We start from the raw sequence: 1,053,752 nt of genomic DNA on the forward strand, positions 1-1,053,752 counted from the left end.
AATAAGTTCTGCATACTGAGATTCCTTGTTATGAACTCATAACATCTGTAGTTGATTCATACCTATCTGGGCAACATCGTATGAATTCCCCATGTGATCAAAATTCCTAGTTATTTATGTCATGTAACATTTTGCACTTTTACATTAAAGTATGCCTATATAAAAACTGAAAACATGGTCATTCTCTCCATGTATATGGATATGGTTTTGTTACCCCGGGGTAATGCCGCCAAATGTGCTCATGAGTAATGTCAAAAAATCATATGTAGAGCACAAATGAATATAAAATGCTCTGTGTATTATCTTAACAATTAATTATCCTAATGAGTTGGTTGTACCTTCTGTATTTTTAAACATATCGTTTACCATAACCCTATGGAAAGCTGTAGTTCAAGAGTTCATGCCCGTTCCAAGTAAAGAAAAGTAAAAGACTTCCATAGACGCTAATAATTTTATATTTTTGAAGAAATTTCAACGGTTCGATTTCCCCTAGAAGGAAACGTAATGATTAGCATGTGGGACATTACCGAAAGCTCCCACCGAATTCAGGTTTATAATAAAACCAGTTACACTGAAAAATTAATATATCTTTCATTGCTAGTAATTACACATTATTGTGACAGTTCTGTGGATGAGTATCACGTCTTGAAATGGATTATTTCGTGAATATGTTGCAAATTGGACAAAATGGAACACTACGATAAATTAAAGGTTGCGTACAGGCACCTGAAGAAAAAGCAGTTTCTTGACAAACGTAATTATAATATTTTGACAAAATAAAGTACTGTTATAAATTAAAGCCATAATAAAAAGCGTATTTTTTTAATTTGTGCGTTTTAATTAAATGTAAAGATTCATGCAGGAAGTTCAAATAGTAGTTCTGAAGTCTTATTGGTATTTCACAACACCGGGACCACATGCACTGGAGACAGACGTCCACACGGCGTTAAAACCCAGACTACAAGTATCAACAGAAAGTTAAAATGTTTATAGTGTAGATGTGGGGAAATAACTGTATGACACGTCCTTGACAATTTGCATGCGTACATTTAAATGTCTGTAACATCTGTGTATCACGACTTTGGGAGTTATTGACTTTAATTATCTGTGAATTAACAGCTGTTATAATCTGTTTGTGAATCATGGGATATCTATGATGTCATTGTCGTAGTCCTGTGTTGCATTGCAGATATCGGAACTAATACTTCGAAAGTGCTTATGCTGTTGTGTTGATATAAATTGATTTTGTTATGAAATTTTGTGTGGCTAGTGAATAAATATGGTGAAACACGTTAACAGTGACCATCCAAGTGTAGTTCATCCACCACGCTACTTACATGAACTGCCCCAGGAAGACGAGGAAAGACTAGAAAATCTATTTAAGTCTCTAGATGTGGATGGAAACGGAAAAATAGATATACATGACCTTTCAGTAGCCCTTAGAGAATTCGGAGTCAATCAGTCGTATGCCAAGGTATGATGTAGTTGTGTCGTTTTCTTTCATGCCATGTTGCCATCAGTTCTTTTACATCTCGTTCAATAAAGGATTGTCATGTTTAAACGCAAAATATCCGAGAGGTATTTCGGTTTATGCTGTTGCTTACCAGAGTCCTGTTTTATTTATGTCAGATATTTAAGAAATGTGTCGCATGGCTAAAATAATTTTTTCTAAGATCAGAATGGTAACAAGGTCACCTCCTCGTCTCTGAAAATGGACAATGTTGATATGAATTTGGAAACATTTAGGAAAGTTATCCTGTTTTACCACTTCCTGTCTCACTTGTTTCTTGTCCAAACCCTATATCCCTGCCCTCTTGCTGTATCAAAATATCCGCAAAGACAACATAAAATTGTATTGTAATTATACATAATTAATCTAAAAATATTGCCTAACCCAAGTGTTCACAAGTCATAAAGTTATGCACTAAAATACAGCTGACCAAGAAACCAAAGTGAATACACATTTTCACATATCACATAATTTTGCACAGAATAAAAGTAAAATAAAATACTTGTAACCTAATAATTATAATGCAGCCAAAATATTCATCTCATGCACAAGTCATAGGCTTCCAGAAGAAAGTCACTTTTTTAGAGTTTAAGAGCCCAGTGATAACTGTATATACCACCTGCTTTAATAGTCAATAGTTCTGCACTTTGCTCACAGAACGTATTTGTCAGTTTTGTTTGATTATCAGAGTAAACAGTCATTATTTCCTTAGACAGGTTTGTCAACTGGTGTTTGTAATGGATATATGCATTACATCTTTTATGTTGCGTGGACTGAATTTTCAAGCAAACTTTAGATGAGCTTTAGTTTCAGAGGATGAAATTGTTAAATGTTTTATTCAGAATTAAATCCCTGTCCAATGGAATAATTCCAAACTTTGAATCATTCAAAAATCATTTTAAAAAAGTGCACCTGAATCTGACTTCAGAGGCTTTCAATCGCCCTGATGACGGAGGCAGTAAGTGCTTATTAGATGTGATGGTAATCCCTAAAGAGAAGACTGTATCGGACAGCAGGATTTCCAGATGACAGAATATTTACTTGATTGTGTTGGATAAGGCAAAAACTTTCCTTGGTGTAGGTAATGTGATGTGTGTGGTCTGTAGTGTTTGTGTATTTCTAAACATCATGCTTTCTCCATTAAGTGTCCACATTGTAACTCTCTTACAGTGCATTGTTTTGTTGATGTTAGTATATAAGTTATACTCCTTGTAAAACACTTCACACTTTTAAGCAGTTTATACATTTTTAAACCTTTTTTGTTTTTCTTTATTTTGAAAGTAGAATAAATTATGTTACTTTTCTGTTTCAGTTTATCATAGTTTATTTGTAGTAAATTTTATTGCAACTTTTGAGTTGAGTAGAGGTATTACCTTTGTGTAGGTCATTAGTCCTTTGCAGCCGAATGTCAGACAGGAGTCAACACGGCAACGGCGTGATATCACTGGACAACAAAAGGTTATTAGAACTTTTCTCTATTCCCATTTTTGTTATTGGAATAAGGCAGTTATTGTAATCAAAATGGGAAAATCAAACATGAACTTATTACATATACACATACACATGTATGTACATATGTCATTACTATTACATTCCATGGATCCATAGGTTAGTCGGATGACAGTAGGATATGGAATAAGTTGTAATAATACAATATGTATTTTCAAGTACAGTTCACTTCCTATTATACATAGTAGATAAGTTACAGTATTTTCTCGATGTTAGGACGTTTATTTTTCTCATGTTTTAGTATTTTTTTTTTGGGGGGGGGGGAAATTCAGCAAACACAGTAATTAAATGAAGGTCCCATAACTGCCTTCAACTGAAAAGTGACTTAAAACTTGTATTGATAATTCAGTCAAGGATATGTCACCTAGTTCCAAACGTTTTCTCCACTGAGTAAGTTCTGTTCGTCATTTCTACACTCTGTCTGTTACTATGGTTAGCATAGGTGATGGTATCATGATTGGATTTTGAGGTTATGGGGAAATTGTAGATTATATTTAATTGGAAATAAATACATGTACATTTTTACTTAAAACTATACCAAAAAGTTCCCCCCTTTAATTCTGCCTATAATGATTAGTGTTAAACAGTGTATGGTGTTTGAAATATTGTTTTTATTTCATTGGTGGTGCCAGAAAAAAAGTTTGGGAACCACTGATCTTGCTCATTGTTATAAATGGTATTGTCGTCATGCTTTGAAGTCTGTTGTCTTCCTGATGCTTCAGTCTCAACTTCTCCAATCCAGGGCAATTTCTTTTGTTTTTCCATATGTTCTGGCCTGTCATCACCATTTTCTGTATGAACCGTCTCCATTCTCATGTCTTAAGCCTGAAGATGTAGTCAGTATGTTCCTTTGAAATTTAAGCCAAACTTTCCATTACTACGTGGTATCAGACCCCCCCCCCCCCCAAAAAAAAAATGTAAGTTATGTTTCTCCATGAGAACATTAAATCCTGCTTTAATGAGATGTATTGAATATATTGTAACAAAAGCACAGTAATGTTGTTTGCCTAACAGGTTGAGAATTGTTGATCTTTTTCAAGTGTGTGGTGATTTCTATCTTTGCACTTTTTATAGTATTCAGAATTTATAGTCGATTTAAAAATATTTGCCCCATTTAAGTTATGGATGTATTGGTGTAACAGGGAAATCAGTGATCAAACATGGATGGAACATAAAAGAAATTTAGTGAAAAGTAAGTTTATTGAGAGCTTGCATTAAAATCGATCTTTGTGCCTCATATAAGTCAGATGTTCATATCTGAATAAAGTAACTGTTTTTTTATCAAGATTTTATGCAGAGTTGTATCTCTAAGGAATATTTCTTATCACTCCTTTTATGGTTAATGTATGATGGCTGATGTTAAAAGTCCACTTGGCTAGTCTCTTAATATATATTTCATTGTAGTGTTTCCAACGCATCACATAAATGAGGCTACAAAATTATATTTATGTGTATATTTTTTGTACAACCTTATGTATGTGTAGACTTGAAAATTTTCTTTTCAGAAATTTCTTGAACACTCTGATCAAAATAAAAGTGGAGATATTAGTATAGGAGAATTCATTCACTATGTGAAGGAGCATGAAAAGAATCTGCGGTTACAGTTTTCTCACTTGGATAAAAATAAGGATGGTAAGTAAAATGCAATAGTGTAAGTCTTACTTCCACCAGTTTGACATACGACGGACAATATTCCCTTCATAGTTTAAGACAGTTGCATGAATTTGTTTGATTGGCCGAGTGATGGAGAAAGTGGACTATCCTGCATTGTACACTTAATGTGATACCATAATTAGGCTTCTTATATTTGTAACTACGAGGCGCGTCCACAAAGTAAGTTTCCCACTCGTCCCACAGCTAGCAAACCTTATATTGCGCGAAGCGACTGTGCGTATGTGATAGAGCAATGACGTAGCATGGCGCATGCACTAACGGCACTTCCCGCGTTCTCACAGTAGCATCGTTGCAGCTGTTGAAGATGGAGGTTCTTATTCCAGCTCCCGCCGACTGTGAAGTGCGGTCAGTGATAACGCTAGGCCGCACACGGCTCGACGGACAGCAAGTCTCCTGCAGGAGTTCAGCTGGGAGGTGTTTAATCATTCACCCTACAGCCCGGACCTCGCTCCCAGTGATTTCCATCTCTTCCTACACCTCAAGAAATTCCTGTCCGGTCAGCGTCAGCGTTTTGAGAATGACAGAGAGGCGGAGATGGTTGTCACACAGTGGTTCCAATCCCAGGCGGCAGACTTCTACGACACAGGTATTCAAAAGTTGGTCCCACGGTATGACAAATGTCTCAATTCCGGTGGCGAATATGTTGAAAAATAGCTGGACACTTGCTGTATCTGTTGCAATAAATATTTCCATGAAATTGTGTTTTGTTTCTGTAAACGGCCCCAGGGAAACTTACTTTGTGGACGAGCCTCGTAATAATGAAGTAGGAAGAACAAAGACTTAAACCCATTCAAGTAACTAACTTGTATTTTTAATGGAATTTAAAACTGCAGTTTTTCTTTGTATATCGTGTTTTATGCTATGGATGTTTAAATGTTAATAAGATATTTTATTATTTTTATCTCATGTTTTTGCACCATTATATTACATTATGTAATATAACTCTTTTGTTATCTTACCAATTTTGTAACAATTTTATCTCACAAGTTTACCTGTCATCAATCTGTGTAAAATGTATTTTGAAATTACTAATGGACTTCTGAATTATCATCAATACCACTATTATCTAGCATTCAGAGAGGTAGGCCACTGTTTGACCAAATAATTAACTGTTTTAATTTCTTTATTTCAGTAGTTCTAATAATTACTTTTCGAAAGGCTAGACGGTTCCCTTGCTCATAACGATGTAGGAAATGTAAGATTCCACAAGTTTGTTGTTTTGATTGTATATATAAGACTAAATTAAATGTTATTGAAAGTAAGAAGTTTGTACTAGAGAAAGGAAAAATGTAAATATAATAAAATATTCCCATTGGGGTGGGTTGGTTCTCATTGTGACAGGGGAGATGCAAAGGGAGCTGTTGTGTGTTCCTTTTTCTCATTTAACCTTTTACGTTTTTGTGTCTGTACCATTCTGTTTCCACCTCTTTTGTCTTTCTCACTGCCCCCTTCTTCATGTTATGATTTGGATTATCTTGATATATATATATATATATGTCTTACTTTTAAGACCAATTAGCTTTATTGCACTCTTGTCTCACTATCCGGGATCTTTCCTGTCTGTGATATTGTCCCATAGTTTTGGTGTGACTTTCTATGGAGAAGTCACAAATGAACATTGAGCAGACTCTTCTCACTACCTTTATATGTAAATCTAGGTACAAAGCCCAGACCATAATCATGTACGCCCACATCGAACCACAGTAGGAACCCAGACGGCGCAATTATTCATTGGTCACATACCATTTTCTGGCTGTGTGACTCTGATGTGTTCCTGCTGGCAGTGATGTAATCAACCACATGATCCTTGAAGCGGTGTAGGCCCATCTTCTTCTGCATGGTATATAGCAGGGAACCTTGGGTGGTTATTCCCGTGGCAGGGGCATGAAGTCGTACCTTGCTAATGGTGAAGGACTTGCTGTTAGGTTTCTGATTATCAGTGAGCAGTCAATGAGTAATTCCTTTTACATATTTCACGGGATATTGTAGCTGAGATCTATGCACCAGCGTTATAATGGCATAAAGATTTTGCTCGTTATACACGTGAAGCTCTTGACTACCGTGATCGCTTTAACCATAAAATGTTGCTCATAAAACACATCATTTCCGACCATCTCGTCTGTGTTTGCTTGCAGTAGCTGAGATCGCATTATAACTGTGCTCGTCATAAATGCTATGCTTACTTTCACTGTTTCTGTTTTGACTTCTTGTGGTCCTGATGTTTGGGAACCAAAGTAATGTACCGCTGGTCTGTGTCCTTTGCAGGATTGAATTCCATCACTGTTAGTCAAAGGAAAACTTAGAATTTTGATTTGCAGTACTGGGAAGGGAGATCATACCTTACAACTTGCTTCTCCCTTGATATTAAACGTAACAGCCAACACTTTGGCCAGTTAAACTTCACTCTTGTTACTTCTTTCTAATGGAAGGGTAAGGAAGAAATTTGTCAGATGCATCTCCTTTGAGTTTCTTGTCTCCCACCTGTTCTGTGGCACAGTTATTTTTGAGCTTGAATTTTCAAAACAGTAAAGACATGCACAAACTTAACATAATTAATCTAAAGAATACTGGATGCTACAACATTTCTTGGTGCCCTTGTGACCATGCATCTGGGTTTTGTGGAGCCCCGATCTAGAGATACTTTTTTTATATACAGAATGATTTTAATTTGTTGTGATTGAGAGTAATTTGGTGACTAATTTATTATGTACGTGTATTTAAATTGTCATTGCCATTAAAGGACACACATTTATTTCTCTTTGCATTTGTATGCAGGTGAAATTGTTATGACCATACATTTTTAAAACTGAAGTGAAATTTGTTGGATAACTTTCAGTAACTCTTTAAAAAATTTGTGGATGATGGCAAACGCACAAGTTGTATTAATGAGGATTTTTTAAAAATAAAATGCTTGTAAAATTTTGTTATCAGCACCTGTTCATTAGGAAATCATCTCAGATACTGGATTTAATGAAAGAAAATTTTGATACTGAAAGCATGAATAATATCACATGATTATGTTTTGTTGTGGTTGTGATAAATTATGTTTTTTTTTCTCATGTTTTAGGTATGATTGATGTTGAAGAACTGATTAAAGCATTTAAAGACCTTGGTGTGGAAGTAGATAAAAATGAAGCTATGAAACTACTTCAGAGGTAATCTTGTTCTGTTTGGATACTTTCCATTCTTTGCCGAGTATGTTTGCAGTTGGTATGGCTTAAAGTCTACATTTCTTATAACTTATACCTGTCTTTGTTAAAATCATCTCCTTTGTTCTAGTTTTGTATTTATTTTTATTGTAACCTTTTCCATTTTATTTTAACCATTTGATTCACTTGAGTCTGTTTCTTGGCTGACAGTTTGAGGCTGAGTTGACATTCATCTGATGAGGATGAATAGAAATGAAATACCAATCCAGATGTGTGAGTTTTAGGTGAGCTGTTGCATGTCAAACTGGGATTCATAGTTGCCACTAATACATCATGCATCCTTTCTGTAAAGTTTATTAATATGAACACGCATGGGAGTGTAGCAATATTTTAAATTACGGAGGTTATATTTATGTAACAAAATAAGGGTAGTAGTGTATTAAAAATGTATTGATGTATTAATATTCTGTCTTATTTGTAAAATATGCCGTTTTTACGACGAGAAATAAAAGTGTGTGTGATGTTGTAGCAAATTAATCGCAGCTAAATTAGCTGAAATAATTGCCGTGAAATACAAAACCATAATAAATCCCTTAACATTGCAGGAACTATGCTGCCTTGCTCATCTGTCAGAGATGTGATGTGTTGGCATGATTCTAAGCTTGAAGCTTTCTGAAAATTTATTTGGAATGCCCACGTATCATAAAACATTTTGAAATTAACTTATAACATTTGTTTCCCTCAAATACTTAATTGCATATGGTAAGGCATACAGGAAGTATGAAGTAATATGTAGACAGTGTTGTGATCCATTTCTGACGCTACTTCCACGTAGTATGGATTCTAACGCCAATACATTTTCCAGATTTAACCTCAGAGTTTTTCTTCATTGCCACATTTGTGATTGTTAACATACAACAAATAGTTCATGCGTAACCCCCAAGAATGTGTGTGTGATGTACAAAATTTCCCATGACAGCATTTTTTTGTTTTGTGAGTTTCATTTTGTGTGGGCGGTGTTATTTTATATATTACAATGTTGCCTTAACAAAAGTAGAGTAATTTTCGAAGGTATATTTTTACACAGAGCTGCACAGTAGCTCAGATGCTTGCTTTTCACCTCGTAGACCTAGGTACAATTCCAGGTGACTTAAATTGGATTGGCACTGGAACAGGTTTAATCTGAATTTTTTTTTTATTTTGATGTTTCGTTAAGTAATTTAAGTATTAAAATATATTAAAATTTTTTGCCGTCAATCACAAATATAATAATGTTAAAAGATTACACGTGTAAGTTCCTATTGTAATCGAGTACTCGATGGGGAACGTTAAATGATGTTTTAATCTTTTAACATTATTATATTTGTGATTGACGGCAAAATTTTTTAATATATTTTAATACTTATGAATCACAATATGACGTATTTACAATATCTTAAGTAATTTAAATAATTGTTTCTTAAAGAAGGATGGTGTTGAGGTTTGAAGTTGTCACAGTGGCAAGCATGAAGATGTCCATTGTGATGTGCTGGGTGGCATGTAGATATTGTCTGATGATTCTGAGGAGCTTACTGCCTCCGTCATCGGGACAAATCAGCATTTTGAATCTGTGCACATAACATTGAAGTAGCTGTCCGATATGGATTTACTATGTGGGATTGAATGTTCCCATGGTGATGATGGAGGCAGTAAGCTATTCTGAAGTGTCAGTCAGTATCCAACAGTACATGGTGCAAGATCTCAGAAGACAGCCGTCTTCAAGGACATGTTTATTTGCCAGTGCTCTTAACTGTGCTTCCTAATGAGAGGCTCAGTAAAACCTGGAGGGATTGGAACTGAAAGGGATTCAGCTTCTTGTCTGTGGTGGATTTTTTTTTTCATTGGACAAAAATACGAAAATAAATACCCAAAGGAAAAACACAGGAACTGTCGATGCTTTTAGGAATACAAAATGAATTTTTTGAATTCAAGATGGGTTGCTTTACGAGATATAGCCCAATTGTAAGATATGCTTGGATCATCGTACAGTTGCTCGGGCAGTTGAAAGATGCACAATTAATTTACAGTAGTTTTTTCTCAGCTGGGGAATTGTTGAAGTGAAGAAACACTGACGTAGCATCTCAAACCAAAATCATAGCTGGACTTTTTATAACTTACGAGGAGTTCAAAGGACAATCATAGATTTCTGGTCGTGAAGAACAGAATTGCCCAAAAGCAATTACGAAATTAAGAAAGGAAGATCTGCACAATTCTCAAATATTTTATTTCTTGTAGTAAATTTACAAAATTAAATATTTATATTGCAGTTTATAACTTCTGAAATTACTGTTTATAGTTATAGAAAATTTATTTTGTAGAAGACAGGTTACAGTTCAGAATTTCTCAGTCTTGTAATTCTGAAAAAAAAAAAGTGTGTAATGGAATATTATACTTTTCTTTTAGAATGGATCAAGATGGAAGTTTGGCCATTAGCTTTGATGAGTGGCGTGACTTTCTTCTTTATGCACCTAGCACCGACATCATTGAAATAATCAAATATTGGAGACATTCAACGGTAAGTGATTGTATTCACTGTTTTTATTGTTGTACAGAAACATCATTGCCACATCTATAATAATTAACACATCAGTGTGCGTTATGTACACATATCATCTGTAAAGAGAGTGGGATGTATTGTTCAAACAGTGTTAGTTCTGGTAACTTTGTGTCCTTCAGGAAAATAACACAACTTCAGTTACTCTGTGTTGAAATCAAATTTACACCGGGTATTGGTTGGGAAGCCTGAAGGGAAGAGATCGCTGGGGAGACCTAGACATAGATGGAAGGATAATATCAAGCAGGATCTGGGAGATAATGCGCCGTAGCTGCGCTGTCTGAGGCATCTTGCTTCGGACCGGCGATATGGAATGCGCGCTGGTTCGAGTCTCGGGGGAGAAGAAATTTTCTCATGAGCTTTCGACCGGTGCCAACCCAGCATCGTGAGGAAATTGGGGAGCTACAATGAGTAGCGTAATCTGGTCAGGAAAGCTAGCAACGGCTGGGGGTTCGTCGTGCTGACCACACGTCACCCTATATCTGGTTGGATGATCGTTCACCTCTGCTTAGGCATGTGAACGTGAGACCAGCATCCAGCTAGTCGGCTTTGGCTCTCTGGAGCTGTTAAGCCACGGATTTATTTTTTATCTGGGAGATAGTTGGCCCAGGATAGAGATCGGTGGGGGGTTTTGGTTAATTCGGAGATGAACCTTCGGTTTCCCTAAGCCAGCTAGTTACTTAGATGGTTTCTATTTATTTTTGACAGTACAGTATTCTGGCCAACAGTGCGAGTGCCTGCAAATGGAATATTGCTGTAACTTGGTAATTAGTGATTTAATTATTTAACTTTAGAGTTAAATACTGTTCTGACTTATGTGTGACTGATTTACAGAAAAATAACTGTGCCACTTGGTGGTGATGTCTCTTACGCAGGTCGATGTGCAAGATGTTTTCGTTGAAAGAAATGGGAAGATGGTTGTGACCTACCATAGAAATCAACAAAGCTCATATGGGACTAGGCTAAATGATGATAAATGACAAGAGTTCTTGGCAGAACTTGTAAAGCCTACGTTTCCTGTTGCATATATATATTGTTTGTTTGTTATATGTTGGTAATAAACTGTAGTTCATTTTCTGGGCTCATGCACAGTCATAGAACTGAAAATTTATTATTTCTTATAAATATTTTACTTATTCTTGGGTTTTTAATGATACTTGCAATTGCTATGATGCCAAGTTGGTTATTACATCGTTGTTTTTTTTCCGAATGATACTGAATGAACAGTTTCTTAACTCTCACCGACAAAGGACGATCGTCGCGCGCCAAATTTCTATCAGGTATGCAGTGCAATGGATAATCTGCCAATATTTTTATGCTCTCCTCCTTGCGATGGGCGTTAGTGCTAGAACCTCTATTGTGTGTTACATTTAGCGATCGTGGCGGAAGTCTCGTCAAGAACGCCGTGAAGGCCTGTGTGTTTCTCACAAGGAACTTTCTATTGCCCATTTCTCCTGTCCCCACACACCGAAATGAGTAAAGCTCCTTGAACACGATTCTTCGCAGTCACATGTTAGAACAGGAGCGTTGCACTGCTGACGAAGCTGCCAGTCCGTGAAGGAATTTCAAACTAACAAAACAGCGAACTAAAGGTGGAGTCCTGCGCAAGCGCATGACATCGTCCCTTGCTAGGTTACACCATTCCTGTGTACGGAACGCATAGTTGGAAATTGTATGAACAGTCTTTCAACTATAACGGGGGTGTGCGTATTCTAACGAGAATTTTGACGCCGTGGAAGGCCTTGACTTTTTCAAAGGACTGTTGCTACTGGTACTTGTCCTTGGTGAAAATGATTTTGCTTGGTTGGCTCTCTTGGATTTGAGAGCTGCCATCTTTCCGACCTGGCTGACTTGTAAACTGAGTGTCAAGGTTCGCGCCGAGATATTCTGCTGTTTGGGCTCTGAGGGAAATTCCAATGTAGGATTTGAGGTTTTCACGGCGGTGAGTCTGAAGATTAATGTCTTGAGGGTTGTTGCGCCGTGTAGTCTGGTCAAAAGAAACATCATGTGGAATGTATGGACAGGAATAAAGGAACGCGAATTCTTTTTAAATGTGCGCAGGTGATCCGTCGTGCAATGGTTTCAAATATCACGAGCAGGTGGCGGGGAAATTTTTTTTCTGTAGTTTCGTTTTTTTGGGCGTGGTAAAATTCTTTATGTTGTGATACCCATTGTGAATGCGTTCGAAGTTAAAACCTTGTTCAAGAGGGGTATGTTAAAGCAGGTTCTTTGTAGCCGTCTCTCGTTTTACCTGTTACAGGGCAGCGACAACTTGAAGGTTGTTCGTTCGTTCCGTAGCTGCGTTAGTATCTGGCATGTGTTTAACCCTAGACGAGATTTTTCTCGAGTGTTTCACGAACCTTTCCCTCTCGGTAAACGAAGGCGGTGTTCGTTTTCTATAATTCGGCTCGTCGTTGCTTGTGGAATCTTAAAGGTTTGCCAGTTTGCATCCGCGAACTTCATTACTGTGCTCATTCATGTTTAAGATGATTTGTTTACATATGTAACGACCTTTAAATGGGCTGATTTATATAATAGGGTGACGGAAAGGGCATGACAAATACTTATCAGTTAGCAAACATTTGAACTAAGCAAGAACAGTGTTGCTCTACTGGTATTTTCTGGTTTGAAATGGTATTACATTAGTACACAGCAAGTGTACAGAGACAACGACAAATTTTCACATCGTCGCAATGTCTATAATTGTTCATCTATCTACTATAACAATTTCTGATTCCCCGTCGTCGCCAAACAATTACGTCATCGAACAATGTTACGTGATTTGTTTACTCGGCATTGTTGTGATACCAACACAACAATGCTGAATAAACAAATGACGCTTCACAACGATCAACTACCATGACAGTCGCATTCTTGAAAATGAAGATTTGACTGACAGTTGACCTCCGAACAGCGACGTAAAGAACTAAAACATCAGAACTATTTAAGAAATGAAGAAAAGTGAAAGAAGACGTTATCAACTATTTGAAGTACAAACACCAACAAGGTAAACTGATACTAATAATACTACTCATTCGATATATTACGATTACGAAAACTGACGTCTCTCTATTTAAATTATATTTAGGCATTAAATACAATGAAAGGAAGGGGGTTAAGACACTTGAGTAAGACACTAAACTAACCCCCTCCCCAAGTGTTTTAACCTCCCATTCGGGGGGGGGGGTGTTAGTTTAGTTTCTTACACAATATTTTAAAACGCAACCAACACCCCCTTCGGGAAACATTTCGAAGCTCGGGCTGTCTTCAAATGCAAGCTCGTTAAAAATTACGTGGACATGGATCCTTTGGTCGAGGACTTTGAAAGAGAGAGGCATTCAGTTTGATGATTTTGTTAACATTCCTTGTGGTATCAAACGGGGTTACTTTATTTTGTTATGTACTGTCTGGCGTTATCAGGCATCACGATGAATTCCGAGACAACGGTAACGCGCTGTATCAACAAAGCGTAGGTACTTTTGCATCTCGAAGTTATTCCAGATAACAATCGCGGGAAGTAAGCCAAAATCGCCTCTCTCACCATGAAGATGTGTTGAAAAGTGGAGGTAAATCTTAACACAGATTTAGCAACACAGAAGACAGCCATTTTGATATTCTCCACCACGAGAATCTGAAATCGTAGTTTTACCTGGGCACTGTATGGAGGTGACTGGGTTACCTTCAGGCTCCTACCGCTTTACCTGCTGGGTATATGTATTTTAAAACACGCTGTGTTGTTATTTCAAAATTCAGAATAAATTCAATATTGAATTGGTAAGGCGTGTAGAAAGTTAATTTCCGGTAGATCGGTCTGATCTCTGCGAATATTCTTTCAACGTTTTCCGATTTTGTCGTAGCCTTGAAACGTAATTTCGTGACGTGGACTGCAATTTTAGTTTCGATTAATCGACAGAAAAGTGATTGAAGGTCCAAAGATGGGTTGGCGAGTGTAGAATAAATACAAAGTCATATTCGTTTGAGAACCTCGAATAGATTTCAAGCCTGCCTGTCTGATGATGGTAGGTCGCTGTTGGTGAATCCATGCAAATTGTTTAGGACTGTAATTAACCAAGTCATCGTAATAATATGGATACATTGTGTTTTCTTTAAGGTAAAAACTGAACTGAGATGAGCTTCGTTCTTCAAAGGATTCATGACGTCAATAAGGTGAATACATCGTGGCGGGGTTTGAAATTGGTAGAGCTTTTTTTTGAAGAACGTTTAGTTTAAAACTTGGTCACGTATCCCTGATGAACACTTAGAAGGATGCGTACTAATTGCATTACCAGAAACTAAACCAGGTATTGAAGAGTTGTTTTTAACATCAGTGGCTCTGCAGGTCGTATGACTTTCGGGCCTGCTAGTTGATAAGAAACGGTTACTACGAACCAGAGTCTGATGCTGAGATACTCTGACGTAATATATTCGTCGCCAAATTACGTAACAAGGTTCTTGTTGTCTGGGTATGAATGAAGTCACCAGGAGCTGTCAATTGGCTCGTTCACAGCTTTCCTGGTTGAAGTGACGACATTACAGATTTTTATTAGGTGTGAAGAACAAACCTCAGTTTAACTTGTCAGGGTTATAAAACGTCACATTTGCCAAGATCTCGCGTGCTTTTGATGTTTGTCAAGATAAGTTTTGAGATGTGTTTGGTGAATATTGCCGAGTAGTGTTTGCGTAAATGAGAACGCCATTTAACATAATTCTGTGGTGGAAAGCACGAGGATGGTTTGTGAAAAAAATACAGTTTTGCAGGGAACTTTTAAAATATCGACGTTTTCCGGCTATGAAATTAAACTTTTCTTTGATAATATTACGCGTTTGGTTGGACACGCCATATTTTGTTTGAAAGAAACAGCTGATAGTGCTTATATATCTGTATTGGTTTAAAACATTGCCATTTTAATTTCGTATTCTAATATACGATTATAGAATTCAGTGACAATTGAGATAATTGGATCAGCCTGTATAATCAAGGTGCCTGATAATGGAGGCAGCACCCCAGAAGCTTTAGTAAATTCCGGCCATATTACACTTAGCAGCATCCCACAGGACGGCCAACTAATTATGTTTTTATAGTTATTTCCACACCAAGGCCCCATAGAGTGTATAACGTGGACATTTTTCCAGAAGATAACGTTTGGTTTAAGGTTTTGCCCCAGATGTTGTCTGGAGGAACTGAGGAAATCCACGAAAACCTCAGCATAACCGGTCTTCATGGTTGACCGTTTGTTAAACAGCTTTCATAAACCTGAAGGCCTCCAAGGTTCCACTACATTTTCAGACCAACTAAAACGAAAATGGCTTGTGGGTTATTGCGTCGTGTAGTCTGGTTGAATTTTTTACCGATGTTTCCAAGTTCCTAGCTGCCTCCATCATCAGGGCGAAGATTAAGCCGCGAGTGTCGTGATTACCACCTTCCTACCTACCTGTCCACCTGGCGACCCTCCGCGGCGTGATGTTGAAATTTCGACTTAATTACATTGTACGTAATATGATTACTTATCACAGTATTAGTGTCTCAGACGTCATTTGCTTTGTTCTGTTATACTAATTTGATTAATATAAGTGTTTTTTGGATTACTTTCAGTATAAAACTAATTTCCCTTGGAGCGGATACGTGGCATAATAACGGATTTAAGAAGCTGTTGTTTCGTGTCGAGAAATTCTTCATGCTTACCTTTTATATTCCTTGGTAACAGATTAGGCATTGAAATTATAACGACGTTTTCCTTAGTTGAGGCGAAAAACTTGTACATAAAAGCGTTGTGGGTTTTAAATGTTTTTCGCTGCAACTTCTGTTCGAAACATTTTTCGCTACGATAATAATTTAACGTACGCATGTTGGTGTACGTGTAAAGTGTTCTTTAGCGTTGTTGACAAGTTTCAGTAAAACTTTTTCGTATTAGGTTAGGTACGTACAAGGACGGATTAGCTGTGCGAATTTTTACAATTTCGTTTAACCATCTAGAGATTTGCGATGTTAGAAATTTTATAAATTCAGCCGGTCCGACCCAGCCCGAGCCCGAGCCCGAGGAATATCTGCAAATTTGTTAAATACATCTACCCTAAGCAAGTCAGACTTCTCGCTGTTTCAGTCCGAATAAAGCCCCGTCTATTTACAATCTGCCCTGACGTATTATTAACACGTTTTGCTTTTAGAACATGAATGCCACTAATTCTTGAATGAATTATTTAACGACGCCCAAAGAACTTCTGATATTATTTTGAAATTTTAGAAACGGTACACGGCCACGAGAATAACTTGAGCTCAATCGGGAAAAAAATGGCCCGAGATCTACAACAGGACATCGAAAACAGTAAATTCAACGTTTGATAGTAGGTGGTGGTGGACGGTCCACTATTGCGATATATAGGTTCAATGCGGTAGACCTGATATGGCGTTCTGGTTGGTAATAATGTGGATGCCTGCTTGCGCAAGCGCATGAGAGTGTCGATCTGTGGTGGGGAGTGACAAGGGTCTGCTGAGCAGACATGTTTCAGTGGCAGTCTCATGTAGTAGGTGCGTGCTGCAGGCGTTATGAAGCTAATCGGTGTAGTGGTTTATACAGTGGCTCGTGGTATTGCGACCGTAGCTGTGCACTGTACTTTCTATTCCTTTCGGTAACGAAAGCTGATTATTTAGTGAAATTAATTACACAGTGAGAAATGCATTTAGATGAAAGTGCATCGACCACTGCTTGCGGCTGTGAATTTTGTCGAAACTTGGGTCATTTGGTGCAACAGTTAGTAGGAAAGGTAAGAATCGTTATGTTTGTAGAAGCATTGCTGTGTGAAGAAGCTGTTATCTCCCATTATTGTTTCACCAGATATGTGGGCACTGACTTATTATCATCCTTCGTCCCTTTCGTGTGTGAACGATGTGATGAGGTTCCCACTGTTTTGAAGACGTCGATTTTGATCTGGGTAGAGGCGATACAATTCGTCGAAATGTTAGTGCACTTGTGGTCAAACAACTTAGGGTGTTGGTGACGTCACAGGTATAGGAAATTGATGGCGTTTGTATTAGTCATTGAAAACGCGTTTGACAATGGACTCGATTGCTCACCTTGGACTCTTTTTCATAACCGATATCTCAGGTGAATGTTTTCAGCATGATTTGGCAAAGACTACAGTCACGAGACGCCCGTAACGGTCGCTCGCATACCACCTGTTGCAGTAGACTAAATAAAGGACGCGCGAGAAGTGGTTGCAGCTAAATGCGCGCGATATGTAATCCGAGAGAGAGGAGTTCAGTAGTGGTGGTGGCAGCACAGCCTTAAGCGACCCCTACACGGTTAATATTATTGTGCAATATTCAGTTTTGTACAATAATATTGATCGTCTATGTTACGAATTGAAAGGTTCTGCAATATATTGTGTCAATCAAAAATGGTTTGATATTTATAAGACTTGAGGTTCTCACAGCGGTGAGTATGAAGATATCCGTCTTCTGGGTTGTTGCGCTGTGTAGTCTGGTCGATGTTAACCAACGTTTCAGAGGTCATACTGCCTCCGTCATCGCCCTGATGACGGAGGCAGTATGACCTCTGAAACGTTGGTTAACATCGACCAGACTACACAGCGCAACAACCCAGAAGACGGATATCTTCGGTTTGATATTTATTGAACAATGTGGAAAAGGTTGTATCATCTGTAGGCAGTGTTGCGCAATATCGTTCAGTTCTGTCCCAGACGTAGTGGCGTGAACATCGGTGCACTTGTGAATTTTAGATCTTCAAATTATTCCCTGTTGCAAGGTAACGTAGTGTAATAGATAAACGCTGACTTGAAGAGATAGCATCTCGCATGGTAGTATTTTTTTTTTCTGAATTCGAGAGGTAATCATTCTTAGCAGTTCATCAAAAGATTCACCATCTAGACGCAGAAAGTTCTGAAAGTCGCCGGGTTCACTCACTCTTAGGTCATTTAATAAGTTCTCATGAGTGTACTCATCTCTTTTTTTTTGAACCATTCCTTCATTCATCTTCGCTTTCTCCTTCGTCAAACACACAGCCACAGCGATGGCCACACACGCAGCTTCTGTCACTTAACATGTTGACTGCACAACAATCAAATGTACACTGAAAATCATCAGCTAAAATATTGGACAATAATAATGTACGGTCTGGAGCACCTCGCAATATTATTGTGCAATAATATTGATCGTCTAGGGGCCGCTTAACATGCCCATATCTTACCAAAAGGGTGTCAGTCGAGAACTTCTGAAATCTGGGTTTGTTTATTTTTATCAACTGAAACAGTTCTACTTTTCGTTGAATCTTCCGGGCAGCGTATCCCACGGGTTTATTATTTATTTATTTGGTGTTCTGTCTGACGACAGGTCCATATGAACAGGATCCTTCCATCCTTTTCTCGGACTGGGACCTGTTCATATACGTTCTTGGCAGATGATCCAGAAGTGGTTTGCCATTGCCTTCTTCTGTGTGTGAATGGAGTAATTGTTGAGATGCCACGGAGGAAAACTCCGTGTTGCCTAGACCACGGCCTTGCCCAACACAAGTTATAAATTCGGGCACCGCCGGGAATCGAACCCGAGACCCCAGGATTACAAGGCCAGCGTTCTAACCGCTAGACCACCGTGGCGGTTATCCCACGGGTATCCAACCAAATCTTAATTGTCTTGTACAACAACCGAGCTAGGAGGGAGATTAGGTATAAACTTCTGCTCAAGCCATCTGGTGTAAAGAAAATAAAATATTAAGAAATGAGACAATAATACGTAAATACGCTACAAAATTGGAACACGGTCGAACTGATTTGTTTTTATAAATAAGAGAATGGTAAAACTTAGAATAATTTATACTCTTTGTGTGTTGCATTTCAAATTGTAATGATAATGATAATGATAATGAGACGTTGCACTTTGGACATGGGAGCTTTGACTCCCGCAGTACATTCATCTGCCCACTCGTGTGGTGTCCACGTATATTATGGGCCTGCCTTCCCGACGGTGCTTGCTTATTGCTCTGAGGTAGGTCATTCTCATGGCGTTCTACAATTATTTGCCTATTGTCTCTAGTTTTCTTCCATCTAAAAGAAACGTTTACGGTAAAATTATTCAGAAATTTGTAAATAAAAACAAAAGATATGTAGATTTGTTTGGAGAAATGTGTTTTTTAAATACCTGAACCCCAGCTTCTTCAAAATTATTCTCAAAGATTTTTTGCCTTCCTTGAAATTTGTGTTTTCACGAATAAAAGCAAGTAGAGTATGCAAAGCAGGCCGCTAGTTTTGTGTCACGTGAAAATTATGACTTCCTCATCGAATACATCTACGATGGTGACTTTTTTTTTGGACGTTATTTCCCCGGTGTTGAAAATTAAGCTGACGTGCCTTCATCAACTTCCTTTCCATCTTTGGTAATTCTTGTAAGTGTTCGCTTGGAAATGCCAGTGGCAACCATCACCCTCTAGCCAACACTTTTTAAAGGGATTTGTATGCCGTCCCCTGCCTCTTCTGACATAAATGCCCACGCGTTATAAATTATCTCGCGTCCTTGACAGAATAACTCTGGAATCACCTATCTTAAGCCTTGTATCGACTGCGCGCGGCTGCCTCGCGCACCTGTTCGTGCGCGGCAAACTCGTTCGTTCGCTCATTGTGCTCGTGGTTACCAGCATCGAGCGCGGCAGCCGTGTTCGGCTGTGATCGACGCTGTTCGTCAGTTCTCGCAAGATCACCATGAATACAGCACAGTGGAATCCCTTTGCCGCGGGACAAAGAACCGCTCAGATTTGGCTCGACGCGAGCCAAGTTCGAGCGCGGCATTGTTCGTTCTGCTACGCGTGGCAACATGGTATCGACTTTGCGAGGCAAAGCAACGAACATTGCCTCGCGAGGCAGCCGCGCGCAGTCGATACAAGGCTTTAGACGTTGTCATGTTATTCAGTTAGAGGTTGCAATACAAACAAATGGATAATTAAATAAAATATATGTTCCTAAGAACGTTGAAACTTTTAGTTATACCGACAGTGAACATCAAAACACCGAGTAGGGCAATGTTTTTAGTTGCCACGAGTTCTCGTGCCAGCTCTTGATTCCTTTCCAGTAGCGGTAGATGGCAATTGTGGTGTAATGTTTTAAATGACTCGTTGACAGCGGGGACCGCCAAAGTTGCTGCGCGGGGAAGTTCAATCCCTTGCCGCAGCTCTTGAAGCGTTGCTGGCTTTGTACTGCACACCGCGTCCTTCGTGTAACCCCCACAAGAAGAATTCGGGTGAGGTTAAATCCGGCGATCTGTGTCGGTCGGGAAAAGTGTTGTCAGGATAGGTCGTGACATCACCATGTCAATGTGGGGGGGGGGGGCTGATTTTGTTGGTACCACGTGCCCTTATCTCCATACAGGATGTTGGGATAACGCGCTTATGATTCAGTATTTCGTGTGTCACTTCCCTCAGTTAAATAATTCTCATTTTTCACCATCTGAGCTCCTGATAGAATTAAAGATACTTTGGAGTGTTAGTTCTTCCCCCTAAACACAGGTGTCAGACATGAGTCTTTGGATTGATTCACAAACGTAGGGAACTTGAGCTCAAATTGAAAACCTTTGATTTTCGAAAGTACGTTTAATTCAAGTTAATTTCTTAATTTAGCTAACTGCAGAGAAATCTGTGTAGTCATTTTCACAACAGGCGTTTCGGTTTGAAGCAGTTGAAGGCTGTGCAAATTATTTCATTTGGCCTCTGACGTTTTAGGTCACACTTGAACGCAATTTCGCGACCAGTAAACAGGCAACATGGCGGACAACGACGTGGCGTTCAAATAGACTGGTGGATGCAGGGCCGTTAAAACTGTTTATATAACATGGATAGAGTTGTATAACAGGAATAAATGCGTACAGTTTGTCAATTTGGAGTTTATATCAGATCTCCATGTAAGTCATTCTCAGGAACGCGAATACCGAGTAAATAGTGAAGTCACGGACATGGACAGCACTTATATATCCTTTTGTGTGACAGTATTTATTCTTCTTCTTCTTCTTCTTCAAGGAAACGTATTCTAAGATGACAGGGCAAATCAACCTTTTAGCATAAATTATCATTAATATGCAAGTTATACAACTCCCAGTGGATGTTCTTTGAAAATATATATTCTAAGAAGTATCGTTTGTTTGTTGAACACCTCGTTTATTATTTATTCAGCCGAGTATCTACTAGCGGTGTCTGCGGGATATTTAATTTACAGATGGAAGTTCTGTGGCGAGCTCTTAATGTTGTGTAAGGTTAACAGCACAGATATGCGGCCGCAGTTGTCATTTGTTTAATAACACGTCATTTCTAATGTTATTGTTGCCTTGTCTCCAAATTCCTGGAAAGAGAATTTCAGATGCGCACGTAATATGTGGCCAAAGCGGGTTCGAACCATCGCGGAATTTCGTTTCACGAATTATTGATTCGTAGTAGCTGGAAATTAGAGCGAGAACTGCGACACGGAAGTATCAATTAGAGGTTGGGGGGGGGGGTGTCTACTTGAAGTGCAAAGGACGTGGCAGCTCTGATTTTCCACTCACAGTTAGCATTGCACCAGCGGAACAGTGACGGTCTGATCTGGGTGCTGTGTGTCCTGGTTGGTTACTTGTGTCTATTTATACGTGTCATTCCTTGATTCATGTCCCAGTGCTCTGTCTAGACTGCGATAAAATGGACACCTGACCATTGTTTTGCCTCCAGAAGCTCTGTGTTTTCGATATGAACAGTCGTGTAGGTACAAGAACTGTGGAATTGATTACTCGGGATTATCACGTCCAGGTAACTTGTAGGATGATTTACGCTGAGGTCACGCCTGGCTACGCTATGCTATGCTACAATGAACACTGTTTTGTATAGATACGTGTTTCTATCCCAAAAAACGTCGTCTCCGTGACAAATATAAGGTTACTTTCACGATGCATGAATTTGACAAGGCTGTCACTGCTGTATTGCAACACTGTTCCACGACTCTCTGCCATATGCGCATGTCTCGTAGCTGTACGTTGGTCAGAAGTGCAATTGTCGAAGTAGTCTGTTGCTTTCCCTCTGTCCCCGTACCTCGTTTGGCTGGCGATCAACGTCTGTTGTAATGGTCAACGAAGCTCGAAAGCGTCTCTCAAGTATACCTGGTCCTCTCAGCTGAAAGAATAATGTGTTCTGTGGTACAATCGCTTCTTTTCAGAACGTTAAATCAGAAGCGTTTTCTTACTAATTTCGTGGAACAGTCGTGTACTTGATAAGATAATAGTTGTCCAGCTGGACAAACATTTGCATGTTTTTTTTTTTACGAAACCATATTACTACCGTGTTTATAGGACCCCGCCACTGTCCCCCTGTCCTGAGCCAGATTAATCCATCTCACGCCCTCACATCCTGTTTTAATAATATTACCCTCACAACAAAGCTTACTGAGAAATTAAATTCCACATGTTTTATTGGTAATTGCAGCCCTCAGTGATGTATGTTGCCTTGCGAGGTCTTGCCGAAGTACAGTCAACGAAGATGGCTGTCTTCTGAGTTTCAGCGCCGTGTAGTCTGATGATGGAGGCAGCTAGGACCTCTGAAACGTTGACAAACGTTTACGAGACCACACGGCGCTATAACCCAAAATACGACCATCATGTCGGTATATCTTTGATGTTCTGATCCCGAAAAGAGGTGTTACTGTGAAATCATGTGTCAGAGGTTTTTATTATTGAAGTGTCAAAGACTTTTGTTTTGTGTACCCGAGATAGCGTTTCGTGGATACACGAAGTGTTCGCGCGTTGCATGCGCACGTACAAGGCTGAGCATAGCAGTGCAGGCAGTCTGGGTCCGTTGCGCGTGCGCACACCACGACCAAAGCTCGCTTCTTTTCAAATCACACCAACTGTAACAACTGAAAAGTTTGTCGGGTGCAAATGATTATGAGAGGGATATCTAGTTGAAATATCGCATCAGTCACACATTCTTCCTTTAGCTCTAATGTTGGTAATTTTATCAGTGGTGGATATGTCGAAAGTACGGCCAGATGGAGACGCTTCCAAGATGGTGGTGACTGGTCCCATTGTCATTGCGGAATTACTTACGTATTATTCGTGTGGAGTATAAACGAAATACAGCGCGTTAATTGATAACCGGGACGGAGTTGTGACTGCCTAGCCTTACAAGGATTTCCTAATACATGTTAAGTGACGCTACATAAAAATAGTAAAATCAGCTTACCGATGTTTTTTTAGTTCTGCCGGGAGTCGGAAATTGGGAGTGGCGCTCCTGTCAGTGAATAAGTAATATCGATAACTTGACAAAGAATCTAAAAAAACTCGAGGTTTTCTGTAGTGAGATAAAAGAGTGCGGATTGTCACGAGCTTGGAAAAACGTGTATTAATTGTTAACACATGTTCGTTTGTAACACTTTTTTTGAGTTGTTACTTTGCCCTGTTGATCACCTACAAAGTTTAATTGTTCTTAATCACCGGTGATAATGTTCATGTGTGAATCACGTGATTGTAAACACTTGAAGTAACAAGAGATACGTAAGGTATATAACAGTATTAAAATGGGTCTTGGGCATGTAATTGTGGGGAGAGGGGAAGTGGCTGAAGCGGGTTGAGGCGCCCACGGTGGTCTTTTGCGTTGTTAGGCCGTGTTGACAGTGTTCAGAAAGATCACAAGATCATACCGCCTTCGTCTTCAGCCCTGAAGATGGAGGCTTGGGTGGAATAGTACATCTGGAATGTTGGTGCCCAGCTACTAGTCCTCATGACGTCACGTCGTCCTCTTCTCACACGGATTGAAGCGCCTCAGAATGGGACGGCAGTGAAATCGTCGAAGCCAAGGTTTAAAATATTTCATCACTACCCAGGAAAGCGTCAGGAAATGAAAGTAGATTTCATGTTGTGCGTGAGATTTCCACACATAAAACAAGTTCTGTTTATGTGAGTGCTCGAAATACAGCTGTGGCTATCAGCAAGTGTTCAGCTTAATGGAAACATTCAAATCACGACAGAAATTGAATTTCGTATTGAAAGATTCGTTATGGAAAAGCAGTAATTGTGTAGCGCTTTAATAAATTGCCGTGGCATTTTAATAAACTGCTCATTTATGGCCTTAGGTCCGCGAATTGATCAAGGGCGAATATAGCCACAGGCCTAGACAATTTTGAAATCCATGTTGTAGGCCTCGGCTTTTTCGGGAAAAAATATTCAAAAGTTAAAGTAACTATACATTGCATTGGAAAACGCTTTTTATGAACGTTTTCCAAATTCGTTTGCAGTTATGGGTGTAGATGGTTTGAGATTTCTTAACATGTCAATTATCATTGTAACATTTAAGGTGCCGAAGATACTGACTTGTTTTCAATAATGCCTTAGTTAAAAGGCATTCTCATCATTTTAGTCTGCACCAGCCAGAAATAGGTTTGTATTTCCAGATTTTTGGCTTTAAATGTGCACAAATGTAGCCTCCTTATAACGGCATCATGGCAACGTTTAATAATAATATTGGATGTTAGGTAGAAAGCCTTTATTTTGTCCTGCCAAATAGATGCCGACGAAATAGTCATCCACTGCCTTGATTACGTCACTTCCTGTACATCTCCAAGAAAGCAGTAGACAGAACATAACCTCTACCTTGATGTGTTTTCCTCGAAACAATGCGACAAATACAAAAGTAGCTGAGCGAATCTTACGTCATCAGTTGATACGTCTGTTTGAAGAGCGAAGACTAGTCGGCAGTTGTTTCCTGATGCCTTCTGGCATTGATTCAATGCTTGGCATTACTGTATTATTGGTAGGGTTGCCAGCTTTTACCTAAGCCAAATCCGGGCATTTTTTTCTCTTCCCCCCCCCCCCCAAGTTTTTGTGTAACGCATTTTAAATGTTCTGTAGCTTTCCTGGCTTATAGAAGCCATCTTCACCCGGACTCGAACGTAGGACTGATTTTCGAGGCTTTAATCTTTGTATCTGTACTATCTTCGTGGAAACAAAGAAGTTTGATCTTTGCGCAATTCTTCTATCAAAGTTTCCGACCTCTGGACCTTCCTCCCAGACACTGAAACTCTTTACAGTTTTATGGAGTTTTTACGTCTAACCTTACTGTTTGTAGTCTCCTCCTGTTGCCAAGGATGCCAAGTTTGATCCAAATTAATATATTCTTCCTCACGCCATAAGCGAACATACAATTATATGCGCATGCGCGATATATGAAACACCTTGCATGCGCGATATTTAGATATTGCTGGAAGTGTTATTATCATGATTTATTACAAACTTGGCAGGAGATATGTGCTTTGCAGCTGTTTGAATCAAGCCTAATTTAATTTGTCATATGAATTAATTCTTTAGATGCTTTTTATATAGTACCTGGACATCGGAGAAGACTTGAATGTACCAGATGATTTTACACCGTCGGAGATTGCGTCTGGTCAGTGGTGGAGACATCTTCTTGCTGGAGGTATTGCTGGAGCTGTTTCTAGGACGTGCACTGCCCCACTGGATAGATTAAAAGTGTACCTACAGGTACGTATTTAATATTTAGTACCACATATATCGGGCTTAAGGTCCCGCGCGGTCTGAGGCATCATGCTTCGGACTGGTGATACGGAATGCGCGCTGGTTTGAGTCTCGGGGGAAACAAATTTCTGATGAGATTTTCAACCGGTGCCAACCCAGCATCGTGAGGAAATTGTGGAGCTTCTCGACTTAATCACCCTGACAATATTGATGGAGGGGTACAGATTTTTAAGCTCATCATTATGCAGTTTTCTCCACTCCCCATCGTCTTCCCTCTTAGGCCCAAATATCCTCCTCAACACCCGATTCTCAAACACCTGCAATCTGTGTTCCTCCCTCTGAGTGAGAGACCATGTATCGCACCCATACAAAACAACAGGCAAGATTTTTGTTTTGTGTACTTTAATTTTCAGGTTCTTAGAAATCAGACGGGAAGACAAAATATTTTGGACTGAGAAGTAGCAAGCATTTCCGGAATTTAATCTCCTCCTAACTTCCTCATGAGTGTCATTTTTATTTGTTATTATTGTTCCCAAATATTTGAACTTTGTGACACTTTCAAAGGACTTATTAGCCACCCTAAGATAATTTTGCCCGCCTGTCTTCTGATGACGAGATACTAACATGTACTTAGTTTTTTCTGAATTTACTTCTAGCCCCACCTGTCTACTAGCCTCTAGTAAAACTTCTGCGTTCCTCTTTATTGTATTCATATCGTCCCCCAATAAATTAACATCATCAGCAAATGCCAATAGCTGATGTGTCCCATTCAATTGCAAACCCTCCTGCCTATCTTGGACTTTCCTGATAGCATATTCTAGCGCAAAAAAACAGTTCATTATATTTTTAAAAAGCACCGAGCAAAGCAGGTATAGAAACTAACAAAGAAAGAGTGACTTCGTTGGTGTGTGTCAGTATTATTTGTCCAAAATACATTTTAAATATCATGTATTTTAATCTGCATAAATATACACAATATCAGGAATTCCAAAATTAGATAAATGTCAGTTTCGCCTGTAGCACGAGTACTGAAGCTGTTCCCTGAAACCCGTGTTGTTGCCTGCTGTATGAGAGTACTTTTGTTGCTGTATTTTAAAATTATGAAAACTTCCACAGATAACATTTAAGGGAAGGATATAATTGTTTATTAGTGGTCATTGAAATTCAGTAAACAGAATTACTTTATTTTCAGGTGCATGGAACAAAGCAGCTTGGAGTGAAGGACTGCTTAAAACACATGCTACAGGAAGGTGGTATTTGGAGTCTGTGGAGAGGAAATGGAATAAATGTCATGAAAATTGCTCCAGAATCTGCTATAAAGTTCATGGCTTATGAGCAGGCTAAGAAGATAATCAGAGGAAATAATACAAGGGAAGTGACGATCTATGAACGTTTTGTAGCTGGATCTCTTGCCGGTGGGATAAGCCAGACTATAATTTATCCTCTTGAGGTTTGTAACATTTATGGAGTTAAATTATTGCTACAATAAGAATCATTCCAGAAATTAATTTTTTTCTGCAAGTGAATCTTTAAAATGGGCTATGATAGCTTTTATCCAACCGACTGATGTAATTACGTCCTTTAAAATTACTCCAGTCGGCAGCAATCATCAGAAAACTAGGAGTAACCCAATGGACATTCAAAACAATCATTTACTTTGCTTGCTTTGTGACGGTTTTTATGAACAGTTTCAGATTTGAAGATTTGGTGTTGTACATGGTATTTATAATACGGTGGAACCTCTTTTAACCGACCTATGGGGGGGGGGGGGCATAGGTCGGATAAGCCGATAAGTCAGATGAGCTAGGGGAAGGGGAACATGGTCATAGATATGAAAAAATAACCAGAAGACAAAGATGATTTTCCTCAGCAGATGTGGACGTTTCGCACGCACAAACCGACGGCAAAAGAGTCACTCGTGAGCGCTGTTCGAGGAAGTCTCTGTTTAAATAGTGAATTTATCAGTCATTCTGAGTCGCTGTCCACGTGAAGTGGAGGTTCTGGTGTGATTCTGCTGACGTCAGTTGATGTGCTTGCTATGTTGTCTTGGACAAGGAGTAGAGGTTCAAGTTCTACGGGTACCAGCAGGTTTGAAGAAGTTATGTATTTTCAGCTGGATTGTTTCTCGTCTTTGTCTAAGTATAACCAATTCTCTAAATGTCCTGAAGTGTTCATAATAATCAGCAAAACCTGGGTCTGAGGTCAGATCAATGAGCTGTATTATACCATCAACATATTCCCTCACAGCTGATAATTTTTCAGGTTTTTTCTTTTCTTGTTAATCATCAGCTTCGGTAGCAGAAACAATCTCAGCTCGGCGTCTCCACGCGGACTGAAAACACTCGGCGTGACAGTGGCTCGTACCACGTGGGTCTCGCTTTACCGACTCTCGCCGGTAGAAACCGATCGCAACAGATCTGGTTGAGATTCGGTCGGTTAATGCGGAAGTTGGATAAATGAGGGTTGTTTAACAGAGGTTTTATTGTAGTTTTATATGTTAGTTGACTTTTATATTTTAATAACGCTTGCTTGGAAATAAGTATAATTACTTAGGAAAAGTAATAGAGAGGACTGTGTAGGATTTGAGGTTTTCACAGCGGTGAGTCTGAAGATTGCTGTCTTCTGGGTTATATAGTAATTTCATCTTTGAAATGTCGTGTATGTTCAGGAGACTTTTTTGCTTTTGAATTATATTTTTAATTTTCATGTTGGTATAACGTTAGGAACCTGTAGTACCATTTAAATCAATAAGCAGTTTCCATGAGTAACAGTGGATTAATCAGCTTCATTTCAGGGTTCCCGTCGGTGCATATACTGAGCTATTGCAGTCAGGGAACTCATTCCCATTGCCACTTACCTTACAGCCATTCACTCACTGAGCAATCATAAACACAGGCAGTGGATCTTGCTTGTTTATTATTGCCGTATTTACACAACAGATGTCTTCGCATCTTACATGTAGTTCACTGCTTCACTGTGACATGCCCATCTGAAGATCTTCCTTCATTCACTTAACCTGCAGCTACTTTGTTGCTTGGTGTTTATTACAGTTCTTCGAATTAAACATTAAATATTAAAACTACATGTTACTGTTAAAATTTTGTGTAGGATATTTTATGGTTGAAACAATTACATAATGTACGCAACGTAGTGGTGAAGACCTGAAGATGGGCAAAAAGCCCAAATCATGTCACAGTGAATTACATGTAGATGTAGATGTAGATGTAGATGTGAAGATCAGTGTTGTGTAAAGATGACAGTAATAAACATACAAGTTTTAGTCAACAATCTGATACTCCAGTATAACCGTACACTCAGTAGATGCTGATATTTTACATAAATTGATTTTTATTTTGTTACATCCTGTCCATTCCTTTATTTTTCAGGTCATGAAGACAAGGTTAGCGCTGCGAAAAACTGGTGAATTTAATAGTATTGTTGATGCTGCTAAGAAAATGTACAGAAAAGGGGGTTGGCAGACGTTTTATCGTGGTTATGTCCCCAACCTCTTGGGCATCATTCCGTATGCTGGAATAGATCTCGCTGTTTATGAGGTAAGCTTTCGTAGCTGTGTCTAACATTGAAAGATTGAATTATATTCTAGATGCAGTGGCGCAATGCAATATCAGTGAGAACAGAAAAATGCTCATCCTTGTGTCGCCTCTTCCACAAATTGATAACGGTGATGATTTGCAAGACACTAAAATATCGCTACTATTCCGTTGTTTGTAGTCAAGTTATTGGTGTTACATCAAAGAGCAAGACAAATTATGTAGATAGAAAGAAAATGACAGTTGGTCTCTGTGCCCCATCGGAGAACATCATGAGACTTCCCTCATTGGTTAAAATTTAGAAGGGAAAAAGAACCAGGTGTACAAAACCTGTGTGGATGAACTACATTACCACTTACGTGAATGCAAGGGCGTTCTCCTAGGCTGGAGAGGTACGGATGGTGGGTTATTGATATGTCTATGGATCACCCGCCATAAACTGCTTAATAAGCAAGAATTTAAATTCACGCACTGCAATGAGTTGTAGAACAAAATTGACAGTTAATCGTAATTGCTCATTTCTACAAAGGTGCTTAACAGAAGCCCTCGTGTTACGTATTTTCTAGTTGACAGTGTCTGTTATTAAGTCCTACCGAAAGTAAAACGATGATGATAACAATATAATGTACACAGTTGCATTAATAAAAATTTTCGGGCACAAGTAGGATTCAGTCCTGTGACCATCTGCACGTTGCCTAACTCACTAAACTTTGAGTTAAATAGCATTTTGTAGTTGGATTATAAACTTACGTTACTGGAATATAACATCAGCTGGCTGCAGGAGGGGAATGCATTCCTTGAACCATGGTAACCTCCTACTGTACCAGATGGTGTCATGTCGTAGTCTGAAGACTAGTTGACGTAGGATTTATGATGTCTCCTTCAGACTCCTTGTTTATTTCTTTTGCTTACAAGGGGAGAGACGAGCAAGTATGTACAAAGTTCATGGTAGTTTAGTTGTACTTGAAGTACTGAAATTGCAAAAGAACTGACCCGCTCGTGAAATGTTATAGAGAGATACAATGAAGGTTTCATTTAACGCTGTTCTCATGATGATGTGGTCCTTGAGCATAACTTTGGGCTTCTAGGTTGTAAATACTTGATTTCTGAATATAACAACATTTTTATTTGTGAAATAAATTAAACTCAGTGATACTGATTCTGCTCCATCATTTTCTGCTTCTGCTTTCTCCTTCTTCTTCTTCTTCTTCTTCTATGGCTCTCCGGTCCGTATTCGGTCCTATCCTCTGCTGCCTTCTTCCAATTTCTAATCCTCAGGAGCAGTGTGGCATCCGTTTGAACTGCATCCTCCCATCTGTTCCTGGGTCTTCCAAATGGTCTTCTTCCTCCAACATTCTGCTTTCTCCTAGGATTCTTTATTTGTTTCTTTGTTATCCTTCATTCCTGTTCTTGAAGTTGGCATAATTTTGTGAATAAAATGTAGTTTATGCTGTTCCATGTTTATGTAACAAAGGAAAAAATGTTTGTTTGTTGTCTAGACTACCAAGAATTCGTATTTGAGACAGCACAGTGGTGAACCTCCAAGTGTCCTGTTGCTGCTAGCTTGTGGAACAGCATCAAGTACTTGTGGCCAAGTCTGCAGCTATCCATTGGCTCTCGTAAGAACAAGACTACAAGCCCAAGGTACTTGCAGATTTAGTAAAATTCTGGTACAGTATTTGTATTGATTTATATTTGGTGCGTAAATGAAATACGTGCGTTGTTTGTTAAGAAATACTGTTGTAGAAGTCTTGATTTTGTTTAATGTTGTAGAATTTCATGTTACATATATGCAGATTAGAAATATAGGATGACAGGTTCATAGAATTGTACTTCACTCTCACATAATGATCTTATCCATAAAGCAGATCAATCTTATGTTAGTGAAATAGAAAATAAAATCTAATTCAAATTAGTGTGGACAGTCGCATCATTTTTGTCAGTAGATACAGGGAGATAAAGAAAGACTTTTGTTTTATCAGTGTGCGTACTGAGAAATGAAACAGTATAGAAGTACTAATGGTATAGGCTCAAATAACTATACACCTAAAGAAAACCATGGAAGTCTTTTCAGTTATAATTTGCATACTACTTCTTCTTCTATGGCTCTCCGGTCCGTATTCGGTCCACGGCCTCCTCAATTCTCCTCTTCCATTCGGTCCTCTGTTAGGTCCGTCTGTCCGAGGCTCTGATCGAGGTTTCGAAACATCTTCCTTTTTACGGCGCAAGGTTGTTAGCCTTGCGACCAACCCACAACCTGGAGGACCAGGGTACCTGTCTTAGTCTGACCTAAAATATTACAGCTTCCTCTTGTATTTTGCAGTAGTCACAAGCGTCGGACAACCCCAGGAAATGTGTAGTATGATGGGAACCATACGAAACATCATTCAAAGGGACGGTCCATTGGGCCTATATCGAGGAATCACCCCAAATTTTCTAAAGGTGGCGCCTGCTGTCAGTATCAGCTATGTGGTTTACGAAAGATGCCGTCAGACTTTGGGTGTGAATATGACATGATGGTGGGGTCCCTCTAGTAGAGGTTTGCCTCCAAACACGGCCAGCTGCCCAGCGGGACAGAGGTGTGTCTTTTGTGCCGCTTGCTATTTATTCAACATAAAGAAGAAAGATGAGTGGAACTTGGGACTGTTACACATAAAATTCAATAAGAAACATAATATATTCCATTACACAATGTTACTAACTTTATGGACTTACGTGATTTTTCTCGAGGAGCATGAAAGTGTTAGGAAGAGCTGTATTTTTACATTTCTTGGTTTAAGATTATTGTTAACTCTTTTCAGGATGGACTAGAATTCAGTACATCTGTAATGCTACATAGTGCTTGATATGCTTGTTACATTGAATATTGCTGCAGAAGTTGTGCTTTTCTCTTTCTGTAATGCATGTTTACTTAATGTCTTCATTTGCTTTTGTAACAGCCTTCAGTGTAATGGATGACACAGATTTATTATGTTAGTAAAATTTAAATTGAAAACCTTCCGTTACAAATCCTAGTAAATAATCATAATGAAAATAATGAAGAAACAGCAGTTAGAACCTGCTGTCACCTACCTATGGAGAGAAGCTCTATTCAACAAAGTTTGCAAGCTGTACTGTATTGTAATTTTCGAAAGGCGGCGTTAAAAGCTGTTAACGAGATAAATGTTTACCAATAGAAAACTATTGTGTAAGATGATAATGTTTATGTAATCAATCACTGAATTCTTTTTTTAAAAAAACTACAGTGAGTATTTACAATAAATAACCTTGCAGTATTGTAATGGAAATGCCATTTCTACAATAAACAATACTTTCCAAGGAGGTGGTGATGTGAAATAAATGTGAACAAAAATAATACGAAAATTGTGATTTTTTTATTTGATGTGTCTCCCTCCCCCCTTCCATTTTCAAATTATTCACACCATCCTTACAGTGATCAGTCATCTTTTACATCAGTTCCTTGCATCCTTGGTTTATGTTGTATAAGACACTGGACCATCCAATACTGTGTATGTTAAGTAATATTAAACATTCTAAAGTAATTAATCTGGAATTTGCCATGAAATGTGTGAATTTCATGTAGTTTGTCACCATATTTTTCATTGCGTTATACAGAAATATTCTATTCTTTTCCTTATATGGAGGATTATCTTACTTTTGCAATTCAAATTTCTCTCCAAATGCTTGACAAATATGTATGGTCAGTTTGATATAAAAACATTTACAGTGTTGGAAGATCCTGTATGTTCAAATGTCAGACCTGAAGATGACTTTTGTTTTTGTTTTGGGTAAGGTCCGAATTTCATAAATTGTGTTTTGGTTGTGACATTCCCAGAATGTGTAACAGCTATATTTTTTATGAACTGATGGTTGTCACATTTTAAGTATTCTTGCTCAAATAGGTGTTGTGCGTTGGTGTTTCTGCTCTTCAAAACTGGTTATAACTCCCCTTTGGAATGCTCTCGAGGATGGTCTTGTGTCCCAGAATGTCAGCAATGTCTGAAAACCTGTGGCCCTTCAAAGTGGTCTTCAGTTTTGGTCATATACTTTCAGACTCAGAAAACGGCGAGTTTTTCTGCAATGCCAGGGTTTAAAAATTTTGTTGTACCAGACTACACGGCGCAACAACCCAGAAGACAGCAATCTTCGATGTGTGGTAGTTTTTGGGGATGGATACGAAATAATTGTGTAGCGTAGGATTTGCTGCAGTTAACCATTTTATTGACTGAGTAGTGTTAGCATCACTTCGCTGACATCCGTTTCTTCCTACGGGACAGATGGCAGCACAGTAGACATAACCTCGTACTTTCCGAGCACAACATCGAATATGTTGTAATTCGTGGAGGTGACGAGTTGTGACTTGTTATGAGTTGTGAGGGTGCTGTAGGTAGTAAATGTCATTCGAGGAATATTAACTGGACGATTAAATTGTAGAAATAATAACGAGAATTATTCGTAGAATGTCGACAAATAGAGTAGTAACTGTTGTGCAGGATGAGGATAACGTAATTGCAGAAGTTTGTAACTTGATCCAAAGTATATCTAAGAAAGCAATCGAAAGAGATGATGTATTCAAAATTGGACTATCAGGTTATTACCGTCTTATATAGAATTCATTAAATAATTTGGATTGCATATGAGTAGTAAGATACCGTTTTAAGTAATAATTATAACATATATCCTGTTCTTAGGTGGATCACTCACAAAGTTTTTATCCATTGGATTACCGAAAATTGATACCGATTGGTCAAAATGGAGATTGTTCTTTTGTGATGAAAGAGTTGTTCCGTTAGAGAGTGCAGATTCAACGTACGGAATCTACAAGAATGCGTTACTAGGAGTTTTACCATTAACTGAACACCAGTTTGTGAAGATTGATCCCCATTTACCAGGTAGGACAGTACACTTAAATTGGCATTTCTCTCATATTACGATATTTTGTACAATTTTGCTTGTTATTTATATGAAGTATGAGTGTGAAACGTTGTCTCTCAGACTCAAGGTGATGAGAACAGCATGCTTAAGTGAATAATATATGTATATTGACCATGAAGTGACAGGAGGGTGAGGAGCTCCATAATCATTATCCTAACAAATTATGAGTTGTTAGAATGATGAAATCAATGAGGATCAGATGGTAGGGAATTTAACATGCTTGAATGAGATGAGAAATGTGTACAGGATTATAGTTCGAAAGCCTGGAGGGAAGAGACTAGGAATAGATGAATGGATCTTAGAGAATTAGTGATGGATGATATGGATTGAAGTCTTCTAGCCTAAGATAGGGGCTGGTGGTAGACTCTTGTTTACATGGTAACAAATCTGGTTTCATTAAAGGCAGGGAATTTATTGACTATTTGTACATACTGTTTGTATCTCTGGAAGGACTGTAATTCATTTAGTTGGTTGGTTACTGTGTCGTTGATGTCTTAATTTTGCATTCATACTGTATAAAAGATCTAGTGTTATGTTAGTTATTAAATTATGTTTCCACTCTCATGTTGATTTTTTGTATTCTAAGGCACTGGGAACATTAGGGCTTATTTGTTATAATTTATCTGCTTTTGATAGTCTTGTTGTTTTATGTAATTCCTTAATTAGGCCAAAGCTAGATCAAGCTTCTGTCACATGGAATAATCCTACAATGACTGACTCCAGTAAAATAGAAAATATAAAAAAAACAAATTCACCGTTTTGTGATACAATTTTTTTTAGTTTGAAATTTTACACAATCATGATTTAATGTTAAGTTTTTAAATTTTAGAACACTTCATTCCAGATGATGACGTCTTGATGGTTTATATTTTACTAATGTTTTCAAGAATAATATCATTTGTCATTCTGTCCTGGACAGTTTTGGTAGTATTTGTATGCCTACAAGGAAATTGGGAGAACTTTCTCCTTTCTGCATGAGCAGTGCATTAAGGCAGGCCTGCAGATATATGTGCTGTTGCTACAGTTAACATGTGCAAGTTTTTGGCAAAAACATTGTCCCATTTGAGGACACGTACTCAATATGAGATAGTTTTGATCAGTTATATGTATTTAGTTTAATTTTGTTTTTGCTTGTTTTTTTTTATTATTTTCTGTTCTTTATATTTGTCTTTTTGTGCTGACCCTGCGATTGGCTCTTGCAGGTGTTGAGTTAGACTGTTAAAATAAATAATTGAATTATCAGTATTACTTAAGCACATTTTTATTACCTTCAAGTTATAAAACCGTCACTCAATAAAATTATTGATAATGACTTTGCTGCATCTGGTGGTATTTTCAAAATATAAAGGAAAGTTAATATGTTCTAATTACTTCTGTAAAAATTACATTTACCTGCAATGGGGTTGATGTTTTTCCTGAAAAATATAATATTAATTTATTGCTGATATGTTAGGCATCAAATATTTAACAAAACTTAATAAGTGTAACACATTCCTGTACTCATTAAGATATTTTTACTCTGCTCTACATTAAAAATTTATGAATGTAATTTATGCCACTAGAGTTTAAGCACAAGGTGGATAAGACAAAAGAAACTAGAATATTGAATATTTTATCTATACTATAAATACTGTAAATCTTAAATAGGATGGGAGAATGTGAATTGATTTTGGATTATGAATGGGGCCAGTGGATGACTCTTGTGAGCACAGTAGTATTCTTGACCAGCTTGGTGACTATTTACAAGAATGGCTCTGCTCCACGAAGTTAGTTAAAGCTCTGGATTTCAGTCTTGGTGAAGCGTAACACTTGTTTTAATCTTGGTGAAGTGTTACACTAACTTAATTTGAGTCTGAACCAGAAGCATAAGAAAGTCTATTGTAATATTTCAGCTTTTGTTACAGTACTCTGAATGGAAAAGTCAGTGTAGTTTGCACAACTTGTGATTATGTTTAAATTTGGATTTCACTGTTTAAAATATGACCATGGCTTACAAACTGTCCTATTCATGAACTTGCTACTATTTCAGTAACCCTCTTGCATCCCATTACCTAAGAATGTAATGGTAACTGTCATTCTGTACGATAAAGCAAATACAAACAATGAATGTTTTAAGGAGGTTGGAAGTTCCAGTTTGTATTATTTTTATACTAATGCTGCAGTTGCTAACACTGTATTCTTAACACAGCTGAAGAAGCAGCCAAAGATTACATTCAGAAAATGGCTGTTCACTTTCCACCTGATTCACTTCCACGGTTTCATCTTTTACTGCTGGGAATGGGTCCAGATGGACACACATGTTCCCTCTTCCCAGGACATCGTGTTTGTGAAGAGACGTCTGTGTGGGTTGCACCCATTACTAATGCCCCTAAACCACCACCGTCAAGAATCACATTCACCTTTCCAGTGGTTAACAATGCAGAAAACTGTGTGTTTGCTGTTACTGGAGCAACAAAAGCTGAAATAGTCAAGGTATTACATTTTATTCAAATCTGAAAGACCTTTTTAATGAGTTTGCTTCTTGGTTGTATATGTTGACATCCCCTGACATACTATTAATACTAACAAATCTGATTTGTGACCACAGTGAAGGGTTCGCAGAGTCCTCTTGTTGGCTGTTTTCTTGTAGTATTATGCTTTTGGTCATGTACTGTGCCATTTGTCTTTTGAACTAGGACACAAGGGATTATAATAGAGTTGGTTATATTAATGTTAATTAAGATAACAAGATAGGTTGATCATAGAAAAGACTGAAAGATGACATATTCAATTGTGAAGAGTCCTCCAGTTTTCAATAAACATAGTCAAACACATACAGAACAGCAACTTTTTAATGTCTCCAGTTATGCACCTGGAGAATTTGTCTGTTGTGTTTAATGTTTAAACTTAATAACCTAGCAGCCTTAGCTCAGTCAGTATAGTGACTGGCTATGGACTGGACGACCAGGGTTCGATCCCCGATGGGGGCAGAGGATTTTTCCTCTAGACTCTGCGTCCAGACCGGCTCTGGGGCCCACCCAGCCTCCTATCAAATGGGTACTGGGGTCCTTTCCCTGGGGTAAAGTGCAGCCAGGGCATAATGCTGACCACTCACCCTCATCTGGTGCTGAGGTCAAGAATGAGTAGGAGCTATACTGCCTCTCCTCCCAAGCGCCTACATGGCGCATAGTGGGACAGCTTTACTTTACTTACCTAGCAGTAACCCTCCTTGAATGTGTAATATGTAATACTTTTTAATTTTTGTAGCAGTATATGCATGCGCCTTGCTCTGCATTTAAACATGCTCATAATCACTCTGAATGTTTGTCAGGATCACCCACCGAGGAATCAGTTGTTTGTTTTCGTGAATGTTTCTCAGACATGATTTATGTAATCTCTCATACAGTATATGCCATATGATTTTGTGTCAGAATTTGGAAATTAAATGAGTTTCTGTAAGATCTGTGTTCTTGTTTGTCCGTGGGATGAAAGAAACATCAACTCATTATCCACGGAACTCGCCAACCATGTGCCACATGATGAAAGCTTACCGCATGGCTTTATGACATGCAACATGGCTTAGGTGTATGACTTAGATTTAAAACTCATTACACCTCAACCAAAGAAAGCAAGACAGGTGCTTGAAAATTTGAAGATTATGATGTTCTCCTCCCTTCCCCTAGTCATTGAAGATACTGTGTTCTGTTTGAGTTTATTCTATGAGATCAAATGATGAATTAAGGTTTGTGTGGCTGTTCTGAAACTTGTAGACGCAGTTCAAAAAAAGAGCAGCCTTAAATATGGGAGTTATATTTGAAGTCATTCTCTATTCAGCAGTATTTTCTGTATAAGAATTTTTTGAAGCACAACCTCTGTATGCTTCCCTGTGCATGGTATGTACCAGATTTGGCACATAGCAACACTTTCTAATTCCTGAACTTAAATGTACCTGTAAAGGAGATATATAATATTCCAGGAAGTGCTGAACAACATTCAGAAAAGACAGTGGGACTTGAAAGATGGTTACTGAGGGTGATCGAACAAGTGGTGGGACTGTTGAACACAATGTGTTTTACCACGAGACTGCCATAAGATTTAAATAAAGTTGATAACATGAGGATGTAGCTGTCAGATCTTTTAACTTCACAGAAATGACTGAAATGGCTGTAACATATAAAATTTGGTTTAATTTTGTTACTCTATGTGCAAATGTTCTGTAATATCTGCAGAACAAAATATTTGAATGTGATTTAAATTTCCTTTGTAGTCGAGCTGGTGTGGGAGCTCATGAAGCACTCAGAACAGTGGTCAGTATCCCATCTAGCACATAACACCTAAAGCATGAAATAAATTTCATCCACTCTTACTTGTTGTAAAGGCTGCAATGAAAATCTCATGAACACATGAATTGTTTCCCCCCCCCCCCCCAAAAAAAAAAAAAAAAAATTATTGCAAAGTAGTTTGCACATTTCTGAGATGTTTGTGAATAATTTGCATTTCCTTTAATTTTTCATGTCTTCACAGTCAAAATGTCTGTCACTGACATCACTCTTCATCCTTTAATCATAATCATCATCATCTTTCACTAACGCATCATGTCCATATATCTTCCTTTCACAAGCACATGCACGCAGACACACCAGGACTTGCCTGACACATGGATGTTTGTCACATGGTGAACTAGCACCATTTATGTAGACAGTGGCACAGCCCCTGCTGTTTTACATATTCTGGTGGATTGTCCGTGATTTGATGATGATCATCTCACATATCATTTTCGCATTGTGTGATATACTGCGGCAGTTCTTCTGGCCATCCAGGTCTGTTTCATTGAGGGTATTTTGTATCATCGTAATGATCTAATCACCCACGCATCTTCTACCAGGGGACAGATATCCTTGGTCTAGCTTCACTGGCCTTTTTACAATCTGTATCACTGAATATTGTAGTCGAGTGGTGAGCACTCTGTTTCGTATTGGGGATGTCCTGGGTGTAAATCTCAGCCCAGAGACCAGCTATCCTGACTGATTTTTTCGTGATTTTCCTCTGTACCTCCAGGAAAATGCTGGCTTAGGACCTTAAATTATGCCATTGGTTCTTCTGTCCACAGCCTTTCCAATTCAGTATTCACTATTATCCTGTCATTTGATGCTGTATGGCCTGAACTACTGAAAAATGTCATTAAATAAATAAATATTATAAACATTTTTAAGTTTTGTCCCCCATGACACTTCTTGCCCCCTTCTGCAGCATGGAATTTAATTTTTTGTGTGTAAAATCCTTGTTTATTAATTTTTATTTTAGCCTTGGTGTCACTGTAAGGTTGTCTCTACAGCCTGCCTTACGTTGATTGTATTTCTTACAATTCTTGTGAGTCAGCAGGGTAGGGTGTTCGGATGGTCATTTGATAGATAACATTGTCCTGATGTCTGTAAGAATAGAAGTTTTGTGGTCAACTTAAGAGAACCATGAAAGTATATTAACACTATTTCTTTTACTGAATTCATTTGTATGAAAGTATGAGTGAGCAAACTGTCGTTTGTTTTATTGCATTGTTTTCATTCTCTGAATGATGATAATATTTTAATGTGAATCTGTGAGGATAGTGTTTGTCATGGAATGTGAATTAATTTAAAGATGTCCAAGATTAGTTTAGTAAAATCATGTAATCAGCTAGATAACCCAAATGAATGTTTGATATGTTTTTATTACTGTGTTAATATATAGGATATCAGCTGATTGGATTCAGTCAATTACAGACTCTCTCCAGATATTCTCTAAGGAATATGGATGTACTTATGAATTGTTCCATAGTAGCAGCATTGCTTCCTAAATATGCCTGAGTTAAGTCACCTTTTGTTGGGACAAATCTTGTAAACTATGTACTTGTGTTTAAATAATTTTATTCTGAGTTGTATTCATATTTTAAAGTAAGAAAATACTTTCCAGTCATTCTTTGAAAAACCAGCATGCCCAGTGAACTGTAAGTTTTAAGATTGTGATGAAATTTGGCATACATATTGGTCCCATTGCCAGCCATTTTGTCAACTGGTGAGGTTTACAGTACTGTACTATGTAAAACCTGAAAATATGTAGAACTTTTATACAAAATTAATTACAGCTTCCAAAGTTCTTGTGGTCCCAGAATTATTTTTGCAAACTTTGAGAGGGTTGTGTGTGTCTTACACTTCTGATAAGTTTCCGACAAACCCCAGATGCTTCTTTTCTGCAATTAATTTTCAAGGTATATAATATGTGACCACTTAAAACTACGTAACCTTACAAGTTTTGAGGTATATTCGTATCTGGCTAGAAAGAATATCTTTTAAGGTTCACAACGAGCTCTAGAATGTTTCCCTAAGTGCATTATCAAAGGAGTTATTTAAGAAAAACCCTCACTTACATATATTTTCTACCCCATTTGGAGTGATTTTTAACACTGTATTTCAAAAATCACATTACAGAAATAAAAAAGGTGTTTGGCTATGAGGCTATTATGCATGCCAAATTTCATCACAATCTGAGATGGTGCAGTGTAGGTGTTAATGTATGCCAGATCAGTGAAATTGTGCCCAAGTGCTCTAATCTGAAACTTTGCCATTTAGACCTATTATACATTACCGAAACTACTGAATCGAAACATGCTGGATCAAATCATTTGTACAATCTGTGTAACTCAGTTGCCCCTTTGGTACAACTACAACACCACTACTAATATTTAAAATTGCTTGAATTTAGATGATCTTGTGAATACTGTAATGTAACAAATTTCCAACCAGCAGTTGCAATAAGTTAGCTGAAAATATTGACTCCAGTTGCATTATTAAAATCTATAATCATTCACCATTTGTAAGAGGTTTGTGAAGTTACAGTGATATAAGTAAAAAATTATGTAGTACTTACAAGTTAGTTGCAGAAAGTATTGATTGACAGGGCTGAAAGCTATAGTTGCCAGAGGCTACTGGAAGATTTCATCTGACAGCAAATTTTCAAACCAGCTTTCAGAAACTGGCTTTTGAGATGGAGATGTAGATTCATTAAATGAGGATTACCTGGTATCTGAATCCTTTCATTTTGCATCATCAGACTAACCCAACATTCCAGATTTGAGTGCTGTAAACCCTTGATAATGTTATGATTTTCTTTATGCCCAAAATATTTGTCTGCCTAGCAGATTTTAAACAGCTTTCTGAGCCTTATTGATTGATACATATCAAAGAAAATTATGGGATAGTTGGAAGAAAGCAGTTTTGTTAAGAGAAGTTTAATCTTCATTTCAGCGCGTACTGAAAGATAACGAGCCACTGCCAGCTGGGAGAGTGAAGCCAACGGATGGAACGCTTCATTGGCTGCTGGATTCAGAAGCTGGCGTACATGTAAAGGATGTGCAATAACTACAGTCACAACATATTTTGGGATACTTATAAGACATGCATTTAAGATTTCTAAGGAATGATCTCTTTTCAATAATGATTACTGTTTTGTGAATATCACTAAAGTTTGAAGAGTGTCATTTAGAAATCTTGATGTTGGTATTGGTCTGGGGAAGAAACCTTTTTAGAATTGGGAATAATATATGCAGCCTAATTTTGTTTGGTAAATGTTAATGTAGGGCATGACAGTGGTTGTATTATTATATCGAGTCTAAACAAATCAGAACACAGAATCAGTTTTTATCTTTTTAACAGCATCTTGATACATTGTATAGGGCCCACTGAACTAGTTCTACTTCACATTCAGTATTGTAATTGCTACAATTTCAGCATGTGTACGAAACAGATGTATTCTCAAAGTATGAATCCTAAGCATCTGCCGATGTCAGAGGTGGTCTGATCCAAGTTTTCTGCAGTAGACTATTCTGCATGAACTGAATGATTTTGAACTGGTTTTTGTTTGATAGAAATATATGTCAATTACGTACTGTCTTGAATACTGCATCTGCAATGCAGTCATTTATACAGGCATTCTGGGAACTTTTTTTATTATATATATATATATATATATATTTATCGGGCACTTTGCAGAACATGGTCTCAAGTAGGATTTTACAAGTTTACATGCTATATGCATATTTTCCCCTGAATTATTATTTTTTATGCCTTTGTTATGTTGATAATCCATATGTTTTGTATATTTGAACTTGGTATTCCGTCTTGTTATAAAATTAGGGCAGTGAGCGATCGTAGCACACCTATGGTTACAAGCTTCTTGTAGGAAGAGGGCTCTAAATATGTTGTATTAGAATTACGAAGTGTTCAAGCTTTATTCAACAGACAATACCAATGCAAAAACATCGATTTTAATGTTTTTGTGTATGCATAGTCATTTTATGGTTCTGTTTTGGGGACAAATGTTCCCACTTCCATATCTTGAGAACACTGCAAGGATTGGTGCAGAAGTGTAGTACTTAAAAAAATGAGTATATTGTGACATAGGGACACTATGACAAATCAGTTTACAGAGTCTACACATACAGGCAACTCCCCAAATACAGTTTCTGTCTCTTCACTTGACACACACACACACACACACTGTCCGTCAAGACAATCTGGTCCCCGAACTTGATGCTTTTCACACACACACACAGCCCTCGGCCCGTAGCACCCCCACTGGACACACGCTGGCTCCTCAGCTGCCACGGTCCACGAACCCGGTGCTCCTCACATGGCAGCCGATCCTCTTCTCGCTCAGCGCCACACCAGACCACTCGATGCCTCTGCACTCTCTTCATACAATTTGTACTCTTCCACTAGAGACCCCACACAAGACTCTCACCAGACTCTTCTTCACTTGCCATCCAATATCAACTCGCCACTAACTATCCACACTCCACTCTCACAACTCACGGGAAGGCGACCTTTTATATTCGCTGGCCCAGCTGTGGAAGGTTCCAGGCAAGGATATCTGGAATTTTCGCTTTCTCGAAGGCTGTGAGGGGATTACGGTGTCTGGAACAGTCCGCGGCGGCCACTCCTACAGTCCGCATCCGCTAGCCGGGGAGGGGAGTTAGGCGGCCCCTCCCCTCCAGCGTGAGCCTTCGGCTCTTACAGTGCCACATCACAATATTTACACACACACCATATTCCTTGTCATTGAAAGTGCTTTATTTACTAAGTTATTAGTGAATAAATTATAGTGCAATAGCAATACATTTGTCAGTGTAATGCTTGTTGATACAGTTGCTATGATATTATACCACTCATATTTCTCGTGGACGTAAAATATTTTACATTGATGTGACTGTGATATCTTTCTTATTATGTGCATGATAAAAACCTTCTGTCTGTTCCAGTGAACCGTAAATTTAAGTCTGTTCATATGAAGCGGAAGTAGTTTAATGTTAAGAAATTAGTATATACATTCCGTTAGAAGGAAGTATTGTTACATGAATAGAATTTCCACAAAGATTTGGATCTCCCACTGAAATACCAAATATGTTAGAATATAATTAACTACATTATCAGCTTCAGTGCAGTGAGGATGAAACATGTCAGTAGGATTGACAATTATGTTCAGTATTGACCTCCATATTTGAAGCATTATGTAGTTAAAACCAAAGAATTGTGGTCTCTGTGCTAAGCTAAATTTGAACATACATAGCATATGGCAGTAATTTGCTTGATTATAAGGCACACTAAATATTTGTAACATTCTATACAATAAGCAGTTTGTACAAATAAATTATTGTATCATCACTACAATTTGTAATTAGTAATAATTTAATGTGATTCTGCATATGGGCAAATGCGTAGTTACATTTTAAGATAAATGGCTAGCAGTATGATACCTACTATATTTGCATTATCTACCAGCAGATTTTATTCACATTTATTATTTATTTTGACATACATTTTAACTCCACTGGATCATTATCAGTGTCTCAATTAGCAGTGCTATGTCAAAACAAATTGTAAATGCGAATAAATTTGTAAGTAGATAGTGAGTAAAATAATTGTGAGCTACATGGTATAAGAGAATGTAACGAACCATGGTACTTGTACCCAAAACAATATAAAGGAATTACAAGTAGGATTTTAGGTTCTCGTGGTGGTGTTAAGACGTCTGTATTTTGGGTTGTAGTGCCACCATGTAGACTGGCAGTTTTTAGAGGTATTTGCCGCCTACATCATTATCACCCTGATGATGGAGCAGCTAGTACCTCTGAAACATCAGTAAACTTCTACCAGACTACAACTCATGACAGCCATAGTCAAGGGAATTACAGTTTGTGAAACACATTTTCTTTAGCGTGCTTACTACAAGAGTTATTTTGTGTCAAGAACACATTTGAGTTATGTGAACATACTAGACTGATAGAGTCAGAAGGTACACAACAGGATACATGGTTGTAATGAACAACTATTTTATTTTTAAAGCATAATTAAAATCTTCACCCAGAGATGAATACTATAGTGTTTTTTTGATGAATAATATTCGCAGTGCTAGACTAATCTGTCAAGAATATGGGAATCTTTATTTGAAAACATCTGAAGAACGTCATTCTACAGTCCTCTGTCCACAACAGATTACAGATTATACATTGAAATCCGTACATAAATTCTATATAACACAGCTTCTTTCTATAAACAAAAGCATTGTTCTCTACAAGACACATTCCATTAATATAGGCGAGAGTACATATGAAAGAATCTAAGGCAAACAACTTTAGTTTGTTAGAGTTACGCAATATAGCGGTGTTAATTTTGGTACTTTTGTAACATCAAATACCAAGTTATAACACAGGTGTTCATTACAGATTAGCCAACTGAAAATTCATGAAGTGCAGCATATCTCCCTGTAATGTAGTGATACAATTGTCTCTCAATATCTGCTAGGAGGCCAGAAGCTCCAATGCGAAATAGGTCAGGATACATCCAAGCTGTTCCAAGTTCTTCCTTCATCAGGATTAGCCAGTTAATAGCATCTTTTGATGTACGAATACCACCAGCTGGTTTGAAGCCAACCTAAAGTAAATAGAACTTTACATTATCTCAGAGCCTGAAGATGTCTGTCTTCTGGGTTGTTGCGCTGTGTAGTCTTGTAGAAGTTTACAGACGTTTCAGAGGTCATACTGCCTCCGTCATCAGAGTATGAAGATTTCCGTCTTCTGGGTTGTTGCGCTGTGTAGTCTGGTCGATGTTAACCAACGTTTCAGAGGTCATACTGCCTCCGTCATCGCCCTGATGACGGAGGCAGTATGACCTCTGAAACGTTGGTTAACATCGACCAGACTACACAGCGCAACAACCCAGAAGACGGAAATCTTCATACTCACCGCTGTGAGAACCTCAAGTCTTACATCTCAGAGCCTCTTGCATCAAATTCAGACGAATTAGAAATCATTCTGGAAACAACAGCCTGAACAGAAGTAAAGTACAAACACACAAATATAAACTACCCGGTGACCCAACTGCTACAGAAATAATATTAGGCCTCACAACAACCAACCTTGCCATGCCACAGTGGCACACAAATCGAGTACTGTTAACAGTCCCTTGCGGAGAATTGGAATAACCATATGGTCATAAGTTGCGATCAGATAGCTGGTCTATAAGGCACGATAAAAGGTTCATTATGAGTGAAAAAGAGAAGATATTTATAATTATGAACGTACGTGTGAAGTGCTAATGAATGAGCAAGTGAGTCATTGCCAGAAGCAGGGGGAGAGGAATTCAACAATGTCGTGGTTGTGTTGGTGGTGGTGATCACGACCAAGACTAATTCCCTGCCCTTGATTACCAAGACGACGAATACGGACACTACCATGACCACGGGCACCGCCATGAACACTGCCACAACAGCAGTCATCGCCTCCGACACAACAAACATCCCTCCACAAAACTAAAAACATTTGAGAATTTTCAACTTCAAAAATTCTTTAAAATGTTTTTGGTTTTGTGCGATTTTTAGACAATTTCCAGCATTTTTTGTTTTTTCGAAAAATTTGAATTTTTTTCAAAATTCTCCCCATCCGAACATCACCAGACTACGTCCCGGCTTGTCCCTTTCCTGCCAGATCCACACTCTGCCACAGACGGACTGCAAGCCTTGGTCTCTGCATCACGCGCTCTTTGCCAGACGCACTGTCACCCGGTTTCTGCCGGTCTAGGTCTTTGCAGAGACGTCGTGTCAGAGATAGGGTCATACACAGACCGCATCATGCACAGAACGAGTCCGTCAGAGACGGGCTGTTTCAGAGACCGTGTCCGACAGACACTGGTTCAGACAGGTATCGCGTGTGGAGAATTTTGAAAGAAAATTTCAAAATTTTCAAAAAATCAAGAAATGTTGGAAATTGTCCAAAAAGTGCACAAACCTAAAAAATTGAGAATTATCAACTTCAAATGTTCTTTAGAAAACTTCAAATTTCTTTGGTTTTGTCCGCTTTTTACACAATTTCCAGTATTTTTTGATTTTTAGAAAATTTTGAACTTCTATTCAAAACTCTCCCCAAGAGATGAATGCCATCCTCGATGAATGCTTCACCCTGTCTCTGCCGGACTCGGCCTCTAACTCACCCGGTTGCTGGCTGCCTCGGTGTCTGCACAACCGGCCTCTGCAGGACTCGCTGTGTGAACGACCGTTTCTCTGCCCGTCTCTTGTCTATGCCTTACGTGTTGTCCGTCCCACTTGTGCTTGTCGGAGACCGTGTGAGGCACAGACCGCGTTCGTCAGAGACCCGGTACATCAGCAACAGTCCGGCAGAGACGGGTTCCGCAAGTCTTCAGGTGGGAAGAATTATGAAAAAAAATGAAAATTTTCGAAAAATCAAAAAATGATGGAAATTGTCTGAAATGCGCACAAAACCAAATTTTTTTGAATAATTTGCAAAAAAATTTCTTCAGTGGAATTTTTCAAATTTTTTTGTTTTGTGCGCGTTTTGGGAAATTTCCAGCATTTTTTGATTTTTCGAAAATTTTCATTTTGTTTTTCAAAATTCTTCCCACCTGATGCCTTGCACAACCCGTCTCTGCCAGACTGTTAATGATGTACCGGGCCTCTGACGAACGCGGTCTGTGCCTCACACGGTCTCCGACAAGCACAGGTGCGACGGACAACACGTAAGGCAGAGAGAGAGACGGGCAGAGAAACGGTCGTTCACACAGCGAGTCCTGCAGGGGCCGGTTGTGCAGACACCGAGGCAGCCAGCAACCAGGTGAGTTAGAGGCCGAGTCCGGCAGAGACAGGGTGAGGCATTCACCGAGGCTGGCATGCATCTCTTGAGGAGAGTTTTGAAAAAAGTTAAAGTTTTTCGAAAAATCAAAAAACGCTGGAAATTGTCTGAAAGGCGCACAAAACTAAATTTTTTTGAAAAATTTGAAAAAAATTGGAAGTGGAATTTTTCAAAAATTTCTTGTTTTGTGCGCGTTTTGGACAATTTCCAGCATTTTTTGATTTTTCGAAATTTTTCAAAATTCTCCCTACGTGATGCCTTGCAGAACCGGTGTCTGTCGGACTGTTACTGAAGAACTGTGTCTCTCACGAACGGGGTCTTGCCTCACACGCTCCTCTACGTGCCGTCTCTGAAGAGCCCAGGTGCTGCAGACAACACGTAAGGCGGAGACCGAGACGGACAGAGACACTTTTGTTTACACACCGAGTCATGCAGAGGCGTGTTGCTGCAGACATCGAGGCAGACAACAACCAGGTGAGATAGAGGCCGAGTCCATCAGACACAGGATGAGGCATTCAAAGAGGCTGGCATGCATCGCTTGAGGAGATTTTTGAAAAAAGTTCAAAATTTTCAAAAAATCAAAATATGCTCGAAATTGTCTGAAAAGCGCACAAAACCATTTTTTTTTGAAAATTTTGAAAAAAAAATTAAAGGTGGAATTTTTCAAAAAATTATTGTTTTGTGCGCGTTTTGGACAATTTCCAGCATTTTTTGATTTTTCGAAAATTTTCAAATTTTTCAAAATTCTCCCTACGCGATGCCTTGCAGAACCGGTCTCTGTCTGACTGTTACTGAAGAAGTGTGTTTCTCACGAACGGGGTCTTGCCTCACACGCTCCTCTACGTGCCGTCTCTCAAGAGCCCAGGTGCTGCAGACAACACGTAAGGCGGAGACCGAGACGGACAGAGACACTTTTGTTTACACACCGAGTCATGCAGAGGCGTGTTGCTGCAGACATCGAGGCAGACAACAACCAGGTGAGATAGAGGCCGAGTCCATCAGACACAGGATGAGGCATTCAAAGAGGCTGGCATGCATCGCTTGAGGAGATTTTTGAAAAAAGTTTAAAATTTTCAAAAAATCAAAATATGCTGGAAATTGTCTGAAAAGCGCACAAAACCAATTTTTTTTGAAAATTTTGAAAAAAAAATTGAAGGTGGAATTTTTGAAAAATTTATTGTTTTGTGCGCGTTTTGGACAATTTCCAGCATTTTTTGATTTTTCGAAAATTTTCAAATTTTTCAAAATTCTCCCTACGCGATGCCTTGCAGAACCGGTCTCTGTCTGACTGTTACTTAAGAACTGTCTCTCACGAACGGGGTCTTGCCTCACGCTCCTCGACCTGCCGTCTCTGAAGAGCCCAGGTTGTCCAGACAACAAGTAAGGCGGAGACCGAAACGGACAGGGACACTTGTTTTCATACCGAGTCATGCAGAGGCGTGTTGCTGCAGACACCGAGGGAGACAGCAACCGGGTGAGGTAAAGGCCGAGTCCGGCAGACACAGGATGAGGCATTCAAAGAGGCTGGCATGCATCGCTTGAGGAGAGTTTTGAAAAAAGTTCAAAAAATCAAAATATGCTGGAAATTGTCTGAAAAGCGCACAGAACCGGTCTCTGTCTGACTGTTACTGAAGAAGTGTGTTTCTCACGAACGGGGTCTTGCCTCACACGCTCCTCTACGTGCCGTCTCTGAAGAGCCCAGGTGCTGCAGACAACACGTAAGGCGGAGACCGAGACGGACAGAGACACTTTTGTTTACACACCGAGTCATGCAGAGGCGTGTTGCTGCAGACATCGAGGCAGACAACAACCAGGTGAGATAGAGGCAGAGTTCATCAGACAGGATGAGGCATTCAAAGAGGCTGGCATGCATCGCTTGAGGAGATTTTTGAAAAAAGATCAAAATTTCGAAAAAATAAAAATATGCTGGAAATTGTCTGAAAAGCGCACAAAACCAATTTTTTTTGAAAATTTTGAAAAAAAATTGAAGGTGGAATTTTTGAAAAATTTATTGTTTTGTGCGCGTTTTGGACAATTTCCAGCATTTTTTGATTTTTCGAAAATTTTCAAATTTTTCAAAATTCTCCCTACGCGATGCCTTGCAGAACTGGTATCTGTCTGACTGTTACTTAAGAACTGTCTCTCACGAACGGGGTCTTGCCTCACACGCTCCTCTACGTGCCGTCTCTGAAGAGCCCAGGTGCTGCAGACAAAACGTAAGGCATAGACAAGAGACGGGCAGAGAAACGGTCGTTCACACAGCGAGTCCTGCAGAGGCCGGTTATGCAGACACCGAGGCAGCCAGCAACCAGGTGAGTTAGAGGCCGAGTCCGGCAGAGACAGGGTGAGGCATTCACCGAGGCTGGCATGCATCTATTGAGGAGAGTTTTGAAAAATGTTCAAGTTTTTCGAAAAATCAAAAAACGCTGGAAATTGTCTGAAAAGTGCACAAAACCAATTTTTTTTAAAAAATTTGAAAAAAATTGAAGGTGGAATTTTTCAAAAATTTATTGTTTTGTGCGCGTTTTGGACAATTTCCAGCATTTTTTGATTTTTCGAAAATTTTCAAATTTTTCAAAATTCTCACTACGCGATGCCTTGCAGAACCGGTCTCTGTCTGACTGTTACTTAAGAACTGTCTCTCACGAACGGGGTCTTGCCTCACACGCTCCTCGACCTGCCGCCTCTGAAGAGCCCAGGTTGTCCAGACAACAAGTAAGGCGGAGACCGAGACGGACAGGGACACTTTTGTTTTCATACCGAGTCATGCAGAGGCTTGTTGCTGCAGACACCGAGGGAGACAGCAACCGGGTGAGGTAAAGGCCGAGTCCGGCAGACACAGGATGAGGCATTCAAAGAGGCTGGCATGCATCGCTTGAGGAGAGTTTTGAAAAAAGTTCGAAATTTTCAAAAAATCAAAATATGCTGGAAATTGTCTGAAAAGCGCACAAAACCAATTTTTTTTGAAAATTTTGAAAAAAAATTGAAGGTGGAATTTTTGAAAAATTTCTTGTTTTGTGCGCGTTTTGGACAATTTCCAGCATTTTTTGATTTTTCGAAAATTTTCAAATTTTTCAAAATTCTCCCTACGCGATGCCTTGCAGAACCGGTCTCTGTCTGACTGTTACTGAAGAAGTGTGTTTCTCACGAACGGGGTCTTGCCTCACACGCTCCTCTACGTGCCGTCTCTGAAGAGCCCAGGTGCTGCAGACAACACGTAAGGCGAAGACCGAGACGGACAGAGACTTTTGTTTACACACCGAGTCATGCAGTGGCGTGTTGCTGCAGACATCGAGGCAGACAACAACCGGGTGAGATAGAGGCCGAGTCCATCAGACACAGGATGAGGCATTCAAAGAGGCTGGCATGCATCGCTTGAGGAGAGTTTTGAAAAAAGTTTAAAATTTCGAAAAATCAAAAAACGCTGGAAATTGTCTGAAAGGCGCACAAAACTAAAATTTTTTGAAAATTTGAAAAAAATTTGAATGTGGAATTTTTCAAAAATTTATTGTTTTGTGCGCGTTTTGGACAATTTCCAGCATTTTTTGATTTTTCGAAAATTTTCAAAATTCTCCCTACGTGATGCCTTGCAGAACCGGTCTCTGTCGGAATGTTACTGAAGAAGTGTGTCTCACGAACGGGGTCTTGCCTCTCACGCTCCTCAACGTGCCGTCTCTGAAGAGCCCAGGTGCTGCAGACAATACGTAAGGCGGAGACCGAGACGGACAGAGACACTTTTGTTTACACACCGAGTCATGCAGAGGCGTGTTGCTGCAGACATCGAGGCAGACAACAACCAGGTGAGATAGAGGCAGAGTCCATCAGACAGGATGAGGCATTCAAAGAGGCTGGCATGCATCGCTTGAGGAGATTTTTGAAAAAAAGATCAAAATTTTCAAAAAATAAAAATATGCTGGAAATTGTCTGAAAAGCGCACAAAACCAATTTTTTTTGAAAATTTTGAAAAAAAATTAAAGGTGGAATTTTTGAAAAATTTATTGTTTTGTGCGCGTTTTGGACAATTTCCAGCATTTTTTGATTTTTCGAAAATTTTCAAATTTTTCAAAATTCTCCCTACGCGATGCCTTGCAGAACTGGTATCTGTCTGACTGTTACTTAAGAACTGTCTCTCACGAACGGGGTCTTGCCTCACACGCTCCTCTACGTGCCGTCTCTGAAGAGCCCAGGTGCTGCAGACAAAACGTAAGGCATAGACAAGAGACGGGCAGAGAAACGGTCGTTCACACAGCGAGTCCTGCAGAGGCCGGTTATGCAGACACCGAGGCAGCCAGCAACCAGGTGAGTTAGAGGCCGAGTCCGGCAGAGACAGGGTGAGGCATTCACCGAGGCTGGCATGCATCTATTGAGGAGAGTTTTGAAAAATGTTCAAGTTTTTCGAAAAATCAAAAAACGCTGGAAATTGTCTGAAAAGCGCACAAAACCAATTTTTTTTTAAAAATTTTGAAAAAAAAATTGAAGGTGGAATTTTTCAAAAATTTATTGTTTTGTGCGCGTTTTCGACAATTTCCAGCATTTTTTGATTTTTCGAAAATTTTCAAATTTTTCAAAATTCTCACTACGCGATGCCTTGCAGAACCGGTCTCTGTCTGACTGTTACTTAAGAACTGTCTCTCACGAACGGGGTCTTGCCTCACACGCTCCTCGACCTGCCGCCTCTGAAGAGCCCAGGTTGTCCGGACAACAAGAAAGGCGGAGACCGAGACGGACAGGGACACTTTTGTTTTCATACCGAGTCATGCAGAGGCTTGTTGCTGCAGACACCGAGGGAGACAGCAACCGGGTGAGGTAAAGGCCGAGTCCGGCAGACACAGGATGAGGCATTCAAAGAGGCTGGCATGCATCGCTTGAGGAGAGTTTTGAAAAAAGTTCAAAATTTTCAAAAAATCAAAATATGCTGGAAATTGTCTGAAAAGCGCACAAAACCAATTTTTTTTGAAAATTTTGAAAAAAAATTGAAGGTGGAATTTTTGAAAAATTTATTGTTTTGTGCGCGTTTTGGACAATTTCCAGCATTTTTTGATTTTTCGAAAATTTTCAAATTTCTCCCTACGTGATGCCTTGCAGAACCGGTCTCTGTCTGACTGTTACTTAAGAACTGTCTCTCACGAACGGGGTCTTGCCTCACACGCTCCTCTACGTGCCGTCTCTGAAGAGCCCAGGTGCTGCAGACAAAACGTAAGGCATAGACAAGAGACGGGCAGAGAAACGGTCGTTCACACAGCGAGTCCTGCAGAGGCCGGTTATGCAGACACCGAGGCAGCCAGCAACCAGGTGAGTTAGAGGCCGAGTCCGGCAGAGACAGGGTGAGGCATTCACCGTGGCTGGCATGCATCTATTGAGGAGAGTTTTGAAAAAAGTTCAAGTTTTTCGAAAAATCAAAAAAGCTGGAAATTGTCTGAAAAGCGCACAAAACCAATTTTTTTTAAAAAAATTGAAAAAAAATTGAAGGTGGAATTTTTGAAAAAATTATTGTTTTCTGCGCGTTTTGGACAATTTCCAGCATTTTTTGATTTTTCGAAAATTTTCAAATTTTTCAAAATTCTCACTACGCGATGCCTTGCAGAACCGGCCTCTGTCTGACTGTTACTTAAGAACTGTCTCTCACGAACAGGGTCTTGCCTCACACGCTCCTCTACGTGCCGTCTCTGAAGAGCCCAGGTGCTGCAGACAAAACGTAAGGCATAGACAAGAGACGGGCAGAGAAACGGTCGTTCACACAGCGAGTCCTGCAGAGGCCGGTTATGCAGACACCGAGGCAGCCAGCAACCAGGTGAGTTAGAGGCCGAGTCCGGCAGAGACAGGGTGAGGCATTCACCGTGGCTGGCATGCATCTATTGAGGAGAGTTTTGAAAAAAGTTCAAGTTTTTCGAAAAATCAAAAAACGCTGGAAATTGTCTGAAAAGCGCACAAAACCAATTTTTTTTAAAAATTTTGAAAAAAAAATTGAAGGTGGAATTTTTCAAAAATTTATTGTTTTGTGCGCGTTTTGGACAATTTCCAGCATTTTTTTATTTTTCGAAAATTGTCAAAATTCTCACTACGCGATGCCTTGCAGAACCGGTCTCTGTCTGACTGTTACTTAAGAACTGTCTCTCACGAACGGGGTCTTGCCTCACACGCTCCTCGACCTGCCGCCTCTGAAGAGCCCAGGTTGTCCAGACAACAAGTAAGGCGGAGACCGAGACGGACAGGGACACTTTTGTTTTCATACCGAGTCATGCAGAGGCTTGTTGCTGCAGACACCGAGGGAGACAGCAACCGGGTGAGGTAAAGGCCGAGTCCGGCAGACACAGGATGAGGCATTCAAAGAGGCTGGCATGCATCGCTTGAGGAGAGTTTTGAAAAAAGTTCAAAATTTTCAAAAAATCAAAATATGCTGGAAATTGTCTGAAAAGCGCACAAAACCAATTTTTTTTGAAAATTTTGAAAAAAAATTGAAGGTGGAATTTTTGAAAAATTTATTGTTTTGTGCGCGTTTTGGACAATTTCCAGCATTTTTTGATTTTTCGAAAATTTTCAAATTTCTCCCTACGTGATGCCTTGCAGAACCGGTCTCTGTCTGACTGTTACTTAAGAACTGTCTCTCACGAACGGGGTCTTGCCTCACACGCTCCTCTACGTGCCGTCTCTGAAGAGCCCAGGTGCTGCAGACAAAACGTAAGGCATAGACAAGAGACGGGCAGAGAAACGGTCGTTCACACAGCGAGTCCTGCAGAGGCCGGTTATGCAGACACCGAGGCAGCCAGCAACCAGGTGAGTTAGAGGCCGAGTCCGGCAGAGACAGGGTGAGGCATTCACCGTGGCTGGCATGCATCTATTGAGGAGAGTTTTGAAAAAAGTTCAAGTTTTTCGAAAAATCAAAAAAGCTGGAAATTGTCTGAAAAGCGCACAAAACCAATTTTTTTTAAAAAAATTGAAAAAAAATTGAAGGTGGAATTTTTGAAAAAATTATTGTTTTCTGCGCGTTTTGGACAATTTCCAGCATTTTTTGATTTTTCGAAAATTTTCAAATTTTTCAAAATTCTCACTACGCGATGCCTTGCAGAACCGGCCTCTGTCTGACTGTTACTTAAGAACTGTCTCTCACGAACAGGGTCTTGCCTCACACGCTCCTCTACGTGCCGTCTCTGAAGAGCCCAGGTGCTGCAGACAAAACGTAAGGCATAGACAAGAGACGGGCAGAGAAACGGTCGTTCACACAGCGAGTCCTGCAGAGGCCGGTTATGCAGACACCGAGGCAGCCAGCAACCAGGTGAGTTAGAGGCCGAGTCCGGCAGAGACAGGGTGAGGCATTCACCGTGGCTGGCATGCATCTATTGAGGAGAGTTTTGAAAAAAGTTCAAGTTTTTCGAAAAATCAAAAAACGCTGGAAATTGTCTGAAAAGCGCACAAAACCAATTTTTTTTAAAAATTTTGAAAAAAAAATTGAAGGTGGAATTTTTCAAAAATTTATTGTTTTGTGCGCGTTTTGGACAATTTCCAGCATTTTTTTATTTTTCGAAAATTGTCAAAATTCTCACTACGCGATGCCTTGCAGAACCGGTCTCTGTCTGACTGTTACTTAAGAACTGTCTCTCACGAACGGGGTCTTGCCTCACACGCTCCTCGACCTGCCGCCTCTGAAGAGCCCAGGTTGTCCAGACAACAAGTAAGGCGGAGACCGAGACGGACAGGGACACTTTTGTTTTCATACCGAGTCATGCAGAGGCTTGTTGCTGCAGACACCGAGGGAGACAGCAACCGGGTGAGGTAAAGGCCGAGTCCGGCAGACACAGGATGAGGCATTCAAAGAGGCTGGCATGCATCGCTTGAGGAGAGTTTTGAAAAATGTTCGAAATTTTCAAAAAATCAAAATATGCTGGAAATTGTCTGAAAAGCGCACAAAACCAATTTTTTTTTAAAATTTTGAAAAAATTGAAGGTGGAATTTTTCAAAAATTTATTGTTTTGTGCGCGTTTTGGACAATTTCCAGCATTTTTCGATTTTTCGAAAATTTTCAAATTTTTCAAAATTCTCCCTACGCGATGCCTTGCAGAACCGGTCTCTGTCTGACTGTTACTGAAGAAGTGTGTTTCTCACGAACGGGGTCTTGCCTCACACGCTCCTCTACGTGCCGTCTCTCAAGAGCCCAGGTGCTGCAGACAACACGTAAGGCGGAGACCGAGACGGACAGAGACACTTTTGTTTACACACCGAGTCATGCAGAGGCGTGTTCCTGCAGACATCGAGGCAGACAACAACCAGGTGAGATAGAGGCCGAGTCCATCAGACACAGGATGAGGCATTCAAAGAGGCTGGCATGCATCGCTTGAGGAGAGTTTTGCAAAAAGTTCAAGTTTTTCGAAAAATCAAAAAACGCTGGAAATTGTCTGAAAAGCGCACAAAACCATTTTTTTTTAAAAATTTTGAAAAAAAATTGAAGGTGGAATTTTTCAAAAATTTATTGTTTTGTGCGCGTTTTGGACAATTTCCAGCATTTTTTGATTTTTCGAAAATTTTCAAATTTTTCAAAATTCTCCCTACGCGATGCCTTGCAGAACCGGTCTCTGTCTGACTGTTACTTAAGAACTGTCTCTCACGAACGGGGTCTTGCCTCACACGCTCCTCGACCTGCCGCCTCTGAAGAGCCCAGGTTGTCCAGACAACAAGTAAGGCGGAGACCGAGACGGACAGGGACACTTTTGATTTCATACCGAGTCATGCAGAGGCTTGTTGCTGCAGACACCGAGGGAGACAGCAACCGGGTGAGGTAAAGGCCGAGTCCGGCAGACACAGGCTGAGGCATTCAAAGAGGCTGGCATGCATCGCTTGAGGAGAGTTTTGAAAAAAGTTCAAAATTTTCAAAAAATCAAAATATGCTGGAAATTGTCTGAAAAGCGCACAAAACCAATTTTTTTTGAAAATTTTGAAAAAAAAAATTGAAGGTGGAATTTTTGAAAAATTTCTTGTTTTGTGCGCGTTTTGGACAATTTCCAGCATTTTTTGATTTTTCGAAAATTTTCAAATTTTTCAAAATTCTCCCTACGCGATACCTTGCAGAACCGGTCTCTGTCTGACTGTTACTTAAGAACTGTCTCTCACGAACGGGGTCTTGCCTCACACGCTCCTCGACCTGCCGTCTCTGAAGAGCCCAGGTTGTCCAGACAACAAGTAAGGCGGAGACCGAAACGGACAGGGACACTTGTTTTCATACCGAGTCATGCAGAGGCGTGTTGCTGCAGACACCGAGGGAGACAGCAACCGGGTGAGGTAAAGGCCGAGTCCGGCAGACACAGGATGAGGCATTCAAAGAGGCTGGCATGCATCGCTTGAGGAGAGTTTTGAAAAAAGTTTAAAATTTTCAAAAAAAATCAAAATATGCTGGAAATTGTCTGAAAAGCGCACAAAACCAATTTTTTTTGAAAATTTTGAAAAAAATTTGAAAGTGGAATTTTTCAAAAATTTATTGTTTTGTGCGCGTTTTGGACAATTTCCAGCATTTTTTGATTTTTCGAAAATTTTCAAATTTTTCAAATTTCTCCCTATGTGATGCCTTGCAGAACCGGTCTCTGTCGGACTGTTACTGAAGAAGTGTGTCTCTCACGAACGGGGTCTTGCCTCACACGCTCCTCGACGTGCCGTCTCTGAAGAGCCCAGGTGCTGCAGACAACAGGTAAGGTGGACACCGAGACGGACAGAGACACTTTTGTTTACACACCGAGTCATGCAGAAGTCTGTTGCTGCAGACACCGAGGCAGACAACCGGGTGAGATAGAGGCCGAGTCCGGCAGACACAGGATGAGGCATTCAAAGAGGCTGGCATGCATCGCTTGAGGAGAGTTTTGAAAAGAGTTCAAAATTTTCAAAAAACGCTGGAAATTGTCTGAAAAGCGCACAAAACCAATTTTTTTTGAAAATTTTCAATAAAATTTGAAAGTGGAATTTTTCAAAAATTTATTGTTTTGTGCGCGTTTTGGACAATTTCCAGCATTTTTTGATTTTTCGAAAATTTTCAAATTTTTCAAAATTCTCCCTACGTGATGCCTTGCAGAACCGGTCTCTGTCGGACTGTTACTGAAGAAGTGTGTCTCTCACGAACGGGGTCTTGCCTCACACGCTCCTCGACGTGCCGTCTCTGAAGAGCCCAGATGCTCCAGACAACAGGTAAGGCGGACACCGAGACACTTTTGTTTACACACCGAGTCTTGCAGGGGTCTGTTGCTGCAGACACCGAGGCAGACAACCGGGTGAGATAGAGGCCGAATCCGACAGACACAGGATGAGGCATTCAAAGAGGCTGGCATGCATCGCTTGAGGAGAGTTTTGAAAAAAGTTCAAAATTTTCAAAAAATCAAAAAACGCTGGAAATTGTCTGAAAAGCGCACAAAACCAATTTTTTTAAAATTTTGAAAAAAATTTGAAAGTGGAATTTTTCAAAAATTTATTGTTTTGTGCGCGTTTTGGACAATTTCCAGCATTTTTTGATTTTTCGAAAATTTTCAAATTTTTCAAAATTCTCCCTACGTGATGCCTTGCAGAACCGGTCTCTGTCGGACTGTTACTGAAGAAGTGTGTCTCTCACGAACGGGGTCTTGCCTCACACGCTCCTCGACGTGCCGTCTCTGAAGCGCCCAGGTGCTGCAGACAACAGGTAAGGCGGACACCGAGACGGACAGAGACTCTTTTGTTTACACACCGAGGCTTGCAGAGGTCTGTTGCTGCAGACACCGAGGCAGACAACCGGGTGAGATAGAGGCCGAGTCCGGCAGACACAGGATGAGGCATTCAAAGAGGATGGCATGCATCGCTTGAGGAGAGTTTTGAAAAAAGTTCAAAATTTTCAAAAAATCAAAAAACGCTGGAAATTGTCTGAAAAGCGCAAAAAACCAATTTTTTTTGAAAATTTTTAAAAAAATTTGAAAGTGGAATTTTTCAAAAATTTATTGTTTTGTGCGCGTTTTGGACAATTTCCAGCATTTTTTGATTTTTCGAAAATTTTCAAATTTTTCAAAATTCTCCCAACGTGATGCCTTGCAGAACCGGTCTCTGTCGGACTGTTACTGAAGAAGTGTGTCTCTCACGAACGGGGTCTTGCCTCACACGCTCCTCGACGTGCCGTCTCTGAAGAGCCCAGATGCTCCAGACAACAGGTAAGGCGGACACCGAGACACTTTTGTTTACACACCGAGTCATGCAGGGGTCTGTTGCTGCAGACACCGAGGCAGACAACCGGGTGAGATAGAGGCCGAATCCGGCAGACACAGGATGAGGCATTCAAAGAGGCTGGCATGCATCGCTTGAGGAGTTTTGAAAAAAGTTCAAAATTTTCAAAAAATCAAAAAACGCTGGAAATTGTCTGAAAAGCGCACAAAACCAATTTTTATTGAAAATTTTGAAAAAAATTTGAAAGTGGAATTTTTCAAAAATTTATTGTTTTGTGCACGTTTTGGACAATTTCCAGCATTTTTTGATTTTTCGAAAATTTTCAAATTTTTCAAAATTCTCCCTACGTGATGCCTTGCAGAACCGGTCTCTGTCGGACTGTTACTGAAGAAGTGTGTCTCACACGCTCCTCGACGTGCCGTCTCTGAAGAGCCCAGGTGCTGCAGACAACAGGTAAGGTGGACACTGAGACGGACAGAGACACTTTTGTTTACACACCGAGTCATGCAGAGGTCTGTTGCTGCAGACACCGAGGCAGACAACCGGGTGAGATCGAGGCCGAGTCCGGCAGACAAAGGATGAGGCATTCAAAGAGGCTGGCATGCATCACTTGAGGAGAGTTTTGAAAAAAGTTCAAAATTTTGAAAAAATCAAAAAACGCTGGAAATTGTCTGAAAAGCGCACAAAACCAATTTTTTTTGAAAATTCTGAAAAAAATTTGAAAGTGGAATTTTTCAAAAATTTATTGTTTTGTGCGCGTTTTGGACAATTTCCAGCATTTTTTGATTTTTCGAAAATTTTCAAATTTTTCAAAATTCTCCCTACGTGATGCCTTGCAGAACCGGTCTCTGTCGGACTGTTACTGAAGAAGTGTGTCTCTCACGAACGCGGTCTTGCCTCACACGCTCCTCGACGTGCCGTCTCTGAAGAGCCCAGGTGCTGCAGACAACAGGTAAGGTGGACACCGAGACGGACAGAGACACTTTTGCTTACACACCGAGTCATGCAGAGGTCTGTTGCTGCAGACACCGAGGCAGGAAACGGGTGAGATAGAGGCCGAATCCGGCAGACACAGGATGAGGCATTCAAAGAGGCTGGCATGCATCGCTTGAGGAGAGTTTTGAAAAAAGTTCAAAATTTTCAAAAAATCAAAAAACGCTGGAAATTGTCTGAAAAGCGCACAAAACCAATTTTTTTAAAATTTTGAAAAAAATTTGAAAGTGGAATTTTTCAAAAATTTATTGTTTTGTGCGCGTTTTGGACAATTTCCAGCATTTTTTGATTTTTCGAAAATTTTCAAATTTTTCAAAATTCTCCCTACGTGATGTCTTGCAGAACCGGTCACTGTCGGACTGTTACTGAAGAAGTGTGTCTCTCACGAACGGGGTCTTGCCTCACACGCTCCTCGACGTGCCGTCTCTGAAGCGCCCAGGTGCTGCAGACAACAGGTAAGGCGGACACCGAGACGGACAGAGACTCTTTTGTTTACACACCGAGGCTTGCAGAGGTCTGTTGCTGCAGACACCGAGGCAGACAACCGGGTGAGATAGAGGCCGAGTCCGGCAGACACAGGATGAGGCATTCAAAGAGGCTGGCATGCATCGCTTGAGGAGAGTTTTGAAAAAAGTTCAAAATTTTCAAAAAATCAAAAAACGCTGGAAATTGTCTGAAAAGCGCAAAAAACCAATTTTTTTTTAAAATTTTGAAAAAAATTTGAAAGTGGAATTTTTCAAAAATTTATTGTTTTGTGCACGTTTTGGACAATTTCCAGCATTTTTTGATTTTTCGAAAATTTTCAAATTTTTCAAAATTCTCCCTACGTGATGCCTTGCAGAACCGGTCTCTGTCGGACTGTTACTGAAGAAGTGTGTCTCTCACGAACGGGGTCTTGCCTCACACGCTCCTCGACGTGCCGTCTCTGAAGAGCCCAGGTGCTGCAGACAACAGGTAAGGTGGACACTGAGACGGACAGAGACACTTTTGTTTACACACCGAGTCATGCAGAGGTCTGTTGCTGCAGACACCGAGGCAGACAACCGGGTGAGATCGAGGCCGAGTCCGGCAGACAAAGGATGAGGCATTCAAAGAGGCTGGCATGCATCACTTGAGGAGAGTTTTGAAAAAAGTTCAAAATTTTGAAAAAATCAAAAAACGCTGGAAATTGTCTGAAAAGCGCACAAAACCAATTTTTTTTGAAAATTCTGAAAAAAATTTGAAAGTGGAATTTTTCAAAAATTTATTGTTTTGTGCGCGTTTTGGACAATTTCCAGCATTTTTTGATTTTTCGAAAATTTTCAAATTTTTCAAAATTCTCCCTACGTGATGCCTTGCAGAACCGGTCTCTGTCGGACTGTTACTGAAGAAGTGTGTCTCTCACGAACGCGGTCTTGCCTCACACGCTCCTCGACGTGCCGTCTCTGAAGAGCCCAGGTGCTGCAGACAACAGGTAAGGTGGACACCGAGACGGACAGAGACACTTTTGCTTACACACCGAGTCATGCAGAGGTCTGTTGCTGCAGACACCGAGGCAGGAAACGGGTGAGATAGAGGCCGAATCCGGCAGACACAGGATGAGGCATTCAAAGAGGCTGGCATGCATCGCTTGAGGAGAGTTTTGAAAAAAGTTCAAAATTTTCAAAAAATCAAAAAACGCTGGAAATTGTCTGAAAAGCGCACAAAACCAATTTTTTTTAAAATTTTGAAAAAAATTTGAAAGTGGAATTTTTCAAAAATTTATTGTTTTGTGCGCGTTTTGGACAATTTCCAGCATTTTTTGATTTTTCGAAAATTTTCAAATTTTTCAAAATTCTCCCTACGTGATGTCTTGCAGAACCGGTCTCTGTCGGACTGTTACTGAAGAAGTGTGTCTCTCACGAACGGGGTCTTGCATCACACGCTCCTCGACGTGCCGTCTCTGAAGCGCCCAGGTGCTGCAGACAACAGGTAAGGCGGACACCGAGACGGACAGAGACTCTTTTGTTTACACACCGAGGCTTGCAGAGGTCTGTTGCTGCAGACACCGAGGCAGACAACCGGGTGAGATAGAGGCCGAGTCCGGCAGACACAGGATGAGGCATTCAAAGAGGCTGGCATGCATCGCTTGAGGAGAGTTTTGAAAAAAGTTCAAAATTTTCAAAAAATCAAAAAACGCTGGAAATTGTCTGAAAAGCGCAAAAAACCAATTTTTTTTTAAAATTTTGAAAAAAATTTGAAAGTGGAATTTTTCAAAAATTTATTGTTTTGTGCGCGTTTTGGACAATTTCCAGCATTTTTTGATTTTTCGAAAATTTTCAAATTTTTCAAAATTCTCCCAACGTGATGCCTTGCAGAACCGGTCTCTGTCGGACTGTTACTGAAGAAGTGTGTCTCTCACGAACGGGGTCTTGCCTCACACGCTCCTCGACGTGCCGTCTCTGAAGAGCCCAGATGCTCCAGACAACAGGTAAGGCGGACACCGAGACACTTTTGTTTACACACCGAGTCATGCAGGGGTCTGTTGCTGCAGACACCGAGGCAGACAACCGGGTGAGATAGAGGCCGAATCCGGCAGACACAGGATGAGGCATTCAAAGAGGCTGGCATGCATCGCTTGAGGAGTTTTGAAAAAAGTTCAAAATTTTCAAAAAATGAAAAAACGCTGGAAATTGTCTGAAAAGCGCACAAAACCAATTTTTATTGAAAATTTTGAAAAAAATTTGAAAGTGGAATTTTTCAAAAATTTATTGTTTTGTGCGCGTTTTGGACAATTTCCAGCATTTTTTGATTTTTCGAAAATTTTCAAATTTTTCAAAATTCTCCCTACGTGATGCCTTGCAGAACCGGTCTCTGTCGGACTGTTACTGAAGAAGTGTGTCTCTCACGAACGGGGTCTTGCCTCACACGCTCCTCGACGTGCCGTCTCTGAAGAGCCCAGATGCTCCAGACAACAGGTAAGGCGGACACCGAGACACTTTTGTTTACACACCGAGTCATGCAGGGGTCTGTTGCTGCAGACACCGAGGCAGACAACCGGGTGAGATAGAGGCCGAATCCGGCAGACACAGGATGAGGCATTCAAAGAGGCTGGCATGCATCGCTTGAGGAGAGTTTTGAAAAAAGTTCAAAATTTTCAAAAAATCAAAAAACGCTGGAAATTGTCTGAAAAGCGCACAAAACCAATTTTGTTTGAAAATTTTGAAAAAAAATTTGAAAGTGGAATTTTTCAAAAATTTATTGTTTTGTGTGCGTTTTGGAAAATTTCCAGCATTTTTTGATTTTTCGAAAATTTTCAAATTTTTCAAAATTCTCCCTACGTGATGCCTTGCAGAACCGGTCTCTGTCGGACTGTTACTGAAGAAGTGTGTCTCTCACGAACGGGGTCTTGCCTCACACGCTCCTCGACGTGCCGTCTCTGAAGCGCCCAGGTGCTGCAGACAACAGGTAAGGCGGACACCGAGACGGACAGAGACTCTTTTGTTTACACACCGAGGCTTGCAGAGGTCTGTTGCTGCAGACACCGAGGCAGACAACCGGGTGAGATAGAGGCCGAGTCCGGCAGACACAGGATGAGGCATTCAAAGAGGATGGCATGCATCGCTTGAGGAGAGTTTTGAAAAAAGTTCAAAATTTTCAAAAAATCAAAAAACGCTGGAAATTGTCTGAAAAGCGCAAAAAACCAATTTTTTTTGAAAATTTTTAAAAAAATTTGAAAGTGGAATTTTTCAAAAATTTATTGTTTTGTGCGCGTTTTGGACAATTTCCAGCATTTTTTGATTTTTCGAAAATTTTCAAATTTTTCAAAATTCTCCCAACGTGATGCCTTGCAGAACCGGTCTCTGTCGGACTGTTACTGAAGAAGTGTGTCTCTCACGAACGGGGTCTTGCCTCACACGCTCCTCGACGTGCCGTCTCTGAAGAGCCCAGATGCTCCAGACAACAGGTAAGGCGGACACCGAGACACTTTTGTTTACACACCGAGTCATGCAGGGGTCTGTTCCTGCAGACACCGAGGCAGACAACCGGGTGAGATAGAGGCCGAATCCGGCAGATACAGAATGAGGCATTCAAAGAGGCTGGCATGCATCGCCTGAGGAGTTTTGAAAAAAGTTCAAAATTTTCAAAAAATCAAAAAACGCTGGAAATTGTCTGAAAAGCGCACAAAACCAATTTTTATTGAAAATTTTGAAAAAAATTTGAAAGTGGAATTTTTCAAAAATTTATTGTTTTGTGCACGTTTTGGACAATTTCCAGCATTTTTTGATTTTTCGAAAATTTTCAAATTTTTCAAAATTCTCCCTACGTGATGCCTTGCAGAACCGGTCTCTGTCGGACTGTTACTGAAGAAGTGTGTCTCTCACGAACGGGGTCTTGCCTCACACGCTCCTCGACGTGCCGTCTCTGAAGAGCCCAGGTGCTGCAGACAACAGGTAAGGTGGACACTGAGACGGACAGAGACACTTTTGTTTACACACCGAGTCATGCAGAGGTCTGTTGCTGCAGACACCGAGGCAGACAACCGGGTGAGATCGAGGCCGAGTCCGGCAGACAAAGGATGAGGCATTCAAAGAGGCTGGCATGCATCACTTGAGGAGAGTTTTGAAAAAAGTTCAAAATTTTGAAAAAATCAAAAAACGCTGGAAATTGTCTGAAAAGCGCACAAAACCAATTTTTTTTGAAAATTTTGAAAAAAATTTGAAAGTGGAATTTTTCAAAAATTTATTGTTTTGTGCGCGTTTTGGACAATTTCCAGCATTTTTTGATTTTTCGAAAATTTTCAAATTTTTCAAAATTCTCCCTACGTGATGCCTTGCAGAACCGGTCTCTGTCGGACTGTTACTGAAGAAGTGTGTCTCTCACGAACGCGGTCTTGCCTCACACGCTCCTCGACGTGCCGTCTCTGAAGCGCCCAGGTGCTGCAGACAACAGGTAAGGCGGACACCGAGACGGACAGAGACTCTTTTGTTTACACACCGAGGCTTGCAAAGGTCTGTTGCTGCAGACACCGAGGCAGACAACCGGGTGAGATAGAGGCCGAGTCCGGCAGACACAGGATGAGGCATTCAAAGAGGCTGGCATGCATCGCTTGAGGAGAGTTTTGAAAAAAGTTCAAAATTTTCAAAAAATCAAAAAACGCTGGAAATTGTCTGAAAAGCGCAAAAAACCATTTTTTTTTGAAAATTTTTAAAAAAATTTGAAAGTGGAATTTTTCAAAAATTTATTGTTTTGTGCGCGTTTTGGACAATTTCCAGCATTTTTTGATTTTTCGAAAATTTTCAAATTTTTCAAAATTCTCCCAACGTGATGCCTTGCAGAACCGGTCTCTGTCGGACTGTTACTGAAGAAGTGTGTCTCTAACGAACGGGGTCTTGCCTCACACGCTCCTCGACGTGCCGTCTCTGAAGAGCCCAGATGCTCCAGACAACAGGTAAGGCGGACACCGAGACACTTTTGTTTACACACCGAGTCATGCAGGGGTCTGTTGCTGCAGACACCGAGGCAGACAACCGGGTGAGATAGAGGCCGAATCCGGCAGACACAGGATGAGGCATTCAAAGAGGCTGGCATGCATCGCTTGAGGAGTTTTGAAAAAAGTTCAAAATTTTCAAAAAATCAAAAAACGCTGGAAATTGTCTGAAAAGCGCACAAAACCAATTTTTATTGAAAATTTTGAAAAAAATTTGAAAGTGGAATTTTTCAAAAATTTATTGTTTTGTGCACGTTTTGGACAATTTCCAGCATTTTTTGATTTTTCGAAAATTTTCAAATTTTTCAAAATTCTCCCTACGTGATGCCTTGCAGAACCGGTCTCTGTCGGACTGTTACTGAAGAAGTGTGTCTCTCACGAACGGGGTCTTGCCTCACACGCTCCTCGACGTGCCGTCTCTGAAGAGCCCAGGTGCTGCAGACAACAGGTAAGGTGGACACTGAGACGGACAGAGACACTTTTGTTTACACACCGAGTCATGCAGAGGTCTGTTGCTGCAGACACCGAGGCAGACAACCGGGTGAGATCGAGGCCGAGTCCGGCAGACAAAGGATGAGGCATTCAAAGAGGCTGGCATGCATCACTTGAGGAGAGTTTTGAAAAAAGTTCAAAATTTTGAAAAAATCAAAAAACGCTGGAAATTGTCTGAAAAGCGCACAAAACCAATTTTTTTTGAAAATTCTGAAAAAAATTTGAAAGTGGAATTTTTCAAAAATTTATTGTTTTGTGCGCGTTTTGGACAATTTCCAGCATTTTTTGATTTTTCGAAAATTTTCAAATTTTTCAAAATTCTCCCTACGTGATGCCTTGCAGAACCGGTCTCTGTCGGACTGTTACTGAAGAAGTGTGTCTCTCACGAACGCGGTCTTGCCTCACACGCTCCTCGACGTGCCGTCTCTGAAGAGCCCAGGTGCTGCAGACAACAGGTAAGGTGGACACCGAGACGGACAGAGACACTTTTGCTTACACACCGAGTCATGCAGAGGTCTGTTGCTGCAGACACCGAGGCAGGAAACGGGTGAGATAGAGGCCGAATCCGGCAGACACAGGATGAGGCATTCAAAGAGGCTGGCATGCATCGCTTGAGGAGAGTTTTGAAAAAAGTTCAAAATTTTCAAAAAATCAAAAAACGCTGGAAATTGTCTGAAAAGCGCACAAAACCAATTTTTTTTTAAATTTTGAAAAAAATTTGAAAGTGGAATTTTTCAAAAATTTATTGTTTTGTGCGCGTTTTGGACAATTTCCAGCATTTTTTGATTTTTCGAAAATTTTCAAATTTTTCAAAATTCTCCCTACGTGATGTCTTGCAGAACCGGTCTCTGTCGGACTGTTACTGAAGAAGTGTGTCTCTCACGAACGGGGTCTTGCCTCACACGCTCCTCGACGTGCCGTCTCTGAAGCGCCCAGGTGCTGCAGACAACAGGTAAGGCGGACACCGAGACGGACAGAGACTCTTTTGTTTACACACCGAGGCTTGCAGAGGTCTGTTGCTGCAGACACCGAGGCAGACAACCGGGTGAGATAGAGGCCGAGTCCGGCAGACACAGGATGAGGCATTCAAAGAGGCTGGCATGCATCGCTTGAGGAGAGTTTTGAAAAAAGTTCAAAATTTTCAAAAAATCAAAAAACGCTGGAAATTGTCTGAAAAGCGCAAAAAACCAATTTTTTTTTAAAATTTTGAAAAAATTTGAAAGTGGAATTTTTCAAAAATTTATTGTTTTGTGCACGTTTTGGACAATTTCCAGCATTTTTTGATTTTTCGAAAATTTTCAAATTTTTCAAAATTCTCCCTACGTGATGCCTTGCAGAACCGGTCTCTGTCGGACTGTTACTGAAGAAGTGTGTCTCTCACGAACGGGGTCTTGCCTCACACGCTCCTCGACGTGCCGTCTCTGAAGAGCCCAGGTGCTGCAGACAACAGGTAAGGTGGACACTGAGACGGACAGAGACACTTTTGTTTACACACCGAGTCATGCAGAGGTCTGTTGCTGCAGACACCGAGGCAGACAACCGGGTGAGATCGAGGCCGAGTCCGGCAGACAAAGGATGAGGCATTCAAAGAGGCTGGCATGCATCACTTGAGGAGAGTTTTGAAAAAAGTTCAAAATTTTGAAAAAATCAAAAAACGCTGGAAATTGTCTGAAAAGCGCACAAAACCAATTTTTTTTGAAAATTCTGAAAAAAATTTGAAAGTGGAATTTTTCAAAAATTTATTGTTTTGTGCGCGTTTTGGACAATTTCCAGCATTTTTTGATTTTTCGAAAATTTTCAAATTTTTCAAAATTCTCCCTACGTGATGCCTTGCAGAACCGGTCTCTGTCGGACTGTTACTGAAGAAGTGTGTCTCTCACGAACGCGGTCTTGCCTCACACGCTCCTCGACGTGCCGTCTCTGAAGAGCCCAGGTGCTGCAGACAACAGGTAAGGTGGACACCGAGACGGACAGAGACACTTTTGCTTACACACCGAGTCATGCAGAGGTCTGTTGCTGCAGACACCGAGGCAGGAAACGGGTGAGATAGAGGCCGAATCCGGCAGACACAGGATGAGGCATTCAAAGAGGCTGGCATGCATCGCTTGAGGAGAGTTTTGAAAAAAGTTCAAAATTTTCAAAAAATCAAAAAACGCTGGAAATTGTCTGAAAAGCGCACAAAACCAATTTTTTTTAAAATTTTGAAAAAAATTTGAAAGTGGAATTTTTCAAAAATTTATTGTTTTGTGCGCGTTTTGGACAATTTCCAGCATTTTTTGATTTTTCGAAAATTTTCAAATTTTTCAAAATTCTCCCTACGTGATGTCTTGCAGAACCGGTCTCTGTCGGACTGTTACTGAAGAAGTGTGTCTCTCACGAACGGGGTCTTGCCTCACACGCTCCTCGACGTGCCGTCTCTGAAGCGCCCAGGTGCTGCAGACAACAGGTAAGGCGGACACCGAGACGGACAGAGACTCTTTTGTTTACACACCGAGGCTTGCAGAGGTCTGTTGCTGCAGACACCGAGGCAGACAACCGGGTGAGATAGAGGCCGAGTCCGGCAGACACAGGATGAGGCATTCAAAGAGGCTGGCATGCATCGCTTGAGGAGAGTTTTGAAAAAAGTTCAAAATTTTCAAAAAATCAAAAAACGCTGGAAATTGTCTGAAAAGCGCAAAAAACCAATTTTTTTTTAAAATTTTGAAAAAAATTTGAAAGTGGAATTTTTCAAAAATTTATTGTTTTGTGCGCGTTTTGGACAATTTCCAGCATTTTTTGATTTTTCGAAAATTTTCAAATTTTTCAAAATTCTCCCAACGTGATGCCTTGCAGAACCGGTCTCTGTCGGACTGTTACTGAAGAAGTGTGTCTCTCACGAACGGGGTCTTGCCTCACACGCTCCTCGACGTGCCGTCTCTGAAGAGCCCATATGCTCCAGACAACAGGTAAGGCGGACACCGAGACACTTTTGTTTACACACCGAGTCATGCAGGGGTCTGTTGCTGCAGACACCGAGGCAGACAACCGGGTGAGATAGAGGCCGAATCCGGCAGACACAGGATGAGGCATTCAAAGAGGCTGGCATGCATCGCTTGAGGAGTTTTGAAAAAAGTTCAAAATTTTCAAAAAATCAAAAAACGCTGGAAATTGTCTGAAAAGCGCACAAAGCCAATTTTTATTGAAAATTTTGAAAAAAATTTGAAAGTGGAATTTTTCAAAAATTTATTGTTTTGTGCGCGTTTTGGACAATTTCCAGCATTTTTTGATTTTTCGAAAATTTTCAAATTTTTCAAAATTCTCCCTACGTGATGCCTTGCAGAACCGGTCTCTGTCGGACTGTTACTGAAGAAGTGTGTCTCTCACGAACGGGGTCTTGCCTCACACGCTCCTCGACGTGCCGTCTCTGAAGAGCCCAGATGCTCCAGACAACAGGTAAGGCGGACACCGAGACACTTTTGTTTACACACCGAGTCATGCAGGGGTCTGTTGCTGCAGACACCGAGGCAGACAACCGGGTGAGATAGAGGCCGAATCCGGCAGACACAGGATGAGGCATTCAAAGAGGCTGGCATGCATCGCTTGAGGAGAGTTTTGAAAAAAGTTCAAAATTTTCAAAAAATCAAAAAACGCTGGAAATTGTCTGAAAAGCGCACAAAACCAATTTTGTTTGAAAATTTTGAAAAAAAATTTGAAAGTGGAATTTTTCAAAAATTTATTGTTTTGTGTGCGTTTTGGAAAATTTCCAGCATTTTTTGATTTTTCGAAAATTTTCAAATTTTTCAAAATTCTCCCTACGTGATGCCTTGCAGAACCGGTCTCTGTCGGACTGTTACTGAAGAAGTGTGTCTCTCACGAACGGGGTCTTGCCTCACACGCTCCTCGACGTGCCGTCTCTGAAGCGCCCAGGTGCTGCAGACAACAGGTAAGGCGGACACCGAGACGGACAGAGACTCTTTTGTTTACACACCGAGGCTTGCAGAGGTCTGTTGCTGCAGACACCGAGGCAGACAACCGGGTGAGATAGAGGCCGAGTCCGACAGACACAGGATGAGGCATTCAAAGAGGATGGCATGCATCGCTTGAGGAGAGTTTTGAAAAAAGTTCAAAATTTTCAAAAAATCAAAAAACGCTGGAAATTGTCTGAAAAGCGCAAAAAACCAATTTTTTTTGAAAATTTTTAAAAAAATTTGAAAGTGGAATTTTTCAAAAATTTATTGTTTTGTGCGCGTTTTGGACAATTTCCAGCATTTTTTGATTTTTCGAAAATTTTCAAATTTTTCAAAATTCTCCCAACGTGATGCCTTGCAGAACCGGTCTCTGTCGGACTGTTACTGAAGAAGTGTGTCTCTCACGAACGGGGTCTTGCCTCACACGCTCCTCGACGTGCCGTCTCTGAAGAGCCCAGATGCTCCAGACAACAGGTAAGGCGGACACCGAGACACTTTTGTTTACACACCGAGTCATGCAGGGGTCTGTTGCTGCAGACACCGAGGCAGACAACCGGGTGAGATAGAGGCCGAATCCGGCAGACACAGGATGAGGCATTCAAAGAGGCTGGCATGCATCGCTTGAGGAGTTTTGAAAAAAGTTCAAAATTTTCAAAAAATCAAAAAACGCTGGAAATTGTCTGAAAAGCGCACAAAACCAATTTTTATTGAAAATTTTGAAAAAAATTTGAAAGTGGAATTTTTCAAAAATTTATTGTTTTGTGCACGTTTTGGACAATTTCCAGCATTTTTTGATTTTTCGAAAATTTTCAAATTTTTCAAAATTCTCCCTACGTGATGCCTTGCAGAACCGGTCTCTGTCGGACTGTTACTGAAGAAGTGTGTCTCTCACGAACGGGGTCTTGCCTCACACGCTCCTCGACGTGCCGTCTCTGAAGAGCCCAGGTGCTGCAGACAACAGGTAAGGTGGACACTGAGACGGACAGAGACACTTTTGTTTACACACCGAGTCATGCAGAGGTCTGTTGCTGCAGACACCGAGGCAGACAACCGGGTGAGATCGAGGCCGAGTCCGGCAGACAAAGGATGAGGCATTCAAAGAGGCTGGCATGCATCACTTGAGGAGAGTTTTGAAAAAAGTTCAAAATTTTGAAAAAATCAAAAAACGCTGGAAATTGTCTGAAAAGCGCACAAAACCAATTTTTTTTGAAAATTCTGAAAAAAATTTGAAAGTGGAATTTTTCAAAAATTTATTGTTTTGTGCGCGTTTTGGACAATTTCCAGCATTTTTTGATTTTTCGAAAATTTTCAAATTTTTCAAAATTCTCCCTACGTGATGCCTTGCAGAACCGGTCTCTGTCGGACTGTTACTGAAGAAGTGTGTCTCTCACGAACGCGGTCTTGCCTCACACGCTCCTCGACGTGCCGTCTCTGAAGAGCCCAGGTGCTGCAGACAACAGGTAAGGTGGACACCGAGACGGACAGAGACACTTTTGCTTACACACCGAGTCATGCAGAGGTCTGTTGCTGCAGACACCGAGGCAGGAAACGGGTGAGATAGAGGCCGAATCCGGCAGACACAGGATGAGGCATTCAAAGAGGCTGGCATGCATCGCTTGAGGAGAGTTTTGAAAAAAGTTCAAAATTTTCAAAAAATCAAAAAACGCTGGAAATTGTCTGAAAAGCGCACAAAACCAATTTTTTTTAAAATTTTGAAAAAAATTTGAAAGTGGAATTTTTCAAAAATTTATTGTTTTGTGCGCGTTTTGGACAATTTCCAGCATTTTTTGATTTTTCGAAAATTTTCAAATTTTTCAAAATTCTCCCTACGTGATGTCTTGCAGAACCGGTCTCTGTCGGACTGTTACTGAAGAAGTGTGTCTCTCACGAACGGGGTCTTGCCTCACACGCTCCTCGACGTGCCGTCTCTGAAGCGCCCAGGTGCTGCAGACAACAGGTAAGGCGGACACCGAGACGGACAGAGACTCTTTTGTTTACACACCGAGGCTTGCAGAGGTCTGTTGCTGCAGACACCGAGGCAGACAACCGGGTGAGATAGAGGCCGAGTCCGGCAGACACAGGATGAGGCATTCAAAGAGGCTGGCATGCATCGCTTGAGGAGAGTTTTGAAAAAAGTTCAAAATTTTCAAAAAATCAAAAAACGCTGGAAATTGTCTGAAAAGCGCAAAAAACCAATTTTTTTTGAAAATTTTGAAAAAAATTTGAAAGTGGAATTTTTCAAAAATTTATTGTTTTGTGCGCGTTTTGGACAATTTCCAGCATTTTTTGATTTTTCGAAAATTTTCAAATTTTTCAAAATTCTCCCAACGTGATGCCTTGCAGAACCGGTCTCTGTCGGACTGTTACTGAAGAAGTGTGTCTCTCACGAACGGGGTCTTGCCTCACACGCTCCTCGACGTGCCGTCTCTGAAGAGCCCAGATGCTCCAGACAACAGGTAAGGCGGACACCGAGACACTTTTGTTTACACACCGAGTCATGCAGGGGTCTGTTGCTGCAGACACCGAGGCAGACAACCGGGTGAGATAGAGGCCGAATCCGGCAGACACAGGATGAGGCATTCAAAGAGGCTGGCATGCATCGCTTGAGGAGTTTTGAAAAAAGTTCAAAATTTTCAAAAAATCAAAAAACGCTGGAAATTGTCTGAAAAGCGCACAAAACCAATTTTTATTGAAAATTTTGAAAAAAATTTGAAAGTGGAATTTTTCAAAAATTTATTGTTTTGTGCGCGTTTTGGACAATTTCCAGCATTTTTTGATTTTTCGAAAATTTTCAAATTTTTCAAAATTCTCCCTACGTGATGCCTTGCAGAACCGGTCTCTGTCGGACTGTTACTGAAGAAGTGTGTCTCTCACGAACGGGGTCTTGCCTCACACGCTCCTCGACGTGCCGTCTCTGAAGAGCCCAGATGCTCCAGACAACAGGTAAGGCGGACACCGAGACACTTTTGTTTACACACCGAGTCATGCAGGGGTCTGTTGCTGCAGACACCGAGGCAGACAACCGGGTGAGATAGAGGCCGAATCCGGCAGACACAGGATGAGGCATTCAAAGAGGCTGGCATGCATCGCTTGAGGAGAGTTTTGAAAAAAGTTCAAAATTTTCAAAAAATCAAAAAACGCTGGAAATTGTCTGAAAAGCGCACAAAACCAATTTTGTTTGAAAATTTTAAAAAAAAATTTGAAAGTGGAATTTTTCAAAAATTTATTGTTTTGTGTGCGTTTTGGAAAATTTCCAGCATTTTTTGATTTTTCGAAAATTTTCAAATTTTTCAAAATTCTCCCTACGTGATGCCTTGCAGAGCCGGTCTCTGTCGGACTGTTACTGAAGAAGTGTGTCTCTCACGAACGGGGTCTTGCCTCACACGCTCCTCGACGTGCCGTCTCTGAAGAGCCCAGGTGCTGCAGACAACAGGTAAGGTGGACACCGAGACGGACAGAGACACTTTTGCTTACACACCGAGTCATGCAGTGGTCTGTTGCTGCAAACACCGAGGCAGACAACCGGGTGAGATAGAGGCCGAGTCCGGCAGACACAGGATGAGGCATTCAAAGAGGCTGGCATGCATCGCTTGAGGAGAGTTTTGAAAAAAGTTCAAAATTTTCAAAAAATCAAAAAACGATGGAAATTGTCTGAAAAGCGCACAAAACCAATTTTTTTTGAAAATTTTGAAAAAAATTTGAAAGTGGAATTTTTCAAAAATTCATTGTTTTGTGTGCGTTTTGGACAATTTCCAGCATTTTTTGATTTTTCGAAAATTTTCAAATTTTTCAAAATTCTCCCTACGTGATGCCTTGCAGAACCGGTCTCTGTCGGACTGTTACTGAAGAAGTGTCTCTCACGAACGGGGTCTTGCCTCACACGCTCCTCGACGTGCTGTCTCTGAAGAGCCCAGGTGCTGCAGACAACAGGTAAGGTGGACACCGAGACGGACAGAGACACTTTTGCTTACACACCGAGTCATGCAGAGGTCTGTTGCTGCAGACACCGAGGCAGACAACCGGGTGAGATAGAGGCCGAGTCCGGCAGACACAGGATGAGGCATTCAAAGAGGCTGGCATGCATCGCTTGAGGAGAGTTTTGAAAAAAGTTCAAAATTTTCAAAAAATCAAAAAACGCTGGAAATTGTCTGAAAAGCGCACAAAACCAATTTTTTTTGAAAATTTTGAAAAAAATTTGAAAGTGGAATTTTTCAAAAATTTATTGTTTTGTGCGCGTTTTGGACAATTTCCAGCATTTTTTGATTTTTCGAAAATTTTCAAATTTTTCAAATTTCTCCCTATGTGATGCCTTGCAGAACCGGTCTCTGTCGGACTGTTACTGAAGAAGTGTGTCTCTCACGAACGGGGTCTTGCCTCACACGCTCCTCGACGTGCCGTCTCTGAAGAGCCCAGGTGCTGCAGACAACAGGTAAGGTGGACACCGAGACGGACAGAGACACTTGTTTACACACCGAGTCATGCAGAAGTCTGTTGCTGCAGACACCGAGGCAGACAACCGGGTGAGATAGAGGCCGAGTCCGGCAGACACAGGATGAGGCATTCAAAGAGGCTGGCATGCATCGCTTGAGGAGAGTTTTGAAAAGAGTTCAAAATTTTCAAAAAATCAAAAAACGCTGGAAATTGTCTGAAAAGCGCACAAAACCAATTTTTTTTGAAAATTTTCAAAGAAATTTGAAAGTGGAATTTTTCAAAAATTTATTGTTTTGTGCGCGTTTTGGACAATTTCCAGGATTTTTTGATTTTTTGAAAATTTTCAAATTTTTCAAAATTCTCCCTACGTGATGCCTTGCAGAACCGGTCTCTGTCGGACTGTTACTGAAGAAGTGTGTCTCTCACGAACGGGGTCTTGCCTCACACGCTCCTCGACGTGCCGTCTCTGAAGAGCCCAGGTGCTGCAGACAACAGGTAAGGTGGACACCGAGACGGACAGAGACACTTTTGCTTACACACCGAGTCATGCAGAGGTCTGTTGCTGCAGACACCGAGGCAGGAAACGGGTGAGATAGAGGCCGAATCCGGCAGACACAGGATGAGGCATTCAAAGAGGCTGGCATGCATCGCTTGAGGAGTTTTGAAAAAAGTTCAAAATTTTCAAAAAATCAAAAAACGCTGGAAATTGTCTGAAAAGCGCACAAAACCAATTTTTATTGAAAATTTTGAAAAAAATTTGAAAGTGGAATTTTTCAAAAATTTATTGTTTTGTGCGCGTTTTGGACAATTTCCAGCATTTTTTGATTTTTCGAAAATTTTCAAATTTTTCAAATTTCTCCCTATGTGATGCCTTGCAGAACCGGTCTCTGTCGGACTGTTACTGAAGAAGTGTGTCTCTCACGAACGGGGTCTTGCCTCACACGCTCCTCGACGTGCCGTCTCTGAAGAGCCCAGGTGCTGCAGACAACAGGTAAGGTGGACACCGAGACGGACAGAGACACTTGTTTACACACCGAGTCATGCAGAAGTCTGTTGCTGCAGACACCGAGGCAGACAACCGGGTGAGATAGAGGCCGAGTCCGGCAGACACAGGATGAGGCATTCAAAGAGGCTGGCATGCATCGCTTGAGGAGAGTTTTGAAAAGAGTTCAAAATTTTCAAAAAATCAAAAAACGCTGGAAATTGTCTGAAAAGCGCACAAAACCAATTTTTTTTGAAAATTTTCAAAGAAATTTGAAAGTGGAATTTTTCAAAAATTTATTGTTTTGTGCGCGTTTTGGACAATTTCCAGGATTTTTTGATTTTTTGAAAATTTTCAAATTTTTCAAAATTCTCCCTACGTGATGCCTTGCAGAACCGGTCTCTGTCGGACTGTTACTGAAGAAGTGTGTCTCTCACGAACGGGGTCTTGCCTCACACGCTCCTCGACGTGCCGTCTCTGAAGAGCCCAGGTGCTGCAGACAACAGGTAAGGTGGACACCGAGACGGACAGAGACACTTTTGCTTACACACCGAGTCATGCAGAGGTCTGTTGCTGCAGACACCGAGGCAGGAAACGGGTGAGATAGAGGCCGAATCCGGCAGACACAGGATGAGGCATTCAAAGAGGCTGGCATGCATCGCTTGAGGAGAGTTTTGAAAAAAGTTCAAAATTTTCAAAAAATCAAAAAACGCTGGAAATTGTCTGAAAAGCGCACAAAACCAATTTTATTTAAAATTTTGAAAAAAATTTGAAAGTGGAATTTTTCAAAAATTTATTGTTTTGTGCGCGTTTTGGACAATTTCCAGCATTTTTTGATTTTTCGAAAATTTTCAAATTTTTCAAAATTCTCCCTACGTGATGCCTTGCAGAACCGGTCTCTGTCGGACTGTTACTGAAGAAGTGTGTCTCTCACGAACGGGGTCTTGCCTCACACGCTCCTCGACGTGCCGTCTCTGAAGCGCCCAGGTGCTGCAGACAACAGGTAAGGCGGACACCGAGACGGACAGAGACTCTTTTGTTTACACACCGAGGCTTGCAGAGGTCTGTTGCTGCAGACACCGAGGCAGACAACCGGGTGAGATAGAGGCCGAGTCCGGCAGACACAGGATGAGGCATTCAAAGAGGATGGCATGCATCGCTTGAGGAGAGTTTTGAAAAAAGTTCAAAATTTTCAAAAAATCAAAAAACGCTGGAAATTGTCTGAAAAGCGCAAAAAACCAATTTTTTTTGAAAATTTTGAAAAAAATTTGAAAGTGGAATTTTTCAAAAATTTATTGTTTTGTGCGCGTTTTGGACAATTTCCAGCATTTTTTGATTTTTCGAAAATTTTCAAATTTTTCAAAATTCTCCCAACGTGATGCCTTGCAGAACCGGTCTCTGTCGGACTGTTACTGAAGAAGTGTGTCTCTCACGAACGGGGTCTTGCCTCATATGCTCCTCGACGTGCCGTCTCTGAAGAGCCCAGATGCTCCAGACAACAGGTAAGGCGGACACCGAGACACTTTTGTTTACACACCGAGTCATGCAGGGGTCTTTTGCTGCAGACACCGAGGCAGACAACCGGGTGAGATAGAGGCCGAATCCGGCAGACACAGGATGAGGCATTCAAAGAGGCTGGCATGCATCGCTTGAGGAGTTTTGAAAAAAGTTCAAAATTTTCAAAAAATCAAAAAACGCTGGAAATTGTCTGAAAAGCGCACAAAACCAATTTTTATTGAAAATTTTGAAAAAAATTTGAAAGTGGAATTTTTCAAAAATTTATTGTTTTGTGCACGTTTTGGACAATTTCCAGCATTTTTTGATTTTTCGAAAATTTTCAAATTTTTCAAAATTCTCCCTACGTGATGCCTTGCAGAACCGGTCTCTGTCGGACTGTTACTGAAGAAGTGTGTCTCTCACGAACGGGGTCTTGCCTCACACGCTCCTCGACGTGCCGTCTCTGAAGAGCCCAGGTGCTGCAGACAACAGGTAAGGTGGACACCGAGACGGACAGAGACACTTTTGTTTACACACCGAGTCATGCAGAGGTCTGTTGCTGCAGACACCGAGGCAGACAACCGGGTGAGATAGAGGCCGAGTCCGGCAGACACAGGATGAGGCTGGCATGCATCGCTTGAGGAGAGTTTTGAAAAAAGTTCAAAATTTTCAAAAAATCAAAAAACGATGGAAATTGTCTGAAAAGCGCACAAAACCAATTTTCTTTGAAAATTTTGAAAAGAATTTGAAAGTGGAATTTTTCAAAAATTTATTGTTTTGTGCGCGTTTTGGACAATTTCCAGCTTTTTTGATTTTTCGAAAATTTTCAAATTTTTCAAAATTCTCCCTACGTGATGCCTTGCAGAACCGGTCTCTGTCGGACTGTTACTGAAGAAGTGTGTCTCTCACGAACGGGGACTTGCCTCACACGCTCCTCGACGTGCCGTCTCTGAAGAGCCCAGGTGCTGCAGACAACAGGTAAGGTGGACACTGAAACGGACAGAGACACTTTTGTTTACACACCGAGTCATGCAGAGGTCTGTTGCTGCAGACACCGAGGCAGACAACCGGGTGAGATCGAGGCCGAGTCCGGCAGACAAAGGATGAGGCATTCAAAGAGGCTGGCATGCATCACTTGAGGAGAGTTTTGAAAAAAGTTCAAAATTTTGAAAAAATCAAAAAACGCTGGAAATTGTCTGAAAAGCGCACAAAACCAATTTTTTTTGAAAATTTTGAAAAAAATTTGAAAGTGGAATTTTTCAAAAAATTATTGTTTTGTGCGCGTTTTGGACAATTTCCAGCATTTTTTGATTTTTCGAAAATTTTCAAATTTTTCAAAATTCTCCCTACGTGATGCCTTGCAGAACCGGTCTCTGTCGGACTGTTACTGAAGAAGTGTGTCTCTCACGAACGCGGTCTTGCCTCACACGCTCCTCGACGTGCCGTCTCTGAAGAGCCCAGGTGCTGCAGACAACAGGTAAGGTGGACACCGAGACGGACAGAGACACTTTTGCTTACACACCGAGTCATGCAGAGGTCTGTTGCTGCAGACACCGAGGCAGGAAACGGGTGAGATAGAGGCCGAATCCGGCAGACACAGGATGAGGCATTCAAAGAGGCTGGCATGCATCGCTTGAGGAGAGTTTTGAAAAAAGTTCAAAATTTTCAAAAAATCAAAAAACGCTGGAAATTGTCTGAAAAGCGCACAAAACCAATTTTTTTTAAAATTTTGAAAAAAATTTGAAAGTGGAATTTTTCAAAAATTTATTGTTTTGTGCGCGTTTTGGACAATTTCCAGCATTTTTTGATTTTTCGAAAATTTTCAAATTTTTCAAAATTCTCCCTACGTGATGTCTTGCAGAACCGGTCTCTGTCGGACTGTTACTGAAGAAGTGTGTCTCTCACGAACGGGGTCTTGCCTCACACGCTCCTCGACGTGCCGTCTCTGAAGCGCCCAGGTGCTGCAGACAACAGGTAAGGCGGACACCGAGACGGACAGAGACTCTTTTGTTTACACACCGAGGCTTGCAGAGGTCTGTTGCTGCAGACACCGAGGCAGACAACCGGGTGAGATAGAGGCCGAGTCCGGCAGACACAGGATGAGGCATTCAAAGAGGCTGGCATGCATCGCTTGAGGAGAGTTTTGAAAAAAGTTCAAAATTTTCAAAAAATCAAAAAACGCTGGAAATTGTCTGAAAAGCGCAAAAAACCAATTTTTTTTGAAAATTTTGAAAAAAATTTGAAAGTGGAATTTTTCAAAAATTTATTGTTTTGTGCGCGTTTTGGACAATTTCCAGCATTTTTTGATTTTTCGAAAATTTTCAAATTTTTCAAAATTCTCCCAACGTGATGCCTTGCAGAACCGGTCTCTGTCGGACTGTTACTGAAGAAGTGTGTCTCTCACGAACGGGGTCTTGCCTCACACGCTCCTCGACGTGCCGTCTCTGAAGAGCCCAGATGCTCCAGACAACAGGTAAGGCGGACACCGAGACACTTTTGTTTACACACCGAGTCATGCAGGGGTCTGTTGCTGCAGACACCGAGGCAGACAACCGGGTGAGATAGAGGCCGAATCCGGCAGACACAGGATGAGGCATTCAAAGAGGCTGGCATGCATCGCTTGAGGAGTTTTGAAAAAAGTTCAAAATTTTCAAAAAATCAAAAAACGCTGGAAATTGTCTGAAAAGCGCACAAAACCAATTTTTATTGAAAATTTTGAAAAAAATTTGAAAGTGTAATTTTTCCAAAATTTATTGTTTTGTGCGCGTTTTGGACAATTTCCAGCATTTTTTGATTTTTCGAAAATTTTCAAATTTTTCAAAATTCTCCCTACGTGATGCCTTGCAGAACCGGTCTCTGTCGGACTGTTACTGAAGAAGTGTGTCTCTCACGAACGGGGTCTTGCCTCACACGCTCCTCGACGTGCCGTCTCTGAAGAGCCCAGATGCTCCAGACAACAGGTAAGGCGGACACCGAGACACTTTTGTTTACACACCGAGTCATGCAGGGGTCTGTTGCTGCAGACACCGAGGCAGACAACCGGGTGAGATAGAGGCCGAATCCGGCAGACACAGGATGAGGCATTCAAAGAGGCTGGCATGCATCGCTTGAGGAGAGTTTTGAAAAAAGTTCAAAATTTTCAAAAAATCAAAAAACGCTGGAAATTGTCTGAAAAGCGCACAAAACCAATTTTGTTTGAAAATTTTTCAAAAATTTGAAAGTGGAATTTTTCAAAAATTTATTGTTTTGTGTGCGTTTTGGACAATTTCCAGCATTTTTTGATTTTTCGAAAATTTTCAAATTTTTCAAAATTCTCCCTACGTGATGCCTTGCAGAACCGGTCTCTGTCGGACTGTTACTGAAGAAGTGTGTCTCTCACGAACGGGGTCTTGCCTCACACGCTCCTCGACGTGCCGTCTCTGAAGAGCCCAGGTGCTGCAGACAACAGGTAAGGTGGACACCGAGACGGACAGAGACACTTTTGCTTACACACCGAGTCATGCAGTGGTCTGTTGCTGCAGACACGGAGGCAGACAACCGGGTGAGATAGAGGCCGAGTCCGGCAGACACAGGATGAGGCATTCAAAGAGGCTGGCATGCATCGCTTGAGGAGAGTTTTGAAAAAAGTTCAAAATTTTCAAAAAATCAAAAAACGATGGAAATTGTCTGAAAAGCGCACAAAAGCAATTTTTTTTGAAAATTTTGAAAAAAATTTGAAAGTGGAATTTTTCAAAAATTTATTGTTTTGTGTGCGTTTTGGACAATTTCCAGCATTTTTTGATTTTTCGAAAATTTTCAAATTTTTCAAAATTCTCCCTACGTGATGCCTTGCAGAACCGGTCTCTGTCGGACTGTTACTGAAGAAGTGTGTCTCTCACGAACGGGGTCTTGCCTCACACGCTCCTCGACGTGCCGTCTCTGAAGAGACCAGGTGCTACAGACAACAGGTAAGGCGGACACCGAGACACTTTTGTTTACACACCGAGTCATGCAGAGGTCTGTTTCTGCAGACACCGAGGCAGACAACCGGGTGAGATAGAGGACGAATCCGGCAGACACAGGATGAGGCATTCAAAGAGGCTGGCATGCATCGCTTGAGGAGTTTTGAAAAAAGTTCAAAATTTTCAAAAAATCAAAAAACGCTGGAAATTGTCTGAAAAGCGCACAAAACCATTTTTTTTTTAAAATTTTGAAAAAAATTTGAAAGTGGAATTTTTCAAAAATTTATTGTTTTGTGCGCGTTTTGGACAATTTCCAGCATTTTTTGATTTTTCGAAAATTTTCAAATTTTTCAAAATTCTCCCTACGTGATGCCTTGCAGAACCGGTCTCTGTCGGACTGTTACTGAAGAAGTGTGTCTCTCACGAACGGGGTCTTGCCTCACACGCTCCTCGACGTGTCGTCTCTGAAGCGCCCAGGTGCTGCAGACAACAGGTAAGGCGGACACCGAGACGGACAAAGACTCTTTTGTTTACACACCGAGGCATGCAGAGGTCTGTTGCTGCAGACACCGAGGCAGACAACCGGGTGAGATAGAGGCCGAGTCCGGCAGACACAGGATGAGGCATTCAAAGAGGCTGGCATGCATCGCTTGAGGAGAGTTTTGAAAAAAGTTCAAAATTTTCAAAAAATCAAAAAACGCTGGAAATTGTCTGAAAAGCGCACAAAACCAATTTTTTTTGAAAATTTTGAAAAGAATTTGAAAGTGGAATTTTTCAAAAATTTATTGTTTTGTGCGCGTTTTGGACAATTTCCAGCATTTTTTGATTTTTCGAAAATTTTCAAATTTTTCAAAATTCTCCCTACGTGATGCCTTGCAGAACCGGTCTGTGTCGGACTGTTACTGAAGAAGTGTGTCTCTCACGAACGGGGTCTTGCCTCACACGCTCCTCGACGTGCCGTCTCTGAAGAGCCCAGATGCTCCAGACAACAGGTAAGGCGGACACCGAGACACTTTCGTTTACACACCGAGTCATGCAGGGGTCTGTTGCTGCAGACACCGAGGCAGACAACCGGGTGAGATAGAGGCCGAATCCGGCAGACACAGGATGAGGCATTCAAAGAGGCTGGCATGCATCGCTTGAGGAGTTTTGAAAAAAGTTCAAAATTTTCAAAAAATCAAAAAACGCTGGAAATTGTCTGAAAAGCGCACAAAACCAATTTTTATTGAAAATTTTGAAAAAAATTTGAAAGTGGAATTTTTCAAAAATTTATTGTTTTGTGCGCGTTTTGGACAATTTCCAGCATTTTTTGATTTTTCGAAAATTTTCAAATTTTTCAAAATTCTCCCTACGTGATGCCTTGCAGAACCGGTCTCTGTCGGACTGTTACTGAAGAAGTGTGTCTCTCACGAACGGGGTCTTGCCTCACACGCTCCTCGACGTGCCGTCTCTGAAGAGCCCAGATGCTCCAGACAACAGGTAAGGCGGACACCGAGACACTTTTGTTTACACACCGAGTCATGCAGGGGTCTGTTGCTGCAGACACCGAGGCAGACAACCGGGTGAGATAGAGGCCGAATCCGGCAGACACAGGATGAGGCATTCAAAGAGGCTGGCATGCATCGCTTGAGGAGAGTTTTGAAAAAAGTTCAAAATTTTCAAAAAATCAAAAAACGCTGGAAATTGTCTGAAAAGCGCACAAAACCAATTTTGTTTGAAAATTTTTCAAAAATTTGAAAGTGGAATTTTTCAAAAATTTATTGTTTTGTGTGCGTTTTGGACAATTTCCAGCATTTTTTTATTTTTCGAAAATTTTCAAATTTTTCAAAATTCTCCCTACGTGATGCCTTGCAGAACCGGTCTCTGTCGGACTGTTACTGAAGAAGTGTGTCTCTCACGAACGGGGTCTTGCCTCACACGCTCCTCGACGTGCCGTCTCTGAAGAGCCCAGGTGCTGCAGACAACAGGTAAGGTGGACACCGAGACGGACAGAGACACTTTTGCTTACACACCGAGTCATGCAGTGGTCTGTTGCTGCAGACACCGAGGCAGACAACCGGGTGAGATAGAGGCCGAGTCCGGCAGACACAGGATGAGGCATTCAAAGAGGCTGGCATGCATCGCTTGAGGAGAGTTTTGAAAAAAGTTCAAAATTTTCAAAAAATCAAAAAACGATGGAAATTGTCTGAAAAGCGCACAAAACCAATTTTTTTTGAAAATTTTGAAAAAAATTTGAAAGTGGAATTTTTCAAAAATTTATTGTTTTGTGTGCGTTTTGGACAATTTCCAGCATTTTTTGATTTTTCGAAAATTTTCAAATTTTTCAAAATTCTCCCTACGTGATGCCTTGCAGAACCGGTCTCTGTCGGACTGTTACTGAAGAAGTGTGTCTCTCACGAACGGGGTCTTGCCTCACACGCTCCTCGACGTGCCGTCTCTGAAGAGCCCAGGTGCTGCAGACAACAGGTAAGGTGGACACCGAGACGGACAGAGACACTTTTGCTTACACACCGAGTCATGCAGTGGTCTGTTGCTGCAGACACGGAGGCAGACAACCGGGTGAGATAGAGGCCGAGTCCGGCAGACACAGGATGAGGCATTCAAAGAGGCTGGCATGCATCGCTTGAGGAGAGTTTTGAAAAAAGTTCAAAATTTTCAAAAAATCAAAAAACGATGGAAATTGTCTGAAAAGCGCACAAAAGCAATTTTTTTTGAAAATTTTGAAAAAAATTTGAAAGTGGAATTTTTCAAAAATTTATTGTTTTGTGTGCGTTTTGGACAATTTCCAGCATTTTTTGATTTTTCGAAAATTTTCAAATTTTTCAAAATTCTCCCTACGTGATGCCTTGCAGAACCGGTCTCTGTCGGACTGTTACTGAAGAAGTGTGTCTCTCACGAACGGGGTCTTGCCTCACACGCTCCTCGACGTGCCGTCTCTGAAGAGACCAGGTGCTACAGACAACAGGTAAGGCGGACACCGAGACACTTTTGTTTACACACCGAGTCATGCAGAGGTCTGTTTCTGCAGACACCGAGACAGACAACCGGGTGAGATAGAGGACGAATCCGGCAGACACAGGATGAGGCATTCAAAGAGGCTGGCATGCATCGCTTGAGGAGTTTTGAAAAAAGTTCAAAATTTTCAAAAAATCAAAAAACGCTGGAAATTGTCTGAAAAGCGCACAAAACCATTTTTTTTTAAAATTTTGAAAAAAATTTGAAAGTGGAATTTTTCAAAAATTTATTGTTTTGTGCGCGTTTTGGACAATTTCCAGCATTTTTTGATTTTTCAAAAATTTTCAAATTTTTCAAAATTCTCCCTACGTGATGCCTTGCAGAACCGGTCTCTGTCGGACTGTTACTGAAGAAGTGTGTCTCTCACGAACGGGGTCTTGCCTCACACGCTCCTCGACGTGTCGTCTCTGAAGCGCCCAGGTGCTGCAGACAACAGGTAAGGCGGACACCGAGACGGACAAAGACTCTTTTGTTTACACACCGAGGCATGCAGAGGTCTGTTGCTGCAGACACCGAGGCAGACAACCGGGTGAGATAGAGGCCGAGTCCGGCAGACACAGGATGAGGCATTCAAAGAGGCTGGCATGCATCGCTTGAGGAGAGTTTTGAAAAAAGTTCAAAATTTTCAAAAAATCAAAAAACGCTGGAAATTGTCTGAAAAGCGCACAAAACCAATTTTTTTTGAAAATTTTGAAAAGAATTTGAAAGTGGAATTTTTCAAAAATTTATTGTTTTGTGCGCGTTTTGGACAATTTCCAGCATTTTTTGATTTTTCGAAAATTTTCAAATTTTTCAAAATTCTCCCTACGTGATGCCTTGCAGAACCGGTCTGTGTCGGACTGTTACTGAAGAAGTGTGTCTCTCACGAACGGGGTCTTGCCTCACACGCTCCTCGACGTGCCGTCTCTGAAGAGCCCAGATGCTCCAGACAACAGGTAAGGCGGACACCGAGACACTTTCGTTTACACACCGAGTCATGCAGGGGTCTGTTGCTGCAGACACCGAGGCAGACAACCGGGTGAGATAGAGGCCGAATCCGGCAGACACAGGATGAGGCATTCAAAGAGGCTGGCATGCATCGCTTGAGGAGAGTTTTGAAAAAAGTTCAAAATTTTCAAAAAATCAAAAAACGCTGGAAATTGTCTGAAAAGCGCACAAAACCAAATTTTTGGAAAATTTTGAAAAAAATTTGAAAGTGGAATTTTTCAAAAATTTATTGTTTTGTGCGCGTTTTCGACAATTTCCAGCATTTTTTGATTTTTCGAAAATTTTCAAATTTTTCAAAATTCTCCCTACGTGATGCCTTGCAGAACCGGTCTCTGTCGGACTGTTACTGAAGAAGTGTGTCTCTCACGAACGGGGTCTTGCCTCACACGCTCCTCGACGTGCCGTCTCTGAAGCGCCCAGGTGCTGCAGACAACAGGTAAGGCGGACACCGAGACGGACAGAGACTCTTTTGTTTACACACCGAGGCATGCAGAGGTCTGTTGCTGCAGACACCGAGGCAGACAACCAGGTGAGATAGAGGCCGAGTCCGGCAGACACAGGATGAGGCATTCAAAGAGGCTGGCATGCATCGCTTGAGGAGAGTTTTGAAAAAAGTTCAAAATTTTCAAAAAATCAAAAAACGCTGGAAATTGTCTGAAAAGCGCACAAAACCAATTTTTTTTGAAAATTTTGAAAAAAATTTGAAAGTGGAATTTTTCAAAAATTTATTGTTTTGTGCGCGTTTTGGACAATTTCCAGCATTTTTTGATTTTTCGAAAATTTTCAAATTTTTCAAAATTCTCCCTACGTGATGCCTTGCAGAACCGGTCTGTGTCGGACTGTTACTGAAGAAGTGTGTCTCTCACGAACGGGGTCTTGCCTCACACGCTCCTCGACGTGCCGTCTCTGAAGAGCCCAGGTGCTCCAGACAACAGGTAAGGCGGACACCGAGACACTTTTGTTTACACACCGAGTCATGCAGGGGTCTGTTGTTGCAGACACCGAGGCAGACAACCGGGTGAGATAGAGGCCGAGTCTGGCAGACACAGGATGAGGCATTCAAAGAGGCTGGCATGCATCGCTTGAGGAGAGTTTTGAAAAAAGTTCAAAATTTTCAAAAAATCAAAAAACGCTGGAAATTGTCTGAAAAGCGCACAAAACCAAATTTTTTGAAAATTTTGAAAAAAATTTGAAAGTGGAATTTTTCAAAAATTCATTGTTTTGTGCGCGTTTTGGACAATTTCCAGCATTTCTTGATTTTTCGAAAATTTTCAAATTTTTCAAAATTCTCCCTACGTGATGCCTTGCAGAACCGGTCTCTGTCGGACTGTTACTGAAGAAGTGTGTCTCTCACGAACGGGGTCTTGCCTCACACGCTCCTCGACGTGCCGTCTCTGAAGCGCCCAGGTGCTGCAGACAACAGGTAAGGCGGACACCGAGACGGACAGAGACTCTTTTGTTTACACACCGAGGCATGCAGAGGTCTGTTGCTGCAGACACCGAGGCAGACAACCAGGTGAGATAGAGGCCGAGTCCGGCAGACACAGGATGAGGCATTCAAAGAGGCTGGCATGCATCGCTTGAGGAGAGTTTTGAAAAAAGTTCAAAATTTTCAAAAAATCAAAAAACGCTGGAAATTGTCTGAAAAGCGCACAAAACCAATTTTTTTTGAAAATTTTGAAAAAAATTTGAAAGTGGAATTTTTCAAAAATTTATTGTTTTGTGCGCGTTTTGGACAATTTCCAGCATTTTTTGATTTTTCGAAAATTTTCAAATTTTTCAAAATTCTCTCTACGTGATGCCTTGCAGAACCGGTCTGTGTCGGACTGTTACTGAAGAAGTGTGTCTCTCACGAACGGGGTCTTGCCTCACACGCTCCTCGACGTGCCGTCTCTGAAGAGCCCAGGTGCTCCAGACAACAGGTAAGGCGGACACCGAGACACTTTTGTTTACACACCGAGTCATGCAGGGGTCTGTTGTTGCAGACACCGAGGCAGACAACCGGGTGAGATAGAGGCCGAGTCCGGCAGACACAGGATGAGGCATTCAAAGAGGCTGGCATGCATCGCTTGAGGAGAGTTTTGAAAAAAGTTCAAAATTTTCAAAAAATCAAAAAACGCTGGAAATTGTCTGAAAAGCGCACAAAACCAAATTTTTTGAAAATTTTGAAAAAAATTTGAAAGTGGAATTTTTCAAAAATTTATTGTTTTGTGCGCGTTTTGGACAATTTCCAGCATTTCTTGATTTTTCGAAAATTTTCAAATTTTTCAAAATTCTCCCTACGTGATGCCTTGCAGAACCGGTCTCTGTCGGACTGTTACTGAAGAAGTGTGTCTCTCACGAACGGGGTCTTGCCTCACACGCTCCTCGACGTGCCGTCTCTGAAGAGCCCAGATGCTCCAGACAACAGGTAAGGCGGACACCGAGACACTTTTGTTTACACACCGAGTCATGCAGGGGTCTGTTGCTGCAGACACCGAGGCAGACAACCGGGTGAGATAGAGGCCGAATCCGGCAGACACAGGATGAGGCATTCAAAGAGGCTGGCATGCATCGCTTGAGGAGAGTTTTGAAAAAAGTTCAAAATTTTCAAAAAATCAAAAAACGCTGGAAATTGTCTGAAAAGCGCACAAAACCAATTTTTTGAAAATTTTGAAAAAAATTTGAAAGTGGAATTTTTCAAAAATTTATTGTTTTGTGCGCGTTTTGGACAATTTCCAGCATTTTTTGATTTTTCGAAAATTTTCAAATTTTTCAAAATTCTCCCTACGTGATGCCTTGCAGAACCGGTCTCTGTCGGACTGTTACTGAAGAAGTGTGTCTCTCACGAACGGGGTCTTGCCTCACACGCTCCTCGACGTGCCGTCTCTGAAGCGCCCAGGTGCTGCAGACAACAGGTAAGGCGGACACCGAGACGGACAAAGACTCTTTTGTTTACACACCGAGGCATGCAGAGGCTGTTGCTGCAGACACCGAGGCAGACAACCGGGTGAGATAGAGGCCGAGTCCGGCAGACACAGGATGAGGCATTCAAAGAGGCTGGCATGCATCGCTTGAGGAGAGTTTTGAAAAAAGTTCAAAATTTTCAAAAAATCAAAAAACGCTGGAAATTGTCTGAAAAGCGCACAAAACCAATTTTTTTTGAAAATTTTGAAAAGAATTTGAAAGTGGAATTTTTCAAAAATTTATTGTTTTGTGCGCGTTTTGGACAATTTCCAGCATTTTTTGATTTTTCGAAAATTTTCAAATTTTTCAAAATTCTCCCTACGTGATGCCTTGCAGAACCGGTCTGTGTCGGACTGTTACTGAAGAAGTGTGTCTCTCACGAACGGGGTCTTGCCTCACACGCTCCTCGACGTGCCGTCTCTGAAGAGCCCAGATGCTCCAGACAACAGGTAAGGCGGACACCGAGACACTTTCGTTTACACACCGAGTCATGCAGGGGTCTGTTGCTGCAGACACCGAGGCAGACAACCGGGTGAGATAGAGGCCGAATCCGGCAGACACAGGATGAGGCATTCAAAGAGGCTGGCATGCATCGCTTGAGGAGTTTTGAAAAAAGTTCAAAATTTTCAAAAAATCAAAAAACGCTGGAAATTGTCTGAAAAGCGCACAAAACCAAATTTTTTGAAAATTTTGAAAAAAATTTGAAAGTTTAATTTTTCAAAAATTTATTGTTTTGTGCGCGTTTTCGACAATTTCCAGCATTTTTTGATTTTTCGAAAATTTTCAAATTTTTCAAAATTCTCCCTACGTGATGCCTTGCAGAACCGGTCTCTGTCGGACTGTTACTGAAGAAGTGTGTCTCTCACGAACGGGGTCTTGCCTCACACGCTCCTCGACGTGCCGTCTCTGAAGCGCCCAGGTGCTGCAGACAACAGGTAAGGCGGACACCGAGACGGACAGAGACTCTTTTGTTTACACAACGAGGCATGCAGAGGTCTGTTGCTGCAGACACCGAGGCAGACAACCAGGTGAGATAGAGGCCGAGTCCGGCAGACACAGGATGAGGCATTCAAAGAGGCTGGCATGCATCGCTTGAGGAGAGTTTTGAAAAAAGTTCAAAATTTTCAAAAAATCAAAAAACGCTGGAAATTGTCTGAAAAGCGCACAAAACCAATTTTTTTTGAAAATTTTGAAAAAAATTTGAAAGTGGAATTTTTCAAAAATTTATTGTTTTGTGCGCGTTTTGGACAATTTCCAGCATTTTTTGATTTTTCGAAAATTTTCAAATTTTTCAAAATTCTCCCTACGTGATGCCTTGCAGAACCGGTCTGTGTCGGACTGTTACTGAAGAAGTGTGTCTCTCACGAACGGGGTCTTGCCTCACACGCTCCTCGACGTGCCGTCTCTGAAGAGCCCAGGTGCTCCAGACAACAGGTAAGGCGGACACCGAGACACTTTTGTTTACACACCGAGTCATGCAGGGGTCTGTTGTTGCAGACACCGAGGCAGACAACCGGGTGAGATAGAGGCCGAGTCCGGCAGACACAGGATGAGGCATTCAAAGAGGCTGGCATGCATCGCTTGAGGAGAGTTTTGAAAAAAGTTCAAAATTTTCAAAAAATCAAAAAACGCTGGAAATTGTCTGAAAAGCGCACAAAACCAAATTTTTTGAAAATTTTGAAAAAAATTTGAAAGTGGAATTTTTCAAAAATTTATTGTTTTGTGCGCGTTTTGGACAATTTCCAGCATTTCTTGATTTTTCGAAAATTTTCAAATTTTTCAAAATTCTCCCTACGTGATGCCTTGCAGAACCGGTCTCTGTCGGACTGTTACTGAAGAAGTGTGTCTCTCACGAACGGGGTCTTGCCTCACACGCTCCTCGACGTGCCGTCTCTGAAGAGCCCAGATGCTCCAGACAACAGGTAAGGCGGACACCGAGACACTTTTGTTTACACACCGAGTCATGCAGGGGTCTGTTGCTGCAGACACCGAGGCAGACAACCGGGTGAGATAGAGGCCGAATCAGGCAGACACAGGATGAGGCATTCAAAGAGGCTGGCATGCATCGCTTGAGGAGAGTTTTGAAAAAAGTTCAAAATTTTCAAAAAATCAAAAAACGCTGGAAATTGTCTGAAAAGCGCACAAAACCAATTTTTTGAAAATTTTGAAAAAAATTTGAAAGTGGAATTTTTCAAAAATTTATTGTTTTGTGCGCGTTTTGGACAATTTCCAGCATTTTTTGATTTTTCGAAAATTTTCAAATTTTTCAAAATTCTCCCTACGTGATGCCTTGCAGAACCGGTCTCTGTCGGACTGTTACTGAAGAAGTGTGTCTCTCACGAACGGGGTCTTGCCTCACACGCTCCTCGACGTGCCGTCTCTGAAGCGCCCAGGTGCTGCAGACAACAGGTAAGGCGGACACCGAGACGGACAGAGACTCTTTTGTTTACACACCGAGGTCTGTTGCTGCAGACACCGAGGCAGACAACCGGGTGAGATAGAGGCCGAGTCCGGCAGACACAGGATGAGGCATTCAAAGAGGCTGGCATGCATCGCTTGAGGAGAGTTTTGAAAAAAGTTCAAAATTTTCAAAAAATCAAAAAACGCTGGAAATTGTCTGAAAAGCGCACAAAACCAATTTTTTTTGAAAATTTTCAAAGAAATTTGAAAGTGGAATTTTTCAAAAAATTATTGTTTTGTGCGCGTTTTGGACAATTTCCAGCATTTTTTGATTTTTTGAAAATTTTCAAATTTTTCAAAATTCTCCCTACGTGATGCCTTGCAGAACCGGTCTCTGTCGGACTGTTACTGAAGAAGTGTCTCTCACGAACGGGGTCTTGCCTCACACGCTCCTCGACGTGCCGTCTCTGAAGAGCCCAGGTGCTACAGACAACAGGTAAGGCGGACACCGAGACACTTTTGTTTACACACCGAGTCATGCAGGGGTCTGTTGCTGCAGACACCGAGGCAGACAACCGGGTGAGATAGAGGCCGAGTCCGGCAGACACAGGATGAGGCATTCAAAGAGGATGGTATGCATCGCTTGAGGAGAGTTTTGAAAAAAGTTCAAAATTTTCAAAAAATCAAAAAACGCTGGAAATTGTCTGAAAAGCGCACAAAACCAAATTTTTGGAAAATTTTGAAAAAAATTTGAAAGTGCAATTTTTCAAAAAATTATTGTTTTGTGCGCGTTTTGGACAATTTCCAGCATTTTTTGATTTTTCGAAAACTTTCAAATTTTTCAAAATTCACCCTACGTGATGCCTTGCAGAACCGGTCTCTGTCGGACTGTTACTGAAGTGTCTCTCACGAACGGGGTCCTGCCTCACACGCTCCTCGACGTGCCGTCTCTGAAGAGCCCAGGTGCTACAGACAACAGGTAAGGCGGACACCGAGACACTTTTGTTTACACACCGAGTCATGCAGAGGTCTGTTGCTGCAGACACCGAGGCAGACAACCGGGTGAGATAGAGGCCGAGTCCGGCAGACACAGGATGAGGCATTCAAAGAGGCTGGCATGCATCGCTTGAGGAGAGTTTTGAAAAAAAGTTCAAAATTTTCAAAAATCAAAAAATGCTGGAAATTGTCTGAAAAGCGCATAAAACCAAAATAATTTGAAAATTTTGAAAAAATTTGAAGGTGGAATTTTTCAAAAATTTATTGTTTTGTGCGCGTTTTGGACAATTTCCAGCATTTTTTGATTTTTCGAAAATTTTCAAAATTCTCCCTACGTGATGCCGTGCAGAACCGGTCTCTGTCGGACTGTTACTGAAGAACTGTGTCTCTCACGAACGGGGTCTTGCATCACACGCTCCTCTACGTGCCGTCTCTGAAGAGCCCAGGTGCTCCAGACAAGACGTAAGGCGGACACCGAGACGGACAGAGACACTTTAATTTACACACCGAGTCCTGCAATGGTGTTGCTGGACGTAGGAAGTTGACTGATAAAGAACAGATGGCCACTGAGCAGCGACGTAAAGAACTAAAACATCAGAACTATTCAACAAAAAACAGACTAGAAAAAAAGAAGACTTGCAAGGGTGGGTTTGGACGCAGAAAGTTGACTAACCAAGAACTGTTGGCCTCTGATCAGCGACGTAAAGAAGTAAAATATCAGATTACAGGAAGCGCTCCGAAAGGATTAGCCATCGTTGTCGTCAAAAAATGACGTCATCAACAATATCACCTTATATTTGTTTATACACGGGGGTTAGTTTAGCGTCTTACTCAAGATTTAAAACGCAACCAACCCCCTTCGGTGTTTTGGTCAAGTGTTTAAACCCCCCATTCGGGGGTTTAGTTTAGTTTCTTACTCAGGGGTTAAAACACTTGAATGAGACACTAAACTAACTCCCCTTCGGGACTAACCAAGGTTGGTTGCGTTTTAAAATATTGACCAACCCTCCCCCCCCCGAGGCGCTCCGAAAGGAGCGTTCTGCTCTAGTTTAAAAAAATTCTTGAGTGGAATTTTTCAAATTTTTTTTTGTTTTGTGCGCGTTTTGGGCAATTTCCAGCATTTTTTGATTTTTCAAAAATTTTCAATTCCTTTCAAAATTTTCCCCACTGATGCCTTGCAGAACCCGTCTCTGCCAGACTGTTAATGATGTACCGGGTCTCTGACGAACGCGGTCTGTGCCTCACACGGTCTCCGACAAGCACAGGTGCGACGGACAACACGTAAGGCATAGACAAGAGACGGGCAGAGAAACGGTCGTTCACACAGCGAGTCCTGCAGAGGCCGGTTGTGCAGACACCGAGGCAGCCAGCAACCAGGTGAGTTAGAGGCCGAGTCCGGCAGAGACAGGGTGAGGCATTCACCGAGGCTGGCATGCATCGCTTGAGGAGAGTTTTGAAAAAAAAAATGAAAGTTTTCGAAAAATCAAAAATTGCTGGAAACTGTCTGAAATGCGTACAAAACCAAAGAAAATTGAAAAAATTTCTTGAGTGACCGGGACAGGTTAAGTCAAGGATCCGGTAAAGATCAGGTTCGTCAGAGACAGCTGCCGACAGCGAGCGTGGCCGGAAGAAATCGGGTCTGGCAATGAGCCGGTGAAAAAAAAGCACAAAACTAAAAAATGATTTTTTTCGTTTAAGACATTATGACATTTACGACTTTTTCCAAATTTTGAAAAATTTTCTAATGTTGATAGTCGGCCCACTAGACATCCTGACAGGCAGAGACCGGTAATGACCGGGCCAGTCAATGACCCGGTATAAATTTTGGGAAAAAAATCAAATTTTTAAAATATATGGAAAAATAAAAAAAATTAAATTGTTCAAAAATCATATAAAACCAATTTCTTTTTCAAAAATTTCGGAAAGTTTTCGTTTAATGGTTTTATGACATTTAGGACTTTTTCTAAATTTTTGAAAAATTTTCGGATTTTGATAGTCACCAGACATCCTGACAGGCAGAGACTGGGTCCAACAGAGGCAGGGGCTGGGAAAGAACAGGTCTGGCTGAGAAAGTCCAGCAGAGACCGGGGCCGAGAGAGTACAAGTACAGCAGAGACCGGGCCAGGACCCGGTCTGGCAGAGACCAGGGCAGGCAAAGACCGGGTCCGGCAATGACTCGGTGCGAATTTTGAAAAAAAATTCTCAAAATTTTTTTAAAAAATTTGGTCTGACAGACACTGGTTCCAGTAGACATTTTGTTCAAAATTTTGAAATATTCAGATGATGGACGCAGGGAAGGACCTCTGAAACATCTTTCAACAGCTTTCTACCATACTACATGGCGCAGTAACCCAGAAGACAGCCATCTTCAGACTCACCTCCGTGAAAACCTCAATTCCTACAAAATGCTTTGCAGCAACATGCTGTAATCCATTCATCCATGGATGTTAATTCAATGAGAATGTACGTTCCACCTCATCACCCCTGCCATGCTTACAAACATTACCAATACATTTACCACAAATCATATGCTGCTATAAAGTTCTACAAAACTATGGCCATGGTAACAAATACAGCAACTGCCCTCTACTGTACTGCCATCACTATTACATCCTGACAAGCGACAGCACCTCTGCATATGCACAAGAGTTGGGTTCTCATACATGAAAGAGAGTTGCTTGTGCCTTTTGTTTGACAAAAGTGCAATGAATGTGCCTATAGTGAAGTACAGTGCGACAATGTTCATACAAAGTTCTGTCAGAATGCAATGAATCAGCAAGACGATGTCATGGCACGTGCAGTAGATTTCCCATGACAACTTGATTTCAGAGGAAACTAATTCCTCCACCTCTCGCAGTCTCCAGATTTCACATCTCAAAATGGCAAACATTTCCAGAACCTATGGTAAAATATTACGCGTGCTGCACAGCACATAACACGATACTATTCGAAGTATTTGAGAAACTTGTGCCTTCACTACGACATCTCTCATGTTCAGCAAGAGTCATCTGATGTCATTTCAGATTTTATATACGAGTCAAGGACACTGTGAAGACAGTTATCCTTCACTAACCATGTTTTTCAGGTTTAATTTTCTACCAGATTTTGCCACCTACAGTATTTAATTTTATGTATGTTCTTAGTCTGCGCATTCACAGAAAAGTCTGGTGGCTTCCGCCAGTTTCCAATTGCCTAGATTACCACAATGGTACACGATGCGTCTTTTAAATAAACCCACGATATGGAAGGCTTTCAGATCTACTTGGTCTCTGATGAATATTGAACGTGTTGTTACACCTGTAACTGTGAACTTCCAACAAGGCTTTGGTTTCGATAATTGTATTCTTTTTTCGGACCGCAACTCCCCACCCCTGTTCATGAAGGATTACTGTTTTCACAGTTGTTACATATTTTGTTCTATACTATAAGGGACAATACTGCATAACTTAAAATGATAAAATTTACCTTGTATCCAACGCGCTGGTAATAATTACGAATTGCTCGGCACATAACCACCCCCACTGGTAACGTGGCGTTCACTGCTTCTTTTCCTAGACAGTTTTAAGGAAAATTTAAGAACATTTTATCCACGAAAATTGATAACAATCATATCTTTATCATAATAACAAACAATCAATCAATCACACATTTTTGGCACTGGTTCTAGAATGCTTACAGTATTAACCCTTTCCATGCAAAGTTTTATTCACCAGTTATTCTAATGCACATTTCCAAGGTAACTCTCTTTGTTGGGATGATAAAAGTAAACAATCTTGTAAGATTTGAGGTTTTCACAGCGGTGAGTATGAAGATGACGGAGGCAGTATGACCTCTGAAACGCTGGTTAACATTGACCAGACTACACAGCGCAACAACCCAGAAGACAGAAATCTTCATACTCTGATGACGGAGGCAGTATGACCTCTGAAACGTTGGTTAACATTGACCAGACTACACAGCGCAACCACCCAGAAGACAGAAATCTTCATACTCTGATGACGGAGGCAGTATGACCTCTGAAACGTTGGTTAACATTGACCACACTACACAGCGCAACAACCCAGAAGACAGAAATCTTCATAAATAATCTTGACTTGTCAATGGAAAGGTAGGACAAGTATGAACTACTATGATAACCTGTTTACAGCACAGAAAAAATTAAGTAAATTTAAAATTGCTTAGTAAACTGCTCATGTGAGAATAAACAACTACAATGAATTCAAAATACTCTGTTAAAATTACTGAAAGATCAGAGAACAATTTTAAAACATTTATACTATCGCTAACTACGGGTTACGTAGAATCAACTCAGTTATTTCTCAGATCTTATAAGTGGGATCAAACTGTCCGCTCTGTTAAAAAATACAATTGTCATGACGGGCAGTTCTCACTGCAAATGTTGTTACATCATTGTATTTGTTATAAGTATGAGAGTAACAGCAACAGCAGCTTCTAACACATTTATCACGTTACACATACATAATCTGGTATAATGCCGAAAGGATGAATGCAAATAACTTAAATGTCTTAGGTGTGCAAGTCATTTGTAAATCAGGTGAGATGTTATATAGGTGACCCCAGCATCATGTGTTGCTGCAAACAAAACAGTTTCAGGCATCACAGACAGCTGACAAGATGTAGTCATGCAGTTTGGGGAAAAGTGCTACCAATCATTCACCATGAAATGCTGTGTGTTAACGTAACTTTCAACCTCAGAATTTATTGGAATTACATAGACATCTGACCTGGTACTCTGAATGCTGGGAGTCTGTATGGAATAGGTGTTTGGGATATGGACGTAACAAAATAGTCTGTATACTAATAAAGAAGAAAACATGCCATACTACGATGACATGAACTTGCATATCTGACTTTCTAATCAACACAAATCCCCTGTGCTACCTACTCATCTATCAGCAAATACGTATGCCTTCATTTTGCCACAGAATATCTTCCATGTCTCAGGAGTTATTGATTCAGGTTTTTCTTCTTATGAGGCACACATATTGGTGTCTATGTTTAAAAAATATCTGGCATACATAATTTTAATTAATACAAGGCATAGAAGAGCCACTTATGGACAGAAACAAGAAAACTATGACTGGTTCGAATCATGACATAACATCAATCGCTGGACTGACATCATAAATATTCCTCTGACAGCATTTCTGAAGAAAGCAGCTCCATGAACAGCAACAGGGCATATATGAAGACTGACTGGTGTTGGAAACACGTAAACGACAGTGCAAATAACTGAAGAGGTAATCTTATTAATATAATTTCTGACTTGTGAAGAAAGTGTCTACTTATAGACTACAATAACTTATAAATCGTGATAATAAGGTAGTCCCAGATTGAAATCTGAAGCATTACTATAGGATACTAAATGGTGCATGAAATATATTTTTTGTAGGAAAATTAAAAGGCAAATGTCAAGTTCGTTCACCTTCACAATTTCCCCCACAGTAATTAACCTCAGACACATAACATTGGAAAAGGCATATGATCAGGTTCCTAATGCACTTTGATTTATCTCTTTACGCCTAGCAGGGGAAAATTTGCCCAAAATCCCTTTCTGAAAATTTTGAGACACTTGTATTTCAAAAGTATTTGACTTACGGAAGCCCAAAACTGATATGGATACTTGCATCTATCTGGGATACAAAGAAACAAGACAGGATACAATTAAGATGGATTCCATGGGAAAAATCCTAAACTGGATTACGTTTGGGTCCAATGGTGAGATTGTGTAATAATACTAATAAACATTACTGACTGCAAAGGGAAGACATAGTATCAGGGAATTATTTTTATACACACCACATTTTAACATTGTTTAAATAAATTTGCGAAAACTGAACATACCTGTAGAAGTCTTAATGAAATCTGAACCAGCCATCATTGCCACAAGTGAAGCCTTGTACACATTTGTCAATGAACCCAATTCACCAACAGCTAGAATGGTCTTCATATGAGTTTTGGGGCCACATGCTTCTTTCATTTGTTGTATCTCTTGATAGAGTAACTCCCACTGATGAGTTACAACCAAACTGCGATCTATTACTACGTCAATCTCAGTAGCGCCACTTGTAACAGCCATGCGTATTTCTTCTAAACGTGTTTTCAGCATGTACTGGCCACTAGGGAAACCTGTTGCAACTGGACAAAGAGTTACAAACAAATAAATTAACAACTATGTGCTACTTAATGTTACGCTGGCACTTTTGTAGTTTATCCCATGACCATTATGAATGGGAAAGTTCCCCACAGGTGCAGAGAGCAGTAAATCAACCATTCTTAGCCCACAGTCATTAATTTGATATAGTTTAAGCTGATTATGACAGCAGCCATGGCTGTATACACTTTTATTTCACACATGAGAACACTGCACTGATCTGTGTACGAACAAAATGTACAGCAATCAAAAACATGGGGCCAGAGTATTATTAACTGAACCCAATACCATCTACAGAAAATACAAGGAGGCTGCACACATGGCACTACTCGCCAATCCTATCAGGCAGCCTAGTTTGGATTTATCTCCTATTTGGATACCTGTCATCTCTCAAGAAATCCAAGGTGGGCATCGAGTTTCAAGTTAATATTCATGTGTATTTATTCCACCTTTTGTGAGTTTTTGTCTTTTGTTTATGAATTTTGTTTTCTACATACTATTCTTTTACGTCCCACGGATGGATGGTGTGGTTATGCCTTTTTATTCTGGGACTTTCACTTTTTTAATTTGTCCGGAGATAGGGATTAGCTCTATCTAGTGGGCCCAACTGAGTAGGAACCTGAAGACGGAGATAGAGTCCCATCTCCGAAACGTCGTTTTACGTTTTATATTTACTAGACGATGGATAATATCCAAGTAAATTTTTATTCAATCAAAAACAGCTAATAAACAACCTACTTATTTACATCTTCAGTAGCAATGAAGGGTTTAACAATACAACGAGGGCTAGTGGGGATCATTACCACCATCCCCAAGGTAAAAAGATGTCACTGAATATGAAATCCTGCTACTTGCCTCTTTCTAACTACGGGGGGATGGTTGTTAGCTTTCTGTTGTCTACTCAAAATGCCATAAATAAATATAATAAATGACACTGGTGATAGTGAGCATTCCTGTCTTAACCCAATGTTTGAATTTAGTTCTTCGAGTACCAAATTACTTTCGAATTTTACGGTTATCTTAACATTTCTATAGATTCCTTTGACATCCTTAATGAATTTTGCTGATCCCCTTCTCTTACCCAGTTTCAACCATACAGCCTCCCTCGCCACTGTATCAAAACCTTTTGCAATTTAAAAACACTAAATATAATCGACCTCTCTTCTGCAATACTTATAGTCTGTAATATAAACCGTCCCTCTTCCTTTTCTAAATCCCATCTGGCATTCTGATATGACACCCCTCTTCTCGGTCTAATCATTCAATCTCCTTGCCAGTATTTCTGTATACACCTTTGATGACAATGAAAGCAACAAAACTCTCCTAGAATCAGAAGGGTCCGCTTGTCCATTTTCATCTCATATAATTATATAAAAATAGTCTTCCAACCTGGTGGAAAATCTCCTATTTCATGTTATTAATTAATTTTAATAATATTTTGCTCACATTTCCTTTCCTACAAAATTCCTTCCAAAACTCCATAGGGTAGCTGTCTACCTCTACTGCTTTACATCTTTTGCTTTCTTTAAGTATCTGTGAGTTTCTTCTAACTCTGCATCCCTATCTAACAACTCCTCCCATCTTCTTTCATTAATCCCCACCCTCACCCTAATGCCTAGCAGTCCCTTCAAACATTCCCTTGCCCTTATTTGATATACTTCCTCCCTCGGCTTCCTTTCTTGGGTTATCATACTTATTCAACTCCACAATTGTTGCGTACCCTTCCTCTTGAGCAATCTTTTAACAATGTTTGCATTCCTGTCTTGCCACAAGCACATCTTCAATTCAAATTCATAGCAGCCATAATCAGTAATGTCCAACATTTCTTGTATTGGAATACAGATTCTGTAATACTCTTAAAATCTAAAAGAACGCCTGTTAATGACAATCTGTTCAAAGAGTGGGGCAGTGCTATTGGAAGGAACTGTCAAACACACATGCAAATACCTGATGCAACAGGAATCTTGTCAGCCATACCCATCTTCTTAAGACAACTCACAGCATCCGCTACGCGGGATGGGTACAGACACACTGCAGCAGTGGTAATTCTGTTATCATCTTCTTCAAACCCAAGGGCTAATAGAACATCAGATGACAATGGATGCGCTGCCTACATACAAAAAAGTCTTATTAAAAATCTTTGATAATTATCTTTTCTTCTGTTCTTGATTAAATCAATAAAATGATGACCTAATACTTAGGACAGTCCTCTGAATCCGACGGAATGAGGTAACCAGTAGCATGTACACACTCTAGCAATTCAGTGGATCACAGGTCTTCATCGTGGCCACTATTCTAACCCAGTACACAATCTGACGTACTGAACATAAGTAATTCTCATAACTTTGAGCACAACTATAACTTGGATGAACAAATACAATTTTATGGCATGTTGCAGACATAATTAAATATGTGTATTGTACTCAGTCTACACACAACAATCTGTAAATAAATAACTTTTCACTATGCATGTTAATTATTTCCGGTGTAGCTCAGTCAGTATAGTGACTGACTAAGGACTGGGCGACGGGGGTTCGATCCCCGACGGGGGCAGAGGATTTTTCCTCTAGCCTCTGCGTCCAGACCGGCTCTGTGGCCCACCCAGCCGGGGCGTGACGCTGACCACTCACCCCCTTCTAGTGCTGAGGTCAAGAAAGAGTAGGAGCTATACCTCTACTCCCCCCAAGTGCCTACATGGCGTATAGTGGGACAGCTTTACTTTTTTTTATGTTAATTATTTCATGTCAAGCAGGAGACATGAAATAAATAACACACACTAATGAAGTTATTTATTTACCAACTGCCATGTATAGACTGCCCCACTTAATGGTACCTGCTCCTTGTCGTGGTGGTGGGGCTTGAGTACCTCAGTGACCCCAAGAGCTATGCTGGCGGTAGCATAGCTACTGGTAGGGCCTCCCTAGCCAGATTGGTCGAGGGGGAGAGGTCGGACTAAGACAGGTACCCTGGTCCTCCAGGTTGGGGGTTGGTCACAAGGTTAACAACCTTGCACCGTAAAAAGGAAGATGTTTCAAAACCTCAATCAAAGCCTCGGACAGACGGACGTAACAGAGGACCGAATGGAAGAGGAGAATTGAGTAGGCCATGGACCGAATACGGACCGGAGAGCCATAGAAGAAGAAGATGTATAGACTGAGTACAACGGTCATTCAACAAATTTTTTGATTGGGGTCTTCATCACACCCACCCATACCCATAAAAGTGTTACACTTTGACAAGACTGATTTTCAATAAATTTAATACTGTTAGCACTTATAAATGTGAACTGACTGTACAAAAATTCTGGTCATCACATTAAATAAAGGTCTTCAAATATTTTTTATTACATATACATAAGACTGAAAACATTTCATTAAAAAAATATTCTATAATTTCATATAACTCTCCAATGTTGAGAAAATATATCCAAATGTGAATAACAAATCATTGTAATGGAATATGGATAAGGTGCATTTTACCAATTTATTTTATTACTGTGACGTGTGGGCAACTGATCTTTTATTTTAGAACAACATTAATATGGGAACCAGCTAAATGTCTGCAAGTTCCCACTTTTAAGGGTTCTTTGTAGGATGCAAAAAATAAACACATGTCTGTCTGTCTGTCCACATTATTCAACTTGAGAACCACTGGCCATATTTGGATGAAATATGGTTTGGATATTATGCCATTGGAGACTATCCTAAAATAATACTTTACTATTTTCTACAATCAGTAATACCAACTTGATATGGGGTGACACTAGCACCATAGTTATGTATGGTCAAAGATATTTGGAAAATACAAAACTGTGGTATAATTCATATACTATAAAATACCAACATGGTGACTGCGTGAAAAAAAGACTTCACCAGGATTCAATCCTATGACCCTGTATGTATGCTACCATATAGCTAAAGTGCCTTATAAGACTGATTTACGGTGCTTACAGAAGACATGAAGGTCATGTGATTTGTATAGTTCAAAACTAAAGTTGTCAAGGCTAGATAATTGGTGTAATGTTTTATTAATATTTCAGCATTTGCTAACAACATGTGTGTATATTCACTATACACACTGAAAAAACTGAGGGTCATGACAACTGTTAACCAGAGGTAGGAGGCAGTGGTTTTACAGCAAGTAATGCAAAAAATAAGGCTCATAATCTCTTAAGAGTGTTGCCATGGACATGTTTATAATAATTTAAGTATAACACAAACTAATAACATAAACATTATTCCACGAGGTCCAAAATTCCTTAACTGTTACCATAGCAACAATTGCAATAATCCACAGAGTCAAATATTCTCCCATTAATACAATAATATATCAAACAATTCTCAGCAGACAACCTGAAGCTACTGAAAATGCTGATGATTAAACAAATGTGATTGTTACCTTTGCACAAAGGCGTGCAACGTTACTTGCTGTATCATCACCACCAAGTGTCGTAAGATCAATGCAAGTTATTGCACGCAAGAGCCAAGCTGCTTGCCACTCTCTTTTGACAGAGCGGCGTGACTGCAACACATCTGCCCGCAGCCTGATGGCAGGCACATTCACATGAATACTGTTTAACCATCCCAGATCTGAAAAAATATTATAACATCTTGATGAATTCACAATCCCAAAATCGACATGGCTGAAGACTGTACCTGCCCTGCAGTGTAACCACTGTAATCAGCAAGTATGAAAGCACCCAGGTTTTAAAATAATATTTGCATTATTTATAAATCGTAAAAATCTACTGTATCAAAAAATAATTAGTAACAAATAATATGTTTTTTGTGCACACATCCCAGTTTCAGTAACCATTGAATGTCACCGTTTAATTTATTCAGTTAAAATACTGGCTGTCCCTTTGAATTTCTACATATAACAAAGTTAAACATGAAGTTTTCATTCACAGATGTAGAAACTCGTCAATTTTCATTGGCCTTCAGAAAATCTCGTGTGTCTCTTTAGTGGTGCAACAAATGTCACAATAATACTCCATCTCTTGCATATTCTGTATGATGGATTCATAAGCAGCAGTTACATGGCAGCGGAGGTCAGCCCCATCTCTTACCTACAATTAGTACGCAACTTTATGAACCCCCTAGAAAAAAAAAACAAGAGAGGGGTTAAATCTGGTGGCATAGGAATCTCCATTCTCTATCCATTTATCCAGAAACTGCTCATTCTGGAAGTTGTTCACAACATCCACACAATGGGGTTCCATCTCGCTAGAAGAAGTATCATTGTAGTTTCTAAGGCACTGTATAATTTTCCATGACCAGGCATGTTCTTGTTACTGTAGCATCCACAAAGATGAATGGCCCATTCAAGGAATTCAAAGTCAGGACACATCACACATTTATTATGGGACTGTCAGGTTCATGTCTCCTAACAATGTGTGAATTTTCACTTCCCAAAATTTGACTACTGTGTCTGCTCCAAATTCATGAATCAATATGCCTCACCAGCATCCTTGCGGCAGTCCCCAGAAGCAGCAGGCTAAGCCTGGTTGACTAAAGGCAGTGGTTCTCTAAGGTAAACTGTGAGCCACTATGCTGAGTTCTGTAGGATAATGAAGAAGCAGTTTTTTCTGACTGGTGATCCTGGGATACCAAGCAACCTCCCATTATATCTAGCCTTGTTCCTGCATGAGGTGACAGCAGTTCCCTAGCTACTTGTGTTGCACCCACAGGGATGTTGTGCAACTGTCGGAAGACTCCCATCAACCATCTGGCTCCGCTGGAGTCGAATCCTGCGGCCTCTTTACAGAGGGCCTTGGATCTTCTAGAGTGCACTGGCAGGCAAAGCCGCTGGGTCATTCGTTTTTGTGGAAAAGCAACCAAAATCTCTTAGGGACTCTGGTGTGGGGTCCATTGAGGGTAAGACTGAGAGAGGCCTGCTGATGAGAATGAGTAACTTGACTACCAAGAAGAAATGAATATGCATGTAGAAGAAGCAGGCCAGGAAGAGGAAACTGAGAGCTCAGCTGGGATAGGATTAACTAGGATCAGCAGTGGAGGCTCTACTGCCCCTGTCAGTAAATCACAGAGGGCACCCGGAGGTGTCCCCTCCCCTGCAGCAGGCCAGGAGAATTTTAGAGATTTATGGTCTGTCTCTGGCCATGGATCCACCAGCTATACTCAGGCAGTGGGGAACACACTGAAGACATCCTTATATCATGGTCAACTGGAGACAGGCATCAGTGTGGACATGCCGAGAAAATTCCATGGATTTCCAGGTCACTTTGGCACTGCAGAGGAAACTAAGATAGATGGAGGCTAAAGGAAGGTATGAAAGGATAATCAGGCATTCAAAATGAGTGCTGGAGGATCCCCTCTCACGGTGTCAATGACATGAGTGCAGGGGACATCCTACAAAATCCTCACTAAAGTTCACAGGTCATATCTGGGTCTCTTTTGCTTCCTTCTGGGAAACAATCCTCAGGAGAAGAGGCATTAAAGCTGATGTTGGAAATGAATTTTCCTGGCTCTGATGATTTAAATGAGGGAGACGTTCAGACGTCCTTGCCTGGTCTCATGATTTGAGAGACCTGGGACTGTGCATTGGTCAGATGGATAGTGTCTTATGACGAAATCAGGTGAGCAATTTCCAACCTTTGCCTACATGCCCAAAAGGGAGGATGCACTCCCATCAACATGCATATCAAACTGGCATGTATGTGGAGACATCTCTCCAGTGTTGTTTATAAGATTGACAGGACACTTGAGGGCTTATCACTCTGGGAGATTTTCTGGATATCAAGGGTGCACTTAACACCACCATCATGTTCATGTGCAAGGCACCTGAAGAGTATGTCGTAGAGTCAGGTATGATAAGATGGATCCAATTTGTTCTTGGAAGCTCATAAATTATGAAGTCCAAAATTGGCTGCAGGTTGATGGTGCATGTTGACTAGAGGTGTCTGCAGGATGGGCTTTCATCCCCACTACTTCAGATTATGGCGGTGGATGGGCTCCTTGCATGTCTCAGTAGAAGTTTGTATACACAGGGTTACACTTGATTTGGCCTTATTGATAACTAGGGAATTCCCAAGCACTGTCTCAAAGCTCATGTAAGGGGCTCTAAATAAAGAACAAAGTTGGTACAGAACTGATGAGCTACCAGTCAATCCTGATGAGATGGAACTTGTGCTCTTCACCTAGAGTAAAATGTAGACAGGTTCACTGAACCTGTCTAACACCCCACTGGGTCGGTAAAGTTAACAGATGAAGGTATGTAAATTTGTTGCCACTCTGGGACACAAATATGCATACCTGCATCTATCAATAAGAAAACATCTTAATACTGTGTTGTGCTTGCTACCTCCTAGACATGGAAGAATACAAAAGCATATTCTCAAATAGTAAAATCATGAACACATTAAAAGCACATATTTGAAGCATCTACTCAGAAGATGTCGGCAGAAAGTTTAAGTAAAACATATATATTTATAGTATTTAAAATATGTTTGTAATAATATGTTTTATATGGCCAGTATTTTCATATTCGTATCTATAACTCAGCGAATGTGAATAACTCACAATTATTTTAACTCTACTTCAGAACAAGTAATGTATCCATGAGGGACTGAAGATGATCCTGAGTGAACATGTAGCCAAAAATTTAACTCTACATTGTAACTAATCTTTGTTACTACACATATAACATAATAGGATGCAAAAAAATGGATAGTTATAAACCTATTCATTTTATCAATAATATACATTTATTTACCATTCGTACAACTCTCAACAAGTTTGAATAATAGTTTCAAAGTACTTTAATTCTGTGACTTCAGTTCGCACTACAGATCAATGTAAAACAATTTAAGTAGTTGCAGACGTATGTCTGCCATAATTTAGAAATGAAATAAAATACTTTTATTCCCACCTAATTCGCAACCTGGGTTCCTGTCACTCATGATGAATGGTTAATAAAAATCACCCGACACCAAATGTTACAACGTAACTTCACAGTCCCTCTACACACACTCTATCTTCCCTCATACAAAACATTGTAAGCTGATAACGGCAAAGCGGGATTCACGACTGCAAATCCTGCCGTAACGTAAGAATCTAACGCAACAGTAGATTTCGTGGTTTAGATGTAAATGAGACATCGCTCATTCTGGCGAACGTCAACAACGAAAACGTCAGTGCAATCTCTGTGATGTTACAATGCGGCAGAATTGGCAGGTGTGAACCAGATTTTACAGACAGATCAGTAGAACGTCTGCTTTTGACGTCACGCTGCCATCTATCTCCAGCATACTACAAAACTGTTTTGCGGTCGCGTCCACGGTCGGCCCGATGCAAGGAACATATGATACAAATACGTCAGGTCCAGCTAGAAAAGTCCGCTGTGAAAGAGCATTGATTTGAAATAGGACACGAGATATGGTCCCTGAAATGTAGGCGAGTTTTAAACATTTCACATGGTTGAGAAACCAAAAGAATTTTATTAGCTGCTAATACAACTTACACAATCTCCCTGCCATTCATAACAAAGAAACGAGTAATTTTATAATCCTAGTCCCTTGTACTTTTGTGAAACTTACTTTAATTTATTTTAAGGTAGAAATATTATGTTTAATGATAAGCTGCAAACTCTCAACCCAACTGCCTTTGCACTTATATCCATCAGGAAATAGTTTCTCGTCAGTTCCTTTGAAGTACATTTAGATAGGATAGAAGTGTATTACAGACAGGAAAGCTTTGTGTACATTAAGACATGAGGAGAGCTTAAGTTGAAAGAAGTTTGAATTAAAAATAAATTTTGATCACAGATACTTGCATTCAATCCAAAGTTTTGAACAATTTAAACACATTTTCCAATAATTTAAATGATATATCACTGAAAATTTTACAGATGTTATTAACACATTTCCCAGTTTCACACAAGCACAGACAATGCCTTGCACAGTAACCACTGTAAATGTGACTGTCTGAAAGACATATTAGAACAACTCTAAATTTCAGCAGAATAGCACATAACCTTCCACCAAAAGTCTCTCATCAGTTTGTCATCATCTATTCACCAAAGAAGTTTAATAGTAAGAGTAGCATACTATCCATGTATGCAACATAATCTCTGCTGGTTTTTGATATGGAAAGTCCATCATTCCCTCTTTTTTAATCTTATATGTTTTCCATTAAATTACATTGATTATTACAATTTCATAAATGTAATAATAATTTTCTTTGTATTTTGAAAGCCATTTTTCAGTGTCTATTCAACACATAAACATTAAGAATAGTTTATGCACACAGAAACTACAAAAATTCGTATTTTTGGGAACACAAGTGAGATTAAACTATCAGAAATATTTGAATAATTTAGTTGTATGACTGGTAATACAGCTGAGGCCTGGTAATACTGTGGCCCGTCAGACAAATCCACGCTGTGTATGTGGTTCAGTTGCTGTTCATTTGTGCCAAGTGAACATGGCATTGTGATAGTTGCTCCACTACATGTTTGCACCAAGAACAAGCAGCATACTGAGGCATTATTTTGTGAACTGAAGGAGTGAAAGGGGTAGAAATCCACCATTCTCCATATTTTGTTCATTTGTGAATGTAGATGGGTGTGTGCATCAACAACACTGGCTCAGTCACTTTAAAACATTTTGACATGTACACTTTGTTATGGCAAACATACCGAGCACCAATCATTGAAATATTTCTGCCCCTTTCACTCCTTCAGACCATAAAATATGCAGTATAGCACATCGTTCATCCTTGATGTAACTGTCTAGTGGAGCAGCCATCTTTACACCAGACTCACTCAGCACAAATGGAATGCAACTGAACAGGCCACAGCATGCCACTGTCTGACCTTGAGTCACTATCCTCCACTTTACACTTCCTTCAACACTCTTCGGTCCAACAGTGAATCGACACTATCAGAAACCGAATGTTCTGAATGGTAACTGAAAAAAAGTTCTCAAGAACAGGGTTCCACTGTGTTCCTGACCCACACAAATTATATACCTGAACGAAAGAAACAATGGAAAAGTTCTAACATAATAAAAAAATGAGTGTTCTATTAATGTTACAAGAAAAGTGCACCTTGTAGTCAGAGTACCTAAAAAAATTGAAATTATCAAAAAATGTGCAAATAAAACCATAAGAGGGCTGAAAACCCACATGATAAACCATTATACGCATTTGTTCATGTATAATATTCATATAGTTGCATCTGATGTTATGTTCTCTAACATTCCACATAAATGCCATGACATCACCCACCATGTTACCTGTTACCGACCGCATAAGTGTTAAAATTAGAACTAAAATAATACAAATAAAGAGACAATACATATTTTTCAACCCATTTAAACCAAAATTACATAAATATAAAGTGTGTAAATGAAGAAATGACTGCACAGAATGCAGAAGTCCTAGGTACATTGAAATAATATTTTCTTATTAAAATATGTACTTACCACACTGAAGGAATTACATGCAGAGACAAATGAAGACTAAAGGCTATCTTGATTCTAATTATGACAAAAGAAACAGAATTTTTATTTTTTTTATCCAGATTTTCTAAAAATAAAACTTTCATGATTAAGCATGTATTCATTTCTGATAACTTTTAAACTAATTGGTTAATTATCATGAATCCCCAGTGTCTTCATGTCACCCTCTAACACTGTACATTCAAAAATTAAACACTTCAACAACAACCACCTTCAAGGCCTTTTCTGAAACCTTAACAAGCACCAATCTATAATGACCCTGACATTATGTAGAAAGATACATCATGGGTAAAGAAAAGTGTGATATTATTAAATGGGAATCACTTCAGGATGGCATGTGAAGTTCAATATTAGGTTTCAATATACAATTCTTCCATGTATAACATCTAGTCATGTCTCCAAGAAGCTGATTATTTTTATGTATTAATTTTATTTACAACACAAGTATCACTATACAACATAAGCCACAGCAGCTACAAGAACTTCTAATTAACACCAATAACTTATATACTTATATATATATGTAAAACATTTACAGCATTGCCACTGTTGCCCTAATAAAAACAAATACTGTTCATTTCCTACTGTTTTAGTCCTAAATTACCTATGCCTTTCCCATTGTTCCCAGTATTCACAAGTTTGCATTTCTGAGAGTCGTGACATAGTTCGATCAAAAGCAAAGATTTCTTCATCTCCAGTAAAAATACTAGCAGAAGCATTTTCCTGTAACATAAATTATCAGTCAGTCAACTACCCAATAAATTTAAATCAGCGGTTCTCAATCTGTTGCCCATACAGATTGCTGTAATACTGTATCACTGTCCCCCTCAACGGGATGTCCATAGCTTAACTACGTGCTCTTGAAATCATTTTGAGTCGAAAAGTTCAAATAAACATGGGTCTGATCTGCAAAAGTTTGTCAAGAAAATGAGAATGAGCATTTTATTATATTTGTAACTTTTACATATTTCAATTTAATTTTACGTTACAGTGCTATTATCATTAAGTTTAGACTACAATCTAAATTGCATTTCCAATTACTCACATTATTTACATGACTCGAAATGGTCACCCTGATTGTCAACGCACAGTTGAGCCCTTTGTGTAATTGAAGTAACAGCTCTCTTCATAGTCAAGATCATTTTTGATATTAGCACCGGAGTCCATTATTCGTTTCAGCAGCTCAGCCCTACCGTTTGACTTGATGGAATAAATCAAGTATTTCATGTGACCTCATAGAAAGTAGTCTAAAGGCGAAAGATCTGGTGATCTCGCTGGCCAAACAACTGGACCACCTCAGCCAATTCAACGGTCTGGAAAATGTAGATTCAAAATGCAGTCGCCTGCCTATCAAAATGATGAGCTGCACCATCTTGCTGCAGCCACATCTCTTGCCTAGTTAGCAGAGGAACATCTTCCAACATCAATGGCAACTCTTCCTGCAAGCAGCGCTGAAATGTCAAGCAGTCTTCGAGTACTGACTGCCCTGTGTCTTGCCATGTGCGCAGCTTAGTGAACTAATTTCTGAAACACAGCCAATGCATAGGGAGTGCGGACCAGATCGGACCCACGTTTATTTGAACTTTTCAACTCCAAATGATCCCAAGAGCATGTAGTTATGCTATGGACACCATGTTGTGGGACATTCTGTATATGTAATCTAAGCACAAGGGCAAACAACAACAACAACAATAATAAAAGACTCTGTAATGAAAAGTTTTCAGCCCCTGCACTAAATATTAAATTTGTGAATAACTTTTGATGCTCTCTTACAAACAGCATGAAATAGGCAGGGTGGATGAACAAAGACATCCAATATAACATTTTATCAAAATCAGTCAAGCAGTTCTTGAGTTACGACATGACACCATTAAAATCCCTTTTATCACCTCAAAACTGTAAGACCTGTAAAAAAATATTGCTGGGCATAATGTGTATTTAATTTTTCTCTACAATTTGTATTGAAAACATTTTACACTACAATAATTGTTTACTGAGTTACATTCACAAAAATCCCTGTAGAATATCCATTGGTGTTGTTTAATTTTAAGAAGAAATGGAATATATGAACGACCTTTAGTAGAACTCTCCAATATAGAATTTTATAAAATTCTGTTCAGTGGTTCCCAAACTGTTACACGCAGAATACGGGCGTACACGGCTGACATTGCAAATGTGCACAACAATCCAAAACACTCGTTTTAGTGTGAACATTTTCTGTATGAAAAAACAGAAATGTACTTTTAAAAATCAACAGGAAATGTGCATACAATGAATGTCACATCACAAGGAACAGAACATCATACTTTGTGCTAAATAACTATCCAACTATTCACAAGCAGAATCTGAGAAAATGACACAGAGCAGCTGGCCCAGGTATCACATTGAGACCAGTTATCACCCCATGATTTTCATCTAGGGAGCTATTTCATGAGGAAAAGTAAACACACTCTGGTGGACTGCAACTGACTCACTTCTGTCCAAACACAAGCCTCTCTATAACTGAAAGAGATACTTAAAAGTGAAACACTGGCATATGACACTTTGAATTTACATTCACAATATACTTACAGAGCCATGCTGAATGTTCAGATCATCCATGAGCTTACGATGGTCATCCGAGAAATCCTCTTGCTGCCCAGTCAAGAAAAGCTGTCTGTTTGGAACAGCAGATGATATCACAACTCTCACCTGAAACAAGACTTTGACCATGCAGTCTTCAGTTAACAAGCACAGTACTGAAAGTGATTACCACTGAAATACTGCATTTTAAGGTTATGAAGGACTAAAGACTGTAGGCTTCAAAACCACTCTTACTACCAGGCAAATATTTTTCTTACAGGTCAATTTAAAATGCAGTAAACCACCGATTATTCACGTGCAGATTATCTGGAATGTGGATTATCCATGCATGACCGCATGCACTTCTCAGGAACAATCTAATCAATAAAAAAATGTACATCAGATTTGATTTTAACTTGGACTGTCAGGAATCTTTATAGGTTAGGTAGTATGAAAACAGTACTAAGAGAATATCAAGACATAAGTTACATATATTGGGAGTCAAATGGGACAACGATGGCACTGAACCAACACATAATTATATATTCTTCCATGGAAATAAATTTATGTCAATACTCAGGAAAAGGCTTCTCTGTACACAAGGAAACAATACCAGCATTTAAGAGGGTAGAGTTTGTTAGCAAGAGGCTGCCATGTTTAATATTAAGAGACAGTTGTTGTGACAATGTCCTTCATGGGCATGCATCATCTGATAAACAGAGTAACATAAAGGACAGCATTTACGAGAAGTAGCAGACTGCCCAGTGTTTTACTTTGGAGAAAATAAAAAAATCCATGTTGTTCAAAAGCTTCTCATAGGCTGGCCTGACCATTCAATATATAGTTTAATATCATATAAAAATAGAATGTCACTAAACCCACCATCTTCACCAAGACTAGGATCCAGGACAGTTTTTGGGTTTGTGATCTTCGTTCCTGTAATATCCTTACCAAAACAAATAATTATGTTCTTTGATTATTCTTTTATCATGATCAGTTTCTGAGCTACAGAAACCATCTTCATGACACAAACTCAGAATAGTTTTTGGAGGTTGTGGCCTTTGTTTATGTAATCTCTGCTTCAAAACAAACAACTTTGGTTTTGGCATCATTCTTTGTTACCCACCTACAGAAACCATTCACCACTGATAACAGAACCCAGGTGTTTTTCAGGATTATGACGTCTAGTTCTGTAATCTTCTCTTTGAAATAAACAACTCTGGCCTAGGTGCCATTTTTCTATCATGCTTAGTTTCTAAGTTAGATGAACCAACCTCACCAAGGCTCAAACTAAGGACACATTTTCCAAAGTTTGAACCTTTCTTTCTTCTCTTCCTGGTCTCAAGGAATTAGCAAGTCAAGTTTGGTGCAAACTGGTGCATCTGTTCTCAAAATTAATCTTACACAAACAAATTTGGAGGGTATGGATTGAATTAATCTGGCTCAGGACAGGAACCAATGGTAGGTTCCTGTAAACATAGTTGTAAAACGAAGCACTGCTTACGGTCTAATGGGAAACATTTTATTCTGATGCAATCAGGAAACCAATGGACTACTGGACAAAATGCAATGAAATGCAGGGTTGATTATTTACAAAATATTTAACAACAATGTCAGTAGCTGAGACTATCAACATCAACAATGCAAAGTAAGACACATCTACTTGAAGATTATATCATTCAAACTTATAATAAAACAGATTTTAAGTTGATGAAAGATTCTCGGGTTACAAGCCGCGTCAGGTGGCTGAATGGTGGATAAACCATATCTTCTGCCAACGTTTCGAGAATCCCATAACCAACTCACCTTGTTATCATACAGTGTATCTATAAGAGTGATGAAGCGCCGAGCTTGCGATTTTATCTGCAGACTCATTTGTGGCACATCTCGAATAAGAATCGTATGGAAAGCATGAGATAACTGAATGTAGTCACTCGCTCCATGAGGCTGTAAAATAGAGTATTTTTCATTTATCATTAAACCAATACACAAGTTGACTTCATTTTCATTTTGTATTAATACTGACAATTAACATGTTGAACAAAGAACTTGAATTTGTTGGTACTGTCTCAATAACACTTAATGATCAATGGATGTCTTTTTCACAAGTGCAATGAATGAGTGCTCATTGTCAAACAATACTTGGCATATCGTTCTTTCTTATCTTACCAGAAAGAGTTTAGGGGTATGTGTTTTTTCCAAACTCTACTTTGCCAAAAAATTTGACATTATTTTGTCTTCTGAACCATTTCCATGAAAAGAAACTCTTTACCAGGTTGTATCAAACGTGAAGAAAAGAATGAATTCATGCATCGCTGAAAGCAGTTCCATTTCCAACACTTAATATAATATTGTTTATTTTTCTGATTTCAATGTAATTTACTTTTGACAAACAAGAACATGATTCGGGAATGGGTTGCGTGACTTTTCAATCACTCTGTGCAAAATCAGGAAGTGACCTGGCAACGTCACTAAATATATCTCCACCTCTCTTGGCATAACCATGGTATGTTAACCACTTTATAACAGAGTACTATGCTATCATCTATAAGAATTTCTATGGTGTAATTTAATGGGTACACATTTTGCACATCACTCTGTATATTTCCACATATGTTACCTTAGAATCTGTTTTACAGATAGGTTCAACATTGCAGTCACTGATAAAGTTAAATGTAATTGTTACTTCATGGCTCGAACTGCATTACTCACCAACAAACACTACAAGGTTTACCTGATATGAATCCATAAGACAGGAAATGACAGTTGCATTAAACTTTATCAGTGAATGCACTGTATAATAATTTGAATTATGTACTTATGTTAATGAAACTCCACTGACAGTCTGAAGGTAAAGTAGTTCTGTTAAACAAATGTGATTATATTGCTCTTTTACAACGTAACTCACCCGATCACACAACTCAGAGAAAGTACTGTCTAGAACTTGACCACACGTCTTTTTAAAGGAAACATCACGTCCCTTTATACTGATTGTCCGAGGCCGGATTATGTCATTCTCAAAAGAACATAAGTACTTAAAGACTTTATCCATCTCTTGGTCAGCATCGTCACACTCTCCCTTCCTGCAACATCAAGGAATATATATTTAGAAGATTTCCGTCTTCTGGGTTGTTGCGCTGTGTAGTCTGGTCGATGTTAACCAACGTTTCAGAGGTCATACTGCCTCCGTCATCAGGGCGATGACCTCTGAAACGTTGGTTAACATCGACCAGACTACACAGCGCAACAACCCAGAAGACAGAAATCTTCATACTCTGATGACGGAGGCAGTATGACCTCTGAAACGTTGGCTAACATCGACCAGACTACACAGCGCAACAACCCAGAAGACAGAAATCTTCGTACTCTGATGACGGAGGCAGTATGACCTCTGAAACGTTGGTAAACATCTACTAGACTACACAGCGCAACAACCCAGAAGACGGAAATCTTCATACTCACCGCTGTGAGAACCTCAAGTCTTACACAATATATATTTAGTGTACCTTACTTGCAATACGTTTCAGACTTGGAATATGGAACTTGAACCAAAGTGAACTACAGTTTGACTGGTAACATAAGCGAATTAAGTAAAGTGGACTTGAATAAAAACCAATTCTTCCGTTAGAAGAACACAGTTGAATTAAACCAATTACATATTAAAAAGGCAAAACAAATTTTAAAAGAAATTAATCAAATCATATCTCTGTTACAACTTAGAAACAATTCTCATTGACAACTATATTTAATTTTCCACTATTGATAAACATATATACATTCAAAAACTGAGATGTATTTTGTAAATTGGGAATAAGCGAGCTGTAACTTTCTGGTGATAATGAGAATAATATTAATACAGGGATGTTTAAAATGTTCATTCCAAATTAAATTGTGTTCACAGTCACTAATTCCATTTACGTTGTGTCTAAAGCTAATATAAGTAGGGAAAGACAGGCAGATACTACAAGCGCCACATTTCTCAGTTAAAACTTTCTCCATGCTTAATTAATAGTTAGACAGTTCAGTATCATCTGGAGGGTGGAGGCAGGTATGGAGCAGGAAGGGAAAAACAGCTCCTGTTCAGGATACTAAAATACTATTTTCATCCCTCCAATAATGATTAATGTAAAAATACAATTCCATTCTGTGAGGAAAAATTGTATGAAGATAAACTGTCCTCCAAACATGTAAACATAACAGCACCATGATCAAACATCACAGTCAACTAGTTTGTAGCCCACTTCATATTAGGGAGGTCTCAGGTTCAAATCTTGGCCTACAGACTGACTATCCTCACTGAGGTTTTTCATGGCTTCCTCATTTCCAGGCAAATGCTGGGATAGTACCTAAAATTAGGCCACAATCCCTTCCTTCCGCATCTTTTCCAATTCATTATTCACATCGCCCTCTCACTCGACACTATGTAATATACGCTACTGAGAAACCATCGTTAAATGAACTATAAATAAATACATAAATAACAGCACCATACTGGGTACTCTTCATATACAATTCTTGAATGCAGGTACGTTACTACAAGACAAACTACCCAAATATATTACTTAATTTTCAATAAAAAAACTTACACAAAGTATTTTCTATCATTACCAGGATCAGATCTTAGTCTGTAATCAATCCCAGAATCAAGACATTCCACTTCACAGTGTTCTTTGAGCACGTGAATAAATGGAACAAAATTTGAGCGCTGAAGTCCATTTTTGTACAGATCATCTGGAGCCCTATTACTTGTTACCACCACAACAACTCCATTGCGAAACAGTTCCGTAAATAAACGCTTCAGTATCATAGCATCCCCTACATCAGTGACCTAGAAAAGGAATCAGATGTTATAAAACATATCACAGTCACAATCAGTAACTAATTCAATAATTCAATATCCTTGTTAACCCTGTAGGCAACTGCACAGCAATGAGACAATTTGTATACACACAGTGATACTGGATATGTCATATATACAGCAAAGTACATTAAAGAAACTTAATCCTTAATACACGAATGTAACATCTGAAATTAAAAATACACTACAACTAAGAAGTGATTGCATGTATACAGTTTATGTGAAATACAAATACATTTGGCAGTGAAGTAAAAATAAAATACCAATTAGTTGTCACTATGATCATACAGCACAATATTGGAGTACAAAAAACAAAACAGGAGACCTGGAACTCCTATAAGGAGATAACTGGACTAGTAAGGACGCTAGTTAGGATGAATGTATCAGCTGAGTGGCTAGATTTGAATAGGATGACTCACATGCTGAAATAAGTGAAGTCATTCATATATTCCTCAACAAAGTAATACTGGGGATACAGGGAACGACCCGTTCTTCAAGTGCCTGAGCACTGCGGGTCCCAACATTTCGTTAGCTTGATCTATAGACATTCGGTAGGACTCCTTGGACGAGGGATCGGCCCTTCGAAAGGCCTCTACCTGTACACAGGACAGCTCAACACAGAATAACATTCATGGCTTGAGTGGGATTCGAACCCACGGTCCCAGCGACCAAGCGGCACAAGGCCCATGCCTCAGACCGTGCCTTTTAGGAAGAGGTTATTTAGCCTCTTTCTGAATAGCTGATCATGTCTTATTTGTTTTATGTAAGCAAGAAGTTTATTATATAATTCACAACCTCCAACGACTGGCCAACTGCTGTAGAGTCAAGATTGAGTGATAGGTGACATTCTAATCTATTTCTTGTTAAGTGGTAATGAACCTGTCCATTTGTAACAACCGCAACCTTATGTTTTGCACAATTACTTCCAGTTTGTGTAGTGAATTATGGTTAGAAAATATAGCCAAATAAACCTTTCATGACAGGAGTCTGCCCTTGAACATTTTTTACATCTCTGATCACAGATAGCAATATCATATGGAAGAGAGCAATAACATAATCCATAGTAGGCAGCATGAAGAACATCCATTTTTGTAATGTCAGACAGTCTCTTAATTACAAACAGATTACTGCTAATCTAATTACAAATTCTGTGTAAGTGTTTCTCCCAACTTAGAGTTGTTTGCTTCATTGTATTACTCTACTCTTGTCGTCACTGGTAACTTTTCCCAGTTCTCCCAAACTTCTCCCCATGTTCAGAATTTAAGTATCATTAGCATATATGACTGCTCTGACACAATTTAGTTTTGAAAAATCATTAACATACATGATGAGAAGGAGTATAGAACCCTGGGGAACACAAAATTTGGCAGGCAAGCTGTTTGAGCAATAAAGTTTCATAATTTTAACTCTCTCTATGTCAACATCTGAACAATAATTTGTAATTTGTCTTACAACTGATTCACTAACTAGTCAATTTATTTTTTAAAGATTAAAAATCTATTCTAAAATAATTTGAAACTTTTCATCTTAGAACAAATCTGGGTACAAATGTGTGAAAACACCAAATTCATGTCTTCTTTCACTTAAGGAATGAAGCCAACAAAAACATCTATTCTTTGCCAATGTCGCCATATGGCTGTTGCAACTGAATACACACGCACGCCGGCAGAAATCTTACAGATCTGATAGGACACAAAACCTGCTGTTGTTTGACAGCTATTATGGGGCCTGCACTGTCATGCAGCAGCAAATTTTTTGATGCTAATTTGTATTTGCACCTTTGCTGAATGTTCTGAAAAAGATGTGTGAGAGTGATGTCCTGTCTTCCATGATATTCTTGGAGACAAACTGCATTAGTGCCTATGTGCAACATCCAACACTGCCCATAATAACTGCCTTCCATGGTGTGTCCACTGATGTTTACAACTGAACTCAGAAATTAATTTGCTGTGGGATACTGCTGATAGTGTCGCCAAAATTTCCAAAAAATTACTGAATTACCTTTGTAAATGGAGAAGAAACTCCTTCTATTCTACAAACAGCTAACAGATGAATAATGCTGACATGCATTCTTATAGCAAGGCTCCATTACTGTTTATGAAGCAAGGAAATCATTAGCCACTTAGACAGAAGTGTTTTCAGACAGCCCACTTGCTCCCCTGACCTCGACCTATGTGCCTTTGATGTAAGGCAAACCCTGAAGTAGAACATTTACAAATGTAACCCTCATATAAAGAACTGAAAGAAAATTTCAAATTTTCTCTATTTCTCAAGAGCTTCATCACATGAATGTAAACTTTTTACATAGACATCTGGAACGAAGAACCACACTTTCAGTACCCATCACCATCAGTGTTAAGTTTTATTTGTAATTAAAATTAAATTATTTGGTTATTCCGTCAAATCACAATGTATTTAAAATAAGATAATTAAAATAATTAAAATATCATTCTGTGTTCCATATCGAATAATCGATTTACAATTGGAACAGTTACAACATGTTTCGGTTTTATTAAACCATCATCAGGTGTAAAATTATATTAAATTTAAAACTCAATTACAATTTATTACAATTTTTCGTAGTGTAGTTTTTTGGAGGTCGTGTCCAGATATTTTCATATAATGGATCAACTTTATTGTTTGAAGTGATGCTTTTGATGTTTACATCGGTCAGAGATGAAATAGTAGACAACACAGTTGTGTCTGGAGGTGATCCAGAAGTATTACCGTATCCGATCAAGGTTTATTACTGAATGTGTTGTTTACTATTTCATCTCTGACCGATGTAAACATCAAAAGCATCACTTCAAACAATAAAGTTGATCCATTATATGAAAATATCTGGACACGACCTCCAAAAAACTACACTACGAAAAATTGTAAAAAATTGTAATTGAGTTTTAAATTTAATATAATTTTATACCTGATGATGGTTTAATAAAACCGAAACATGTTGTAACTGTTCCAATTGTAAATCGATTATTCGATATGGAACACAGAATAATATTTTAATTATTTTAATTATCTTATTTTAAATACATTGTGATTTGACGGAATAACCAAATAATTTAATTTTAATTTAATAAATCACAATATGACGCAACTACACTATTTTATTTGTAATGTTTTTTTAGGCTGTGTTCCGCTACTTGACAGAATATGATAGGAGCAGCATCTAGCTCTTCCACCTCAGAGGTCCAACAATCTACAGCTGCACTCATAGAAAACTCAGCGCAGCCTGACATACGTTGAAAACTGATTATGCCACGTTTTAAATGCCAACAAAATTTCCCAAGTCACTCATCACTACAACATCTAAGCTACACTGTATGGCACACAGCCTGATTGTAAATGTGCCCATAGACGGACTCTATTACTCACCTGGAATTCATCAAAACAAATTAGCCATGAGTTATTACTGATTGATCTTGCAACAGGGGGAATGGGGTCGAAAGGCTGTGGTTTTGTGCTCTTATAGTCCCTCACAACAGTCTTCTTTACCTCATGAATCCGGGAATGAACATCTAGCATGAATGAATGAAAGTGAACACGTTGTTTTCCTTCAACCTTTAACAGAGAAGGCAAACTGTTTACTACAAGAGATATACCTGACTGTTTTTCTTATAATTTGCCTTAAACTCTTAAGAAAAAATATAAAAAGTGCATGCAACTAAAACAACATACTTGTAGCTAACTAACCAATGCTCAAAGTGGTCCAAACACCTTTACGATATCAGTTAACAGCTCCAGAACAGGGAAAAAATCCTTTTCATGTAACTTAGAACCAGATCGGTTAAAAGCCAATACCACTGAAACATGAAATAGAATCAAACCAATCTGACCCTGCAAACACTAATTAATATAATAATAAAAATAATAATCATCATAAAAAGTTGGGAATGATTAGACTCTACTTCAAAATGCGGATTCCAGATGTCCAAAATTTCATGCTGTTCCTTATGTATTTGTAATAAATTTAATTACAATGTTAGTAGCCCAAACTATTTACTGTCAAATTAAAGGATGACTAATAAATAATGCTTTGGAAAAGATATGGACAAAGTGGACATGGCATAATTTAAGGTAATGTCTTGGCATTTGCCTGGAGGAATTGAGGGAAATCACAAATATCCTCAGCCAGGATAGCCAATCTGCTAGCTGAACCCATGACCTCCCCAAACAGAAAACAGGGGTGCCAACTACTCAGCCCTGACATTTGGTAAGCTGCTTTTAGAAGGGAAAAAAAATCTTGCAAGGTTGGTAGATGTGTCTCCTGCTAATAACTGCTGAACCAAATGTGTAATTTAATAAATGTCAGTGGAAAAGTCAAGACACTGCAGTTACTCCTGAGTCACACTTTTCTGATCCATACATTCAAATTTATACACATGAATGCAGTGTGAATGTTTATAGTCAGGGGAACACTAACATAATTTAGTTCTGGTACTTGAAATTCTGTATGTTGACAAACTTCATGTTATAGTATATGCAGGACTACATCATAAATACAAATATAAATAAATCCTTAAAAATATGGCGAAATTTGTAACAACAGAAACAAAATTTGCATTCATGAAGAAATTATAAGCAGTTAAAATTTTGAATTCAGCAAGAAGTCAAGAACAGATTAACTGCTTGCAACCAGAACCAATTCTCTTTTAGCATGATATTTAGATAGATTAGATATTAAAAGTAATCTTATTTTACTTGTTTTGAGAAATGGTCCTGAGAATATAAGAACAAAAGAGGGAGGAAGTGACATGAGACTAGACAAAAATTATACAATAAGGACCTCCAAAACTTGTACTCTTCACCAATTATTCAAACGTAACAAATCAATCAGAATGATATGGGAAAGATGTAAGATGCATGGGTCAACTAAGAAGTGCATACAAAGTTCTGGTATGGAAACCTAATTGGAAGAGATCACTTGGATGACTTGTCAAACTATGTAGTTCTTACGGTAATCAAACCAAGAATGATTAAATGAACAGGGAATGTACCATGCATGAAAGTTAAGAAATGTACCGTATTCAAAAGTTTTGGTGAAAAAACTTGAAGGAAACACTTTGGAGGGGACCAGGATTGGAGGGGGTTGCAGTATCTAGTACGATCCTTGCTAGCGCACTGGTCTCCCTCTAGCTCGAACCACCGGCGGAGGAGGAGATGGGAGAGTGTTTCCTGAGATTCAGAGGTAGCTACTTCTTTGTTGAATTGTATTTTGCTGAATTTTATGTACTGGTGGAATGGATGGCTTCACCAAGAGTGAGTAGCTACCCTATCTCTCGGGGGAAGCTACCGAGGCAAAGTGAGCTTTATTTTTTATTGTTGGATTATATGGTGAGGTTTGACGCAATGGCTTGTTGGTTAAAGTTATAAGTGTACATTTATTTTCTACTGTGTTGGTAAGATATAAATTTGTGTTCAGGGTCCATAAGGGGGTGATTGCCAAAAGAAGCAATGATAAACAGACCTAGAACCTCCCCTGTTGGATTGTTTTCTGAAAAGGCACTTCAGTTGAAGTCTATTCAAATAAACCAAGAAGCAGAGTTTGAGGATGTGAACTAGATTCATCTGTTACCAAAAATCCTGACATACAACATAATAAGAAGACAACATGGGCTACTAGGCAACATAAAATGTCTTCGCTTGGTGATAAAACACAATGGTTACAATGACTACGATGAAATTATGAGATTAATTAATAATAAATACCTTTAAGTTAATGATGGATGACCTCATGTTCACTGCACATTGTTTTTGCTTCACAAGTGTGCATGAGAGAGAGAGAGAGAGTAGTTCCTATTACAAAATATGGCAACATAAGACAATGAGGATGGCTGTCTTCTGGGTTGTAAAACAGTGAGTTCATTCAGAGGGTTGGGCTATTCTTTAAGACAGCAGTGACCAGCAGCCAACAGTAAGATATAAGAAGATGGAGTAGCAGATACTGAGGCTCAGTAGCAATTGAACTGATAGCTACGCAGCTAAAACAGTGCTACAACAAATTTTTATTGCCACAATATTGTTATAGATCAGTCTACTATGTGCAATTAAATATATTTTCTACAAAATGTCAGAGGGAGGCAGTGCCTATTCATTTTTATTTTCCATGTAAAATATAATAATTTTTACTACACACAAAACATGACTCTCTTAAAAAATTCCTGAAGGATTATTTGTGTCTGTTTTTGTGTGTTCATTAATACTGCACAATTGTAACCTTTATTTCATTGTGTTTTAAGAGTATGAAAGTAAAAGCTCTTTTGCATATTAGAACTGGAATTCCACATTATAAACAAATGACAAAATCACTTATAAAGGAGATGCAAATTAAGTTTTAACAAATGTCAAGAATTTGCCTTCAAACATCTGGAATCCCTATTTGAATTAACTGCAACCAAATAAAAAAAGCACACACACAGAACTCAAATAAGAATTACACCTCCAAACTGATAAATAATACTGTTTATCAATGACATATTCTGGGCATGCTACAAGAAAACTACCAGTGTAACGTAAGAATTTAAAAACTGCAAGAAAACCACAATTATTGAGAAAATACATAAATATGTCCAATTTTCTTGAATTTTAATCTTACCATCCCATGCAGCTTTCAAGACACCCAGAATATATCACTGCTGATTACAGCTAAACTAAAACAATGTACCTCACAACAACCGTAGAACAAATCCATGAGCATTGTTTTACCACCACCAACAGCACCATAGATATAGAGTCCCTTTGGGGCTTTGGATGCCTTTTTAAAGAATCTACTAAACAATCCATGCACAGATGGTTTATATCCTTGGATGTTCTCATAAAGTCGCTGCAAACTGTCCGTGACTCTGTGTTGACAATCATCATGCATTAATTCCCCATTATCAATCTTTTCTTGATGTACTGCTGAAGGTCCCGAAGTTTGCGTAGGCGATTTCTGAGAACCTTGATCTGATGTGACCTTTAAAACATATTGGTGAACATTGCAGCTAACTCGCAAACAATACGATGCTGATTTACAAGTTAGCAGAAAGATTTTGTTGAAATGCTGTTTATTTCCATTACATAAATGTAAAATTGCACCAGCTGGAATTGCCATTATTGTACACAATGCTGCAATTCTTGACACCTAAAATTAGCAATAAACACGAATTAAAATTTCTAAACGTTTCTTTTTAATTTACGTACTAATGTATCAATTTTGTGTCTTGGAATTAAATATTCTACGATTTTACCTGATTTTTTAAGTACTAATGCGTGATCCCATGCTTTTCGTCCGTTTTCCGATGTTACATCACTGTCGTCGGTGTAGGCACGAACATAGCAGAAACAGGCATTAATCTATGCGCAGGACGACAAATTCATACTATTTCGCAACTTGGTATTCATTTTTCAGCAGCTGAGTGTCCTACATTTACACGCGGTACATTTAAATGTGTGAGAATTCGGGTTCTCACATCGGCGGCGAGTATAAAGATGTCTGTCATGGGTTGTTGCGCCGTGTAGTCTGGTAGACGTTCACTCACATTTCAAGGGTGCTGGCTATCTCCATCATCAGGGCGATGACGGAGACATCGGGAAACTTTTACCACACCACACCGTCAAATAACTGTGCCTTTTTATTGATAAGACTTTTGAGACTTGATGGAACACCTAAAAATGTTGATGTCAGAACAGTATTCTCTTCTTTGAAAACATGAAAAATTGGCAACTGTTCCTATTGTATTATCATTGTGTGCAGCTGAATTTATCTGAAAATGTTCTTGGTTATATATTTGCATCAAAGTTCATCAATGAAAATATGTATTCAAGCGGAAGAGGCAAATCTCCGATTTCTCATGTGGACTTCGACGTCAATTTCTAGGTTCAGCACCAGTTATAATTTTAACAGTTTCTTTTTTTAAAGTAAATAGAATTTTGCTGTTAGATGAATCACCCCCAAAATTAATCCACATTTCATTAGAGTGAAACCAACACAAAATAAATTGATTTGAGAGTATCAGTATTGCTGATATCATACATCAATCTAATCACATAACATCCTGTACTTATTATCTCAGTCTCTGATTCTGAGGAATTGAGGTGCACAATATTTGACATCTGATGCGTTGATTCTCTTTCTACGTTTGTTGGGGTCCATTTCAAGGGACGACAGGTGTGAAGAAGCCATAATGATTGGTTCCCCTTCTGCAATTTTCAGAGTCAGCCCGCCATCATGAGACTCGAAAGGGGAAGACACCTAGGTTCTCTGGCCTGTACTAACCTTGATTTCAGAAACCACATCAAAGACATTAAAATTTATACATCACAACTCTCCACTCTACACTCACAGGCTTTAGCAGTTTTGTCATTGATTATGTCACGTTTCCTTTCAGTGGTAAGCCATCGGCACCACACTACCCTTCCTTAGTAAAACAGACCCACATGCACTAGATTAATTGGAGTCTATGAAATTATACATAAACTGAGGTTGGGTTTCTGATACCTGGATCCTGTGACTGGAAGCAGTGAGAAGGGTGCATTTAACCTTCACTTCTGAGTTATCCATACAGACACACATGTTGAAGTTCGCACCAAATCTGGGACAGTATCATGAAGATACGACAATCGCAGCCGGTGATACAGGAGTTTTTAAACCTGTGGGGACTTAACTCTACATACTGAGGATAAGACCGCCACGGTGGTCTAGCGGTTAGAACACTGGCCTTGTAATCCTGGGGTCTCGGGTTCGATTCCCGGCGGTGCCCGAATTTATAACTTGTGTTGGGCAAGGCCGTGGTCTAGGCAACACGGAGTTTTCCTCCGTGGCATCCAAACAATTACTCCATTCACACACAGAAGAAGGCAATGGCAAACCACTTCTGGATCATCTGCCAAGAACGTATATGAACAGGTCCCAGTCCGAGAAAAGGATGGAAGGATCCTGTTCGTATGGACCTGTCGTCAGACAGAACACTAAATAATAATAATAACTGAGAATAAACATACAAGCAGCTGAGCTCAGACGTGGCAGGTACGGTAGGTGTTCAGTATGCCAAGGGGTCACTTAGACAAGAAGGAAGAGATGATTACAGAATTGCAATAGATGAAACTTGAAAGTGGGAAAAAAACAAGGTGATGTGAAGAAAAAATTGACAGTCCCTTTTGCATCCCACCATCAGGAGGATGTAAACCATCCTATCTCAAGGGCAGCCACATGAAATAATGTGCATGCAAAAACAATGTTTCATCTTTCTTTGTCCCACTGTGCTCAAAATCCGCATGAACTAGATCACTGTTTCTCAGACTTTCTGATAATGTGGATCCTCTCCCCTCTCAAACTTTCTGATATTGTGCAACCCCCGGCTAAAATTAATACACTTCAATTAAATACTTACTGAAACACAGACAGTCATATTTTTTACTCCAATGTGGAAGTAAGAGATGTGATGAAGAAAGATTGAAACTTACAGCAATACAGCATCATAAAATAAAAGAGTAAGATTTACTCTACTCGTGGAAACCTTAAGCACAACTTGCAGGACCCCAGCTGGTAAAAACACTAAACCACATCAAAGTGAGTGAAGAGGAACATATACTGTGTTCCATAAACATTATCTGGTGTCTCGTTCTCTCTTTAGCAGTTGTCATTAAATGTGAAACTGAACACAAAAATCTGGTAGGAGAACTATGTCATTACTTGAGCAAGTGGGAAGGGGGGGCCTACAGTACATTTCAGAAACATTATCGACTGACAAATAGTAAATAATAGCAGAAATTGACACACTCTTTCATTTCTGCGGTTTGTCACCTGCAGATACTGCATAACCACTCCACTGGAAAGTGCATTTTCTCGAGACCAGCAGGCAATGCATGATAGCACAAACAGTGTGATTGGTTGACAAAAAATCACTAAAACAAATATCATTTGAATATAAAAAAATATGACTTACTTGAGGATAAACTAATTCAGAACCTTTGGTATTGCTTTCAATGCAATGTTACTTTTCTGTATTTCATTTATGTGCAGCATATATATGCACACTACTGATTCTATTTGCATAAATATAGTACTACACGTGATGTTTATCTTCTTAAAATGAGAGAAATCAATGAACATTCTTTATAATAATTATTTTTTTTACCATAAAAATTGTATAAATATAAAACAACATTAAATGTGACAATACATTCACCAGTAGAAGAATCATCACTGGTCAATCTTTCCCTGAACACAATACAAATATGAGAAAACATTAAAAAACAAATCATTTGCTATGACTGACAAACATTTAAACACAAAATCTTACCGTTCAAGAAATTTCTGTCTAAAACATTACATTTGTATTCAGTGAAACTTTAATACAAATAGCATTCCAAAAAGTGTACTGACTGGAAACTCTTCTTCTTCTTCTTAAGTCCACTGCAACTTCATCATGACTGCAGTTTAAACTACTTACCTCTTTTTAGGTCTTCCTGTACCACTGAATTCCTCTGATATAAATTTATGCCTAAAGTTTCAAACTTCTTAACATAAGTAACAAAAATATCTTATGATTCACGATAATTAGCAATTACACATTATCTGAAAATGATTCATTGGAGAATGCAATGCAGACAATTATTTGTATAAAAAGTTAACAAATTTCAGTCACAATAATAGTTTATCTTAAATATGGCAATGTTATTACACTTTCTAGTCATACATGTGGGAATAGTATTCCTGATACACTTGTATATAAGCTTCTTTTTCTGCAGGTGTCATTTGCGCAATCAAAGTGTCACTCACTTCTGTAACAGGTACACTCCTGCCCCCAACTGACACTACCGGAATAAGGCCATCATCATCATCGTCAGAGTCAATAATCTCAATCTCAGCTGAAACATAAAGTACGAAAAAATAAACAATGAATCAATATGTAATACACTGGAACATGAAAATTAATGCCAGTTTCCCTCGTGTACAATTCATTTACAATACGAAGTCTTATAATCTATCTCTTTACCTAGTGTAGTTAAGGATCTAGTGAAGGATGGAGATAGGGGACAGTGAAGTGCATATATGACTCTGGATGAAAAACTTCATAGAAAAAGTCCAATACGGAGACTGAAAAATAGGCATCACTGAATCAATCCATGAGGACATGAAATTTCTAAGGGTGGGCCAACAGTTGATTATTGTGTGGGAAACTTCTACAGCAGAATATTCGATTCATACATATATTTATTCTTCAAGTCTATACACAAACTATATTAATATTGATGTTAAAAATTAAAATTGATATAAATATTTCGCGCTATTCATCGTTTCCTTGATGTTACAATTTGCGCTATATATTACAACATGTTTCGATGTCTCAGCATCATCTTCAGGTTTTATTTTTAAAACTATTCTATATTCTTTAATGCACGCTTTTCAGTATTTGTAGATTGTAGGTTGTAGTTGTGGATGTTCCTTTTTTCTTCTGATTCTTTTGCATATTATGTGGCGTATTATGTTATTTGTTCATTATTTCAGGAGTTTGATGTGTCGTGTGTCCTCGGCTGGTCAGGTCTGATCAGGTGAATGTCAGTTCATATAGAATTGTTTTAAAAATAAAACCTGAAGATGATGCTGAGACATCGAAACATGTTGTAATATATAGCGCAAATTGTAACATCGAGGAAACGATGAATAGCGCGAAATATTTATATCAATTTTAATTTTTAACATCAATATTAATATAGTTTGTGTATAGACTTGAAGAATAAATATATGTATGAATTGAAAACACAAACATGACGCATCTAAACTATAAAGAATATTCGAGTGTTCAAGTAAAACCCTGTACCAGACAAATAAATGTCCCTGTTTAGAAGGGTTATAAATAATTCGTGTACATAGGTAATTCTCTCTCTTAAAGGGCAAAAACTGGGAAGAAACCATAATTTTTGGAAGGCATAAACTGAGCAGTGATCATTGGGAATATACAGAATTATATGGATTTTCACATTAGCAGATTGGCAAAGCCTGTTTGTACATTATCTTTATCTGTTTATGTTCAAATTTTTAAGTCCTGTCTGATGCCTAATAATTGTGGCAGGACTTAAAAAAATTCACGTTACTGTATGATTCTGAGGGCACAATTGAAATATATGCCTAGATAGTGTAATTAAATAACTACAAGGATCAGAGTCCTTCTAGAGAAGCTAACAGTACACTAAGCTAGTCAAGAAATTGCTGCCTTTCATAAATCCTGAAGGTTCATTACCATGTTCACAGGAACCCACCACTGGTCCTTGTCCTGAACCAGACGAATCAAATCCACACCATTTTCCTAAGAAACATTTTAATATTATCCTCCCATCTATGCATATGTATTCCATGTGGTTTCTTAACTACTGGCCTCACAACCAAATCGACTTACCCATCTGTGTTACATGCCCCACCGATTTAATTCTCAATGATTATATCCATCAAATAACTGGTGAAAATTACAAATTACGGAGCTCCTCAGTCTGCATTCTTCCCAAAACCTTAACGCTCATGTGAAACAACAGGTAAAATGAGTTTTATACAAAATTAACACATTTTTGGATCTCAGAACATAATTTTTTATCTCCTGCTTGGATCAATTATGCTGGAATGAACAGTATATCTTTTCACTCTTTCGATAACAACCTCAACCTCAAATCAGCTAGGCTTGGGTACAAATAGATCAGCTGTATGTATTTCAGTCTGCCAAATATCATTAATCCTATGTACAATCAATAGCTAACAAAAGTAATTCTTTCACCTATTCAAAATACTGTGAGATGTGGTAATTTGCAAGCAGATCACCATTCATCTTTTATCAAGTGAATCATAAGTTGGTACCTCTTCTCAAATTCACGTATGCCTCTTCCCATTTCCAAGTTTATTAACTTGGTCTTTTAGTTATTCTCTTTTTTAGTCGTGAAAGTTCTACTACACTACAGTTCTTGATACAAGAAGTATTAACATGTTATTGCCAAAAATCAAAAGTTTATCCCAAAATTGACCCATTCCTTCCCTATTAATTTAAATGTCATTGTGCATATATTCTAATCAAATATTCACTTTTGGAGCATCACACACCTTTCTTCTATAACAGAGGTACATAGGATTCTGAGAGTCCCATATTTTATCACTACAATAATTTTCACTCTGATTACCTGGACAGTGGTTTCATCTGAAAAAATAATAAAATTCAAGAAATTAATACTAACCATTAATTTTTCAATTAAAAAGTGCACATTCCTTTAATTTAGGCTGGTCAGCTAGTTTTAATAACATACTTTAGCTAAACTTTACATGTATGAAGTCTCAATCACTAATGCAAAACATTTTAAATGGCAAATTTTGGTATTTCAAACTGTAAACAAATTTGTCTGGACCACGACTGTTAGACATGATCAACAACTATTTCTCATAAATGAAGTCTACCTCTTGGCTTCCCTTCAAAACAATGACTGTCTCTTTTTGAACTGATGACTAACTAACTAGATGGCTTACCGAACCCGAAGGTTCATCACCGAATCAACCGGACCCTGTCCTGGGCCAAGAAAATCCAGTCGCCTTCAACTCCTATCTCCCATAGATCTTGCCTGACATTATCCTCCCATCTACATTTAGGTCTCCCCAGCGGTCTCTTCCCCTCAGGCTTCCCAACCAATACCCGGTGCACACCTCTTGTCCCATCCATGCACGCTACATGCCCCACCCATCTCATTCTTCTCGACTTAATCAGCCTGACAATATTGGGGGAGGAGTACAGATTTTTAAGCTCATCATTATGCAGTTTTCTCCATGCCCCATCGTCTTCTCTCCTAGGCCCAAATATCCTCCTCAAACACCTGCAATCTATATTCCTCCCTTAGAGTGAGAGACCATGTTTCGCACCCATACAGAACAGGCAAAATTATTGTTTGAACTGATGACACCAATGGTATGTTTCTTTGTAACTAGAATTTGTACAAATTCATGACAAAACTGTGGTTCAGCGTACAATGACATGTAATGAGTCTCTTCTTGAACACTCATCAGTGTATTAAGACAAAAGAGAACCAAACCATATTATTTCAGATGCTACTACATCACCAGCACTACCTGTGACACAACAAAATGAAAGGAAAACAAATATGAAGTTCTTTTAAATTTAGGAGAATAATCACCTTTGTAAGGTTTCATTTAATGAAATGTAGGAATTATTTATCATTGACCTGATATAAAATTCAACAGACTGATCTGAACATCTTACTTGTGCACGTATACTAGTAAATATTTCAGATTTTCTAACCCTTTCAGACCCTCTGTTAGAGTTGGTCTGATATTTTCAGATATCGCATAAGAATCCAATGTCAGACAAACACAGTACAATTAACAATTAAATTGGCATAAAATCAACTGGTCCTCTTTGTCTGACAGTATGGAAGACCTATGTGTAAATGAGAGGATAATATTAAAATAAATCTTACGAAAATAGGGATTGAGTGTATGGATTACATTCATCTGACTTTGAATAATGACTGGTGACAGGCTCCTGTGAGAATGGTAATACACATTTGGGTTCCATAAAAGGGAATTTCTTGACTAGCTGAGCATACTATAAACTTCTCATTAACTCTATTGCATGGAGTTAGTTTTGAAATCCTTCTGTTCATCAAAATCTTCATAAATTCATGGCTCCTAATAACAATAGAAATGTCAGTGATAGATCATTCAGTCGGTCCTCAAAAGGAGTAATGGAGATAAGAGATACTTTTAAAGAATGCTTTAACATACTTGCTAAAGCTACACCACTATAGAATCAATACTCGCACTGAATGTTGCCTTTAGAATCCTGTGTCGGAAGATTTACATACATAAAATATATGACTGACATTGATGCCAAGGTACTGCATTTTGAAACAGAATGTACAACAATGACTGATGACATTTCATGTATTATTATTAGATTATTATTATTATTATTTAGTGTTCTGTCTGACGACAGGTCCATATGAACAGGATCCTTCCATCCTTTTCTCGGACTGGGACCTGTTCATATACGTTCTTGGCAGATGATCCAGAAGTGGTTTGCCATTGCCTTCTTCTGTGTGTGAATGGAGTAATTGTTGGGATGCCACGGAGGAAAACTCCGTGTTGCCTAGACCACGGCCTTGCCCAACACAAGTTATAAATTTGGGCACCGCCGGGAATCGAACCCGAGACCCCAGGATTACAAGGCCAGCGTTCTAACCGCTAGACCACCTCATCTTATTATTATTTAGTGTTCTGTCTGACGACAGGTCCATATGAACAGGATCCTTCCATCCTTTTCTCGGACTGGGACCTGTTCATATACGTTCTTGGCAGATGATCCAGAAGTGGTTTGCCATTGCCTTCTTCTGTGTGTGAATGGAGTAATTGTTGGGATGCCACGGAGGAAGACTCTGTGTTGCCTAGACCACGGCCTTGCCCAACACAAGTTATAAATTCGGGCACCGCAGGGAATCGAACCCGAGACCCCAGGATTACAAGGCCAGTGTTCTAACCGCTAGACCACCGTGGCTATTTCTGAATAATTTATTTATTTATTTTATTTAGTGTTCTGTCTGACGACAGGTCCATATGAACAGGATCCTTCCATCCTTTTCTCAGACTGGGACCTGTCAGTTTGATGGCCCTGTTGTGATACCTTTTGTTTTGTTGGTCCTAAAGAGGCATCATACATCTAACAAGATCAATAACATACATTCTGTCCACTGCGATAAGGATTGTACTAATCAGAACACTTGAATCATGTGCTGTTTGCAGGAAGTATGTGGCCAGACTGTCAGCTAAAAACAAATCTATTTTGCTAGGCCAGACAGACAGGAATTGGATCAATTCCAACTCATCAACTACGGCAAAGGAAAAAAGCAGCTGATTTTACTTCCTTCTCCGGAGTATACCCAGACAATGTTGGTTTGCTATGTTGTCAATCCTGTCTTGTATATAGCCGCAGCCTAACGCACATTATTTTAATGTAGCGACATTTCGAAGAAATTTCTATAATAGCATATGTGTTACTCATGTTACCTGAAGCCCACATTAAAGTGGGTTTAAAAAATATATGGGTGGAGCACATGAAAGGTGAACGCTGACTGTGATCATTAAGATAGTTAAACAATTCACCAGGTTCTGAAGCATCCAACTCCTTCTTATCCTCATCTCCACTTGAATCACTAGCACTATCTGCCTTTCCAGGCATAACAGCCTTCACTGCAGCAGCTGCTGAACCAACTGCACTGCCACCTCTCTTCTCATGAGCCAGTAACACGGACATTATGTCTTCCTGGCTCTTTGCGCCGGAGCTAACCTTATCATTGCTGGCTGTTTCTAAGCCAGTCACTAAATCAGCCATTGATGTGGCATTCTGAAATAAAACAAATTACAAAATGTAAACATAAGATAATTCTGATATATCAACTCTGCTGTTGTATACATATTTTCAATTTGTGAAGGATAACATTGGATCTTCTCTTATAAATAACATAAAGTAGGTGAAGTAGACGGTAGCATAGCTACTGGTAGGGCCTCCCTAGCCAGATTGGTCGAGGGGGAGAGGTCAGACTAAGACAGGTACCCTGGTCCTCGAGGTTGGGGGTTGGTCGCAACGCTAACAACCTTGCACCGTAAAAAGGAAGATGTTTCAAAACCTCAATCAAAGCCTCGGACAGACGGACCTGACAGAGGACCGAATGGAATTGGAGAATTGAGGAGGCCATGGACCGAATACGGACCGGAGAGCCATAGAAGAAGAAGGTGAAGTGGACAAGCTAGAACCTCCAATACAAAATATTATCAAAATAAGTTCAGTGTTTCTCCAAGTTAAGATACAGCATAAAATCACTTGTATTTAATTACCTTAAAAATTGTAAGACTTACAGAAAAAGCATATGGGGGCATAAAATATCTTTACTTTTTCTCTATAACTCACACCAAAATTTAAATATCTAACAAAGCGTTTCCATATTGTTATGATGATATTGAGGAGAAAGATAGAATATGTGAAATACATTCACTTACAATGAGAATAACTATAATAAATGTGACATACAAACATGATACATGTTTTAAAGATCTAACATAAAGTGCAAGGAGGTTCTCAGAATTTAATGTTGCAAAACACAGTCAAGTTATGTCTTACCTAGATTTTGCCTATGTAATGGTGATCAAACATATCTGCATGCTTACCATGACACTATCTTGGTTGATAATTGTACTTTCTGTCATCCAAATTGGACGTTCCTTCCTGACAGCTGTCTGATCCTGAATACCCTCATCACCACCAATCATAACATCTACGCGTGCTTCCTCAACTGCAAAACCTTGTGCTCTGGTAGCTTCACCTGACCAATGATCACCCGGTGGTCGTAATCCAGCTGCTGGTTTCTTGTTGTCCAAGCTGAAATCATGAAACAATCTTTCATCATCATATCATTTTATTCTGTAATGGGCGTAAACTTTTCCATAACATTCATAAAAATAAAAAGTATCTTGAAAATATCAACTCCAGATAATGATGGAAATCAGGCTGCTACTAAAATTGATACTGTTACAAAATCTTACAAGTGTACAGATAAAGCAATTATGCCATATTAAATTCTTAATTAACAGCATAAAGAAAGTTAAAAAGTAAAGTAAAGTTTGTCCCACTATACGCCATGTAGGCGTTTGGGGTGAGTGGAGGTATAGCTCCTCTCTTCCTTGACCCCAGCACTAGATGGGGGTGAGTGGTCAGCATCACGCCCCGGCCGGCTTTACCCCCGGGAAAGGACCCCGGTACCCATTGTAGAGGAGGCTGGGTGGGCCCCAGAGCCGGTCTGGACGCAGAGGCTAGAGGAAAAACCCTCTGCCCCCGTCGGGGATCGAACCCCGGTCGTCCAGCCCGTAGCTAGTCACTATACTGACTGAGCTATCCCGGCTCATATAAAGAAAGTTAACACATATTTATCTTTATACACTAAAAGCCAAGATGGACTATAAGATGTGTTTTTACAGTTTTCTAACACACTACAAAATTAAAGATCATATCACAAACCCTCTTATTGTGCTGATGTCAACAGGCTCTGGTTCAAGAATTTCTGGTGCCAGTTTGATGCCTTCAACTTCCCTGAGCAATATATACAATGGTTCAAGCTGTTCATTAAATTTGGCTAGCAAAAGTCTAGAGTCCTTCTTAGGTAAAGCTGACTGGTCCTCTTCTACAACTTCTCGACAGAATGTGCAATGGAACTCTTGTGTTGCAATGTCAAATAACTGATCAGCCTATAAAAGTTAGATTAAAGTAACTAATTCAATCTTAAGATAGCTGGGTTGTAGTGCTGTGTAGTCTGGCAGAAATTTACCAACATTTCAGAGACCCTTGCTGCCTCCATCATCAGGGTTATGATTTTCCTTGTTCATGGAGGCAGCAAGGGTCTCTGAAACATTGGTAATCTTCTACCAGACTACACAGTGCTACAATGCAGAAGACAGCTATATTCAGACTCACAGCTGTTAAAACCTCAAATCCAACGTAAATTCCATCTTCCTCTTACTGTCATAGGAACAGAACACAGGTGATTATAAAATAACAGTTACATTATAAACACATCTAATCTTCATATAAGAACAAAGACAAAGCAGAAATAAATTTAAAAGTATCACCTCAAGATCTGTAAATGTTTTGCAGCACGATGGACACTTGAAACTGGCCCTGCTGGTTGCATCACGTTCTTCAGTCTCCATTCTCTTTCTCATGAGATCTAACTTGTACTTGACAACATTTACAAATGTCTGAAAAATGCAATGTAGTAACAAAATTACAAACTAAAATTTGAGGTATGATAACAAATTTCATAAAAAATGCATGAGCAGTTTTTTTTACTCCATTTGAGTCTATTATGTTTTCCTACCTTGTAATTAATGAAATAATAATTCACTTTTTGAGCTTTACCATCTAAGCCAGTTTCCATTTTAAGCCGTACTTGTATGAATTTGTCATTGCGTAAAGTTGATATGCGAGCTCTTAACATTTTTCGTTCAAATTTCAGAAGTTCACATATGTCATCCTCTTTCATACCTGAAAGATAAGAAAAGTAAAAAGCAGCATAAATGTGAAAGTCATCTTTTTACAGTTAAGCTTCCAGTACAGAACACATAACAGTGTGCCTGAGTATAACAGGTTAGGAATGGGAAGGAAAAAAGCATATGGTGTGATGCTACTCCAGGCTTTATGGGCTTGAGTAAAGCATAATAAACCTGTCAAAACCAGTGATTTAAGAGATGCAATACAAGCCTTGGCCACTTCTATGGGCTGCACCCGTGGAATATTTATGATTATTTAGTCCCTGGGGCTCTACCACCCAGGTCCTTACTCAGGATGCTTGCTTCACTGGACCACAGTGCTGCACAACAATAGCCTTTTGGAATATCAGTGTACTCCAAACACTACACTTCTCCAATCTTGATTTTATAAGAACTATGATTTGTATCTATATTGTCAGCAAATGGATAACATCAGCACAAGGAGAGGAAAATCATTATTAATAACTGCATACTCTACACACATTTTATTGACAGTCAGTAGAATGCCTGCTCATGCAACCTTAACTCAGTTGGACAGACTGAGTGGTATCTAGAAAAGCAACTCTCATGCCAACCTGTTCATAGAGTACACGTTCCTACCCTACAAATCCAAGAAATTCTCAATTCACCATTACTAACTTTGTCATCATAGCTTTTTACTTTTTTAAAAAAAGGGTTGCAATGTAAAAACAATCAACATGCAAGGTAGTTTTGGGGGAAGGGGATTAATATTTCGAGTTACTTCCTAACGCTTGAGTAAAATATTCTAGTAAAACTGATACTCCGCAGGTGTACTCACATGGATTTCGAACCAGCATATCAACAATCAACGCATCTTCAATAGTATAAAATCCTCGAACAACGAGACGAGCAAGCTGCTTGAGACTACTTGGAACCTCTGTGACAAGTTTTTCCTCGCCCATCCTTGGATTTAACTCATCAAGGCGAAGCACAATCGAGCAAATTAGAAACTAAAAACCTTCTGCAAAAAAAACTGCGTTCAAACAATAATTCACAAACGCTTCATGTTTCAAACTAACCTAACCTAAAAGTTAAGTATGATTTAAACTACAATTAAATATACCTTACGTACCATTAATAACAAATATATATTTATATATTTTGAAGGTAACTATATATGACGTTTCAGTTCTAGTGTAAGGCATCACATTAAGCCGCTTTATACGAAGTTAGGGTCTTCTTTCTGATAGTAACAACCACAAACCACACCAACCATATTTACATACCAACAAATTTCTCCCAGTGCGATGATTGGCATGTTGGTGTTATATAAGTTCGTTGGTAACCGTGCTCACCAGACAATACTAATGGACGTATTCTGTGATCATGGCGTAGAAACATAAATGATAAAATGTGCACGTTTCAGATTCCTTTGCTTATTTTACTCACAGTTTCTGTTCACAATTTGCAACTTAGTATATGGTTTCGATCACAGAGGCTGTATGGAGTTCTGAAGTTTAAGTATATTGTATGAAATGACATGTTCTACATCCTTTGGTTTAGTCCTAAGAAATCTGTGGATTGTAAATCAGTTCTACTCTGCTCTATCACATAGTCTACAGGAGAAGTTTGTATGTGTAAAAGAAGGGACCTTGTCTTGCTGCTACCAGTACTATTCGCCATGTAGGCGCTTGAAGGGAGAGAAGGTATAGCTGCTATTCATACATAACCTCGGCACTAGATAAGGGTGAATGGTCAGTGTCACGCCCCGGCCGCGCTATACTCCTGAGAAACGACCACGGTACCCACAAAGTAAGTTTCCCACTCGTCCCACAGCGAAGCGACTGTGCGTACGTGATAGAGCAATGACGTAGCATGGCGCATGCACTAACGGTACTTCCCGCGTTCTCACAGTTGCATCGTTGCAGCTGTTCAAGATGGAGGTTCTTATTCCAGCTCCCGCCGACTGTGAAGTGCGGTCAGTGATAAAGTTTTTGAATGCACAGAGCATAGCGCCGATCGAAATTCATCGTCAGCTGTGCCGGGTCTATGGGCCTAACGTCATGAGCAAGCAGATGGTGCGTCGCTGGTGCAGACAATTTTCAGCAGGTCGACAAAGTGTGCATGATGAGTAGCGCAGTGGGAGGCCATCCATCATTACAGACGACCTTGTGGAGCTTGTGCGGGAACGCATTATGGATAATCGTCCCTTCACAATTACGGAACTCAGCAGTCATTTCCCGCTCCTTGTTGCACGAAATTGTAACGGAGCACCTGTTGTTCAGGAAATTGTGCGCCAGGTGGCTGCCGAAGCAACTGACACCAGAACACACATTACCCCAGAAACCAAGCAGCAGTCAATGCATTGGCGTCACAGTGGATCTCCCTGTAAGACGAAATTCAAGCAGACGTCGGCGCGGAAAGTGATGTGCACGGTGTTCCTGATCAGAGGTGAGACGGTGAATGCTGAGCGTTACTGCGAAACACTGCAGAAATTGCGACGGGCCATTCAGAACAAGCGGCGCGGGATGCTTAGTGCCGGTATTGTCTTCCTGCACGATAACGCTAGGCCGCACACGGCTCGACGGACAGCAAGTTTCCTGCAGGAGTTCAGCTGGGAGGTGTTTAATCATTCACCCTACAACCCGGACCTCGCTCCCAGTGATTTCCATCTTTTCCTACACCTCAAGAAATTCCTGTCCGGTCAGCGTCAGCGTTTTGAGAATGACAGAGAGGCGGAGATGGTTGTCACACAGCGGTTCCAATCCCAGGCGGCAGACTTCTACGACACAGGTATTCAAAAGTTGGTCCCACGGTATGACAAATGTCTCAATTCCGGTGGCGAATATGTTGAAAAATAGCTGGACACTTGCTGTATCTGTTGCAATAAATATTTCCATGAAATTGTGTTTTGTTTCTGTAAACGGCCCCAGGGAAACTTACTTTGTGGACGAGCCTCGTATGAGAGGCTAGGTGGATCCTAGAGCTGGTCTGGACGCAGAGACTAGAGAAAAATCCTTTGCCCCCCACTGGGGAACGAACCCCGGTCATCCACGCTATGGTCAGTCATTATACTGACTGATCTACCCCAACTAACAGGTAAAGTTGTAAAGAACTGGATTTTTCTGGTTCAGGATAGGAGTCAGAGGTGGGTTCTTCTGAACATGGTAATGAAACTTTGTTTCATAAAGCCTTGGCATTACTTGGCCAGCCGAGCGAATATGAGCCTCTCAAGAATTAATCTCCTGCAAAGAATAACTTGAGGTGACTATCTGCAAGAATTCACCGGTTATCGAACAAAATTTGAAGCTGATATTTGCTATGTTATGACTGAAGAATTAATTACTTATCTTGAATTGCACTCTTTTACAGTTTATGTTAAATCATTCGAGGTTTAAGTGAACGAAACTTCATTTCGCATTGGCGTAGTACACCGTGTTTAAATGAATTGATTTTGTTACTTGAAACTTGTGCAGTCCATCAGTTACACCTTTGCTTTCGCCTATTGTAATGGCTTAGTGAACAGCTGTTATAATCAGTTATAATTTGCAAAAAGGATAGGCATTCAGATTAGCTAACCTAACGGCTTTTACAATGTGTAGGTCTAGGAAGGCGAAGTTTTACTCAGTAGGAACCACCATTGACGACCATTTTACTGCGACAGAATGATAGTCGAGCTGTTGTCCATGTCTTACTGGTAGGCATTTTACAGTCGAGTAATCTGGAGCTTTTACGGCGACTAAGTGTAATAAACTCTTCTCAGGCTTCCAGCTGTGTCAGTTTGATAATAGATGAAAAAACCAGCGTTTTGAAAACCATCTTCGTCCTCGTCCTTAGGTCACCGAAGTCTACATCTTTCAACCATCTGACACGGCTGGTAGCTGAAGAAGAATTTATTATAAATCTTATAGCCATCGGTAGCATCGCTGATTCCTGAACGGCATGGGAACGTGGCCGATGACAGCGTATAGCCTAATACTAGAGATCGATTCTTGGTTTGTGCAGTTCTGACATTGTAGGTTCATCTGATGTATTCATATCTATGACCCAACAACTAATTCCCTCTAAACCACAATATAATTATATTAGTTATAGTCTGGTTAATGATACAAGATGACAAAAACTCTCTCAGCTCAGGTTGGTACTCCATGTAGTGAAGATAAATTAATCAGGTCTTCATTAATTTACTTGAAATAATTCAAATAAGTTTTTGACCGAATTTCAAATAAACAAAAACTTGAATCATACCACAGAAAATCATAATTGAAACAGCTACTGTAGTGAAGAAATACACAATACTAAATAAATTTGCAGAACGATCATATGAAACATTTTCATTTTTTATGAATATTTCATAGTATGCACAGAATACTTAACTTCGTGCCATTTCAGTTATTACACTGATTTATATTTCTATCCAAATATTTTCTTTTCAAAGCAATTACTTACCACAGAGTCTTTAAAGTAAAGTCTTTATTTTCTCACACTGAAAATGTTTACTGTTTACAGGGTTGTTACATAAATTATATGAGAAGAGCTGACAAATACATGCTAACAGGTCTGAATTCCCAGAAGCAATGCAGAAGTGACAGTGGTAGTGTGGGGACACCTTTGGCTATACACAATGAAAGTATTAACCAATAAAATCACTTCTTAGAACAAGACGCAAATTTTCAACACTAAGTTATTCACCATCATCAAGTGCACTACAGACCAGATTGGATCTTGGTTTCAGCATTTTTTTTGTGGTTTCCTAACTGTTTTTTTTACAGGGATAGGTTGTCAGCCTGTTGCCCAACCCCCAACTTGGAGGACCAGTCCCCTGAATTTTTATTCCCCTGTGCCAGGTGGTCTGGCTATACCCCCAGACACTGAGTAGCTTGGGTGCCATGGTAATACAAAACACCTGTCTTCTTGGACACTTCTTATTTGATACTTCTCTCCATAGCAAAACTAAAAGGAATTGTGCATTACCCCAAAGTAGTTTGTTTTTGCTGTTGTTTCCCTGTCAAATTTTGTGTGGTTATAATGGTAACCTTGATCTTTTGGAAAGTTTGGAAATATAGAAATCAATATCACTTCTTGAAGAATTCCGTCTTCTGGGTTGTTGCGCTGTGTAGTCTGGTAGATGTTTACCAACGTTTTAGAGGTCATACTGCCTCCGTCATCAGGGCGATGATTCAACAACCCAGAAGACAGAAATCTTCATACTCTGATGACGGAGGCAGTATGACCTCTGAAACGTTGGTAAACATCGACCAGACTACACAGCGCAACAACCCAGAAGACAGAAATCTTCATACTCTGATGACGGAGGCAGTATGACCTCTGAAACGTTGGTAAGCATCTACCAGACTACACAGCGCAACAACCCAGAAGACAGAAATCTTCATACTCTGATGACGGAGGCAGTATGACCTCTGAAACGTTGGTAAACATCTATCAGACTACACAGCGCAACAACCCAGCACTGCACATACAAAATTTGTCAAGGAACTGATCATGAATAGATATGTTATACGGAATCTTACACTTTATTAAATAAGCAAGGTATTAAAAAATGTTACAGATAAAAGCATAATAATTAAAGTGATTGCATCGTGGTAAGAAGGATTAAGTGACAGTATGATAAATAAAACTGTATAATGAGGAATTCCATAATGTGCACTCTTCACCAAATATTATTAGGACAATCAAATCAAGGACGATGAGATGGTGGGGCATGTGGAGCAAGAGGAAATGAACACTGCTGCTGGCTTGCCTTGATGAAAGAGTCAACAGAAACTCTGATGAGAATCAGAAAACCAGTGTGGTTTTCCGGTTGTGGCTAAAACCTTCTATCCATGGGTGTGGATCAGAGGCCTCCATTACAAACTATGCATCTTAAACTTCATGTCTTACCTAGTGAAAACCATATCCTCGTACTCTGACTGCCAAAAGTTCCAAACGTCCTTCCAATCAGGCAAATTCACTTGTAGTGGAATGCGGGCTGGAGTAGAAAAAGGGGGACTTGTCTCGCCTTTGCTGTTCGGTATAAATCACCATGCTTATTGCTACCATTGACTAAAAGTAGTTTGGCGCATAATTTAAACTGACACACTCAGATCAGTATATTTTGCCTATTTTCACTGTGTAATAAAGCATAGGATAATTTTGGGGGGTAATTAATCAAACAGCAAAAAGATACTCACTTTACAAAAGAAAATTATTAGATTATTGGCTGGTGTAAAACCTAGAAATTCATGTAGAATTCTATTTAAGAGATTAGAGATCTTAGCTTTTCCTTGTGAATACATATTCTCATTAATGAACTTTATTGTAAATAACTAAGAACTTTTTCAAACTTACTCTGCTGTACACCGTGTCAACACAAAGAATAAAAATCAGCTTCATAGACCAGTTGCCAACCTCTCATGTTTTCAGAAGAGTGCTTATTATGCAGGGATCAAAATTTTCAACAGTCTACCATCAAGTCTCACAAATCTTTTGAGCAATTTAATGTAGCATTAAAAAAGATGCTTAATTACACACTCCTTTTACTCTGCTGATGAATTTCTATTGTTCAGAAATAAGTGATAATTTATCTTCTGTATGTAATGGGTAGATTTATTCATAACTTATCATTACTTTAGGTGATCCCTTTGTTTGTATTATGTGAAATTTATATAATAGTATGAATTGTACTTTATAATATGTTATAAGATGGTAAAGTTGCGTCATATTGTGATATAATAAGTATATATTAAATCTTGTCCGTCTAATCACAATAAATTCTTATTAAAACATCTGAAAAAGAACATCGTTTGATATCTGGGGAGGAAAAAATCTAATAAAAATGCACGCTAGCATAATGTATGAAAATTGTATTTGAATTATTTATCGTTTTGAAGCTTTATATAATTATATACACCTGAGGATGGTTCTTTTAGGAACTGAAACATGTCGTGAAACATGAAAAATGATGGTCTAATGTAAATCGAATATTTCGATAAAGAACATCATTTAATATTTTAAATGTTAATTATTGTAATATTTTAATATTTAATAAGAATTTATTGTGATTAGACGGACAAGATTTAATATATATTTATAATTATGTATTTTATTGTTATTATTATTATGACTTTTTCCACACCCATGGAATGTAATAAAGATGTATGTATGTAAAAGGAGTACAGCTCCTGAAATTATGAACACCAACTGGGGGTAATCCTTCCAAATGGAGGCTAGCCAACCAATCGCTTCAACCTCTTTCTTCCCACTGTAATGAGGGTTGGGGTTATCCACCTTCCACCAACCTCATGCACAAAAATAACTTTATCATATTTATACATAATTATTCCTATTTCTTAACTATATACAAATGGCAGATAATAACTTGCACACAGATTGTGTAATTATTTTAATGATCGCTTAAATCACAAATATGGATCCATACTTCTATGCCAAAAGTGCATTTAGTGTTTTAATTTGACATTTCAGTATATTCATGAAATACCTTCAGATGGCTGTAAGCCAAAACAAGTTGTAGTTGATCATATGAAAGTCTGAAAAATACTAACAAAACTGGATTCATTAAATCCTGTATGAACATTAATATAACCTAAAACTTTATATTCCAGTGAAGTAAGAGAACCAACTGAATGGATTAGATGTCTTTTTGAGATGGTAATAATACACTCAGCAAAGAAGAATGGCATAAATCACAAAAAAGTACAAGATTGAAAACTGTGCAGAAAAAAATAATTTTTTATACAGAAATATAGATGAGAGGAAAAAATTGAAATGAATATTATGGAAGGACATTAAAACTGATTTAGGACATGATCTAATGGCTGGATTTTGTCAAATTCCTTGGTGATGATCATAGAACTTTACATTGGATTCCATAGCAAGGAACGTGCACTTGCTATGTAAGATTTGGAATCTCACATTGGTGTAGATGTCAGTGTAATTCTTCTGAATCATAATGATGTGTGGACTCACAGGTGGATACCAACATTTTGGAGAAACACGCTGTCTCTCTCTTCAGGGCTGAAAGGGGGGGGGGGTAATAGGAAGTGGACAGTTTAAATATGATCAGAAGAAGGGCTAGGCTGGAGGAGAAATTAGCAAATAAGAATCGAGGAATGAGGAGGAGACGGCCGGGGCTAACAACGAGCCTTCATGCAGAGAAAATGAGAGGGGCTGGATCAGAAGAGAGAGAGTGAAAAATATCGGCCATTTCTGGGGCCAACCAGATGATAGACTCTAGGTGAAATTCTGAACTAGGCCAGGGGATGAGCTTAGAGTTCAAGAAGGGATTTCAAGAACCCAAACCCAGGCTAGGCAGGAAATTGAATGAGAGAAAAGGGTAGTCAGGGGAGTGAAGGACAGTCAGCAGACAGTGAATGGGTGGATCAGGTATGTAGAAGGGCGGGTGAAATGGACAATACAATGAAGAGAAAGAAGAGGGTGGCCATTAATAAGTGTTGGGAAACAACAGTGAACAGCAAAACTTGAAAAGGGCAGAGTTTTAGAGTAAGCCTCAGGGGGACAACTAACAAGGAAGGTCCTTACAAGGACCAAGAGCTGAGTAGGGATGTTGTGTCTTGTTCTTGTTGTCCTTGGCGAGAGACCGTGTACATTTCTTCATGTTATGAATGAGAGGTCTCTGTGACTTGTTGCAGCTTGATCTCTGTAGCTTCCATGAAGTTTTGTTTTGGTTGTTTTAGTCAGGAAAGTGATATAAATTGAGTTTAATTCCAGCAGCATGAATAGGAAATATGGTTTCTCCCTGAAAATGTCATGGAACATAAGTGGGCTCTCACCAAAAAATGGTGGGCACATCCCTACTCTTCTTGTGGTCCTTGTGAGGACAATCCATGACAGTTGTCGCCCTGAAGCTTACTATAAAAATTTGCCCTTTCTAGAACTTGCAGCCCACTTTTGTTCTCCCATTCTTATCGCCAACAAGCCCCTTTTTTACTCTTCTTTTTATCACCTGGTCTACATACCTTTTTGTATTCCAGATATACCCGTTCACTGTCTGATGACTGTCCTTCATTCTCCTGACTACCCTTTACTCATATTCATGGTCTTGCCTAGCCTGGCTTTGGGTTCTTGAAGTCCCTTTTTTAACTCTACCGTGGCCCCAAATTTTCTCTCTGTCTGTCTTTCCCAACCCAGTGCCTCACTTTGTTCTTTTCATGAAAACTTTGTATTGACCCAGACATCATCTCCTCATTTCTCAATTTTTGTTGGCCAATTTCCCCACTAGCCTAGTCCTATTTGTTTTTACTTTATATGTTTAAACTATCCACTTCCCATGCCTCCAATGTCAGTCCTGAGCATGGAGACATTGTGTTTCCCTAAAATGTTGGTACATACCCACAAGTCCACATGGTGTCACAACCTAGAAGGACGACACTGACATACGCTTTCCATACGTTTATTGTACATTTGGTTTGGTTTTCTGCTCGTGTATACAGATGAATTGTAGGGTAGCTTATTAAAATTAGCGTCTATCGTCACATTCAACCACACAAAAAGCAACTAGTGGACTGTATTTGCTATATTTTATATTCACTTTACTGCATGTGATGTACATGTGTTCCAAGTGCACATTCACACCTTTCAGAGTACTGTTTGCCATCTAACTTGAGAGTGTGTACAAAACAGATAAAGGTAATTAAATACACCTGCATAAGGTTGAAAAATAATGACTATTCCAAGAACAAGTTTGAAAATATGTAATGTTTGGAGTACGTTAAGATTCCAAAGATGTTTTTACACTACATCACCAGCAATGACACCAGCAGGGCAATCAGTGGAATAACAAATGTGACAATGATGTCAAAGGCAACTTTTACAACAAATGATGGAAGACCCAACAGACAGAAACATGGATAGGCCCGTAAGGCATTATTCACTTACACTAAAGTACGAAGAACACCTAATAATGACAAAGGGCAATGAACACAATAAAACATGAATGCTTATATTTTCTTAGCCATAAATTCAGTACAGTGTAAAATTGAAATGGAGTAGAGGTTGACAAATGAACTTTATAAACAAAAGTGAGGAAACCAATAGCAACAGCATGAATTATGATGAAGTTCATTTAAGAAAACTTTTTTATCAGCATTTGTTTAACTGAACAGTTCATGTTTATTTGCAAGAGTGGTCATTATATTCCAAATGTTAAATTGTGTATCATTTATCTTGTGACAATGATATGTCTGATATGATCAGCTATTCTGATTGCTATATCATCAGTGAGATTGTCACAGAGTTAAGGAAACTGGAATCAGTTTACTGAAGACAATAAACTATGAGTTACAAACAAAACAAATCTCACTTTGATTATTTTTTGAAATTGAAGGTGATATATGAAGTGTTACATTTTCAGCTCTCTGCTTCATATAAAGGTACAGATTAGCAACCTAGCATGTCTCAGTGCTAATTACAGGGTTGAATCTGGAAGTAAGAACTCATGTTGTTTGTTATAATGAAGCATTTACTAAAACAGCTATACAATTCACCAAATTATGGTTTGGTGAAGTTTTGTGAGAATTCAGCTGGTACTTCAATGTCAGAGCAAGAAGATATCTTTATTAATGACAATAAACGGGTTATTTTCTATAGATTTTAATTTTACATTGCTGCAATTTTGAAAAAGCAAAATAACACTCCTTTCTAAAACTTTTTTTTTACAATTTTCCCTGCTTGGCACATATTCAGAACAGTATCTTACAAATCAAAATAATCATTCATACATACGTAGGTGGTTAATATAAACACAGTTTTTTTATTTTTTATGTTTTAAGAAAGAAAGCATTTAAAATATTCATTCATAAATACTTGATAGTTACAAAGCATATACAGTAACTGAAACACATTGAAGTTTATCTGACAACTTTTAATTATCAGCATACACTATGAATATATGCACCAATTGCTTAAAAAAGCTTTTACTGACTAGATATTACACTCAGTGAATTCTTCATGGTAGAAATAACGTGAATTGTTACATCTATATGAATTTTCACTCCTTGTTTCAGGTAATCAATAAGAAATAACAATTAGCAATATGTGGACAAAATAGCAACTTGAGACAGTCATAAATAAGTCAACGAGAAAGGACACCAGTTATGAATCTAACCTACTGTGAATAAAACAAAATAATTTTATTTCCATTATGAACACATTGGTTTGAAGAAATAATAGACAGAGACATTTTCACAATAATACAGCACATTTAAAATTAATCTATGGCACATTACCTTCAGTGTTTGTATACAGTTATGAAACAGTCATACCATGCATTTAATTGTATAATATGCAGTGTTTCCTTTAGTATTCAGACTCACCCAGAACTTGATTCATTAAGCGTTTGAAACTTCCACTTTGGTGAATATATTCGTCAGAATTACCAATTGAATTTATCTGAAAGCAAGAAGTTAGAGATGACAGTTATAATTTTAAGCAGTGTAGTTGCATTAATAACGAAGAGTTAACATAATATACTAGTCATGGTTATGCGCAGGGAAATTGTAAATGACGGGGAGTTGGACATTTCATTCTTGTATTGTATTTACCTGCAGTTCATTTAATGATGCTGTCAACGAGTCATATAACATAGCATTGAATGCAGGACCATTAAGGAAAGGACATGGAAAGAAGTGGTCATTGTCTAATTTAAGAACCCATCCTGACATTTGCATGGTGTGACTGAGGAGAAACGTAAACATCAGAAATGTAGGTATCTGGACTTGAATCTGGAACCTCTTGAACAAGAAGCAGGAGCGATAACCACTCAACCACACTGTTAGGTCTTTTATCTTCTGAATGAAAACCACTACTGCATATTTGAATCATTTTCTCCTTCCCTATGTTCCCCTCAGTTTAAAAAACTCCACAGTTATTTCTGACAAATTATATGTTCTATGTCATATCCTGGAACAGAATGTTCTATTATTTCTAGAAGTACCTACAAATATCTATTAACAACCTTTAATTATACTTTTCTCAAATACTGAAGTTTGCATTTCTTTACATTTGGTAATTACCAGGCATAACAACGTGCGAGCCTGTTTAAAAGATCAATTCCAAAATCACTTTCATGAAACAGTCCTCATTGTTTTGTCTGTCTCATTTCTGAAATGATCAAAGTTTTCATTTTATTATGCATATTCTGCAGTACACAATTCCACGAAAATTGAATAGTAGAGAAAGCAAAGGTTCCAGTCATATTAATGGGAGATGTCAGCACCAGACATTTAATTCTCACTGCCAAATTCTCCATGTGGCAAACTAGATAATAATTCTGTTGTATGTCATCAGTACAAAGTGGTTCAGTGAGATTTCAGGTTATCACAGTAGTGAGTATAAAGATGACTATCTTCTTAATGACGTAATCTGGCAGAGGTTTACTGATGTTCCAGAGGTGCTTGCTACCTTATCACTCTGATGATGGAAGCAGCAAGCACCTCTGAAACTTTTGTAAACATCTACCAGATTACAATATGCTTTGAATAATTAATGCTTAAGCACAGGGTATTTAACATTATTAAGTAAACATTTCCTAAATCTACTACCAGTGACCACATCATAATGTCACTCCATAACCAAGTTTCACTCAGATAATATTAATTATTACAAGATTCCACTGTGAAAAAGAAGTGTGGTACCATTTTATATCACCCACGTGTCTAAGATCCTTCCTTTCTATAATATCCATTTTGAATATTTTTAAATTATAAATTTTTCCTCTGTGTAAAATATACAAAGTCAAGTTTCTGCCTGCAAATGGAGGATTTTGAAGACCTATATGTTTACACTAAGAGTAAATACTAGTTTTTGTTTACTTATTGTACAAGATGTACATAAATGTGTCATTTGATGAAAGAAGTTGCTTGAGCACTAGAGAATCACTGAAATGAAAGGCTACTTACTGTTCAGTGAATTTTAGGACATATTTGTCGAAATCAAGTCTCATATGTGAATTATAAAAAGTCAGAACATCTAGAAATATGTAAAAGTATGTTTGCGTACATAGACAATATCTCTTGAACTGCATTGGGTAAACATATATACTGAAAAATCTTGAACTTTGGGGTACTGGTGGTTTTACTAGAACCACAACTAGATACTTTTGTATGCATGGAAATGTTGCAAGACCGTAATCACCTTAAATGAAAAGCTTAAAAATTATAAGAACTGAGAAAGTAAAATAAAAACTGTGTAAGAATCATCAATATAAATACTTACAGTATAAGTGGTTCCACCTGCAGCTTTCTGAAATGAAAAAGAATTTAATTTAATTATAAATTATTGTGACAAGAACTTCAATCTTAATCATATAATATGTATATGGTGGATATTTGAGTTCTTCCCTAGTTCTATAAAAGTTTTTACAATAAGAGGTATTTTCAATTATGAGATGAATGATTACCTTCCACTGGTTTTGATATAATTTGGGATCTTTTAAAATTACAACATCTAGAAAATCAGTAAGTGTGTGTGAACTATCTGGTTTGTAGGTTATCCTTACACATCTTTCTCTTTTCATAAACACAGCCTCGTGAGAATCATGCTTTTGACATCTTTTCACTTCTGCTTAGGGTGATGGAGCAGGGTGGTTTTAGGAAGATTAACAATACATTTTCCTGGTGTTTTACTCGGTATTGGTGGTGTGGTAGGAAGATTTGTTCAGGTCATGGTGGTGGACAAAATGGAAGCTACAGGTGTGCTTGGTCTTTTTCAAACATTAGTGACTTACAGTCAATTCCCTTAAGTGTACTGTGTGTCTGTTAGGTGACAGTGATTGCTCACACTGATTGATCATAAGTAAGACGGCTGAAAATTGCAAGAAAATTATACTGACAGTAATTCAAAAGCCGGAGTTACTTGAAGAATGTGAGAACAGAGAATCAATTAGCCAAAGCTTGTGGTAGGGATTAAGCGATTGCAATTACAGTTTCCCCAGGTACTCAGTTGGGTGCGTCTTGTTAGGGCCTTTCAGAAAGTCCTGATTGCACTGATAGAACCAGAACCAACCTAAATGAGGCCATCTTAATATCTGTTGGCTACAGCCATGCAAAGCCAAAGACCTCTAATTTATGCCCAGCCAATGCTGGGCACTGATAGGATAACCTCTTCCCTGGATTCAGCTCATGTAGACTTGCCCCAGACATGCCAGCCATCCTGGACCTGTCCATATATTGGACTAACACTTTAGAATGAAGGGTTATAAACCAGGTCGATAACCAGTGTTTGTGTGACAGGTTATCCACTTCAAAAGGCATCCCAAAAGTAATCATTTTATGTTATATTCTGCCTTCATTAGTTGGGCAAGGATCTGGGAATGAACTACATCCAAATTCATATCAGATCAGAGACTTATACCTCTGAGCTGAGGCCGTAGAATCAGCCTGTGCCATGGCAAGATGAGTTCTTGGCCACCTCATAACTGCCACATACATAAGCTTAAGCCTTACTACACCTGTATAAAGCCAATGTACCTCTTCTGGTTTAAGACTCCAGATCTGTTAAAGGCCTGACAACATAACCAAAAGTAAGAGGGGCTTTACTGATCCTTTGTTTCACATACTCCCTCCATGTAAGTGTAACATCTAGAATAACCCCCAGATATTATATAGACAATTTAGTGTAGGAGGTTTTACAAATCCATCAACTTTTTCCTCTTGGTGAAGGCACATTTTCTGTCTTATCAGGACTGACAGAAGACTCCTCATCCCTGCACAGTGTACAATGTTTAAAGAAATTTACATGAGGTCTAAAACAGTGCTTGGGAATTTCCCAGTTATGAACAAGGCCAAGTTATCAGCATAGCCTTGTGTGTGCAGACTCTTGTTTATTGAACCAGAATCCCATCCACCACCAGGTTTCATAGTAGTGGGCAGAGGATCTCACCCTTCAGACACCCTGACCAACATACACCCTCAATGTGCAGCCTATTTTGGCCATCACACTATACCAGCTTTCAAGCATGGTCCAGTTCTCTCTTACCACAATTCACTCCAACCCATTCCCTTATGCTGCCTTGCACTAGACTCAAAGAGATGGTGTTGTCAAATGCGTCCTTGAAGTCCAAAAATTTCCCAGAATAATAGGCCCATAAGACTGTGGAGAACCATCTCTATGGATCTCCAAGTGTTTATGCATGTTGTTCATGGTACTGCAGCGTATATTCTAACAAGGATCAACTCTAATATATCAGTTCACGACACTCTTAAGTGTTTGTAACAGAAAGGAGGTTATACTAATAAGACAAAAGGATTTCACTTGATAATAACTCATATGCCCTGGCTTAGTTATAACACCAAATCTGACTGCCCTTCAGGATAATCGAACATATCCAAGAGCAATGCAAGCTCGAAGTGCTTCACCACTACATCACTGATTGCCTCTTGTAAGAGAAGTGGGAAAATTTCATCCTCCCCCAGTGACTTCAGCACTGAAATTTAAAACTGCCAACTTTATGTTGCTGGAGGACATTACCTATCCAGCAAATGTTCAAAATCTAGTCCCTTGAATTGGGAGACCAGACAAGTCAGATCTTAATCCAGTCCTCCCTGACTTAATGTTGACTACTTGAATGTTATGTTTCAATATGTTTAAAATATTTCTTGTGTTTATGTTAAGTACATCATAAAGAAAATATGTCAGGACTTTTCTGATGAATTCATGTAACTTTACTGAGATTGAGCAGAGCAATATCAGTTAAATTGAAACTTTGTGAACTAAAAAGAACTAAAATCTCTATGAATACCTAATCAGTTATAATATGTAAATAGAATGTGATGAAATGTAAACATAATTCAACTAACAGAAGCAAAGCATTTAAATATGGATGTTATATTAATATAAAGTTCCCAGTCTTCATTGTGATTCTTTTGCTGGTACATTCTCCAAATTCTTGGACATGCAGAAACGAGTTTCATAATCTCAGCTGCTATTGTTCTTTCCACATTCTGATTGAATTTTGACCAGCAATGAAATTTTTTCTGTACATACAACAGTCTTCAATGTAGTAGGCAAAATGTGATAGAACTATTCTTCAGTTCACTCCCTGCTTTAATCTAGCTTGCATTTTAATAGGTTTAATAATGTAATTTAATAAAATTATACTATGTAAGATTTGGCAGACTAGATGGCACTACAATCCAGAAGACAACCATCTTTGGACTCACTGCCATGAAAATCTGAAATCCTACTTAATTTAATAAGATTTATAGGAGTTCATATTAATTAAGCAAGAAAAGGAGGTGACTTTTCTGAGTCTCTAGCCTTTTCCTTCCCTTTCTTGCAATAATTCAGATTTATGAGAGATATTTTAATATGTTTTAGAACAAGTGTCACAAAATAAAAGATTTACCTGGAGATTTGTTATCACAGACACATGGAAATACCTGATTTATATAACCTAATGTCTCTTGGTTTGTTTAGTCACCGAGCTGATAGTTTGAAAGAAATTACAATAGGCAAACAATTTAATACTAAAATATGTTGTCATTTAATAAATAAATTGTAAATGTCAGTTGTATATTAAGTAAAATATTTTTGTTACTTACATGGTGGTATGGTTGAGGGCCAGGTGCTCTCTAAAGGAAATAAAAATTCACATATGAAAATGTATTAATGGCTTGGGTCATGCTATTTGTAACAATAAAAACTGCACCTTCAGCCTTAAAAAAAGTTCTTGAAGTCAAATAAAATGGACAAAATAAATTTATGGAGCATGATTATAGTTATGTTTTAAAGCTCTTCTAAAACAAGGTGATCTTTGTCTCTTTTCAATATTGATCTGGTGCATGCTGAATGCCATAAACAATGGATGTCCTGCTCATTTTACAAGTGACATAACCCAGTTTCTGGACTCTCACTACATAACTCAATGGATAGAATTAAATGAACTTGTTTTGTGGCCTCCACCATTGTCTGATTTTACATCTGCCAACGTCTACCTGTGAGGTTATCTGAAGGGCAGAATTTACTCAAAAAAAGTGAGTCAACATACAGCATTGGCATTTGATTCAAGTGGCTGTGACAACAATATGACATGTCTGAATTTTTTTAACATAACAGAATTATTGATATTACAGGGCTCAGTTATACATTCAAACCAACAGAGAGCATTTTCAGCAACTTTGGTAAACATTAAATGCTCATATGTTGAAACCGGTTATGTAAATGTGCTGCTAAAATATGCTATATTTATCTGTTGATTTCTTAATGTTTTTTTTTTTTTTAATTTTGGCTAACAATGTGTTTGTGACCATACATTTATAGGAACTTTTTAGCTTCATTTTATGGATTTATGACTACTAAATTTATTTAATGTTATTAAGAACCACTCTGTGCATACAGAGTGTCCTATGAAACATCTAAATAACAGGAGGTTATTTGTTGGCATATTTTGAGTAGAAAAATTAAAAACAACATTAGTCAATATCTCAACCATTATGTTACTATCTGATGAATTTATTATCATAATCTTTCTATCCTTAGGTCCCACCATTCTTTCAGAGCATTCCTATACTTATCTTTAAATTAATAGTCACTACTTTTCACAGTTCTGAATCAACAATAAGCTGCTTCCAATTAAATACTAAAATTTACAACATTAACCATTTGTAGCTGCTAGTTTGCCGCCTCCAGCAGAGTATCCCCACCAGTGCTGAGAAATTGGACTTATCCATGTCATGTGTACACATCGACCACTTTAGGAAGCACAGATTATACCAACTACCCATCGTAGATAGTTTGTATTCGATCATTAAGGAATGAATGCCTTGTTCATGAAGTGCCTGTGTTATAAATGATGATTAAAACACAAACAACAATAAGCTGCTTCCAATTAAATACTAAAATTTACAACATTAACCATTTGTAGCTGCTAGTTTGCCGCCTCCAGCAGAGTATCCCCACCAGTGCTGAGAAATTGGACTTATCCATGTCATGTGTACACATCGACCACTTTAGGAAGCACAGATTATACCAACTACCCATCGTAGATAGTTTGTATTCGATCATTAAGGAATGAATGCCTTGTTCATGAAGTGCCTGTGTTATAAATGATGATTAAAACACAATTCACAAATTAAAAGTATGCACAAATCTATGCATTCTGTGATGAGAATGCACGGCCAACACTTATGGAATATATACACTTGTTTCCCAACTGTTGTCACCCAATCAGAGCTGTACTGAGTTGCGTACATCAGCATTTGTGAGACGTGATCATTCACCACAAATACTAAGGAGACTGACAAACAAAAATGCATTTATGAGCAGAAAGAGATACTGCAAATGGTCCAATGCAGTCTGAGAGCAAATGTGCGCCTGAATCATCTGTAAAATGCACATATCTCAAATGCAAATGTGACAAACTTTATATAAAAGAGATTTGTGAACTTACCACTGCCATGTGCAAGCTCTCAAATGTGAGGGAGTATTATGTAATTATGAATGCATATAGAAAAAAATACATGTTATTTTAAAACAAGCTCATTTGTGCATAACTGATGCAGGAGGTAATTTCAAAAAGCAAGCCACTTAAGTATGTAACTTATAACACAGTGCACATTAAATATGAGTAAAATAATTCTTTAAGTGTTCTCTCTTTCTGATTCAACAATTTCACTCAAAATAAGCCCATGGCCTAAATTTTTACACATGAAAACTGCATATCTCTTAAGTCTATATAAACTTTTGGATGATCAATAACTAGACATAATTTGTATTTAATTTAAAATATTGTCTACATTATAAGTATTTTACAGCAACTGGCAAGTTATGCATTTGGTGAGTGAGTGTCAGTAAGGGGAAAGGGCCTGCAGTAATCAGCCTTTGATGCCAACTCAAAATGATGGCATGCATGGCCTGGTACATTCAGACAAGGAATTATTTACCTTATCTGAAATAGCATGTAGTGAAGTCCAAGCTTGCAGACAGATGCCAACTGCTGTAGTTTAATAAATTATATTTTCATTATATTATTAATTGCTTCGTTCATTACTTAACAGTGTTTTGTCAGTGCAATTTGAGTTCTTCATGGCAGTGATCTTCTGAGTTGTGACACTTGCCACCTTCATCTTCTATCCTGAATAATGGAGGCAGCAAGTTCCTCCAAACCACTGACTACATATCATCACAACCCACAACATTATCAACTAAAAATGTTGTGTGATTTTCAAATATTTACTTAAAGTAAGTATATAAAATTTTCATTCGAGAAGGGAATGCAAACTATGCCGTGGTAATTTTTTTATAAATAATAAAATGCTATGGCATTTGGGACTCATCCATTCAGTGTAGTGAATTTATAACATCAAAATGAGCTTATCCGTGCTCCATTATCTGTAAATGTAGTGAATTATGTTAGTTTGAAAAGTTATCTAATTTGTATCACACTTGTAGTTATAACGAGTGAATTTATACATTACCTTGAGTTGTGCACTTGGTGAAAACACTCTGGTTTGAGCTGGAACTGTCACCTCTTGGACTGTGTCACCTAGCTCTGCTTCCTGAAGTGCTTTGAAGGTCTCTGATTTGGCTGGGTCATAGCTAAGTGTCTTCCTCAAGCTGTGTGTTATTTTTTTGTGAAATTAGTAGTTAATATAAGTTTGGGTGATGTCAAGATATAGGAAACAGCAAATAAGAAATTATTAATGAAAAATCAATTTTGTTATAAGTTTCAGTCAGTATTCATTTAAGTTTAAAGGAAAAGTAAGTCGTGTCACAATCATTATTTGTTAGTTAGTCATTACAATTTTGATTTATTATGATAATTTTGAATTATATAGTTAGTTGTTACAAAATATTAACAAATTGAGAACGATCAAGTCAATTTGAAACAAGATACAAATTTAAAATTCATTTATGTCGTGAATAAAATAGTTAGGGAACCACAGTTTGTGATAGTGACGTCAATAGTAATCAATATTGGCGGGAATGCGGAGATTGTCCATGTTGTCCGTGTTGTTGTTGTATTTGTATTTTTTGTTTTAGGAAAGAAAGATCAATGAAAATACTACCATTAGAAATGCAGAAACTGTTCTGTTTGACATAAAGTCTATTGTATATGTACTAAATTGTTAATCAAAAATTTAATATCTCATATAAAATATCCACAACAGAATTTAATTACTCTGTCAATTTAAATCCTTAAACACAATAAATATAATAATATATGTTTCATTTATTTAACATGTGCATACCTACCAATATATACAAAAGAACAGAGTCCAATCAATTTCTTTAAACTTTAAACACAGTAAGTATAATAATATAATATTGCTCCACTTCACACATTCTTTTTGTTTGGGTTCAAATTAAGAAGGAATTGTATTTATTTAAAAGTGATATTTAGAATTCCTTGTAAATTTGGAGGGATAATATGTTCCACAATTCAGTCTTAAACGTATTTTGTTTTTAATCAGCATTCTCAAAGATATGACAGTTGAATTATCATCTATTAAGCTCAGAGCTCCTCAGTCTGTCTGACATTCTTTTTTGTTTCATAAAGTGGAAATAAACAGCAGGCTAATTTATTGAGTATAAAAACTACTTATATGTTAAGCAACGCTCTGATCATGAATAACTTCAGAACGTTAAGCTTGTAAGTACTAGACATACTGTGGAAATAAATATAGTACTTAATGTGATAATGTGCAACATTTACATACATATTTTAGTACATATAAGTATAGATGTTATACAATAATTGAAATAATTTTGATAAAGAAACTTTTGATGGACTTCATACTTTCTTATAAAAATACTGATGAAAATTTTGAAGACTTAATAGACATTGAAATTTAATTTTGTAAAGAAGTGTTTCTTAGAGTGTATTGTTTTTTTAATACCAATTTCACCTTCTACTGTGCATTCTCTTCCATGAATGAGACCTTGATGATCGAGTTATGGTGCTAAAAGAATGAGTATCTTAAGTCAGATAACTTGTGTTCTGGTGGTATTCTTCATGATTGAATCTGATGTGCAGGAAATTTATATACCATAATTTAGGCTAAGACAGCTTTAAATGTTTTTAATTTGATTTTAAATTGTTATTCTGACAGTAGTAAATAACATACTCAAATATGTCAACTTTAAACCCATTAATTGATCAACCATTTTTTGCAAGACTAATAGCAAAGAAATTGTTGAACTCTGCAATAAATAGAATACTGATTAATAATATATTCACATTCCCTCTAAATATGTAAATCAACATCTGACATTTAAAGCGTATTATTAAGTGTTAAGCAATTAATTTTCCATATATACAGCGCCATTTTCTATTTTACAGTTGTTAATTATACCAACTTATCTGTCTGAATTTCAGTAGACCATGCAGTCAAATATGCATAGAGCAATCTGTAAGTTTTATATTTACTATTTTGCAAATGTTAATTCAATCACTGTGCCATGTAGTAAATCGTGCATAAAAATAAATTAGTTCTTATGACTTCAAACACAGAATTTAGAACCTTATGCTAAAGAATGTAAGCTACCTTACAAGTATTTTTATAAACAAAGCATCAGCACCTGATATGGTAAAAATTTTAAATGCAATAATTTGATATTTGCATATCAGTGAAAGAACCATGCAGTTTTTTGTCATGCATAATTCGTGTTGCAGTTCAGTCTTTTTAATTGTATGAAGCAAAATGTTTCAATCACAAAATGAAACATATCATAAAAGGAAGTTACTTTGTTAATTGGACCATCTCTTGAAAATGAATGTTCGTTTGAAAACCTCGATGAAATGTAAAACTGATATATGTAATTTGAAAGTTAAGGCATGACATAGTACATTATAGTATGCATTGAACCATAAACTATGCTGTATAATGTTATCTAATAGGAACCGAAAATACATATGACTTAATGCTTATATGAAAATCATATTTATGCAGCACAACTCATGTTTTGTTACATGCTATATAGTAATATATATATATACATATATATATCAGTTATGCCTGCTTGTATTTGTTCCATGTTAAAATATATATTTTACTTATATCAACTGAAGGAGATTCCAAATTCAAAAGTAAAGCATGGAATGTCAATTATGGCTGTTAAATTAATGTCCGTGTGTCCATGTAAATAATAAATTTTCACATAGTAATCAAGATTTCTGTACATAATTCACTTAAATGTGAAAGTTTCTATACCAATTTTCATTGTTGGTTCAGACTAAATACACATGGGATTTTAGCAGAATTTCTGCCAACCAAAAGAGTGTTTGTCGTTACTGTCTAAAAGCAACCTCCTTTTATAATAGTAAATTTAGAAATAATGTTACACTGGACCATTACTGTAGTGTACTTTGCAACACTGAGCTTATGTAAGAAGGCAGTGAGCAGAAAGAAGTCGCTACATTCTGTAATTTGTTCCAGTTTTTTTACTTGCCTCACTTTGCTTTGATTTCGTGGATTCAGCGTTGAAGTTCCTACTCTTGCATTGTTCCTAGGATTTTGCAAACCAAAATTGGATGGATTAAAAATACTCAAATTAAAGGTAATCTTTTTTTAAAGAACAATTATTACCTAACTGAAATTAATGGAGGGCCAAATACACATTTCAGAATCCCTTACTGGACAAGGAATTTTCCATTACAATAATTCACATAATATTCTTTTTGTAAACTTACGGTGTAATTCCTGTTTGTGACTGAATTGTCTCAGTAATGTTGTGATCAGAATATAATCCAATTGGTGAATTGAACTGTTTATGCACCACCTGAAATGAAATTATTTTAAATCATTACAAAACACTTATCTGAAGTTTAACAAGAACATTCTTGTGCATTCAACACGAACCATTAACATGAATATTTATTCATGTATCATACTTAAGGAAATAACACTTCAGTCCCAAAATTTCTTGTAATATTAAACTCTCTGAAGATACAAGCATTCTTTGCAGGAATAAAAATAAAGGAGAAAGTTCTATTTAGAGGAATAGGAGTAATATAGTGAAATTCAAACAAATTTTACATGCTCATGCACTCACCCATATAAACAAGTGAAATATGTGTGAATTTTCTGTTATGACTGTTAGGAATGTCAACTGTAATTCAAAAATTTGTGTCTCATTCCTCCATATGTAATTTATGAAAATGCAATAAAAAACCATTGAAAAACTAAAGTATTATACCACCAAATACCACTGGCCTGTAAAATGTACTTATAAAGGAGTACTGAAAGAAGCCAATGCCTTATATGAAATAACAAGAGCACTGGATATCACAAAAACAATTACAGGTACTGTAAGTGAATAATGGGGGGGGGGGGGAAATTAAGAAAATTAAGGAAACATAAGTCTCTGTCCTGACTTGGAACAGTTTACTATAGCTGAGTTAGTCTTCAAATTGTAGCATGAAGACAGAATTAGAAAGTAATCCGCAGTAGGTTTGTAATTACACTATTGCTTCATAGTGTCTGTGCAGCGCTTACTTATCAGGTAGGTACTGACAGTGAAATTATCTGGCAGGCACAATGTTGTTCAATTGAAAGAGAAGGAGGTGTGAATAAAGAAACAGTGTCTATTCCAGAAAAAAGCATATCTTGAGTGGACTCAGTTGCTTCGAAGAACAAGAGGACATTCTATTTTCCAACAAAGTGATGTTATATGACTTAAGAACCAACATAAGAAAGAAAATAAATAATAAACATTGTGTAGTATGTTTCTCAAACCGGAACTAGCTGCATATGCTTATCTAGCAGTAGGTACGCTAGCAAAATTAAAACAATTATTTATCTTGTGCTTGGACATATTTTTATCTCTCCAGTAAATCCAAATTCAATGGAATGTTAAGGTGAGATAGATTATTTTAGGCTAATTTAGTTTATTTTAATTTGGTTGGTATTGCGTCTGACGTTGATGCATATAATAAGAATGAATATTACATAAAATCTATGACAAGATTGAAAAAAGATGTCGTCATGACAAAACCGATGAACACTGCCAGTGTTTTGAAGTGTCATTCCTATATAAATTTCTGTGTCACTAGATTCTAAACAACATACTAAATCAAAAGTACTAACAAGAGCTGTCTAAAAATTTTGGGCTAAGAACTGGTGCTGGTGAGCAAATGGCTATGGTCTTGTGGAATATGGATGGCATCCTGATGGTAGACTGGCTTCACCTGTTTGACAGGATGAAGGATTCCTTGACAACACTTTCAAAGCAGTGTGTGTAAGTCGCACACTATCCCAAAAGACTGTTTACTGCAGCGATCAGAAAGTTATCCAAAAGATGACATTGGTGCATTGACATCAGAAATATATGGAAAATGCTGAAGTGCTGTCACCATCTGTTAGCCTATATTTCAGACAAGAATGGACCATTTCTGAATGGCACATTACGAAAGATTTACTTGAAGTTGAGACTTGTTAATGCTGTATAAGTTACGCTAAACCAAGATGTATCTGACAGATTTTGCAGAATACCGGTGTAGATCAGGAAGTGGGTACCTTGAGGACTAGCTTTAAAAGTTGTGAAAATTATCTTGGCTTTGGTCACAGTTATGATTTGGTTGACAATTTGCACTGTAAACAGTTTGACAAGAATGTGATTTTCCCTTGCATTATGAAGTCTTACAGTGTGAAATATGTTATAAGATTTAATATTATCATTATACTAATCAGTGCATAAGTCTTCAGAAAAAATAAAAATTGCTCTGCAGATTAGTCACTCCAATTAAGAAAGGTAAATTAAGGAATTACATCAACAGAACATAGTTCCAAGTATACAGATTTAATGAAAATATTTGTCAGAACAATTATCATAAAGTGAAGCTGTCATCAATGTATTTAGAATTGAAGAAAAGAGAAAGGTTTGTGTTTTTGAAGATAGTGTTTTATAACTTCTATATTTATAATAAAAATGTACTATAAAGTAACAAACTTTATTTAAAAATTAACATAGGTCTTTTGTAATCAAATCCAATGTAAACCAAAAGGGAAAAGCTACAATTTTACTGATCCCTTTGCTTGCAAGATTTAAAGACTACAATCTTCAAAAATAAAATTATAAGATCAGTTTATACCATATGATAAAACTTAACAGGTATCTGCAATTTTTTACTTATTTAACTTATAAAATTTACAGAATATGGCTCTACAAGAATTTACCAGTAAAACATGGAAAGAAGAGTCTGTGGATGTTTAACGTCATTCAGCATTCTGTCATGCAGTTCAGCATGGTTTACTCATTAAGCCTTGTCATTTCTTGTTTTCTGCTTTCACACTCTTGACAACTGTCATAAGTCTATCGTTCAGTGGATAGCTTTTCACCTTCAGGCACAGAAACATACACCAAAATTTCACCAATGCAAACCACACATTGCTTCTTCCATTAACAAACCTGTTTCCCAGCCATTGCGTCTTCACCTGCAACTCTCTGAAGTACAGTGTCTGCAACCTGCAGAACATGGTAACAATCCCCGCAATAGTTTCAAGACGTAACACACTAAATATCCTAATTGTTTCTGTAGGTCAGTCTTCTCTTTACTTTGGATTCTGATCTTATTAGTTAGGATGCTGCATCATCTTGCAGGTGGTTGTCAATGTTACCATCCTCAGGATAGAAGTATCCTGAAGATGGAGGCAGTATATTTCTCTGAAATGTTGATAATCTACAAGACTGCACAGCCTCATCACTGAAGATGAGGGTAATATCATCTCATAATCTGTGGCTCTACACCCAGTGTGGGTCTTGGCTGCCTCTTTTTGGAGGTTATGTAATCCATTTAGACATTTGGTAGGACTCTTCGGACAAGTGATCAGCCCGTAGCAAGGCCTCTGCCTGTACACAGGATAGCGCGACACAGAAAGACGCGGACAAACATCCATGCCTTGAGTGGGATTCGAACCCACGGTCCCAGTGTCCGAGCGGCACGAGGCCCACGCCTCAGACCACACAACCACTGTGACCGGCGATGAGGGCAATAGGGCCCTCTGAAATGTTGGTAAACACAATCTAAATTTTCACCACTGTGAAAACCCCAGAATATCCTTTACTTCATTCACATCTCTTTTTTAAGTAAAGAATACTAATTCTAAATTTTGGAATGTTGTGTAATGCAGAGTTCATTCCTAAATTTCACAGCCTTTAGAATAACTGCAATCAGTGTGCTGTTAATAATATAAGTATAGATGTACCTATTTTACCCGAGTTGGCTGACATATATACAAGTTATTCCATAAAATGTCCGCCAAACACTCAGTAGTTATTTATTAGCTTATTTTGAATGAAGAATATTTTTGTTGTAGTGGAACGAGACTATGTCTATGAAACTGGGCCACTAATGGGGCCATTATCAATCCCCCAGATGATTCATAACCATTATGTAGTTATTGATTTCTGGTAAACATGAGGTGCAATCTTACTGACGACTAACTAATTGGGCCATTCATTCTTCAGTGACATTTAACAGAAGACTACTATTCGCAGTTCCTTCAGGACAACTACCACTTCATTTACAAGATATTCCTCTCCAGGTCAGATTCACCGTGTGGCCACATGAAGTTCATGTTCAGACGTGACCAAATCCTGTGGTTGAAACTCATGGATTCTGGATATCAAATTATAGATGTCAGGTCTTTAAAACAGCATTTAAAGGACTAACTACACCCAGCATCACAAAATTGCAAACTTCAAAATTACGGCAAAATAATGCAATTTTGCAACACGTGACATAATTATTTTGTTGAACGTCTCACTTTAACCTGCTTTAAGAGTTTCAGTTGTAGCAACATCAAATAAATATTTTGATAACTGCATTCTTAATTTATTTCCTAATACAACAGTACCTTTATAATTAATTTGCCATAGCATTTTATTACTTTAAGAAATTATTTAATGGAAATTACCTTATTTATTTCTAAATCCAGTTTAAACTATTTGATTAAATGAATTAATTTCCTTGATGCCACTGATGATGACCTCTTGAGGTTGAAACGCGTATGGCACTAGTGTCTTTTTATAGTGTTAATAGTTGTTTGTTTACTTATTTTATATTCAGTTCAGTAATGTTACTAAGCATATGCCTGCAGTAGGCACTTCATGGTCTTGTGCATCTTGTAGCATCAGGAATGAACCAATAAGAAGAAAATTAGCTTCTATTTGCAACATGTCACTACATAAAAATTATGTAGAACATTTCCATTCAAAACAGTATTTTATGTTTTTCACTGTCTGATTTGTACTATGATTTCTGTAATTTTTTTCAATTTGTGAACTGACAAGTGTTTCATGACAAAATTTACAATTTTTCTTGTATTTCTTCACAAAAATTTGTATAAACAATGAAGTTTCAAGGTATTATTAACTGAAGCTTGAAATATACTGACCTGGTCGATTTGTTGGACATGAAGCACTTTTGTCTATAGTAGCTTGGTACGAGTATATGCCCCACCCATCACACCCTCCTTGATTTTATCACCATAACAATATTTCTCGAGGAACACAAATTATGAAGCTTCTTATTATGTAATTTTCTCCACCCACCTGTTACTCACTCTTGAAATGTCATTTCATAAAATGTCAATATGTATAAATAAAACTTACCTTTTGTTTCATAAGCACTTCAGCTGTTGTGTCATGATGAGATGGAGGTGCTCTGAACATTGGATTCGGATGATGACGTAAATATGAGGATGTGAGCGTAGCGTCCTTTTTAACTTTAGCCCCTGGCAGGACGAGGGGTGTCGTGCGATAAGGCTGAAACAGACGATAAACTTAATTGAATGTAATGTTGTTCATGGTCCTAAGCTGATTGAGAATTTTAATGAAAAACAACAGCGAAAAATAAAAAAAATCTAAAATTAACTATGGATTGAATTAACATGTTAAAATTATACGAACACTGGCAATACTTAGCTTAAGCAGTTACATGTCTATATTAGATTTATCACGAAAATAGGTTTCTTCACATGGATTATGTAAATTAAAATCTGTGCAAACATTAATTTTACCAGAACCTTCTGGATTTACTAAGAACTATTAACTGCCCACATATCTTATAGGCCCTTTAAAGCCCAGTGGTAAATACATATACCACCTCATATAAAAATCAGTAACTTTTCATCTTGACAGCAAATTAGATAGTAAAACATTGGATGACATCCATGTAAAATTTATATTTGTAATTAAATTTGATAACAATAAGTAAATAAAGAACTGTAACTAGGCAAATGAAGTTTTATATAGGAAAAGCAGTAGATCATAAACATGCAAGAATGCTATATGAAAGCTTTCTTTATGTTGAAAATTATAAACATGGCAATAGTATGAAATTGTGAGGTTAGAACAGACACATCTCAAGAAATGGTAGAATATAATAAATTAAATTATGCACAAAAAGTAGTTCTTAAGGCTACACTTATTGACTTATAATGTCATCTATCTGCCAGTAGTTAATTACATTTATCTGAGTGTATTGACACCAAGGCTTGTCATTTTTGTCTATTGACTGAAATGAGACAGTTGAAACAGACAAAGGAGAGTGCATGGTCATCACCTAATGAACCTCAATACCTATTTTTTCGTGAGGTTTTCAGTGATTTAAGGGAGAAATGTTTTTCACACCTGTGATTTTATCAAAATTTGGTTCTGCAACAGGCATTTTTATACCGGCATCAACAGGAATAAAAGACTACTCTGTATAAAGAAGTTCTGCTTTGCATTTTAATCATAACAGTACTATATTTTAATGTTTTTATGTAAATCACCCTTGTTAAAAGACATGATAATTCTTATTTAAACCTATTCTTCTCTCTTAATTGATTTTAATAATTGATTTTATAAATTATGCTGTGTAATTTGATAGAAGTTTACCGACGTTTCAGAGGTACTTGCTGCCTCCATCATCACGAGCATTATTATCGCTACAAGTCATGACAGCCATCTTCATACTCAGCGCAGTGAGAACCACAAATCCCGAATTGTTAACATAAGTCAGTGTTCAGCAACCAGTGTGTAGCGACACGGGGTGCCTCGAAGTTGCAGACTGGTGGCTAAGCTAAAAAGCGTTGTGAGGTTATGTGTGCATCAAGAGTACGCAAGGCCTAATGGATATTTTGTTAATGCTAACCTAACCTAACTTTCAAGCGACCCACATTCTTGCATTAATTTGCTTTACTCTTCAAGTCAAAACGCAGCTAAGTAACTTATTTGTTTTACAGTAATTATATAATAATGTTTATACCCAAATCTCCAAAACTGATTTCCTCAGTTAAGTCCACGCAGTATTTCAGTTGTTCATGGTTTATGTACTATTTAAAACGCGTAATTGTTATTAACATTACCAGTTATATGTCTATCGTGTGGTTAGGAATTAAGACTAATTATAAAACTAATTAACCAAATTCCATTTAAACCCACGCCAGGAAATTTGGACATTATAAATTATGGCATGTGAATCCTAAGGATGTTAACAAGACAGGATGAGAAAGTGTTTACGGTTATAATAGGGACCCACGGCGGAATATTGTAAACACTGTAATGAAACTATGGGTTCCATAAACAGCGGGGAATTTCTTGATTACCTGAGTCTGCTAAAGGGAATTAGTTAATATCATTCATGTAAATATGTGACTTGCCTTCAAATATTACGTGTTTAAATTCTTAGCAATTTTGTATAATTTAATTTTTTTATAAACATCCATTTAATGGTTAAAACCTTACTCTCTAAAAATCAGAAATTAAAAATAAGAAGACTGTAACACTTATCTATGTGAATAGTAAACGTGTTCCTCCAGCTTAAAATTATTTTTTCTTTACAGAACAGTAGCGTGTGTGACTTAGAGGTTATAACTTATAGGCCTATATTCTGCCACTTAGTAGAGGACTGAAATGTGTTAGTATCTCATAAATGACAATCACAATATAGACAAAATCATCCGAAAATGAACCAATGGTATTTTAAGGTAAATAACACAGCCTGACATTGGTTTGCTAATTTAAGAAATACAGAAACTGGAAAGTGTAATTTATTTAACAATGACGCAGATATGTGAAAAAAATCCACGTAAGTCTGTATATTACTCCAGAGAGATCTCGGGATATGGATATCTCCTGAAAAACTGCAAGGCTCAATGTCTAAAAAGTTATTCTCGAAGTTCAAATACTGATGATGACAATGACGAGTGTTGGATGTAATTTTATCCTGATTATGCTTTGCTTAAATCGCCAATAATTCTATGGATCTGTAAACATTCTAATTCAAAATTTCTGGCTTAAAACAAAGATAAACGTTTCACATTTCTAAAGAAATAAAAACAATTTCTTGATCGTAATTTACATGATACCTTCTTGAATATATTATTCTAATGACACATCTGTTTCTCGAGTTCAATTTCGATTCAACTCTAACACTGGGTCGATCGACTTTCGATATTTATACCTCGTGAAAAAGCACCACTTTCTGGCAACACTGAGCAATGTTGGCTAGGCAGTGAAAAGGTGTTTTCCGCTCGGCTAAGTGTGGGTCGCTGGACTCTCTGAATTATAGCCTACTTTCCTATATCAAGAGAAGAAAATAGGCTTGTGAACCAAATTACAGATTTCACCAAACTTTGAATTTCGTTACGATCAAAGAACATTCCAAATTCGTACTTTTTAATTTTCTACAGTCAGTAATATCAGAATGGCGGTTATGCGATCATGTGAGTTGGAAACATCACGAAATGATAATAGACCACCGAAGAATATACAATTGTTGTCGGGGCACTGTTTTGTAGGACGTGAGAGGACAACATGGCGGGGATATGAAGTTTGTCTTTAATTTCAGTCTGACAGCGACGACTGATAAGTTACTGGATCTAGGAATAATATATCTATAAATTATGTAACTGTTTATAAATCGTTGTTCATAAGTCAACGATTAAAACATGGCGAAGGTACGAAACTTTTATATAATATCCCACAACTTTCACGGACACCTGTGTTTAATTAAGAAGTCATTCTCAAATAATACTGCTGCTACTACTACTACTAATAATAATAATTCGAAAGACGCTTATGAAAATATATAGTCATCTCACAATAAAACTATACAGGTTGATTCTAAAAGGACTTTACAACTTTGAAAGTGTCTAGAAATTAAATCAGAAAGCTTACAGAATCGGTTGAGGTGTCATTTTGTAGCAAAACAAATCACACATTAAAAAAAATGTATTTCAGAAGTAGCTGCTGCACTGTATACCTCAAGGGCAAGGTTTTCCTCAGGTACATAGAAGTAAATACCCTGTAAAATGGTGAACAGATGTAATAATAATAATAATCCTTAAAAAGTGCACAAAACGACGTGAGAAGGATTCGGTCACGTGCACAAATCCAGCTTGATAGCAAAAGAGCGGAATTATAATCTCCTTGAGAAATGTAAATGTGAATCACCTTCAGGTGACACTTAAAACAGAAAGACTCATCACAAACCTAATTAAAGCGGTGAAGGGAAAGTACTGGACAACTCATGGAATTCAATTATATTTTGGTGTATTTGAAAACAGAACTTCGGAATTTTAAAAGGAGACATTAAGCACACAAGCCCTCGAAGGATGCTCAGATATGCAACACGTGGGTTTTCAATACGAGAAATATCGAATACTTGAACTCAGCACAGATGAAGTTTTTCACAAAGCTGCTGTGACTCACAAAATCAAATCTCGAAGGGAGTACAGATATAAACGAAGGAATGCATCTTTAAAATACAGCAGAAGGAAACCAAAAAAGAGACGTAGATGTCCACTGACGTTTCAGAGGTCATACTGCCTCCGTCATCAGAGTATGAAGATTTCTGTCTTCTGGGTTGTTGCGCTGTGTAGTCTGGTAGATGTTTACAAACGTTTCAGAGGTCATACTGCCTCCATCATCAGAGTATGAAGATTTCTGTCTTCTGGGTTTTTGCGCTGTGTAGTCTGGTGGATGTTAACCAACGTTTCAGAGGTCATACTGCCTCCGTCATCAGAGTATGAAGATTTCTGTCTTCTGGGTTGTTGCGTTGTGTAGTCTGGTCGATGTTAACCAACGTTTCAGAGGTCATACTGCCTCCATCATCAGAGTATGAAGATTTCTGTCTTCTGGGTTGTTGCGCTGTGTAGTCTGGTCGATGCTTACCAACGTTTCAGAGGTCATACTGCCTCCGTCATCAGAGTATGAAGGTTTCTGTCTTCTGGGTTGTTGCGCTGTGTAGTCTGGTCGATGTTAACCAACGTTTCAGAGGTCATACTGCCTCCATCATCAGAGTATGAAGATTTCTGTCTTCTGGGTTGTTGCGCTGTGTAGTCTGGTCGATGTTTACCAACGTTTCAGAGGTCATACTGCCTCCGTCATCAGAGTATGAAGATTTCTGTCTTCTGGGTTGTTGCGCTGTGTAGTCTGGTCGATGCTTACCAACGTTTCAGAGGTCATACTGCCTCCGTCATCAGAGTATGAAGATTTCTGTCTTCTGGGTTGTTGCGCTGTGTAGTCTGGTCGATGTTTACCAACGTTTCAGAGGTCATACTGCCTCCGTCATCAGAGTATGAAGATTTCTGTCTTCTGGGTTATTGCGCTGTGTAGTCTGGTCGATGTTAACCAACGTTTCAGAGGTCATACTGCCTCCGTCATCAGAGTATGAAGATTTCTATCTTCTGGGTTGTTGCGCCGTGTAGTCTGGTCGATGTTTACCAACGTTTCAGAGGTCATACTGCCTCCGTCATCAGAGTATGAAGATTTCTGTCTTCTGGGTTATTGCGCTGTGTAGTCTGGTCGATGTTAACCAACGTTTCAGAGGTCATACTGCCTCCGTCATCAGAGTATGAAGATTTCTGTCTTCTGGGTTGTTGCGCCGTGTAGTCTGGTCGATGTTTACCAACGTTTCAGAGGTCATACTGCCTCCGTCATCAGAGTATGAAGATTTCTGTCTTCTGGGTTGTTGCGCCGTGTAGTCTGGTCGATGTTTACCAACGTTTCAGAGGTCATACTGCCTCCGTCATCAGAGTATGAAGATTTCTGTCTTCTGGGTTATTGCCCTGTGTAGTCTGGTCGATGTTAACCAACGTTTCAGAGGTCATACTGCCTCCGTCATCAGAGTATGAAGATTTCTATCTTCTGGGTTGTTGCGCCGTGTAGTCTGGTCGATGTTTACCAACGTTTCAGAGGTCATACTGCCTCCGTCATCAGAGTATGAAGATTTCTGTCTTCTGGGTTATTGCGCTGTGTAGTCTGGTCGATGTTAACCAACGTTTCAGAGGTCATACTGCCTCCGTCATCAGAGTATGAAGATTTCTGTCTTCTGGGTTGTTGCGCCGTGTAGTCTGGTCGATGTTTACCAACGTTTCAGAGGTCATACTGCCTCCGTCATCAGAGTATGAAGATTTCTGTCTTCTGGGTTGTTGCGCCGTGTAGTCTGGTCGATGTTTACCAACGTTTCAGAGGTCATACTGCCTCCGTCATCAGAGTATGAAGATTTCTGTCTTCTGGGTTATTGCCCTGTGTAGTCTGGTCGATGTTAACCAACGTTTCAGAGGTCATACTGCCTCCGTCATCAGAGTATGAAGATTTCTGTCTTCTGGGTTGTTGCGCCGTGTAGTCTGGTCGATGCTTACCAACGTTTCAGAGGTCATACTGCCTCCGTCATCAGAGTATGAAGATTTCTGTCTTCTGGGTTGTTGCGCTGTGTAGTCTGGTCGATGTTTACCAACGTTTCAGAGGTCATACTGCCTCCGTCATCAGAGTATGAAGATTTCTGTCTTCTGGGTTATTGCGCTGTGTAGTCTGGTCGATGTTAACCAACGTTTCAGAGGTCATACTGCCTCCGTCATCAGAGTATGAAGATTTCTATCTTCTGGGTTGTTGCGCTGTGTAGTCTGGTCGATGTTTACCAACGTTTCAGAGGTCATACTGCCTCCGTCATCAGAGTATGAAGATTTCTATCTTCTGGGTTGTTGCGCCGTGTAGTCTGGTCGATGTTTACCAACGTTTCAGAGGTCATACTGCCTCCGTCATCAGAGTATGAAGATTTCTGTCTTCTGGGTTATTGCGCTGTGTAGTCTGGTCGATGTTAACCAACGTTTCAGAGGTCATACTGCCTCCGTCATCAGAGTATGAAGATTTCTGTCTTCTGGGTTGTTGCGCCGTGTAGTCTGGTCGATGTTTACCAACGTTTCAGAGGTCATACTGCCTCCGTCATCAGAGTATGAAGATTTCTGTCTTCTGGGTTGTTGCGCCGTGTAGTCTGGTCGATGTTTACCAACGTTTCAGAGGTCATACTGCCTCCGTCATCAGAGTATGAAGATTTCTGTCTTCTGGGTTATTGCGCTGTGTAGTCTGGTCGATGTTAACCAACGTTTCAGAGGTCATACTGCCTCCGTCATCAGAGTATGAAGATTTCTGTCTTCTGGGTTGTTGCGCTGTGTAGTCTGGTCGATGCTTACCAACGTTTCAGAGGTCATACTGCCTCCGTCATCAGAGTATGAAGATTTCTATCTTCTGGGTTGTTGCGCCGTGTAGTCTGGTCGATGTTTACCAACGTTTCAGAGGTCATACTGCCTCCGTCATCAGAGTATGAAGATTTCTGTCTTCTGGGTTATTGCGCTGTGTAGTCTGGTCGATGTTAACCAACGTTTCAGAGGTCATACTGCCTCCGTCATCAGAGTATGAAGATTTCTGTCTTCTGGGTTATTGCGCTGTGTAGTCTGGTCGATGTTAACCAACGTTTCAGAGGTCATACTGCCTCCGTCATCAGAGTATGAAGATTTCTATCTTCTGGGTTGTTGCGCCGTGTAGTCTGGTCGATGTTTACCAACGTTTCAGAGGTCATACTGCCTCCGTCATCAGAGTATGAAGATTTCTGTCTTCTGGGTTATTGCGCTGTGTAGTCTGGTCGATGTTAACCAACGTTTCAGAGGTCATACTGCCTCCGTCATCAGAGTATGAAGATTTCTGTCTTCTGGGTTGTTGCGCCGTGTAGTCTGGTCGATGTTTACCAACGTTTCAGAGGTCATACTGCCTCCGTCATCAGAGTATGAAGATTTCTGTCTTCTGGGTTGTTGCGCCGTGTAGTCTGGTCGATGTTTACCAACGTTTCAGAGGTCATACTGCCTCCGTCATCAGAGTATGAAGATTTCTGTCTTCTGGGTTATTGCCCTGTGTAGTCTGGTCGATGTTAACCAACGTTTCAGAGGTCATACTGCCTCCGTCATCAGAGTATGAAGATTTCTATCTTCTGGGTTGTTGCGCCGTGTAGTCTGGTCGATGTTTACCAACGTTTCAGAGGTCATACTGCCTCCGTCATCAGAGTATGAAGATTTCTGTCTTCTGGGTTATTGCGCTGTGTAGTCTGGTCGATGTTAACCAACGTTTCAGAGGTCATACTGCCTCCGTCATCAGAGTATGAAGATTTCTGTCTTCTGGGTTGTTGCGCCGTGTAGTCTGGTCGATGTTTACCAACGTTTCAGAGGTCATACTGCCTCCGTCATCAGAGTATGAAGATTTCTGTCTTCTGGGTTGTTGCGCCGTGTAGTCTGGTCGATGTTTACCAACGTTTCAGAGGTCATACTGCCTCCGTCATCAGAGTATGAAGATTTCTGTCTTCTGGGTTATTGCCCTGTGTAGTCTGGTCGATGTTAACCAACGTTTCAGAGGTCATACTGCCTCCGTCATCAGAGTATGAAGATTTCTGTCTTCTGGGTTGTTGCGCCGTGTAGTCTGGTCGATGCTTACCAACGTTTCAGAGGTCATACTGCCTCCGTCATCAGAGTATGAAGATTTCTGTCTTCTGGGTTGTTGCGCTGTGTAGTCTGGTCGATGTTTACCAACGTTTCAGAGGTCATACTGCCTCCGTCATCAGAGTATGAAGATTTCTGTCTTCTGGGTTATTGCGCTGTGTAGTCTGGTCGATGTTAACCAACGTTTCAGAGGTCATACTGCCTCCGTCATCAGAGTATGAAGATTTCTATCTTCTGGGTTGTTGCGCTGTGTAGTCTGGTCGATGTTTACCAACGTTTCAGAGGTCATACTGCCTCCGTCATCAGAGTATGAAGATTTCTATCTTCTGGGTTGTTGCGCCGTGTAGTCTGGTCGATGTTTACCAACGTTTCAGAGGTCATACTGCCTCCGTCATCAGAGTATGAAGATTTCTGTCTTCTGGGTTATTGCGCTGTGTAGTCTGGTCGATGTTAACCAACGTTTCAGAGGTCATACTGCCTCCGTCATCAGAGTATGAAGATTTCTGTCTTCTGGGTTGTTGCGCCGTGTAGTCTGGTCGATGTTTACCAACGTTTCAGAGGTCATACTGCCTCCGTCATCAGAGTATGAAGATTTCTGTCTTCTGGGTTGTTGCGCCGTGTAGTCTGGTCGATGTTTACCAACGTTTCAGAGGTCATACTGCCTCCGTCATCAGAGTATGAAGATTTCTGTCTTCTGGGTTATTGCGCTGTGTAGTCTGGTCGATGTTAACCAACGTTTCAGAGGTCATACTGCCTCCGTCATCAGAGTATGAAGATTTCTGTCTTCTGGGTTGTTGCGCTGTGTAGTCTGGTCGATGCTTACCAACGTTTCAGAGGTCATACTGCCTCCGTCATCAGAGTATGAAGATTTCTATCTTCTGGGTTGTTGCGCCGTGTAGTCTGGTCGATGTTTACCAACGTTTCAGAGGTCATACTGCCTCCGTCATCAGAGTATGAAGATTTCTGTCTTCTGGGTTATTGCGCTGTGTAGTCTGGTCGATGTTAACCAACGTTTCAGAGGTCATACTGCCTCCGTCATCAGAGTATGAAGATTTCTGTCTTCTGGGTTATTGCGCTGTGTAGTCTGGTCGATGTTAACCAACGTTTCAGAGGTCATACTGCCTCCGTCATCAGAGTATGAAGATTTCTATCTTCTGGGTTGTTGCGCCGTGTAGTCTGGTCGATGTTTACCAACGTTTCAGAGGTCATACTGCCTCCGTCATCAGGGCGATGAATAACAACCCAGAAAACAACAATCTTTATGTTTTAAATTTTGTTTAGAGGCCCCGGTAATCAATCCCGTCTGGGTTCTCAGGATTGAATCTATAGCCAATGAAAATCATTTTACTGTAAACCCACTGGCAAAATAAGTAGAGGTCCTTCGAGAAAGAAGTGATGCAGAGACCAATTGTGACGGAAGAGATTCTACAAGCCAAAAAGTAACTAGTTCGTCAAGGCAAGGGAGCAGGTTATTGCGATATTTTAAGATTAGCCATTGCCATACACGTGGGTAGATTAAAGTTCTACTTCACAGCTTGTATTTAGGCAGTAACTTACACTTTATGTACGGAAGAATTAACCAATGACAAACAAACAATTCAATCTGCATTTGCATTTAACTGTGATTGTTTTAATCTTTTCAGAAGTGTGCAAAGTATATTTAAAGATTTAAAAAAAAATCATGATGTGTCTGATTATTCTGTTTGACTTAATTTGTAGTTTAATTGTTTTTGTTTTAAACCCCAGCGTTTCGGATGTTGATTCTGCTTCCGTCTTCAGTTGACAGGATGAAAGCCTGCTCTGTCGAGCTCCGTAGTCGAACTAATGACAATCTTGGCCCTACGTGGTCACACGTAAAGATGGAAATAAATCTAAATCAAATTGGGCAAATTAAAACACAGACAAACATAATGATTACACACACTGAGTCACACTATCGAGAGATTCTCCAAACTGTCAAAAAGTCCACCCCCAATAGTTAAATGACACTTTGCTTGTTCCGGTCAGAAATCAACGAGACCTGTGGGCGTCGAAATGTTAAAGAAATGTAAAATGTTCCAACACACATGAACTGCATATGATAACAGCAAACCACTCCCTCGAGTTCGTCATGCTAGGTAAAATGTAACCACATCCTTAAAATCAGTTGTCGAAACTTGGACGACGCCTATGGTTCAAATAATCAACTACAGCGTACTTTACGTTTCAATATAGGTTCAAATATTTGCAACATTGCCAGTTTGTAACATACGTAAACTTTGATAATTTAGCACACCACTTCCGAAATTCAATATGATTCTTTATTTTGGCGTGCTGATTCAACAGCCAATTACAAAGTCAGCACGAGAATATAAATATAGTACAGAAAACAATAAAAATATAACAACAAAAATAAATTAAATACATATAATTACCTAAGCACCTTCTAGTATCAAGGTGACTTCATAAGAAATGTTTTTTCCACATACCCAAACCTATTTTCCTATGATCCATTTTAATATCATACACCCATCTATGCCTAGTTCTTCTCAGTGCTCTCTTCCCGTCAGGATTTTCAACCAGAATGTTTCCCACATTTCTCATTTTACCTACGCACGCTACAGGTCCTGCCCAACCTATCCTCCTTGATTTGCCTATTAAGTGATATTTATTTATTTATTTATTATTATTTAGTGTTCTGTCTGACGACAGGTCCATATAAACAGGATCCTTTCATCCTTTACTCGGACTGGGACCTGTTCATATAAGTTCTTGGCAGATGATCCAGAAGTGGTTTGCCATTGCCTTCTTCTGTGTGTGAATGGAGTAATTGTTGGGATGCCACGGAGGAAAACTCCGTGTTGCCTAGACCACGGCCTTGCCCAACACAAGTTATAAATTCGGGCACCGCCGGGAATCGAACCCGAGACCCCAGGATTACAAGGCCAACCAGCGGTCTAACCGCTAGACCACCGTGGCGATATTAAGTGTTAAAGAGCATAAATTATAAAATCTAAATATTCTTCTAAGTATCCTGTTCTCTACATCTGCGTTCTTGTCTTAAATTAGGAGTCCTGGGTTCGTGATATATATGTTCCTGTGTGATAAGACGAGTTATAAATAAAATTTGTCGCAAGGGTTCTAGTTTTAAACGCAAGCGATGTTGGTTCAAGTATGACGTCATAAGTAGTTCAATTTTTGTGTTCTAATCTGTAACACTCTCCTCTCCACACCGTGGACTGCATCGTGTTTAAACTGCCTTCAGAAGGCGAGAGTTTATATTTAAATTCAACATGCCTATTATCTTCCCTTGAAAATGTCTTGCAACACGCGTGGGCGTTGTATATCGTGAGAATGCATTCCACCTGTGCTTCATTTCTGTCATGTAAACATACAAACCTGACCTTTGTGTTACATCTTTCACAAAAGACTCGGAAACATACGTCATTCAAAATGCATACTGCCATAATCTTTGCCCCCTGTAGCCGAGAAAAATAGCATTTGTCTTCATAAGTATACCTTCCATATAATCGTACGTAACAGTTAAATGTGGATTTAAAATTCTGAAGTTACGGGGTGCGATCGGAAAGTTTAAAGACTGCGTGTATAAAAACCCATACACTTATCTCAGGTATTAAATTCATCCATCACCCTCGAAGTAGTTCCCCTGGGAGTGAACACAACGATCCCAGCGCCGCTGCCAAGCCTGGAAGCATCCCTGGAAATCTTTCTTTGTCAGCCTGTCAAGCACCATCTGCGATTCTGCCTGAATCTCTTCTATCGTCTCAAATCTCCTTCCCTTAGCTGAATTTTCATCTTTGGGAAGAGGAAGAAGTCACACGGAGCTTAGAAAGGAAGTTGGGGTCGGTTCTTGCAAGATCTTTGAGCTCCTGACAAACGAGAAGTCAAGTCGATTCTGCTTCTGGTCCTCAGACAGGATGCGTCGCATGTGGAGTTCTTCCTTTAGAATCAGCTGACAGGTCCCATAGCCTATCCCAACAATGTCGCACAAGTCGTTGATGGTACGATGTCGATCTTCGTGAATGGCCTGCCGAATCTTCGTAACATTTTCGGGCGTTGTGCTCGAAGATGGTCGTCCAGAACGCTCGTCATCATCGACAGAGGTTCGGCCATTTTTAAAACGTGAATGCCACACAAACGTTTGTGCACGACCCATTGCGGACTCCCCAAATGCTTGCTTTAGCATTTCATAGGTTTCCGTAGCCGTTTTGACGAGTCTTTGGCAAAATTTGATGCACACGCCATTCCGAAATCGCAGGAGGGTCGGTGTAATGCACTACCAAAACGCCCGTAACTAAGAAACAAATGCTAATTCGATGATGCCGGCTGGCACACTGATTCACTATGAATGTAGGCTGCACCCCCTAGCGGCAGAAGCTCGTACTACATCCGGTTCACCCTCTATTGACACAGTCTTGAAACTTTCCAATCGCACCTCGTATGAAAAGTAAAGCGTAGATTTGAAATGATTTGTCACAAATCTTATCACACATAGAGATAAACCCTAGTGGAAGGGAAGTTCATGGATTATTTGAAAAAAACCTTTCAAACTTAAATTTGTTAAAGCCAGCAGTGCATGCTGTCATAAACGTTAGGTCGTGCGAAGATGTGTTATATTTTTAAAATGTCCCCTCCCCCAATAATCGAACCAAAATACTAATTTATTTTAAAAACAACGGTGATTATTATGATGATTATGATAATAATAATAAAACTGCTGTTTTTAAAATAAAAATCCCAATAACTTTTTATTTGTAAGACTTGAGGTTCTCACAGCGGTGAATATGAAGATTTCTGTCTTCTGGGTTATTGCGCTGTGTAGTCTGGTCGATGTTAACCAACGTTTCAGAGGTCATACTGCCTCCGTCATCAGGGCGATGAATATTACTTTATATTTACTTTTTATTTTATCTGATATCAAATAACTATTTGACAGCAAGAATATTTCAATTTTATGAATCACTTAACACAGGGATTTTGATTATCCTAGTTTCATTATCGATTAGTGTTAAGATTTCGATACATTAAACAAAATGGCCTACATCTGGAATGTTACGAAAGAGTGCAACGCGTACCTCTGCTTAAAATGGGACGGACCACGAGGCTGGGATGACGCGCCTTGCATATACAACGTAGAATATATTTTTAGTGGAACATTAAAGATTTCTGAAGGCACCATACATAACCACATGCTAGTGACTTCATCGTCTGTACTTCATGGTTATGTAGTTCGGTCTGAAAGCAGAAACATGACTAACTGAAGGAAGGGACGTTAATGTTCACGCATTTAAAGGGAAACAATTTCATTCAAACAGAGCAACTTGTTCTACATTTTATTTAGTGTTCTGTGTGACGACAGGTCCATATGAACAGGATCCTTCCATCCTTTTCTCGGACTGGGACCTGTTCATATACGTTCTTGGCAGATGATCCAGAAGTGGTTTGCCATTGCCTTCTTCTGTGTGTGAATGGAGTAATTGTTGGGATGCCACTGAGAAACCGGGGAAGCCCCCGAAGGAAAACTCCGGGTTCGATTCCCGGCGGTGCCCGAATTTATAACTTGTGTTGTTCAAGGCCGTGGTCTAGGCAACACGGAGTTTTCCTCCGGGAGCTTCTTCCCCGGTTTCTCCGTGTCATCCCAACAATTACTCCATTCACACACAGAAGAAGGCAATGGCAAACCACTTCTGGATCATCTGCCAAGAACGTATATGAACAGGTCCCAGTCCGAGAAAAGGATGGAAGGATCCTCTTCATATGGACCTGTCGTCAGACAGAACACTAAATAATAATAAGATGAGGTGGTCTAGCGGTTAGAACGCTGGCCTTGTAATCCTGGGGTCTTGGGTTCGATTCCCGGCGGTGCCCGAATTTATAACTTGTGTTGGGCAAGGCCGTGGTCTAGGCAACACGGAGTTTTCCTCCGGGGGCTTCCCCGGTTTCTCCGTGGCATCCCAACAATTACTCCATTCACACACAGAAGAAGGCAATGGCAAACCACTTCTGGATCATCTGCCAAGAACGTATATGAACAGGTCCCAGTCCGAGAAAAGGATGGAAGGATCCTGTTCATATGGACCTGTCGTCAGACAGAACACTAAATAAATAAATAACAGGCGTACAGGGGGCTGTGGCCCTCAGCGACGAGAACGGGGGGTATAGCGTACCACAACCACAAACTGCCCTGGTCTCTGCGTTCTCTAACTGGCCTAAATTCCGACGTTTCAGCGAAGTTATGATGATGGCAAGGTAAATTTGTCTCTGGACCTTAACGAAGCGGTATGTTCCGAAGACGTATGGGGCACTACAAGCCTCGGAAACTGAGCTATCAGCTTCACGCCCCGGCCACACTTACTCTTGGAAAATCTTTGTAGCTGTCATTATTTATTATTTTGAATTGCATTCAGTAACCATAACGATGCGTTCTGATTTTAAATTCGAGTACAATTTTGACTTAATGTAGACGAACGGCACTGGAAATAAATTTGAAACAGGTGCTAATTACATAACACAAATATCAATGTACGGTAATTCAGTGATCGTGTTAGAAGATGGCAATTTGCATTTCGTCACCGAAGCTTTGAGTGACGCTGTTCCGACATAAGTATGTCACGTGAAGGGTGTAGGGAATATGGAGTTGGAGGCGGGCCCCTCGGCCCGCGACAGTGCCCCGAGTCACAGGGGGCCCGTCTTCCGTCTTCGGACTGGCAGCTGTTCGTTGTCCTCCCTTGGACAGGCCCTGCGCTGTAGTTGGGGGCAACTCACGCGTTCAAGCTAAGCATTTCTTGAGATTGCTGGTCGATTCTGTTAGCGGAATTTTGGCGGCCTGTATTCTATTTATAATTCCCCGGCGTTCTGTTGGTAGAAGCTTTGAGTTTTGTACACACGCGCGTTTGTCGTCATGTCCCATATAAGACGCTCTCAGCGAACCCACCGGTTTTATATTACACACTAATTTTTTATATCAACGTAAAGGGATGATCGCTTGACGTACATCGGGGATGAAAGGCGCCTTATATTTACGTTTTTATGAATAGGATAAGGGTGTTAAAGCCACATCTGTAGGTTTCTGTGTATTTCAGCAGCTCAAACGGTCGAAACAGTTTTTTAAACAGAGTGTAGTTCACTGGATTTTCTCTTGAGTCCAGCAGAAATTCAAAATTCTTAATAGGCATTCTTTACAGCTATCCCTCGCCAACCTCGCTTCCATATTTGCGTAAATTTTTCCCAACAGCGATATTTTGTGTCAGGGAACACATTGGTGGATACCACACCAAGACATCCATAGCTGACGGGAAAAATATCTGCATTTTTAATAGCATCCGGAATCAGATTTATAGCCTCTAAATATTGCCACTGAAGTCAATCAATTTGCTATACTCTTTATAATATAATTTTGAACATGAATATGGCTGTCGGTTTGGTTATTTTTCAGTGTAGTCGAGTTGAAGTTTATCGACTTTTCAAAGGTCGTTGTTGTCTCCATCATGAGAACGATAATGCAGACAGCAATCACGTCTGAAACGTCCGTAAACTTCTATCAGACTATACGGAGAAATAATCCAGAAGACAGTCATCTTTATACTCATCGCAATGAGAACCTGACATCAAACTTAGACTTTTAAGAGTGACAACAGCGCCCTCTGTTCTCAGAAACCTCCGATTTCCCACAATGCCTTGGTCTCGCCAACAAAAGTTTCTTTTTCAGGAGCATAATTCTCGCGTTTGACGAGATTTCGATCTATCGAGTCCTTCAGTTGAGTAGCTTACATTTTTATTTTTTATTTAGTGTTCTGTCTGAGGACAGGTCCATATGAACAGGATCCTTCCATCCTTTTCTCGGACTGGGACCTGTTCATATACGTTCTTGGCAGATGATCCAGAAGTGGTTTGCCATTGCCTTCTTCTGTGTGTGAATGGAGTAATTGTTGGGATGCCACGGAGGAAAACTCCGTGTTGCCTAGACCACGGCCTTGCCCAACACAAGTTATAAATTCGGGCACCGCCGGGAATCGAACCCGAGACCCCAGGATTACAAGGCCAGCGTTCTAACCGTTAGACCACCGTGGCGGGTAGCTTACATGTCAACCAAAATTATGAAAATTTGGCTTCAGTGAACATGTGTCAATACATGTCTCGGTCTGGTTTGATTGCCACTCACCAACCAACCGCGTCTGGGGACTTTTCGATAGGGTAAAATTTTTGCGGTAGCTGAAATAGATCTATCCAGCTCGTTCAGTAAGTGAGTACAAAATATATTTCGTATCCAACAGTAATAATATTACTATGGCACTTAGCCATGAAAACTTCAATGGACGAAATACCAACCTACACAGCGTAAAATACTCAGCTCAGACAAATTAATTACTGGATATGTTGGGGGGCTGGGGGGGGGGGGGGTTGTTGACAGTGAAAATTATTTTCTGTGCTTGAATGTGGTCAAAGTTTCGTTCCAAGACTGTAGGCCGAATTATCTGTCATTCAATAACAGAAAAATAGCAAGGAGCATTGCAAATTCGCTAAGAAGGCAAGAAAATTCCTTTTTGATATTTTTTTTATTTTATATTCATAGTAAAGCAGTGAAGTGTAAGTTTATTCGGATTATAAAATCAGAGCCATGTTACTCTTTATGACGAAACATCGTTTAGAATTGAGCAGTTAATAGTCTCGGACTGCTATTTACAACAACGAATATGTACATCGTCTGAAACGAGGCTAAATATTATAATTTTATTTAAATATATTTAATATGATTAATAAATTTCTGCAATTCTCGAGAAATAAATAAACATGATTTTGATAGGGTGGGGGCTGAAGACGGGAAAATAATTGCACGGGTCGCAGGTTAAAACTTTAAATTATCTGTAATAATTTCCACTTGACAGAGAGATAAATCCTGTAAACAAGCAAACTAATTATTCTGTCTCCTATCCAATCGTTCATATTTCTCGAATGATAAGCTACCAGACCGTAATACAATTTACGAATTACAAGAACAGAATTTGATCTCAGACAGAGAAGTTAGCCAAGAAATGTTGCAATGAGAATTCTATGTAGAATTTTCTGCAAGAAGCAGACATGGCACATGCATTCTACTCTACTTGCTCTGTTTTTCAGGCAAACGCCATGACGGTATCTAAAATTAGGTCAGTATGGCTTCCTTCTCATATCTCCAGTTTCACAATCCATAGTAGCTCCAAAATACATATTTACACGTAACGTAGGTAAAAAAATATTACGCAACAATATTAGACAGTCCATTGATAAGACAATTGGATCAGTGATATCATCATAAAGATATTTTCAAAAATGCCTATAAAGTAGTCAATTATTTGAAAAGTTTCAGGTAATTAGGAAATATTTGTTCAAATGTTTCAAAACATATTATTCATAAAACACAAATAGTAGTGATTTCAGCAAACATAAATATAAGTCTTTTACCGTTTGGCAATGTTCATACACAGCAAGATTTTACTTTGTTTCGCATTTTATAAAAAAAAAGTTATAAAATAAAGCATGAGACACTACAAATACCATCCAAATAAGTCACACATTTTTCCACAAGACAATTATTTTATAATATATGATGTTAGAATACTAATAATAATTTACAGAAGATTCCCATTGGTTATGATACTACTATCAATAGAATAACAACCAATCACTAAGCAGTTCTTTACACAGATTTCAAATTTTTATCAGCGTTTTCAGTATTACACACATTCTACAGGATCATTTCACTCTGACGCAGAGAAAATTCTTTCAAACCGTCGACGACAAACACGTTACAGCCACCTTAATCATTCTTTGCTGTGTTGTATCAGACTGAAACTCGTTATTTTCTAGCTCGATTAAAAACAATACTACGCGTGTGTAACGGTAGAATCCCGCTGCTACACATCAGTGTTCTTCTAACACTTTCATGTGTGTCAATTGTTTTCAATTAATTTTCTGAATGCTGATAATGTACCTTCGTGAGATTTTATGTAACACTAAAATCCTTCAATATTAAGTAAGACTTGAGGTTCTCGCCCTGATGACGGAGGCAGTATGACCTCTGAAACGTTGGTTAACATCGACCAGACTACATAGCGCAACAACCCAGAAGACAGAAATCTTCATACTCTGATGACGGAGGCAGTATGACCTCTGAAACGTTGGTTAACATCTACCAGACTACACAGCGCAACAACCCAGAACACAGAAATCTTCATACTCTGATGACGGAGGCAGTATGACCTCTGAAACGTTGGTTAACATCTACCAGACTACACAGCTCAACAACCCAGAAGACAGAAATCTTCATACTCTGATGACGGAGGCAGTATGACCTCTGAAACGTTGGTTAACATCTACCAGACTACACAGCTCAACAACCCAGAAGACAGAAATCTTCATACTCTGATGACGGAGGCAGTATGACCTCTGAAACGTTGGTTAACATCTACCAGACTACACAGCGCAACAACCCAGAAGACAGAAATCTTCACCCTTCAATATTAAATTGGTCAGTTTATGAAACGACTATTTAGCAGAACCCTAATGTACTAGAAGTGTCTTTAGGACACTGATAGAAAAAAAACAGCTGTTAATATAAATCTAGGAGTTAGTATAAGCCTTTCTGATGTCACATTTTCCTTGCAACAGAATGCAGCTGATATATATTTAAATTTAGAAAATTCTCCTCACCCATAAGACGGCGGACTCGTCCTGATAGTAAGCTCTAGCAGCCATTGCCATCCTCCGTGCACCACAACCAACACTGAACTGCAGTAGCTCACACAGATATTACGTAAGAGGCTCCCGCCTTGCCAATCCATTTTCCCGTTCCCACATATTGCCAATGGCCATCTAAACCAGAGCTTCCAGAACTCTGTTAAAAGTTCTTCTCTGTTATCTGTTTGTTCATGTTTTTTTACTGATGATAACACTGAAGGTAAACTTGTCTTTTTAGGTCTACCTACCCGATAACTACGAACACGGAGGAACACTGAAAATTCAAATAAAAATTACAAAAAATATATATATATTATATTAAGGCGAATTTCGATCTACTATAAAAATTTCTGATTAGTCGTTGTCGTCAACCAATTTGTCGTCAAAAAATGACGTCATCAACAATGTCAAATATAAACTAACTCGGCATTGTTGTGGAACACAACAATGCCGAGTTTAGTGTCTTACTTAAGATTTTAAAACAAGTGTTTTAACCCTCCATTAGGGGGGTTTAGTTTAGTTTCTTACACAAGATTTTAAAACGCAACCCCCCCCCCGAAGGGAGTGAAAGTGGAACCACGGTTCCGGAGAATTAGACGTAAATACGTCTATACGGAAAGGAAGTTTATATATTGGCTTTATTCTAAATATTTTCTTTATACATGCTTTACAATTGAGATAAGTTTGATTAAGACATTGATTATTTAACTTGAATTAGTTACTTTTAAGATTAATCTGTGGTAGATGAATGTAATGTAAGGTAAGGTAATGTTTTATAGGTAACAACAATGCCGAGTAAACAGATGACGTTTCCTAAGTAACATAACAATGAAGTTACACTTTTTCGTAACACATTTTTGCCGAATAACACTGACCCTAAAATATAGACGTATTTACGTCAAAACATATACTGAATGTGTTGTTAGGCGTGAGGGGAAACGGTAATGAAGCCCAACACATTCACCCCTTATAAATTAAATCTGAGTTTGTAACCGCAAATTTGTCCATCCCCTATAACATTATATAATTGTACACCTTACGTTCAAATTAATTTAAATTGGTTCCTCAGTGAGATCATTAATCACACTTTATCAAAGTTTTGGCATCCTCATAAGACATCCAGTTAAGTCTTTGGTTCAAAGTCGCTACTACCAAAGATCATTCATCTTGAAATTCTCACAACTAATTTTCCTAAGCCACGTCATGATGCCACGCCCCCGTCTCCTTCTCTGTCTTCAAAATAGTCGGTCATCGGCTACTATTGGGTGCCACATGGGTCAACTGTACTTATAATCTCTATCTTCACGATATTAATTAGTCTGTTGGCCTCAGACAATCTGTAGTAGATCTAATTGTACAAGAACTGTGGTTAATTAAACAAATTACGAATGAGATGATAATGTTGCGTCATATTGTGTTAAATATATACTTGCTCAATTTTATCAGTCTAATCACAATAAAATATTATTATTAAATATTAAAATATTATTACAATTAACATTTAAATATTTAAATGTTAATTGTAATAATATTTTAATATTTAATAATAATATTTTATTGTGATTAGACTGATAAAATTGAGCAAATTACGAATGAAAAAACATATTAAACCAAGGATAGTATTTAAGGATGATGGTTGAATTTCGTTAAATATTTCTACAATTTGGCTCCAATACCATTAACTGCAGAGTTTACTGATGTTAACTGATGTACGGACCTCAGTCGAGGAGCTGATAATCTGTTCACAGAGCCGTGTTAACTGTCAGATTAACTTTAATCATGCATCAGTTTTCTCTGCAATTCTTTGTTTATTTTTTATATTATTTTATATAGTGTTCTGTCTGACGACAGGTCCATATGAACAGGATCCTTCCATCCTTTTCTCGGACTGGGACCTGTTCATATACGTTCTTGGCAGATGATCCAGAAGTGGTTTGCCATTCCCTTCTTCTGTGTGTGAATGGAGTAATTGTTGGGATGCCACGGAGGAAAACTCCGTGTTGCCTAGACCACGGCCTTGCCCAACACAAGTTATAAATTCGGGCACCGCCGGGAATCGAACCCGAGACCCCAGGATTACAAGGCCAGCGTTCTAACCGCTAGACCGCCGTGGTGGTGTTCAACGACACGTATTAACTCTTACATTTTAATAACATAACACTGTTGATTGATTTTCAGGTTAAAGTTTGTAAGTTAATATCTAATTAATGATCTAAAAACGGAGTTACATGATTTCATGTTCGTCTTCTGTAATGTCGATCCTAGGAGACAGCGAACACAACAGTTGTCCGTCCTAACTCCTGGTTCAAGAAATCGTCTGCTAGGATTCGATCTTTCTGATTGGGTACTGTATAAATGGACAGAGTCCCAAAGCTTTTGTAACTGATTTCGTAATTGGTTCAGTTTCGTAGATGAGATTATAACAGTACCTGATAAACCCCGAAAAACATTTTGCGTTTACCATAAAATTGATGGGCGTTTTCAACATTAAGCTTCCCGTCCATGACAAATTGTCTTCATTCGCAGTCAGATAGACAATTCGTAGTAGCGGGTTCGAATCCCGATCAAGGCGAGTTAAATGTCTGAGTTTCGATGTGATTTATCGTGTCGTGTAGATACAGTTCTTGCGATTAGCTGATCCCCCCTACAAGGACGCCTGAAAGAAGTATAAAGAGTAATAATATCATGATTAATTACGAATCTGAGCCTAATATCTGAAAACCGAAGAAGACACAGGAACAGCCTTCATTGGCGTCATCTTACTTTGGTTCTCATTGACTTCAATCGATTTTCCCGTCAAAAACATTCTCTTTAATTAGCAAATAACTTCGAATGACGATTTGCATCAAACGTTTACTATCTTTTGGTGTTGTTTGCCTTCTGACATACAGAAAACATTTCCCACTAAAAATAACATAGAAATATTTGAGTGAACTGTTGCATAAATAATTAATTTATATTAATTATCTGATCGAATTTCAAGAAAATCTGCCTAGCAATTCTCAAGTTTCTGCATACGGACGGACGGACAGACATTGCCAAGGAAATGAGAGAAACTTTGCAGAATTTATTCGCAAATGCACATAACACGATCAAATCAATTTTGAACGATCTTCATGTAATTACTAGGCAATGATTCAGAGATCAGTTTAGTATCATTCGGTTTTAATTTTATTCTTTAATGATCCTTGTCCAGACTGTAATTATTTATGTCATCAATGACTCGTATTCACGTAGAATTTATAACATTCTACAAAACAATCATCTGCTGAATGAGTAAGAATGAAAACATGGCGAAATTCAAGCTATGTTTTGTCCCAAACTACGTATAGAATATTTATACCAGTGAAAATTTTCGTAAATAATAAGTTTTAATTTTCGCCCATCAAATAATCGTACCGAATACTCAATAGATTGATCGAGTGTAACCGGCAGAACAGGATATATAATAAATTGAATAAAAAGTTAGTAATTTAAACCTAAACATTTTCTATTATACATGAAAGCACTGACATAAAGTATTCAGCTCAAATTCTTCCCAGAAGAATTTGGTAAATGCCTCCTTCTTACAATGAAATATAAACTGTAAGTGGCCTATCGATTCTTACATATCAGTATAATAACACAATTCAGAAGGTCCAAATCTTGATTCTGAGATTATCGTATTTTTCTCAGTCTCTCCAGGAATATGTCGGGATAAAGTAGGCCATGTCCGCTTGCTTGTACATCCTTTAGAATTAATTATTCAGTAATCATCCTATTATTCAACGCTGTACAGTCTGAGCCACTGAAAACCTTCATTAAGTAAACTATTACAGATAATATTGATGTAATCTAAAAATATTGGCCACGGTGGTCTAGCGGTTAGAACGCTGGCTTTGTAATCCTGGGGTCTAGGGTTCGATTCCCGGCGGTGCCCGAATTTATAACTTGTGTTGGGCAAGGCCGTGGTCTAGGCAACACGGAGTTTTCCTCCGTGGCATCCCAACAATTACTCCATTCACACACAGAAGAAGGCAATGGCAAACCACTTCTGGATCATCTGCCAAGAACGTATATGAACAGGTCCCAGTCCGAGAAGAGAAAAGGATGGAAGGATCCTGTTCATATGGACCTGTCGTCAGACAGAACACTAAATAAATGGTCATTTCAAGGGTTAATATAGCATCGTAATTGGCCATAAAATCACAAATGGGTGTCGTGCATCGGTGGTGATTGGATGACCCGAAATGTTTATGCATTAAAACATTAACCTCTGAGATAATGCGAATTGTTTATCTTTACAGTGATAATATAAAAAGCCTGTTTAAATTCAGAGAGATACTCAAAGTTATTGCGTCAAATTTAAGCTCCGAAAGAATCAATTTAGAATAGCTCTTGCCTTGCCCTGTCCTTGTGTAATGTCGCACCTTTATTTTTGGCAGGTGTTGGTAAATGCTTATTTCTCTTGGCCAACCAAAAACTGCGTCATTTACGCTTCCTTATTGCTACACATCATACTTTTGAATTTAGAACGTATTGTCGTGTGTCATGTTACTCAAATCGAAAGTGCTACAAGTCTTGACGTCAGCGAATATATAGCAGGCAGTGGAAACATGAGTGTTTGATGACAGTGAAATGTTATATCAAATATGCAAGTATTTACAAGGATCTTCTTAGAATAACTTAATATTTTAATATTGAAACTTTACTAAAATCGAACTTTGTTTCATATTGGCCAATAATTTCAGATCGCTTAAATTTATTACTTAAAAATGCAATGAAATACTGACTTAACAGATAATTATTGCAGATAAAATTTTAGAACAAAATGAAACATATATATTTATTTATTTACCGTAAGCTCATTTAAAAAATACATTTTAAAAACTTAAAATGGGATATCATAACACTGAGATCCTCAATATTTTATGGTTTCATGAAGCATTTTGTTTATATAAGTTTCTTCTCACTTCACTCTATGCAGAAGAATAAGCCTTTTAAAAAGCTAATAGTCGCTCAGCTGCTCAAAAAATTTCCCGCCTTTATCGAACCAGAAGTTTATATAAGATTAATCTTAGTATTATTCTCCTATCTGCCATTAGATGTCTTAAGTGAGCTCATTCTCTCAGACATTCTCCTTTATATGATGGTGCTAATTCTATTAGATGAAGTTTACATATAATAAAGTTCTTCGTTATGTAATTCTCTCCATACTTGTTTCATTTATAGATTGTATTATTACCTAAGCACCTCGTTTTAAGACATCCTTACTAGAATTGCTTACAAATACGAACATTAGCCTACACGCCTTACAACATTCACGCAGAACTCAGAATAACTTTCTGAGCTATATAACAAATTCTGAGTCAACAGGTTAGCTCAAATAATCCGATTTCAAGCCTCTAATAGTTCATGATTTCTCTGGTTTCATGAATTCTTTTCAGTCAACACACATAAAAATGCATTACAAGAAAAACAAAAATGAATCTAAATTCGCAGTCGAGCTCTTGGAGACCGTCTGTCCTGATTAAGGATTTCCTCAGTCCCTCCAGAGATAATACTTTAAATAAAAAAAAACATACATGAATGTATCGAAAACTCTGTCTTCAGAGATGAAATCTATGTTTCTTACGCTCTGGTGTCGAGTTTAATGTGATAAGAGAACATCGGACTTCGTATTTAACTACCACATTGCAAATGTGCGCCGTGGAACAGGGACCTGATCGTAAAATGGGCTCTTAAATGATTCTGTTCATCAGAAGTGTCACGTACCACCCAACTTCCTCAACACGCGAAATGGACCATTCTTTCTTGGCGTGGTGTTAACTTGTTTGCAATACTTCCCGTGATTGGCTAGTGGCCAGAATTCGAGATATTTCGGGGTACTCCACGAAACATCATACACCCACCCACCCACACGGTCTAATTGGAAATCTGCCCGTTCTTTTCGGACAGGCACATCGCAACAAATTTGCAGTCCCTGAGCCTCCTTAGAACTAAAAACCGACAGTTCCATTTTACATATTTTAAATTATGTAACCTTAAAAACGTCAACTGTTAGCTATGCTTGTCTTGCGTAAACATTTCCTTGTTTGTTTTTCGCAAGCTGCCAAGTTTAGTTTAAAAATTTCACGCACTTAAGTTTCTTGTACGTGTAGGCTGATACCTCAGCGTCATCTGTTAGGTCTGAAACGTAACACACAGCTATATATATACACGTGTGTGTTTTTTCTCTGCGGAGTAGACGGTACAAGGAACAGATTAACGATTTGATTTGACCTTCTGAATAATTCCGGGTGTTTACATTACAATATTTCCGCTGTTACCTATTACGGAGTCTCAGAGTTCGATGCCATCTAAGTCTTCGTATTGTCCAGTTCCCGCCAGTCCATGGTTTTTATTGCCAACATTACTACAGTAACAGAACTGCCAGATGGGAGAGGGAGAAACTAGTGCAACAGTTTGTGACACTGCGTTTATAATAGTTAGTCCGTTGCACCTGACTGATTTTAATGAGTTAATTACCCTGCAACCATAATAACATTTTTCTTCTGATAGTAATTCCACGACCGCCACGGTGGTCTAGCGGTTAGAACGCTGGCCTTGTAATCCTGGGGTCTCGGGTTCGATTCCCGGCGGTACCCGAATTTATAACTTGTGTTGGGCAAGGCCGTGGTCTAGGCAACACGGAGTTTTCCTCCGTGGCATCCCAACAATTACTCCATTCACACACAGAAGAAGGCAATGGCAAACCACTTCTGGATCATCTGCCAAGAACGTATATGAACAGGTCCCAGTCCGAGAAGAGAAAAGGATGAAAGGATCCTGTTCATATGGACCTGTCGTCACACAGAACACTAAATAATAATAATAAGATGAGGTGGTCTAGCGGTTAGAACGCTGGCCTTGTAATCCTGGGGGTCTCGGGTTCGATTCCCGGCGGTGCCCGAATTTATAACTTGTATTGGGCAAGGCCGTGGTCTAGGCAACACGGAGTTTTCCTCCGTGGCATCCCAACAATTACTCCATTCACACACAGAAGAAGGCAATGGCAAACCACTTCTGGATCTTTGTGTAGAGGAGGATACACCTTAATAAACAACTTTATATTGCAGCTTTGTCTAATAATCCGAAAGTCAAAGGTTTCGATTCCCAAGGTCAGAATCTGGCAGTTACAAATTTCATTTCATCCTATCTCATGCCAATTTGAACCAATTTTCTGTTTCAATGACACCAAATTATCAGTTCTGCATAGACTTCGGTAGATGATACAATTTTAACTTTATAAAAAAAAACAGCTCTAAATACGTGAGATGCTAAATAGTTATTTTACGACATTATATCAACTCCATACTTCATACTAAGGAAGCGAGGAATACTATGCTTGGTGAATGATTGAATATATATTCAAGATAATCGACGTTCGACCTAGGATCGAATATCGTGCGTCGACCAACAGAGAACAATATGACGTGATGATCAACCCATACCGAATACACATGCGGGCCTAGACATTCTGATGCATTCTAACTGTTCCCAGCAACTTTCACGAAGATCTTAACGCATTTTTCACAAAAAATAGAGATCTTTGTAATCGAAATTCAATCAATTCCCGCTGTTAATATCAATAAAACATGAACATAAATTTTAAACTTTTATTTTGGTCTTAATATTCCCCTGTTTCAATGTCTTTTATGACAAATTGATTGTTTAGATCAGTGGTAATCAACCTAGGGTACGCGTACCCCCGGGGGTACGCGAAGACATCTTAAGGGGTACGTGAAATTTAAAAAAATATTATTTTATGATAAGCACTGAATAATCAGGGCCAGATTTAATACATTATTTTGGATGTAATTTATTTAATTTATTTTAGATGTAGATTATATATTATATATAATTTTAATTATACACCAACAACTTTGGGGGTACAAAGTTGAAGAGAAATTATATTTGGGGGTACGCGAACAAAAAAAGGTTGAATACCACTGGTTTAGAGAACGGCGTAGTTTCAAGTAGAACAAGGACAGTCTAACCCAGAAACTCTGCAACCCAAAATACACATATATCGAAGGAGTTGCATACGCGATACGGAGTTCAATGCACTCGCTGTTTTGGGATGAAGCCAGTATCCCTTTATACACTTTTAAATATACTTTTTCTGCTTAATGAAAACCCATCAACATTTCATCGCTTACAAATTACATTCTATATGAGGTACGAAATTTTGGGAGAATTCCAAGATGTCGCTAGCATGTGGCTTTAGTGTTCTAATGAGGACACACCCTCGGAAGGGTCTGGTCAGAAAGCGTTATAATAAAATATGCTATAAAATTACATTTTTAAACAAGCAGAAATCTCTAGGTGACCGATCGGTGATGTATTTAACCTGGGGTACGCGAAGACATCTTCGGGGGCACGTAAAATTTAAAAATATATATATATTATTTTATGATAAACACTGAATAATCAGTAATGTAATTTATTTAATTTATTTTAGATGTAGATTATATACTATGTATAACCTGAATTATACACCAACAACTTTGGGGGTACAAAGTTGAAGAGAAATTATATCTGGGGGTACGCGAAGACATCTTAGGGGGTACGTGAAATTTAAAAAATATATATATATATTATTTTATGATAAACACTGAATAATCAGTAATGTAATTTATTTAATTTATTTTAGATGTAGATTATATATTATGTATAACTTGAATTATACACCAACAACTTTGGGGGTACAAAGTTGAAGAGAAATTATATCTGGGAGGGTTTTATTTTACCCCCGGGGGTACGCGAAGACATCTTAGGGGGCACGTGAAATTTAAAAAATATATATATTATTTTGTGATAAACACTGAATAATCAGTAATGTAATTTATTTAATTTATTTTAGATGTAGATTATATACTATTTATAACTTGAATTATATATCAACAACTTTGGGGGTACAAAGTTGAAGAGAAATTATATCTGGGGGGGGGGGTTATTTTACCCCCGGGGGTACGCGAAGACATCTTAGGGGGTACGTGAAATTTAAAAAAAATATATATTATTTTATGATAAATACTGAATAATCAGTAATGTAATTTATTTAATTTATTTTAGATGTAGATTATATACTATGTATAATTTGAATTATACACCAACAATTTTGGGGGTACAAAGTTGAAGAGAAATTATATCTGGGGATACGCGAACAAAAAAGGTTGAATACCACAGGAGCTTTTTATAATAAACTAGGTATTCACACGTTATAGTTATAAAAAGACAATATCTTATCTTTTGTAATTATAATTCACAAAACACGCACTGGTTCATCTTCGGTAGTAAAATTATTTCCTGGTGTGCTGTCATGTGCCTTTGACAAATTATAGCGTGTTGCTAGTAAGAAAAATTGTTGCGAATCGCTGGTATAGATCAGGAGTTTTCAATCCTCGGTTTGGAGATTAATTTTATGAACTTAGCAACACATAAAGCCACCAGTCAGGCCATGACCGTCGAATTCTCGTATCCACCGATAGATGGCAGCGGCATTCACATATTCTAACTGAAGGACTGCATGACAGATGGCAGTGAGGTAGTTACCCTATGGTTTATGGTGCGGCCAACAGTAAATGTCAAATTCTTGTTAATGTTATGCCGTGACTAAATGTTCCATTTGCTAAGGTTTCTTTCAACGGCTGCATGCTATTTTAAATTTGAACTGTTTGGCAAGCAATGGACAAATTAATGAAAAGTGGTAGTTTAAGAACAAGAAAACGAAAACCAGAGAATTCCCTTAAAAGAAAATACTACAGCGAATATTTACAAAATTGAAGTGCGCAATTTGTGGTTATGGTTCAAATGTGTCCACTCATTCTCGAGTTGAATCATTCAGATAGAAAAATAAACGAACATACAGACAGATATGGCTCGACCTGAATGCTCTCATTTTGTGTACATCAGGCAAATAAAACAAAAATATACTTCAATCAAATTTTAAAATTCTAATAGTTGCTTTTTGGTTTAATGTTACTAATAACGTGAGAACCGTTGCAGAAGACGCAAATATAAATTAATTATTTTCGATTTTGAAATAAGAATTCAGCGAATAGTATTGGAAACGGTCGTTTAAACTGCTTTGTATTGTGTAATTAATTAAATAATTAATTTGTGTTTTCTAAATTAAATATAAATATGTTAATTAAACCAACAGCTAGATAAATTGAGCTAATTAATTATTTTGGGGGTCAATGACTCCGGAACTCTTGACGCAATCATTTCATCCCTCGACCCAGATTACAGCCCCATAAATTAAAATATGAAACTGAAATTAGTATTCATTTTAAAAGAGTTTTGTCAGTCACAAAGATTTAGGAAATTGTAAAAAAAAATCGTTTAACGCCTTATATTCGTATCGACCGCCACGGTGGTCTAGCGGTTAGAACGCTGGCCTTGTAATCCTGGGGTCTCGGGTTCGATTCCCGGCGGTGCCCGAATTTATAACTTGTGTTGGGCAAGGCCGTGGTCTAGGCAACACGGAGTTTTCCTCCGTGGCATCCCAACAATTACTCCATTCACACACAGAAGAAGGCAATGGCAAACCACTTCTGGATCATCTGCCAAGAACGTATATGAACAGGTCCCAGTCCAAGAAAAGGATGGAAGGATCCTGTTCATATGGACCTGTCGTCAGACAGAACACTAAATAATAATAAGATGAGGTGGTCTAGCGGTTAGAACGCTGGCCTTGTAATCCTGGGGTCTCGGGTTCGATTCCCGGCGGTGCCCGAATTTATAACTTGTGTTGGGCAAGGCCGTGGTCTAGGCAACACGGAGTTTTCCTCCGTGACATCCCAACAATTACTCCATTCACACACAGAAGAAGGCAATGGCAAACCACTTCTGGATCATCTGCCAAGAACGTATATGAACAGGTCCCAGTCCGAGAAAAGGATGGAAGGATCCTGTTCATATGGACCTGTCGTCAGACAGAATACTAAATAAAATATAAATATTCGTATCGACTTTACTTCAAGTCCAGAGAAACGTTGGTCCAGAGGCGAAGTCCTGTCTCAAACAACCACAACATTTAAAACGCTGAAGATTCTTGAGCGAAACTCACAAGTGACATTTGGACACATTCTGCCCGTCATTGCTGTCCCCCGGTGTCCATTGAATTGGATGTTCAGAATTACTGTTGTCTTTGAGGCAAAGAAACAAATCCTCAACACCACGTTCAGTTATCCACTGGCACTCCGACATGGAATACAACCGCGTCCCATTCACAGCATTCTGCTCTCTAAACATTGTCGGACTGAAGAGGTTCGCTCAAGCCACAATCATGATGTTTTCCAGAGAAATGCTCGCTTCCTATCTCATCCGATACAACGTCAATGCTGACGAAAGTTTACCTAAATCTTCAGTTGATACAGGGTCGTTAAACAACAACCAGCATAATCCTTTAATATCCTATTATTCACTAACGAGGTTAAGGCCTAGATGACAGGAGTTGGATTCCCGGTAGAGTTACTTCTGAAGACTTGAATCCTTCTGCACAAATATTAGTTCTCGATTTGCCCGTTTAACTACTTCAAGGGTTTTGAAATTTAAAACATGGATGAATCAGGAATACTTTTGCTACGCGAACCGGATCGGACAATGTCTGACTCACCTGGAGTCACCTGCCCCATTGTGACTCACTGCGACCTCCTACTTCAGCAGTCACGCAGACGATTTTGAAAGACAACTTCCATGTGTTCAAAGTTAACAGAAACTCCTGCTCGATCTATGGGTCGGACTCCACGAGCAGTCTGGTCTTCGACGCGGACGACTCTGCAACTAGCCCGCCTTATTGAAACAGTCAACAGGAAGTTTGACGAAAGGTTTACCTGGATGTGGCTAAAGCCTTCTACATCTCGAGTGTCAGGATTAATGAACGTGCTTAAATGTTAACTTACCTTTTATTTACTGACTAAATAATTTTTACTCGTGATCGAGTGAATAATACTCAGAAGATTAATTTGTGAGCTACAGCGGATAATCACGTAAGAGTTCAGAGAAACTTGAAACACCGATTATCAATAAACGAGGACATGGCGTACTTGTCTTCATCCCTTAAGCAGACCTGCATTGCCACTCCTTTTTGGAAATGCCACGTGCATAACCACGTGACTGAGCTTGTAATTGTAAAATGATGCTGGTTCCATATCTCTCATTTTGAAATGCATATTTTGGATCATGTTAATTGCAAGTATCCAAACATCTGGATCGACCTAGCAACGCAGATATTCTGTTCTGGCGATCTTTGGAAGCTCGTGAAGGAGCAACGAATTTTTTACGCCGAAGACATTAGAAATAACCAATGGTTCGATAAGAATATAACCACTTCAGTAACAAAAGTTCAACGAAGTCGTGGGCGTCTTATCGATTCTCCAAACAATAGCCCACTCACACCCATTATCCTAAAAACACAAATACAATCTCACTTCATATCATTCTGATTCTAATTTTCATTCTAATTTGTCTCAAAGTTACAGTACTTTCGATACAAAACACAAGATCGTGTACAGAAATTTAAAAAACCCGGAGGATCTAGACATTTACGTGCATCAGACTTTGTCCTTAGTTTATATAACTAAATATCACGTAGTAAAATAATCCTTAATATGAAATTTTTGTCTACGATTACGTGTGTCGTATCATACTGGAAATTAGCACGGACTCAAGATCGAAGAGCCATCTTGTCCGCGGAAGGTTTCCTTCAGATTCATTCGATATACGAGGTGCGATCGGAAAGTTTCAAGACTGTGTCAATAGCGGGCCTTTAGGGGGTGCGGCCTACATTCATAGTGAATCAGTGTGCCAGCCGGCATCATCGAATTAGCATTTGTTTCTTAGTTACGGGCGTTTTGGTAGTGCATTACACCGACCCTCCTGCGATTTCGGAATGGCGTGTGCATCAAATTTTGCCAAAGACTCGCCAAAACGGCTACGGAAACCTATGAAATGCTAAAGCAAGCATTTGGGGAGTCCGCAATGGGTCGTGCACAAACTTTTGTGTGGCATTCACGTTTTAAAAATGGCCGAACCTCTGTCGATGATGACGAGCGTTCTGGACGACCATCTTCGAGCACAACGCCCGAAAATGTTACGAAGATTCGGCAGGCCATTCACGAAGATCGACATCGTACCATCAACGACTTGTGCGACATTGTTGGGATAGGCTGTGGGACCTGTCAGCTGATTCTAAAGGAAGAACTCCACATGCGACGCATCATGACAACGCGCCAGCGCACACCGCCCTCAAAGTTCGGCAGTTTTTGGCCTCAAACACCATGGCCGTCATCCCGCACCCTCCTTATTCGCCGTGTGACTTCTTCCTCTTCCAAAAGATGAAAATTCAGCTAAAGGGAAGGAGATTTGAGACGATAGAAGAGATTCAGGCAGAATCGCAGATGGTGCTTGACAGGCTGACAAAGAAAGATTTCCAGGGATGCTTCCAGGCTTGGCAGCGGCGCTGGGATCGTTGTGTTCACTCCCAGGGGAACTACTTCGAGGGTGATGGATGAATTTAATACCTGAGATAAGTGTACGGGTTTTTATACGCGCAGTCTCGAAACTTTCTGATCGCACCTCGTACAAATCTTACAGCGCCAAGTGCATAATTTAAAATTATTGAATGACGATGTCGTAAAATACGTCGAAATGTACAAGAAGAAGTTATTCAGTCAAGTGAAATCAAAAAAGTAACAGCAGACTTGTGAACTGCGTGATGTCACATCGCCTTTCAGGGCATCTGTCCCAAGGTGGCGGCTGGCATGTTATTTTGAAACGCACGTTACATAAGCTATCTTGTTGTTGTTGTTGTTGTTTACGTAGGATGTCACGCAATAAGAGAGTCGCTTTCTTCTTTGGCAGATTTAAAAGCTTCACGACTAGACAGAGGACACCAGCGGAGTAGCTAATGCACTGAATGAAAATTTGCCAAAGATTGAAGTATTTGGGAAATAAAGTAACAAATAAGAATTACATTTATGGTTACATTAACGGCAGATTAAATTCGGAAAATACTTTACTAACATTCAATTAAGAGTCTTTTATACAGGGGATGAAACTTTCTCTCTCATCCTAAACAGAAATCATCGACGGAATTTGTTTGAGAATGGAATAGACGAAGAATATTCCATAATGGGGATCTTCATAATTTGTATTCTACATCTGATATCAGACTATTAGAATGGTAGGACGGAAGGGGAGAATATATACGCAGGAATTAATTTAATAATTTTTCGTATTTTATTTACGTAATTACTCGATACAGTGTGACCTCGTTATACGCTCTATAAAGAAGAGAATTTCGTAACTGGCTTCGAATTATTATGATTATCATTATTATTAACTAAATTTAAGCACCAAGGAAACAGATAGCCAAGTCATATGCCCTGAAATCCTTCGTAAATTAGTGAATTTGATTGAATTATTCCCTACGGTGGGAATTGTAACACCCGGTATAATGTTTCACACTCTGGTTCACTGGTATTTGCTTGAATTAACTGGCTTCTAGCACAGTCTGAACAGAGGAGCCGAGATTAGAAAGTAAGTAGGTGACGTACCTCTGATACGATCTGCTGTTACTAATAAACCTCTTCTAAATGACTCTGGTTTGAAACTTGTAAGCTCATGAGTTGCAGACGCCTACCGCATTTGACGGTGCATCGGGTGTTACGAAAACATTTGAGTCTGTATGTTAGTTGCCAAGTGATGCAAGAAATTGTGCCAGACGATATCGTAACTCGTAAGGAATTTGCAGTGACCATGTTTGAGAAATTTGATGAAGACAACGGATTCCTGATGAAAGTCGTGTTCTCTGACGAGGTTACATTCCACGTCTCAGGGAACGTAAACAAATAGAACTTAAGCATCTGGAGATCAGAACACGCTCGTACTATAATAGAGCACGTTAGAGAGTCTTAGAATTACAGGATATCACACCTGTAATTTTTCCTTAGGAGATACGTAAAAGACTGCGTATTGAACTCCGGTGGATGGTATCAACCATTTGAAGGACTAAACTGTAGCTAATTTTACAGTAGTTGACGTTGATATGCTGTAACGTGCATGGATGGGGCTTGAATATAGTTTGGACATTGTACGTGTGACAAATAGTGTTCATATTGAAAGCGTGTAGTGTTCAGAACAAACTTTAAAGAGTCTCTCTCGCAGATGACTCTCAAAAAGTGTGTCTATGTCTTTTCACAAAGATTATAATCACGACTAAAGTTATAAAGTTGATTTATACACACCCTGTATTATTTCGTAAACACAGCGCAGATTTAAGGGCTCCTACAGTAATCTTCGAAGACGTGGTGTGTTATAAATTTATATGTTTGCACGTTTCTGAACTCTTATAACGGTTTAAAAATATTTTTCTATTAGAAGTGTGATTTACAAAAAAATTTATGATTTGAGATTTTCAGGGCGGTGAGTATGAAGATGGCTCTCCAAGACAGCCGTCCAAGAACTGATATTTTCGCGCCAGTGTAGATCTACACGTCTCCTTCATATGTCAATTAATGATAATGAAATAATTTATTTTTACCTGATTTGTGATAGAGCTGAGTTCCTCTTCGTGTTCGTCAAATGCGCTGGTTTCAACAGGACGGAACTGAACGTGAGGCTTTGCATTCTGCTGGAAACTGAACTCCTGAGAAGAAGGCAGAGGCGGTGGGAAGACAATCGGGGACGGTGCCCTGTTCAGCGACTTCGACCCTGGAATCGGAGACCCCAGGGTTGGCGCTGGCGAGTTCACGAATGGCTTGGGGGAGTCGGCGGTGTAAAAAGATGCAGAATTAAAAGGAGTAGGGACTCCTCCTGCCACCGGTGGTTTGACAGGCGTCGCAGCTACTGGTCGGATACCTGCAGCGTTTGATTCTCTGGAATAACGAATGCAGACACTCACATCGGATTTCTTTTTAAAAAAATTTCACATACTTTTAACACGTGTCACTTACAAACACGTGTACTCATATAACTAATTGTTTATTGAGTTACAATCGCATTCCGGTAACCGGATATCCTGTCTATGATCTATTTTCGTGATTTTTCTCAAGCCACCTAAGAAACGCGTATTATATAGGCACAGTATATAATTGTATGTAACCTCAGCGGTTGATATGACGCAGTAAAATAATCGAAGAATTTAATTAACAGTAGCCTGGGGTCCCGGGTTCAATTCCCGGTGGTGCTCAAATTTATAACTTGTGTTGGGCAAGGCCGTGGTCTAGGCAACACGGAGTTTTCCTCCGTGGCATCCCAACAATTACTCCATTCACACACAGAAGAAGGCAATGGCAAACCACTTCTGGATCATCTGCCAAGAACGTATATGAAAAGGTCCCAGTCCGAGAAGAGGATGGAAGGATCCTGTTCATATGGACCTGTCGTCAGACACAACACTAAATAAATAAAATAGCCGAGTATTATTTGTCTCTGAACTAGAATGGCGATACGCATTGTAAGTTCCACTAACCCCGAGACAAACACTTCATTTTTACCTGGATAGGAGGAACAATACAATTACAATTAAGCGAGATAAGCAGCCAGAATTCTTAGAGTAGATTAGGAAATCTAAGTTAACCTTTAAGATTATAGAAAGTGGACTGATCTAATAGCATTTGGAATCGGTCGGCTTAACTGATTTTATTATATAATGAATTAATTTTAGATTTAAAATTGTTCATATTTGAACAATAAAAGCAGTATCTTAGACGAGTTGAATCAAATAATTCTTTTGATCTTAGGGTTGGTGGTGACTATATTATATAGTACAGTAAACACCACAAATATTAGCACAGAAAATATCCCTCTCTCCTATCAGATGTCGATATCATAACCTCATTATAAAACTGTTTATCCATTACTAATGGTTAGCAACGGCTCGTGGTAATTGTTTACTAACGGAACCATATATACTCTCGTATCTGTGGTAACATTTTGAAGATATTTAGACCTATTTCAGGGAATTACCAAGAAGATAGAGGCAGCAAGGTCCTCTGGAACGTTGGTAAAATTCGTATTCAACACCGCCAAAACTTCAAATCCTACAAATTGTAGGTCCGTTGTTCATATCGACAATAGAGATTTGAAACGTTGTTTAAAAACACATTGGTTGATGAACTGGGATACTAGGCTAACGTAGCGTTAATGAAATACCGGAAATTCATAACAGCCAACACTGAAACACAGAAAATCTCCTCTTCGGCGCTGATAATATTAAAAATGAACTGAGATTCTTACATTTAAAACCATGAAGTCACTGTTCAAAGTTTTTTACCTGCGGTTTGTTTAATGACGTTGTCAGTAGGTAATCATATAAAGCGTCATTTTCTAGAGATTCAGAGCCGGGTTTGGCAGCCATACAAGTGATTAATCTGAGTTATTTGGAGACGCTTTGCCAACTGAATGTGTGCATAGAATAGAAATGAAAGAATAAGATAAGTTTTCAGCAACCAAAATTAATTTTCACAAATGAAATGTTTTGTTTCTTAATTATACAAACGCCGTTTTAAAATTTCAAACAAAAATTCTTCTTGCCCTGGATAATTACGAACACCAAATGGCTAAGGTTCTACGACGTAGAACATCGAATTCTGGCTTGTAAATCTGAAAGGAGATTGCTCTAGGTGGCAACTGAGATGCTCTGTTCTTACTTACCTCTCTATAACGAGGGAAATCGTGTTGCCCGCATTTCTGAACAGATTCTGAGCATCCTCGTGTCTCAAGTCCCGGCTGTCATAATCAACGATCTTCTTGATAATGTCGCCACGACGCAGTTCAGCGCCCGCGGGCGTCCCATCTTGTGCCTGTCGGGAGAAACACAGCAATAGACAAACGTGTCTCAAATCTGTCTGACGCAGACAGCAGAACACTGGTGATTGTGGTGGAAAAATTAGGCGTAAAACAGGCTTTCAGGAAAAACAAATGCGTTGCTGGTGATAACAAAAGCTTTGTCATGTGCCTGAATTCCACTGGAACAGATTTCAGTGCTGTTGAAACCAAATTTTAAGTACATGCGTACTTTGAACGACGTGCATTAACTGAACGCATTTGGAGGAGATCCTGAGTCCATCCGGACAAAGTATTTTCATTAGAGACCTAATTATCAAAATTAAAAATTAACACGTGTTTCGTCAATTGGAATGAATTTACTTTCAAACAGCACAGAAGGAGGTTGATATATATATATATATATATATATATATATATATATATATATGTCCAAGCGGGATTCGAAATCAGACCGCTTGGCCACTGCAATCGGAACAAAGAACATGTTCAGTAGACCCTAAATGTTTTCAAATTCCTATTTTTACAAACTTTAATTCCGGAACCGAAATTGCTAGACTAAAACGTGAGATTCAGTGGTTATTGGACGACGCTGCATGAGCCTGATATACAAAAGCACAATGGTATTAAATATAAGAAGAAACTTTCACATCTGTGTGCAAGTAAGTTTTACTAAATCAGCCCAAATCCTCGACAAATTAAAAACAAATTTCATCGCCTGAAAATGTGAAAAAAACTCGAATTTTTTTACTGTACATAAGAATGCAAGTCTTTTCGTTGTCAACTTATTAAAAACTAAGTTGGGAACTTACATAATGATATTTAACTATGGAAACAGGGAAGATTTTGAAAGACGTACATTTTTAATTTTTTTAATATAAATTTATAATAATTACAAAAATATTTTTATCAATTATTTCATTGAAATAAAGTTTAATTTACAACAGCTAATTTAAAGTACATACATTGAAATAATACAAGCAAAGGTGATCTGGAAGTTAATTAGTACTTACGTCCAATGAAATTACGAACTGACGAAGTATTTTATTACAAATAAACTAAAAAATTAACAATTAAGACCAGGTACGAGTTTCTCGTTTTCTTTACCCGTTGTACACTCTGTGAAAAAATGTGTTAAACATTTCAAAGCTCGAAATTCGAGGTGATGAAAACGAACAGCTGACGTCGTAAATGCGTAGTCTATTTGTCCTGTGTGGCTTTCCTCTGCCTTCTATTAATTACAGTTTTACGTCAGACGTGTATTAAGCAAAAAAGAGAGAATTGTCTAACTAGTAGAAAAGAAATGGAGAAATGCTCACTGTTTTGTCTATGAAGGAGGAGAATACATCATAAAGTTCTTAATAGACTCGTAAACTCTTTTGAAAATGACGCGAAGAATTTAATAAAATAGTTTCATTAACTCAATAATGAATATCCAAATTTAATAAGTTACCACCGCATTGTTCAAAAAATTCTTCTGTGTTGTAAACTACATTAAAATGACAGCTATGATGTGTGTGATTTTATCCGGAAGAAATTCTGTCGTCACCACTGACAACTCAAAACGTTTCTGAAAGAAATAAGTACTCATTTGGATGACAGCAGAGATTTTGGTAATTTCTTGTATAAACTGAGAATTGAATTTGAAAGAAAATTTCCTAATGTATAAAGTGAAGATTTCGCGGCGACAGTTGTTACTCAGCAGCCTTGAGGATGAGAGCAGAGATTGTTCTCGAAACGCTGACAGAAGATAGGGTTTATTCACCGTTCAGCCACCTGACGCAGATTGTAACCCGAGAATATTTCATCAAGATATCCTAACATTCAACATCACCCACATCAGCTGGCCAATTTTTCTCGGAAACGAATGGCAAATGAGCGCTGAAGTAGAAGTTAGGTTAGGTTAGGTTAGGTTGGGTTAGGTTAGGTTAGGTTAGGTTAGGTTAGGTTAAGTTAGGTTAGGTTATGTTAGGTTAAGTTAGGTTAGGTTAGGTTAAGTTAGGTTAGGTTAGGTTAGGTTAGGTTAGGTTTGTTTAGGTTAGGTTATGTTAGGTTAGGTTAGGTTAAGTTAGGTTAGGTTAGGTTAGGTTAGGTTAGTTTAGGTTAGGTTAGGTTAGATTAGGTTATGTTAGGTTAGGTTAGGTTAGGCGGAAACAAATATTCAAATGAGAAAGGATTAATTGCAATTCAGTATAACTTCTTCTTTAAAGAAGATTTTAGCCAAGTTTCGTCGGACCTTCATCGTGAGCAGTTGTGGAAAAAATCTGAAAGTGAAAATAAAATCCCTCGTCTGAAGGAACGAGTTGTACAACTGAACACTACAATAGGATAAACATAAATTTCTGAGCCTGCCATTTGTAAAATAAAATTTATAAAGAATAGACGCAGGTTTCGAGTTACAGGCAAACACTTAAAGGATTTAATGAGAACCATTTTAACTAACATATCTCCGAACTCCAGCCTTAAGACACAGAGTAAGAGATGCCACTTTTCCTATTGAAACCCTGATATAAGTGTGAGAGATTTTTTCGTGAAGTCAAGTGATTCTTTCACTCATTTGTCTCTGAGTTTTGCTAGATAAATACTTCAAATATATTTATAAAATTTACTTCGGACCTGTGACGTTCAAGCCTAGTAATTTTCTCAATTTGACCGAGACAAAAATTAATTATCGACCCTGCCCAAGATCTTAGCAGTTATTACGTCATATTTGTTTAAAACAATTTTAATCTTGTATAATTCAGGTTATTTACATTTAAAACGGACATTAATTTAACGTAGTATAAGTTACATAATATTTGTACCTGAATGTAACATAATTAGAATTAGAGATGTAAGTTGAGACAAACACCTAAAAGAATATTAACTTCTTTAGATCTTATTTAATAAATAATACGTTTAAAATTCCAAAAGATATGATATGATATCTTTGGTGTCTCCAGCCAGAGAAAGGCCTCGCGTAAGAATTTCACTGGGACCCAACAAATCTGCAAGAAAGTTTCGTTTTGTCATAGAATGACTTACAGTCTGAGTTGAGGTTGTTAAAATTGGACAAAAGAAACTTCAGACTCAACACTTTACACTAAGCACACCACGAGAACGCATTATGGGCTGGACCGTTCGTCTGTCTGTCCTAATGATCCAACTCGACAACTGGGCTGATTGTGATGAAATATGGACGAAGGTTACGCCAATAAGGACTATCTCAAAATCGTGTTTTTAAATATTCTACGACGGTTAACAAAATAGCGAATGATGAAATTTTTGAGGTGCTTCATTCTGGCATTCAAAGTCGGTATAATCGAAGTTCGAGTTTGTTTATTAGTTTAAAATGGCTATCATTATTACACAGGTAGCTACTTTTAACATTATACAATTGTTCCTATGGGTTGGAGGGGGGAGGTTTGAAAGAGATAAACAAAACATTTTGGATTATACGTGTTTTTTCTATCGTTCGTTTGTCTTCTTTCCTTCATGAGTCCAGATAATCGGCAGTTTAATGTATCTGTGACAATTTTCTTTTCGTGAAAATTTGCAGACACCATTGTAACCTGTCACCACATCGCAAGGAACAATTTTTTTTGTCAGCCCAAACTCAGGCGGGAGCTACTACGATCCTACCATCAAGTCGTGGTGGTCCATAGCTCATAACTCACTGTCCAACGCGTGTTAAATAAATCCAAAGACCTTTTAAATAAGACGAATGTTCGATATGAGGTTTTTTTTTTACAATTTCCGATGGTACGATTTACGGGTGTATCAGCATTTGCTTGTTTACATGTTGTAAATATTATAATTACATCTGTTATCAGAAGAATGAGCTAGTAACATGGTCCACAGAGTAACTGTTGCTAGTAGCACGTTTAATATTCTCGTGTCTCTCCCAGTGAAAATGACTGTTAGAATAATCAATTCCGTGTGTATGATTCATTTAGGAAGATTTTTTTAAAAATTAATACTCACATCTAAAATAACGAAGGATTCTTTCAAAAATTACAGCGAATTTTGTTACAAATCGGCGCTTACGATGCAAAATTTTGTGTTTATTTCCAACTTTTGATAAATCTGCCATCTTCCGAGGTCACATCTTACGTAATATCATCGTGACAGACGTTTGAGGCAACCTATATGAATTATTCTACTAGCAAAACAATGTCTTGCACTTTTGATGGAGGGACTGACGAAAATCACGAAATGGTGTATCAAATTTCTTGGCCGAATCAGCAGAGTTATAAATATCGTATAAAACTGCCTACTTACCCTGATTATGACGATGGAAGAGCCCACATCAACGCCTCCCACGATTCTTACGCCCCAGGGTGTGTTGCGGGAGGATCGGCGTAGGGTTACACCAAAAACGTGGGGTTTTCCACCCCCGCCCACAGCGCTCATCTCAATTTTGTCTCACGAATTCTTGTTACAAATCACGCTAACACATGCAGAAAGGGGAAAGTGTAAGCCTCTGCACATTCACTACGATATTATCAGAGTAATTTTAATATATGTTATCGCATTCCGCTGTACGCAATATTTCTATAAATTTTTTCAGTCTATAACCACGTACACGAGAGGACATCAGAGAACTGCGCTCCGTGTTTAACAAGCGGGAATATATAGTTTTATAAATATATTACTGCAAAGAAATTGTACTTGAACCTTGACATTTAAAGCAGGAAAAAGTACGCACGCTTCAAACTAAGTCACTGCTCTGTGTACGCCCTGTTTCGCTGCTTTTGTTTTAGAAATTCTGTCATCTTCAGGTGACTCTTTGATGTCGTTGAATTTTCCAGCATCTGACACGGAAGTTTGCGGGTAAAAACTTAAACAACATTATGCCACATGTTTCAACTAATATTACGTTTTAAAGTAATCAGTTTAGGCTATTTGTTTCAATATAATAGCTGTAATTGCAAATAAAGGCACATTTCACCGGCTGTTGTAAAAAATGTTCCTCCATAATAATTAATTACAGGCCTACCAATTATACTCGAGTCCAGTTTTTATTATAACGTTTGGTATCTACTGATTTTCATTTACGTTGTCTCATAACTCATTCTATATTAATTTGTTTTAATTAAATGTAAACGCAATAGGAACGTAGAATCAAAACAATTATTCAGAAATACTGACAACGCCAGTGATAACATTAAGCATGAACATTGTTTTATTAATATTATGAAATTATTGATCTTGAAAATAAAAAATAAGTTTTAAACCTTTGCTACTCTAGCCTAATTTAATTTATTTATATAAAATCTGGCAGTCTAGATCACGTGTATTAAAAAGTAGTTCAATATTTAATGTTCATACCGAAGTTATTTATGAATCTAAAAATTTAACACTCGTTAACTTTATTATTCGCAACACATAACTGCGGTTAAATCTTAACGCGGTTTCGAAAACATATTTTATAGTATTCTGTTACATGACGTAACGAAAATGTAATAACATTCTGATACGAGGTCACAGTCCGATCTATTATATGTTAAAGTAAACAATAATTTATATAGAAATGATTTAAATAAATTCGTAAATGAAGAAAGTAATACTCCATTCTTCAATAAATAAACTGGAAATAATAATTATTACAAGTTATAGGAATTACTTATGCATATAGTAAAGTTTCTTTGCTTAGTTTATTTTACGATATTAATAGATAAAGTTGAAAATTCCTTGCTTCTTTATGTGTCAATGATATTTCGAGATTTACACAATACGTGATTCAGTTGTAACGAAAACAATTTTCTAGAAACTTCATCGCTATTTCAGATGCTCAGATTTTATTCAGATTTTGCCTCGGGGCGTAAACGTGGAATTCGTAAAGCCAGCAGCCACGTCTACCAACCGGAAAATACAACGCACCTCTTGTAATACACAAATCTGTTATATCCATCTGAAGGTTTCCACATCAACACTCAGATCCATAACAATCACAAAGCTCCATTGACAGACAAGTATAAAACGTAAACTATCCCGATTGATAATACATACAGTGAATGATAATATTCTGGTAAGAATATTATAACGTAGAGGCTTACAAATGCTTAAATTTGGCAACCTTTTCCCCCTTCAGGTTGTCATCACATGCAGTAACTGAATCACACCAATTTGTAAATGTACACGTCTGATCACCATGGTAACTCAACTATATACTGCAGTCTTCTACTACTAGCCTAGTCCCAAAAAGATTTTCCTGTTGGTTTTGTTGCTTTGCAGTGATTACGTGTAGTCCATAAGGGCTTGGGCTTTAAAGCTACGCGAGATGTTTCTACGGCCGAGCGGCTAAATATAACCTCATTTTGCTGCCGGTCGCGAAGCTCTGATGAAAGTTTCTGACTGGGCAGTAACTTTACGTGGCCAATGCCAATGGCAGTTCTAACAGACAGCAAGCAGGAAGCCTGGAAACCAACTATGTGCTGTGAGCAACGTAAACCTAGATTTTCATTTCTTTTACGCGGTCTAGGTCAGTTTCTAAAATTCTTACGTGATTGTAAACATTTAAGAAGGGGAAACCAAGGTCAGAAACGTTTCAACAGCCGTGTTACACGTCCCGTGGGTATGGCTGCTATGCCGATCGTATTTTGTTTTTGTCTCAGACCGTGACGAACGTTGTTGTTCGATGTTTTTATTTTGGTATGCACTTTCATTGATTAACGTTGTACTAACCTGTGATAATATGAGATGTATTCATCTCTACTTGAAACTTCTATAAAAGTACAATCTGACAACAGTGTTTGAGCTTTGTAATATCCTCATCTCTTGAAGCAAAATATTAATTTTTACTCACTGTAAGGTTAATTTGCTGTAACTGTCTGGGCTTGAAATATCAACAATTACATTTTTAACCCAACTCCCTTCAACTGATTTTATGTGTTAAAGCAGAAACGTATTTTCACAGCTGAATGTTCCACGGAATTTTCTGTATAGACCGTGGAAAGGAATGGCATGGCAATGTATCGGACTTGATTATAATGCTTACCGTTTCATTTATACTGCCACATTGTAGCGGACGGCAGCTAACACTCGGATTCCCATTAACATAACATAGGGAATATTTGACGTCATCGTGGGCGTAATGCGAGGATGACGGAGAAACAAGAACGCTGTATAGGAGTTTGATTACGCGTGTATAATTCCACGTCTGTCTTGTAGCGACTATTTCCTTTCCTTCTCGCTCAGCAGCGCCATTTACTTCTTCGTCGTGTTTCGCTTGTTTCACACGCCGTCTGTCTGTCTCGTCTTTCAACCGGCAGGTCGTGCTGCCATCGATCAGCGGTCTTGCAAACTATGTTCTCTCGACAACGTGTGAACGGATTTTCATGAAACTTATTACGGTGCTCGCTGTTTTCATGTGCAGTGAATGCAAACAATAGGACTTGCAAATTAATATTTAAAACCATAACAATGCATATATTTTTCGGATATCTTTCAGTTTTAACCAACGCGTTCCATAGCCACGAGGTGCTACATAGTTTCGTCAATATTTTTATCTTGGATTTTTCCAACATTTCATCTGCATATTGTTTAACGTTCTCTGCTAGATTTATAATAATCGTGGCTATGTATTTATAGAATAAAAGGTATAATGCGTGTCTGAAAATACATTACATATTATTTTAGCGGAAATAATATATTTTACAGAAAATTTTTGCACGTGGTGTACAATATTTCTTGGTTTTTTTTACAGTTTAACATAGATTTGTCTCATGAACGAATATGTTAAATGTTGGTTTTATTTCGTCAATATCTAAAAACGCATTACGTTAAATAACCCACAACGTGTTTGGACTTCTTTGTCTGAAATTTCTAGATCATTTGTCAGATGGATATTAAATGTTTGATTAGCGACATAACCACGTTTCCCAACTCCTGTCGGTTTGAAATGTAATCTTCTGACTTATGACAGTGTTCCACAGACAGTTTACCCTAAATATGGAGGTAACAGGTTCCTCCGAAACGTTAGTAACCACCTACAACACTGTGATGCGTCATAACCTAGAAGACGACGATCCAAATTCTCACCGCCTTGTAACCATAGATATAATTTCCGTTTTTGTGAATAAACCAGTTCGATGATCGCGGAAAATCTTAGCCGGTGTGAAGAATAAGAAGAACGTTTCGTGTTGTTTTCAAGGTCGCGTGAAAGCTGCCGGTGCTTGCCTTAACAATAGCTGAGACGCTCGACAGAGCCTGGCGCGCGATGACCGCGGCTAAATTTGGCTACATCAGTCACCGGAAACTACGACTGTCCTCATTGGTCGAAGAATTACAACCTGTGTTTTGATTGGCCAATATTTTATTGTGCGCCGATTTTATGTGTCACACACAAACAAACGCCTTCTCTGATGCGTTCCAGATCCCGTCGCTGCCTTGTTAGAATTTGTAACAAATACGACTGGAAGGTAAATCATTTTTCACGGCGTTGCATCAGTTGCAGAGGCTATTTAACAACGAATAAGACGTGAAGATGAACGTAAAGATGTCTTTGCCTTGTCATTGATTGTTCTACTGGGTTACAACGCCTTGTGGATCTGTAGATAGTTTCGGAGATACAAACTGTCTGCATCTATTCGAACACGGAGACAGTACGTTCTTCCTATAAAGACACAGCGTTACAGCCCAGAAGACGAACATCGAAAGAAACTTTAAACGCGTTGTCTTGGGTTGTCTTATAGAATGTTCATCTCCTTCTCGTTTAGATATAAATGGAAAACGTTCTTTTATCTAAATGAATCTCCCTGTTTGTTAATTTCTATGGATATTCCACTGATCCTTACACCGAAATCTGCTTATACTTTTGTAAGCTTGCCTCATCTGTTCAAAAACATCGGAGAATAATTACAATTTTATTGTAACGTGCTGACCAAGCCTTTTGTATAAGAGAAATGTGATATCAGTTCACTGTATAATCAGCTTTTAACTGCAACGAAGGCACAACCATAAGTTTTACAAATCATAGTAACAGAAATTAAAAGGTTTTCTGCTAAAATAACCTAATTTAATGACATGGCCACACTTAACATCAAACGAAACCCTTTCAAAAATTATTACAGAATTAGTAAAAGGACGGTGTATTTCTTTCTGAAATTTAGTAACCGGCAAGAATCTTAATGATTGACCTTGAGACAATTCAATTGTCGATCAGGCCTCTACTATCTAAGCTAAAAATATCACGCCTTTTTCTCTGAAACCAGCATAAGATTATTTCGCATTAATTTTAATTCATACCAACGTCTCCAAATGAAAAACACACGCGGCTGGTACCTGATGGTCCAATTTGTTTGACCCCAAAATTTGGAAAGAGTAATACAATCCCCCCGTATCACCTACAGTCTACAGATCAGGAGAAAATCCCTGCTAGGAATTCGATATACGCGCATGCGCGACATTTCGCGGTGAGTGACGACCGATCCTAAAAACATTCGTTCCACAACCACTGAACGAACAACAGACGACAGGCTTTCATGTGTTTTAATGGGTACAGCTTTAAGATTACCTCACAGCGGCACAGCGATTTAATCTAGAATATTATCGCAACACCCGCAGAACACATTAAAAGTGCGCTCACTACACGCTAATTTTAACTGCTTGATGTTTTCAGTCTGTGTAGTAGCGTAAAACTCTGACGTGTCACACTCCCCACCAATAGCAGCCCTCTAGTCCACCAGGCAGTAAACATTCCCCCCCGCACCGACCAGAAACTTCCCCCAGCAGGGATTTTCTCGTGGTCGGTGGACAGTACCAACCCACCGGTGCCCGTTGCATGACAAGCTTTCTGATTGATGTTGGTACCAACCCATGTTTAATGAGCGGGAACCATGGGTTCAGAATCTATATAGCCCTCTTGCACACCCACTGGGAATACAGCGTCATCGAAAACTCATTCATTTAATTCACGAATTAGAACTTTTCTCCGATCAAACATTTCCACAAAATGATTTTGTCAGCAGTTGTTTGCTGTAGATCCGTTGAAAACAGGAAAATAATCTGAAATTAAGTCATGATGCTGAATGACCTCGACAAGGAACATGAGCTTTCTTGCCAAATAAAATAAATTTATGGGTTAGTTACATAATGTTAACGACACGATGTACAGAGATAAAAGTGACAAGATATTTTCTGTACAATAGTGTTATACGAGGTGCGATCGGAAAGTTTTAAGACTGTGTCAATAGAGGGCGAACCGGATGTAGTACGAGCTTCTGCCGCTAGGGGGTGCGGCCTACATTCATAGTGAATCAGTGTGCCAGCCGGCATCATCGAATTACCATTTGTTTCTTAGTTACGGGCGTTTTGGTAGTGCATTACACCGACCGTCCTGCGATTTCGGAATGGCGTGTGCATCAAATTTTGCCAAAGACTCGCCAAAACGGCTACGGAAACCTATGAAATGCTGAAGCAAGCATTTGGGGAGTCCGCAATGGGTCGTGCACAAACTTTTGTGTGGCATTCACGTTTTAAAAATGGCCGAACCTCTGTCGATGATGACGAGCGTTCTGGACGACCATCTCCGAGCACAACGCCCGAAAATGTTACGAAGATCGACGTCGTACCATCAACGACTTGTGCGACATTGTTGGGATAGGCTATGGGACCTGTCAGCTGATTCTAAAGGAAGAACTCCACATGCGACGCCAAGGCTCCTGTCTGAGGACCAGAAGCAGAATCGACTTCTCGTTTGTCAGGAGCTCAAAGATCTTGCAAGAACCGACCCCAACTTCCTTTCTAAGCTCCGTGTGACTTCTTCCTCTTCCCAAAGATGAAAATTCAGCTAAAGGGAAGGAGATTTGAGACGATAGAAGAGATTCAGGCAGAATCGCAGATGGTGCTTGACAGGCTGACAAAGAAAGATTTCCAGGGATGCTTCCAGGCTTGGCAGCGGCGCTGGTATCGTTGTGTTCACTCCCAGGGGAACTACTTCGAGGGTGATGGATGAACTTAATACCTGAGATAAGTGTACGGGTTTTTATACGCGCAGTCTTGAAACTTTCCGATCGCACCTAGTACATCTGGAACTAAATACTTCAGTCGATTGTCTTCTGTGTTGTCAGATCGCTAGTGTTAATCGTTCTTCCTATTTTGAAGTTTCAGACAATAAACTGTCAGAAATGCGGAGATAATGGACGAGTAGTTACTGAAGGCAAAGTAAGTTTGCTTAACACTTTGACCCGAAACGTCCTTAACGATTATTGGCAAGCAACCCAACTGCGAAAATGACTTTCAATAGCTTCTAATGTTAAGCACAGCAGCCAGTTCAAGATGTCAAGAATAACAGTGTAGCCCCACTTTAAACCCGAAATAACTTACTCGTGTATTGATGTAAGAGGCAGTTTTGGTTCCTCTACGACAGAAGTTGTTTTCAATAACGTCATATATTATGAGGGACATTTTTGTTTCTCCTGTTAAGCTACTTTTGGCCATAAATTTACTGTAATTTTAATATTTAATATTATTTTCAAATGTAATATTACATTTGGTGGTGGTGATTGGAAGCCACGAACTGTCATTGTAGATAAATATCAAAGTAGACTCAAAAACACATTCTGCCAAACATTTATCACACGCCACATTTTCTAAAACAAGGTCATAGTAAACAAGGAAAGGATTAATTGAATAAAAATTTCCTTTGATATTATCCATCGTCTAGTAAATATAAAACGTAAAACGACGTTTCGGAGATGGGACTCTATCTCAGAAACGTCGTTTTACGTTTTATATTTACTAGACGGTGGATAATATCCAAGAAAATTTTTATTCAATTGACTCAAGAAGTTTTAGATTTGATAAGGAAAGGATTATTTTACCACGTGATTTATACTTCCGTGGATTATTTTTTATTACGTACTGAAATAAAACGCTGAGTTAAATCAAAGTTTGTGGACATTTTGTAACGAATGTATGAGGCAGAATTAAAACTTTTTTTTTCCAATAAATAACGAAACTCATTACGTTTTAGGCGTACGATCTATAAATCAATACGTAACTCAGATATAATATAATTAAAATATTTTATCATAGCTGAGTAAGAAACAGGCAGGACCAGATAAAATTAATTACATCTTAACAAATTTATTATGGCGCCGATAATCACACGGATACTTAAGATTGAAGATTACTCTGATAAAATATTAATATCGTCCACAGTTGGCCTATGGTATCGGTAATCCTGACTGAAGATACTCGTAATTCGCGTTGCGCCCGCTAGGATAATGTCAAGACAGCGTCTCAACCATATTGAGGACATATTGCGTGCAGATATTTGGCCTACAGAATCTCTGCTCATCTCAGTTAGAAGTTATGTCCCCGTGATGTGGTAATGATTGATAACGTAACACGTACCCTATCGAAATGCCTCTATTTTTAAGCTGACGTTGCTATGGGACCGTCCCCTCTCCCCTCCACTAACTGCACTAGTCACTACAGCCTATAACTTATTTACTTACGTAATATCGTTCGTCGGGGTCTGGTTTATTCTCGGGGATTCTCCAGAACGATGGTCTCTGCATTCTTTATGAAACTTGATAATATTTACTTTTACTCTCGAAAATCTAACTGTGCAGAATCTTCGGATGTGATCTTGAGCTTGATTCAGTGGAGTAGTTAAGTCGTCAAATGAAATTCTCGAAGTCGCCGGTGGATAGATGAAGGAGCGGGGAGAAGGGAAGGGAGACAGTTTTCTGGGGGTCATACTATGTTTAGCATGGCTACGGACGGACAATACAATCGATTCTTCGTGTATTTTTTTTTCCCCAACACAAATAGATGGGAATTTTTAAAGAAGATACATTTTTAAAACCATGTATTGATGAATTTCGGATAATGTAACCTACCATGGACGATAGTTGACCTTTGCACTGTCTCAAATTTGTTTCAAACAGTAATGCTTTTACAAAGAAGTTATTTGTTCATTTATAGAAGATTCCCGATTGTCTGGGAAATATATTTTGCCGGAATAAATTTAACCCCGGATAATCCGCAAAAATTAAAGAATAACACACAAATGTAACAAATAAGCAAGATTATTTACAGACATACACAAATTAAATTTATAAAGTTTTACTAATAACATTAATTATTTTACACAACTGAGAAATTACTGTAACAATGTTAATAAAGGAAAATATACCGGATTCCAGCAGATAGTAACAACGTCCTATTGCCATAGACTTCATATTTTAGCAACAACTGATTTATGTTAATACGTTGAATATGTTTTAAACGTTCTAACTTTTACAACAGGTTTCCTAAATTAATTATCACCTTACGTTAAAACCAAACAGACCCTGGTTAATCCGGAAACTACCATATATAAAACTTAGGTTAGGTTAAGTTAGGTTAGGTACGGTGGAGATAAGGATTTCTCTTTATAGCGAAAAGTTTCTCCCAGCAGGGCGCTTTGGAAAATAAAATTGCTCAGTATTGACTTGAAAAACAAGTAAGTCTAATGTAGTATTGGAAGACAAAACATGTACTCAATTTACTTCAAATAAGGAACAGAGTAACAGAAGTATCTGTACGTATAACTTACATTTCAGTTGACATGATGTAAACATGAAGTACGAAATGGCCACACGTGACAAAATGCCATCATGAGACTTCTATACAAGACCATGCAGGGAAGATCCCGGCAAGGACAATACTCGATGCAAATTGAACAAGTTTCTTCGAAGTCAACTGTGATAGTGCAGCTGTAATGTTGGTAGTATCTAACTATGTTGAAACCATCTGTGGTATTTACATTCATCACTCTCCTCGTGGAAACTTGATTTTCAAGTTAATTGCCCTCGTCATGGTGTGGGAAGCTCTGTCTCCCTCTGTGGCTGCTAAGGAGCCAATTTTCCACTCTCTATATAATATATGACGGACTGGATTCATCTGGCTGAGAATAGGGACCAGTGGCGGGCTCTTGTGAATACGACCATTTTTGTAAGTGTCATTTTTCGATCACAATAACAGTAGAGTCTTGTCTGTTGTTTTGGTGTCAAATCTATTGCAATTCCCTAGGCAAAATGGGTAACTATTCACTTTGCACCGATTATTCGAAGCATCCATTTTGAAGTTGAACTAACGTGTTCATGTGTGTTGTGATTTAAAGAGAATCATGCAGATTTTCAGGGATAAACATCTTGAACATTGATGTTTGTATTTATCCAAATTTCTTGTACAACAATATCGACACTCATGAACTGATACAGTAGCTCACATCAATAATTTTCTAAATCTGCCATTAGGTGGCACCACTAGTCAAGCAGCCTTTTATGTTACTGTCCTGTTAACTCATTCTGCCATGCCATTTTGTTTTGGGCTATAGGACACTATTGCTTATTGTTTGATCGTATTTCTGTGAGTAGCTTGAACTCCATAAATTTAGTATTAACTTCACCCTTTGATTTCTACAAGTAACCACAGGTCTTCCTGCTAGAGGCATCTGTCAGTTAGAAAATATTGTGCTCTGCCACGTGATGTGTTCAACACCGCGTCATATACAGCTGTGTGCATAAGTTCTAGCACTTCTGATACACACTTTGCTTCAGTTTTCTCAAAATATTTTCTGCTTTGTTTCCCTTGGACACATGGCTCATAATTTCTACTTGTTCATGCCCATTACCATGCCTCAGAAAATTCGTATCCTTTTCATTCAGATGTCCTAACCTATAATGCCAGAGGTAACAGAATGGCATTCTGACTGCAGTACAGTCTTCCTCAAGCCCTCCATCTGGAGCCCGGTCCAGCCACCAGCCCTTGTTGCAGGGGCCTCCACTTTTCTTAATTCTGCAGCCACTCTGACATTAAATTTGGCAAGCAACATTTTAAGATTATAATCATTCCCTTTTCTGCCATCTTACTGACAAGAGATTAGTGAAAGTTACAGAACCAACACAGCACACTGGACAGTCTAAACACCATTTCCATTAGTATGAATTGTCACATCATCGCTCCTTACACGACCCAGTTTTTCACCATTTAATGACGTAATTTCTTTATGTACGTCCAACTTACTTAAGTTCTGCATCCAGTCATGTAAACTGTGGCACTTTACGGTATGGTATGATGGCAGAAGATTTTATGAAACTTGAATATGATTTTGCACAGAAAGCAGCAGGAGATTAATGGTTTATGGGATTCATTAGGAGACATTCAGATATAACTCCATGTTCAGAGGATTCCAGTTCAGTTTCTAGGGCTAGAAGATTCAGTTGTCGACAAATGATTTGTTTATGCATTTTCCTGTAGGAACTAAAAGTCTTTACAAAATGGTTGACACTAGTGTACAAACTTCAACAAAAAGCCTCCCAAAATTCTTTCAACTACAGGAAAGAAACAAGTGGAAATAACAGCAATTTGCTGCTGCTATGCAACTCGCTTACTGACCATTTCTAATCTCCCACAAACACAGAGAAATGGCTTCTTGATTGAGCTCCAATAGGACACCTGGTGTCTTGTGCAATGGATGGATCAACAGAGAAATGTTTTGTCAGTGGCTGGAGTTCTTTACTGAAAAAATTCATGACCATGTATATTTTGAATCGTTCTCTTTAGCTTTAAAGAAGTTCAATGTAAAAATGTATAGTCTTTGGATGTCTTAATAACTATTTAAGTTTTAATTGCTGAGATTTTAAAATGTGCAATCAAAACTGAAAAACAAGAAATCAGACATACCAAAACTAAACATTCTCCATCAATATTTCCTGGTATGTTCCTATGAGAACTTTTTAATAACAAAAATGCCAGCCTGCAAGATACACAACTGAAATAAAAATCTGCACAAAGAGACTGATAACAATCTCAGTTACATTACAATACCCCAAAATAACCACTTTCTACAAACAAAAAGAATATTTCTATTTAATCTATAATACAGTTTTAATTAATCTGCAAGAAATGATTTTCCGAAGTCATGAACCCTTTACATGTACTTAACACGATACTTCACTCAGAAAAACTTCTCCATTCTGAAAACATCTGATGTTTAGTAACGCAACACGTACACTCGGCCCGTCGAGACATCGCTCCACACAGTTGGCTGGGTGTGTATCATGCCACCCTTGGAGAGGGGACTGAGGGATGAGAGACATTTAGAATGTGGAGTCAGTCACAGCATAAATTATTTCTGTCAGTTGAGTGACAGGGTTTTTGGTGGCAGAACTAGCAAGTAGAGAACTGCGTACTAAATAGCTGTGAAGACGATGGTAGACGAGTGAAAATTGAAAGTATTTGGACTTTAACATAATTGAAAATGAGGAAAATTATTACAACTGCAGTTTGTAGACCAACAGAAAATTAATTAAAGAAGAATGATTAATTGTACTAATTCATATAATAAATTCAATTTCAACAAGACTGCATGTTTAACTACTGATTATGTTGCAGTAATGTTAGCGAAAATATACTTCATTCGCTACCTGTCATGAGGTATCTTGAACGATTTTGCTACGTTATCACATAAACAAAGCTCAGCATGAAAATGGTTAATGTGCATGGATTATATATTGATTATGTGTTCATCAGCATGTATTAAACTGAAAAAGAATACATACTCTGTGGGCGGGCGGGAAAAAATTCACGCATGCAGGTCCCCTACACCCCTCCACCGGAGGACACCTCCCGTGCTTCATTTGTTTCTGTGGGAAAAATTAAGGTCCGATACATTTTGAACAGACCTCGTACAATACTCTTGGAATTATTATAGTTCCATTTCTTTTTTATAAAATGACATTAACTTTGGAATTAAATTACAGCTGTGTGTAAGCAGTCCTTATTATATGTCCTTTCCTACCTTCTGGTAATATCAGACAAAACGCTGTTGTATGTGAGGATCACTGCCACCACTTACTGTTAACAAAAAAATTTTGATGTAAATTTACATCACACAATGAAAAGGTCTGACATCTTATGTGTTTTCCAATACATGAATACAAATTACATTCATCACCCCACACTTAAACACAGTATATTATATCAGTAATCACTACAGCAAATTCTTTAGTAAAGCTTAATTCCATGTGATGATTTTATTACAAGATTTTAGAAACATAAAACTCACATTTAAAAACCTATGAAACAAGTCTATGGAATTTAATGTGATACATACAATTATTTGTATTCACTGGAACACCAACTTAAATTCTTGAACTCTCAATCATTTCCTTGTATAGAAACTTAGTTTAGGTATCTCTTCATTCTGTGACGTCGTTCAAGGCGACACAATCAGTGCTGCTTTCGTACTGCATGGATAGCGTAGTTGATACTGGTATCTGATGACCAATGCCATTCATTTGACAGAAAATTATACCGCATCCCATGGATGAGTTTTGTGGTACATCCATCTAAAATTACGTAACATTATAGAAGGGCTCTTTTTAATCAATACCTATGAATAACAGACTGCAGTAATTACAGATAACAGATAATGCTGATAACAGCCGCTATGTAAACTGAATAATATTTTCCCTTCAGTATACTCACATTTCTCAAGTAAAGCTTGTACTTCAAGTGGCGTAATACATTTATTCAAATCATGAGTCCCTTGCGGCACCACTTTCAGAACATATTCCGCCAAGAAAATACCAATTGCCCACATTAAAATTGTTCTGTTCAGAGTTGTGATGAAGATGGATCCACCAGGCTGAAATATAACAAGACACGGTAACATGCATCTAGAAAAAAATAATACACAATTCTTGTCCTTTGGTTTCCATAGCTAGAATTTAATTTACAAATTCAGCTTCTGAAGATTAACTGCATCAAGTGTCGAAGGTGTTACGATATTTCAAAAAGCGCTGCAATTGTCATCTTCAGGGTAAATATCTGTGGATAAGAAAGGGAAACCCCATTCCAACAATTCTTAAACATCAACTATGAACATTTTGGAATCTCCATAAAATAACTAACAGAAAAGAGACCTGAAGAAAAAATAATTCTCTGCCTACGTGTGCAATGTATTTCAAGCAGTATTTATCGCCCTGATGACGGAGGCAGTATGACCTCTGAAACAGTGGTTAACATCGACCAGACTACACAGCGCAACAACCCAGAAGACAAGAAATCTTCATACTCTGATGACGGAGGCAGTATGACCTCTGAAACGTTGGTAAACATCGACCAGACTACACAGCGCAACAACCCAGGAGACAGAAATCTTCAAACTCTGATGACGGAGGCAGTATGACCTCTGAAACGTTGGTTAACATCGACCAGACTACACAGCGCAACAACCCAGAAAACAGAAATCTTCATCGCCCTGATGACGGAGGCAGTATGACCTCTGAAACGTTGGTTAACATCGACCAGACTACACAGCGCAACAACCCAGAAGACGGAAATCTTCATCGCCCTGATGACGGAGGCAGTATGACCTCTGAAACGTTGGTTAACATCGACCAGACTACACAGCGCAACAACCCAGAAGACAGAAATCTTCATACTCTGATGATGGAGGCAGTATGACCTCTGAAACGATGGTAAACATCGACCAGACTACACAGCGCAACAACCCAGAAGACAGAAATCTTCATACTCTGACGACGGAGGCAGTATGACCTCTGAAACGATGGTAAACATCTACCATACTACACAGCGCAACAACTCAGAAAACAGAAATCTTCAGTCTTCTTAAATTCCCAGTTATGCAATGTCACGTTGAGACAAATGTGAAACTGTTCAACTGACTTGACTTTTGTTTGCTACAGCTACCACTTAGTTGATGTTTAAGCTTTTTATCAAAATTACCCATGTCCTGGTAATAAATTAATATTAACCTTTTATTTCACTAAGTGTTATAAAATTACTTAAATTAGCTGCTGTTGATGGGTCGCTATTAACATTCCTGAGTTCAATAACAATTTTGCCTGTAGATATGAAAGTCCGTGCTTAATTCCAAGTATACATTCCTTCCTTAATTTTGGCATGTTACATTTTTTATTACTCTATGCAAGACATCACACAACATTATATAAACAACTGAAAATTATTCCATATGTTAACTGTCCTTTGTTAACGACACTACTAGTTCTGAATACTTCACATTATTTAGTTATTTCCCTTTAATTGTACATGTCTACAATTCACTTCTTTTGGTGAACTATTCCATTTCACTCATCGATTAATACTGAAAACGACCAATAACAATAACGCACACGGTATACCTTACCTTCAATGTTGATATGCATGCATCCAAAAACAAATCTTTGTGAATGACATGTTCCAATACTTCTGTTGCCACAACTGCATCATAACAATCTTTGTGTTCCTTTGCATGTTCCTCTATCGTTCTGCACGTGTAAATAATGGAGTTTGATATATTAGGATCTTGACACACATGTGAAGATGCTGTATCAATCATATTTTGACTTGCATCAATTCCAGTTACGTTAGCACCAATTCTTGCGAGTGGCTGCAAAATTTATTTGATATGAATAAACGAATAATTATACAGCACAGTAACCACTGAAAACAGTTTCAAAAACTTAATGGAACAGATAACTTCTTGAAAACGTAACAGTCACTCAGCTAGTCATGAAACTGCCCAAACTGAAAGTTCATTCACCTTTTTAATTTTAAAGACCAAAATAAATGTTGGTGCTATCTGAATGAGTACACACTCGGGATAAAATGACTCGAAAAAAATTGAAAGGATCCATATAATCATACATTATAAAATATTTGGGGTCCGCAGTGGCTGCGCGGTCTGAGGCGTGGGCCTTGCGCCGCTCGGTCTAACATTTTGTAAGATCTAATTCTCAGTTAACTTGCCACAAAGAGTTCATACGAGGCGCGTCCTCAAAGTAAGTTTCCCTGGGGCCGTTTACAGAAACAAAACACAATTTCATGGAAATATTTATTGCAACAGATACAGCAAGTGTCCAGCTATTTTTCAACATATTCGCCACCGGAATTGAGACATTTGTCATACCGTGGGACCAACTTTTGAATACCTGTGTCGTAGAAGTCTGCCGCCTGGGATTGGAACCGCTGTGTGACAACCATCTCCGCCTCTCTGTCATTCTCAAAACGCTGACGCTGACCGGACAGGAATTTCTTGAGGTGTAGGAAAAGATGGAAATCACTGGGAGCGAGGTCCGGGCTGTAGGGTGGATGATTAAACACCTCCCAGCTGAACTCCTGCAGGAGACTCGCTGTCCGTCGAGCCGTGTGCGGCCTAGCGTTATCACTGACCGCACTTCACAGTCGGCGGGAGCTGGAATAAGAACCTCCATCTTCAACAGCTGCAACGATGCTACTGTGAGAACGCGGGAAGTACTGTTAGTGCATGCGCCATGCTACGTCATTGCTCTATCACGTACGCACAGTCGCTTCGCGCAATATAAGGTTTGCTAGCTGTGGGACGAGTGGAAAACTTACTTTGAGGACGCGCCTCGTACATCCATTTCCTGACTCTTCTGAGCCAAACAGATTAACAATATTTCATCAGGTGAACCTTTTCCATGACACAGGACAAATAACTGATGACAACTGTCCTGTGACTGGATTATAAGTACAAATTCTGGGACCCTTAAAAAAAAGGTTTAGGAACCTGAGATTTGCGTAACACATACTTCAGTCAGTATACCTCCACCACATCCAACCTCCAAAATCTTCATTCCATGCAGAGGCTGAGGACTTTGCCATTTTGCTAAATTAATCTGGCCTACATTAAGAAGGCCGTCACGTACAAATGGTATCCTGCAGGAAACAAGAAACTTACTGTGTAATTTTTATTAATTAAATTTTATATCTAGAAAATATATGAAGATAGACAATAAATTCTGGGATATATTTTACTGTACATCAAAGAATACACAACAGCGACAATAAAGCACAGATACTGATAACTATTTCTGACTTCATCATATCAGTAGAAAGTTGCTGCTTTGTAAGGTGAGTAAAACACTGTTTTACGTGCATCTGCTGACAGTGGTAACCAAATTATGAAATGGCTGACATTACAGGAGATCTGCCTGAATGTTCCACACCATCATTACTGCACAATTAATGACAAGATTTGTAATGACAAACAGTCAATCAAGTACTTTATTTGAATGTTCTAAAACATCTAAAAGGAAGAGTTAAACAGAAATAGTCCAAAAAATTGGAAGTGGGTTTGTGAATGTTGCATCATAACATAAAGGAATTTCAGATCATTCACAGAACCACTGCCCCATACATTTCATGGCACAGTGTTTAAGCTCAGGGAAAAGATTCCTGTCTTCTGGGTTGTTGCGCTGAGTAGTCTGGTCGATGTTTACCAACGTTTCAGAGGTCATACTGCCTCCGTCATCAGAGTATGAAGGTTTCTGTCTTCTGGGTTGTTGCGCTGTGTAGTCTGGTCGATGTTAACCAACGTTTCAGAGGTCATACTGCCTCCGTCGTCAGAGTATGAAGATTTCTGTCTTCTGGGTTGTTGCGCTGTGTAGTCTGGTCGATGTTTACCAACGTTTCAGAGGTCATACTGCCTCCGTCGTCAGAGTATGAAGATTTCTGTCTTCTGGGTTGTTGCGCTGTGTAGTCTGGTCGATGTTAACCAACGTTTCAGAGGTCATACTGCCTCCGTCATCAGAGTATGAAGATTTCTGTCTTCTGGGTTGTTGCGCTGTGTAGTCTGGTCGATGTTTACCAACGTTTCAGAGGTCATACTGCCTCCGTCATCAGAGTATGAAGATTTCTGTCTTCTGGGTTGTTGCGCTGTGTAGTCTGGTAGATGTTTACCAACGTTTCAGAGGTCATACTGCCTCCGTCATCAGAGTATGAAGATTTCTGTCTTCTGGGTTGTTGCGCTGTGTAGTCTGGTAGATGTTTACCAACGTTTCAGAGGTCATACTGCCTCCGTCATCAGAGTATGAAGATTTCTGTCTTCTGGGTTGTTGCGCTGTGTAGTCTGGTAGATGTTAACCAACGCTTCAGAGGTCATACTGCCTCCGTCATCAGAGTATGAAAATTTCTGTCTTCTGGGTTGTTGCGCTGTGTAGTCTGGTAGATGTTTACCAACGTTTCAGAAGTCATACTGCCTCCGTCATCAGAGTATGAAGATTTCTGTCTTCTAAGTTGTTGCGCTGTGTAGTCTGGTAGATGTTTACCAACGTTTCAGAGGTCATACTGCCTCCGTCATCAGAGTATGAAGATTTCTGTCTTCTGGGTTGTTGCGCTGTGTAGTCTGGTAGATGTTTACCAACGTTTCAGAGGTCATACTGCCTCCGTCATCAGAGTATGAAGATTTCTGTCTTCTGGGTTGTTGCGCTGAGTAGTCTGGTAGATGTTTACCAACGTTTCAGAGGTCATACTGCCTCCGTCATCAGAGTATGAAGATTTCTGTCTTCTGGGTTGTTGCGCTGTGTAGTCTGGTAGATGTTTACCAACGTTTCAGAGGTCATACTGCCTCCGTCATCAGAGTATGAAGATTTCTGTCTTCTGGGTTGTTGCGCTGAGTAGTCTGGTAGATGTTTACCAACGTTTCAGAGGTCATACTGCCTCCGTCATCAGAGTATGAAGATTTCTGTCTTCTGGGTTGTTGCGCTGAGTAGTCTGGTAGATGTTTACCAACGTTTCAGAGGTCATACTGCCTTCGTCATCAGAGTATGAAGATTTCTGTCTTCTGGGTTGTTGCGCTGTGTAGTCTGGTAGATGTTTACCAACGTTTCAGAGGTCATACTGCCTCCGTCATCAGAGTATGAAGATTTCTGTCTTCTGGGTTGTTGCGCTGTGTAGTCTGGTCGATGTTAACCAACGTTTCAGAGGTCATACTGCCTCCGTCGTCAGAGTATGAAGATTTCTGTCTTCTGGGTTGTTGCGCTGAGTAGTCTGGTAGATGTTTACCAACGTTTCAGAGGTCATACTGCCTCCGTCATCAGAGTATAAAGATTTCTGTCTTCTGGGTTGTTGCGCTGTGTAGTCTGGTAGATGTTTACCAATGTTTCAGAGGTCATACTGCCTCCGTCATCAGGGCGATGAAGATTTCTGTCTTCTGGATTTAAATGCCAGAACGTCCCGAGACGTCGACCCAATGCGAAGAGTTAAACCACCTGACATGGCTGGTAGCCCAAGAAGAATTCATTATACATAGTCGCTGTAAAAGCTTCAGATCTTACAGAAAAGCGATTGTCATTCCTGCTTCGGATTCAGGACACCCAGATTTCAATCCTTAGCACAGAGACCGGTTTTTGATTTCTGAAATTTTTTCAGTCCTTCGAGGTAAATAGTAGGCAAGTTTCTTAAATGAAGTCATAACTGCTACTTACCACAGCTATTCATATTCATTATCCATACATAATTCTATTATTTCATTTTACACAATCAAAGCAACAGAGTGTCATTAAATAAACAAATAATGAATTGAAAAATAAATAAATACACTGTAAAACAATGTCACCTCAGCTTATTTAATGCATGAAGACCCCTCGTAACTCCTCTGTCATCCCACCACTTGCTGGCCATCTCACTGTGGTGCTTAATGTCAGCTTCGTCAACAGTTGACTGCTCAAGTTGAGGCCATTCCTGTTTAACGCTTGTGGTTGATCTGACAAAGAAAAAAAACTTTTCATGAGCTCAGAAATTCTGTGCTGGTATGCAACCATCACATCCTTAAGAAGCTAACAGTACACTCAGTTGATCAAGAATTTCCCCACACTTTATAGAACCTGAAGGATCATTGCCATGTTCACAACAGCCCACCATCAGCCCCTATCCTGTACCAGGTAAATCCTATACATACCCTCAAACCCAACTACCCCAAGATACATATTGTCCTCCCACACATGCCTAGATCTTCCAAGTGGTCTCTTCCCTTTGGGATATCCCATTCTCCCATGTGTGCCACATGTCCCACCTCTCATTCTCCTACATTCGATCACCCCAATAACTGATAATCGGTTCAAAATACGGGGCTCTCATTATGCACTTTCTCTCACTTCATCCTCAAGTCCCTCTTATGATCTTCAGTGCAACAACTCAGAAGACAACCATCATCATATTTCCTGCCATGAGAACTTGAAATCTCGCTTTACGTATCATATTTACACTATAAATTATTACCATTCTTATTTCAAGGAAATTTTCCACGTACTTGAACCTGCTTAGGCACGGACAAAGGCCAACTTGCAGCATTCTGGAAAGGGCATGAGAGTCCATTCTTGGATTATCTGCAAAACATTTAGTTTTATTTTACAACTATGTCATCACAAAATGAAACCATAAAAAGATGAGAAATAAGAAACATTCCGAAGATTTCTGTCTTCTGGGTTGTTGCGCTGTGTAGTCTGGTCGATGTTTACCAACGTTTCAGAGGTCATACTGCCTCCGTCATCAGGGCGATGAATATGCCAATGGGGTGTGTGGGGCTAGGTTTATAGGAGCCGGATTGCGCCCTGATGACGGAGGCAGTATGACCTCTAAAACGTTGGTAAACATCAACCAGACTACACAGCGCAACAACCCAGAAGACAGATATCTTCATACTCTGATGACGGAGGCAGTATGACCTCTGAAACGTTGGTTAACATCGACCAGACTACACAGCGCAACAACCCAGAAGACAGATATCTTCATACTCTGATGACGGAGGCAGTATGACCACTGAAACGTTGGTTAACATCTACCAGACTACACAGCGCAACAACCCAGAAGACAGAAATCTTCATACTCTGATGACGGAGGCAGTATGACCTCTGAAACGTTGGTTAACATCGACCAGACTACACAGCGCAACAACCCAGAAGACGGATATCTTCATACTCTGATTACGGAGGCAGTATGACCTCTGAAACGTTGGTTAACATCGACCAGACTACACAGCGCAACAACCCAGAAGACGGATATCTTCATACTCTGATGACGGAGGCAGTATGACCTCTGAAACGTTGGTAAACATCTACCAGACTACACAGCGCAACAACCCAGAAGACAGATATCTTCATACTCATCGCTGTGAGAACCTCAAATCTTACAAGAAACATTCCCTTTGCATCTTATCTTAACAATGACAAACCAGGAATTTGGCTTAACATGTACGCAGTCATGGGCACAGCTGCAACCCCCCCCCCCCCAACAAAATATACCTTCTCTTTATTCAATACATGCACATAACTAAAATTATTAAACAAGACAATTACAGGCAGGAAATGGTGTGATATTTACAGACAAACGTTTACAGCATACATAACACCTGGGACTAATCAACTTGGCAAACAAGATCAATAATTGAGGTTCCTGTACACATATTACCTTCCTAAACTTCCTATAGGCCATCATTAGGGTAATCCAATTTGTTCTTTAAACTTTATTGTCTGTGTGCCACAAGTTATACATGTTTCACCCAAACACAACAGTCAATAGACAAGTGGGCATGGGATAAGAAAATGTTCTGAAATACAAATTTACTTAGTTGGAGAAAAAGCATACAGAATCATGTAAATTTATTTCAAAAGTGCAAAAAGTATTGCAAATCATAAGTGCAGAACAATGGCAAAATACAGAATGTACCAAACAGATGTAGACACAGTCAAGAATCTGTTGTTCCTGCTGTTCGTCAGCTGCAAGGGGTCCATGTGGTATCAAAAAGATGAGGCACCCCCACATTAACATGATGTAAGAGCCTATCTTGACAACATTCTTTTGACTGACGGACAGGATGCAGAGGATCTGTTAAGTCTCCTTTATGATCACCAGATTTAAACCCACTTGACTTTTTCTGTGGGGTTACTTGAAGAGCATGGTGCACAGCACAAAGCCAGCAACACTTCAAGAATTCCAGCAAGAAATTGAATGGACAGCCATCCCAGCAGCAACTTTGGTGGTCGTTGTCAACTGTGCTGCAAAGCCAACGGTGGTCATAACTGAATGCGTGTATACATCTTTTTGGAGCACCTTGAATAATTGTAATATATTGATAGGTCATGAGAGTCGCCCTCGGTGGACTAGTGGTTAGTATGCTCGCCACTGACCCAAAGTTCACGGATTCTAACCCGGCCGATGTCGGTGGATTTTTAAGGGTGATAAAAATCTGTATCACAACTTCCTTTAGAGGGGAAGTAAAGCCAGCGGTCCCATGTCGTAGATTTACAGCATGTAAAAGAACCTTACGAGCATGAACTAGATGTTTCGTAAGCTAAATACAGCGGCCATTTCTCACCCAAGTCTCTCCTGATTCTCTACTAGATGGGTCTATCAGACAAAATCCGGATTGAATAAAAATTATGCAGAGGCAGTGGGCTGGTCACTCACTACTCATAAAAGCATGCTTCAAAGACAAAGAAACCTTCCACACGGGAGGAGGCCAAGGCTCAGCTCGGGCTGTTGCGCCATAGTCGAAGGTCATGAGGAGACTCAACAAAACAAATAAGAATAAGGGAGATCCTGTAATAACAGAAAGGAATATTAAGGAAAAATAAAGAAAATTAAAAATGACATATCAGCAGACCTGGAAGAAATTTCAGTAGAATTAAAAGTGGTGACTCAAAATTCTTGGACCTATTTAAATTCCTCTGTAACAAATGGTAAATTAGTAACATGGAAAATTACATGGATAACCTCCATATACATGTAAGGCAACAAAAATGTGATAGTTACAGAGGAAGATCTGTAAACCATATCACAGGTCCATAATACAATAAATGCTGAATTCAATATTGTGAAATAAAAAAAAATATAAAATATAAATGAAGTACTGATTAAAGATATTTTAAGTTTTGTCTGTTTGACACCAGGTTCTTGTGGTCCACAGGTTTTCTACATCCATTTGCTCTAACATTGTGGGATAACAGATGAAAGGTTACCAAAAACAATCATGAACTGCATACCTATGAAGGGTATATACGACATCTGAAAGTTAAACAATGGCCAGATAGGAATCAGTGGCACCTAAACACCAGAAAATAGCATCAGTCATTGACATTTTTTAAATAATTTTGCATGCAGTGCACTTTCTGCTGCAATGGTCTGTGAAGGACAATGTCACCATTAGACTACCTTACAAAGCTGTGTCATAGCTCAGGCAGTGGGTTGTCGGCCTCTTACTGCTACGGCCTTGTGTAACCAACTTAGGATTTGCAGTAGACAAAGTGGTAATGAGACAGATTCTTTTCCATCAAAAATTCCACAATTACTCCATACTTATTCATGGATAACCTGTGGTCCGGACAATGCTCATTTGGCACCAGAATTTCCACAGACACAATCTCCCCTGAGGAACAATACCAATTACCGCACACTAGTTGTTGGCAATTGTGCTACTTGTCCTGGTGAAAAAGGTATGATGCCCAATAGCTCCACAACAGTTCACCCACAGCCATTTAACTTATGCTAATTTCAGTTACACCTACAAGACATTTCACCTATATTTTATGAAGAATATTACATTTTACTAAGATATCCACAATATAAGTATAAAACAACAGATCCGCCTTTCATGCATCAAATTCTAACCTCAGTAAATATCAAAAAGGAGTTCACTATACTGGAATTACGCTATTCAATAATCCACCCACCCCTTCCATAAAAAGGTTTAATCGAACTTTCAGTCATCACTAAAAGAGTAAATTCTCAGCTACAAAAATACATATAAGCAATAGTGATCATGCTTCTTGGTGTAATTATTTTTGCTGATACTTCAGTTAACTGTAAATCAATCTTAACCATGAAATTATGCGTGTTGGAAACGAGTATTGTATTTGTGCTATGACATGTTCTACATACTTGGTTTAGGTCTATGAAGGATCTATAAAATGTAAATAAACTATCTATTTTACTACACTTCACGCAGGTACTAGTTTTCACCGTCTCCTATGGAAAAATTCGAACCTACTTTGGCGACTTGCTTGTAGTGCAAGTTGGTACTGCATGGGTACGATACTAAATCTGAAACAGAATAACCAACATAACATTATGAAAACCTGAAACCCCAACTAAAACCATTTCCCTTTTTCACTGGCGTACCACTAATTATAATTTAACACATAAAATGTACCACTAACCAGATGCATTCAGGGAAAACTTGTGAATGTTAATAGCTGTAATTGATAATAGCATCTCAAATAGTCAATTACATATATTTTGATCCACTTTTAACTTCTGTATTTACTTCTGATGGATTCAATGCTCGAATCATTACGTATGAAAATACGATTATGGATAAAAACATTACTATCTGTTTTTTCGCCATAAATATTCTTGTTCATTAACTGTGTAAATTTTGGGATTTCGTTAACAATTTCTACACATATAGGCACCATTCAAGAAATATGCACTGACATGTGAGCATAATTACGTGAATTTCATTAACTTACAAGTGGCATGACGTCCATACAAAATGTCAGTAATTTCCGACCAACCATTCTATGTTCGTGAAATTCGTGCGCAGGACGCCATTTGTTGTTGACTTAGCATACCTCGTGTCGGTTTATTTATTTTTTTTGGTTATGTTAGATTAGTGGGGTATTTGCGCAGCTGTTGTTTACTGGTGTCATGTAACTTTTTCAGGTGAGGGCACCCTGTGATCGTTATTATCGACTGCGGATATTAAAGAATAATGTTGTCTTCGCGTCACATGCAATTCTATTTGTTGCAAGCGCAAGAATTTTCCACTGGTTACCTGCTGACGTCATAAGTGAACCCAACAATGTAACCATTATGTAAATAATTAATGTTTTGATAATGCAAACAATTTTATACCATGGTTCCCAAGGGTTTTTTTAAATGATGGGATTAAATTATTTCACTGTTGAACTACAGCTGCTGACAGATTGATTGCCCATCCTGAGATAATTCATTAGTGAATGGAACAGTGGAATGATATTGACAAGGCAATACCAAAAGACTCAGACAAAAGTTTGCCCTAATGCTACTTTGTCCACCAGAAATCCCATATAGACTACCCTGGGTGTGAGTGTGGGCTTCTACAGTGAGAAGCCAGTGACTAACCACCCTATTTGGCAGGTGTTTCTGATATTCATAATAAGTCTGTTAAAATTACCTGAAACAGGGACTTTGAAACCAATTGCTTTCTTTCATTCCAATCTAGGTTATTATCAAACTACAAAGAAATGTTGGGTATTGCATGTGATGGACATTGTTGCTTGGAATATAGGGCAACCAGAAAAGTATGTTGTAAACAATAAAAACACATTTTCATTTCCATATTAAAAATTGAGGTGAACATAAAAGAGTGATGAAAGCCTTACTTTCATTCTCTTCAGTAGGTCTGTAGTTGAACTTTTAACACTCTGCCATTTCTTACACAGGGGTCATTCCACCTCAAGTGAACAAATGATGGACAAATCAATTGCACTTAATATCACCAAGTTATGAAAAAAGTGTAATCCCTTCAGAATTAGCATGTGTATTTCAGAGTGTACTGTGAATTAGAATTGAAGGTACACTTACTTCTTGATAACAGTGTTTTACATAGAAAGAGCTGCTATGTAAATTTTCCTCAGGTTTGGAATATCAAAACTCTGAAACTGTTTGTTGTATTCACATGTCATTACCCTCAAATGGAGTACTTGTAAGCCAAATTTGCCTTATTGCTCTTAGGAGCCAATTTGAGGTCAAATCTCACCACAAAATTTCATGATTTTTGTAAGCTAGACAAAAATTGGGATTTATAATGTCACATATCTCAGAACTGTTAACAGATGCATGTATGAAAATCTATACACTTTATCATCTAAAGGTGGACTCTGAGGCATCTCAATACTGAAGTTGTAGCTTCTGGTGGTCCTCAGATAACAGAGGTGCAATTAGACACAAATTTATTATATTGCAAGAAATGCCCATTTTCATACCATTTACTCAGGTCTGACAGCTCACACATACTTGTCACTTATACTAAAGATGTAATGATTTACGTTAAATAATATATTCAGAGCTGCATTTCTACTGTACTCTGAAATAACATTATCTGTAATCATAACATGTAAGTGCATCAGCATCATTTTGCAGGATGCCAGAAAAATCCTGATCCATGTATGAATTCACAACAAAATAAAGCTCAAAATTAAAGCAAATGGAACTAACTAACTAACTAACTAGATGGCTTACCGAACCCGAAGGTTCATCACCGAATTAACCAAAGCCCTCCACCGGACCCTGTCCTGGGCCAACAAAATCCAGTTTCCTTCAACTCCTATCTCCCATAGATCCCGCCTGAGATTATCCTCCCATCTACGTCTAGGTCTCCCCAGCGGTCTCTTCCCTTCAGGTTTCCAGCAAATGGAACTTTGTACGATAATAGATTGTGGCCCTGGACGTCCATCAAAGACAACAGCAACAATTTTTCCAGATGAAAAGTAATGTTGCCAGGGCACACGAAGTCCTAGCCCACTTATCAACCACATCTGTCATCCTGCCAAGCATTATTTGGTTTCATCCCACGCTTCCCAACAATGGACTGAAGTCTTCAGACATCTGTATGTGCCACAGATCAATAACAACAGAGTAGCAGACATGTCGTCTTTGAAACCGAGTACAAAAGCAGAAATAGTTAGTGCTGTGTAGCCTCAAAGAAGCCTACATCAAATTCAAAGAAACTTACCCAGATATTGCAAGCTTTCAAAGTTTTCTAAAGCCATCTGAAAGGGGAATATTCTAGCTGGTGTCATGGTACACATACGTGTACAATTCATCAGAACATAAAACTTATGATGCAGGTAATAGAAAGGTATGCATGAGTGGAGGAAGTGATAAGTACACGTGTGTGTAACGCTAAGAATGAGAATTATATGTATAGTGCATGTATTTCATATCCTGGTACAGAAAAAAACTAGAAGTATCACTTACAACGAACTGGATGATACAGCAATAAAGTACAGGCTGTGGGTAACGACAGAGCAACTCTCATGACTAACGGAGCAGTCTGATGAACTCATTGAAAATTTTGTGTCGAAGACACCTGAACCAATTCGTCATTGTATGCCAAACTACAGGTCACGTATTTGAAATGCATGCTTTTGTTAAATGTAGTTTCTTGAATGCCTGGAATAATTCTCTGCAAGAAGACAATCTAATTTTTGTTAGATAGTTGGCATAACTATGAGCTGGGATAGCTCAGTCAGTATAGTGACTAGCTACGGGCTGGACGACCGGGGTTCGATCCCAGACGGGGGCAGAGGATTTTTCCTCTAGCCTCTGCGTCCAGACCGGCTCTGGGGCCCACCCAGCCTCCTCTACAATGGGTACCGGGGTCCTTTCCCGGGGGTAAAGCCGGCCGAGGTCAAGGAAGAGAGGAGCTATACCTCCACTCACCCCAAGCGCCTTTACGGCACGTAGCGGGACAAACTTTACTTTACTTTAGCTGGCATAACTCTTCTTCCCAGAAATCAGGGAATAACAAATTATCGAACCTGCTCCCCTCCCACACACAGAATAAAATTTTATTATTTGTGCTTGTGACTATCATGACAATGAACAAGTCTCTGTTACCAAAATTATTTATCCTAAATAGTGTAACATTTCTCCTCAGCTTTTTATAATATTTACAGGATATGAATCTGTGTATCAGGATGTGTGAAAGATATTTGCTGTCCTAAAGCTTGATGATCACTAATGAGAAGTGGTTCCATATGTTCCAATGATTCCAGTGAATCTAGAGAATCTAAGAAGATTTCCATCTTCTCCAGTAAATTTGTTGCTACTCCAGCAAATTCTTCCCACATTTGATAATGCCCGGATGCAGCCAGTGCCTCATTTACTTCTGTACCTTCTACAACTCCAAACAAACGCTCCTCATCTGTAACACAACATGAATATGGTAAATCTTTACAGAGTTCCTGACCTTGACAGATCACATGTAATTCGTGTCCCTGGACTGAGTAATAATATCAGGGCTCCCAACTATCATGTCTGTAATTCTTTACGATCTGTGTGTCTGTACCACCAATGAAGATCATGGCTGTATTGATGTCTATCAAGAGAGTATTGAAAATACTTCCTACTCGTAACTTTTAATGGGAACATACTGTAAAAATTAGCACTGACAGGATCTGCCCCATTGATAAACCAGAGGAAAAAAATACTTACCAAGGCCTCCAAAGAGATTGACAAAATATTCTGTGTTGTAATATATGCACTGCAGTAATGTGTAGTCTGGTAGAAGTTTACCAACATTTCAGAGGTCCTTGCTGCCTCCATCATCAGGATTTGTCACCCTGATGATGGAAGTGACGACGACCTCTGAAACATTTATAAACTGCTGTGGGAACCTGAGATTCTGCTTGTAACATCAGTATCTGGAAAAGTAGGCCTGTTATTTGGTGGTGATGATTCTGAGGAAATCTTGGCGATTAACCTTACCTAAAAAGTCCACCAATATTGCCAGCAAGTGGTTTGTTTCATCGATTCCCAAAGCCGCATGAAGATTTGTCGATTCAGTACAATAGTTCCAAAGTGTCTGACATATCAGTGTGGCCAGCTGCCAGTCTCCTTCACCAAATTTATTTAATACACTAGTCAGCCTGGAAATTAAATATAACATTTCACAGAAAACAGATTTTTCAGTGCATATTTCCAACTGCTTTATACAATATTAATGTCTTCATTTTTTTTTAAATATTATCCCATTAACTTCAGTGCAATACTGAAGCAGTCAACATGTAAGAGAACACTGCAGTCTCTTCTTTTTCTCAAAATGAACTTATATGAAAACTGATTTGGTACGCATTCTGCGTTAGGTTAAAACACTGATAAATGATCAAACCACAGGCAGATACAAACAGAGGTGTAGTTCAGAATTTTCATTCAAATTATTCACTTACCCTTATAATAATCATTAATGTTTTCAACTTAACAACAAATTGTTAAAATCATGCTGTGCTGCGTATTTCTCAATCACAAAAAATACAAATACCTTAAATTTAAAACAATTCAACTGAATCAAAGTACCAGATGATAAACTATATTCATATCATGGGAGGGATCAAAATATTTGTAACTTAATCCTTGAATGTTGTGGGAGATTTAAATATTATGCACTCCTGTAGATCGAGAATATTAAAGCTTGAAAATACAATATTTCACTTGTTACAATAAATCTGAAAAAGAATTGTTAAGAAAACTATACAAAATCAGAATACTGGAAGCAAACTGTTTTAGAATTAAATCTGGCACAGTAAAGTTACAAGAGTTAGCATCTGTATGCCTAAACTCTTTCTGGCAATTTAAGTAAGAACTGGAAGTGTTTGACGATAAACGATCATTGCACTTGTGAAAAAGACTTCCTTTCACTTTGACTGTTGAAAAACTGGCATGAGCATGTTACAACATGATGTGGCCCTTGTATAGTTACAGTGATATTGTATGTATATTAATACAATCAAATTGAATTGAATTGCAACCAACAACAAATATTTTAATATTGGTTGTGTGACTTTTGGATCACTCTGTATATTCCCAGGTATACCACATTTATACGACTGAAATTCTCAATTATAACATGCATCTTTTATCTTTATAAAATTTTTTGAGGTGTTTGTATTTGGACAGATATGGTATTGTAAAGTTTATTTCCTGATTACATATTTTCTTCATTAGTAGGATCATATTGAACCCTCTGCATTAATATGTCAGCACCATAAAGCAAGGTACGCTGATCCTACACAACTAAGGGTCCGGTAGTAGTATTAGGCATTAAACTTAGTGTGTGTAAAGGTTTCTCAATATTTTAGGTACCTAAGATCTGCAATAAACCCCAACTCTAAGTCATACTTATTCATAATTAAGCAGTTCATGCATCATGTTCAGTCGCATGTTTTGGGTTTTATCATTTTCTGCATAAATAAGAAACAATCACACAACTTTTCATGGACTTATGTTCAAGAAGAGATTCAGAAACCCTGAAGAGAGAAACACTGTGAAATATGTAAGATTTGAGGTTTTCACAGCGGCGAGTATGAAGATTTCTGTCTTCTGGGTTGTTGCGCCGTGTAGTCTGGTCGATGTTAACCAACGTTTCAGAGGTCATAGTGCCTCCGTCATCAGAGTATGAAGATTTCTGTCTTCTGGGTTGTTGCGCTGTGTAGTCTGGTCGATGTCAACCAACGTTTCAGAGGTCATACTGCCTCCGTCATCGCCCTGGTGACGTAGGCAGTATGACCTCTGAAACGTTGGTTAACATCGACCAGACTACACAGCGCAATAACCCAGAAGATGGAAATCTTCACCGTGAAATATGTTATCAGAAACAGCACATCATGAACAGAAACATTTTCTTTCACACTTATACAATGGACATTTTCAGCACAAAGGCGAATTATATTGCGCATGTGAAATTATTCTGGATGATAATTTTTTTTCATTTAAATAAAACTAAAATTTCCATCACATACCTTTCTATGCCATGGCCTTCTTTCAGAGCAATTCGTTTATCCCAATCTGCCATCATGTTTACAAGAATTCCTATAGTTGTACAAAGGAGTTCCTGGTCATCCCAGTTCAAGAACTTTAGTAACTGATTCCATGCACCACTCTCAAGAAGAAAGTCTCGAGTGTCTTTGGATCTAGTCAAGTTTCCAAACACCCTCGTTGCTTCCACCAGACAGTCCTTGTTGTCTGTGTTTAGCAGGGAAGACAGAGCTGAAAAATTCAGTTCTGTTCTTAGCTTTCATTCATGGGATCATTAGGCCAACAAAAAACTCAATAATCAAATGTAATCTGGACATTCACTTTTCATCTACTGAAGTGGCAGTTAATTTTCTACTAATGAAGAGAAATGGGGGGACTGACAATAATACAAGCAGATGGACAGAGTTAAATATAGTTTTCTCACACAGGATGGAACCGACTAGTTCTCCATGCAATTCAATGTAAATAAAACTAATTTATTGTTCCACTCAGTGGATGCAATAAACAAAAATTTAAGCAGCACACATAGAAAGTTAATATTATGAAAAATCAACAATTCTGTCTCATTTGGTACCTCACATAAAAAGTAAAAATGTAGTATTTGTGTCAGTGAACATTATGGCTTACTCTACTATGAAGGCCAAAACAGCTGATTAATTATTCATAGTTTATGTAATGTTTCTTAACTGCATCGGTTGTACAGTATTAAATTATAAGCCTTTTAATAAAATGATCATGTATCGTGAATAAGTAACACTTTGAAATTAAGAAGTGTGGACTATTTTAAAGTATTTAAATATTAGTTATATTTATTTAGTTTTTCAGTTGTCAACCAGGCCACATATTATGAGGAATTTTATTTAATGCTGAAATTTTCTGCTGAAGTACACAAAAGTGTTCTCATGCTCCGTGCACGTATTTTAACAAAGTAATTGTTGATTCTGGCTAAATCACTACTTTTGAGGACAGATTCACCAGTTCATCTCTGATGAGAGGATTTTATTTTGAGTGATCATCCTAGTCCAAGAACTTTAGTAATTGACTCTCAAGAAGGAAATCAGTAAAAGAAATTGCATAGTGATATTGTGGCTTGAAGCACAGAATAATCACAACAGCATCCCCCAAAATGAGGCTTCAGCATAGACAGAAGTGAAAAAAACATCTTTATGTGTGCAGGGAGACCATTTTAAGTTTAAATTGGAGTTACAAGAAACTTGAAGAACATAAAGTGTTTAGCATTCCCATTTTAAAAAGTAACATGTTCTGTTAGCTGCCCAGATACAGACTAATTTCCAAAACTACACAGTTCAATCTTGGACAAGAAGTACAATTTCCTTTCACAACAAATAATAAAGAATTAGTGATTAGTGGCTGGACAAATGTAATAAGACAGCAGAAACAAAAAAATTCCACTCTTCCGACTTCCGTTAATGGAATCACCACTCAGAAGTTCATACATTTTTCTGCTCCACAATGTGGAAGGATTTTTATATGTTCTTAAGTCACAGCCTTTACATCTAGTGTTTCTAACTACCTAAAATGAACATTAGTATCAACTGGTAGTAGTTAAAATGCTTTAATCAAATAATAAACATGGAAAAAAGGTGTTTTCTCCATTAAACCACGTGACACCGCTGGTAGCCCAAGAAGAATTCATTATACTTAGTCGTCGTAAAAGTTTCAGATCATACAAGTAAACTTCACTTTTCTTAAATAAGGTGTAATATACCTTGTGCAATCTCTAGCTGCCGTTCCCCAAATGCTCCATCATTACTCGCTGGGTAATAAGAAAGGTTATTGAGTGTACTGAGAATACTGTGCACTAACTCTTCACTTTCAATCACTGATTTGCGGCGCAACACAGTTAGAAGGATATCTAAAAACTGTCTTCCATCCTTAAAAAAATATAAAATTAACAATTATTAAATGTTTAAAAAAAGTTTGTAGTTTAGCAGTTTGTTTCTTGCACTCATTAATAACTATGTAATGAAACCTCCATGTTGCTGTGTCTGAAAGACCAAAATGTAAGGACATTTTTACAAGGACTGCAATTCTTATAATGTATTTTGAGCTGTACTGTACTTGCAATTAGGATTTTGCCTTTGTGTAAGAAACTATTTATAGAATCATCCTCAATACGGATATTTTATAAATATATGATCTGAAAAATGATAAACAGACAAAAACTACCGACAGCGTATGTGATAATATCGATCGTCTAAACAAAAGTGTGAAAAGCAATACTTCGTCTGGATTACTGGAAAAAAAACATATTTCCTCCAAAATAGAACAGAACAAGTAATGCCCCAGTTTTTAATTTCCCTAGACAATTAAGACCATTCATAAATAAAATTAATGGATGAACCCATTAAAATTATATATCAGGTCTTCTTAGTATGGCTTCCAGTCCAATCCACAACAGAGTTAAATCATGAGACACGAGAGAATTGTTTTTCTTACCCTGTTATCATCTCCTGTATTACCAATACTGATATGATTGGTGTTCATTTCCCTTTGATGTCCATTACAGCTGTAGAATACAGTAGGTGAACATGCCAGGCTGCTGCCTACCTCCGGATTAATGCACATATTAGCGAGAATACGAATCAGCTGGAAATAAAGAATAGTCGCATTCCTGCACAAACTGGATTGAAGTAAGAAAATATTATACAGAAAAGAGTTTGATGTACGTTAACGACTGACTCATTGACTGAGTGTACGTCAGGCATGTCTATCGAGGGCAGTTAAAAAAAGGGGTGATCGTTTCAGAAGCTATCACAAGTCACAACCGTCTACTTTTGATAATTACTTATAATTATGTTCCGCCATTGTTTCTGATGTTGATTCCGTATTACGCCCACGTATTTTGTTTTGTCTACATTTACTTCTAGGCATATTTTCTTGCTAGCCTGTAGGAGAGTTCCTACATTTCTGGTTATGGTACCCACACCATCCCCCAACAAATTGACATCGTCAGCATAAGCAATTACCTGGTGCAGACCACTGAATTCAAACCCTTCCTGATGACACGTTCTAGAGCAAAATTAAAAAGCATTGGAGATAAATGCCATTGTGCATTGGGAAGGGATCTGACAGAAGGTTACCTATACAAACTCTACTAGATACACCGTTCCATACACATCTTAATTAACCTAATACGAGGTGCGATCGGAAATTTTCCAGACTGCGTCTATAAAAACCCGTACACTTATCTCAGGTATTAAATTCATCCATCACCCTCGAAGTAGTTCCCCTGGGAGTGAACACAACGATCCCAGCGCCGCTGCCAAGCCTGGAAGCATCCCTGGAAATCTTTCTTTGTCAGCCTGTCAAGCACCATCTGCGATTCTGCCTGAATCTCTTCTATCGTCTCAAATCTCCTTCCCTTTAGCTGAATTTTCATCTTTGGGAAGAGGAAGAAGTCACACGGAGCTTAGAAAGGAAGTTGGGGTCGGTTCTTGCAAGATCTTTGAGCTCCTGACAAACGAGAAGTCAAGTCGATTCTGCTTCTGGTCCTCAGAGAGGATGCGTCGCATGTGGAGTTCTTCCTTTAGAATCAGCTGACAGGTCTCATAGCCTATCCCAACAATGTCGCACAAGTCGTTGATGGTACGACGTCGATCTTCGTGAATCGCCTGCCGAATCTTCGTAACATTTTCGGGCGTTGTGCTCGAAGATGGTCGTCCAGAACGCTCGTCATCATCGACAGAGGTTCGGCCATTTTTAAAACATGAATGCCACACAAAAGTTTGTGCACGACCCATTGCGGACTCCCCAAATGCTTGCTTTAGCATTTCATAGGTTTCCGTAGCCGTTTTGGCGAGTCTTTGGCAAAATTTGATTTGTTCATGAAAATCCGCCATTCCGAAATCGCAGGAGGGTCGGTGTAATGCACTACCAAAACGCCCATAACTAAGAAACAAATGCTAATTCGATGATGCCGGCTGGCACACTGATTCACTATGAATGTAGGCCGCACCCCCTAGTGGCAGAAGCTCGTAGTACATCCGGTTCTCCCTCTATCGACACAGTCTTGAAACTTTCCGATCACACCTCGTAAGTTTCTTTGGTATTCAAAACTCAATTAAAATGCCATACAGTACCTCTCTCTTCTAAATGAGTCATATGCCTTCTGAAAGTTCACAAATAGTTGGTGTACTGACCCATTATACTCCCACATATTTGTCTATGCAAAAGATCTGATAAATAGTTGCCTATTATAGCAGAACCCACATTCATCGTCATTGATAGTCTCATTCATAAATGTTGTTAACCATACCAGAAGAATATTGAATAAAATTATGTATGACGGTGACAAAAGAGAGATAGCTCGGAAGTTACCGCACTCAATTTTGTCACCTCTTTCATAGATAGAGGAAACAATTGATTCTTTCCACTGTTATGGTAGAACTTTCTGGTTCCAAATTGAGACTATAAGTTTGTGTATCTCTGAGTGCAGTGTCCTACCACCTGCATGGATTATTTCTGCTAGAATTGAGTCAATACCTCGAGCTTTATAACGTTTTAATTTCCCAGTGGCAATTTCAACTTCATTGAGGGTCGGTTCTGAGATGAAAGGCTCTGCTTTATGTACTTCAGGCTCTTTAAATTTATCTGCTATGTGAATATGTAGTAACTTACTAAAGTAATCTTTCCATCTGTCTACTACGCCGTGCGAGTCTGCGAGCAGATCCCCATTCTCGTCGTTGATCAAATGTGTCCTAGGTTTGTACCCCCTCTTAAATTTACTTATGCCTCTATACAACTCTAATGTTTTTGTTTTTGCTGTTAGTTTCCAGCTCCCCTATCTGATCTTTTAGATACTCCCTCTTCTTATTCCTCAAAAGTTCTGCTGGTTTTATGCTTTCTACAAGCATACACAAATGTTAGTTTCATTTAATTTAAATATGAAACAGCAGTACAGAAGCAGCCATTTTACATGCAACTGAAACTTGATATTTATTAAAATGGGAAATATTGGGCTGCACATAATTTAGCAGTTGAGTTGGGCCACATAAAACATCAGAGGGCAACATGCATCCCATAAGCCATAGGTTTTAACTGCCTGCTGTATAAAGCAGTCCAATAGCATGATGCTAAAAGACACCTTTATTTCAAGATTTTCATTATGCCTTCCTACCATGAGTTATTTATAGTAATTCTTGTAAGCCTTCAAGAATTCAATTTTTTAATTCTGAATGGTTAGGCCCTTCAAAACCTGGGTGTTGCTAATTAAGAATCTGTACCTTTATTATAACATCTTCAACAGATCCATTTGACCCTGCATCAGAGTTAAATTCACTGTGATGATTTGTGGATCCCAACATTTTATGGTCTTTATCCATATAAATGGCCAGTAAGTTCAGCATAGAAGCAACTGCACCATCTTCATTGAAGAACTGCAACAAGAATAATCATGCATGGAACAAACAACAGTGGAAGAAACAAAACATGTCTAATATTTAAAATTATAATTTTTACAGACCAATGTACACAAGCATGTGTGATAAGAAATATAGGGGAAGGTGGGCTAAAATGAAATAGAAAATATATTGAATAAAAATTTTCTTGGATATTATCCATCGATGGATATTATCCAAGAAATCTTTTATTCAATTGACTCTTCACCATCGTCAAGAAGTTTTAGATTTGAGAAAATATATTTTTCATTACAATCTTGTGTGTAAAAGAATACAACGAACTTTCTAAATACTGGCAGACTGAACAGACATTTTTATTTTAAAAAAAAAATTGAATAATTCAGATGAAGAGAATTTCCAGATCTCAAAATTATAAATAAAAAAATAAGTGGTATTTGTTTCACTTTACCTGAGGAACAGAGCAAAATGAAACAATGGTTTGGTACTGGTGAAAAACATCAAAGATGGATAACAATACAGGCCAGACGATGCACATGAAGGCAGTCATAAAACTTAGTGACCCCAAATCAAATAACAAAATGTTATAATACTTATGACTGAGGACGAAACATAGCTCTTCAGTGGTGAAATAATTTTGATTCACTGTGACAAAAGTGTTCCCTTCATTGAGGCCTGCTGCAAAACAGGAAAACCTATGTTGAAGTATTGCATTTGAAACTCCGTTGTACTCTCCATGAAAAAATACATTGCTTGCACAACAGAACATGGCTCTTCAGTCACAATAATGCCAACTTCCACACTTCTCAGATTATAGCAAGGAATGGTGCTGAAATGTTACTCCATGCTCTGGTTCCCTGATCTGATCTGATGCAAGTTCAATTTCTTTTTCTCAAGAGTCACAATTTTCCCTTACAAGACAATCACGCTGTAAAAATGACAGCACTTAAGAAGTGCATTAAGTGTAAGGTCCCAAGAGGCATTCAGCTGTGTGAAGGACTGGAAGAAATGTGATTCCAAGGAGAGTATTCCGAGGGGAAAAAAGTGCCATTGCGCAGCGGCAATGAAGAAAACGGGGACAGCTGGTACAATGTGAGCCATGCCTCATGGCTCGAAGTGGCTTATCTCCCCTCTCTAAGTTCTTTGGAGTCGGCGGCTTCGAGACCCTGATCAGACAGCAGGGCAGTAAAAACAGTCTGTGTGTGTCCGCCGGAGAGAGAACGACTCGAGGAAAAAGGCGGAAGGCAAGTCAGGGTGTGTGGGGGTTGAGTTGGGCATCTGGAGTCGCATACCCAGCCGGAGTTTGAGCCCTGAAATGTGTCTTGGTTCTGTTTATCTTATATTTAAATATTTTTCAAAAAAATAATTTACTTTGATTATTCGAAGCAGTTTCATTTGGTTTTCTTTTGACTTTTCACCGCTTTAGCCTCCCCAAGCCGTACCACCTCCCGGCCTGGGAAGATCGTGGCCTCAGTAAAATAATCTGGCAATCCCCTTCTTGGGGGGGTTCAAATGTTGAATTAAATTAACACCCTCTTATCTCCTCTTGAACATAAATTCAAACTTAAAGATATAATAAAGTATCACAGATACATTCTTACCTTAGTTCTAGCAACATCGCTACTAGCCATTAAGTTTCCAAGGACGTAACCCAATCGCACTATAATGTCTTGTCGACCAGGATATTTTTGTAACAACTGGACAAATACCTTGAAACTGTTTTTATAATCAACTATTGACATGCAGCAGTCATCATGTGTTGAGATTATACTGCAGAAGAAATAAACCAGACATTAAAAATATCACGTTATCCTAATCATAAAGTTAATTTTAATTCAACATCAAAATATTTCTTAAATCACGAGGAGTAAATCTGCATAACAACTTATAATGAGAGGAAAATTACTTGATGGAATATCCACCTATGAATCTTACACTGAAATATTTGTCTATGATGTGGATTTCTGTCATAGAATAGACAATTTTTGTTTCCTCTTCATTTCTCCACAAGCCAATTTTTTATTTCATTATTTAAAATTCTCAGCATCATGAAAGTAAAATTTTTCTTGGATATTATCCATCGTCTAGTAAATATAAAACGTAAAACGAGATAGGGATTAGCTCTATCTAGTGGGCCCAACTGAGTAGGAACCTGAAGACGGAGATGGAGTCCCATCTCCGAAACGTCGTTTTACGTTTTATATTTACTAGACGATGGATAATATCCAAGAAAAATTTTATTCAATTGACTCTTCACCATCGTCACGAAGTTTTAGATTTGATATATCATGAAAGTAACAATATACCCATTTCATTATTATTCCCAAATTTTAGGTAATTGAGCATGTTTAAGCACATTGAGTGAAATGTAATCCAGCAAAATGATTAGCTCATTTTAGTATTTGTGGGCTCTCAATTCAATTATGTATTCAAAGTGCCTGGTATTGACATTCCACTGCCAAGCAGCACAAAGTTCTTTCACACATCATATAAAAATGCTAAGCATTAAAGTCAATGTACAGTGAAGTGTTATGACAATAAATTTCAGTGATCTTCATAAATGTGTCCATCAGAACAATACAAACCATCTATTAAAACTGGAAAAGTCAATGGTGGACGTCCTGTCACATTTTCAAGTGTTCTATTTATGTGCTCTTTTCAGTAATCACAATTAAATAACACTAAACTTTTAAAGATCTGGCATTTTTCTCAAACATAAATCTACAACTTGTTACATATAACTACAAAATCTGTCACAGCATGTAGAGGCCTTGAATGAACATTGCAATGAGCAAATGAACTTGGTCTGGAATCACAAAAGAAAGATGAAGTCTTAAACCTGGTTCTGCATTGAGTTTGTTCCTGTGCCTGGTTTTCAAATTTGCACAAGACAAAATGTATGTATTTGAAATGCTAACAACACTGTAGTGGCCTTTCCTGCTAGCAGAGGTTACTAAAAAGTTGAGAACCTAAAACTTCTTGACGATGGTGAAGAGTCAATTGAATAATTTTTTTTTTGGATATTATCCATCGTCTAGTAAATATAAAACGTAAAACGACGTTTCGGAGATGGGACTCTATCTCCGTCTTCAGGTTCCTACACAGTTGGGTCCACTAGATAGAGCTAATCCCTATCTCCGGACAAAATAAAAAAGTGAAAGTCCCGGAATAAAAAGACATCACCACACCATCCATCCGTGGGACGTAAAAGAATAGACGTAGAAATGAAAATTCATTGAACACGATAAAGCCGTCGTTTTACGTTTTATATTTACTAGACGATGGATAATATCCAAACAAAATTTTATTCAAAAAGTTGAGAGTTTATTTATTTAAGTGGGGTGCCTCATTTCCAAATGGTGGCAAAGTAGAGAAGGTTTGAGACTGTTGTTTGCTAGTACATCACCACAAGTAATACAAAATGGTTTTGTAAATTCTTGTTCACTACAGCATGTAAAGAGTAGCACCTATATCATGAAAACAGCAAACAACATACTTCATATTGCTAACGGAAACTGTACACCATTGAGAAAGACTGAATACTAAAATACCTGAGTGTTCTTGAAATGTTACTGATCACATCAAGGTCAGAAGAGAAAAAATCCATGGCTTTACACAACTCATTGACAGCACCAGTTGATACAAACTTGGGAAACATTTCCTCTTCTCCTGCAACATTTCGTAAGGCTCCAGTGAGTTGGAACAAGGCGTGGCTAGTTTGTTCAGGAATATGAGAGCCTTCAGCACGCTGCAACAACAACAAAAAATAATGTATCAACCACTGATGTTATCCAGCACCGAAGGAAAGACGTGAGGATAATTATGAAGGGTAAACGAGGTAGCACGTGTTGTCCTAATGTTTAATACAGGAATATTTTAGATAAACTCAACACAGGAACTTTGCAGATACAAATCATTTAGTAAAGGAGGCAATAACTTTGTAATATTATATTTAGACTTTTCTGAATTTTGTGTGATATGATAAAATGAGAGCATATTGGACTACGGGGTCCGCAGTGGTCTGAGGCGTGGGCCTTGTGCCGCTTGGTCGCTGGGACCGTGGGTTCGAATCCCACTCAAGCCATGGATGTCTGTCCGCGTTTTTCTGTGTTGTGCTGTCCTGCGTACAGGTAGAGGCCTTGCGACGGGCCGATCCCTCGTCCAAGGAGTCCTACCAAAATGTCTATAGATCAAGTCAACGAAAAGTTGGGACCCGCAGTGCTCAGGCACTTGAAGAACGGGTCGTTCCCAGTATCCCAGTATTGGACTACAGTAACAGCAATTACTGAAGCCAGTTCTGAAAATAATATAGTTAATTTCAAGAGAGGCTTAAGGCAGAAAGGTAAACCACGAACTGTGAATATGGTCGTGTTAATACCATGACTTTAACTATACTTAAAATCCTAATGCATAAAATATGTGATGTCACAACTTACCGCAGCATTAACTATCTTCATATGAAGAACCATTAACTCCAATATTCCAAGTTTGAGAACTTTAGCAAGTATAACAGTGTTCATTGTAAGGAACTTGAGAGCACCATACCCATATACACAAGATTCTGCATCTTCCAGAGGACTTGCTAAGCCAAGTACTTCCATAAAAAGTTCTGGGAACAGTTAAAATACAGATCAGCATCAGAAGCACTGTAATAGTGGCTGAGTAAAAAGTTATAATAATAAATAGAGGACAGCGTTGTTGGTTTCGATTACTATAGGTGAATTAAAGTATAATGCATCTTGTATAAACATTCCTCAGCTATCATTCTACATAATTCGACAGACGCATATATCTGGTAAATTTATAATGTGTAATGAGCCTTACTGTTTCATATGACTGCAAATGGTCCATACAGTATTATAGTGCAACTGATTTTATACTCCCCATCCTCAAATACACAAAGAGAGGATTCATGTTTATCATCGTCTATCAATCGGCCATGAAAATCAGCATGGACTCTACCACAAGCTCTGTTGTAATACATCTGTGTTATACAAAACCTAGTTTTACATTTAATAATTTTCTTTGTTTCTATTTAAATGGGCACAGACCTCAAAGAAAATTATCAAATAATAACACGGATGATATTTGTCTGCAACGATTATTTTGTCTGATATTTTATATTTATATTTCAGAGCACTACATTAGTTTCTAATTGTGTACGGCCTGTGGGCCAGATGGAGCCCAAGACACCTCTTCGTGTGGCCTCTTTGATGAATCAGTAAATTACTTATAACTAAAGCCACTCCTGCGGTAGATGAATTAGAGGAAAATGCCCTACGCCCCACAGTTTGCTACAAATATACATATATTTTAAAACCAATTCTCTGTTGAAGTCAGTGATGATCCAGAAAAACTGCAACTTGAATTGACTGAACTGATTTGACACTTGGCACAGTGAAAACTGGCCCTCAGAAGGAAAGTGAGTTCATTGCTGTGTGTGGTCCATAAAAAACAAAGAAATACGGACAAAATTTAAATGTTCACAATGTAATGTGGTGTTATGCTCCCTGCTTCAGGGTGTACCATACAAGACTGCAGTTTTGAAGACTGTCTGGTATACTCTGGAGAAGTAGGAACAGAAAATATAAATAAATACTGTAACTATACAATTAACTTACTGATAAGGGGTGTAGATTTTATGAAAGGGATGAAAATATAAGCTTTAGTTTTCCATTTACAGAAAGACACTGCAGTATAGAAGTTTGTTTTATTTTGATTGGTTTATAGATCCTGTCTGATGTGATATATTGAATTAGATATGTTATACCATAATCAATGGTAATTTTCTTGATAAACTAAGTGACTATTAGCTTCTAAAGAAAAAAACTGTTCCTGCAGTTAGTGATGCTATATTTTATTATTTAGTGTTCTGTCTGACGACAGGTCCATATGAACAGGATCCTTCCATCCTTTTCTCGGACTGGGACCTGTTCATATACGTTCTTGGCAGATGATCCAGAAGTGGTTTGCCATTGCCTTCTTCTGTGTGTGAATGGAGTAATTGTTGGGATGCCACGGAGGAAAACTCCGTGTTGCCTAGACCACGGCCTTGCCCAACACAAGTTATAAATTCGGGCACCGCCGGGAATCGAACCCGAGACCCCAGGATTACAAGGCCAGCGTTCTAACCGCTAGACCACCTCATCTTATTATTTATTTAGTGTTCTGTCTGACGACAGGTCCATATGAACAGGATCCTTCCATCCTTTTCTCGGACTGGGACCTGTTCATATACGTTCTTGGCAGATGATCCAGAAGTGGTTTGCCATTGCCTTCTTCTGTGTGTGAATGGAGTAATTGTTGGGATGCCACGGAGGAAAACTCCGTGTTGCCTAGACCACGGCCTTGCCCAACACAAGTTATAAATTCGGGCACCGCCGGGAATCGAACCCGAGACCCCAGGATTACAAGGCCAGCGTTCTAACCGCTAGACCACCTCATCTTATTATTTATTTAGTGTTCTGTCTGACGACAGGTCCATATGAACAGGATCCTTCCATCCTTTTCTCGGACTGGGACCTGTTCATATACGTTCTTGGCAGATGATCCAGAAGTGGTTTGCCATTGCCGTCTTCTGTGTGTAAATGGAGTAATTGTTGGGATGCCACGGGGAAACCAGAGAAGCCCCCGGAGGAAAACTCCGTGTTGCCTAGACCACGGCCTTGCCCAACACAAGTTATAAATTCGAGCACCGCCGGGAATCGAACCCGAGACCCCAGGATTACAAGACCAGCGTTCTAACCGCTAGACCACCGTGGCGGTTTAGTGATGCTATACCAACCATAAATGTTATATAGTATCATGAAGGCTGTCTTCTGGGTTGTAGCATTATGTAGTCTCATAGAAGTCTTGATGATGATGATGGAGGTAGCAAGGACCTCTGAAACAATGGTGCAGTGCAATCCAGTGGAGAGCCACATTCATACTCGTAGCTATGAGTACCTTAAAATCCAACTTGTATATTATTTTTAATATTGGTGTTGGCAAAGGAATGATGGAATGAACAACAGGAAAGATTGGAGTGTCCTGGGAAACCTCACCTGAATGTAGGTTTGTTTACAATGTACCTTATACGATTCAGTATCATTATTTGGTACATACCAAGAATGTTGTCCTCCAGGAACAGTTTGTCATTCTTGTCACTTCTAGAAACTTTGAACACCAACTTGCAAACACCCGACAGGTTTTTGCCATTAACTCGAAACTGTAACAACCATAATGTTTTAACTTGTTTTTCTGCGAGTGTCTGCACAAATGCTCTTTCCACTCCCACATAGTTTATTAGCAGTTACTTGACAAATTTTGTCCTTCTAACATATATCTACTGCAAACAATAAATTACTTACAGCAAGGATGATCCGGGCAATCTGGAGTAGTAACATATCATTTGACGATTCAAGAAATTTATACAGTGTTTTCAATACTTGTGCTCTGAGTTTTGTATTTCTAAATTTTTTTCCAATTTCTCCTTCGGTCTCTAGAGCAGAATATAGTTTCAGCATTAACGATACAACCTCTTCTATATTTTCCTCTGGAACACGAAAGAAAAAGAAACAAGATTGGAATGGTGTACTCTTTGGATTACAGTAAAATTACAAAGGTGCCACACACTCTTAGATGTTATCTCTTTAAAAGCATATAATAATTAGTAGTTAGATAAAGAGTAACCTTCCATTTGCTGTCAAAATTGTTTTCATGTACCCACATATTTATTATCTGAATTCATATAAATGATGGGGTACATTTACAGACAAATACACAAGCACCCATGGAAATTCAATCATTAATTTAACGCTCAACAAAACAAAACAGGCAATGCAAGTGTGAGGAAGCTCTCAGGAAGGCAAAGTCTCTGGACAAAACAAGCACAGAGGGCTTGTCCACGGTGGGAAAAGACCAGGGTGGTATAGCTCTGTTCAAGGCAAACCATTTTAAATCAGGCTCAGGGAATATGCTCCAGGGTTTTCCCTAGGGGTGCAGACCCCATAGGTGGCCTAGTTCTTTGGTTGATCAAGCCTCCAGAGGTCAGTCCTGGAGGTTGTCTAACCATGATGGCACACTCCCAGGTGTTGTCTAAGCTCAACGAGAGAGAAGCTATTCACTTACAAAGCTTGGTCAACTAAAACACTTGAGAGGAAGCCTGAGGGTTGAAGCCTCCAGAGAAGCAAGTTCAGGGTGTTTTTCCCTAGGGATAAATTCCAGGCAAAGGCCTGTGTGATAAGCCCAACTTAGAGCAAAACTGAGTGGGATAGCCATGGTGCGTCCTCAGGGGGTGCAGGACCCACTGGTACCCAAGCTCCTGGGGGGACGTTCTGGTGGTGCCAAGCCCATCGTGGTATAAGCAGTAATAGTGATAGCCTAGGGGTGTCCAAACCCAGTAAGGGCAAAGCTATGGGTTTTCAAAGCCTGGGGAGATTTTTACACGGGAGAGGAAGCCTGCAGACATAGGGGCTATGGACCGGATAGCAAGAAGTCCACGGCTCTGTGGCCATGGTGGAAGTGGGATGGCGACCCCAATCTGGAGGAGCTGTGCATTATATACACTATAAACAGATTATAAATAATCTCACCTTTTCCTGCAAGACTGTTCAGTGCAGTTAAGATAGACTGAATAAAGTTGTTTTTCTCCTCACTGACAGTAACCACAGATTTCTCTCTAATATCAATGCATTTATCAGCAGTTTCATTCACTTCTTTTGCCTGATAAAATGACTGCCTTTCCTTCATTTCTGTTGTTGAGTCCGCAGTGGAAAAGTTGTCTTTGGATGATGGGTTTTGTGCAATTGTCTCATCAAAGAATTTTGGTTCTGTCCCATTTTTCACACTGATTTCATTTTTACTTACAGATAACCTGTTATCACCTACAACAGGATTTCCTGTTGCTGATCTTTGTATAGTAATTATACTATTTTTAGAAACTTGTTTTGAATATTTTTTTGCACTATTGGTAATGGTACATTCCTTTGCATTCAAATTGACAGATTTGTCTTTCTGGCCTTGAAAATTATTTTCAGATTTATTAGAGAATTTTGCATTATTATTTGAAGTTTTAGTTTTTAATTCTGGGCCAAATACATTTTCTTCTAACTGTTGATCTTGTGAAGAAAGTTCTTTGTCTGCAGTAGACTCATTTTTCTTGCTTTTATCTGGTGGATATGAGTTTCTATTTTTGGACGTTGGCTCTTTGACAGTGCCAAGTGTGTTTTCTTCACATGTGGCTAAATTAGCATCTAGCTGAAGTGTCTTAGTCTTAAATGAATTCTTGTGTGTGGATTCTAAGCAAATCTCTTTTTTGTCTCTTACACTATGTGAAGAATCTTTCTGGAAAATCTCCTCCTGCATTTTTTGCTTAACTTCCAATAATTCATTATTTATAATATTTCTGCCTTTAGGATTTTTCATTACAACTTTTACAGAATTCACTCCGTTATTGGCTATTTCTTCATTTGTTTTGCTCTGCACCACTATTACTGACTCTGCTGCATCTTTCTTTGTCCCAGAATTATTTTCTGTAATGGAGGATGATTGTTCTTGTAACATCTTTCGTTCTGAAGCAGACTGCAATTTTTTCTTAACTGTGCATTTATCCAGCTCAGTTGTGCGCTGCATAGGACAACTGTATGCTTTGCGAGCAGGAGGAGCCTCTTTTATGCTACTTGAATTAATTCCAGAATCCTGAGATTCATTGTCATCAACTTCTATTTCTTCAGGAACTGAAATAAAATATAAATAAATCATTGTCACTAATGATTTCAACAAGTTTATTTTTACTAAGACATTTAAAATGTTAAAATAAGCATCATAAAGTTATTAAAAGTTTGTTTTTACATACAAAAGAAAGTATGATATAACTCTGAGAAATGAGCTGGTATAGCTCAGTCAGTATAGTGACTAGCTACAGGCTGGATGACCAGGGTTCAATCCCCGACAGGGGCAGATGATTCTTCCTCTAGTTCCTGCATCCAGACTGGCTCTGGGGCCCACCCAGTCTCCTGTGCAATGGGTACCGTGATCCTTTCCCGGGGTTAAAGCGTGGCCAGGAAGCGATGCTAACCACTCACCCCCATCTAGTGCCGAGGTAAAGAATGAGTGGGCGCTATACCTCCACTTCCCCCAAGCGCCTACATGGTGTATAGTGGGACAACTTTACTTCTTTTATTTATATTTGTGGAATGCTTGTTTACATATTTTATTTAATTTTTCACTAGATATTGTGTATGAGTTACAAAACTGAAGTGGTAAAATGTGTATCCAGTTAGTAACTTACGATTGTCTAGTGAAGCTGTCGCTCGAAACTGATGTCTCTGACTCAGCGATGGTTTACCTCCTCCATCAATAGATGGCAGACGAAATCTTTTTGCAGCACTGGTTATCTGACCAGAAGTTAGAAATAATGGGATTTCAAGGGGCTGGGCTGAAAGAACTCTGCTTCTAGAGCCTTCTGAAGTTGTGGCATTGAGCAATGTTTTCCAGTCTCTAAGATCTAACAAGCTGCTGCTGGTGCTGAGAGATGCAGATGGCGTAGCAGGGATTGGATTTAAGCGTCTAATGTGAGGTGTTGTGCTCAATGAACTGCCAAGATCAGCATCTTGAAACTGCAAATAACCCAGGCTGTAACGAGAGAGTTAAGCAAATTTAAAATATATGATCTGATCCATTCAACTACCTGATATGGCTGATAGCCTAAGAAGAATTCATTATATAAGGTTTAAAATGAGTAAGATTTAAACCAAAGCCTGATTCACAGTGAGGAACAAATATGATACTTTCATTTCTAAAGTAATGTTTCTCAAAATAGCACATGAAAACCCCTGAATGTCCCTTCTCAAGGGTCATCAGAAATTCATAAACAAAGATAAGAAGCTTAACTGTATCTAAATTTCCATATTCTGTCATTGAAGCAAAATCGTAGCTAGTTATTTTAACTCGTGAAATGCCAGTCAGACAGCATGTGTGTTCCGAGCGATATGTGGGGGGGAAAAACATAATAACATGTAAAAAGCACAAATACAATAGCAAACCAACCAACTCCTTGGTACTACATAACTCGAAGGTTCATTACCATCACCACAAAGTGCCATCATGAATTAGTATGATCCCATTTGCAGTATCACAACCTACTTTCTTCATCTGCATACAATAAGCAGGTTGCCATAGCGGTACTGCTCTAGATGTGTATTTATGAGGTATATGATTTGAAGTAAAAGCAAGGATAGCCATGGCCAAGGCAGCTTTCGTCAAGAAGAGGATACTTCTCACTAGCAAGTTGGGCTTGGAGATGATGAAGAAACTAGTGAAGTGTTACGTATGGAGCAGAGACTTGGACACTCAGGAAGAAGGAACAGAAATACCTGGAGAGTTTCGAAATGTGGTGTTGGAGAAGAATAGAGAAGATCAGGTGGACGGATCGAGTGACCAACGAAGAAGTATTGAGGAGAGTCAACGAGCAAAGAAACATTCTGCAGGCGATTACACGAAGGAAAGCTAACTGGCTGGGACATATTATGAGAAGGAATGGATTAATGAGTGATATTATCGAAGGCCAGGTTGAAGGAAAGCGAGGACTGGGAAGAAGACTGATACAGCTAACCGACGACCTTAAACAAGGAAAGAAGATGACGTTCCAGGAATTAAAGTGAGAAGCTGAGAATAGGGACAACTGGAGAGCTCTGTTTGGGCAGAGCAATGGACCTGTCGTAAGACAGAACACTGAATAATAATAATATAATGATTTGAATCTTATCCAAGTTACCAGCTATAGTGACTGTAGATCCTACAATTTTTCTAAGACAATGCCTTGAAACAGATCATAACCACTTTTTGCTCCTTCACAATTTTTTATCTTAAAAGATGTTATGCATATATCCTCGGCAATTAGGAAGACATTATTAGAAAACCAAAAAATTTATCAAATTCTTTTTCAAGATAATATAATGGAAAATAACATAATCTGTGAAGCAATTTATTATTGTACCTATTTTATTTATTATTTATTTAGTGTTCTGTCTGACGACAGGTCCATATGAACAGGATCCTTCCATCCTTTTCTCGGACTGGGACCTGTTCATATACGTTCTTGGCAGATGATCCAGAAGTGGTTTGCCATTGCCTTCTTCTGTGTGTGAATGGAGTAATTGTTGGGATGCCACGGAGGAAAACTCCGTGTTGCCTAGATCACGGCCTTGCCCAACACAAGTTATAAATTCGGGCACCGCCGGGAATCGAACCCGAGACCCCAGGATTACAAGGCCAGCGTTCTAACCGCTAGACCACCTCATCTTATTATTATTTAGTGTTCTGTCTGACGACAGGTCCATATGAACAGGATCCTTCCATCCTTTTCTCGGACTGGGACCTGTTCATATACGTTCTTGGCAGATGATCCAGAAGTGGTTTGCCATTGCCTTCTTCTGTGTGTGAATGGAGTAATTGTTGGGATGCCACGGAGGAAAACTCCGTGTTGCCTAGACCACGGCCTTGCCCAACACAAGTTATAAATTCGGGCGCCGCCGGGAATCGAACCCGAGACCCCAGGATTACAAGGCCAGCGTTCTATCCGCTAGACCACCGTGGCTGTTGTACCTATTTATAGGAAGGGAAATCAAACTGGTTGTAATAATTATTAAGGAATATCTCTTTTATTGATTACATACAAAAGTTTACCCAAGATTTTTCTGTTAAGGTTAACTTCATATGCAGATAAATATTGGGTATCATTAGTGTGGATTTTGATGTAAGTGATCAAATACTGTTCAGATATTCAGAATTCATGAGACAACAGGAGAAAAAAATGGAAGTACACTTTTACTGTACACCAGCTACTTATTGACTTCAAGAAGGCCTAGAATTCAGTCATGAGGCAAATATTATACAACATTATCGCGGTTAGAACACTGGCCTATTAATCCTGGGGGTCTCGGGTTCGATTCCCGGCGGTGCCCGAATTTATAACTTGTGTTGGGCAAGGCCGTGGTCTAGGCAACACGGAGTTTTCCTCCGTGGCATCCCAACAATTACTCCATTCACACACAGAAGAAGGCAATGGCAAACCACTTCTGGATCATCTGCCAAGAACATATATGAACAGGTCCCAGTCCGAGAAAAGGATGCAAGGATCCTGTTCATATGGACCTGTCGTCAGACAGAACACTAAATAATAATAAGATGAGGTGGTCTAGCGGTTAGAACGCTGGCCTTGTAATCCTGGGGTCTCGGGTTCGATTCCCGGCGGTGCCCGAATTTATAACTTGTGTTGGGCAAGGCCGTGGTCTAGGCAACACGGAGTTTTCCTCCGTGGCATCCCAACAATTACTCCATTCACACACAGAAGAAGGCAATGGCAAACCACTTCTGGATCATCTGCCAAGAACGTATATGAACAGGTCCCAGTCCGAGAAAAGGATGGAAGGATCCTGTTCATATGGACCTGTCGTCAGACAGAACACTAAATAATAATAATAATCATTGAATCAGGTGTATAATTTAAACCAAGTATGCTAATAAAAATGTGTTTACAATAAACTTGTAAAGTCTGTGTAGATAAACATATGGATGACACATTTCCTAACTCATTGCTTAGCGTTTCATGTGCTTTTTCTGCAGATGGCACAACTGGGCTTGGACATTTGTCTACCTCAATGAATTCCCTTTCTATCTACAACCCGAACTTCCACTCCAAGGTATAGGTCACAAACAAATGTTTCCTGAATTGAAAGTGGGTTATTTCACTTCATACAGCTTCTGTATTATAAAGTAAATTAAGACAACTAAATAAAAGTTCTTTGTTCACTTGTGACTTGACCGTCACCATGCTACGTTGATAGTCTGCAGTGAATTTCCATGCCACAGACACCTTCAGCCCACACTCCATATTTCTCTTCTTTGGTGCATCGAGTAGCGGAACAGCTGCGATAATGACGATGGAAACGGCATAAAACACCTGAATTATGACGGTCAAATACATGACTATAACAACAGAGATTCTGTGCTTGCGTTTGCAAGCACATTCAGCAGTAGGACCAACTGCGAATTGCAAACATTTTTATACTCACCTTCACACTCTGTGTTCCTTTTACACTGTCGGAGTAGCGGTATTTCCGTCTTGCAATGTGTTAACATACAATATACAATTTGCGCACAAATTCTGACTGCCTTCAAACTGGTTTTCTTCCAAATTATGTTTTGATAATTAAACTACTAAATATCATCCATATTTAGTTTTACTCAATGTAACTGGAAATGAAAAAATTTCTAACCTTACACACGCCAGAAGACGAGTACCTCAGGCGTATAAATCCCTTAAAAAAAGTATAACAGAATATCTAATAAATTATCTCTAACCTGAATGAGCTTGGTGGTCTACAACTTGATTTCTGAGCTGTTCCAAACAGTGTCCTCTGTCTTTCTCTTGGAGTGAATGGTCTCTTGGTTTTAACAGGTCTTATAGAAGCAGCCATTCTTGTGTTTTCAATTCTAATTCCTTCCTTATCGTGTATTATGGACGCTCGGGCCTCACTGATAATCTCGGCACTGGTTTTCTTTACAAATGGTGGCGGAGCATAGAATGGAACTGTGAGTTTGTTAGTACCTGATGCTGTACTTGTGCGATGGGTCGTCTCCATTTCAAAATGAATTAAGCATTCATTAAAATGAGGAACTATCCGGAAGCTGAAAATTAAATATATTACTGCACCTAATTCTGCTATTACTAAAAGAAAATTTCCAATGCTCGGGACCAGTTTCTTGTCAGATTTCAAGTCTGAACACCAGTACAATATTTTTTTTTAGATATGAACTTATTAAGAAGCACAAACTTATTTTACTTATAGAAATAGTACATTAGTCCCAAAATGCATATAATAAACTCTGCACTATATGTTCTTTTAGTAACTGATACCAACTGAAAATGCTAGTTACTTTTCGACACCAAGATATTAAAAATGAATATTGCTTATCTTCTGTTGAATTAACTTACCTCATTTACATTTTGCTTTCATAAAAATATTTCTTTCTAGGAAGGAATATGTCTCTGACCTCAGCTACAAATCACTATCCATCCATTACCGAAGTTTGATATTAATCACGAATTTTAAATACACAGAGACACAATTTATTTTCAATCACTGCCTGCCATAAAGTAGCTGTTCCTTCACATTCTTCAAATAAACAATCAGTTTTATACCACGAAATTACTTGTATACCCTTTAGGAATACAAATTACCTTTGTAATATAATTACACGTACACAGATTTCATTAACTGGTATTCCTCGTCATAAGTTTTAAAAGACTGGTTGCACATTATTTGTCTAGAACAAAATTTCTATTATGTACTATTTGTTCAGTGGTATTTCAATACACCGCACTTAAAAACAACTGTTACCAAATTGTTACACCATTTCCAAAAAATACATACTCTACCATTTGCTGTAGCAGACACGCAATAAGAAATGTGAAGCGGACACTGTTTTACATTATTTGGCATGCAGTCTGTCCCCATAATATTGATTTCTCTACCCCCACACCACCTCTTCTAAGCACACAATTGGCATACAGGTACATAACCTTCAGGAAAAATCAATAAACCAGGCAGGTACATAGAACAGGATAAATAATAAAACACCTTGACTCAGCAAGGGACCTGATAAAATCAAATATGGTTTAGGTGCAGTATGACTAAGGTTGCTGTCAGTTTAACCTTCATAAGTCTTTGTATTCTTCTTATTACACTGCAATGTAGGATAAGTTTTCTGAATAATTTTTACCAACTTCAAATTATTGAACTGAGAACTTCTCATAAAGGTTTTCTGCATGTTTATTTTCAATATGTCACTGTTAAAGGAAGCAACAATAACATTCATAACCTCAATTTTAACTGTGACCATTAATAGTAATGAAATAAAAACATGAATATATGTTTATCATTTGCTACGAGCTTTGTGAAAATACTAAAAATGATACACTTTGACACTTTATAGAATGAAAATTCTATTGAATATTTATATTTTACAACCAAATGTTTGGGGATACTGTTCTGACTTCTGAAAGAAAAGTAGGCATATATACAAATCTGTGAGTGATTGAAAAATTCTCACTTTAGTATGATTACATCTGAAAAACCCTTTATGCAAACGCCAAGCACACTAACCCATGGCCAAATTGACCTTTAGTATTTGATTATAAACTTGCATTGCCTAAAAACAAAATTTGTAGAACAGGAAGTATGTGCAATAGGAAAGTAGGCTGTATTAATTCTGTCTTGAAAATCCTGTATTCAAGATTTACCAAAAAACTGAGAAGCAAAAATGAATGTGAATAATGACATTATATACATAACATCATGAAATGCATACAAAATGGAAAGATGTATAAAAAGCTCAGTTTTGTTTCTTGTGTGGGGTTGAAGGTCACCCTCTACATTCCTGACCTACTTTAATCTTCATGGCAATGCAATGAATTTTCCCCCAATTTGTGTATTGCATGACATACTCTACAAGTCATGACATTGGAGGGCGGTGGAAATTTGAGGGCAGAGTAGGATTTTTTTTGCATAAAAAATAACATAAATAAATTAATGCCTACGAAATACACATACGCACACACAAACTGCCAGTCAGTAATGCGCTCAAGCAGAAGCATGACACAAAACGTAGTTGTGGTTCATTTGTATAACGTAAAGTTTTTGAAGCAGAACACACAGCATGGAATTAAGCTATTAGTGATCTTTCCGTTTATCATCATACAGAATGTCCCTCAACGGGATGTCCATAGCTTAACTACGTGCTCTTGGGATCATTTTGAGTCGAAAAGTTCAAATAAACATGGGTCAGATCTGCAAAGGTTTGGCATTTTATTGCATTTGTTACTTTCACATTATTTCCATTTAATTTTAGGTTACGTCGTCGTTATTATTGTTAAGTTTAGACTACACTCTGAATTCGGTTTTTAATTACTAACGTTATTTACGTGACTCGAAATGACCATCCTGTTTGTTGATGCACAGTTGAGCCCCTCGTGTAATTGAAGTAACAGCTCTCTTCACAGTCATGATAATTTTTTGTTCTACCACCGGAATCCATTTTTCGACTCAGCAGCTCGGCCCTACTGTTTGACTTGATAGCATGAACTAGGATTTTTCATGTGACCACAGAGAAAGTAGTTCAAAGGCTAAAGATCTGGTGTTCTCGCTGGCCAAGCAATGGACCACCTCGGTCAATCCAACGGTCTGGAAACTGTTGATTTAGGAATGCAGTCACCCGCCTACCGAAATGAGGGTGTGTGTTATCTTGCTTAGTGAACTAATTTCTCAAACACAGCCATTGCATAGGGAGTGCGGAGCAGATTGGACCCACGTTTATTTGAACTTTTCGACGCAAAATTATCCAAAGAGCACGTAGTTAAGCTATGGATGCTCTGTTGACGGACATACTGTATGTGACGTCACACGTACTGGAATAGGAAAACTGAACACCATGTAACATAAGAACCATGATAATTTTTTCCATTAAAATAATCAGATATATCCCGTTAATTTGGCCCGCACTAAAGTACACTGAGTAATATTAGTACTTTTCCTGCAAGGAATAGAAACATTCTCAATAAACAATATTATTTGTGTCATATGAGGTGGTTAATAAATCAAGTTCAAATATTTGGGAATAACAAATCAAAATTATATTCGTGAGGAAGTTAGGCGGAGTCTAAATTCAGGAAATGCTTGTTACTTCTCAGTTCAAAATATTTTGTATTGCCATCTGATGTCTAAGAACCTGAAAATTAAAGTATACAAAACAATAATTTTGCCTGTTGTTTTGTATGGGTGCGAAACATGGTCTCTCACTCTGAGGGAGGAACACAGATTGCAGGTGTTTGAGAATCGGGTGTTGAGGAGGATATTTGGGCCTAAGACAGAAGACGATGGGGCATGGAGAAAAATGCATAATGATGAGCTTAGAAATCTGTACTCCTCCCCCAATATTGTCAGGGTGATTAAGTCGAGAAGAATGAGATTGGCGGGGCATGTAGCATGCATGGATGGGGCAAGGTGTGCACCGGGTATTGGTTGGAAAGCCTGAGGGGAAGAGACCACTGGGAAGACCTAGACGTAGATGATAGGATAATATCAGGTGGGATCTATAGGAGATAGGAGTTGAAGGAAACTGGATTTTGTTGGCCCAGGACAGGGTCCGGTGGAGGGCTTTGGTTAATTCGGTGATGAACCTTCGGGCTCGGTAAGCCATCTAGTTAGTGAAAAACTGACAGTGGAACCACGGTTCCGGAGAATCTGACGTAAATACGTCTCTGTATTTAAATTATATTTACGTCTCTGTAATGTAATGTAATGTTATCTTCAATGTCATCCATCTTGTTACGAAAGCGGATTGTTAACGGCAATAATGTAACACAACAATGCCGAGTAAACAGATGACGTGTCCTGGGTAACATAACAATGCACGCAAGCTGACCATTGTTATCGGTCCATAGTTTGCGTGTACAACAATGTAATAAGAAGTAATGGAATTTCTAAACCACACCTGCAACAATATTGACTGAGCATGCCGTAAGGCTCATTGCTTATATGTTTTGCATGCAGTATAATAGACTGAATAAACCGTATTGCATTCCATTTCTTTACTAATTGTTATGTCATAGTTTCCTTTGGCATTGTCGCATTAGTTTATATTGGCGTCAACAATCCGTTATTGTGGAAAGAACTGAGCTGTGAGTCGGTTGTAGACGAGATACTTTTGTGCTTTTAAAAGTCTTTCACAATAACCAAAGTACTTAACTTCTGTGAATTGCTAAGAAATTCGTGACTAATTCACTCTATCCATTTTATTTTCCCGGTGGACATCGAGGTCTCTTCGTCTTGACGAAAGAGTGACGTAAGTGCATCCTATTTATTATTATTATTAATGCTTATAACATTTACAGATTTTCATTTACATTTGTGAACTCTTGGAAGAGAATTAGGCTTGTCTTCTTTCTAACACAAATTCAATTTTTTTTGACGTAAATACGTCTACACTGAAGGGTCATTCGGCAAAAAGGTGAAAGGAAAATGTGTAAGATGGTTTCCTAGGAAATATCAACAATTAGTTAATATTGACCGACAACAATGGTCAGTTTGCGTTCATTGTTATGTTACCTAGGAAACGTCATCTGTTTACTCTGCATTGTTGTGTTACATTATTGCCGTCAACAATCCGCTTTCGTCATTGTGGAAAGAGCTTTGCTGTTAATCGGTTGTAGAAGTGCGTCGTAGAGTAGATAATTTTACAATATCACAGGTACTTATCTTATATAAGAATTATTATTACATTACATTACAGAGACGTATTTACGTCAGATTCTCTGGAACCGTGGTTCCACTGTAATTTTTAATAATTCCCCCCTCCAGCACGATTCCGCTGCACTCACGGCGACACGTCACACTACTTGAAATTCAAATTCCTTTAATTACAGTACAGGGTTTTGTAGCTTCAAAACGTTTCCGTTATATTACTTTAAAACTAACATTTTCAATACGTCCTTAGTGAAATTGGTTGCCTGTTCACAAGCAAGAGACGTGCGAGCTAGGAGGTCACCCCATCAATCACGTACTGTAATCTCAATCTATGTTACAGGACAGTTCATGAATGAACACAGAATTCGACACTGAGTAAGATAAGTGCATGCAGACATCTCTTCCTGTGATGACGTACCCATAATTGACATTCAGAAAGACTTACTCTCAGAGAATAATAGCCACATGTTGGGACAAGCAGAGAGATGTGTCCCTGATCGTACTGAAGATCTAAGGCAATGCCATACGTAAGCGATAACAAGCGAGCTGCTTATGACATAAGGGAATCGCTTGTTGTGTCCTGCGTGAGAGAAGCACACGGCCTTCCTCCGCACGCACCTTCCCTGTACTGCACGGTCAGAGCTTCCTTGCGCATGCGCCTTACTGACCAGCGCAGCGACCTGCGCGGAAACATCAGAACACCGACGTCTGTAGTCTCAGCAGTGCACGGGAGATGTCGTCTAGGTCGTGTCGGGTGTGGTGAATGCCCTGGTGGAGTGGGCTGAAGACAATTCCAACCTCCGAGCGCGTGAATCACACCCGGAATGAGTCAGATGGGATCTCCAGTGCACTTGTGGGAAAACACCTGAGCTTTTCTGGTGATTGTCAGAAAAGGATAGCTAAATATTAAAATTATAAAAGTGGTTTATTACTATCCGTTTAAATATTTTTTTTAAAAAAAACTAGAGCAACGCGTTCCTTTCGGAGTTCTTGTCGTACTTTCTCGATAATTTCGTGTCTTTCGTCTATCGGTTTCTGTTGATATTTAATATTTCGTTTTTCTACGTGTGTTGTTAATATGATCTCGTTTATCAATGTAAGTCCAACTCCACCCTTGCCAATCTTTGATGTATGGTTCGATAAAGACGTATTGTTCTTTGAAAATGCTAAGAGTAATAACGAAAGGGGATTGTTGACGGTAATATACCAAGACAACAATACAGAGTAAACAAATGACGTAACATTTTTTTATTCTATGATTTTTTCAAATATTAAAAATGTGACACTTGTCGATAAATTTTTTAGATTTCGTAATGTAATTATCGTCGAAGATAAGCCATTGATCGTTATAACGTCGCCATGCTTCAAAATGTCCGTCGTTTCCAGTACCGTTAATGTCTACAAATTCGACCGCACTTTGCAATTTCCAATATTTTCCATACATTAATTGGTTGTTATGTCTAATTCTCATTATTTCAAATGTACGTACTCCATTTAGAGTCAATCTATTTATTTCCAAAAATCATGTACTTCTGACAGTCACCAACAACAATTTTGTTCGTTCCACATACGTAGTTTTGTTGACATTCTGTACACGTTCCGTACAGACCTGTTTGTGTTTGATAGTTCAATAACTCTCTGAAATTTGTCGCGTTCGTTTGTGGTATGTTCATTGCCAATATTTTTGGTTTGTATAACTTTCTTCACGTTGATGACTATTTCTACGTGTTTTTGTATTCACCGTCTGATAGTCAAACATGTTTTGCATATCAATTGGTAATTCCTCGAATATGTTGTAGATCGTTTCGGACACACTTTGAAAACCTCTTCTCAAATGTTCTTTAAGTTTTTGTCGTATTGAAATGACATTATGTAAGTTTTGAGGATGACTGTATCCGTTTGCAATCTCGGAGATCAATTGTGCACCATTGTTGTCGCCGTCGTATTCATTTAATATCATTTCTTTTAGACTTTCGACGAACGTAGTAGCTGAATGCAACATGTTTAGTGAGGAAATCAAAAATCAGTCTGATCCATTGATTTTCTCCAGTTTCAAATGTTCGATAGTTGGTACAATTTCACGTGTAATCGTCGTTTCATTCTGCTTCACTCTCCGTGTAGGTTGTTCATTCTCTTCATGAGTTTTTGTTCGTTTTCCCCCCTTCAACTTTTACGCGTTTAACAAGATGACCAACTGTTTCACTTTTAATTTCGTCAAGATTCATTTCAAGTTTTCGCTTTCGTTCTTTTCGTGTAATGTCGTCTGTTCTCTTGTCTGTGTAATGGGTAAATCTATTTGTAGCTTATCATTTCTTTAGGTGAATACTTTGTTTTGTATTATGTGACATTTATATAATAGTATGAATTGTACTTTATAATATTGTGATGTGGGTTGGCAATTGCTACCTTGATTGTCAACCCTGATTTATTCACGTCACAGTTACAGTTGCCCTCAACGCGCGCGCAGGGAACAGACTCTCGAAGTGTGTTGTTGTGGCAGAGAGTTGACTGTATGTGCAGACCTGTAACTGATTTAATTTGACGTGAATAAATCAGGGTTGACAATCAAGGTAGCAATTGCCAACCCACGTCACAATATTATAAAGTACAAATCATACTATTATATAAATATCACATAATACAAAACAAAGTATTCACCTAAAGAAATGATAAGCTACAAATAGATTTACCCATTACACAGACAAGAGAACAGAAGACATTACGAAAAGAACGAAAGCGAAAACTTGAAATGAATCTTGACGAATTTAAAAGTGAAACAGTTGGTCATCTTGTTAAACGCGTAAAAGTTGAAGGGAGAAAAACGAACAAAAAGTCATGAAGAGAATGAACAAACTACACGGAGAGTGAAGCAGAATGAAACGACGATTACACGTGAAATTGTACCAACTGTCGAACATTTGAAACTCGAGAATGCCAATGGATCAGACTGCTTTTTGATTTCCTCACTAAACATGTTGCATTCAGCTACTACGTTCGTCGAAAGTCTAAAAGAAATGATATTAAATGAATACGACGGCGACAACAATGGTGCACAATTGATCTCCGAGATTGCAAACGGATACAGTCATCCTCAAAACTTACATAATGTCATTTCAATACGACAAAAACTTAAAGAACATTTGAGAAGAGGTTTTCAAAGCGTGTCCGAAACGATCTACAACATTTTCGAGGAATTACCAATTGAAATGCAAAACATGTTTGACTATCAGACGGTGAATACAAAAACACGTAGAAATAGTCATCAACGTCAAGGAAGTTATACGAACCAAAAACATTGGCAATGAACATACCACAAACGAACGCGACAAATTTCAGAGACTTATTGAACTATCGGGGTGCAAGGCTTAGTGATGCGTCTCAAACAGCCTCTCCTAGGCAAATGTCAACCTCACCTTCTCGTGGTGCACCCTGTTACCACCGACGAGGCTCTGACGACCGAACATTGGCGGGATAACCAAAGCACGAGCGGGAAATGGCATTTCCCAATCGTATTCCATCTTAGGAAGAGCAGGTGCCCCTGCTTAGGGGTGGCAACCCCACCAGGGCACTCGGCGCATGTGGGCTAAGAACCCGCTTGTTTGCTTAAAGAAATCAAGACAAGAAGTAGCTGGAAGATTTCTAGCCTGAAGGCCATACCGGATTTTGTGGAATGTGAGGACGATCTATCAGACGGGCAAACTGGCACAAAGATGTAAGCTTGACATCTTCTGATTAAGCGAGGTCCGCTGGAATGAGTTCGAGGGAGCAAGAACGCAATCCCTGCTCTTCTCTGGACAACCAAACGATGTTAAAATTATAAAACACTGGGTTATTACTATATGAGCTATACTTTGTAAAATTTTACATAAAACATTTTCTGCTATTAGCAAATCTTTAAAAAGATTAAATAATGTATGTTCTCAAATAAAATAAAATACTTGTTAAAATTTACGTATTTTTCTTTGATTTTTGAACATTATTCATAGACTTCAGTACCCAGAAAGGTTAGCTGTTATGTGTTTTTAACATCTAGTTTTCAATTCATTGTCGCAGTCCCATTGTCCGTTCGTACGTTGTTACAAACTGTTTGCTGGCGTTACCTAGTAAACACCTATGACAGAATGGGACGAGAGGTGTGCACCGGGTATTGGTTGGGAAGCCTGAGGGGAAGAGACCGCTGGGGAGACCTAGACGTAGATGGGAGGATAATCTCAGGCGGGATCTATGGGAGATAGGAGTTGAAGGAGACTGGATTTTGTTGGTCCAGGACAGGGTCCGGTGGAGGGCTTTGGTTAATTCGGTGATGAACCTTCGGGTTCCGTAAGCCATCTAGTTGGTTGGGTCCACTATTTGGGAAGCCTGAGGGGAAGAGACCTCTGGAGAGACCTAGACGTAGATGGGAGGATAATCTCAGGCGGGACCTATGGGAGATAGGAGTTGAAGGAGACTGGATTTTGTTGGCCCAGGACAGGGTCAGGTGTAGGGCTTTGGTTAATTCGGTGATGAACCTTCGGGTTCAATAAGCCATCTGGTTGGTTTGTTATTATATGAGGTTTTTGTGCTGAAGCTGGAGATTTCATAATCCTCCGAAATTAATTGTTAACCTCTCCCTTGCAACAACGTACTTGGAAAGGCATCACATTTTAAAACTGAATTTTTTTCCTTATTAAATAAAGTCAAGGCACTTTGACACCATTTGTAAGGTCGGCTGTAAACGCTCTTGTATTCCGGCGTGAAAACAGAGTTTCAGCCACTTTAAGACAAAAGATCGACCCTCCATGCTGGTAGCCCAAGAGGCGTCCTTTATCAGCAGGGTCCGGAGTACGTACTTGCCGCTTGCGGGCACCAACAAATCATCATTTCTGATCTGTCTGAACCATGTGACCTTGAAGCGTCGTACTTCCCATTTATTCCACTTTCTCATGCATTTGACTACACTAGAGTTACATCCTTTGTTCTTATAGACAATGACAGTAAGCAATGTTACGTCGAATGTGGAAAAAATATAAGTTTTGCAGGAACCCGTTAAAAGATAGTGGCTAAGGTGAAAAACCATCAGATAGCGAGCAGAAATTCTGAGCGATGCAGAAGAGGAGTTGCTATTGAAATGACCACAATTGCGGTGACCGAAATGCAAAAATTTATAATCCACGTCAGAAATTTCTTGCCGACAGGCCACTTAAATATCGCTACAACGTTAGCATAGGGGACGTTCAAATACTGGCTTAAAGCGTTGATAACAATTATCAGCGGCTGATGATTGTAACGGATCACATCGTACATGTATATTCTGCGGCAAACGTATTATTAATATGGTTTACGGATGCAGAGTACCGCAACGTGACCTAATACACGTAACAAAAACAATATTTTATAGCAACCATTTATTCTAAGATTTTCTTAAACACAGTAATTTAACAGACCAGATAAATGATTCACTTACGCAATTTAAACTGTACACTGTGATAAGAAATATTTTCTGGCACAGGACATTAAAAGAACTTTCCAGAAATGTTATAAATGGTTTTGGAGAATCCGTCATACCGTCGTAAAAATCCGCAGACCAGGAAATGAATACTTAAATATGGCGACACGCCCAGACCGATACTAATTCTCCGTAGGTAACGAGACTTCGGGCCAGATACTTTATCGACGATCAGCAAATAATGCAAAATAATTATAGCAACATATAATTTACACATTATGATTACGTAATACCGTATTTATCCGAAATACAAGATGCAATTATTTTGTTTTTAGTTTTCAAATAATAAACCAAGATATGTGATGTTATAGGACTCAAGTGCTTTGTGTGGGAATAAACTGCATCATTTATATTGGCGTCGTGTAGAAATTCAGTTGGAGTAAGATTAGAATTATGCCAAAATAAAATTTCTCCGCCGTCGACTTGCACAAGTTTCTTACAATAAATGATTTCTTTGCAAGACAGGAAAAATCATAAAACTGTTACTATATTTTGGGATACCGATAATTATGAGACAACTTCAGCTGACGGAGACAGCGGCAGTGAAGCACGCCGCTTACCGCAAGTACAGTCTATTAAAGTTTCGCGCAAATGTAGTTTCATCAGCCGTCATACATGTTAATATGATTTATCAGTTTTGATCTTCAGTACATTTTCATTCGAGTAATAATACTTCTTATGTCTTATTTGAGGGCGTGCGGTATTTCGATATGCACGTAACTTGTTCGGTTCCTTTTAAGGCAACTCTAAACAAAAATTGCTTCTGAACAGGGGTCCAGGAATACTAAGGATTTTAATTAATTCCATTAATAATATGGAAGGGAAGATTGAACGAAAGATCAATATCCAGTTTTAAAATATAAACCTTTAAAAAAATTTCTATGTTATCTGTAAACAGAAGCATTACGGACAACGGCGAAAATAACTTATGTACAGGCAAAGTCGTTAGGAAAGAAAATTATATTGTAGACTAGCTTGAGCAGTAATATTTCTCACTTACGGAAACATAAATGAAATATTAAATATTCCAATACTGAATATACATATATATCAGAAAAATCATTAGAATAAGACAGAGTATGTATTAAAAACTTAAACTGAATAAATATTCAAATCAGTGTCTTGTTTTACTTATCCATATTTGTAATTAACTCAAACCACTGTCGTAACGCATCACTCAGAACGGTCGGAAGAGCGTTAATATCCCGGAGGATCAGATAGAATGGGAATGGAAAATTATCGAGATAGGATGAAAAGCCCACGCACTTGCTCCCGCTAAATATCGGTTGCTGAATATCCAGAACGGAATCCTGAAACACAAACACTTTAAGTTAGTGGTATTAACGAACTTAGATAACTTTCTCAACTAAGATTTCAAACTGAAAGACCGTAGCGCAGTGGTCCCCAACGCGGCGCCCGCCAAGGCTTTTTCTTTGGGTGCCCGCGTTGATACGGAAAGAGGTTATACTGAATAATGAAGGCCGTTCAACCACGAACATTACAAAATCAAAGCACTGATCTCGACTTACTGACGCCCATCTTGACGATTGCGAGCAGCAACATCATCCTACACTCCCAAATTTGAAAAACTGGCCGATGAAATGCAGTGCCAAACATCACACTAACTTCCCACTCGAGTAATAATAATTGTACTTATAAAACTACGTATTTTTGATTGCGTGGTTTCTCGTAACATTAAACGTCACGTTGTTTTGCGTATTATTTGGTGTCCATATCTTATTTGTCCAGAGAAAAGAAAATTTGGCTTCGTTAATTGGTTGGTGCCCGCCACGATCTCATAGACTCTCGAATGTGCCCGTAGGCACAAAAAGGTTGGGGACCACTGCTGTAGCGTGTCAACTTCAGTAAAAAATAAAGTAAATTTTAATACACTTTTCAAAGTAACAAGCAGCCAGTTCTCTTGATTTTACATATAAAAATATTAATACATATAAATTAAGTCAGTGTTATGAAATTTTAGACAAAGGAATTTACGTGTGGCTGCCGATTCCTACACGGTCTAAATAAGAAAAGTCTGTCTTACAAAAAACCTTCCATAAATTTTTAAAGGCGTACTCTAAACTTCAGCTTAACTTAGATTTTACTAGAATGTATAAAATTCAGAATTTTTTTTACCCTAAATGGTTCAAATACATAACACACAAATGCATCTCCTGACGTCTAACTAAACATATGACGCATCTCAACTGCGTCCACTGGATAAACCTAATCTCACTCCGTGGACCAGTGTTATCCAATGAGGCCAAGTGAGTACGTCGCTAAAGTTCAACCTGATGATGGAAGCAGAACTAGCTTCCTAAACATGTTTTATCTACTAACAGATTACGGTAAGGCACATTTATGTTACGCCAAATATAAATAGATTTGAAAATGTTAATAACCAACCACCTTCAACAATCCAAAGACCACAACCCAAATTTTTCACGGCTGTGGAAACCTGAAATCTGAACGTTTGGTTGGATTATTCACATTACGTAAATCAGATAAGTGATTCGTTTAACTTTTGAGAAAGATCAACGTAACATGTCACCATTCATATTTAGATAATTTTCAGAGAAGAAAACACTACTTTCAGGGCACATTTTAATTTTAATACCATACATCTGTTAGCGGCATCTGGAATCTCTATAAGAAGAACCGCTACAAGCAACATTTATCGGCGCCATTACCTTGCTTTCAGGGTTGTCCACAATGACAAAGACCATGAAGATGCCATTCTGCTTGGCCCTCCGGACTGCCTGCTTCACCCTGTCGGGCCCCTCGCTCACGACACGACCATCTGATACAATTACCAATAACTGAGCTCGCTCATTATTGCTCGATGATCGGCGATGGCTCGCTGTAAGCATTGTTGTTACAAAGTCTACAAGCTGTCCCACGCGGGTGTTGTTCTGATCAAACGAGAATTGTTGTAGCAATCTGAAAGGCATAATCTAAGTTGTAACTTATCTGTCAGAAATGTGAAAATATCTGACACTCATTTACGATTACAAATATACAACAGAAAAAAGACTACTGATACACAAAAAGTAAAAGTAAAGTTTGTCCCGCTATACGCCATGTAGGCGTTTGGGGTGAGCGGAGGTATAGCTCCTCTCTTCCTTGACCTCGGCACTAGATGGGGGTGAGTGGTCAGCATCACGCCCCGGCCGGCTTTACCCCCGGGAAAGGACCCCGGTACCCACCGTAGAGGAGGCTGGGTGGGCCCCAGAGCCGGTCTGGACGCAGAGGTCAGAAGAAAAATCCTTTGCCCCGGATTATAATCAAACCCCAGTCATTCAATCGAGACGCTACCCTAGCTCACAGTTACCACACGGACATCACACATGATTGTGTTGATTTCTGATCTTTAGTATTCGTTTCATTACAATAATATTTTTAAACACTATAATAATTTAGGCGGGAAAGTTATTTGGGGGAGTGTGGTACGAGGCAAAATGTTGTTAATGGGTGTAAATTTTTCGGAATATGATTTTGATTAAGAAGTAAGATTACCTGCACTTTTTTTAACTCACCTTGCACCATTTCTCTCTGTGAAAGGATGTCCCAGCTGATGCAACACTTTGGGCATCTCTCCAAAACTTATCACCGCTAATTCTCCAGCCTCTAATAAAGTCAATGCTCGACTTACAAGAGACAATGACTCAAATGCCAGCTAGTACAGAATAAAATAAGAATGATGTGGCATATTAGTACGAAAGCTGCAGCAAAAGATCCACTTAATAAATAAAATCTGAAGATTTGTGATGGTATATCATTACAACGACAAACTACCTGGATATTATCCACTGGCCTAATTTTAATTAAATTCCAGTCTCCAAAATGTAAACTTTTTAAAAAAAAATTGGAATAATAGATAATGTCCAAAAAGTGTGTCATTATTAACTGGCGTGCCTTTTATTTTCTTCTGTGTGTCAGTTATTAAATAACATATAAAAAAAACACAAATTTGCATACAGATCAAGGACAACAAGATTTAAATAACTCAAAATTTCATGTTTATATCTTTAATACTCTTATATATAAGCACACTGAAATGTTAAGCTAAGCATTTCTTAAAAAAGAGATTCCAAGAGTGGTTCAGCTATGAAAAATATAAGTCAAAGGGTTAAATTACCATGGAACATACTAAAGTTCATTCCTAAGAATCCAAATTTAAGTTACTGTGAAGATTTCTGTCTTCTGGGTTATTGCGCTGTGTAGTCTGGTCGATGTTAACCAACGTTTCAGAGGTCATACTGCCTCCGTCGCCCTGATGACGGAGGCAGTATGACCTCTGAAACGTTGGTTAACATCGACCAGACTACACAGCGCAATAACCCAGAAGACAGAAATCTTCATATTCACCGCTGTGAGAACCTCAAGTCTTACTTAAGTTACTGTATTGAAATGATATCAAGTATCAACATTGAAGCTTGGTTTATTTTTTATTTGTAGTGTTCTGTCTGACGACAGGTCCATATGAACAGGATCCTTCCATCCTTTTCTCGGACTGGGACCTGTTCATATACGTTCTTGGCAGATGATCCAGAAGTGGTTTGCCATTGCCTTCTTCTGTGTGTGAATGGAGTAATTGTTGGGATGCCACGGAGGAAAACTCCGTGTTGCCTAGACCACGGCCTTGCCCAACACAAGTTATAAATTCGGGCACCGCCGGGAATCGAACCCGAGACCCCAGGATTACAAGGCCAGCGTTCTAACCGCTAGACCACCTCATCTTATTATTATTTAGTGTTCTGTCTGACGACAGGTCCATATGAACAGGATCCTTCCATCCTTTTCGCGGACTGGGACCTGTTCATATACGTTCTTGGCAGATGATCCAGAAGTGGTTTGCCATTGCCTTCTTCTGTGTGTGAATGGAGTAATTGTTGGGATGCCACGGAGGAAAACTCCGTGTTGCCTAGACCACGGCCTTGCCCAACACAAGTTATAAATCTGAGCACCACCAGGAATTGAACCCAGGATTACAAGGCTAGTGTTCTGACCGCTAGAACACTGTGGCAGCTTGAAGCTTGGTAGAACATAATAATGATAAGTAAGGAAAAAATTAATATTTCAAATAGCAAAAATCAATGCAAGAAACTGACAGATTACAAATTATCGGCGCTAAATATCACTATTATGTGATATACTGTATTCGTCTATTACCTGTTTTGAACGATTGTCTGCCATACTGGAAGAATCATCAATGGCCAACACGATCTGATATTCCCGTTTAGATGGCTTTGTTCTTCTCAGCCAAATCTTATCTTTTCGAAATTGACTTGCTATGTATGGAATTACCTGGAATAAGGTAAAATATTAAGTTATAATTTCATGGATTTAAGTTATTTACCCATTTGGTAAAACAAAGATATGTCTCAATACAATAAATAAAGCTTTACCATATTTATCCAAACATAACCTGCATTTAATTTATTATCCACATTAAGCATCTTATAGAAGGGGCATGGGAGGGATTTTGGGTTTAGTATGACACGCTGTGCTCAAAACTTCTGTCTCCATTGTAAGCACAGTACGAGGAAAACGCTTATGTATGAAAGAAATGAGCATCGCTGCGCAGAATATTTCTCGACTGACGAGTACCTGCTTTGCCACGTTGCATAACCAAGTCATAACGAGCCAAGACAAAATCAATATGAAACAGCAAAGATGCCAAGTTACCAGATTCAGCAGCAGACTTCTGAACAAAATTGTGCCAGCACGTCAGTAACCGAGCAAAGCTAAAAGCTTGACAATCAAAACTTGGATTTTCTCACAGCAGGAAGTAAGGAATGACAGTGAATTGTCAACTGTTGTCAGACGACGTGAGACAAGTTCTTGCTAAATGTAACGTTCTCGGCCACACTGTTCATTCATCTGATAGAGACTTTCCCAGGCCAAAATTCTTCTTGGAAAATATTCCCATGCTCTTAACTAGCAGACCACCTATTAAAAGCAACTCACAGTAGCAGGTATTCAGTGATTTATATAGATTATTTCTCCGAGTTTAACTGTTGCTATAGGGTAAGTGCAATTTGTTGGAAATTTTCCTGGTAATTTTTTACAAGTATGTGCCACTGTACCCTACCACATATGAGCCAGGATAGCTCAGTCAGTATAGTGACTAGCTATGGGCTGGACGACTGGGGTTCGATCCCCGATGGGGGCAGAGGATTTTTCCTCTAGCCTCTGCGTCCAGACCGGCTCTGGGGCCCACCCAGCCTCCTCTACAATGGGTACCGGGGTCCTTTCCCGGGGCGTGATGTTGACCACTCACTCCCATCTAATGCTGAGGTCAAGGAAGAGAGGAGCTATACCTCCACTCACTCCAAGCGCCTACATGGCTCATAGTGGGACAGCTTTACTTTACCCTACCACAGTTATAAACTTCTTCCTACTTGTGCTCACCGACATGATGGGTTATGGCTGGGTTCAATGAACTCTGTTCATCGCTGTTATTGGAATTTGAACCTGTGCTCTTTATCTGATCACCTGTTATGACCACGAACTGATAATTTAAGAGAAGTAGAACAAACAGAGAATCACACCACAGCCAGAAATTCTGATGTTAAGTGAAAGTTGCATCCAAGTCTGGAGAAAGTACACGAGTCTTTTCTAACAAAGTAGCAGTCACTGGAGAGATTTCTGTGGGTAAAAGTGAAATTTCCAGAGGCAGAAGAAATGTTTTCTTAATATTTAAATAAGAGGAAGCAGTTTGGTTCTGTAGTGTCGAATGATATGCGACAGTAAAGCACAGCAGAATAACAAGGAAAAAATAAAATTTGGAAATTTGAATTGTTTCAATGCAAGCCAATGTTAAATGCAGATTTTTTTTTAAATGAAACAGTTTCCGTGTAATACGGCAAAGATTTATTGCAAAGGCTTCCTGTTTATGAAGAAAAACTGTCAGAATTTCAAAGTATCAGCACCATACTCTGCAACTTCGAAGCTGATAAGATCAATTACCATGGCAATGATAGAAGCAGTGAAATATACACTTAAATGTGTGTACGAAGTCACATCTTTTATTAATTTTTCATGTAACTGTAGTTTTATTAGTCATGTTCTGGAACAGAACTAGGCACATATCAACTATAATAATTTTATCTTAAAAATACTGTAAAAACTGGGGTATATGACTTATTCACAAAGTGCATGGTATTCGGATGAATACAGAAAAAATTCTTCTAAGTTACCTTCCTCATGTTGATTCTACGTCCTGTACGATAATCTCCACGAAGACGAGAGGCCTGGGTAGGTTCTAACACGAGCCTTAGTTGTTCGCTCAGGTCTCGAGCCAATCCTGAAGTTACAGCACTGAACAACTCCCACGCTTTCTCTGCTTCTTCATTCGGTGGAGGCTAAAATGAAAATGTTTTTAGCAAAAATTCTTCCATAGACTGATAAAAAATGTAATGTGCAATAATACACATATCTACTTAAAAATACTTCTAATTAAAGGGCATTTACAAATTTTTGTGTAAAGCTGACCAGCCCGAACTATTCTAACCTGCACAGAAATTGGCACGTGGCAGGATCACCCAAATATGGAGGAGTATTGGTGATGAGCTCAAAGATTAACAGTGATAAGAATGCCCACACAGACACACACATCCATGCTGTGGGCACAATTTGAAATTTGCAAAAAACAGCGTTAACAACAATTCCTCCGACCCCAACCAAAGATAATATTCAAGTATCATGATAACACAATACTTAAACAACTGAAATGCCATTAATAAAACTAATTTAATATTCCTGGTATATAATAATTTTATCAGTGAATCATCCTTCTTGATTAGCCACGGTGGTCTAGCGGTTAGAACGTTGGCCTTGTAATCCTGGGGTCTCGGGTTCGATTCCCGGCGGTGCCCGAATTTATAACTTGTGTTGGGCAAGGCCGTGGTCTAGGCAACACGGAGTTTTCCTCCGTGACATCCCAACAATTACTCCATTCACACACAGAAGAAGGCAATGGCAAACCACTTCTGGATCATCTGCCAAGAACGTATATGAACAGGTCCCAGTCCGAGAAAAGGATGGAAGGATCCTGTTCATATGGACCTGTCGCCAGTCGGAACACTAAATAATAATATAATAAATACATCCTTCTTACTAACCTGACTCCAAGTTGCTATCTGGCTTTCCAATTGAGACCTCAAAGTGTTGTAATCTTCTGGAGACATTAATTCATACTGAGAGGTATCAGCTGTAATATCACCAAACATGGTATGGAATGTAGTCTCACTGCCTCTTGCGGCACCAAGCGTTTCCACTTTGTCACCTTCAACCTCCACACTCATTTCTACGTCTCCACCGTCATCAACTTTCGCCCCAGACTTTTTCTCATCTTTACTTTCACTGTGCTTCTTATCACCTGGAATTTTCTCTGAACTCTTTGTAGGGATTTCCTCTTCATCTGAAACTAAGTCTTCTTGAAAGTCCATATTGTCATCTTCTTTAGCGTCTTCTCCATCTTCATCCTCCAAATTTGGAATTGATTGCTTCTCTGCTTGTTCCTATTAATGAAAAGTGGATAACTGCAATCAGTATTTACATCTGTGACATTTGTGGATATAGGTTATTAGAGCGTGTGTGGGCACGCTTTTGTGAGTGTAGAAGGTTATTCGGTGCTAATGTATCAACTGCAGAGGTGTAATGTAATCAAATGGTATTAATCATCAAGAATACGATCTCTGGCTAAGGTAAGCGCTGAATTAAAAATTCTTTATATGCAACCTGTATTTAAAGAAATATTTAAAACAATTTTTATTTACTGTGTCATTACTGACCTTAATCTTCAGGTGGAACACAGTTGCATTTTTTTTATGAATTAATGTTTCAGTAATCAGTGTTTAAATCACTTTCAAAGTAGACTTATTAACATGCAGGACTGATCTTACTTCCGGCGGTCCCACGTCGTAGATTTACAGCATGTAAAAGAACCTTACGAGCATGATACGAGATGTTTCATAAGCAAAATTCAGTGGCCATTTCTTACCCGAGTCTCCTGATTAACTGCTAGATGGCTCTGGCAGTCAAAATCAGGATTGCGTAGAAATTGTGCAGAGGCAGTGGGCTTGTCACTCACTACTCGAATGCATCTTACCAGACTAATAATGACAAGTTGCCTTGAGCAACTGTCTCGGAATGGGCCAATAGGCCCAGTCCCTGTAGTAGATGATGACGATGATAAGTTACTCAGCACAAGCATGGGCATGACTGTGACCTACTTTAAGGTAAAAGTTTCATATTTGTCCTAATGGTACAAAGGAAAGTGTGACCATATTGACCGTCACAAAATTACTTTTACTTGACTACAGTTTCTCCTGCAGAAGTAACAAACTTTCTTGCAGAAACATTCCATTTCATATACAGTTGTAAGATTTGTGGTTTTCACAGCGGAGAGTATGAAGATTTCTGTCTTCTGGGTCGTTGCGCTGTGTAGTCTGGTCGAGGTCATACTGCCTCTGTCATCAGGGCGATGACGGAGGCAGTATGACCTCTGAAACGTTGGTAAACATCGACCAGACTACACAGCGCAACAACCCAGAAGACAGAAATCTTCATACTCTGATGACGGAGGCAGTATGACCTCTGAAACGTTGGTTAACATCGACCAGACTACACGGTGCAACAACCCAGAAGACAGAAATCTTGAGACACTGATGATGGAGGTAGTATGACCTCTGAAACATTGGTAAACATCGACCAGACTACACAGCGCAACAACCCAGAAGACAGAAATCTTCATACTCTGATGACGGAGGCAGTATGACCTCTGAAACGTTGGTAAACATAGACCAGACTACACAGCGCAACAACCCAGAAGACAGAAATCTTCATAAACAGTTACTCACCTTGGTTGCAGCATCCAAAACCTCAGCATCAAATGTTTTTTTGGCTTCTTTGATATGCTGGTACATGTCAGCAGTCTCTCCTTGCTCAGCGTTTTCCTCCTTACATTTATCCCCATCTTGATCTTCTCTATCATCTTCCTCTTCAATGTTTATTGTTCTAAGTTTCTTCTTAACAGGCTCGGTAACCTCAGCTGTAAACATTTATTTTGAGATCTTAGGGAGGTAGGCTGTGACGATGGTACATGGATCGAGTTGGCTCAGGATCGTGGCCAATGATGGGCTTTTGTGTCGTTGGCGTTGAACCTGCAGGTTCTGCTACCAGTGAGTTAGTTAGTTAGTTACTTTTAGTTATGGCACATTTGATATTATTATAATTTTATGTTAGGAACATATACTCAAGTTATCTTACTTTGTGAAAGTTATATTAGGCTATAATTTTTATTCTATTTTCTTCTGTGATTTTCAATTTAAAAGAATTTGTCGATTTACACAAGAATGCCTTGGCAATCTTCCCGTAAAAGCCAGTTCATTCTTCCGAGTGGCAATTTGTTCTGCCCAAATCAAATTTCCGTACGTGAAGCACATTTGGGCATTTTACGAAGGATGTTAGAAAAAAAGTGTATGAGGTATTTGAATAAACACAGTAATTCAGTAGGTTTCCCTTTGCTTCTACACACTTACAAGAAAATTATGAGATGAATAAAGAGGTCATGCATAGGTTGCAAGGCGCAGGTACCGAATTAAACTCACCCAGGCTTCTGTTATCGTCACTTTCTCGTAAACGCTGTCTTCTCTTCACGTTCTCATCCTTTTGGCTGTTACCAGTCTGAACATTATCCTTGGGTGTTGCCATATCTCCATAGTGTCCTGTATCTGTCTTCTCAGACTGTGCTTGCCCTACGCCTTGCTTTTCGTCGTTTTCTTCTGCGTTATCATCTTCAGGATGTTGTTGGCCCATCTCACTTTTATCTTTCTTTATATCAGAGACAACCTGCATAATGCAATTTACATGTTAACTTACTTAAGAATCAATTAAAAATTGTAAGCATTCATAAATATCTTATGCCAAATTATTCTTCCAGTTTTGTTTGTTTGTTATGGACAAATATTACCATGAAGAGCATTAAAGTCAACATTTCTTACACCTTTCATGTAACACTGGTGTTATACAGAAATTCTGATATGTCTGACAGTCTTTAATTATAATAATACATCATATTTTATAATATATGGCCAAAAAATAAAAATTATCGCTGTTTTGACATCTTATTTTGGAATAGATACAGTGACCTCATATTATTTCATACAACTTGGAAAGCTTGTTAAGATCACTGTGAGGTCTAAGGGACTTTACTGACCTGATCTTTTGATCCACACATCCAGTCCATTTCTGCTGCAGCTTCCGCAGGAATATCAGCTGGGTGGTCCTCAGATGATTTTGCTGTTTCTTCTTCAACTTCTTTCTCGGGTTCAATTTTCGGCTCATCCCCTGCCTTTTCTTCATCCTTACTGCCTCCCCCTTCAATCTCATCTTGCTCTGGTTCTTTTTCTCTGCTTTCTTCCATTTCTTCATTGATAGTATTTATCTGCTCACTTTCTTCAGATAACTCTTTTTCTTCATTTTCTTGTTCCTCCGATTCCTTTTGTTCTGAAATAGTAGAACAGCAGAAGTAATCAATAAAACATTTTTCTTTCTACACATTATTTCCATATTATTTCTCTGAAGGGGAGCGTTCAGAAATAATATTGACAAAATGTACAATGTGCCATACCACAAGCAAGCACAATTCATATGCATTTCAATATATGCTGGGCATCGGTTCAGGAACAACACATTACATGACGACAGGTCCATATAAACAGGATCCTTCCATCCTTTTCTCGGACTGGGACCTGTTCATATACGTTCTTGGCAGATGATCCAGAAGTGGTTTGCCATTGCCTTCTTCTGTGTGTGAATGGAGTAATTGTTGGGATGCCACGGAGGAAAACTCCGTGTTGCCTAGACCACGGCCTTGCCCAACACAAGTTATAAATTCGGGCACCGCCGGGAATCGAACCCGAGACCCCAGGACTACAAGGCCAGCGTTCTAACCGCTAGACCACCGTGGCTCCTAAAGTTATAGTACATAGTATTTATTCAGTCTGGATTAAAATTATATTGGATGCGATACTTAGCAAGAATCACAATACAAATATGCATCCACACAGACATGTAGAGTGGCAGAAGGAGACAGTATTAATAAAAGACACCTAAAATAAACAATCACACTTTTTTTTTACTAATAGGTCATCACTGGTGAGAGAATTCCACACATCAATGACAATAACATCACACAGAAAAGTTATTCTGTGTTACTGCCGCAAGTGGCACTCACCTTTCATTTTGTCAATATCAAAGGGATTTTCCTCTTCTCCGTCCTCATTTCCTCCTTCCTTCTTTTCATCATCATCATCAAGCTGTAGATCTTCAGGAAGGTCGAGTGGTTCAGGTTCAGGCAGTGGCTCATGCTTGCCTATTGTACGTAATAACTCATATCAACCGTGGCAAAAGACACACTCGGTAAGATTTTCCATGAACCTAGGTTTTCAGATATTTCTACAAGAAAACTTTTCATTCCTCATTGCAAAATATTCTTCAGTACACGTGTGTAAAGTCACCGTTGTATCAAAATACTGACACTACTGTAAACGCTTCTGATTTTCAAACAGATAAGGCAGGATAAGACAGCTCATGTTGCGTTGTGTTGGCACGACAGACAACCTTGTGACATGTAACTCTAATTTACCTTTCTTTAAAGTCTAAAGCTGGATGTAAAGTAATTTGCTTTCTTAAATTCAAAAATATATCTTGAATAGCTCTGTACGAAGATAATGTGTATTGGATTTCAAGTGAAAGGGTTAAATTTGAATGTTTGATAAATATGGAATCTGTGTTCCCCATCGCACATGAAGAATTATCAGATTCGAATACTGGAGTTACTCTATCAGATCAAAGTTAAGAATCCATGAGTAAATTTAAGTTCTCTCTCCCAACCATTAAAGTGTGAAGTATAATAAATAACACGCTACTCGTATTTTCTTAATTATTATGGTCTTTGATAGAAATGTTAAATAAAAATTATCATTTTGTATCTTATATGCGTCTTGTTTGTGTTTGATTAAATATATTTATTTTGTGCAGTCTATACACAAACGTTTGAAGTTTATTGGTGTTGTAAAAATTATATAATATTAAAACATTTTGTTGTGTAAAATATTATATTAGCGCTCTTAATCGTAAATACGATTTTACATTATATTTTTTAGCGCTTTTATTAAAACGACATGTTTCGACGGGTAATACCGTCGTCTTCAGGTTTTTATCAATTTAAAATATTTTAAAAACTATTAGATATTTGATGCAATATATTATAATGATCCGTAGTTCTGTTTGTAGCTTTCCATTTTCATGGTAAGTTGCTTATTGTAGTCAGACGTTATATTTATCAAGAGATGTTGTGTAGAGTAACGTGCGTCTGACGTTTGTCAAACGTTTGTGTATAGACTGTACAAAATAAATATATTTAAAAATTATCATGTTGAAATTCCTAAAACAAGTTAACATTTTTATCGGATGCCTACATCCAGTTTACATGCTACAGCAGAGTCCTAATAATCCAACCTAAATGAGACCGAAGAACGGTCGGATAACTGTAAATGCTGAATAATACACAAGACTAACAGAAAAAAGTATAAATATCAACTGAATTTATAACATCATTAAATTATGAAGAAAACACAATATGGCATCAAATTAAAAATACTTCACAAACAAAAGTTGTAATTAACGTAATATAAATTTGTAAATGACAGTTCATTTTTGAAGAAATTAGTAGCATGTATTTGCTTCTGAGCCTCCTTCCTTTTCTTTATAGGAAGGTCACGCCAGCACCTGAACAGCAGAATGTCTGTAGCAACTAAGCAAATAAAATGTAAAATGTGCATGGTCTGGGAGTGTGATTCATTCCAAAATATGCTGACCGAAATGGAAGGTCGAATAATTGGCACCCTACCGTATTTGAATGGTGGAAGTCCATTATAATGAGAATTCATAAAGTAAAGTAAAGTAAAGTTTGTCCCACTATACGCCATGTAGGCGTTTGGGGTGAGTGGAGGTATAGCTCCTCTCTTCCTTGACCCCGGCACTAGATGGGGGTGAGTGGTCGGCATCACGCCCCGGCCGGTTTTACCCCTGGGAAAGGACCCCGGTACCCATTGTAGAGGAGGCTGGGTGGGCCCCAGAGCCGGTCTGGACGCAGAGGCTAGAGGAAAAATCCTCTGCCCCCATCGGGGATCGAACCCCGGTCGTCCAGCCCGTAGCTAGTCACCATACTGACTGAGCTATCCCGGCTCATCATGAGAATTCATAACAGCATGAAAAGTTTACGGTACAAAAAGTATTAATTTTTGTCAGTTTAGAACCTGGGAGTAAACAGATTTCTCAAAAAAATCAAACAGTGAATATATTATCTCATTGTAACCATTAAAAGTGTGGGATTTATAAGGGAATTAAGAGATATTTTGTGATATTTAAAATATGTCTGAATCACATGGTCAGATTTTAACTTGACACACAGAAGAAGAAAAGAATCATGCAAGTTTAATGATAGTAAATATTCACTCTGAACACAATAGTGAGAATCAATTTCTGTATGTTCACAAGCATTGAACAAAATCATGGTGCTATGTAGTCTTGTGCTCAGCTGTATTTAGAATGAACTGGAGAATTTCCAGTGCTGACTGGTACACCATCTGGAAACCTTGAGACAAAAAGCAGCTACACGCTTTGCAAAATACCTCATTTCATGACTAAATATCCACATATTAGGAGAAGCTACTAATATTCTAATGAGAAAAAAACTCTGAATAAAAACTGTCAAATGATCCTTCCAAGGAACATGAAAGTCTGGCTCATTTACACTGTCATATGACAGAGTAGTGGGGAAAGCACATGTATGTGATATGACCACATTCACTGCACAATAAATTAAGGTTTCGGTCATTTATGAATAAATTCATGATTCTCAGAAGCCCTCCCAGGCATGGAAATTGGCCTGCTGGCTGGCTATCCTGAGACGACCCTTCCACTTATGGTTCGATGGATGCAAAATATTTTATCTTTTACCAAGTCCGTGCTGAGATTAAATTTCTGGCTCGACCTCAGGGATTCTGGACATTTTACTAAAAGATTCCAGGTCTTGAAAACAGCCCCTTTTAGTGCTTATATACCAATTCATATTTTGTATAACTAACTAACTAACTAACTCCCTGGTAGCAGAACCTGCAGGTTCGACACCAACAACACCAAAGACTGCATAAGTATCTTATAAAAGAACTGACCATGATATGGATCTATCTGATCATCATTTTCATCTGGATCATCCATTTCATTGATTTCTTTCCTCTTTAATTCCTGTTTCCCACTTTCCTCTCCATCACTCTCCTCTCCAGGTTTATTATTTTCATCATTTGCTCCAAGTTCTCGATCTCCAATTTTTTCTCCGGTTCCCCTTTCGGCTTCATTATTTTCTTCTACCTCATCCTCGGAATCACTGCCCCAAATCTATAAATAAAACAAAACAGTGCATGGTATATATTTCACACATAGAAAGAAAGCATTTGAGGTTAATTACTCAATGCTGTCAATATCAACAATATTCTGGCGAGGGGGAAGATACTGGCATGACATAAGAACAAACATAAACTTTGTGACATGACTGGCTGCATTTCCAATACGAGCACATACTTGGGAAGACACGCAAAATGTAGCGCAGATGATGAAGACAGTGACAAGGCTCATAAGGAGAATGGAAGGGGTAAACCATAAACTTTGCACGGAGAATTTTCCTCCTCTCTGGATTGAAATGACGACCTACACACAAGAGCTATCACCTATCGTGGAACTGTCAGACAGAATCATAAAGAAACGTCATGGAAAAATAAGGTGACATACATGCTAGGGTAAAAAATGTCTTGACAGAAATATTTTCAAATAGTAAGAGAGACGTGAGCATAACGACAAATGTGTGGATGGTACTACTTTTTGTGGATTACACTAATATTATTATTTCCCATCCAGAAATTTACTACTTCCAAATTTACATGAACAATGTCTTTGCTAGCTTGAAAAAATGGATTAAAGCCAATAAACTGACATTAAGTAAGACTTGAGGTTCTCACAGCGATTCATTGCCCTGATGACGGAGGCAGTATGACCTCTGAAACGTTGGTTAACATCGACCAGACTACACAGCGCAACAACCCAGAAGACAGAAATCTTCATACTCTGATGATGGAGGCAGTATGACCTCTGAAACGTTGGTTAACATCGACCAGACTACACAGCGCAATAACCCAGAAGACAGAAATCTTCATACTCTGATGACGGAGGCAGTATGACCTCTGAAACGTTGGTTAACATCGACCAGACTACACAGCGCAACAACCCAGAAGACAGAAATCTTCATACTCTGATGATGGAGGCAGTATGACCTCTGAAACGTTGGTTAACATCGACCAGACTACACAGCGCAATAACCCAGAAGACAGAAATCTTCATACTCTGATGACGGAGGCAGTATGACCTCTGAAACGTTGGTTAACATCGACCAGACTACACAGCGCAATAACCCAGAAGACGGATATCTTCAACTGACATTAAATTTTGACAAAACAAATTTCATACTCATCTTCATACTCACCGCTGTGAGAACCTCAAGTCTTACAAATTTCATGAAAACTTAAATACCCTGTTCCAGGGTCATAAAGGTTATGAACCATTATGACAAATGACAAACAAGAATCTTATTAGTATATTCTAATGATCCATGCATGACAATGATATATCTAAAGATATGTTTAATGATAAACAGATATCTCAATATTCATAACTTTATTAAGCGTAATGGAATCTGCGATTAATATTTTATTTAAGTTCAAATCATTAAATTATAGCACTTATTTTTTCAGATAAAACCTTTGTTATCAAAAACTACCAATATTCAACACCATAAAATATTACCAAAGAAAAACCTACAAAAACAGAATGAAATAAAAAAAGTTGGCATTATTTACAACCTTGCCCAGAAACTGATACCTGCTGATCCAATCTGTCTGCTCCAGCATCTGTTTCTCCCATTTCCTTATCTGGTTCCTCTTCATTATCTTTATCAGAGTCAGACTCATCCTCTTCGTCTGCTTTCTTTTCCAAATCTTGCACCTTACCATCAAAGTCTTGTGACATTTCAATTCCATTTTCTTCCTCCTATATCATAACGAAAGAATTTTTGTTGCAATGTACGGTAAACACATTTTACACTCTTGTTGAAAGCATTTTTATTTAGAAACGGATATCTAAATCACACTGACATATAATTTAATCTTACAAAGTGAACTACATGCCACTAATGTAATCAAGAAGAGGCTTAAAAATTAAATTCCAAATTAGTATAATTTTAAGAATTTTCAGACTACGTCATGACCCCGGAGAATGAAGTACACAGCAACATCAAACAAAATAATTGCTAAAAGCAAAATGTGACTACATATTATTGTTTTTATTATGGTCATAAAACAGAGTGACTTCACAACTATGGCTGGACTAGGAGCCTTGCCCCCTGGTCACTTCACTTGCCAAGGGGTTTTCTACCTCTCCCTCCACACTTCTTCCCCTCATTTGAGGAATTCTGGGATAAAAAAAATTAGTGAAATGAACAGCAGTTAAACATATTTCACCATTCTTCAGCTTTGCAAATGCACCACTTCAAATTACAGCCACTAATAAAAGACGTTTCATAGGATACATCGTCTTCAGCACATCCTCAATTTATCTCCATCAATGAGTAGTTTTCCATTATTCTATCAAAGTTTCTTTCATATTAGCTACAAGTTGAGAAATCCACATGTTTCAATGAAGTTTTATTGGCTTTTGGTGTGCCATAATTCTAAAAAAGCCTCATGATTTTGTTCTTTGTACCACTGCCAATAATTGCAATGTATTTTTTATTTATCTACTTTTTTATAATTAACACTTAACACAATCCTACATATAGTATAATTACATTATTATTATTATATTGGCAGTGCCGCAAACTGGCAGAATGATGTACTTCTACTACTACTACAATTGCAGGCAGTCACCAAACGCTTAGTGTCCAATATAAACAATTTTACTCCCACAACATGCTGCCTGTATTAGACAAAAGTGTTTGTGTGATGGTTAAAACAAATAACTTCACATACACAATATTAGGATGCAGCAGTGTAAATTTCTTCATCTGACTTCATGAAGACCTCCTTCAATTTAGAACATTTTGATTAGTATATCCTATATCCCGGCGGTGCCCGAATTTATAACTTGTGTTGGGCAAGGCCGTGGTCTAGGCAACACGGAGTTTTCCTCCGTGGCATCCCAACAATTACTCCATTCACACACAGAAGAAGGCAATGGCAAACCACTTCTGGATCATCTGCCAAGAACGTATATGAACAGGTCCCAGTCCGAGAAAAGGATGGAAGGATCCTGTTCATATGGACCTGTCCTCAGACAGAACACTAAATAAATAAAATAAATAAATATCCTTTGTAATTAACCCTTATTGTCCACGAAGTCCAGCTTACACATAATTGAGTTCGATGTACGTCACACCACCACTGCCAAACTGTTAACTCGAGAGCTAAAGTCTGGCTAGCAGCTTTAGAGTGTGGGTATTTGTAACACTGACTCCTGCACAATAAAGGTTAATGGCAGGATTCAATATCTTTAAACATGCCTTGCAGTCCTTATCATCTTCTTCTTTTTCTTCTCCTTTTGGTCTGGCATCTTCCAATTGCTCTTCACTGTCTATTTGTTCAGAGATATCCTTTTCCCCTACTCCTTCTCCCAGTCCCAATCCACCAGCAGGATTGTCCTTCTGAGATCCTTCTTCATTTGCGGCAAGTTCAGAAGGAATACAAAATCCCTAAAAGATTAATTTTAACATCCATATTAATATTGGTGAGATAACGAAACTGAAGTCTATATGAAGTCTGGAGATAACAAGCGACACTGTCACATCTCAAGGCATTTACCTTTTGTACTAGCTCAAGGAAGATGGCCAGTAGTACCGAGAGCAGTTTGCAGCAAACTCGATACGAAGCCACCTGCTGCGTCACAAAGAACTGGTAGAAGAGCACTAGCTGGTCCAGGCACGGCAGACAGAGCAGGAGCAACCTTGTAAGTAAATTTCAGGACTATGAAACCAAGTGCAACTGATGACATGTGATCACCAACAGTTCCAGGGGGCTACAATATAAATTTGGATCCGAGAGCTGAATAAAATAACTACATAATCTTTATATAGAAATTCGAAATGTTATTTTGATGAAAAATCTCAATGTTCATAGAAACTGAAGATTCAGTACTGTGTTCACAAGAGCCCACCACTGGTCTGTATTACTTAACGCAATGTAACAAATACAGAGCTGGATATCTTGCACTATTTCACTGGCTGTCTTTATAATGACGAATCCTGGTTCAATGAGCAGTGTTCAGTTGCCATATGTGAAGAAATATTAATTTATTTTTAAAGAATGAGACGGAGGGCATTTATCATTCTGTGTAACTTAAACATGTGATAGCAAAAACAAAAGGGTAAGAACCACTGGCGTAAGCAGTAACTTTATGTGGGTACCACTGATTTAATATAAGAAATTTTTAATAATGTAATTTCTCAATAAACAAATGTGCACAGATACACAAAAATAAAACTCAGAAGAAATGCAGCACTTGTACAAGCTTAAAGAAGAGATAATACGAGGTGCGATCGGAAAGTTTCAAGACTGTGTCAATAGCGGGCGAACCGGATGTAGTACGAGCTTCTGTCTTTAGGGGGTGCGGCCTACATTCATAGTGAATCAGTGTGCCAGCCGGCATCATCGAATTAGCATTTGTCTCTTAGTTACGGGCGTTTTGGTAGTGCATTACACCGACCCTCCTGCGATTTCGGAATGGCGTGTGCATCAAATTTTGCCAAAGACTCGCCAAAACGGCTACGGAAACCTATGAAATGCTAAAGCAAGCATTTGTGGAGTCCGCAATGGGACTTTTGTGTGGCATTCACGTTTTAAAAATGGCCGAACCTCTGTCGATGATGACGAGCGTTCTGGACGACCATCTTCGAGCACAACGCCCGAAAATGTTACGAAGATTCGGCAGGCCATTCACGAAGATCGACGTCGTACCATCAACGACTTGTGCGACATTGTTGGGATAGGCTATGGGACCTGTCAGCTGATTCTAAAGGAAGAACTCCACATGCGACGCATCCTGTTTGAGGACCAGAAGCAGAATCGACTTCTCGTTTGTCAGGAGCTCAAAGATCTTGCAAGAACCGACCCCAACTTCCTTTCTAAGCTCCATGTGACTTCTTCCTCTTCCCAAAGATGAAAATTCAGCTAAAGGGAAGGAGATTTGAGACGATAGAAGAGATTCAGGCAGAATCGCAGTTGGTGCTTGACAGGCTGACAAAGAAAGATTTCCAGGGATGCTTCCAGGCTTGGCAGCGGCGCTGGGATCGTTGTGTTCACTCCCAGGGGAACTACTTCGAGGGTGATGGATGAATTTAATACCTGAGATAATTGTACGGGATTTTATAGGCGCAGTCTGGAAACTTTCCGATCTCACCTCGTAAGAGCTGTTCATGTCCATAATTTCCTTTCTAAAACATTGAAATAATATTATGGGTGGGGTGGGGGGGGGGGGAAATCAGAAGTCTACCTTCGATTGTGTAAATGAAGTACACATTTTGAACAAAGCCAAGGGAAATTTAAACTGTATTTGAATTATGCCCATTCTCCGTCAAATATCTATACATCCAGCATGAGTGAGGGACAAACAAACCTGAACAATTCACAACAGTTTCTGTCAGCTTGAGTTATGAAAGGAAGAGTATGGACAGACATTAATTTCTGTGGAAAGACATGAATAATTACAACCTGAAATTATCCGACCTTTTAGCTAAAAGTGGGACAAGTGACAGGAGTTTTGAGTAAGAGGAAAGATACTCACTCAGGCAATCGTTCTAGGTCCTTTAATCGTGATTCGTCAAAGAGTTAATTAGGCAAAAAAACTGCATTTCAGATTACTGACTTAATTGTTCTTATAATCTACTGGTTTTATTTGTCTTGAAACGTATGCACCAGAAATCAAAACTTCCTTCCATAACTAATTTAATTCCTTCACAAGGCGTAAGCACAAACGTTAAAATTCCAACATGTTCTGTTTCTGACTTTTGAACACCATAAGAAAGAAATTTCCTACACAGACCATGTCCTATCAGATGAGATATAGGACCATAAAGGATCAAGACTTCATTGATACTTCACAAATCCAAAAGGGTTCTGTGGTTAAATTAGTTAGCTAAGCAATGAATTTAATAATACTAACCTTTTGCAGATATTTCCTTCTTGGATACTTCCTGAATCCATAATTCTTATGAGTCTCTGCAATAATCCATTTAACTCTTCATTTATTTGGGTCATGCGAAGCGTGGACAGAGTAGTGGATAAAGATTCAACTACTTTCAGATGTCCGTCTCGGATTTCACTTCCTTCTTCCTTAGTATTCTCCGCAGCCATACTTTGTCTTGCATCATTTTCCATGTCTTCATCTGGTTCATCACTTTTCTTACTAAGTTTCTTATAAACTTCCTGTATTATCACCAGAACAGTTTTCAGAAACCTTTCTGTATCTTCTCTGAAGTCCTTGACTATAGTTTCCTGCTTAGCATTCCTTGGACTAGTACAACTTATTAATTCAGATGTCGTGGAAATCTCGTATTCAGACGCAGAACCATTTTCCTTCACACACGTCAAGAATTTTTGTGCTTCATCGAGCATATATTGTTGCAACCAAATCAAGCTGTCTATCATCGGATTCAGGTGTCTCTTCGGCGGACCCTCTTCAGTTACACGAGGCTCAGTTTCCTGCCTTTCCTTGCACTCCTGGGGCTTACTGGGTAGTTCAAACACAGACTTCAACACATCCATATCTTTTACAAATTCCTCAACTTGTTTATAGCCACTCACCAATGCTTCATACTGCGCACATGATATTAACATACGCGATGGTGTAGAGCTAGCGTCTCCAACTTTCGTGTCATACAGAGACGCTGGAATGGTTTCTGATTTTTCAATTGTATATTTGAGCTTTGATGCCGAAGTCACCAAGGATTTAACTTTCTCGACTGCCATATTCCAAGTGAGATCGCCCTTTGTAGCTTTCACAATTGGCGGAAATTCCAAATCTCCGATAAATTCCAGGATCGGAATTTCCACACTAGAATTCATATTTTGCTCTTCACCAGAAGGACAACAATAAAGAAATATACGGAATTGCTCTAAGCAAATTACGCACGTCACCAGCAAATCCTTCAGTCTTACCTGTAACAATAAACAACATATTAATAAGAATAACCATTGGGGGGGGGGGGGGGGAGAAGTTACATCACAAACAGGGGCAGAAAATTCATGTTAGCTGTGTTAACCTAGCAAATACTTTCATGGTTCAATGGTATTCCATACGCTGAAACACAGAGAACCAATCAGATAAAATGCGTCTTTAGCAGCTTCAGCCAGTGAGTTGTTGTGTTTGCTTAACGTGAGTCTGTGCATTTAGAAAAGACATGCTACAGTAGGGGGCTGTGGGGTGAATGAGTTGTGTGATCTTTCGAGCAAAGACGTTAGCCAAACTTTGAATGCCAACGTGTTAACAAGGTGGAATGTCTACACCTAATATTTCTTCCCGGAAGTCAGAAGAACGTCCACTGCCGTAGTGCAAAACCACAGATGAAATGGAGAAAAACAATCAACTGGGACACCTTGCAATATCAGTATTTTGGAAACACTAACGCTTCTTCTTCAAACACATTAGGAAGCCAATATGCAATACTAGTTTGCTACCTTACACAGAAACAGTCTTATTTAAACAGTTACTGAAACAAAGCTCGGCTTGCATTGAAAACCTCGATTACAATTCCTTTTGCACTTTGTAGTGCCAGCTGATGTATTTCACTTGCCACTGCATACCTAACTACTGCCTGTCATTTTAATTTACAGAAAGCTTTCCTTCTACCTCTAGAAATTTGTTTTTTCGAAGATGGCTGCCTTTTGGGTTCTAGTGTCTTACAGTCTGGTAGAAGTTTACTAACATACATGTATAGCAATGGGGTGAACTGCACTGTGCAGAATGTTTTTTGACCTGAGTGTACATAAGATATTGTAAATGCGTCATATTGTGATTATATATTATTAAAATATTTATTAAAAACTTTTGCCGTCAATCACAAATATAATATTGTTAAAAGATTAAAACATCATTTAACGTTCCTATCGAGTACTCGATTACATTGGAACTTACACGACTAGTTTCGGCTATAATTTAGCCATCAATGGGTGTTATGTAGTTTAAACTTATTACATGAAATTACTGATTGTTATTGTTTTTATGATTTATATTCTTCATTTTTCTGATGATGTTCTGGTCCTTTGTATTTTTCTTCGTTGGTTGTATTATCGCAGGTCACTATTAGGTTTTTATTTCTTATTTGTAGTGACTTCAATATTTTGTGTATGACCAAGAAGTAATATCGTATTCGTATGTAAGAGAACGGAGATGTACAGGACTGAATTGGATCGTGGCTGGTTACTGAGTGTACATGTTTTATCACCCCTCTGCATAAACCATACCATAATAAACCAAGTAAAAATTAATTCTGTGCAGAGTTAAATACTTTTTACAATAATTATGGTAGACATTCACAGCACTAAAAACATGTTGCAAAATGGAGAATGCTGTATTTAGCAGGGACCGACAACACTTGACAATATACCCCCACTCGTTACAGCTGCAAGAAAGGGGAACATTTTGAAAGTCAAGCTTTTTATACCACCTAATGGCTGATACAGCTAACATGAATGATGCTGACAAGTCATCTGTGTCTTGTGTATTCAAATATAGCACTCTGTGCTACCAAAACAAAGTCTCTGTGATGAACATCCATTTTAATGCAAAAATTTTAAAAGAAAAGTTGCATATGGTATTTTATACATACAGTAATTACAGTAGGGCCCCGCTTTTCGGCGCTCAACAGCTGAGTCAGAGAAGTGCGTCCGGCGCCATTTTCTCGTCGCTGATTCAGTCTGTTTACAGCTTTTGTGCGCTCCGCGTCTCTCTGTATTTCTGGCAATTTTTCAGTTATTACAAACTGTATATTTATATAATATTTTTGTGTTACTACAGTGTAATTACAATGGCGTCTAAGGGTAGTAGCGATAAAAAGAGGAGTCGTAAGCCTCTTACTTTAAATGCCAAGTTAGAGATGATTAAACTTCGTGAACAAGGCATGTCTATGTCTTCCGAACCATCACCAAAACGAATAAGATTCGCTGAAGAGTCAGATGATGAAGATGCGCCATCTCCTTCATCCTTCCTACTATAAGCATATCAATTTTCAAATTTATATTCACCAATCGCTATAAGCTGAGGACAATGTGTGTACTACTGATATTCATTTAACTTTCATATCATTTTCTTAGGCCTAGCGCTATTGTGCACTTACTATATGATAGTGTAACATCTTATTAGGCTTTGATATGCATTTGCAAGTGAAATAAGGCAAAGATCCGCTTTTCGGCGATTTTCGCTTTACGGCGGGGGTCTGGTCCCTAACCCGCCGTATAAGCAGTGCCCTACTGTACAGTGTTCCAATTGACATGAAGAAATTCCCAGCAGGTCTAAAAAAAATGAAGTATATTTTGTGAATCTGAATCCTTACCAACCAACTCTGCAGTTGGGATTGTCTGAGGAACATTACAGACGTCTCCTCCATGGCTGCTAATTGAGCACTCTGAGAACGTAGTGAGCATAACAACTGACTGCTCTCCGAGAGTAAGAGCTTTTGCTCACGAGATAATACCTGAAAAAGTTAACGTGTATTATGAAATGCAAATCTTCCAATTACATAAAATATAATAATTTTACTCAATTATAATTAACTAAAATGAAAATTAAAGTTAAGATACATGTGACAGCTGGTCTGACCCACTTATCACTTTAACGTTCTTAGCAGTATTGAAGCAAGAAGTCTTGAAACAATAAACACAGATCCTTCCTAAGCTACATACTTGTATACATCATAAACAATAAAAACAATTAAATCACTAATTCAGATCTGTGCTTTATTTTTGTTTGTAACTTTCATCAGTATGAAACATGGCTTTGGCATATCAGTCTTGAAGAAGATGATATTTTGTATGAATTATATGAAGATACTGGTTTCACTACTGAAACAAATACGGGCGAGAATGAAGCGATCAATGTGATGATAAATACAGCGATGTACAGATAAAATAGCCAAGCAACAACCCTTACCTCAGAAGGGTGAGAATGAACGTAAGTGCTGAAAATCCTGAGAGAGTTTAAAGTGGTGATTACAATAATCGATTATCTCATCAAAATATTTTCTGAACAGTCCAAGACATAACCTAAAAAACTGAAATGGCCTTAACATTAATTCTAATCAGAGAAAAAGAAGTATTGTGAAACTCTGTGTAAAGTTCATGCTACAAACAATAAGGACAGCAAAACAAGATATACTATTAGACCCTTTACAAGCAGTACTGGTCTAAGGAGCATCACATATAACTTCAAAACATAAGTAAGAATGTATTTAAAGGCAGAACATTTAAATACTTGTAAAACATCAGAGAACAGTTTAATTAAATGGATATGCCAGTCAGCAATATGTTAAAATATTCACAGAAAGTAAACACAGCCTGTAACACGAGTCATGCAGATAAAATAAAATGCTAAAGTTTAAGACATACAGAAATACAAATTTTTTCAATATACTTTCAATCATGCTTGTATTTCACTTCAAATTTCGAGCAGCAATTGTCAAAGTAAGTAATAAGAAATCTATCACCACAAGAACTGAATGAACTTGCATGTGTATTAATGTTAATAAATCACAAGCAGAAATATTTTCCAACTATGTCATCATGATATTAAATATGGGACTTACCAAAGTTCAAGGCCTGAGGCACAACTTAGTTTAATCTTAAATTTAAAGAAGCTTCAAGCCAAAAAAATGAAAAAATTATGCGCAAGAAACAAAATCATTAAAAAACAATGAAACTCACAGTGTAAAAAAAGTCACTTTAACCCTCATTCTATGGGTATGGGGAATTCAGCTGTACATTACAAGACATAATATTATTTACCATGAGATGTATGGCAAATCCTCTGCATCTCTCAATATCAGAAGGTCCCAAATCCTTGGCTGGATTCTGAAGAGAGGTATTCAGCAATGCTAATCTTGCTATGGACCGTATAAAGTAAGTTTCACTTCCATCCCAAAGTGATAACAGCAGACCATCAATGCGCCTAAAAAGAAGCGAAATTATAAAAGTGGCAGTTTGTGCATCACATTTTATCTGTCACAAGTAGTAGCCAGAATATTACCAGAATGTGATAAAAACTAAAGAGTAATTTAAACCATTAAATCCCTTGTGCTAGAGCGTCTTGAAGAAAGTTTGGATTAATACCTTCTTTAGAATTTTATGTAAAAATATTAGATATGAATACACAAAACCACAAGTTTTCCTGAACCATCTTGAAGAAATTGAGTACTCGTATGTTTTGGCTGTGAAGAGATCTTAAAACAAACTCACAAATTATTGTAAATACTATATTGTAAAATAATGCAGTAAGTTCTGGTGTAAAAATTTGTATTTATTTGTAAAATTATATGGTAATAAGATGTCAATATCGTGACTAGGCTATGGAATGGATGACACGGGAGCGCATGATTTTACCTCTTGCCACTAGTCCACACTTGCTCTCAGGTTCACTCAACCTTCTGTCAAATGGGCACTTGTGGTTCTGTCTTGTGGCATAAAGCCACCACAGTGTGAAGCTAACCACTCACCTCCATCTAAATGTCTGTGTTAAGAATGCATGGAACTATACCTTCACTCCCCATATGGGAACATATGCACGACACTGTAACTGGGTTAACTTACTTTGACTTTATGATAACTACAATAGACTCCAAATTATCCATGTGGTTCACAGATTATTCATGCATGACTTATTTTTTCACATGGACACAGACACATATAGACCAGGTTTTGACATATTTCTGCACCATGCTGCCCCATTCAGGGGATTTAGTTTTGGGAGGGTCTACAGAAGATATTTTATTTTATTTTATTTAGTGTTCTGTCTGACGACAGGTCCATATGAACAGGATCCTTCCATCCTTTTCTCGGACTGGGACCTGTTCATATACGTTCTTGGCAGATGATCCAGAAGTGGTTTGCGATTGCCTTCTTCTGTGTGAATGCCACGGAGAAACCGGGGAAGCCCCCGGAGGAAAACTCCGTGTTGCCTAGACCACGGCCTTGCCCAACACAAGTTATAAATTCGGCCACCGCCGGGAATCGAACCCGAGACCCCAGGATTACAAGGCCAGCGTTCTAACCGCTAGACCACCTCATCTTATTATTATTTAGTGTTCTGTCTGACGACAGGTCCATATGAACAGGATCCTTCCATCCTTTTCTCGGACTGGGACCTGTTCATATACGTTCTTGGCAGATGATCCAGAAGTGGTTTGCCATTGCCTTCTTCTGTGTGTGAATGGAGTAATTGTTGGGATGCCACGGAGGAAAACTCCGTGTTGCCTAGACCACGGCCTTGCCCAACACAAGTTATAAATTCGGGCACCGCCGGGAATCAAACCCGAGACCCCAGGATTACAAGGCCAGCGTTCTAACCGCTAGACCACCGTGGTCTCTACAGAAGATATGGTCAAACAATACCTTTTATTTTAGTACTTTACAGTCAGTATCAGTGGTGGGGTGGGAAGGTTTGTTCCACTGTTCATGGTGGTGAAGACACGAGATACTACAGGTGCACTTAGCCTTCTTCATATATTAGTAGCGTCTTACAGCCAATTCCAGTACATTTTATTGTACATCAGTTTGGTAAAAATTATAGTTAACACTAGTAAATTCTAAGTAAGATGGCTAAAAATCACATACTGACAGTAAAAAGAAGCTTGAGGTAACTGAAAAATTTAAGAACAGAGGATCAATGACTGAATTAGCTAATGATTATGGGGTAGGGATTGAGTGATTATGTTGACAAAACTAAGCTACTTTGCTGACCTTATCAGAACTCTTGCTGATGAAAATAACAACCTAATCACATGTAATACCAACAGATAATACCAACCTAATAGGATTTTGGAAAGAAAATTATCATGTTGGGTGTTATGTATGGCATATCTTAGGCATGGTCTTTGTATATTCAGTAACACTGGTTCAATCATGGAGGAAATTTCTTCCAGATCTAGATGATCTGCAAAGGCTTCCTGATGGATAAATCGGCAAGACCAAAATTCTTGACATGGCGTGAGCTATCAGAACTTTTGAACATATGAAGACACACTGAAGAATGGCTACAGAGGGATATGTGTAAAGTTGGCATCCAGAATATCAGACAGACATTGCCAACGCTGCCAAAAAACAAATGCAAAGAGGATGAGAAAGAAATTCATACTGTGACAATGAGGAGCCCGAACGATTCACAAACACAAGTGACCATTTCAAACTATTTCTTAAAACAAATGACAGTTGCATAAAAAATGTACAGTAATTTGTGAACTTCTGTTAAATCACCAAACAAATATTTTGGATTATCCATGTGTCTTCTACCCATCATTAGCCTGGACAGTTGGGAGTTTACTGTATTCCAACTACTTTATAATAAATGAAAATAAACTTATATAAAGCTGATAAGCACCTTGTTCAGAAATTATGACAATACAATAATTTGGAACGACTTTATAATTAGGTGAGATTTCAGGTTCTTACAGCAACAGGGATGAAGATGGCCATCTTCTGGAATGCAACTGCAAAGCTGCCTGATATCAATGAACTATACATACAACTTGTCAGCTGAATTCTATTTTTGTAAATAGTGACACTTCATATGAAGGCACGAAATAATAAGTTTTATACCCTTTTATGCATACAGGATATGAAAGTGTGTTTCACATACAAATTATAGACTTATAGACACATCCTTCATGTGATGTTTTTATCATTTTGTAGGATGACCCATTATGTATTCAGATTTTTAGTAATTTAACATAAATTTCTATTCAAATCAAATTAAGAGTAACCATATCCATTTCAACAGACTATACATACTTGTTTCTGAGGTGATGAAATGATGCTCGAAGGTCTATTGGTGGCAGAGTAAACTCATATGTACCAACTTCACCTGTATTCCAATACATAAGGCCAGTCCTGTAGGACAGTCCCATTTGCTGGAGAGTCCGGAATAAATCGGCAAGCGCTTTTCGCTTCTGTTGTAGGAAGTTCTTAGCTTGAGATTTCTGCTTAGATTTGGGCAAGTCATCTGATATTTCTAAGTTCTTCAAGTGACTGGATGTTTCAATAACTTCTGTAATCAGTCCTTCCACTGTCTGAACAGATTTAGCATATGGAGTGCTCAAAATTATTTCTCTGCAAAGTTTACGAGCTTTCATAAATAGTGATCCAGATCGACTCAGAAGCGGACCCTCCATATTATCATCCCATTTCACCGTTAATTTCTGAAAACAAAATTATTAAGAACTTCCATACATAAGATAATATGACACAAAACAATGACATGGACTATAAGACAAATAAGGTGAAAGTAGTTAAGAAGGGCCATCACATAGTCAATATATGAAATTTAAGATTCTTACTGCAGTAAAGCTGCAGAGCATTATCTTCTCAGTTGAGAAGCCACACAGTTTTGTGGGTGGTTACCAGTATTTTGGTGATATTTTCCTCTGAAATGAAGATATCCGTCTTCTGGGTTGTTGCGCTGTGTAGTCTGGTCGATGTTTACCAACGTTTCAGAGGTCATATTGCCTACGTCATCAGAGTATGAAGATTTCTGTCTTCTGGGTTGTTGCGCTGTGCAGTCTGGTCGATGTTAACCAACGTTTTAGAGGTCATACTGCCTCCGTCATCAGAGTATGAAGATTTCTGTCTTCTGGGTTGTTGCGCTGTGTAGTCTGGTAGATGTTTACCAACGTGTCAAAGGTCATACTGCCTCCGTCATCAGGGCGATGAAGGTTTCTGTCTTCTGGGTTGTTGCGCTGTGTAGTCTGGTCGATGTTAACCAACGTTTCAGAGGTCATACTGCCTCCGTCATCAGAGTATGAAGATTTCTGTCTTCTGGGTTGTTGTGCTGTGTAGTCTGGTCGATGTTAACCAACGTTTCAGAGGTCATACTGCCTCCGTCATCAGAGTATGAAGATTTCTGTCTTCTGGGTTGTTGCGCTGTGTAGTCTGGTCGATGTTAACCAACGTTTCAGAGGTCATATTGCCTCCGTCATCAGGGCGATGAATATGCCAATAGGGTGTGAGGTTCTAGGTTTATAGGCTGGAAAGTGAAAGGTGTAGCCTGCCCCGAGCCAATGGGAGTGGACCAATGGTAGCACGTGGGCGAGAGTGGGAGAGGGAGAGAAAGTAGAGAGAGAAAGGTGAGTTGGTTGTATGGATCAGGGCCCTGAAAAGGGCCATGTTAGTGGTCTGGTTGGTTCTGGCGGCGCACTCTTGCTAGCTCTCGGAGTCCTCGAAGTGTGTGAATAAGAGGCTTCCAGGACCGGCTCAGGTGAAGTCCATCTTCCCTGTTAAAGTTATCGGGATGTAGTTCGATCTCGATGGCTTCCCTGATTATCCGATCCATGTAGCCGGTTTTTGAGGAGAGGATAGAAGTGTCCTCGAGCTGTATATGGTGTTCCATGTTGAAGCGGTGTTCAGCAACTGCAGATTTCTCGGGCTGCCCGAGCCGGATGTGGCGTTCGTGCTCCTTGATCCTGGCCTCAACGGAACGGCCTGTCTGGCCGATGTAGACTTTACCGCACTCGCAGGGAACGCTGTATATGCCAGGCGTCTTCAGTCCTAGGTCATCCTTGGTTAACATCGACCAGACTACACAGCGCAACAACCCAGAAGACGGATATCTTCATACTCACCGCTGTGAGAACCTCAAGTCTTACAAGTTCCTGTGAAATGTCTGTAACCTCCATAAGTTTTTGGGTATCACAACCAAGAAGTCCACAATCAACATCAACACAGTAGTCTTCACTGAATTAAAAACCTGACCCACTACAGGTCATATCCTTAGACTCCATTTCTTTTAGATTCACTTTAGTACTGATCTTGCAACTTGTTATGGTTTCCTTATTTCCACTTTCAACGGCGTGTCCCTTTACAACCATACTTTAATTGATCTAATAATGCCAACAGTAACATGCGAATAACATAACTCTTAGTTAAATAATTCTTTCCATTGTCTTCAAATAAATCAACTGCCGCTCTTGCACGGAACTCTGCTTGCAGTATGATGATGATTTCGTTGAGATGAAATATGATAAATATGACACAATAGGGGCCTCACACACACTGCAGGCAATTCATTCTACGATATACAATGTTTCAGTATTTGAGAGGCTATCAGATGGGGAGGATATATTGGTTTAATAGCTGCTGAGAAGAACACTGAATAAAACTAAGAATACCAAAAAAGATGTACTGGTTGCATCCAAATATAATATAAAAACATGAAAGTGGCAGTTTTATTGCAGCTACAAAACTAAACTGGATCACAGAAATATTTAAATAATTTCACAAGATGACAAACTGTTAAAAGATTTTGCTCGAGGAGAAATAAATAAACAAAATACTAACTAGACAAAAATGTTGAGCAAGGTAAGGTGAATTAACTAAATTTTTACAGGGTACCATTTTGAATACTCTTTCCTTCATAAAATCAAACACACAAAAATACTTGATATCTGATAAACATCTGATAAAAATGTACGCTAAAATAATATATAGAAATTGTATTCAAGTTATTATTGATTTGAATCTTTATATAATTATATACACCTGAAGATAGTTCTTTTAGGAACTGAAACATGTCGTGAAAAATGATGGTCTAATGTAAATCGAATATTTCGATAAAGAACATCATTTAATATTTTAAATGTTAATTATTGTAATATTTTAATATTTAATAAGAATTTATTGTGATTAGACGGACAAGATTTAAATAATATATATGTAGAGTAAGTTGATTTACTTGTCTTAAATCAAGTCCAATAATTTAAATGCTTGTTTTCAATACTGATTACATATGGACCAGAGGTTTTTTTTAGAATAAACTGGCTGCTCTCTGAACCTTGTGTCTGTGGTAAGATGACAATAAATTTTGTAATTCTCTGAAAACGCTGCAATTTGAGATTGAGTTTCATAAACAAGGAAGAATGGAGGGTTCCTTCACACAAATAACAATAAGTTTTAAAATTTAAATCTTGAATTTCTTTCCATTTGACTATAAAAATGTATATTGTAGTGTTTTATTTACAATAAATCCTGCATTATTATTATTATTATTATAAAACTGGTAATAACAGAGGTCTTACCACAAGTTATTTTATATGTTGGTAACAAGATGCCATAACAACAGACTTTAATAAAATTAATACATCAAACTTTACCTTAAGTCTTTTGTCTGATATGAAATGCAGAGGTTCAAACAAGCTTTGGTAAGTCCTTGGTTGATGGCGCTGTGGTCGATCCCATATTCCTAAGTTCACATCTCCTGTTTCAGATGTTGGATTTTTTAAGGACTCTATTACTGGTTGATTCAGGATTTCCTACAACAAAAACAGATAAATTTTGCGAAATGAAAGCCATTTTGCAGCAAGCTACAGGTCAAAGTTCTCGCAGCTTCACCAAACCATAACAACATAAAATTCTTCAAACATTTAAATTATTATTTGTTGGCTATAGGTATCAAATGAACACTGTAATAATTTTTAATCAGAAGGTACAGCACATGCACTGCAGAAACAAAAACCAATTCCTCAGCAGGTTCAACAAACAGGCCAATTACACGTTTGCCTTAGTCTCGACATTCACGTGCCTTCTTATAATTTTATTGTGAAGCTTCTGTCGACATAACCCGATATCAGCTTTTCTGACCTAGGTTGTCCAGTGATTGAGATTAGCTCATTCTAACAGGCCCCACAGAGTAGGTGCCCGCCCCTTCATCGCACACAAAGACGAGAACAGATCCAGCCCTCGAAATGTTGTGTAATTTTATAACATCAGCCAGCGGACAAGGTCTAAAAATCCAAATTGTGTTACACCATCTTCAAAACCCTTCAGAACAGGCAATTTCCTTCTTATCCATTTTTATATTTCTTTCCTCTGCTAGGTATCAATCTTCCAAATTGTCCCTTTCAAAGGGTATTTACATAACTAAATGTGCCCAAATGTTTATAAAGTATGGGAGGTACGATCCCAAACAAACAAAAAAGAGAGAGAGAGGGAAATCAAATACACAAACTGAAAAAAGTCTTTCTTAGTTTTAATTTCAGTTCACTTGTATGAGACCTACGTCTATATCTTGGCCGTGATAAAGTTATGTAGAAAAATTAAGAATTTTAAGAAAACAAATAAACAACTTAAAAGGCAGGCATAAACATTTTAATTTTATAATTTAGGCAACACGGAGGTTAAATCCGGGGGCTTCCCCGGTTTCTACGTGGCATCCCAACAATTACTCCATTCACACACAGAAGAAGGCAATGGCAAACCACTTCTGGATCATCTGCCAAGAACGTATATGATCAGGTCCCAGTCCGAGAAAAGGATGGAAGGATCCTGTTCATATGGACCTGTCGTCAGACAGAACACTAAATAAATAAATAAAAAAAATTAATGTAAATAATTATATCAAGATAATCTATTTTTGACCTATATTGACCATGCACCAAAGCTTACATCTGGCAGTAGCATACCCCAGTTTCAAAAGTCTGGCAAGCAGCTCTGTAATATGGCAGTACAATTTGGATTAATAACATCCTGAGACACAGGATGGTGGTGATAAGTATGACCTTATACGTACCCTAAACTCTTTGATGTGTTTGTGAAGTGTCTTGTGAACTTTCTTTATGGCTTCCTTAACGGCCCAGTGACTGATGTCATCCCAACGAAAAATCTTGACACAATCTTTCAATTTCTTTTCAATAGGAGACCTCAAATCTCTAATTAATGCTGCAACAGCCGCAGAGAACTGATAGTAGTAGTGGTACACATTCCACAGAATGTTCATCACCTTATCTACAAACAAACAACATTTAAAAGTATGACATATATTTATATCAGAACAGAAATTTTATTGCCTCTGTTAATGAATAATACTTTTCAAATATTATACGAACTGGACCAAAATAATCTTTCGCTAGCTTTCATGTTATAATTCAATTTTTTTTCAGTTAAACTGGTGAAAGCTATGATAAAAGTGCAAAAAAGTCAATGAGCTTCATATTACTTATATAAACTTAACTTCTTTACAGTATGCAACATAACTAACTCCATGGGGCACAGTCCTTCTTAGTAAGCTAATAGCATGTTCACCCAATTAAGAAAATTTCCATCTTTTATACAACCTGAATGGTCATTACTGTGTTCACAACCTGCCATCAGTCTCTATCCTTAGTTATATAAATTTAATCCACACCCTCAAACTCTTATCCCCTCATAACCATTTTAATATTATCCTTCCATCAATGCCTAGGTATTCAGACTGGACTCTTCCATTTAGGCTTCCCAATCACAGTTGCATGAATTTCTCATCTCCCCCACGCAACAAATGAAAGCTCAATTTTATACAATTAGGTCTTTACTTATGTCAGGTGGCTCGGAAAGTGCAGCGACTAGGGTACAGGCTGGATGACTGAGGTTCCATTTCCAGCAGCGATAAGAGATTTTTCTTTTAGGTACCACAGAAAGAAAATTGTTTAAAATTTATGTTCAAGCATTTTAGTGGTGATGATAGTGACAACAGCAGAGAGTATATAAACTGGATTGCAAATTAATCCAGCATTTTTTTTTGTGAATAAGAAGATTAACAGAGAAGAGTTAATGAATAAATCATACATTGAAATGATATTCCTATGTTTAAATAACACCCACCATATACGAGGTGCGATCGGAAAGTTTCAAGATTGCGCGTATAAAAACCCGTACACTTATCTCAGGTATTAAATTCATCCATCACCCTCGAAGTAGTTCCCCTGGGAGTGAACACAACGATCCCAGCGCCGCTGCCAAGCCTGGAAGCATCCCTGGAAATCTTTCTTTGTCAGCCTGTCAAGCACCATCTGCGATTCTGCCTGAATCTCTTCTATCGTCTCAAATCTAATTCCCTTTAGCTGAAATTTCATCTTTGGGAAGAGGAAGAAGTCACACGGCGAATAAGGAGGGTGCGGGATGACGGCCATGGTGCTTGAGGCCAAAAACTGCCGAACTTTGAGGGCGGTGTGCGCTGGCGCGTTGTCATGATGCGTCGCATGTGGAGTTCTTCCTTTAGAATCAGCTGACAGGTCCCATAGCCTATCCCAACAATGTCGCACAAGTCGTTGATGGTACGACGTCGATCTTCGTAACATTTTCGGGCGTTGTGCTCGAAGATGGTCGTCCAGAACGCTCGTCATCATTGACAGAGGTTCGGCCATTTTTAAAACGTGAATGCCACACAAAAGTTTGTGCACGACCCATTGCGGACTCCCCAAATGCTTGCTTTAGCATTTCATAGGTTTCCGTAGCCGTTTTGGCGAGTCTTTGGCAAGAGATTCAGGCAGAATCGCAGATGGTGCTTGACAGGCTGACAAAGAAAGATTTCCAGGGATGCTTCCAGCCTTGGCAGCGGCGCTGGGATCGTTGTGTTCACTCCCAGGGGAACTACTTCGAGGGTGATGGATGAATTTAATACCTGAGATAAGTGTACGGGTTTTTATACGCGCAGTCTGGAAACCTTCCGATGGCACCTCGTATTGCTTACTGATGTGGATCGCACTTATATGGGGGTTACTTCAAAAGTCATGGCAACTAATTTTTTTGGGGCAAACACGTTATATTGAAGAAAGTTCAAAATATACATATGAAAGGGCACGATATACTCCTCCGATTAGCGTAGTCGATCAGGCAGGCGTGAATGGGTGTACGTATAGTAGGCAAGAAAAAAGGCACATTACGGAATGATCGCGTTTTTTCTTTCTTTAATCCTCGAAAAATTCAATTGTGATCAAACAATTCAAAAATTCAACGTGAGTTAAATCAGAATTCTTACAATAAGACTGTTACTGATGTAATACATAAAAATAAACCATGCTCACCTCTGCAAACTGTTTGTTGCATATGAACAACATGGCAGTGAAAAGTGAACAAAATGTTCAGTCTGGCTTCATACTCCCCAAGGGTTGACTGTTCCATAAACTTTTGAAAAGTTTTTATCAACTCTTCTGATGATGAATCTGCGGGAGCTTCTGTTCCATTTTCTCTTGTGAATGATTCCACCAGGGAATAAATGTAGAACCACCATTTTGACGCAGCTGCTTCTATTCTGAAAAAAGGGGCAAACACGTGATGGTCTTTGGGAACCCTGCCCATGAACAATGTGCTATCACAATACATTGCACAGTACATGTGTGATGTCAGGGATATTTCTACGCAGTAGTGAGTACAAATTATATGACTTGTACTGCTGCTTCATTCACCAACCACTGCTGAGATGTTCAATCGAGTTCTGTGTGCTTTTCTTTGTTACTGTTCGGTACCAATAAATTTCCAGACTTTCAAAAATACTGCAACACATTATGGCACATGTCACAATCAGTAGATAAGAACCATAATGATAATAACAACCTGTTTTCATAATGAAGATTGCTGTCTTCTGGGTGGTTGCGCCGTGTATTCTGGTAGATGTCCACCAACGTTTCAGAGGTCCTTGCTGCCTCTACCAGACTGCACGGAGCAACAACCCAGAAGACAGCAATCTTCAAACTCACTGCTGTCAAAACATCAAATCGTACACGTTTTCATGTTTCTAAGCTCATTCAAGGGTAACACTCTGAGGTCACATACGAGGTGCGATCGGAAAGTTTCAAGACTGTGTCAATAGAGGGAGAACCGGATGTAGTACGATCTTCTGCCGCTAGGGGGTGCGGCCTACATTCATAGTGAATCAGTGTGCCAGCCGGCATCATCGAATTAGCATTTGTTTCTTAATTACGGGCGTTTTGGTAGTGCATTACACCGACCCTCCTGCGATTTCGGAATGGCGGATTTTCATGAACAAATCAAATTTTGCCAAAGACTTGCCAAAACGGCTACGGAAACCTATGAAATGCTAAAGCAAGCATTTGGGGAGTCCGCAATGGGTCGTGCACAAACTTTTGTGTGGCATTCACGTTTTAAAAATGGCCGAACCTCTGTCGATGATGACGAGCGTTCTGGACGACCATCTTCGAGCACATCGCCCAAAAATGTTACGAAGATCGACGTCGTACAATCAACGACTTGTGCGACATTGTTGGGATAGGCTATGGGACCTGTCAGCTGATTCTAAAGGAAGAACTCCACATGCCACGCATCATGACAACGCGCCAGCGCACACCGCCCTCAGAGTTCGGCAGTTTTTGGCCTCAAACACCATGGCCGTCATCCCGCACCCTCCTTATTCGCCGGATTTAGCTCCGTGTGACTTCTTCCTCTTCCCAAAGATGAAAATTCAGCTAAAGGGAAGGAGATTTGAGACGATAGAAGAGATTCAGGCAGAATCGCAGATGGTGCTTGACAGGCTGACAAAGAAAGATTTCCAGGCTTGGCAGCGGCGCTGGGATCGTTGTGTTCACTCCCAGGGGAACTACTTCGAGGGTGATGGATGAATTTAATACCTGAGATAAGTGTACGGGTTTTTATAGGCGTAGTCTAGAAACTTTCCGATCGCACCTCGTATATTACTTCTTGCTGACTTAATCTAAGGTACAGTGCAGCATATATATTCTCAGAAACACAATCTAATACTACAGGAAGATATATAGTCTTTATCAAACTGAAAAATTCAATCAAAAGTAAATTAAAAATCAAGACTAGATACAAGAATGGGATATAATGTTCATAGCTGATTTTGAAGCCATCAGTAGTGTTCTGTACATGATATATATAAAATAAGACAACTTTATATAATATAATGTATATATACTAATTCACTTCCAAATATATTACGTGTTGATAAATTCACCAAGTCTTTTATAATTTTATTAAAATATGTAACATAATACCACTTTACTAAACAGTTCCCATGGACCACTAAATTTATGACAAAGCACACAGTTTTTGCTCACCTGCTTGCAGCATTGTCAAGATAATCCTTCCAACACTGCAATTCAAGTTTCCGCCAGCTGCCAATTTGATCTGTTACAGACTTCCAGTGGGCCGCTAAGCTAACACCACTATAAGCGTTCTCTTCCCATTCATGCATTTTATCCAATAGGATCTCAAAACCAGTCAGAAAACGTGAAACTGGACTGGTTAATGGAAAGTTCAGAATCCTGTCTATAATGACCAACATCTGTATGGAAATAAAATAAAAATACATTAAATCACACACTCTTTGTTAAACTGTCATATTTGATTTTCAATTCCAGTTGTGTGCATCTGTGTTAAGAGTGTATTCCCAGAAAAATACTGATTCATTCTCAGCGATATAATTAAAGTAAAATTTTGGATACCGTACATCTGAAACTAATTTACTGCTGGACAACATCCCGAGGTGCAAGTCATTTGCTTACAGATCAATTCACTGTTTACATAAAAAGCAATCATTTAGTCATCTATATAAGTAAATATATTAACATAAACTTCACAATTTATTGAATGTAGCAAGTTAACCTTTAAAAACCCAGCACGTCTTTTAAGACACAGCACACGCCACACATGGGTTTGTGGTCATCGTACAGAGTTCTAATCCGTGAAAACAATGTCAGTATACTCTATCTAGGATGACAGTACAACCTTCACAAATGTTCTTGTCAAAAGGACCTATTTCCTTTCTTTTATAAATATTTTTACGTAACCCTCGTTAACAACTTTCACCAAAGTTGCTTAATTCAGTACCCTACAATTAGAAATTTGTTGCTGTGCATATGTGGAAACCATCTCTAAGGTCCGAGAGTTAAATGTAAGTACAATTACAATTACATAGTTAATGTTTATCAGATGAATCACACCTCAACTGATTTATGCAGAACTTTTACAATGATTTTAGGAGTAACGAACAGCTTGAGGCAGTACAGGAAAGGGCAACATTTCGTGCATTAGTCATCTAATTCAGCTACTTAAAACTGCTGTTCCTCAAACCACTACACTACATATGCACATTCAGCCTCAAAGTTATTATCATCTTGCAATTATATTTATGTTATGTCTTAATGATGCTAACCTGTTTCAAAGTCGGATGATCTGACCACTCTGCTAAAAGTTCTTTAACTCTTTTTGTTAAAGTTATCAGCACTGGAAAGCACTGTTTCACTTCCTTCACAAAGCCATCTCTATAGAAGTCAAACACCTTAATTTTAGGAGCTGCGGCAAGGAACTTCTTCTGACGTGATGGACTACCGCTCACAGACAAGTCACCAACATCAGAGAACTTCGTCCGTCCTTTGTCAATGTAGGTGAGCGCGACAGATGTGAGTAGTGATAAGCTGGGATACAGACTAGTGTCCAAAGAGCTATCAAGACCTCCTGACAGCTTCTCTAGGAGCAAACTAAACAGTTGATACCTAAAAATAAACACAAATATTTCTGTGTTACTTATTTGTCAGGGTGTCCTGATGATTTAGGCAGCAAGGATCTCTGAAACGTTGGTAAACATCGACCAGACTACACGGCGCAACAACCCAGAATACAGAAATCTTCATACTCTGATGACGGAGGCAGTATGATCTCTGAAACGTTGGTTAACATCGACCAGACTACACGACGCAACAACCCAGAAGACAGAAATCTTCATACTCTGATGACGGAGGCAGTATGACCTCTGAAACGTTGGTTAACATCGACCAGACTACACAGCGCAACAACCCAGAAGACAGAAATCTTCATACTCTGATGACGGAGGCAGTATGATCTCTGAAACGTTGGTTAACATCGACCAGACTACACAGCGCAACAACCCAGAAGACAGAAATCTTCATACTCTGATGACGGAGGCAGTATGACCTCTGAAACGTTGGTAAACATCTACCAGACTACACAGCGCAACAACCCAGATGACAGAAATCTTCATACTCATCGCCCTGATGATGGAGGCAGTATGACCTCCGAAACGTTGGTAAACATCTACCAGTCTACACGGCGCAACAACCCAGAATACAGCAATCTTCTAAGTATGTACACTTCCATCCAGGGAGCCTGGTGTATCATATTTTAAATACAAAAAAGTACTTGTTTGATACAACTTACTACTAGTGCAGTGAAAAGTTACATTCAATAAGAAAACAAAAGAGTGTTATTATGAAATATATTTTCACAAGATTTAAGTTAGTTTCATTATCTTTCAGTTGCTCAAAATGGATTTGGTTTCTTAATGGAAAGACCAAAAAAAAAATTGATATAAATATATAAACCAGTTATAATTTCCATAATAACACTTTTGTGTGCTCAACCACAGTCCAGTTTTCTGAATCATAACCGAAGGTGCAGTGCTGTTAAATACCTCTGCAGTAATGGTGCGATGAAATCCGGTCTGAGATGGGAGTACTTGTTGAGGGCAAGAGTAGGTGACAACCATGCGCAACTCGTATAAGACTGCATTACATGAGAGTGTATCTGGCAGATGCAGACCACATCTTCTGCAGTCACCCCATCAACTAGAGACACATTCTGGTCTTTCTTTGCAACTGGGATTTGGTCTAAGGTTGCCTGTTGCTGTAGATCACCAAAGTCAATGGTACTAGATGACGGGAAGATCTCCTCTAACTCCAGAGCATCTTGGTCTTCATCGCTTAGTGTCTTGCATCTGTGACATATACAAAAATACATATATCTTAAAAAGTTCCCACAGAATATGAAAACCAAATATGATAAAGTATATAGTTTTGATGCGTCATGTTTGTGTTTAATATTCACATATATATTTATTATTCAAGTCATACACACAAACTTTTAAATTATTGATGTTAAAATTTAAAATTGATATTCTGCGCCATTCATTGTAACATCAAAATAACGATGAATGGTGCAGAATATCAATTTTAAATTTTAAATTTTAACATCAATAATTTAAAAGTTTGTGTATATGACTTGAATAATAAATATATATAAGATAAAGTAATTTATATTGCCACAAAGGTTCACCATGAGGTACGCTAGTTACGTCACCAAGGTCTGTACACGCATCTCATTGAACTGCATTCTCAAAACAGAAGGATTCAGAAGTTTATCTGCAATTCCTTCTACGTGACATAGCCTGTGCATGGCATGCTGGCAGTTGATTGTCGAAAGGGCTAGAAGAGTAAGGTGCGTGGCCAAAAGTGAAGAAACATTATTCAGCCTTCAAGGACAGAATGATTCATATCAGTGTCGAAATTACACAGGAAACTAAATGAGCAAGATTTGTGATTCATAACTATAAAAAACTGCAACCAAGAACATAATTATTTGTGATCAATATGAGGTCCTTATGTAAGGAAAGTGAGTTAATTGCTGATTAATTATATATTTATTATCTCAGTCTATACACAAACGTATTTAAAATGTTGTTGTTAAAATTTATATAACACTATAACATCTGTAGTATAAAATATTACAATAAGTTATATTATTTTATATCTTAATTGCGTCATGTTTGTGTTTTATTGATACAATAATTTATTTTCCGTCTATACACAAACTTAAAATAATGTTGTTTAAAATTACTTAAAATTATAACATTTCTCAGTAGATACTGTATCTTGTTACATTTTGTATTGACAATACAAAATGTAACAAGATACAGTATCTACTGAGAAATGTTATAATTTTAAGTAATTTTAAACAACATTATTTTAAGTTTGTGTATAGACGGAAAATAAATTATTGTATCAAGTTATATTATGTTATATTATGGTATTATGGCTATAATTGAAAACAACATAAATGAACTGAAAAACAACACTAGTGCCATCAGGTCTGGCCAGAAAAAATTAGAGATATGGAAGACCAGAGGTTGGCAACCTGCAGTCCTCACATGATCTGGGAATTAGTCAATGTGACAAGGGCACAGATTTTCATCTACTAAGAAGAACAATGATATAAGTAGCATTATCTAAGCATAAAGGGGGAAAAAAATTATTGAGACACAAATTGTGTAGACGTAGACATGTGATGTTAAAATCATGTTATTGCACAAAGGTACACGGTTTCGTGGCTCGAACTATGTGAGATTCAACAAAACAATATAAAAATTACTGTACTATTAACAACTGATGTTTTATAAAATTAACAATATAAAGAATTCTTCTCGGGCTACCAGCCATGTCAGGTGGTTTAATGGAGAAAACACCAACATTTCCAGGAAGAAAATTGTTCTTGAAACCATTTTTTTTCAACTTTTGAGATACATTGTTTTAAAATTGCAACAATGTGATTTAAATTTAAAATATAAAAGAAAAAAATACGCAAGTATGTTTTTGCAAACATTTTTAACTAACATGTTGAATAACATTTTTAACCTTCCTTCATGAAGTCAAGAATGTTGATTCTGTTAATAAATTAGTTTAGAGGCTTACTGTGAAATTATTATCACTCAGTTATATGGAACTACAGGTACAGGTCATGCCAACAAAGTGACACCTGTGTAGCAAGCCGAGGGAGGGGGGCCCACCCCCCAAGTAAGGAGAAGTCTGTGAACAATTATGTAATGGACCTTTAGATCAGTTACACGATAACCTTCATTATGCCTGTCAACATCTGAAGGTGGTCAGTGAGAGGATGAAGGAACCTGTGACCATTCAGCTTATTCTGTGGGAATCCAGAAAGGAGACTTTGGTTATACCACCAAATAAAATCAAGAAGAAACTCTCCTAAGCTCCAGCCATCCTGGGAAGGTTCACTCTAAGGTAAAGATGACAGTGGTACATTTGACAGACTAGTACAATACGAGGTGCGATCGGAACGTTTCCAGACTGTGTCAATAGAGGGCGAACCGGATGTAGTACGAGCTTCTGCCGCTAGGGGGTGCGGCCTACATCAGTGTGCCAGCCGGCATCATCGAATTAGCATTTGTTTCTTAGTTACGGGCGTTTTGGTAGTGCATTACACCGACCCTCCTGCGATTTCGGAATGGCGGATTTTCATGAACAAATCAAATTTTGCCAAAGACTTGCCAGAACGGCTACGGAAACCTATGAAATGCTAAAGCAAGCATTTGGGGAGTCCGCAATGGGTCGTGCACAAACTTTTGTGTGGCATTCACGTTTTAAAAATGGCCGAACCTCTGTCGATGATGACGAGCGTTCTGGACGACCATCTTCGAGCACAACGCCCGAAAATGTTACGAAGATCGACGTCGTACCATCAACGACTTGTGCGACATTGTTGGGATAGGCTATGGGACCTGTCAGCTGATTCTAAAGGAAGAACTCCACATGCCACGCATCATGACAACGCGCCAGCGCACACCGCCCTCAAAGTTCGGAAGTTTTTGGCCTCAAACACCATGGCCGTCGTCCCGCACCCTCCTTATTCGCCGTGTGACTTCTTCCTCTTCCCAAAGATGAAAATTCAGCTAAAGGGAAGGAGATTTGAGATGATAGAAGAGATTCAGGCAGAATCGCAGATGGTGCTTGACAGGCTGACAAAGAAAGATTTCCAGGGATGCTTCCAGGCTTGGCAGCGGCGCTGGGATCGTTGTGTTCACTCCCAGGGGAACTACTTCGAGGGTGATGGATGAATTTAATACCTGAGATAAGTGTACGGGTTTTTTTTATTTTTTTTAATAGGCGCAGTCTTGAAACTTTCTGATCGCACCTCGTATCTATGGGCTCCTCAGTACAAGCAGCCTTAAGGAGTGAGCAGTGTTACCAAGGTTCACTATCAAGGCTGCTAGTACACTAACTGTGTCCGTGCATGCATAATGCAAGTTACTTCCTACTGTTTTTCAAAGCTGTGAATTGTGGCTCCTGGCTTGCATATGCATCTTGCCATGGTTTATATTCCTTCTGGAATCCTCTAAAATGTCATTCTCAAAATGGAAGGATAAAGACTTTTCTCTGTGCAATATGGCATGTGGGTAGTCAGCTGAGTTCAGTTATTAGTTGCCTATTGACAGAGCTGGTCTGTGGCAGTGACGGGGATTGAACAGTGGCAGTACGTGACCAAGAGTCAAGAAACAGTGATCAGATTTCAAGGAGAGAATGATTAGTGTGGAAACTAGTGACCAAGGATTAAATGAGCTAGATTTGTGATTCATATCTGTGAAGAGGGGTCCGCAGTGGCCGCGGGGGTCTGAGGCGTGGGCCTTGTGCCGCTTGGTCGCTGGGACCGTGGGTTCGAATCCCACTCAAGCCATGGATCTTTGTCTGCGTTTTTCTGTGTCGTGCTGTCCTGTGTACAGGAAGAGGCCTTGCGAAGGGACAATCCCTCGTCAAAGGAGTCCTACCGAATGTCTATAGATCAAGCCAACGAAAAAAGTTGGGACCCGCAGTGCTCAGGCACTTGAAGAACGGGTCGTTCCCAGTATCTGTGAAGAACTGCAAGCAAGATAATAATTTGTAATCACTGTGAGATTAACAATTAAAAATTATGTTCCAGTAATCTGCGAATCATGTACCATATGAACAAAATTAAGAAACATTAGTGTTCATTCCCATTTGTTGCTGATTAGCAAGTAAGTCTAGTCCCCAAATATCTGCATCTCTGACTTACTTTGTAACATAAAAGCTCTCATCTTCTTTCTGCTTTTGTTTTCTGGCATCCTCTTGTTGTCTCCAAACTGCTACCATTTGACTCAGAAGCTGTGTCATTTTCATCCAAATTTCATATTTTAGTTCACCTCTGATCATTACAAGATTCTTCAGTTCTTCAAGACTTGATTTATATAACCTATAAATACAAGAGACAGAACACTGTACACACAACATTTATGAACCCCTGATGGATCACTGCATAATGGCGACTAATCCACTAAGAGTTCATTACAAACTGACACCAATATAAAGATATATCTCAGGCTGAAGGAGGAGTTAACCTGAGTGACAGTTCATTGCGTTTAATTTCCAATTCATTTGATCTGAGAGTATTTAGTGATGTTTCATCTCCTGTGTAAAAGGACGATCAATAGGGAAACCACTAGGTGACTTCTACATATGAGACAGCAATGACAACCATTACAAAAGTTTCAAAATTTATCCACCACATGGAAATTCTAGAAAACAGTCCTGAATTTTCTGAACAGGATAAACAATAACAGATATCATAGTGCAATTCTTCTTGAGCAGTTAAAAGCCATTCAGTTAGTCAGGGAATTTCCCTACTTTCATGACACCCAGAAGTATATTACTATGTTAACAACAGCCTATCAATTATTTATTTTAATCCGTCTTATCACAATATTTAAAATTTCTTATAATTAAGATAATAAAATATCATTGATGTTCCATATCGATTGATCGATTTACATTTTGGAACATCCTTTACACAACATGTTTCAGTTTTATAAAACCATCATCAGGTGTAAAAGATTTACGAACTTAAAACTCAAATATGATTCCATTTTGGTGATGTTTCATGCCATTTGTTTTTCAGTTTTGGGCGAGGTGTTGTCTTTTCTTAAATTTTATCAGATGTACATATCGGTCCTAGATGTAGGAGTGATTGTTCCGATATGTCCAGAAGTACGACTGTCCTGTCACTAAGCCCTATTATAAGCCAATTAATTCAGTTTTGAAAATCATACATTATCACTGGCCATCTCATCCTTTTTGATATGATCACCACAATAATGTCTCTTCTCAGCCACATTCTCAAAAGATTTACGAACAATATATGTATTACAAATGTATCCCGCATTCTTGTGATGAGTAACGAACATTTACTTAGTTTATACTGCATTCACTTCTAGATAAACCTCCTTACTAGAAATTAACAAGAATTTATGATTTTTCTTCATGGAATATCATTTTCACCTGAGCAAATTACCATTACCAGCACAGGAAAACTGGGGTAATCCATTCTACCAGAATCCTTTGTTATTTCTACAGACCTTCCTTATGGCGTACTTTTAAGCTTTTTTTTTTTTTAGTGTTCTGTCTGACGACAGGTCCATATGAACAGGATCCTTCCATCCTTTTCTCGGACTGGGACCTGTTCATATACGTTCTTGGCAGATGATCCAGAAGTGGTTTGCCATTGCCTTCTTCTGTGTGTGAATGGAGTAATTGTTGGGATTCCACGGAGGAAAACTCCGTGTTGCCTAGACCACGGCCTTGCCCAACACAAGTTATAAATTCGGGCACCGCCGGGAATCGAACCCGGGACCCCAGGATTACAAGGCCAGCGTTCTAACCGCTAGACCACCGTGGCAGTATTTAAGCACTACTGAAAAGCAATGACAAAAACACAACAACAAAGATAACAATAAGCAGCCAACATAATGCAAAATGTCTAACACGAAAGAAACGTCGTTCTGATCTAGACAAATTCTTCCAAGGGGAAGGAACAGAATTGCACTGTTGTTGCATCCCAAACTTGAGTTTCCTGAATGCATACCACCAAAAACAAAGTGTTTTTATAATGTCCCTTCGCAAATACATAAATATATTTTAACTTTTAATTATAAGTAATCTGTACCTGCAAGAAAGAAAGGAGTAGAAGTTTATTATCTCATGTATTTCATAATGAGTAAAATTACTACTGGAAAGTACAGTAAAACCCCTCTAGTTGGACACCTCTATATCCTGGACACCCCTCTATATTGGACACTTTTAATTGGAACTGGCAGATATCCTATAATTTTACATGTCCACAATACCCTATATCTTGGACACCCCTTTATCCTGGAACTTGGTCACCCCTTTTGTTGTAAGTTGGACAGGTGCATGCATGCACTTGGCTTTAATGGTTTTATGGGAACCGTTTACAGTTGGTATTTTGTTATATTAAATTTCTGACTGATGAATGCCTTCTACCTGAGGATTAGCTTATGGTTGAAGGTGTGAGACATTGAGCACATCATTGGAATGCAGTGAAAGTGTATAGTTATTTCTTTGTTAAACCCTTCACTGGACTACAGTAGGTATTGCTGGTACAATTTTAACTTTGTCAGTACAGTACAACCCCACTATAACGCGGGGGACGGGTAAACCCGTGTTATAGAGAAATCGCGTTATTACGGGAGTGCATCAGAAAAATCGGTACAAGTACTGGACGTACTGTACGGTACGTACAGTATTGATAGACTATCGCCATTTAAGAGTATACATACTTATTTAACTATGTTACGATTGATTTTTACGGAAAAAGTAATAAATAATTAATTTGCTGCACTATGGGGGACATGAGGTACCCGTGTTAAATCTGGAATCGCGGTATAGCGAACCGCGTTATAGAGGGGTTGTACTGTACTGTGCTTGCAACTGAGTTAAACAGTGTTAACAGAAATTACAGTTGTTATGTAAGTAAACAGATTACATTGTCGGCAAACGTAAAGTATTGGCGCCCTTCCCTTTCAGCTTATCCATGCAAGTTTAATTTACTGAAAACAAAATTTGTAAAAATTTAATTTACCCTTCTGATTTTTCTTATCAATAATTTCCTTTTTGTGAAGGGCTTCATAATACTCAACAATTACCACATTGTCATTACACCACAATTTGAAAGGATGATTTTCCCCTTTCCCTCTATCCTGGACACCTCTGTAAGTTGGACACATTATCGTGGAACCGCAAGTGTCCAAGTTAGAGAGGTTTTACTGTATACAAAAAAGGTTGAAGAGATGACAGAATTTCAAAATTAAAATTTCTTGAAAATGCAAACAAGCAAACATACCAATTCACATTATTTCCAGAACAGATGGTAACCGAATACTTACTGGTAAGTTTCCTTCCTGAATTTCTCTACTTCCGTCTCATCAGCCAAAACTTTCTTCAGCACAGAAACTGTGATGTCTGACGTGCAAGTATCCACGAGGGACAGAAAAGAGGCTTGGCCTTCTCCCAGAGAGGGAAAGCGAATAAGATCACGCAATAACTTGTTCAAATCGAGCTGTTCACTTCTGACATATCCTAGTGACATTTTGGTCAGGATTACCTTCTTCTGAAGTATAGTAGCTAACTGGTGCAGTCCATAGCAGAGCTGGTAGAAACACAAACACTCAGTTATGCAAGTGCATTACAATTTAAGAGCAGTACAGCATCACTGCAACTGAACGATACAGTTGTTGAAATAAGATAAAAGACTGAAAATACATTAAATATATTAAACAGTGGCAAAAGTCTGGATTTAAACATTGACGAATAAATGTTGTATCAATATTTAATTTTTACGACTATAAGCATTTGTTTTGGAGAGTTAAATTCTTTATGTCTCTGTAAATATACCTCTCCTCCATGTTTGCCAAAATAAAGCCACTCCTAGGATATGAGACTATTATGAAGAGGAACTTGAAATAAAATACACTACTGCAATGTACGAGGTGCGATCGGAAAGTTTCTAGACTGCGCCTATAAAAACCCGTACACTTATCTCAGGTATTAAATTTATCCATCACCCTCGAAGTAGTTCCCCCGGGAGTGAACACAACGATCCCAGCGCCGCTGCCAAGCCTGGAAGCATCCCTGGAAATCTTTCTTTGTCAGCCTGTCAAGCACCATCTGCGATTCTGCCTGAATCTCTTCTATCGTCTCAAATCTCCTTCCCTTTAGCTGAATTTTCATCTTTGGGAAGAGGAAGAAGTCACACGGAGCTTAGAAAGGAAGTTGGGGTCGGTTCTTGCAAGATCTTTGAGCTCCTGATAAACGAGAAGTCCATTCTGCTTCTGGTCCTCAGACAGGATGCGTCGCATGTGGAGTTCTTCCTTTAGAATCAGCTGACAGGTCCCATAGCCTATCCCAACAATGTCGCACAAGTCGTTGATGGTACGACGTCGATCTTCGTAACATTTTCGGGCGTTGTGCTCGAAGATGGTCGTCCAGAACGCTCGTCATCATCGACAGAGGTTCGGCCATTTTTAAAACGTGAATGCCACACAAAAGTTTGTGCACGACCCATTGCGGACTCCCCAAATGCTTGCTTTAGCATTTCATAGGTTTCCGTAGCCGTTTTGGCGAGTCTTTGGCAAAATTTGATGCACACGCCATTCCGAAATCGCAGGAGGGTCGGTGTAATGCACTACCAAAACGCCCGTAACTAAGAAACAAATGCTAATTCGATGATGCCGGCTGGCACACTGATTCACTATGAATGTAGGCCGCACCCCCTAAAGGCAGAAGCTCGTACTACATCCGGTTCGCCCTCTATTGACACAGTCTTGAAACTTTCCGATCGCACCTCGTATTTTGCCAAGTTTGAGACAGACAAGACATTTTGGAAAGCACCAAAATCCATCCAAGTTCTACAAATTAAAATCTTGTCACAATAACTGACAGTTCCCAATGCTGAAGGATAAATTAGACAGGACTGTTAACACATTAAGTGATGAGTACTTACAGACTTCATGACAGAATCAAGTTCTTTTCAAAAGCAAGGTCCAGAATGAATGGCCAGCACTTTTTTTTTTATTTGGAAGCCAAATTAAACAAGTTTAAAACCCAATGTTCAAAAATAAAAGTTGTCAGTGGAACCACGGTTCCGGAGAATTTGACGTAAATACGTCTATACGGAAAGGAAGTTTATATATTGGCTTTATTCTAAATATTTCCTTTATACATGCTTTACAATTGGGTAAAGTTTGATTAAGACTTTGCTTATTTAACTTGAATTAGTTACGCTTAAGATGGGTCTGTGGTAGTTGAATGTAATGTAATGTTTCCTAGGTAACAACAATGCCGAGTAAACTGATGACGTTTCGTAGGTAACAACAATTCCGAGTAAACAGATGACGTTCCCTAGGTAACCATTGTTACACTTTTTCGTTACACTTTTTTGCCGAATGACCCTTCCTTATAGACGTATTTACGTCAAAACAGTTTACCTCAATTTTTCAAAGGCAAGCGTCTTATCAGATCAGCTGAGGAAGGTAGTACTGATATTAAACCTTTGAATTGGAAGCTCAACTAAATATTATACAGAAATTCAGTCCCTACTGCAATGAAAACATAATGCATCTCCATTACAAACATTAACCGGTTAGTTATATTTAAGGAAACAACTGCTGTTTATTGAGAATCATAAAAAAAAAAACTGCACGCAGAAATCAGAGTAACTGAATGTTAAAGTGCAACTGGAAAGTCAAAGGGGGTTAACTTGGTACTAGCAAGAAGAAGAAATGATTTTCTATCCTGAAAGACATTAAAATCAAGTCACAGTAGAAATAAAAAGCTATGGCCATTATCCTACTGCACAAGCACTCAGCTAGTTACGGCACACCGCAAAAAAATTAAGCTTACCTGGGTGGCTGCAGAAAGTATTGGTATTACCAAGTCAGGATACCAGCTACAGAAGATACTGTTCATTTTATCACAAAATTGCAACTGTGATTCTTGCCAAATCTGCTCCTCTCTCAAGATCTCTTCTGCTCGGTTGATGACAACCATTTTTTCTTTATCACTGAATGATTTTGTGTCTAATTTCTGAATTTCATTAACAATACGCTTGTGGAAACTCAGAACTACCTCACCAGAAGCCAAACTTCTTGAATAATGAAGTGTTTCCTGTAATGTAAAGCATTCTCATTTTAAAACCTATGCTAATATTGTGTAAGATTTGAGGTTTTCACAGCGGTGAGTATGAAGATTTCTCTCTTCTGGGTTGTTGCGCTGCGTAGTCTGGTCAATGTTAACCAACGTTTCAGAGGTCATACTGCCTCCATGACCTCTGAAACGGTAAACACTGACCAGATTACACAGCGCAACAACCCAGAAGACAGAAATCTTCATACTCTGATGACGGAGGCAGTATGACCTCTGAAACGTTGGTAAACATCGACCAGACTACACAGCGCAACAACCCAGAAGACAGAAATCTTCATACTCTGATGATGGAGGCAGTATGACCTCTGAAACGTTGATAAACATCTACCAGACTACACGGCGCAACAACTCAGAAGACAGAAATCTTCATACTCTGATGACGGAGGCAGTATGACCTCTGAAACGTTGGTTAACATTGACCAGACTACGCAGCGCAACAACCCAGAAGAGAGAAATCTTTATGCTAATATTCATCAAGTAAAATGTAAGTGAGAAGCAGCTCAAGAAATATTGCACACACACAAAACTCTGAAAAATAAAACATTTAATACCACTACAACTTATAATACGAGAGAACAGGATTTAATTTCCACAGGTTTTTAATTCAATTCTTACCTTAGCCAGAGAATCAAAGAGTGGGGGATCAGGTCTTGCAGCTACACATTTCTTGAGTTCATTCTGCCTGACAATCAAGTGCTTCAACCTCTCTCTGAGCAGTACAATATGAGGATGGATATTACATTCGTCGAACTTGTCGAGACTTGAGCTACAAACACGTGACTGTAACTCTTGGGCATACAGCATCTTTTCAGTTTCCTCCAGCTACAAAAATGCAAAAGTTGCAGTATAAAACAAACAAATGAACAATGCCTTTCTAGGGTTTTCTAGGGTTTTTACCTATGGACATCTTAGAAGATCACAGTTAAAGCAATGCTAATTTTAAAGGAGATAGATACCAGCCTATGTAATAATACTTACATCTTCTGAAACATAATGTAGCTTCAGTTTCTTCTTTGCTATTGGATCCATTAATCCCAGCTTTAGATATAACGTAACCTGCAAAAATCCTAAGAGGGTCCAAGCTTCCGCTGTTGACACCAAAATCTGTAAGTCACCGACATCTTTAGAGCTCATTTCTGCTTCAGGATTTGTCACAGTCCTTATACTGTCCCTGAGTCTTGTAACTGTTTCGGTCAACTGTATCAGTGTACCCGAAAACTGCTTAATTTCATTTATATTTTCTTCGCTTCTGGAAACAGTCTGCTGCCTTCTATCGTGTTTATTATAGTCCTTGAGAGTCTGCACTATTCCTTCTACATAGGCAAAACAGTTTTGGTCTGGCACTTCAGCTGCATTGTTTCCCAGTGCCAAGGAAAGTGTGTGCAGAAATCTTTTGAAAAATGATTCAACACTGAAAGCATCATTTAACCTGAAAAAAAAAACCAACCAAAAATCATAGTCGTTTTTATAAGCCAAGGATTCACAGAATGACAGCTCGTTCATTCTAATCTACATGAACACCACTTCCTTCTCCTTATATATATTTTTACAAACAACAACAATTCTCAAGGGGAGGATCCGCCAACCTGGAGCAGAATGTTATAAAAAGGTACATATTAAAAAGTTTCTCGGGAAAGAAAGTATGACGACACAAAATTCATTACACTAGCTCAAGATTCCCCACTTAATGGTACCTGGACCTTGTCGTGGTGGTGGGGCTTGAGTACCTCAGTGACCCCAAGAGCTACTGGTAGGGCCTCCCTAGCCAGATTGGTCGAGGGGGAGAGGTCAGACTAAGACAGGTACCCTGGTCCTCCAAGTTGGGGGTTGGTCGCAAGGCTAACAACCTCGCACCGTAAAAAGGAAGATGTTTCGAAACCTCGATCAAAGCCTCGGACAGACGGACCTAACAGAGGACCGAATGGAAGAGGAGAATTGAGGAGGCCATGGACCGAATACGAACCGCAGAGCCATAGAAAAGAAGATGAAGTCCAATCAGTAATACTAAGGAAGAATAAGAAGGGAAGTTTTAGGAATTGAAATGAAATCAGAATTATCTGCTGGCAGAACAAGAGGAAAGATGCAAGAGTGAGAGTAACATTGCGTAAGGACGACCAACAGAAGAGGAAATGATGATGATTTATTTTATCTATTTATTTTAAATAAATAAAATCAATCCCCATAACAAATCTTTCACATGAGTAATCCACACTGGTGGATCTACACATATGTGGTGAAGTAACGATGGAATATCTATGCATTTATATGAACTTTTAGTCTCGAACAACTTCATTTAATCAGAAACAAAAAGTTAGCTACTGACAAATTACTCAAATGATCCTATAAATGCAACACAGGCTTACTTGTAGTTCAGTTCTGGTGACGACAGAGTTCTCATGTTTCTCCACAGTATTTCCTTCAATATGCTGAGCTGCAATGTGCAAGTTTTGTGCGAGCCCAAGGTAGCATTGGTATTGCAGCTTTGGTAGCTGGGCAGAATAAATGATGTCACAATGTGTGTCATAAGTGGGCTGTGCAGAGGAAAGGAGTCCTAAACAGAGAAACCAATACCATATTCTTAAAACACGCGTACCTAATTTCTCTTCACTTCTCAAACATATCTTAAACAGATGCAAGAACTTCAACGCAACTGTACCAATACTGAAATACGAAACTCTTTAGAGTTTCCAGAATCAAACTTACCTTTCTGGTGTCCTCGGCTCCAATACACTCCATTCTTACTTCATTCTCACCGTTCTCAACACTAGAAGATTTCGGTTTCCAAGACAGCCAGTCTTTCACTTGTCTTACAGCTGGAGACAGCCTTGTATGTTGTAATATCACCATCATTAGCTTTGGAACGAGATTCTTAAATCCATCTGAAGTGCAATCCATCAGAACCTTATTTGATTCTGACAGAAATTTAATCATTGATGCCATTATAGGTGGAATAGTTGGCAATGAAAGCATAATGGAGCTCAAATTTTTAGCAATGTCTTCAGATGAAATGCAAGGTAGGGTTGATGCATTGTATTCGTCGGAAGTTCCAATCTGCTGCCGCGTAGTTGTGCTGTTTGTTAACGCCCTTTTCAGAGCACCGCTGAGAATAACGCACATCAATTCTTGTACAGGCCACAATTGCACTTCTGAGTTACCGTTTAGACAGTCTTCATCCTCGCTGATGGAGTCCAGAGGACACTGGATGAGACCAGATGCCTGGCACGACTTCTCCACCTCCGTAATGACACAAATCACTAAAAGGTGAACACAAAGTTCAGGAATAGATGAATGACGAAACCAAGTTAAAACAAATAATAATTCTGACTGTATGACATCAGTGTCAAATTAGATACACTTGTATAATTGTTTCCAAATGCATGACATCAATGAAAATGGTATAATAACATAATAAATCAGGCACATAAAATCTGCAGGACGAACTACTTAATAAGTAAACTGTCCAGTGGTTCTAGAATTGCATCAATTGGACAGACACGACCAGACCATAATGTGTCCTCGCTACGCACTTCGAGCAACAAACACATAATAATGGTACTGTACATAAATAAAGCATCAATAATTAGATGTACGTGAGAGACAGAAATGCACAGCACACTGCCACTGAATATACCTTGGTCAATGTTGTCTCCATGAACCAACTGTTGATACGCACGGACAATGTCAAGGCGAGCCTTCATACCAATCTGTGTCCGAAGGAAGGAGATGAGAGCTGCAGACTTCGCACGGTGAACGTAGTTAGTATTCGGCCACACACATAGCAGATCTGACAATCTGAAAATTTGTAGAGGAAAACATTTGCAAATATTATTGGAAGGGTAACTGCCTGTGTCCAAAATCCTGGAGTTCACTCTTTTATAGGCGGAACAAAGTGAAAACTAATGTCAAGATAAATTCTGTGAATGACTAACAGCAATGTGATGGTCTAAAGGCTCTGAGTATTTTACCACTAACCACGTTCCTTCCAAGTTCATCTGTAGCATCAATTTTAGAAAATCGATAACTGCGGTGGCTCGCAGCGCAAGCACCACTGACTTGATTATGAAACAAATATTTCCTTTTTGTGAAAACGATGGAGGAAGATAGGTCCTTATGATGAACATAACATTTCCTGAACCTTCGTCAAATCCAAAAATAATTTTATCTCCATTTATCTGTATTTTTCAGAGACCATAAGTAGTTTGAATGATAGGACACTGACCCTTTAATGACATCATTTTAAATCTATGTCACAGTCTGGAATTTAAGAGCTCGGTGCATTTAAATTACTACTTGCTAGCAAAGAAGTACAGAGCAATATTAAATGCATTATATAATAAAAACCACATTATTACAGAAACATTCATGTATCTATATAAGACTTGACTTTGCATTCCAATTCAACAATATGGTATAATTTCACACATTTATACAATTTATTATGCAAAATAAGGGGAAAGGAATCGCTGGTTTAGTGCAGAAATTACGCTGAATCACAATGTTCTCAGTAATCTCATGGGTCTCGTTCCTATAATTTTAATTCTAATACCCTTCTTTGTACCTTTGTCCTATCTATATGTATAAATGTCCAAATCACTGTAGTTTTTTTATTCAAATTGTATTAACAAATCTAGGACTCAGAATTCTTCACCAAAGATTCCATAGCTAATTCCGTTCATTCTTGCCGTTCCCTCAATAATATTAAAATATCTCTGGGTACTTGTTCCACATATGGGGTAAGAAATAAGTATAAGTAAAGTTTGAAGGTTGTGATATTGGACTTTTCGACCGAGATTTAAGGCAGGGTGCGCGCAATCTCCTCACTGACTGCCTAGTGAGAACAGTGGCGACAATTCCAGTTACAATTCAAGTGGCAGATATAACAAATGTTCCCCATGCTCTGGCCTGTGGTGCCACGACTGGACAAACACTGATATTTCTCAAAATTCTGATTTATTGGAAGGAAATCTGTAGTTCCAAATGATACCAAAAGTAAAGAAGTTATTACAGGTATGATGTTTGGTGATGAACTATTTGCAATACAACGCAACGAAACAAACCAATATTACCTACAGCCATCACCAAAACATAAAATGAGAACAAAAATTCTGAAAGACACTTGACATCACACCAAATTACATGTATATTCACAGTACAAAATTTTAGGCACATAAAGGGAGTTGTTTTCAAGATGCCACACATTGCAATGGTTATGAATGAATTTGTGAAATTACTCTGCAAGTTTCACGTAAAAATGTACATCTTAGGCTACGCTCACACAGTACGGTATTTTTACCGTATCGGCAATTTCATCGAAACGGTGCAAACTTTTACTAGTGTTCACACATTTCGGTTTTGTTACCGTATTACGACGCACTCGCTCCCGGGCCAGCTCCCAAGATGGACTTTAATACGTTTCTCCTTATGTACTGGTATCGTCGTCGTCATAGTATCGATAGGAGAGATTGGTTACACCCTTTTGTGAGAGATATGCCTCGTTGGGGATCCTATCACACACTGATGTGCCAACTGAGGACAGATGAATTGAAATTTTTCAATTATTTCCGAATGTCGATGTCTACTTTTGATTACCTGTTAAGATGAGTGGAAGGTCATTTGACAAAACAAAACACAACTATGACAACAAGCATTAGTCCTGAAGAAAAATTAGCCATATGCCATATAAAAGTGCGCTGTACCGACTGGTCGGCAGCCTCGGGATGCTTTCCTCTACGGTAGGAAAACCGCATTGTCTGAACGCACTCCATTACAATACATGCGCTACTGGCGACCGATTCGCTTTTTTTACCGCATCGCCTCTTTCGGTTTCCAGTGACAAAACCGAATGTCATCAGCGACCGATTTGGTGCTTTTACCGTACACGGTCGACAGCCGTTTCATGTGAACATTCACATATAACGTGCATTGCCACTGTGGTGTGCGGTAAAATAACCGATTCGATAAAACGGCCGATTCGGTGTAGTGTGAACGGGCTCTTAGGGTTGTCATTCCACATAGTACGTAAGAAGTAAACTTCTACCAGACTACATGTTGATTTGTACTTGACACTGTGAAAATCTCATATTCTATTAGTAACATACAAACCATTTAAAGTTACAGAATATATATTCACATCACCAAAACCATTGACAAAAACATTTTAACAATCACCTTTGTATTTGCTCCCATAGTTCAACTTGCTGATTGCTGGCATGAGGTACAGGCTGACACATGTCTTGCTTCACCTTCTTCCCAACTTGCAGTAAAACTGATGATGACACTTCCAAGCTGCTATCAATCACCTTCAAAGTGCTCTCCAACTGACTCACCAGCCTACTATTCTTTCTGCACGAAGTCAGTAGAAAAAGATATATTTACGCAAACAGTATCGTGAGGACTTCACGGACAGCGGGAATAAAACAACAGAAATCAATAACACAAAAACTACACTTCTGAATGACAGAATAGCAATACAAAAAAATGGAGTGATAAAATTATCTGTCATGACACCTCACAAAATGAACACTCATTAAAAACGTAGCAACTTCACACTCTTTATGCCAGCACCCACAAAAATAAATACATAAAGTCATTTAATTTATTACTGTAATCAACCTACTCTACCAGAAATAAATGAAAACAATCAGAGGGGCCAACACAAGAAAAATAAAGTGTTACCGTTTCCTGCATAAATTTACATGATATAATACTGTATTTCATATCTTAGGCATGGTAAGAATAAAATAACTGCTCTAACTTTCCCTGGCCTTTATGGGAAGATAGACTATATCAGCGGTCCCCAACCTTTTTGTGCCTACGGGCACATTTGAGAGTTTATGAGATCGTGGCGGGCACCAACCAATTAACGAAGCCAAATTTTCTTTTCTCTGGACAAATAAGATATCGACACCAAATAATACGCAAAACAACGCGACGTTTAATGATACGAGAAACCATGCAATCAAAAATACGTACTTTCATAAGTACAATTATTATTACTCAAGTGGGAAGTTGGTGTGATGTTTGGCGCTGCATTTCATCGGCCAGTTTTTCAAATCTGGGAGTGTAGGATGATGTTGCTGCTCGCAAACAATCGTCAAGATGGGCGTCAGTAAGTCGAGACCTGCGCTTTGATTTTGTAATGTTCATGGTTGAACGACCTTCATTATTCAGTATAACCTCTTTCCGTATCAATGCGGGCACCCAAGAAAAGCCTTGGCGGGCGCCATGGCGCCTGTGGGCACCACATTGGGGACCACTGGACTATATGAACACGCACTCTAGTTAAGATCGTAACTTGAGCGTGTACACAGTAATCAGGTGTGTGTGTTTCTGCAACACTTCTTAAATAAAGGGGATTACACGAATTAGAAATGTAGACATAGTATAGCAGTTCTAGCACATTCACTTTTCTTTTCTCTAGATTTTAAATTAATGACAACAAAGTTTTGTTTAATTATCTACACAACTGTAAGTCTTATGGAAAAAAAATGTACTGAACATAAAATGTATGAATTATTTTTTACATAAACTACTGTTCAAAACACTTGTTACACCACAGATTCATTCACAAAAAAGCATTCATGTGTATATATAAGAGTCCATTACTGTTGACTCCGGTCATGAAAACTAGCAATGGCCGGAGGTTCGTCGTGCTGACCACACGTCATCCTCTATCTGGTCGGATGATCGTTCACCTCTGCTTAGGCGTGCGAACGTGAGGCCAGCAGTCAAGTTAGTCGACTTAGGCTCTCACAGGGCTGTTACGCCACGGATTATTATTATTTATCACTGTTGACCAGTTTTTCTTCAAAACAGGAATATGTCAACAAATTTTGGCAAACCTTCCCTACATCAAAGTCAACTACAATCCATTCAATCATTCTCAAATTGTTAAACGTGGAGAGACATGACAAAGCCAACGGGGATGCATTTTGCAAACGCTTTGCTGTGAACATGCCAAAAACTGACTAAGATCGTATACAAATTAACATAAAGAAATGTATTGATGACGATCAAAGTTCTGGTGGCACAAATGTGTTTGTTACACTATAACAATCAGACGCATCAATGAAATTTAGGTAATTCACTAAGTTACGTACTACTTACAGTGCTTCATCAGATTCCATAAGAAGCTGCAGTTTTGGTACTGTCCACTTCAACAGCCAGTTGTAGTGAACACTTAACGTAGACACCGCTTCTTCTATTAACTGCCCTGTTCTTCTTCTTCCTTTCTTCTTCTCACTACTGACAAGTTGTAAATGTCCAATCTCAAAGAATCTGAATCTCCACCCCAGTGCTTCGTACAAGCCGCTGAACTGGTCTAAATCAAGCGATGTCTTCACGGATTTCAACGCGGCCTCAAGGCAAACATCAAACTGATGTATAAGCGGTACAAATTTGGTAACAACACAATGGCTTGTGATGTTGTCTGTGAGGGTGCCTGGGAAACGAATCAGTTTCAAAATACATAGGTCATCTACGGCAGGAAGAATTAATTACACAACAACACAATAATAAAACATCTCTGCAACTCTGCGTCAAAATTTATGGAATTCCCAGGTTTAAAATTCTTTAATCCAGTCTAACATAACAACCAACCCCCAAAAATGCAGAACTTAAAAAGTAATGTATTTCTCTAAACTACTCTTGTTTGGTTTATACAGATAAATTTGTGAAGCATGCTGTAACACCCTAAGATGACATTTTGAACGATCAAGCGATAATATTTCACTCAAAGAAAATGCCAGTTCTTACACTGTCTTTCCTACAAACAGCTAAATTATGAAGATTTCTGTCTTCTGGGTTGTTGCGCTGTGTAGTCTTGTAGATGTTTACCAACGTTTCAGAGGTCATACTGCCTCCGTCATCAGGGCGATGACGGAGGCAGTATGACCTGTGAAACGTTGGTTAACATCGACCAGACTACACAGCGCAACAACCCAGAAGACGGATATCTTCATACTCTGACGACGGAGGCAGTATGACCTCTGAAACGTTGGTTAACATCGAGCAGACTACACAGCGCAACAACCCAGAAGACAGAAATCTTCATACTCTGATGACGGAGGCAGTATGACCTCTGAATCGCTGCTAAACATCGACCAGACTACACAGCGCTACAACCCAGAAGACAGAAATCTTCATACTCACCGCTGCAAAAACCTCGAATCTCACATAGATAAGCTACGAATTACAAGTTGACTTAATTAGGAGAAGGCTTGACTAAGTGAGATAGCTAACATACCTTGCATCAAAGCTGTTGAATATTCCATCACCGTCAGAGACTTCCGTTTGCCGGAATGCATTTCCTCAGTCATTCTCTCTGTCTGTATTTTCTTTGCCATGAAACGAAGTAGCAGCGCCAGCTTATTCGCAGTTCTGCACGCAAAACATCTGGGATCGCAAAACGCCGCTATGTTTGGAAGCCAGCGAATATCCCACGGTAAATCATTCATGCAGCAGACACATTTCACGAGATTTTCATGAAGAGACAGAGGCGAAGAAATTGCCTGGCAAAGGGTTATTTTCAATATTTCAGACATCTTTTGATATTTCTCCAAAATAATGCGTACACTCGTATCTTGACACTTCCTCTTGCATTTAGCAATAAACTCCGCAAGCCATTCGTGTCGAAGTTCGATATCATTTTGAGCTGCTGTTTGATAGAACATCAGCAGAAAACTTGGAATGACATCAGTTACCGCTTTAGTTCCAATGATACTTTCATTATGAACATCCAACAGTCGGTTTAGAGTTTCGGTGTTTGGAAACGGTTTCACGTCTCCTGTTTTCATAAGTTCTTCAGAACGTCCTGATTTCGAGAAAACCGCTGCTTCCAATGATACTTTCAGTAATGAAACTTGTTGTTTCATGACAGTAAATGATGCATTTTCTTTTATCTTAGGCGTCGTCAATGTAAAAACATCCATTGCAAATTTATCCTCCGAGGAGTCTCTATGTGTCTTTTGTGTTTGGGAGCTATTTTCCAGTATCTCTGTCAAGAGTTGGTACAACTTTTGTTTAAAGTCTGGAAAGCCCGCTGATCCCGAGGAACTTCTTACGCGCGATTTTACGTAGACATCACAGCAGCTGGAGAGAAAAGCCTCGTACTGACCCTGGCCTAGGGATATTTGCTGTGATATCAGGAGAGCTGCGTGCAAGAGCCGAGGTAAACTGGGTTCACCCAAACCTGAGAAAACGCAGATCAAAGTATAAGAATTAAATTAATTACCATTTTACATGCATGAAACACAGCATCTTATAACTTAATGGCTAAGATTTATCATTTATGTTTCTGCGTACAGTATCAACCCATGTTCAGGCACGTTTCTTCTTAACAATTCGCTAATTTAAAAATGTCTTCCTTTACCTTGTTCCATATTCATCGCGTGATGCACCGATAACAGCATATCCTGTCTGGTTTCGGACTTCAAGCCAAAATGATAAAGAAGGGACCTCATATCCAAACAGTTGTAATCTTCTTCCTGAGGGCTCAGGAGGCAGATCTCAATTCCACGATTTCTCATGGCCCTGTAAGGAACAAAGTATTTTTGTCAGACGCAATGCTCGTGCATCGTCCATAATTACTCTTCCACCAGGATCATTCGTTTGTACTACAGACTGATATAAAAGATGAAGGAATGGTGTTGACGATGTCATCGTGAGATGTAAGAATGACAGCACCGACATACAAGCCGACGACACGTGTCATAGTTTCTTCCGCGTAACACCCGAATATGCCGACCACGAAAGACCAGAGACAACAGCATACCAAGATATGCATTTAGCCTCAGGTATGGCGAGTGCACTGTTAGAATGTTATCTGTGATTAAAAAACAAATAGCACAGGAAATTATATACAATTTCGGTCAACGAACAGGAAAAAATCTGTCAGTCTCAGCTGGGAATCTATTTTCTAGTTCAAAACAACTAAATACTAAAACTAGTGGGTGGCACGTGTTTCTTTTTGCCTACACGAATTAGAAAACTTTTAAGTAAATCCACAAGCAAGAACAGGGACACAATCGATCACTGGAAAGGTGGTTATATGAGGGGCAGTCGAAAAGTCCCCGGAATTGTGGTATAGCACTGTAATGGTAGGACATATGGCAACGCTCACCTAATCACCTTCAAAGTAGGACCCTTGCGCACACACACACTTGCTCCATCGATCCTGCCATTATTGGAAGCACCGGCGGAAGACTTCGTTTGGAATCTTCCGGAGTTCGGCCGTCGCATTTGATTTGATGTCCTCCATGGTTGCGAAACGCGCCCCCTTGAGGCCCATTTTCAGAGTAGGGAACAGCCAGAAGTCACTCGGAGCAAGATCTGGAGAGTCTGGTGGTTGGGTGATGACGGCAATGCTTTTCTCGGCGAGGAATTGCTGCACAACCAGCGATGTGTCGAATGCGACGGCCGAACTCCGGAAGATTCCAAACGAAGCCTTCCGCCGGTGCTTCCAACGATAGCAGGATCGATGGAGCAAGTGTGTATGCGCAAGGGTCCAACTTTGAAGGTGATTAGGTGAGCGTTGCCATATGTCCTACCATTACAGTGCTATACCACAATTCCGGGAAATCTTTGACTGCCCCTCGTATATGCGTAACACATTGTCGTCCAAGACAAGGCATAAGTCCAGCACACCCAAACAGACATCATAGTTAAAAAACATACGCAAGTCAAGAAACAGAACACAATTTTCAAATATTTTAATGAATTATCACAATGGAGGATGCTAAAGTAGGATCCTCTCAGTTTAGGCAGCCGACTACAGATGAATTTCAATGAACACTTGGTGAATATGATGAAATAATAATCAGAAATGACTTTAAGTGTTACCTTGATATTTCTCCATTGTGGGGATCCATGGTCAGGAATAGTCGAAAGCCTGGGTGGGGGCAGATGGTGACAACCTCGCCGTTGGGGCCAACGCCTCTTTCTCCGATTGTAAGAGATCCGCCAGGTTCCAGAAGGGCATTAAGGCGATCCAACACAGCAGATGAACATAAGTTAACATTATCCACCAACAACCAGGAGCCATCTTGCAGACACTGGCATCAGAAAGGTAAATAAATGTCACAGAAGAATAATTCATAGAATAGTGTTAATGGCCAGGGATAGATGGCATGACACTGCATTCAAAGCAAATGTCTTTGAGTCAAATCATCTATCTTACTCCATGGAGCAGAGGAGCCAATAATTTCTCAGCCAGTCCTGTATTTCATGGAATCCAAAAGTCCATTACCATTTTTAAAAGAACCTGATATTGGACCCTGTCCTCAGTAACACACACACAGTCCATGTGCTCACACAACAAACGCTGGTAACCCAACTGCTATTACTGCAAAATTAATCTGTAAGATCTATTTTAAAGGCACATCCCATTTATGTTTGTTTCCCAAGTATGTAGTCCCTTCTCTTCAAGTTTTAAGACTAAAATTTTGCTGGAAAAACCCAATCATTCAAGTCCCTAACCTCAAAATCTTTGAACTGATAAATAATGAAGATTCTCAGTACAGAATTTTCTTCTGGTCCTTGTTACTTTCTCTCTTTTAGCTTCAAACTTTCACGTCAGTACCCTGTTTCCAAATAACCTCAAACCCAGGTTTTTCCCAGTTCCATATCCATACAAAGCAACACTTTAAAGTATAATTTTTTATATTTTAATCTTAAAGCAAATAAGAATATCAAAGTTTCTGAAACAAATATTAGCGTGCATTTAACATATTTAATGTAATCTTTATTTCTTCAATTTCTTCATGTATGTAATTTTGATTTATTATTGTCAGTATTCAACTGTCAGAAAAAAATATTACAGTAATTGAAATTCAGACATTCAAGTACACGTACAATACTGCTACCAGAAAATCTTCAGCACTTTTATAAAATTACCTTTAACCCCCCCCCCCCCCCCCAAAGATAGAGAACAATAAAATATTGAGGTTAAAACAAACTTCATTTCCAAGACGTACCTTAACCAGAACACTGTCGATCCATTCAAACTTGCCACCTGTGTTCAGGCCTCCTTCCTTTGCTACATTCTGAGCTAATTTGTTCAGTTTGCATTCCAGATTCCTCAGTTCAGCCTCAAACATCTGTCTGTCAGACTCGCAAGACTCACCATCAGTCAACAAATCAGTCACTATTTCTTGCAGAACATTCAATCGACGTGTGAATAATTCAGTCTCAGTATTAAATATTCCGTGCTGTACATCTTGACCTGTGGGCATAGTAATAATATTTCATTCTACGTCATAATTATTCTCGTCCAGCTCTGGTTACATTTCTTTCTTTTATCAGTTCGACACGAGCAAATCCAAAACCAAAATAAACATCTCACGTACGCCTCCACATTTCTTGCTAAAACATACAGAGAGCGCATAATTCTTGTCCTTCCGTTTCCGTGGCGGGAATTGGCTTCCGGGATAGGCCACACCGAATGTTGTAGGTTTTCCAACGTTTCAGTAAAGAGTGCAGTTGCCATCTTCAGGGTGAATGCGTACTGGGGAATTCTTACATACAGCAGCCGACAGTGGGTGACTGAAATGTGCCTGCTCTATACGTACACGGCTTCCTAAATCCCCCAGCACACGTTCGCCATGAAGACGGGAACTGCATTGTTCTCCAAAACAGTTTAAAACCTACAATATTTGATGCAATTCATACCCAAAAAAATGAAATTACACACAGTAAGTATTGACCTTTAAAGTGCCAATGAGTGGGTATACTGCTGTTGTTACCACTGGTGTAAAAACGAGTCCATAATTGCAAACCATAATAGTGGCAACAGTGTTTCCACATGGATCAGAAAATCTCACGTTATGCTGGGATTATAATTTGGCAGAGGAATAAAAATACTGTAAAGTCTCTTAATTACAACATGGAATTCCATTACGACCAACACGCATGGTTCTGTTGAGTAGTTGAACCATAACCCCACTTCTCCATGTCATATTTACTTGGTGTATTTGTCAGTATTATCATTTTCTGATAGTGTAGTAACAGGATTTGTGATTGTACTATTAAAGGTGAATAAATATCCACCTACTTCTTGGCACCTTCTCACTTAACTTTGGGAAAAGTTTGAAATACATGTGGAATGAAGAGTAGAAGACAACTGAAGAGAGAGAAGCGTGTTTTGTTTACACCCTGCTTGGTGTTACGTCATGAGGTGCCTAGTTTATTCTTACGCGACCAAATGTAGCATCGTTGTCAAGTTTCTTGTTCAAACACAGTCCAGTTACTTGCCTCAGGGAGAAGAAGAAGAAGAAAGATAGAAAAGAAAGAAAAGAAAATGAAAAACACCACACTAAATTTGACGTCAATATAAACGACTCCTACATCGATGAGGAATCCCATATTGTCTATCCTTTAGTGAAATTTTAAAGGTTTCTGGTTCAACGTATAGGACCCAGATGTTTCGTGTTTAAAACAATTTCTTTCAATTGGAATTTGGATCAATAAGTACCACAATACTTGTCTTTCCTATCAACATACAAAGCAGGTGTCTACGAAAATTAGTTTAAACAACCGCCACAAGGGGGTGGGCGATGTTCACAGTTCAAAAACCACTGTCATAACGTGTTTCACGAGCACAGCACACAGCTGCAACGGTAGTTGCTTCAATGTGCATGCATGGCTCTCTCATGAAGCGAGCGTGTCCGAAATAAAGCATCTTTGAAGCACCCGGTATACCATAACACACACAACATAACACGTGGCACGCGTCTTCTGGAATAAATTGAAATATTAACGGCAGGCTGAGCTGAACTCGATACATACAAGTTGAAGCAATACCGTTGGGAAAGTGTTTTCGCGCATACAAACTTACTTCAGTATTTTACAAGACAGTTCGGGAGGGAGGGAGGGGGGCGGGGGCGGAAATGCTAGAGACCGACCACAAGCTGAAATATTTAGTTCGCAACAGATCGCCTGTTACAGCAGCACAGAATTCGTTGGCTGCCTCATGCATACTTTAGCAGCACCAGCATCGCTTACAAAAAGTCTTAACAAAGGAAGTTGCTACAGGAGAAGGAGGTAATCCGGGAACAGGAGCATCTGGAAAGACGATGGGAGGAGAGGACCTAGATATGCGAGGAGGTTAATTAAAAGAGAGAACAGTGCGAGAAAGAGAAATTGCGGTTATAAAATTAGAAAAGGGCGAAAGCTACATCTGTAAACGCTGAAACCATAAAAGTTAAAAGTGTAAGAAATACAGATAATAAATTGATTTCTGAATAAGTAAGAATATTATTGGCCAGAAACTGTTCTCTTATTCACTTCCCTTCGACCTAACTACTCATCAACCGACTGTTCACGAAGTACTCATATAAAATGCGGACAACAACATCGCATGCAGTAAAACCCCAGAACCGGATGGAAGAACCAGGCTGAACTACTCGATATTCACCTAGAAAGGCTGAGTAAAAACGCGAAAGTCCTGAGTGAGACACCCTCATATAATTTATGTCGCAACGTTACTTAAAATCAAAGAAACATGTCAAAGTCGACACTCACAAGGAACACAGACATTACCGTGATCAGCGAGTTGTCTGAAATTCTCCCACTGTCGCAGGAGACCACGTGACCTCGCTGTGACGCCACGGTGGCGGGGACTCCCCGAAGAAGAGTCGATAGTCGTCACCAGCTGACACCTCACTGCAACCAATAGGAGGCGTTCGATGCGTGTGGCAATCTCATCCAAATGGCGACTGTAGTCAGCCTGAAAAAAAAAACACAAAGACCTGCTGAAAAATTCACACGTCACAAGGAAAAAAAAAATGACGAGCTGAATTCACGAGTTGCTACGATTTTCCCATGGGGATACCTGCGCCACAGTTGAAGAACGTCACGGTTACGTGAACAAGCAAGTCGTGCTTGACAGTATGCATCACTTCGTATTATTGTCTGCGCACGCGCGTCACTAATCTCACCTTACCAAACACAACCTTACACAACAACTACCCATTAGCCACTGATAACTGCGCACTACCGACTGCGCATGTAATATGGCGCATGGCCGTATGCATGTAGTATAATGAAGCAGCGTCATACAGCTGCCCTCTTTGGAGAATTTCTAGAACAAGTTCAACAAACGAATCACGATATTCTCAATGTGACGTACCGGCTCGGAACTTTCAAGTCGTGCACCGATTGTATTTTCCTTCAGTAACAAAGAATTTAATCATGGACACGTAGAACTATGAGCGCTTTCCCACATTAGTAGTTGATAAAGGTGATCGTACACAAACATCGTTAACTACTAAATTTGAGGAAAATGAATAGTTATTAGGTCGCCTTCCGTCTGGTTTCATAAAAATTTTAAAACAGAAGCTGTAGGGCTTAATAAAGAAACGTCTTCAACGGTAAAAAGGTGTGATGGGACCGTTACAGAGTCGTAACCTCGCCTGAAATTACACAGTTCCTACATTAATACGACGTAAAACACTTTATTACTGAGTCCCGCAGGTACTGTAATTGTAATGACAAACACAGACTGGCGTCGATAAGATCACATACGGAAGCCCGAGGCGTCATGTCGGAACTTATTAGCATAAATACTCATTTAAATTATGCATTTGCATAATATTAAAAAACAAAGTTTCAAAATTTCTGTGTGGAACTCAAACCAACAGAAAATGGAAACGGATACTGAAATATGAAAATTTCGATATTCGAAAAAGAACGTGTTCCTGATGTTTTTCTGTAAAGAACAAGCAATCCAGTTACTATTTGTTAACAATTAGAAACACTTCTGTTTCGTAAAGTATAGCAGAAACTTAAACAAAACAAGAATCAGCACGCTTGCCCTTGAAAGGGATTTTTTCAAGAGGCGACATCTTTAATCCGAAGCCCAGAATTCCTAAGCTCGGCACGGACTCGAACACGACTTTCTGACAAAGCAACTCTTTTGTTAATCGATCTTATATCGACTTCATCATGGGTCCCGTTAGTTATCTGAGATTAGTACAGTTGATTTATGTAAAGGAGACTTTTATAAATGTTTAATGAAGTAACTCGATGACAGACAACACCACCGAAAAAGAAGGTGTAGACGGAAGGGTGTAACAAGGATCTTTTAAGAAAGAGGCTATTATTTATTTTAATCCGTCTGATCACAATATTTAAAATTTCTTATAATTAAGATAATAAAATATCACTGATGTTCCATATCGATTGATCGATTTAAATTTGACCCACACCTATTCGAAGACACTAGTACTTGTGGACATATCGGGACACTCACTCCTACATCTTTGGCCGATATGTACATCTAATAACATTTAAGAAAAACAACACCTTCGCCCAAATATGGAAAAACAAACGTAATGAAACATCACCAAAAAACTACAGAAATCATAATTGAGTTTTAAGTTCTTAGATATATTTTACACCTGATGATGGTTTTATAAAAACCGAAACATGTTGTGTAAATGTTCCGAAATGTAAATCGATCAATCGATATGGAACATGAATGATATTTTATTATCTTAATTATAAGAAATTTTAAATATTGTGATCAGACGGATTAAAATAAATAATTGTTATAATATTCACAATATCACGCAATTACACTATCTTATGAAAGAGGCTAAGTTAATAAAAACGATTCGACAGCGTTTAATAGAGGGCTTTAGAAAAATCGGGTTATATAATAGAGTATTAGTGTAGCGAACATTTGAGAACGGAATTATTCTCAACGACTAACCAATCTTTACACAGGCATTCGTCAAAATCGGTTCTCGCGTTAGAAAACTGTTCGGAGGGGCCCACAGACAGACAGACAGGATTAACGACGCGAACGTTTGGCAGGGATCATTATTTGAAGAACGCGTTCTACTGTCAGTCAAACTGAATTACAGTCTGTGGGTCGAAAATTAAACAGAGACGAATGTACCTGTTTGTTCGGATGGCGGATCAACAGAACCTATTTATTTAGTTCTAATGCCACGTTCTCTGACATGTCTGTTCCGCGTAACAGCAGCACACAGAGGTTTTCTGTGAGCAAACACATTTAAGAAATAGAAATGACGTTCAAGTAACGGATCAGTCATGTTCTGCCAATGGGGGAGGGGAAAGGTTACGTCTTTAATGGAAACAAACCCTGTGACTATAAGAAATAAGTAATGGACAAAAATTAGCGCGTTTAATATGTCAAATGTCCCATAAAATACCATAAGTAAAGGCCCAGTATAAACTAAGCGCGTTTCAGTAAAACTACTCGAATATTATTAACATTTACGAGGTGCGATCGGAAAGTTTCAAGACTGCGCGTATAAAAACCCGTACACTTATCTCAGGTATTAAATTCATCCATCACCCTCGAAGTAGTTCCCCTGGGAGTGAACACAACGATACCAGCGCCGCTGCCAAGCCTGGAAGCATCCCTGGAAATCTTTCTTTGTCAGCCTGTCAAGCACCATCTGCGATTCTGCCTGAATCTCTTCTATCGTCTCAAATCTCCTTCCCTTTAGCTGAATTTTCATCTTTGGGAAGAGGAAGAAGTCACACGGAGCTAAATCCGGCGAAGATGGTCGTCCAGAACGTTCGTCATCATCGACAGAGGTTCGGCCATTTTTAAAACGTGAATGCCACACAAAAGTTTGTGCACGACCCATTGCGGACTCCCCAAATGCTTGCTTTAGCATTTCATAGATTTCCGTAGCCGTTTTGGCGAGTCTTTGGCAAAATTTGATGCACAAGCCATTCCCGAAATCGCAGGAGGGTCGGTGTAATGCACTACCAAAACGCCCGTAACTAAGAAACAAATGCTAATTCGATGATGCCGGCTGGCACACTGATTCACTATGAATGTAGGCCGCACCCCCTAGCGGCAGAAGCTCGTACTACATCCGGTTCGCCCTCTATTGACACAGTCTTGAAACTTTCCGATCGCACCTCGTACATACGAGCGTAGAAAATGCGTAAAGGAGACAAACACTTTGTTAAATATTATTTACAATTAAACCGAACAGTGGTCGATCGGTGTAAGGCCTCGCCATAATCACACACCAAGCGAGGATGCGTGTCGGTGTGTCCGCGTCTTTGTGGGTTGTCAGTGGGGGCCTTAAAAAGGGCTTAACCCCCGCCCAAGGAACCACAAGCAAATGTCGATAAAGGCTTGAAAATCTGACATAAAAATTCGCTGTAGTGTAGTTCTGAGAGAATACTTATAAAACATGAATGATTAATTGAAAAGCCTATCTGCTTGTATGGAGGGTCTAAGGAACACAGGGAAACTCCACCATAATATCCAGTCAGTGCCGACATTCGAACACGAAGGAGGAACGCTGGCCAATTACTGAGGGGATTTACAACGCCGCCAGGAGGAAAGATTGAGTTCCGACCATCAAGATTAATATTTTCTGGAACCACTGACGAAAATCATACTGGTGTTTCTCAGTGAGTACTTCCCGAGTGCAACGACGTTAACAAGTCAGAAAGTCTTAATTTTAAGTTCTTTAAAATTCCTACCGCTTCCAAAATCATCTTCCAAACACGCCGATGACATTTCTCCTCCGGCCACCTTCCGAGCGCTTACACGCCTAAAGCGAGAACACGCGCGTCTAATTATGCTACATACCGGGTGAACACACGGAGTCTAAGCTATCACAGGCAATTTTGATTAGTGCTACTGAAACTCGCTAAAGCAAGTTCAAATTTAATCCACATCTAAAGTGACAAATACAAATTAGTTATTTGGTATTACCATTCATTACGGCATAGCGGAACGTGTGAAATGTCAGCGTAATAAATAAATTATAAACTAATACAGTGAAGGGCTCTGACGAATAGATTATGTAGTATCTCACAGAAACCACGTAATAAAGGTTTATGGCCACTTCAGGAGGTCAGGCAGTCTTCCGACTGCGCAAAATACTTCAAAGAACAGAAAACGTTCTTTTATCATTTTGCAGTTATATTAAGGAGATCATACTGCAACCAGCTTATTTATTTGGGAAAATATTTGGAGTCCTGCCTGTGTCTTTCAGCAAGGAGACTGCCACTAGAAACAAAAATGTCATAACTGAAGGTAAGATACAACTGCATGCTAAAAATTTTTAAATCACGACATACGCAACTGTTTTTGCACATAAAATTGAAGTTCAGAACCGTTACCACAAAATCCCACCAAAGAGTTCAATCCCCAGCTATAGTTAACATCACCACAATTTTCTCAGGCTCGTCTTAATAATTCAAAAAACATTACAGAAGATGGCTACTCAGGATCGCAGCTCAAACGTTACGTATTTGCGATATATGTTTATTTATTGCAGACACAAATATACTGCCACATGGCTAATCTCACTGCAGATACATTACACAGATTCAAAAATCACTAGTCTGTATTTATAAAATAGTATAATTGCGTCATATTGTGAATCAAATATTAAATTAATTATTCGGTTTTTGTCCGTCTAATCACAATTATATTTAAAATTTAAAATTTACAAATAAGATAATTAAGATTTACATTTGGAACATTTTTAAAAATGTTCCAAATGTAAATCGATTATTCGTTGTGGAACATAAAATGATAATTTAATTATCTTATTTGTAAATTTTAAATTTTAAACATTTTAAAAATTTATAGTTTAAATGCGTCATGTTTGTGTTTTAAAATTCAAATATATAATATAATTCAAGTCTAAACACAAACTTTAAATTGTTGATGTTAAAATTTAAAATTAATATTGATATTTTGCGCTATTCATCGTTATTACGATGTTACAGTATTGCGCTTTATACTACTACATGTTTCAATGCATAGCATCATCTTCAGGTTTTTTTATCTTTAAAACTACTCTATATTTTTAATGCAAGTTTTTCATTTATTATATTTGTTTTGTAGATTATTATAGTAGGTGTTTCATTGATCTTATTATTTGCATCTTATGTTTTGTTTTTCATTATTCTGTGAAATAATTAATTAACATATGAGTTATTTATTTATATGTAAATGTTCCAAATGTAAATCGATTATTCGTTGTGGAACATAAAATGATAATTTAATTATCTTATTTGTAAATTTTAAATATAATTGTGATTAGACGGACAAAACCGAATAATTAATTTAATAGTCTGTATTTAGTTTAATTTACAAATCACCGAAACAGCTTCAAATAAAAGTTATTTAGACATTAACGTGGTACATATTTACGTTACGTAAAACACTTTTTTTGTACAAAGCGCCATTTTTTTAGTAAACAATTAGAAGTTCGATCTGATCTTCATCTAACGGTAAGATCAAATCCGATTTCGACCAAAAGTAAATTACTCGACGCATACAGAACGAGGCTGGATATCCCGATATCAGAGTGTGAAGACATTTTCAAATCCTTAACGCTAACTTCTGCTTACGATGACACAAATAATAATAATAATAAAAAAGATTTTTAGTGTACCAAAAGATGTTTATAGATGTCAGCTCTAACAACTCGGTTCTTACTTGTACAGGTCCTTTCAAGTGTTCCAAGTTCGGCGTAGGATTGGCCTGCGGCCACCTGGCCTTTCTCCTATGGACAACTTACACGACACTCGTAGACCCTAATGCCAATCCATGGAACCTCTTGGACTCACTGCTAGCCGGCATCTTTGTCATCAGGGCAACAGTGACACAAAGCCGTAGTGTAATCTGCCTGAATCAACTGTACACAGCGTCATCACGTTTTCAATTCTCATCGTTGGCATTCTTCTGTTTCGCGGTTTGTCAGTCGTTTGTTTTAACATTTACCGGTATCAAGTCCTTCCGCTCGTGCCTCGAAAATGTATTCCTCCTTCTCATTCAGTTCTCTGTAGAAAGCATAATCGGAGCCATGGAACGCGCTTTCGAGCTTCAATTTCACAGCATCAACGAAGAACTCGAAACAATAGCATCTCAGAAAACACAATTAAAATCCGGAAACTTTAGAGGAATCAGAAACCAGGAAGAATCTAAGTTACAGCGAGCAAATTCTGGACACATTTTACGAAAACTATGCTCTAAGTTGATTCGCATGTTTCAGAATGCTTTTCGCCGTCAAGGATTCAACAGACGCAAAGTTACATTTCGTAAAACCCCCAGAAAATTATTGAACAGTGACAGAGCCTTCAGACCTCTACCTTGGGTGGTCCAGGCTTCAAGAATTACGCAGCATCCACAAACGAAGTACGAAAGAAATATTTTCGCACGTTTCGAAATCCCCGGTAAGAACATACTAGGTCACAGCTACACCTGTGACCTCTTGGAAGAGATACGACTCGCTCACGGACACCTGTCAGACATTGCCCACCGTGTCAATTGTCACCATGGGCCAGAGGTTCTAATGACCACGACTGTGAACTTCTGTAAGGTCGTGCTAATTCTCTCCGATTTTGTCTGGGAAATAATTCTCCAGGGCTCTGCAACAGCGTCGCTAATTACTTCTACGACCATCAGCTTCATGCTGCAACTATCAAGAATTCTATATATTTGCTACAGGGGTGAGAAAGTTTGTTGCGAGGTGCGTACTGGCCGCATGCCAAAAATATATCTTATCAAAACAACATAAGACATCCTCACGACGTCTTTACTCGTTTTCTGTTATCAACAACATACTAACAATCTGAGCAGTATACAGTTATATCACAGATGAGAAATAATTGATACTTTAAAATATATTTTAATTTGTGACAAGCTCCCAATAGCAATTCCTTGCCCCCCCCAAAAAAAAACCATCCAAAATTTCATACAGCACGCGTTCTGTGACGCTTAGTATTCACGGTACACGTCACCGTCAAATGATCAAACCATGGGCGCATCGTAGTTAAAACACGTCTTCGAAGTGGCCTCCGAACACGCCTTAATAATTTGGCGTCGACCGTTATCACAGCTGCTTGAAGTCTCGCCACGAGATCTTCGATACTCCCCGGAGGGACTGTGTAGACGTGCTCCTTCAGGTGTCCCCCACAGTAGAAAATACAGCGGAATTATTCCGGCGATCGAAGCGGACATCTTCCCCACAGCGCACTCTAGCTCCGTCGTGCATAAACCACAACGTCTGCCCCACAGCTAGAGACATCTTCAAGCAGCCCCGGTACTTCTTCATTGAGTAGCGTCCGTACAGTCCGTGGGCGACCTGCATTAACATGTGTCTCACGGAGACGCTGCTCCAGTCGTCAAAACACATCAGTGTCGCGTACTCCAGTGCAGAAGTACCAGCTCGACCATTACAGGAGCCGAGGGTTAAGAGTAAGTCTCAGTATTCATCGTGTGTGTACTCCATGATCATTCGGTCACAACTGATCCCTACTTTGCACTGTGTGACGTAAGCACACGCAACACGCTCTATGTATCGTGCTGAGAAGTGTGTTATCCCATTTGACGGTGACATGTATGTGGAAAACTTGGCGTCTCAGGGCATTTTCGGGTTTTCATTTTAACAAGGGATCACACTACGGACAGCTTGTAAGCGAATTTCGTTTGATCCTGTATTTATATTTCACACGTTACATCTGCTGCACTGTCACGTGTCACTAAAACATTAAAATATGATATCACATTTTTTGCAAAACGCTCATTTAACTGTAGATACAATAGAAGTGAAATATTAACCACAGAGCACGGAAAGTCCACGTAATTACAAGTGAAACGTTGTTTTACAGACCGACAGAACCAAAGATCTTCTTCTGAAGCTCTCAGACTCTACACTGGAGCCAAACATCAAACAAGAGGTAAAGATGCCTTGACCTAACGGTAATCTATGTGGATTATTTTTATTTATATGGTTTTTAAAATGTTTTGTTGATATAAAACTCTACTTCCAAAACAAGATCCAAAATACGAGGGAGGTTTTCTGGTAATGCGTCCCTTTCATCCCGACCCGGCTCGGCGTCTAGGTCATTCGTTTCCGTGTTCCCTCCCCTAGAAGTCGATTCATCTCTGATTCTGATAGGCAAACCGGATCATTTCAGTTAAAACCCGGAAACACCCGTACAAATCTTTACACCATTTCAGGCCGCATAGTCCTTTTAGAAGGTGACGTCGTTGATAAGATTCGCGATCACCATTACGACTGGCAAACATTTCAACTACGATGTTAATTTTTCCTTCTACAAACAATTATCCGTCTTTAGGACCAGGTCGCAACGTCCTCTTCCAGCAGCGAGACGGTGAACCAAACAGAGAACAACCGATGAAGACTATGAACCATTAAAGCAACTCAGCTCTCTCTTTCAGGTATCGATATTTATAAAGCAACTGCACGCTAAGAAGATTCAGTTCTCAGCTTGCGGATTCTTCTGTTGGAATAAGGGTCTCATTCTTCCGGTAAGCGAACTACAACTGCCCTTCACACGTTCACTCTCATACCTCGGTCTTCCAGTTGCCAATTTTAAGACAGTTTACTTTTAAAGTTTTATATACAGGGTGAACATGCCACGGTGGTCTAGCGGTTAGAACACTGGCCTTGTAATCCTGGGGTCTCGGGTTTGATTCCCGGCGGTATCCGAATTTATAACTTGTGTTGGGCAAGGCCGTGGTCTAGGCAACACGGAGTTTTCCTCCGTGGCATCCCAACAATTACTCCATTCACACACAGAAGAAGGCAATGGCAAACCACTTCTGGATCATCTGCCAAGAACGTATATGAACAGGTCCCAGTCCGAGAAAAGGATGGAAGGATCCTGTTCATATGGACCTGTCGCCAGACAGAACACTACAAATAAAATAATAAAATACAGGATACCAAGAAGAGATATAAGTCAACCCCACCACATTTACTGAATCTAAGTACCATAACAATACCAAGACGTGAAATCGAAAACAACTCATTACTTTAGTATTAACCATTCGCGACTTATCTCTAATCGAAATGTGCGGTAGAATTGTTATATCTACTGCTTCGTATTCGGGAGGTTTAGCGTTCAAATCTCGGCTCTGAAACGAGCATATCAGTTCCTAAGAAGGTACCTTAAGATAAGCGACGAACGCTTCCTCCAAAATGATTCTCTGTCCTTCAATTATCCTGTAATTCGATACTATAATATAATTTAAGCAAATTAAAACTTCGTTAACGAAACAAGAAAAAGTGAATTACTAAATTTTTACTGATTCCAGTATATTTTACAAAACTGTTCTCTGGTTCAAAAATACTTACGAGGCAACCGTCCCCCCCTTTTCTACTTCCTAATTGCGTGCAATCAATAACACGAACATGGCGGCGAGGCAAACTTCCGGGGTTTGTGAGACACTAATAACATTCATACTAAGGCCGTGGAAGATCTGATGAGGCGTTCTTTTTAAAATGTAATCCAACATGACGGCAACGCGAAATTTGTGCACTGATTTCTGCATAATGCCAGCATCTAATGACTCACTGCAGCCAGAAATTTTAGATATCATAAACGATCCCACAAATTCTGTGCGACCGACATCTTGAATAGGCAAATTTATCAAAATAGGAGCCCGAATTTACTCACGCAAGTTGAACACAAGCTTAATTTTTTAACTTACATTTCCTTTTGTTCCCGCTATACAGGCCGAAACGTCTACTTAAAGTGTCCCAAAGTCCCAGAATTTATATTTACAGATTATCGCATAAATTTCGGTATGTCTTCGTGGTATATTCATATCCACACCGAAAACGTCAATGCCGTCGGCATAATGACCGCGAATCGGCCTCCTAATATCTGACTTACGCCCGTTGATCGCAGATCTTCCCGAATCTCTGAATCTTATCGATAAGAAATGAAGGGGTATTCATTCTTGTAGCATCCACTCTTTATGACAAAGCCTATAATTAAGTCATTTGGCGATGATACAGTATAAATATATATTTACGATGCATCATTTGGGAAAAACGGGGTAGTTTATAGACGAATTATTATTTATTTCGTGTTCTGTCTGACGACAGGTCCATATGAACAGGATCCTTCCATCCTTTTCTCGGACTGGGACCTGTTCATATACGTTCTTGGCATATGATCCAGAACTGGTTTGCCATTGCCTTCTTCTGTGTGTGAATGGAGTAATTGTTGGGATGCCACGGAGGAAAACTCCGTGTTGCCTAGACCACGGCCTTGCCCAACACAAGTTATAAATTCGGGCACCGCCGGGAATCGAACCCGAGACCCCAGGATTACAAGGCCAGCGTATACCCGATGTAAAAGTTTTTTGGCCATGATCGTAATTAATCTTCGAAATCGATTACCTTCTCAGGGTTGTCTAACCAAGATGAACCTCTTTTTTGTATTTACTAGGGTGGGACAGGCTGATTTGGGATGGAAATGCGGGTAAGCATAAAATTCCATGACAGGATGACGATAAAAACAATGGTGTTTGAAACAGATAGAAGAGGGTACAGAAAGTGCCCGAAGAAATTCATTTGAGTTGACAAAAAACAGGGCATTAACGGGACAAAATTTCGAAAAATTGTAAATTCGTATCGGAATAGTGTGGGGGAAAACGATTGTATGTAGGTATGACACAGAATTGCGTAATATAACACGAGTTGTGCGTGAAGGTGTTCGTTTGAGATCAAAGGTCACCATGATGTCTATAAAAATAAAAGTTTAGTGACCAGACTTACGAAAGTATAATCTTATATTTTCTCGTGTACCATAGAATAAACAAGGCCTGCAACCATATTCTATCCAAACAGGTCTGTAATTAGAGGTTCAGTGCTCAAAATCTCCTCTGGGATAGCAACGACGTTATTCTCGAAACGTCTCACTCAAACCTTGACATTTCACTGAGCCTCGTCTTGACTTAAAAGCTATTCACATTTTTAGTAACAAAATACTTATTCTATGAGCCTGTTTATGTCGAATACTTTTATTTTGCAGATGGTCGGAGCTGTAACGACGTACTCAGCGATGCTTATTCAATTTCAATCAACTGGATTCTCATTCAAATAAGGAAATGAGTTAGAAACAAGGAACATCCCGGTTCGTATTCCAATGAGATTCACCGCGACAGACAGCGAATCTAATTTAAGATTCCTACTTAACTAGCAAGAATTTCGCAGACATTATAAGCACTCCGGTCTCTCTGATGTCAAGTCCTGACAAAAATGTCGAATTTCTTATAATATTCTGACCGTTACTAAAATATGGCGAAATATGACCGACAATTTACTTGAAGACCCAAATAATATTACGTCTCTAAAACATGTAAAAATCAAAACACAGGGACATTTAAGGTTTTACTTTGTTTCGTCAAAATTCTAGTTACCAATAACTGACTTTGAGACATCGTAAAATTCGACTACAGACGTCATAAGCGTATCTTCACACGGATGGAACTGATAACGTGAATATACGAGGTGCGATCGGAAAGTTTAAAGACTGCGCCTATATATATATATATATATATATATATATATATATATAAAAACCCGTACACTTATCTCAGGTATTAAATTCATCCATCACCCTCGAAGTAGTTCCCCTGGGAGTGAACACAACGATCCCAGCGCCGCTGCCAAGCCTGGAAGCATCCCTGGAAATCTTTCTTTGTCAGCCTGTCAAGCACCATCTGCGATTCTGTCTGAATCTCTTCTATCGTCTCAAATCTCCTTCCCTTTAGCTGAATTTTCATCTTTGGGAAGAGGAAGAAGTCACACGGAGCTTAGAAAGGAAGTTGGGGTCGGTTCTTGCAAGATCTTTGAGCTCCTGACAAACGAGAAGTCAAGTCGATTCTGCTTCTGGTCCTCAGAGAGGATGCGTCGCATGTGGAGTTCTTCCTTTATAATCAGCTGACAGGTCCCATAGCCTATCCCAACAATGTCGCACAAGTCGTTGATGGTACGACGTCGATCTTCGTAACATTTTCGGGCGTTGTGCTCGAAGATGGTCGTCCAGAACGCTCGTCATCATCGACAGAGGTTCGGCCATTTTTAAAACGTGAATGCCACACAAAAGTTTGCGCACGACCCATTGCGGACTCCCCAAATGCTTGCTTTAGCATTTCATAGGTTTCCGTAGCCGTTTTGGCGAGTCTTTGGCAAGAGATTCAGGCAGAATCGCAGATGGTGCTTGACAGGCTGACAAAGAAAGATTTCCAGGGATGCTTCCAGGCTTGGCAGCGGCTCTGGGATCGTTGTGTTCACTCCCAGGGGAACTACTTCGAGGGTGATGGATGAATTTAATACCTGAGATAAGTGTACGGGTTTTTATACGCGCAGTCTGGAAACCTTCCGATCGCACCTCGTAATTCCAAACTTCTTCGGAAGGATTTGAAGAAAAATCAGTTTTAGGTATGTTCCAGGCAAAACCACGACATTTGCCTCGGAGACAATAAAATCCGAGGACTGCAATTGGCACGTCGTGACATTCAATCGGGAAGGAGAGCGAAAGAAAACATGCGACTTCGGACCTACTTCAAGTGCCAGAGCACACGTGATGTTTCGCCAACAGCGAAAGGCTAAGTATTAGTTTAATTACCGGAACTTTTTCAACTGGTATTGTTACAAACAGCAGAAAAACAAAGGAATATAATCACAAGGTGAATCGACAAGGATCCAGAATGAGACAGATTTGGTGAATCTGAGGTCACTCTATGACAGCGTTCGTTTGGGAAAACCTCGAACCGTGCAGACCTAAGACCAGGAAACAAACGCGAAGCGCACTGCGAGATACAACTCGGAAGATGGCAGCACCTTCACTCGACCACATTCTGAGAAATACCGTACTGAGACAAGAACCAAGGTCAAAATGACAATCAGAACTTAATCGTAACTTTTAACACTTGAATGATGCGTGTATAAGAATCTTTGCTGGCACTAATTCACGTGTTGAGTGTTAATGTATACGAGGTGCGATCGGAAAGTTTCCAGACTGTGTCAATAGAGGGCGAACCGGATGTAGTACGAGCTTCTGCCGCTAGGGGGTGCGGCCTACATTCATAGTGAATCAGTGTGCCAGCCGGCATCATCGAATTACCATTTGTTTCTTAGTTACGGGCGTTTTGGTAGTGCATTACACCGACCGTCCTGCGATTTCGGAATGGCGTGTGCATCAAATTTTGCCAAAGACTCGCCAAAACGGCTACGGAAACCTATGAAATGCTAAAGCAAGCATTTGGGGAGTCCGCAATGGGTCGTGCACAAACTTTTGTGTGGCATTCACGTTTTAAAAATGGCCGAACCTCTGTCGATGATGACGAACGTTTACAACTTACGATTATAAAATCTAATGCGACTGAAATGTTTATCAATTCCACGCCGAAACTGCAATAAAACTGACTAGCGGTTTAAGTACGAAGTCCAGAACGAGTATTGTGCATCACAAACGCAGAAATTAGAGCGCCGAATTATAAATCTGACAAGAGAATAACAGCGAAATGGTACTACAGAAAGCGACACTGGCGCAATCTGTGATACTAACACGGCGTTAAAAATAATATCGATAATAATCGAAAGTAATATCTACGACCTATCGACAGCAAAGTTTAATTGTGAAATTAATTTTGTAATACGCCTGGTATATCGTCTCAGTAAATAATACAAACAGAACAAATGAAATGAGGACGATTCTACGTACAAGCATTGGAAGAATCATCTCCATCCGTCCGAACACGAGACACCGATACGTTCGAGAGGTGAAGACATCTCAACCCACTGTAGCAGAAAAGCTGACATTTCTATTTGTTGACTGAGCCATGATGATATTTTGCCACTCCGTGTATGCATATTTTTTTACAGTTGGATTCCAAAATGCAGTGAAGCAAACATTTGACACTCGCATAGCGGAAGTTTCTAAACTTTGTATTACAACACCCACGTGAGACCTGAATCTACGAGGAAGAGTGCTTACTATACCAAAGATGAGAGGAGATACGAGGTGCGATCGGAAAGTTTCCAGACTGCGCGTATAAAAACCCGTACATTTATCTCAGGTATTAAATTCATCCATCATCCTCGAAGTAGTTCCCCTGGGAGTGAACACAACGATCCCAGCGCCGCTGCCAAGCCTGGAAGCATCCCTGGAAATCTTTCTTTGTCAGCCTGTCAAGCACCATACCTGAGATAAGTGTACGGGTTTTTATACGCGTAGTCTGGAAACTTTCCGATCGCACCTCGTAATATCACCGACTGTTTCACACTGATTTTTACATACAGAATAAAAAACTGAAACCAAATTGTTTCCACCATTCACAACAGGTCTAACAAAATCGAGTGCAGATAATTTTTTATTTCCAAAAATACATATTGTACTGACAACTTTTGCTTAAAACTATGTATGTGTGCGATAAATGCGTTTCAAATACTTTTATTTTACAATAATAAATGCTTCTAGAGAAGCTCATAATCGCTCCCTGGCTTTAACGTAACTCGAAGGTTTATTACCATGGTAATAATAGTCCTCTACGGGTCCATATTCCGAGACACGTTAATCCACTCTATATTGTCTCATCGTAATTTTTTGAGATACATTTTAATATTATCCTCACATCTACGCCTCTTAATTAAGTTTAGGATTTAATTCACAGAGAGATCCCTGAGATCACAGTAACTAAAATCCGGGTTAATTAAAAGGCGGGGAACATTTCTTGTCATTAATTTTGAACAAGGCCGCAGATCCATGGTGTTTCAACGATAATCGCTCTTCCAACAGACACAGATCTTAATAAATGACGATCGCTTTGACACTGCTCCCTGCTGTGAGGCGAGGCGCCTCAGAAAAACAGAGGAAATATAAATTAGAAGCTGGGAAGGGCGAAGATGCAAGATAACAAATGTGACAGTTCAGCCCCAGACGGACAACAGAAATGCCACTGAAAATGATATTAAGTACACGATAAGACTTTGTTAAACAGCCGCTCCGTATAAATAACGTAGAAGTAACGCACTTAGCAGGGAAAGATTCTTAAATACATTCACAGTACGTAAACACATACGAGGTGCGATCGGAAAGTTTCTAGACTGCGCCTATAAAAACCCGTACACTTATCTCAGGTATTAAATTCATCCATCACCCTCGAAGTAGTTCCCCTGAGAGTGAACACAACGATCCCAGCGCCGCTGCCAAGCCTGGAAGCATCCCTGGAAATCTTTCTTTGTCAGCCTGTCAAGCACCATCTGCGATTCTGCCTGAATCTCTTCTATCGTCTCAAATCTCCTTCCCTTTAGCTGAATTTTCATCTTTGGGAAGAGGAAGAAGTCACACGGAGCTTAGAAAGGAAGTTGGGGTCGGTTCTTGCAAGATCTTTGAGCTCCTGACAAACGAGAAGTCGATTCTGCTTCTGGTCCTCAGAGAGGATGCGTCGCACGTGGAGTTCTTCGGTCAAGTTCACACGGTGACGTCACAATCCAGAACGCCAATATCGTTTTCACAGCCACAAGACCCACAGGTCACACCCCTCGAGACGCTTTCAGTTTGCTATCGTCCCCTTGAAGCAAAGTCTACCAGCCATAAAATGGTGGTGCTGTACGTAAACATACAAATTCACCACTAAAATTACTTAGACGCCAACTGTGAACGTCGTGTTTCCACCTCGTCGGAATGCAAAAACCTCAGCGACGCCCGGCAACTGAATTAGAAAATAAATTAATTCACACTGAAAACAGAAGAGGGGTTCCAGCAAACCTTTCGACGGCAGAAATCGATCTAGCCACAGCCCGTGCGACGATCCTACGAAGTATTCGAGCCGGGATGATCCGTAGACCCGGCCGCGACCTTGAATCTTAAAAGACGCAATTAACGCAGGAGAGACGTAGTCTCATTATGCACGGGGGGGGGGGGACATGATTACCGTACTATTAGCTACTGCATTTATAACTTATTAAAAGACGATGTTTCAGTAACTCAGACTATTTAGCGTCGAATGAAGAAGTCATAGCTTATTTTAACGTACTATCACGGTGATTACCGGGAGGGACTGAGGAAAAACAAGGAAACCCCCAGGCAGGATAACCGAGATTTGAACCCAGGACCACCAGACTACGAAGGAAAGCTAACTACTAGACAACGCCATTCGGTTTACAGAAGTGTAATTGGTGTACGGAATGGATTGTCCGCTTACAGGAATAACATTCAGAGGTTTAAGGGCTGGGAAAAATTATGAAATGTCATTTGGGATAAATTGTTTCTACGGGCCAACAACTTGTAAGCCTGGGGTCGCGGGTTCAATTCCCGGTGGTGCTCAAATTTATAACTTGTGTTGGGCAAGGCCGTGGTCTAGGCATCACGGAGTTTTCCTCCGTGGCATCCCAACAATTACTCCATTCACACACAGAAGAAGGCAATGGCAAACCACTTCTGGATCATCTGCCAAGAACGTATATGAACAGGTCCCAGTCCGAGAAAAGGATGGAAAGATTCTGTTCATATGGACCTGTCGTCAGACAGAACACTAAATAAAAATAAGATGAGGTGGTCCAGCGGTTAGAACGCTGGCCTTGTAAGCCTGGGGTCCCGGGCTCAATTCCCGGTGGTGCTCAAATTTATAACTTGTGTTGGGCAAAGCCGTGGTCTAGGCATCACGGAGTTTTCCTCCGGGGGCTTCCCCGGTTTCTCCGTGGCATCCCAACAATTACTCCACTCACACACAGAAGAAGGCAATGGCAAACCACTTCTGGATCATCTGCCAAGAACGTATATGAACAGGTCCCAGTCCGAGAAAAGGATGGAAGCATCCTGTTCATATGGACCTGTCGTCAGACAGAACACTACAAATAAAAAATAATAATAAAAACAGCAGCGCGCGGCACCTTTGTGTCAGAAGGGAAAACTGCAGTAAATCCAAAAAAACATAATCTACTGCGTTCCTCACAAGTTTACATCGATGGAAACAAACCTGCTTTAATAAAGGACATTTGTGTCAGCGAACTGACTTCGATTCGAGACCTCGAACAGCTACTCCAGAAATTCGACGAATTTTATGGAACACTGATGTTCATAACCGTGTTCACAACAGCTACTCGCTTGGTCGTTTAAGTCTTCTACAAGTCACTTGTCTGCCACGAAGGATCGCACGTGGCGGTTTCATGAACTAATGGCGTCTTGCCACATGACGTAAACAGATAGGTTTTGTATTTGAATAATGTCGATATGAACAACTGATACAATATTACGTTGTAGAAATTATTCAATACCGAAAAACATTCAACATAATTATATATCACTTACCCTCTCTGCAACAAAAACTATCTTTGTGAATTTAAAAATTATGAAAAACTAAAACTTCGTAAATTCCAAGAGATGTTTGAGATGGTTTTTAAACAGAAAGAATATGTATCGAATAAGCATGATCGAATTCGTGTAATGAAAATAAAGTCAACATACGTTGTCTCAGAATGGTTTCTGTTAGTGAAACATTTTCATAATTTTCCCCTGCGACAATCCTTAATACACAAAAGGACAATCCTACAGAGTTCAAGGCCGAATGCAGTAGAATATTTGAGAAATTTAAATGGATCCAAAGGAATAAAACTGATATTACGAGGTGCGATCGAAAGGTTTCTAGATTGCGCCTATAAAAACCCGTACACTTATCTCAGGTATTAAATTCATCCATCACCCTCGAAGTAGTTCCCCTGGGAGTGAACACAACGATCCCAGCGCTGCTGCCAAGCCTGGAAGCATCCCTGGAAATCTTTCTTTGTCAGCCTGTCAAGCACCATCTGCGATTCTGCCTGAATCTCTTCTATCGTCTCAAATCTCCTTCCCTTTAGCTGAATTTTCATCTTTGGGAAGAGGAAGAAGTCACACGGAGCTTAGAAAGGAAGTTGGGGTCGGTTCTTGCAAGATCTTTCAGCTCCTGACAAACGAGAAGTCGATGTCGATTCTGCTTCTGGTCCTCAGACAGGATGCGTCGCATGTGGAGTTCTTCCTTTAGAATCAGCTGACAGATCCCATAGCCTATCCCAACAATGTCGCACAAGTCGTTGATGGTACGACGTCGATCTTCGTGACATTTTCGGGCGTTGTGCTCGAAGATGGTCGTCCAGAACGCTCGTCATCATCGACAGAGGTTCGGCCATTTTTAAAACGTGAATGCCACACAAAAGTTTGCGGACTCCCCAAATGCTTGCTTTAGCATTTCATAGGTTTCCGTAGCCATTTTGGCAAGTCTTTGGCAAAATTTGATGCACACGCCATTCCGAAATCGCAGGAGGGTCGGTGTAATGCACTACCAAAACGCCCGTAACTAAGAAACAAATGCTAATTCGATGATGCCGGCTGGCACACTGATTCACTATGAATGTAGGCCGCACCCCCTAGCGGCAGAAGCTCGTACTACATCCGGTTCGCCCTCTATTGACACAGTCTTGAAACTTTCCGATCGCACCTCGTAAATGGAAATCCATCCTGAGTAGCGTCTATTTTAATTTTAAAGTAATACAAGTCTAGAATTAGAAAAACAGAATTCGTACCGTCAGATCAAGAACGTGTCTCTAGTAACGCGAAGTGGTCTGAGATCAATTTGCCAATCCGTGGTGCAATATTTATCGACAGAAGGAATGCCCCCCGATAAAATGGTTAAAGCCACTGATACTTCAGGCAATTCCTCGTAAATCGTTTCTAACTGAATTTCCTCCCACACTCTTCGAATCCCGGTGAGATTTCCCGTTAAATCGAATTTCTGATCTGCAAAATTCAGTTTTACTTCCTTCTTGCAAAATTCCCTTCCTTACACTTTCCTCGATCTCTTAACGTCCGGTAAGATAACAATCTGTTTTGGAAGAAAGCCAGGACTCATTGTTTACCACTCGCAACGTGAGCCGGTCGATTGAAACTTATCGACTCCGCTCTGGTTCTTCAGAAGGCAGTGAGTGGGACTTGCTGGCCAAAATATTTTCAATTTTATTTCATAATTCGTATTTACGTTGTTATCGATATCTAAGAGGGATAACGCGTTCGACGGCGATGATAATCGCCATGTCTATAATGGCATTCGTTTTAAAACTATTTGAATTCGTTTGTATTTGCTTCCTTTGTTCACATTTAAGAACGCGATGTCTGTTTTGGTTTTACTGCAAAGCCTGTTTTTAAACAATTCAACCGCTAGCCAATATCTTCAAAAGTAGCATTGGCCTTACTGCTTCTATGCTCTGTCACGTAACTCTGATTTTGTGTTTATTCTTGAAATGTGTGGGGCCAATTCTGCAGAAGCCTATTAAGATAAATAATGTATTTTCAACTCCTAGTTCTCGCGTCTCAAGCAGTTCACAGTTGATACCTATCAACTTGCTTATGTAATTTTTATTATTATTTAGTGTTCTGTCTGACGACAGGTCCATATGAACAGGATCCTTCCATCCTTTTCTCGGACTGGGACCTGTTCATATACGTTCTTGGCAGATGATCCAGAAGTGGTTTGCCATTCCCTTCTTCTGTGTGTGAATGGAGTAATTGTTGGGATGCCACGGAGGAAAACTCCGTGTTGCCTAGACCACGGCCTTGCCCAACACAAGTTATAAATTCGGGCACCGCCGGGAATCGAACCCGGGACCCCAGGATTACAAGGCCAGCGTTCTAACCGCTAGACCACCTCATCTTATTATTATTTAGTGTTCTGTCTGACGACAGGTCCATATGAACAGGATCCTTCCATCCTTTTCTCTTCTCGGACTGGGACCTGTTCATAAATAGTCAAAGAAACAGAAAGCACTGATCGGCATAGGAAACACCAATAACAATGAACGGAGCTGCGTGCTTCAAAATTGATGACGGAAAAAACACGCGAATTATGAAAGGCAAAATTCAACCGAGTCACATTCTAAAGGTAGTTCAATTTGTCTGCAGTGACTGGGAAAACCTAGGAGAAATCTGAAACTTGATCCGAAAAAAAAAAATCTAACCCGTTCCGTTGTGTCGCGGGCGAATGGTTGGTAACCCTACTTCATATTCTGGAGATCCTTGCTTCAAATCTCGGCCTCTCCAAGAAAATTCAGTGGCCACGACATTTTCCTTCCAAGTCCTTTCCAACCAATTGTTCACTAATCAACCCATCATCTGACATCAAACAGTCTCAGATACCGACATCGTCGTTAAATAAGCCATGACAAGCGAGGAGTTCGCGAGAGTTGCCCTGTTAACGGATCCAACAGCATCGTGTCTGATAACTGAAGCCTGAAGCGCATTCTGTCAAATTATCGTACACCGTTAAGCGGATCTGACTACTACAGGAAAACCCTCGAGGTTGAGTAAAATCCTTCTTGAGAATCTCGTAGTTGCTTTACAGGTCAGATTCCCCAACGTTAATGGAACAAGCCACAAGACACTTTACCGTGCTCACAAATGCCATTAATTATCCCCTAACCTGAACAACATGAAACCAGTGTCAACGAACGTCATCCCGGCCTGTTTCTTTAAGAAACAGCTTCAAATTTTCATACAATCCATGCACAGGCTTCACAGCTGACCACTTACAGCTTTTCCAACCACAATTCTGTATATCTCATCCTTCTAGATTTTTATAATCCTAATTAATATCTCAAAAAGACTACTAAGAAGTATGAAGTTCTCATATGAAACTTTCTCCAGCGTCCTCTCTTTGGTCAACATATTCCCTTCAGCACAAGTTTCTCATTCGCCATAAATTTTTGATTTTCCGTTTATGTAAGAGACCAAATTTCACACAAATACAAAACAAGAGATAAAATTATCTTTCAGATAGCAAACGGGAGAGTCTTCTGGGCTGCAGCGTCGTGAAGTCTAGTAGAATTTGACCAAAGTTTCAGAGGTCCTAGCCGCCTCCATCGTACTGATGATGGAGGCAGCATGACCTCTGAAACGTCGGTGGACTTCTACCAGACTACACGGCGCAAAAACCCAGAAGACAGCCATATTAAATTCTCTTATATTTTCATCACAATTGAATAATCAGTTTAACAGTTCAATTACCTTCGATCACTCATTTCCAAAGTACCAAACGCTTATCCAATTGACAGCTCTCCGTGGCTGTCAACGATACACGAGAAATGAAAATTTCAGACCGGAACTGCTAATATTTTGACAGCGAATTGTAAATAAATTATATTTCTTTAAAGAACGATATTAAAATGTCAGAAGTGTGGGGTAGGAAGACACGACTCTACTGGATTAAAAGGTGCTCCAGTAGAAAATTATTTCAGTAATATCAAACTGACGTGACAACCCACAACCGCGAAATCACGTTAAATTAAATCTGAGCAACAAATATTCTAAGATATTAACAAAAATTGTCAGTGGAACCACGGTTCCGGAGAATTTGACATAAATACGTCTATACGGAAAGGAAGTTTATATATTGGCTTTATTCTAAATATTTCCTTTATACATGCTTTACAATTGAGTAAAGTTTGATTAAGACATTGCTTATTCAACTTGAATTAGTTACGCTTAAGATGGGTCTGTGGTAGCTGAATGTAATGCAACGTTTCCTAGGTAACAACAATTCCGAGTAAACAGATGACGTTTCTGGGTAACAACAATGCCGAGTAATGTAATGTAACGTTTCCTAGGTAACAACAATGCCGAGTAATGTAATGTAACGTTTCCTAGGTAACAACAATGCCGAGTAATGTAATGTAACGTTTCCTAGGTAACAACAATGCCGAGTAATGTAATGTAATGTTTCCTAGGTAACAACAATGCCGAGTAATGTAATGTAATGTTTCCTAGGTAACAACAATGCCGAGTAATGTAATGTAATGTTTCCTAGGTAACAACAATGCCGAGTAATGTAATGTAATGTTTCCTAAATAACAACAATGCCGAGTAATGTAATGTAATGTTTCCTAGGTAACAACAATGCCGAGTAAACAGATGACGTTTCCTTGGTAACATAACAACGAAGTTACACTTTTTCGTAACACATTTTTGCCGAATGACACTGACCATAAAATATAGACGTATTTACGTCAAAAAATAACAACGCACTTCTAGACCCTGTTTAATCGAAAATGAAACAGACATTTTCTCTTCCGTCACGGCTTGAGTCTGCGTTATGCTATGGATGCAAATGTTTCTTACGAGTGGTCTGTTATCAAACGACAAAACTCTAGCATTTGCAATCTATGTGACAGGATTTCATCTTGGGAAGACAGACGAGCCAAGGACCTGTTTGCAGTTGTATGATATGTGAGATCAATATCAAGGCGACACGGCAGAATGACAACAGGGAACGTTCAATGTGACGGGTAGAATCTTCTTTAGAACTAAAAGTCACTTGAGGGGTCAAATTCCCTGTCCTTTATTAAACCCGACTGTTCATTACCGTGTTCACAAGAGCCCACCACTGACCCCTAACCAGAGTCAAACGAATTTAATAATAATTTACAAAAACCTCCTTCCACGTATGCCTAATTTTTACGTTCTATTTACAGTTTTGTGTAAAACATTTGATGAATTCTCTCCCACGAGCAATATTTGCCCTCTCCTACAACTTGGTAAACAGTACAAATTAAGAATTTCTTTATTTTGTTATTTCCACCAGCATCCTGTCTCTCCTCTCCTCCCTCTTAGGCCAAAACCTCCTCACGTCCTTTCAAAAACACAACAAGAAATTTTTTTAAGTAAAACCTCTCTAAGTTGGACACTTGTGGTTCCACGAAAATGTGTCCAACTTAAGGAGGTGTCCAAGATAGAGGGAAAGAGAAATATCAGATTGTGGTCTAATGACAATATAGTCTATTTACTTACATACACGAACTGCTGTAGGCTTACTTAAATTAAGAATTAATGACAAAAGTATTAATAATAATCTTTTGAAGCCCACTCCCATGCATTGCACATTACACCCCAGCCTCAATAACATTTTCTAAAGTTAATTCCATTAATTTTCGCTTCCCCATCGCAAAAACAAAAATTCCATTTCTGTTAACACAGTCTGAACTCAAATGCAAGCACTGTCTGTGTCTTCTGCGATACTGTAGTCCAGTTAAGGGTTCAGCAAAAGAATAGTTAAACACTTGCAATGCATTCCAATGATGGCTTCAATGTCCATAAGATAATCCTCCAGAGAGGAGGCATTCATCAGTCAGAAATTCAAAATAACAAAATATGTAACTGAAAAACTTTCCCTGAAAAGCATCGAAGTTAAGTGCATGAACCTGTCCAACTTACAACAAAAGGGGTGTTCCAAGTTCCATGATAAAGGGGTGTCCAAGATATAGGGTATTGTGGACATGTAAAATTATAGGATATTCACCGGTTCCAATTAAAAGTGTCCAATATAAAGGGGTGTCCAGGATATAGGGGTGTCCAACTAGAGGGGTTTTACTGTATATTTGGACAGAGGACAAAGGACCCATTACAGGAATCTCCGCTAAAAGACTACTTATAGTTAATTCTGTCATGGTTTACCTCAGTCTCTCCCGCAAATGGTGGTCCAACATGTGAACTCGCTTCTGCAACTTCTAACTTGACTATGCATGTCAACAAAACGTCGTTTAACAAGCTATTTCACATTGAAAGCATCAAAGAAAAGAATACGTTTGCTGTGGTAGAACCCACATGACGAAACGTCACCTTCAGCTGATTTCGTGGTTGCTGACGGTGAGGTGACAACGAGCGAGAGGAATTCGACAAAAACCGTGAATCTGACAGCAGAGTCGAGGAACAGGATCGAATCAACCCCCGACTAGAAGAACTTAACGCGTTCGCTGAGCAAATAACCAGCTTCTACCGTGCCGGAGAGAGGCGAAGTTTATCCAGTGGCATCTGATGTCAAAAACAAACTCAGAGCTCGTCTCTACCGTATTTTCTCATTCTTCTTACCTTAATTAAAGAGTTCGCTTCCCAAATCATTATGTGCCACATTTCAAATTCTAAATAAACTGATCAATGTTCATAAAACACGGTATTAAATGTACGCCTTTGCAGGTCACGAGAACTTCGCACGTGTTAATTTTCCAAAATCGATAACAACACACACGCCATCTCACGAGACGCTAGTGACACTAGCGATTCGTGAACGAAAAATAAACAATTTTTTTTTGGAACAACAACAAAATGGCGTTCGTAAGAAATATTCTTTTGACTTCCAGTTTTAAATCAATAACCAATGGACCACAGCAGACAGGATTATCAAATAACGATATATACTAAACATTTCGATAAACTGTATAGTATGGAATGTTCTTTCAAAAAATGTGAGGTAAACAGGAATGTTCTAAAGTAAAAATATAAGCAAATTTGGAAAGTTATTCCGTGCCGAAATACACAAAGTATTCTCTCTCATCCGTTCTTTGAATACCGAGCGATGTATCAAAAAGCCCAACCCAACTTTTATAACCGAAAGTAAAGAAACTTAGCCTAACCCAACTTAACACAATCTAAACCAAACTGTCTTAACCCGATAATCTAAATTCACTTAACCCAACCGAACCTTATTTAACCCACGCCAACATGACCTAATATGGCCCCCAGAAAACCTTGCCTAAAATAACCTACCACACTCTCGGTCATTCATAATTTTCAAACTTTAAATTTTTGATGATTTCAAAATCTGCCAAACTGTCAGAATTTCCACATCTTCTAAATCTTCAAAATTTGTAAACACCCGAAATTTTAAAATTGTCAATTCTCTTCTAGAAATTTCGAAGTCGAAATTGTTTTTGAAAATTCAAAATCCCAGTATTCCAATTGTTATTGGTTCTTTGATTTTGTACCGAGTTTAGCAGGTTTGGATAAGTTAAGTCAGGTCAGGTGATGCAAGGACACGTTAAGCTGGATTAGTTTAGGTTTCTTTACTGTCGGTTAAAAACTGAATTTGAATTCTGAATGTTCAAAACTTCGAATGCCGAAACTGATAATTGTTTATTTCTAAATTTCGGGGGGGGGGGGGGGAAATATAATTTTTAAAACTGCGGGTGTTTCAAATTTCAAAAACTGTTAAATTTAGGAAATAATGAATTTATTTCTTGCAAACTGTGAATTTTAAGAAATTTTTTTAAGTTTTAAAAATGTCGAGAACACGAAAATTTGAAAATTACCGAGTCTAAGAATATCTTTAGGAAAGGTTAGATTCGTCTAGGTTAAGTCAGGTTAACAAGTTAGTTTAGTTAGGTTACAATGTTTTTAGTTTAATGTCAATGGTTAGGTTATCACAAACGTTTAAATTCTTATTTATTATTTTCTTTTAATTTAGAATATGGTAACTGCGAATTAGTAATTTTTGGATTCTGAAATTTTGAAAAATTTTGAGAATTTTAAAGTTCTTCTTCCTTTCCTAGATTTGGGTACTGATTTCCCCGTTCCGAAGCAGACATTGATCTATTGATCTTTCCACCTCTTTTTAGCTTTTCCAAGGGTTCCTATTCCATAGCAGCTTTAAAGGGGGACATTCCTGGGGCATTATTTAGAGATGTTCTTTCCATTTTCGTCTGTAATTTTTTTATTTCTACACTTACACTTTCTACTTTCACTTGGTGCCGAATATGCTCTCTCGTTGTTGCACCAACTAATGGTCGTAGGAATATCATTTCTGCAACTTCTGTTCATCTTTAATCTGCTTTGCCTAACACCCAGCATCCACTTCCATAAAGTAGAGCAGATTTACTAACTATATTCTGGAATCTCTGTAAGATATCTCTCCTCATTTGCCTTCCAAAATTTATCATTATTATTACATTCATTGTATTATAATTTGTCTACAAGATCTCCATTTCGTCTTCTTTACTATCTGCTATCAAATATCTTATATATTTAAATGTTTTAACTTGTTCAGTGATTTCATTATTTTCAATAATTTTCAATCTCACGTATTTTCACCTTGGAGAGCCACAGCCTTTGTCTTGTTGGTCGATATCTTCATGTTATATAATTCCGCCAAGTCTATTAAAATCTTGGAGGACTTCTGTAAGTCGTCCTCTGTGTCTGATATCAAAATGTGATCATCGGTGTACAGTAGGGTTCACATATTTTTATTTTTATTTATAACTTCCTTTTGGTTTCATTTGTTCCCACAAAATTGAAGGGATAATCCACAACCTAGTCTCAGACCAAGGTTTGTTCTAATTTTATCAGCTACTGTTTCGCCGAATTTAACTGCAACATAAGTCCCTTTATATGAGTCTTGTATGACATTTATTAAATCTCTATCCACACGTATTGCTAAAATTTTAAAGTTCTGTTTACAAATTTATAAACTTGTAAGTTTCGTAATTTTTAAAATTCTTTAGAACCTTAAGGAAGGCGAGTTGTAGAAAAAATTGTAAAGTGGATGAATATGAAAATTGTGAAAAATTCCTAGCCATATAACATTGCTACTAGTATATAGGAATAAGCCTAGTAGTTAGTTAAGTAATGCCATATCATTTGGAAAAAGACACACAAAGATCGAGGAAGTGTGGTTACGTTAGATGCGTTCGTCCACTCCACTGCCCCCAGCTCCGATCGATCAATCACTGTCGTTAAAAGAGTTCAGTCACATGATCGAAGTCTGTGAGGTAATCTTCGCTCGTTCGCAGATCTTCTAATCTACAGTACAGTCACTGCAACTTGACTTAACAAAACATAAAACGTAAGATTTGAGGTTTTCACAGCGGCGGGTTGTTGCTCTGTGTAGTCTGGTAGATGTTTACCGACGTTTCAGAGGTCATACTGCCTCCGTCATCAGAGTATGAAGATTTCTGTCTTCTGGGTTGTTGCGCTGTGTAGTCTGGTCGATGTTTACTAACGTTTCGGAGGTCATACTGCCTCCGTCGTCAGAGTATGAAGATTTCTGTCTTCCGGGTTGTTGCGCTGTGTAGTCTGGTCGATGTTAACCAACGTTTCAGAGGTCATACTGCCTCCGTCATCAGAGTATGAAGATTTCTGTCTTCTGGGTTGTTGCGCTGTGTAGTCTGGTCGATGTTTACTAACGTTTCGGAGGTCATACTGCCTCCGTCGTCAGAGTATGAAGATTTCTGTCTTCCGGGTTGTTGCGCTGTGTAGTCTGGTCGATGTTAACCAACGTTTCAGAGGTCATACTGCCTCCGTCATCAGAGTATGAAGATTTCTGTCTTCTGGGTTGTTGCGCTGTGTAGTCTGGTAGATGTTTACCAACGTTTCAAAGGTCATACTGCCTCCGTCATCAGAGTATGAAGATTTCTGTCTTCTGGGTTGTTGCGCTGTGTAGTCTGGTAGATGTTTACCGACGTTTCAGAGGTCATACTGCCTCCGTCATCAGAGTATGAAGATTTCTGTCTTCTGGGTTGTTGCGCTGTGTAGTCTGGTCGATGTTTACTAACGTTTCGGAGGTCATACTGCCTCCGTCGTCAGAGTATGAAGATTTCTGTCTTCCGGGTTGTTGCGCTGTGTAGTCTGGTCGATGTTAACCAACGTTTCAGAGGTCATACTGCCTCCGTCATCAGAGTATGAAGATTTCTGTCTTCTGGGTTGTTGCGCTGTGTAGTCTGGTAGATGTTTACCAACGTTTCAAAGGTCATACTGCCTCCGTCATCAGAGTATGAAGATTTCTGTCTTCTGGGTTGTTGCGCTGTGTAGTCTGGTAGATGTTAACCAACGTTTCAGAGGTCATACTGCCTCCATCATCAGAGTATGAAGATTTCTGTCTTCTGGGTTGTTGCGCTGTGTAGTCTGGTCGATGTTAACCAACGTTTCAGAGGTCATACTGCCTCCGTCGTCAGAGTATGAAGATTTCTGTCTTCTGGGTTGTTGCGCTGTGTAGTCTGGTAGATGTTTACCAACGTTTCAGAGGTCATACTGCCTCCGTCGTCAGAGTATGAAGATTTCTGTCTTCTGGGTTGTTGCGCTGTGTAGTCTGGTAGATGTTAACCAACGTTTCAGAGGTCATACTGCCTCCATCATCAGAGTATGAAGATTTCTGTCTTCTGGGTTGTTGCGCTGTGTAGTCTGGTCGATGTTTACCAACGTTTCAGAGGTCATACTGCCTCCGTCATCAGAGTATGAAGATTTCTGTCTTCTGGGTTGTTGCGCTGTGTAGTCTGGTCGATGTTAACCAACGTTTCAGAGGTCATACTGCCTCCGTCGTCAGAGTATGAAGATTTCTGTCTTCTGGGTTGTTGCGCTGTGTAGTCTGGTAGATGTTTACCAACGTTTCAGAGGTCATACTGCCTCCGTCATCAGAGTATGAAGATTTCTGTCTTCTGGGTTGTTGCGCTGTGTAGTCTGGTCGATGTTAACCAACGTTTCAGAGGTCATACTGCCTCCGTCGTCAGAGTATGAAGATTTCTGTCTTCTGGGTTGTTGCGCTGTGTAGTCTGGTAGATGTTAACCAACGTTTCAGAGGTCATACTGCCTCCATCATCAGAGTATGAAGATTTCTGTCTTCTGGGTTGTTGCGCTGTGTAGTCTGGTCGATGTTTACCAACGTTTCAGAGGTCATACTGCCTCCATCATCAAAGTATGAAGATTTCTGTCTTCTGGGTTGTTGCGCTGTGTAGTCTGGTCGATGTTAACCAACGTTTCAGAGGTCATACTGCCTCCGTCGTCAGAGTATGAAGATTTCTGTCTTCTGGGTTGTTGCGCTGTGTAGTCTGGTAGATGTTTACCAACGTTTCAGAGGTCATACTGCCTCCGTCATCAGAGTATGAAGATTTCTGTCTTCTGGGTTGTTGCGCTGTGTAGTCTGGTCGATGTTAACCAACGTTTCAGAGGTCATACTGCCTCCGTCATCAGAGTATGAAGATTTCTGTCTTCTGGGTTGTTGCGCTGTGTAGTCTGGTCGATGTTTACCAACGTTTCAGAGGTCATACTGCCTCCGTCGTCAGAGTATGAAGATTTCTGTCTTCTGGGTTGTTGTGCTGTGTAGTCTGGTCGATGTTAACCAACGTTTCAGAGGTCATACTGCCTCCGTCATCAGAGTATGAAGATTTCTGTCTTCTGGGTTGTTGCGCTGTGTAGTCTGGTCGATGTTTACCAACGTTTCAGAGGTCATACTGCCTCCGTCGTCAGAGTATGAAGATTTCTGTCTTCTGGGTTGTTGCGCTGTGTAGTCTGGTCGATGTTTACCAACGTTTCAGAGGTCATACTGCCTCCGTCATGAGATCGATTCATTTCTGTCTTCTGAACCCATAAGACAGAAATGTACGAAACATAAAACACTGATGTTTGTCAGTCTGTCAGCTAAAGGGGCTTGTCCTACCTCAGCCACTGAACAGCGGGCCTACGTCAGATATAAAACTGATCTAAGGGGCTCTAAAAGATGAGGCCTGTCACTAGACAGGACGTAGAATAAAATGTAACTTGTATATATAGATATAAAACGCAAGAATAAAAAGAAAACTAAGAAGAAAGACTTCGGCTGGTTGCAGTATCGACAGACACAGAGTGCTCTGTTAACATCTACCCTCACAGACACAAATAAAACATTCAACAGAAAACAGCAGAAACGACGATGGATTCCAACTTTGGATCCCATTGGTGGTGGAACGCGTAAGCCTGAATCCGGTGGCCACTGAGGTCTTCTGCGGATGAGTTTACCTGCACGGTTAATAAAATAAAATTAACACAAATCTGATCTTGTACACCGCAAATTTCGTAGAAAGCTCCTTGTACAGTAACTAAACGAGTTTTGGAAACTTTTCCTGCGTAAGATAAACACGACTTGTTGCAAAGCGAACACGCATACAGCGACATGTCTTAGGCATTCGGCCTTGCCTTTAGGCTGTCTAAACATCAAAGGCCGAAGATTTCACACAACTCTCGGTCCTTGCTCCACGGCGCCTCGAAACTTTGCACCGAACTCACTCGTCTGTGAGCATATCAACGAGGTCTCCAGTCTTAAAAACTTCTCCTTCATGCAATCTTCATTAAGGATGGGGGAAGCCTTCTCTCCTGAAGTCTCTTTACCTGATCGCCGATACAAGACTTTCCGGCAACATTTCAAAATAACGATGAAATATTGGCCCCATTTACGATTGTAATTTTAATCATAAACAGCGAAACTGTTAACACTTGAAATTACAACCCCATGGGCCTACATCAAAGATCGAAGAAACTACGAGTTAGAGCTACCAAAATGACGAAGATAAAAATACCATCTCAAATACCATCCTACAAAGGTCACGATGACGAGGAATATGTACTCAATTTCCTTTCTCTTATTTCCTAGTGATGTCAAAATTCTTAAATGTGTATCGTGTACTTTTCATGAAACATTATTTACATTCGTCTTTCTATTAACTCAGAGTGGTACTGATATGTTTCTATTGATTTCTAATTACTAAGAGCACGCTTGAATAATGATACAATATAATTCGCCACATCTTCCCACAACCTTCCCTAATTTATGCTGTCATCCTAGCAAGGAATGAGGGCGTAGGCTGTAATTACAACGACCCGTAAGAAATAGACAGTCCACGAGAAACATGTAACGTGTCTTGTGGTGATCACATGTTGATTATAAATGCAAGGCACATTAAACCCTCTTCTTCATAGCTGTATCAGCTGTTATCACATCCGGCGTAGTTAGAAGTTTCCCGGTTCGAATCTTACTCACGGTAAAATATACCAAGTTTCAAACTCTCTCGGATTTCCTCAGTATCTCCACACGGCAGAATGCGAATAACTTCAAACTGAAGATTTCTGTCTTCTGGGTTGTTACGCCGTATGTATGTAGTCTGGTAGACGTCCACCGTCTCAGAGGTCATGCTGCCTACCAATTCATTATTCACTATCATCCTCTCATCGACGCTAAATAGTCGAGACACTGCAAATGAAACATTGACGAGAGGAGCGTCCAGTCACAGAAACACTCGCTGTTTGCACACTGCAAGGCGACAGACAGACCGTCAAATGAATTTTACGACTCGAAGAGGTACAATTTGGCTGCACGCGACAGAGACAAGCGACCGAGGCAGGCGACAGAGTTACGAGACCGAAACTGGTCGCTTCCTGTCTGCTCTCTGTACAATCGTATGAAGTACAATTACGATCGCGAGACAGAGACAAAGCACAGGAGACCGCTCTCGGACCAGTAGTGTCTCGCGACGGGCTCAGGCAGCACGTGTGTTGTTGAGTAAAATAATGACAGAAATTAACTTTACTGGTGACCAAGATGAGCAATTGGTAGAATTAGTAGCAGAAAACCGACCACTGACCACCGACAGAAAGATCCTTCTTCACGTCTGGTTTTGAATATTGAACTCATAGGTTTTCTTTGTTTCTTTCGCAACAAATAACACAGCAACACATCATCTTCTTCGATTAACCTTTTTAGAAGCATTTGTGTACTCATTTTTCACGGAATATGTGCACGTACGTCTCAACAAAACAAAGAAAACAAACACTTTGCCGCATGTCTCGGTCGTCACCTCAAAAGTGTGTGGCGACAAGCTGCGATGTGTCCGTCTTCCGTCTCTGTCGCCTGCCTCGGTCGCTTGTCTCTGTTCGCGTGCAGCCAAATTGTACCTTAAACGTCGTTAAATAAGACGCCGAGGCTCCAACACCGCGTACAGGCAGGAGGCATTCATCTCGTGACTTCGAGGCGATCGAACAATTACATGATCGGTAGTTGTACCTCGAAGTGCACTTCTACACAGAGTTTTCAAAAGTAGTAAGCATCTTCGAAAATTTTCATATTCTTCCAAGGTATAAACACTGAAGATGGTAGAATCGATTAGTTTCTGGTGGTAAGTCTGGAATCACACAGGCCGTATCGCTCTTTAGTATGAAAACAGCTCGCTTCTTGATGTCTATTTATGCCATCTTATATTGTACACCAGAGATAAATTTCTAGAGAGAGAGCCGCATTTCACCGCGGACCTCAGTTCTGTTCAGCACTGAATATCATCTACTGGTTGTGCCAAGTACGCTAATAGACTCGGCAGATTTTAGCGACCAATCACTCACCACACTCTCAATAAATAAAAAGCAAATGTCATCGGAAATTTCCAATCAGCGTCCACATTTTTTGCGAACTACAAATCAAGGGTATAAGAACTGTCATTTTCTTACGAAGACTCAAAGTTGCAACAAAATCTACTGAACTGAAATCATTTTATACGCCGTGAAGATTTTGTCCACTTTCTATGTTACATAATAACCAGATCGATACAAAAGGATAAGTTCGAACATAAATTTATCAACATGCATTACATATTCCTTTGGAAATAGCTACATAAATGTCCTGGTGTTCGAAATACAAATGAAAGTGACAGTACAGGCCGATACGAGGTGCGATCGGAAAGTTTCAAGACTGTGTCAATAGAGGGCGAACCGGATGTAGTACGAGCTTCTGCCGCTAGGGGATGCGGCCTACATTCATAGTGAATCAGTGTGCCAGCCGGCATCATCGAATTAGCATTTGTTTCTTAGTTACGGGCGTTTTGGTAGTGCATTACACCGACCCTCCTGCGATTTCGGAATGGCGTGTGCATCAAATTTTGCCAAAGACTCGCCAAAACGGCTACGGAAACCTATGAAATGCATTGGGGAGTCCGCAATGGGTCGTGCACAAACTTTTGTGTGGCATTCACGTTTTAAAAATGGCCGAACCTCTGTCGATGATGACGAGCGTTCTGGACGACCATCTTCGAGCACAACGCCCGAAAATGTTACGAAGATTCGGCAGGCCATTCACGAAGATCGACGTCGTACCATCAACGACTTGTGCGACATTGTTGGGATAGGCTATGGGACCTGTCAGCTGATTCTAAAGGAAGAACTCCACATGCGACGCATCATGACAACGCGCCAGCGCACACCGCCCTCAAACTTCGGCAGTTTTTGGCCTCAAACACCATGGCCGTCATCCCGCACCCTCCTTATTCGCCGTGTGACTTCTTCCTCTTCCCAAAGATGAAAATTCAGCTAAAGGGAAGGAGATTTGAGACGATAGAAGAGATTCAGGCAGAATCGCAGATGGTGCTTGACAGGCTGACAAAGAAAGATTTCCAGGGATGCTTCCAGGCTTGGCAGCGGCGCTGGGATCGTTGTGTTCACTCCCAGGGGAACTACTTCGAGGGTGATGGATGAATTTAATACCTGAGATAAGTGTACGGGTTTTTATAGGCGCAGTCTTGAAACTTTCCGATCGCACCTCGTACATAAGTTTACGAGCATCATCAAATCGAAACCTGCAATAAAAACGAACCAGTCTCCATTTCTCCGTCTGTAAACTTCGCAACAGCGAAGGAATGGCTCAAATGCTCACAATGTTTGACAAATGCGAACAATAAGGCGAAGTACAAAATTTGAAAAGTATCGATGGAGGAGTTGTATTACTTGAAACCTATTGTTTTTAAAAAGATATACATTTTTGATCTCGTCACATGCAGTAGCGACCTGGGAGTGTCTGAGTACTGCCTCAGATCACTACAACTAGTTGGCAACGAGCAGTGAGAGAGGTTAAACAGAGTCGGCTAGAAACGGTAGCAGTCTATTAGGGAACTGTCCTTATCAATCTATGTCCCGAGAGAAAGTTATTCTTAATGAACGAAATAAAAATTCTCGGGAGAAAGTTTAAAGCAACATCTCCTAAACTGCTGTGAATTTAAATGATTCATCCATAATCTACACTTACATCAGAACACGAAACCTGGGTTCCACGTTACGCCGAATCGGTAATTCAGACTGTGAATACTCTTAACGAATATCTACTCGCAAGACATATTTACAAACCTAACTACAATTAAGTTTATCGCTCCTAAGTGCACTTCATAATGAAATAGAATTTGGAGATACGTTCCCTTGAATAAATGTTACTTTACAAAACATTTCACACGATTATTCAAGAGTTGCCTGAAGAATCATGATGGCTGTCAGAGTCGCTCTTCGTCACTTTATAATTACATTTTGTAGAGAAGCTGACGACGAAACTCAAGCCAATTACGTTAGAAAGAGTTATATGGTGTGAGAACAATTCCAGTCACTGAAGAGTCTTCAAGGATCCCACATTCACCGACACTTCGTCATTCAAAGAACTGCAACTTCCAGTCCTTCAAATGAAAGCCTTATACAACAAAGTACTTAAAAGAATGACCCGGAAAATATGGGTTCGAGGCTCGACAGTCACAATTACACCGCCCTTTTCGGTTTGATCAGCATTTTTCCTTTGCTGCAGAATGTGTCAGACGTCTAGATGAGTGGTATTCAACCTTTTTTGTTCGCGTACCCCCAGATATAATTTCTCTTCAACTTTGTACCCCTCAAAGTTGTTGGTGTATAATTCAAGTTATACGTAGTATATAATCTACATCTAAAATTCATTAAATAAATTACATTACTGATTATTCAGTGTTTATCATAAAACATTTTTTTTAAATTTCACGTACCCCCTAAGATGTCTTCGCGTACCCCCAGATATAATTTCTCTTCAACTTTGTACCCCCAAAGTTGTTGGTGCATAATTCAAGTTATACATAGTATATAATCTACATCTAAAATAAATTAAATAAATTACATTACTGATTATTCAGTCTTTATCATAAAATAATATATTTTTTTTTAAATTTCACGTACCCCCTAAGATGTCTTCGCGTACCCCCGGGGGTAAAATAACCCCCCCCCCCCCGATATAATTTCTCTTCAACTTTGTACCCCCAAAGTTGTTGGTGTATAATTCAAGTTATACATAGTATATAATCTACATCTAAAATAAATTAAATAAATTACATTACTGATTATTCAGTCTTTATCATAAAATAATATATATTTTTTTTAAATTTCACGTACCCCCTAAGATGTCTTCGCGTACCCCCGGGGGTAAAATAAAACCCCCCCAGATATAATTTCTCTTCAACTTTGTACCCCTCAAAGTTGTTGGTGTATAATTCAAGTTATACATAGTATATAATCTACATCTAAAATAAATTAAATAAATTACATTACTGATTATTCAGTCTTTATCATAAAATAATATATATTTTTTTTAAATTTCACGTACCCCCTAAGATGTCTTCGCGTACCCCCGGGGGTAAAATAAAACCCCCCCAGATATAATTTCTCTTCAACTTTGTACCCCCAAAGTTGTTGGTGTATAATTCAAGTTATACATAGTATATAATCTACATCTAAAATAAATTAAATAAATTACATTACTGATTATTCAGTCTTTATCATAAAATAATATATATTTTTTTTAAATTTCACGTACCCCCTAAGATGTCTTCGCGTACCCCCGGGGGTAAAATAAAACCCCCCCAGATATAATTTCTCTTCAACTTTGTACCCCCAAAGTTGTTGGTGTATAATTCAAGTTATACATAGTATATAATCTACATTTAAAATAAATTAAATAAATTACATTACTGATTATTCAGTGTTTATCATAAAATAATATTTTTTTTTAAATTTCACGTACCCCCAAGATGTCTTCGCGTACCCCCGGGGGTACGCGTATCCCAGGTTGAATACAATTCGTCTAGAAGATGATGCATCGTGGGAAATGTAAAACGAATGGGGCACGCGGTCCCATTAGTTGCCCACCAATCCACTGACCGCGAAATACAGCCCTTAATCAGGAAATACGTCAATGCTCGCTTTGTTCCCGTTAAGGCGTCGAACAAATGAACGAACTCTGACCAAAAATTACAAATAAATAAAACCATTTCAAAGAACAGATCCAGAAATGTTTACGTGATAAAACATGAAGACTAAACTTGTCTAGAAATCAATTTTCCAACTAAGCCTTGTCTTTTCCATAAACACTTAACACACTACAACAAAGTTCAGACTTCATTTGTAGTGAGATTCTCAGGAAGACGAAGATGTCAGGGTTATTTTCTGGGCTGCAACGTCGTGTAATCCTATCGCCAGACACTGACGTTTCGGGAAAATAAAAAAAAGTCTGTATATGCATTGTATTGTGACTGTCAGTAAATTAGAGAGAAGACACATGTTACATATTACATAGTCTTATGTATTCACAAAAATATATTATTAGAGTGACATTTTTCGAATCTATCGGTTCGTGCTCAGTCCTTGGATACATTTATATAATATGAGGCTATATTTTAAAATTTAAACTGTTACATGCAACAAATATTTTAATTTTGTATAAAATTCAGACTTGTATTTAAAACATACTTATTGGAGATACAAAACTTTAGTATATTCAAAAATGCTATTTAACACTGCAATACCACTATAGAGAAATTTCAATATTGTCTATGGAACACAAGTCCAATGTCAATTGTAAAATGCGTTGTAATTATCACCTTATATGCAAACTTCACATTCACAGACCACTGATGTCATATTCGGCACCTGGATATTCCGTATCACACCACTGCGTGCCCAAAATAGAGAAATATTTCATATACGACATCCATCCTCTATAGATTTACATGGAAATTACTTTTCATCGCTGTGAGAATTTAACCAAATACGCGAATGTGTTTAAATTTCAGTAAAACTAACAAATTTCCAATTTAAAAATAATATTAAAATATATTAAAATTGTCCGTCAATCACAATAAAGTAATATAAGATAATTAGATGGTTAAAATATTATCTTTTGTTCCGCATCGAGTACTCGATTTACATATGGAACATTCTCGACATGTTTCGGCTTTCATAGAGCCGTCATCAGGTGTATGTTATAAACTCTTAATTCAATTACTAATTTTTAATTTTCGTATCATTTCTTCAATTTTTCACATTGTATCAACATTTGTTGTTGTGTTATATAACATTGATGCAATCGTATTGTCGGAGTGATGTTAATGCTGCGTATATTGGTCAGAGAAGTAATATCGAAGTTGTAAGAGGAGAGATCAGAAGTACATTGTATCGGAGCGAGGTTTGGTTATTGAAGAAATGATACGAAAATTAAAAATTAGTAATTGTATTAAGAGTTTATAACATACACCTGATGACGGCTCTATGAAAGCCGAAACATGTCGAGAATGTTCCATATGTAAATCGAGTACTCGATGCGGAACAAAAGATAATATTTTAACCATCTAATTACCTTATATTACTTTATTGTGATTGGCGGACAATTTTAATATATTTTAATACTATTTTTAAATAATATTTTAACCATCTAATTATCTTATATTACTTTATTGTGATTGACGGACAATTTTAATATGTTTTAATACTATTTTTAAATAATATTTTAACCATCTAATTATCTTATATTATTTTATTGTGATTGACGGACAATTTTAATATATTTTAATACTATTTTTAAATAATATTTTAACCATCTAATTACCTTATATTACTTTATTGTGATTGGCGGACAATTTTAATATATTTTAATACTATTTTTAAATAATATTTTAACCATCTAATTACCTTATATTACTTTATTGTGATTGACGGACAATTTTAATATATTTTAATACTATTTTTAAATAATATTTTAACCATCTAATTACCTTATATTACTTTATTGTGTTTGGCGGACAATTTTAATATATTTTAATACTATTTTTAAATAATATTTTAACCATCTAATTATCTTATATTACTTTATTGTGATTGACGGACAATTTTAATATATTTTAATACTATTTTTAAATAATATTTTAACCATCTAATTATCTTATATTACTTTATTGTGATTGACGGACAATTTTAATATATTTTAATACTATTTTTAAATAAAATCACAATATGACGCACCTACAATATCTTATAAATGTCCAATTGTCCAATTAACTGGTTCTCGAGTTCTTATATAGGAACAGACAAGCAGACATCAGCATACGTTTACAACGTTTTGTATCTAATAAGCGAAAATGATTTACGTCTTCCAAAACAACGTAAGGACATCATTAGGGCAAATGGACTGAGTCCAATACTCGGGACAGACATAACACGACCTCTCCATGATGAATGGGGCAGTGTACGAACTTTTCCTTGAGACGCCAAATGATAGATTAACAAGTAGATCACTCACTCACATGCCTGACAGACGCCGTGAGTGGTCCTTTGAGGGCGATCCTCATGGTCGCCGGACACATTAAACCGCCCCGACATGAAATGACTTCTACATCGATCAACACTCCACGCTCCGGGAACGTTGGGACACACGTGGGACGATCCCCAGTCCGAAGCGACAAATCTCATTCGCAATGCTACTCTACCATAAGTTTCGAACACTCTTAAACCCGACGTGAAAGAAGTTTCACATTTAAGGACTCTCTCATTTCGTGGCAGTCAGAAAAAACTGTCCAAGATGCGGGCTAGGATGGCGGAAAAAGTAATTACTGGAAAGCTGCCCTCGAAACTTTGCTGTATATTTTGTCAGAATTTCAAGTCGTAGAATTCACATAAGACAACATGCGTTTGGCATGCAAAGTTATGCAAATCCAAACCAACGGACCGAAAAGTTTGGCTAAGCGGGCATCAAATCTCGGCCGCGCTCTTGGCACATTTTACATCCAGGGAATTTGTATCGGTCTCCCAGGCGAATACAGGGAAAATTAATTTAAAATAGGCCACGTCGATTCCCCCGTCCTATCAAATTCACCGAAAGTAATCGTCCCTTAATATCATTCGACGCCCTGTGTATCCCGTACTTAAAACAGTGTCATTAAATAACCTACGATAAGTTCAAACCAACATCTCGTCCTGTAATTGTCTCAACCAGCTCTACTTGCATAAAGGACGACAGTGGCGAAGAAATTAGATCCTAGGTCTTTCGTCCACTTATCCTAGACCAGTGGTATTCAACCTTTTTTGTTCGCGTACCCCCAGATATAATTTCTCTTCGACTTTGTACCCCCAACGTTGTTGGTGTATAATTCAAGTTATACATAGTATATAATTTACATCTAAAATAAATTAAATAAATTACATTACTGATTATTCAGTGTTTATCATAAAATAATATTTTTTTAAAATTTCACGTACCCCCTAAGATGTCTTCGCGTACCCCAGGTTAAATACATCACCGATCGGTCACCTAGAGATTTCTGCTTGTTTAAAAATGTAATTTTATAGCATATTTTATTATAACGCTTTCTGACCAGACCCTTCTGAGGGTGTGTCCTCATTAGAACACTAAAGCCATATGCTAGCGACATCTTGGAATTCTCCCAAAATTTTGTACCTCATATAGAATGTAATTTGTAAGCGATGAAATGTTGATGGGTTTTCATTAAGAAGAAAAAGTATATTTAAAAGTGTATAAAGGAACACTGGCTTCATCCCAAAACAGCGAGTGCATTGAACTCCGTATCGCGTATGCAACTCCTTCGATATATGTGTATTTTGGGTTGCAGGGTTTCTGGGTTAGACTGTCCTTGTTCTACTTGAAACTACGCCGTTCTCTAAACCAGTGGTATTCAACCTTTTTTTGTTCGCGTACCCGCAGATATAATTTCTCTTCAACTTTCTACCCCCAAAGTTGTTGGTGTATAATCAAAGTTATACATAGTATATAATCTACATCTAAAATAAATTAAATAAATTACATTACGGATTATTCAGTGTTTATCATAAAATAATATATATTTTTTAAATTTCACGGACCCCCTAAGATGTCTTCGCGTACCCCCAGATATAATTTCTCTTCAACTTTGTACCCGCAAAGTTGTTGGTGTATAATCAAAGTTATACATAGTATATAATCTACATCTAAAATAAATTAAATAAATTACATTACTGATTATTCAGTGATTATCATAAAATAATATATATTTTTTTAAATTTCACGTACCCCCTAAGATGTCTTTGCGTACCCCCGGGGGTAAAATAAAACCCCCCCAGATATAATTTCTTTTCAACTTTGTACCCCCAAAGTTGTTGGTGTATAATTCAAGTTATACGTAGTATATAATCTACATCTAAAATAAATTAAATAAATTACATTACTAATTATTCAGTGATTATCATAAAATAATATATATTTTTTTAAAATTTCACATACCTCTAAGATGTCTTCGAGTACCCCCGGGGGTACGCGTACCCCAGGTTGAATACCACTGATCTAGACCAGTGGTATTCAACATTTTTTGTTCCCGTACCCCCAGATATAATTTCTCTTCAACTTTGTACCCCCAAAGTTGTTGGTGTATAATTCAAGTTATAAATAGTATATAATCTACATCTAAAATAAATTAAATAAATTACATTACTGATTATTCAGTGTTTATCATAAAATAATATATATTTTTTTAAAAATTTCACGTACCCCCTAAGATGTCTTCGCGTACCCCCAGATATAATTTCTCTTCAACTTTGTACCCCCAAAGTTGTTGGTGTATAATTCAAGTTATACATAGTATATAATCTACATCTAAAATAAATTAAATAAATTACATTACTGATTATTCAGTGTTTATCATAAAATAATATTTTTTTTAAATTTCACGTACCCCCTAAGATGTCTTCGCGTACCCCCGGGGGTAATCGTACCCCAGGTTGAATACAACTGCCCTAGAGTGTTTACAGTTAAATACATTTTTAAACTTTCCTTTGGATGTGGTCAGGCCACGGTTACAGGGTACCAGGACACCACATACCCTTCAGTACACGCTAAGTCGGACTGCGACGGGCATATTGATCTGTGGGCCTACACAACTAAAGCCGCCCTCAAAATATTACTGTCATCTGCGGAAGGATGAAACTTTAAGCGTTGCTAATAATCGAAAATTACGGACGTACAGACGCGAAATTGTATTCTCCCCTACTTCAGCGAAAGCTCGCGTTACCAATTACTGCTATCAGGCGCATCTACAAATCGGGAAAGTTATTTCATTTCAACCTTGTAACGTTTTAAACGTATACAACACGATTTCCAGTAACTTCTACGTTGAAATTCTGATAAGTTAATTTAAATTATTCATCTTCACAGCACCAGACAACGTACCGCATAATAACCACCGATAATGTAAATGTGACTGAGGTACACGCCAGATAAAACAAGGGACATTAATTCCCCAAATAAGACTAAGGCTACAAAGCTCAAAGCATCTCGCGAACATTTCAGGGTGTCAAACATTGCCGCAACAACCCAACAGAAAAAAAAACCCACTGAAACATTTCGTAAAACATTCAGAACAGATGACAAGCGCAGTGTTACTTTCCACATGAAATCTCAAAACTCTTGTAAGTACGAGGTGCGATCGGAAAGTTTCCAGACTGTGTCAATAGAGGGCGAACCGGATGTAGTACGAGCTTCTGCCGCTAGGGGGTGCGGCCTACATTCATAGTGAATCAGTGTGCCAGCCGGCATCATCGAATTAGCATTTGTTTCTTAGTTACGGGCGTTTTGGTAGTGCATTACACTGACCCTCCTGCGATTTCGGAATGGCGTGTGCATCAAATTTTGCCAAAGACTCGCCAAAACGGCTACGGAAACCTATGAAATGCTAAAGCAAGCATTTGGGGAGTCCGCAATGGGTCGTGCACAAACTTTTGTGTGGCATTCACGTTTTAAAAACGGCCGAACCTCTGTCGATGATGACGAGCGTTCTGGACGACCATCTTCGAGCACAACGCCCGAAAATGTTACGAAGATCGACGTCGTACCATCAACGACTTGTGCGACATTGTTGCGATAGGCTATGGGACCTGTCAGCTGATTCTAAAGGAAGAACTCCACATGCGACGCATCCTGTCTGAGGACCAGAAGCAGAATCGACTTCTCGTTTGTCAGGAGCTCAAAGATCTTGCAAGAACCGACCCCAACTTCCTTTCTAAGCTCCGTGTGACTTCTTCCTCTTCCCAAAGATGAAAATTCAGCTAAAGGGAAGGATATTTGAGACGATAGAAGAGATTCAGGCAGAATCGCAGATGGTGCTTGACAGGCTGACAAAAAAGATTTCCAGGGATGCTTCCAGGCTTGGCAGCGGCGCTGGGAACGTTGTGTTCACTCCCAGGGGAACTACTTCGAGGGTGATGGATGAATTTAATACCTGAGATAAGTGTACGGGTTTTTATAGGCGCAGTCTAGAAACTTTCCGATCGCACCTCGTATCCAGCATCTTACGTGGCAGACTGCCATGACAAACATTGAACCAAGACACACAGAAAAGTACAAAACACCATCTTTATCAATTGTGGTAACCAACCAACGCCACACTGAACCATCACGAAATGAACCACATGACTAAAAGTGGTCTAACCAATTCCCAAACCCAATCACCAGACAATAATCAATTCAACGGTGCAATAATTGCTGTAATTGTATTCCACAATTACCACCTACGTCATCAATTTCCTTATCGTCGTGCCTCAGAACAGCACCAGATGTAGCTGTTACACAAAACGCTATTTTCGTTGCAAAATCCACGTTTTTCCACTGATCTTTTCAGGCAAATACAAACCGTGAGAGAAGGTAAAAACGTGTACAGAACTGAAACCGAGGTAACAGAACACAATTCAGAAATAGACCTCATTCACTTGAAACTGCAAACCTTCACTCGGTCAGGATTCAGCAGAATAATTCAGTTTTCTGAGGTCCATGACAGGAATTTTGCAAGCCTCGTTCCCTAAGACAACCACAACAATATTAAGACACGTCTCATTCGCTGTCCTGACTTACGAACTAAAAACCAGCAGTCAAAGCGTCTATATCGCATTAGAGACTTGACAGTTGATAGGGTCCTAACAAAAAAAATCATTTTAGGAAGTAGCAGTTGTAATGACAACGCTGACTAAACTACCGAAACGTCGTAAACATCAAGTTTACCTCAAAATACAGGTATGACTCGGTTTACGCCGATTCAATTTACGCCACATTCAATTTTGTGCCTCTCATCATCAATTTTCAATTCGTAAATTTCATAAAACAGAACATTTTTCAAGTATTTTGTGTTGATTACTGAAAATCTTGGGACGAACCTAGTGTATTTACATATGTTCTCATTATATTTTAGCTTCAATTTACGCCGGAAATCTCGGGAACCTAACCCCGGCGTAAACCGAGTCTTACCTACACTGGCCCACAAAAACTGGATAACGTTGAGGTTAGGTTGTCAGAGGAGCAGACTAGTTCAAATTTCGGCACTTTCAAAGGAGTCCCTAGTCCAAATAACCTCAAGGTTTTACATGCCCGAACAATTTTTAAGATCGAGCCTGTTTGCAGTTCATTTAGAACGAGCAAACACGAAAGCAAAATGCAGACAGAAATACGTGGGAATAAATATTTACAGTTCTGGAAAACAGAAGCATGTTTTAAGCAAAGGAACATTTCGACATCTTACGGCGCTAGTCGGAACTACGACTAAGGACTTAACAAATATAGATAGGCCTATAATTACTGACTGATATTCGTCAGTAATTGATATTGTGTTGGGCAAGGCCGTGGTCTAGGCAACACGGAGTTTTCCTCCGTGGCATCCCAACAATTACTCCATTCACACACAGAAGAAGGCATTGGCAAACCACTTCTGGATCATCTGCCAAGAACGTATATGAACAGGTCCCAGTCCGAGAAAAGGATGGAAGGATCCTGTTCATATGGACCTGTCGTCAGACAGAACACTAAATAAATAAATGATGGCCACGGTGGTATAGCGGTTAGAACGCTGGCCTTGTAATCCTGGGGGTCTCGGGTTCGATTCCCGTCGGTGCCCGAATTTATAACTTGTGTTGGGCAAGGCCGTGGTCTAGGCAACACGGAGTTTTCCTCCGTGGCATCCCAACAATTACTCCATTCACACACAGAAGAAGGCAATGGCAAACCACTTCTGGATCATCTGCCAAGAACGTATATGAACAGGTCCCAGTCCGAGAAAAGGATGGAAGGATCCTGTTCATATGGACCTGTCCTCAGACAGAACACTAAATAATAATAATAATTCGTGTAATACTGTAGGTCAGAAGAGCTTAACGGGGTGACAGTCCTTCGGATTACAATAAAAAAATTAAATTGTTCTACGTTGACGATAAATGTCCAACGCACATGCCAGAAGTGTCATTTAGTACAAAACAGTTCCGAACCCTAGAATGTTCAATGCCAACACAGAGTGCTTCGTATAATTTGCTATTTATAGTTCAGGGCGCCTTCTAAGTTCGTCCTGTCATAATAATTTACGTTCATCTGTGCCTCAAGAAGCAGGCGAACTGCCCGCTTGGGCACAATACAGGCCTGCATCCTGCAAACGAAAATAATGGAAAGGCTAGGACAGGGGTGGGCAACAGCGAACTGCATAGCACGGAGCAAGGACCAGAGAAACTTGTCACAGATTACGCAGAAAATATGGGAAAGAGGTGACTTCACCATACGCATTCCTTAACCTAATTCTATACAAACAAATGTAGTTGATACAGCGACACAAATCTACGAAATAACCAGCCTTGTCACAAGATGGACGTATGGAGAATCCAAAGTGAACGTTTCATTGCGTCTGACGTTCTTAATTAATTATCAGAATAAAAATCTATTATTTCCTTAAACAGCGTTAACCAGTTGATCTTCGTAATGGTGAGGCGTTGTGTTTTCTTCGCGGTACGGACTGAATTCATAAATAATATTCAGACGATCTTCGGCTTCAAAGGGTTAATGACACGTGCGGATGATTACCATGGGTAGAACGAGGAATAGGACCCACACGCATGCGCAGATTGTCTGTCTCGCCTGTCGACTCGGCGCCGATCAAAACAAAAGCCGTGTTCTGTTGTACTGCGCAGAATCCGCCATACCACGCATGTAGGGCAACTTCACGCTAACCCCCGTCTGCCTTGCACTCCGAGCGAGTCTCATATTATTTTCCTTCTCACTCCTATCCGCAAAACAAATGCCAGGGCGCTCAGCGACTCAAGAAACCGCCAGTCTTTTACCGACCCAGGACGCTGATTAGCGAGTTCGCATTTCCCTGTCCTAAGTACAAGAATCCAATCCATATTTTTCTATTATTCATTTCAATATTCTGCCATTTACGGTCTCGGCCTTTGACTGGTATCTTCCACTCAGGCTTTCCAAATAAAATGTCCGCATTTCCCATCCCTAAAATTCCACCTCGACGATTTTATCACGGAATTACATCTGCTGAAACGTTCCTAAAAATCATGAAGATCTTCGTTATGAAACTCCCTCTACCTAAAATTATTCGTTGTCAGGACTTTTTCCATCGTCTGTTCTTTAAAATCACGACGTTTCGGAGGCTGGTTCTGTCTCCGTCTTCAGGTGAGAGGTACCTACTCTGTTGGGTCCCTTAGATCAGTGGTATTCAACCTGGGGTACGCGTACCCCCAGGGGTACGAGAAGACATTTTAGAGTGTACGTAAAATTTAAAAAAAGGGTATTATTTTATGATAAACACTGAATAATCAGTAATGTAATTTATTTAATTTATTTTAGATGTAGATTATATACTATATAACTTGAATTATTCGCCAACAACTTTGGGGGTACAAAGTTGAAGAGAAATTATATCTGGGGGGGGGGGGTTATTTTACCCCCGGGGGTACGTGAAATTTTAAAAAAAAATTATTTTATGATAAACACTGAATAATCAGTAATGTAATTTATTTAATTTATTTTAGATGTAGATTATATACTATATATAACTTGAATTATTCGCCAACAACTTTGGGGGTACAAAGTTGAAGAGAAATTATATCTGGGGGGGGGGTTTATTTTACCCCCGGGGGTACGTGAAATTTTAAAAAAAAATTATTTGATGATAACACTGATTAATCAGTAATGTAATTTATTTAATTTATTTTAGATGTAGATTATATATTATGTATAACTTGAATTATATACCAACAACTTTGGGGGTACAAAGTTGAAGAGAAATTATATCTGGGTGGGTTTTATTTTACCCCCGGGGGTACGCGAAGACATCTTAGGGGGTACGTGAAATTTAAAAAAATATATATATATTATTTTATGATAAACACTGAATAATCAGTAATGTAATTTATTTAATTTATTTTAGATGTAGATTATATACTATATATAACTTGAATTATTCGCCAACAACTTTGGGGGTACAAAGTTGAAGAGAAATTATATCTGGGGGGGGGTTTATTTTACCCCCGGGGGTACGTGAAATTTTAAAAAAAAATTATTTTATGATAACACTGATTAATCAGTAATGTAATTTATTTAATTTATTTTAGATGTAGATTATATATTATGTATAACTTGAATTATTCGCCAACAACTTTGGGGGTACAAAGTTGAAGAGAAATTATATCTGGGGGGGGGGTTTATTTTACCCCCGGGGGTACGTGAAATTTTAAAAAAAAATTATTTTATGATAAACACTGAATAATCAGTAATGTAATTTATTTAATTTATTTTAGATGTAGATTATATACTATGTATAATTTGAATTATACACCAACAACTTTGGTGGTACAAGTTGAAGAGAAATTATATCTGGGGGGGGTTTTATTTTACCCCCGGGGGTACGTGAAATTTTAAAAAAAAATTATTTTATGATAAACACTGAATAATCAGTAATGTAATTTATTTAATTTATTTTAGATGTAGATTATATACTATATATAACTTGAATTATTCGCCAACAACTTTGGGGGTACAAAGTTGAAGAGAAATTATATCTGGGGGGGGGGTTTATTTTACCCCCGGGGGTACGTGAAATTTTAAAAAAAAATTATTTTATGATAACACTGATTAATCAGTAATGTAATTTATTTAATTTATTTTAGATGTAGATTATATATTATGTATAACTTGAATTATTCGCCAACAACTTTGGGGGTACAAAGTTGAAGAGAAATTATATCTGGGGGGGGGGTTTATTTTACCCCCGGGGGTACGTGAAATTTTAAAAAAAAAATTATTTTATGATAAACACTGAATAATCAGTAATGTAATTTATTTAATTTATTTTAGATGTAGATTATATACTATGTATAATTTGAATTATACACCAACAACTTTGGTGGTACAAGTTGAAGAGAAATTATATCTGGGGGGGGTTTTTATTTTACCCCCGGGGGTACGTGAAATTTTAAAAAAAAAATTATTTTATGATAAACACTGAATAATCAGTAATGTAATTTATTTAATTTATTTTAGATGTAGATTATATACTATGTATAACTTGAATTATTCGCCAACAACTTTGGGGGTACAAAGTTGAAGAGAAATTATATCTGGGGGGGTTTTTATTTTACCCCCGGGGGTACGTGAAATTTTAAAAAAAAATTATTTTATGATAAACACTGAATAATCAGTAATGTAATTTATTTAATTTATTTTAGATGTAGATTATATACTATGTATAATTTGAATTATACACCAACAACTTTGGTGGTACAAGTTGAAGAGAAATTATATCTGGGGGGGGGGTTTATTTTACCCCCGGGGGTACGTGAAATTTTAAAAAAAAATTATTTTATGATAAACACTGAATAATCAGTAATGTAATTTATTTAATTTATTTTAGATGTAGATTATATACTATGTATAACTTGAATTATTCGCCAACAACTTTGGGGGTACAAAGTTGAAGAGAAATTATATCTGGGGGGGGGGGTTTATTTTACCCCCGGGGGTACGTGAAATTTTAAAAAAAAATTATTTTATGATAAACACTGAATAATCAGTAATGTAATTTATTTAATTTATTTTAGATGTAGATTATATACTATGTATAACTTGAATTATTCGCCAACAACTTTGGGGGTACAAAGTTGAAGAGAAATTATATCTGGGGGGGGGGTTATTTTACCCCCGGGGGTACGTGAAATTTTAAAAAAAAATATTTTATGATAAACACTGAATAATCAGTAATGTAATTTATTTAATTTATTTTAGATGTAGATTATATACTATGTATAACTTGAATTATTCGCCAACAACTTTGGGGGTACAAAGTTGAAGAGAAATTATATCTGGGGGGGGGGTTTATTTTACCCCCGGGGGTACGTGAAATTTTAAAAAAAAATTATTTTATGATAAACACTGAATAATCAGTAATGTAATTTATTTAATTTATTTTAGATGTAGATTATATACTATGTATAACTTGAATTATTCGCCAACAACTTTGGGGGTACAAAGTTGAAGAGAAATTATATCTGGGGGGGGGTTATTTTACCCCCGGGGGTACGTGAAATTTTAAAAAAAAATATTTTATGATAAACACTGAATAATCAGTAATGTAATTTATTTAATTTATTTTAGATGTAGATTATATACTATGTATAACTTGAATTATTCGCCAACAACTTTGGGGGTACAAAGTTGAAGAGAAATTATATCTGGGGGGGGGTTTTATTTTACCCCCGGGGGTACGTGAAATTTTAAAAAAAAATTATTTTATGATAAACACTGAATAATCAGTAATGTAATTTATTTAATTTATTTTAGATGTAGATTATATACTATGTATAACTTGAATTATTCGCCAACAACTTTGGGGGTACAAAGTTGAAGAGAAATTATATCTGGGGGGCACGCGAACAAAAAAGGTTAAATACCACTGCCTTAGATAGACCTAGTTTCTGTCACTGGACAAAATAAATCCAATATAAACCCAACTGAGTAGGTACCTCTCACCTGAAGACGGAGACAGAACCAGCCTTCGAAACGTCATGAATTTAAAGAACAGACGATGGGAAAAGTCCTGACAACGAATAATTTTAAGTGTAAACTACCGTCGTCAAAACCTTTTAGAATTTAAACTCCCTCTAGTATCTCGATACTTCACCGCTCTCGGGTCCAAGTATTCTCCTCAACACCCTGTTCTCAAAAATCTTCCATTAACGTGAGAAACCAAGAGTTCCAACACAACATTACTTCTAGACGGACATCCTCCACTCTTCATATCTGACCGATTATAAAAAACCACTACAAACATTTCACCCACGCAAGATCACGCTATACGCGATATACATTTACGAAACAACATTGAATGTGATAACAAAGTACAATTGATCTAGAAGAGGATAACTTTCCGATATTTAATGGACATCTGACGAAGGATTGCATTTAGAATATTACATTTGAATTTATATCGATTATACACCTGAAGATGGTTCATTGAAAACCGAAACATGTCGTGAAAAAGATGATGCTCTAATTGTAAATCGAACATTTCGATAAAAAGAGCATCATTTTAATATATTTTAATATATTTTAAATATTTTAAATATGAAATGTTAATTATAGTAATAATATTTTAATATTTAAATATTAAATGTCAAATGTAGTAATAATATTTTAATATTTAATAAAATATTTTATTGTGATTAGACGGTTAAAATTAAACAATTATAATCATCACAATATGACGCAACATTATCATCTCGTGAGAAACCAAGTTTCACACCCATATGGGACAACGAAAAGAATTATACATTTACAGGCAACATACGGGAAGACAAAGGTTATGCATGGCTGTCAACAGAAACGCTGTAACACTTTTCGCCATGTAGGCGCTTGGGGGGAGAGGTGGTATAGCTCCTACTCATTCATGACCTCGGGAAAAGGACCCCGTACCCTTTGGATAGGATGCTGGGTGGGCCCCAGAACCGGTCTGGTCGCAGTGGCTAGAAGAAAAATCCTCTGGCCCCCCCGTCGGGGATCGAACCCCAGTCGTCCAGTCCGTAGCCAGTTACGTCAGCATTCTCGTCATAATCTGTATTGAGTGTCGTCGACAAAGATCCATCAGCTACCACATCTTGTGGCAGACAGCCTGACCTTGAACGTCCTTAGCGTGGTAATGGAGTTCTGGAACGTCTCATTACAAAAGTTTAGCGGTCCATGTCAAGCAGGGACGGAGTTGGAATAAAACCTGTGTTATTTCATGAAGCATATTCCCCCCCCCCCCCCAAAGATCTTGAAAGTTTTAAATTGCACGAACTCCTGAAACAGTGTTATGAAAGTTTCCACACGCTCACTTCTAATTGGTTGTTGCACGCGAACAAAATTTCATTAAAATCAGAGCACGCGAAGATTCTGAGCAGATTTGATTCGATATGGACAAGTTAATCCCATACAAGAAAGGCTTATGATAAAATGGACTGGACTACAAAGAGTTCAGAACGTCTCTCAGAAGTGACAATCCTTCGGATAATATTTCAAAAAAGCAATTAACAAATAATGAAAGAGATCCAACGAAAAGGGAATCACTAACTTATGTACTGTCTTGTTTGTTTTATTCTTTAATGTTCCGTGAAACAAACAAACAAACGAGAACATACCGCGTACAGACTCTAGGCTCCGCCCTCCATTTGCTGATTCTAAAAAAATCGCATATCTGAACCCCCAATCGATGTCAAGACTCAAATCGATACTAATGAAAAATATCCACGACCAAGATGCATGTCGGATGCTCCCTGACAGCGACACGGTTTCCTAGATCTTCACATCCACGTACAGCATTCTCTTAAGCGGCTGAACAATTATCATTACTTGCAACGAGAGTACTTCTCAGAATAAATCCCTCGGAACACAACTTTTTCGTCTTCAAATACGAAATCTCTTACAGTTCGAGAATGTAATTAGAGTTACATTTCAATTAGGTTTATTCAAAGAATAAGACATCCAAAGCAACCAAATCACTAACAACCCGACCAAACCACGAGTTCATCACTATCCAATTTTCACCCATCGTCCTCTTATCTGAACCCTACGAGATCCAAAAATTCTCCTAACCTCTCCTATTTCCACATTCTCAACGTGTATTCTTCCGTTAACGTGAGAAATCCAGACAAAACAACAGACAATATTATATTTTTATGTTTAAATCTTAGTTTTTGAAAAAAACATACTGAAGATTGTACCAAGCACTCCTCGAATTTATCCCAATCCTAATTTAATATCGATCTGGTACAGTCGTTCTCAAATATTTGAACTTCCGTCATGTTTGTTCACAGAACTTCCTAAGGAGGGGGGGGGGGGGGGTTCTCTGACCGTGACAGTCCAATCTTAAAATTCAAAACGTCACACAATTATAAAAACTTCTGGTAAAACTTACATTTTCCTTAACAAACTCCATTTAATACAGTGAGAATAGTAAAACGTGTTCACAAAGGGATTAAACCATTCTGGATCCAACCACCAGACTTCCTTTCATTCAACCAAAGTTCTCTTCGCACTGAACATATTTCGTGACGTGAGTCTCTCCCACGAACTGTCTGAACACGTCAAGACCTTCAACAAGACAACAGAATCCGTTTGCGTATATACATCCCGTTTATGAGGTTATGTTCTCAAATCCCTGCCAAACGTTCCGTAAGCAGAAATGGTTTAACACAGACAACGCTTATAGCAAGACTAAAATTATAAGCGTCTAGGTTAATTGGCTGATAAATAATGATCCAGAAGTTACGCAAATCATTCTTAACACATGATCAATTTGTTAAAAAATAAATTACAGTGAAATCAAGGAAACAGAAACGTGGATATGTCCAGAGTGTGGCAAATTTTGACGGAAATCGTCCAAACTACCATCGAAGGTCGTATTTCAGTTTCTCACGGTGGCAGGTGTGAAGTTGGTTGTTTGGTCTACACCTCTATGTCAGCCTTGAAGGTTGACAAAGTACGAATCCACGTGGCATCGTAACCCAGGAGCATAACGTCATCTTTACCACAGCCGAAATCTCAAATCTAACTACTGGAATAACGATTCCGGGCGTAAACTTACACGAGAAAAATTCCAGCACTTAAACTTCATCGTACACAGTGTACCACTAATAAAAAACGAATAACTACAATTTTTTTTCACATAAAAAAACCGAGTCCCCAGGCAAAAATATGTCTACTCAAAGAGAGCATAATTATTTCAATAACACGTGTCACTGCTATATACAAAGCACGAACTCGTTTCTATTCGTGTTTCTGCAGCTCTGTAATACGTAATCTTTTTTTTAGAAGCTTCTCTCAATGTGTACGTGTACATAAGAGCATCCCAACACACACACGTGCACGAAACTAACCTTGGCCTTGTTGGAATTCTAAGAAAATAGCACCGCAGGGACAATGTATCATCCCTTGACATGACAAAAGCAAGACAGCAATAAAACCACATTATAAAGAAAGCACAGACAGCCGTGCTAGCAATACATAATGGCCGGTAGACCAGAAACCTAACAATTATAAACGTATATTCACTTTTACAAGACTTATCCCACTGTTGCTTCAAACGGAGTGCCTGACATCGATACGGCCATAATATCGATTGTCTCGTCGCTCAACGAGCATTTGTCAGACTTTCTTAAGCAGTCGGAGTATTCTTGTCTTACTCGGGCATTTCCTTGGTAGAACACGCATTGATAAATGCTTCAAAACCAGAAGCAAATGATTTCGCTGCGAGGCAACGTTCGTCAATGCCGCCAACGTAACATGTTCGCACCTGCGCAAACTTTGTGCGCAATGAACACTGTGTTACATAACCTATATTTTTCTACATACAATTATACTTGAAATTTGTAATTGTGGCGTTTTAAGGTAAGAACCACGTTTCTTATCGCTTCAGATGAATTTTGATCTTTAAAAAGCCAACAAATCAAAACAGAAATCAAGTTTACAATATCCAGCTACATTCACCTGGCTCAGTACAATGCAACTGGCTAAGGTAAGAGTTTAATTATAATACGAATTTAATTTTCATCTTCATGTTTTAAAGATTTTACAAGGAGTCATACCTACAGTCCATATAAAACAGGAAAAAATGCCATGATAGCAAAGCCCAATATTGTATTTTAAGATGGTAAAGTTGCGTCATATTGTGATATAATAAGTATATATTAAATCTTGTCCGTCTAATCACAATAAATTCTTATTAAATATTAAAATATTACAATAATTAACATTTTAAAATATTTAAAATATTAAATGATGTTCTTTATCGAAATATTCGATTTACATTAGACCATCATTTTTCATGTTTCAAAAATTATCTTCAATATATATTACTTTGTTTTCTATTTTACTAATATTCATTTAACCTTTATGTTATTTACATTACAGACTGATACAAAAACAACAAAACGTTCAGCCACACTAAAGTCACATTGAGCATGATGTATATATACAGAACGACATCGAGTGTGTTATTAAAAATGGAATAAAAATCTGAAAAAGAACATCGTTTGATATCTGGTACAAATCTGATAAAAATGCACGCTAGCATAATGTATGAAAATTGTATTTGAATTATTTATCGTTTTGAAGCTTTATATAATTATATACACCTGAGGATGGTTCTTTTAGGAACTGAAACATGCCGTGAAACATGAAAAATGATGGTCTAATGTAAATCGAATATTTCGATAAAGAACATCATTTAATATTTTAAATATTTTAAAATGTTAATTATTGTAATATTTTAATATTTAATAAGAATTATTGTGATTAGACGGACAAGATTTAATATATATTGTATTTTAAGTTTAATTCTTGCCGTGATTATAAAATGAAAGACACGTCGCTTAGCAACGCTCACTGGCAAATTGCACTTCTAACAAGACACAAACGCTGCCCGTCTGCTTGGTCCACATAATATCTCGTGATTAACAACAGACAGACGGACAGATTGTCACTTCAGGCGCGTGTGGACACTAACGTGACGTCATAATCAGTGTGGCAAGAGATCCAAGTAATTTAGGGTCACGAATCGATATATTATGGCCTACAGAGATCGCTAACCCTCGATTAATGCTGGTAATGAGTGAACAGAACATTCCGAGCAGTAACCGGGTCTTGAACCCCAGCCAGTTCGGTAGACCTTGCAGAAACCAAAACGGAAAATTGTACATGAGGGCCATATCAGGGGCCAAAGAGTCTACAGCAACCACCAAAGAGTAGACCTTCACAGTCCTGATTCATGACACGAATAAACTCGGCTACACCGGTTATTAATTATTCCAGAACTCCTCGAGGCAAAGGAAGGAGATCACTTCCCGGTTAACAGTGGCTGCTCCGAAGTGCACGTCAGGGGCGTGACAGGTTGAAATACGACGGGGACGGAGTTCGGTTTTCCGGAGTAGCTCCAGGCAGACGATGGAAATTCGCGTACCCGGAGGAAGACCGCGATATTCATCATATAATCTATGCTTTTCTTGCCTCGTATGAGTGAGAAACGCGGTCTCTTATTCTAAGGAAAGAGCAAAGATTGAGCGAAAGTCTGCACCGGAGTGTTAATTTGCGAAAATAAATAAAAAATTATTACTAATCGTCGTTGTGTACAGACGGTCGACAATAATATACACAAATTGACCATTTTGATATATGAATGCTGAAGAGAATATCTGGACCGAAGAGAGGTAAAGTGATTGAAAACTAGATAAAACTGCATGAGGAGGTCCATCGCTTGTAATCGTCCTTAACATTATTCGGGCGATCAAATCAAGGAGGACAAGATGGACTGGGCATGCAGAGAAATGTTGCGTGAAATGCCTGGACCGTTTGGAAGACGTGGGCGAACATGGGAAGATTAAAATTAAAACTGATTTTAGAAAACTCGAATAAAGGAGCGTGGACTTGATTAGGATGGATACATATGGCGGGCTCTTACGAGCAGGCTAATGAATCTTCAGACTATATTATTAACGACCTTACGAGAAACTATTTATTCATCTCTCATCGTGGCCTCTCTTCCACGGATTTATACGACATGGACAAAAATAACGGTGGTCTAGCGGTTAGAACGCTGGCCTTGTAATCCTGGAGGTCTCGGGTTCGATTCCCGGCGGTGCCCGAATTTATAACTTGTGTTGGGCAAGGCCGTGGTCTAGGCAACACGGAGTTTTCCTCCGTGGCATCCCAACAATTACTCCATTCACACACAGAAGAAGGCAATGGCAAACCACTTCTGGATCATCTGCCAAGAACGTATATGAACAGGTCCCAGTCCGAGAAAAGGATGGAAGGATCCTGTTCATATGGACCTGTCGTCAGACAGAACACTAAATAAATATAAATAAATACGGTAGAATGTGTAAATACGATCGATAACTCTAAACAAAATTTCAGAAGTTTTAATTTAAGTAAATATCGTTATCAGCAAATTACGTCCGTAGCTCTTGTCTTATCCCTAATTATAAGACTGTGTTTCTCATGATATTACAGCAGACTGGGATCTACTCTAATTACCTCCTTAATGTCTGACACTTCACAAAAAAGCCGACAAAGTTTTCTTGGTAATTAGGTATTACGTCAGTCTAATACAGGTAAAAATCGCCTTCCTCTTCCTTTCCTTTCCTTCCCTCCTTTATTCCTTGACATTAAGCACTGGAACAGACCAGTGTTGGGAGTGTCTCCTGCTTCTGACAAAGGGGCACAAAATATCTTGTAGAAAAACGCGGCTCCAGATATAAGACACGGGGTACGGAAGAACCTAGAAACATGAGACTCCGAAAAATTAAATCGTAACCAGACGAAATTAGAAACTTTAAGCTCAAATAATTTAATTACGAGAGGGGACAATGTGTTTGGCATAATGTAAGCTACTACACCAGTACCGTCTCATCTCATCTCATCTCATCTCTACAACCCAGTGTGGGTCTTGGCCGCCTTTTTCTGAAGGTTACTTAATCTATTTTGACATTCGGTCGGACTCCTTGGACGAGTGATCAGCCCGTATCAAGGCCTCTACCTGTACACAGTACAGCACAACACAGAAAGCCGCGGACAAACATATATTGCCTTGAGTGGGATTCGAACCCACGGTCCCAGTGTCCCAAGTCTCAGAGCGCGCGGTCGCTGTGACAGGCCACAAGTACGAGTGTAATTTCAAACTGCGTTCTTTGTCAGCTTCACGTATATTTTAATGTCAGTAACGATTAAAGGCAGGATTTAGATTTCGTTAAATTACGAAATAAAACACATGACATCCACATCCGAGTGTAAAACTGTATCTGAATTTCTTTTTTGTCCCAGAATGTTAGATAAAGTCGACTTAATTAAAGGATCGCACACTCCACAAATTCCGGTCTACTTGTTTTCTAATACGAGATGTTGAAATAAAAAAACCTGCCCGTGGAAGGCGGACAGGAAAAGTTTAATTGAAATGGAAAACAGAAGATAGGCAAGATCTCATTTACACTCCTTAAATATTGGGAGATTTCAAAAACGTATACACACAGGCCTCACTCGAAAGCCGACCCGTGGGGGCAAACTCTCAAGAAACAAATGCACATAGAGAAATCCAAAATATGTCAAAAATCAAGGATGATCTCGAATGAGTGGACAAGGCGAAAAACATGGGTGGACCGGGCACATTATGAGAAGAAAACGCGAGAAATGGACCACGAATAACATCACGTGACGACATTATCTGGCCCACTTCCAAAACACGCTGCGTCGAAAATCCAGCAGTCCATATAGATCGTATGAAACACGCTAACACACACAAAAACCATAAAATTCCTAAATTAAAGCAAAGCGAGGAGAGACGATGCACAATTCAAAAAATCCTAGATTTCAGAATAAGCGACAGATCACGGAATCACAGATAATAATATATTCTACACCTTGAAGATGGCAGTCTTTTGGGTTATTGCGCCTTGTAGTCTGGTAGTAGAAGACTAATCAAAAACCTGTACATGCAGCAAAAAGTCAAAGTGAGACTGGACTCAGGAGACACCAACAGCGTTGAGATTGGTAGAGGTGTAAGACAGGGATGCTGCTTATCACCAATTCTTTTTAACCTGTACGGGGAATGGCTTGCCAAGGAAGCTCTGGAGGGAACAGGAGACTTCAAAATTGGAGGAAGAGTGATAAAGACTGTAAAGTATGCAGACGACTTAGTAGTATTGGCGAAGGAAGAGGAGGAATTACAGAACATGATGGACAAGTTAGTGGAAACAGGTAGAGAGTATGGAAGGAAATCAACAGATGGAGAATGTGGAGCACTTCAAGTACTTGGGAAGCATAGTCACGACGGACGCCCTATGCACCAAGGAAGTAAAAGCAAGGATAGCCATGGCCAAGGCAGCTTTCGTCAAGAAGAGGATACTTCTCACTAGCAAGTTGGGCTTGGAGATGAATAAGAAACTAGTGAAGTGTTACGTATGGAGCAGAGACTTGGACACTCAGGAAGAAGGAACAGAAATACCTGGAGAGTTTCGAAATGTGGTGTTGGAGAAGAATAGAGAAGATCAGGTGGACGGATCGAGTGACCAACGAAGAAGTATTGAGGAGAGTCAACGAGCAAAGAAGCATTCTGCAGGCGATTACACGAAGGAAAGCCAACTGGCTGGGACATATTATGAGAAGGAATGGATTAATGAGTGATATCATCGAAGGCCAGGTTGAAGGAAAGAGAGGACTGGGAAGAAGATTGACACAGCTAACCGACGACCTTAAACAAGGAAAGAAGATGACGTTCCAGGAATTAAAGCGAGAAGCCGAGAATAGGGACAACTGGAGAGCTCTTTTTGGGCAGAGCAATGGACCTGTCGTAAGACAGAACACTTAATAATAATAATAGTCTGGTAGAAGTTTACCGATCCTTGCTCAGGGCGATGGTCACCAGAAGGCAGCCATCTTCATTACCGCCAAGATAAACGCGCGGGATAAGAACAACGCGAATAAAAGTGAAAACCCAGTCACTTTTCCCCCAACAGCTGTGAAATTCGTTTGATACAGCGTGTACCTTCTCCTTCCCTGTCCACAGAGACAGCGCTAATTTCTCCCACCTCCGTCATCTCTCCTTGCGTCATCGAAAAATACTTCTAAAATTCTCGCTATTCCTGTCCATTAAACATTCACCTGCATTTTCTTAATGCACTTCTGTTGTTTCAATTTAAAAGTCCCCACGTTTCTTCTCTACTTTCAATTAAACTTCATTTACAAATGCTTCTCTTTCCTTGTAACTTAACTTTACTCCGGTATATTTCCTGTTTTAAACAACCGTTTCGCTTACACGTACAGCAAACAGGTGTTTCTCCGTGTCCGGTGTGTTAACTTGTAAGCGACTTCCTCATTAGCAGCATTAGGGTCTATTTATATAGGAACGTAAAGACAACGGCACGAGCACGACACGAGCCCTTGCCGATTTTTCAGAAAATATTATTCAACGTTTTTCAATGGAACTGTTCAGGAAAAATATCGTTGGAGACGTAAGTTGGGCGAGACTCGTTCGTGGAACGGACGAGCTCCGGGTCATTGAAAAACGTTGAATAATATTTTCTCAAAAATCGGCAAGGGCTCGTGTCGTGCTCGTGTCGTTACCTTTACGCTCCTATATAAATAGACCCTTATTAGGAACTTCAGACCGTCACGGAAAATGAGTGCCGACTAAAAAAGAATCATATTCACGAAGTTACATAGAATCATATGATTTTTTGGTTTAAAATCTCCAAAATTCATTAAGTGATGCAGTTAATATGAATTGATTTTCTATAAATGTAAGAAACACACGTGTTAAAATAAGCTGTCGTAAACATAACCAGCATTTTAAATTATTCATATACAGGGTGTTTATAAGCTGTGTTTTGCAGATGACAGGCAGATTCAAGACAACATGAGTCAAAAGGGTCCACGGACATAGATCTGGAAATGTTTCTGTAAAGTCAGAGAGGACAGACGTTCAAGAGCACATTATGTTACAAGGCGGTTTCAGTCAGCATGAGGCATGACCCCGAAACTGTCAATGATCTATGGATCTTACAAGCAAAACTTGTGGTCCCTGGTTCTTGGCAATTAGTCCGTTGATATTTGCCTCAACCGATGGAGAGAATGTTCCGATGCGAACACGACAAAACGGTATTGCACGACGGTACACAAAAACAGCGCAGAGTGTATTTCTGTGTTAATCATATGTGAAATATGATTCCGCCATATTGTACCGGAGAAAATGTCATCGTAAATTTTCGTGGATCAAAGTTCCAAGCAGAAACGTTGTGAAGAAGAGATATACATCCCTGTAGTTGGTTCACTGCCATCTAAAGGCCAAGCAAGAGTTCAATGTCGTTGCAAATAAAAATAACATAATTCCCATCCTGTGAAAATCACTTTTCGGACAAACTTCACAGCCTGCACGCAATTCGGCATATCATCGTGTCACCCAACGCAAAGTACCGTCTTTGGTGACAAAACTCAGTTTTCATGATATTTCGAGAGAGAAAACTTCACGACGTGCTTGTCACATAGAGTGATTCTTCACTCCCCCTCCTTGACGTAACACAACTTTCGAGTTGAAAAAGTGAACTTACGCCTGTACGGCGACCAACGTCAGCCACGACACGTGCAGCAGCAAGAATCTCGCTGCAGCAATTTGAAATTCGTGATTCGTACACAGAAAGCAAACTTGCAAGTCCGAAATAAGGGACGCAAACAAAAAGTTCTTTGTATGATTTGAGGTTTTCACATGTAAGTCTGAAGATTTCTGTCTTCTGGGTTGTTGCGCTGTGTAGTCTGGTCGATGTTAACCAACGTTTCAGAGGTCATACTGCCTCCGTCATCAGAGTATGAAGATTTCTGTCTTCTGGGTTGTTGCGCTGTGTAGTCTGGTCGATGTTAACCAACGTTTCAGAGGTCATACTGCCTCCGTCATCAGAGTATGAAGATTTCTGTCTTCTGGGTTGTTGCGCTGTGTAGTCTGGTCGATGTTAACCAACGTTTCAGAGGTCATACTGCCTCCGTCGTCAGAGTATGAAGATTTCTGTCTTCTGGGTTGTTGCGCTGTGTAGTCTGGTCGATGTTAACCAACGTTTCAGAGGTCATACTGCCTCCGTCATCAGAGTATGAAGATTTCTGTCTTCTGGGTTGTTGCGCTGTGTAGTCTGGTCGATGTTAACCAACGTTTCAGAGGTCATACTGCCTCCGTCGTCAGAGTATGAAGATTTCTGTCTTCTGGGTTGTTGCGCTGTGTAGTCTGGTCGATGTTAACCAACGTTTCAGAGGTCATACTGCCTCCGTCATCAGAGTATGAAGATTTCTGTCTTCTGGGTTGTTGCGCTGTGTAGTCTGGTCGATGTTTACCAACGTTTCAGAGGTCATACTGCCTCCGTCATCAGAGTATGAAGATTTCTGTCTTCTGGGTTGTTGCGCTGTGTAGTCTGGTCGATGTTTACCAACGTTTCAGAGGTCATACTGCCTCCGTCATCAGAGTATGAAGATTTCTGTCTTCTGGGTTGTTGCGCTGTGTAGTCTGGTCGATGTTTACCAACGTTTCAGAGGTCATACTGCCTCCGTCATCAGAGTATGAAGATTTCTGTCTTCTGGGTTGTTGCGCTGTGTAGTCTGGTCGATGTTTACCAACGTTTCAGAGGTCATACTGCCTCCGTCATAAGAGTATGAAGATTTCTGTCTTCTGGGTTGTTGCGCTGTGTAGTCTGGTCGATGTTTACCAACGTTTCAGAGGTCATACTGCCTCCGTCATCAGAGTATGAAGATTTCTGTCTTCTGGGTTGTTACGCTGTGTAGTCTGGTCGATGTTTCCCAACGTTTCAGAGGTCATACTGCCTCCGTCATCAGAGTATGAAGATTTCTGTCTTCTGGGTTGTTGCGCTGTGTAGTCTGGTCGATGTTAACCAACGTTTCAGAGGTCATACTGCCTCCGTCATCAGAGTATGAAGATTTCTGTCTTCTGGGTTGTTGCGCTGTGTAGTCTGGTCGATGTTTACCAACGTTTCAGAGGTCATACTGCCTCCGTCATCAGAGTATGAAGATTTCTGTCTTCTGGGTTGTTGCGCTGTGTAGTCTGGTCGATGTTAACCAACGTTTCAGAGGTCATACTGCCTCCGTCATCAGAGTATGAAGATTTCTGTCTTCTGGGTTGTTGCGCTGTGTAGTCTGGTCGATGTTTACCAACGTTTCAGAGGTCATACTGCCTCCGTCATCAGAGTATGAAGATTTCTGTCTTCTGGGTTGTTGCGCTGTGTAGTCTGGTCGATGTTTACCAACGTTTCAGAGGTCATACTGCCTCCGTCATCAGAGTATGAAGATTTCTGTCTTCTGGGTTGTTACGCTGTGTAGTCTGGTCGATGTTTCCCAACGTTTCAGAGGTCATACTGCCTCCGTCATCAGAGTATGAAGATTTCTGTCTTCTGGGTTGTTGCGCTGTGCAGTCTGGTCGATGTTTACCAACGTTTCAGAGGTCATACTGCCTCCGTCATCAGAGTATGAAGATTTCTGTCTTCTGGGTTGTTGCGCTGTGTAGTCTGGTCGATGTTTACCAACGTTTCAGAGGTCATACTGCCTCCGTCATCAGAGTATGAAGATTTCTGTCTTCTGGGTTGTTGCGCTGTGTAGTCTGGTCGATGTTTACCAACGTTTCAGAGGTCATACTGCCTCCGTCATCAGAGTATGAAGGTTTCTGTCTTCTGGGTTGTTGCGCTGTGTAGTCTGGTCGATGTTAACCAACGTTTCAGAGGTCATACTGCCTCCGTCATCAGAGTATGAAGATTTCTGTCTTCTGGGTTGTTGCGCTGTGTAGTCTGGTCGATGTTAACCAACGTTTCAGAGGTCATACTGCCTCCGTCATCAGAGTATGAAGATTTCTGTCTTCTGGGTTGTTGCGCTGTGTAGTCTGGTCGATGTTAACCAACGTTTCAGAGGTCATACTGCCTCCGTCATCAGAGTATGAAGATTTCTGTCTTCTGGGTTGTTGCGCTGTGTAGTCTGGTCGATGTTAACCAACGTTTCAGAGGTCATACTGCCTCCGTCGTCAGAGTATGAAGATTTCTGTCTTCTGGGTTGTTGCGCTGTGTAGTCTGGTCGATGTTAACCAACGTTTCAGAGGTCATACTGCCTCCGTCATCAGAGTATGAAGATTTCTGTCTTCTGGGTTGTTGCGCTGTGTAGTCTGGTCGATGTTTACCAACGTTTCAGAGGTCATACTGCCTCCGTCATCAGAGTATGAAGATTTCTGTCTTCTGGGTTGTTGCGCTGTGTAGTCTGGTCGATGTTTACCAACGTTTCAGAGGTCATACTGCCTCCGTCATCAGAGTATGAAGATTTCTGTCTTCTGGGTTGTTACGCTGTGTAGTCTGGTCGATGTTTACCAACGTTTCAGAGGTCATACTGCCTCCGTCATCAGAGTATGAAGATTTCTGTCTTCTGGGTTGTTGCGCTGTGTAGTCTGGTCGATGTTTACCAACGTTTCAGAGGTCATACTGCCTCCGTCATCAGAGTATGAAGATTTCTGTCTTCTGGGTTGTTACGCTGTGTAGTCTGGTCGATGTTTACCAACGTTTCAGAGGTCATACTGCCTCCGTCATCAGAGTATGAAGATTTCTGTCTTCTGGGTTGTTACGCTGTGTAGTCTGGTCGATGTTTACCAACGTTTCAGAGGTCATACTGCCTCCGTCATCAGAGTATGAAGATTTCTGTCTTCTGGGTTGTTACGCTGTGTAGTCTGGTCGATGTTTACCAACGTTTCAGAGGTCATACTGCCTCCGTCATCAGAGTATGAAGATTTCTGTCTTCTGGGTTGTTACGCTGTGTAGTCTGGTCGATGTTTACCAACGTTTCAGAGGTCATACTGCCTCCGTCATCAGAGTATGAAGATTTCTGTCTTCTGGGTTGTTACGCTGTGTAGTCTGGTCGATGTTTACCAACGTTTCAGAGGTCATACTGCCTCCGTCATCAGAGTATGAAGATTTCTGTCTTCTGGGTTGTTGCGCTGTGTAGTCTGGTCGATGTTTACCAACGTTTCAGAGGTCATACTGCCTCCGTCATCAGAGTATGAAGATTTCTGTCTTCTGGGTTGTTACGCTGTGTAGTCTGGTCGATGTTTACCAACGTTTCAGAGGTCATACTGCCTCCGTCATCAGAGTATGAAGATTTCTGTCTTCTGGGTTGTTGCGCTGTGTAGTCTGGTCGATGTTTACCAACGTTTCAGAGGTCATACTGCCTCCGTCATCAGAGTATGAAGATTTCTGTCTTCTGGGATTCGCCCTGATGACAGAGGCAGTATGACCTCTGAAACGTTGGTTAACATCGACCAGACTACACAGCGCAACAACCCAGAAGACAGAACTCTCCAAAAAGTTCTTTTCTTAACTAACACTAGTCGATCTTTTGTTGTCGGTCAACCAAGTATGCAATCGATCGATAATTATCGATCGACGTAATTACATCGTTCACAGCACCACGACCATGACCTAAATCTCTTCCTGCCCGGTAACCACAGTTCCCGATAACTTCCTGCAGTTCAGTTCCAGATTTTTTCCCCGCATTTCCTACAATTTGAAGATTACAGCACAAAAACCCTTCCTGTCATGACGTACAGCATTCTGGCTACGGAGTATCTGCAATAAAGCAAGACACACAGCAGACTGAACAGGCAACCTGGTGTGGGACAGACGACAAGAGGAAGGGAGATCCTGAATACGTGTTCCCTCATACACCAATAAACCACACAGAAAACTTCATCTCGAAAATTTCCCCTCAGTTTTGCATACACAGCAGACACGACTGTTAGATTAGACAATGTCTACTGAGTGAAGTGCACATATATATAAAATACAGGCTTGAAAGCCACGGTGGTCTAGCGGTTAGAACGCTGGCCTTGTAATCCTGGGGTCTAGGATTCGATTCCCGGCGGTGCCCGAATTTATAACTTGTGTTGGGCAAGGCCGTGGTCTAGGCAACACGGAGTTTTCCTCCGTGGCATCCCAACAATTACTCCATTCACACACAGAAGAAGGCAATGGCAAACCACTTCTGGATCATCTGCCAAGAACGTATATGAACAGGTCCCAGTCCGAGAGAAGGATGGAAGGATCCTGTTCATATGGACCTGTCGTCAGACAGAACACTAAAAAAAATACAGGCCTATACGACGTTTCGGTAATAGCACTGGCCCTGTCGTTAAGCGATTGGTTGCCATAGCCACTTTCCGCTGTTTTCTATTTTCCATGATAACTTAATTTCGGAGTCAATCTTCAGAAAAGAATACAAGCTCCCTGACTCAGGAACTTCGACGTTTCGGGAAGGGAGTAAGTGGAAGGTATATTTACGCAACCGAACACTGGCAATGCAATTTCGCTCCGTCGTGTTCAGGCGGAGAAAGATTAAGGCCAGCTCATACCCACAACACATAACCTACTCAAGGCATAGTAAAATTCTGCACGCAGTGATATGAACGTATTACAGTAGAGTCCGGATTATCCAAACTTCGGTTATCCGATAATCAGTTTTATCCGAGTGTAGTGAGTCATAGTAAAGGTCTCAGTTCTATTGAGACCACATAAATGACTAACAAATCAGCACGTAGAAATTGTTACCATTACTTATCGATGTCTAATTAAAAAATATAATAAAACGATCACCAAACAACATTTGCCTATTTCATAATTGTCCATACTGCGTTTTATTAGTTTGAAATGTGAAAGAGTAAATATTACAATCGCAAAATATAATAATGTACATTATGCAAATTAAATTTGGGGGGGGGTCATTTGCATCTAGCGTATTTTGTCTAGCCTACAACGTTCATAAAACCTACAGCAAGTCTAATGCGGCTCTAGATTCCGTTCAATGCCCGTTTTAACACCACGAGAACACCAGAGTTTCGCACATCCTGTCCCCATTAATTATTAACAAGCCAGGAAATCGCACTCCGTACCGGAATATACATAAATTCCTTACGAGTCCTTCGATTCCCACATTTTGAAACATCATAACAGCCGTCCCAACGCCGTACATCTTACAATCCAGTACTCAGTGCCTCAGTTACCCCACAGTAAGAAAATTGCCTAACAACGTCTCGTGTCACGTAACCATAGTAACCACTGCAAAGAAACACATTTCAAACATGGCCACCAGAACGAAACACCTCACGGATTTCCTCATCCGTCATTTTATCACCACAGCTCGAATAAATTCAAAAGTACGACTCTGAAGCCGTGCAGAATGGCACGAACTCCACGCCAAATTTAATCAAAATCCGTCCATCGGTTCTCGAGTTGAATCGACTAGACAGACGGACAGACACGATTACACGTAACGAGTTGTCGCTACGCACGTCATGCAAAGAACGCACGATAACGAAATATTTAAATTTAAACAGCTTTGAACTACAGAATCTTTCGGAAAGGCTGTTATACCCAGGATGATTTCAAAACAGACGTACGCGATGACCAATTAAAAATTAACTACCCTTTCGCGTATTTTATACAAACTATCTCCATGGCATCTCTCTGCATTACGTTAATTACAATTATTATGACAGTTATTTGTTGACCGAAGGCACCACCACGTCGGACTAGGTTCCACGACAAAACGAGGGTTAATGAATAGGCGTGGTTCGCCTTCATATTCGCCGATAGACGAGTGGGTGGTTTAGCAGACGAGCGTCCATACGAAGTCAAATATTTGTTTCCTTCTCAGTGTGCATGCCATAAAAAAATTGTGCAGTTATATTTTATTCGGCTATAAATTCCAAACACCCCGTGCGAACTCACACCATGAGCAAATGAAAATCGAATGTAATATTCGAAAGAGAATGAGAATAGTGTGTAAAACACACGTAGTTCAGTAAAATTTGTTTACAATCAAAAAGCAATACCCAGTATTATCACACACGTTTTAACTACGAGGTGCGATCTGAAAGTTTCAAGACTGCGCGTATAAAAACCCGTACACTTATCTCAGGTATTAAATTCATCCATCACCCTCGAAGTAGTTCCCCTGGGAGTGAACACGATCCCAGCGCCGCTGCCAAGCCTGGAAGCATCCCTGGAAATCTTTCTTTGTCAGCCTGTCAAGCACCATCTGCGATTCTGCCTGAATCTCTTCTACCGTCTCAAATCTCCTTCCCTTTAGCTGAATTTTCATCTTTGGGAAGAGGAAGAAGTCACACGGCGAATAAGGAGGGTGCGGGATGACGGCCATGGTGTTTGAGGCCAAAAACTGCCGAACTTTGAGGGCGGTGTGCGCTGGCACGTTGTCATGATGCGTCGCATGTGGAGTTCTTCCTTTAGAATCAGCTGACAGGTCCCATAGCCTATCCCAACAATGTCGCACAAGTCGTTGATGGTACGACGTCGATCTTCGTGAATGGCCTGCCGAATCTTCGTAACATTTTCGGGCGTTGTGCTCGAAGATGGTCGTCCAGAACGATCGTCATCATCGACAGAGGTTCGGCCATTTTTAAAACATGAATGCCACACAAACGTTTGTGCACGACCCATTGCGGACTCCCCAAATGCTTGCTTTAGCATTTCATAGGTTTCCGTAGCCGTTTTGGCGAGTCTTTGGCAAGAGATTCAGGCAGAATCGCAGATGGTGCTTGACAGGCTGACAAAGAAAGATTTCCAGGGATGCTTCCAGGCTTGGCAGCGGCCCTGGGATCGTTGTGTTCACTCCCAGGGGAACTACTTCGAGGGTGATGGATGAATTTAATACCTGAGATAAGTGTACGGGTTTTTATACGCGCAGTCTTGAAACTTTCCGATCGCACCTCGTATCAAACCGCACAAATGAACACACACGGCGGTCGACAAATAATGAAACCTGTAAGTATCTCTCCGTAGTCTGTACCTGTCTGTAGGTGCAAAGGCCTGGACCTCAGCCTTACAGACCGAGAGCCAGGCCTGCACCGGTTCTTTGCCCAGTTCGGGTCTAGTTCAAATTAATAATAATCAAACGTAAAATAGAACATTTCGGGCTTTATATGGACATTCATTTTTCTCAAAAATAAAGTTACTCTGGGCACATCTTCTGGTCGGGACAACGTAGGGCTCCCGGAAACAAATCCCACCGACTTAATTTTCTCAACGATTTTCGCAGTTGCTACCTACAATAAATGGTTCTATATAAAACCTTATTAACTAGGTATCCCGATATATTTGCAGTTCCTCAAACGCCCAAAAACTTCAGTGTCGCTAAATACTTTTTTCAAGAATTACTTGTATATATGTATTAAAATAAAACTGTATTTAAGTACGACAGTCGGGGAAGATTGTAAATAGACCGAGTTTCATTCGGGCTGCAATAGTAGAAAGTTGGGTTGAGATGGAGTACGGGAACCCATTCGAAGTCAAACTTTGGGCTCGCTCCAAATGGTCCTAGTGCCCGGACGGATGAAATTCTATAATTTCGGCCCGTGCAGATGTCTATCGGCGTGAAAACTAAAACTCGGCCATCATTTCCTCAGAGAAGTGTAGATTCATGTCAGAATATGACAACCGCACTGCTCTCAGCAAGTTCTTGGCGGTATATTTCATGTTCATCGGTAAGTACGGCCTTCGCCACAGTGTGCCATGGTCTGAGACGAGCTTTTTTAATCTCGAGAGGCTTAAACTCCCGTGCACAGGAGAAAGGACTGCTTTGAGATTCGGACACAGACAAACTCAGCATCCGGAACTGAACTAAATACCCCAGTCACTTCCAACTTGTCTAGCATTTCGCTATTTTTGTGGGTAGGCCTTTCCATGGACACTGGAGCACCAGCAGTCCACCTGCACCTAATTCGTCTTTTTCAACAAAAGATAAACCTAGTTCGGAAACATACGAGGTGCGATCGGAAAGTTTCAAGACTGTGTCAATAGAGGGCGAACAGGATGTAGTACGAGCTTCTGCCGCTAGGGGGTGCGGCCTACATTCATAGTGAATCAGTGTGCCAGCCGGCATCATCGAATTAGCATTTGTTTCTTAGTTACGGGCGTTTTGGTAGTGCATTACACCGACCCTCCTGCGATTTCGGAATGGCGTGTGCATCAAATTTTGCCAAAGACTCCGCAAACCGGCTACGGAAACCTATGAAATGCTAAAGCAAGCATTTGGGGAGTCCGCAATGGGTAGTGCACAAACTTTTGTGTGGCATTCACGTTTTAAAAATGGCCGAACCTCTGTCGATGATGACGAGCGTTCTGGACGACCATCTTCGAGCACAACGCCCGAAAATGTTATGAAGATTCGGCAGGCCATTCATGAAGATCGACGTCGTACCATCAACGACTTGTGCGACATTGTTGGGATAGGCTATGGGACCTGTCAGCTGATTCTAAAGGAAAAACTCCACATGCGACGCATCCTGTCTCAGGACCAGAAGCAGAATCGACTTCTCGTTTGTCAGGAGCTCAAAGATCTTGCAAGAACCGACCCCAACTTCCTTTCTAAGCTCCGTGTGACTTCTTCCTCTTCCCAAAGATGAAAATTCAGCTAAAGGGAAGGAGATTTGAGACGATAGAAGAGATTCAGGCAGAATCGCAGATGGTGCTTGTCAGGCTGAAAAAGAAAGATTTCCAGGGATGCTTCCAGGCTTGGCAGCGGCGCTGGGATCGTTGTGTTCACTCCCAGGGGAACTACTTCGAGGGTGATGGATGAATTTAATACCTGAGATAAGTGTACGGGTTTTTTTTATAGGCGCAGTCTGGAAACTTTCCGATCGCACCTCGTATCTATCGCAGTGAGTTAGTGATAAAAATGAATTGATCGAGGTACATATGGCAGTTATACTGCAAAATGCATGCCGATGATAGTAAGCGATGTTCAAACAAACACACCACCCGCCATGCTGAGGGGTATAACTAATCGCCACACTTTCAAACGTAAGCAAACAAGATCACGCCGTGTGATCTTCCAGTACAAGAAATCCTCAACACAAACACAAACCCACTCACGTCAATCTCAAACATGTCAGAAATAACACGCAAAACCCAGAATTAACTTAATAACGACGTAGCTTCGTGGCCAGGTTAGGTTCGATCTCTAACTGGGTCCTCGCCGAGACAAACGAGATCTGTGATTGAAGTTCCAGGTTTTTGAACGTCTTATTAAAGATCCCGGGTCTTGGAAACAACCCTTTCTACCTAGGGCCAACACACTAATTCAGTAAAAAGTTCCTTGGATATTTTCCATCGTCTAGTAAAATAACAAAATAGAAAACGACGTTTCGGAGATAGAGCCCTATCTCCGAAACGTCGTTTTCTATTTTATTTAGAAGATGGAAAATATCCAAGGAACTTTTTATTCAAATAAATCACCATCGTCACGAACTTTTAGATTTGACACTAATTCAGATCTAGTGGGCATACCTGGCATACTTTAAGGAACAAAAACACGTGTACCTTGCAAATAAACTGTTTTATAAAGACGTGAACACGGAAAGTCCGAAATCAGAATGACAATAAATATATATAAAAAAACATTAAAAAATTAAAAATTTCCCATCGTACTTTTAGCATCGGCAATGTCGCACTAGAAATACACGGATAAGAATACTGGTGACTGAACTTCGATCGTTAACAAAAGTTACTGACCTGTGCTGATACACAGAGGAAAATAATCACAATCTCATTCTAGTAACACACTCCATTTCCAGTTAAACTTGGTATGAGTTCAAAAAGAAAAATTTTAAACATATAATTCAATAACAAACAACTGTACAATGTATAAATTTCTATTTGTATAAATACAGCATGTGCACTGAACCACATATTCCGCCGCCATGAATCGAACGCGAGATGAACTTCCGAATCGACGCTACCAGTCTGCCAGAACACAAGAGTTCCTCTACCAGGGAACGTGGATGGATGTACAAGCGAAGCACAGCCTCCTGGGGCCTAGCTCGAAATGTTGGTGTCTGCTCGATATATACACACACCGCATGAAACAAATAGAAGGAAATTACTAAAAACTGGAATCACGACGCCATCTGCATGTTTACATTACTTCCGGTTTCGGACTTCCGCCATGTTGTTTCACGTTCTACGGGAAACAATTATCGGTACAAAGCCGAACATCTTTTGAAGATGTATTAGTGTATACCACTCCATGACCCTGTCCTACTCTAATCTAGTCTCACTCCTACCAAACAAGTTCGTGTGGGCCGCCATGTTCGTACCTGGATACTGGGATACCCGTTCTTCAAGTGCCTGAGGGTCCTAACTTTTCGTTGGCTCGATCTATAGACATTTTGGTAGGACTCCTTGGATGAGGGATCGGCCCATCGCAAGGCCTCTACCTGTACACAGGACAAACATCCATGGCTTGAGTGGGATTCGAACCCACGGTCCCAGCGGCACAAGGCCCACGCCTCAGACCGCCTGTACGAATTTAAAAAGTACGAGGTTGGAGACACATCGAATTCCATAACGTCCATACTAAATCCCACCATTTTCTGTTGCAACAGAATACAGAAAAACCAATATTATTGAACAAAAAAATATGATATCAAATCTAAAACTTCTTGACGAAGGTGAAGAGTCAATTGAATAAAAATTTACTTGGATATTATCCATCGTCTAGTAAATATAAAACGTAAAAAACGACGTTTCGGAGATAGGGATTAGCTCTATCTAGTGGGCCCAAATGTGTAGGAACCTGAAGACGGAGATAGAGTCCCATCTCCGAAACGTCGTTTTACGTTTTATATTTACTAGACGATGGATAATATCCAAGTAAATTTTTATTCAATTAAAAAATATGATGATTTCATTAAGCCTACGACCCTTTCAAAATATCAATAGTGCAGCTACGTCTTTTAAAAAAATGTATTCGTTCTTCAACACGGCTTTATTCAAATTTCAAAAAGGAAAATATCACGTTTAGATTTGCTCATGCACTGGAATAGTGAGCAAATATCTCAATCGGCTTAATGACTTAAAATACTCCTGTTCCACACGAGAACAATTATTCCAACGATAATTCTTGGGAGCAACTTAAGAAAACGCCTCAAAATTCTCCTAAACCATCTTAACCTACTGAAATAAACATTAACTTGACTACAACTGTACTATAAATTGATCCTCACAAAGTCTTGAGACAGAAATAAATAGAGAGATTAAAGGAACTTAACTCGGACGCTGTCGGAGTGCGAAACAGCGAAGCTGATGTTTTCAACAGATCCTAAAATGTATTCATAATCTGCTCACGTTCTCGTGGGCCATCACGTGGACGCTTTCCGTATTAGAAATTTAAACACTGGAATGGAACACGCCGTGGTTAAACATACGTACGTCACCTGCTCCAACATCGTCAGAACAGATACCGATGCAAAGCCAACGTCTTAGTACAGCGGCCATGAATATGAACAAACAATAAATGTACAACAAAAACGGAAGTTTAAAAGAGCTGCAAAACAGAGCAGAGATAAATCCGACTCCCTATAACGAATTCTTCTCGAGCTACCAGCCGTGTCAGACGCTTTACCCCGGGAAAGGACCCCGGTACCCATTGGAAAAGGAGGCTGGGTGGGCCCCAGAGCCGGTCTGGACGCAGAGGCTAGAGGAAAAATCCTCTGTCCCCGTCGGGGACGTCTTCAGGGTGCTGAAGATAATAAATCCTGTAAGATTTGAAGTTTTCACAGCGGAGAGTATGAATATTTCCGTCTTCTGGGTTGTTAACCGACGTTTCAGAGGTCATACTGCCTCCGTCGTCAGAGTATGAAGATTTCTGTCTTCTGGGTTGTTGCGCTGTGTAGTCTGGTCGATGTTTATCAACGTTTCAGAGGTCATACTGCCTCCGTCATCAGAGTATGAAGATTTCTGTCTTCTGGGTTGTTGCGCTGTGTAGTCTGGTCGATGTTTACCAACGTTTCAGAGGTCATACTGCCTCCGTCATCAGAGTATGAAGATTTCTGTCTTCTGGGTTGTTGCGCTGTGTAGTCTGGTCGATGTTAACCAACGTTTCAGAGGTCATACTGCCTCCGTCATCAGAGTATGAAGATTTCTGTCTTCTGGGTTGTTGCGCCGTGTAGTCTGGTCGATGTTAACCAACGTTTCAGAGGTCATACTGCCTCCGTCATCAGGGCATCACCTGCGCTTAGCCAAACGGAAGTCCTGACATCGGTCTATCTCGTTTATGTACTCTTTAACACTTGGGAGACAAGGGAACACATTCGTGTTTTTTGTGTCGCAGTTCTGCAAACATCTCTGAAACGTCGGCAGTCTACGGATCAACAATCCAAACGCAATCATCTTCATGTGGAAAGCGAGATCAACATCAAGAACTGGTCTTACATTGAAGCCAATAAAACTCTTTTAGTACGAACACACCGAAGGCTGCAAAGTTCCACATAAGCCAAAATACACATCACTGATTTTGCGTGCTTGTTAATTTATTACTCCGTACGTACCTCAGCAAAGGGAACATGATTATGAAGGGGGAGACAACCTAAGACCACCGACGTACGACGCCATGATTAAATTACTTTATTAGGATTCATGAACTGCACATCATACGTGGGACACGACGGAACTAATCAGTTCCAACTACAGGCCTTTAATGAATGGTACACGTTACAGGGTACAGGAAGGAACTGACAGTTCTCCCTCGTATTCTAAACTGACATGGTTTTCAGGCACTCCAGCGTCATATTCGGTTCTATTAGACTGTTTGAATGGGGCGATACTCTGTTTCTGTTGACCTTGGCCGCTAATGCACCCACTTCAATCCCCTTGATGATACATGAGTGAATATGGAACAATGGTGGAATGATAGGAGAACAGATGAACCCAGAGCAAAACCCGTGTCTCTCTCACGTCGTCCACCACAAAACCTGCATGGTCTGACCTGGAATCGAACCCTGACCTTCGCGGTGATAAGCCGGCGAGGTACGAGGTGCGATCAGAAAGTTTCAAGACTGTGTCAATAGAGGGTGAACCGGATGTAGTACGAGCTTCTGACTTTAGGGGGTGCGGCCTACATTCATAGTGAATCAGTGTGCCAGCCGGCATCATCGAATTAGCATTTTTTTCTTAGTTACGAGCGTTTTGGTAGTGCATTACACCGACCCTCCTGCGATTTCGGAATGGCGTGTGCATCAAATTTTGCCAAAGACTCGCCAAAACGGCTACGGAAACCTATGAAATGCTAAAGCAAGCATTTGGGGAGTCCGCAATGGGTCGTGCACAAACTTTTGTGTGGCATTCACGTTTTAAAATGGCCGAACCTCTGTCGATGATGACGAGCGTTCTGGACGACCATCTTCGAGCACAACGCCCGAAAATGTTACGAAGATCGACGTCGTACCATCAACGACTTGTGCGACATTGTTGGGATAGGCTATGGGACCTGTCAGCTGATTCTAAAGGAAGAACTCCACATGCGACGCATCCTGTCTGAGGACCAGAAGCAGAATCGACTTCTCGTTTGTCAGGAGCTCAAAGATCTTGCAAGAACCGACCCCAACTTCCTTTCTAAGCTCCGTGTGACTTCTTCCTCTTCCCAAAGATGAAAATTCAGCTAAAGGGAAGGAGATTTGAGACGATAGAAGAGATTCAGGCAGAATCGCAGATGGTGCTTGACAGGCTGACAAAGAAAGATTTCCAGGGATGCTTCCAGGCTTGGCAGCGGCGCTAGGATCGTTGTGTTCACTCCCAGGGGAACTACTTCGAGGGTGATGGATGAATTTAATACCTGAGATAAGTGTACGGGTTTTTATAGGCGCAGTCTTGAAACTTTCTGATCGCACCTCGTATATGTCACGGCCTTCAACGCCATACAAAGGTAAGTAATCTCCACGTAACAAATTCTTTCTTCTGAAAGTGAATTTCGCTAAACTATTAAAGAAATTCCTCACGACGGTTTGACACAAATTTAAAATTTTAAGTAGCGAGCTGTACGTCCAGAGACAATTATTTATACAAGTTTTTAAAAACACGGTTGGGTAAATACTTAGTTTTAAACTTAGATCCCTTCTTATTCGCTGGAATTTGACGGACAACGCACCAGTTAAGCATATCCAGCGTCCGTAGGCACATTGCACGGCCGTGCGTCAAACTACCTACGCATATTAATGGCGTACGTTGTTAGTACTGAAATGTTTCACGCAAACCGAGAATGAAAAGTGTCCCGAAATGGCCACGCAGTTACAATCCCAATCTGACTGCACAACTTTGCCATCTAGGCCTGAGACCCGTCAGATGTACGTACGTTGAAGCCCGGTTAGTGTAAACACAATTATCGATACAGCAGAGCTAGATAGTTTGTACTGTGCAGTGGAGGTTCATTACCATGTTTACAAGGGTCGGGAGACGGTACAGTGAAAAAATGTTCTAATATCGAAAATGTGAAAAACTCAAATCATACAGTACCGAAGTAATGTGAAACAGCACAGTATTCTGAATTGTAAATGTCAGAACGCATTAGGAGCTAAAACTATTATATTTCTATCATCACCATCATTCAAATGACATCGTTCAGACCCCACTGACTTTCCCGGTTCAAAATGATAAAAAAAAATTGATAGAGGAAATGGATTTTTGGAGACGAAAAGAATATCACGTTCAATCAAAGTGGTTCACACATTTTCATCTTAGACTATCAAAAAACACGATGCATGGTACAGTCAAGTCCAATGGATGGCTCAACCAAACATTGAAGTGGATGAATTGAGATTTTCACGGCGGTGAGTCTGAAGATGGAGGCAGCAAGGACCTCTGAAACGTCGGTAAACTTCTACCAGCAGAGAGACATGAAGATGATAGAAGAATACAAGGAATCGCTACGACAGTAACACAAAACGTAAGCACAGAAAGATTTTGCTTAATAAGTCTATTTCATTAGCAAAAACGCTGTTAGTAATATAAATAGAACGCGTCTCACCTCACAGACCGAAAACCCGACTTACAACAGCGGCTTCTGAACTGATCACGTGGTTACCCGAAACGGAATGTTCCTGCCAGGCCGCCGATGCTAACTAACTAGATGGCTTAGCAAACCAGAAGGTTCATCACCGAATTAACCAAAGCCCTCCACCGGACCCTGTCCTGGGCCAACAAAATCCAGTCTCCTTCAACTCATATCTCCCATAGATCCCGCCTGAGATTATCCTCCCATCTACGTCTAGGTCTCCCCAGCAGGCTCTTCCCCTCAGGCTTCCCAAATAGTGGACCCAACCAACCAGATGGCTTACGGAACCCGAAGGTTCATCACCGAATTAACCAAAGCCCTCCACCGGACCCTGTCCTGGGCCAACAAAATCCAGTCTCCTTCAACTCATATCTCCCATAGATCCCGCCTGAGATTATCCTCCCATCTACGTCTAGGTCTCCCCAGCAGGCTCTTCCCCTCAGGCTTCCCAAATAGTGGACCCAACCAACCAGATGGCTTACGGAACCCGAAGGTTCATCACCGAATTAACCAAAGCCCTCCACCGGACCCTGTCCTGGGCCAACAAAATCCAGTCTCCTTCAACTCCTATCTCCCATAGATCCCGCCTGAGATTATCTTCCCATCTACATCTAGGTCTCTCCAGAGGTCTCTTCCCCTCAGGCTTCCCAAATAGTGGACCCAACCAACCAGATGGCTTACCGAACCCGAAGGTTCATCACCGAATTAACCAAAGCCCTCCACAGGACCCTGTCCTGGGCCAACAAAATCCAGTCTCCTTCAACTCCTATCTCCCATAGATCCCGCCTGAGATTATCCTCCCATCTACGTCTAGGTCTCCCCAGCAGGCTCTTCCCCTCAGGCTTCCCAAATAGTGGACCCAACCAACCAGATGGCTTACGGAACCCGAAGGTTCATCACCGAATTAACCAAAGCCCTCCACCGGACCCTGTCCTGGGCCAACAAAATCCAGTCTCCTTCAACTCCTATCTCCCATAGATCCCGCCTGAGATTATCCTCCCATCTACGTCTAGGTCTCCCCAGGGGTCTCTTCCCCTCAGGCTTCTCGACCAACACCTGGGGCACACCTCTTGTCCCATCCATGCGTGCTACATGCCCAGCCACCGATGCTATGTTTAATTAATTCAATTATAAGCTGCTTTCCAACCGGCAGAGCACTGATGTAGGCCTACCGTGATATGAAAATGCAATTTAATGTCATTTATATTAAAATGAGCAATTTATTACTGTTATTCCAGCTTATAATTTGACAGCTTCAAGATGACGCGAAACCTCGAAAGCGTGTACAACACCGATTTTTTTTAAAAAATAAAGAGTTGTGAATATGGTAATAACATTAATGTTCAACCGAGTGACAGTGCTCCATGACTAAACTTAAACGATTAGTTGTGCAAGGATTTAAATTATTCTGAATGCGTTTCATACAAGAAGAGAATCTGTATTATATCGATAACAACACTTCGATGTCAATGCATTCCAAGAGGGCATACGTATAAAATAAAACAAACATCATTCGATACAGCAGCCCTTAATAAAGCTAATTCGCTAGTAGAATTTATCAAAGTTCACTTATTACCAGCAATTCGTATTGTGGAATTCAGGAAAATTATAAAAATATAACATCCGGTTCCCTCTACTTCACCCACAATACTTGTCCAACTGTAAAAAAACACATCTGAGTACTTACGAACGTCTTGCTGGATCTACGACCAAGTGTAGCCTGTCCTTACCTGAAACAAAGAGATTATAAACTCATGTACGTTCTACGTGCTGCATGTTGACAGTACCAAATGTCATTCATAAAAGGAACAACTTTTTCATAGGTTATGGATCTGAACACGTTAATCACCGTATGAAATAAACTTTATTTATAAATTATTTAGTGTTCTGTCTGACGACAGGTCCATATGAACAGGATCCTTCCATCCTTTTCTCGGACTGGGACCTGTTCATATACGTTCTTGGCAGATGATCCAGAAGTGGTTTGCCATTGCCTTCTTCTGTGTGTGAATGGAGTAATTGTTGGGATGCCACGGAGGAAAACTCCGTGTTGCCTAGACCACGGCCTTGCCCAACACAAGTTATAAATTCGGGCACCGCCGGGAATCGAACCCGAGACCCCAGGATTACAAGGCCAGCGTTCTAACCGCTAGACCACCTCATCTTATTATTATTTAGTGTTCTGTCTGACGACAGGTCCATATGAACAGGATCCTTCCATCCTTTTCTCGGACTGGGACCAGTTCATATACGTTCTTGGCAGATGATCCAGAAGTGGTTTGCCATTGCCTTCTTCTGTGTGTGAATGGAGAAACCGGGGAAGCCCCCGGAGGAAAACTCCGTGTTGCCTATCGAAGATTAAAAGGCAAAGTTGGCAATGTCTTGAAGATTTTGAAGCTGGTTCGGCTGGTCGGATCGCAGAGGAAACCATCTCAAGAAACACAAAGATATCAAAAACTTTCTCTTTACGAACAAAGATGCACGGTTCCTAAAATAAAAAAAGACTACGCAATTTGACATTTCACGGTAAAGCAGGTATGAACCTTATTCGAAGAGTGGAATGTGCAATCGAACTATATCGATCCTTGGGAGGAACTCGTCGCCATCCGGACAAGGCGTACACCGCCAGAACAAAAAAGCTTACACAGAGAAGTTACAGAACTTGTCACTACCTTCCTTACCACAAAAGCACAAAGGAAATGCAACTCCACAGAGCAGAGTCCTTTTTGAGAAGCTGAGACCTAGTAGCAAATCGCCCGTCTGTTACGGAATCAGTCAGACAACCTCACTGGTTCTTACGGTGAGTATCTGGTACCTCCCCATCTCCCAAGCTGGAGAACCACCCTGTGTCGGCTGTCGCGACTACCCGTCGTATCTTGATGCCGTCAACTCCACCCGCAATGCATGGAACTTAATTAAGATTCCACGCGACCATATAGTGACGTCACACGTCCTCCTCGTAATATAATTCAGTTTTGTGGAATGTTACTGGAATGACCAAAACGGACTCCTCGACGCGCAACCTGTTGGAGGGCGGTCCTGCAGAGTAAGTTGACGGCGTCTGAGAAGGGCCTCTGCGATAACTCCTCACATTCCACCGGCTTTGAATTACCTGATGATGGACCTTCCGAATCAAATGCTAGATCCTTTTCACGAGGAGTTCAAGAAATAAGGAATACCAACATACTAATTGTAGACAAGCAAATAGCTGGTGAATTTTGGTGATTTTATCGACTCATTCTCTCCAAAATTTTAAAAAATAAAATTTTTGCTATACGGTTCTGCCAACCTCCATACGGAAAACGATGGCTGGAGTGTCCGTCGTGAAAGGGAATTTATCTTTTACCCCCACAAAGTTGGCAACACTCCGACATGAACTTTGCTGTCACATGCCAATACCTAAACAGAAAGTTAAAAGTCCATACAGCCCGGAGTATTATTTTAAAAATTTGCAAATAATTCGCGGTGTTTTCCAGCCGATATGATTTACAAATATGGGGAAAAACGTAATTTTCATCTTCGCAAACATTAATATCCGTTCAAATTCAACGACAATTCTAAATACACGTTCTTATATGACGCGACGTAAAGAAATCTTCGCTTCACTGAATTGAAAACCATAATAACGCGGGAAAATTGCAATATTTTTCGAAGCAGATAAGCCAATAATTTTCACAGGCGTGTTCCTCCGACGAGATTGTTTTCCCCGATGATGTCTCTCCAAGACAAATACCTTTTGTTTTGCTATTTTTTTTAAAAAAAATACGCCCCGTGGTTCAAGTCAATTGGTCACTCCTACGCTTAATTTCCAAATACACAAAAATACATTACTTTTCATGGATAATTTACCCAAGAGGAACATTTGTATGCGACTCGCCGTTGTACAAAATTCTGTGCATAATTCTCGAATATGAGAAAGGTCGATAATTTTCCCAGGGCTGTCTCTCCGAGAAACACATTCTTTGTCTCCACGTCTTTTTCTAAGACGCGTCTTTTGGGATCAACGAGGTAGGGCGGACCGGTTGACTAAATGCTGGCAATTACAGAAGCCTACAATAAAAAGAGTTTGATGACGAAGTGAAGAGATAAGCGGAGCATGTAGCATGTACAGAGGAGATGTGACGCATACAAAGTGTTGATCAAAAGACCTTACGGGAAGAGACCACTGCAAAGATTATACCTAGATGAAAGATAATATTAAAATGGATGTTATACAAATCGAGTGGAACAATGCGTTCATGGAAAGGTGAACACGTTGATGAAATTTCTGGTTCCATAAGTAGACTTCTCGACTGAACGGAGTACACGAAGACTAAACTTATTACAGATCAGAGAGCGACTTGTGATGCTATGGCAAGGGCGTAGCCCGGGGACTACATGTGTACTCCGTACTCTTTATAGATAAAAAGCTTCTAGAATGTTCTAAAGTTTTTACGAAGGTGTCTCTGGCACTTGCCTCATTCTCGGACTCTGGATCATATTTTATTAATTATTTCGAAAGAGTACATTTATGGAGCGACAGTGTCACAGTGTCTCCGTTTTCTTAAAAACAACTTAATTATCAAAAGGTAATAACATCGGTGAAAGTCCGAGTTACAAAACTGGGCAAGTGTGTTCATATACAAACAAAGATTCTTACATTAAAGTACCAGAGCTAAAATTAATTACAATGTGTAACTAATTTTCATATTACATGACTTAACATGTAAGACTTGAGGTTCTCACAGCGATGAGTATGAAGATATCTGTCTTCTGGGTTGTTGCGCCGTGTAGTCTGGTCGATGTTTACCAACGTTTCAGAGGTCATACTGCCTCCGTCATCAGAGTATGAAGATTTCTGTCTTCTGGGTTGTTGCGTTGTGTAGTCTGGTCGATGTTAACCAACGTTTCAGAGGTCATACTGCCTCCGTCATCAGAGTATGAAGATTTCTGTCTTCTGGGTTGTTGCGTTGTGTAGTCTGGTCGATGTTAACCAACGTTTCAGAGGTCATACTGCCTCCGTCATCAGAGTATGAAGATTTCTGTCTTCTGGGTTGTTGCGATGTTAACATCGACCAGACTACACGGCGCAACAACCCAGAAGACAGAAATCTTCATACTCTGATGACGGAGACAGTATGACCTCTGAAACGTTGGTTAACATCAACCAGACTACACAGCGCAACAACCCAGAAATCTTCATACTCACAGCCCTGATGACGGAGGCAGTATGACCTCTGAAACGTTGGTTAACATCGACCAGACTACACAGCGCAACAACCCAGAAGACAGAAATCTTCATACTCTGATGACGGAGGCAGTATGACCTCTGAAACGTTAGTTAACATCTACCAGACTACACAGCGCAACAACCCAGAAGACAGAAATCTTCATACTCACAGCCCTGATGACGGAGGCAGTATGACCTCTGAAACGTTGGTTAACATCGACCAGACTACACAGCGCAACAACCCAGAAGACAGAAATCTTCATACTCTGATGACGGAGGCAGTATGACCTCTGAAACGTTGGTTAACATCTACCAGACTACACAGCGCAACAACCCAGAAGACAGAAATCTTCATACTCACAGCCCTGATGACGGAGGCAGTATGACCTCTGAAACGTTGGTTAACATCGACCAGACTACACAGCGCAACAACCCAGAAGACAGAAATCTTCATACTCTGATGACGGAGGCAGTATGACCTCTGAAACGTTGGTAAACATCTACCAGACTACACGGCGCAACAATCCAGAAGACAGAAATCTTCATACTCTGATGATGGAGGCAGTATAACCTCTGAAACGTTGGTAAACATCGACCAGACTACACAGCACAACAACCCAGAAGACAGAAATCTTCATACTCTGATGACGGAGGCAGTATGACCTCTGAAACGTTGGTAAACATCGACCAGACTACACAGCGCAACAACCCAGAAGACAGAAATCTTCATACTCTGATGACGGAGGCAGTATGACCTCTGAAACGTTGGTAAACATCTACCAGACTACACGGCGCAACAACCCAGAAGACAGAAATCTTCATACTCTGATGATGGAGGCAGTATGACCTCTGAAACGTTGGTAAACATCTACCAGACTACACGGCGCAACAACCCAGAAGACAGAAATCTTCATACTCACAGCCCTGATGACGGAGGCAGTATGACCTCTGAAACGTTGGTTAACATCGACCAGACTACCCAGCGCAACAACCCAGAAGACAGAAATCTTCATACTCTGATGACGGAGGCAGTATGACCTCTGAAACGTTGGTAAACATCTACCAGACTACACGGCGCAACAACCCAGAAGACAGAAATCTTCATACTCTGATGACGGAGGCAGTATGAACTCTGAAACGTTGGTTAACATCGACCAGACTACACAGCGCAACAACCCAGAAGACAGAAATCTTCATACTCTGATGACGGAGGCAGTATGACCTCTGAAACGTTGGTAAACATCTACCAGACTACACAGCGCAACAACCCAGAAGACAGAAATCTTCATACTCTGATGACGGAGGCAGTATGACCTCTGAAACGTTGATTAACATCTACCAGACTACACAGCGCAACAACCCAGAAGACAGAAATCTTCATACTCTGATGACGGAGGCAGTATGACCTCTGAAACGTTGGTTAACATCGACCAGACTACACAGCGCAACAACCCAGAAGACGGAAATCTACATGACTTAACGTTCATAATCAACAATAACAATATGTAACTAGCAACTAATAACAATATCATATTACCTTATACTCATATACAACAATATCACGCACTGTAATTAGTCTTATATCGCCACGGTGGTCTCGGGTTCGATTCCCGGCGGTGCCCGAATCAACACAAGTTATAATTAGTTGGACCTGTCGTCAGACAGAACACTAAATAAATAAATAAATTAGTCTGTGGATACGGCGCTCAAGATAAAAAAATCCGTGTCTGGCCGTAGTGCAGTCACGCAACGCGTCGAGAGACAAGCTGAATCCCTGATTGGTTCGGGAAGTGTTCAAGACGCCCGTCAGTACTGACTGAGCTATGGTTTCCTCCGTGGCACCCAACAAAACCGGACTCATTTCTAATCAACCTGTATTTCTAATTCGACAAAGTGACGCGTCGGGAAACAAGCAAGAGACGCCAACTACAAGGTTCATAACGAGATTATAATATAATTCCTACGATGAATTGGAAATGATTGCGTCTGCTCTTCGAGAACTCGACTTGAAGACGAACACCACGTCAGTCGGTGTGCCAGCACAACGACCAATGAATACTGTATTACAGGCTGATCGGCAGGGATGTGGAAGGACAGCACTTCGAAGCCGGAGACAGAAGCTCAGAATTACACTGAGTTGAAGGTAAATAAATGCACGAATACAAAAACACGAAAAGTCTTTATGAAACACGCTAAACACGTGACCTACATACGTAGAGTTTTTGTTTCCTTTAATCCGCATGACGGACATCCCGCGGGAGATGTCCTGACGAAATAACCACTGTTCCGACGGAAATGGGTTTTGTTCCTGTCCGACGAAGTTACTCTCTTGTTTGTTTGTTCGTCCGATTTAAGTACAGCAGGATACGCAAATTGTGTGCGCTGGGATATAGCGGCATTCATCCGCAATGAAATGGAATCTCAAAAAACACGACCGGCTCACAAAGTTACAGGACAAAGCATCCGGCACAGCCTTCTTAACATTTTCCCCCTTCATCAGTGGTTGTCAATCCGCGACGAGCCGATGTATTTTGTGGTACGAGCGTCAATGTTCTTTTAATGCGATTAACTAACTAACTAGATGGCTTAGCGAACTCGAAGGTCCATCACCGAACTAACCAAAGCCCTCCACCGGACCCTGTCCTGGGCCAACAAAATCCAGTCTCCTTCGACTCCTATCTCCCATAGATCCCGCCTGAGATTATCCTCCCATCTACGTCTAGGTCTCCCCAGAGGTCTCTTCCCCTCAGGCTTCCCAAATAGTGGACCCAACCAACCAGATGGCTTACTGAACCCGAAGGTTCATCACCGAATTAACCAAAGCCCTCCACCGGACCCTGTCCTGGGCCAACAAAATCCAGTCTCCTTCGACTCCTATCTCCCATAGATCCCGCCTGAGATTATCCTCCCATCTACGTCTAGGTCTCCCCAGCGGTCTCTTCCCCTCAGGCTTCCCAAATAGTGGACCCAACCAACCAGATGGCTTACTGAACCCGAAGGTTCATCACCGAATTAACCAAAGCCCTCAACCGGACCCTGTCCTGGGCCAACCAAATCCAGTCTCCTTCAACTCCTATCTCCCATAGATCCCGCCTGAGATTATCCTCCCATCTACGTCTAGGTCTTCCCAGTGGTCTCTTCCCCTCAGGCTTCCCAACCAATACCCGGTACACACCTCTTGTCCCATCCATGCGCGCTACATGCCCCGGCCATCTCATTCTTCTCAACTTAATCACCCTGACAATATTAGGGAAGGAGTAGAGATTTTTAAGCTCATTATGCAGTTTTCTCCACGCCCCATCGTCTTCTCTCCTAGGCCCAAATATCCTCCTCAAACACCTGCAATCTGTGTTCCTCCCTCTGAGTTAGAGACCATGTTTCGCACCCATACAAAACAACAGGCAAGATTATTGTTTTGTATACTTTAATTTTCAGGTTCTTAGAAATCAGACGGGAAGACAAAATATTTTGAAAAGAGAAGTAGCAAGCATTTCCAGAATTTAGTCTCCTCCTAACTTCCTCACGAGTATAATTTTGATTTGTTATTGTTGTTCCCAAATATTTGAACTTTGTAACCCTTTCAAAGGACTTATTAGCCACCCTAAGATAATTTTGCCCGCCTGTCTGCTGACGACGAGATACTAACACATACTTAGTTTTTTCTGAATTTATTTCTAGCCCCACCTGTCTACCAGCCTCTAGTAAAACTTCTGCAATCCTCTTTATTGTATTTATATCGTCCCCCAATAAATTAACATCATCAGCAAATGCCAATAGCTGATGTGTCCCATTCAATTGCCTATCTTGGACCTTCCTGATGGCGTATTCTAGCGAAACTTTTACTGCGACACTCTGTATAAAGAAAAGACATCATCTACTGCCTTAGAACTCGTTCTGCCAAGTCCAGAGCTCCTGCCAGTTCTTGTAGCTGCGAGCAATTGTTCGTCTTAATGAAGAACATCAAATCAAGAGCTCAGGTTACTCACCAACTTGGACGCACGCAAATCACAACAACAGAAATGAAACGCGATACTAAACAGACTCCTCGATCTGCAGAAGTTTCAAATATCTCGCTAACCAGTGACTTTCTTAGAGAAAATCACAGGGCACTGCGCGAACCTGACTAGACTAAGCATTGTACGAATAATTAAGCGACATTTTAAAAGAATGTCATGACAATTCAATGAACTGTGACCCGAATGAGCAGATATGAAAGGATAAATGTGGTCCCAGGACTGACAAATCTTGAGAGACATCTGCCGCCAAAAAATTGAAGTAAACGACACTTGTATTCAAAGTACATTTAAGAGTATTCCAGATGTACAGACTAAGCGACGCTGGACTCCTCACGTTATTTAACGACGCTCTTAGCAAAGTGGCCAAATGAGATGTGGCGACGATCCTGAACAGGCAGAATGTAAGCCACAAAGCAGTGGTATTCAACCTTTTTTGTTCGCGTACCCCCAGATATAATTTCTCTTCAACTTTGTACCTCCAAAGTTGTTGGTGTATAATTCAAGTTATACGTAGTATATAATCTACATCTAAAATAAATTAAATAAATTACATTACTGATTATTCAGTGTTTATCATAAAATAATATTTATTTTTTTAAATTTCACGTACCCCCTAAGATGTCTTCGCGTACCCCCAGATATAATTTCTCTTCAACTTTGTACCCCCAAAGTCGTTGGTGTATAATTCAAGTTATACATAGTATATAATCTACATCTGAAATAAATTAAATAAATTACATTACTGATTATTCAGTTTTTATCATAAAATAATATATTTTTTTAAATTTCACGTACCCCCTAAGATGTCTTCGCGTACCCCCAGATTGAATACCACTGCCATAATGGATAGATCTCCATGAAACGTTCTTTGTGATCGTGGATATGTATGCACCATTATATGAATATTAAAGCTTATATTTCAACTTTTAATCGTGTACGTCTGTAGTATGAATAAATTGAGTCTGAATTTTCCGTGTTTTAATTAACATACATACAGCAGACTCTTCAGGCAGGACAAAGCTGAAAACGGGGAAGCCCCATTTCGTATGCGGGTCGAATCGCCCTCGAACAGAGCACGGATGGTAGAAGGCGAATTTTAATGAAGGAATTTCGGCGCAGATCTGTGGTCGATTCGTAGCCAAGGTTTTCTATTGGACAGGCACAAAGTGACGACACTACGCTCAGGAACAAGATGTCAACTGGACAAGGTACAACTATCAGTCCTTCATCTTCAATAGGCAGTTGAAACCCATTATTTATTATTTCACTTCATAATTTATCATAATCTCTACATAGCCTTCGCAACAAAACCGTAGAAATGTGAAAATATAAAAAAGCACATGTTCTCAAAACAACAGTTTAACGCAGCGATTCTGTAATCGAAGTAACACAAAACCTAGGACCCCTCAAATTCAGGTTCCGCAGGTCCACACAGACTCAGCGCATCGTGTGTTCGCATCTCTCTGAGTGGAGTTAGAGGCTTCGCGAAAGATCTGCCCCCGTCCAGGAAAGTGTTAAAATGCCTAAAAAAAATTTATAATTTTGGAATAAATATGTGTCTCAACAGAGACTGGACATAATCAGTGACAGCTAAATCGATATTTTAAGTAACTGGTGAAGATGAAATGCAGTATAAACGACTTCTAATCACGATGGCCTTGTAATCCTGGGGTCTCGGGTTCTATTTATAACTTGTGTTGGGCAAGGCCGTGGTCTAGGCAACACGGAGTTTTCCTCCGTGGCATCCCAACAATTAGTCCAATCACACACAGAAGAAGGCAATGGCAAACCACTTCTGGATCATCTGCCAAGAACGTATATGAACAGGTCGCAGTCCGAGAAAAGGATGGAAGGATCGTGTTCATATGGACCTGTCGTCAGACAGAACACTAAATAAATATAATCCTGATAAGAGCTGATCAACTTGTGAACGCATTTCACTGCAGATGATTATGAAAACTAAAGTTTGTTGCATCGTAATTTTCTTTAAGGCGTGTGATATTTGTCCTAGAGAGCTCCTTTAAAGAAATGTAGAGCTCATTATTAGGACAACCTTACACTCGCCGTGGTCATGTCGGCTTTGCTGGTTCGACTTGAAGTCTCAGCCCGGAGACCGAGTGTCTCCGGATGACTGACGTTCTGCAGGCCACACTTGCTTCTTTCTAGATATTTTACGACCAGTCATTCACTAATCATCCTGCCGTTCAGAAACTGGAGCTCTGTTAAATAATTCGTGGATAAATCGCCGTCTTTTGCGACATCAGCAAACCTTTTATAGTGTCGTATTTGCAGTCGCCTCTCGCCTCACCGGGCAATCGCGCGCTCTTTCTGATGGCGTAAAAGTTTAACTTCTGCGATCAACGAAGCTTTACAAGAGCAGCCTTGTCACGTGATTGGAAGCCCGTTGTTCTGACAAGTGCATTCCGGTGGACCACTTCCCATATTGAAGTTGTAGACCAAACAGCCGAGTAATCCCTGTGTTGTAATTAATTGTGTTCGTTTTTGAACCTTGTCTCGTGTCTCCATCATCTGTTTTGCATGTGACGCTGCTCGTCAGGAAACCAATTACGTGCTCCGTCGGTTGTCCTGATTTCATTACCGGCAATTTCTGTAGTAATCAAATGTAACCGTTTGTACGTTGAAAATTTGACCTGGCAGCTGAAAGGTGTTCGGACTGTGACCCGTAACCTGTTTGATATTTATTTTTGACATAATCATACCACGGGTGTAACTACTTAAAAGAAATAATGTATTTTCAATTGCAAACGCATTCTTTAGAAAATCGTGAACTTGAGACACGTGGAGGCGCGTACGTCTGACCCTCTCTCCCCCCCCCCCTCTCTCTCACCTGTCTGGCGACAGGTCCATATGAACAGGATCCTTCCATCCTTTTCTCGGACTGGGACCTGTTCATATACGTTCTTGGCAGATGATCCAGAAGTGGTTTGCCATTGCCTTCTTCTGTGTGTGAATGGAGTAATTGTCGGGATGCCACGGAGGAAAACTCCGTGTTGCCTAGACCACGGCCTTGCCCAACACAAGTTATAAATTCGGGCACCGCCGGGAATCGAACCCGATACCCCAGGATTACAAGGCCAGCGTTCTAACCGCTAGACCACATCATCTTATTATTATTTAGTGTTCTGTCTGACGACAGGTCCATATGAACAGGATCCTTCCATCCTTTTCTCGGACTGGGACGTGTTCATATACGTTCTTGGCAGATGATCCAGAAATGGTTTGCCATCGCCTTCTTCTGTGTGTGAATGGTGTAATTGAAACCGGGGAAGCCCCCCGAGGAAAACTCCGTGTTGCCTAGACCACGGCCTTGCCCAACACAAGTTATAAATCCGGGCACCGCCGGGAATCGAACCCGAGACCCCAGGATTACAAGGCCAGCGTTCTAACCGCTAGACGACCTCATCTTATTATTTATTTAGTGTTCTGTCTGACGACAGGTCCATATGAACAGGATCCTTCCATCCTTTTCTCGGACTGGGACCTGTTCATATACGTTCTTGGCAGATGATCCAGAAGTGGTTTGCCATTGCCTTCTTCTGTGTGTGAATGGAGTAATTGTCGGGATGCCACGGAGAAACCGGGGAAGCCCCCGGAGGAAAACTCCGTGTTGCCTAGACCACGGTCTTGCCCAACACAAGTTATAAATTCGGGCACCGCCGGGAATCGAACCCGAGACCCCCCAGGATTACAAGGCCAGCGTTCTAACCTCTAGACCACAATACAAATCACGCGTTCTTGACGTTTCCTTTAAATAATGAAAATGATTTATCACCAGGCCCAAAACGCTTTAGTTCTGTGACAATGCGTGGAATCTAACCGCGGTCAAGTAATTTTTGTTCTTTCGCGCATCCGCCATGTTGTTATACTACATTGTAGGCCTACGTAGAAATATTACACCAGACGGACTTGGGACAGGCCTGTATCTCCGCATTTCATTCGCATCGTGCAAATAACGGGCAACAATGGAACGAGAAAACAACAACAAGCGACAATGAGCAGTGTTTTTGCACATTGTCGGTTCAGTCGAGTTGTTTGTTGGTTGCTATTGTTACTCTGTTTACTGACAGCTTTCAAGCGGTTGTGTGATTCTTGACATTTTAGTGTCTCTACGATGAGCAACGACGGAGGAGACGGTGAATCTTCATGGGATCAACGCGAAGAATTTCCTACAGAAAACAGAGAACATGAAACGAGAAGCCGATGGTGGGAACAAAGTCGGCTTAAAGATTTCTGTGAGGATTTGATTGTGTTCTTGTGTGTTGCTGGTGGTGTCGCAGGTGTTATTGTGGGTGTGTGTGTCGGTTTAGTTTGGTTCGCAAGTTCGTACCCGTTTACGTTTTGGCTGTGTGTTTTCTTTTGTATGTTGGCCTTCGTGAGTCAATCTGGTTATACTAGATTCGATTTCACAGACTGAACCGACTTTTTAAAGACTCGATAGAATGACCACGAAACGGAGTTTACGCACGACTAATGCAAAAGAAGATGTTACAGATTTTACCACACAGCACAATTTCTCAGGACAACAGACCAGGGCTGCCAATTGATGGTAAGTCACAAATCCCCAACTCGACAAATGACAGTGAATGTCTGTTCCTACGAAACTTCGTAACAATATTTTGATGATTGATTAAGCAGGAATTTTATCATCTCGTCGCGTCTCAAGACCCTATTTTTTTTTAAAAAAAACTGCATCCAATCCACACGTTACTTATCCAAGATCCATTTATATATTATTCTCCCATCTACGTGGACTCTAACCTTCAGATTTTTGTACTGAAACTTTGTGTAAGTTATTTGTCATCTGAAAAAGCATGCTACACGTTCTGTCGATCTCATTTTAATTAATTTTATCTCCGTAACAATATTTTGTGACGAGCGAAATTTAGGAACTCCCGTTTCTTGTAGCTGGATTTCTAATTGTCCAGTTTTATTCACTTTTGACGTAAATACGTCTATATTGAATGGTCATTCGGCAAATAAGTGTAACGAAAACGTGTAACAAAAATGTGTAAGATTCGTATCAACAAATCGACAACAATGGTTAGCTTTGCGTGCATTGTTATGTAACCTAGGAAACGTCATTGTTTATTCGACATTGTTGTGTTACATTACTGCCGTCAACAATCCGCTTTCGTAACAAGATGGATGACATTGAAGATAACATTACATTACATTACAGAGACGTAAATATAATTTAAATACAGAGACGTATTTACGTCAAATTCTCCGAAACCGTGGTTCCATTGTCAATTTTGACGTAAATACGTCTATAAGGAAGGGTCATTCGGCAAAAAGTGTAACAAGTGTTCCTAGGGAACGTCGTGTTTACTCGGCATTGTTGGTACCTAGGAAACATTACATTACTCAGCATTGTTGTTACCTAGGAAACATTACATTACATTACTCGGCATTGTTGTTACCTAGGAAACGTTACATTACTCGGCATTGTTGTTACCTAGAAACGTCATCTGTTTACTCGGAATTGTTGTTACCTATGAAACATTACATTCAGCTACCACAGACCCATCTTAAGCGTAACTAATTCAAGTTAAATAAGCAATGTCTTAATCAAACTTTACTCAATTGTAAAGCATGTATAAAGGAAATATTTAGAATAAAGCCAATATATAAACTTCCTTTCCGTATAGACGTATTTACGTCAAATGCTCCGGAACCGTGGATCCACTGTCAATTTTTCTAATATGTTCGTTATCCTCTCTTGTATTCGTTATTAAGTTTCCAGGTGACGTTCTTCGCTTACCTGTTCAGGACAACGCGGACTTACAAATAATTACGTATTTATGAAATCTATTCAATGCTATAAGGTGGGCGTGACACTGGAGCAAATCAGTGCAATGACCAGACACAAAACTTGTCGTTGTCTAATCCTACTGCATCTGGTATGCGAACTAAGGAATAGAATCAAAATATATTTAATTTTCCCCGAACACATTTCGTTTGTGGTACATTTAATGTGTTAAATTAGAATTAGTTGTACGCCAGAGAGAGAGAGGGTGAGTCAATATCGTGTCATACAGCCGTCAGTTGATAATTTCAAAGATTACGAAGTGAAAGATATTTTATCGTGTCTGGTTCACTGGTGTTACCACTTGAAAAACTTCAAGCTTCAAATCATAACTATTTTTTAATCTAACTATTCTGAGTATTGCAAAGTCTTTGATATACTTAACTTATATGTTGTTTAATGGTTTTTCAGGGAATATAAATATACGGTGAATGTTTAATGACGTTAGTCGATGTCATAAGGGTGGTGAGAAAGAATGCTGTTGACTAAGGCAGAAAAGTCGCGGATCGCATTGGAAGAGAGAAATTCCACAATTGGAGGAGTTTCACTTGAATACCGAATGAAGTGGGAACCTCTGCCGACAAACATTCGATCGAAAGGATTCCGCTGACGAAGAACTTTGTAGCTCCCGGAGAAGAAGTAATTGAAGACAATGTCCATCTCGTAAAAACAAAAGTAAATCTGTCCCACAATACGCCAAATAGGCGCTTGGGGTGAGAGGAGGGTATAGCTCCTCTCTTCCTTGACCTCGGCACTAGATGGGGGTGAGTGGTCAGCATCACGCCCCGGCCGGCTTTACCCCCGGGAAAGGACCCCCCGGTATCCATTGTAGAGGAGGCTGGGTGGGCCCCAGAGCTGGTCTGGACGCAGAGGCTAGAGGGAAAAAAATCTTCGACCCCTGTCGGGGATCGAACCCCGGTCGTCCAGTCCCTGTACTGGTTCATAATATCCATTAATGATAAACAGACATTCTCTTCTCAGAGACAATGTACATTAACAAATTTTAGGTTAAATTATAATTGTAATTCCGAAGAAAATTAACACACTCGAATGGTCAGTTAATTCAATTCCATAAATCCCTTCAGCATTACCGATTTCGTTCAGTGACCGTTCTCTTTAATTTATTGTCCGATTATCCATATTTTATTTTTATTTATATCTTTGACTTACATTTCAGGCTCCACTCACTTCAGGAGTCATAAATTTCAGGTTCTCAAGGCGAGGATTATGGAGGTAACTCTCTCCTGTGTCCTTGTTCCATATAGTCTGCTAGATGTCTGTCGACGTTTCAGTGGTCCCGTCTGTCTTCCGAAAAATGGACGATGACAGATCGGTTCAATGCGGAGAGGAGTGGAGAGCTTTTTAATTCATAATTTATAAAGGCGAAACACCACTTACAAATTTGGCTGTAAGTGGTCTAACGTTCCAAATTAGATAAAATTGATCATAGGATATATTTTGTTATTATTTCGTTAACTCTGATTTATTTTAATTTCTCTTCAAAATTGTGCCGGCGTGGCTCAGTCGGTACAGTGACTCGCTACGGGCTGGACGACCGGGGTTCAGCCCTCCGACGGGGACAGAGGTTTCTTCTCTCTGCGTCCAGACCTCATCTGTGACCCACCCAGCGTCCTGTCCAAAGGGTACCTGGGGTACTTTCTCGGGGGTAAAGCCGGCCGGGGCCTGACGCTAACCATTCACCCCCTCCTAGTGCCGAGGTCAAGAATGAGTATGAGATGTACCTCTTCCCTTCCCCAAAGCGCCTACAAGGGGTATTACCGGGATGGACACTTCAAATTCATGGCACTTAACCAAGTGTTTAAGAGACATAGATGTGCGAGGACCTTCAGTGCCTCGAAGTCTTTGAATTAGCCAATTAGAGTCAAGAGCTGTATGTAACTGACTACATCACTGGTTTGAACTAGTTAGCGCTACGATCCACAGTCAACAGCCTTGAAAATGAGGACAGAGATGGTGCCCGAAACGTCGGCGATAGCCCTAAGAAGACTTTATATTCAACTTCTTGATACTGGAGTCAGGCAAAAAAACCTGTCTAGTGTTTATCCGTGTATTTGCAGTGTAATTAAGTAAATGAACATTCTGAACATAATCTATTATTAAATAAATAGGGGCATCCTATAATTCCGATAATTTTTACAAAAAAAAAATGTTCAGCCAAAGCCTCTGTATCATTAAATAACACAAATTAAACTATAATATTTACAATAATACAACTGTGTGTTTTTTTTATTCCACGCAAGAATTCCACGAGAACGTCGTTTATGGCATGGAATATCAGCTCTCAGTCTCATTTGATGTACAATAATTATTAATATAAATCAGAAGATTTTAAGATTTGAGGTTTTCACAGCGGTGAGTATGAAGATTTCTGTATTCACAGCGCAACAACTCAGAAGACAGAAATCTTCAGAAGATTTTAAGTTAAAATAACCTAAAAACCTTCAAACCTATTTTATTTAGTGTTCTGTCTGACGACAGGTCCATATGAACAGGATCCTTCCATCCTTTTCTCGGACTGGGACCTGTTCATATACGTTCTTGGCAGATGATCCAGAAGTGGTTTGCCATTGCCTTCTTCTGTGTGTGAATGGAGTAATTGTTGGGATGCCACGGAGGAAAACTCCGTGTTGCCTAGACCACGGCCTTGCCCAACACAAGTTATAAATTCGGGCACCGCCGGGAATCGAACCCGAGACCCCAGGATTACAAGGCCAGCGTTCTAACCGCTAGACCACCGTGGCGGTACAACTATTTACTAACATTAATTTAGGTAGCATAACTATCTTAAAATACAAGGAATGCTTTAAAACTATGAACGCCGGTTCAAGAGGCTCCAATGCCAAAGTTTACACCCCTGCCTAATTGTTTCTAATTTTTACCATTCTTCTAAACCCGCGAATTCTGTGTATAAAACAGTTTAACCGCACGTAATAATGACAAATTCATCTAGACTTCCAACTGCAGTAAACGAACTTTTATAGAAGATATTTCAAATACGTTCAGACAGCTGATCTCGGTAATGGCGGCCTCATAAGAGGAAAAACGACTCATAAACCCTATTTTCATTCCATTTATTTGTCTATCCAACACTTACGATGTATGTCAGTAATCAAACATCCTGAGCATGCGTACAAAGGAGGAATCTAAACGAACATCATGACACATCAACTACAAATGCTATTTTCAATACATTTCCAATTGCTCTTTGAACGAGTTACAAGCGGAAATTCTAAAAAAAAAAAAACCAGTTCAACAACACAAATGCTTACAATTTAAAACAGCATTAAAACGTATGCCAACATCAAGAATCTTCACTGGGATACCGGGAATGACCCGTTCTTCAAGTTCCTGAACACTGAGGGGTCCCAACTTTTCGTTGGCTCGATCTATAGACATTCGGTAGGACTCCTTGGATGAGGGATCGGCCCGTCGCAAGGCCTCTACCTGTACACAGGACAGCACAACACAGAAAAACATCCATGGCTTGAGTGGGATTCGAACCCACGGTCCCAGCGACCAAGCGGCCACTGCAGACCCCCTACGTTTACAGAGCAGAAAAAGAACTATTTTTCCTCCGTATTCCTCACGTCCTTCAATTTTCCATTTGTTTCTCAATTCCATGAAGTCCATATCATGGAAGGAAATGATTCAAACAAAATTACATGACACCGATGCACTGCGATTTATAACACAACGCGTAATATGAGTATTTTTCGCATTAAAGTCGACAATTCCTGAAATAAGTTCTAAACCCTTCGGAAGAATTGTCTCTGGGACGGAGACAAGTACGAGGCTCGTCCTTAAAGTAAGTTTCCCTGGGGCCGTTTACAGAAACAAAACACAATTTCACGGAAATATTTATTGCAACAGATACAGCAAGTGTCCAGCTATTTTTCAACATATTCGCCACCGGAATTGAGACATTTGTCATACCGTGGGACCAACTTTTGAATACCTGTGTCGTAGAAGTCTGCCGCCTGGGATTGGAACCACTATGTGACAACCATCTCCGCCTCTCTGTCATTCTCAAAACGCTGACGCTGACCGGACAGGAATGTCTTGAGGTGTAGGAAAAGATGGAAATCACTGGGAGCGAGGTCCGGGCTGTAGGGTGGATGATTAAACACCTCCCAGCCGAACTCCTGCAGGAGACTTGCTGTCCGTCGAGCCGTGTGCGGCCTAGCGTTATCACTGACCGCACTTCACAGTCGGCGGGAGCTGGAATAAGAACCTCCATCTTCAACAGCTGCAACGATGCTACTGTGAGAACGCGGGAACTGCCGTTAGTGCATGCGCCATGCTACGTCATTGCTCTATCACGTACGCACAGTCGCTTCGCGCAATATAAGGTTTGCTAGCTGCGGGACGAGTGGGAAACTTACTTTGTGGACACGCCTCGTAAATCGACGAGACCGTTCATGACAAGAGCTTTGAATTAAAGCTTTCAACACAGATCCGCAAAACACCGAAGCCACGTAACAAATTGCGCCCAACTAACGATGTTATTAATACAATCGATCTGTAAATAAACGCGTAACTTCGTCCCACAAAACACTTTCATGTTTCATTCTCATACAAATTTTTAAGACGCATTTTGCTGTTCAACAGTACTTTCCACTCAGATCAAAACCTATCAATTACAAATGTAACAATTTCGCTAAATAAAACAATTAAATATATGAACACCTTTTCAGACAAAATTCAATTCCATCATACGTAATCCACGTATGAGCTTGTATTTAAAGGCACACCCACGAATTGCAAATGCAATGTAGATTTTCGGACAAACCACGTATTTTTCCTTTCACATGCATCGCCATATTTATGTTTCGCATAGGAGATCGTGGATTGGACACACAAGACAGCTCCAAGCAGGAGACGCAGATGACACACTAGCAGTATGAGACTCGAGTCGCCGAAGACATACAGACTTCCCTTAAAAACAGTTCATTTCAAACAAGTTTTAACAACAGCGTCCTATCCTAGAGACGGCACGCGAACACACGCATCTCGAATCTCATCTCACAAATTCCCATCCCATTACAAATTTAAAATCCCAAGGTTCGTGGAACTTCAATTCTTAACCCGCATATTGGAAAACTAAGTGAGATGGATTTCTTTAAAGAGTTCCATCCCTTCCACGCCATTCTCAGGAGAGGGGGCGAGGAGTAGAGTGGGGATGGGGGAGAGACCAGCACATCCCGGGGATGCTGTTGCCGCTGGACCAGTTCTCGAACGAACCCGCGTGCGGTAGGACGACAGAGCTCGGCACTCGGTACACGTCTTGGTGCAAAATGTACGAGTCAGTCACGAAGCCAGGCCAGTGAGTCGACAAGAAATGCAACCCCACGTAATAAACTTCGCCTTTACTGTGACCAACGCGACACTTAGAACGTAGTACATATTTCAAGTTTTCAGTCGAAGTTAAACGAATGGGGACTCCCGTGGTTAAGAAATGGCAAATGAAGTGTTGAAAACGTGTAAAATCGACAGGAGACAGTATGAAACGTCTGTAACCGTCACGGAATGCCTGGAATCGACAGCAAATCACGGGATCTAGATTTTAAAAACGTACACAATAAAAGTTCTTACTTTTTAATCTCCTAAAGCAATATACATTATTCAGATTAAAATTTGTGAAAATAGTGTAAAGTTCAGAGGAATTAGTATCAAGTGGTGATGGTTATTCACAGAAATTAACCAATCAAGGCGAAATATGACAGACGAGTCCGTTAGGTCACTCTTACTGCATTATCGAAAGAAATTGGAGCATGTGACGTCAGACTGGAATCAACGTATTATCACCTCCACGAAGATCTCCAGATTCAAGTTCTAACTGAATCAGCAAGGTGGCCACAGGTGAGTAAATGATACTCTGGTAGTGTAAACAAAGGTTCGGGATCTGAAGTCAGCCCTTGAATTGAAGGGTCCAGTGCATAAGACAGGTGCTTCCACCATAAGGACCTTCTCGAACACAACGAGAACATGTTAAAAGAATTCAAATAACACAACTCCGCGTGGATCCATTTTCACAGTAAAGATTCCAGCACTGGAACCTTCGATTACAGCTGTGTTGACTTTCAAAGACGGTGAAAGGATATGATTCTGGGTTTTTGCGCTGTGTAGTACGGTATCGCCCTGATGACGGAGGCAGTATGGCCTCCGAAACGTTGGTTAACATCTACAAGAATACACGGCGCAACAACCCAGAAGACAGAAATCTTCATACTCTGATGACGGAGACAGTATGACCTCCGAAACGTTGCTGGACATCTACCTTACTACACGGCGCAACAACCCAGAAGACAGAAATCTTCATACTCTGATGACGGAGGCAGTATGACCTCTGAAACGTTGGTAAACATCGACCAGACTACACAGCGCAACAACTCAGAAGACAGAAATCTTCATACTCTGATGACCGAGGCAGTATGACCTCTGAAACGTTGGTAAACATCGACCAGACTACACAGCGCAAGAACCCAGAAGACAGAAATCTTCATACTCTGATGACCGAGGCAGTATGACCTATGAACTACACAGCGCAACAACCCAGAAGACAGAATCTTCATACTCACAGCTATGAAAACCTCAAATCATACGGGGCATAGATTCTTTACGTTGATAAAAAAGGTTGAAAGTTTCGCAGTGGCATTTCAGAATTTCACGAATACGCGGTAAAGGACGATGCAGACCTGCACCGGAAGTATTTGATATGTTTACTGAATAAAATATTAATTCTCCGAGTTCCCGTATTTTTGAAGGGGAAGCCACAGACACGGTGATTAAAGAACTAGCGTTACCTAAATCGACACTGAAAGTCGAGGCGTATAATACGAACCAGAGCATCAGAAAACTTCCGTCTGACGTGAATAAACAATTCAAATCAATGTAATACTGACCTTTTGTAAATACTATCGCAGAAGGCGCATTGCCTGTCTTAAACAGAGAGCAAAGTCCAGATGTAGGACACGGGATTTTACTTTCTCAGTCGGTGAGCCAATGATAAAATTATGTCAGTGCAGACTTGTTTTTACTCATAGAACCCTAAGCCAAATATTTATATTGTGATATTTATTTATCCTCTAAACGTACGTGATTTTTGGGGCATAATTAAGGGCAATTAAAAGTAATATTTACAATTCCGTTATTGCCTTTGTACGTGTGCTTATAAAAGCGAATAATTCTGGTCACTGCAACTCGCGATGTCCTTAATGAATTCAAGATTTTCAGTAATCGACGTACACAAGTTTATCGATTAAACATCGATACTTCGCTCCATGGTTCGTAAGACAAAAGTTTTGGGTCACGAATTAATTTGCGGCTGACAGTACCTAAAATAAACAAGACGATGATGATAATAAATGCATGACTGTACTGATTATTTACAAGCTAATAGTCGCTCATCTAGTCACGAATGTATCGTAGGATAATTACAAGTCCGAGGTTCCGCGTTCATTTTGTAACATGGCACATTTTGAGGGCAACGGGAGATGCCCGACTGCTTATTGTCGACGAAAACACTCCCAACAAACATCTCCATTCATCACAACACCTTTTCAATCCACGTACATTCATTTTTCAAAACTGAAATCCGATGTTTTGTTCACTTTCACTCCTGGGCCACGTCACGATGAAAGGCACGAACTAATTAATATGTTCAGTCGCACAGAGTGTTTTGATCACAGTTATAAAATGCCAGAAAAATTATATTCACGTACAGGTATACCTGTCAGGTATGCCTCAACGTGTAGATGATAAAACCGAAGAGTAACTGTAACCTCAGATTTACAGCCTAATTCTACCGCCACATACGACATCAAAACAAAAAAAGTTTAATTCTACAGAACTTTATAATAAAAAACATCGAGCATAAATTTAATTTTAAGAGTGAGGTTATGCTACAAGCATAGTATGATAGTATTTACCGACGTTTCAGATATGCTTGCTGCCACCATCAACAGAGCGTCCTGACGATGGCAGCAACAAGCAACTCTAAAACGTCGGTAAATCTCTATGACAAAACACGGAACAACAACCCAAAGACAGTCCCTACTTCCTTATTCACGCGAGAACCTAACATATCGCAACCATAAGACCGACTCATCGGGGATTTTAGAAACAAGGACACTTAAAACAGGAATTCGTGTCGAACTCGTACAAAATTAAATGAAAAAGACAAGGGTAATCAAATTTAATATGTTATACTAATGTTGAGCATATAGCGAGCATTTGAAAAGTAAAAAATTGTGCTCATATCTCAAAATCATTTTGGCTGTTATGACATGAGAGACCCACAAAATTATTAACTTGTAACAAAAACGTCCTCATATCAGAAAATAATAAAATAAATGAAATTCTATGCCTCGCTGATTTAAAAATGAAGAGATTTGTGTTCACAATTCAGCAGGCCAACCTAAATCGGTGTTCCTGAGAAAATGTATCTTCTTTATATAAGCAGATTCAGCTAGAACCACGATTTTAAAAAAGTGGCAAGACACTTGCTTGCCAAAGAAAGCTGGAACAAAAACGTGTTCCATTAAATCATCATTTAACAATGTAAGCAGAACTGCAGACGAAACAGAGTATCAGTACATTAAATAGTAAGGAGGTATTCTAAACCTCTTTAAAAGAACTGAGAGAAGACACCGACATTTTAGCTCAGGATATCGGGCGTCACGATAGAGATTCGAACCGAGTGCCTCCCGAATATAGGCCAGCCTGCTGTTCAGCTATAAGTGCAGAATGCCGAGTAAATTACGGGACTCAAACCAAAAAACTACACTCGCGCATGCGTCTCAAGTGAACTGATCTGCTCACCTGTTAAGTGATGTCGCTACGTAATTGAGCTGTCGTCTGCCCGCAGCCACTAGCTCGACACAACCCTCCAACTCCACATCACGAACTGGGCTACTCGTTCCAGTGAACTTCCTCAAATGCATGCCTTTTCCTACCGACAGTGGCGTTAGTGTAGTTCAAATATGGCACCTTTCGTGTGGGAAATGCGATAGTTACGTGTCGTCATCATTTCTAAACCGTTTATAATTTCGCACAGTTTCATATAGACCTTTGTGTAGACACCACGTGAGGACTTGCACACGCATATAAACAATGTATGAGTCCATGCACATATTACCACAAGCGGTTCAAAATGGCCGCCTCCGTTGCACACGACAGACATGACGTATTAACAAATAACACATCTTGATAGCAACAAACGAATTAAAGTAACAATTGAGCCCGGATTATTGTCACAGCTCTTAAATGTAACTCACACGTAAACTGCTTCTCGTCTTGAAGTGCTTAGGCACGATCATAAACCGGTTTGGCTACACCAAGACATTATTAAATGCGTCTTGTGGAAGTAATATAAGTAGGATAAAATCATGAGCGAAATAATATCCAAACTGAAAGGCATATCACATGATTAACACACTTTGAACACAGAACGTTCAACAATCAATTAACTGTCAATTAAACAGAAAATGCCGCTATGAGGTAATCTTAAAGCTGAACCCATTAGAACACATAAAAGCCTGTCGTCTGTTGTTCGTTCAGTGGTTGTGGAACGAATGCTTGTAGGATCGGTCGTCACTCACAGCGAAATCTCGCGCATGCGCGTATATCGAATTCCTAGCAGGGATATTCTCCTGGTCTGTAGACTGTACTTCGCACCTAACATTCGCAACGCAGTAACTCGAACACAAAGCATTCAGGTAAAATAAAAAGCTGTTACTCGAATTGAAATAGACGTGCGTGTTGGTTGCTCGAGATACACGTTCATTAGTTCATTAGTTTCCTCCTCGCCCGTTATCACACTGCAGGCGCTGCAGGGGGGAAAACAAACGAAATTTAAGGTGAAATCCACGTCCTCCAATTAAAACATGGTGTGCTATCCGGCTCGCCTGATCATACTTGAAGGTTGAGGGTTCGACGGAAACTTAAAACACATCCACAACTAATCTTAAAGGCGAAGTTTAAAGTTAAGGCAAAGAAACGTATGACAGATTGTAGACTAAGGACAGTTTTAAAATATGTACAAAAAGATACACAGTAGAATGTTCGGGAAAAGAAACAGGGAATCATTCCACACTGCGAATTTTATATATGAATAAACATATATCATATATTCTCTGAACATGGCTGCACAGAATACAGATGTAACCTTATTGAATATTGACCTTATAAAAGGAGACAGTGCGTTATTAAGGCATGGAGAACGAACCTGACATTTACATAAACACAATTGTTAAGTTGCTATTGCGAGATTTGTTTCGCGTGTTCCGAACTATTCAGACGCTCTCCACAGGCCACAACGCCGTGTCGTCCAGAAAACGCGTTGCTGGCTGCAGAGTTCAGTGTTTGGAAGGCGACAATCATCCAACAAGTGGGATAACGTGAAAGTTACGTTCCAAACGCATCACCACGTGACGTAAGAGCGCCAGACATCAGGACGCAACTACCCGGAGCCCCCGATCGAACAGAGTTCGTGTTGAGAGAGAGCGGGTAATTAAAACATCAGGGCAGATATGAAATGCTTTATTTAGAAAACGCAAATCAGACCCGAGGCGTTTGATACTGCACTGTGGAATAATCAGTCGATGTGAGGGGAATAATCCTGAACGTTACATCCGCTTTATAAGTTATTTCTCGATTTACTTAGTCGATCCTTTTCTATCGCTTGGTGTAGAGGTAAGTTATCTCTCGCCGACTATAATTTAGAGAATAAACTGGTTTTTCAGCTTAAAGTTCGCGTCCAGATTCTTTTATGAAGTTTGTATAACTAAGAAAAATTAAAAACACGACTTGTAAAGACTTTTCCTGAAACTTGCGTTAAAGAATTATACCTTTTTGCCGTGGAACCAACCGCCACGGTGGTCTAGCGGTTAGAACGCTGGCCTTGTAATCCTGGGGTCTCGGGTTCGATTCCCGGCGGTGCCCGAATTTATAACTTGTGTTGGGCAAGGCCGTGGTCTAGGTAACACGGAGTTTACCTCCGGGGGCTTCCCCGGTTTCTCCGTGGCATCCCAACAATTACTCCATTCACACACAGAAGAAGGCAATGGCAAACCAGTTCTGGACCATCTGCCAAGAACGTATATGAACAGGTCCCAGTCCGAGAAAAGGATGGAAGGATCCTGTTCATATGGACCTGTCGTCAGACAGAACACTAAATAATAATAATAATAACCGTGGAACCATCGAAATATTTTTCGGGACAATCACTGCGTGTTTGGGATCAAGGAAGTTCCAGGAAGGGGTCCGCCATTCCTGGCTGTTAGAGGGGAGATGGACGCGGACGGACGTGTGTACCGGGCAACCTCCCCGTGAACCAAGGATCGTATTATGACTTCCTTTCTCCTTGCACTGTCAAAATAGTGCGCGGACCTAGTTACTTGACATTGGCCAGGAAAGCGCTGGCGAGAGATGGATCGAATTCCCTTGCATCCTACACTGAGTGCCCCTGCTGAAGCCAGGGCGTGGAAGTTCGTGGCTCAACAGAGATAAGTTTACTTCTCTGACATTCATTCTATCAGACCAAAGAGAACAGTAGTTCAGCTCAAGAATACACGAGGTTGTAATTTCTTGAAAATTTGACAATTTGACGTCTCTCGTAATGATTTAATTTCGAAACCTTTAAAGTACAGAACACTTTATTCCAGACGACACCTCGACATTTGATTCCTAATCTGTTTTCAAAGGCAACATAAATTACCATTCCACCTTGGGCAATGTTGGTCCTCGTGTGCCTACAAGATAAGTAAGAGAAATTTTCAGTTTCAGCGTTGGCAGTACACAAATAGACAGTCCTACGGCCAGGCGAGCCAATGCTGCAGATATATATGCAGATTGTTTGTCACATTTAACAAAAACAATGCCTCCTCTGAGAACAATTTCCCTGTTCCAGGAAACATTTAAATTTATTACAGCCCGTGTACTTCGTTTCCTTTAGCATTCACGTGTTTCTGTTTAATGTACGCATTTATTAGTGTTTGCTTGTGATAAGGCATTTGTGGTTGACAAACACTAACAAAGAAACGACTCAAATACTTTCCCTCGACAAGAGCGAATCGACATTTTTAGTCGATATTCTAAACGAATTCGGCGTGCAAGTCATACAGACGACTTTCAAATTAAACAGAACACACACTAGCAGTCCGAGGCATCCAGTATTTTTATGTCTTATAAGGTAAGAATATACTGAAAATCTGCTCATGAATTACAGCGATGACCTTAGGGTCGAATCCTACCAGAGTCAGAATTGAAATTTTGTGTGCAATTCTAAACTACTCTGTGCGAAATGTTATACTCATTCGTTATTCGCCACTTCACCGAAACGACATCAGAAGTTGATAGCGCCCGCAAATCCTAATTGCTTGCCACAAGCTACGAAATGCATTTTACTGAATGTTAAAGCAAACAGGACATATAAGGTACCACTGTGGTTCAAAGAGTTTGGCCACCATGTTAGTCTGATTTTAAATGATTTCAGAGTCCAAGTAACATATCCATCACGAAACCTCGAAATTGCCAGAAATTTATTAAAACCGATTAAGTTGACTCTTATTGGAGGAAGACTCAGAGACAACCGACTCTATGCCCACGTGACAGCAAACACGGAAACCTATCGCTACAGGCCTGCAAAGCCAGCCGAAACGAATGTGCCCCCGACTTGTTTCGTGATACCACCCGCAATGAGCAGTGTGCGGAAATACCGCACGGGCCAGGTTAACTCAACGCTTATCGCTACTTAGCCCACAACTAAGAACTAACAAACAAACTAGATGGATTAGCGAAACCGAAGGTTCATCACCGAATTAACCAAAGCCCTCCACCGGACCCTGTCCTGGGCCAACAAAATCCAGTCTCCTTCAACTCCTATCTCCCATAGATCCCGCCTGACATTAACCTCCCATCTACGTCTAGGTCTCCCCAGAGGTCTCTTCCCCTCAGGCTTCACAAATAGTGGACCCAACCAACTAGATGGCTTACCGAACCCGAAGGTTCATCACCGAATTAACCAAAGCCCTCCACCGGACCCTATCCTGTGCCAACAAAATCCAGTCTCCTTCAACTCCTATCTCCCATAGATCCCGCCTGACATTACCCTCCCATCTACGTCTAGGTCTCCCCAGAGGTCTCGTCCCATCAGGCTTCCCAAATAGTGAACCCAACCAACCAGATGGCTTATGAAACTCGAAGGTTCATCACCGAATTAACCAAAGCCCTCCACCGGACCCTGTCCTGGGCGAACAAAATCCAGTCTCCTTCAACTCCTATCTCCCATAGATCCCGCCTGAGATTATCCTCCGATCTACGTCTAGGTCTCCCCAGGGGTCTCTTCCCTTCAGGCTTCCCAGATAGTGGACCCAACCAACCAGATGGCTTACAGAACCCGAAGGTTCGTCACCGAATTAACCAAAGCCCTCAACCGGACCCTGTCCTGGGCCAACAAAATCCAGTCTCCTTCAACTCCTATCTCCCATAGATCCCGCCTGAGATTATCCTCCCATCTACGTCTAGGTCTCCCCAGCGGTCTCTTCCCCTCAGGCTTCCACACCTCTTGTCCCGTCCATGCGCGTTACATGCCCAGCCCATCTCATTCTTCACCCTCACAATACTGGGGGAGGAATACAGATGTTTAAGCTCGTCATTGTGCAGTTTTCTCCACGCCCCATCATCTTCCCTCTTAGGCCCAAATATCCTCCTCAACACCCGATTCTCAAACACCTGCAATCTGTGTTCCTCCCTCTGAGTGAGAGACCATGTATCGCACCCATACAAAACAACAGGCAAGATTATTGTTTTGTATACTTTAGTTTTCAGGTTCTTAGAAATCAGACGGGAAGACAAAATATTTTGGACTGAGAAGTAGCAAGCATTTCCGGAATTTAGTCTCCTCCTAACTTCGCTCACAACTAAGCCCCGTTCTAATCCGACTCTATCGGAAACAGTTTTTAAGAAGCCCAGGGCCCCTCAGCTGGTTAAGAAATTCCCCGCCTTTTACAGAACAGGACGGCTTATCACTGGTATTACAAGAGCCGGCCGCTGGTATACATCCTCCCTGAGGCACAGAGTGCGGGCCCACATTCAATTACATTTAACCTCCGGACAAAATCTAAAGGCCTGATGAGCGGTATCTTCTATGCAGGCGAGATTTCATGTTCTTGCTGACTACCATCTGGGACGCTACGCCGTGTAGTCAGATCAATTTCTATCAGACTGCATCGCCCAATATCCCAGAAGACAGTCAACTCAATCTTCTCTTCAACTTGATAAAAATTTGTATGTTCTTGTCATCTGTCTCATGCGTGCTATATGTCCCGCCCAAAGCACCACCAATTTCATACCTCTAACAGTACGGGCTACTGTGACCCACTCCAAGACGCAATTTTCTTCATCCGACGAAAATTTACCGACTTATTAAATCCATGTGTTAATTTCTCGTGTCAAAATGGTATTTAAAAACGCGTCCTTACCTTAAAATGTAAAAGTACAAATTAGCAAATAAAATGAAAAAGGCATATATGTTGGGAATGAAAATTCGTCAGATTTCTCTTTTAAATGAACAGAAGCATCCAATATCCCGTCAAAAATCTCCAGCCCATAAAATTCACATATTTTGTAGGCCGTAAAGTGTATCGGCTTCATATACGGAATTCTGCTGAGACATTCCTCCGAAAGGAGCTTAACATACGATGATTTCAGTGCGCAGAATTAGGGAATACACATCGAGGTACGTTCAGCGTCCATTCGGAGAATAATCGCTTTTAATATAAGTTGAGTGCAGGTTTCAGATGACCACTTCACCGTCCAAGTTACTACAGAGACCATTTGTGGAGCTCACTACAAATTAACGTTGTTATTTTTATTTTATTTGTAGTGTTCTGTCTGACGACAGGTCCATATGAACAGGATCCTTCCATCCTTTTCTCGGACTGGGACCTGTTCATATACGTTCTTGGCAGATGATCCAGAAGTGGTTTGCCATTTTCTTCTTCTGTGTGTGAATGGAGTAATTGTTGGGATGCCACGGAGGAAAACTCCGTGTTGCCTAGACCACGGCCTTGCCCAACACAAGTTATAAATTCGGGCACCGCCGGGAATCGAACCCGAGACCCCAGGATTACAAGGCCAGCGTTTTAACCGCTAGACCACCTCATCTTATTATTATTTAGTGTTCTGTCTGACGACAGGTCCATATGAACAGGATCCTTCCATCCTTTTCTCTTCTCGGACTGGGACCTGTTCATATACGTTCTTGGCAGATGATCCAGAAGTGGTTTGCCATTGCCTTCTTCTGTGTGAATGGAGTAATTGTTGGGATGTCACGGAGAAACCGGGGAAGCCCCCGGAGGAAAACGCCGTGTTGCCTAGACCACGGCCTTGCCCAACACAAGTTATAAATTCGTCATTACATGTTGCAGAATGTTCGATCTGTGTCTATACACACGATAAATTGCATTTTTGGGTAAACAGCTGTTCGGTTCATGTTTTCACCAGAGAGTAACAAAACTGGAAACGAGAACTGTTCATTCTGAAATTATCAGTGATACAATTAATATCGCTGCAAAGACTGCTTTTCGTGATTAGTGTACCGAAAAATTACGTTTCTAAACACGAGAGTTCACAACTTAAATCAAGCAAATATAACAAAATAAAAACTGGAAATAAAAGTTTAGAAACAGGTTAGTCGAAAAGTATAACGACGGATAAAATTTATTATCGGGGGGATCACGACAACAGGAACCTTGCACGAACACCAATACGTGTTGCTACATGCCGAAGTGAATGGGTGTGGATTACGCAGGTTACGTTCGTTACCACAATTGTGAGATTTTTCTTTCTTAAGGTCAGATTTCAAATTACCTATAAACGTCTTAATAAACGCCAACGAGAGGCTGGAATCGACGTGTTTCGAATTCTTAGCGTTTGTTCCCAGTTTCAAGGGGACTCATCGACCTGGACCTAAGCTTTGGAATATATGTTAATTAATTAATTTATTTATTTACAAACTAGGCACATTAAACACCTAAAATATTGAATGAAGACTTAAGAATTACACTGGACGCCACTTTGCTGACAGATAAAACACTAGTAAGTGTTTTTAACATTTCTGACGACAGTCTGAACAGATAACGGGACCTTTAAAACAGACGACTAAGCCAACCACCAGACTTGAAATTGAAACGATTTCAACTGCCGAATTAACATTAAATATACAATTTAATTAGAGGGCCCCAATAGCCTGACTCCCGAAACGTCGTTTATATTAACAGACTGTCTCGAAAAACGGACAATGTTCAATAAGCATAACATTAAATGATTATTGCCACAGTCTCGTTATTAAATTAAAGAAATTTGTAACTATATACATAGCCACGCTGGCCTTGTAATCCTGGGGTCTCGGGTTCGATTCCCGGCGGTGCCCGAATTTATAACTTGTGTTGGGCAAGGCCGTGGTCTAGGCATCCCAACAATTATTCCATTCACACACAGAAGAAGGCAATGGCAAACCACTTCTGGATCATCTGCCAAGAACGCATATGAACAGGTCCCAGTCCGAGAAAAGGATGGAAGGATCCTGTTCATATGGACCTGTCGTCAGACAGAACACTAAATAATAATAAGATGAGGTCGTCTAGCGGTTAGAACGCTGGCCTTGTAATCCTGGGGTCTCGGGTTCGATTCCCGTCGGTGCCCGAATTTATAACTTGTGTTGGGCAAGGCCGTGGTCTAGGCAACACGGAGTTTTCCTCCGTGGCATCCCAACAATTACTCCATTCACACACAGAAGAAGGCAATGGCAAACCACTTCTGGATCATCTGCCAAGAACGTATATGAACAGGTCCCAGTCCGAGAAAAGGATGGAAGGATCCTGTTCATATGGACCTGTCGTCAGACAGAACACTAAATAATATAATAATATATATATATATATATATATATATATATATATAGTGACTAAATAAGCAGGATTCGACTGGCAAAACGAATGGAAGAAGATTGAATACTAGGGTAGACATGCACCATAAATAACGAGTAGAGAGGCCAACGATCTAAACCAGGGACAAATGTGTCAATTCCTTTCCACCCCTGCTCTACGAAACAATTCCTTCTTCCCCTGAAAAGCATGCAACCCTTCCTCTCGTCTGTTGGCCGCTGCTTGATTGCAAGAATTGTTCTAAACGGAAGACGTTCAGCATACGAAACAAAGCTGTTCACTGAGTGGAATATAGAAAGAACACGGTTGTAACAGAAAGCATAATAATTTGCAAGGCGTAATGAAACAATGGCAACTCAGCTTACCTTAGTCTATCGAATAATGACGCAGAGCTCTGACCCAACCAGAAACTTTAGACTCATTTTTCCTACCGTACTTCGGAATGTCGTGTATATTTTTATTTTGATGTGGACTGGGGCCTTCTGGTTTGATGTCGCCAGGTAACCTTGTACGTAAAGACGACGAGTTCCTCAACAAAATCGGTATCCACTTATACAAATTCATGAAGTCGCATCCCAGGCCTTCAGCACCGTTAAAACCTTAAATATTATGTTCAGGCACGGCTTGAATACTATAATTTCAAAACACCAGCGCAAATATCTGATGTCAGCAAGAATAATTTTGGCAGGCATGGAATTACCAACTTCAACGGGAGGTATATTTATCCTCACACGATCTATACAGGTTTCCGAGCTGCATTATACTGCAAAGAACAAAAGAACAGAACAAAAAAACCTTGAACAAATGGTTACCAATCAGCGGAAGGCTCTTCACCACTTCAAATACATTTTCCCTTCCTTTTCAATTGTTATTAAACTCACAGATGCAATTTCTAAAATTGCATGCAGAAGCAGGAGATTCAACATGGAAGTTTAGATTCTGTGCCTAGAATTGTCCTCCTCACTCCATACAGAATACAGCTCTACTTTTATTAACTAGATGGCTTACGGAACCTGAAGGTTCATCACCGAATTAACCAAAGCCCTCCACCGGACCCTGTCCTGGGCCAACAAAATCCAGTCTCCTTCAACTCCTACCTCCCATAGATCCCGCCTGAGATTATCCTCCCATCTACGTCTAGGTCTCCCCAGAGGTCTCTTCCCCTCAGGCTTCCCAAATAGTGGACCCAACCAACCAGATGGCTTACCGAACCAGAAGATTCATCACCGAACTAACCAAAGCCCTCCACCGGACCCTATCCTGGGCCAACAAAATTCAGTCTCCTTCAACTCCTACCTCCCATAGATCCCGCCTGAGATTATCCTCCCATCTACGTCTAGGTCTCTCCAGAGGTCTCTTCCCCTCAGGCTTCCCAAATAGTGGACCCAACCAACCAGATGGCTTACCGAACCCGAAGGTTCATCACCGAATTAACCAAAGCCCTCCACCGGACCCTGTCCTGGGGCCAACAAAATCCAGTCTCCTTCAACTCTTATCTCCCATAGATCCCGCCTGAGATTATCCTCCCATCTACGTCTAGGTCTCCCCAGAGGTCTCTTCCCCTCAGGCTTCCCAACCAATACCCGGTGCACACATCTTGTCCCATTCATGCATGCTACATGCCCCGCCAATCTCATTCTTCTTGACTTAATCACCCTGACAATATTAGGAGGGAGTACAGATTTTTAAGTTCATCATTAAGCAGTTTTCTCCATGCCCCATCGTCTTCTCTCCTAGGCCCAAATATCCTCCTCAACACCCGATTCCCAAACACCTGCAATCTGTGTTGCTCTGATTTACTTTAACAAAAAAAGAATTTTATTGAAATTAACGACACGGTATGTTTATACAGTAAACAGCCATGGTTCGTTCCCTGTCAACGCCGATGGAAACGTCTCTCTTTAAGCCGTGTCCAGAATGCGTGAGCCCGGACAATCAAGGCTACAAGCGCTGGAACTTTTCCAGTATTTTGCGAACCGCGTAACATCCTAATCGCCTGCACTATGATTGGATTCGCTGGTTTAAATCCAATAATCCTCGAGGACCGTGGATTCCAGTCCTTCGTTTCTATCTCATTAAAATTCACACGGCTACTACGCAGGCTTAATGTTGTGAGCTAGGTATTAAACACGTCGACACGTGTATGTGAGCCCATTAGCCGCATATCTCAAGGGAATTTCGAATGTCCACTGCTAGTGGCCTACATGTTACGGGGTTAATGCCAAACGTTGTAAAGGAAGCCGCTAAAGTAATACAACGTCTTTGTTTAGGACGAAGTGCGTGGACGTACGAGACCTTTGATCTCCTGCTAACAGTGCCCGACTGAAACTCTCGAAGGAGAAAGTTAGAACTAAATACGGTCTGCACATCAAACATGAGGCACGTGACACGGTGGACAACCCACCAAATCCCTGTAAGATCAAGTCTTAGTGTCCCCATGTAAAGTAAGCGTACAAATCTATCGCAATGCAGTCTCAAGAGATACAGTCCGCGGATGTGGCATCGTTGCTGAATGACTTCGAAATATCAAACAGCCGTTAAGTACAGAATCTCGTTGCTACTCCCCGAATAAGCAGAGACCACTTCAAAGACCCAGAGGTCGGCGATGTTGAGTGAACACGATAATGCACCTAAATCAACCTTAGGCTCCTACTTTGCTAATGATCTTTGTCCATTTCGAAGGAACCTAACTGAAAACGACTCCTCACATTCAAATTCCAAATCTCGTGTCCACTTCTCCCTGCTTAGATCCTTCCAGGCAATCCATCCTAATCCGAGTCCCAGTGTTAGCATTTTGTAACACGCCGACTGTTAACGGTGCACAGCTGTTGACCTCTTCCTGGCCTTCAACTTACAGCACCACCCCTTGTCGGCTTCCCGCATCTGCCTATCCTCCGTATCTAGAGGTCATCTTCTGCACCCGCAACGCGTGAACGCGTAATGACAGGGACCTATTTAATATCGGTCGTCTTCCGGGGCGTATGTACGAGGTGCGATCGGAAAGTTTCCAGACTGCGCCTATAAAACCCGTACACTTATCTCAGGTATTAAATTCATCCATCACCCTCGAAGTAGTTCCCCTGGGAGTGAACACAACGATCCCAGCGCCGCTGCCAAGCCTGGAAGCATCCCTGGAAATCTTTCTTTGTCAGCCTGTCAAGCACCATCTGCGATTCTGCCTGAATCTCTTCTATCGTCTCAAATCTCCTTCCCTTTAGCTGAATTTTCATCTTTGGGAAGAGGAAGAAGTCACACGGAGCTTAGAAAGGAAGTTGGGGTCGGTTCTTGCAAGATCTTTGAGCTCCTGACAAACGAGAAGTCGATTCTGCTTCTGGTCCTCAGACAGGAGCCTTGGCGTCGCATGTGGAGTTCTTCCTTTAGAATCAGCTGACAGGTCCCATAGCCTATCCCAACAATGTCGCACAAGTCGTTGATGGTACGACGTCGATCTTCGTAACATTTTCGGGCGTTGTGCTCGAAGATGGTCGTCCAGAACGCTCGTCATCATCGACAGAGATTCGGCCATTTTTGAAACGTGAATGCCATACAAAAGTTTGTGCACGACCCATTGCGGACTCCCCAAATGCTTGCTTTAGCATTTCATAGGTTTCCGTAGCCGTTCTGGCGAGTCTTTGGCAAAATTTGATGCACACGCCATTCCGAAATCGCAGGAGGGTCGGTGTAATGCACTACCAAAACGCCCGTAACTAAGAAACAAATGCTAATTCGATGATTCCGGCTGGCACACTGATTTACTATGAATGTAGGCCGCACCCCCTAGCGGCAGAAGCTCGTACTACATCCGGTTCGCCCTCTATTGACACAGTCCTGAAACTTTCCGATCGCACCTCGTATGCCCACCACACGTGTGTCGCAAATCTAAAACAATCCAAATACTCTATGTCGGGAGAATTTCACGTTAAAACCGGCGCGGAATTTCAAAAACCAATTTCACGGTTCAGTTACTCAGAGAGACAATTCCTCGCCCCCCACAATCACGGACCCCCTCTAGCGCGTTATTACAATCACTGCACAAGAAACAAATGACGACAATAACGTATCCCAAAACAGTGTAAATATTTCCACCAACAACAAAATTAATTACAACTACTGGTAAGAACTGTACAATAATTCAACTGAATACATTCATTCTAGAGTAGACAGTGGTTATACGACAGCCAGACTGTCCTAATCCATAAGCTACAATAGTGTTATAGTAACTGTTACAATGGGGTGAATATTCCTTCTCTAATGGGCCCATTGTCCACCCCCGTCGTCAATGGATATGGTGGAGTGATGGGGGAAACCAGCCACTTTGCTCACCAGAAATCCTACTGCATTGACCTTTGCGCGAACCAAGTCCTAACTGCGTGTCTCACACATGGCACTGTCTAATGTGCTGTCAGAATCGTGTTCCTTGAAACAACGGACGTTCATCAGAGCCCTCACTCACATCATCCTTTGGATAACCGAAGAGCCGCTAGTCGAGGATACTGAAGACGCAGAGGGGAACCTCGAATCGTCCGACCTTCTGATATCACTACGAAATTCAAGACTACCAACCCAGAAGACAACCATCTTCATACTCACCGGCGCGAAAAGGTAAACTCATATAAAATTGAAGATATCCGTCTTCTGGGTTGTTGCGCTGTGTAGTCTGGTCGATGTTTACCAACGTTTCAGAGGTCATACTGCCTCCGTCATCAGGGCGATGAGTATGAAGATTTCTGTCTTCTGGGTTGTTGCGCTGTGTAGTCTGGTAGATGTTTACCAACGTTTCAGAGGTCATACTGCCTCCGTCATCAGAGTATGAAGATATCCGTCTTCTGGGTTGTTGCGCTGTGTAGTCTGGTCGATGTTTACCAACGTTTCAGAGGTCATACTGCCTCCGTCATCAGAGTATGAATGTTTCTGTCTTCTGGGTTGATGTGCTGTGTAGTCTGGTCGATGATAACCAACGTTTCAGAGGTCATACTGCCTCCGTCATCAGAGTATGAAGATTTCTGTCTTCTGGGTTGTTGCGCTGTGTAGTCTGGTCGATGTTAACCAACGTTTCAGAGGTCATACTGCCTCCGTCATCAGGGCGAGGACGGAGGCAGTATGACCTCTGAAACGTTGGTTAACATCGACCAGACTACACAGCGCAATAACCCAGAAGACGGATATCTTCATACTCACCGCTGTGAAAACCTCAAGTCTTACATCATATAAAATTGTTTGTTTTGTGAATTTACCCACAAACATTTATCTACTTCAATGCGGGAGAACGTTTTAATCGTGTTGACGTCTTCCCTGGGGTTTCAGATTCAAGTCGATGACACGTCCTTTCATAACCACCAAAAAAATATGAGGTCCGAATTACCAGTCTTCATTAGCAGACCCGAGAGAGTAATTAATTTACTTTCACATACATGAACAAGTGAACATCTTTTCTTAAATATTCTATCCGTTTCAAGACGGCATCTCTACCAAAACATCGCCGCCCAGTGTGGAAAAGCACTTAAAAGTTATTGAACTGTCTCTTAAGTGAGCGACAGATCGTACAAAGCCGACTCGGGTAATTAACTCTCAATGAAGATATGATTGATGCGAGATGCAATGACACAACCATGAATCTCAGGACTGTACGCTGTTCGACGCCTTCAACAGCGAAGTGATGCTGGTAATTCGTGTCACAACCACAACCACAGGCCGAGAGGGGGGTCACTCCCGCTTCCTATTCGGGAGGTCTCGAGTTCAAATCTCGGTCTTGAGATCAGCTGTCCTTACAAGTTTTCATTTTCTGGATTTCCTCGGTCCCTCCAGGCAAATTCCGGGACAGTACCTTAAACCTGAGCACGCCAGCTTACTTACACACAATTCCCAATTCAGCTTCGGCTGCTTACACATGGACCACTCGGTGGTGCGACCGTCTGATGGAACAGCGGGGTAGATCACCGTGTTAACGGGAGGCAAGACGCCGATCTGACTGCGCGGAGGTGGATTTTGACTGACCGGTAACCGAACTACTCCGACTGCTAGAATTTAGACTGAACTACCGTGCTCCGCGTTGGACAGTGGCTCACACAACTACCAGGACCGCCTCTGATATGCAACAGATACGCTACGTTTCATCTCCTGACTCCATTAGCATACTCACAAAAGCGATTATTGACAGGAGGTGATTATATAAACGTTTAATTGCATAACTGTAACACTTCATTACAGCTATCGGTTATCTATGTACGAACAATACACACTGTAAAATTGAGATCACACGTAAAAATATAATTCGGTTTTCCATGTCAAAACAATAACAAGGCATAAATTATTTGTTACCGATAAACGCATAAATTATCAAATAAATAAGTCGTCATTTTACAGTGCCTTCAGCAAGCGGTGAACGTTTTTCGAATCCCGAGCTCTCATCAAAATATCGGCGTTTACCTGACAGCAGATGCCTCAAGTTATATTGATTTCACATTCAGGTTCTCCTTTGTGAAATTAAATGCATCTTAAGACTCATCATGCCAAAAATTTTCAACATCTTTTACGGAACACAAAGAAGCAATGTCGTGTTCGTAAGAGCCCTCATGAAACATCTGATTAAAATTCACATACACTCTCATATATAACATTCTTTTTTTAAAGTCATGAAAATATGTTCGCTATTTTATCGAACTGTTACACTCATACAGACAGACAGACCAACTTGATGCTTCAAAATCTTGAACTTTATTCTTTCCTTTTCTACGTGTTACTCGAATAAGAATTTCTAATTCCGAAAGCTTCTGTAGTTTTTATTTTCACTATGAGGTTTTTTATTTAAGGGTTAGTTCTTTCTGGTTTCTCGACACCTGCGATATTTTCTGAAACTCCATCTACTGCGGTATTCTGTCAACCAACTGCCAACTCAACTCAAATCACAGACGACGTACATTTTCTAAGCGAGGGCGCGAGGAGGAACCTCAGTGGACGACTACAAATGTCATAAACTTCAACAAGATGAGCAGTCGACAGAATTAAGGGAGCTGGATTACCGTAGCAAATAACATCAATTTGTTTCAGGGAAGATTTCACTACATAAACCAGACAAGAACGCAAAACACTTTCACATTACACCACAGACAGATGGTCACTGTACTCATGTTGATCACATTATCATGTCCTACTGTATTTACGTCTCTCCCGCACATGCTACATGTCGAGCCCATCTTTTTTAGTTCAACACCTACGAGTAAAAACTCGAAAAAAAAAATTCGATGAAGAGTACAGATGTCGAAGACGTGATGTGCCAACGTTGCTGTAGCACACGGAGAAATGCACTTAAACCACGGAGAAATGCACTTAAACCACGGAGAAATGCACTTAAACCACGGAGAAATGCACTTAAACCACGGAAAATTGTACCTCGTTTTCATTTCGGAATAAGAAACATCTGTCGTCTCTGACCCCACCCACTGATTAAAACTGTAATAAAACGTCAAACCACGTCTCGATTATGCGGACTTGAGCAGTACAAATGAGCGTTACGAAAAACACCGATAAACAACATAGGTCCAACTTTAAGCTTGGGATCAGTCTCTCTGAAAGCTTCCTCAATGCAGTAGTAACACGAGTTCAAAGACATTCGTTCCAAATTGCAACAGATCTTAATTACTCGTAAGTCAATGTTACACAGACGAAAGGGAATAATGTTGAGACGGCAGGTCCCTGACTGCTGTCAGAAGATAAACTCAAAATATGTACAGTATATCCTACTTTTTTCGTAAATACACCCTAAAATACTTTGTACCTTTCTTATATAAGCATAACAGAATAGTTACTGCTTACAAATATCTTGGAAGAGAAACTGATTTATGCGAGACAATTTGATCAGAGAGCAGATGGGATTGTAATTTTAAACCGGAGCATAACGAAATTTGTTGGGGGGGGGGGATGTAGAGTTGAACCACCCGGCTCAGAATATGGACCTTTCACGAGACTTACAGACTCACAATGAGGGAAATGAAAAATAAAACAGTGGAAACAAAGACGCAGTCGGGAGTCGACACGCGATATTTTGGCCAGAAAGTCACAACAGGGTGCACTGTCACACTGCAGAACCGGAATCGAATCCCAAGAGCCCTTTCTATTGAATCAGATAGCGTTCTACTGTACGAGGTGCGATCGGAAGGTTTCAAGACTGCGCGTATAAAAACCCGTACACTTATCTCAGGTATTAAATTCATCCATCACCCTCGAAGTAGTTCCCCTGGGAGTGAACACAACGATCCCAGCGCCGCTGCCAAGCCTGGAAGCATCCCTGGAAATCTTTCTTTGTCAGCCTGTCAAGCACCATCTGCGATTCTGCCTGAATCTCTTGCCAAAGACTCGCCAAAACGGCTACGGAAACCTATGAAATGCTAAAGCAAGCATTTGGGGAGTCCGCAATGGGTCGTGCACAAACTTTTGTGTGGCATTCACGTTTTAAAAATGGCCGAACCTCTTTCGATGATGACGAGCGTTCTGGACGACCATCTTCGAGGGCAACGCCCGAAAATGTTACGAAGATCGACGTCGTACCATCAACGACTTGTGCGACATTGTTGGGATAGGCTATGGGACCTGTCAGCTGATTCTAAAGGAAGAACTCCACATGCGACGCATCCTGTCTGAGGACCAGAAGCAGAATCGACTTCTCGTTTGTCAGGAGCTCAAAGATCTTGCAAGAACCGACCCCTACTTCCTTTCTAAGCTCCGTGTGACTTCTTCCTCTTCCCAAAGATGAAAATTCAGCTAAAGGGAAGGAGATTTGAGACGATAGAAGAGATTCAGGCAGAATCGCAGATGGTGCTTGACAGGCTGACAAAGAAAGATTTCCAGGGATGCTTCCAGGCTTGGCAGCGGCGCTGGGATCGTTGTGTTCACTCCCAGGGGAACTACTTTGAGGGTGATGGATGAATTTAATACCTGAGATAAGTGTACGGGTTTTTATAGACGCAGTCTGGAAACTTTCCGATCGCACCTCGTACCTTCGTTACTTCTTACGAGAAAACAGCACAGGACAAGAATCAAGCAAGTCCCCGCGCCCTTGGGCGAAGTTTTATCGACGTCTGTAAGAAAACTGTTTGGACCTAAGGACTCCATGCGGTCTCGTGTAATACAACTTTCATAAGCGCCACAAACCAACTCTCCCCAGGAGCACAGAAAAAGTCGACTATTTCTTTCAAGACACGTCAATATCGAACAGACGTGACCTTAACAAACTTCAGTCACTTCCAAATGCACAGCATTCTAAAAACGCTGAAAAAAGATAGGAGAAAAGAACCCACTTTATATTTTATACATCAGCTGTTTCATAAAGATTCCATGCGCAGAATTTATGTCGCAATGCAATTTAAACCTAACCGAATCGCTTCTTCAGGGCACAATTTATGCAACCTCTCCAACGTCATCTGCGCCTAGGCACTCATCAAGACTTGATACTGTCAATAAATAGACAAACAGAGGAAACTTATCGAAAATTACACTTGTGTTATTCGTACTGGCAAGATCTGAAAAGAAGAATTATACCAGATCCAAAAAACTTAATACTCTAACAGAAAATAATCGATGTATGTCCCTAAACATGCGCACAGGTTCATAAGCCCACTTCCTAAGTGCACGTAAATATGAAAATTCAGCTAAAGGGAAGGAGATTTGAGACGATAGAAGAGATTCAGGCAGAATCGCAGATGGTGCTTGACAGGCTGACAAAGAAAGATTTCCAGGGATGCTTCCAGGCTTGGCAGCGGCGCTGGGATCGTTGTGTTCACTCCCAGGGGAACTACTTCGAGGGTGATTGATGAATTTAATACCTGAGATAAGTGTACGGGTTTTTATAGGCGCAGTCTTGAAACTTTCCGATCGCATCTCGTACTAACAAAAAAATAACGATTCAAACGTAAGGCGACAATGTATGAGCCTTCTTTGATAAATACAGAACTATTTGGTGAATTTTCTTGGCATATAATGTTTCGCTATTCAGCGTTCCAGACAATAACGACTTCAGTTGTGTTTCCCGGGAGTGTCTTCTGGCTCATCGGACTTGCCAGATGAACAAATTGTGGAAGTTCCTCCTTACAATTTGTCGTCCTATGCGAGGTAAACAATGCTCACGATAGCCAGACGGGATTTACGCCTAAGAGTGTTAAATATAATACAACTTGCAATTCTGACACTACACCTGACGTTAAACATCCGGTAGTAACACTTTTCTAAACATTGTCGATTAACCAACTAACTTTTCAGAAAAATATATTAGTTTCGGCGACATACTATTGGATTCGAGTATCCATCACCGAGCTCACAACAGTCCGCCAAGATACCTATCCCAATCCAATACAAATTCCACACGATTCATTTTAATATTATCCTCCCATCTTCGCCCAGGTTCTTTGAGTGACCTCTTCCCTTCAGGCTTTCGATCAAAACTCTGTAAGCATTTCTCACGGCTCCAAGCCATTTCCCTGTTATCACCCGAGATTCAATAATGTTCACAATAATGTTGAAGAGTTAGAATTTCATTATTCAATTTTCATCGCCGTGAAAACTTGAAATTTCGCTCAATCCACGGCGTAGGAAATTCTTTGAAAAGCCGACTGTATACTCGGTTTGCCAAACAATAGCCAAATTTCTTTATGGAACCCCAAGGTTCATCACCGTGGTCACAAAATCCAGCCACCGGACTCTGTCCTGAGCTAGCTGCATCCTTGAAATGTCAAATGATTCTATTTTTCCCATTTGACGACACTTTTCCAAAAATCAATAACTCCTCCAGACTCCCACGTGCCTACACTGTGATACCAGCAAGTGGCTCTGGAGGAGAATTATATAAAATGTAGGGAATATGAGCCCTATTTGATAATATCAAGACTCTAATGAAGTTTCACATTTCCCTTTGATGTCTCAGTACAAAATGACCTCCATACGCTATTTTTTTACTCAATTCTAACTACAAAGGCCGGGTTTATGCAATTTTAACTTATTATGACATGGCTTAAGCACAGCTGATGAAGATGCACGAAGAAAATAGTTAATTCATCAAATTTCATCCCAGTGACTGTGATATTAACGTCCGTATTAATGAAGAAATACATCGACGACTTTTATTTCCGTCTTGCCTTAAAATATAAACGTTATAATTAAAACTTATAACATAAGCAATTAATTCAAATCTCGGCCCGGAGACCGGCTATCATGACTGTGGACGTTCGTGGTTTTCGTCAGTCTCTCTATCCAAATTCCGGGATAGCATCTCAAATTACGTCACGACCGCTTCCTTCCACATCCTTTCCAATTCATTATTCACATCATCCTCTCATTCGACGCTACACAGTCCAAGCTACTGGAAAAACGTCGTTAAATAAACTATAAATAAATATATATAGCAACATCTTAAAACTCGGTATACAACTGAGAGTTTGTATGTCCCTTAAAATTCGAGAAGTAAAAAAGGAGAACAGAGCGAGTAGAATTCCAGACGATGGGTCAGATTCCAATTAAAAAATTTAAGCAGCAGACGGTTACGGAAACAGACGCTTTAATGACGTCTCTTAAGTCCGGTGTCAAATAAAACTATGATTTATAAAGACGTGCAAGCTGACGCGATATACTCTTAAGCACAAATGCAGACCTCGCCCACATGCACACAGTAAAATCAGGAAACCCTCAGCTACGGAAGGAGACATTTCGAAAATGTAGCAGCCACGACGTCGTTCTCAACGACGCCGTCCGTCGCTGCACGATTCTTCCGTTATCCTACGGCTGTTGCATGTACGAAGCCAGAAGACGCCACATCGCATGGCGACGTGTGAAATGATGACATTTCAATTCTGTACGTCTGAAATACAGCCACGCTGGGGTCTCGGGTTCGATTCCCGGCGGTGCCAGAATTTATAACTTGTGTTGGGCAAGGCCGTGGTCTAGGCAACACGGAGTTTTACTCCGTGGCATCCCAACAATTACTCCACTCACACACAGAAGAAGGCAATGGCAAACCACTTCTGGATCATCTGCCAAGAACGTATATGAACAGGTCCCAGTCCGAGAAAAGGATGGAAGGATCCTGTTCATATGGACCTGTCGTCAGACAGAACACTAAATAATAATAAGATGAGGTGGTCTAGCGGTTAGAACGCTGGCCTTATAATCCTGGGGGTCTCGGGTTCGATTCCCGGCGGTGCCCGAATTTATAACTTGTGTTGCGCAAGGCCGTGGTCTAGGCAACACGGAGTTTTACTCCGTGGCATCCCAACAATTACTCCATTCACACACAGAAGAAGGCAATGGCAAACCACTTCTGGATCATCTGCCAAGAACGTATATGAACAGGTCCCAGTCCGAGAAAAGGATGGAAGGATCCTGTTCATATGGACCTGTCGTCAGACAGAACACTAAATAAATAAATAAATAAAAAAGTTCCAGGAGAAAATCCATAAATCCAGCGATCCATCGTGGATGCTGGGGAAGGTTACACTTTTATGTTTAGGTATGTTACGTTACGCTGGACGAGTGACAGAATTGTGTCTACAATATGTTTCTTGCCGCCCCTGGAAATCTGTCTCCTCTTCAGACGTGTTGCAACCCGGTCCAGCCGGCCACGGACGAAGTTCTCCGTGGTAAGTGTGGTCGTACTTTCTTTTCGTCGAGTTAGACGCAGTCTCTTTGTGGCTTAGTGAACGTAGGTGATTGCCAACATCTGGCCCTTTGGTGTCATGTAATCCATGCAACGCGTAATACTCAGTAGTCCTCGATCATGAGCTGTCATTGCTTGGTAATCGGTGAGCGGGATTCCAACCCACGATTTCAAGGCTCGAGCAGTCGAAAGCCACGCTTCAGACCACGTGGTTACATTGATCGGAATACGTGAGTGACGAATAACGATAAATTTTAAAACCGTAGCAGAAATGTCCCCTGTCGAAGCTATTTATTGCTATGAAATGAGTGTTAATTGAATTTGGGAAGACAGGTTATAAGTCAGTAATTGTATGATGGTTACGATAACAGTAACATTATTAATGAGGGCAAGAAATAACACATCGATAGCAGGTCTCTCGTCACAAAGATTGGACGCTCGCCGTCATGGCGCGTGAAGCGACACTTGGCGAGGTCTTGGTTTCACATGTGCCGTGTATGTTTGTTGGAACGCAGATTAAATAAGGACAAGCTTCTTCCGGGAGAAGTTGGTTGTCTGTGCTGGGAATACAAGACCACGCGAGACGGAGGTTTCAAGAGTGGTTGAGCATGGTCTGCTTACTGTGGGGCATTTCAGAATTAGTTAGTTAGTTTGTTTGTTTGATTTTTAGCCTCCCTGTCTGACGACAGGTCCATATGAACAGGATCCTTCCATCCTTTTCTCGGACTGGGACCTGTTCATATACGTTCTTGGCAGATGATCCAGAAGTGGTTTGCCATTGCCTTCTTCTGTGTGTGAATGGAGTAATTGTTGGGATGCCACGGAGGAAAACTCCATGTTGCCTAGACCACGGCCTTGCCCAACACAAGTTATAAATTCGGGCACCGCCGGGAATCGAACCCGAGACCCCAGGATTACAAGGCCAGCGTTCTAACCGCTAGACCACCTCATCTTATTATTATTTAGTGTTCTGTCTGACGACAGGTCCATATGAACAGGATCCTTTTCTCGGACTGGGACCTGTTCATATACGTTCTTGGCATATGATCCAGAAGTGGTTTGCCATTGCCTTCTTCTGTGTGTGAATGGAATAATTGTTGGGATGCCACGGAGGAAAACTCCGTGTTGCCTAGACCACGGCTTTGCCCAACACAAGTTATAAATTCGAACCCGAGACCCCCCAGGATTACAAGGCCAGCGTTCTAACCGCTAGACCACCGCGGTGGAACTATATTACGAAATTCTTATAATTTCTATACCCGACCGACTGCCTTACTGGGCATCGCAATTGCTGAGAGCGATCATCTCTACTGCAATTGTTCAGGGAGTATTCCGTCTATACCACATCTCTTTGATGTAGTTTCAATGAGTCTGCTGTGTTTTCTGTAATTGTGTCACAAATACCGACAACGTGCCTGAAGCCATTGACGATTCACCCTTTGAGAATGGTTAGCGTCCTCTCTTTGAACCAGCTATGTCTCTGTGCGCTGATTCCCCCACGAACATCTACAATGTATGCATTCTCTGTTTCTCGTTACGCGTTACATGGTATTCGTAGCCTTGCCATCCTGACATCGGCACAATATCAGGGCGATCAGTGTCGGCATTCAAAATGCACGCAAATTTTTGTAAAATGTGAATTTTTATATATGGTATTTTTGCAACTGCGCGAAATATCCTCTGAAATCCTAAACTGCATTACGCCAAAGGCAAGATATTTGACCGCGTGTTCATTACGATAACCGTTCACATAAAACATTTACTCGATACTATACGTTTAATTTTTACTCAAACAGACAACAAACTACAAAAACAACAACAACAAAACATTCACCCACACAAAATCATATTAAGCACGACGTACATACAGACCAAATTCGAATACGATATTAAAAAATACAATAAAATCTAGCAGAAAACATCATTTGAAATCTAATAAACATCTGACTAAAAGTTGTATTTAAGAAATTATATTTAAGTTTATATAATTTTATACACCTGAAGATGGTTCTTTTAGAACTGAAACATGTCGTGTAAAAAAGTGATGATCTAATGTAAATCGAACATTTCGATAGAGAACATCATTTAATATATTTTAAATATTTAAATGTTAATCATAGTAATATTTTAATATTTAATAGGAATTTTATTGTGATTAGACTGACAAGATTTAAACAAATAAACTAACAGAAGCATAAATGATGACGTAAAAACAGACATTTTACCAAACCGTAATTCGTCACATTCAATGACAATAAAATACTGAGTGAAATGGCTCTGCAATACTGCTTAGATCAGTGGTATTCAACCTGGGGTAATCGTACCCCCGGGGGTATGTGAAATTTTTTTTAAAAAAATAATTATTTTATAATAAACACTGAATAATCAGTAATGTAATTTATTTAATTTATTTTAGATGTAGATTATATACTATGTATAACTTGAATTATACGCCAACAACTTTGGGGGTTCAGAGTTGAAGAGAAATTATATCTGGGGGTGCGCGAAGACATCTTAGGGGGTACGTGAAATTTAAAAAAAAAAATTATTTTATAATAAACACTGAATAATCAGTAATGTAATTTATTTAATTTATTTTAGATGTAGATTATATACTACGTATAACTTGAATTATACACCAACTTTGGGGGTACAAAGTTTAAGAGAAATTATATCTGGGGGTACGCGAACAAAAAAGGTTGAATACCACTGGTATAAACGACTTAAATTGTTTCTTCTTATCCTAAAAATTGGAATGTTCTTCAACGGTCACGTCTGTGTTCGCTTTCGCGAAGATCACTTTACTCGGTCCAAAAACCCAAATACTTTCACTTCTACACCTAAACACTTCGCGATCAAGGTGAGCTGGGAGCATAACGATAAAGCCCCACGCACACAGTACACCCTCTTGTAACGCGGATTCGATTATACGCGTACAAATAAATACGAGCATTTATCTGTCAGACGACGAAAACTGAATTGTACGCGGTTTCCAAATACGCTGTAATCGCATACGAGAAATACACAGCGCTGTTTAGCTTTTGCGTGTGGATTTGAAAACCAACTTGGCACACGCAGTTTAGGCATTCATTCATTAAAACTGCAAACTTGCGATTTCTATCTACAACCTCAGGGTCTCCTACGCCTTTGTCGAGTTGCCTTATCGCGTTCAATTAAGCCGTGATCGCTTCCTGCATTACGTAACTTTTTCAACTCGAAATTTCATTAAATAACAAGACATCAAACAAATAAACGAGAAAACATTTTGGTAAATAAACAAAGATTCCGACTGCGATATTCTGGGTGTGTCTTGTAAGCGATTACAATACTTCATAGGACCGTACTACCTCCACCTTCAGGGTTACATAAAACGCCTCAGAAGACTACAAACGACAGGCTGACAAAGAAAGATTTCCAGGGATGCTTCCAGGCTTGGCAGCGGCGCTGGGAACGTTGTGTTCACTCCCAGGGGAACTACGTCGAGGGTGATGGATGAATTTAATACCTGAGATAAGTGTACGGGTTTTTTTATACGCGCAGTCTTGAAACTTTCCGATCGCACCTCGTAGATGGCGTTATTATGACTTCACCGGTCGCTTATTCGTTTATTAATTTAAGACACCTCGGTCGCCACAAGACACTGAAAAACAGATGTCATCTCAGCACCGCTACGATCCCTAAAACTATTGGGCTTCGCCCCAACAGCGTCCACCAGACCGATAAGAATGGCGGTTCTCTCTGCATTGGGATTTCATTACTTTTAAAAAAATTACCACTAATTTCTATCCACTTTACCTTCTACACATTTTAATTAAGACATTATTACTTCTTTAAAAGTTAAAAGCGTAACATTCTGTACGACGATTCTAAGTTTTAGAATTTACACAAAATTGTATGTTACTATACCAGCTTAATAAGGATTTAAGTGAGATGATAATGTTGCGTCATATTGTGATGAATTATAATTGTTTAATTTTAACCGTCTAATCACAATAAAATATTTTATTAAATATTAAAATATTATTACTACAATTAACATTTAATATTTAAAATATTTAAAATATATTAAAATGATGCTCTTTCTATCGAAATGTTCGATTTACAATTAGAGCATCATCTTAATATTTTAATATTTAATAAAATATTTTATTGTGATTAGACGGTTAAAATTAAACAAGGATTTAAGTCTTTAACCTGAAGATGACCGAATAAATCAAAAACGTACTGTTTTGATCATATTACCAATACATGAGCAATTGTGTCAACACTCGATTCTCGAATCAGAGAATGTCACGTGGGGTACTAGGTGCACATGCACTGCACAGAACACGCTTTTACCTTAATCCTTTAAAGTCCAGTGGAATGTTCAAGGGGAAGGCTAGGAGCGAGTCTCGGACTGAACGCCCAAACAAAAGAAATGCGCTGACCGTGCCACCACAGGTACACAGAGTAGGCCCGTCCGCCAGCCAAAAACTACTGCGCAGACTATAACATGTAGCATACGAATGAACACACAGTCTGCATTCCGTCCAAAGTGTAGACTAGGTATATATTCGGGTTTCGTACGATCCCAGAATAAGCAGGGACTGTTTCCTTAAACAGCATTTATTATATTATCTTTATAATAGAAACACTTAGTGTCTTGCGACAGTACTTTGGCGAAACTAATGCTTTAAAGGTTAGAAGCAAGCATGGTGACCATACGAGAATACTGTAAGGCAGGGGTTACCAACATTTAAGGAACTGGGGCCACATATACCTTCCCCTACCTACCTTTTTACTCGCGGCTTAAGAAGGCTGTCGGTTGCTCAGATTATGCAGTTTTAGTCGTATTTTCCCCCATTTAATTACCTAATATTTCTTTCCACCTGTCAAAAGGTGACTCTTTGCAAAGTTTTATTAATTAAACAAGTTTTGGATGGCAAAGAGTTCAGCTATGCCTTGACGGGTGACTTCAATATTCCTAGATGCCGCAGGGAGCACGGATTCTCTGGTAGCAATTGAAATTACGTTCAAAACAAAAAGGATTTGCTATATATCCTTCCAATTGTGCACTTGGACTTAGTGGTATAAGGCTAAGTTCGGTACAAAACCTTGGTGACACAGCTATTAAAAACTATGACCCGTATCATGACACCTAATCACACAAGCCAGCCTTAGTCTCTGACGTGTTATTACCAACTGGCAGGCCATTACAGAATCAAGGCCGTCCTGGACTGCTAGGAATTCGATATACGCGCATGCGCAAGATTTCGCTGTGAGTGACGACCGATCCTAAAAGCATTCGTTCCACAACCACTGAACGAACAACAGACGACAGGCTTTCATGTGTTCTGATGGGTACAGCTTTAAGATTACCTCACAGCGGCACAGCGATTTAATCTAGAATATTATCGCAACACCCGCAGAACACATTAAAAGTGCGCTCACTACACGCTACTCTTAACTGCTTGATGTTTTCAGTCTGTGTAGTAGCGTAAAACTCTGACGTATCACACTTCCCACCAATAGCAGCCCTCTAATCCACCAGGCAGTAAACATTCCCCCCGCGCCGACCAGAAACGACTTCCCCCAGCAGGGCTTTTCCCCTGGTCAGTGGACAGTAGTCTAGTAGAAATGTCACTGGCATAAAAATGAACATATTTAAGCAGTTTTTTGAATGTCTAGGGTTCTATCTCTGAAATACGGATCTACTGTACTGAGTATTACTTATTATTTTCATAAGCTGTCAAGTCTTACTAACCACTGCACTCGGTTCGTGAAGTCGTTCGCCTTGATTGGCTCAACGCTAGGTCCACTGCCACGTGCAAGCTGACTGACGGGTCCAACCACACCCGTCACCACCACGAACTCATGCAATTAGGTCGCTTTAGGCTCGGCAACTCAGTTCGCCAGGCTTCTTTAAAGTACAGGTGCCCTCACCGCGATCCTCATGAATTGAAACGCAAGTATGTAGCATCATCCTGAACCTACATTCATAATAGATAATGAACAAGTCTGGTATTTTATAATTGCCTAGACGAGATGGTATGTAAAAAAAACACTGGGCCATGTCCCATTATCACTGATAAAGAGAAGTTCGTCTTCATTAACAGACACATGAAAGGAGGCGTAGTTAAATTTCGTCTTTAATTTGGTTTCTGTTAATGACGTCAACTGTAGTTGTTTTTTCAGAGAATTTTAGACATCACGTGTTGTCACAACAGGATTGAAAATTTTACTCAATATACAAACATTATCCTGATCAATAAAATCTTCTTGGGCAATCAGACGCGTAGTAAACCGACGTTTCGGGAACAAACTCTGTCCCCATCTTCAAGGTTCCGAGGATCCAGTCACATCAGACTGCGATGAATCGCCCTGATGACGGAGGCAGTATGACCTCTGAAACGTTGGTTAACATCTACCAGACTACACAGCGCAACAACCCAGAAGACAGAAATCTTTACACGTCCAAATACACTACCCCCAAAAAAATTTGCGTTATATGAAAATGGCATCCTTCTATAACTGGGATATTCTCTGCTTACACGGCCTTTGTAAGTCATGTTTTATCGGTGCAAATATGTGCTAATACGGATCGTACTGATACCTATTCGATTATCAATTGTTTGTTCATTTAATTTTAGAATTATTTGAGCGAAACCGAATGACGACTGGTTTCACGTACACTAGTTGATGGCTTTGCTGAATAGCGGAGAGCTCAGAGGACAGGAAAATGTTCCCTGTTTCCGTGAACATATCATACCAGGTATATTATTATTCGTTCCTTACACCTAAAATAACAGAGTTCATAATGGAGATGCAGTTTGCCAACGCTATCATAAACTGACGCAAAATTATTCATAAACAGTGCTACTGTGTCCAACATCGTATTAAGTTCTGGTTATTTTTGAAGTGTAAAAATGATTTTACGCACAGATGAACAGCGTATTTTTCTACGCGAATCTCTGTGAAATGAATTTCCGCTAGAATGTGTCGGGGGATATTTCGTCGTAAAGTTCCCGGGATCAAAGTTCCGACCTTTGGTCTGGCCGTGTCTCTATTCATTCCTACCTCCCCGATTGGAGGCTGACGCCGACGGTTCGGGAAGGAGTGGTCTTTACAAAATGGTTACCACGAGCCCAAAACTTTTATAGTAACGTAAGGCATCCTACTTAGCCGGACGTCGAGGTAAAGTGGGTATTATTATAACACTGGGTCCTTAATTTCTGTCGTCAAAGGTAATCAATCACGTTCTCTGTTCTCTGGCGAGAGCAAAATGTTAATAAAACACGCTCTGTGTCACTCACAACAACAACAAGACACACGATATATGATCCTCACTCCTCAACCCGGCCGTGACGAATGGAATGCGCTTTCAAGCCGATCCTATGGATTGTCACGTACAACAATCATCCGACGGGGGGCGGTATTTTAATTAGTGGGCGAGTCTGAATAGGACGCCACCAAATCAAAATGCCTTTATTAGCGACTGCATATTATGTTTTCGAACGCGTGGGGGGACTTTCCAGAGTTTATTTATTATTTTTTATTTAGTGTTCTGTCTGAGGAGAGGTCCATATGAACAGGATCCTTCCATCCTCTTCTCGGACTGGGACCTTTTCATATACGTTCTTGGCAGATGATCCAGAAGTGGTTTGCCATTACCTTCTTCTGTGTGTGAATGGAGTAATTGTTGGGATGCCACGGAGGAAAACTCCGTGTTGCCTAGACCACGGCCTTGCCCAACACAAGTTATAAATTCGGGCACCGCCGGGAATCGAACCCGAGACCCCAGGATTACAAGGCCAGCGTTCTAACCGCTAGACCACCTCATCTTATTATTATTTAGTGTTCTGTCTGACGACAGGTCCATATGAACAGGATCCTTCCATCCTCTTCTCGGACTGGGACCTTTTCATATACGTTCTTGGCAGATGATCCAGAAGTGGTTTGCCACTGCCTTCTTCTGTGTGTGAATGGAGTAATTGTTGGGATGCCACGGAGGAAAACTCCGTGTTGCCTAGACCACGGCCTTGCCCAACACAAGTTATAAATTCGGGCACCGCCGGGAATTGAACCCGAGACCCCAGGATTACAAGCCCAGCGTTCTAACCGCTAGACCAACGTGGCATGTTTTCCAGAGTACTAAAGAGTAAATTACTTTAAACTGGACAAGAGTTCATTCCCGAAGCCTGGTCATCGTTTCCCGTCGTAGGTATCGATATAAAAAGAGGATGACGTCACTGTAGTTAATGTTCAGGGGACAGATGTCGCCTCTGTTAGACTTTCACTGAGACAATAAAATGAAATCGCGAATGAAATTCGAGTTATATTAGACGATTCGAAAAGAAACCAATAAGATTCGAGGAGTCATTGTTCATCTATCATCCTATCCCTTGACGTTTATAATCCTATAAAAAATAAGGCGACGTAACAAGGATTAATAAATACGACCAATAAAGCTGAGGGTTTATTTAGTATTCTTAACGTTCCGCTCCATAAAGTTAGTCTTTCTGTTGCTATCAAATAACGACGTTCGTCCCGATATAAACCAGAGCTAGTTTAGACAAAACATCGAAATTTAGAGCTTTTCGACATGAACGAATATGCAACACAGAACGCCCAAAGAAATCATAAAAATATCTTTATATATAACTCCTTAAATGTGACGACGCAAAATATTTTCCCGACCAGATGCTTCGTTCAACTGTTTGAGTCCTTGTCAAAGCTTAGTACCACTTTCCGGCACGAACGTCGCTACTATAGTCTGCGCAGTAGTTTTTGGCCGGTGGAAAAGTTAGCGGAGCTGGCGGACGAGCCTAGTCTGTGTACCTGAGGTGGCACGGTCAGCGTATTTCTTTTGTTTGGGCGTTCAGTCACACAAGCTCCTCAGTGCAGTCAGCATTATACTATCGCACAAGTGACTCGCATTTGTTGCCTACAGCAGAGGCGCTGGAGATTCTAATTTCGAGCGAGAATGTCCTCCCAGAAACCACGAAAAAAAAACGTCCAGGCACAAAAACTTGCAACGTGAAAGCTTGAGGCAAGTTCGTCTTTTTAAGTGCGTCGTGAAATCTCCGCCGGGGATATCTGGCGCAACAGGAAAACAGTACACGGTAAAAGGTTTAACTAACTACAACGCGTCTAACATTCTAGCGAACTTAAAAATCTGTAAAATTTATTCATCCTACAATAATTCGACTACAAGAAAGTGGAAACTTGGTACTTCTTAAGACCTTTGCAGAAACATTGCAATAATAATCAAGCCCCGTACCTGAAGGGATGTAAGCGTACACCTGACGTCATAATTACAGCAATTTGTAATCTCATTGTATTTGTCCGTGTCAGACGCTTGTTAAACACAGCAGAACACAGGCCTAATGGAAACAACAACATAACGGAGACCCACGACTCTTCTAACTCCGAAATCAAAACAGAGATGGCAGCAGCAATGTTGAGGTTAGTTGCCCGTAATCCATCGCAGACTAGTCGACAATGCAAGGGGACTGGAGTTGATGCAAGTTCCAATCTAGATATCTATTTGCTGTATTATAGTCCTCAGTCTGAGCAGGCTACAAGCCGACGGACAGACAAAGCGGAAATGCACGCCTCATTCGTGTTCAGTCATGTGATACACATCTAATTACGAGCTTCATGTTAGTCGAAGTCTCGGTCGAAGGTCTCAGAGCCAGTCTACTGGCGGCAAATCGGTGAACAGGCGCTAGATTTAGCGAGTTATTCTGTCATATCTAACGAACGAAAGCCGGAAACGAGTTAATAAAACACGAAAGAGAAGCTATTTATATCGTGTTTGAAGCGAGACGGGCAACCAACGCAGACAGTGAAATCGATTCTGTTACTAATTCACGGCTATCTCGTGTTGAGTACATCCGTTACCACTGTCAGGACTATACAGAAACGTTACGTGTCCCTCTCAATCATCACGACTGACACGCGGGCATGATCACGAAAGGCGTGACGGAACGAATGTTAAAAAAAGTCGGAGAAAATGTATCAGAATCCCACACATCTGACTGTACAGTCTGCGGAATCAACTAGTGCGCTGTGTTACTGCTCTAGAAACGAATGAAACTTGGAACATAACTGTGTCGTAAACAGCAAACGGACACCATTTCCGAGAGATTAATTAAGTTTTAAGTTCGTGAAGTAATTTATTTCGCGATCGTAACAGATTTCAGTAAAATAGCGGTTAGAACGCTGGCCTTGTAATCCTGGGGGTCTCGGGTTCGATTCCCGGCGGTGCCCGAATTTATAACTTGTGTTGGACAAGGCCGTGGTCTAGGCAACACGGAGTTTTCCTCCGTGGCATCCCAACAATTACTCCATTCACACACAGAAGAAGGCAAGGGCAAACCACTTCTGGATCATCTGCCAAGAACGTATATGAACAGGTCCCAGTCCGAGAAAAGGATGGAAGGATCCTGTTCATATGGACCTGTCCTCAGACAGAACACTAAATAATAAATAATAATTTTGCCAGCTCAGCAGTTTCTCAACTTAAAATTGGCGACAATAATTTTTCACCGGTCACGCTTTATACAGGGTGAACAAAAAGTTACGCAATCCACTCGTGACACGTGTTCTGTTTGTAATAAAAAAAACCCTCTAAAATCAGAAAATAAAAACCGATTTTATATTAAGTGTCGGAAATTTCCACCGAGTTCTATATCATCACTTAACACCAAAGGTCGATCGAAAAGGTTTCTGTCCTGCGAAACGGAATCGATTCACCAAACGATTTGTTTGGCACAGGAGAATCGGGAAATGTATCCCTAAACCCATTCCAGGAACTTAAGCAAGAACGAGATGCCAGGCAATGTTCGACAATGAACACTCGCTGCACTTGTGAAAAAGACATCCTCGCACTTCGAATGTTGGAAGACAACTGACGGACAGGCGCGAGCAGGTTACATCACGTGACCTGCGTGGACTCCTGTACAGTCACGGCGATATTATCTGACGATAATCCAAGTGAACTGTACTGAATATCTGCTATCAACAAACATTTTAATACGAGTTGTGAGGTTTTCGATCATTCTGTATAAAATAAAAATAATGAGTAGAACCGAGTAGTTCAGAAAATATTTTTCAGAAAAACAACTTTAAATACAGTCTGCATAAAATCCATATTTCAGACTCCGCGTCTGCCTTGACGTGTTGCGAAGCATTTAAGAGAGGTAGACAGAGAAATTGCGCGTTATCTTCTAAATAAATAAATAAATCCGTATTTCAATGTTTATTTTCGACAAGAACACTGTTAAAATGACACTGACCGAACGATGCTTGAAATATCTTGACAACGAATGTATTTTCCACACATAAATATGTAGCAGTTTATGTAACGAACTTGTCAGTAGCTCCAAACGTCAAATAATTCTATTAATAAATAATAAATTAGAATAGATTCGGAAGGAAGTGGTCGTGGTCTAATGTAACGACCTGTACAGGAACTTGGCTAGACGTAGACCATAAAGGTCCACTGTGGTCCACCAAAGGATCTTTAAAAATGATTAACAAACTCTGCCCCACTCTGGATATCCGAGAAACAAATAAAAGTACACAGTCTGATAATTGATAACACATAATGGAAAACTGCTGCCACACCTAAATGAATGTCCTATACTATGGATGGACTAATCCCGGCTTCCTATCGAACTTTAAAACATTCATCTGCTGTTTGCATATTTACAGCTAATACACGGCGACTGCAATACGTCTATTTTCTGGGCCCCCCCCCCCCCCCCGCCCTAGGGCGATATCGATGACGCAATTTTACTTGTCAACGTCGGTAAGCATGACACTCTATTAGGGTATATTCCAGTTCATCTGATGGCTTCTGTTTTGATGAAACCCCGAAATATAACAGCATCGTGTTTTATCTGCCCTGACGAAAAACCTCGAGATTCGAACGGGGCAACCACAGAATAGACTACAAGTCAGACATATTGGCATTTCAGTCAATGTTCTCGGTCGTACACTTCCAGATTCCAGCGTTAACATGTTAAGGTCCTACACTTAGGCCTGGTAGATTGTCATCATATGCATACTTATTTTAATCGTAGACTGGTTTAGTTTAAAGGCTCTACGGTGTTAGTATACAAAATGGCAAGGCACTTACCACTGAAACAGTCGAGAAGAAACACGTCAAAGTATGTAACTCACCTAAAAAGAAAAAAAACAAAGATGTCACAAACGTTACGTCACAACAAAAAAATGCTTTAAAATATAGAATTTCCATTTTAAATCATTAAAGTACAAGAGTTCACTGTCATATGTTTATATGTAAAAATAATTTATTTTACTAAACCAAAACTGCTAGAGATCACATAATATCTTGGTCATATTTAAATGTACTCGATATATTTTTCCTTTCCAACATCACCTTCAAACAGGAAACAAAAATTCTGTTATTATGACCACCGGAAAACGCATTAGTGTGCAAGACGTGGTTGGAACAATTATCTGCTTGAGCTGATTAGTTGAATTAATTCCAGCCTTTAATTCCGAAGTAAGGTCGCGTCTCACCGACCGATCCTCAAATGTTTCATCAGCGAAGGCTTTCAAATAAGAGATTTAAAAGATATTAACGCTGGCCTTGTAATCCTGGGGGTCTCGGGTTCGATTCCCGGCGGTGCCCGAATTTATAACTTGTGTTGGGCAAGGCCGTGGTCTAGGCAACACGGAGTTTTCCTCCGTGGCATCCCAACAATTACTCCATTCACACACAGAAGAAGGCAATGGCAAACCACTTCTGGATCATCTGCCAAGAACGTATATGAACAGGTCCCAGTCCGAGAAAAGGATGGAAGGATCCTGTTCATATGGACCAGTCGTCAGACAGAACACTAAATAAATATAAAACATTACTTTACATTACATTCATCTACCACAGACCCATCTTAAGCGTAACTAATTCAAGTTAAATAAGCAATGTCTTAATCAAACTTTACGCAATTGTAAACCATGTATAAAGGAAATATTTAGAATAAAGCCAATATATAAACTTCCTTTCCGTATAGACGTATTTACGTCAAATTCTCCGGAACCGTGGTTCCACTATAACTTTTTGTTTATTTAATAACGCTATTCCACCTAAAAAGCCTACTCAGCGCCTAAGGGGGCACGAATGTTGATACGAAGTTCCATGGGTCCCTTCAAGGCAGTATTATGCCATATGTGACATGTGACAGGACGTGTCAATGCAAATATCCGATGTCACAGCTGAAATCAGAAAAGGAGGCCTTCCGATTACGAACATCCATTTGTTACATAAGAAAGGAGAAGACGTGTCTGTCCAAGACGAAAGCTTCGATCTTCTTCGTGTGTTCAGACCATCGCCAAATGTCGCTTTGTTTCTCTTTGGGATAAAATCACATTTCACAGTAGGTTTATGGAAAATTTCGTGTCAGAAAAGTCACGATATGTAGGCTCTGAAACCATGGAATTTGCCCTAGAAAAGGCCCTTGTTCTAACTTTCTGAGTTTGTAATTTCTTATACGTTAAAGAGATCACTTGAAGATATATCGTGGGTTCTGTAGCCTCGTCCCAGATGGCAGGGCATGTGGGTGGAGAGATGCTGACAGGGGGACTCCGAGAAGAGCCTCTCCCAGGGTCATTTCGTCCACCACAAATCCCACGTGGATTACCCGGGCGTGAGCCCGTGCCTTCGAGGCGAGTACCTGGCTTCTGACCTTCTTGGCTATGAAATTGTTTCATTTCCATTCAATCGTCTGAAACCTCTGTGATATCTTGGCTTTGAAGGCGTCTCAGTGGCAGATTCGCAGAGAGCGACACGAAAAAGTTTATAATACGAGGTGCGATCGGAAAGTTACCAGACTGCCCGTATAAAAACCCGTACACTTATCTCAGGTATTAAATTCATCCATCACCCTCGAAGTAGTTCCCCTGGGAGTGAACACAACGATCCCAGCGCCGCTGCCAAGCCTGGAAGCATCCCTGGAAATCTTTCTTTGTCAGCCTGTCAAGCACCATCTGCGATTCTGCCTGAATCTCTTCTATCGTCTCAAATCTCCTTCCCTTTAGCTGAATTTTCATCTTTGGGAAGAGGAAGAAGTCACACGGAGCTTAGAAAGGAAGTTGGGGTCGGTTATTGCAAGATCTTTGAGCTCCTGACAAACGAGAAGTCGATTCTGCTTCTGGTCCTCAGACAGGATGCGTCGCATGTGGAGTTCTTCCTTTAGAATCAGCTGACAGGTCCCATAGCCTATCCCAACAATGTCGCACAAGTCGTTGATGGTACGACGTCGATCTTCGTGAATGGCCTGCCGAATCTTCGTAACATTTTCGGGCGTTGTGCTCGAAGATGGTCGTCCAGAACGCTCGTCATCATCGACAGAGGCTCGGCCATTTTTAAAACGTGAATGCCACACAAAAGTTTGTGCACGACCCATTGCGGACTCCCCAAATGCTTGCTTTAGCATTTCATAGGTTTCCGTAGCCGTTTTGGCGAGTCTTTGGCAAAATTTGATGCACACGCCATTCCGAAATCGCAGGAGGGTCGGTGTAATGCACTACCAAAACGCCCGTAACTAAGAAACAAATGCTAATTCGATGATGGCGGCTGGCACACTGATTCACTATGAATGTAGGCCGCACCCCCTAGCGGCAGAAGCTCGTACTACATCCGGTTCGCCCTCTACTGACACAGTCTTGAAACTTTCCGATCGCACCTCGTAGTTTAGCCAGCGAGTCTGAGCTTGCCTTAGTTGGATGAAAGTAAGCAATCAGAAGAGTGTGATGGACTTCAGTTACTCACTTAAACCTGTTTCAAAATCAGGATATGTAATTTTGTTCAATCGATTTGACTTTCTTCGGCAGAGTCCATTATTTGGTAGAGCTGTCGTAGTCACTTTGAAAAGGTCGCTAAGACGCTTCAGTGTATTAATAAGATTGGGGTCACTTACATCAAACAGCGTGTGACTGCTCTTAACAATCGGAGAACGTTACTAATTATTCTGCATTTACGCAACAGAACTGCGAGCTCAGAACTTATATTTCGGAATTTATGTCGTAATATAATTCTCAAACATCAGTCACGTAACATAAACGAGACGTCATCTGTTGTGTTTTTTCCCACACTCCAGTGTGAAAACTGAAATAAAGTTTTGTTTGGACTGTACCAGATATCGAGTGTCTTTTTTTTAAAAAAAATGTATTATCGACGATATATTCTGCTTCCTGATACAATTGCGATATTTCTTTGCCTGACAGAAACAGAATTCTTTGGAAACAAATAGTTCTGTCCTTTGAAGTGTTCTAAGAGTAAGTAGCGAGTATTTTCTTAAAATATTTGTTACTCCTGGTTGTCGATAATTAATAAAAACTGGGTCAAATTGAAGAAAAAAAAAGAATACGTCATATAATATCGTTATCAAAAATAAAAAAAAGACAAAGTGAATTCTTCAGGAGACGTGGACAGATAAAGAACTTTTGTGTTTCTACTGTAGGGGAAAATAGAAAAACTTTATTCGACCCTTAGTGACAGTACTGTTACGTTGGCAGGATATAATAAAGCAAGGCATTGCTAGTCGAAACACAAAAACAAATACAAGAATTTTGTCGATTTTCTGCTAAGAGAACATTGACACCCACACGACTACTGGACTTTCAAGGCGACTGAAAACCTAACGCTCCAGAGAACTCCGGACTCTTAAGCACGGGCCATGCTATTTTGCGATGCATTGGTTTCCAACTTAATAAAGCCATAGCACAGGCCGCTAACTCTATTCAAACTCTGATCGATTCTCGCGTTAATCGAATCCAGCCTTCTATGACAGCATTCAGCTGGAAACATAAAAGAGAGTAATATCAATCACATCCAATATTGGACCGAGATTCATCTCAGACGAGATCTGCCCCCCCCCCACCAAAAAAAAGTCTAACTGACCATCGAATCGTACGCTGCTAAAAATGCTATATTAACAAGCGCTTATGAATGTCTTAACATGTGGCATATTTCAAGAACTTCCGCGGAGGAACTACTTTCGAGTTTGTCACGTATGGTTCGTCTCGAATAACTTATATTATGAGCTTTATTTAAAGCTAATCTTCTGGACGTTTCTTTAAGAGACACTATCTAGAGAGGATTGACATGGCATACGACCAGCAGAGTTTAACAAATCGCATTTAGAAACGCAAGATTTAGCAGGAAACCACCGTCACTAATTTCACCACTGCGATATGTACTCGTGTATATCGGTCTATGTCTTCACCCGAAGCAATGCGTAAACAACAGATGTCACTAACTCCCAGTCGTCTACTTCCCACGCGGAATAGCATTTGTGTCTTTTAAAACAAGTTCCCACAGAAGTTTCTTCTCGAAAATAAGCTCTGAAATGCATTACATGTTAAAAGAATCTCACGCGATTCATGTAAAATACGTCAAGCTAAGTTTAGTTCAAAATATCTCCACGAACACCAACGCTCAGAAGCGGTGACATAACCTAAAATCAAATGGCGTTTGGAAAGAACCATAAAGTGCAAATTCAGGTTCCCTTAATTAACACGTCCGAAATCGAAACATGACGAAAAGAACGGCACAAATTATTTATGTAACGTGTGGACTCGATGCTCCAACAACAGCGATGCCATACATAAAGAACGTAGTTATTTATGTTACGAAATAAAACACAAATCCAGGTTATGAATAACCTCAAAGCGACCTGGAACAGAAGCGCACGCTTCAAGGTCAAATTAATTCACGAACAGCGACGCAAACCTGCCTTTACACTTTAATTTATATTTTGATAACTGTGCTCTCAATTTATTTATTAATCTAACAGTACCTTTATAATAAATCTGTCATGACACTTTATCGTTTTTAATAAATAAAAAAACCTTTCCCTGTATTTCGAATTATTCTTGGATAAAAATATATCCTGATACGTTCTATGCGTCCGACGACCAATATTTTAGCTATAAAATGTATCGAAAGGTTTAAAATTTATACTTTCGAAAATTGTTTGAAAAAAAAAAGTTTATTTGTCGTTGTATGGTGACTTGGAACATTCCACATAACACAACTTAATAGTTCTTTTCGTACCATCTGAGCTACTAAAAGCTTCAATTTATATTAATAAAACTTTCAGGTTCCGAAGACACGTACTTTGAAAGCACGTGCACACTGAAAATTCCTCATATTCTGACTTCTAATATCAGATTTCCCCTCTCTTCCGACCTTCACTTATGTTGGAACAGCTGTTTATCTAAACACAGTAATTTATCCCAAGCAACAACATGTTGTAAACGTGTTAAAAGCGAATTTAAAATTCACAGCACTAGTATGGCTACTTATTTTAGAGTGGAGACAGCTCAGAGCTCGCAGCGTAGCGAAGCTTTCATCGCTGTGCTGTTCACAGAGCCCCTGGTGGTAAGAGGTGAAGTTATTCAATGGCAACGTCTCGACTCGCTCGCCACGATAAAGCAGCGCGGACCGAGAGGTTTAGGGAACATCGCAGTGCCTCCCTCTACGTAGGTATAAACTGCAAGCCCCCCCCCCCCCCCCCCAGCTCTATAATTTACGAATATAAATCACACAGTGAAACCATTTCATTTTAATTCGGGATATATACACTCCCAATCCACTACGACAGTCTCTAAAAATAATGTCTGACGTATGAATTTAAAAAATATGTGTCCATATCGAACAATAAACGAAGTCTTTCCACCAACATCCGTGCATGAACGACTCTAGCCACATGTACACACGATGGCTATCATATACAACGAAACAAATGGGACAAGTCTTCTATTTCCGAAGCAGAATGTACACACTCCCTGCCAATCGGAAGCAACCAATACGAAAATGTTATAAACGTCTGTATTATTCATATGGGAATCACATCAAATGACGTATTATTTAAATTAATACTGTGGTTCTCACAAGGTAATTATACAGTGTGTTCTAAAAAGATGGATAAACACTTTCAATGAATTAAATACAGATACTTAATAAACTAATCCAATAGATACGTAAGCACTGGCATATAGAAAGTCAACGAATCTAGTGTGGTATTCAAAATGGTCAACGTTAGCTTCGTGGCACAGCTGAATCTAGTATGTATTGGATTATTATGACGTACGAAACAAGGGATGGGACCTTCGATAACCCCATCACAAAAGCCACAAAGATCAGAAAATCTAAAAACAAGAGTGAAAAGTACAATCCGTCCAGGAACAAAAGAGTTTCGACATTCGTTCTCAGTTAATTTCTGTTTCAAAATGTGGCCAGCCCTCGGAAACAGACTTGTAGAAAACTTCAAAAGTTGTAAATCGAACCTCAACTTTATAAAAACCTCCCCTATATTAATCTAACCTAACCCAAACTAATTTAACACAACCTAACCTAACCTTCAGCTAACATAACAGAACATAACCAAACTTATCCCAACCTAACCTAACTGAATCAAACCTAATACAGTCGAATCCAATACCTCAAATATAAGGAAGGTATTAAACTATTCTAATCAAACCTAACCCACACTAACCTTACTAACCTTAGCTGACTCAATATAACGTCGCTACCTAACCTAACATGACATGACCATCGCTGGCGGTGGCCTGCGTCCTAGAGTCGCCTCCGCCAATATGAACAATGTTAACCATAGCAAGAAGGTGTTAACAATGCCAAACATGTAACTATGGTAACCATGTCGAAGGCCAAAGTAACCATGGTGACCCATACACAGTTTTATGGTCCTCTTGCAAGTGCCGTTAGTGTAGATTCAACTTCATAAGTTTCCTCGCCCGCCATTTCATTATCAACAGTTTATTTATTTATTTAGTGTTCTGTCTGACGACAGGTCCATATGAACAGGATCCTTCCATCCTTTTCTCGGACTGGGACCTGTTCATATACGTTCTTGGCAGATGATCCAGAAGTGGTTTGCCATTGCCTTCTTCTGTGTGTGAATGGGATGCCACGGAGGAAAACTCCGTGTTGCCTAGACCACGGCCTTGTCCAACACAAGTTATAAATTCGGGCACCGCCGGGAATCGAACCCGAGACCCCAGGATTACAAGGCCAGCGTTCTAACCGCTAGACCACAGTATGAAATTGAAAATTACGACTTCAGGGTAGCCCTCGATGGTACAACCTGCGTACCAAATTTCCAGTGGCCCTCGAAGCATGCTGAGACGGACGGACAGCGCCATGTGTGTCCATTTCACCGCCGCAGATTTTATAAAAGAAATGGCACACGTCTGAACCTGACAGTGTATTTTCCTCTTGTACAGCTGTCAGATACACGTCGACAGCCGCCGGAACCTTTAAACTTCTCGTCTTTCCCAGGTTTCGAAACTTGTGAAAGGCCAATTATTCCGGCCGGAAAGTCTTCAGCGATTGTGTATACTTGCTGACATATAATGAAGAAAGTTAGTAGGCCAGATCCCATATTCTAAATTAATTGTCTTCAAAACTTCAGCTTCAGTCATTCAGATAACCATGCGTTTATAACCTTCACACCCAGGGTCACGGAAGTGTGAAATCACAAACAACACGTAATTATGGTCTCGGGGATGAATGGTAGTACATAACAGATTCCACACACGGATTATTTATGGGGAATCTTGAGATGGCCACGGTGGTCTAGCGCTTAGAACGCTGGCCTTGTAATCCTGGGGTCTCGGGTTCGATTCCCGGCGGTGCCAGAATTTATAACTTGTGTTGGGCAAGGCCGTGGTCTAGGCAACACGGAGTTTTCCTCCGTGGCATCCCAACAATTACTCCATTCACACACAGAAGAAGGCAATGGCAAACCACACTGGGGGTACGCGAACAAAAAAGGTTGAATACCTCAGCCATAGCAGACGGAGAATTTTTGACTGTCGACTTTTCCGAAAGGTCCGTGCTCGTTGAACTTACTGTGTTCAGGGCAAGATTACTAAAGAGCAATCACTTCCTTCATCGAATCTGAACATGGAGTAATTTTATCACACGTGCGAATCCTAGCAAAGAAACAAAAACTGCCCACGCATCTCTGTACCTGAACCAGAGCCATCTTTAGACGACACACAGACTGGACACAAGTAACTTTTTGTTCCAATCCAAGAGAAAAATTCGAAAGACTATTCTGTTACTGGAGGTTTTGGTCGGATGAATACTGTATGCATGTATCACGTAACATAAAAACGACACATCTAAATTGTCCGTTAAGTCTATTACAGCATTAAATTGGATTTGCCACCACCGAAGAATAATACAGTTACGTGGCAACACGACACTCCTGTTTAGTGACAGTGAGGATATTTGAAATCGATGACGGAAAACTGCACGACAGACGGACGAACACATCACTAAAATGAACTCGGACAGAGCACCAAGTAGAGACAATACTGATATATTAACAACTTATAATGACGTAAGGAAGTATTTCAATCTATAAATCGTACGACAAATAAATAGAATCTGTTCAAAAGGTGGATATTTAGGCCTAAGAGGGTTGAAATCTGTAAATAACGCCTGTACATGCCTAGTTCTGCGCTGAGTTCCATAGTTTTGCTAGCGGCAAGTCGAGAGTTGAGCTACAAAGGCGGAGGACACTTCCTATATAGACAGAAGTTCGTCGCTTTTCTGAAAACAATTTCTGTCCGAAAATTTTTCCAACGACACGAAATACGCACTAATATTCAAAATATATAAAACATATCTCGATGATCGTTTGTTTATAATTCGAGTGTCCATTCTGCTGCAGATTTATCGATATTATTGGATGTTACAGGAATATAATACGCATTTCAGAGTCACTTCGAACCACTGTCATCGTGAACGGCACACACGAACGAGGATCATGAACTGGGGATGGGACGAATGCCAAGGCATTGTGTTTGGATGTTAAATACTCGCAAAATAAGAAGGAAGTGTCATGATGTTTTGATTCTTCAATCGAGCAGACACGTTTTATTCACGTAAAATCTTATATAAAGAAAAACATTCGAAACATTGTGCTACCTTACAATAAGTGTGATTGGATTCTACGTTTGTGTCTCTCAAGAGACAATAAAAGTATACTTCTCCAAGAACAGTCATCTATCAGTTTCCCAAGACAAGACATTTCGCTTCCTTTGTGAAAAAACCGCTCCAACCATCGGATTCCCCGTATATTCCCTGGGGGTCGGAAACCCCTGCTCGCGGACAACCCCTCACCATCATCAGAATTCCCCTAAATCCTTTTCACACATATCATAAATACTAAAAGTTGTAACGTACGAGTGCCAGGCACGTCACTGGGTCTGACTACAATAAACAAACAGCGATTCGTGTGTGAAAATTGTTTAATACTGTTATTTGGTAACTGACAGACACGTGGAAATGATTTTAGAAAGAAAGATAATACGCAAGGGAACACTTTTGACTAGAAACTGGCTTACTGCTAACGAAATTGAAATAATCCTCTGCGATAACAAAAACAGAAAAAGATAACCGCGTAAATTTTGATGTAAATGGTAAAACACAATCACCAACTTTCCTTGAAATTGGAAATCCGGATCAGAATTAATTATAAAAATAAATATTGTACAGTTGGAGGCAGCGCCAATGGAGATAGTTTTTAAACCTGTGGGCTTCAGAAATGCAGTGTTAGACTAACACAGAGCTCAGCTTAATCTAATACCACACAATTGAACACAAATTTACTTGGATATTACCCATCGTCTAGTAAATATAAAACGTAAAACGACGTTTCGGAGAAGGGACTCTATCCGGAGATAGGGATTAGCTCTATCTAGTGGGCCCAACTGAGTAGGAACCTGAAGACGGAGATAGAGCCCCATCTCCGAAACGTCATTTTACGTTTTTTTACGTTTTATTACTAGACGATGGATAATATCCAAGTAAATTTTTATTAAATTGACTCTTCACCATCGTCAAGAAGTTTTAGATTTGATAATACCACACAATTTACAATCTAAGGTAAAGGCGATGGCGTTGTAAAAATTCTAAACTAAGCTGGGAGAAAGCCCTTGGCTCCGTACGTGGACCTAACGAAAAAAAATGGTGGGTGGGAGTAACACAAGGGTAATGAAGAAACTCCCAGCTACTGGAACAACTTCACTTCAGGTCATCCGAAACAAACCAAAAACCTCCAACACTAGGTTTAGAAACTTAAACCACTACAAGATAAAAGTTTACCGAAATCGTATAAAACATTCAGAGCACCGAGAAACCACAAAAGCTGCTTGTTATCAGTCAGTTATCAGCAAAGTAGCGTTTAAATAATGGAGGGTCTTTCGAAAAATCATCCTCAACACTGTACCAACAAGTAACACTTACGGTAAAGAGACAAACGCCCCCTGTAATGAAGACGCAAGATTCATGAGGCCCCGGGTGGCTTTTAACACACAAATAAACCCACGATTTCGAAAAATTCGTTGAATTTAATGACCAGCTAAGCGACTATTAGCATCTCAATTACTCCCTCTGGCTCGTAACTAAAACTGTGCAAAGTATTTCTTTATCTTAGCTAAGTCAGATATGAGATTCTGCTTGCGGCGAGGCTGGGTTGTAGATCGGCACTAGTTTTTTTTTTTTTAAGTGTTCTGTCTGACGACAGGTCCATATGAACAGGATCCTTCCATCCTTTTCTCGGACTGGGACCTGTTCATATACGTTCTTGGCAGATGATCCAGAAGTGGTTTGCCATTGCCTTCTTCTGTGTGTGAATGGAGTAATTGTTGGGATGCCACGGAGGAAAACTCCGTGTTGCCTAGACCACGGCATTGCCCAACACAAGTTATAAATTCGGGCACCGCCGGGAATCGAACCCGAGACCCCAGGATTACAAGGCCAGCGTTCTAACCGCTAGACCACCTCATCTTATTATTATTTAGTGTTCTGTCTGCCGACAGGTCCATATGAACAGGATCCTTCCATCCTTTTCTCGGACTGGGACCTGTTCATATACGTTCTTGGCAGATGATCCAGAAGTGGTTTGCCATTGCCTTCTTCTGTGTGTGAATGGAGTAATTGTTGGGATGCCACGGAGGAAAACTCCGTGTTGCCTAGACCACGGCATTGCCCAACACAAGTTATAAATTCGGGCACCGCCGGGAATCGAACCCGAGACCCCAGGATTACAAGGCCAGCGTTCTAACCGCTAGACCACCTCATCTTATTATTATTTAGTGTTCTGTCTGCCGACAGGTCCATATGAACAGGATCCTTCCATCCTTTTCTCGGACTGGGACCTGTTCATATACGTTCTTGGCAGATGATCCACAAGTGGTTTGCCATTGCCTTCTTCTGTGTGTGGTGAATGGAGTAATTGTTGGAATGCCACGGAGGAAAACTCCGTGTTGCCTAGACCACGGCCTTACCCAACACAAATTATAAATTCGGGCACCGCCGGGAAACGAACCCGAGACCCCAGGATTACAAGGCCAGCGTTCTAACCGCTAGACCACCGTTTTTCTATTGCTATTTCTGAATAATTTATTTATTTATTTTATTTGTAGTGTTCTGTGTTCCTGTATTACACAATCGAGATACGTAATTGTTCTACGGAGGCCTACTGAAGGAAACATTCAGAGAAAAAAAACGTCCCAACAGAAAACCGACTTGGATTCGAAATGCAATTTTGAACCCATCACATACGATCTCCGTTCCACTTTATACTGTGGAGTGGAGTCATTTAGTTCGACTCGTTATTCATGTCTGTGTTTACGTTTCAGCATTTCATCATTGATAATACGAGCAGCAATGAGCAATATGTACGCTCTAGTTGGGAGGTCTGGGGTGAGGTATCACCGATTAATTACTGCGCCGTTTGTATTTCAGTCTTCCAATCTTGCTCTATGTCCGTGTGTCGATACCCGGACGTACAGGTGAAGCGAATTCAAGCTGATGATGCTAGATGTCTGCTTTCTGGTAGAATTTTACGGACGTTTCAGAGATGCTTATTGTCTTCATCTTCATGACGACGATGGATTCAGGAAGCATCTCTGAAACGTCGGTGTACTAGTGCTGATAGCCGCGGTTAGAACGCTGGCCTTGTAATCCTGGGGTCTCGGGTTCGATTCCCGGCGGTGCCCGAATTTATAACTTGTGTTGGGCAAGGCCGTGGTCTAGGCAACACGGAGTTTTCCTCCGTGGCATCCCAACAATTACTCCATTCACCACACACAGAAGAAGGCAATGGTAAACCACTTCTGGATCATCTGCCAAGAACGTATATGAACAGGTCCCAGTCCGAGAAAAGGATGGAAGGATCCTGTTCATATGGACCTGTCGTCAGACAGAACACTAAATAATAATAAGATGAGGTGGTCTAGCGGTTAGAACGCTGGCCTTGTAATCCTGGGGGGTCTCGGGTTCGATTACCGGCGGTGCCCGAATTTATAACTTGTGTTGGGCAAGGCCGTGGTCTAGGCAACACGCAATTATCGTGTGTATACACACAGAAGGCCACGGTGGTCTAGCGGTCAGAACGCTGGCCTTGTAATCCTGGGGTCTCGGATTCGATTCCCGGTGGTGCCCGGATTTATAACTTGTGTTGGGCAAGGCCGTGGTCTAGGCAACACGGAGTTTTCCTCCGTGGCATCCCAACAATTACTCCATTCACACACAGAAGAAGGCAATGGCAAACCACTTCTGGATCATCTGCCAAGAACGTATATGAACAGGTCCCAGTCCGAGAAAAGGATGGAAGGACCCTGTTCATATGGACCTGTCGTCAGACAGAACACTAAATAAAATAAAATAATTTCTGTTTATCAGGGACGTTCAGTGCTGAAATGGTTGGCGTCTCCTCAGCTGCGATGGGCAACGTCTTCATCGTAATTTGCTGCTCTTGGATTGGTCCTGCACGTAAGTTCCCAGTTCATGTAACCTCTTAAGTGATGGTTCTATATTCTTTTGATTTGCTATGATTAACTAATTTTAGTACGAGGCCCACACCTCCGATAACCTTCGTCTCTTACTCTTTTGGTTTTAATATCTAATCGTTCACCGATGTTAACACCATACCAATGTACCGTTCATTTTCACGTACACGCAATTCCGCCATTTTAAAATGTTCAAATATGTACATTTCAAATTCCTTCCACGCCTTTACGACTAGTAATCATAAACACGTAACAATTCAGTTACATTACTGTGTGCATTCTCATATCGACAGAAGCACATATCGTATTAAACATATTACTATCAGCTCAACGTTTCGGAGAAACACGTTGCCTCCATCTTCAGGACTGAATATAGAAAGCAACGTTTCTTCAAAATCTTGGTCTCTACCTAAGAATGCACGTGACGTGGTCATTCTCACCGCAGACAGAACCTCAAACCTCCCACATCAGCTCAGTTATAACGAAGGTGATCTGTCTCTGACTTCCTTGGGTAATCTCTGTAATGTACCATCGGACCATTTGAGAGACTTTCGGCTTCTCGACAAGGACTCTGTCCGTCTAATCACAATTTAAAATTTAAAATTGAGATAGTTAAAATACCATGTGATGCTCCTTATCGAAACATTCGATTTACATTTGGAACATCACTTTCTCACTACATGTTTCGGTTCTTAGATGAACCATCTTCAGGTGTGTAAAAATTACAATTATATAAACTTAAAACTTAATCATAATTTCTTATATGCAACTTTTTTGTAGTTGTTGTGTTCAAATAAACTTTTAGGTTGGTGAATGTTTCTTGTTGATGTTTTTTATATCAGTCTGAGATGAGAGGTGTAGATGAGTTCCGACTGTCTGGAAGTACTATCGTATTTGAGAAAGTGATGTTCCAAATGTAAATCGAATGTTTCGATAAGGAGCATCACATGGTATTTTAAATATCTTAATTTTAAATTTTAAATTGATTAATTAATTAAATATATATTTTCACAATATGACGCAACTCTATCATCTTATGATTAAATCTAATTAAAAACACAAAGTAAACAGATTATTCTGATCACATAATAAAAAAAATCATTAAATTAAACATAAAAAGTGCGAATAACATCAGTAAACTGAATGCAGATATTCTTTGAATACTGTAATAATACTATGGACAAGACAAGATTATCCAGTCATAATTACGATATTTAAAAATAATCACACTGGATGCACTCAATACATTGACAGTCACGTGGTGTGTACGCACCTCAGTACTTTGCCGGAAGTTGCTGGCTTCCGTCTCTCAAGCACGACCAACCTGGAGGGCTTCCGCCCGCCCCATCATACAGAGCTTAAAAATGAAAACCGAGCAAAAGCTCTCCTAAGAGTCATCTGTTGTACACTCTGTCCAACAAAAATCATGCTCCTACAATCCAAGGTTCGAAAACGGAAGTGATTCAACCGCTCATGTGTCGTTATAATTCCAGTCAACCGCAATTTCCTTGTGTTTTTATCCGCGTGTATCTTCTCACCACATTCCATAAAATGCAATTATTTATTCACGATATCTATTACGCAAAGACACCTAAATGTGTACCTGCCGTGAAGACTTCTTCTGAAATCACTGGCGAAGTTCGTGTAAGTTCTGTTAATAAAATCTTCTCGGACAATCAGCCGCGTCAACTGGTTCCCGAAACGTCGGTTTACTACGGTAACCAGTCTGTTTGCCCGAGAAGATTTCATTGATTTTACTAGCCGTGAAAGTCTCAAATCTTATATCTCAGCACTGCTGTGTGTGCGTACGAGGTGCGATCAGAAAGTTTCAAGACTGCGCCTATAAAAACCCGTACACTTATCTCAGGTATTAAATTCATCCATCACCCTCGAAGTAGTTCCCCTGGGAGTGAACACAACGATCCCAGCGCCGCTGCCAAGCCTGGAAGCATCCCTGGAAATCTTTCTTTGTCAGCCTGTCAACCACCATCTGCGATTCTGCCTGAATCTCTTCTATCGTCTCAAATCTCCTTCCCTTTAGCTGAATTTTCATCTTTGGGAAGAGGAAGAAGTCACACGGAGCTTAGAAAGGAAGTTGGGGTCGGTTCTTGCAAGATCTTTCAGCTCCTGACAAACGAGAAGTCAAGTCGATTCTGCTTCTGTTCCTCAGACAGGATGCGTCGCATGTGGAGTTCTTCCTTTAGAATCAGCTGACAGGTCCCATAGCCTATCCCAACAATGTCGCACAAGTCGTTGATGGTACGACGTCCATCTTCGTGAATGGCCTGCCGAATCTTCGTAACATTTTCGGGCGTTGTGCTCGAAGATGGTCGTCCAGAACGCTCGTCATCATCGACAGAGGTTCGGCCATTTTTAAAACGTGAATGCCACACAAAAGTTTGTGCACGACCCATTGCGGACTCCCCAAATGCTTGCTTTAGCATTTCATAGGTTTCCGTAGCCATTTTGGCGAGTCTTTGGCAAGAGATTCAGGCAGAATCGCAGATGGTGCTTGACAGGCTGACAAAGAAAGATTTCCAGGGATGCTTCCAGGCTTGGCAGCGGCGCTGGGATCGTTGTGTTCACTCCCAGGGGAACTACTTCGAGGGTGATGGATGAATTTAATACCTGAGATAAGTGTACGGGTTTTTATACGCGCAGTCTTGAAACTTTCCGATCGCACCTCGTATGATAAGGAGACGCGTGTTTTAATTGAGACAGGAGCTGTATCTGCAAAAGAATGACTTTCATGCAGGGTCGGCGGTCGCCATGATCGGGGCTAATCTTCGCTACGGCAGCATCTCGACGGCGAACGCAACGAACGGTGGTCGGGTGTTCCAGTGTCACCCTGGAGGAACGATGGAAGCCACCGTCATTTTCAGCCTCGGAGCGCTCGGAATGGCGGCGAACATCGCACTCATGGGACTCATTCTCACCAAGAGGCAACTGAGAAGGTAAAAGAATGAATTTCCTGAGAGCTGAGGCTGTCTCGGATACCAGAAAGCGTCGAACCGCGATTACTGATCTCGATGTCGATGGTACGGAGATTTCTGAGATCCAAACGTTGCCATTGGCTAATTTAACGCACTGTTAGGAGAGCCCAAGGAAAAACACGAAAATGTTCAAGTCAGGCTACCCGGTGTCAGGGCTACACAAATATGACGCAGGTCTACCAACAAACCAACGGCGATGTTCGGTTTCGGTAAGCGATTCTGGGTCACATCAATGACAGTTCCTTCTTCACTACTTATCTGATAACCACGTTCGGTACCCACACTTTCAGCTATTACTGACACCAGTGACGAATAAAGAACGCGTTCATATATTCGGAAAAATTCAATTCAATTCATTTATTACGTGCTTGTCGTCGTACGGACACGGAGAAAGATGAATTTCAAAAGCCGTACGAAACAAATATTATTCGTGGCTTCGCCCTCGTGCCTCCTACCCCATCATTAAACCCCGAGCACTAGGGCCCAAAGTTTTCTACATACACTGCCCTCAAGACAGGCCACAAGGCTACCGAGTTCGCCATTGCAGAAACGAAATGTTTGGCCTATCGGACCACAGCCTTAGGTACAAACTCGCCTCGGAATACCTAAATTAACGGACTAGCGTATAATTCTATGGTTATTTAACAACGCTTTCAATCCCCACGCTTATACAGCGTCAGCAAGAAGAATTAGTGAAAGATAAATTGAAGAACGTGGAAGGGGTCGTGGCCTATTTTTATACGATTGCCCAGCACATGGAAGGGCTCAGTAATAGGGGTAGCTGGTCTTCAGGACGAACGGACATCTCAAATACGAAGCCGGAGTACTAACCACTCGACATCAATGTTCATTGTCGTCATATCAACAAACATGCACCTCTGAATAACGTAATTAATTCTTTTTTTTTTATTTGTAGTGTTCTGTCTGACGACAGGTCCATATGAACAGGATCCTTCCATCCTTTTCTCGGACTAGGACCTGTTCATATACGTTCTTGGCAGATGATCCAGAAGTGGTTTGCCATTGCCGTCTTCTGTGTGTGAATGGAGTAATTGTTGGGATGCCACGGAGGAAAACTCCGTGTTGCCTAGACCACGGCCTTGCCCAACACAAGTTATAAATTCGGGCACCGCCGGGAATCGAACCCGAGACCTCAGGATCACAAGGCCAGCGTTCTAACAGCTAGACCACCTCATCTTATTATTATTTAGTGTTCTGTCTGACGACAGGTCCATATGAACAGGATCCTTCCATCCTTTTCTCGGACTGGGACCTGTTCATATACGTTCTTGGCAGATGATCCAGAAGTGGTTTGCCATTGCCTTCTTCTGTGTGTGAATGGAGTAATTGTTGGGATGCCACGGAGGAAAACTCCGTGTTGCCTAGACCACGGCCTTGCCCAACACAAGTTATAAATTCGGGCACCGCCGGGAATCGAACCCGAGACCTCAGGATCACAAGGCCAGCGTTCTAACAGCTAGACCACCTCATCTTATTATTATTTAGTGTTCTGTCTGACGACAGGTCCATATGAACAGGATCCTTCCATCCTTTTCTCGGACTGGGACCTGTTCATATACGTTCTTGGCAGATGATCCAGAAGTGGTTTGCCATTGCCTTCTTCTGTGTGTGAATGGAGTAATTGTTGGGATGCCACGGAGAAACCGGGGAAGCCCCCGGAGGAAAACTCCGTGATGCCTAGACCACGGCCTTGCCCAACACAAGTTATAAATTTGAGCACCACCGGGAATTGAACCCGGGACCCCAGGCTTACAAGGCTAGTGTTCTGACCGCTAGACCACCGTAGCGAACCAATTAATTCTATAAAACAAAAAATGCGTCAAATCACGGCTCGTCGACGCGTCCCACAATTCCACGCACTGACGCCGCACCGATTAAAACGTTTTCCTCCGAGCTGGCGTCTTTTGTGTGATGGGAAATTTCCGACGGAGGGTCAGCAAACAGACATCCGAGTCGCAACGCCCCCGGGGGTCATCATACTGTTCGATCCTTTTGTGTACAGTTACAGAACTGCAAATACGTAACCTGTAGAATATAACTGCGATTATTCATACCCAAATAGCCTCAGTGCGCATTTACAAACAGCGCAGTCAGAAATTATTCAACGTATTTAATTAAAATTCGCTACCTGAAAAAGGTTTTCGAATAAAACCCTACGTATATTGTAAAGAATTGTCGGCAGCTTGGTTGGATGGTTCGTGATTATTTGCTCGAAAATGATTTCGGGCCTCGTGGGATAATAATGTTTATGAATGTGCATGTTCTTATTACCGTTGCCATGGCGATGTTGAGAAGGGATTTTGGGCCTCGCTAATACACATTTTCCTGTTCTTGACGAGATTAAACCAGTTATATATACCCAAATATTCAATTGTAATGATTTCTACGAACAGTTTCTGAGGGAGTTGAACTTTAGCGTCATGGTATGCGAGATTTATCGAAACCGACGCGAAACAAAGTTAAAATCAGTTAGATTTAAAGGTATAACTTAGCTCAGTCAGTATAGTGACTAGCTACGGGATGGACGACCGGGGTTCGATCCCCGACAGGATTTTTCCTCTAGCCTCTGCGTCCAGACCAGCTCTGGGGCCCACCCAGCCTCCTGTCCAATGGGTACAGGGGTCCTTTCTCGGGGGTAAAGCCGGCCGGGGCGTGATGCTGACCACTCACCCCAAGCGCCTACATACTTTAATTTACTTTCATTGCAATGAGTAGGAAGATGGCTGTCTTTTCAGCGACCGCCCTAATGGCTGATGGAGAAAGGCCCACTGAAAGCTGATAGTTAACTACATGGCGAAACAACCCAGAAGACAACCATTATCAAAAAGAATCTCGTCTCCAGATTTTATTTTGGACTTTTCAAATCCAAACAACGAAATATGCAGACGGTCACACACGCGTTAAAAAATATCAAAGGTCGTACCGACTGATGTCCGCGTTGAATTAGACAATCAAAATGATTTTAAAATCTGCCCTAACGTCACGGTCGAGCGATTGCCTACGCCAGTGTTCTAGATCAGTGGTATTCAACCTGGGGTACGCGTACCCCCGGGGGGACGCGAAGACATCTTAGGGGGTACGTGATATTTAAAAAAAATATGCATATTATTTTATGATAAACACTGAATAACCAGTAATGTAATTTATTTAATTTATTTTAGATGTAGATTATATACTATGTATAACTTGAATTATACACCAACAACTTTGGGGGTACAAAGTTGAAGAGAAATTATATCTGGGGGTACGCGAACAAAAAATGGTTGAATACCACTGCTCTAGATGACTGAACTGCCAAGGGTCATGGGTCGACCCGACTTACCGGGAGGAGAGTTTGAATCTTCTGCCTGAGTAAGTGGTCGCAAGACAAACTCGCTGCATAACCAAATTAAATGGCTTTGGGTTATTGTCAAAACAGCTGGATGGAATGCCTTTCTGCGCTCGGACGTTGGACGACAAAGGTATGGTACATCCACGTGACTTACATTGTCCACACTATGACATGTCAGCTCTTCAAACAGCGTTAAAAGCGACTCCTCTGAATGAGTAAAGATCCCGCTGACAGAAACAACGCTCAGAGCACATTTGTGTTGCAATGTTGGAAACAATGATTCCATAAAGCACTACAGGCAATATTGTTATCCCAAGTTACATATCGGCTTAACGTTTCAAGTTACTCCTAACACGATAAATATAATATATACTCTGGGGGCTCCGTCCACATGTACACGTAAGCCTATCATGAAGGCAGTCTGTAGCGTAGTCCATTAACCAAGAGCCCTTCTGGTAAACTTTACGGTCGCTGAATTATTCAGAGCCCCAAAGGTTCATTGCCGTGTTTACAACAGTCAGATAAACGCAGTCCACATCCTTTAGTAATATTTATTTAAGACTACAACTTATGGCGCGTCATTCAGCAAATTTCTTCAGCCTGTGTTAAGGAAATCGGATAGGAGGGCGTGGATATGGACTGCATTCATACAGCTAAGATCTGTGGCTTTTGCAGGGTTCTTATGAACATTGCAATGAACAATCTGGCTCCTTAAAAGTGGACAACATCTCGACTAGATGAGAAACTACTCGCTACGGTGGTCTAGCGGTCAGAACACTAGCCTTGTAAGCCTGGGGTCCCGGGTTCAATTCCCGGTGGTGCTCAAATATATAACTTGTGTTGGGCAAGGCCGTGGTCTAGGCAACACGGAGTTTTCCTCCGTGGCATCGCAACAATTACTCCATTCACACACAGAAGAAGGCAATGGCAAACCACTTCTGGATCATCTGCCAAGAACGTATATGAACAGGTCCCAGTCCGAGAAAAGGATGGAAGGATCCTGTTCATATGGACCTGTCGTCAGACAGAACACTAAATAATAATAAGATGAGGTGGTCTAGCGGTTAGAACGCTGGCCTTGTAATCCTGGGGTCTCGGGTTCGATTCCCGGCGGTGCCCGAATTTATAACTTGTGTTGGGCAAGGCCGTGGTCTAGGCAACACGGAGTTTTCCTCCGTGGCATCCCAACAATTACTCCATTCACACACAGAAGAAGGCAATGGCAAACCACTTCTGATCATCTCTGCCAAGAATGTATATATGTATGAGCAGGTCCCTGACAACCTGAAGAGGTTGGAAGGATCCTGTTCATATGGACCTGTCGTCAGACAGAACACTACAAATAAAATCTCTGGAATGGTTGTACTCCATGGGGTCAGATGTGGGGTGTGAGGATGGTGAATACATTCAACTATTAGTGTGAAAAAAATAGTGACCCATACAAGTCACTCATGAACACCACGAAAAGGCCGACGTAGACTACAAACAGGTAGGCTTCAACACGTGTGGTGCAGAACTACGGTTCTACATGAGCGAAATGTAGGTTAAAACTCTCCTAATTCTTTCATGCAGAATTGCTTATCTGCATTTAAAACCTCGTAGCATAAAAAACAGCCAATTGCCATGTACACTCAGTGCAATAAGAATAAAGCGCTTTAAAAGTTCCAAATACCAAACCGGAAGTGATGTAACCGGATACCTGACTCGTTATATCAGCTATTTTAGCAAAATGCGCCAATATATCGGCCTCGTCCGAATAAGAACGCGAATTGATGTAAAATTTTCCTCCTGGGCGTGTAGATAGGATCATTAGCAACGTCAGGGTAAACAATACAATTTACACAACTGGATGTCTGCATGCCGCGGTAACCTAACGCCAAGACCAGACGACAGTTCAAATCCGCACGTATCTTATCCCCCCCCTCCCCACATGCATACTTTGCAAAGGACCTCATTCGTCTCGGGATGGACTTAAGTTACAAGACGAACATGTAAGATGACAAGAGACAACTTCGAACAAATCGACATCGTTAATTTCGTCGTTGGCTTCAGAGACCCGGAGATACGAGGTGCGATCGGATAGTTTAAAGACTGTGTCAATAGAGGGCGAACCGGATGTAGTACGAGCTTCTGCCGCTAAGGGGTGCGGCCTACATGCATAGTGAATCAGTGTGCCAGCCGGCATCATCGAATTAGCATTTGTTTCTTAGTTACGGGCGTTTTGGTAGTGCATTACACCGACCCTCCTGCGATTTCGGAATGGCGTGTGCATCAAATTTTGCCAAAGACTCGCCAAAACGGCTACGGAAACCTATGAAATGCTAAAGCAAGCATTTGGGGAGTCCGCAAACTTTTGTGTGGCATTCACGTTTTAAAAATGGCCGAACCTCTGTCGATGATGACGAGCGTTCTGGACGACCATCTTCGAGCACAACGCCCGAAAATGTTACGAAGATCGACGTCGTACCATCAACGACTTGTGTGACATTGTTGGGATAGGCTATGGGACCTGTCAGCTGATTCTAAAGGAAGAACTCCACATGCGACGCATCATGACAACGCGCCAGCGCACACCGCCCTCAAAGTTCGGCAGTTTTTGGCCTCAAACACCATGGCCGTCATCCCGCAACCTCCTTAGCTCCGTGTGACTTCTTCCTCTTCCCAAAGATGAAAATTCAGCTAAAGGGAAGGAGATTTGAGACGATAGAAGAGATTCAGGCAGAATCGCAGATGGTGCTTGACAGGCTGACAAAGAAAGATTTCCAGGGATGCTTCCAGGCTTGGCAGCGGCGCTGGGATCGTTGTGTTCACTCCCAGGGGAACTACTTCGAGGGTGATGGATGAATTTAATACCTGAGATAAGTGTACGGGTTTTTTTTATAGGCGCAGTCTTGAAACTTTCCGATCGCACCTCGTATCCATACGGTAACCAAGGTAACCATGTAACAAAGGTAGATTACGTTGGTTTTGGGTTAAGGTGGGTTGCATTACTTTAGTTACTTTGGGAAACGTTTTAAAAAAAATTGGGAGGAGTTGGATGTATTTAAAATCAAAACTCTGCAAAGAACGAGTGTGGAAATTTTGTGTATTCCGGTACGGATTACATTTTTCAGCACTTGTTATGTCTTGTGACCTTAGTAGGTCCAGGCCTACAGATTGGCCGATTCCACGGGGGGGGGGAAAGTCTAAACGGAATCACGAATTCACACAATTGTGAACTCGAACAGGCTACACGGATTAATCTGGTAAAATCTGAGTAAGAACCCTGTTGATCTGCTATCTAATCATCTGCCCACATAAAATATTTAATGACCGCATCTTCTATTTTAATTACACAGCGTGACGCAACATTGTGCATCGGGCAAACAGAAGACTTCAGCGGGACAGGGGCTGAGACCCCCTGACCCGCTCAGATACATTATTACAGATAAAATTAGCTCATTCAACCTCGCAGTGCGTCTACCGAACGCCGACGCCTTGTAACAAACGGGACGCTCCGAACCAACATTCTCTCTGCTCGTTTTCGACGTCTCGAGGGTCACGAGATCAGACCCCCAGCTCAGTTACAATCTACATAAATGCCTGGTCACTGGGTACAGCAAAGACCACACAATGCATCATAATCCCAATTTTTGGAGCGCAAAACATTTTGTAATCCGCACAAATTGGCTTTCGACTGTTCTGTTTCGCGGAACAACAAAATCAATTTCGTTCCGGCGAAATGAGTACGCATTAGTGAATAAGTTGTGTGTTGAATTGTTAAAATCGCACAGTGACGTACTGAATTTGGATACGGGCTTACGATGCTTTGAAAAACAGAACTGCTCTGTGCTCGCTAAATATCTTTGGCACGATGAGAAACAGATTGGAGAGATAAAACCTGCAGCTTTTATTGGTGAGTGTTTTCCTTTCTAAGAGACCATTATTACACAGCTTCAGCGTTATTACAACACATAAGTTCAGCGTAGTTTCACTCTTCAAAATAAAGGCCTACTCCAGAGCGATATTTTCATTTATTTTAGTGTTCTGTCTGACGACAGGTCCATATGAACAGGATCCTTCCATCCTTTTCTCGGACTGGGACCTGTTCATATACGTTCTTGGCAGATAATCCAGAAGTGGTTTGCCATTGCCTTCTTCTGTGTGTGAATGGAGTAATTGTTGGGATGCCACGGAGGAAAACTCCGTGTTGCCTAGACCACGGCCTTGCCCAACACAAGTTATAAATTCGGGCACCGCCGGGAATCGAACCCGAGACCCCAGGATTACAAGGCCAGCGTTCTAACCGCTAGACCACCGTGGCTCCTTCCAGAGCGTTACAAGAGTATAAAAGCGACAATCGAGTGAGAATTATTCTTTATACAGCTTTGAAATCGGCCACAATCGAATATCGCCGCTTTCCTGTTCAGATATAAGATAAGAAGTGATATAGGCGTACATAAAGCAAACTTCAAAGTTTAAAATGCTGGTTAAAAACATAATTCGTCAAGCACAGCTAATTAACACTAAAATATCGTCACAATATCCGTTGAAACGAACGGAGATTCATAACGTGCATGTTTTCCTGCAATGAACCGTGTAGTAACACGGGCTAGCTGAGAGGTCAAAACTCATCACTAGCCTCCACCTGTTGCAAACCCTAAGTTGCATTGCAGCCAGAGGGGGTGACTGAACTCAACCACTTCTACCACAGGTTGCAAATGTCTTCACTCCCTGCTCTAATTCCCCCGGAAGTGGCGACGGGTAGCGTTAGCTGCTACAACCCTGCTCGTAGCAGTAGCTAGGGAAAGAATTAGAATATTTTATTCAACCTAACCTCCGTATCTGTATCCGAGATGGAATGACGTTTTGTCTGGTTCGATCGCCCCTAACCTAGGACCAGGAGCCACGGTGATCTAGCGGTTAGAACGCTGGTCTTGTAATCCTGGGGTCTCGGGTTCGATTCCCGGCGGTGCCCGAATTTATAACTTGTGTTGGGCAAGGCCGTGGTCTAGGCAACACGGAGTTTTCCTCCGTGGCATCGCAACAATTACTCCATTCACACACAGAAGAAGGCAATGGCAAACCACTTCTGGATCATCTGCCAAGAACGTATATGAACAGGTCCCAGTCCGAGAAAAGGATGGAAGGATCCTGTTCATATGGACCTGTCGTCAGACAGAACACTATAAAAAACTTGAATAAATACTTGAGGTACACTCACAGTATTCGTGGGAGACACTTCAAGAATAACGACAAATCAAATGTAGTCTACTTGCATCAAATGAAATGGCATGACAATATTTTCTCCATTGAAGATAATAAAAGCAAGGCAGTGAAATATTTTATGTAAGAACGAGACACAATAAGAAATTAATATCACCCAATCAAAAACAAATCTTAATGGAAATAACCAAACCTTACAGACACTCCTATTTACGTAAATTACCTCTGTTCTTAAAATTTTTAAAAAGCAAATTCCACTCGAAATCTAACTTTGACACACAACAATTCTGAAGACATCCAATATTTCGTAGCTAATTAATAACCGTTTTAATTTACATTAACACCGTACTTAATAAAAGTAATACAAAATACAAAATGGTTCTTAACGAAAATACTGACAGCAGAACCTCCAGATAATTCAATGTAATCTAATATAACCACGGAGAAAATTCCCTGATCAGTGAATGTCCTGGTACCGTATCATTGGCCCATAATATTATATGACTAAGCGTTTTCGGTAATGCACGTGGTTCCATTCCTTGTTAGTAACAACGTTCTCCTTTCAGATGGTCACAAGGGCTGTTGTTCCACCAAGCTCTGGTGGACTGTGCGCGGGCCGCCATATTAATACCACTGGGAATTAGCATCTTCAGGTGCCAGCCCGTCAACAAGTGTTCTCTGGTAGAGACGGCATTTCTACTTCTGGTAACCGTGTCGACAGTCAACATGCTCACTACAGTGCTCAACGACTCGCCAGTGTTCCCCCAGGGCGACGAGGACGAGGCAGACCTCACGGCCCCTCTCCTGATGGACTCTCCGCAGTGCGTCTTATTCGGAACTTTTATGATATGGTTCGCGAGTATCACAATCAACCTCGGGCCTACATTCTTAAGCGGGGCGCTAGCAGCTAACTCAGAGACCGGGCATAATGCCCCGAGCTGCCCACTGGTACATGGACCTTTCAGGCACTACGTGCTTAACGTTCTGTGGATAGTAATCAACGCTATCTGTGTTGTGTTAACACTGTTTCATTTACACAAGTTGCATAGAGATCTGACCAAAGCGAACGTCGAAGCTGTGCGGGTTGCAGAACTCGTGACGACGCTGGTCAGCGTCACTTCTGGTTCTTCAGCGCTACGCCATGGAAACGAAGCTACGGAGCGGGTAAGCGAACATAAAAGATTCCAAATAGTCGGGTTTATCGTCACTGCATAACAAGTGGTACTTCGTCGGGGCTCGGGGCGGTCGAAAGTCAAACACACGACAAAGGGTCGGGCTGGGGGCACGTGTTAACACTGCTCTAAAAATATCCAGTGCCTACGGACAGTACAGAACCCTGCTTCAATAACATACGAGGTGCGATCGGAAAGTTTCAAGACTGCGCCTATAGAAACCCGTACACATATCTCAGGTATTAAATTCATACATCACCCTCGAAGTAGTTCCCCTGGGAGTGAACACAACGATCCCAGCGCCGCTGCCAAGCCTGGAAGCATCCCTGCAAATCTTTCTTTGTCAGCCTGTCAAGCACCATCTGCGATTCTGTCTGAATCTCTTCTATCGTCTCAAATCTCCTTCCCTTTAGCTGAATTTTCATCTTTGGGAAGAGGAAGAAGTCACACGGAGCTTAGAAAGGAAGTTGGGGTCGGTTCTTGCAAGATCTTTGAGCTCCTGACAAACGAGAAGTCAAGTCGATTCTGCTTCTGGTCCTCAGACAGGATGCGTCGCATGTGGAGTTCTTCCTTTAGAATCAGCTGACAGGTCCCATAGCCTATCCCAACAATGTCGCACAAGTCGTTGATGGTACGACGTCGATCTTCGTAACATTTTCGGACGTTGTGCTCGAAGATGGTCGTCCAGAACGCTCGTCATCATCGACAGAGGTTCGGCCATTTTTAAAACGTGAATGCCACACAAAAGTTTGTGCACGACCCATTGCGGACTCCCCAAATGCTTGCTTTAGCATTTCATAGGTTTCGGTAGCCGTTCTGGCGAGTCTTTGGCAAAATTTGATTTGTTCATGAAAATCCGCCATTCCGAAATCGCAGGAGGGTCGGTGTAATGCACTAACAAAACGCCCGTAACTAAGAAACAAATACTAATTCGATGATGCCGGCTGGCACACTGATTCACTATGAATGTAGGCCGCACCCCCTAGCGGCAGAAGCTCCTACTACATCCGGTTCGCCCTCTATTGACACAGTCTGTAAACTTTCCGATCGCACCTCGTACATGATTTTATGTAGGATTTCACTGTATGTCCGTCTGTCCCAGAATCCAGTCAGGCAGACAATGGAGTTTGGGGTTTAATAATCTATTTTATTAGTGGTTTATTAAACGATGCTGCCATTATCTAAGATTAAAGATAGTCGAATGACAGGCTGATTGATGAATAATGAATTTGAAGAAAAAAAACACGACAGAAAACGTCTGTGGCCTAATTTACGATCCTACAGCGGCGTCTGTCTGAAAAACAGATAAAAACAGGAAATCATCAGTCCGGATAGCCGGTCCCCGGGACACGAAGTCGAATTGCGTAACAGTTTATTTCTGCGGTGGTAAGTACTCGAGTGCTGTAATCTTTGATCACAGATCTTCTTCTACACACTGATAATTTCCTTATGTCGTGGTTTCGAAATCGAAAACGTACCATCAATTTATCTATCGCGTTGTACTGCAAAGAAACTCTCATCGCTTTGTTACTATCATCGTCATCATGAAATTGCCCAACACTGCTTCAAAGTGCAAATATGTAGGAACGGTATTAACAAACAGAAATAAACAATTCTAAAAATGCGAGTTGTAAATACGTTCAAATAATTTTTATCAATAAGATTATTACACGAAACACTGAAAGTCAGGGCCTCGTTTCTATACAGACACTGAGAGGGACTTCGGGGATTTATCTAGGGGAAATGCCGGCTTCATAATTTGTGCTCCTAAGTAAATACAAGTCGGGTGAGAGAAATGAATAAACAGGAACAGGTGGGAAACTCAAAAGGAAGAAACAGTTCAGAAGACAGTATAATATTAAAATGTATGTTAAAGAAATTCTGTACTCCTCCCCCAATATTGTCAGGGTGATTAAGTCGAGAAGAATGAGATTGGCGGGGCATGTAGCGCGCATGGATGGGACAAGAGGTGTGGAAGCCTGAGGGGAAGAGACCGCTGGGGAGACCTAGACGTAGATGGGAGGATAATCTCGGGCGGGATCTATGGGAGATAGGAGTTGAAGGAGACTGGATTTTGTTGGCCCAGGACAGGGTCCGGTGGAGGGCTTTGGTTAATTCGGTGATGAACCTTCGGGTTCCGTAAGCCATCTGGTTGGTTGGGTCCACTATTTGGGAAGCCTGAGGGGAAGAGACCGCTTGGGAGACCTAGACGTAGATGGTAGGATAATCTCAGGCGGGATCTATGGGAGATAGGAGTTGAAGGAGACTGGATTTTGTTGGCCCAGGACAGGGTCCGGTGGAGGGCTTTGGTTAATTCGGTGATGAACCTTCGGGTTCCGTGAGTCATTTGGTTGGTTGGGTCCACTATTTGGGAAGCCTGAGGGGAAGAGACCGCTAGGGAGACCTAGATGTAGATGGGAGGATAATCTCATGCGGGATCTATGGGAGATAGGAGTTGAAGGAGACTGGATTTTGTTGGCCCAGGACAGGGTCCGGTGGAGGGCTTTGGTTAATTCGGTGATGAACCTTCGGGTTCCGTGAGTCATTTGGTTGGTTGGGTCCACTATTTGGGAAGCCTGAGGGGAAGAGACCGCTAGGGAGACCTAGATGTAGATGGGAGGATAATCTCAGGCGGGATCTATGGGAGATAGGAGTCGAAGGAGACTGAATTTTGTTGGCCCAGGAGGGCTTTCGTTGATTCGGTGATGAACCTTCGGGTTCAACTGTTTTAAGGAGCAGCCATGGACGTTCTCCGCAGGCAGAAACACACTATCAAACCCCGCAAATGGAGGCTTCTCATGGGGTAGACAGTAATAAAATGGACCACTAGCGAATAAAATTAAAAGGTTTCCTTCTCATATTAGTACAACACGCCTCGAAACGTCTTTAGTAGCCACTGAGACTCGAAACGAGAAACTTCTTGCCACAGAATGGTCGTTACCGAACGAACTCTACTGTAAGTTAAAATCCTAAGACTCCAACGGTTCCTGTGTTCGAATACAGTTCAAAAAAAATGGCTACAGGTATGTTAATGATTTACACACTGCTTATTACACCGAGTAAACGCAGAATTGCGTCCAACGTGTTATGCAGTATAATCGTTACACACTCTTACATGAAAACTGCATTCTTTATTTCATAATTACAGTGGGTGTTAGAACTGGTGTCCTTCTTGGGTTAGACACGCCAATGAACGCCGTTCTTCTATTTTTCATCCTACGCCATGGAAGAGACGTTAACAGGCTGTGCGGGACGGCATAACACGACAAATCCAGGGCACTTAACGGTTTCAAAGAACTGTGGAGTGCGGGTGTAGACCAGATTCATTTAGCTCTCGACTGGGACCTCCGGGTTCGATAAAATATTACAAATTTCTGCAGTACCTCAGCGACTACATATTTCATTAAATTCTGACGAGATAAGTCAATTAAAAGATCGATACTCAGGAAATCAGCTATTAAAGCAATACGATAATACTTTATTTATATTTTATTTAGTGTTCTGTCTGAGGACAGGTCCATATGAACAGGATCCTTCCATCCTTTTCTCGGACTGGGACCTGTTCATATACGTTCTTGGCAGATGATCCAGAAGTGGTTTGCCATTGCCTTCTTCTGTGTGTGAATGGAGTAATTGTTGGGATGCCACGGAGTAAAACTCCGTGTTGCCTAGACCACGGCCTTGCCCAACACAAGTTATAAATTCGGGCACCGCCGGGAATCGAACTCGAGACCCCAGGATTACAAGGCCAGCGTTCTAACCGCTAGACCACCTCATCTTATTATTATTTAGTGTTCTGTCTGACGACAGGTCCATATGAACAGGATCCTTCCATCCTTTTCTCGGACTGGGACCTGTTCATATACGTTCTTGGCAGATGATCCAGAAGTGGTTTGCCATTGCCTTCTTCTGTGTGTGAATGGAGTAATTGTTGGGATGCCACGGAGGAAAACTCCGTGTTGCCTAGACCACGGCCTTGCCCAACACAAGTTATAAATTCGGGCACCGCCGGGAATCGAACCCGAGACCCCAGGATTACAAGGCCAGAGTTCTAACCGCTAGACCACCGTGGCTCTATAAAATAATGCAATGCAGCACATTCATATTACAACACGCAGGTACCTGAATCTTCAAGCAAATATTCCTCCCGGCTTCTAAGCATTCCTCAGAAGCGTCAGGACAATAATAAATGTCTATTTTCTGTACAGCCTCGTGAGAACTGTGGAAGCGGGGCAATTGGCGAGCAACGACGCATGCGCAACTACTTGCGTCGAATGGAACGAGAAGGAGTTGAGAGAGTGAAAATGTTCCTGGTCATTACCACCGCCTACATTCTTTTCTGGGGTCCGCTCTTCTTTGTCACACTCGTCCATCATCCTGCCCTAGGAAACCAACTTGGTTACGAGGTATTTGACACCGTCTTTGCATTTAACAAAACTGAGAGGTCTAATTCCTAAAACAACACAGCAATAAGGAAAAGTAAAGCTGTCACGCTGTACGCCATGTTAGGTGCTTGGGAGGGGAGGAGACGTAGCTCCTACTAATTCTTAACCTCGGCGCTAGATGAGGTGAGTGGTCAGCGTCACGACCTGGACGCAGAGGCTAGAGGAAAAAAATCCTCTGTCCCTCTCGAGGATCGAACCCCGGGTCGTCCAGTCACTGAGTTACGCCGAATTAACGAAAAAACAATAAAATGCAGTATATAGTAGCAAGTCATCGCTGTGATTTGTAAGAATGATTTAACACCGAACGTCTCAGGCCAGTATAACTCTCCTGCTTTGTATACGGTAGGTCCTGGGTTCAAATCTAGGCCCCTAGACGTGCCACTCGAATGTTTTGAGAGTTTTCTCACTCTCCCAATGCAAATTCTGATGTTGTAACTTAAATTAAGCCACGAATTATTATTTTATATCGTTTTTAAATCAATACTCGTTAAATTATACTAACATTTGATGCAATATAGTTGTTAAATAAAGAATAAATAAATAAATATAGTGGTTTATCAGCCATAGATACAGAATAACATAATCTTTAAATATCTGTAATAATTATAATGTAACTGGAGTTACAATGTTTAACGAAAATAAACCGGCCTGCTTTCCTGGCGAGATGACAACGCCACCTTGGATCTGAATTAAATTTTGTAAGCCTACCGATTCCGAAAAGTAACATAAAACTCCTCGTTCCAATTTTAATTTCCAAGTTGTTGCATATTTAAGTTTTGAACTTTCCTTATATTTTTCCCTAAAATGCGTATAACGCGGGACCTAATTGAGGTAAAAACCTTATTCTTGCACCAAGTTAAAGATTTTTAAGTGGGTCTATACTCTGATATGCTGTTCATAATATTTTATAGCATACTGCCATTTTGGTCGTGACCTTTGACCTTACTTACTGGTAAACGCACAGCCATATTTAATTAATTTTCCCCGAATTTTTATGATTTTTGAGTACGCTTTGCATGAATGGGTTGATGAGCTACGTATTTTCTTTACAACTAAGGGTTACACACGTTGAAAGTCACTTTTAATTAACTGCATACGTAATATAACATTATTAAGAAAGGCAACACAAATATCCCAGTGTCGTTCACGTATTCTTGAGTTTCTGATGACTGTTCTTTTTTTCAAGTAAGCAGGCTTATTCATTACGACATTAAAATTAATTTTTCATTTATGTAAGAACACCCGATAAAGAGGTTAAGTCACGAACAATACAAATTAACAGTCACATATGTTAGTTTCAAAGACTTAAAGAGAATCACCTGAAGATGACTAATTAAAGTCGAAACATGTAGTGGTTTCTTAATAAACACTGAAACGAAAATCAATAATTCATATGTAGATGGCCTGTTAACCTAACGTCCAACACACAACAGGCATTACTGGCATTCACACATAAGAACCCACATATTTTCATAATTTTCATGTCCCAAGATGATATTTTCCAGAGAAGCATTGAAACCATTACGAATTGCTATGGGAAACAAAAATTGAATGACGCACAAAGGTCAGAGTTAAAATGTTGATATGTACCAAAACATTGTGAGTAGCTTACGAAATAGATTCCCCCACTTGCGAACATGAAATTGGTAAATGAATGAGTCCTGTAACTCGATTAAGAATTGACGTATCAGAGATTTAGTGAACGAGAAGATGAAATTTTATGGAAAATTTCAAAACGCTGTATCACGGAAATTAATTGACACAGAGAAAATAAAAATGTAATTTTCGTCAATTCGTTTAACACAAGCACGAAAATTTGCCACAAAAGTTTGTTGATTTAACACGGAGTGATCACATTATAAGTACCTTCGCAGACGGGAGTTCAGTTTTCTAGTAAACATTTCCCTGTTTTCCAGATAACTCTTCACGTGGCGTACCTACACGCATTTGTCAACCCTACACTCTTCATCGTGCTTCACCGCGGTCTGCGACAAGCCGCTCTGGACCTATGCTGCAGCTGCTGTGCCTCGTGGAACACGTGGTTCCTCAACATTACTTCCAGCAGCATCACCGATGACCCCACATTGCTACCACCACCACCACCCCAACCTCCGACGACGGCATTTGGACACATTTCGTTGTTAGATCCACCATTACCTCCTGCTAACAATATACCTCAACTGGTAAATCGCACGTATATGTGAGTAGCATGTCGGTAAGCCCCTCGCACGTGCATTATGCATGCATGCAGTCTGTGGCCGTTCGTCGTCATACCAGAGAACGTAATTCCTAATAAATTCCAGTTCTGACAACCTGACTCGCGCGACGTCTTCCAGTTGGCAACGATACTGAGCTGACGTACGTCTGTTCAGAACATCAGAACTTTATTTATTTATTTAGTGTTCTGTCTGACGACAGGTCCATATGAACAGGATCCTTCCATCCTTTTCTCGGACTGGGACCTGTTCATATACGTTCTTGGCAGATGATCCAGAAGTGGTTTGCCATTCCCTTCTTCTGTGTGTGAATGGAGTAATTGTTGGGATGCCACGGAGGAAAACTCCGTGTTGCCTAGACCACGGCCTTGCCCAACACAAGTTATAAATTCTGGCACCGCCGGGAATCGAACCCGAGACCCCAGGATTACAAGGCCAGCGTTCTAACCGCTAGACCGCCTCATCTTATTATTACTTAGTGTTCTGTCTGACGACAGGTCCATATGAACAGGATCCTTCCATCCTTTTCTCGGACTGGGACCTGTTCATATACGTTCTTGGCAGATGATCCAGAAGTGGTTTGCCATTGCCTTCTTCTGTGTGTGAATGGAGTAATTGTTGGGATGCCACGGAGGAAAACTCGGTGTTGCCTAGACCACGGCCTTGCCCAACACAAGTTGTAAATTCGGGCACCGCCGGGAATCGAACCCGAGACCCCAGGATTACAAGGCCAGCGTTCTAACCGCTAGACCACCTCATCTTATTATTATTTAGTGTTCTGTCTGACGACAGGTCCATATATTATGAACAGGATCCTTCCATCCTTTTCTCGGACTGGGACCTGTTCATATACGTTCTTGGCAGATGATCCAGAAGTGGTTTGCCATTGCCTTCTTCTGTGTGTGTGAATGGAGTAATTGTTGGGATGCCACGGAGGAAAACTCCGTGTTGCCTAGACCACGGCCTTGCCCAACACAAGTTATAAATTCGAACCCGAGACCCCAGGATTACAAGGCCAGCGTTCTAACCGCTAGACCACCTTGGCTGAAATAATAGTAGTAGGAGTCAGTTTATTTTGTGGTTGAGGTGTTGTATTGTCGCTATGTTCTGTCTGCCCTTTTTTATCCTACGAACGTGGAGCGAAAACAAATTTACAGTCCTCTTTCCTTCGTTCATCGATCGAAATTCCACAGGGAACGTCCGTTCAACTTCAAGCTATGACGATAAGAAAATATATGGATTGTCGTCTTTTCTGTCGTGACTTAAGTGTGCCGTTGAACGCTACAGCAACGCTCCGGAAAGACGTATATTCTGAAGACGGAAGCGATGTATTTCTCCGAAACGTCGCTAACTATTACAATACTGTGTAAGATTTGAGGTTTTCACAGCGGTGAGTATGAATATTTCTGTCTTCTGGGTTATTGCACTTTGTAGTCGATTCATCGCCCTGATGACGGAGGCAGTATGACCTCTGAAACGTTGGTAAACATCGACCAGACTACACAGCGCAACAACCCAGAAGACAGAAATCTTCATACTCTGACGACGGAGGCAGTATGACCTCTGAAACGTTGGTAAACATCTACCAGACTACACAGCGCAACAACCCAGAAGACAGAAATCTTCATACTCTGATGACGGAGGCAGTATGACCTCTGAAACGTTGGTAAACATCGACCAGACTACACAGCGCAACAACCCAGAAGACAGAAATCTTCATACTCTGATGACGGAGGCAGTATGACCTCTGAAACGTTGGTTAACATCGACCAGACTACACAGCGCAACAACCCGGAAGACAGAAATCTTCATACTCTGATGACGGAGGCAGTATGACCTTTGAAACGTTGGTTAACATCGACCAGACTACACAGCGCAACAACCCGGAAGACAGAAATCTTCATACTCTGATGACGGAGGCAGTATGACCTCTGAAACGTTGGTTAACATCGACCAGACTACACAGCGCAACAACCCGGAAGACAGAAATCTTCATACTCTGATGACGGAGGCAGTATGACCTCTGAAACGTTGGTTAACATCTACCAGACTACACAGCGCAACAACCCAGAAGACAGAAATCTTCATACTCTGATGACGGAGGCAGTATGACCTCTGAAACGTTGGTAAACATCTACCAGACTACACAGCGCAACAACCCAGAAGACAGAAATCTTCATACTCTGATGACGGAGGCAGTATGACCTCTGAAACGTTGGTTAACATCGACCAGACTACACAGCGCAACAACCCGGAAGACAGAAATCTTCATACTCTGATGACGGAGGCAGTATGACCTCTGAAACGTTGGTTAACATCGACCAGACTGCACAGCGCAACAACCCAGAAGACAGAAATCTTCATACTCTGATGATGGAGGCAGTATGACCTCTGAAACGTTGGTAAACATCGACCAGACTACACAGCGCAACAACCCAGAAGACAGAAATCTTCATACTCACCGCTGTGAAAACCTCAAATCTACGAAGTGATTTATCTAGAATACAATTTAAGGCGCGGATCCGTGGAACGTACCAAACATTACTTGCTTTAAGACAGAACAAGCAGACAGCACTCCACAGCAAATGCATGTATATTAATATTTATGATGAATTCTGCTTGAGATAAAAAATGTGTTCGCTTACGAAATACTTAAACATCGGGACGTCCGTGTAAAATTAAATATAAGCCCACCCCGACAAATAGCGAATTTAACGTACGTTAAAGGTTCTGCATGAGTTTAAAGGAACCAACGGAAAACGTTTGGTTAAATTACTTTTAAATTTGGTCTTCCCGACTGTCGTATGAGACACGCAGTTGCTGATTAATCACATCAGCACATACAAATTCTAGTGTATTTTGTATGAAATGCTTCTCACGTTGGTACCTCTGGATACATTTTTGAATGTTCTTTGTTATTTTACCGCTGAATTGACTGTTTGCGGAACTGACTTTTAAAAAATGTTTTATTTCTTCGACTGCGATAAAAATTGTAAAATATAAAGAGACATTTTTATTTAAATATAGATTTATATGCCTATTTACATACGTATATCAATCTAAACACGAGACAAATATCTCATATACTTTAACATGCGATACGATGCAAAGCAAACCTAACCTAAATACGTAAGTCTGTGAAGTCAGAGACAGTGATCGCGGTGGGAGAAATCTGTTGCCATACGCAAGGCGAGATAACTGAACCGTGCATGCCATGATGACCAACTGTCTATGAGTAATGCCTTAGGAAACGTTTACCGAGTTACATTAAGACTCAGTTACGCAACACTGTTTATGATCTCGTTTAAAATCATCGTTAAAATCGATCAATCTACATGAAAACTGTAAAATTGTCGTATATTAAAATTGAATAAATCGTGATATCTGTTCTCGAGCTGATTTATGAGTGAAGTGGACATAATGTTTGCACGAACGCGTCCAACTTAGTCCCGCCACGGTGGACAACATCGGCAATACAGGTGTAAACCGACGTTTCAGAGGTATACGTCTCCATACTTTGGTTATAAGACAAACTGAACACAAAGCCTTCGCTATGAACATGATGTAGGCTAATTCCTAACACATATTATAACTGTGATAGGCACAAAAATGCGTGTAATCTGGATGCTGACCGACGTTTCAGAAAATCTTACTGTCGCCGTTGTCAGGGTCGCGAGTGGGAATATTGGGATAGATATAGGACCAAAGATGAAAATCTTACGAATATAAAATATTAATAAATAAAGGTTGGAAAATTGAAGGAAAACAAAATAAGTAAACGCGAAAGGAAGTTTACAAATAATACAACTCGTCATTTGTCGGCCTCCAGGTCTATAAAACCTTCAGTCATCTACGTTGTTCACTTGTTAATGTGAAACCATGTTTCACACCCATTCAAAACAACGAAGAAAATTATTTAATATTTGCGTTTTTAGAGAGCACACGAGAATACTGAAGTTCTGAACCGGAAGATTTCGCGAATTTAATACGACATTCATCAATGTAACTTCCACGTCCGTGTCGCACCCAAATACAAATATCCACAGGCCTACCACAGTCTAACAGAGCGCATTCATCAGTTACCAGCGCAGCAATGAATCACTACTTAAGACATCATCATATGGGAAGTTCATGATCTTCAGTGCGTAACACATGTCTATAGGTTAACAGACGTGGAGTTTGGAGTATCAGACTTACGAGGTGCGATCGGAAAGTTTCCAGACTGTGTCAATAGAGGACGAACCGGATGTAGTACGAGCATCTGCCGCTAGGGGGTGCGGCCTACATTCATAGTGAATCAGTGAGCCAGCCGGCATCATCGAATTAGCATTTGTTTCTTAGTTACGGGCGTTTTGGTAGTGCATTACACCGACCCTCCTGCGATTTCGGAATGGCGTGTGCATCAAATTTTGCCAAAGACTCGCCAAAACGGCTACGGAAACCTATGAAATGCTAAAGCAAGCATTTGGGGAGTCCGCAATGGGTCGTGCACAAACTTTTGTGTGGCATTCACGTTTTAAAAATGGCCGAACCTCTGTCGATGATGACGAGCGTTCTGGACGACCATCTTCGAGCACAACGCCCGAAAATGTTACGAAGATCGACGTCGTACCATCAACGACTTGTGCGACATTGTTGGGATAGGCTGTGGGACCTGTCAGCTGATTCTAAAGGAAGAACTCCACATGCGACGCATCCTGTCTGAGGACCAGAAGCAGAATCGACTTGACTTCTCGTTTGTCAGGAGCTCAAAGATCTTGCAAGAACCGACCCCAACTTCCTTTCTAAGCTCCGTGTGACTTCTTCCTCTTCCCAAAAATAAAAATTCAGCTAAAGGGAAGGAGATTTGAGACGATAGAAGAGATTCAGGCAGAATCGCAGATGGTGCTTGACAGGCTGACAAAGAAAGATTTCCAGGGATGCTTCCAGGCTTGGCAGCGGCGCTGGGATCGTTGCGTTCACTCCCAGGGGAACTACTTCGAGGGTGATGGATGAATTTAATACCTAAGATAAGTGTACGGGTTTTTATATATATATATATATATATATATATATATATATATAGGCGCAGTCTTGAAACTTTCCGATCGCACCTCATATAACATTTTTACGTGCCATAGTTCAGGGCCTAGACTCTGGCTTCTGAACGCGACCCAGATATGATCCCAGGTGACTTCAAGTGAGATTATTGATGGATGAGTTCGTAATGGAAGAGTTCCTCGGTGGTATTTCTCTGCTCATTGTCATTCCGTCATTGCCCCATGTTCATCTAATACCACACCATGAGACGCCAGATAGGCGTAACCAAGCAACACAGCGGACTTCAACTCTAACCCGTCGCAATAAGGATCTTTTAGTACGTGTAGGGTGCACGCTCCAGAAGAGATTGTGGAAAATGCTCACTCAGACGACGGGGAATAAATCTTTTCGTATCCAGATACATTACATCTTTCCTTTCCTATATCTTCTTTAAAAGTACTTCAAAATGATGTGCAATGGTTGCAGAACTTGTAAAACAGTAGCCTACAAAAATGATTTAGGCGAACTAAGTCAACTTATTTCGTTTACCTGTAATGACTGAGGCATGCTTATTCCAGCAATGCGACTACGCTGTCCGTCCGAATGGTTACGCATCACAGCGTCGAAAAGCCCGGAGTTTATTTATCCCGACACGACTATCAACAAACAGCACGGTCAATACATCTCCTGGATATTCATGTCACAAAGGTATACGTTAAACAAAAGCTGGTCACTTTCGCAGTGAAATGCAGCAGAACGGAACGTAGCAACCTTCATGTCAAAGGTCATGGCGGTGATATTTCAGAAATAATAGTAAAGATTTCTGATGGCAGTTTGTGAGACAAACTTAGGTGACCCGATAAAAATATAAACGAATGCCGGCCATTAAAACTTGCGTATTACCCGTTTAAGAGATCGCGAATGTAGAGAAAAGACCATTTGGAGACTCAATCCCAATAGACCTCAAATTAAAAATGGTGCTGCGGTGTATATTGGATTTTATTGGCTAAGAGTAGACTCTAATTGCGGGATCTCGTGAAGGCAGTAATGAAATTTAGGGTACCAAACCCATAGGAAATTTTCTGACAATGTGAAAGACAAATGAACTTCTCAGCAACGTCTCTGCACAGTGAATGAAAGCTTCCAAGGTTCAGCAAATATATGAGAAATAAAATGACACAACTACATTTTTTTCCCGCAAAAGTTCAAGTAGATACAACACGTATACGCGGGGTATACGTAAAGCTCATTAACTTTACATCTCGAAAGATCTCGATTCGTGAGAAAATAAGATACCCACTGGGCAGGAGAACGGTTGAGACACAGCGCAGTTAAGATAATGGCGAAAAACCAAAAAAATTTCAGGAGCTACATTAGCACGAGAAATATAACCAAAAGGAATTTTAACGAATCTTTCACTGTTAAACAAACGCGCCCACAGTTTAGGCAAAAAGCAAGTTACATTGCTGATGTTGATACCCAGAGTATGATCACACAGAGACCGCCACATAGTAGTGATAAACCACGACCCTACAGGTCTTTACAAAATCAGTAATGTACGAGGTGCGATCGGAAAGTTTCTAGACTGCGCCTATAAAAACCCGTACACTTATCTCAGGTATTAAATTCATCCATCACCCTCGAAGTAGTTCCCCTGGGAGTGAACACAACGATCCCAGCGCCGCTGCCAAGCCTGGAAGCATCCCTGGAAATCTTTCTTTGTCAGCCTGTCAAGCACCATCTGCGATTCTGCCTGAATCTCTTCTATCGTCTCAATTCTCCTTCCCTTTAGCTGAATTTTCATCTTTGGGAAGAGGAAGAAGTCACACGGAGCTTAGAAAGGAAGTTGGGGTCGGTTCTTGCAAGATCATTGAGCTCCTCACAAACGAGAAGTCGATTCTGCTTCTGGTCCTCAGACAGGATGCGTCGCATGTGGAGTTCTTCCTTTAGAATCAGCTGACAGGTCCCATAGCCTATCCCAACAATGTCGCACAAGTCGTTGATGGTACGACGTCGATCTTCGTGAATGGCCTGCCGAATCTTCGTAACATTTTCGGGCGTTGTGCTCGAAGATGGTCGTCCAGAACGCTCGTCATCATCGACAGAGGTTCGGCCATTTTTAAAACGTGAATGCCACACAAAAGTTTGTGCACGACCCTTTGCGGACTCCCCAAATGCTTGCTTTAGCATTTCATAGGTTTCCGTAGCCGTTTTGGCGTGTCTTTGGCAAGAGATTCAGGCAGAATCGCAGATGGTGCTTGACAGGCTGACAAAGAAAGATTTCCAGGGATGCTTCCAGGCTTGGCAGCGGCGCTGGGATCGTTGTGTTCACTCCCAGGGGAACTACTTCGAGGGTGATGGATGAATTTAATACCTGAGATAAGTGTACGGGTTTTTATACGCGCAGTCTTGAAACTTTCCGATCGCACCTAGTAAGTGTTCATCTCAAATCGCACTGAAACTCTCAGGCACCAGATACCCCGCGTTTCCGATCAAGAGAAGTCAGCACAGTCTGCATCCTTGCGATCCGCTGTTACACGTTCAAATAAATCCCTCCTAACACTGGTTAGCAGAAGGGAATCCAGAAAAAGCTTAAAACGTAATGAGGGCTGTGGGAATCCAACCACGTGTTGAGGCAGGAACTATGATGGAAAACACGGTAACAAATGAAACGAGCGGCCCGTTATAATAAATCTTTCTAACAAAACGTGTTTTAGGAATGAAATGTATACGAGAGGATGAGAAAATACACGAATTAAAGGTGCCGGAACATTACTCAATCATTAAAAAGATCCGTGTTTGGGAAGTCGGGAGTTCTGTTTCCTTGTAATCGCATCGTAACGTCCACGACCTCCACAAACACAGCGACGAGGGCATTACATCAACAGCAGAATTTCAAAACGAACTGTAGAGTCACAGCCTCGTACGCAAAAGGTCTCGGATTCTATCACCCGCACAACAGTAGCCACAAATGTCGAAATAGAAATAAATAATATAGGATTTGAGGCTTTCTCGGGCAATCAGCCGCGTTAACTGGTTACCGTAGTAAACCGACGTTTCGGGAACCAACTCTGTCCCCATCATCAGGGTTCTGATGTGATTAGATACCTCGTAAGTCGCCTTAACTGGTTACCGTAGTAAACCGACGTTTCGGGAACCAACTCTGTCCCCATCATCAGGGTTATGATGTGATTAGATACCTCGTAAGTCGCCTTAACTGGTTACCGTAGTAAACCGACGTTTCGGGAACCAACTCTGTCCCCATCATCAGGGTTCTGATGTGACTAGATATCTCGTAAGTCGCCTTAACTGGTTACCGTAGTAAACCGACGTTTCGGGAACCAACTCTGTCCCCATCATCAGGGTTCTGATGAGATTAGATATCTCGTTAAGTCGCCTTAACTGGTTACCGTAGTAAAACCAGTTAACGCGGCTGATTGACCGAGAAGATTTTATTGAGAAATAAATAAATCTGTCAGTTGAGAAACAATGATAAAAAAGATATCAGAACCAACATCGCAAATAAAACGTTCCTCAAGCTGGTTACTGTTGTGTTTGAAAAAAAACCCTTCACATGATATTATGAAACTGTTCGACCTCGTGCAATCCTTTTGGAGCTGAAATACCGCAGATTAATAATTCTAATATCAACCACTAACAACAGCCCTTCAGCTATCGCCATAAAATCACGAAGTTATCACCCTGGTTTCAATTCTGAATAAAAGAATCCTGTAGGACGCATATATATATAAATAAATAAATATATTCCTTAGACGCACTAATGACCCGCACTTAACTTCGCAGATTAGAGATTAGGGCTGATCCCTGAATGCTGTAAAACTCACACGGAACAATAACGCCATGTTTTCGTCAGCTAAGCGTGCTTCCGGAAATGAACGCGGACGTCAACTCTGGAGAATTAAAAGCTGTCGAGACTGGAGTTACACAAATGGAGACAACATTCGGGGCAAAAATTAATTACGGATCAATGCAGTGTAAGAAATTAAACCGCCGTCCTTGTCTGTAGATTTATATCTCATAACTCTGCGAGAAAGTCCACATAGATAAATATCAGGGACTACCAATCCGGTGAAACTAGAGAAGAAAATTTCTTTGGTTTATTATAAGAAATATTCCTGCATTCGCAAAGGCACAAAAGACTACGTAGGCCAGTTTCCACTGATGAACTGACAGCCAAGCATCAGAATTTCAGTCAATACCAGCATCACAAAGGAGCTCAGCTTTAAGATGCGTGTCACGTGTGTCGCAAATTGTGTTGAGCCCAAGGAAAGACGTTCGGACATTTCGTGAAAACTTGGAGTTCAACAATACGTCGTCAAACGCTGAAGTTACGTTCACGAAAGCCACAGAACCAAGGCTTTTTTTTGGGAATCTGGGGCGTAGGGCAACTGTCCCTGCTGCAGACAATCGCCTGGTCCTCCACTAAACGCAAAACAAGGATTGGAAACGTGCATTCTTTGAAGGACACGAAACTTCCAGACGTGTTCCTTGCAACAGAGGACTCCCAGTACAATCCTGGCGCCGAAAAATGTCTCTCTCTTTTTCTTTTCCGTGTAAAATGAGTGAACATGCGTATAAGACCACATACCGCGGATGAAAAAACCGCATATAAGAGGTGCGATCGGAAAGTTTCAAGACTGTGTCAATAGCGGGCGAACCGGGTGTAGTACGAGCTTCTGCCGCTAGGGGGTGCGGCCTACATTCATAGTGAATCAGTGAGCCAGCCGGCATCATCGAATTAGCATTTGTTTCTTAGTTACGGGCGTTTTGGTAGTGCATTACACCGACCCTCCTGCGATTTCGGAATGGCGTGTGCATCAAATTTTGCCAAAGACTCGCCAAAACGGCTACGGAAACCTATGAAATGCTAAAGCAAGCATTTGGGGAGTCCGCAAACTTTTGTGTGGCATTCACGTTTTAAAAATGGCCGAACCTCTGTCGATGATGACGAGCGTTCTGGACGACCATCTTCGAGCACAACGCCCGAAAATGTTACGAAGATCGACGTCGTACCATCAACGACTTGTGCGACATTGTTGGGATAGGCTATGGGACCTGTCAGCTGATTCTAAAGGAAAAACTCCACATGCGACACATCCTGTCTGAGGACCAGAAGCAGAATCGACTTGACTTCTCGTTTGTCAGGAGCTCAAAGATCTTCCAAGAACCGACCCCAACTTCCTTTCTAAGCTCCGTGTGACTTCTTCCTCTTCCCAAAGATGAAAATTCAGCCAAAGGGAAGGAGATTTGAGACGATAGAAGAGATTCAGGCAGAATCGCAGATGGTGCTTGACAGGCTGACAAAGAAAGATTTCCAGGGATGCTTCCAGGTTTGGCAGCGGCGCTGGGATCGTTGTGTTCACTCCCAGGGGAACTACTTCGAGGGTGATGGATGAATTTAATACCTGAGATAAGTGTACGGGTTTTTATAGGCGCAGTCTAGAAACTTTCCGATCGCACCTCGTAAATGAAAATCCGCGGATACTTGAATTCCGCGGTTGCTGAAGCATTACCGTAACTTAAAAAAATATTTCTACATGTACTTATTCCAATTCCAAGTACTTCTAACGCAGCCTCTGTATCTCCTATGTCTTAGGGAAACGAGAATTTGATCCATCGCAATGACCTATGGGGTCCGTCCATCAACAGCCACCAGCAGATTCAAATTCTCGACGAAGACGACGACGAAATGACGACAATGTGTCCAGTGCTGCCACTCAACGGTGGTGAGAGTGTAAGGCAGTACTCGTCCAATACTTGCAGTGAACTGGGTTCGCCTCCCGGCTCACAACAAGGCACGAGTAGCAGCGAGTGAAACATCACACAGGGGATCCTGCCAAAGATCCTGGATTGCACGCACTCGCCTTCGCTATAGGCATCACACAACACGCACGCCAATAACATGGAAACGATAAGAAATAAGATTCTTTTGGCTATTCCTGCTCTTAGAACATCCATCTTAAAAGAAATATCCACTTTCAAGATTAAGCAAATAGACCTACATGTAATCGTTTAAAGCTTATTTACGAAAAAGTGAAACCTAAATTGCAGACAGACGTAAAATGATGTACATTGACGCTGGAACAAAATATCAAATTCACATCCTGAAAAAACACAATCCGTTCAGAGAACCTGAAGTTTCTTTCATTTGCCAGTGAACCCAATTTCGTAAAACCATTTCATAGCGAGAGGTCAGTAAACGTCAATTACTCCAAGTTGTACGTACGCCTACGTGAAATAGTTAAGATTATTCGCTCAAATAAACATTCTTCGCCGCCATAATTAATCACTAATGAGTCAGACAGAGATCTGTGGACAGTCAGCTGTAGAAACCATCAGTGGAGTAAATCTGCGTTAACTAAACACCCTCCCTACCACAAAATGACATTACGAAATAACGCCAAATGATTAACAGACGCACAGGGCAAATTACAATTTACAAATTTTCCTCTCTAAAGATCGGAAGATATAAAGACCTCGCACGTTCCTTTCAAATGAATTTCTAACATATTTATTCAATTACATTTCATTTTCTTAATTACCATCAATGTACCGGTAACATCCCGCAGAATCGATACACGGGAGACAATGAGATCCACGTCACTAAATCCAGCCATTAAATAGCACCAACATTTAACTACGAATCAATTATATGGACCAAAATGTGAGGGTGTCAGAATAAACGGGAAAGAGACTGATAAACTAATCCGAGACGACTACGATAATTACCCTCCTCTTAACACTTCGATGTTTATATCAGGAGCGTAACACTAAACCACGGAGGTGTCGAGGATCAGCAGCGCAAACTCAAGACATACACAAGAGGTTGCCCGTTCAAAGTGACAGAAATTCCCTGAATTGTCACGTCAACATGCTGGCCTACAGATGAAGTCCTATAAAACTGTATTGCATGTGCTCTCTCTACAATCAAGTGCACGGATTATTCCATGACGCAAAAGTAAATTTCACGCACTCGTAATTGCGACGAACAAATTCGCAGGCCTATAAGAACGTAGAACGTAGTGAAGACTGCCCACATACGAGGTGCGATCGGAAAGTTTCCAGACTGCGCGTATAAAAACCCGTACACTTATCTCAGGTATTAAATTCATCCATCACCCTCGAAGTAGTTCCCCTGGGAGTGAACACAACGATCCCAGCGCCGCTGCCAAGCCTGGAAACATCCCTGGAAATCTTTCTTTGTCAGCCTGTCAAGCACCATCTGCGATTCTGTCTGAATCTCTTCTATCGTCTCAAATCTCCTTCCCTTTAGCTGAATTTTCATCTTTGGGAAGAGGGAGAAGTCACACGGAGCTTAGAAAGGAAGCTGGGGTCGGTTCTTGAAAGATCTTTGAGCTCCTGACAAACGAGAAGTCGATTCTGCTTCTGGTCCTCAGACAGGATGCGTCGCATGTGGAGTTCTTCCTTTAGAATCAGCTGACAGGTCCCATAACCTATCCCAACAATGTCGCACAAGTCGTTGATGGTACGACGTCGATCTTCGTAACATTTTCGGGCGTTGTGCTCGAAGATGGTCGTCCAGAACGCTCGTCATCATCGACAGAGGTTCGGCCATTTTTAAAACGTGAATGCCACACAAAAGTTTGTGCACGACCCATTGCGGACTCCCCAAATGCTTGCTTTAGCATGTCATAGGTTTCCGTAGCCGTTTTGGCGAGTCTTTGGCAAGAGATTCAGGCAGAATCGCAGATGGTGCTTGACAGGCTGACAAAGAAAGATTTCCAGGGATGCTTCCAGGCTTGGCAGCGGCGCTGTGATCGTTGTGTTCACTCCCAGGGGAACTACTTCGAGGGTGATGGATGAATTTAATACCTGATATAAGTGTACGGGTTTTTATACGCACAGTCTTGAAACTTTCCGTTCGCACCTCGTACATCAAAGTAAAGAGTAAAGCTGTCTCTCTACGCGTCATGTAGGCGCTTGGGGGGAAAGACTAATTCCCAACTCAGTGTACTAATACCGGTATGTAAGTTTCTTCGAGATGTTTCTCACACAGCACAAATATCGTTAAATCACTTAGTAAAAGAAAACCAGTTTCAGGGCACCCACCTAAACTTTTCAATTCAAAACGGTGTTATCCAGTGAACATTATGCCTCAGCAAAAGATCTTCACACCAAGACAACTGAAGGCGAGGTAACTCTATATATAATCATTTGTTTCTTCGTATTTCTCGTCATTTTGTACAAATTTGATTCTTGAGATGGTAAAGTTGTGCCATATTGTGATATAATAAATATATATTAAATCTTGTCCGTCTAATCACAATAAATTCTTATTAAATATTAAAATATTATAATAATTAACATTTAAAATATTTAAAATATTATAATAATTAACATTTAAAATATTTAAAATATTAAATGATGTTCTTTATCGAAATATTCGAATATTTCGATAAAGAACATCATTTAATATTTTAAATGTTAATTATTATATTTTAAATATTTTAAATGTTAATTATTATAATATTTTAATATTTAATAAGAATTTATTGTGATTAGACGGACAAGATTTAATATAAATTTGATTCTGTTTACTACAGTCGCCCTTTTCCAAAGCCGCTTCGCAAGTGTCAGTATCCTCTATGCTGTGTAAAATAATAGTAGTAATGTTGAAAACTCTTGTAATAAGCAAATGTATCAGAAAATACCGAATTCAAACGAAAGGATTTGTACGAAGAAAATCTTTTGCCAAACAACTGAAACATGGAGATGCTTCATTGATAATTAACTAATATTTTAATATTTTCCGTCAAATCACAATTTTAATAAGATAATAAAATATAAAATATTTAAAATATCATTTCACCTTCCGCATCGAATGATCTCAAACGTTCCAATTTGTAAATCGATCATTCGATGCGGAACGTGAAATGATATTTTAAATATTTTATATTTTATTATCTTATTAAAATTGTGATTTGACGGAAAATATTAAGATATTAACCTAATTCACAATATGACGCAAATATACTACCTTATGATAATTAACTGCCAAATGCATTACTGTAATTTGACGTTTTAACTATAAAATTATTCTGTGGGCTTAAATGTATGCGTACGTTAAGAAACTATCATTTTTAAACGAAATCACTACTGTTGCATCTCCAGTATTATGAATGATAATTAAAAATCAAATTAATTGTTTTACGAAAATATTACTGAAACCTGGCATTCTGTTTCAATCGTACTGATAAGGCAATTATTCACATCTGCACACATTATTAATCATGGTGTATATCACTTAAAATATTCTACAAAGCTCACATTCGAATGATATGTAACTTGCCAATAGCCTGTATTTAGTTAAGAAATCAAACAAATACGTAGTCACAGAACGAGGCCATTCATTAGCTATTCATTGGTGTGAATTGTCCCCAAACCCCGTTCCGGGGCTGACGGGAAGGGGCTCAGACCCCTGAAGATTTTAACGGCGGTGTGTCCAAAGACGGTCGTCTTAATATATTTTTATATTTATAAATATCAAAGTTAACCATAAGAGAAGTTAACGACAGAGAAAAATTGTCAGCGGAACTACGGTTCCGGAGAATTTGACGTAAATACGTCTATACGGAAAGGAAGTTTATATATTGGCTTTATTCTAAATATTTCCTTTATACATGCTTTACAATTGAGTAAAGTTTGATTAAGACTTTGCTTATTTAACTTGAATTAGTTACGCTTAAGATGGGTCTGTGGTAGATGAATGTAATATAAAGTAATGTAATGTAATGTTTTATAGGTAACAACAATGCCGAGTAAACAGATGAGGTTTCCTAAGTAACATAACAATGAAGTTACACGTTTTCGTAACACTTTTTCGTAACACTTTTTCGTAACACTATTTCGTAACAATTTTTCGTAACACATTTTTGCCGAATGACATTGACCCTAAAATATAGACGTATTTACGTCAAAAATCCACATTACACTGGCCAAATGAAATGTTTTTGAGGACTAAAATGTTTATATTCGGAAAATAACCTTATATAAAATAACTAAATCGAAACTGGATACACGCTAATGGTACAATATTTATCTCCTTACGTCACAACTAATTTGATGTTTTTTTTCGAAAGAGCACTGACTGTACCAGCTACTAGTATATCATATCGTTAATTGTATTGAAGTGTTGTTGTTCACAAATGTATTGATGTCCTGTGAATTTCAGTTCTATTTCTGAATCTGTGTCAACGAACTGTCTTCACCATTTAAAGTTTCCAGAACGAAATGTTCTTTTTCTAGAGTAATCAACTTTCTGTCAGGTTCTGATGCTTTACATTGCATCAATTGTCATGTATTCGGGTAAATTAAGTGTATTCAATAGTATTACTAAAGTATTTGCTATTATCCTCCCTTTAAAAAATGTGTAACGTGCTCGAATAAACCTAACTACAAACGTCTTCTGAGGTAGGAGTGAGCTACGTTGCTAGGATTCGTCAGTGTCTGAACTTTTAGATGCTGAAAACTGCCGGGATTTTCCTCGTTTCAAAGACCTTTATTTTTTTTTTGTAGTGTTCTGTCTGACGACAGGTCCATATGAACGGGATCCTTCCATCCTTTTCTCGGACTGGGACCTGTTCATATACGTTCTTGGCAGATGATCCAGAAGTGGTTTGCCATTGCCTTCTTCTGTGTGTGAATGGAGTAATTGTTGGGATGCCACGGAGGAAAACTCCGTGTTGCCTAGACCACGGCCTTGCCCAACACAAGTTATAAATTCGGGCACCGCCGGGAATCGAACCCGAGACCCCAGGATTACAAGGCCAGCGTTCTAACCGCTAGACCACCTTGGCACTTCAAAGACCTACAGGCCTAAAATAGCAAACTCAGCTGTAAAATTCTCGGTACACGACTTTAATAACGTGGAACTTACGTCTAGACTTTGGTTGACTGGAGGCGTGTTCTGTCATTATAAAATGTGAAGTCAATACAATCCGTTCTATTACGTTACATAGACATCAAGGCCCTTTGTTTCAAATTCTTCAACATGACATACGCCCTTCCCAATGTCCTAATGAGGAATCCGTTGCCCCGACAACACTAAATGTACTACGCCTGTGGCGTATACAACCCGTCACGAACATAGAATTTATTTTACGAATCCACAAAGTTAAAATAATAGTATCCAAGGTTCGCCAATGGACTTGAGAGAGTTTTTATTACAGACAGAACTGTAACATTTGGTGCACGTTACACATTTTACAAGAATTTTCCGAGTAAAGAAAAGTGTTCTTATATTTCACGTTCCTCAAAAGCAAAAAATAACACGTGCATATATTTTTGACCGTACTTATAGCAAATAAATATCCCATAAACGTTTCTACTTCCATTAATACTAAAATGGCGGTCAATTACGAAATGCGTTTTTACCAGCAAATAAAATAAAAAATAAAAAAACATACAAGTCAATAATGCCACTGTGATAACATAAAAAGTTGACGCTTGCCTATCGTGAGTTACTCTTTCTTGAAGTGCTGAAGTTATCTTCTCAATAGTTCCACTTAAGCTCACCAAATCACAAATTTACCGTGTACATTTCCTCATTAAAGTGGCTTCTGCATTACATAAAAGCCAGTTTGATGGTCTTACGAGACGGACCTCGGGGTAAACGTTCAAATTACATAATACGTAATCATGGTTCCTTTGTAACTGCTGTTAAAACTATTTCAGATTACTCTATGGGCCATTAGTCTTAACTTACCTGTGTTTGTAGCGGCTCTAACTACTAACAGCAACGTATCCCCGCTGAGATGACAGGCAACCAAAACAAATTCCCCTCTCCTCCCACTCCTTACGATACACGCGGTGTTACTACCTTTCCTGCAAACATTTACTGCTATCATACTGGTGCTGTCTCTATTACCGAAATGTATACCTCCTACACTGTACAAATATACAAACGGTTGTTCTAAACAATCACGAACGAACATACTTTTACTTAAAAGTCAACAAACACCAAACGAATGAGTGTTTTCCTCACGCGCAGTTCTCGAAGTAGCTAGTCACCGCGCTGTTCAAATTAATACGCATCCTCCCCAAGATGTTTGTACACAAAGAACTTTAGTAGCATCCACGACAGTAAACATTAACACTGTTTACGTAATAAATGCGATAAATATGACATTCTTCATCATTATGACTGCAAATAATAATATAACTAATGAATTATTTAAAAAACGAGAATAATAAAATAACGAGGGACGAGGTCTGTTAACAGTAACAGCGCCTCGTGTCTTATATGGGGAAGGAATTTCAGGTAGAAAGAAGGTACGAAAGAGACAGTGGAAAGTAAGAAAGTGGGAGAGAAATGACGATAGGATTGGGAAGGAGTGAGGAAGGAAGGAACGGGTCAGTGCACAATGAACATATTGTCCGTCTCGTGGACGATTAGGGTTAGGATTAATGATAATGACGTGAGGATACGCGTTGAAAACCACATCGCAGTGGAAAGACTAAATCTCAAGCAATCATCTCTCTTCGCAGTAAGCTCGTAATAAAATATATTCATTTCCGGTGCTTGCTTCTTCCGGGGAAACCTTGCAGATACAAAATGAGTGAAGTGACAGTCAAAACTCTGACGCAAGACAGTAACTCACGAGAAAAGCACAGTTTGGTCCCAGTTACTGTACATTTATACTAAGAAGTATTATATCATTCTATTGGCCTCTGCTTATAATGTGCTCAAATTACTCATTAAATACGATAATCTATTATCAGCCATCACGTACGTAGAAATAATACCGCTATAAAAATCACAAAAACTTTAACTGTGTTTCCAAATTCATTTCCCAAACTCCTGTGTTAAATCGTACTCACATAAACAGCACTAGTATTGAATCGATTTCCAATTATACCTTAAAGCCAAAAAGCCAATTTCTACTAACTATCGTACTAACAAATCGCCCCAGAAACTTTCCATATACACGTTAAGCAAAACAGAGGATAATCAACTCTCCGGTCATTTATATGACTACCAGGGAAATTACGTCCTTGAAGGCAGGAGAACAGACTAAACGTTTCAAGAGGACAGCTGTTTTCTGGGTTGCAGTGCCGTGTAGTCTGATAGAGGTTTCGGAGGTCCTTGCTGCCTCCATCATCAGGGCGATCGCGCGACAACCCAGAAGACAGCCATCTTTAAACTCACCTCCACGAGAACCTTAGATCTCGCACAAATCACGTCCGAATTTTGAAGAGTCAGATAATATTACGTCTTAGTCGTTATGCCAACCGCGCAAAAACAGAATTCCCCGATTGTTCCCACTTCCCCCTAACAACTCCGGGTTGTTGAGAAAACTCAAAATAAAAATACTTCCATCACAGAGAAAATTCATGCTCAAAAACTAACTCCATAATTCCGTTCCATATTCCTGAACACACCCAACGTGACATCTCAAAAAAAAAAAAACTAAAAAAACCAGTGCCTAAAATTAAAACATGCAACCCAGAATTGTATTTTAAAAATTATAAACAATGAATCATTTCTGAAAAAAAAGAATAATATGTTTATACAGACTAGCGTCTGAAAAGGTTTATAATCCAATATGTAAATACAAAACATTTTATTACGTTTAAAGTGTATAAATAACCACACAATAAAATTAATTTTAAAATTGCTGCATTAAATACATGTGATTCAATCCCAACGAAGACTAGTCTTTTGAATCCTACGCAACACCTTCCTTATCCCTACGCCAACGCGTCGAAGGAGGTCCCCCAGGGACTGAACGCAGTTCCAGGAAAGAAGAGGATTTCGAGGTAAGACTCGACGGGACCGGCCGGAGAGCTCATCAACTCATCTTGAATTTCGGAACAGTTCCACGAAGCTGACGCCTTGTCAATGGGTGCAGTTCCTATTATTATGCGTTATTTGCACGAACAGCGTGGGGAGAACGCTCTTAAGCTTAAGCGGGAAAACACTGAAGACGTCAATAAAGGAAAGCACTCGGAAAGTAAGCGTAAAGAACATGTTACCAAATCTATTTTTTAAAAAAAAAATAACAAGGGTTCTGACAAAGTATGGAACTAATTAAGAAGCTCACAACGGGTTCTTGCAATGAAAATGCTGTGAAAGCTTCGTACGAAGTGTCCATGCTCATAGATGAACCTGGAAAACCTCATACAGACACTAAAGAACTTATATTACCCGCTGCAATAGCCGTGGTTACTGCAGTGGTCGGAGAAAAGGCAGAGAGAATTTCGAGGCATTGTCTGACGACACATAAACAAGCGAATTGGCAACATTTCAGACAACGTAAAAAAACAATTGACTGAACGAATTTGTAGTACGAATTATAGCCTACAGGTGGATGGGAGTACGGACTTCGCAAGCAAATCTCATTTACTGTGTTACGTTAGATAGTAGTTTGAAGGAAATATTATTGAAGATTTATTGTTCTGCCGCTCTTTGATACACTGCTGAAGATGTGTACAGCAATTTGAATGAATTTATGACGTCAAGTGGATGGAATTCAGTGGTCCAAGTGCGTAGGAATCATCACAGATGGCACGCGTGCCATATCTGGGAGAATAACTACACTCATTACACTCATTACATGGCATCATTGTTGCATTCGTCGAGAAACCCTGGCCACTAAAAATATGCCAGAAGAACTGAAAATATCTTGAATGAATCAGTCAGTTTAGATTGGGTTAGGTTAGGTTTGTTTCCGCGACGAGCTACCTTATAACGTGATGCACGTATATAATAAATATGATCGTACTGTACTACAAAATACCGAAAAAGTCGTGGCAATCATTCGAAGGACTCGGTATCCACTCATCCGTGCAGTTTGGTAAAGATTGATTCTGAATACAGACGACTTACAGACATGTTTCCCCTTTCTTGGCCAGCCCTATGAGACACGGCTCAGTACGCTGAACTGGTATTGACTGGACACACACTACGCCCGTGTCAAAGATAAAGAATGTCTCACTCTATCGAGAACGAGTCCCAGCCTTCCACAACATAACAAGTTACTTTATCGACTGAGCTATACCTGCTTATATTATTCGGCCTATTATAATACTAGAAACGCTTACGTCACCGCTGTTCGGGAACCAATCATTAAACACTTGTCGACGTTAGTCTGTAACGCCATCTGGACTTGCGGGCACCAACCTCAATCTTATCGGCGTCACAATCGAGAATCACTTCAAGCACCTAACCTAACTAAAAGCGAGCTTGTTTTCAGAACTCTTTCGAAATAAGTAACACCAATACTTTGAGCCAATACTAAGCTGAAAATTAAATGAGAGGGGAAAGTACTGGTGTTCAAAATTGTTGATTATCTATATTCACCATATGAGGTAACGTATCTGGTGTCTAGTCGGGAGGTTCAAGGATTAATAGTTTTTCTCGGTTCATCGAAAAATGCGGACTTCTTCGAAACACAGCAGGGGGAAAAAACCTGTAGTTCTGCTAGGATTAGGCCATTTTTCGTTTATGCCTGCTATGACCACTCAGTGTTTCCATGCATCAACTAAGAATTCTAGGAGCACAAACAAGAGCTTGTCTCCTGACACCATGAAGACAGGGAACTAGTTCTATCCCAGCAGAAAGGTAACATAACTCTTAGTACTGTGGCACAGCGTGATAAAAATTTAACTCGCCTATTTTCCTGTATTACAAAGAACAAACAAAAAAGTGAATCAAAATGGAAAAAATATATGAACTATGCTTTCAGGCTAATCATTTCAAAACTTTGGTGTAGAGGAACGCAGATTCATTCCTAAACAGTATACATTTTATCTGAAAATTCTAGGTTCAAAAAAGCAACGAAAGCGTTAAATTGATTTTACGATTCTGTGCACTTCAAAGCATATAAATGTCGATTTCATCTGGCTGTGAGGCTGCATGACAAAAACTGAAATTCCTGCAACCTAAACATAAAATAATATAACTGCCCTGTTCTTCTCCCCCAATTTCTTTTACACATCTGATTTCGAGCAATAACAATATAATATAACGCCTACGCGATTTTTGGCCTGGAAGCAAAAACTGGGCCCACATTTTAAGTCACAAATATAGGCTAGACCTAAAGACAAAGGAAATACCATAAACATACAGGAACTCTAATACACTGTGTAAGAAACATATATATACATGCATCAATATTCATGCTCATGCTTATGAAATTAACATTTACAAATAATCTACAGGGTGATTCAAAAGCCTCCATACATAAGGAAAATGGTCACTTTTTTAACAAACTGTCACTTTATTCACAAAACATGCTCTACATGGTTGCCATTCCTTTGAAAACACATACGGATGCGTCTCTCCCATTCATGGTGAACTCACGTTAACACATCTGGTGTTATGCGCGTGATTGGATTTCGAATGCGTTCCTTTAGGTGAGTCATGTTTCGTATCTTTTCCTGGTGCACCATGGCCTTCAAGTGCCCCTAAAAGTAAAAATTGAGTGGTCTGAGGTCTGAGGACTCGGAGGCCACTCCACGGGACCGCGGCGACCAATCCAGGAACCCGGAAACTGCTGATCCAACCGTTATTCCCTATGTATGAAACTTTTGAATCACCCTGTATTTTCACACATACAGCTGAAGAAGAAGTAATCCTTACCTGTTCAAAACCTCCCAAGATTTCAGTGGTGTCCATTGCAGAGTTGATGGACAACACTCGGAGTTCCTGCCCTAGCAGCTGAGAAAGCAGGTGTACCACACTTGTTTTGCCACTTCCAGCTGGACCAACCTACCAGAAAATATTTTTTTCTCAATAAAGGAAAACATAAAAAAAAATCATCATGGTATACATGTAACTACGAGTTCACTAATGCACCTACAATTTGAACAAAGTACTAACTATTTTTCAAAAATTGGTCAGTACCTACTAGACTACACGGTGCAACCTTCCAGACGACAGAAATCTTCAAAGAAAACTGATATTCTCATTTCCCTAGATTTTCTGTCAGTCTTAACTTTCAATGCAATGGTTAAAAAAATTGTTTTCAAACATAATTATACGAATTTTCACTGTATCAGCAGCAGTAACAAAGAAAACATACCAGTATTGCCAACCAGTTCATGTCGACACATCTCGTAAGTGATCGCAGCACAGGAAATTGTCTTCTTAGTAGCATTAAACTATCCTGGTGAGCTGAAATCTGACTGAAGTCATTCATGGGCCGTACAGCGCTCTTTTGTGGATTGCTTTCACCGATTCTTTCCACAGCTCCGGCTCTCTGCGATATCACTCCATTACGTGACATGAAAATATCATCGATAAAAAAAGTACTGTGGGTCATATGAATCCGAGGAAAATCGCAAAATATTGGATAGTATGAGCCAATTTCTTGAATATAGATTTCTTTAACCTGCAATGAAAGACATAATAATATTAAAGCTACCAAAGAACAAGATTTGTAACTGTACAAAATAATACGCTATTATAAATCCTAGTTGCTAGTAAAGTAAAGCTGTCCCGCTACACGCCATGTAGGTCGTTTGGGGGAAGCGGAGGTATAGCTCCTACTCTTTCTTGACCTCGGCACTAGATGGGGGGTGAGTGGTCAGCATCACGCCCCGGCCGTGCTTTACCCCCGGGAAAGGATCCCGGTACCCATTGGGCAGGAGGCTGTGTGGGCCTAAGAACCGGTCTGGACGCAGAGGCTCGAGGAAAAATCCTCTGCCCCTGTCGGGGATCGAACCCCGATCGCGCTGGTTGCTAGTACTTCTCATATTAGTCGTGGATGGATTATCCACTTCGCAAGGTACCTCGGTGGAAAACAAGGAGAGAGTTTGGCACTTTACTGTCCTTTGGAGACAGAAATCGAGTGAAACCGGCTCTTCGGGCTTTCTTACAGACATGCACTGAATTGTAATCTGTGAGGACCAAGATTTTTCCTTGCTAGAAGAAATGTCTTATCAGAGTAATGTGTACTGGGGGTTATATTTTATGTGCAGCAGAAATGAGTTACATCCAAACATTCTTTACTTCCTCTCCTATTTGAATGTTTTAGTTCTTATAGAATGTGTAAAACAAGGATATTTGTTAAACTACGTTTTACAAGATCATCAAAAAGTATTGTGAAAGGCAGATAAAATGGAAACAAACAGACTTCTGGCAAGTAAAGTTAAATAATAAGCGACCGAGTGCAAATACTGGATTTGTGTACATTACAAATGAAAGACTTTCGATCATTAACTGTTCTTCGGACCGGTGACACGGAATGCACGCCGGTTCGAGTCTCGGGGAAAGAAATTTTCTCACGAGATTTTCGACCGGTATGTGGGACCGGTGCCACCCCATCATCGTGAGGAAATTGGAGAGCTACAATGGGTAGCGTAATCCGGTCATGAAAACTAGCAATGGCTGGGGGTTCGTCGTGCTGACCACACGTCATCCTCTATCTGGTTGGATGATCGTTCACCTCTACTTAGGCATGTGAACGTGAGGCCAGCGGCCAGCTAGTCGGCTTTGGCTCTCATAGGGCTGTTATGCCACGGATGATTTATTTTAATTCAAGCTCATTCAATGGCTAACACTTGGGGGGGAATGATTTTACACAATATTTAAAATACAGTAAACACTGTGTTTACCTTCTCCTTGTCTTCTCTTGTCCTCATTCTGTCCATATAAATCAGGTCAATAAATTTTCCTGGATGAAGTACAGCATTCCTTTTTGACAATGAACATTTTCTGGAGTCAGCAATTATTGCTTCGCACCACCGACACAAGTCCCGAAGATTCAGCTCCCATGGCGCGCCCCTCTGTCCCCATAACCTCAGCTCACCCGTTTCTCTAACCAATCGGGAATTGAATCTTATCATGCGGGATATCAGATTATGTGGCAGATCAGGAAACAGAAATCGGATAATGAACTCCAAGTCAGCTTCTGTTAATGAGTCAATGTAAACCTATAAAAAGAAAAATTAAAAAACAAGTAATATTTGTGTTTTTACCTTCACTTAAGTAACATCAACAAAGCCTCGCTTGTAACATGAGAGAGTGTCTATACGCCTCTGTCTGCTACGTGCGGATATCGGATTTCATGCACCAAAAACTGACGAAATATGCGTGCATCTATGACCTAAAAATTACGTAAATATGTTCTGTACAAATATTTTTTGCAGCTTGTCTTCATTATAATAAACACTATATGTAATTTTATATTTTAAACGTACTTGCTTTTTAAGTTCTTAATCTTTTATAAGATATTGTAGATGCGTCATATTGTGATTTATATAGTATTAAAAATATATTAAAATTAGCCGTCAATCACAATATAATACTATTAAAAGATTAAAATATCATTTTACGTTCCCTATCGAGTACTCGATTCACATGTCGTGTATGTTCCACATGTGAATCGAGTACTCGATAGGGAACGTAAAATTATATTTTAATCTTTTAATAATATTATATTGTGATTGACGGCTAATTCTAATATATTTTTAATTCTTAATCTTTACACCATTTCGGTTGAGACATGCTGTGCATACTTCACAGTCACATCAAGAAGGATTTAGTAACAAAGCTCATGTTTTACTAATACACTTTCATGCTGGATATTTCAAGTTTGACAGAACACTACCAGACTACACGGCGCAACAACCCATAAGACAGCCATCTTCAGACTCACCTCCGTGAAAACCTCAAATCCTACAACACTACCGCTAATAATTATATAATGCCATCTAATAATCTGTACTGTACTAGGCATGAACATACCTGAGTGAACCTATTCAGGAAGGACTGTGGGAGACCTCTTCTGGCCCCACCTTGTCTCTGAGGATTCTGCGCACCAAACAAACGCGTGCTGTCACTTTGAATGTGAAACGTCTTTCCGAGTTCAGGAATAAAAACTTCACCTCTGTGATCCAGGCACGCATTCAAACCCTCCAGCACTGACTGAGATGCAAGATTGAGCTGTAACAGGAAATTCAGTTCAATGAAAAGTAGTCCCAATAGTTTATGGTTTAAGCTTCGGTTACTGACAAAAAATTTCCAATATCATGGAAATGGTAACAAAAGTAGAATATTTATATAACAATGTTGTCAGTAGCTCTGGCCACTGCCAGTTTAACCAGGGAATCACATAACATCCTTTCCTAATGTTACCTCATATATCAGTATGTAAATCAAATCAATTCATCCGAAGGCAAACATTTACCTCATCCAATAATATCCAGTGACCAGCTTTGAGTGCCTGTAGGAAAGGTCCATCACGCCAAGCAAACTGACCACCGCCACCTCCTTCCACTGGTAAGTCAGCTCCAAATAAATCGGACACATCCTAACAAAAAAAGAAATATATCAGTTGTTCAAAGGTCTAAGATTCATTTTAATTACTTTATACAGGATGACGTAATTGGATTGGGCATAATATGTAGCGCCTTAAATTATTCATGTTTGAAACTGTAGTTCTTAATTGCACTCACAGGCATATACCACCTTGATGATGTTCTTCGTTGTCTGTTTTAAAATTCAAATAATGCGCGGCTGTGCGGTTGCTTTCTTAGATGCAACAAACCTTGTCCTGAGGGTCACTACTTTAAAAATAAAGCAACATTTGATGAACTCACTGTTGCTGACAAACTGACTTTGCGTCTGACACAGTTTACATGATCTCAACAGTCACGCCATCCTGCGACTAGCCTGTAATCTTGCAAATACGTTTCAGTATTTAGCACAAGAAGAGAACACCGTGTCTGGCATGTGAACGACTACGAACAATGCGGAATGCATAGTTACAGCAACTGCGATTTGTATACCTGTGCTTATATGCAGTACAATGCAAATTTTCTAAAGCAGAATGGGGAAAAAAACCAGGACAAAACTATGAAACGGCAGGTGAGGAAGTCTCCAAACTGGGACTGTCCCAGTCAAACAAAGACATACGGTACCCCTATAAAAACATGGACCGTACCGCAGACACACCACCACAGATTCAGAGGTCTGCGATATGACCATTAAACAGATACTGCAGGCAGATATATTGAAGGTTCAGAACACTTGTACAGGTGAAAATGGTCACTGACAAAGCCATCCTTCAATAAGAAAGGCAAATGTTGTTTCTTCTTCATTTATAAATCCCGCATGACATACACAGCCATAAAGAAATAAGTCCTGGGTGTTTATACGAGGCGCGTCCCAAAAGTAAGTTTCCCTGGGGCCGTTTACAGAAACAAAACACAATTTCATGGAAATATTTATTGCAACAGATACAGCAAGTGTCCAGCTATTTTTCAACATATTCGCCACCGGAATTGAGACATTGGTCATACCGTGGGACCAACTTTTGAATACCTGTGTCGTAGAAGTCTGCCGCCTGGGATTGGAACCACTGTGTGACAACCATCTCCGCCTCTCTGTCATTCTCAAAACGCTGACGCTGACCGGACAGGAATTTCTTGAGGTGTAGGAAAAGATGGAAATCACTGGGAGCGAGGTCCGGGCTGTAGGGTGGATGATTAAACACCTCCCAGCTGAACTCCTGCAGGAGACTTGCTGTCCGTCGAGCCGTGTGCGGCCTAGCGTTATCGTGCAGGAAGACAATACCGGCACTAAGCATCCCGCGCCGCTTGTTCTGAATGGCCCGTCGCTGAAAATTGTCTGCACCAGCGACGCACCATCTGCTTGCTCATAACGTTAGGCCCATAGACCCGGCACAGCTGACGATGAATTTTGATCGGCACTATGCTCTGTGCATTCAAAAACTTTATCACTGACCGCACTTCACAGTCGGCGGGAGCTGGAATAAGAACCTCCATCTTCAACAGCTGCAATGATGCTACTGTGAGAACGCGGGAAGTGCCGTTAGTGCATGCGCCATGCTACGTCATTGCTCTATCACGTACGCACAGTCGCTTCGCTCAATATAAGGTTTGCTAGCTGTGGGACGAGTGGGAAACTTACTTTTGGGACGCGCCTCGTATTACTACTCCTTCTTATAAAATACATGTAACACTTACAGTTTGGTCAGATACATTTATTCTGGTCAGATGGAATCCCGCAGCCTTTGCCAACGCTGCAACGAGGCTTGTTTTCCCAACTCCAGGGCTTCCCTCCAACAGAATCGGTTTGTTTAACTGGAGTCCTCTCAATACACGAGATGCATTCAGACCAGTTGTTGGTGCCATGAATGTAAAGTCATCAGGAACAACAGGAAGAGATCCTAATTGAAATAAAAGGAATACGTTTCACTTCCAGCCACACTGACTTTGTATTAATTAAAATAATGTAACTTACGTTCAAATAAATACCTCTCTTTATGTAGAAAGGATGGATACCAAAAAGAGTATCAGTGATCACAACATTGCCAAGTAAAGCTGTTTCATCAACGCTCAGTTCCACCTGCTCCATGAGATACTTCAACGCTGCTTTATGCAGAGCCTTTAGATTTGTAGTACTGAAAAAAAAAATTCATAAAATGATCTAATTTTGGATTCTATGTAAATTACAATGAAAAATGCTCACTTCTTCCACAAGCATAATAACTTTAAAGTAGCATTGCAGATTTAATGACAAAAATGTTTTATTTTAAGGTAATTATTTCTTCATTGGAACCTTAACCAGGGATTTTTTATGGAACACATGACCTGGCAAAATATGAGAGAGAAGAACATATTTGCTGTCCTTCAAACATTGTTTGATGACGTAAGATTTGAGGTTTTCACAGCGGAGAGTATGAAGATTTCTGTCTTCTGGGTTGTTGCTCTGTGTAGTCTGGTAGATGTTTACCAACGTTTCAGAGGTCATACTGCCTCCGTCATCAGAGTATGAAGATTTCTGTCTTCTGGGTTGTTGCTCTGTGTAGTCTGGTAGATGTTTACCAACGTTTCAGAGGTCATACTGCCTCCGTCATCAGGGACGGAGGCAGTATGACCTCTGAAACGTTGGTTAACATCGACCAGACTACACAGCGCAATAACCCAGAAGACAGAAATCTTCAGTCTGGTAGATGTTTACCAACGTTTCAGAGGTCATACTGCCTCCGTCATCAGAGTATGAAGATTTCTGTCTTCTGGGTTGATGCGCTGTGTAGTCTGGTAGATGTTAACCAACGTTTCAGAGGTCATACTGCCTCCGTCATCAGAGTATGAAGATTTCTGTCTTCTGGGTTGATGCGCTGTGTAGTCTGGTAGATGTTTACCAACGTTTCAGAGGTCATACTGCCTCCGTCATCAGAGTATGAAGATTTCTGTCTTCTGGGTTGTTGCTCTGTGTAGTCTGGTAGATGTTTACCAACGTTTCAGAGGTCATACTGCCTCCGTCATCAGAGTATGAAGATTTCTGTCTTCTGGGTTGTTGCTCTGTGTAGTCTGGTAGATGTTTACCAACGTTTCAGAGGTCATACTGCCTCCGTCATCAGGGACGGAGGCAGTATGACCTCTGAAACGTTGGTTAACATCGACCAGACTACACAGCGCAATAACCCAGAAGACAGAAATCTTCAGTCTGGTAGATGTTTACCAACGTTTCAGAGGTCATACTGCCTCCGTCATCAGAGTATGAAGATTTCTGTCTTCTGGGTTGATGCGCTGTGTAGTCTGGTAGATGTTAACCAACGTTTCAGAGGTCATACTGCCTCCGTCATCAGAGTATGAAGATTTCTGTCTTCTGGGTTGATGCGCTGTGTAGTCTGGTAGATGTAAGACTTGAGGTTCTCACAGCGGTGAATATGAAGATTTCTGTCTTCTGGGTTATTGCGCTGTGTAGTCTGGTCGATGTTAACCAACGTTTCAGAGGTCATACTGCCTCCGTCATCAGGGACGGAGGCAGTATGACCTCTGAAACGTTGGTTAACATCGACCAGACTACACAGCGCAATAACCCAGAAGACAGAAATCTTCAGTCTGGTAGATGTTTACCAACGTTTCAGAGGTCATACTGCCTCCGTCATCAGAGTATGAAGATTTCTGTCTTCTGGGTTGATGCGCTGTGTAGTCTGGTAGATGTTAACCAACGTTTCAGAGGTCATACTGCCTCCGTCATCGCCCTGATGATGGAGGCAGTATGAATTCTGAAACGTTGGTAAACATCGACCAGACTACACAACGCAACAACCCAGAAGACAGAAATCTTCATCCTTTAATGACCTCTTACCACACAACATTTCAGGATCCAATATTAAGTGGCACTAGCTGCCACATTCAGGTAGGGAACTGTGTAAGTGTAACGGGCAGCCTCTGAGGTTAAAATGTTCCTATGAAGTTGCATAAAAATAGACTAATTGGTTCAGAAGTTTCTAGGAAGAAACAGACACAATGGTATGAAGAGATCCACATGCCCGTCTTCCATTATAAAATAAGCAAAGTGGGCTAAACAGAAATATGGTGATTCAGTGCAAAAATTTGCATCTCATGCTACCGAACAATTTACACCACTTGATCTCTGTGAAGATTACACAATAACAAAACTCTGTAAAATATATATTTATCTGGATCTCATACGCAAATAAGAAAATTATAACAAAGAATTATCATGAGGGTACTGGGGTCCTTTCCCACGGTTAAAGCGTGGTCGAGGCGTGATGCTGACCACTCACCCCTACCTAGTACTGAGGTTAATACCTCCCCTCCTCCCAGTGCCTACACGACAAAAAGTGGGACAACTTTTTACATGTAAACATATAATAAGAAAAGAAGAATGTCAGAGAATTTCAACATGGCTCTTGACAAAGTAACAGAGTGTATAACATACATACCTATCAACGCTTGTTATTCCTGAACCAAAGCTGTCAAGAAATGTGAGACATGCTCCATGGATGTAGGCTGTGGCTAAGTCCAATTTCCTAGTACCATCAATTTCATTCGTACCATTTTGATCTTGTGTACACACATTAATGAAATTCACCCATGACAAAATATCCCGAACACTTACAGTGAACCTGTGAATAAAAGATCACATTCTAGTGTATGGTCCTGAAATTCATATTCTTATTCTTACATACTCGGACACTGCATGTTCTATCAATATAACAAAATTCAAAATGTGAATGTTCTTCCACGTACTTGAGGATTGACGTGTCTCACGTAATTGAGGAAGCTTGATATCATGACACCTCTAAAATAATTTTGAGGTTTTAATGTGTGAAGTCGGACTGTAAATTTAAATTTCCTTACAGCTATTACACAAACCGCTTAACCATTGAAAATGGTAAATCAAGTTCTAAAAATGGTTTATTTTAACAACGTTCTACATACATACGGAAATTTATCAATGATCATTCAGAACATGTTTCACTCCGTAAGTATATATAGACTGAATCTTATAAATTAATTTACGATGCTCAAAAATAATTTCTATGAATGAATTTTTAATTCAGATTTCACCTAAATACCTACTTATTTCTAACCTACTGAACACGAGAGTTGAGTAAGTCCCTGTAATGCATGCAGTCTGGGAAGTCACATCACTACTTGCAGGCTGAAAAATGATGTGGTTGTTCCGATTTTATGTGAAATCAAATTATAACACATGAAATTATAAAATAATCAGTAATAACAAAACAAATAAATGAATAACAATATTACAGACAGCGGAGCAGAGACGAACATTCTCCACTCGGGAATAGGGGAGTTGCACTTGTGCACAAAATCTCCTGACTACCAGGCCACGTGCATTGCAAGTATTTACATACATCTTGCATTATTATTATTATTTAGTGTTCTGTCTGACGACAGGTCCATATGAACAGGATCCTTCCATCCTTTTCTCTTCTCGGACTGGGACCTGTTCATATACGTTCTTGGCAGATGATCCAGAAGTGGTTTGCCATTGCCTTCTTCTGTGTGTGAATGGAGTAATTGTTGGGATGCCATGGAGGAAAACTCCGTGTTGCCTAGACCACGGCCTTGCCCAACACAAGTTATAAATTCGGACACCGCCGGGAATCGAACCCGAGACTCCCAGGATTACAAGGCCAGCGTTCTAACCGCTAGACCACCGTGGCTATACATCTTGCATACGGTACTTAATTTTGTCAACTCCAATTGGACAGCTGCCTGTTCTTCGACTCCACCAGTCAGCATCATCATATCAAAACTTATCACCTACTGCCCTCCCTATATAAAGCTTCCAAAAATTCATACCCATTACACATTCACCCTCAATAGCGACTGCAATGTCTGCCAAAACACTGGGTAATTTTCAACATATGACAAGGCTTATCCCTAAAAATTGAAGTTCAGCTGCAAAAACCTACGGACTAAAATGAGCAACGTCACAACACATCACACTGGAGACACTCGAGATGTTAAACCGCACTCGGTAAATAAGTAGTAATGAATAACACAATAAAGCGTGTTACCTTTTGCCTATGTCTGTACTGGTGAACCACTCTATGAAATCTAGAAGGCAGCTGCCAACACCAGAACTACCATCCTCTTGATTTCCCAGTAACAACCCAGGACTGAGATTGTGTTCCACAACTGCTAGAAGGTCATTTCTATCTGTACAGCTTTCACACCAGATCTCGGTAAATCTATTACGAAGTGCTGGTGAAAGCTGAAAACGAAACAATGTTTTAACCTTTACGGTACTCAATTTAAGTAGCCAATGTACTCCTTCCTGGAGAGATTTAATCTGGGTCATTTAACAATTATTTATTTTAATCTGTCTTATCACAATATTTAAAATTTCTTATAATTAAGATAATAAAATATCATTGATTCATATCAAATATCATTGAACAACTTTCACTTAATATATATAGCCACACACGATACACACAGCTTAGTTGCAGTCTACCGTTCCGTAATATCGGACACGCACATCACACACAACCCGGTATGTTATAATACTTTAAATATTTTGTGATTACTTTTCTTTTGCTTGTATTACGATATATTGCGTAATAATTCTTTAAAATTATTCCATTTCCTATGTCATTATCCAGAATCACGATATGAAAATTAAAATTGATTTTGCAGATTTAAGGCATCTAGACGCAGCCTCCAAATTTAATGGAAGAAGCCTGAAGGTTAAACAAATAAAATCTAATGGGTAGAACAAATCAGTATACGCAGGGCAGCAAGTGCAACAGATTTTAAATTTTAATTGATAGACCTGACGATGATGGGATGAACATCGAAACATGTCGTCATTTTAAAATGTAACAATATCAAATGAAGAAATGTTATAATTTTATGTGATTTTAACAATCTATAAGCTTGTGTAAAGACGGTGAATAAAATTATTATATTGAAGAACACAAGCATGACGCAATTAAGATATAAAAAGATATATAAAAAAAAAAAGATATAAAATATCATTGATGTTCCATATCGATTGATCGACTTACATTGACCCACACCTATTCAAAGACACTAGTACTTCTGGACATATCGGAACAATCACTCCTACATCTTTGGCCGATATGTACATCTAATAAAAATTTAAGAAAAACAACACCTTCGCCCAAAAATGGAAAAACGTAATGAAACATCACCAAAAAACTACAGAAATCATAATTGAGTTTTAAGTTCTTAGATATACTTTACACCTGATGATGGTTTTATAAAAACCGAAACATGTTGTGTAAATGTTCCGAAATGTAAATCGATCAATCGATATGGAACATGAATGATATTTTATTATCTTAATTATAAGAAATTTTAAATATTGTGATAAGACGGATTAAAATAAATAACTGTTATAATATTCACAATATGACTCAATTACAATATCTTCTGGGTCATTTAAATAAAGATGTATCCTTATTTATAAACTTTGCATGACAAAAATCGTGGTAATGCTGTCTTGTGTAATTAGTATTTTTTTTTTGTAATACTGTAGTAAACTGGAAATACCTGTCACAATTATGTATTTATATATTTTATTAGAAATAAGTATTGTATTTGTGGTATGATATGTTGTACATCTTTGGCTTACGCCTATGAAGGGTCTATGAAATATAAGTAAATTCTATTCGAAACTAGTTCACTCTGTACATCAAATACTACAAGGATCCGGCCTATTGACCCATTCCCAGACAGTTGCTCAAGGCAACTTGCCCTTATTAGTCTTGTATAGTGCATTTGAGTACAATTTCTAATCAACACTAATTTGTCTGCTAGAGCCAACTAGTAGAAAATCAGGAGAGACATGAGTGACAAACATGGCTGCAGAATTTTTCCAATAATCATCTCTTTTCGTGTTACGACATGGGACCAACGGCGTCCAGTGGCGAGCACGCTAACCACTAGACCATCAAGGGCAATACTGTGTAAATTCATTCCCTTTTAATGTCAAATTCCTGTAATTGGCTTGTGTATGTCACAACATTTTTCTGTGTTTACATCAAATATTTGTTGTAAAAGTTCAATTTATGGGACTAAAACATCAATAAACATTAATTTTATATTCTTCTTCTTATCTGATTGTATTATTTTTTGTTTTGACGTCATACACTCTTGCAGACAATTACCGGCATTTCAGAGAATGTGCCATCTTACCCTGAAGATGGTGACATTATATTCCTCTGAAACAATGGTAATTACCTACGTGACCCTGTGGCATCACAATCCAGAAAACCATAAGTGACATCTTCAGCATCATCAGAATTCTTGATCTCGTTAGTGTACTCCTACAATTATTTATTCTATATCCTGTGTGATGTATTCATTTACAATTTATTTTCAAGCCAGTGAAATGAACAATTACAGTATTAAGAATACATACCTCTTTCTTTCCATAATCTCCTCCTGGGTTCATTGTGCCGATGAAATGAAAATTTGGATTTGCAGTCACAATAAAGGATTGATCGGTTCCTCCGCTTCCTTTCTCAGCCAGAAGCAATTTACGTTCAGGTTCTGAAAATAAAACCTGTTTATACCAAAACTGACTGGACTAAACTTCACTTCCCTTCAATAATCACATACACCAACTACAAAATTTATTCAAACACCATGCGATTCAAACAAAATGTGCACATCCATGACAGCCACGAGATGCACGTCTGCTGACATGGTAGTAAGATGACAACTCAACCTGAGAAAGAATTTTATGAACTCAAGCTCCAGAAAATCCATGACGATTGTTCAATTCGCTTTCTGAAGGAAGTTCGATAAAAATCAACGATTGAAATCAATGTGTTTTTGGTTTACATTTCATAAAAACAAATCTTTAACAAAAGATACACTTTTTTAAGATCTATTAGCACACAGCTTCAGGATCTACAAGAAACTGCACTAGTAAGTTCCCATCTCAGAAGTTAAAAAGGCCATGTTGTTTTTATTATTGATAGTAGGAAATCAGAAAGAACAGAGGTGGTGTGGTCTCTGGTAGAACAATATTCATGAAAATTCACCAACATGAAGATAGCTGTTTTCTGGGTTGTAGCATCATGTAGTGTGACAGCCCACTCTGAGTTCGATTCTCGAGCAGGCAGACCGGAGATGGACTTAGACTGGACTTTTGGCGATTACTCCAGTTTATGTGCAAGGAAAAGGGCCTAAGTTAGTTTTGTTTCGGTAGCGCCTTCCTTAATCGGAATTTATAATCAAATTGTATTGAATTTTCCCGAGTTGACGGTTAGTATCGCTAGTTCGGGCCACATCTTGGGAGACTTGTTTGTTCCACCGGGCGACTGCCTGGCGCCAGCTACGTGACTGTATGAATGGGTGATTTTATGATCGGTGGCTCGACTTGGTGGGATGAGTAAGCTCTTCCAGATGTGTTTTAGCCATTAGAAGACTTAGGATAAATCACGTCACTAACCACCAATGGGTTTAAAATAAGCTATCGGCGGCAAATTTGTAAGGTTACGGTGATGAACCACTCAGCCAATGAGAACACTCTCTTGAGATTCAAAAGTCTTGGGGGAGTCTTGCTGAACGCGGTGTGCGTCCAGCAAGGGGCTTCCAAAAACTCACTTACGCTTTAGTCTCGGCGGCGAGTAGTCCTGCACTCGGCGAGGAAAAGTACGAAATTAATAAACGTGCCTGATGAAAGTGAACGAATACACAAATTATAACTGAACGACATCCCCTCTTATTCCACTGCCTCGCAAGTTGATCCTGAAACCCCTCTTCACCAACCCGTATATTCCTTGAAGGCAAGAGTCCATGCCCTGAGCTACCAAACGAAACCCAACACAAAACCCCTTGTAACCAGCCGGGCGTCCTGATGGAGAGTTTGGAGTGAAAGGACGGTTACAGTAGTACGGTAGAAGTTTACCAGCATTTCAGAGGTCCTTGCTGCCTCCCTTAACACGGGCGATGCTATTCGCCCTGATAATGGAGGCAACCAGACTACAAGATGCTACGAACCAGAAGACAGCAATCTTCGTACTTGCCGCCGTGACTAGCTCAAATCCCACATTCATCAAGTTATTCAAATGTTATCACAGTAATATGGTAACATACAAATCCACAAACAATTATACATACCAAGAAGAGAATTCAGTCTTTCCAGTACACTGTCATCTGCAAGTGAAATTTCATCTGCAAGAAATAGATCACCTTTCTGCATTGCTTCAATTAAAGGACCATCAATCCATTCAAATAATTTTGTACATTCCACGTTCTGAAAAGAAAACAAAGTAAGTATTCCCAATATACAGTGACCAAAAGTTCAAGCCAAATATTTTAGAGGTCATTTTCTCGACTAACGGTACAATGAAAATGTCCTATGACTAAAGCCGACAAGTGCTTCTGGTCCAAATAAAATGTTTCTGAATCTCAGAACTGTCATAATTTCAGTGACAGCGGACAAATCTTGAATTGCAGTGCCACAGACATGGAAAGTATGTTCCTGGTATAACAGAGAGGTACTTTTTTTACAACACTCCCCACATACATTGTCTTTCTCTCATGATTAGTCTCCTTAAATAGATTAATACTTTGCTAATTTTTTAATATGAGGAGAAATAGTTCACTATATTAGTATGTTTCAGGGACCATCTCTGTCTCCATCATCAGGGTTCTGAACCCCGATAACCCTGATGATGGGGATCGAACACGAGCCACCTGCTTGAAAAATAAAAAAATTACCTCTACACAACACAAATATATTTTCCATATCCCTAGCAATGAAAGTCTAGATTCACGTGCTGTCACTAAAAGTTCAACATTGCCACATTTCTCAGAAACAGAAGTGCAAATGGCATTTCATAACAAGACCCTTCTGTCTTGTAATATTTAGTAATTTAAAAAAAAAAACTCTAAAATCTTTGGCATGAGTTTCCAAACAAACCATATATAACAAATTACTTATGTAATAATTACAAGGTTCAGTATTACAAGAAAAAATCTGAAGCACTATTTTTTATTCAGTAAGAATCTATTTCGTCCCGCGCCGTAGCCGCGCGGTCTGAGGCATCATGCTTCGGACCGGCGATATGGAATACCAGCTGGTTCGAATCTCGGGGGAGAAGAAATTTTCTCATGAGCTTTCGACCGGTGTATGGGACCGGTGTCAACCCAGCATCGTGAGGAAATTGGGGAGCTGCAATGAGTAGCGTAATCCGGTCAGGAAAGCTAGCAATGGCTGGGGGTTCGTCGTGCTGACCACACGTCACCCCATGTCTGGTTGGATGATCGTTCACCTCGGCTTAGGCATGTGAACGTGAGACCAGCAGTCAAGCTAGTCGGCTTTGGCTCTCTGGAGCTGTTACGCCACGAATTTAATTTAATTTAAAGAATCTATTTCATAAAATTCAGAATAACTTCCTAAAAAATGAGCTAAATAATAGAGGTAGATATTATTAAAAGTGAATTATCATAGATACAATAGTATGAACAGATTTAAAACTTCACAAATCCCTTCTTTTTTAATGCCCACAAACACAGCCAAAATAAAACCATATGAAATGATACAAAATCCTGCTGGATCACCACACAGTACACTTACACTGCTATGGTCTCTAACTGGACGAAGTCCTCCGAGGAAATCCGAGCTCTCGGTATGCATATGACAATTGACAGTATATAGGGACTGTTGATAGATGGATGCCAACATCTGGCACACTGTTGTCTTACCACAACCTGTCTCGCCAACGAGGAGCACTGGTTCTTTGAACTGGCAAGCTTTGCCTAAAATAAAACATGATAACACGTTTGAACGCCTTAAACAACTCTGGGTGAAACAATGACTTTATAAAAGCAAAATGTCATCATCAACTGATGAGTTCAAGTAGCCATCTGTGCCATGTCCATTCTACTCCTATTTCTATTAAAACATTTCCGTGCAGAGCGTATGCACTGCCATGAGGATGGAGACAGTAAGTTCCTATGAAATGACAGTCAATATCTACATAGTGATACATCCCAGAAGACAGACATGATCTAGAAAAGAAAATTAATGATTGTTACACCATAATGATAAGATATTGTAAGTGCGTCATATTGTGATTTATTAAATATTAAAAATATATTAAAATTGGCCGTCAATCACAATATAAGATAATTAAAAGATTAAAATATCATTTTACGTTCCTTATCGAGTACTCGATTTACATGTGGAACATTTACGACATGTTTCGGCTATATATAGCCGTCATCAGGTGTTATATTATAAACTTTTTAACTGAATTACTGATTTTTACTGATATTTAATGATTTTTAGTTTTCATTTTTCTTATCATGTTCTCGTCCTTCATATTGTACATGATAAGAAAAATGAAAACTAAAAATCATTAAATATCAGTAAAAATCAGTAATTCAGTTAAAAAGTTTATAAAATAACACCTGATGACGGCTATATATAGCCGAAACATGTCGTAAATGTTCCACATGTAAATCGAGTACTCGATAAGGAACGTAAAATGATATTTTAATCTTTTAATTATCTTATATTGTGATTGACGGCCAATTTTAATATATTTTTAATACCATAATGATAGTTGATTGTGTTACCAACATGTATACTCTGTACAGTGGCATTAATATAACTTACCAACCAGAACAACCAGGCGTCTCATGTTGTATGTCCACACAATATGTTTAAAACCGGGAACTGTACTTTTCAGAACCTTCTCCAAGATGGGACGAGTCACTGAAGAAGTCTCTGAGCTCACTGGAAATAATAAAAATCAGTGATCATGAACTATCTGTTCGGTGCATGCCTATAATGACGGAGATTTGAAAGAATTAAAGATTACCGTCTTCTGGGTTGTTGCACTGTGAAGTCTGGTCGATGTTAACCAACGCGATGATCGCCCTGATAACGGAGGCAGTATGACCTCTGAAACGTTGGTTAACATCGACCAGACTACACAGCGCAACAACCCAGAAGACGGAAATCTTCATACTCACCGCTGCGAAAACCTCAAGTCTTACATTTGAAAGAATTCATTGGTATTAATTAAATACAGGTGACAGCTGTCTTTAAAAATCTGTTTCTTCCCTCGGTGTACTCAGTGTCCTGCTCAATCAATGCCAATAAATATTTTATAATATATATGTTTTGCTAAAGACTCTGTAATACAAATGTCAGACTCGTGATACTAATAATTAAATTTGACTCTCAACAAACACTCTTGTTACCTGGATTTTCATATACCCATGTTTTATTTCAGAATCATGAAGAGCATCAAATGTCTTATCGACAGCCATGAAAGAAGCTTCCATGCATGCGCAGTGAGTCACATACAGTAACATTTGTAAATTATCTAAGTATGTTAGCAAAATAAAGTAAGCATTTGTAGACGGTTTTCCGAACTGGAAACGCATATCAAGATTATTAAGTGAACATGAAACTTGTTCCTGATGGCAACAATTATTGAAACAAGCGGTTGCAAGTGTGAACTGTTAAATATAGTGTTTTAAGGTTTTAACACAAATATTTTAATAAATTAATAGTTTTATTGTCTCATCTCCAGGTTTTGTTTGTATCAATTTCTGTTGTAATAATTTTCACAATTTATGTATACATATCTAAAAAATCAACACGTGACGTGAGATAAACAAGACCATCACTGCGTTTTGAAATCCATGATAATTCCTCCTTTGCCCTTCTCAGGAAGGCCAAAATAAGACAAAATCCGTACACAAGATTAAATACTACCTTAACAATCAGAATTTATTAAGGACTCACAAGTGAACAGTTTCTGGGGATCAACAGTTCTATTAATATGTTTCTTGATGACTTCTTGAATAACACGACATTCTTCCTGCTTCCGTACTCGACCTGCCAGTACCAAGTAACCTTCATCTGCAATATGTTGATCCCAGTCATAATAAGTTCCTTCCTTTTCACCAGCCAGCCGGTATCTCTCTCCCCATCGAAACAGATCACGAAGCGTTATGAAACCCTGTTTACCAGCAAACGCTGCACTACCTCTGCGACGCAACTGTTAAATACAGAAGTTACAATCACATTAACCACAAAAAAAATATGGTACACAGTACGGTAAACCCTCATTCAACACAAAGGACATATTCCTTAAAAACAGTGTGTTCAGTAAATCTGCAATGCATAAAATTAATATTGTATGCAATTAAGTGAGAGAGAGAAATATGGTTGTGAAAAGTCAAAGTAAATAAACAAAAAAAATCATATATTATATTATATTTATTTATGAACTGTGTAATACAAACTTTGGAAATTAAACATTAAAGTAAAATATTGGGATCGACCCGTTCTTCAAGTGCCTGAGCACTGTGGGTCCCAACTTTTCGTTGGCTCGATCTATAGACATTCGGTAGGACTCCTTGGACGAGGGATCGGCCGGTCCCAAGGCCTCTACCTTAACACAGGACAGCACAACACAGAAAAACGCGGACAAACATCCATGGCTTGAGTGGGATTCGAACCCACGGTCTCAGTGACCAAGCGGCACAAGGCCCACGCCCCAGACCGCGCGGCCACTGTGGACCCCTTAAAGTAAAATATCAATGCAAATTTAGACTATAAAATAATATATCAACTAAATATTATACCAACTGCTGCTTTTTAACCAGCAGTTTTATTTATCGCATGCTACTACAGTGAGTTTGCCAGACCACGTATAATTTAACTTCTTGCATTCGGCAAATAATGATTCATATTATTTATACGCATACAATCAAATCTGCATTTTACAAACCTGAGGGTTTAATGTAAACCAGTAACTATATAAACTGATAATACACATACCCACAGTTAAGCTATATAACTCTGTACTGAATTGGAAGAGATTTTCGCACAATACAAAAAACAGTAACTCCTATACCAAAAACCATAACCCAATGGCATGTGCACATGGTAAACTTTCAGAATAAAATCTCAACATGTGTTTCAGTCTACAAATTATCAGAGTACATAATATACACATCCTGTTTTGCTTGGGAAACTTATCCAAATTACTTAAAAATTCTACGGATCGATCAATTTTACAAAATGTCTGGCGGAATTATTGTTATCCAACTCACCTGTAAATCTGTCATAACACAAACCATTTTCTTACAATAAGAAAGAGGCATGTCACATCTCTTATGAAGAATAATCTCCAGCTCATTTGCAGGGATTTCATCAAAGTGCAACTCCACAAACCGATTACGAAATGCACGAGACAACATCTGGAAATGATACAATCCATTACAGAGATCGTGAAAAGTCAGATTCTTCTCACCACAGACAGTTGCGTAGCTGTATTCCCACATTTGAATATATGACAGAAAAGCAAGATGACAATTTGATAATTCTTCATACAGAAATCAAGTTTCGCATACCTTCCTACCGCCATAGAGCCCTGGTGGATTTTGGGTGGCAAAGAGCATGAAATGTGGGTGAGCCTTGACAGTTTCCTGTGTTTCAGCTATAAACAGTTCTCTATTGTCATCAAGAACTCTGTTTAGCGCTTCCAGCACATCAGTTGGAGCCAAGTTCAACTCATCCAAAATAATCCAATGACCCCTTCGCATTGCCTCAACTAATACACCTGTAATTACAACTATGTATCAACTTCCAATACTAAGGTGACAAACAAAGAGGAAATAATGGGAAGCTAAAGACATAGGCAGTTCTAAAACATACTTCCTACATTTTATAATTCCAGTTATACAGCGTGTTTCAAAAGTAGCTTTACAACTTGAGGGCGAGATATTGGTGAACTGATAGGAGAGACATATAATTTCAGAACATAGAAATGTAGTCAAACACTTCAAATTTTATGTCCATTGGATTTTTATGGTTCAATGTGACTTCCATTTGTTATGCGGCAGACGTCCCATCTGTAGTCAACATCTTGCCACACGCGGTATAGCATCTCCGGTGTCACTTCAGCAACTGCGGCGGTAATTCGAGTTCGGAGTTCGGCCACATTTGCAGGTGAGGGTGGCACGTACACTCGATCTTTAACAAATCCCCACAAGAAGAAATCTAAAGGTGTTAGATCCGGGGAACAAGGTGGACGTGCTATTGGTGCGACCCGACCAATCCACCGACCTGGGAAACGGTTGTTGAGGTACTCGCGCACTTCTCCGAGTTAATGAGGGGGTGGACCGTCTTGCTGGAAGTGAATGCGTCCTTCCTGGTCATCTTCGTCAAGTTGAGGAATGAGGAACTGTTGGAGCACGTCCAGATACACAATGCCGGTAATGGTCTCCATGAAAAAGAAGGGGCTGGGAGAGCTCGCGGTGGCGGTTTTCGGTACTACAGTTTAAGTGCATGAAACTTGATGTGTTTGGCTAAATTTGTGCATTTAAAAATATTGCGCACGTCCTTTAAATAAATTTATATTCTCCTGCGAAGTTGTAAAGCTACTTTTGAAACAAGGTGTATGTAGGAACCAGGAAAATAAAAAACTGAAGTATGTGAGTGATTAGGGCATGGTTGCAAATACACAAACTTTCTTCATAACCGTTTATAAATAAAAACAGTCAAGACCATTACTACTTCACTAACAGTAAAGTAAGAAGTAATATATGGAAATCATTACACACGTGAATACAAAAAGGGTAGAAAATATGAATTAAACATTGAAGCCAATTTTCTTCAGTTGATGAAAGATTACTTCACTGTTTAAACTGAACGAACACTAAAAATTGGAAATTTCTAAATTAACAAAGTTTTTAATCCAACACTAGTAATTACTAAATATTTTTCGCAGAAACTTACCTTCTCTGAACACAAGATGGCCCTGTTCATCAGCAGAATACAATCCAATATACTCCTGAAGGTCAGTGTGCTCATGATTATTAATTCTAACACAGTGATTTCCTGAAGCTTTGGCAAGATATGTAATGAGACTTGTTTTACCCACAGATGTCTCCCCTTGTAAAAGCACAGGATGATGGCCAATGGATACAATTCGAACCAAGTCACAAAGATTGCGTCTAACAGATGGTGTCAGTATGTACTGCAAATGAAAAGAAACATACTTATTATGCTAGAAAAAGGGCTTACTACAAATTATACCTGACAAAAGAATTTCTTACTAAGTGGAAACGTAGCACAACTCAAAATTTCTTCTCCAGTTGAAGAACAGCAATGCATGGAGTTCCCCCAGTGATAAATTTTAGGGCCCCTATTTTTCGTAACTTACATGAAAACCTTCCTTAAACAATAAGAACCTGATCAGAACCCATAACATTTGCTGACACAAGTGTCATAATTTCTAACAAAAATTTTGATGATTTCTGTACATCGGAAAATTCATCTCTTGATATGAGTAAATGGGGTCCGCCGTGGCCGCGCGGTCTGAGGCGTATGCCTTGTGCCGCTTGGTCGCTGGGACCGTGGGTTCAAATTCCACTCAAGCCACGGATGTTTGTCCGCGTTTACTTTCACTCTTTTCACATACATATTTGACCAAAATCACAAAATTAGCTTAACCTTTGCATCAACGTTCGGTTCCAGGTTTCCTTGTGGTACCCAGTAGCCTTCGAAGCATACGTACTGATGTGCATCTGTAGAGCAAGGGGGTGGTATTGGCTGCTTCAATATACTCCTCACATCTGTCGATCCTACGACAGCTCTAGAAATGCAAAACATTTATGTATACATAAAATAAAAATATAATTACAAACCTAAATCAGTAATGTAATTATATGAGAAAATCAGGCATATCTGAACCACAGATGAAAGCTGTACTTACTTTGCTACCATCTGTACAACCACAGGATGTGAAGAGTAATCAAGCTGCGTAAGGAAACTGAGACACAGAGCTTCGTACAGGGAACGTGGAACAGAACCACACTTGTTATGGGCAGCCACACTGAGCGCTCGGCACAAAGTACGCAAACTGAAACGAGACATACCAATTCTAACATAGGACAAAACACGTAAGAGAAACTATTCAGTGAAAAATACAGATTACGAACTGAAAAATGTTTAAGAGGAAATACAAAATTATAAAAACAGGTGTCCGGTCTAGATTCTAACTTTAACTCTTTAACGCTTCTGTTCTTAGAATTCTTTGTCAGTGCACTTTGTTATTTACCGGAGTCAGCGTCTATCTGTGAATGGAAAGGATCCACAGATGAAAAATGGCCTAATCCATGCAGATTTATATGAAAATATCAGAAAATCACCTATTCAATAGGCTTGACACATATCCCTTATCCAACACAATTCGTAAAGTTGTCTAAATAGGGACAACTGACAGTTCAAAAAAAAGTTTCCATCAGTTCACTGGTGACAAACCTGGCAAATGAGATTGGGGCACCCCATATAAACAGGAGCTCTACTTCATACAGAATTTTCATGTATTCCTACATTTTTCAAACAATGACAGTGCTGTTGACATAAAAGTCTCATACTACGACAGACTACGGACTTTGACATCATGCGATGCCAAAACAGAACACATGTGAAATGTGACTGAAAATGCTGGACGTTTACATCATTTCCATTGTACCATTGGTAGGCCAGCTGTCATAGAGCAAAAAATTACTTGAGATAAATTTCAGTAATCATTAGCTAATTCATTCCTGTAGAGCGAATGGGTCTCTAATAAGATAAAGGTTAAAATGACATTGAAAAATACAATGAAAATAAGCATTACATACCTGTAGTGTGGCTTATGTCCAGTGCCATCTGTCAACCTCTCAGTTGCTTCCTTTCTTACACTCAGATAAAACTTAACAAGATTCCCAAGCTTCTCGACAGGTAGAGACAAATGCCGCAGGTAAGTTCCAACCAGCAATGTTAAATCAGACTTCTCGGTCAGCTCATCCACGAAGAATTCCGTGAACCTAATTGGCACGGAAATACATTATCTTAATACTGTACTACACGTCACATTGCCCAACTTCTTTGCATAATTTGTTTAGATTAAAACAAGCGTGGGATATTTCTGTGACTTCCTCCTTGTAATATGAAAGTGGTCGTGTAGAAATAAACAAATTTCAGCGATAATGTTATTTTAAAATATTTACTTACTTTTCTAATAACAGAACTGAGCTGTGTAATTATTATATTTACTTGTGTAAATCTACAGTGCACAAGAATACCAATAACTAACCCATGCGCTACATGGCAGTGCCCGCATATTCGTAAACCATCTTCGATCTGCGTATTTCCACATCACTAGAGGCGGCAATTTTTCACACAGTACAACAATACAGCAATGATTAACATTTTACGCTGCAGAGATGGTACAAGTACAGAGAATTTCTTGACAAGACTGCCTAATCTGAGATAGGTAAGAGAGTTTATTGACACATTTTCAGATCAAGTTCTAACTGCACTCTAATACATAAAAACCAGTCGCATTACTTACTTTTCCAGTTGTCTATTTTATAATCGTATCACCTATACTTATATCTACAAAGTCTTTACATGCCATAACTTTTAAATTTATCATAAGTATATAAGTAGAAATCAAATATACCTGTTTCTCAAACCAGCTGGTAAATCTTTCTTGCCAACATCAGTTGCAGGATTCATGCAAGCAAACAGACGGAAGTCTCGATGCCTTTTAATTGGTTCCTGATCTCCCCTCTCCAACAAGTAAAGAGAACCAGCCGAGCCATCTAACAATCCCGACAAACATTCCAATGTCTCGGCAGAAGCCAAGTTTATTTCATCCAGTAAAACCCAGTAACCTGTGGACAAAGAACAAGTTAAATATGTTTGCCAAATTTGCATACATCCGCCAAACTAACATTTCCATTTCACATATAGAACCCTGATTTTTAGTTAGTTAGTGGGCTAGCTTGAAATTAATCCTAGTTTCTCATTTCTGATTTTGTTATTGTGGTATTACAGCTTTAGTCATCAAGTTCTGTACACTCCAGTGACAGATGTAAAATTCTCTAACCAAGCAACCATAAAAACTAATTAATATAAAAAAAAATCATAATTCATCGCCCTGATGACGGAGGCAGTATGACCTCTGAAACGTTGGTGGACATCGACCAGACTATACGGCGCAACAACCCAGAAGACAGAAATTATCATACTCTGATGACGGAGGCAGTATGACCTCTGAAACGTTGGTTAACATCGACCAGACTACACAGCGCAACAACCCAGAAGACGAAAATCTTCATACTCTGATGACGGAGGCAGTATGACCTCTGAAACGTTGGTTAACATCGACCAGACTACACGGCGCAACAACCCAGAAGACAGAAATCTTCATACTCTGATGACGGAGGCAGTATGACCTCTGAAACGTTGGTAAACATCGACCAGACTACACAGCGCAACAACCCAGAAGACAGAAATCTTCATACTCTGATGACGAAGGCAGTATGACCTCTGAAACGTTGGTTAACATCGACCAGACTACACGGCGCAACAACCCAGAAGAAAGAAATCTTCATACTCTGATGACAGAGGCAGTATGACCTCTGAAACGTTGGTAAACATCTACCAGATTACACGGCGCAACAACCCAGAAGACAGAAATCTTCATACTCTGATGACGGAGGCAGTATGACCTCTGAAACGTTGGTAAACATCTACCAGATTACATGGCGCAACAACCCAGAAGACGGAAATCTTCATACTCTGATGACGGAGGCAGTATGACCTCTGAAACGTTGGTAAACATCTACCAGATTACATGGCGCAACAACCCAGAAGACAGAAATCTTCATACTCACCGCTGTGAGAACCTCAAGTCTTACAAATCATAAGTTTGTAGCAACGAACTGTCTGTGTTTCTGACAAAGAATATTTCTTACCTTCTCTCAAAGCCTTCACAAGGCTCCCCTCAATAAACGAAAATGCTAAAGCACTCTGTGTTTTCAGCTGGGTCTCCAATTTGAGCAACTTTAGACCAAACTGTTGCCATGCCAGTCTTCTCTCAGCATCTCCCTTTTGTTTGGAAGAGTCTTCAGCAACCAAGCGCTTCATAGCTGCACTGTGACTGTGCTTCATCAGTTTCAGGAGAGTAGACCACTGACGTAAGCCGAAACACATCTGCAGGGATCGTTGATTCAGTTTCAAAACGTCAATATAACATAACATTTGCAACAACATAATAAACCAAAATATTTACAGTATAAAATCATCAAACTTAATGGAAAACACTAATTTTTTTTTTCATTCTTTCCTTGAACCTAATAAAGTGGTGTTTCACGATTTACAAATCATTTTCACATATCCCATCCACTGTTTCATGTACAATCCTTCACCAATTCTCCTTGCTTCAGCTTTCCACTAACTTTCAGATTAATCACAACTTCAGTTTCTGTGCTCTTTCTCCACATTACAAGGCTCTTTTTTTTTGTTGAGGAACATACTGCTTCCATCTTAACCCCTGCTTAAGAAGGAGGCAGTACGATCCTCCAAGTGTTGGCATCTGTCAATACGATGTTTCTGCCCAGAAGACAAACATCGACAACAAATTAAAAATAACACAAAAACTTACTGCAATATTCAAATATATATTTATTATTCAAGTCTATACACAAACTTTTACTATAAAGCGCAATATTGTAACATCGAGATAACGATGAATTGCGCAGAATATTAATATTAATTTTAAATTTTAACATCAACAAATTTAAAAGTTTGTGTATAGACTTGAATAATAAATATATATTTAAATTTTAAACACAAACGTGACGCATCTAAACTATAAACTTACTGCAATATGTTCAAGGAATTTAACATTCTTCTGCACTGAGAAGTAGCTCCGAAACAATGCCTCAAATTCTTCACGAACTGGATAAACAACGTACTTCAGATCAATTGGCTTATAACTGAAAATAAGATCATCATTAGTTATTTACTAAGAGAGATAAAGGATTCTATATATCCTTTCCTTCTGACAGCGTCAGTAGGCCTTTGCTCTGGTAATCACATGTAATCTACCTCACAAAATTATTTCAACATTTAAAACATTTGTATCCAGTGGGCCGGCCGCAGTGGCCACGCGGTCAGAGGCGTGGACCTCGTGCGCCTGGCCACTGGGACCGTGGGTTCGAGTCTCACTCAAGGCATGGACGTTTGTCCGCGTCTTTCTGTGTTTGTATAGGTAGAGGTCTTGTGTCGGGCTGAACACTCTTCCAAGGAGTCCTACCATTGTCCAAATAAGATCAATTGAATAAATAAAAAACCTCGACACCTACGGGTAAGAGAAGACTTGAGAAAGAAAGTATCCAGTGGTTAATTTAATGCTGAAATACATATGTTCTACTTCACTTAACTTCTACATCTCTCCTTTTCAAAAAGGAATTTGTATTTCAAAAATATAACACGTCTTCTTATGCCTTACTTGAATCTTTAAGATTCTTAATGTAAAATTACTAATCAGTATTGAAACTAGTGCTCCTTGTATAGGGTACAGTCTTATAAGTAAGAACACACGAAGCAGAACAGGGCAGTTTCATGTCTACACCAAACAGTGAGGCCAAGACGGTTAGTACTCCTGCTTCATACGTGGAAGGACTTCCGTTCAAACCTAGCCCAGAGACTAGTTATCCTGACTAAGGTATTCTGTAGCTTTCCTTGGTCCCCCATGTTAAATGCTCACATTAGTATCTTAAATTAAGTCATACCCACTTCCTTTCGTATTCTTTCTAATATGAGATTCACTAATCATCGCATCATTTGCGGCAATATAATCTGAGATGCTGGTGACATAATTAAATAAAACAAATAAATAAATTCTCATTACAGTAATATTTAAATTCTTAAAATTGATATGAGTATACAAAGAAAATGTTTACTGCCAGTTCTTTTATTTTTAAGACTGCCCAGCGTGTATACAGATTAACTGAGGTAGAAAAAAGTTGCTGGATAATTGAAGTAGACACACAAATAAAAAAAAAACATAACAAAGCCAAAGTTCTGATGAATTATAATGCAATTTTTGAGTACCCTTCAAACAAAATAAAAAAGTAAGTTCTCTTAATATCATTACATACATTAGTACTGTATTTACTGTTTTCTTCTGTGTTAACATCACATATGCACATTGAAGAATGCTGTTATTTATTTAGTGTTCTGTCTGGCGACAGGTCCATATGAACAGGATCCTTCCATCCTTTTCTCGGACTGGGACCTGTTCATATACGTTCTTGGCAGATGATCCAGAAGTGGTTTGCCATTGCCTTCTTCTGTGTGTGAATGGAGTAATTGTTGGGATGCCACGGAGGAAAACTCCGTGTTGCCTAGACCACGGCCTTGCCCAACACAAGTTATAAATTCGGGCACCTCCGGGAATCGAACCCGGGACCCCAGGCTTACAAGGCTAGTGTTCTGACCGCTAGACCACCGTGGTGTGCTGTTATTACCTGTTAATTTTTGTTCACTCCAGAGGAAAAGTCTACAGGGATCATACATTTAAAACTCTGAAGAAGAATAACCAATCATTTCAAGTTTTAAATTCATCAATGCAGTATAACCTTTTGAACCCCCCACCCCAAGAAAAAACATCTACAAATAAACTCTGATTTTAAATTCTTTCCCACATTCACAAATCATTTAGTCTAAGATAAGAAACTGATGGGATCATACCCGCCCAAGAGATCAGCACTATCACTCTGCTGATTCATGTTGATCACAATGAGATGATGACCTGTCTTCTCCGCCAGGTATTGAACTGCCGATGTTTTACCGGTGCCCGTCTCTCCAACAAGCAATACAGGCTCCATCCACGCTACACAACACGCCACTCGCTCAAGCAAGCACGCAGCTGGACGGGTGAAGCAGAAACTTGATCCACCTGCAGCACTGAAACGCAGGAATATGTTGTTATTCAAACAATGTTAAATTTGAAAATTTCAGAGCTCATTAGTGACATAAAAGAAATACTATAAGAACAAAGTTCTTAAACACGGCTGTCTTCTGAGTTGTTGCACCGTGTAATTGGTGATTACAAGACTGTGGAATCCCAATCTGAGAAAAGCATGGACCTTGTTAGGCAAAAAGTTCTGGACTGAATAACAAATATAAAAAGAAAGGACACATAACATTCATTTCTAATTAAAATGAATTGCCTGATCCTGTGAACATTAAACACGCTCAACAAACGTCTTTGTTTAAAGGTGGCGACTGACTTGTAACATTTACTCGTAATGTAACATTCGCGGCGAGCATGTTACATTACACCACAACTGATGAGGCGCATCGAATGCTCGTTTTGAACGCTCGGCTCGACTGTGCTCCATTCATTTCATTCAATATGTCGGACGTGGAGGTTGTGTTATCTTTGTTTCATTTAATACGCTACTGTTATCTAAAGAACTCGTGAATGCTCGTTACGACGCCGCTCGACTGACTGACTGACTTGTAATGTAACACTCAAAGGGATTCGCGAAAAAACCGACAACACGATGGAGCGCCCGCGAGCGTGAGCGGCTCGCATCGAGCGGCTCCGTTCGCTGTCTTCACTTGTGTAATGTTCGATTTGTAACACGTTACATTACAGGCAAATGTTACAAATCAGTCGCCACCTTAAGAATCATTCAGCATGAGCCAATAAACGTAATAGTGCTCCTAACAAAGAACAGGGACCTTGAAACAAAAAAGTTAGAGGGGCACAAAAATAAGGAACAAGTCCTAAACAATTTGCACTGCTTTCTTATAACAATAAAATTGGTATCAGAGACTGAGCGTTCTTTTCTGCCTCCAAGAAGATCAAACTGCAATATTTCTTAGACCATTATGCCGGACTGTAAAGTGAAAATCTAAAACTGAGTACATTCAAATTAAGAAGGGCTCCTCACTTAGAAATATTTTAATGTTAACAAATTCTTTCACAATTTAAAATTAACTGGAAGTTTTAATTTCTTTCATATTATTTTAGAAGAAAACAACAGCAACAGAAATGCTTGCTGTTGACGTCAACTTACCTTTCTAACACTGTCACAGCATTCGTATGTCGGGGCAATGAAACCCTTCCTGCCGTGAAGCGCAATGGAGTTATCATTACAGTTGGTTTATAACTGTTGCAGAAATAATCTGCTTTGGTCTTTACTATACCAAGACACGCTCCAATAGATTCAGCTAACTTCAATCTTTTATCTGCAAAATTAAAAACAATTTCAAAAATAAACTGTTTAGAAGTTCTTTACAAACAACTTCTACAGTTTCAACTAAAATCAATAAACTCTTTCTATGCAGTCTTTGTGTTCATTACATACGCAAACATGTATTTTGAATTATTCTTCAATGCACAGGTAAAAATATATTATTATATTTATTTAGTGTTCTGTCTGACGACAGGTCCATGTGAACAGGATCCTTCCATCCTTTTCTCGGACTGGGACCTGTTCATATACGTTCTTGGCAGATGATCCAGAAGTGGTTTGCCATTGCCTTCTTCTGTGTGTGAATGGAGTAATTGTTGGGATGCCACGGAGAAACCGGTATGGGTACATCTATTCATTCTTAACATTCTAGTGTTTGTTTGGAGCTCACAGCTTAAAATTTGTAGTAAATACAATAACTGATTTCTTGATCTTGACACCAACTGATCTGCATCTGCCCTATCTCTTCCTTTAATAAAACAGTCTGCATTTAAAAGGTTAATCTTCAACATACCTGGATTTATGACACTACAACAGAAGATATCTATAGCATCTTGGAAGACTTTGAGAGCCGACTCCTGAGATGATACATCAAAACCTTCAACTGATCTTGTGCACCATTTTATCAAATCCCTAATAAATAAATAAAAGAATTAATTCATTTTACACATTATATGTGCATGTAATAATCAATGTCTTCCGTCCCATCACTGAACACAACTTTGCATTGATTCATTGTCACTGATACCTTGTCGATGTTAATCGTCGGCCAACTCCAGGAGTCCTAACATCTGGGATACTTCCCTCACAGCTTTCTTTATCATGTTCAGATTCGAGCTGTAGAGTTGAACTGTGATTCCCAACTGAGAACAAGAGGAAAACTTGCACAATGCGACCTGCGATTGTCTTCAGCAGGGGAAACTGAAATAAAAGAAAAAAAGAACTGATTGTGATATTCTGGATTACGATGTCATGCAGTATTGGATGCGGCAACTACCTAAAAGACTACAGTCCACATTTTCACCACTATCAAACCCTCAAATTCTGTGAAAAATATAATTCAATGGTGGCTCAAATTTTAACTTAAAAGACAACATAAAATCCTCTTCTTAATTCCAGCTTATAAATTTTGCCCATTTTTTATCCAGATTTTGTTTCAGTATTCATATTACTGAGAAATGTCATGATTATATTTACAGTCAACTGAGCTACAGAAATAGCAGGAAAGTAACTTTATTTATACAAAGAAAACAATAAAATTATATTGACGCATCATATTGTAAAAATAATTAATATATTATTAACTGTAGTAATTGTTTGATAAAAATTCTCTACTGTTCCAAACAATATCGGATCATTCCACAACCTACGAGAGCCTGACAAAAAGAACACAAATATAGAAACACTAGCTGTGACATCACCAGGAAGACAATAGTCCCAGTTTGACAGCTGACCTTGACAACATGCACAAAGATATTGGTGGTGGAATCACACGCCAATGTTAAAGTGTTATGACAATAATGTTGGATACAACCATACAAAGACATTAGATACGAGGTGCGATCAGAAAGTTTCAAGACTGCGCCTATAAAAACCCGTACACTTATCTCAGGTATTAAATTCATCCATCACCCTCGAAGTAGTTCCCCTGGGAGTGAACACAACGATCCCAGCGCCGCTGCCAAGCCTGGAAGCATCCCTGGAAATCTTTCTTTGTCAGCCTGTCAAGCACCATCTGCGATTCTGCCTGAATCTCTTCTATCGTCTCAAATCTCCTTCCCTTTAGCTGAATTTTCATCTTTGGGAAGAGGAAGAAGTCACACGGAGCTAAATCTGGCGAATAAGGAGGGTGCGGGATGATGGCCATGGTGTTTGTGGCCAAAAACTGCCAAACTTTGAGGGCTGTGTGCGCTGGCGCGTTGTCATGATGCGTCGCATGTGGAGTTCTTCCTTTAGAATCAGTTGACAGGTCCCATAGCCTATCCCAACAATGTCGCAACAAGTCGTTGATGGTACGACGTCGATCTTCGTGAATGGCGTTGTGCTCGAAGATGGTCGTCCAGAACGCTCGTCATCATCGACAGAGGTTCGGCCATTTTTAAAACGTGAATGCCACACAAAAGTTTGTGCGCGACCCATTGCGGACTCCCCAAATGCTTGCTTTAGCATTTCATATGTTTCCGTAGCCGTTTTGGCGAGTCTCTGGCAAAATTTGATGCACACGCCATTCCGAAATCGCAGGAGGGTCGGTGTAATGCACTACCAAAACGCCCGTAACTAAGAAACAAATGCTAATTCGATGATGCCGGCTGGCACACTGATTCACTATGAATGTAGGCCGCACCCCCTAGCGGCAGAAGCTCGTCCTACTTCCGGTTCGCCCTCTATTGACACAGTCTGGAAACCTTCTGATCGCACCTCGTATAACAGTGGGAACACTTTTCATTAATAAATGTCCATAGGTTTTCGTGGCTGGAGTTGAATGCGTAACTTCAGCTTTTGGGTATAAGTCACGTCAAATTTTTGGTGTTGACTAACATTTCAGGAAACACTGCAGTTGTTATTTGAAACACAGCTGTTACCCAAAAGCTGAAGTTATACAAATGTCCAGGGCCATTTATCTTCAGAGAGTTGTTTAAAATTAGCTCTTCGTTTATGTGAGTTTTCCAGGAATGTACAACACTGCACTGTGCAGCAAAAGTGGTCTGTTTCTCTCGACAAAAAAGATTAAATAACATATTTCACTGTGATGCAACATGAGCAGTAACAGATTACTCACCATAGTTTCCACAATCTCGATGAGTTCCTGTCTTGATAGTGGTTCAATATTAATCTGTACCCAGTGTTTCTCAAGGAAAGCAGCGGAAACAAAATGTTGAATGTGGAAACCACTCAAATTTGGCAACAACCTACAAAGAATAAAACTGTTTACTCATATTCCATGCATATAGACACATGGGTGTCCAATCGGTAAGAAAGGGATTTTACGATGCTGCATCTTAATGACCAATAAAGACAATTATTTATTATATTATTTATTATTTATTTAGTGTTCTGTCTGACGACAGGTCCATATGAACAGGATCCTTCCATCCTTTTCTCTTCTCGGACTGGGACCTGTTCATATACGTTCTTGGCAGATGATCCAGAAGTGGTTTGCCATTGCCTTCTTCTGTGTGTGAATAGAGTAATTGTTGGGATGATACGGAGGAAAACTCCGTGTTGCCTAGACCACGGCCTTGCCCAACACAAGTTATAAATTCGGGCACCGCCAGGAATCGAACCCGAGACCCCAGGATTACAAGGCCAGCGTTCTAACCGCTAGACCACCGTGGCGGTAATAAAGACAATAATCAACATTAAATTAATAAATTATACATAATGCAAAGAGTTCATGATAGCAAAGTGGTATCATGTTCTTCTGCGTCCAGCACTGCTCGTTTGACACACATGGTAGGCGTCCTCAGTAGGATGGAGATTCTGCAAGTGCAAGTACAGTGTGGCTTGATGTCACCTGATTTTAACGCCCCTTGAATTCCGCCTTTTCAGTCGTATCAAAAATGTAATCTATGGATCGCTGGAGATGTTACTGCTGTCACACCATACATGTTGAGCCACATGACATGAAATCAAGTAAAGGCTGGATATATGCTGTGTCACTATGGGAACCCACGTAGAAATTTAGTAGCGACATCTCTTTGAGATAATGTGTAAGATTTGAAGTTTTCACAGTGACTGAATGCGCTGATGATGGAGGCAGAGACAATCCCCAGTATGTTAGATTACAACGCTATTCTCACATGAATGACTGAGAAGACTTTGGTATCTTTCAAACAAACTTAATTTGTGTTTAATGCTGTTAATCTCTCACAAATTAATAAGTTGTAGCATCATAAAATCATGGAGTCACTGACTGGAGAGCTAGGATAGTAAATTTTCCATTGGCAAATAACAATAACAACAACAGTTGTGGCGGTGAAAATATTGCTTTTTTTTTCAACTACATGAAGAACAGTATCACACTGTTTACATTATCTTTGGACCATGGGAAGTATGCATAATGCAAGAGAACTACATTGAGGTTTTACATGTTCCTTTGAACATTAGTTTCAAATTTAAGAATCTGTCTGAATCTCACCTTCCATAGTAGTGTGTCAACTTTAAATGTCCCACAAGCAGTTACCAAAGCAAAATTTCTATGTTTTTGCAACTCCTTCAGTTAAAATGGTCATATTTAAATAATTTATAAACAAATTAATATGCAACAAATAGCATTATGAAGATTTAAAAGCATAAGATATTTGTACACAGCTATGTTTTATTCTGTTTAAAATTTTAAAAGGAATATAAGTTATTATAATTACTAAAAAAACTTGCTAAATATGAAGGTATGCCGTGCACCTCAGCCTTGCACATGTCAAACTGGTAATGCAGTCTCATGCAACGCTGTACAATTTAGGACAACTTTGGTTTAGAGTTAATTCATCATTTAGACTACGGCTTCACAACGCTATTGCAATGGAATCCATCTCAACTAACACACTTTCTGAAATTTTAGTTTTTTTTAAATTCATAGCTCGCAAATGTGATTAGGTACTTCTCTACTACAGGCATAATCAGTAAGAAAATAGTACAGGATTAAGCATGACATGCGACAACTGACTTCTCTGTTTACCGTTTCGTAACGAAGAGTTGAAAGCCTGGAGCAACTTTCACACAGTCTTTGTAGCCAGGCACAGACAGTGTTCCAGTCTCCACAAGCGAAGCCAAAACAGTCGCAACATCGGCAGCAGCTGAGTCTACGTCCTCTAGAAGGATCCAACATCCAGCAATCACAGCCTATGGGTAGAATGCATTATAAAACTACCAATTATAACTATGTCACTATCTGCTGAAAAGTCCTTTTGCACTTTCTAAAGTAGGCTTACACCGAATACAAAACATCATTTGCACACCCACGTCACTACACGCAGCTCATCGTGTAGTAGTCACTGTGCCCTAAGTGCCTAAGTGTAGACATGAAGTGCACAGTAAGTTCAGAGTTGTGACTGAACAGTCACGGAAGACACACGATGGATTCCGTGTCATGCTCCTAACCGTGGGTGCCTGTGATAGCCAAGCTCAAATTAAATCATGGAAATACGCTCAACAATTTACTGAACATCATCAACCAGTCACTACATGATTAGAGCAGTGTCTTCAGCAGACAGGAAATATTAAACCTCCTGCAAGTCGCAATGCATATCATCCATGCATGTCAACCGCTGAAAATACCGTAACTACTACAGTGGAACAAGAACCTTGGAGCAGATCAATAAGTATTCATCGCCCTGATAACGGAGGTAGCAAGGACCTCTGAAATGGTGGTAAACTTCTACTAGACTATATGGTATTACAACTTTGTACTCACCGCCATGAACACCTAAAATCCTGAGTCAATTGAATAAAAATTTTCTTGGATATTATCCATCGTCTAGTAAATATAAAACGTAAAACGACGTTTCGGAGATGGGACTCTATCTCCGTCTTCAGGTTCCTACACAGTTGGGCCCACTAGATAGAGCTAATCCCTATCTCCGGTTTTACGTTTTATATTTACTAGACGATGGATAATATCCAAGAAAATTTTTATTCAATTGACTCTTCACCATCGTCAAGAAGTTTTAGATCTGATATATCTAAAATCCTACATATTTTAAGGTTACCTTTAATACCACTTTAGGGTGTGATATCTTGTATAGTTATTCACTTCCGCACAAACATTTTGCTTTTCTAAACTTCACATCAAACATTTATACACATGAGGCAACGACAATATTACAGAGGAACAGGTCATTCTTTCACAAAATAATATCCCTTGTAAACACATAAATCAATACATCAGAGCTTCCTCCATCATCTATGAAAATTTGACTGAATTTATGATATCTCTAGGAAATATAAGCAACTATATGTCACTTGTTCAATTTTATCAGTCTAATCACAATAAAATATTATTATTAAATATTAAAATTATTACAATTATTACAATTAACATTTAAATATTTAAAATATATTAAAATGTATTAAAATGATGCTCTTTATCGACATGTTCGATTTTAATACATTTTAATATATTTTAAATATTTAAATGTTAATTGTAATAATTTCAATATTTTAATATTTAATAATAATATTTTATTGTGATTAGACTGATAAAATTGAACAAGTATATATTCAACACAATATGATGCAACATTATCATCTCAACTATATAAACATATTTGACACTGACAGCAAAAGATAACAAAAACATTGTTCAACGTGCTTGGCAGTAAACATGTTAACATGGAACACTTTTTCGATGAACACTTGCAATTACAAGATAATATTTTTACAGCACGTAACCACATGAATTTGGCGCTGGGATAATTTGCAGATTTTGTTGTACGGGTCAATGAATTAATTAAAAAAAACAATCGTGCCCTTCCTCACCTGTGTTAGAACACCTGGCTGCCACACAAATTCACCAGGAACATCGGTACATCGATAAGATCCCAGTAACATCTTGCTGTCAGTTTGGTCACCCAACTGAACTTTCAAGTAATAAGGTGCAGTGTTACGACCTAAATGGAAAGGAGTTATATTACACCTGTGACGACGATAGTAACACAACTCAGAATTGACAGCACTGTACATAATTTTCCAGCCAGGTACCTGTTAACAATGCTAAATGTTCTACCAAAGATGTCTTCCCTGAACCCACAGGTCCTTGAAGACATATTGCTCTACCAGACGCCACAGCCAAAGCCAAACTCTTCAGATTTCCAAGTGTCGAGTTAACAGGAACGAGGCAGCCTCTTTTGTCCTGCAAAATAAATTTGCATACTTCCTATAATAATACACATTTCTGGAATATCCATAAGAATGATAAATCATATAACATAACAACATCGTAACAAGGAACAGAGCAGTACGTGCTGATGGGTGTATCTTGTAAAGAGAAGAAACAGAAAGCTTCATACAACTTTCAGGAACCATGGAAGGACAAGACAAAGTTACCTACAGATAGAAATCAGGACTTAAGGAAAAATCACAATCTGAGATTTGAGGCTCTCACGGTGGAGAAACCGGTGGCTGTGGTCTTCTGGCGCCATGTAGTCATTTATTACCAACATTTCAGGAATGTAATGCCACATTTTCAGGCAGCGTTTCTCAATTCAGACACCGAAGAAAATGTCCTGCAGGAGGACTAAAGCCGAAGTTATTGTAACAGGAGTTTTGGCTCCTGCCTCTGCTGATGATTCTTTAGGAAGTCTACTTACTGTCCACAGATCACAAGAAAATCCCTGGTGTGGTGCGGGGGGAATGTTTACTGCCTGGTGGACTAGAGGGCTCCTATTGGTGGGAAGTGTGATACGTCAGAGTTTAAGGCTACTACACACAGACTGAAAACATCAAGCAGTTAAGAGTAGCGTGTAGTGAGCGCACTTTTAATGTGTTCTGCGGGTGTTGCGATAATATTCTAGATTAAATCGCTGTGCCGCTGTGAGGTAATCTTAAAGCTGTACCCATTAGAACACATGAAAGCCTGTCGTCTGTTGTTCGTTCGGTGGTTGTGGAACGAATGCTTTTAGGATGGGTCGTCACTCACCGCAAAATCTTGCGCATGCGCGTATAACGAATTTCTAGCAGGGATTTTCTCCTGGTCTGCGGACTGTACACACATGATAGAAACAGAGGAGGAACTAAGACCCTACTTTTCAACAGCAAGAGATGCATCCAGCCTTAGTAGTTCCAGTATGTTCCCAGTGACAATAAAATTCTGGATACAACAAAATCATACGCAAAATCGATAGCTCGATTTTATTGTGATTTTCAAGAATCTGCTGCGGCCAAGCAAATCAACTAATAAGCACTGGTGTTGTGTCTCTGAAGTCCAATTAAAATTTTATAGAAAGACACTACTACAGCAACTCAATTAATAGTATTCTCAAGCTTAAACTGGACCAGTGTGTGTACATGTGTATGCGTGCGTGTCTGTGAATTTGAAGTTTTGTCACTTCGTTAGCAAGTAAAACAGTATCAGTTAAGACAGCATTAGAAATAATCCGAATGGTGCTGTGTTATGGATTATTGCAGAATTGCACATACAATTTAGACAGAAACTGATACAGCACCTGAAGATGACCATTCAGGTCAAAATGCATTGTGAATTCTTGTACTTTATTTTTAATCATATTTATGATATATTCAAAACATACCCAAACCAGCACAACACACAAAACTATTCTTTTTCATTATGATCATGTCATTTATATCTGACTTCTTTAACTACCAATAAAAAATATGATTACTTTATTTCAGAGTAAAATTACATCTTTATATAAAAATATTACACTGTTAACACATACCTGACTTTCAGGATTGAACACAGGCAACTGAATCCCCGAAACAGACACAATTACTTTTGAAACGCGACAGACATTTTCATTTGAAGATGACTTCCTTTTCCAAGCATCTTCTTTTACGCTATCGTAGTTTGGCTGAGAACTGTCAAATCTGATTGTACAAGCTCTAACAGCTTTAGGAGACAAATGTGCAGCCATAAAAGCTTGTCTTTGTGTATCTGTCATACCAGTAACATCAGCAATACATTGGCAAGCCAGCCTGAAACACCAAATATCAAACCAAGTGATTCCACAATTATACTGCTCAAATTTCTTCAACAAGGTTTACAACACAGAATACATTTAAATTACAAAGAGCTGGCAGTGAGGGATCAGAGAAGCAGTTGTGGTTTCATCCGGCTCAGGATAGGGACCAGCGGCGGCCTCTTGTGAACATGGTAATGAATCTTCAGGTTCCATAAAATGTTGGTAATTTCTTGAGCGGCTGAGTGACTTGGCTTCTCAGGAAGGACTCAACTCTAAAGGGGGCTTCACACGGAGTCGTGGACCTGGCGAGAACACGACAAAGAGGACCGGGCGAGAACACGACCAAGAGGACCGGAAGTCGTGCTCACTACCGAGTGGGAACTAGTCGTCGTTGCACAGTTGGTAGTATACGACCTTGAAGACAGCGGTCGTAACCACTCCGGCATGTTGGAGTGATCACGACCAAGTCATTCGTGTGCCATTTTGAAGCACCGTGACTCTGAAGGCGAGAAGAAACATTTGCAAAGTCAGGTGGGAACTGGAGACGGGCGTTATTAAGCAGGTCGTGTGACTCACTCAAATAGAGTAGTGTTCTCGCCTGGTCCTCGACTCCGTGTGAACCCCCCTTAAGGAGTGGGTGAGCAAGCAAGTAAGTATGTAAGCAAACACACTGAATAATGGTTACTGATACAATTTCAAATTCTACTTGTGCTTGACGTTAGAGAAACTTACCAGCATATAAAGTCATCTTTGTGTCCCACATACATCTTAATAAAATCAGACCAGTTCCAACATTGTCTAAAATAGTCACTTGAAACATGAAGAAAGCTATAACAGGACTGAACAATCTCCAAATCTGTCACAATAATGGCATCTGATGTCTTCTTTGATGAAAACTTCCTTTTCTTTGACAAACTTGTGGCTGCAGAATAAACTTTCATATCGTGGAACGGAGATGGGTTGTTTTCGAAATACTTCAAGGAAAACCTACAGAAAGGAATAATGGCTTACTAAAGTTTTCATCAATCAAACAAGAATAATACATATCATTAATACTTGAACCAAGAGATATACGATCGAATATTTCTGTCTTCTGGGTTGTTGCGCTGTGTAGTCCGGTCAATGTTAACCAAAGTTTCAGAGGTCATACTGCCTCCGTCATCAGGGCGATGAATATGGAATATGTAATAATCATTGAACACCATCATGTACGTAAATATTTTAAGCTGTAGTATATAAAATCGTGCAAATTTATTCACACTCCACCAACATGTGTTATCTTAGATGGAATCAGGAAAAAAATATGATAAAAATAAAACTGTAAAAATGCTTAGAAATTAAATTCTCAATCACGAAATTCTTCATTCTACACAAATAAAATACATGCATCAAAAATAAGGCAGCCTCTGTTACAGATGGTCCAGATTAGTGAGGTCTTATTGTTAAGAGATTAATGTGTGAGATTCAACTTGAAACTGAAACTAACATTTCAGTGCGATAGCACTTAATATCCTCAAAAGTTCACAAATGCCAACTTTCTCTCTGATCTCCTTTCCTTTACAGCAACAGTATAATTTCTTGTCTTGTGTTATTTAACACTTTGAGCCTGACAGTTATGCCAATACTATGTCTCATTTAGCCAAGATGCAGAGACTGTACTAGCAGAATCTTAAAAAATTATTTGAATAAAAATTTCCTTGGATATTATCCATCGTCTAGTAAAATATAAAATATAAAACGTAAAACGACGTTTCGGAGATGGGACTCTATCTCCGTCTTCAGGTTCCTACACAGTTGGGCCCACTAGATGGAGCTGATCCCTATCTCCGGAGATATTCAAATGACTCTTCACCATCGTCAAGAAGTTTTAGATTTGATATACTTAAAAAATCACCTTAGTTTTAAATGTAAAATCAACATGAACTCTGCAGTGTTCGACAAATCAATACCTCTAGTACTAGACCTCCTTTGATGTTCTAAGTCTCACCTAAAGTGGATAGACATAAAACAGGAGTCAACAAATGAGACCGAATGTTGTCAACTGCTCATTTCAAAGCAGACCTGTGATGTGGTAGAAAAATCTGTTCCATTTTCTGGACTCCTCATTGGCAAATTCCCACATTCTACACTGCAAAACATCCAATGAAAAGCTAAGATCTTTAGAATAGCATGGAATAAGGGCTGATGCATAACGTGGGAAGAAAAACTGCAGAAAAGTCTCCAGCAAGTGCTGCAGGCAGAATCCATTTTGTTTGCAGAATCCTTGCAACAGAATCCATTTTTATGATTGCTATCTTTTGGGATGTTATACAATGCAGTCTGGAAGTTACTGACCAAGGCAAAGAGATCAGGAGACTCATCACCCTGATGATAGATGTAGTAAGCTCCTCTGAAATGCCAGTCAATGTCTTATTTATTATTTTTATTTATTTAGTGTTCTGTCTGACGACAGGTCCATATGAACAGGATCCTTCCATCCTTTTCTCGGACTGGGACCTGTTCATATACGTTCTTGGCAGATGATCCAGAAGTGGTTTGCCATTGCCTTCTTCTGTGTGTGAATGGAGAAACCGGGGAAGCCCCCGGAGGAAAACTCCGTGTTGCCTAGACCACGGCCTTGCCCAGCACAAGTTATAAATTCGGGCACCGCCGGCAATCGAACCCGAGACCCCAGGATTACAAGGCCAGCGTTCTAACCGCTAGACCACCGTGGCAGGTAGTCAATGTCTACCAACATATAAAGTGATATATCCCATATGACAGCTCTTTTCGTAATCATAGCCATGAGAACCTCACATTATTTAATTTCCCAGTCACATTCAGAGGAAGTTTAAACAAAGAAATATAATTACCACTGTCTTTCACATAAAATCTCATCTAACATAAACAGAAGTCACAAAATATTTTGTGCAGCCCTTTACCTGATGGCATCTGGATGAAAACTGACCAATTTTCCCAAAGCAACACACATCTGTTTGTGAAGATGACTTTGATCTTCGGATGTTAACGTGCTGTTCCTTCTCCTGTCTTCTCCAAGTAGAAGGAGTTCCAACACAAGATGTGGAAGAAATCGTGCAACAGCCAGAGTACAATCTGGTGTAAGAAGACTCTCAGACAAGGCAGTCATTACTGCCTCCATATCAGATTCTGCAAATCTCTGAAAGTGAAACCACATTCTGTAATCCTACATCTACTTCAAGAAACATTTGCTTTTCAAGTACAAAATACTGCATGGACCCAATCATGATAAAATCCATATTGATTTTGGCCACACGGTGATTCTTCCTGTCAGATTTAGCTTAGTTTGATCTATAGTCATGTTGTTAAGTTAGTTCCCATAATTTATAAGATATTGTAGATGCGTCATATTGTGATTTATATAGTATTAAAAATATATTAAAATTAGCCGTCAATCACAATATAATTAAAAGATTAAAATATCATTTTACGTTCCCTATCGAGTACTCGATTTACATGTGGAACATACACAACATGTTTCGGCTATATATAGCCATCATCTGGTGTTATGTATATAAACTTTTCACTGAATTACTGATTTTACTGATTTTTAATGATTTTTCTTATGATGTTCTAACCTGTGATACTACAATGAATGAAGAAACAATATAAAGGACAAGAACATCATAAGAAAAATCATTAAAAATCAGTAAAATCAGTAATTCAGTGAAAAGTTTATATACATAACACCAGATGATGGCTATATATAGCCGAAACATGTTGTGTATGTTCCACATGTAAATCGAGTACTCGATAGGGAACGTAAAATGATATTTTAATCTTTTAATTATATTGTGATTGACGGCTAATTTTAATATATTTTTAATCCCATAATTTAGCTTAATAAGATCCACATCATATTCTGTACCATTACCCAACTGTTCTTACAATTTAGCAATGAACTGTAATTAAGAAATTCAACATGTCAATGAAATAATGACCAGATGATGCAGTCTCTTTTGGAATAAATGAATAAACTCCTCTACTACAGCAGACTGCAAGCACTGGCTTTTGTTTCATTTCCATATGGCTATGTCACATAAATATTATGTACTAGAACTGTGAGGAAAAATTTCACATGGGCCATTCTCAGGTTGCAGATGGAGGATATAGCATCTAGATATGGAAGGTAGCTGAAAACAGAATAAATAAGTAGCTGTGAACAGCCAGCAATTAGTGGTCTTCAAACTTGCAGGTTTTGGCTGGGAGCCTAATAAACTCTCATCAAATTAATCATGCTACAAAATATTAGTGAATCATACTAGAACAGTTTCTTTAGCATCACGTTATAAATGGAAAAGGATATAAGACTTTAAACTTGAAATGTTACGCGTCTCCATCTGGCAGATTCCTTGAAATTGGTAGCAAAGAATTTAAGTATAAATAAGATGTAGCAGGAATAAAGAAGACCAAAGGAATAGAACCAGGAAAAGAAAATTATAATAGTCACTTGGGGACAAGTTTCAATACACATCAGAGTATAATATCAGCAATTAAGAAGGCAGATTGTTACTGAAAGGGTGTTCCTCAGAAAGTCTGTTAAAGTGGTTGAATCATTATATTAATATTACGTTAAACAGTGTCCTTGTCTGAGATTATACAAAATGTTTGGAAGTTGGCTCTACTTCCATCTTCAGGTGACTAGTTATAATTACACAGATTTTATTTTAATTTCCTATATTTAGGATTAGTGGACCAAACCTGACCTAGACATTACCATACAAGGTCCCGGTTTTGAACCCAACCTTTGGAATTATTAGTAAAATAATAAATACTTTTAAAAATCCATCAGTATAATCATAAACTTGAATACAGGACTAAAACAAACTCCTGAAACTGAGAGCACATAATTCCTCCCCATATAGAACGTAACGTTTCGCCTCCTGCTTTGATCAGTACCCGGGAATTTATTCAGTTCTCACAGCAGAAAACTTGCGTCCTTTAAATATGTATCAAGTTACTTTGATATGTAAAGTATACTTAAAACATGGATGTAATTGCTGTAACGATCTGGTAAAAAGTATTCTATTCGTGTTACACGATTTACAGCCTTGACTTTGAAAGGATCTATAAAATATAAATAAATTCTGCTGTCTTCTGCTGCACTCAAACACCAGCTACTAGTATGCAACTACAATATTCAACAAGCTTTTCTAACCTTAAGAGACAAGTATTTCCCAAATTTTGTGCGGAATACATCATTATGACCGCACAGCTCTCGCAGACAATCCATAAATGTAGATTCCAACGTAGTATCCATGCTTCACTCTATTATTATATCACGCTTCGACAAAATGAGCACAAACTAAAAGAATACAATTTCAAACAAAAACCGCTAGAACCATGCTACAACCATGTTTATGGTTGCATCCATGACGTACGAAACCTTCCTGAGCAACACGTGCTAGACCCGGTGCTCACCATGTACATGATTATGAAACACTGTAACCTCGACGCCATTCATTGGAAACATATGTGCTGCCATCTATCATTGTCATTGCTATAATAACACGACCGGCAGTGTGTTTGCAATTTGTGATACGTGTAATATTACCTACTGCTACGTTAGTTTCAGCCAATAATTCAATAAAGTCCTTAAATCTTGCATACCGTGTAGTGTATTTGAATATAATTGGAATATAAATTGTGCATACAAACAACAGACGGCACAACCACGGTTCACCGTAGACCAGCAACGGCCATCAGACCAGTGGACCAACAGCTACAATACACCAACTCCCGTGCAACAAACAGCCAGTGAAGTGTTACAAAATATGGTTTTGTAAAGAACTTACCCTTATGCTCTGCTAAACCCATGATTTTTTTTTGTTTATATTATATGAATTAACTTGTTTTTGTGCCACTGTTGATGACCTCTTGAGGTCGAAACGCGTTTGACATTAGTTTCCTACATAGTGTAAAAAGTTGTTTGTATGCACATTTTATGATCAATAAAGTACGCCCATTTCTTTCGCTTGGTATGAGATCGTTCGTGTCTTATAATAGACCTGTGACGTCAGAATCATGAGCTTTAGTTGAGGAGCACGCGCTCAGGTAGCTGTAGAATGCTAGTCACATCCAATCAGGCCTTCCTATAATGTACATGTTAGAATACACATTGCACAACATGATCAGTAGAGTATTAAGGGAGAGTGTTGTACCTTGGAACAAATTTTTGTTGTTACTTTTTTTCTTTGGGTTTGGAGAGCTCTATTATTTTCCTTATGTGTTGTTATTATGGATTATTTTGTATTAAACAGTGGTATATTCTATCTCTTTTTAACTTTCTGCATATTATATATGTCTAGGTTAACGTAATGAGCACCATTGGGAAGCCTCGCATATTTTGTATTACAGCCAGTGTTAATTAAACACATACACAAGTATTATGAAATGCAAACATCCTTGAAAAAGAAAAACATTACAAATGCATATACATTGTTTCATTCTAGAATGTTTCTACCATTAAAATCATTGGCCAACAACAACTTGTACTTAGTTTCAAAACACATTACAGATGACAGGCGGATACAGTACACTTCATACTGCCATCTAGTAAAGAAATACGTAACCCTTTACAGATAAACTACTCTAACCTAATTCCTTCATTACGTTTTCATCAATATCCATTTTCTTTATATTTAAAAATAATTATATCCTTTATGTTTAACACAAAATTTAATTTTATAACAAAAGACAGTGTTTAAAGACGGTCTGGTATTTGTTTACTCTATTAAATTCCTCATTGTTAGAACATCGGGTTTTTATTCCGTTGTCGCAGTCCCATTGCCTATTCGAACATTGTTACGCATTGTTGAAGCTTGTTTACTAGTGAAACCAAGGAAACGTCTAAGATAGAAACACTTGAGCTCAAACACAGCTGAAGTGAGGACGTCTGAGCGATACACGAATAACTCACTGGAAATATAAATCTTCAGGAGGTAAGTGAAGACTTAAATTTTATTTATGGAGTATATATAGGTAAGTAACTGATAACAGACAATCTTGAATAATATAATATAATACAATTTAATATTAATTTTAATTTTTTCACAAAGTCTACGTTTGATTTTCCAAACCCTGTCAGCCATATTTCTGACTAAAATTATGTTTTGAGTCATTCATCTGCAAAATTATGATTGCATCCAACTTCGCAGCTAAATATATGATGCATATATTAAGTGTAGAGAATTATTCTGTCGTTATGAGCCATACAATCACTTGTTTTAATCTTTCAGATGGAAAATAACTTCGCACTTAGTGCTAATACCTACGAAATCGTCCACACCTACGATGTAACTGATTCAATCCAACTGCTGTTTACGATTTTCTTTATCTGTTGGTTGTTAAGAAATTTATTTCGAAAAACGTAAGTACACTTGTATATTGCTTCAAACATTTATGATGGTAAATAGACGTTTTGAATTCCGAAAATATTTTGCTAAGAGACGAAAAAAATTACGATTCTTTATATTTCACGATATGAAAACGTCTAAATTTAAAGAGTTATAAAATTCTATACGTAAAATGAGGACCGCCTTTAGGGGATTAAAATAATGGCCAGGTTGCGTATCTATAATCTGGATTGAGCACGCAACTCCGAAACGTCGGTCCACCTCTTAAGACTATACGACTGAATGTCAAATACAGCTGAAAAATATCCCATCTAAATTCGTCTATATGAAATTAATCTTAAACTTAAATGAAATTGACTGTAATTTCAATATTAGATTTTTGTATTTTGAAAACATTTCGGGTAATTACTTTAAAACTATCAGTTTCAATGCGTCCGTAGTGAAACTGGCTGAGAGATCCCGCCATCACACGCGTACAATAATCTCCTTTATCTCTGTGACCTCCTCTGTGTTACAGGATTACCCGTAATACACGAGTGGATCCCAGATATATCTACACAGATATCAGCCACAATTTCATCATGATAGTAGTTCATGAACAGTGTCCACACGACCATCAGCGCCACACCACGCATCAGTAGAAACAAATATAATCCACGCAGAAGAAACCTAGAGAGTTCTCTCTCGGACTCCGAGAAGCCGCCCTGGCCTACAACCTTGAGGTCCATTTTCAGCCGGTGGACGACCGAAATTAACCAGTCCCTCGGAGGTCCTTCAGGCCATCAAGCGACTCAAGGTTGGTAAGGCTCCGGGCCCCAACGGTATACCTCAATGACATAACCTCAACGTCCCGCCACGTCGAGTTACCGCAGTACGCGGATGACACGGCTCTAGTAGCCCAACGCTTCTCGTCAGTTATCTGGAGGCCTACATCTGTAGACTGGACCTCTGGCTCAGGGCCTGGAGGAGTGTTATCAACGTCTCGAAGAGCACCGCGGTTCTCTTAGTTTAGACTAGAAGACGCATCCAACAGCCCAGAGCAGTGCAGCCGATCCATGATGGATTACGCATGCCCGATCTGGAGGTCAGCTGCCAGGTCCGGAAGCTACAAGTGTTTCAATCCAAGTGTCTTCGCTTTGCGACTAACGCGCCTTGGTACGTTAGTAACAGGAGGATTTGGAGATCCCGCTCTTTGCCGATCACGTCAGAGCACTGATTGAGAGAATTGACTCGAGGTTAGCTGGTGTGGGGAACCCCTTAGTCCGGCAACTAGGTAGGCACTCGTGCCGAACGAGGGCTGTCAGAGGTCACCCAAGGCCAGCCGAGACTGCCTAGGCAGGGACGGAGTCCTGCGCATGCGCAGGACTCCGTCCTTAGTTTGCGTTTTGGTTGGTTGGTTGACCGAGAGAGTAACTGCCATCTGTTGAGACAAGCAGCAACAATAATGTATGTTTTAATAAAATAAAATACTTGTTAAATTTCCGTATTTTTCTTTCATTTTTGCACATTATTCATAGACTTCAGTACCCAGAAATGTTAGCTGTTATGTGTTTTTAAAATCTAGTTTTCAATTCATTGTCGCAGTCCCATTGTCCGTTCGTACGTTGTTACAAACTGTTTGCTGGCGTTACCAAGTAAACGCCTACGATAGAAGCAGTTGAGATGAACAGAGCTCGAGAGGATGACTGAACGAAAACTACCAAAACACACGTAGCAACGTTTCTTGAACTCTCTGCATATTATATATGTCTTGGTTAACGTAATGAACACCATTGGGAAGCCTCGCATATTTTGTATTACAGCCAGTGTTAATTAAACTCATACACGAGTATTATGAAATGCATACGTCCTTGGTTTTATTCTAAATATTTCCTTTATACATGCTTTACAATTGAGATAATTTTGAATAAGACTTTGCTTATTCAATTTGAATTAGTTACGCTTAAAATGGGTCTGTGGTAGATGAACGTAAGGTAATGTAATGTAAAGTAATGTAATGAAATGTAATGTTTTATAGGTAACAATGCCAAGTAAACAGAAGACGTTTCCTAGATAACCATTGTTTATTTGTTGATAAACAGATAAACACATTTTCATGGCGCTTTTTTGCGAAATGACCCTTCCGTATAGACGTATTTACGTCAAAAAGATTACAAATGCTAATCCATTGTTTCATTCCGTCATGTTTCTACAATTAAAATCAATGGCCAACAACAACTTGCACTTAGTTTCAAAATCAGTTACAGATGTCAGGGTGACACATCACGCTACTTACTGCCATCTAGTGAAAGAAGTTGAAAGTTGAACCACGGTTCCGGAGAATTAGACGTAAATACGTCTATACGGAAAGGAAGTTTATATATTGGCTTTATTCTAAATATTTCCTTTATACATGCTTTACAATTGAGTAAAGTTTGATTAAGACTTTGCTTATTTAACTTGAATTAGTTACGCTTAAGATCGGTCTGTGGTAGCTGAATGTAATGTAATGTAACGTTTCCTAGGTAACAACAATGCCGAGTAAACACGACATTTCCTAAGTAATCAGGTTACACTTTTTCGTTCCCCTTTTTTTGAAGAATGACCCTTCCTTATAGACGTATTTACGTAAAAATAAGTAACCCTTTACAGATAAACTACTCTAACGTAATCCATTTTCTTTATATTTAAAAATAATTATATCCTTTATGTTTAACACAAAATTTAATTTTATAGCAAAAGACAGTGTTTAAAGACGGTCTGGTATTTGTTTACTCTATTAAATTCCTCATTGTTAGAACATCGGGTTTTTATTCCGTTGTCGCAGTCCCATTGCCTATTCGAACATTGTTACGCATTGTTGAAGCTTGTTTACTAGTGAAACCAAGGAAACGTCTAAGATAGAAACACTTGAGCTCAAACACAGCTGAAGTGAGGACTTCTGAGCGATACACGAATAACTCACTGCAAATATAATCTTCAGGAGGTAAGTGGAGACTTAAATTTTATTTATGGAGTATATATAGGTAAGTAACTGATAACAGACAATCTTGAATAATATAATATAATACAATTTAATATTAATTTTTAATTTTTTCACAAAGTCTACGTTTGATTTTCCAAACCCTGTCAGCCATATTTCTGACTAAAATTGTGTTTTGAGTCATTCATCTGCAAAATTATGATTGCATCCAACTTCGCAGCTGAAGATATGATGCATATATTAAGTGTAGAGAATTATTCTGTCGTTACGAGCCATACAATCACTTGTTTTAATCTTTCAGATGGAAATATACTTCTCATTACAAGTAAATATCTTCGACGTCGTACTGCTGTTTACAATTATGATACTGCCAAGAATAATTTTCTATATCGGACGGTTGTTAGGAAATTCGTACCGAAAAAAGTAAGTACAATTGCATATTACTTCAAATATTTATGATGGTAAGTAGACGTTTTTGAATTCCGAAAATATTTTGCTAAGACACGGAAAGAAATTACGATTTTTTATATTTTACGATGAGAAAAATTCTAAATTTAAAGTGGTAATATTCTCCTTTATCTCTGTGATCTCACTCTGTGTTACAGGACTACTCGTGAATCATCGCAGAGTTCCACAAATTCCAGCATCACCGACAATATCATCCCTGATAGTACAGCACGAATACTTCCTAGTCCAGCTCAAGAATAAATTCCGAGGTCACATCATTCATCAGATAGATAAAATCCGCGCGGAAGAAACTGAGAGAGTTACTGCCATATGTTGGGACACAGAAAGATGGGTCCCTTATCGTACTCAAGATCTGTCTACGGGGGACCCATCGGCAGCTCGGAGAGTCTAAGGAAGGCCTACGTGGCCGCTGAAATTCTTCATCCTGTCTTGTCTTCGGCTGCACGTGGACGTCGTGTGATCGAGTAAAGTCCACTCCTCGTCAGAACACCGACGTCTGTAGTCTCAGCAGTGAACGGGAGATCTCATCTAGGTCGTATCGGGTGTGGTTAATGCCTTGGTGTAGTTGGCTGAAGACAATTCCAACCTCCGAGCGCATGAATCACACCCGGAATGAGTTAGATGAGATCTCCGATGCACTTGTGGGAAAACACCTGAGCTTTTCTGGTGATTGTCGACAGAGGTCTTGACCCCTCTTTATCGCGTAACGTTCGAAAATATGTCACGCGATGTGGCCTACGATAATTTCCGACGTTAGCAGAAAGCTCTACACCCGGCTACCCTGTCATTATCTGGGGGTGGATTAACAGGGGGTTGTCTGGTTTAGACGAAAATTATAAATTTATTTAGAAAATCTGATGTAAAAGACAATGTTTAACGAAAAAGGAATAATACAATAATGACATTGTATAAACCATTAAATCACTTGTAGCTAAATCTTAAAAATAGTAAACACTGGGTTATTACTATCCGTTTGAATATTTTTTTAAAAAAAAAATGATATATACTTTGTAAAATTTTACATAAAATCTTTTCTGTCCTTAGTAAATCTTTAAAAGATTAAATAATGTATGTTCTTAAATAAAATAAAATAAAATACTTGTTAAATATCCGTATTTTTATTTCATTTTTGCAAATTATTTATAGATTTAAGTATCCAGATTTTTAAGCTGTAGTTAATATATGTTTTTAATGTTTTCTGTTTCCACATTTTTTAACATCTATTTTCCAATTCAGTGTCGCAGTCCCTCCCTCAACTTCTTCGTCCATAGTTACGCACTGTTACAAACTGTTTGCAGGCGTTACCTAGTAATCTGTATTAGTATAATAAAACTCAAGAAAAAGACTTTTATAATTTTCTAGACTTTTTCTTACGTAAGAGCTTATTCTAAGATACAAGAACATGTCACCTTTTTAAATGGTGATTATAATATTTAGGTTACATTCATTTTACTTACACAGTACTAAAAATAATAATGTTTACTAGACCATAATTGAATTTTCTCTTTCCCCAGAATTTGAGTTCGACAAAAAAACATTTAGTAGAAAGTTAAAAGTTTTTCTCCAGGTTTGAGAAATCAAAACTCAAATATACCCTTTCAACATTTGAACACAAGAAAGCATCTATAAGAAATGTGAATGAGAACGGGATTTAGAGAGTAATGGATATAAAAATATGCCAGTGTTTCACGGTACAACACTCGCCTTACTTTTTTTCATATGGAATGTTATTTTTCGAATGCTGTTTAAAGTATTGGTTCCTGTCCACAGAGTGACAGCAACCAACATAACACGTCCTTATACAACACGACTACACAACCTGTTTTACTCTGTTATGTTTTGTTTGGTTCAAGTTCATTTTTACAGCCTACAGTGTTAACCTGTATGAAGAAAAAGTCTCTAATATCTTAAAATATGTCCTATTAATAGCCTGCATTTGGTAACATCAATTTTGTGAGCAAATATTCAGCTTATTGAAAAATTTCGAGTCAAGATTTACGATGTGTCTTATTGATGAACAATCAAATGGAATCCTGAGGAAACTCTAGGTCTGGAAAAGGTTGAGAACCCTGATATACAGCATTCTGCGGACCTGCTGTGTTAGATGTCCGTGGCTTTTAAGTTGCAATATTAATATGTGGTGTCACGCGTGTTTGTCAGGGAAAACCACCGCAGGCCACGTTAAACCACCAGTCACATACCAGGAAGGCTTGGTTAAAGAGTGTCCCATTTGGGCACAACATAGGCTCTCCATGACCATCATCAGAACACACAAAGAACACCTGAAAGCATAAACAATAATATTACCAGTTCACGTAGACTACAGTGAAATATAGAAAATTCACATGAAATTTATCGGACACTTTCAGGGATATAAATGGTCAGAATTCTCTTTATCATGATTTTTGTTGCTAGGAAACATTCCCACTGCAAAGATATAAATAAAATAAGGGAAATAATTGATCTTAAGTTTGCGAGTGAATATAGTACGAGGTGCGATCGGAAAGTTTCAAGACTGCGCGTATAAAAACCCGTACACTTATCTCAGGTATTAAATTCATCCATCACCCTCGAAGTAGTTCCCCTGGGAGTGAATACAACGATCCCAGCGCCGCTGCCAAGCCTGGAAGCATCCCTGGAAATCTTTCTTTGTCAGCCTGTCAAGCACCATCTGCGATTCTGCCTGAATCTCTTCTATCGTCTCAAATCTCCTTCCCTTTAGCTGAATTTTCATCTTTGGGAAGAGGAAGAAGTCACACGGAGCTTAGAAAGGAAGTTGGGGTCGGTTCTTGGAAGATCTTTGAGCTCCTGACAAACGAGAAGTCGATTCTGCTTCTGGTCCTCAGACAGGATGCGTCGCATGTGGAGTTCTTCCTTTAGAATCAGCTGACAGGTCCCATAGCCTATCCCAACAATGTCGCACAAGTCGTTGATGGTACGACGTCGATCTTCGTAACATTTTCGGGCGTTGTGCTCGAAGATGGTCGTCCAGAACGCTCGTCATCATCGGCAGAGGTTCGGCCATTTTTAAAACGTGAATGCCACACAAAAGTTTGTGCACGACCCATTGCGGACTCCCCAATGCATTTCATAGGTTTCCGTAGCCGTTTTGGCGAGTCTTTGGCAAAATTTGATGCACACGCCATTCCGAAATCGCAGGAGGGTCGGTGTAATGCACTACCAAAACGCCCGTAACTAAGAGACAAATGCTAATTCGATGATGCCGGCTGGCACACTGATTCACTATGAATGTAGGCCGCACCCCCTAGCGGCAGAAGCTCGTACTACATCCGGTTCGCCGTCTATTGACACAGTCTGGAAACTTTCCGATCGCACCTCGTGTGAAGTTTGGAGAAAGCCTGAATTAAAATGTTAATTACGAAAAATAATAAATATGTAAATACGGTTTTATGGATAAGCTCAATAACTGGGATAACACAAAATAAAAATAAGAACAGAAGACAAGTAAGAAATTTACTTTTAATTTAAATTAAATTATTATTAATGCAATATTTATTTGAGAAATAAACATACACTATGAAAAGACTGCAACTTACTTGACACCGTGTACTGACGTCTGCAAAGTATCCACCACGACCTTTGGCGCAAGCAAAATTTGTCTTTGGCGGCCAATTGTAGATAGGATAATCCTTACCAGGTTCACCTGGGATAGAACCAGTTTCCTCTGAAAGAATGTACAATTTCAATGTAATTATACTGAGTGTTTAGTAACGAGAGTCGAACTGGTAGTACAGCTGAATTTCCCTAATTCCATTATGCAGTGTCTTCATATGAATGCTGACTAAGCTGATAAATACGAGTAAGTTCTTCATTAAAACAGGACCCCGAGGATTACAAGAACCAATAATTAAAATTAATCCCAAGAAAGTTGAATCAGATCCATTATATCCGACCCCACTTTCTAGTATCCATACACACATCACGAATAAGATTTTCAATCTCTCTGCTGAATGGAACTTCCCTTCAACAAGCCATCGTAAGGGATTATTACGTAGAATTTGGGTGACACTGAGAAGGCTTCAATAATCAAATTTAAATATCTGATCAATTTTTCAGTTACTTCAGCAGCAACACACACATTACTTCCTTATATATTCTTCTTCTTTTTCCGGTTTAACATTGTACATTTTCCGGTACCCTTTACAGGTCACCAACCTTTTCGTTGGCTTTGATCTGTTAAGACATTCGGTAGGACTCCTTGGATGAGGGATCGGCTCATCGTAAGGCCTCTACCTGTACACAGGACAACAGAACACAGAAAAACATTCCATGGCTTGAGTGGGATTCGAACCGACGGTCCCAGTGACCACGCGGCCGCTGTGACGGCGGAATGGTTTATTTACTTTATTTAGTGTTCTGTCTGACGACAGGTCCATATGAACAGGATCATTCCATCCTTTCCTCGGACTGGGACCTGTTCATATACGTTCTTGGCAGATGATCCAGAAGTGGTTTGCCATTGCCTTCTTCTGTGTGTGAATGGGATGCCACGGAGAAACCGGGGAAGCCCCCGGAGGAAAACTCCGTGTTGCCAAGACCACGGCCTTGCCCAACACAAGTTATAAATTCGGGCACCGCCGGAAATCGAACCCGAGACCCCCCAGGATTACAAGGCCAGCGTTCTAACCGCTAGACCACCGTGGCTATGGCGGAATGGTACTATAAGAGAAAGTTTCCCTGGCGTATAACCAAGCAATCAGCATCATTTTCCTCTTATAGAGGAAGTGTGAAATTAGGCCTCATGACAAACATATTACGTATTTCATAACAAGGAACGATGTCACTGAAGGTTTTCTGTGTCTTTATACGAAGTTATAACACAAATTCTCTTCCCATTACGACAGATTTTTATGACTTCCTGCAATTAAAATTTCATATACACGTACGTAGACCTAAATAGTCCTTGTTCATAAGAATTAACGAGGACCTCAGCACCGAGAACTATACGTTTTCAAAACAACAATAAATATGAACAATAACAGGAAAATTGTTAGTTATTAGGCTCTTCAAAGCGACGTAACACTAAAAATAAATTATAAAGACGCAACCAGATCTTTCTGATACGCAGTGCTAGGACGTCGGACGACCGCCATATTTCTTTAGTGAACTCTGTTCCAGATTACACATCAAATCATGTAAATGTTCAGGAGTACAATATGACAAATTATTTGTATTAATATTCGGTCACTCAAAACTTCCACATTAAACACTGGTTTTCATCAGTCTACGACGAACTGACAAGAATAATTAAAATGTAGATGTCTTCTGAGATGTTGCGTCCTGATGATGGAGGCGGCAAGTACCTCTGAAAAGTCGGCAAATTTCTATATCTTTGTGTTCTTTCCAAACTTTGACAACAACTGTTATGGGTTTATAAACACGCATGAAAATAAAATGTCGCGAAAACATCGGTTAATAAACACCACATTAACTGAATGGGGGTTTTTTTTGGTCAAGAATTTAGAGTGACTCCTCAAAGTCCCTTATGTATTCGTAATAAATTCTGAACTAGTTCACCCCCGAGTTCAAAGAAACTCTAAGAAAGTGGAATCCTTTGCTCGTCAACCGACGTCCTTTCTACGTAAGACAAAAATAAATTTCACTTAAATTCTACTTAAGACAAAAGAATACAAAAAAAATTAAATCTGTCCCACTACACGCCATGTAGACGCTTGGGAGGGGAGACGAGGATAGCTCCTATTCATTCTTAACCTCGGCACTAGATGGGATGAGTGGTCAGCGTCACGCCCCGGCTGGCTTTACCCCCGGGAAAGGACCCCGGTACCCACTGGATAAGAGACTGGGTGGGCCCCAGAGCCGGCCTGGAGGAAAAGTCACCTGTGCCTGCCGGGGATCGAACCCCGGTCGTCCTGTCCGTAGTCAGCCACTATATTGACTGAGCTATCCCGGCTCCCAAGGGCAATATGTCCTAATTAAAATATAAATCAGGCACAGAACATCTCTCTACTGTGTGTACTCACTAGTAGTTTCCAGAATCCTGAACGGCTTCCTGGCCAATTGTCTTCTCTTATAATAAGCTGTTTCAGCAACTGTCAGCTGTACCTCGTTGTACTTATCCTCCTGATGTATGTGATTGTTTATTGGTGGTTGAACAGATTTTCGTCTTAAGTTCTTCCGGTCGCCAGCCTTGGTGGACAGATTGTAATCCTTGTCTCCCCCAGAATCATTCTGCTCAGTTTTCAATGTTAATGACGGATAATCGTTCTTGGTAGTTCTGGCGACTGGATCGGCAGACTGTCGATGGCTTGATCCACTGTTAGACTCTCGTTTAACATCGCCAGAACCACTCAACGTTTCATTTTGATAACTGTTATAGGTAGAATTATATCTCACGAACATTTTTTCGTGAGACAATGTCAGTAATGGAGGAACAATGTCAGTAGACAGAGGAGAATTGTCAGCAGACTGTCGGGAATTGTCAACTGAATGAAAAGATCGATGCGAGACCGTTGTAAGTCCTGAAGAGCCCTCAAGATGGGATCGGTTCTTTGCTGACCGGAAGGAAGCTTGTGGTAAACTGCGACTCGTATACTGTCGAGGTACAGCGAAGTGGGCAAGATAAATTTCATTGAACTCAGTGGTTTGTGAGGTATCAGATGAAGGGGTGGTGACATCAGCACGTGGGCGAGATACAGCCTTGTATATTCGAGGTATATCGATATGGACATGCGATATATCGGTATCCGTATTAATGTCGTAAGACCCCCGAGACGTATCTACAGATATAAGAGAAATGTCCTTATTGTTTGGACTGATTTTACTGTAAACTCGAAGAGGAAAGGCGAAAGGTTCAGTGGACGGAACGGATAAAACAGGACGAGTGAGATTGTAAGTCGATGGCTGATTTCTTACGGGTAAAGAACTTATATTTTGTGGTTCGAGATCAGACGCCTCTGTAAAAGTTAGAGTATTCTGGGTGAGACTGGAATTTCTGAAGGTAGAGGCTGGGGGTGGTAAAATATCTCTCGAAGGAGTCATTAATATTTCATGGTATTTAGAATTGTTAAACTCAGGTGTTGAAGGTCTCGACAAGTCTGAGTTTCTCTGACCAAATTTGCGGACGATTAATATCGGCTCAGAAGTTTCAACCCTTTGATGGTAAAGTCGCTCTCCCCGATTCAAATTCTCCTTCCTTCGAAGTTGTTCTTTCTGCCGGCGTTCAAGTCCAACCTCTGGGTCGCTTGGAACAACTTCTATTTCCGAATCGTTATTAAATTTTCTTTGGTTCAGTGGCTGCTTGTGAAGACTGTTTGTGTTTTGTTCGTAGTTCTGAACTTCATCGTTTTCTTCAAACGTCTGCTGTGGTACCAATATTTTCCTTCGCTCTTCCTGTAACTCCAAAGCAGAAGAATCTTTAGACAATGATGGCCTTGTGTTGTATGCTGGAAGGACGTATAATTTTTGCATGAAGTCCATGAAGGAGTTCGTATTCATTTTGTCATCCTGTTCAACAACCATGTTCAAAACAGGAACCTCTTCTTTTGAATCTGACTGTGATAATATATGCATTTGTACAAATTTCGATTTTGGAAGTACGTGGTTGGAAGATTCCAAGCTTTCCTTTCCTAATCGTTCCCTCTCTTCCTGTCTGAGGTACCGAATGAAGCTCTCAGGATCACGTATGGCCACACCGAAAGATCGAATTGAATCAGAAAAATTTTCATTTGGTCGACTCCTTAGGTCGTTGTTGTTCTCGACTGGGTACATGATCCACACGCGCTCTATATGAGGGCGTCTGTACTTCCGTCTAAGACGTCTCCTAGCGTCTACTTCAGACAGTGCAGCCTCATTTTCTACAGCTGCTGATAAAGTCGCCCAAAGCCACCCTGGAATGAGAATAATTTACTTCATCAGTTTCCAGGTTCTTAATTGAGTTTACTAAGTACTCAAAATTGAGTGTAAATCAGGAGCGAGGTAAAACTTTCTACAAATTTCGGACATCTTTACGTTAACAGCGATTGTCAATCAAAAACAAAATCGGAACTGATCTTTTAAATTATGTTAAACTGTGATTATATTCATTATATTGACGTAAGGTAGATAGTATTGTTAATATCCGTCTGTCTCTGACCCCCCTCTAATAATATCTCAACCAATTTATAAATCTTCATGAAACTTGGTTTACACATCTTGTCATGAGATGATAAAGTTGCGTCATATTGTGATAAATTTAATATTTGTTTAAATCTTGTCAGTCTAATCACAATAAAATTCCTATTAAATATTAAAATATTACCATAATTAACATTTAAATATTTAAAATATATTAAAATGATGTTCTCTATCGAAATGTTCTAATGTAAATCGAACATTTCGATAGAGAACATCATTTTAATATATTTTAAATATTTAAATGTTAATTATAGTAATATTTTAATATTTAATAGGAATTTTATTGTGATTAGACTGACAAGATTTAAACAAATATACATCTTGTCATTTAAATTTCACGAGCTACCACCGTCATATTTCCTTGCGGGTAATATAACTTCTGGAAATGTCCGAGACTCTTAATGGAACCGTAATATTACGCGCCCCGTCATCTACACGGACCAAGTAACACAAGAGGTCACGCCTGGGGTGATGGTAAGAATGCAGATCTGCTTGCGTTCGTTTGCATAGGACAACGAGTCATCATCGTTTATGCTGGCAGTGAAAACTGCTTTAATACAAATGCCTTCTTTATATTTAAATACTGAACATCTAGAGATTATCGTCACTAAATTAATCTTGATAACTTTGAAAGATGCTCAACACTAGATTTTTCTTAAACTTCCGTCAAATTCGGGGCAACGCTGTACTTTGAAAGTGACATTTTCGTCTTCTATTCTTCAAGGCCATTCACAAGTATCAAAATTCAAAGGCATTTTAAATATCTTGAGGAATTACTAATGTAATCTAACCTTGTAATTATCTGCGTTGTTTCTTATAAAACCAGGATACCTAAAACTCAGGACCCAGTCTCCAAGCAATTCATCGAAGCGTCCAGATTCCCCCAGCCGTCACCCTGAGTCTCAAAAGAATCGAAACCCACAATTTATTCGTAGCAAAAATTGAACTAACCCAAAATCAAGCTTCGACCCCAAGGACCTCAGGCCACCAGATCGTAGAGAGGGTATCAGGATTAAATGTTCAAATGTGTGAAACGATTGAGACAAAGTTGGAATTACTACGTCGATTTCACTAATGAAGTTGAAATCAACTGAGCACTTCCTGTCTGGGGCGGCGAAATGAAAGTTACTTTCAATTCTTTTATTGAAATCAATTATCTTTGCTAAATCACAGGTAATATGAGTCGTACGTAAGCCATAACATTTGAACTTGTGTCCGTGTATTCAAATACCGGAGAATTAATAATAATGCCAGCTGATCGACTATCTTGTTCGTAATCTAGCAGAAGTCCAGGTGGTACCCCGGGTTACTTACATGATAATGTGAGAACGATAACAGGTTTCATGTCTGCACTGTAGGAGATCACACTTGCAACTGTGAATCCTCCTTAGGAACTCCTTCTGCTTAATAGATTATCTGCCATCATCCGCACCAACCAAAGTGAAAACTGGGTTAAGGACTTCCTACTGTAATGTTGGGTCTGACTTGAGAATTCTCATTCTGTTGGAACGGAGCGTTTGCGTCTTACCAAATCTGTGCGTCAATATAAGACAGTCATCGATCAGAAAAAATTAAGGAATATTCACAAAGTCTTTGTACAATGAGCAGTAATATCAGGGAATAAGACATCCAGCTGTTAATACGTAGAAACAATTACTAATAAAAGAATACGTGCATGTACCATGGAATCTGAGCTGCTTTCACACTGAATTTACAAGGTCTTATTGCGTTCACGGAAGGACTGTGGCAATCTTACGAATAAGTTCCTAATATTTCCCACTCATCTATCCACAGACAAAAATAAATAAAAAAAAATTTACAATGAAGTTTATTCACAGAGAAATTTCACGAATCAAACAATAAATTCAAAGTAGTCACAAAGATAAATATAAAATCATTTCTTAAATACGTTACTTTATTCTACTCCGAAGATCAAATTGTATTTCTTTTAAAATGGAAGGAGTACAGAAAAACACTTTTAAATCTACAAAATCTTTGTGCACAGTTTAATATTAAGATATGGTAAATTTTATCAAAAGTAAAGATTGAAATTAAAATATCAAATTCCTTGCAAAATAATTCAATTTATTTTTAGTAAAACATTGTATTTCATAACAAATGTAGTGTATTATTTGCGAAACTTAGTTGTTAGATCATCCGTGTATCCTCTATGGTAGTGGTATTCAACCTGGGGTATACGTACCCCCGGTAGTAAGCGAAGATATCTTAGGGGGTATGTGAAATTTAAAAAAAAATGTTTTTTGATAAACACTGAATAATCAGTAATGTAATTTATTTTAGGTGTAGATTAAATACTATTTATAATTTGAATTATACACCAAAACTTTTGGGGTACAAAGTTGAAGAGAAATTATATCTGGGGGTACGCGAAGACATCTTAGGGGGTACGTGAAATTTAAAAAAAATATTATTTTATGATAAACACTGAATAATCAGTAATGTAATTTATTTAATTTATTTTAGATGTCAATTATATACTATGTATAACTTGAATTACACACCAACAACTTTGGGGGTACAAAGTTGAAGAGAAATTATATCTGGGGGTACGCGAACAAAAAAGGTTAAATACCACTGCTCTATGGCATCTGGCGAGAGAAGTACAATGTGTTTGAATTTCCCACTGGCGTATGAATGCGGGAAGTACATTGAAAATAGAATATAGTAACTTAATGATGACGTAATGATTACGTCAATAAATAACACTAAGCCTTCGAGGAGCTTGCAGCCACCACCGTGAAGTAAGCAGAAACTGATTTGAAAACATTTTTTTTGTGATCTGTCCTTTATTTCAAACTGTTAACATGCATCACTTGGATCCGAAAAAAAAATTATTTATTTTAATTATGAAGCACTGAATATTTTTTTGCGTGTCTAAAATATTGAATTTTTAAGGAAGGACTATCATAAACCAGATTTGTGTTGTTTTGTTACTTATGTCTCTTTTAGTAATGTTTAAACACCTTAAACTTTGTAAGGGACAAGTTAAAATTCATTAAGTGAAGCAGAAGGAAATTTTAGGTGAGAAATTGTCAGGCTGTCAGGTCCCTGTAGCAGTGAATATCAATTCGTACACAATGCCCCTGTACTCTTGCGTCTATAACAGCTGTTGCTGTCAGATCGTTTTTACAGTGGTTTCACTTCCATTGCGTGTAGATGGCAGCACATATGCCGTTGAAAATCATGTTCGTTGTCAAATTGATAATATTCCTCTTATGGATTAGGTTATTCTCCTGTTCCGGCCTCTAATTTCTACTTGGAGGCGTATCGGTAAGGAAAGAGTTAAATCTTGCCGCGTTACAAGCCCTGAGCAGAGTTGCGTTACCAACAATAATTGCCAATAATATTTTACAATTCTTAATGTTGGTTACCCTTGTGATGGTTTTCTCTGGTGTCTATTGTCTGCAGTTTCGGTGAGAGTCTTGTGTAGAATTCTATAATCTTTGGAAACTTCGAAAACCCGAAGTAGGAATAATATATCACGTATTTGAAAATTTCGTTTTATATATTATGTCGCAGGAACATGTCATGGATGTAACATTCAAAATCTTATGCAGGACACAAGAAGACTGAGAAGCAGAACAAGGATTTGTGATGAAAGAAGCAATGGGCATTGAATCTGTTACTACCTGGATCGCTGTTAAAAGATGCGATCAGTTGGGTAAGCTTTAAGAAAAACAGAATTAAGATAAGAGCGTAGTATTTGAGGTTTTCACAGCGGTGAGTCTGAAGATTGCTGTCTTCTGGGTTATTGCGCCGTGTAGTCTTGTAGATTTGGAAATCTTGTCACGTACTTTGTAGTTTTATATTAATCCATGGAACGTTTGTCTTTCAGTTTGTGCAGTGGTATAATAAAACGACATTCATTTCGTTCTGAAGTAGACGAATTTTGTCGTACAATGCAGTTTATTGATTTCTGCAATGTGTCAAGAACTTGTATAACAAATTTGGTTTCTGCGTAGCACATCTTAAGGAAAAGTTGTGAAATTTCTTAGGTAAAGATGCATTTTGTGGCTGCTTACATTGAGTACCACATAATGTGTATCACTGTCCTAGACAACACACTTCAGTTCAACAGTATTCTGTTTTCTGTCAGCCAATTTTTTTCATTCTTGTAATGTAAATGACAAGTTAGAAAGTTTAGATACATTAGAGTAGTTACAGATGGGTTCAGGTGTACTAATTGTAAATGAAGCCCAAATACAGAAATTGTAAGTGGTCACCATATTGTAAAGTTATCCTCTCATATGTAGGACCATTTCCATTTAAGATATGACTATACATTATACTTCAGTGTATTGTCAGTTAAAGACATTGGAACTAATGATAGTCTGAAAATGCAAATCTTAGGTGTTCCTCCAAGAACACTTGAATCCTGATGAGGAATTTAAGCTGTGTAGCTTTTCTCAACTTTAAATATTAGCAGTGGATAAATGGTGATTTGACTTCTGCCAGTCTTCCATCATCTACCCCACTTTACCCACTGGTGTTTAAAATATGGTTTTGTAAAGTTACTGTGTGACAATGACAAAACATCCTTCGTGCTCTTCTGAAGAACTTCTAATTGCAATATAGACATGAACGGTGGGCAGGCAGTGCAAAAGCTTTTGGTTGGGAGGGGAAGGCATGTACATACCTCATCCTTTTGAAATATACTTGACTCATGTAAGACCATTATGACAGCATAGCATATTAACTACTGACAAAAGTTGGACTCAAAAGTTAAAGCAAGAAATATGCATTCTCATTAGTATATAATTTTTAATCAACGTGTGCAAGTGGACGTATCATATCTCTGAACCATTTTAATAAAACTTGGTGTGAACAGTGTGTAATTCAAGGCACCTTTGTGCATCTTATTTCATCAGTATCAGCAGGCAGATGTGAAAATCTGTGAGGTGGATGTGACATTAATGCCACTTTTATGCTTTAGAAATTTTGTATGGTGATATTTACATCTTTGAAAAAGATACCACTTAAGGTAATAAACCATGTAATATTTTGTTTGCATGTATAATCATATAAATTCTTACAAATATATAGTACTTTTCTAATAAGTTTAAGATTATGAAATGGCATTTGTGCAAAACTTTGAGGTTATATGAAACAGATTTTATAGTGTAGTAATGATGTAAAGAAGTTCATAAGTGAAATGTAAGATTTTTTCCTTGAAGTTTCTGATTATATAGGCATATGTTTTCAGAGAAATAATTTGAGTCAAGCTTACCATGTACCTGATGTGTCAACCACCATACATACAAGTTCATAAATATTTAATTTCTTTCTGCATGAGATCATCAGTGGCCCTATATTTGGTTAGCTTTTACATAATAAAATATACAGTCATAAAATTATGAAATTCCACAACTGTATCAGATTAAACATTAAAATATTGACTACATGTTTTTGAGTACATGCATTTATTGTTATTTTACTTACTGCTGAGTTGGTAGTGCCTTTTCTGCATTATCGTACAGTGGATCAGTGTCTGAATATTCTGTGTAACACAACTGTTAGTTGTCGATGCTGTGGTGGTCCCTTTCTTGTGTCACTTGTAATTGCTGAACTTGTTTGTAATGCTATTGTTATAGAAAACTACAAGATATGAAAGGTATTAAGATTATCTGTACTGAAGTAAACATTTATTTGAATATTGGTAAACAGGTTATGATAAAGGTAGAAAGTTGTTAAAATGGAAATCAAAGATGATGTGAAGGAGGGACTTGAATTTTCAGATTGTGGCTCACATGATGTATCACAGTCACCACCTCTGCCTATAGAACTGCAGAATGATTCCACCTTTGCCGATATCAAATGTCATGTTCGAGCACGGCTTGGACTTCCAGAGGATAGAGAAGTCGTCATGAAACTGCGGGGAAATGATGGAACATTACTGCCACTGTCATACCTGCTTACTGGCAGTTCAGAAACAGAGTAAGCTCAAATTATTTTATTTGTAGTGTTCTGTCTGACGACAGGTCCATATGAACAGGATCCTTCCATCCTTTTCTCGGACTGGGACCTGTTCATATATGTTCTTGGCAGATGATCCAGAAGTGGTTTGCCATTGTCTTCTTCTGTGTGTGAATGGAGTAATTGTTGGGATGCCACGGAGGAAAACTCCGTGTTGTCTAGACCACGGCCTTGCCCAGCACAAGTTATAAATTCGGGCACCGCCGGGAATCGAACCCGAGACCCCAGGATTACAAGGCCAGCGTTCTAACCGCTAGACCACCTCATCTTATTATTATTTAATGTTCTGTCTGACGACAGGTCCATATGAACATGATCCTTCCATCCTTTTCTCGGACTGGGACCTGTTCATATACGTTCTTGGCAGATGATCCAGAAGTGGTTTGCCATTGCCTTCTTCTGTGTGTGTGTGAGTGGAGTAATTGTTGGGATACCACGGAGAAACCGGGGAAGCCCCCGGAGGAAAACTCCGTGTTGCCTAGACCACGGCCTTGCCCAACACAAGTTATAAATTTGAACACCACCGGGAATCGAACCCGAGACCCCAGGATTACAAGGCCAGCGTTCTGACCGCTAGACCACCGTGGCTCAAATATAACTGTTTTCTTTGTGCATTCTGTGTGACAAAAATCATGTGCTTGAAATTTTCGGTCCCAAATCAGAAGTGACGTAAGCGTACGGCTGGTGTCATAATTGCAGTCATTTGTAATCTCGTGTTTGTGGCTTTTCTCTGCCTTCCATTAATTGCATTTATTTATACCAGATGTCTATTAAGCAAAGACACCAACGTGTCTGCCTAATTTGGAGAAACACGTGCTGCTGTCCAAATACGTTAAGATTGAGGTACACAAAATTATAATTTTGTGTGTGTGTGTGTGTGTGAAACTTCATCTCTGACACTAAGGGAGGAGCCTATACTGTGGGTGTGCTCAGATGTGGTTTTACAGAAAAATATTCTTTTCTCTACACTGCAAACATCACGTACTTTTCTTATGGGAGACGTCTGTGCCGAAATTCGTTAGATATGTTACTAATGTGGGAACAGTAGGTGGAATGTGACATGCATCGTGGGAAACTTTTAAAAGAAGATTTGTGACAATGTATTGTAGGAATTTGACCACGAATAATTGAAATAGCAAATAACAAGTTCACAAATATGGAGGGATGACTGTTAGTGTTGTATTGTATATTATCAAAATACCAATTTTGAGTAAATCCTTGTTTTATTTTTCAGGCCATTCATATTAGATATTACAAGGATTCACCAAAACAGTAAGGATATTTAATTTTAGTAATTGGCAGTAATGTTATTTTATGTCCTATTATTGTGTTATTTCTCTGCTTTGTGTTGCTCACATTGATTTCCATGTGCACATTGTGTGTGTGAGCCTCTCTTTCTCTCTCACATCAAATGAGCATCGAAGTAGGAGTGTGCGCACTGACAGAAATTTAATTATGAATGACACAGTATTAGATGTGATTTATAGCCGACTTTGTGGACGGCTTGAAATATCGGTTTTGATCTCGGGCTTGCGTTTAATGAGCAGTGACACACTTTTATCTCTTAAATTATAAGAATGCATTTTATATTTGATATGCATTTTGTTACAAAAGCATTATTCTTCTTCTATGGCTCTCCGGTCCGTATTCGGTCCACGGCCTCCTCAATTATCCGCTTCCATTTGGTCCTCTGTTAGGTCCGTTTGTCCGAGGCTTTGATCGAGGTTTCGAAACATCTTCCTTTTTACGGTGCAAGGTTGTTAGCCTTGCGACCAACCCCCAACCTGGAGGACCAGGGTACCTGTCTTAGTCTGACCTCTCCCCCTCGACCAATCTGGCTAGGGAGGCCTTACCAGTAGCTCTTGGGGTCACTGAGGTACTCAAGCCCCACCACCACGACAAGGTGCAGGTACCATTAAGTGGGGTTATGAAAGCATGCTTGTGTATAGTAGCTTCTGGAAACTTAGAGTACAGGATTCACTATGATTATCACAATTCCATAATATCAGCTCTTTGAGCAAGTGTTATTGGTGGTGGGTCAGTTGCTAGAAAGGTGAAAAACGTTTTAACTATATAACATGGTAAAGGTATAGTTTAATGTACTATTTACGTAAGATGCATGAAAGGAAACATAATTGGTAGGTCATGTGCTGTCTATTTAACTGCATGTTTATTTACAAACAGTGAAATAAGGTTTTGGGCATCACCACTATACGTAAATCCAAATTTCATATAATTGTTCTGATATTTTCTCTTCTGGATCTGTCACTTCTCAATACCATCTTGTATCTGATCATTTGACCTTCGTTTTGAACATTTCGGACCTGACAAAAACTTTAGCTGATGTTAACAGTTCATTATCTCTTCTTTTTTAAATCATTGCCCATCTTAGCCAGTCAGCCATTATTATGCAAGGGACAGGCTAACCTTAAGTTTCCAGATAGTCAAAATTAAATAAACGCTGTACACTTAGAATAAAAGCAAGCAATATATTTTTCCCTTCCGAAATGAACTGTTTACCACTGAAGATATACGTAGGGCAGTCGAAAAGTTCCCGGAATTGTGGTATAGCACTGTGATGGTAGGACATATGGCAACGCTCACCTAATCACCTTCAAAGTAGGACCCTTGCGCACACACACTTGCTCCATCGATCCTGCTATCGTTGGAAGCACCGGCGGAAGGCTTCGTTTGGAATCTTCGGGAGTTCGGCCGTCGCATTCGACACATCGCTGGTTGTGCAGCAATTCCTCGCCGAGGAAAGCATTGCCGTCATCACCCAACCACCAGACTCTCCGGATCTCGCTCCGAGTGACTTCTGGCTGTTCCCTACTCTGAAAATGGGCCTCAAGGGGACGCGTTTCGCAACCATGGAGGACATCAAATCAAATGTGACGGCCGAACTCCGGAAGATTCCAAACGAAGTCTTCCGCCGGTGCTTCCAACAATGGCAAGGGTCGATGGAGCAAGTGTGTATGCGCAAGGGTCCAACTTTGAAGGTGATTAGGTAAGCGTTGCCATATGTCCTACCATTACAGAGCTATACCACAATTCCGGGATCTTTTCGACTGCCCCTCGTATTCTTCATTATTAGAAGAATCTTCTCTGTGCACAGGACAAAGATTACATTTCCATTAATTGTTAAAGAATTTTTTGTGGCATTTCAATGTCATATCCACCCGATACTGTCTTTTCTTTACAGCACCTGCCTCTTTGCGAACGGCCTTCTCTCCGTCTTATATTGAAACAGTTCGGAGTAAATTGAATTGCCTGGAAAAAAGGGTAAGAATATATGGAAATAAGATGTGTAATATGAGGAAATCTGTTGGTCAGTGACTACATAGCCCTTACTGGTACTGTGAGTGTGTAGGCGATTACATTTGATATCTTTGAACACGGAGAGATTTACGTGTTTTAAATCGCCTGTGCCAGAGTACATGTACCACCTGACTTCCATGCAGACATGCAAGATTTTTTAATCTACATTTCCTAGGTCTATGGATGGGGTAAGCCGCTCTAATTTTGCGGCCTTGTTCAATAGGCCTCATACCAGTGGGCTTTTCCTCTGGAGATTTATTACCTTTTTGATGCTGAAACATCTCTGAATTATATTTAATAATGCATTTCCCTCACCACAAATAAAACATGTTTCAAATTAGAAAGATCAGTTGATTGATACTGTTAAGGAAATAGGTGCTGAGTAAGATTTGAATTTGTCATAGTGGCGAGTGTGTTTGTCTTCTGAATTGGTGCGCCGTGTACTCTGGTAGAAGTTTACCGACATTTCACAGGTTTTTGCTGCCTCCATCATCAGGATGATAAGTAAACCAATGTGCGAGGAATTGTTTTGAGGTATGGGAACCAATCAGACAAGGCAGAACCTTGGCTGGACCAGTGGTCAGAGGGAGGAAGACTCCCCCCCCCCCCCCTTCTGGCCAGGGTGTGTTCTGCCCTTCTCCCATTGGCTCCGTTGCCCAATCCTCACTCTATTTCCCACTGGTCTGGCCGGCGTTCTACCTTGTGTCATTCCTATGTCTTAAACCAATTCCTCGTATGCAGCGTACTCATTACCTTGATGTTTGAGCCTGCAATCACCTGTAAAACATCTGTAAACGTGTAACAGATTTACACTGCACAGCAACCCAATTAACAGAGAATCAGTTATTTGATTTAAAAAGTAGCACTGAATATTCTGTAGATTTTACTGGCAATTATCTTAGTATCAGCGTTGACCGTGTGACATGTCACAGTCTCCGTTGCTTATGTTTCTGTGTTTTTCAGGTGGAACGGGTTGAATCTTTGGTCCCAGAATTACAGTCTCGCCATCAGGCTAATGTAGAACATGTTTTGCACCAGTTGAGCTCTAAAGTTAACTTCCTTTCCAAGCGTCTTGATGAATTGGTTCCCTCGGAATGGAAGGGGCAGCTGCAGTGAACATATGTCAACGAGTTCCGAGTTGTAAAATCATGGTTTTACGAGGAACACGATGAGAGAGACAAACAGATTTGATTGTACTTGTGTGTTATTTTAAATGAACTGAATCATTACATACATGTATGGGTCACTCTGTGTCGAAGTGTTAAAGACGTCATGAGCTTTTATTCTTTATGCATGTCCAGTTTAAGAGACCATGTTAATTATTCATTTAACAGCGTTAGATATGTACCAGCTCTGTGTTTATTCTTATGCTCTATCTTGACCGTACCTTCCATATTTTTTCTTAACAGGTTATAGGTTCACATGGCAGCGAGTATGACGACGGCTGACGTCTTGGTTGTTACAGCACGTAGTCTAGTAGAAGATAACCAGTATTTGAGAGGTGCTTGCTGCCTGTATCATCATCACTGTGATGATGGAGACAGTGATCCACTCTCCCCTTTTCAACAACAGTTGAAAGGGGGAGGAGGTGTTCAGTTCTTTATGTCATTGGCTCACTTGGCCTGTGCCCCTGAAAAGCGTGTACTCAAAACACAGCAAAGTACAATAAAAAACAAAATAATTTCGTTTCTTCAAACAAATTATAATACATTCACGTTACATGGGGTCATTGACACACTATTACAAACAAAGAAACAAAACGTATAAGAACAAAACAAAAAGCCCCACGACTCGGCTCGCTCTCGGCAACACTCCAATTCGTCTCCGCCTCGAGGGACCAAGAATAACCCAAAAACACGGTGGTTGCCCCATCCACCAACACAACAAAATCAATACCTATCTGGACAGGCAACTACAATACAAACCAAGGTCGCCACGAAGGGGGTTACCAGCCGGAGAGATGTTGCCGACCGGATCCGTAGCCACAGCCTGAGTGAGCGTCCGTGTGCTGGCGAGAAGAGGTCTCCCCAAATCAGCCCCCTCTCCTAAACCGGACTAACCTCCCCACACGCATGCACAACCCCTTTGGATGTTTCGCCGTCTCAACATCAGAGCCGAATGTAGTCGGCTCAACAGCACCTCTGAATCGTCGGTGAACTTGTACCAGACTACGTGCTGTAACAACCAAGACGACAGCCGTCGTCATATGAATAATTTGGCTTTTGTGTGGTTTCTTGCATATATGAACATGTCGTACAATTATGTTTTTGGCATTTTGTCTGTGCAGTTGTGAACAGCGCCGAGATCGGTACATTATTTAGTCATAATGTCTCGAGGAGCATGTTTATGTCTCGTCTTTTGGTTTTAGATCATAGATCCTAATCAGGAAATCCAGTGATATGAAAAAAATAACAAATTTATTAGTAAGTTGTGAGATTTGAGGTTTTCGCAGTGGTGAGTATGAAGATTTCTGTCTTCGGGGTCGTTGCGATGTGTAGTCTGGTCCATTCACAATTTTAAATTTTTCTACTTTACAAAATTTTCAAAACTTAAACATTTGAAAATGTTTGAACATTACTGAGTAAGAACTTTTAACCACTAACAGTTTTAAAACTTTAATTGTTTGGACATTTACACCAAAAAAAATCGAAACTACAAATCAGTGAACTATGGAAACTTAAATTTTAAATATTTAATTTACAATTTTAATTCCTGTTCAATTGAAGATACGGGAAGTGCGAAATGCGTTAGTACTTTGTTAAATTATCGTCTGTGCGATCATAATACGGGCAACTCTCGGTTTACGAAAATTCGCTATAAGGAACGTCACAATTTATTCAAAATTTCTTAAAGTCGCCAATAGATGGCGTTCATTATCAAACGAAATGCCAAACGTATAGTCAACATAATTATAAGATTGAAATAAATAAACTTTTAAAAGATTTATTTATTACAATAATCAGTAAATTATTATATGATAATTATACTGAACTGTTCTTTGGTTAATAAAACTAATCTAACCAGTAAACAGGGTGGTTTACGTTCCACGCCTCCTAGAATGTTTTCTCGTGGGAAAGAAATCTGTGATTCACCCCACTATAATACAATAGGATCATCACTTGCTTTGCCAAGGTTGTTTTAGACGGTCAAGTGTAGTTCTGCGTTTGGTTACTTAAAAATAGATTTTTAAAAATTTAAGTGATTATGGGTTCAAAGCGAAATAGTATTGATGGTGCTTATAGTGGTAACAATGAAAGACGCAGTGTAAGTTTAGAAACTAAGTCAGACATCATGAAAAGGACAGAAAGATGTCAGAAGCAGGTGGACATGGCTCGTCATTATGGTGTGAGCCGATCGAGTGTTGTAAATGCTCAGGAATGCAAGTTACACATAACGAACAACGTCTTGGAACGGAACTCGTTCGTAAACCGAGTTTTGTTAGTGACGGGCAGTTATGTTACGTTTGAATAGTTCAGTATGGGTGAGACTAGTTTGCTTAGAATACGCCATTTGTCATCAGTTCAGGACATAATGGTGTGCAGTATGGTAAGTAATTTTTTTTATTCATTTACTGATATTAGGTTAAGTGTAATGTTTGAATTTTAATTAGGAATACAAATTAATTTTATATGTTTTAAATGTTAAGGTAATATATGTGAACTTTGAAATTATGAGTTTTCTCGAATTTTGAAAATGTGGAGATTTCGAAAAAAAATTTAGGTTTGATGAAGGTTATATTTGAAAATTAGGAATTTTGGGCCAAATATTCTGAAACTTTGAGAATTTTTAAAATCTTTGTGTCATTAGAATAACTGAAAGATTGAAAATTGTTAATTGTGGAAATTAGATATCTCTAATTTTGAGGAGTTTGAATTTGTGAACAAATTCAATTTTTTTTTTTTTTTACAAATTTCGAAGATTTGGATATTTGAGGAGTTTTAATCCAGATGAAATTTCACTTTATATTAGCATTAAAATTCTCAGAATATTTTGCCTTTAGAGTTTGAATTTCGGGCAATTTTGAAAAGTTTATATTTTTGAGGTATCTTTTAACTCAGGTTAGTTGTATCAGGTGAGGTTACATGAGTTTAGGAAATGTTGGGTTAAGTTATGTTTTGTCAGATGGTGATGAGTTATGTTTCGAATTAGTTGTCAGAATAGGACAGGTTATCTTTTAATTTTATTTTAACTTGGGTTACGTTAATTTAGGTGTGGCTGGATTCGGGTGCTATTTAAGTTTGCTTTACAATTGCTGGGTTAAATGTTGAAATTTTAAGATAAAAAAATCGAAAGAAATTTTAATTTGTTAAAAAGTTATAAGTGGTTTAAAATGTGTGAAATATATATTTCGCTCGTCAGCGGTGATGTTCTACATTGCTACAAAACCACAAAATTCTGTTGTGTATTTTTCACTATGAACACCGAAATTTATTTTTTGTTCTTAAATTTATATTTAATTGGAAAAAGTGTACTGTTTTACCGATAGTTCATCGAAGTGTGAGAGTTTGCCCAATAGATGGCAGCAAAGTGTCGATTTGCACTGACGTACTGGATTATTATATATAACATCCGACAGATGGCTGTCGTAACGGTAATTACGTTTGACCTTGCCAACCATGAACTTGACCTTATTGGGAACGGATTGTTGTGTGTTAAAAAGAAGATATATTTTTACCTGTAGAAGTCTGAAAGTGTGGTCGATTCAGACCAGACTGAGCTTCTGTTACAAGATGAATTCATAACAGATTTTTTTAAAACGTATCATGAACTAATAATTAGGGTGTAAATCAGTGGGTAGATAGAATTCCGGAAGTCAGACGACTAATGTAACCAGATAGAATCCTTCTTGAGACACTGGCAGCCATTTTGTTGGTCAAACGCTGTTGGAGTGAAAGCGTCCGGAGCTGACATGAAATTAGATAAAGGTGAAACTGGTAAATGCTTTTTTAATTGAATTTACATGCTTCCATACTTGTTTGTTGCCATGGCAGTACACAATCTTAGATAATGGCCTTAACGGTGTCTCTGATGTATTACCCTGAGGAGTAATTAAGGTCAAAGGGCATTGCCTTATCAAGCATGGTTTCCATCTACTACAGGAAGTAGCTAGCTAAAGTAAAGTTAAGGTTCAGCCAGAGAGTAGTTAATTTAAGTCTACGTGTATGATAATTTTAGTATGAAAGAATTTAATTGGATTTATTAATGTCAGATGTCAAATTACCCTGACTCATGCCTTTGTATTTTGATTTACGAGGTGCGATCGGAAAGTTTAAAGACTGTGTCAATAGAGGGCGAACCGGATGTAGTACGAGCTTCTGCCGCTAGGGGGTGCGGCCTACATTCATAGTGAATCAGTGTGCCAGCCGGCATCATCGAATTAGCATTTGTTTCTTAGTTACGGGCGTTTTGGTAGTGCATTACACCGACCCTCCTGCGATTTCGGAATGGCGGATTTTCATGAACAAATCAAATTTTGCCAAAGACTCGCCAGAACGGCTACGGAAACCTATGAAATGCTAAAGCAAGCATTTGGGGAGTCCGCAATGGGTCGTGCACAAACTTTTGTGTGGCATTCACGTTTTAAAAATGGCCGAACCTCTGTCGATGATGACGAGCGTTCTGGACGACCATCTTCGAGCACAACGTCCGAAAATGTTACGAAGATCGACGTCGTACCATCAACGACTTGTGCGACATTGTTGGGATAGGCTATGGGACCTGTCAGCTGATTCTAAAGGAAGAACTCCACATGCGACGCCAAGGCTCCTGTCTGAGGACCAGAAGCAGAATCGACTTGACTTCTCGTTTGTCAGGAGCTCAAAGATCTTGCAAGAACCGACCCCAACTTCCTTTCTAAGCTCCGTGTGACTTCTTCCTCTTCCCAAAGATGAAAATTCAGCTAAAGGGAAGGAGATTTGAGACGATAGAAGAGATTCAGGCAGAATCGCAGATGGTGCTTGACAGGCTGACAAAGAAAGATTTCCAGGGATGCTTCCAGGCTTGGCAGCGGCGCTGGGATCGTTGTGTTCACTCCCAGGGGAACTACTTCGAGGGTGATGGATGAATTTAATACCTGAGATAAGTGTACGGGTTTTTATACGCGCAGTCTTGAAACTTTCCGATCGCACCTCGTATAACTCGTGGGATTTAGACTTTAACTTGTTTTTAATCAGACTTTGTTAAGTCTGACCACGTATGTGAGGCAAGATACGGAGAGGAAAGTGGTATTGATGGGCTTTGAGGGAAGTGATTAAGAAAAGTCATAAAATGTTCCAATAGTAAGCGTTTTTGATCCAGGTGCTGTCTGTTACTCAGAAGAAAGGCCCTGACCTTGGCAATGTTCAATGATGTGGGGGAAACCTTATAAGAATTATAATTTGCGTGAAATTTTCGACATTTACCGCCATCGGATTTCCGCGTCGGTCCTCACTATCATTGTAAAAGCTTTCCCCCCCGTCCCAGAGAGCTTTTAACGGAAAGCGTCCAATCACAGAGTTCTCCCTTCGGAGCAGTTGAAATATGCACTTGTTCCGAATGCCATGCTTGCGACATTTATGAACGCAGATAATGACGTTGTATATTTGTTTAATATACTTCTACACTATTTAAACCTAGCCCATATTATCACAACCCATTTATGTAAGATAAGCTTTGATATTATCCTCGCAGATACGCATAGGTTTTTCAAGTATTTTCTTTTATACAGGTTTTTTAATTGAAACTTTATATTTTCCACCTCCCCTATGCGTTATAAATGTTCAGCCGGTTTAATTCTCCTTGCTCATCAAAATAATCCTTGGTAAAGAGTGCAAATTATGAACCTGCTCGTTTCACAGATTTATCCTGGATTCAAGTAGTGTCATCAGCACGCTTAGTCTATAAAGATAACTTGTCTTCTGGGATGTTTCGTGTGTAATCTGGTAGAAGTTTACTGGCAATTTAAATGCGTTTACAACCTTCATCATCAGGCTGGTTATCTCTATGATGAAAGCAGTAAGCACTCCTAAACGTCGGTAAACTTCTATCAGATTACATGACGTAACATTCTAGATCAGTGGTATTCAACGTTTTTTGTTCGCGTACCCCCAGATATAATTTCTCTTCAACTTTGTACCCCCCAAAGTTTATGGTGTATAATTCAAGTTATACATAGTATATAATCAATATCTAAAATAAATTAAATAAATTACATTACTGATTATTCAGTGTTTATCTTAAAATAATATATATATATATTTTTTAAATTTCACGTACCCCCTAAGATGTCTTCGCGTACCCCCAGATATAATTTCTCTTCAACTTTGTACCCCCAAAGTTGTTGGTGTATCATTGAAGTTATAAATAGTATTTAATCTACATTTAAAATAAATTAAATAAATTACATTACTGATTATTCAGTGTTTATCATAAAATAATATATATTTTTTTTAAATTTCACGTACCCCCTAAGATGTCTTCGCGTACCCCCGGGGGTACGCGTACCCCAGGTTGAATACCACTGTTCTAGAGAACGGGTCATATTTTTACTTGCCGGCATGTAAATGTTAAATCTCATTCATAGTCTAAGTTCTTCTCACAATGCTAGACCATGTTTTACACCCATGTAAAACGAGATGAAACATATTTTAGTATCTTTTAATCTTCTGGTTTTAAGACGTAAGAAGTGATTACAAAATATTTTGAACTGAACAGCTGTGTTATTTCAGAGCATTTAAAAATTTCCACATTTTGCAATTGTCTGTCATCTACGTGAACGTTATATTTAGAACGTTTCAAATAAGGTCGAAGGTTGTGTATTAAATTCGGCCATTGAATATGTAATAGGTAAATGTAATTAATATTAACGTATATTATCATTTGCCTGCAAAGGAGTTTAAAAGAGTCTTACGTATAGAGAATCCTGCCTCGCGTTCAGTGCAGAATATTAAGTAACGTAATCAATGCAAATTGCAAACGGCGTGTGGAAAGAAGCTTTAATGCAGTTGCGAGCCGTGACATTTACCCGTCAGCTGATGAAGTTTTATCCGCAGAGCGGAAGGAGGTAACCAAGACGAAATCACGTTGATTACATGTCCGGTGGACAAATTGTCTCCTCAGGCACACGGGATATGATCGTCGTCTCTGAGGCCTGATTAGGTACTAAGTTAGGGCTGGTGTTCATCGAAGATAAATTATTTGGTTTGGGTGTCAGGCAAGAATATTTTGACTTAAGATAAAATAAGTAAGAAATAAATTACATACTGAGATACATCTCAATTTATACTCCGGTTAGAACGCTGGCCTTGTAATCCTGGGGTCTCGGGTTCGATTCCCGGCGGTGCCCGAATTTATAACTTGTGTTGGGCAAGGCCGTGGTCTAGGCAACACGGAGTTTTCCTCCGTGGCATCCCAACAATTACTCCATTCACACACAGAAGAAGGCAATGGCAAACCACTTCTGGATCATCTGCCAAGAACGTATATGAACAGGTCGCAGTCCGAGAAAAGGATGGAAGGATCCTGTTCATATGGACCTGTCGTCAGACAGAACACTTAATAAATAATAGGTTAGGTTAGGTTAGAACGCTGGCATGGTAATCTTGGGGTCTCGGGTTCGATTCCCGGCGGTGCCCGAATTTATAACTTGTGTTGGGCAAGGCCGTGGTCTAGGCAACACGGAGTTTTCCTCCGTGGCATCCCAACAATTACTCCATTCACACACAGAAGAAGGCAATGGCAAACCACTTCTGGATCATCTGCCAAGAACGTATATGAACAGGTCCCAGTCCGAGAAAAGGATGGAAGGATCCTGTTCATATGGACCTGTCGCCAGACAGAACACTAAATAATAATAACTGACCAAATATTGGCAGATGAGATAGGTGGGGAATATAGCATGCACGAGAGAGATAAGAAATGAATACAAAGTTTTAGTCGGAAAACCTGAAGGCAACTGATAAAAGAAACGAGATATATGCGTAGGTGTGACTATAATTAATGTAGTGCATCGTAAAGGAATGAAATGTTATAATGAGAATGGATTAAGCTGACTCAAGATATGGCCCAGTGGTAGAAATTGGTTCCATAACAAGTGACAATTTCTTGATTAGCTGGGAGATCGTTAGGTTTTCAAGAATCTGTTCCGTGAAACTGTTATAAATTACTCTAATTTCCTTTAGCAATTGAAAAGGGGTGGAATGTTGAAGAAGACTTCGTTTTAGTAAAAAAAAAAAACGTGATAATTAGTGTGTTAATTTGAGGAGAAGCTGTGAACTGCAATCACCCTTGTTCAAAGGAAGCTTCGCAAATAACCACTAGGGAGGAGAAATTTAGTTGTTACGAGGGAAATTTTATCTGAAGATTACCGTAGGGTACATCAATATCCATTACGCTGTACAGTACAGCATAAGATTATGCGTTGAAATGAGTCATTCTAAGTACCTACAGGACGCAAAGGTTAAATTCCTGTTTCTCAGAAGTCATGTACACCGTTGCAGTGTAGAAGTAAGCTGTGATTGGTCAATAAAGTGAGCTGTTGCGAATTGAACATTGTTTGATTAACAAATATGGATGTCTTCTAGGACGTAACGCTGTGTAGTCTGGTAGATGTTTACCAATGTTTCAGAGGTCATACTGCCTCCGTCATCAGAGTATGAAGATTTCTGTCTTCTGGGTTGTTGCGCTGTGTAGTCTGGTCGATGTTTACCAACGTTTCAGAGGTCATACTGCCTCCGTCATCAGAGTATGAAGATTTCTGTCTTCTGGGTTGTTGCGCTGTGTAGTCTGGTCGATGTTAACCAACGTTTCAGAGGTCATACTGCCTCCGTCATCAGAGTATGAAGATTTCTGTCTTCTGGGTTGTTGCGCTGTGTAGTCTGGTCGATGTTTACCAATGTTTCAGAGGTCATACTGCCTCCGTCATCAGAGTATGAAGATTTCTGTCTTCTGGGTTGTTGCGCTGTGTAGTCTGGTCGATGTTTACCAACGTTTCAGAGGTCATACTGCCTCCGTCATCAGAGTATGAAGATTTCTGTCTTCTGGGTTGTTGCGCTGTGTAGTCTGGTCGATGTTAACCAACGTTTCAGAGGTCATACTGCCTCCGTCATCAGAGTATGAAGATTTCTGTCTTCTGGGTTGTTGCGCTGTGTAGTCTGGTCGATGTTTACCAACGTTTCAGAGGTCATACTGCCTCCGTCATCAGAGTATGAAGATTTCTGTCTTCTGGGTTGTTGCGCTGTGTAGTCTGGTCGATGTTAACAAACGTTTCAGAGGTCATACTGCCTCCGTCATCAGAGTATGAAGATTTCTGTCTTCTGGGTTGTTGCGCTGTGTAGTCTGGTCGATGTTTACCAACGTTTCAGAGGTCATACTGCCTCCGTCATCAGAGTATGAAGATTTCTGTCTTCTGGGTTGTTGCGCTGTGTAGTCTGGTCGATGTTAACAAACGTTTCAGAGGTCATACTGCCTCCGTCATCAGAGTATGAAGATTTCTGTCTTCTGGGTTGTTGCGCTGTGTAGTCTGGTCGATGTTAACCAACGTTTCAGAGGTCATACTGCCTCCGTCATCAGAGTATGAAGATTTCTGTCTTCTGGGTTGTTGCGCTGTGTAGTCTGGTCGATGTTTACCAACGTTTCAGAGGTCATACTGCCTCCGTCATCAGAGTATGAAGATTTCTGTCTTCTGGGTTGTTGCGCTGTGTAGTCTGGTAGATGTTTACCAACGTTTCAGAGGTCATACTGCCTCCGTCATCAGAGTATGAAGATTTCTGTCTTCTGGGTTGTTGCGCTGTGTAGTCTGGTCGATGTTTACCAACGTTTCAGAGGTCATACTGCCTCCGTCATCAGAGTATGAAGATTTCTGTCTTCTGGGTTGTTGCGCTGTGTAGTCTGGTCGATGTTTATCGACGTTTCAGAGGTCATACTGCCTCCGACATCAGAGCGGTATATTCATCGCCCTGATGACGGAGGCAGTATGACCTCTAAAACGTTGGTAAACATCGACCAGACTACACAGCGCAACAACCCAGAAGACGGAAATCTTCTTATATCTACAAGTTGCTTTAAAAATTCTGAGTACAACCCACTCAAAATTCGATTTATTTACTGACTTTCAGAGGATACAGATCATAATTTAGATCAGTGTAACAGATGGTGTTATGTTTACGTATGCTAATTTTGAGTACCTATGAATTATACTCAGTCGGTGTGGATAATATCTAACTAATTGATTTTATAGTACACGATTTGTCTAACGAGGTTTCTCGACCGCGTCCATCAAAACAGTTTCATCCAATCCCTGACTAAAAAGAGACGAATTTATGATTTGTATTTCTACATGATTTAACGCATAAAAAGATTTAAAACCAAGGAAACATCCACTCGGATAAGAAGCTGGAACGGCTAACCTTAATATTCGTATACATTTTATCATCTAAATTTACGGGCGTATTCCTTGCTGAAGAATAATTCTGAAATTGAAATGTTTTAAACGTTCGTGTTTCTCTTTTCAGCTCTAAGGAATCCGCGTTTATTTCTGTACAGTAGAACGGGCATGCACATTGATCACAAACGCAGAAAATAGTACAAATTGAAAATAAGAAAATAGTTTGTCGAGAGAGCGATTTTCACAGTATCGAAGAAATCCCTTACAACATTCTGTTGATTCTTATGAATGTAAATTATATTCATACTTTATTCACATACCGGGTGGATGAATCTGGTTGTGAATTGCATTCTATAGTGATATTTGGTTTTGGGTTTCAGTTTTCAGGTTGTATTAATAGTTTTTCAGTTGTCCTTGTATCGAGTTGATTGCACAGCGGTAACCGGAATGAATTATACGGACAATAAAATTTTCAATAGTAATTCTTTCTACGATTTGAGAGATTTCAGAATAAACTCTTGGGCACAGAACAGACAATAACCATCCAGACAAATTTAGGGATGAAAACATCATGCAGGCCAAGACTGACTCCTCCGAAATGAATAATTTTTATAGAATAGTATTTTTTTTTACAAAATTATAAATTTAAAATGCAAACCAAAACTGCTGAAAATGAACCTCTTCGCGCAGAATATGACATAGCCAATGATAGTATTGAATCCATTGAGCCATATTCCGTTGTTACACTGATGCCCTGTTTGTAATCGGTACTGCCGTAATTTCAGCTGTTTTGTCCCTCGAAGATCACTTATCATAAACAAATACTCCTTGTGTCCCGAAATTTTGTTTCCAGTTGATTTACTTATGTCTTATTAATTAATTCGATGTCAGGACAAGCATTGCCAAATGCTTCACGAATAACAGAAAACGATTTCGATGCGAAATAATGTTGGAGAATGAACATACGTTGTCCTCGTGAGAGCTCCATATTCTCACCTGCACATCTTCTGCGCAGCTTGAGTGGGCAGCGGCCTAGCAACCAGGGCGACCTTGACTCGGGGATCACGGGGGGATTCGGAGAGTCTATTCCACGAGGGTAGACCGGCTTCTGATTTAATTTTGGAAACGTAGTGTGTGATTGTTTTTGGGTTGCAACTGAGACATTCTTTTTTTTATTTTTATTTGTAGTGTTCTGTCTGCCGACAGGTCCATATGAACAGGATCCTTCCATCCTTTTCTCGGACTGGGACCTGTTCATATACGTTCTTGGCAGATGATCCAGAAGTGGTTTGCCATTGCCTTCTTCTGTGTGTGAATGGAGTAATTGTTGGGATGCCACGGAGGAAAACTCCGTGTTGCCTAGACCACGGCCTTGCCCAACACAAGTTATAAATTCGGGCACCGCCGGGAATCGAACCCGAGACCCCAGGATTACAAGGCCAGCCTTCTAACCGCTAGACCACCGTGGCGGAGTGAGACATTCTATACGTAAGAAAGTCTTCTAAACTTTGGGTGTCTTATTAATTAACTTGTTTTGAGTGACAATTTATCATCATGGGTCGAAGACTTGACATTACGTCGTTATCTGATTAATCGCTTTTTGGTTAATGTGTGGTGTTTTATAGACAACCAACTAATTGGGACTTTTGTTCTTGAGGAACGTTGAACGGCATACAGTTACCTTTGTTTCCTACTGGATTAGCTACCACTTTATTTGGAAGACGTTCCTTTCCACGCCATATTAAATATGTGATACCAATATGAAGGCGCCCCATCGCAATTCGGTCTTCAAGTCAGACAGTACTTGAATCGTTCCTATGAAATCGTTGGATTGGCCGTCCCGTTCGCCAGACTTCACTCCCCTTTGTCACTACTTATTGGGATAATGACTTGGTGCATCAACAGAAACCACAAACACATCACGAACTCTCACGACCCATCGTGAACAGCGCCTGTTGTCATACGAAGCAACCACGAAAGCATACGGAAAGCAACTCACGCTGTTTTAAAACCAACTGGCGCGTAGCCAATACAGGATATAATTTAAAATAATAACCCGCTTATGCACGTATTAAAAATGTCACAACATATTTTAACCACGAGTACAATACAGTTCTTACGCAACTGATAAATTTTTAAATTCAAATAATTCCTCCATTTTCGTTCATTACAACTACGGAACAGCTGACTGTAAATTTTCAGTCCAAAGTAAGCCAATGAATAACCATCCCAAATTTAGTAAACTTCTGTGAAACACTCTGTATATAATAAGATACTCTTTATGATTGACAATGTAATATGTGTTATTGCATGACTGACTAAGTTCTGAATTAGTACATTAGATGGCAGTCTGTTCAATTTTCCGAGTGCTGGTATCAATAGGCAGCTTTTAGAGGCTTTTCTAAAGCTGTTGAAGGTATAAAAGGAATAAGGAAGGAAAGGTTTTGGGATAAACACTAATGAAATCATCCCCAGTTGAATTTTAACTGGGATTTTCAAGTAACCATTGGATAACTCAGTCGGTATAGTGACTAGCTACGGGCTGGACGACCGGGGTTCGATCCCCGACGGGGGCAGAGGATTTTTCCTCTAACCTCTGCGTCCAGACCGGCTCTGGGGCCCATCCAACCTCCTATTCACTAAACAAACCGATACCAACTCCTGTAGTGACTATAGGGTAAAGCTGCCACTGTGACGACGTATGGGGAAATACAGATAAAACTCCACTTATTCTTTGAGGTCAATTTCACGCGTTAACTGCTTTAGCCTCGGTATCCAGTGGAGAGGAGAGCAGACTGGGTGGGTCACAGAATAGTTCTGGAACCGTCGACGAGATAAATTCCTGCCCCAAACCGGGTATTCAACCGCGGTTGTCTAACCCGTAACCAGTTACTTTACTAATTGGAATATCCCCAGGTCAGAAGTCCGTAGCAGTAATATTGATCATTGCTGTCGTGTTTTGGTCTTGGTTTTACGGCTTAATTTCTGCAAGTGTCTTCGGGCACGTTTTATATTACAACATATTTTATGGGTTTTAAGAAACTTTTGTAATTAACATTTCGGGCAAAGGCGAGAGGGCTATTTATGTACCAAATTCATCTTTTTTTTTAAAAAAAAAACTCGTACTATAGGCGTACACAAAAGAGTGCACGTGGCTTTTCTTTAAAAAAATACGTTTAAAGGTGCACTGTGTTCAGTGCTTCAGAGAAAAATTGACTAAGGAATTTGGTGACAATTTTGATATGTAGCATTTTATTATATAAAATTTAAGTAATCGGTACGCTCATATGTTCGCTTACCGATTTACAATCTACACTCTCATCTTTGGTATGTTCAATTTTACTTTCCAATATATTATTTTGTTTCTATATTCTTTCATATTCTTTCATATTTATTTAAATCATTTGTATTACAGGCCGATGTAGAACATGAAAAAACATTCACTCCAATATAAAAGTTGCATATCAGAAATTGTAATTAAGTTTTAAGTTTATAATTTTAACTTTTACACCTGAAGATGGTTTATGTAGAAACCGAAACATGTTGTAAAAAGATGTTCCAATTGTAAATCGATTGTTCGATGAGGAACATAAAATGATATTTTAATTATCTTAATTGTAAATTTAAATATGAATTGTGATTAGACGGACAAAAATCGAATAAAGGATTTTTCCTTAAAAGAAAAAAAAAATTAAAGTTCAAAATTAAGAAAAAGTTTTGACGAAGAGATTACAGGAACAATGGCTCTTTCTATCGGAACCATCTGAGTAGATGCCTCTCTGCTCGTTTTTAACGTGAGGACGGAAGCAGATCCAACTTCCGAAACATAGTGTTCTTTTTTGAAAACCAGACGATGGTAACATCCAAGAACTTAGTAATCCCCTATTGTAACACACCATCGTCGGTACCCCTTAAATTGACTTAAATTTAGGTTAATAATAAAATATTTGTTGTGATAAGTATCGAATGTTCGGGCTTATAAGATAAAAATTCGAGGAATAAATACTGATAAGAAATGTAAGCGATTATTCAATTTTTTGAAATTAACAGTGCGGGCAGTCTGCTAGTTTACATGTCATTCAGATGAACTGGATAAACTATATAGTTTATATTGGAACTGTTGATAGTTTCGGAATACTTTCATCTCGCAGAGTTTAACGATGAGAACATATCGGTACAAATACATAATATTTTCAGTCACCTTATTTCTGTAGGAGAGAAGAAGTGTGTTTTTCTTATCATGAAAAAAGCTATCTTTTGTAATAATGTTGAAAGAGTTTTATACGTAATTTGCAAATTGGATTGATGACTTAAAATTGTGTGTTGAAAATACGCTCCATATCCCTTTGACAAAATGTTAACCCGAAACTGGTTAATTTTGCGGGCAGTTTTATATAATGACGTCATTATTTTATGGCATCGTAAGAAATCAGCGCTACCCGACGGTTGTAATACTATACAGCGTTGTCAGATTCTTGGTGGCGTTGTTTTGGAAATTTGATCATAAATTCTAATTCTCAACGAGGCAGTTCTCCAAAACAAATGTTTATATCCATGGTTACTGAGCGCAGTAAATTATATGTTACTCGTTTTATAGTGTTAGACCTAATAAGAAGTTTTTCAAACACAGTCGCTTATTAAGCTGACTCCAAATGTGCGTTCATACTTCACGGGATGAAATATTTTGGTTATGTACAGCATTTTCATAGGAAATCAATCCCAAATTCTTAGCTACTCACTATTGAAAAAAATCTTCCTGCCTCATCGAAGTAATTAAAAGACATGTAGCTGATACAACGTCGTTAATATTCGAATAATTCGATTAAAAATTGATGCACCATTAACAGTTGAAAAATTACACTGGACAATAAGTTTCTAATTTTAATTATTTAAATTAACTCAGATACGTTGACCATGAAAATGGCAGTAAAATATTTATAACATGAACATTTATTGTTATCCTTAATTTTTTATTTTATTACAAATATATGAATTTGAATATCAGTTATTATGATATTTAACAAATATACATCATATAATAGAGATTTAACTTTGAATAACTATTAAAACATTATAGGCTTGCATTATGGGTGTAAATATAACGGAATCACTGAGAGAAATATAGATAAAGAAATTGCTTTGAATCCAGTAATAAAGTATTACAATATCATAATATCGGTGACAAACAACAGGCCATCTTCTAAAAAGAACGATGTTCTGACAGAAGATATTCTTACCACGTATACGAGGTGCGATCGGAAAGTTTAAAGACTGTGTCAATAGAGGGCGAACCGGATGTAGTACGAGCTTCTGCCGCTAGGGGGTGCGGCCTACATTCATACTGAATCAGTGTGCCAGCCGGCATCATCGAATTAGCATTTGTTTCTTAGTTTCGGGCGTTTTGGTAGTGCATTACACCGACCCTCCTGCGATTTCGGAATGGCGGATTTTCATGAACAAATCAGGAGCTCAAAGATCTTGCCGGATCGCCGGATTTAGCTCCGTGTGACTTCTTCCTCTTCCCAAAGATGAAAATTCAGCTAAAGGGAAGGAGATTTGAGACGATAGAAGAGATTCAGGCAGAATCGCAGATGGTGCTTGACAGGCTGACAAAGAAAGATTTCCAGGGATGCTTCCAGGCTTGGCAGCGGCGCTGGGATCGTTGTGTTCACTCCCAGGGGAACTACTTCGAGGGTGATGGATGAATTTAATACCTGAGATAAGTGTACGGGTTTTTATACGCGCAGTCTTGAAACTTTCCGATCGCACCTCGTAAAATATGTTGTAGTTTTCACACAGCTGTTCTGTTATAATCAGACTAGTATGAACTAATCACGCACAGACACGCACTCTTGGTTAATCTGTGGCCTGTCTTTCTTAGCTTAGCTAAAAACCTCTTCTACACGTCTTCTCAACTCTGATGTAGGCCAAACTTGGAAGTATCGCGTGCTCCAGCGAAACAAAAGACTGACATGAAATCATTGTTCCCTCCCGGTCATAAGATACCACATAATACTCTGCAGTAACGAACATTTATTACCACATCGAATTCTCAATAACTTAGATGAACGTAAATAACTCTGAATAGGATGTTTTAACATTACGTCACGTCCATTAACGGAACAAAAATCAGGTATAAAGTTTTGTTGATGGAATGTTTCGCACGTGTTTTTAATTGCGTGTTGTTTAAAATCGCTGGTAATGCAGTTTCTTCTTGTAAGCCAGTAGGTCAGTGTGTTATGCCGATTGAAGTGTTAATCATTCACGTAACTCAAATGCGGATGTGTATGATATCCACCACTAGATAAAGTACACATCCTCCGACCGTGTGTGACGAATACTGAAATAAATTGCTTACTCCATTTGTTGATACGACCTCATTACATATTCTCGTTGACCAAATAAATTACAAAAGATAGTGTAATTGAGTCATATTGTGAATATTATAACAATTATTTATTTTAATCCGTCTTATCACAATATTTAAAATTTCTTATAATTAAGATAGTAAAATATCATTCATGTTCCATATCGATTGATCGATATTGTAATCAGACGGATTAAAATAAATAATTGTTAAATTATTAAAGTTCCCCGTATTTATATAAACCAAATAATCATTGCCTTACTCACAAGAGCTTGCAACTGGGTCCTATTCTGAGGGACGTGACTCTAATTTACACTAATTCATTTTAATATTATTCGCTACTCGCAGAAACAGCTACCAACTTGAATTATATTTAAGATTTTTATTAAACTGGGAACATTACAGTTCACGTCAAGGACTGAATCACTACAAAATCAGTCTCAAAATGTTTTCATGAAGTTACAAAACGTTTGGTAAGTCTCTGATATTTTAAATGTGTTGCATTTAAAGAATTTCAATATCATCTGTGTGTTATATTATTATTATTTAGTGTTCTGTCTGACGACAGGTCCATATGAACAGGATCCTTCCATCCTTTTCTCGGACTGGGACCTGTTCATATACGTTCTTGGCAGATGATCCAGAAGTGGTTTGCCATTGCCTTCTTCTGTGTGTGAATGGAATAATTGTTGGGATGCCACGGAGGAAAACTCCGTGTTGCCTAGACCACGGCCTTGCCCAACACAAGTTATAAATTCGGGCATCGCCGGGAATCGAACCCGAGACCCCAGGAATACAAGGCCAGCGTTCTAACCGCTAGACCACCTCATCTTATTATTATTTAGTGTTCTGTCTGACGACAGGTCCATATGAACAGGATCCTTCCATCCTTTTCTCGGACTGGGACCTGTTCATATACGTTCTTGGCAGATGATCCAGAAGTGGTTTGCCATTGCCTTCTTCTGTGTGTGAATGGGATGCCACGGAGAAACCGGGGAAGCCCCCGGAGGAAAACTCCGTGTTGCCAAGACCACGGCCTTGCCCAACACAAGTTATAAATTCGGGCACCGCCGGGAATCGAACCCGAGACCCCAGGATTACAAGGCCAGCGTTCTAACCGCTAGACGACCTCATCTTATTATTATTTAGTGTTCTGTCTGACGACAGGTCCATATGAACAGGATCCTTCCATCCTTTTCTCGGACTGGGACCTGTTCATATACGTTCTTGGCAGATGATCCAGAAGTGGTTTGCCATTGCCTTCTTCTGTGTGTGAATGGAGTAATTGTTGGGATGCCACGGAGGAAAACTCCGTGTTGCCTAGACCACGTGAGGCAGTTAATTTATTATAGTCCACACGCGAAGGTTATATCTAATCAGTTTTAATATTATACTTCCATCTAGAAATAGGTTTCGACTCAATATTTATACACTTATGAATTCTTTATCTCCTCTGTGTGTGATTCATGACCGCTAATTTTAATTGACTAAATAACCATTGTGACAGAATTCAACTGATACCAAAGCTCGCCAATAAACCCGTGTCCTAGGCCAGATGAATGAAGTTCGAATCTCGTAATCCTTTGCATTATCATACATTTTAATATTATCTTCCCAATTACGCCTAGGACCCCACAAGCAGTGTTTTCTCTTCAGGTTTTCGACTAAAATTAACTGGTATTGTCAACTAGCATACACTAGGGTAATTAAGTAATGTTATTACTGGATACAAAATTGCTTTAATTTTTCGCGAAATTGAGGTGTCTGATTGTCTGATCGCGAAAGCGGTTTTGTGATTCGTAAATCCGGAAACAACGAATAAGTGAATAATTTCCGCACTTTTAAATGAATGTGCTGCATTGGTGTCATAATTTTGTAGACACATAATTAAATAACTGAAACCTATTTAGAAAGAGATGTTAAAGCTTACGCCCTGTTACAGATAAACATGGTTTTACAGTGTTTTTGTAACAAGTTTGGGAAATACTTAATTTTGATACCTCTATTTGACAAGTGCTGTTCTATAGATGTTAAAGTATTTTAAAATACGAGGCTAGTCCACAAAGTAAGTTTCCCTGGGGCCGTTTACAGAAACAAAACACAATTTCACGGAAATATTTATTGCAACAGATACAGCAAGTGTCCAGCTATTTTTCAACATATTCGCCACCGGAATTGAGACATTTGTCATACCGTGGGACCAACTTTTGAATACCTGTGTCGTAGAAGTCTGCCGCCTGGGATTGGAACCACTGTGTGACAACCATCTCCGCCTCTCTGTCATTCTGAAAACGCTGACGCTGACCGGACAGGAATTTCTTGAGGTGTAGGAAAAGATGGAAATCATTGGGAGCGAGGTCCGGGCTGTAGGGTGGATGATTAAACACCTCCCAGCCGAACTCCTGCAGGAGACTCGCTGTCCGTCGAGCCGTGTGCGGCCTAGCGTTATCACTGACATCACTTCACAGTCGGCGGGAGCTGGAATAAGAACCTCCATCTTGAACAGCTGCAACGATGCTACTGTGAGAACGCGGGAAGTACCGTTAATGCATGCGCCATGCTACGTCATTGCTCTATCACGTACGCACAGTCGCTTCGCGCTATAAGGTTTGCTAGCTGTGGGACGAGTGGGAAACTTACTTTGTGGACGCGCCTCGTATATACATTTAATTAATCTATTATTTGTACACATTGAAAAAGTAATTATGCTGTGCTCTGTGAGATTATGTAAATACAATCGATTATGGTATGAATAAATACGCGTTATTTACGAATACTTTAGAAGAAATTTGACAGAAATATCGTGAACATCAGTGGTGTTTTCGGGAAGGAATCCTTTATTAAAACGAGAAGGAGATATAATATCTCTCCTCCCAAGCGCCTTTATGGCGTGTGACGTTTTATTATATGAAGTATGTCAATGTTTGGTGAGTTAGCATAACAAAACTGAGAGGGATGAATTTTTCATAATTGTTTTATTTACCCATAAACTCCTGTAATGACGTGGTGAAAAGGAGGTTTGGAAAGGGAAGGGAGAAGTGTTACTGGACTCCAGTCGAAACTTCTGGAACATGGGGCAGGAGTGCAGATCGATGAAACGTTAAATTTTCATTGCAAATTAATTTCGCAGTTACAAAGAAAATACTGGAGTCCTCTTTAACGAAAATAACTTACTGGAGCTTGGGGTGAAAAGAGTCCTGTGTGTTTTTAAATTCCGATATTACATTTGAGTTAATTAAGGCACCAGCTGTTAATGCTTACAGATTTAAAAAACGCCGCGAAATCCCTAGAACATGACTACTTTGTAAAATGTAAAAAGTAAAATAACTTTCGACATTGAATAAAAATTTACTTGGATATTATCCATCGTCTAGTAAATATAAAACGTAAAACGACGTTTCGGAGATGGGACTCTGTCTCCGTCTTCAGGTTCCTACACAGTTGGGCCCACTAGATAGAGCTAATCCCTATCTCCCCTTTTTAAATATAAAACGTGAAACGACGTTTCGGAGATGGGACTCTATCTCCGTCTTCAGGTTCCTACACAGTTGGTCCCACTAGATAGAGCTAATCCCTATCTCCCCTTTTTAAATATAAAACGTAAAACGACGTTTCGGAGATGGGACTCTATATCCGTCTTCAGGTTCCTACACAGTTTGGCCCACTAGATAGAGCTAATCCCTATCTCCCCTTTTTAAATATAAAACGTAAAACGACGTTTCGGAGATGGGACTCTATCTCCGTCTTCAGGTTCCTACACAGTTGGGCCCACTAGATAGAGCTAATCCCTATCTCCCCTTTTTAAATATAAAACGTAAAACGACGTTTCGGAGATGGGACTCTGTCTCCGTCTTCAGGTTCCTACACAGTTGGGCCCACTAGGTAGAGCTAATCCCTATCTCCCCTTTTTAAATATAAAACGTAAAACGACGTTTCGGAGATGGGACTCTATCTCCGTCTTCAGGTTCCTACACAGTTGGGCCCACTAGATAGAGCTAATCCCTATCTCCCCTTTTTAAATATAAAACGTAAAACGACGTTTCGGAGATGGGACTCTGTCTCCGTCTTCAGGTTCCTACACAGTTGGGCCCACTAGATAGAGCTAATCCCCATCTCCCCTTTTTAAATATAAAACGTAAAACGACGTTTCGGAGATGGGACTCTATCTGTGGGCCCAACTGTGTAGGAACCTGAAGACAGAGATAGAGTCCCATCTCCGAAACGTCGTTTTTACGTTTTATATTTACTAGACGATGGATAATATCCAAGGAAATTTTTATTCAATTGACTCTTCACCATCGTCAAGAAGTTTTAGATTTGATAAACTTTCGACATATTTTAAACTTTAGAATCTGTATACTTTATTAAAATAAATATCGCATATACCACTGTGCATTGTATTATTTATCGGTCAGTCACTGGTGAATAAAACAGTCTTGGCTTTGACTACAAATCCAAGAAAGATCCTACTAAATAAGGTGGTGTCATCTTGGCGAGTTCAAAAATGTCTTGGGCCACGTCTCATGCTACTCGACGACGTCTGTAATTCATGAGACAGACCGCATGACTCTTTCTTACAAATCTAGCTTAAGAAGCTTTTATCTCCTGCGTGTCACTGGACAACAAGTGCGTGAGAGATTATACTGAATGCGTACTAATGGTTTGATTCGACGTGTGTTCGTAAGTTTTTGCTAACCCACACGCAAGTCATGTTTATGCTAATCTGCTTGTACGTGCCGGCAGACGGTCTGCACATCGCACCGTTGCAAATATTTGCTATTCTATCGCACAATGCTATTATAATAGACGACAGTGGAAGTGAGCTCTGCGTGTTGAACATTCAAACATAAGTTAATCAGTTTCGTGGGACAAAGATCAGTTGTTTTATGTTATATTAAATAGAAAAAAAGAAAAAAATTGATATTGTTGAAACTAATTGTAAATTAACTGGGGTCTCGGGTTCGATTCCCGGCGGTGCTCGAATTTATAACTTGTGTTGGGCAAGGCCGTGGTCTAGGCAACACGGAGTTTTCCTCCGTGGCATCCCAACAATTACTCCATTCACACACAGAAGAAGGCAATGGCAAACCACTTCTGGATCATCTGCCAAGAACGTATATGAACAGGTCCCAGTCCGAGAGAAGGATGGAAGGATCCTGTTCATATGGACCTGTCGTCAGACAGAACACTAAATAATAATAAGATGAGGTGGTCTAGCGGTTAGAACGCTGGCCTTGTAATCCTGGGGTCTCGGGTTCGATTACCGGCGGTGCCCGAATTTATAACTTGTGTTGGGCAAGGCCGTGGTCTAGGCAACACGGAGTTTTCCTCCGTGGCATCCCAACAATTACTCCATTCACACACAGAAGAAGGCAATGGCAAACCACTTCTGGATCATCTGCCAAGAACGTATATGAACAGGTCCCAGTCCGAGAAAAGGATGGAAGGATCCTGTTCATATGGACCTGTCCTCAGACAGAACACTAAATAAATAAATAAATAAACTGGGAACGACCCGTTCTTCAAGTGCCTGAGCACTGCGGGTCCCAACTTTTCGTTGGCTTGGTCTATAGACATTCGGTGGGACTCCTTGGACGAGTGAACAGCCCGTCGGTAGGCCTCTACCCGTACACAGGACAGCACGACACAGAAAAACATCCATGGCTTGAGTGGGATTCGAACCCACGGTCCCAGCGACCAACCTACCACTGCTGACCCCATTTTAAATTAAATGTTAATTAAATTCAAAGTGAGTACCTACTCATGTAACACTTCCTGTATTCTGTTCTTTAAAGATATTTATTTATGAAGGGGAATTACAGTCCTCAAACTAAAGACCTTGTTTCTAGAAGCCTCCTTTGCAGCAAATTACAAATCTTTTATCCCCTTTATATAACTATTCTTAAACTCACTCTTTCCCCTTTAAACCCTGGTAAGTACAGCCGTCTAGATCTTCGGAGCTTCCGATCTCCGCCTTTAAAATAATATTTTTATTCTATCGTTAATTAAGTTTTCTCTTCAGACTGACTGGATTAACTATGGCTTTCTAACTTATCCACTTTAAAACTAATTTAAAGACAGTGAATCTTTTAGACATTTGGTAAGACTCAATGACACATTGCGCAGTATCGACGTATAGATAAACAACGCAGAAGTGGCTTCGAGACGCCACTCTCGTGGGTCAGCGGTCCGTGTCAGTACGCTGACGTATGAAACTGTAGCCAGTTCTAGTGACACCGTGTAAATATTGACATTCCTCTCGTGACCTACCGACCTCTTAGAGTAATCAGATCAACACGCTTTGGATGGGCGGAGGTGTACTTAAAATACGTACGGAAGAGATGAAAAGAAACATATTCTACGGGACAGAGTCCTTCTTGAGGAGCTGGTGTTATTCTTAGGTACTCAAGAATTTGAACTACTTCTGGGGATAACGAAGTTTTATTATTGCGTTCAGAAGATGAAAAATGCTTGCAGAATTTTTATAAAAATTCCCGAAGGGAAGAGGTTCCTCTGAGAATTTAAGTGCAGGCATGAAGATGATATTAAAATGTACTTTAAGGCGTAAGATGTCAGGATGCGAACTGGACAAAAATATATCAGGACAGATATAGGATTTGAGACTTTCGTGGCGAGTACAATTAATAAAATCTTCTCGGGCAATCAACCGCGTTAAATGGTTACCCTAGTAAACCGACGTTTCATGAACAAACTCTGTCCCCATCTTCAGAGTTCTGATGTGACTGAACCCTCGGAAGTCGCCTGTGTAGGATCCAGTCACATCAGGACCCTGAAGATGGGGACAGAGTTTGTTCCCGAAACGTCGGTTTACTGCAGTAACCATTTAACGCGGCTGATTGCCCGAGAAGGTTTTATTGATATCAGGACAGATATAGGATTTGAGACTTTCGTGGCGAGTACAATTAATAAAATCTTCTCGGGCAATCAACCGCGTTAAATGGGTACCCTAGTAAACCGACGTTTCGGAAACAAACTCTGTCCCCATCTTCAGGGTTCTGATGTGACTGAACCCTCGGAAGTCGCCTGTGTAGGATCCAGTCACATCAGAACCCTGAAGATGGAGACAGAGTTTGTTCCCGAAACGTCGGTTTACTGTGGTAACCATTTAACGCGGCTGATTGCCCGAGAAGATTTTATTGATATCAGGACAGAGTTCAATAACCGACTTTTGTAATCTCAAAACTCCATAAAAGGTGGGGAATTTCTCGACCAGCTGAGCGACTCTCAGCTTTCCGAAACTGAATAAGATCCATGTATAATGCTTTGAATATAAAATTGAAAACAACTGTCAAATTTCCGGTTGGAACTGCATGATTCCCTTCCAAGCGCTACAATGTTTTCCAACTTGCCTGCTTCCTAGAAGTTCCTATGGGGACCAGACAAACGACATCTGCGTTTAACTTTATCAGTGAACGCCCTGCTTCTAGAAGACTTTCATTAAAGCTTAGCAATACATTACGGTAATTACACTTGTTTGTTTGTTTGTTTATATGCATACTTGGCTTCTGTAGCTGCGTTGTATTCGTATTTTAATACCCAGAGCCACTTGGGAATGACTTATTCGGTACAGTGACCCTGGTTCGAACGACTGTATTTTCATTCACACGAGCTTTCGGTACTGATTATTTGTTCTAAGGCAGATTTTATTCTTCAGCGTTGTGTAATAATGACGTTTCGAACGCTCAGCTTCTGTCTAGATATAAGTTACTTTTTGTTCTGTAATTATTTATAGAATATAGAATGAAACTGAGTTTTATGACATAACGCACTGAAATGACATCGTAAATTTCGAAAGAAAAGGGACGTTCTTTTACAGGTCAAGACAGTTCAAACAACATAACATAGAAATATTTACGTCTTAGGGAACAGCAGATCTTGTAGCAAAGTGCCCACAAAATGCATTTTATATGACTTTGTATCTGAAGAAGGTATATTTTTAATCGATACTTTTCTCTCTTCTAAAGAAACGGCGTTGAGAAAATAGACACGTCATTTCAGAACAATTTATTTCAATCGTTGTAAAATTGGAAACTATTTATCAGCAGAATCCTGGTGACCTAGTTTCTAATTTTACCCAAGTTATATCAACTGTATGCGTCAGTATTGTTTCAGAAGGGATAATATTTATTTATAAGAGATATTCTTTTTATGCCTTCGAGCATTGATGTAAGCATTTTGTGTTTTGTAAACTCGAAAGCGATCCTGTTTCGACAAGTGTTTCTTACTGTGAATGGTCGACATTTATCGTCAATGAAACAGTTTCGAGTTATTAATAGTAATTTTAGTGGTCTCAGTAGCGATTTTTTATGAGCGTCTTTTCGTAACCGTGGTGACAATGATTTTTGTATACATTTCGTTATTGCACTAAACGTATGGAATTATATTATTTATTGAATGGAGCTTGCTACTGTATTCGTCGTTCTGATATTTTAACAGGAGTTAAACGGACGCATGACTTTAAAATGTTATATTTTATTGGTTTCGTCAGTCCTTCGATAAATATTTTAAAGCTCCTTAAAATAAACCCCGAGACATTCCTATTCGCCGTATCACATAAGATGCAAGAAACTAAGATGTTGATGCAAGATCATGGAATAAATAAACACTTCTCAAGACGACTGTATTTATTTGCATGGTTTATAGCCATCTAAATCTACCGGTCCGGACAAATGATAGAAATTACGTGGAGTACAGGTCAAAGGTTATAACTTTCGGTCTTTTGAGGAGGCAAAAATATTGTACGTAAATTTTTTCCTTCCGCCTTCTTAATTTGGTCAGTCAGTCCTTTTATGAACCTTGTAGCATCCGTAGGATTTGAGGTTTTCACGGAGGTGAGTCTGAAGAAAAAGGTTTACCGACGTTTCAGAGGTCCTTGCTGCCTCCGTCATCGCCCTGATGATGGAGGCAGCAAGGACCTCTGAAACGTCGGTGGGCATCTACCAGACTACACGGCGCAACAATCCAAAAGACAGAAATCTTCATACTCTGATGACGGAGGCAGTATGATCTCTGAAACGTTGGTTAACATCTACCAGACTACACAGCGCAACAACCCAGAAGACAGAAATCTTCATAGTCTGATGACGGAGGCAGTATGACCTCAGAAACGTTGGTTAACATCGACCAGACTACACAGCGCAACAACCCAGAAGACAGAAATCTTCATACTCTGATGACGGAGGCAGTATGACCTCCGAAACGTTGGTTAACATCTACCAGACTACACAGCGAAACAACCCAGAAGACAGAAATCTTCATACTCTGATGACGGAGGCAGTATGACCTCTGAAGCGTTGGTAAAAATCGACCAGACTACACAGCGCAACAACCCAGAAGACAGCAATCTTCATACTCTGATGACGGAGGCAGTATGACCTCTGAAACGTTGGTTAACATCGACCAGACCACACGGTGCCACAACCCAACCGAGAAGACAGTCAACTTTAACTTACAAATGATTCATGGCTTCGTAAATAAATTGCAGTACGACACGCACTTGGCCTTTGCCGTGTGTCAGCGAGACGCTTTCCGCACGAAAGCTGCTGGAAGGTGCAAATTGCCGATTAGGTTCAGGTGTTTAGTTCAAGAAATGTGTCAGGAAGTTGAGACAGCGCTTCTATTTTGTGCTTTCCAGGAATAGAATTCAAAAACAGAAGAAATGTTAACAGACAATAAAACGTGGTTATAAAAATGACGTCCGCTGTGCGAGTTTAACGCGACACAACTGTTAAGAAGACTATTTCCGAAACAGACGTAGCCGACTTCCTGGTGGCTTCGATATCACAAAAGGCATGTGTTAAAAATAACTTAAATTTCGATGACACACAAACGTTGTCTCTTAACTACATTTTGGAACTGTCTCAAATAATCTTTGATTTTTTGAAATCTACGTTCTATTAATTTCAAGGCCGCCTGTTTTCGGTACTGAATACATGATCCATAAATTTTTTCTGTCGTACGATTCTTGGATGAGAATTATCCATTTTCCAGTAAATGACCGGAACTTGAAACGACTGCTCAGATTATGAAAGCGTGGAGTTTTACCCCCACTCCCCAATACGCCGATGTGGCATGATACTTGGATACAGGGCAACTTTACCTTCATTTCACTTTATTTTGTATTAGCTAGTGTCATGTGAGCCACGGTGATCTAGCGGTTAGAACGCTGGCCTTGTAATCCTGGGGTCTCGGGTTCGATTTCCGGCGGTGCCCGAATTTATAACTTGTGTTGGGCAAAGACCGTGGTCTAGGCAACACGGAGTTTTCCTCCGTGGCATCCCAACAATTACTCCATTCACACACAGAAGAAGGCAATGGCAAACCACTTCTGGATCATCTGCCAAGAACGTATATGAACAGGTCCCAGTCCGAGAAAAGGATGGAAGGATCCTGTTCATATGGACCTGTCGTCAGACAGAACACTAAATAGTAATAAGATGAGGTGGTCTAGCGGTTAGAACGCTGGCCTTGTAATCCTGGGGTCTCGGGTTCGATTTCCGGCGGTGCCCGAATTTATAACTTGTGTTGGGCAAGGCCGTGGTCTAGGCAACACGGAGTTTTCCTCCGTGGCATCCCAACAATTACTCCATTCACACACAGAAGAAGGCAATGGCAAACGACTTCTGGATCATCTGCCAAGAACGTATATGAACAGGTCCCAGTCCGAGAAAAGGATGGAAGGATCCTGTTCATATGGACCTGTCCTCAGACAGAACACTAAATAATAATAATAATTCGTGTCATGTAGATTTATCCTTTTACAAATTTGATTAATAGTCACTGAGTTAATTATATTTTAAACACGATTTTACGGGTATTGGAAATTTTTAAATAGCCGTGGATTATGAAGCCTAAATTCGAGGATAGTTAAGTGTTAAAACTATTTTAAAATCTCACTTAGGCTAGATAAGAATGACGGCAGTTTTAAAATTGAATTTAAAATGTAATGTCACATTTTAACGTAAACTTATGCATTTAACTATAATGTGACATGAAATTATGAGGCAATATTATGTCGAGAGTCAAATGAAGGTGTTTTCTGCCCTGAAAATATTTCGTAACCTATGGTGGATTTATATACGTTTCATATTTCTGAAACTATCAGTTACAGAAGCCGACACTTGCTTTGTGGTCAAAGGCCCCCTTTATAAATGTTTTTAAATAAATCTAAATGCCCATCGTAATGTATAAACAATTTAATTTCCCAGATCATGTTTAATATGGCTTTAATATAATTTCGTAGAACCCGTCAGAGCTCAATATTTAGTGTCAAATGAATTGGAACCATTTCGGAGCTCTTGAATATTACAGCCACTACAAATTAAATGAAGTTCATGTGTCCTATAGCCTCAGCGCTGAAGACCATTCATTAAACATTAGAGGGAGTGCCTGATGAGTAGGGAGACATTACATTTAACAGGGGTTAGGGGAATGATAACATTTTCTCTCCCAGGCACTGCCCTCGTGTCTTCCCGGCAAAGATATTACAGAACTAGACTCATTTAAATAATATTTTAATAGTCATCTTACGAGAAATTTTATTCTGATAATTTCGCGTTCCTTAAAAATAGTCGTAACGCGGAACATCGGGAAATAACTTGTTTAATGTAACACGAAGATTCATTACCGTGTTCACAAAAGCCCGTCACCTTATCCAACCCTGAGCTACTTGAATCCAGGGTACGTTTTGTTGTGTTCCTCGTGTCTCACGCGTTTCTAAGGTAGGCCGCACACCGGCATGCGTCAAGACATGTAACAGTCAAGACACGATGTCTACGACATGACGCAAAGAAAGGACTTTTACGAATGAGATTAAGAAAACCGCCGCAGACCGGTCTGAGTCATGATGCTGACGTCAGCTTCATGCTGCAGACACGTGCAGCGAGACTGGACATGTTCCTTTTCTGTGCGTCAAGACTGAGACATCAGTACTCACGTAACAGTACCGGTGTACGTTATCGACATGAGTGAAGAGTAAACAAATATTAAGATAGTGCAGACGGTTGAGAAATTCCCGGTAATATACGATTATTCTACCCCGGGTCACTCAAACAAGGAGGAGGTTGATAAAGCTTGGCATGCAGTTTCAAAAGAAGTAAACGTAGATGGTAAATGCACTGATTAATTTTATTTTAATGAGCTAATGACTGAATTAACTATTATACACATTGAGCTTAAGCTCGTTTCGTACAAGTCTGCTCTCACTCACACATAAAACGAAAAGATTTTTATATATATTTTAAATCTTGTCCGTCTAATCACAATAAATTCTTATTAAATATTAAAATATTACAATAATTAACATTTAAAATATATCAAATGATGTTCTTTATCGAAATATTCGATTTACATTACACCGTCATTTTTCTAATGTAAATCGAATATTTCGATAAAGAACATCATTTGATATATTTTAAATGTTAATTATTGTAATATTTTAATATTTAATAAGAATTTATTGTGATTAGACGGACAAGATTTAAATAATATATATTTATTATATCACAATATGACGCAACTTTACCATCTCATGAAAAGATTTATGTTAAAGTGAACTTGTTCTGCCAACGAAGAGCTATATTTGGTTTCAAAAAGTAAGAACACGAATGGATTCTGGGTACATTCGATAATAAGACTGAAATTTCACCTGATTGTTTAACAAGTCGCGCGCTAAAACGTACGCACACGACTCATTAAAGTCATGAATCCACTTCCTTTACGTGCTTTCAGCCACATGTACATTAAAATATCTTCCTCACTGGACGACGTCATGTTATCAACTAGAGAAGGTATGATAAGACGCAGACACGTGCTGCTACGGTGTGCGGACTCGAGTCTGAATCACGAATGAAGCAAGACTGCGTCTTTTGTCTCATGTCTTGATGCTTGTCTTGACGCAGTTGGTGTGCGACCGCCCTTAGACTCACGGAACACGAATATGTATGTAATTACTGACCTAGATTTAATTATCCTAACAATATTAACTGGAAAACAAGAAATATGAATTTTTTATTGTCTTGTTAATCCTTCTGCCTTGGTTTCAAGTATTCTCCTAAACAATTTGTTCTAAAGTTCTTTCATATTTTTACATTTGTTTGATCGACAAGTCGCTCTTTTATATCACAAAAAAAATTACGACTTTTACGTTAAAAATATTTGTATGGACGTTGTAGCTTAGTAAAACAGACATACTATATTTTAATATTTTAATATTTTCCGTCAAATCACAATTTTAATAAGATAATAAAATATAAAATATTTAAAATATCATTTCACGTTCCGCATCGAATGATCGATTTACAAATTGGAACGTGAAATGATATTTTAAATATTTTATTATCTTATTAAAATTGTGATTTGACGGAAAATATTAAAATATTAACCTAATTCACAATATGACGCAAATATACTACCTTATACTATATTTTGTACACTTTTAGCTAAACATTATTATGTAATAATGACTGTCAGATACTAAAAAACATTCTCTCTGTGGTGTATTTTTCAGTTTGAATTTAACCAAATGTCAGCTTCATTTTACCTGGAGTCTGTACTATGTGGTAGTGATTTTGGTTCGGCTGGTTAAAGCCTGGTTAAGCAACGTGTCTGCAAAGCTGGTATAAACGAATCCAAAACCATTTCTGTGAGCCAGTGTTCGCTCCATTGTTTCATGTGCAAATACTGTCCTCGCAACAGATAAATTTTATTTTCGATGGTAAAACTGAACAGAGCATGCGCAGAGCTGCTTATATTTGATGACATCGCTTTCAAGGATGCCAAGTCAAAAGCTGTGTACCTTTTATACATCAGTACTAATATAATTTCTTTTCACAAAGAGCTTATTGTACTGGTATGCTTCAATAGATTCGAAAACTGCTGGTGTGTGATTTCATCGTATGACAGTGTAGCCTATCGTACATTTGTCTGTAGAAGACGTATCGCCAAACAACCCTTTGTTCTGCTTCGCTACTCAAAAAGAATCCTTTTTCTTTGGTACAGTGAAATGACACAGAAAACAAGACTTGACAGAAATCCTGATATATCGAAGACATTTCACGACAACGAGACAAAAGTATAGATAAGTACAGCCGATAACTTACCACAATATCTCAGGTTTATAATTTTATTGAATATGGTCGTCTACTCGGTTGTTGTGCCGTGCAGTGTGGTAGAAGTTTACAGACGTTTCAGAGGTCCATCATCTGGACTATGAGTACTCATTGCCCTAATGGTGGTGTCAGAAAGTGCCTCTGAAATGCCAGTAAAATCCTACAAGATTTCACGCAACAGCAACACGGAAGACAGCCATATTCGTAGTAACCGACTTGAAAATCTCATCTCACTGAATATCATTGCTTTGTTTTTCGATATAACAAGCATCAGATACAAAAGCTTTCTTTATAAATGTACGTAAACGAAAACACGTCCGCCTGTCTGATTTTGAAACCCTGTTCATAAGTAATTTCATATGTCTGGAAGGATTTTACCATGGAATTTATTCCACGGTGTGATTTGCGAAGAACAAAATGAAACCGATGCAGGGTTTTATGGAAAAAAAAATACATATTTCTGCTAACAACGATCAAAATCCCATCTATCCACATGTATCCAACACCATCCCTAAGACGTACGATAGGCCCAACCGCATTACTCCAATTCTGTTTATTAAATATTAATCTATGTAGCGCGCATGGATGGGACAAGAGGTTTGCACCGGGTACTGGTTGGGAAACCTGAGGGGAAGAGACCTCTGGGGAGACCTAGACGTAGATGGGAGGATAATGTCAGGCGGGATCTATGGGAGAAAGGAGTTGAAGGAGACTGGATTTTGTTGGCCCCAGGACAGGGTCCGGTGGAGGGCTTTGGTTAATTCGGTGATGAACCTTCGGGTTCGGTAAGCCATCTGGTTGGTTGGGTCCACTATTTGGGAAGCCTGAGGGGAAGAGCCTGCTGGGGAGACCTAGACGTAGATGGGAGGATAATCTCAGGCGGGATCTATGGGAGATGGGAGTTGAAGGAGACTGGATTTTGTTGGCCCAGGACAGGGTCCGGTGGAGGGCTTTGGTTAATTCGGTGATGAACCTTCGGTTCGGTAAGCCATCTGGTTGGTTGGGTCCACTATTTGGGAAGCCTGAGGGGAAGAGCCTGCTGGGGAGACCTAGACGTAGATGGGAGGATAATCTCAGGCGGGATCTATGGGAGATAAGAGTCGAAGGAGACTGGATTTTGTTGGCCCAGGACAGGGTGCGGTGGAGGGATTTGGTTAATTCGGTGATAAACCTCCGGGTTCGGTAAGCCATCTAGTTAGTTAGTTAGTTAGTTGCCAACGTTTCGGAGGAACGTACAAATATTTTCAAGACATCCCTCGAAACGCTTACAACAATCTCTAGGAATAAATCGTGTCCCAACAAAGAACATCACAAACCACGTTTTCACTACCGTGAAAGCTTCAGATCTCGTATAATCGCTTCGTTGACAGGTACTTGCGTAAAATCGTGCCAGATAAATGATTAACGACCTTCTTATGGAGAGTCTGGCCTCCTAGCGTAAAGTATATTTACTAACGTCAGAATTGAAATACAGCGAAGAGCCTTTAAAGTTACGTTATCTTTGATAATCATTCGATGTTAATATTATCGTCATAAGTCAAATCGGTTTAGATACTGAATCTGTTCATTACAGGCTTTTTCTTATTGGGGTTAATGAGGAATATTAAGCGAGTTTTTTTAGATTTTACTTATTTAAAATAATATTTCAAGTAATTATTGTAAAAAAAAACTAGAAGCCAAAACAATTGGGAGTGGAAAATACGCTTACCCAATAACAGATGAAATAAAAACATAATCTGTTTTCGCAGTAGAACTATGTATGAATATCTTTCCTCTATTCTGTTAAGAATATTACGATCGTTAATAAAAGCAACATTTTGTTATCAAGAAAGTAAAATGACGACATGTTTTATTTTCGTAATATTAAGAAATTCATTGCTACTAAGACTTCTTATCCCTTGAACAAATAAAATTCTTTGAAGTAAAAGTTAATTTTAATTATTTTTGTCCTAAAATTATTTTTCACTTCTAATTGTTTCCGGCTTGCACATTTATAATAATTATTATGAAATATTTTATACAAAAGCAACTACCCGTTTCAAATAAATATATTTATTATTAAGTTTATAGTTTAAATGCGTCATGTTTGTGTTTTATAATTAAAATATATAATATAATTCAGGTCATATACACAAACTTTACTTACAGATGTTAAAATTTAAAATTTGCTCTATTCATCGTTACTACGATGTTAACAATACTGCACCTTTATTACTACATGTTTCGATGCGTAGCATCATCTTCAGGTTTTTCCTTTAAAACTACTTTATATTTCATAAAATAAGAAGATCAACAGAACACATACTATAATAATTTAAAAAACAGATGAATAAATGAAAAACTTGCATTGAAATATAAAGTAGTTTTAAAGGAAAAACCTGAAGATGATGCTACGCATCGAAACATGTAGTAATAAATGCGCAGTATTGTAACATCGTAGTAACGATGAATAGCGCAAATTTTAAATTTTAACATCTGTAAGTAAAGTTTGTGTATATGACCTGAATTATATTATATATTTTAAATATATTTATATATGAGTCTAAAGTTGTAAATAATTCAAAATATATTTCCTAGTAATAATCGTTATTAAATTACGTAAATGAAACTATTCTTTTATAAGCGTGTGACGAAGGATTAGATACTTCATAATATTTTCATCTAGATTTGTACTTTAAAGTTATTACGCGTTCTTCGCATGAAGTGCACGGCGAGAACGTATTATGGGATGGTCGTGTCTGTCCGTCCATATTCCTGTCCTGTAGATTAAACTCAGAAAACACTGGAGGAATTTTGATAAGATTTTATGTGGAATTTGTGCTGTTCTGCACGGACTCAAAATCGTAATTTTGAATATCTTACGATGATAGCGGAGCCAAAATATTACGAGGATAGTCGTGAGGTAAACATTGAGGTGCTGTGATCTGGTGGCCAAAGTGAGAATTATCGAACAAAGCGGATTTAATACATCTAAATGCGCGCTGTAAAGAACGCGTGAGGATAATTTGTGTAATTCGGGACGGGTTACACTTCTCGTGACGTTAATCCAATACTCATAATGACCATCATATTTTTGTTTATTCAAGCTCTCTCTTTACACTTTAGTTCGTGGTGAGTAGTCTTTTCAGTTCAATTTTTCAAACGGAAATTCACTGTAGATTTTGAAATTTAAAAGAAGTTACCACAGTTTCATTTTTTGTTTTATTAAAGTCCAATACATGTGACAGGATGACCAAATCCAAGATAAGATACCTGTGAGACAGAGAATGAAATAAGAGGATGAGAAATGTATTCAACGTTATAGACGCAAGAGAATATACCTCTGTTACTTGGGCGTAGTTTGAAATATAATATTAAAGTTGATATAATTACGTGATATTGTGAATTACATATCTACGCTCTTCCTAGGTATGTTCATATTTACATTTTACATTCCATTTTTATTTATTTTTACCTTATTACATTTTGTCTTCTATACTCGTTCTTTCAATTTCAGTAATAATTAAAAATATTTAAATTATTTACGTTACAGGCCAATGTTAAACCACTATCACTTCAAAATATACCCTCACTCCAATGAATTTGGAAGTAAACATTATCAGAAGTTACACAACAGTAATTAAGTTTTAGTTTATAAGATTATAATTTTTAACTTTTAACTTTACACCTGAAGATGGTTCAATGTAATCGAAACATGTAGTAAAAAGTTGTACCAAATATGTAAATGATATTTTAATATCTTATGTATAAATTTTATTTATATACAATTGTGATTAGACGAAAAAACACGAATAATTATATAATATTAAAATTAATCAGTAATAGGGCGTAGTTGTATTGGATGAATATGGCTCAGGATAGGTTTTAGTGGAATGTTTACTTGTTGTCGGTAATTACAAAAATTGTTTCTTTAAAAGCCTTCGTAATTCTCGTCCTTTCTGAAAGCTTCGGAAAGATCTCACTCCATAGTTAGTCTAGAATTTAGATGGTAGACATTTTTACTTGTTTGAAAGGAAACGTCCCTTCATGGACTTCTGTTGGGTCTAAGTGACTTTTCGAATTGAAGTACCATCCAGATCCTAGATAAAACTCATTGTTATTGGAGCTATTGTTCCTTGACTGTCAGCTTCCTGGTAACTGATGTGATGTGTCCACTTACAACTGTCCACTAACTTCTACTTGAGAATTCTTGAAGTATTCTAAGCTAGTGCGGAAAGCAAGGTTTATGAACCCCGGCCAACCTGATACCTTCTACGAGGAGATAAAAATATTTATTTTAAATAAGTAAATTATTAACATGATATAAAAGTACTTCTGATGGACGAAACCAGCACATCTGAAACGTCGAAATATTTATACCAGATTACATGCCACGACATCCAATAATTCAATTCAATTCAATTCAATTCAATTAATTTATTTACGTGTTTGCCAACAGCAAGAAGCCAATAACAGGCAAACACCGATAATACATACAATAATAGTGAAATAATAATGGATAATAGTAAACAAACGGATTAACTAAACTTATACATGTACAGTATTAAATATAACTGCCAAGTACAGGCAAACCCAAAATAGAAACAATATTAACACAGAGCAAAAAATGAAGGAATATAAATAAAAACAAATAATCCACGTAGGGAACACTAATATAATTGTAAAACTTTAAAAAATATAAAAAGACAGATAACCAAGCTAGATCATTTCCCTTGTTGAGAACGTTCGCTCAAGGGAGACAATGTTTATGCGAAATACGTCCAAAGATTTACATACGTCATTTGCAGCGATGACGCACCTCGCTGAAGGACTATGCCTTAGTGCACTGCTCACACTAAAAGTAGAAAATTCTCTTATTTGCCTCGCCGGCACACGTAAACCAACAGCGTCCATAAAACCAACAGTGTCCATAATACACTTGGATTAATTATTCTTAACGTTTTCACTTTTTTGAGCGAACCAGGCTGGAGCTAAATTGGTTTTTATTATGAGGTAATGTAGTTCTGAGGAGGACACATAGGACCTGTTACTCAGTATTTTAGAAGTATTAATTTACAAGTTTATTATTAACAGCGCATGAATCTAAGAGGTTTATCAAAATGATTCGTTTATTATTACTTAACTGCCCTCTACATATGACCATCGAACGTCGTCGTATTTGTGAGGATCGGGTTTAAATGTCGACCCCGAGCTCGACTATCCTGACTTTTCGTGGTTTTATTCAGGTCCTGACTATGTCGAATGCATTTTTGTTTGCTTCGAATAGCGACCGATATCGGGCTGTTGTAAAGAAGGTAATGAACCTTTGGGTTCCATAAAAGTCGGGGAATTTTGTGAGTATTCGAGCGACATTTTGTCATAAATTTGGCTTCCCCAGGGCTCACCAGCCCCGGTGATGACTGCTTAGCAACATTTTTGTCTTCCTAATAAACTTCTGTAATCACTAGAATCGAGTTGTTATTTTTTCACAGGAAACAATCCAAAGATATCGCCCTGGCCGCCTGCAAAGTGTATCTTTCTGTTAGAGGATATTACAAGACACAATAAGTCTCAACAGATAAAGAACTTCTTGAAATGTTCTGTGTGGAAGTGTTCCGTAATCCTCCATAAGTTTCGATCTTCAACCAATGAATTTCAGCTGTGCAAACTCATATATGGGGGACGTGATGCGAATTCGGTTAAGTCCTAACACATTTCAGATAAGTTTTAAGTTGAAGGTGACAGCCTTCTTGGATATTGCGCCGTGGAAGTTTGTCGATGTTTCAGAGCTGCCGTCATTGCCGTGGGTAACTACGAGATCCTGGAAGGCGCGATTTCCCGGAAGGTTGTCATCTCAATAATCGTAGCAGTTAAAACCGAAATATCTCGTAGCTGTTATATTCGCGTATTTTAAATGTGGACAATCTCAGTACTCTTTCTAATTTCAATAGCTTTTAGAAGTTTTGAATGGATTATTATTATTATTATAACCTGCATGCTGTTTCAGATAAAAACATTTGAAGTTATCAGCAACCAAATTTGAAGGTATTTTGACGTGTATAATACGATGAAGACATCTGTTGACTGTTATTATTATTATTTATTATTGACTGCAAATGGCGCATTGATATTTTCATTTTCGCGGGAACACAACCGAATTACAAGAAAATAAATTGTTCTATTATATTATGTTCTTAGAATGCCTCACTACTTTTTTTATCTCGTATGGTAATTTTAAACATAATTGACTACAAAACATTTACGAAAAAAAAAAAAATGGGAAAAAAATGAAAACTAAAAATCATTAAAAATCAGTAATCCAGTTAAAAAGTTTATAACATAACACCTGATGATGGCTATATATAGCCGAAACATGTCGTAAATGTTCCACATGTAAACGAGTACTCGATACGGAACGTAAAATGATATTTTATTTTTTTAATTATCTTATATTGTGATTGACGGCTAATTTTAATATATTTTTAATACTATTTAAATAAATCACAATATGACGCACCTACAATATCTTATTTACAACTTTGTTTATATAGAATACAGTCTGAATATAAATATAAAATAATAGATTATATTCTTTCCTTATATGTCCTCATTTCATAACACTGAAGACGTCACAACTTAAGTTATCCTGTCCAAAATTTACAGGTCATGATAAGAATGTTTCTAGAGAACAATTCGTTGTGGACGGTCTGACCAAGATCCCATACCTAACCTCACTCCACTTTAGCCATTGGAGCTACCAATCCATTGTCATCAATGTTGACAGACACTAACTAGAGACATATTTTATTAATGCATATGAGGATTTGACATGTGAATGGGTCACACGTCAGAGATTCTAAACGGCCGGAAACAACAGAGACAAACAGGGACTCTGCGTTGGGACGTAGCCAAGAAATTTTAAGTAAGATTGATTCACGAAGGTATCTCAACGGAAGTTTAGATTTTGCGGGCAAGAAGTTCATGGCGAAATTAATAATAGAATGTACACAACTGTAACGGCTACACAGATGTGTTATGCAGGTAGTCTCGTAGACTAGATCATCTGCTATGATCTCCGAAGAAAAATGCTTATTTATAACTTGTGTTGGGCAACGCCGTGGTCTAGGCAACACGGAGTTTTCCTCCGTGGCATCCCAACAATTACTCCATTCACACACAGAAGAAGGCAATGGCAAACCACTTCTGGATCATCTGCCAAGAACGTATATGAACAGGTCCCAGTCCGAGAAAAGGATGGAAGGATCCTGTTCATATGGACCTGTCGTCAGACAGAACACTAAATAATAATAAGATGAGGTGGTCTAGCGGTTAGAACGCTGGCCTTGTAATCCTGGGGTCTCGGGTTAGATTCCCGGCGGTGCCCGAATTTATAACTTGTGTTGGGCAAGGCCGTGGTCTAGGCAACACGGAGTTTTCCTCCGTGGCATCCCAACAATTACTCCATTCACACACAGAAGAAGGCAATGGCAAACCACTTCTGGATCATCTGACAAGAACGTATATGAACAGGTCCCAGTCCGAGAAAAGGATGGAAGGATCCTGTTCATATGGACCTGTCGTCAGCCTAGACCACGGCCTTGCCCAACACAAGTTATAAATTCGAACCCGAGACCCCAGGATTACAAGGCCAGCGTTCTGACCGCTAGACCATATTGCATACATATTCAAAATGAAAATTAATAAATCTACATACTACATTCTCAGAAATCCCACGGCAAAATAAATAAAATCGATGTAGTAAATCGATTCACTAACTCATCTTCTCACTTTATTTGTGGAAAAGTCTTGTAGATGCAGAATGAGACACGTGATAGACGAGGAGGACGTCTCTCGAAAACTAATCGCTGCACAGGAACGTTCGATCTCTGGATGTGTACGTAATTTTACTTTTAATAAGAGATTCTTGCCTGCTGGCCTCAAACTGGGTGGATAATGATAAAGTTTCACTGCTGAAGTGTTCAAGAGGAGATAGAACTTGCCGTGTAGACGCCTGATAAGCATTGAGTGTTGCAAGGGGGAGGACATCGTGAAGCTATTCTGATCGAGTCTGTGCGTGTGGGAGCTAGGATGTGTCATAGTTCATTGGTTCCGCTACTGACATTCCGGAACAACACGTGGTTTTTCAAAAACTCGTAAGTCTACACATCGTCGTCATATATAGCCTACTTTAGTTAAGAAAGGTACTTAAGCGACGTACGATTACGTGGGATAAAAGTGAGATCACGTGGGTCAGACACAATTTTGTATAAAATCTAAACCATATCTTGTTTGGATAACAAATTATAAACGAATAAAAGATCCTCTCAGTATAGGAATCTCCGAGAAACAAACTTCTTTTCTAAACGTTAACATAAATGTTTATAACATGATTAATTCACCTTCATGATTATTAATTAATAGGTAATTATCTTCATGGAGCAAGGACCCCCAAGTGATAACTTGCCTTCAAGCTCTGAGTCTAACTTTGTGAACTTTGTTCTCATATCCCCTTGTGTGCTACATGTACCGCCCATCTCATTCTCATTTTAAGATGACTGTCCTCTAGAATGTTGCGTCTTGTAGTCTGTAGTTGCCTCTAACAATCCGATTATTATGATGATAGAGGCTGTAAACATCTCTATTCTACTAGACTGCACGATGTAACATCCCAGCAGAGATAATCATCAATCATCAATCATCATATTCGCCGCCGTGAAGCATGAAATCTTTCTCATTTTTCTATGTTTGGTCACTGCAGTAATATTTGCTGAAGAGTACTACTTACGAAGCCCACGATTGCCCCTTTAAAGTCCAGTGGTAACCATATGTACCACCTGCTTGAAAACACGCAACTATTGGTTTCGCATAATTCTCACTGTAAACAGCAATTACTTCCTTAAACAGTGTTAACCATTTGACCTTTGTAATGGTCGAGTGTTGTGTTTTCTTTGCGGTACGGACTGAATTCTTAAATAGCTCTGCATTTAAAATTTTATCACCCCTTAAAGTCGTCAAAATTTACCCCCCACTAGTAGAAACCTCTAAATTATGTACTAAACTTTCAAATTAATATCCTCAGCTTTTTCTAATACAAAATTCCGTCTTTTCTGCCAATTATCGCACTAACGTCTTGGCTCTTACTTTATCCTTAACAGAAGGACGAGTGGGCAATGCCTGGGGACATTTTAAATATAAGATGTTGTTTCTCCCGCCCTGAAATCGAAGTGTCTCTCACTTCTCCCTCACCAATCTCCTCTTTGCAAATTCTACTCTTCTGCTATCCTTCTTATCTCTCTCTATCTCTTCAGCACCCAAAGTCTATTTCAGGTACCCCGGAGGGTCCAGTCCACAGGCTGTCACATCGAACAATCCTCTACGCTGGGACACAGGACGACCACTGCAAGAAAATAGAAAAGTGATTTCTGGAATATGGATGTAAACGTTTTTGTAATTGGATAAGCAACGAGCCAAGTTGGACGTTTCGTATCCGAAACATATCTCTGATTTCGTTTCCATTAATTTTTTTCCAGATTATTTTTTTCATCACATGCAAATATAGATCGTGAACAGAACGTCTAGAGTTTGGCTGATTCTCAAATTAAAATGAAATTGCGTCTTCGCATTTGGAAATTGTCTACTTGAAAATTTATTTGCTTTGGGGTAAAACATTGGGGAATTACTAAATTTATGATAATGGTTATTTTACATTTAAGCGTATATAATAAAACCAGACTGTTCAAGGTGAAAGAATGTAAGGACATTACCTAATTTGCAATTACCATGTGTTTTTTGAAGTATTTTGTTTGGGGAAATTGTTCACAAATTCTGATAACACGGGTCCTTACAATTCGCTTTATTTCCAGTTTAGTTCAATATTTTGCGGTCATTTCTAAGACCATGCTCCTGTCTCATCCTGAGGGAAAACATATACGTACTGGGAGTTTGCACGAACAGGTTACTGAAAGAATTATTATTATTTAGTGTTCTGTCTGAGGACAGGTCCATATGAACAGGATCCTTCCATCCTTTTCTCGGACTGGGACCTGTTCATATACGTTCTTGGCAGGTGATCCAGAAGTGGTTTGCCATTGTCTTCTTCTGTGTGTGAATGGAGTAATTGTTGGGATGCCACGGAGGAAAACTCCGTGTTGCCTAGACCACGGCCTTACCCAACACAAGTTATAAATTCGGGCACCGCCGGGAATCGAACCAGAGACCCCAGGATTACAAGACCAGCGTTCTAACCGCTAGACCACCGTGGCTACTGAAAGAATATATTGTCGTAAATTCTAAATCAATATATACCTAATTTCTTCGATTTTAAGACGCCATCGATTGTAATACGCACTCTTGATTTAGTAACAGGCTATCAGGAAAATCATTTCTCCTTTCTGATAAATCCGCTTTTTCGCTCGCGGCTTAGTACTCGTCGCCCTGATGATAGAGGGAGTAAGTACATCTGAAACGTCGGTCAATGTCTACGAGACTCCACAGAAGACAGTCACCATCGTTTGTAGTCGCCGCTGTGAGAGCCTAAAATGTCAGTTGGATTTCAGGTGGACTGCATTCTACATTACATTTCTGAGGATTTGTTAAAATATATCGAATATATGCGGGAATAAACACTTAATAGTCTATCTTGCTACTACCGTCTTCATCTGCGGTTAAAACATGCTACGGTGTGTGGTAGTGAAAACAGCTGTTGGTTACAACGTGGAACTTGTTTTATTTTACGTAATTATTATGCCAGAACTCTGCTGGTAGTTCGTAGGTGCTGAAAGGTGTTCTGTTTCAGGAGTGACTTACGACGATACGACGACCCCGCTCAAAGCCACAAGTTTTTTTTTCTAAAGTCTATTAAACTGAGTTTCGTTCAGGTCCATACAGGCACATAGAGGCAGAATCTAAAGTCTGCTTTATATACGAGGTGCGATCGGAAAGTTTCAAGACTGTGTCAATAGAGGGCGAACTGGATGTAGTACGAGCTTCTGCCGCTAGGGGGTGCGGCCTACATTCATAGTGAATCAGTGTGCCAGCCGGCATCATCGAATTAGCATTTGTTTCTTAGTTACGGGCGTTTTGGTAGTGCATTACACCGACTCGTACAGGAATAAAGTAATTCATTGCCTACCTATCTCTTAAAGCACGCAAAGTCGTATAATTTTGCAAGATATTTCGTTAAGATTGACGTTTCATGCATTTAAAGACCCTACCTCAACTACACAGGCGAACTGTCCAATGACAAGGTAATTATGAATCACGAATTGAGAAGCTGCTGTGGCCAGTTTTTTTATCACGAACTAGGGAGTCACAATTACATGCTATCGGACGAAATTCTTACAAACACGCCACGACATTCTTCCTTATATTTAATGCCCTGTAAAATGTAGATAAATTTTTAGTATCATACAAGCTGCTTCTCGAATAGTTGATAAGTATCCAGAAATAGCAGTTCATAATTATTTTTTATTTTTATTTTAGTGTTCTGTCTGACGACAGGTCCATATGAACAGGATCCTTCGATCCTTTTCTCGGACTGGGACCTGTTCATATACGTTCTTGGCAGATGATCCAGAAGTGGTTTGCCATTGCCTTCTTCTGTGTGTGAATGGAGTAATTGTTGGGATGCCACGGAGGAAAACTCCGTGTTGCCTAGACCACGGCCTTGCCCAACACAAATTACATGACTCCTTAAAGGAGAATAAGGACATTTAAGGTTAATATCAGAGAAAACAGATAAAATGAGACATTAAAGGCAGTCAAACTCATTTTTAGGTTCTGTTGAGAATAAACTTGAAGATTTGTCATACACTACCAAGCAAGTAGAATTATCGTAAAATTACCCGTGCTGAAATCACCATAGTAACGAGCCTATTTACGATAGACATTTACTCTCAGTGTGAGCCTCCTAGCGTTCATCCTAAGAGTCACGTAGTTATAACAGGTGACAGGATTTCCCTGGGTGTTCAAACGACAGACTTCTATACGGGTGAGGGCGAGACTAATTCTCCTTAGATCGAAACGGTGCTAACGTATGTTATGTTGTGACCCTTAATGAGTTCGCGTGTTCCCGAACAGCGCGCTGTTCAGTTTGTTCTGGCAAAAGATTAATCGAATCTTAACACAAAGAATATTTTTATTCGTAGTCGAATGGTCCTCTGTATCCGGTCTGAGAAATATTTAATCCTCGTTAGGTTGAATTCTATACGATGTGAAATATGTTTATGTTACAAAACAAGTGCTTTAAATGTTTCAGAAACGTGTATTCGCTGATAAAATAACTGTTATATTATTCGAAAATGTATGTCGGTTCAAATATTTTAAAAATATAAGCCTATAATTACATTTTAGAAATAAATAAATAGCACATTAAATTCAGGAATGCTAACTAACATTCAAATCAGAGTAGAGTTTTCCGTCTCCTACCTAAAAATATTTGCCTGGTGTTTGTTTATGTGTGAATGAAACTTTGCCACTCACATTATAAGAATAAAATATAAATTGTCAGTTAATGAAAACAAGGCGATGATAATATTTGGGCTCAAGTAATTGGCTGTAGCAGGAGGATGGAAAATATTCCGAAATAAAGTTTATTTAATTATGATTTTTACTAATTTAAAGTCGCGGTTTAGGCGTCAGGTTTCAATGCACAAATATTTTTCATCATTAGATAATTCGTTGTTTCGATAGTTTTGTATAAATTAAGTCTAATTCATTTTTGAAATTCCCCCACTGAGTTCAACGGCTTCGGAACCACACTATTTCAAAGCGACTATACTTACGTTTAAGATTAATATTCCCCCAGATTGTAGTCTAAATAGTATATTTGTCGATAAATTATACGACAGTAGTCTATACGTTTAAGTTACAAGAAGTCAATGTTTTTGAGACACTCAATTAAAAATAAATTTGTTTTAAAAAATGTTTTGAATATTCGATATTAAACAATATTTCAGTAGGTTGTGTGGAATGTAGAAAACTCTTTTAAAGAGTGTTTTCCACTTGTGTTGGGCAAGGCCGTGGTCCAGGCAACACGGAGTTTTCCTCCGGGGGCTTCCCCGGTTTCTCCGTGGCATCTCAACAATTACTACATTCACACACAGAAGAAGGCAATGGCAAACCACTTCTGGATCATCTGCCAAGAACGTATATGAACAGATCCCAGTCCGAGAAAAGGATGGAAGGATCCTGTTCATATGGACCTGTCGTCAGACAGAACACTAAATAAAATAAATAAATTTCCACTTAAGCATCTCTTTTTACCATAACTCTATACAAAATAAGCACTTCTCAGTCATATACCAGTTAATGAAAACAATTAAGTGTTTGACGTATCGGAATTGGTCTAAAAGAGATGCGAATGTATTAGACGACATTTGACCTTGAGTTTCGTAGGAATCGAAAATCCTCTGTGCCCAAAGTCGGTCACTCTAATTGTGTACGCGTTGCTGATAGTCATGTCCGAAAGAAACAGCAATCTACTTACGGATTCCTTTAGCCTTATTCTACATCCACCACGAAACATTTTGTATTACACGCGGAATGACACAAAATTTTGTGTCTCTGGTATTACTCAATGGAACTACACCAAACCTCGCCAGATGTTATTTTTACGTGAAGTCGGACCTTATTTCGTTAAGAACATGGAGGAATGAAATACTGAACGAGTTGGTGTTTCATAAGTCGATGTTGCAGTAACCATGTCTGCCACTACAACAGAGTGATGTGCGTGGGTTGGCTCACCTGCGGGATCTTGAAAAATATGTAAGCGGAAGGTAGGAGTGGTTTATCCCACCCCCATAAACACTAATCAATACATGATTTAATGTCATTTAGCCTGTATCACCGTATTTTGAAATCGCTGGTAACTAAATCCGTGGGATATATTTAAACCTTTCAACCTGCACTAAAGAACGCACATCAGGGCTTTTATTATTAGGTTAACCTCCCAGTCGCCAGATGGTAATTCCACAGAGGGAAAATTACATTAGTAGACCTTTCAGATGAGTCGAGCAGAGGTTTCATACAGATATAAAATTACTGGAAGTTCATAACCGCAGCAATGAAAGCTTCCCGTTGTACCCGCCCCTAATATCCATATTGTGGCAGTCTTCTGAATATTATTGATAGATTCTATGTTATTTAACGAGGCCTTTTCAACTACACATATTATACAGCGTCTCATGATTAGATGATATGCAATTCAGAATTGGGACGGTAGTCAAAGAGAGCGGTCGTGGCCTATTTGTAGGCATCATCTGAGATTTTCCGCGGAATAAGTTTAAAGAAAAAAACTCACGATAAACCTTAGTGAAAGTTATCAATATGCAGGCCGCGTTTCGAACTCTTAACATCATGATTACAAAATGTGAGTCGTAACCATTCTATATCCATATTTAATAAAATATTTAATGTTAGATGTAATTTTATTACTTACTTTTTTTAAGTGAAATTTTTTCACATTTATTTTAGTAGTTTTTGTTTTTCAACGTGTGATGTAGGATTTCTGTCAGAGGTAACATGCTGTTTACTGGCAGTAATAATGAGTGGTGAGTTTGATTATGTCTTTTATCCATGTATTAGTGTGGCTGGTTTTTTCAAACAATACTTAACAACTGTGTGTCATCTTAATGGGCCATTTAGCATCGAATGAGACGGGTATTACTAACCTAACCTAACCTAACCTAACATAACCTAACCTAACCTAACATAACATAACCTAATCTAACATAACCTAACCTAACCTAACCTAACCTAACCTAATCTAACATAACCTAATCTAACCTAACCTAACCTAACATAACCTAACCTAACCTAACATAACCTAATCTAACATAACCTAACATAACCTAACCTAACCTAACCTAACCCAACATAACCGAACGTGAAAAATCCAGAAAATTATGTAGAAATAAACATGTTCGTCCCTCAGTAGAACTTATTAAATTATCCTTACAGAAGTTGTTTTGTTATTAAATATATTCGTGAGATAAACCATCGATTACTTGTATAAACAAAATTTTATGCCTATTATAGGTTATTTTACGAGTTATAACTTTTAATTCAACAATACCGAAATATTACCTGTTATTAATTAATTAATATATATTTTGGAAAACCCAAATACTAATATATATTATAAATTATTTTTAAAACCTTCAAATGTCATAGAAAGTGCAAAAGTGGTTCGATTTCAAGGTTTATGTGGTCGATAACTGTGGCGTTCGCCTTGCACAAGGATTACAGGCAACAGTTGATACGTAGAAGCACGTGACGACGCTATCAAAGTAGAACGACAAACCCAGGTACTTAATAGGAACAGTACATGTTTCAGGCTTTAATGACCATATGACCATATATTCACCCGTTAATGCATGTACCAGAAAAACATTTAGTCCTGTTTTAGTTATTTAAAGTAAATTATTGTTGTGATGATTTTTCAAAATGTATTACGAGAGACATCCTTAAATTCTGTTTGCCTTAACTACGCTCCAAAGGCAAATTATATTTGTTTCCAGTTGAATTGTTCAGTAGAAAATGGCTTAGTTCTGACACCCACAATAAAGAAAGCTTTGCTTAACAAATCGTTTTACCCGGTGATATAATGTACAATTGAAAGAAATGAGGAATTTGATTATATAAAGCTATCTCAAAATAAAAAGAATCTTTCTGTGAATATTTGAAGGTCAATATTAATGGGAAACAGAAAACGTGCTCGTGTATTATGAAAATATTTTGTTTCGAGTAATGTATTTATACCATAGACAGATGATGAGATACTCCATTTGGAGCTTCAGAAGTTGTGGGACCAACATGACCAAACTGAAGCCTTTAAAAATGTGTGTTTAGTAATTGTATACTCTCTGTAAAGAATGGCCTTGTGTAATCAAACAGCTTTTTAGCAGCTCCACTGAAGTACGCACTTTTACTCAAGACCACGCTTTGAAGAGCATGTATTGGTCATTTTCGACCAAAATATTTAACTCACTTCTTGTTTAATATTACTTGCTATATTCAGGACATCCGGATATCCTTTCATTATTACTACAAATAAGTTAACTCATATTGAATATTAATAGTTATAAATATATGCAATTGTCTTCATTTCCAAATTATTTCATCTTAGATCCATGTAATTTAAATAGTTCGTAATGTTATTTTATTTAGTGTTCTGTCTGACGACAGGTCCATATGAACAGGATCCTTCCATCCTTTTCTCGGACTGGGACCTGTTCATATACGTTCTTGGCAGATGATCCAGAAGTGGTTTGCCATTGCCTTCTTCTGTGTGTGAATTGAGTAATTGTTGGGATGCCACGGAGGAAAACTCCGTGTTGCCTAGACCACGGGCTTGCCCAACTCAAGTTATAAATTCGGGCACCGCCGGGAATCGAACCCGAGACCCCAGGATTACAAGGCCAGCGTTCTAACCGCTAGACCACCTCATCTTATTATTATTTAGTGTTCTGTCTGACGACAGGTCCATATGAACAGGATCCTTCCATCCTTTTCTCGGACTGGGACCTGTTCATATACGTACGTTCTTGGCAGATGATCCAGAAGTGGTTTGCCATTGCCTTCTTCTGTGTGTGTGAATGGAGTAATTGTTGGGATGCCACGGAGGAAAACTCCGTGTTGCCTAGACCACGGCCTTGCCCAACACAAGTTATAAATTCGGGCACCGCCGGGAATCGAACCGGAGACCCCAGGATTACACACATAAAATATTGTAAAAAAATTAGAGTTGTTTTTAAGTAATCTGAACTCAATGAAATCCATGATTTACACGAAGAATATGTTTTGTAGTCTCAGTACGAATCTAATTAATGTTCATATGTTACGCACTGAATTAGTCGCGTAAGTGTATTCATCAATATGGCTGCTATTATGTACCTTGTAAGCGGAATAAGGAGGACTATATTTATCATCAACAACGGATTAACGTCTGTAATACACATCGGCTGCATAATGTCGAGTAATTGAACGGAACGTTGATGACATTTCTGAAAGTGAACAGCTTAAAGTCACTAATAACCAGTAACGGCAAATATTGTGGCCTGCTATCTGCCACTAATCACGTGATTCTAGCTTGGTTGCACTGTAATATTGAAATACACGCACTAATGACAACGTAATAGGATCCTGACTTCACGGTTTACTAAATTTACTCCAGCTTTCAGCATTTTGAGTGAGAGATAAATCCTACAGGCTAATATGCTTAGGGGACGTTCATATGACCGAGTACTTGGTTCTCCTAAATCTATGCAGATCGTGAATGTAGAGGCAGAACTCGTCCAGGAGTCTTCAATACTAAATCTCTTTCATAATATTTCATTAATTTGTTCCTTCTGTGAAGTAGATATTTTAGGCACCGCTGTAGATGTTTTTAGAAAACACGCTGAATTTCTCATGAAGATTTCTGTCTTCTGGGTTGTTGCGCTGTGTAGTCTGGTCGATGTCTACCGACGTTTCAGAGGTCATACTGCCTCCGTCATCAGAGTATGAAGATTTCTGTCTTCTGGGTTGTTGCGCTGTGTAGTCTGGTCGATGTTTACCAACGTTTCGGAGGTCATACTGCCTCCGTCATCAGAGTATGAAGATTTCTGTCTTCTGGGTTGTTGCGCTGTGCAGTCTGGTAGATGTTTAACAACGTTTCAGAGGTCATACTGCCTCCGTCATCAGAGTATGAAGATTTCTGTCTTCTGGGTTGTTGCGCTGTGTAGTCTGGTCGATGTTTACCAACGTTTTAGAGGTCATACTGCCTCCGTCATCAGGGCGATGCAAACCTCAAATCATACCTGAATTTGTCATATCTTATCTATAGTCAAGTAATAACGCTCGAATTATGAGATCGATTTGGATGAAACTTCGTGTAACATGTGTTATCTGAATTCACTTATATCTGTTGTTAAAAGATTTATGTTTTATGACTATTATTATCTCTCAGTGCCATTCTCTGTAATTTACTTTAGACTTAAATACGTTCTTGAGGGCAAGTACTCTTCTTAAAAATACGCTTTGATTAAAAGTTTCAAATAATGCTTACACCCTTCATGTGGAAGAATATGTTCGTACTAGACGTCGATAGATTATACCGAATACAAGACATGATAGTGTCGTAACCCAAAAATACCACAATCGAAAAATATATCTTTTGTATTTCCATTGCAAAAAACTAATTTCAGCACTATAATTACATTTTAACTAGGCCTTTTAACTTCCACATGTATTTTGTAACCCAGTGTTGGTTATCGATATGATAATCGCATTTGGTAATTACAAACCCACTTTAAATAGATTATAAGTAATCAGACGTTATTTTACGAAGTTCCATTTTAATATTGTTATACCAATCATACATTATGCTTGAAACTGATCACTTTATAGTAAATTTGGACACTTACAGGCAACTTACCTTGAAATTCTAGAACTTCTGTTTCTGCAATTGATATTTCTACAATTTCTCGTAATATCAGCTTCATGATGACAAACGTAGCAAGAAAAATAATATGTCGTTGATGACTTAATTTCTAAGATGGTAAAGTTGCGTCATATTGTGATATAATAAGTATATATTAAATCTTGTCCGTCTAATCACAATAAATTCTTATTAAATATTAAAATATTACAATAATTAACATTTAAAATATTTAAAATATTAAATGATGTTCTTTATCGAAATATTCGATTTACATTAGACCATCATTTTTCATGGTCTAATGTAAATCGAATATTTCGATAAAGAACATCATTTAATATTTTAAATATTTTAAATGTTAATTATTGTAATATTTTAATATTTAATAAGAATTTATTGTGATTAGACGGACAAGATTTAATATAGACTTAATTTCTGTTTCAGTCTTAAGATAATTGCCTGTAGATTTTTAATAAGGAACCCACGGGGTGCAAATAAACATTATTTGTCCTATGATTGCAATCGTAAGCATGTTACAAAATGGCAGACGTACGTCATTATTTCCATAACGACATAATGAACTTGTCAGTGGATATTTGCGGTTAATTAAGCCGTCAGGTAATATCCGTCTATCAGTAACATTGAGCGTGCCATTCACTTGATTTTACTAACTGTACTGTACTTTTGAACAGAACGTTCAATCCTGCTCGTCTAATTACCAGTCTTAACACCAGATGACAATTTTAATCTGCTCAAAGACGTCTGAAATCGTTGCTTAGCATTTTTAACGACAGAAAACATAAATACTTACAATTAAAATCTGTCTTTGTGTTTACAAAACTACACTTTTGTCAGTGATTTTTTTTATGGATGTGAGATCTGGTCTCTCGTCATATTGGAAGAATATGGATACAAGGGTTTTGAAAACAATGTTGATGAGAATATTTTGACTCTAAAGAAAGTTGGTAAAGGCAAAATAAGGAAAATTATAAGAACTTCAGAATTATCGTGATTATTCTGAACACGAAAAAGGAACTCTGACGTATTTAAGGGGTCAAATCGAAGGGCAGAGGAATGAAATATAAGGCACCTCATAGGGGTAAATGAATACAAAGTTTGAATCAGTAAACGTGGAGAGAAATGGATCCTTTAAAGATCTAAGTATAGATAATATAATATTTATTTATTTAGTGTTCTGTCTGACGACAGGTCCATATGAACAGGATCCTTCCATCCTTTTCTCGGACTGGGACCTGTTCATATACGTTCTTGGCAGATGATCCAGAAGTGGTTTGCCATTGCCTTCTTCTGTGTGTGAATGGAGTAATTGTTGGGATGCCACGGAGGAAAACTCCGTGTTGCCTAGACCACGGCCTTGCCCAACACAAGTTATAAATTCGGGCACCGCCGGGAATCGAACCCGAGACCCCCCAGGATTACAAGGCCAGCGTTCTAACCGCTAGACCACCTCATCTTATTATTATTTAGTGTTCTGTCTGACGACAGGTCCATATGAACAGGATCCTTCCATCCTTTTCTCGGACTGGGACCTGTTCATATACGTACGTTCTTGGCAGATGATCCAGAAGTGGTTTGCCATTGCCTTCTTCTGTGTGTGAATGGAGTAATTGTTGGGATGCCACGGAGGAAAACTCCGTGTTGCCTAGACCACGGCCTTGCCCAACACAAGTTATAAATTCGGGCACCGCCGGGAATCGAACCCGAGACCCCCCAGGATTACAAGGCCAGCGTTCTAACCGCCAGACCACCGTGGCGTAATAATATAATATATATATAAAATATAAAATATCAGCCAGGGAGAAATATCGCCCATTCAGGCATAGTAATAAAGTCTTGTGGAGAGATGTAAGTAGTTAATTATCTCGATTCAGGGATGGAGAACGTATGCAACGCTGCACAGAACCAAGATGTTTTTTTTCTCTCCGGAAAGTCGTAATTCGAGAACTGACGACGTAAATTGAAAGCAAAATGGTGCAGTTCACCGTATTTCTGGTCTTAGATACAATTACTGCAGTTCAGGGCTGTTGACATTTCTGTGACACTGCACGGGGGCGTTAATATTAACCGTGACTGCTCTGGGAGTCGTCATTCAAGGAGTCATTGAAGGATTGCAGTTTCTCATTCAGTAATCTAGTTTCTTGATATTTTAATATGATTATGAACTGAGTTTCTGTGGCATGAAATTAAACCAGAAATGCCAAAGTTAACCTAAATAATATTTAAAAATTTTGTTATTATCTCAAAGAAAACATGACGCTGTTTTCAGGATCTTACAAAAGTCATGATTACGCTGTGTAGGAAAAAATTATGGTTATTGATTGTTTAAAACAGGTGGTATATATAGTTACCACTGGTATTTTTAAAGTGTTAATAAAACTTTCTACAGGTACGTTCTGTATTTCAGACCTAATTATTATCCTCAGCCATGGTATGTTTTCCCTTTTATTAACGCCGTATTCCACACTAATAAAGCCACATTTATAATACAATATTTTATGTTTGAATCTTAATTATTTTACGAATGTCATTTTTATTTGTTGGTTGTGTTCCAAAATAATTAAAATTAAATAGATGTAGGCATTGCTAAATGTTTAAGTTAAGTTATAGGTCTTAACGAGATATATATTTGTAATTGTTTAATTTTAACCGTCTAATAACAATAAAATATTTTATTAAATATTAAAATATTATTACTACAATTAACATTTAATATTTAAAATATTAAAAATATATAAAAACGATGCTCTTTCTATCGAAATGTTCGATTTACAATTAGAGCATCATCTTTTTCACGACATGTTTCGGTTTTCAATGAACCATCTTCAGGTGTAATAATATTTTAATATTTAATAAAATATTTTATTGTGATTAGACGGTTAAAATTAAACAATTATAATCATCACAATATGACGCAACATTATCATCTCGAGATATATATTTCTTACTCCATCAGTTCGCTTTTGCGTTCATGTGGAAATGGAATTATAGTAGAGACCAAAATTAAAATTCTCCCAAAGAAGTTCATTTTTGAGCTCCTGTACGGTCCGTTAAGTGCTTTACGCAATGAAAATTCACAGTAAAATGATCCTTATTGAAGGTCTGAGTACACAGACCGTGTTTTAATGGATCCTGTTATTAATGTGGGTTGCGGATGCAAGGGGAAGACGAGAGTCCTTTCAAATGAAAGCGCACGTGTGGCGGACGCCGTTTAGGATGAAATCGGCGGACGATATCCTAAGTTTACAGTCTTCATAAACTTAATAGCACAAGCAGGAATTCCTGAAGTTTGCAAAGGAATAATTTTAATGAGGTATCCGTGTTTCGTTTTAGTATGATAATAAATTCTCTAGCTTCCTCTCTTTAACGTCGCTACAGACTTTCAAAGTTTTATGCAGAGATTTTTCATAGAATCTCAGTTACAGTTTCAGTGGAGACCAATATGAACTATCCTGCTCATTTTTCGATGAAATTATAGTACTTTGTCACTGGGTTATGTGAATGTTTTAATCTGAATAACCAGTAACTTGTGAAGTTTAATTTATTTCCTATATTAATGTTTCGACTCTGTTATCAGATCTTCTTCCCCACAGTTCATAACAACATAAAACGTGTAATGTGAAGACATAAATTTCACAAATAGGCCTAGGATATTAATGACTTGTCATGAGGCTAGGTGTATAGCTCTCATTAGCCAAAATGTCCTTTGATAGGCCTAGATTTTCTCAAAATGAACAGAGGGGACTGAAATAATGAGTTATATACACAAAGTAAAAGTTAAATGCAGTTTAAGTGGTAATAGAAAAGTGTCTTTCTATCTGTCGAGTAGAACTTAATAATTACAACAAAAATATAATTCAATTCAATTCATTTATTTTATTATAATACTAATAATGGATTTAATACATCAACATTTAATAAGAAACCGAGTATTACATTTTGTAATATTCTGATCTTTTTTTTCTAAGATTACAGGAATGTCACATATATTTTCAAAGACTACAAATAAACAAGATACGTTATTAACAATAATATGAATGTACAATTTAAAGTATGAATAATTTCATTTGAAGTGTAAGACTTGATGATTCATCGCCCTGATGACGGAGGCAGTATGACCTCTGAAACGTTGGTTAACATCGACCAGACTACACAGCGCAATAACCCAGAAGACAGAAATCTTCATTTGAAGTTTTTTTTTGGTTCATCGTTGGAGTACTATATAAATTTAACAATACAAGTATTGCCAGAAGTGAGCATTGCCTGACGTAATTCAATCGAAATCAATGTAACTTACCTTATATTAATGAAACTTCACATATCATAACATAACAAAAGTAGTAAGTATAGGAAATATAAAGTAATGTAGTGTAACATAACATAACAGAACACAACTGAACGTAACCCCCAAGAAAGAATATAATTACAACTCAAACTAACCTAACCTAACCTAACCTAATCTGACCTAACCTAACCTAACCTAACCTAACATAACCTAACCTAACCTAACCTAACCTAACCTAACCTAATCTAACATAACCTAACCTAACCTAATCTAACATAACCTAACATAACCTAACCTAACCTAACCTAACCCAACATAACGTAACATAACCTAACCTAACCTAACCTAACCTAACCTAACCTAACCTAACATAATTTAACCTAACGTAACATAACGTATACCAACGTAAGTAATCGCCATCTTAATTAAATTAAACAAAGTTGAAATAGATTGAATTAGACAGAACGTAACATGTAAGAGTTTACTAATATTCATTTAACCTTAATGTTATTTACATTACAGACTGATACAAAAACAACAAAACGTTCACCCACACTAAAGTCACATTGAGCATGATGTATATATACAGAACAACATCGAGTGTGTTATTAAAAATGGAATAAAAATCTGAAAAAGAACATCGTTTGACATCTGGTAAAAATCTGATAAAAATGTACGCTAGCATAATGTATGAAAATTGTATTTGAAATTATTTATCGTTTTGAAGCTTTATATAATTATATACACCTGAGGATGGTTCTTTTAGGAACTGAAACATGTCGTGAAACATGAAAAAAATGATGGTCTAATGTAAATCGAATATTTCGATAAAGAACATCATTTAATATTTTAAATATTTTAAAATGTTAATTATTGTTATATTTTAATATTTAATAAGAATTATTGTGATTAGACGGACAAGATTTAATATACATGTAAGAGTTTGTCAAATTTACTCTCAATTACTGCTATTTTTTTTACCAGAAACAATATCCTTTCAGAATCACCAAATAACTTACGTCGAGTGCAATTGTCAGGATGATCGGTAATTATAAAACAAGTACAGAAACATCCATGACCTGGGTGGGATATGAACCTGTGTCTACGTTTGACAGAGCAGTCGAATATTTAATCTACGGTCTTCGTATGGAAGTTGCAATATCTCGCCGCTAGATTATCGATTGTTACCTGATTCACACGACTATAAATCACTTCGCCTTCAGCAACAGGTGGTTCTACCACAGACTGAATACGACAAAAATTTCAGGAATCTGATATCTTCGCTTGGAATTGCACCAGCGATCTCTGATTATTAATTTACTCTGACAAGTGTAACATTTGTAACTTTATCGATTAGAATCTTTCTCGAAAAACGAATAGTCGCTGAGGTAGTCAAGAAACTTTCCGAATTGTATCAAATATAAAAGGTTTATTGTCATGATTAAAAGAGCACCAGACGAATCGAGTTCGCATTTTTACACCGAATGTCTTTAATACCCATTTTAATATTATGTTCCCATCAGCTTCGAAGTCGTCTCTTACACTTATTTACGACTCTGATTACGAACTAGTCCACAGTTAGTGTTATGTGTTCCTCCCATCACATCCAACTTAATACGATCAATACGAGGTGCGATCAGAAAGTTTCAAGACTGCGCGTATAAAAACCCGTACACTTATCTCAGGTATTAAATTCATCCATCACCCTCGAAGTAGTTCCCCTGGGAGTGAACACAACGATCCCAGCGCCGCTGCCAAGCCTGGAAGCATCCCTGGAAATCTTTCTTTGTCAGCCTGTCAAGCACCATCTGCGATTCTGCCTGAATCTCTTCTATCGTCTCAAATCTCCTTCCCTTTAGCTGAATTTTCATCTTTGGCAAGAGGAAGAAGTCACACGGAGCTTAGAAAGGAAGTTGGGGTCGGTTCTTGCAAGATCTTTGAGCTCCTGACAAACGAGAAGTCGATTCTGCTTCTGGTCCTCAGACAGGATGCGTCGCATGTGGAGTTCTTCCTTTAGAATCAGCTGACAGGTCCCATAGCCTATCCCAACAATGTCGCACAAGTCGTTGATGGTACGACGTCGATCTTCGTAACATTTTCGGGCGTTGTGCTCGAAGATGGTCGTCCAGAACGCTCGTCATCATCGACAGAGGTTCGGCCATTTTTAAAACGTGAATGCCACACAAAAGTTTGTGCACGACCCATTGCGGACTCCCCAAATGCTTGCTTTAGCATGTCATAGGTTTCCGTAGCCGTTTTGGCGAGTCTTTGGCAAAATTTGATGCACACGCCATTCCGAAATCGCAGGAGGGTCGGTGTAATGCACTACCAAAACGCCCGTAACTAAGAAACAAATGCTAATTCGATGATTCCGGCTGGCACACTGATTCACTATGAATGTAGGCCCCACCCCCTAGCGGCAGAAGCTCGTACTACATCCGGTTCGCCCTCTATTGACACAGTCTAGAAACTTTCCGATCGCACCTCGTATTATTCGAAAAAAATAGAAAGTTGGACTCCCTAAAGAGAATGTGAACATCCCAGGGCTTCTAAATTAATCTTTTCAGTCCCTAGGATTCAATATCTTGATAAAGGAAGTTGTTTAATCGCTTATTCGGTAAGCTTTCTGCAGAAAGTGGATCGCTCAACTATAGAGACATAGTCCATGTTGTTTCTATAATATTGCTTTTCACTGCCGAGGGGCTTTATGGGCTATGATGGGCAAGTGAGGACACTGGAGACAGGAGGAAGCCATCAATAGAAACTTTTGCGTAGACTCACAGGGAAAACTACAGAATATGAGACTAGGGATGTTTATCTTCGAAAACCGCTGTGTTTAACGGCGTAGCAAATCGTTTAAGTGATTTGCGTTCAAACGTGTTCGTTTTGTATTTGGAGATTAAAAAGAAATTGTTGAGGATCCTCGCAAGAACTACGTATATATTTGAAGATAATATTAAAATTAATCTTAAGGACATAAAGTGAAATAGCGATAGCTTGTATAATTTGGTTCAGAATATGGATTCCTTCTCAAGAAAAACTCTGCTGTGCGGACTGTTTGTTTAGTTTTTAGAATTGCTTTTAAAAAAAATCTTATTAGTTATAAAATTTCGTGACAAATAACATAATTATTAATTGAACTTTCAACTCTGCTTAGGCATGTGAACGTGAGACCAGCAGTCAAGCTGGTCGGCTTTGGCTCTCTGGAGCTGTTACACCACGGATTTAATTTAATTTAATTAATATAATTTAATTATTAATTGAACTTAATTAAATAAGCCTACTCATAGAATGGGCCCTTTTAAAATTTTTGTCCCACAATATCAATGTAACATAATATGTACTTTAGTGTGTAGACTGTTGAGTTATAATGAGTGAGTGTGTGGTTGTTTGTGCTAAAGGCTCAGCACTGCTAATACCAAAATCCGTAGTCAGACGCGCCCCTGAACCAGTTTCACCCTCGTAACCTATTTCCTTAGGGATATCCGTGATTCTCCCATTACCGCGGTTCTCCAAGTGGAAGTAAGTTTTCCCACTAGCTTTGTGTGTACATTATTTGTCTCGTCCATCCTCCCATGCGTCTGGTCCATGGCATCTTCCCACATCTCATCGCACTATTATACATAGTATCTACAGACAATGTTTCTCGAGGGCAGTAAGTTTTCCTTAAATTTCTCATTTAACTCATACTACGTAAGTCAAAATGTGACGTTGTCTCCGACATTTGTAATCTATCTACGTCTCTCAGAGTAAGGGAAGTTTCTCACCTGCACAGGAAAACTGGCAAATTTATTACATTCTGATTTATACGGCTTTGGAGGATGTGACGATGATAATCTTCGTGCTGTGTAAGAACAGTTATTTTCAAAGTCTTCCGTCTGCATGGTTACCGAAGTAAATTAATTTCGAATATTTTGGTCTGATACTGTGTCATCTCTTAATTGCCGTAAACACAACTTCATATGTAAGATTTGAGGTTCTCACAGCGGTGAGTATGAAGATTTCTGTTTTCTGGGTTGTTGCGCTGTGTAGTATGGTAGATGTTAACCAACGTTTTAGAGGTCATACTGCCTCCATCATCAGAGTATGAAGATTTCTGTCTTCTGGGTTGTTGCGCTGTGTAGTCTGGTAGATGTTTACCAACCTTTCAGAGGTCATACTGCCTCCGTCATCAGAGTATGAAGATTTCTGTCTTCTGGGTTGTTGCGCTGTGTAGTATGGTAGATGTTAACCAACGTTTTAGAGGTCATACTGCCTCCATCATCAGGGCGATGAAGATTTCCGTCTTCTGGGTTGTTGTGCTGTATAGTCTGGTCGATGTTAACCAACGTTTCAGAGGTCATACTGCCTCCATCATCAGAGTATGAAGATTTCTGTCTTCTGGGTTGTTGCGCTGTGTAGTCTGGTAGATGTTTACCAACCTTTCAGAGGTCATACTGCCTCCGTCATCAGAGTATGAAGATTTCTGTCTTCTGGGTTGTTGCGCTGTGTAGTATGGTAGATGTTAACCAACGTTTTAGAGGTCATACTGCCTCCATCATCAGGGCGATGAAGATTTCCGTCTTCTGGGTTGTTGTGCTGTATAGTCTGGTCGATGTTAACCAACGTTTCAGAGGTCATACTGCCTCCGTCATCAGAGTATGAAGATTTCTGTCTTCTGGGTTTTTGCGCTGTGTAGTCTGGTCGATGTTAACCAACGTTTCAGAGGTCATACTGCCTCCGTCGTCAGAGTATGAAGATTTCTGTCTTCTGGGTTGTTGCGCTGTGTAGTCTGGTCGATGTTAACCAACGTTTCAGAGGTCATACTGCCTCCGTCATCAGAGTATGAAGATTTCTGTCTTCTGGGTTGTTGCGCTGTGTAGTCTGGTCGATGTTAACCAACGTTTCAGAGGTCATACTGCCTCCGTCATCAGAGTATGAAGATTTCTGTCTTCTGGGTTGTTGCGCTGTGTAGTCTGGTCGATGTTAACCAACGTTTCAGAGGTCATACTGCCTCCGTCATCAGAGTATGAAGATTTCTGTCTTCTGGGTTGTTGCGCTGTGTAGTCTGGTCGATGTTAACCAACGTTTCAGAGGTCATACTGCCTCCGTCGTCAGAGTATGAAGATTTCTGTCTTCTGGGTTGTTGCGCTGTGTAGTCTGGTCGATGTTAACCAACGTTTCAGAGGTCATACTGCCTCCGTCATCAGAGTATGAAGATTTCTGTCTTCTGGGTTGTTGCGCTGTGTAGTCTGGTCGATGTCCACCAACGTTTCAGAGGTCATACTGCCTCCGTCGTCAGAGTATGAAGATTTCTGTCTTCTGGGTTTTTGCGCTGTGTAGTCTGGTCGATGTTAACCAACGTTTCAGAGGTCATACTGCCTCCGTCATCAGAGTATGAAGATTTCTGTCTTCTGGGTTGTTGCGCTGTGTAGTCTGGTAGATGTTTATCAACGTTTCAGAGGTCATACTTCCTCCGTCATCAGAGTATGAAGATTTCTGTCTTCTGGGTTGTTGCGCTGTGTAGTCTGGTAGATGTTTACCAACGTTTCAGAGGTCATACTGCCTCCGTCATCAGAGTATGAAGATTTCTGTCTTTAGGGTTGTTGCGCCGTGTAGTCTGGTCGATGTTTACCAACGTTTCAGATGTCATACTGCCTCCGTCGTCAGATTATGAAGATTTCTGTCTTCTGGGTTGTTGCGCTGTGTAGTCTGGTAGATGTTTACCAACGTTTCAGAGGTCATACTGCCTCCGTCATCAGGGCGATGAGTATGAAGATTTCCGTCTTCTGGGTTGTTGGCGCTGTGTAGTCTGGTCGATGTTAACCAACGTTTCAGAGGTCATACTGCCTCCATCATCAGGGCAGCATTGACCTCTGAAACGTCGGTAAGCTTCTACCAGACTACACGGCCCTGTAACCCAGAAGACACCCTTCTTCAGACACACCGCCGTGATTACCTCGAAACATGTTAAGAAAGATTAATGCAAAGTGTTTTGCCAGGACCGTGTTAAGAATTAGTGTGCGGACAGATGTTCTCATTCAGAAAAAAGAACACGGTGACTATTGAAGCTGAAATATACGTGACAGAATTAACAAACCAATCAGTGCAGTGTCCAGATTATCTTCTTAATTAAGGTTCTCTGCTTTCAAGACGACTTCCTTAGATGTATTTCCACGTAGTGGATCTGCGGGCACACTGCCATGTATTGACAAGAAATGTTTCTGTCCTAACCGTAACGTTTAAGGTTAAATGCCCTCCGGGGGGAGTTACTAGGCTCTTTTATGTAAATCCGTGTGCCTTATTTACGTATGAGACATGGAAAACTATAGTTGATACTAGGCCTGCAACAGTACGACGCGTACATTCAAATTCAATAATTTTAAAACCCTTAAGAGTTAACCCAGAACAATTTTAACCGAATTAATTCAATTATTTATTTTAATCCGTCTGATCACAATATTTAAAATTTCTTATAATTAAGATAATAAAATATCATTGATGTTCCATATCGATTGATCGATTTACATTTCGGAACATTTACACAACATGTTTCGGTTTTTATAAAACCATCATCAGGAGTAAAATATATCTAAGAACTTAAAACTCAATTATGATTTCTGTAGTTTTTTGGTGATGTTTCATTACGTTTGTTTTTCCATTTTTGGGCGAAGGTGTTGTTTTTTCTTAAATGTTATTAGATGTACATATCGGCCAAAGATGTAGGAGTGAGTGTCCCGATATGTCCACAAGTACTAGTGTCTTCGAATAGGTGTGGGTCAATACTGACTGTACACTACAACAACCTATTTATTAAATATCGGTTTTAATTGTGATATCCTTACATCTGTGGTCACGTAGAAAGAAATTCTCAACCACAATTTGGTAAAATTGCCTTCACGTCTATTTCGAAGCGAACCCCGTCATTTGAAGTACAATTAAAATAAGAAGGAAAGCTCATATGAGTTGTTCCTTATTTTTTTTTAAGATCTCATGGTGCATTCACATGCGGTATTCAGAACGTCCATCCCAACAGAAACTGGTCTCACTAAACCTGCTTCATCGTTTTCTCTTCAGTATACCTGCAGACATATAGGGGAACAATATCTTCTTGGGTAAGTGCATTGTCCTGGCATTACACAGATCAAGTTCCTTTGTCAATAGTATCACAAACTGAAATAGGTGTTTCGTTCGTATTAGTTTTCCGACGATTATTTCTGAAAATAGTCCCATATAATCAGCGTTCCTTTTAAAAACGCTGGTCTAATTTCGTACATGTTTCTGAGATGCATGTGGCTATCTGAGTTAACATTTGTTGAATCGAAGTACTCGCATTTTACTCACATTTTTAACCAATAAACTAACATTAGAGGTCTGCTCTTATTGTACGTTTGTTTTGACAATAACAAATTTACCTAATTGTTTAATTGTTTAATTTTACATTTACGAAACAACATTGAATGTGATAACAAAAGTACAGTTGATCTAGAAGAGGATAACTTTCCGATATTTAATGGACATCTGACGAAGAATTGCATTTAGAATATTACTTTTAAATTTATATTGATTATACACCTGAAGATGGTTCATTGAAAACCGAAACATGTCGTGAAAAAGATGATGCTCTAATTGTAAATCGAACATTTCGATATAAAGAGCATCATTTTAATATATTTTAAATATTTTAAATATTAAATGTTAATTGTAATAATAATATTTTAATATTTAATAAAATATTTTATTGTGATTAGACGGTTAAAATTAAACAATTATAATCATCACACAACATTATCATCTCATAAATTTACCTAGATAAAATAATTGCTCAACGTAATGAATGTATTATTTTCATTTTAAAAAATATTCTGAGGGGTTTGGAAGTAAATAAACAAACATGACGACTTGAGAATCAGCAGCTAAATGTAATTAACTGTGTTAAATAATTAAGGCTTTTACTATCCTGGAACAAGATGGTAAAAATGAGATTTTGTGCACAAATAAAGGAAATAATTTTTTTATATTTTTGCTATAGATAATTACTTCGTCCATTGCTGTACTTACGTCAGCCATCTTAAATATTGAAGTTGCAAAATAATTTGATTCTTATTGTTATAAGTGTGATCTTGTAACATGATGGAAGGATATAGGTTGAAATGTTTTTAAAAAAGCTTTTAGGATGAATTTTAGGACAATAGAAGGCAAAGGCGTGTAAGCTGAAGCCCCGGCGAGTAGGAGGGCGCGGCGGTGTTCGCGGAAGGGTCAGGGCGCGAGCCCGCCTGGAGCCGCCGCCGGTGCAGATCTTGGTGGTAGTAGCAAATAATCTCAAATAATTTCAAGATGTAGAAACCGAGGATCTTCGTGATTAATATTGGCCACCTAATATATATATATATATTGTTAGCAATTGGCTGCACATGTTGCTAAGACTCAGGTGATAAGAAATGAAGAAAGAATTTTGATGCGGAAACCTCGTGAATGAGTTAATTAGGAAAACTGAAAAAAAATATAAATTCTTTTGTGAGGATGGTACTTGGAAGAAATTACTTTAGGATCGTGTCCAGTTACGCTGTTAGATATTAGTGGTGTAGAACCATGGGTTCTGTTATATAAACGCTAAAGTTTTTATGTGGCCATGTTCGAACCTTTCAGCATCCTCATGGTTAGTCACAAGCCAAAGTAATAAACATCACAGCAACCCATAAGCTAGATCAGTGGTATTCGACCTTTTTTGTTCGCGTACCCCCAGATATAGTTTCTCTTCAACTTTGTACCCCCAAAGTTGTTGGTGTATAATTCAAGTTATACATAGTATATAATCTACATCTAAAATAAATTAAATAAATTACATTACTGATTATTCAGTGTTTATCATAAAATAATATATATATATTTTAAATTTCACGTACCCCCTAAGATGTCTTCGCGTACCCCCGGGGGTACGCGTACCCCAGGTTGAATACCACTGGTCTAGAACAGTGGTATTCAACCTTTTTTGTTCGCGTACCCCCAGATATAATTTCTCTTCAACTTTGTACCCCCAAAGTTGTTGGTGTATAATTCAAGTTATACATAGTATATAATCTACATCTAAAATAAATTAAATAAATTACATTACTGATTATTCAGTGTTTATCATAAAATAATTTATATATTTTAAATTTCACGTACCCCCTAAGATGTCTTCGCGTACCCCCGGGGGTACGCGTACCCCAGGTTGAATACCACTGGTCTAGAACAGTGGTATTCAACCTTTTTTGTTCGCGTACCCCCAGATATAATTTCTCTTCAACTTGTACCACCAAAGTTGTTGGTGTATAATTCAAGTTATACATAGTATATAATCTACATCTAAGATAAATTAAATAAATTACATTACTGATTATTCAGTGTTTATCATAAAATAATATATATATATATTTTAAATTTCACGTACCCCCTAAGATGTCTTCGCGTACCCCCGGGGGTACGCGTACCCCAGGTTGAATACCACTGGTCTAGAACAGTGGTATTCAACCTTTTTTGTTCGCGTACCCCCAGATATAATTTCTCTTCAACTTGTACCACCAAAGTTGTTGGTGTATAATTCAAGTTATACATAGTATATAATCTACATCTAAGATAAATTAAATAAATTACATTACTGATTATTCAGTATTTATCATAAAATAATATATATATATATTTTAAATTTCACGTACCCCCTAAGATGTCTTCGCGTACCCCCGGGGGTACGCGTACCCCAGGTTGAATACCACTGGTCTAGAACAGTGGTATTCAACCTTTTTTGTTCGCGTACCCCCAGATATAATTTCTCTTCAACTTTGTACCCCCAAAGTTGTTGGTGTATAATTCAAGTTATACATAGTATATAATCTACATCTAAAATAAATTAAATAAATTACATTACTGATTATTCAGTGTTTATCATAAAATAATATATATATATTTTAAATTTCACGTACCCCCTAAGATGTCTTCGCGTACCCCCGGGGGTACGCGTACCCCAGGTTGAATACCACTGGTCTAGAACAGTGGTATTCAACCTTTTTTGTTCGCGTACCCCCAGATATAATTTCTCTTCAACTTGTACCACCAAAGTTGTTGGTGTATAATTCAAGTTATACATAGTATATAATCTACATCTAAGATAAATTAAATAAATTACATTACTGATTATTCAGTATTTATCATAAAATAATTTATATATTTTAAATTTCACGTACCCCCTAAGATGTCTTCGCGTACCCCCGGGGGTACGCGTACCCCAGGTTGAATACCACTGGTCTAGAACAGTGGTATTCAACCTTTTTTGTTCGCGTACCCCCAGATATAATTTCTCTTCAACTTGTACCACCAAAGTTGTTGGTGTATAATTCAAGTTATACATAGTATATAATCTACATCTAAGATAAATTAAATAAATTACATTACTGATTATTCAGTGTTTATCATAAAATAATATATACATATTTTTAAATTTCACGTACCCCCTTAGATGTTTTCGCGTACCCCCGGGGGTACGCGTACCCCAGGTTGAATACCACTGAGCTAGACGACATTCACATCACCGTGAAATCATCAAATCTTATTATCAGGACATTTAATGAGCTGAAGAATCCTCAGACGTTTCAGATGTGCTTACTGCCTCCGTCATCAGGGCGGTTGTGTCCTGATTGCCCTGATGGTTGATGCATAAAGCAAATCTGAAATGTCGGGAAACATCTACCAACACCCCAAGAGACAGTCTTCATGCTTGCCACCTTGAGAACATGAAATCTCACCAATTTATAAGCCAATAGACAGTTATGTTAAAAAAACTGGTTTTATTTAAACTTTGATAGCTGTAGGCCGGCAATTAAATCTCGTAAATTTTAAAATATTTACAGGCTCATAATTTACGAAACGTCGGTAATATTTTGTGTTTGTGTTAAGATTTCTTACGCGAATTCTTACTTCAAGGAACAGTGAGATATGTAACACATATCGAGAAGAACAGAAATTATACAGAATTCTACTCTCAAAATACGTAAAGCAAAATTTGTGGATAATTTTTACACGTGAAACATTGTGGATTCAACTGGCTCAGAATAAGATTCATTTCTTACAAGGCGAGGAACTTTGTGACCAGATGAGCTACTATAAACTTCTTAAGGACTCTGCTCCGTGGTATTACATTTACTTCATACGTAATTATCAGCTTATCGCTTTCTGCTCAAACGAAACAATGACGAGACATAAGTTTCCTCTTTCAGCCACTGCCTTATACGCAGGCCTGGACGAGAAAAGCTGCATATCCCTCCTTGTTGCCAAGCGCGTACTCACTTCAACAGCTCCATTAATCTCACACAACTCGGGAACCACTACACATCGTGTTAAAAAATAGTCCGTCTCTTCGTTCGGTCTCGGACCGACCGTGTCCACGGTCGTATTTGACAAACTTCAGGTCACACTCAGCGCATGCGCTACTCATCCCTTCTCCCACCCACACCTTCAATTCCCGGAGCGCCAGTTCTGTATAGCGGGTACTTTGCGCTTACTCGCAGAACCACAATGTACTTGGTGCGTGGCGGGTGGTCTAACATCCGGAATTAGGATTGACTCAACAGGTAAATTGCATGAATATTTATACGTGTTCTTTCTTGTTGTGGGCGGACGTGTTACTTCGTTTAAATTTGGATCTAAAAGGGAAAGTTAAATACATTAGTAAGTTATATCTGTAAGGAATTTAATACTTTTAATTTTGTTCCGCTGATCGCAGTGGCCACGCGGTCTGAGGCATGGTCCTCGTTGGGTTCGAGTCCCACTCAAGGCATGGATGTTTATCGTAAGAAAATTCGGATGGGGTCACGACGGTCAAAGCTGACCATAGACGATGAAAATAAAAAATTGTTCCCTGTTCAACAGTCATACGTGATTGAATTAAATGAAAAATATCAAGAAGCCATCTTGTGTACTGTGTAATTATAATAAATCTTAATACATGTTATGTATTGATTGACGAACAGCCAAGAGTAATGCGTGATTAATGTAACACTTTTCTTTGTTGATGTTGGTGTGAAAATATATTTTAACACTTTAACACAATTAAAAGAACTGCAGAGGAATCAGATGTCAAGTAACTCTATAGAAGAGTATTTATTCGGAAGCTAATATTTACTTAGCGAGTCAAGAAATTTAACGCATTTTTTGGAACCCAAACATTCATTACTGTGTTTACAAATGAAAATCCTTGGACTGCATCCACGTTCCAGTCCACAAGCCCAATTATTTTTTGAAATTCATTTTAATATTATCCTCTCACCAATATGCTTGGGTCTCTCAAGTAGTTCTCTTAAAGTTTCTTTTTTTGAAATTCATTTTAATATTATCCTCTCACCAATATGCTTGGGTCTCTCAAGTAGTTCTCTTAAAGTTTCTTTTTTGAAATTCATTTTAATATTATCCTCTCACCAATATTCTTGGGTCTCTCAAGTAGTTCTCTTAAAGTTTCTTTTTTTGAAATTCATTTTAATATTATCCTCTCACTAATATGCTTGGGTCTCTCAAGTAGTTCTCTTAAAGTTTTGCGACTAAAATGAACTGATAATAAGAATCTTTAAAGGTTTTGTACTGGTGTGAATCTTACTGTAAAAATTTAATTTGGAGAATCGCGTATTAAAAATTGAAATTATGTACCGGTATATGCTTGAAAATTTTATCACTTCTGAAAATTTTTGCAGTATGTGAGTAATTAATACACAGTTTGTGTTAAATTAAAATTAAAATTTATCTCGATAATTTCATTCTGAGACTCTGCCTTGCACTTGCAATAAAACAGAAGGTACTTAACCCTTTGAAGCCGAAGATCGTCTGAATATTATTTATGAATTCAGACCGTACCGCGAAGAAAACACTACACCTCACCATTACGAAAATCAGCTGGTTAACCCTTTGAAGCCGAAGCTCGTCTTCATAATATTTACGAATCCAGACCGTACCGCGAAGAAAACACTTCACTTAACCATTAGAAGTCGAATCAGGCGGTACCACATAAGATTTAACATCCCGGTCAAAGCCTTAATAAAGTAAACGTGAGTTACTCTGGGGTGCATGATTTCAGTAGAAAAATATTAAAGTTTATAGTTTCAAAATAGTCTACTCGACGCAAATTCAGCGCGCCATTTAGATAATTCTAACTCGATATTTATTTTGTTATAATATATTAATGTAATTCATAAAAGTCATTTAAAGACTGCTTTAAGGTGTCCTTCTCCATAACTTAACTATAGATTTGTTTCATCTCTGTTCTCTGTTTCTTGTTCAAGCCAGGTGGCTATTTCTAATGAGAATATTAGCATCACTAGAACATTGCACACACTGATTTTATTCTGTCGTGTCAAAGAGCATCGGTTTACAAATTAATTAATTAACTTTGTGGAAGTGTTCTTTAGAAGCTATTAGTCGCCTAGCTGGTGTAAGAATAGCACGCCTTCTATTTAACTCCATGGTTCATTAACGTTTGATGAATGTTATGAATGTACATACACATCTGCTGTTAGGAGAAGAGATTTTATTAGCATTTCTTGCAAAACAAATATTTTGCAGGCTGTGATTCGTATCCTAAAGTACAGGTTTCGAATAACTAAAAACTTGAACTGACGTATAGTAACATTTCGTATGTAAGTTTCAATGTCGTGCATGTTTTATTAATTACTTTAATATACTAATTAATTTTCTTATCGTTTAATTTTAATCTATTTCCGTGCTTTACAAATAATATATATATTTTTATACAATGATTGTGTGTTAAGAAAGCAATTTTGTTACTGTATCAGGGGCAATTTCAGTAATAAGCCAACAGTTACTTCGTAGAACACACACAAACATCTTAATTCAGATATTAAACCTCAGTATGAATTCAAAATTCCAATTACAAGTTATAGAACGTAATTTTAAACCTCGAGTCTAAACATATTTCATGTTCCTTCGTTACGTAATTGATACCCTATCATCAAATCGTCATTAAATGTGTATATCCTCTTTATATGGCATTTAAACGTGCGTCTAAAAATAACTGAGGCGTAGAAGAAATCGTAATATTAATAAAACTGGATTCTGTAAAACTGTAACTGTATTAAACGTCTATAGAAAATATTACCCAGAATTCGTTAATGTTGTTTTAAAACCACGAAACGCATTAACTGAGCAATGTATGGTCTTAAATTTAATGAGTTACTCCCACTTGTGTTAGAACAACAGCTTCAATGTTTTTATAACTTCCTGGCACCGTTATATATTGTTTAATTACTTGTCATAACAGTTGGCAATCAAATTCTTCGTCTTTAGTAAGTGTATTATTAAACGAATATTCTAAGAACCTAACCAACCAGCAAATGTTCAGTATGGAAGATTAAATATAGAAACCGACGAGTTACTTACTCAGTAGAATATGTTTAAGTGGATGCTGTCAGTATCTTAACAGGTCCTACTGTTTAGTTAGATCATTTGCTGTTATGCTGATTGCTAATAACGAGGCAGCTGTTCATACGCGGTCTCCTCAAAGCATCGGTCCAATTTCACCCCCACCTCGAGCGAAACTGACTAGTTCTACGGAGCTTGAGGTTCATTTAACGACGCTGTCAGTAGATCAGACCCTTTCAAAAGCGTCCAGTGAACGAATAATTACTTTTAAAGTTAATTGGGGAAACGGTCGTGACCTAATTTAAGATAATATTCCGGCATTTCCCTAGGAGTAATGAGGGAAAATATAAAAATATAAATTAGGATAGTCGGTCTCCTGGCGTTGATTTAAATTCGGGTTTCCTCAGATACGAAGTATGATTACTAAAAAGTCGACCTCGACGTTAGGGAGTCTGTGGTAATCTGACAGTCGCTCAGTTAGTCTAGAATTTTCCAGTCTGTTATAGAATCTTGGAGTTAAAAATTTTCTTTATCGCGTGCAAAAGAACGCTGGACCATTTAATATTATCCTTCTACTAAACGAAAGTCTACAAAGTAGTTTCTTAACTTTAGGTTTTAAAATGAAGTTTTACATAGGATTTGAGGTTTTCATGGCGGTGAGTCTGGAGATGGCTGTCTTTTGGGTTGTTGAAATGTTGGTAGAAGTTTACAGACGTTTCAGAGGTCCTTGCTGCCTCCATAATCAGGGCTATAAGTCGTCCTGATAATGAAGGCAGCAAGAACCCTATGGAACGTCGTAAACTTCTACCAACATTTCAACAACCCAGAAGACAGCCATCTTAAGTTTTACATACGTTTTCCTTCTGCCATGATATTGGTGCTAGCCAAAAGCCTACTTTTCTGTAATTCATCATGATATTAATCATCATCATAATGATCATCTTATACTCACAGTGTGTGGTGAGTCGTAGGTTTTTTGCTGTACCAAGAAACTCTTCCCTCCAACGCAGAAAAGTGTTCTCGGAACTCTTGGCGTATTGAAACGTTTTTTCATTCTCGCTTTCACATTAAGCCAGGGGCTATTTGTGGTTTGTTCACTTACCATAAAGTATTTCTGTGGTCTTATTCATGTGTTTGGGAATCGGGTGTTGAGGAGGATATTTGGGCCTAGGAGAGAAGACGATGGGGCATGGAGAAAACTGCATAATGACGAATTTAAAAATTTATACTCCTCCCCCAATATTGTCACGGTGATTAAGTCGAGAAGAATGAGATGGGCTGGGCATGTAGCGCGCATGGATGGGACAAGAGGTGTGCACCGGGTCCTGGTTGGGAAGCCTGAGGGGAAGAGACCTCTGGGGAGACCTAGACGTAGATGGGAGGATAATCTCAGGCGGGATCTATGGGAGATAGGAGTTGAAGGAGACTGGATTTTGTTGGCCCAGGACAGAGTCCGGTGGAGGGCTTTGGTGAATTCGGCGATGAACCTTCGGGTTCGGTAAGCCATCTGGTTGGTTGGGTCCACTATTTTGGAAGCCTGAGTGGAAGAGACCGCTGGGGAGACCTAGACGTAGATGGGAGGATAATCTCAGGCGGGATCTATGGGAGATTGGAGTTGAAGGAGACTGGATTTCGTTGGCCCAGAACAGGGTCCGGTGAAGGGCTTTGGTTAATTCGGTGATGAACCTTTGGGTTCGGTAAGCCATCTGGTTGGTTGGGTCCACTATTTGGGAAGCCTGAGGGGAAGAGACCCCTGGGGAGACCTAGACGTAGATGGGAGGATAATGTCAGGCGGGATCTATGGGAGATAGGAGTTGAAGGAGACTGGATTTTGTTGGCCCAGGACAGGGTCCTGTGGAGGGCTTTGGTTAGTTCGGTGATGAACCTCCGGGTTCGTTAAGCCATCTTGTTAGTTAGTTAGTGGTCTTATTCATGGTCTTGCAGTGTCTTCTCTCATTTTTCCTTCTCGTCTACTCAATGTACGGTGAATAATCTTCTCGTTTGTTCCCCTGTACCCTATTGAATTTTATTAAATTGTTTGTAACATTTTCCCAATCTCTTAATCTATTCTGTAATGTTCGTTTTATTTATTTCAATTAATTTGTTTGTGTTATAATTTTATTCTGCGTGTGCTTAATTTTTGGTCCACTTCTGGGGATATTGGACGCACATTTTAGACATTTTGAGTCGTTTTTTCCTTGATATGGCATCCAACTTGTCTTCTACTTGAATTAGCCGGCTCCAGTTCCGCCTTAAAACCATTTAAATATTAGATCATTATACGCGAGTTATTGGTTTAAATTCTCTTTCTTAAAACGATGTATAATTCATGTTAAGTCACTTCTTATAACTACAAACTGATACTTAGTACCGGGATTGGAAGAATTTTACCGCGTATTCAATTTATAAAGTCTGAAAAGAGCTTGTTATACGGGATGATTCAAGTCAGTAGTATAGTACTTAAGGAGGTTCTTTGGGAGATAATTTGGAACAGAAAATTTAAAGAATTATTTCATATTCTCCACGGTTTTTATACGTTGATGTCGCTTTGTGTTATTTTGATCGTTTGACGGGGGCTTTAGTCTGAGAGCGAGTGAAGGTACTGACAAGTGAACAGAAGTTTTGAAATTTGAACATTAAACGAACTCAATATATTATGTTAAAACGAAATATCTCCATTTTGTAGAAATCCTCAGTCACTATAATAACGTCTGCTTCGACGTAAAACTTTGTAACTCTCAAACGGTGGAGAATCTGAAAAAGAAATTTTAAGTTTCCTACTCCAAATAAGCATTGTACTAGAATTTTGAATCTCTCTATATGTTAGGGTAAAGTGAATGGCTGTTCGGATAGAACAAGATTATTGAAATTCCCCGAAACAAGAGACATGCGTTGTTATATATTCTACGACTTTACGCTTTGAGGCTTCTAGAGGCAATTATGAATGTTAGAGTTATGATTAATGGTATATCAAGAATGCTGGAATGAGATATCATAGAATATTTTAAAGCAATGGACGTTCCGACGTCCTGCTTGTATAACAGAATCAGTAAGAGCCAGGAATGATGATTACGTTCTTGGTTGCACAGTTGGACTATATATATATATATTTAATATAGCTGACTTCTGGGTTGTAGCGTCTTGAAAACTTCAAATTCTACTTAGATATATAATAGTCATTACTGCAGTAATAATAATAATATTCTGACAACGTATTCTGATCTAATATTAGCCTAGTTATTTAGGGGCAACAAATTTTCTTATCTGTTGTTGTTGTAAGTACCCTGTCCAAGCCGCTTTTGAAACCTAGCACTTTGGGATCGCGGGTCCAGATTTCGCTACAGTACGGAATATATGTCCCCTCTCTGTGTTGTTGCATCTGCTGGATAGGAATCCATTATCAAAATACTATTTAAAAAAGAATTCGTAATCGAAACAGGCCGCATTATCAAGATTAAGCTGAAAGATTAGAAGAAATATTGTAACTGCTTGGAAAATGTAGCGCATTTCTTTGCTGTCATGTACAGTATACGATGTAATTAACATTATTCTCGTTTCTGATTCATTATTTATGTATTAGGTTAATTTGATTGCCATCAGTACGTTAAATTTTATATGCACCTTATCTGTGTGATATTAAATACTAGTAATTTAAATAATTGAAAAATAAAATTAATAAATCGTACAATTTCCCAGCATAAAAATGTAGGGTCCTGGTAATTTATGTATCTCTTTTATTATAGAATTCAATTATTGTATAATAAAGGTGATACGTCATAATATATGAGCCCTTCGAAGACCATTGGTAACTTTACATTTTATCTACTTTAAGAATTGGCAAATCTTTATTTTGTACTTAAGGGCTCGGAATGATTCTCGCTGTGAACAAAGATTACTAATTTAAATAAAATTAACCCGATATTCTTTGTAATAGTGAAATGTGGTGTTTCCTTTGAGGTGCGGGCTGAATTATTCAATATTATCTAGAACATATTCGGTTTCAAGGGTTAATGAGAAATGATACGAAGGATTTATTCTTACGCGTTCATTAGGTTATTGCTTTCGGAATGTTTCAGTATGATATGTGATCAAAATCAGTCTACCAGTATAAAGTATAAAAGTCTTTGTTCATTCACCTCGAAGACAATAAGACATTTCCGAAAATAATGTATTGAAAATATACATTTCCTTTTTTGACTGTAACGTATGTTCGAAAATTTCTTCTCTCCGATACAATGAATGCACGTTCAAGATGCTTGTAGGTTTTGTAGTAAAGTATCTCTTACTGGTATATTATATAGTAATTGGAATATGTATACAAGTTTTAGCAGAAAGTTCAAATATAAACTTTAATAAAAATCCGCTTAGCGATTCTGGAGTTGGTACACGTAGACAATTAGTCAGATAAACATGGTGAGGCTAATAGGATGATTTCTGTAATATTTCGTTACGAACAGACCTAATAAATACCTTTAAGATATAGCGTGTCATTTGGCATATGCTTCGCAAATACGTCTGCATTGACAAGAACAGAGTGATTTATTTTTAATTCTGTCTGCCGACAGATGTCACTAAACTGACGTTCGAACGACGCGGTTAGATTAATAACACTCGTAGATCAATCAGTATTGGCCTATACACTTGAACATAAAAACAGTAACCGTGATTATAAGTACCATACTCTAGTAAATCAATTGTTCGTATATCCTGGTTGTTTGGATTACGTCATGAAATTTCGCCCGCTGTCAAGCGTAAGTTAAACGTCCATACGAGATTGAAACAGAATCCCCGTCACGGTTTTAGAGACTGGACATGTGTGTGATCAGTTTGAATTGTAATCCGGTCTGCAATTGAGCATATGGATTTTTATATTGGAAGCCGTGTTGACTTTAAAAATTTTCTGGTCTCGTTTTGAACTCGATCTCTGTCAGTGACGTGTGGTAAATAATTTGGTAGCTGTAAGGGTTGATTCTGAGGCGATCTAAGCCAATACCACGGATGTTTACCCTTCATATAATTGGTAGGCATCCTTTAAAACTGATTGCTAGATGTCAGAATGGGTGGATGTTTATTTCCACCCCCCCCCCCCCCCGCCCTAATGTTGTACTGAAAAATGTTTTTGGAATGGTTTTTAAGTTTATTTACCATTAAAGGCTGTGCTGGTAACCTATAATGGGTTTTGCTTTAGATATTTCTCTGTTTCATCCAGTTTCGGTCAACTGAGTACAACTCAAATTTGGGGCCCTGCGAGCTACTGAAAATATTTTTGGAAATTGCGTGTGCTTCATGGTTCCCTGTAACATTTCTTCAAGGTGTTTGTTTTTCAGTCGAATACTTAGCGACATTCGCCCAAAATTATATTTAGGCCACGAAATGTGGGACTTGACAAAAATTAAAATGAATTAAACTCTCTCTTAGTGTACCTGATCATTGTGCTGGTGCCTGATACAGCGTTTCGTTGCAGAGTTTGGAATGTCAAGGCCCAAAATACATGTAATGAAGGTATGTCGAAGTTTTCTGAAAGACTTACATAACAGTTCAATTGGATGTGACTCAAAATAGATGGTACTCACTAATCCGTGTATAATTTCACTACATGTTCAGTGTTTTATAAAACTTGCGGGATTGTCCCCGTGGTTAAGTTGGATAGAAGAAATTTGGCTAGATTCGAGGCCACAAGAAAATTCTTAGTCCCTGCTAACGATCGAACCCAGATTGTCCAATTCGTAGCCAGACACTATGCTGACCGAGCTACGCCATTTCACTAAAATGAGTCGAGCTAAATAATTAGAATCATTAAATAAAATCTCTGTAGGTTTATTAGACATAATTTGATTAAAACCAGTCTGGTAATTTGTGTGATGTTAACGTTTTGACAGATATAGTGATTTTTTTAAAAAAAAAATTCTTCGAGACTCGCTTGTTTCGATTACAGAACACAATGAGTTAATGACTTGCGTGTTAGAGAGACCGGAAGTTCAAATAGAGCAGTGGTATTCAACCTGGGGTACGCGAAGACATCTTAGGGGGTACGTGAAATTTAAAAAAATATATATTATTTTATGATAATCACTGAATAATCAGTAATGTAATTTATTTAATTTATTTTAGATGTAGATTATATACTATGTATAACTTGAATTATACGCCAACAACTTTGGGGGTACAAAGTTGAAGAGAAATTATATCTGGGGGTACGCGAACAAAAAAAGTTTGAATACCACTGAGATAGAGTGTACAACGGTGACCAGGGTTTTGGCCCATTTTTCTCCAGGGTGAAGGTCCGATAATCTAATTTTAGGTGGGTGCACCCATACACGCTGGTCACAGTGACTGCGAGGTCTGAGACGTGGCTCACTGGGACCATGGGTTCGAATCCCACTTAAGGCATGGATGCTTGTCCGCGTCTTTTTGTGTTGTTGAGCTGTGTACAGGTAGAAGCCTTGCGACGGGCCGATCCCTCGTCCAGAGAGTCCTACCAAATGTCTTAATTAGTTTAAGCAACCTCCAAAAGAGGCGACCGAGACCTCCACTGGGTTCTAGAGCCATTAATGATGATCATGGTACATCTACAACCACATGAATCTAGTCTCTTATTTCCAGTGAAATTTATGTTTCAATCTTTTCCAATTTTTACTAACTCGTAACACAAGCAGAATCAGGATGTTCAACGTCGTTAATACCAGAACTCCTTTTTAACCAAGTCTTTGATTTCTTATGCAGCCCGATTATGAAGGAATTTATCCCGAACATCCATTTTTATTCTTTATGTCCGTCTCCTTCTTGGTTTTCCAAGTGGATGTTTCCGAGGGGAAATTTAAATATCTATTCTGCATGCATTACTTCCTCAGCAGCCAGAGCTACATGCCTAACCCATCTTTACTTCCTTAATTTGATTACCATAATAGTACTACGTGTCTTGTTTAAATCACAACGTTTATTATGTAATATATTAAATCATAAAAAAATTGTCCAGTTCTGAGCCCTTTTCAATTCTATCGTCAGAATATTCAGACTGAAGAATTCTTTACCCTAAGACTTATCCTCAAGCGGGAGGACCACTCCTTGTCAGCTGTCTATAATTTTCTATTCAATACAGTCGTTAACTGCTCTCTCCATGAGAAACCCGAGATCACGTGCCACGGTGGCAAGAGACCCACTTAAACTTAGAGCCTATAAAAATGCATATACGAAAGTCATGTTTCTTCTCGGAGTCTGCAAACAAAAAGGCGACGGATTTGATAATTTGAGGAAAATCGCAAGGTATTGAAGTAGATCTGTTAATCACTACGGGAGTTACTGGTGTAATAATATAGAGTAATTTATATATCGCATCACTAAAATTTATAATGGCCAATGCCTTTGTTCTTCAGTTGCTGTAAGATCCTTTGTCGTTCGTCTAGTATCCATTTTGAGTGAACTACGACACGGCGTATCCTGTGGTTCTGAACTGAGTCATCCACCAGATATAGAGAAAGCCTGAGAGTCTGTACTACTCAAATAAACCAGGATTTTTTGATTTTACGTCTGTTTGCGTTGCATTTAAAAAGTCTGGACCTCGCAGAAAACGTTCGAATAAAGTAACTTTTAGCACGGATTGGTTTTGTCTTTTTATAGGAAAGGAAGTAAAGGGAATCACGAAATTCGGACAAGAATTAGTTTTAAAGGGCTAGAAAATAAGATGTAGTTGAACAGATTAAGGTAAGAACGAGATCATTCCCAGCTGAATTTTAACGGGAGTTTTATAATAAAATGTACAAGAATAAATCGATTATTAGAAGACAAAAATGAAGAAGCAGATTTCCAAAACTGGAAACGTTAATCGAAGGGATTATGGCCTTAACGAAACCTCATTGTGTGCACTGGGTCTCGTACTTGGACGCGTTGTCACGACTCAAGTAATGGACTTGATTAATAATAAGTAGCCCCATTTGAGATAAATTTCTCGCGGCGATGAAGATATTGGTTAACATTAAATTATTTGGTTATTCCGTCAAATCACAGTGTATTTAAAATAAGATAATTAAAATAATTAAAATATCATTCTGTGTTCCATATCGAATAATCGATTTTACAATTGGAGCATTTACAACATGTTTCGGTTTTATTAAACCATCATCAGGTGTAAAATTATATTAAATTTAAAACTCAATTACAATTTTTCGTAGTGTAGTTTTTTTATTCGATATGGAACACAGAATGATATTTTAATTATTTTAATTATCTTATTTTAAATACATTGTGATTTGACGGAATAACAAAATAATTTAATTTTAATTTAATAAATCACAATATGACGTAACTACACTATCTTATGAAGATATTGGTGTTGATCGTATGGATTATAACTCAATGTGTCAACGTTTCGGAGGGACAAAATGCTTTCTCCTTCACGGCGTTAAAGTCAGAACACTGACTCCGATAATTATCCATTCATCAAATATTATTGGCGAAGCAAAATGACTCAAAAATTTTCGTTTCAGTAACTTAATACTTAAGCACGTATGAGAGGATAGTATTAATATGTATCGTACATTCTTAATTATGTCCTGTGCTTGAGTTTTCTATTTCCTTTACTCGCTACTTTGCAGAATTGAACCATTTTCCGTTTGATTTATATTTATTGTCATTATAATCATTATACTCATCATATTGGCTATAAAAATCGCTGGAAACAAAGAACTGAGTATACAGAAATGTATTTTTGTCAAACGACGTAAGACCGTGGGCCTTCTAGATGTTAGTGAGGCGCTATACTTACTCAGGAAATTTTGTGGGAATTACATTTTAAATTACTTCTAATTGGAGAGGAAGACACAAAAATAACTCCTTATTAAAATGGCCTTGGCATTTTCGGTACGTAAGTTAGTGGGCTGTTCGTGGAAAACTGAAATGAGAACCGCGGACTTCCCGTAATATCCATCTAGCAACCTTAATTCTAATTTAAATCCATCTGAGGATAACACCTATAAAATGTCAGATTCCAACATTAAGATCAGATGTCTTCTAATATCTGAAGTGTTTTTCTTAAATTCTGTTCCTTCAGTTGTTTATTATTAGTGTGCTACGTCAACAGCCAGAGAGCCAATCACAGATTCGGTACAAGAGAGGAACACAATAACAAATGCAGAAACGTAACATCAAAGAGATTATAAAAAATAACGTGATTTCAGAGGACATTTACACATAAAGACAACTTGCTACTGAATACATATCATTGTACTAAAAGTTTAAATAATTAAGTGATTTAGACTGACCAAAGAATAAAATGTGCTAAACATATATAAGGTACTAGATAAGAGAATTTACATAATTTTAATGACACACAGCTGGTCAAATGTGAGTAGTGGAGGAGATTAAGGAGAAAAATTTATATCTAGCGGTTAGAACGCTGGCCTTGTAATCCTGGGGTCTCGGGTTCGATTCCTGGCGGTGCCCGAATTTATAACTTGTGTTGGGCAAGGCCGTGGTCTAGGCAACACGGAGTTTTCCTCCGTGGTATCCCAACAATTACTCCATTCACATACAGAAGAAGGCAATGGCAAACCACTTCTGGATCATCTGCCAAGAACGTATATGAACAGGTCCCAGTCCGAGAAAAGGATGGAAGGATCCTGTTCATATGGACCTGTCGTCAGACAGAACACTAAATAATAATAAGATGAGGTGGTCTAGCGGTTAGAACGCTGGCCTTGTAATCCTGGGGTCTCGGGTTCGATTCCCGGCGGTTCCCGAATTTATAACTTGTGTTGGGCAAGGCCGTGGTCTAGGCAACACGGAGTTTTCCTCCGTGGCATCCCAACAATTACTCCATTCACACACAGAAGAAGGCAATGGCAAACCACTTCTGGATCATCTGCCAAGAACGTATATGAACAGGTCCCAGTCCGAGAAAAGGATGGAAGGATCCTGTTCATATGGACCTGTCGTCAGACAGAACACTAAATAAAAAATAATATCGTTAGCAGAACAGTTATTGTGATCAAAGGAATCGATTTTTCTTTCGATTATATCGAAGTCTCTGCAGATAGAATTAGCAACTGATGCGCATCTAGCAGAAGGATTGTTTGTAATTGAAAGTAAATTTCTTTTAATAAAACCTCGTCTGTTTCTATTAATTGGACTTGGATCATAAATTAAAATTCCCGATATTAAATGTTTTAATTTCTCAAGTTTGTTACCTTCTACGGAAGACTACTTACTCCAAACACGATAATCGTTGAGAACCAAAGGGTGAGACGAATGAATGAACGGGCGTCTGTGTCTACTATCCATAAGCACTCCTTTCACTGACACGAGGTAACATCATAATGAAATCGTAAACGTAAACATATAAATTGTTCATTTGTAAACTGTAGTTTCAAGGGAACTCCATTCTTTAATATTATCGCTTTCAAACACAGCAGCGTCTTTCATAGTAACGTAAATGCGTCCATTTTTTTTATTCTGTGCAAGTAAGACACCCTCTTCCACTCTAGAAGGAAATAAACATTTTACACGTGAATTATCTATTGGAGCTGAAACATAGTACAGCACTGTTAAACCACACGAACAAGTCACGTTTTCAAGTAGACTTGAAAGCGAACATTAATTTAATATATAAAGCGCAGTGGTAATTATGTGTACCACGCATTTATATGATCCTTACGACTGTCAAAATAAACATCGATTATTTCCTTGAACAGCATGAGGTAATCGGATAATCGTGTTTTCTTTGAGGTAGGAACCGGCTCTGGCTAGACAAATGCGTTCGCATTTGGGTACTTCTGGCCGTAAGATTTTTTTCTTACTCATAATATTATATTGTTTTAGATAAGTCAACAATTCTATTTTAGTCTTAAGACAGAAATTCTGGAAGTCAGCTGACGTACATAAGAGGCAAATATTTAAAGTCCAGTATCGTTTACCAATATATATATTACAAGGCTAATCAGTTATCGCTCCCAATTCTACATATCACATTCGCTTTGAAATTCAAATATATATAGAATTTTTGTGTAGAAGACTATCGACAAATGCTCACTTGAAAGATCGAGAATTATATGGGAGGATAACAGTAAATTGGTCCATAGAAAGAGAGGTTTTTAATTGGAAGTTTTTGAAACGAAATAAAATCTTCTCGGGCGATCAGCCACGTCAAATGATTAAAATACGAAACCAACATCTGTGAAACTATCTCTCGATCCTGCTTATTGGTGAATCTAGAGTTCGTAGTGTTAGCATAGCTTAGAGAATGGATTTGGTTCTTTGTTATAACAATCAGCTTCTGAGAAACTAACCAATACAATTAATTTCCTCAGAAACTGTGTTCAGATGGTAAAGTGTCCTGTTTTGTGTTCCTCATTTCCTAACTTTTTTCATATTGATGGAAATTTGTGTCCGTCTGACGTCCGTGGATTGTCTGACAGTTCATCTGTACGTCCAATGAGTTAACTGGTTTTGACTTAAAGTAATACGTGTGTGACCGAAGATTCAAACAAAACCAGGTCATTCCACCTTTTGACACTGTTATGTTCAGACTATTAATTTAAAATGGAATTCAATTCTTCGCAGATATTTGTCTTAACACTGCGGAAAATTAATGTACTGTAGTTTAGAGCAACATTTTTTTTAAATTTTTATTACAGAGTAAAAAAACGTAATATAAGTTCTTGGATCGTAAGTTATTGGACAGGACATTTTTTGTGAGCCATTGAGATTTACAGTGTAACGTAAAGAAAACGAGTTGACAGTCTGACATATTGCGATCAGTTTAATAAATAATAAATGATAAACGCTCAGATGTAGAGGTTGGCTCATAGTGACGTATTTCTGGTCACAAGAGCTCTGTCGAGTAACCAGTGTGGTTACGACCAGCTTTTAAAATTCAGAAACCCCACACAGTTTATTGGAGGTCTAGAATATTTATCAGAATAAACAGCGATTATTATCTTAAACAACACTAAAATTAATGTATGGAAGTGAGATGCGTTGTGTTTCATTCGCGATAGAAATTATTTTTAAATAATAATTAGACGTGATTTGTTTTTTAAAGGATTAGTGTTCGGACTATTTCTTGAGTGATTGTTTTGCGGATGAAGTTAGGCATCTTAATTGCGTATACAGACTAATTAATTCTTTCTCAATTCTCTCAAATCATAACATTGTACATGTACATTCACTTTTCCAGTAATGTTTGGACATAATTTTCTCCGTATAAGCTAAGTATATATGCCACGGTGGTTTAGCGGTTAGAACGCTGGCCTTGTAATCCTGGGGTCTCGGGTTCGATTCCCGGCGGTGCCCGAATTTATAACTTGTGTTGGGCAAGGCCGTGGTCTAGGCAACACGGAGTTTTCCTCCGTGGCATCCCAACAATTACTCCATTCACACACAGAAGAAGGCAATGGCAAACCACTTCTGGATCATCTGCCAAGAACGTACGTATATGAACAGGTCCCAGTCCGAGAAAAGGATGGAAGGATCCTGTTCATATGGACCTGTCGTCAGACAGAACACTAAATAATAATAAGATGAGGTGGTCTAGCGGTTAGAACGCTGGCCTTGTAATCCTGGGGTCTAGGGTTCGATTCCCGGCGGTGCCCGAATTTATAACTTGTGTTGGGCAAGGCCGTGGTCTAGGCAACACGGAGTTTTCCTCCGTGGCATCCCAACAATTACTCCATTCACACACAGAAGAAGGCAATGGCAAACCACTTCTGGATCATCTGCCAAGAACGTATATGAACAGGTCCCAGTCCGAGAAAAGGATGGAAGGATCCTGTTCATATGGACCTGTCGTCAGACAGAACACTAAATAAAAATAAGCTAAGTATATGTTGCATGGTTTTAATTGTTCACAGAAATATTAAAAATTTGTGTTACAGAATCAAGTGTTTGGACTGTGACTCAAAATATTCCATAGTATTGGCTTTGCTTAATCCTTATTTTAGTCTACACAATTTTTTTTACAAGAAAGTGAAATTTATGGCGGTATATGTACGCTGTCCGTAACTTAGACTATGTGACGTTAATATAGTGAAATAAAGTTCGCGTGTCCGTATATCTGTTCTCCGTAATAACCATTATCCCGAGAAATATTAATGAAACTTTATATTTTCATTTTTGTCTCCAGAGACAAATTCATCAATAATACTAACCCGTCGATCTTAGGAATGTCTGAGGTGCCAACAACGCGATATTTAGAGTATTGACATTTCGTGTTATAACAGGTCACGTTAAAATACAATGGAACCTCGATTTAACGCGGGTTTCTGATGACGTTTCACAGAAACTTGCTATCTCAATTTTCAGAGTTCGATTAAATTTAAATATTGTCGCTGTGAGGAACTTTGAGATTACATGTGGAAAATTTTGACGAAGTTAGAATTTGTGCCTGCAGAAATTATGCATAGAAATAGGTAACTAAAGAGTGTAATTATTAATTTAAACTTCTTTTAGATTCATTATATACATTGAAAGATTTTTGGTAGAAAAATCATCTTAAGCTTTTCTTAGAAGTTCTTACAATTTATTCGAACGAGTAATATAAAGAAATAATTGGGGATTGTTTCGAAATGTTCTGATACTTATTGTCTGGTTTCATATTTCTTGTTGTAATGGCTTGAAGATAGTAAAACCTTTGGCCCAGGGGGGGGGGGGGGGGGGTTCAGAGATCTCATCTTGCATATGTTTTATTTTAAATATGATTCAGTGTCTTTACAACACTACACTTATTTTATGCTATAAACATTACCGTATGTAATTCTTCCAGTCACTTTGAGTTATTTCAAGAGTGTGAGAACATTTATGATCGCGTATTTGTATGTATCTTTGGAAATTAAGTCATGCGTTGAATAAAAGTTGTAGATGCATGTATGTTTTACAGAGTGTTTACAGAGAGCTCACTATTTTGGCAAAATCATTAGCACAACATCAACACAAACACAGAAGCTCCATTAGCTGCTATTAATGAAGTTAGTCTAGAAAGAAACAAAATGATAAAGCACATGCTCACAAGATTACAGAGAGTTACTTATTAGAGAATATAAGGTTAGATATTAAATCCTTTGAAAATGAATTTATGTCTCAAAGAAAATTTGTAATAGGATGAACAAACAGTTCCAAATTATCCAGTTGTGTGATCAAAGATAGTCTAATGGGAATATAGCTGGCGTGGAGAAATGAAAACTGCGTACAAAGTTTTAGTTTGAAACGCTGAAGGAAATATGAATCTCGTAAGGTCTATTCTTAGATGGGAGAATAATATTGAAATGGACCTTATGGATATGTGTGAGTGTGAACTGGTTTCGTGTGGCCTGGCGACTTCTTGTGAACACTTTTATGAACCTCCATTAATGCAGGGAATTTCATGACTTGTCCTACATGATGTTAATTAATAGCTTGATATAATTGCGTCATAATGTGAATTAAAATTTAATTATTTGTGTTTTTTTCCGTCTAATCACAATTGTATATAAATAACATTTATACATAAGATATTAAAATATCATTTACCAAATATGTAAATGATATTTTAATATCTTATGTATAAATTTTATTTATATACAATTGTGATTAGACGGAAAAAACACAAATAATTAATTAATAGCTGTTAATTGTGTGCTATCGTAAGCGTTGTCTGAAGTCCTGTATTTCGGAATCCGTTGTCTACATATAACGACGACTTGGAAGTGGGAAAACTGACGGCTCGGAATGTACGAACTAAGTTATTTCTATTCAGGTCACAGTTTTCTGGAGCAGATGGTTTTATATTCGGGTTTACGTTTTCCTCTCGAAACCCAAGTACGAAATTTCCCTCGTTACATAAACCTACAGAGGAAACAGACTTTTGTGTGTAATTAAAACGTATTTTTCTAATGCTCGCCCCGTAGAGGTGTATTTTCACAGTCCTGTTTTGTACACAGAATTGTGACGCTAATAACGTTCAACAAATTCTTAGTCACGTTTACAAGACAGTGAAGAGAGAACTAAAGTCGAAATAAGAATTTTTTTCGTATTTAAACATTCACTGATTCATCTTTATTTTCTAGAATATTCTTAATTTTCATTTTTGTTTCATAAAAATAGTATCAGCCGTCTGTACTCTAACTTACCAACAACAACAACAAAAATCTTTCACCAAACCATATTACACGAATCTCGTTTCTTTTGTTTATTTTTAAAATATATTTTTGCTGTAATAAATATTCAGAAATACCGTATTTGGTTCACCACACATCCAATTAATGTTAGTTATAAAATGTAAACAAGTATAATGTGACCATTATGTACGTCACTGCCTACAGTTGTGAGTTTTTTCTTAGTACTGTGTAGGGAATTCTATTTTAAACCTCTTAGGGCTTGTAATCTAATAGAAACTGTTACCACAGTAATAGTATGTTACCGGTTTCTTTATGATGTTAATAATGAAGTATTATTTGTTAGAACTGTATCAAAATTAATAATTTCGAGTGAATTACAGGTTGTAAGAATATAGTTCGTGATTTTGTTGGTGACGTGACTCTAAGGCTTGGAATTGTAGATACAGGTATTCAGAAGTCGACTTCTCCATGACGAACTAGACAATAAGATAGTGTAGTTGCGTCATATTGTGATTTATTAAATTAAAATTAAATTATTTGGTTATTCCGTCAAATCACAATGTATTTAAAATAAGATAATTAAAATAATTAAAATATCATTCTGTGTTCCATATCGAATAATCGATTTACAATTGGAAATTGAAAAAAAATTATAAAAAATTGTAATTGAGTTTTAAATTTAATATAATTTTACACCTGATGATGGTTTAATAAAACCGAAACATGTTGTAACTGTTCCAATTGTAAATCGATTATTCGATATGGAACACAGAATGATATTTTAATTATTTTAATTATCTTATTTTAAATACATTGTGATTTGACGGAATAACCAAATAATTAATTTGAACTAGACAATGTATAGTTTTCTCTGTGTCGATATTGTTCGCGTAAGAAAATAATAACTTTCTTGCACAACTAATTAATAATCAATTTTCGTTACAGCCTACAAGCCTCAAACGTAATAATAAATTGAAATGGAAAATGTATTGATACCTTATATTCTTTCTAATAAAAAGGTAAACGAAGTGATTAAGTCCACATTACAAGAGTGCGGTTTGAAAAAACGATATTTTCGCAACTGATCGATATATTCCCCGCTCATTGCAAAATCCAAAAATTCGTCGCAGTGTTTACAAAAACCTTATCCTGACATACACTACGAATTCAGTCTACATTCTCACATATTTGTTTTAAAACCAGCTTTCTTTTACCTATTTAAAATGAACCATTTAAATGCTGAACAGATTTTAAAAATAATTCTTTTACTAGAGCCAGGAAAATGGATTATTGGTACTTGAAATGAATCGCGAACAGCTGATGTTTTGCCAAGAGCAGATATTGGTGCTCTGTAAAGCCATTAGCATTCCAGCCATAGGCCAACTGATGGAGCGTCTCTCTGTGACTAACTTTCTTACACAGATTTCATTTTGCGTTTTTCTCGAGCCTAAGTCTGTAGGTTAAATGGGAGCTTTTGAAGACGAAACCAAGAAATCCCGTACGTGTACTTAACCCTTTGAAACAAAGTGATGAGTATTGACTGCTTTAACAACCGGCAACTCTTTTTTTTCCACAAAGTGTATTTATGGATTTTTTTATGATTATTTTAATAAGCAGCGACTATTTCCATATATAGGATGAATCAAATGGTCTTTAAAGTCGTGTTACCAAGTTTTAAACCCACAGAATAACTTGTAGAATAACAGTTTGCGTTCATTTTAAGAATCTGAAATTTGTGGTGGCAATCACTCTTATAACTGAATCTGCCTCCAATTTCTTCGTGAATTTATTTTTGATTTGTTTATGTACATTCCAGATATTTTAACTTTTTGGCATATCTTAAAAAAGATATAATATTTGTCTTTTTATATCATGATTTTGTCCTGAATTCTGATGGCAATACATTAACATATATGTAGTTTTCTGTGTGTCTTTTACATTTTTAACGAAGCAATGTCTGTAGTAGGATTTCGTCTTGAATTATAATGAAGAAATATTAACATATACTTTGCTTTGTCTGTGTTTACTTCTAGACTTCTAAACCAACATTCTTTTCTTCATGTAATACATAAGATAGTGTAGTTGCGTCATATTGTGATTTATTAAATTAAAATTAAATTATTTGGTTATTCCGTCAAATCACAATGTATTTAAAATAAGATAATTAAAATAATTAAAATATCATTCTGTGTTCCATATCGAATAATCGATTTACAATTGGAACAGTTACAACATGTTTCGGTTTTATTAAACCATCATCAGGTGTAAAATTATATTAAATTTAAAACTCAATTACAATTTTTTTTACAATTTTTCGTAGTGTAGTTTTTTGGAAGTCGTGTCCAGATATTTTCATATAATGGATCAACGTTATTGTTTGAAGTGATGCTTTTGATGTTTACATCGGTCAGAGATGAAATAGTAGACAACACAGTTGTGTTTGGAGGTGATCCAGAAGTATTACCGTATCCGATGAAGGTTTATTATTCAGTAATAAACATCAAAAGCATTACTTCAAACAATAAAGTTGATCCATTATATGAAAATATCTGGACACGACCTCCAAAAAACTACACTACGAAAAATTGTAAAAAAATTGTAATTGAGTTTTAAATTTAATATAATTTTACACCTGATGATGGTTTAATAAAACCGAAACATGTTGTAACTGTCCCAATTGTAAATTGATTATTCGATATGGAACACAGAATGATATTTTAATTATTTTAATTACCTTATTTTAAATACATTGTGATTTGACGGAATAACCAAATAATGTAATTTTAATTTCATGTAATACATTTTTGTGTTTTTCTTTGTGATTTTTTCCCCACAAAACAGCAGAGACCAGAAGCTGATATATAACACTTAATTTCAGCCTTTTCTGATTTTCTCAGACCTCTCAAATGGCATATTATAAAGCAGTTGTCCTTCGGAAAATTAAATTGTTACGAAGGACTCTGTGCTTGGCGTAGTGTTTATAAACATGTTGTACAATAGTGAATTCCTCTGTGTCTTCGTTTCATATCGATCGTTAAAATAAATATAATTAACTTTACATTTAGGTTAGAATATTTTATTTGTATAACTTGAATTGTCACTACGCATGTAAAAGTTGTCAGGTATTGTACTAAAAATTTAATTGTTTAATTTTAACCGTCTAATCACAATAAAATATTTTATTAAATATTAAAATATGAAAATATTATTACTATAATTAACATTTAATATTTAAAATATTAAAATATTATTACTATAATTAACATTTCATATTTAAAATATTTAAAATATATTAAAATATATTAAAATGATGCTCTTTCTATCGAAATGTTCGATTTACAATTAGAGCATCATCTTTTTCACGACATGTTTCGGTTTTCAATGAACCATCTTCAGGTGTATAATCGATATAAATTCAAATGTAATATTCTAAATGCAATCCTTCGTCAGATGTCCATTAAATATCGGAAAGTTATCCTCTTCTAGATCAACTGTACTTTGTTATCACATTCAATGTTGTTTCGTAAATGTATATCGCGTATAGCGTGATCTTGCGTGGGTGAAATGTTTGTAGTGGTTTTTTATAATCGGTCAGATATGAAGAGTGGAGGAGGTCCGTCTAGAAGTAATGTTGTGTTGGAACTGAATATTTTAAATATTTTAAATATTGAATGTTAATTGTAGTAATAATATTTTAATATTTAATAAAATATTTTATTGTGATTAGACGGTTAAAATTAAACAATAATAATCATCACAATATGACGCAACATTATCATCTCATAAAAATTTAATATCAATATCAGTTATATTACACAATACATTATTTATCTGAAAGACTGTAAAATATTGGAAAAATAATAATTCATGTCGTTCTCTTACGTAAGTAAATTGAGTGTTAGAGTGAACGCTTACAAGGTTTGGAGAAATTATGGAATCGAGAAAAGATAAGTTTTTCGTCAAATGCACAAACAGCTGGGTTGGTAATATTACTATTTCTACGAACAATTAAGTAGTCGATGTTCGTCTTCGTGGCAGTAACTTCGCGTGTATTTGTAGACATTTATCGAAGAACATCGAGCTCTCTCATTTCCATATCAACTGAAGTAACAAGTGTGTGACATACATTGTTTTAAAAAAAAACCTGTTCCACTAATTGTTATATTATGGTCTACCCCGTTAAATTACCTGTTATTATCTTTTTTTTGGGAATTAGCTTTCCAGTTAACTTTTAACTGCCACATTTATCTCTTTGGCAGTATAATAACAGGAAGTAACGAGAGATAGGCTATTTGTCTGATTCCTGATTCACACACGCATGAACCATGAACGTGGTTTACGAAATGTTACAATCGATATATAGTTTATGTACAGGCTTAATGTTCATTACTTTCGATTTTTTGTTGTTGTAAAAAGGTTCCGCGTAACAACCGGTATACACTCTTACCTGAAAACATCATGAGATGATAATAATTGTTTAATTTTAACCGTCTAATCACAATAAAATATTTTATTAAATATTAAAATATTATTACTACAATTAACATTTAATATTTAAAATATTTAAAATATATTAAAATGATGATCTTTCTATCGAAATGTTCGATTTACAATTAGAGCATCATCTTTTTCACGACATGTTTCGGTTTTCAATGAACCATCTTCAGGTGTATAATCGATATAAATTCAAATGTAATATTCTAAATGCAATCCTTCGTCAGATGTCCATTAAATATCGGAAAGTTATCCTCTTCTAGATCAATTGTACTTTGTTATCACATTCAATGTTGTTTCGTAAATGTATGTCGCTTATAGCGTGATCTTGCGTGGGTGAAATGTTTGTAGTGGTTTTTTATAATCGATCTGTAAATTAAATAATAATATTATAAAGACTAAATAAATATTAGAGATAGAAAACAAAATAATATATTGAGAAATTTTAATTTGAAAACATCAGTTTTTATTTATATAATAGCGTAGTTTTGTGTGTGTTTACGTATTCATTTCTGAACTTGACTATACTTTATTTCGATGTTGTTACAAAGTCGGTTAATACATAAAATTCATTGTAGTGACACTTGAAAGATTAGTACAAGAGACTACAATAGGATTTGAGGGGCTGTAATTTAAAAAAAGAAAAGTTAAAATTCGTTGAAAATTAACTCTGTTAATTCTCAAGTAAATACATCTTTAAGGCGCTGTGAATTTTTACACAGAGACTATTTTATCTACACGCGGATGAACACTAATCCATGTATCACAGGCCACAGTTTACAGATTTTTCATTATCGTAAGAGACGAATTACTTTCTAGTTTTATCAGCTGTTAATCGCTATTAAGTTTATCTACATTTGAATTTTTATTTAGTAACGTACAAGAGTGTTGGAAATTGGCTGTTACTATTGAACATTTAAAGAAAGTAGGTCCTGTATGTAAAGTTATGATAACCCAACAAATGGGTGACACCTCAGATAACGTAACTCATGAGAACCTTTCACGACAGCGTGTTATGTTGTTTGATAAGATTCCAAGGTAACTGCTCTTGGAAGTCAATAGAACGAAAGTCGTCATGGCTTTTACTTTCCATAACTGAGTATAAGTGACTTAAAATATAATTTGTTGTTCTTAAGCATAGTTTATCTTAAGATTTGACAAAACCTTTTATACATTTGAATGGAATATTTTGATAGGAGGGGTTGGGGGAACTCCAAGGTCTCTGTTTTCACAGGACACAATAAATAAACGACAATATTGAAAAAAAAATCATCCCTTAGTGAAATTCGAACCGTCGGTCCAGTGTTCGAGCATTTCTACACTCTCTGGCTATAATATGGAATTAGACCTATTCCTTTAATTTTAATTTTATTTAAGATTTATCTTACGAAGTTGTCAGAAGTTCTGTAGCGTGTGGCGTGTTCTGTCATTTGTCTCACGTGGGTGTGAAACATCGCCTGACAGACAGACAGGGTTTAAGAACAGGACTCTGAGAAGGAAAATGGATCTAAGACGGAGCAACTTGTATGATGACGTATAGAACTGTGTAATGTGAAGCTTCGTATTTTATACTTTTAGTGTTCATTCAGTAATTATTATCATGTAAGACTTGAGGTTCTCACAGCGGTGAGTATGAAGATTTCTGTCTTCTGGGTTGTTGCGCTGTGTAGTCTGGTCGATGTTAACCAACGTTTCAGAGGTCATACTGCCTCCGTCATCAGGGCGATGACGGAGGCAGTATGACCTCTGAAACGTTGGTAAACATCTACCAGACTACACAGATCAACAACCCAGAAGACAGAAATCTTCATACTCTGATGACGGAGGCAGTATGACCTCTGAAACGTTGGTTAACATCTACCAGACTACACAGCGCAACAACCCAGAAGACAGAAATCTTCATACTCTGATGACGGAGGCAGTATGACCTCTGAAACGTTGGTTAACATCGACCAGACTACACAGAGCAACAACCCAGAAGACAGAAATCTTCATACTCTGATGACGGAGGCAGTATGACCTCTGAAACGTTGGTAAACATCGACCAGACTACACAGCGCAACAACCCAGAAGACAGAAATCTTGATACTCTGATGACGGAGGCAGTATGACCTCTGAAACGTTGGTAAACATCTACCAGACTACACAGCGCAACAACCCAGAAGACAGAAATCTTCATACTCTGATGACGGAGGCAGTATGACCTCTGAAACGTTGGTAAACATCTACCAGACTACACCGCGCAACAACCCAGAAGACAGAAATCTTCATACTCTGATGACGGAGGCAGTATGACCTCTGAAACGTTGGTAAACATCTACCAGACTACACCGCGCAACAACCCAGAAGACGGAAATCTTCATACTCTGATGACGGAGGCAGTATGACCTCTGAAACGTTGGTTAACATCGACCAGACTACACAGAGCAACAACCCAGAAGACAGAAATCTTCATACTCTGATGACGGAGGCAGTATGACCTCTGAAACGTTGGTAAACATCGACCAGACTACACAGCGCAACAACCCAGAAGACAGAAATCTTCATACTCTGATAACGGAGGCAGTATGACCTCTGAAACGTTGGTAAACATCGACCAGACTACACAGATCAACAACCCAGAAGACAGAAATCTTCATACTCTGATGACGGAGGCAGTATGACCTCTGAAACGTTGGTTAACATCTACCAGACTACACAGCGCAACAACCCAGAAGACAGAAATCTTCATACTCTGATGACGGAGGCAGTATGACCTCTGAAACGTTGGTTAACATCGACCAGACTACACAGAGCAACAACCCAGAAGACAGAAATCTTCATACTCTGATGACGGAGGCAGTATGACCTCTGAAACGTTGGTAAACATCGACCAGACTACACAGCGCAACAACCCAGAAGACAGAAATCTTGATACTCTGATGACGGAGGCAGTATGACCTCTGAAACGTTGGTAAACATCTACCAGACTACACAGCGCAACAACCCAGAAGACAGAAATCTTCATACTCTGATGACGGAGGCAGTATGACCTCTGAAACGTTGGTAAACATCTACCAGACTACACCGCGCAACAACCCAGAAGACAGAAATCTTCATACTCTGATGACGGAGGCAGTATGACCTCTGAAACGTTGGTAAACATCTACCAGACTACACCGCGCAACAACCCAGAAGACGGAAATCTTCATACTCTGATGACGGAGGCAGTATGACCTCTGAAACGTTGGTTAACATCGACCAGACTACACAGAGCAACAACCCAGAAGACAGAAATCTTCATACTCTGATGACGGAGGCAGTATGACCTCTGAAACGTTGGTAAACATCGACCAGACTACACAGCGCAACAACCCAGAAGACAGAAATCTTCATACTCTGATAACGGAGGCAGTATGACCTCTGAAACGTTGGTAAACATCGACCAGACTACACAGCGCAACAACCCAGAAGACAGAAATCTTCATACTCTGATGACGGAGGCAGTATGACCTCTGAAACGTTGGTAAACATCTACCGGACTACACCGCGCAACAACCCAGAAGACGGAAATCTTCAATTATTATCATGATTTAATCGAAGCGGATGAGATGGTCGGGCTATGGAACACACGACGATGACAAAAATACGCACGCTATTTGAATAGGAATATCTGAAAAAACGAGGTCGCTTGAGCGACATACGCTGAATGGAAGGATAATATTAAAATGAATTATAAAGAAATAGGTTATCACAGTTAGAACTAGTTTTATTTGGCTCAGAATAAGGTACGTTTGAAAACACGACAATGAACTTGCCGTTTCCATGAAATTTTATGGATTTCTTGACAAGATGAACGTCTATTGGTCTCTCAAGAAGGGATATTTGCCGAGGAGTAGGTTGCTTGTTGCAGACTTCGTAGAACTTGTTTGTTTCTTTTGCGAATTTGAACAGGTTATTACGGATAAGTTACGATGACATCGTGTCAGTACGTGCCGTAAGTACTAGGTTCCTCTGCAGAAATGCGAAGAACATATTAATTGAGATCAGATTTATTATGCCAAGTCCTTTCACTGAGTACACAAACTTCAGGCAGGATGGCCCGTCATGGCACAGCGGAACTCCAAATGACTCAGTAGCATTGAGTCAATGATCTTATAAGACTGTCAGTATACGTACTTTGTGGTCGAAGCCTTCACATGTTAGTTTGGTTTGCTGCCAAAAGGGAAAAGGTAAAGTCGTCAGAAGTCTGCATGCTGTGGTTATATGTTCTGTAATGCTTCAGTAATACAGTGTGATCAAAAAGTCGCGCTAACCATATCAAAATACAGGTTGTCCCAAAAAGATTTATACACACATGCAATGAATGAAATATTTATGTTTATAATTTAATACAGTTTTGTTAGTTTAATAAACACACACGTCTCTGACTATATAAGATGTATCGTAGGCCAGAGCCAGTCCTCCATTTGTCTTCAAACAGTCAAGGTTGAAGAAATGTATTTTTCACAAGTGCAATGTATGTTAATCGTCGAACTATACCTGTCATCTCGTTATTACCTAAGTGTCCAGAATGAGTTTAGGGACACATTTACAGAATCTTCAGTGCCGGACAAATCTGCAATAACTCGCCTGTGCGTTTTAAATGTCACTGCAGAAACTTTACATCGGGTTACATCAAACACGAGGATAAGAATATTAAAAATATTTTAAATTATTTGAATTACAGACCAATGTTGAACCACTATCACTTCAAAATATACCCTCACTCCAATGAATTTGGAAGTAAACATCATCAGAAGTTACACAACAACAGTAATTAAGTTTTAGTTTATAAGATTATAATTTTTAACTTTTAACTTTACACATGAAGATGGTTCGATGTAACCGAAACATGTAGTAAAAAGATGTACCAAATATGTAAATGATATTTTTAATATCTTATGTATAAATTTTATATATTTATATACAATTGTGATTAGATGGAAAAAACACGAATAATTAAATTTTAACAATTATTTATTTTAATCCGTCTTATCACAATATTTAAAATTTCTTATAATTAAGATAATAAAATATCATTCATGTTCCATATCGATTGATCGATTTACATTTTGGAACATGTTTTACACAACATGTTTCAGTTTTATAAAACCATCATCAGGTGTAAAAGATTTACGAACTTAAAACTCAAATATGATTCCATTTTGGTGATGTTTCATGCCATTTGTTTTTCAATTTTGGGCGAGGTGTTGTCTTTTCTTAAATTTTATCAGATGTACATATCGGTCATAGATGTAGGAGTGATTGTTCCGATATGTCCAGAAGTACTACTGTCATCGTATAGGTGTGGGTTAATACATCTATGACCGATATGTACATCTGATAAAATTTAAGAAAAGACAACACCTCGCCCAAAATTGAAAAATAAATGGCATGAAACATCACCAAAATGGAATCGTATTTGAGTTTTAAGTTCGTAAATATTTTACACCTGATGATGGTTTTATAAAAACTGAAACATGTTGTGTAAAAGATGTACCAAAATGTAAATCGATCAATCGATATGGAACATCAATGATATTTTATTATCTTAATTATAAGAAATTTTATATATTGTGATAAGACGGATTAAAATAAATAATTGTTAGAATATTCACAATATGACGCAATTGCATCAAACACGAGGATAAGAGTTGGTGAACGCGGTGGAGTTTCCCAGTGCTTTAATATAATTTTTCTGCTGGTTTCTGATTTAAATGAAATTTGTATCTGACAAATAGATCATGTGTCAGGAGTAGGTAACGTGACTTTCCTATCATCCTGTATATAAAAAAAAATTCTGCAGTTTCAAAAGTTGAATGTAATACGAAATCAAAATGGGTAGAACTAGTTACGTGTATGCCATCCTTATTTTAGCCTTGTTTTCTGAAGTAAACACACAAATAATAATTACATTATATTTGTCTGATTACACTGATTCAACAAATTTTGGGTCATTTCTTGTTATGGGCATGAAAGTAAGTTTACTTTATAGATTTTGGGGTGCTAAACACGGAAATAGTGCTTAAATTGGCAGATTGGTTCTTGTTTTCGAAAAAAAAAATTAGTTTGTCATATTTATACAAGGTATTTTTTTAGTTATATGACAGTAAGATATACCATGTTCGTCGCTGACGGTACCACAGTTTGACGGGAAGAAATCTAGGTGTGAGTGCAAGATATGCATCTTAAATGATATGTTACACCCCAGTTTTCCAGAAGAAGTCAGTGTGTTCACCTTCTGTTTGATAGAATTTATCACAGTCTTTATTTCGAGTACAAAATGTTGTCACTTTCACAGAATTATCTAGAAGATTTCACTGTTCTAGCCTCGAGGTCAAAAGCTCTGCCTTATTCTTCGGCAGTTCGGGATCCCTGATGAGGTTATTAAGCTCACTTTCTGTGATCTTATGTGGTTCAGAAGGATAGGGGCTTGTACAAATGATACTTCTTGGTGTATTCAAGCTCATCATGAACATCATCAGTGTCTACAGAAGAACTTTCGGGTGGTTCAGGAATACCGTGGGGCACGGGGTGCGATCGGAAAGTTTCAAGACTGTGTCAATAGCGGGCGAACCGGATGTAGTACGAGCTTCTGCCTTTAGGGGGTGCGGCCTACATTCATAGTGAATCAGTGTGCCAGCCGGCATCATCGAATTAGCATTTGTTTCTTAGTTACGGGCGTTTTGGTAGTGCATTACACCGACCCTCCTGCGATTTCGGAATGGCGTGTGCATCAAATTTTGCCAAAGACTCGCCAAAACGGCTACGGAAACCTATGAAATGCTAAAGCAAGCATTTGGGGAGTCCGCAATGGGTCGTGCACAAACTTTTGTGTGGCATTCACGTTTTAAAATGGCCGAACCTCTGTCGATGATGACGAGCGTTCTGGACGACCATCTTCGAGCACAACGCCCGAAAATGTTACGAAGATCGACGTCGTACCATCAACGACTTGTGCGACATTGTTGGGATAGGCTATGGGACCTGTCAGCTGATTCTAAAGGAAGAACTCCACATGCGACGCATCATGACAACGTGCCAGCGCACACCGCCCTCAAAGTTCGGCAGTTTTTGGCCTCAAACACCATGGCCGTCATCCCGCACCCTCCTTATTCGCCGTGTGACTTCTTCCTCTTCCCAAAGATGAAAATTCAGCTAAAGGGAAGGAGATTTGAGACGATAGAAGAGATTCAGGCAGAATCGCAGATGGTGCTTGACAGGCTGACAAAGAAAGATTTCCAGGGATGCTTCCAGGCTTGGCAGCGGCGCTGGGATCGTTGTGTTCACTCCCAGGGGAACTACTTCGAGGGTGATGGATGAATTTAATACCTGAGATAAGTGTACGGGTTTTTATAGGCGCAGTCTTGAAACTTTCCGATCGCACCTCGTATTTGGGTACGTCACTGTCAACTTTTTATTCATTGTCATCCCTTTTCGAATAGGAGGCACCATAAAGAAGGAACAGTCTGTGTTGTGATTTGTTGGCTCCCTCCATCCCATGCAAGGGCACAGAACGTCTCTTACAATTCACCCGTGCGTTGAGTTTTGATGAACAGTTAGTGCAGCTTATGTGTGGAGCCCAGTTCTTGTCCTGATCGCCTAATTTATACCCAAAGTACAATTCGCAAGCCATTTTTATGATTTAGTTAACATAAGTTGATATAATTGCGTCATATTGCGAATTAAAATTTAATTAATCGTGTTTTTTTCCGTCTAATCACAATTGTATATAAATATATAAAATTTATACATAAGATATTAAAATACCATTTACATATTTGGTACATCTTTTTACTACATGTTTAGGTTACATCGAACCATCTTCAGGTGTAAAGTTAAAAGTTAAAAATTACAAATTACAACAGTAATTAAGTTTTAGTTTATAAGATTGTAATTTTTAACTTTTAACTTTACACCTGAAGATGGTTCGATGTAACCGAAACATGTAGTAAGAAGATGTACCAAATATGTAAATGATATTTTAATATCTTATGTATAAATTTTATATATTTATATACAATTGTGATTAGACGGAAAAAACACGAATAATTAGACTTAGATAACGTAAACTTTCTTGAAGGAAACGTGACTTCTCCACATACGTAACAGAAGTTACCCGGAGTATTCACACAATTACAGGGAATATTAATCGTACACGACACAAATACTGCGCAAGAAGAATCATTAATTGAGAATTAATTACCCAGTACCTGGCCGGGTTTGACAAATACTGCAAGATGCATTTGAGGCGGCGACAACTTATCACAAAATGCAGAGCGTCGTGGTATTATAACTGATAATAATGTATAGTAACTCGCTAATATGAGACCCCAACCGTAATTCGAAAACAGTAGCCAATCGACAAATTTTAATATGATTTTAGTGCCCAGCAGCCTAAAATTAGTCAAGATCGGTTAGTTTCGTTTACATAACATTTTACGTAAGATAGTATAATTGCGTCATATTGTGAATCAAATATTAAATTAATTATTCGGTTTTGTCCGTCTAATCACAATTATATTTAAAATTTACAAATAAGATAATTAAAATATCATTTTATGTTCCACATCGAATAATCGATTTACATTTGGAACATTTTTACAACATGTTTCGGTTTCATCGAACCATCTTCAGGTGTAAAATTATATCAACAAGCTTAAAACTCAATTACAATTTCTGTTGTGTAGCTTTTTGGAGATGTTCATATCCAGATTATTTTCATATATTGGATTCAAAACAATACATTCGCTCCAATATATGAAAATAATTTTACACCTGAAGATGGTTCGATGAAACCGAAACATGTTGTAAAAATGTTCCAAATGTAAATCGATTATTCGATGTGGAACATAAAATGATATTTTAATTATCTTATTTGTAAATTTTAAATATAATTGTGATTAGACGGACAAAACCGAATAATTAATTTAACATTTTACGTGTTTACCAGTGTTATTTGTGAAATGACAATATTATTTTCATTTTCGTCTTGTATAAATCGGGCCTACTAACTTCAAATTCGCAACTACTTCTCTTAATTTTCCAAATTCAACATTTTCATCCTTATACACTCTCTACGTTATATAACACTTGATATAGCACTGTTAAATAACTCATTATAGTGATATTTAGTTCCGCTCTCTTGGCTAAGCCTTGACAGTCACGTTACGACGCTGAGGGCTGTGAACTCCAGCTATTTTTGCATAATTGCCATATAAACAGATGACCTACTTTCAGTACGTACGTGTCTTATCACATTCGACACTATTTCGCCCCCCAGTAATTTCAATGCAGTTTGATAAATTCAAAGTGTAGTATTATCAAGCTACCTAATGAAACCTATACGTTTAAAAACATTTTCATTTCTATACGACATGAATGATTGAAGCATGTATTTGATACAAAATTTTAGTTTGTTCTACATCACGAACCATAATTAACTGACAGTCCAGAGATGGCTGTATTCTGGGTTGTATTGCCGTTTAGTCTGTTGGAAATTTACAAACGTTTCAGAGGTCTCTGCTGTCTCTATCATCAGGGCGGTGAACTGATTATATGTTTAGGGTACTCTGTTTCAAACCGAAAATAAATTAGAAAGTTTTAGGTAATGAAAATATATTATCAAGCATTTTATATCTTTATAATGACTGTAACAGCACACCACAAGGTAAGTATTATTTTTCCAATTTTAAAATTGTCTTGTTCAATCAGAAATTGTACTAGAAAGTGATTTTCGAAATGTTAGTCGGATCCCGAATGAAACACTGTTTTATATCTGTTTATTTACGTAATTGTCTGCATAAAGGGTTCGGATTCTTAATGATTCTATTACGTGGCCAGGCTGTCTCTCATTCCTCACAGTATACCACAAGTTTTCTTGCAGAACTCTGTTAATTTCTTTCTCGTAGCCAACAAATAACTGCTGTTTCGGTAAATTATATTCCAACCTTCTTTCCGCGTAAGCTGTTACATTACAAACAAGCCAGTACACACTACAGACCACATGGCTAAATTGAATTTTATTTTTTTAAATTTCAAAATAATTTTTAGGAAGAATTTATGATGATGGACTAGATGATAAATGCTTAAAAATTGCGAGTCTGAATATTTGAGGGGCGGAGATAAGTTGGGTAAGCAAAGCAGTGATGGTATTATGAATCTGACAACACTAACTAATGGGTCACTGGAGCTAGAAACGTGAAATCTCTTGTGAAGATACACTATTAAAATACATGCAAATTATATATAAAACAATATATTTAAGTCAAAACAATTACAAACACAGTTATTACGAACCTTGTTGATAATGTCTTTGAAATATTTCATACAATCTATGGGCGTAATTAATATGTTTATTCCAACGATAACAAATAACATGTAACATATTTCCAATTAAAGTTTTACCCAGAATTCATGTTTTTATTTTCAGTAGCAAAAAGTACTTCTAGGCTATTCTGATGACACTTTGTTTACAACAGACTTCACAGAGCTACCGTAACACATTTTTAACTGTGGTTAAATGTGACTATAATGTAAACTTAGGTTAGGAGTAGAGTCATTACAATTCACGTTATGTTCTGTGCGCACAAAATTCTGTATCCATTGCACAGCTGTTTAAACATCGTAACACGTCAAAATATGTGCATAAACTCCACTTCAGTGGCTAAGTTATTCGCCAGATAACACATTAATCCTCTACTTCGTTCATTCGTGTATAACTAATTGCTGCACAAATCTTGCAGTCTTATACACACAGACAACATTGCTTGCTGTTTATGTTTCCACGAATATTTATCGGTATTTTGTCATTTCATTGAATTTTCAGCGAATGAACTTTTACTCTCTGGCTGACTTGGCTATACGCATTCAAATATGCATAAATAGTCTTTCTCGAGAACCTCACATCGAATTATCAGAAAAACAAATTTACTTTTTTTTTTAAATGGAACCATTGATTTTGACACAAACGTCATTTGTACCTTCAGATCAAAGTTTTGTATGCATTTTTAATGTCCAGAACGTTTTATTTCAACCACTAGACTGTAACAAACCACAAAACCACTATATGAGAAGGAATAAGGATTATGAGGAAAGGTTTTGAGAAATTTAAATCATCGCCCTGATGATGGAGGCAGAAAGGACCTCTGAAACGTTGGTGAACTTCTACTAGACTACGCTGCTCATTTTTCGTCAAATGTCAAATTGTCAATGAAATGGTCAGCTGTGTCACAGACGTCAAATTATACCAATGCGTTAAAATAATAAAAATTCCTAGTAAATAATATTTAAACAAAATAATTAAAGGTGTCTTAAATAATTCGGCGAGAAAATATAACCCGTTATTCTTTGTCACATAACCTCTTAACCAACCTGAATTTTTTTAACATGAAAATCGAAGGAAATATAGAATATTATGCTTTTCATATTTCATGGATATTTACCGTATCTTAGGAATATCTGAAGTAGAAGATTATCGTTCTCATCAAGTATCTAAGCTTTAACTTCATAGATCTGTGTCCTGATTTAGGAGACAATTTAATTTTCTAGAAATCATGTAATATTAGCAGCAGGTGAATTTCGGTTTATGCTGGTACTGTATAGACAATCTTCCCAGAACAGGATGGCTCGTGATACCAAAGGCAATCTGTCTGTTGTCACAGTACGTCACCTGGAGACAACAGACTTTATAACTTTGTCTTTGTGGTACATTAACAAAGCACTGAAGCCAGAGGACATAGGTCAACCATCTCATATTCCATACAAACAGACCGTTTGAAGCGCCCTTTCTCAGAATTTGACTGTCTAGATATCCCTAAAGCAAATAGAACAGTACGTACCTATTTGTTCACTTTGAATGTAGCAAAATTCACGTGGTTTCTGAAGCTTTGTTTCAGAGTTCGTTGTGTAGACAGAAAATTAGCTCATTTTTTAGGGTAAATGGGAAACATGCTTTATGGGCCTCGTTAGTTTTGTCCAATATATATCGCCACGTGAAATGACCGTACGAGAGGTGAGACTAGAATTCAGGCGTGATTCAAACAGTTCCATTAAAGAGCCAAATTATTGTAATGTTTTAGATATTTTGTCAAACAGATTGGATCTTCTGCGCTACAGAATTTTGTCGATCAGGTTTATTTGCTGAATATAAATACAGAGAGGTAGAGATGGATGTGTAGGATATCTTAGGTTTATCCATCAAAACATAAAACTTCCTGAAATATATAATATTTCACTTTCCTTGGATTAACGTGTTAAATCCGTAAGTTTTAACCCCAAATATAAATCCTAAGACGTATTCATAGTAAAATTTTTCAGGAGTAGTTTTGAGTCCAAAATTTATGCATTAGAATAAAATAACATTAAAATAAACTATAAATTATCAATACACTATAAAGTTAAAACAATATATTAATATAATTATAGTGAATAACATATTTTACATTTTGGTTTCAGCTACTCAGAAAATAAATTTATTATAAAATATCTTACAATTTATATTTTTTTAAAACTGTTGAATCTGTTGGCGAAACCGGGCCGAAACGTCAATTTAGAGATTCTGTATTTTGTATTTCAAAGCTGTTATGTTTGAACGTAAACAAAGTAAAGCCGTCCCGCTACACGCCATGTAAGTCGTTTGGGGGGAGAGGCGGTATAGCTCCTACTCATTTCGGACCTCGGCAATAGATGGGGTAAGTGGTCAGCTTCACGCCCCGGCCTCGCTTTGCTCGCTGTACTCAATGAGCTATCCCGGCTCTTTGTGTTTGAAGGATAAGATTAAAATATCCTTACGTTAGTGAGTAAGGCAGCGTGCGTCACAAATCAGATTAACCATATCTACGAGGTGCGATCGGAAGGTTTCAAGACTGCGCGTATAAAAACCCGTACACTTATCTCAGGTATTAAATTCATCCATCACCCTCGAAGTAGTTCCCCTGGGAGTGAACACAACGATCCCAGCGCCGCTGCCAAGCCTGGAAGCATCCCTGGAAATCTTTCTTTGTCAGCCTGTCAAGCACCATCTGCGATTCTGCCTGAATCTCTTCTATCGTCTCAAATCTCCTTCCCTTTAGCTGAATTTTCATCTTTGGGAAGAGGAAGAAGTCACACTGAGCTTAGAAAGGAAGTTGGGGTCGGTTCTTGCAAGATCTTTGAGCTCCTGACAAACGAGAAGTCAAGTCGATTCTGCTTCTGGTCCTCAGACAGGATGCGTCGCATGTGGAGTTGTTCCTTTAGAATCAGCTGACAGGTCCCATAGCCTATCCCAAAAATGTCGCACAAGTCGTTGGTGGTACGACGTCGATCTTCGTGAATGGCCTGCCGAATCTTCGTAACATTTTCGGGCGTTGTGCTCGAAGATGGTCGTCCAGAACGCTCGTCATCATCGACAGAGGTTCGGCCGGCCATTTTTAAAACGTGAATGCCACACAAAAGTTTGTGCACGACCCATTGCGGACTCCCCAAATGCTTGCTTTAGCATTTCATAGGTTTCCGTAGCCGTTTTGGCGAGTCTTTGGCAAAATTTGATGCACACGCCATTCCGAAATCGCAGGAGGGTCGGTGTAATGCACTACCAAAACGCCAGTAACTAAGAAACAAATGAAAATTCGATGATGCCGGCTGGCACACTGATTCAATATGAATGTAGGCCGCACCCCCTAGCGGCAGAAGCTCGTACTACATCCGGTTCGCCCTCTATTGGCACAGTCTTGAAACTTTCCGATCGCACCTCGTACGTCACAACGTCTTCTGTGAAACATTTTTTTTTTCAAATTCAACGTCACAGGTTCTCTGGCCCTTTCTGATTTCAAAAATTACAACTGTTTCTTATGGTTTTTAGTTATTCTGTGGTATTTTCTTTATTTTGCATTCCGTATCCTTTTTTTTTTAAAAAAAATATTTCACCTGTATTTGTTCCTTCGTTAACATCCAATAATCGGATCCTTTCAAAATAGCAAAAAGTCCGTAATAAATTTAATCTAGACCCTTCCAGCATTTCTTAAAACTTGCGGTCAGACGGACGGACAGGCAGACAGATGTTATCAGTCTTATATGCGTTAATTTAACAATTCTATTGCAAAGAACTCATAATATTTAAAACATCGATCCAAATAGCAAATAAAATACAACGCGTTTCCTTTACGTATTCAATTTTATTAACGCTGTTTAGGGAAATAATTTCCATTTGTTCTTAGAACCGTACGAAACACATAAATACACTTTGTGAACAAAAGAGAGATTGATGTTTACAACATGCGGTCCGGGTGGTAACCATCGGACTCTAAATAGTAGACGTCTCGTACCAATCGCAAGATTTCCTCCTGCAAAACTGGTTTTGCCCACTGTGTGGCCTTTCAGAGGTCGCTTTGAAACAAGCCCGCATGCTTTGCCCGACTGACGACTGATGAGAGCAATTCATTTCGTCTCCAGTAGCACTTCTCTCTTTTAGACCCCCCTGGTAAACCATGTCAGGGGTGGACAAAGCGCATTGTATTTCAGTCGCATTTGCGGTCGCCTGGAGTTGACTCCGGATCTCCCCTGTGACAATGCAGTATCCACATCGTAGTTGCCTTATCTACGGAATGACCCTGGCTCTGTTCTTATGAAACAAATTTAATAATGTCCGCTAAAGGAACTTAATATAATAATATACAAAACTGTAATTTTATATGTTTTTATGGGTGTGAAATGTGGTCTCTAGCATTTAGGGAAGGTCATAGTTTGAGGGTGATTCATAATTTGGGTCTTCGTCGAATCTTCATAAATTGTAGATTTATCTTTAACAAATATCCTAATTAGGGTAATCGAAACAAGGATGGGGTAGGCGAGGCATGTAGCGTGCATGGGAGAGATGAAAAGTGTTTGCAAAATGTTTGGGACCCGTGAAGAGAAGATAACTTCTGAAATTCCTAGACGTAGATGGGAGGATAACGTTAAGATGGATCTAATGGGAATCGGGTTTCGGAATGTGGATTAGGTTAATCTGTATCAGGATTTATAAGTTGATATAATTGCGTCATATTGTGAATTAAAATTTAATTATTCGTGTTTTTTTCCCCGTCTAATCACAATTGTATATAAATAAAATTATACATAAGATATTAAAATATCATTTACATATTTGGTACAACTTTTTACTACATGTTTCGGTTACATTGAACCATCTTCAGGTGTAAAGTTAAAAGTTAAAAATTATAATCTTATAAACTAAAACTTAATTACTGTTGTATACGTTAGTTAGTACTTCTGAATACCTTCAAGACATATCTACGCTCTTCCTCGGCCAATGTTAAACCATTATCACTTCAAAATATACCCTCACTCCAATGAATTTGGATGTAAACATCATCAGAAGTTACACAATAACAGTAATTAATTTTTAGTTTATAAGATTATAATTTTTAACTTTTAACTTTACACCTGAAGATGGTTCAATGTAACCGAAACATGTAGTAAAAAGATGTACCAATATGTAAACGATATTTTAATATCTTATGTATAATTTTATTTATATACAATTGTGATTAGACGGGAAAAAACACGAATAATTAAACTGCATCAGGATATTGACTGATGGCGAGCTCTTGTGGACACGGCAATAAACCTCCAAGTCTAGAAAATACAGCAAATTTTAGCTTCTAAATTCGGACTCTGCTCAATTAAATAAGTTAGTAAGAGGGGGTGGAAAATTAAAATAACACGAAAGAATACCACATACACGAGAAGATATTCTGTTAAATCACAATTTTAATAAGATAAGGTAATATTGAACATCAGATGAACCACACCATATAAAAAACAATACCTTCGTTCTAATATATAAGAGTAATCTGATAAGAACATTTTCAACAAACTGCATAACATTGTAAATGATTGTAATTCGAGTTTTAAATTTACCAATCTAATTTATACCTGAGGACGGTTAAATATAACCGAAACATGTCGTAAGAGAAACGTTCCAATTTGTAAATCGATCATTCGATGCGGAACGTGAAATGATATTTTAAATATTTTATATATTTTATTATCTTATTAAAATTGTGTGATTTGACGGAAAATATTAAAATATTAACCTAATTCACAATATGACGCAAATATACTACCTTAAGATATTCTGTGTCAATCACGAAGATTTACCTTCCGTGGAAATTGGTAGATACCTGACGACAAGATAATTTAGAACAGGAGGGGATTTTCAGATGAGTCTCTCCAACTGATATAAGAAGGCTGGAACAAATTTCATTGCGAAACACTGTTCAGTTTTGATGTTGTGACTCCGGGGGTCAATGATTCTAAATTACTTCCTGAAGTGAGTGTTTGTGTTTCTGTATGTCAGCTGCGGAAAAGTTAAAAGCCAAATACGATAAAGCCGTCATTGTAACAGTGACGCAGGAAATATGGCAGATAAAACCACGTATTTTATTATATTATCTGTTCAGCCAACTGTTGTCTCTTGTGCGCATAATTTGTGAATCAGTGTTTGTGAAAAACTGATGGTTGCTGTACTGGTCGAGAAATTATATGCATTTTATAGAATCCGAAATATTATTGCTTACCACTGGACCTGATATAACTTAACACCGCTGCTACTGAATTGCAGTGTCGTGTTGAAGAATACAGATCCTTAACTGAAGATTCATTCTGACTGGACGACATTAATTAGATTCCTGTTAATTTTTGTTTTTAAAATTTCGACCACAAACAGAAATACGTGTTCAAACTTTGTTAAAAATGCTGAATTAAAATTTGTAATGGACAGACATAATATCACCCGAAAGTAAGATACAGGCTCACAAATTCTCTTCAAACAGGTGTAGATACGTATTTATTTAATGATGCTATCACTAGCTGTCAATATATTGCATTGAATGAGAGGATGTTTAATAAATATTAAAATGGAAATTATTCGTGTTTTTTTTCCGTCTAATCACAATTGTATATAAATAAAATTTATACATAAGATATTAAAATATCATTTACATATTTGGTACAACTTTTTACTACATGTTTCGGTTACATTGAACCATCTTCAGGTGTAAAGTTAAAAGTTAAAAATTATAATCTTATAAACTAAAACTTAATTACTGTTGTTGTGTAACTTCTGATGATGTTTACTTCCAAATTCATTGGAGTGAGGGTATATTTTGAAGTGATAGTGGTTTAACATTGGCCAAGGAAGAGCGTAGATATGTCTTGAAGGTATTCAGAAGTACTAACGTATCCGAGGAGAACTGGATAAATTCACAATATGACGCAATTATATCAACTTACAAAATAAAAATGGAAATTATGTGAAAGGAGACGGTCTTGGCCTGATTATAGTTCGTATTCCAGTACTTCCCTGAAATGACTGCGGAAAACCACAAAATATCTGAGTCATTATGGCCGCTATTCGGCCAGAGATTTGAACCCAGAACGTCCCATATAAGAAACAGGTGTGATAACCTCTGCGCAATGCAGTTTTGTTTGTAATTCGGTATTTCCCCCCCCCCAAATATTAGCGTAGATGTTTTTAGTAGCGTAATATGTCCCGCTATGGTTGGAGGGAATGAACTTTATTCGTGTTATAGTATTATCATTGCTTATCGCATTAAAAGTATATAATATTTTTTAATAAAATTAAATACGAACACTTTCACGGTGACTGAAACGCACCAACGTAAAATCCTATCGCCTGACTGCAGGCTCCAGACTCCCGCCAAATTTCAACATAGGCACTACCACAGCTTCATTTTAATTTGTTTCTACCAGAGTCGCTACCGTCAGAAATTAATTTCAGTTTCTTCCGCGCCTCACAAACTATGTCCTCGCGCAGTTAATATTATTTTATTTATTAATTTAGTTTTCTGTCTGACGACAGGTCCATATGAACAGGATCCTTCCATCCTTTTCTCTTCTCGGACTGGGACCTGTTCATATACGTTCTTGGCAGATGATCCAGAAGTGGTTTGCCATTGCCTTCTTCTGTGTGTGAATGGAGTAATTGTTGGGATGCCACGGAGGAAAACTCCGTGTTGCCTAGACCACGGCCTTGCCCAACACAAGTTATAAATTCGGGCACCGCCGGGAATCGAACCCGAGACCCCCCAGGATTACAAGGCCAGCGTTCTAACCGCTAGACCACCGTGGCTGTTGTCAGTTATTATTAGGTCGACAAAATTACCAGGACATGCTTACAAAATTTTAGTCGGAAAACCTGAAAAGAGATTACTTCGGAGAAATACTTAAAAAAAACTTGCGAGAATAGATACTGCATTAGCTTGGTTGAGTACAGCGTTAAGTAGCTGGCTGTTGTGAACAGGTTAATGAACGTATTGATTTCATAAAAGACGGAAAATGTGTTGACCAGCTAAGCGAGTATCAGTTTTCCCAAGAAGGAATTCGCTATGTGGAGTTATCGCTTCTTGAAAAGTCATTACAATATTTACGCTGCATGTCTAATTTAATCTGTGTGGTGTCATTACACTTCTATTTAATAAGCGTCTTAAAATAGATTATCTTGGTGCTGTGTCTTGTATCATATCTTAAGATGTTCACAAAAAATGTCTCTTTTATAAGTCTGTCGCTAACAGATTGTCTTTTGTTAACTATTTTTAGTGTCAGACAAGTGTAATGACATTTTGTAAGCAACGACTATATTCAACTGTCTTTATTAAATTCTTCAAAACACTGGGAGTTATTTTCAGAACAAAATTCTTTTGAACTTTAATCCAAATGAAAAAAGTCAAAATGTACAATATTTCTCACGTTCTCTTTTCATCTGTTATCACGAGTAGCCTGTAAAACGTGTTTTTACTCTAAATTAGTCAATGTGTATAATTATTTCTGAACTATTCACGCCGATATGTAGAAGACTAGTGAGAAATATAGGAATAAATATCGATGTATTTTTAAACTGTTCATTACAAATGTTAGAGCCACAGAAATATTTAGGATTTTTTCGATTTCATACAATGCGTTATTATGGCTTTAAGAGTTTTTTATTATTTTTCTAGCCAAAATTGGGATACGAGTTGCGTACGTAATTTTCTTCTCAAGTCGAAGCTGTAAACACGCACAAGCCCTTTTATAATCCAGCAAATTTAGTTTTCCTTGTAAAATTATTAGATAAAGCCCAATTAGCTTACCATATTGATTAAACCATTTTAAGGTACGTAAGCTTATTAGCTTACTCGAAGAACGTGTTACTCGTGAGATGATGTTCCGAATTCCACCGCATGTTCTGTTCCTTCATCAGCAAGGCATAAACGCTTTGAACTTTTGCAAAATATGCTGACGTCGTGTTTGCCCCTTCTCTATACTTTTATAAAGTAAACCTTGTTGAGTCTGGGCTAAAAGAGAGTGTCAGAAAGAGGATATTAAATATTTTGTGAATGTTGGCAGCCTCTGTAAGTTACAGATAGGTTAAAAGTAGTAGTTTGTGGCGTACTGCTTTGTGACATCGTATATAGTGTATTCATGCAGGTGGTTATCAACGTTAACGAAGATATCGCCTCGCCTCCGTCATAACATGAAGAGAATCCATACATTTTCACCACCATGAAAGCCAAAAATGTAATAAAAAACAGAATATGGCTTTTGGGTTGATGTGCCTTGTAGTGTTACAGAAATTTATCGACGTTTCAAGTACGCATATTTTCTCCATCATCAGAACGAGTAAGGCAAGCACCTCTGAAACGTCGGAAAATTTATACGATACTACACTCCATAACTTAGCATAAGACAGTAACATTCATTATTCAATTCTATAAGGTTCTGATGATGTGATAGAGTAGGGTTTATTGATGTTTGGAGTTTGTAAATCGTCCAAGGTTAAAATGTACACGACGTTTCGTAAAACAGTATCTGTCTTCGTCAATCACTGGATTGAGACCATCTCTTTCTATCGGACCCAACAGAGTAGGTGCTCCTGAATACGTAAACGGATCCGGCTTTCGAAACAAATATATAATAAAATAATATTCAAATACCGTATCTCCTTGGTTTTAAGACGCAAATTTTTCACATTTTAAAACTTCTGAAATCGGTGTGCGTATTGCATTTGATCTAAAAATGTATATTTTAAGAATTTGCAAGGAAATTCTTTATGTCCATAAAACTAGCCGTGAAGCAGTCAACTTGTAATATATACGTATACTTTCCCTGAAAACTTATTATTAATCAAGTGTGTGTCTTAGAATCGATGAAATTTGATACTTAATGAGAAAGGTGAAAAATACGTCATTTGCATTTCTCCCGACACTGTTCCCACTACAGCAGGCAGAAACGTTTTCTGTGTTCTCTTTCACGTAATTTCTGAAAATGACAACTATTATTAATAAATACTTGAATCGAATGGAAATGAAATGATATTAAATAAAAAATGACTGTCTTCTCAATCCATCATCAGGGTGATGATTACCCTGATGATGAAGGCAGTAAGGACCTCTGAAACACTGGTAAACTTCTACAACTCAAAAGACAGCCATCTTCGGACTCTCCGCCCTGTAAACCTCATATTCTACTTGGTATTAAAAAAAATTTTCGCTTTCAGATTAGACCTAAAAAAACAAATTATTGCACATTATCTGGTAAATGTGATCCATCAGGAATCCGTCTGATCCAACAGATTGAATTCCACTCACTCCATAAGCTCAACAGGAGTGCATTTCCATGAATATGGATCTATTGCAAACAACTGACATGAGAATGGCATTTAATATCGATACCAGCTGCAGACTATTGTCGATAGATTAAGCTTTCTGTCCTGAGTGTTGCGTTTCACGAGACTTACACGACCGACATATTAATAATTTTTATTGTTCTATTAAATTTTGACAGCGGATTACTGTTTCATAAAGTGATTGTTTAAAAATTTTGACCTTTCTCATAATAGCCTTTGAATTTGAAATATGAAATGTTACGTAGCTTAACCTATAATAGAATTATAGACCTATACAAAATGTTCTCAATTGTTAGCTTGTGATATATTGTACTTAATATCGTTTCAATGTGAATGTTAATTTTCGAAACATGTAATGCATATGCTAATATCACTGTTGCAATAGTTGGTAACCCTTGCCAAATATTATTAGGGTTATCAGATCGATGATGACGAGATTGGCGGAATATATAGCAGGAATGTAAGATGGAAAATTCATATAAAATTACAATCGGAAAATACGATGTATTAGACTGTTGGAGGGACCTGAGAATGGGAGGAGGATAATATTAAAATGGATGGTAATGAAAGTGTTATGATCTGACGTGACCTGGCTCAGGACTGGGGCCGAATACGTGCTTCTGTGAACACGGAAGTGAATTTTTCGAGTTTCGTGAAGGTGAGGAAGCTTCTTGAGCGGCTAAACAAGGAATCTACATCGTGGAGCTACGGATAATCAGTCCGTTAGTTAGTTATGGGCGCAGATTTGGCTATTATGTACAGACAAAGCCCTCTTCCTACTTGTGTTCTGACTGGCAATATGTGTTTATGAAATAAATATTTATTCAACCTCCCGGCCAATGAATACGTGGGCCTCTCCCCGGAGATGAAGCGGCCGGAACTCCAGGCTAGTTGCCCTCGTTCGTCTGGTGCCGAGGTTAGTTTAATGTTGGCTTGAACTTCGCTGACATTTCCTTACGCGTATGCACGTTAGTATTTATTACAAAGAATTAGGATTGAAGATAGGTTGAGTTATATAAATAGAAGGTTAGTTAATATATACAAATATGTTCAAATTCTTACCGCGGTTAGCAATATCCCGATATTACAAACAGATTAACAGCTAATTGTTTTGCAAGTGGTTTTAAAACGTACACACCATTCAAGAAATGCAAATTCTATTTTTAAATTTTGTGAATTATTTTAGAATTAAATACATCATCATTATAATAGTTTAAGTACATTCTCTTTTGTCCTTAAAAATGGAATGTTAAATCATATATGTGTAACCACAAAAAGAATCCTCGTAATAATGAAGGATTTAAATAAATGTATTACGGACGGCTACATTATTTCTATATTATGGTCGTTTAAAAGATTTAGGGAGCAGGAATTTTTAGAAAGACATTTAAGAGATTACGGTTATGTTTTAATAAATGCTGTTTAACTTGTGTTTAAACCTCATGAATTATATGAAATATGTATCTAAAGTTTTTATGGAAGAAGGCATTGTCTCTAACAACTGCAAATAAAACTCAATGGAATCTATAAAACTCTGAAGAGGGTAACATGATAATTAAATTTCAGACAATAGACTCTAACATCGAATAAAGATAACAGAGCTTCTACGTACACAATGGGCGTTGTTCTTAAGGAAGATGCATGTATGAAGTGATTTTGAGATTTGTAAAATTTCGAAGCTAATCTTTCCTTAGTTGACCAGATAGTCCCCGCCTTCTATAGAGAAGGAATATTTATTACGTAATTTGCAATATTCGGTCATTGGCCATTGTCCGGAGTTAGTTTAATCCAATTTATATTCCTACACCCTATTTATTAAAGTTCCATTTTAATATTATTCTCCCGTCCCAGTAACAAACCAAGGTTCACACCTATTCAAAAACTACACGCAAATTTATTATTTTATATATTTTAATCTTTAAGGTTTTAGGTAGGAGAGGGTTAGTGAAGGATTTTGAACTCGGTCGTATAAAAATTTCCCAATTGTATTCATGAATTTAAGCTCGATATTTTTTTACTGCAGTTGTTAACTATTACTTAACCACTTAATCGAAGATTAGTCTCACGATCACTTCCTGTAACCCCTTTCCGTGCTACGAGGTGCGATTGGAAAGTTTACAGACTGCGCGTATAAAAACCCGTACACTTATCACAGGTATTAAATTTATCCATCACCCTCGAAGTAGTTCCCCTGGGAGTGAACACAACGATCCCAGCGCCGCTGCCAAGCCTGGAAGCATCCCTGGAAATCTTTCTTTGTCAGCCTGTCAAGCACCATCTGCGATTCTGCCTGAATCTCTTGCCAAAGACTCGCCAAAACGGCTACGGAAACCTATGAAATGCTAAAGCAAGCATTTGGGGAGTCCGCAATGGGTCGTGCACAAACTTTTGTGTGGCATTCACGTTTTAAAAATGGCCGAACCTCTGTCGATGATGACGAGCGTTCTGGACGACCATCTTCGAGCACAACGCCCGAAAATGTTACGAAGATCGACGTCGTACCATCAACGACTTGTGCGACATTGTTGGGATAGGCTATGGGACCTGTCAGCTGATTCTAAAGGAAGAACTCCACATGCGACGCATCATGACAACGCGCCAGCGCACACCGCCCTCAAAGTTCGGCAGTTTTTCGCCTCAAACACCATGGCCGTCATCCCGCACCCTCCTTATTCGCCGTGTGACTTCTTCCTCTTCCCAAAGATGAAAATTCAGCTAAAGGGAAGGAGATTTGAGACGATAGAAGAGATTCAGGCAGAATCGCAGATGGTGCTTGACAGGCTGACAAAGAAAGATTTCCAGGGATGCTTCCAGGCTTGGCAGCGGCGCTGGGATCGTTGTGTTCACTCCCAGGGGAACTACTTTGAGGGTGATGGATGAATTTAATACCTGAGATAAGTGTACGGGTTTTTATAGGCGCAGTATTGAAACTTTCCGATCGCACCTCGTATTTGTCGCATCGTTCATTACGCTCCTGTCTGACCGGCTGCCTGGCTAGCAGGCGCGGCCGAAGGTCGCAAACCAGATTCTAGACAGAACGACCTAGACGGCACAGTAGCGTTCTGCAGACGGGTGCTACAGCAACGTGGGCTCTTGGATTATGACAAAGCTCCCGTATATGTTACATAGACGAAGTTCAGTCTTTGTCAAAGCCTGAGGAAGGGAAATTCAAGCCACAAAATTCTCACTGAATCCGACTGATCGTAATCAAATACCAAATACATTACGTCTTTGATGCTGAATTACCTCCGATGTTGGAATTAGTCAAAAAAATTGGCAAATTTAAAATTTTTTGAAAACGACATTTACAATCAAAGTTGCATTCACGTGGAAATTAAGAGTAGATTAAATTCGGTTCAGAATTTTCTGTCTCCCGTCTGCTGTCTGAAGAAGTAACGAAGTAACCTACGCTCTAACTGTTTGTGATGGGTATGGAACTTGGTCCGTCACGCTGAGGGGAGATCACAGATTGATATTTTTCAAAAATATTGTGCCGAGGAGAATATTTGGACCTAGGACGAATAAAGTTACAGGTGGCTGAAGGGATTTGTTTAAAGATGAATTACACGAAAATTACTCTTCACCCGATATAATTAGGGATGAGATGGGCGGGGCATGTAGCGTGCATGAGGGAGAAGAAATATTTATGAGATGGTAAAGTTGCGTCATATTGTGATATAATAAATATATATTGTTTAAATCTTGTCCGTCTAATCACAATAAATTCTTATTAAATATTAAAATATTACAATAATTAACATTTAAAATATTTAAAATATTAAATGATGTTCTCTATCGAAATATTCGATTTACATTAGACCATCATATTATATATCGTATATCATAGAATATTTCGATAAAGAACATCATTTAATATTTTAAATATTTTAAATGTTAATTATTGTAATATTTTAATATTTAATAAGAATTTATTGTGATTAGACGGACAAGATTTAAATAATATATAGAAATATTTATGTCAATTTTTTTTTGGAAAGCGTGAAGGAATGAAATCACTTCAATGGGGAGATAATATTAATGTGGTTCTTATAAAAATGGATTGAATGTATGGATTGGATTTATGTGGCTTAGGGACCAGTGTAAGGTTCTTGTGGAGAAGGTTTAATGGACCACTGGCTTTCGTAATGCAGGACAGCGGTTCTTGAACAGCTAAAGATACTCTCAGCTTCGGAAGGAGGGCTGTGATATCTGGAGATGAGTGATTGGTTATATCTGGCTAGTTTATATAGCTGATGTTTTTATCTTGAGTTTCAACTATTTAAAATAATCTAAAGTTGTTTTATGACGCTCTCCGGTACATGAATTAAATTCAGAAACCTCGCGTACCTCTCTGTTGACTTCTGTTTATTTAATGACTCTTATGTCACGTAATATTAATGTTGACTCGCATTTTCGAATTCTATTACAACTTAGCTGATGCTCAAGTGACTGGAAATTTCTGAGAAGAAAGTTCATTTTATTTGGATAAAATTTTTTTCGGATATTATCCATCGTCTAGTAAATAAAATATAAAACGTGAAACGACGTTTCGGAGAAGGGACTCTACTCAGTTGGACCCACTAGATAGAGCTAATCCCTTATTCAAATGACTCATCACAATCGTCAAGAACTTTTAGATTTCAATTTCATTTTAATTTAACTTAAATAATGACATATATTTTATTCTTTTTCAGTTATTCGTCACGAAGTCCGAAATCTTGTCTACAAAAATAATATTTTCAACGGAGCTTAGAGGACAGAAGATTTATCCTGCGGGAAGTTGCACGAGTTCATTTAGACGTCACAAAAGCGAACTATTTTCAAACAATGAAATTCGCTCCGTGAAATCTTTCTCTGTCGACACCGCCCGAAGGCCGAGTGGAATATCCGTACGGCATTACAGAGGGCGGGAATCTTCAAGCTAATCATGGAGGACAGTACAGCAGCGTGGAACTTGAACCAGACGTTTCAGAACGAGTCTGAGATCAACTCCTTCTACTTCTACCAGGTAAGATTTTAGACCTTTCAGTGAAACAAAGAGACGTGACAATAACTAATGGTCGCTTACTTTACTGTATGTTTCGACATGTCTCAGTACTTTGTTTCATAAGAGTAGTTCAAGTGATTTATTTGGTTCATTTGTAATCATCAAACTGAAAGCCAGGTAGGAGTCTAGACTTCGCTCTGCCGCCATGATTTTTATTATACAAAAAATATAACCTTAACAAAAGGTGATTGAATACCTTTATCCACGTAACATTTAAGACCTCTGAACTGATTGACTCTAGTGTAAAACGGGACCAGATATTGTCCACTTTATTCTTATTGATGACAAGAAATTATAAAGTGCAAAGACGTGATGAACTCTCTAATTACATAATTTTAATCAGTTTCAAAATAATTCCTTTCATTGGTTCCACATTGAAGTACATAGATGTCTGTCAGAATAAACTTACATGATTAATTATTAAAACCTATAGATTGTCCGGTTAATTGTACACGTCCGTTGCTAATTTTCAAGCAAGCATCTCCAGAATAAGCGAAACATATACGAGGTGCGATCGGAAGGTTTCCAGAATGCGCGTATAAAAACCCGTACACTTATCTCAGGTATTAAATTCATCCATCACCCTCGAAGTAGTTCCCCTGGGAGTGAACACAACGATCCCAGCGCCGCTGCCAAGCCTGGAAGCATCCCTGGAAATCTTTCTTTGTCAGCCTGTCAAGCACCATCTGCGATTCTGCCTGAATCTCTTCTATCGTCTCAAATCTCCTTCCCTTTAGCTGAATTTTCATCTTTGGGAAGAGGAAGAAGTCACACGGAGCTTAGAAAGGAAGTTGGGGTCGGTTCTTGCAAGATCTTTGAGCTCCTGACAAACGAGAAGTCAAGTCGATTCTGCTTCTGGTCCTCAGACAGGATGCGTCGCATGTGGAGTTCTTCCTTTAGAATCAGCTGACAGGTCCCATAGCCTATCCCAACAATGTCGCACAAGTCGTTGATGGTACGACGTCGATCTTCGTGACATTTTCGGGCGTTGTGCTCGAAGATGGTCGTCCAGAACGCTCGTCATCATCGACAGAGGTTCGGCCATTTTTAAAACGTGAATGCCACACAAAAGTTTGTGCACGACCCATTGCGGACTCCCCAAATGCTTGCTTTAGCATTTCATAGGTTTCCGTAGCCGTTTTGGCGAGTCTTTGGCAAGAGATTCAGGCAGAATCGCAGATGGTGCTTGACAGGCTGACAAAGAAAGATTTCCAGGGATGCTTCCAGGCTTGGCAGCGGCGCTGGGATCGTTGTGTTCACTCCCAGGGGAACTACTTCGAGGGTGATGGATGAATTTAATACCTGAGATAAGTGTACGGGTTTTTATACGCGCAGTCTAGAAACTTTCCGATCGCACCTCGTATGTCTTAAATCCTTCTCACTTTTTCTGTGCATGACTTGAAGGACAACATCTTATATTTTATGTGGAATGCAACTAATTTTAATGCATTTTTTGTGAAAACTGTAATATCTGATGACTAGTCATTGGGGCGAGTACAGTTGTGTACAATGAGAGGTTTCAGCTGTGCCTTGGTGGGAACCTTTGTCGAGAAGTCTGGTAAAGGAGGTATTATGGCAAACCCCGAGATAGATCTAACATTAAAGCACGGGAGTGAAGTAATTCTGTCTGGAACTTCTGATAACTCTGTTGAAGACATTTCAGGAATTCAAATGACATGTAAGTTCTGTACCTGAGGTGAATTCTATGAAGATGTAATCGTCTGATGTTAACTTTTGTATCTTAAAGTTCTGTATATTCAAGATCTCCCTTTCTGAGAGGTGCTTAATACATAGGGTGAGATCAAAATGCAAAGGTAAACGTAGATATGCTTTTAGGCGGTTTCCATTGGCTTTTGAGTAGTGATGATACTGCAATACGTTTAACCCCTTGATCGAATACATAAGAACCGGTTCGGGAATCGATTTCTGTGGACGAGAGAGTGGGATAATTGCCGAAATGTGTGGTTCAACGTGTGATGTGAGGGTCGAAGACAGGTTTGCGAAGGAGTGATAGGATTCAATAACGGAGGACGAGTGTCGGTCATACGCGTTCCAGGAGATCGTTGTCTGTAACATGCTTTGAGGTCGAGCAGATCACTTAAGGTATCCGGGATAACAGAAGCATTTTATTCTAAGCAACTTGTAAAGCCATTGGAATAAATGTATTGAAAAGAGGGCGAATAAGTAGGAGATGAGACACGTAGAACTAATATATGCTGCAGATTTTAGTGTGGGTACCGACGTTTCGGAGGAACGTTGGTACCTACCCCCGCGTATACACGGCGTCACAAAACAAGGAACAATATTGACGTATGAATTGAGGTTTTCACAGCGGTGAGTATGAAGATTTCTGTCTTCTGGGTTGTTGCGCTGTGTAGTCTGGTCGATGTTAACCAACGTTTCAGAGGTCATACTGCCTCCGTCATCAGAGTATGAAGATTTCTGTCTTCTGGGTTGTTGCGCTGTGTAGTCTGGTCGATGTTTACCAACGTTTCAGAGGTCATACTGCCTCCGTCATCAGAGTATGAAGATTTCTGTCTTCTGGGTTGTTGCGCTGTGTAGTCTGGTCGATGTTTACCAACGTTTCAGAGGCCATACTGCCTCCGTCATCAGAGTATGAAGATTTCTGTCTTCTGGGTTGTTGCGCTGTGTAGTCTGGTCGATGTTTACCAACGTTTCAGAGGTCATACTGCCTCCGTCATCAGAGTATGAAGATTTCTGTCTTCTGGGTTGTTGCGCTGTGTAGTCTGGTCGATGTTTACAAACGTTTCAGAGGTCATACTGCCTCCGTCATCAGAGTATGAAGATTTCCGTCTTCTGGGTTGTTGCGCTGTGTAGTCTGGTCGATGTTTACCAACGTTTCAGAGGTCATACTGCCTCCGTCATCAGAGTATGAAGATTTCTGTCTTCTGGGTTGTTGCGCTGTGTAGTCTGGTTGATGTTTACCAACGTTTCAGAGGTCATACTGCCTCCGTCATCAGAGTATGAAGATTTCTGTCTTCTGGGTTGTTGCGCTGTGTAGTCTGGTCGATGTTTACCAACGTTTCAGAGGTCATACTGCCTCCGTCATCAGAGTATGAAGATTTCTGTCTTCTGGGTTGTTGCGCTGTGTAGTCTGGTCGATGTTAACCAACGTTTCAGAGGTCATACTGCCTCCGTCATCAGAGTATGAAGATTTCTGTCTTCTGGGTTGTAGCGCTGTGTAGTCTGGTCGATGTTAACCAACGTTTCAGAGGTCATACTGCCTCCGTCGTCAGAGTATGAAGATTTCTGTCTTCTGGGTTGTTGCGCTGTGTAGTCTGGTCGATGTTTACCAACGTTTCAGAGGTCATACTGCCTCCGTCATCAGAGTATGAAGATTTCTGTCTTCTGGGTTGTTGCGCTGTGTAGTCTGGTCGATGTTAACCAACGTTTCAGAGGTCATACTGCCTCCGTCATCAGAGTATGAAGATTTCTGTCTTCTGGGTTGTAGCGCTGTGTAGTCTGGTCGATGTTAACCAACGTTTCAGAGGTCATACTGCCTCCGTCGTCAGAGTATGAAGATTTCTGTCTTCTGGGTTGTTGCGCTGTGTAGTCTGGTCGATGTTAACCAAAGTTTCAGAGGTCATACTGCCTCCGTCATCAGGGTGATTCATTGAAACAACCCAGAAGACAGAAATCTTCAACAATATTGATATATTATGTGTTATCCTTTCTAAACTTACAACATAATGGTCTTTAATTATTTGCTTGCCTTCTTATTACATGCATTGTATAGTTTTGATTTCGTGTTCTGACGGTGATGAGTCTGGACGTTACATCGTGTAGTCTTGCAGATACTGACCGAGACTGCCTGCTTCCTCTGTTGCTACCCTGATGATGGAGACAATAAGCTCATCTAAACTGTCGTTCAATACAACATCCCAGAAGATAGTCGTATACATGCTGTGTATAATTGATGCTCATTACAGCATTCATTAATATTCCTCGTGCTGACAGTCGGTGGCGCTGAGCAAATCCGTTGTGTCCGGAGGTCTGGGAACTCGTGTCATTTAGAAGGCGCAGGGTTAAGAAAAGATGTCAGGGTGATGCCGAGAGAATGGGTTGTGGGATTGAATTCAGTGGATGACTTCTGTAATAGCGGTCTGAATCTTTAGGTTCTGAAACCTGACACTTGGTGATATCTTACAAGGACTTTGTGAGTATTAAGTAAACGCCCGTATTCGATGTCTGCATGAAAGCGATTCGCCTCTGTTGATATCATTGTGCTAAAGAACACGACGAGGAGGTGGAACCTCATCTTCAGGACCCCAGGTGGCCACGCATTACAGGACTTTCTAACAAATTGCACACTTCGTTGACTCCTGACTGAATCTACGTCATAATTGTTTGCAAACACTTATTTTTGTGAGCGTTCAGAATAATGCACCTATTATGATCCCTGTACCTGCCCGTCTGTCCGTCGGTAGTCACGTAACAGGTCCAGAAACGCTGAACGGATTTTCATGAAATGTTACACTAGGCTTTTACTAAAATTTATGGATGTATTGCAACATGCTTAAGATCAGATAACAGTAACTGACAATTCACATGAAAAACATGTAATTCTGCGTAGCAGTAATAATAATAAGAAATTCTCAGTCTTTCTTGGTTAACGCAGTTATCTTGATTATTACGCTGACTTTAGGAATATCTAAAGCAGTCGCAACCATGTGGGCATTTTTCTTCATTACGTCATCATCCATACAGGTAAATATCAAAAACTCCGCCTACGGAAAGGTCATTGACCCTAAACAACTCCGACGTCTTAGATCCATTCACAAAAGTCAAAGGCCAGATTCTGTCGAAAATGCCAGAATAACTACGCCAAGCATAAATTTCTTCATGAAATTATTAGATAGAACTTGTATTGAAACATATTACGTGATCAACAGAATTGTTAAACACTAATATACGTAGGCTAAAGATGTCTATACGATCCGCCATACGAAATATTCTCTGAACCGCAAACATCTGGCAATAGCCCGATCCTGGAGATAGATATTTTCGTTTTTTTTATACTCTGGTATTCCTCGGTCTCCAGGAGCAAATTATTTTCGAGAAGGTTAAAATATTCCATAAAATTTTCTCGTACTTTTCAGATCTCATTAGGACTAATTCCTCTCTGCTTTTGCAAAGGATGAGCCCACTGAAAATTTGTAACATCATTTATTTCTTAATTTTAACAGATTATCTAACTATAATTACTACTAATATCTAATATACGACAGTGCATGCATAATATTAATAACAATTTATCGCTGTAAACGTATAATAGGTTTATAATGAAATACCCCTGAAGAAGTATATACTGCGCCGAAACACGCAAGGACAATTACAGTTTAATATGTACAGTCGCGGACTATACATGCAACTCAAAAATAAAATTTTGTAATATGGTTATGAAATATTAGTAGTAACATATTACACAGTAACCATGAGTATAACGATTAAAATATGAATATTCACTCTCAATGTCGCCTTTCGATTTTCCACGCTCCTTAAGCCGGTTTTGTATTCCGCCCTTAAACATTCTTATATCACAGTGTTGCATGCAAATTTGATAAATCACAGATATGGATACCCTGCAGCTAAGCCGAGAGAACTTGTGTGCATGTGACATTGTTTTGTCATCAACATTATATAATTCCTGTCTTTGGTAGAATATTACGTTCTTCAGTTAATCCGACTGTATCCACGCGTTTATGTAATTATCATCTACAAAGGACAAAATCTTCATGAATAGAAAGTTAATGTCCAGAGACGCGTAAAACGATGAGCAATGATTCTAAGTAAGGTTGCACAGAAATAATAATCCTGACTGTGACAATCTTATACAGAACCTTGTAATCGAAAATTATACAATAAATCGTCTCACAAAGTTTACAAGTTCTGAAGATATCCGTCTTCTGGGTTATTGCGCTGTGTAGTCTGGTCGATGTTAACCAACGTTTCAGAGGTCATACTGCCTCCGTCGTCAGAGTATGAAGATTTCCATCTTCTGGGTTATTGCGCTGTGTAGTCTGGTCGATGTTAACCAACGTTTCAGAGGTCATACTGCCTCCGTCATCAGAGTATGAAGATTTCTGTCTTCTGGGTTGTTGCGCTGTGTAGTCTGGTTGATGTTAACCAACGTTTCAGAGGTCATACTGCCTCCGTCATCAGAGTATGAAGATTTCTGTCTTCTGGGTTGTTGCGCTGTGTAGTCTGGTCGATGTTAACCAACGTTCCAGAGGTCATACTGCCTCCGTCATCAGAGTATGAAGATTTCTGTCTTCTGGGTTGTTGCGCTGTGTAGTCTGGTCGATGTTTACCAACGTTTCGGAGGTCATACTGCCTCCGTCATCAGAGTATGAAGATTTCTGTCTTCTGGGTTGTTGTGCTGTGTAGTCTGGTAGATGTTTACCAACGTTTCAGAGGTCATACTGCCTCCGTCATCAGGGCGATGAATATGCCAATAGGGTGTGAGGTGCTGGGTTTATAGGCCGGGAAGTGAAAGGTGTAGCCTGCCCCGAGCCAATGGGAGCAGACATGGGAGTTCTGTACCCGAATAAGTCTGTAGACTTCGGGACTCGCACGTCTGTCAGTTACAAGTCTGGAAGGAAAGATTATCTACACTTGTGCGTAAATAATCGCCTACCTGTGTTCAAAAGATTACAGTGCTTTCACGATGAAGCCACGTGTTACAGCAGTCCTGCATTCAATTCGTCTCGAAACTTCAGGCGTTGCAAAGTCAGAATGATACTGAGTGCATCGAATCTCTTGAAGCAGTTGACGGCCACTGACCGCTTGCAGTCAGCGTATCTGCCCATCACAACCAAGCGTCATATTAGATTGCTTAGAATTCCTCCTTAAAATTCTGTTAATTCCATGTCTGGTCCCTGACAAAGTTTCTTTTTACAATTTTCTTCAATTATTCCATAAAATCATGTAATGACACCTTGAAACAGATAACGACCTCTTCCTTCGAAATAAATAATTCATAAATTATTCTACTATTCGACGCTACATAACAAAGGCAGTTAGAAAGGCGTGATTAAGAATAATTAATTAGTTAATTAACCTACCATCACAGTAATATTAGCGGAAATAAGGATAAAATATTCAATTCTAAAGGGTTTATACTAAAAATTATTCATTTGTCAGGACTTTTCCCATCGTCTGTTCTTTAAAATCACGATGTTTCGGAGCCTGGTTCTGTCTCCGTCTTCAGGTGAGAGTGACAGAGACTAGCTCTATCTAAGAGACCCAATAGAGTAGATACCTTTCACCTGAAGACGGAGACAGAACCAGTCTTCGAAACGTCGTGATTTTAAAGAATAGACGATGGAAAAAGTCCTGACAATGAATAATTTTAAGGATAAAATATGTTCTTCCGAATTACTTTGTCAGATACATATTAAAAGGTGTGTGCTACAAGAATTTAACTTATGGCTATTAGAATCAGTACTCATTTCTTATGACCTGTTTTAAAATAAGCATCTTCCAATAATTATCCCTTTCATGAATGTAGTATTTATTGAAACACAAAACGAAACGTAAATGCTTCGTAGGTATTTCACGTGGTATCGCATTTTGAAAGATTACAACTCATGATGCGTGAGCTTTTAATTTATAGATAAGCGATAAATTATTTTAATATAATAATAATAATATGTCAATGAGTCTCCGATGCATGAAAAAGCCCTGTTATACTCTGAATAAAGTCTCTCGAAGTTGAAACTTAATTTGCGTTGGTTATAATTTAGTGAGTTTTGATGTTTGTTATGCCAGAGCTTGGAGCTCGCAGGCAGAAGATGTCGTCAGACTCTTCCTAACCTTCGAGCGCCTTTATTTTTATACAACCTGACCTGTTGGACGCGAGCCATCAAAATTTGCTCGCAACGAGATGATCCATCTGAACACTTGTTAACGGATTTAAAAGCCAAGTCATTTGACGCTGTAAGTAAAGAAGTCTCTTTATGTATTACGACTTCACGTTCAGAAATACATGAGGTGAGTTGAAAGTAGATTGAGTTTGGTATATGATCTTTTAATTAGGTGTTCAGCTTACGAAAACTGTAAATCTGCAGGGCTTCGCTTTATAACGATTAAAAACTGTATATCTTATTCGACAGGCCCTCAGTTCGAGTCTAATTTCTAACTACCGAATATAGTTATCCACAATCTCGCGTAGTCTCTGTACATGAATGTGTCGTTGGTTTTATAAATTGGCCTTGGCTGAATTTCTTCCTCTCATAAATCATTATTAGCGATCATATAATATATTACACATTGCTATTTTCAAGGTGTCTCAAAAGAAAAGACGTGTACTTATTACACGGAATATTAACGATGTGTTTATACATATTTTTTTGATACAATCTGTAGGCATATCTGTAGTTTGCTAAATGTTCTTCAATGCCTTACATTTTACGTATCAAAAGTGGACCCAATTAAATTAAAAAATAAAAATAAACAGAATCCTAGTATTAAAATATATTAAAATTGTCCGTCAATCACAATAAAATAATATAAGATAATTAAATGGTTAAAATATTATCTTTTGTTCCGCATCGAGTACTCGATTTACATATGGAACATTCTCGACATGTTTCGGCTTTTATAGAGCCGTCATCAGGTGTATGTTATAAACTCTTAATTCAATTACTAATTTTTTATTTTCTTATCATTTCTTCGTTTTTAACATTGTATCAATATTTGTTGTTGTGTTATATATCATTGATGTAATCGTATTGTCGGAGTGATGTTAATGCTGCGTATATTGGTCAGAGAAGTATTATCAAAGTTGTAAGAGGAGAGATCAGAAGTACATCGTATCGGAGCGAGGTTGGTTATTGACTGTTTATCTTATAAACAGAATCCTTGCACCTGGGGCTTAGTTTAGAAACATCATAATGACTTATGGGCTTGGAGGTGAAGCTCCACACGTTTTAATCTCGGTATTGTATAGAAATGGGTTTGTACTCGGAACAGCCTTTGCTTCATACCGTATAAGATGCTGGGAACTTTCGGAGCGTGTCTGGACTCAGCAGTGAAGAGAAAAGTCCCTTCCCCAGTCGTCGAACTCAGGACACTGACCTATTTAGGCTCTGTACAACTTACTTTCATGGGCTTGACCCAAAAATGCAAATGAAGGTAGCTACTTGTTGCACGCTGGAAACCTTGCCGGTTTGCCTGAGAATTCTGCCGTCAGCTTGGCACTCACTATGAGAAGTTATATTTTCCTTGTTTAAAATGCCCGTAATAAATTATATTTCGAAACTGAGGGAGTGCTGTGCCTTATAAATCCAGCTACAGTGTGTAATTTACAAAAGTGAGTAATGAAACACTAGTCTTGTGGTCCAATATTGGATTGACCTCTCTTCAGAAGTGGATTGTAAACAGACCTTCAAATATCATAGAATCATGTTTATATAAGATGCAGTGTTTGTCAAAACGTCGGAAATCTTATAAGAAGATTAACCCGCGAAGCTCATCTTGTATTTGAAAAACGGAATTTGGGGAAGTAGGAAGTAGACAAACTGACGACCAGCCTAATGATATCAAAGGATTGTGACGAATCATGTCGGGATGAGTTAAAGCTTTTAGAGAACTTATATTCGAAACAGAAAAAAATAAGGAACCAAGGCTTCCATTGTACTCTCAAAGAACAATATCTTTCTTGGTGATGTGTTGGTAAGACTTTAACACAATAATTCTGATTTGCCTCTAAGCTGCGAGAACTTTGTACTTTTTCACAATGAAATCTCAGGTTTCGAAATACGAATCAAAAGAATCACTATGATGTATTCTGATTAAATTTAGTAGTGACGTATCCTGGTAATATTTATTCCTTTGTTTATACTTCTACGTATTGTTATCCTGTCTCATTCAAAGTTTTGGTCAGATCACTCTTTTGTGATGTTCATCTATTTGTGGAATGGATGTGCTTTATAAACATTTTGAAAGCCGAAGGTCGTATAAACAATATATGGTTCTTACCACAAAGAAAACAATACTATTTCATTACATGGATCAAGTTGTTAGTGCTGTTTAAATAAATAATTATTGTTTACAGTGAGAAACATACGAAACCCATAAATACGAAATCTTGGTTTAAAAACCAGAATTTTAAAAGTGATTTTTTCTCATCTAATCACAGAAATGATTATCAAAATCTGCGAATTTCTTAATGTAACCGACAAATAACAGTATAAGGGCTTGTGATTTTTACTTTTGTAGATCCGAATAATTGATCCAGTTTTTTCCAAACAGGGGATTTGAAAAAAAAATTCAAGGCTTCGCGGAAAATCTACTTCGAAAAAAAAAATTACCCCATTTTCGCGATCATGTCAACTTGTGAATAGAAAAACGGATGTAACATAACTTTTGAATCTGTTACTTCATGAAATATTTTATAACCTTTAAGAAACGTGCTTTCTCTTAGGATGACCCCTTAACGCAGATCATAATTTATTACAGTGTGTCATTGTCCGCCCTTTAACCATCCAGCCACCCACTTTTCATCCGCACGTTCGCACGCCCCATCATCCATCACGTCTCGTTACCAACGTAAGTTTGGGACTGTAGAACTACGTTATGTCCATCTACGTTCAAAATCAACAATAAACCCACTAGTTGAGTCTTCGTTTTATTTACGCTGAAACAGTCACTTCGTGTGGTACAAGTGTCTATGAATGGATTCTTAATAAACGCAAGATTCTAGGTTCTCAATGCAATGAAAATGTCGGTGTTGGTAATGTATGTACCAAAGTTTTATGGGAACGGATTGCCTTAATTTGCAATGACGGAAATGGATGCAGCGTGTTTATCTGAAACATTGGTGTAAATCTGCATGTCTATTCGGTTTTAAAACCTAGAAGACAAACTTCAATATATAATTAAATGTGGCAGTTCATTGTTAAAATCATAATATTAAAAAAATTATCATTACTAAATCCTTCTACATATTTCTTAATTCGTAATTCATAATTATTTTTATTTTATATTTATTTAGTGTTCTGTCTGACGACAGGTCCATATGAACAGGATCCTTCCATCCTTTTCTCGGACTGGGACCTGTTCATATACGTTCTTGGCAGATGATCCAGAAGTGGTTTGCCATTGCCTTCTTCTGTGTGTGAATGGAGTAATTGTGGGGATGCCACGGAGAAACCGGGGAAGCCCCCGGAGGAAAACTCCGTGTTGCCTAGACCACGGCCTTGCCCAACACAAGTTATAAATTCGGGCACCGCCGGGAATCGAACCCGAGACCCCAGGATTACAAGGCCAGCGTTCTAACCGCTAGACCACCTCATCTTATTATTATTTAGTGTTCTGTCTGACGACAGGTCCATATGAACAGGATCCTTCCATCCTTTTCTCGGACTGGGACCTGTTCATATACGTTCTTGGCAGATGATCCAGAAGTGGTTTGCCATTGCCTTCTTCTGTGTGTGAATGGAGTAATTGTTGGGATGCCACGGAGGAAAACTCCGTGTTGCCTAGACCACGGCCTTGCCCAACACAAGCTATAAATTCGGGCACCGCCGGGAATCGAACCCGAGCTATTCGACATTAAATGCAGCAGAAAGTTGTAAAATAAATCAAGATATTTTCAACTGTTAGATTGCGAGATGGAAATGATTAAAAATCTTTCACAAAAAAGAATTTAATTTAAAATTAAAGTAGACATTCACAGCGTTCAAACTCATTATCTGTCTAAATTCTACACTTCAGCTCGTGTTTTATGAGAAGGACTGTTTTGTTTGAAGTTCCATTATTTTAGTTACAAAGATGTATATTCCGTAAATGGATATACGTAAGTTCGGAACTGTGTTATCTTCTGCGGATGGTAAACGTTTTACGTATACGCTGACATGATGGATTACATAACTGCTCAAGATCTCTGACTGAAGAGCTGAAAATGCCTGTGCAGAAGGAAAGCTCAGGTGGTGTACCTGTTTAAGTCAAAATTTACGATCGAACAAATAAGAATGGGTCAAAATTATTGTTGCTTAGTTCTATTTGGTATGGACTACGAATATATTGTAATCCGGATAGAATATTTTACACGTGCTAAACAGAAAATAATTTTGCTGTAAACCCTACCATAACACTGTCATTACTGAAAAATAAGTAATTCTATAAGTGAGACTCGAGTTCAAGGAGCTGAAGACTATTGTAGCCCTGAACAAGAAGGCAGTATGTTCCTACGAAACGTTGGTGTTTTACCTACAAATTCACACGGCGTTAAAATTCCATAAAAGTAACATGGATGCATTCCAGAAATATTTTTTTTTTTTTAATATTTTTGTCTGGTCAGTAAAGATAGATGTGTATGAAATATGTCTGAAATTTCAAAATTTATCTAAACTTTGCCTTATCTGACCCAGAAGGTGACACGATAACTTGAAACTAAGGGTGTCCCTATTTAAAAACCTTGTATACAGAAAATGCACGCATTGCGTAACACTAATGATGCCCCTGCTCTGTTGAGTCCAATTTTCAGTTTTGATCTCGAGTTATGAGTTGGCACAGAATAAAAGTTAATGTTGTTTCATTTACTCTAATAGCCTAAGGCTTAAATAAACATTTTTCGACAATTGTTATTCTATTTTAACCAAAACTGGAATATATCGGTAAATTTTAGTTAAACTTGTCAATATTAAATTTTCTAAAATTACGTTCAACGATTTTCTAATTAACACGGGCAGTCGTGTGGACAGACGGACATGACGGAACTAATTTTCCCATATATTATGCTTATATTTGAATACACGCCTATAACGAGAGAAAATATGATAATTAACGTTAGTGTTAATGCAGTTCTTAAGGCTTGTATTAAGCGTGATTGATAAAGTGGCTAGCTCATTGACACTTCCTTCCGAATAAGCGGGTGTTTGTTTGTTGTATTGTCTGTCTGATACTGCTCCAAGGTTACGCATACAATATACCAATGATTTGAGAAGAATACGTAATGGCTAATGTGGTCTGTCTGGTGGACGTCATGTTCAGGGTAAACGTGGCGATAGGTACCTCTACGTTGTTAACCATCTGCAAGAATACAGGGCCTCACAACCCGGAAGACTTCAAACGATGCCTACTTAAGCCCTTCTCATTGATAGTCTCTCATTTCCTCCTGGTCTACCAAGTTGACGTTTTCCGAGGGATGTCCCATCAAAATTACGTACGCAATTTCTCCCCCGTTCCACTAAAATTCCCTACTCCTAGTGGCCTTCTTCTATCTAATAATAGTAGTGCATCGCTGCACATCAGCGGTGTTCCTTGATGTGGAAATATCCGAATTGAACCTTCCACATGTTCTGGACAGTTGGTTATATAAGAGGTGCGATCGGAAAGTTTCAAGACTGTGTCAGTAGAGGGCTCCGTGTGACTTCTTCCTCTTCCCAAAGATGAAAATTCAGCTAAAGGGAAGGAGATTTGAGACGATAGAAGAGATTCAGGCAGAATCGCAGATGGTGCTTGACAGGCTGACAAAGAAAGATTTCCAGGGATGCTTCCAGGCTTGGCAGCGGCGCTGGGATCGTTGTGTTCACTCCCAGGGGAACTACTTCGAGGGTGATGGATGAATTTAATACCTGAGATAAGTGTACGGGTTTTTATAGGCGCAGTCTTGAAACTTTCCGATCGCACCTCGTACAGCACGCGGCTGCTTGTGTACTGTATTTAACGCGAAAGAATGAAATTACAATTAGAGGCAATACACATGAAAATTAATTGAGAAAAGCCGGAAATAGATAGAACACTTATAAAGGATGGTCATTACCAGACTAACAAAAATTGCTTATAACTACAACTCCACGGGAAGACGAGACTTGGGACGACCTAGAAACCGATGGAGGGACTTGTGGAGCACGAACAGGCAATTATGAAGTGATGAAGATGAATACTAAAGAATGTTCGCTTGCTACTGCTTTGCTAAGTGTGCGGGGAACACTTTTATTACACTAGGGTGTACTGCCCCCAACAACAACAGTGGGAGTGGATCTGTATTTATTATTCTACCAGAATTCTTGGAATATTGTGAGATACCTTATGCAGTTCAGGGTATTTTTTCCCACACAGCTCTGGGTAATTTATTGCATCCGCCTGGATTTGAAGAGTGGTTATATACATCGCTATCGCCAGCTCACCTGAGTAAATTGCAGGCCTATGTGTTAACGCAGAATTGTTGACGTGCTATATTTACGGAACTGTTTATATATCCACTGGAAATTAATATCGGACTTGATTACAATGCCTAACGGCACATTTGTGTTATCAAAGTTGTAGGCGGAAGGCGCCCAGCTGTGATGCCTATTTAACAGGGGATTTCCTTTGAAATAAATTGGTAAATTTCTATTATGAAGCTTTTATGATATATGGAAGGGTTAGAACGCTGGCTTTGTAATCCTGGGGTCTCGGGTTCGATTCCCGGCGGTGCCCGAATTTATAACTTGTGTTGGGCAAGGCCGTGGTCTAGGCAACACGGAGTTTTCCTCCGTGGCATCCCAACAATTACTCCATTCACACACAGAAGAAGGCAATGGCAAACCACTTCTGGATCATCTGCCAAGAACGTATATGAACAGGTCCCAGTCCGAGAAGAGAAAAGGATGGAAGGATCCTGTTCATATGGACCTGTCGTCAGACAGAACACTACAAAAAAAAATTATGTCGGGGTTTGACTGTATATTATTCTTTAAAAGTACGAGCCATTTCACATTGACTGAAATTAGCTTAGGTTCCTAAACTTTAGCGTTTTTAAATTAGACGAGTTGATAAGTTTTATAACTGAATGACAAATATTTCGAAAATTTATAAATTGGATTTTATTATGAATTTCTAAAACAGAGGATAATATTGAATGAGTTTATTTATAAATGAAAGTATCCTATAATCTTCATTTCTCTTTTCCATCAGTTTTTATATGCGAAGAAATGTTATTCAGAAGTGCAGTGTATTACAGATGAATATACCCAAATCATTGAAGTTTAATTCCGGTGTAGACCTGTTTCAATATCCGCTGGGAGTGAACGTGGAAGACGAGGAACTGCGGATTGTTTCGCACGGGATTCAAATCTCATTCTTTCATCAGAGTCTGCTCGGACACGGATTGAAACTGGATTGAATTAGAAATCGATAAGAGAAATATGTTTAAGGACACGTCGATTCTTAAATATTCAGTAGATGCAATTCTCTGCTTCAACATAGACTAAAAATTATGGTAGGTATGCAGCTAAAAAGATGAATCTCTAGACTCCTATTGGAGAACTATCCGGTTCGAATCTCGCCAACTTTATCGGTTGCTCCAAATTCTTCGATGGTCCTTTGGAGGTAATGCTACACATTAAAAGTGACCATGGCAGCCTCTTTCTGCTTATTTAATTTTTCATTTCTTTATAGTATTCTCAAATGATTCGCTTTCCGCTGTCTTACAAATTCTCGTGTTTCAATTATTTGGTACAATTTTTCCTTCCGAACGATTATTTTCGATCGGTCGGTTGGTATTTCTGCTTAAGATTGGTTCTCTGCTCGGTGACCGAATATCGTAATTGAGATTTATGGTTTTACTCAGCCCCTCCAATCAGATACTTATATACTACCTTTCAATAGCCTTGGAACATGCCATTCGTTACATAAATCTTTGCTCGCGTACCCCTCCCTAAATTTAACGCCAATTTCAGATGTAAAACTTCATAAGGTCTGCTTGTTTATATGATTGTTTGCTTGCACTGACAGAAGCTGAATGTTCTTAGTTATGACGATCAATTTTACAAGGGGTCTTACCATTAGATAGATTTTATAAACTGTGAAACAACGTTTAACTTTGCTGTATCTTAAAATTTCTGTTTGCTTGAATCAGAAATCGTGTTTCAATACATACTCAGTATTATAAAGATACAGAAATATTACAAACTGCATGAAACATCGAGGACGTCCTTTGTGAGAATTTCTGAATACTGATGCCAGAACGAACTAACATATGACAATGAATAGGTTTTAAAGTAAGAAATTTTTGCAAAGGATTAGCTTTGTAATTCAGACGTTGCACGATTAATCTTGTGTGTTAATTAATCGTCTGTAGCAAAAGAGAATTTAAATATTTAAGAATTCAGTCTGTAACTTAAAGAAAACACAAATCCCTATTTAAAGTGAGATTCATATAAACCAATTATATACAAAATACGGAGTTACTGATTCTTAAGGCAGGTGGTATATATGGTTACCACTGGGATTTGGAAGATGAATTAAAATTAGACGCCTTGTTTTATATAAATATTTTAAACTGGAGCTTGATCGCAGATGTTAGCGATATTATATTTTGTTCAGGGGAATGTGCCACGGTATCCATAATCCGCGTCGAAAATTGTTAGCTTTAAATTTGTTTGTCGGCTTTATAACGATCTTACCATTTTGCCAGGAGTTTCGCCAACTCTATCCATGGCATAGAGAAGTACGTAGGTGCGTTAGTACTGCTTTAATCAGCAAGAGATATTTATTGGCTAATAACGGAATGATGAAATACAAGATGTGATTATATCGATTTTGGATATAGACGTTTATTTAATATAAACGACGTACATTAATGCAGTTTACGTATTCATGAACGGCAATGTTTAATCCAAAAAATGTCATCCTATGCACGGTTTCCTAAACGTTTCAGTAAGAGTTAAAACTTCGAATATTTTAAAATCTCGTATAATATAGAATCATTGACACATTGTCAGCACAATCGCGTTAAGATTAAAACGTAATTATTACAATAAAATGAAGCTTATTTTTTTCGTAGTGTTCTGTCTGACGACAGGTCCATATGAACAGGATCCTTCCATCCTTTTCTCGGACTGGGACCTGTTCATATACGTTCTTGGCAGATGATCCAGAAGTGGTTTGCCATTGCCTTCTTCTGTGTGTGAATGGAGTAATTGTTGGGATGCCACGGAGGAAAACTCCGTGTTGCCTAGACCACGGCCTTGCCCAACACAAGTTATAAATTCGGGCACCGCCGGGAATCGAACCCGAGACCCTAGGATTACAAGGCCAGCGTTCTAACCGCTAGACCACCGTGGCGTGATAGTAGGTTGATTACAATATTAAAAATAATCCTACCCTGGACACTATTCTAAGTCAATCTTATCTAACCCACATGTTAACATCATCCTCCTGTAACATCCATTATAATATTAACCTCTATTTCTAGATCTGCCAAGTGATCTCTTTCTTTCTTTCTTTCTTTCAGATTACTATTATATTACACGAATTTCCTTAAAGACACAGACTCAGATTTACGACACAGTCGATTTCTCACATATACAGAATCGAACTTTGAAAAGCAGCTTCCAACACTAATTAATACCATTAAATCTGTCAGTCCATTGTGACATAGCTCAGTACCAGTTCTGAGAGAAGATTTAAGTCAATAAAAAATCACCAAATGAAATTAAGACTTTTTTTCTACTTTCATCAGACGCGCAAAGCCTGACTCTGACTAGACTTTCATTATCATGGCTCTTCGCTAATTGATGGTTATGACGTCGAAGGTTTGTCTTTTTATTACAGAATCTCTCGTTGAAAGCTGGATGTTCTTAAACTTGTGTGTGTGCCAACTCAACGGCGAAAATAGTAATTCCACATTTCAGATATTCAGATGATCGAACGCCCTGCTGTCATATTAAATATAACCAACAGCAGTTGTAGACCTCGAATGTTTAACACCGCTAATACCAGAACTATAGGCTGATTAAAAAGTCACGCAACCCATTTCTGGCACTTGTTGTAATTTTAAAAAGATAAATTAATGTTCGCTGTTGCCTTAGTTCGGCGTGACCCCGTGAACGGGTTCCTGTTTCGCTGAAGTGGTCACCGGACGAGATATTTCCGACTTTTTCGCACAGAAGAACAGGGAAATGTTACCCTAAACTCATCCTGGAGAGTTAATTAAGAACGAGATGCCAGAGAATGTTCGACAGTGGACACTCGTTGCATTCCTGAAAAAGACATCCTTGCACTTAAACTGTTCAAAGGCAACCGACGGACTGGCGCAAGCAGGTTCCAACATCACGTGACCTGCTTGGGGTCCTTGTATGTTCACAACGACATTTTGTATTCATTAATCCAGTCGGGTCTTACCGAACTACAACCATTAATAAATATTGTAATACGATATAAATATATTTATTTTGTACAGTCTATACACAAACGTTTGAAGTTTATTGGTGTTGTAAAAATTATATAATATTAAAACATTTTATTGTGTAAAATATTATATTAGCGCTCTTAATCGTAAATACGATTTTACATTATATTTTTTTAGCGCTTTTATTAAAACGACATGTTTCGACGATTAAGAGCGCTAATATAATATTTTACACAATAAAATGTTTTAATATTATATAATTTTTACAACACCAATAAACTTCAAACGTTTGTGTATAGACTGTACAAAATAAATATATTTAATCAAACACAAACATGACGCATATAAGATACAAATTGTAATACGAGTTGTGAGTTTTTTTGGACCATTTTGTACTAAAATAAAATGATGAGCAGAATTGAGTAGCTCAGAAAATATTTCTCAGAAAAACAATGATAGAAAATATACGTGACTTGACAAATTTTTATTCCTAGAAACTGGTAGTGATTATAAGCGAGGCTAATTCAGTGTTTCCCGTTACAGAGTTTTAAATTTCGTATCAGCTGAGAAACTGATACGTTATGTTTTTGTTTAAATTATTTATCTAGTTTATTAGGGAAATAGAACTTAAACTGCTTACTTATGTTTCGTAGGACGTTGTATGTCCTGTGACTTTTAACAACTAAGAACGAGTGATCGATTATTTGAAAAACAACTGCCTTATGATTTCATACAAACTTTCTGTTATTTTATTTTGCTGACACCCAGTGTTATTTAATTCATACCACTTCAATAAAATTTTATTTAATTTCTTAAATTGTAAGTATAAATAATATGGAAATTAATTAATAGAATACTTGTCTTAAAAACAGCGTTGATCAAGTTTGACGACTGTCTTGATTTTCGTATCGTACTGTTTGCAATCTTGGCCAGGATCAACTTCTCTATGTAAATGGTGTGACATTATCTGCACAGGGCTCAGTCTCCTTCAGTTCTAATTGTCAATCTATTATGGATAATTGTCCTGTCAGTGATGCTTCTGTTTTCAAGTCTCTCTTTCACAGGAGCCTAATACTAGAATATTCACTGTACCACTTCTGAAATCTCGTAGGCAATTACAGTTCTAACTACGTGAACATTAGAAAAAAACAATATAAAAACTGGTAGTAATTTTAATATTTTTTACGCGTGCCAGAAAATTAGTACCGTTCTCTGATTTTCAAAATGTACAGTCACAAGTTGATTTCGTTCACGATTTTGGTGCTTTCGTGACTAAATTTTTTTTTAAAAAATGTAGCTATTAACTTCGCCATGTCTGCCTGCATGCAACGATATCTAAATGTATTTTCATGAAATTTCATATCAGGGACAATTGAATAAAATTTTTGGATATTATCCATCGTCTTGTAAATATAAAACGTAAAACGACGTTTCGGAGATGGGACTCTATCTCCGTCTTCAGGTTCCTACACAGTTGGGCCCACTAGATAGAGCTAATCCCTATCTCCGTAACGTCGTTTTACGTTTTATATTTTATATTTTACTAGACGATGGATAATATCCAAGAAAATTTTTATTCAATTGACTCTTCACCATCGTCAAGAAGTTTTAGATTTAATATTCATATCAGGGAGTTTAACCAGTATTTGTCAGACACCTGGAAATTTCAGTTAACAATCTATTCGCGAAGGTCAAAGTTCAAAATTCTGGAGAGAGATCCAGAATTGTTGTGATATATGTGAGTTTTCTAACGTGTTCGATTTTTGAATTTGTCTGTACTCGAATACAAGACATCTCAAAAATCTCACTTGGAGTGCTTCTTGGTAAGGCTTTCAAGTGAATGTGCAATACGTTTTCATAGGTAATAGACGCTTCCAACTTACACAGAAAATCTGGAAATTAAGTAAGTTATAAGTTCTGAAATTTTCTAAGATTTTAGAGAAGTCGTATTTTATGTCTTATGTATCGATCGTTCTAGCTCGATTACAGATCTAGGTATGATCTTCATAAAGAGACTGAAAAATGTGCTGTATAAATGACGAAATTTTTAATTCATTCTTTTTCTAATAGCCCTCACATTCTTCCGCATTTTTTATTTATAGCATTCGTTTAGGAAAATACTTTCGGTTCATCCCTGCTTTCCAGCTTGGCTTTCCTTCGCCGATTTCATTCATTTCACAAACATCAATCCTATCCAAGTTTTTTTTTTAAAAAAAATATTAATTTTATTTCACTTTTTATGATTTACAACAGCTTGTAATCCCCTCTCAAAAATTTCACTACTTTTTCATACTCAAAATTTCCTTCTCCACGTTTGTACCGAACATCCACTCGAGTTTCATATTTAATCTCGTATTTAAATTTTCGTAAATCCCCAACACGTCATCACTCGAATGCGTCTTGTGTTGAATTTATTGTCAAACAGAAGTACGAACAAACGCAGAGAATTATCTTACGAATTACTTCATTATCTTACAGTCATCTTCGCTAGGCGTAGTCACATATACTTTTTAGTATCTCTGTTTTACAACAAGCGCGCATGAATTTGAATTTTATAAAAACACATTTTTACTTAAAATATATAATAAAATTTCAGGTCAATACACAAACTTTATTTAGATGTTAAAATTTAAAATTTAAATGTTAAAGTTTAAAATTTAAATTTGTGCCATTTTAACGTTTAAATTTTAAATTTTAACATCTAAATAAAGTTTGTGTATTGACCTGAAATTTTATTATATATTTTAATCATAAAACACAAACATGACGCATGTAAACCTTAAATTTTTACTTAAATTTAAATATAAAATAAATGTACACAGACAGCTATTTGACATTAATTTGAGTCTTAAAACTTATTAAAAAACTTGCACATTTACTGTTTCGCATCGTATATAATTCTAAAACTGAGTCGAATGGTGACAAACATCGAAGAATGTCTTATGCAGCCTGTGGGCCGCGAGTTTGACGTGCCATACTCTAATCTGTGAAACATTATTAACTGGAATTACACATAACAACTGTTTCTGTATCGTATAAAGCCTTAATTTTAGAGAATTGTAACTAATAATACTGCTTCTTTGACGTACAGAACAGAAAAATGGAATGTGTTATGTACATTCCATGTACAGAATGCCCCCAAAATATATACACATATTTTTGGGACAACCTGTGTGTGTCTTCCTTAATGGAATGTCAGGGTTTATATTTGTGTTTGGGGACTGATGAATGTTATTTTTGGTTCGGGGAACTCAGTCTGTGGGATTTTGAGACGAAAGTACACGCAGAAAGGTAGGAGGGCAGGGGTTCGATTATTTACAATGGCAGAGATATTTCTTTTCGCACAGCGTCCACTCGGATGTTTTGGACCACGCAGAATCCTATCCCGTGGATATCTTTACCCTGGGTTAAAATAGCCGGGACTTGAAGCTAACCACTCACCTCAATCTAATGGTGATTTTCCGAATGTGTGGCGATGTACCAACGAGTATATTTTAAATGTTATTTTCTGCGAAGGAAGTTTTGTCATTTAATTAAATATATTTCTGCTGAACACGTGAACAAGGACGTCGCCTAAGTAAGTCTTTAGCACGTTTCTTCTACGTCATTGGCCCGGGGATAAATCTCATTACGCTGGGATACACACGGTGAAGTTTCCTGGATTGTTTTCATGAGGACTTTGCTCGATAATAAAATTTAGAACAACTTCAGTTGTGTGTCCTTTTCTTACACATTACAATTAGGTCTTTTCAATGTCTGTTTCTTGTTTCCTTCTTTCTGTGTCCTTATTATGTTTATATTTTGGAGGCTTAAAAGAAAATGGTTCCTTAATGAGAGCACGTACTTACTGTCATATTTTGGGAACTTTTCGATCGTAGTGAAAGTATCATACTTCTATATTGAGAGTTAAGTTTGTTGACAGAGTAAGCCATTGAAAAACGAAGATAAGCGGGTTAGTATTTTAAAAAAAACAGTGCAATTATTGGAATCTATTTAGAAATGTTTTTAAGTATTGAAATTTCATCAATTGTCTTCTTGAAATTTATTGTAATAAAATACAAACTAAAATATTGAGACAATAAAACCCTCGGGATACTTAAGCGTATATGGTAGGATAATATTAAAGTAGACGTTATATAAATAGCTTACAAGGATGGGTACCAGATCCAGCTGATTTAAGTTAGGGTTAAATGGTGAACTGTTGTGGACATGGTAATGAATATTTAGTTACATAAAAGTCTATATTAAATCTTGTCCGTCTAATCACAATAAATTCTTATTAAATATTAAAATATTTTAAATGTTAACTATTGTAATATTTTAATATTTAATAAGAATTTATTGTGATTAGACGGACAAGATTTAATATATACTTATTATATCACAATATGACGCAACTTTACCATCTTACATAAAAGTCGTCAAAATACTAGACTGTTTTAAAAAGTTTTAAAGTTTTCTGCTCCCTGATGTAAATATCTCAGTGGTGATCTGACGAGAATTTTGCGGCTAATTCTTGTTTCTGAAAGGAACGAAGAAGAATAAGAAGGAGAAGAGAGGAATGACATGAGGGAAGAAATCGAGTAGGTAATGACGATACGTTGAAACACAACAGGGGTTTGTAGTAGTTAACAAAGCACTTTTCATGCGAAACACGCTAGGGGATTGAATGAAACCCTTAAAGAGTCACCGAAGTGAACTATTTACGTTCTCAGAGTTGCATGACACTCGGTGAAAAGCGTAATTCAGTTTAATTATCAGAACAATACATTGCTCGTACTTTGAGGTGCGACAGCGGATATAATTAACAAGACTGTCGGTATGATGTTCTGTGTGCTACTTCCGCGACTTGTAAGAGGTACAATGCTTGGAAGACCCAGTAATATTCGAAGTAAATTACGGACTATGCATTGTATACGTGATGCTTAGGATACGTCTCCAAAAGATACCTTCTTTTGTTTTGTTACATTTAATTAAGTCATATCTTATTTGCGTGTATGCACCGATAGACAAATAATGTTCAGTTTAATTATTTTAAATCCATAAGAAACTATATTCAGGAAGTGAGGTGTCCCCTCAAACAATTTCGTAAAATTTCTTCCTGACAATTGCCCTCAATCTTTTGTTATATAATATTACTCCAGGGTCATTTTTGTATTTGCTATATATTATAATATTGTTATATAACTGCCGTTCATAAGTTTGTGTACCAAAAGATGGGAGGCAAAAGTCGAGAGGAAGTTCTGTCAACCACTCGCCATGCATCGTTATTCGAGAAGCCTCAATCAACTTACGACGTCAAACTATTAACATTTCAGCAGAGTGACATAAGTTCTTATCTTCTGCAGGGAATTTATGAAATTTACATTCGATCTACAACACTATTCCGCTATGAAATTACTTCTCTTGTTATGGACACGAAAGACTTCATATGATAAAACGTGCAGGCTACACGGAAACCTCTAAACCTCGTTAAAAAGTCCTCTTTCGAGTAAACTTGTGAAGCCTACTTTAAAGGACAATGTATTGCACATATATCATGTATTTAGTTTACAGCAACGATTCAAATGTGTCGAGGCGTAAGAAATAGTCTTAGGATCACGTATGGCAAATATTGATAACAGCTTGTTTTACGACATTTATAAAAGCATACAAATCTTTATGGATTTAAGCTAATGTCCTGGAACTAACATAATGATTGTCTTGTGATGTTAGGAAAGTAAAACACAATGTTTAAACATCACGAAGGGAGAAACATTCTATAATATCTAGATAAGTATAGGTCTTTTAATTACTTCATTCTCCATTATATGTGTTTTCTTTCCGTGCCCATGGGTTAATTAATTTTTTTTTCTATCTTGTCCAACATTTTCTCTTTGAAAGTTCTTCATTTAAAAAGTTTTAGAAAGTTTCAATCGAAATATGAGTGAAATCAAACTTTTCCCTTTCTAAGATGATAAAATTATTAAGAAATTTAATTATTATTCTTGAGTTCTGTTTTCAATTTTACATCTTGAAAAGTAAATGGATTTTAGTGATACCAGTATAACCGAGCACTTCCATTGAACTCGGCATGCAGACCATGCTTCCAGGTATCTTCCATAGTTCATTCATTTCTCAATCTCTTCAGAATATATGACAACTCTTCATTCTTTATGCAAAACTATAAAATATGTTAAAATCATTTGAAAATAAAATGAAATTTGGTCTCTGCTATAAGAGAGCAACATTTAGTGATGATGTTTGAGAAGATAAGAATGTCTAAGTACACAGACAGAAAGTAGCATTAGGATAAATAAACTGGCACAATCTCGATCTTAATAGCTTAAATTTTTCTGTTCACCAAATGCTATTGATGTGATCAAACAACGGAGGACGCGAAGTCATGCTTATTTAAGATGTAAGGTATCAGTGATAGACCCCATTAACATATATAGAACAGAGTTTTATCTCAAGATTTCTGTCATCAGGGCGATGAATATTCATCGCCCTGATGACGGAAGCAGTATGACCTCTGAAGCGTTGGTTAACATCGACCAGACTACACAGCGCAACAACCCAGAAGACAGAAATCTTCATACGCTGATGACGGAGGCAGTATGACCTCTGAAACGTTGGTTAACATCTACCAGACTACACAGCGCAAAAACCCAGAAGACGGAAATCTTCATACTCTGACGACGGAGGCAGTATGACCTCTGAAGCGTTGGTTAACATTGACCAGACTACACAGCGCAACAAAACAGAAGACAGAAATCTTCATACTCTGATGACGGAGGCAGTATGACCTCTGAAACGTTGGTAAACATCGACCAGACTACACAGCGCAACAACCCAGAAGACAGAAATCTTCATACTCTGATGACGGAGGCAGTATGACCTCTGAAACGTCGGTAAACATCGACCAGACTACACAGCGCAACAACCCAGAAGACAGAAATCTTCATACTCTGATGACGGAGGCAGTATGACCTCTGAAACGTTGGTTAACATCTACCAGACTACACAGCGCAACAACCCAGAAGACAGAAATCTTCATACTCTGATGACGGAGGCAGTATGACCTCTGAAACGTTGGTTAACATCGACCAGACTACACAGCGCAACAACCCAGAAGACAGAAATCTTCATACTCTGATGACGGAGGCAGTATGACCTCTGAAACGTCGGTAAACATCGACCAGACTACACAGCGCAACAACCCAGAAGACAGAAATCTTCATACTCTGATGACGGAGGCAGTATGACCTCTGAAACGTTGGTAAACATCGACCAGACTACACACCTCAACCCAGAAGACAGAAATCTTCGTACTCATCCTGTGAAAACCTCAAATCTTACAGAGTTTTATTCCCAGAGTTAACAGTAAATTAATGTTTGACTTTTGTTTGTATCGGGGATAAAACCACTTGTCTCAGAATTCCGTATCTCATAGAACATGTCCCATTTACCAATATTTATGTCAGTAGTTGTAATAATACGAACATTACAGAGAGACAAATGTACAAGATAGATTTTCCTCCGTAACATAAATAATTAAATATAGTCATCTAAGGTACTGTAAGTGATATTTGTTGCTGTTTCTACAGACGAAATTACATTTATGACGTTTTTACTGTTGTATGACAAAAATGTTTTTGCTGACTCAAGCAGTTCTTATATGGAACTAATTAAGGAAGACAAAAGTTCTAGAAGTCGCATTTCAGAACTAGAAAAATACATTTACAAACAGTGCTAGTAGCATTGGAAGCTATTTTGAAATACAAACAAAAATTACGATATGAAAAATTATCAGAATTAAAATGGAACATTACGCATAAAGACTCGTGTAAAGGATTGATATAGATTATTGTTTCTTATAAAATGGAACGATTTTACACACTGGAATTTTCACTTTCTAGGATGTAATTCGATTACAGAGAAGTTGAATTTCACATACATTTCGATTACATTACCACAGTGTTACGTCAGTACAATAATTTAATTTTCACCCTGTCTCTTGTTTGGGATTCCCGAAAGGTGAATGTATTACACAATTATAGTTCACTTGTTCTGTATACAAATTACTAACCTTATTAGGGCCGTCACTTTGTTCTTTTAGAACTGTTGGGTGATTTTGCGTGCCTTTTTCCTGTGTCATTAACAAAAACAACAGAATAATTAAAATGACAACAGAAATACTTGTCGGGATTGAGGGCCACTTTCTTGCAGTATATAACGCGGTCTGTCTGTTCATTTGCCCCTTATCATGTCTGTGAGATTTTATATTTATTTATGTGTTTATTTTTAAAAAAAATCACGTAAGTAAATAATTTAAGATGGTAAAGTTGCGTCATATTGTGTTATAATAATTATATATTATTTAAATCTTGTCCGTCTAATCACAATAAATTCTTATTAAATATTAAAATATTACAATAATTAAAATTTTAAAATATTTAAAATATTAAATGATGTTCTTTATCGAAATATTCGATTTACATTAGACCATCATTTTTTTCATGTTTCACGACATGTTTCAGTTCCTAAAAGAACCATCCTCAGGTGTATATAATTATATAAAGCTTCAAAACGATAAATAATTCAAATACAATTTTATGAACTGAAACATGAAAAATCATAATTTCTTGTGTGCAACTTTTTTTTATAGTTGTTTATCAGTTAATAGTGATTTTCACTTCCTGATAAAATTGAAGTGACCGTCTTGGGGGCGCAGAGTATAATATTAAAATGAACCTTATACCAAGGTTGTGTCGATGTGTGGACTGGATCAAGAGGTTCGAAATAAGGTCTAGTTGAGGAATTCGCCCTTAGCTTCAGTTAAAATAGTAATGAAGCTGTATACTCAATAAAAGGAGTCGAATTCCTTGACAGCTATCAGATTCAATCCATGGAATTAATTTCGAAGTGTAAATGGATGATGTTTTAGGGGGAAATGTCACGCGTCTGTTTAAAGCAAGTTCATTATCAGTTACCGTCGTAACCTTTTCTTGTGTTCGCTTCTGTAAGACCTCGTGATGGCTCATTACGGCACTTCTGGTGGCTGTTGGGTCGTGACACGGTTCCTGTTATGGCGATAGCAGCAAAGGAAGATGATAGAATGGGGGGAACATTCACATCGCAGAAGCTGCTTTGCCCCGTAATTGTAAACCCTTGATGAAAATTTATTCATGAATTAACACATTTGCGTTCCTCCTGTACGTCCTCTGTTGTAGGCCTACTCTGAGGTTAATTTAGACCAGGGGTGGCCAACCCAAATGATCTTTCGGGCCACTTTGGAAATGCATCATAACTCCGCGGGCCACATATAAAATTATATATCCCCATATTAGATTTAGATACACTATAGATATTTTTTTGGAGTGAAAAATTGAAAAATAATGAGTTATTATTATTGTGTTTACTATTATTCTTACATGTAAACATAGATAATATAATAATAATGATACTAATGAATAAAACAGGCAATATCTGTCATATATTCGCAAGAATATTATTTTAAAATCAAAGTTAATTTTTTCTCATAATTTCGACAGATAATTTTTGAATATATGGATGCACAAATAATGTATTTTTTTAATACATTGGTTTTTACTACTTTGGCCATTATAAAATAAATATATTTTGTAAAAGTGTGATGAATCTCGCGGGCCGGAAAAATGTTCAAGGCGGGCCACATGCGGCCCGCGGGCCGCGGGCTGGTCACCCCTGATTTAGACGAACAGTCTTGTCTTGTAACGAAGAAGAGTATTTACTGCAATTACTGTTAAGGGGTGTACAAAACTACGTGATTCCTTTGCCATTTATTTAGTTTGTCTTTGTATTGTTCATGTACCATCAGCGGTACGGGATGTAATTACTCAGGAGTGTTTGAAACACTGAAGACATAATTTGTCGCAGGTCGTAACTTATTTTCATTTTTGACTGATTGGTTTCTGTATTAAACGTAGGGGAAAACTACGCAACGTGCATATTAATGTCTCGTCACCAGAATTATGGTCAGTACCATTAAAGGTACCTAACAAATCCTTCGAAAATGTGGCGAAGTTTAAACATTTCGAAAAAGCTGTCTCCGATAAAAAATTATATTTAGTAGGAAATGAATATCAAATGTGGGAATTGCTTGGTAATATTCAGTTGCGATTTAGAAACTTAATGTAGTTTTGAAAACAAGATACTAAGGATAATATTTGGAGGAGTTCGATAACTTTTAATCTTCATCAGATATTATTAGGTGGACCAAACCAAGAGAAGTTATGATGGCTGATCATATAGCATGGCGATATCAGAATAAATACGTCAAAAGTTTCGTTGGGAAACCCAGAGGGAAGAGGCTACTCGGAAACCTAGGCCTAGTTTGGAGTATAATATTAAAATGGATCTTATGTAAAATTGGTGTAAGGGTGTGGATTAATCTCGTTTACGATAGGTACCATTCATTGGTGGGCTTTTGTAAATACGGTAATGATTCTTCGATGAATTTGCTGACTTTCTGAGCGACTTTCTAACTTTTTAACGATTTCTATCAACTGTGTTAGTTAGTTCAGCAAAATATCATCCTAAGACTCGGTCCCTTTACATTTTTTGCGTCCAAATTGCTGATAGTTTTTATGTAAAGTATTATATATTCAGCAACCTAACGTGGAAACAAAGTACAGGACGTCCCAAAAAGATATACACACACAACCATTACGTATGTTAACATGTGTATACATAAGATATTGTAGATGCGTCATATTGTGATTTATATAGTATTAAAAATATATTAAATTAGCCGTCAATCACAATATAATATTATTAAAGGATTAAAAAATATCAATTTACGTTCCCTATCGAGTACTCGATTTACATGTGGAACATACACGACATGTTTCGGCTATATATAGCCATCATCAGGTGTTATGTATTTTCACTGAATTACTGATTTTTAATGATTTTTAGTCTTCATTTTTCTTATGATGTTCTTGTCCTTTATATTGTTTCTTCATTCGTTGTAGTATCACAGGTCACTAATATGTTTGTATTTCGTATTTCGTATTGATGTCAATGTTTTGTATATGGACCAAGAAGTAATATCGTATCAGTATTATGAGAGATCGGAGATGTACTGTACTGTATTGGATCGTGGCTGGTTACCGACTCATATGTATACATATTTTTGGGACACGCTGTATATCCTGTGCAACTTCTTAACACCCTGTCTTTGCCCGTTTCAAGAACTTTTGCTGGCAAACTTTGTTTCAGTTATTGAAAACACAAAACAATCCTCTCTTCTACACTTCATTGTCACGTTTACCAAGAACTTTGTCATTCCCCTGTCGTCCTAAGAATGAGAATTAAACTTAAAACAAACAAAATTTAATCTTGAAGCAAAACTACTACAATTACCAAAACAACCTGACAACCTGAGAGGAAACAGTACGAAGATAAAATATGGGCGAAAGCTAAGCACTTTACGTGTTCTTGTGTATCAGAGGGAGTGCATTAGCATATGAGTCGGCAACCCTCGAACTGTGTTCGGTGACTCTGTCGGTTTTAAAGTGCATTCTCGTCCCTTCGCTGCATTATAAAACAATTTGCATACACGTCAGGGTGCTGAGAGGTGTGCCCCCCAGGCACCCACACTGCGAGGATCAACATCATTATAGAACAAACATCAAAAGTTTCCGTCGTTAGCGTGGTGCGTTTTAGGGTTCAGAAGGATTATTAAAATGACGCCGTGTGGTCTGGTTGACGTTTACCGACGTTTGAGAGGTACTTGATATCACCATCATCATCATCATCAGGGCGATTAGCATCAGAAACGTCGGTTTTCTGTTTTACACATGGCGTTTATGAAATTTGTGTTACGTATAAAAATATTTAACTATAATGAAGTTCAAGGTCATTCAATTAATTACTGTTGTTGACGCCGGCTGCCATGTTTGCGTCGTTGTCAGAGAGTCATAAGAGCCAATACTTGTTAGTGTCTTGAGTTGAGTCGGGAGACGCGCATTTAGACGGAGAGAGACACGTCATTATGATGAAGATGATTATTTGTCCTCTTTGAGTCTACTAACAGACGCTTTTAAACAAGGTAATGGGCATCCATTGTCTCTGTAGTAGTTCAGTTGTTAGCGTGTTTGCCTTCATTTGGTTTGCAACGAGGCAATATTTAGTCAGTATATTGTCTGCCTATGGATTGGACGACCGGAATTTATTCCTTGGTAGGAGCAAAGGATCCACGGTGGTCTAGCGGTTAGAACGCTGGCCTTGTAATCCTGGGGTCTCAGGTTCGATTCCCGGCGGTGCCCGAATTTATAACTTGTGTTGGGCAAGGCCGTGGCCTAGGCAACACGGAGTTTTCCTCCGGGGGTTTCTCCGGTTTCTCCGTGGCATCCAATTCACACACAGAAGAAGGCAATGGCAAACCACTTCTGGATCATCTGCCAAGAACGTATATGAACAGGTCCCAGTCCGAGAAAAGGATGGAAGGATCCTGTTCATGGGGACCTGTCGTCAGACAGAACACTAAAATAAATAGGAGCAAAGGACTCTTTTTCAAGTCTGTGCGTTCAGATCTGCTCTGGGGACCTCCCAGCATCCTTTACAATGGGTACCAAGAGTCCATTCTCCGGAGGTAAACCGCGTGACGCTGAGAGCCCACCCCACACAGTGTCAAGGTTAAGAACGATTATTAGCTTTTTGAGTTCTCCCCCCAAGCGCTAACATGGCGAGCAGAGGAAAAGTTTTACTTTAATGAAACCTCAGGTTCTATAAAGGACAAAACAGTTCTTCGTCAGTCGAGGTTCTTAAGAAGGTCTACACTCCGTGGATACAAAAGAATTAGTCTCTTTTGAAATCCGACCAACAATTTGAAATGTTGTCTTATCCGATGCTATGTTTAACTGTCGAAGTATTTGGTTACAATCGCATCTGTAATTACTTAAAAGGGTATGTAGTAAGTTTTAATTCTTTAAATCCGTGTTAGAATTCGAAACATGAACTTTTAAAAGTTCAATAAGTTATTTCGGAACTATATAGTTGATGCATCATCTTTGCCATAGAATACCACCAATACACAATATCCTGCCCTGGATAAATTAATTAATCTTACTTAGATAAAACTAAATTATGCCATTCTTTCAATTGTATGAACAGCGTTTCGTGTAGTCAACGTAAGCTTTTCAAAACAAAGAATATTCAGAGCATATTTTGTAGACGTTGTGTTCGATAATCCATTCACGTCGTTCAGAGTGTACGGAATAGACATACAAATTTCATATTTACGCAGAAAAATGTCTACAAAATTTAGTATTTTAATTCTAAATAGAAAGGTGTGTTTGATCCGATACTAAACCGCGAAAAGGGAACCTGCTGCCTTATTATAGAAGGAAAAAGGTAAAGCTATTTTATTCTCTACCATTCGTGTGCTTGGGACTTATTATTTAATTAAATCAGTAATTAATACAGCGATTTTATTTAACAGAAAAGCTTTTGATGAATTCACTTCAGTTTAAAGATTATGTTAAATAAACTGCAGCTGTTAATAGTAATAATTATTATCATCATTATCATCTCCATGGTTTAGCCTGTTATAGACTTCCGTTATCCAAGGAATTTTCTGTTAGAGTAAATAGGACACAGTAATATGCAGTTAAAATTGGTCATTCGAACGTTTTTGTGGGCAGTCTCTGCCTCGTTTGCCTTTAGGTTTGTATTTATACATTTTTTTGTAGAATTCTATTGGCTTCCATTCTCTCTATATGCATTATCCAATTCCTTTGATGTTCACATATTTTATCCATCAAATTAAAAGTTCATAGTTCGCGTCTAATGTCTTCATTTATTATATGAACTGTTCTTTTATAACCTGCAATTGGTCTTAGAAATTTCATCTATGCTATTTCTATTCGTTGGTTTTGTAGTCTGGATAGGATGTAGCATTCTGATGATAATAATAGTAATAATTCTGTTGGGTAATCAGCTACGACTGTCCTGATCATGAAGACAAACCTACTCTCTGAAAAAAATGTTTTTATGACTCAATATATCGTGTCTGATAGCCGGAAAGGATTTTGTAGTTACACAAAAACTCTATTGTGCAAATAATCCCATTTTTCTCAGGTAGTCAAAGAGTTCCAAAATTTTCATGACATCCAATGTTTCACTACCGTATTAACAAGAAACCGCAAATGGACTACAACCTAAGCCAGCTGAATCCAGTCCACATCATCGCATATTAAAATTCATTGTAAAGTAATATTAAGAGCTAATTTATATGTAATAATTAGAAACATCGAGAAATTAAGACACAGCACACTGTGGACCGTAGATAAAGGTTAATCTCTGGCTTAGCCTTGCGGGATTAAATCATGTACCGTCATCGAACTAATCAATATTCTGTCAAGAATCCGTGAGAGGCAATGCATAATCTTTATTTAATTAAGACAAAATTTGAATTTCAAAACGGGTTTTAAGTAACCGATTATTCATTTTAATCAAGTAAGCCTGATCTCCTACTGTAACACTGTAATAAATTGTTGATATACTTAAAATAAGTTTTAAATTGATCCGCTCTGGCAAAAGTTTTTCATGGTAAAATATTTTCAAACTATCCTGTTATGATTTAGTACAGAAGTAAGAAACGAATTTGCGTATAGCCAGAATATAAATTAATATTTCATGTCTATATTTTATTTCTTTAAGCAATTTTAACTTAATATTCATATATTAAGGAAAGTTCTTTTTATATCTACTGATATCTTTTATAAGATGGAATGATAAGCTTCTAACCTTAGAAATAATGATGAAATATAATTTCAGTAGCACTGATCATAGATTGTGTTACTGCAAGTGGGTTTTCTGTGTTAGGTTCAACAAAAATTTCTGCATACCTTCTTTATATTACCTGAACATTATTAATTTGGACGGGACTGTACACGTTTGTAGAATTAAATAATTCGTGATAAAATATGACAAGTTGTTAAGAAATGTAACAAGTATCGGCACACGGCATTTGGATTGATTGTAACTTTTTTAGTACTCGCATCTGTTTGCCCTTTTTAATATTTTATATCAAACGCCCCTCAAAATATAATTTATAATATTTTTAAAGCACGTACATGCAAGTTTTAACTCGCGTCTGCGACTGAAATGCATAAAAAAATACACTAATTTTGCATCACATTGATTGCTTGTCCGTCTTTCCCCGTGTAACAATTTGACGGCTGAATGGAATTTCACGAAATTTGATTGTGGATAATTTTACTAAAATTCGCCGGGACGTTCCAATTTTTCTTAAAATCTGACAATGACGGGTTTTTGGTTACCATGGTTACATGTGTGATATCCCAGCCTTACAGATAACTCTGACGCCACTGGCGTCGTTTGAAAATCTCAAAGGATTCGTTTCTGACAAATGCTACAAATTTATTATTTGATGCATAAATTTCATAATTATTTCCGTAAGTAATTTTGTTTTACATAATCCCTACTCCTAGTCGTTTGATGGAACAAAATAATTATTTATCATTTACGATTTTAGGCGTTCTTTACGATTTAGCGTCATAACACATTACGTCACGTCTTTCAACCGAAAATATCGTACTGCCCTCTGTTGGTTTCACTACGTATTACAGCATTAGAGACGATGAACTGATTTTGTTAGGATGGTAAGCCATCTGAGTAATTTTAATTTTACTGCAGTTGGTAATGCAAACAATCGGGCTGTTAAAAGTCGTGATGTTGGTGGATAAGAACGTCATTACCCATAATCCTCTGCGCATGAAACTTCCTTCAACGCCTTATAAACAAAAACAGGCTATGAAGACTTTACTCTGGTTTGGAACTTCCTTGCTTGCTGGGGTAAGCTCGAGTTCCTTTTCCAAAGAGCTGACTTCAACTCGTGACAACTGTGGAGTATCTGCGTCTGTTCTTAGCGAGTACTTCTAATTTCAACTCGCACCAAACCAAGGCAGTCTCACGTCCTTAGATTAGAATCTACGAGTCAGAGAGAACGGATTCTCCCGAGGTTATAATCTCTGACCTGTAGTTAAGCTCGAACCTGTAAGAAAATATGTGGAATGGAGTGGTACTGACCTGATGGTTTGGTATTTGCCTGGAGCGACTGAAGAAAACCCAGAATATCATCTAAGATACGGTGTGTCCGACTCAGAGTTTGTATTCGGGAGCTCCAAAATGTGAAGCAGATTCAATAGGTAGGATAAAGGTGAGGAAATGGAATATAAGACACGTAGAAGAGAGAGAAGATGAAATAGGAAGGTGGGAATGATAGAAAATGATGAAGAAACATGAATACAAAACTGATCTCCGTCTATGCCTTCTCGGTGTATGCGATATTTATAAAATCATCGTTCATTAAAGATGGAGGTCATCTTGATGAAATGGCTTCGGAACTGTTGAAGGGTTTCTACCAGGTCGACAGTAAGCGGTACTGAAGCTCACCTGAAACACGTTGCTCAGTTCCCAGTTCTCTGTCGAGCTCTTACAGGAGCTATTTTGATATCAACAACAACAACAACTATTATTATTATTATTATTACAAAGATCGTGTTTTGATTACTGATGTAAGTCAGTTTTTTTAAACAATAATCATTGTTTTGTTATTGTTTATTTAGTATAACATTTTATTTTGTATGTTTGTCAGAAATTGAACTGATTTTAATTTAAATATTATTTTACTCATCCATATTATTTAGCTCATTTACTTATTAATTATTTTGCAATAAATTAATATTGTACATTTATATATTCAGTTCAGTGTTTGTTTGCTTTTGTATTGTTGTTAGTTCTTGGCTGTTATCAAGCACTTTAAAAAATGAATTAAATTGAATTAAATTGAATTGAATTATCCCATCTATTCACCACTTTATGGGGTATTTACTTCCATGTACCCGAGACAGACCTTGTCCCTAAGGTACATAGGGCAGCAGCTGTTTCCGGGATCCTTATTGTTTTTAACAAGTGCCAAATTTATTATATAATTTTATTTTATGAAAGGGTCTTTCGAATGATGTCTGAAGATCCTAAAATGGCAGTTTTCTGAAGTTCCCTGATGTCGTGTTCGTCCGGGATTTGGCCAAATATTTTCTGAGTGACTTAGAGAGAGTTCCAGTTGCTCTTATAATTATTGGGAACTTCTGCCTTCACTTTCCACATCCATTATACTTCAATGAGAAGGTCCTTGTAATTATAGATCTTCTACTCTTCCTTCTTAATTACATTCATTTATTGTTATCAGAATAATCATCATCGTTGTTGTTGTATTAGTTGGGAGCAGTGTGAACTGGGAAGGTTACTCTCTGAATGACAGGAATTTTCCTCCTCTAAAAACTTCGCCTTTACTCCGCTGTGAAATTTCATGGCGGGTAAATCAGAAGGAACCTGAAAACTAACTCTGTCTAGTGTGTCGAGGTGTATAATGAGCGGAACTTAATCTCCACGCCTCTAAAAAAAAAAGTTGATTGTGTCGCACGTGAACGCAGAGAAGACTTTAACCCTTATCAAGCTTAACCAAAAATATATTTTGTATATTACAACAGAACCATACCAGCTGCACCATTGAAATGATCGTCGAACATTTTCCTACGATGTGAGATCGCATAGAGCCTTTTAAGATGGCTGTTTAACGGGTTGTAACATCCCGTTTTTCTCGCCGCAACGAGAAACCCCAATTTCAGAAAAACAGGTGCGGTAGAAATTTCTTTGTGTTTTGAGCTGCCCCGAGTATATATTTTCTTATATTTTGTCACTGTACGATGAGAAATAGTTACGTGATATCATAAAACATTTTGTTAATATCGTCAGTGTCTGGTCCTACGCGTCGACTTGAGCAGTTGTTCACCTTAATCGAGAAACACGAAACATCTTACTGATGAAACACTTGGAGGGTAGCAGGTGCATCTCAGGAACCGAATTTGAACCTGAACTGCAAACATCAGAGTCCTTTCCAGAAGCCGAGAGCAGGTTATCAAGACATTTTAATTAAGCCAGATTCTAAAAGATTAATGTGTCAAAAACATTGTCAGAAACTTTAGTAATTAATTATTTTGTGAATGAAATTTTGTTAATTATTTAACCTAATTTAGTAACACACCGCCACGGTGGTCTAGCGGTTAGAACGCTGGCCTTGTAATCCTGGGGGGGTCTCGGGTTCGATCCCCGGCGGTGCCCGAATTTATAACTTGTGTTGGGCAAGGCCGTGGTCTAGGCAACACGGAGTTTTCCTCCGTGGCATCCCAACAATTACTCCATTCACACACAGAAGAAGGCAATGGCAAACCACTTCTGGATCATCTGCCAAGAACGTATATGAACAGGTCCCAGTCCGAGAAAAGGATGGAAGGATCCTGTTCATATGGACCTGTCGTCAGAGAGAACACTAAATAAAAAAATAATAAATTTGGTAACGTTCCCAGAAAACTGTCATAATATTTCGATACATTTTTCTAGTTTGCAATCGAGCGACCCTCGAGTCGTTGAGAAACGATTAACGTGGTCGTGTTTGGTCTGTGAAAGGTTAAGAACCCCGCCGCTGAAGTAGGGCAAAGTAAACAATCATTTATAGGTTATGTATCGACACACAGAAGCTATCTTTCTCCGTTACAGTTCATGCTATGTTCCTATCGACTGTAGATTAAAAAAATGTCGCGATTTCATAACTGCGAGTTCTGGAAGCCAATACGAACGTGAAATATTGGCGTCGTCTTCATTGGCGCTGTAGGAGTACAGCAGAAAGGCGAAATGTTAACATTTTATGTTCATTCTCTGCTCTGTAATGTGTAGTTGAACGCATTTGGCAGAATCACTTTTTATAAAATAACGGAGTAGCGTAACACTAAATGTAACTTAGCCTTTGATTGACGGGTGTTATTTTCTTTGTATCAGACCAAAATCACAACGAAATGTACACCCAGGAATAGAAAATAGAAAAATCACAGGTATTAACACATATTACAAAAATGAAATAATGCTGTAATTTATAAACCGGTTTAAGCGCGTATAGAACTATGCTTTAAATTATGAATTTTATTTATAATACAAGCTAACAAAATACTTTAATATAAACTGCAACATTTAATTTATTCTTATTCAGTATCTGGATCCCGCTAAGTTTGAAAGTTTACTCCAATATCGATTAAACACAGATTCGATAAGTGTCTTCTGCCGTCGTGCGTTGCCCTTATTTTACTTTCTTCATTTATAAAATGAACCAGCATAACAGATATTAAACTATAGGCATTGAATAAGTCGCGGACAGCAGATAAGGGGTGGTCCACCAGCTCCAGTGCTAGGCAGGTGGGACAGAACTCATTTTAAATATACAGCGTGTTAACGAGATGTTACACAGGGCCTCAAGGTTGAACATGAATTTTGGAATGATGTAAGCGACAAGGAATGGGCACGAGATTTTTAAACTGGGAATGCCAGGGGTGTCCTAGCTCGGGTTCGTTGGGGACAATAGCAGAAGAACTTGAAAACACGTAAGTTTAGTTAAATACAGGGAGTTAGATGGGACAAAGTTGGCACTAAACCAGACTGTTAGACATTTTTCGGTGTAACAAGAATGATAATTGTCACCTAGGGACAAACTTTCTCGTAAATAATTTATTCCTATCAGATGCTACGAAAATACAGCTACATTGTATGAAAAGTAAGAGAATGTTTTGTATTTGAACGTCCCAAATAATGATACAATGTAATTAATGTAATGAGCTTCATACTGTTAGGATAAACAAGGATGTGGAGATGAACAGAATGTATAGCACGATTAGAGAAAATGTAAATTAATACAAAATTTTTGTTGAAAACTTGAATGGAAGAGAGCCACTGTTAAGACCTAGACGTAGATGGAAGAAAAATATGAAAATATATCATAAGGAAATCGAATTTAATAATGTGGACTGAATTGATCTGACTTATGGTATGGAACGATAAGTCTCTTTTTAAGAACGGTAAGAATTTTTTCTGGTTCCATAAAAGACGGAGAGTTTAATGATTAGCTGAACAATTATGGAATTCACAAGAAGGACTCGACTTGTATCACATCGGAGTGTTCCCGAATAATATGTGTTAACAATAATGTTCATATTTTGCCATACACCAAATTATTATAAATAAAAAATGGTTTCTAGGAAATGTTAATATAATCGGATTTAAGCTCCCATGTCAAGTATAGAGCATACTGACAAATAAGAAACAAAATTATAATCTCCAGAATTCTTTCGTCATAGGGTCTCTGTACTGTTACAAATTCATCAAATCCTGATGACTAACTTGGGGATTAAAACATAAATGTATTCGATGCTAGTAAGGACGTTGTTGCAGAAACAAACTCTGAGAAATCTACGTGTCCTACTATTGTCAAACAGAATGCACAATAAAGTAATATAATATAAGAACAGACGATAAATATAGATTAGAGGATACCCCTGGTTCAACAGCCTGGAACCAATTAACAAATTTTCTATTAAGATAGTGTAGTTGTGACTTATTAAATTAAAATTAATTATTTGGTTATTCCGTCAAATCACAATGTATTTAAAATAAGATAATTAAAATAATTAAAATATAATTCTGTGTTCCATATCGAATAATCGATTTACAATTGGAACAGTTTACAACATGTTTCGGTTTTATTAAACCATCATCAGGTGTAAAATTATATTAAATTTAAAACTCAATTACAATTTTTTTTACAATTTTTCGTAGTGTAGTTTTTTGGAGGTCGTGTCCAGATATTTTCATATAATGGATCAACTTTATTGTTTGAAGTGATGCTTTTGATGTTTACTACGAAAAATTGTTAAAAAAAATTGTAATTGAGTTTTAAATTTAATATAATTTTACACCTGATGATGGTTTAATAAAACCGAAACATGTTGTAACTGTTCCAATTGTAAATCGATTATTAGATATGGAACACAGAATGATATTTTAATTATTTTAATTATCTTATTTTAAATACATTGTGATTTGACGGAATAACCAAATAATTAATTTTAACTTTTCTATTATAAGAATCACTTTATTATTTTTTATTTCAGTAAGTCAGGCTATTCATTAGTGTTAATACTTACTGAAGTCGCTTTTTCTAGAGAGATTATGTTCTGCCAGCACATCAACGTGTGATGTTAACGTGGCGATATCTACCTTTATCTGACGCACGAGTAGAAAGTTGGTTGTAAGTAAAAAAGAGTCTAAACTCACTTCTAGGAATTCTTAATTTTTACTTCACTATATTAACTATAATGGTTACGTAGAATTGATGAATAGATGCAAAGATAGCGAACTATGAACCGGAAAGCTAACTATACAGAAAATAAATAATCCGTTTTAAAATTCGTAAGTCTATTCAAAGTATGAATTTTTATATACTTGAATAGACAACTATAAAATTCTGAAGAATTAGTTCGTCAGAAATATAAATAAGACTTGGATGAATGGATAAACATAAAAATGAAAGAAATAGTAACCACTGCAAATGATATAGCGACGTAAAATGATCAACTTCACCCAGACTACGTAAGCAATGTTCATCTGTGTCCTGAATGTATTACCGACAGATCTTTGTACTGTTTTGTATGAAAAAACCTCTGACCTACCATCAAATGCTACACGTGTTTTTGTATTATAAAATGTAATTATGTATTTAATTCATGGAACTCCATCACACTTTGCGGGCAATACACACTTTTTAAGAAATTTATTTTTATATCATCAGTAACTCGAATATGGCGTCCGTGTGAACTCCCCAATATCGAATGCATTCTAGTGTAAATCATCAAATTTTGATTTGTATTATATCTTCCGAAAATATTTGCGTGTTTCTTAAGTTTTTATTGTGTGTAATGTGATTCAACATGGCTTCCTAGCGATATTTGTATTTAGCTTTTGCTGCTAAACTTATTAAATTTTTCTCTACCGTCTATTAATTACGATTAGAGTTAATTTAATTGTAGTCGCTCAAATTTGTTTTACTCCAAGATTAAATTTGACTAAATACTATGGAAGTTTTTTTAATTTCCAGCAAAAATTATTTCATCCAATCTCAAAGCGAAAGTATGCAAGTATCAGATTTTTACAGGTCGATTGCAATAGAATTTATGTATTATTTATTTTTAAATACCCTGAATCTCTTACCTCATTACGTGCAAGGACTGATCTCCCGATTACAGTTTACAATGTCATTTCTGACATTACACAATCTGGGCCCATCGCATCAGCGCGCATCTTGTAACCACACACAATAAATCCCATGAGTGTCACGGATCTGTGTTCAATTTGGCTATTTGTTCTCACTTTTCTTACTTCTGAAGTTTCTCGTAGTATATTAAAGAAATCTGATCCAAGACGCTAAATTGGAAAACACTCCTGAAACGTCGTTCAGCTGCCTATAGCCTAGTCGATATGACGCCATATCGAGTTTGGTCTTAATATCGGGTGTCATGAAGGGAACTTGTCAGATTGAGCATCAATGTCACCTCTGTTCCATTTCCCCTTCGTTCGTCCTTATTTATTTTGCGTACGTATTTCATTACTTTATTAATTTTTCGATTTATTTCTTTCCAAAATAATTATAAATTAAGAGTTTAACTCCACCGGGACAGATAAAGAACATTATTACAGCACAAAAAATGAATTTTCCAATTGATTTTATTATGTACTGTGATTATGGTCCATTCATCCAAGTATTTGTCATTATTTAAATATATATTATTTAAATCTTGTCCGTCTAATCACAATAAATTCTTATTAAATATTAAAATATTATAATAATTAACATTTAAAATATTTAAAAATATTAAATGATGTTCTTTATCGAAATATTCGATTTACATTAGACCATCATTTTTCATGTTTCACGACGTGTTTCAGTTCCTAAAAGAACCATCCTCAGGTGTATATAATTATATAAAGATTCAAATCAATAATAACTTAAATACAATTTCGAATATTTCGATAAAGAACATCATTTAATATTAAAATATTTTAAATGTTAATTATTGTAATATTTTAATATTTAATAAGAATTTATTGTGATTAGACGGACAAGATTTAAATAATATATATTTATTATATCACAATATGACGCAACTTTACCATCTTATTTGTCATTAGTAATCAATTAATCTTTTCCCACTGTTAATCCCTTACAGGGAGTAGTCTGTAACGTCTGTTAGAAAGTTTTAAAATGCGTATAGTCTGTTATAATGCCCGCCACAGTCGACAGTCGTGATTGCGAGGACCCTGACGTCATCAGTTGGAAGGTTGAGGAAATATAGACTAATTCTGTCTTCTCTTATAACACTACTAATCTGCTACGGTCCCTTTTCCAATTTCACCGAACGTTTCTACTGTAACACAAGACCGTTTGGTATTTTCTAAGAATTATCGAGAATCATCGTCTTTAAAAACAATAAAATAGTGGACAAATAATCATAAATGGAGTTTAAATTTGAAAATGCGTTTGTTGCTTTTATAAATAATTGACCTCAGGTTATATTTACAGATTCTGGAGTTACTTACCCATGTATTCGTATTTCAAATAAAAATAAAAATTAGTAAATAATAATTCTAGTGACTCGTTATGGTACTATAAGTAATTTTCGATAAATCTGATATAAACCTGTGTATGTTATTGCTTAATTTGAAATTATACAAATCAAAACGGATAACCTTACATGGATCTACACTAATATCGATTTCGTATATTGTAAGACAAACTTCTTTTAACATTTTACGATTTCTGAAATCGGGTTGCATTTTATATGTGATGGCGTCTAAGAATTGACATATATTTTGTTCTTAAACTCTCTTACTGATACAATCGCTGGCGTTTTAAAATCAAGGAAATATTTTAATTTCGGTGGTCTAGCGGTTAGAACGCTGGCCTTGTAATCCTGGGGTCTCGGGTTCGATTCCCGGCGGTGCCCGAATTTATAACTTGTGTTGGGCAAGGCCGTGGTCTAGGCAACACGGAGTTTTCCTCCGTGGCATCCCAACAATTACTCCATTCACACACAGAAGAAGGCAATGGCAAACCACTTCTGGATCATCTGCCAAGAACGTATATTAACAGGTCCCAGTCCGAGAAAAGGATGGAAGGATCCTGTTCATATGGACCTGTCGTCAGACAGAACACTAAATAAAAAAAAAAAAATTCAAAAACCTTCAGCACTTTCATATATGAAATATATTTAAATTACAGAAAGTAATTGTCATTCTTACATTATATTCACTTCTTAAAAGGAACGTAAGACTGGTGAAATGTATAAGAAGTAATTTTAATTAATTTACTTCTACACAGACCCTAAAATGGAACAGGGGATTTTTAAACGTTCGTGTAAAAATTTCTTGTAAAATGTAACTGCATGATACTAACCGTAAACAATTAACGTCTTCTTAATTCAATTCCATGTCTATATAAAAACTTAAAACAGGACCTGTCGTGGAATTTTAAAAACAGATTATATATCTAATTGATTTACGACCTTGGGAACATTTCTCTGGAGGTATAAAGAACAGAAACTTTCACTGTTTTGTTGAAACAATGCTTAATTGAAATTGTGTTGACGTGAAATGAGTGGTTATGGGGATTAAGTTGGTCCATTTGCGACCATTAAGCTCCCATACATACTTGAGTTACTCGCAGATGGCATTTACGGATGATGAGACTTATGTAATTAACTATTTTGTTAATTTGTTACGAATTAGGGTTGTAATTAATCAAATGTTTGACGTGTTAATGATCTGTAATTGGACACAGACTCGTGTCCACGAGATTCAGAATGGACTTATATCTTTAAATCAATAATTAACTGATTTCATTTCCGATGTTACTGACCGAAAATATTTTAGATATTACTTGTACGGATTATAAAACCACAGGTAGCAGAATAATCGTGAAACTAGTTGGACATCCCGTTTAAGATCGTCTCCATAATTGTTCCATTCACTGCTTATTTGTATCTTAGGCAATTCTTAATATTAATCTCAGAAATCTCATAATAGAAATTTTTATCTTATTTGTGTCTTGCGTTCCGAACACCCGTCTTTTGCTGTTGCAAGACTATTTTGAAAAAAAAAGATGCAAAATCTCAGCTTTATTTCAGTTTTATGTTTCTCCACACGTCACATTATATATTAATTTAGTGTATTGTATTTACTATAGATTTCGAAATGCGATAACCAATTTAGATTCTCTGGTAGACGTACTTAATTTAATATTTTCCGTCAAATCACAATTTTAATAAGATAATAAAATATTTAAAATATCATTTCACGTTCCGCATCGAATGATCGATTTACAAATTGGAACGTCTCTTACGACATGTTTCGGTTATATTTAACCGTCCTCAGGTATAAATTAGATTGGTAAATTTAAAACTCGAATTACAATCATTTACAATGTTATGCAGTTTATTTAAATGTTCTTATCAGATTGTAATTCGAGTTTTAAATTTTACCAATCTAATTTATACCTGAGGACGGTTAAATATAACCGATACATGTCGTAAGAGAAGTTCCAATTTGTAAATCGATCATTCGATGCGGAACGTGAAATGATATTTTAAATAGTTTATATTTTATTATCTTATTAAAATTGTGATTTGACGGAAAATATTAAAATATTAACCTAATTCACAATATGACGCCAATATACTACCTTATGTACTTAATTTAGTAATAACTTTATTTAAAACTTCACTAACTGAACTGAATTGTCCATATCTTAAAAGGATCTCACACAAAAAGCTATTATGAGTCAGTCACGTTCTTAAAATGAATTTTAATATTACCACAGTATTTGTTCTTAGTGCCAAGGTCTTTACCATTTAAGTATTCCAGCATTATAATTGAAATATTAACGTACTGAAATCCAGTATCCAGGGAATACGATAATACGTTTTAAGCCTGTGACATCACTTATATAACAAAAACACAACATTTTGCTATTATTATTTGTGGTGGTAAGCTCTAAATTCTCTCGTATATTTTAGTCTTAAAATATTTTATAACGACGCACCTTTGAACAACATGCTTTTTTTAGGACATCTCATACTAAGCATTTACATATTTACATATGTAATTTTTATTTTTCTTAAACGGATTTATGGATTAGGCGTCATAACACTTTCTACCGATTCCAAATTATCATCACTGAAATTCAACGTGTGAAATTTGTAGTGTAAAATATTAACCTACTCGAAGGATTATGTGACCGTTTGCGTATATAAATTTAATGTAAATACGTTTATTTATGTACATTTAATAAATGAAATTTTCATCCCAGAATTGAATTTCTCCTTTAATGAGACTACATTAAAGCAGATGAGTTCACGGTAAAAGAGATTGCATTCTGAGTCGAGCCACACCACGAGAAATCTTTGATTAATTACTACGCAAGGTTCTCATTATTTAACATAAGAGGTTTATAAGGTGCAAATGAATTCTTAATTGAAAGCTTCTCTTAAAGAGTCAGGTGGTATGAGTGAGTCGTATTAAATATCTGTGCAACTCAGTTACACTTTCAAGTTTTTAATTACACTCAAACGGTATATTTGATAAAAACTACTACCTTCTATACGTGCTTTTTCCCTTTGTAATTATGGACTTTGATATGTATTTATTTTAAAACATTTTTTTTTCATTACATTTGTTATGTTATAATACGAGGTGCGATCGGAAAGTTTCAAGACTGTGTCAATAGAGGGCGAACCGGATGTAGTACGAGCTTCTGCCTTTAGGGGGTGCGGCCTACATTCATAGTGAATCAGTGTGCCAGCCGGCATCATCGAATTAGCATTTGTTTCTTAGTTACGGGCGTTTTGGTAGTGCATTACACCGACCCTCCTGCAATTTCGGAATGGCGTGTGCATCAAATTTTGCCAAAGACTCGCCAAAACGGCTACGGAAACCTATGAAATGCTAAAGCAAGCATTTGGGGAGTCCGCAATGGGTCGTGCACAAACGTTTGTGTGGCATTCACGTCTTCAAAATGGCCGAACCTCTTTCGATGATGACGAGCGTTCTGGACGACCATCTTCGTATACTAACCTTTTCAATTTTTACAATTTTAATCTTCAATTATCTGCAACCACGCTGGTCACGATTTACTTACATATACGAGGAGAATATATTTATAAAATTTGTTTTTGAATACCATTTGTTGTAGGATTTCCTATTTCGAAACTTTGTAATGGTTAAGAATAACTTCAGTGATCACTGACGGAAGTGAGATCCAAGTTTATGAAGATTACTTTCTTTGAGATGTTGCGTCTTGTATTCTAATGGATGTTGGTCGAAGTTTCTAAAAGAGATTACTGATTCATAAGTAGCAACCCAAAAGTCTGTAATTTCCCCTTACAGTGGTCTTGTGTTTGTATCCTTATCAGAATAGAAAGAATGAAAGTTATGACGTCTATCGTAAGAAATTCTTTGTAGATACCTATTCCGGGTTACAAACTGGAAACTTCATAGTTATTATATATTTTTTTGTCTTGATAGAACTTTAAAAGTGAATGTGATAGATGTAATGTGCGTAAACCAGTCTGTGTCGAAAACTTATAGGCCTTAATTTTGTGGAGATAACAAGGACCACTGTTCAGTTTTTGCGACTAATCGCTTTAATAGTGGAGTAAAAATTATTTTTTTAAAAAAATGAGGACAATCAGATTTCCTCTCAGGAACTCGTCTCGTAATTAAATCTGGAGGGATCTTTTGCAGCTCAATTCTGTGCTCCAGTGGAATTCGCGTCGCGAGAAATTTGACATTTTTTTCCGTACAATAGATGTGCAGAGCTTATGAATTTTACGGTTCTACTAATTAGTTTTGAATAAGTGATATTTTCAGGTTCTTACGTCAGCGACAATGAAAATGGCTGTCTTATGGTATATTGCGCTGTATACTGCGATAATAATTCTGATGATGGAGGCAGAAAGCACCTCCGAAACGTCAGATAACTTCTACCAGATTACACGCCACAATAGTTCAGAAGACAGCCATCTTCATATTCGCTGACTTGGGAACGTAAAATAACAGATGATCTCAGTAATCAAGTTTTTGGATTGTCTTCTTGGAGGTTGGAACCAAATTTGTAAATTTTGTTAAGGCAGATAGACATTCGCGCTCTGGTGGGTTAACGTGCGACGTTGAAGACGCATGTGAGAGGAGACGACGGCAAATAAGTTTAAGTTCTTCCGTTGTATCAGCCTGCGAGGAGTTTCGATTGACATTTAAACGATTTTAGAATGCGAAGCTTCTGGGTGGTACGATCGAACCTTGAAGTCAAATAATACTGTCAACAGAAACTTGAAATACGGATATTGGAATTCTCGGCATTTTTAATACCTTTGAAAACAAACGTTGTTTCTACAGGATTTGAGATTTTTACGGCGGTTAGTCGGAAGATGGCGGCCGTCTTCTGGGTAACACCACCGTGTAGTCTGGTAGGAGCTTACCGACGTTTCAGAGGTCCTTGCTGCCTCAATAAAAGGACATGACGTTATCTGTGTCACTCAGATATTGACATGGGTATTACGAATATTTGAAGTGTGAATCAGACTCATTTTCTGTTAAGTTATTTACTCACAAGAAGAGGGCTTTTTAATTTTTAAGAATAATTACATAATGAAGAGCTTCATAATTTCTTCTATTCAACTAATATTATTAAGAGTACCAAATGGAGGACAGTAACATGAACGAAAAATTTAGTACGCATGTAGATAAGAAATGAACAAAAAAGATTTTATTATGAGACCTGAAATAAAAATAACTCAATGGGAAACGTAAGCGAAGATGGAAGGATAATATTAAAAACTGGTCACCCCAAATAGGATATGAGATTTTGAACTGGACTGAACGAAATACTATAAAATTCTTAAGATATTCTGTTCAATGTAGACAAAAAAAAAACCGGTTGAATAAATATCAGACTAATCCGTAATGGGATATAAACGTGCGTCTGTGCATATTCTGAATTATTAACAAAAGACTGCGTCAGTTGTCTTAACTTAGACGACTGTAGTTTCCCAACTGTCCACGCCACGTGGTATTAATGTCTTAATTGAGTAATGAAATCCATTACCCATGCGTTAAGGCGTATTGCCTTTATTGTAACATACTGGACTCGTACGCGCGGGGTCACGGATTCGATTCATGCTCAAGTCTAGACTTTTTTTTTTCAGCCTCTAGGTTGCCATTTCACATTATGCAAAGAATCAGATAAACATTTTTGTGTTATTTTTCTAAAATCTGTAGCCATACATCGTTGTGACATACGAGGTGCGATCGGAAAGTTACAAGACTGTGTCAATAGAGGGCGAACCGGATGTAGTACGAGCTTCTTCCGCTAGGGGGTGCGGCCTACATTCATAGTGAATCAGTGTGCCAGCCGGCATCATCGAATTAGCATTTGTTTCTTAGTTACGGGCGTTTTGGTAGTGCATTACACCGACCCTCCTGCGATTTCGGAATGGCGTGTGCATCAAATTTTGCCAAAGACTCGCCAAGACGGCTACGGAAACGTATGAAATGCTAAAGCAAGCATTTGGGGAGTCCGCAATGGGTCGTGCACAAACTTTTGTGTGGCATTCACGTTTTAAAAATGGCCGAACCTCTGTCGATGATGACGAGCGTTCTGGACGACCATCTTCGAGCACAACACCCGAAAATGTTACGAAGATCGACGTCGTACCATCAACGACTTGTGCGACATTGTTGGGATAGGCTATGGGACCTGTCAGCTGATTCTAAAGGAAGAACTCCACATGCGACGCGTCATGACAACGCGCCAGCGCACACCGCCCTCAAAGTTCGGCAGTTTTTGGCCTCAAACACCATGGCCGTCATCCCGCACCCTCCTTATTCGCCGTGTGACTTCTTCCTCTTCCCAAAGATGAAAATTAAGCTAAAGGGAAGGAGATTTGAGACGATAGAAGAGATTCAGGCAGAATCGCAGATGGTGCTTGACAGGCTGACAAAGAAAGATTTCCAGGGATGCTTCCAGGCTTGGCAGCGGCGCTGGGATCGTTGTGTTCACTCCCAGGGGAACTACTTCGAGGGTGATGGATGAATATAATACCTGAGATAAGTGTACGGGTTTTTATAGGCGGAGTCTAGAAACTTTCCGATCGCACCTCGTATTGCAGGTGGAGACAGTGTCTGTCCTATCTCATAAGTTTTGTTCGCCCGCCATGTTGGAATTATTACTGCGTAAAATTAAAACGTTGCTATTTTAGGGTAATATTCAGTTGCATAACGTTCGTACTAAATTGCATCCAAATCCGTCCAGCGGTTGAGTTTAATCATTCCGGAGAGTCGGATATGACCAGCTCTGTCTGCGTTCAGTTCATGCATTTCGTGTAAAGAATGCGTAATGAAGTACCTGGCTCGAAACAAAGTTTTCAAGCAAAAACTATAAACAAATACGCATGAGGCCACGTGTGTTTTTATTTTATTACAAATTAATAAACAGCGTTATGTTGACTTTTATCCCACGTAGAACTGTTTATGTAAATATTAATTAGGGCGACGCTACGTGATGATTATTTCATATGTCATCAACGGGTAGATTTAGAAAAGACATGTAACCTGCCGTGCTTGGTTAAATCTGTGTTAATTTTGACTTTGTGTTTAAAATTACTTTAATAAAATTTACGTATTGCCACTACGTATCAATTTACAAAGAGTATTTCAAAACATTATGTTGACTGACGTTCAGCGGTTAAGTATCTAACTAACTAAAAGATGCAATGCCTTTCCAAAACCTTATACGAGGTGCGATCGGAAAGTTTCTAGACTGCGCCTATAAAAACCCTTACACTTATCTCAGGTATTAAATTCATCCATCACCCTCGAAGTAGTTCCCCTGGGAGTGAACACAACGATCCCAGCGCCGCTGCCAAGCCTGGAAGCATCCCTGGAAATCTTTCTTTGTCAGCCTGTCAAGCACCATCTGCGATTCTGCCTGAATCTCTTCTATCGTCTCAAATCTCCTTCCCTTTAGCTGAATTTTCATCTTTGTGAAGAGGAAGAAACCAAATGCTTGCTTTAGCATTTCATAGGTTTCCGTAGCCGTTTTGGCGAGTCTTTGGCAAAATTTGATGCACACGCCGTTCCGAAATCGCAGGAGGGTCGGTGTAATGCACTACCAAAACGCCCGTAACTAAGAAACAAATGCTAATTCGATGATGCCGGCTGGCACACTGATTCACTATGAATGTAGGCCGCACCCCCTAGCGGCAGAAGCTCGTACTACATCCGGTTCGCCCTCTATTGACACAGTCTTGAAACTTTCCGATCGCACCTCGTAGGTGCTCACGTGATCGAGTCATTCCAGGCTTTTATGGAACACGGTTTTTATTACCGTGTTCTTAGAAGCCCGTGGTGCCGACATCTTCTTTGTCTAGTTCTCTCAAGTAGTTCCTCGTCTTAATATTTTCGTACTAACACTGTGTCTATATTTCGTGTACTGTTTTATTTAATCGCCCTGATAATAGACCTTGTTTAGGTAAAAGTGCAAATTATTATTATTATTTAGTATTATTTATTTTATTTAGAATTATTAAATTGAATTATATTATTTAGGTATCATATTTAGCCCATTTACTTGTGAAATATGATTCAATAAATGAATCTAATTATTATTATTAATAATATGATACATTTATATATTTAGTTTCATTTGTTTGTTTTACTTTTATTATTATTGAAATAAATTAATTACTTATTATATTTTATCCTGTACTCTGGTTCAGTGCTTGGCTGTTATTGGCCTTATTTGGCTGTTGTCAATGAATTAAATTAAATTGAACTGAATTAAGTTCAAATATTTGTCTCAGAAACTTCTCCAAGAATTACTGATCTGTTTTCACTTAGATTGAGAGACAAAGACCAGCATTTTTCGTGGGGTCAGTGTTAAATACCATGACCCTGGTTTATATTAAAATAGTTAACAATAGGTTGTATACATCTGCCTTTAAATAATTACACTTTAAATCATTTAATGAATGTAGGTTGTTAGGAATGTTTGGGCAATTTTACTGCTAACATCTGTGTTAAAAATATTTTTTAATTGTATCCTTAGATCGAAAGAAGCCAAGTCCATTAGAGTCCCGATTATCCGACCTTCGGTTGTGCGGAATTTCCGACGTGCCGTGTCGGAACGCGAAATTTGGTCAGAATGTAGCGTCCCCCCACCACGAACTTTCTACATTTTATATACTCGGTTTCTGTAGACATTCTATTGTTTGGGCGCTGGAGTGACCTTTTCGCAAAGCAAAGAATTGAGACTTAGAAATAAATATCCATCACTGATTCCTTAAAAAAAAAACTTTCATTTGGGAAATTTACATTGTGTTAAATACTATTTTCGTTCGTGAGAATTTTTCATGTGGTGCCTTATTGTATTTTGTTTTCGATTTAATGATGTCGTAAATTGAGCTCACTTTTAGGGTTCAAGTGTACTCATAGAAGTACTATTTTATTCCATAATATACAGAATATCCGAAACAGATATATATGAATTATAATACTGAATACAAACTTTTATCGTTATCAGTGTCCTGCGTTTAATATGGAATCGTAAAGGTGGTCATTTTGAACACCTTCATCAGATTCGGTAATTTTCCTAGTTCCAATTGTGATTTATATGTAATGGTTTTAGTTTATTAAAATATATTTATTTTATTCGACGATTGTGTGTATACATATTTTTCGGGACGCCTGTATAGTAACATCGACGTTTATATGAAATGATTAATGACAGTTTATTAGCAGCTTTCAAGATTGGGCAACGATCTTGTTTTCATCCTATAAATTTTCTTTTTAGCTGTCTAAGATTTGAGATTCTCACGGTAATAAAGATAGATTGATCATCGTCCTCTGGCTTGTGACGACGTTAGAGGAAATAATAGGTTGATGGACGAAATTACAAAATAAAAATGGTTCTTACTGTATTTGTACCTGTTTTAATAACATCAGTGAAAATGTGTTGGGCGGGTCATATAATACGCCTGCAGGAAATTATAAATGTACACAAAATTTTTGCAACCTGAAGAAAGGATTTAACTTGACGGATATACGCGTCAGTAGAAATATAATATCAGTATGGAGTTTAAATGAACGTGGTGTAGACTCAGTTCAGCCGAATGAAGACGAGGCTGTCTTAAATAGGATAAAGGATGGGATTTCCTGACCAACTGAGACGACTGTCAATTTCGAAGAACTCCGCTTCGTGGAGTTATGAGAGAAAGTTTGGATTACGCGAGAGTGGATGTACAGAGAGACGCAAGTTCAAGTCCGGCTTGGACAATTTTTTTTTTCCGGTAGCAAAACAATCATGTAGCTGTGTTGGTTTAGTTACTAGGTCAGGAAATGTAATTAAATTGTCCTGTAGTACAACCATTAAATAAACACGCACCGAGGTCAGCATTTTGCGATGTCTTTCTTTTAAGCGGGTTATTGTATGGCACTCAACTGCGTTACGTAATGGTTCCACGATGTCAAGAATGTCACCTGCTGAGGGGAAGAAGTCAGTCCGGTATAAAACCGGTCAGGTTTGGTTAGACTCGAAATTTATGCAATTCATCAGGCGGAGTAGGCATTTAGAGATGAGAAATGCATTCAGAAACCTTGAAGAAAAATATCACTTCTGAGACAAGGGCTTAGATGTTTAGTTTTACAAGATAGGAAAGGAGCAGAGGTTAGTGGATAATGAATTGGAAATTATGTAGAAGGAAGCGGTCGTGGTCTATTTAAGTCACTGTCCCAGCATTTGGCTGGAGGGACTGAGGAAGATCATGAAAAACAGGATAGTCTGTCTACGACCGAGATTTGAACCTTGGGACCTCCCAAATGCAAATCAGAAGCTCTAAGAACTGGACAACGACGTTCGATTTCACGATTAATCGAGTGTAACGTCATCAAAATCAAGGCAGTTATGGTATCTGAGGCGATCCGAAGTTGTGATACAACAGTGACCCATTTTTCCATCGTTGTAATCATTTGCAAGAATTACCTCGATTCACATTCTAGCGACGATGTGTTATAAAATAACCTTGTGTCACGCGGGTTGTCGATTTCTTTGGGACAGCGCAGCGGACCTGGACGACGCCACGAGACTACCTTCGCCCTCACCAGAGTCTGAGGACCGCCTGCAAGGAATGGTAACGACGTAGAATGTGACTGTGTTAGGGATCCTACTGGCTCAGTCCGGCTTCTGTGGTCGTGAGATTTGACGGGCTCAGAGACTACGAAGTTTTCAAGAAAAATTCTGCTTTATGGAATTGTAGCTAGCCAATTTATTAAGATCCTCGGTGTCTATAATAAGGCACCATGATCTAGAATAGGATTATATGTGTTTAGGGTAGGTCATATAGTGCAGGTCTATTAGGTTGAAGGATTACGAATTATTTAAAAATTAAATACAATTGGAATTTTGCAAGTTTATTACGTAATTCTCTTTTGAATCTGAAATATAATACTGACTGTGGGAGTTCGTGGATTTCCTCAGTCTTTCCAGGCAAATGATATCATAGTTATATCCTGAGCTACGACCACTATTCTGATCATCCGTCATTCAATAATTGTCCCATTTGACGATCCATGCTTTACAATAGGAATTGTTAAAATAAGAATCGATGACATACAAGGCGTGGGCTAAAATGTCATCCACTCTCCTCTTAAAGGACAGAGGAAGGCATTGGCTATAACCCCAAGTGTTTTTGTTAAAGCTACCAAGCAACGAGGCACAAGCGATGACCCTTCGGATTTAAGCGTCTCTTTTGTCAAGTTCGAATCTCGGTCGTCGACACCTGCTTATATATATTATATTTCTTTTTACTCATTAGTATATTTAACGTAATATTACTTGTGATAATTTTCAGTTCAAAGCGATTATTATCGGTCTCTTGTCATTAATTTCTGCAATTTGTAGTGAGTTTTAGTCATAGCATTTATACCATTACGTCACATAGTTGTGGAATGGGATGCTTTGCGTGATTTTGATTTTTCAAGTATACCATTTCTCCTATTAGACATCTAATATTTTTTCCACTTATATCATGATAATACCGGTTAAATTTACTTCGTGAACCATTTCTGTGAAACTGTAAATGCTTAGTAAATACTATTTCATAACGGTTTACAATTAGGTACCTGCAGGTGAATCTCGGTGAACTACCTCGTAGCACCCTCTCCAATCTTTGAAGTTTACTGAATGTCATATATATCCTATAAATATCCACTGCAGTTGATTGTCCTTCGTTAAATATCTTAAGATGTCTCCGTATTTATTAAAATGAGAGTTTCGACATCGTTGTTGTCGAAAGCATCGTCTGTGGTAAAGACATTTCGTCTGCAAGTACCACTACAATTGTTCTTAGACACAAACCAAGACAGCGTTTTTGAATATGAGAACTCTGGCTCTCTGACAGATAATGGATTCATATCAACACTTCATACCTCATCTCAACCAGACTTACAATCCGATACACATCAACTCACTAACTAGAACACTGTAATCCGTTAATCTCAGTTGAATTGTCTAAAACAAAGACTGAGCGAGTTGACAGCTCAGGGGTATCACAACTTGTATTGGTAATGCGTCCGTTTTGAATTTCGGCCAGAGATTGGCTATTCTGATATGTTCTCTCTTGATCTTGTTAAGAAGTTGACATATCTTTCAAAGGATTCCACCGATACTTTGCCCGAATCATCACTCAAATATCTCCACCGCTTCATAACTGAATCCAAAATGCAGATAACAGACGACAGAGCGTCGTTAAGTGACTGACACTGCTTTAACGCCGTCAGTGTCAAAGCCAGGCATATAAATCCACCGCCTTCCTCAAAAGCTACCTCCGAAAGATCGATCTTAATGGATTCCTCCCATCTTATTCTGGGTCTTCCAAGTAGATGTCCTCCAACCAAAATATGTGTGTAGGTCTATTTCTTGTCTCCACCATTCTAGCTACATGTTCAACCCATCGTAGCCTCCTGTATTCCTCTATATTATTATTATTTAGTGTTCTGTCTGACGACAGGTCCATATGAACAGGATCCTTCCATCCTTTTCTCGGACTGGGACCTGTTCATATACGTTCTTGGCAGATGATCCAGAAGTGGTTTGCCATTGCCTTCTTCTGTGTGTGAATGGAGTAATTGTTGGGATGCCACGGAGGAGAACTCCGTGTTGCCTAGACCACGGCCTTGCCCAACACAAGTTATAAATTCGGGCACCGCCGGGAATCGAACCCGAGACCCCAGGGCGTTCTAACCGCTAGACCACCGTGGCTTGTATTTCCTCTATATATCTTGGGAAAAAGGAACTCAAAAACTTCGTATGAGAAAATTACATCGTAATGCCGGGTTTTTAAGCCGAGCCAGCTTAGTGTGAGGTCTCTGTGATTTTGACCTAATGACGTCGAGAGAACGACCCAGGACCTGCACAATTTCATTGATTTTGCTGGGCGGTGAGCTGACATGTTCAGCTGTTGACCTTTAAACAAACGATGTCGAAGTATTACTGGGTAATGTATATGAATGGCCAACAAATTCAAGTTGTCTGTCAACAGTGCCAGAGTGGAGTTTCACGATGTACAAGACGTTACTACATGTTGAGCCGGCTTCAGAACGAGGATGCTAGTAGAGCATGAAACGGTGCTTCTTAAGAGCGTCCGTTCTCTGTGGTCGTGAAACACAAGAGAAACCCCATCGTTAACCATTGAGAGAAGTTTTGCCTGTCCGAGTCTCTATTCAAATGCTCGAAAAAGTCTGTAAATTTCGTATCTAAATGATTTTTCATGGCCAATTCCTAAAGGTCCTTATAGCATTTAAACCAAGCTCTCCAAAATGTTATGTTTCGTGAAACCGAATGCCGTCTCGTTACTTATGACACGGATATTTTATGATTGCGTTAATTTTAGATTAATTTTAAATAAAAACAAATAAAACAAATCTGATAGGATTCAGAATCGGAAAATTAATGCGTCAGGAATATTTTAGATTCCTATTTTTTTTTTTTTTTTATTTTTTTTTTTTTTTTTTTTTACCCACATCAGGCCGGGACTTGTAGCTCTGGTGGATATAGGAGAATCCCTCGAACTTAATTTAATTAATATCTTTCAGGAAGACCACGCAGTTACATTTTAAAATAACAGCCACTGAAATTACGGAATAAATTTATAATGAGTCATGTTTCAAAAAATATCAGACACTTTTTCTACCCTCCCTCATAACGTAATGTAATATTCATTTGTTGTCCTGGTTTCATTAAACAAAAATAACGTTTTCGGTTTACTGATCGTCGAAATGGGCATCAATCTCTGCTCGTAAATTCCGTATTATAGCGATGTATTATCTGGTTCATATTTAAAATGCTCATCACAAGCTTTACAAGATGTTAATCATTTGTGGTAGCTAAGTAGAAACAAACATCTTTATGAGATCTGATGTTTCTACGGCGAGTTAAAATGATGGTGAAGTTCTCATGGTTTTTGGCCCGTGTAGACTCGTCGAAAGTTTCGGAGCAACTTACTGCCTCCATCTTCAGGCATGAAGATGAACATAACATGATTTCTTTTTCTGCCTACGAGTTTAAACGTTCCGAAACCCAGTACATAATCATGCAGATATAATTTGTTCCATTTCTGGAATCTGTTTAATTTTAGAAGTTTCATGCTACATTTTGGCAATAAAATCTTGACTCATGTTATTCTACTTTGAGGAATTATTAAATGAAGATAAGGTAGGTACCTGTAAGTGAAATGGATTGCTGCTGTACAAATGCCTGGCACACGTTTAAAACTTTGCCCGGTGTTATAGAATTAGAAAAAAGTTCTAGGAAGAACCTTACTGTTTTTAATTACGTCCGTTGTTGAAATTTATATAATGAAGTTTAAATAACTATAAATTATGAGATGATAATGTTGCGTCATATTGTGATGATTATAATTGTTTAATTTTAACCGTCTAATCATAATAAAATATTTTATTAAATATTAAAATATTATTACCATAATTAACATTTAATATTTAAATATTTAAAATATATTAAAATGATACTCTTTCTATCGAAATGTTCGATTTACAATTAGAGCATCATCTTTTTCGCGACATGTTTCGGTTTTCAATGAACCATCTTCAGGTGTATAATCGATATAAATTCAAATGTAATATTCTAAATGCAATCCTTCGTCAGATGTCCATTAAATACGAGTTATCCTGATCAATTGTACTTTGTTATCACATTCAATTGATCACATCAATTGATCTAGAAGAGAATAACTGATATTTAATGGACATCTGACGAAGGATTGAATTTAGAATATTACATTTGAATTTATATCGATTATACACCTGAAGATGGTTCATTGAAAACCGAAACATGTCGTGAAAAAGATGATGCTCTAATTGTAAATCGAACATTTCGATAGGAGCATCATTTTAATATATTTTAAATATTTTAAATATTGAATGTTAATTGTAGTAATAATATTTTAATATTTAATAAAATATTTTATTGTGATTAGACGATTAAAATTAAACAACTATAAATTAGTAATTATAATATTCGATAATTTATTTATGTGTATAAATAACACAGTAACAGTCTACTGACTATGGTAAATTTGCCAAATATAAAATCAAATATTTTTTCACCTTTACCATATTTTCATTGTTAATAGACGCTTCATTCAATATTTTTATAGAATTAATGTTCAGTTACTTGTAGCAGCATAACATTCCCAGAAGCCATAGAAAGTTACTGGCATAACAGCATAACGTATTTCATTGCCACCACCAAAAAACATTCAACAGGGATGACACGATGTTAAGAGCCATCAACCTAAAATCACACAACAGATAACTTTTCTCTGAAGTTTTTATATATTTCCGGTAGGATCTGAGGTTTACACGGCGGTGAGTCTGAAGATGGCTGTCCACTGGGTTGTAGCGCCATGAGCCCTGATGATGGAGGCAGCAAGGTCCTCTGAAACGTTGCTAAACTTCTACCAGACCACACGGTGCTAAAACCACAGACGACAGCCATCTGCATTCATATTTCCGTTCCAAAGTACAATGACATCATGCTCAAACAGCGTCGAGGCGAATCCGCAAAGGAGCGTCGTTTTGAAGCGACGCCTAGTGACGCGGTGCCCCAGTACGAAGGGAACTTGTAATATTGTTGGCTAACAAGACTGGAATACTAAAATAGAACACGGAGGCGAGCGAGTATATGATAGACGAATGAGTGTATTCAATGGCACAGTCCAACAAAGTTTCTGAAATCCGAGGCTCCATCTAAAACTGAAGAACAAATTCGTATCAAATCAAATTGCAACTATAAATCACATCATCACGTAAACATTTCATGACGCAGCGTATTTCAGAAGCTGGTAGTCGCTTAGCTGTTGACAGGATTTCTGATCCATTATAGTGCCCTCGCTGGCCTTGTAATCCTGGGGTCTCGGGTTCGATTCCCGGCGGTGCCCGAATTTATAACTTGTGTTGGGCAAGGCCGTGGTCTAGGCAACACGGAGTTTTCCTCCGTGGCATCCCAACAATTACTCCATTCACACACAGAAGAAGGCAATGGCAAACCACTTCTGGATCATCTGCCAAGAACGTATATGAACAGGTCCCAGTCCGAGAAAAGGATGGAAGGATCCTGTTCATATGGACCTGTCGTCAGACAGAACACTAAATAATAATAAGATGAGGTGGTCTAGCGGTTAGAACGCTGGCCTTGTAATCCTGGGGTCTCGGGTTCGATTCCCGGCGGTGCCCGAATTTATAACTTGTGTTGGGCAAGGCCGTGGTCTAGGCAACACGGAGTTTTCCTCCGTGGCATCCCAACAATTACTCCATTCACACACAGAAGAAGGCAATGGCAAACCACTTCTGGATCATCTGCCAAGAACGTATATGAACAGGTCCCAGTCCGAGAAAAGGATGGAAGGATCCTGTTCATATGGACCTGTCGTCAGACAGAACACTAAATAATAATAAGATGAGGTGGTCTAGCGGTTAGAACGCTGGCCTTGTAATCCTGGGGTCTCGGGTTCGATTCCCGGCGGTGCCCGAATTTATAACTTGTGTTGGGCAAGGCCGTGGTCTAGGCAACACGGAGTTTTCCTCCGTGGCATCCCAACAATTACTCCATTCACACACAGAAGAAGGCAATGGCAAACCACTTCTGGATCATCTGCCAAGAACGTATATGAACAGGTCCCAGTCCGAGAAAAGGATGGAAGGATCCTGTTCATATGGACCTGTCGTCAGACAGAACACTAAATAATAATAAGATGAGGTGGTCTAGCGGTTAGAACGCTGGCCTTGTAATCCTGGGGTCTCGGGTTCGATTCCCGGCGGTGCCCGAATTTATAACTTGTGTTGGGCAAGGCCGTGGTCTAGGCAACACGGAGTTTTCCTCCGTGGCATCCCAACAATTACTCCATTCACACACAGAAGAAGGCAATGGCAAACCACTTCTGGATCATCTGCCAAGAACGTATATGAACAGGTCCCAGTCCGAGAAAAGGATGGAAGGATCCTGTTCATATGGACCTGTCGTCAGACAGAACACTAAATAATAATAAGATGAGGTGGTCTAGCGGTTAGAACGCTGGCCTTGTAATCCTGGGGTCTCGGGTTCGATTCCCGGCGGTGCCCGAATTTATAACTTGTGTTGGGCAAGGCCGTGGTCTAGGCAACACGGAGTTTTCCTCCGTGGCATCCCAACAATTACTCCATTCACACACAGAAGAAGGCAATGGCAAACCACTTCTGGATCATCTGCCAAGAACGTATATGAACAGGTCCCAGTCCGAGAAAAGGATGGAAGGATCCTGTTCATATGGACCTGTCGTCAGACAGAACACTAAATAATAATAAGATGAGGTGGTCTAGCGGTTAGAACGCTGGCCTTGTAATCCTGGGGTCTCGGGTTCGATTCCCGGCGGTGCCCGAATTTATAACTTGTGTTGGGCAAGGCCGTGGTCTAGGCAACACGGAGTTTTCCTCCGTGGCATCCCAACAATTACTCCATTCACACACAGAAGAAGGCAATGGCAAACCACTTCTGGATCATCTGCCAAGAACGTATATGAACAGGTCCCAGTCCGAGAAAAGGATGGAAGGATCCTGTTCATATGGACCTGTCGTCAGACAGAACACTAAATAATAATAAGATGAGGTGGTCTAGCGGTTAGAACGCTGGCCTTGTAATCCTGGGGTCTCGGGTTCGATTCCCGGCGGTGCCCGAATTTATAACTTGTGTTGGGCAAGGCCGTGGTCTAGGCAACACGGAGTTTTCCTCCGTGGCATCCCAACAATTACTCCATTCACACACAGAAGAAGGCAATGGCAAACCACTTCTGGATCATCTGCCAAGAACGTATATGAACAGGTCCCAGTCCGAGAAAAGGATGGAAGGATCCTGTTCATATGGACCTGTCGTCAGACAGAACACTAAATAATAATAAGATGAGGTGGTCTAGCGGTTAGAACGCTGGCCTTGTAATCCTGGGGTCTCGGGTTCGATTCCCGGCGGTGCCCGAATTTATAACTTGTGTTGGGCAAGGCCGTGGTCTAGGCAACACGGAGTTTTCCTCCGTGGCATCCCAACAATTACTCCATTCACACACAGAAGAAGGCAATGGCAAACCACTTCTGGATCATCTGCCAAGAACGTATATGAACAGGTCCCAGTCCGAGAAAAGGATGGAAGGATCCTGTTCATATGGACCTGTCGTCAGACAGAACACTAAATAATAATAAGATGAGGTGGTCTAGCGGTTAGAACGCTGGCCTTGTAATCCTGGGGTCTCGGGTTCGATTCCCGGCGGTGCCCGAATTTATAACTTGTGTTGGGCAAGGCCGTGGTCTAGGCAACACGGAGTTTTCCTCCGTGGCATCCCAACAATTACTCCATTCACACACAGAAGAAGGCAATGGCAAACCACTTCTGGATCATCTGCCAAGAACGTATATGAACAGGTCCCAGTCCGAGAAAAGGATGGAAGGATCCTGTTCATATGGACCTGTCGTCAGACAGAACACTAAATAATAATAAGATGAGGTGGTCTAGCGGTTAGAACGCTGGCCTTGTAATCCTGGGGTCTCGGGTTCGATTCCCGGCGGTGCCCGAATTTATAACTTGTGTTGGGCAAGGCCGTGGTCTAGGCAACACGGAGTTTTCCTCCGTGGCATCCCAACAATTACTCCATTCACACACAGAAGAAGGCAATGGCAAACCACTCCTGGATCATCTGCCAAGAACGTATATGAACAGGTCCCAGTCCGAGAAAAGGATGGAAGGATCCTGTTCATATGGACCTGTCGTCAGACAGAACACTAAATAATAATAAGATGAGGTGGTCTAGCGGTTAGAACGCTGGCCTTGTAATCCTGGGGTCTCGGGTTCGATTCCCGGCGGTGCCCGAATTTATAACTTGTGTTGGGCAAGGCCGTGGTCTAGGCAACACGGAGTTTTCCTCCGTGGCATCCCAACAATTACTCCATTCACACACAGAAGAAGGCAATGGCAAACCACTCCTGGATCATCTGCCAAGAACGTATATGAACAGGTCCCAGTCCGAGAAAAGGATGGAAGGATCCTGTTCATATGGACCTGTCGTCAGACAGAACACTAAATAAAAAAAAAGAACCCATTGTTCTACCTTCACCCAAGCCAGATAAATCCAATCTAAACCTTCAAAATCTGTCTCAAGAAAGAAATGTTTTATTCTTTCAATTTATTGAACAGATATCTTGCTTTTACGACTAATGTAACCCTGTCGATTACACGCGAGATAAACTACTTTTGTGTAGCTCCGGATTGCGTAGAAATGGGCGAAAAGGGGTGGATCCTTTGTCTAATCTACCATCAGATAATCAACAGATCATGAAAACTAAGAGTTGCAGTTTTCAGTTGCCTTGGTATAACCTGGTCGTAGAAAGCAGTGACGTCACCAGCAAATAAGGAACAGGCCAGATGACAGCCCGGGTTCCTGGCGCTGTGCGTTCATGTGTCATTCAGTGTCCAGCGGCAACGAGACACAGAGTCGGTGTCATCCTTTGAAGGGAGTTTGCTAATTAACGTGAGTCATGTCAACTCGACGTGACACTTCCTGGCTTTGTATTGATTCAAATGTATGAATTACGTGAACAGAGACTTCGGTTTGTATGTATCTTCCCTACATTGAACATAAATAAACCTGGCCTTTTTATTATAATAACTGACATTTAATTGTATTTTCTTATGGGGCAGAGTCCTTGTTGAGTGAAGGATAATTAGTCTGACGAATGAGAAATTTTATGACGTCTTCAAATTCCCGCTACTGAACCCTATCCTGAGATAGTTTAATCTAGGCCACAACCTCACATTCAGGTATTTATTTACTCCATTATATATCTTTTGTTTATTATTTTAGATAATTTTCATTATTTCACGTTGTGTATCCTCCGATGATACGATTATTGATAAATAATAAATTGTAAAGGATATGGAAGGAAACGGTCCTTGTACTTCCAAAAATATGTTTCATGAGTACTAAACCACTCGACAGAGGCTTTTGATTATTTGTTTCAGAATCACGTTCATAAAATTTCCTCCCATCTACGCCCACGCAATACGGTTTTTCGTAGAAAATTTTGTGTTCATTTCTTAACTGTTTCCGTTCATCTCATTCTTCCTGGTTCGATCGTTTCGTGTTATTTTGTCAACAGACGATAGTCGTTAAGTAGACAATATTATTCAGTCTGCTGGTAATTCGTCTCTCTTGAGTCCAAATATACTCATCACCTCAGACACACTCTGAGTTCTTCGTTGTTAAGAATTATCAGATTTCTCACCGATATAAAACAAAACACAAAATTATTTTTCAGGTATTTTTAATCTTCAGAGTTTCAGATAAGAGGTATGAAAATACAATATTCTCAATTGTACGTCTGCAAGAATTCCCCGAATTCAATCTGCTGTTAACTCCTTTGTGAATTTAAATATGATTGTTCATTTTTAATAAATTCTTCAGTGGTAAGAATTTTCATAATATCGGGTATCAAATAAATACACTCGTAAGTTAAGAAGGTACTAAATTCTCTTTGAGACTTTAATGATTTCTCATAAAGGAAACACAAGAAGTCAACACATTTAATATCTAGAAAGCTTCAATAAAAATCAATTATACGAGGTGCGATCGGAAAGTTTCCAGACTGCACAAACTTTTGTGTGGCATTCACGTTTTAAAAATGGCCGAACCTCTGTCGATGATGACGAGCGTTCTGGACGACCATCTTCGAGCACAACGCCCGAAAATGTTACGAAGATTCGGCAGGCCATTCACGAAGATCGACGTCGTACCATCAACGACTTGTGCGACATTGTTGGGATAGGCTATGGGACCTGTCAGCTGATTCTAAAGGAAGAACTCCACATGCGACGCCAAGGCTCCTGTCTGAGGACCAGAAGCAGAATCGACTTCTCGTTTGTCAGGAGCTCAAAGATCTTGCAAGAACCGACCCCAACTTCCTTTCTAAGCTCCGTGTGACTTCTTCCTCTTCGCAAAGATGAAAATTCAGCTAAAGGGAAGGAGATTTGAGACGATAGAAGAGATTCAGGCAGAATCGCAGATGGTGCTTGACAGGCTGACAGAGAAAGATTTCCAGGGATGCTTCCAGGCTTGGCAGCGGCGCTGGGATCGTTGTGTTCACTCCCAGGGGAACTACTTCGAGGGTGATGGATGAATTTAATACCTGAGATAAGTGTACGGGTTTTTATACGCGCAGTCTTGAAACTTTCCGATCGCACCTCGTATGATGCAGATGAAATAAAAGACATATTTGCATTTGAATGTCGTTTCTATCACGGATTTCAAAGAAATGGATTATGACAGCACTCTGCTGTTTGAACAGTCTTGGTTCTAAGATCTGTAGAAAAATTTATCTGTGGTTGCTTGGACGCTTGGTCAGCCCACGTAGGTACCACAAACATGAGGACATAATTTAACACAGTCACTACACCTCGAAGAAAGAAACTAATTTGCAGGTTTAAAACTAAATTTTATATAAAAAGATGGATCATAGCATGAATGGTGTTGAATGAATTTGATTGGCTCAGGATATGGTCGGGTAGTGAGCTGATGTCAACACGGTAATGAACTTTCGAATTTTTAAGAAAGGCGAGGAAATTCTTGAACAGTTCAAAGACCGTCAGCTTCTCAGTAAGTATTCTGATCCATGAAATAGTTGGTTAGTTTTAAGACGAAAATAATACGCGTTATTCCGATGAGTACGAACAGAGAATGTGACGAGGCGAATGTGAGGATGAAAATTTTTACTAAAAGTGCCGACAGCGACTTCATAAATGCAATTACGTTGTGAAGGAACAAACGCATTTGTGCTTCACTGGCTAGACTTTGACTTTCCATCTAGCTTCCCCGAGAGACATTTAGTTTTTGTCTGCAGCTCGTTCTACGATGCTATTCATCCCAAAATTCAACAGCTTCAGAGGAACGTTAACTGGAATTTTATCACAGCACATAGTGATCATTGCGGAAACTCTGTGTTCCCATTTACGTCTTCACGATATGATGGTAGTTAATAAATATAATTAGCGAATACATTATTTCTGAAGTAATCATACCAAGTTAAAATTCGAATTTCTTCAGAATTTAAAATTTACTGCATAAATAAATTTTTCCATGCTGTAGAAAAGTACAAACCTTGGAAAAAAAAATACCATATATATATATATATATATATATATATATAATGCAGTATAATAAAATAAAATATATATATAATAAAACGTATATAAAAATATAAAATTTTATTATAATTCAGACATTCCTTAAAACCAATTACGATTTAATCTTGAGTTGACATTTACTTGAAAGTAAGCAGATATTTAGACATCATTGAATATACCCTGATAAGCTTCATATTTATTTAATATTAAAAATTACATTATATATATATATATATAATGCAGTATAATAAAATAAAATATATATATAATAAAACGTATATAAAAATATTAAATTTTCTTATAATTCAGACATTCCTTTAAACCAATTACGATTTACTCTCGAGTTGACAATTTACTTAAAATTAAGCAGATATTTAGACATCATTGAATATACCCTGATAAGCTTCATATTTATTTAATATTAAAAATTACATTATATATATATATATAATGCAGTATAATAAAATAAAATATATATATAATAAAACGTATATAAAAATATTAAATTTTCTTATAATTCAGACATTCCTTTAAACCAATTACGATTTACTCTCGAGTTGACAATTTACTTAAAATTAAGCAGATATTTAGACATCATTGAATATACCCTGATAAGCTTCATATTTATTTAATATTAAAAATTACATTATATTAATGATTATATAATATATATTCCAAACGTTATCGTGCAATACACCACCTATGGAATCTGCCTACTTTACAGGATTATCCTCAGATTATGTCATGTGTTCACAGACTGAGCAGTTCACAGTTCTCTGGATTCTGTTTGGTAGCATCGTCCTTGGTAACACCGCAGTGTTGGTAGCACTGCTTCTCAACAAATCTCGCAAATCAAGGATGAATTACTTCATCATGCATTTAGCACTGGCAGGTCAGTAAATACATGTGAAATACACGATCAAGTTTACTAAAAACTAATTTTAATAGTCTATTTAGGATGTGTATGGAATGGAAGTAAAAATTGTCGATTTTCTGAACAGGCAAGTGGAATTCAGTTCACAATCACACGAGGGCTCACACAAGTTTCAGAACGTGAACATTCCACAGGAAAACACACCTTTTAACTGTTTACTAATTTATGAGTATTTTGTTATTCTTTAGAAGAATTTTGTACACATTTGGGATGAAAATCTTTTCCTCGAGAAGTTAAAAGAAAGGAAAGGAAGGAAGGAATGAATTCGAAATTATAAGTAACATAAAACGTAACTAATCACCAGTCACAAAAAGGATAAAATATCTCAACGCAAATATATCACTTAAATATATTTCAATGCATCTGATATCCAGGTTCGTAATTGTTCTATTACACCATTGTAGTAATATGGCGTGAACCGTGTTCGAAGATACTTCCGGCTCTCGTCCAATAGGAGGCCAATATATCCATCCTTCTTAGGTGTTTGTTCATTCTGTCTCCATACACATCTTGAATAGAGTATAGTACTACATGGTAATTTAATGTCAGCTTAAAAGTATTGGCCGTGTAATGAGTACAATCGAAAAAATGTTTAACCGAAACTAAACTTACGAAATTTGAAAGAAATCATTTTCAGTTAGCGGATGAAATGACGTAACTGAAGCGATTGCCACTAGGAGCGCAAATGCTGATATTTTTTGTAAAATGGCGACTCAGCGCGGGAAAGCTTTTCATATGCTCGAATTCAGTTCCGCTAACAAACCATGAAGTTGGGGCTTACGAAGTGTTAGCCTGGCTAACATGGTTAACATGAACGCTCGGATTCTGAATTCAGTATCACTTGTAATAATACACAACTACTACTGCTAATAATTATGATGATAATAATAATATTGTGGAACCAACAAGTCAAAACAGATAGAACCATTCAAAATAACAAACCAGATATTATAATCCGAAAGAAAAATGGAAATTGTCTCTTAATTGATGTAGCAATACCAACTGACAGGAATATAATTAAGAAGGATTCGAAGAATTTCTTGAAATACAAGGACCTTCTCATTTAAATACAGCGAATGTGGAAAGTGAAGGCAGAAGTTCCCAATAATTATAAGAGCAAATGAAACTGTATCCAAGTCACTCAGAAAATATTTGGCCAACATTCCGGGCGAACACGACATCAGGGAACTTCAGAAAACTGCCATTTTAGGATCATAATACATAATTCGAAAGACGCTGATGTAAAATATATAGTCATCCTCACAATAAAACTATATAATACATGTAACACGTATTAAAAACAAAATGCATATCGGAAATAGCTGCTGAAGTATGTACCTCAGTGGTAAGGTTATTCTCGGTTACATAGAAGTAAATACACTATAAAATGGTAAATAGATGGAATAATAATAATAATATCGACAGCTATTCCTGAAAATATCACGGCGTTGAAAATTCCTATCCTATTCCTGCAGTATTAGAATTTGTGCACATTTTGCTTAATTTGTAACCGTTGTTGTAAATATAATGTTTCCACTTTGATGCTGTCGGCGAGCCCTAGGACATGACGTCAAATTTCAAACCGTACCACAGTGGAAGGTCATTCAGTGGACCTCAATCCAACCAACTCAGCCCGCAGTGGAAATTGGGAGCGAGCGAGCAGAGAAGCTTTGAGGTTACTTCTAGGGCGTGGATAGTTACTGCCTGAGAATAACCACGAAAAAGCCTCCAGCATTGGCAATGATTCAAACTGTAAACCGCAAATTCTCTGTTCAAGTGTTCCTCCGAACTCCTTCGCCCTACGCTTATTCAAAATCGATTATAGCTCTGTGAGAGGAAATCGTGTAGAATTGTTAAATCACGTCAGTCTTCTTGTGCGTTTTGTGCTGTGATCTGTAAAACTCCTTTGACTGTCTCTTCGTATACAACAAGCAAATGATTAACGAAAATTGAATCCTAAAAGATATTGAAAGACGCATTTGTGGTCTAATTAAATATCCCAGGACTTCCCTGTAGTAAATAACAAAGGACCTCAGTCAAGATAACCGGGCTCTGGGCCGAGTGTTTGAACCTGTGACCTCCAAGACTGCTAACCTCTCAGCCACGACATTCGGTGGTACCTCCTGCTGTTAAGTGACGAATATAAGGTAACTGAATTTTGTCGACACGGTCTCGTCCTCTCAGGTTCTCAATTAGGTCCTATCGTTACAAAAATGACTTACTTTGTCTCTCCCCCAAGCAACACGTGGATTTAATTTGCAGATGAAGTGATTTAAACACTTTGTAGGCTACATTTTGGGATTACCTCACACGAATATTTTGCTACGGGACTGATAAGAAATTAAATTATTCAAAAGCGTTATAAAGGATTTGAAATATTAAAAATTAAGTCATCCCAAAATTTACTCCGAATTCCTAAAACCTTCGTAAAGTCAGTCTTCTGCCTTATAATGGACTACATGTCCACGGCAGTTGTGCAGTCATTGTTTCGATTTTCGTGAGAAATTTTATATGCATTATAATTAACGGTAGATAAAATATAAAATGAAATTTAATGTTTCAAGGTCACAGCAAAATCATACAATGTTCCAACAAAAAGCGAATGAAGACAGCTTAGAACTCACACAGTAGCAAAGCTATCAACGCTGTACAGTTGGCTTAGAACCGATCGGTATTTGGAGAAGGGGTCAACTCCATCCGTGACCTTTGAGCATGCAATTTGATGATGGCTACTGTTTTGTATCAGAATATTGTTGTTCATTCCCTCGTATATCAAATCGAGTCATTGGGGCTCAGATCTGAGCCAGTTTCATCCAGCTCCATATCCTCGATATCTAAGTTAGATTTAAGGTTGTTTTAGCATTGTTCTGGGTTGTAACTCCTTGTGAATTCGTGGGTAAATTTCACGTTTTAGAGAAATATATTGTCTCCATCTTTAGCTATGATATATGAGTCCAAACAGCATTACGATACAAAGGAATATAATCGATATCTCTTCATGATCGATCTTGGTGTCTTTTCTGAACTTATATAGGAAATATATAATTCAAAATTCCAGCCAATCCTACTTTTCTATATCTCATGGTCCTAACAACAGTCTTGGCAGGCTTAAAACATGTAAATTACGACTCCCTAGTTTTCTGGTACTTTTCGTGAACTGCTCGCGAGTCCAAGCAGTTTCAAAAACACAATGGACGATAACAGGATTTGAGGTTCCCCACAGCGGTGAGTCCGAAGATGTCTATCTTCTGGGTTGGAGGGCCGTGTAGTTTAGTAGAAGCTTACCAACGTTTCAGAGGTCCTTGCTGCCTCCATCATCAGTGTGACTCAACTCCCGAAACGTCGTTTATGTCAATCATGCCTCAGATATTTGACAATGCCAAAATAATGTTTGTATAATGAATAAACCGTTGTCACAAATCTTAGATTTTCTCGTATTGGTAACTTTAACCAAGACGTGGTTTATTTATTACACACAACTGAGTGAATCAAGTATTAGCAGACGTACTTCGAATTGTGTGGTAATTCGGTCCAGATAACACATGGTTTTGATCTCAGTAGTTTATACGTACTCCCTAACAAGCCAACTGGTGCATGAATTTTATCAGGATTAAACGTGAATCTGTGTATCCTGAAGTTTGGTTACTGTCGATCGTATGGTTGGTATAACTGATACACGCCATCTGCATGAATTCAGAGCCACAGGCATCTCTTCGGTGAAGGCAATGTGTTGTTGGGTCGTAGACATAGAACTCGAAAGTTTATTTACACGGCTCTAAACTGCGTTGTTCAGAGCCCCAGGACCCAAAATGAAACCGTGAGGTCAGCTCATTATACACAGCGTTGTTACTCAAACCAGATAATTTAAAATTGGCTAAGACAAATCCTGGGGTCTCGGGTTCGATTCCCGGCGGTGCCCGAATTTATAACTTGTGTTGGGCAAGGCCGTGGTCTAGGCAACACGGAGTTTTCCTCCGTGGCATCCCAACAATTACTCCATTCACACACAGAAGAAGGCAATGGCAAACCACTTCTGGATCATCTGCCAAGAACGTATATGAACAGGACCCAGTCCGAGAAAAGGATGGAAGGATCCTGTTCATATGGACCTGTCGTCACACAGAACACTAAATAATAATAAGATGAGGTGGTCTAGCGGTTAGAACGCTGGCCTTGTAATCCTGGGGTCTCGGGTTCGATTCCCGGCGGTGCCCGAATTTATAACTTGTTTTGGGCAAGGCCGTGGTCTAGGCAACACGGAGTTTTCCTCCGGGGTTTCTCCGTGGCATCCCATTCACACACAGAAGAAGGCAATGGCAAACCACTTCTGGATCATCTGCCAAGAACGTATATGAACAGGTCCCAGTCCGAGAAAAGGATGGAAGGATCCTGTTCATATGGACCTGTCCTCAGACAGAACACTAAATAAAATAAATAAATAAGACAAATTATTTCATAAATATTTGTTCTGTTCGATGAAGCTGTAATACGTCACACTAAATGTTGCTGTCGAGTGGTCTGTTTCGAAATCAGGAGGTACCTGGTTTAAATCTCGACCCTGAGACCGGTTATCCTGACTAAAGCTTTCGTGGTATTCCTTGGTCACTCCAGGTAGAAACCGAGATCATACCTTAACTTAGACAACATCTTCCTTCCATATCGTTTAAAGTTCATTAATCATGCAGAAATTTCACTGAAACAGGAGCTCTGACCACTCAACATTAACATTCGTTGTAGTCGCGGACCGGTGGTTGAGAAACACTGGCCTAGGTGGCAACTACTTCTGAGGTCTTTTTGACTCAGCCTTCGTAATACCACATTTCAGTTCTTAAACTGGCCTTAAAAGTAGGAAACTCCTTCTTGGTTTTCGTCAGGAGCTGATTTAGTACCTTCACAGCTACCATCTACATTTGAGCGTGGATGATTATGGGACCTGAGACATTGGCCCAGATCAGATTGTAACGTCAGGTTCTCTGAAGACGTTGATGGACACTTGTATTTAAAAGAATGGAACTTCTGGAGAAATTAAGTGGCTAAATGATTGAAGAAGACTGTGTATCATGCAACTCACTGCAGTTATGCGCCTGTCTGTCCTACATATTTCGTTGGATAATGGTAACAATTTAAGTAGTATAAATACCATTATTTCTAAGTTATTATTACCATATTTTTAGATGTAGTACACGTTACATAGTGATTATTGTTTGCTAATCTGCATTTTTGAATAATTTTTTGGTTTTAAACTGTGAATGTGTACTCAGATCCATAAAACTTAAAATGCATTTCATATTCATAATTTTTTTTTATTTGTATTAATTTCTCTGTATCATGTTTGAGATACGATTAATACATCGGAATGTTAATAACAAATCTGCCTATCACTATGAGGACTTCTGTATATTTTGCAGGTCACTGTTTTTAAACCTTTACATAAACGCCTTTTAATCGGACCAGGTACTCAGAAATGCCACTAAATTCCATTTTACATTAATTCTGTTCTTCTTCTTATACACGTATCCGATAATCTTAAATGTCCAATCGAAGATTTATAAATTCATTGAAGCTGATATTTAATTTCAATTTAATCAACCAACATTCTGCTCGATAAATCCCATTGGACACGATCCTACAACAGTTATATCCAATTCACGTCCTCACAATCCACTTATCTGAGAGCCATTCACTTAAAATACCTAAATCTGATCTTTTTTAATATTTCCTCTTCGACATTCTGTGTGCATTTCATGTTTCGCCCATGCTACATACACATCTCGCACTAACATACTTTATTTTTAATACCACAGTAATACGATGTGAGTTATATAAACTTCAAAATTCCTTGTAATTTTTTAATCGTTTAATAAACTCATTCCATCTTAGCGAGAGATTTCTTCTATCCTGTTCCAAGAGATTTTACGTAACATATATTCCGTGTAGGTTTAAATGTCTGCTCCAGACACTGAAATTATTAGTCAATAATTCGAGATTCATATCGAGTCTCCGAATATTTGAACGTCGTAGACTTCTATTGATTTTGTCAGGCTAGCGAATCTCAGACACAAGTACTGCATTGGTTTGTATTCTAGATGGATTAGCAATGTCTGTGGGAACGCTTCCTTTAGATACGAAGTAGGACTCGAGACCAGAAACATACAGACCTACGCCGAAAACCGAGGATAAGTTTTGTCAAAAACAAAATTTTCTCTCGAGAATAATTTGTCTAATATATGAAACTTTCACGGCGACAGAATACATTCCCTGATTTTGCAGTCAGAAACATTCTTTAAATGTTCAAAAATAATTCCTCGTTGTGCTTTTTTTGAGGTAGGAACTGAAGTTTTGAATATCGTTTAGATGAGCTTCGTGCTTCAAAGAACTTAATACGTCCTCAGGCAGTGTAAATACGAAACAGGTGTAGTAAGATTTTCGAATGACGATATATTCCTATGTACTTAGCTATCACGTGAATAAATAATCAGACTCATTCGATTACAGAGTCCATTAGCAGAGTCTGAGTGTGGCATAATCCAACTCGATATCTTCCTAAAACACACATTTTTGGGTGATATGATAAGCTGTAATTGTGCATTGCCCTCTGACATTCAATATTCCTCGCATTTAATGTAATTCACGAAACATTATATTTGTTGAACAGAGCAGTGCAGAATTCTATCCCATGCTCTGGGTTCTATTTCTAGAGGCTGGCGTTCAGTATCATTACCTACAACTAAATCTGCATGGATGATATAATAAACATTAAATGAAATGAAATAGTGTTAAGAATAAATTAAAGATAAAAATTTATGAGAGATTAAAGAACGAAAGATAAATATGGGGATAATACAGAATGAGAGTAGGACGGACTGAGATATTCAACTAGTACGATTAAAAATAAATAAATATAGTTATAATAATCGTAAATATCTTGAAAATAATATATTAACAGAAAATCTTGGTCACAAAATAATATGGGTGAGGCACCCAGGTTGCATTCCTCACTCATAAGAACAATAAATAAAATAACGTTTTAATGTTGCTAATATATTAGTCGTGACAATGTATATTATTTTCTTTTTATTACGTATTATTATTATTTTGGGAGCGAACCCTTGTTAATTTGTTTTCTAATTATAACAACAGTTTTTAATTAACACAGAAAATATCAGATTATATGAGCGCTTCACCATTATCAAAATATCGATACTTCCATATATCGATATATCTGCCCGCCTCTACTGCCAAACGCCAGAACTAAAACGATTAGAAAATATACCTTTCTGGTGCGAGCCCTTTGTTAGCAAAGGGGCAGCACCCCTTTGGTATGATTATATATATATATATATATATATATATATATATATATATATCCCCTTTAACACATGGATGTGTGTCCTGTATAGCTAGAGGTCCATGGAATCCTACCAAATATCTAAATATGTTAAGTTATCTGCCATATGTGAGAAGGCCAAGGTCTTTCAAGGATTGTAGAGCCATTAAGAGATAAAGAGTGAAGATAAATTCAAACAATTAATTAAGGACCACTAGATGGAGGCAAATTATCAAGATTTTACGACATGTATGGTTTGAGGTTTTCACAGCGGTGAGTATGAAGATTTCGCCCTGATGATGGAGGCAGTATGATCTCTGAAACGTTTGTAAACATCGACCAGACTACACAGCAACAACCCAGAGACAGGAATCTTCATACTCTGATGATGGAGGCAGTATGACCTCTGAAACGTTGGTAAACATCGACCAGACTACACAGAGCAACAACCCAGAAGACAGAAATCTTCATACTCTGACGACGGAGGCAGTATGACCTCTGAAACGTTGGTAAACATCGACCAGACTACACAGCGCAAAAATCCAGAAGACAGAAATCTTCATACTCTGATGACGGAGGCAGTATGACCTCTGAAACGTCGGTAAACATCTACCAGACTACACAGCGCAACAACCCAGAAGACAGAAATCTTCATACTCTGATGACGGAGGCAGTATGACCTCTGAAACGTTGGTAAACATCGACCAGACTACACAGCGCAACAACCCAGAAGACAGAAATCTTCATACTCTGATGATGGAGGCAGTATGACCTCTGAAACGTTGGTAAACATCGACCAGACTACACAGCGCAACAACCCAGAAGACAGAAATCTTCATACTCTGATGATGGAGGCAGTATGACCTCTTAAACGGTTAACATCGACCAGACTACACAGCGCAACAACCCAGAAGACAGAAATCTTCATACTCTGATGATGGAGGCAGTATGACCTCTGAAACGTTGGTAAACATCGACCAGACTACACAGCGCAACAACCCAGAAGACAGAAATCTTCATACTCTGATGATGGGGGCAGTATGACCTCTGAAACGGTTAACATCAACCAGACTACACGGCGCAACAACCCAGAAGACAGAAATCTTCATACTCTGATGACGGAGGCAGTATGACCTCTGAAACGTTGGTTAACATCGACCAGACTACACAGCGCAACAACCCAGAAGACAGAAATCTTCATACTCTGATGACGGAGGCAGTATGACCTCTGAAACGTTGGTTAACATCGACCAGACTACACAGCGCAACAACCCAGAAGACAGAAATCTTCATTTTACGACATGACTGATATTCCCCTGGGGACGCAGTCCCCGGCAATGACAGTGGGCCCCAGAGTCAGTGTGGACCCAATGGCTGAAAGGAAAATCTGCCGGGTGTCGAACCCCGGTCGTCCACCCCATATTCTAGTCGCCATAACCCACGTAAGTGTCCAGACTGAGAGCGTGTGACACAGGATTTTATCTGTGGGCAGAAAATCATGATTTTCGTTATTTATAATATCCAAGATTTATGTGTCATTCATATTAGAGTAATCAACCGTAATTTCACGAATTGTATCAATAAAACCTTTCTTGATTATTGTAATCTACGCTGTAAAGGGGCTACTGTGCTAACAAATTACGGATTGAGATTTGGCTTCAATTGAAGTGAATTTATTTTCTTCGAAATATAAAAAAATCGTGCTGAATATTTATTTTTAACTTGAAGAGTAAGTTTATTTTTGGAGTTTCCCAGAACTGTATAATCCCTCTTAATGATGACTCGCCATGGCATTTCTAAAGCAAATCCAATTAATCTGTCTCCTACTCACAGCTTAGTAGATTCTCTGAAGCGACCGGATAATTTCTCCATACGAAACTATGATAGAAGAGATTAATTAACAAAAGCTGAGTAGGAATATTGACAAAGCTTTACGGTTTCAGAGCTAACGTTTCATAGAAAGGCGAGGATTAATATAAAAGAAAAATAATTGCCAATAATTTGTCTTCATAAATTTAATGGTAGGGGTTAAGTAAATTGGATTGGAACGATAGGAATAATACACCCACTGGCAAATAGGAAGTTACTATAGAACGAATTTTTTCATAAATAAATTACATTTTCTAAGCTTTTCATGTGACATTGAGTTAATTTAGAGATATATAAGGCTACGAGGCTCGTCCACAAAGTAAGTTTCCCTGGGGCCGTTTACAGAAACAAAACACAATTTCATGGAAATATTTATTGCAACAGATACAGCAAGTGTCCAGCTATTTTTCAACATATTCGCCACCGGAATTGAGACATTTGTCATACCGTGGGACCAACTTTTGAATACCTGTGTCGTAGAAGTCTGCCGCCTGGGATTGGAACCACTGTGTGACAACCATCTCCGCCTCTCTGTCATTCTCAAAACGCTGACGCTGACCGGACAGGAATTTCTTGAGGTGTAGGAAAAGATGGAAATCACTGGGAGCGAGGTCCGGGCTGTAGGGTGAATGATTAAACACCTCCCAGCTGAACTCCTGCAGGAGACTCGCTGTCCGAAGAGCCGTGTGCGGCCTAGCGTTATCACTGACCGCACTTCACAGTCGGCGGGAGCTTGAATAAGAACCTCCATCTTCAACAGCTGCAACGATGCTACTGTGAGAACGCGGGAGATGCCGTTAGTGCATGCGCCATGCTACGTCATTGCTCTATCACGTACGCACAGTCGCTTCGCGCAATATAAGGTTTGCTAGCTGTGGGACGAGTGGGAAACTTACTTTGTGGACGCGCCTCGTATTTGATATCCGAGTCTAAAAAATAAACTGGGGTTAACTAAAACTGTGATTTTGCCAGTTGTCTTGTGTGAGTTCGAAACTTGGTTTCTGACGTTAAGGGGAGAATTCCGATTAAGGATGTTTGAGAACACAGAACTTGGGGAAATATTTTGATCTACGTAGCCCAAGTGACACGATTCTGAGGACAGTTCCATGACGAGAAGGAGAATATAATTGCGCACAAAGTTTTGATCGAGAACGTGAAGAGAATAGATCATTCGAAAGACGTATAATATTAAATAGATCTTAAGAAATTAGGTTGGGAAGTACTGATCTGGATTCATCTGGCTCAGGATAGGTTTCAGTGTCGGGTTCTTGTGAACAGGGTAATGAAAATTGGAGTTCCACAAAAGGCAAAACATTTCTTGACTAGAAAAATAATTACAAGCATTACTGACATCAACTCTGATAATTGTGTTCGTTATTAGTCACAAGAAATTTTCGAAGCGTATAAAAGTGCAAAAAAATTATCTGGTATTTTAAATGCCTATTACTACCAGAAACAGCGACATTCCAGGCGAGAAAGGCCTTTAGAAATATAAAGAATTGACTTACTTTCAATAACATACTTTCACATTGGGTTTCTGAAACTTGTAATCGGCGTCTGAAATTCTAATGACTTATCCGTCCTCGTTTCTTGCTTCCTGATAGAATTCCAGCTCCACCGAGCGTTGTTCTTCTTGATAAGTCAGTCGTTAAACTTGGCAATAAATTTCCCTCAGTTCACCAAGTTCACAAGAGAGCGATTAATCCAGTCTACACTATCAAACCGTGTCTATTTAAGATTAATTTTAATATTATCTCCCATTTACGATTAGGTCTCCCAAGTGTTTCATTCCCTCAAAGATTCGACTAAATTCTGTGTAATATTCAAATATAATTTCAATAAAAGTCTAATGCATACTGCTGTTTATATTTAAACTTACATGTAGTTTAATATTTTTTTAAACTCACCAGAAAAATGTATACCAATATTCTATGGACACAAATCCGTTAATATAAATCTGTCAAAATAATAATAATAATTATTATTATTATTCCATCTATTTACCATTTTATAGTGTATTTACTTCTATGTACTCGAGAATAACCTTACCACTGAGGTACATACTTCAGCAGCTATTTCCGAAATACATTTTGTTTTTAATGGGTGTTACATATAGTTTTATTCTTAGAGATGGCTACATATTTTACGACATCGTCTTTCGAATGATGTATGAAGATCCTAAAATGGCAGTTTTCTGAAGTTCCCTGATGTCGTGTTCGCCCAGGATGTTGGCCAAATATTTTCTGAGTGACTTGGATACAGTTTCATTTGCTCTTATAATTATTGGGAACTTCTGCCTTCACTTTCCACATCCATTATACTTCAATGAGAAGGTCCATGTATTTCAAGAAATTCTTCGAATCCTCCTTAATTATATTTCTGTCAGTTGGTATTGCTACATAAATTAAGAGACAAGTTCCATTTTTCTTTCGGATTATAATATCTGCTTTGTTATTTGGAATGGTTCTATCTATTTTTATTATTATTATTATATTATGTTAAATGGCCTGTTAACCACATAATAAAATATTTTAAGCAAAATTTGAGATTTTAAGTACGTCTATATTTTGTAACATAGGCTTACATTTTTTCCGTAAAAATCACAATTTCTCACGTAGTCTACAACAGAGGTCATATTTCACCGAAACGAAAATTGCATTTTCCAAACAGCGTTTCGAGTTGACAACCAATAATACTTTTGTACTGGTAGGGTGACTCGGATTTGAAACAAGCAAATGGGCTTGAACTCGTCAGGGTATTTTCATTTTATGTATTTTGAATAAAGTCACTTACATTTTTAATATGCAATTGGCGAATTTTTTATGATTCGGGGATTATGAAGGTATAACCATTTTACATTTTCGTAATCTAAGTTTAAATACTGTACGTTTACAAGAATTTTGTTAACTTAACATTGCACGAGTATTAACACGATACCAAAAAATACATAGCTTAATTTACAGTATAATAACAATAGCCATAATGAAAGGTTGATTATATTGGGAGGCATATCCGGGTGGCTTAACTACAGAAAATGATGATTATTAAATAAATGAAACAAAGCTGACATATAAATAGAACCATCGTTGCGTTATGGAAAACAATTCTGTTGTCTAAGCTGGGGTATAACAGCAATTTTAGACCGAACAACTATGACCAACAGACCAGATACGTTTATCTATTATAAACGTTCTGGGCGTGGGATATTATAGTTAATATTAGTTGGAGTGGGCACTAGTACATTATATTCTATTTCATATTTCCTTGGGACCTCTCTTATTTAATATTTTTATTAACGACCTTTGCGACAAAATTAAGTATTCAAAATTTCTCTTATTTGCTGATGATTTGAAACTATATCGTGATATTAAATCTGTGGATGACTGCAGAGCTCTTCAAGCAGATATCCATTCCGTACATGAGTGGTGTAATGATAATAATATGGAACTTAACATTGATAAAACCAAAATTATATCGTTCACACGTAAAACCAACAGTATCCATTTTAATTACATTGTTAGTGACTTTTTAATCTTGCGTACTAATTGTATAAATGATCTTGGTGTTTTGTTAGACAGTAAACTGTATTTTCACTGTCATGTAAATTGTGTTCATTCCCAGGCACTAAGGACCTTAGGGCTTATTCGTTTTATTACTTATAATTTTTCCTCTTTAGACAGCCTTGTTGTTTTATATAATGCTTTAATTAGGTCAAAGCTTGAGTATGCCTCGGTCGTTTGGAATAATCTTACACAGACAGATTCTAATAAATTAGAAAATATTCAAAGAAAATTTGCCAGTTTGTGCAATTACCGATTTTTTCAGTTTAATATCCCACGCAAATATGAATTGATTTGATCTACTTTAAATTTCAGAACACTTTATTCCAGACGACGACATCTCGTTGCGTTATTTCTTGTTAATGTTTTCAAGGACAAAATAAATTGTCATTCCATTATGGACGCTGTTGGTTTACGTGTGCCGGCGAGGCAAATAAGAGAATTTTCTACTTTTAGTGTGAGCAGTGCACTAAGGCATAGTCCTTCAGCGAGGTGCGTCATCACTGCAAATGACGTATGTAAATCTTTGGACGTATTTCGCATAAACATTGTCTCCCTTGAGGGCACCTTCTCAATAAGGGAAATGATCTAGATAGGTTGTCTTGATAGATGATCTAGCTTCGTTATGTTTTTATATTATTTAAAGTTTTACATTTATATTAGTGTTCCCTAGGTGGATTATTTGTTTTTAATTATATTTCTTCATTTGTTTTGCTCTGTGTTAATATTGTTTCTATTTTGGGTTTGCCTGTACTTGGCAGTTACATTTAATACTGTACATGTATGAGTTTAGTTAATCCGTTTGTTTACTATTATCCATTATTATTTCACTATTATTGTATGTATTATCAGTGTTTGCCTGTTATTGGCTTCTTGCTGTTGGCAAACACGTAAATAAATTAATTGAATTGAATAATTTAATTGAATATTAAAATATGGACACATTTACGATAATCGGTAATACCAACAATTATGGATTAAATTCGTATATAAAGTTAAACAGATACACAAGTTATGCAATTGGCTCAACAGTGACATGTTTCCGTCTGTAAGAAGAAAGTGTATAAAAGTCTAAGATACTTAAATGTGTGTATCCATGGTTACTGCGGCTAATTTAATTTAGGTCCTGTAGAGTTCAGTTATTTTCCCGAGCGTAAAATACGAGCACACGAAAGTCCTTTCAACAAACATTTCGGTCAAGGACACGGATTGTTCGTAAGCACTGTGGACTGCGATTACATTTGTACTTGGCCTTTATATCAGGTTAAGATATTGAGGTTTTCGCCATTATTCATAATTCCTTACAAGGAAATTTTACTTTCTATGTAGGTTGTTTCAATATAATTTTTTCTGAGGAACTGTTCATAAACTTTCTACAAAATGCTGTAAGCATTCAGATACCCAGTCTCTTAAGACATTGATATTTTCTCAAGCTGATGAAAGCATACAATTATTTCGTTACATTTTTAACTGTGTTCAGTATTTTTACATATAATTCTTATATATTATTTAAATCTTGTCCGTCTAATCACAATAAATTCTTATTAAATATTAAAATATTACAATAATTAACATTTAAAATATTTAAAATATTAAATGATGTTCTTTATCGAAATATTCGATTTACATTAGACCATTATTTTTCACTGATGGTCTAATGTAAATCGAATATTTCGATAAAGAACATCATTTAATATTTTAAATGTTAATTATTGTAATATTTTAATATTTAATAAGAATTTATTGTGATTAGACGGACAAGATTTAAATAATATATATTTATTATATCACAATATGACGCAACTTTACCATCTCATATAATTCTTACACAAAAATACATAAATAATTTTGAATCTATTAAAATGCTACTAGCTTGTAAATTACTGTTCATGGTAATGTGATGAATTTTTCCAGAAGTAAAGGGGAAAATGTTTTCGAAAATGAGACTTAAGCCTTGGGAGTTGTTTCAGACGCAATGAATATGTATTTACACAATAAATCCAAAACTGAAAAAAACAAAAAAATAATTGTCAGATTGATTTTTTGCGCCCACAATCACGCAACATCCCCTTTAAAACAGCCACCAGGAGAAAATCCGAAACACGTGTAGTATCGGTATTATAATGTTTATTGATAATAATTTGATCCTTTTTAATTCGAATGTATTTAACTTATTTGAAGCAGGGTAACTGAATATAATATCAACTAGAATTGACGAACTGTTGTTACAAGAAATATAAACTCAAAAATATGTCTTTGTGTGAAATATGTTTAAATAATATCAGCATTATGAATATAAGTGGTTTCTGCCATAATTAAGATATTCTGTCACTGATGTCCTTAAAGATAACCCGAAAAATGAACCAATTCTTTGACTTTTTCTTGTAAATTATATGAGTGTTTCACTTTTTACCGCGATGATAATCGTTCTCAGGCTGAGAGTAAAGAATGCGACTTCTAGATATGGACTGTAGCCGCGAGTATATTAAATTATCGTAGCGGAAAGCCGATAAGAGGTGGTCCTCCTACTTAGGGGGTTAGTCGCGTTATTTATGAACTCACCGTAAAGAAGCGAGCGCATGGGACGGTTTTCTCCGAACAGAAACGTGAGATTACGAATTTTAAAGAAAACGTGGAATTACTAGAAGTAGATTTGAAAATAATATTAAAGTGTATCTAAAAGAAATAAGGCAAGGGAGAGTGTGGACTGGATTAACGTGTGTGAGAGCAGAGAACGGCGGTAGACTGTTTATGACCGCGATAGTGAACTTACCGGATCCTTAAATAAACGGGAATTTTGTGACCAGCTTCACGAAAATGGCTTTGTTTAACCCTTCGAAGCCGAAGATCGTCTAAATATTATTTATGAATTCAGTCCGTACCGCGAAGAAAACACTACACCTCACCATTACGAAAATCAGCTGGTTAACCCTTTGAAGCCGAAGCTCGTCTTCATAATATTTACGAATCCAGACCGTACCGCGAAGTAAACACTTCACTTAACCATTAGAAGTCGAATCAGGCGGTACCACATAAGATTTAACAAAAGAACATCCCGGTCAAAGCCTTAATGGAGTGAGTTATTTCACCTCTACGGGGCAGAGCCCTTCTTGAGACTTTCAATAAATTCCACGAATTTTTAACACAGGATTTTATATCCCGACACTGATTCCTAATATTTAGCCAGTTCAATCCAATGCAAACAATTACATTTCTTTAGAATCAGTCAGTAGACTTTCTCGCTCTGGCGTGAGCGAACATCGCCTTATGGGCTCGTACACCCGCAATATATTTCCATCAATGACTAGGTCTTTCAAGGGGCCGCTTATATTCACGTATTTCGGTTACATGTGTTAGCGTGTCGCCTCCCTATACACTCTACAAGCCTACGTTTCGGTGAAGAATTCTGCTTCAATCTTCAGCTTTAAACTCCCTCCTGAAGATGGAGGCAACTTATTTCTCCGAAAAACTGGTATGTAGCTTCTGAACTTCTCCGGAAACATTTTGAAAATGTCTGTCACGTTTAACCTGTACGAGTGCGTCATTCAAGTGACACGGGAAAATTGACGGTGAAGACTCTGGTAGCAAGAAATGCAAGCTAGTTTATGATTATGTCTGTAATGGGGTCTGATGCAACCCGTGTTTGGATGGAGTCTGACCTTAGTCGCCGTTAAGAAGATTTTATGTTTAATTTACTTTGAGATGATAATGTTGCGTCATATTGTGATGATTATAATTGTTTATTTTAACCGTCTAATCACAATAAAATATGTTATTAAATATTAAAATATCAAAATATTATTACTATAATTAACATTTAATATTTAAAATATTAAAATATTATTACTATAATTCACATTTAATATTTAAAATATATTAAAATGATGCTCTTTCTATCGAAATGTTCGATTAAATTTTTAAATTAAAATTTCTCAATATATTATTTTGTTTTCTATCTCTTAATATTTATTTAGTCTTTATAATATTATTATTTAATTTACAGACCGATTATAAAAAACCACTACAAACATTTCACTCACGCAAGATCACGCTATACGCGATATACATTTACGAAACAACATTGAATGTGATAACAAAGTACAATTGATCTAGAAGAGGATAACTGATATTTAATGGACATCTGACGAAGGATTGCATTTAGAATATTACATTTAAATTTATATCGATTAAACACCTGAAGATGGTTCATTGAAAACCGAAACATGTCGTGAAAAAGATGATGCTCTAATTATAAATCGAACATTCGATAGAAAGAGCATCATTTTAATATATTTTAAATATTTTAAATATTAAATGTTAATTATAGTAATAATATTTTAATATTTTAAATATTAAATGTTAATTATAGTAATAATATTTTGATATTTTAATATTTAATAAAATATTTTATTGTGATTAGACGGTTAAAATAAACAATTAATTTACTTTGTTAGGACATTTTATAAATGTTATATTTTCATTACTATTTGCAGAGATAATGATGCAATAAATTGTACTACTGTTCAATACAAAATGATTCATTCATATCAAATTTAACGAGTCGCAATAAGCTAGTAAGGCGTAGATATAAATTTTCACCGCCACGAAATCCTCTAACGCTACACCCTAACATCTATTTTTCCCCCAATAGGACGAAACGAAGTCTCGCATTCGTAACTCTGAAGATATGTATTCTGTGACGGTAACAAGTTTCTGCACAGCATATAAATCGCTCTATATAAATAACACATTTTAAGTACAAAGTTACGAATGTGGAGTATGTGATTTATTTGTCCGAATTAGATGTGTCAAAGGAAATGCTGGTCTAATATGGAAATAAGTTAACTCTACTTCAGTGTATATCACATGACAGAATGACTGATATGATACGAAGTTGAAAGTAATAAAGTTATGAATTCGGTAAACAAATATCTGAATGAAATAACTTCGTAAAAGATATTACTTTCGCTAATCGTATCTTTACGGGTTCAAAACATTTAGTTAACAGGAAGTGAATGTCTTGGCATCATTTGAATTAGTTCGTAAATTATTTCCTGTTTACCAGAATTATTTGAAAATAATAAATGTCAATCTACTTAATTAATTTTAGAATTCAGGTTGTTCTTGCTTGCTTTGAAATTAGCAGACTTTCAGGTACAGTTGTCTGCATCAAATGTTCGACGTTGTCTATTGCCCGGGGTATGTTTTGTGTTTGAAACAGCCGCGGCAGACTAGTGACTGCACAGTTGAATACTCAAAGAATTCCGAGTCAGATTCTCTCAATCTGGAATATATAAACAACGAATATCATTAAATATAATGACACTCTTTGCCTTGATGATGGAGGCAGCAAGGACCTCTGTAACGTTGGTAAAATTCTATGAGACTGCACGGCGTTTCAACCCAGAGGACAGACACCTTAATTCTACTAAATATTTAATTTGTTGTGTTTTTGTTCAATATACGTAGAAACCAAGCAGATCTGATGAGATACTCTGTATGAATTCGTAGTTAAGCTAGAAATTTTACTTAAATAGACGTATTTGTGTTTGTAAATCATTTTCATTTTGCACGCCTAATTATTTATGTTCTAAATATTACATTTGTATTTATGTAGACACTGATTTAACGTCCCTTAAATTTAAATATATAGAATATAGTTTTTTTTCTCCAATATAGAAATCAAACATTTTGGGACAATATTGGCAGTCCGCAATATGTCGTCATTGTATGAAAAATTACGTAATCCTTTCGTCACTAATTCTCTCGCTATCAAATTCATGGCTGTTGGGTTATTCTCGCACTCAGCCCTCTTTACTAAAAACTGTTTGGTACAATTTCTTCAAGTTTATTTATGTATCAGTAAAATATTATTTGTCACTCACTTCCTTCTGTTTAAAAACTTTACCTATTTCAATGTCTTGAAATAAAACGTTTATATTTCTCAGTATTTTAAACCATCATAATTTATTTAATTCAGGAAACGCAATGCGCTTTAAAATTACAGAATTAATTATTTGGTAAGTTTATGAACAATATTTGTAAACATTCAGTCATCATTTATTGTAGTAATTATCAGCGTAGTATCCCAGAAAGTTAAAATTGTTGTCTTCAGGAAATTTAAAAATAATAATTAATTAAGGATATTGTGAAACGTATTTTTAGGTTAAGTACGTTCAGTTTAACCTTCATCAGAGTAAGACTACTTATTAACATTATCGATGTCTGTGTTAACTGCGAAAATTATGGATTTATAATTATTATATAAATGTCTTGTTCTTCTCTATATCACTCTTTGTTATTCAGTTTAATTAGCAGTATTTAACATTGATAAAGAATGTACCCGTTCTATATAAAAAACTGGTAAATCGAATGTGACTAACTCTTATTTAGAAAAAAGTTGCATTTAAGAAAATATATTTAAGTTTATATAAATTTATACACCTGAAGATGGTACTTATAGAACTGAAACATGTCGTGTAAAAAAGTGATGTTCTAATGTAAATTCGAAAATTTCGATAGAGAATATCATTTAATATATTTTAAATATTTAAATGTTAATTATGGTAATATTTTAATATTTTTAATAGGAATTTTATTGTGATTAGACTGACAAGATTTAAACAAATATTGGGCATAGTGTTATTCATTCTGTATTTGTAATAATATTTCTGTAATGCGTTTATACATAACTATTAGTCTTCAAATTTTTAATCGTTTTATTCCAATATCTCATAAAAAAAATGGCCCGGAATAAGTGGTATTTGAAGTTCTCACAGCGTTGAGTACGGACATGACTATCTTCTGGATTGAAGTGCAGGTTCGTCTGGTAGAAGTTTACCGACGTTTCGGAGGTACTTGCTGCCTCCATCGCCAGGGGACAATATCCTAGAATACAGCTAACTTCAGGTGTGATGGTTAGTTTACATAGCAATTATTTATTTTAATCCGTCTGATCACAATATAATTTTATTTAAAATAAAATAAAATTATATTGTGATCAGACGGATTAAAATAAATAATTGATATAATATTCACAATATGACGCCATTACACTATCTTAGTTTACATAGGTAATCTAACCATAAGGAGGTAAACTTTCCGTGTAACAGTAAACAAATTCATTTTATGAGTTCACAAATTTTAATATTGCGTCAAAGCAGAGTTATTCTGTATAATTTATGAGTCTAGACGACTACACTAACAATGGCGACGGTACGTGACAGAAATATAACAGATTGAATTTAAAGAGAATGAAAGTGGCAGGCAGTTTGAACGCAGAAAATTTTCATAGGAGTTTTATAGAGAAAGGATTTTCCGGAGTGTGAAATATAATTTCACCACAGATTCGTTCGTGAAAGAAAATGCCTAGAGTTCGTGTATAAACTGAAATTTTCGTAGGGGTAAACTTCAGAGCTCTCTTTTACGTAATTATGAGCTTGACTTGAGCAACTGAAAGGCTGAAATTTTCAAAGGAGGGCTAATTTCTTAACGATTTCAATATTACCAAAATTTCTCGAACGGAAACCGAAACTACTTCTGATCTGAATATTATGTCTTGAAAACATGAAAGAAAATATGTTATCCTTCAACACTTCAATGTGTTTGTGATAAATTTTAATGAAAACTTAAATCCTCCATGTAAACGCAGACAATTTAAATTATAAATTTCAGAATTCCGAATGATGGGATAATACCACTCGTATTTGGCCTAATGGTAATGGTATTAAGTCGAACACTACGTGTGTTCGTATCATGTAAATTTAAAATGAAATGCTGTTATGATATTTTATCCATCGTCCAAGCGTGCGATTGCCATGTTATGTTTCAATGACCATCACGGTAATTTGAAAACAACGAGATGTAATGTTTTATTATCAGGATATCTTCATGACGTGGTTTCATACCACTGTTCACAAAAGTCGGTCAATTACTACGTAATAATACACCTGACTACATTGAGCACAGTCCTTGAAAAGTTAAACTTTAATACTCGATCATATAGTCAAAGAAATTTTCGCCTTTTATTTGAAACTTATATTTCATTACTGTGTTTACTAGAACCGGAAGAAACCTCCCCACATCATATTTCTTCAATATCCATTTTAATATTATCCGATGAAATAAATTAAGGTTAAAACTAACGGGCACAAGACAATAGGTAACTTTGTGTATCATTGAATAGTTGAACATAATAATTCACTGGGATATTTATGTATAAGGCGTGATATAATTATAGACCTTCATCTAAGGTAAATATAGACCCGTATTTAAGATAATTATAGGCACATGTCTAAAATGATTACAAGTCTACACCAAGATAATTTTGTTCGTAGAATAGAAGTGAATATAATTTATGTTTCAAGTCACGAACAAATAATAATGTGTCAAATAGTTTATATTTTAAGTTATAAACAGATAATGATTTGATAAGTAGTAATTTAAGTCATAGCAAATAATAATTAAATAAATTATATATATATACAATTTTAAAATAAACTTTTGATCATTCCAAAACTGGTGGCTAATTTATTTTTACTTTTCAGTAACTTTCATTACTCTCATGTGATTTAGGTTAGGTTGGGTTAGGTTAGGTTAGGTTGGTTTAGGTTAGGTTAGGTTAGGTTAGGTTGGTTTAGGTTAGGTTAGGTTAAGTTAGTTTAGGTTAAGTTAGGTTAGGTTGGGTTAGGTTAGGTTAGGTTGGGTTAGGTTAGTTTAGGTTAAGTTAGGTTGGGTTAGGTTAGGTTAGGTTAGGTACAATGCATTCTGTACGAAACTTGCCATAGCCTCTTGACTATAGTTCCTTTGAAATTTTTGTGTGTTTCTGCAGATGTAAACAGCACAGTAGACAGAATCATTTTTCGTCATCATTTGATCCATTATAAAAAAATTACCTAATTTCACAATTGAGTAGTTAGCACTCCTGCTTCATATTCTGAATATTCCGGGCTCAAATCTCTGCCGGGATACTGACTAATCTGGCTCAGGCTTCTGTGACTTTCCTCAGTCCCTCCAGACAAATATCGAGATATTTTCTTGAATTAAGCCACCGCTATCTTCCAAGTCATTAATCATCCTAGCTTTCTACGCAATGGGACCTGAGCTATTGACGACGTTGTTAAACAAACCATAATTAAGAAACTGCGAAATCAGCACAGCATCGCCAAATATATTTTAAAAATATCATTGAATTTTGTGTTCCCTGTACAATTTTATTTTGAAGCAATTTTGTTTAGCTTCGTATAACACGACAGCGTATGACAGGTACCCCTACACTTAAGCTATATTTTCAATTAGGTTTTAAAGGTCACAATCAATATCTAAAATTACCTTTACACTTCAGTCTGTCAACTGTAATTGCACAGGTTATTACACAAATTGATTGTTTTGTTTCAATTAAATAGAAACAAGTTATTAAAATGTCAATACTTCTACTCTGTTATATATGTATCTTGTTCAGATTTATAGGTCCTTATAAATATTTCTTAAGCAAATAATGTCTTCTGAATTTTAGATACTTTAGTGTGTTATTTCAAGACGACATGGTGTTTCTGAAAAAATGTAGGCCTATAGTCACATAAGTGATAACATTAAACATTAGCAAGTGACAACTGACTAAATAATCACTGTAAGAAGTTTTTCACATCGAGGGAATTTCTCAGATGAGACACTGGATTTGTTGAAAATGTCAAAATATTCTGCATTTGCCTTGTAGGCATACGAGTACCAACAGAGTCTATGATGAAATGGCAGTTTTTCATTTGAACCCGTTAATAATAAATTTATCATCGAGATGTTGTCTAGAATAAAATGTTTAAAAAATTAAACAATTCAAAATTAAATAATAATTTCGTACAGTATCAAATTACAGCAATAAAAATTCAGTGTAATTATTTTTTACAGGGTTTGTTAAGATTTGTAGCCTATAATAATAACTTGTAATATAAATTAGAAGCCACGGTGGTCTAGCGGTTAGAACGCTGGCCTTGTAATCCTGGGGGGTCTCGGGTTCGATTCCCGGCGGTGCCCGAATTTATAACTTGTGTTGGGCAAGGCCGTGGTCTAGGCAACACGGAGTTTTCCTCCGTGGCATCCCAACAATTACTCCATTCACACACAGAAGAAGGCAATGGCAAACCAATTCTGGATCATCTGCCAAGAACGTATATGAACAGGTCCCAGTCCGAGAAAAGGATGGAAGGATCCTGTTCATATGGACCTGTCGTCAGACAGAACACTAAATAAATAAATAAATATAAATTAATTATTTCGTTCTCTGCTCTCTCTATCGTAAATTCGAATCTTTCTTTCTGCGTGAATGATGTTATTCAACTTGAGGTCTCTTGTCGCACACGATTCTCGCATTCAGCAGTTTTCTGAAACAGATATAACTCTTTGTACTCGCTTAGCGGTACCGCCGTGGGGATTATCTTACAAACGGACTATAAGTAAGACTGGAATGTGTCTTCGTAGAAGACTGAAAGTAATTCAGATCGAATGAAAAGTCATTTCCTTCCATAACTCTTTCCAAACTTTATTTTCACAGCCATAAATTTTATCACACGAGCCATAATTTCTACTCTTCGGTTCTGAACTATCACCTTGAATATTTCATCTATACGTCAACTATAGGGGATTAATTAAACTTTACTTGAGAAATACTTTAACCCATCCCATTCTCATTAAATGAAATTAAGCTGAAGAATTTGTTGAAACAAACGATTATGTTATCGTCTTTCCAGAGAAGTGTTAACAACTGAAAAGAGCTTGCTTGCAAGTAAAGATAACATTAGTCTTGGTGAACGGAACTTCAGAAGTTTGGAACAGAGGCTGTTAATTCTCGTTGAAGCCTTAGAAGAAATTCGGTAATAAAAATAAATTTCTAGAACTTGAATGATCTAACTTTTCGACGTTAGCGGGAGTTGATGACTGTCGTGTTAACGTATGAATGTTTATCCCTATGAACGAAGTCACTTAAAATATTGAAGTTGCAATATGTTTAAAACACAGCTATCAATAAAGTCGATATTATGAAACCCAGTTGCTAAATTATTCAATTGAACAGACTTCTACAGGAATAGATATCTTCTTGGTTGTTACGTCGTGTATTCTGGCCGACGTTTCGGAGGTCAGACTACACGGCGCAACAACCCAGAAGACAGCTACTTTCATTTTCGACTCCGTTAGAACCTGATGTATCACTCAGACGTCTTCAGTATTTCTACCTAAATCAAGGTTCCGGGTTTAAATCTTGGTCCGGGGACATTATGTCCTAACTGAGAATATATCTTGTTTTTACTCAGCGTCTGTAAAAAAAATTCTCCAATTCATCACAACGTTCGATATCATAATTTACGAACTTAAAGGGGCGTCGTTAAATGAACCAATAATTAATTACGGCTTTATAAACGGAGAAAATTATTCTTAAAGTAAGTGTAGAATGTTAAAATGTTAGTGCATGTGATTGAAGTAGGAATAAGAATTGCCAATTGACTGATGTCCTTACATACTTACAGATTTATCCGTTGGGCTCATAAGTGTTCTCACTGACATCGTGTGGCGAGCAACTGTAGTTTGGTATGCTGGTAACGCTGCTTGTAAGATCATCAAATTTCTGCAGGTGAGTTGTTACTCGAGGTCGTGAGACCAAAACCACGAACACATTAAGTAGGATTTGGTGTTTTCTCTGCGATGGTTCAGCACCTAGATGACTGTACTCTGGGTTGTAGCCCTGCGTAGTCTGGTAGAAGTTTACGGACGTTTCGGAGGTCTGAGTGGACTTGTACTAATGATAGAGGCAGGAAGGACCTCTAAAACGTTTATAAACTTTTACCAGACCACACCACATCTTCGGTGACACGGTAAAACAAATTATGTTTGCCTGGTTATTTATAATTAATTACGAAACACTTATCAAATTAACAGTATTTCAGTTTCGCTAAATGTTGAGGAACAACATTTTTGTTGTCATCAGAACCCCATTATTTTATATGTTACTCTGATAAAAAAAAGAACTAGGTTTGTACCCTGTTTAGAAAAAAACCAGTTGTAGTAACCGAGAGGAATTTCAATGGTTGACCTTGGGCTCATTTAGTTGTCGGCCAGGCCTCTACTATCTAAGCTAAAAATATCAAGCCTGTTCCCTGAAACCAGTATAAGATTATTTCGTATTAATTATAACAGGCCTGATACTTTGTTTCATAACAACTTCTTCAAATTAGAAACGCACGCGACTGGTATCTGACAGTCCAAATTGTTTGACCCCAAATTTTTGGAAAGAGTAGTAGAATCCCTCTTTATCGCCTACCAACCCACGGGCGATCGTTTAAGGACAAGCTTTCATCATCACGCTGTTGCCGTAGATACTTGTGAATGCTGTAAATTTTATGTTGATATTTTACGTGGTCAGAACAGCCAACATGTTGATACATGAAGTTTATTGGCTGCTGGCCGGGGGGTTGGGGGTTCAAATGGCCAACCGACGTCGTGTATAACACGAGGTAATGTTTTAAATCTCCCCTAGGTCAAGACCTATTAATGTTTGAAAAAGTGTTTACTTCTTATCAGGTTTTAGAGAAATTTTTTCCCCTATAAAATAAATTGTGTAAACGATATTATGTGTGAAGATATCCGTCTTCTGGGTTGTTGCGCTGTGTAGTCTGGTCGATGTTAACCAACGTTTCAGAGGTCATACTGCCTCCATCATCAGAGTATGAAGATTTCTGTCTTCTGGGTTGTTGCGCTGTGTAGTCTGGTCGATGTTAACCAACGTTTCAGAGGTCATACTGCCTCCGTCATCAGAGTATGAAGATTTCTGTCTTCTGGGTTGCGCCGTGTAGTCTGGTCGATGTTAACCGACGTTTCAGAGGTCATACTGCCTCCGTCATCAGAGTATGAAGATTTCTGTCTTCTGGGTTGCGCTGTGTAGTCTGGTCGATGTTAACCAACGTTTCAGAGGTCATACTGCCTCCGTCGTCAGAGTATGAAGATTTCTGTCTTCTGGGTTGTTGCGCTGTGTAGTCTGGTCGATGTTAACCAACGTTTCAGAGGTCATACTGCCTCCGTCATCAGAGTATGAAGATTTCTGTCTTCTGGGTTGTTGCGCTGTGTAGTCTGGTCGATGTTAACCAACGTTTCAGAGGTCATACTGCCTCCGTCGTCAGAGTATGAAGATTTCTGTCTTCTGGGTTGTTGCGCTGTGTAGTCTGGTCGATGTTAACCAACGTTTCAGAGGTCATACTGCCTCCGTCATCAGAGTATGAAGATTTCTGTCTTCTGGGTTGTTGCGCTGTGTAGTCTGGTCGATGTTAACCAACGTTTCAGAGGTCATACTGCCTCCGTCATCAGAGTATGAAGATTTCTGTCTTCTGGGTTGTTGCGCTGTGTAGTCTGGTCGATGTTAACCAACGTTTCAGAGGTCATACTGCCTCCGTCATCAGAGTATGAAGATTTCTGTCTTCTGGGTTGTTGCGCTGTGTAGTCTGGTAGATGTTTACCAACGTTTCAGAGGTCATACTGCCTCCATCATCAGAGTATGAAGATTTCTGTCTTCTGGGTTGTTGCGCTGTGTAGTCTGGTCGATGTTAACCAACGTTTCAGAGGTCATACTGCCTCCGTCATCAGAGTATGAAGATTTCTGTCTTCTGGGTTGTTGCGCTGTGTAGTCTGGTAGATGTTAACCAACGTTTCAGAGGTCATACTGCCTCCATCATCAGAGTATGAAGATTTCTGTCTTCTGGGTTGTTGCGCCGTGTAGTCTGGTCGATGTTAACCGACGTTTCAGAGGTCATACTGCCTCCGTCGTCAGAGTATGAAGATTTCTGTCTTCTGGGTTGTTGCGCTGTGTAGTCTGGTCGATGTTAACCAACGTTTCAGAGGTCATACTGCCTCCGTCATCAGGGCGATCGCAATACACAGCGCAACAACCCAGAAGACAGAAATCTTCATACTCTGATGACGGACGCAGTATGACCTCTGAAACGTCGGTTAACAATCCAGAAGACAGAAATCTTCATACTCTGACGACGGAGGCAGTATGACCTATGAACTAAACAGCGCAACAACCCAGAAGACGGATATCTTCATACTCACCGCTGTGAGAACCTCAAGTCTTAGATATTATGTGTATTCGGGGGTAATACGGTCTGTGTTTTGAAAATATCTTTGCTGGAAACTTATCACTGTTTATTCTAATAGAATTACACGCATGAAAAGAGGTCGACAAATATTTACCCAGAACACCAGTCACGTAAAATGCTATTCGTCAAACGTTTCCTCCACACGAACAATGAAAGTTGGAAAATAACTAATTACGACTGACCTGCACATCAAAGACTTGAGTCACTGCTGACTGCTACAAGAAATTCTTAGAATCTTACACTTCAAAAGAATCTAAATTAAACAAAGCGACGGATCAGTCACACAGTAAAGAACAAAACAAATAACTTTAATATTTTTCCTCTTTGCGACGTTCAAACACGTTCAAAGGCCTTTATACCCACGCAGATTACAAATCGCATTTGCTTAGATATTATAAAAAGGCCTTATAGATATAATTGTTTATTTTAACCGTCTAATCACAATAAAATATTTTATTAAATATTAAAATATTAAAATATTATTACTATAATTAACATTTAATATTTAAAATATTAAAATATTATTACTATAATTAACATTTAATATTTAAAATATATTAAAATGATACACTTTCTATAGAAATGTTCGATTTACAATTAGAGCATCATCTTTTTCACGACATGTTTCGGTTTTCAATGAACCATCTTCAGGTGTATAATCGATATAAATTTAAATGTAATATTCTAAATGCAATCCTTCGTCAGATGTCCATTAAATATCGGAAAGTTATCCTCTTCTAGATCAATTGTACTTTGTTATCACATTCAATGTATGTCGCGTATAGCGTGATCTTGCGTGGGTGAAATGTTTGTAGTGGTTTTTTATAATCGATCTGTAAATTAAATAATAATATTATAAAGACTAAATAAATATTAGAGATAGAAAACAAAATAATATATTGAGAAATTTTAATTTGAAATATAAATATAATTTTAGATATAGTTACTTTATGAACCGTACCTATTTCATATTACATAAAATTTAGCAAAATTATGACTGCAGTGTTCATATGTAAATACTAAAATCATATCTACATAAAATTATGAAAAATTCGTAGAATATGGTTTGTGATAAGTTTCCGAAAATCGCTTTAGATGTGTGATATCTTGTGACTTGTCTACCAATGCTCTGACACCGACAAATTTTACAGCTAGAAAGGAGAAATATCTTGGTGTGTTCAAATATTAATGCATACAAAATGTAATCGTACTGTTAACAGTAACAATAAGTATAATACAACCTTAAAAGTGGTGAGCTAATTAATTACATATATATATATATATATATATATATATATATATATTCGTGACGTAACAGTCGTTAAAGTTTTACCTTTGTCGCGAGGATTAGTGTTATTATTGATTTTCATTACAGAATCTTCAAGAAATCTGTTCCAGACGAAATAAAAACTTTACTTTTGAAGAAAGAAATAATTTTTAAGGAGAAAGGGTCCATTTAAGTTGTTGGTAATGAATAATGTTCCACCGAAAGATTTAAAGTTTATTAGTGTGGTCTTATAAGCGTTAATAAACATCTGTATGTTCAAATTTATTACTAATCTTGATTAAGAGGGATGTTTTCTGAAGTGTAGACAATTTTTATAAAATATATTTCACACGAAAGACAATAATGTATAGATGTTTAGATGTAGAGAACTGTTCATGTACGTATGAGTCAAACATTTCGATACAAAATTAGTAAATTTCAAAACTCTTTTTAACGCTGTCCTAAAAAGAAGTTTTCATGGAAATTTAATTTGAAAAAATTTTGAAATATATTAAAATTTTAGATAAATGTTTGTTTTTTTTAAAATAATATTTGTGCTTTATAAAAATAAGATACAGCTGTTTTCGACGCAAATAAATATATTTGATAACAGTTTTAATCGACGTCCTCTCATAGGTAATAAGACTTCTTCTATTAAAGAACTATATTTGAAGATAAAATGATCCTGACGGAGACTGAAGAAGCTGGTAGACACTTCGTCAGTTTTAATACGAGCATTAGACTGTGGTTTGCCGTTGCTAGGGTAGCTTAGCAGTTTATAACGGAATTCGTTACGATGATTCGATTACTGGTTCTTACAGGCCACGGTCACCTACTCGTCCACGTACGTGCTTGTGGCTCTCAGCATAGACCGCTACGACGCTATCACACATCCAATGAACTTCTCCGGAAGCTGTAAGTACCCTTTTCCATTCTGAGACGTTATGTATTCACCGGTGTAAAACGCCCCGTTGAAATTCAACGGAAAATAATTTCTTTTCCTAAACACCTAACATTCTATTGTTTTTCTATTATTCTTTCTCTAATATTTATTTTATATCTTCTTCAAATCTCTGTAAATATTTGTTTAAGTTATGGCACAAACATACGTATTCGAAAACTGATAAAAATACTTGATATTTTAAAGTAAAGTTTGTCCCACTATACGCCATGTAGGCGTTTGGGGGGAGAGGAGGTATAGCTCCTCTCTTCCTTGACCTCGGCACTAGATGGGGGTGAGTGGTCAGCATCACGCCCCGGCCGAGCTTTACCCCAGGGAAAGGACCCCGGTACCCATTGGATAGGAGGCTGAGTGGGTCCCAGAGCCGGTCTGGACGCAGAGACTAGAGGAAGAATCCTGTCGAGGATCGAACCCCGGTCGCCCAGTCCGTAGCCAGTCACTATACTGACTGTGCTACGCCGGCACTAATTGATATTTTAACCATGCAAAATTATTAATTAGTTACACCAATAAAACCTTCATGTTTATATAAATCGTAATCTTCAGGGTTCAGTTTAAATAGGTTATGTTTTGTAACAATAATATTTTTCTATTTCAAATTAAAATGTACGAAGTTGTATATAGGTTAGAATATAAAATTTTCGCTATAAAGTCTTTTTTTTTTTTAAATTTTATGTATTAATTCCTTTACTGCAATTTATGCTCTAAAAGTCTCTCGTAGAAGGTAATAAAAATGTATTCACATACACCTAAACTACGAAATTTGAATTATTTCCACTATTCCATTAATATATTTGTGTTCCCACGAATATATTTAGTAATACATCGAAATTTATTAAGTATATTAATAATGAATAAAATGATAATTCATCAGTGATTAAGAGGTTAAAGATTGTGACAGGATGTTAGATACAACAGATCGCTGATATGTCATTATTACACTGAATATTTAATCCTCAATTTAAGGTAAATTTATTAGGTATAAAATGTTGCAAATAGAGTTTTCAAAATGTTTGTCTTAAACCCAAGGGAAACAAACAACTTCCAAGAACTAGGAACTAATGACAGGGAATTTCGTGAATAGCTAAACGACTAGTAGCGTTGTGATATGTTAATTAATAAGGTCTTTGATCCCCATATGACAGTCATTAACCAACTTTATCCGGATTAGCACGAAGACCGGAGAAGATTATTTTCACAGAGATCTATGGACACTTTTCACATGGGTAAGGCGATTAGACCACTCGTCACCTTCTCAGAAATCTGAGTATATTTAAAACCTGCCATTTGCTTAAGAAATAATAAAAACACCATTTACAATTTAATTATGTGAATCTTCTGTCTTTTAGAAAATTATGACGTGAGCTACAAAGCAGAATGAAAGTAACCAGAAAAACCACAGTCTATTTAAAACGTAGGTCGTCTCTTAGCTGAGTAATAAATGTTCTGCATGTTATGGAGCCCTTAAATTGCCAGAGCACGTCTTGAAAAACTGACAGTTGTTCAGCTGGTTAAGAGATTCGCTGCTTCTAATAGAAGTTTCTTCTGCCTTGTTGACAATCACTCGCATTTAGAACCCTAGCTTTGTCACCTGAGGGATCAGCTCCCTTTCATGGAGTTTGTCGTCAGTCGACTAGACACAAAGTTACTCGTGTTCTCGGTATAACTTTAATTAACTTCAACAACAATTTCAATTGTTTATTTTAACCGTCTAATCACAATAAAATATTTTATTAAATATTAAAATATTATTACTATAATTAACATTTAATATTTAAAATATATTATCGAAATGTTCGATTTATAATTAGAGCATGCTCTAATTGTAAATCGAACATTTCGATAGAAAGAGTATCATTTTAATATATTTTAAATATTAAATGTTAATTATAGTAATAATATTTTAATATGCTCTAATTGTAAATCGAACATTTCGATAGAAAGAGCATCATTTTAATATATTTTAAATATTTTAAATATTAAATGTTAATTATAGTAATAATATTTTAATATGCTCTAATTGTAAATCGAACATTTCGATAGAAAGAGTATCATTTTAATATATTTTAATATATTTTAAATATTAAATGTTAATTATAGTAATAATATTTTAATATTTAATAAAATATTTTATTGTGATTAGACGGTTAAAATAAACAATTATAATCATCACAATATGACGCAACAATATAATCTCAACAATTTTAAATTAATATCGAACGTCATTACTGTTTTTCTTTGCTATTCAGGAGGTCCTGGGTTCAGATATTTTCCAGGAAACAGACTATCCTGACTGATCCCTTAGTTCCTCCACGTAAATTTTGGTACATCGCCTTAAATTAAGCCATATTTTCGAATTTATTTTTTATAATCGCCCTATAATTCGACGCTATATAATCCTGGCTACTAAAAGCGTCGTTAAAGAAACTATATTGTAATTAGTCTTCGAGGTAAATCCCAGGGCAAAAGTGGAAATGTCGATTAGATGAGGACGGTTATTATAATCGGCTAATGTTCATATCTGACGTGCAGCTGAGAGATGGTGGTATACTGAACCTGGGCTGATTAAATAATTTGTGAAAGAAAACAGAATTTTTTAGCCTATAATCAGCTCTACCCTATGCTATGACGTAGCCTATGCTTGGTAACTCTTTGATCATTCGACATACATCTCCAAAGGTTAACCCAATTTATCTCCTGATATCCAGCACGTCTGCTTTAGTGCTTGAGTGTACAGTGGGATTCGGTTTATGCTCAGTTATGATCCATTAGTTCCTGGAAACAGCTGGTTTCAAAATACAGTTCAGTCGATATGAAATTCGACAACATATCGGACCGCTCTTCGGAGGAACGATATTCTTGCAGATCGTGATAGCAGACAAGTAAGTCTTTATGTAAAATGTGTATTGTAGTCTTCTGAATCACGACGTCGTGTTATCTTAAACGTGATTATCAACATCTCGGTGGACACTACCGCCTTCATCTCCAAGCTAAAATATTTACCGAGACATAGAATGTTTCTATAAAAGAAGAAATGGATTTTTTTGTTATTTTATAACTCTAATTAACGCGTTGGAATGGACTCCATCTTTACTGTCTGTTACTTTGTCTCACGAGTGTCTTTAAGTCAAAAACTCACGCTTTCCTCTTAAATTCATTTTAATATTACCCTCCATCTATACTCCTCACAAATAACCTTTTCTTTCAGGTTTCCAATTAAAATTTCGTATGCATTTCTCATCTTACATATGCCAGTTACTTTATGAAGATTTCTATCCAAAAAAATGCATTTAACCGAAAATAACAAAATTGTTTAAGGAAATGAAATGTTGTCCCCTCGAAGTGCTTCCATGGTCTGCAGAGGGACCCCTTTTGTCCTCATTACAGAAATAACTATTCTCTATGTATAAACTTGAATCTCCCTTTAATTTTAATATAATTAGAGCAACGTTGATTGATTCTTTGATTATTTAAATACACTATTTCAACTACAGAGTTTGTTAGCATCGAATAATATGGGTAGTACCTGATATGGTTATTGAGTTTATCAGTTAATATAAAGACAATTTATTAAAAAAGAAATTGCACTCTGTTATTAACAACACGCATCATTATACTGACGCACGAGTTTTTAATTAAATTCAATTAATTTATTTAAGTGCCTAACAACAGCCAAGCACTAAACCAAAATACAGGATAAAATATAATAAGTAATTAATTTATTTCAATAATAATAAAAGTAAAACAAACCAATGAAACTAAATATAAAATGTACCATATTAATAATAATAATAATTAGATTAATTTATTGAATCATATTTCACAAATAAATGGGCTAAATACGATATCTAAGTAATATAATTCAATTTAATAATTATAAATAAAATGAATAATACTAAATAATAATTCGATTCATTTCAATTCAATTCAATCTGTCACCAGATAAAACCACTTTCTCTACGGCGCCTTGAAGACCACCTCCCGTATTGCACCTCATTATTTATATTAAGCATTACACCTTTTATATTTTCGACAAAAGACAGTGACTTCTTTTCACGTTCTCAATAGTGATTAATGTAGAAAATTTCTTACCTCATAAAGAAACAGGCCACTCTTTCTCGCCATCTTTATAATTTATAATTTATATGTGTATCTTGTTTATAATTTTATCCTTCCTTACTGTGTGTGTCATAACTTTTGATTACAGGTTTAATGAAGAAATACATAAGAACTTCTTATCGGAATGGTGTATTTAAAAATGCTAAAAATCTCTAAAATTTGTGACGATGGACATTGTTAATTACTTTATGTGCAACTGATATATACGTCGTTTCGAGAGCTCACTTTATTCCCATATTCAGTTGAGTAGCTTCCATTATACTGACAGATTTCTCACAATTTTTCAATTATTCTTACTGTCAATTGGGATCGAACCCGGGACATTTTTAATATTATTATACTACGTTATATGATCTAGTAAGCTTACTAGCCTGCTATTCAAAAGATTCTGGGTTCGATCTTGGCCGCTATGAATAAGAATAATTTAAAAAGTGGTAAGTTCATTAGTATAATGACAAATCACCTATGGAAACTAGGCACAGACATTTTTGAATTAATTACTGTCATTTATTTTCTCAGGGAAGAGAGCGCGGATTCTGGTTGTCAGTGCGTGGCTCCTGAGCTTCTGTTTCTCCGTTCCTATTGTGGTCTTCTACGAGGAGAAGGAAGTTCAAGGTATTTTATACACACGGTCTTCCTTTACTAGATGCATTTGCGTGGAGTTAATTATATTAATTATACTAAGACAACACGCCACGGTGGTCTAGCGTTTAGAACGCTGGCCTTGTAATCCTGGGGTCTCGGGTTCGATTCCCGGCGGTGCCCGAATTTATAACTTGTGTTGGGCAAGGCCGTGGTCTAGGCAACACGGAGTTTTCCTCCGTGGCATCCCAACAATTACTCCACTCACACACAGAAGAAGGCAATGGCAAACCACTTCTGGATCATCTGCCAAGAACGTATATGAACAGGTCCCAGTCCGAGAAAAGGATGGAAGGATCCTGTTCATATGGACCTGTCGTCAGACAGAACACTAAATAATAATAAGATGAGGTGGTCTAGCGGTTAGAACGCTGGCCTTGTAATCCTGGGGGGTCTCGGGTTCGATTCCCGGCGGTGCCCGAATTTATAACTTGTGTTGGGCAAGGCCGTGGTCTAGGCAACACGGAGTTTTCCTCCGTGGCATCCCAACAATTACTCCATTCACACACAGAAGAAGGCAATGGCAAACCACTTCTGGATCATCTGCCAAGAACGTATATGAACAGGTCCCAGTCCGAGAAAAGGATGGAAGGATCCTGTTCATATGGACCTGTCGTCAGACAGAACACTAAATAAAATAAATAAATAAAATCTTGAAGGTAGCCATTTACCTTCATCAACATTCCCTCCAGTTTCATGTCGTGGAGCTAAGATATGGGGACGAGGTAATATTACTTTGCGAAATGTTCTTAAGGACAACGAATATTTCAGAACAGAGTTTGTGCGTGATTTTTGTATACACAAGTTCATATGACGTATTAATAAAAGCACATGGATTGTGTTAGCGTAACTGGTACAGATAAAGACGTATTTGTTTAGTTAATGGCACTAAGAACACTTACGTCATAATTTTAATGTAATTAATCTTAACCCTTTGAAGCTGACGCTGTCTAAACATGACCTCAAAGGAAAAAAAAACATTTCTCCATTACAGAGATCAAGTGGTTAATTATATTTAAGGAAATTATTGCTGTTAACAAGGAGAATCAAAAGAAGATATAAAAATACGTACTTACTGATTGTCAAAGCAGGTGGTACATATAGTTACCAATGGGGTTTAAAGGGTTGAATGGTACACGACTGCTTCGCTTTCGGAAATATTTCAGTTAATTAATTTTTAAAATCAGTTTAAAATTTAAAACATGGGGACGCAGATTATCCCAGAATTATCGGTGGTTTTTAACCGACAAGGCCGATAGCTCGAGAAGATTTTGTTAATATTAGCCGCCATGAAAGCTTTATATCACAGAACAGCTTAAAACTGGTTTAGAATCCGGCTTATCGTGAAGCGTCCAGTGTTTCTTCTTCTCGTAAGTTTATACAGGGTACGAACGAGATACCAGGCAACTTTCGACAATCGACACTCGTTACACTTGTGAAAAGGACATCCTTGCGCTTCGATTGTTAAAAGACGACTGACGGACTAGCACGAGCAGGTTATAACATCACGTGACCTGAGTGGGAATGTTGTATGTTCACGGCGATATTTTGTGTTCCTTAATCCGGTCGACTTGTATTGGACTGATAACATCAATAAATATTTTAATGTGGATTGAGTAAACTTTTAATCAGAGGTATTGTAACCGTGATTATAGGCCTACCATTAAATTATTTTAATATCATTACGTCTGCAATACGTGAAATATTAATTTTTAATCATGATTATTCATTTCTTTGGATGATAATATTAAAATGTACCTTTGAGAAATACGATTTAAGGGTGTGTATTTTATTTATCTGGCTCAGGATTACTGCATTACTCTTCTTATCACTGTAATGAACATTCTATTTACGTCTGCAATACGTGAAATATTAATTTTTAATCATGCTTATTCATTTCTTTGGATGATAATATTAAAATGTACCTTTGAGAAATACGATTTAAGGGTGTGTATTTTATTTATCTGGCTCAGGATTACTGCATTACTCTTCTTATCACTGTAATGAACATTCTATTTACGTCTGCAACACGTGAAATATTAATTTTTAATCATGCTTATTCATTTCTTTGGATGATAATATTAAAATGTACCTTTGAGAAATACGATTTAAGGGTGTGTATTTTATTTATCTGGTTCAGGATTACTGGATTACTCTTCTTATCACTGTAATGAACATTCTATTTACGTCTGCAATACGAGAAATATTAATTTTTAATCATGCTTATTCATTTCTTTGGATGATAATATTAAAATGTACCTTTGAGAAATACGATTTAAGGGTGTGTATTTTATTTATCTGGCTCAGGATTACTGGATTACTCTTCTTATCACTGTAATGAACATTCTATTTACGTCTGCAATACGAGAAATATTAATTTTTAATCATGCTTATTCATTTCTTTGGATGATAATATTAAAATGTACCTTTGAGAAATACGATTTAAGGGTGTGTATTTTATTTATCTGGCTCAGGATTACTGCATTACTCTTCTTATCACTGTAATGAACATTATATTTCCATAAATTGCGGTGTATTTCTTGTATTCGTGTACCAGAATCTTCTCAAGAAGAACTGCGTTGTTTATTTTACGCGAAAGTTTCTGAAAATGCTAACTTCACTCAATGTTGACGCTACAGAAGCGACCCAATGCTGGATCGAGTTCCCCCACCAGTGGCAGTGGCAACTGTACATGACGCTCGTAGCGGTTACCGTCTTCATAGTCCCTGCGTTCATCATAACGGCCTGCTACACCGTCATCGTACTAACCATCTGGAGCAAAAGCAAGATACTCACACCAGGTCCAAGGAAAGGACGTCACATGAAAAGTGAGTCCTAATTATTAAATCTTTCCCTCCCACTCGCTACTTAACAACGATGATCACTTGCTGTGAAGATTTCTGTCTTCTGGGTAGTTGCGCCTTGTTGTCTGGTAGAAGTGCCTCCATCATCAGGGCGACTGATAACCCTAAAGATGGAGGCAGCAAGGACCTCTGAAACGTCGGTAAACGTCTACCAGACTACACATCGCAACAACCCAGAAGACAGAAATCTTCATACTCTGATGACGGAGGCAGTATGACCTCTGAAACGTTGGTTAACATCGACCAGACTACACAGCGCAACAACACAGAAGACGGAAATCTTCATACTCATCGCCCTGATGATGGAGGCAGTATGACCTCTGAAACGTTGGTTAACATCGACCAGACTACACAGCGCAACAACCCAGGAGACAGAAATCTTCATACTCTGATGACGGAGGCAGTATGACCTCTGAAACGTTGGTTAACATCGACCAGACTACACAACGCAACAACCCAGAAGACAGAAATCTTCATATTCACCGCCGTGAAAACCTCAAATCCTACACAATTTAATTTTAATTCGTAAAAATTGTATCTAATATAATAGAACGCAAGAATCTAGTAATTATTTAATAGTTTACATATAAAATATAAAAAAATTTACCGTCGCATTATGTTTGAATTTATTTGAAAATAATTTTTGTGTGAAAATGTAACTGACAAACACACATTACAAATTTTATTCTTAAATTTGTTTAAGAATGCGTGGAGCTTTGACTCCACTCCCCGTTACATCTTAACGTTGTCGTGTCTTGGCAGATTCCTTCATTCCAATGCTTAATTTTTTTATGAAAAGGAACAAATTTCAACAAAAATAATCTTTACGTTTGGTATGTAAATGGGATTAATTTCTGACATTCTCAGAGGATATGAGAATTAGATGTGTCAAATTAACATAAGAAGACGTGTTAACGTCTCTCGTGCTTGGATTTGCAGATGGCGAGCACGTTTCCCTCGACGAGCAGTCTTCCAGGCGAGCTAGTTCCAGGGGACTCATTCCCAAGGCTAAGATAAAGACTGTCAAGATGACGTTCGTCATTGTCTTCGGTAAGACCATAGGAGGCTGTGAATATCCATTAGAGATTGTATGACGTTTCAGTAAATCCTTGACGCTTTATGATATGATAAATTAATATGATAGAATTTGATGGATATTCAATGTTCTCCAGAGCTGCCCGAGTACTTCATAAAAGATTACGTTCTTCATACTCTGATGTGTTTAATGAAAAACTGCATTCAGTCTAATATACAATTAATCTCAAATGAATCAGATATCTCAAGAAATATAATTCTCCTGTAAAGTACGTTAAAGCCTCTGTATTCTTATGAAAAATTACCTCTTTAAGTCACAAAATGACTAATTGTTCCCCCGACGAGAATTTTCGCAAACCTTACGCGGAATTCTGAGTGATATCTTAAAGCGGAACATTTTCAATAACATGACGAATAAAGTTTTGTAATGAATTTTAAACAACATTCTTTATGGCGCACGAAAATATATGCTCATTTATCTAACACTAAATCATACACATGCGTTATTGCTGTATTTTGAAATGACCTTGAAATATTATTTTTTAATTTCTATTGGCAGACATTTATAAAGTTGACTCCCTCATCATCGAGTGTCACAGTGAAGTGGTTAGCACCCCAAGTTTAATTCGGTAAGTCTCCATCGAGTGGTTAGCGTGTCTCCCTATTCTTAATGTCCTGAGTTCAAAGCTCAACTCGGAGACCGACTATCTTGACTGAGGGTTTCCGTCATTTTTCTAAGTATCTCCCGGCAACTACTGAAATAATACTTTAAATTAGGCCTCGACCGCTTCCTTGTACGTACTTTAAAAATAATTATTCACGAATCATCCTGATATTCGATGCTCTGCAATGTCATAAATGTTTTAATCTGCGTTAAATAAATTAGAAATCGTCAAGACGTTATATATTCTTGGTTATTATACGGCTACACGTAACGGCGTAACCCACGTTTATTTCAGTACAATTCACTATATTTATGATAAAAATTCCCGTCGAAATTCAACGGGGAATGATTTCTTTCGTATTTTAAGCCCTCACTTAATCCATCCTTTCGTTAATTCTTTATATCTTTATATTAATTCCTTCATTCTCCTGCATTCATCTCCCATCCCTTTTGTGTGTCCGTTCCATGCACTACGTCACAGGAGAGCAACAATTCGAAAATTATTTCAAAAAATTTAAATAAATTCAGTTTACGTGTAACTGTTAGGTTCCTCTGTTCCTGTAAGATGTCAGGGTACTTCAGTCTCCTGGTAGATTGTAACATTACGTAGTTCCTACTGGGAGTACAAGCAAATTTCATCGGTTGTGTCCAACGTCAAATTGTGACTTTGAGACGTGTCTCTATCAAGACATAACAGCATTTTATCAAGTTAAGATTTTAGGTTATTTCAGCGGAGAGCGTGAAGATGGCGGCTATCTTCTGCAATGTTGTAGCGCCCGCGGCTTAAAATCGCCCTGATGATGGCAGCAGCAAGTACCTCTGAAATGTCGATAAACTTCTACCAGTCTACACGACGCAGCCATCTTCAGAATGTTATCGAGTTAAACATCTTTGGATTCTTAATTTATTTTTATCGCCTTATGTTTTGTTTATATCGTAATTTATCAAATGCAGAGACCGACTATAAGGAAATGCATTGCTGTGTGTTGGTTTAATATACGAGGTGCGATCGGAAAGTTTCAAGACTGTGTCAATAGAGGGCGAACCGGATGTAGTACGAGCTTCTGCCGCTAGGGGATGCGGCCTACATTCATAGTGAATCAGTGTGCCAGCCGGCATCATCGAATTAGCATTTGTTTCTTAGTTACGGGCGTTTTGGTAGTGCATTACACCGACCCTCCTGCGATTTCGGAATGGCGTGTGCATCAAATTTTGCCAAAGACTCGCCAAAACGGCTACGGAAACCTATGAAATGCTAAAGCAAGCATTTGGGGAGTCCGCAATGGGTCGTGCACAAACGTTTGTGTGGCATTCATGTTTTAAAAATGGCCGAACCTCTGTCGATGATGACGATCGTTCTGGACGACCATCTTCGAGCACAACGCCCGAAAATGTTACGAAGATTCGGCAGGCCATTCACGAAGATCGACGTCGTACCATCAACGACTTGTGCGACATTGTTGGGATAGGCTATGGGACCTGTCAGCTGATTCTAAAGGAAGAACTCCACATGCGACGCATCATGACAACGCGCCAGCGCACACCGCCCTCAAAGTTCGGCAGTTTTTGGCCTCAAACACCATGGTCGTCATCCCGCACCCCAAAGATGAAAATTCAGCTAAAGGGAAGGAGATTTGAGACGATAGAAGAGATTCAGGCAGAATCGCAGATGGTGCTTGACAGGCTGACAAAGAAAGATTTCCAGGGATGCTTCCAGGCTTGGCAGCGGCGCTGGGATCGTTGTGTTCACTCCCAGGGGAACTACTTCGAGGGTGATGGATGAATTTAATACCTGAGATAAGTGTACGGGTTTTTATACGCGCAGTCTTGAAATTTTCCGATCGCACCTCGTACCAGCAAATTTTACGGTGAGAGCAAAGTTTTCATGAACTTTATTTCCTTCAGTCTTTATTCTGTGCTGGAGTCCCTACATCGTGTTTGACTTGCTACAAGTTTTCGGCTATTTCTCCAAGACGCAGACAAACATCGCAGTGGCAACATTTATCCAGAGTCTGGCGCCGTTAAATTCTGCGGCCAACCCACTCATCTACTGTTTGTTCTCAACTCACATATGCAGGAGCCTAAGGTATGATAAAGGACTGATGTGTCGCGAACTCCTACGAGTCCAAAATTTTATTTCGGTATAATATTAAAAAAATTAATAAGATCCTTTTTACTTTTAAACAGCTTTATATTAAAAATTATTACTTCTGGACACAAATATCTTAAGTGTTTCCTATATTGTATAATTCTTATTTACAGATGGACGTGTCTTTAATGATTGCGTCTAATTACAATATTTTACTTTTTAGAGTAATGTTATTTTAATTGTACTGTGTCTGATATAAGAATTTATATTTCTCGAAGTAGAAAATTTACCAAATCCAAATCATTAATTTTTACCGAATAACAAAGCTGTTTTGCGTGTCAAATGTTTAAATTCTTTTAAGTTGTATTATAAATAAATATGTTTCGAGGTGTCATTAGTAATTATATCAGCAGTCTATTATTTTCAGAAATAATATAAGACAGAGGAATTATTCCCAGAAGAAAACTGATTGTTTCACGTAGGTTTATGTATAACAAGTGAAGGGCCGATCTTTCTAGACTCGTTATACGTACTCTTAACAAATAAAAACGATTATAAGTTAATAGGCTTTGCATATATTAATTGTTTTTAGTAGCTTAGTTGGTGATTATGTTAAGGGATTTTGGGCCTTATGGTATAATATTTATCGCTAAGTGTATTTACCATTTTAGATTATCCCGTCATTCTGACGAGAAATTTGCTGGTGTTATTAGAATCTCGCAAATAAGTATCATGTAATGCTTTTATATTTATTCTAAGTATGATTTGTTTCGTTTTTGTTAAATACTAGTTTAGAATTTCAGAAATTTCTTGTCATTTTTTTTTAATATTATCGCTGAATTTTTACGTCATTAACACGTTACAAAAGCGTGCTCAGTGAAATTAACAGAACATAAAAGGACTGTGAATGGACATTTCATTATTTAAACCCTTCAAAGCCCAATTGCTTTACGGACTGAATTCTTAAATGACACTCAAATTACTTAAACCTGGTGGGGGAGAGGGTACTGTATTCTTTCGTTAGTAGCCAGTGTGAATCAGGAAGGTATTGAGACCGGTTTTCTCGGTTTTCCTCTGTGTTTAACCAAATGCTGCCAAGACCGAAATTGCCACTGCAAGTTTCTCATTCAGACCTCGAGATGCACATTTATCAAAATTTACCCCCCTTACGTTAGAGGCTACTAAATATCTTATTGAATTTTAAAATTATAATTTCAAAGCTCACAAATAATTACATCGAAATTCAGCCGTCTCTGTTATCAAGCTTTCAGTAATTGTCACTTTAAAGTCTTTGCTTTTATTCTATTCTTATCTGAAGGACGAATGGGCACTGCCTGGGAACCTTCTTCTCTCTTTTTATACTTCGCAAATTTATCTCGTCCTCTCTCTTCTGCTTTGGGTTAAAAGTATAACTGGACTTTTTTTGAGATGATAATGTTGCGTCATATTGTGATGATTATAATTGTTTAATTTTAAACGTCTAATCACAATAAAATATTTTATTAAATATTAAAATATTATTACCACATTAAACAATTAATATTTAAAATATTTAAAATATATTAAAATGATACCCTTTCTATCGAAATGTTCGATTTACAATTAGAGCATCATCTTTTTCACGACATGTTTCGGTTTTCAATGAACCATCTTCAGGTGTATAATCGATATAAATTCAAATGTAATATTCTAAATGCAATCCTTCGTCAGATGTCCATTAAATATCTGAAAGTTATCCTCTTCTAGATCAATTGTACTTTGTTATCACATTCAATGTTGTTTCGTAAATGTATATCGCGTATAGCGTGATCTTGCGTGGGTGAAATGTTTGTAGTGGTTTTTTATAATCGATCTGTAAATTAAATAATAATATTATAAAGACTAAATAAATATTAGAGATAGAAAACAAAATAATATATTGAGAAATTTTAATTTAAAAATTTAATCGAACATTTCGATAGAGAGAGCATCATTTTAATATATTTTAAATATTTTAAATGTTAAATGTAGTAATAATATTTTAATATTTAATAAAATATTTTATTGGACTTTTTTTATTAATTTTCTTGTAAAAATAATTGGTTTCGAATCATCTTTTACGTAATTGTGGTATGGCCCATCTGACCACTAGGGATAAACGGATGTTTACAAATGCCATGTGCTTCGTTTTCAGGAAAATTCCACCCTTTGTGTGGATATCTTGTTGCTGGCCAAATGAAGGTCACGTAACAGACAACCACGGACGTAGTTTGAGGTACGCTCACACGAACACAGACTCCAGCAGCGTAACGGACACTTTCACGTCTACGTCTACGCGACGTATGAATACTTTGCAGAGTTCGGCTTCGAACAAACCCTCTGTACGACATGTCCAACTTCGATTACCGTCGGCTTCAAACAGCACCAATGCAAACACCAGCAGTATTCAGACGACAGCTTTAATCCTGTAATCACGTGTTCGACACTTTGCAGACTTTACAGAATCCTGTCGTTTCGAAGTAAAACGGACAACTCAGATTTAATGAAGAAATTGAAGTTTGTTTTACGTTTTCTCGATATATTTGTCTTGTGTCACAAATTATTTTAAGTAATCGTAAAATATCGTATTATCTAATCCGTTAATTGCAACAAAGAAATGTCTCCAACAAAATCAAACTACAAATCAATCTATTATTATAGTCTGGGTTATTGAAATGCGTATTCAAAATACATCTATGATAAGAATATATTTTAACATAACGTGCTAAATTATTTATGATATAAATTTAAAAAAAAAATTACAGATAACGAACGAATTTAATTTTAAACTATTTTTTTAACGGATGTGTGTGATCGAAGCATTTCAAATTAAAATTTGAGATTTTCACTGAGGTGAGTCTGAAGGTTATCAAAGTTTCGGAGGTCCTTTCAGCCTCCATCATCAGGGTGAAGACAAACTTCTACCAGACTACTCGACGCTTCTACTCAGAAGAAGACAGACATCTCGACGTATTTATCTGGAATTTGTGATTTTGTTACGTTGTAAAGGAGACGTTAACTGTTTAAAAATCCGACTTCGCTTAACTAATCCTCTTTTAACATTTCCAAAATATAGAAGTGATACGAATTATTTTATTGATAATTTCCGGAAAATTGTTCGATAAATGTCCAAAAATTACCCGTTTTAGTATACGTCTTTTTGGATTCATATCTAATTGAGATCGTCATATTTTAACTATGATATATAGAGTAATTAAAATTACTTTTAATCAGTATAATTCAGTTGTTAAAACCTGGAAGAATGGGTTCAACTCCACGTAGGATATACAGGGTGAGTCAGAAGTATGTTTACAAACTTCATGTGCGTGTTCCACGATGGAAAATAAGAAAAAATCTTCCTACGAACATGGGGACGGAATTTTCTGTAACAAATTAAGAGAAGGGGGTTAAAATCATAATGCCAACGTGATCACTATCAGAGATATCTCAGGTTCTCAGACCTGTGAAGATGTTTACATTGGGCTTCAGGCCTGAATATGGAGATGATAGTTTCTCAGAAACGTTGTTATCTGTCTAAAGTCATCGCAGCCCGGAAAGAATACTACCAAAGACGTCTTTGAAATTACAGCTGAAACAGGCCCCCATCATACAGTTTTCAACTGAATGACTCCAGCTTTTATCATCGTTGTTTGTAAATAATGATGTTAAATGGTGTAATTTTTGCACAAGTGTGTACACAAATGAAAGAGTACCTGAAGAAGACAACGTATTACGAAAAAAACTGGACGATGTATCGAAATACGGTAGCCAGACTTCTATCCATTTCATAGGAGTAGGCGAAGACGTAAACATTGCTTCAGAACTTTGAAGAAATACCAAATGAGAATATATCATAATATCCTGAAGACAGGGAATTCGAAACACGTGTGTAATAAATTTACTATGGATAAAATCAAAATTGACTGCAACGGAGGGAAGTCATTTTACCTACAATCAGTGTCTAGAAAACATGCCTGGTTTCGTCTTAAATTCTTTGAAGTGATTTCGATCCATTAATCTTCTTGTACGAGGTGCGATCGGAAAGTTTCCAGACTGCGCGTATAAAAACCCGCACACTTATCTCAGGTATTAAATTCATCCATCACCCTCGAAGTAGATCCCAGCGCCGCTGCCAAGCCTGGAAGCATCCCTGGAAATCTTTCTCTGTCAGCCTGTCAAGCACCATCTGCGATTCTGCCTGAATCTCTTCTATCATCTCAAATCTCCTTCCCTTTAGCTGAATTTTCATCTTTGGGAAGAGGAAGAAGTCACACGGAGCTTAGAAAGGAAGTTGGGGTCGGTTCTTGCAAGATCTTTGAGCTCCTGACAAACGAGAAGTCAAGTCGATTCTGCTTCTGGTCCTCAGACAGGATGCGTCGCATGTGGAGTTCTTCCTTTAGAATCAGCTGACAGGTCCCATAGCCTATCCCAACAATGTCGCACAAGTCGTTGATGGTACGACGTCGATCTTCGTAACATTTTCGGGCGTTGTGCTCGAAGATGGTCGTCCAGAACGCTCGTCATCATCGACAGAGGTTCGGCCATTTTTAAAACGTGAATGCCACACAAAAGTTTGTGCACGACCCATTGCGGACTCCCCAAATGCTTGCTTTAGCATTTCATAGGTTTCCGTAGCCGTTTTGGCGAGTCTTTGGCAAGAGATTCAGGCAGAATCGCAGATGGTGCTTGACAGGCTGACAAAGAAAGATTTCCAGGGATGCTTCCAGGCTTGGCAGCGGCGCTGGTATCGTTGTGTTCACTCCCAGGGGAACTACTTCGAGGGTGATGGATGAATTTAATACCTGAGATAAGTGTACGGGTTTTTATACGCGCAGTCTTGAAACTTTCCGATCGCACCTCGTACCTACGAAGTGTAGTGCACCACGAGACTTATTGTTTAGTAATGAAACGTGAAATTGAGCTTATGGTAAGTACTGAAACAGTTGTTTTTAAAATCTATAACTTTTGTTACCAAAAAAATAAAGAATGTTTGTGTGTATAAATGTAATAATATCAATTAGATGTGTATGTACTGAAATTTAATATTTTGTGTAAAAATCTATGTATATTTGCGACAATATAAATAAATGTGAACAATGCTGTATCATTGTATGCGTCTGTTTTGTTAAACCGATGCATTTATAAAACCCCGCGGCGTCTGTTGTTATAACAAACATCCAATTTCTATGATATCTGAAAGATTCTGAAAAGACGAGTCATTACTTTAACACTACTGATTTAATTATACCCTAGCTTAAAAGCACTTTTTCAGAAACAAATACGTCAAGTCATTTGTTCTAGGGTCTGATAAGCCTCAAAACAGTCCTGGGTTTACAGCTAAGGGGAAAATCTATAAATCCTTAGATAAAATATCGATTATCAACTGTCCAGTTCGAGACGTTGGATACAGTTCGCAACAAGAGATACAAAAACTGAAAGCCCTTGGATGATTTTGACGTTCGTCAATGTTTCAAGGTCATTTTTTATTTTTTTTATTATAGTTATTTATGTGTGATGCAACACGAGAAAATACAACAAAATTTTAAAACTTTGCATACCGTGTAGTTTATTACAACATAAAATTGTTAAATATTTAAATATGAAGATAAGTGATTATATAATGGGATTGTACTCCTCTCTATTATGACACCTTGTATTCTTGTGGGCACTTAAAAATTTTCTGAACCACTTGTACTAATAGTAGATACCTTCGTAACAAGTCTTCAAACAATTCAAAAGCCAGGCTACAATGATTCATCAGTGACCACCCTCCCATCAAAATATTTCGCGGATCCGTCATATTAGTAGGTAATTTCCTGAAGGAAACAAAATAAAATCTGCATTATTTTCAATTAACCATCATCATACAAATATTTAGTGCTCTACGTTGAACGTTGGTCCTACCCCTTAAGTTTCACAGCGGCCACGTTGGTACTACTGATCACAGAAAACTAAAATTCAGAAAACTACGTACCAAAAGGAGTTATTCTGTGGCATGATATTCATACCGAGATTCTAAAATTATTGTTAAATTGCACTTACACTACGTTTTTGGTATGTTCCGGGTTCAAATCTCGGTCGGGGAAACTGACTTTTCATAGGTTTCCTCAGACTCTCCAAGCAAATGTCTGAATAGCTCCTTGAATCAAAATTGCATTCCACACAATTTCTGATTCTTTATCAATAATCATTCTATTGCTCTATTAATATGTTATATAATCATAGATAAATTAGAATTAATTGTATGTGAGCTGATATTCGTGTTTGCGTGGGATACGTTAGAAGGTTTTTTTACACAAATAAACAAAACTTCCGTGTCGTAGCGGAATCTGGTTGCCAACGGAAACTCATGTAGTGACTGCCTACCACCTAGCGGTAAATTGAAGACCTATTCTACCATTACAGGAAGATATACAGTGACATCTACCGACAAGAATAGCAGTGAAACAAGCGTTTAAGCTCCATGTGAAAGCGTAGAGGTTGAATAAAGGACCAGTACACTTCACAAAGGTAAAGGTAACTTTCGTAACAACTAATATCATGAATTTGCAACAGGGTTCTCACAATCTGGTTAAATAGGGCACGCCGGAAACAGAGTAAGACAAAAATGCATACAAAAAGGTTAGTCAGAAAACCGGAAGTGAGGAGAAAACTTGAGAAACATAAAACTAGTTTGGAGGTTAACACCAAAATTGAGATTTAAGAATAGGTTTTGAAATTGGGTAATATGAATCTGGCAGAGGATTAGGTAAGTGATAATCTTGTTTATTTCTATAATTATGAATTATTGACTAGATTATGGTCCATGAAATTAGTTTTCTGCATGGGAAAATGTCAACCAGAAGATTAAATATCAGGATACATTCTCATGAACGTCTTTGTCATCACAAGGTGGAGGATATGGCCTCCAGATACAGAGGCGAACTAATATAATGAGTAAGCAGCCGCTGACAGCCAACAAGGGGTGGTTTTCCAGGGTCTTACAACTCTCCGTCGTAAAAAAATCAACGCTTTATGAAATTATAAAGGGAACGTTTATGAAAGAGATGATAAATACTTGTAATACCACACTGAAGGCGTAGCCAAATATGTGAGGATAATATTAAAATAGATTTCACGGAGCTGAGATCGGAGGGTGTTATTGAACTTGTAATTTTTAGGTGTGTTTTCTTAAATATATATTAAATAAAATTAGTGTTGCTGGCATAATAATACATGAAGATCAGATATGTAATTAATTCAAAAAATTTATCTTCTATATATTTCTTTGTGATTAAGTATTTTAAGAAACACATAAGTGTGTTTATTAAATCTGATTTTTCTTTTAATATTACACGCCCAGATCGAATATGAGACGGATATTTTTGAATAGGTATTTGAGAATTTTGTCCGGAGTTAAAACGGCCAAAACGTGAAGCTAATACACAGTTATAATTTTCCCGAGATTAATAAAGCAACGAGATTTGCCTTAACTCCCTCTGTAAGTCTTTGTGACGTAGTTGAACACTGAGACAAATTCTTATCTGTACATTTACATGCATTGTATTTATTACGAAAAAATCAGGAAATCTTTGGAGTAACTTTTATATTTACGAAATTAAAGCAAGGGGCCTATGTGATTAGGCCTGTAAATAAGTCGTACACAATATCTTTCCATTTAAATGTTTTGACGACTTTCGAACGTACAGGACTTGTTTGTGACTGCAGAATGTTGTCTTAGGTGGGCTGAGGTGGTTGCCTTCTACGTGCGTCTGATGAAGCTTGAAAGTTGCCTGGTTCGCCTTTCTTACCAAGAAACTTAAGAAACTTTCTCTAGATCCAGATAAGGTAATGCACATATATTAAGGTTTAAATTATAAATCCAGTAGATCAAATACGGAATAAAATTGATAACAGTTTTTACGCGTGATTATGATAATTGTCCGCGTTGAGTCTCTGCTTTTCTGAAGAATTCTGCAAGGTTTTTAAAGATAGTGTAGTTGCGTTATATTGTGACTTATAAAATTAAAATTAAATTATTTGGTTATTCCGTCAAATCACAATGTATTTAAAATAATATAATTAAAATAATTAATATTTTAATTATCTTATTTTAATAATTATTAATATTTTAATTATTTTAATTATCTTATTTTAAATACATTGTGATTTGACGGAATAAACAAATAATTTAATTTTAAGGTTTTTAAACTTCCTTTTCGATGAAGGGGCGGTCATTCTGAAGGCCTCTATCTATTCGGGACGATACAACACGAGGAAAAACCTTCACAATTCGTAATATTATAATTTAATCTGAACATATTATTAACTGTTATTACTAAGACTACCCCATTTAACTGTCTGCAACAGAATTCATTTATTACATTAAAAATATGACAACGTTCCACAAGCTGTTTATCTGTTGAAAATTCATCAGTCATTCAGAATTTCAGGGGGAAAATAAGTTGAAATTTCGATCTGCCCCTTTATTTAATTAATTTCCGAGATGTATGTTAACTATTGGGGTCTACAAGACGGCGGGACCTTAATTAATAACTTGGATTCTAACATACGTTGAAAAAAAGCGACTCAGTCTCTAATAGAAGCTGGTTACTAGCACAAAGCTTTAAACAGTATCAACTTCTAAGACATCGGTGGTACATATGAAGGCACAGATATTTAAAATAGTGAGCGGAGTGACCGGGTTCTAGCAAATAATTGTCGATAACTGGTTCAGAATATTTAAACGGTACAAATATTGAAATAAAATGACCTTGTAAATGATCAATTAGGTATTAATGGCTGTTAATATATATTAATTCTGATATTGCCAGTATTTTAAAGTATATAATTCTTAGACTGTTATATTCAACTGAGCTGTGAGTGTAAAATGTTGTTCGGGAAACCAACAGGACGACATCACTTGAGAAACGCATTCCTTTTGGATCTTATATAGTCTAACAGAGACTAGTTATGGGATATTTTGAACACTGTAATAAATATTATTATTATTTCATTAAATGGTGAGGAATTCTTTACCAATTGTACGATTCGCTACAGGCCTTTAAGATAACATTAGACATTTCTACACTCTGACTTAAATTTAACTTTGAGTAATGAGTAAGTCAACAACCGCGAAATTTTGAATTTAGCGTATATGAGTAATAAATTTATATATTTCTAAATTGGCTCTTATCAGTGTGTTGGCCTTTAAACTTATAAGGGGGCAGTGAGTATAAAGCCTAGATGCGAGTTTATGGGTCGGCTGGCTAGCTATTATGGCGTGTAGGTGCGGAAGAGATTTTAGATAACAATCAGTTCCATTGTCTCGAAGCTCCATTTTGATAATTGGTATGATAATGTCTCTATTAAACTTTGACAAACGAGCTGTTGTTTCGGATACAAATAGTCCCACGTCCTTAAAAGGTTCATTACAGTCTTTGCAATTGGAAAATGGGACACAGTTTTTATATATTTTATGGCAGAACAGTCGAGAATCTCCGAAATAGTTTCTAGTCGAATTATCGATTGTTTTTGGTTATGATATTTGTTTATGATTTCAAATAATTCGTTAAAGGCCCTTAATAAATAATTCAGCTTAATTTAAGTACCGGCATTGTTAAACACAAAATAACTTAATAAAATTCGTGGATTACGAATAAATTCTTTGAGTAAGATGAGATATAATAAACAGGGATTTAGCCCACTGTTCATAGTAGGTTTTTAATATTATATCTAGGCCTGTCACAGAAATAATTCACTTTATATGTTTAGAAGGCTAATGAAACCGGCAAATCTAAGATTTATATTACTGTCAAAAGACAGATAATCCACGAGGATCCCCCAGAATGGTGACGTTAACATGATCTGACACAAATCACTATTTAAATAAAAAATTTGTGAGGACGTCGAATGGATGTATCATACTGAGGATTGAGTCCAGTGGCGGATTTTTCCAGACACTAATCAACCGTCACTGACTCGAGTATTTTAAAGACAAGAAATTTTCTCCATAGAATCAGTAGTATATACTCAAATATCTGTTTGCTGATAGTTCGTTTATTGCATTTACTATGAATTCTCTGTAAATGATTACAGAGCCTCACGATATCAAGATATCACATTTACTTGATTTTTATAAATATCGATTGTTACTACGTCGATAATTTCCTTAACCAGTAATCGAATATAAGCTGTAATTTTTGTACAAAGAAGAGTTAATGTCTAGGGGTAGACGAGCGAATTCATTTTAACTGATCGACATCTGTAATAGGTTAGGGGGAACACAAGGTAATTGTTCAACTGCCTATAAAGAATTCTTTTGAGCTCGTAGAAGTAATTTTGTAGGTTATTGAGGAAAGGAGTTACAGGAAGCAGTTCTACATTAACCTTCTGTGCAAATTGTTAGGAGCTGTGAGCTACAATGTATCTATGGCTTGGTTATAACGTGCTGCAATTAGTAAAATTCTGATCACATTGTGGTAAATTATCTATTAAAACACATTTTCAAAATTTAATTTGTAAGATTCCGACAAACATTTTTGGACACTCAGTTACATAGGCGTCTGAAACACGTTAATTTGAAATTCAACTAAATGGTTATAAGTAATTAATTTAAAAATTTAAATATTCTCAGCATGTCCACTGATTACATATTGAAATTAAATAAATATATTTATTTAAATATAAAATTATTTCTTTAATACATATTATATTATAAGGTATGTTAGGAATATCAAAAATATTTTTTTAAAAACAGTCCTACAGTTTAGTAATAAATTGTTAAAATATGTACTAAACTATTTGAGCGATTTTAAGAAAAATTAAATAATTGTCCCTACATTGAAATGTGGAAGATAAGAGATTCAGTTCGTCTGTTGTTAATCCATTCACAAACATTTAGTTTAATTTACTTATAAAATTCCTTAGAATTGACATTTTTAACCCACAAATCAGTTAAAACTATAAATAGATTAAAATTTTCATCGTAGGCGCAACAATATATTTTTGAATCTACATAACTGAACCAAATATATATTTGTGTTAACTAATTATGATTTGCAATCATTAGTAAATGAACTGCTATTAAAATTATCAAATCTGAGAGGATGAGGTCTGGAAAATGTGTACCTTTTATCATAGACTCTACGAAGAAAACAATGGTCTTCGTGGCTCTAACTTCACCAAGAGGGGAAAAATACATAATAATAGATATTCAGAGAGAACTATCGAAAATTTATACGATATATTTCAAAATAATTAAAATTTACAGACGCGTCTTGGAGCATTAGAAACGTGACTTTAAAGACATTGGCGTAAATGATATTGTCTTTAAGTTAAACCATTTTTAATTCGAAAAACTCAAACTTGTAAACAAATTCAATTCCTTTTCTGAAACAGTTAACAAAATGAAATCGTTCCTTGCCGTGACAAGACTTCATAACAGAGTTTTAATTTGTTTTTCAGTCACATTATAATTTTACAAGGTGGATAATAATGCATAGCAAATTAGTTGTAAGTAAGAAAATGTTATTTTTATCATACGACCCATAACGTATAGACATATTAAAATATTCACAAACTGTGCCTGTCTAATTTGTGTCCAGTTACAAAGATTTACATTTTGTTCAATAATACGTTTAGTCTTTTAAAACTCGTGTTGTTAAACGTTTCTGTTAGGTCTATGGCAGATAAAATGGTTAATAGGCCTAATTAGTTTGTAAAACACTTACAAACTCCACTAACTTCTAAGGTAACGAAGTTTATAAAACTATAAATTTGCTTATGGTCTCTCGATGAAAAAGAATGCACTTAAGTCGAGGGTCTCTGAGAATATTTGGACCTAGAAGGGATGAAGAGATTGTAGCAGGGGGGCTACAAAAATCTTCTTGCTTTATAATTTATCCGAATTCCTTTTACGATAATCCGATGAAGGAGGTTGAAATTGACGGACGTTACACAGATTGGAATGATAAATACAATCATATTTTACAACAGTAATCCTGAAGAGAAAATGATCACTTCGAAGACCTCGTGTAGATGACAGGATAATATTAAAAAGATCTTAAAATATTTTGCGAGGTTGTGGACTGGCTTAATTTGGTTCGACTTAGCTGGATTCTGTGTGGTTGGACTAGAAGAATATTTCTTCAGGATCCTTCAATCGCTCGCGTGCGGTGACACGTATCACCAATGGTCAACACCAGCATAAGCAGCTTGAACAAAGTATCTTACACTAAGCAATGACACGAAGGCCATTAAAAACGGAATACTCCAACGATGGTTTCTGACCGACAGCCCCCACGACCTTGAAGCGCCCGGAAAATGGAAGGCAACTCTCGAGAAAACCTCTAAATGGGAAATTTTTACTCACAAGAGGGATTTAACACCGTGCAGTTGGTAAGGAGGTAAAAACATAGCGGAGGTCACTATAATTATGATATCGATTTTTATAGCAATTGAGTTAGACTTCGGGGTATTGAAAATATTTTCCGATAACCACATTGGGGTCTCTGTTGGACATTCAGATAAAATAACTTGTGGGACAGCTTACTCATGAGCTGGTCACGTAATGTCAAAAGGCCTCTGAAAGCATCACTTTATAAATTCTCCATCGACAAATGGGTTTCAGGCTCTTGAAATTTGTTCCGCGCAAAATTCACATTAGAATATTTTCTACTCACGCGGTTTGCTTGATCAAAAGTGACTGCTAACCCATGAGCTGAATTTTCAATATTGTAATTTATCACTCCAAAAAATGTCCTTGAAAAATCATCATAATTTGGTATCACTGAAAATATCTCTTTGCACATCACACAAACTGCCTTTTCTTTAAACTCCACATAAATGTAATCTAAATTGCAGTTTTCTGCGAAAACTCACATTTCCTCTGCCATTTTCATTTTCTTACGTTAAAATATAAAATCACAAAATTTTAAACGGCACCCATAAATTTCATCGTCTGGCTACATGACTAAATTAACGGAAAATTATTTTTCTATACTGAATTTTCGAAACAAGTCTGTCTAATGAACCTCGTTTCTTTAAAATTCTTTTTAATATTATCTTATCCTTCTATCTACGACCAGATCCCCTAAGTAGTCTCTTTCTACAGATTTTTGACTAAAATTTTGTATTACCTTCAGCCATATCGTGCGTCATTTAACACCCAAAACAGTCATTGATTTGATCTCCTTAGGCCAAATAATATTTTGTAAGAAGCAACCTAAATATTACGACGTTCCTCAAAACGCAATTTTTCTCTTCTGATCCAACACTTTATGTCAGATATGAGACATTATCGTTTACATTTCTCTACAGACAATCCACATCGACCCATAATTCCATCAAAAACATAAGATTTTTAGAATATCGCCTATCATCACAGCTGCCAAATCGTTATCGAAAGAAATAATTACAACTTGTTGCTTAAGTCGTGTTTTATTTCCGGTAATAACATGTGTGTTATTAATCATCTTATTTTAAAAATTATGTACGCTTGTAAAACAAAAATAAATTTCGTTATTTCAAAACAATGGCATATAAATTGTGTGTTGTTTTCTCACCATTGCATCCAATGTGCACGCTTCAGTGAAGTTTATTACACACCTTAAACATTTCAACTATAATAGCTTCCTCCTGTAGAATATTAACTGCAAAAGTGACTTACAGCGCAGTGTATTGAAAATGGGAAATATTTATATCAACAGTTCCAAAAGCCTAGTAATTGGTCCATTCCTCAAATTCTTGTTCAGCGACATTTTCATGCATAATTTCTGTATTTTATTTAGTGTTCTGTCTGACGACAGGTCCATATGAACAGGATCCTTCCATCCTTTTCTCGGACTGGGACCTGTTCATGTACGTTCTTGGCAGATGATCCAGAAGTGGTTTGCCATTGCCTTCTTCTGTGTGTGAATGGAGTAATTGTTGTGATGCCACGGAGGAAAACTCCGAGTTGCCTAGACCACGGCCTTGCCCAACACAAATTATAAATTCGGGCACCGCCGGGAATCTAACCCGAGACCCCAGGATTACAAGGCCAGCGTTCTAACCGCTAGACCACCTCATCTTATTATTATTATTTAGTGTTCTGTCTGACGACAGGTCCATATGAACAGGATCCTTCCATCCTTTTCTCGGACTGGGACCTGTTCATATACGTTCTTGGCAGATGATCCAGAAGTGGTTTGCCATTGCCTTCTTCTGTGTGTGAATGGAGTAATTGTTGGGATGCCACGGAGGAAATTTACTAGCAAAACATGTGAAAAATCTGGGATTCGATTCCAACCTTTGTCACTAATACTAAAAATGTGTCAGTATAACGGCAAGCATTATCGTGAAGTCGGGATCATAACCGACTACCGGAACGTCATTTATATCAAATGTCAGATGATTAATTTGAAACAACTTCCGATAGTTAATCCACCATTGTCCATTGTCACAAGTTTGTAGTGAATTGTAAAACTTGATATTACGTGTTTTAAGGAAGATTTTATCACACAGGATTTTGGATTCTTTCGAATTCAATGCAGACAGCAATAGGCCTACTGAAACAAAAATGTTTCGTTGATCACAAGGTGCAAATACTTTCTTTTGGTAAAATGGATCAATTGTCTAGAAAAGTGGCATTCAACCTTTTTTGTTCGCGTACCCCCAGATAAAATTTCTCTTCAGCTTTGTACCCCCAAAGTTGTTGGTGTATAATTCAAGTTATACATAGTATATAATCTACATTTAAAATAAATTAAATAAATTACATTACTGATTATTCAGTGTTTATCATAAAATAATATTTTTTAAAAAAATTTCACGTACCCCCTAAGATGTCTTCGCGTACCCCCGGGGGTAAAATAAACCCCCCCCATATATAATTTCTCTTCAACTTTGTACCCCCAAAGTTGTTGGTGTATAATTCAAGTTATACATAGTATATAATCTACATTTAAAATAAATTAAATAAATTACATTACTGATTATTCAGTGTTTATCATAAAATAATATTTTTTTAAAAAATTTCACGTACCCCCTAAGATGTCTTCGCGTACCCCCGGGGGTAAAATAACCCCCCCCCATATATAATTTCTCTTCAACTTTGTACCCCCAAAGTTGTTGGTGTATAATTCAAGTTATACATAGTATATAATCTACATTTAAAATAAATTAAATAAATTACATTACTGATTATTCAGTGTTTATCATAAAATAATATTTTTTAAAAAAATTTCACGTACCCCCTAAGATGTCTTCGCGTACCCCCGGGGGTAAAATAAACCCCCCCATATATAATTTATCTTCAACTTTGTACCCCCAAAGTTGTTGGTGTATAATTCAAGTTATACATAGTATATAATCTACATTTAAAATAAATTAAATAAATTACATTACTGATTATTCAGTGTTTATCATAAAATAATATTTTTTAAAAAAATTTCACGTACCCCCTAAGATGTCTTCGCGTACCCCCGGGGGTAAAATAAACCCCCCCCATATATAATTTCTCTTCAACTTTGTACCCCCAAAGTTGTTGGCGTATAATTCAAGTTATACATAGTATATATTCTACATCTAAAATCAATTAAACAAATTACTTTACTGATTATTCAGTGTTTATCATAAAATAATATTTTTTTTTAAATTTCACGTACCCCCTAAGATGTCTTCGCGTACCCCCAGATATAATTTCTCTTCAACTTCGTACCCCCAAAGTTGTTGGTGTATAATTCAAGTTATACATAGTATATAATCTACATCTAAAATAAATTAAATAAATTACATTACTGATTATTCAGTGTTTATCATAAAATAATATATATATTTTTTAATTTCACGTACACCTTAAGATGTATTCGCGTACCCCCGGGGGTACGCGTACCCCAGGTTGAAAACCACTGGTCTAGAAGATGGCTGTCATCTGGTGGGGAGTGATGTGTAGTCTTTGTAGAATCCAGATTTTGATGGTGTAATTTTATAATTTAGATAGATAATGAACTAAGTCGAAAAGTGTAATTCAACAATTTAAGTCATGTAATGTAATGCTGGCTGCCTTTATATGCGTTATCGAATAAGCCACGTTTGAACAGTCAAATTATATTAAAGAATTAAATATAAAGAAACCAAGGCGTGTGACCGAACTTCATAAAATTTCGCCACCTGCTATTTTTTTAAACGTATCAAGGAGCTTCGTTTGTACACCAACTTTATAAACACTAATTTCCCGACGTCCGTGAAAATTTGTACGCCTACGAAACTGAGTAAAATATCATAATGGCCACGTTTAATCCAATTTTTGTGAAAATAACTTACGATTCATGAAATTTTTAATATTTGGTTTGTGGCTTCTGAGTTACGACTTCGTATAACCTTGTAGTCGTTTACAAACGTTTCGGACGGTCGTTCTACTTCCATCTTCAGGGCGCAATATTAATATTTTAGGCTAAAAACAGTTTTATGCGTTTTGTTAGCATTGAGATCCATATTTAGACTTGTAAAAGTAATTTTGCGTTCATTTGACAAACTTTTAAAGTGTAATAAAGCATGTTTGAAGGATTAATTTACTACTCACGTCTACTAATAAACGTATAAAGACACAAGACTTATTCTTGGCTACTATATCATATGCTGAGTACTGAATATAAAATCTTGTCGTGTCATGATTTTGTTCAGTCACACACATCTAATTTCGCCGATGTTGGTCTTCAGGGTTATAACGTCGTGTGAATCTGTGGGTAGATTTCAGCGTTACGGAGGAACATACTGCTTCCATCTTCAGAGGTTTAAGTGAACAGCTTTTCAACCGAGAACATTGACATCGATATTTTTACCTCGGTGAGAATATCAGATCTCACTTAACCTCTTTTAACCTCAGCAGAAATTGTTTTGCCCCCAAATAAATTTAATAGACGCCCAAGGAATCCTGCAAAATATTTTAATCTGACTCGTAATTTGAGAGGTATTTTTGAATTTGAAAATACCAAAAGGTCTAAACCGTGAGAATTAATCAACTATAGAAGATAAATTTAAGAATTATTACAAATTACTGCATTTGCTTTGTCGAATAGACTCAGTGATATTTTGATAGTCCTTTCTTCAAAATATTTTCCAAAATTTTAAGACTACACTAAGAAAATTAATCAGAGATCCATCACCTGATAAAAGCGAACTTCATTGCTGTCTCGCTGGAAGGCTAAGCGCTTTGTTGGTTAGAACACTGTTGCACTCACTCTGTAGTTCACGTGAACATTAGTTAAGAAGACTCTATTAGGCTTGAAACCACTCCTACTTCTAAGTGATAAATTAAGTTTCTGACCAATGGAAATTACTTTTAGGGGTGGAAGTAAGATGTTATTGGAGGGGGAGACAAGCCAATGGGAATCCGACCTCGTATTTGATGCAAATTTGGTGATAAACATTCAAATGTTTTACACACGTCCGGGCTATGGCAGTCTTTTGTTTTCTGACAAAGACAGGTGTGATTGTGTTCTGTGTTGTGTTTGCAAGGTGAATGTTGAGTTAGTGTTCTTGTGTTTCTACTGTTGTATTTTAAGTGTTGTAACCACGAGGAGATACTTAATGCCTTAAAATTCTTTATTACTGGGCATAAATTTTGAACACAGTTCAAATAATCATGAAATGAGTATCATGGAATGTATTTTGATTCTGGTTTTGTTGTATTTCCTGAGAAAAAAATAGCTTTATCGTAACAAAATAAATAAAAGTACCACTAGAACATATTAAAATATACTAATCGCAAAATAATTATGCTAATTTCATGGTAGTGTTACCGAAGACAGCCTATTAAAGTTAATAGGCTGTTTCTTTGTCTACAAAATAAGAATAAGTCTTTATTGATCAAGAATAAACATAACTTTTAATGTGATGTGATATGAAATCCTGATGGTGTAGGACTCCAGTTCTATTATGACGCTGAAAAGAGAAATGTGTGACTTAAGCGTTCGTGCAAGAGCTTTTTCAGTTGAAGCTCTGATTGGACTGAAACGTCAACGAACAGAAGATACGGGTAAGAAAGAACTTCTTCCTAGCAAGTTCCTACGTCTCACTGTCAACAACACCCAAAATCACGTGACCTCTCATGATCCATCTTGGTGTGTCTGTCTAAAAGGAAGTAAGTAATATCCGATCGTTCACTTCCTGTCTACTTCTGGAGTTCTTCATTTGCACAGCTTACCCCGAGTGAGTAAATCAAAAATCCCCTCCCCCCAAAGAATCTATAAGCCTGAATCGGTTATATTTGTTTACGTAAACGTTGTTGGCATATTTTTACAACTAAACATTCCAAGGTGTTGTCTACATAGAAAGACGTGGCGCTATATCGGATTTGATTATAATGCTTAACGGTACGAATATCTGATACAGATATTGGCAAGTTGGCGCTTTACCGGGGTATCCCCTTCGAAATTTCATAGGTAAATTCAAATTGAGGGTTTAATTGGTGCTGTATCGAGGTTTGACTGCATTTGCTCTATGTTCAACTTATATTTACAAGTTTATCTATGATTGTGTTTTAAATTCGGTAACATAGTTTGAAATTATTCTGTCTATTTTAAGTTGTTGGGTATAGATGAAATATTGGTAAATGATAACGTATCCCCAGTTAATTTCACAAATATAATCTAAGAAGTGATTTGAAGTATATCTCTGTATATGATCGTTCATTGGGTCTATTTATTTATTTGAGATCTCAGTTCAGAGAATGTGTCCGATTAACCCAGGATTTTTGCGACCAATAGCACTAACACAACTGTCTTCATTGGCGTAATTTACTTATCATAAACCTAAATACTCATTCTTATCATAATTGATCTACTCCTTTCACCCCAATTTCAGTTATAAATTCCTAAATTTTGTTTTATCATTTACATCTAGTTTTATTACGGGAAATTTTCGATATTAATTAATTCTGCATCATCTGTTATTCTCTTGTAAGCCGTTTCTTCGTTGACAATTATAGTTTTCCACTCATAATCTGTGTTTTGTTCACAATCTTTATCATTGTTTCAAGAACGTTAACTCCTTAACTGTTCCCTCTCAGCTTTCAGATCTGTCTGTATTGTTCCCTTCCTGATTACATTTTAACATAGCTTCATTAAAATGTCATTCATCACTTCCTTCACTTAAAGACGAATTTGATTGATTTTGATTACCTCAAGTCATTAGGTTCCAATTTATAACACACGCATACTCAGTCTCTAGATCTACTATAAACACGAATCTGAATATTTGCATAATTTAACAGTTGATTATTCTGTTATGTTGTTTTAAATGACTTAAGTCATATGGCTTCGAGATTTAGTCTATAGACGTAAGTCAATAAAATGTATTTAGTAATTCTTCTATCTTATAATAGGCCTACATATCCAACGAAATCTTATTATTTTTAAGTTTAAACCAAAATAGGCCTAACCAAAAGCTCACCAGGTCATGGGTTAGCAAATCGTAAATGTATAGCACACGCAGTTGATAGAATGTTGTTAAATTATCCAATAAATAATCCGTGTCATTTAACAAAAATGTATAATTATCAGCAGAGAAGTTACACAGGACTTAAGAATATATAGCATTTCAATGCGTATTTAAATTCATGAGTTAATATTCTGAGATGTGTTTCAATATGCCAATTCCTGGCCGCTACGCACGTAACCCTACGGCATGAATAATTTTTCCGTGGGTAACTAATTCAAAAAATATTACTCGAGCTACCGTACAAAATGGACCTGCTTTTATATTAAGGCTCTGCAGGTGCTGAAATTGGTTTAAAATGTAAATATAAAGGGTTGTCAATGAACTGCTCTTCAAATTCTTTGTATGTGGGCCTATTAATATTTTTGATATCGTGATATTATCTAAATTATTTTTAATTTATTTGAGATATGTATAGTCATAACTCTGTTGAAGACACTGATTGTGAACTTTTGGCTTGTGATGCACTGTAGTTTCACAGAACGCATCCCATCCATTACTTCTACCCTGCAAATAGAGGCGATATGATCCTCCTAAACGTTGGTAACTACCTACATATCTATAGTATCACAAACCAAAAACACCGAATGTATGTACGAAGTTTTTGTTGGTACCCTTGAGGAATCTGGAGCAAATTCCAGGACTGCAGAGTCTTTAAAAAATTTTCCATATTCACAATTCACGAATATTGTTTATTATTTTTTTTTATTATTATATTTTAATTGCGTCATGTTTGTGTTATATCAATACATATATTTATTTTTCCAGTCTATACACAAAACTTGTTTTAAAATAATGTTGTTTAAATTTTTTTATAACATTTACAATATAAATTGCATTATGTTATATTTTATGGAGCTTTTCTGTGTCGTATAATATTACATCTATCACAGCGCTTTTGATTTCGACGACATGTTTCGATGTTTACCACATCATCTTCAGGCTTATTAATTCATACAGTTGCAGTTTATCGTCTGTGGATATCAGACGTCCGATACATCACAATACAACCTGATAATGAAAATCAAAATGCATACTCCAAATCAAGATGAAGACTGAAAATTAAAAATCAATAAACGCAATGCACAAAAATGTACAATAGTTTTTAAAAATGTAGGTTATCTCGTACAAATATTTAAGAAAATTCGACCAAGCCTCAAAATTTACTGAGGAAACAAAGGAATCAGTACCCAGGAAATTTATTTTTAAAATCTCCTGGGAACAAGAAATCGTATTAACTGATCATAGGGCGTTGTTAACATTTCGTTCTGATTATGTCGTAGAAATAAGCGTTGTAAGTTGCATCTCTGTCAATAATAAAATTGAAGAAGGCAGTTGTAATTAGACCTAATAATGTCAACAAATCTCTTTTATCCATGCAAGTAATCGACTGTTATTAAGCTCTCCGGACGACACCCATGAATCATTTTGAAGAAGTGGTTGTAAATTATGTGGAGACTATGGACAATAAAGGAACTATATTATTTGTCTTTATGATGGGATAACTGAAGATGATACATTGTGTGCCTTAGGCGTGTCTGCAGGTCGAGATAAATAAGTTAGTTCCGTATAAAAAATTTGTAAAAATTTAAATTTTTTTTTTCAATTATAATATTCTATTAAATAAACATACAGTAGCGACAGGTATCTTATTTATCTACGTAATAGCCCTGCTTTTTAATGTATTTGTTAAAAACATTCTACAAGTTTCATGTTTCCATCAGAATAAAATATTTGCGTTGGCTTCTAAAAATTTTTATTTTATAATTCTCATTTTAAATGCGATTTCTTCAATGCTGATATTTAAGTTTTTCAAGACACTATGATGTATCTGTTCCTTTATCTAAACCACTGTTATAATTGGCATATGTTCAGTTCATCATCAAAAACTTGGCATGAGAACATCTTCAGATACACAAGTAATTCATACAAAATATCGGAACGTAAAAGATGTTGAACTGTCATGTTGTTACAGTGTCGGAAGTTTGAAAGGAAGATTTCCGCTTATCAGCAGATAAACAAATAAATTGTATTTGTTCGCCGTGATTGTGCGAGGCTGGATGTTTTCGGCTCTTTTCACATTACATCAAACATCTGTCTCATATTCTTTATCACTATCGTATTCCATGATAATTAGTTCATAATTAATACCAAAAAGATACTAAATTGAATGGTTTAATATTTCTGCAAATTTGCATAGACCAAGGAAAATGATTTATAGTCTGTACTCAAATAGTAACCTAGCAACTTCATGAATCTGGTAAAAAATATATTTAATAAATGTATTTTTTATAGTTTATTTAACGACGCCTTATCAGTAGCTCAGGTTCTTTAGCGTCGAAAGAATAACGAATGTGAAAAGTTACGGAATGAAGCGGTCGTGGCCTAATTTAATGTACTAAACCTTAATTTGGTTGGAGGGACTAAGGAAAACCACTAAAACAGTCACGATACCTGGTCTCCGGGCCGAGATTTTAACCCGGAATCTTCCGAATACGAAGCAAAATTGTTAATTACTCAGAGCCACGACGTTTGGTTTAATTAATGAAAGGACCAGATATATGATAAAGAATGTTACGAAACATTTGAAGATTTTTGTATTTGCTACTGAGCACTTCGAAATGTAGAAGGGTTATTTGTTTCATTCACTGTAGGGTAGGTCATTTGTGGACTTATATCAGAAAACGATGTTTTCTAAAACAAGTTTAAAGTTTAAATGCGTCATGTTTGTGTTTTATAATTAAAATATATAATATAATTCAGGTCTATACACAAACTTTATTTACAGATATTAAAATTTAAAATTTGTGCTATTAGTAGTAACGATGAATAGCGCAAATTTTAAATTTTAACATCTGTAAATAAAGTTTGTGTATAGACCTGAATTATATTATATATTTTAATTATTATATATTTTAATTTCTAAAACAAATTAGTCCAAATCCTTATCAATTATAAATTTCCCATCTCAGTGATTTAGACGTACAGAACTTAGTAATGGCGTTGTTACTATTGCAGATTCCCAGGAGAAGCGAAACGAAGTGGACCTCGGTGACCCTCATCTGTCTCGGACATCAACAAATAATGCATCGGAAGACGAGGACACTTCAGGAAAGAAAATAAATCCCCGAAATGAAGGAGACCCACAGCTGAGACTGAAGCAGAATTTGAAGGTGGAACTTTGTTCCAGGGATCTTTGGAGGAAGTTTCACTCTCTGGGTACGGAGATGATTATTACGAAGGCCGGAAGGTAAGAATGGTTAACCAACCATTAGTTAGCACATAATATTTATACCATAAGAATAATCTGAGCAGCGCGTAGGAGCTTTATGATTATATTAAATTCTATGTCTGATGGGAAATAATCTAATATATTTTATTCGATTTTTAGGTCAGTATATTAAAGTAGCCACAGCGTATGTCAATATCTTCCTCAGTTTTAAATCAAGACCGAAAATCTTTATCTGCTATAAGATATTCACAACAAGCAACGCGTTCATCATCTATGCTGACAGACAGACAGGTCATTAGGTTGACCAGGCAAATCAAGAACCAATGTACACGTTTTTCCTTTATACATTTGTCAGTACATAGAAGAATAAATTATTATTGGGTATGCTCATGTCGAGGGATATTTTACTGACACCAGGAAGTATATATGCCTAAATGTTGGCCACACTGGCGATAAAATCAATTATATTAATCATTAAAACAACTGTTATTCGGATTTTCATATAGCATTTATAAGTAAAATATTATTTTACCTGACCCCCAAATACAATATTAAAAAGACGTTCTGGGTAGAAATTACTTTCTTCTGTTTTCCTTGGGAAGTTTTCATTTATACAGAGATACTAATTAAAATATATCCCCTTTTAAAGCCGCATCTCTTATAAATAATACTTAAAAATTCAGTCCCTGCCTCAATGAAAATAAAACGTGTCTCCATTACATAAATCTCATAATCTATGGGTGTATGGTGTTTAGGTAAATTATCACTGTTATACCTTAGAATCATATAAAATTCATAAATTTATTTTGTGCTCAAAACGCAAAGTTATTTGAGGTTAAAGCACACAGATTTTAGCATAATTAAGAAATAGCCCATAGAACGAGTATATTAAAGATTATTTTGAATGAATTAGTTTTCAAATTTAGCCTAAATCAAAGGGATTTTAATCATTTTAATCATTAAAACTGTCGAATTATCAATAATGACTGTAATTTTTAACCTAGGAATATATTTTATGAGAATTTTGTCCGTTTTAATTTTGTTTAATCGAAAGTCAGTCTGCGAGTTGTGTAAATATTAGATGGTTTTAAAAACTTGTGCGGAATAAAAGTCAGTTCCTTGCTGTGCCCCAGAGAGTCACGTGACCTGGCTTTGGATTGCACGAACACACACACACCAACGAGAAATATGAAATCATCACATGAGACAATTTTGTTTACCGTAGGATTACAACTGCAATCTGATTCCAAATGCCTTAAGATAATCCTGACAGGTTTAAGCCAGCGCTGATATAGCTGGATTGAACAGCTATAACGAAGCTTCGTTACTATGGAGAATTCATGTGTTTTGTGCTCTTATCTACTGCTAACAGAACAGCTAAAATAATTCTTAAGCAAAGTCAATTCCCGCTCCGGAAATTAAATCACCACCAACATCACCGCATATTGTGATGAGCTGATATGAGACCTGGATTAATTAATCGTGTCCAGTTCGAAGTTCTCTTGATTAACAGTTCCCTGGTTTGTTTTGTCGTAATGAACTTTTATGGTTGATCGGTTGGTGTCATGTGTCGTCACACTTTTGAAAACTGTGTCAATTGAGATGATTTTTCATTAAAGGTTTATAAACGAGAACCTGTCGTGACGTGTTTGATGATTGATTATTCGAATATTTTTTGATAATTATATTGAGACCGTGAGATTTGGCTGAAGCGATAAGCCTACTGGCTTACTTTTCAGATTTATAGTTTTGATGCGTCATGTTTGTGTTTAAAATTCACATATATATTTATTATTCAAGTCATATACACAAACTTTCAAATTTTGATGTTAAAATTTAAAATTTAAATTTGATATTCTGCGCCATTCATCGTTATCTCGATGTTACAATGAATGGCGCAGAATATCAATTTTAAATTTTAAATTTTAACATCAATAATTTAAAAGTTTGTTTATATGACTTGAATAATAAATATATATGTTACTTTTCAGAGTTCTCCACTTCGAATCACGGTTGGAACATCGGCCATCATGACTCAAACTGATTATAAATACCGTCAACACGACATGATTATTAATTTATACCTCAATTAATAATTTGATTAGGGTTTTGTGTGTGTGTGAAATCACGTTTTAACAAACAACACTTAATTTAATTAAGCATAGAACTATAAGTAATTTAGGGTTTGAAGATTTCTGTCTTCTGGGTTATTGCGCCGTGTAGACTGGTAGATTTCCATCAAATTTTCAGAGGTCATACTGCCTCCATCATCAGGGCGATTCACCGCTGTAAAAACCTCAAATCCTACAGGGTCCCTACTATGGTAAATATGATTAATAAATAATCATTTTAAAAATTTAATTTGGAACAACTACAATAGTGAAATATATGAGGCCATGAAAGGTAAATTGTGTCACAAAATCATGCACAATTTTCGTACAAAATCTCTTGAAAAACGTCCTCTCGGACGACGTGGGTCTTAGGTTAGGTTAGTTTGTTACGATGTAAGATAGATGTAACGAAGTCAAGACCCTGAGCATTGGCGGAATTGTAAATGAACAGTGCCAAACCTTCGGGTCTTCTGACGCTGTGTTAACTTACCCTAAGCTCTGCGATCTTTTAATTAATATTGTTCCAATTTTCGTAATCACAGCCTCGAAAAAACTCATACCTTACTTAGTATCCTCCTAAATTTTATGATTTTATATAATTATCATAACTATCTCCTAGATAATTTATCAGAGTCTCCTCTTTGATTCTTACGATTTAATATCGCAGAATTACAATTCATGCATAAACTACGATGGTTTCATGCTCCTGTAGAGGTTAGAATTACGTTTCATACAGTGGTCAGTGGCTTTAGAAGTTCCCGTGAGTTAACTTATTTATAGATTTATGAGATAGTAAAGTTGCGTCATATTGTGATATAATAAATATATATTATTTAAATCTTGTCCGTCTAATCACAATAAAGTCTTATTAAATATTAAAATATTACAATAATTAACATTTAAAATATTTAAAATATTAAATGATGTTCTTTATCGAAATATTCGATTTACATTAGACCATCATTTTTCATGTTTCACGACATGTTTCAGTTCCTAAAAGAACCATCTTCAGGTGTATATAATTATATAAAGATTCAAATCAATAATAACTTAAATATAATTTCTGAAATACAATTTCAATTACATGTCGTGAAAAATGATTGTCTAATGTAAATCGAATATTTCGATAAAGAACATCATTTAATATTTTGAATATTTTAAATTTTAATTATTGTAATATTATAATATTTAATAAGACTTTATTGTGATTAGACGGACAAGATTTAAATAATATATATTTATAGATTTATGTCAGTGGACTCCACGTACATTCTTCATAAATGTCATAACAACTGGCTCATTGGCTCCCATGAGGGGAATAATCTATTATTAACACCAGATCTGGGAAAGGGAAGTTTTCTGAATTTCTATGTCATTCTAGGTTGAGGATTACCATTGGATCACAGGACGAAATTTATGCTCGGCTAAAACCGAGCTCTAAACAATAAATACAAACATGAAACAAACATAACAAAGTTCACACAATAGCCTAAGTTTGTAATTAACATGACGAGAAGCGTAGTTAAACTACTTTGACGTCATCATTTAATTTGCGTTCATCGCCTTAATGGCAGCTGTGTGTCACGCAAATTGCTGACAGATATCTGGCATAATTAACGTACGTAAGCAAAGGTTCCTTTTTTGGTCGATTACTAAATTCATCTAAGTCACGGTTCAGTTGACATAAGGGCGAGAAGAGAAAACATCAATTAGTACGGAAAGCGCTGAACACTTGTAGGCCCTGCACACAATTTCCGACATCGTAACTTAACGTGTGTATTTGTACTCTGAAAATTATGTTCCAGCTGTTGGTTACAAAACAGGTTCCTATTCGACTTTTAACTCGGTAGTAAAAACACATGAATTTCTCGAATGATGAAGATTTCTGTCTTCTGGGTTGTTGCGCTGTGTAGTCTGGTAGATGTTTACTGACGTTTCAGAGGTCATACTGCCTCCGTCATCAGAGTATGAAGATTTCTGTCTTCTGGGTTGTTGCGCCGTGTAGTCTGGTCGATGTTTACCAACGTTTCAGAGGTCATACTGCCTCCGTCATCAGAGTATGAAGATTTCCGTCTTCTGGGTTGTTGCGCTGTGTAGTCTGGTAGATGTTTACTGACGTTTCAGAGGTCATACTGCCTCCGTCATCAGAGTATGAAGATTTCTGTCTTCTGGGTTGTTGCGCCGTGTAGTCTGGTCGATGTTTACCAACGTTTCAGAGGTCATACTGCCTCCTTCATCAGAGTATGAAGATTTCTGTCTTCTGGGTTGTTGCGCTGTGTAGTCTGGTCGATGTTTACCAATGTTTCAGAGGTCATACTGCCTCCGTCATCAGAGTATGAAGATTTCTGTCTTCTGGGTTGTTGCGCTGTGTAGTATGGTAGATGTTAACAAACGTTTCAGAGGTCATACTGCCTCCGTCATCAGAGTATGAAGATTTCTGTCTTCTGGGTTGTTGCGCTGTGTAGTCTGGTCGATGTTAACCAATGTTTCAGAGGTCATACTGCCTCCGTCATCAGAGTATGAAGATTTCTGTCTTCTGGGTTTTTGCGCCGTGTAGTCTGGTAGATGTTAACCAACGTTTCAGAGGTCATACTACCTCCGTAATGCCGTTCTTGCACTGGACACCTGGAGTTTTCTGTCGTGTCTCCCCACACTTTAGCACTGGGGTGGCTGTTCGATGTTATTGCTCGTTTGTTACAAACAATGGCAGCTGTCTGTAATTTTCCCTGTTTTAATTCATATGCAAACCCCCGTAAATGTTCAGGTAGACCATAAAGCAGCACACACACACTTACTCTCGCTCCAAATACTAAAGTCACAGTTGAGAGATACACAGTTTTTTTTTTGCGTTCAGGAAGTCCCGGGTTCGAAGCAGACAGGAGTCATCTGCTGTATGTAAGAGCTACTCAAGTCTTTGTGACGAATGGGTAATGGGAAGTCACGTTATTTCGCTACTAGAAGACCAAAAAACATTGTGTTATTATTCTTATTTGTTGTAAACCTTATCGGTAAATGCAGTTTATAACCCTAGAAGTAATATAATAATCTTCAATGACAAAGAAAATAAAATAAATGACACATGATACTGCGAACAGCGGATCATAGAAAGCAAAATCTGAGACTTCCATATTCTTTCCAATTCATATATTGAAACACCTACTTAGAACGGAATCCCTAAGACACCTGAAGATCTCTTTTTTATTCAGATTTCCGTTCAGCACAGGTATTTTCCGCTTCTCAATTTTTACCTAAACGTGTATGTGTGTATATTACAATTTCTCTTTATCTAAGTATATATAATTCAAACGACATGCATTTAATTTTAGTTCTGCGCTGTAAAATCTTGTGTTGGACCGTTACATCACTTAATCTCAGTTACCGACTTCGCCTTTCAACGAAAAGTTTAATTTTCAGTTATTGTCAAGAGAGATTTCAAACTCTCACAGCGGCGAAAATAATTATGGCAGACTTTCGGTGATTATCTTGAATTAAATTAAATTAACTCACCTACATTATAGACAATAAAGTGCAAATTAAAACAATGTCAACCTTGAAATAAAGTATGACACAGCAAGATGACTCAGGAGCTATACCACGCCCTATTAAATGTTTGGGACTTATTTCATAGTTGCCTCGATCACAAATTTTCCTCAAAATACTAGACAATAAAAACATAGAAACCGCTTTTATAACCTTTTTTGAAGATTATTTTTCAAACCACGTCTTTTCAACAGCTTAATACAATCTTATTCAGATAAGAGCAATATAAAAGTAGTTTAAGAATCCCTTTAGATATGTTACAGTTTTGCCAATATATGAAACAAATATCCCCCAAGTTTCAATGTACAAACTTTACTGAAAACTTTGTTAACATTGCAGTAACTGACGGGTATTTAAAAAATTTACAGGTTTGTGATAAATAAATTGGCAGAGGAGATGATAGTATCACAGCTGGCCAATAAATTCCCTATCTAGGATCGTAAGTTTTATTACAGTTTTCACAAAAGCCCGTTACTAGTAACTCCATCAACAGCCAGATGAATCCAGTTCACCTGATTCCGGTCAGTGGCGACTGAAAGGTAGAATTTAGAAAGTCCACTTTCGTTGGTTCTCTCAGAACCCATTACTTGATCCATCCCGATATTTTCCTTAGCAGTGTTAGGAATAAGTTTATTTAGAATTGAAAACATTTTGTAAATAAGTGGATTATCACCACAGACGTTTTTTTTTTTTTAAATTGATTGCGTATAATTTACAAGCACGTGTGTGTGTCTCAGTCCCCAAAACCAATCTTACGGAAAATGTCTGATGATAGAAATGTTAGCGTGACACAACTATCGATTTTGCTTCACCTCGAAATGATAAGGTGTAATTTGAAATGTCTCGATACGGCACGTACCATAATTGGGAACGTTTCCGTGTGTAAAGTTATATAAATTAACGGAGTATCGCGTAATAGTAATCACCTCACTTGTTGGTGTGAAATAGCACTTAACATGAAACTGGCCCGCCCCTGCATGTAGGCATACCACCTTGCATGAGAGTTACAGTAGCGTACACATAGTTTGTAGACACGCGAATTTTGAGGGGGGGGGAAGGGTTTCTAAAAGGATAGAAGTAATCGAATGTAATAAATAGTAAGGGGTAACCCGTGTTATTTTTTGTTCCATGATCAGTAGATTTATTTTCAGATAAATCAAAAATCAAAAATCAAAAACTGAAGAAAAAAAATTGGAGTGAAAGTGTAAATAAATTCTATATCAAATCTAAAACTTCTTGACGATGGTGAAGAGTTAATTGAATAAAAATTTACTTGGATATTATCCATCGTCTAGTAAATATAAAACGTAAAACGACGTTTCGGAGATGGGACTCTATCTCCGTCTTCAGGTTCCTACACAGTTGGGCCCACTAGATAGAGCTAATCCCTATCTCCGGACCTTTCTTGGATATTATCCATCGTCTAGTAAATATAAAACGTAAAACGACGTTTCGGAGATGGGACTCTATCTCCGTCTTCAGGTTCCTACACAGTTGGGCCCACTAGATAGAGCTAATCCCTATCTCCGGACCTTTCTTGGATATTATCCATCGTCTAGTAAATATAAAACGTAAAACGACGTTTCGGAGATGGGGCTCTATCTATTTATATAGCACACAATTTGTGTTTTTTTTATATAAATTATTTACCATTTCTATGAATTTTAATCTACACATTGCCTTCATCTTGAATGTAAGTTACTAAATGTTTATAACATCTAAAAATATTTTTGAACAGATGTGTCAAGGAGAATTAAACATTTTTACAGACAATTAAACTTTCCCGTAAATTTTACGGTTCTAAAAATAATTAAATGTTATTTGTATTCATTCATCCTTATTGGGCTAATTTGATATTATAGATTCTCGTTATTTTCACCCCTCCACTGTAACTCTGTTTGTAATAAAACATATACATTTTAGCATTTACAGATTAAAACTCTAGAGGCGACACGATCCGATACTCCAAAGAAATGCATTTTTTAACTATAAATTTTTTTTAAAATTACGATCACGAAATGTTGAATGCGGTCTCCTTGGGGTCCATATTCTTAAATAACTTTTTTATATATTGTAGTTATCTTATTATATATGTTCTATGTGTATTATTTATTATAAACTATTTATATATCCTTTCTTATACTTTTTCTGTTCTTACCATCACGAAATATTTAGCCAGAGATCTTCTTATATTCGTCTTTACGGCATTACAATCCCAAATTTTTTCTCCTTTAAATTTCTGTTTCAGTCAAAATAGAACAGAAATATGGTGAGTCGTTTGGCTTATCCAAATCCCATATTTAAATTACCGCCAATTACCTGCAGAGAAATCAAGGCGAGAAAATATGGGGCATATTCACACCACATATATAATATATGAAGTTTGTTGTGCGCATTTTATAGAATCGTTTACTTATATGATTCCATCTTCATATACATTTGTAACAAAACCTCCTGAACATATCTGGGGCATCCTCTGGTTGAGGGTAGAGGAGACGGACACCAGATGTGGAGGATGGCTGGGAATATATTGAATGAACTGTCTCGGACAGACTACAAGGGGTGGATCCACAGCTAGGGGAGTCAGGGGGTTAGCTAACAACCCTTCGCCGTAAAAATATATAACGTTACAAAGTATTACAGAGGGCCTCAGGCTTTGACTGAATCTTGTACTAGATAAAATTATATAAAGATAAACTTTATAATCCTATATTAAGGTGATTAAATAAAGTGGGATGAGATGGGCATGGCATATAGCACGTATAAGACAAATGATAATTGTATACACAAATTTTGGTTGGATAACTTGTATGGAAAAGACAATTTTAGGGAGACAAAAGTAGATTTGAGATTAATATTTAGATGGATTTTAAACATTTGGAATAAGTGTATAGGCTAGATTTATGTGGCCTTGGATAAGGATCAGTGGCGGATTTGTGTGAATAAAATATCACGGAATTTAGGATAGCATAAAATAAGAGGAATTTCTTCACTAAAAATATTTCCTATCCCCCATGGAGATAGTTAACATCAATTTTCTTGTCTAAAACCAAACGTTTATGCTGATTTTAAGTTTGTTTTAAGTTTTTGAATACCTCAAACAATTCTTCATACCGCAATATGAAATTAAAATTATCCCGGTTTTCTGTCGAAATAATATTGGCAAATTACAAATTTGGCATTCACATTATAGTTTAATAATAATGATTAAAAATTGTCATGTTTATAAGCATGCGCACTACAGAGCAGTTACGATTATGGAGTACCGAGACAACCATTGTCTTATTCTGATCTTGCGTGGCTTAAAATAAAATATAAATTTATTTAAGAGCATTATGTTTATAATTTCGTACCTACAACCCTATTAGTCACGTCTCGTATTGGCAACATTGTATATATAAATCGTCTTCTAGATAAGAATTCAAATACAGTTTAATAATTCAACATGTTAATAACCTTTGTATAGAACCGACAAGGAGGTGTTTTGTTTTATAATTCTTCCTGCTAAAAACGAAACACAAAAGAACAAATCTTTATCTGTTAATAATTTATGTGAGATTCAAATAACACAGCGCGCATCTCACAATAAAATCTCAACAGCTTTTTCTCTAGCTTGGAGGCGTGGTTGTACTGAAACAAACGTGCTTAAGAAGACAAGTGTTGTAATTTGTGCACATCGAGTTGTTAAATTCTTGAGGGTCGACGTAGATTTCGCACCGATAAATCATACCAGGTATTTTTCTTCACGAGGTGAGAGTTAATCGAAATCGATAATTATCGAATCACATCTGTACTCCTGCCACAAACCAATCAGAATTATTAAACCTCCAAATTCTCACGAAAATTCCAGTTTTTTGTATATAAAATATCGACTTGTTTGTTCTTACAGTTTGACGTTATCCATTAGATGATAAAGTTGCGTCATATTGTAATAAATATATATTTGTTTAAATCGTCAGTCTAATCACAATAAAATTCCTATTAATATTAAAATATTACTATAATTAATATTTAAATATATTAAATGATATTCTCTATCGATTTGATACAAAACAACAACAAACGTTCACCCACACAAAATCATGTTAAGCACGACGTACATACAGAACAACTTCGAATACGATATTAAAAAATACAATAAAATCTGGAAGAAAACATCATTTGAAATCTGATAAACATCTGACTAAAAGTTGCATTTAAGAAATTATATTTAAGTTTATATAATTTTATACACCTGAAGATGGTTCTTTTAGAACTGAAACATGTCGTGTAAAAAAGTGATGTTCTAATGTAAATCGAACATTTCGATAGAGAATATCATTAATATATTTTAAATATTTAAATGTTAATTATGGTAATATTTTAATATTTAATAGTTATCCATTACTTGAAAAAGCACAGCAGTCTGGGTATGTTTATAAAACAAATTATTTCATAAATATATCCTTAGGCTGAAATTAATATATCGAGATTAGAGACTAAACATTTCGATTGCGCTCTTCAGGGTTATAGCGTCTTGTAGGTGGTTATCGACGTTTCGGAGAAACGTGTCGGCTTCATGTTATGGCTGACTTAATTTAATCCTGACTTTGGAGGTGATGCCTAATCAGTTCTTAATTAAAATAACAACACCTTGTGATCTGAGGTATTTCGTATCAATTTTCCTCCTGAAATAAATTCAAATTTCTGCACGTAAACGTGTAAATGAAACCTTCTGGCCTCATGAGAACGTTTCTTATAAATTATATTTATTTTATATAAACGTGTCCTGTTGGCGGTAAATGATGGTTGCAGTTTTTGTGTCACTTATGTACATTTGTATGAGCGATAGGAATTTTTCTGTTAACACGCCTATTGCCTGCATTTTGAACGAACCGTATTCGTGTTAAATTTTTAAAAAAAAAAAGTTTCGACAGGGAAACTCCTTCCTAATTCACGTCGTAAAGCTTATTCTCAAAAATAAAAGTCAGACTTAAAACTTTATGTATAAATTTCATATTTTAGGACTTGAAAGTACGAGAAAGGTTTTGTTGATTTACAACAGAAGCTCGACTCCGCCCTCTTTTCCTATGACTAGACACTTCGCCATGGATGGACTTCGTAATGAAAGGTTTAGTCTTCATTAGTGCTGACACTAGATGCTTGTAACATTCTTCACAAAAAGGCTCCATTTCAAAAACACTTAACGCCAATGAACTTTCAGTACTTGAAACTGAACAGGTTAATTAAAACTGTAAAGCTGTCTTCTGGGTTGTAATGTCGTCTAACCTGGTATGATTTTAGCGACGTTACAGAGGTCCTTTCTGCCTCCATCATCAGGCCGATATCGCCCTGATGATTGAGGCAACGAGGATCTCTGAAACTATGGTAAGTTTCTACCAGACTAGACGGCATTACAACACAGAAGACAGTCATTTTATTTTATAACTTGTCAGATGCAAATCAGCAAATTCTGTAAAATTTGGTGTGAATATCGTGTTACTACGTAGAAAGCGATATTTGTAAATTTTAATTTGTTAATGTCACTAATAAAATACGTTGCCATTCCTATCGTTAAAGAGATGTATTCTTAAATTTTATTCAGTGGCGTGCAGCTTTTGATAAGTTAAATTTTATGGATAGTTTATCTGAAACAGTGTGGCATTTATGCGAAAATTTTCGCTTATCCTTCAGCTTAATAGCTGTAATTAATTACTAAATAAGCTATAGATATAAGATTTTTATAAGGATTTATTATAAACATAGGCCTTACGAACTAATCTCTGTATTTGAAACTATAAACATGAGATGTACGGTGATTAAATTATTTTAATGATCTGCCAGTTTATAGAACGTACTGGATTCCCCATTTGAAATAAAGTATATGTGATATTGTCTTCCCAGAAGATCATATTACGTCTTAAATTTAGGCTTATGTTAAAATATATTGAGCAGAACATTTCTACAGGTTTTCGACAATCATAGTACAAAATTGTAAACGTTCTGAAGCCCTCAGATCGAATCCCGAACGGTAAAAAGACGGATAAGCAAAATGTATTATAAGGCGAGGTACCTCAGACAGTATATTCATTGGCTACCGTCTCAACGAGCAGGGTTCGATATCCGGCGGTGGCCCACTGAGCCTCAGTTTTAATTTCTAAATCGTGATTTTCCTCCGGGTAAAGCAACCGGACTGTTTTGAATGATTTCATGTGCTGCAGTGTCTGTGTTAAGAACAGTCCACATGGAACTTGTACTAATTTCATTCCACATACATCCACATGACTTACCACTAAATAAGTACAACGATGACTTTAAGTTTTAGCCTAAGTTTTTACTGTACTAATTAATACACTAGACTCCCGATTATCCGTGGGCGAATTTATTTGACTGTAGATTAAAAAGTCTTACCTGGTTTAAACGAAATTTAAAAATTAATTTAGAAAATATATTGTAAAGGTCAAAACGTTTAGGAATAAGAGATAAATAAATAATGATGCTTTATTTAACGTATTAACATTCATCAATTTTTTGCTAAAATCTTAAATTTGTTACAATAGAAAAACAAAGTAGTTTGGTAAGTACTTCATAAATGTTATATAAAATCCTTTCTGCTATTAGTAAAATCCCGGCGGTGCCCGAATTTATAACTTGTGTTGGGCAAGGCCGTGGTCTAGGCAACACGGAGTTTTCCTCCGTGGCATCCCAACAATTACTCCATTCACATACAGAAGAAGGCAATGGCAAACCACTTCTGGATCATCTGCCAAGAACGTATATGAACAGGTCCCAGTCCGAGAAAAGGATGGAAGGATCCTGTTCATATGGACCTGTCGTCAGACAGAACACTAAATAATAATAAGATGAGGTGGTCTAGCGGTTAGAAGGCTGGCCTTGTAATCCTGGGGTCTCGGGTTCGATTCCCGGCGGTGCCCGAATTTATAACTTGTGTTGGGCAAGGCCGTGGTCTAGGCAACACGGAGTTTTCCTCCGTGGCATCCCAACAATTACTCCATTCACACACAGAAGAAGGCAATGGCAAACCACTTCTGGATCATCTGCCAAGAACGTATATGAACAGGTCCCAGTCCGAGAAAAGGATGGAAGGATCCTGTTCATATGGACCTGTCGGCAGACAGAACACTAGAAATAAAAATAAAATGTCAGAAAATAGACTTACGTATTTCTTAGATTTACGTGTTTCTCCTTAATTTTTACGGATAATCCTGTTTTTAATTAACCGGGAAAATTCATTTCCTAACCAGCACGGATAATCGGGAGTTAATATATATTACAAAAAATCAACTATAACGAGCATATGTACATATCGATAAACTAGATAATTTAATTTATTTTATTTAACTAAATTAATATCCATGTGTTCAGGAAATTAAGATGTTAATTCGAACTTTACTGCACAGTCTGGTTGAGAATGTTTCAATGTTACTTAGACTGGATCTTCTTTGTGTAGAACAGCATTGGGGCCTCCCCCAAACATCTTTGAGACTTCTTTATTTTAAAGGTTCTCTCTTCTTAACAAAACATCAAGGCGCACGCCGCGTGGTGTGAAAAAGTATGTTCTAATGCAAGCCACTTCCCTATAATTAACAGGCATTTATAATAATAAATTTGATTTACTAATTCATAAATTATTAAGCTTGGCTGGGTTTGCTTGCTCATTCTTACCTTTTGGTTTCCTGTAAGTGTGTTTTGTATCCTGAATAAAATGTTGATACTCCACAAAACGTGTTCAGACTTATTATCATACTTAAATAGACTTCCTCAATTGTGGAACAAACTTACATATGATTATAAACTGCATGTTGTAAAACAGAGCTGCTGCATTTCTGTCAGAATTAAATAGGCTCATTCATAGCAAAATTATAAAACATTTTATTTTCCAGAGTTTTGTAAAGATCATAAGGCACAGACTAACACGTAAGTTCTCAGACTGTGAGTTCTGAAATATTCGAGGGAGGTCAGCAAATATTTTTGTAATGTCGTATTACTGTATTTCCGTAATTCACTGACTTCATCTCAATATAGAAAAATATAAATGTAGAAAAAAAGAATGCTGTAAAGAAAATCTATGAAATTAATCTCAGACAAAAAAAAATAACATAAATAAATGATGATTGAGACAAAGGAAAATTTAAACTCGGTAAGTTAACAAACTAGTAATGTCTTTAAGGGCAAAATAAATTGTCATTCCATTATGGACGCTGTTGGTTTACGTGTGCCGGCGAGGCATATAACATAATTTTCTACTTTTAGTGTGAGCAATGCACTAAGGTATAGTCCTTCAGCGAGGTGCGTCATCGCTGCAAATGACGTATGTAAGTCTTTGGACGTATTCAGCATAAACATTGTCTCCCTTGAGGACACGTTCTCAACAAGGGAAATGATCTAGCTTCATTATCTGTTTTTATAATTTTTAAAGTTTTACAATTATATTAATGTTCCCTAGGTGGATTATTTGTTTTTATTTATATTTCTTCATTTATTTTGCTTTGTGTTAATATTGTTTCTATTTTGGGTTTGCCTGTACTTGGCTGTTATATTTAATACTGTACATGTATAAGTATAGTTAATTTGTGAAATATTTTTCATTATTATTTCATTATTATTGTATGTATTTGCTGTTGGCAAACACTTAAATGATTGAATTGAATTGAATATCGTATAATGCAATTTTTCTGATCAGCATACCTCTCGTCTGATTTAACCGTTCTCGTAATATTGCGTCACTATGTGCAATGAAAAAATAATTGTCGCTTGATTTTTAACGAATAATTAACATAAAAATAATTGTTAAAAGTATATATTCAGTAATATGTGAATGTTTTTATAAAAAGAAGATAATATTATTCTTAATAAATTTCCGTCAGGTTTCATCACATTGTAACAATTTATGACATGGCGGCTCGAAACGGTCATGTTTTCTTCGTGGTACGGGCTGATTTATTAAATAATATACGGCTTTCCACTTCTTAACCCATCTTTTCTCCTTCTAAATGTCTTGCCCTTACTAAACCTGTTTCTGCCAGAAGGACGAGCGAGCATTGCCTGGGAACCTTCTAATTATAAGAAATCTTCTCCCCCGCCAATTTTCTCTTTGCAAATTCTACTCATCTGCTATCCTTCTTCTCTCTCCCTCTTTTTCAGCTTTAAGGGGCCGAACAAACTATGTTTGCTGTGAGCTTGTGTATTGTCCGCGGTGTTCTCTTGTGTCCCCAGTAGGCGGATGTTCCCGACGGTCAAAGTGAGGCTCAGTGGGTTGGAACCAGCAGCCTCGTACATCGTCTTTCTGGACATCGTACCTGTAGACGATAAACGCTACAGATACGTATACCACAGGCAAGTTCTATTCCCCTTATAGCGAGTGTTTGCATGAACAACAATAGATAATTTAGATTCGTCTTTCTTATATTTATCACATTATAAATTACAGCTTTATTACATTTTATTTGGCGACCCCCGGGAGCTCGGAACATAAATTTCTTCGAGTTATAACATCAAATAATAAATAAAAGACATTAAAGGAAAGACCATGGCCTAATTTAAGGTAGGTCTAAGACCCTGCGCGCACGAGCGGAATCTGAGTGACCATATTTATGTCCATCTGAGTTCACGCACAGGGCACTGTTATGTCATAGTCACTACAATATCAGCCCTGGGGTATTCCGAATAGAGGCTTTTAAAATTATCAAGGTCATTCGAATTTTTAATTTGTTCAAACGCATATTTCTGAAGATCTGTTGGGATCAGTTTCTTACATACGGGTCTTTACAATTCTCAAGGTCATATATTTCAACTCCTATTTCTCCCAAACCGTGAATAACTTGTTTCCCATACTCATGTCAAAGCGAGATCACTTATAGGTCAAGGTAATTTGGAAGTAAGGACAATATCGGCCCACTAGATTCCCAGATATAGGTCTTTAAATTTCTCAAGGTCATATATTTCAACTCCTATTTCTCCTAAACCGTAAATAACTGGTTTCCCATACTCATGTCAAAGCGAGATCACTTATAGGTCAAGGTCATTTGGAAGTAACGACAATATCGGCCCAATAGATTCCCAGATATAGGTCTTTAAATTTCTCAAGGTCATATTCATTCACGCTCATTCCTGGCAAACCGTAAATACCTGGTGGACCATACTAATGTCAGAATGAGGACACGTATAGCTAAAGGTCGTATGGAAGTCACGACAAAATCTGCTCACTTGTTTCCCAGATAGAGGTTTTTAAAATTTTCAAGATCATATTCTAGGTAAGGTAACATACTGAGTTGTCGTTATTTAACTATCTACCTCGGAAATGATAATGGTATGGACGTCTGTGTTCCAGTTCTCAGTGGATGGTCGCGGGCTCCGGGGACCTACCACTTCCTCACAATCTGTACGTTCACCCAGACTCGCCTGCTACGGGTCAGCTGTGGATGGCACAGGGAGTTATAGCTTTCGATAAATTGAAACTTACCAACAACAGAAAGCCTCTAGTCAGGGGTCAGGTGAGTTGAGTCCCCAAGTCTCACTCTTCCTAACTTCACGATCCAACTTCATTATCACAACACGTTTCAAATTTTCTCAAAAGAACAGTACACGCCAGACTACCGAATAACCGGACTTGAATGGTTTTACTTAGCCCCTCTAGACAAGCGGCGGAATATTTCGTTAAATCGGCCACGACTAATTTCCTCTATTTCCTTTTTAATGAATTAATGCTGGGACGACCCGTTCTTCAGGTGCCTGAGCACTGCGGGTCCCAACTTTTCGTTGGCTCGATCTATAGACATTCGGTAGGACTCCTTGGATGAGGGATCGGCCCGTCGCAAGGCCTCTACCTGTACACAGGACAGCACAACACAGCATTCATGGCTTGAGTGGGATTCGAACCCACGGTCCCATCGACCAAGTGGCACAAAGCCCACGCCTCAGACCGCGAGGCCACTCAGGATCTCTAATGTACGGTCTATGTAAGCTTAGTTTACTATGAATAAATTTAGAAAAAAACAACTGAATAGGATTCCTTTGTAAGAAGTAAATTTATTCCAGATAGTAAATTTCCACTCATTCTTAACACAGCACCAACGTCACACATTGTCACCATAACCGAGGAAAATTACTTTCGAAATCATCAGCGGACTGATCCTGATTTTTAATAAAGACGTAATACGAGATGCATCTTGTAACTGCAGTCTGACGTCGTTTGATATTATTAGAGTTTCACCATTGTTCAAATATATATTTATTATTTAATTTTAACATCTACAATTTAAAAGTTTGTGTATAGACTTGAATAATAAATATATATTTGAATTTTGAACACAAACATGACGCATCTAAACTATAAACTATAAATTTCACCATTGTATTACGTTTATTTTAAAACTATTGAGTCTAGGCCATAAAATATGAAATAATTTCACGTGACAATGCCTTTCACTCTCTCTCTCTCTGTGCACTTCACCATAACATATGTGATCTGACTCATAGTACACCCATGCGAACATAATTTCCTTCTGTCATCATCCTATGAAAATAATTGGATTCAGTTTTATAACGTGTAATTTGGATTAACTGGACCGTGTAATCAAATGTAATTTTACATTTCATCACTTCCTTTTCCTTATGTAGATGATTAATGCCCGGTATGAAAATATCGACGTAAATAAATAAGATATTCATTTGTGGCTAATGAAGGGGTTACTGAAACGGCCAACTAATTTGCATAAACGTTCTGTTTACTTTGTTAGTAACTAACTAAAGAGACAGGAAGAAATTATAAAAGAGTTTCTTATAAGTTGCGATAACAAATTGCCCAATTACCACGCACTTAAAATTGGTTCAGTGGTCTACAAGTTTATTAATTACCCTCAAATAAAATTAATATTTTGATTGAGAATTGCTATGTCCTTGCACCATTTTCATCTATGACTGACGATCATTTCAGATGCAGTTAAATCAGTGCTGTTTCTTCAGTTGTCTCGGATACGCTGATTAAAATCAATTAATGACCTCAACACGTCACAGTTAACACCCGCTCCCTTTGGAATATTTCCACCGATTCATAACTTCTCTGTGGCTTATGCAGTTGTTAATACTGAACTATAATTTTTCCATATCAAAACATTTCCTCATATTCACAGAATACAACGTTTTATTACCGTGTTCACAAGTTCCAACCGCAAGATCCTACCTTGAACCAACTGAATTCAGACCATGATTCATTTTAATATTATTCTACCACCTAAACGTTGTTCTCCCATGTTCTCTTCACTTCAATTTTCCTTATTAAAATGGCGATTTCATGTATTATCCGTGTGCTGTATGCCCTTCCATCTCACTGTCCTTAATTTAATCACCCACGGTGGTCTAGCGGTTAGAACGCTAGCCTTGTAATCCTGGGGTCTCGGGTTCGATTCCCGGCGGTGCCCGAATTTATAACTTGTGTTGGGCGATGCCGTGGTCTAGGCAACACGGAGTTTTCCTCCGTGGCATCCCAACAATTACTCCATTCACACACAGAAGAAGGCAATGGCAAACCACTTCTGGATCATCTGCCAAGAACGTATATGAACAGGTCCCAGTCCGAGAAAAGGATGGAAGGATCCTGTTCATATGGACCTGTCGTCAGACAGAACACTAAATAATAATAATAAAATCATATTTTGTGATTAATAAAAATAAAGTTTTTCATTATGAACTTTTCTCGTTCCTGTTCAATCGTTATTTAAATTACTTTTCAGGCCAAATCTAATTCGCCGGCGTAACTGAAGAAGCATCCGAGACAGCTGATTATCATGATTGAAGTTGTTTACGTGATATTTTTTAATTCCTTCAATCACGTAATTGAATAGTACCTTAACTGATATTTGTCTTATCCAATTCATAATCATTCAAAAAATGTTAAAACGTTTCAGGTTTCGCTACATTCCATGCACAAATATCTCCCTCGGGTGCATATTCTGCAGACTACAGACCTGGAAACACCTCCAGAATATCAGGCATCTTTGGAACGCGGCCTGACTTACACGTTTCCAGAAACAACATTTACAACAGTAACAGCTTATCAGAATCAACAAGTATGTTCACTGGAAACATAACAAGACTTATAAATTATTGATATTTCATATTCCGGTTCCGTTATATGAAGAATCAATAAATATTTAAAAATCAACAAGTAAATCTGTTCGCCATGTAGCCATGTAGGTGGAGAGGCGGTATAGCTCCTACTCATTCTTAACCTCGTCACTAGATGGGGCGAGTGGCCAGCTTAAAGAACCCGGTAACCATTGGGTGGGCCCCAGAGTCGGTCTGATCGCAGAGGCTAGAGGAAAAATCCTCTACCCCCATCGGGGATTAAACCCCAGTCGTCCAGTCACTGAACTGAGCTACCCCACTATTATTCTAACCAAAATATAGAGACATTAACCAACGACTATTCGATGATACAGAAATGTTCTATTTTAGGGGAGGTGGTTGCTGATTCACTGATAGATGGCTCTGGGAGTCTAATTAGGATTCAGTAGAAATTTTGCAGAGTTGGTGAGCTGGTCACTCATTACTCACGAATGCACGTTTAAAAAAAGACTAGGAAAACTCTGAAAAAGGAGGCAGCCGGGACCCATACTGGGTTATAGAGCCCCAGGAAGACATGAAGGAATATCCATAAATTGACATTGTGTTGGAGAAATAAAACCAGGGGCCATAATCTAGTAGACCATTTTTTCTTATAGTTATATATATACTTTATTCCAGACGACGACATCTCGATGCGTTATTTCTTATTAATGTCTTTAAGGGTAAAATAAATTGTAATTCCATTATGGACACTGTTGGTTTACGTGTGCAGGCGAGGCATATAACATAATTTTCTACTTTTAGTGTGAGCAGTGCACTAAGGCATAGTCCTTCAGCGAGGTGCGTCATCACTGCAAATGACGTATGTAAATCTTTGGACGTATTTCGCACAAACATTGTCTCCCTTGAGCGAACGTTCTCAACAAGGGAAATGATCTAGCTTCGTTATCTGTCTTTTTATATTTTTTAAAGTTTTACAATTATATTAGTGTTCCCTAGGTGGATTATTTGTTTTTATTTATATTCCTTCATTTGTTTTGCTCTGTGTTAATATTGTTTCTATTTTGGGTTTGCCTGTACTTGGCAGTTATATTTAATACTGTACATGTATAAGTTTAGTTAATCCGTTTGTGTAATATTATCCATTATTATTTCAATATTATTGTATGTATTATCAGTGTTTGCCTGTTATAGGCTTCTTGCTGTTGGCAAACACGTAAATAAATTAATTGAATTGAAATTAATTGAATTGAATTGAATATTATTTGTTACAGATAACTCGCCTGAAAATTGCCAGTAACCCATTTGCCAAGGGTTTTAGAGAAGCGTCAAGAACCATGTACGTATGATCTAATATAATAACAGAAACCATGACATTGTATCACTCGCCTAAAATATGCCGTAAGTCCGAGACAGGATAAGACAAGTCTCTAAGTATAGTGCAGGCATCTGGTTCAGGAGTTCTCATTAGGCCTATTTATTCTTGGTCCATACGTAGAATAAGCAGTGGTTTCAAGACACTAAGAGAAAAATTTTAATCTTGTATTTACTCACGTGGTATAACACATTTTTACTTGCTGTCCAATATTTCTTTGTTTAAAGAAAGTACAAGTAATTTTTAATCTAATCTGTGTATCTTTAAATAAATGTATCAGCGGGGTCTGTAATTACAAAATGCGGGAAGGAAGAACTCTGTTATACAGATTTAATTATTTTTTTACAAACACACCCCATTAGGTTATGTCCTAAGTCATACGATTTAACTACATAACCTCACTTATTATTCTTTTAAGATCCACCCTTTTATTCTGTTTTAAAAGTCTACTAGATTAGAAAAAAATCGTTGACTATAAAATTCATTAGATATTATTTTGGAAACTGCTTCTATAAAATAATTGTTTATGTTATGATAAATTATAAACTAAATAGCATTTTTCATCAGTTACATGAAGCATTATTATTCTTTTATAATTCTATAGTTAAACTCCGAAGACTGCATTCACGTAATTATTGGGCATAATTTTATGAAATGTGATTGAAATATTAGTCTTATATGTTCTAAAGGGATTCACTGGATGACAATCAGCATCTGAGTCCACCAGAATTTTCATCAACATCGTCAATGGGACCATCAAAGTTATTTCCTGCTGAATTTTATACACTGCGTCGAGATACCACCTTCCTACCTCCATCATCATCGTCATTATTTCTACCAGAGATATCTTCACTGGACCCTTACTACAACTCCAGTATAAATAATGGAACTTCGGCTCTATTTCATCTGAACCATAACCCTTACAGATGTCATCCTGTTCCAAGACATCCGCCTCTCACATTTCCTGTTAAGTTTGTGGTGCCACCAATAACCGAAGACGTCTTCAGTGACCCAACAAGAAGATTTTGTTTTGAAGACATTTCTCCTCACGAAATTACGAACAAATTCACAGATGACAAACAATCAAAAAACATTTGTACTGATAATTATTCTAGAATAATTTCAGAAGACGATAACTCCAGAAGATACGTTTCTGAATTCTTTCAAGACGTGTATCTTAACAGTCCTTCTATGAAACTTCCTGCCGATAGCCTTCGATCGACAGAGATTGATGATAATTATACAAACATTACCGCTGTTAAACAAGCAAAGAAACATTTGTTTGAAAATCTTCCAAAAATAGACGATAACTCCAGAAGATACGTTTCTGAATTCTTTCAAGACGTGTATCTTAACAGTCCATCTATGAAACTTCCTGCCGATAGCCTTCGATCGACAGAGATTGATGATAATTATACAAACATTACCGCTGTTAAACAAGCAAAGAAACATTTGTTTGAAAATCTTCCAAAAATATTTAAAACTAACGATAAATCTCAAAAATTTAGTCCCAAAGACGAGACATCTAAGAAAACACAAAGTAATATTCAGAGGTTTCTGGTGAATCCAGTGGCGTCATTCGTACACCATGAACAAAGTTGTCAGAGTAAAGAATCAAAATCATTTCCAGTATACGATCTGGAACAAAGTCCATCGAATAAGAAAACATCTCCGTTGGATCTGACAAAATTTAAGTAGAATTATATCTGTAGTTCTCGAAGGTATTACAGCAACGCTGTCCCAATGTTGGTGTTCAATGTCCACTGTTGATAATACGAGGTGCGATCGGAAGGTTTCCAGACTGCGCGTATAAAAACCCGTACACCTATCTCAGGTATTAAATTCATCCATCACCCTCGAAGTAGTTCCCCTGGGAGTGAACACAACGATCCCAGCGCCGCTGCCAAGCCTGGAAATCTTTCTTTGTCAGCCTGTCAAGCACCATCTGCGATTCTGCCTGAATCTCTTGCCAAAGACTCGCCAAAACGGCTACGGAAACGTATGAAATGCTAAAGCAAGCATTTGGGGAGTCCGCAATGGGTAGTGCACAAACTTTTGTGTGGCATTCACGTTTTAAAAACGGCCGAACCTCTGTCGATGATGACGAGCGTTCTGGACGACCATCTTCGAGCACAACGCCCGAAAATGTTACGAAGATCGACGTCGTACCATCAACGACTTGTGCGACATTGTTGGGATAGGCTATGGGACCTGTCAGCTGATTCTAAAGGAAGAACTCCACATGCGACGCAGCATGACAACGCGCCAGCGCACACCGCCCTCAAAGTTCGGCAGTTTTTGGCCTCAAACACCATGGCCGTCATCCCGCACCCCAAAGATGAAAATTCAGCTAAAGGGAAGGAGATTTGAGACGATAGAAGAGATTCAAGCAGAATCGCAGATGGTGCTTGACAGGCTGACAAAGAAAGATTTCCAGGGATGCTTCCAGGCTTGGCAGCGGCGCTGGGATCGTTGTGTTCACTCCCAGGGGAACTACTTCGAGGGTGATGGATGAATTTAATACCTGAGATAGGTGTACGGGTTTTTATACGCGCAGTTCTGAAACTTTCCGATCGCACCTCGTATCTGTGATCTAAGAAAGTACATTGCACTTCTCAGTTTAATAGAGAAAACAACTATAAAATTAGGTCATCAGGATAGTTATATCTATTCAGTTCTTTTCTAAAAGCCAAATAATGATCCATATGGTTCTCTAGTACGTACATATGTATAGTCCTTCTGGGACAAATCCACGGTGACGTTAACAACCTCAATCCAGCAACGAGTTAATATAAAGCTTATGGATAATTATTAAACTTAACACTGATATGTGTTACATGAATTATTTGGTTAATTTTTCCATGTTGGTTAACACTCCCTTAACTTTCGATTTAAAAAAAAATTGTTTTGTTAACATTTAGCAATAAATTACGTGGTATAAAACACATTTTGAAATGTTCCACAAACGTTTCTGACTTCTTATCTCTGCATAATATGCATCCACTTGTCACAAAATCTCATATTTTGGTCTCGTACATAACCTCAAAAAAACTTAGAAAATTCTGTTCTTGTGACACTTGACAAAATACGAAGTAAGTTATTCATTTGCTGAAGTTCAATACTGGCCCTCGTTGCCACTGGAAGGCCAAATTTTACTTCGTAGTAAACATCGCACTACTGCTTTCAATCTTGTTAATATTCCACAAAAAATATTTAAGTCACATTGTCCACACATTCTTTGCAATCTGCACTTAGTCTTTAAGTAAGTGTATACTAGTTATATGCCTTGTCATATATAAATATTATACTACGAAAATTTTTAAAATTCATCAGTGATAACAACCTTTATATGCAAAAGTCTCACATTTTGTAAATAGTCAACTTTATAATATTTTATTTGTGTATGTTCTAACTTTTAATGTTTCAATAATGCCTCAATCACTAAATGTAATAAATTATATTATGTGCATTTTTTGTATTTTGTTAATTAACTTTGTCATTGATCATATCAAACAGAAGTGATAAAAAAAACAAGATTTATCCAGCGCTTAGACATATCGTCTTCTCCGCTAGCGAAGGTTGGCAATCCCATCACTAAACTTTTCACGTTCCTATGCGAGACGGAAACTCAGGGCCGTGATCTATTCGACTCGACATATTGAAGGAAACAGAATTACTGCCAAGCCTCTGAATAGATTAAGCTACTTTTAGTGTGGTATATTTCTTTCAAAAATGTTCATTATGACATTTACCATCTCAATAAAGCCTGGTAGTTAGTCTCTTCCTAAACCCTGTGTAATGTGAAGTTATAATATAACTTCACATTAGTGCTATCTATGGATGACTGTAGAAACTATTAGAAACAACACAGGTACATGGCTTATTTTGCTGTGCATGGGCCTTGGAACATACCACACACTTTTACCAATTTTTTTTTAACTGTCTACAAACATCAAATCAAATAAAGTTGGAAGTGCAGAATATTAATTGGCATACGAACACGAATGCAGCACAGATTACCTTCATAGTTGGGTCGAAATAGAACGTCAGTATTACCTGCGCGTGAGACGAACTACAAGTGCTCTCTGTTTGCTGGTAGATGGCTCTCGCTACCATAAAGCTTACAATTACCTAGCAAATATGCTCAAGAGATGTCACAAAGAGAAGTATATAAGACGCTTTTGTACTTATGATAAAACTTAACTAAAATCTGAAGGATGGAGCGAGCATGAACGAGGAACACTACGTTCAAAACCTTTCAAGAAGTATCTTTGAAGTGGACAAGCAGATGAAAATCAGTTTTGTTGTTCGTAACAGGGATGATTTGTACAGAAGCCATTAGAACACAGTGAGTAAAATTAACACATGCGTTTAGTCTCTTACAATACTCAACGATTTTCGACGAAATTTAGTTTTAAAGTCCATATTATCATACAAAAATCGCACAAAAGCAAATAAAACTTTTTCTAATGGCTAAGTGTAGTGTTTTCTACGCGGTACGGGCTGAATTATTGACTATTATTTGGGCGAACGTCGGCTTCAACTTTAAGTAATTTACGTCTTTGAGTATGTGTGTGGTTTATCTCTCCCATCTAAGCTTTGCTGACAGCGACTGTACCACTTCGTCGTTCCTTGCTGTCCACAAACCACAGCCTCTCCTCATTCCACACGCACGTCCACTCGAACAACCTACGACGATCCAGCCACCTTGTTATTTGAAGATGACAGATATCCTTGTGGGATACAGCGCCGTGCAGTGTCGTAAAAGTTAACTAAAGTTTTAGCTGCGCAGACAGCAAGACGCAGTGTAGCCGAAGGTCATAGTTTTCGTTCATGCAGTCGTGTGAGTCTGAAATTTAGCTTGTTTTATAACGTCATAATGTAAAAACGTTCCTTTCCTTCTGATCGAAATGTGTAGTTACATAGAGGCATCGTAATTTTATAATCCAGTGATATCCAACCGTAGCTTCAAATACCTGGAGATCTGCAAAGACAAAGAAATTCAATTTAGTAACAACTTTTTAAACAGGTTCAGCTTTGCACAGCCTTCTTAATGGTTCACATCGCCATGAGCGTTATCATTTGTGTACTTTATTAAATGGGCATATTAATAGCGTAATAAATGAAGGTGTGTCAGATTGGCGAGAAAGGTAGCACGCATTATTAATGAGAAATTCGTACAGAATTGTCGTCTGAAGGGAAAAGAACACTTAGGAGATGTTGGACGCCATTAACTAGATCTTAAACGGTGGCTGACGATGTCCATTACCATGTTCACAAAAGCCTACAAACAGACCCTGTTCTAAACAACATGAATTCCTTGCTTATTTAACACCATTCTGAAGATTTCCGTCTTCTGGGTTGTTGCGCTGTGTAGTCTGGTCGATGTTTACCAACGTTTCAGGGGTCATACTGCCTCCGTCGTCAGAGTATGAAGATTTCCGTCTTCTGGGTTGTTGCGCTGTGTAGTCTGGTCGATGTTTACCAACGTTTCAGGGGTCATACTGCCTCCGTCGTCAGAGTATGAAGATTTCTGGCTTGTTGCGCTGTGTAGTCTGGTCGATGTTTACCAACGTTTCGGAGGTCATAATGCCTCCGTCATCAGGGCGAATCCCAGAAGACAGAAATCTTCATACTCACCGCTGTGAAAACCTCAAATCTTACATAACATCATTCTGTTTAAGTCTTCCAAATTTCTTTTCATTTCATAATCGTTTTTGAAATTGTGCACAAAACGTCATAAACTACAAGATCACAATCTTCACTGTCACCGTCATAAGACAATAGCCCTAATCATGTAAGAGCGTCGTTATCGTAGTTTGTTCCCTGAAGATGTACTAAATCACTCTGTCGAAAGAAATATTTGTAATCAGTATACTGCACGTTTTCGTTGTAAAATATAACCAATAATTCATAATTATTGTTCTTTTCCGGACGTGGTAAAAGCGACGCCTTCATTTTGAAACTTGACAGTTCAATATTTAGAACAGTGGTCGTCAATCTGTGAAACTCGGGTCGAATGTGGCCCTCGAGATCTTTTCGTACGGCCCGTTAAGTGATTTGGGATTTAGATAGTCCAAGAAAGGTACATGTTTGATGCTGTTAAGAGAAACATTTACGTATTTTATACGTATTTTTTTAAAAAAAATTAAAACATTTAGACCTACGGAGTTAAAACCGCTTTATGGCGTAAAGGTAATTGTTTAGTTATTTTGTCAGGAAAATGTTGAAGCAGCGAGAATCAATTTTTGAAAGCATTTACATTTACGAGCAAACATTCTTTATTTATTTTATTATAAAAACAAATTGAAAGGCGAACATCCGAACCACCAATTGAGAATTATCACAACGAATTAAAATTGAGAATATATAAAAATGTTTAAAATATATTATACCCCACAAATTACGTTAAATATGTTACCAATATTTTATGTAACTCTCTACGAAGATGTGAACAGCTAATGTAGCCCTAGCAATGAAAAAGATTGTCGATCCCTGATTCAGACAATTATTTGTCATAAATCAAATAATATTAAAGTAACCAAGACGAAAAACGTTAAGTGAATGGAATAAATATATGTTTATTGCTTCTTAAGAACGACTGTAGATATTAGTCTCCTGCAGTGAATGCCTAAACTTTCGCTTTGAAAATAAGACGCTACTTGTAAAACCTTCGATAAAAGATGATAATACTGAAATTGAACTTTAAATGTATGTAAATTTGTAGACTGAATTCAACAAAACTTAGGATAAAGTCTAGTGACTGGCTTTTGTGAACACTGTAATGACCCTTTAGGTTTAATAAGAAAAATTTCTAGATCAACTGAGCTACTGCTAGCTTCTCCGTTGAGTTACTAAACGGTTCTGTGTATCTGATAACTGTGAATTGGAAAGGATAAAGAAATGGTCGTGGCCTATTTTAAGACATTGCAAAATCCTAATTAGGGGCATAGCTGATCTGAGGATCAAGATCCAAGCCTGGAATTTAGGAATTTAAACTCCGCCCTCTACATATAAGTGATGGTTTAAAGTTAAACAAAACGTCGTGGCCTATTTGTTAGCACTCCCGATTCCCGGGTTCAAATCTCTGTCCGTAGACCGGCTATCCGGTCTGAATTATTTCGTACTTTTCCTCAGTCCCTATATAAATGCCTTAAATTAGGCCACGACTGCTTAAATCCATATCCTCACTGTTTCATTAGCCATCGTTACATTTAACGTCTTATAATCTGAGCTGTTTCGGGGAATTCTGTACAAATCAGTAAGAAAATATATTCAGAGGTTTCTGATACGTCAGAACATAATTTAATTGCGAAAAGATTCTAACGAAATCACGGGTAAGTTAAGTAATTTCGCGGGTAAAACTGTTGTCATGGACCACGTGGTGTTGTTTATCAAGCTGGCCGCATGATGGCGTGCGGATCGGTACCTGCAGCAAAGTGAGACTTCAGTCGCTGTCTGTCTGCTGGCGAAGCGTGAGACGTTGTGTTTGGTGCTCGTAGCGGGAGTGAACAATGTTTTGTCAAATGGAACACGTGTAATATCGTACATTTAACATACGTGACGCTGGATATTTTAATAATCATGGCTAAAATTCAAAGTAACACAAGTTAAATGTAATATTTTCCGTTATTTAATCGTGTTTAAAGATCAGTGTTTGATAGACATCCACAAAACATGGAGCTTTATGGATGATATTTCAATAATGACTGTACGTGATTGTTATGCCAAGTGTTTGAATAGAATAAGGGTAGGAAGTATTGTTGTGATTTAAAAAGTGTGTGGATAATGGCGTGTACTATACGTCGTATACTGTGATGGATGTACCCCTAGCATTGACTTCTGTGATTGTATGTTGATTCGGTGAAGATGTTGATTCGTCTTCTAATTTTCTCAACTCTAGTCCTCGCAGTTAATCTGGTGGCTGGAATATTTGCCAAGGATCACACTGGCCAAGAAATAAGTCTGAAGGACCGGCATGATTTCGACACTAAAGGTTGGTTAAAATATATATACACGTACAAAATATACTAGCCATTTAAGTTAAATTGTAGTGTGTCGTATTTTAACCAGTAAAACTCGGATTTATTGCGAGGTTAGGGTTGATTTTTTAACGTAAAGTCTGCGTTTGTTAAAAAATATATAAAAGTCAATAATAGATTTACCAGAGTGTCGTAAATTTGAAGGTGATTGCCCTCTGGGTTTTTGCGCATTGGTTGATGGCGGCAATAAGCAAATGTGAAACGTCTGGAAACTTCTTCCAGACTACACGGAAGATAAAGGCAGAGATAGGATGAGAATATTAAAGTGAATTTTACAAAAATATTGTTTGAGATTGTGTACTTGATTCTTATGATTCGGTGGCTGGTTAGTATGAATGGGGAGGGGGGATCTTGATGATTCCCCTTGTTTGAGGCCATCAGTCTCTGATTTTTTAATAGACACAGGATATCAATTTTAATATTACCATTTGCGAACGTCACGTCCGTATTGTTTTCTCCACTGTCGGTGTAGAAGTGATTTATATCAGGTCCCTCGTGCAGTGACTGAGATGCCACGCGTTCAAAATTCATGGTGAGGCTATATGTTATCATGGTTGTTGACGCTTCCATCATCAGGACGATCGTCTAATGACTGAGGACAAGCACCTTCAAATTCACTGCCGTGGGAACCTGAAATCTCATACAGAGTTCTGATTATTTATAACCAGTTTTGTGTCTCATAAATACAGTTTTATAACCACTAGTTTAGATCATAAAATGTCGTAAGTAATTCTAACGGGGAATAAAGATGGCTGCCTTCAGGGTTGTAGCACCGTTTAGACTGGAAGAAGTTTACCGACGTTTCAGAGGTACTTGCAAGCATATTTGTATTTCTGTACTTCTTTTAAAATGTTTATTAATTTTGTTCAGTGATATATTTGTAATCTGTTGTTCCACGGACCACGTTAACGAGGCTTACAAGCCAATGTACGTCTGAGGACAACGCTTTGGGAAACTTTTATCTGTACGTAGAGTCTGAAGTGAATATTAAGGGGGGCACGGCGAGAAATCTTAGAAAAGAAAATCTCTTTCATTGTCCCAATCTGCTTATGCAAATATTTCGTAGTAAAGAAGTAATGAACATGGCAGATTCAACACAAGAATGGCCTTTGTCACATAAGCCCAGAATCTTTTGCAGTGAATCCAATAAAGACTTACAGTTGTACAGGAAAGGTATAGGCACTGTTTGGATTAAACTGGCAAAGGTTTTCATCACGCCACGTGAATAGTTATTGCTTAAATGCGATCCGAGGTCGTAGTTACGCTTCAATGGCCCCTGGTCATGCGGGTTGCCTATATAATTGATAAACCACGACGGACAGACGTACATGGAAGGTCCCATAAGCTGGTATTGTTGTGGTCACGTCAGTAAGTGAATGGATGGCATGAGAAAGGTTATCGGAGATGATAATGAAGACGTTGGAATGAGGGAGAAGTTAGGACTGTACTCTTGCAAGTTGGAGGTTCATAGTTAAATGAGACACGTAGACGACGTTTCGGTTTGTAATGAAAATCTGGGCTCGTGTTCTAAAGGCAGGGGCTGTGGATTGTGTAATAATAAATGAGATTTTTGAAGACGTGAGTAATGTTTTCGTGTCATTTTTTAATGTTTATATCAATTGTTAAGTTCAAACAGTGAAGAAAGTGTTTCGTCCTACGTATGGAACGTTCGGTGGTGTTGTTTGCATATAAAATGCTCTGTTCGTATGATGTGAAGTTTTAAAAGGAGTGAAGGATGTCGTATGTGTGGGTAGAATGGAACGTACAGTCACGTATGAAAGTTATTATCGTTCCTGTTTAAAATGTGTCCTTGTACAGACGAAATTTAGAACCCCAGCCTAACAGACTTCCTTCTGATTGTTTGTTTTTGTATTTTTCACACTCAATAAATTAAATCTACGAAGCCAAATGATTTGAATGGCCTTGAAAACACAAGTTCTACTGTAAATTCGGAGGTAACATGCCTCAGTAGACTGAGAGAAATCGTTTCATGCTAATTTTACGTAATTATATTCCTTTGTACTGACTGTAGTAGGAGAGAATATGTACGTCTGACTACTGTTGGAAACATAAGACGAGAATATCAATGTAAAATATGTACTCTGTACTACGAATAATATTTCCCGGTGACAATATTTTGTAGCCCGACATTTTGTTTCCTGAATCGATGACGTGTTTTGTTTACAAAGTAGTCTATGTGCTTTAGTGAACTTTTAAATTTGAGAAACAAGTTTGCTGCGTTCGAAAACAAGAAGACAATTGTTTACTTATTAATTTCGACTTTTTCACAAAGATTTTGTTTTTCGATATTTCTACTTGGATCATAGACCATCCGGTAGATGTCTCTGCCTTCTATGACGCGTGAGATAGCAGATTCTTACGGTGTCAAATATGAAAATGGCTGCCTTCTGGCTTGTTACGCCGTGTAATCTGGTAGATGCTTAGAGACATTTCAGAGGTACCTGCTTTCTCCACCTTCAGATTAGTAAAAAAGTATTTTCAGACTACACAAACTAGAAGCCTTCAGTGATGTTTGTTTTAGTCCCTGTGAACAGGAGTTTAACTTGTAGAGGTGACTGTACCATTGAAAGTGGTAGGTCGTATGGTTCATGCAAAGTAGGCAAGTATGTCGGAAGATAAACGGAGGAAATTCGTATTGTACAATAGGTGTAGCATGTACTGTGGGAGATTTTCACTGACGTATCCGCTGGTAATCTTCTACTATGGCTGCAAGCTGGAGATTTGAAGTTCCAAATTTATTATAATCCTCTGATTCGACGCAAGATATCCTGAGATAACTGAAAAACGTATCTAAATAAATTATAAATAAATAAATATATGTAGAAAGCATCAAGAATTTTTTATCCTGAATTATCTTGGATACCATTAAGGCAGAAAGCGTAATCTATAGGTTATTTTGATAAACTTAAATTGGATACTGAGACACCACGTCTACTAGCAGAATCCCTGAGATCTACTAAAGAGTAAATCAATCATCTTAAACGGGATAACCGAAGAATTATTATGGATTAACCCTTTAAGACCCAGTGGTAACTATATGTACCACCTGTTTCACACAGTTAATAACTCTGCGTTTTGTTTTGTATGTGTTTCGGATTGTTCTCGGTGTAAAAAGGGATTATTTCCTTAAGCAGCGTCAACCAGTCGTCATTTTTAATGGTGAAATGCTGTGTTTTCTTCGCGGTACGGACTGGATTCTTAAATACGTAATATTTAGACGAGCTTTGACTTCAAAAGGTTAAACTACATCTGACATTAGTATTTGTGATGGAAAGACGAGGTTGAAGAATGATTTAACATCCAACCAAAAACATTTTTAAATATGTCGAGCATTCGATCGAATATAATGAAATTAACCTCTAGTTATGGAAATGTTGTTAGCGTCACTTGGTATCCCGTAGAGGTCACGTCTTTTGTCATCCTTCCAAAGGCCGCAGAGCTAAGTTTCCGCCTTCTGCCAGACTAAGTTGGTGAACTGTTAATAAATTTCTTGTAGGTGTCAGATCGCTAAAGTCTGTATTTCTTATAACTTCCAGTAATCACCCTTCGTAAGAATTACTTGAAATTTTAATTCGTAATCAGATTATAAATTTTTAAAATGTATATAAGAATAAAGTTTGGCACAAAGTTTCACAGTACAGACACTTAATAAATTTCACATCAAATAAACCCTGTATTTGTTTACCTAATCTCTCAATAACTTAGTTTATGTAGCTTCAAATGAAGCGATTATTAATTATTTAAATTGAAAGGATATTAAACGAAGCGGTAATGACCTAATTTAAGATGTTATCCTGCCATTTTATGGTGGGACTGAAGAAAACTACGATAAACGAGATATCCGGTCTTCGGGCTGAGACTTGAATCCGGACCGTCATAAATTCCGTTGACAATTTAAAGGAGCGTGCTGCCTACATAAGGCGATGACTACCTCCGAAACGTCGCTAAACTTCTACCAGACTACATTGCGTTACAACCCACATGACAGCCATTTCGGAATCACCGACGTGAGAAATTCAATTTCTACAAAATTCCCTCCGATTACAAAGTAGACATTTGCCAATTAGTTTGTTTGCATGGTTTTTGATTTTTGTGACGGTTAATTCGGATAATAAATGCGAGTACTTTCTTGATCCTTAATTTACGTGAATGATTTAATAAATTCCCATAACTGCTGGTAAGATATGTTTAATCGCAATCGACTTTTAATTCGATATGAGCCCACAAAGCGTGAACTATCAAATTGGGTTCAGTCATCCGGAAGACGCAATTGTGTTGGCCAATTGGTTCGAGACATGTCTCTGTCTCTCCCCTAGACTAATCCCTTTCGATTCATATAAGACTAAAACTGGTTTGTATTGAATTATACAGAGTGAACAAAAATTTGAAGTATAATTTAAAAGACCTGAAACGTTTTTATTGTGGTCAGATGTCGGAAGATGAACTGTTTCATAACAGTGGTCCAATATTTTTATGGGGGCTCGTTTTGCGTCCCATCTGAATGCAGTCTCGTTCCATATTCTCGGGAGGAATGTTGCAGAGGATGGACACAAAACATTGTCCTCGTCGCCGTGCAGAAGCTAGTAGACAGAATTCGTGACGTGTCGCTGAAGATACCGAGAGTTACGAGACAGCGAACACCTTTGAACAGAAACTTGAATGTTGGGTTACTCTCCGGAGCAAACCCGTTGTCCAAAATGCGATCCCGATAAAAGGTCCTAAGCCTTTCGAATTCTACCTTAATTTGTTCATTCTGTATTTTCTGCCTGAATTTTCTCTTTTTATAGTCGAAAGTTGTTTATTTGAGTGTAATCACAGGTGAACATCTGCATTCATTTACATATATTCTTGTAGGACTTGAGGTTCTCACAGCGGTGAGTATGAAGATTTCTGTCTTCTGGGTTGTTGCGCTGTGTAGTCTGGTCGATGTTAACCAACGTTTCAGAGGTCATACTGCCTCCGTCATCAGAGTATGGAGATTTCCGTCTTCTGGGTTGTTGCGCTGTGTAGTCTGGTCGATGTTAACCAACGTTTCAGAGGTCATACTGCCTCCGTCATCAGAGTATGAAGATTTCCGTCTTCTGGGTTGTTGCGCTGTGTAGTCTGGTCGATGTTAACCAACGTTTCAGAGGTCATACGGCCTCCGTCATCAGAGTATGAAGATTTCCGTCTTCTGGGTTGTTGCGCTGTGTAGTCTGGTCGATGTTAACCAACGTTTCAGAGGTCATACTGCCTCCGTCATCAGAGTATGAAGATTTCCGTCTTCTGGGTTGTTGCGCTGTGTAGTCTGGTCGATGTTAACCAACGTTTCAGAGGTCATACTGCCTCCGTCATCAGAGTATGAAGATTTCCGTCTTCTGGGTTGTTGCGCTGTGTAGTCTGGTCGATGTTAACCAACGTTTCAGAGGTCATACTGCCTCCGTCATCAGAGTATGAAGATTTCCGTCTTCTGGGTTGTTGCGCTGTGTAGTCTGGTCGATGTTAACCAACGTTTCAGAGGTCATACGGCCTCCGTCATCAGAGTATGAAGGTTTCTGTCTTCTGGGTTGTTGCGCTGTGTAGTCTGGTAGATGTTTACCAACGTTTCAGAGGTCATACTGCCTCCGTCATCAGAGTATGAAGATTTCTGTCTTCTGGGTTGTTTCGCCGTGTGGTCTGGTCGATGTTAACCAACGTTTCAGAGGTCATACTGCCTCCGTCATCAGAGTATGAAGGTTTCTGTCTTCTGGGTTGTTGCGCTGTGTAGTCTGGTAGATGTTTATCAACGTTTCAGAGGTCATACTGCCTCCGTCATCAGAGTATGAAGATTTTTGTCTTCTGGGTTGTTGCGCTGTGTAGTCTGGTCGATGTTAACCAACGTTTCAGAGGTCATACTGCCTCCGTCATCAGAGTATGAAGATTTTTGTCTTCTGGGTTGTTGCGCTGTGTAGTCTGGTAGATGTTTACCAACGTTTCAGAGGTCATACTGCCTCCGTCATCAGAGTATGAAGATTTCTGTCTTCTGGGTTGTTTCGCCGTGTGGTCTGGTCGATGTTAACCAACGTTTCAGAGGTCATACTGCCTCCGTCATCAGAGTATGAAGATTTCCGTCTTCTGGGTTGTTGCGCTATGTAGTCTGGTCGATGTTAACCAACGTTTCAGAGGTCATACTGCCTCCGTCATCAGAGTATGAAGGTTTCTGTCTTCTGGGTTGTTGCGCTGTGTAGTCTGGTAGATGTTTACCAACGTTTCAGAGGTCATACTGCCTCCGTCATCAGAGTATGAAGGTTTCTGTCTTCTGGGTTGTTGCGCTGTGTAGTCTGGTAGATGTTTACCAACGTTTCAGAGGTCATACTGCCTCCGTCATCAGAGTATGAAGATTTCTGTCTTCTGGGTTGTTTCGCCGTGTAGTCTGGTAGATGTTTACCAACGTTTCAGAGGTCATACTGCCTCCGTCATCAGAGTATGAAGATTTCTGTCTTCTGGGTTGTTTCGCCGTGTGGTCTGGTCGATGTTAACCAACGTTTCAGAGGTCATACTGCCTCCGTCATCAGAGTATGAAGGTTTCTGTCTTCTGGGTTGTTGCGCTGTGTAGTCTGGTAGATGTTTATCAACGTTTCAGAGGTCATACTGCCTCCGTCATCAGAGTATGAAGATTTTTGTCTTCTGGGTTGTTGCGCTGTGTAGTCTGGTCGATGTTAACCAACGTTTCAGAGGTCATACTGCCTCCGTCATCAGAGTATGAAGATTTCCGTCTTCTGGGTTGTTGCGCTGTGTAGTCTGGTCGATGTTAACCAACGTTTCAGAGGTCATACTGCCTCCGTCATCAGAGTATGAAGATTTCCGTCTTCTGGGTTGTTGCGCTGTGTAGTCTGGTCGATGTTAACCAACGTTTCAGAGGTCATACTGCCTCCGTCATCAGAGTATGAAGGTTTCTGTCTTCTGGGTTGTTGCGCTGTGTAGTCTGGTAGATGTTTACCAACGTTTCAGAGGTCATACTGCCTCCGTCATCAGAGTATGAAGATTTCTGTCTTCTGGGTTGTTTCGCCGTGTGGTCTGGTCGATGTTAACCAACGTTTCAGAGGTCATACTGCCTCCGTCATCAGAGTATGAAGGTTTCTGTCTTCTGGGTTGTTGCGCTGTGTAGTCTGGTAGATGTTTATCAACGTTTCAGAGGTCATACTGCCTCCGTCATCAGAGTATGAAGATTTTTGTCTTCTGGGTTGTTGCGCTGTGTAGTCTGGTCGATGTTAACCAACGTTTCAGAGGTCATACTGCCTCCGTCATCAGAGTATGAAGATTTTTGTCTTCTGGGTTGTTGCGCTGTGTAGTCTGGTAGATGTTTACCAACGTTTCAGAGGTCATACTGCCTCCGTCATCAGAGTATGAAGATTTCTGTCTTCTGGGTTGTTTCGCCGTGTGGTCTGGTCGATGTTAACCAACGTTTCAGAGGTCATACTGCCTCCGTCATCAGAGTATGAAGATTTCCGTCTTCTGGGTTGTTGCGCTGTGTAGTCTGGTCGATGTTAACCAACGTTTCAGAGGTCATACTGCCTCCGTCATCAGAGTATGAAGGTTTCTGTCTTCTGGGTTGTTGCGCTGTGTAGTCTGGTAGATGTTTACCAACGTTTCAGAGGTCATACTGCCTCCGTCATCAGAGTATGAAGGTTTCTGTCTTCTGGGTTGTTGCGCTGTGTAGTCTGGTAGATGTTTACCAACGTTTCAGAGGTCATACTGCCTCCGTCATCAGAGTATGAAGATTTCTGTCTTCTGGGTTGTTTCGCCGTGTAGTCTGGTAGATGTTTACCAACGTTTCAGAGGTCATACTGCCTCCGTCATCAGAGTATGAAGATTTCTGTCTTCTGGGTTGTTTCGCCGTGTGGTCTGGTCGATGTTAACCAACGTTTCAGAGGTCATACTGCCTCCGTCATCAGAGTATGAAGGTTTCTGTCTTCTGGGTTGTTGCGCTGTGTAGTCTGGTAGATGTTTATCAACGTTTCAGAGGTCATACTGCCTCCGTCATCAGAGTATGAAGATTTTTGTCTTCTGGGTTGTTGCGCTGTGTAGTCTGGTCGATGTTAACCAACGTTTCAGAGGTCATACTGCCTCCGTCATCAGAGTATAAAGATTTCTGTCTTCTGGGTTGTTGCGCTGTGTAGTCTGGTCGATGTTAACCAACGTTTCAGAGGTCATACTGCCTCCGTCATCAGAGTATAAAGATTTCTGTCTTCTGGGTTGTTGCGCTGTGTAGTCTGGTCGATGTTAACCAACGTTTCAGAGGTCATACTGCCTCCGTCATCAGAGTATAAAGATTTCTGTCTTCTGGGTTGTTGCGCTGTGTAGTCTGGTCGATGTTAACCAACGTTTCAGAGGTCATACTGCCTCCGTCATCAGAGTATAAAGATTTCTGTCTTCTGGGTTGTTGCGCTGTGTAGTCTGGTCGATGTTAACCAACGTTTCAGAGGTCATACTGCCTCCGTCATCAGGGCGATGATCGCCCTGATGACGGAGGCAGTAGGACCTCTGAAACGTTGTTTAACATCGACCAGACTACACAGCTCAATAACCCAGAAGACGGATATCTAAATATATTCTTATTTCCACATAGTTCTTTTGTGTTCTGAAATTAACTGAGGTTATACGAGGTCTCACAAAGGATTTACGTCGTGATGTCAGGGTGCTAGGATTGGATTAAAGTGGCTCATTACAGGGACCAGTGGCGGGCTTTGTGAACATGGTAGTGAAAACGGGTTTCATGAAACGCTGCATCTGTCGGCTTCCCTCTACGTAGAGAGAGAATCTTAAAAATTATACAACGTTTTCCGGAATGTCTGAAGAAAATCAAGAACGTATAGTGAGACTAAGTGGTTATAGGCTTATAAAGGTGATCGTTGTTTGCGTCTAACAGGAATTTATTATTCCGACATTCCGATTATTAGTCAATTCTGGTCTTGTTATTCTGTTCACATATTTTATTAATTAGGAGTTTCGCTGTTCAGCTGATTAGCTCGATAAATCTGCTCTCACTTTGCAGCTCTGATAAGCGCTCGGTTGAAAACCTGAACAGTAGAACGTCTGTAACAACTAGGTACATAAAATGTACAAGGTGTTTGGGGTTGACTGTTGATAAAATGGAGCGTTCCTACACAGCATTTCGCATAACCGGACGTCCGGTAATCGGGACCCTGATTTGCTTTGTCCTCACACATCCTTTATCACCGTCAGTAACCACACCCAACGTTACGAATTTCGGGTTTGGATTCCCCAGCGTATTAATTGTGCGAAGTGTTAGGTTCTCCACTATTAAAATCTCTCTTTCCGTTCATCTCTCTGTAAGCTACGCTTGAAATTATTAGAGCCTGATTTTATGAAATTCATTTGGAGAATTTTATAAAAAAAATAGTCATTTCCACTTGCTTCTGATAATATTAACGACCACTTTACATAAGAGCATGTGATGTTTTTTTTAGATTAACTCTTTTGATTGTAGACTATATTTAGCTTAGTTACCATGGTTACCATGGTTACATCGTGGCGTCATCACCCAGCCAGCCACCCCCATTCACACAGGCAAGTCTTACGTCACTGGCCTCGTTTGCATTCGTAAAATGTCAGATTCTGGCTAATTCGCCAGAATTGTTGCTATATGCGTGAAGTTCCTAACTTGTTGTTTCTCACTGGCAATATTAATGAGACGTTTTGAGCTCCTGGGGGTGTAACGTCCTATTAAATCAAACTTTAGATGGACAGTTCAACCCTTGTGTATTTGTCTACAATTTATTAGGCTTATATATGGCCTTGTAATCCTGGGGTCTCGGGTTCGATTCCCGGCGGTGCCCGAATTTATAACTTGTGTTGGGCAAGGCCGTGGTCTAGGCAACACGGAGTTTTCCTCCGTGGCATCCCAACAATTACTCCATTCACACACAGAAGAAGGCAATGGCAAACCACTTCTGGATCATCTGCCAAGAACGTATATGAACAGGTCCCAGTCCGAGAAAAGGATGGAAGGATCCTGTTCATATGGACCTGTCGTCAGACAGAACACTAAATAAAATAAATACATGAATTATATGTTTAGTATATAGTCGTCAATTGGCCACGTACATGTTTCATTGAAAGGTACATGTAATTACTGCTGTGTAATTTATATTATGATCAAGGGAACATGTATATTAAATCGACTAAACAAAGAAACAAACCAAGTTACTTATTAACAAAGAATATGGTGATAAACCCAAAATTTAAATACCGCTGGTACCGTTACTTGGACACGATCGTGTTTAGTTTTGTCATTTTCGAATCCTCACATCGTAACTCTCTAAGATCCATCTTAATGTTATCCTACCCCCTTCTCACTCTTACAAGCGTACTGTCCCCAAGAAATTTCCGTACAAAAATTTTGCGTTCATTTTTTGTCTGACACGTGTTCAGTTTAATGCATTAACAAGCAACGGAGTCAGTAGAACGAATAGCTGAGGTAACCTGCTCTCCGGGGCCACGTGCTGCATTCCAACTCATTAAGGAGGCTTAACTGCGTCGACACTGGTTCGTACTTTCCATTGTCCAAAGGAAATATGTAGTAGATGTTGAATGTATAATTCTTTCGACGCAAGCTTCTTGAGTTAAGATTTTTATTTTTAATTTTCTAATTGGAAATGAATACCGGACTTTTTACTACAGGGAAATAGCCGCTAATTGCCTTCAACCTGGGTAATTACAAAAGTCACTGAGTATTGGATTTTCAAACATTGTTCAGAGATGTTATTTTTATCATAGATATTACGTTGTTGCTAGTATAATTCATATAATCAAAAAAACATTTTTTTTATTATATTAATTAATTCCCTTTTGTCACTGATGATGACATCTTGAGGTCGAAACGCGTTTGGCACTAGTGTCATTTATAGTGTTAATAGTTTGTTTCTTTTCTTAATTTATATTCTAAGAATAATGGATTTCGGATAAGATCCGCGTATCATCTGATAGTGTTTCAGGCGCGTAAATTAGCTGTTCGCTCTAAGATAAATCACTAATATCTGGATCTTAAGAATTCTAAGACGAAGCTTCATTTGAAACAAGATGCTCATTTCAGACTATAATAACAGATTTAGAATAAGATTTCGTGTACAAAACGTGTCACTGATCTCGAAGAAATTTGCTTAACGGAGAAAAAATTTAAATTACGAGGCTCATTCAACCTTGAGATTAAATCTTCAGGTCGGCGGAATGCGAAATAAAAGTGTTGGTACGTATGAAGGCTTCAAAGGAGAGTGAATTGAATGGAAGGTTATACTAGGCTAATATGGAAACGATAGCCAACGCTAAGTTAGTAAAGAAAAGATTATGAAATAACTGAGAACTTTATGGGCGTATGACGATATTATTGTGCAAAAGGGGACTCAGAGTGATGGCATTGAGTCTGCAAATAAGGCTTTGCTGTTGTAACGTTGTAATTGTACGAATGTAACAATGCATTGGTCCTTCACTTTCTAGAAGGAATTTTTATTGTAATATTGTGTTTAATTCGAGACGGGTAAGAAGGCAGGATTTGAGGTTATCAAGACGATGAGTAGTTTAATAGAATTTGAGGTTTTTAAAAAGGTAAGCACGCTGGTAAACTTCTATCAGACTGTCTTCTAGGTTGTAATGCTGTGTAGTCTTGCAGAAGTGTACCAACGTTTCAGATGTCCTTGCTGCCTTCATTATCAGGGTTAATTTACTGCTGTGATGAGTGTTATTTGGGGATAGTCCGATTGGGTGTTTTGGCAGGTAAAAACTTGTTACCACAAGGGTGTTGTCTGTTTGGTCTCGTTAAGGGTGGTCAGTTTCTGTTGAAATTTTCACACTTTGTGGGCAAAATATAATTTTTCAGAAAATATTTCAAAGATAAAAAATTCAAAAGGAACTTAAAATTTTGTGGCATACACAGCTTAAGTTTTGGTGAGATTTCAGGTTCTCGCTGCTAACTGTCGTCAGGGATGTTATGCCGTATAGTCGGACGTTTCAGATTCTTCTTGCCTCCTGATGACCTCTGTAACGCTGGCAGACATTAAGTAAATCAATGTCAACAATTCAACTTCCCGTTTGTTATCAGCGAATTTTGATAAGCACAGATGAGATTATAATATTAAAATGGAGTTAAAGAAAAAGTATATGAGCATGTGGATTTGATTTAAATGGCAAGGAACAGGGTCTATTAAAGGATTCTTTAGAACGCGTTAATACGACGTCGGTTTCCATGTAAAGACGACATAATTAATTTCTTAGATTTTGTATCAGTTGTTTGTTTACTTATGGGAGTGAACCCCCATAATTGTTTTATAATTAAAGCACGTAAGGATTTTGAATCCCAAGGTATTAGCCATTGGCAACGAAAGGACCCTGAAATCCGACCTTATTCATGCGCCACGCGTATCCAGTTCTTTGGCATAAGATGTCGGAAGTCGACACAAATGAGTCTCAGTTATGGAGAAAATGCCAAGTACTTGTATACGATCATTGCACTGATCCCATAAAGATTAACTACCTAACAACATCTACAGACCAGAATCCTCTTTTAAAATCTGAGAGTCGCTCAGCGGGTCAGGGAATATTCCAACCTTTATGGAACTAGAAATTTCATTACCGTGTTGAACTTCTGGGTCATAACACCGTGTAACTTATACCTAGATACCAACGTTTTGGTTGCACCAACATTAGAACCACGGTGGTCTAGCGGTTAGAACGCTGGCCTTGTAATCCTGGGGTCTCGTTCGATTCCCGGCGGTGCCCGAATTTATAACAACACGGAGTTTTCCTCCGGGGGCTTCCTCGGTTTCTCCGTGGCATCCCAACAAATACTCCATTCACACACAGAAGAAGGCAATGGCAAACCACTTCTGGATCATCTGCCAAGAACGTATATGAACAGGTCCCAGTCCGAGAAAAGGATGGAAGGATCCTGTTCATATGGACCTGTCGTCAGACAGAACACTAAATAATAATAAGATGAGGTGGTCTAGCGGTTAGAACGCTGGCCTTGTAATCCTGGGGTCTCGGGTTCGATTCCCGGCGGTGCCCGAATTTATAACTTGTGTTGGGCAAGGCCGTGGTCTAGGCAACACGGAGTTTTCCTCCGCGGCATCCCAACAATTATTCCATTCACACACAGAAGAAGGCAATGGCAAACCACTTCTGGATCATCTGCCAAGAACGTATATGAACAGGTCCCAGTCTGAGAAAAGGATGGAAGGATCCTGTTCATATGGACCTGTCGTCAGACAGAACACTAGAAAGAAAAAATACCAACAACGACGTCTTTACCATCCTGAGAACCTCAAATATTATATTTCTTTAACGTGTTCACAAGATCCAGCCACTGACTCGTAACCTCAGTCAGATGGATACAGTGTACATTCTCAGCAAACTATTTCCAAAATGTTGGCGTTTACTAGCGAATCCATACGACGCCAAAACCCAGAAGAACATCGTCTTCATTCTCAGATGTGCTGGTGTCTGTGAAATATTTATGTGCAGTGTTACAGATGTAGTTACCAGCACAAGAGTCGACATATAAAATAATTAAATTCCAATGTCTAATACCCTTCAGGTGTACTGTGAGTCAGCTATGTGAAACCTGTTGGAATGTTGCTCACCGTGTTTCGGCTAATTACTTCAGCAGAGAACAAATGAAGTAGACGTATTATGAAACCAGATATATGCGCATTATGTTATGTCATGTGCTAGGAAGATTTTCCCAGCTAAATTCTGTCGAATGTATCTTCGTGGAATGTAATTAGATTTATATGTACAATATGAAGTGAATTAACATACCCGACCTTGGATCTCAGCCATTTGCGTATCCTTACTTGTTCGACATGGAAATAAAGTTATGGTCCGGTTGATTCAGTAAATCTGTATTCGTGTTATAAATTTGGTGGGCATTTTATTCATAATAACGACCAACTATTTAACAACTGAAGGCTGTTAGCTTTCTCAAGCGCTGATAGTTGCTTTGTTCTGGTCTGTACAATGGTGAATGTCTCTTTAAGTCCGATGGTAACTATATGTACCACCTGCTTTAACGTAGGATAAATATGTTTTCTTTGCGGTAGGACTTATTTCTCTATCTGAGTCTCATGTTCGGCTTTAAAATGCTTAAATCACGGTAGTAACTGCATGTATGCCCGTCATTTTCCCATATAATGTATTTATGTATTTTGTATGATTCTTAGAATGAACAGTGATTATATTTCAAAACAGCACAGTACTAAGAAATTTCTTTAAAATAGAGATTCTTTGTTTTATTTGAGATGGGAACTGATATTTTTAAAATATTATTCGCATGAACATTACGCTTAAAGAATCTAAACAGATATTTTTTTAAGTTTTCTTAGAACTCTGACTGAAAATTAATTATTTTAATTATTGTTATTATTTATGTTGCTGCTGATATTGGTATTTTTCATTTTTAAAGGGTTGGATTTCGGATAATGACCAAAGAAAAAGAATCTATAAGGAATATCAAATTTTTTTCTGCAAGACTTCGTTAATTTTTATTTTTGTTATTAGTGTTGTTGAAATTATTCTTTATTGTCGTATGGATATTATTTCAGACTATGCGAAACTGACAGCAGAAACATTAAACTTTTATTCGTTCGACTCTAAGTTTTTGTGAATGGGTAAATCTTCAACCATAGTTGTTATTATTATAACATTTGTTTTTTGTAACAGAAGACAGTGTTCGGGCGGAGACCCGCTGTTTTGCCCTTGGCAAAGACATGGTCCTACCGTATCCTCTTGTCAGCAGAATGAATTCGTCTCATAAATCTTCCTTCTACAGCCTTTCCAGTACATCATTAGCAGATTATCGAAAAGTTCGACGCTGTGCTATTGAAAGCGTCTTTAAATAAATCAAGAATTAATAAACAAGTAATTATTTTGCGTAGAAATTAAATGTTAATAAAATGATCGTGGGTTTGAATAAGGAATTAGGAATGTCAGTGCTGCAGTGCGCATCCAAATGGATCCGGTTCAGAGCAGGATGGCTATTTGACTAAAAATCAGAGCTTTCTCACGTCATGTCGTAGAGAGTGTAAGTAATGCTCCATGTGATTTAAGTGTCAGGTCGTTCAACCAGCGTAATGACAATGAGTTGGCTAGACATTCCTGTCACTAACATTAATTATTGTTACAAACATATATACCACTTCATAACAACCGATCATACTTTGTTTTTATACACGTTTTATACACCCCCGTTGACTCAAAACTGCGATGTAAAATTTTAAATAATATCAACTGTACAGATTTTTACATTAGTAAGTTGGTCATACTGCTTGAGATGTATACGCCTAACTTCGCGTCAGTCATTCAACTATTTGGCAGGCACCTACCTGTATTAATTTTCTCTCAGAATTAATTTCTATTACTATATGATTCTCAAATGTCTTATTCAACAACTTTCATTAACTGTTTGCAAATCTGATAATTGCTAAGCTGTTAATTTCATTACTTAAATCTTTTCTGCATTTGTAACTATATAATGTGTGGCTATTTCTGGCAGCTTTTTATAAACCAAACTTCATATGACCCCTCAGATAAAAATCGAGAGGGTTAAGACCGGAGATCTTGGTGGCCAAGCGTGACCCTTCACACAGCCACAACTCTGAAACCGTTCCCAACAGAACAAATGTTAATAAAACATGTTTTATTCAAAATGAGTTTTTGATTCTTCATATTTATCAGTTTTTTTTAATTTCTCCCCGGATATTCTATATCAGTTGTATTCAACCTGGGGTACGCATACCCCCGGGGGTACGCGAAGACATCTTAGGGGGTACGTGAAATTTAAAAAAAAATATTATTTTATGATAAACATTGAATAATCAGTAATGTAATTTATTTAATTTATTTTAGATGTAGATTATATACTATGTATAACTTGAATTATACACCAACAACTTTGGGGGGTACAAAGTTGAAGAGAAATTATATCTGGGGGGGGTTTTATTTTATTCCCGGGGGTACGTGAAATTTAAAAAAAATATATATTATTTTATGATAAACACTGAATAATCAGTAATGTAATTTATTTAATTTATTTTAGATGTAGATTATATACTATGTATAACTTGAATTATACACCAACAACTTTTTTGGTACAAAGTTGAAGAGAAATTATATCTGGGGGTACGCGAACAAAAAAGGTTGAATACCACTGGTCTATATAGATTATGGACAAAATAATAAATATAAAGACGAGATACATTATGAGGGCAGAGGATAGGCCAGGCAAATAAAATATTAGCAAATATAGTATTGAATTGGGCACTTACGGAAAATAAGAAAATTAAATCCAAGAATAAATTAGAGGAGGGGAGGACTAGACTTCTGCATTTTGAACAGTGGCGTTTGGATAGAACAGGGCGTTGTCAGTCGCCGTGGACCTGGTACATAAATATACACAGACGACATAAATCTATTAAGTAATTAAATCGTGGTTGTTTACTTTCTTGCATTTGATTACTCTATTTATTACTTTTGGTAATCAGTAATGAGCCGACTTATTTGCTATTATCAAAAAGTTTGTAGTAAATATTAGTTTAGAGTATTTTGTAATCAGGATTCAAACTTAAATGAGACTGATAGTGTTTTACCTACAAGTCTTCTTATATTCTTTATAAGCGTACAACTTACAGTAATACAATATTAAGAAAAATTAAAAAGTATAATTAATTTAACTTGCTAAAAGCTTGGGCTGAACTTCAGAAACCCTTCGACAAACATTGACGTAAATGATATCAAAGCCCGAGATTGTTTGTGGCGTTTCGTAAATGCTACCTTGTTGATACTCCCCATAGGGGGACTGTACCTTTTCGGCTGTCCGGTAATGATATATATATTTATGTGTGTGGGTGAACCATGGAGCGATGCCTGGAACTGTTCTGCAAACGAATAATGAGAACGCTAAATGCTTTACGATTGGTGTAACACGATACTTACTGTTGTATAATTTATTTATTTTTGTTGGAATGAGCCTTCTTTCGTTTCGCTTCTAATGTTTCCAATTATGGACGAAAAACCGTAGCGGAAATACTATTCAAACGGCTGTGAAATAATACAAGGTTGGCTAATCCTATTATCGCAACATGGAATGTTATGTAATACTTGATGGTGAAGGAATTCTCATACCTTTTTACGTCTTTAGGTGGCAGGACTTCGGAGAACCGTGATATCCATTGCTGTCTACTGTTTTTTTGTAGTCTGTAGTTTATCGATGTTTCTAAGGTCCATCATCAGGGCTGTGGAGGCAGACATATTTAAATTACAACCCACTCTCCAGAGTCTTCATCCCCCATGTGATAACTAGTTTAAATTTTAAATCCTCAGCGATGTTATTGCAAGTTAGGATAAACTCTTTGAAGAGAATTTATATTTAATTACTGCAATTCTTATATCAGAATATAAAAAATAAGGGAAATTTAACAGGATTTTACGTCCAGAAATTGTATCCCTACCACATTCAGCTTTCACTGAGCTACAACTTTCCTTCATACGTCTTCATCGTGCATCTCCGACCATTAAACTGTCAATAAATTCTTCTGCGCATTCATGATTAGAGGACACGCTGAAACAGACGAACTGTACCATAACATTTTCCACAATATCTTTCTTTGATTTCCTCCCAAAGCATTTCCTAACAAACAAAACATAACCGGAAATATGAATGAACACGATTATAGTTCACGTTTATTGCATCATATTGGTTTTAAATTAGTTTTTTTTTTCAATCCTTCTAGCCACTCAATTAAGCGAAATCATAACCTCGAAGGAAAAGCACGACGTCTCTGTAACAGAGATTAGATTGTTAATGTTTTTAAAGGGAAATCATCGGCTTGTATTTTGAGAAAATAGCGAAATCTGTAAATGCACTGTGTGAGAAAAATGCAGAATTATTGAATGTTAAAGTAGATGATACATGTAGTTATAACGACGTCTTAATGCGTTAAACAAAACATGTGGCATGCTTAAAAGAAGGTTGCATCTTGAAATGAGGACACATTAAAGCAGTTGCCTTGATAGTAGGTCTTGAGATATGCTGGAGTATAAAGCAAGCAATTGTCTTTGTCTTCTGAGATGAGATTTCTACACGCACTTGGAGAAATCACGCTGCAGATTACTTTACATTTATTTAGCATAAGAAAACGAGCAACATCTGATAGTATTTAAAACTTCAACATGCTTCACGAAATAGAACACTGTTTGGAATACCAACTGTAACGGTGGTCTAGCGGTCAGAAAGCTAGCCTTGTAATCTTGGGGTTCCGGGTTCAATTCCCGGTGATGCTCAGATTTATAACTTGTGTTGGGCAAGACCGTGGTCTAGGCAACACGGAGTTTTCCTCCGGGGGCTTCCCCGGTTTCTCCGTGGCATCCCAACAATTACTCCATTCACACACAGAAGAAGGCAATGGCAAACCACTTCTGGATCATCTGCCAAGAACGTATATGAACAGGTCCCAGTCCGAGAAAAGGATGGAAGGATCCTGTTCATATGGACCTGTCGTCAGACAGAACACTAAATAAAATAAATAAATAAATTATTCAGAAATAGCCACGGTGGTCTAGCGGTTATAACGCTGGCCTTGTAATCCTGGGGTCTCGGGTTCGATTCCCGGAGGTGCCCGAATTTATAACTTGTGTTAGGCAAGGCCGCGGTCTAGGCAACACGGAGTTTTCCTCCGGGGGCTTCCCCGGTTTCTCCGTGGCATCCCAACAATTACTCCATTCACACACAGAAGAAGGCAATGGCAAACCACTTCTGGATCATCTGCCAAGAACGTATATGAACAGGTCCTAGTCCGAGAAGAGAAAAGGATGGAAGGATCCTGTTCATATGGACCTGTCGTCAGACAGAACACTAATAATAATAACAATACTCAGTGTACAACAACAACAACCAAAACAAATTACATGAAACAAACAACGCGAATAGGTGGTTTGTGTTGACTGAGAATAATCCAGAAGCTTAATTTGATTCATAAAATGACGCTTAAAATACGATTAAACGTCACGACGCAATTATATTTAAAACAGCACGATCTGGTGTCCTTGAGCATAAAACTACACAAATTCTGTCTTACTTAAATTAAATGATCTTACGTTATGTTCCACTATTTTACTGCTAAACTTAGGGTAATAATGAATTTTAATAATATCACATCGAAATATAAATTGTGCGTCACTAAGGAATAATATATCTTTCTCTGTTTTGAGGCATCCTTCCAAATAATCATATTTTACGACACTGTATTCAATAAAAGATGCCTATATAGGCCTACTTGTGTCCAGGATAGTCAGTAATACCAACCTCTAGGACTGCCCACTCTACGCCTTGCATGCAGTCCTTGTTCATAAGAAACCAAGGTTCATTCTGAATTAATTATCCGATAGAATGACCACACGCACAAAGTTAGGCGATGAATGTGATTTCCGATGAAAATTGTAGTTTTATGAATAAATTCAGCCATTACATATATTTTGAAACAACGGGATCTTGTAAAAATTTGAATTAATCCATACAAGATATATATATATATATATATATATATATATATATATATATATGATTTGAGGTTTTCAGATGTATGTTTTTGTACATGTAATGTACTCAGTCTGCAGTACAAGTGGTATTACCTGTTAACACATAATGTCCAGGTTAACACGTTGTTTCCCATGAGGGACACCGCTGGGTCACTTAGGAAAACATTTCATTGCCGCAGGTCACAGAACTCAATCGTCTACTCGAGGCTCAGTCTCTTGGAGGGAAGTAATTGAACCCCATAGCTGGGACAGAAAAGACGCGCCGAGTGGTTCATGCAGGAAGAATTTTGATTTTTTTTTTACCAGAGAACCTGAGAATCACCGGTGGGTCACGGAAATTTATGCCCGGAAAAAAATCACCTGGAAACCAACAAATTACGTCTTCTTAAACGGTTATGCTAATCGGTTATAATTTGTAATAAAACTCAAATAAATATTTCTTAACCATTTACAAATCGCAATGGTAACTATACTGACCACCCTCTTTAACATTCGATAGCCCTTCATTTTGTATTTCTGAGTTTTGTATGATTATCGCTGTAAAGGGGGGTTTATTTCATTGAATAGCATTAACCAGTTGGTTTTCGTAATGGTGAAGTGCGGAGTTTTCTTTGAGGTACGGACTCAGTTCTTAAATGTTATTTAGACGACATAATTCAAATGGTTAACCACTTATAATTTTATATTAATAACAGTACGACACTGATATTTGGGACAAAATTGACTAATACAAACTGATTTCGAGAGTTCGTTGTTCACTGCGGGACTATTTATTTGTTTTGTTATTGTTGCTTATTTAACTACGCTCTCAGTAGCTCAGATTATGTAATGTCGTGATAGGACGATTAATGAATAATAAATTAGGAAGGATATAGAAGGAAGAGATCCCTCTTAAATTTAAGTAATTTACGTGGAGGAATCAAGGGAAACAAACAAGTCCCTCAGTCAGGATAGTCGGTCTTCGGAAAGAGGTTTTAACCTTGGTTAACGAAGCAAGAATGCTAACCATTCGACCTCTCATGACGTATCACTCAGAAAATCCACTGACTTTTGCAGTTAAACTCGATTTAGATATACACAGGGATAGGCAGGAACGCAGCCCCCGCGTATAACGAGAGTCGCTTGTAATTTGAAAATCTTTTGAGTGCAATTTAAAGACTAATAATTTGTACTTTGCGACAAATATTATTATTTTAACCAATGAAGATTTGATAAGCGGGACATTTCATTTATGTGTAGTATAAGAAATTTTAGTGGAAAATTCTTAAGAAGAGACCACTTGGTCCGTGCAGGCGTGGATGGGAGAATAATATTAAAATGTATCGGTGTGTGCACTTTATTCAAATGACTCAGCATAGAATCTAGCAGCAAGCTTATGTAAACACGGGCAATAACCTTTGGGCTCCACAAAAGGAAGAAATTTCTTGAACAACTAAAGAATGTTCAGCTTTTTAAGATGAACATCGTTTCATTTGGTTTGTGGTATAGACCTTTATGTTCAAGACGTTAGTTACTAAAGGATTTCTTAGATAATACGTACACAAAGAAATGTCTGCAAACTTCTTACGTCACGATGCTTGGGATATTGACAAGAAATTGTAACAAAGAAATTTACCAGTCGTAAAAAGAACACAGCGAAACATCTAGCAAAAAGGTGAAATGACTCTTTGACTGCTGGTTGCAGGACAATAGGCGTTGCACGATTTATGAACCAGTCTTTGTTTGCGTGTGTATTTTACTTTGTTAGTGGCATCACAAACGAGTGATATCATTAGATACACAAACATTGCAATGATTTGATGATTTAGCCTATGTGCCTGGATGCATATTTAAATTATTAAGTTGCTTGGTGAAATCCGAACCTATGTTTGCTATGTGGTTATGAAACGTTGTCTCTTACTTTGAGGGAAGGTCTTGGATTCATGTTAAAACAAAGTTCTGAGAAGAATATATTGCGCTAAGATTGAATAAAAAATTACGTGATGAAATACTTCATAATGTATAGACGAACTGGGAAAAATATGAACATGGTTAAGGACACGCTTCAGAATGTCCGAATTCTAGCTCAGATAAAAGGATGTAGACTTGTTCAATTTTATCAGTCTAATCACAATAAAATATTATTATTAAATATTAAAATATTAAAATATTACAATTAACATTTAAATATTTAAAATAGATTAAAATGATGCTCTCTATCGAAATATTTAATAATATTAAAATATTAAAATATTACAATTAACACTTAAATATTTAAAATATATTAAAATGATGCTCTCTATCGAAATGTTCGATAGAGAGCATCATTTTAATATATTTTAAATATTTAAATGTTAATTGTAATATTTTAATATTTTAATATTTTAATATTATTAAATATTTCGATAGAGAGCATCATTTTAATATATTTTAAATATTTAAATGTTAATTGTAATATTTTAATATTTTAATATTTTAATATTATTAAACATTTCGATAGAGAGCATCATTTTAATATATTTTAAATATTTAAATGTTAATTATGTTATTTTAATATTTAATAATAATATTTTATTGTGATTAGACTGATAAAATTGAACAAGTATACATTCAACACAATATGACGCAACATTATCATCTCAAAAGGATGTAGGTTAGACGATCCCTTAGCTAAGTCCTTTAGTTACCTCCAGTACCAATATGATACACACGGACTTGAATTTGGCTCTCATCTGTAACGAAAAACAGACTGCCCTGTCATTATGACCACATTACTCTTGGCTGTGCGAAATGTGAACATCACTTAGACGCCTCGCCGACATGACACGTGCAATTTAAAGCAAGTACAATGGACGATCGGCTTTTTTAACGAACAAAAGGAGACAACTTCCACAGTTTGCCTGCGCTCCAAATGTTATTCTTCCCCCTAAATCACAAATAAGTTACTGAATATCATCAGAACATTAAATGATAACAGTGACTCAGAATTAAATTATTAAAATAATTAAAAATCGTTTACCGATGCTAAATTGTGCTAGTATTACCTTTGTGGAATGATCATATTACCCAAAATGATGATAATCTTTTCAAAATATGTTTGAGGGCCTGAATTTGAATTCACCACACATTTGTAGTGAAAGGTATAATCTTGATATCCGGTATTCATTTGGAATTAGCGTGTTCTGTGGGTTAAATATACGAGCTAAGTATAAATAAATCTTACGTTTAAAAGAAACTCTTAAATCCAGATTTATATACGAACAGTCCAGGAAAAGACAACAACTTTTATTTTACCACAACGAACAACATAATTAGTGCATTTTCGTAAAATTCTACTAAGTCACGGATAGAAGAAACACGAAAGGTAGTCATATTATACACAGTGATCATATTTTCCTCAATTCCCCTACTAATAAAATATTATTATACTGATAAATGTCACGAAAATAAGATTCTGTCGGCATGTGTCGCACGTTACTGAGATTATAAATGCTTTTAACTTTCTGATGTAATTAGAACTTGTAAATGTGGACTTGGATTCAAGTAGCTGAATATATTGTCAGTGGTGGACAAATTTAGAGTAAATATTGTATTGGAGATTTGCACACAACGCAGTCGGTCCGTTTTGATCTGAGATATTGTTCTACGTCAGATGGATCAAGAGATACAAATTTGTTATTGTATGTTTAACGAAATATGAGACAATTAATGCATTAGTGTATATATTCTGGTATCATTAATGCCATTAGGTGTGCAATAACGGGTTTTAATCACAGTATTTTTATGTAATTTACGAAGTCCCAAGAGGCGAATTTGAAAACTTTATGTAGAAACCAAATATTGATTACTCTCTGGCACAAAAACCAGTTCAACCAGAATTCTTGCATACATTTCAGACGCCATTAAAGCTAATCCTAGCTGCTTAAATATGAAGGGCTAATTATACGACGTAATCGCAGGATATTATGAAATGTACCTTCAGTAATCCAGTCGAGTTTGGTTCTTAGCAACAGCATTGACGATTATAACATCCTTTCCCCCAGTTCAGAATCAAACTGCAAGTTTCTCCTACTGCGTTAAGACTGAAGTATCAAGTGTGTTTCGACATGAGACAAGTCCATGGCGACATTTTCCTTGTTAAAACAAAGTTAGCACTAAAATCAATGCATTTCATTCAATGTCTTAAGGAAATACACGTACGGCGTTCAGTGGAATTTGATTGTAATCCAAAGAAGACTTTTACGATCTTCTTTATCCTTGTGACGTCATAGATATGTTAGTAGGCCAGAGAAACCCTTAAAGATGGCTATGTTCTGACTCACCGCCGTGAAAACTTCAAATCTTACTAAGAATTGACGTGTACTTTACTCATCCCTTGTAAGACGCTCAAAATCTCGCCAGTAAAGAATTCTCTAAACGCGTACTCAGCCTAACTCAGGCTATTTTACAGATGCTATATTCACCGTATCGTAAATATTCTGAGGTTTAAATGAAATCGGTAAGAATACTAAGCATAACTTTACGTAAACACCCATATAGCTGTACTCTTGTAGCTTGTATTCCCAGTTCAAAGTGGAGACAGTGTTTCTTAGAAAATAATGACACGTGAATTACTTACGAGGTGCGATCGGAAAGTTTCAAGACTGTGTCAATAGAGGGCGAACCGGATGTAGTACGAGCGTCTGGCGCTAGGGGGTGCGGCCAACATTCATAGTGAGTCAGTGTGCCAGCCGGCATCATCGAATTAGCATTTGTTTCTTAGTTACGGGCGTTTTGGTAGTGCATTACACCGACCCTCCTGCGATTTCGGAATGGCGTGTGCATCAAATTTTTGCCAAAGACTCGCCAAAACGGCTACGGAAACCTATGAAATGCTAAAGCAAGCATTTGGGGAGTCCGCAATGGGTCGTGCACAAACTTTTGTGTGGCATTCACGTTTTAAAAATGGCCGAACCTCTGTCGATGATGACGAGCGATCTGGACGACCATCTTCGAGCACAACGCCCGAAAATGTTACGAAGATTCGGCAGGCCATTCACGAAGATCGACGTCGTACCATCAACGACTTGTGCGACATTGTTGGGATAGGCTATGGGACCTGTCAGCTGATTCTAAAGGAAGAACTCCACATGCGACGCATCCTGTCTGAGGACCAGAAGCAGAATCGACTTGACTTCTCGTTTGTCAGGAGCTCAAAGATCTTGCAAGAACCGACCCCAACTTCCTTTCTAAGCTCCGTGTGACTTCTTCCTCTTCCCAAAGATGAAAATTCAGCTAAAGGGAAGGAGATTTGAGACGATAGAAGAGATTCAGGCAGAATCGCAGATGGTGCTTGACAGGCTGACAAAGAAAGATTTCCAGGGATGCTTCCAGGCTTGGCAGCGGCGCTGGGATCGTTGTGTTCACTCCCAGGGGAACTACTTCGAGGGTGATGGATGAATTTAATACCTGAGATAAGTGTACGGGTTTTTATAGGCGCAGTCTTGAAACTTTCCGATCGCACCTCGTATATAACTGGTCAGTAAAAAGCTCACAATCAAGATTTTGTTTCCAATTATTCTGTTGTTAACTTCTTACTCGTTGTCCTGTGTCTCGTTATACCGTGATTCGTTTCTATTCTGTACCTCCCGGCAAATGCAGCTACCTTCTTTACCGTCCGGGTTACAATAAACTGATCATTCTCTCCCCATTCAACTGTGACAGTTCTAACACGAATCAATGTATAAATTGTGACGTCTGTGTCAGTAAATTGTATTCTGACGGTTTTAAATTAATCATGGGAATTTTCGATTTCCCAGAGTCAAAAGGAGAGTTCAGTGAAAGTGGGGGGAAAGTCTTCTAGCCGATATGCCTCATATTACTGATTCCTCGCTTCATAAACTCTTAATTACATGTTGTATTACAGATACCATCAGAAGCTTATTAAGTTTAAATTTATACTGACATCGCTGTGTATCTTATATGGCGAAGTAGCAAAGAAATTGCTTCGTCATGGATTAATCATTAGTAATCATCTTTGTGATGTGTATTATACTCTGAGAGTTAAGATTAAATATGGAGATAAATCAAGAAAGTGTAATATGTAATGAGCTTCCGTAAAGAATGATAGTATTATAAATTTAAATATTTATAGACTGCGATAATATGGTATAATAAATTAAGATTTAATAATTTATCATTACACTTTCACGTGTCCCTCGGTTTGCGAACGTTATTGGTTATAATTTCGTAAGATGAAAATTCTTAAATCGAAAATTAAATTAGTATTAATTTAAATGTAAAAATTCTGACTGGTTCTCGACTCCCACAAAATTCACCAAATATTTTAACCACATACGTTAGAATAATATAAACACACAAAAATAAGATTATATTACTTTCTGTGATATTTTTGCATATTTAACCCTGCAAAATACTACTGAAATGTTAAATCAAAAGTTTGCGTTGTACAGCAGTAACTATAATTATAGAATAAACTTTAGAATTTATGTAAACAAAGAATAAACAATTTTATTTATTAAAACTTTAATTAATATATGCGTAATTATCATATAGAATCAAAGATAAGAAATTAATACAATTGTCTTCAATAATTAATGTTAAAATGAAAGTTTATGTCAACAAAGTGAAGGCAGCGTTGACGAGAATGTTATGGGATCATCAGCTTCGTCACCAGAAGACATGTCCATAATGACTTAAGCCTCTTCAATTGAGATTTTTTAACGGCAATGAGTCTGAAGTCTTGTGCGTTGTTGCGCTGTGCAGTTTGGTAGATGTTTACTGGCGTTTCGGAGGTCATTGCTGCCTCCATCATCAGGGCGATGACTCTTCAGCAATCTTCGAAAGTAATGTTCGTAAATTTAAAAGAAATTTTTAAATTTAGAGGGTTTTTTTGTAGCGAAAATTCGTAGTACACATCTAACCTGTAGTTTACGTGTTGCCATGTGCCTATTAACTAACTTGGGTGACTGCTAGTGTTAAGGTGTAGACCAGTGGTATTCAACCATTTTTTGTTCGCGTACCCCCAGATATAATTTCTCTTCAACTTTGTACCCCCAAAGCTGTTGGTGTATAATTCAAGTTATACATAGTATATAATCTACATCTAAAATAAATTACATTACTGATTATTCAGTGTTTATCATAAAATAATATATTTTTTTAAATTTCATGTACTCCCTAAGATGTCTTCGTGTATCCCCGGGGGTACGCGTACCCCAGGTTGAACACCACTGGTGTAGACCAACCATTTTGTCCTAACACAACCCCAGTGAAGAAATCCATCGTCCAGATATAATTTTTCCCAAAGCACGAATTTTCGGAAATAGGTTCTTCTGTCATCTGGTGACGGGTGGGAGGATGGTAACCCAGTCTGTTGGCGTCCTGGTGGAGGTAGTCTTGAACCTGGATAGTTAGTGATCGCCTCGAAACATCGAAGATAATTGGGCTGTGTACCATCTTGCTGGAAGACGATGTTCAAATGCTAGGCTGTGTGTTCGTTGCTGACTCTCCGAAGGAAAGCGGACTTCTAATTCTGCACACCCACTGAGATTCTTTTACGTTCTAGGTTGGTTGGACCAAAACGCTGAGTGCGAAATCTCGCTTCGTCTTTGTTCAAAGTTTATATAGCGTAGATATTTAAAAAAACTGATTTTCTGTGAACTTACTTGATGCGGTATACTATATTTAAATAAGACACGTAAACTTTGAGGTCAAATGGTAATTATATATACCACCTGCATTAACGTTCAGAAACCCAGATTTTTTCCTGTAGAGTACATTTATGTGTTCGTCTTATTCTCAGAATAAACAGTAGTTATTTCCTTAAACAGCATTAACCAATCGATCCCTGTAATTGTATTTTCCTTGCGGTAAGACCTGCAGTTTTAAATAGTGTTTAGACGAGCTTAGAATCTAAACGGCTGTTTGTTTTATAACGATGATATTCTTCCTTCACAATGGCAGGTTGAGATAGTATTTAAAACGAACTATACTGGAGATGGTGGTCTAGCGGTTAGAACGCTGGCCTTGTAATCCTGGGGTCTCGGGTTCGATTCCCGGCGGTGCCCGAATTTATAACTTGTGTTGGGCAAGGCCGTGGTCTAGGCAACACGGAGTTTTCCTCCGTGGCATCCCAACAATTACTCCATTCACACACAGAAGAAGGCAATGGCAAACCACTTCTGGATCATCTGCCAAGAACGTATATGAACAGGTCCCAGTCCGAGAAAAGGATGGAAGGATCCTGTTCATATGGACCTGTCATCAGACAGAACACTAAATAAAAATAAAATATACTGGAGATGAGGACGGTACGTTCTTCCAAAACTTTCGTTATAATAAGTCTTGGCAGCAGCTGAATCAGTCAGCCAGCCCTGATGACGGAGGCAGTATATATTTTACTTCGAATGATAAGGTTATTAATAAATAATGAATTAGAGTTGACATAGATAATTGCAATCCATGCATTTTCCTGGCTATATTGAAGAAAATCAGGATAAATCTCAAGAATTCCGATCTCCTGACCAAGATTTTAAGCAGTGACCACGCGAATACGAGGTGCGATCGGAAAGTTTCCAGACTGCGCGTATAAAAACCCGTACACTTATCTCAGGTATTAAATTCATCCATCGCAGATGGTGCTTGACAGGCTGACAAAGAAAGATTTCCAGGGATGCTTCCAGGCTTGGCAGCGGCGCTGGGATCGTTGTGTTCACTCCCAGGGGAACTACTTCGAGGGTGATGGATGAATTTAATACCTGAGATAAGTGTACGGGTTTTTATACGCGCAGTCTGGAAACCTTCCGATCGCACCTCGTACATAGCAGGAGTGCTAACCACTCCGGTGCGAATTTCGATTATTTGCGAAATAAATCGAGCGAATAATAAATTCGAGTTATATTATGTGAAAGGTCGTTGCCTTATTCCTGTCTGAGAAACGTTAATACAGGTCGATACAATCGATTCGTTATGATCATTTCGCTTAGATTCTCGATTGTACACAGAAATCCATTCCCACTTTGTTCCATCCGAATACCTTCAGACGAGACGCCCGTTTTGCGTCGTTGAGACGTGAAAATTGAAGAGATGGGAGTAAAAGTGGGCTAAGCCACAGTTCATTAAAACGATTTTGTCTCTGAAATAATCAGATTTTAAGATAACAGATCATCCTCCACTCTTCATTTATGGTATGTTTCAATATAAATTTCTCAATATATATATATTATTTTATTTCTCACTATATTATTTTATTCTATCTTTAATTCATTAATATTCATTTAGTCTTTATATTATTATTTAATTTACAGACTGATACAAAAACCACTGCAAAACGTTTCACCCACACAAGATCATGTTTAGCGCGACATACATTACGAAACGACCTTGAATGCGATATTAAAATACAATAGGTCTGGAAGAGGAAAACTTTCTGATATTTGATGGACATCTGACGAAGGATTGCACTTAGGATATTACATTTGAGTTTATATGGATTATACACCTGAAGATGGTTCATTTAGAACCGAAACATGTAGTGTAAAAGATGATGCTGTAATGTAAATCGAACATTTCGATAGAGAATATCATTTTAATATATTTTAAATATTTAAATGTTAATTGTAATATTTTAATATTTTAATATTTAATAATAATATTTTATTGTGATTAGACTGATAAAATTGAACAAGTATATAACAGATCATGTTTGGCTCAACCCGTCTCTATGTGAAAACAGGATGACGGTGAGATTATATTTTTTAGTACATATATTTATTTTCACAGTCTATACACAAACGTATTTAAAATAATGTTGTTAAAATATTATAACATTTATAGTATAAAATATATTATGTTATATTTATGGCGCTTTTTTTATCGTAGTATGACATTATATTATTCAGCGCTTTTATTTGAACAACATGTTTCGATGTTTTATGACATCATCTTCAGGTTTATATCAATCTATATTATTTTAAAACTAATGTTATAATATTTTAACAACATCATTTTAAATAAGTTTGTGTATAGACTGTGAAAATAAATATATGTATTTGATTCAGCACAAACATGATGCACTTAAGATAAAAATTATATTTTTTAGATTTTCCAACTTGTGAATTAAGTATCTATTCCTCTCAGTTTAATGAAATAAACTGGTATAAAGAACATTGGTCCATTCAATGGAAAATGTAGCAGGTTAGTTCCAGCATCGAACAATTTCTTGGAAGAGAAAGATTTTGATGTTCTGTTACGCTGTAAGAGAGTGGAAATCGGTCTGGTGACCGTTGGCGGAACCATCTCAATTATTACAGAAGGTTGAACACGAATCCGTTGGCCAAGGATTTCACTCGATCCTGAGTGGCTTCCTAGTAGGTCAGAATTATGCGCAAGAGTGTATTATGTCACACGAAACCTCTGCGTTTCAGAGAATGATCGATAGTACTGTTTTAAGCTCTGATTTAGTTAGATTGATACAGACTTGTGGGTACGATCCTGCTTTACGCGTGTTTTAAACTTCTAAACTAATTCTCGAAGTTAACAGAAATTGTTATAATGAGTCGCCATAAATTGTGAAGTTCAGTGGCGATTTAGGAGTGAAATTTCACTTCAAGATCTACAACAGACGTCGGCCTGTGTTTATCACATTAATAATTGTTACCTGTAAATAAATGTTTAGGATAAAGGTAAAAAATTAATCATACCTTTAAATATCCCTAAAATCTCCGTGATTGAGAAATATATATATATATATATATATATATATATATATATATATATATATTATCGTTTATGTATATGTACTTTTTCTCTTGGGGAAACCTGATGCATTGAAATCACTATCAAATCTAAAACTTCTTGACGATGGTGAAGTCAATTGAATAAAAATTTTCTTGGATATTATCCATCGTCTAGTAAATATAAAACGTAAAAAACGACGTTTCGGAGATGGGACGGAGATAGAGTCCCATCTCCGAAACGTCGTTTTACGTTTTATATTTACTAGACGATGGATAATATCCAAGAAAATTTTTATTCAATTGAAATCACTGTTGTAACTTTCAATTAGACGCTTCGGTTTTTGTATAATTATTAGCTAAGAGAGTTTCCCGGAACGGAACAGAAATTGTAGTTTTTCGAGCTATTCATATGTAGCATTGTATTTTAGTTCTATTTTCATACGAAATTTTTATCCCATTTGTATATATATATTTTTTTTTACTTCATAAAATTATGATTCAATCGTAAACGAACTTCATATGTTCACATTCCGTTATTATTTAACGTTGTTATGTCAGTGATCTCATAAGTAAGACAGAGTCAATGTTTTTCATGTTATTATCAAATCTGTTTTGCGATCCGACCGGTTTAGATATCATAAATGGCGTCTTTATTTTTTCGGTGATCTGTTTGAAGAATTCGGTACAAAATTTCAACATATATTTACAGGTTTTGATGTCTTTCTTGGTTTTCTCCTTACCAATGTTACATTTACTATTTTAAATTATATATATATATATATATATAAAATAAAATAACCGTGCCACGGTGGTCTAGCGGTTAGAACGCTGGCCTTGTAATCCTGGGGTCTCGGGTTCGATTCCCGGCGGTGCCCGAATTTATAACTTGTGTTGGGCAAGGCCGTGGTCTAGGCAACACGGAGTTTTCCTCCGTGGCATCCCAACAATTACTCCATTCACACACAGAAGAAGGCAATGGCAAACCACTTCTGGATCATCTGCCAAGAACGTATATGAACAGGTCCCAGTCCGAGAAAAGGATGGAAGGATCCTGTTCATATGGACCTGTCGGCAGACAGAACACTAAATAAAAATATATATATATATATAAAGTAAATATATGCCTAAGAAATACTATTTGTTATTACTACTGTGTGAAAAATAAGTCCGATATCTCACAGTACCTAGCAAACCGTACATATAATATCAAACATAATGACTTGTCGTGTTAAAATCATGAGGATGTTTCTGTTTGCTGTTTCATAAAGTAACAAGAATAATTTTCATTCTTTTACTTGATTTCGCCCGAGCGTGAAGGTCAGAGGAAGCCACCTCAACAAAACAAAGCAACTTAAAAAAATACTTACCACATATTCACGGAGATTTTCGCAAAAAAAAAAAAGGCTTTTAGGAATTTCATAAATTTTAAATAACTACGTTACATAGTATGTCACTGCATTTTTCCTTTCGAATTACACGAATTAACCATTTCGGAAACAAACAGAATATAATAGTTAGTGATATCATTTGTCTACTGCAAGTTGTAATAGCCTATAATTAAACTATGGAATACTCATAATTTGCAATGACGTTCTCTGTGGATACAAAGCCATTTGGCCATGAGGATGTGAGGATTGCGATGTGAAGGTTATTACATGTCATGGTTATAACTCTGACCTCACGAATGGGTATACTCTTCACGTAAATTATTAACTTGAGAGGTTCAGGTTCATTTACGTCTTAATTTTGTTTGTTTGTTTGTTATCTTTTATGTTTAATTCCTTCCTTTTATCACAGTTTTTAGTTTTGTCAAATCTGATTCATCTATTGAAGCTTCTTAAAATGTAATATCCGCCCCTTGTCTTATGTTAATAATAAATAGTAAATAAGAATGATTTTTGTGTAAATGGTACACATTTCATTTACTGAAATTTCTAAATGTCGTCTGATTTTCAAAAGACAAAGTTAGATACAGAAATGTGCACTTGAAAAATTCTACGTTATATCTTTAGCTAAAAATTTTCTGATTGTAGGAACATCGGATTTGATACGATTCAAAAAGCTTAAATTTCTTAGTAAATGGACTCCTCGTTATAATGAATTCAAAAGTCGCCAAACATTTTTCGAAATCCATCCATTCCTGTATTTACGTTTTAAGTAAAAGATTCAAATGGTTTACTTTATGCAGAAAAGTATTCTTTATTCCACATCACATTTGGTGACGTCATCAGGGAAATAAAAATTAATGGAACAAATAGTTACGCTGAAGAGTTGAGAACACGTAAAATCCCAGACTTATATTTCGGTTATTCTGTATACCCAGTGAAATATTTGAATGAACGAACTATTCCTGAGGAGATAACAAATAGTCCTCAACCAGGAATAAATATTCCCACCCAAACCTTCATAAAGGCTGATCTGATCAAATTGCAGAAGTTTGTAATTCAAACGAGAACTCACTTCATGCAATAGCCGTTCTTGAAAAGTTGGTAGTCGCTCAGCTTGTCAAGAAATTCCCTGCTATTTATGTAACCTGGATATTTATTACCATATTTACAAGAACACGCCATTTTCGTCCTTCTCATGAACCAGATTAATCAGCAGACTCTCTAAGATGAACTTTAAATTATCATAAGAATCCTTGACTTAGCCTTTATTACAGTGTCCGAAACATAACTCCGAGATTGAGCTACGTCACAGTAAGAGGAGAAGGGATGATTGGAATGGAATGTTTTCCCCTGTAGACCAGTGGTATTTAACCTGGGATACGCGTACCCCCGGGGGTACGCGAAGACATCTTAGGGGGTACGTGAAATTTCAACAACAACAAAATTTATGATAAGCACTGAATAATCAGGGCCAGATTTAATACATTATTTTGGATGTAATTTATTTAATTTATTTTAGACGAAGATTATATACTATGTATAACTTGAATTACACATCAACAACTTTGGGAGTACAAAGTTGAAGAGAAATTATATCTGGGGGGGTTTATTTTACCCCCGGGGGTAAGCGAAGACATCTTAGGGGGTACATGAAATTTAAAAAAAAATATATATTATTTTATGATAAACACTGAATAATCAGTAATGTAATTTATTTAATTTATTTTAGATGTAGATTATATACTATGTTTAACTTGAATTATACACCAACAATTTTGGGGGTACAAAGTTGAAGAGAAATTATATCTGGGGGTACGCGAACAAAAAAGGTTGAATACCACTGATATCACTTCTAGCATCCCATGTTACACATTTCAGATCACATCCTCTAAATCTTCAGAAGTATACCAATGACAGACTAGCTAAGCTAATTTCTAATTTTATCATGACGTGTGGTATTTAAATATTTTTGTTATCCAATCGCATTTGACAGCACACGGCAGGGTGTGTCTGGAACACACCCATTCCGCACATTGTGCTTACCTCATTTCTATTGGAAATTCCTGATGCAAAATACAGTACAGTCTTTATACTTGGAACGAGATGTCCTTCATACAAGTAACGACCCGCGTGGTAGTTGTTGTATTGTCACGAGACACAAGATAAAATCTTTTTTGGTGCCAAATTTGGATGATTTGTTTCTCAGTTGAATCTGTGTTATAGTCGAGGTCAGAAATTCAATATTTTATACTTAGGATGTCCGTAAATGATCAAAACTTTTTCCTGTAGTTGCTTACGTCAAAATATTCAACCGGGTTTCATCTATTTATTTTTTAAAATTATTACGTGGTTTATATTGATATTTAAAATTTTCTTCAGTTCTGTTTCATATTACACACTTTAATGGCAAATTTGACATAAAGAGCTTTCAAATTGCAATGAAACACAAACATGGTTTTGAAAATTTCTAAGTAGTGTCTTACGAGGTGCGATCGGAAAGTTTCAAGACTGCGCGTATAAAAACCCGTACACTTATCTCAGGTATTAAATTCATCCATCACCCTCGAAGTAGTTCCCCTGGGAGTGAACACAACGATCCCAGCGCCGCTGCCAAGCCTGGAAGCATCCCTGGAAATCTTTCTTTGGCACTGCAACCTGGCTTTCAAGTGGATATTTTCTGAGACGTTTCCTTATCAAATTTCTCTGTATATCATTTTTTTCTCTAATATTTCCCATCTAAAATCACAAACCCACATAGCTGAAGGCAGTTGCGTGCCTTTAAGCCCACATGCGCGCGCACACACCCATCCTAGTCACGTGATAAGCCGTCACAGCCTGCTATTATCCGCTCTCCTAACACGAGGTGGCCTGTATAAATATGTTCTTCCTTACGTAATATCAAAAACTGACCACGTGCTTAATCCCGCTTACGTCATCGTACTTCTTGAGCTATGATTTCGTACATTTACAGTTTATCTTCCCCTGTACAAGACAGCTGGCAAAATGTTCGTTTTGTGTTTTCAGAGTTTAGTGGATCAGATGGAAGACAGAAAAATTTCGAACTGATTTATGCCAAGTTTGAAAGATTTATTTCTATTTTATGATGATGATGGTGATAAATATTTGATAATTCAATCTGTACCGCAATGAAAACACTATACTTCATCATTACAAAGATCGATTGGTTAACGCCGTCTATGGAAACATTCACTGTTTACACACAAATAAAAATGTAGAATTACTGATTTTTAAAGGATGTGGACGAAACGGTACTACTAGGCTTTAAAATGAATGAATAATGAATTGGAAAGGATTTGAAATAATCATTCGTGTACTGATTAAATGTACTGCCCCGGTATTTGTCTGGGATGACTGAGTAATATCACGAAAAACGTCGTTGCTGAGACTTGAGCCGAGGGCCACCGAAGTACGAAACAGGACTCTTTACAATTCTACCGAGAAGTTTGAACCAAACACATCTAGAATTTCTGTGTTAAAATCTATTATTAATCAGAGGATGACACGCACCTGGTCATTAAATCTAAAGGTCACAGCCGGAAATGAGTTTATCTTTTGTTCTTATCCGAAGTTTTAGAATGTTTGAAGTGAACATGCCACAAAGTTGTGCCTGGTGGCATAACTTTCACACAGTTTCACCGGAAGTTACAGGCAAGTCTAATAAAATAAAATAAAATATACCTTGTGAATGTTTATCTGGTCAGCAATGTTCTTTTTCCACACCAAGTTACTTTATTTCATATCAGCGTGTCGTGCCTCGTAAAACATTCGTTTTGAAACGAAACAGAATTACGTGTACCTGAGGCAATGTTTGCTTCATGAGACAGAATCCTTGGCCTTCACCTCATAATGTGTACGTCACTCCTCTGTTAGGATCACGAAGAGACGCAGATCACACGAAGTGAGGTTATGAAATTTATATTCATGGCCGACACAGGATTGTCTACACGATTAGACGTATTCTTGTGGAGCTGATGGTTGCTAACATCATGTTTCTCACGTTTTGGAACTAGTCACATTGTCAAATGTGCCACTATGATACACTGATAATTTTTAAGAATAAACATAACACACCTATTCGAAGACACTAGTACCTCTGGACATCTCGGGACAATCACTCCTACATCTTTGGCCGATATGTACATCTAATAACATTTAAGAAAAACAACACCTTCTCCCAAAAATGGAAAAACAAACGTAATGAAACATCACCAAAAAAACGACAGAAATCATAATTGAGTTTTAAGTTCTTAGATATACTTTACACCTGATGATGGTTTTATAAAAACCGAAACATGTTGTATAAATGTTCCGAAATGTAAATCGATCAATCGATATGGAACATCAATGATATTTTGTTATCTTAATTATAAGAAATTTTAAAATATTGTGATAAGACGGATTAAAATAAATAATTGTTATAATATTCACAATATGACGCAATTACAATATCTTAGACATAACTAAACAATAACCATGTAACTGTGGTGAATATGCAAAAATGAATAACCATGAGTTCAATTTCACTATCAAACACATTAATTGGTTTAAAGGGTTTTTTTTAAATACTTGGTTTATGATTACGAGAGTTGTATATTTACACAACACTAAAATTTTTGTCTCCAGATTCATTTTAAGTGTAACATAACTGCTTTAGGGATAATATATTATAATAGGCCACGAATGCAAACGAATACCTTGGTTTGTTCTCATTTTTATGGACAGTAATTGTTTTCTCAGGGCGAGTTCTGTAGATATTAATGTTGGAAATAATCTTGTAAAGTGGGTGGATTTACAATGTTATTATTCAGTATATATTTATTATTTCAGTCTATACACAAACTTAGTTTTTAAAATGTTGTTGTTAAAATTAAAATTTAGCGCTTTTCATCGCTATTTCGATGTTACATTTGTTGTTAAGTTTGTGTATAGACTGAAATAATAAATATATACTGAATTTTAACACAAACATGACGCTTCTAAACTATAAAATGTTATTATTACCTCATTTTCAAATAGAATAAAATTATAAGATTTGATTTTCTTGTTACTTTAAAAGAGATTTAACAGCAATGGTTTTTTTTTAACTGAATTCGATTTTTCGTCATTTGTTCGACATCGATCATCGAAGAAATATGTGGGAGAATTTGTTTATTCTTGTCTTGTACGTGACAGAACTCGAAATTAATGGCGAAACTTGAGGAAGTGTGCAGTAGCTGTAAAGAAGGAGACTCTAAATGCCATCTGAATAATTTTCTTGTCGTAATGCATACGGTAATAAGGCAATCCAGTGTTGTTTGATGGTCGAACGTTTATTCAAGGCTCTCGGATTGTATTTGACTGGTCATGCGAGTCCAAGGCCAGTTTAAATCTGCTTTTATGTTACTGTCAAAAATGTAATTATTAATTACGTACATTACTGAGTGTTATGTGTGTGTCGCAAGTAACATGTCTCGTTAATTTTATTATGAGTACAGCGTGGCTGTTTATAGAATAAATATTTTGTTTACTAAACTGACAGTATTATTTTTATTTATTTTCCAAAACATTATCTTACGTGTCATTTTATAATTAACTAACCAGATGGCTTACGGAACCCGAAGGTTCATCACCGAATTAACCAAAGCCCTACACTGGTCCCTGTCTTGGGCCAACAAAATCCAATCTCCTTCAACTCCTATCTCCCATAGATCCCGCCTGAGATTATCCTCCCATCTACGTCTAGGTCTCCCCAGAGGTCTCTTCCCCTCAGGCTTCCCAAATAGTGGACCCAACCAACCAGATCGCTTACGGAACCCAAAGGTTCATCACCGAATTAACCAAAGCCCTCCACCGGACCATCAAAATCCAGTCTCCTTCAACTCCTATCTCCCGTAGATCCCGCCTGAGATTATCCTCCCATCTACGTCTAGGTCTCCCCAGCAGGCTCTTCCCCTCAGGCTTCCCAAATAGTGGACCCAACCAACCAGATGGCTTACGGAACCGGAAGGTTCATCACCGAATTAACCAAAGCCCTCCACCGGACCCTGTCCTGGGCCAACAAAATCCAGTCTCCTTCAACTCCTATCTCCCATTATCCTCCGATGTAATTTTATATGGATTTAAAATTTGGTCTCTCGTTAAGTAAATAGTAAACATAAATTGATGTTTAATGAAAAGTTGTTAGGAATATTTTGATTTTAGAAAAGGGAAGTGAAAATAGTCCGAAAAAATTGCACAGTGAGGTTTATAATTTGTGTTTATCACCCAGTTTTATTAGGTTTAATAAAACCGAGGATGGCTAAAATATGTAGCACGCCAATTGGAAGATAGAAGCAAAGTTTTGAGTCGAAATAATAATACAGATGTATTAATTACCTAAATGATTTATACGTCCGTTTTAATTAAATCTATTCGTCAGACGGAAGAAATATTTTAAATTATCAATTTATATTATTAAAATATTTAATTATTAAATGCAAGTCAAGTTCATGTAAATTTCGAGTTATACATTACAGGTTTTTTTTCAGAATCATGTAAACAATTTATTTAATTATATTTTATTTATTTGTAGTGTTCTGTCTGACGACAGGTCTGTATATTATGAACAGGATCCTTCCAACCTCTTCAGGTTGTCAGGGACCTGCTCATACATATATACATTCTTGGCAGAGATGATCAGAAGTGGTTTGCCATTGCCTTCTTCTGTGTGTGAGTGGAGTAATTGTTGGGATGCCACGGAGAAACCGGGGAAGCCTCCGGAGGAAAACTCCGTGATGCCTAGACCACGGCCTTGCCCAACACAAGTTATAAATTTGAGCACCACCGGGAATTGAACCCGGGACCCCAGGCTTACAAGGCTAGTGTTCTGACCGCTAGACCACCGTGGCGAACCATTTAATTATATAGACTAATATATTTGTGCAAATATGCTCATTTAACTTGTATATCCGTTCCCGAATCCCTGAGAGTAACAATAAAGACACTTTTATAATTTCAAATCACAAAAATTAATAGTTGGCTTGTGTTCAGACTTTTGACTTCCACGGTTTGAATTTCTTATGTCTTTTTGTGTTAACTATTATATAAACACTGGATTCTTTAAAATTGTTATTCAAGGCCCAATAAATGTTAGCACAGACTACGTTGTTCTTAAATGGTGATGTCCTTGGTGGATGTGCGGGGATATTATACTGGACATTCCAAAAAGAAAGTCATGACAAACGTGTTTGTCCATAAATCAGTATAAATGTTGTCGCAAGAACGTAATATTCCCTTTCGAGATTTTTCGCAAAATATTAACATTATCAAGTGAGACTTTAATTTATCTCGACATAGAATATTTGGATTTCTGTATTCTGTGTTGCATCTTTGGTCAGCATTCCCGAATCATATTCTGAAGGTCTTGGGCTCAAAACTCGGTCCGGAAGCTAGATGAAGTTCTTCCTCGTTCAGTCCAAGAAAATGCCTTGATAGTACATTAAAATATACCGCAATTACTTCTCCGTCATTTGCAAGTCATCATTCAGAAATCATTCTTCAATTAAAATGATTAATAAACAAACATATAATCAAGAAAAAAATATGAACACTTGAATTACAAGCAATTGCTCGCGTGTTATGAGAAGTGAAGGGTAATTTTTACCTGTAAGTTTAAGTTAACTCTAGTAAATCATACTGACCCTAAAGTTACAATGGAGAAATTGTAGTTTGTTGTTGTCATTAAATGAACTGATATGAATCTGTTTCGCTGAGTTCACATCTTTTAACGTTACTGACACACAAGCATTACTACTATTACTATCCTGTATGTCTTGAGAAATTTCAAAAGAAACATTTAACTTCTTTTGGAGTCAGTTGAAAGATATTCGGGTCAACGTCACGTGGAGAAAGGAACCCGGTGTAATGAAAGAACATAGCACACCATATTTGAAAGTACTCAGTGGTCTATGATTGAGTCTTACACCTGCATTCTTACTTAAAAATTCCTCGATCCTGGTGTTTTCAGTGTAACAATGAAAGTATCTTCGTAATTAATTTAATTGTAGAATTATTAACAACAGATAATTTACACGAATATCTACGTGCGTTTTCTCTCGCCGAGGTGGGGAATCCTGCCGGGGAATCACGGCTTGGAGACATTGACGTGGATTATAGAGATATCGACCTTTCACGCCCCTCAAGGAGTGGATGGATGGATGGATGGATGGATGGATATCTGTTGTTTTCCGCGGCTGTCAAAATTTCGGGGGAAATTTTCGTAGCTCCCCGCTAGATTCAAACATAATTAGTTCTCACGGCAGCAAACATTAAGATGTCTTATAAGGTAGTATATTTGCGTCATATTGTGAATTAGGTTAATATTTTAATGTTTTCCGTCAAATCACAATTTTAATAAGATAATAAAATATAAAATATTTAAAATATCATTTCACGTTCCGCATCGAATGATCGATTTACAAATTGGAACGTCTCTTACGACATGTTTCGGTTATATTTAACCGTCCTCAGGTATAAATTAGATTGGTAAATTTAAAACTCGAATTACAATCATTTACAATGTTATGCAGTTTATTGAAATGTTCTTATCAGATTACTCTTATATATTAGAACGAAGGTATTGTACAGTAATACTTCTAGATGTCTTCCGCCAGACACGTCATGTCTCTATCAACTCATCACCGACTAATATTGAACATCAGATGAACCACGCCATTGTATAAAAAACAATACCTTCGTTCTAATATATAAGAGTAATCTGATAAGAACATTTCAATAAACTGCATAACATTGTAAATGATTGTAATTCGAGTTTTAAATCTACCAATCTAATTTACACCTGAGGACGGTTAAATGTAACCGAAACATGTCGTAAGAGACGTTCCAATTTGTAAATCGATCATTCGATGCGGAAGGTGAAATGATATTTTAAATATTTTATATTTTATTATGTTATTAAAATTGTGATTTGACGGAAAACATTAAAATATTAAGATGTCTGTCTCATAGGTTGATGTGCCGTGTCGTCTGATAGACTATTACCGACGTTTCAGAGGTGCTACATCCCTCTATCAGGGCAATGAGAAATGGTTTTTATCCAACATACTCCACAAAACGATTAGGTATCATTTGAAGAAATTCATAGATTAAAATAATTTCTCATAACTCTTATAAGACTTTAATTAATTTCCTTAAGAGTGTCTTAAGAATATTCCCAAAACTTCAAACTTAATGCACAAATTTGTCTAATACAAAACGACAAAAACACGAAGTCGTTAATCATAATGTACTGGTTTTAAACAACTGATAACAACGAGAATATGACGTGGAATCACTACGTAATAAGGGAGACGTTATGGAAACTTTAAACTGCAGATTAAAGCTAACATTCCTAGAACAATTAACTGCTCAGATAGAGCAGTAACCTTTGACATCTGTAAGTCCTGGATGAGTAAGGAACAGGACGATTAAACAACATAGCTGTTCAGTTCAATTAAATTGAATTAATTTTTGAGTGTGCTTGAGAACAATATGTAAAGGCAATTATACAATTCAGATAAATTTAATTAAATCCAATTCTCTGTTTTTAGTGTGTTTCAACAACAGCCAGATGGCCAATTACAGACGAGGCACAAAAACATAAATAATAAATTAATAAACACAATAGTAACAAAAAGCAAATTATATTACGAATTAAATTGTTATCTTGACAAAATGAAATCATTACACATAAGGCTTATGACGTCATATACGTAATTATTTTAAAATATGATGAAGTTTAACGAAACGTTCTCTAAACACATCAACATTGTTACAGACAATTTTTTTTCCGGTTTGTTAAAAAGCCCAACAGATAATAGATATTGAAATCAGATAGTAATTATATAATACAAATCAAAACAGAAAATCTGTCAGACGTCAAAGGAAGGTAGTTAAATTTAAAAATAATTTAGTGAAACAAAATTGTTTCCTGAACGTAATGGTGTCTTTACAAACAACATTTGCAGCTGATACGCATCTAGCACAAGGACACATTACAGACCCCCTGAAATTTTGACTAGGAGAATTATCAGAAGGGAGGGGCAGAGCTCTACGCCAGTGGTATTCAACCTGGGGTACGCGTACCCCCGGGGGTACGTGAAGACATCTTAGGGTTTACGTGAAATTTAAAAAAAATATATATTATTTTATGATAGACACTGAATAATCAGTAATGTAATTTATTTAATTTACTTTAGATGTAGATATCCTTTTCTCGGACTGGGACCTGTTCATATACGTTCTTGGCAGATGATCCAGAAGTGGTTTGCCATTGCCTTCTTCTGTGTGTGAATGGAGTAGTAGTTGGGATGCCACGGAGGAAAACTCCGTGTTGCCTAGACCACGGCCTTGCCCAACACAAGTTATAAATTCGGGCACCGCCGGGAATCGAACCCGAGACACCAGGATTACAAGGCCAGCGTTCTAACCGCTAGACCACCGTTTCTACTGATGTTAGGTTAGTAACCGATTTTTCTGTCAGAATTAGAAGAACCTAACTAATGTGTGGAATGCATTCATTCAGTGGGAGAGGTTCGGTCATGGTATTATTCAGGATGTGTGCTTTAGTCACGGTCTGTCGTGTGTGGTGAGACCTGCAAGTAGAATCGATCATCACAGGACTGTTTGAACTTCTGTCAGAGTGACACGCATTCTAAACAGGATCGTGGGAACGTTCGCCCGTTGGCAGAAGATACGTTTGTGTTGTATTAAAGCTTCGTTTCGATCGACTCCTCTCTGGTTATTTTACTACTAAAGCTGTTCTTTTTAAAACTGCGTAAAGGAAACTAATCCTACCGCTGTTTTGTACCATGACAATATTTTGTGCGCAAAACGACAACTGCGCCACAGTGGGAAATAAAGAAAACTTGTCAGCACTATTATACAGTAATATTCGTGGAATCGTTACAATGAATACTCAATTTCATTTTTACAATACTTTTACTTTGAAGGATATTTCATGTGAATGGAATGATGTTCGTTGTTGAAGGATTATTGTGCAATTGAAAATAAAGTCAATATATATAACTTACATGCGCCATACGTTAATACAATGGGTTGTAAGTTAAAGGTTTATGTTTCCACCATCGTGATAACCTCGAAGTCATACATAGAATAAATTTGAGGCATTTCGAAGTACAATACTGTTTATCAACTATGAAAAATTAAAATCCTGTATTTATTGTAACGATTATATATGGCCTTACGTAGGCCTATAGTCAATAGAATTAGATTATTTAATTTATTTGTTTGAATTTTGACACATTTGAAATACGTAAACGGTATCGAAGCTTAAATACTACGAGGTGCGATCGGAAAGTTTCCAGACTTCGCCTATAAAAAAAAAACCCGTACACTTATCTCAGGTATTAAATTCATCCATCACCCTCGAAGTAGTTCCCCTGGGAGTGAACACAACGATCCCAGCGCCGCTGCCAAGCCTGGAAGCATCCTTGGAAATCTTTCTTTGTCAGCCTGTCAAGCACCATCTGCGATTCTGCCTGAATCTCTTCTATCGTCTCAAATCTCCTTCCCTTTAGCTGAATTTTCATCTTTGGGAAGAGGAAGAAGTCACACGGAGCTTAGAAAGGAAGTTGGGGTCGGTTCTTGCAAGATCTTTGAGCTCCTGACAAACGAGAAGTCGATTCTGCTTCTGGTCCTCAGACAGGATGCGTCGCATGTGGAGTTCTTCCTTTAGAATCAGCTGACAGGTCCCATAGCCTATCCCAACAATGTCGCACAAGTCGTTGATGGTACGACGTCGATCTTCGTGAATGGCCTGCCGAATCTTCGTAACATTTTCGGGCGTTGTGCTCGAAGATGGTCGTCCAGAACGCTCGTCATCATCGACAGAGGTTCGGCCATTTTTAAAACGTGAATGCCACACAAAAGTTTGCGGACTCCCCAAATGCTTGCTTTAGCATTTCATAGGTTTCCGTAGCCGTTTTGGCGAGTCTTTGGCAAAATTTGATGCACACGCCATTCCGAAATCGCAGGAGGGTCGGTGTAATGCACTACCAAAACGCCCGTAACTAAGAAACAAATGCTAATTCGATGATGCTGGCTGGCACACTGATTCACTATAAATGTAGGCCGCACCCCCTAGCGGCAGAAGCTCGTACTACATCCGGTTCGCCCGCTATAGACACAGTCTTGAAACTTTACGATCGCACCTCGTAGGTGGTGACCAAAGTTTCCGAGGAACATGGAAGTCGGTAGCAACTTTAGTACAATACGTCTCCATAACCCAGAAGCCTGATGAACATTTTCAGGCCGTGAGAACACGAGATTTCTTGATGGACCTGCGCTTTAAGATGCAACTGCTAAGCACGATTATAACTGCAGGATGTGTTATTTAACACACTGTTACATCAACAGATTCTCGTAAAGATTTGTCCGCGCACTGATACATATTTGCGATGTAGACTTGTTCAACGCAGATGAGTGTGGTTGTAACTTCTCGTGTACATATTAACTTTAATGACTGATTTCTGTCTGTGGTAATGTTTACTGATTGTCTATGTGTACGCAGACATATTAATACACACAAAATTCACTTTTGTTCATATACAGACACGTTTTGAATAGATTTATAGTCCTTGAATAATACTTCATGTGTTTGTAGTAGACACTTTTTTGTTGATTTAAAGGCGGGTAAAAGTTGGGTGCTTAGATTTACTAAAATGCTTCCAAATGACTGTCAGTTAGTCAAGCACTTAAGGCTACTCAAAATCTAATTAGCATTTTCCATGTTAGTTTCTGGTGAAGACAATGTCCATAAATTCTAACTGACTCCATATGTATTTTTTTCAGTACACAATATTTTATATAATAAATATATTAAGATGGTAAAGTTGCGTCATATTGTGATATAATGAGTATATATTAATTTTGTCCGTCTAATCACAATAATTCTTATTAAATATTAAAATATTACAATAATTAACATTTTAACATTTAAAATATTTAAAATATCAAATGATGTTCTTTATCGAAATATTCGATTTACATTAGACCATCATTTTTCATGTTTCAGTTCCTAAAAGAACCATCCTCAGGTGTATATAATTATATAAAGCTTCAAAACGATAAATAATTCAAATACAAATTTCATACATTATGCTAGCGTACATTTTTATCAGATTTTTACCAGATATCAAACGATGTTCTTTTTCAGATTTTTATTCCTTTTTTAATAACACACTCGATGTTGTTCTGTATATATACATCATGCTCAATGTGACTTTAGTGTGGGTGAACGTTTTGTTGTTTTTGTATTAGTCTGTAATGTAAATATATTATAATAATATTTTACCGTATACAAATACTGCATTAATAATTATGGTAATTTATAGTTTATCACCGGAGTAGAAATGGAAATGTGTTTTTTGTGCTGTGAATAAAACCTTAGAGAGATTGGGAGTGCCTGCTGTTGTATTCAATGAAATTAGTTATAAGACAGATGAGTAACTTCTGATGAATATCACTTAGTATATGCGAATGGATGTCATTTTATCATCGTTTTGGCGTTTGCTAGAGGCAGAATAATATTAAAAGAGAGTTAAGTTAGAAAAAATCCATTAGTTAACTTTGTAGTAGGTGAAAGGTCATGAAATGAGGCGGGTAATTGTTACTACTCCGTAGAACTTTCTTTCTTCAAGGAACTAGACATAATATCCGCGATTATTCCTTCTAAGCAATCACATGTTAGAAAGTCTGTAATAGATTTCTTTTCAGTCATTGAATATTATAGTCTCGGATGATAAATATCCTTTGTGATAAACCCGGATGGTTTTTTTTTTTTGTTCTGGGATAACTAAAATTTTCGTATAATTAGTGTGTCTAAGTATGGCTGATTTTAATAATGGAGTCTGATCAACTTGATTATAAAGCTGTCTAGTCTTACGGGTGATTATAAACTTATCGCCTTCACTTTAAAAACACAGTCTAAAATTTCGTTGAATTATAAATCTCAAATATTTATCTGGAAATTACGTAATATTTTTGCCTACTTAGATTTGTATATGATTCTTTTGTATTTTATCTCTGAACGAAGTAAAGGAATTCGATGTCTCGATCTCACAGAAAATCTACTTGTTCGCAGTTCACAGAGGTTAATTCCAAAGTCGGTTTGTGCAGTCGCCTGGTCTAGTCCACGTTTGGGTGGCATGATCACGAATTCTAAGTTTCTGCCAGACTTGATGTGATCGTATTCTGTTTCAATGCCATGTCCCTGTTTTCTGTGTCTGATCGAACATGACAGTTAACATTTGTCAGTGCCAGAGCCAGCGGGTGGAGCGTTTGACATTACAAGACTTTCGTACTAACTTCACTGCGAAGTTGTCTGCCTGCCTTTGAAATCTTCCCTGTCTTTATATTATTGATAATTAAAACCCTTGTCATCGAACGTCACCGACGAATGGTTAGGACTCGTGCTTTGTATACGGGATATCCTTGGTTGAAATCTCTTCATGGAAACCGGCAATCCTATGTAAATGTTTTCGTGTTTTTCCTCAGTCCGCACAGGCAAATGTCAGATAAAACCTTAAATTAGTCTACTAACACTTTCTACCACATTCTCATAATTGTTTAATGATATTATATTCAACGCAAGCGGGTATAATATTAGCAGTTGAATGCGTAATTAAATAGACCAATTATAATTTACTAATATAATTAATCATTGATGCTCAGTATTATTATAATTATACAAAGAACAACGTGTCTTCTTTAAAACGTTTCCTGCAGACAGTTAGGTAGATAATAATTAATAAATTTTTAAATTATTAGACTAAAGTACAGCGTTAACGATCCCCGATATTACAATGAATTTCAAATAACCGCAAAGTATTTGAACAGCTGAAATTGGGTGTCTTGATTTATTTTTAAAACAATTAATAAAGCCAAATTTATACTTGAATATGGCTGTCTTCTGGGTTTTTGAGTCATGTAGTAGTTTACCGACGTTTCTACCACACCGCCATGAAAACCTCAAATCCTACAAATTACGCTTTTTTGAAATTGATTACTTTCTAAAGACGGTAGATCAGCTATTTTCATTTGTTATTCTCCTATTTATTATTATTTATTTATTTAGTGTTCTGTCTGACGACAGGTCCATATGAACAGGATCCTTCCATCCTTTTCTCGGACTGGGACCTGTTCATATACGTTCTTGGCAGATGATCCAGAAGTGGTTTGCCATTGCCTTCTTCTGTGTGTGTGAATGGAGTAATTGTTGGGATGCCACGGAGGAAAACTCCGTGTTGCCTAGACCACGGCCTTGCCCAACACAAGTTATAAATTCGGGCACCGCCGGGAATCGAACCCGAGACCCCAGGATTACAAGGCCAGCGTTCTAACCGCTAGACCACCTCATCTTATTATTATTTAGTGTTCTGTCTGACGACAGGTCCATATGAACAGGATCCTTCCATCCTTTTCTCGGACTGGGACCTGTTCATATACGTTCTTGGCAGATGATCCAGAAGTGGTTTGCCATTGCCTTCTTCTGTGTGTGAATGGAGTAATTGTTGGGATGCCACGGAGGAAAACTCCGTGTTGCCTAGACCACCAAACTAGATGTCTCTTGCTGATTTTATAGTCACTCTTAAAAACTCTTTAGTATAGAACGCGGTCTTATGTGTCGTCCCGTCTGTTCAGAAGACTGGAGTCTAAAATAATATTAATTTTTGAGAAGACACGTGTGATTATTTACGGTAGAAAGGGGGAAAAATATTAAAGGCATCCTCTCACCAGTTCTGCTTTCTAAAAGCACCGATGTGATGATTCTTATACAGGCCTACAGTTACCTGCAGGCGAACTAACAATTACGAACTGAGAGAACAGGTCAGACAAAAGGTGGGCGTGTGGTCAGTGAATGGTCTTCAGAGTGGGCCAGAGACGATGCCTTTTTCCTTCCTTTCAAAGCAATTGAAAGAGTGAATGTTTTACAATCACAATGACGTCTGTGAGAAGATGTCGTGATCTAATTTAAGATATGGGTGCCAGCATTATTCAGAACGATGTGGGTTGGTATTTTTAAGGTGGGATTATGTTACTCTTTCTAAAGCTTGGGAGTCATAACGTGGAAACAAACCAGCCAGTGAGTGAGGATTCAGTCGCTGGTAAATTCTGCAATTAGAAACGTTTTTCCCGCAGGCTTATAACTGATCACGTTTTCTACGTATAAAACCTGAAAATGTGATGTTTCTGTGACGTCCTTGTAAATAGCAAAAGATTATTTTGCAGGTTTTTGCAACGTTAAAGTCTAGACAACAAATCAAAGAATTTAATTATTCGTGTTTTTTTTCCGTATAATCACAATTGTATATAAATAAAATTATACATAAGATATTAAAATATCATTTATATATTTGGTACATGGTAAAAAGATGTACCAAATATTTAAATGATATTTTAATATCTTATGTATAATTTTATTTATATACAATTGTGATTAGACGAAAAAAAAACACGAATAATTAAATTTTTAATTCACAATATGACGCAATTATATCAAATCAAAGAATATTGAAATATTATAGCAGCTAGTGAGGACAACAGTAACACCACGTTAGCTTTAAAAAAAAACTTTAAAATGCGAACAGTTAAAATATCGTATTTGGAAACAGCAGTAAGAAGTTTAAAATACATTCACGAAGAATTGAAGAGGATATTAAATTCGGCAATTCAAGAGAATCTTGTGTTTAAAAACACGAAATTTAAAATGGGTTACATTCAACTATAATATTGTACATGTTCTTTTCTGTGTGGATGTGAAACTTGGCTTTTTCGTCTCATAAGGACACAGACTGAGGATGTTTGAACGTAACACGGAGGGTTATCGGGATGGCTCCAGAGACAGCACTGATAGATCTTCTTGAGTTGCACTCTTTATGAACCACGGCCCTACTTTTGTATCCACAAGAGCTTCCGGTGGTATTAAGTACGGCCCCAGGGCTCTTCACGACATGACAACTGGGAAAGAAATCCTTGCCCTCAATTGGAATTGAATCCCGGTCATCGAGCCAGTACCTAGTCACATGATAGACTGAGCTATTCTTAGGTAATAAGTAGAGCAGTGGTACAGATCATGCGATGTTTTATTCAGAAGTTACAAGAATTTTAAAATAAAGCACAGAACATTAATTACTTGCTTGAAACACGTTTACTGAAATTTACTGTTGATCAGAGCAGAAGTGGAGAGTGGTTTCGAACTTGCGGGGGCGAAACAATGGCGAAATGTGGCTAAGCCCTCCTCTGTTTGCCTTGCACTCACAGGTTTACAATGGACCGCTGGGGGATATTACGAGATTGTATACATGGGCCAAATCTTGTGGTTCTTACAAGTCACGTTGCTCATTAACTACAATGAGAAATTGATCATTAATTTAGTCTTTTAAAACCGTGACAGAATATTCTTTGGCGTAGACCGAGTTCGAGGTATTTTGAACCGATTACATTTCTGACTTTAGATGGAATTAATATTTCTTTCGATAATAATAATTTGATTATAATTTCATTTTCATAAGTGTACATTCACTCACGAATTTAAAAAAAAATTCTCAGATACCGTGAGATACCTTCTGAATTCTGACTTAACTGATTAGAGAAAGCATCAAACATCAATTACTCAGTTAGAGATCTTAACCTCTGTTCCGAAAGAAAGCTGTAAGTCGGATAATAATTTATAAAAGGTACACGACATCCAAGATGGCGTGGCTGGTGTTTGAGCGAGTGGGCGAATTACATTTCCATTGCAATGAACGCTTCTCAGTGAAAATTATCAGTTAGTAATTTGATTAAGTATGTCTGTATGTGTGACAGGTGAAATGAAATTTCTTTGGAGGAAGTGGTTTGAGGTTACATTGGCGTTTGGATTCGGTTTGTGCAGATGCAAGGACAAAAAAAAATTAAGATAAAATCCTGCCAAAGAAGATGTTTGTATGGGTTCGTACGTTTAAAATAATATTCATTTCAACAGTTTCAATTTAATTTAAAAACAGCACGAAAATATAATTATGAGCACAAACTTTAAAATGTGTTATCCATTCGTACAGGGCTCTGCAGTTAAACCAATTTACATATCATCAGCTCGTACACAATTCGTTCTTCCAACGAGTCGGTATTTTTACTGTGATTTGTATTCAGTTGCTTTGTCATTCTTGTGCATTTGATTCCAATATTTGTATTTCATACTAAGTCCAATTCCTGCTGTTAAAAAATAGTTGATGACTGAGGACTCATTTCCTGTCAAGTCTTAAGATTTTTACTCGATACTGAAACTAAAATAATATTTTATTAGATTGCTGTCTTCTGGGTTATATCAACCGTAGTCTGGTAGAAGTTTGCCGGCATTTCAGAGGTTCTTTCTACCTCCATTATCAGGGTAATATGTTTTCAATTCAATTCAATTAATTCAATTCAATTAATTTATTTACGTGTTTGCCAACAGCAAGAAGCCAATAACAGGCAAACACTGATAATACATACAATAATAGTGAAATAATAATGGATTATATCACACAAAAGGATTAACTAAACTTATACATGTACAGTATTAAATAACGAAGAAATTATAAGAAAATTAATAATTAAAAATTAGTAATTGAATTAAGAGTTTATAACATACACCTGATGACGGGTCTATGAAAGCCGAAACATGTCGTAAATGTTCCATATGTAAATCGAGTACTCGATACGGAACAAAGGATAATATTTTAATCATCTAATTATCTTATATTACTTTATTGTGATTGACGGACAATTTTAATATATTTTAATACTATTTTAAATAAAATCACAATATGACGCACCTACAATATCTTATAACTGCCAAGTACAGGCAAACCCAAAATAGAAACAATATTAACACAAAGCAAAATAAATGAAGAAATATAAATAAAAACAAATAATTCACCTAGGGAACACTAATATAAATGTACATCGTTAAAGAAATACAAAAAAACAGTGAATAATAATGTTTAAATTCGTATCGGCCTCCAAATATAGAGGTTAGCCGTGAACGTATTTCATAATTACTTTCGGACAGCCGATAAGGGGCGGTCCTCCAGCTTGGGGGGGGGGGTTACCTCACCATACAAAACTAGCATGCTACGAAATGTTACATCGGGTCTCGGGGTTGGATTAATCCAGCTGAGGATAAAGTGGTAAGCGATCAACATTCGAGAATCATATAATCTGGAGAATTTGACCAGCTGCGCGACTGTCAGCTTTTGATCCACAGAGCTGATTAGACGAGACTGTATTTCATGTTTGTTGATGAATGCAGTGGAGAAGAATGTCTTCAGAATAAATCACTCTAGCTCTTAATAAAAATGATTCGTGGTCATAACTGAAGAGTGTGTACGTACTTTTACGTGGGAGTACGTGCCAGTTTCGCCTATGGAGTATCCTAACAGGGTCTGACTCTCGTGTGGAATCTTGGTACAAGACTTTTCTGCATCAACGCAAAGTCACTCTTGCACTCAACGCTGTGTGCGTAGGTTTGAAGATTTTGTACCTGATAGATGAAAGGGAAACAATCTACGTGGGTTACGGAATGAGGGGGCAGAAACACGTCGGATGGACAGACGGAAGGAAGAGAAAGCTGCTTTGCCTTCGAAGGAAACGTCTAGTCCGCCAGTTAAATCTTGCCGAGACTGCACAATGTTCAATTAATTAATATTCTTCAACTTCAAGAACCTAGATATTCTCACATCTTTCACAAAAAATGGCATTACAATGTAAATATCGTCTTCCACTAGTAAAACCTCTGCCATCTTCAACCTGAAAATGGAGGTAACGTGTTCCTCCCAGTCGTCGCAAAATAAACGAAATATTACATAGCGCAACAACTCAGAAGACTTTCTCTCACCTTTTCCATGGAGACGGAACCTGAATACACCTTCCGAAAAGTTGTAAAGTAAAAAAGCTGTCCCACTATACGCCATGTAGGCGCTTGGGGGGAGAGGGGGTATAGCTCCTCTCTTCCTTGACCTCGGCACTAGATGGGGGTGAGTGGTCAGCATCACGACCCGGCCGGATTTACCCCCGGGAAAGGACCCCGGTACCCATTAGATAGGAGGCTGGGTGGACCCCAGAGCCGGTCTGGAAGCAGAGGCTAGAGGAAAAATCCTCTGTCCCCGTCGGGGATCGAACCCCAGTCGTCCAGCCCGTAGCTGGTCACTATACTGACTGAGCTATAGATTTTATAATTTAGACGATGGTCAAATTAAAATTAAATTATTTGTTTATTCCGTCAAATCACAATGTATTTAAATAAGATAATTAAAATAATTAAAATATCATTCTGTGTTCCATATCGAATAATCGATTTACAATTGTTCCAATTGTTCGATATGGAACACAGAATGATATTTTAATTATTTTAATTATCTTATTTAAATACATTGTGATTTGACGGAATAACCAAATAATTTAATTTTAATTTAATAAGTCACAATATGACGCAACTACACTATCTTACGATGGTCAAAGTAAAAGAGAATATTATAGAGAGAAACTTCATTTCATTTACAACTAATTTTAAAAATCCCGTGAATATAAATTCAAGTTATTAGATATTGTAGGTGCGTCATATTGTGAATTTCTTTAAAATAGTATTAAAATATATTAAAAATTGTCCATCAATCACAATAAAGTATATAAGATAATTAGATGGTTAAAATATTATCTTTTCTTCCGTATCGAGTACTCGATTTACATATGGAACAATATTTTAACCATCTAATTATCTTATATACTTTATTGTGATTGACGGACAATTTTTAATATATTTTAATACTATTTTAAATAAATTCAAGTCTCAACGTTTCTACCACAGGCTTTGAGTTAAAGCATTTGGGTCTACTCTGATGTTAGTTTATAACATAAGCTGTTATCAACTTTTCGTGCGGGCTCTTGTGAACACGGCAATGAACATTTAAGCCGCATTATATCAAAAGGATTTCTTGCTACTGAGCATCGTCTGTTATCCTCCTCTAAAGAAGTTCCCTGCCTTTGGCTGATCATGTGATTGTCCGGAATGTTGACTAGTCTAGCAACTCGAGAGAAAATTCTTTCCTGAGCCATAAACACGCAAACAAATTCCGAAGTAATGCTTACAACCGGTCAATGTAATATTTACGATGATAGGAATTAAGTAACCAGATATTAACTTTTGTGTAGCAACTGTCGAAGACTGTGACTCAGCTCGTGTTGGATAATATGACTACGTAATTCAGTACATTCGTGTCTAATGACGGTTTAATCTGTTTTTTACCAGCTGACTGTCAGCCTCACAGCTCGCGTGTACAGTGACATGACAAGGCTACACGATTTTTATATTTATAGGACTGATACGAGGTGCGATCGGAAAGTTTCAAGACTGTGTCAATAGAGGGCGAACCGGATGTAGTACGAGCTTCTGCCGCTAGGGGGTGCGGCCTACATTCATAGTGAATCAGTGTGCCAGCCGGCATCATCGAATTAACATTTGTTTCTTAGTTACGGGCGTTTTGGTAGTGCAGTACACCGACCCTCCTGCGATTTCGGAATGGCGTGTGCATCAAATTTTGCCAAAGACTCGCCAAAACGGCTACGGAAACCTATGAAATGCTAAAGCAAGCATTTGGGGAGTCCGCAATGGGTCGTGCACAAACTTTTGTGTGGCATTCACGTTTTAAAAATGGCCGAACCTCTGTCGATGATGACGAGCGTTCTGGACGACCATCTTCGAGCACAACGCCCGAAAATGTTACGAAGATTCGGCAGGCCATTCACGAAGATCGACATCGTACCATCAACGACTTGTGCGACATTGTTGGGATAGGCTATGGGACCTGTCAGCTGATTCTAAAGGAAGAACTCCACATGCGACGCATCATGACAACGCGCCAGCGCACACCGCCCTCAAAGTTCGGCAGTTTTTGGCCTCAAACACCATGGCCGTCATCTCGCACCCTCCTTATTCGCCGGATTTAGCTCCGTGTGACTTCTTCCTCTTCCCAAAGATGAAAATTCAGCTAAAGGGAAGGAGATTTGAGACGATAGAAGAGATTCAGGCAGAATCGCAGATGGTGCTTGACAGGCTGACAAAGAAAGATTTCCAGGGATGCTTCCAGGCTTGGCAGCGGCCCTGGGATCGTTGTGTTCACTCCCAGGGGAACTACTTCGAGGGTGATGGATGAATTTAATACCTGAGATAAGTGTACGGGGTTTTATAGGCGCAGTCTAGAAACTTTCCGATCGCACCTCGTACAAACCAAAATAAGATTTGTCAAATTATAGAACAAATCCCAATTCAAAAAGTCTTTCAAATCAAGTAAAGTACAGAATTATCGAAAAACTCGCACAACCGTATTAAAATATTTGTTGATGGCAGAGATTAAGTACAGTTCACTTGGATTATCGTCAGATAATATCGCCGTGACTGTACAAGAGCCCACCGCAGGTCACGTGATGTAACCTGCTCGCGGCCTGTCCGTCAGTCGTCTTTCAGCAGTCGAAGCGCGAGGATGTCTTTTTCACAAGTACAGCGAGTGTTCATTGTCGAACATTGCCTGACATCTCGTTCTTAATTAACTTTACAGGAGAAGTTTAGGGAAACATTTCTCTGTTCTTCTGTGACTAAAAGTCGGAAATATCTCGTTCGGTGATAGCTTCAGCGAAACAGGAACCTGTTCATGGGGTTACCCCGAACAGGAATTGTGAACGAAGGCAACAATGCACGCGGTGAATATTCCCAAAACTTAAAACAACATTTCTTTTCTGATTTCAACGTAACTAGGGTAACGTAGTCGTATGTGGGAGGATAATATTAAAATTGGTCTTAAGAGAACTGGGTGAAACAGTGTGGATTGGATTTATCCTACTCGTGACAGGGACTGGTGGTGAGCTATAATGAACACTGAAATAAACCTTTGGGTTCAACATCAGTTTCATTTTCGAGTCGAACCACTGAACAGGGCACATTCCACCTGCAAACTGTGAGATCGGGGGCACGCCTCAATTGACGGCACACCCGACCAGCAAGGACAGGTTTTCAGAGAACAATCCATCTTGAGGGAGGGAAAATATTGTGCCTTAATGTAAGTTCGTAACTTCTTAGGTATGGTAAAGACAGACACCCCAGTAATTCGTGGTTCTGTTAGTTATACATATGAGCAGTGTTTGTGATTGGGCCGGATACACGACTTAACCCTCGTAGGCCACCGAACCTCAAGACACTCAACCTTTTTCCACACAAAATGTTAAGTTCGAGTTTTTTTCTCGGATATCAGTACAGCCACGGTGGTCTAGCGGTTAGAACGCTGGCCTTGTAATCCTGGGGTCTCGGGTTCGATTCCCGGCGGTGCCCGAATTTATAACTTGTGTTGGGCAAGGCCGTGGTCTAGGCAACACGGAGTTTTCCTCCGTGGCATCCCAACAATTACTCCATTCACACACAGAAGAAGGCAATGGCAAACCACTTCTGGATCATCTGCCAAGAACGTATATGAACAGGTCCCAGTCCGAGAAAAGGATGGAAGGATCCTGTTCATATGGACCTGTCGTCAGACAGAACACTAAATAAAATAAATAAATCAGTACAACTGTCGTGTTGGTATTACTCATGTCATGAAGGCTGGGAGATCCTTTGTGGCTTGTGTAAATGGAGATTCAGTCAAATTCTTCAGAAGTTTCGGGAGGACATAACAAACGGAGATGATACCTCAGACATCGCTTTCCTTACAAAATAAGGAAAACAGGCTAAAAACTATTCTAATTGGTGTCCAGAGTAGTGAGAATAGTCTAGCAGTGCTGATATTTTGAGAAGATAAAGGTACAAGAGTTTCTCTTGTAGATGTTGTGATTGCTGAAAGCAGACAATGGAAGGACGAAGGGGCGTAGACCTATAGAAATGTATAAACAGATTATGCTCTGTAACTGAGAGTATGTAATTTAAACTTATAATGATTGAGCGCCTCTTAAATAGCATGAGCTGTCGTAGTTAAAGAAATTATTATATTAAGACAGTGGTTTCTTTTGGTATTAGTCTTGTGTTGTTCGTGTGGAGGACTCTTCAGGTAAGTTGGTGTACATGTGGTAAATTTTATTACCACTGAGGCTGAAAATGCTTAAAATTGACTGTGATAAATTCTTACCTCGTTGAGAAACACAAATCTTTAATAATTTTATGTTAAATTCGCAGGTATTTTAAACTCGTTGTTAATAAGATGGTAACGTTGCGTCATATTGTGATATAATAAGTATATATTAAATCTTGTCCGTCTAATCACAATAAATTCTTATTAAATATTACAATAATTAACATGAAAAATGATGGTCTAATGTAAATCGAATATTTCGATAAAGAACATCATTTAATATTTTAAATATTTTAAATGTTAATTACTGTAATATTTTAATATTTAATAAGAAATTTATTGTGATTAGACGGATAAGATTTAATATATTATTTATTTATTTAGTGTTCTGTCTGACGACAGGTCCATATGAACAGGATCCTTCCATCCTTTTCTCGGACTGGGACCTGTTCATATACGTTCTTGGCAGATGATCCAGAAGTGGTTTGCCATTGCCTTCTTCTGTGTGTGAATGGAGTAATTGTTGGGATGCCACGGAGGAAAACTCCGTGTTGCCTAGACCACGGCCTTGCCCAACACAAGTTATAGATTCGGGCACCGCCGGGAATCGAACCCGAGACCCCAGGATTACAAGGCCAGCGTTCTAACCGCTAGACCCCCGTGGCACTATTTAATATATACTCGTTGTTAATGTTATTTATTTACTGTGTTATGAATGGAGACTCGATAATCCCTCGTATTAAACCATTTTGTCTGCGTCGAGAGTATAACGTGGTCGTTGTGAAAGTGACCTTAGTTGGTCACGTGATAATTGGGTCAGATAATACATCAGCTTTACTGGAGGTTATCAAGAAAGAAAGTGCATTGCAGACGTCTAATGCTCTCAGAGGCATGTTAAAAAGTATTGAAGAAGTCAAACAGGTCTTTGAAATGCTCACGTTTGATGTTGAATAGAAAGAACTTACATTTTAATTCGCCTTTGATGTTTTAAGACAACTTTCTTCGTCCTTTCCCTTGTAAAGGTATTGAGTTGTTTATTTTTATACTGTTGATGTACATGTATGTTTTTGCTCTGTTCATTAAGTTCCACCACAACTTTCTAGCGTATCATAATAAAGAATCTCGAATTAATTTTAGGTTGAGTGATGATACGAAAACATCCTGACCGCTTGGAACTTTGATAACAGACATAGAAGTCGACTTTCGAATTATGTACGTGGATCATCGGCATTTAAATTTTATCTAATTTCCAAAACGATCAAATTGGTCTGATTCTGTGTGTTAGTACGTTATGACGTCATACAGTGACAAAGAAAATGTTAAATGTAAATGTCCTAAGCTGGAGTCGATCTCGCGACCACAGAGTATGGTCAGTCATAATCAGTGGCATAATCGATCTGCCAGTGGGATCGGTTGGACCTGTTGGAGAATGTAATGATCAGGTAACGTTAGCCAGGAAACTACTGAGGTCACCTACTGACCTTTTACGGTGCAGAATAATACAAGTAGATAAAACCACTCCTTTCATTTATTTATTTACTGTATTAGAGCGATGCAGTCTTGCCAAATATATGGCCCCAGAGAACGTTGTTCCTGATTCCCGTTTATGTGCGAAATTGACGTGGGGTTCAGGAGATAGAAAAAAACACAGAATTTTTGTCCTCCAAAATGTTTCTCTACAAAAATCGAACGCGTTTAATCATGATATTTTCACCTCTTAATTTATTTTATTTTTGGCAGAGACCATTTTTTTTAAGAAATGAAAATCCTTGTTTTTGTGAATATTAAGTCAATAAAATACTTCAAAAATATTAATTTTTTTACGAGGCAATTTACAGCATTCTACAAAAAAACTAAAAAGAAAAATACTGGTACGCTGAAGACGATATTCCGATTGTTTACAATGAAAAATAATAATAATCATATACGCAGTAACGTATGTTGACTGATTTTAGTTTCAAAAAAAGATTACAGAGGTCTCTTGTAGTTAGTGATTATACGTACCACTTGGAGTTAATGAATTTTTCACTGTTTTGGATAGGCACAGTTCATTGTTTTATATAATTATGGTTCTTCTCGAATATTGTGTCTATAGCTTTGTAGAAGTTCGCCGACGTTTCAGAGGTGTGTAATGTCGGTAACGTTGAGCCTTGTAGACACTTCAGGCGGTGAGGAGGTTTGTTTATTTGGGGTTAGAGGTTAGGTTAAATGGTGACAAACCATATCCGGTAGGGTTTGTCGGTTTTTAAAAACCGGTTTTTTTTGGATAAATTTGTAAAATTCGAAAACCGGTTTTTAAAATATAAAAAAACCGGTTTCAAATACTAGAATTAATATGGAAAAATTATTTAATTAGTTAATTAAAAACGTTAATATTTTAACTTGAAATCGCCTCGGGCACAAGAATATTGTAGTAAAACTAATCTTCAAGAGTCAGGGGCGTTCATTTTGAAAATGGAATCACAACGCATAAGAAGTTTTGAATAATAACATTTCAATAATTCCGGTAGGACAGTCATAGATCCGGATTATTTTTACTGTTTGACAGACTAGTGTGCCCTCAGTAACGAAAATGTTTTATGCAACACCCCCCCCCCCAAAATTCCTAACATAGACTACGCAGACTTCAATTTAAATACAGTCTTCAGTCGTCACAGAGAAAGAATGTTAAGCACTTACTTGGTATGTATAATGCCAAATTAGTTGGACTTGTTGACCGCGGGGCGGCGGAGAGGTTCCTGGGGTAAAAGATAGAGCGCGCATGCTCAGACCTGACTCCTGGTATAAGTCAGCGAACATCTCCAACTTTTCTTTTCCGGTCCAGTTCTTTTAAAAGTATGGGTTATTGTGAGACAACACACCGAAATATTGCTAAATATTTCTTCCTTTTGTGGCGTAAAACCTTTCATCAGTCGGCCCTGTGGCGGATGTTCTCAGAAAAGAAGATAAATTGCAGAACTTAACACTTTGAAGATTCGTTAAGTTATTTGGATAGGTCGAGTGAAAATTTTTGAATAGCAACATATGAAAGGTCGTTTAATGAATAAGGAAATGTGAGTCAGGCCTCTCGGAAGTTCACATTGCACTGCAGACCGTGATAAAAGCCTATACTGCATACGAGGTGCGATCGGAAAGTTTCAAGACTGTGTCAATAGCGGGCGAACCGGATGTAGTACGAGCTTCTGCCTTTAGGGGGTGCGGCCTACATTCAGAGTGAATCAGTGTGCCAGCCGGCATCATCGAATTAGCATTTGTTTCTTAGTTACGGGCGTTTTGGTAGTGCATTACACCGACCCTCCTGCGATTTCGGTATGGCGTGTGCATCAAATTTTGCCAAAGACTCGCCAAAACGGCTAAGGAAACCTATGAAATGCTAAAGCAAGCATTTGGGGAGTCCGCAATGGGTCGTGCACAAACTTTTGTGTGGCATTCACGTTTTAAAAATGGCCGAACCTCTGTCGATGATGACGAGCGTTCTGGACGACCATCTTCGAGCACAACGCCCGAAAATGTTACGAAGATCGACGTCGTACCATCAACGACTTGTGCGACATTGTTGGGATAGGCTGTGGGACCTGTCAGCTGATTCTAAAGGAAGAACTCCACATGCGACGCCAAGGCTCCTGTCTGAGGACCAGAAGCAGAATCGACTTGACTTCTCGTTTGTCAGGAGCTCAAAGATCTTGCAAGAACCGACCCCAACTTCCTTTCTAAGCTCCGTGTGACTTCTTCCTCTTCCAAAAGATGAAAATTCAACTAAAGGGAAGGAGATTTGAGACGATAGAAGAGATTCAGGCAGAATCGCAGATGGTGCTTGACAGGCTGACAAAGAAAGATTTCCAGGGATGCTTCCAGGCTTGGCAGCGGCGCTGGGATCGTTGTGTTCACTCCCAGGGGAACTACTTCGAGGGTGATGGATGAATTTAATACTTGAGATAAGTGTACGGGTTTTTATACGCGCAGTCTGGAAACCTTCCTATCGCACCTCGTAGTAGCTGTACCTGCACTCCCCGCAAGCGCCTACATGGTGTGCAGCCAGGCACCTTCACCGCGTTGAACAGTAGATGAATAATTATGAAATTTTTCACTGTATATTTTTCTACTCGATTCCTCTAGTTCTCTCTTCGTTCCAGATAATTCTCTTGTGAGACCCGCGGAAGTTATTATAATGCTGGTGAAAAGTAGTTAGTTGATATCAATAACGTCGACAGTTTGTGGTTGTACCTATCGACTATTGAAGACACGCAGATCAATAACTGGGACGAGCCTTGTTGATGATTACGTGCAAGAATGCGTATGAGTGACAAAAAGAGAAAGTGTGGACTAACCAATGAAGCCATTCTGAATACTAAACGTGCCAGGAAAATGTTTAGGAAGCAATTTTACGAGTAATTTTTTTTTATTTCAGTTACACGAGGTAGTTTTCGGTGAGGAGAGGAAGTACAGGTCTACAACATTAAATGAGAATGTTTTGTAATACTTCTGTCCTGAGTCATCGGTTTCCTTGAAGTAAATAAACCTGATAGTATTGTATTTCCATTTGGTTTGTTAGTACGTGATGAATGCAGAATATAAGATATGAACAATAGTTGATCCATTACGTCGGAATTTACATTGATGATTCGATCTACGTACGAAGTTGACCTTGCCAAAAGAACGCTGTTTAATTTGTTTAAATGAGATTTTTTATTCTATTCTACAAACACTAAAAATAATTTCCTGAAGAAAACTATGTCATTTAAAATAGTTTTACTAATAGACCTCCTGGTAGTATTAGTAGCAGTTGTATTGGTAGTAATTTCTAATTCTTAATTTTAATCAAAACAATAATACATCGTGATTATACCCAAGGAAATAACTCCACGGAGCATAATATTCTTCAGAAGCCGATATCACGCTAGATTAGTACATTACCCATCTCGTTTTGAACCCAAAATTTCATAAACGTTTTCAGAAAAAACTCACAAAAACCACATGAGTCCCACTGATTTCCATAAGAACCTTTTTTTTGATATTAGTCTCCATCTATGCCTAGTTCTTCTAAGTGGTCGATACAGTTTAGATTTCCAATAAAAAGATTGTATTTTCTCATCTCACCGCGTTTTCTATATGCTCCGTCCATCTTATCAACCGTTAGAACCTTAGACTTTACTTTGATATTTATGTTTTAAGCACATAATTAGAATCAGGGGGACAGACCAGTAGCTCGTATACTTACTCAATTTCAGCCGTTCTGTTTTTTCTTATATTTTTCTAATGACGTATTGTACAGCAAATTTAAAAAGCAATGGCGACAAAGCCTCTCCTTGTTTCATACTATTCTGAATATGAAATTCATCAGATACAGGTTTTCCTGAATTTAAACACATTTTAACTATTTGTATCTTATATGCGTCATGTTTGTGTTTGATTAAATATATTTATTTTGTACAGTCTATACACAAACGTTTGAAGTTTATTGGTGTTGTAAAAATTATATAATATTAAAACCTACAAACAGAACTACGGATCATTATAATATATTGCATCAAATATCTAATAGTTTTTAAAATATTTTAAATTGATAAAAACCTGAAGACGACGGTATTACCCGTCGAAACATGTCGTTTTAATAATAAGCGCTAAAAAAAATGTAATGTAAAATCGTATTTACGATTAAGAGCGCTAATATAATATTTTACACAACAAAATGTTTTAATATTATATAATTTTTTACAACACCAATAAACTTCAAACGTTTGTGTATAGACCGTACAAAATAAATACATTTTAACTAATCTAAATACTTTTCATTTTTATTACGAATTGAATTGGAGTGTTGTACGGTACTTCTGTTCTAACTGAACCATAGGTTTTCTTTAAGTCTGTATGTAAGTGGGTAATGTATTTTCCCAGTGTACTCTCATTATTCCTCCAGTACCTTGTGATTAGGTCTAATTTGTAGTATAAAAATATAGTTATCATCACCATGATAAAAGTATGTGGCTGTGAACAGTCTTATGATGACAAGAACTTGAATAAAGAAAGTTAAAACTGATTTAAAGGATGTTTTGTAATGCGACTTAAGATTTCACTCCCATGGAAAATTCTTCGGATCCCAACTACAGATAAATTGAAAGTTATATTTAAGACCTACTCACCGTTATGTTACGGTCAAGTTATGACTACTTTCTCATACACCGTTTTCAAAATGTAGGTCGGGGTATGTGTCATGGGGTTATGCGTGCTTGTACAGATGGCTGGCGACCATAATCTGTCCCCGTAAATCCAAACGAATTAACTTCGGAGCACTTCTTCCTCCAGAGATAAAAGCTATTTCTAGTGCGTTAGAACGCTGGCCTTGTAATCCTGGGGGGTCTCGGGTTCGATTCCCGGCGGTGCCCGAATTTATAACTTGTGTTGGGCAAGGCCGTGGTCTAGGCAACACGGAGTTTTCCTCCGTGGCATCCCAACAATTACTCCATTCACACACAGAAGAAGGCAATGGCAAACCACTTCTGGATCATCTGCCAAGAACGTATATGAACAGGTCGCAGTCCGAGAAAAGGATGGAAGGATCCTGTTCATATGGACCTGTCGTCAGACAGAACACTTAATAAATAATAGGTTAGGTTAGGTTAGAACGCTGGCCTTGTAATCCTGGGGCCTCGGGTTCGATTCCCGGCGGTGCCCGAATTTATAACTTGTGTTGGGCAAGGCCGTGGTCTAGGCAACACGGAGTTTTCCTCCGTGGCATCCCAACAATTACTCCATTCACACACAGAAGAAGGCAATGGCAAACCACTTCTGGATCATCTGCCAAGAACGTATATGAACAGGTCCCAGTCCGAGAAAAGGATGGAAGGATCCTGTTCATGTGGACCTGTCGTCAGACAGAACACTGAATAAATAATAAATACCTAAGGACCACGCCATCTGCAACCTACTCGACTTCTCAACTCCCAACCACTTTACGCCAAGAAATGACCCCGGTAACCTTTGAGTAGGATGGTTTGTGGGTCCCAGAACCGGTCTGGACGTCTTGGTGAAAAAAGTTACCTTACCAGGAACCGAACCCCGGTTGTCCAGCTCGGTGGCTTAACAGCCAAGGTTATTGTCGTCGTGTAAAATATCATCAGTGGAAAATGGGATTTATCTGTATTCAGCAGAGGATAAAAGTCGCTGTTCCTGCTCGTAATGGAACACAGGTCGCCTTGAACACAGCTAGTCAATGATGAAGCTCAATGTATTTTCAAAATTTAAGTTGTTAAGTACTCGAAAAGGAATTTAAACCACTAAATTCGATATATAAATCACGATACTCTGGCAATATTCGAATTCGCGCCGTGGAATGTCGGCAACGCGGGGAATCCCCGCGTTCTTTTATTTACGTCTTTGTATTATGGAGACGCGGTTAGCACATTCCCACGTGCGCGCAGACACACCTTTATCCTGTCGCCTTAAGGAACAAATAAGGCGTGCCACTTCCTGCAGAAGAGGGTCTCTCAACCTGCGGCCCGCCTATATGTTTTGTGAGGCGAGTATGCATTAATTGTTTCTCTGCCAAAATCGGGAACCAGGACTAGTGTTACTACTGTTCCCGATCTTTTACGTTGTTTGTAGATGATATATATTTTATTTTTTATGTTGTCTTCAGTGCTTGGCTGTATTGGCCTTGTTTCGGTGTTGTGAAACAGATAAATAAATAAAATTATTGTTAGATTTAGTTGTTATTAAATAGTAACGCGGCTGTTAACTGCTAGTAATAGATTCGACCCCCGACAGTCGCCACTGATATCAAAAATTAAAGAAATGAAAAATAAATTTGGCAGATGACAGCCTCAATACACCAGAAGAGCCAACTCATGCATTTTCCTGTATATAAAATATGCGTCTACCATGAGATTGGTGTAATGAAGCCACCATTAACACAGTCCTTTAAAGGAGTGGTATTCAAGCTTTCTTGTTCGCGTACCCCCAGATATAATTTCTCTCAAATTTTGTACCCCCAAACTTGTTGGTGTATAATTCAAGTTATACGTAGTATATAATCTACATCTAAAATAAATTAAATAAATTACATTACTGATTATTCAGTGTTTATCATAAAATAATATGCATATTTTTTTAAATTTCACGTACCCCCTAAGATGTCTTCGCGTACCCCCAGATATAATTTCTCTTCAACTTTGTACCCCCAAACTTGTTGGTGTATAATTCAAGTTATACATAGTATATAATCTACATCTAAAATAAATTAAATAAATTACATTACTGATTATTCAGTGTTTATCATAAAATAATTGTTTTTTTTTAAATTTCACGTACCCCCTAAGATGTCTTCGCGTACCCCCAGATATAATTTCTCTTCAACTTTGTACCCCCAAAGTTGTTGGTGAATAATTCAAATTATACATAGTATATAATCTACATCTAAAATAAATTAAATAAATTACATTACTGATTATTAAGTGTTTATCATAAAATAATAATTTTTTTTAAAATTTCACGTACCCCTAAGATGTCTTCGCGTACCCCCAGATATAATTTCTCTTCAACTTTGTACCCCCAAAGTTGTTGGTGAATAATTCAAATTATACATAGTATATAATCTACATCTAAAATAAATTAAATAAATTACATTACTGATTATTAAGTGTTTATCATAAAATAATAATTTTTTTTAAAATTTCACGTACCCCTAAGATGTCTTCGCGTACCCCCAGATATAATTTCTCTTCAACTTTATACCCCCAAAGTTGTTGGTGAATAATTCAAATTATACATAGTATATAATCTACATCTAAAATAAATTAAATAAATTACATTACTGATTATTCAGTGTTTATCATAAAATAATATATATTTTTTTAAATTTCACGTACCCCCTAAGATGTCTTCGCGTACCCCAGGTTGAATACCACTGCTTTAAAGAATCATCAGTAGCTGTAGCCTGTAAAAATTATTGTATATGACAGGAGATTAATTGACTGAAAGTGCTCCAACGCAACATAATCTGAATTTTATATGTGATTATGCAAAGTGCATTTCACAGAATACAGCTCACTTCCTGGAAGTTTGTTCTTTCGAAATTGTAATAAGCATTTATTGTTCTAGGGACTGTGCCAGTTTGTGGTACGCGGTGTGCTTGTAATTCCTCTAATGTACGTGTGGCACTTACGTGAACATTCGTACAGAACTTGCTTCGGGCTGAATACGACTGCAGTTATGAACAGAAAAATGGTTGGTGAAAGTTATGAACTGCTTACTGAACAATGCTTCTATACAAAGGCGAGAGAGGGGGGAGATTTTTTAACAGGAAGTGTTTAGCGCCAGGATTTTTGTATTTCGCTGTTAGCGTACTGTAAAACAGAACTCTATTTGTTTGTAATTTCTCCATGACATTTTGAAAGAAAAAAACAATTATGTTAACATCCTCCGTTTTGGAAATCGGAATCGATTTCCTTTTCCGGGTCGTTCTTATAGTATTGAAACCGGTTCTCGTTTACACGAAAATTGTATCTTCCAGACGATGTCTGGTTAAAAATTAAAGTGATGTCTATTTACGGTAAAACTCCAGGATATTTTTCGAATTTTTCTTATTTATTAAAATCGAAAACATACATTGCACCTCGGGATTCAAAAATTAGTTACTAATTAAACCCTGTACTTGTACTAATTTTCTTCAAGACAGGATAAAGCTGTCATTTTCTGTCATTTGTTTTAACGATTTACGTACTCTATTAATAAATTTACAACCACGGTGGTCTAGAACGCTGGCCTTGTAATCCTGGGGGTCTCGGGTTCGATTCCCGGCGGTGCCCGAATTTATAACTTGTGTTGGGCAAGGCCGTGGTCTAGGCAACACGGAGTTTTCCTCCGTGGCATCCCAACAATTACTCCATTCACACACAGAAGAAGGCAATGGCAAACCACTTCTGGATCATCTGCCAAGAACGTATATGAACAGGTCCCAGTCCGAGAAAAGGATGGAAGGATCCTGTTCATATGGACCTGTCGTCAGACAGAACACCAAATAAATAATAAATTATTTAATTAAATAATCGTAATAAGCTTAGATATTTACAGTTTAGTAGTTAAAACAGTTTTGTTAATAACCATAACACTTCATTATTTTTAACTGAGGATTTATAGTAGATCTCTATAAAATAATGAGAATGTTTATTTTTATAAAGCGGTTCATAGAAATTTCCGGAGGGTTGGTTAATCATAAAACATGACAAAGTCGTTTTTATCGACGTTTCATACTGACACACAATAATTTTCCTCCCGTCTCTAGTCTTATGTTACATCAAATATGTAGTTGATAAATAATCATTTAACAAGAGACAGTAAACGTTTGGTCATAATCACACAAACGAAGAGTTTAAATTTGTGATATTGTTTGTGGAAACCCTGATTCACCATTCACAGAAACAGCTTTCCTTAGTTCATTGTCAGCCGAGAACAACTTGCATCCTATTTTGTTGCAGAGTGCAGCTGTGATTTAAGTCGATGTCACTGCACTTAAATTCCTCTTGGCTTTTGAACTTAGCTTCAAACATTTGGCAAGCTGTAATGATGATAGAGTAAAAGTAGGTTTACAGAGGATGTACTTCCGATGTCTGTGTGTATGTCGCCATGTGAAATCCGAGTAACTTTCATTACGCATGTCGGTTGAGACATTGAGGTTAGGTTATTAACTTTCTCGTACTGTCAGTTCACAGCGTGACACTGCCTGCCCTCTGGAGCCCACTGCAGGCATTAATCTACCTCCATGTTGGACCGGGATTAGAAAGGAGCATTATTGCTGACAGACGTACTACGTAAAGTGAAACACTACATATTTTTGTAAATATCTACAAATTTCTGAGCGAGTGATCGGGTATAGAATAACGTTTCGTTCATTGATAACGCTAATCTAGTATTGAGTAGTGGTAACAATGATGTTATAACAGTTTTTAATAACGACGAACTCATAGGGGAAATGAAAAATTTGTTCACATTTCAGTAAAATTAAAATAAAATCATATATTGTGGTAATTTGTCATTTGTGAATGAATATCGTAAAATATAACGAAATTTGAATATTAATTTTTCAAGAATATTGACATAAGAGGGTTCTTGGCCCCAGAGAATAAAAAAATATAGATTGACCTTTGATAGACAGTCTCCAAAACACGTCTAGTGATTTTCAAAAAATGCTTTGCTGTTAGCTTTTATCTAATCAGGAAACCATAAACGTTATGGCCTCTTAAGTGCTATCGCAGGATTTAATGGTTCTGAAATCACACAACTGATTATAAAATAAAGACAAAACATATCATATATTTATTTTGTACAGTCTATACACAAACGTTTAAAGTTTATTGGTGTTGTAAAATTATATAATATTAAAACTATTTATTGTGTAAAATATTATATTATATTATATTAGCGCTCTTAATCGTGAATTCGATTTTACATTATATTTTTAGTGCTTTTATTAAAATATAATGTAAAATCGTATTCACGATTAAGAGCGCTAATATAATATAATATAATATTTTTACACAATAAAATGTTTTAATATTATATAATTTTACAACACCAATAAACTTTAAGCGTTTGTGTATAGACTGTAGAAAATAAATATATTTAATCAAACACAAACATGACGCATATAAGATACAAATTAAAACATATCAACTAAATTACAACCTAATGGCCACGAAGCTATTAATCTGAAATTAGAAACGTAGAACGGAGAGTGGTATATTAAACGAGCAAAGAATAATTCTTAGAATGTCTCCAATGTCTGGCATCCACTTTGTAAGTTCTTAGCATTGCTATGCGTTCTTTGCACGATGTACGGTAAATGAACACTGATCGTATCTGCTTGCATATTTCAACTTGAGAACCGGTAGGCGGATTTTAGTGAAACCTGGTCTGTATTTTGTCATTCCATTTTCTAAACTTTGTAACAACACGAAGGCGGAGACGGGAATTTACGAGGTGGGAGCAATGTTAGAGACTTTTAAAATACGGTTATGAAACAATGCATGGTAATATGTAGCTGGAGAATATGCAACTTTTTTTTTAAGGTGACCGTTTTGTATAATATAAAACAACATGGAGACCGTGCGAAAATTCCGTTTGGTTCTCAGCTTGGCTGTGATAACTAATTAATCAGTGGAGTTGGGCCTGTGACATGACTATAGATCATTAACATACATATAAATTACTCGTGAATTATTGTTTGTATACCTCAATGACCGCAAATGGTTATGTGACGAGGAATTGAAATGTTCAGGATTCTTAAATGTATCCAGAGTTCATATTAACTCTTTTAGACTCTCCTATGGTCGGCGTTTGTCAAACAGAATTGTCACTCCTTCGTTTGTTAATCATACTTACGTTCTTTTTCAGAATACAAGTCCACAGTTACAAATATGGCGACGACGCGAAACTTTTAGTTATATCCGACATATTTAAGTCACTTAGAATCTGTATAGTATACGTTAATCTGAAAGAAATAATAATAAAAATTCAATTCATTTTATTTATTTAAATGTTTTCCATCAGCGAGAAGCCAATAACAGGCAAACACTGATAATACATACAAATAATTATAAAAATAGTAATGAAAAATATTACAAATATAAAAATACAGACAGATTAACTAAATATGTAAATGTACGATATTAAATATAACAGCCAAATACAGGCAAACACAAAATAAAAACAGTATGATACATAAAAGATAAATAAATGAAAAAATATAAATAGAAGCAAATGATCCACCTAGGTAAATACTTATATAAATGTAAAACGTAATGAAGTACAACGAACAAAATTAAACTAAAAACGAATAACCAAGCTACATAATAGCAAACGTCAGGAAATAAGTTATAAGTTGATATAGTGTCATTCAGCCAGGTTTCAGTAATGCAATAAATTTTGAACTTGTTAGCATAAACATTGTAAGAAGAATCGCCACATTTTTCCTTAGACCACTGACATTTTGATAAAAAAAAATCGAAATCACAAAAGTCTAAGAGCCATAATCATAGGGATGATGATGATAACTGTCTCCAGGTCACTCAGAAAATATTTGGCCAACATCCCGCGCGATCACGACATCAGGGAACTTCAGAAAACTGTCATTTTAGGATCTTCATAAATCATTCGAAAGACGATGTCGTAAAATATGTAGCCATCTCTAAGACTAAAACTATATGTAACACCCATTAAAAACAAAATGTATTTCTGAAATAGCTGCTGAAGTATGTACCTCAGTGGTAAGATTATTCTCGGGTACATAGAAGTAAAGTGAATACGAGGTGCGATCGGAAGGTTTCAAGACTGTGTCAATAGAGGGCGAACCGGATGTAGTACGAGCTTCTGCCTTTAGGGGGTGCGGCCTACATTCATAGTGAATCAGTGAGCCAGCCGGCATCATCGAATTAGCATTTGTTTCTTAGTTACGGGCGTTTTGGTAGTGCATTACACCGACCCTCCTGCGATTTCGGAATGGCGTGTGCATCAAATTTTGCCAAAGACTCGCCAAAACGGCTACGGAAACCTATGAAATGCTAAAGCAAGCATTTGGGGAGTCCGCAATGGGTCGTGCACAAACGTTTGTGTGGCATTCACGTTTTAAAAATGGCCGAACCTCTGTCGATGATGACGAGCGTTCTGGACGACCGTCTTCGAGCACAACGCCCGAAAATGTTACGAACATTCGGCAGGCCATTCACGAAGATCGACGTCGTACCATCAACGACTTGTGCGACATTGTTGGGATAGGCTATGGGACCTGTCTGCTGATTCTAAAGGAAGAACTCCACATGCGACGCATCCTGTCTGAGGACCAGAAGCAGAATCGACTTCTCGTTTGTCAGGAGCTCAAAGATCTTGCAAGAACCGACCCCAACTTCCTTTTTAAGCTCCGTGTGACTTCTTCCTCTTCCCAAAGATGAAAATTCAGCTAAAGGGAAGGAGATTTGAGACGATAGAAGAGATTCAGGCAGAATCGCAGATGGTGCTTGACAGGCTGACAAAGAAAGATTTCCAGGGATGCTTCCAGGCTTGGCAGCGGCGCTGGGATCGTTGTGTTCACTCCCAGGGGAACTACTTCGAGGGTGATGGATGAATTTAATACCTGAGATAAGTGTACGGGTTTTTATAGGCGCAGTCTATAAACTTTCCGATCGCACCTCGTATGTACCTCAGTGGTAAGGTTATTCTCGGGTACATAGAAGTAAATACACTATAATATCCTGTCCCGCATTTCCAGTTACGAGCAATAATACGAGGGTCGCTCATTAAGTAATGCCCCACATTTTTTTTCTCAGCCAATAATGAAGATAGAAAAGTGTACTTTTACATGCTTGAGATTTGATGTTTCCCGCGTTCGTATACGGAGTTTCAAATGATTCCAACCGATAGCGGAGCTGTAGTGAACTGTTAAAATGGCGTCTGTGAACGACTCTCGTTACAAGCAACGAGCTGTAATTGAATTCCTTGTTGCTGAAAAAGAAACGGTGGTGAACATTCATAAACGTTTGTGTGCTGTGTATGGAAGCTGTGCAGTCGATAGGAGCACCGTTGGTCGCTGGGCTAAGAGAGTTAAAGCTTCAGGAAGTGAAGAAACCGAGCTCCGTGATCTGCCGCGCTCTGGGCGTCCTGCCACAGCCACCACTCCAGACATGTTGAACCGCGCGGATGCCATTATTCGTGAGGATCGGCGCATCACAACTCGACAATTGGCCCAACAGCTTTCAGTCAGCAATGGAAGTGTGATTGCAATTATCCAGGCTCTCGCTTATTCGAAGGTGTGCGCAAGATGGGTTCCACGAAGTCTCACAGCAGACCACAGGATTCAAAGGAAAACGATTTCTTCTGAATTGTTGGAGCGTTTTGATGCTGAGGGAGAGGTCTTTCTGTCCCGGATCATTACAGGTGACGAAACCTGGATACACCACTTTGAGCCAGAGACAAAAAGGCAGTCAATGGAGTGGCATCATCCTCAATCACCGAGAAAGAAGAAATTCAAGACAACTCCCTCCGCCGGAAAAGTCATGATGACTGTCTTTTGGGACAGTGATGGGGTCATTCTTGTGGATGTGATGCCAAGAGGTGCGACCATCAATTCAGACGCGTACATCAGGACCCTGAAAACCCTCAAGAAGCGTTTTCGATGAGTTCGGCCTCACAAGCATCCAGCAGAAATTTTGCTCCTGCACGACAATGCACGCCCTCACACAAGTCTGAGAACCCGGGAAGAAATCACCAAATTGGGTTGGACAGTGCTACCCCATCCACCCTACAGTCCAGATCTGGCACCCTCCGACTTCCATCTCTTTGGGTCACTTAAAGATGCTATCCGCGGAACAAGATTTGAAGATGACGAGAGCGTGATTCAAGCAGTGAGGACATGGCTACGTGCACAGGACAAGAGCTGGTACCGGCAAGGCATGCATGCACTTGTTCCACGCTGGCGTAAAACCGTACAAGTTGATGGGGACTATGTGGAAAAATAGTATGTGTAAAGGAAACATTGATTTATATTGTCACTAAATTTGAGCCATCTTGAATAAATATGTTCTGAGGAAAAAAATGTGGGGCATTACTTAATGAGCGACCCTCGTATATAGACTTGACCGAAGTGAGTCCTTCGTACGATCTCATAATGCCATCTCATGAGCCCCATTGCATTGTGGGAAGTAGTGCACAACGGTAATCGCTGTAGCCGGATATAACAGACACTTGCCAACATTGACCCAGAAACACTCTGCAAAGTCACACAAAACACACTAAAAACTGTACATGCTGTCTTCAAGAGGCCAATGGAAGCTGTCTTGCAAGCTCTTCCTAACAAATAAGAATTATAATTACCCGTTTGTCCTCTTATGTTGATGTTGCCAATGCTTACAGACACTCTCTTAGGTAGAATTGCGTTTTAAATTAATCATTTTGTGTTGCAAAGTTAAGATTCAACTTTGACTTATATACTGGCAATTTTAGTACATATGTACTAAAAATATATCTAAAAACTGTAACACCTGTAAGACTTGAGTTTCTCACAGCGGTGAGTATGAAGATTTCCGTCTTCTGGGTTGTTGTTGTTAACATCGACCAGACTACACAGCGCTACAACCCAGAAGACAGAAATCTTCATACTCTGATGACGGAGGCAGTATGACCTCTGAAACGTTGGTAAACATCTACCAGACTACACAGCGCAACAACCCAGAAGACAGAAATCTTCATACTCTGATGACGGAGGCAGTATGACCTCTGAAACGTTGGTAAACATCTACCAGACTACACAGCGCAACAACCCAGAAGACAGAAATCTTCATACTCTGATGACGGAGGCAGTATGACCTCTGAAACGTTGGTAAACATCTACCAGACTACACAGCGCAACAACCCAGAAGACAGAAATCTTCATACTCTGATGACGGAAGCAGTATGACCTCTGAACGTCGGCAAACATCGACCAGACTACACAGCGCAACAACCCAGAAGACAGAAATCTTCATACTCTGATGACGGAGGCAGTATGACCTCTGAAACGTTGGTAAACATCGACCAGACTACACAGCGGAAAAACCCAGAAGACAGAAATCTTCATACTCTGACGACGGAGGCAGTATGACCTCTGAAACGTTAGTAAACATCGACCGGACTACACAGCGCAACAACCGAGAAGACAGAAATCTTCATACTCTGATGACGGAGGCAGTATGACCTCTGAAACGTTGGTAAACATCTACCAGACTACACAGCGCAACAACCCAGAAGACAGAAATCTTCATACTCTGATGACGGAGGCAGTATGACCTCTGAAACGATGGTAAACATCTACCAGACTACACAGCGCAACAACCCAGAAGACAGAAATCTTCATACTCTGATGACGGAGGCAGTATGACCTCTGAACGTCGGCAAACATCGACCAGACTACACAGCGCAACAACCCAGAAGACAGAAATCTTCATACTCTGATGACGGAGGCAGTATGACCTCTGAAACGTTGGTAAACGTCGACCAGACTACACAGCCCAACAACCCAGAAGACAGAAATCTACATACTCTGACGACGGAGGCAGTATGACCTCTGAAACGTTGGTAAACATCGACCGGACTACACAGCGCAACAACCGAGAAGACAGGAATCTTCATACTCTGATGACGGAGGCAGTATGACCTCTGAAACGTTGGTTAACATAGACCAGACTACACAGCGCAACAACCCAGAAGACAGAAATCTTCATACTCTGATGACGGAGGCAGTATGACCTCTGAAACGTTGGTTAACATCGACCAGACTTCACAGCGCAACAACCCAGAAGACAGAAATCTTCATACTCTGATGACGGAGGCAGTATGACCTCTGAAACGTTGGTAAACTTCTACCAGACTACACAGAGCAACAACCCAGAAGACAGAAATCTTCATACTCTGATGACGGAGGCAGTATGACCTCTGAACGTCGGCAAACATCGACCAGACTACACAGCGCAACAACCCAGAAGACAGAAATCTTCATACTCTGATGACGGAGGCAGTATGACCTCTGAAACGTTGGTAAACGTCGACCAGACTACACAGTGCAACAACCCAGAAGACAGAAATCTTCATACTCTGATGACGGAGGCAGTATGACCTCTGAAACGTTGGTAAACATCTACCAGACTACACAGCGCAACAACCCAGAAGACAGAAATCTTCATACTCTGATGACGGAGGAAGTATGACCTCTGAAACGTTGGTAAACATCTACCAGACTACACAGCGCAACAACCCAGAAGACAGAAATCTTCATACTCTGATGACGGAGGCAGTATGACCTCTGAACGTCGGCAAACATCGACCAGACTACACAGCGCAACAACCCAGAAGACAGAAATCTTCATACTCTGATGAAGGAGGCAGTATGACCTCTGAAACGTTGGTAAACGTCGACCAGACTACACAGCGCAACAACCCAGAAGACAGAAATCTTCATACTCTGACGACGGAGGCAGTATGACCTCTGAAACGTTGGTAAACATCGACCGGACTACACAGCGCAACAACCGAGAAGACAGGAATCTTCATACTCTGATGACGGAGGCAGTATGACCTCTGAAACGTTGGTTAACATCGACCAGACTACACAGCGCTACAACCCAGAAGACAGAAATCTTCATACTCTGATGACGGAGGCAGTATGACCTCTGAAACGTTGGTAAACTTCTACCAGACTACACAGAGCAACAACCCAGAAGACAGAAATCTTCACTGTAACACCTGTTGGATATTTATAACTTGCCACTTTAAATATGTATTTTTAAAATTGCGAAATTATTTGTCATACCTGAGTGATATTTATCTACAATATTTACAATTCTACTTCTGCAAGTGTTCTAATATCATAATAAGTTACTAGGCTAATTACATTTTAAGATGGTATACGAGTTACTAAGGAAATATGACGTCAGTAGGAGGTAAGTATGTACATATGAGGCGGTTTTCGTAACCCAAAAGGCTACAATCCACACACCTTACTCAAATATACGAGCATTGTTAAAATATGATCTGCAAATCGGAAAAATGCATGAAAGGCTTGTGTGTATTTTGTGTGTGACAGTGCGTTTCTTAACAGACCGTGTTAACTCGGTCAGAGAGTAGTTAGTTATGCATATAGTGGCGTGGTTCGTAACGGGAGAGTTGTCATTCATTATTTCTTCATATACAAGCACAGACCGGCCATGGGACACGCCATCCTTCCACCCAGTGACAACGAAGGACGTTTCGGCTTGTACTAATACGACCGGATTATGGTAATGGCCACACACCTCAATCTAGTATCGGCGTCCAGAATACTTGGAGATTTATTGGACTTGAAAGTTTACTATGGCCACGTAACTCGTGATATTTTAATTCGCAGTTAGGCTTTCCAAGAATTTCAGCATTTCTCGCTCGGCCTTGGCGCAATCTCCGAATATTCCCGAACTAAGCCGAAGTGAAAAACACGGCACGCCACGGTGGTCTAGCGGTTAGAACGCTGGCCTTGTAATCCTGGGGGTCTCGGGTTCGATTCCCGGCGGTGCCCGAATTTATAACTTGTGTTGGGCAAGGCCGTGGTCTAGGCAACACGGACTTTTCCTCCGTGGCATCCCAACAATTACTCCATTCACACACAGAAGAAGGCAATGGCAAACCACTTCTGGATCATCTGCCAAGAACGTATATGAACAGGTCCCAGTCCGAGAAAAGGATGGAAGGATCCTGTTCATATGGACCTGTCGCCAGACAGAACACTAAATAATAATGTTATACCAGGGACTACCGTATAGACTTCAAGTTTTAGTGGCTGTGAAGATGTTAATTGTCTCGGGCTTTTGGTTAACTAAGTATTTAGAAACGTATAATTTCCATCTTCAGGGTTTGCAATAGTTCTCCGAAGCACTGGTAAGCACTTATTAAACTAGACGACGTCATAACCCAGAAAAGTAGAATCTGCCTCGAACTATTCGAAGACGTAGGGTTGGGGTTAATGTATTAAATTCTGTCGATTTTATTGTGTGTCGAACATCGTAACGTCACAAGAAACGCAATTCTTAAACCAGTCTTTGTCTCCACATTTCGTATTACATACAAATGAGTGTTTGGAATAAGTCCAGAAGAATTTCAGTCAGTGGCGAACGGTTGAGCGCGTACCAGTCACATGAAACATTAAAAGACCCATTAATATTCCTTAAACAATAGGAACTTAGACTCATTATCAGGTCACAATCATCAAGGTTTGTTGTTATGTAAGATCCACCTTAGAAACAATCGCCATATGTATTCCTTCGTAAGCTGAACGTGTACCAGTGTCTCGGCATGTCGCCTTTTTCAGACAACCCTCGTAATACAAGCTTTACAGAAAACAAAGAACTTACCTGGGGAATTTGCATGAATTTACTCACAAAATTTATGACTACGGAGTCTTCTACAAGTTTTATACCACACGGAATTTCCAAACAACCTGTTTCATTAATTGTAACGTGTTTCAAATAACTTAAGTGAAATATACACGTGTTCTCCTAACCTCGGTTAAAGATGAAGACGACAATTTAATTTTGTATCTCCCCCCTCCAACATACTAGTTGTTATGTAAATAAGTTATACATAGTATATAATCTACATCTAAAATAAATTAAATAAATTACATTACTGATTATTCAGTGTTTATCATAAAATAACATTTTTTTTTTAAATTTCACGTACCCCCTAAGATGTCTTCGCGTACCCCCAGATACAATTTCTCTTCAACTTTGTACCCCCAAAGTTGTTGGTGTATAATTCAAGTTATACATAATATATAATCTACATCTAAAATAAATTAAATAAATTACATTACTGATTATTCAGTGTTTATCATAAAATAATATTTTTTTTTTAAATTTCACGTACCCCCTAAGATGTCTTCGCGTACCCCCAGATATAATTTCTCTTCAACTTTGTACCCCCAAAGTTGTTGGTGTATAATTCAAGTTATACATAATATATAATCTACATCTAAAATAAATTAAATAAATTACATTACTGATTATTCAGTGTTTATCATAAAATAATATTTTTTTTTTAAATTTCACGTACCCCCTAAGATGTCTTCACGTACCCCCAGATATAATTTCTCTTCAACTTTGTACCCCCAAAGTTGTTGGTGTATAATTCAAGTTATACATAATATATAATCTACATCTAAAATAAATTAAATAAATTACATTACTGATTATTCAGTGTTTATCATAAAATAATATTTTTTTTTTAAATTTCACGTACCCCCTAAGATGTCTTCACGTACCCCCAGATATAATTTCTCTTCAACTTTGTACCCCCAAAGTTGTTGGTGTATAATTCAAGTTATACATAGTATATAATCTACATCTAAAATAAATTAAATAAATTACATTACTGATTATTCAGTGTTTATAAGATAATAGAGTTGCGTCATATTGTGAAAATATATATTTAATTAATTAATCTTGTCCATCTAATCACAATTTAAAATTTAAAATTGAGATAATTAAAATACCATGTGATGCTCCTTATCGAAACATTCGATTTACATTTGGAACATCACTTTCTCAGTACATGTTTCGGTTCTTAGACGAACCATCTTCAGGTGTGTAAAAATTACAATTATATAAACTTCACTGATAAACAACTACAAAAAAGTTGCATATAAGAAATTATGATTAAGTTTTAAGTTTATATAATTGTAATTTTTACACACATGAAGATGGTTTATCTAAGAACCGAAACATGTAGTGAGAAAGTGATGTTCCAAATGTAAATCGAATGTTTCGATAAGGAGCATCACATGGTATTTTAACTATCTTAATTTTAAATTTTAAATTGTGATTAGATGGACAAGATTAATTAATTAAATATCAGTGTTTATAATAAAATAATATATTTTTTAAAAATTTCACGTACCCCCTAAGATGTCTTCGCGTACCCCAGGTTGAATATCACTGGTTTAGACCATTAATTTTCACAGGACTTTCCTCATAGCACATTTAAACATACTTACATTACATGTATGGGCATTTGTGTGTGTCACAAAATCAGAAACAAGGATATATTTTATTTAGATGCATCCTTCACGAATTCTAAATTGTATAATGTCTTTTTTCGTGTTGTCATATTTTCGTATTGAATCAAACATTTTTTTTACCCGTTGTCTCTGATGAGGTGGCAGTTGATTTACAAATTTAAAAATGTATTTCGTCAATTATTGGCTCATCATTTTAATATATATTAAAAATCAGATTTAAGTTCTGTAGTTTTGGGTTTTCCAATTTGTAAAAATGATTGTTTGCGCTTAATATTGTTGAATTCGATTGTAATTCTGAACACTTCCGTTCAATTTGTCATGTTTACGTACTTACGTATTTTATTACTCTGAAAATCATTTTATCGTCGTCCAATTTAAATCCTACAAGAATAATTTTAATTCGGAAAATAAATCCTGAAAAAATTGAGTGTGTGTATTCCGACATTCAACAGAGTAGAGAATTTCGTATACGCTGACTCTGCATTTCAAACACTAACGTTCATTTGTTATAAAACTGTCAGAACTATATATAATTGAAACGGCTGTGCAAATTTACCACAATGAGTAGCGTGGCCGAACTGTGATTTAATAACAGATGTCTGTTGTACCAAATCTCCGTTTCCTCTTGTGTAAACAACACAAGAATGAAAAGCGAGTATTGTTGAACACAAGCTGACGTCCGTTGCAGAGGCCGTCTGCGCTGATGCAACGCTACGCTTGGACGAACTTACGTCTGCTGGAATTTGTCAACGCCTTTCTCGTACGGACTTCCGTTGTCAGAGACCCGTATCCTGGTTTACGAGTTTACAGTTTCACGACTTAACTCACGGTCTCACAAAATCTTCTATCTTAAGTACAAATTTCGTTTTCACGTTTGTAAATTGTCTGAATTTAGACAGACGACTATCCTGAAAATTTACATTCATAAGCATCAGATTTCAAACACAGGCTATATACAGGATGATTCAAAATGTTAGGGCCAAACTGAAGGAGAGTATAGAGGGACTCAAGAGAGAACAACTTTCGAATAGGAATCCGTGTCCTCCGAAGTTATCCTGAGTCTCTCGAGGCCATTGAAGGTGGGGAAGTCTGAAATAATTTGGTTTGTAAGATTGCTAATGTAATCCTTGTACAATAATAAAAAACAAAATTAAGCTAGTAGGAGAATAGCATCCGCCACGGTGGTCTAGCGGTTAGAACGCTGGCCTTGTAATCCTGGGGTCTCGGGTTCGATTCCCGGCGGTGACCGAATTTATAACTTGTGTTGGGCAAGGCCGTGGTCTAGGCAACACGGAGTTTTCCTCCGTGGCATCCCAACAATTACTCCATTCACACACAGAAGAAGGCAATGGCAAACCACTTCTGGATCATTTGCCAAGAACGTATATGAACAGGTCCCAGTCCGAGAAAAGGATGGAAGGATCCTGTTCATATGGACCTGTCGTCAGACAGAACACTAAATAATAAATAAATAATAGGAGAATAGCAAAGTACGATTATTTCAGTGGTATGTCATCAGACTTCCCTACCTTCAAAGGCCTCGACTGACTCAGGATAACTTCGGAGGACACGGATTCCTATTCGAAAGTTGTTCTCTCTGAGTACCTCTATACGCTCCTTAAGTTCCGCTCTAACCTTTTGAATCACCCTGTATATATTTATCGTGTATGTAGTTAATTAACAACAATTTGAGAACCATATTTTGTTGTAACATAAATCTGATGAATTTGTATCCCAGAAGTGTTATTGATTATATTTGCCGGGGATTGGACAGCGTGAAAAACGTGAACAATTTTTGTTCGGGAAACGAAGAGTTTTTACGAGAATAATAATAAATTGGCCGTAAGGTAGATGTGGGCTTGATTAATCCACTTTGTGATGGGGGCCGGTGGCGAGTTCTTGTAAACATTGCAATGACCCATCGGATTCCGTAGAAGTCTGATAATTCCTTAAGTTAACTAGCGACTGTTAGCTTCTTAAAAACGCCTGTGTTCTGTGGATGTATTCAGCTGAGTAGTCTTAAAAATTAAGTGACGGCGCGGCATAGCAGACAGTTTCAGGTTGAAAGAGATTAGCATAAATCATAATATGAGGAAGTTGTTTCTGTTACTTAATGGTAGATTTACTTTAAATTAAAATAGGGTAATTAGTCAATAGGGCTGATGTGTTATAAAAAATATTAAATGTGTTATTGGACTATCTGAATTATGTTGCAATGAGGTGGTTTACATGTCTTCCGTCATTATATGGAAGCTCGATGTGGTATTATCGTACCAATTGCGACAGATATCAACTTAAACGCAGATAATCTCGATTTAAGAATTTCATCACATTTGAGGACTCGTTGCGATATTAATCGATTGATTTTTTTCTCGTTTGTAGGTAAAACACCGAGATCGCCGACGAATCTACGTGGATCAACTAGATATAGTGATTCATTCGGAAATCAGAGAGACTCGACAGATTTATTCAAGAAACCAAAGATTACAAAACGATTCGCCAAAGAAGACGGAAAGGTAGATGGCGAGAGAAATAACTTAACGCGATTGGCTGACAGACGTAGTTCATTTCCACACGATGAACTGGGAAATGCAGATTCTCAAAAATCGATCTCTGGTACGAGAAGGAGGACTTTTCGCATCAAGCCTGTGGGTAACAGTAAGGAGAGGCTTGAAGCAGAGGAATCAGTGTACGGACTACAGACACGGACCCCGGCTGCTGTGTCGCTAATAGGACCGAGTGTCTCCCCTGCTTTGCTTCAGAGTATGTCTTCAGATGAGGAAAATAAAGTCGTAAACAACAGCAAAACCTCTGAGAGACAGGTAATAAGAGAAAATGAGGCAGACGTTAAGAATGAAACAGGAAAAGACGAAGATTTTAAAAACGATAACTCAGAAGCATCAGAGTCACCATTGAAGACGAATATAACCACAACAGAAACCTCTGTTTCGACAGCTGTCAGGAAAAGACGACCGTCAATTGTCATCCGCTCAGAGACATCTCCGTTGCCCGTGGCCACGGCTCTGACAATGTCCGAGTCATTATACAATCATTTCCGTCCTTTAGATAAGGAAGTACCAGAAGATCACCTTTTACCATTTCTAGACTTCGGCAAGAAATTGATTCCCATGAATGCAAAAGTCACCTCCCCGGTCGGTGGTTCATCCTCGACCAGCAGCACAAACTCCATCGAGGCTACTGGAACATCCCCACGTACACCTTCACTACGCCAGTACAATTTATTGAACACTACGCCACAGAAAGTTTTGCCTTTAGACAGTCGCGCGGCACATGTTCCAAGGGAGGAAGAACTCCATGAGGACATGGATGTATCCGTCGTCAAATCTGTTGTCGAGAAAAATAAAGTATCACGAAACAGAGGTAATGCATTACAGTTTCTTAGAAACTTAGGTGGACTTTATCGCAAACACGGAACTTTGACCTCTGGAATAGTAGAGAATCCATCTGCATCCAGTATTACTCCTACATCATCCACAGAGAACACATTGAAAACTGAAGAAGCCTCGAAGAATAATTCCAAATTTGATGATAGCAGTAGAATGAAACTGGGATCCCTCGGAGATGTATCGACGCCGATTACTTCCACTAAATATCCATCTACTTCTCAAGGAACGCAGAGAAATTTGTATTCGGTAATTCATTCCACAACGCAGGCTTCGAGAATTTCCGTAAATGACCACTCTAGGGGTCTAACCAATCTGTCATCTCAAAACTCTGTTACGTCTGAGAAGTTAGCTACTTTACCGACAAATCAGTCCGGAATTCCGACACAACTATCTGCTTCAAGTTCTCACGTAGAAGCCACTGTTTCAACTCCGTTTTTGAAAGCACGGTCGTCAACGACGAGGATCGTCCATTCGCTCGCTTTTCTCAATCGGAGACAACCATCCATTTCTTTAAATTTTAACAGGAATTCAAATATCACGTTCAAATCGTCAAACCCTTCACATAACACATCAAGATCAGAAAATATTTCCCTTTATAGTGATATAAAGACGCCAGAGAAAAGATTGAACCTAACAGATACTTTTGTTACAAGTGGTTCAAGTCAAAAGCCTTCAAGAACTTCATCGCTGCCTCCACGTATGTTATGGGCGTCTCGCAATACGTATACTGGAAGGAGGGACTTTTTCAGCGGTAGTATCTTAGAACATGAAACTAAAGTTAATGTGTCTCAACCAATGAATATCGGAGAGAAGTTACTTGTTAATCTAAAAGAACGGTATGCTCACAGAGAGCTCCCAGCAGAAACGAACAGAAGTTTATTTGAAGATACGGTGATTAACTCAGGCAGCAATATTTCGTCACAAACGTCAGTAGAAAGTGTAACTGCCATCCTGATTACGAGTACATCCCCACAATATAGTCCGACAAATGTAACCCTACCATTCATTACAACTTCAGTCCAATCCCCAACAACTAAAATATTATCTACCGCAGTTGTAACTTCTGTGTCAGTTAAGGGAGCGTGGCCATTAACGATCACGGATACTCCACCTGTAGAACCGACTCTGGACTCTCCAGAAAGTTACAGATCCCAGAATACAAATAACGAGAGTCTGGATCGCGTATTAATTCCACCTGAGCGGAATGATACAAACAAAAAACAGTCAAATATCATTGAACCTGCCAAGTCACAAACACAAGATTTAATAATTCCTTCAAATGAACCACTTTCTCGTCAGTTTTCTAGAAATATATCTTCAGATAGTAACTTAACTTCCTTCGATCTTCACAAAGAAGTGAATATTTCTACGAAAAATTTCGATTTTACAACAGGTACGTCAACCATAACCTCAAACAGTAGTTATAAGATCACCAAAACTATAAATGATGGAGAAAATAATACAACTGTAAACAAAAGCATGATTAGCGAAACCTTTGATCCTAGAACCATTAGGCATAATACAGAAGAAGGATCTGTATTCGTAAGGAATAATAAAAAATTAAACTTATCTATATCTGAGACACCGGAAGGAAATAGAGATTCACCATTTTTAGACATTCGTGGTAGAGGCATCACGCATACCTTGTCTGAAAATAGTGCGAGGGAAAACCACTCACATGTCACATCAATGAAATCTCTAGCACCAGATTCAGAATTCGATTTCCCGTTATTAAAACTGTACAATTCATCTACAGTCTGGTCCGTGCCAGAACGAGATACAACAAAAACTTCAAACGAATCGCGGAAATTAACCGTTGAACACCCGACAACAGGAAACGGAAATACAGAAAAAACAAATCATGAAACAACAGTGATTAATGTTACAGAGGACAGTTCTCGTAAAATAGGTGTTGTTAATCACGTAACAAAAGCTGTACAAAATATGAATACCACTAGTGACATCTATGAAGGTGAAAGTAGAACGGAAGGGCTGATACCCAGCAAAGACGGGGATGTCCCGAACAATATTAGTTCTGCGTTAAATGGTGTAGGAAACGTTTTCTCCACGAACGCTACTGTGGGGAGTCCCCGCCCAGAAGAGAATTCGGAGACGACGCAAAGTGCGACCATTGCACTGTATGTCCTGGCAGCCCTCTGCATTGTACCCCTCACCGTTGGAGTAGCACTTGCAGCCAGATACTGCGTTCAGAGACGGAGGAAGGTAAGTCTGCAGGGCAGAACGTCGTGAGAAATTACGTCCCAACTTGTTGATGTTCGTCTTCTGGGTCGAAGATGGAGGCGGTATGTTACCTTTAAGTCCACATGTTGATACCCACAGGATTAACATTGTCAATTTCACCGCTGTTTGAATCTTAAATCTCATTTCCCATTTATCTGAGATTTAATTTGAGGAACATAACCCTCCCAGATCAGTCTCCACATCATGGGAATTCATAGAAATTCGTTTTAATTATAAATGTTATTTATTAATATATTTATTTATTTAAGCAGTTTATTGTTTCTATAATGTGGACTGCCATGTATTGTTTATACCAGTTGTATTCAACTTTTTTTGTTCGCGTACCCCCAGATATAATTTCTCTTCAACTTTGTACCCCCAAACTTGTTGGTGCATAATTCAAATTATACATAGTATATAATCTACATCTAAAATAAATTAAATAAATTACATTACTGATTATTCAGTGTTTATCATAAAATAATATTTTTTTTTAAATTTCACGTACCCCTTAATGTCTTCGCGAACCCCCGGGGGTAAAATAAACCCCCCCCCCAGATATAATTTCTCTTCAACTTTGTACCCCCAAAGTTGTTGGTGTATAATTCAAGTTATACGTAGTATATAATCTACATCTAAAATAAATTAAATAAATTACATTACTGGTTAATCAGTGTTTATCATAAAATAATATATATATATTTTTTAAAATTTCACGTACCCCCTAAGATGTCTTCGCGTACCCCCGGGGGTAAAATAAACCCCCCCCAGATATAATTTCCGTGACATATTTTGGTCTGCGGGGATGATCATATCAAGTGGCAACCTGTAATTAAAGTTGAGACCTGAAAGTTTAAAAAAATCTGTGACGTTAGGTGAAAAGCAGATTTCCGAAGAGAATTTCAGCCATGTGCAAAGAAGCACACAATTACTCGTTTCATTCTCTGTTGTAGCTGCTCGATGACACGGATGCTTATTCAGACATCAGTAGTCGTAGAGATGTTCGATATGGAGGACAAACCGGAAGTGACGTAGGGTCTCCTGTTTCTGGAACTAAGCTCCCCAGAGTCCAGACTCATCTGGTAAGTCGATCAGGAAGCTTTGCGTTCATTAATTTAGGAATCGAATTGTATGTTAACCGCGGTTTCTAAATTTTATATTACGTGATATTCGTACAACATAGGGTTATGTTGCACAGTTGATAAACAGTAGAAGACTTTACAGCTATTTCACTAATTTCTGTAGCCAGAAGTGTTCATGACACATGTAAATAAAAAATTTAAAAATTGTTAGTATCTTTCAGACTAAAATTAATTAATGAAATTATAATTTTATATCAAATTAAATAATGTGTCAAGAGTTTACTATTTGCATCAAGCTCAATTCTCAAAATACAACAGTTGATGTCTGAGCCACATAAATTTAAAAGTAAGAATTATACTGAGTTTCGTCAAAGTTGCTAAATGTTTCTTTTCACGGCGCAGAGCTGGGACCAGGAAAAGGCATCTACACCTATAGTTCCAGTGTCCGCCACTAGATGGGAATTTCCACGCTCAAAACTTCGACTGCAGACAGTTCTGGGTCAAGGAAACTTTGGACAGGTGATTATTAACGTTTTTACTGATCTAGCTCTCATACTGCATAAATTATTGTTCTTAGTATTTATTTAATACACATTTGAAGCAATAAATTGGTCTAGTGGTTAGAACGCTGGCCTTGTAATCCTGGGGTCTCGGGTTCGATTACCGGCGGTGCCCGAATTTATAACTTGTGTTGGGCAAGGCCGTGGTCTAGGCAACACGGACTTTTCCTCCGTGGCATCCCAACAATTACTCCATTCACACACAGAAGAAGGCAATGGCAAACCACTTCTGGATCATCTGCCAAGAACGTATATGAACAGGTCCCAGTCCGAGAAAAGGATGGAAGGATCCTGTTCATATGGACCTGTCGTCAGACAGAACCCTAAATAATAATAAGATGAGGTGGTCCAGCGGTTAGAACGCTGGGGTCCCGGGTTCGATTCCCGGCGGTGCCCGAATTTATAACTTGTGTTGGAAAAGGCCGTGGTCTAGGCAACACGGATTTTTCCTCCGGGGGCTTCCCAGGTTTCTCCATGGCATCCAAACAATTAAAAATTAAAATTTGTTCAAACTTGTATTCAGGTTTTAAAAGCAGAGGCAGACGACGTGAGTGGTCACGAAGGCACGACTCGCCTGGTGGCTGTGAAGATGGTAAAGGAAGGGGCTTCTTCCCACGAAAAGGAAGATTTACTTCGAGAGCTGGAGATCATGCAGCAGTTGGGCTCCCATGCTAATGTTGTCACTCTACTGGGTTGCTGTACTGAAAAGGGTAAAAATCCTTATTTCGTGTTTTATTAGTGTTATCTAATGTGATGATTTGAGTAGATGATACAGCGTCATTGACAGAGCTTTGAAATTATTCTCTTCCATACTTCCCAACGTCAACAGAAAAATTCTGGTATAATGTCGACAGTTAAGCTCCTAAATATTGTTCCGCAGAGCCTTACCTGCTGATAATGGAGTACGTGATGTATGGCAAACTGCTGGCATTTCTTCGTGACCACCGAACCAGGCAACATTATTATAACTTCTCTGAAGACTCTGACGCGCTAACCTCACGGGACCTCACAATATTTGCGTACTGCGTGGCGAGAGGGATGGAGTACCTCGGCTCCAAAGGGGTGAGGAAATTTCTTATGAAAAGTCAGCACTAAAGAGGTGTTATCGAACTTATGCTTGTATTAGTAGTCAAATTACAGGCAGTTGTAAGTGAGAAAATGTAGCTTGAAAATTTGTTGACGAAGTTCAGGTTCATGTTCAAAGAGGGCATTACTGGTAGTCTGACGAGAGAGAGAGAGAGAGAGTGAAAAGAATATGTCTGCGCAGATTATCCATCGAGACTTGGCAGCACGGAATGTTTTGGTAGACCACAACAAGATGTGCAAGATTGCAGATTTTGGAATGTCCAGGAGTGTGCGGGAGACAGGCGACATGTACGAACAGCAGCAGACCAAGGTGAGAATTGGAACTCGTTCTAACCTAACCTAAATTCTCGTCAAAATTCCGCAACTTCCCTGTGATTCCTTAAGAATATTTGACTACGGTATTACGTTTTAACGTATCTACCAATTCTTGAACTGAAAAATAACACAAATGTGCAATTGTAATCTTAAATTAAACTTTACCATCAGATAAAGCATAGTAATTAATGTGTGATTTGTGTTGACTGGTTATTTAAAACATTTTACTATAATTTTACAGTGTTCAGATTTATTTTTTGTTTATCCACTGAAAGATGTTTAAAATAGTTCAGTCCCATCAAATTCTGAAGGTTTAATTCCAATAAGACTAGATTTCTTAAAAATGTTCGTTGGAATGTTCAAAATAAATATACCACTTGTATTTAAAATTTTCAAAATATTTTTGGGGAACAGTATGCGTGTGGGCAAAGTTGTGATATTATTTAAATTATTTGTTCATTGACACATAAAAAGCATATTATAGTATTATAGCTCCTTATTATGTACATATTAAAACTTAAATAACATTTTTTATGCATATATAATAATAAATATCTGTATGTTATTATTTTATTCTGTAATTATTAATAATCCTAGCAACCAACCTGAATTTCTTGTAATTGAGGATGAACTGGTTTTTAAGGAAGATATAATATTTTCCATGATAATATTACATTATTTTCTAAGATTTCTAGGTATCCCTGATTCCTAAAAGGTGGTTTCTGGAATTTGGTCTGTCCATGTGTGTATCCGCTTTCTTAGTATCTAAAATGGTATTACAGAATTACTTGGTATCCGTTGCCTTCAAAATGATCTGTTATTTACAGGGAGCCCTTCCAATTCGATGGATGGCACCCGAGTCGTTACACTACAGAATATTTACTCACAAGTCCGACGTGTGGAGCTTCGGTATACTTATGTGGGAGATCGTGACACTCGGTAAGGAAATGCTTCTTTGCAGACCGCTACAGCTTTCTTCTAATTTCTTCATCTACCGAGGAACGCGTGTAACGATAAGTTTCAAGGCACAACTATAAAAAAAAAAGGTTTAGGTTCCTTGTTCTGTCGATACATGCATTTATCTAAATGTGAATGAGTGAATGAAGACAATTTTAAGATTTCACATCTGGCCAGAATTATTTTTAATTCTAGACTAATATAATCCTGTATTTTTACTGCTCTTACTGGTAAAACCAAGAATTATTTACCAAATTTTGGCTTAATACAAATAAACTAATGCAAAATGGCGTGCTAACTTTCAGGATCAACGCCGTACCCAACTATGGGTGCTCGGGAGGTAATGCGATGTGTGAGGGATGGATATCGACTGGAAAGGCCCGGCCACTGTCGCATCGAGCTATTCCGAGTCATTTCCAGATGTTGGAACGCTGATCCGAACAAGAGGCCAGACTTCGCTGCTCTCAGGTATGAAATCGGAGCATTGATAGAGGCTAGCAAAGATGGAGGAGGTTATGTCGATTTGGAGAGCTTCGCTGAATCAAATAAGTATAGTTATAACAGGAGCGAAGATCAACCATCGCAACATCATCGACATCATCATAATAATCATCACCACAATCCTGGATCAACATCGGCTACTCTCGGCAGCGATATCGCCGCAGATGAAGAGGTGATGAATATGTGACATGAAGCCGTCTGGGTGTGACGATGTGATCGCGCGCCCTTCGGTTCAGTAGCGCTCGTATAAAACATGGGATATGAATCGTCTACATGTCGAATTCTCCGGAATGAACGAGTAGAGCATATTCGCAGTACAAAACATCACAAATGCAAATGACGGGATACGTTCATATATTAATGGCGTTTTAAAAATTTAATACATTGATTTTGGCTGTAATGATAAACTATTTATTTAATATCAGGAGGGGTAAGAACATCACACACAGTGAAATTGAAGTGTTCCTTCGTAAAACTTGTTTTCAAGTCTATAAAATCTAAATGATTTTACAATTAAACATAAAATGACACTTTTAAAGAAGTGAATAAAAATGATATTAAAATAAAATAGTGATTTTTAAATAAGGTTTAGTAGTTTGTTGAACAACAGTTTTTCCAAACAGGAAGCTACGTAGAAATCACATTTTGAAACGTACGGCTTACAAAAAAAATAGATATACAGATATATGACTCGTGAGCATAGCGTGCATAAGTAATCCAATTATTAATGCGCTTAGGAACAAGGAGGACTTTTAAAGGAGACAAATATACTTTTGAAATGCATTGTCCCCCCTACAATTATGATTTATTACGCAAACTAAACAGTGCACCTGTTTCCAGATAGAAGTTTAATTTTAATTCCTTTTGACAAGAGATTTTATAAATCGTGCGTCATACGTTATCACATATGTTATATATGAAGGTGCTGTTGCGTATATGAGCGTCAATAGTTATTCCAGTTTTCAGTAAGATATTTTTTCGTCTCTCTTTGTATGTTGCGCAAAATTAAGTTTTTGGGGAAGGACAAGTGAAAGTGAAGCCCTGCTGTAACAAAAATAAATTGTGTCTATATAATTACAATTTACTGTGTAAAAAAGTCTATAGAAATACGTAGAGATGAAATATGCCAGTCTATTTTTATGAATATCGCATGTTAATAATGAAGATTTATTGTATTGAACTGTGCTTAACGTTAGTGATTGAATGTGTGTGATAATATGTTCTCCATAATTCTTAAGCTGCCAATTTCATACAAACCTCTTGGTCTCGACAGAATTTAGGTTTTCAGATCTGACACATTTTGAATATTCCTACTTTTAAACAATCTTTATTACCATAATTTGTTTTATTTTAGGCAACATTGAGCACATCTTGTTTGGTTTCCTGTATAATTTTTATAAATATTTCTTTCCATTTTAAGATGAATTTGTTGCAAGAATTTCTACATGTTCTATAATAAAATAACGATTTACTTTTGAAACAGTATTTTGGTACATGAATGATTTGATATAATTCATGGTTATCATATTTTTAAAAATTGTATACTACTATGCACAAATCGTCTTTTCTAAAATGTTAACACGATTTTTTTGTGTAAAGTTTCCAAAATATCTCCACCTCATTTTTATCATTGAAATTATTTGGTATAAAAGTGTTAATAATTAGTTTAATTTTACATCTATTAAATTTCCTGGATTTCGGATCTTCGATTACATGTCCACAGGTACTTTTATGCCGTCATGGTGTTTTGGATTCCTATAGGAATTTGAAAATATTCTAAATGATTTCTTATTTGGTCCCTGATGTGTACGAGGATCAGCCAAGGAGTTCTTAACGGTCAGTGTTCAGTTATTTGATTGTAGATGTGTCCATTATATATTGTTCTAATTACATCTTGGAGATTTATTTTTGATTGAACAGGAATTTTCTAAGAAAATTATTTGTCATTTGTTAGCTGCATTTTTTTTTTATTAAAGTCTTGATGTGAGGCCATTAGGTACAAAGCTATTATTTAAATTTGCATATTATTTTATTAATTCATACAGAACCCTCTGTAAAATACAAGCTACTACCAGTTGCCTGCCCCACACATAACAGGTTGTTGGCCCCCGTTGTGAGTAATTCTGTTTGAGAGGGCGATCGATGACTGTCGACAAAGTTAAGTATGAATTATTCTATGCACCTCATTATCTGCAATGTGCATGAAACAGTGCAGGGAATTCTGTAAATTATTTTTAATGCCATCAAAAGTTTTCTACTACTGTGTGGCATTCCAAAATATACTTGAAAATTCAATGAGAAATTGCTCTGGCTATCACATCTTTTTCCTTATTTTGAAGACTATTGTTCATAAGCAAGTTCAAATAGTTATAAATTACAATAATTACAATTATGCTATGATATTTTAAGTATTTTAAAAGTAACTTCTGGGGTTTTCTTCAAGACAAAGCATCTGTACTGGAGACATCATACATAACCTCAAAATATGTTATAAATGTGAAAGTATTAAAAATGTTAAATTTCAGTATAATACAATGCAAAATATTTCTGTAAATGTATATTTTTTCAGTGTGAAACAATAATATCCCTTTGATTGAGTTGGTATTACATGCAGTGATAAATATAAAATATATTAGGCTTTGACAGTGGGTGTATTTTTTTATGTTATAAATGTATTCTAGTCGTTGAAATAAGTTTTCTATTATTATTCACAGTGCATATATTAAAAATATTCATTTATAATATTACATAATAATTTACACATCTTGACTGGAATGCACTGATTTGCTGTGTTATGTAAAGGTTCAGGCCAGTTTAAAAGAAGCCGCATCTGATCTATTTCAGTGCAGCGTTCCGTTACGGATTCAATGTTATGGATGTTTTATTGTATTAATTTGAAACATAATAAACTGATACAAATCATACATGGAAGTGTGGAATATTCATATATGTATAAACCTGCAAAATAAATGTTACAAGAGTTTTAGGTTAGGTTGTCAAATTATTAATCTAGCGTTATAATTGAAAAAGTAAAGTTATTCTGAGATACTGTACTTCATTATAATATAATATTATGTCTCTTACTGATGGAATAGTATATTCTAATATATTATTCAGGAACATTTTTGAAAAGTATAAATATTTGTGACATTTGAATATTTTTCTTTATTTCAAGAAAATAACTATTTTTGCTGTCTGAATTTTTTTAGATTATATACGAACATACAAATCTCTGCCTCTAGATGAAATCATTCCTCCAGATTTATTAACAGGTTGGCTGCTATTCACCTATTGATGACAGATATTTGTCATTTTTCAAAGCTGAGCAGCCCTAAGAAGATATTACATATACTTAATGGGTATTAAATCGTAGAACCAGATTTTCTCAGCACATGCAAGCTTTTGCTGGTTATAGCAGACTTAAATTAGGTTAGGGTTACTTCCTTTAATATTCTTCAAGATTCATTATTCATTCATCACTGTCATTCAACTCTGTGTAGTCTTGAGTCATTGACAGCAACATTAAATTAACAAGAAGAAAAGTATTGGTTTCAGCTCACCAAGAGGGTTGAAATTCCAATTCCACCATTTCCATTGTTCTCGAGGGGTTCGCTGAATTTCCAGAAGGTGCTGACATGAACGCAAGAAATGTGGAAAGGTTCACAAGCATATTGAAGTTTAAATGAATTTTACTCCCATGAGAAACATAGCGTAAGATGGTTTTATAGTATATTTTTTAAGACTTGTCAAATGACTACAAAATAAGCCCCTTTTGATTTAGTTTAATGTATTGCAAATATAATTTTGGAGATTAAACTACACCCCGCGTAATGTTTCATCACAAATCTAAAAGTTTGTGACGATGGTGAGTTATTTGAAATAAAAAGTTTTTTGGGGGTTATTCATCGTATAATAAAATTAAACGACGTTTCGGAGATGGGACTTTATCTCGTGGGATGAGAGTTGTGCAGTACGACACCGAATCAGACTAGGGCGTTATTTGACTCAACAGCATAATGAATTCTGTTCTTCAAACTCACACCATGAATATATGAGATTAACTTTATTTGTTTAGTCAGCTACTGTAATGGTTACCATCGGGCGTCTTAAAACGCAAAATTTAACAAAACTACAGCAAAGCGCTCCCTTCGTCTATCAGTTTCTGTTGATATTTAACACTTCGCTTTTCTTCATTTCTTAAATAGTTCTGATGTTTCAGTTGTTTACGTCGCTGTTCGGAGGCGAACTGTCAGTCAAATCTTCATTTTCAAGAATGCGACTGTCATGGTAGTTGGTGATCTCGTCGTTGTGAAGCGTCATTTGTTTACTAGGCATTTTTGTGTTGGTAACAATGCCGAGTAAACAAATGACGTAACATTGTTTGATGACAATTTGTTTGGCAACGACGACTATTATAATTGCGTGTTGTAGACTGTCCATTGTTGTTATCATGGATTTCAACATGAACCGACAAACCTGTCGGTGTAGGTTCAAAATACTTTATAAATCTATTCTTTGGATAGCTCTAGGTAAGTAGACTGTCTTGTCTATCAAAATTATAGCTATTTGAAGCAGGAGCTAGTGAATCAAAAGTTCCAGTCAAGCAACTACTATAACTGAAAACTTTGTTTGGCATTCGTAAAGGGACAAACAATTTGGTTAAGATATTTTTATTTCATATTGATTTATTTAACAGCGTTTTCAATGTCAGATAATATAGCGTCGAATGATAGGATTATTAGTGAATAATGAATTCGACAGGGTGTACAAAAAAGCAGTTACGATATAATAAAGAAGACAGCCAACTTCAGACTCACTAACGTGAAAACCTCAAATCCTACAATTATGGTGTACTATAAGTATTTGATTGAATACACTAAGGAAATCCACGAAAGACCCCAGTGAAGACAGCCTGTCTTCGGGCCGAAATTTTAAACTGGGAGCTACGAAATACTAACCATTCGACTGTGACGTTCTGTTTAAGATATTACGTCAGGGAAGATCTTCCTGGGGTTATCCCCGATCGGCCTGCCGTTAAATTCTACTGATTTCTCCATTTTCAGTTGCCGTTAGATTTACTATAAACGAAACTAATGAGTGTTTTGCAGTCCTGCTTTGTATCGGAGTGGTTAGGGCTCGGACACGTGACAGATTTTCGTGGTTTTCTTCATACCCTTTGACAGTTTGTTGAATAATATCCTTCCACAATAAAAATCTCTCTTTTAAAATAACTAGAAATAATGTGGTGATTCAACATCGTAAAATAAGGAAAACCATAGTTGAATAAATACAAGAATACAAACAATTTGTTTGAGCTATTTTTGGAAAGAATTTTCGGGGTCTGCCTCCCACAGTTGGGGTCTTGTGACAAGAATGCAATGACAAAGAGGCCAACACCATAGTGGGATTGATAGGAACAGTTTAATTTCGTAAAAAAATGTCTTATCAATATCCTTGAAGCAGTATCTTGTTTAAATTTCTACTTTGATTTCATACATTTTTGTTCCAGTTTCAGGAATAATGTATGGAAGTATGGTATATATATCATCATACTTCTATACAGAGCATGACATGAAATTGGAGATCAATTTGCTCATGACAGAAATTAACCTGTTGAAGAACAAACATGCTGTAAGTAAAGTCCATTACATTCAAAATATATAAAATGTGAATAAATTAAAAATATTATTTATGTGATATGACACTATTCCAGAGATCTGGTACCATCACTGAAAGGTTTAACAGCAATATTTTATTAATTTATTGATAACATTGCCTAAAAGATTTTTGTCTAAACAAACTCTGTTGAATTTTTATTTGAATAGGACTGAGGTCTGTTTTAATTTTACTTTCCAAGATTTATTTTGTCTGGAGCAATAAATTTTCTTTTAGTAAATTTCAGTTTAGAAATATTAACATCAATTAATTAATAATGCTCAGAAATTTGTATGACAAAATTTAAAAACTTATAAAATTTTTGCATTTGTTTCTGACTTACATGTTGTGATAATTTCAGTCTGATCTCAATAGTGTAAGAAGAGAATTTGAACATAAACTTACAGTGTTGCGGCCCAGAGTCGGCGAAGAACTCTTTGATGGTAAGCTACGAATATGTACAATAACACTATTAAAACTATTGTAATAGTTAGAGTTTGTGAAATTTAATTTATGAAATTACTTGTTCTGCCCTCGTGATTAAAATGTTTGTTTCTGTATTTGATTAATACTATTTTTCAACTGTATACTACCTAGTGTAAACAGTTATTTGTATGCACATTTTATATTCCAATACACTACACTGTATGCAAGGGTGTAAGATTTTCAACTGCATAGGTTATGTAGCACCATGTAACAGGATAACTACGGCTGTCGCTGTTTTAATCTTGTGATGAAAATATGGAGTGCGGTCTCCTGACTACGGATATTACGTAGTCTTGTAAGTGTTTTCTGTTTCACATAGAGTGTGCTGTAATCTCACTCTTGGCCTCGTCTGCAGTTACAGCTAACGAAAACATCAAATGTTTATGTTTTTTTACAGAGCTTTCGGTAAGAAGTCTAAGTAAAGTTAGTGATATCGCCAGAAAAATAGCAGCTGAAGAAATTCTATTGTATGACGCTGACAAGACAGGCAAGCCAGACTTTGCTTTACAAAATTCAGGTAATTTTAACCCGTGAAAGATCCAGAAAGAATGTGTTCGCCTTAGTATATTATTTAACTGTATTCAAAACTCAAATGTGTTGCAGATTCCTTCCTTTGTAATAGAATATTTTATATTATTTATTTTTAATTTAGTCTTTGATGAAAAAAAGGTGGCAGTGCAATTTACCGTTTCGTACTGTGAGAAAAGAGCTCAGAATACATTTATACTAACATAACCATAAATATAGTAAAAGGTCTAAACTGATGATATTTAAAGCACAAGGGCAATCAAAATTGTTATCAAAGGTGGACAATATAATCTAATTTTGTCATCATCAACAGCAGGAGACAGAGTGGATACTTTGGGAGTTGTGAGGTTCGCAGTATTAATATGGAAAACTAATGCAATAGTTACACATTTTCCAGTGCAATGTAAAATGTGTATTTTTTTTTTTGAAGTGAGAAAAGAAGATCTTTGTTGTCCTTTCTTTGCCTTATTCTGAATCCAATTCTATGTTCTTTCCCAGGCGGTTCTATATTATCTGTACGCAACACTGAGCATTTCTTGAAACGACCAAATATACTTGGAATACCTATAGGTCCACATTCCCATTCAGCTGAAAACATCATTCAGGTACGTAAAATATTGCAGTTGGCCATGTGTAGATATGCATAGTAATATTATTCTTACAATAAAATGTTCATCTTCATTAACAAAAACAACAGACTGTAAAATTAATTTATCTTAATTTTCAACTCTTAAATTACATGATGTGGTAAGGATTAAAATTATTAGTGGCCTCTTTAAGGTACAATCACATGACAAATACAGTATGAAATTAATTCTTTCACAGAACACATAGACTTTAAAGATCATCAAAACACAATGTATAGGTATATGTACAAATAGTGTTTTGTTAAAATATGATATTCCAGTGTTATTAGAAAGGAAGGAATCTGTAACACATTTGAGTTAAATAATATACTAAGGCACACTCATCGTTTCTGGATCTTTCACGGGTTAAAATTACCTGAATTTTGTAAAGCAAAGTCTGGCTTGCCTGTCTTGTCAGCATCATACAATTGAATTTCTTCTGATGCTATTTTTCTAGCGATATCTCTAACTTTACTGAGGCCCCTTTCCGAAAGCTCTGTAAAAATACATAAACTGGCTGTAACTGCAGATGAGCACACACTATGTGGCCTTCTGGGTTGTGATGCCATCCTGAAGATGGAAGTGGTAGATTGATCTGAAACATTGGGAAACATATGAAACCACGTAATGACAGGACATGGAGGCCACGGTCAACCTTACGAGCATGAACGAGATGTTTCACGAGCAAAATTCAGCTACCATTTCTCACCCAAGTCTCTCCTGATTCACTACTAGATGGCTCTAGCAGACAAATCAGGATTGAGTAGAAATTGTGCAGTGCCAGTGGGCTTGTCACTCACTACTCATAAAGGCACACTTCAAAGTCGAGAAAATCTCCAAAAAGGAGTCGACGAAAACCCACAACTGGGTTTTAGAGTCGAGAAACAACAACAACGTACACAATTTTTCATTTGAACATTATAAGTTTATTCAAAGCATTAATTCTTTAACTGCAGCTAACATTGCAAATGGCTGATAGGATGATTCTGTTCTTCTAGTCTGTGATTTGATTGCGAAAGAACCATAAATAAGCCAGTTACGTACTCAAGGAATTAACCAAATCGTGGACTGACCACGAGTCACACTCTCTCGGTATCAATTCTGCGCTAATTACAGAATCTATTACTTTATTATAGGCAGGTGTTCTGCCAGGCGAATGCTGGGCATTTGAAGGTTCAAAAGGTGCTGTTGTAATACAACTTATTGCCGACATATACGTTACAGGAGTGTCTGTCGAACACATCCCGCCTGCTCTGTCGCCCACTGGAGCGACGTCCTCTGCACCCAAGGATATGTCCGTATGGGTAAAGTTCATCATGAAAATTTTAACTGGACTTGAGTTTTCTCATTGTTCTTCCATGGCTGTTTGTCAGTGCTTGAAATAACAGAAGAAGTAACAGGATATTTTATTAAATTCTTTACAAATTTCACAAGAAAAGCAGTAATTAATTATATTTTTTGTTTACTTAATCATGCTGGCCTTGTAATCCTGGGGTCTCTCGGGTTCGATTCTCGGCGGTGCCCGAATTTATAACTTGTGTTGGGCAAGGCCGTGGTCTAGGCAACACGGAGTTTTCCTCCGTGGCATCCCAACAATTACTCCATTCACACACAGAAGAAGGCAATGGCAAACCACTTCTGGATCATCTGCCAAGAACGTATATGAACAGGTCCCAGTCCGAGAAAAGGATGGAAGGATCCTGTTCATATGGACCTGTCCTCAGACAGAACACTAAATAAATATAATAACTGTCACTAAGTTCAAATGTAACGATGGATCGACCTTCATTTTACATATTGCGACTGTTCGACGTATATTTCATGTTCCATATAGTAAGTAAGAAGCCGTGAATTTATCTTCTAAATAAGTTGGAAATAGATCACATAATGACATTCATTGTCTGTCTGTTACAGGGTTTAAAATGTCTTGACGACGAGGAAGAGACGTTACTTGGGCAGTTTAATTATGATAATACAGGCGGTCGTGTACAGTACTTTGAAATTAAAGTAAGGCTTTTCATAATAGTAATATCAAAAATTGAAATTATTTTATTTCTGAGCAGCCCATGGTTAAAAGTGGCTGTACGAGGCATCAAGATCTTATTTAAAAAGAAGCTATTATACTCTTAACCTTGCAGTCTGTGAGATCACAGCAGAAATTATTATTTCTTATTTTTTCTGGAAAAATATGGCTTGCACCGGTCTGCTGTTCTCAGTACCTTCTTATCTTTCATTTATATGTCTACTCGTATTTCCTTTCATTCATTGTTCATTTAATGCTGTTTGTATCAGGAAATTTATTCTCTGGAGGTTTGATGGATCACATGTTCGTGCTACAGAAAATCCACGTCACTGGTTAATGTTGATTTTTTTTTGTGGATTAACATTTTAATTTTCTTTTTCTCCAGGACATTGGAAAATCATTCTCCATAGTTGAATTTAAAATTCATTCAAATCATGGTGACCCGAGATTCACGTGCGTTTATCGCATCAGAGTACATGGCAAACCAAAAATTTAGCAGCGCACATAAGAAGAATTTTGGAACGAGAGAACTAAAGACTGCATAACTGCCATTAAATTGGTTCTTGTTTGTTGTTGACAAAATACTATACATTATAACAGACTTTCTTTTCTGCATTTAATAAACATTTTCGATCTCCGTTGTTTGATTTTTCCATGTTTGGTGGGTCTCTGCCACCATGGCATGGCACGTCCTTCGGTTGCGGAGAAACAGCCTCCGCTTATGGAATTTAGCTGCGAATATATTGAATAAGTAGTCCTGGTCAGCTGACAAGGAGTTATCCTCCAGCTTGGGGGTTGGGCACGGGGCTAACAACCTTTCACCATAAAAACTGTCTTGTTGCTAAAAACATAACCAAAAAGCCTCAGAACTGGACGGACTCTTTGGAATGACCATGACAATTTTGTTGGCCTAGGACAGGGACCGGTGGAGGGCTTTGGTTAATTTGGTGATGAACCCTAAGTCATCTAGTTGGTTGCTGTTTGATTTTGGAAACAACACTTTTTATCCCCTTGTAGTTCACTTCCATTTTCCAATGCATCTGCAAGGTGCGATGTTTGATCAAGGGGCAAGGTCACAGGGAAGAAATATGGCACTAAAAATAACATGGAATTGATATTGGGAATAATGATTATTCAGCATTCATGGGTTATTTCAAAATTAATGTGGCTACTATATGTTTTATGATCACAGTACTAAGGCACTTTCTGCACTAAAAACAATTATTGGTGAGAAAAAGTTTATTTTTTTTTTGCATATGTGAGTAAAGAAATGAAAAAGGTTATTAAACTGAGTGTACTTGCATGTTGAAATGGAAGATACTTTATGTCCGGAGCTGTCCCTTGATCACAAATGTTTGTCTACTACCTTCAAGAATGAACTATTGTTTTTCTCGAACGAGTTAATTAGTTCATTGCTGCAGTTTCTCTGCATAACTCAGTCTGATTTGAAAATGCTCAGGCCTGTATTATGTCAAGCTTCAGACTGCATAACAATAAAAGCAAAGGAGACAAAATAATAGCGAAAACAATCTAAATAAAAAGTATTAATGTACAAGTTGTTAAAGGCTTTAAACAGTTGAAATTAAAATGTGGGTGACCCCAAGCTGTTTATATTAATCAGGCTTTGTATGAGTGTATTAGGTGGGCTTCTAACAAAGAGCCACTATGAGATAAACCATTTGATACGAAATTTACTCTAAGTGATGTCATAGGTATTAAGTGGGTTGTCATTAATTTGAAGAATAAGGTGTGACAATAGGTGAGAGACCAGAGATGTGTAAATTCAAGCAAAGATTAGAAACAAGAAAAGTTTTGTCTCCTGTTTTATGGAGATAGACAATTCTTTCCACTGTTGTGGTAGTACTTCCTTGTTCCCTTTCGAGAGTAAAAGCTTATATATCTCTGAGTGCAGTGTCCTACCACGTGCTTGGATTAGTTCCGCTGGAATTGAGTCGATGCATGGAGATTTATAACGTTTTATTTTATCAACGGCAATTTCTACTTCATTAATTGACATCTACTATAGTATCAAGTCCTGAAACACGTGTGAATTTGAAGTGAATTACGTGTGTTCGAACGGTTTCTTGTGTCAGTTGCTTTGATTCTTGGCAGAGTTAATAGAAGTGTTGTATAATTTTGTGTCATTTTTTATTATGGATTCACCTGCACCAGATATAACGTAAGTTATTTCATACATATGACTGGTTGAATTGCGTATCTTGTTTGTGTGGTATTTATATATGAAGGGGAAGGAAGTGTCATAACCTCACACATCGTTTGTATGAAGATCTCATTATCGAACAAAAATAACACATCTTCATAAATTTTCATTATTTTTCTCAAGATATTTCAAATGAGAAATACTAACAAAATATATACAGATAGGAATCAGTTGTCTTCCAGATTCGGTCACCAGTATGAGAGACTGATATATATTATATAGCATGTGGTGTTGTCACAATTCTAGGAAATTTGTAGCAATTCTACTGGCTATTGAAAATACATTTGACGATGGACTTGAACTGCTATCCAGAATTGAAAGCTGTGGTAAATGTTTTAAGCAAGTGTGGCCAAGACTTCCATTGCAACTGTTAACAAGCAACCCATAAGTCACTTATGCACCAAGTAGTTTGTTCATGGTTTTAGTAATCCTGCTTTGACTTTGGGAGGTGTCAGCTTCAAATTTCAAACCTGAAGATTTGCTGCCCTAATTGAGGTGTTTGTATCTTTTATCAGTCCCTCGAGGCAAATGCTGGAATAATGCCTTAAATGAAGTCATGACTGTTTCCTTCCATATTCTATCCATCTCATTATGCTTCATATTATTTGATATCATATAGTGAGCTGCTGACAGAATCATTAAATAACTCATAAATAAAGTAATTGTGATATTTTGCATTGAGGTTGGTTGTATTTGTGTCTCCTTGTGTAGAAAATCTTGAAAGAGAGCTACTCTTTTTAGTTAGCCATGTACAATCATCCTGTTTTTTCTGTTCAGGTTCAATAATTTGTGTAGTTTATAGGGACTTGAAGCTTTGCAGTAACTAAAACAATAACATCTTCTTGGGTAATAAGTTGCTACCTTCTCTTCCTCCATTATCAGACTGACATCAGTCATTACCTAATGACAGAGGTAGAGAAGGTCTCTAAAGCACTCAATTTGAACTCTGAACCAAAGCTGATCACTTGAAAAAGCTGTATCACTAGTTGATACATTGTTATTAAGTAACATTCTAACCATGACATACAAGATTTCTCATACTGTGCTTACTGTTTCTCATATCAAGAGCTTTTGATTATTTATCACAGAAATTGACAAGCATTTTCTTTTGCTGTAAGAACTTATGTAATGGCAACAATATAGCAAGCGGATAGTGTCAACTCTTCCATACCAAGTTGATTGGTGTAGCAGTAATATTTTAGTACTGTATTCTGGAGGTACCGCCACGGTGGTCTAGCGGTTAGAACGCTGGCCTTGTAATCCTGGGGTCTCGGGTTCCAATTTATAACTTGTGTTGGGCAAGGCCGTGGTCTAGGCAACACGGAGTTTTCCTCCGTGGCATCCCAACAATTACTCCATTCACACACAGAAGAAGGCAATGGCAAACCACTTCTGGATCATCTGCCAAGAACGTATATGAACAGGTCCCAGTCCGAGAAAAGGATGGAAGGATCCTGTTCATATGGACCTGTCCTCAGACAGAACACTACAAAAAAAAATTCTGGAGGTACCCAATTTGAACCTTGGTCAGTTTTTATTATTGTTATTGCTTCCTAGTCTCTTCAGTTGAGTAAGGTTGGATGATCTTGTATGAGTAGGCTGTTTCTGCCTCCTTCCAAATCCTAATCTGCTTACGATTCTTAACTGTTTAATGCAAAGAGTAGAAACAGTTTTATAAACTGAATCCAAGTTTTTCTCCAGTCGAAAGTGTTTTAATTTTTTATAGTAAACTTATTAACAGTTTGAGTATTACTCATTTGATTTGCAAAGATGTATATGTTTTCATTTATGTTAACATTTATTTTTAGTGTAAAAAAGATTCTTACAAAAATTCAAAGAACATGAAAAGTGATTATATAATTTTCACAACATTTCTATATTGTCTTATAAGTAAACAAATATTAATCACAGTTCAGGTATTGAAAAAAACTCAATAACTGCAACATATTCTGGTCTTATCATTAAGATTTACAAATGGCAGCCATTTGTACTTTTGAATTGTCCAAAATGCATATTTTTACAGTTTTCTGCTCAACCCTTTTACTAAAAAATTGGAAGACTTTAGTTGAATTGACCTGGCCCTTTCAGTAAATGTAGCTGAATTTGGTCTGTTGCGGATGAGAATCTTCTGAACTGTTAACAGAAATTGAAACCTCATGGATTCCTTGCATTTATTTATTTTTTGACCATGTTATCCACGCACTAATGACTGCGCCCTGCAAATGAGTTGGCATAAATCAGAATTGTTAACACTGTTGTTGAGGCATTAACTACTTTCTTCTAAAGTTGTCATTGATGCTGTTAGGGCACCAGTGTAAAAAGCAAAATGTTCATAGATATCATACACGCAGAACATACATTTGTCATTCATATATGAATTAAATACATGTACAGAAATAATTTTAAACATATGAAGATTTCTGTCTTCTGGGTTGTTGCGCTGTGTAGTCTGGTCAATGTTTACAAACGTTTCAGAGGTCATACTGCCTCCGTCATCAGAGTATGAAGATTTCTGTCTTCTGGGTTGTTGCGCTGTGTAGTCTGGTAGATGTTTACAAACGTTTCAGAGGTCATACTGCCTCCGTCATCAGAGTATGAAGATTTCTGTCTTCTGGGTTGTTGCGATGTGTAGTCTGGTCGATGTTTACCAACGTTTCAGAGGTCATACTGCCTCCGTCGTCAGAGTATGAAGATTTCTGTCTTCTGGGTTGTTGCGCTGTGTAGTCTGGTAGATGTTTACAAACGTTTCAGAGGTCATACTGCCTCCGTCATCAGAGTATGAAGATTTCTGTCTTCTGGGTTGTTGCGATGTGTAGTCTGGTCGATGTTTACCAACGTTTCAGAGGTCATACTGCCTCCGTCGTCAGAGTATGAAGATTTCTGTCTTCTGGGTTGTTGCGCTGTGTAGTCTGGTAGATGTTAACCAACGTTTCAGAGGTCATACTGCCTCCGTCATCAGAGTATGAAGATTTCTGTCTTTTGGGTTGTTACGCTGTGTAGACTGGTCGATGTTAACAAACGTTTCAGAGGTCATACTGCCTCCGTCATCAGAGTATGAAGATTTCTGTCTTCTGGGTTGTTACGCTGTGTAGACTGGTCGATGTTAACAAACGTTTCAGAGGTCATACTGCCTCCGTCATCACAGTATGAAGATTTCTGTCTTCTGGGTTGTTGCGCCGTGTAGTCTGGTAGATGTTTACCAACGTTTCAGAGGTCATACTGCCTCCATCATCAGGGCGATGATACTACATGGCGCAACAACCCAGAAGACAGCAATCATCACACTCACCGCTGTGAAAATCTCAAATCCTGCATTTTAAAAGTATCTTTCCAGACTTTGGGATGGGAGATCATTTAAAATGTACTTGAACATTGATTTTACTTTTGCTTTTCCCATAGTTACAGTACTTTTTGCCGTATGTAAGAGTTGCAGGATAAAATTCTTTACAAGAAGTAATGAATATATCTTTTATATCAGTTACTTATGCCTCTTTTGCTATAGCGTTTCCAATATTTTGGTGTTTATACTTTCCAAGCAATTTTAAATTCTTGTGACAGTAAGACAATCTTTTTTATTATCTTGTTTTGGCAGTAGGTATGAGAACTCTAGTCGTGGTGGTGTTGGTGGTAGTCGTCGTTCTGGTGGTAGTGGTAGCGGAACGTCTTTGTGCATAATTCCTTGTTGATAACGTCAGATGTTGGTGATCTGCGCAGAAGGTGATGCTCAAATCAATCATGTGTTTGATTCACTACCATGGCATTATACTTCAAAGATTTTACATTGGTTACCTACTTGTGGTCCTCGAAACACAAATGGCTAACGTAAATTATGCATGTTTTTATGCGATTGTAGTTGTTGAATTACATGAGTGGTCTGCTTACGCTCAAGCATTATTAATAAACATGTTATAATTTTATTTTAAAATATATCGCGTGCATAACACCTTGTTAAAATAGTCGGATATTGGTGATGGTGGGCGCTTACGCGTTTCTTCCACCTCGCGAATTTGATGCCTTCGTGTGAATTTATTACAAGTGTTGTGTCACTAACGACTATGAATATTAATTACATACCTGTGGCACGACGTCCATTCAAAATTTCAGCAATTTCCGACCGTCCATGGTCTATTTCGAAAATTCGTGCGCAGTTCGCCATGTTCAGCTGACGCAGAATACCCCTGTTGGGTTGCGTTGGGTTAGTTACGTTTGGTTAATGGGGCATCTGCGCGGAAGATGATGCGCAGTGACGTGATGCAAGATGTCTATGTTAAGGCATCCTATGAGTTCTATTATCGATTTCGGGATCTTGAACACTCAAATATTTCAATGTTCTCAAATTATAGGACAATCGTGTGTTTGAGTCACTACCATAATTTATAATTCAAAGATTTCACATTGGTTACCTTCTTGTTGACCTCGAAAGACTCTTGGCTAACGTGACTTACGTTGATACTGACCGACCGAAATAAAATAATTCCAACCGTAGTTTAATGGGGACTATTCAATGTGTACCAGCAGAATGTTCCAAGACAGAATCAGTACTGACTGACTTCTGATTGGTCCTCGATGCCATTCGAAAGTACTGATTTCTTTCCATTGCGGTTATCACAGATGGCACGTCTTATCTTTAGTTCCATACTTTTCCGATAGACTGCGTCTTTGTGTTTGTACATCGTGTCCTCGAGTAAATGTGAGGCAATATTTTCGATATATTTTGTTGACATTTGACATAGGACACCAATATGTTACCACAAGTATGACGTGCGCCACGAATTCCGCGCCCACCAAGCATTGCAATTAATGTACCAGAGATTTATATTCAGTTTTTTTGTGCGGCTATTTATATTAGTAAATGGCGTACTATCATTCACGTATGTTTATTCCGATTCTTTCGTTACATGATACTTATTTATAGTGAGTTAGATTGGGTCATCGTTACGCATGAATCTGCTACGTATTTGCGTCAACATCTACAATGCATCAATTTTGCAAGAAATAATTATTGTGGAAAGATTATGTAATTTTAGACGTGTTATGATGTATTACACGCATATAAGCACTATTTGTGTTATATGGGGATTGTGTGAGCGTGTAATATCGTTATTGATAAGTGGTCGTGGCCGACTTTGCGCATCCTCCACCTCACGACTTTGATGCCTTCGTGCGAATTTCTAAAAAGCGATAAGACATAATAGAGTACGAATATGATTAACTTACCTGTGGCATGACGTCCATACAAAATTTCAATGCTTTCTGAGCATCCATTGGCTTTTTCCAAAATTCGTGCGCAGGAAACTATTTTGCACTGATGCAGGTTACCCCGTCTTGGTTGGTTTGGGTTAGGTTAGGTTAGGTTAGGTTAGGTTAGTGGGGCACCTGCGCAGACGTTGTTGCGCAGTGCAGTCGTATGACGTGCGCATGTGAGGGCACCTTGAGCTCATTATGGTTAATTGTAAATTATTTAACACTCAGAAATTCGATTTATTCACTTTAAAAAGTATATTATATTCTGGGCTTCACTTTCATTCTTAATTTAATTTTTTTACAAGGATATTTTATTGGATACATACTTTCAGTAATTGCAAGTACACCAATCACTTATCACTTAAATATGATGTTATTGAATATTTCATTGTCGAAGTAAATATATTGTCACACGAAAAAGAATTTATTAAAATATTTATTTAATTTTATATTACACTACAGGTATTTACTACAGTGACCCCAGTCATCATTATAAAGTATAAATGTTCTCAAATTACATAGGTCCAGCTTCTGCAGATACGCGATATCTGTATATGATTTACGTGTTACTAACTCGTACAAACGTCTTTACAGAGCACTCATGGCATGCAAATGTCCTTTCACTGAAGTCGTATGTCCCAATGTGGCGAACCGCACATATTCTTGCATGTTATGTTGGATTGGTGTTTCACTTGCTTCTATTCTCACACGTCACGGAGAAGACATCTTTACACTGAGAACCACTGTAGGTAGCACCCGTTAATACGTGATTCAACGGTGGTAATTAATCTTGTTAATGGACCCGAAGATCTCTATTTCTAGAGCACAAACTTACGTTGATACTGACCGACCGAAATAAAATAATTCCAACTGTAGTTTAATGGGGACGATTTAATCGGGACCAGCCGACTGTTCCAAGACAGAATCAGTACTGACTGACTTCTGATTGGACCTCGATGCCATTCGAAAGTATTGATTTCTTTAAATTCAGGTCATCACAGATGGCACGTCTTATCTTTGGTTCCATACTTTTCCGATAGACAGCGTCTTTGTGTTTGTGCATCGTGTCCTCGAGTAAATGTCAGGCAATATTTTCGATATATTTTGTTGACATTTGTCATAGGACACCAATATGTTACCACAAGTATGACGTGCCCCACGAATTCCGCGCCCACCAAGCATTGCAATTAATGTACCAGAGATTTATATTCAGTTTTTTTTGTGCGGCTATTTATATTAGTAAATGGCGTACTATCATTCACGTATGTTTATTCCGATTCTTTCGTTACATGATACTTATTTATAGTGAGTTAGATTGGGTCATCGTTACGCATGAATCTGCTACGTATTTGCTTCAACATCTAAAATGCATAAATTTTGCAAGAAATAATTATTGTGGAAAGATTATGTAATTTTAGACGTGTTATGATGTATTACACGCATATAAGCACTATTTGTGTTATATGGGGATTGTGTGAGCGCGTAATATCGTTATTGATAAGTGGTCGTGGCCGACTTTGCGCATCCTCCACCTCACGACTTTGATGCCTTCGTGCGAATTTCTAAAAAGCGATAAGACATAATAGAGTATGAATATGATTAACTTACCTGTGGCATGACGTCCATACAAAATTTCAATGCTTTCTGAGCATCCATTGGCTTTTTCCAAAATTCGTGCGCAGGAAACTATTTTGCACTGATGCAGGTTACCCCGTCTTGGTTGGTTTGGGTTAGGTTAGGTTAGGTTAGGTTAGGTTAGTGGGGCACCTGCTCAGACGTTGTTGCGCAGTGCAGTCGTATGACGTGCGCATGTGAGGGCACCTTGAGCTCGATATGGTTAATTGTAAATTATTTAACACTCAGAAATTCGATTTATTCACTTTAAAAGTATATTATATTCTGGGCTTCACTTTCATTCCTAATTTAATTTTTTTACAAGGATATTTTATTGGATACATACTTTGAGTAATTGCAAGTACACCAATCACTTATCACTTAAATATGATGTTATTAAATATTTCATTGTCGAAGTAAATATATTGTCACACGAAAAAGAATTTATTAAAATATTTATTTAATTTTATATTACACTACATGTATTTACTACAGTGACCCCAGTCATCATTATAAAGTATAAATGTTCTCAAATTACATAGGTCCAGCTTCTGCAGATACGCGATATCTGTATATGATTTACGTGTTTCTAACTCGTACAAACGTCTTTACAGAGCACTCATGGCATGCAAATGTCCTTTCACTGAAGTCGTATGTCCCAATGTGGCGAACCGCACATATTCTTGCATGTTATGTTGGATTGGTGTTTCACTTGCTTCTATTCTCACACGTCACCGAGAAGACATCCTTACACTGAGAACCACTGTAGGTAGCACCCGTTAATACTTGATTGAACGGTGGTAATTAATCTTGTTAATGGACCCGAAGATCTCTATTTCTAGAGCACAAACTTACGTTGATACTGACCGACCGAAATAAAATAATTCCAACCGTAGTTTAATGGGGACGATTCAATCGGGACCAGCCGACTGTTCCAAGACAGAATCAGTACTGACTGACTTCTGATTGGTCCTCGATGCCATTCGAAAGTATTGATTTCTTTCCATTGAGGTCATCACAGATGGAACGTCTTATCTTTGGTTCCGTACTTTTCCGATAGACTGCGTCTTTTTGTTTGTCCATCGTGTCCTCGAGTAAATGTGAGGCAATATTTTCGATATATTTTGTTGACATTTGACATAGGACACCAGTATGTTACCACAAGTATGACGTGCGCCACGAATTCCGCGCCCACCAAGCATTGCAATTAATGCACCAGAGATTTATATTCAGTTTTTTGTGCGGCTATTTATATTAGTAAATGGCGTACTATCATTCACGTATGTTTATTCCTATTCTTTCGTTACATGATACTTATTTATAGTGAGTTAGATTGGGTCATCGTTACGCATGAATCTGCTACGTATTTTCGTCAACATCTACAATGCATAAATTTTGCAAGAAATAATTATTGTGGAAAGATTATGTGATTTTAGACGTGTTATGATGAATTACACGCATATAAGCACTATTTGTGTTATATGGGGATTGTGTGAGCGCGTAATATCGTTATTGATAAGTGGTCGTGGCCGACTTTGCGCATCCTCCACCTCACGACTTTGATGCCTTCGTGCGAATTTCTAAAAAGCGATAAGACATAATAGAGTATGAATATGATTAACTTACCTGTGGCATGACGTCCATACAAAATTTCAATGCTTTCTGAGCATCCATTGGCTTTTTCCAAAATTCGTGCGCAGGAAACTATTTTGCACTGATGCAGGTTACCCCGTCATGGTTGGTTTGGGTTAGGTTAGGTTAGGTTAGGTTAGGTTAGTGGGGCACCTGCGCAGACGTTGTTGCGCAGTGCAGTCGTATGACGTGCGCATGTGTGGGCACCTTGAGCTCGATATGGTTAATTTTAAATTATTTAACACTCAGAAATTCGATTTATTCACTTTAAAAGTATATTATATTCTGGGCTTCACTTTCATTCCTAATTTAATTTTTTTACAAGGATATTTTATTGGATACATACTTTGAGTAATTGCAAGTACACCAATCACTTATCACTTAAATATGATGTTATTAGATATTTCATTGTCGAAGTAAATATATTGTCACACGAAAAAGAATTTATTAAAATATTTATTTAATTTTATATTACACTACATGTATTTACTACAGTGACCCCAGTCATCATTATAAAGTATAAATGTTCTCAAATTACATAGGTCCAGCTTCTGCAGATACGCGATATTTGTATTTGATTTACGTGTTCCTAACTCGTACAAACGTCTTTACAGAGCACTCATGGCATGCAAATGTCCTTTCACTGAAGTCGAATGTCCCAATGTGGCGCACCGCACATATTCTTGCATGTTATGTTGGATTGGTGTTTCACTTGTTTCTATTCTCACACGTCACCGAGAAGACATCCTTACACTGAGATTCACTGTAGGTAGCACCCGTTAATACGTGATTGAACGGTGGTAATTAATCTTATTAATGGACCCGAAGATCTCTATTTCTAGAGCACAAACTTACGTTGATACTGACCGACCGAAATAAAATAATTCCAACCGTAGTTTAATGGGGACGATTCAATCGGGACCAGCCGACTGTTCCAAGACAGAATCAGTACTGACTGACTTCTGATTGGTCCTCGATGCCATTCGAAAGTATTGATTTCTTTCCATTGAGGTCATCACAGATGGCACGTCTTATCTTTGGTTCCGTACTTTTCCGATAGACTGTGTCTTTTTGTTTGTGCATCGTGTCCTCGAGTAAATGTGAGGCAATATTTTCGATATATTTTGTTGACATTTGACATAGGACACCAATATGTTACCACAAGTATGACGTGCCCCACGAATTCCGCGCCCACCAAGCATTGCAATTAATGTACCAGACCTTTATATTCAGTTTTTTTGTACGGCTATTTATATTAGTAAATGGCGTACTATCATTCACGTATGTTTATTCCGATTCTTTCGTTACATGATACTTATTTATAGTGAGTTAGATTGGGTCATCGTTACGCATGAATCTGCTACGTATTTGCTTCAACATCTACAATGCATAAATTTTGCAAGAAATAATTATTGTGGAAAGATTATGTAATTTTAGACGTGTTATGATGTATTTTACGCATATAAGCACTATTTGTGTTATGTGGGGATTGTGTGAGCGCGTAATATCGTTATTGATAAGTGGTCGTGGCCGACTTTGCGCATCCTCCACCTCACCACTTTGATGCCTTCGTGCGAATTTCTAAAAAGCGATAAGACATAATAGAGTATGAATATGATTAACTTACCTGTGGCATGACGACCATACAAAATTTCAATGCTTTCTGAGCATCCATTGGCTTTTTCCAAAATTCGTGCGCAGGAAACTATTTTGCACTGATGCAGGTTACCCCGTCTTGGTTGGTTTGGGTTAGGTTAGGTTAGGTTAGGTTAGGTTAGTGGGGCACCTGCGCAGACGTTGTTGCGCAGTGGAGTCGTATGACGTGCGCATGTGAGGGCACCTTGAGCTCGTTATGGTTAATTGTAAATTATTTAACACTCAGAAATTCGATTTATTCACTTTAAAAAGTATATTATATTCTGGGCTTCACTTTCATTCCTAATTTAATTTTTTTACAAGGATATTTTATTGGATACATACTTTCAGTAATTGCAAGTACACCAATCACTTATCACTTAAATATGATGTTATTGAATATTTCATTGTCGAAGTAAATATATTGTCACACGAAAAAGAATTTATTAAAATATTTATTTAATTTTATATTACACTACAGGTATTTACTACAGTGACCCCAGTCATCATTATAAAGTATAAATGTTCTCAAATTACATAGGTCCAGCTTCTGCAGATACGCGATATCTGTATATGATTTACGTGTTACTAACTCGTACAAACGTCTTTACAGAGCACTCATGGCATGCAAATGTCCTTTCACTGAAGTCGTATGTCCCAATGTGGCGAACCGCACATATTCTTGCATGTTATGTTGGATTGGTGTTTCACTTGCTTCTATTCTCACACGTCACGGAGAAGACATCTTTACACTGAGAACCACTGTAGGTAGCACCCGTTAATACGTGATTCAACGGTGGTAATTAATCTTGTTAATGGACCCGAAGATCTCTATTTCTAGAGCACAAACTTACGTTGATACTGACCGACCGAAATAAAATAATTCCAACTGTAGTTTAATGGGGACGATTTAATCGGGACCAGCCGACTGTTCCAAGACAGAATCAGTACTGACTGACTTCTGATTGGACCTCGATGCCATTCGAAAGTATTGATTTCTTTAAATTCAGGTCATCACAGATGGCACGTCTTATCTTTGGTTCCATACTTTTCCGATAGACAGCGTCTTTGTGTTTGTGCATCGTGTCCTCGAGTAAATGTCAGGCAATATTTTCGATATATTTTGTTGACATTTGTCATAGGACACCAATATGTTACCACAAGTATGACGTGCCCCACGAATTCCGCGCCCACCAAGCATTGCAATTAATGTACCAGAGATTTATATTCAGTTTTTTTTGTGCGGCTATTTATATTAGTAAATGGCGTACTATCATTCACGTATGTTTATTCCGATTCTTTCGTTACATGATACTTATTTATAGTGAGTTAGATTGGGTCATCGTTACGCATGAATCTGCTACGTATTTGCTTCAACATCTAAAATGCATAAATTTTGCAAGAAATAATTATTGTGGAAAGATTATGTAATTTTAGACGTGTTATGATGTATTACACGCATATAAGCACTATTTGTGTTATATGGGGATTGTGTGAGCGCGTAATATCGTTATTGATAAGTGGTCGTGGCCGACTTTGCGCATCCTCCACCTCACGACTTTGATGCCTTCGTGCGAATTTCTAAAAAGCGATAAGACATAATAGAGTATGAATATGATTAACTTACCTGTGGCATGACGTCCATACAAAATTTCAATGCTTTCTGAGCATCCATTGGCTTTTTCCAAAATTCGTGCGCAGGAAACTATTTTGCACTGATGCAGGTTACCCCGTCTTGGTTGGTTTGGGTTAGGTTAGGTTAGGTTAGGTTAGGTTAGTGGGGCACCTGCTCAGACGTTGTTGCGCAGTGCAGTCGTATGACGTGCGCATGTGAGGGCACCTTGAGCTCGATATGGTTAATTGTAAATTATTTAACACTCAGAAATTCGATTTATTCACTTTAAAAGTATATTATATTCTGGGCTTCACTTTCATTCCTAATTTAATTTTTTTACAAGGATATTTTATTGGATACATACTTTGAGTAATTGCAAGTACACCAATCACTTATCACTTAAATATGATGTTATTAAATATTTCATTGTCGAAGTAAATATATTGTCACACGAAAAAGAATTTATTAAAATATTTATTTAATTTTATATTACACTACATGTATTTACTACAGTGACCCCAGTCATCATTATAAAGTATAAATGTTCTCAAATTACATAGGTCCAGCTTCTGCAGATACGCGATATCTGTATATGATTTACGTGTTTCTAACTCGTACAAACGTCTTTACAGAGCACTCATGGCATGCAAATGTCCTTTCACTGAAGTCGTATGTCCCAATGTGGCGAACCGCACATATTCTTGCATGTTATGTTGGATTGGTGTTTCACTTGCTTCTATTCTCACACGTCACCGAGAAGACATCCTTACACTGAGAACCACTGTAGGTAGCACCCGTTAATACTTGATTGAACGGTGGTAATTAATCTTGTTAATGGACCCGAAGATCTCTATTTCTAGAGCACAAACTTACGTTGATACTGACCGACCGAAATAAAATAATTCCAACCGTAGTTTAATGGGGACGATTCAATCGGGACCAGCCGACTGTTCCAAGACAGAATCAGTACTGACTGACTTCTGATTGGTCCTCGATGCCATTCGAAAGTATTGATTTCTTTCCATTGAGGTCATCACAGATGGAACGTCTTATCTTTGGTTCCGTACTTTTCCGATAGACTGCGTCTTTTTGTTTGTCCATCGTGTCCTCGAGTAAATGTGAGGCAATATTTTCGATATATTTTGTTGACATTTGACATAGGACACCAGTATGTTACCACAAGTATGACGTGCGCCACGAATTCCGCGCCCACCAAGCATTGCAATTAATGCACCAGAGATTTATATTCAGTTTTTTGTGCGGCTATTTATATTAGTAAATGGCGTACTATCATTCACGTATGTTTATTCCTATTCTTTCGTTACATGATACTTATTTATAGTGAGTTAGATTGGGTCATCGTTACGCATGAATCTGCTACGTATTTTCGTCAACATCTACAATGCATAAATTTTGCAAGAAATAATTATTGTGGAAAGATTATGTGATTTTAGACGTGTTATGATGAATTACACGCATATAAGCACTATTTGTGTTATATGGGGATTGTGTGAGCGCGTAATATCGTTATTGATAAGTGGTCGTGGCCGACTTTGCGCATCCTCCACCTCACGACTTTGATGCCTTCGTGCGAATTTCTAAAAAGCGATAAGACATAATAGAGTATGAATATGATTAACTTACCTGTGGCATGACGTCCATACAAAATTTCAATGCTTTCTGAGCATCCATTGGCTTTTTCCAAAATTCGTGCGCAGGAAACTATTTTGCACTGATGCAGGTTACCCCGTCATGGTTGGTTTGGGTTAGGTTAGGTTAGGTTAGGTTAGGTTAGTGGGGCACCTGCGCAGACGTTGTTGCGCAGTGCAGTCGTATGACGTGCGCATGTGTGGGCACCTTGAGCTCGATATGGTTAATTTTAAATTATTTAACACTCAGAAATTCGATTTATTCACTTTAAAAGTATATTATATTCTGGGCTTCACTTTCATTCCTAATTTAATTTTTTTACAAGGATATTTTATTGGATACATACTTTGAGTAATTGCAAGTACACCAATCACTTATCACTTAAATATGATGTTATTAGATATTTCATTGTCGAAGTAAATATATTGTCACACGAAAAAGAATTTATTAAAATATTTATTTAATTTTATATTACACTACATGTATTTACTACAGTGACCCCAGTCATCATTATAAAGTATAAATGTTCTCAAATTACATAGGTCCAGCTTCTGCAGATACGCGATATTTGTATTTGATTTACGTGTTCCTAACTCGTACAAACGTCTTTACAGAGCACTCATGGCATGCAAATGTCCTTTCACTGAAGTCGAATGTCCCAATGTGGCGCACCGCACATATTCTTGCATGTTATGTTGGATTGGTGTTTCACTTGTTTCTATTCTCACACGTCACCGAGAAGACATCCTTACACTGAGATTCACTGTAGGTAGCACCCGTTAATACGTGATTGAACGGTGGTAATTAATCTTATTAATGGACCCGAAGATCTCTATTTCTAGAGCACAAACTTACGTTGATACTGACCGACCGAAATAAAATAATTCCAACCGTAGTTTAATGGGGACGATTCAATCGGGACCAGCCGACTGTTCCAAGACAGAATCAGTACTGACTGACTTCTGATTGGTCCTCGATGCCATTCGAAAGTATTGATTTCTTTCCATTGAGGTCATCACAGATGGCACGTCTTATCTTTGGTTCCGTACTTTTCCGATAGACTGTGTCTTTTTGTTTGTGCATCGTGTCCTCGAGTAAATGTGAGGCAATATTTTCGATATATTTTGTTGACATTTGACATAGGACACCAATATGTTACCACAAGTATGACGTGCCCCACGAATTCCGCGCCCACCAAGCATTGCAATTAATGTACCAGACCTTTATATTCAGTTTTTTTGTACGGCTATTTATATTAGTAAATGGCGTACTATCATTCACGTATGTTTATTCCGATTCTTTCGTTACATGATACTTATTTATAGTGAGTTAGATTGGGTCATCGTTACGCATGAATCTGCTACGTATTTGCTTCAACATCTACAATGCATAAATTTTGCAAGAAATAATTATTGTGGAAAGATTATGTAATTTTAGACGTGTTATGATGTATTTTACGCATATAAGCACTATTTGTGTTATGTGGGGATTGTGTGAGCGCGTAATATCGTTATTGATAAGTGGTCGTGGCCGACTTTGCGCATCCTCCACCTCACCACTTTGATGCCTTCGTGCGAATTTCTAAAAAGCGATAAGACATAATAGAGTATGAATATGATTAACTTACCTGTGGCATGACGACCATACAAAATTTCAATGCTTTCTGAGCATCCATTGGCTTTTTCCAAAATTCGTGCGCAGGAAACTATTTTGCACTGATGCAGGTTACCCCGTCTTGGTTGGTTTGGGTTAGGTTAGGTTAGGTTAGGTTAGGTTAGTGGGGCACCTGCGCAGACGTTGTTGCGCAGTGGAGTCGTATGACGTGCGCATGTGAGGGCACCTTGAGCTCGTTATGGTTAATTGTAAATTATTTAACACTCAGAAATTCGATTTATTCACTTTAAAAAGTATATTATATTCTGGGCTTCACTTTCATTCCTAATTTAATTTTTTTACAAGGATATTTTATTGGATACATACTTTCAGTAATTGCAAGTACACCAATCACTTATCACTTAAATATGATGTTATTGAATATTTCATTGTCGAAGTAAATATATTGTCACACGCTAAGGAATATATTAAAATATTTATTTAATTTTATATTACACTACATGTATTTACTACAGTGACCCCAGTCATCGTTATAAAGTATAAATGTTCTCAAATTACATAGGTCCAGCTTCTGCAGATACGCGATATTTGTATATCATTTACTTGTTACTAACTCGTACAAACGTCTTTACAGAGCACTCATGGCATGCAAATGTCCCTTCACTGAAGTCGAATGTCCCAATGTGGCGAACCGCACATATTCTTGCATGTTATGTTGGATTGGTGTTTCACTTGTTTCTATTCTCACACGTCACCGAGAAGACATCCTTACACTGAGATTCACTGTAGGTAGCACCCGTTAATACGTGATTGAACGGTAGTAATTAATCTTTTTAATGGACCCGAAGATCTCTATTTCTAGAGCACAAACTTACGTTGATACTGACCGACCGAAATAAAATAATTCCAACCGTACTTTAATGGGGACGATTCAATCGGGACCAGCCGACTGTTCCAAGACAGAATCAGTACTGACTGACTTCTGATTGGTCCTCGATGTCATTCGAAAGTATTGATTTCTTTAAATTCAGGTCATTACAGATGGCACGTCTTATCTTTGGTTCCGTACTTTTCCGATAGACTGCGTCTTTTTGTTTGTGCATCGTGTCCTCGAGTAAATGTGAGGCAATATTTTCGATATATTTTGTTGATATTTGACATAGGACACCAATATGTTACCACAAGTATGACGTGCGCCACGAATTCCGCGCCCACCAAGCATTGCAATTAATGCACCAGAGATTTATATTCAGTTTTTTTTGTGCAGCTATTTATATTAGTAAATGGCGTACTATCATTCACGTATGTTTATTCCGATTCTTTCGTTTCATGATACTTATTTATAGTGAGTTAGATTGGGTCATCGTTAGGCATGAATCTGCTACGTATTTGCGTCAACATCTACAATGCATAAATTTTGCAAGAAATAATTATTGTGGAAAGATTATGTAATTTTAGACGTGTTATGATGTATTACACGCATATAAGCACTATTTGTGTTATATGGGGATTGTGTGAGCGCGTAATATCGTTATTGATAAGTGGTCGTGGCCGACTTTGCGCATCCTCCACCTCACGACTTTGATGCCTTCGTGCGAATTTGTAAAAAGCGATAAGACATAATAGAGTATGAATATGATTAACCTACCTGTGGCATGACGTCCATACAAAATTTAAATGCTTTCTGAGCATCCATTGGCTTTTTCCAAAATTCGTGCGCAGGAAACTATTTTGCACTGATGCAGGTTACCCCGTCTTGGTTGGTTTGGGTTAGGTTAGGTTAGGTTAGGTTAGGTTAGTGGTGCACCTGCGCAGACGTTGTTGCGCAGTGCAGTCATATGACGTGCGCATGTGAGGGCACCTTGAGCTCGATATGGTTAATTGTAAATTATTTAACACTCAGAAATTCGATTTATTCACTTTAAAAAGTATATTATATTCTGGGCTTCACTTTCATTCCTAATTTAATTTTTTTACAAGGATATTTTATTGGATACATACTTTCAGTAATTGCAAGTACACCAATCACTTATCACTTAAATACGATGTTATTGAATATTTCATTGTCGAAGTAAATATATTGTCACACGAAAAAGAATTTATTAAAATATTTATTTAATTTTATATTACACTACATGTATTTACTACAGTGACCCCAGTCATCATTATAAAGTATAAATGTTCTCAAATTACATAGGTCCAGCTTCTGCAGATACGCGATATCTGTATATGATTTACGTGTTACTAACTCGTACAAACGTCTTTACAGAGCACTCATGGCATCCAAATGTCCTTTCACTGAAGTCGTATGTACCAATGTGGCGAACCGCACATATTCTTGCATGTTATGTTGGATTGGTGTTTCACTTGTTTCTATTCTGACACGTCACCGAGAAGGCATCCTTACACTGAGATTCACTGTAGGTAGCACCCGTTAATACGTGATTGAACGGTGGTAATTAATCTTGTTAATGGACCCGAAGATCTCTATTTCTAGAGCACAAACTTACGTTGATACTGACCGACCGAAATAAAATAATTCCAACCGTAGTTTAATGGGGACTATTCAAACGGGACCAGCCGACTGTTCCAAGACAGAATCAGTACTGATTGACTTCTGATTGGTCCACGATGCCATTCGAAAGTATTGATTTCTTTCCATTGAGGTCATCACAGATGGCACGTCTTATCTTTGGTTCCGTACTTTTCCGATAGACTGCGTCTTTTTGTTTGTGCATCGTGTCCTCAAGTAAATGTCAGGCAATATTTTCGATATATTTTGTTGACATTTGACATAGGACACCAATATGTTACCACAAGTATGACGTGCGCCACGAATTCCGCGCCCACCAAGCATTGCAATTAATGTACCAGAGATTTATATTCAGTTTTTTGTGCGGCTATTTATATTAGTAAATGGCGTACTATCATTCACGTATGTTTATCCCGATTCTTTCGTTACATGATACTTATTTATAGTGAGTTAGATTGGGTCATCGTTACGCATGAATCTGCTACGTATTTTCGTCAACATCTACAATGCATAAATTTTGCAAGAAATAATTATTGTGGAAAGATTATGTAATTTTAGACGTGTTATGATGAATTACACACATATAAGCACTATTTGTGTTATATGGGGATTGTGTGAGCGCGTAATATCGTTATTGATAAGTGGTCGTGGCCGACTTTGCGCATCCTCCACCTCACGACTTTGATGCCTTCGTGCGAATTTCTAAAAAGCGATAAGACATAATAGAGTATGAATATGATTAACCTACCTGTGGCATGACGTCCATACAAAATTTAAATGCTTTCTGAGCATCCATTGGCTTTTTCCAAAATTCGTGCGCAGGAAACTATTTTGCACTGATGCAGGTTACCCCGTCTTGGTTGGTTTGGGTTAGGTTAGGTTAGGTTAGGTTAGGTTAGTGGTGCACCTGCGCAGACGTTGTTGCGCAGTGCAGTCATATGACGTGCGCATGTGAGGGCACCTTGAGCTCGATATGGTTAATTGTAAATTATTTAACACTCAGAAATTCGATTTATTCACTTTAAAAAGTATATTATATTCTGGGCTTCACTTTCATTCCTAATTTAATTTTTTTACAAGGATATTTTATTGGATACATACTTTCAGTAATTGCAAGTACACCAATCACTTATCACTTAAATACGATGTTATTGAATATTTCATTGTCGAAGTAAATATATTGTCACACGAAAAAGAATTTATTAAAATATTTATTTAATTTTATATTACACTACATGTATTTACTACAGTGACCCCAGTCATCATTATAAAGTATAAATGTTCTCAAATTACATAGGTCCAGCTTCTGCAGATACGCGATATCTGTATATGATTTACGTGTTACTAACTCGTACAAACGTCTTTACAGAGCACTCATGGCATCCAAATGTCCTTTCACTGAAGTCGTATGTACCAATGTGGCGAACCGCACATATTCTTGCATGTTATGTTGGATTGGTGTTTCACTTGTTTCTATTCTGACACGTCACCGAGAAGGCATCCTTACACTGAGATTCACTGTAGGTAGCACCCGTTAATACGTGATTGAACGGTGGTAATTAATCTTGTTAATGGACCCGAAGATCTCTATTTCTAGAGCACAAACTTACGTTGATACTGACCGACCGAAATAAAATAATTCCAACCGTAGTTTAATGGGGACTATTCAAACGGGACCAGCCGACTGTTCCAAGACAGAATCAGTACTGATTGACTTCTGATTGGTCCACGATGCCATTCGAAAGTATTGATTTCTTTCCATTGAGGTCATCACAGATGGCACGTCTTATCTTTGGTTCCGTACTTTTCCGATAGACTGCGTCTTTTTGTTTGTGCATCGTGTCCTCAAGTAAATGTCAGGCAATATTTTCGATATATTTTGTTGACATTTGACATAGGACACCAATATGTTACCACAAGTATGACGTGCGCCACGAATTCCGCGCCCACCAAGCATTGCAATTAATGTACCAGAGATTTATATTCAGTTTTTTGTGCGGCTATTTATATTAGTAAATGGCGTACTATCATTCACGTATGTTTATCCCGATTCTTTCGTTACATGATACTTATTTATAGTGAGTTAGATTGGGTCATCGTTACGCATGAATCTGCTACGTATTTTCGTCAACATCTACAATGCATAAATTTTGCAAGAAATAATTATTGTGGAAAGATTATGTAATTTTAGACGTGTTATGATGAATTACACACATATAAGCACTATTTGTGTTATATGGGGATTGTGTGAGCGCGTAATATCGTTATTGATAAGTGGTCGTGGCCGACTTTGCGCATCCTCCACCTCACGACTTTGATGCCTTCGTGCGAATTTCTAAAAAGCGATAAGACATAATAGAGTATGAATATGATTAACTTACCTGTGGCATGACGTCCATACAAAATTTCAATGCTTTCTGAGCATCCATTGGCTTTTTCCAAAATTCGTGCGCAGGAAACTATTTTGCACTGATGCAGGTTACCCCGTCTTGGTTGGTTTGGGTTAGGTTAGGTTAGGTTAGGTTAGGTTAGTGGGGCACCTGCGCAGACGTTGTTGCGCAGTGCAGTCGTATGACGTGCGCATGTGAGGGCACCTTGAGCTCGATATGGTTAATTGTAAATTATTTAACACTCAGAAATTCGATTTATTCACTTTAAAAGTATATTATATTCTGGGCTTCACTTTCATTCCAAATTTAATTTTTTTACAAGGATATTTTATTGGATACATACTTTCAGTAATTGCAAGTACACCAATCACTTATCACTTAAATATGATGTTATTGAATATTTCATTGTCGAAGTAAATATATTGTCACACGAAAAAGAATTTATTAAAATATTTATTTAATTTTATATTACACTACATGTATTTACTACAGTGACCCCAGTCATCATTATAAAGTATAAATGTTCTCAAATTACATAGGTCCAGCTTCTGCAGATACGCGATATCTGTATATGATTTACGTGTTACTAACTCGTACAAACGTCTTTACAGAGCACTCATGGCATCCAAATGTCCTTTCACTGAAGTCGTATGTACCAATGTGGCGAACCGCACATATTCTTGCATGTTATGTTGGATTGGTGTTTCACTTGTTTCTATTCTCACACGTCACCGAGAAGGCATCCTTACACTGAGATTCACTGTAGGTAGCACCCGTTAATACGTGATTGAACGGTGGTAATTAATCTTGTTAATGGACCCGAAGATCTCTATTTCTAGAGCACAAACTTACGTTGATACTGACCGACCGAAATAAAATAATTCCAACCGTAGTTTAATGGGGACTATTCAAACGGGACCAGCCGACTGTTCCAAGACAGAATCAGTACTGACTGACTTCTGATTGGTCCACGATGCCATTCGAAAGTATTGATTTCTTTCCATTGAGGTCATCACAGATGGCACGTCTTATCTTTGGTTCCGTACTTTTCCGATAGACTGCGTCTTTTTGTTTGTGCATCGTGTCCTCAAGTAAATGTCAGGCAATATTTTCGATATATTTTGTTGACATTTGACATAGGACACCAATATGTTACCACAAGTATGACGTGCGCCACGAATTCCGCGCCCACCAAGCATTGCAATTAATGTACCAGAGATTTATATTCAGTTTTTTGTGCGGCTATTTATATTAGTAAATGGCGTACTATCATTCACGTATGTTTATTCCGATTCTTTCGTTACATGATACTTATTTATAGTGAGTTAGATTGGGTCATCGTTACGCATGAATCTGCTACGTATTTTCGTCAACATCTACAATGCATAAATTTTGCAAGAAATAATTATTGTGGAAAGATTATGTAATTTTAGACGTATTATGATGAATTACACGCATATAAGCACTATTTGTGTTATATGGGGATTGTGTGAGCGCGTAATATCGTTATTGATAAGTGGTCGTGGCCGACTTTGCGCATCCTCCACCTCACGACTTTGATGCCTTCGTGCGAATTTCTAAAAAGCGATAAGACATAATAGAGTATGAATATGATTAACTTACCTGTGGCATGACGTCCATACAAAATTTCAATGCTTTCTGAGCATCCATTGGCTTTTTCCAAAATTCGTGCGCAGGAAACTATTTTGCACTGATGCAGGTTACCCCGTCTTCGTTGGTTTGGGTTAGGTTAGGTTAGGTTAGGTTAGGTTAGTGGGGCACCTGCGCAGACGTTGTTGCGCAGTGCAGTCGTATGACGTGCGCATGTGAGGGCACCTTGAGCTCGATATGGTTAATTGTAAATTATTTAACACTCAGAAATTCGATTTATTCACTTTAAAAAGTATATTATATTCTGGGCTTCGCTTTCATTCCTAATTTAATTTTTTTAGAAGGATATTTTATTGGATACATACTTTCAGTAATTGCAAGTACACCAATCACTTATCACTTAAATACGATGTTATTGAATATTTCATTGTCGAAGTAAATATATTGTCACACGAAAAAGAATTTATTAAAATATTTATTTAATTTTATATTACACTACATGTATTTACTACAGTGACCCCAGTCATCATTATAAAGTATAAATGTTCTCAAATTACATAGGTCCAGCTTCTGCAGATACGCGATATTTGTATATGATTTACGTGGTACTAACTCGTACAAACGTCTTTACAGAGCACTCATGGCATGCAAATGTCCTTTCACTGAAGTCGAATGTCCCAATGTGGCGAACCGCACATATTCTTGCATGTTATGTTGGATTGGTGTTTCACTTGTTTCTATTCTCACACGTCACCGATAAGACATCCTTACACTGAGATTCACTGTAGGTAGCACCCGTTAATACGTGATTGAACGGTGGTAATTAATCTTGTTAATGGACCCGAAGATCTCTATTTCTAGAGCACAAACTTACGTTGATACTGACCGACCGAAATAAAATAATTCCAACCGTAGTTTAATGGGGACGATTCAATCGGGACCAGCCGACTGTTCCAAGACAGAATCAGTACTGACTGACTTCTGATTGGTCCTCGATGCCATTCGAAAGTATTGATTTCTTTCCATTGATGTCATCACAGATGGCACGTCTTATCTTTGGTTCCGTATTTTTCCGATAGACAGCGTCTTTGTGTTTGTGCATCGTGTCCTCGAGTAAATGTCAGGCAATATTTTCGATATATTTTGTTGACATTTGACATAGGACACCAATATGTTACCACAAGTATGACGTGCCCCACGAATTCCGCGCCCACCAAGCATTGCAATTAATGTACCAGAGATTTATATTCAGTTTTTTTTGTGCGGCTATTTATATTAGTAAATGGCGTACTATCATTCACGTATGTTTATTCCGATTCTTTCGTTACATGATACTTATTTATAGTGAGTTAGATTGGGTCATCGTTACGCATGAATCTGCTACGTATTTGTGTCAACATCTACAATGCATAAATTTTGCAAGAAATAATTATTGTGGAAACATTATGTAATTTTAGACGTGTTATGATGTATTACACGCATATAAGCACTATTTGTGTTATATGGGGATTGTGTGAGCGCGTAATATCGTTATTGATAAGTGGTCGTGGCCGACTTTGCGCATCCTCCACCTCACGACTTTGATGCCTTCGTGCGAATTTGTAAAAAGCGATAAGACATAATAGAGTATGAATATGATTAACTTACCTGTGGCATGACGTCCATACAAAATTTCAATGCTTTCTGAGCATCTATTGGCTTTTTCCAAAATTCGTGCGCAGGAAACTATTTTGCACTGATGCAGGTTACCCCGTCTTGGTTGGTTTGGGTTAGGTTAGGTTAGGTTAGGTTAGGTTAGTGGGGCACCTGCGCAGACGTTGTTGCGCAGTGCAGTCGTATGACGTGCGCATGTGAGGGCACCTTGAGCTCGTTATGGTTAATTGTAAATTATTTAACACTCAGAAATTCGATTTATTCACTTTAAAAAGTATATTATATTCTGGGCTTCACTTTCATTCCTAATTTAGTTTTTTTACAAGGATATTTTATTGGATACATACTTTCAGTAATTGCAAGTACACCAATCACTTATCACTTAAATATGATGTTATATGAATATTTCATTGTCGAAGTAAATATATTGTCACACGCTAAAGAATATATTAAAATATTTATTTAATTTTATATTGCACTACATGTATTTACTACAGTGACCCCAGTCATCGTTATAAAGTATAAATGTTCTCAAATTACATAGGTCCAGCTTCTGCAGATACGCGATATCTGTATATGATTTACGTGTTACTAACTCGTACAAACGTCTTTACAGAGCACTCATGGCATGCAAATGTCCTTTCACTGAAGTCGTATGTCCCAATGTGGCGAACCGCACATATTCTTGCATGTTATGTTGGATTGGTGTTTCACTTGTTTCTATTCTCACACGTCACCGAGAAGACATCCTTACACTGAGATTCACTGTAGGTAGCACCCGTTAATACGTGATTGAACGGTGGTAATTAATCTTGTTAATGGACCCGAAGATCTCTATTTCTAGAGTTCAAACTTACGTTGATACTGACCGACCGAAATAAAATAATTCCAACCGTAGTTTAATGGGGACTATTCAATGTGTACCAGCAGAATGTTCCAAGACAGAATCAGTACTGACTGACTTCTGATTGGTCCTCGATGTCATTCGAAAGTATTGATTTCTTTAAATTCAGGTCATCACAGATGGCACGTCTTATCTTTGGTTCCGTACATTTCCGATAGACTGCGTCTTTTTGTTTGTGCATCGTGTCCTCGAGTAAATGTCAGGCAATATTTTCGATATATTTTGTTGACATTTGACATAGGACACCAATATGTTACCACAAGTATGACGTGCCCCACGAATTCCGCGCCCAACAAGCATTGCAATTAATGTACCAGACATTTATATTCAGTTTTTTTTTGTGCGGCTATTTATATTAGTAAATGGCGTACTATCATTCACGTATGTTTATTCCGATTCTTTCGTTACATGATACTTATTTATAGTGAGTTAGATTGGGTCATCGTTACGCATGAATCTGCTACGTATTTGCGTCAACATCTACAATGCATAAATTTTGCAAGAAATAATTATTGTGGAAAGATTATGTAATTTTAGACGTGTTATGATGTATTACACGCATATAAGCACTATTTGTGTTATATGGGGATTGTGTGAGCGCGTAATATCGTTATTGATAAGTGGTCGTGGCCGACTTTGCGCATCCTCCACCTCACGACTTTGATGCCTTCGTGCGAATTTCTAAAAAGCGATAAGACATAATAGAGTATGAATATGATTAACTTACCTGTGGCATGACGTCCATACAAAATTTCAATGCTTTCTGAGCATCTATTGGCTTTTTCCAAAATTCGTGCGCAGGAAACTATTTTGCACTGATGCAGGTTACCCCGTCTTGGTTGGTTTGGGTTAGGTTAGGTTAGGTTAGTGGGGCACCTGCGCAGACGTTGTTGCGCAGTGCAGTCGTATGACGTGCGCATGTGAGGGCACCTTGAGCTCGTTATGGTTAATTGTAAATTATTTAACACTCAGAAATTCGATTTATTCACTTTAAAAAGTATATTATATTCTGGGCTTCACTTTCATTCCTAATTTAATTTTTTTACAAGGATATTTTATTGGATACATACTTTCAGTAATTGCAAGTACACCAATCACTTATCACTTAAATATGATGTTATATGAATATTTCATTGTCGAAGTAAATATATTGTCACACGCTAAAGAATATATTAAAATATTTATTTAATTTTATATTGCACTACATGTATTTACTACAGTGACCCCAGTCATCGTTATAAAGTATAAATGTTCTCAAATTACATAGGTCCAGCTTCTGCAGATACGCGATATCTGTATATGATTTACGTGTTACTAACTCGTACAAACGTCTTTACAGAGCACTCATGGCATGCAAATGTCCTTTCACTGAAGTCGAATGTCCCAATGTGGCGAACCGCACATATTCTTGCATGTTATGTTGGATTGGTGTTTCACTTGTTTCTATTCTCACACGTCACCGATAAGACATCCTTACACTGAGATTCACTGTAGGTAGCACCCGTTAATACGTGATTGAACGGTGGTAATTAATCTTGTTAATGGACCCGAAGATCTCTATTTCTAGAGCACAAACTTACGTTGATACTGACCGACCGAAATAAAATAATTCCAACCGTAGTTTAATGGGGACTATTCAATCGGGACCAGCCGACTGTTCCAAGACAGAATCAGTACTGACTGACTTCTGATTGGTCCTCGATGCCATTCGAAAGTATTGATTTCTTTCCATTGATGTCATCACAGATGGCACGTCTTATCTTTGGTTCCGTATTTTTCCGATAGACAGCGTCTTTGTGTTTGTGCATCGTGTCCTCGAGTAAATGTCAGGCAATATTTTCGATATATTTTGTTGACATTTGACATAGGACACCAATATGTTACCACAAGTATGACGTGCCCCACGAATTCCGCGCCCACCAAGCATTGCAATTAATGTACCAGAGATTTATATTCAGTTTTTTTTGTGCGGCTATTTATATTAGTAAATGGCGTACTATCATTCACGTATGTTTATTCCGATTCTTTCGTTACATGATACTTATTTATAGTGAGTTAGATTGGGTCATCGTTACGCATGAATCTGCTACGTATTTGTGTCAACATCTACAATGCATAAATTTTGCAAGAAATAATTATTGTGGAAAGATTATGTAATTTTAGACGTGTTATGATGTATTACACGCATATAAGCACTATTTGTGTTATATGGGGATTGTGTGAGCGCGTAATATCGTTATTGATAAGTGGTCGTGGCCGACTTTGCGCATCCTCCACCTCACGACTTTGATGCCTTCGTGCGAATTTGTAAAAAGCGATAAGACATAATAGAGTATGAATATGATTAACTTACCTGTGGCATGACGTCCATACAAAATTTCAATGCTTTCTGAGCATCTATTGGCTTTTTCCAAAATTCGTGCGCAGGAAACTATTTTGCACTGATGCAGGTTACCCCGTCTTGGTTGGTTTGGGTTAGGTTAGGTTAGGTTAGGTTAGGTTAGGTTAGTGGGGCACCTGCGCAGACGTTGTTGCGCAGTGCAGTCGTATGACGTGCGCATGTGAGGGCACCTTGAGCTCGTTATGGTTAATTGTAAATTATTTAACACTCAGAAATTCGATTTATTCACTTTAAAAAGTATATTATATTCTGGGCTTCACTTTCATTCCTAATTTAGTTTTTTTACAAGGATATTTTATTGGATACATACTTTCAGTAATTGCAAGTACACCAATCACTTATCACTTAAATATGATGTTATATGAATATTTCATTGTCGAAGTAAATATATTGTCACACGCTAAAGAATATATTAAAATATTTATTTAATTTTATATTGCACTACATGTATTTACTACAGTGACCCCAGTCATCGTTATAAAGTATAAATGTTCTCAAATTACATAGGTCCAGCTTCTGCAGATACGCGATATCTGTATATGATTTACGTGTTACTAACTCGTACAAACGTCTTTACAGAGCACTCATGGCATGCAAATGTCCTTTCACTGAAGTCGTATGTCCCAATGTGGCGAACCGCACATATTCTTGCATGTTATGTTGGATTGGTGTTTCACTTGTTTCTATTCTCACACGTCACCGAGAAGACATCCTTACACTGAGATTCACTGTAGGTAGCACCCGTTAATACGTGATTGAACGGTGGTAATTAATCTTGTTAATGGACCCGAAGATCTCTATTTCTAGAGTTCAAACTTACGTTGATACTGACCGACCGAAATAAAATAATTCCAACCGTAGTTTAATGGGGACTATTCAATGTGTACCAGCAGAATGTTCCAAGACAGAATCAGTACTGACTGACTTCTGATTGGTCCTCGATGTCATTCGAAAGTATTGATTTCTTTAAATTCAGGTCATCACAGATGGCACGTCTTATCTTTGGTTCCGTACATTTCCGATAGACTGCGTCTTTTTGTTTGTGCATCGTGTCCTCGAGTAAATGTCAGGCAATATTTTCGATATATTTTGTTGACATTTGACATAGGACACCAATATGTTACCACAAGTATGACGTGCCCCACGAATTCCGCGCCCAACAAGCATTGCAATTAATGTACCAGACATTTATATTCATTTTTTTTGTGCGGCTATTTATATTAGTAAATGGCGTACTATCATTCACGTATGTTTATTCCGATTCTTTCGTTACATGATACTTATTTATAGTGAGTTAGATTGGGTCATCGTTACGCATGAATCTGCTACGTATTTGCGTCAACATCTGCAATGCATAAATTTTGCAAGAAATAATTATTGTGGAAAGATTATGTAATTTTAGTCGTGTTATGATGTATTACACGCATATAAGCACTATTTGTGTTATATGGGGATTGTGTGAGCGCGTAATATCGTTATTGATAAGTGGTCGTGGCCGACTTTGCGCATCCTCCACCTCACGACTTTGATGCCTTCGTGCGAATTTGTAAAAAGCGATAAGACATAATAGAGTATGAATATGATTAACTTACCTGTGGCATGACGTCCATACAAAATTTCAATGCTTTCTGAGCATCTATTGGCTTTTTCCAAAATTCGTGCGCAGGAAACTATTTTGCACTGATGCAGGTTACCCCGTCTTGGTTGGTTTGGGTTAGGTTAGGTTAGGTTAGGTTAGGTTAGTGGGGCACCTGCGCAGACGTTGTTGCGCAGTGCAGTCGTATGACGTGCGCATGTGAGGGCACCTTGAGCTCGTTATGGTTAATTGTAAATTATTTAACACTCAGAAATTCGATTTATTCACTTTAAAAAGTATATTATATTCTGGGCTTCGCTTTCATTCCTAATTTAATTTTTTTACAAGGATATTTTATTGGATACATACTTTCAGTAATTGCAAGTACACCAATCACTTATCACTTAAATACGATGTTATTGAATATTTCATTGTCGAAGTAAATATATTGTCACACGAAAAAGAATTTATTAAAATATTTATTTAATTTTATATTACACTACATGTATTTACTACAGTGACCCCAGTCATCATTATAAAGTATAAATGTTCTCAAATTACATAGGTCCAGCTTCTGCAGATACGCGATATTTGTATATGATTTACGTGGTACTAACTCGTACAAACGTCTTTACAGAGCACTCATGGCATGCAAATGTCCTTTCACTGAAGTCGAATGTCCCAATGTGGCGAACCGCACATATTCTTGCATGTTATGTTGGATTGGTGTTTCACTTGTTTCTATTCTCACACATCACCGATAAGACATCCTTACACTGAGATTCACTGTAGGTAGCACCCGTTAATACGTGATTGAACGGTGGTAATTAATCTTGTTAATGGACCCGAAGATCTCTATTTCTAGAGCACAAACTTACGTTGATACTGACCGACCGAAATAAAATAATTCCAACCGTAGTTTAATGGGGACGATTCAATCGGGACCAGCCGACTGTTCCAAGACAGAATCAGTACTGACTGACTTGTGATTGGTCCTCGATGCCATTCGAAAGTATTGATTTCTTTAAATTCAGGTCATCACAGATGGCACGTCTTATCTTTGGTTCCGTATTTTTCCGATTGACAGCGTCTTTGTGTTTGTGCATCGTGTCCTCGAGTAAATGTCAGGCAATATTTTCGATATATTTTGTTGACATTTGACATAGGACACCAATATGTTACCACAAGTATGACGTGCCCCACGAATTCCGCGCCCACCAAGCATTGCAATTAATGTACCAGAGATTTATATTCAGTTTTTTTTGTGCGGCTATTTATATTAGTAAATGGCGTACTGTCATTCACGTATGTTTATTCCGATTCTTTCGTTACATGATACTTATTTATAGTGAGTTAGATTGGGTCATCGTTACGCATGAATCTGCTACGTATTTGCGTCAACATCTACAATGCATAAATTTTGCAAGAAATAATTATTGTGGAAAGATTATGTAATTTTAGACGTGTTATGATGTATTACACGCATATAAGCACTATTTGTGTTATATGGGGATTGTGTGAGCGCGTAATATCGTTATTGATAAGTGGTCGTGGCCGACTTTGCGCATCCTCCACCTCACGACTTTGATGCCTTCGTGCGAATTTCTAAAAAGCGATAAGACATAATAGAGTATGAATATGATTAACTTACCTGTGGTATGACGTCCATACAAAATTTCAATGCTTTCTGAGCATCCATTGGCTTTTTCCAAAATTCGTGCGCAGGAAACTATTTTGCACTGATGCAGGTTACCGCGTCTTGGTTGGTTTGGGTTAGGTTAGGTTAGGTTAGTGGGGCACCTGCGCAGACGTTGTTGCGCAGTGCAGTCGTATAACGTGCGCATGTGAGGGCACCTTGAGCTCGATATGGTTAATTGTAAATTATTTAACACTCAGAAATTCGATTTATTCACTTTAAAAAGTATATTATATTCTGGGCTTCGCTTTCATTCCTAATTTAATTTTTTTAGAAGGATATTTTATTGGATACATACTTTCAGTAATTGCAAGTACACCAATCACTTATCACTTAAATACGATGTTATTGAATATTTCATTGTCGAAGTAAATATATTGTCACACGAAAAAGAATTTATTAAAATATTTATTTAATTTTATATTACACTACATGTATTTACTACAGTGACCCCAGTCATCATTATAAAGTATAAATGTTCTCAAATTACATAGGTCCAGCTTCTGCAGATACGCGATATTTGTATATGATTTACGTGGTACTAACTCGTACAAACGTCTTTACAGAGCACTCATGGCATGCAAATGTCCTTTCACTGAAGTCGAATGTCCCAATGTGGCGAACCGCACATATTCTTGCATGTTATGTTGGATTGGTGTTTCACTTGTTTCTATTCTCACACGTCACCGATAAGACATCCTTACACTGAGATTCACTGTAGGTAGCACCCGTTAATACGTGATTGAACGGTGGTAATTAATCTTGTTAATGGACCCGAAGATCCCTATTTCTAGAGCACAAACTTACGTTGATACTGACCGACCGAAATAAAATAATTCCAACCGTAGTTTAATGGGGACGATTCAATCGGGACCAGCCGACTGTTCCAAGACAGAATCAGTACTGACTGACTTCTGATTGGTCCTCGATGCCATTCGAAAGTATTGATTTCTTTAAATTCAGGTCATCACAGATGGCACGTCTTATCTTTGGTTCCGTATTTTTCCGATAGACAGCGTCTTTGTGTTTGTGCATCGTGTCCTCGAGTAAATGTGAGGCAATATTTTCGATATATTTTGTTGACATTTGACATAGGACACCAATATGTTACCACAAGTATGACGTGCCCCACGAATTCCGCGCCCACCAAGCATTGCAATTAATGTACCAGAGATTTATATTCAGTTTTTTTTGTGCGGCTATTTATATTAGTAAATGGCGTACTATCATTCACGTATGTTTATTCCGATTCTTTCGTTACATGATACTTATTTATAGTGAGTTAGATTGGGTCATCGTTACGCATGAATCTGCTACGTATTTGCGTCAACATCTACAATGCATAAATTTTGCAAGAAATAATTATTGTGGAAAGATTATGTAATTTTAGACGTGTTATGATGTATTACACGCATATAAGCACTATTTGTGTTATATGGGGATTGTGTGAGCGCGTAATATCGTTATTGATAAGTGGTCGTGGCCGACTTTGCGCATCCTCCACCTCACGACTTTGATGCCTTCGTGCGAATTTCTAAAAAGCGATAAGACATAATAGAGTATGAATATGATTAACTTACCTGTGGCATGACGTCCATACAAAATTTCAATGCTTTCTGAGCATCCATTGGCTTTTTCCAAAATTCGTGCGCAGGAAACTATTTTGCACTGATGCAGGTTACCCCGTCTTGGTTGGTTTGGGTTAGGTTAGATTAGGTTAGGTTAGGTTAGGTTAGGTTAGGTTAGTGGGGCACCTGCGCAGACGTTGTTGCGCAGTGCAGTCGTATGACGTGCGCATGTGAGGGCACCTTGAGCTCGATATGGTTAATTGTAAATTATTTAACGCTCAGAAATTCGATTTATTCACTTTAAAAAGTATATTATATTCTGGGCTTCACTTTCATTCCTAATTTAATTTTTTTACAAGGATATTTTATTGGATACATACTTTGAGTAATTGCAAGTACACCAATCACTTATCACTTAAATATGATGTTATTGAATATTTCATTGTCGAAGTAAATATATTGTCACACGAAAAAGAATTTATTAAAATATTTATTTAATTTTATATTACACTACATGTATTTACTACAGTGACCCCAGTCATCATTATAAAGTATAAATGTTCTCAAATTACATAGGTCCAGCTTCTGCAGATACGCGATATCTGTATATGATTTACGTGTTACTAACTCGTACAAACGTCTTTACAGAGCACTCATGGCATGCAAATGTCCTTTCACTGAAGTCGTATGTCCCAATGTGGCGAACCGCACATATTCTTGCATGTTATGTTGGATTGGTGTTTCACTTGCTTCTATTCTCACACGTCACCGAGAAGACATCCTTACACTGAGATTCACTGTAGGTAGCACCCGTTAATACGTGATTGAACGGTGGTAATTAATCTTGTTAATGGACCCGAAGATCTCTATTTCTAGAGCACAAACTTACGTTGATACTGACCGACCGAAATAAAATAATTCCAACCGTAGTTTAATGGGGACTATTCAATGTGTACCAGCAGAATGTTCCAAGACAGAATCAGTACTGACTGACTTCTGATTGGTCCTCGATGTCATTCGAAAGTATTGATTTCTTTCCATTGAGGTCATCACAGATGAAACGTCTTATCTTTGGTTCCGTACTTTTCCGATAGACTGCGTCTTTTTGTTTGTGCATCGTGTCCTCAAGTAAATGTCAGGCAATATTTTCGATATATTTTGTTGACATATTACACCAATATGTTACCACAAGTATGACGTGCGCCACGAATTCCGCGCCCACCAAGCATTGCAATTAATGTACCAGAGATTTATATTCAGTTTTTTGTGCGGCTATTTAAATTAGTAAATGGCGTACTATCATTGACGTATGTTTATTCCGATTCTTTCGTTACATGATACTTATTTATAGTGAGTTAGATTGAGTCATCGTTACGCATGAATCTACTACGTATTTGCGTCAACATCTACAATGCATAAATTTTGCAAGAAATAATTATTGTGGAAAGATTATGTAATTTTAGACGTGTTATGATGTATTACACGCATATAAGCACTATTTGTGTTATATGGGGATTGTGTGAGCGCGTAATATCGTTATTGATAAGTGGTCGTTGCCGACTTTGCGCATCCTCCACCTCACGACTTTGATGCCTTCGTGCGAATTTCTAAAAAGCGATAAGACATAATAGAGTATGAATATGATTAACTTACCTGTGGCATGACGTCCATACAAAATTTCAATGCTTTCTGAGCATCCATTGGCTTTTTCCAAAATTCGTGCGCAGGAAACTATTTTGCACTGATGCAGGTTACCGCGTCTTGGTTGGTTTGGGTTAGGTTAGGTTAGGTTAGGTTAGTGGGGCACCTGCGCAGACGTTGTTGCGCAGTGCAGTCGTATGACGTGCGCATGTGAGGGCACCTTGAGCTCGATATGGTTAATTTTAAATTATTTAACACTCAGAAATTCGATTTATTCACTTTAAAAAGTATATTATATTCTGGGCTTCACTTTCATTCCTAATTTAATTTTTTTACAAGGATATTTTATTGGATACATACTTTCAGTAATTGCAAGTACACCAATCACTTATCACTTAAATATGATGTTATATGAATATTTCATTGTCGAAGTAAATATATTGTCACACGCTAAAGAATTTATTAAAATATTTATTTAATTTTATATTACACTACATGTATTTACTACAGTGACCCCAGTCATCATTATAAAGTATAAATGTTCTCAAATTACATAGGTCCAGCTTCTGCAGATACGCGATATTTGTATATCATTTACTTGTTACTAACTCGTACAAACGTCTTTACAGAGCACTCATGGCATGCAAATGTCCTTTCACTGAAGTCGTATGTCCCAATGTGGCGAACCACACATATTCTTGCATGTTATGTTGGATTGGTGTTTCACTTGTTTCTATTCTCACACGTCACCGAGAAGACATCCTTACACTGAGATTCACTGTAGGTAGCACCCGTTAATACGTGATTGAACGGTGGTAATTAATATTTTTAATGGACCCGAAGATCTCTATTTCTAGAGCACAAACTTACGTTGATACTGACCGACCGAAATAAAATAATTCCAACCGTAGTTTAATGGGGACGATTCAATCGGGACCAGCCGACTGTTCCAAGACAGAATCAGTACTGACTGACTTGTGATTGGTCCTCGATGCCATTCGAAAGTATTGATTTCTTTCCATTGATGTCATCACAGATGGCACGTCTTATCTTTGGTTCCGTACTTTTCAGATAGACTGCGTCTTTTTGTTTGTGCATCGTGTCCTCGAGTAAATGTCAGGCAATATTTTCGATATATTTTGTTGACATTTGACATAGGACACCAATATGTTACCACAAGTATGACGTGCCCCACGAATTCCGCGCCCACCAAGCATTGCAATTAATGTACCAGAGATTTATATTCATTTTTTTTGTGCGGCTATTTATATTAGTAAATGGCGTACTATCATTGACGTATGTTTATTCCGATTCTTTCGTTACATGATACTTATTTATAGTGAGTTAGATTGGGTCATCGTTACGCATGAATCTACTACGTATTTGCGTCAACATCTACAATGCATAAATTTTGCAAGAAATAATTATTGTGGAAAGATTATGTAATTTTAGACGTGTTATGATGTATTACACGCATATAAGCACTATTTGTGTTATATGGGGATTGTGTGAGCGCGTAATATCGTTATTGATAAGTGGTCGTGGCCGACTTTGCGCATCCTCCACCTCACGACTTTGATGCCTTCGTGCGAATTTCTAAAAAGCGATAAGACGTAATAGAGTATGAATATGATTAACTTACCTGTGGCATGACGTCCATACAAAATTTCAATGCTTTCTGAGCATCCATTGGCTTTTTCCAAAATTCGTGCGCAGGAAACTATTTTGCACTGATGCAGGTTACCCCGTCTTGGTTGGTTTGGGTTAGGTTAGGTTAGGTTAGGTTAGGTTAGGTTAGTGGGGCACCTGCACAGACGTTGTTGCGCAGTGCAGTCGTATGACGTGCGCATGTGAGGGCACCTTGAGCTCGATATGGTTAATTGTAAATTATGTAACGCTCAGAAATTCGATTTATTCACTTTAAAAAGTATATTATATTCTGGGCTTCACTTTCATTCCTAATTTAATTTTTTTACAAGGATATTTTATTGGATACATACTTTCAGTAATTGCAAGTACACCAATCACTTATCACTTAAATATGATGTTATTGAATATTTCATTGTCGAAGTAAATATATTGTCACACGAAAAAGAATTTATTAAAATATTTATTTAATTTTATATTACACTACATGTATTTACTACAGTGACCCCAGTCATCATTATAAAGTATAAATGTTCTCAGATTACATAGGTCCAGCTTCTGCAGATACGCGATATCTGTATATGATTTACGTGTTACTAACTCGTACAAACGTCTTTACAGAGCACTCATGGCATGCAAATGTCCTTTCACTGAAGTCGTATGTCCCAATGTGGCGAACCGCACATATTCTTGCATGTTATGTTGGATTGGTGTTTCACTTGCTTCTATTCTCACACGTCACCGAGAAGACATCCTTACACTGAGATTCACTGTAGGTAGCACCCGTTAATACGTGATTGAACGGTAGTAATTAATCTTGTTAATGGACCCGAAGATCTCTATTTCTAGAGCACAAACTTACGTTGATACTGACCGACCGAAATAAAATAATTCCAACCGTAGTTTAATGGGGACTATTCAATGTGTACCAGCAGAATGTTCCAAGACAGAATCAGTACTGACTGACTTCTGATTGGTCCTCGATGTCATTCGAAAGTATTGATTTCTTTCCATTGAGGTCATCACAGATGAAACGTCTTATCTTTGGTTCCGTACTTTTCCGATAGACTGCGTCTTTTTGTTTGTGCATCTTGTCCTCAAGTAAATGTCAGGCAATATTTTCGATATATTTTGTTGACATAGGACACCAATATGTTACCACAAGTATGACGTGCGCCACGAATTCCGCGCCCACCAAGCATTGCAATTAATGTACCAGAGATTTATATTCAGTTTTTTGTGCGGCTATTTAAATTAGTAAATGGCGTACTATCATTGACGTATGTTTATTCCGATTCTTTCGTTACATGATACTTATTTATAGTGAGTTAGATTGGGTCATCGTTACGCATGAATCTACTACGTATTTGCGTCAACATCTACAATGCATAAATTTTGCAAGAAATAATTATTGTGGAAAGATTATGTAATTTTAGACGTGTTATGATGTATTACACGCATATAAGCACTATTTGTGTTATATGGGGATTGTGTGAGCGCGTAATATCGTTATTGATAAGTGGTCGTGGCCGACTTTGCGCATCCTCCACCTCACGACTTTGATGCCTTCGTGCGAATTTCTAAAAAGCGATAAGACATAATAGAGTATGAATATGATTAACTTACCTGTGGCATGACGTCCATACAAAATTTCAATGCTTTCTGAGCATCCATTGGCTTTTTCCAAAATTCGTGCGCAGGAAACTATTTTGCACTGATGCAGGTTACCGCGTCTTGGTTGGTTTGGGTTAGGTTAGGTTAGGTTAGGTTAGTGGGGCACCTGCGAAGACGTTGTTGCGCAGTGCAGTCGTATGACGTGCGCATGTGAGGGCACCTTGAGCTCGATATGGTTAATTTTAAATTATTTAACACTCAGAAATTCGATTTATTCACTTTAAAAAGTATATTATATTCTGGGCTTCACTTTCATTCCTAATTTAATTTTTTTACAAGGATATTTTATTGGATACATACTTTCAGTAATTGCAAGTACACCAATCACTTATCACTTAAATATGATGTTATATGAATATTTCATTGTCGAAGTAAATATATTGTCACACGCTAAAGAATTTATTAAAATATTTATTTAATTTTATATTACACTACATGTATTTACTACAGTGACCCCAGTCATCATTATAAAGTATAAATGTTCTCAAATTACATAGGTCCAGCTTCTGCAGATACGCGATTTTTGTATATCATTTACTTGTTACTAACTCGTACAAACGTCTTTACAGAGCACTCATGGCATGCAAATGTCCTTTCACTGAAGTCGTATGTCCCAATGTGGCGAACCACACATATTCTTGCATGTTATGTTGGATTGGTGTTTCACTTGTTTCTATTCTCACACGTCACCGAGAAGACATCCTTACACTGAGATTCACTGTAGGTAGCACCCGTTAATACGTGATTGAACAGTGGTAATTAATCTTGTTAATGGACCCGAAGATCTCTATTTCTAGAGCACAAACTTACGTTGATACTGACCGACCGAAATAAAATAATTCCAACCGTAGTTTAATGGGGACGATTCAATCGGGACCAGCCGACTGTTCCAAGACAGAATCAGTACTGACTGACTTGTGATTGGTCCTCGATGCCATTCGAAAGTATTGATTTCTTTCCATTGATGTCATCACAGATGGCACGTCTTATCTTTGGTTCCGTACTTTTCAGATAGACTGCGTCTTTTTGTTTGTGCATCGTGTCCTCGAGTAAATGTCAGGCAATATTTTCGATATATTTTGTTGACATTTGACATAGGACACCAATATGTTACCACAAGTATGACGTGCCCCACGAATTCCGCGCCCAACAAGCATTGCAATTAATGTACCAGAGATTTATATTCAGTTTTTTTTGTGCGGCTATTTATATTAGTAAATGGCGTACTATCATTCACGTATGTTTATTCCGATTCTTTCGTTACATGATACTTATTTATAGTGAGTTAGATTGGGTCATCGTTACGCATGAATCTGCTACGTATTTGCGTCAACATCTACAATGCATAAATTTTGCAAGAAATAATTATTGTGGAAAGATTATGTAATTTTAGACGTGTTATGATGTATTACACGCATATAAGCACTATTTGTGTTATATGGGGATTGTGTGAGCGCGTAATATCGTTATTGATAAGTGGTCGTGGCCGACTTTGCGCATCCTCCACCTCACGACTTTGATGCCTTCGTGCGAATTTGTAAAAAGCGATAAGACATAATAGAGTATGAATATGATTAACTTACCTGTGGCATGACGTCCATACAAAATTTCAATGCTTTCTGAGCATCCATTGGCTTTTTCCAAAATTCGTGCGCAGGAAACTATTTTGCACTGATGCAGGTTACCCCGTATTGGTTGGTTTGGGTTAGGTTAGGTTAGGTTAGGTTAGGTTAGGTTAGTGGGGCACCTGCGCAGACGTTGTTGCGCAGTGCAGTCGTATGACGTGCGCATGTGAGGGCACCTTGAGCTCGATATGGTTAATTGTAAATTATTTAACACTCAGAAATTCGATTTATTCACTTTAAAAAGTATATTATATTCTGGGCTTCGCTTTCATTCCTAATTTAATTTTTTTAGAAGGATATTTTATTGGATACATACTTTCAGTAATTGCAAGTACACCAATCACTTATCACTTAAATACGATGTTATTGAATATTTCATTGTCGAAGTAAATATATTGTCACACGAAAAAGAATTTATTAAAATATTTATTTAATTTTATATTACACTACATGTATTTACTACAGTGACCCCAGTCATCATTATAAAGTATAAATGTTCTCAAATTACATAGGTCCAGCTTCTGCAGATACGCGATATTTGTATATGATTTACGTGGTACTAACTCGTACAAACGTCTTTACAGAGCACTCATGGCATGCAAATGTCCTTTCACTGAAGTCGAATGTCCCAATGTGGCGAACCGCACATATTCTTGCATGTTATGTTGGATTGGTGTTTCACTTGTTTCTATTCTCACACGTCACCGATAAGACATCCTTACACTGAGATTCACTGTAGGTAGCACCCGTTAATACGTGATTGAACGGTGGTAATTAATCTTGTTAATGGACCCGAAGATCTCTATTTCTAGAGCACAAACTTACGTTGATACTGACCGACCGAAATAAAATAATTCCAACCGTAGTTTAATGGGGACGATTCAATCGGGACCAGCCGACTGTTCCAAGACAGAATCAGTACTGACTGACTTCTGATTCGTCCTCGATGCCATTCGAAAGTATTGATTTCTTTCCATTGATGTCATCACAGATGGCACGTCTTATCTTTGGTTCCGTATTTTTCCGATAGACAGCGTCTTTGTGTTTGTGCATCGTGTCCTCGAGTAAATGTCAGGCAATATTTTCGATATATTTTGTTGACATTTGACATAGGACACCAATATGTTACCACAAGTATGACGTGCCCCACGAATTCCGTGCCCACCAAGCATTGCAATTAATGTACCAGAGATTTATATTCAGTTTTTTTTGTGCGGCTATTTATATTAGTAAATGGCGTACTATCATTCACGTATGTTTATTCCGATTCTTTCGTTACATGATACTTATTTATAGTGAGTTAGATTGGGTCATCGTTACGCATGAATCTGCTACGTATTTGCGTCAACATCTACAATGCATAAATTTTGCAAGAAATAATTATTGTGGAAAGATTATGTAATTTTAGACGTGTTATGATGTATTACAGGCATATAAGCACTATTTGTGTTATATGGGGATTGTGTGAGCGCGTAATATCGTTATTGATAAGTGGTCGTGGCCGACTTTGCGCATCCTCCACCTCACGACTTTGATGCCTTCGTGCGAATTTGTAAAAAGCGATAAGACATAATAGAGTATGAATATGATTAACTTACCTGTGGCATGACGTCCATACAAAATTTCAATGCTTTCTGAGCATCTATTGGCTTTTTCCAAAATTCGTGCGCAGGAAACTATTTTGCACTGATGCAGGTTACCCCGTCTTGGTTGGTTTGGGTTAGGTTAGGTTAGGTTAGGTTAGTGGGGCACCTGCACAGACGTTGTTGCGCAGTGCAGTCGTATGACGTGCGCATGTGAGGGCACCTTGAGCTCGTTATGGTTAATTGTAAATTATTTAACACTCAGAAATTCGATTTATTCACTTTAAAAAGTATATTATATTCTGGGCTTCACTTTCATTCCTAATTTAGTTTTTTTACAAGGATATTTTATTGGATACATACTTTCAGTAATTGCAAGTACACCAATCACTTATCACTTAAATATGATGTTATATGAATATTTCATTGTCGAAGTAAATATATTGTCACACGCTAAAGAATATATTAAAATATTTATTTAATTTTATATTGCACTACATGTATTTACTACAGTGACCCCAGTCATCGTTATAAAGTATAAATGTTCTCAAATTACATAGGTCCAGCTTCTGCAGATACGCGATATCTGTATATGATTTACGTGTTACTAACTCGTACAAACGTCTTTACAGAGCACTCATGGCATGCAAATGTCCTTTCACTGAAGTCGTATGTCCCAATGTGGCGAACCGCACATATTCTTGCATGTTATGTTGGATTGGTGTTTCACTTGTTTCTATTCTCACACGTCACCGAGAAGACATCCTTACACTGAGATTCACTGTAGGTAGCACCCGTTAATACGTGATTGAACGGTGGTAATTAATCTTGTTAATGGACCCGAAGATCTCTATTTCTAGAGTTCAAACTTACGTTGATACTGACCGACCGAAATAAAATAATTCCAACCGTAGTTTAATGGGGACTATTCAATGTGTACCAGCAGAATGTTCCAAGACAGAATCAGTACTGACTGACTTCTGATTGGTCCTCGATGTCATTCGAAAGTATTGATTTCTTTCCATTGAGGTCATCACAGATGGCACGTCTTATCTTTGGTTCCGTACTTTTCCGATAGACTGCGTCTTTTTGTTTGTGCATCGTGTCCTCAAGTAAATGTCAGGCAATATTTTCGATATATTTTGTTGACATAGGACACCAATATGTTACCACAAGTATGACGTGCGCCACGAATTCCGCGCCCACCAAGCATTGCAATTAATGTACCAGAGATTTATATTCAGTTTTTTGTGCGGCTATTTAAATTAGTAAATGGCGTACTATCATTGACGTATGTTTATTCCGATTCTTTCGTTACATGATACTTATTTATAGTGAGTTAGATTGGGTCATCGTTACGCATGAATCTACTACGTATTTGCGTCAACATCTACAATGCATAAATTTTGCAAGAAATAATTATTGTGGAAAGATTATGTAATTTTAGACGTGTTATGATGTATTACACGCATATAAGCACTATTTGTGTTATATGGGGATTGTGTGAGCGCGTAATATCGTTATTGATAAGTGGTCGTGGCCGACTTTGCGCATCCTCCACCTCACGACTTTGATGCCTTCGTGCGAATTTCTAAAAAGCGATAAGACATAATAGAGTATGAATATGATTAACTTACCTGTGGCATGACGTCCATACAAAATTTCAATGCTTTCTGAGCATCCATTGGCTTTTTCCAAAATTCGTGCGCAGGAAACTATTTTGCACTGATGCACGTTACCCCGTCTTGGTTGGTTTGGGTTAGGTTAGGTTAGGTTAGGTTAGGTTAGTGGGGCACCTGCGCAGACGTTGTTGCGCAGTGCAGTCGTATGACGTGCGCATGTGAGGGCACCTTGAGCTCGATATGGTTAATTGTAAATTATTTAACACTCAGAAATTCGATTTATTCACTTTAAAAAGTATATTATATTCTGGGCTTCGCTTTCATTCCTAATTTAATTTTTTTAGAAGGATATTTTATTGGATACATACTTTCAGTAATTGCAAGTACACCAATCACTTATCACTTAAATATGTTGTTATTGAATATTTCATTGTCGAAGTAAATATATTGTCACACGAAAAAGAATTTATTAAAATATTTATTTAATTTTATATTACACTACATGTATTTACTACAGTGACCGCAGTCATCATTATAAAGTATAAATGTTCTCAAATTACATAGGTCCAGCTTCTGCAGATACGCGATATCTGTATATGATTTACGTGTTACTAACTCGTACAAACGTCTTTACAGAGCACTCATGGCATGCAAATGTCCTTTCACTGAAGTCGTATGTCCCAATGTGGCGAACCGCACATATTCTTGCATGTTATGTTGGATTGGTGTTTCACTTGTTTCTATTCTCACACGTCACCGAGAAGACATCCTTACACTGAGATTCACTGTAGGTAGCACCCGTTAATACGTGATTGAACGGTGGTAATTAATCTTGTTAATGGACCCGAAGATCTCTATTTCTAGAGCACAAACTTACGTTGATACTGACCGACCGAAATAAAATAATTCCAACCGTAGTTTAATGGGGACTATTCAATCGGGACCAGCCGACTGTTCCAAGACAGAATCAGTACTGACTGACTTGTGATTGGTCCTCGATGCCATTCGAAAGTATTGATTTCTTTCCATTGATGTCATCACAGATGGCACGTCTTATCTTTGGTTCCGTACTTTTCCGATAGACTGCGTCTTTTTGTTTGTGCATCGTGTCCTCAAGTAAATGTCAGGCAATATTTTCGATATATTTTGTTGACATAGGACACCAATATGTTACCACAAGTATGACGTGCGCCACGAATTCCGCGCCCACCAAGCTTTGCAATTAATGTACCAGAGATTTATATTCAGTTTTTTGTGCGGCTATTTAAATTAGTAAATGGCGTACTATCATTCACGTATGTTTATTCCGATTCTTTCGTTACATGATACTTATTTATAGTGAGTTAGATTGGGTCATCGTTACGCATGAATCTGCTACGTATTTGCGTCAACATCTACAATGCATAAATTTTGCAAGAAATAATTATTGTGGAAAGATTATGTAATTTTAGACGTGTTATGATGTATTACACGCATATAAGCACTATTTGTGTTATATGGGGATTGTGTGAGCGCGTAATATCGTTATTGATAAGTGGTCGTGGCCGACTTTGCGCATCCTCCACCTCACGACTTTGATGCCTTCGTGCGAATTTCTAAAAAGCGATAAGACATAATAGAGTATGAATATGATTAACTTACCTGTGGCATGACGTCCATACAAAATTTCAATGCTTTCTGAGAATCCATTGGCTTTTTCCAAAATTCGTGCGCAGGAAACTATTTTGCACTGATGAAGGTTACCCCGTCTTGGTTGGTTTGGGTTAGGTTAGGTTAGGTTAGGTTAGGTTAGTGGGGCACCTGCGCAGACGTTGTTGCGCAGTGCAGTCGTATGACGTGCGCATGTGAGGGCACCTTGAGCTCGATATGGTTAATTGTAAATTATTTAACACTCAGAAATTCGATTTATTCACTTTAAAAAGTATATTATATTCTGGGCTTCACTTTCATTCCTAATTTAATTTTTTTACAAGGATATTTTATTGGATACATACTTTCAGTAATTGCAAGTACACCAATCACTTATCACTTAAATATGTTGTTATTGAATATTTCATTGTCGAAGTAAATATATTGTCACACGAAAAAGAATTTATTAAAATATTTATTTAATTTTATATTACACTACATGTATTTACTACAGTGACCCCAGTCATCATTATAAAGTATAAATGTTCTGAAATTACATAGGACCAGCTTCTGCAGATACGCGATATGTGTATATCATTTACTTGTTACTAACTCGTACAAACGTCTTTACAGAGCACTCATGGCATGCAAATGTCCTTTCACTGAAGTCGTATGTCCCAATGTGGCGAACCACACATATTCTTGCATGTTATGTTGGATTGGTGTTTCACTTGTTTCTATTCTCACACGTCACCGATAAGACATCCTTACACTGAGATTCACTGTAGGTAGCACCCGTTAATACGTGATTGAACGGTGGTAATTAATCTTGTTAATGGACCCGAAGATCTCTATTTCTAGAGCACAAACTTACGTTGATACTGACCGACCGAAATAAAATAATTCCAACCGTAGTTTAATGGGGACGATTCAATCGGGACCAGCCGACTGTTCCAAGACAGAATCAGTACTGACTGACTTCTGATTCGTCCTCGATGCCATTCGAAAGTATTGATTTCTTTCCATTGATGTCATCACAGATGGCACGTCTTATCTTTGGTTCCGTATTTTTCCGATAGACAGCGTCTTTGTGTTTGTGCATCGTGTCCTCGAGTAAATGTCAGGCAATATTTTCGATATATTTTGTTGACATTTGACATAGGACACCAATATGTTACCACAAGTATGACGTGCCCCACGAATTCCGTGCCCACCAAGCATTGCAATTAATGTACCAGAGATTTATATTCAGTTTTTTTTGTGCGGCTATTTATATTAGTAAATGGCGTACTATCATTCACGTATGTTTATTCCGATTCTTTCGTTACATGATACTTATTTATAGTGAGTTAGATTGGGTCATCGTTACGCATGAATCTGCTACGTATTTGCGTCAACATCTACAATGCATAAATTTTGCAAGAAATAATTATTGTGGAAAGATTATGTAATTTTAGACGTGTTATGATGTATTACAGGCATATAAGCACTATTTGTGTTATATGGGGATTGTGTGAGCGCGTAATATCGTTATTGATAAGTGGTCGTGGCCGACTTTGCGCATCCTCCACCTCACGACTTTGATGCCTTCGTGCGAATTTGTAAAAAGCGATAAGACATAATAGAGTATGAATATGATTAACTTACCTGTGGCATGACGTCCATACAAAATTTCAATGCTTTCTGAGCATCTATTGGCTTTTTCCAAAATTCGTGCGCAGGAAACTATTTTGCACTGATGCAGGTTACCCCGTCTTGGTTGGTTTGGGTTAGGTTAGGTTAGGTTAGGTTAGTGGGGCACCTGCACAGACGTTGTTGCGCAGTGCAGTCGTATGACGTGCGCATGTGAGGGCACCTTGAGCTCGTTATGGTTAATTGTAAATTATTTAACACTCAGAAATTCGATTTATTCACTTTAAAAAGTATATTATATTCTGGGCTTCACTTTCATTCCTAATTTAGTTTTTTTACAAGGATATTTTATTGGATACATACTTTCAGTAATTGCAAGTACACCAATCACTTATCACTTAAATATGATGTTATATGAATATTTCATTGTCGAAGTAAATATATTGTCACACGCTAAAGAATATATTAAAATATTTATTTAATTTTATATTGCACTACATGTATTTACTACAGTGACCCCAGTCATCGTTATAAAGTATAAATGTTCTCAAATTACATAGGTCCAGCTTCTGCAGATACGCGATATCTGTATATGATTTACGTGTTACTAACTCGTACAAACGTCTTTACAGAGCACTCATGGCATGCAAATGTCCTTTCACTGAAGTCGTATGTCCCAATGTGGCGAACCGCACATATTCTTGCATGTTATGTTGGATTGGTGTTTCACTTGTTTCTATTCTCACACGTCACCGAGAAGACATCCTTACACTGAGATTCACTGTAGGTAGCACCCGTTAATACGTGATTGAACGGTGGTAATTAATCTTGTTAATGGACCCGAAGATCTCTATTTCTAGAGTTCAAACTTACGTTGATACTGACCGACCGAAATAAAATAATTCCAACCGTAGTTTAATGGGGACTATTCAATGTGTACCAGCAGAATGTTCCAAGACAGAATCAGTACTGACTGACTTCTGATTGGTCCTCGATGTCATTCGAAAGTATTGATTTCTTTCCATTGAGGTCATCACAGATGGCACGTCTTATCTTTGGTTCCGTACTTTTCCGATAGACTGCGTCTTTTTGTTTGTGCATCGTGTCCTCAAGTAAATGTCAGGCAATATTTTCGATATATTTTGTTGACATAGGACACCAATATGTTACCACAAGTATGACGTGCGCCACGAATTCCGCGCCCACCAAGCATTGCAATTAATGTACCAGAGATTTATATTCAGTTTTTTGTGCGGCTATTTAAATTAGTAAATGGCGTACTATCATTGACGTATGTTTATTCCGATTCTTTCGTTACATGATACTTATTTATAGTGAGTTAGATTGGGTCATCGTTACGCATGAATCTACTACGTATTTGCGTCAACATCTACAATGCATAAATTTTGCAAGAAATAATTATTGTGGAAAGATTATGTAATTTTAGACGTGTTATGATGTATTACACGCATATAAGCACTATTTGTGTTATATGGGGATTGTGTGAGCGCGTAATATCGTTATTGATAAGTGGTCGTGGCCGACTTTGCGCATCCTCCACCTCACGACTTTGATGCCTTCGTGCGAATTTCTAAAAAGCGATAAGACATAATAGAGTATGAATATGATTAACTTACCTGTGGCATGACGTCCATACAAAATTTCAATGCTTTCTGAGCATCCATTGGCTTTTTCCAAAATTCGTGCGCAGGAAACTATTTTGCACTGATGCACGTTACCCCGTCTTGGTTGGTTTGGGTTAGGTTAGGTTAGGTTAGGTTAGGTTAGTGGGGCACCTGCGCAGACGTTGTTGCGCAGTGCAGTCGTATGACGTGCGCATGTGAGGGCACCTTGAGCTCGATATGGTTAATTGTAAATTATTTAACACTCAGAAATTCGATTTATTCACTTTAAAAAGTATATTATATTCTGGGCTTCGCTTTCATTCCTAATTTAATTTTTTTAGAAGGATATTTTATTGGATACATACTTTCAGTAATTGCAAGTACACCAATCACTTATCACTTAAATATGTTGTTATTGAATATTTCATTGTCGAAGTAAATATATTGTCACACGAAAAAGAATTTATTAAAATATTTATTTAATTTTATATTACACTACATGTATTTACTACAGTGACCGCAGTCATCATTATAAAGTATAAATGTTCTCAAATTACATAGGTCCAGCTTCTGCAGATACGCGATATCTGTATATGATTTACGTGTTACTAACTCGTACAAACGTCTTTACAGAGCACTCATGGCATGCAAATGTCCTTTCACTGAAGTCGTATGTCCCAATGTGGCGAACCGCACATATTCTTGCATGTTATGTTGGATTGGTGTTTCACTTGTTTCTATTCTCACACGTCACCGAGAAGACATCCTTACACTGAGATTCACTGTAGGTAGCACCCGTTAATACGTGATTGAACGGTGGTAATTAATCTTGTTAATGGACCCGAAGATCTCTATTTCTAGAGCACAAACTTACGTTGATACTGACCGACCGAAATAAAATAATTCCAACCGTAGTTTAATGGGGACTATTCAATCGGGACCAGCCGACTGTTCCAAGACAGAATCAGTACTGACTGACTTGTGATTGGTCCTCGATGCCATTCGAAAGTATTGATTTCTTTCCATTGATGTCATCACAGATGGCACGTCTTATCTTTGGTTCCGTACTTTTCCGATAGACTGCGTCTTTTTGTTTGTGCATCGTGTCCTCAAGTAAATGTCAGGCAATATTTTCGATATATTTTGTTGACATAGGACACCAATATGTTACCACAAGTATGACGTGCGCCACGAATTCCGCGCCCACCAAGCTTTGCAATTAATGTACCAGAGATTTATATTCAGTTTTTTGTGCGGCTATTTAAATTAGTAAATGGCGTACTATCATTCACGTATGTTTATTCCGATTCTTTCGTTACATGATACTTATTTATAGTGAGTTAGATTGGGTCATCGTTACGCATGAATCTGCTACGTATTTGCGTCAACATCTACAATGCATAAATTTTGCAAGAAATAATTATTGTGGAAAGATTATGTAATTTTAGACGTGTTATGATGTATTACACGCATATAAGCACTATTTGTGTTATATGGGGATTGTGTGAGCGCGTAATATCGTTATTGATAAGTGGTCGTGGCCGACTTTGCGCATCCTCCACCTCACGACTTTGATGCCTTCGTGCGAATTTCTAAAAAGCGATAAGACATAATAGAGTATGAATATGATTAACTTACCTGTGGCATGACGTCCATACAAAATTTCAATGCTTTCTGAGAATCCATTGGCTTTTTCCAAAATTCGTGCGCAGGAAACTATTTTGCACTGATGCAGGTTACCCCGTCTTGGTTGGTTTGGGTTAGGTTAGGTTAGGTTAGGTTAGGTTAGTGGGGCACCTGCGCAGACGTTGTTGCGCAGTGCAGTCGTATGACGTGCGCATGTGAGGGCACCTTGAGCTCGATATGGTTAATTGTAAATTATTTAACACTCAGAAATTCGATTTATTCACTTTAAAAAGTATATTATATTCTGGGCTTCACTTTCATTCCTAATTTAATTTTTTTACAAGGATATTTTATTGGATACATACTTTCAGTAATTGCAAGTACACCAATCACTTATCACTTAAATATGTTGTTATTGAATATTTCATTGTCGAAGTAAATATATTGTCACACGAAAAAGAATTTATTAAAATATTTATTTAATTTTATATTACACTACATGTATTTACTACAGTGACCCCAGTCATCATTATAAAGTATAAATGTTCTGAAATTACATAGGTCCAGCTTCTGCAGATACGCGATATGTGTATATCATTTACTTGTTACTAACTCGTACAAACGTCTTTACAGAGCACTCATGGCATGCAAATGTCCTTTCACTGAAGTCGTATGTCCCAATGTGGCGAACCACACATATTCTTGCATGTTATGTTGGATTGGTGTTTCACTTGTTTCTATTCTCACACGTCACCGAGAAGACATCCTTACACTGAGATTCACTGTAGGTAGCACCCGTTAATACGTGATTGAACGGTGGTAATTAATCTTGTTAATGGACCCGAAGATCTCTATTTCTAGAGCACAAACTTACGTTGATACTGACCGACCGAAATAAAATAATTCCAACCGTAGTTTAATGGGGACGATTCAATCGGGACCAGCCTACTGTTCCAAGACAGAATCAGTACTGACTGACTTCTGATTGGTCCTCGATGCCATTCGAAAGTATTGATTTCTTTCCATTGATGTCATCACAGATGGCACGTCTTATCTTTGGTTCCGTACTTTTCCGATAGATTGCGTCTTTTTGTTTGTGCATCGTGTCCTCGAGTAAATGTCAGGCAATATTTTCGATATATTTTGTTGACATTTGACATAGGACACCAATATGTTACCACATGTATGACGTGGCCCACGAATTCCGCGCCCACCAAGCATTGCAATTAATGTACCAGACATTTATATTCAGTTTTTTGTGCGGCTATTTATATTAGTAAATGGCGTACTATCATTCACGTATGTTTATTCCGATTCTTTCGTTACATGATACTTATTTATAGTGAGTTAGATTGGGTCATCGTTACGCATGAATCTGCTACGTATTTGCGTCAACATCTACAATGCATAAATTTTGCAAGAAATAATTATTGTGGAAATATTATGTAATTTTAGACGTGTTATGATGTATTACACGCATATAAGCACTATTTGTGTTATATGGGGATTGTGTGAGCGCGTAATATCGTTATTGATATGTGGTCGTGGCCGACTTTGCGCATCCTCCACCTCACGACTTTGATGCCTTCGTGCGAATTTCTAAAAAGCGATAAGACGTAATAGAGTATGAATATGATTAACTTACCTGTGGCATGACGTCCATACAAAATTTCAATGCTTTCTGAGCATCCATTGGCGTTTTCCAAAATTCGTGCGCAGGAAACTATTTTGCACTGATGCAGGTTACCGCGTCTTGGTTGGTTTGGGTTAGGTTAGGTTAGGTTAGGTTAGTGGGGCACCTGCGCAGACGTTGTTGCGCAGTGCAGTCTTATGACGTGCGCATGTGAGGGCACCTTGAGCTCGATATGGTTAATTTTAAATTATTTAACACTCAGAAATTCGATTTATTCACTTTAAAAAGTATATTATATTCTGGGCTTCACTTTCATTCCTAATTTAATTTTTTTACAAGGATATTTTATTGGATACATACTTTCAGTAATTGCAAGTACACCAATCACTTATCACTTAAATATGATGTTATATGAATATTTCATTGTCGAAGTAAATATATTGTCACACGCTAAAGAATTTATTAAAATATTTATTTAATTTTATATTACACTACATGTATTTACTACAGTGACCCCAGTCATCATTATAAAGTATAAATGTTCTGAAATTACATAGGTCCAGCTTCTGCAGATACGCGATATTTGTATATCATTTACTTGTTACTAACTCGTACAAACGTCTTTACAGAGCACTCATGGCATGCAAATGTCCTTTCACTGAAGTCGTATGTCCCAATGTGGCGAACCACACATATTCTTGCATGTTATGTTGGATTGGTGTTTCACTTGTTTCTATTCTCACACGTCACCGAGAAGACATCCTTACACTGAGATTCACTGTAGGTAGCACCCGTTAATACGTGATTGAACGGTGGTAATTAATCTTGTTAATGGACCCGAAGATCTCTATTTCTAGAGCACAAACTTACGTTGATACTGACCGACCGAAATAAAATAATTCCAACCGTAGTTTAATGGGGACGATTCAATCGGGACCAGCCGACTGTTCCAAGACAGAATCAGTACTGACTGACTTCTGATTGGTCCTCGATGCCATTCGAAAGTATTGATTTCTTTCCATTGATGTCATCACAGATGGCACGTCTTATCTTTGGTTCCGTACTTTTCCGATAGATTGCGTCTTTTTGTTTGTGCATCGTGTCCTCGAGTAAATGTCAGGCAATATTTTCGATATATTTTGTTGACATTTGACATAGGACACCAATATGTTACCACATGTATGACGTGCCCCACGAATTCCGCGCCCACCAAGCATTGCAATTAATGTACCAGACATTTATATTCAGTTTTTTGTGCGGCTATTTATATTAGTAAATGGCGTACTATCATTCACGTATGTTTATTCCGATTCTTTCGTTACATGATACTTATTTATAGTGAGTTAGATTGGGTCATCGTTACGCATGAATCTACTACGTATTTGCGTCAACATCTACAATGCATAAATTTTGCAAGAAATAATTATTGTGGAAATATTATGTAATTTTAGACGTGTTATGATGTATTACACGCATATAAGCACTATTTGTGTTATATGGGGATTGTGTGAGCGCGTAATATCGTTATTGATATGTGGTCGTGGCCGACTTTGCGCATCCTCCACCTCACGACTTTGATGCCTTCGTGCGAATTTCTAAAAAGCGATAAGACATAATAGAGTATGAATACGATTAACTTACCTGTGGCATGACGTCCATACAAAATTTCAATGCCTTCTGAGCATCCATTGGCTTTTTCCAAAATTCGTGCGCAGGAAACTATTTTGCACTGATGCAGGTTACCCCGTCTTGGTTGGTTTGGGTTAGGTTAGGTTAGGTTAGGTTAGGTTAGGTTAGGTTAGTGGGGCACCTGCGCAGACGTTGTTGCGCAGTGGAGTCGTATGACGTGCGAATGTGAGGGCACCTTGAGCTCGTTATGGTTAATTGTAAATTATTTAACACTCAGAAATTCGATTTATTCACTTTAAAAAGTATATTATATTCTGGGCTTCACTTTCATTCCTAATTTAATTTTTTTACAAGGATATTTTATTGGATACATACTTTCAGTAATTGCAAGTACACCAATCACTTATCACTTAAATACGATGTTATTGAATATTTCATTGTCGAAGTAAATATATTGTCACACGAAAAAGAATTTATTAAAGTATTTATTTAATTTTATATTACACTACATGTATTTACTACAGTTACCCCAGTCATCATTATAAAGTATAAATGTTCTGAAATTACATAGGTCCAGCTTCTGCAGATACGCGATATCTGTATATGATTTACGTGGTACTAACTCGTACAAACGTCTTTACAGAGCACTCATGGCATGCAAATGTCCTTTCACTGAAGTCGAATGTCCCAATGTGGCGAACCGCACATATTCTTGCATGTTATGTTGGATTGGTGTTTCACTTGTTTCTATTCTCACACGTCACCGAGAAGACATCCTTACACTGAGATTCACTGTAGGTAGCACCCGTTAATACGTGATTGAACGGTGGTAATTAATCTTGTTAATGGACCCGAAGATCTCTATTTCTAGAGCACAAACTTACGTTGATACTGACCGACCGAAATAAAATAATTCCAACCGTAGTTTAATGGGGACGATTCAATCGGGACCAGCCGACTGTTCCAAGACAGAATCAGTACTGACTGACTTGTGATTGGTCCTTGATGCCATTCGAAAGTATTGATTTCTTTCCATTGAGGTCATCACAGATGGCACGTCTTATCTTTGGTTCCGTACTTTTCCGATAGACTGCGTCTTTTTGTTTGTGCATCGTGTCCTCAAGTAAATGTCAGGCAATATTTTCGATATATTTTGTTGACATAGGACACCAATATGTTACCACAAGTATGACGTGCTCCACGAATTCCGCGCCCACCAAGCTTTGCAATTAATGTACCAGAGATTTATATTCAGTTTTTTGTGCGGCTATTTAAATTAGTAAATGGCGTACTATCATTCACGTATGTTTATTCCGATTCTTTCGTTACATGATACTTATTTATAGTGAGTTAGATTGGGTCATCGTTACGCATGAATCTACTACGTATTTGCGTCAACATCTACAATGCATAAATTTTGCAAGAAATAATTATTGTGGAAAGATTATGTAATTTTAGACGTGTTATGATGTATTACACGCATATAAGCACTATTTGTGTTATATGGGGATTGTGTGAGCCCGTAATATCGTTATTGATAAGTGGTCGTGGCCGACTTTGCGCATCCTCCACCTCACGACTTTGATGCCTTCGTGCGAATTTCTAAAAAGCGATAAGACATAATAGAGTATGAATATGATTAACTTACCTGTGGCATGACGTCCATACAAAATTTCAATGCTTTCTGAGCATCCATTGGCTTTTTCCAAAATTCGTGCGCAGGAAACTATTTTGCACTGATGCAGGTTACCGCGTCTTGGTTGGTTTGGGTTAGGTTAGGTTAGGTTAGGTTAGGTTAGGTTAGTGGGGCACCTGCGCAGACGTTGTTGCGCAGTGCAGTCGTATGACGTGCGCATGTGAGGGCACCTTGAGCTCGATATGGTTAATTTTAAATTATTTAACACTCAGAAATTCGATTTATTCACTTTAAAAAGTATATTATATTCTGGGCTTCACTTTCATTCCTAATTTAATTTTTTTACAAGGATATTTTATTGGATACATACTTTCAGTAATTGCAAGTACACCAATCACTTATCACTTAAATATGATGTTATTAAATATTTCATTGTCGAAGTAAATATATTGTCACACGAAAAAGAATTTATTAAAATATGTATTTAATTTTATATTACACTACATGTATTTACTACAGTGACCCCAGTCATCATTATAAAGTATAAATGTTCTGAAATTACATAGGTCCAGCTTCTGCAGATACGCGATATTTGTATATCATTTACTTGTTACTAACTCGTACAAACGTCTTTACAGAGCACTCATGGCATGCAAATGTCCTTTCACTGAAGTCGTATGTCCCAATGTGGCGAACCACACATATTCTTGCATGTTATGTTGGATTGGTGTTTCACTTGTTTCTATTCTCACACGTCACCGAGAAGACATCCTTACACTGAGATTCACTGTAGGTAGCACCCGTTAATACGTGATTGAACGGTGGTAATTAATCTTGTTAATGGACCCGAAGATCTCTATTTCTAGAGCACAAACTTACGTTGATACTGACCGACCGAAATAAAATAATTCCAACCGTAGTTTAATGGGGACGATTCAATCGGGACCAGCCGACTGTTCCAAGACAGAATCAGTACTGACTGACTTGTGATTGGTCCTCGATGCCATTCGAAACTATTGATTTCTTTCCATTGAGGTCATCACAGATGGCACGTCTTATCTTTGGTTCCGTACTTTTCCGATAGACTGCGTCTTTTTGTTTGTGCATCGTGTCCTCGAGTAAATGTGAGGCAATATTTTCGATATATTTTGTTGACATTTGACATAGGACACCAATATGTTACCATAAGTATGACGTGCGCCACGAATTCCGCGCCCACCAAGCATTGCAATTAATGCACCAGAGATTTATATTCAGTTTTTTGTGCGGCTATTTATATTAGTAAATGGCGTACTATCATTCACATATTTTTATTCCGATTCTTTCCTTACATGATACTTATTTATAGTGAGTTAGATTGGGTCATCGTTACGCATGAATCTGCTACGTATTTGCTTCAACATCTACAATGCATAAATTTTGCAAGAAATAATTATTGTGGAAAGATTATGTAATTTTAGACGTGTTATGATGTATTACACGCATATTTGTGTTATTTGGGGATTGTGTGAGCGCGTAATATCGTTATTGATAAGTGGTCGTGGCCGACTTTGCGCATCCTCCACCTCACGACTTTGATGCCTTCGTGCGAATTTCTAAAAAGCGATAAGACATAATAGAGTATGAATATGATTAACTTACCTGTGGCATGACGTCCATACAAAATTTCAATGCTTTCTGAGCATCCATTGGCTTTTTCCAAAATTCGTGCGCAGGAAACTATTTTGCACTGATGCAGGTTACCCCGTCTTGGTTGGTTTGGGTTAGGTTAGGTTAGGTTAGGTTAGGTTAGGTTAGGTTAGTGGGGCACCTGCGCAGACGTTGTTGCGCAGTGGAGTCGTATGACGTGCGCATGTGAGGGCACCTTGAGCTCGTTATGGTTAATTGTAAATTATTTAACACTCAGAAATTCGATTTATTCACTTTAAAAAGTATATTATATTCTGGGCTTCACTTTCATTCCTAATTTAATTTTTTTACAAGGATATTTTATTGGATACATACTTTCAGTAATTGCAAGTACACCAATCACTTATCACTTAAATACGATGTTATTGAATATTTCATTGTCGAAGTAAATATATTGTCACACGAAAAAGAATTTATTAAAGTATTTATTTAATTTTATATTACACTACATGTATTTACTACAGTGACCCCAGTCATCATTATAAAGTATAAATGTTCTCAAATTACATAGGTCCAGCTTCTGCAGATACGCGATATCTGTATATGATTTACGTGTTACTAACTCGTACAAACGTCTTTACAGAGCACTCATGGCATGCAAATGTCCTTTCACTGAAGTCGTATGTCCCAATGTGGCGAACCTCACATATTCTTGCATGTTATGTTGGATTGGTGTTTCATTTGTTTCTATTCTCACACGTCACCGAGAAGACATCCTTACACTGAGATTCACTGTAGGTAGCACCCGTTAATACGTGATTGAACGGTGGTAATTAATCTTGTTAATGGACCCGAAGATCTCTGTTTCTAGAGCACAAACTTACGTTGATACTGACCGACCGAAATAAAATAATTCCAACCGTAGTTTAATGGGGACGATTCAATCGGGACCAGCCGACTGTTCCAAGACAGAATCAGTACTGACTGACTTCTGATTGGTCCTCGATGCCATTCGAAAGTATTGATTTCTTTCCATTTTTTTCATCACAGATGGCACGTCTTATCTTTGGTTCCGTACTTTTCCGATAGACTGCGTCTTTTTGTTTGTGCATCGTGTCCTCAAGTAAATGTGAGGCAATATTTTCGATATATTTTGTTGACATTTGACATAGGACACCAATATGTTACAAGTATGACGTGCGCCACGAATTCCGCGCCCACCAAGCATTGCAATTAATGCACCAGAGATTTATATTCAGTTTTTTTGTGCAGCTATTTATATTAGTAAATGGCGTACTATCATTCACGTATGTTTATTCCGATTCTTTCGTTACACGATACTTATTTATAGTGAGTTAGATTGGGTCATCGTTAGGCATGAATCTACTACGTATTTGCGTCAACATCTACAATGCATAAATTTTGCAAGAAATAATTATTGTGGAAAGATTATGTAATTTTAGACGTGTTATGATGTATTACACGCATATAAGCACTATTTGTGTTATATGGGGATTGTGTGAGCGCGTAATATCGTTATTGATAAGTGGTCTTGGCCGACTTTGCGCATCCTCCACCTCACGACTTTGATGCCTTCGTGCGATTTTCTAAAAAGCGATAAGACATAATAGAGTATGAATATGATTAACTTACCTGTGGCATGACGTCCATACAAAATTTCAATGCTTTCTGAGCATCCATTGGCTTTTTCCAAAATTCGTGCGCAGGAAACTATTTTGCACTGATGCAGGTTACCCCGTCTTGGTTGGTTTGGGTTAGGTTAGGTTAGGTTAGGTTAGGTTAGGTTAGTGGGGCACCTGCGCAGACGTTGTTGCGCAGTGCAGTCGTATGACGTGCGCATGTGAGGGCACCTTGAGCTCGATATGGTTAATTGTAAATTATTTAACACTCAGAAATTCGATTTATTCACTTTAAAAAGTATATTATATTCTGGGCTTCACTTTCATTCCTAATTTAATTTTTTTACAAGGATATTTTATTGGATACATACTTTCAGTAATTGCATATACACCAATCACTTATCACTTAAATATGATGTTATTGAATATTTCATTGTCGATGTAAATATATTGTCACACGAAAAAGAATTTATTAAAATATGTATTTAATTTTATATTACACCACATGTATTTACTACAGTGACCCCAGTCATCATTATAAAGTATAAATGTTCTCAAATTACATAGGTCCAGCTTCTGCAGATACGCGATATCTGTATATGATTTACGTGTTACTAACTCGTACAAACGTCTTTACAGAGCACTCATGGCATGCAAATGTCCTTTCACTGAAGTCGTATGTCCCAATGTGGCGAACCTCACATATTCTTGCATGTTATGTTGGATTGGTGTTTCATTTGTTTCTATTCTCACACGTCACCGAGAAGACATCCTTACACTGAGATTCACTGTAGGTAGCACTCGTTAATACGTGATTGAACGGTGGTAATTAATCTTGTTAATGGACCCGAAGATCTCTATTTCTAGAGCACAAACTTACGTTGATACTGACCGACCGAAATAAAATAATTCCAACCGTAGTTTAATGGGGACGATTCAATCGGGACCAGCCGACTGTTCCAAGACAGAATCAGTACTGACTGACTTGTGATTGGTCCTCGATGCCATTCGAAAGTATTGATTTCTTTCCATTGAGGTCATCACAGATGGCACGTCTTATCTTTGGTTCCGTACTTTTCCGATAGACTGCGTCTTTTTGTTTGTGCATCGTGTCCTCAAGTAAATGTCAGGCAAAATTTTCGATATATTTTGTTGACATAGGACACCAATATGTTACCACAAGTATGACGTGCTCCACGAATTCCGCGCCCACCAAGCTTTGCAATTAATGTACCAGAGATTTATATTCAGTTTTTTGTGCGGCTATTTAAATTAGTAAATGGCGTACTATCATTCACGTATGTTTATTCCGATTCTTTCGTTACATGATACTTATTTATAGTGAGTTAGATTGGGTCATCGTTACGCATGAATCTACTACGTATTTGCGTCAACATCTACAATGCATAAATTTTGCAAGAAATAATTATTGTGGAAAGATTATGTAATTTTAGACGTGTTATGATGTATTACACGCATATAAGCACTATTTGTGTTATATGGGGATTGTGTGAGCCCGTAATATCGTTATTGATAAGTGGTCGTGGCCGACTTTGCGCATCCTCCACCTCACGACTTTGATGCCTTCGTGCGAATTTCTAAAAAGCGATAAGACATAATAGAGTATGAATATGATTAACTTACCTGTGGCATGACGTCCATACAAAATTTCAATGCTTTCTGAGCATCCATTGGCTTTTTCCAAAATTCGTGCGCAGGAAACAATTTTGCACTGATGCAGGTTACCGCGTGTTGGTTGGTTTGGGTTAGGTTAGGTTAGGTTAGGTTAGGTTAGGTTAGGTTAGTGGGGCACCTGCGCAGACGTTGTTGCGCAGTGCAGTCGTATGACGTGCGCATGTGAGGGCACCTTGAGCTCGATATGGTTAATTTTAAATTATTTAACACTCAGAAATTCGATTTATTCACTTTAAAAAGTATATTATATTCTGGGCTTCACTTTCATTCCTAATTTAATTTTTTTACAAGGATATTTTATTGGATACATACTTTCAGTAATTGCAAGTACACCAATCACTTATCACTTAAATACGATGTTATTGAATATTTCATTGTCGAAGTAAATATATTGTCACACGAAAAAGAATTTATTAAAGTATTTATTTAATTTTATATTACACTACATGTATTTACTACAGTGACCCCAGTCATCATTATAAAGTATAAATGTTCTCAAATTACATAGGTCCAGCTTCTGCAGATACGCGATATCTGTATATGATTTACGTGTTACTAACTCGTACAAACGTCTTTACAGAGCACTCATGGCATGCAAATGTCCTTTCACTGAAGTCGTATGTCCCAATGTGGCGAACCTCACATATTCTTGCATGTTATGTTGGATTGGTGTTTCATTTGTTTCTATTCTCACACGTCACCGAGAAGACATCCTTACTCTGAGATTCACTGTAGGTAGCACCCGTTAATACGTGATTGAACGGTGGTAATTAATCTTGTTAATGGACCCGAAGATCTCTGTTTCTAGAGCACAAACTTACGTTGATACTGACCGACCGAAATAAAATAATTCCAACCGTAGTTTAATGGGGACGATTCAATCGGGACCAGCCGACTGTTCCAAGACAGAATCAGTACTGACTGACTTGTGATTGGTCCTCGATGCCATTCGAAAGTATTGATTTCTTTCCATTGAGGTCATCACAGATGGCACGTCTTATCTTTGGTTCCGTACTTTTCCGATAGACTGCGTCTTTTTGTTTGTGCATCGTGTCCTCGAGTAAATGTGAGGCAATATTTTCGATATATTTTGTTGACATTTGACATAGGACACCAATATGTTACCACAAGTATGACGTGCGCCGCGAATTCCGCGCCCACCAAGCATTGCAATTAATGCACCAGAGATTTATATTCAGTTTTTTTGTGCAGCTATTTATATTAGTAAATGGCGTACTATCATTCACGTATGTTTATTCTGATTCTTTCGTTACACGATACTTATTTATAGTGAGTTAGATTGGGTCATCGTTAGGCATGAATCTGCTTCGTATTTGCGTCAACATCTACAATGCATAAATTTTGCAAGAAATAATTATTGTGGAAAGATTATGTAATTTTAGACGTGTTATGATGTATTACACGCATATAAGCACCATTTGTGTTATATGGGGATTGTGTGAGCGCGTAATATCGTTATTGATAAGTGGTCGTGGCCGACTTTGCGCATCCTCCACCTCACGACTTTGATGCCTTCGTGCGAATTTCTAAAAAGCGATAAGACATAATAGAGTATGAATATGATTAACTTACCTGTGGCATGACGTCCATACAAAATTTCAATGCTTTCTGAGCATCCATTGGCTTTTTCCAAAATTCGTGCGCAGGAAACTATTTTGCACTGATGCAGGTTACCCCGTCTTGGTTGGTTTGGGTTAGGTTAGGTTAGGTTAGGTTAGGTTAGTGGGGCACCTGCGCAGACGTTGTTGCGCAGTGGAGTCGTATGACGTGCGCATGTGAGGGCACCTTGAGCTCGTTATGGTTAATTGTAAATTATTTAACACTCAGAAATTCGATTTATTCACTTTAAAAAGTATATTATATTCTGGGCTTCACTTTCATTCCTAATTTAATTTTTTTACAAGGATATTTTATTGGATACATACTTTCAGTAATTGCAAGTACACCAATCACTTATCACTTAAATACGATGTTATTGAATATTTCATTGTCGAAGTAAATATATTGTCACACGAAAAAGAATTTATTAAAGTATTTATTTAATTTTATATTACACTACATGTATTTACTACAGTGACCCCAGTCATCATTATAAAGTATAAATGTTCTCAAATTACATAGGTCCAGCTTCTGCAGATACGCGATATCTGTATATGATTTACGTGTTACTAACTCGTACAAACGTCTTTACAGAGCACTCATGGCATGCAAATGTCCTTTCACTGAAGTCGAATGTCCCAATGTGGCGAACCGCACATATTCTTGCATGTTATGTTGGATTGGTGTTTCACTTGTTTCTATTCTCACACGTCACCGATAAGACATCCTTACACTGAGATTCACTGTAGGTAGCACCCGTTAATACGTGATTGAACGGTGGTAATTAATCTTGTTAATGGACCCGAAGATCTCTGTTTCTAGAGCACAAACTTACGTTGATACTGACCGACCGAAATAAAATAATTCCAACCGTAGTTTAATGGGGACTATTCAATCGGGACCAGCCGACTGTTCCAAGACAGAATCAGTACTGACTGACTTCTGATTGGTCCTCGATGCCATTCGAAAGTATTGATTTCTTTCCATTGAGGTCATCACAGATGGCACGTCTTATCTTTGTTTCCGTACTTTTCCGATAGACTGCGTCTTTTTGTTTGTGCATCGTGTCCTCAAGTAAATGTCAGGCAATATTTTCGATATATTTTGTTGACATTTCACATAGGACACCAATATGTTACCACAAGTATGACGTGCGCCACGAATTCAGCGCCCACCAAGCATTGCAATTAATGTACCAGAGATTTATATTCAGTTTTTTGTGCGGCTATTTATATTAGTAAATGGCGTACTATCATTCACATATGTTTATTCCGATTCTTTCGTTACATGATACTTATTTATAGTGAGTTAGATTGGGTCATCGTTACGCATGAATCTGCTACGTATTTGCTTCAACATCTACAATGCATAAATTTTGCAAGAAATAATTATTGTGGAAAGATTATGTAATTTTAGACGTGTTATGATGTATTACACGCATATTTGTGTTATGTGGGGATTGTGTGAGCGCGTAATATCGTTATTGATAAGTGGTCGTGTCCGACTTTGCGCATCCTCCACCTCACGACTTTGATGCCTTCGTGCGAATTTCTAAAAAGCGATAAGACATAATAGAGTATGAATATGATTAACTTACCTGTGGCATGACGTCCATACAAAATTTCAATGCTTTCTGAGCATCCATTGGCTTTTTCCAAAATTCGTGCGCAGGAAACTATTTTGCACTGATGCAGGTTACCCCGTCTTGGTTGGTTTGGGTTAGGTTAGGTTAGGTTAGGTTAGGTTAGTGGGGCACCTGCGCAGACGTTGTTGCGCAGTGGAGTCGTATGACGTGCGCATGTGAGGGCACCTTGAGCTCGTTATGGTTAATTGTAAATTATTTAACACTCAGAAATTCGATTTATTCACTTTAAAAAGTATATTATATTCTGGGCTTCACTTTCATTCCTAATTTAATTTTTTTACAAGGATATTTTATTGGATACATACTTTCAGTAATTGCAAGTACACCAATCACTTATCACTTAAATACGATGTTATTGAATATTTCATTGTCGAAGTAAATATATTGTCACACGAAAAAGAATTTATTAAAGTATTTATTTAATTTTATATTACACTACATGTATTTACTACAGTGACCCCAGTCATCATTATAAAGTATAAATGTTCTCAAATTACATAGGTCCAGCTTCTGCAGATACGCGATATCTGTATATGATTTACGTGTTACTAACTCGTACAAACGTCTTTACAGAGCACTCATGGCATGCAAATGTCCTTTCACTGAAGTCGTATGTCCCAATGTGGCGAACCTCACATATTCTTGCATGTTATGTTGGATTGGTGTTTCATTTGTTTCTATTCTCACACGTCACCGAGAAGACATCCTTACACTGAGATTCACTGTAGGTAGCACCCGTTAATACGTGATTGAACGGTGGTAATTAATCTTGTTAATGGACCCGAAGATCTCTGTTTCTAGAGCACAAACTTACGTTGATACTGACCGACCGAAATAAAATAATTCCAACCGTAGTTTAATGGGGACGATTCAATCGGGACCAGCCGACTGTTCCAAGACAGAATCAGTACTGACTGACTTCTGATTGGTCCTCGATGCCATTCGAAAGTATTGATTTCTTTCCATTTTTTTCATCACAGATGGCACGTCTTATCTTTGGTTCCGTACTTTTCCGATAGACTGCGTCTTTTTGTTTGTGCATCGTGTCCTCAAGTAAATGTCAGGCAATATTTTCGATATATTTTGTTGACATTTGACATAGGACACCAATATGTTACAACAAGTATGACGTGCGCCACGAATTCCGCGCCCACCAAGCATTGCAATTAATGCACCAGAGATTTATATTCAGTTTTTTTGTGCAGCTATTTATATTAGTAAATGGCGTACTATCATTCACGTATGTTTATTCCGATTCTTTCGTTACACGATACTTATTTATAGTGAGTTAGATTGGGTCATCGTTAGGCATGAATCTACTACGTATTTGCGTCAACATCTACAATGCATAAATTTTGCAAGAAATAATTATTGTGGAAAGATTATGTAATTTTAGACGTGTTATGATGTATTACACGCATATAAGCACTATTTGTGTTATATGGGGATTGTGTGAGCGCGTAATATCGTTATTGATAAGTGGTCTTGGCCGACTTTGCGCATCCTCCACCTCACGACTTTGATGCCTTCGTGCGATTTTCTAAAAAGCGATAAGACATAATAGAGTATGAATATGATTAACTTACCTGTGGCATGACGTCCATACAAAATTTCAATGCTTTCTGAGCATCCATTGGCTTTTTCCAAAATTCGTGCGCAGGAAACTATTTTGCACTGATGCAGGTTACCCCGTCTTGGTTGGTTTGGGTTAGGTTAGGTTAGGTTAGGTTAGGTTAGTGGGGCACCTGCGCAGACGTTGTTGCGCAGTGCAGTCGTATGACGTGCGCATGTGAGGGCACCTTGAGCTCGATATGGTTAATTGTAAATTATTTAACACTCAGAAATTCGATTTATTCACTTTAAAAAGTATATTATATTCTGGGCTTCACTTTCATTCCTAATTTAATTTTTTTACAAGGATATTTTATTGGATACATACTTTCAGTAATTGCATGTACACCAATCACTTATCACTTAAATATGATGTTATTGAATATTTCATTGTCGAAGTAAATATATTGTCACACGAAAAAGAATTTATTAAAATATGTATTTAATTTTATATTACACCACATGTATTTACTACAGTGACCCCAGTCATCATTATAAAGTATAAATGTTCTCAAATTACATAGGTCCAGCTTCTGCAGATACGCGATATCTGTATATGATTTACGTGTTACTAACTCGTACAAACGTCTTTACAGAGCACTCATGGCATGCAAATGTCCTTTTACTGAAGTCGTATGTCCCAATGTGGCGAACCTCACATATTCTTGCATGTTATGTTGGATTGGTGTTTCATTTGTTTCTATTCTCACACGTCACCGAGAAGACATCCTTACACTGAGATTCACTGTAGGTAGCACCCGTTAATACGTGATTGAACGGTGGTAATTAATCTTGTTAATGGACCCGAAGATCTCTATTTCTAGAGCACAAACTTACGTTGATACTGACCGACCGAAATAAAATAATTCCAACCGTAGTTTAATGGGGACGATTCAATCGGGACCAGCCGACTGTTCCAAGACAGAATCAGTACTGACTGACTTCTGATTGGTCCTCGATGCCATTCGAAAGTATTGATTTCTTTCCATTGAGGTCATCACAGATGGCACGTCTTATCTTTGGTTCCGTACTTTTCCGATAGACTGCGTCTTTTTGTTTGTGCATCGTGTCCTCAAGTAAATGTCAGGCAATATTTTCGATATATTTTGTTGACATAGGACACCAATATGTTACCACAAGTATGACGTGCTCCACGAATTCCGCGCCCACCAAGCTTTGCAATTAATGTACCAGAGATTTATATTCAGTTTTTTGTGCGGCTATTTAAATTAGTAAATGGCGTACTATCATTCACGTATGTTTATTCCGATTCTTTCGTTACATGATACTTATTTATAGTGAGTTAGATTGGGTCATCGTTACGCATGAATCTACTACGTATTTGCGTCAACATCTACAATGCATAAATTTTGCAAGAAATAATTATTGTGGAAAGATTATGTAATTTTAGACGTGTTATGATGTATTACACGCATATAAGCACTATTTGTGTTATATGGGGATTGTGTGAGCCCGTAATATCGTTATTGATAAGTGGTCGTGGCCGACTTTGCGCATCCTCCACCTCACGACTTTGATGCCTTCGTGCGAATTTCTAAAAAGCGATAAGACATAATAGAGTATGAATATGATTAACTTACCTGTGGCATGACGTCCATACAAAATTTCAATGCTTTCTGAGCATCCATTGGCTTTTTTCCAAAATTCGTGCGCAGGAAACAATTTTGCACTGATGCAGGTTACCGCGTGTTGGTTGGTTTGGGTTAGGTTAGGTTAGGTTAGGTTAGGTTAGGTTAGGTTAGTGGGGCACCTGCGCAGACGTTGTTGCGCAGTGCAGTCGTATGACGTGCGCATGTGAGGGCACCTTGAGCTCGATATGGTTAATTTTAAATTATTTAACACTCAGAAATTCGATTTATTCACTTTAAAAAGTATATTATATTCTGGGCTTCACTTTCATTCCTAATTTAATTTTTTTACAAGGATATTTTATTGGATACATACTTTCAGTAATTGCAAGTACACCAATCACTTATCACTTAAATATGATGTTATTAAATATTTCATTGTCGAAGTAAATATATTGTCACACGAAAAAGAATTTATTAAAATATGTATTTAATTTTATATTACACCACATGTATTTACTACAGTGACCCCAGTCATCATTATAAAGTATAAATGTTCTCAAATTACATAGGTCCAGCTTCTGCAGATACGCGATATCTGTATATGATTTACGTGTTACTAACTCGTACAAACGTCTTTACAGAGCACTCATGGCATGCAAATGTCCTTTCACTGAAGTCGTATGTCCCAATGTGGCGAACCACACATATTCTTGCATGTTATGTTGGATTGGTGTTTCACTTGTTTCTATTCTCACACGTCACCGAGAAGACATCCTTACACTGAGATTCACTGTAGGTAGCACCCGTTAATACGTGATTGAACGGTGGTAATTAATCTTGTTAATGGACCCGAAGATCTCTATTTCTAGAGCACAAACTTACGTTGATACTGACCGACCGAAATAAAATAATTCCAACCGTAGTTTAATGGGGACGATTCAATCGGGACCAGCCGACTGTTCCAAGACAGAATCAGTACTGACTGACTTGTGATTGGTCCTCGATGCCATTCGAAAGTATTGATTTCTTTCCATTGAGGTCATCACAGATGGCACGTCTTATCTTTGGTTCCGTACTTTTCCGATAGACTGCGTTTTTTTGTTTGTGCATCGTGTCCTCGAGTAAATGTGAGGCAATATTTTCGATATATTTTGTTGACATTTGACATAGGACACCAATATGTTACCACAAGTATGACGTGCGCCACGAATTCCGCGCCCACCAAGCATTGCAATTAATGCACCAGAGATTTATATTCAGTTTTTTTGTGCAGCTATTTATATTAGTAAATGGCGTACTATCATTCACGTATGTTTATTCCGATTCTTTCGTTACACGATACTTATATATAGTGAGTTAGATTGGGTCATCGTTAGGCATGAATCTACTACGTATTTGCGTCAACATCTACAATGCATAAATTTTGCAAGAAATAATTATTGTGGAAAGATTATGTAATTTTAGACGTGTTATGATGTATTACACGCATATAAGCACTATTTGTGTTATATGGGGATTGTGTGAGCGCGTAATATCGTTATTGATAAGTGGTCTTGGCCGACTTTGCGCATCCTCCACCTCACGACTTTGATGCCTTCGTGCGATTTTCTAAAAAGCGATAAGACATAATAGAGTATGAATATGATTAACTTACCTGTGGCATGACGTCCATACAAAATTTCAATGCTTTCTGAGCATCCATTGGCTTTTTCCAAAATTCGTGCGCAGGAAACTATTTTGCACTGATGCAGGTTACCCCGTCTTGGTTGGTTTGGGTTAGGTTAGGTTAGGTTAGGTTAGGTTAGTGGGGCACCTGCGCAGACGTTGTTGCGCAGTGCAGTCGTATGACGTGCGCATGTGAGGGCACCTTGAGCTCGATATGGTTAATTGTAAATTATTTAACACTCAGAAATTCGATTTATTCACTTTAAAAAGTATATTATATTCTGGGCTTCACTTTCATTCCTAATTTAATTTTTTTACAAGGATATTTTATTGGATACATACTTTCAGTAATTGCATGTACACCAATCACTTATCACTTAAATATGATGTTATTGAATATTTCATTGTCGAAGTAAATATATTGTCACACGAAAAAGAATTTATTAAAATATGTATTTAATTTTATATTACACCACATGTATTTACTACAGTGACCCCAGTCATCATTATAAAGTATAAATGTTCTCAAATTACATAGGTCCAGCTTCTGCAGATACGCGATATCTGTATATGATTTACGTGTTACTAACTCGTACAAACGTCTTTACAGAGCACTCATGGCATGCAAATGTCCTTTCACTGAAGTCGTATGTCCCAATGTGGCGAACCTCACATATTCTTGCATGTTATGTTGGATTGGTGTTTCATTTGTTTCTATTCTCACACGTCACCGAGAAGACATCCTTACACTGAGATTCACTGTAGGTAGCACCCGTTAATACGTGATTGAACGGTGGTAATTAATCTTGTTAATGGACCCGAAGATCTCTATTTCTAGAGCACAAACTTACGTTGATACTGACCGACCGAAATAAAATAATTCCAACCGTAGTTTAATGGGGACGATTCAATCGGGACCAGCCGACTGTTCCAAGACAGAATCAGTACTGACTGACTTGTGATTGGTCCTCGATGCCATTCGAAAGTATTGATTTCTTTCCATTGAGGTCATCACAGATGGCACGTCTTATCTTTGGTTCCGTACTTTTCCGATAGACTGCGTCTTTTTGTTTGTGCATCGTGTCCTCGAGTAAATGTGAGGCAATATTTTCGATATATTTTGTTGACATTTGACATAGGACACCAATATGTTACCACAAGTATGACGTGCGCTGCGAATTCCGCGCCCACCAAGCATTGCAATTAATGCACCAGAGATTTATATTCAGTTTTTTTGTGCAGCTATTTATATTAGTAAATGGCGTACTATCATTCACGTATGTTTATTCTGATTCTTTCGTTACACGATACTTATTTATAGTGAGTTAGATTGGGTCATCGTTACGCATGAATCTGCTACGTATTTGCGTCAACATCTACAATGCATAAATTTTGCAAGAAATAATTATTGTGGAAAGATTATGTAATTTTAGACGTGTTATGATGTATTACACGCATATAAGCACCATTTGTGTTATATGGGGATTGTGTGAGCGCGTAATATCGTTATTGATAAGTGGTCGTGGCCGACTTTGCGCATCCTCCACCTCACGACTTTGATGCCTTCGTGCGAATTTCTAAAAAGCGATAAGACATAATAGAGTATGAATATGATTAACTTACCTGTGGCATGACGTCCATACAAAATTTCAATGCTTTCTGAGCATCCATTGGCTTTTTCCAAAATTCGTGCGCAGGAAACTATTTTGCACTGATGCAGGTTACCCCGTCTTGGTTGGTTTGGGTTAGGTTAGGTTAGGTTAGGTTAGGTTAGGTTAGTGGGGCACCTGCGCAGACGTTGTTGCGCAGTGGAGTCGTATGACGTGCGCATGTGAGGGCACCTTGAGCTCGTTATGGTTAATTGTAAATTATTTAACACTCAGAAATTCGATTTATTCACTTTAAAAAGTATATTATATTCTGGGCTTCACTTTCATTCCTAATTTAATTTTTTTACAAGGATATTTTATTGGATACATACTTTCAGTAATTGCAAGTACACCAATCACTTATCACTTAAATACGATGTTATTGAATATTTCATTGTCGAAGTAAATATATTGTCACACGAAAAAGAATTTATTAAAGTATTTATTTAATTTTATATTACACTACATGTATTTACTACAGTGACCCCAGTCATCATTATAAAGTATAAATGTTCTCAAATTACATAGGTCCAGCTTCTGCAGATACGCGATATCTGTATATGATTTACGTGTTACTAACTCGTACAAACGTCTTTACAGAGCACTCATGGCATGCAAATGTCCTTTCACTGAAGTCGTATGTCCCAATGTGGCGAACCTCACATATTCTTGCATGTTATGTTGGATTGGTGTTTCACTTGTTTCTATTCTCACACGTCCCCGAGAAGACATCCTTACACTGAGATTCACTGTAGGTAGCACCCGTTAATACGTGATTGAACGGTGGTAATTAATCTTGTTAATGGACCCGAAGATCTCTGTTTCTAGAGCACAAACTTACGTTGATACTGACCGACCGAAATAAAATAATTCCAACCGTAGTTTAATGGGGACGATTCAATCGGGACCAGCCGACTGTTCCAAGACAGAATCCGTACTGACTGACTTCTGATTGGTCCTCGATGCCATTCGAAAGTATTGATTTCTTTCCATTTTTTTCATCATAGATGGCACGTCTTATCTTTGGTTCCGTACTTTTCCGATAGACTGCGTCTTTTTGTTTGTGCATCGTGTCCTCGAGTAAATGTGAGGTAATATTTTCGATATATTTTGTTGACATTTGACATAGGACACCAATATGTTACCACAAGTATGACGTGCGCCACGAATTCCGCGCCCACCAAGCATTGCAATTAATGCACCAGAGATTTATATTCAGTTTTTTTGTGTAACTATTTATATTAGTAAATGGCGTACTATCATTCACGTATGTTTATTCCGATTCTTTCGTTACACGATACTTATTTATAGTGAGTTAGATTGGGTCATCGTTAGGCATGAATCTACTACGTATTTGCGTCAACATCTACAATGCATAAATTTTGCAAGAAATAATTATTGTGGAAAGATTATGTAATTTTAGACGTGTTATGATGTATTACACGCATATAAGCACTATTTGTGTTATATGGGGATTGTGTGAGCGCGTAATATCGTTATTGATAAGTGGTCTTGGCCGACTTTGCGCATCCTCCACCTCACGACTTTGATGCCTTCGTGCGATTTTCTAAAAAGCGATAAGACATAATAGAGTATGAATATGATTAACTTACCTGTGGCATGACGTCCATACAAAATTTCAATGCTTTCTGAGCATCCATTGGATTTTTCCAAAATTCGTGCGCAGGAAACTATTTTGCACTGATGCAGGTTACCCCGTCTTGGTTGGTTTGGGTTAGGTTAGGTTAGGTTAGTGGGGCACCTGCGCAGACGTTGTTGCGCAGTGCAGTCGTATGACGTGCGCATGTGAGGGCACCTTGAGCTCGTTATGGTTAATTGTAAATTATTTAACACTCAGAAATTCGATTTATTCACTTTAAAAAGTATATTATATTCTGGGCTTCACTTTCATTCCTAATTTAATTTTTTTACAAGGATATTTTATTGGATACATACTTTCAGTAATTGCAAGTACACCAATCACTTATCACTTAAATACGATGTTATTGAATATTTCATTGTCGAAGTAAATATATTGTCACACGAAAAAGAATTTATTAAAGTATTTATTTAATTTTATATTACACTACATGTATTTACTACAGTGACCCCAGTCATCATTATAAAGTATAAATGTTCTCAAATTACATAGGTCCAGCTTCTGCAGATACGCGATATCTGTATATGATTTACGTGTTACTAACTCGTACAAACGTCTTTACAGAGCACTCATGGCATGCAAATGTCCTTTCACTGAAGTCGTATGTCCCAATGTGGCGAACCTCACATATTCTTGCATGTTATGTTGGATTGGTGTTTCATTTGTTTCTATTCTCACACGTCACCGAGGAGACATCCTTACACTGAGATTCACTGTAGGTAGCACCCGTTAATACGTGATTGAACGGTGGTAATTAATCTTGTTAATGGACCCGAAGATCTCTGTTTCTAGAGCACAAACTTACGTTGATACTGACCGACCGAAATAAAATAATTCCAACCGTAGTTTAATGGGGACGATTCAATCGGGACCAGCCGACTGTTCCAAGACAGAATCAGTACTGACTGACTTCTGATTGGTCCTCGATGCCATTCGAAAGTATTGATTTCTTTCCATTGAGGTCATCACAGATGGCACGTCTTATCTTTGGTTCCGTACTTTTCCGATAGACTGCGTCTTTTTGTTTGTGCATCGTGTCCTCAAGTAAATGTCAGGCAATATTTTCGATATATTTTGTTGACATTTGACATAGGACACCAATATGTTACCACAAGTATGACGTGCGCCACGAATTCCGCGCCCACCAAGCATTGCAATTAATGCACCAGAGATTTATATCCAGTTTTTTTGTGCAGCTATTTATATTAGTAAATGGCGTACTATCATTCACGTATGTTTATTCCGATTCTTTCGTTACACGATACTTATTTATAGTGAGTTAGATTGGGTCATCGTTAGGCATGAATCTACTACGTATTTGCGTCAACATCTACAATGCATAAATTTTGCAAGAAATAATTATTGTGGAAAGATTATGTAATTTTAGACGTGTTATGATGTATTACACGCATATAAGCACTATTTGTGTTATATGGGGATTGTGTGAGCGCGTAATATCGTTATTGATAAGTGGTCTTGGCCGACTTTGCGCATCCTCCACCTCACGACTTTGATGCCTCTGTGCGATTTTCTAAAAAGCGATAAGACATAATAGAGTATGAATATGATTAACTTACCTGTGGCATGACGTCCATACAAAATTTCAATGCTTTCTGAGCATCCATTGGCTTTTTCCAAAATTCGTGCGCAGGAAACTATTTTGCACTGATGCAGGTTACCCCGTCTTGGTTGGTTTGGGTTAGGTTAGGTTAGGTTAGGTTAGGTTAGGTTAGTGGGGCACCTGCGCAGACGTTGTTGCGCAGTGCAGTCGTATGACGTGCGCATGTGAGGGCACCTTGAGCTCGATATGGTTAATTGTAAATTATTTAACACTCAGAAATTCGATTTATTCACTTTAAAAAGTATATTATATTCTGGGCTTCACTTTCATTCCTAATTTAATTTTTTTACAAGGATATTTTATTGGATACATACTTTCAGTAATTGCATGTACACCAATCACTTATCACTTAAATATGATGTTATTGAATATTTCATTGTCGAAGTAAATATATTGTCACACGAAAAAGAATTTATTAAAATATGTATTTAATTTTATATTACACCACATGTATTTACTACAGTGACCCCAGTCATCATTATAAAGTATAAATGTTCTCAAATTACATAGGTCCAGCTTCTGCAGATACGCGATATCTGTATATGATTTACGTGTTACTAACTCGTACAAACGTCTTTACAAAGCACTCATGGCATGCAAATGTCCTTTCACTGAAGTCGTATGTCCCAATGTGGCGAACCTCACATATTCTTGCATGTTATGTTGGATTGGTGTTTCATTTGATTCTATTCTCACACGTCACCGAGAAGACATCCTTACACTGAGATTCACTGTAGGTAGCACCCGTTAATACGTGATTGAACGGTGGTAATTAATCTTGTTAATGGACCCGAAGATCTCTATTTCTAGAGCACAAACTTACGTTGATACTGACCGACCGAAATAAAATAATTCCAACCGTAGTTTAATGGGGACGATTCAATCGGGACCAGCCGACTGTTCCAAGACAGAATCAGTACTGACTGACTTCTGATTGGTCCTCGATGCCATTCGAAAGTATTGATTTCTTTCCATTGAGGTCATCACAGATGGCACGTCTTATCTTTGGTTCCGTACTTTTCCGATAGACTGCGTCTTTTTGTTTGTGCATCGTGTCCTCAAGTAAATGTCAGGCAATATTTTCGATATATTTTGTTGACATTTGACATAGGACACCAATATGTTACCACAAGTATGACGTGCTCCACGAATTCCGCGCCCACCAAGCTTTGCAATTAATGTACCAGAGATTTATATTCAGTTTTTTGTGCAGCTATTTAAATTAGTAAATGGCGTACTATCATTCACGTATGTTTATTCCGATTCTTTCGTTACATGATACTTATTTATAGTGAGTTAGATTGGGTCATCGTTACGCATGAATCTACTACGTATTTGCGTCAACATCTACAATGCATAAATTTTGCAAGAAATAATTATTGTGGAAAGATTATGTAATTTTAGACGTGTTATGATGTATTACACGCATATAAGCACTATTTGTGTTATATGGGGATTGTGTGAGCCCGTAATATCGTTATTGATAAGTGGTCGTGGCCGACTTTGCGCATCCTCCACCTCACGACTTTGATGCCTTCGTGCGAATTTCTAAAAAGCGATAAGACATAATAGAGTATGAATATGATTAACTTACCTGTGGCATGACGTCCATACAAAATTTCAATGCTTTCTGAGCATCCATTGGCTTTTTCCAAAATTCGTGCGCAGGAAACAATTTTGCACTGATGCAGGTTACCGCGTGTTGGTTGGTTTGGGTTAGGTTATTTTAGGTTAGGTTAGGTTAGGTTAGGTTAGTGGGGCACCTGCGCAGACGTTGTTGCGCAGTGCAGTCGTATGACGTGCGCATGTGAGGGCACCTTGAGCTCGATATGGTTAATTGTAAATTATTTAACACTCAGAAATTCGATTTATTCACTTTAAAAAGTATATTATATTCTGGGCTTCACTTTCATTCCTAATTTAATTTTTTTACAAGGATATTTTATTGGATACATACTTTCAGTAATTGCAAGTACACCAATCACTTATCACTTAAATATGATGTTATTAAATATTTCATTGTCGAAGTAAATATATTGTCACACGAAAAAGAATTTATTAAAATATTTATTTAATTTTATATTACACTACATGTATTTACTACAGTGACCCCAGTCATCATTATAAACTATAAATGTTCTGAAATTACATAGGTCCAGCTTCTGCAGATACGCGATATTTGTATATCATTTACTTGTTACTAACTCGTACAAACGTCTTTACAGAGCACTCATGGCATGCAAATGTCCTTTCACTGAAGTCGTATGTCCCAATGTGGCGAACCACACATATTCTTGCATGTTATGTTGGATTGGTGTTTCACTTGTTTCTATTCTCACACGTCACCGAGAAGACATCCTTACACTGAGATTCACTGTAGGTAGCACCCGTTAATACGTGATTGAACGGTGGTAATTAATCTTGTTAATGGACCCGAAGATCTCTATTTCTAGAGCACAAACTTACGTTGATACTGACCGACCGAAATAAAATAATTCCAACCGTAGTTTAATGGGGACGATTCAATCGGGACCAGCCGACTGTTCCAAGACAGAATCAGTACTGACTGACTTGTGATTGGTCCTCGATGCCATTCGAAAGTATTGATTTCTTTCCATTGAGGTCATCACAGATGGCACGTCTTATCTTTGGTTCCGTACTTTTCCGATAGACTGCGTCTTTTTGTTTGTGCATCGTGTCCTCGAGTAAATGTGAGGCAATATTTTCGATATATTTTGTTGACATTTGACATAGGACACCAATATGTTACCACAAGTATGACGTGCGCCACGAATTCCGCGCCCACCAAGCATTGCAATTAATGCACCAGAGATTTATATTCAGTTTTTTTGTGCAGCTATTTATATTAGTAAATGGCGTACTATCATTCACGTATGTTTATTCCGATTCTTTCGTTACACGATACTTATTTATAGTGAGTTAGTTTGGGTCATCGTTAGGCATGAATCTACTACGTATTTGCGTCAACATCTACAATGCATAAATTTTGCAAGAAATAATTATTGTGGAAAGATTATGTAATTTTAGACGTGTTATGATGTATTACACGCATATAAGCACTATTTGTGTTATATGGGGATTGTGTGAGCGCGTAATATCGTTATTGATAAGTGGTCTTGGCCGACTTTGCGCATCCTCCACCTCACGACTTTGATGCCTTCGTGCGATTTTCTAAAAAGCGATAAGACATAATAGAGTATGAATATGATTAACTTACCTGTGGCATGACGTCCATACAAAATTTCAATGCCTTCTGAGCATCCATTGGCTTTTTCCAAAATTCGTGCGCAGGAAACTATTTTGCACTGATGCAGGTTACCCCGTCTTGGTTGCTTTGGGTTAGGTTAGGTTAGGTTAGGTTAGGTTAGTTTAGTGGGGCACCTGCGCAGACGTTGTTGCGCAGTGCAGTCGTATGACGTGCGCATGTGAGGGCACCTTGAGCTCGTTATGGTTAATTGTAAATTATTTAACACTCAGAAATTCGATTTATTCACTTTAAAAAGTATATTATATTCTGGGCTTCACTTTCATTCCTAATTTAATTTTTTTACAAGGATATTTTTTTGGATACATACTTTCAGTAATTGCAAGTACGCCAATCACTTATCACTTAAATACGATGTTATTGAATATTTCATTGTCGAAGTAAATATATTGTCACACGAAAAAGAATTTATTAAAGTATTTATTTAATTTTATATTACACTACATGTATTTACTACAGTGACCCCAGTCATCATTATAAAGTATAAATGTTCTCAAATTACATAGGTCCAGCTTCTGCAGATACGCGATATCTGTATATGATTTACGTGTTACTAACTCGTACAAACGTCTTTACAGAGCACTCATGGCATGCAAATGTCCTTTCACTGAAGTCGTATGTCCCAATGTGGCGAACCTCACATATTCTTGCATGTTATGTTGGATTGGTGTTTCATTTGTTTCTATTCTCACACGTCACCGAGAAGACATCCTTACACTGAGATTCACTGTAGGTAGCACCCGTTAATACGTGATTGAACGGTGGTAATTAATCTTGTTAATGGACCCGAAGATCTCTGTTTCTAGAGCACAAACTTACGTTGATACTGACCGACCGAAATAAAATAATTCCAACCGTAGTTTAATGGGGACGATTCAATCGGGACCAGCCGACTGTTCCAAGACAGAATCAGTACTGACTGACTTCTGATTGGTCCTCGATGCCATTCGAAAGTATTGATTTCTTTCCATTGAGGTCATCACAGATGGCACGTCTTATCTTTGGTTCCGTACTTTTCCGATAGACTGCGTCTTTTTGTTTGTGCATCGTGTCCTCGAGTAAATGTGAGGCAATATTTTCGATATATTTTGTTGACATTTGACATAGGACACCAATATGTTACCACAAGTATGACGTGCGCCACGAATTCCGCGCCCACCAAGCATTGCAATTAATGCACCAGAGATTTATATTCAGTTTTTTGTGCAGCTATTTATATTAGTAAATGGCGTACTATCATTCACGTATGTTTATTCTGATTCTTTCGTTACACGATACTTATTTATAGTGAGTTAGATTGGGTCATCGTTAGGCATGAATCTGCTACGTATTTGCGTCAACATCTACAATGCATAAATTTTGCAAGAAATAATTATTGTGGAAAGATTATGTAATTTTAGACGTGTTATGATGTATTACACGCATATAAGCACTATTTGTGTTATATGGGGATTGTGTGAGCGCGTAATATCGTTATTGATAAGTGGTCTTGGCCGACTTTGCGCATCCTCCACCTCACGACTTTGATGCCTTCGTGCGATTTTCTAAAAAGCGATAAGACATAATAGAGTATGAATATGATTAACTTACCTGTGGCATGACGTCCATACAAAATTTCAATGCTTTCTGAGCATCCATTGGCTTTTTCCAAAATTCGTGCGCAGGAAACTATTTTGCACTGATGCAGGTTACCCCGTCTTGGTTGGTTTGGGTTAGGTTAGGTTAGGTTAGGTTAGGTTAGTGGGGCACCTGCGCAGACGTTGTTGCGCAGTGCAGTCGTATGACGTGCGCATGTGAGGGCACCTTGAGCTCGATATGGTTAATTGTAAATTATTTAACACTCAGAAATTCGATTTATTCACTTTAAAAAGTATATTATATTCTGGGCTTCACTTTCATTCCTAATTTAATTTTTTTACAAGGATATTTTATTGGATACATACTTTCAGTAATTGCATGTACACCAATCACTTATCACTTAAATATGATGTTATTGAATATTTCATTGTCGAAGTAAATATATTGTCACACGAAAAAGAATTTATTAAAATATGTATTTAATTTTATATTACACCACATGTATTTACTACAGTGACCCCAGTCATCATTATAAAGTATAAATGTTCTCAAATTACATAGGTCCAGCTTCTGCAGATACGCGATATCTGTATATGATTTACGTGTTACTAACTCGTACAAACGTCTTTACAGAGCACTCATGGCATGCAAATGTCCTTTCACTGAAGTCGTATGTCCCAATGTGGCGAACCTCACATATTCTTGCATGTTATGTTGGATTGGTGTTTCATTTGTTTCTATTCTCACACGTCACCGAGAAGACATCCTTACACTGAGATTCACTGTAGGTAGCACCCGTTAATACGTGATTGAACGGTGGTAATTAATCTTGTTAATGGACCCGAAGATCTCTATTTCTAGAGCACAAACTTACGTTGATACTGACCGACCGAAATAAAATAATTCCAACCGTAGTTTAATGGGGACGATTCAATCGGGACCAGCCGACTGTTCCAAGACAGAATCAGTACTGACTGACTTCTGATTGGTCCTCGATGCCATTCGAAAGTATTGATTTCTTTCCATTGAGGTCATCACAGATGGCACGTCTTATCTTTGGTTCCGTACTTTTCCGATAGACTGCGTCTTTTTGTTTGTGCATCGTGTCCTCGAGTAAATGTGAGGCAATATTTTCGATATATTTTGTTGACATTTGACATAGGACACCAATATGTTACCACAAGTATGACGTGCGCCACGAATTCCGCGCCCACCAAGCATTGCAATTAATGCACCAGAGATTTATATTCAGTTTTTTGTGCAGCTATTTATATTAGTAAATGGCGTACTATCATTCACGTATGTTTATTCTGATTCTTTCGTTACACGATACTTATTTATAGTGAGTTAGATTGGGTCATCGTTAGGCATGAATCTGCTACGTATTTGCGTCAACATCTACAATGCATAAATTTTGCAAGAAATAATTATTGTGGAAAGATTATGTAATTTTAGACGTGTTATGATGTATTACACGCATATAAGCACTATTTGTGTTATATGGGGATTGTGTGAGCCCGTAATATCGTTATTGATAAGTGGTCGTGGCCGACTTTGCGCATCCTCCACCTCACGACTTTGATGCCTTCGTGCGAATTTCTAAAAAGCGATAAGACATAATAGAGTATGAATATGATTAACTTACCTGTGGCATGACGTCCATACAAAATTTCAATGCTTTCTGAGCATTCATTGGCTTTTTCCAAAATTCGTGCGCAGGAAACAATTTTGCACTGATGCAGGTTACCGCGTGTTGGTTGGTTTGGGTTAGGTTAGGTTAGGTTAGGTTAGTGGGGCACCTGCGCAGACGTTGTTGCGCAGTGCAGTCGTATGACGTGCGCATGTGAGGGCACCTTGAGCTCGATATGGTTAATTGTAAATTATTTAACACTCAGAAATTCGATTTATTCACTTTAAAAAGTATATTATATTCTGGGCTTCACTTTCATTCCTAATTTAATTTTTTTACAAGGATATTTTATTGGATACATACTTTCAGTAATTGCAAGTACACCAATCACTTATCACTTAAATATGATGTTATTAAATATTTCATTGTCGAAGTAAATATATTGTCACACGAAAAAGAATTTATTAAAATATTTATTTAATTTTATATTACACTACATGTATTTACTACAGTGACCCCAGTCATCATTATAAAGTATAAATGTTCTGAAATTACATAGGTCCAGCTTCTGCAGATACGCGATATTTGTATATCATTTACTTGTTACTAACTCGTACAAACGTCTTTACAGAGCACTCATGGCATGCAAATGTCCTTTCACTGAAGTCGTATGTCCCAATGTGGCGAACCACACATATTCTTGCATGTTATGTTGGATTGGTGTTTCACTTGTTTCTATTCTCACACGTCACCGAGAAGACATCCTTACACTGAGATTCACTGTAGGTAGCACCCGTTAATACGTGATTGAACGGTGGTAATTAATCTTGTTAATGGACCCGAAGATCTCTGTTTCTAGAGCACAAACTTACGTTGATACTGACCGACCGAAATAAAATAATTCCAACCGTAGTTTAATGGGGACGATTCAATCGGGACCAGCCGACTGTTCCAAGACAGAATCAGTACTGACTGACTTGTGATTGGTCCTCGATGCCATTCGAAAGTATTGATTTCTTTCCATTGAGGTCATCACAGATGGCACGTCTTATCTTTGGTTCCGTACTTTTCCGATAGACTGCGTCTTTTTGTTTGTGCATCGTGTCCTCAAGTAAATGTCAGGCAAAATTTTCGATATATTTTGTTGACATAGGACACCAATATGTTACCACAAGTATGACGTGCTCCACGAATTCCGCGCCCACCAAGCTTTGCAATTAATGTACCAGAGATTTATATTCAGTTTTTTGTGCGGCTATTTAAATTAGTAAATGGCGTACTATCATTCACGTATGTTTATTCCGATTCTTTCGTTACATGATACTTATTTATAGTGAGTTAGATTGGGTCATCGTTACGCATGAATCTACTACGTATTTGCGTCAACATCTACAATGCATAAATTTTGCAAGAAATAATTATTGTGGAAAGATTATGTAATTTTAGACGTGTTATGATGTATTACACGCATATAAGCACTATTTGTGTTATATGGGGATTGTGTGAGCCCGTAATATCGTTATTGATAAGTGGTCGTGGCCGACTTTGCGCATCCTCCACCTCACGACTTTGATGCCTTCGTGCGAATTTCTAAAAAGCGATAAGACATAATAGAGTATGAATATGATTAACTTACCTGTGGCATGACGTCCATACAAAATTTCAATGCTTTCTGAGCATCCATTGGCTTTTTCCAAAATTCGTGCGCAGGAAACAATTTTGCACTGATGCAGGTTACCGCGTGTTGGTTGGTTTGGGTTAGGTTAGGTTAGGTTAGGTTAGGTTAGGTTAGGTTAGTGGGGCACCTGCGCAGACGTTGTTGCGCAGTGCAGTCGTATGACGTGCGCATGTGAGGGCACCTTGAGCTCGATATGGTTAATTTTAAATTATTTAACACTCAGAAATTCGATTTATTCACTTTAAAAAGTATATTATATTCTGGGCTTCACTTTCATTCCTAATTTAATTTTTTTACAAGGATATTTTATTGGATACATACTTTCAGTAATTGCAAGTACACCAATCACTTATCACTTAAATACGATGTTATTGAATATTTCATTGTCGAAGTAAATATATTGTCACACGAAAAAGAATTTATTAAAGTATTTATTTAATTTTATATTACACTACATGTATTTACTACAGTGACCCCAGTCATCATTATAAAGTATAAATGTTCTCAAATTACATAGGTCCAGCTTCTGCAGATACGCGATATCTGTATATGATTTACGTGTTACTAACTCGTACAAACGTCTTTACAGAGCACTCATGGCATGCAAATGTCCTTTCACTGAAGTCGTATGTCCCAATGTGGCGAACCTCACATATTCTTGCATGTTATGTTGGATTGGTGTTTCATTTGTTTCTATTCTCACACGTCACCGAGAAGACATCCTTACTCTGAGATTCACTGTAGGTAGCACCCGTTAATACGTGATTGAACGGTGGTAATTAATCTTGTTAATGGACCCGAAGATCTCTGTTTCTAGAGCACAAACTTACGTTGATACTGACCGACCGAAATAAAATAATTCCAACCGTAGTTTAATGGGGACGATTCAATCGGGACCAGCCGACTGTTCCAAGACAGAATCAGTACTGACTGACTTGTGATTGGTCCTCGATGCCATTCGAAAGTATTGATTTCTTTCCATTGAGGTCATCACAGATGGCACGTCTTATCTTTGGTTCCGTACTTTTCCGATAGACTGCGTCTTTTTGTTTGTGCATCGTGTCCTCGAGTAAATGTGAGGCAATATTTTCGATATATTTTGTTGACATTTGACATAGGACACCAATATGTTACCACAAGTATGACGTGCGCCGCGAATTCCGCGCCCACCAAGCATTGCAATTAATGCACCAGAGATTTATATTCAGTTTTTTTGTGCAGCTATTTATATTAGTAAATGGCGTACTATCATTCACGTATGTTTATTCTGATTCTTTCGTTACACGATACTTATTTATAGTGAGTTAGATTGGGTCATCGTTAGGCATGAATCTGCTTCGTATTTGCGTCAACATCTACAATGCATAAATTTTGCAAGAAATAATTATTGTGGAAAGATTATGTAATTTTAGACGTGTTATGATGTATTACACGCATATAAGCACCATTTGTGTTATATGGGGATTGTGTGAGCGCGTAATATCGTTATTGATAAGTGGTCGTGGCCGACTTTGCGCATCCTCCACCTCACGACTTTGATGCCTTCGTGCGAATTTCTAAAAAGCGATAAGACATAATAGAGTATGAATATGATTAACTTACCTGTGGCATGACGTCCATACAAAATTTCAATGCTTTCTGAGCATCCATTGGCTTTTTCCAAAATTCGTGCGCAGGAAACTATTTTGCACTGATGCAGGTTACCCCGTCTTGGTTGGTTTGGGTTAGGTTAGGTTAGGTTAGGTTAGGTTAGTGGGGCACCTGCGCAGACGTTGTTGCGCAGTGGAGTCGTATGACGTGCGCATGTGAGGGCACCTTGAGCTCGTTATGGTTAATTGTAAATTATTTAACACTCAGAAATTCGATTTATTCACTTTAAAAAGTATATTATATTCTGGGCTTCACTTTCATTCCTAATTTAATTTTTTTACAAGGATATTTTATTGGATACATACTTTCAGTAATTGCAAGTACACCAATCACTTATCACTTAAATACGATGTTATTGAATATTTCATTGTCGAAGTAAATATATTGTCACACGAAAAAGAATTTATTAAAGTATTTATTTAATTTTATATTACACTACATGTATTTACTACAGTGACCCCAGTCATCATTATAAAGTATAAATGTTCTCAAATTACATAGGTCCAGCTTCTGCAGATACGCGATATCTGTATATGATTTACGTGTTACTAACTCGTACAAACGTCTTTACAGAGCACTCATGGCATGCAAATGTCCTTTCACTGAAGTCGAATGTCCCAATGTGGCGAACCGCACATATTCTTGCATGTTATGTTGGATTGGTGTTTCACTTGTTTCTATTCTCACACGTCACCGATAAGACATCCTTACACTGAGATTCACTGTAGGTAGCACCCGTTAATACGTGATTGAACGGTGGTAATTAATCTTGTTAATGGACCCGAAGATCTCTGTTTCTAGAGCACAAACTTACGTTGATACTGACCGACCGAAATAAAATAATTCCAACCGTAGTTTAATGGGGACTATTCAATCGGGACCAGCCGACTGTTCCAAGACAGAATCAGTACTGACTGACTTCTGATTGGTCCTCGATGCCATTCGAAAGTATTGATTTCTTTCCATTGAGGTCATCACAGATGGCACGTCTTATCTTTGTTTCCGTACTTTTCCGATAGACTGCGTCTTTTTGTTTGTGCATCGTGTCCTCAAGTAAATGTCAGGCAATATTTTCGATATATTTTGTTGACATTTCACATAGGACACCAATATGTTACCACAAGTATGACGTGCGCCACGAATTCAGCGCCCACCAAGCATTGCAATTAATGTACCAGAGATTTATATTCAGTTTTTTGTGCGGCTATTTATATTAGTAAATGGCGTACTATCATTCACATATGTTTATTCCGATTCTTTCGTTACATGATACTTATTTATAGTGAGTTAGATTGGGTCATCGTTACGCATGAATCTGCTACGTATTTGCTTCAACATCTACAATGCATAAATTTTGCAAGAAATAATTATTGTGGAAAGATTATGTAATTTTAGACGTGTTATGATGTATTACACGCATATTTGTGTTATGTGGGGATTGTGTGAGCGCGTAATATCGTTATTGATAAGTGGTCGTGTCCGACTTTGCGCATCCTCCACCTCACGACTTTGATGCCTTCGTGCGAATTTCTAAAAAGCGATAAGACATAATAGAGTATGAATATGATTAACTTACCTGTGGCATGACGTCCATACAAAATTTCAATGCTTTCTGAGCATCCATTGGCTTTTTCCAAAATTCGTGCGCAGGAAACTATTTTGCACTGATGCAGGTTACCCCGTCTTGGTTGGTTTGGGTTAGGTTAGGTTAGGTTAGGTTAGGTTAGTGGGGCACCTGCGCAGACGTTGTTGCGCAGTGGAGTCGTATGACGTGCGCATGTGAGGGCACCTTGAGCTCGTTATGGTTAATTGTAAATTATTTAACACTCAGAAATTCGATTTATTCACTTTAAAAAGTATATTATATTCTGGGCTTCACTTTCATTCCTAATTTAATTTTTTTACAAGGATATTTTATTGGATACATACTTTCAGTAATTGCAAGTACACCAATCACTTATCACTTAAATACGATGTTATTGAATATTTCATTGTCGAAGTAAATATATTGTCACACGAAAAAGAATTTATTAAAGTATTTATTTAATTTTATATTACACTACATGTATTTACTACAGTGACCCCAGTCATCATTATAAAGTATAAATGTTCTCAAATTACATAGGTCCAGCTTCTGCAGATACGCGATATCTGTATATGATTTACGTGTTACTAACTCGTACAAACGTCTTTACAGAGCACTCATGGCATGCAAATGTCCTTTCACTGAAGTCGTATGTCCCAATGTGGCGAACCTCACATATTCTTGCATGTTATGTTGGATTGGTGTTTCATTTGTTTCTATTCTCACACGTCACCGAGAAGACATCCTTACACTGAGATTCACTGTAGGTAGCACCCGTTAATACGTGATTGAACGGTGGTAATTAATCTTGTTAATGGACCCGAAGATCTCTGTTTCTAGAGCACAAACTTACGTTGATACTGACCGACCGAAATAAAATAATTCCAACCGTAGTTTAATGGGGACGATTCAATCGGGACCAGCCGACTGTTCCAAGACAGAATCAGTACTGACTGACTTCTGATTGGTCCTCGATGCCATTCGAAAGTATTGATTTCTTTCCATTTTTTTCATCACAGATGGCACGTCTTATCTTTGGTTCCGTACTTTTCCGATAGACTGCGTCTTTTTGTTTGTGCATCGTGTCCTCAAGTAAATGTCAGGCAATATTTTCGATATATTTTGTTGACATTTGACATAGGACACCAATATGTAACAACAAGTATGACGTGCGCCACGAATTCCGCGCCCACCAAGCATTGCAATTAATGCACCAGAGATTTATATTCAGTTTTTTTGTGCAGCTATTTATATTAGTAAATGGCGTACTATCATTCACGTATGTTTATTCCGATTCTTTCGTTACACGATACTTATTTATAGTGAGTTAGATTGGGTCATCGTTAGGCATGAATCTACTACGTATTTGCGTCAACATCTACAATGCATAAATTTTGCAAGAAATAATTATTGTGGAAAGATTATGTAATTTTAGACGTGTTATGATGTATTACACGCATATAAGCACTATTTGTGTTATATGGGGATTGTGTGAGCGCGTAATATCGTTATTGATAAGTGGTCTTGGCCGACTTTGCGCATCCTCCACCTCACGACTTTGATGCCTTCGTGCGATTTTCTAAAAAGCGATAAGACATAATAGAGTATGAATATGATTAACTTACCTGTGGCATGACGTCCATACAAAATTTCAATGCTTTCTGAGCATCCATTGGCTTTTTCCAAAATTCGTGCGCAGGAAACTATTTTGCACTGATGCAGGTTACCCCGTCTTGGTTGGTTTGGGTTAGGTTAGGTTAGGTTAGGTTAGGTTAGTGGGGCACCTGCGCAGACGTTGTTGCGCAGTGCAGTCGTATGACGTGCGCATGTGAGGGCACCTTGAGCTCGATATGGTTAATTGTAAATTATTTAACACTCAGAAATTCGATTTATTCACTTTAAAAAGTATATTATATTCTGGGCTTCACTTTCATTCCTAATTTAATTTTTTTACAAGGATATTTTATTGGATACATACTTTCAGTAATTGCATGTACACCAATCACTTATCACTTAAATATGATGTTATTGAATATTTCATTGTCGAAGTAAATATATTGTCACACGAAAAAGAATTTATTAAAATATGTATTTAATTTTATATTACACCACATGTATTTACTACAGTGACCCCAGTCATCATTATAAAGTATAAATGTTCTCAAATTACATAGGTCCAGCTTCTGCAGATACGCGATATCTGTATATGATTTACGTGTTACTAACTCGTACAAACGTCTTTACAGAGCACTCATGGCATGCAAATGTCCTTTTACTGAAGTCGTATGTCCCAATGTGGCGAACCTCACATATTCTTGCATGTTATGTTGGATTGGTGTTTCATTTGTTTCTATTCTCACACGTCACCGAGAAGACATCCTTACACTGAGATTCACTGTAGGTAGCACCCGTTAATACGTGATTGAACGGTGGTAATTAATCTTGTTAATGGACCCGAAGATCTCTATTTCTAGAGCACAAACTTACGTTGATACTGACCGACCGAAATAAAATAATTCCAACCGTAGTTTAATGGGGACGATTCAATCGGGACCAGCCGACTGTTCCAAGACAGAATCAGTACTGACTGACTTCTGATTGGTCCTCGATGCCATTCGAAAGTATTGATTTCTTTCCATTGAGGTCATCACAGATGGCACGTCTTATCTTTGGTTCCGTACTTTTCCGATAGACTGCGTCTTTTTGTTTGTGCATCGTGTCCTCAAGTAAATGTCAGGCAATATTTTCGATATATTTTGTTGACATAGGACACCAATATGTTACCACAAGTATGACGTGCTCCACGAATTCCGCGCCCACCAAGCTTTGCAATTAATGTACCAGAGATTTATATTCAGTTTTTTGTGCGGCTATTTAAATTAGTAAATGGCGTACTATCATTCACGTATGTTTATTCCGATTCTTTCGTTACATGATACTTATTTATAGTGAGTTAGATTGGGTCATCGTTACGCATGAATCTACTACGTATTTGCGTCAACATCTACAATGCATAAATTTTGCAAGAAATAATTATTGTGGAAAGATTATGTAATTTTAGACGTGTTATGATGTATTACACGCATATAAGCACTATTTGTGTTATATGGGGATTGTGTGAGCCCGTAATATCGTTATTGATAAGTGGTCGTGGCCGACTTTGCGCATCCTCCACCTCACGACTTTGATGCCTTCGTGCGAATTTCTAAAAAGCGATAAGACATAATAGAGTATGAATATGATTAACTTACCTGTGGCATGACGTCCATACAAAATTTCAATGCTTTCTGAGCATCCATTGGCTTTTTTCCAAAATTCGTGCGCAGGAAACAATTTTGCACTGATGCAGGTTACCGCGTGTTGGTTGGTTTGGGTTAGGTTAGGTTAGGTTAGGTTAGGTTAGGTTAGGTTAGTGGGGCACCTGCGCAGACGTTGTTGCGCAGTGCAGTCGTATGACGTGCGCATGTGAGGGCACCTTGAGCTCGATATGGTTAATTTTAAATTATTTAACACTCAGAAATTCGATTTATTCACTTTAAAAAGTATATTATATTCTGGGCTTCACTTTCATTCCTAATTTAATTTTTTTACAAGGATATTTTATTGGATACATACTTTCAGTAATTGCAAGTACACCAATCACTTATCACTTAAATATGATGTTATTAAATATTTCATTGTCGAAGTAAATATATTGTCACACGAAAAAGAATTTATTAAAATATGTTTTTAATTTTATATTACACCACATGTATTTACTACAGTGACCCCAGTCATCATTATAAAGTATAAATGTTCTCAAATTACATAGGTCCAGCTTCTGCAGATACGCGATATCTGTATATGATTTACGTGTTACTAACTCGTACAAACGTCTTTACAGAGCACTCATGGCATGCAAATGTCCTTTCACTGAAGTCGTATGTCCCAATGTGGCGAACCACACATATTCTTGCATGTTATGTTGGATTGGTGTTTCACTTGTTTCTATTCTCACACGTCACCGAGAAGACATCCTTACACTGAGATTCACTGTAGGTAGCACCCGTTAATACGTGATTGAACGGTGGTAATTAATCTTGTTAATGGACCCGAAGATCTCTATTTCTAGAGCACAAACTTACGTTGATACTGACCGACCGAAATAAAATAATTCCAACCGTAGTTTAATGGGGACGATTCAATCGGGACCAGCCGACTGTTCCAAGACAGAATCAGTACTGACTGACTTGTGATTGGTCCTCGATGCCATTCGAAAGTATTGATTTCTTTCCATTGAGGTCATCACAGATGGCACGTCTTATCTTTGGTTCCGTACTTTTCCGATAGACTGCGTTTTTTTGTTTGTGCATCGTGTCCTCGAGTAAATGTAAGGCAATATTTTCGATATATTTTGTTGACATTTGACATAGGACACCAATATGTTACCACAAGTATGACGTGCGCCACGAATTCCGCGCCCACCAAGCATTGCAATTAATGCACCAGAGATTTATATTCAGTTTTTTTGTGCAGCTATTTATATTAGTAAATGGCGTACTATCATTCACGTATGTTTATTCCGATTCTTTCGTTACACGATACTTATATATAGTGAGTTAGATTGGGTCATCGTTAGGCATGAATCTACTACGTATTTGCGTCAACATCTACAATGCATAAATTTTGCAAGAAATAATTATTGTGGAAAGATTATGTAATTTTAGACGTGTTATGATGTATTACACGCATATAAGCACTATTTGTGTTATATGGGGATTGTGTGAGCGCGTAATATCGTTATTGATAAGTGGTCTTGGCCGACTTTGCGCATCCTCCACCTCACGACTTTGATGCCTTCGTGCGATTTTCTAAAAAGCGATAAGACATAATAGAGTATGAATATGATTAACTTACCTGTGGCATGACGTCCATACAAAATTTCAATGCTTTCTGAGCATCCATTGGCTTTTTCCAAAATTCGTGCGCAGGAAACTATTTTGCACTGATGCAGGTTACCCCGTCTTGGTTGGTTTGGGTTAGGTTAGGTTAGGTTAGGTTAGGTTAGGTTAGTGGGGCACCTGCGCAGACGTTGTTGCGCAGTGCAGTCGTATGACGTGCGCATGTGAGGGCACCTTGAGCTCGATATGGTTAATTGTAAATTATTTAACACTCAGAAATTCGATTTATTCACTTTAAAAAGTATATTATATTCTGGGCTTCACTTTCATTCCTAATTTAATTTTTTTACAAGGATATTTTATTGGATACATACTTTCAGTAATTGCATGTACACCAATCACTTATCACTTAAATATGATGTTATTGAATATTTCATTGTCGAAGTAAATATATTGTCACACGAAAAAGAATTTATTAAAATATGTATTTAATTTTATATTACACCACATGTATTTACTACAGTGACCCCAGTCATCATTATAAAGTATAAATGTTCTCAAATTACATAGGTCCAGCTTCTGCAGATACGCGATATCTGTATATGATTTACGTGTTACTAACTCGTACAAACGTCTTTACAGAGCACTCATGGCATGCAAATGTCCTTTCACTGAAGTCGTATGTCCCAATGTGGCGAACCTCACATATTCTTGCATGTTATGTTGGATTGGTGTTTCATTTGTTTCTATTCTCACACGTCACCGAGAAGACATCCTTACACTGAGATTCACTGTAGGTAGCACCCGTTAATACGTGATTGAACGGTGGTAATTAATCTTGTTAATGGACCCGAAGATCTCTATTTCTAGAGCACAAACTTACGTTGATACTGACCGACCGAAATAAAATAATTCCAACCGTAGTTTAATGGGGACGATTCAATCGGGACCAGCCGACTGTTCCAAGACAGAATCAGTACTGACTGACTTGTGATTGGTCCTCGATGCCATTCGAAAGTATTGATTTCTTTCCATTGAGGTCATCACAGATGGCACGTCTTATCTTTGGTTCCGTACTTTTCCGATAGACTGCGTCTTTTTGTTTGTGCATCGTGTCCTCGAGTAAATGTGAGGCAATATTTTCGATATATTTTGTTGACATTTGACATAGGACACCAATATGTTACCACAAGTATGACGTGCGCTGCGAATTCCGCGCCCACCAAGCATTGCAATTAATGCACCAGAGATTTATATTCAGTTTTTTTGTGCAGCTATTTATATTAGTAAATGGCGTACTATCATTCACGTATGTTTATTCTGATTCTTTCGTTACACGATACTTATTTATAGTGAGTTAGATTGGGTCATCGTTACGCATGAATCTGCTACGTATTTGCGTCAACATCTACAATGCATAAATTTTGCAAGAAATAATTATTGTGGAAAGATTATGTAATTTTAGACGTGTTATGATGTATTACACGCATATAAGCACCATTTGTGTTATATGGGGATTGTGTGAGCGCGTAATATCGTTATTGATAAGTGGTCGTGGCCGACTTTGCGCATCCTCCACCTCACGACTTTGATGCCTTCGTGCGAATTTCTAAAAAGCGATAAGACATAATAGAGTATGAATATGATTAACTTACCTGTGGCATGACGTCCATACAAAATTTCAATGCTTTCTGAGCATCCATTGGCTTTTTCCAAAATTCGTGCGCAGGAAACTATTTTGCACTGATGCAGGTTACCCCGTCTTGGTTGGTTTGGGTTAGGTTAGGTTAGGTTAGGTTAGGTTAGGTTAGTGGGGCACCTGCGCAGACGTTGTTGCGCAGTGGAGTCGTATGACGTGCGCATGTGAGGGCACCTTGAGCTCGTTATGGTTAATTGTAAATTATTTAACACTCAGAAATTCGATTTATTCACTTTAAAAAGTATATTATATTCTGGGCTTCACTTTCATTCCTAATTTAATTTTTTTACAAGGATATTTTATTGGATACATACTTTCAGTAATTGCAAGTACACCAATCACTTATCACTTAAATACGATGTTATTGAATATTTCATTGTCGAAGTAAATATATTGTCACACGAAAAAGAATTTATTAAAGTATTTATTTAATTTTATATTACACTACATGTATTTACTACAGTGACCCCAGTCATCATTATAAAGTATAAATGTTCTCAAATTACATAGGTCCAGCTTCTGCAGATACGCGATATCTGTATATGATTTACGTGTTACTAACTCGTACAAACGTCTTTACAGAGCACTCATGGCATGCAAATGTCCTTTCACTGAAGTCGTATGTCCCAATGTGGCGAACCTCACATATTCTTGCATGTTATGTTGGATTGGTGTTTCACTTGTTTCTATTCTCACACGTCCCCGAGAAGACATCCTTACACTGAGATTCACTGTAGGTAGCACCCGTTAATACGTGATTGAACGGTGGTAATTAATCTTGTTAATGGACCCGAAGATCTCTGTTTCTAGAGCACAAACTTACGTTGATACTGACCGACCGAAATAAAATAATTCCAACCGTAGTTTAATGGGGACGATTCAATCGGGACCAGCCGACTGTTCCAAGACAGAATCCGTACTGACTGACTTCTGATTGGTCCTCGATGCCATTCGAAAGTATTGATTTCTTTCCATTTTTTTCATCATAGATGGCACGTCTTATCTTTGGTTCCGTACTTTTCCGATAGACTGCGTCTTTTTGTTTGTGCATCGTGTCCTCGAGTAAATGTGAGGTAATATTTTCGATATATTTTGTTGACATTTGACATAGGACACCAATATGTTACCACAAGTATGACGTGCGCCACGAATTCCGCGCCCACCAAGCATTGCAATTAATGCACCAGAGATTTATATTCAGTTTTTTTGTGTAACTATTTATATTAGTAAATGGCGTACTATCATTCACGTATGTTTATTCCGATTCTTTCGTTACACGATACTTATTTATAGTGAGTTAGATTGGGTCATCGTTAGGCATGAATCTACTACGTATTTGCGTCAACATCTACAATGCATAAATTTTGCAAGAAATAATTATTGTGGAAAGATTATGTAATTTTAGACGTGTTATGATGTATTACACGCATATAAGCACTATTTGTGTTATATGGGGATTGTGTGAGCGCGTAATATCGTTATTGATAAGTGGTCTTGGCCGACTTTGCGCATCCTCCACCTCACGACTTTGATGCCTTCGTGCGATTTTCTAAAAAGCGATAAGACATAATAGAGTATGAATATGATTAACTTACCTGTGGCATGACGTCCATACAAAATTTCAATGCTTTCTGAGCATCCATTGGATTTTTCCAAAATTCGTGCGCAGGAAACTATTTTGCACTGATGCAGGTTACCCCGTCTTGGTTGGTTTGGGTTAGGTTAGGTTAGGTTAGTGGGGCACCTGCGCAGACGTTGTTGCGCAGTGCAGTCGTATGACGTGCGCATGTGAGGGCACCTTGAGCTCGTTATGGTTAATTGTAAATTATTTAACACTCAGAAATTCGATTTATTCACTTTAAAAAGTATATTATATTCTGGGCTTCACTTTCATTCCTAATTTAATTTTTTTACAAGGATATTTTATTGGATACATACTTTCAGTAATTGCAAGTACACCAATCACTTATCACTTAAATACGATGTTATTGAATATTTCATTGTCGAAGTAAATATATTGTCACACGAAAAAGAATTTATTAAAGTATTTATTTAATTTTATATTACACTACATGTATTTACTACAGTGACCCCAGTCATCATTATAAAGTATAAATGTTCTCAAATTACATAGGTCCAGCTTCTGCAGATACGCGATATCTGTATATGATTTACGTGTTACTAACTCGTACAAACGTCTTTACAGAGCACTCATGGCATGCAAATGTCCTTTCACTGAAGTCGTATGTCCCAATGTGGCGAACCTCACATATTCTTGCATGTTATGTTGGATTGGTGTTTCATTTGTTTCTATTCTCACACGTCACCGAGGAGACATCCTTACACTGAGATTCACTGTAGGTAGCACCCGTTAATACGTGATTGAACGGTGGTAATTAATCTTGTTAATGGACCCGAAGATCTCTGTTTCTAGAGCACAAACTTACGTTGATACTGACCGACCGAAATAAAATAATTCCAACCGTAGTTTAATGGGGACGATTCAATCGGGACCAGCCGACTGTTCCAAGACAGAATCAGTACTGACTGACTTCTGATTGGTCCTCGATGCCATTCGAAAGTATTGATTTCTTTCCATTTTTTTCATCACAGATGGCACGTCTTATCTTTGGTTCCGTACTTTTCCGATAGACTGCGTCTTTTTGTTTGTGCATCGTGTCCTCAAGTAAATGTCAGGCAATATTTTCGATATATTTTGTTGACATTTGACATAGGACACCAATATGTTACCACAAGTATGACGTGCGCCACGAATTCCGCGCCCACCAAGCATTGCAATTAATGCACCAGAGATTTATATCCAGTTTTTTTGTGCAGCTATTTATATTAGTAAATGGCGTACTATCATTCACGTATGTTTATTCCGATTCTTTCGTTACACGATACTTATTTATAGTGAGTTAGATTGGGTCATCGTTAGGCATGAATCTACTACGTATTTGCGTCAACATCTACAATGCATAAATTTTGCAAGAAATAATTATTGTGGAAAGATTATGTAATTTTAGACGTGTTATGATGTATTACACGCATATAAGCACTATTTGTGTTATATGGGGATTGTGTGAGCGCGTAATATCGTTATTGATAAGTGGTCTTGGCCGACTTTGCGCATCCTCCACCTCACGACTTTGATGCCTCTGTGCGATTTTCTAAAAAGCGATAAGACATAATAGAGTATGAATATGATTAACTTACCTGTGGCATGACGTCCATACAAAATTTCAATGCTTTCTGAGCATCCATTGGCTTTTTCCAAAATTCGTGCGCAGGAAACTATTTTGCACTGATGCAGGTTACCCCGTCTTGGTTGGTTTGGGTTAGGTTAGGTTAGGTTAGGTTAGGTTAGGTTAGTGGGGCACCTGCGCAGACGTTGTTGCGCAGTGCAGTCGTATGACGTGCGCATGTGAGGGCACCTTGAGCTCGATATGGTTAATTGTAAATTATTTAACACTCAGAAATTCGATTTATTCACTTTAAAAAGTATATTATATTCTGGGCTTCACTTTCATTCCTAATTTAATTTTTTTACAAGGATATTTTATTGGATACATACTTTCAGTAATTGCATGTACACCAATCACTTATCACTTAAATATGATGTTATTGAATATTTCATTGTCGAAGTAAATATATTGTCACACGAAAAAGAATTTATTAAAATATGTATTTAATTTTATATTACACCACATGTATTTACTACAGTGACCCCAGTCATCATTATAAAGTATAAATGTTCTCAAATTACATAGGTCCAGCTTCTGCAGATACGCGATATCTGTATATGATTTACGTGTTACTAACTCGTACAAACGTCTTTACAAAGCACTCATGGCATGCAAATGTCCTTTCACTGAAGTCGTATGTCCCAATGTGGCGAACCTCACATATTCTTGCATGTTATGTTGGATTGGTGTTTCATTTGATTCTATTCTCACACGTCACCGAGAAGACATCCTTACACTGAGATTCACTGTAGGTAGCACCCGTTAATACGTGATTGAACGGTGGTAATTAATCTTGTTAATGGACCCGAAGATCTCTATTTCTAGAGCACAAACTTACGTTGATACTGACCGACCGAAATAAAATAATTCCAACCGTAGTTTAATGGGGACGATTCAATCGGGACCAGCCGACTGTTCCAAGACAGAATCAGTACTGACTGACTTCTGATTGGTCCTCGATGCCATTCGAAAGTATTGATTTCTTTCCATTGAGGTCATCACAGATGGCACGTCTTATCTTTGGTTCCGTACTTTTCCGATAGACTGCGTCTTTTTGTTTGTGCATCGTGTCCTCAAGTAAATGTCAGGCAATATTTTCGATATATTTTGTTGACATTTGACATAGGACACCAATATGTTACCACAAGTATGACGTGCTCCACGAATTCCGCGCCCACCAAGCTTTGCAATTAATGTACCAGAGATTTATATTCAGTTTTTTGTGCAGCTATTTAAATTAGTAAATGGCGTACTATCATTCACGTATGTTTATTCCGATTCTTTCGTTACATGATACTTATTTATAGTGAGTTAGATTGGGTCATCGTTACGCATGAATCTACTACGTATTTGCGTCAACATCTACAATGCATAAATTTTGCAAGAAATAATTATTGTGGAAAGATTATGTAATTTTAGACGTGTTATGATGTATTACACGCATATAAGCACTATTTGTGTTATATGGGGATTGTGTGAGCCCGTAATATCGTTATTGATAAGTGGTCGTGGCCGACTTTGCGCATCCTCCACCTCACGACTTTGATGCCTTCGTGCGAATTTCTAAAAAGCGATAAGACATAATAGAGTATGAATATGATTAACTTACCTGTGGCATGACGTCCATACAAAATTTCAATGCTTTCTGAGCATCCATTGGCTTTTTCCAAAATTCGTGCGCAGGAAACAATTTTGCACTGATGCAGGTTACCGCGTGTTGGTTGGTTTGGGTTAGGTTATTTTAGGTTAGGTTAGGTTAGGTTAGGTTAGTGGGGCACCTGCGCAGACGTTGTTGCGCAGTGCAGTCGTATGACGTGCGCATGTGAGGGCACCTTGAGCTCGATATGGTTAATTGTAAATTATTTAACACTCAGAAATTCGATTTATTCACTTTAAAAAGTATATTATATTCTGGGCTTCACTTTCATTCCTAATTTAATTTTTTTACAAGGATATTTTATTGGATACATACTTTCAGTAATTGCAAGTACACCAATCACTTATCACTTAAATATGATGTTATTAAATATTTCATTGTCGAAGTAAATATATTGTCACACGAAAAAGAATTTATTAAAATATTTATTTAATTTTATATTACACTACATGTATTTACTACAGTGACCCCAGTCATCATTATAAACTATAAATGTTCTGAAATTACATAGGTCCAGCTTCTGCAGATACGCGATATTTGTATATCATTTACTTGTTACTAACTCGTACAAACGTCTTTACAGAGCACTCATGGCATGCAAATGTCCTTTCACTGAAGTCGTATGTCCCAATGTGGCGAACCACACATATTCTTGCATGTTATGTTGGATTGGTGTTTCACTTGTTTCTATTCTCACACGTCACCGAGAAGACATCCTTACACTGAGATTCACTGTAGGTAGCACCCGTTAATACGTGATTGAACGGTGGTAATTAATCTTGTTAATGGACCCGAAGATCTCTATTTCTAGAGCACAAACTTACGTTGATACTGACCGACCGAAATAAAATAATTCCAACCGTAGTTTAATGGGGACGATTCAATCGGGACCAGCCGACTGTTCCAAGACAGAATCAGTACTGACTGACTTGTGATTGGTCCTCGATGCCATTCGAAAGTATTGATTTCTTTCCATTGAGGTCATCACAGATGGCACGTCTTATCTTTGGTTCCGTACTTTTCCGATAGACTGCGTCTTTTTGTTTGTGCATCGTGTCCTCGAGTAAATGTGAGGCAATATTTTCGATATATTTTGTTGACATTTGACATAGGACACCAATATGTTACCACAAGTATGACGTGCGCCACGAATTCCGCGCCCACCAAGCATTGCAATTAATGCACCAGAGATTTATATTCAGTTTTTTTGTGCAGCTATTTATATTAGTAAATGGCGTACTATCATTCACGTATGTTTATTCCGATTCTTTCGTTACACGATACTTATTTATAGTGAGTTAGTTTGGGTCATCGTTAGGCATGAATCTACTACGTATTTGCGTCAACATCTACAATGCATAAATTTTGCAAGAAATAATTATTGTGGAAAGATTATGTAATTTTAGACGTGTTATGATGTATTACACGCATATAAGCACTATTTGTGTTATATGGGGATTGTGTGAGCGCGTAATATCGTTATTGATAAGTGGTCTTGGCCGACTTTGCGCATCCTCCACCTCACGACTTTGATGCCTTCGTGCGATTTTCTAAAAAGCGATAAGACATAATAGAGTATGAATATGATTAACTTACCTGTGGCATGACGTCCATACAAAATTTCAATGCCTTCTGAGCATCCATTGGCTTTTTCCAAAATTCGTGCGCAGGAAACTATTTTGCACTGATGCAGGTTACCCCGTCTTGGTTGCTTTGGGTTAGGTTAGGTTAGGTTAGGTTAGGTTAGTTTAGTGGGGCACCTGCGCAGACGTTGTTGCGCAGTGCAGTCGTATGACGTGCGCATGTGAGGGCACCTTGAGCTCGTTATGGTTAATTGTAAATTATTTAACACTCAGAAATTCGATTTATTCACTTTAAAAAGTATATTATATTCTGGGCTTCACTTTCATTCCTAATTTAATTTTTTTACAAGGATATTTTTTTGGATACATACTTTCAGTAATTGCAAGTACGCCAATCACTTATCACTTAAATACGATGTTATTGAATATTTCATTGTCGAAGTAAATATATTGTCACACGAAAAAGAATTTATTAAAGTATTTATTTAATTTTATATTACACTACATGTATTTACTACAGTGACCCCAGTCATCATTATAAAGTATAAATGTTCTCAAATTACATAGGTCCAGCTTCTGCAGATACGCGATATCTGTATATGATTTACGTGTTACTAACTCGTACAAACGTCTTTACAGAGCACTCATGGCATGCAAATGTCCTTTCACTGAAGTCGTATGTCCCAATGTGGCGAACCTCACATATTCTTGCATGTTATGTTGGATTGGTGTTTCATTTGTTTCTATTCTCACACGTCACCGAGAAGACATCCTTACACTGAGATTCACTGTAGGTAGCACCCGTTAATACGTGATTGAACGGTGGTAATTAATCTTGTTAATGGACCCGAAGATCTCTGTTTCTAGAGCACAAACTTACGTTGATACTGACCGACCGAAATAAAATAATTCCAACCGTAGTTTAATGGGGACGATTCAATCGGGACCAGCCGACTGTTCCAAGACAGAATCAGTACTGACTGACTTCTGATTGGTCCTCGATGCCATTCGAAAGTATTGATTTCTTTCCATTGAGGTCATCACAGATGGCACGTCTTATCTTTGGTTCCGTACTTTTCCGATAGACTGCGTCTTTTTGTTTGTGCATCGTGTCCTCGAGTAAATGTGAGGCAATATTTTCGATATATTTTGTTGACATTTGACATAGGACACCAATATGTTACCACAAGTATGACGTGCGCCACGAATTCCGCGCCCACCAAGCATTGCAATTAATGCACCAGAGATTTATATTCAGTTTTTTGTGCAGCTATTTATATTAGTAAATGGCGTACTATCATTCACGTATGTTTATTCTGATTCTTTCGTTACACGATACTTATTTATAGTGAGTTAGATTGGGTCATCGTTAGGCATGAATCTGCTACGTATTTGCGTCAACATCTACAATGCATAAATTTTGCAAGAAATAATTATTGTGGAAAGATTATGTAATTTTAGACGTGTTATGATGTATTACACGCATATAAGCACTATTTGTGTTATATGGGGATTGTGTGAGCGCGTAATATCGTTATTGATAAGTGGTCTTGGCCGACTTTGCGCATCCTCCACCTCACGACTTTGATGCCTTCGTGCGATTTTCTAAAAAGCGATAAGACATAATAGAGTATGAATATGATTAACTTACCTGTGGCATGACGTCCATACAAAATTTCAATGCTTTCTGAGCATCCATTGGCTTTTTCCAAAATTCGTGCGCAGGAAACTATTTTGCACTGATGCAGGTTACCCCGTCTTGGTTGGTTTGGGTTAGGTTAGGTTAGGTTAGGTTAGGTTAGTGGGGCACCTGCGCAGACGTTGTTGCGCAGTGCAGTCGTATGACGTGCGCATGTGAGGGCACCTTGAGCTCGATATGGTTAATTGTAAATTATTTAACACTCAGAAATTCGATTTATTCACTTTAAAAAGTATATTATATTCTGGGCTTCACTTTCATTCCTAATTTAATTTTTTTACAAGGATATTTTATTGGATACATACTTTCAGTAATTGCATGTACACCAATCACTTATCACTTAAATATGATGTTATTGAATATTTCATTGTCGAAGTAAATATATTGTCACACGAAAAAGAATTTATTAAAATATGTATTTAATTTTATATTACACCACATGTATTTACTACAGTGACCCCAGTCATCATTATAAAGTATAAATGTTCTCAAATTACATAGGTCCAGCTTCTGCAGATACGCGATATCTGTATATGATTTACGTGTTACTAACTCGTACAAACGTCTTTACAGAGCACTCATGGCATGCAAATGTCCTTTCACTGAAGTCGTATGTCCCAATGTGGCGAACCTCACATATTCTTGCATGTTATGTTGGATTGGTGTTTCATTTGTTTCTATTCTCACACGTCACCGAGAAGACATCCTTACACTGAGATTCACTGTAGGTAGCACCCGTTAATACGTGATTGAACGGTGGTAATTAATCTTGTTAATGGACCCGAAGATCTCTATTTCTAGAGCACAAACTTACGTTGATACTGACCGACCGAAATAAAATAATTCCAACCGTAGTTTAATGGGGACGATTCAATCGGGACCAGCCGACTGTTCCAAGACAGAATCAGTACTGACTGACTTCTGATTGGTCCTCGATGCCATTCGAAAGTATTGATTTCTTTCCATTGAGGTCATCACAGATGGCACGTCTTATCTTTGGTTCCGTACTTTTCCGATAGACTGCGTCTTTTTGTTTGTGCATCGTGTCCTCGAGTAAATGTGAGGCAATATTTTCGATATATTTTGTTGACATTTGACATAGGACACCAATATGTTACCACAAGTATGACGTGCGCCACGAATTCCGCGCCCACCAAGCATTGCAATTAATGCACCAGAGATTTATATTCAGTTTTTTGTGCAGCTATTTATATTAGTAAATGGCGTACTATCATTCACGTATGTTTATTCTGATTCTTTCGTTACACGATACTTATTTATAGTGAGTTAGATTGGGTCATCGTTAGGCATGAATCTGCTACGTATTTGCGTCAACATCTACAATGCATAAATTTTGCAAGAAATAATTATTGTGGAAAGATTATGTAATTTTAGACGTGTTATGATGTATTACACGCATATAAGCACTATTTGTGTTATATGGGGATTGTGTGAGCCCGTAATATCGTTATTGATAAGTGGTCGTGGCCGACTTTGCGCATCCTCCACCTCACGACTTTGATGCCTTCGTGCGAATTTCTAAAAAGCGATAAGACATAATAGAGTATGAATATGATTAACTTACCTGTGGCATGACGTCCATACAAAATTTCAATGCTTTCTGAGCATTCATTGGCTTTTTCCAAAATTCGTGCGCAGGAAACAATTTTGCACTGATGCAGGTTACCGCGTGTTGGTTGGTTTGGGTTAGGTTAGGTTAGGTTAGGTTAGTGGGGCACCTGCGCAGACGTTGTTGCGCAGTGCAGTCGTATGACGTGCGCATGTGAGGGCACCTTGAGCTCGATATGGTTAATTGTAAATTATTTAACACTCAGAAATTCGATTTATTCACTTTAAAAAGTATATTATATTCTGGGCTTCACTTTCATTCCTAATTTAATTTTTTTACAAGGATATTTTATTGGATACATACTTTCAGTAATTGCAAGTACACCAATCACTTATCACTTAAATATGATGTTATTAAATATTTCATTGTCGAAGTAAATATATTGTCACACGAAAAAGAATTTATTAAAATATTTATTTAATTTTATATTACACTACATGTATTTACTACAGTGACCCCAGTCATCATTATAAAGTATAAATGTTCTGAAATTACATAGGTCCAGCTTCTGCAGATACGCGATATTTGTATATCATTTACTTGTTACTAACTCGTACAAACGTCTTTACAGAGCACTCATGGCATGCAAATGTCCTTTCACTGAAGTCGTATGTCCCAATGTGGCGAACCACACATATTCTTGCATGTTATGTTGGATTGGTGTTTCACTTGTTTCTATTCTCACACGTCACCGAGAAGACATCCTTACACTGAGATTCACTGTAGGTAGCACCCGTTAATACGTGATTGAACGGTGGTAATTAATCTTGTTAATGGACCCGAAGATCTCTATTTCTAGAGCACAAACTTACGTTGATACTGACCGACCGAAATAAAATAATTCCAACCGTAGTTTAATGGGGACGATTCAATCGGGACCAGCCGACTGTTCCAAGACAGAATCAGTACTGACTGACTTGTGATTGGTCCTCGATGCCATTCGAAAGTATTGATTTCTTTCCATTGAGGTCATCACAGATGGCACGTCTTATCTTTGGTTCCGTACTTTTCCGATAGACTGCGTCTTTTTGTTTGTGCATCGTGTCCTCGAGTAAATGTGAGGCAATATTTTCGATATATTTTGTTGACATTTGACATAGGACACCAATATGTTACCACAAGTATGACGTGCGCCACGAATTCCGCGCCCACCAAGCATTGCAATTAATGCACCAGAGATTTATATTCAGTTTTTTTGTGCAGCTATTTATATTAGTAAATGGCGTACTATCATTCACGTATGTTTATTCCGATTCTTTCGTTACACGATACTTATTTATAGTGAGTTAGATTGGGTCATCGTTAGGCATGAATCTACTACGTATTTGCGTCAACATCTACAATGCATAAATTTTGCAAGAAATAATTATTGTGGAAAGATTATGTAATTTTAGACGTGTTATGATGTATTACACGCATATAAGCACTATTTGTGTTATATGGGGATTGTGTGAGCGCGTAATATCGTTATTGATAAGTGGTCTTGGCCGACTTTGCGCATCCTCCACCTCACGACTTTGATGCCTTCGTGCGATTTTCTAAAAATCGATAAGACATAATAGAGTATGAATATGATTAACTTACCTGTGGCATGACGTCCATACAAAATTTCAATGCTTTCTGAGCATCCATTGGCTTTTTCCAAAATTCGTGCGCAGGAAACTATTTTGCACTGATGCAGGTTACCCCGTCTTGGTTGGTTTGGGTTAGGTTAGGTTAGGTTAGGTTAGGTTAGGTTAGTGGGGCACCTGCGCAGACGTTGTTGCGCAGTGGAGTCGTATGACGTGCGCATGTGAGGGCACCTTGAGCTCGTTATGGTTAATTGTAAATTATTTAACACTCAGAAATTCGATTTATTCACTTTAAAAAGTATATTATATTCTGGGCTTCACTTTCATTCCTAATTTAATTTTTTTACAAGGATATTTTATTGGATACATACTTTCAGTAATTGCATGTACACCAATCACTTATCACTTAAATATGATGTTATTGAATATTTCATTGTCGAAGTAAATATATTGTCACACGAAAAAGAATTTATTAAAATATGTATTTAATTTTATATTACACCACATGTATTTACTACAGTGACCCCAGTCATCATTATAAAGTATAAATGTTCTCAAATTACATAGGTCCAGCTTCTGCAGATACGCGATATTTGTATATGATTTACGTGTTACTAACTCGTACAAACGTCTTTACAGAGCACTCATGGCATGCAAATGTCCTTTCACTGAAGTCGAATGTCCCAATGTGGCGAACCGCACATATTCTTGCATGTTATGTTGGATTGGTGTTTCACTTGTTTCTATTCTCACACGTCACCGAGAAGACATCCTTACACTGAGATTCACTGTAGGTAGCACCCGTTAATACGTGATTGAACGGTGGTAATTAATATTTTTAATGGACCCGAAGATCTCTATTTCTAGAGCACAAACTTACGTTGATACTGACCGACCGAAATAAAATAATTCCAACCGTACTTTAATGGGGACTATTCAATCGGGACCAGCCGACTGTTCCAAGACAGAATCAGTACTGACTGACTTCTGATTGGTCCTCGATGCCATTCGAAAGTATTGATTTCTTTCCATTGAGGTCATCACAGATGGCACGTCTTATCTTTGGTTCCGTACTTTTCCGATAGACTGCGTCTTTTTGTTTGTGCATCGTGTCCTCGAGTAAATGTAAGGCAATATTTTCGATATATTTTGTTGACATTTGACATAGGACACCAATATGTTACCACAAGTATGACGTGCGCCACGAATTCCGCGCCCACCAAGCATTGCAATTAATGCACCAGAGATTTATATTCAGTTTTTTTGTGCAGCTATTTATATTAGTAAATGGCGTACTATCATTCACGTATGTTTATTCCGATTCTTTCGTTACATGATACTTATTTATAGTGAGTTAGATTGAGTCATCGTTACACATGTATCTGCTACGTATTTGCGTCAACATCTACAATGCATAAATTTTGCAAGAAATAATTATTGTGGAAAGATTATGTAATTTTAGACGTGTTATGATGTATTACACGCATATAAGCACTATTTGTGTTATATGGGGATTGTGTGAGCGCGTAATATCGTTATTGATAAGTGGTCGTGGCCGACTTTGCGCATCCTCCACCTCACGACTTTGATGCCTTCGTGCGAATTTCTAAAAAGCGATAAGACATAATAGAGTATGAATATGATTAACTTACCTGTGGCATGACGTCCATACAAAATTTCAATGCTTTCTGAGCATCCATTGGCTTTTTCCAAAATTCGTGCGCAGGAAACTATTTTGCACTGATGCAGGTTACTCCGTCTTGGTTGGTTTGGGTTAGGTTAGGTTAGGTTAGGTTAGGTTAGTGGGGCACCTGCGCAGACGTTGTTGCGCAGTGCAGTCATATGACGTGCGCATGTGAGGGCACCTTGAGCTCGTTATGGTTAATTGTAAATTATTTAACATTCAGAAATTCGATTAATTCACTTTAAAAAGTATATTATATTCTGGGCTTCACTTTCATTCCTAATTTCATTTTTTTACAAGGATATTTTATTGGATACATACTTTCAGTAATTGCAAGTACACCAATCACTTATCACTTAACTATGATGTTATTGAATATTTCATTGTCGAAGTAAATATATTGTCACACGAAAAAGAATTTATTAAAATATTTATTTAATTTTATATTACACTACATGTATTTACTACAGTGACCGCAGTCATCATTATAAAGTATAAATGTTCTCAAATTACATAGGTCCAGCTTCTGCAGATACGCGATATTTGTATATGATTTACGTGTTACTAACTCGTACAAACGTCTTTACAGAGCACTCATGGCATGCAAATGTCCTTTCACTGAAGTCGAATGTCCCAATGTGGCGAACCGCACATATTCTTGCATGTTATGTTGGATTGGTGTTTCACTTGTTTCTATTCTCACACGTCCCCGAGAAGACATCCTTACACTGAGATTCACTGTAGGTAGCACCCGTTAATACGTGATTGAACGGTGGTAATTAATCTTGTTAATGGACCCGAAGATCTCTATTTGTAGAGCACAAACTTACGTTGATACTGACCGACCGAAATAAAATAATTCCAACCGTACTTTAATGGGTACGATTCAATCGGGACCAGCCGACTGTTCCAAGACAGAATCAGTACTGACTGACTTCTGATTGGTCCTCGATGCCATTCGAAAGTATTGATTTCTTTCCATTGATGTCATCACAGATGGCACGTTTTATCTTTGGTTCCGTACTTTTCCGATAGATTGCGTCTTTTTGTTTGTGCATCGTGTCCTCGAGTAAATGTAAGGCAATATTTTCGATATATTTTGTTGACTTTTGACATAGGACACCAATATGTTACCACAAGTATGACGTGCGCCACGAATTCCGCGCCCACCAAGCATTGCAATTAGTGTACCAGAGATTTATATTCAGTTTTTTTGTGCGGCTATTTATATTAGTAAATGGCGTACTATCATTCACGTATGTTTATTCTGATACTTTTGTTAAATGATACTTATTTATAGTGAGTCAGATTTGGTCATCGTTAGGCATGAATCTGCTACGTATTTGCGTCAACATCTACAATGCATAAATTTTGCAAGAAATAATTATTGTGGAAAGATTATGTAATTTTAGACGTGTTATGATGTATTACACGCATGTAAGCACTATTTGTGTTATATGGGGATTGTGTGAGCGCGTAATATCGTTATTGATAAGTGGTCGTGGCCGACTTTGAGCATCCTCCACCTCACGACTTTGATGCCTTCGTGCGAATTTCTAAAAAGCGATAAGACATAATAGTGTATGAATATGATTAACTTACCTGTGGCATGACGTCCATACAAAATTTCAATGCTTTCTGAGCATCCATTGGCTTTTTCCAAAATTCGTGCGCAGGAAACTATTTTGCACTGATGCAGGTTACCCCGTCTTGGTTGGTTTGGGTTAGGTTAGGTTAGGTTAGTGGGGCACCTGCGCAGACGTTGTTGCGCAGTGCAGTCGTATGACGTGCGCATGTGAGGGCACCTTGAGCTCGATATGCTTAATTGTAAATTATTTAACACTCAGAAATTCGATTTATTCACTTTAAAAGTATATTATATTCTGGGCTTCACTTTCATTCCTAATTTAATTTTTTTACAAGGATATTTTATTGGATACATACTTTCAGTAATTGCAAGTACACCAATCACGTATCACTTAAATATGATGTTATTGAATATTTCTTTGTCGAAGTAAATATATTGTCACACGAAAAAGAATTTATTAAAATATTTATTTAATTTTATATTACACTACATGTATTTACTACAGTGACCCCAGTCATCATTATAAAGTATAAATGTTCTCAAATTACATAGGTCCAGCTTCTGCAGATACGCGATATTTGTATATGATTTACGTGGTACTAACTCGTACAAACGTCTTTACAGAGCACTCATGGCATGCAAATGTCCTTTCACTGAAGTCGAATGTCCCAATGTGGCGAACCGCACATATTCTTGCATGTTATGTTGGATTGGTGTTTCACTTGTTTCTATTCTCACACGTCACCGAGAAGACATCCTTACACTGAGATTCACTGTAGGTAGCACCCGTTAATACGTGATTGAACGGTGGTAATTAATCTTGTTAATGGACCCGAAGATCTCTATTTCTAGAGCACAAACTTACGTTGATACTGACCGACCGAAATAAAATAATTCCAACCGTAGTTTAATGGGGACGATTCAATCGGGACCAGCCGACTGTTCCAAGACAGAATCAGTACTGACTGACTTCTGATTGGTCCTCGATGCCATTCGAAAGTGTTGATTTCTTTCCATTGATGTCATCACAGATGGCACGTCTTATCTTTGGTTCCGTACTTTTCCGATAGACAGCGTCTTTGTGTTTGTGCATCGTGTCCTCGAGTAAATGTCAGGCAATATTTTCGATATATTTTGTTGACATTTGACATAGGACACCAATATGTTACCACAAGTATGACGTGCGCCACGAATTCCGCGCCCACCAAGCATTGCAATTAATGCACCAGAGATTTATATTCAGTTTTTTTTGTGCGGCTATTTATATTAGTAAACACTGAGATTCACTGTAAGTAACACCCGTTAATAT

General features: G+C 38.3%; 16 protein-coding genes and 6 long non-coding RNA genes across 52 annotated transcripts; 13 read left to right on the forward strand and 9 right to left on the reverse strand.

The window, feature by feature from the left end:
- The first annotated feature begins 1,051 nt into the window (after positions 1-1,051).
- On the forward strand, positions 1,052-32,836 carry SCaMC (Short Calcium-binding Mitochondrial Carrier). Of its 3 annotated transcripts, XM_022062179.2 has the most exons (10): positions 1,052-1,474; positions 2,894-2,968; positions 4,525-4,651; positions 7,761-7,848; positions 10,285-10,396; positions 25,770-25,928; positions 27,115-27,372; positions 29,309-29,476; positions 30,973-31,117; positions 31,797-32,836. In XM_022062179.2, exons 1-10 carry the CDS (start codon positions 1,280-1,282, stop codon positions 31,988-31,990), a joined length of 1,521 nt encoding a protein of 506 aa, XP_021917871.1. In that variant the 5' UTR covers positions 1,052-1,279; the 3' UTR covers positions 31,991-32,836. The 3 variants fall into 3 exon arrangements, with proteins under 3 accessions (XP_021917871.1, XP_021917872.1, XP_087203569.1); XM_022062180.2 differs by lacking the exon at positions 2,894-2,968 and having other exon boundaries at positions 1,060-1,474; XM_087347443.1 differs by lacking the exons at positions 1,052-1,474; positions 2,894-2,968; positions 4,525-4,651; positions 7,761-7,848; positions 10,285-10,396 and adding an exon at positions 16,938-17,197.
- Positions 32,837-33,760: 924 nt separating this feature from the next.
- Positions 33,761-44,088, forward strand: Pgls (6-phosphogluconolactonase). Its single transcript, XM_022062191.2, has 4 exons — positions 33,761-34,063; positions 34,165-34,365; positions 36,597-36,880; positions 41,668-44,088. The coding sequence occupies exons 1-4, from the start codon at positions 33,934-33,936 to the stop codon at positions 41,779-41,781; spliced, it is 729 nt and encodes a 242-aa protein (XP_021917883.1). The 5' UTR covers positions 33,761-33,933; the 3' UTR covers positions 41,782-44,088.
- Positions 44,089-44,840: 752 nt separating this feature from the next.
- On the reverse strand, positions 44,841-105,240 carry Dera (deoxyribose-phosphate aldolase). 2 transcript variants are annotated; one of them, XM_087347450.1, is made up of 6 exons: positions 104,863-105,234; positions 101,374-101,564; positions 98,923-99,085; positions 96,666-96,959; positions 94,266-94,351; positions 44,841-45,351 (listed from the first exon to the last, which is right to left on the reverse strand). In XM_087347450.1, the coding sequence occupies exons 1-6, from the start codon at positions 104,891-104,893 to the stop codon at positions 45,145-45,147; spliced, it is 972 nt and encodes a 323-aa protein (XP_087203576.1). In that variant the 5' UTR covers positions 104,894-105,234; the 3' UTR covers positions 44,841-45,144. The 2 variants fall into 2 exon arrangements, with proteins under 2 accessions (XP_087203576.1, XP_087203577.1); XM_087347451.1 differs by lacking the exon at positions 44,841-45,351 and adding an exon at positions 77,425-77,505 and having other exon boundaries at positions 104,863-105,240.
- A 2,622-nt stretch (positions 105,241-107,862) lies between these two features.
- Positions 107,863-122,381, reverse strand: LOC110831396 (putative ATPase N2B). 6 transcript variants are annotated; one of them, XR_015534818.1, is made up of 9 exons: positions 122,108-122,381; positions 121,543-122,001; positions 118,254-118,439; positions 114,601-114,842; positions 112,923-113,097; positions 111,821-111,961; positions 110,024-110,143; positions 108,498-108,765; positions 107,863-108,175 (listed from the first exon to the last, which is right to left on the reverse strand). XR_015534818.1 is itself a non-coding variant. In XM_022067326.2 (8 exons), the coding sequence occupies exons 2-8, from the start codon at positions 121,969-121,971 to the stop codon at positions 108,053-108,055; spliced, it is 1,416 nt and encodes a 471-aa protein (XP_021923018.1). In that variant the 5' UTR covers positions 121,972-122,001; positions 122,108-122,370; the 3' UTR covers positions 107,863-108,052. The 6 variants fall into 6 exon arrangements, 5 of the variants coding, with proteins under 5 accessions (XP_021923018.1, XP_021923019.1, XP_087203571.1 ...); XM_022067326.2 differs by lacking the exon at positions 108,498-108,765 and having other exon boundaries at positions 122,108-122,370; XM_022067327.2 differs by lacking the exon at positions 108,498-108,765 and having other exon boundaries at positions 121,543-121,833; positions 122,108-122,367.
- A 2,589-nt stretch (positions 122,382-124,970) lies between these two features.
- TfIIEalpha (transcription factor IIEalpha) lies at positions 124,971-135,315 on the reverse strand. 4 transcript variants are annotated; one of them, XM_087347449.1, is made up of 9 exons: positions 135,038-135,271; positions 134,744-134,926; positions 133,773-133,939; positions 133,525-133,653; positions 132,917-133,143; positions 132,070-132,280; positions 131,008-131,248; positions 127,948-128,041; positions 125,497-125,729 (listed from the first exon to the last, which is right to left on the reverse strand). In XM_087347449.1, the coding sequence occupies exons 2-9, from the start codon at positions 134,865-134,867 to the stop codon at positions 125,726-125,728; spliced, it is 1,197 nt and encodes a 398-aa protein (XP_087203575.1). In that variant the 5' UTR covers positions 134,868-134,926; positions 135,038-135,271; the 3' UTR covers positions 125,497-125,725. The 4 variants fall into 4 exon arrangements, with proteins under 4 accessions (XP_087203574.1, XP_087203572.1, XP_087203573.1 ...); XM_087347448.1 differs by lacking the exon at positions 127,948-128,041 and having other exon boundaries at positions 124,971-125,729; positions 135,192-135,315; XM_087347446.1 differs by lacking the exon at positions 127,948-128,041 and having other exon boundaries at positions 124,971-125,729.
- Positions 135,316-143,859: 8,544 nt separating this feature from the next.
- Zasp66 (PDZ_signaling and DUF4749 domain-containing protein Zasp66) lies at positions 143,860-210,797 on the reverse strand. 5 transcript variants are annotated; one of them, XM_022067338.2, is made up of 12 exons: positions 204,206-204,359; positions 202,428-202,596; positions 198,036-198,184; positions 195,922-196,255; positions 161,494-161,646; positions 159,289-159,345; positions 156,572-156,660; positions 156,331-156,387; positions 153,357-153,495; positions 150,483-150,512; positions 147,157-147,183; positions 143,860-145,332 (listed from the first exon to the last, which is right to left on the reverse strand). In XM_022067338.2, the coding sequence occupies exons 2-12, from the start codon at positions 202,557-202,559 to the stop codon at positions 145,240-145,242; spliced, it is 1,260 nt and encodes a 419-aa protein (XP_021923030.2). In that variant the 5' UTR covers positions 202,560-202,596; positions 204,206-204,359; the 3' UTR covers positions 143,860-145,239. The 5 variants fall into 5 exon arrangements, with proteins under 5 accessions (XP_021923030.2, XP_021923035.2, XP_021923033.2 ...); XM_022067343.2 differs by lacking the exons at positions 202,428-202,596; positions 204,206-204,359 and adding an exon at positions 210,611-210,797; XM_022067341.2 differs by lacking the exon at positions 159,289-159,345.
- On the forward strand, positions 204,538-214,508 carry LOC147874145 (uncharacterized). The gene is made up of 2 exons (XR_015534820.1): positions 204,538-204,630; positions 211,703-214,508. It is a non-coding gene; the product is annotated as an uncharacterized LOC147874145 (long non-coding RNA).
- Coq3 (ubiquinone biosynthesis protein COQ3, mitochondrial) lies at positions 213,365-226,518 on the reverse strand. Of its 8 annotated transcripts, XR_002543577.2 has the most exons (9): positions 225,958-226,037; positions 222,223-222,298; positions 221,530-221,676; positions 218,723-218,849; positions 217,318-217,560; positions 215,634-215,793; positions 215,260-215,494; positions 214,945-215,000; positions 213,365-214,789 (listed from the first exon to the last, which is right to left on the reverse strand). XR_002543577.2 is itself a non-coding variant. In XM_022067351.2 (7 exons), the coding sequence occupies exons 2-7, from the start codon at positions 222,285-222,287 to the stop codon at positions 215,376-215,378; spliced, it is 861 nt and encodes a 286-aa protein (XP_021923043.1). In that variant the 5' UTR covers positions 222,288-222,298; positions 226,439-226,518; the 3' UTR covers positions 215,093-215,375. The 8 variants fall into 8 exon arrangements, 6 of the variants coding, with proteins under 6 accessions (XP_021923043.1, XP_021923040.2, XP_021923039.1 ...); XR_002543575.2 differs by having other exon boundaries at positions 213,365-215,000; XM_022067351.2 differs by lacking the exons at positions 213,365-214,789; positions 214,945-215,000; positions 225,958-226,037 and adding an exon at positions 226,439-226,518 and having other exon boundaries at positions 215,093-215,494.
- Positions 226,519-228,867: 2,349 nt separating this feature from the next.
- LOC110831400 (uncharacterized) lies at positions 228,868-257,762 on the reverse strand. 5 transcript variants are annotated; one of them, XM_022067337.2, is made up of 15 exons: positions 257,597-257,762; positions 252,209-252,535; positions 248,136-248,479; positions 246,439-247,581; positions 245,215-245,399; positions 244,970-245,072; positions 242,302-242,474; positions 241,417-241,613; positions 239,467-239,635; positions 237,734-237,886; positions 234,948-235,097; positions 234,217-234,382; positions 232,472-232,718; positions 230,442-230,602; positions 228,868-229,878 (listed from the first exon to the last, which is right to left on the reverse strand). In XM_022067337.2, the coding sequence occupies exons 2-15, from the start codon at positions 252,487-252,489 to the stop codon at positions 229,625-229,627; spliced, it is 3,726 nt and encodes a 1,241-aa protein (XP_021923029.2). In that variant the 5' UTR covers positions 252,490-252,535; positions 257,597-257,762; the 3' UTR covers positions 228,868-229,624. The 5 variants fall into 5 exon arrangements, with proteins under 5 accessions (XP_021923029.2, XP_021923027.2, XP_087203563.1 ...); XM_022067335.2 differs by lacking the exon at positions 257,597-257,762 and adding an exon at positions 254,823-255,286; XM_087347437.1 differs by lacking the exon at positions 257,597-257,762 and adding an exon at positions 254,465-255,286.
- LOC147874146 (uncharacterized) lies at positions 256,583-261,102 on the forward strand. The gene is made up of 2 exons (XR_015534819.1): positions 256,583-256,750; positions 257,492-261,102. It is a non-coding gene; the product is annotated as an uncharacterized LOC147874146 (long non-coding RNA).
- Positions 261,103-263,248: 2,146 nt separating this feature from the next.
- On the reverse strand, positions 263,249-556,881 carry LOC110831388 (midasin). Its single transcript, XM_087347454.1, has 74 exons — positions 556,619-556,881; positions 554,364-554,599; positions 552,175-552,429; positions 551,200-551,455; positions 549,503-549,653; positions 549,281-549,411; positions 547,482-547,645; positions 545,586-545,715; positions 543,555-543,727; positions 543,321-543,439; positions 542,630-542,801; positions 541,293-541,508; positions 539,419-539,533; positions 538,511-538,748; positions 537,211-537,424; positions 536,387-536,572; positions 535,474-535,620; positions 535,212-535,353; positions 534,495-534,735; positions 533,108-533,316; positions 532,808-532,954; positions 531,492-531,747; positions 530,352-530,471; positions 529,308-529,489; positions 527,846-527,981; positions 526,137-526,267; positions 523,765-523,961; positions 522,160-522,342; positions 519,716-519,861; positions 519,425-519,627; positions 517,624-517,746; positions 517,182-517,379; positions 516,050-516,367; positions 514,516-514,824; positions 514,074-514,202; positions 328,929-329,115; positions 326,366-326,613; positions 325,233-325,444; positions 323,764-323,924; positions 322,639-323,583; positions 321,501-321,834; positions 319,563-319,736; positions 317,026-317,186; positions 316,098-316,648; positions 315,758-315,945; positions 314,373-314,823; positions 314,010-314,216; positions 313,092-313,355; positions 310,577-310,839; positions 307,414-307,590; positions 303,224-303,526; positions 301,949-302,288; positions 300,852-301,078; positions 298,842-299,068; positions 296,570-296,784; positions 295,155-295,313; positions 291,802-292,208; positions 288,805-288,967; positions 287,358-287,498; positions 283,970-284,964; positions 281,614-281,755; positions 281,316-281,504; positions 279,641-279,808; positions 277,885-278,107; positions 274,881-275,018; positions 273,861-274,150; positions 273,253-273,493; positions 272,503-272,693; positions 270,763-271,161; positions 269,839-270,003; positions 267,809-267,943; positions 266,173-266,312; positions 265,327-265,576; positions 263,249-263,946 (listed from the first exon to the last, which is right to left on the reverse strand). The coding sequence occupies exons 1-74, from the start codon at positions 556,718-556,720 to the stop codon at positions 263,764-263,766; spliced, it is 16,929 nt and encodes a 5,642-aa protein (XP_087203580.1). The 5' UTR covers positions 556,721-556,881; the 3' UTR covers positions 263,249-263,763.
- Positions 416,753-420,831, forward strand: LOC110831393 (uncharacterized). The gene is made up of 2 exons (XR_002543573.2): positions 416,753-417,340; positions 419,012-420,831. It is a non-coding gene; the product is annotated as an uncharacterized LOC110831393 (long non-coding RNA).
- On the forward strand, positions 423,815-503,601 carry LOC110831392 (uncharacterized). Of its 2 annotated transcripts, none has more exons than XM_022067319.2 (7): positions 423,815-424,480; positions 472,941-473,030; positions 475,803-476,001; positions 485,164-485,761; positions 489,978-490,175; positions 492,131-492,397; positions 503,067-503,601. In XM_022067319.2, the coding sequence occupies exons 2-7, from the start codon at positions 472,958-472,960 to the stop codon at positions 503,283-503,285; spliced, it is 1,554 nt and encodes a 517-aa protein (XP_021923011.1). In that variant the 5' UTR covers positions 423,815-424,480; positions 472,941-472,957; the 3' UTR covers positions 503,286-503,601. The 2 variants fall into 2 exon arrangements, with proteins under 2 accessions (XP_021923011.1, XP_021923012.1); XM_022067320.2 differs by having other exon boundaries at positions 492,131-492,414; positions 503,067-503,203.
- Positions 512,220-525,830, forward strand: LOC147874147 (uncharacterized). The gene is made up of 3 exons (XR_015534821.1): positions 512,220-513,053; positions 522,580-524,243; positions 524,387-525,830. It is a non-coding gene; the product is annotated as an uncharacterized LOC147874147 (long non-coding RNA).
- Positions 556,882-558,280: 1,399 nt separating the features above from the next.
- Positions 558,281-560,297, forward strand: LOC110831406 (uncharacterized). Its single transcript, XR_002543581.2, has 3 exons — positions 558,281-558,401; positions 558,699-558,829; positions 559,333-560,297. It is a non-coding gene; the product is annotated as an uncharacterized LOC110831406 (long non-coding RNA).
- Positions 560,298-563,058: 2,761 nt separating this feature from the next.
- LOC110831403 (uncharacterized) lies at positions 563,059-571,744 on the reverse strand. The gene is made up of 4 exons (XM_022067352.2): positions 571,714-571,744; positions 568,248-570,113; positions 565,803-565,930; positions 563,059-564,527 (listed from the first exon to the last, which is right to left on the reverse strand). The coding sequence occupies exons 1-4, from the start codon at positions 571,742-571,744 to the stop codon at positions 564,402-564,404; spliced, it is 2,151 nt and encodes a 716-aa protein (XP_021923044.1). The 3' UTR covers positions 563,059-564,401.
- A 2,109-nt stretch (positions 571,745-573,853) lies between these two features.
- Positions 573,854-581,061, forward strand: LOC110831395 (uncharacterized). Its single transcript, XM_022067325.2, has 5 exons — positions 573,854-574,081; positions 576,156-576,354; positions 577,628-577,665; positions 579,596-579,675; positions 580,675-581,061. Exons 1-5 carry the CDS (start codon positions 574,015-574,017, stop codon positions 580,825-580,827), a joined length of 537 nt encoding a protein of 178 aa, XP_021923017.1. The 5' UTR covers positions 573,854-574,014; the 3' UTR covers positions 580,828-581,061.
- Positions 581,062-581,206: 145 nt separating this feature from the next.
- Positions 581,207-804,445, forward strand: LOC110831394 (cardioacceleratory peptide receptor). 3 transcript variants are annotated; one of them, XM_022067324.2, is made up of 11 exons: positions 645,564-645,854; positions 654,067-654,150; positions 693,603-693,916; positions 758,608-758,743; positions 783,058-783,161; positions 787,768-787,861; positions 792,546-792,641; positions 795,308-795,496; positions 796,472-796,582; positions 799,137-799,317; positions 801,494-804,445. In XM_022067324.2, the coding sequence occupies exons 3-11, from the start codon at positions 693,836-693,838 to the stop codon at positions 801,768-801,770; spliced, it is 1,269 nt and encodes a 422-aa protein (XP_021923016.1). In that variant the 5' UTR covers positions 645,564-645,854; positions 654,067-654,150; positions 693,603-693,835; the 3' UTR covers positions 801,771-804,445. The 3 variants fall into 3 exon arrangements, with proteins under 3 accessions (XP_021923014.1, XP_021923016.1, XP_021923013.1); XM_022067322.2 differs by lacking the exons at positions 645,564-645,854; positions 654,067-654,150 and adding an exon at positions 581,207-583,257; XM_022067321.2 differs by lacking the exon at positions 654,067-654,150.
- A 2,577-nt stretch (positions 804,446-807,022) lies between these two features.
- LOC110831387 (uncharacterized) lies at positions 807,023-844,133 on the forward strand. 2 transcript variants are annotated; one of them, XM_087347457.1, is made up of 7 exons: positions 807,023-807,165; positions 821,815-822,046; positions 836,896-837,015; positions 838,010-838,172; positions 840,585-840,746; positions 842,019-842,083; positions 842,809-844,133. In XM_087347457.1, the coding sequence occupies exons 2-7, from the start codon at positions 822,024-822,026 to the stop codon at positions 843,815-843,817; spliced, it is 1,542 nt and encodes a 513-aa protein (XP_087203583.1). In that variant the 5' UTR covers positions 807,023-807,165; positions 821,815-822,023; the 3' UTR covers positions 843,818-844,133. The 2 variants fall into 2 exon arrangements, with proteins under 2 accessions (XP_087203583.1, XP_087203584.1); XM_087347458.1 differs by having other exon boundaries at positions 807,024-807,165; positions 836,899-837,015.
- A 2,256-nt stretch (positions 844,134-846,389) lies between these two features.
- Positions 846,390-944,237, reverse strand: LOC110831391 (uncharacterized). The gene is made up of 4 exons (XR_015534828.1): positions 943,754-944,237; positions 867,337-867,446; positions 850,587-850,791; positions 846,390-847,103 (listed from the first exon to the last, which is right to left on the reverse strand). It is a non-coding gene; the product is annotated as an uncharacterized LOC110831391 (long non-coding RNA).
- On the forward strand, positions 849,556-940,617 carry LOC110831404 (uncharacterized). Its single transcript, XM_087347456.1, has 9 exons — positions 849,556-850,115; positions 929,927-933,174; positions 934,146-934,274; positions 934,677-934,793; positions 935,358-935,544; positions 935,715-935,896; positions 936,102-936,230; positions 937,063-937,174; positions 937,498-940,617. The coding sequence occupies exons 1-9, from the start codon at positions 849,989-849,991 to the stop codon at positions 937,878-937,880; spliced, it is 4,614 nt and encodes a 1,537-aa protein (XP_087203582.1). The 5' UTR covers positions 849,556-849,988; the 3' UTR covers positions 937,881-940,617.
- Positions 942,073-947,648, forward strand: LOC110831390 (klaroid protein). The gene is made up of 8 exons (XM_022067317.2): positions 942,073-942,222; positions 943,203-943,324; positions 943,710-943,791; positions 944,232-944,351; positions 944,861-944,967; positions 946,125-946,292; positions 946,903-946,995; positions 947,397-947,648. The coding sequence occupies exons 1-8, from the start codon at positions 942,078-942,080 to the stop codon at positions 947,505-947,507; spliced, it is 948 nt and encodes a 315-aa protein (XP_021923009.2). The 5' UTR covers positions 942,073-942,077; the 3' UTR covers positions 947,508-947,648.
- Positions 947,649-1,053,752: the final 106,104 nt, after the last annotated feature.

This window comes from Zootermopsis nevadensis, unplaced genomic scaffold, assembly GCF_977971745.1.
Source record: "Zootermopsis nevadensis isolate Lab colony 2312 unplaced genomic scaffold, Znev_1.0 Znev_ptg000011l, whole genome shotgun sequence".
Classification (NCBI taxonomy): domain Eukaryota; kingdom Metazoa; phylum Arthropoda; class Insecta; order Blattodea; family Termopsidae; genus Zootermopsis; species Zootermopsis nevadensis.

Excerpts from the sequence above, each read along its gene's own strand:
- Dera (XM_087347450.1), bottom strand. The coding sequence starts at position 104,893 with ATGAGTGACAGGAACCCAGGTTGCGAATTAG. Across the intron at positions 96,960-98,922 it reads CAAGATTCCTGTTGCATCAG|TTGCAACAGGTTTCCCTAGT; the intron begins GTATTTGCATGT and ends CTCTTTGTCCAG. Across the intron at positions 94,352-96,665 it reads TTTCATTAAGACTTCTACAG|GAAAAGAAGCAGTGAACGCC; the intron begins GTATGTTCAGTT and ends AAAACTGTCTAG.
- LOC110831400 (XM_022067332.2), bottom strand. The coding sequence starts at position 254,504 with ATGCTTCTGCTTGAGCGCATTACTGACTGGCAGTTTGTGTGTGC. Across the intron at positions 248,480-252,208 it reads AGACCACCAAGCTCATTCAG|CCTGGGTTATTTGCAGTTTC; the intron begins GTTAGAGATAAT and ends CTCTCGTTACAG. Across the intron at positions 229,879-230,441 it reads AATATTGGTGGACTTTTTAG|ATGAGGAGCGTTTGTTTGGA; the intron begins GTAAGGTTAATC and ends GTTGTGTTACAG.
- Coq3 (XM_022067347.2), bottom strand. The coding sequence starts at position 226,036 with ATGTTATGTTGGTTATTCTGTTTCAGATTTAGTATCGTACCCATGCAG. Across the intron at positions 222,299-225,957 it reads ACTACAAGCAAGTCGCCAAA|ATAATCCAAGAATGGACTCT; the intron begins GTAGGTTCGAAT and ends AATGTTTTGCAG. Across the intron at positions 217,561-218,722 it reads GTGGAGGTATACTGACTGAA|CCACTCGCAAGAATTGGTGC; the intron begins GTATGTGTTACG and ends TAAATTTTGCAG.
- Zasp66 (XM_022067338.2), bottom strand. The coding sequence starts at position 202,559 with ATGAGCGCTGTGGGCGGGGGTGGAAAACCCCACGTTTTTGGTGTAACC. Across the intron at positions 159,346-161,493 it reads AAGTGCTTATGAAACAAAAG|GTTGCAGACACTGTACTTCA; the intron begins GTAAGTTTTATT and ends CATGTTCTGCAG. Across the intron at positions 153,496-156,330 it reads CGAAATCAAAGCAAAGTGAG|CTTGAGGAAGACACTTAGCT; the intron begins GCAAGTAAAAAA and ends AATAACACACAG.
- LOC110831404 (XM_087347456.1), top strand. The coding sequence starts at position 849,989 with ATGTTGATTCGTCTTCTAATTTTCTCAACTCTAGTCCTCGCAGTTAAT. Across the intron at positions 850,116-929,926 it reads GCATGATTTCGACACTAAAG|GTAAAACACCGAGATCGCCG; the intron begins GTTGGTTAAAAT and ends TCTCGTTTGTAG. Across the intron at positions 933,175-934,145 it reads GCGTTCAGAGACGGAGGAAG|CTGCTCGATGACACGGATGC; the intron begins GTAAGTCTGCAG and ends TCTCTGTTGTAG.
- LOC110831392 (XM_022067319.2), top strand. The coding sequence starts at position 472,958 with ATGGTTGGCGTCTCCTCAGCTGCGATGGGCAACGTCTTCATCGTAATT. Across the intron at positions 476,002-485,163 it reads ACCAAGAGGCAACTGAGAAG|ATGGTCACAAGGGCTGTTGT; the intron begins GTAAAAGAATGA and ends TTCTCCTTTCAG. Across the intron at positions 492,398-503,066 it reads CTAACAATATACCTCAACTG|GGAAACGAGAATTTGATCCA; the intron begins GTAAATCGCACG and ends CCTATGTCTTAG.
- LOC110831394 (XM_022067322.2), top strand. The coding sequence starts at position 693,836 with ATGGAGGACAGTACAGCAGCGTGGAACTTGAACCAGACGTTTCAGAAC. Across the intron at positions 693,917-758,607 it reads ACTCCTTCTACTTCTACCAG|ACTGAGCAGTTCACAGTTCT; the intron begins GTAAGATTTTAG and ends ATGTGTTCACAG. Across the intron at positions 799,318-801,493 it reads CACATATGCAGGAGCCTAAG|GAAAATTCCACCCTTTGTGT; the intron begins GTATGATAAAGG and ends CTTCGTTTTCAG.
- LOC110831387 (XM_087347457.1), top strand. The coding sequence starts at position 822,024 with ATGATTATTACGAAGGCCGGAAG. Across the intron at positions 837,016-838,009 it reads TACAGATACGTATACCACAG|TTCTCAGTGGATGGTCGCGG; the intron begins GCAAGTTCTATT and ends TCTGTGTTCCAG. Across the intron at positions 838,173-840,584 it reads AGCCTCTAGTCAGGGGTCAG|GTTTCGCTACATTCCATGCA; the intron begins GTGAGTTGAGTC and ends AAAACGTTTCAG.
- TfIIEalpha (XM_087347448.1), bottom strand. The coding sequence starts at position 134,867 with ATGGGCGAGGAAAAACTTGTCACAGAGGTTCCAAGTAGTCTCAAGCAG. Across the intron at positions 131,249-132,069 it reads TCAACCAAGATAGTGTCATG|AATGCCACATCAATGGCTGA; the intron begins GTAAGCATGCAG and ends GTTTTATTTCAG. Across the intron at positions 125,730-131,007 it reads GTTGGATGCTTCAGAACCTG|CTGAGATTGAGATTATTGAC; the intron begins GTGAATTGTTTA and ends TTTATGTTTCAG.
- Pgls (XM_022062191.2), top strand. The coding sequence starts at position 33,934 with ATGTCGACAAATAGAGTAGTAACTGTTGTGCAGGATGAGGATAACGTA. Across the intron at positions 34,064-34,164 it reads ATTCAAAATTGGACTATCAG|GTGGATCACTCACAAAGTTT; the intron begins GTTATTACCGTC and ends TCCTGTTCTTAG. Across the intron at positions 34,366-36,596 it reads GATTGATCCCCATTTACCAG|CTGAAGAAGCAGCCAAAGAT; the intron begins GTAGGACAGTAC and ends TTCTTAACACAG.
- LOC110831396 (XM_022067326.2), bottom strand. The coding sequence starts at position 121,971 with ATGGCAATTCCAGCTGGTGCAATTTTACATTTATGTAATGGAAATAAA. Across the intron at positions 118,440-121,542 it reads TGTTCTACGGTTGTTGTGAG|GTTGAAGGAAAACAACGTGT; the intron begins GTACATTGTTTT and ends TCTCTGTTAAAG. Across the intron at positions 114,843-118,253 it reads TTTGTTTTGATGAATTCCAG|GTCACTGATGTAGGGGATGC; the intron begins GTGAGTAATAGA and ends TTCCTTTTCTAG.
- LOC110831388 (XM_087347454.1), bottom strand. The coding sequence starts at position 556,720 with ATGGATACTACGTTGGAATCTACATTTATGGATTGTCTGCGAGAGCTG. Across the intron at positions 530,472-531,491 it reads TCCCCAGAAACTGTTCACTT|TGAGCTCAGAGACTTCTTCA; the intron begins GTGAGTCCTTAA and ends TATTATTTCCAG. Across the intron at positions 316,649-317,025 it reads TGGAGACAACATTGACCAAG|TGATTTGTGTCATTACGGAG; the intron begins GTATATTCAGTG and ends TTCACCTTTTAG.
- LOC110831395 (XM_022067325.2), top strand. The coding sequence starts at position 574,015 with ATGAAAGAAGCAATGGGCATTGAATCTGTTACTACCTGGATCGCTGTT. Across the intron at positions 574,082-576,155 it reads TAAAAGATGCGATCAGTTGG|ATTGTGGCTCACATGATGTA; the intron begins GTAAGCTTTAAG and ends TTGAATTTTCAG. Across the intron at positions 577,666-579,595 it reads TACAAGGATTCACCAAAACA|CACCTGCCTCTTTGCGAACG; the intron begins GTAAGGATATTT and ends TTTTCTTTACAG.
- SCaMC (XM_022062179.2), top strand. The coding sequence starts at position 1,280 with ATGGTGAAACACGTTAACAGTGACCATCCAAGTGTAGTTCATCCACCA. Across the intron at positions 2,969-4,524 it reads ATATCACTGGACAACAAAAG|AAATTTCTTGAACACTCTGA; the intron begins GTTATTAGAACT and ends TTTTCTTTTCAG. Across the intron at positions 4,652-7,760 it reads CTTGGATAAAAATAAGGATG|GTATGATTGATGTTGAAGAA; the intron begins GTAAGTAAAATG and ends CTCATGTTTTAG.
- LOC110831390 (XM_022067317.2), top strand. The coding sequence starts at position 942,078 with ATGACAATTTGTTTGGCAACGACGACTATTATAATTGCGTGTTGTAGA. Across the intron at positions 943,792-944,231 it reads CGGCGAAGAACTCTTTGATG|AGCTTTCGGTAAGAAGTCTA; the intron begins GTAAGCTACGAA and ends GTTTTTTTACAG. Across the intron at positions 946,996-947,396 it reads TACAGTACTTTGAAATTAAA|GACATTGGAAAATCATTCTC; the intron begins GTAAGGCTTTTC and ends CTTTTTCTCCAG.
- LOC110831403 (XM_022067352.2), bottom strand. The coding sequence starts at position 571,744 with ATGAAACCTGTTATCGTTCTCACATTATCAT. Across the intron at positions 565,931-568,247 it reads CAGGATTCTGGAAACTACTA|AGGAAACTGGTTCTATCCCA; the intron begins GTGAGTACACAC and ends ACATTCTTTCAG. Across the intron at positions 564,528-565,802 it reads ACGTCAGTACACGGTGTCAA|GTGTTCTTTGTGTGTTCTGA; the intron begins GTAAGTTGCAGT and ends TTATGCTTTCAG.